Source organism: Bos taurus, chromosome 24 (genome assembly GCF_002263795.3).
Source record: "Bos taurus isolate L1 Dominette 01449 registration number 42190680 breed Hereford chromosome 24, ARS-UCD2.0, whole genome shotgun sequence".
Lineage (NCBI taxonomy): Eukaryota > Metazoa > Chordata > Mammalia > Artiodactyla > Bovidae > Bos > Bos taurus.
Genome location: NC_037351.1, coordinates 22,594,167 through 23,747,599, shown reverse-complemented (window position 1 = coordinate 23,747,599; position 1,153,433 = coordinate 22,594,167). Strand labels below are relative to the sequence as shown.

The following is a 1,153,433-nucleotide window of genomic DNA, read 5'->3' as shown; positions in this document are numbered from 1 at the left end:
GAACTATTATTCCCCCCCCCCCTGGCTATCTCCATGTGAGAGTAGAAATTCTATAAATTGTTTTATATAAACAGGTTGATATCTAGTAGCTCTAGGAAAATAAATGGTAGATGGTGTTAGGAAGGAGTATTGTGATTTTTCTCTTGTTATTCTTTTGTTTATTCATGATGAATGATGATCTACAATGATAATTTTTAAAGATATGAATTCTGTAAACTAAAATGAAGCTATGCTATATCTATTCCAAAAATAAGACTAGCAAACAATATGCTGTAAATAAAAGGTACAGAGCTGCAGTTTTTACAGCTAAAGTCTAATTGAGAAATAAAAGATCTAATAGAAAAGTGGAAAGAGATCAGACTTAGGAGTCAGAAAAATTGTGTTTGAATCTCTATACCTCCCAGTTTTACCAGTTCATATTTATATGACTATAAGCTGGTCTCTATTTTTCTAGAGGAGGAGAAGTCCCAATAAAGACAAATAACTGGATTAACAAAGCCAAAATTTGGCCATCCTAAGAGTTTAATGAAATTTATAAATCTTTAGCAAGTCTAATCAAGTAAAAAAGAGAAAATGCAAGTTATTAGTATCAGAAGTGAAAACTTCACATTGTTAGACATCTTATAGATATTAGTAAGATAGTCATGGAATTTATAAAGAACTTTATGCTAATAAATCTGACAAGATGGTTCAAGTGGGGAAATGCTTGGGGAGAGGGTTAAGTCTTAGTAAAAGTTACAAGCAAGAAGAAGATAATTTGAATAACCTATATCTATATTATTTATGTATTTATTTATTTATATTTATTTGTCTGTGCCACGTTTTGATTATAGCACCCAGGATCTTTAGTTGCCGCATATGAGAGCTAGTTCCTTGTTCAGGAATGGAACCTGGGCCCCCTGCATTAGTCTTAGCACACAGTCTAAGCCACTGGACCACCAGAAAAATCCTGTGAAACTTTAGGAAGCCCAGAAAAATAATAATTTGCACAAATACTTTTAGAAAATAGAAGAAACAAATACGGTCCAACTCATTTTACGAGGACAACACTAACCTGATACCAAAAACAGACAAAAACATCAAAATAGAATGATACTCCAATTAATCTCATGATCAGATATAAAATCTTTAACCAAATATAAACAAGGTAAATCTAGCAACAAATAAAAAATCTATAGTGAATCATAACCAGGTAGGATTTATCTCAGAAATGCAAGATGATTGCACCCCTCCTACTGTCTTACTGACATGGGATATCCTTTTTTGTGGGTTCCAGTATCCTCCTGTTAATGGTTGTACAACAGCTAGTTGCAGTTTTGGTGCTCTCACAGGAGGAGATGTGCTAACATCCTTCTACCGTGCCATCTTGAACTGGAAGCCTTGTCTATGTGAAATTTAAAATTGTTTACCTATTCACAACTACATAAAATTGGTAGAGATTCTATTTCTTAGAAAATAAACTTAGATAGTCATTTGTTTAGGCTTTGTTTTATGCTCCTCAATTGTATTTTATGGCGAATTTTGTAAATGTTATACTCAACATCTCAAATTTATCCTAGCTGTTTTGTAGCTTTTATGTGAACATTGCATGAATTATTTTTGTCATTTGCTTTCCTGGGATTGTATTGGTTGTATAGAGAAAACATATGGATCTTTATTTACTTATTTTATTAATTCTTGGAAGTTTTCTTAATCTCTTGTTTATTTTAAGTATAGAATCACAAAATTAGCAACTGCATATAGTTTAGTCTCTTCTTATGTGGATTTCCTTCTCTATTTGCATTAACTAAGACCACCAAACAATATTGAGTCATTGAAATAATAGTGAGTCTTCCACAATGTTCTGACATTCAGAATTTCATTAAAATTTATTATTGACATTTTGATATGCTGTTTATAAATATAATAGATGCTTTTATTCATATGTTAAGGTTTTGTCAAAAATGACTGCTACACTTTATACCAAGTGTCTACAACATTATACCAAGTGTCTTCAATAGCTGATGACATAATCAAGAGATATTAACATCATGAGATTTGATGAAATATTTCTTGGTATTTAATTTCCTTTCCATTCCTAGACTAAATTCCATTTTATTCTCAAATTGTTTTTAAATGCACTGCTTTTGTTTCAGATTGCAGGCATTTTGTATAGAACTTTTGCATCTGTATTCAGAGTTGAAACCAGCATAGTGCTTTGTTTGGATTTGGCAAAATAGCATTATGTCAGCTTTTCTGAATGAACTGAGAAATATTTTCATCTTTATGTATAATCTGATGTAACTTCTATTAAGAACATAGAAATTATAGCTATTTTAAGTAGAGATGAATATATATGGGAATATACTATATGATATGGATGACATCCTCATCAGGAAAATAAATATTAATAAATAATAATGGGTAGTAAATAATAAAATAAATAAATCATAAAATAAAAATAATAAAATTTTAAAGATACATAAATGAGTAGTGATAAGAAATGACTTGCTGCTTATGTATTTTCAGTGGATTGAAGATTTAAATGTACAATAAATAAAACTATAAACATACTAGAGGTAGACAGGAAGGGAGGATAGCAATTGCTTTATATCCTATGTATCTGAAAGAAGGGAAAGCCTTTCAAAATATGACAACAAAAAGAAAAAAAATAAAATTGAAAAATTTGATTTATAACAATCAGTATTTATTTTTGACAAAAAGTGTCTTCATGAGTCAGAGTCTCAGCAGAAAATAGAATTCAACTCAGGTGAGTTTTGAAGAAGAGTCTTTAATAAATGAACCACCTGTAGAGGAAGAGTAGGCTTGAGGGACACAACAAGGAGAGGTTGAAGCAACCAGAAAGATAAGAAAACATTCCACCCCTTGGTTTGACGAGTATGGGAATGAAAAACATGTTCTTGGAGCCCTGTAGGAGCTGGAGCCACAGAGCCATGGCAGTTCATCAGTAGAGATGCAGCAATTGCCTGAAATGTGTCTCAAAGCAGACAAGAAACAACAAAAAAAATATTCAAACTTTTCTGTCTTCCTGACTCCTTGTAAAGGACAGACTTCTAAATGAGACTTCAGTGAGCCACAAATCCTGGATTTCACACTCTTGTGTAATCCTTTTCCTTTCACTATGGCCTGAACCCGGTAACTTGCTTCTAACCAACAGAATACCACAAAACTGGTCAGGGTTAGGTTACAAAAGATTTCAACTTCTTTATTGATAGTTGACTCTATTGCTTTCTGTTCTTGAATACTTTGATGAAACAAGCTGCCATGTTGGAAAGGCTCAAGGAAAGGAACTGAAAGAGCCCTCCAAACAAGTGCCAGTGAGAAACTGAAGCCCTCAATCCAACAACCCCCAAAGAACTGGGTCCTATCCATCATGACATGGACTTGATCTTGGATCCTTTCCAGCAGAGCTTTAGGCCCTGGGCCAACACTGATTCCACTGTTGCGAGAGACCATGAAACAGAAGCCCTGTTAAGACATGTTCAGTTCAGAATCCTGTGTAGTTTTTTCAACTGCCAAGTTTTGAGGTTCATTGCTAAATGAGTAGAGATAACATAAAGATTTTGGTACCTGGAAATGAGTACTCCCATGACACATAAATAGAAGTATGGTAGCGGTTTAGGATTCTTAATTTGGTAAAGAGTGGGTGGATTTCAGTAATCATAATAGAGAAAGGCTAAATTGCCTTGAACTGATCATTAGGAAAAAAGCACAGTGCCCATGTGTGCTCTAAAGGAAGTGAAGAAAGTACCTTTGGAAATTGAAGGATGAAGGATCCCAGCCAGAAAAGACAAATGCCTTTCAAGTCTTTGTTTGACTTGTTTGCTAGTTGGCCAAAGCATGTCACATGACCTGCCCAGATTCACTCAGTGGAGAAGTAAATTCCACTTTCAATGGGAGAAAAAGAATGAGTGATCACTTTTTAATGTAATCACAATCATCCCTCAAATCATAAATTTCATATCATCCCACTTGTAGAATATCATCACCTCAATCCAGGATCACCAGTATCTCATCCCTAATGACATCAACCTTGTAGCTCAGGATCTCATGGTATGCATCAGATCTGGATGTGGCTCTTGAGCTAAAGACCTATGAAATAAAAAGACAAGTTATCTGTCTACACATATCCAAAATGCCATAGTAAGATATAGATAGAAAAACCACTGTAAAGACCCCTTCCAAAATGAGAGGAATGTGAAGTGCTAAGCAGTCCCTTTGTTGCTCTGTGCTTAGTTGTGTCTGACTCTTTGTGACCCTATGGACTATAGCCCACCAGGGCCTCTGTCCATGGCCATTCTCCAGGCAAGAATACTGGAGTAGGTCACCATGCCCTCCTCCAGGGGATCTTCCCAACCCAGGGATCAAACCCAGGTCTCCTGCATTGCAGGCAGATTCTTTACCATCTGAGCCATCAGGGAAGTTCAAGAATACTGGAGTGGGTAGCCTATCCCTTCTCCAGGAGAACTTCCTGACCCAGGAATCAACCCAGGGTCTCCCACATTGCAGACAGATTCATTACCAGCTGAGCAACAGGGAAGCTGTCCCTCAGTTCAGTTCAATCACTCAGTTGTGTCCAACTCTTTGTAACCCCATGGACTGCATCACGCCAGGCTTCCCTGTCCATCACCAACTCCCAGAGCTTGCTCAAACTCATGTCCATTGAGTTGGTGGTGCCATCCAACCGTATGATCCTCTGTTGTCCCCTTCTCCCACCTTCAATCTTTCCCAGAAACAGGGTCTTTTCTAATGAGTTGGCTCTTCCCATCGGGTGACCAAAGTATTAGAGTTTCAGCTTCAGCATCAGTCCTTCCAGTTAATATTCAGGACTGATTTCCTTTAGGATGGACTGGTTGGATCTCCTTGCAGTCCAAGGGACTCTCAAGAGTCTTCTCCAACACCACAGTTTTAAAACATCAATTCTTTGGCACTCAGCTTTCTTTATAGTCCAACTCTCACATCCATACATGACTACTGGAAAAATCATAGCTTTGACTAGATGGACCTTTGTCAGCAAAGCAGTCCCTGGTCCATAACAATTCTGAAATCCACCTGGAAAAATATTACAAGGTTTTCTTCCTCTGGGGATATGGAATGCACCTTGTGTGAAAAAGTGAAAGTGTTAGTAGCTCAGTCATGTCCAACTCTTTTGCAACCCCATGGACTATAGCCCACCAGGCTTATCTATCCATGGAATTCTCCCTGCTGGCTAGAAAGGGCTCCCTAGTCTATTGTTCTATTCCTGTCATAGTTAACCACTTTTGATTCTTGGCTCAGCCCTCAGATGTTCTTCCTTCCTGTGGTCAATTGCATAAGAATGATATCTTGTTTGCTTATGAAAAGCTTTAAGTTCATTTTAGTCCAAGTTGGTAGCCTACCTGCTAGTACAACTTCCTAAAAAGCTTCATAGGCTTTCTCTGTATTAGATTATTTTCAGATTAATTTCCTCTCAATTAGACAAAAGCTATACCCATAGTTCTTCTAAATGCAAGCTTAAAAATATATCTTTAAAAGATAGATATCAAATTATCTTTCTGATGTAATAAAAGCAATTGATCTAATCAGATTTGGGGTCTGATATTTTAAATCAGTTTTATGGAAGCATAATTTAGATACAGTAAAACGCACTTCCTATTTGTCTGTTAATGGACTGAGCATACTCTGCAACTGGAGAAAGCCCTCAGGCAGAGATAAGAAAACTCAGCTTGTGAGCAAAGGAAAGCACTTTTCCTGTTGGCTTCAATGCCACTGGTCCCTGAACCCAGGCCAGGTATAGGAAAAACGAAGCCCCACACCTGCTTCCCCATGCAGATCTAGCCACATCATGCAACCTAAAAGACTAAGCCAATTCCTAAGCTGGTTGTGATGGTTCTCCAGAGAATGATGAAGAAAAACATAACTGGATGTGGCATAGACTTTTTTTCTCTATTCCTTTCAGCCAAGTACAACTATAAGCTCTGAAAATTATACAACCGACAATGAATGGGGTACTCTGAAAGTTGTAAATAGGAAGGCAAACTTGTTAGGGACCTCCGGACTTGAGAAACATCACAGCAACAGAGCATTATGTTGACTCCTCACCCAGAGGGCAAACCAGTTCCAGCATTCATAACCCTGACACAACCTTCCAGTAGAAGTTGGCCCAGAAAGACTGATTCCTCCCTAAATCAAAACACCATCAAAACCAGGCAAGGCTGACAGCCCTGGCAAGTGTGATGGATAATGAGAGCCCTGCTGACAATAGCAGACAGAGGAAGTGCACTTGTTCTCCTGAGGTTATTCCCCACCAAGAGATCTGAGGTGGCTGTGTGATAGAGACCAGAGGGATCCTTCCACAAACGGCACCTGGCCAAAAGTTAGGATAAGAGTTAGAGAAAATTAAAAAATCAACAGAGCCTCGGGGACCTGAGGAATGGGTTCTGTTCTCCACTCCTCTCAGGCAGACAAGTCCCACCACTGTAACAGCCAGGACCCAAAAGGGCTCTCCTTCTTGAGAGAGCTGAGAATCCTCCCCAGATAGAGACACTGGTGCAGTGGGCTGGGGTAGGAGGTACACCAAGCCTGGAAAGACCAGCCAATATAATCTGTTGCAGTTCCTTCCACCTCCTCAAACAACACCAGCAGAGACTATTGCAGGATAGCCCCTGCAATAAATCAAGCAGACCAAAACTACACTGCAAAGACTCTGCAATTAAACTTAGCTTTGGGACCACAGCCCAAGAAATTAGGTTAGGTTTGCATGCTCAACATAAACAGGGTGAGTGTTCCTCAAAATAAATGATTTTAAAGTGCCTCATTATCTCCTAACATAACAACCAACATGTCTAGGATGCAATGAAAAATATCCCCCATCATACCAAGAACCAGGGAAATTGCAACTTGAATGAGGCAACAAAGTTAACTGATGCCAACACTTGGATGCATCAGATATTAGCATTATCTGATGAGGATTTTAGAACGGCCATCATAAAAATGGTTCAATAAGCAATCACAAATTATCATGAAACAAATAAAAAATAGAAAACATCGATCAATAAATAGAAATAATAGTTTAAAAACACATGGAAATTATAGAACTGAAAAATACAGCAGAATTAAAACCTAGCTGGATGGGCCAAGAGTAGAGTGAAAATGGGATAGAATCCATGAACTTGACAAATCAGAGAATTTCCTTTATCTGAATAACAGGGAGAAAAATCAACAGAGCTTCAGGGACTGAGGAGCAATAACAAAAGATACAGTGACTTGAATCAACTGGAGTCCCAGAAGTGAGTGAGGATGAAAGATTTAGAAAATATTAATAGCTGAAAATTTGCCACATTTGCCAATAGACATAAACCTACAGATTCAAAAAGCTGGATAAAACCCACATAAGAGAACTAAAAGAAATGCATGAAGACAGCATAATAAACTTTGTAAAACTAAATCAAAGGAAAAATAGCAAAAATATTCACATAAAAATGACACATTGCCTGTAGGAGAACCACCTCAGATCTCTTGGTGGGGGAGATAACCTATTTGAATGATAGTGGATTTCTCATCTGAAACTGTGAAGGTTAGAAGAAGTGACACAACTGTTAACTGTAAACTTGATATGCAGCAAAAGTACTCTTCAAGAGTAAAAGGGAAATAAGTACATTCTCAGATAAAGAAAGAAGAAAGAATTTGTCACTCGCAGACCTATCCTTAAAGTTTGGCCAAAGGAGTAGTAAGAATGTGGAGTAGGAAGAACCTGAGCTCATCTCCTCCCTTAGGCACACAAAAATTGCGATTATTTACAGAGAAGCTATCCATAAGAGTGACCGGAAGACCAACAGAAAAGATCTTGTACAGCTAAAGATATAGAGAAGGAACCACAATGAGGTGAATACAAGGGGCAGAGACACAGTAGTCAAGACTCATAACCCCAGGTAGGTGACCCACAAATAGGAAGATAATTACAATTATAGAGGTTTCCCCCAAAGGGTGAGTGGTCTGAACCCTACGTCAGACTCCCCAAGTGGTTTGGTTATATTCGGTAAACTATAAGAATCTGATGAAAGAGTGGGGCTGAGACCACTTACGCTTTCCAATGAAAGAAATTGAATATGCACAAACAGATGGAAAAATATATAATATAGTGCTCATAGACTGGAAGGATTGACACCATTAAAATGACCACAGTGCCCCAAACAATCTACAGGTTCACTGCAATCCTTATCAAAATACCACCAGTATTCTTTCACAGAACAAGAACAAATAATTCAAAAATTAGTATGGAAACACCAAAGACCCTGAATAGTCAAAGTAATCTTAAGAAATAAGAACAAAAGAGGAGTTATCATGCTTTCTGATTTTAAATTATGCCATAAAGCTACAGTAACCAAATCAGTATAGTGCTGGCACAAAAACAGGCTCATAGATCAATAGAACCTGCTAGAGAGACTGGAAATGAACCCACACTTACATGGACAATTAATCTGTGACAAAGGAGGCAAGACTATACAATGGGGGAAAGACAGTCTCTGCAATAAGTGGTGCTGGGAAAACTTGACAACTACATGTGAAAGAATCAAAATACCCTACTTTCTCACACCATATATAAGAAAAATCTCAAAATGGATTAAAGACTTAAATATAAGACCTGAAACCATAAAACTTCTGAAAGAAAACATAGGCAGTACACTCTTTGACTTTGGTCTTAGCAGTATTTTTTGGATATATCTCCACAGGTAAGAGAAACAAAACCAAATATAAACTGGGTATCATGAAACTGAAAAACTTTCCAATAGCAATGGAAACTATTAACAAAGCAAAAACATACCTACTTGAATGGGAAAAGATATTTGCAAATGATATATCTGACAAGGAGTTAATAGTCACAAATATAAACTCAACTTCAAAAAAACAGAAAACCCAACTTAGAAAAAATAGGCAGAAGACTTAAATAGACGTTTTTCAGAAGAAGATGGAGATGGCTAACAAGCATATGAAAAGATGCTCAAAACCACTATTCACTGGGAAAATGCAAATCAAAACCACACACACACACACAAAATACTACCTTATACCTGTCAGAATGGCTGTTTTCCAAAGAACAACACAAAACAAATGTTGGTGAGAATGTGGAAAAAAGGGAACCCTCTTGCACTATTTATTGGTGGGAATGTGACTTGGTGTCCCTGCTATTGAAAACGGTATGGAGATTCCTCAAAAAATTAAAAAAATAGAACTACGATACAATCCAGCAATTCTACTCCTGTGTATTTATCTGAAGAAAAGAGAAACACTAATTTTGAAAGGTGTATGTACCCCCTCTGTTCATTGCAGCATTATTTACAGTAGCCAAGATGTAGAAGCAATGTAAGTCCCTGAAGTAGATGAGTAGATAAAGAAGATGTGGTGTATATATGTACCAGACACATGCAGTGGAATATTATTCAGCCATAAAAAAGAATGAAATCTTTTCATTTGTGACAACATGAATGGAGCTAGAGAGTATTATGTTAATTGAGAAAGAGAAATACTGTATAATTTCACTTACTTGTGGAATCTGAAAAAGAAAACAAATGACCAAATATAACCAAACAGAATCATGTATACAGAGAACAAATGGAATACTTCCAGAGGGAAGGGATATTATAGAGGAGAAAAACAGATGAGGGAGATTAAGGGGTACTAACTTTCAATTACAAAATAAACAAGTCAGGTATGAACTGTATAGTGTTTGTTGGGAGTATAGTCAACAATTACATAATATCTTCATATGGTGACAGGTAACAACTGGAATTATCATGGTGATCATTTTGCAATGTATAAACTATCGATTCACCCTGTTGTGTACCAAGGACTAACACAGTGATGTAGATCAATTATATGTCAAACAAACAAACTCTTTGCCAAGGAGATTAGATTTGTGGCTACCTGAGGCAGGAGAGAGGGAAGAATTGGATGAAGGTAGTCAAAAATTACAACCTTCCAGTTATAAGATAAATAAGTATTAGGGGTATAAGGTACAACATGATAAAAATAATTAACACTGCTGTACATTATAAAGAAAAATTAAGAGAGTAAACCCTAATAGTTCTCATCACAAGGAGAAAATTGCTCTTCTATTTCTTTAGTGTTGTATCTATATGAGATAATGCACATTCACTGAACCTATTGTAGAAATCATTTCATTATGTATGTAAGTCATTATGTTCTACATCTTAAGCTTAAACAGTGATGTATGCCAATTATACCTCAATGTAAAAATACATCTATCAACAACAACAGCAACAAAAGAACAGCTAAAGGAAAAATCTTCAAAAGGAAATGATAAAAGGAAGAATCTTGGAGCAACAGGGAGAACAAAATGAAGATAGAAAATGGGAAGAAAAGTAATATATGTAGACTATCCTTCTTATCAGTTTTATAAATCATATCTGACAAATGAAACAAAAATTATGACACCAGCTGATACTCAAGACAATGATATTTAAATGTGGGAAGGTGAGGGACCTACAGAGGTAAGGTTTCCATACTTCACTTGAAGTCATGGTAAGGTGATGTAATAAGGAGGTGAAACGTGTTTAGAAAAGGCAACAGGAAAAATCCTGATGGTATTATAAATATTCTGTATCTTGACTACGATGGTTGATCTATGAACCTATGCATATGATTAAATTGCACATGAAAACACATAGATGAGTACAAGACAGATGCAGACATCTGAATAAGATTTGTGAATTGTATAAATATCACTATAGTGATTTTGATTTAATACTATAGTTTTGCAAGATGTTACCAGTTGGGTAAAGGACATGTGGGATCTCTGTGTTATCTCTTATAACTGTATGCTAGTCTATAATTATCTCAAAATGAAAACTTAAAAAATTACTCAGCCATGACCCTAAAAATCCTATAAATACCCTTCCATAGCTTCCTCCTTTTAAGACACCACTAAAACTGTCAAGACAGAGTTCTCCTTGCTGCATTAAGTTTAATAAACTCAGTTTTGTCCAATTAAAAAGAAGAAAAGAGAGTGTCACTGACATGTACATATATTTCCAAGTTTCCAGAATGTGCTCAAATTCTTACTAAATGAATTCCATATTTTCTACTAGTCACCAACCATAGGAAGACTTGACATATTCACGTCAGTGAACATTCTTATGGAATAGTTGTGTCATAAGCATTCTGGAACGTTGACTCAATTTGGGGGCTTTTAAGTCTGAATCAGTTTTGACTGCTCTTTTTAAAAGTAAGTGCCTCTTGATCATCAAAGCAATGCTCCCTTAAACCGCCTCACATAACAAAGTCTTGGCTCTCCATCTACACATAGAATCACAAGAATGCAAAGGATACAAAAGATAATCAAAGAATATATAGCTTTAACAATCAAGCCAACAGATAATCCTGAACATGTACAAAACATTCCTTTTATTCCGTTTTGCTTTATTTTCCAAATCAAATGCGATCAGTAGGGTGGGAGAAGGATGGAGAAGATCTGAATTTTCTTTTTTGTTCTTTTAAACTTATGGTCATTTTCTTAACAGGGGATGGTCCTTCAGCTTAGACTTATGTATACTGTGAGACCATCTCTCTCATTAGAGCCACTTCCCTTTTGGTACTTCTTTCTCTTGTTTTCATACTGTGGTCTGTGTCCCTTACCACCTTTGCACCTCTATCTTTGGAAACACAGTTTTCATAGTAGGTCCCCATCATGGGTAGGCTCTGACTTCCATGAGTAATGTGTCTATTACCTAGATACTTTATATTGTGAAGGAGGGTCCTCCTTATCTTTTTTTATTATCTTGCTGAATACATCTAACTTCGTCTTGACAAGGACATGGTAACTGCCACTGCCATACAATGTGCCTTCCTTAAGAAGGCAGGAAGAAACAGAAATAATGTGTCATTCCCTAAGTTCATAAGTTGGCTTATCCATTAAATAGTCTGAAAGTGAAAGTCACTCAGCCATGTCTGACTCTTTGCGACCCCATATACTCCATGGAATTCTCCAGGCCAGAATACTGGAGTGGGTAGCCTTTCCCTTCTCCGGGGAATCTTCCCAACCCAGGGATTGAACCCAGGTTTCCCGCATTACAGGCAGATTCTTTACCAGCTAAGCTACAAGGGAAGCCCATTAAATAATCTACATTTCTCTGAAGAATGGGGCTTCCCAGGTGGCACTAGTGGTAAAGAACTCCCTGCCAATGCAGGAAACATAAGAGACTCAGGTTTGATCCCTGGGTTGAGAATATCCCCTAGAGGAGGGCACGGTAATCCATTCTTGCCTGGAGAATCCCACGGACAGATGAGCCTGGTGGGCTATGGTCCATGGGGTTGCAAAGAGTCTGACACAACTGAAGCGACTTAGCATGCATGCATGTCTAAAGAATATTTTGTGATCAGATAAAACATCAGGTATATCTCACAGTCTTACTGGAAATTTAAATGATCACAATTATGACTTTTTAGCAAATTCATAAACTTTGGATTTTAAACAGAAAAGAAATGTAAGTAATGATGAATTCTGCTATTTATAACCTTGAGTTTGGGCACTAAATATAAATATAGCTCCATGAATTTCATACTATGAATATAATGGAAAAGAAGCAAAACAAACCTAACATGTTTATATTATCTTACATACTTATAACAGATTTATATAGATAAAAATAAGAATGAAACTTTGTGATACAAGAACTGGAATAGAGTATTATGCAGTCCATGGGGTCGCAAAGAGTCAGACATGACTGAGGACTGAACTGAACTGAACTAGTATATTAAATTAATTAAACAAGGAGGCCATGAATTTGAGGTGCCTTCAATGCCTTAGTAGCCTACGTCAGCAATCCAAACCTGAAGCCTACAATAGGGCTTCCCTGGTGGCTTAGACTGTAAAGAATCTGCCTGCAATGTGGGAGATCTGGGTTTGATCCCTGGGGTGGAAATATCCACTGGAGAAGGGAACGGCTACCCACTCTAGTATTCTGGCCTGGAGAATCCCCATGGAGAGAAGAGCCTGGAGGGCTACAGTCCACAGGGTTGCAAAGTGTCGGACAGGACTGAGCAAGTAAGCACAACACAGCAAGCCCACAATACCTCAAGGATAATAAATAGAAATGGGACAACCCATCACAAAAGACCAAGTAAACTTTCCCAAGTAAGGTAACCACTAAGCAACAGCCATTCAAATAATTTCCTTGCTTTACTTCCACCTCTTCCATCTAAGAGTCTTTTCCTAGCCCCGCTCAGTAGAGTGCTCCCAAATGTTTTCAATTTGATGATGCCTGATTCCAACAGATTTTTAAAATTGCATTTATTTTTAATTGATTGATGATTCCTTTATAATATTGGTTTGATTTCTGTCATACATCAACATGAATTAGCCATAGATTTTTGCACTAGTAAACTTCAAAAAAAAGTTTTTGGTTGTTTCATTTTTATTTCTTTTTTATTTTTTAAATTATTAAAGTATGATAACACATTTACAGGAGACTTAGAAAATACAGAACAAAGGTATGTATGTTCCACTATATATTATAATTTTTTTTAAGTAGATAAAAATTTTTAGTTGGAGTTTCAATATCAAACTCTCAAAAATTAATAGAATATATAGAAAGCTAAAAGAATATAGCAGACCTGAAAAGCACTATGAATCAATTCAACATAATTAAGATTTATACAATTTTCACACAACAGCAAGATACAAATTCAACTTTCCATAGACTATAAACCAGGAGACATTGGAACATATCCAGGGACATACAACAAGGTGCAAAAATTTAATGGTCCAAAGGTATTGAAATCACAGAGTCTGTTCTCATCACTGTGGAATTATGTTAGAAATAATATCAAGAGATATTCGAAAATAACCCATATATTTTCAACGGCAATGTGACAGTTACCAAGCAAGATCTTTGACTTAGCCATTGAAAGCCTCAAAGTTAAAAAGCTGAAAAACACAGAGGACAATGGCAGAGAAGAAATCATTTAAATGAGAAATTAATATCAAAGATACTTTAAAAACCCCATGTACTTGGAAATTAAATGTCCACTTTTAAATAATGGGTGTATCTAAAAAGGCATAACAAAGAAAATTAAAAATATATTTGTGACAGAATAAAAATGAAAACAATTTATCAGAATTCGTTGCATGCAGCTGAAACTACTCAGTGCACTAAATACAATGTGGAATGTTGAATAAGGTATGAAAACAAATAATGGACACTAGCATAAAATTTTTTAAAATTTGAGCAAAATCTGTACTTTAGTTAATACTGTATCACGTTATTTTCCTGTTTGTTTGTTTTTTATTTTTACAACATAGTATTTCTTTATATTCTCAGAACTAGATTAGAAGTTTCAAGCCTTATTCAGCTTACCTTTAAATCACTGAGATAATAAGCTTTCTGGACTTTTAGCAGTACTACTAGATGACAGAGTAAGTGGAAATACATCAAAGTTTTGAGTGAATGTAAATTAGAAACCTAGCATTGTATTCGTGCTTAGTCACTCATTCATGTCCGGCTCTTTGTGACCCCATGAACAGTAGCCCACCATGGGATTCTCCAGGCAAGAATATTGGAGTGGGCTGCTAGTCAAAATATGCCTCAGTTTGTCTTTCAACAGAGAGAACTGTTCCTAATCTTTTAAGCTGGAAATGTGACTAGCCTTTTTAGCCGCAGCAGTGGTAACTGCCACACAGTAAACAAATTATAAAATTAGAATGACTGATATTCAAATTCAAAGCAAGTTCTTTTCAACCACTCAGTGTTGGAGTCAGATAGGCTTGAGTTGGAATCTAGCTTGACCAGAAGTTCTGTGACCTTGGACAAATTATGTAACTTCTTCAAGCCCTAAGTTCCTTATCTATAAAATGGGGTGATTATAGTATTTCCCATATAGAATTGTGGGCATGCAGAGTACTTAAAAATTCCTAGCAGGTAGTATTTAAAGTGTTAGCTCTTACACTGTTACACTTTTTATTACTTCCCCATTCCTGCTTTTCTGCTCTCTTTCTGACAGTTACTAGCACTGTAAGGATGGTGCTCTTCCACCGTGCTGTCTCCATAGCTGTCATCTTACACCCCTGTCACTGACACTAGTGCAGACCCGAGTGGGAGACGCATCTTGGTTTGGGCACGTCGCAAGGTGGGTGGAGGCTGTCAGATCCAGACAGCCGACACACTCCCAGCAGACCACCACCAACTGGCCCAGTGCTCACACAGCTGACAAACCTGGTCCTAGAGCCAGAGCATGTCACTCAGAGATGTCCCTTTCCTAACAGGGGCAGGGACAGTTCATGGCACTTTGCCTTTAAAACTCTACCTCCTTTCTCCTACCTTGAATTTCCTGCCAAGATCCTCCCTAGGCTCTGTGCTGGATTAAATTCCCTGCTTGGGAGGAAAAAGTTTTACTCAGTGGTCAATGTTTAGTCTCTAATAGATTTTTTTGTCTTAAACAGTATGTGTAATAATAATAGATTCTCGATGTATTTATTTTTCTCCTTGAAAGCTGTGTTAGATTGGTATTACTACTATTACAAATTTCCACAAACTCAGCGGTTTAAAAAACACAAGCATATGCTTACAATTCTGAAGGTCAGAAGTCAGAAGGCGGTTTCACTGGTCAAGATGTTGACAGGCCTGGTTGCTTCATGAAGCTCTGAGGGGAGAGCTGGTTCCCTTGCCTTTTTCAGCTGTAGTGACTTCCTGTATTCCTTGTGTTATGGCCCCTTCCTCCACTTCCAAGTACATCTCTCTACTTCCATTTTCACCGTATCTTCACCTCTAACTCCTGTGTGCCTCTTATAAAGACCGTTATGATGACAATGTGCTGGCTGAATAACCCAGGTGATCTCTCCATCTCAAGAATCTTTATTCATTCACATCTATAAAGATCTTCTTACCATATAAGGTAATACAGGTTTGAATTGTGATGCTGGAGAAGACTCTTGAGAGTCTGTTGGACTGCAAGAAGATCAAACCAGTCAGTCCTAAAGGAAATCAACCCTGAATATTCATTGGAAGGACTGATGCTGAAACTGAAGCTCCAGTAGTTTGGCCACTTGATGCGAAGAACTGTCTCATTGGAAAAGACTTCAATGATGGGAAAGATTGAAAGCAACAGGAAAAGGGAGCAACAGAAGAAGAGTTGGTTTCACCAACTCAATGGGCTTGAGTTTGAGCAAACTCTGGGAGACAGTGAAGGACAGGGAAGCCTGGCACACTGCAGTCCAACAGCGATGCAGAGTCAGACACGACTTAGTAACTGAACAACAAAACAGGTTCCAGGGATTATGAGATGGACATACTTGGGTGGTCATTATTCAACTAACCCAAACATATTTCACCTAAGAGTGCAAAATAAAAAAGGAAAACAGAGGAAGAAGGAGAGGAAGGAGGAAGGGAGAAGGAGGGAAGGAGGGAGGGAAAAGTGAGAGAGAGAGATGGAACAATAAAGGAGATTTTGCATCACAGGACAAAATCAAATCATGCACAGATCTTCTTTGATGAAGCATAGAAATAAGCAACCTTCATCATGACCAGATGGATTTCATGTTTTTTTTAATAAAAGATATACGATTTTCTAACATAAAAGAAGAAAAAGGGCAGGCGGGGACAAAAGCAGGTAACACATAAAGCTGTCCAATTTGAGAAGTACTGTCATCAAGGAGAGTATGAATTGCTTAGGGAAGAATTTTAAAAGAGCCCCAGTGCATAGATTCAGAATGAAGGAGAAAATAAAAAGCCTTATTTTATTGTAACTAAAGTGAAACCCTGAGTGGCAAGAGCTCTTCAAGTAATCCTTTTCCTATCCATGCTTGCTGCTCACAAACATCCATCTGGTTGAGCCTGTTGAGAGTTTAGTGGAGGAGAGTGCCACCATCTGCTTGATTTCAGTAATAACAAGTCCAGCAGGATGCTACAGGGGAGGCTCCTGTTGTGTTGTGGTGTGTGTGGTGTGTTGTATTCCAGGTAGTCAATGCTGGGTTGTTTGATAATGGCCAATTTTAAGAGATGTAAATGAGTATAAAAGTAGTGGATAGATTCACATTCTAGGGATAATTTTCTTATAAAAATTCATTCTTTCCTATGTGGTCAGGCAGAGAAAAACTTCAACAGAGATAATTATAGTGTATTAATTTACTCTTTGTGAATCCTGGCTAGAAATTTTGGGGGGTTAAGCTTGTGTGTTTAATAGAGAAACAGTGTTAATTATTCATAATAAATAGGTATCTGATTTAAGCTATCTTGTCATGTCATTAAATTAATCATGAATATGTATTTGTGAAACATTTTCATCATATCTCATGATTTACAGATGCTTCTGCAAATGCCTATAATACAGTCTTTCATTAACATTGCTGAGCTAAATGCATTTTCAAGAAAGAAGTCTTTAAAATAACATGAGATGTAAGCAAAATAACTAAACTGAATTTTAACATGGAAATTTGTGTAATAAGGATTATGAGAAAAATATTCATGAAGCACAAAATGAGAAGACTATTATTCAAATAAAACAGAAAGAGCTTCTATTTTTATATGCAGGCAAATGCCAAAAAAGAAAAAATAAAACATTTGAAAAAGGAAATAAAATGGCTTCGGGTTTTTCCTCTCAATATAAGCAATAGTTTAATGTCTAGAAAGTTAGGAGAGTTTTTCCCATTTCATTTAAGTCATATTTGTTAATAGAATGAAAGTAGGAATTAAATGGTTATAATTCACATGTATATTAATACTACACATAGTGCTGCCAATTTCAGTTAATACTATTTGAAAAACGGACAAGAATGAATTAGACTACCTACTACACTAATTCACTCTAAAGCATTTGGTTTAGGTAACTTTGTTCATGTAAATCAATTTATTTCTGAGAACCCAAAGAAAGGGAGAGGATGAAATAGAGATGACATTTTCTGAAATATCTTACTAATGAAAACCAAAAAATGAATGAGTTAGACACCTTTATTTTCTTTATAGCCCAGTCAAGTACTTATCAAGAACCCATTCTGTGAGTAAGGAATAGGTGAGATGTCTTGTTAGGTTCTGTTCAGCGCAATCACACAGTGAAACATAGGGAAACCATCTCCTCTGGACCATCCTTAGGCAGAACTACAAAATACATTAAACTGAAATGCTATGAATACTATCACTACCCGAGTCCCCAGATTCTGGGGTCTCTTCAACCCTCCCACACTCAGGTCAGGCCATAGTCTCAGGAGCTTTCCTGAAGTTCTTTTTCAAATCCAGCATTTGTAAATTTGTCCCATTTTCTCGGGGAGGGGGCGGCTTCCTATGTCACTGGCTAGTTAACTGAGAAGATTGATTCCAGCTGTGACAGATAATACCAGGCTTGTTAAATTTCATTCTAGGCTGGGAAGGCGGCCAAAGCCACAGGACAAATATGGAACATTAGCATTGATTTTAAGCACTTTCAAAATACTTTCATATATATAATCCCAATTTTTGCCCCAGAAAAATCTTGCTAAAGACTGATGTCTTTCCTTCTTGAAAACCTGAATTCAAATTATATTACCTTAAATATAATGCATTGATGGGCGCTTGCGTGTGTGTTAAGTTATGTCTGACTTCAGTCATGTCCGACTCTTTGAGACCCTGTGGACTGTAGCCTGCCAGGCTTCTCTGTCCCTGTGATTCTCCAGGCAAAAACACTGGAGTAGGTTACCATGCCCTCCTCTGGGGAATCTTCCCAACCCAGAAATTGAACCTGCATCTCTTTTGTCTGCTGCATTGGCAGGAGGGCTCTTTACCACTAGCACCACCTGGTAAGTCCATAACGCATTGGTATTTGTCTTTAAAATATTCATGTATTACAAGCTGAGGACAAAAAATTGTTTCAAGAAATTATAGAATTATTCTTTAGTGTAAATTTTCTGTTATTTTTGAAAAATAAGAGGTTATTTGATAAGGTACCTATGAACTATGAGGAAAAGTTTTGTTTCTTCTGAGAATATCTGCTTAGAAATAACTAAGAAATAAGTCAGGAATAACTGCTCAGTTTTATCCTATATTAAGCCATCAGTTGAGTGGTTAATCAGAATCCCAGTTGGAATGACAATGAAAAATACTGGAGAATAATGTTCAATGAACATTGATAAGTAATCATGAAGTGGAATAATTTCTATTTCATAAATATATTTGGAAGAAGTACTGTACTCCAAGAGTATACATATTTTAAGTTTTGCAGGGACAAATAAATAAATCTTCCCCACATTACAATGAGAAAAGACCAGATTCAAATTTGGACAATTTGGAGCTACCTTAATAGTCCATTCAATCACAGCACAGTTCATTAAGTAGATTGTGCCATGTTAAGATGGACTTAGAAGCTAAATCAACTGAAAAACAGCTGATTTGTTGATATGACCAGGCACAGGCTTTGAATGTGTAGTAATTTCCCCAGACTTTTATAAGGACTATTTCACTTGATAGAACTTTGCTAGTCCAGATATATGGAAATTATACTAAAGCTCATATTTTGCATTATCTGTGAAGAAAGGACAGGCTTAGCAAATTCACAGCTGAAGAAGATCCTAGAAATGTTTAATCTATTTGCAACTGTTTTCAAATACTGTGGTAGTAACCATTTGTACTACTGAGCCAATTAATTTGCTATTAAATAATTACAGACAGATGTGTCTTTCTTCCTTGAAATCAGCAAGATCTCTGTTTGGTAGGGTTTTTCACTTAGTTTGAAGGACTGAATGTACTTGGAAATAAGGTTGAGTTTTTTAAACAAACAAGGAAAACATCAATTTCATGTGGCTGATTATTCCCCAGATTTGGGTATCTCACTCCTTAAATTCACCCCATGGAACATAACAGTACCTAGCATAAAGCTCTATTGCAAAATAATTAATTTATAAAACAGGTGTAATGCCTACTTCTTCTATTCCTCGGTCTCACTATTAAAAAAATAGGCTCATATGATCTATAATTCAAATACTATACCAGTTCCCTAAGTGGCTAAATTTTACCAAGCTTTACTACAGGAGGGGAGAATTGGTTTATATAATGTTTAAAACTGATAAATTATTTATCTTTAATGTTAAACACACTACACTCGCAAGCATCATTGAAGATAGAATCCAGGAGGGACAGGAGTTTTTTGTTAGTTTAAATACAGTCGGCTGTTTCCCTGTTTGCTGTTTTTGGCCGTGTGTGTGGTTTTCTTCCAGTTATATGGGATTTCATTCTAAAAATCATATTTGTAATGCCAACTTGCGTAGAACCCAGGTGCTTAGTAATATTGGATTTAGATGAGCAATCAACATTACTGTGATTGTGGCATAACTTTGAAGTATTTTTCTTCTACCGTAATAGTTCTCTACTTCAGTACCTATTTGCCTTTATATTGGCCCAAATTTATTAGGAATAATGGAATAAAATATGTAGTAAATGGTGGTAGCCAAAGATAAAGAAATGAAGGGAGGGAGAAGGAAAAAGAAGAGAAAAAATGGGGCAAGTGGGAGGGAGGAGTCAAAAAGAGAGAGATGAAAAATAGAATAGAATTGGGAATAAATAAATGAGAACTAATTAAAATTAAAAGCTTTTGCACAGCCAAGGAAACCATAAAGAAAGTGAAAAGACAGCCCACAGAATGGGAGAAAATATTTGTAAATGATGCAGCAAACAAAGGATTAATTTCCAAAATATACAAGCAGCTCATACAGCTCAATGTCAAAAAGCAGACAATCCAATCAAAAAGTAGACAGAAGAGTTAAATCGACATTTCCCCCAAAGATACACAGATGGCCAACAGGCACATGAAAAGATGCTCAACATCACTAATTATTATAGAAATGAAAATCAAATCTATGAGGTATCACCCCACATCAGTCAGAATGACCATCATCAAAAAGTCTACAAATAGTAAGTTCTGGAGGGGATGTGAAGAAAAAGGAAGGCTCCTACACTGTTGGTGGGAATGTAAATTGGTACAGCCACTTTGGAGAATGGTATGGTGTTTCCCAAAAAAAACTAAAAATAGAGCTAACATATGATTCTTCAATCCCACTCCTGGGCATATATTTGGAGAAAACTATAATTCAAAGATACCTGCACCCCAATGTTCAAAACAACATTATTTACAATAGCCAAGACATGTGAAATCTAAAACAAAAATACAAAGAACTCACTTCCAAAGCAGAAATAGACCCACAGACATAAAAAATAAACTTAAGGTTACCAAAGGGGATAGAGGTGGGGGAGTATAAATCAAGAAGATGAGATTAACCTATACACACTACTATGTATGAAATAGATAACTTACAAAGATCTACTGTACAGCACAGGAAACTATACTCAATATTCTGTCATAACCTATAAGGAAAAGAATATGTGTGTGTGTGCATGCATATGTGTACGTATAAGTGAATCACTGGGCTGTACACCTGAAACTAACCCAACGTTTTAAATCAACTATACTTGTTTTCTCAAATATGCAGAAAAATAGAATTGGGTGTTGTTAGTATCGTTACAGGCTTTTGAGAGGCACCTGCAGTTTATCTAAATATGAAAACCAGTGTTACACTATGGGGAGAGAAGAGATTCATGACTGGAAGGGACCTTAATAGGGCTTCTGAGGTGCTGGTAATATACTGTTACTGCATCTGCTTACTGGTTATGTAGGTAGATTCAATTTGTAACAATTCATCAAGCCTACACATATGAAATGTGTACTTTTGATATATTATATTTCACTAAAATACTTTAAAATAAAACATGTGCTACAGGGGAACATGTATTATTTTCCATCTGTTTTAAGTTTACCTGGACAAAGTGACTTTGAAAGTGACTTCAGGCCATCGATCAACTTCATAGTTAAATAAGATCTTTTCTTATTGAAGAAAACTGCTAAGCTTTAGGTTTCAGTTAACTGGCTCTAGCTTTTTCATAACTTAGTTGTCTTAGACAAGTGACCTTATGTCTGCAAAATCTCAGTTTTCTGCTTTAAAAAATGTTATAGGGTCATTTAATGAGATATTAATTCTAATCTTGTTTTTCCTGAGGTAGGATGGACAGCCATATTCTAGGCTTCCCAACAACCTTCTTTGGGTTTCAAGATCCATTCTTAAGAAAATTTCTCAAACCAGTCCTTGTTTGAAAGAACCAAATTGTTTTTTTTTTTTTTTTTTTTAATAAAGGAACGTGCAATTACATCATAGTTGTGAGGATAAAGGGAAGCTAGAGCGTCTTGAGGTAGAAGGAAGTAATAGTTGGAACTCTGTCTAAATCAAGTGGAATCCTAGCAGGTTCTGTAATCTACTGAGTTCTGGTTATACTCCTTAGTTCTCAGCAAACAGCAAAATCCCCATGGTTCTGTCCACAGTATCATCGCTAACCCTCAGAGCAGTTTCTCAGCCTTGGCCTGTTGATATATTGGGCTGGATAATTCTTTGTTGTCAGGAGCTGTCCTGGCATTGCCAGATGTTTAGCAGCATCCCAGACTTCTACTCACTAGATGCCATTAGCACCTCCCCTCCAAACTGTGACAACTAAAAATGCCTCCTATTATTGCCAAATGCCTCCTGAAGGGCCAAATCCCCTTCACCCTGTGGAGAACCACTGGCTTACAGTAAATGTCAGAAGCTGAATTTGGTATTGAAAGAATGGAGGGCATTCTTTAAGCTGCAAAGTCACCTGCCTTTAAATGGGTCTCTAACATTGAATAATATGCACCTACAATGATGTACATACAGACTAAGTCCAGCTTCTCTAGACTAAACCTCAAGTTTATATCAGTCCCAAGGGTTGTGGGTGGTTCTTCAAACCCTGGCAGGTAGTGATTAAGCTAGAATTGATTTGCTTTAGAAAACTAAAGAAATGTAACAATTATTATATGTAAGTGTTATGGTGCCAGTTTGTACCTGTTATGTGTTTAAAAAAAAACAAAACACCTTAGCAATGTTCCTCCTGCTGCTGCTGCTGCTAAGTCACTTCAGTTGTGTCCGACTCTGTGCAACCCTGTAGACAGCAGCCCACCAGGCTCCCCCGTCCCTGGGATTGTCCAGGCAAGAACACTGGAGTGGGTTGCCATTTCCTTCTCCAATGCATGAATGTGAAAAGTGAAAGTGAAATCACTCAGTCGTGTCCGACCCTCAGCGACCCCATGGACATCAGCCTTCCAGGCTCCTCCATCCATGGGATTTTCCAGGCAGGAGTACTGGAGTGGGATGCCATTGCAATGTTCCTAGTATATTGCAAAAAGCCAACAAATTAAATGTGTTAGTATCATCCCTACTTTATAGATGAAAATGAATGACAAAGAATGTAAACACCCTTCAAAGCAACAGAACTAGCTAATAAGCAAAATGGTACTGAAATGAACTACTTCTTGAGGCCTTACTCTTTGTACACTGTTGCCCATGTTAAAGGCTAATTTTGTTGGAGAGCCTATAAAGTACCACTTTATCTCCTCTCAGTTCAACTCAGAAAATATAGTCATCCATTATGATCCTAACACCCGTTTTAGTGATTTCAGGATACATGGCAAATATATAACCCAATTTACTTTTTTTGGAATGAAGACACTTAAGTATTAAAATGATGTATATAGACTACAGGCACTAAAAACATTCTGAAAAACTCAAAATGGATTGAGGTACGTGAGGAAAGCGCCATGGGATTTTAGGTAGAAACTTAAGAATAGGTAAAACAAGTAGAGAAAATTTAGGGAGAGGCTTAGAGATCAGGAAAACAACATATATATTTCTGTGCAGAAAGATCCCACAGTCTGGCACTGACATTTAATCTCTAGCCTCTGCTCTCTTTATAGCCTCCACAACTTTTGCTCTCCATACACAGTCACGCCTGCAAATACTATCCTTCAGACATGTCAAACCCTCTCTAGAGTCACATCTTTGGTACAGGCTGTTCGCCTGACCTGCAATCACTCTGCTCACTCTGAGCTCTTAATTTAAAAATTTTTTCCCTTCAAATTCAAAATTCAAATTTACCTCCTCATATTTCCGAAGAAAATGCCAGCAACTTCCTCTTCTCTATTCCCAACACAGTCATAGCACTTACTACATTGTTTGGTTGATTTATTTGTGCTATATATGCCTATACGTGCTCCTAAGCATGTGTCCAGTGCAAATCTCTGATAAGTATACCTGTATTAATCCAGCATGACCCAGAATTTTGTTCTACCTTTTAACTGAACACCATCAAAATCCACTTATACAAATATTTATCAGACCTTTTAAATTCATTTTTAATTGCACAACTAAGATATAATTACAATTTCCTTTTACATTTTCAAAAACATTATATCTAAATCTAAAGTCCACTTTGACCTCCTCAGTCATAGTATCATTTCCCATTCCTCTAGGTAATCAATATTATGTCTTTGGTGCATATCTCCTTTTTTAAAAAAACTTCAGTTAGTGTATGTGTGTGCTGTTTTAAATTAGATCCAACCAGTCCATTCTGAAGGAGATCAGCCCTGGGATTTCTTTGGAAGGAATGATGCTAAAGCTGAAACTCCAGTACTTTGGCCACCTCATGCGAAGAGTTGACTCATTGGGAAAGACTCTGATGCTGGGAGGGATTGGGGGCAGGAGGAGAAGGGGATGACAGAGGATGAGATGGCTGGATGGCATCACTGACTCGATGGACGTGAGTCTGAGTGAACTCCTGGAGTTGGTGATGGACAGGGAGGCCTGGCGTGCTGTGATTCATGGGGTCGCAAAGGGTCGGACATGACTGAGCGACTGATCTGATCTGATCATATTCCATGACTGTACAATATAAAACTTTGAGTGTAATCTATGTTGATAGTTATAGATTGTATATTTTAATTCATAGATAGTATTCCATAAAATGTACGTTTTGTCTCTTAAACTTCTTTGGAAAGATGTGTAGTTTGTTTTTAATATTTTGATAATTTAAATAATGCTGTAGCAGACATTCTTTTGCCCTCAGGCAGATATCTAGAAATAGAATTGCAAGGTCACAGGCTTGGAAAATTTACTTTTAATTATACTTCCAAATTTCTACCTAATGTGAGTAAATCAATGTTTTCATACTCTAAAAATAGTTTAGAATGAATCTGTTTTCTACATTTTTTTCGTGACACTTATTACCAGACTTTTTTAAACTTTTGCATAAAATAATCTCACTTTGTTTTTATATACATTTCTATGACTAGATTGATTTGGAGAGGACTGATATTTTTCCTAATATTGAATATTGCCATTTATGAACATAGCGTATTTCTTTTAGTTATATCTATATGTATCACTGAATAAAGTTTTATTACTTTCTCCATAAACATCTTGCATTTTTTATTTTTTTTAAAACCAGGAATCTTAACTTTCTCCTACTGTTGTAACTGTTCTTATAATATATTTTGATTTTTAGTTTCTTACCGATGAAAACTAAATTGATTTTGCATGGGGAATTTTATCCAGCCAACTTGCTGAGTTCTTTTATCAGTTCTATTGTTTATTAGTTGATTCTCTTAAATGTTCTAGGAAGAATGTTATCTTTGAGCCATTTTTTTCTTTTGCTATTTTAGTTTTAGTCTCCAGTATAACAATCAATAATAGAAATGGTTGAAGAAATTCTGTTTTTATTTCTGCTGTTACTGAGCATGTGTTTAATATTTCATTATTAAATGTGATTTTTGCATCAGTTTTTACCAGATGGTACTTAATTAAGAAAGTTTCTACTTCTCATTTTTTGAGTTGTTACCATGAATGTATGTTAGATTTTATAAAATTCTTAATCAACATCCATGCAAATAATCATATAATTTTCTCCTCAAGTCTGTTAACAAAGAAAATTACCTTAATAGAGTTTCTCATTTTGACCCATCTTTTCAATACATGGATAAGCTATCTTGGTCAGTATATCATAAAGTATTGCATTCAGCTACTAGTAGGAGAGACCTGGCTATGGTGAATTAAATACACAAGGGCTCATATTCCCGACATAATCAGGTCTCGAGTAAAGCAGTTGCTGGCACTGGTTCAGCAATTTAAGGATATAAGGGGGGAAGTCTCTGTCTTCTTGTTTTTCCTTGTAATCCCAAGATTACCACTAGAAATGTAAGCATCGTGTCCTCATTAGAGGCAGGAAAAATGAGGAGGGGAGCTGCAGGGAAGGGATTTGAGTAATGGTAGTTTCCCAGAAGTCCTAACCCTAAGTTTCTCTTTGCATTTTGTTATCAATCCAACCTCCAAAAGATTGAGAGAAATATAATTTTTAAACTGGTTATATTAGTGATTGGATTAAAATGAGGGGATTCTTACTAGGGAAGAAGGAAGCTGAGTATTTAGTAGATAGCTGATTATCCTCTCTCTGTTTGTAATACATTGTCCTTTTAACACATTGCTTGATTTGATTGGCTAATATTTTATTTGTAATCTGGCACTATCACTGGTACAACCCTTAGAGCTTATTCAGATTTCACCAGTTATACGCACATTCATTTATGTGTGGGAGGAAGGGATATAGCTCTGTGCAGTTCTATCACATGCATAAGTAATCACTACAACAATCAAGATACTTAATTGAACCATTATAATAAGACTCCTCTATTCAACTTTTTTGCAGCCACACTCACTCCTGCCTCTGCATCTTAACCTTCAACAATCACTAATTTGTTTTGCATCCATGTGTTTGCTACTTCACGAGTGTTATATGAATGGGACCATGCAGTATATATCCTTTTGGTATTAGATGTTTTTCTCAACATAATATCCTTTACGTTCATGCAAGTTATTGCAGCTCTCAATAGCAAGTTATTCCTGAGGAGTGTTCTATGGCACAGATGCATCTTACTTTATTAATCATACAATAATTAATTGGATGTAGGACATTTGGATAGTTTCTGGTTTGGGACTACTGTATTAAAGCTGCTAAGAATATTCATGTCCAAGTTTCTACAAGGAAAAGAGTTTTCATTACTTTGGCATATATACACAATACATATGCCGTTTCTAGATCATATGGTAATCCATTTTTTAATTTTAATGGGAACTAGGAGGCTCTTTTCCAGAGTGCTTGCAATATTTTATATTCCTATTAGAGATGTAGGAGAGATTTGGTTTTCAACATCCTCAATAATATTTGGTATTATCACTATTTTTAACTTGGTTCTTCTGACAGCTGGTTGGTTTTAATTTGCATTTATTTAACTGACTGATGTTGAACATATTTTTATGCACTTATTTTCCATTTTCATATTTTCTTTTGAAAAGTGTCAGTTCTAGTCTTTTGCCCTCTTTCTAATTTGATTGATGGTTTTAAATATTGAAGTTTGAGAGTTCTTTATATTCTAGATGCAAGTCCTTTATCAAGTATGTGCTTTACAGATATTTCTTTCACTGTGTGATGTATTTTATTATCCTCTCAACAGAGTCTTCCATAGAGCAAAACATTTAATTTTGACAGTCAATTTTTAAAATTTTATGAATCAGGCTTTTTGGTATCAAGTCTAAGAACTCTTTGCCAGATGTCAGCAAGAATGATGTAATAAGGAGCTCCAATAATCTTCTTCTTAAAAGCAGTGATAACATACAAAATTGTCAAAATCAATATTTTCTTTTTTTTAATTAATTTTATTTTATTTTCAAACTTTACATAATTGTATTAGTTTTGCCAAATATCAAAATGAATCCGCCACAGGTATACATGTGCAACATTTTCATAAATGTGGAAATTAGCCAAAGACATTCGATAACCAGTAGGTTGTTTATTCAAGAAAATTGGCTGAATCGTGATAAAAACAGTGAACTTTGTGCTATTTTTACTTCTCCTAGTCTTGTGACTTCATCAACCCCACAGTAGCTCTGAAAACCAATGCTCCACCAGCTTACTGAAAGCAATAGCTTAACAGCCTAGAAGGTGAAATAACAGAGTGAGATCACATTTAAAACCCAATTCCCAGATAAGTGTCATTATTATCTGTCTGGCAGTTTTCTGGGCAATCCCAACAGTAAGGCTCATCTTTCTTTGGCCTGACACAGAGCTGGCCCAATGTAGAGAGCCTTTTCCCTAGGGATATTTGTCAGAAACAATCAGCCACAATTGTTTATATCCCAACTGCTTAGGTAGCGATGGAAATTGACACAAACATGAAACAGATCAAAAATCTCAAAAGGAAAAGTTTTGAATGAGATATACGTAGATGACTTTGAAAAGCTCTGAAATATTCCTAGAAATCTGGAAGGCCATGTGCATGCAAAAGGCTCTGGGAACAGCTATGAAAGAGCTGAGAGGGCCCTAAGCTCTCCACCTCTGAATGTGAAGTTCTGCACAAATAGGAAATAAAAGTTAAGGTAGACTTGTAAACTTCATGTCTGAACATTAAGTCAGTGCCTCCCCCAAACCACACAAAGACTTTGTTCATAATCTGAAAGACTTGTTGCTTCATGCATTAAAAGAAATCTTTGTCCAGTCATTAGCTAGCCATTAAGCTAACTGAGCACAGACTTCTCTGGCCACACACTAAAAAGAATACAGACCTAAAAGAATTTATCCAAGAAAGCTGCTAAACAAGCAAACAACAAAAAGACAATAACAACAGCAAACAACAACAGTGACAAACGTTTTAATGTTTAAATGTCCAGTTTTCAAAAGAAATTAATAAAACATGTAGAGAAATGAGAAAGTATGGCTCATACTTGGAGGGAAAAAAATCAATTGATAAAAATTTCCCCTGAGGGTACTAAGTCATTGGATTTACTGGACAAAAACTTTAAATGAGCTATTTTAAATATGTTCAAAGAACAAAAGGAAACCATGTCTAAAAAATTAAAGGAAAATGTGCATCTGTGCATGTCTCATAAATTTTTGTTTTACTCCAGACATTGTGTATACAAGGACAATGGAGACTGAGTGTAAGATTTTGCAGAGTTTTTTTTTTTCCTCAGAGACTATGAAAGTCTTTCCTCTGTGGTAGCTAAGATTATTATTGATTATTTAAATTCTTATTAAGGGTCAAGTTGGTCTTTTGCTGTTCCTTAGTTTTGATTAGTTAGTTTCTCCAGTTGTGTTCTCTGCATCTAACCGCTCTCACACATCTGTTTTTCAGTATAGTCACTTTTTGACCTGGGAGAGGGTAACTGTACTTTTGAGTCATTTAGTTCACCTTTGAATTAAACTTAGTTAGGGTCTTAGAATCCAATTATCACACGAATGCATGAGACAGTGTCCCTCCACTTTGAACCCCCTTTCCACTTTTATTTTCTTTGTAGAATTTGGGAGGAGAGAGCATGTATTGATAAAATTGTTGGACTAATCAGTTCACTTGGGCAATTAGGGCTCCAGATCTTAATATGTTTCCCCAACCCAGTTGACTCCTCTTCATTCCTGATGCTGAGGAAGACTGAGGGCAGGAGGAGAAGGGGGCTACAGAGGATGAAGTGGTTGGATGGCATCACCAACTCAATGGTTATGAGTTTGAGAAAACTTCAGGAGACAGTGAAGGACAGGGAAGACTGGTATGTTGCAGTCCATGGGACTGCAGAGTTGTACACGACTTAGCGACAGAACAAGAACAATCCATCTCAAGCAGACTGATTTTTGACCTGGTTGAACTCAGGCAAGATGTTCCTCTCCAGCTGTAGAATTTTCCTCAGTTCCGTACACACCTATGAAGGGTTTGTTCTTCACCTAAGAAGTGGCTATTGCTGTTGGTGTCACCACGGAAGCAAAATTATATCACAAGCATCCTACATGCTAATCAAAAGAGAACTCTCAGTTTACTTATTAGTTTTTTTACTTTCTAATATATTTAAGTTCTACACATTTTTCTTAAGGCTAAAATGTCCCACACTGTTTATACATAAGTAGTTAGCCAGTATTTATTCTAAATCTAAATGTTAACAATTTCATTTTGATGTTCTCTTTGACCCATCACTCTTTTTCAAGTTTATTTTACAACACTGCTATTGCACAGATGTTTGGCTTTCGTTTTGTTGTCTGAGTGACTGAGCACACACACATCAGACCTTTATATTTATTGCATTTTCATCAAGGCATACAATACATTGGTTTCTCAATTTTGGGGAAAATTTTTCAAATTATGACTCTAGTACATGATTACTTTTAAAGTCTTTTAAAATTCTTGAATGCTTAAAAAACTATAGCATCTATTTTATGTGCAAATAATTCTGAGTAACTACCAATTAGATCAAACTCCAGTGTTCTTGCCTGGAGAATCCCAGGGACGGAGGAGCCTAGTGGGCTGCCGTCTATGGGGTCACACAGAGTCGGACACTACTGAAGCGACTTTGCAGCAACAGCAGCATTTATAATATCTAAAACATCTAGAGTTTTATTTACTTCATGGTTATTAATGAGAGAGATTGTAAAATCTGTTAATATAACTTTTTCGTCATTTTTTTCATTGTATTTTGTGAATTTATTTTGTAAGGACCATGGCTATTGTATTATTTTAAGGCGGAGGGTTCCTTTTATGGAAAAAAGGATGCCTTACCTTGATCCTTTTAATGCTTTGTACCTTGAGTTATTTTCTCTATGTTAGTACTTGCTAGATTTTTTTTTCCATCATCCTGTGTCACTTTGTTTCAGACGTGTCTGGAAAATAAAATGTAGCTTTATTTCTGACACAAACAACAAATATTCTTTAGCCAAACACTATTTATTGTTATTGTTAATTTATTTGAACTTATTCTTGCCATTTTGTTTCATGTTTCATATTTATGGTACTCTCTTTTTCCTTCTCATTTTTAACATTTCTGTCTTTTATTGGCCTGATTACATTTTCTTTGTTCCATTTACTTCTCTGTACGTTTTACAGTCTATTTCTACAATAATGGTTTGCTTTAATATGTTAATACACATGCAGGATCGGAATTTTTAATACATCAAGATTTAATCTGTTTTCAGTCTCCCTCATATACTTATATGCCATCTTGAAGCCAGATGTCTTTCCCAGATATGTGAGGTTACACTTTGCTGAAATTTGGGGGGAGATACATTTTATTCACATGTCAGTCATCATTTATGCCTTTAAAATTCTCTTCCTCAGATCTGCATTTCAGCTCCCAATGCTTTGCTGACTTTGTACTTTGGTTCCTGACCTGGTGAAAATGGCGGTGAGATAAGAGGGAAATGTCTCACCAACTTAGTGAGATAGATATTCTGAGCCAAAATTGTGGCAATTACTAAAAAGTAAAGAAAATGAGTAAGTAGTTTGACAAACAAATTTTCAGGTTAAGATAATTACTTGCTACATGCTTAAAATTCAGCAGGAAAATGTTTCAAGGAAAATATATCTTTCCTGCAGGTTGTACTTAAGTATGACAGTGCAACAGCCCTAACATTCTGAGAAGTAACCCAAAGCTGAGATTCAAGATAGTTACCAAGGACCTATGCCGGCCCAAGGACTGTGCTATGGCTGGTTGTATGATGCAAACAAAACAGGCATGGTCTAATAAGTACACAAATGCGTTTGTAACAGGATGCCCCAGCAGAGACTGGATGTTTCAAATTTTCTACTCTTTCCCATAAAGAAAGATGCTAGAAAAACAAAATAGAATCATGGAAGAAAGTATTTCCTTTCCCTAAACAAGAAAGTTGTGGACCACAGAAGCAAGGAGTTATTCTATTCAGTTTCCTGGGGGAAATTAATTAGACCTTTTGGTTCTAAGGCTTGAGAAAAAATAGTTGTCTTACTCCTAAAGCATGAATTCCCCAGGGGTATGTTAAAATACATGTAATTCCACGTTCTCCATTCCCTTCCAGTGACAAATGCGTGTGCATCAGAGTTACTGAAGGAACTCCTTTTCAGTAGTGGAGTTGATGTCTATGCATACCAAGACAAAGCTTATAGATGTCAGTCCTTAGGAAATGTTTAGACCGAATAAAAGGCTGGAAACAGAAATGGATATAGCACTATTTAAAGAGTATCAAATTAGCACATGACTGCAACATGAAATGGTGACAGGTGGGCCATGCCTTGCATTGATAAAAGATCTGCTTTCCTGGTGGGCTTATGAAGAGCTGTGAAAACAGGAATCATATATTTGTCGACATGAACAATTAATTAAACTAGTGTCGTTAGCAAATAATTAAACCAGGAAAACTAAAGCCAATTCATTAATCATTTTAAATTAATTATGACAGTGATGTTAATAGCAATTTATCATTTGCATTTGTATGAACATTTTAGAAAAGAAATATGTATACATCCTGAGACTTTGAAGCTGTTGCTCACAAGATGTAACATGAATCAGAATCTCCTTGGGAGAGGAGACTTGTTAAAATGTAAATTATTGGGTCCCACCCCCCGAAATTTAAATTCATTAGTTCTGAAAGAGGCTCATGAACCTGGATTTAACAGCCTCTCCCCTCCCTGTATACACACACACACACACACACACACACAAACACACAGAAATGATCATTCTGAGGCAATTTATTGGGTAGATAACATTTGAAAACCATTTCTCAAGAACAAAACAATAAACATAAGAATTGTTACATTATCTATTGTGAGTTAGCATTTGAATATTTATATTTTATTTTATTTTAAAATATTTCATTGTTAGACAATGAGATTTAATTATTTATAGATAGTTGTTGTTTAGTCACAAAGTCATGTCCGACTCTTTGCAACCCCATAGACTGCAGCACACCAGGCTTCCCTATCCTTCACTATCTCCTGGAGTTTACTCTGACTCATGTCCATTGAGTTTGGTGATGCTATATAACCATCTTATCCTCTGCTACTGCTTCTTCTTTTGCAGTGACTCTTCTTTTGAAGAGTCTTGCCCAGCATCAGGGTCTTTTCCAAGGAGTCAGCTCTTCACATCAGGTGGCCAAAGTAATGAAGTATCAGTTGTGTCCAACTCTTTGCAACCCTGTCGACTATAGCCCACCAGTCTCCTCTGTCCATGGAATTCTCCAGGCAAGAATACTGGAGTGGGTACCCATTCGTTTCTCCAAGGGATCTTCCTAACTGAGAGATCGAACCCGGGTCTCCGGCATTGCAGGCAGATTCTTTACTGTCTGAGCCACAAAGGAAGCCCTCAAAGGAAAAGAAAGTAAGGAGTAAAAAAAAATAATAATAATTAAATTTCTTAGTAAAAAAATAGATTTCCTACTCCTGATTTTATGGAGGTATTGTTGTCACCTGAGCTGTCCATCTATAATTATGGCATTCTTCAATAATCTGAGGTAGGTAAGAGCTTTAGGGACTCCTTGGAAAAATTTTGCCATTCCCTTCTCCAGTGGACCACATTCTGTCAGCAAAGGAGAAAAGGAAAGATATAAGCATCTGAATGCAGAGTTCCAAAGAATAGCAAGGAAAGATAAGAAAGCCTTCCTCAGAGATCAATGCAAAGAAATAGAGGGAAAGAACAGAATGGGAAAGACTAGAGATCTCTTCAAGAAAATTAGAGATACCAAGGGAACATTTCATGCAAAGACGGGCTCGATAAAGGACAGAAATGGTATGGACCTAATAGAAGCAGAAGATATTAAGAAGAGGTGATAAGAATACACAGAAGAACTATACAAAAAAGATCTTCACAACCCAGATAATCACAATGGTGTGATCACTCACCTAGAGCCAGACATCCTGGAATGTGAAGTCAAGTGGGCCTTAGAAAGCATCACTACGAACAAAGCTAGTGGAGGTGATGGAATTCCAGTTGAGTTATTTCAAATCCTGAAAGATGATGCTGTGAAAGTGCTGCACTCAATATACCAGCAAATTTGGAAAACTCAGCAGCGGCCACAGTATTGGAAAAGGTCAGTTTACATTCCGATCCCAAAGAAAGGCAATGCCAAAGAATGCTAAAACTACTACACAATTGCACTCATCTCACACGTTAGTAAAGTAATGCTCAAAGTTCTCCAAGCCAGACTTCATCAATACGTGAACCGTGAACTTCCTGATGTTCAAGCTGGTTTTAGAAAAGGCAGAGGAACCAGAGGTCAAATTGCCAACATCCACTGGATCATGGAAAAAGCAAAAGAGTTCCAGAAAAACATTTATGTCTGCTTTATTGACTATGCCAAAGCCTTTGACTGTGTGGATCACAATAAACTGTGGAAAATTCTGAAAGAGATGGGAATACCAGACCACCTGACCTGCCTCTTGAGAAACCTATATGCAGGTCAGGAAGCGACAGTTAGAACTAGACATGGAACAACAGCCTGGTTCCAAATAGGAAAAGGAGTACGTCAAGGCTGCATATTGTCACCCTGCTTATTTAACTTATATGCAGAGTACATCATGAGAAATGCTGGGCTGGAAGAAGCATAAGCTGGAATCAAGATTGCAGGAAGAAATATCAATAACCTCAGATATGCAGATGACACCACCCTTATGGCAGAAAGTGAAGAGGAACTCAAAAGCCTCTTAATGAAAGTGAAAGAGGAGAGTGAAAAAGTTGGCTTAAAGCTCAACATTCAGAAAACTAAGATCATGGCATCTGGTCCCATCACTTCATGGGAAATAGATGGGGAAACAGTGGAAACAGTGTCAGACTTTATTTTGGGGGGCTCCAAAATCACTGCAGATGGTGACTGCAGCCATGAAATTAAAAGACGCTTACTCCTTGGAAGGAAAGTTATGACCAACCTAGATAGCATATCAAAAGCAGAGACATTACTTTGGCAACGAAGGTCCATCTAGTCAAGGTATGGTTTTTCCAGCAGTCATGTATGGATGTGAGAGTTGGAATGTGAAGAAAGCTAAGCGCTGAAGAATTGATGCTTTTGAACTGTGGTGTTGGAGAAGATTCTTGAGTCACTTGGACTGCAAGGAGATCCAACCAGTCCATTCTAAAGGAGATCAGTCCTGGGTGTTCTTTGGAAGGAATGATGCTAAAGCTGAAATTCCAATACTTTGGCCACCTCATGCAAAGAGTTGACTCATTGGAAAAGACCCTGATGCTGGGAGGGATTGGGGCAGAAGGAGAAGGGAATGTCAGAGGATGAGATGGCTGGATGGCATCACCGACTAAATGGACATGAGTTTGGTTAAACTCCAGGAGTTGGTGATGGACAGGGAGGGCTGGCGTGCTGCGATTCATGGGGTGGCAAAGAGTTGAACACGACTGAGTGACTGAACTGACTGACTGACTGGACAAATTTTAAACTAGGTTGTGCTGCTGCTAAGTCGCTTCAGTCGTGTCGGACTCTGTGTGACCCCACAGACGGAAGCCCACCAGGCTCCCCTGTCCCTGGGATTCTCCAGGCAAGAACACTGGAGTGGGTTGCCATTTCCTTCTCCAATGCATGAAAGTGAAAAGTGAAAGTGAAGTCGCTCAGTCGTGTCCGACTCTTAGCGACCCCATGGACTATAGCCTACCAGGATCCTCCATCCCTGGGATTTTCCAGGCAAGAGTACTGGAGTGGGGTGCCATTGCCTTCTCCGAAACTAGGTTGTATATCATAATAAAAACCATTTTCAAACAAATTCTGCCATATTACTTATTAGCAGGCAATCATAAATATAGTAAACAATCTTCTTTCCAAGTTAATTAAGTCCGATTTCTCTATCCTTAAGAAACTGTGATAAGTACTTTGCATGAAACTTCTATTGGAGGCAGATGCTTCAATATTCTAACAACATGATCAGATATTTAGTCAGATGGGGATAGAATTCTCATGCCTAAATGAACTAGCAATAACAACTATAATAAATATTTCAAGATAAATTATAATGGAGATTTTAAAAATTAACCGATTTCTATGCTTATTAAGTTGGTAAATAAAAACATTCTGGTTGAAATGAAGGGTAAGTAAAACATAATTGTAAACTATATAAAAGGCAAAGCAGAAGAGTATCCTTGGAGGCGAGATCTCCTTTCTGAAGAATCTTGAAATGCTGTTCAGGCAACAGGACAGATACTTGTGCATTGCTTAGCAATCTAATTTAGGATTACAAATATGGATGTCAAAGGTAACAGAAATTTTAAAGCTGTCAGTTTCCTGACCACAGGCTTCCATATGTACTGTTTACTAAAATCAGGTTGATTCTTCTTTTCTCACCTACCCTTCATCCATCCGTAATCTAATAGGGCGCATTGCCCCGAGGACATCAAATCTGGATATTTAACAAAGAGGCAGTTATACAGTAGTGTTGTTTCAGGGACGTGTCCTTTAAATATAAATCAGTGCAACTGACTGTAACGTTCTTTAATTTTTTTTTCTTTTTATAATCCAGTTTTCTGTTTTTGTTATTAGGGTAATGCTTTCTCATTGAATGAGTTGGCATGTGTCCCCTTTTCCTCTATTTTCTGAAAAATTTTGTATGAGAATGATATTATTCCTTATGAAATGTTTCACAGAATTTACTGTTGAATCCATTTGGGACAGAAGCTCCTTATGAAAGACTTTTTACTTGTAAACTCAATTTTTTTAGGAAGACGTAAGTATTGAGATTTTCTATTTTTTAATAGAAAGCTGTTTTTAAGACTTTTGGTGCATTTATAGTGCTTTTTTTCTGAAATTTAGCCATCTACTAATACATGCCTCTTTCAGGGGTCTCTTTTGAATGCTTAGGGTATTTTCCAAAGATTCTGTATTTTGACTGACTGGGATGCACATGTCCAGCTCTGTGTGAGCTTTGTGAAATATTTAGTTTACACCTTATTGGTTACTCTTTGAGCAATCATGAAGATTTATGAAGGCATTTCTCTGCATGGATCCCTCTTCTTTGTGACAATGGCTTACAGATTTCCAGCTACTTCTGCCTCCCAGAACTCTGATCACCTTCTTCTCTGCTCATTCTTAACCACTTCCTACTGTTTTGGTTCCACTTCCCTGTGTCATGTGTCAGAAACATTTCCACACAAAAAGCTGGGCAGATAGTTGGATGTACTAAGATAGATTATACCTGGTTTTACACAGTATTAGAGGATTTTAAGTACACTTTTCTAATAGTAGTTTACCTAAACCAGTTTCAGTTACTATTTATCTGATAAAATGTTTTCACTTATTAAAAAGTTGCGAGTCTTGTATGTCTTTATTCTTTAGCCCTTTCTCTTGTAAACAACATATATCTTAGCCAATCTGAAAATATGTCTTGAATAGTGAGTTTAGAGAAACTACATTTAGATTAATTTTTCATATATTTGTATCTAATGCAAATATTTTGGTTTAATCTATGTTTTCTGTGTCTATTTTAAAACTCGTTTCTACTTACTGTCTTCAACTGTTATCTATATCTCTAATTTTAAATAGGATGGTATACACTTTCTCATCCTGCTGGCACACAGACCCTCCTTCCTTCTTAATTTGATGTGATCTAGATTTTAATTCTGGGATAATGTGCATCTATTTTCTTTTATCTGACACTCACTGTGATTTTAAAGAAAATAAAATTCACTGACATATTTCATTTCTTCGTATTTCTGGTAGCAGCTCATAGATTTACTGAAAAATAAAAATGTTATTATTTAAAATGCTATTTTTAAAAATATCCAAAAGTATTTTCAATGCAAATCTTTTTTAGGAAAAACTAACGCTTTGAATTCATGTGAACTTTTTTTTAAATCACATAATATTTGAATTAGTTTGGTTGGGTCTAAGCATCTATGTTCAAATTTTTTTCTTTAAATGTCTTCAAAATACGATTCCAACTTCATACGGCTTCCAGTGATGTTGAAAAAGTGTTGCTGACCTGATGACTTTCTTGATATGCTCCTTCTTTCTGAAGCTTTTAGAAGTTTCTTGTCTTTGATAGATTCTTTAGTTCCCAGGTGGGTTTCTTCTATTAATTTCTCACTTTTAACAATTCATATATGCTTGCAATATGAATTTATTTATTTATTTATTTTGATTCCAGGAAATATTTTTCTATTACTTCTTTCAGTTTTTGTATGATTTTCTTGAGGCTCTATTATCTGTATTTTTTATTCTACTTTAATACTATTATCCAGATAACTTAATATATAATATTTTCTTATTCTTTCTCTTTTAGTTCGTTCTCCTGGATAATTACTCAAGTGGGTCTTCCAATTATTAACTTCTCCCTCAGTTGTATCAATTCAAATCTTATAACCATTGTGTTCTTTACATTGACTATTCTATTTTTCAAATCGTTTTTTTCCTGTTTGTTCTTTTAATGTTGTCTTACTCTACATTAAAAATACCTTATATATATTTTACTGAAGGACTTTTATGCAGTGTGTTCTTTTTTCTTTACAAATCCTTCTCTTCAAATAGCTTGTTATTTTATTCTGTGAGGACATTTCCTCTGGGGGTATCAGATATCCTGTCAGATAATAAGTTTGGGAGGTCAGATCTCAGGCTATAAAGCCTTATAGGTTTCAAGGGAGGAGAGTGGATATGGTCTGTGATTACAGAGGTCTAGACACCAGAAAAAACACAGATAATCATTCTTCATTTGGGAAAACTTCTCACTAGAGTTCCAAGCTTTGTCTTTCGGGTATAAGTTGACTTAAGAGGGATAACTCCTTATGTTGTCCTATTAGCTATTGAAAGAAGCACAATAAAATCTCCTGATATGATTGTAGATTTGTTTAGGTCACTATTTACTTTCACTAAGTTTTGTCTGATATATTGTCAAATATGTAACTGTGCACACATATACTTATGTTTTTTATTTCTAACTGATGAGTTAGACAATATTACCAAATGTCTCCATGGGACTCTGGTAATGATATTCATTCCTTGAGGTTCAAACGTTCTGTGCCACGTTATTTACTTCTAATTACTATGTTATATTTAAATTCTGAGTCTGAGAATTTGATTCTTCTATTGAAATATTTTTTCCATTTATTTTAATTATTGATTTTTTCCATTTATTTTAATTATTGACTTACTTGGGTCAATGTCTGTCATCTTGCAATTGGCTTTTTATGTGACTGATCTCTTTATGTTTACATTTCTATGCTTTCTTGTTTTCTTTGAATTAGCAAAATATGTTAAATTATTTTATTTCCCCATCTTTAATTAGTTATACATTCTTTTACTATTTTTGCTTGTGTGTGTGTGTATCACATTGATGTGACATATTTCAAAGCATGTGTGGGATTCACCACATTACCTTCCCACTGCTGAGGTGATTGCTGATGCTGCTATCAAGGGGAATTATTTAAGGGTCATTTTAGAGATCTTTACTTTAGAGGACAGATATGTGGCCTAATGCATCTAGTAAAATGATTAATTTTGTCATTTTCCTGATAATGCTTAGATCCCAGAATGGTTGAATTCTGCTTTTGTGCCTTTCATCTTTGGCTCTGCTCTTGTCATGCATGTCAGTTCTGCATGTATTTTGAATTCTACAAAATATTGTTATCGTCTTGTGCAATCAGTAATCATTTGTATTTACCATTTATTGCTTTTCACTGCTTCCTGTGTTTCCACATAGCTGTTTGGAATCATTTTCCTTTTGCTGAAGGGTTTTTTCTTGGTTAGTCCAGCTAGAGGTTTAGACGTTTTATTGATATTTTCAAAGTACCAACTTCTGGTTTCATTGATTCTGCCTATTGATTTCTTGTTTTCAATTTTATTGATTTCTGCTTTAATTTTTCTTTTCTTCTTCTTTCTTTTGACTTAAATTGCTTGCCTTGGCATAAATTGCTTTTCTTTCTCTAATTTCCTAGGGGAAAAGTTTAGATTTTTTTAATTTTAGGTATGTTTCTTCTCTAATACATGCATTTTATACTATAAACCTTCCTGTAAACTTTGTTTTTGCTGCACCCTGCACATTGATAAGTTGTATTTCCACTTTTATTTAATTAAAAATAGTTTAAAATCTCACTTGAGACTTCTTTGACCCCCATGTTATTTCAGTTCAGTCGCTCAGTAGTGTCCGACTCTTTGCAATCCCATGAATTGCAGCACGCCAGGCCTCCCTGTCCATCACCAACTCCCGGAGTTGACCCAAACCCATGTCCATCGAGTTGGTAATGCCATCCTGCCATCTCATCCTCTGTCGTCCCCTTTTCCTCCTGCCCCCAATCCCTCCCAGCATCAGGGTCTTTTCCAATGAGTCAACTCTTCACATGAGGTGGCCAAAGAACTGGAGTTTCAGCTTTAGCATCATTCCTTCCAAAGAACACCCAGGGCTGATTTAGGAGAGTATTATTTACTGTCCATTATTTTTGTTTTTCAGCTAATTTTCTATTATTTTTCTGATCTCTAGTTTAACTCCATTGTTATCTATGAACATACTTTGAGTGCTTACTATTGCATTAAATTTGTCAAGCTGTGTTTTGTAGCCCAGAATGTGGTCTATTCCATTTGAGATTGAGGAGAATGTGTATTCTGCTGTTCTATAAATGTTCTATAAATGTCAATTAGAACAAAGTGATTGAAGCTGCTCTTTCATGTAATTCTATCATTACTGATTTTTTTCACTGTTGGAATAAAGAGGTGTTGAAGTTTCCAACTGTAATAGTGGATTTGTCTATTTCTTCTGGTAGTTCTATCAGTTTTTAAATTATGTGTTTTGACATTTTGTTGTTAGGTGTATGCACTTTAAAGATTTTTATGTGTTCTTGGAGCATTGACCCCTTTATCGTTGTGAAATGCTTCTCATTATTCTTAATATATTTTCCTTGTTCTGAAGTCTGTGTTATGTGAAATTAATATACGTACTCCAACTTTCTTTTGATTGTTAGCATGTAATGTCTTTCTCCATTCCTTTACTTTTAACCTGTGTCTTTATATTAAAACAAGGTATTTTGGTAGACAACATAGTTTGGTCTTGTTTCTTCTTCTACCACCATTCTGACAATCTCTGTCTTTTAAATAGCAAATTTAGGCCCCTCACATTTAAAGCTACCACTGATATAGTTGGATTAATATGTACCAGTTTGTATTTTCTATTCATTATAACTGTTCTTCATTTTAAAATCTTTCTCTCAGTTTTCTTTCTTCTTTGGTTTTAATTGAGTATTTTGTTTCTATTTTCTATCCTCTCTTAGCACATCAATTATACTTTAAAAATTTTAGATGCTGCTCTAAATTTTGCAATCTACATGTTTAACTAATTCCACTTTCAAATAGCACCGCATTACTTCATGAGTAGTACAGATACTTCATAATAGATTCTAGGACACTATAATATGTATATTATATGTATAATATGTATATTATAACTACTACTTCTATAATAACAGAGTAGTCCCAATTCCCAGTTCCTCTTCCCCATCCCTTGTAACATTTCTGCTATTCATTTCATTTATCCCTAAACTATAATCACCTAGTATAGTGTTACTACTATTACTTGGAACAGTTATGTAATAGACTATTTGTGAATAGGAGAAATCAAGGCTTTATTTTACTTTCACTTATTCTTTTTGTGATACTTTTCCTTTCTTATGCAGATATGGGTTTCTGATCTACATCATTTCCCTTCTCTCAGAGGAACTTTTTTAATGTTTCTTGGAAGGAAGTTGTACTACAATGAATTCACTCATTTTCATTTTTCTGAGAAACTCATTATTTCTCTTCATTTCCATGGATGCAGAATTTTAGTTTGATATTTCTTTCTTCTTCCAGTCATTTTAAATATGCCACTCTACTCTCTTCTTCCTTTCATTGTTTCTGATGAGATATCTGATGTAATTCTTATCTTTTTCCTCAGTGAAGTGTACCCCTATTCCCTTCCACTTTCTTTCAAGGTTTTCTTTGCCTTTGGTTTCTAAAGTTTGAATATGATATGGCTAAGTTTTATATTTTTGAAAGGTATCCTGCTTAGTGTTCTGTGAGATTCCTGGATTGGTAGTTTGGTGTCTGTCATTAAATTTGAAAATTCACAGTCATTATTACTTCAAATATTTCTTCTGCCTGTTTTTTTTCTCCTCATATTCCACTTACATGTATGTTACACCTTTTGTAAATGCCCCACAACCTCATAATGCTTGGATATTCTTTTTTAAGTCATTTTTCTCTTTGCAGTTCACTGTGGGAAGTTTCTATTAATGTATCTGCAGAGTCACTGCTATTTCCTCCTGATTTAGTCTACTGATGAGCCCATCAAAGGCATTCTTCTTCTTTTCCAGCATTTAAATTTCAAGCATATCCTTTTGACTCTTAGAGTTTTCATCTTTCTGCATAAACTACACATCTATTCTTACATGTTGTCTACTTTTTCCATAAAACGCTTAAAATGTTAATCATATTTTAAATTCTTGGTCTAATATTTCCAAAATCTGTGTCATATTTGAGTGTGGTTCCATTCTTGCTGTATATCTTCAGACTATTTTTTATTCTCTTTGGTGTACCTGAAAATTTTTGTTGAACGTTTGATGTGGTACATTGGGTAATAAGATCTGAAATACGAAGGCCTTCCACAGGAGAATTTATGTTTAATTGGCTCAAAATTGGACTGTGTTTAATGTTTGCAGTACAAGTAGGTGCAGAGGCTTCTGTTTTCTCAAGTGCCTTTTTCTTCTTCCCTGTTGTCTGGATTTCTCTAAGAACACTTTCTTGATCAGATACGAGTCTTGCAGCTCTTTCAGCTGCAATTCACTGTTCTTATTGTGTCACCTTGTTGAAGTAATGGTAAATTGAGGAGAGGAAGCCTGTATTTTTATTAAAAAAATGTTTTTTTCCCCTTGGGACTGAGTCTTGGGGCAAGACATTCAAAATGCTTCTTAGTTCTTCCCCACCTACCCCTGACATGAGATGGGAAGGTCAGAGGGCTGGAGTGGTTAATTTCGGTTTCTCAAGATCATTTCACATTCTAGCAAAGTAATGCTCAGAATTCTCCAAGCTAGGCTTCAGCAGTGCATGAACCAAGAACTCGCAGATATACAGGCTGGATTTACAAAAGCCAAAGGAACCAGAGATCAAAATGCCAACATCCATTGCATCATAGAAAAAGCAAGAGAAAAAATACCTATTTCTGCTTCATTGACTGTGCTAAACCCTTTGACTGTGTGGATCACAACACATTCTGGAAATTTTTAAAGAGATAGGAATACCAGACCGTCTTACCTGCGTCCTGTGAAACCTGTATGCAGGTCAAAGAGCAATAGTTATAACCAGACATGGAACAACGGACTGCTTACAAATTGGGAAAGAAGTACGTCAGGGCTGTGGATTGTCACCCTGCTTATTTAACCTCTATGCAGAGTACATCATGTGAAATGCTGGGCTGGATAAAGCACAGGCTAGTATCAGAATTTCAGGGAAAAATATCAATAACTTTAGATATGCAGATGATACCACCCTTATGGCAGAAAGCAAAAAGGAACTAAAGAGCCTTGATGAAGGTGAAAGAGGAGAGTGAAAAGCTGACTTAACACTGAACATTCAAAAAATGAAGATCATGGCATTCAGTCCCATCTCTTCATGGCAAATAGATGGGGAAACAATGGAAACAGTGGCAGACTATTTTCTCGGGCTCTTAAATAACTGCAGATGGTGACTGCAGCCATGAAATTAAAACATGCTTGCTCCTTGGAAGAAAAGCTATGTCCAAGCTAGACAGCATATTAAAAATCAGAGACCCTACTTTGCCAACAAAGCTATGTCTAGTCAAAGCTATGGTTTTTCCAGTAGTCATGTATGGATGTGAAAGTTGACTGAGCACTGAAGTATTGATGCTTTTGAACTGTGGTGTTGGAGAAGACTCTTGAGAGTCCTTTGGACTGCAAGGAGATCAAACCAGTCAATCCTAATGAAAGTCAATCCTGACTATTCACTGGAAGGACGGATGCTGAAGCTGAAGCTCCAGTACTTTGGCCACCTGATGGGGAGAACCGACTCACTGGAAAAGACCCTGATGCTGAGAAAGATTGAAGGCAGAAGGAGAAGGGGATGGCAGAGGATGAGGTCGTTGGATGGCATCACCAACTCAAAGGATATGAGTTTGAGTAAACTCTGGGAGATGGGTGAAGGACAGGGAAGCCTGGCGTGCTACAGTCCACGGGATCGTAAAGAGTCAGACACGCCTGAGCAACGGAACAACAGCAACAGAGGTCAGATAAGGCTCTGGTAAAGTATTTTCTCTTAGAGAGTAGTTTTTTGTTTGTTTTTTTAATAGAGAATGCTCTGGGTATATTTTAAAATGGATACTTTCCTTCATCTCCTGCCATAAACATGTGGAGATTTTTACTCTACTGCTTTACTATTAGAACTTGGCAGAGTTTTTAGAGGAAAAATCCAGGAAATGTGGGACTCCAAAGAGTTTCTCACTCTGAAATTAGTCTATCCTTAGCCTCCAACAATTCATCAAAATTTTCATTTAAGCGTTCCCACCAGAATGTGGCTTTAGTGATTTTCTCTCCAGATAAACCAATCTCAGCTGTGAGTCCTCCCAGATTTCAGGGTGGCAGTTTGCCTTGTGACCCTGTTTCTCTGATGAATCTAAGAAAAGTCCTTGGTTTCCAATATGCTTAGCTGTTGTCTTATTTTAAAGCCAGGAGTGATGGCTTCCAAGCTTTTACATAGCAGATATCTAGAATTTTAAGTGCTTTATATTTTTAGAGCAAGTTTGTAGGCAACATATTTTTGCAGTTTCTGCTTGTCTAAAAACCTCTTTATTTTACCTTCATGGAGGTATACTAAAGAATATTTTTACTGGGAAAGAAATTCTAGGTTAGCAGTTTTTCTTTTCAGTTCCTTAATTGTGTGTCATTTCACTGTGTTCCAGCTTCCATCATTAGTATTATTCTTCCTTAGATGGTAACATATCTTTTCTCACCTCTTACTGCCTTTTGGACTTTCTCTTTGTTGCCCAGAAGTTTTATGGTGACATGCTGTAGATAGGTTATCTTTCTATAGATCCTTATAGGGATTCCTGGCTTCCCTGGTCGCTCAACTGGTAAAGAATCCACCTGCAATGCAGGAGACCTGGATTTGATCCCTGTGTTGGGAAGATCCCCTGGAGAAGGGAATGGCTACCCACTCTAGTATTCTGGTATCCATGGAGATGCCAGCAAATTCCATGGACTGTATAGTCCATGGGGTCACAAATAGTCAGACACAGCTAACTGACTTTCACTTTCACATAGGGATTCCTAAAGATTTTTAAGATATTGAGCTATGACTTTTTCAAGTATTGCTTCTGGTCCATTCTTTTTCTTGTTTTCATCTGGGATTCTCATTACACATTTGATAGGCTTTACTTTGTGCTTTATGTTTGGGTTTCTATTGTCCTTCAGGTTACTAATCTTGGTGTATGCTACTTCTGGTTTGATGTTAAGCCTAGTAAATAAGTTTCTAGTTTCAGATAATATATTTTAAATTCTAGAATCTCTGTTATATATGTTTTCCTTGTGTAGTCCAAGTATCTGGTGAAACTCAATATTTTCATGTGTTTTCTACAACTTTTTCTTTCTTCTCCTGAATGGATTAGTTATAATTGTTTTACAGTTTTTGATAGCTTCACTATCTAATCTGCATTTTATTCTTTTATTATTGTCTATGTATTCCTCCTTAGCCTGGTCAAATTGTCTTGTTTCTTGGCTAATATTATTTTATTGACTCTTTATGACAATGTTATCGCATCCTGAGAGTATTTTCCCTTTTTTATGCTAGGCAGATGGAGTTGGCTGCTTGGTTGACATTTTAATAAGGCTTGGTCTGCATCTGGTTTGTTCTGTCATTAGGGCTTAGCCTTCAGAAGTTTTTTAATGAGAGTATGCTTATGTTTGGGCTTCCCTCGTGGCTCAGATGGTAAACAATCTACTTGCAGTGCAGGAGACTTGGGTTCCATCCCTGGGTTGGGAAAATCCCCTGGAGAAGGGAATGGCAATCCACTCCATTCTTGCCTGGAGAATCCCACAGACAGAGGGACCTAGTGGGCTACAGTCCATGGGGTTGCAACTAACACTTTCACTTTTCATGCTGATATTCATTGGGGCTTCTCCTGTATTTGGTCTTTGTCCTCTCAGCAGTGCAGAATGACATGAGTACTATGATCCTTTGAGAGATTTTTGGCGTAACTTTTTAGTTTTCTGCACTGAAGTGTTTTAGAATTGTGTAAATGTTTAAAAGAAAGAACGTCTTCTTTTGAGACTCAGTTTTCTATCTTTCACCATTTTCTATCTTTCTCTCCATCCCATATGCTGGCTAAAAACCCAGCTTTCTCTGCAGAGGCCCTCTGTCCTGCAAGGCCTGAAATTTTAGTCCATAGCCTCAATTCCCCCAAATCAGCAAAATGTCCTTGTGGTAAAACTGGTGTCAGATCATCAGTTCACTGGTTCTGGTATATTTGCTGGAGTCATTTTCCCTGAAAGGTCTTTGTTTCCTGCAATTGCATTTAATTCATCTCTGTTTTCCATTACAGCTTGTTTGCTTCACACGCCACATGAATTCAAAATTCAGCAAATGTCCCATGTCTCCTCTAGTGTCCACTTTTGGCACTTCAGCTAATTTGATGATCCAAAGTTCTACTATTTCTCTAATGGGAACTACCTCCTGCAGACACCTGCACCAGAATTCTGTATCACTCCTGCTGTGGACAGACATTCTTTCTACCAAGGCAATAACAGAGAGGAAGCAACAGCAGAACTCTAGCTCCAGCATTGCTACCTTCCCTCTCTCAATAACCCCAGGCTGCCAGTCTTGACCTGGTTAAAGTCTAGAATCGACCTCCCTCAAACCCACCATTTTACAACAATTCCCCTATTACCCAGAAGAATTTTACACTTTTCTTCTTTTTTTTTTTTTTTTTTGGTATTTTCCTGCCTAGCTTCTCAGTGGTTACTTTTGGAGAAGGGAGTCAACTATCATGCTGTTTTAGTATCTTGGGGCTTCTCTGATGGCTTGGACAATAAAGAAGCTGCCTGCAATGCAGGAGACCCAGGTTTGATCCCTGGGTTGGGAAGATACCATGGAGAAAGGAATGACTACCTACTCCAGTATTCCTGCCTGGAGAATTCCATGGACAGGGGAGCCTGGTGGGCTACAGTCGATGGGGTAGCAAAGAGTTGGACACGCTGAGCAAACAACACTTTCGCTATTCACTTTGCTTCTCCTTTGTATTCCTTCTCCTTTCCTCCTCTAAGACAGATATTCAAAAGTATGCGTAGAGATACTCCAACGTTTGTAATCCCCACTAAATAAGTCCTTAATGATTTTTCTGGCTCTGAACAACCTCCTTAAAAATATAGCATTTTGATCATTCATAGCTGGGCCATCTCTGCAATGCTGCAGTAGTCTAAAAATATACCAATATTTGTATTAATTTAAAATAGTTAAGCATTAGTAAAATGAATTTTTAGATGTTGATCAATTGCATTGATTTTTCAGTCCCTCGTGTGCAGTGATACTGCTCCTTCAGGTAGAAATATTTCTTTACAAAAGGACACAAGCCACATCTATTTCTTCTTTGAAACTACAACTTAGCTGCCAGCAGAAGTTCCTCAGGGGTTTTAAAAACATCAATCAGTTTCACAGCTGGAGAGAAAGTACCTTCTTAGAGAACAGTTTTAGCTATAAGAATAGGCTTTGTCATTTTTGAAGGCAGGTAATGAGTTAAATTGAAGAAATTTCAAGAAACAGCTTTTTACTCACAACTGACTTTATTTGAAAAGAAAAAAAACTAAAGTAGACATAGTGACTAAGCACTTTACATCCCAGGCACTCTCAGGAAGCACACAGTGGACTGTGGTGAGGCTGGGCAGGCTGGGCCTGGGAGCACTGCAACTCCAGCCCTACAGAAAAGCCCGGATGGACCAGTGCTTAGACAAAAGCACTTTATAACTCCTGCTTCTCCCTGAATCGAAAGGTATTTCAGTCTCAGATCTGAGTCTTCACAAAGGAAATCTGAGATGGCAAGTGAAGTATTGCCTTTAGTTAATGTGCGTGCTCAATCGCTAAGTTGTGTCCAACTCTTTGCAACCCCATGGACTATATAGCCTGCCAGGCTCCTCTGTCCACGGGGTTCTCCAGGCAAGAATACTGGAGTGTGTTGCCATTTCCTTCTCCAGGGAATCTTCCCAACCCACGGATCAAACCAGCCTCTCTTGTATCACCTGCATTGGTAGGTGGATTCTTTACCACTGAGCCACCTGGGAAGCCCCCTACTTAGTTTATAACTTGTACATTTTACTAAAACTAGATTGTTTTTACTGACAAATATGATAAACATGGAGATAATCTTATAAAGAGATCTTGATTGTAATTTTACCTTTCAAATATTTATTGTAGTTGTTATTACTGGTTTGTTTAGGCAGAACATGCAATGAATTAATTGTATCTTGGTGGCATTTTAAAGGAAAATATAGTTTCTAAAAATGGATAATTATTTGACATATCTAATAAAGCTTGGTTTCAGAGTAACTTCCTTTTTACCAGTATTTTAAATAGGATAATTTCCTTCCCTATGTCATTGTCACAATATTTTGATCCATATGCAAAAGAATCGAGGGATACTTTTAGTCTATTGAAATAAATGTAAGAATGTACTATTGAATAAAGCTTGTTCATTTTATACTGGTTCATACATATGAAAGACAACTACCGGTGCTGTATAACAATTGAGCTATTGCTTTTTAAAAAGTTTATAAATCTGTGTGCAGAAATGCATTCATCTATGGCTAAACATGAAATAATTTGGTAATTAACATTTAATTTCACTCAAAGAATTGTTTTAAATAAACCCCAGAGATTTCCCTGAAAAAAATCTATCAAACTTGGAAGCAAAAGAGATGCTTTATTTCTTTTGTAGCTTTAAATACCTTCTAAATGTCTGAAAATGGGAAAAAAATAGCAGTATTTGTGAAGATAGATTAATGCTAATAAAATCTCCTGAAACCCTCACACTTACATTGATTGTATAAGTATAAAATTATGACTAATAAGAAGCTCAAATGTACTCTGAAAGAACAACTTGAGACTTTCAGTTCTTTATTGCAAATGTTCGTATTATTTGTCTTGTGTTATTTATTCTGACTAGCTTTGGTCTTCAAGATTATCCATTTTATCCAGAACTTTTTTGCCAGAATTCTCTTTAAAATTCAGATGTAGTATAATTGTCATCATTTATTTAAATAGTTTACTTTTTTCCATTAACAAAGGAAATATGAAGTGAACTGGAAATCAAGTTAGCTGATAATGAGTGAGGAAGCAGTGGGGAAGGGCAGGAAGAATAGCAAGTGCTGTAAAGAAGAAGAAAGCCTTCCTTGAGCATTGAAATGAAATGATTCTGGCCACTTCATTTTTAATCCTCGCAGATACATTCTCAGATAAGTATCATTTTCTAGTTTTAAAAATAAAGGGACTTGGGGTGAAGATTAGGTAACTTGCCCCAGAGCTATGACATGTGAATCCAGGTCCAGCCAACTCCAAGGCCTATGAGATGACTAAACACAGAGGCTTTATTTTTCTGTAGACCTGTAGAGATGAGCTAGGCCCCTCTCCAGTAAGATCTGTGAGGTGGACAGAACGTTGATTTCGTGTCTCAAGGCTTTTTAATGTTTCAATTCCTATACCATGCCATAAATGCAAGCATGTCCGTCCTAACAGTCACTCCAGGAACCTGCAGTCCCATCCTGTTTCTTCCTGTCTATCCTCCACTATTCATTCATCTAATTGTTCATTCATTCATGTGTGCATTCATTCACCAAATACTGAGTACTTGCTGTGTGCCAGGGCTGCCTTGGCACCGAGGCTACACATGGACTAAAGGAACCCCATCCTTGCCTTCATGGAATTACCTCCTAATAGGACCTGAGAACAACTTTATGGAGGTACTCTAATTACACAATAAATATTTAAATTGTAGTCACCCTATTTCCCCCGATCTCCATTATCAACCCAGTCAATGTCATCTCTCAATCAAACGAAAACTAAAAACTCAAGTCAAATATAAATCTCTAAATTTTATCCTGCCACATTTTCGTAAGCGTCTAGATACCGACTAAAAGTGCTAAAGGTAAAGGATCAGGAGAAGGGGAAGGAGAAGTGGAGATGAGGAGGAGCCTCTAGAGAAGGATAGGAAAGGCAGTAATAACCAAAGAAGCAAAAAAGAGACAGAAAATGCATGGATAATTGGTCAGGGATGAAAGAAAAAGGCAGAAATAGAGCTAGGCTAGAGAAGTGGAGCAGCAGCAGCCTGACTGGCAAAATGAGCTATGTGACATTTATCTCTCTTTAAGGCTCTAAGCCCTTTGAGAGAGGAACTGGGCCTTTTTACTATTTCACTGTGTATCATGGCCATGTCACCCAAGATTCTGTCTCACACACAGTATGCATTCCATAATATTTGTTGACTGAAAAGTGAAAGGGAGAAATCTAATATATTGGCATAATCTGACTTACTGTTTTTAAATACTACTTAGTGAGAGGGCTTCCCAAGAGGCACAGTGAAGAATCTGCCTGCCAGTGCAGGAGACACAAAAGACTTGAGTTTGATCCCTGTGTCAGGAAGATCCTCTGGAGGAGAGCATTCCAGCTCACTCCAATATTCTTGCCTGGAGTATCCCACAGACAGAGGAGCTTGGCAGGCTACAGTCCATGGGATCACAGAGTCGGACATGACAGAGCGACTAAGTACACACACATAGGGATAAGTGATGGGCAAGTTGTTAAATGCATATAACTTCATGCCTTCTGACTCCCACAAGCAACAAAGACTTAAGGAATCTGTGTGTGGCTTTCAACTCTTTGGCCTGGTTTAATGATAATGACAAAGTCCCTGAATTAGCCAGTGCTAAGATTTTTAGCCATGGACTTAGCAGAGGAACATGAATATCTATAATGTGTACATTTCATAAAAACCGTGATCAACACAGGAATCTCTTGACTCCTTATCCTGATTTCTCAGATCTCCATATGTCCAGCTGGATACAGTGCTTTTAAATCAGGCTGACCCACTCAAAGGGGCTTCCCAGGTGGCTCAATGGTAAAGAATCCACCTGCCTGCCAATGCATAAAAACGTGGGTTGGATCCCTGGTCCAGGAAGATCCCCTGGATAAGGAAATGGCAACCCACTCCAGTATTCTTGCCTGGAAAATCCCACGAACAGAAGAGCCTGGTGGGCTACAGTCCATGGGGTCCCAACAAGTCAGACGTGACTGAGCACACATGCATGACCCACTCAAAGGCACGCTAACTTTGTTGGAAGTGATCCCTTTGCTACTCTGCCCTTTCCAACTGCCTCTGCCTCCCTGTACCAATCCAGTGCACCCCAATCCATGGTCTCTTGTCTCAAGCCCATGCTCAGGCATTGCACCAGACAGGATTCAACAGTCATCCTTGGACTGTAGTACTTGCTCTAGGTCTGGACTTGAACTTGCCCTTCTGTTCTTCCTTCTCTTGGTTGCTGTGGATAACTCAGTAATGTGGAACCCAGTGTCTATTCCTGGATTTCAGCCATTGTGACCTTATATCCAACTCAGACCTACTCTAACTCCTCAGGAAGAGGAATTAAACCCTCACATGCCTAGGCCTCTACATATTTCCTGCCTATGTTGATGAACAGCTTGAATCTTGACTCTGGTTTGGACTCCACTGTTGGATTCCCTTACCATGGAGTAAGTTCATCCCTGCCTTTTTGCTCAAATGCCCACTTTTCCTCTTAATCTTTTTATCTCCTCAGGTTTGGCTTAACTGTTAGGGTCAGCTTGACAACAGGTGTCCAGCTTTTCTCAATCAGAATTTTTTTACCACCATGTAGTCCTTCTGCTTCTTAAACCTCCTGCCTCACATCCTGTGAAAATATCTGGAAAACCAATTGACTCTCAAGTTGATTAGACTCATCCAGTAGGATTTCTTGTACCTAAGAAATTCTAACTTCCCTCATCTACTACTACTAAGTTACTTCAGTCGTGTCTGACTCTGTGCGACCCCATAGATGGCAGCCCACAAGGCTCCCCCATCCCTGGGATTCTCCAGGCAAGAATACTGGAGTGGGTTGCCATTTCCTTCTCCAATGCATGAAAGTGAAAAGTGAAAGTGAATTCGCTCAGTTGTGTCCGACTTAGCGATCCCATGGACTGCAGCCCACCAGGCTCCTCCGCCCATGGGATTTTCCAGGCAAGAGTACCAGAGTGGGGTGCCATTGCCTTCTCCATTCCCTCATCTATCTGGCAGAATTTAAGATAACTCCATATCGCCCAGAATAGCATCTTTAGAAAAATCTCTTAGATCTTGAAGATTGGAAAAATCTAGCAAAATTGCAGAGTAGTTTCTGCAAATTTGGAAGAATACGAATACAAGACTTTAGCCTTAGAAAAGTACTTAATAACTATAGGAAATACAAGAAGCTCTGTGCTAACTCTTCTCTCAGATGGTATCTTGTGATCTTCAGATTAAAAAAAAAGACATAAGAGAAATACCAGAAATTCTCTCTTTCATGACTCTCAATATTAGTGAGTTGAATGTTGGCTTAAGTATCTCTAACATCACTGTTATCCCTTCCCTGTCTTTGGGGGTGTAGGAAATGGAAAAGAATGGACTCAATTCAACTGTTATTTATTTCATTGATGCTGGTACAAATTTATTAAGGTGCAAAAATGTCTTCTAGTCCTAATTGGCATCAGAATTAAGATATCAAAATACTTACCTAAAGACTTTATCAACTAAGAAATATTTGCTTACAAAGAATTAATCTCAAAAATATACAAGCAGCTCATGCAGCTCAATTCTAGAAAAATAAATGACCCAATTGAAAAATGAGCCAAAGAACTAAACAGACATTTCTCCAAAGAAGACATACAGATGGCTAACAACCACATGAAAAGATGCTCAACATCACTCTTTATCAGAGAAATGCAAATCAAAACCACAATGAGGTATCATCTCACACCAGTCAGAATGGCTGCTATCAAAAGGTCTACAAACAATAAATGCTGGAGAGGGTGCAGAGAAAAAGTTCTTACACCATTGGTAGGAATGCAAACTAGTACAGCCACTATGGAGAACAGTGTGGAGATTCCTTAAAAAACTGGAAAGAGAACTGCCATGTGACCCAGCCAGCAGTCCCACTGCTGGGCATACACACTGAGGAAACCAGATTTGAAAGAGACACATGTACCCCAGTGTTCATCGCAGCACTGTTTACAATAGCTAGGACATGGAAGCAACCTAGATGTCCATCGGTAGATGAATGGATAAGAAAGCTGTGGAACATATACACAATGGAGTATTACTCAGCCATTAAAAAGAATACATTTGAATCAGTTCTAATGAGGTGGATGAAACTGGAGCCTATTATACAGACTGAAGTAAGTCAGAAAGAAAAACACCAATGTGGTATATTAATGCATATATACGGAAAGATGGTAATGATGACCCTATATGCAAGACAGCAAAAGAGACATAGATGTAAAGAACAGTCTTTTGGACTCTGTGGGAGAAAGCAAAGGTGGGATGATTTGGGAGAATAGCATTGAAAAGTGTATTATCATATGTGAAACAGATCGCCAGCCCAGGTTCGATGCATGAGACAGGGTGCTCAGGGCTGGTGCACTGGGATGACCCTGAGGGATGGGATGGGGAGGGAGGTGGGAGAGGGGTTTCAGGATGGGGGACACATGTACACCTATGGCTGATTCATGTCAATGTATGGCAAAAAACACTACAATATTGTAAAGGTATTAGCCTCCAATTAAAATAAATTAGTTAAAAAAAATAAAGGCAATAAAATAAAGGAGCTTACAAAAAAAGAGAGAAATATTTGCTTAAAAAGGAAAAAACTAAAGGAGCTTACAAAAAAAGAGAGAAATATTTGCTTAAAAAGGAAAAAAAGATGCAAATTTATCCCAAAGAAACTATAATTTTGAATTGTAGGATATCATCGTGCCTGTGGAAAAGTTGCCATTTCTTCAATATATATATACATTTCTTTATTGCCTCAGAGGAATGTTACGTCTCCTTTTCCATTGAATACATGCATATTTAGTTGTGTTTATATAAGAACAGAAGAACTTTTGAGCAGAAAAAAAGGAGGGACTCGAGGACAAGTGTGACTTTCTGACCTAAGATTTATGGTCTCTCCTTGATGTGGAGACAGTTATGCATGTAAATCTTTGAGCACTAAGAAGTGAATCCATTCCCTATGCTCTGTGCTACGTGGGGGGAAAGGAGAGCTCAGCAAGAACAGATGTAGCCATTCGCTCAGTTACCCAATGAAAACAAGTAATTGCCATGGCAACTGGAGGATATTACGGGGGGCACAAACTGACCTCTAAGACTCAGCATGCTTTATGCTGTAGGAATCACATATGTAAACTTGCTTGAGGTGTAGATTTCCTTCCTATGTACGCTGAAGTGAAGTGAAGGTGCTCAGTCGTGTCCGACTCTTTGCAACCCCATGGACTGTAGCCTACCAGGAAGAGTACCGGAGTGGGTCGCCATTTCCTTCTCCAGGGGATCTTCCCAACCTAGGGATCGAACCCGGGTCTCCCGCACTACAGGCAGACGCTTTACTGTCTGAGCCACCAGGGAAGCCCCCTATGTACACTACTACAGTATTAAAATACCAAATTTTTTTCCTGCCTCTAATACCCTCTAGTTTTATTTTGATCTCAAACTGAACTGGAAAGAACATATAGTCCTTGATGTCAGAACTACAAAATGTACTATTAAAAGATGTAAATAAATGGTGAACTATCACAAAAAGATGAAAGGATACCTATCTACAAACAACTCAGGGAATAGAAAGCTCAGGTTATGTTTGAGAGCGTTTCAGCTACCCTTTAAAATAGCTACACACTGATCCAAAGTATTCTTAGTTGTATTTGTTTAATCCCTTTGCCAACCACAGGTTCTTTCTGCTTGAAAAGCAACAACAAAACTGAATGGTTAAACTGATTCCTGCAGCAAATGAAAATGAACGGTGCTGATGCACTAAAGGTAAAAGTAAGTAGTTAAGCATCTGCAGTGTTTACTGCTTTTCCTGTTACAGGAACTTGGAAACACACAATAAACATAATTACACTGTAGTTACTCTGTGGTCAACAGTCTCCATATTGTGAACAATGTTTAAAACTTAACTTTGGCACATGGAAACCTGGGATTGGTTCAGCCTTACTAGCGAATTTCTCTGAATGTGAAAACAATTTTCTAGGAGCTGGAATTGGTAAAACTTCTGCAAGTTAGATTTCTTTGCAGTCCCTGCCACCTGCTGAGTGGAGTCACCAGGAGGAGCAATGTACGTGGTGTGCGTGCCCCCCTCACTTGTTTAAAAGAACCGAACTGAATCATGTTCTTACCTCCCCCCATTACAAAGAAAGTTGGTGTTATCTTGAAATACGAGAACTGACTGTCAAACGTTACTGATTTCTGGAAAGAAAGGAAACATGCTAGTTAAGAATAGCAGTTACTTTAATTCTGAAATGTGAAATACATCTGTTTGCTCTTGGAGTTGCTTTGTGGTTCAGGGAAACTACCCCAAAATAGTAATAAATAGGCACTGATTATGGCTGAATGTCCCCGTGGATACTGGGTTTTTGGCCATTACATTTTCTTGATTTTAGTTCCAGCTTGTGTAACGCAAGAAAAAGTTGATCTCAGACTGCTTTCAATGCCAAAATGTAGCAACTTTGGGAATCTAGTCCTTAATCGTACCATATAGTTCCAAATATTTTAAGAATTCAAAGCTCATTGATGTCATTGATCAAAGAAACATAATAATATTCCCAATATATATATATATATAGGGAATATTCCCAATATATTCCCAATGAGGTCAGTTTTCTAAATACGTTTTTCTTAAAAGTTACATATTGCTTCTCAGCTTGAATATTTAATTAGATCTGTAAGTCGAGGAGAACTGGAACACAAATTATTGATATACTTCTTGATCAATCAGAGGAGACATTATAATTAACATTTTTAATAATTAAGATGTTTTATAGATATAATCAAAGTTAAAAGATAAACAACCAAAAGATATTTGCAACATAGTAAATATATTATTTAAATCTAAAATATATAAAGCTCTCATGTAGATAAATAAGAAAAGGACAAAAGATGCTATAGAGAAGTCACAAAAGAGAAAGTCTAAGTATCAGATATAGTGCAATTAATGTTATAAGAAAATCTCACTCATTATGCTAATGTTTTACATCTACTATGATTATACATTGACTAATAAATGAGGAAACTGAAACTTCGTTCATAGATTGTGGATATGTGCATTGGTATAATCACCTTGTTCAACACTTTGAGGGAATCTAGTCATGTTGAAAATATCCAAACCTATAACGCAACAACTGTCATGATATCTACCCTAATAGAAAAACACCTCCAACAAGGTCATAAACAGACAGATATGAAGTTGTTCACTGAAAAACTGTTTATAACAGCAAAAAGATGCTGTCAGTACAGAAACAGGTTTTAAAATATAGAAGATTAGCAGAATGGAAGTGTACAGTAATAAACTGAATAAAATAGGTCTATTTTTTAGCACAATAAGTTTTTTAAAAGCCAGTGGCAGAGTGATTGAATAATACGCCATTTATATACAATTTTTGAAAGAGCTACAAATTGTATTATATTCACTGATGCACATATATTTGTTGAAATATAAAATAACTGATAGAATAAATATCAAATTCATAATAATGAGTGAAATGGGAATGATGGACAATGGACATTTTTTCTGTTTTTTGGAAATGAAAATGTTAAATGTACTTATAATTTTGCTTTTATTAATACTTATGAAGCAAATAATAAAATGCTTGTGTTTATTAATTTCAGCATGTAATTGTCTATAATACTAGTACTTTTCTGTTTTTAATTTTTTCAAAAATAATTTTGGAAATACGTGGTATATAAGTACATCTAAATACTTAGATACTTCAAAGTAAGTAAAGATATTTAGGAATTGAAAAATATGTTTAATTGAATCAGTCATGAAATCTGTACTAAATTCTTATGTATTTTTTGATCATATTATTTTTTGCTCGTGCAAGTGACAACAAAAACTAAAATGAACACACTGCCTCTTTACTTAACATAGGATAGAATGAATTTATTCAACAAAATTAATGAGAATTAAGCATTAGCTTGATATGCAAAATCTAAAGAATGCTAACAAAGTATCTAGAATTCCCAACTCCTCTGAGATGGGAGAGAGCTGTAGAATAATCTTCCACATATTTGCACATTAAAAGAGCACCTACAAACCGAAGGACCAAAGAATTCATGTTCTGATAAATGAGTGTTTCATATTTTTATAGTATTTCAAACTTAAAGAACTGGTAGATGTGTGACATTTACATTGCCGAAGAAAATGTAGAGAGAAATATTGTGATTATTTGTAGGGTATTCTGGTATTAAAACAGAAAATTTTAAAGTTTTAGTTTGTATATTAAAACTATAGAAATTACAGCATTTTCTTGAATGTTATGACCTTCAAAATAATCTGAATAATCTGTTTTTATAAAAACAAGTAAACAATTACCAGTACTTTGTAAAGAATGATAAACAAAATGACAAGAAGTGGGTAGAAACTCATTAGAGGATAGCTTTAAACTTTTCTGGCTTTAAAAACTTAACCTTTAAAAAGTTATAAACCATTAAGTAGGCAAAGGGGAAAAATCCAGCAGATCTTTTTGTCAATAGGACAAGATTTTTACTTTCTTGGTTATCTGAAACCAGAGCCAATAATCTTATTTCTAATGTCAGTGAGTGTTTCTTTGAATAGCAGTAGTCTATTTACAAAAAAATGTGCTTATCTGTGAAAGAGCTTGATTTCAAATATGAATCTTAAAAGAGTAAATATAAGGTTTCTGTAATTGGAGCCAGTCCATGATCCTAACAAAGGAACCACGATAAAACTAGGAGAATGAAATGTAGTAGGATCAGAACAAGAGAGAAGGTGGGAAATAAAAATTAACTTGGGATAAAATAGAGAAAAGTGGCTTGGGGAATAATTCAAGCAGGAAACAAAGAAGTAACATATCTGGTAAACGATAAATGAGGAAAGGCCGAGGGAACCTGGGCTTTGTTGACTACATGAGCTATTGTGGAGACTGGCTTGTCTTACATAGATGAAGCTGGTATTCAGGAAAAGCTCCATCTTCAGCTAACCACACATGCAACAGAGTACTTTTTTCATCTAAATTAATTTCCCAGTGGGGCTTCCCTGGTCGCTCAGCTGTTAAAGAATCCACTTGCAATGCAGGAGACCCTAGTTTGATTCCTGGATTGGGAAGAACCACTGGAGAAGGGATAGGCTACCCACTCTAGTATTCTTGGGCTTTCCTTGTGCCTCAGCTGGTAAAGAGTCAGCCTGCAATGCAGGAGACCTGGATTCGATCCCTGGGTTCGGAAGATCCCCTGGAGAAGGGAAAGGCTACCCAATCCAGTATTCTGGACTCGAGAATTCCATGGACTATAGTCCCTGGGTTTACAAGGAGTCAGACACAACTGAGCAACTTTCACTTTCAGTTTCCAAATATTTGGAAACTAGTGTGTTAAACTACAATACTCTGAAGAAAAGGAAAAAGAGGAGTTCACTATTCATTATGGGACTTCAGTTTAGTTCAGTTCAGTCTCTCAGTCGTGTCCGACTATTTGCAAATCCATGGACTGCACAACGCCAGGCCTCCCTGTCCATCACAAACTCCTGGAGTATACTCAAGCTCATGTCCATTGAATCGGTGATGGCATTCAACCATCTCACTTCTGTCATCCCCTTCTCCTGCCTTCAATCTTTCCCAGTATCAGGGTCTTTTCTAATGAGTTAGTACTTCACATCAGGTGGCCAAAGTATTGGAGTTTCAGCTTCAGCATCAGTCCTTCCAAATGAATATTCAGGACTGATTTCCTTTAGGATGGATGGGTTGGATCTCCTTGCAGCCCAAGGGAAGACTCTCAAGAGTCTTCTCCACACCACAGTTCAAAAGCATCAATTCTTTGGCACTCAGCTTTCTTTATAGTCCAAACTCACACCCATACATAACTACTGGAAAAACCATAGCTTTGACTAGACACAGTTTTGTTGGCAAAGTAATATCTCTGCTTTTTAATATGCTGTCTAGGTTGGTTATACTTTTCTTCCAAGGATCAAGTGTCTTTTAATTTCATGGCTCCAGTCACCATCTTCAGTGATTTTGGAGCCCCCAAAAGTAGTCTGTCACTGTTTCCTGTTTCATCCAGCCCAGCGTTTCTCATGAGGTACTCTACATATAAGTTAAATAAGCAGGGTGACAATATACAGACTTGACATACTCCTTTCCCGATTTGGAACCTGTCTGTGTTCCATGTCCAGTTCTAACTGTTGCTTTCTGACCTGCATACAGATTTCTCAAGAGGCAGGTCGAGTGGTCAGTTATTCCTATCTCTTTAAGAATTTCCCACAGTTTGTTGTGGTCCAGACCATCAAAGGCTTTGGCGTAGTCAATAAAGCTGAAGTAGGTATTTTTCTGGAACTCTCTTGCTTTTTTGATGATCCAGTGGATGTTGATAATTTGATCTCTGGCTCCTCTGCCTTTTCTAAATCCAGCTTGAACATCTGGAAGTTCACGGTTCGTGTACTATTGAAGCCTGGCTTGGAGAATTTTGAGTATTACTTTGCTATAGTGTGAGATGAGTGCAATTGTGCAGTAGTTTGAGCATTCTTTGGCATTGCCTTTCTTTGGGATTGAAATGAAAACTGACCTTTTCCAGTCCTGTGGCCACTGCTGCATTTTCCAAATTTGCTGACATATTGAGTACAGCACTCTCACAGCATCATCTTTTAGGATTTGAAATAGCTCAACTGGAATTCCATCACCTCCACTAGCTTTGTTCGTAGTGATGTTTTCTAAGGCCCACTTGACTTCGCATTCCAGGATGTCTGGTTCTAGGTGAGTGATCACACCATCGTCGTTATCTGGGTCATGAAGATCTTTTTTGTATAGTTCTTCTGTGTATTCTTACCATCTCTTCTTAATATCTTCTGCTTCTCTTAGGTCCATACCATTTCTGTCCTTTATCAAGCCCATCTTTGCATGAAATGTTCCCTTGGTATCTCTAATTTTCTTAAAGAGTTCTCTAGTCTTTCCCATTCTATTCTTTTCTTCTATTTCTTTGCATTGATCTCTGAGGAAGTCTTTCTTATCTCTTCTTGCTATTCTTTGGAACTCTGCATTCAAATGGGTACATCTTTCCTTTTCTCCTTTGCCTTTCACTTCTCTTCTTTTCTCAGCTATTTATAAGGCCTCCTCAGACAACCATTTTGCCTTTTTGCATTTTTTTTCCTTGGGGATGGTCTTGATCCCTGTCTTGTACCATGTCATGAGCCTCAACCCATAGTTCTTCAGGTACTCTGTCTAACAGATATAATTCCTTGAACCTATTTGTCACTTCCACTGTATAATTGTAAGAGATTTGATTTAAGTCATACCTGAATGGTCTAGTGGTTTTCCCTACTTTCTTCAATTTAAGTCTGAATTTGGCAATAGGGAGTCCATGGTATGTGCCACAGTCAGTTCCCTGTCTTGGTTTTGCTGACTGTATAGAGCTTCTCCATCTTTGGCTGCAAGGAATATAATCAATCTGATTTCAGTATTGACCATCTAATGATGTCCATGTGTAGAATCTTCTCTTGTATTGTTGGAAGAGGGTGTGTGCTATGACCAGTGTGTTCTCTTGGCAAAACTCTGTTAGCCTTTGCCCTGCTTCATTCTGTACTCCAAGGCCAAACTTGCCTGTTACTTCAGGTATCTCTTGACCTCCTACTTTTGCATTCCAGTCCCCTATAACGAAAAGGACATCTTTTTTGGGTGTTAGTTCTAAAAGGTCTTGTAGGTCTTCATAGAATCGTTCAACTTCAGCTTCTTCAGCATTATTGGTCGGGGCATAGACTTGGATTACTGTGTTATTGAATGGTTTGCCTTGGAAATGAACAGAGATCATTCTTTCGTTTTTGAGATTGCATCCAAGTACTGCATTTCGGACTCTTTTATTGCCTATGATGGCTCCTCCATTTCTTCTAAGGGATTCTTGCCCACAGTAGTAGATATAATGGTCATCTGAGTTAAATGCACCCATTCCAGTCCATTTTAGTTCACTGATTCCTAAAATGTTGATGTTCATTCTTGCCATCCCCTGTTTGACCACTTCGGATTTGCCTTGATTCATAGACCTAACATTCCAGGTCCCTATGCAATATTGCTGTTTACAGCATCAGACTTTACTTCCAACACCACAACTGAGTGTTGTTTTTGCTTTGGCTCCATCTCTTCATTCTGGAGTTATTTCTCCACTGATCTCCAGTAACATATTGGGCACCTACCAAGGTCCGTCCAGTCAAGGCAATAGTTTTTCCAGTGGTGATGTATGGATGTGAGAGTTGGACTGTGAAGAAAGCCAAGTGCCGAAGAATTGATGCTTTTGAACTGTGGTGTTGGAGACGACTCTTGAGAGTCCCTTGGACTGCAAGGAGATCCAACCAGTCCATTCTAAAGGAGATCAGTCCTGGGTGTTCACTGGAAGGACTGATGCTAAAGCTGAAACTCCAATACTTTGGCCACCTCATGTGAAGAGCTGATTCATTGGAAAAGACCCTGATGTTGGGAGGGATTGGGGGCAGGAGGAGAAGGGGATGACAGAGGATGAGATAGCTGGATAGCATCACCGACTTGATGGACATGAGTTTGAGTAAACTCCGGGAGTTGGTGAAAGACAGGGAGGCCTGGCATGCTGCGATTCATGGGGTCGCAAAGAGTTGGACATGACTGAGTGACTGAACTGAACTGAACTGAACTGAACCAACCTGGGGAGTTCATCTTTCAGTGTCGTATCTTTTTGCCTTTTCATACTGGTCATGGGGTCTCAAGGCAAGAATACTGAAGTGGTTTGCCATTCCCTTATCCAGTGGACCACATTTTGTGAAAACTCTCCACCATGATCTGTCCGTCTTGGGTGGCCCTACAGGGCATGGCTCATAGTTTCATTGAGTTAGACAGGCTGTGGTCCATTTCATCAGACTGGTTAATTTCCTGTGATTGTGGTTTTCAGTCTCTCTACCCTCTGATGGAGAAGGATAAGAGGCTTTTGGAAGCTTCCTGATGGGAGAGACTGACTGAGGGGGAAATTGGGTCTTGTTATGATGGGAGGGGCCATGTTCGATAAATCTCTAATCCAATTTTCTGTTGGTGGGTGGGGCTGTAGCTCCAATACTTTGGCCACCTGATGTGAAGAACAGACTCACTGGAAAAGATCCTGATGCTGGGTAAGATTGATGGCAAGAGGAGAATGGAGCAGCAGATGATGAGATGGTTGAATGGCATCACCAACTCAATGGATATGAGTTTGAGCAAACCCTGGGAGATAGTGGAGGGCAGAGGAGCCTGGCATGTTACAGTCCATGAAGTTGCAAAGAGTCAGAAATGATTTAGTGACTGAACCACAATTTTGTAATGGAAATTCTAAGAATATAACCTACGTATTTCAACAGATTTTTGTTTGTTTCTAGCCTTCTACTTTTTGGTGGTGTTAGTACAGGAAACCAGATGGTCACCTAGACAGAATAACTGAAGAGTAGGATAAATTCTCCTCATTGAAGGTTATTTCTCAATAATTTGACATAAGACAGCCCTCCCAGGTGGAGAGCATAGTCACTTAGAACAGATGTATTCACCAGACCTTCCAGGAAAACTCCCACCGGAAACCCATTTGGAATTGCTGTGGATTGTCATCACACAGGATCATCCAGACAGAGAAGTGTCAATTTTTAATAACTTGTTGAGTTAAGGAACATTGTTCCAGTTCACACAAAGTTGTCATTCAGAAACAATGTGCCAGCCTAATCCACTGTTAGTGTTCATAAAACAGGTTGAACATATCAATTCCAGAGAAAAACCTAAATTAATTCCAAGGATCACAAGTAATTCATTGGTCTGTGTGAAAAGAAAGACTAAGAAACATTAGGGACATCCCTGATGGTCCCCTGGCTAAGACTCCCTGCTCCCAGTGCAAGGGCTACAGGTTTGATCCCTATAGGGGAACAGTAAAGATCAGTAAAGATGACTGCCCCAACTAAAGATCATGCATTTGGCAACAAAGATTGAAGATCTCACATGCTACAACTAAGACCTGGTACAGCTAAATAAATAAATAAATATATATATTTACTATATAATAATATTTATTTATATATAGTATATATATATAACATATATATATACTATATATAATTATATTTTAATTTTTATTTAATTTTAATATTTATTTAAATTTATTTAATTTTAATATTATAATTTATTATGTTATATATTGTATATAATATATATTATATATATTATAATAAATTTTATATATATTTATAGTATAATATTTATAATATTATATATTATATTTATTATATAAATAAATAAATATATATATAATTTTTTTTTAAAGAAAGAAACAGACTTCAAAAATTGATGTCAAGTGAGTAGGCAGTTAGAGATTTACTACATCAAAGCTATATAAACTTAAAATGCTTGCTCTTAAAGACATACATTATTGGTACTTGTGTTTAAGTCCTTCTTCCAGGTAGATTGTAGACCCCTAGAAAACAGAAAGCATGCCTGACTTGTCTAATATTTTCCCATGACCACAACTAAGTTATGACTTTTAAGAGGGAAATCCTATTTGTGAAACACAAAGAAAGTCTCTTTTATTCACCCAGACTCAGAAAATATGCACTCCTTTGGAGCTCTGTGGTCTATCTTATTTCCTGTGGTACAATTTCGACTAAATTCTTAGTTGACTCATTACATCAGAGCTCTACTGAAAGTTTTCTGGTAAAATGGGAGTAGGAAACATTCATCTCTGTGCTTTTATATTCCCCCAGTCTTAAGCTAGCTATGGATTAGGTGAAAATATCAAGTGATCCAGGTAAAATACGGAATCTAATCTAAATACAAAAGTATATTCTCCACGACCTCTTTTCCAAAAGCTACATTTCAGACACGGAAATTAATGGTGACTTTCAGCCAGTGATGTGTTGGGTGGGGCTGAATCACATCTGCCAATGAGAGCGGATGGTGCATATCCCTTCCCAACTCTGTTCAGTGACGTTGGAAGTTTGAAATTAGCCTTGGTGAGAATATTTACAGAGATGGCAAACCCTGCAAATCAGGACTTCTAGTTTCCTAGAGAGCCAGTTGCTAGACATTTGCAAGTATGTGACTGCTTCCAGCTCAACACAATAGTACAGCATGTGTTTGTGGCAAGTCAACAAGTTTCTGGACTGATTGCCCAGAGGGTGTCCCTGTTTCTTATCTGTGTCCAGAGTTCATAATGTTTGGTGAAAGTACATATGCACTCCAACTGATGCGCTGCTGAACCCTGCTCAGCAGTGGTAGAAATATCAGGAAAACTCTTTCCTGAAGCATTTGTTGATTTGGCAAGGAGATGGTAGAATATAAAGAGGCCAATGCCAACTGATTGTTTTCTGCATGTAGCAACAGCTTGTCCCCAGACCAGTTAATAAATCAACTTTATTTTTCATAGCAGCACTTTAGAAAGTGTTTGTCGCTCAGGCATGTCCAACTCATTGTTACCCCATGGACTGTAGCCCTCCAGGCTCCTCTGTCCCTGGAATTCTCCAGGCAAGAATACTGGAATGGGTTGCCATTCCCTTCTCCAGGGGATCTTCCCGACTCAGGGATCGAACCTAGGTCTCTCACATGGCAGGCAGATTCTTTACTGTCTGAGCCGTCAGGGAAGCCTTTAATTTATAGGAAAAGTTCAGCAATATCAGCAGTATGATCTTATGTCCTTAACCTCTTTTAGTTCCTTTGTTTTCCTGGAGAAAATCCTTCTTTGTTTATCTTGAAGTTTCGTTGTAGGAATCAAGAGATAATACATGTCAAATGCTATGTAAACTTTAAATCAGTATGCCCATATTTAGTGTGAGAGCTATTTCCTAAAAGTAGGAAAGATAGCCATGCAATTCTTCTTATCTCTAATGACATTTTGAAAACAGCACAAGTATTTCTATAGTTAATATAAGTAAAGATTGCAGCTTTTTCCACTTTACTATTCAGATACATCTATCAAAGTTACATAGTAACATCATGTACTTGTTTTATATAGTTTACATGAAATCATCCTGGAACAAAATCTGGGGCCCACCAGGCACCCCTGTCCATAGGATTTCCCAGCCAAGAATACTGGAGTGGGTAGCTTCAGAAGTAGTTTCCTTCTTCAGGGGATATTCCCATCCCAGGGATCAAGCCCATGTCTCCCGCATTGCAGGCAAATTCTTTACCATATGAGCCTCCAGGGAAGCCCCCAAATAGCAATAGATAAAGTAAATTTATCAATCCAATATTTAGGGAGATAAGACATAGAAGGAAGTGATTAATGACAACAGTGACCTTTTCATTTGAAGGATTTCAAAACACTTTGTAGACAAAAAAATTATGTTTTTTTTTTACCTTATAGTATTTATTGTGTTTATTCTCTTTCAACTTGCCTCATTCAATAAAATAAGCCGCTTACTTAACTTCCTAGTTCACTTCATTAAATTAACTCTAAAATATCTTGTTAGAGGTAATTTAGCCAACAAAAAGCTCAATATTGTATTCATTAACATCCATTTAGTCAAAGAGACTGTGGTGGATTTACCCATGGATTCATCCAGAATGTGTAGTAAAACTTCAAAGACAGAGCAGTAAATTGATTAGGGGATGAAGGAAAGAAATTTGTTTTTAAAACCTGAATCACCTGGCCAATTAGCATAAAATCAGGCTGGGGGTATGACTTCTGCAATCAAATGATTCTGAGTTCAATTTGCCAAAAGACAAGTTTGCCTAAGGCACTGAATTTACAGCTACATTCTGTATTCTGAATTTAGTACTACACTCATATGTAATTCAAATAGTGAAAGTGTATGCTTTCTTTTAAACTACCACATGAATGATTCTGTATGGAAGGCATAATTATGACAAGGAAGTTTCAGAAAGAAAGTGAATAATTGCTCTGGTACTTCTGGACAGTCACTATGAAGCTACTGGTGGTTCTTTATATATTAGGGATATGTGTGTGTGTGTGTTAGTCGCTCAGTTGTGTCTGACTCTTTGTGACCCTATAGACTATACCGCATGAGGCTCCTCTATCCATGGAATTCTCCAGGCAAGAATACTGGAGTATGTAACCATTCCCTTCTCCAGGGTAACTTCCCAACCCAGGGATTGAACGCGGGTCTCCTGCATTGCAGGCAAATTCTTTACCATCTGAGCCATGAGGGAAGCCCATATATTAGGGATACTAGCCTTTAACTGGAGAAGGCAACCACACCCCACTCCAGTACTCTTGCCTGGAAAATCATATGAGTGGAGGAGCCTGGTAGGCTGCAGTCCATGGGGTCGCTAAGAGTCGGACACGACTGAGCTACTTCACTTTCACTTTTCACTTTCATGCATTGGAAAAGGAAATGGCAACCCACTCCAGTGTTCTTGCCTGGAGAATCCCAGGGACAGGGGAGCCTGTTGGGCTGCCGTATATGGGGTCGCACAGAGTTGGACATGACTGAAGTGACTTAGCAGCAGCAGCAGCCTTTAACTATGCTGTACATTTAAATTTTTCTCCGGTTTCCTTTGTTTTTTAGATTGCTTTATTGTGTTTTCATCACTCAAAAGTTTGGCTTTTTCTAATATAATAGAATTTGGCAAATTTTCATTCTTACATCTGGATTGTGAGTGATATTTAGAAAGTCTTTTCTACACCCAAGTTTTTGAGGAACTTGCACAACTTGTCTTTTTCTATTTGCATGCATTTTTTATACGGACGTCCCTGATACATTTGAATTTTTTTTTACATATAGTGTCTGCTATGAATCATCATCTTCATCTTTTTTAAAATGGCTAGCCAATGATCTCAGCATCATTTAGAAAGAGCCTATATTTGCCCAGTGATTTGTGATGCCATGTATGTTAAGTACTTCATTTGCACATATGTACCTTGGTCTATTTCTGAAATTTCTGTTATACACTGGTTATATCTGTTTATGAGTTAATACTATACTGCCTTCATTGTGGGGGCAATTTCATGTTTTAGTATCTTGTGAGTCTATTACAGGTTTTCATCTTTTTTTTTTCCTGTTATTCTTACATTTTTTTCCCCATGAAATTTAATGTCCATTTTTCTAGCTGCAAAAAACTAGTTTATTGGCTTTAAATACTTTAAGAATTTAAGAATACTTTAAAGAATTGTATAAAGTTTAAAAATTACTCTAGGGAGAACTTATATCTTTGTGATGTTGACTTCTGTTGAAGAAAAGGGATGTGTTTTCTTGTACAAAACTACATTTGTGTCTTTTAGGACTATTTTGGTTTTGCTCATTATGTGTTAAATTAATTTCCAAGTATTTGTATTTTAATTTTCTTTAGTGATTAAAAATGAGGTTTTTGCTAACATTGTAGCTAGGTGGTTATTTATATATATGAAAATCTGATTTTTTAAATATTATTTGTATACCTTGCTCAGTTCAGTTCAGTTCAGTCGCTCAGTCATGCCCGACTCTTTGAGACCCCATGAATTGCTGCACGCCAGGCCTCCTGTCCATCACCAACTCCTGGAGTTCACTCAGACTCACGTCCATCGAGTCAGTGATGCCATCCAGCCATCTCATCCTCTGTCGTCCCCTTCTCCTCCTGCCCCCAATCCCTCCCAGCATCAGAGTCTTTTCCAATGAGTCAACTCTTCACGTGAGGTGGCCAAAGTACTGGAGTTTCAGCTTCAGCATCATTCCTTCCAAAGAAATCCCAGGGCTGATCTCCTTCAGAATGGACTGGTTGGATCTCCTTGCAGTCCAAGGGACTCTCAAGAGTCTTCTCCAACACCACAGTTCAAAAGCATCAATTCTTCAGTGTTCAGCTTTCTTCACAGTCCAACTCTCACAATCATACATGACCACTGGAAAAACCATAGCCTTGACTAGACGGACCTTTGTTGGCAAAGTAATGTCTCTGCTTTTGAATACGCTGTCTAGGTTGGTCATAACTTTCCGTCTTTTAATTTCATGGCTGCAGTCACCATCTGCAGTGATTTTGGAGCCCCAAAAAATAAAGTCTGACACTGTTTCCACTGTTTCCCCATCTATTTCCCATGAAGTGATGGGACCAGATGCCATGATCTTCGTTTTCTGAATGTTGAGCTTTAAGCCAACTTTTTTACTCTCCACTTTCACTTTCATCAAGAGGCTTTTTAGTTCCTCTTCACTTTCTGCCATAAGGGTGGTGTCATCTGCATATTTGAGGTTATTGATATTTCTCCTGGAAATCTTGATTCCAGCTTGTGCTTCTTCCAGCCCAATGTTTCTCATGATGTACTCTGCATATAAGTTAAGTAAGCAGGGTGACAATATACAGCCTTGAGAAAAATATACTAAAAGTATATTAGTCTTTGCCCTGCTTCATTCTGTATTCCAAGGCTAAATTTGCCTGTTACTCCAGGTGTTTCTTGACTTCCTACTTTTGCATTCCTTTTCCTATTTGGAACCAGTCTGTTGTTCCATGTCCAGTTCTAACTGTTGCTTCCTGACCTGCATATAGGTTTCTCAAGAGGCAGGTCAGGTGGTCTGGTATTCCCATCCCTTTCAGAATTTTCCACAGTTTATTGTGATCCACACAGTCAAAGGATTTGGCATAGTCAATAAAGCAGAAATAGATGTTTTTCTGGAACTCTCTTGCTTTTTCTATGATCCAGCGGATGTTGGCAATTTGATCTCTGGTTCCTCTGCCTTTTCTAAAACCAGCAATGAAACTAAGCCATGCCCTGTGGGGCCACCCAAGACGGGCGGGCATGGTGGAGAGGTCTGACAGAATGTGGTCCACTGGAGAAGGGAATGGCAAACCACTTCAGTATTCTTGCCTTGAGAACCCCATGAACAGTATGAAAAGGCAAAATGATAGGATACTGAAAGAGGAACTCCCCAGGTCAGTAGGTGCCCAATATGCTACTGGAGATCAGTGGAGAAATAACTCCAGAAAGAATAAAGGGATGGAGCCAAAGCAAAAACAATACACAGTTATGGATGTGACTGGTGGTAGAAACAAGGTCTGATGCTGTAAAGAGCAATATTGCATAGGAACCTGGAATGTTAGGTCCATGAATCAAGGCAAATTGAAAGTGGTCAAATGGGAGATAGCAAGAGTGAACATCGACATTTTAGAAATCAGCGAACTAAAACGGACTGTAATGGGTGAATTTGACTCAGATGACCATTATATCTACTACTGTGGGCAGGAATCCCTTAGAAGAAATAGAGTGGTCAACAAGAGTCCGAAATGCAGTACTTGGATGCAATCTCAAAAATGACAGAATGATCTCCGTTTGTTTCCAAGGCAAACCATTCAGTATCACAGTAATCCAAGTCTATGCCCCAACCAGTAACACTGAAGAAGCTGAAGTTGAATGGTTCTATGAAGACCTACAAGACCTTTTAGAACTAACACCCAAAAAAGATGTCCTTTACATTATAGGGGACTGGAATGCAAAAGTAGGAAGTCAAGAAACACCTGGAGTAACAGGCAAATTTGGCCTTGGAATACGGAATGAAGCAGGACAAAGACTAATAGAATTTTGCCAAGAAAATGCACTGGTCATAGAAAACACCCTCTTCCAACAACACAAGAGAAGACTCTACATGTGGACAGCACCAGATGGTCAACACCGAAATCAGATTGATTATATTCTTTGCAGCCAAAGATGGAGAAGCTCTATACAGTCAACAAAAACAAGACCAGCAGCTGACTGTGGCTCAGAGCATGAACTCCTTATTGCCAAATTCAGACTTAAATTGAAGAAAGTAGGGAAAACCACTAGACCATTCAGGTATGACCTAAATCAAATCCTTTATGATTATACAGTGGAAGTGAGAAATAGATTTAAGGGACTAGATCTGATAGAGTACACCTTGCTACGTTACTCATTTTTTGTGTTTGACAATATGATAATTGATTCTTTCATGTTTTCTAGTTTACTATTGTATCTTTGCGAATAGGGAATTTTTACTTCTTTTTAATTCAGATGTCTCACTGCTTTCTTTTATCAGATTACATTAGGTAATACCTCCAATACGTGTTGAATAACTAAACAACAGAGAGGCAAGAGAAGGGAGAGTAGGACTATTTCTCTTTACCTAACATATGTCTATGTCTATATTTATATCTAATCTACATAAATAACCAACCTTGCTTTCCTGAAATAAATACCATTTACCTTTCATTATGCGTATGTGTGTATGTATGTGTGTGTGTGTGCGAGCACACCCTTAGTCATTCAGTCATGTCTGACTTTTTACGACTCTTTCAACTGTAGACCACCAGGCCATACAGTGGGTAATGAACATTCTATTTACTGATTTGTAACTTTTTGTGCTATCTTTATTTGGTTTAATTATTGATTTTAAACTAGCTTCAAAAAAAGTTGGGACATATTTCTTCATTTACCCCACTCAAAACATTTTATTTGGCATTGTGATTATCTGTTCTTCAGAAGTTTGTAGGTTTCTTTTGGGAAACTGACTGGACTGGGTGCTTTATTGTAGAGTTGTTGTTTAGTCACTAAGTCGTGTCTGACTCTTTTGCAAGCCCATGAACTGTAGCCACCAGGTTCCTCTGTCCATGGGAGTTCCCAAGCAAGAATACTGGAGTGGTTTGCCATTTCCTTCTCCAGGGGATCTTCCTGAACCAGGGATCGAACCCACATCTCCTGCATCGGCAGGCAGATTCTTTACCCCTGAGCCACCAGGGATGCCCTTTATTGTACAGTAGTTTCTTAGTAATGTTTAAAATTCCTTCTACAGAAATTCATGTGCTAAGATTTTTATCTCTAAAAGATCAGTTTTGTTAAAAGTTATTTTCCTATATATATTAATTTAAACCAGGAGTTCAAATTTATTTTCATAGAGGCTTTCAAAGAATCCTCTTTCAATATTTTATTAAATGCTTCTTCTATTTCAATGTTACTACCTTTATGCCATTTCTTACTTTGTATGTCTGTGTTTTCTCCATTTTCTTTCTTTTTTCCTCAGGATTTTTTTTTTATTTTATTTTATTTAACATTACAATATTCTATTGGTTTTGCCATATATCAAAATGAATCTGCCACAGGTATACATTTTCTTTATTAATTAAGCAGACGTCTACCACCATTAGGTAGAAGTTCATTATATTAGGTAAATATTCTGTTGTTTTCCAATGAACCAATATATTTATTAGTCAAAGTTATCATTTTTTTGTGCTGTATCACATTAAGTTCTTTTTTTTAAAATACACTTTATTAAAGTATGATCATCACACAAAAGGCTATTCCTATTTAATGCATACAAGTAATGATTTGGAGACACATGTACACCATGAAACCATCACGATGTTTGTCATAAATATACCCACCACCTATATACATTTCCCCTTGCCCTCTTTATTTGTTGTTATTATTATTTTTGTGATAAGAGTACTTAACATAAAGTATACACTTTAAGCCAATTTTTAATTTGCAAAAAATTAGCAGACACAAACCTCAGTTAAACAGAGTTGGGAGATCAGAAAGGGAAGCTCTCACATCCTGGGATGATATTAGAGCCCAACGGGAAGAAGAAAGACTCCTCCTTCCTTGCAAGGACTCAGCCAATAAAAAGCCATGCGGTCTTTGTTTACTAAAATCATCCCACCTCCCTTTCCCTCTCTATATAAGTGTTCTTTCTTTGCTGTGCGGCTGCAGCTAACCTGTACCTTGTCACCAGGGCTTCCCTGATGGCTCAGTCAGTAAAGAAACTGTCTGCATCCAGGAGACCCGGGTTTGATCCCTGGGTGGGGAAGATTCCCCTGGAGAAAGGAATGGAAACCCACTCCAGCAATCTTGCCTGGAGAATCCCATGGACACAGGAGTCTGGTGGGGTTGCAAAGAGTTGGACATGACTGAGTGACTAACACTTTCACTTGTCATGGTTGTAGATTCCAAACTGTAAATCTCTACTGATCCCAAATAAAGTCATCTTTGCTAGAGACATACCTAGCAGGCTGTTTATTTTAGGTCTACATTTGGTGGCCCCTGCAAGGGATGGAGAAGACCCCCGACAGCTCTGAGCCTAGTGAGAACACAGGCCTGGTGCTCACGATTGAGCCCGTTGCTGCTCACTGCTTGTCTCTCCAGCCCTGAATTTCCAAGGTACCTCTTTCTTTTGGATCCAAGCTCCATCCTCTGCTTCTGGAACTCTCCAGGCTTTGTTTGGGATCTATTATAAGGTTTTATTTTTCTAGATAAGGCCTTGTTCTGTAAGCAAGTATTCATTTGGCACTTTGATCTGATTTTGAAATCAGACTGTTTCAACCAAAGCTGTCTGAAAATGCTTTTCACTTTCCTTCTGGAGCAGGGGCTACTTCTCTGAATCTGTGCCGGTTTTTCAGCCTTGGCCTATAATTTTGGATAGGGCTATTCTCTGAAAACTGGCTGGGAAAAAAGCCTTTGGCCTGACTTCTCCAGGACCAAGCTGTCTCTTTAGAACTGGCTGAGATTAGCTGGTTTGAATTGAGCTGTTTGAGCTGTAAATTGTTTGAGCTATTTGAAAATTGTTCTTTAGAGAAAACTGTCTGAGAAAAGAGATCCAAGTTATATAAATATTTTAAGGGTGCTCCCCTATGGGGACTTGGCCGATTTTATTTTTAAAAGCAGCAGTCATTCCTGATGAGTGCCTTCAACAAAATGGACAAAGGAGACCAAACATAATTTAGAATATCAATAGCCATTATGGGAAATTTTTGAAATGCACAAACTTAATTTCCTTAAAGCCGAGTTGGACTTCAGAAGCTCAGACATTTCCAGGACTGAGTGGGATGCTTATTTCAGTTGGTTTTTCGAAGCTTCCCAAAGTTATCAGGAACCTACGATTGCCTCTCTGCAAAAGATTTTGAGATTAACTGAGGCAAGCAAACTATTAAAGGAAAATAAAATTGACCCCAAGGCTGCAAGTTCTTTTTCCTTGGCTTCTCTATCTCAGGCTGTGCCTCCCTCACCATCTTAAGTCTCTTTCTCAGCTCCTTGCCCTCAGACTCACCTCTGGCTCCCTCTTTCTCCTTCCCTTCCCCACTATCTACGCCTTCTCTATACTCAGCTTCCCCAAGTTAATTATCCTGTCAAACTTCACTTTCTCTCAGAAACTCTTTTCCACTCACTTTTCCTCTGAACTTGTCAGAACCTGTGCCTTTAAAATTAAGTCTTATGGGGATCCAGAAGGGAAACCCTTAATTTCTTGTATTCCGTGGACTCAAGCTGAACCATGAGCCATAGTCAAAGATTTTCCCAAAGTAACTGAAGATCTTCCCAGATCTGATGAGGATTTTAATATAGTCATTCAAACTTATCAGTCTGCTTTCCTTCACTTATATCGACTGGTTCATATACTTGGTGAAAGTCAGGCCTAGCATTGGATGACAGCTGCTAATTGGGAAAATCCTGAAAGGTGGCTCAAATTACAACTGGGAAACCAGCCCACGAATTATTATATGACTAGGCTCCATTATCGGAGAAGGCAATGGCAACCACTCCAGTGTTCTTGCCTTGAGAGTCCCAGGGACGGGGAAGCCTGGTGGGCTGCCATCTATGGGGTTGCACAGGGTCGGACACGACTGAAGCCACTTAGCAGCAGCAGCAGCAGCAGGCTCCATTATTGAGCACTTCTGAGGGCTTTTCAAGAGCCTGTTGATTGGAACAAAATTCAGGCTTGCAGGCAAGAATCTCATGATCCTGTTCATGAATATCACAATCCACTTCAGAGAGTTTTTAAGGAAACAATTAGGTAGCTTTTAATTGTTATGTTTATTAATGGACTGAACCATGACCTTTTCCTTCTAGTAAAAAAGACCAGGATGGAATAGGAAACTGTGTGTACTCCAGATTGAGTTAATCTGGCAAATGAGCCCACTCCCAGTCTAAATGATTTATCTCAAAGGAAGACCACAAAAACTCTTGCTCATCAACTCCAGTAAATGAAGGCTCCTAAATGAAACCCAAACCCTCCTAGTTTCTACTATTATTGCAAAGAGGACATTGAAAATGAGATTTTTACAAATGTAAGCACTTTCATCACTTTTTAGCCCCCCAACTATACTTTCCAGTGTCTTTCCAATTCCCCATGATAGGGCTCTGAGAAACTACAAGAGCTCTTTCTAGTCTTCTCTCTAAATCAATTCAGAGAAACATTTCTCCAATTGGGGGTGAATCTCTTTCAGTCCTAATGTATATCAGAGCCACACTCTCGATGTTCAACCCCACTGCTATAAAGCAGCCCCTGCCTCAGAGTATTGAAACAGTTCAAATAGCTAAAATGAACCTCACAAAGTTCCTGTCTCTGATCCTATTCCCATTCGTTTAAGTTTTTTGAGATAGACACATTCTTTTCTCCTTAGTTTCTCCACCCATGATTCATTTATTAGGCCAAGAATTCTTTGAGAAGTATCATACTGGAATTTATCCCAAAAGAGAACAGTGGTTCTAGGAACTGATGATAGTTATCGAAGTAACCAATCAGGTGAATGAAATGAAGCTTTGACATATTTTATTTGTTCCATCTCTGATGATACTGAGCAGATTCTGAAAACGCCAATCATTTGTCCCTATTACATTCACTACCATTTTTCTTATGCACACAATCTTTAACTGATATTGGCCAAACTCACAGAGCATCTACCATCAAGATTCAAATAGGTTTCTCAAAACCTCTTCCCAAATTAATCAATACCCTATAAGTAAAGAAACCCATTATAGGAGATTACTAGTGTCAAGACCTCATTATCCATTGTACTGGTCTTTGTACCTATTCTCTTTTACTGGTGAGAAAACTTACAGGCTGAGGGTGGAGGTTTGTCTAGGACTTCTGAGCAATAACATTGTTATCCCTTAATACCCTATTGTTCCTAAACCTCATACATTACTAACATCCATGGGAATTACCAGAAGTAAATTTTTTACTGTAACTGATTATGCAATGCATTTTTTAGTATTCCATTTGATAAAGCTCACCAATATCTTTTTGCCTTCACTTGGGAAGAAAAGCAATTCATCTGGACAGTAATGCTTCAGGGTTTTACTGAGAGTCTTTTTTGTTTTTTGCAAATCCTGAAGGCTGATCTGAATGATATAAAGTTCCCCAGTGGCTTGATTTTGTTGCAATATGTGGATGATTTGCTTCTTTGCTCTCCTTCTCAAGCCTTCTCACAGAAATACAGCATCCACTTGCTAAAGCTTTTAGCTTTAAAGGGACATAAGATCATCAAAGAAAAATTGCAGTTTGACCAAACCTAGGTTCGATATTTAGGGCATGTGCTATCAAAACAAGGGCTATACCTAGATAGACTTCATGGTGTCCTAAGTTTTTCAAAGCTAAGAAGCAGGTGTGAGGTTTTCTCAGACCAGTTGGTTACTGCTGAAACTGGATTTCAGTTTTCTCTCTTATAGCCAATCTCCGTATGTTTTATTAAAATAAAAATGACCCCAACCCAGTTTTACGGGAAGAACCAAATGACATAGTCTTCAAGGTTTTAAAGGAGAGTTTGAGGAAACTACCTGCCATTAGGCATATTGATTATTGGATTCACTTTTCCCTTCTGTAGATGAAAACTACCTTTGGGGTATTTAAGCCAGCTTGTCTCCTTTGAAATCTTTTTGTTAATTGTTCCTCACACAACTCTTTAACATTGTGGAAACCTTGACACACACACACACCCCGCCGCCCACCCCCTACCCCCCTACACCTCACAGATCACAGCCTTGTTGTGGCGAAGGGGCTTACATAACTCAGCGAAGCTATAAGCCATGCCTGGCAGGTCCACCCAAGACAGAGTGATCATAAGTGGAGAATTCTGACAAAATGTAGTTCACTGGAAGAAGGAATGGCAAACCACTTCAGTGGTCTTGCCACAAGAACCCCATGAATGAAAAGGCAAAAAGTACAAAAACACACAAAAAAATGACCCTGAAAGATAAGCCTCCAGGTCCAGGTCAGTAGGTGTCCAATATGATACTGGGGAAGAGCAGAGGGCAATTACTAATAGCTCCAGAAAGAAGTGGCTGGGCCAAAGCAGAAATACCATTCGGTTGTGGATAGGTCTAGTGATGAAGGTAAAGTCCAATGCTGTAAAGATCAACATTGCATAGGAACCTGGAATATTAGGTCCATAAATCAATGGACCTAATTGTAAATTGTATGTGGTCAAGCAGAAGATGTAAATTGTAAATTGTATGTGGTCAAGCAGAAGATGGCAAGACTGAACATCAAAATATTAGGAATCATTGGACTAAAATGGATAGGAAAGGGTGAATTTAATTCAGATGATGATTATATCCTATTACTGTAGGTAAGAATTCCTTAGAAGAAATGGAGTAGCCCTCATAGTCAACAAAAAAGTCCAAAATTCAGTACTGCATGCAGTCTCAAAAATGACAGTGATCTTTGTTCATTTCCAAGGCAGATCATTCAGCATCACAATAATCAGTCTATGCCCCAACCACTGATGCAGAAGAAGCTGAAGTTGACCTGTTCTAGGAAGACCTACATCACCTTCTATAACTAATGTCAAAAAATGATGTCCTTTTCCTCATAGGGGTTAAACCCAAGGAAACATGCCAAGACCCATACTAATCAAACTAACAAAGACTAAGCATAAAGAATATTAAAAGCATAAGGGGAGAAGCAACAAGTAACATACAAGGGAAATCCCATAGACTTAACAGGTTATCTTTCAGCAGAAATTCTGCAGGCCAGAAGGGAATGGCAGGATATATTTAAAGTCCTGAAAGGGAAAAATCTACAACCAAGATCACTGTACCTGGCAAGGATCTCAAAACTGATGGAAAAATAAAAAGCTTTTCAACAAGCAAAAGGTAAGAGAATTCAGTACCACCAAATCAGCTTTATAACAAATATTAAAGGGACTTATATAGTTAAGAAATACAATAGAAGAAAAAAGATCTATCAAATCAACCCCAGACAATTAAGAAAATGGCAATAGGAACATATATATCAATAATTACTTTAAATGTAAATAGACTAAATGCTCCAACCAAAAGACACAGACTGGCTGAATGGACACAAAAACAAAACACATATATATGCTGTCTACTAGGAACACACTTCAGACCTAAAGACATATACAGGCTGAAAGTGAGAGGACGGAAAGTATACTCCATACAAATGGGAAGCAAAAGAAAGCTGGAGTGGCAATCTTCATATCAGACAAAATAGACCTTAAAATAAAGAAGATACAAGAGATAAGGAAGGACACTACATAATGATCAAGGGATCAATCCAAGAGGAAGACATAACAATTGTAAATATCTGTACACCCAACATAGGAGCACCTCAATACATAAGACAAACACTAATGGACATAAAAGGAGAAATGGACAGTAACACAATAATAGTAGGAGACTTTAATACCAATGGACAGATCATCAAAACAGAAAATTTATAAGGAAACACAAGATTTAAATGATACATTAGATGAAATGGATCTCATTTAAATCTTCAGGACATTCCATCCAAATGCAGAAGAATACACCTTCTTCTCAAGTGCACATGAAACTTTCTCCAGGATAAACCACATCTTGGGTCACAAATCAAACCTCGGTAAATTGAAGAAAATTGAAATCATATCAAACATCTTCTCTGACCACAATGCTATGAGACTAGATATCAATTACAAGAAAAAAATTGTAAGAAATACAAACACATGGAGATTAAAAAACACGTTTCTAAATAACCAACAGGTTACTGGCGAAATCAAAAGGGAAATCAAAAAAATTTCTAGAAACAAATGACAATGAAAACTCAACAACTCAAAACTAGTGGGATGCAGTGAAAGCAGTTCTAAGAGGAAACTTTATAGCAATACGATCCTACCTCAAGAAACAAGAAAAACATTAAATAGACAACCTAATTTTACACCTGAAACAACTGGAAAAAGAAGAACATCATAAGGGATTAGAATGCAAAAGTAGGAAGTCAGGAGAAACCAGGAAGAGCAAGCAAGTTTGGCCTTGGAGTACAAAATGAAGCAGGGTAAAGGCTAACAGAGTTTTGTCAAGAGAACACACCAGTCATAGCAAACACCCTTTTCTAACAACCCAAGAGATAACTCTACACATGGTCAACAACAGATGATCAATACCAAAATCAGATCGATTATGTCCTTTGCAGGTCATATAGAAACTCTATTCAGTAAATAAACAAGACCTGGAGCCGACTATGGCTCAGATTATGAGTTCCTCATTGCAAAACTCAGGCTTAAATTGAAGAAAGTAGGGAAAACCACTAGTCCGTTCAGAGATGACCTAAATCACATCCCTTGTGATTCTACAGTGGAAGTGATGAATAGATTCAAGGGATTATATCCTGTAGACAGAGTTCCTAAGAAACTATGGACAGAGGTTAGTAATACTGTACAGGAGTCAATGACCAAAACCACCCCAAAGAAAAAGAAATGCAAGAAGGCAAAGTGATTCTCTGAGGAGTCTTTACAAATAGCTGAGAAAATAAGAGAAGCAGAAGGCAAAGAAGAAAGCAAAATTTATACCCATCTGAATGCAGAGTTCTAGAGACTATCAAGGAGAGATAAGAAGGCCTTCTTAAATGAACAATGCAAAGAAATAGAGGAAAACAAGAGAATGGGAAATATTAGAGGTCTCTCCAAGAAAATTGGAGATACCAAGGGAACATTCCATGCAAGGATGGGCACGATAAAGGACAGAAAGAGTAAGGCCCTAACAGAAGCAAAAGTGATCACACAGATTACAAGAAAAGAAGTGGCAGAATACATGGAAGAACTATACAAGAAAGGTCTTAATGATCCAGATAACCATGATGGTTCAGTCCCTCACTTAGAGCCGGACATCCTGCATCCTGAAGTGTGAAATCGAGTGGGCCTTAGGAAGATTACTTCAAGCAGAGCTAGAGGAGGTGATGGGATTCTAGCCAAACTACTTAAAACCCTAAAAGATGCTGTTAAAGAGCTGCATTCAATATGTCAGCAAATTTAGAAAACTCAGCAGTGGCCACAGGACTGGAAAAGGTCAGTTCCAATTCCAGTCCCAAAGGAGGGCAATGTCAAAGAATGTTCAAAGTACAGTACAATTGTGCTCATTTCACATACTAGCAAAATTATACTCAAATCCTTCAAGCTAGGCTTCAGCAGTATATGAACTGAGAATTTCCAGATGCACAAGCTGGGTTTCAAAGAGGCAGAGGAAGCAGAGATCAAATTGCCGACATTCATTGAATCATAGAGAAAGCAAAGGAGTTTCAAAAAAACATCTACTTCTGCTTCATTGACTTTACACTAAAGCCTTTGACTGTCTGGATCTCAACAAACCGTGGAGAATTCTTAAAGAGATGAGAATACCAGACCACCTTACTTGTCTCCTGAAAAATCTGTTTGCAAGTCAAGAAGCAATAGTTAGAACCCAATATGGAATGACTAACTAGTTCAAAATTGGGAAAGGAGTATGACAAGGCTGTATATCATCACCCTGCTTGTTTAACTTCTACGCAGGGTACATAATGCAAAATGCTGGACTGGATGAATCACAGGATGGAATAAAGATTGCCTGGAGAAATATCAACAACCTCAGATATGCAGATGATACCACTCTAATGGCAGAAAGTGAAGAGGAACTGAAGAGCCTTTTGATGAGGATGAAAGAGGAGAGTGAAAAAACTGGCTTGAAACTCAACATTAAAAAAACGTATGGTGTCCAGTCCCACAAGTTCATGGCAAATAGAAGGGGGAAAAGTGGAAACAGTGACAGGTTTTATTTTCTTGGAGTTCAAAATCACTGCAATGGTAACCACAACTATGAAATTAAAAGACTCTTGCTCCTAGAAAGGAAAGCTGTGACAAACCTAGATAGCATATTAAGAAGCAGAAACATCACTATGGCAACAAAGGTCCATATAGTCAAAAAGCTATGTTTTTTCCAGTAGTCATGTACAGATGTGAGAGTTGGGCCATAAAGAAGATTGAGAACCAAAGAATTGATGATTTTGAATTGTGGTGCTGGAGAAGACTCTTGAGAGTCCCTTGGACTGTAAGGAGATCAAACCATTCAATCCTAAAGGAAATCTACCCTGAAATTCTTCAGGAGGACAGATGCTGAAGCTGAAACTCCAATAGTTTGATCAACTCATGGGAAGGACCAATTCATCGGAAAAGATACTAATGCTGGGAAAGGCAGAAGGCAATAGGAGAAAGGGGCAGGAAAGGATGAATTGGTTAGATGGTATCAAAAACTCAATGGACATGAATTTAAGCAAACTCTGGAAAACAGTGGAGGACAGAAGAGCCTGGTGTGCTACAGCCCATGGGATTGCAAAGAGTTGGACACGACTTAGTGACTGAACAACATCAAACCTTGACCTAGCTACTCTTCTCCCTTCTTCACTGATGAAGCCCCTCATGACAGCTTTAAGCTGAGGAATCATCTCCTGATTCCTTGTGCTGATCTGCAGGAAATTCCTCGGATCATTGATGGTTCTTGTTTAAAAGGTGACATGGCAAATATTGTGTTCAGTATGCTATTGCTATTCCTTTTGATACTGTTGATGCAACATCTTTACCTATGTCTACTTTGGCTCAACAGGCTGAATTAAGCACTCTTAACATGGGTTGCACATTAGCCAAGAGCAAAGCTGCCAATATTTATACTGATATTGGATGTGCTTTCAATGTAGCTCATGATTTTGGAATGTTGTGGAAACAGCATGTCTTTCTCACTTGAAGCAGATATAAAATTGTAAATGTCCTTAATGTATAAGAATTATTGGACCCAGTACTTTTGCCTGCTGCTTCAGCTATTATTAAGATTCTAGGGCATTCTAAACATGACCGTCTGGGAACTGGGGAAATCACCTTGCTGATATTTCCACAAGGAATTCTGCCCTTAAAGGAACCAGTGGCAGCCAAATCTCGATGTCATGGCCCAAGGGAATAGTTCCCTCAATGATAATTTTAAAAAACTGTCCAGAGAAGCCCAGAAATTGACCTCAAAATATGGAAAACCAAACCTGAAATTCAACAATTATTAGTTTGATAAAAAGAGAAAGCTTTGGTTATGACCAAATAACAACCCAGTCCTTCTGGAGACTAAAATCCTCACTCCTTGCCAGTGTACATGCAGTAAACCTGCATGCAGTAAACGTTTGTCTACTGACAAAATGATATCCTTCATGAATCAGTACTGGTGGGGTGACATTAATAAGGCCATAAAAAGTGCCTACTTCATTTATTCCACTTGTTCAAAGTACAATCAAAGGATGCCTGTTTGTACAGCTCCCAGGCATTTTTAACTGCCTAATGGACCAGTCAAGGTGTGGCAAATGCATTTTATACAACTTCTTCCTTCAGATGGATATAAATGTTTTAATCATGGTCTACATATTTTCACCCTTGCACACAGGCTCCTGCCTCTTGGGTGACTAAAGTACATTTGAAAAAGATTATCCTTATGTACAGAACTCCTTTCAAACTTCATAGTGATCAAGGAACCCATTCTACTAATAAGGTATTTTGACAAGTCTGCAGAGTTTGGACAGTTATACTCTTTTCCTGTTTACCACCCTCAATCCTCTGATTTAGTTGAATTCATCAAAACCATTATTAAGACTCATTTGGCAAAATGTGTATAGGCCCTACCTTAGTCAAAAGCATTGTCATTGGCCCTTCTAAATCTCAAATCCACCCCCTATTTACAGAGAGATAGTTTACATAACTTTCTACATAACAAAGAAAGATGTAAATTTCATACTTCATGCAAGTATGAAGGTCCAAAATCCGAGTCAAAATATGAAGTCCTTTTTATCCAGTAGTCCCTGTACCATGGCTTCCCAGGTGATGCAGTGGTAAAGAATCCTCCTGCAATGCAGGAGATGCAACTTCGATCCCTGGGTAGGAAAGATCTCTGGAGTAGGAAATGACAACCTGTTCCAGTACTCTTGCCTGAAAAACTCCATGGACAGAGGAGCCTGGCGGGCTACAGTCCATGGGGTCACAAAGAGTTGGACATGACTGAGCAACTGAGCACACACACAGAGATAAAGATAACCATGACAACTTAATAGTCTTACTGAATATGAAGCTTGACTGAGTTGGTAGCTTTCACCAGACTACCTTCCAATGGCTCACAAACATTTATAATATCTTACAAAATGTTAGTGCATTTAGTGTCTATATTTTAATCAGCCTCTTCTTGTTCATTCTCTCACATGCTGCAGGCATAATACTCTCCTTCAAATTTAGAGTAATCTTGACTGAGGAAAGAAGTGTATAGCACAGCTGCTACTGCAACCTCCAGTGGGTCTTGGAATAGTCAGAGTCATCCTTGGGATATAATGGCGTGTCATGGCTACTGTGTTCCTTCATTCTCCCCCGACTCCTCTCCCATCAGACTTCTCCAGAGTTAATTAAAGCCTGATCAGGTATGCCAGGGCAAGCCCTACATGCACACTTGGCTTCTGGTTTTCAGGGTGCTCTGTCTGATGCTTTCATCTTGATTTCCAATCCATGAGTTTCCTGGTGTAATACTCAGTCGTAGCATAACACAATTTCTTTGAATGACTATCCTTGCTCTTTTTTGCCCAGCCCTCTTTCCAAAGGGCTGGATCTGCCCGGTTGCTGCTAGTCCTGACAGATCTTCTGGAAAGATGCCTTCTTGAACCCTGACCCAGTGTAAGACTTCCTGAAATAGATGTTCTTCAGGACATACTGTACCTCCTGTCACTAAAGACTGAATCACACCCAAGTTTGAAATATTTTTCATACTTGTGGTCTCCAAAAAAAGGATACACATGTCCCAGGGAACATGCAAAATCAAATATTGAGGATCTGGAAACAAAAATTAGGTTGTCCATATTTATAACTTTTTCTGATAAAAGAAAGAAAAAAAATAATGGATACATTCCTATTTCTAATACTTAGAGTGATACTGGGATACATGTCATGAAGAGACTGTCAGGTATCCTGAGAGAAAAGAATGAAAAATTATATGATACGTAGGATCTCATAGTGGCCTTCTAAGTTATTGATTCAGTTTCAAATCATTCATTCATTCACAGTGTACTGTGAAGTAATAGATTGATCAAAAAGAATCACCCTTGGTACACACAGGGAGTTGGTTTCAAGACCCGCACTGAAAACAAATTCTGCAGATGCTTAAGTCCCTTATTTAAAATGGCATAGTATCATAGCTGACTGTATCCGCAAGGATGTGGAAGCCACAGAACAGAGGGCCAACTGTACATGATTTTAAATAGAATCTTTAGAACACCTTGTAAAGAAATCAGGAGGGATCATGAAAACCTTTTGTACCATACAGGAGTTTGAAGTTTATCCAATAGTGAAATACTTAAAACAGTCTTTCAGCTTAAAGAGTTATATATTTCTTTTGTTTAACAAAAATACATTTGTTCCAATTTTTCATATTTTTATATGATATATATGGCTGTCAACTGTTATAACTATATATATAGTTACAGTTATTGCTTTAAGGGAGACATGCTATTTAGCAATACTTGAAAAAAATAGCTGCTTTTCCAAAAGAATCTTAAGAATAAAAGAGAATGCTGAAAATAGATGTTTGAAAATGTTACTGTCATTAGGTGAATTTTGTGGCTGATGAAATATTAAGTATTTCAACTCTAAATAAAAGATTTACACATTTGGTCATGTTAACAAAAACATTTGGAAATAGACTTTTCTAATCCGTTAATCTTGCAAATGAAGAATTTCGGTAATTTATTTTTAACCAATTTGGTAAAGTGATTAAAATCCAACATCTTCCAATTAGCTTGCTAAAGCAAATCATTGGCATTGTATGGAAATACATTAGCTGAACTAACATACATTTTTGCATTCATTATTGGTGAATGTGGTTGAAAATGTATATTATCTTGCAATTGACATGTACACACTGATATATTTAAAATGGATAATCAACAAGGACCTGCTGTATAGCACAGGGAACTCTGCTCAATGTTCTGTAATAACCTAATGGGAAAAGAATTTGAAAAAAAAATAGATACAGGTATATATGTAACTGAATCACCTTGCTCTACACCTGAAACTAACACATTGTTAATCTACTACACGCCAATATAAAATAAAAATTTAAACAAGAATAAATTAAAAAGAAAATGTGCTTTATCTTTTAATAAGTACAGTAATTGAAACTTTTCTTCCTTTAGTTTTATATATATTTGCAAGTTCAATAGCCACTAGAAACAGGACTTGAAATAAAGCTAATTTAGAACTCAACTAGCTTTATTTCTAATTTAGTTAATTAATAAGTTTAATTCAAATTTAAACTACATTTTAAAAAAATAAAATAAAATATTTTATTACATGCTGTCACTAAAAACTGATTGACATTTCAATGAGAACAAAAATGTAGTATCCTTAATGAATTAACTAAATGAAAAATGACAAGTATCTTATTTAATCTTTAGAACTTTCTTCATATTTTGTGATTCGTGTATATTTGATAAGATATAAATTGCTAATCGGAGAAGGCAATGGCACCCCACTCCAGTACTCTTGCCTGGAAAATCATATGGACAGAGGAGCCTAGTAGGCTACAGTCCATGGGGTCGCTAGAGTCGGACACGACTGAGCAACTTCACTTTCACTTTTCACTTTCATGCATTGGAGAAGGAAATGGCAACCCACTCCAGTGTTCTTGCCTGGAGAATCCCAGGGACGGGGAAGCCTAGTGGGCCGCCGTCTATGGGGTCGCACAGAGTCGGACACGACTGAAGTGACTTAGCAGCAGCATCGGCAAATTGCTAATATTCTAGAGAGTAAGAATAGTAGTGCATGTAGTTTTAACATTTTTTGAAATTCTTTAAGATGTGCCCTTATGAAACTATATTGTAAAACCACTCCATTTGACCTTGTAGGTATCCTCTAGGTGTTTTCTGAGGTTAATTGTACCCTAGGACTCTATACCAATGTGAACAGAAGACCAAAAAAAAGTTCAATTCCTCATCACAAACTCACAAATTTATAGCTAAAGTTATTTATACATAAAGACATAAGCACATGCACACTGAGCAAGTTCAAAAGTAACAATACAGTAACAACAATTACTGAATCTAAGTGAACAATATATGTGTTCATTCTTCCCAGTTTTAGCTTTATGGTAATGTTTTAAGGTAAAATGTTTGAAGAATAAAGCTCTCTATGTATACTTCATGAAAAATTAATTTTCACTATGAATTATCTCCTAAATATCACTTCTAGTGAGCAAATAATTATTTGACTCCTGTGATATGAAGACACATATTTGAAAGGAAATATTTCTATTTGCCTTAATTTTTCACTTTAATCTGCATACATATATATACATGTGTATGTATATACACAGTTCTAAGTTTCAACTGCAGCTGGAGAGGAATCTTTCCTGAGTAGGAAATGTCATAAAAAGCATTTTTTTCTCTGTAAAACAGTTCTAATACATTAGCAATTCTAAGACAGGATTTATTCTTGGCAAAATACATTCTACAGCTGCTATTTATATTCATTCCATTTTAATATTTTCTTTATCAATTTGTAAACAGGAGGCCAGATAAAAAAGATGAAAAATTCAAGAGGGTTGATGTTGCCTGAAAAAAAAGGTGCTGAATACCCTTCACCATGGGAACCATCCAGAAGACAAAAATGTACACAGATTTCTAAAACGGCCTTCCAAACCTTCAATGGCATTGAAGTTGAATTTTGTAGCTTTTCTTCCTTCTGCATATGTATAAACTGAGAATAGAAACCATCCCCTGTAAGGAGGTTTCTATACATATATCAAAGGATTTTGATGACATTATAATAACCAATAGAGTGAAGCTGGGGCAGTTTGTGATGATTTTGGATTCTCAAGACATTTACCTTCTGTTATAAAATATTAATGAAACAGCTGACAAGCCAACAAAATTCTAAAGGAGCTCATCTCACAGGAGAGAAATTTGTTGACATTGATTTGGACTGTGAAGTGGGTTTTATGAACTCCCAGATATGTACGTGCCTATTATTACCTTTGTGTTAATTGTGTATTCAAGGGAGAGATGCAGAGCTTTCAGAGGTGGACATCATCGTAACCTCTTTCATTATTCAATGCATTTCAAAGCTATGGGGCAAGACAGTGCTTGGGCTGTTGCTGTTTTTATTTGCTTTTAAATAGAGTGACTTATCTTGCAAAATGAATGTGAATAGGTTATCGTTGTTTTAGTATTAAACATTTTGTGGTTTAATTTTTTTATGGCTGCAAGAATTTCAGGGCATGGTGATTTTTATTAGGTAGAAAAAACCAGGCAATGATGATCAGAAACACTTTCCTCTAATAGTAGTAAAAGTTGCTATAACTGGAAAGTTTAGGGCAAGAGGATAGCTCCTAACTGCTGGCAGTTGAAAAGTGCTGGGAAAGAAAAGCAGCAGTGCATACATATAGAGATAGATAATAGTAGGGCTTTCGGTTCAAGATGACAGAGTAGAAGGTCATGCACTCACCTCCTCCTGCAAGAGCACCAAAATCACAGCTAGCTGTTGAACAACCATCGACAGGAAGATACTGGAACTTACCAAAAAAAAGATCTCCCATGTCCAAAGACAAAGAAGAACCTGCAGTGAGATGGTAGGAGGGGCACAATCACAATAAAATCAAATCCCATACCTGCCACTTTGGTGACCCATAAACTTGTTGTTGTGCAGCTGCTCAGTCGTGTCCGACTCTTTGTGACCCCGTGGACTGCAGCATACCAGGCCTCCCTGTCCCTCACCATCTCCTGGAGTTAGCTCAAACTCATATCCACTGAGTCTGTGATGCCATCCAAACATCTCATCGTCTGTCATCCCCTTCTCCTCCTGCCTTCAATCTTGCTGAGCATCAGGGTATTTTCCAATGAGTTGGCTCATAACCAAAATATTGGAGCTTCAGCTTCAGCATCGGTCCTTCCAATGAATATTCAGGGTTGATTTCATTTAGGATTGACTGGTTTGATCTCCTTGCTTTCCAAGGGACTCTTAGCAGTCTTCTTCAACACCACAGTTCAAAAGCATGAGTTCTTCAGCACTCAGTCTTTTGTACTGTCCAGCTCTCACATTTGTTCATGACTACTGGAAAAATGATAGCTTTGACTATACTGACCTTTGTTGGCAAAGTAATGTCTCTGCTTTTTAACATGCTGTCTGAGTTTGTCATTGCATTTCTCCAAGGAGCAAGGTCTTTTAATTTTAAGGCTGCAGTCACCATCCACAGTGATTTTTGGAGTGCAAGAAATGTCACTGTCAAGTCTGTCATTGTTTTCATTGTTTCCCTATCTATTTGCCGTAAAAGGATGGAACCAGAGAAGACTCTTGAGAGTCCCTTGGACTGCAAGGAGATCAAATCAGTCAGTCCTAAAGGAAATCAGTCCTGAATATTCATTGGAAGGACTGATGCTGAAGCTGAAACTCCAATACTTTGGCCACCTGACTCATTGGAAAAATCCCTGATACTGGGAAAGACTGAAGGCAGGAGGAGAAGGGGACGACAAAGGATGAGATGGTAGGATGGCATCACTGACTTGATGGACATGAGTTTGAGCAAGCTCTGAGAGTTGGTGATGAACAGAGAAGCCTGGTGTGCTCCAGTCCCTGGAGTCACAAAGAGTCGGATATAACTGAGCAACTGAACTGAACTGAACTGATGGGACTGGATGCCATGCTGTTTGTTTTTTGAATGTTGAGTTTTAAGCCAGCTTTTTCACTCTCTTCTTTCACCTTCATCAAGAGGCTCTTTAATTCCTCTTCACTTTCTGCCACTAGGGTGGTGTCATCTGCATATCTGAGGTTATTGTTAGTTCTTTTGGCAATTTTGTTTCTAGCTTGTGCTTCATCCAGTCCAACCCACAAACTGGAGAGCAAAATACCAAAGAAGTTCTCCCACTGTTGTGAAGGTTTGGAACTCCATGTCAGGCTTCCCAGCCTGGGGACCTGACAAAGGGACTGGGAATCCCCAGGGAATCTGACTTGGAGGCCAGCAGGATTTTATTAAAGACTTCCATGGGACTGGGGGAAGCAGAGACCGCAGTCTTGGAGAGTACAAACAAAACCTGCGCACACCAAGACTCAGAGGAAAGGAGCAATGACTCCACAGAAGACTGAACCAAAATACCTGCCAGTGTTGGCGGGTCTCCTGTGGAGGAGTGGGTTGGCAGGGGCTCACCACAGGAATGTGGGACTGGCAGCAGCAGTCTGGGAAGGTCCCTTTTGATGTAAACCCTCTTGGAGGTCACCATGAATCTGAAGGCTGGGTCGCCTCAGGTCAAAAAACTACCAGAGAGGGAGCCCAACCCCATCCATCAATAGAGAATTGGATTCCAACCTTACCAAACATGGCCCTGCCCACCAGAGCAAGACCCAGTTTTTCCCACCACTCGTCCCTCCCATCAGGAAACTTACACAAGCCTCTTAGCCTCCTCCAGCAGAGGGCAGATAGAAGAAGCAAGAAGAACCACAATTCCGCAGCTGATAAAACCACATTACAGAAAGTTAATATATATATAGATGTGTGTGTGTGTGTGTGTGTGTGTGTGTGTGTGTGTATGGCTTCCCTAGTGGCTCAGCGGTGAAGAATCCACCAGCAACGCAGGAGACACAGGCTCGATCCCTGGGTCAGGAAGATCCTCTGGAGAAGGGAATGGAACCCACTTCAGTATTTTTGTCTGGGAAATCCCATGGACAGAGGAGCCTGGCAAGCTATGGTCTGTGTGGTCACAAAGAGTCAGACATGACTGAAGCGACTTAGCACACATGAGTGCATGTGTATCTATAATACTTTTTCTTCAGTTCTTGGCATCCCTTCCTCTAGCCCTTGGACCCAGAATGGTGAGCTGCAATATCAAAAGTAGCCAGCAATTCTTCATAGTGAGAGAGAACAAGGCATCCGGAGTCTTTAATATATATTGGCTACTAATCCAGCACCTGGTTGCTTATCTCCAGATATTTTTTTGTTATGTTTTGTTTTTTATCAACAGGGCAATAAAGACTCACCATTTTAAAATAGTTTCTTTGTGGCATTGGGTTTTATCTGAGTAAGCTACCTAGAATACTTTATCACGTTATAATCAAGCACGTGCATCTGCACGTCAGCAGGCAGAGTTAGAGTAGAAGGCTGGAGAACTCTCAGCATACAGAGGCACATGTGTCCAGACATTTAGTGTGTACGTATCCAAAGTGTTTGTGTAAAATTTAACTCCAATATTGACCCCATTAGCACCATCTTTTTAACAGTCAAATTAACTACATACACATATTGAATAATTGTCTCTCAAATGATCTTTGACAAAGTTTCCAAGATATTTTAATGGAAAAGGAATAATCTTTTCAACAACTGGACATGCATAGGCAAAAAAAAAAAAAAAGAATCTAGATATTATTCAAAAATTTTTGAATTATTCACAAAAATTAATTCAAAACATATTATAGCTTGAAATGTAAAATGCAGTACTATTAAACTTCAGAAAAAAAAGGAAAAAATCTATCTGAACTTGAATTTGGTGGTGAATTTTTTAAATTAATTTATTTTAATTGGATGATAACTATTTTACAATATTGTGATGGTTTTCGTGGTGGTGAATTTTTAACGACACACACACAAGACCTACAATCCATAAAAGAAAAATCAGTTTGGATTTAATTAAAAATTTAAAGCTTCTGCCCTGAGAAATACTCTATTTCAGAGAATGAAATGACATGCCACCGACATGGAGATCTGCACGTCTGCAGATCATATCTGATAAAGTACTTGTATCCAAAATATACACAGAACTCTTAAAACTCAGTAATAAAATAACCAATAAAAATTGGGCAAGAGATACACACAGAAAATTCACCAAAGAAGGTATACAGATGGCAAATAAGCATATAAAAGTATGCTCAGTCATTTGTCATTAGAGTAATGCAAATTCAAACAACAATGAGATAACCACTACATACTTATTAGAATGTCTAAAACCCAGAAAAACTGACAACTGGTGACGATGCAAAGCCACAAGGAACTCTCATTCATTCCTGGAGGGAATGAAAATCTTACAGCCACTTTGGAAGACAGTTTGACAGTTTCTTACAAAGTGAGAACAATAGTCTTACTGTTTGACACATCAGTTGCATTGTTAGGTATTTACCCAAATGTGTTGAAAACTTATGTCCACACAAAAACTAAGTGTTTATAGCTGCATTCATAATTACTAAAAACTAGAAACAACCAAGATGCCTTTTGATAGTCAAAGTATGGTACATCTGTATAATGGAATATTATTCAGCAGTTAAAAGGAATGCATTATTTAACCAGTAAAAGAGACAAATGAAATTTAAACACATATGGCTAAGTGAAAAAAGCCAATCTAAGTAGGGCGAATGCTGAGTGATTCCCATTAAATGGCATTCTAGAAAGGCAAACCCATAGAGACAGGAAACTGATTTGTGTTTGCCAGTGGTCTAAGAGGCTTGGTGAAGAAAGGTTTCAACACATGAGGCACAGGGTATTTTTTTAAGGCAGTGAAAATATTCAGTATGATTCTATAATGATAGATACATTATAGAATGACAAAGTGGAATGCAGAATGTGACAAAAGAATCATAACTTTATTACAAATGTGTGGAACAATATCATTGAAGGGGCTTAAAGTAGACACTGTTAACCTAACTAACTTAGGAGATATAGGAATTTGTAAGGTTAAAGGCAAACTGAACTATACATGAGGATTGTACTATACATAAGGATTGTACTCCACCTATTGAAGTGTCTTTTCACATGGGGGAGCTGGTTAACGATTCAAATATAATTATGTATATGTCAAGCTGAACAATTAAATAGATGGCAGATGGTTGGAGTTGTTTCTAACTGTTGTACTGGAAGGTTATAAATAAACAAGAAGAGACTAGAATGATAGATGTGGTAATGAATTAGCTGAAGGCCAATTGTATGAACTGGTGTTTACCTTCAATAGATACAGATGTGTACATTTAGAAATATAGAGAGCTGGTATTTATAAATAGTATATGCATTGGTATTCATACATGTATTTCCTTGCTCTTTCAGCTGAGAAGGGCTAGAAAAAAGACCTCAGGAGTAACAAGCACAGCTAATGCTCAGATTTTCATTTTGAGCATTCATTTCATTTCTCTGATAAAAAACCAGGGCTTCTTGGAGAAATGGCTGATTCTAAGATTGGAACAGGAAATATACAAAGTGAGCCTCAAGCACCTTGTAGTGTCAGAAGGTAAGGATGTGTTTCTTAAAACAACAAAAAGCAAAATATTTTTAAAAGCAAAAAATAGGAGTATGTTAAAAACAAACAAACAAACATAGAAGCCATCTGAAAGAGTTCTCAATGGCCAAAACTGGAATAGTTTGAGCAGCAACATAAACAAAGTTTTATTGATTTGTAACCCAGAGATCAGTCCTGGGATTTCTTTGGAAGGAATGATGCTAAAGCTGAAACTCCAGTTCTTTGGCCACTTCATGCGAAGAGTTGACTCATTGGAAAAGACTCTGATGCTGGCAGGGATTGGGGGCAGGAGGAGAAGGGGACGACAGAGGATGAGTTGACTGGATGGCATCACCGACTCGATGGACGTGAGTTTGGTTAAACTCCAGGAGTTGGTGATGGACAGGGAGACCTGGCGTGCTGCAATTCATGGGGTCACAGAGTTGGACACGACTGAGCAGCTGAACTGAACTGAACTGAACCCAAAGCATAAAATATCCATGACTCTATAATGATACTGATAATGATTGAATAAGTAAAACATGGAGAATAAAGCAAATATCTCATGCAGAAGAATTCAGTAATATATGCCACCTCTCCTTAAGTGTGGGTTGCACATAGTAATGACCTCCCAAAATGTACAAGTATGGAAGGGAGCAGTGAGAAAGGGGAATTTGCAGTGGAGAAATCTGACAAACACTACCTCAGCCAGGTAATCAATAATGTTGATAGTATATTAACATGATCCCATGGACTGCAGCCCACCAGGTTCCTCTGTTCCTGGGATTCTCCCAGCAAGAATACCGGAATGGGTTGCCATTTATCCCCCAGAGGATCTTCCCCACCCAAGGATCAAACCCACGTCTCCTGCATTTCCTGCATTGGTAGGCGGATTCTTTACCACATAGGAAGCTCCATATTTTTTGGATACAGTGTGATAAAAATGGCAGTTTACCTCTGTGGTCTTAATCACAAAATTCCATAACAGATTCCAATAGAGGGGCATCGTACAAAATACCTAAAAATATGTCAGACCAGAAGTCCTCAAGACTGCCAAGCTCACCAAACCCAAGGGTAGTCTGAGGAATTGTCACAGTCAAGAGCAGTCAAAGGAAATACAATGATTAAATGTAAAACAATATCCTTGTTGGGATTCCAGAACAGAAAAAGAACATTAGAAAAAACCATGAAAATATTTTTTTAGAAGTATTTAGTTAATAACAATGTATCAAAATTAATTTGTTGACTTTCACAAATGTACCATAATAATAAAACATACTAATAGCATGGGAAATTAGATATGGGCTACAGGAGAACTCTGCAGATCTTTGTGATTTTTTCTATAAGTATAAAATGTTTGAAAATACAAGATTTACTTAAAAAGGAATTTATCAAAGGTCTTTAGGAAGTTAAACACATATTGGGTATGCTTTCTAAATAAACATGGATATTCTCACACACATGAAGAAAATGGAGAGTCACATATGTGGATACATTTTACAAACATATTGTGGATAGACTGTGTTAATAATTTAACTGACTCAGTATCTTTATTTGTTATATATATATATATATTTCAGCAGAATTCTATATATAAAAAAACATAACCTGAGTTTCACTTTTTAACAAAAGAAGAAATATTTTATACTAGAATATTTTATACTTAAAAAAATTGCCCGTCATTGTGCTGAGGTGTGCTTTGTTGGAAGAGGTGAAAGTAAGAAATCTTGACTCACATTGCCTAAAATTTCATCTCAACTCTGTCACTTTCAAGTTATATGAACTTTTGCAATTTACTGGATCCCTTTGCAATCAAGCTTCTCATCTGTAAAAGAGGCATGATAATCATATGTATAACTCATAATCTTCTTGCAAATAACAAGTTCTTATAACAAGGCCCTATGGCACATGTGCTCAGTCTATGTTGGTATTGTCACAATTAGCATAATGCCAAGAATGATTGCCACATATATATTGTCCTTAACATGGACAAATATTTGACTCTATTGATACATAAAAATAAGTCAATAAAATTTCTCTAATGATAGCTTTGTAGATGTGACAGTCAGAAAATTCCATATTGATCAGTAAGGGATTCAAAGGGAGAGTTCAGATGGATCTCCTCTCTTCTCCCCATCCACCCCTTTCACTCTAATTGTTTTTTCCTTTCTTTTTCATGCTCCTTTTGAAGGTGGGAGTGACAGTAATTACAAAAGAAATACAAGGAAAAATGAAGGCATTGTATTAGAGTGTCCTGGCCTGAGATGGTTGAACTTAATTGCACAAGCTTGAGAAATATATTAATCCAAATTTGTGGATATATAATCACTTAATTATTTGTAACTAATGCAGTTGTATTCAGAGACAAACTGTTTAGTCAAAATAAGTGCTGTGTTTGTTGCTTGAAAGTTCATGCAATTAATTCATTCATATATTAGTTAAAAGCTAATACGTACTGGACCCTGGGCTAATCATGGTGCTACAATGTTGGCAAAAAAAAAGCCATTGTTCCTTTCCTTATAATGAATCCAGTTAGAGGGGAGAATGGTGAAGGTTAAATACTAAACAGAAAAACCATTTGAATACATGGCTGAATCACTTCCAACTTTGGTGACCACTGTGAAGAAAGCTGAGCTCCCAAGAATTGATGCTTTTGAACTGTGGTGTTGGAGAAGACTCTTGAGAGTCCCTTGGACTGCAAGGAGATCCAACCAGTCCATTCTAAAGGAGATCAGTCCTGGGTGTTCACTAGAAGGACTGATGCTAAAGCTGAAACTCCAATACTTTGGCCACCTCATGAGAAGAGTTGACTCATTGGAAAAGACTCTGATGCTGGGAGGGACTGGGGGCAGGAGGAGAAGGGGACGACAGAGGATGAGATGGCTGGATGGCATCACTGACTCGATGGACATGGGTTTGGGTGGACTCCAGGAGTTGGTGATGGACAGGGGGCCTGGCGTGCTGTGATTCATGGGTCACAGAGAGTTGGACACGACTGAGCGACTGAACTGAACTGATACATTCAAATGGGCTTCCCAGGTGATGCTCGTGGTAAAGATGCCAGCTGCCAATGCAGGAGACATAAGAGACGTGGGTTCAATCCCTGGGTTGGGAGGATCCCCTGGAGGAAGAAATGGGAACCCACCCCAGTATTCTGCCTGGAGAATTCCATGAACAGAGGAGCCTGGTAGGCTATAGTCAGGGGATGGAAAGAGTTGTACACGGCTGAAGAAATTTTGTATACATACATTCAAATGGAAGAAGTTCAATGGATGTCACACACAAGAACCATGAAGTGAACTACATCAATAAAATTTATAATAAAGTTGCTCAAAATTCACTGAGAAATTAAAAAAAATTTTTTAAATCTCCAAGGAAAAAAAGACTCCTTATGAAGAAAGAAAGAAAGATACAGACCAATTCAGAATCCTCAGCAAAAAATAATGCAAATAAAAAGACAATGGAAGAATTTCATAGAGATTGTATACCAGTACCCTCCTCCCAGTCCTTTCTTGGCAGAAATTGACAAACTGATTCTAACATTGATGTGAAATCTGAGAAATCTTGAATAGATGAAACAGTTTTTATAAAGGGGATGAAAACTGAAGATCTTATACTACCTGGTTTCATGATTTATAATATTATTGTAGTTAAAGCAGTCTGATATTGGTGTAAAGTGTATATCTATATATATCAGAGCAACATAATAGATAGCCCAGAAAAATAACTACATAACTGTGGCTGATGTTCAACAAATGTGTCAAGATACTGCAATAGGGGAATGGACTTTTTTTCAATACAAGGTACCAGAAAAATTGGATATCCATATGCCACAAATAATAACTGATAACTTTACCTTATACCATATTCACACCATAACTCAAAATTAGTTGTATATGAATATTTACAAGCTGAAACTAGAAAAACTCCTAGAAGGAAACAAAAGAAAAATGTGATCTTCGGTAAGACAAAGATTTCTCAGCTATGATGCCATTAAGGATACTACATTAAAAACTGGTATATCGAATTTCATCAAGGTTGAAATCTTTTGCTCTTCAAAATATACCATTAAGAAAATAAGAAGATAGGTCATAGACTAAGGGAAAAAATATATATATATCTGATAAATAACTCAAATACATATTATATAAAGAACACTTAAGACTCAATGATAAAATTTTAAGTGATATGATTTTTAAAATGGCTTAAATATTTGAATACACATTTCATCAAATAGAGTGCCACTTTGGAAACCAGTTTGACAGTTTCTTTAAAATGTAGATATATACTTAAGGTACAGTAATTGGGAAACTCAAACATGTTCTTAAGATATAATAATTCCACTCATAAAGAAAATGAAAACATGTCTACCCAAAGATTTGTATACAAATAGTCATAACAGTATTATTTATAATAGTCAAAGGCTGGAGACATTCCAGATGTCCTTGAACTGGTGAATGGATAAACAAAATGTTTATGATGAGATGGTTGGAAGGCATCACTGTCTCAGTGGACATGAATTTGAACAGACTCCAGGAGATAGCGGAGGACAGTGGAACCTGGTGTGCTGCAGTCCATGGGGTCGCAAAGAGTCAGATACAACTTGGGAACTGAACAATAGCAGCATCCATACAGTGTGGAATACCATCTAGAAATGAAAAGAAACACACTATTGATACATGCAACAAGATGGATAAATGTGAAATAGGTTATATCTACGTGAAAGAAGACAGATACAAAACTACTACATAATTCTATGTCCTGGAGGTAGAACTGGGATTTGACTTCAAATGGGCATAAGGTTAATTCTGGGGATGATCGAAAGTTTCTAAAATTAGACTAGGTGATGGTTGCACAACTGTGTAAATTTTCAAAACTAAAAACATCAAACTGTACAATTACCTTGGATTCATGGATGGTATGTAAATGATACCTCAATGAAACTGATAAAACTTTAATAAAGTAGAATTCAAAGAAACAGTGGAATGCTTTAATGAACTGATTTTCATGTATTGTTGTTGCTGTTTAGTCATTAAGTCATGTCCGACTCTTTGCGACCCCATGTACTGCAGCACGCCAGGCTTCGCTGTCCTTCACCATCTCTCAGAGTTTGCTCAGATTTATACCCATTGAGTCACTGATGCTATCTAACCATTTCATTCTCTGCATTACAGAAATTGAATTTGTTCTCAAAAACATTTACACATACAATTATAACTCCAGTTCCAGGTGGTTTTATCAATGAATTCTACCAAACATTTAAGGAAGAAATAACACTAATCCAAAACAGAGAAGACTCTTGAGAGTCCCTTGGACTGCAAGGAGATCCAATCAGTCCATCCTAAAGGAGATCAGTCCTGGGTGTTCATTGGTAGGACTGATGTTGAAGCTGAAACTCCAATACTTTGGCCACCTGATGCGAAGAGCTGACTCATTTGAAAAAACCCTGATGCTGGAAAAGATTGAGGGCAGGAGGAGAAGGGGACCACAGAGGATGAGATGGTTGGATGGCATCACTGACTCAATGGACATGGGCTTGGGTGGGCTCCGGGAGTTGGTGATGGACAGGGAGGCCTGACGTGCTGTGGTTCATGGGTTCTCAAAGAGTTGGACACAACTGAGCTACTGAACTGAACTGACTGAAAAAATAATCCTCTCCATATTCTGGCATACAAAAGATGAAGAAACTTTCAATTCACTTTATGAGTTCAGCAATACCATGATAGTAAAATAACTCAAAAAATGTCAAGGAAATACAATTAAAGATCAATATTCCTCATGAGCATGAAGACAAAATTAACAAAATACTAGAAAAGTGAATTCAGCAACATATAAAAATATATGGAGAATGGCATTGAAATATGTATACTATCATATATGAAACGAGTCGCCAGTCCAGGTTCGATGCACGATACTGGATGCTTGGGGCTGGAGCACTGGGATGATCCAGAGGGATGGTATGGGGAGAGAGGAGGGAGGAGGGTTCAGGATGGGGAACACATGTATACCTGTGGCAGATTCATTTTGATATATGGCAAAACCAATACAATATTGTAAAGTTAAATAAAATAAAATTTAAAAAATAAATAAATAAAAATAAAAGGAAAAAAACAAAAAAATATATAATAAAGAACAGGTGAGATTTATTGTAGAAATGCAAGCTTGATTTACTTTTAGAAAATCAAGGAGGCTCAGTGGGGGCTCTGCCTGCCAGTCCACTAGACACTGGTTCGATCCCTGATCCAAGAAGATCCTGCATGCTACAGAGCCATTAGGCACATGTGCCACGACTATTGAGCCTGTGCTCTACAGCCTGGGAGCTGCAACTGTGGGGCCCACTTGCCACAACTACTGAAGCCCAAGCACCCTAGAGCCCATGCTCTGCAACAAGAGAAGCCCCGCAAGGAAAAGCCTGTGCGCCACCACTAGAGAGCAGCCCCACTTGCTGTAACTAGAGAAAAACCCACAGAGCAACAATGACACAGCACAGCCAAAAATAAATAAAAACTAAAAAAAAAGGAAATCAGTGTAACACAATATAACAGAATGATAGGAAAAAATCTTTTGATTATTTCAATAGATGGAGAAAAGATTTTAATAAAATTTAAAACTCACTCATAGTGGGAAAGGGAGGAACTCTTAGTCTTCAAGGAAAAGAAGAAAATTTTCTCATTCAGAAATAAAGGCATCTTTAAAAAATCACACAGCTAACACGATACTTTCTGCCATAAGGGTGGTATCATCTGCATATCTGAGGTTATTGAGATTTCTCCTGGCAATCTTAATTCCAGCTTGTGCTTCTTCCAGCCCAGCGTTTCTCATGATGTACTCTGCATATAAGTTAAATAAACAGGGTAATAATATACAGCTTTGACGTACTCCTACTCCTTTTCAAATATGCAGATAACACCACCCTTATGGCAGAAAGTAAAGAGGAACTAAAAAGCCTCTTAATGAAAGTGAAAGTGGAGAGTGAAAAAGTTGGCTTACAACTCAACATTCAGAAGACGAACATCATGGCATCTGGCCCCATCACTTCATGGGAAATAGATGGGGAAACAGTGGAAACAGTGTCAGAATTATTTTGGGGGGCTCCAAAATCACTGCAGATGGTGACTGCAGCCATGAAATTAAAAGACGCTTACTCCTTGGAAGAAAAGTTATGACCAACCTAGATAGCATATTCAAAAGCAGAGACATTACTTTGCCAACAAAGGTCCATCTAGTCAAGGCTATGGTTTTTCCACTGGTCATGTATGGATGTAAGAGTTTGACTGTGAAGAAAGCTGAGCGCCCAAGAATTGATGCTTTTGAACTGTGGTGTTGGAGAAGACTCTTGAGAGTCCCTTGGACTGCAAGGAGATCCAACCAGTCCATTCTGAAGGAGATCAGCCCTGGGATTTCTTTGTAGGGAATGATGCTGAAGCTGAACTCCGGTATTTTGGCCACCTCATGCGAAGAGTTGACTCATTGGAAAAGACTCTGATGCTGGGAGGGGTTGGGGGCAGGAGGAGAAGGGGACGACGGAGGATGAGATGGCTGGATTGCATCACCGACTCGATGGACGTGAGTTTGAGTGAACTCCGGGAGTTGGTGATGGACAGGGAGGCCTGGTGTACTGCGATTCATGGAGTCGCAAGGAGTCGGATACGACTGAGCGACTGAACTGAACTGAACATGATACTTGAGTGAAACATGAATCTCTTTACTCCAAAGTTTGGGGATAGAGTAAGTGTGTTTACTCTCATAACTTTTATCCAGAATTGCTGCAGAGGCCCTAGCCAGCACAATAAAGCAAGAAAAAGAAATGAAATATTAAATTAGAAAAGAAGTAGAATTTCTATTATTTGTAAGCAACATAATTATAGACACAGAGACTCTACTTGACTCTGTAACATATAAATGAATTTAGCAATGTGACAGTATACAAGATCAATATTAAAAAACCAATTTTATTTTTATATGTCATCAGCAAATAATCAAAAAGTAAAATTAAAATACTATTTCCAAAAATGTAAAAAATATCAAAACTGGGAATAAAAGATAGGAGAATACCTTCTTGAAGTTGGAATAAGCAAAGGTTTCTTGCACAATACTCAAAAGCCCTAATCATAAAAGAAAAAGCTGATAAAACTGACTTCATTAAATAGGCCATTACAAAAAGTGAATAGAGAAACTACATCCAGGGGAAAATATTAACAGTCCATTAAAAGGGTAAACTCATCTTTGGTGATTGAATTATGAAAGTGGTTATTTCTGTGAGGGACATTCTGAGAATGATGGAAATGTTCTGTACTTTGTTGTGGATTATAGTTACTGAGATGTATACAATTATCAAATGTCATCAAACAGGGCACTTGAGACCTGTGCATTTTATTTTGTGATGATTATATTACACCTCAAGTTTAAAAAAAGCATACAATTTTTTTAAATATTTAAATTTTACAAAGCAAACACTCCTTGCCCAAGAAGTGAAATTAGCAATAAACCCACAAATAGAAAGGGGGAAGGAATTAGATTTATGAAATGGAAATTAAATAAATGATTATGGGTTAGGTAGAAGAGTTGTGATCTAGACATTTTGGATCTACTACAGAGTTAATCACCCCTGAATGATTAAGGGGGAAAGTCTCTAGAGAAAAGAATTTTCTACTAAAAAATGCGCATTGATCAAAATTCCTACCAGCAACTCAATCCAGGTATTTTTTAAAATGCATGATTCATTATTTTGACATCTAAATGTCATAACTATCTTTGATCCTTTTCCTTGGGGATACCTTACTTAAATGTGATAGAGTAACAGAAAATCAGGGGGAGTGGGTGAGTAAGAATCTCTTTTTCTGCATCTCTCTATTCTCACAAAAAGGTAAATATGCTTAGCTCCACCCTTCCCCCACGCCTCAGGGGGGCTGTGAAAATCCTGGACAGATTTCAGACACTTCAGGGTCATTGTTCTCTTTTCTGAAATGCAGTACTGCTGCTTTCCCTCACTGCTAGGTGGGTCCCTGAGTGGAAGTGGAAATTCCTGCGTGCACGCACACACACATGCACACACACACACACTTCTTTTCTGTCATCACATAAACTGGTGAACAATTAGATGGTATTTCCCTGGCTAAATGGGCTCCTAAGAGATCTTCCAGTTATTCCTGCTATTTAGCTAATCAATCTTGTCACCCCATGGTTACTGGAAGTGTGTTGGCTAAGATGATCAGCCGTGTCCCCAGCAATAAAACTCAACGGGAAAGCAATAAGAATTCTTCAGTTACAAAAGGAGTCCTATCGCCCCATCACTTCAATCCATCCTTGTAAAAGTTTCAGAATGGCCTTATATCTTCCTCTGAGCTTTTGGTGCTATGAATGGAATAGAGAGGAAGTCCTACCATTAGATAATATCCACAGCGTATACTTCATATACCTTACTGTACAACTTAAAATAGCAGCTAGGTAAAAAATTACTGGAATAAATTACTTGTTTGTGATTCCTCCAAAGTTCTTTTTCTAGGAGTCTCAATCACAAAAATTATTTTTCTGGTAAACATAGAAACTGAGGCAAGCGGAGTATCAGAAACATGGCCAAGATTCCTGTGAATTAGAGTTTGAGATAGTAGTTATAATCAGAATTCTAGTCTTCTCCCTTGTGAACTAAGAACATTCTTTCCACACAAAGATGAATTTAGCAGCATGTAATTTTCCTTCTTATCCACTAAATGTGGGATTGAATTAGAGTTTACCTAGAGAAATCTAATTTGTAGTTTGGAAAATAAGCAAAAAGCTGTTACACTGCAATGTTGATATTCTGATCACATTACATATGCATAAGAAGATAGTATCAAGCCAAGCTTTATTTACATTTCCTAAGTGTCTTTTTTTTTTCACTTTGTATAAACTAATGAGTGGTGCTGTTAGGGAATATGTGTATCCCTCTTTGTGTAATGGATTAAGTGTGAGTCCTGTTAAACACTAGGCCATAAATCAGACTGTGTTCTCTATGCCTAATTAAGGGTTTAAAGGGGGAAAAGGTAAATTCTTGAATGAAGGGCTCTACTCAGAAGCAGAGTTTGTAATTTCACAAAGGAAGTAGAGAGATAAAGCAGAAAAAAGAGAGCAATTTAAGAGAATGAAAGAGGAAAACTATGAAAGTGCTTTAGCCATTTTATTCTACTTCTCCTCAGATTTAAGAATGCTTTACCTGCTAAAAGGACTAGATATAAGGTGAGCATTTTTTTTTTTTAATTTAGTGCACTTAAATGCACAATACTACAAACTGACCGGATAATTTAAAATGGGCATCAAACCATTCTAATCAACTAAAAAAGGAAAACTATATATATTGACAATGCAAATAAAATTAGTTACAGAGAGGTTTGGATGAAAATTTACGATCTTTTTTTCTTTTTAGCTACAATATTTCTATAATGAGAGCGCATTGAAATCTTAAAATATTAAACTGTTGTAGATTTCCAAAACAAAAGCAACCACAGTTAATCCACTTATTTCCTAGTAGAAGAATTGTCAATAGTTTAGATAAAATTAGTCTCAGACAAAATTTTTAAAACCCTTCTGTATGTTTATCATTTTGACTATACATAATTAATAATGCTGATAATTGGCTCCATTTCACTTTGGTTTGTATTACTCTGAACTGCTCAGTTGAAATATTTGGGGAGGGAGCATTTTGCTATCAAGAGGGAAAAAAAGCAAATGCATCTTGATTGGCTGGACTTTTATCATATGTACAATGAAAGGAATTATTTTACTCAATTTCCAATAATTTACTTTTTACTCAATAAGTATTTATTGTGGCTTGGATTATGACAAGTAATTTGCTTTGTGCTGGAAATTCAGTGAATGGGACAAGGGACAAAGAAGATAAGACACCACTTTCATGGAATTTCCAGACTACTTAGAACTTAATTGATCATTAACAAAAGATATGTAGGAAAAAATAGGATTATTAAATATTATTATTTGTAGAATTCAGAGATTCTCAGCTTCTGCATTATATATATATATTTCAGAAATAAATATTGCATGGTCATCAAGACCACCTAAGACTTCTCCCATCTCCCCTGCAACCCTTGACTCTATTCTCTTCAACTTTTATTACTCCTTCCCCACCCCACCTTCTGCTCTGTGCTGTGCCTGCTGGTGGGCATGTGTGGGGGAGGGGTAGAAGAGATTTCCTTTCATTCCAGACTTCCACAGGCAATAGGATGTGGGATGGCTGGGGAAGCAATCTCAGTCCCTTATTCCTGCCTGAAACACCTAAATTTTCTCATCTATGGTCAACACTTTAGGATCCATTGTGAAAATTTGTATTCCCTAACAGATCAGTCCTGACACAACAACTTCTGTCCTCAGATTCTAAAGTCTCTCTTGTATTAGGATTGGATTTTCATATGAACACGAACCCTTTTGCAGTACAACATTACCTCTGTTTTATTTTTTTCAAACTGATATTGATTACTGTTTGGATTTGATCAGTACCGAACACTTATCAATGGTTAAATATCTTGTATTATAAAAGAAGGGCTTCCCTAGTGGCTCAGATGGTAAAGCGTCTGCCTGCAATGCAGGAGACCTGGGTTCGATCCCTGGGTTGGGAAGATCCCTTGGAGAAGGAAATGGCAACCCACTCTAGTACCCTTGCTCAGAAAATCCCAACATCCCAGGACATTAAAGGCTCTGCTGGAATTGATGATGGGAGACATGAACACATGAAGTTGAACTGTTGAATTCTGAACCTAGAAGCAGGAATGGGATTTTAAAGAGCAGGGAAATGCAGAGAAGGTGCTATTAGATGTCAAATGAATTTCCGAGCTATCCCTATGGCTATGTAATTGGGATGGGAATCTTAGAAAAGGAACAATTTATAAGGCAGTTCTGACTGGAACCTGTACTCTTTGAGTTACTCTTCTCTCCTCATTTGAAGGAAGGGTTCTTGAAATATATGTGATCTTATATGAAATTTAAATGAATGCTAGCAGTGCTTGGTGGATGTCATCTTTCTGTTTGAATATTTTCCTAGCTCTAAACTGTCCTGACTTTTTACTGTACTTATATTTGGAAAAGCTTCTCTTAATTCCTACAGATTTGAACGTTCAAATGCTACCCATCCTTCAAATCCCATTAAGAACATCTTTCTTAAAGCCTTCTTTAATCTCCCCGGTAGAGAGTTCTCTTACTAATTTTCATAAAATTTCACTTGTACATTTCTTGTGACATTCATCACATCACATTCATCTGTTAAAAAAGATATGGAATTTAGCAAGCTATAAAAGATCTATAATTGATCCATATATTCCCTCTTCACACCACATTTATTGAGAGATTGAGTTACTCATAAGGAAAAGTATGGTTGAATGTAGATAAGTATACACAGAAGAAAAGAATGCAACAACAGCAACAGCATCAGCATCTCTGGAAAGGGGCCCACCTCTATTCTGGTGCTATATGAAACATATGCCATTTGGGTAGAGAATATTGATAAAATCTTTAATCAGACTTAGGTAGTATGGACTCATTGTTGTTTGGTTTCTAAGTGTTTGACTCATTGCAACCCTATGGCCTGTAGCTCACCAGGCTTCTCTGTCCATGGGATTTTCCAGGCAAGAATACTGGAGTGGGTTGCCCTTTTCTTCTCCAGGGGATCTTCCTGACCAAGGGAACCCCTGTCTCCTAAGTGGCAGGCAGATTCTTTACTACTGAGCCACCTGGGATAGGTAGAATCTAAAGTGTCAGTTCATAATACTTTGCTCACTGTCAAAGAATGGATGTATAAACAAATTTTGTTTTAGTTTTTAACAATATAATCGTTTACATCTGCTTAAAGTGGATGATGGACTTTCCAGGTGGCTCAGTGATAAAAAATCCGCCAGCCAGTGCAGGAGATGCAGGTTCAGTCTCTGGGTCTGAAGATCCCCTGGAGAAGAAAATCACAACCCAGTGTGATTTCCACTCCAGTATTCTTGCCTGGGGAATCCCATAGACAGAGCCTGTTGGGCTACAGTCCAGGGGGTCACAAAGAGTTGGACGTGACTTACCAACTAAACAACAACAACAAAGCGCATTGATATATTTTATTTAATAATCAGAATTGGTTATTAAAGAATAATAATTTGCTGCAAAGGAACTGAATATGAATGTTTTCCAAAAGTTCTTAAGCACTATTTCACACTCAAAAAACAAATTATGTGTTTATATATATATATATATATATATGCTATGGTCTGATTGCTTTAAATAAGTATTTCTGAATGGAAGAGAAAACATTGGAATAAGCATACAGATGCGAATGTAATACAACTTTAATGTATATGAAATGTAAAGTTAAAATGTAATACACAGGAATAAGAGTTATGCAAAGGGCTTCCCTGTTAGCTCAAATGGTAAAGAATCCGCCTGCAAAGCAGGAGACCTGGGTTTGATCCCTGGGTCAGGAAGATCCTCTGGAGAAAGAAATGGCAACCCACTCCAGTATTCTTGCCTGGAAATCCCATGGACAGAGAAGCCTGGCGGGCTGCAGGCCACGGGGTCACAAGATTCTGACACGACTTAGAGACCAAACTACCAGTACTTTCAGCCCAGGGATAACTTCAGTGTGTTCTCCAAATCCATTTTTAAAAAGAAAGGGAAAAAAAAATGGAGATAATCTTTTGATATTTAAAGACAATGAATAGATTTTTCTTATTCTAATGAATTAATAAGGTAAATATTTTTAAAGAATTAGCATAATCAGTTCTTTATGATTAAGTACTGCCTCTGCTTAATTTCAAATATTTTTATTACTTCAGTCATTTGACACTGTTCTCAAAGGAATCACCTTACTATAATTGTTTCATTCTTAGACATACATCTTTTCATTAGACGTTCATTTCAAGTTAGGAGTATTTATTTTTAAGCATTGCAGTTTAGAGTAATAGAAACAATATGGGATTAGGGTCAAAAGACTTGAGTTTGATTCAGAACTGATTTAGCTAGAGACCTTGAATGCAATGTAATGTTTCTAAGCTTCATTTCCTCTTTTGTGCAGTAGAGGGAAAAATGTATGTTTAACTGCGTTGTTTTGAGGATGAAATGAGATAATGTATATGAAAAAACAAGACTACTATTTACATACTTTATTATTACAGTTAGGAAATAACCGTACATAAATCATCCAGAATGAGTGCTCGTTTTGTTTTTTTTAGATACCCAAGACATAATTAATGTGTGGGTCATACAGCCATTTCTTTCTTGGCGTTAACAATAACTTTATTGACCTAAACACTTCACCAGCGATCTAAGAAGTTGGAAAGGTTACAATAAACTTTCAAGGCTTAACACGTTTTTTGTTTGTTTGTAGTTCGCTAGCAAGGTTAACAGTCCAACTCTTCACGCACCCTAAACCTGGCCATTACAAACAATTTTTAAATACACAAGCGTTAGCTGTGCAATTGTTTAGATTCTCATCATGTTTTACGCTATCGAATGATGACTGGACACTATTAAAAATAACTAATGCTAAGTCATCGCACGGCACTGATCCACGGCCACCGCGCTTTGGTCTCGCATTGTTTTAGATGATGGAGGGGGCTCAACATTGTGTCAAGTTGCACCTTCAGTATTAGTTCTACATCAGAAGAAGCTTTTTTTTTTTTTCACCCTTTCAGGCTCTAAGAATCTACCCAGCCCAGCAGAAAAGGGTTAAAGGAGTCCAGCAGAGGGGAGCAGTGCAGAGAGAGAGAGAGAGAATGAGTGTGCGAGCGAGTGTGAGCGCACAGGACAGAGGCGTCGAGTTGCGGAGCGGACTCGTACACAAGTTCCGAAGGCCCGCGTGTCCGCGGTGGCTGGCCCAAACCGGGCCGGAGAGGCTCCGCCTGAGCGGAGCGGGCAGAGCCCGGAGGGGCTCGGGGTCTGGGTGGGAGGGAGAGGGGTCTCGCGAGGGTTTCAGGGCGTGGCTGGAGTGGGGGGCGCGCGGCGAGTGTGCGCGGGTGTGCGCGCGCGAGAGAGGGCGAGTGTGAGCGCGGCGAGTGTGAGCGCGGCGAGTGTGCGGCCGCGTCGCCATTCCCCGTGACGTCAGAGTGTATTGTTGTGAGCGGGGCCGAGCGGAGCATCCCCGGAGCTGTCACCGCGGCGGCGGCGCAGTGCAAGCCCCGCACGAGCGAGCCCGGCCGGCGCCGCCCCCGCCCCCGGCCTCGGCCCCGGCCCCGGCCCCGCCGCCGCCGCCGCCCCCGCCCCCGGCCCGCCCGTCGCGCGCCGCCGCCGCCCGCGCGCCCCCACCCACCCCACCCCACCCCCTCGCTCCATCCCTCCCACCCGCCGCCCGCGCGCCTCCCCCCGCGGAGCGAGTGCGGGTCACCGGGTCACTGGGTCATTGTCTCGGCGCCCGAACCCCGAGCACCCCGTGGAATCCCCCACGTCATCAGCAGAACCATCAATGAGATGCAAACATGAAAGACAAGAGGAAGAAGAAGGACCGCACCTGGGCCGAGGCTGCCCGCCTGGTACGTACCGCCCCCCGCCCGCCGCCCCGCGCTGGCCCGCGCCGGCGGAGACGGCCGCTTCCAGCCGGAGCCGCCGCCAGCTCGCCGGGCTCCCGCTCTTTGTTATTCTGCGGGAGTGGGCTCGCCCGGGGGCCCCAGTGTGTGTGTGTGTGTGCCTGTGAGTGTGTGTGTGCGTGCGCACGCGGAGGGGCACAGCGATTATCTTGGGGAGCCCGGCGCCCGCCGCGCCCGGGACCGCCCGGGACACTTCTCCCGGTACTTCGCTCTCGGGGCTCGGCCGTGCCTCCTCCGCCGGGGAATTTCCGAGCGCTCGGCCGCGCTCCACTTCGCTCTGCCGCTCCGGAGACCTTTGTGTGGCAATTACCACTCCCTCCCGGCCCCTCCACCCCCCGGAATTCCATCGATAACTCTCCGTGCACGGTCTGTGTGGGTTTCGACGTTTGTGAGTTCATACATTTCACACGTGCATGCCCGGTGTGTGTCCGACCCGGACTTGTGGGGCATGTTGCATGTGGGCTCCGTCGTGGCGGCTCTGTGTGCCGTGTCGTGTGCATTATGTATGCACACTGATACGTGCAGGTTTTGTGTGGCTCAAGTTCGATGGTGTTTGTAGGTATTGTGCTCAGCCCGATGTTTGTGTGTACATTCCGTGCACGTGTGTGCCATTTGTGAGTATGTTTGTCCGGGTGTGTGTGTCTGTGTTTCGTGAAGTTGAGTCAGTGTCATTTGTAGCGGGGGGTTATGAAGAGTGTACAGCTAGGTGTGTTTCGCTGCTGGCTTCCTGGGCGGTGTTACTTCGCTGCTTTTCCTTTTCTTTAACCGTTCGGAGCTTACGTTTTAATCAGCGAAAGAATGTCTCTATAGAAATGCTGGTTGGCAGAGGGGCGTCGGCGTCTTTGGTTTGATGTATGTGTACGTGTGGGTTTTTTTCTCTCTCTCTCTTTTTTTTTCTTCATCTTCTTTAAACGGACAGCTGTAAACGGTTTTTTTTTTTTTTTTTTAAGGATATTTCTGTACAGTGTGTCTCACGGGAATGCAAGGCATTGCATTTGAAGCTTAGCCTTTCAGGCTTTCGGTTGCATAAATTAAATATTTATTCACCAACTTACTATCTGTTATAAATTGACCAAAAGAAAGCAGGCTGCATGCAGCGGGGGTGGGGGTGGGGGGAGCTGAAAACCCCAGGATATGTTACTGGGTTGACTTTTAAAGATTGTTTTACTATAACTGTGGTCTTTTCTTTTCTTTTTTTTAAGCTTTTGAGTAACTACATCATGTTCAAGGAGAACATTTGTCAAAAGTAATTATCTGAGTTTGGTTGAAGGGCCTTGCTGGTATGTTTCTGGATTCTGGCAAAGGGTTTTAGATAATTGGCCCTATTGCCCTGCGCAGAAGTGACAGAAGTCCTTCTTAATTGCATTCTAGTTATTGGTAGCTGAAGTGGCCGGGCCCCTTTATTCATTTTTAATTTGTAATAGTGTATGCTATGATTTCTCTCTTTATCTGCGGTCCTGTTAATCGCCAAATCACTCAGTCTCCGCGGATGAATGGGCAGGTAATAGTCATTCTCTAATGAACTGCATCTGCGAGAGTGAACTTATTTGTAAGGAATATGTGAAAAGTAAGCAGTGTTAAGTAAATGCCAGATTGATGTTATCACTGGATTTTTGCTAGAGCAGAGTAGGTTATTTATTGTTTGCTCAGCCATTAATTCAGAATTGTGTGGGGGGTGTGCACCGCTTCTGAAAATGCATTATTCCAGTTCCTTGGAGTGGCAGTCAAGTGCTATTATAGAGCTTCAGTGTATATATTTTAAACAAGTGAACAATGAGTTGATTTATAAATATTTTAAAATAATGGTTCATGAATTAGCTATATCTGCCTGCAGAGAATTCTTAATAAATAACAGTATTCTGATGGAATTTAAAGCTAACCATTTGTATTCAATCAGTATATGTTGCTATTCTTGAAAGTACTACACTTTATTTGATATAATTGTCTTGGAGTGATAAATCTCGAAATCAGTTTCAGAGTTACATGTTTTTTGTTCAAAGTTTCATTTTCCTCTTGCAAAGTTCATTGATGGGAAAAGACACGCTAGGGGTCATCAACACAAAAGAATTAATGATGGACCAGATGTCTCTGTTTTAACTAGACATATTGAACTAGTAGTTATGGTAATTTTTCAATTTGGTTCAAGTTATTTTTCCCCTGGTAGTTGTACAAATGTGTATGTATTCAAAATGTTGACAGTTGAAATAAAATACTGAATAAAGGAGCAAATAATTGTTACTGTAAATATCTTTTTCAGAAATTTGCCATTTATAATAGTGACTTATGATCATTCTTAACTTATTTGGTAAAAAAGGAGAAATGATTCCATTTGGGTAACAGTGACAATTTTTCATATTTTCTTTATGGTTATGTGAATGCATATAGACAAACTCTCTTCCAAACTTGCACGAGAAACATTTTTACTCTTAAAAGTGATAGTATTATACTCAGTGAAAAAGAAATGCATTTTTTTGTGTGCATTTCTGTGATAGAAGTCCTATTTTACATTTTCACACTGCCACTGCTGATTTTGCTGTGGTAGTGGGAAAGAATTTTTAGCCTTTTCTCCATCAAATGTTAAACCAGATGTCTGATTTTAAAACTAAAGACTAAAGATCGATAGAAAATATGCAGCTCAGTATGTGGTTCTTGCAATATATGAACTAAAGAGAAAGTATCCAAATTAACACTAAGAATAATCTTCAAAAATATGCCATGTATACTTTTATATATCTATATACATATGTGTGTATATCTATATATGTGTGTGTATATATATATATGTACATATATATATTCTACTGGTGTGTATGTATGTGTGTTTGCATGTGATTATCTTGAACGGAAGGATATCAGGTCAGAGGAAATGCAAAGTAGATTTTTTGAACTGAGACCAAAAGCTCATATTGAAGTGTAGCTTGGTATTCATTTTTAAGAAAAATGTATAAGGAAGAGCAGTTCTTTCCAGAGTAACTTAGAACTTCCCTTAAACAACAGAATTTTGGTTTCTTTCTTTGTAAGAAAAGTATCCGGCATCCAAATCTGTAAACTGAGTGGCAGCTCCAGGGATTTTGTTTTAGATGGAGATGTAGCTATCAAGCTCCACCAATTTTCTCATAGAAGTATGTCCTGTTTGGATGTGGTGGGTTTGTTTATCTTAGGAAAGGAGGACTGGTGGCATAATTCCCCTGTATTTTCAGGAATGTGGTGATTATTAACAGGCTGCCATTTTAAAATAGTAATATGACATCTTTGCCCGCCCCCCCCCCCTTTTTTTCCTTTCTGCCCTGCATCAATTGCAGAAATTTCAGCCCTCAGCCTCTCCCCCTCCTCCTCGGCCTTCTGCAGTTGTGGTTGTTACTTAGCGCAGGGCCATTTAATATGGAGTCTGCTCCCAAACCAGATGCATTTTCATCTGTTTTATCTGCTCCTCTAAGGTTGTAGAGTCTCAGAGGATCCCACAATCACATGGAAGTGTCTTCTGTCTTAATATTTGTAGCCCACAATAAGAATAAAAATCAAAACCATAACTCATGTCGAGCTGGGGCTTTGACTTTAATCCTTTTGACTTTTATCTCAAGTCTTCACTCTGTTACTATAAATACAGTTTAAACCATTGTGAAAGGATCTTCATGCTTCTTTGTAAAAAATGGGGATTTGACAGGACTTTGTTTTACTGCACTAAGGGGTTTCTTTGTTACTGGCTTAACACAGAACATACTGTTATTTATATATTTAGTCTAGGTTAATTCTCTCTTTTTTTTGACATGCAAAATTGTTGCTTTGAGAAGTGCTTTTTGATAGTTTCATCAGTTTGTTCTATAGGGAGTGCTCCTGTTAAGATAATGGTTCAATGTATTAATTTGTTCCCCGAGTTTCCTTCTATTTGTTTTGTTCCTTACAATCTTTGTTTAGTCTCACTGGCACCTGAAAATAAATCTTAACAATCCTCAATAGCTTTGTGCTTGGTAACATGGCTGATTTATTTGCTTGTGGTTTAGATACATTCACACAGATAATGAATATCGGTGGGGTTTTTTTTGGGGGGGTGGGGGTGGGGTTCAAGGTGACCTTTGGAAAAAATTTTAATGGCAAATTTGCCTCATTGTTGGGAAAAAAGCAGGCACGTACTCCTTTATGCCCTAGCAGAGTTACTGAAGGTTTTAAGTAAATTGAACTTTTGTAAATCATACTGTATTAAAAATTAAGTAGGGCTTTATTAATTAAAGGAAATCTGTGTGAATCTTTTGCACAGTGAAGATTCTTTTGCATAATGCATTATATTCTAAATAAACTGTTAGGTTTTTATCAAGTAGTGCTGAATGGTAATGGTAGCTGTTAAAGTAGAAAACAATTCATAATTGTTCATTTACTGGTTGCCTTGCCTTTTGTCTTTGTATTTTAGAAATAAATGTAATTTTTCAGGGGTGATGAACATAGGGTAGAGCAGAGAGCACTGGTCTTGCTTTTGGCATTTTCTCACTGTGTTAGTGGTGCTTAGATTTTAGGTTAGGACCAGGCCTTTGTAAGAGCGGAGAACATTTGACTTGTGATTTGGGGTAAGCCCCAAAGGTGTACATGAGCATAACTGTGACAGTGCTTACTCGTTTAAGAGACTGGCTGATGTGTTTGGCAAATGGAATTTTATTTTCAATAGCTTACATTTCAGTTGGCTTGCTTCAGCTGTTTTCTGTGATTCACACATAGCATCATTTCTTTATGTCTGTATCATCATCTTTCTTTCAGATATGGAACCTAAATTTTCATTTTGCAATTTCAAAGATGGAAAAGAGTTAGCAAGCTCTGTGCCTCTATAGGAAAAAAAAAAAAAAGGAGTTTCAAGTTGGGAAAAAAAAATGAGGGATGTGAACTTGGGGCAGTGTATAGGTTGTTAATTTTTTATTTCCTGCTGACATGAAAGAGAATTTTAAGAATTCTTTCTTAAGTTTTTCTCTCTTTGACAAATTCTTTGGTCACAGATGAGCATATGGTAGCTTTTAGACTTGTAGAGTTATACCTGTAAAGGAATTTCACCACAGAACAACAAACTGATAAAGTAATTAAATTTAATTTTTAATAATGTAATCATTTAACATGTCACTGAAATGCATTGGAAATGTGAAGTTTAGTCCCTAAATATTCTGAGGGCTCCTACATAGCATATGGGTCAAATGCCAGGGGCAATACAAACTTATCTTCTGAAGGAGTGTAGAATTCGGTGGGGGAGTTCAGAACCTGGAGGGTGACTGAGCGGACAGACACCATCCTTGGGCATCACACGAGTGATCAAGAAGTGCTAGTTTATACATTTACAGAAGGGAGAAGTTGACTGAAGAAGGCTTACTGGACTAAGTGAAGCTTCATTTGTCCTTGAAATACGAGTAAGATTAAACAGGTGATGAGAGAAACTTTCTAGGAAGAGAGAACTCTATGGACAAAGGTGTGATGTTAGGTGAGAGGAAGTATTCAGGGCACAATGAACAGACCAGTCTAGAAATCTCAGAAGACTTGAGGGGAACTTGCACTGCAATAAAGTTGAAAATTAGATTGTGACTCAATTGGGGAGGGGTTCGAAAAGTCATTTTAAGAGAGCTGGACGTTGTAAATTGGAGCATGGGGCTGATGGGGCAGTGGGGTGGTAGAAACACACGGTGTACATACATACTCCCAAATGACTATTCCTTATAGAGAGGGGCCTCTGTTACTTGGAGAATCTAAAACCAAAATTGATGTTAGAAATATTTTGTTTAAAAAAACACAACTTTGTTCTGTGTCATAGCCTTCCAAATGAGGAAAAGTAAACACTAGTAAGTATTGTACATTGCATTCATAGAAAACGTATACAGACCACTCATTTGCTGAATATACTCCCTTGAGATCTGTGGATAGCAGGGGTTTGCTCAGTAACTCATTCTCCTAGTGTGTGTGGTTTAATGATGTGTTCAGTATCTTCACCTTGTTTGTAAGGAGCAGGGCTGGCATAAGTCCTTTGAAAAATTCTGTGCTGTCTGATATTTTAAAAATAATACAAGCATTTTAACTGATGTAAATTTAACTGATTTGTTGCATGGAGGCATAGGGAGGATTCAAGCCTCCATCAGACTTACTGAACACCTTTCAGATTGCCTGTCTTTCATTTCCTTCTCCCCCCCTTCTTGTAAGCATCAAAACTTTGCACACTGCTGCTGCTGCTGCTGTTGTTAATTCATAATTTAAACTACACTCTCCCCCACCCCTGAGGTCCTCTGGAGCAGATCCTGGCTCCTTCCTGGTGGGACTGGAAGGAGGGGCATCTGTATAGAAGGACTTTCTGCTATTTGCCAGCACTCAGAGCCTTGATTGTTCTGCCTTTGTCCCTGCACAGTTGGTAGCTGTGGAAATCTAGCCCTGGCTGAAACTTTCCCTGAAGAGCCCTTGGGGAACAAATAGAAACATTATATGATTAGCGACATTGTTTTCATTATTAAACAAATCTACATAAAAGGGTAGCAATTAACAGCTTTATCTGCCTGAACTTAGACACCTATCTCTCCTCTTCCCTCCCTAGTCCCACTTGAAATGGTTAACAATTAACTGTTGCTGGTTTTAATGTCAGCAACTGACAACACCAAATTGGGAATAGGCACTTCTCATGGTTGATTGACATGTAGCCCTCTGACACATTCTTATGTAGTTTTAGGGCAAATTCATGCCCTGGGGTTAGAGCCAAAGGGCTTGTCAGAACACTGACTTTAATAGCTGCAATGTACAACTTAAATGACATCTAAGACCGTAGCTTCGGTGGATCTTTTAGAACCTGAGGAATTCTCCAAGGCAGTGGAATTTATACTTAATGGACAAGCTTAGAACTTGTAAGATTTTTGTCTAAGTATATAGATGTATAATTGACTTTATGATATAGTTTATATCAGTTTATCTGTAGCATACGTTAGTCCATGAAAAACTTAATGATTTTTAAAATAATTCCAAAATTGATTTTTTTTGGCAAGTGTTCTTCTTTTTTTTTTTTTTTTTTTTTTACTAATCCTACAGTTGATTTCTGAGTGTATGATCTATGATTTAACGAAGGGAATGGGAGGGACCCTCTTCATCTTATTCAGAGGACAGATGGTATTTTCAGGATTTTGTTAACTTTCATGTAGTGAAACCTGTTTTAATGAATTCAAGAAATTAGAAATTGAAATTGGGTTTTTGGGCTTGTTTTCCAGCTTAGTCATGAAGAAGACATGATATATAGTGAGGCTGTTGGTTTTTCTTAATTTTTTTTTTAATGTCTGGAATAAATGACTATACATGTAATTTGCACGTGTATAGAAACCTTGTTGACATTGCTGCAGAACTAAGTCTGTGTCTGGACCATCAGGACTCTGTATTCTCCACCACCACCCTCCCCTTCCTCCCCCTCCTTATCATGCACACACAACAGACACTCATTATTTGAAAATTTTTTTATAAGAAAATCTCCTTGCTTTAAAATATGTGTTGTCATATCTTCAAAATCTCAAAATTAGAAATTGCCATTCCTGAATTCCCTGTTTACTTTGGTCCTCTTAATCTCTTTTGAGTCAATTCTGGAAATTCAATTAAACATTCTGAATTAAACTTTGATATTTTACTTGTTTTCTTTGCCTCACTGTTGCTCTTTCCTGCTTGTTGTAGGGTCTCCTCTCAGCTTCTCTCTTCACATTGCTATATCTCAGAATTACGTCTCCCTCCTCCTTTTTATTCTCAGTTTTCTCCTCTCTTTGAGCAGTCGCACCCACTTCAGTGGCGGGTATCCCAGGACAAGAACTCTAGTCTTGATTTTTTCTTTAAATTTGGATTTATACTAACAATTTTTATTGTTTATCTCCTTGCACTATGGATATTCCAAATGAAATTCATCCAGTTCAGTTAAATATTCATTGGCAACCTCCCACAAATGTGCAATGCATTGGGTCCCCAACAGGAAAGGATATCATTCCTGTCTGGAGGGCACTTACCTGTATGAGCATAAATAATATCTGTGAAGGGTGGAAATTCTAACTATAGCTCACATTTAGCTCCTCCTTTTTTCATTCTCTGTGTTTTACAGAGTGCTGACCTTCCAACTAATTCTGAACCTAATTTGTTTTCCAAATTTTACTTAGTGAAGCTGTATTAATCTTTCTCGAACACATTTGATCTTACTGAATCATTCCTCTGCTTATAGTTTTGTGATTACCTTTAAGTTAAAGTTCAGCAGGTCATGGGAAACTCATTTTAACCTTGGAAATACTTTTTTAAAAGTGATATATGATTGTTTTCCCTAATAGTATCAAGAATTTAACATGTTCTATCCATTATACATCACACCAACCTTCCCATCATGTAGTAATTTCTGCAGCCTCATATTTATTTTAAATTCTTTTAAAACACAGCAGTTATTTTTAATATGACATAAATTAATAACATTTTATTAACTTCCATGCTCAACTTTATTTCTCATATTGCATTCACTCTAAGTTGCCTCCTTTAACAGCTTTTTAAAAAAATTAATCGAGGGTCTCTGGGTTCACAGGCTTTGCATTTCTGATATATTTTTGTTTGTCCACCCCTTAAAAACTTGATTATTAAGCTTTTGTGTTTTAAGTTAGTTCCAGACTCATATGCAATTATAAGAATTAAGAAAAAGTGAACTAGTGGCCAATCCTTCCTAATCATCCATACCCTCTCCCCCAATCCCCCCTGTTCTCATAATTTTAATCTTAATGTAGTCAAGATTGGGTGTACAAAAAAAAAAAAAAAAAGATTATGTGTACAAAAGTGATCAACCTTGGCCTTTAGGAAGTATTATCCATCAAATGTGTGGATTATAATTCAACAAGATTTTTATTCTCACAAAGTTCAGCTCATCTTCCATTAGAAAATAAAGGGAAAAACTTGGTAGGAAAAAATTAAGATATTCTATGTTGCTCTCACCTTTGAGTGATAATTTAACTAGTTATAAAAGTCTTAGTTGACAGTTGCTTTATCCTTAGTACATTGGAGATGTTTCTTCATTATGTTCTTGCATCAGTGGTTGTAATATCTTGTCTGTGGTGAGTTTCATTGTTACTTTTTAAAGAAGTAATATGCTTTTTGTATCTGAGAGATTTTACATGTTCTCTTTATCCTTGAAGTTATGAAGTTTTAATGCTTTGTCTTAAATGTTTGTCTTTGTGTTATTATGCTTGGTATCCAGAGTTTACTTTTTAGCATGTATGTTTAGTTGCTCAGTTGTGTCTCTTTGTGATCCCGTGGACTGTTGCCAGCCAGGCTCCTCTGTCCATGGCATTTGCAAGGTAAGAATAGTGGAAATAGTTGCCATTTCCTTTCCATACTTTTCTTAAAGAGTAAACTTAATTGTTGCCTTTTTATACTTGAAAATTTTAATCATGTTTTGGTATAGAACTTATATTGTCTTGTGTCCCCAGCAGGCCATGAATTCTTTGAAGTCTTCTAAGTGTTCCCACAGCATCTAATAGTTTAGTTTATGGGTTAGCAGTGATTTAAATACAATGTGGAAAGGACTTCCCTAATATAGAACAGGATACAGTAGTAGATATGCTGGCTTGGCTGGTCAGAATTGTGGATTGCAAGCAACAGAAACCACTTGTTGCTAACTTAAGTATAGAAAATGAGCTTTTTTTGGAGACCATAAAGTAGTTTATATAGTCATCGGGAAGTCATCACCTTCTTCTTAAAAAAAGGAGGTTGGAAAAATCAGCAGAGATCAATAGAGTATGTGCAGCAGAAATACACACAGTCATGCTGCAAGAACAGTCTACTTGGATTGTGGCTGTGGACACCACTAGCACAATAATGGTCACCTCTGTGACTTAGTGCTGACATTGGACACTGCTGTTGCTCCCAGTGTATCATATGAATGTATTATAGTCTCCTCTGTCTTTGCATCCAATACTCAAGATTCAAATTCACAGGCAGATGCATCTAATTGTCAGACTGTAGCTCTCAAGTCTATACCTTGGCTGCTGAAGACTGATGAGAAGGTGTATATGGCCTCTTCACCACTGTAGTGGAAGCATCTATGTTTATATATTCATAGTGGCAATAAAGCCAACTGAAGATTAAAACTGAATGCCCCACCTCTTTCCACCTCCTGTTCTCAGCAATTCTGCTCCGTATTTTTCTTCTCTCAGTGAAAGCCATTGCCCTCTCTGTAGTTCCTCAAACTAGAAACCTTCTTGTCATCATTAATGCCCTTTTGTATTTTTTTTTCTTTTTATCCAGTAATCACTGAGTTATGCCAGTTTTATTTCCTTTTCTTCAAATTTGCAAATCCTTGTCTTTACATGCTACACATATCCATTTCCACTGTAATTTATCTTGACTCAGGCAGTGTATGGGTTTGGGAAAGAATATAGATTAATGACAGGCCTAAAAGTCAGGCAGATTTATGTTTGAAGCTCATTTCTGCCACTTACTATGTGTTTGACCTTGGGCAAATTATTTAACATCTCTCAATTTTAGTTCAATTGTCTATTAAAGGGAATAATGGCATTACAGAGTGGTTGGAATATTTAAATAAGATAACGTGCATAAGGTACTTAAGTACAGTGTCTGACATTAGAAGGTGCCAGTTAATGTTAGTGCCTGGTAGTTCCCATCTTCTCATTAAGTTGATACAACAACCTTGTAAGTGGTTTTACTGACTCCGACTTGCTTCCACTCAGACTCATTCTCCTTATTACATCCACAGCTGCTTCTTTAAAGGAAGAACTGGTTCATGTTATCCCCTTGAGCCTGACTAAGCTGCTATAGGAAACAGATGGCATTATCTTATAATGTGTGATTAAAGAAAGTTAGGGCACAATAAAAGAAAAGAACAAGAGATAGACAAATCAGGGGTATTACCAGCAGAAGGACGTTACTATTCTTAGACTTGAAGGGCCAAGGAGAGCAGAGAGCGGTTACTACAGAGATGTGGGCTCTTATTATAGAAGGATCAGAAGTAAAACATAGCCAGTGCCATCCCTCACCCCTGCAAGGGGGAGAAGCATGCTCATTGTCATTCTGACTCCATTCCTTCCATCTTCTGATCTCCAGTTGGTGCCTCCTATGGCTGAATCCATGTATAAGTCAGAAGACAGAGGACTTCCATTGGGGAAATTCATGGTTGTCAGCCTACTGGGTCATGAAGCTGAGTAGAGAAGGCTAAAAAGTGAATCTGGAGCTGCTAATGGGGAATGCAGAAAACATCTCTTTTTCAAATACCTTTCAGTAGCTTCCCATGATTCTAAGAGCATCATGGCCCTTGTTTCAGGATCCTTCAGGTTTGTCCTTTGCATACATCTCCAGTTTCGTTGCTTTATTCTCTCACCATTGGCATTTTAAACACCTTAATATAAAAGTACTATTAGATCTTTGAATTTATCATACTGCCCCATATTTTGTCTCAACTTTGTACATGTTCCTTCTCTTTGTAAATCTTTCCTCCCTCCCCTTGTATTCTTTTCATCTGGTAAATTCTTAACACTTCCTTCAGAGTTCAACTTCCTTTAAGAAGTTTTTGTATGTCCCCAAAGCACTTCACCCCTCTCCAGTACTCTTGCCTGGAAAATCCCATGGATGGAAGAGCCTGGTAGGCTGCAGTCCATGGGATCGCGAAGAGTCGGACACGACTGAGCGACTTCACTTTCACTTTTCACTTTCCTGCATTGGAGAAGGAAATGGCAACCCATTCCAGTGTTCTTGCCTGGAGAATCCCAGGGATGGGGGAGCCTGGTGGCTGCCGTCTATGGGGTCACACAGAGTCGGACATGACTGAAGTGACTTAGCAGCAGCAAAGCACTGCATAGTTGGGACGGTTATTATAATTACTTGTTTACTTTCTTGTTTATAAGTATTTCCTGAGTACCTGATGTACTATATCAGGTTAAGAGGGTGTTGATTATAGTTGAATAAAGTGAATGAGTCAAAGAAGATTTTTCAGAGGAGCTCTTATAGCTAATTTTTTTTTTTAAGTTTTCAGAAGATCTGTAGAACTATAAAACTTATTTCTTATTGATTTATTTCCATGTCATTGCTGAATTGTCATTGTACAGCCTAGAGAAGGGATCTGATTTTCTGACACTCAGTTGGACAACTGATAGGTTTTTAAAAATCTGTGTGTACTGTCAATTCACTAGCCTCTTCTATTATTTTGGGATACTTTGTTGAAGTTAATGGCAATGAAAACATATTCAATTCCTGCCATTAATATGTTACGTACCCTGTGAATTCAATAAAATATGGAACTTGACCTTTGGGAGATTAACATTAAAAAACCCCCAAAAAACCCCTTGAAGCCCAAGAGATACTTTTCTGTAAATTTTAAGTTGCAAAGTGTAGTAGAAATTCAGTAACATAAAAGTAGTCTTTTATGTTTGATTTTAGTAAGATTCAATGATGTATCTTACTTTATAAAGGCTTTCTGTGACTTACAAACCAAGAGAAGAATTATATAGTATATTTATTACAACACGGATTGGAAATGTTTACAAAGTAAATAATCTCCTTTATACATGTAAGTAAAACATTTATAAGGAGTTCCCTGGTGGTTCATGTAGTAAAGTGGTAAAAAATTCCTCTGCCATTGCAGGACTCATGGGTTCATTCCCTGGGTCAGCAAGATTCCCTGGAGAAGCAAACAGCAGCCCACTTCAGTATTTTTGCATGAGTAATCCCATGGACAGAGAAGCCTGGTGGGCTACAGTTCGTGGGGTTGCAAAGAGGTGAAGAATTGGATGTGACTTAGTGACTGAGCATGCGTGCAAAATATTTACAACTTGATGTCACAGTTTCCTTTTGAGAGTGTAGAAATCTGATATAATGATGGAACAGACTTTATATATCAGATATCATAAACTATTACTATTACCAAAGTAACTAATAATTAAAATCACTGTTGCTAAAGTAATGACTAAAAATGGCTAATAAGAGTTTTTTTAAATAATGCTTATTGGGTACTTATATGCCTGATAGTACACTAACTTATTATATACATTATATTGTTTAATCCTAAGTGCAAACCTAGGAGACTAAGTGCAAACCTATAGTGCAAACCTATAGCATAGTCCATCTTTTTTAAATGAAGAAATTGAGATTAAGAGTGCCAGTTAAGTTTCTCTCAGTTGCAAGTGAAATAAATTTAGTGAAAACTGGTTTAAGCAAAAAGTCCCACTTAACTGAGAAATCCAAGGGTGGAAGTCAGTAAATTGTAAGTGGGTAAAGAGATATAGAGACTATCATCAAAATATTTGCTTTCTCTCCATCTTTTATCTTTATTTTTTCTTGGCTTAATACTGCAGCCAGGATCTGATAGAAGTCTTGGTCAAGATAAGATGCTCATTGGCACCCCAGAGCTGCATCCTCCAAGCATAAAACGAACCACTTTCCCTGCTCCTCCTCTTTATTATTATTGTTGTTATTTTAAATGCCCTCTCAGGGTAGTCTTTATTTTGTCCTACTTGACTGTTTTACTCATCTCTCACCAGCAGCAGTGGCCAGGATCAGGTAGCATGATGGATTACCATGCAGCAGTGACTTGGAGCAGAAGAAAATTATGCAAAAGCACCAATAAAAGGGAGATAGAAAGTATGCCAGAAAAACAAATTATACATGCCATTCCTTCTGCTTTCAGAGAGGGCGAATTAGCTTGCTAAGCTCGTCAGTAGGAGAAGAAAGTGAAAGTCGCTCAGTCGTGTCCGACTCTTTGTTGCCCCATGGACAATACAGTCCATGGGATTCTCCAGGCCAGAATACTGAAGTGGGTAGCCTTTCCCTTCTCCAGGGGATCTTCCCAACCCAGGGATCAAACCCAGGTCTCCCGCATTGCAGGCTAATTCTTTACCAACTGAGCTATCAGGGAAGCCCAGTTATTAGTAGAGCAGTGATTAAAACCCATGTCTGCCCATGCTCAGAGTTCTAGACATTAAGCATATTAAAGTTACTTTTTTATTCCTTCTTCCTGGTATTAGTTTTATGATTATTTGTTTCACATTTTCAAGATGTTAAAGCCAAGACAGCCATTGCAAAAATTGTAAAGATTTCTTTGGAGCGTTTCCTCTGGAACTTACTTTCCTGATTTAGAGGCTAGATATTACAATGGATAGTTTCTGTTCTGTTTTTCCTCACAGACCAGTTTCTTTAAATAGCACTCTATATGAATGGTCTTTATATAATATTTATAGTTTAGCACCATTCATGACCTGAATTCATGAAATATATAATTCTGGATGAGGCTTCCAGGTTCTTTCTGGATGCAAGTAAATACTTTCATTCACTGACTAAATGCCAAGATTTTTTCACAGGATCAATTGTGACCCTAAGAGAATGTTAGTTTAATGAAAGAGAGCAAACTTTTCTTCTCCCTAGCGTAAACTCTCACTCATTTCTCTGAATATTGAGAAAAGATCAGCATAAGATGGCAACTCCCTGTTTTATGTACAGTTCCGTGGCCATCACAATCTTATGGCTGTCACTTCTTATTTATTCATTTAACGGCATTTCTCTTCTAGAGCTTAAGGGAAACAAAAGTTGTGCTTAGAAAATTTCTTCTTCTCCTTCTCCCTTTTTCTTTCTCTTAGCCTTGTGGAAATGTAACCGTACCTTCTCAGTTTGGATGAAGGTTGATGGCACTGAGCTTTTTGATGTTTGTGCACGGTCTATTCTAGGCAGAGATGCTACTGTGAATAAAGAGAAAAACACACTTAGCCCACCAGGATCTTTAACGAGGAGATGAGAAAAGTAAAAATAAAACACTGTTAAGTATAGACAAAAATACTATGTGACTCCTGTTCTCATCCTTCCTCCAATTTTTAGATATCTGTTTTTATCCCTTTTAGCTAATGCTGTCTTCACAAACCAAGTACTAGTAATTAAACGGGAATCGAAGGACTGTCAGTAGGAAAAACAAAAATCAATGAGCAAATACAGATATTGTATTACCTTTTAGTCTCCTAATGACTGTTTTATTTTTCCTTGCTCCAGAACTCACTGTTAAGTGAGTTCAGCTTATTGGTAGAGAATGCAAGATTCATAAAATTATTTTCATTCGTTAAAAGCTTCAGTGGAGAAGGAGGCCCTTTAAAAATTAGTCTCGTTTTCCCAGTCCATTCTTTTCATGACTTGTGTCTTATTTTCCTGGTGTAGATGATAGCCATAGGCAGCTTTTCAGAAAGAAGCAACTTGAAGCACATTAAAGGTATCATCCAGAAAAATGAATGATGAGGGAACAATAGTAGGACTTTGATAAAACTTAGTGTTTTGTTTTAATTTTTTTTCTGTGTGTTTTGAATAAGCACTTGATCCTTGAACACCGCAGAGGTTAGGGGTACTGACCATCTGCACATTCAGAAACCTGTATAACTTAGAGTTGGTGCCCTCTCCCCTCAGTTCCTCTTCATCTGTGGTTCCGTATCAATGGATTCCACCAGCTATGGATCGTGTAGTACTTATTGTTGAAACATCTGCCTGTAAGTGGACCTGTGCAGTTACAACCAATGTGGCTCAAGGGTCAGCTGTGTTTTCAGTTGTGTTCGAGAGACTCAAAGAGATGAAAAGATAGTTTTCTACTAATTATATTTTTAAATTTCTTCCTTCATTTTTAATGAATGGTTGACTGGCTCTTTCATTATAGGCAGTAGGTTGGCACAGGGTGGCACCTCTTGCCCCTTGAAGTAGGTGTTACCAGGTGCATGGTCTTGTTCCCTCTAGCCAGGGTTTGATTCAGCTTTTTTCTTTCTTGAATGTGTTAATCACAGAAGCTGATAACGATGAAATTTCAGTCACCCTGCTTCTAGCTTGGACATACAGATGTGAGTGAGGAATCAGCATTTGTTTTAATCCACCAAGATTTGGGGGTTGGTTTTTACTGTTTTGTATCCCTGCCTCCTGACAGATACAGTTCTGATAGCAACACGGGATGTTTTTGTTCCAGGCCACCCTTTCCCTTTGTTTATGAGACAGTAAATGCTTAATTACATGCTTAAGAGGTAAGTAAAGCAAACAAGGTTAAGTCCCTGTTTTCTTCTTCATTCCATTAAATTGCTTTGTAAAATCACCCTCTCCTGTAAAAAATATCTTTGATATTTGTCAAACCAGAAACCAGTAGAGGATTTTCATTGCAAGGAAAATTTGTTTCTATTTTCTCTTAAGATAATTCTGTTTATGTTTTTTCTTGATTAAAAAAAAAATGCTTTTCCTTCCATCTGTCTACTCAAGAGGACAGATTTCTAACCAGAGAGAGTGAAACAATTACTGTTAACAAGGAATTGAGTTCCAAAATAGTTGAAGAGATAGAAAAAGGGCACCTGGGCATTTTCAACAAGCTCAGGTTCCCAAGTCCAGACAAAGTGTGCTTCACGTTGCAAAGGTATGACCAGATTTCCACCCCATTGAGAAGAGGAAAGCAGACACTGTAATAACACCTCCTTATTTCTTTTCCTTTCTCTCTCTCTCTTTTGGCCTAGAGGAGAGCTTGTGGAAAGGAGCGCCCCCACTAAGGGATTATATTTCCCAGTCTGTCTCAGAGCGTCCTGTCTCCATTTCCCATGCATTGAGGGCTCGGTCACCCTCCGGCCGTTTCCCACCAGTTTTGACTCTTTTCTAGATACAGCACAGAGAAACTCCTGACAGCTGACAGACTCCCCATTGAGCCCTACCTTTTCATGTAGGAAAAGGGGGAGAAAATGAGGAAAACTTGTCTTGAGAGCCTGCAGATTTTCATACCCAAGGAATGTGTTGACCACATGCATCTTAAACCAGACGAGCAAGGTTTGTTCAGCCCTTCAACTTGCCAGTGTGCAGCCCAGTCTATTCCATGCTTGGAAGCAAAAATTCAAAACCAGATTTTCTAGATGTTTCTACCAGTCATCTGCTCAAATAGCAGTGGAGTTGTTCATGCACAGCCCTTTACATATTATATTTTTCATTATGGCATAATTTATCTGTAGGAGACATTGATTTTCACAATGAATTCCTTATCTTCAAAATTTCTTGGCCTTTATATGGAAGTATAGCTACTTCATTGTAATTATTATAGGCAAGGCCATGACTGAGTTGTTAGGATTACAGAGTAGACTTTGGTCTTCTCATATGATTTCCCAGTAATACAGAGATGATGCATTTTGTGTTTATCTTCCGTTTGTACCAGCTGACTAGGATATTCCATAGTTTGTTCTTCTGTCGGTTCTCTATACCTGATAGCAGGTGTAGTTAGTGCTTAAAATCTGAATGTCAAGGTAGTTAGCAGAACTCTCAAAACTTTTCCTGCAGATCATTTCCTCAGGGAGAATTTGATTCCTTTTGAGCCTAATTTCTACTGCCCATAGTTGAGTGACTCTAGGAGAAAAACATCTGGCCTAATTTATATTCAGGCATAATTCAATAATGCTAAATCACAACTTATGGGAAAAATCTAACTGCGACTTCATAAAAGCACTAATTTAGAGTTGGTTAATAGCTAACTCTTATTTGTATTTCTTTCAAAGGGATAGATATTTTGATCATATTGGAACTAATAATTTTTCTTCATTCTGACATCTAAAGGTGGCATTGTGGTATAATGAGCTTGCAGCCTGGTTGTATGCAAAACTCAGCTGGTAAAATCAGGACTGAGGAAGGCTAAAAAGCAAATAGGGACTATCTGATTTCATAAAGAATCTTTTGTTGGCGAAGGTAAGTTTTAATGTTCCATTGCCTCCTTAAAGAGACTCAGCCTATACCTCATATCAACAAATATGGGCTGATTGAAACCAGTTCTGTTTGCTTTGTGCCCTGATAAATATGGCCTTCATTCCTCTGGCACTTAGTTTAAGAAACAGGACCAGAAAGGAGGGTTGGATGGAAAACTGGAAAACTTGGCTAATTTTAAGGTAGGTAATACATCAAGTAGAATATTAAAGTAATTGCCCCAAGAATGTATTTAGTGTAAATTGTGTTGCAGATATTTTAATTATATCTTAATTACTTGAGTACAGTAAATCTGGTGGGAGATCTTTGACTTGGCTTTTAGTATAAATAGTTACGGTAGATTTTTATGCATGCTTTCCTTTACAGACAGGAAAACACATATCACAGAAACCTGTGGTCTATAGAAGGCCTGTAGGTTATATCACTAAAATATTGGTGTACCTGCTTCATATTTTTAAATGTTGGCCCTGTTTCTGAAGCCTGGGATTCAGAAATTCTTTTAACTATTATTCATCAGAGTTGAGTTCTGGGTAAAGACTTCTTATTGTGGGAATTATTTATAGCTTTGCCTGGAGAGTTCCTAATTTTATACATTTGTTTAATCTTTTAACTATTGTCTGTGGATGATCAAAGTGCATGCCTGACAAAGGACTAACTCTGAATTTCTGAGTTTTATTTGGTTATGAATTGGGGTTACCAATGAAAAAGAAGTAAGTTTTCATAATAGGTATTCTGCTACTGAGAGTCTTCCCAGGTGGCTCAGTGGTAAAGAATCCTCCTGCCAATGCAATAGATACAGAAGACATGAGTTTGATCCCTGGGTCAGGAAATCCCCTGGAGGAGGAAATGGCAACCCCACTCCAGTATTCTTGCCTGGAGAAACCCATGGACAGAGGAGCCTGATGGGTTATAGTCCAGGAGGTCACAGAGAGTCAGATCCAACATAGTGACTAAACAACAAAACTTCAGTATCTGCAGAAATAGAATGTTCCCCATTAAAATCAAGGTAGAGAAGAGTTTTTTTCAAAAGAAGAGAGTAATATGTTCACAAAACAAGAAGTCTAATACATCACCTCTTCCTTACCATTTATTTATCTTTTTTTCATTCATTAGGTATAAGTTTTTCCATGTGCCAGGTAATTGGATATAAAGCAATGACCAAAAAAGAAACAAAATACCATGATGACCATAATTACTTCCACGGACTCTGACTTATAATATCATCACTGGAATAGGATAGGGAAGGGTCATTTCTATGTAGACTAAACTAGCATTTTGAATGAAGATAAAAAAAGACATGGGTTAGTCTCCTTTGTAAGTCATTTCTAAATGAATTTGATGCTTCCCACCCTCCCCTCCTCAGCAATAGTAAACCAAAGGATAAGTGTCTCTAGAGATGATGATGGCATGTTTTATTGTATTTCATTTTGGTGTGTGTGTGTGTTCAGTAAATATTTGTTAAATCAATGAATTATTGAGGAGATGGTGCTGTTGTTTAGCTCCAGTCAGGAGAAGAGTTACTATTAACTGTGACAAAGCAAGCATCATTGTTTTTGTCATTCTTCAACATTTAAGAGGTCAGAATCAAATAATCCCATATAACAAAGTCATTTTCTACAATTATCTCAAGATATATTCTGCAACTAATTCCTTCTGGCAGCTGCATCTGGATGCTGTGTCATTTCAAGCTAGTCTGTAAGGATAACACTGAAGAATTCTGACTCAGATTGAATGATGAATAATCTTTGCTTTGGAAAAAATTCAATATGCCTGCATTTTATTTTCTCTACTGTGCTTTACAGTAGAGGGTATATAAATGTGTCTGCTGATGTTTGAATATTCATTTTTATTTTGTTTTGAAATTGATTTTAAATTAAATATTATATAATTTATATATGTATCCATTATATGTTTTATGATATAAAGATTATCTTAATATACAATTTAAAGATTATGAAAGTAATTTGTGCTTCTAAATACAAAAATATTTTAAGAATATGAAATTTCCTCCTTCAGCTTTTGCTTTTCTGCCACTGTCTAGGGTAACAATTGTTAGATGTTTGAATATTTTTATCTGGTGTGAATGTGTGTGTGTGGGGGTTGTGGGTGTATTTGTATGTACACCACATGTACTTGTATATATGCCTCTTCTATATGTATTATTTTTAAGCTTGTTTATATTTTTTACTCATCACTTTCTCATGGATATCGTTCCATATCAGTACATGTTTTCCTTCCAATGTCTGTGTATTATTTTGTGGGATGTATGTGCCTTCATTTATTTAACCTTCTCTCTCTTAGATTGTATTTTTTAAAAAATAGTTTTAGAATGATGTTTTATTGAATGTGCAGGATGAGCTGAGGATTTCTGTATGATAAATACCTAACGATAGACTGAAAGTGAAAGTCGTTCAGTCGTGTCGGACTCTTGGTTAGCCTTTCCCTTGTCCAGGGGATCTTCCTGAGCCAGGGATCAAACTCAGGTCTCCCGCATTGCAGGTAGATTTTTTACCAGCTGAGCTGCAAGGGAAGCCCAAGAATACTGGAGTAGGTAGTCTATCCCTTCTCCAGTGGATCTTCCCGACCCAGGAATCGAACCGGGGTCTCCTGCGTTACAGGTGGATTCTTTACCAATTGAGCTATCAGGGAAGTCCAGAATGATAGAAAGATTTGAAAAATGGGACCACTTACTTTTTACATTTTCGTAGTACTGTTCAATTACCCTCCAACTAAATTTGGAGTTTTTGCTACAAGGTATCATGTGGTGGTGGTGAAACACTTGTAGTTCAGGAGCATGAGTTTGAATCTCCCCTCTGCTTGTTACTTGGGACTAGCCTGGAATAAGTGATTTAATTTATCTGTATCTCAGTTTTCTCATGTACAGAAAAATAATACCTACCTTGATTGGTGACTATGAAAATGAAATATTTTAATGTAAGTCAGGTTCTTATAAAAGCGTCTCATGTATTTTTATTAAAAATTCTTCCCAGTATTATGTAAGTACTATCTGCTATTGTTAACATGAGCACCTTGTAAGGAGTCCCAAGATAAGGAAACTTTGGGTCTCAGCTGATTACTCCTTCATAATGTTATACTGAAGAGAACACTGACCTTGACCAGAGACTTCCATATGGACTGGTGTTTATTCTCCTACATGTGGACAAAAATACAAATTAAGCTTCTTAATTTTCATATTATCTTATTCTACTGCTGCAAGTCTGCTTTTCAGAGTTGTCACATCTATCTGTAGTGCGTACATGCTAAGTCACTTCAGTCATGTATGACTCTTTCCAACCCCATAGGCTATTGCCCTCCAGGCTCTGTCCATGGGATTCTCCAGGCAAGAATACTGGAGTGGGTTGCCATGCCCTTCTCCAGGGGATCTTCCCAAGTTAGGGACTGAACCCACATCACTTATGCCTCCTGCATTGGCAGGCAGGCTCCATACTGCTAGCGCCACCTGGAAAGTCCTTCTACCTTTAGTAGTAAAGCATAAATAAACTCCAAGTTGTCATTAGGGTATATACTCTTTAACTTAATCATATTAGATCTTGGGAATACTGTCTACCTAATTAGTCTCAAGTATTATATTTTTGAGCTTCCCTAGTGGCTCAGACGGTAGAAAAATCTGCCTACAGTGTAGGAGACTTGGGTTCAGTCCCTGGGTCTGAAAGGTCCCCTGGAGAAGGGCATGGCTACCACTCCAGTATTTTTGCCAAGAGACTTCCATGGACAGAGGAGCCTAGTGGGCTACAGTCCATGGGGTCACAAAAAGTAAGACACAACTGAGTGACTAAGCACACACACACACATTATATTTTTATGTTATGCTTAGATTTTGTGAGAGATTCAGCAATATGAACTTACGTATGTTATGTGTTTGCTTTTGTGAAACTCTCATTGAGGACCCTGCCTGTTACCACCCAGTGCCTCTGTATGAATTTCGCTTGACATGATCCTCTTAGTTTAGGGATAGGAAACTTGATCTTCTCTGACAAACCCATGTTTCTTTCCTGAAGCTAATAGGACTTAACTGGTTGTTTGTCTCTACATTTTAGCTGCCTTAGAATTAGTACCATATTCTAGGTCAGAATCACAGCAGCTTGATCACAGGGCATGAAGTTTTGAAATATTCCCTGTATTTTCTTCTTTAAATTAGTGCCTATTTCTAAAAAGAACTTATAATAAAGTAATAGAGAGGTTATATCCTATGTTTTAGATGAGATAAGAAATGATAAAATATGAGCTTGACAAACAAGACACTGAGAAAAATCTGCAGATATGATCACGGGTGCTGCTCATAACCATGGGGAAAGCCACAGAGAGCAGGGGGGTAATTTTCCAAGAGCTGAAGCACTTCATGACTGCGGGACTTTGGGAGAGTCAAATGAACACGCCTGCATTTTAGTTGCCTCACCTCTCGTAAGATGAGGCTGTTACTACTTCCCATGATGATAAAGTGGTGGTTGTGAGGATCAAGTAAGCTTGTGTTTATGTTAGAACAGAATTTGGTGCAGGGTAGCTATTGGGTATTTTCTATTGTTATTATAAAAAAAGAACAAGAAAAACTTGTTGAAATTACAGACTGTAGGGCTTTATCTCAACTCTCAGTAAAATTCTACAGAGCATTATTAAACAGAAATGGAAGTAGTGATCCCTGGAAGGCATTATGGATTCTCTAAGTTAATTCATGTCAAACTAAATTAATTTATTTTTGATAGGATTATTAGACATACAGCAGGAGGATGCGCCTGGTGGAGCGAAATTTCAGCCAGTCATTTGACGTATTCTCTTGTGGGACTCTTTTAAAACTGATGGGCAAATATGAACTGGGCGATAGTATAATTAAATGATTTTTTAGCAGATTGAGCTTCTGTAGACAAATTATGCTGATTGGCTCATCAGTATCATTTTGAAAGGAGATCCCAGTGGCAACCACATGGTTTGTGGCTTTGTTTTTCCTTGCATTATTCTCCTGTCAGGAATAACTTGGAGGAATCGGTCAAATCATGCTTGTCACATGTGTGGATATCACAAAATAAAAAGGGAAACTGAACAGTTGGACAAGGGAATAATGATTCCAAAAGAAGTTTGGAAGCTTGGACGAACCACCTGCACCTAAAAAGATGAAATTTAACTCAGATAAATATTTCTCCAATTTGTGGATAAAACAAAATTTACCTGTTACCTTAAATAATCAGATATTAGAGGATGATAGGATTTCAGAGCCTGCAAAAATGGATTGAAACAAACACTAGTGCATAAAGATATGTTTCTGTCTGGCGAGTTTGGAAAATATACCACAGAATTACGCATGTGGTTTCAGAAGCAAATGTTGAACGATCTGGAAGTTTTCGTTGATTGACAGTGTGAGGACTGCTGAAAAAGAGCAAGTGTTCTGTTAGATTGTATTAATGTAATTATATGAGCTAGAGAAATGGAAGTAATAGGTTTACTATACAGATTATGTTTCAGTCAAACTACATTTGGAATATTTATCAATGATATTTAACTAATTTGCTTTAATTAGGATAGTTCTTAAAGATGTGAATTACAGATGACATTAGCAAATTCAAGAATATTCAAGGAAGGATGATTTGGGAGGTAGTCTGCAAGCTATTTCGGAGAGGCAATGGCACCCCACTCCAGTACTCTTGCCTGGAAAATCCCATGGATGGAGGAGCCTGGAAGGCTGCAGTCCATGGGGTTGCTAAGGGTCTGACACGACTGAGCAACTTGACTTTAATTTTTCACTTCCATGCATTGGAGAAGGAAATGGCAACCCACTCCAGTGTTCTTGCCTGGAGAATCCCAGGGACAGCAGAGCCTGGTGGGCTGCCGTCTATGGGGTCGCACAGAGTCGGACACGACTGAAGTGACTTAGCAGCTGCAAGCTATTTTATGTGAGGATGGATGTAAGAAACCAAGGATCCATTAGCCTGAAAATAAAAGGCTGGGACTTTCCTGGTGACTCAGTGGCAAAGCATGCACCTGCCAACGCAGGAGACCTGGGCTCGATCTCTGGGTCAGGAAGATCCCCTGGAGAAGGAAATGGGAACCCACTCCAGTGTTCTTGCCTGGGAAGTTCCATGGAGAGGGGAGCCTGGTGGGCTACAGTCTATGGGGTTGCAAAAGAATTGGACACAACTTAGTGACTGAACAACCAAAGGGAGGCTGGGCCCCTAATAGTGTTTTCAAACAGGTGGCATTATATCATATGAATAAATTATTGGATCCCATTTTAGAAATTCATGTAACACAATTACCTTACTTTAGGCTTCCGTGGTAGCCAGGTGGTTGTAATTGAATATTAAATATTTGTCACATTCAAAGGCAAAAACCAGGGCTACATAGCAGAAGTAATAGGAAAGCATAATTTTTGCTTGGTACACAGAAGAAACATTGTAATAATCAGTAGGTTCTGAATAGGCCATCTGCACATTTCTGTGGTATAAGAGTATTTCTTCTTCATTAAAGAGATGTCTGACTTTTTAAGACAGGTTTCATATGTATCTTCATTTAAATAATGATTAATGTTTTTCTTTTACATTTTTTGGAACATTGTGGAAATTCCAGGTCTGTCACTAGTGTTTTCTTTCTATGTGTCAAAGGAATGTCAACTGTTTGTCAAGCTTAGAAAATTACTGAGGTAGAGCAAGCTTGCCAAAATCCCCCAGGAAATTAGAAGTCATCTCTCAGTTGCATAGAATTTTACCTGCAGATTTAGGTAGTGGTCACTGTCTGAACTGTTCCAGGCTTCAGAAAACTGTCTCTGTACTCTGAGCCCTGCTCAGGTTTTAGGAGGCTGAGCCACCAAAATAATTTTACTGTAAGAATTTCCTTCTGATGGACATTCTATAGATCGTAATTGCAAGAAAGTTCATCTTTAAGTATATGTTGTTGGAAGTAAGTTGCCGCTTCTGGTATTCTCTATTTTTGCTTGATTTGTAACACAAACACAACTGGATAATTCGTCCCCACAGGGTGCTTTTCTTCCTAGATAAGAGAGCAGTGTCTGAAAGAGTGCCTTAGTGGATAATCCCTCTTGTTAAACACCGGGAGGAAGACTTCGGGTTGGTGAAAGCAGATACGGGGTGGTGCAGGTTTACATCTGAATCCACAGGGAATAAAGTTGACCATGATCGGGGATGGGGTTGGTGATATGTGTCTAACCTGATTTGTAGAAACCCTAGTGCAGCTTAGGCAGGAAATTGCAAAGAAAGACTCCACCTAATGTCCATTATTATTATTATTATTATGTTTCTGTAGCTCCCTTCTTTGTGTTGAAAAGATTCATGTTTCTAGGCTGTGCTCAAAGGAGGCATTTTTCCCAGCCAATAGTATTTAGCTAATGTTTACTAACACATGTTGCAGTAGGCAGTCATTTGGCATCCGGAAATAATCAGTGCTTTACACTCAAGCTCCCATTTAGTCCTCACAAAATTTTTCTAAAGGAGAAAATGAAGAAACTGAGTTCAAGGAGGTTAAATATCCAAGATCACTCAGCTAGTGAGTAGCAGTTCCTGGTTTATCTGACTTCCTTGTTATGCTATCAAAATTCCTAATGTGCAGCAACTCAAAACTAACTTGGTCTCCATCGAAGCCTGCTTAATGGTGCTCTAATCTGATGTTACAGACGTGAATGAGGATCAAGGTCTTCGATCGCACGAGCCTTGCAGTGTCGCTGGAAGAATATCATTAAACAGATAATGCTAATTAAGGACAGCTGTGACAGGCGCTGCCATGGGAAAGTACAGGTTAAACCGTTATCTGAGAGTTCAAGGAAATATCTGATTTGTTCTGAAGTGGGAGATTGCTGAGAGGGGGATGATGAGCTGGATGGTGCGTATAATGTCTTGACTCCAGGCCCACGGTTTCTATGAGAGCCTTGTGCTCAAGACGAGAAACAATTTAACTTAGTAGAAGGAGCAGACTTCTCTTGGCTAGACCCATTGACTTCCTACTGCCAGGTCTCAGGGACTCTTCATCTTCTTGGACACCTTTTCTTCTAGGTGAAGTTGGCCTGACTCTCAAAGCTTTTATAACAAAATTTTGCATCTTTTAAGTCACACATTCACAGATACTACTACAGCATGTAATTTCCCCATAAAATGCAGGCAAGTAGAGTAGAAAAATTGTGGGTGTCATCTTTGGGGCTTCCCTGGTGGCTCAGTGGTAAAGAATCCATCTGCCAATGCAGGAGATGCAAGAGTCACAGGTTCGATCCCTGGGTCAGGAAGATCTCCTGGAGAAGGAAACAACAGCCATCTCCAGTATTCTTGCCTGGGAAATCCCATGCACAAAGAAGCTGGTGGGCTACAGACCATGGGGTTGCAAAGAGTCAGACATGACTTAGCGACTGAACAACAGAGTATTATTTTTTATACCCTTAACTAGTAACCACATATGTTAGAAGTGAAAACCACCTCATTGAGGTATAGATATTGGGCGCTGGGCAAGGTACTATCACTTTTTATGTGATTCATTTTCTTATCTGAATACTACCAGCCATTCAAATTCATGTCTCATCAAAATGACATGGACCTTTGAGGTTTCTCAAGAAGAGTGGAAATAGGGAATATTAAATACATGAAGGCAGGAGGAGAAGGGAAAGACGGAGGATGAGATGGTTGGGTGGCATCGCCAACTTGATGGACATGACCTTGAGTAAGCTCCGGGAGTTGGTGATGGACAGAGAAGCCTGGCATGCTGCAGTCCATGGGGTCACAAAGCGTGGGACATGACTGAGTGACTGAACTGAAATATATGAATCCAGGAGTCTATTGTAATACAAGTAAAACCTCTGGAGACTTAGCAGGGATGAGGTGTCTAATATATATTTGCTGCTTTTATTGTATTTAAACATTGTCATCATCAATATTATCATGTGTGCAAGTCCTGTCCTACAAAGTAGCTTTATGACCTTGGACTAATTACCTCACCTTAGTGCATTTCAGAGGAAGTTAATCCTGTCTCTCCTACGCATTTCACTGAGGTGTCAGGGTCAAATTTTATATATATATATATATATCTCATATATAAGCAAATGAAACAATATATGTTGTAAGCAAACACTCTTTGATTGTAGAGAGCTATATAATGGTTTATTGTTATAACCTCTGATTCATTTACTGAATACATAAGACCTTAAATAGCTAAACGTTTTAATGAACTGTCAATATGATTTAAGGGAAAATACTTTAATGTTTGAGAAAGATTTAAACCTGTATCATCACTGTGACTGTATTAATAAATTGTAGAAGTCATTTATTGCACAGTTAAATAAATAAGCTCAGAAATTTTTTTTCAGGGCCTGAAGGACCAAATCTTTTACCTTTAGATGAACATTGGTCTAATATGTTTATCTTCAGTTCAGTTCAGTTGCTCAGTCATATCCGACTCTTTGGGACCCCATGGACTGCAGCACGCCAGGCTTCGCTGTCTATCACCAACTCCTGAAGCTTGCTCAAACTCATGTCCATTGAGTCAGTGATGCCATCCAGCTATCTCATTCTCTGTCGTCCCCTTCTCCTCTTGCCTTCAATCTTTGCCAGCATTAGGGTCTTTTCGAATGAGTCAGTTTATCTTAGGGTACTGGAAATGACTTTTCTGGGTAAGCTTTAAAATGTTTGATGTATGGTATTCCTGGACCATACGTGCTGAAAGAATGAACCTAAAACAGAAATCATTCTTAGCATGGCCTGTGTCCTCAGTGATTCAGCAAACATCCCTTTCCTTCTCTTTCTATATTGCTATCTTTTTTTGCAGATTTTTTTTTTCTCTTCATATGGGGCATGTAGAAATCTGGGGAAGAGCAGTCTGAGATAGACTCTTGTCTGTCGTGTCTCAAAGTTGCATAAATGTACATGTCTTTGAGATAAGCTCTGATGTAGTTGGGCTTCCCAGGTGGCACTAGTGGTAAAGAACCTGTCTGCCAATGCAGGAGATATAAGAAACGTGGGTTTGATCCCTGGGTCAGGAAGATTCTCTGGAGGAGGCTATGGCAACCCACTCCAGTAGACAAGAGTGGCGGGCTGCAGTCCATGGGATCTCAAACAGTCAACCACAAGTGAAGTGACTTAGCATGCATGCATACAGGCTGATATAAATTAGTCACATTGGTAAGGGAGCTGACATCCAGTGGGTTGCTGACCAGTTCTGCACATCTGTTCATGCCCTCTGGAAAATGCAAGGGAATCCATTGTGAGGGAGGCCATTGAGAGTATGTGTGTTTTGTGTCCTTGGAACACATGGAAAGTCTACTTTGGTTTGAGCAGTGCTGAGTCTGCAGCCTGTTGGGAGTAGCAATGCAGGAGACAGAAGATAGTTGAAAATTGAAAGGACTTTAGTACATGAGAAGGAAGTATGAGAGGCGTAAGATCCAACTCTTAGGGAGACAGAGTCAAGTGGAATCACAAATGTAGCTCTAACACGGGAGAGCAATTTGTTTTAGAAAGAAAGAAAGGGCATTTTATGTAAAGATTGAACACTGTGACAGACTCTGATTTGTATAGAAGAGACAGTGATATCTGGCCAAAGGTTTCTAATTACAGCCTTCTCTTGGCAGCCTTCTCTCAGCTAATAATTCTAGCTACAGATTTTCTTTGGGAAATGGCAGTTTTAGGGGCTTGTTTTTGAGGAAATAAATTATAAAACAGCTCCATTTTCAGCAAGAAAATTTTTGAAAGGGACTAGAAAAGATCATTTTTTAGCCAAAGTAAATAATGTAGGAAAAAGAAAACAGAACTATTGGAAAGGAGACACAATTCATAGTTTTTGTAGAAAATGTGATTTTATACTTCTATGCTATTAGAACTATTAAGAATTCAATTAGCTGTTCATATAGATAATAATTATCACAGCTCAGTGGCTTTTGTGTGTAGCAGTAAAATGTGAGAATATTTTATGAAAAAGTATATTCAGAGTTGCAACCCAAAATATAAAGCACTTAATAAAAAGCCTATTACAGTTTATAAAATAAAACTCAAACATGGAACAATGTGTGTACATTTCCTGAAAGTTTAATTAGAATGTCTCATTTAATTCCAATCTAAGTTTCATTTAGAAATGTAAAGAAGTGAGCAATGAAAAATTTAGGAAGGAATAATGAAAGCCATGTCCTATCCAGAGAGTGAAGTGTATTGTAATGTCACAGCAATTTAAACAGGGTGGTGCTGGCACAGGAATTGACTGAAAGTCAGGGCAACATAGGGGCTTCCCTGATAGCTCAGTTGGTAAAGAATTTGCCCCCAGTACAACACACCCGGTTCGATTCCTGGGTTGGGAAGGTCCCCTGGAGAAGGGATAGTCTACCCAATCCAGTCTTCTTGGGCTTCCCTTGTGGCTCAGCTGATAAAGAATCCGCCTGCAATTCGGGAGAACTGGGTTTGACCTGGATTCCCCTCAGTCTGGCCTGGAGAGAAATTCCATGGACTGTACATCCTTGGGGTCACAAAGAGTCAGACACGACTGAGTGACTTTCACTTCACTTCACAGGGGAACATAGCAGGAACTCTGGGTGAGCCCCAGGGACAGTGGTTTGCAGTTCATTTCAGAGACCCTGAAAATTCCCAGAAGTGCCTTTGGCCATTAGAGGGAGTAAGTGCTGGGGGTTCTGAGCACTCTCATCACTACTTTGCGTGCAAAGTCCCTTCAGTCCTATCTGACTCTATGCGACCCCATGAACTGTAGTTCACCAGGCTCCTCTGTCCATGGGATTTTTCAGGCAAGAATACTGGGATGGGTAGCCATTTCCTTCTCTAGGGGAATCCTCCCTATCTAGGGATCGAACCCAAAGCTCCTGCATTGCAGGCAGATTCCTGACCATCTGTGCCTTTTATATTGGGTTTCCACATTGTTATGTTGTTTTCACATCCAGAAGCGTTTTCATCGCCCTAATTGTAATATATGGCAGAAGATGCCTCACTAACCATAAATCAGAAACTGGCTTATGAAACAAATTGTGTTGGGGAATCTTGACCTATATTAATAATAGGTGGGGGCTTAAGTTAATTCTTCACAAGGCTGCAAACAGATGCATTCTGGATTGATTGAAGGGATTAAAAATAAAAGCATAGAATACAAGAAATATTTGTAGATAATTACCTACTCTCTGGATAAAAGGAATGTCTAAGCATAAGAGCAGGTAAAGCCACAATGGAAAAGTCACATAAGTAGTTATGTGAAAATAGAATACTTTATGTGTCTTCATAAATATCCAAAAATAAGTAACATAAAGAATACAAATCTGTTATTAACATGCCCAATAATGAATATTATTTTAATCTATAAATAGCTTTTTACACATTAGTAAGAAAGAGATATCCCATATGGTATTCATTTGAAAAAAAACTTTGTTCTCCTTAGTATTTACAAAAGTATAATTAGAGTAACAATGAATTACAACTTATTTGACCCACCAAGTTGGCAAATATTGTGAAAAAGATAATATTTAATCCTGGCAAAGTTGTGGAGAGAGGCAGATTCAGTTCTGCTTGGTGAGAGTATAAATTGTTAAAATATTTTTCAAACAGTTGGCAGTGTATCAAGAGACATGACCAAGCTCATATCCTTTGACTCAATAATATTCTAAGAACATTACATTCAGTGTATTCTTTGGGAAATTATTTTTGGTCGTAAACTTACTAGTGCATTTTGTTTTCTATAATACAGGTATGAATTTGCATTTTTCCATTTTTTTCAATCAGAAAACAAAACTTTTAAAATTATCATTATCCATGGTGAACTCTAAAATTGGAATCTCTATATTTTGTCATAATTGTATTGTTATTGCCCAAGACAGTTTGAACCTGTTTTGATTATCTGAAATATTTATTGGCCCTCTTACTAATCTTATTATGATACATAATCTTAAAAATTGTATAGAATCCCACTCTCTTCACTGCTCTATTGCATCCTTGACCCCTGTTTCTAAGGGGTAGGTACAAGGTGGAAAACGATTGGAAGAATATGTTAAATTCAGATTAAGTGTTACATAACAGGAAGACATTTTCAAATGCTAGTTGTATTTGAATATGTCAAGAAAGGTAATCTAGGAAGAGTAATTTTTCAGGACTTAGGAAACACTGCATAGCCAAGACATTGATTCCTGGCATGTGTGGGTGCTTCCTCAGTCTAACATTGGGGGCTGTAGTTTCCCTCTGACTGTGGCTTCTTCCCTCTGTTGTGTTTGAGTATGGCTGCCTGCTAGTCTGATTCATGTCTCTGCCATGTGTCATGTTATTTCAGTGCTATCCATGTTATTGTTCCATGAAAGTAATTTCTATCTTGTTCTCTGAATGCTCCCACAGCTAGTTCAGTGAAGCCTGTTCACACCCAGGACCCTCTCCTGCTCCGTCCCCTTTCTCTGGCTTGCAGGAACTGAGGGTGGCTTCTGGTGTTCTGGGTGGCTTCAGCATTTCCTTCCTGCCTCTCATCCACTTCGCGATGTAATTCTTCGCACTTTTACTTCCTTTGTAGAGTAGGATGTGATGTCATAGAGAAGGGGACAGGGCTATCCAAATTCTCTCAATTGCTGGGAGGAGCTGCCAAGGTGTGCTGAGGGGCCTGTACTCAGGAAGAGAAACAGGGAGTCCTCCACAGTGAGTAACCCCACTTTCGAGTGTACCCAACTTTCCATGAAAACCTTACCCGGTACGCTGGAGTTTCCTCTTCCGCCCTTTCTGGATTTAATCAGTTTGCCTTTTGGACATGCCCAGTTCAGCTCAATATGCCTCCTTTCTCCCCTTTTTTCTCTGCCCGCTCTCTTTTCTGCCATCCCGTGTCTCTCCCTTCCAGTTTCCCTCTTCCTTGCTTGCTTACTCATGTATGTGTGTGTTTATTGACCTTCTGCCCATACCTGCTATGAGAGACCATTGTTCCCAGCATTGCCTGTCCTTGGGGGTGATGCCCACCCTGTATCTAGTCCACGTGACCACAGCATCGCCTTTCAGTAACTCATGAGTATGAACTGTTCTACAATACTGACGGTTCTTTTTATTTCAAAAATTCTGTTGGCTTTTTTGTTTTCATGTCTGTATCTTTCCTGCCTTTCTTTGTAACCTAATCTTTCCCCCTTTTCAGCTCTTTCATGCAGTTTCCTTCTTGCCTTTTTTAAACCAATATTTTTACACTTTTGTCCTCTTCCCTGTACAGCTGTGCCTATGTTTCTCCCCCCCTCCCTTTGATAGTCTTCAGTCCATCCCTCCCAATAATCTCCTCTCTGGAGACAGTTTTCCTTCTTTCCTGTTGACATACTTGTTGCTACGCTCTTTCCAGTGTAGCATGTTTTCGATGTTCTTTAAAGAATTGCCATCTGCAACTAAGGGACTGACCAGACTGGGAAAACCGGGGACATTTTCTGGGAAATAGAGGCGAGGACAGAAAAGTGGCCTTAATGGTGAGGAAGGGCAGGCTGTGGATAATTCACTAGATAACCACAAGGAACAGAGCCCCAAGGAGCAGAAGCCTTGCCAGTGACCTCTTTGAAATTTAGCCATTGATAGTAGAAGAGATCACAGAGCTCTTTTGAATGTATTTGGAAGCCTTTTCAATTTAAAATTTGCCTAAAAACTTCTCAATTAATTCTCAATTATTATGATAATTCTGGTCTGATAATCATAGTAGTCATAAATTAGGACTCTAGAATCATAAAGTTGCATGGGGCCATGACTTGTGCACAGACTCCTGTTCAGAAAATTTAAGTATTGGGTTGGCCAAAAGGTTCATTTGGGTTTTTCCATAAGATGTTCTAGAAAAACGCAAATGAACTTTTTGGCTAATGCAATAGGTGTCATCTACCCTTGGAAGAAGTCGTTGTGAGGATACGTGCAGACTTGTTTTCTTGTACTGGATGTGGTCCTCACAGCCCTTGTTCGTGAGTCGTGTGGGGACCATTGCTTACTGCTTTCACTACGTGTAGTTCAGTCCCGGGGTAAATAAAGAGCCTTGATTGCTAGGACTGGTGGTCTAATGCCCGTGGAAGTAATTAACTGTGTCCCATGTTATTTCCCATACTTTGTTCAAAATATCCCCTCCGCTCAAAAATAAGTAGGACAGATGGGGAGAGAAGGAAAATAGGACTCAGTTCATAAAGCTGAGATGGGCTGAACCGGAAGAGGAAGGGGGTTTACTTGAAATGAATTGGAAAAGGCAAATGAAAGGAAACTGAGCTGAACTGGAAGACACACTGTAATGGGATACTTGGGTTTCTGTGTGCTTTCTCTCCATTTGGGCCACGAAGGGTTTTTGTTGTTTTTTAATACAGAAGAAGTTGATCACACTATGAATCCAGTGAGGTTATTTCTGACTAGTGCTTTGTTCTCTGCTGTTGATGGTATTCAGGCTCATGTTTCCAAGCTTTTAGAAATTTAGGAAACATTTTAACAGCCTGAACACATGACTTTAACAATAAAATGTTAGCAATTTTAAATAAAGGAAATTATATGCATTTACTAACTCGGTGTTTTCAGGTTTCACATTACTTTTTTTGTGGTGTATGCCTTTGTGACATTTTTGCAGAATGGCCCCTGTATGTTGCAGAAATTGCCATAAATGTCCAGGAAAAAATTATATCCTATCACTTGCACACCTGACATGTATCACGTAACCTGATTTTGGCATAATAGCCCCTTCCCCTTTAAAATTTGCATGATTCACACACATTTGCATCTTGTATGTTTCTATGCAGTAATCTAGAAGTCTTATGTCTGTCTTTATTTTTTAGGCACTAGAAAAACATCCCAACTCACCAATGACAGCAAAGCAGATATTGGAAGTCATTCAGAAAGAAGGGTTAAAAGAAACAAGGTCAGTATTCGTATTTACATTTTCTGTTTTCTTTGATTAACAGTTGCTACTGATTGCAAAGCAACAGATGTATGTAGCTTTTGATGATGTAGTTGATTGCGAATTAAGTAGCTACCTGCAGATTCTTTGGTGACTGCCAAATATTTGAGTGACCCAAGATTTCCTTGGGACTACTCGTTCACTTAATAAATTAGACTGATAGAGAATGTACTTCATTAACACGGAGCAGCACTGTGTGAATTTGCCTATAATTGGAGTTACTCGTCTCTCTCGTAAGAGAAGACTTTTGTTTCTGAAAGTGACTACTGAAAGAGAAACGTTTTACAGTCTTCACAGATAGACTCCAGGATGTAAGATGAGCTCACTCTGAGAAAATTCAAATTGCCAGTGAACGTGGTTGAAAATTTAGTCCTCTTATATTTAGAATTACTCTACTTGGATAAATTATTGCGTCTTTTAAAAAAAAAAAAACAGTTTTATTGAGATAGTCATATATCATAACATTTGCCCTTTGAAAATGTACAATTTGTTCGTTTTCAGAACGTTCCCCCAAACTGTGCAGTCATTACCGCTGTTTAATTTTAGAACATTTTCACCACCCTAAGTGAACCCCATACCCATTAGCAATCACTCCCAATTCCCTATTCTCCCCAGCCCCTGGCAATCACTCATGTACTACAGTCTGTGGATTTGCCTATCCTGGACATTTTGTATAATTGGAATTATACACTCTATAGCCTTTTGTGGCTGGCTTCATTTAGCATCATGTTTTCAGGGTCCACCCATATGGTACCATGAATCAGTACTTCATTTCTTTTTGTTGCCAAATAATATTTTATTGAATGGATGTCAACTACATTTTCTTTATCTGTGGTTATCCTTTATTTTTGTTTAGTTATGAATTTTACAGTGTTGGCTTTATCCAGTAGTTTAGGGCCGTATAAATGATATTACTCAAAGAGAAGAAAGCAATTTGTTATAAGGTAAAATAACCATAGAGCTATCATATGTGTATCTACTCATTCATGTTACATAAACTAAATTTTTTTTAATTGTATAATGTTGCCTACCTGTAAGTCATTGACAAGACAGTGGTCTCAGCCTGGTGAAAATTTAATCCGCTGAGTTACCTTTTGAATCTGGTAACTGAGATAGCATCTGCAGAGAGCAATCAATGTCCTCCCAAGACTAACTTTTCCTACAAAATTGGTATTACCTGAAACTCATTACTATAACCTGTGAGTCACATTGGCTTCTAGCTGTTTAAAATGCATCTCTTGCGAGTTTTACCCACGAACATCACAATTTAGTGGTATGGAGGACTCCTAGGCTCAGTTTTTCATCTCTGTTTTAGAGGCTTTATCTGCCTGTTCTGAAGAAGGAGCCCGAGCTAATGTACCTGCAGTGTTTGCAATTATTGTTCGCCACAAAGTGGAGGTAACTTTGGGGAGGAAAGTTGCTGACAGAGCCTAACAACTCTCTTAGGGGGTCCCTTGCTTCTAAGCCAGACGTCAGTATAAGGGGCTCAGGAACAAAACGGGGACGCCTGGAAATTAATATTCTCCTGACTGCCTGTCCGAAATGTTTGGGCTATAGCCAGAAGAAAAGAAGGGGTACAAACCTAAAGATCTGAACTCCTGTTGAACGTGGGCTGAGCCAGCGCAGTCTACCAGTGCAAGCGCTCGAAGCTTCTCCTATAAGCAGACACTTGAAATGTGTTCATCGTGATCTTCTTCTCCACAGGAGTGAGCAGGCCACTATCAGCTCTTATGTACCTTGAGATATAAAACTCCTGTACCATGGCCATGAGCAGCATTTTAATTACACTTAACCATTGTAACAGCATTTTTTTTTTTCATATTTTTTCAAGATGCTCATCTTCCCAGAATGGTACATTAAAGGGCTTTAAGTATATGTTAGCAAACAAAACACAAACAACTTCTTTAAAGAGTAAGAAAATTGAAATCGAAAACATAGCTTGTTCCTCTGTAAGTCATTGACCCCTTCATCGTCCCCGTCCTCCATTATTGTGTCCTGTGAAGAAAAAAAATGTCATTATAAGTACAGATGAACCTGTGTAGGACTGTTTAAAGTTACCTGCAAGGAATTCAGAAGTTAAATAGGAAAAGGAATAGGCCAAGAAAGAGACCATGGTTCTGTTTTAAGTTCTACTTTATAAAATCAACTCTGTGCAGAGGGCTTCACACTGTGCATTTTATGTCCCGTTTCTTTCTGTCTTTTTGAATTCTCGCTCCTGTCAGGTGTGATGGTTCCTTACAATTGCTGTGTCTGTAACCACTCTTCCCTTCTTTTCTAGTCTGCTTATTAGGATCATCTCTAAAGTAAAAGTAGTTCTCAGATTTTTGAGTTTCAGCTTTCCTGTTGTATATTGCTTTAGGGAATAGATTCTGACATTTATTTTTATTTTGTTACCTTTCAAATTCTTAAATAGTTCCCAAGTATTTATGGCAGCAGAGTAAATGAAGTGTAACTGTATCTGTTTTTCTTAAGTAAAGTTACATTTAAAAATTCCATCATCATAAGGTCAAGCATAGCTGTTTCATTTCTAGGTATTTATTAATGATGTGCTTTTCAAGATGTGCAGGCTTTCAGATATGCCTGATTAACTGCAGGGGAGTGACTGTGAAGGTTACTGATGCGCCCATAACCCCCCGGGGGTCTCCATGAATGAGAGGTCATGTTAGCGGCCCTCCCCCAGTCCACCGCTGTGCCTGGCATTTCTGGAAGAGAGAGGATTGGCCCTTTATCCATCATCATTCCAATGCCATTTGTTTTAAAATAACGCTATTTCTTTCCAGAGCTGGGTTGTTGGGGTGTGGGGGGAGGGTTCTTCGTCCTGTGTGTCAGGCAGGTTTCCTATAACACTGGACCTCACTGGACTCTAAATTTGTCCTTGTTTGTCTTCCCGCTGGTCTGTGAGCTCCTTATGGGGAGGGTACCCCCACACTCCTGGCACTCAGAAGATACTCAGTAAATATTTGTTGAGCAAACATTCTTCCTCAGGATGTTAACTTGCTGGTCCTCAGTGATGCCTTTGGCTTGCATTTAAAGTTAGAAGCTTCTTTTTGGCTTTACAGGTTGTGTTTTTTAATCCTATTTTTAGTTGTTTTAATCAAAAAGAATCTACCAGTTTTGAGGGAATTCCTTTAAATAGATGCATGCCGATCGCCTCTGACAAATAAGTGGTGAACACGTGAGCTTACTGTGCCGTTGCCTGTTCTCAAACACTGTAGGTGCCTCTGGTTGACACTTAAGACTTAAAATAAAAAATAAACCAATAATTTTGGCAAAGCTGATATGTTTGTGTTCAATAGATGTGATATTGTTCATTTATTTATTTTTGACATTTTATGGTACCTTTTCTTCTTTCCCAGGGACACTTCAAATTGCATAATTTTCATACAGGATAAAAAGAGAACAGTTCTTTTATATCATGTTCTGTGTATCTTCTTCAAGTTATTGATGAAATGTGTAGTATTTGGTTGCACTCTATTTGGGAAAGCTAGACTGAAATAAGAACTCCCCATGTGGTTTTTAAAAAGGTATATAAATATAGTAAATTGTCAGAAGAACAAAGTTTTTGTTAGAGAAAATTAATATGATCATGGCAAGATTTCCCAGAATTTTTTTTAATGAAAATATATTTGGTAAGTTTTAATTCCCTTCTGTATAATAACAGAAGATCTTTATCAATATAATTTTATTCTGGTCCATCTATATTGTACTTGCTTTACTGATTGAGTTATTTCCAGGCTTCTGTTACTTTGTGCTAATGAGTTGTCAACAGTTGATAAGACAAAGCTGTTTGGAATGCTTTTCAGATGATCAGAATCTTATAATCAATCAAAGAGCCATGTTGCTTGCACAGAGAGGATAGAAATGTGCATATTCCAGACTGCAGCTTTTATGGATGGATATTTGATATTCCTGTTTGGACTGCTTGGCTAAACATTCCCACTTCCTGAGGGAGAGAGGGTGCTACTGTGGACTCTAGTCTTGTCTGCAATAATTAAACATATGTTCATAGAAAAAGAGAAAGCAACTGCGGTGACCGGGTTGGTTTGGATGACTTTGGGGGTTGCCTTGCCCTAATTCTGATTTTCTGCTTTTGGCTTGCTTATTCAGAAGTTATAATTCCTTTACAAAGGGGACTGAGGGAGTTTTGATGCCCAAGGATATGTTCTTCTCTGCTCATGTAATTTTTAAAGCAATGCTTCCAGAGAAACATATGCTGTTTTAGTGACACATCCAGGAGCGGTAGGTCAAGGAATGAGGTCTCTAGCATTTACCTAATGAGAGGGGGGGCCCCCATTTGTCAGTGGGGATAACTGGTTATGTGCCTGGCATTATTGTTACAAGATACCAGTCATTAATGTAGCATAAACTGTGATACAGTTGGCATATTATTTGATAGTAGGTAAATAGTTTTCTAACGGAGGTGAGGTAGTCTTAAAATAATGGTCAAAAAATCACAGCACGATTAAAAAACCCTCTGTTGGGTTAGGAGCAGGGCAATATTTATAAGGTACATTTATTTTTTAAAAAGTATTTATTTATTTATTTTTGGCTACACTGGGTCTTCATTGCTGCCCATGGGCTTCCTCTGGTTGTAGAGAGCAGGGGCCTCCTCTCTTGTTGCACTGTGTGGGCTTCTCATTGGGGTGGCTTTTCTTGTTGCAGAGCACAGGGGCTTCAATAGTTGTGGTGCATGGGCTCAGTAGTCACAGCTCCCAGGCTCTAGAGTGCAGGCTCAGTGGTTGTGACATGGGCTTAGTGGCTCTATGGCATGTGGGATCTCTTGGAGCAGGGATCAAACCCATGTCCCCTGCACTGGCAGGCGGATTCTCAACCATTGGACCACCAGGGAAGCCCTGTAAGGTACACTTTTACAATACTATAGATGCCTTACTTCCAAAAAAAAAAAAAATCTACGTTCTATTTCATCAACCATTTACAGGGCAGCAACCTATAATTACATATCACAATAGAGACATTTGAAAAAGTTTATAAACAATCTTTCTTGTGCTTGGTATTATTCAGGACATTGACATATTTTTGATTTTGTAATGTGGAGCATGCAGTTGACAACCCAAGATTTTGTAATTATCCTGCTATCAATGAGCGCTTTTTATCCCCCCAGGGAATTCTGAGAATTAAATTTGTTGTTCGCTCCTGTCTTAAGGTCTTCCATGTTTTCTGTTTTGCAGTCTTTGTCATGATATTCTGAAATAAGTGTCTTCACTTTGTACTGTGGTTTATTAAAGATGTTGCATTTTTCCAGGGGGATAAAATGTCAAAAAAATTCCATTACCATGTACAGTGAAAAACAATAAAATTCCTTGGCATTTCTCTTGGTGAGATTTACGTTTCTAATTAGTGCTACAGGAGATGCTTCTTTCTCACTGCTGAAATGTTTTGTCTAAAGATAAGAAAGAAACACAAATAATTTCAACTGCAAAATCAATTCTTATTTCCAGACTCCGTGTTGGCATCGCCCCTTTCGTACTGACATGGTGGTCTAGTTTGTGTCAGGGCCTTTTAGAATTACAGTGTTAACACGGCGTCACCCTGCCATGTGCTAACATCTAATTCTCTCATTGTGTAAATGGTGTGCACAGTCAGCTACTTAGAAAGGAATGAAGGAGACAGTGATGTTATTAATCAGAATCACAGAAAAATCATACATAAATCATGTATTTATGTGGGTGTCTAGGTGTGTGTTCATGAGAGTATGTAAGCAAGCCTTTAGAATGGTTTCTGTCTCAGTTGACATAAAATTTTACTTGTCCTTGGATTACAAATCTCAGTCGGGATCATTCCTAATTCTCTTCTCCCATTCCCCTCATGGCCAGTTGGTTCTTGGGTGGTGTTAGTTCTGTGTTCTAACTACACCTTTCTTTCTCTGTATTCCTAGTCTTTGCCATTCATTCTTTGCACTTAAAAATTTTCAACTCGATTAATACAGTATCTTCTTAATTCATCTCTTTAAACCTGGTCTCCCCCTTTTTAAATCTATTTTTTTTCTTAACAACTACCCCATTTATAGTAGCATTTCTTAACTGATAATCCAAAATAATGCAGAGAATATAACATACCTAATAAACTATGAGTCAAAAGCTGTTGTTGGTTGTATGTTTGGATATAATTAGATGAGATCAGGTGTGGTACTTTTTTCTAGTCACATGGTATCTGAAGAAACACATGCTATTCTGATAATGTAGGGTTTATGATATGAATGATGAATGCATACATTATACCTTACATTTAGATATAAGATTTGGAATTTCTAATTTGATCATTTTTACAAACATTTGGTTCTTCCCAAAATACATCACTTAAAATGTTGTTTGTTAGAATTGTGTGCTTTGTGCATAATTAATTAGTTTTAAATTAAATGGTATAAAACTGATTATACAAGTATTCATAATTTATACATGGGTATCATTCATTGTTTAAAAGCAACTAATCTCTCATAATTAAACTTTTCTTAAAGTTTTTTTTATGATGACACAGTGATTGGAATAATTCTTCAAGGGGATAATATGATTATATATTACTGTGGAAGCATTTCCTGAATTAGGTAAATAATTGTGTGAAACATTACCCTACAGGGTCAGATTTCAACTCTTCAGCCCAGCCCTAATCAACCTGGACTTTGGCAGCTTTAAAGCCTTTGCAGTCACGCTTTTGATGTTGCAGCCACAGTTGACTACAGCTGACCCTTGCACAGCTTGGGTTTTTGAAATTTGTGGATTGATTTATACACAAATATTTTTCAATAGTAAATCCTACAGTACTACACAGTCTGTCGTTGGTTGAATCTGCAGACATGGAAGAACTGCAGATACAAAGGGCTGACAGTAAATTATATGCAGATTAATTTCCATGTTGCTCAAGGGTCAACTGTACTTGCCTTTGCTGTGAAATTTCTCCCAGAACCTATTTGTAATTTGGAAAGCAGAAGTAGAGCCTGAGAGACCATAGTAAGCAATGTTGTGTGTGCGTGTGTCGCACACTTCTGGTAGTTTTCACATTGTTCCATAAGATTGGGTTGCAGAATGGAAAGGAAGCAGTATTCAGGCAGAAAGCCTCAAACCAATGGAATAAATTTGTGTCTGTACCCCTCCTGGTTCCCAGACTGAGGTCATGATAACAGTGATTGGTTACTGTGCCCTGGCTGCCATAACAAATCATCACACACTGGGCGGCTTAAACAACAGAACTCTTTTTTTTTCTTTTTCATAGTTCTGGAGGCTAGAAGTCCTAGATGCAGGTGCATCAGGATAGGTTTCTAGTGAGGGCTCTCTTCCTGGCTTGCAGACAGCCAACTTCTCACTGTATCCTCACATGGCCTTTTCTGGATGTGTGTGTGCAGAGAGAGTGAGAGAAAGTTCTTCAGTGTCTCTTCTTCTAAGGACATGCCCATCAGATCAAGGCTCCATCTATATGACCTCTTTCAACCTTAATTCCTTCCTGAGAGATACCATCCCTCATAGCCACACTGGAGAGGAGAGCTTCAGCACAGGAATTGTGGATGGGTGCACACACAGTCAGTCTGCAGTAGTGTTTCAGAATGTGGGCCTTTACATTTCTAGAATTCATGGCATACATAGAATTTTTCTAGAATTTTGACTATCTGATTCAACTTGGAAGTTATTCATAACAGTATGCTTAACACTGTACTGTGCTTCTGTCATTACATACTCCTAATATGTGTTTTCATATGTTATTCCTAACATATAAACTGATAGAATACTTGGCTTAAGTTGCATCTTCAAATATAATGTATATAGTCACATAACATAAATTGATTTGGATTTTATTTGAAGCCTTTGGTAAAAATAGCTGTGGTGACTGCACATAACCCTCAAGGCATCAATATTAAGGTATGCAATTACGGCTATGACATGGCCATTTCTTAATACAACATTTTATTCTGTCAAGCTTTCTTTCTCCATTCTTCCAAATAATTGAACAAAAGAGGTAATTTAGGTGATTTCAGCTTTACCAAGATCTTGGTATAATTTATTCCAGAAATACTGAGCACTCTATAAACATTTCAGTCCAGGAATAGGAGCAGAAATGGATATAAAATTATATTGTATTTGAGTCTTTCTAAGTATCCTATGCAGGTGAAAATCTTTCGGGAGAAATACACGTTTAACTGGGGTATTGTATTTAATTTTTTTCTAGGTGGTGTTTTTCTCCTTATCTCCTCATTTCATTGCTTGTGCTCTTAATTGCCACATGCTTAAATGATTTTAGTTTTGCTTCCATGTTTTGAACTTGACAACATAATTCAAATGCAAAACAGTTGATATGCTGACATGGGGACTTCTTTTTATAGTTGATTTGTTTTCAGAGGAATAAAAATCATAACATTTTGTTAAGACAGGTTTTCTAAAGGCTACAGTGCATAATTCCTTAGACGAAGTCCTAGTTCATTCAGGACAATTAAGGACTATTTATCCTACCTCCTGAATGTCTTATGCAGAATCACATTGATAATTTTCTGAAATTCAGATGATTTCTATTAACATTTTTTTAAAAGTTACTTAAGTCCTGCTTTAGGTGCTGTGCAAGGCTTGTATTTGGGCTCTGTTCTCTCTTCAGTTTGTTGGTGACTGTCTTCTGGCCAGGTTCAGGGGACTCACGTGTGTGAGTAGACCTCTCCCAAGTGTTTATTAGTCAAATAAGAGAACATCAGAGAAAAGAAAACAAGTGTGGACATCGAGAAGTTAATCAAATACCTATGAAGCATGTCCTTTGCTATGTAAAATCCAGGGGTTTTGTGGAACCTTTAAGACATATCCTCATTCCAATAACATTTATTAGGCATATGCTATGTTCTTGAGATCATGAAAGCTGCTGAATTAATAGATGAGTAAAATGAAGTTCCTTCTTTTGAAGATTTAACAACGTGATTCCAAACATTCTTCTCTGAATCATTCAATTATATCTTTTAACCTCTCCTCTGTGGAGGATGTCTTCAGCCTAGAACATAATGGGTTTTTATTTTTTATTAAAAAAATTAAATTTAGGAATTTCTAAATTCTTTATAAAATACATGATATTCCAGCCTATCAAGAAGTATTGTCTTTCCATCACAAATATAAGCTCATCAAAGATAGGAACATGTATCTACGTATCCATTAATTTATTTTACCTAGAGCTGAGATACCATGCTTAATGCAGCATGTCAAGCAGATTAATGAGTAGGGGCTTGATGAGTAAAAGAATACCTAATTGTTTTTTTTTTTAATCATTTACTTTTATTAGGCCCAAGAGTAAGGACTTGACATGAATTATCTTTTTAAACAGATGGGTGATAGATACTATACTTCCCATTTTACAGATAGGGAAGCTAAGGCAGATGAGGTTAAGTAACTTGAGATAGTTTATTTAGCTAACAGGTGACAAGTCTGGAGTTTGATGTCTGATTCAAATTGTACTTAATCTCTTAAAATATTTGTTTCCAGAACCTAAAAACACTTTGTTTTTAAAGTATTGTTTGTATGAGTTTATCAAGTAAATACTCCCCCCACCCCAGCTCCCACTCCCTTGGCAGCTTCTCTGGCTAACTGTTGATGGTCTATATATGTGTATAAAATTCACTGAGATTTAAGTCAAGCCTGTAGATAGGTGTGTTGAGACTCTCAATTTAGAGCCTATTTGTAAACACAGTTGAAAGATTTTTAAAAATTCCATTTCCATAACCCAGATTTGGAAGCTTCAAAGCCTTTCCCAAACCTGACCTGTTATGCTTGTCCAACATGAAGGGGGAGGGTGGGTGATCTTTAGTGAAGACTGGGGCTTGTGGGTAGCAGCAAGATGTATTTGCATTGTAACTCTTTACTGTTTTATCTAGAAGGTGATGTCATGTGGTGGGATACATACTTTGGATAATGGAAGAACCATGGCCTCCACAGGACTCTTACTGTTTTGCTGTTGAAGTTGGACTTATAGATTGTTTCTGGGGGGAATTGTTTCACTGTGGCCAAAGCATATTGCTAATAAAAGACAGTTTTAGAAAGTGGCAGTCACTATTTTTATGAAATAACTGAAGGAAAATAGATGAGACTGACTAAACCATGGGGATGGAGGAGGCTGTTATTAACATTATTCTTTTTTAAGATATGCATCTAGGGAAAGAAAAGAAGGTACAAATGAATAGATGAGTATGGTCAGGACTAGCATCACTGCATTCTTTAGAACATTTTCTCAGTCAGATAAACTTTACTGTTATTGGGAATCTATGTCATGACCACTTATCCATCCTCTCTCATTGCTTCCATCCATTGTATTTCCACTGGGAGGTATAAAAACACCACTCATTCCTTTTTACTTTTATTGCTCATTTTTACAAAAGACAAATGTAAAATTTCCGTCTAGAGCACTTTCTCCATCAGATCACTGCAGATAGCCCAAATTGATAATTTCATTCCTCTCTAACCAGTCTGTGTGAAATACAATTTGTGCAATGATAATTTTTCAATTTGTTGCTTAATTTGCATTTGTTGAAGGTGACCTACTGATTGCTAGATATAGAAAAATACCACGCATGAAGATTTGTTGGAATACATTGTGGCTAGTGCGATAGTCAATGGCTCAAATCCTGAATTCTGAAGTTTTAGGATTATCAGAGATCACTTTGGAATCACCCTGCATCTTCATGCCAAGAAGGAAAGTGCTGAATCAGGTACACAGAAAACACCATTTGACAGGCCAGAATTCTACCCCTGAACCACCAACGCTAGAAAGTACTATTTGGAATTACTTAGAATAGTTTTTATTGCCCATTTCTTTTACTTGTCCTTAAAATTGAAAGTATGAACTTGGTTTTTAAAATTAGGATCTATTTTATTGTTTTTAAGCACCATCCTTTTGAGTCAAGCCACTGAAAACTTTTGGTTTTCAAAATTTTATAAATCATTTTGTTGGGTACAGTGGCACGTTCTTTTTTATCTTTATTTTTTATTAATGTATTTATTTTTAATTGAAAAATAACTGCTTTACAAAATTGTGTTGGCTTCTTCCATGCATCAACGTGAATCAGCCATAGGTATACATATGTCCCCTCCCTCTTAAACCTCCCGCCTCCACTTCCCTCCCCATCCCACCCGTCTAGGTTGTCACAGATCACTCCGTTTGAGCCTATGTGCATCATACAGCAAATTCTCACTGGCTATCTATTTTACCTATGGTAATGTGAATGTTTCCTTGCTGTGGAATGTCTCAATGTGTCCCTCGCTCTCCTTCATTCTTATCTCCTTTTTTTCCTTTGAGAGGGATGACATATTGTGAAATAATGTCTGCAGAATTTTGAGTAGGAGCATCTGATTATCTAAATTTTAAACCTAGTCTTTTCCTTACCCAATTTTCTACCACCTGGTGACCCAGGGCACTTCCAGCCTTTTTTAGAAGTGCTTCTTGTGGTAAGAGAGTAACAGAATTCCTAATTCCTAGAATCTGAGGAGTTAAAGGTACACGCTCAGTCGTGTCTGACTCTTTGCAACCCCATGGACTATAACCTGCTGGGCTTTGCTGTCTGTGGAATTTTCCAGGCAAGAATACTGGAGTGGGTAGCCATTAGACCCTTTGGTAAAATAAGGACTAGTTTACACAAAGGGCCATTTGCTGTGGTCATTACTCTCCCAGCTTTTAGCCATGCTTTTGAGAATTTATTTGAAAGCAAGCCTCCTTAAAAGAAGGGCATTCAGAGCAGCATTACGATGCAATCTAAGATGTGAATGAAGTTTAACTCAGAACAATAACATTTTGTTCCTGTTAAGGACTTTGTAGATCATATCATCTTAAGCTTTTATTTTACAAATCAATAAACTAAGGCTTAGAGAAGATGAATTGTCCACTGTAATAGAACTAGTAAATATGTGACTCATCTTAAAACTTAGAAGAGGACGATCATTTCAGAATTTGAGAAGAATGTGCAAAAAGCCCAGTAAAGGACAGACCACAAAAAAAAAAAAAAAGAATATAAATCTTCTGTTCCAAGGTACTATTAGAAAGGACATGTCTTTCAATCGATTTTCCTGAAGTGATGTGTTTTCATTGATCCAGTCTCCCTCTATTACCTGGTTTTATTTGCCTCCAATAGTACATATTTTGGCAGGAGATTGGGGTGCCAATCTCACCCCAAGAGAGAATGTTCTGTAATTTATACTTCAGGTGGTTATCTGGTGTTCTTGATTCTGGACTCATTGGCTTTTAGTTACCACCAAGACTTTACCCAAAGGAGGAGTCTGAGAAGAACAAGGGAAAGGGTTGTGACTGCCTTCCACTCCTGCCTTTGTGGGTTGACGTAGAGAGCCAGTGAGCTCAGTAAGACACGGTGCCATGGATCATTTTATTGAACATGCTTACTCCTGTTATTCTTTAGAATGTCCGTAATATAAGTAATTTGTGAAGCAAGGGTGAATAGATTTGCCTGCAGACAATTTGATGCACACAGGGCATCCAGCCTCTATTTTCTCTTTTCCTTTTAGACTCTTGCAGGCTGCTCTGTTTCTTCATTCACATCATGGTAATATATTTAATTTATGTTTACTTATTAAATTTTCCTCTCTTCTCTATAAAAAATGAATAGAAATATTTAAAGATAATCAAAATAAAATTGAGTGGCCTGAGAAGTCCAGTGGGCAAATGGAACATTGTCAACTAATGTGAATTTTACAGTAAAAATCTAGTTTTCATTTATTGATTCTTTTTTCGAGCATTAATAACTCATTTGACTTTTCTTTATTAATGGATCTTTAGTATATCAATATAGTATGAAATATATGTAATGATTATTTCATGGATTAAATGAAGTTAAACCCAGTAAAATTTGAATCTGTCAAAGATTTTTTTGTAATGAATGCCTGATCTGTTGTTTGATTCTTCACTTGTAATAGTATTGATCTCTGACTTTTCCACTGTTTGCTGCTGCTGCTGCTAAGTCGCTTCAGTTGTATCCGACTCTGTGCGACCCCATAGACGACAGGCCATCAGGCTCCACCGTCCCTGGGATTCTCCAGGCAAGAACACTGGAGTGGGTTGCCATTTCCTTCTCCAATGCATCCACTGTTTAGGGGTTATCATATAGATTCAAATTTTAAAATAGATTTGAAAGCCTATTATGACAACTGCATATTGATGATTATAATAAATCCTTTGTGAGTAAAAATTTTCAGATTGTTTTTCTCAGGTTTTGAAAATACTTTTAATTTGTATTTATTTATGCTTCCCTGATAGCTCAGTTGATAAAGAGTCTGCCTGCAGTGTGAAACCTGGGTTTGATCCCTGGGTTGGGAAGATCCCCTGGAGAAGGGGATGGCTACCCACTCCAGTTGGAGAAGGCAATGGCACCCCACTCCAGTACTCTTGCCTGGAGAATCCCATGGACGGAGGAGCCTGGTGGGCTGCAGTCCATGGGATCGCTAAGAGTCGGACACAACCGAGTGACTTCACTTTAACTTTTCACTTTCATGCATTGGAGAAGGAAATGGCAACCCACTCCAGTGTTCTTGCCTGAAGAATCCCAGGGACAGGGGAGCCTGGTGGGCTGCCGTCTGTGGGGTCGCACAGAGTCAGACACGACTGAAGTGACTTAGCAGTAGCAGTAGCACCCACTCCAGTATTCTGGTTTGGTTAATTCCAATGGATTGTATAGTCCATGGGGTCACGAAGAGTCAGACACTACTGAGTGACTTTCACTTTCATAGCATAGATATTTATACAAGCTAGTATATAGGTTTGCATGGGTGTCATGGAATCTCCAAATATGTGGTTAATCAAATAAAACTTCATTTCTCACATTACAGTCTGAAAGTGGGCAGTCCCAGGAATGATGGGATAGCTTTGTTATATCAGGATATGCAAGGAGTCAGGGTCCTTTTGTCTTATTGCTCTTTTGTCCCTAGGATTGAGTCCCTATCACCGTGGTCTAACATGACTTGCCACCAAATCCATGTTCCAAGCAGCAGGTAGAAGAAGAGGTAGACACAGTCCCTCTGTAGATACATTTTAAGCATTGAGTGCATCCATTTTCCTCATGTCCCATTGACCAGATATATATTTACAGTTAGCAGAATGGGAAACAGGAGCATGTACTCTGTTGCAGGAAGCATGTTCCCAGCTAAAATGTGGGAGTCTTAGCTGTCGGAAAAGGTAATTTGGAGGGAATAACTATCAGCCTTTGTTGTATCTATTTTTAATCAAATCTCCTGCTTAGACTTGGTTTAGTTAAGTATATGTTGTAACTTGTGACGTTTGAAAAAATTACCTATATATTTGACTTTATGCAGATATTAACATATATTTTCAATTCTGACTCTAGACAGCCTGTTGTGAACTTCACTCTTTCTTGTCCTCTGCCCCCTGCCTCCAGAGCCCAAATCACATGTCATATACCACCTCCTCAGTGAAGAGTTCTTTAGCTTTAATTCATCATTTTATCCTTGTTGTTTATTTATAACATTAATACATCTATGCCTTTGTCGTAGTAGCTAATAAACTCTCAAATTTTCTCTTGTTATAACAGGACTGCAGTTTCCTTAATGGTAGAATTTATGTCCCATTGATCCTTCTCTTCCCTATCAGTTCAGTTCAGTTCAGTCGCTCAGTCATGTCCGACTCTTTGCGACCCCATGAATCGAAGCACACCAGGCCTCCCTGTCCATCACCAACTCCCGGAGTTCACTCAGACTCACGTCCATCGAGTCAGTGATGCCATCCAGCCATCTCATCCTCTGTCGTCCCCTTCTCCTCCTGCCCCCAATCACTCCCAGCATCAGAGTCTTTTCCAGTGAGTCAACTCTTCACATGAGGTGGCCAAAGTACTGGAGTTTCAGCTTTAGCATCATTCCTTCCAAAGAAATCCCAGGGCTGATCTCCTTCAGAATGGACTGGTTGGATCTCCTTGCAGTCCAAGGGACTCTCAAGAGTCTTCTCCAGCGCCACAGTTCAAAAGGATCAATTCTTCAGCGCTCAGCTTTCTTCACAGTCCAACTCTCACATCCATACATGACCACTGTGCCCTTCATATAATAGACTCATGGTATTTTCTGAATGGAAATTTGAATTGTAGCTCTATTTCCATTTCCAACGAAATGTGTTATCCTGGATAAGTCACTCAGTCTTTTTTGTTTTCTTTTTTTGTCTTTTCTCTCCAGTGAAATAGGCAAACTTATGGATCTTTATGTGTATTTTAGGGCTGAAATAAGGATAAAATAATTTTTTAAATGTACTGTCAATCATATGTTTGATTTGTGAGATTTCATACCCTAGTGCATTAGTAGCACTTTGAAAAAATTAATCAAGATGGAATGGGTTATCAAGTAAATTTGTATTTGACCATATTTCACAGTAATATTTTGGCACACCAGTGTTAAAAGATTTATATTTCACTAAGAAGTATATAATATTATCGAATGGGCTTCCAAGGTGGCTCTAGTGCTACAGAATGTAACAGTATTATTAAATAATACTGCCTGCATGCAGTATTATTTACTACATAAGTTTTAATCTAAAAGTTCATGAGAAGTTAGCAAAGCGATTCTAATCAGTTTGTGTTCTTAAACTCAGATTCAGTGATTAGATTTAAAACCAGTTACCTGATGAAGCAAAGCCCGAATTGTTTTTAGTATGATGCCTGCCAGTGACTAATTTTGGGATTCTAGGATCAAGGATTTTCCCAGTTTACAACACACCAGTGGGTAGATTGTTTTTCATTAAGTGAAATGCTTTGAGGACAATCTTATTTGTAACTAAAGAGGTGTATTTCTGTATCTTGCTCTCAAATTGGACCACCTGGGCCACTTCAATGTTTTGAATGTACAATATAGATGTAGTATTTCTTCTGCTATTCCGCTCTCCAAATTTATATGTTAACATGTCATATCCTGACAGTACCTCCTGCTAATTATCTAATTGGTATGTTTTGGGGAAAAAAAAAGATGTGTCTCAGAGTCCTGTATATTTGTACTATCATCCTAATTTTGTTTGGAATTTAAGATGTTTCACATATGCAAAATGAAATTTTGGAGAAGAGACTTTAGTAAACATAACCACTCTGCTATCTCTGAGGAGGTCTGCATTTAAGTATGTGGGAATTATTAATTTCTAGGAAAAATCTACATCATTATTTGTATGCTTCTGTCATTAAGGATCTTATAGCTTGGCTTGGTTAGTATTTACTGAACGTTCCTATTTCACTAGGAGTTTTTTCACTATACTGAAGTATTTCTACTGTCCGTAAACTAAATACTATAGGATAGAATATATTTTACTTTTGAGTGGTAATCTTTTTTCCAATATTCTTGTAAATTACATATATGCTAACACCTTAGCTTCTGTTTGTTATTACCATCACTGCCACCCTCATAGCTATTCATCTTTTAAGATGTGGATCACCTCCTCTGGAAACTTTCCACTCGATTTCCAGGCAGAAATATGGTCCCTTCTTTTATATTACAAGAGAGGTTTTTAAATGTAACTTTATCACAGTTCTTTTAGTTTATATGTCTTTCTCTCAACTAAGCTATGTCTTGAATTCCAAGACAGCTAGTGACATATCTTACTCATATGTTTGCATATCCTGTACAGTCCTTAGATCATGACAGACATCTCAATGGATATTTATTTTCTTGAACATATATTGCTTATAGACATTGTTATCTTACATCTGTAAATGGGATGGTTTGAGAAGACTCTTATACTTACTGTACTTGCAGACCCACAGATTATGCATAAGAGGGGCAATATATCATATACAAGGACTTAAAATTTTAGGAGGAAAAGCATTATATTTTGCTAAGCACCAAGAGGCAGAGAAGGCAATGGCACCCCACTCCAGTACTTTTGCCTGGAAAATCCCATGGATGGAGGAGCCTGGTGGGCTGCAGTCCATGGGGTCGCTATGAGTCGGACACGACTGAGCGACTTCACTTTCACTTTTCACTTTCCTGCATTGGAGAAGGAAATGGCAACCCACTCCAGTGTTCTTGCCTGGAGAATCCTAGGGACGAGGGAGCCTGTTGGGCTGCCGTCTATGGGGTCGCACAGAGTCAGACACGACTGAAGCGACTTAGCAGCAGCAGCAGCAGCAGCAGCAAGCACCAAGAGGACTGTATGTCTGAGCTAAGCAACCAAGGGATCTGTTGCTTTCAGTGTACTATTTTCTGAGTCCTTTGTGTAGGTGATCCATTCTACATTTTCTTTATGTGAGACATGTCATATTTTATGAGATACAGTGAAGTTAGTGGACAGTGTCCAGAAAAACATAATGAGTGTCATGTTTGGTATAAATCTCAGGTCCAAGCCTGTCTACGACGTTTCTGGGTATTTCACATCAATGGAATAATTGACTTGAGAACCAAAGTATATACTGAGTGGGTAGAGGAAATAGTACACCAGATGGATATCACCACATTTTTTTAATTTTAGTAACTGGCAAGGATGGGATGTGTCTGGACAGTATGAAATGGAGATTAGAAAACAGAATTTTATTAATTTCAAATGGAATTATATATAATGAGCATCTTACAGGTAGCCATTTGTTTGATTCAAATCATTTAGGCTAAGCACATAGAAAATAACACTGCGGTGATTTAACCCATTTTTAAATTTTATTTTAGACACACTCTGGAGATAGAGAAACTTAGTAAAATATTGTACTGGCATTGAAAGTTTTAGTTTTAAGTATTGGTTTAGGAGAGAAAGGGGCAAGTGAAAAGGAAATAGTCTTAAATCTTGTAATAGAAGTCTCAAGAAGATAAAAATAGTAGATTATCTGTTTAAACTTTGAAAACTTTATATAATGTCAGTTTCTACAAAAGCCTATTCATTAAGAAGTGAGAAGGAAAATTGGTATTTTTAAAGTTAGTTTGTTCTTGTTCTTTAACATATAATACCTCTTGGGGCTCACTGATCATTTCTTTTAATAATTGCTACCATTAAAGTTGTTGTTCATTCAAAGGCTGCTGGCTGTGTCTACATAGTGAGCAAATATAGCCAGTATAGACCTCCTGCATCAGTAGAGTCTGGTAATGCAGTCAAGGCAGTGGTAGGTAGGATTACAAAAGTGGTGGGTGACCACACAGTGGGATTCAGGAGGAAGAAGCTACCTTGGTAATACCAAACAAAGCCTCAGTGGTTCATACGGCATTGCTTTCCCACCTCCTGAAAAAGTCAAGATGTCTCGTTGTTGTTTTGTTTTGTAAATACTGGAAGAGCTTGATCCTATATACCAAGTTTAGAAGACTAGCCTTGGAAACCAATATTGTGTTTTCTCTTTCCCCTTCAGGACAAAGTATGTTCCGTTTGGGACCGCCTCAACCACCTTACCAGGCAGCACCAGGTCTTCATACACTCTCAGTTTCCCTTCTACTGTGGAAAAGATCTTTCCTTGAATGTTAATATTTTCACCTTGAGAAGGCAACATATGTGTTTAGGAGGGGTTAAGCAGCTGTTCATAAATGTGACGTAGGAGAAGAGTGGTTTGTGGGAGTTTTACTATATATACACATATATAATATTTTCCAGTCTGGTTTCAGACCCCGGCATGGCTTGGAGACAGCGTTGGTGTGTATGAAGGATCTTCCTCGAATGAAGGATTTGGGACAACTTTCCATGATGATTATATTAGAGCCTCAGCTGCTTTCGTGTTGGTCATGAGGTGATGCTGAACCGAATGCTTGAACTAGCAGGAGTGGCTGGGATTGCGTTGGAGTGGTTCCGTTCATTCCTTCCGGGTAGGTACCAGATAGTGATGTTGGGTGAAAACGGACATCGAGGGTCCCCCGTATGGAACCCCGTCGTCGTCACTCATTCCCTGGTTCATGTTTAGTGGGTTTAAGGAGACACTGGCCACCTGGAGGCCAGGCAGTGATCTGAATGACTGTGAAGAAGGTTATGAGGGTGGTTCCCAGTTCGGTGTCGCTTACCTACGTTCTCTCTGTTTTGTCTGTGTGACAGTGAAGACTAGAATCTAAACTGAGAAAGCGTGACTTGTTGGAAAGAGAAAATTTGGGAGGCCCCGTTGTGCTTTCTGGTTTCTCTGTCTGAATTACAGTTTGTGTAAACTGTGGCCATATTTTGACTCCAAATTCATCTACACACAAAAATCCCATTGTAACATCAGATAGAAATATTTTATTTTCCTTTCTGGTATATATCTGGAGCCTTCTTCCCTGTGAACACTGACTGCATCTCCATGATCCTTCTTGCTGAAGTTGTAGTCTCTACTTGTTCACCCTTTCGCTTGGGGCTCTTTTAAGCAGTCTGCCTATATTAATAAATATTGTTGCGGGTGATGGCTGACTTTTCCCAGTGAATGTTTTCCTTTACCTTCACTGAGAGCACTTCGTTTTCCTAACCCTGTTTTACTAAGAATCAAATTGGGTTGTACTTTTTAATAAATTCTGCCGCTCCTCATTAAACTGCTCAGGCATTTTGTTTTTAGAGAGAATATACTAGAGTTTCTTCAATTTTGAATATGTTCTTTAGAAACGTGGTGCTTCCTCTTGGCTGCTATTTATTTATGTAATATTATTTCAGTTATTTCCCTTTATGGTAATGAAAAGCTTGCTGAGTGTTGAACATGCATGAAGTTTATTAGGTCTAAGAGTAGATTATAGGTAAAGAACAGAAAAGAACAAACACGGATGTATGTATCTGTGAATATCATTAGAACTGTCTGTTGATTGTCATTTTGGCAAAAGGGCAAGAAACAAACTTTTATGCAGTAACCGGTCAGTATTAGGCATTGAGCCAGGCAGTTTTTATCCTTTAGCTTATTTAATCCATACAGTAACATTGAGAAGTTGGGTGTTACTTCTTCATTTTACAGATGAGGAAATCGATGCTGAGAGAAGTTAAATATATTCCCTAACTTCACACAATTCTAAGTGGAAGCTCTGGTACTTGAGCCTGGGTTTGGCTGTCTCGAAATCTCAAACTTTCTATCACAGTCAAGTGTTAAGTCGCAGGCAAATGTTAGACTCGAAGAAGGAGTCCTGAAGGAAAATAAAAAAGAAGAAAAAGAATGCCTATTAGAACAAACCAAGGAGGAAATGGGAGACCTAGGAATGCTCAGGCATAACATTTATTTTTAATATTTCCTGAATTTTCTTAAAACTCACTTAACAAGTCAGGTGACAAAAGGAGCAATTTTATGATCATCAAATGTTTACCATTTACAGGATGGAGAGGTTTAGAATTTCAAATTTTATCTCTTTGGATGTTTTTTCGTTCTCTGTTTAGAAATAGAAGTAATGATTCCCCACTTTGGACTCGAGGAAATAGAAGAGTCAGTGCATGGAAGCCAGTCAGGTAGTTAGTACTTACCTGGGGAGGGACAGCAGTTCAAAACCAGTACCAGGTGTTTACTGTTTATAAAAGTTTATTTTTTCCTTTTAATGTGTTTGTGAGCTTTTCTGTGTGGAACCTCAGCTTCCTGTTGCCTTTCATGTATAACATCGTGCTTATACATGACCAAAGATGTGGTGATTGTGTTTTGCTTAAACAGTAATATATGTGGGTTTCACTAAATACTTATTTACATCTTTGGATGAAGTTTGGATCAATATTATTAGTTTTCCTTTTTCTGTGGGTAGATAGATGCCTCCCACCATCCCAATAGATTTATTTTAGGCATAGCCAGAGAGATATTGTTTCTGTGCTTATAAACTAACATTTGGCAATAGAAAAGCACTATATTAAATATTAAATTGTTACTGTTATCCTAACATGATATGTTCTTATTAATTATGTTAATGGTACCTTAGAAAACACCCACTTTTCCAAAGAGGTAAAGCTCTTTAACTGTAATGATTTTCAACTTCAATGCTATGCTTTATATACTAGCAGCTCATGAAGTAATGGTCATAATTGAATTCAACATCTTAAGATTTCCTGACTTAGCTTAAGTGAAATATTGATTTCATGAAATTAGGTGGCAGGTGCATCAAAGAACTATTGCCTGAAAGTTTAAGTGGGTATTTAAAGCCTCAAGAATATTAATTCAAACTAAATGAGTGGTTTGGAGTAGTTGTGCTTACTTAAATAAGATGTTTGCCACATGGCCAGAAGCCATCATATCCAAAATTTTATTTTTTAAAAAACATTGAAGAATGAAGGCAGAAGACCATTTATTGTTATGTAAACATAGATAGTTCTTTATATTTTCATAACTATTTAGTTACCATTTAGTTGATTAAACAGGGTTTCAGGTTTAAAATAATTTTTCTTGAATTGGCTCATGAATTCTTTTCCTTTCCACCCCACCCAATTGTATTTACATATTGTTCTCTCATTTTGTTGCTGGAGTTGTTGTCTGGAGAGTCTCTGTGTGCCTAGATGGAACATTGATATTACTATAAAATAATGTACAGGAAATCTTGTTTTGTCTAAAGATACGTTTCTTCCCCTGGGTCATCAAAATGCGCATTTTTCCTAAGGAAGATGTTTATTTCCATAAAACAGAGGTAATACATATATAACATATTAGTAGCATTACTTTTGGAATTTATTAATAATGTATGTGAGTATAATTTTATAGTTTTCAACAAACATTAGTCTGAAACAGTATTATTTATTCTCTTTTTACATTTGCATTGATCCTAGCCATTGTTACTTTTATTTTACTCTTTGTCTCTGTTCGGGAGAGATTTAATTTGGGTTGCTTTTCTGCAGTCCCTACTCCCAGCTATGTCTCTCATGAATCATATTTCCCAGAGGGTGAAATTAAAACAAGAACTAGGTGTATTAAATTTCTTTTAGGCCTACTGCCAGATTCTTAGATGTATTTTTAGGTGTCGAATATTAAGTTTGGGGAAGGGAAAGATGCTTGAATTCACTAATCTTTGTATTTCTCCTTTCTCAAGTTTGTTTTTACTTTATAATTCTGTCTGAATTTTGTGGGTGTATTTCATACTATCTGAAGTCGTTATGGTGTTTGAATTTGATAACACTTAAATTTTTATAGCAGAAAGCTAAATTTATTAAATATCTTTTTATGGGAATAGTTATAATCAAACCACACAACTGCTGCTGAACAAATTGCCTTGAGAATGCAAGTGGTCAAAGAAAGAAGAGGGGGAGGAAGGAAGGGAGAAGAAAACTAAGTTAAATTGACATTTGTCCTGTGGTATGATTGCCAGTCTTAACAGTAGTGGTTGGTGTAGTTATTTTTAGACATTTCCTTTATCAAACATTTAAAGGTAAAATTTTTCCCATAGCCAGCAAAACTCTGAGTTGAGTTCTTTTGACATTCTGCTGATCAAGGAATTTCCCATGAGTAGTACCAGAGTCTTCTGCAGAGAAGGGGTAGGAGGATGAATCAGAAATGAAGTAATGGACAAGGAAATGTTTATACATCTTAAAAGTGTTTATGGAACATATAATGTGTTAGCTATGTTTTATATTGAGGAAGAAACAGACATGATCGAAAATTTAAACATGAAAAGACATACCACTGAAAAAACAGAAAAATTCAGATTTAACATTTGAATTCACCTTTGAGACAGAAGAGGCTTTGCAGGTGGCGCTAGTGGTAAAGAACCCGCCTGACAATGCAGGAGATATAAGAGATGCGGGTTCGATCCCTGGGTCAGGAAGATCCCCTGGAGGAGGGCATGGTAATCCACTCCAGTATTCTTGCCTGGAGAGTCCTGCAGACAGAGGAGCTTACCAGGCTACGGTCCATGGGGTTGCAGAGTTGGACATGACTGAAGTGACTTAGCACATACACACGTTGAGAGGAGAATGACTTTCTTTACAGAAGCTTTACAATAAACAAAGGAAAAGATGAACGTATGTGACTGCATCAAATTTTATGTGTTTGTACCCACTCCAGTGTTCTTGCCTGGAGAATCCCAGGGATGGGGGAGCCTGGTGGGCTCCCATCTATGGGGTCACACGGAGTCGGACACGACTGAAGTGACTTAGCAGCAGCAGCAATATATCAAAAAAACATTGTGACAATGGAGAAAATATTTTTAGTTAATATTTCTAGTTAATATAAGCTAGAGGTATTAATTAAAGAGATTATGAAAACAAAAAGAGGTGTTGACCTTAGAACATTGTGGTCAGAGGTCATGACCAGAGGAACTACAGTGCATAAAACCAGGGAATAAACAAATATGTAGATAAGATTTGATCTGCCTAGTAATCATAGAAATGCAAGGTAAAGTAGCCACTGGAGATTGTCTTTTGGTTTACCTAATAAATTAATCAGTACAAGCACTTCACCCTGACTCCAAATGATGCTTTTTGCTTTCTCACTCCTGGTGAGAGTATAAACTAAAACAACTCATTTGAAAAGCCAGTTGGCATTATTTGCAAAAGGTAGTTAGATAACATATATCTCCTGAAATAATAATGCCACTTATGCAAGCCTATCTTAAAATATTCTTGAATGTAAGGAAAAAAAAGTATATCATATACACTAAAATATTCAGATCAATTCTATTTCAATTATAAATGAAGAACATAATTTAAACACTCACCAGTAATATCAGTTGTTCGCAAACTTGACTGTGCAGTAAAATCATTTGGAAAAACATAAAAGAGAGTGCCAATGCTTTGGCTCTACCCAGAGATGTTTATTTAAGATGTTTGGAATTGCCTCAGAGTTTGCGTTTAAAAAATTGCCCTAAAAATTTTAATGCACGGCTAGATTGAAAACCACTGGCTTGACACACATTGATAGAATATTTTTAACCACTTAATATATTTATTATGGCTGTATAGTAGTATGGACAGGGTATAATATAAAATAAAATGTGGTGATTGAACATTTAGGTACATCATAACTTTAAAATAGCCTACCAGAAACATAGACTAGTAGAAAGTTTGTAAAATGCTCAGAGTTGTTATAAGGAGTTGAGATTTTTTAGTGATTTTTTTTCATCTTTTCTTCAGTTGACAGATATTTTAGTAATGTTCTTATATTACTTGTTAAAAGAAAAAAGCATATTTAAAAGAAAAGTCCCTGCTGGTGAGATCCTCTAGGTAATTTCCTACTCACAGGTTGTTTCTACCTGTGATTACAGAGATTTGTTCTGGCTTCTAAAATAATCATATCCTCAAGTTAGAGTTACGTTTCATATTATTATAATGAAATTCTTCATAGGATTATTTTTTCCTGTTTTTCATCTCAGAAATACCTTCTCATGTAGTCTTCTGACTTAGGAATGTAATAAGCTCCAGTCAGTCATTTTTCTCTTATCACTCCACATCTGTGCCTTTCAATTTTCACCTTTCCAAATACCATCTATAAGTGATGGCCCCCCAGTGTCTGTCTCTAACCCCACCATTAACTCTGTGATGCGTGTGTGTATCTGAACTTCATATGCTTGCATACCTTGAAGTTAGTGAGTCCAGAACTAAATTTACCATATTTATCCTCAAACCATCTCTTTTATGTTACCAATTTTAATTAATAACACCACTGCTTACCCCCAGCCCCTGAAGCAATTCTAACCCGCTTCTGCTTCCTCATCATACGCATCTAGTCAGTTTCTGTGCCCTCCTGATTTTTGTCCCCCACATTTCTTCTCTTGTATCTCTTCTTAATTTTTTACTTTTATTTTAATGGGGTATAGCCGATTAGCAAACAATGTTGTGATTGTTTCAGGTAAATGTTGAAGGGACTCGGCCATATATATACATGTATCCATTCTCCCCCCAAACTCCACACCCATCCAGACTGCCACATAACATTTAGCGGAGTTCCCTGTGCTATAAGTATATCCTTGCTGGTTATACATTTTATATACAGCAGTGTGTAGATGTCCATCCCAAACTCCCAAACTATCCCTTCCTCCCAGTCTTCTCCTCAGCAACTGTAAGTTCATTTTCTTCTTGTGTATTTCTTGAGTCTTTCTTTACATCCCTTCCTTACCATCATTGTTTTGATGAAGCTCAGATTATCTTCCCTCAATCAAGGACGGCAGGCTCCTCACTGATGTGTCTTCTTGTAGATGTGTCTCATTATGGATCTGTCCTCATGTGTACAGCAGGACAAGGGCATTTCCTTCCTGAAAGTCCCTTGGGGCTCTCCATCATGTCCTGCATGGAGTCTAAACTCCTCGCCATAGAGTTTAAACTGAGGTATAAAAGTCATGCATGGGCTTCCCTGGTAGCTCACCGGATACAGAATCTACCTGCAATGCAGGAGACCCCAGTTCGATTCCTGGGTCAGAAAGATCCCCTGGGGAAGGGATAGGCTACCCACTCTACTATTCTTGGGTTTCCCATGTGGCTCAGTCAGTAAAGAATCTGCCTGCAATGCAAGAGACCTGGGTTCAATCCCTGATTTGGGAAGATCCCCTGGAGGAGGGCATGGCAACCTACTCCAGTATTCTTGCCTGGAGAATCCCCAAGGACAGGGGAGCCTGGGAAGCTACAGTCCATGGAGTCACAAAGAGTTGGACATGACTGAGCACCTAAGCACACAAAAGTGTCATGCGGCTGGCATGGTGTGCACCTTGCCTTTGGAATCTGATCCCAGCCCTGTTCTCCCTCCCACTCACTGTTTGAAAATACCAAATAATTCTCTTTCTGCAGACATGTTCAGTTCTTTCCCTATGTGCCTCCTGCATGCTGCTCCCTCTACCTGGAATGACCACTTTACCTCCATTTGATTAGATTAGCAAAAATGTAAAGATTCATACTGTCCACCCTTGACTCGGGTGGGGAAAGTAATTTGGAAATAGCTATCAACATTTTTTAAAATGCTTTTTTGATGTAGTAATTCTACTGTTTGGACTCTATCCTAGAGGAATAGTTATATTATACCTACTGTCTTAGTCTGTTCAGGCTGCTATACTTCCCTGGTGGCCCTGGTAAAGAATCTGCCTGCCAGACCGGAGACCCAGGTTTGATCCCTGGGATGGGAACATCCCCTAGAGAAGAGAGTGGCTACCCGCTCGAATATTCTTGCCTGGGAAATCCCGTGGACAGTCTCTTTCATAACAACACTGATACCATGGGCTATGGCTCCATCTTCGTGATATGATCACTTCCCAAAGGCCCCCACCTTCAAGTAGCATCACACTGGGGATTAGGTTTCAACATATGAATCTGGGGAGAACACAAGCGTTCAATCTATAGCACATATGCAAGGAGGCATATATATTGGTTCTTCATTGCAGCACTGTTTTAATGGGTAAAATCAGATGCAAGCTACATGTTAAATAATAAAGAAGTTTAAAAATCACTGTACAGCTTATCTACTCTATAGGACAGTGGGAACATTGCATGATTATTAAGAGCATTTAATAGTCTGTGCAACATTCAGAACAAAAAATATAGTCTATGGGAAACTTTATCATTAAGGTTATTAAGTAAAAAAGCATGCATCTACTGGTATGCAATAACAGCCCTCACTTCTGTTGAAAATAATTTAAAATACAAAAGCATAGAATTGAATCTACACATATATCTGAATAAAAATAGGAAAAGCTCTGGGAGAAAAAAAAACATGGTACATCATTAATAGTCATTATTTCAGAAGCAATGGGTGTCGCTGGGAGAAGTTGAGAGTGGCTTATTACTTTTAGTCTGTATAATGATGTACCTTTACACTTCCATATAATTTCTGTGTATATATGGATTTACATGGGGAAAATGCTTAAACCTTAATATAAGCTGAAATAGGGAGAAAGATCGAATAGAATTGGAGAGAAGATAAACTGTGCATTAAAGAACAAAATTATCAATAGTCTTTATTTTTTCTGTTCTGAAAAATTTTGAAAATATAGCAAAATATCATAGATCAACAAGCACCGGCTGGAATTAACAGTTGTAGACGTATTGTCATATTTGCTTTGGATTTCTTTTAAATAAAGTCTGGCAGAAGAAGCTGGAGTTCCTTTGATTTCCTTTTTTACTCAGAGTTAATCTTTGTTATATGTTTGCTGTATACCATTGTGGCTCAGAATTTTATAATTTCACTGTGTACATATAGATTACGTGTATCTATGTCTATGGTTATTATGTTCTGGTGAACATTTAATTTACTGACAGTTTTTTTTTTCTCCTAAAAAAATTAAGGACTGTGTGAGTTGAGTTTTTCTAGGGACTGTACCAAAAAGTGAGATTGCTGATTTGCAAAGCATGCACACCTGTTTTGTTTTGTTTTCCCTCTAGATATTGCCAGATGTCTTTTCAAACTGGCTGTGTCAGTTTATATTCTCACTAGGGTATTTCATAGTTCCTATTTCTGAATCTCCTCAGCCAATTTCTGGTATTGCCATGCTTCAAATTTTGTTCTGTTCTGTAGATTATGAAATGTTAAGCTTATCACCAGTCCCTGAATGTTTTCTGAGCATCCAAGTCTGACAGGGCCCTTATGAGGGGGACACAAAGAGTCTTGATGAAGCCAGCGTCCTAAGGCACTTATTGCCTTTGAGTCATGAGATATTAGATAGCCCAGAACTAAATGCTACAGTCACAGGACAGGCTGTGATGCCTATAGAAGTTGAGAAACCATTTCTACAGACTAAAGAGTTGATTAGAAGTTTTTAGGAGGTGAATGGGAGCCTTCTTTGACAAATGAGTAGGAAGAGAGGCGAAGAGACAGGTGGCGTGGCTAAAATGAACGACATGCCAATTGTCCAACCATTTGTAATTGCCCTTGAAGCCTTAACCAGAAAGATATTAGTAGAACTTTCATCTTAAAGCTATTTAAAACTCATCACATATTTTTAAAAATATTTATTTAATTTTAATTGATTGATGATTGGTTTACAGTACTGGTTTGGTTTCTGTCATACATCAACATGAATTAACCATATGTGTACATACGTCCCCTCCCTCTTGAATCTCCCTCCTACCTCTCACCCATTGCCAACCCTCTAGGTTATTACAGAGCCCAGTTGGTGTTCCCTGAGTCATCCAGCAAGTTGCCATTGGCCATATATTTACATATATTAGTGTATGTGCATCCATGCAGGCTTCCTCTGTGGCTCAGCTGGTAAAGAATGCACCTGCAATGCAGGAGACCCCAGTTCAATTCCTGGGTTGGGAAGATCTGCTGGAGAAGGGATAGGCTGCTCACTTGGGCTTCCCTTATGGCTCAGCTGCTTAAGAATCCACGTGCAATGCGGGAGACCTGGGTTCAATCCTTGGGTTGGAAGGATCCCCTGGAGAAGAGAAAGGCTACCCATTTCAGTATTCTGGCCTGGAGAATTCCATGGACTGTATAGTCAGTCCATGGGGTTGCTAAGAGTTGGACACAACTGAGCAACTTTCACATTCCTGCATCCATGCTGCTCTCTCCATTTATCTCACCCTCTGCCTCTTCTCCCCACCCTTGGCCATATGTCTGTTCTCTGTGTCTGCATCTCCGTTGCTGTTCTGTGAACAGATTTGTCAGTACCATCCTTCTGGATTCCATTATATATGCATTAATATACTGTTTGTGTTTTTCTTTCTGACTTACTTCACTCTGTATACTAGGCTGTAGGTTTATCCACCTCATTAGAACTGACTCAGATGAATCATCATCACCTATTTTAAACTCATCATTTTACCGAGGAACACGTTGAGGCTTAGAAAAATGAGGTCAGCCTCTCAGTTATCCAAGTGTCAACAATAAAATAAGCAGGGGATTTGTTGGGTTATTTAACGTGGACATCCAGTTGACCTTCAACATGACTAGATGATGCAGGAGTCCAAGTGATGCCCCATGTTTTCTTCCTCTGTTTTGCTCTGCTTGACTGTGGTTAGTTTTGTTCTTGGTAGGCTCCCTCCTTGTTGAGGCGAAGGTAGTCCCTAGCTAATATGTTTTTTGTCCCTTTACAGCTTATGTTTCTACTGAAAACAATGTATGCTCATTCCCTTTATTTCTATATGCTTCCCCAAAGATACTCAAACTCCTACCATCTGGCCAGATAGTTACCAAGGCTAGCCTTTCTGATGAAGTCAGAACCATTTCAGTGATGGCTAAACTAAAGTAAGGAAAGTTCCTAGGAGAAAGGAATGCAGAGCGTGCAAATATACTATGGCTACTACATAGCCTGTGTGATATGTTGGCTGTTTGACACACATGATTGTAGTCAGGAGTTTAAATAGACTATAGAGGATATTCAGTGTGCGGTTGTTGTGTCCACAGATCCATGATTGCAACAGTTTTTATAGCAATGATTACGTTCATTTCAACAAACACCTTCTGAGTACCTTGGGATTGCTTGTCAAATAATAAAAGATAGATAAATATGTGTCTGTCCCCCGTGGCATTCCCAAACTTGGAAGTTTTAAGGGCAGGAGAGTTAGACGCATAAACGGTTGTAATGAGAAGAAAATGTGAGGGATATGCAAGGTGCTGAGACTGTTGTACAGTGAGGGAGACACCCTGGTATCACGGAAGACGTCACCATACAGGTGGTAGCTAAACATTTTATTTTGAGTGATAAATGGAGCAAAGAGTGGGATGCATTTCCAGGCAGAGGATGCCGGAGGAGCCAAAACAGAGAGATGGGAAACTGCAGAGGCACATGGTTTACTGAACTGCATCAGATTAGAGGATAGTCTCGGGGTTGGGGAGTAACCTGAGAGTTGGGGAAGGTGGAGATGAAGGAGTTGCCGATCCTACCATAGAGGATCCTAATGACTCTATGCTTCCTGTGGTAGGGAGTGAAAAGTACTGATTGTAAAGAAGCAGTCAGTCAGTCTGGTGTATGTCAAGGCCTGAAGCCTGAGCAACGTTTTATTTGTTTTTGTCTTTTAAATAGGAACATGGCCCTGGCACCAGTGGGTAGATGGAATTGCAGCAGGCAGACATTGAAGGCAGGGGTAGGGCTAGGGTTTCTAAAACTGTCCTCTTGTGATGTAAAGATTGTTTGAATTAGGATGTGAGGAAGTAAAAAATGTAAATTGAAAGATGAACTTTGTTGAGGCAGAATAATTCTAATAGTCTAAGAAATGCTTCGTTTCTGGGTGATGAAGAGGAAGACCTTACTCATTGAATGAGAGAAATAGTCAGGAGGAAGCTCTCCACTGGGAGAGATGAATATGATGACTTTCATTTTAGGTAATATGATATTGCAAATATAAAGTATTTTCATTTATATATGGATACTGTTTGTAAATTTTTCAATGCTGTTTAAAGTACCTGGATGCTTTTCAATTTTGTAAGTCTACACAGGGAAAAATAATCACACTCCATTATTTTTTCACAGAGAAACAACTATTTTATATACCTTTCAAATAATTTTTAAGCATCTTGCTAATGAAATTAAATGTTCCTGGGAATATGACCACTAGGTACTATTTCCTCATGACCCTAACCATAAATATAGTTCAGCATTTCCTCAAGTATTTTTCTTGGCATACTATAATCAGAGATGTTGCTACATACTATTGTGGAGAAGATTTTTAAATTATATATGCTTAGGAAACACTGAGTTAAGGAGGTTTCTGGAGTTAATGTAAGATTTTTCAGAGATTTTAGTGTACACTGTTAATGTATTTGCTGAGTTTGCAAGAGGAGGATGCATTTTTTTGTGAAACTCCTTTGACAGTTTTTTTGAGGAACACTTGGAACTAACATTCTAGAGCACACATTCAGAAATGCTGTGGTATTGGCCATTACCAACAAAATGAGAGAGTGTGAGTATGAGTAGCTACAAGTAGAATACAGAAATTAACATTTCGATACAAACCTGTTTTATCATACCAATTGTGCTTACACTGCTGTTCTTTAATATATGAAATCCATTGTTTTATTTTATATGGTTTTTTTTTTTTTTTTGGCTTAAGTGAAAATACTCTGAGACTACAATTGTAGGGAAATAGTATAAAGTCCTGAAGAGCCATCGAAGACCATGGGTTGGCTGCCTCTGCGCTGGAGTTGGTGATAGAATAAATCCACAAATGATTGCCTCCTTAGAATAAATTAGGGATAACATCTAAATTCCAAATGGTTTTCTCCATTTTGTGACACATGCTTCAAGGCTCTTTTCTCCTGAATCCCTTGTCATTTCATATGTATTCAGAGAATTCAGTTCAGCCCAGCCTACATTTCTGTTCTGTGCAAAGCACTGTCAAGAGTGCAAATTTATTTCAAGATTAGCTTCACATATATAATGTGCTCAATAAATATTTATTCAACTAATGGATTGTGTTATTCTTTAATGATCTAGTTCTGCAAAGAGGCATCTCAATTATGGTTCTGAATTCTTAACCATATTCTCTCAGAGGTCTTTCTTCCTTCATTTTCATAGGGTAGCATTACCTGAACAAGACAACCAACAATGTCATCTTCTGTAACCTGGTTCTTTCATTATATTATTTGGAATTTACCCTAGGGGAGTCAATGTTACAGACAATATTAAATGAAGATGAAGCCAACATCTTATTCTTTTCTGGCATCTGGCTTTCCTTTATGTGTTTCCCTCAAGTGTTATATATTCACTTGTGGTATCCAAGGTTAGTTAAGTGGAAGAAACAACTCTACAGACAGAGAATTGGGGGTAGTCAAAAGAGCATGGGTGTTGGAATCAGAGTAGAATTTGGATTTCAGCTGAATCACTTAGTTGTTATTTGACTACACTCTGAGTCTTAACCTCTCAGCCTCGGTTACATCTGTAAAACTAGGGATCATGCTTACATTTTATGGGGACTGTAAGGAATATAAATAATAGTGTGAAAGCCCAGTCACATTAGAGATGCTAAATAAATGGCATCTATAATAATAGATATTTTTAGCATCTTTTCTCTCTACTGAGTAAGTTATTTTCAGTATTAATCACATGTGAAAGAAAGGCTGTGGGAAAGGAATATATACACTTGCATATCTTCACTTATTTTTGCTAGTGAAACAAAAATGAAATTAAACAAAATTTTACCTGAGTAAGTTCTTTAAACTACAGAATATTTAATTTCTTTCCATTTGCCATCCTTTGTGTCTCTAGATGTTGGTTATTTTGGGGCATAGTAGTTATCATAATTGTTGTTCAGTTGCTAAGTTGTGTCTGACTCTTTGTGACCTCATGGACTGCAGCATGCTAGGCTTCCCAGTCCTGCACTGTCTCCTGGAGTTTGCTCAAACTTATGTCCATTGCGGAGAAGGACGTGGCAACCCACTCCAGTATTCTTGCCTAGAGAATCCTGTGGACAGAGGAGCCTGGTGGACTGCTGACCATGGGGTCACACAGAGTCGAACATGATTGAAGCGACTTAGCACGCATGCATTCATTGGAGAAGGAAATGGCAATCCACTCCAGTGTTATTGCCTGGAGAATCCCAGGGATGGAGGAGCCTGGTGGGCTACTGTCTGTGGGGTCGCACAGAGTTGGACACGACTGAAGCAACTTAGCAGCAGCAGCAGCAGCATGTCCATTGAGTCGATGATGCCATCCCACCATCTCATCCTGTCTCACCCCCTTCTCTTCCTGCCCTCAGTGTTTGCCAGCATCAGGGTCTTTCCAGTGAGTCTGCTGTTCGTATCAGGTGGCCAAAGTGTTGGAGCTTCAGCTTCAGTATCAGTCATTCCAATGAATATTCAGAGTTGATTTCCTTTCATAATAACTCATTATTATTATACATAGTAATAATAATTTATAATTGTTAAACACACAGAGTATGCCAGACACAATTCTAGGTGTTTTATGTATTCTAACTCATTAAATCTTCAGAATAATCCCCTATGAAATAGTGACCTTTGTTATCCATATTTTGTAGTTGTGAAGCCTGAGACCCATAGAAATGAAGTCTAAAGTCATAGAGCTAGTAAATGGTCTATCCTCAGCTGAACTCAGGCTAATTGGCTTCAGAAGCCAGAGTCTCGTTCATTGTACTGCGTTGCCTTTCCTAGTGTAGCCTGTCACGACATGCATACAATTGCTGGTATCCAGATACACATGTGGTATATCCTTCCCTTAATGTCTATAATCAAAGATGACCAGCTCACCTCATATTTTACTTTGACGTCTTTAAAAATTATAATTTAGATTATATGCTTTAGCTTACATTTTTATAGGACTATTTCTAATTTTCCTTATAGATACTATTCTAAAATAATACTGAGCAAACTTTTGTCCTTGTATTGATGTTTTGAAATTCTTGTCTCCTAAAACAAAAGGTCTGTTTAATGAACATGACTATAGGAATCACTGTAGTCTCTCTAGTGGTAGCTTCATTGTGTCCATAAAGTGGATAAAAGGTCTAAGTTCAAATGCCTGTTTATATTCCCCAAAGACTATAATTTTACATTGTTCAAGCCAATCAGAGATGCGTGTTTAGGTTTGGAGTCTCAAACTATTTCTCTAAATTTAAGAATTGTGCAACATATGTCACTTGGTAATTATTTCTTGCTTCAATATCCATACCTAGTAAAAGAATACTTGGGACTATGTTTCCAATTTTACCCTACAGACACATTGAATAATGAAAAGCATGTAGGTATTCTTTATAAAGAAATATGCAAAATATCTTCCTTTTAAATGACTCATCTCTTGAATTAATTGGTTGTTCTTGTTTATTTTTGCATGTTTATATGGGGTTTGAAATCAGAGTAGAATTTAGATTTCAGCTGTTGTCTCTTAGCTAGTTGACTACAGTGAGATTCTTAACCGCAGCCTCAGTTACACCTGCAAAACTTGGAATCAAACTTACATTTTCTAACTTAAATCTTTGTTATTTGTCATATGTCAGTGCCCATTAAAAACCTTTCACTAGTGATCCAAGAGGTACTGTGAAATTTGAGATACTGTTCTCATCATCCAAATCAAATTTCAGACTTTCTGTAGGTCCTTTTTTGGTCTAATATTCTGTGTACTGAGCTTCTTCAGATAATGTATATGTATGTAGGACTCTAACTTTCAAGTTTTTTTTTCCAATCATTTTCAAGGGTTCCAGACTAACAGTGTTGTTTCTCAGAGTAAGAAGTTAGTTTGCATTTACACCCAGGGCTGATTCATGTCAGTGTGTGGCAAAAACCACTACAATATTGTAAAGTAATTAGCCTCCAATTAAAATAAATAAATTAAGTAAAAAAATAATGATGTACTCAATAAATGCTTAATATATTTGCCTTTCAAAAAAAATAAAAAGTTTGGCTTTGACTTTCTAGGATAGTTTTTAATCATCTAGGTTACTGATTTATCAACTGGTATAAACTGTGTGTCTGTGTGTTTAGGACTTATCCACAGTCCGTGGTAGAAATAGTTTTCTCTTCTCCACTAGTAGTGACTTGCCCATTGAATATGTAAACACATGCATAAGGCCAAGGGTACATTATTTGTTTTTCAGTATTTTCAAAAACATTTTTGGGAAGTATAACATATATAAAATGAAATGACCAAATCCTAAGTAAACAATTAATTTCCACATAATGAACACTAATATTCTGTATAAAGAACTGAAACATTACTTCCATCTCAGAGGTCCACATAACTTCCTCTTAAAAATATATTCTTTAAAATTAAGACATTTTCTCCTGGCTCTCGACACTGAAAATACTTGAAGTATTATTAATTTATTTTAAAGAGTGAATATAAAATTGGTTCAGTTAATTTGTATTAATAGGACTTAGCACAATAACTGATGAATAATGCTGCTTAATAATCACTCCTTAAATCTGTTGAATTTTTAGACTTAACATTGTTTAGGATTACTTTTTTCAATGTTCCCCAAATTACAAAGCAAGATTTAAAAATGTTTTCAGGAAATAGCTTCATCTGAAATTTTTATGAAGAGATGCTTAGTAAAATAAAGTAGCTTAAGATTTGGATTACTTAATTATTGCCTTGTAAAGCATTATTATTTTTCTATGGAAAGGAATGATGTTTTCTTTGTCGTATCTAAATATCCTTCCAATTGCATTCCCCAGGTATTTTCTCTGGTTTTTAAAATTATTAAAATAGACCATCCATTCTCTGCACCAAGTGTGCACTATTAGTAAAATTTTATATGTTCTGTCAGCAATTTGATGTGATAAAGCAATGGTTTTTCTGTAGTTCACACAGCACTGGGGCTCTGCAGAGCATCTCTGGGGGTTCTTTGATGTCTAGACAGTTTAAATTATGCCTGCTCCCCTGCCTCCAAATTTCACCCCGTTCTGCTTCAGGGGTTGTGGGAAATGAAAACAAGCCAGAAGGGTTCCACAACCCTACAGTCTAGGGAGGAAGACAAACAAATAGAAGAAGCTGTATATCTATCCTGGCAGGTGTATAGGGAAGGGCCTAGTTACAGGGCATGATAGAAAGAAAGGAACTGGGGGCAAATAGTGTCCTGATTGTTTATTTCTAATTATATTCCCAATATGGCGCTATCAATATATGAGCATTGTAGACAGAATGAAAACATTATGGAAGTGTAGGGAAGAAAGTGGAATTTACCTTTTACTCCAGTCCTGCAGAGTTTACAGCCAAATCTAAGAGTTTGGTGTGTTTCTTGTATGCTGTCTTATTTATTGAAATAGTGGGATGTAGAATTGCATTTTAAGCTGGAAAACTAACTTTTTTTTCCCTTTTTTCTTTGTTTTCTCTTTTTGTAAATTGGGATATCGCAATTCTTCCAATTCATCCTTTTAGAAAGTAAGTAACTTTTGAAATTTTAGAGATTTTTGAATTAAAATGTTGATGTGTTATTATTTCATATACAATATACACAGGCACATAGTCTATTCCAGAATTTTTTGCTTTCAGATTCTGACTTAGGCAATTAACTCGCATTGTGAGCAAATATTTTTTAATTTAAAAATAAGGAATATTACATAGAAGATGTCGATGCTCTCTAAGAATACAGACTTTTAACACATACTTGCCTCATCTTTTTTCATACCCACAATAAGACATTGTGTTTTTTAATATATACAGATATATAAATATATATTTATATCTTTCTTAAAGCTGGTCTAGGTACACTTGCTGAATCTATTTTTTCTGAATATTAAAATAATGGAAATACATTAATGAGACTTTTATTTATTCTTGTTCAATGGCAGTTACTTAGGACATTCACTTTTTCAGGGGAAGCAGTCCACAATTTCTAGACTCTGTGGAAATGTTGAGAATGATAGCAATAAGTAAAGGGTATGAAAGATTTTTAAAATTCACTTTCCTATGGATATGCAGTGGATGAAAGTTACCTTTCTTTCTTAAGCACTTCCTCTTTCAATGCTAAAGTTTTACAGTTTTTAAATGAATGGGCCATTTAATTTGATTTTTTTTCTATGAAGAAATGCAATTGATATGTTTAAAACTAAGTGACTAATCAGGCTGAGTAGTAAAATTTGCATTCAATTGCAAAATATTTTTAATTCTTCCGAAATGCAAATGTATAGTTTTAAAATAAAGTGGATTTCCTTTTTGTTTTGGGGAAAATTACAGTAGTCTTTGAGACTTTTGGATATCTGTGTCATGTGATTATAAATTATATATTTTAAAAATATTTCCACAGTAAATCTTGAATTTATTGAATTAATAAACAGTATAGTTTAATAATATATTCATATTCAACAGAGCTTATTATTTATATGAAACTGGGTATTATCACTTATGTTTGAAACAAGCATAGCCTTAAACAACTATTTAGTAGTCAGTTTATCTTCCACCATTATCTTTGGTTTACTGTACCTTTGAAAGAAAATGTAAATTATAGTGATATTAAATTAAGTTTATTCAGTATTTTTTAGTTGTCTTTAAATCTGTATTATTCTTCAAAATTCTAAATCTGAGTTCTTGAAATTGTGTGTATTAGGACCTTAGGAAAGAAGAACAGGAAGAATGTGTGTGAGGTTTGAAATGTGAACAATTAGTAGTATTAAGTATTTTTATATTTCAAAACCATCTACATTGTTTCATTTATATGTACAGAATTCTATTTTACTTGTAATGGTAACATTTTCTTGCCAGGTCCCTACAGAAAAATCTGTATTTCTGATAGTTTTGCCAAATTAAAGCTCCACAAATCTGGTATAATAATTCCCAGCTTCAAATTGCCTGTGCTTTTTCTGAAGAGAATAATGATAAAAAAAATATATTTTACAGTGTTCAGCGTAACATGTATAGCCTTGTTTATCTGAAATTTATTCATGGACAGCTATTTCTGGGAGATGGATGTATTTTACTTTATAAGGAATGCTTGGCTCACTTTACATATGAGCAGAACATCTTTTGTGAGGAAAAATAATGAAATGAGGTCTGTAGGCTTGTAGAAGCTTCGAGAGGAAAGCTATTACATAAACTCCCAGTTTTGTTTCCATGTGTACTTCGCTGTTCTGTGTTGTTCTGTGACCAAACTTATACTAGGGCGCTTGCTTCCTGTCAGACCAAATGGAAACGTACTGATGTGTTGGCATAGAGAAACTGTTTCCTAAATTAATAAAGTGTTCTTATTAGAATACTTATAAACCTTTATGACCATAGTGTGTATATATGCTGACTGGCTAGTAAGTGTGTTGTGGCAACTCAGCAAATTTGGCTTTTTTCATTTTATTGGTGAGCAGTCATAGTAAGCAAGAGATGGGACAATCTTGGTTTTTAGAACACTTTTAGTTTAGTCACATAAAAATATGTTTCTATCACAGAAATTCACTTCGAAACCTTGATATCCCAAAGGTTCTCTTGTCCAAGGATATCTTGGATTATATACCCAGAACCCCTAACTAGGTGAATGGGATGGGGAGTAGGGTTTCTAATCTGTATTGATTCAACCAAATATTGATCTTATAGCATATTAGGAAGTAAAGTATATATGGAAACATAAGTAAATGCAAGTAACAGTTCTACCTCTAAATTCTAGTATACAGAAATACCAGTTTACAAACAAAACACAAAAGAAGTTCTAAAGTTATCCCAGAAAATATATATGTATTATACATTTCATAAACATCTTTTTAATTATATGAATTCATTTCAGTGATGTTTGTACATATGTGTTTTGATATTTTAATCAATATTTAATACTGTTTAATTCCTTTAAAAAAAATCTGTTTTCACAGTTCAGTCACTTACTTTTTTACTGCAGAATATTATCATTAGCTGGGTAGGATTCCCAAACACATATTTTCTTTATTTGACAAATAAAGAGCTGAGGAAAGAATGTCACTGAAGGAGCACAGATATAGATTGTTATTTGGCCTTGTGAGAAGTGCAATCCCATGAGTAACTTAAATACTTGTAATTTTAAATCAGTTCTTCCCTGGTTTCTTATTATTCTTTTGTTGCTTTTCAACCTATAGGATGGAGCTGTCCTTGAACTTGGTTTATTTGATCATTCAAGTGCAACCATCAACTTGTCTGTAATATTTAAAACCTGAGGCTTCATGGTATTATTTGCAAAATAACACCACATAAACGTTTGGGCTTTGGTTTCTTTGAAATATAGTGTTGGTTGCTTTATGAATAAAAGCATAATTTCAATTCAGGAGACTTTTTGCCTGAAGCCTATAAGACAGATGCATCTGATTAACTTTGGCGAAACTGGACTGGCCTGTTATTGTAATGTAGATGTTTTCGGGGTTGGGAGGATATTTTAAAAAGGCATGCAAGAGGGTCTTTTTTTTTTTTTTCCCTAAGAGACTGAGAACGGTTTTGCCCCAGAAACTGCGTCTCAGACTGCTTCATTTTTTGCACACTTTTATTTTCTAGTGGAACTTCTCCATTAGCCTGTCTGAATGCAATGCTTCACACTAACACGCGAATCGGGGATGGAACATTCTTCAAAATCCCTGGGAAGTCAGGCCTCTATGCTCTCAAAGTAAGTTGGACTGTTCTGCATATTATGTCTGTTATTACTATGTATCATTCCTTTATTCAGACATGTGAAGGTAAACAAAATTAGATTTGGGTGAGGGATAGAATGATCCCTTTGCCTTTTAAATGTTTTCAGATGTCTTAAAAATGATTTCATATTAAGAATAAACAATGACATTCTTCTTTAAAGAAAGCATATCTGTGGTTTCACTCTAACATATAGTAATGGAAAATGGTTGTGGCTTCCTTGAAATTCTTGATTCTTAAAAATTTACATGGAGGACCGCCATGGTTCATCAGCCAAAAGTTTTAAGATGATCACAGTTGCCAAAAAACTATTTGACTTGATGATTACACATTGATATACCAGCTTCACACCTGTATGTCTGTCTTTTATAAAAATAAGAAATGTACCCATTCCTCTTGAAAATTTGCTGTTTTAAATGTTATTCAGATTTGAAAGAAACAGTGATCTCTGGGAAGTTTTAATAAAAGCTTTTACTCATATGAGAAGAACAGAGAAATTAAAAGCTTCAGATAACCAAGTCTTAATGATTTTAGTGTAATTTCCATTTACATCTGGAATGGAAATGCCATGTAAGATGCCAAATTCCAGAGGACAAAAGCTGATACAAATGGCTGCATAACTTAGAACATGCAAAATCAGTGTATTTTCTTATAAATTAAAAAAAGTATCAGCTTTAGTAAATGAGGGGTTACGTTTAAAATTCATTAATTTCCTTTGAGAAGTTTCTTCTGTTTTATTTTCAATGGTAAAAGTTATACCTGGCCAAGAAGTGGGGATTCTTTCTCAGCTCTTAAGCATCAGGCTCTTGTTCTGTGTATGTGTTTCAGAAAATAATACAGGTTAATCAAATGACTTGTATTATTTATTATTTTTTGTAGCTACTTGGGGATTAATTTATGGTTACATCCAAGTTGTAAAGCCATTTTCTAAAATGACAGTAGAATTGAGAAAAACAGAAACAACATATGGCAAAAAGAAACTTTGTCTTTTGTGTAGATTTTAAAGGTTATCTCCCCCAAAAATCAACTATGGCAGTGTGCTTTTCCCAGTAATCCACCCCCCTCCAAGGAGTGGTTTTACATAAAAAATAAATCAGTAATGCAATTTAAAATCACAAATAACTTTGATAATTCCTTAGGGCTCTGGAAGTATTTTGAGTGTTTTCTGTTGCTAATACATCTCCATAAATCATTATTTTTAAAATAATGTAGAAAGAGGAGTCGTCATGCTCAGCTGATGGAACTTTGGATTTAGGCTGTGAGTCTGAACTGGATGGCTCAGAGATGGCGGAGGCCAATGCCAATGGGGAAGGAAATGGAGGTAAGTGTGGCAGATATCAAGATAGAAATCCTGTTCTCTTCAAGGTTATGTAGAGTTCCAATAACTTGCTAAATTGAGTTCCCTACCAGTATTGATACAATTTTAAGTTTTGCCACCATTTATCATTAAACAATTTTAAAGGTTAGCACCTAAGAAAAGTATTCAGTTGTTTGCTTTTTGTTTTATTTTGCTTTTTAATAGTATGGATTTCCCTGCATAGTACTCTTGAGTGTTATCATTATATTTCTTGTGCAAGGTGAGAGACTTACTGCGGTTTGCTGTGGTTTTATCCTTATGTGAGGCTTGAGACGGCTGATGTTTGGTTTCTGATTGTGCTGATTTTTCCTGTGAACTCAAGTAGTTTTATAATAACTTTGTTCCTAGGTTTGTCTTTAATAAATTAAGCTTAATGTTAACATTCCTCACAGTGAAACAGGAACCAAATGAGTTATATTCTTATGAAATGCTTTTGAAAAGTGAACAACCCTTCTGGAATTCTAAGGGGGCATTTTCCACTTGAATTCTGTCCATGTGGATTCATTTTTAACTTTCTCAAGACATTTGCATTATAATCTGTTGGTGTATGTAATTTCTGTACTGCAGTTTTGGCAAACCTTTGCTCCACAAAAGCTGCTGTTCTTTTCTATTTTTTTAACCTAACTCACTGGTCCCCCAAGTGGACCCAGATCATGATTTGAGAGGAAGACTGTGTCATTAAAGTCTGTGTTGGTGGACTCATAGAAATCAGTAAATTACCGTTAAACAAACAAACCTTAAAGGATCCTTGCAGAAATATCGTATTTCAGTAATAGCCCAAAGCCATTCATTTCATTAATGGTCGTAGGAGTCCCTTTGTATTCTGACTAGCCACTCCTGCCCTTTAAACTGGTGTCTTTCTGATAGTCCCCTAGAGGCTGATTTTGCTCCAGCGCCATCTGACCTGTAGCCAAGGTGCTGAATTATTATAGGAAACAGATTCTTGTCTTAGTAAAATGACTGAAATCAGCTTTGTAGACTTTTTTTTTTTAGACCAGCTTTCATTTAATTTGATGTCCTTATTCCTCCTGCACCTTTTGAAAACTCAGCTAACCCCACCACTATTATGGTAGTGCTGTGAACTTTGGCAGGTCCTTGTGTTTAGAAAGAGAACAGAGCAGACATGCATGACAATTTCTGGATTTCTGGAAGGGCTAGTGAATGGGGCACACCCTTCTCCTTCAGTAGCTGAATGGGAATCTTATTGGGTCCTCTTGCTGTACTGCATGCTTGCATGAACACTTGCATCCTCCCTGTCTCTCCCACCTACTTTCTGTTAATGTATATCAACATGTATATTGAGTTTCTGCTATGTGCCGAGTGCTGTCCTCAACATTATAGTTGTTGCAGTTAAAAAGAGGAACAAAAAGAGACCTCTCATGGATTTTATATTGGTAGAGAGACAGACAATAAGCAAGATAAGTATGTGAACTTTACAGCTTATTTAGTGCTGACAAGTGTTATGGGGCAAAATCAATTAAATAATGAGATAAGAATGAGAGAGAAGTACATCTGAGAAAAGACCCAAGGGAATGAGGGAACAGGCATTTGATGGGAGAGAGTTCTAGACAGAAGCAGCAGCAATTATAAAGGCCTTAAAGCAGGAGAGTGCCTGGAATGTTCCAGAAACATTAGGCCAGTGTGGTTGGAGTCCAGAGTGAGCAAGGGAGAAGATGGTAAGATACAGTTACAGAGAAGTTTTGGAGTGCCATGACACAAAATTTTGTTTTGAGTGAGATGTTAAACCACTGCAGGGTTTTGAGCTAGAAGGACAATGATCTCAGGCCTTAGTAGGATCACTAAGTACAAAAATACATATATAAGAGAACAAGGACAAAAACGGGGAGACAAGTTAGAAAGGTTTGGTGTAATCTAGATAAGAGATGATGGGAGTTTGAATAACAGGAGTAGCAATGAATATGATGAAAAGTAATTGAATTCTAGGGTAGACCCAATTGGAACTGCTGAAATTAGTGTAGTTATGAGATAAAGAGGAGAAGGCAGTGGCACCCCACTCCAGTACTCTTGCCTGGAAAATCCCATGGACGGGGGAGCCTGGTAGGCTGCAGTCCATGGGGTCGCTAAGAGTCAGACATGACTGAGCGACTTCACTTTCACTTTTCACTTTCATGCATTGGAGAAGGAAATGGCAACCCACTCCAGTGTTCTTACCTGGAGAATCCCAGGGACGGGGGAGCCTGGTGGGCTGCTGTCCATGGGGTCACAGAGTCGGACATGACTGAAGTGACTTAGCAGCAGCAGCATGAGGTAAAGAAAGGAGTTGGAGATGACTTCAGAGTTTTGAGTGCCAGCAAGTAGAACTATTTTCTTTAACTTAGATGGAATACTTGCAAGAGTTTGGGGTGGGGGATGTTGGCAAAGGAGCTCAGCGTAGGACATATTAAACATGAAGTTAATTTTCAGCATCCAAGTGAATATGTTACATAACTGGACTTATCTGTCTTAGATTAATGGGAAAGGCTTTGCTGGAAATATACATTTGAAAGTGGTCAGTTTATAGATGAGGTTTAAAGATAAGAGACTGGATGAAATCACCAAGAAATTGAAGGCAGATAGAAAAGAGGAGAGGCTCAAAGACTGAGCTTAGGGTACTTGAAATTTAAGAGGTAGGAGAGATTATAGGAACCAGCAAATGAGACAGAGGATAAGTGGACGGACAACTTATGTTGTCTGTTCTGAAAACAAAGTGAAGAAAGTGTGTCTGGGGAGGATGTAACTCAAATGTGTCAATTGCTCTCTATGTGTCAACTTAAAATGAAGGCCGAGAAGAAAACATTGGATTTAGTTTTGTGAGGTTATTGACAATGACTGTTTTTATCATACGGTAAGACCACAAGCACGAATGGAGTAATGTTCAAGAGAATGGGAGAACAGAAATTGGGAGACCCCGAGTGTAGTCAATTCTCTCAAGGATTTTTGAGATAAAGGGAAGGAGTGAAATGGGGAAATGGCTGCAAGAGAAAGTGGAAGAAAGGAAAGTTTTCTGAATATGAGAGATAAATGTGAGAACAATCATATACTGCTGGGAAGAAATCCAGTTGAAGAGGTTTCGATGAGCAAGGTGTCCCGTTGCCATATATGTGATTGGATGAGAGGGAAGGAGATTAAACAGATGAAGAGATTGGCACTCTTCAGGAGTATTGACTGGTGCTGTAAGAAAGCAATAGGAAAAATGAGGGTGCTGGATAGAAATGAAGGTAGGTGAGTATGTGGGGAGGGGCTGCACAAGTTCACTTCCTAATGCTCCATTTTTCTTAGTGAAATAGGAAATAAGTTCTTCAGCCACGGGTGAAGATGGAGAGGTAGCTCTGTAGATCTAAGGAGAAGATAGAAAAAATGTTTGTCTTGGGTCTGACATCATTACGGACAGTTCTGAGATGGCTGATCCTGAATTTAATGTGAGAACAGCTAGCGTGTTTGTGCATTTTTCTCCGGTCATGTTCATGACCACTCTGTGAGTGCAGAGTAGACAACGATGTTGAAAGGGACCAGAGCTGGGGTTTTTCCAGGGGTGAATGATGAAGCCAGAGAGGGACGCAGGAATTGAGGGTGCATGACGTGGAGCATTAAGATCATCTCTGTGGAATTTAAACTGATTGTGGAGGTTGAACAAAGGCACATTTGTGTGAGGAATGGCATGAAGGAGGAGGTGGAGGTCTCTTTAGGGAAGAAGAATTGTTTGATTTGGTGTTGAAGAGGAAATGAGTTAGAAGGGTAGGTGCTGTAAGAGTGGGATATATGAAATTGAGGTTATAGTTGTTGTCGTTCAGTTGCTAAATCATGTCTAACTCTTTGCTACCCAACAGTAGCCCGCCAAGCTCCTCTGTCCATGAGATTTCCCAGTCAAGAATGCTGGAGTGGGTTGCCATTTCCTTCTCCAAGGGATCTTCCCAACTCAGGGATCGAATCCCCATCTCCTGCATTGGCAGGCAGATTCTTTACCCCTGAGCCACCAGGGAAGCCCCTGAACTTGAGGTTAGGGTGGATTATGGGAGGTGTGTCTGAGCTGAGAAGAAAGAGGGAGGGGAGGTTGAAGGCTGTTACGAATGGTTAGGTAGTGTGGGCCCTCTTCAGAGTTCCTGGCCAAGGTGAGCGTCAGTGACTGAAATTGAGCAGCCCTTCCTTTGCCCAACTTCCTGTCATGAGATGGAGCAGGGTCAACGTGGAGGAAATATTGTCTTTTCTTATCCGCACAAGGATGTTGTAAAGGCTGGTGGTAGCCCTTCCATGAAATGGTAGAGAATCATCTGGGTGGATATTGAAACAGACAGTTAGGATAGAACTAGCATTGAAAGGGTGTGATATTTAGGAGCTAAAATCTTCCAGAGATGAAAGGGAGTAACCCAGGAGTTGGTAGATAATTACAGTAAGGAGGAACAGTCTGTTGACAACCGACTGTTGGAGATACAATGCTGGAGGCGTTTAAGGAGCAGGAAGGAGCATAGAGGTCACATGTCCCATTTTCAGGCCCAGCAATACAAGATGTGTGGGAAAGACACAGGCTGCTACCTGAGAAGGTTCCAGGGGAAGTAGTGTCCATGGGCGAGGGCCAGGTCAATCAGATTTTGCTAATGACTAATCCTAAATTTCAGAAGAAAGAGTGGGAGGGTTTTAGTGGCTCTGAAGGGGTCCAGGGCAGGGTGAAAGCACTTAGGCAATAATTAAACCACAACAGGGATAAGCAAACTCCACTAATTTGAAATGTGAATGAGTACTTCACCAAAGAGCACACACCCACACATCTCCAGCTAATGGGGACCAAAACTGGATTTCCTGGTCTCTCCTTTGAAGTTGTACTAACGAAATTGCTCTGAGAAATCACTGAAAGAATGGTAAATAGCTTATTTCCTTGAGTGTTCCTTGACTTGCCCACTTTTACATCTTATTGCAAACCACAATTGCTTCTTGTAGAACGAGTGTGTTCCCTATCTATATGAATACCATATACTTCTGTGTACAGTCCGTTAACCCCAGGATAGATTTTCAAACCTTGATACTGAAAATATGTTGAGTGCTCACAACGCCTATCCTTTGTGAACTGTGTACATGTAGACTGATCAATGCTGACAGCACTCCTGTGAGCTAGTCAGACTTCCTAGGCTCTGTTGCTGTATTTTAATTGAATTTTTCTATTTTTGATTTTTATTTTGTTTATATTTTTAATTTAATTTTTATTTTTATTTTATTTTTTTTTTTTACCAGTAAGAAAACAAACTTAGAGGTTCAGTGCTTCATTCGGGTGGCATGCTCAGGTTGATGTGAGTGACCCCCAAAACCAGGCTCTGACCACTCTGTGACTCTGCCTGGAACCTTAGGGAACACTCTTAGCCCGGGAGTCACTGGTGCAGTTTAGCTTTGCAACAGTTGTCCAGCTCTGTTCTGATGCTAAACTTGAGAATTTGACAAGGAGGAACCACCGGCTTATCCAAATGAAGGAGTGGGCTACCACATGATTTCTTACAAATCAGTAATAAATGCCATGAACCTGAACTGGTTTAGATGATTTCCTTACTTACTCTATTTCTAATAGGTGTTTGAACCAGCAGTTAGAACGGATATAATTTCCACACTTCTTACAGCTGTACAAATACGCTTTGAAAATATAATGAGAGAGGGAAGGTGGGGAAGTGTGGGGTTGTGGGGGCCATGAGGGGAGAGGACAGGGGGAGAGGAGGGTCCCACCATCTGCTTTTTAAATCTTTATTCTCTTCTCCTTTTCCCATTCCTCCTTTGGGATATGAAAGAGTGAATAGTATTGAAGTGAATAATAACTATCAATTGGTAAGATACCCTTGTGACAGTCCTGAGCCTCTGCTACCATAGAGTTATTTCAGATGAACAGAGATTAGTTGACATGTGTTACACCACTAAAGGGAAACTCAGAAAAGTATTTGAAAAGAAAGCGCTTTACAAAAGCTGGTAACCAGAAAGAAGTCTTGTAGCTTGATTCCAGTGACGTGTGAATCTGTAGATAAAGATAATAACAGTAACACTTTTGCTTTCTACTTGCAGTCCGTTGGCCAGCAAAACAGATTTGTTTTTAAATGATAGACACTTCGCCAAGGTATTTTGTTTTAAAGTCTGGTTTGTTTTTTTTACACTATGGCAAAGGTAATATATTCTCAATTCTAGAATTAACAAGACACAAAACTAGAGCTGTGCATTAGGTTTCTTTGACTCCTAAACAGTTTTTCAAGTTAATAAGAATTAGAGACTCAAGAAAGTAAACTCTTCACATTTTACAGGCTTAGCTCAAGAGGTGAAAGAGTGATTTAGGAGAATCACTTGATATATACATCTTTGTTGACAACCCATGACCATTTATGTCTGTATAAGTATAGATCTGTGTCACCCAAAGAAAATATTTAGAATTTTGTGGACTATTTAGTCTGAGATTTATGCTTATGTTTGTGTCTGAGTTGCTTTCTGAACATAATACATTTGTATATTATGAGTTTGCTTACACATATTAAGTTGACTTACAGTACATGGCTGGCTGTGGAAACCATACATATTTTATAGAAATGATACCATCAGTAGATCATCTTCACCTCCTTTCCCTTCTGTTTATAAATTGTTATTAACAAGATAAAAAATGAGCTTCTGTTTTTGTGGCCCTAATATATTTCATGTTTAAAATCCAAAGCAGCCGTCCTATTTAATCTTTTAAAATAAGGAAACTGGAGAATGTACAATTTTCATCCATAGAGATCAAAAAAGGTTTGGCTTGTTATTAACCCTAATGGCTTTCAGGGAGGAAGCAGCACTCTAGCTGGAGAATTAGTATTTTCAAAGTCTCTATTTAAGGAAAAAGATTATAGAGAACACACATCCTATGTTTTAGTCCTCAGATCCCGGGGTGAATAATGATTCCAGCGTTCGCAGAATTTTATGTGGTCCCTTTTCATTATTCCTTATGGCCAGTTTTATAAGCGGGTTTCTGATTGTATGATTCTTGGCAGAGTCATGTTAACTTAATGAAACATTATTCAGCTCACTCTTTGTTTGCGTTGGCTCAGAGGCCACAGTTTGAGGGGCCTTTTTTTCAAAAGTGAAAAGTGCTTTAAAATGGCCTGAAGTGTGTGGATAGGATCTCAGTTGAGACATCAATTACAGCCAGATGAGCAGCTTCCTGGAGGAAGGGAGAAGGGTACTAATGAAGGTTCGGCGCCCTCTGGGAGTAGTCACACTGACAGTTTATCCCTGGCAGTTTTATTCAAGGGGTGGGAAAGGAGAATGTGTGCACCCTGGAGCTGTGAAGTTCAAGTAACTTTTGAAGAGGTCGCCCAGCAATTGGGTGTCTCTGCTTGCGGTGGTATTGGTCTGGAGTTGCTGGGCTTTTTTCGGGAGCTTGTCTGTGACTGCTCACATGTGATTTTACATCAGATGACACATGAGCCGCCTTTGTGTTCATCATCCATCTCTCCCTGACAGCCATTCCTGAGAATCTTGTAGGAGGGAAGGAATTCTTTCAGTGACTGTGTCAGGTCCCCTGATTTTTCTCAGGTTGAGCGAATTTGTCTTTTATCCAACGTCTGCATTATTGTTAACAGCTTTGTTGGCTCCTAGAGACACCTGTTCTACATTGGTGGCCCAGGGAAACTTAAGTATGTGAAAATGTTGTTTTAGTTACACATGGAAGAAAAACAGAGGAAAAAGAGTACTCTTCACAGTCAGAAATGACCATTGGCAGGATAGAAAACTTCCTCTGCCCACTCTTTCTCATTCTCCTTTCTTTCATCCCAGCCCACAGCCTTCACAGTTCAGGGGAAGTATGAGGGACTTCAGAGGTTCACGCAGGCCTGGATCCTCTCTCATGTCAGCTTTTTTACTTAAACCAGTCAATTCAAGTAGACATTATTCTAATAGTAAATGCCCAGAGGGATGGGAATCCCACAGTCTTCTTTATATTTGTGTCTCTGTGTTTTTGATAACCTTTACAGTCAAGAATTTTTTCCTTATGCTGAAATCTCTGGAGCTTTTAATTAAACCAGTTTTCTCCTCCCCCCCCCCACCTCTGATGATGGAGAACAGCTGGGCATCATCTTAACTCCCACCCCCTTCATCTTAACTTCTCCAAATAACTTATCCCAGCTCTTTCAAACATGACTTATAGATACTATTTTCCATTTCTTTTACCCATTAGGGACCTCTTTTTCTTACATATTTCCCCTTGAACCCTGAACTTTGTTCTTGTGTAAATGGATTTTGGTCAATTTTAACAGTCCAAGAGTCATGGAGTTAAAAAAAAAAGTTTTTAAGTGTAGATAAAGTGACCCATTTAAGTGTACTTTCCCCTCTTTTCTTGTTCAAGGAGAGAAATATTTCATAATATAGAGATAAAGATTGGAAATAGAGTACGATCTCATGATAAAAGCAAAGTCCCTCTCAAATAAAACCAAAATTAAATGTATTCTCCCAATTACTCATCCCAAAGAGTCAGATTTCTTCTTGATTGATATAGTTTGTGATTGATAGAGAGGAACAAAGAATCCGTGCTTTTAAAATGAAGTACTTTTTTCAGTCATGTCAGATAATCCATCCTTTCTTTTTTCTCTAAAGTGACAGTGTATAACCATTTCTCAAACAGTTAACCATCTGTTTGTCTAACTCCTTTTCTTATTCACTGGAGTTATGCTTTATATGTTGAAGTATGAAGTCATTAGTAGTGCCCATGAATGAAGCACTTATCCTTGGCCTATACCAACCTTTTAATGATATTCTTTCTGGCTGCTTTTTTCTATTTCTCATTTTCTAGATGGGTTGCTGTATTTCGGAGCAGATATTTCAGGAACTTGCTGCCATGTAGATCACAGGTGTTGTGGGTATAAGAGAAATAGCTTCTAATTACCCCCCACATACAAAAAGCAGCTTATTGTGTTATTTTCCATAATTCTAAGGGGATTCTGTATCGGTTCTATGATAGGAGGGATTAGGTGGTTAAAGGCTGGTACCTGTAGGATATGTTGGAAAAGGAAATGGCAACGCACTCCAGTATTCTTGCCTGGAAAATCCCATGGACAGAGGACCCTGGTAGGCTACAGTCCATGGGGTCTCAAAGAGTCAGACATGACTGAGCGACTTAACTTTATAGGATGTGTATGCTTTTTCTATTAAATATTATTATTTCTGGTTTTGTTTCTCTTATCTGAGTTTCTTGTCTAGATATGCTATGCTAAGTCACTTCAGTCATGTCCGACTCTGTGCGACCCTAGAGATGGCAGCCCACCAGGCTCCCCCATCCCTGGGATTCTCCAGGCAAGAACACTGGAGTGGGTTGCCATTTCCTTCTCCAATGCATGAAAGTGAAAAGTGAAAGTGAAGTCGCTCATTCGTGTCCGACTCTTATCGACCCCATGGACTGCAGCCCACCAGGCTCCTCCATCCATGGGATTTTCCAGGCAAGAGTACTGGAGTGGGGTGCCATTGCCTTCTCCGTGTCTAGATATACAGAGGTACTAATCCAACTAAAATGTCCTGGTGATAAATTGAGTGCTGGTTAGGAGGGATTCCTATACCTTCAGTGAGTAAACTATTCTTCCTAGTTACTTAGTGGAAATTCATTGTCTGGTCTGATACAAACCAATGTGTTTGTGAACTGTTTGAGGACATTGCAATGTAGTTGCAATACATCTAGGACTGGGATGTCAGATGACCGTCATTTGTAGTGTGTGATATATGCCACCCAAATCATTAATGTGTCTGGCATGATTACATCTTGTGGAGCACGTTCTTACTGATACAGATGACTGGTATAATCATGAATCATCTGATTCGTTCTTCCTCCTAGTTTATTTTTGCTCTCTTTTCTGCAGACCTCTTCTGACCAAGAAAAGGGCTTATTGACCTAATAGAACAGACTATATAGTAAAATTTTTAGTTTGTTACTGTTGTTGTTTGGTTGCTTAGTTGTGTCTGACTCTTTGGGACCCCATGGACACACCAGCCTCCTCTCTTCTCCACTGTCTTCAGGAGTTTGCTCAAACTCATGTCCATTCAATCGGTGATGCTGTCTAACCATCTTTGCCACTCCTTTCTCCTTTTGTCGTCAATATTCCCCAGCATCAGAGTCTTTTCCAATGAATCAGCTCTTCGTGTCAGGTGGCCAAAATACTGGAGCTTCAACATCAGCCTTTCTAATGAATATTCAGGGTTAATTTCCTTCAGGATTGACTGGTTTGATCTCCTTGCAATCCAAGGGACTCTTCAGAGTCTTCTCCAGCCCCACAGTATGAAGCATCAGTTCTGCAGTGCTCAGCCTTATTCATGGTGCAGCTCTCACATCTGTACGTGACTATTGGGAAAACCATAGCTTTGACTATATGGAAATTGGTCAGCAAAATGATGTCTCTGCTTTTTAATATGCTGTGTAAGTTCGTCGTAGCTTTCCTTCCAAGGAACAAACATCTTTTAATTTCATGACTGAAATCACCATCCAAGTTATATTAGTTGTATTTTATTCATAGAGCTGCTGCTCCTACTGCTTAGTTGCTTCAGTCATGTCCGACTCTGTGCGACCCCATAGACGGCAGCCCACCAGGCTCCTGTCCCTGGGATTCTCCAGGCAAGAACACTGGAGTGGGTTGCCATTTCCTTCTCCAGTGCAGGAAAGTGAAAAGTGAAAGTGAAGTCACTCAGTCGTGTCCAACTCTTAGCGACCCCATGGACTGCAGCCTACCAGGCTCCTCCATCCATGGGATTCTGGAGGCAAGAGTACTGGAGTGGGGTGCCATGGTGTTCAAATACTATCTAATACCAGTACTTACAGCATTTAGATACTGTCTCCCTTGAAAGTCTTAGGGGAAAATTGCTGTTTCCATGATTTTATTGCTATTATTTTTCTGTTTAATTGTTCACCTCTTGTACCCTTTGGATGTTTTCTTATAATGCAACAAGGGAGATTGTTTAAATCTAGATACCTAAACATATCTTGGAATAAGGACTGCTCTGAGAGGAGTGGTTCTCCTCAGTCTGGATCCAAAAAGGATTAAGGAGTTGCCTTTTTCCTGAAAGAAAGGGAGTCCTGGAAATATTTAGTTGAGATCAGATGATTTTGTCTGGTTGTCATTAAGTCGTCTTCAACAGGTTTTGGCATGTATTTTGCTGCTGTTTATATCCAGAGTATCTGATATGCACAATTTGAAATGTAAGTGTGATACATAAAACATAGCACAGTCCAAACATAAACTTTTGGGGTTATTTGCCAATCTGGGGATAATTTTGAATTACCCACTTATTGATCCTTTAAAACAAATTGTAGTTATCACTGCTAGGTCTTCATAGGGTTGATTTTTCTCAGGCAGAATGAATAGTTCTAACCTTTTTTTTTTTTAATCATTCATTATTTTTGGCTGTGCTGGGTCTTCACTGCTGTGAGGGCTTTTGTCTAGTTGCGGTGGGTGGGGGCTGTGCTCTAGTTGCCATGTGCAGGCTTCTCTTTGTGGTGACTCCTCCTCTCGTGGTTCCCGGCTCCAGAGCACAGGCTCGGTATTTGTGGTGCATGGGCCCAGTTGCTCTGTGGCATGTGGGATCTCACCAGATCAGGGATGGAACCCATGCCTCCTGCATTGGCAGGCGGATTTTTTTTTAACCACTGAGCCACCAGGGAAGCCCTATACCATTGTTTTATGAAAAAAGTACTTTTAAGAAAACTTAAGGGCTCAAAGTCAGGTCTTAGGTCTTAGTCACTGTTATACCCCTGCATTTTATACAGCCCTTGGCATGAAGGTGTTTAATAAAAGTGTTGCCATTGAATAAATGATTAATAAATAAACAATTAAGCTCCTCTAAGATCCAGCCCTCTTTTGAAATTGAATTCTAACAATGTGCCACATTCAGTTTCAGTTTCAGTTCAGTCTCTCAGTCGTGTCAGGCTCTTTGCGACCCCATGAACCACAGCACGCCAGGCCTCCCTGTCCATCACCAACTCCCGGAGGCCACCCAAACCCATGTCCATTGAGTCGGTGATGCCATCCAACCATTTTATCCTCTGTCGCCCCTTCTCCTCCTGCCCTCAATCTTTCCCAGCATCAGGGGCTTTTCAAATGAGTCAGCTCTTTGCATCAGGTGGCCAAAGTATTGGAGTTTCAGCTTCAGCATCAGTCCTTCCAATGAATATTCAGGACTGATTTCCTTTAGAATGGACTGGTAGGATCTCCTTGCAGTCAAAGGGACTCTCAAGAGTCTTCTCCAACACCATAGTTCCACATTATTAATCCTCATATACTGTGTGCTATTTGATTTAAATTTTTGTAGTTTAGAAGAACTCTGCTAAGCCTATAGTATATACAGGATCATTTTGATGGAAAACTTTTGATTTGAGAGTGTCTGTTGGGAAAATTGAAACGAAGTAGTTGGAGGAAGAACTGAAAGAAACGAAATCAATCAAGGAATGCTCCTTTCCCTGCCTTCATTAGCCCTTTGAACTCTGGTTACTTCAGGTAGACAGTCACTTCGTGTGTAGATGAATGAGACATATGACGATAAATATCTTTGTTGCGTTGACTCTCATGTGCCCACATCCTGGGCTATTTTGTGGTTCTGCCCCCACACGGCTCCTGACATTTCAAGTAAGCATTGTCATTTCTAATTTTGACTTTTCAGTGATACTTATTTTTATTTCACCACACAAAACCTCCAGACTGTGACTTTCCTCTTGAAATATGTCAATGAGTAAGGACGGCAAAAGGAAATGTATCTACATTTAGTGGCAGGTCGTGGGGCTTCCCAGGTGGCTCAGATGTTAAAGAATCTGCCCACAATGCAGGAAACCTGGTTTGATCCCTGGGTTGGGAAGACCCCCTGGAGAAGGGAATGGCAACCCACTCCAGTATCGTTGTCTGAAGAATTCCATGGACAGAGGAGCCTGATGGGCTCCAGTCCACGGGGTCCCAAAGAGTCAGACACGATTGAGCGACTAACACTTTTAGGTTTCACACTTCACATAGATCTCCCACGGACTTGCATATGATGTTTTTTTTCAGTTTGGTTTTCATATTTTCCCTAATTTATCTTAGGATAATGTGCAATCTCTTAATAAAGATTCTGTTTTCAAATTTTAAAAATTCATTTGTGTACGTATTCTTTTCCACAATAAAAACAAACAAACAAACTGTGCTTTGTTGACTTCCCCTTCTGTGAATTCTTGTTAAAAACAGTAATTGAAAGTTAACTTTGGAAAGAAATACTTTAGAACTTCCCTAGTGGTCTAGTGGTTAAGAATCTACCTGCCAGTGCAGGGGACACAAATTCGATCCCTGGTCCAGGAAGATTCCACATGCTACAGGGCAGATAAGCCCGTACACCACAACTCCTGAGCCTGTGCTCTAGAGCCACAACTACTGAAGCTCGATTGCCTAGAGACCGTGCTTTGCAACAAGAGAAGCCACTGCAACGAGAAGCCCAAGCATTTTCAACAAAGAATAACCCCCTACTCATCACAACTACCAGAGAAGGAAATGGCAAGCCACTCCAGTGTTCTTGCCTGGAGAATCCCAGGGACAGGGGAGCCTGGTGGGCTGCTGTCTATGGGGTCGCACAGAGTCGGACACGACTGAAGCGACTTAGCAGCAGCGGCACCACAACTAGAGGAAAACCTGCACAGCAACGAAGACCCAGCATAGCCAGTTTTTTAAGGAAAAGAAATAGATACTTGAAACAAATTTCATAAAAATCAAATTGGACAGTTTAATTAGCATTCATGGATCAACTGCTCTGTGCCTGTCTTTGCACAGAAGTAAGTATTCAAGTTGCTGGGCCTGTGAGTGATAAGGCAGAGGCAGGCAACAGTATCTCAGGGACTGACATGAATTCATAACACTGAGTTCCAAGAAAGCATGGGTAGGGGAAGAGTTAGTCTTCCTCAGAGATGGGGATAGTCAGGAAAGCTTTGAGGAACCTGTTTGAGTTCGGTCAAGATGAGTTTGCTAGGCAGAAAGATGAAAGAGGGACGGTCAGAGCAAGTGAGACAAATACAGCGAGTATTATGTGTGTTCAGGAAATGCCACAAGATCTCGACTGGCTGAATCAGAGAGGTGGGAGTTGGGAAGATGACCAGATGTGAGACTAGAAATAAAGACAGAGTCAAGATTGCATTCTGCTCAAACATACGGTTATCGGGGGAAGGGAGTTTGGGATCGACATGTACACACTGCTATATTTAAAGTGGATAGCCAACAAGGTCCTACTGTAGAGCACAGGGAACTCTGCTCAGTGTTATGTGGCAGCTTGGATGGTGGTGGGGGGTGGCGGTGTGTGGTGTTCAGAGGAGGATGGATGCATATATACGTGTGACTGAGCCATTCTGCTGTGCACCTGAAACTGTCACAACATTGTTAATCAGCTATGCTGCTGCTGCTAAGTCACTTCAGTCGTGTCTGACTCTGTGCGACCCCACAGACGGCAGCCCACCAGGCTCCCCCGTCCCTGGGATTCTCCAGGCAAGAGTACTGGAGTGGCGTGCCATTGCCTTCTCCCAATCAGCTATATGCTAATGTAAAATTAAAAAAATTTTTTAAAAGGAGTCCATTCTGCTTTCTCCTGTTTTCATGTCTTGTGTTAAGTTCAAAGCCCTCTTGCATACCTGTCAGGGGCTTAGTACTTAGGCTGGGGGGAGTGTCACCCATGCCTTCATCTCACTGCTGTGCTTCGGCGCTCAGTCATTTCCGACTCTCAGCAGCCCCGCTTACAAAGTATGAGCTTTAGTCCATATTTTCCAGTTTTGTCACATTGTTGGGTCTAATGGTGAATGAAAAAGAAGAGCGAGGGGAAGGGACAGCTTGGGACTTGGAGAAAAGAGGCTGCCATCCAGTCTTTTTGAGACGCACTCAGCAGTTGCTTTAGCCTTGAGGGCTAATTGGTGACGACCTGTAATCCCGTTGGTCCCAAGCCTTCTAAGTAAAATAATTTGGAGGAGGAGTTTGGGAATCTGAGTGTGGATGAGAGTAGAGGTACATGAGCAACAGCGACTGAAAAGTCCCATTAACTGTTTGAATTAAAAACTGGCAGATTAGCTTTCAACTATGCTTTTAGCTTGCCTAGTTTTAGCAGACAAGCAAAACATAGAAATAATATTCCTGTACCTTTTAAGACAGTTTTTTTCTAGTCTTCAGTTTGTCCAGCTACAAGTAGGGCAGGCAGTCTCATGGGGTTTCCAGGTATAAAATCCTAACGTGAATTTTGTGATGCTGCCAGTGCACAGTTACGAAAGAAAAAAAGAGAAACAGTTTCTATTCTGTCCTGAGTGCCAAGAAGATATCGCTTCTAAGCTGCATGTCAGAGTTAGATATTTATTGGCTAAAACATCTGTCCTAATTCTTCAGTTTCCTGGCTCCTGTTGTAATTTCAACATACAGGGGATTTCCCCTGGCCCTTTCTTGAACATTAATTTTTTTTTGGCTTGTATTTCAGAGGCCAAACTCAGCCCCTTAGATAAATATTCAGGCAACTGTTTAAAATAAGCCCTGTATTATTTATTTATCACATCTGTTAAGAAAGCTGCAAGGATAAAGTAAGAGTGAAAACGGTGTGTTTTGTCAGAATATGAATCTTGCAAGAGTGTGTTCACCCGCTGCTCCATCTACACAGTGCATGTTTTTAGGTTCAGCTACCCTCATGGCAAAGAATGAATAAATCACTTAGATGCCCGTGTTTGGGGTCTGTATAGTCAGTACACACACACACAGGCACACACTCTTTGAAGGCTGTGCATGCTTTATATGGTGTCCTACTCATTTTTATTCTTGAACTTTCCCTTAGAAACAAGTTTTAAATACACAGGAATACTAATTTCTATATTTTATTTTCTATTACATTTACTTTCTTTAAGATTCTGCATTTATTGTATTAGAAATAAATAATTACAGGGAAACCAGTTTGGCCCAGAGAAATAGGATCAAGTTCAGAAAGAGGAACCGGGGAGGAAAATGACTCTGTAGTAAAGGAATTCTCATGATGCTTCACTTGGGTCTAGGCTGGAATGTAAGATGAAGTAAAACAGGATGGAGTTAAAGGGAATTGAATCACATTGAGGAAAAACTTCACAGTGTTTCTTGAGGCTGTTTCAGTTTTATTGTCATTCCCTCCAACTGAAATTCTGGGCTGTGTGTTGACGACTCTTACTTCTGGAAACACTGTGTGTAGATACGTGTGACTCGCTGTTAACACAACGCAGTAGCGGATTTAAACAACCGCACAGCGTATACACTGACACCGAAATAGGTGTCACAACAGCCTGTGGTTTCCTAGGTCAGAAACAAATGGAGCAAGTTGTAATTTAGATACCTGTTATCCTCAGGAAGTGACAGCTGAGTGTACACTGCTTATTGTAGCAGTCAGAAAATAAAAGACATAAGGTTTTGATTACACCCACACTGATTCAGTAATTGTTGTTTTTTTGATCCTGCTGCATTGAAGTTTACCTTTGAAACGCTTATGAATAAAATCATTTCCTGAGAAAATTGGTAAACGCGTTTTGATGTCCAGTAGGCCAGGAGCATTCTGATGCTTTTTACAAATTCCCTGAAACCCACGTGCTACATTCTGGCTGTCTTTTTAAACTACCATTAGGTTTGTATTTTTCTAGGCGGTGATACTAATTTAAGAATGTGAAAGTAGTAAAACGTATTTGCTAATGCGCACTTTTCTTTGGGCTGTGCTCACATCCATCCATTTAGCTCTGTTCCGTTGGGATTGTGTATCGTCTCCACCACCTTCCTCTCATCTCTCCAGTTTGTCACACTTCCTATTGACTCCAGAATATTTAAAAAAAAAAAAAAAAGCCATCCATGTAATCAGTATAAAAATAAATTTATCTTTAGAATATAAACTGATGGTTATTTCTCATATTCCTTGATAAGTCAGCTTTGGCAAAGAGGTACAAAAAAGTGATGATGTTAAGGAGAGAGGCCAGGAAGCCATAGTTTATGTAAGCAGTATTATAAAATGTTTCTTTACTAAAACATTTAGATTGTTTTAAGCATAAAATGTCATAGTGTATCGAAGAGAAAAAAGTTACCTGATCTTTAACTCAGGCATTGCTGTCCCTGGATATCTGGGCACATCCTTTTGCTACTTCGACCTTAATGTTTTCTGGGCCAGTTGACCTCAGTTTTTTCTTATCAGAGCCCAACATCTTGTTCCTTTGTGGCCTTATTAACTTCCTGTTTCAGGTCTTCCAACATGATGCAACATGTTCTTTAGACATTACATTTTCTGTATCAGTTCTTGGCTTTGAAGCCAGATATTCTAAATGGAAGAGTATGGACCTGGCCTTGGACCCCAGGTCTGCTCTTCTACTGGCTGTGACCGTGGGCACATGAATGACCATTTCTGAGCTGTAGTTTTCTCTCTCCAATGTGGAGATGACACTTTTTCCATCTCGCAAGGAAGCTGTGAAGATGAAATGAGGTCACGTATGTCAAATGCCTGGCATTAATAACTAACAGTTATTTTCTAAAATGTGTTCATTTTGTCTTCCTGATTACTTTCTGTCATTAAAACAAAACTCGATTCACTCTTTTGCCTGGGCATCCTCTTTCATGGGCTACATTTTCCATTTCTAGTCAGTGTGAGCTTTAATCTACCCGAAGCAGTGCTGTCAACACTGCCACATGCCTATGTCTCCATTTTTTACTAGAATTTTTGTTTGTTTGTTTTAGATTTTATTGGAGTAAAATTACTCTACAATGTGACTAGAATCATTTTTAACTCGTCCACCCACCTGTCCCGAGCTCCTGTTCCTTGCAAATTTTTCTTAGATTAGTGTTAACCCTGGTGCCCTTAAGAAGGCTTATTTTAAGCTTTTACAATATGTTCTCAAGTTATTTTCTTCCATATGACTTCCTCTTGCCTCCTGCCTTTGACATATGCCTCCATTTGCCACTAATCACAGCGCTTCCTCATGTGGATTTTCCACATAAATCCCCACCCCCCCCCCCCCCCCGGAGTACAGAGAAAAGGCCTTCTATCTCTACTGCTGCCAGAGTCACATCAGTGTGAAACCCAGTCTCTCAGGCAGAGTGTCTGAGGAGGACAGAAAGAAGCGTTGGCGCTCCAGCACAGGTGTTACAGAGTAGAAATGACAGTGAACTTGGCTTCCATAGATGAGGCACCTGGAAGGCTTGACTGTAGTAAAAATGGGTAATTATATTTTAATCTGCAGAGTCCGTGATTTTCTTAAAAATAATTACCTTCAGTTGACACTCAGCATCTCACATCTCATTTTGCCTTCTCCATGCTATGTACTTTGGCCCATAGAAGAGGATATGCACACACCCCAGTGCACAGATTCTATAGACAGAGGGCTTTTAAAGGGAAGATTCACAGTACCTCTGAGGTTGAAAGTGAAAGTGTTAGTCGCTTAGCTGTATCTGACTCTTTGCGACCCCATGGACTGTAGCCTACCAGGCTCCTCTGTACATGGATTTTCCAGGCAAGAATACTGGAGGGGGTAGCCATTCCCTTCTCCAGGGGCTTCTGAGGTTGGTAGATTGAAAACAATTTCATTAATGTAGATTCTTTCTTCACAATGTTATGAATTGCCCAATCTGCCTACTCACCTCCAGAAACTACCTACTGACTCCCACCTCTTGAGACAGATACCGTTCTCTTTTTTATGTTTGTACAGTAGCCTGAGACATTGAAATTATCATCAGTTAGCGGGTAAAGAAACTGAGGCTCAGAGAGGTTCAGTGTAACTGTGGCCACAGAATGATTAAACGATCCCTTCTTTCAAATTGAGATACTCATCTTTATACTGTGCTATTTTGCTTTATTTTAGGTATCCATTTTCAATTGGAGAAACGCTCCAAGTGAGTTAATTACAGTGAATATAGGAAAAAAAAAAAAGGAATTCAAATTAGTAATATCATCATCTCTCTGTTTCTAGTGTGTGCGAAGCAGGTAACCGATGAGGCGTCTTCCACCCGAGATGCAAGCCTTCCTAACACAGCAGTGCAGAGCAAGTTAGTGTCTTCCTTTCAGCAGCACACCAAAAAGGCTCTCAAACAGGTAAGGTCGTGGGCACTTCTTTGTCTCTCAGTTCTACCTACTTAAGATAATGAAGGTTATGCAGGAAAAGCAAAATAAATAAGAAAGTAGGAATCTGAAAGCAGCAGAGATGCGTTAGATTCAGCCACCCCCCTAATATCCAGTATGCTGACTTTATACTACAGTCTAGGAGAGGCTTGGCTGAGAACTTTGATGTAAAATAGAAGAGGCAAAGTGTGCTTGGAAACATACGGAACTTAATTAAGAGTGTGCGTGCGTGTGTGTGTGTGTGATTTAGAGCAAATATATTGCTTGTTCATACACGTATTTTGAAAATACTGTCTCTATTTATGGTCTTGTGTTTATCTGATAGTTGACGTCAAAAAGAAATGTAATTTCTTTCTTGTTACCGAAATGCATTGTTATAAATAAGAAAAATAGCAGTCGTGGCTTCCTTGCATCTCGACTATCCATTAGTGTGTTTGGTGCTGAATAGAGGTCAGCTTTGCAGTATCATCCCCACATTACATAAGCAGTCCTGACCCGTGTGTCCTTGTCCAGAGATGGTGGTGAAAAGTGTGGTTATAATATTGGACTCGAGAAAGAAAGAAAGTGTTAGTCACTCAGTCGTATCCAACTCTTTGCAACCCCATGGAGTGTAGCCTGCTAGGTTTCTCTGGCCATGGAATTCTCCTGGCAAGTATACTGGAGTGGGTAGCCATTCCCTTCTCTAGGGAATCTCCCTGACCCAGGGATTGAACCTGGGTCTCCTGCATTGCAGTCAGATTCTTTAACACTCAGACATAACCTAGTTTCAACCCTTGTTACTCACTGTGTGACTCTGGGTAAGCCACATTTCTTCTCTGAATCTTAAACTCCTCCTCTAGAAGATGTAGAAAATAAAGGTACCCTTCACCTGGGAATGATCCAAGAATTAAGCGAGGTAATAAGCTGAAAGGAGGTGGTAAAGTGAATGTGTAGCCCATGATAATTGCTTAATAAATGTTAACTATAGCCACCACCCCAGAAATGCTGCATGTGTCCAGAAGAAAAGAAAGAGATGCTGTGGTCAGAGGGGAACATGATTATAATAATGTCAGTAAATGCAGAGCTCACATATTTAGCCCTAAATTCATGGTAAACTGCTTTCCTGATTTTTTATTTTCATCATTTTGTGACAGCCACCTCCACCTTACCCCTTGCTGACCCTTACCAAGTCTAGTAATATAATAGATCAGATCAGATCAGATCAGTCGCTCAGTTGTGTCCGACTCTTTGCGACCCCATGAATCGCAGCACGCCAGGCCTCCCTGTCCATCACCAATTCCCAGAGTTCACTGAGACTCACGTCCATAGAGTCAATGATGCCATCCAGCCATCTCATCCTCTGTCATCCCCTTCTCCTCTTGCCCCCAATCCCTCCCAGCATCAGAGTCTTTTCCAATGAGTCAGCTCTTCGCATGAGGTGGCCAAAGTACTGGAGTTTTAGCTTTAGCATCATTCCTTCCAAAGAAATCCCAGGGCTGATCTCCTTCAGAATGGACTGGTTGGATCTCCTTGCAGTCCAAGGGACTCTAGTAATAGAGGTGTCATTCTAAATGATAGATTTATAAGAAGGAAAAAGAAGCCATGTTTTTAAATAAAGTTAAAAACATTTTTAAAGTCTCCCCAACACATAAAGCTACTTAATATTCACATCCAATCTCTTGAAGTTAGAATGTCTCCACCGACTGCTCTGTTTCAAACTAGGAAACTTTAAGAAAGAAACAACATTTTTATACTGAATTCTGTTACTTTTTAATTCCTTCTTAGCTACTGAAATCACAGTATTTCTATTCACTGGTATTATATTTAAGGTAGAAACAGTGTTTCATCCTACAGAGGTCAAATACTGAGCTCGCTATTTGTGTCCTTGCTCTTGTGAAATGTTTTTGATGCCAGAGAACAGAATTAAATTCAGTGTGGCGATCCCTGTTTCCATGATGAAATAAAGTAGGGATGATGGTAGGGAAGCCTGGGAAAAGGCTGATTCAAGTGGGAAACTGGATGTAGGTACTAAAATACCAACCAGGATGGAACAAAAGATACGAACGGGAGACTGCTGACCTGAGCGTTTAAGAAACGTAGATGCAAACATAAACGAAACTCATGCTTCTGAAGAACAATGATTTAGAAGCTGTGTCCACTGTGAATTCATCCTCCATATGAATGCAAAGCTATTCATTCACATCTCTTTATTGTCATGTCACATTATTTTTAACTTTCTTCACGTTGGTTTCATATCCTTTGAACATTTGTGTTTTTTTTTTTTTTTTTTTTTTTTACAATTACTAAAACATGACACAGTTTTGAGTCCCTGGGTAGTTTTTGTTTGTTTGTTTTGTTTTTTGTAGATCACATGTCCATGGGAAGTACCACTTGCTTGATTAGCATCTAAACCTTGTTTTAAGGAGCCAGCCCTGTAAGCGTCTTAATGTCCTGAGAGAGCTATTTATTAATGTCTTAAAACGTACTGTTTTATAATCAGGTAACAAGTTAGTCTCCCGGACAGTGTGGCACAATATATAGCAGATATGCTAATGTTTGATTAATAATCAAATTCGTAATGGAAATACAATTAGAAGAAAAGCTGTTCTTGTAGAATATTGCAAGATTCCTTGTAATTGCTGAGTTTTTTAAGGCAGCGTTTCAAACATTGACTGAACATGCGGCATTTTGAATTGCAGCAGCCTTAGCAGATTTGCAGCTTTCTTTTTGATAGTTGAATGGTCATGACCATGTAGAATTCTTTGAAAGTGTATATACTGTTATATATGGGTATGTGTTCTGTGGTTGTGAACATGTTTTGTGTATACACATAAAACATAATCTTACAGCATGAATCATAATCTTAAGAACCTGGGGCCAGCCGAATAACCCTAATAATAATTACATTAGCTTGTCATTTATTTTTATGCTCTGCATTTAGCAGGCACTATGCCATTTAATCCTCACACAAATCTTTTAAAGTAATCCTTTAAAATATGTTTCAAATGAGGAAGCTGCAGCCCAGAGGAACTAGAAAACTTACCCAGGACTGTCCAGTGAGTAAATCTTGAAGATGACATTTGAACCCAGAATCATATTTTCAGATTCTGCCCTCTCAACTATTAGTTCCTTTTAGCATATGCTTCCTAGGTGCCTCAGTGGTAAAAAATTTCTGTAGTACAGGAGATGTGGGTTCAATCCCTGGGTCAGGAAGATCCCCTGGAGAAAAGCATGGGAACCCACTCCAGTATCATTGCCTGGAGAATCCCATGGACAGAGGAGCCTGGTGGACTGCAGTCCATGGGGTCGCAAAAGAGTCAGACACAACTTAGCAACTAAAAACAACAGCAGCAGTGTAGTAGGATACATGGATTTTTGACATTATCCAAGGAAACCTGCATTCCCGAGTATTTGTATAATGTAAGGAAAGCATAGTCATTAAGAATATTATTTCTGGGCTTCTCTGACAGTCCAGTGGTTAAGACTTCACCTCCCAATGCAGGAGGCATGGATTCAGTTCCTGGTTCAAGAACTAAGATCCCGAGTGCCACACAGCGCAGCCAAAATAAGAATTTTTTCAAAAAAAGAATATTACTTCCTAAAAAAGACTGCTTGTGTTCAATATCAGCACATATTAAAGGTAGATACTTAAATATAGTAGCTTTTACCATTTTACTAGTATATTTTGAGTCAGTAGGGCTTTTGTATTTCAGCTCTATATTGCACAGTGTAGATTCTTAGAAAAAGAAGGTGGGAGAAAAAATCCAGTAGCTTTTTACACACTCGTGCCTGGAAAATCCCACGGACAGAGGAGCCTGGTAGGCTGCAGTCCATGGGGTCACAAAGAGTCGGACATTCTGAAGTGACTTAGCAGCAGCAGCAGCACCAGCAGCTTTTTTTTTTTTTGCCCCAGGCATTTTATTTTATTTTATTTTATTTTTTATCAGTGGTTTTATTTATTTATTTTATTTTATTTTATTTTTAAACTTTACATAATTGTATTAGTTTTGCCAAATATCAAAATGAATCCGCCACAGGTATACATGTGTTCCCCATCCTGAACCCTCCTCCCTCCTCCCTCCCCATACCATCCCTCTGGGTCATCCCAGTGTACTAGCCCCAAGCATCCAGTATCGTGCATCGAACCTGGACTGGCAACTCGTTTCTTACATGATATTTTACATGTTTCAATGTCATTCTCCCAAATCTTCCCACCCTCTCCCTCTCCCACAGAGTCCATAAGACTGTTCTATACATCAGTGTCTCTTGCTGTCTCGTACACCAGGTTATTGTTACCATCTTTCTAAATTCCATATATATGCAGCAGCTTTTTACACATAAGTATAGTGAAGAAATGGCTTCCCTGGTAGCTCAGCTGGTGAAGAATCTGCCTGATACTTAGGAGACCCGGGTTCAGTTCCTGGGTTGGAAAGGTCTCCTGGAGGAGGGCATGGCAACCCACTCCAGTATTCTTGCCAGGAGAATCCCCATGGACAGAGTAGCCTGGCGTGCTACAATCCATGGGGGTCGCAAAGAGTCAGACATGACTGAGCAACTATGCACAGCACAGCACATAGTGAAGAAAAATAATTTAAAACAAACCTCGGGCTTTCCTTGTGGCTCAGTGGTAAAAATCCACCTGCCAATACAGGAGAGATGGGTTCGATCTCTGGTCCTAGAAGATCCCACATGCCACAGAATAATGAAGCCCATGCACCACAGCTACTGAGCCTGTGCTCTAGAGTGCACGTGCCGCAACTTCTGAAGCCCGAGCTGTAAAACTTGTCCTCAGCAATGAGGGAAGCCACTGCATCTAGAGGAAAGCCCACACAGCAATGAAGACACCCAGCACAGTCAAAAATAAATTAAAAAAAAATTTTAATTGCTTCTTCTAAAACAAACCTCATGCCAAACAAGCCAGATAAAATTCCCCGGCTCTGAAGCCCCCACCCCCACCCAAAGCATGTTGCTGCAGTGAGTGGGTACTTAACTGTGCACTGCTCTTGGTTGCAGTGTAATTATAGGCTGGACATTGTGAAAGCTAGAATGCCCCTTGTCTGTTGATGTAGGGTATTTTCATTGCTCCTGATATTTGGGTCCCTTTAACTTTCTAATCATCAGAACATTAGTTCATATCATATGTGGAGTTTAATTGCATGAATAATATGTTGTTATTTCAGTAGTTATTTTTCTGAATAACATCTTCAAAATAATAATCAGAAGCCTCTGGAGAATAGCAGATTGCTGATGATTACCTTGTTCCCTGTCTTCTTTCTGCCTTGATATTTTAGCTGTAATGATCCTAAAAAGTGTGAAATGATTATATTTTGAATTTCAAGGAAGCATAATTAAGGAAGATTAAATTTTGGAAGTTTCTAAACAGCAGAGTCAAAGACAAGATTAAAAAAGGATGAGATATGTTACGATGGGAGGTAACATGATGGACAGCAGAACCTTTCTGTCTTGTTCCCATTGGTTTCTTTGACTCTCTTCATTATTTAGGATGGTAGAATTTATTCATAAAGTTGCAGATCCTTTTCCCCCTTTGTATCACAAAGCAGACATATTCCTTGTATTTTGCTTCCGCTTTATATGTTTGACCAATGCTGTGAAATTCCAAACGTTGTGTTGCCCGATAGCGTTTCTGAACGTGGGTGTTGACATTTAGCGTACAAGCAACAATGCACGTTGGTGGTGCTTGACACAGCCAGCTGTTTCATATGTGTGTATTTCTCATTATTTCAGCATTCGCAGCCTGTGCTATTTTCAGATTTTTCAGTGGAGGGTTTGCCACATCCAGTGCATTCTTAAATTACACTGTTGCTCTTCTTTCTCATGAAAACAAAGAAGGTATTACTTCTTTATGTAAATCCCAAGTTAACATAAAAGCCGCTGACTTTAGATTTTACTTTATTTTTCAGTGAGGTGGAAATGAGAATTGTTCCATATTTTTAGAGTTTTCCCAAGCTTTTTTCTTTTAAAATAAAATGTTTATCTAAAGATTTTCTGTCTCTTTTTACGAGAGAATATTGTAATACATCTCTAGAGGAAAGCATGCTCACTCAGCATCTTTTGATTTCTTTCTTTTCACTTAAAGCCAAAATTGTAATTGATGTGTGATATGATCTTTACTTTCCTAGACTGGTTTAGCTCTGTTATGTTGGTTTCCTTTAATAAGTAAGTCTATTTCCAAGTGTAAGCCTGTAAGTTTCTTTCATATTGAATGATACCTGGAAGTATTAAACTTGGCAAATGCAATGTACTCTGTGTAGTTTGGACATGAGGACATTCCATGTATGGGCAGCTTTTATAGTGGACTGTATTTACATGTGCTATCTGCTTTTTAATTTAGTTTCAGTATTGCTTCTTTCTAGACTTGAAATTAAGATTTAAAGTTGTTCAATGAAATAATTCCATTAGCATTCCAACATATACCTAAGGGTTGAGTAGTTGGAGGCACCTCATTGACATCTTCCTCTTAAAATGAATCTAGACTTATTGTATAGTAAGTAAGACTTATTGTATAATATCAATGACAAATTAAAACCATGTTATAGATTGATCAACAGGGCCACCACTTGCTATCTAAAACCTGTGGTGTGGAATAGAAGTAGCCATCCTATCCTCATGTTGTCACAACAACAGATAATCTCCCTTCTCAGGGTATCCTTGTGCAGAGCAAATCTTCCATGACCATTGAAAGTGGCCTTCCTAATCATATTTTCTTGATCTATTACATGGATGTATATTTCCAGGTTGGGATACCCAAGCTTAGACAATTACAAAGTAAATTTCATTTCTCTTCTATTGTATTTCTAGTGTAAAATAGGCAGTTTTCTTGTTCTCTTGGAATTTTAGCTGAAGCTAAAAGGATAATGGATGATGTTAAGGATAAATGGATAAAGTTAAGGATAATGGGGTACACGAGTATCCTGTTGTGAAGGGGGTGCTAGACATAGTCACAGAGGACTCACTGAGAGGAAGCCAGGTGGCCATCAACCATCCCCCCAAAGCCTATTAAACCATAGCTCTGTGGTGTTCCTATTTAAGATATCTTACCAACACTGTTGTCTCTGTTTTGCAGGGGCATTTACCCAAGTAATTTGCCCAGCATTACTCAGCTCATGAGTTGAGTCTTTCTCTGACTCTACAGCCTCATACCTCACAGGCATTAAGACAGCTCTGCAGCCCCTGTTCTGCTGTAAGTCAGCCCAGTAGAGGAGGGGGATTCGAATAATTCTCAGGCAGTGGGTCAGACTCATTTATTTGGGGAGGTTGAGAAACTGGGAATGATGTCTAGTAGGTATCAAAAAGTGGTGCCTCCTGGCTGAATTTGGCTCAGAATCCTCTTTGTTTTGTCAGGCACATTGTTTAAAACAGGAAACCTCACCAAAAAGCCCAGTTGTGTTTCTTCTCTTGAGCGGTTACTCCCCTTGCAGTGGGTATGTGCTGCTGCAGTCCCCAGCCTACCCCTTGTCCTCCTCTTGCCCTAGCCAGCATGGTCCAGGAAGCATTGCATGTGTTTCAGAGAAATGTCAGGAGACATGCAGCATGTGTGGCGAGTGGCTGATGTGCACGTAGTTGCAGAAATATAATTATATAACCAAACCAGACAAACCTTGAGCAGCCAGCTTCTGTATTTGCAGAATGTATACCCCGCTGTGATGGACTCCGAACCACTTTACTGCCCACCTCATGCACATAACAAACTCTGGAGTTCTGCTGTTGCGAGTCACCCCGAACTATCCCAGACACCTCAGTTAAGTCAGCATTGTTTTTTTCTCCTCTATCCATATTCTGATCCACTTGGAGGGTATCCCTAGAGTCCACAGCCAAATAAGTCTTGTTTTCTAGAAAATGAATTGGAATCTTCAGGGTATCCTAAAATGACTCACTCTAAAATGGCTATGGATCTAGTAAACGTAATCAAAATGCCCTCTCTGATAGCTGAATCCCGATACTCCTGAGTTCAGCTGCTAGATACTAGCATCATAGTAAAGGCTTCCCAGTTTTTGCTTATTTGACCCTAGAAATGTTAGTTGGAATAGAAAATAATGCTTGTTTTTCAGAGGTAAGGCAAACAAAGTGTATATTTTTAATACACTTAGAACAGTGTTTTTTTAAATTGATTTTTATTGGAGTATCATTGCTTTATGGTGTTATGTTTCTGCTATACAGCAAAGAAAATCAGTTACATGTATACATATATCCCGTTTCCTATCCATTTAGGTACCACAGAACAATGAGTAGAGTTCCTTGTGCTATGCAGTAGGTCCTCATTAAATATCTATTTTAATACATAGTATCAATAGTGTGGTGATGGACAGGGAGGCCTGGCCTGCTGCAATTCATGGGGTCGCAAAGAGTCGGACACGACTGAGCGACTGATCTGATCTGATCTGTAGTATACATATGTCAATCCCAAACTCCCAATTCATCCCACCCCTCTTTCTCCCCTTGGTATCCGTAAGTTTGTTCTCTACATCTGTGTCTCTATTTCTGCTTTGCAAATAAGTTCATCTGTGTCATTTTCCCTAGATTCCACAGATAAACTGTATCATACAATGTTTGTTTTCTCTTTCTGACTTTATATGACAGAGTCCAGGTTTATCCATGTCTCTGCAAATGGCACTATTTTGTTCACTTTTATGACTGGGTAATAGTCCATTTTGGGCTTCCCAGGTAGTAAAGAATCTGTCTGCTAATGCAGGAGACGCAGGTTCCATCTCTGGGTTGGGAAAATCCCCTCGAGTGGGAAATGGCAACCCCCTCCACTATTCTTGCCTGGAAAACTTCATGGACAGAGGAGCCTGACGGGCTATAGTCTATGGGGTTGCACAGAGTCAAACATGATTAAGTGACTGAGCATGCACACAATATTCCATTGTATGTGTGTACCACACCTTCTTTATCCATTCCTCTGCTGGTTGACATTTGCTGCTTGCACGTGCTGGCTATTGTAAACAGTGCTGCAGTGGACATTAGGGTGCATGTATCTTTCGAATTATGGTTTTCGTCAGGGATATACCCAGGAGTGGGATCTTTGGATCCTACTGTAGTTCTATTTTTAGATTTTTGAGGAACCTCCATTCTGTTCTCCGCAGTGGCTGTACCACCTTACATTCCCACCAACAGTGTGAAAGGGTTCTCTTTTCTTCACATCCTCTCCAGCATTTACTGTTTGTTGATTTTTTGATGATGGCTATTCTAACTGATGTGAGATAATACCTCACTGTAGTTTTGATTTGCATTTCTCTAATAATTAGTGATGTGGAACAACTGTTCATACACCTGTTGGCCATCTGAATGTCTTCTCTGGAAAAATGTCTATTTAGGACTTCAGCCCATTTTTTTCATTGGGTTGTTTGGTTTTTTGATATTGAACTACATAAGCTGTTTCTGTATTTTGGAGATTAATCTTTCGTCAGTTACTTCGTTTGCAAATATTTTCTCCCATCCTGAGGGTTGTCGTTTCATTTTTTCTATGGTTTCCTTTGGTGCACAAAAGCTTTTAAGTTTAATTAGGTCCCATTTGTTTATTTTTGTTTTTATTTTCATTAATCTAGGAGGTAGGTCAAAAAAGATCTTGCTGCAATTTTTGTGAGACAGTTCTCCCTATATTTTCCTCAGTTTTATAGTATCTGACCTTAGGTTTAGGTCTTTAATCCATTTGAGTTTATTTTTGTGTATGGTATTAGGGAGTGTTCTAATTTCATTTTTTAAATGCAGCTGTCCAGTTTTCCCATCATCACTTACTAACAAGACTAGCAAAGACATAGAAGAACTAAAGAGCAAAAGTCACTTCCATGGTAGGCATATTGGGACTTCCCTGACATGCAGTGGTTAGGACTCCATGCTTCTACTGCATGGGGTGTGGGTTGTACCCCTGGTAGACAGCGAACAAGAAGATTCTGCATAGCCACACAGTACAAGCAAAAAAAGAAAGAAAGTCGACAAAGCTTTCATCACCTACAAGCACGTAGTGTTGCATTTCAGTATTTTAGAACACGCTGTACCAAGGAATAATATTCAAACTTATGAGTAGGAAATATATATTCAGAAAAAATCATTGAGACCATTGAAATGGGCTTGATATTGACTAACATTCCTTATATCTACCTTGGCTCCAGCTTGACTATTTAAAATTCAAAATAGCCATGGGTTTTTCTTTTCATATTATTGATATCTTGGTTTATTTCTGTCCAACTGCTAATTTTTCTATAATAGAGTTTTAGCTGTAAGACTTGAGGACAGCGTTTTTGTTATTTTAATAATTATTTACCACAAACATTATAAAAAGACGTGTCACCTTTGACTTTGTGCTTCTGGCTTCTAAGCCTCTGATTGTATCATCTCTTTTTTCTTTTCATCATCACTTCAAAATTTTCCAAAATACACCACCCCACCGTGCCATTAAATGAATATTTTTAAAATACCTATTAGGATTGCCAAAGGAAGAATTTGAAATCTATGTAGACTCCTAAAAAATGATCACTCTTTATATAGGTTTTAATTGTTTTGGGAAGTCTTATCTTATATAGTGGGCAAAGGTGGGCTTAATTGTAACTTAAGGTACTGCCTTGCCTTATATTGTTTTATGTTGGATTGTAGGTTAATGTCTATAAAGTGCTTGGAGTTCTTATTGCAGGGCTAGAAGAAATGTATGCAATTGTGTATACACCTTAATGAAAGAGTAAATGTTGTAAATATTTTATATAGCAAATGAAATCATGAGGAGGATGGCATCTTTATCATCTTTGTATCTCCTGTCCCCCCCGCATCCCCCTCCCCAAGTGGCTGGTACTTTATAAACTCATTTAAATGTAAGAATTGAAGAGAAAATGTCCCCTATTATTATTAGCAACAGTATCATTTATAAGAGATTTCCTAAGCTATTCACTTCCCCATCTGGTTTTAACTCTCATCTCATCTCATTTAAGTGATATTTAGTTTTACACACCTGTAATTATTTGATTTCTAAATTTTACGGTCAACAAGTTGGATATTCAGGTAAAACACTTTGCACATAAAATAGTGTTGTTTCTGTCAGCAGGGGGCTATAGTGTCAATACAGCATTTCAGGAGACGGTGACAATTATTGGTCAAAGAACATTAATCAAGTAACTGAGATGTTATAAAATTGGTAGAAATTACACAGAAACCAGGAATAAAAAGGTTGGAGACTGTCTGTGGTCAGCCTTTTACCCTTTTGAGGAGTTTTAGCATTCCTGGAACTGTGAATTTAATGTCTCTTCAATTGTGTATGCTTAAGCCCCTTTTTATTACGGGTAATTTTCTGCATAAAACGATCAGCTAGATAAGCTGTATTTCAAAACTTTTCAATGTCTTTTTATTACATTATCATCACCAGGGCTGATTCATTTATGAAACACAAAGCGCTCCCATTTGGAGCAATTTATTCTCGTATCAATCTCCCCTCACCCCCCCGCCACTGGATTTGCCAGAACGCCATCATGTTCGTGTTCTGAAGGTTAATGCCCAAAGTCAAGCAGACAGGAGCCAAGTGCTGCAAGGTTTCCAAGATTAGGACTGATTCCCTTCACAGAAATAAATGATTCCTGCCATGTTCAGTGATTTTGTGCAGCGCTCCCCACGGCTGAGTGAGTGCATCAATACTGTAGTCTTTACCTGCTGTACATACTGATGACACTCGGTGTTAACTTGATTGACTGAGCAGCCCACTGGAGAGGACGCACCTGCAAGAGAAGTGCAGACACATATATTTTTATCCTGGTTGCGAAACATTTATTTTACATTTCTTTTCTTTGGGAGTCATGGTTTCCAATTCCATGGGCTCTCAAGCCACTGCTCGGGTACCACAAAGCTCCACATGCTGTTTGGTTTTCAGAATTCTCCCGAAAGTGGTCTCAGGTTTCTACCCTCTGCCAAAGCCCGATTTTATGCTTTTGAGGGAAAAGTGACAGGAAGCTGATGCTGAAGAGTCTTGACAAATGAGTGACTCTGTGGAATTTAAGTCTGAGAGGTTCTATCTAATGACAGACAAGTGGATCATTTAATTCAGTTATGAGAAATCATTTTGACTATATGTTTCTGTTCTATTTTGTTATGATGTTTTTGTAGGCTTTGAGGCAGCAGCAGAAGAGAAGAAATGGAGTCTCAATGATGGTAAACAAGACTGTCCCTCGTGTGGTTCTGACACCATTAAAGGTGTCTGATGAGCAGTCGGATTCGCCTTCAGGTAAAGAGCTAAAATATTCTATGCTTGGCCAGTTACTCCCTCAGAGAGTTCCTCACTGAGAGAGAGATGTCATGAATTTTCTCTGAAACTGAATACTATTTCCACTTGAGGTTTCATTTAATTTTTTTTTTTTTAATGCCTTTAACTCTTTCCGTGATTCAAACCTAACCGGGCATTTTGTGCTTAAAAAAAAGCAAAAGCACGTCTTGCTCATCATCACAGGACTTCGTTTGCTAATGTCAGTAGATGTAAGGAAACGTGCGGTACTGCTAGCTGGGTTTCTCTTGCTTTGGCTTTTGTGTGAATGCTGAACTCGAATGCTGGACCACATGCTGATGTGTAATGCCATCAAAAGCCGTTCTTCTGTGGGTGTGAATTTGTTTTGCCATCCTCTGCTGCAAAGTCTAGGAATCGTTTATTAGTTTTTGTGTTCTGGCAGCATTCTTCTCACCTCAGTGCAGCCCTGACCTTTTCTTTTAATTTACCTTCTGTCACTTTTTCGGCTATGGACCATTCTATTTATTATAGATTGATGTTTGCGTTTTCTCTTCCTGCTTCAACGTAAAGTCATTCATAAAGGCATGATCTCTCCCTCTTCATCCTTCATCTTTCTCTCTTGGCCTTGCATCGTCTCCAAGTGGCAGAGTATTGTTGAAGTGTATTCATATATTTTCACAAAAGATCTGAGTGTTTCTTTTAAAAGCTATCAGATCAGTGAATGTGTTTTTGACTCCACTATTAGGCCATCTGTTCTTGCTTTTTGTTCTGTTTGATTGATTTATTGGACTTTTCTCTTTATATCCAGTAGAGGAATCAGATTGTGGCCAAAGGCAGTGTATTAACTCTTAGAAAAGGAGATTGTATCTATGGTTGGTAAAACAATTTGAGATTTTTCTTTTCAAGGACAGCAAGAGGAACATAATGACATAATAACTATTTCCTCTTTTAGGATCTGAATCTAAAAATGGTGAAGCAGACAGTTCAGATAAAGAAATGAAACATGGGCAAAAATCTCCCACTGGAAAACAAACAAGTCAGCACTTAAAGCGATTAAAAAAGTCTGGTTTAGGTGAGTGTTCGATTGACTATAACATTTCTCATTTTAGAGATTTAAATCTTGTTGAATGAAATAATAGGAACTTTCTTCTAATAGTTAAACAAGGAAAATTTTAAATCTTCCCAATTTATCTAAACCAAAGAAGGTGCTAAATAAGGCAACATATTACAGTGGAATGATTTTAAGCATGTTGCTAAATTTGTGAATGATATCGCTGGACGGAGCAGAGGCTAACGATAAGGGATTTAAAATGATATACGCATTCAAGTAATTATCTGCCAAGTCATGATTCAGTCCAACGTGCCGTGTTTTGTTGCTGCTACTGGGTTTCACTTTATTGGAATACACTGTCCTGGGGGGAGGGGGGAAATGCAACTTTTATAAAGCGTTCACTGAACTAAAGAGTACACTGTCAGAATATGCTGCAGTAAAACTACTCTGCCTTGCTTTTCATCTTATGCTGCTTGAAATATTCAGTAGTGCTTGTCTGAAAAACAGTGTACAATTGCTGAGAAGTGTGGGAGACCCAGATATTGGGTTCTGCAAGTCAGCCCCAGGTTTTCTTCTGAAGACTTCCTTCCTGATAACTTTTCATCAGGAAATCAATAGCAGCATTAGGGGGAAAAGGAATATGAAAATTGAAAAAGAGGAAAATAAATATATCCTAGGTGGAACATTAACATTCTAGACCAAACCTGCCTTACTGGATGCCTGGACCTAATGGCTTCATTTCTCTCAGTTATTTTATCTCTGAGTAAGGGTAATGATCATTGTAACATTTTGTAAAATGGTTGGTAGAAAGTACAAATTTATTGACCTGAACTTTATTACTGGTTCTGCCACTTACTTTCTTGGCAACTTAGGGTAATTCTTATTTGCAGAGTTTATCTGTTTGTACAATTCAAGCAAGATTTTAACCCATGTATTTATTGATTGAGTAAAGGTTTATTGATTGCCAACTGTATACCAAGATTTTGTTAAATTCTGGAGCATATTTTCAGTAAAGTCTTTATAATAGGGTTTAGATAGCCTTATATCAGAGATCTTTGGGAAAACAGAATTTATTTTTGCTTTAAGTTTTTTAAATATAGCATAATTATCTTTTTCATTGTTTCCAAGGCTAAATCATTTTATAGTTATTGTCTGGCCCCAAATGTGTAAGTTAGTGTATAGCCATACCTACATATATATTGAGTGGGTTGCCATTGCCTTCTCCGAATATATATTGACATTTTCCCCCTAATTTTTGAGTTTTCTAAAGTATTTTAAGTAGCTTCTGAAGTTGAAAAGTGTAATGGGAGAGTGATATGTAAAGAATATACTAAAAAGAAAAGCCCCCCAAAACATCGTTATGATACCTTAAGTAATTAAAAAGTCAGTGACCATCTGTTAAATCTGTGTGCTACCAACCTCAGGAAAGTCAACACTATATCATGAGTTTAAGAAAATTCAAGGCATGGGGACCTCTTCATTCCTTTACTTAGCTGCCTTCAGGGCTGGGAGGTAAGCAAGGCTTGTACTCTTTTCATGATCCTGTCAGATGTTTGGGTCTTCAGTCAGGATCTTTTGTTTTAATTGTCATAACCTAGGAATCCTGCATGCCACTAAACGTCTTACGCATTAACAAAAAGCAGTAAAGGCATTTTGGCTTGTTTGCTAGCAAATTTAAAAGGTGATAAAGGAGAGAGACCACTAAGTTCTTTTTAACCTGCTTTTTATTAGACTACAGAGTACTAGAAATAATGAAGCTACTTTAAGGAAGGAATGGAAGGGTAAAATCTTACCCACTCCCTGAATTTAATGCAGTGGTCTAGGTTTTGTGGGGCTTCCCTGGTGGCTCAGTGGTAGAGAATTCGCCTGCCAATGCAGGAGACCTGGGTTTGATCCCTGTGTGGGGAAGATGCTCTGGCGAAGGAAATGGCAACCCACTCCAGTATCCTTGCCTGGAAAAATCCCATGAACAGAGGGGCCTGGGAGGCTATATTCCATGGGGCCGCAGAAGAGTTGGACATGACTTAGCTACTAAACAACAACTAGATCCTTTGCCATGTTATCTCATTTACTTCAATTATATACAATAAAATGATTTTTATTTTGCACCTGAATAAACTGAGGGCCAGAGGGTGAAGGAGGTTGTCCATAAATGACATGGCTAAAGATCTAAGCCAGGGGCTGGCTGGCTCGCAAAATCTAAACTGTTATCTGGGGATATGTTCTGAATGTCTAGTCTGCCTAGACCTGTGGGCACCAGTGAAGAGCAGCATAGCATCCATGATATGATGAGCCTGCCATGGGCGTTAAAATGTAGGAACCCTAGTTACATACACAAGGAGAGCTAGCAACTAACAGATTTTCTGGCTGATCCTGTAAAATCAGACAGAGGAAGAAGGTGGGATTTAAAATAAATCAATTAATGTAAAAATCTGTCAAAAGTTACCTGAAGTTTATTACTAGGAAGGAACTGTGACTGACTGACTAACCCAGCAGCCAGCTGAATATAGTGGCTTCTTTTGTGCAGGTGAAGTCGGTAGTACTGATTAAGCCTCCCGTGTATGCCCAGCACTATAGAATGATAAGTGAAAACATGTCAAAAGAAAGTAAAACGGCCTTAAATGTAACCATCTCCAGATAGTATCCCACGTCTCTTGTAGGAAGTGATGTTTCTGATGTTCCGTGACCTTAGGGATCTTACAGAGTAAAAGATTCTGTGTGCTGTGCAACATTTTAGAATCAGGATGGTTTTATTACTTATATATATATATATATATATATAAGTAATATATATATATATATGTCATATATATATGTACATTTTGCTTCCCACTCTTTGCCATGAAGTTGTTACTTCCTTAGAAGCAGTGACTTTCCCATCTATCTTGGTAGTACTTTCCGCACCCATTATGTCTGTCTCATTTAGTAGGTGTTGAATACGTTTTCAGCGAGTTATTTATAAGTAACAGGATGGCAAGTATATTTGTCTTGATGAGTGAGGCATCCTGTAGTTTTCTGCATAGTAGGGTAGTTACTTGTAGTTGAATAAGAATGACCCTGTGCTTCTTCGGGAAGGTCTTTCTTTGTTGAACCGACACAGGGTGAATGCAAAACCAGATGAGCCCACCCAACACTCCTTAGCCAGCCAGATACAGTCATCTGCCTCTCCCACCAGTGAGACATCTAATTCACACAATTTTAGAAATGTAGCTTTAACCCTCTTTGTCTTCTCTATGGAGAGATAACTACATAGTCCTAGCCTGTTGAAATCATTCTGAATGAAAATAAATGCTGTAAGTCTATTCTACCTTCAGCTGATAATTCTGAAATTAAATCCAGTCCAAATTAGACTTCAGACTGTTAAGTCTAGAGTTTGATCCTCATTGTCAGTTTATCCTTACAGGACATAAAATACTCCTAGTTGTCCCTGAATGCTTCCTGTTGGTCTTTGGCAATTACTTAATTTGTCCAGTAGTGGAATAGGCACCCTGTCCAAGGTAATAGGTTTCAACAGGATCTTGGAATCTAAATATATGTAGCCCAGGACACGGTGAATCCCAGTGTTTCCCCGAGGACCCTGCAGTAAAGGACAGACCCCAGTACAGCCCTCCTCCGGTTCCTTTACAGGCCAGCTTTCTGGGGAGGGTTAGGAGCACACAGTGGTGGTGGCGGTGGTAATGGCAGCAGCATTGACAGTATTATAGTAGTAATAATAATAAAGCTTCCGTATCCCTCAGCTGTTCCAGTTCTGATAGTGATCTTGAAATTCTTATGAGAAATATCGATAGCACTCAGCTTGGGAACCCATTACTTTTCACATAGTTTTTTTTCTTTTTTCTTTTCTGTTTTATCTTATTTGTTCTTTGCCAGGGTTTTGTATAAAAATTATAAGGCTATTTCTCCGAGTAGCTCTCTGGCTGACATGGTGACGTGGGTTACTCTGAGTGAGTGCAGTTGAAAAAGAAAATGGATCTAAAGATCCGATGATGTTATTATTAAAAAACTCCGATGATGTTATATTAAAAAACAACCGAAACCTTGCTGGTCCCTCTCCCATTTCTGAATCATGCATGGTAGAAAATTCTAATCTGACATGCACAAAAACAAACTAACAGTATCTACAAGGCCCCTTTTATTATCTCAGGGCTTGAAAATCAGTATGGTATTAGACCACCAAACAACTAGGTGGAAAAACCACATCAGTGAGATGTAAGGTAGGTTCTGACTGAAAATGGAGTTTGAAGTATATGGGGTTTTTTTGCCTAATCAGTTGTTTTAATGTCCTTTATCATTATCTTGGTGGTGGTTTAGTCACTAAGTCATGTTCGACTCTTGTGACCCCATGGACTGTAGCCCTCCAGGCTCCTCTGTCCATGGGATTTTCCAGGTAATAATACTGGAGAGGGTTTCCATTTCCTTCTCCAGGGGATCTTCCAGGCCCACAGATCAAATCCAGGTCTCCTGCTTTGCAGGCAGATTTTTTACCAACTAAGCCACCAGGGAAGCCCATACATATCCTTATCTTAGCAAAGGATAAAACACATATAAAACTTCACCTATGGAGTTTTCTGAGAGATGGATTATGGAATTTACAAAAAATTACTAATGATAATCTTTCTTACCACTTTTTTGGTATTAATTTCTTGTATATTTCCATAACTAAAATGTAAGTTCCTTGAATTAGAGGTCGTTGACCTATACCATTTATAATTATGCTTCTTCCTTCCTAGTCACACAGTAGGAGTTTAAAAAGTGCTTGCTAAACAAATTCAAGCTTCTAATGGATGTCTCTGAGGGGATTTTAATAAATGTCCTCAGTGAGCCCAACTTCTGGGATTCATTCCAGTATATTTTATTAGGTTTAATCTTTTCGTAGTGAAGAATTACAACTTTGCTGGTTTCATAAACGTTACGTACTTTTAAGATAAATTAATGTAGGAAAGTAAAAAAATTGAATAGTAACCCGAAATCCTGTCATCAACAATAACTTTCCCTGTTGTTTTATAAATACTATTTGACATCTCCTGATGTGTAGCCATAGTCAGAGGTCATCTTAGAAAAACCAAATTATACCATTTTAATTAAAAATACTAAATTTAATTAAGTTTGGCCTGAATAATAAAAAAGAATGAAAGTAAAACCAAAAACAAAATCGCTAAACATTGCCACAAGATGTATTCGTATCTGAAAGTTCTCTCCAAAGCTGTTAAAATGTGACAGACTGAAATAGAAGTGATAATTTTTTTAACTACTCAAACTTTGGCTAATATATTTTGAAGGAGGGGGAGATAATTGCACTTACAATCCCACTTACCTCCATGTTTTCATTATGTTATTTTTTAAATGGGCTTCCCTGGTGGCTAAGCTGGTAAAGAATCTGGCTGCAATGTGGCAGACCTGGGTTCAATCCCTGGGTTGGGAAGATCCCCTGGAGAAGGCAGCGACTACCCACTCCAGTATTCTGACCTGGAGAATTCCATGGACTGTATAGCCCATAGGGTCGCAAAGAGTCCATCAAGATTATTAACATTTAAAAATCTATTTTTTTTACCATAATCCCTGTTTGTCACTAACCTCATGGTACTGTATTGTAATCGAGTCAATGCTCCCTGATAGAATTTTTACAGTCTCCTCATTTTGTGAAAGGTACTCGATTTAGGTTGTAGATGGCTAGATTTTGCCCTCTGATAATTATTTTTTCTTTAGACTTCACTCTTCAAAAGCCTGCTTTTCTTCACTGAGCTCTTTCAGAATCTATTCCTCTGTAATTTTTTTGAGACGATGAATAACTCTTTGATTTTGAACTCTTTCTGTATTTCCTTGGGCAGTTCTTGTAACATAAGGCTTTGGTCTGCCTCTTTGATGGGCTCCTTCCCTCTGCTTGAGTGTATCTCCTGTGGACATTTTATGTGCTAATCCTGTGGGATTTCCCTTCTGGAAAATAGGAAGTTTTAAGCCAACAAGAGCTCCAGAGTCTGCCGCCTTTACTCAGATTGATGCTCTTAAAACTCCCTTTGGTTACAATAATTCCCCTGACCCCGATCAGACGCTTTCCCATGATTTTATTGACTCCTAATGTTGTCTTTAGTAGTATAGACACTTAGTGCGGCAGTTTGACAGTTGTCCCTTCTCTGTTTCTCTGGACTTCAACTACTTTATACTTTCAGTTCAGTTCAGTCGCTCAGTCGTGTCCAACTCTTTGCAACCCCATGAAGTGCCAGCATGCCAGGCCTCCCTGTCCATCACCAACTCCCGGAATTCACTCAAACTCAGGTCCATCGAGTCGGTGATGCCATCCAGCCATCTCATCCGCTGTTGTCCCCTTCTCCTCCTGCCCCCAACCCCTCCCAGCATCAGAGTCTTTTCCAGTGAGTCAACTCTTCGCATGAGGTGGCCAAAGTACTGGAGTTTCAGCTTTAGCATCATTCCTTCTAATGAACACCCAGGACTGATCTCCTTCAGAATGGACTGGTTGGATCTCCTTGAAGTCCAAGGGACTCTCAAGAGTCTTCTCCAACACCACAGTTCAAAAGCATCAATTCTTCAGTGCTCAGCTTTCTTCACAGTCCAACTCTCACATCCATACATGACCACTGCAAAAACCATAGCCTTGACTAGACGGACATTTGTTGGCAAAGTAATGTCTCTGCTTTTGAATATGCTATCTAGGTGGGTCATAACTTTTCTTCTAAGGAGTAAGCGTCTTTAAATTTCATGGCTGCAGTCACCATCTGCAGTGATTTTGGAGCCCAAAAAAATAAAGTCTGACACTGTTTCCACTGTTGCCCCATCTATTTCCCATGAAGTGATGGGACCGGATGCCATGATCTTCGTTTTCTGAATGTTGAGTTTTAAGCCCACTTTTTCACTCTCCACTTTTCACTTTCATCAAGAGGCTTTTGAGTTCCTTTTCACTTTCTGCCATAAGGGTGGTGTCATCTGCATATCTGAGGTTATTGAGATTTCTCCCAGCATCATTCTTGATTCTAGCTTATGCTTCCTCCAGCCCAGCGTTTCTCATGATGTACTCTGCATAGAAGTTAAATAAGCAGGGTGACAATATACAGACTTGACGAACTCCTTTCCTGATTTGGAACCAGTCTGTTTTTCCATGTCTAGTTCTAACTGTTGCTTCCTGACCTGCATATAGGTTTCTCAAGAGGCAGGTCAGGTGGTCTGGTATTCCCATCTCTTTCAGAATTTTCCACAGTTTATTGTGATCCACACAGTCAAAGCTTTGGCATAGTCAATAAAACAGACATAAATGGTTTTCTGGAACTCTCTTACTTTTTCCATAATCCAGCAGATGTTGGCAATTTGATCTCTGGTTCCTCTGCCTTTTCTAAAACCAGCTTGAGCATCTGGAAGTTCACGGGTCACGTATTGCTGAAGCCTGGCTTGGAGAATTTTGAGCATTACTTTACTAGCATGTGAGATGAGTACAATTGTGCGGTAGTTTGAGCATTCTTTGGCATTGCCATTCTTTGGGATTGGAATGAAAACTGACCTTTTCCAGTCCTGTGGTCACTGCTGAGTTTTCCAAATTTGCTGGCACATTGAGTGCGGCACTTTCACAGCATCATCTTTCAGGATTTGAAATAGCTCAACTGAAATTCCATCACTTCCACTAGCTTTGTTCATAGTGATGCTTTTTAAGGCCCACTTGACTTCACATTCCAGGATGTCTGGCTCTAGGTCAGTGATCACACCATTGTGATTATCTGGGTCGTGAAGCCCTTTTTTGTACAGTTCTTCTGTGTATTCTTGCCACCTCTTCTTAATATCTTCTGCTTCTGTTAGATCCATATGATTTCTGTCCTTTATCGAGCCCGTCTTTGCATGAAATGTACCCTTGGTATCTCTAATTTTCTTGAAGAGATCTCTAGTCTTTCCCATTCTGTTGTTTTCCTCTATTTCTTTGCATTGATTGCTGAGGAAGGCTTTCTTATCTCTTCTTGCTATTCTTTGGAACTCTGCATTCAGATGCTTCTATCTTTCCTTTTCTCCTTTGCTTTTCACTTCTCTTCTTTTTACAGCTATTTGTAAGGCCTCCCCAGACAGCCATTTTGCTTTTGTGCATTTCTTTTCCATGGGGATGGCCTTGATCCCTGTCTCCTGTACAATGTCATGAACCTTCGTCCATAGCTCATCAGGCACTCTGTCTATCAGGTCTAGTCCCTTAAATCTATTTCTCACTTCCACTGTATAATCATAAGGGATTTGATTTAGGTCATACCTGAATGGTCTAGTGGTTTTCCCTACTTTCTTCAGTTTAAGTCTGAATTTGGCAATAAGGAGTTCATGGTCTGAGCCACAGTCAGCTCCTGGTCTTGTTTTTGCTGACTGTATAGAGCTTCTCCATCTTTGGCTGCAAAGAATATAATCAATCTGATTTCGGTGTTGACCATCTGGTGATGTCCATGTGTAGAGTCTTCTCTTGTGTTGTTGGAAGAGGGTGTTTGCTATGATCAGTGCATTCTCTTGGCAAAACTCTGTTAGCCTTTACCCTGCTTCATTCTGTATTCCAAGGCCAAATTTGCCTGTGTCCAGGAATTAGACACTAAGATAACTGCATCTTTTCTTCCTCTGATTAGGGAGGTGAGGTACCAGCTTTGATAAGATAAGTCAGCTATAAGATAAGATCAGATATAATGAGCTTGTTCTTAAGCCAATTAAGAATAAGTATGTTAGGATAATTAAAATGGGATTAAACATCCTGTGTGGTGACAAATTTAGCAATAAGTTCATCTGCTCTGTCTTTGTTCTGAAATTATAAAGCATAGTTTTGCTTCAGTGGACATCTTTGAAATAGATCTTGTTTTTTGATTTTGTCATGAAAGTCTATGTACCTCTCTGAATCTTTCTTTTTTTCCCTGTGATACTCTTAAATATTTTGAACCATGCCAGATAGTAACCAACAGCATAAGTTTGACTTCTCACATTGTCTGTAACATGTTTCTAAGGTTTTACAATTTTCCCATTTCCCCAATACTCCCTCCCAAAGTCACCCTTGGTAAATGACCCCAACTTCCTCTCATGGATTAGAATTAAGCAGGTTCCTTTTCTATATTTTCAGCATTTCTGTCTCTAAGTTTTGCCTTTGCCTCCCCTGCTGAGAAAAAATAACTTCTTCCTAATTCCTTTCTCCTTGTAGTCTATTTTATTTTCCTGTGAAACACTTTAAATATGTAGAAAAATAAAGATGCTAATCAAACATACATCTGTATCAAACATACATCTGTAATCAAACATACATTTGACTTCACTCCTAACAAATGTCAGGAGTTTTTTGGGAATCCTTTAGATATTTTTTTTTAATTGATAAAATTGTTGTACATTTTTGTGTTTATAAGTGAGATTGGCCACAAATTCTCTCTTGTATTATCCTTGTATGTCCTTATTTTGAAATAAGTTATATTAATTTCATAAAGTAAATTTAAGAGCTTTCTTTCTTTACTTATTCTCTAGAATATATATCTATATAAGTGGTGGGAGAGTTGCTTGATGTATTGGTAAAATTAGTCTTCAGAGCTGTTTGTAATATGTGATGTGTGTACACTTTGAGTAGGAGGGTTTTTATTTATAAGAATTTACACAAATTTATTGAGGCTTGCTATTTTTAATATAATTTGAAAATTTGTGAACTTGAAATATTTTAGTTTATCTGTTCAAAAGTGAAAGTGAAGTCATGTCCGACTCTTTGCGACCCCATGGACTGTACCCTACCAGGCTCCTCCGTCCATGGGATTTTCCAGGCAAGAATACTGGAGTGGGTTGCCATTTCCTTCTCCAGGAGATCTTCCCGACCCAGGGATTGAACCTGGGTCTCCCACATTGTAGACAGATGCTTTAGCGTCTGAGCCACCAGGGAACCGTAAAGTTTTAACTGAAGAGTCTGTGATGAAAGTGAAGTCACTCAGTCCTGTCCGACTCTGTGACCCTATGGACTGTAGCCTACCAGGCTCCTCCGTCCCTGGGATTTTCCAGGGAGGAGTACTGGAGTGGGTTGCCATCCTTCTCCGAAGGATCTTCCCAACCCAGGGATCGAACCTGGGTCTCCTGCATTGTAGGCAGACTCTTTACCATCTTAGCCACCGGGGATGTGTTCAAAAGTATTGGCTAAAATCATAGTAGTATGCTTTTTACATCTATCTCAGCCAGGGCAGGAGATGCAAGAGATGCAGGTTCAATCCCTGGGTCAGGATGATTCCCTTGAGAAGGAAATGGCAACCCACTCCAGCATTCTTGCCTGGAAAATTCCATGGACAGAGGAGCCTGCCATCAGTCTAACACGACTGAGCATCCACACACACATACTTTTTTAAATCTAATTTTCATTATATTTGCCTTTGAATCTATACTATACCTCAAATTATGTGCCTATCTTTTATTCCTATTAATGTTTATTTAAGCTATCTCTCTTTAGAGGTATACCTGTTTTATTGTTAATGAAAAAATCCTTTTTCTGTTCTTGATGGTCATAATTGTTCTTTTCTATTTATGAATATCCATTCTGCTTCTTTACAGTCTTTCTTTTTCAGTTTTTATTCTATAGTTCATTCATTAACTTCTTGATTTGCACACTCAACTCTTGAATTTTCAGTATTTTTTCTTCTCTTAAATATGCACAATTTATCTTTATAACTAATTTAGCTGCTTTTTACAAATTTTGGCATGTCACTTAGAATCTAAATATTTTGTAATTTCCATTACAAAATTTTTTAACTTATGAGTTACTTGTAAGTTTGCTTCCAAGTTTCCAAACATATAATGGGTGTGGGAAGACCAAAGCGTTGCTACATTTCTGTTATTGATATCTAAGTTTACTTCTTTGTGGATAGAGAGATGAGATTTTCTATTATTTTTCAGTATTTGTTGAGACTCACAGGTCTGTTTTGGGTATTTTTTTTAAACTGTTTCTTGAGTGCTGACTAAAAGAAAATGCTTTAGTTCAGTGCTTAAATTCATTGGTTTAAGATTGATTATAGAGTTTTTAAAGTCTTCTTCATTCTTAAGACAAGTTTTTTACCTGTTACCTCAATGTTAGTCACTTAGTCATGTCCAGCTCTTTGTGACCCCATGGACTGTAGCCCAGCAGGCTCCTCTGTCCATGAGATTTCCCAGGAAAGAATCCTGGAGTAGGTAGCCATTCCCTTCTTCAGGAGATTTTCCTGACCCAGGGATTGAACCCAAGTCTCCTGTATTGCAGGCAGCTTCTTCACCATCTGCTATCTGATAAAATATGTCCAGATATCCCATTAGCATTATGGAGTACCAATTTCTATTTTTAATTATCTCAATTTTAAATTTTGAATGTTATGCAGTTTAAATGGATCCAGGTTTAAGGTCATTGTATTTTCCTGGTGAATTCATTTTATACCTAAGGAATTATTTTCTTACCCCAAAAAAGGTGTTTTTTTTTTTTTTTTTAAAGCTTTATCTTTATCTGATGTTAATATTATAGTTTTGCTTTTCTTGTTGTGTTCAATGTCTTCCTGCTGTTTTGAGTTTTTCTCCTCGTTTTTGGTTTTCTTGATCGTTATTTTAAGTGTATCTCTTGTAAGGCAGCATATAATTGGATTGTGTTACTTTTAAAAACTAATATGAAAATCCACTTGTATATTTTTTTATTGTGTTGGACTTAATTAAATTTTTTTTAATGACTTCGTGTGATTGAGTTTTCTTTCCAGGAATTTATTTGGAAGTTCTAAGTCTTTCATTTTTCCCAGTGACACCTGTAGACTCTACCTATAGAGTTTTAACAAAGTTAAAAACTAGATGGTATCTCTTTTGTTCTCAAACAGTGCCAGAGTTATATAGCATTCTCATTTCAGTCACACTGTATCATCTCTCATGCAATTGTGTACTGTTTTCTTTTTCTTTTTTCCATTTTAATTCATGTTAGTTTTATTTTCCTCTGTTAGTATTTATTTGGAGTTACTCATGTCTATTCATCTTCTGGTTTTTTATTACTTCTGCAACCCACCCATTCTTTCTTTGAGTTAATTTCTTTGTTTGTTAAAAGCATGCACTAGTGATTTTTCAGCATGATTCTCTAAGGGACTATTGTTCAGTTGCTAAGTTGTGTCTGTCTCTTTGTAACCGCATGAATTGCAGTACTCCAGGCTTCCCTATCCTTCACTATCTCCCAAGTTTGCTCAAACTCATGTCCATTGAGAGAGTGATGCCATCCAGCCTTCTCATCCTCTGTTGCCCCTTTGTACTCTTGTGCTCAATCTTTCCCAGCATCACGGTCTTTTTGCAGTGAGTTGGCTCTTTGCATCAGGTGGCCAAAGTATTGGAGCTTCAGCTTCAGCATCAGTCCTTCCAATGAATATTCAGGGTTGATTTCCTTTAGGATTGACTGGTTTAATCTCCTTGCAGTCCAAAGGACTCTCAAGAATCTTCTCCAGCACCACAATTTGAAAGCATCAATTCTTCAGCACTCAGCCTTCTTTATGGTCCAGCTCTCACATCTGTACATGACTACAGAAAAGCCATAACTTTGACTATACGGACCTTTGTCAGCAAAGTGATGTCTCTGCTTTTTAATACACTGCCTAGGTCTGTCATAGCTTTTCTTCCAAGAAGAAAAAATCTTTTAATTTTGTGGCTGCAGTCACCATTGGCAGTGATTTTGGAGCCCAAGAAAATAAAATCTGTTACTGTTTCCACTTTTTCTTCATCTATTTCCATGAAGTGATGGGACCAGATGTCACCATGTTAGGTTTTTTTTGAATGCTGAGTTTTAAGCCAGCTTTTTCCTCTATTCTTTCACCTTCATCAAGAGGCTCTTTAGTTCCTCTTCTGTTTCTGTCATTAGTGTGGTCTCATCTGCATATCTGAGAGAATTTCCATTTTGGATAGTACTGAAAATATTCTTATATCATTGCTATCATTGCCATTTAGAGGGACATTTTTATTAATTAAATTCTAGATCAAAACTTATTTTCTTTTGTCCCTTTGAAGATATTTCATTGTCATCTGTTATTTATTGGTAATGTGATTCTTGGGTCTTATATTGATCTCTTTGCGGGTAATCTGTTTTTGCTCAAAATAATTTTAAGATATTCTTTTTATTTTTGATATTTTGCTGTTTCAACACATCAGATGAAGGAATGAGTATTTATCCTTTTTGTGATTTGGTGTGTTGCTTTTTCTGAGGACTCTTGTCATTTTTTAGTTCTAAAACTTGGAGAGACATTTGCTCTTCAAATATTGCCCCTCTGTGATCTGCTGTGTTTTTTCGTTCTCAAACTCCTATAAATGTGCATCCTGACTACTTAATCTATTCCCTGTATTTTTGCTCTATCCTGCATTTTTGACTCATTTTTAATGCTGCATTCCAGATATCTTTATCAACTTTATCTAGACCTGGTGCTATGTTGGGTTAAATAAACAGATGGTATTGAGTGAAGTAGACATTATGAAAATTAAAGGCAACTAAGGCAAGATAGAAACGCAAAGAAGCTTTGGAGATTTTCTTCTGAAATGTCACTCTGAAAAGAGACACAATTAAGTACATTATTGAATATATATATACCTTCAGTATACATTTTATGTGTGTGTACAGGTGTATGTTTTCCCAATCTATAGTGAATTCATACCTCTTGCTTATTTATCACAGGACACTTGAAATGGACCAAAGCTGAGGACATTGACATAGAAACCCCGGGATCTATTCTTGTCAACACTAACTTGAGGGCATTAATAAATAAACATACATTTGCTTCCTTACCTCAGCATTTTCAACAGTACCTCCTGCTTTTGCTCCCAGAAGTGGATAGGCAGGTAAGTAGAAGTTTCAGACATTTGATATCAGTTACCAGTTATATCATTATGAAGTGGCAGGTCTGTTATCGAAGATGACTGATACCTGAGTGGATGGTTTTGTAATAGTCTAGTATATTTATGTAACTTATATACTTATTGCTGGCATTGGTGTGTTTGCTTAATCTGCCAAAACAGACTCATTTTTTATTATCACTAGTGAGCCAGTTCAAATGTTAAAATATAGCACATTGCCATAGAGTGGAAACAACAGACCTACCCACATTGGGAAGGAAAAACAAAGAAATCAAAGGTTCCATTATCAAATAAATCTTTGAAGTAGCTGCTCCTTTGCCCTGAGGGAATATTGAAGTGCAGCAATAAAAAGCCAGGGTTTCTAAGAAATTATGTAAATGTTTTCATTCTCAACTCTTTCCAAAAAGCATTTAAAATTTATGTTTGGAGTTGGCTTCTGAAAGTCTATCATCATGAATATGATTGCCTATAAATAATCACGTTTTATCTTTATATTTAGTTGAACTGGAAATGCTTTCAGTGTATTTTTGTATTTTTGAAAAGCTTCTAAAATAAGGAAGTACAAATATAGACTCATAATAGCAGGCATCAATCATCTTCTAAAGCTGTTTGCTTTGAAAAGAAAAAAAATATTTCATCACATAAACTTTTATTAAATTTCACAAAAATTATTAAATGGTAACTAAGGAAACATTTCCTTGCAATTTTCATTTCAATAAGAGTTGACACTGTATGTAGTTCCCAGTTGATGGACATATTATGCATGTGTTTATAAATTTGCATCTCAAAACTAGAGACACATCCATAAATTGATATGGGCAAGGTTGATTCAATATTTCCATATTATTTTGAACAAATATTCTTAGCTTTTTATTTGATTCTCTTTTCTTCTAACTTACCAACTTTTTCATACATACTTAAAATTTGATGAGCTGCTGTTTTCTACCATTCTTTTGTATCTCTTTGGTGGATATTATTGTTCATTTTAGAAAAATACTGTTTTGATTTTTGTGCATTTTTGTTTGAAATTTATTCAGTATTCTGAATATAATAAATATTTGGTGCTTTGGAATAACAGAAATACAGTAAGTGCCTATTACATATTTATTCAATCAGTGATTAAATACACTCAAGTTGGATACAGAAGCTATATTCCTAAATAATGAAAATATGAGTTAGAAACAGGTGAACATAGAGAGAAAAGCACAAAGTAAATTGAACTTTTATATGTAGAAGGGAAAAAAAATCACAGACAAATTCAAGATCCTTGAATTGGGCCTAGAAGTAGAGGCAGAATTTGAATGAAATAGGTGGAGATGTGTTTTATGTGAAAGATTCAAATATACAAAATCAAAAGTGAATTGTGAGCGTAGTCTGGATTATAGGAACAGCAATACCAATGGGTCTGGAATGACAAATTAGAAGTCGATTTTAGAAGATGCTTTGAGTATAAGGCTAAGAAGTCTGAACAGTGTTCTTGCTGTGTTTGCAATGCAAAGCCATTGAGGGCTTTTGAGCAGAGCTGTGTAATAAGATCACTACTTCTTAAGAAAATTATTCTGGCAATACTGAAAAGGGAATGTTAGAGATGGGAAGCATGAAAGTGGAAAGGGTTGTTAGAAAGTCATTTTAGTTGTTCCAGAAGGCAAAGTGAGGGCTTGAATTTGAGGAATAGCATTGAACTTGAAAAGGAATGTGGTTTAGCTGCTAAGTTGTGTCCAACTCTTGCGACCCCATGGACTGTAGCCTGCCTGGCTTCTCTGTCCTTGGGATTCTCCAGGCAAGAGTACTAGAGTGGGTTGCCATTTCCTTCTCCAGGGGATCTTCCAGACCCAGGGATCAAACCCAGGTCTGCTGCATTGCAGGCAGATTCTCTACCAGCTGAGCTACAAGGGAAAAGGAATAGGATGATGCAATCACCATCACCAGTCCCCACTGCCGCCATCATCACTGTCATCCAGGGGCAGCAAGTTTACATTTTGCCAAATAACACTTGAAGCAGGATTTCGGGAGAAGTGGCTGATAATTCCTGGGTTTCAAGTTGGTATGACTGAGCATTGCGTTCAGGTATTTAGAAAAACTTTATTTATTTGGGGGACAGTGAACTTATTAGCTATACAGCTATTCCCTCCACTTCAAGGTATGTGCAGTTTATCTTGTTTACAGTTCTACCTCCTGTTGCTAGAATGAGATTCAGCATATATAAAATACTCACATCTTTTTGCAATGAAGAAATGACAGATTGTCTTAGGATTAGCCAAGTATATCAGTAACCCAGAAGGCCACTCTGAATAAGTCTAATATTTAAACCAACCTGTAGCAGTTTCTGTTACTCAGTGTTTTCCAGTCACTGTGAGGCATATAAATGAATAAGGCATGAATATCTGTCCTCAAAGAACAGGTAGTTCACTGGGAAATTATGTATTCAAGAAATATTTACAGAGCGTGTATTATTACTTTGCTAAATACAGAGGCTTCAGGAATAAATCTTGCAGAGGAATAGCAGGTGGAGGAGAAAGACAAGCTTATCCTGAAATATAGCTTCCTGTTTACTAGGAAAGAAGTCTGATAACTGCATAGATCTATGGGAAATTTAGTATAAGACCAGGGAGAGTCACATAAATAGAAGTATAAAGAAAGTCCTCAGAAGGCAGAGAGGGTGAAGAACTTTAATTTGAAAGTAGTACTGAAGAAAATTTTATGATGAAACAGATGCTTAACTTGCACCTTGAAGGTGTTTTGGAAGTAGCATCAAGAGAAAGTGCATTTTACAGAAGGAGAGCTTGTCATTTACAAAGACCTGCTGTGTGTATGGTAGGATACTGTGCTAAAGGGCAGTGTGGTCTACAACCTGGATCACCTGGTTGCAGAATCAACTCTTTAGCTTTTTCTGAAACCAGGGGGTACTCAAGAGATTTCTCAAATGAGAAGCAGCATACATAAAATAATTTAAGTAAATATTTTAATGCCTGGACCTAGGGCAGGAGAAGAAGATCCAAAGAATAAATAAAGTCAGTCCTTATTTTCTCTTAGAAGCCAGTAGCCCTGTAAATAATGTATTGGACTGGCAGAAAGATAAGACCCAGGGAGACTGGATAAGAGATAAAGACAGTAGTTGAGATAAGAGATTAAGAGTCTGCTTTGATTTATGTCATCTAGTGTTCTGCCTGTGTTTTCCTCTAAGAGTTTTATAGTTTCTTACATTTAGGTCTTTAATCCATTATGAGTTTATCTTTGAGTATGGTGTTAGGCAGTGTTCTGATTTCATTCTTTTACATGTAGCTGTCCGGTTTTCCCAGCACCATTTATTGAAGAGGCTGTCTTTGCCCCATTGTATATTCTTGCCTCCTTTGTCAAAAATAAGGTAATCATAGGTGCATGGGTTTATTTCTGGGCTTTCTACCTTGTTCCATTGGTCTATATTTATGTTTTTGTGCAAGTACCATACTGGCTTAATGACTGTAGCTTTGTAGTATAACCTGAAGTCAGGAAGGTTGATTCCTCCAACTCCATTCTTCATTTTCAAGACTGGTTTGGCTGTTCGGGGTCTTTTGTGTTTCCATATGAAATTGTGAAATTCATATTTCACAATTTCCATATGGAAGTTTCAATTTTCCATATTTCAAATTTCCATATGAATTGTGGAATTTTTTTGTTCTACTTCTGTGAAAAATACCATTGGTAATTTGATAGGGATCACATTGAATCTGTAGATTGCATTTGGTAGTATATTCATTTTCACTATATTGATTCTTCCCATCCAGGAACACGGAATATTTCTCTATATGTTGTCCTTGATTTCTTTCATTGAAGTGAAAGTGAAAGTGAAGTCGCTCAGTTGTGTCCGACTCTTTTCGACCCCATGGACTGTAGCCAACCAGGCTCCTCCCTCCATGGGATTCTCCAGGCAAGAGTACTGGAGTGGGTTGCCATTTCCTTCTCCAGGGGATCTTCCAGACCCAGGGATCGAACCCGGGTCTCCTGCATTCCAGGCAGACGCTTTAACCTCTGAGCCACCAGGGAAGCCCCCGATTTCTTTCATTAGTGTCTTATAATTTTCTGTGTACAGTTCTTTTGTCTCCTTAGGGATGACATAAATCAAAGCAAGATCGTCTATGATCCACTTCCTAGAGTAACAGAAATAAAAACAAAAGTAAACACGTGGGACCTGATTAAACTTAAAAACTTTTGCACAGCAAAGGAAACTATAAACACAGTGAAAAGACAGCCCTCAGAATGGGAGAAAATAATAACAAATGAAACAACTGACAAAGGATTAATTTCCAAAATATACAAGCAGCTTGTACAACTCAATATCAGAAAAACAAACAACCCAATAAAAAAATGGGAAAAACACCTAAACAAACATACAGATAGCTAGGAAACACATGAAAAGATGCTCAACATCGCTCCTTATTAGAGAAATTCAAATCAAAACTACAATGAGATATCACCTCACATGGGTCAGAATGGCCATCATCAAAAAGTCTACAAACATTAAATGCTGGAGAGTGTGAAGAAAAGGGAATGCTCTTGCACTGTTGGTAGAAATGTACATTGATACAGCCACTGTAGAAGACAGTATGGAGATTCCTTAAAAAACTAGGAATAAAACCACCATAGGATCCAACAATCCCACTCCTAGGCATATACCCTGAGGAAACCAAAATTGAAAAAGACACATGTATCCCATTGTTCATTGCAGCACTATTTACAACAGCTAGCACATGGAAGCAACCTAGATGTCCATTGACAGATCAATGGATAAAGAAGTTGTGGTACATATACACAATGGAATATTACTCAGCCATAAAAAGGAACACATTTGAGTCAGTTCTAATGAGGTGGATGAACCTGAAACCTTTTATATAGAGTGAAGTAGGTCAGAAAGAAAAAGATATTGTATTCTAATGCATATATAGAATCTGGAAAAATAGTACTGAAGAATTTACTTACAGGGCAGCAGTGGAGAAACAGAAAATAGACTTACAGACATGGGGAGAGGGGAGGAGAGAGGGTGAGATGTATGGAAAAAGTAACATGGAAACTTACATTGCCATACGTAAAACAGATAGCCAATGGGAATTTGCAGTGTGGCTCAGGAAACTCAAACAGGGGCTCTGTATCAACCTAGAGGGGTGGGGTGGGGAGGGAAATTGGAGGGAGGTTCGGAAGGGAGGGGATATATGTACATCTATGGCTGATTGATGTTGAGGTTTTACAAAAAAACAAAATTCTATAAAGCAATTATCCTTCAATAAAAAATAAATTAATTTAAAAAAAGAGAGTTTAAGAGTCTGACCTAAGACATTAGGCCTTGGAGAAGAAATGAAAGGACTGCTCCCTGCATATTTCAACCCTGAAGAGTGGGAGTAAATGACACTGCCTGTGGGATGGGTTTGTAGAAGGTCTGGAGGCAACTGGAGATACTATCTAGGGTTATTTGGGAGGACAGGAAGACTCTGTGGCCCCATCCACATTCGACATTGAGAAATTGAGAACTGTGTCTCTGCTCTGCTGGAGCTGAGCTCAGCCCTCTCTCCCAGCAGCAAGGAACAGGCAACTGAATGCAACAAGCTTCCAAAACTGCTCTATTTCTGTTAAGTTTATAAAAATCCAAAAGGAGGTGAACATCACCATTTTCTAGGCCAGAAGGAGTAGGAAAGGCATGGAGATGTGAATCAGATTACACAGATTTACTTGAGTCAGTGGAAGGTAGTGCAATTATGTGAAATTTCACTTGTATGAAAGCCTGATTTCACATATTTTTACAAAATTTGAAATTCTCAGCTTTCTTGTCTTCTTCTGTTGACTGCCCAGGTTACTGCCCGAGTTCTCCCCTGAAGCAGTCCTACAGGCTCTCCTATTCTGGGCCATGTGAAGCCAAAGTGTAATTCATTATGACACCTTTAAAATAAGGGAGGCTGGGTTCCCCATTTACCATTAAGCCAGCCTTTCTGGTATTTTTTTTTCCATGTTTGTACTTTTCCTTTCTTTTTCTAGAGGGCTGTTTATCTTAGATTACATATTTTACATATTCCTAGTTGTTTTATAACTTTGTCACATCTAGTTTATTTTAATTTTACCTCACACATGTTATGCTGCAATTAACAGAAAACTGAACTCAAACTTACTTAAATATAAAGGGGATTTATTGGCTCAGGTAATTGTAAGATGGAGGTTGGAGTAGGCTTCTAGTTGTTAGTCCAAGGATTCAGTTATCACCGACCAGTTTAACTGTGTTTAAAGAATTCATTTAAAAAATCTTTTCCCTTGTAGTTGGCACTATTCTAAACCTGAATCCCTTTGTGGTAAGATGGCTACCTGAATTTTTAAAACCTGGGTGTTTTTCTGTTGGTTCACATTCTTAGGGAACATATTTGAAGCTGTTTGTGTTTACCTCAGATTGGGACTTGAACCCATATGCTAGGACTCCAACCCAGCCAAAATCCAGGGTGAGACATAAACCCACGTGGTCAGGTCTTGCTGCTGCTGCTGCTAAGTCGCTTCACTCGTGTCCAACTCTGTGCGACGCCATAGACGGCAGCCCACCAGGATCCCCCGTCCCTGGGATTCTCCAGGCAAGAGTACTGGAGTGGGTTGCCATTTCCTTCTCTAGTGTATGAAAGTGAAAAGTGAAAGTGAAGTCGCTCAGTCGTGTCTGACCCTTATCGACCCCATGGACTGCAGCCCACCAGGCTCCTCCATCCATGGGAGTTTCCAGGCAAGAGTACTGGAGTGGGGTGCCATTGTCTTCCAGCCCAAACCCACGGTACTGGTTTCAGGACATAATGGACCTCAGGTTCTTGATGCCTCATCACAGAAAGAATTTAGTGATAGACAAAGGGATAGGTAATACGTGGATTTTTTTCAGATTTAGGGAGAAGCACACTCCACAGAGAGAGTAAGGGCCACTGCAGAGGGTGAGTCTGGAGAGAGTATGAGCCATCACAGAGGGCAGAATCTGGCGGCCTTGAAATGTGCTGTGGTTGGTTTTTATGGTCTGGGTAATTTCATATGCTAATGAGTGGGAGGGTTATTCCAACTATTTTGGGGAAGGGATGGAGATTTCCAGGAATTAGGCCCACTCCGTGGTCTTTTGATAGTGTTTTGGAACTGTCCTGAAGCCTCTGGGTGTGTCATTTAGCTTGCTGATTGAGGATCAAAGTCTAGTCAAAGTCTGCTTGTCTGCCATCTTGGACCCATTTGATTTTAATTGGTTTATGTTGTGTCCTTGGACTGTGTCATTCCTTCAAAAGTTGTGCCCTGCCCCTTTCCTTCCTATTACATATTGATACTTCTAGTATTTCAAAAACAAGACCTAAGAGTCACATGAATGGTACTGTATGGATCACCTGTCCACTTAAACAATGACTCCAGCTGGGGGGAAATGGAATATTCAAATTGGTTTAAAGCAGCCAGGCCTAATCTTGAACTTTAGAGTGCTCATCATCTCCAAAAGTAAAATGGTGCACTGTGAGGAATTCAGGAATACTTTAGAAATTTGGTTTTTAGGAAGTTCTGTTAGAGGCTGTGCAGTGGGGGTTTGAGGGGGACGTCAACTATTGTTGTTCCCTGTAATGGGGTAGGTATGGAGTTTTATTTCTAACGTGTTGGGTTGAGATGCTTCTATTACAGGAAATGTCCAGAAATGATTATGTGATCAAGTTTTTTAACTGGAGAAAATGTAATTAATGATTACAATCTACATAGATTATAGTGTCAGCTATGGGATTTGATGATACTGTGAGATATAATCATTCCAGAAAAAGACATATATTTGTGAGGAAGTGCATATTACAAAGGGTGTCGGGGGCAGCCAGGGAATAGATAGAAAATAGCAAATCTGTGAGATCATCAATGAGGAGATTATGTGCGGGCAGCAGTGTCAAATGGACTTTAGGAGGTCACAGGGAGTAAGGGGGACATCTTTCCTTCATTCCTTTAGATCCACCCTCTGCCTCTTTTTCTCTGCTTTGCTCCAGGAGGCTGTCTGTAGAGACTAATGTATATATGGACTACTGCATCAGCAAGAACAATGCCTCTGTCTTCCTTTGTTTTTAATTTTGCTGTTGTTGTTCAGTCGCTAAGTCGTGTCCAATTCTGTGTCAGCCTGGGGCTGCAGCATACCAGGCTTCCCTGCCCTTCACCATCTCCAAGAGTCTGCTCAAACTCATGTCCGTTGAGTGAGTGATGCCATCCAATCGTCTCATTCTCTGTTGCCTGCTTTGCTGCTTTCAGTCTTCCCAGCATCAGGGTCTTTTTCCATGAGTGAGTTCTTTGTGTCAGCTGGCCAGATATTGGAGCTTCAGCTTCAGCATCGATCCTTCCAATGAATATTCAGAATTGATTTCATTTAGGATTGACTGGTTTGATCTCCTTGCAGTCCAAGGGACTCTCAAGAATCTTCTCCAGCACCACAATTCAAAAGCATCAATTATTTTGTACTCAGCCTTCTTTATGGTCCTCAGCTCTCACATCCATACATGATTACTGGAAAAACCATGGCTTTGAAATAATAACAAACTATTAGAAGACTTAAAAATATAGTAGAGAAGTTTCAAGCCTCATTATCCATCAGACCCCCTGTCCCTAATATATTACAACTTTAAGCCTGTTTTTGTTTTGTTTTGTTTTTCCTGCAAGCAAGGGCATCCTCTTACATAAGCACAGTGTAGCCAATCAAGATCAGAAAACTGGAATTTATGATTCTTACTGTGTAATTCTTACTCTATTCACGTTTAGCCACCTGTCCCAGTAATGTCACTTTTAGTAACAAGATCCTTTTAGTATCAAATCTGTCATTGTATTTAGTTGTCATATCTTTTTAGTCTCCTTCATTCTGGAATAGTTCTTCAATCTTCCCTTGACTTTGTGATTTTGACACTTTTGAAGATTATAAGCCAATGTTAGTTTGTGTGATGTTTCCTAGTGATCAGATTCAGATTTTATCAGGAGGAGGAATATGACAAATGATGATGTGTTCTCCTTGCACCTATGAGCTGGCACAAATTTGATTTCTCCTGATACTGATGTTGATCACTTGAACATTCTATTAAAATGTATCCCCCAAGGCTTCTCCAGGGTAACATTACTTATTTTTTCTTTGTAATTAAATAGTATTTTGTAAGGACTTCCTTTTAATCCTGTTCCTCTTCAGCCTGTCAGTTTTCTACTTACTCCTATCTCTGTGGTTTCTTCATTGTTCCCTAGTTTTTTAGCAGGTTATTATGCTCAGCTGTCCACATTTGGTCACTAGGAGCCTGTTCAAGCTGGTTCCTCTGTCTTCTAAAGTGTCTCCATCACTCTTTGAATATCTCATTACTTTGAAACACATGGAATTGTTCCAGTCTCATCTTATACTTTGCCTGCCCCAGCCCTGGAATGCATCCCTTCTCCAAGGAACCTTAGTTCCCTTTACTGGAAGGTAGTATTTAGAAATCAAGATCTCACTATACCTGTGTTCTTTGCTGTTGAGGTATGGCTGCTCCCAGATCTGGGACAGACTTATGAAATATATGCAGGTCTGTATATGCAGGAATGCGTGCATTCATACATGTATGTGCATGTTTGTGTGTGTGACGACCTTCTGTGTCTTGGTGACAAGGCACATCTTACAGGAGAAAGAGTATGAGCCTATTCACAGTCCATAACTGTAAAACAGTTTCCATTTACATTTATTTCTACATGCATCTCTATAGCTTGTAAACTGTGAATTCACACTAATGCTTATAAACTAACCTAATGCCTCCTGGTTTATCCTAGCTTTGTCCCTTTATATAGCTGTCCAACACTGACAGTGTTCTGTTACTCTCAATATTTCTAAATAGTCCATGAACCTCCTGGAAGTCAGTCAGTCTTCCATCTTGGCCACCTTACCTCCCCATGGGAATGGCCTCCTTGCCAGCCTGAGGCTCTCACTCTCCATGACTGCCCACCTCCCCACCTCCCCTGCACCTTTCCCTTCCTGCTTGACCCCTCCCTCACACTGCTCATTGGGCCCCTTCTGTGAAGGTGGCCCCCGACCTGCTGTGTCTCCCCTCTCCAGGTCTCCCCTCCATACAGTCACTCACCTTACCCCACTGGGCTGCGTGATCCCACTCTGCACCATCATGAGTCCCTCCACAACTTCTCTCAGAGGCCCATGTTAATATATGCTTCTGGCCTGAATCACTCAGGAGGAGGATGAGAAGGCTCCTGGACTCTTTAATTGGTTTCAGCTGTTGGGATGCCCCAGCAGGGGAGGAAGCAGAGTGAGACTGAGCCCCTCACCTGCCCTTCATGGACAATAGAGGCCACATCCATTGACCAGCTTCTATCAGAAAGCCTGTGCCACACATCCCTCTCCAAGTTCCAATCACTCCCTTCTCCCCTCACCCTTCAGGTCAAATACTTGCCCGCATCATTCGCTCTGGCTTATTGCACTATCCTCCGTGGTTTGGCTGCATCCTGCCCACATCTTTATAAATAGTCCGTTTAATCTGCTGTCTTTGAAGAATGCTAACTTGAATGAGTCACCTGTGCCTGCTGGGTTCCTGACTGACACACCCTTTGAGGAAGTAGAATGATATGGATGGAAAGCCAATTCTAGTGGTTTGGGGAAGGATATATGTTCCATTCATTCAACCAACGTTTATGTAACCTGTGCGTGCATGCTAAGTCGCTTCAGTTGTGTCCAGTTCTTTGTGACCCTGTGGACTGTAGCCCACCAGGCTCCTCTGTCCCTGGGATTCTCTAGGCAAGAATACTGGAGTGGGTTGCCATGCTGTCCTCCAGGGAATCTTTCTGACCCTGGCATCAAACCCGCATCTCTATGTCTCCTGCATTGGCAGGTAGTTCTTTACTACTAGTGCTGCCTGGGAAAGCATTGATGATACAGATGTTAATACTTACAGTTCATATCCTGAGAGAAGTAATGGTTAGAGAAGAGAGAGAGAAAAGCCTGTAGGTGAGAACAATGCTGTGGTGGTAGCATATGCATTGTGCTAAGGGGACATTTGCTGCGCTTAGTCATTCAGTCATGTCTGACTCTTTGAGGCCCCATGGACTGTAGCCCACCAGGCTCTTCTGCCCATGGGGATTCTCCAGGCAAGAATATTGGAGTGGGTTGACATGCCCTCCTCAACGGGCTTTTCCCAACCCGGGGATTGAACCCAGGTCTCCTGCATTGCAGGTGGATTCTTTACCCCTGAGCCATCGGGAAGCCCAAGAATACTGGAAGTGGGTAACCTATCCCTTCTCCAGGGAACCATCCCAACACAGAAATCGAATGGGAGTCTCCTGCATTGCAAGTGGATTCTTTACCAGCTAAGCTACCAGTGAAGTCCCAAGGGAACATAGAGGAGGTGGTTATATCCTGTCTGTGGGAGTTAGAGAAGAGTTCAAGAGAAGGTATTGCTGAACAAGGTCAAAAATGATGGAGGAAGTTTCCCAGGTTAAGAAGTAAGGCGGGCATTCCTAGCAAAGGAAACCATGCTTACCAGTAATAATACTGATTGCCTGCAGTGCCAGGCCTCCCACAGAGATGGTTACTAGTCCTGACAGCAGTTCTCGAAGAGTCTGTGTTCCTGTCTTATATACCTGGAAACTGAGGATAAGGAAAGAAAAGGTCTTACCCAGCCTCTTCCAAATAAAAACATGGACACCAGAATATGAACACAGATTTGTCCACCCCCAAGGTGATGTTCTCCTACATCATGCTCCCTTGCGGCCAGGACAGACAGAGAAGCATATGGTGTCTGTCCACACGTAATTTGAGACAGCTGAGGGGAGAAAGTTGAGGCTAGAAAGGTAGGTGGAGTGAGCTTTTAAAAAAGGCCTCATAGGTCAGTAAGCAATGTAGAACATACCAAGATTTTACATTTGGAGCGTGCTGTTGTTAGATTTGTGTTACAGAGAAAGCTCTATTGGAGGAGCGAAGCACAGTAGAGGGGAGATCCCGTGCTCTCCATCTGGGTACCACGTAGCCACACTGTCTTCCCTCCTGTGCCTGATGCCTCAGCCTTTTGTTGTCCCTCAGCTCTGCCAGAAATGCTTTCCCAGCATCGTTTGGTAAGGCCACCTCATTCTCCACCAAGTCTCAACATCAGCTCCTCACAAGGGCTTTTCTTCTCTCTCCTCCCATCTAAAGTACTATCTCTGGTTGTTTTCTAAGTTTTCTGTGTTTCCTTTCCTGCACTTTAAAGTCTGTGACTAACTTGTTTACGTATTTGTTCTTTTGTCTTTCCCCATGGAAATTAACAGCCCCAGGGCAAAGTGGCTCTATTTCTCCTCCTCACTGTGCCTGGTCTGGAGTGCTGCTGCTGCTGCTGCTAAGTCGCTTCAGTCGTGTCTGACTCTGTGCGACCCCATAGATGGCAGCCCACCAGGCTCCCCCGTCCCTGGGATTCTCCAGGCAAGAACACTGGAGTGGGTTGCCATTTCCTTCTCCAATGCATAAAAGTGAAAAGTGAAAGTGACGTCACTCAGTCCTGTCCGACTCTTCACGACCCCATGGACTGCAGCCTACTAGGCTCCTCCATCCATGGGATTTTCCAGGCCTGGAGTGAGTGCTCAGTAAATGTTTTCTGAACGAATGAATGACTATAGCCTGGGAAGCCACTTAAAAGGCTAGTTTAACATGTCTGATAAATAAGAATTTTAGCCAAAGCCACTGTATTGTAGAATGGAAAGGAGGGGCCTTATTCAGAAGACAGTGTATTAGTTTGCTAGGGCTGCTGTTAACAAAATACCAGAGACTAGGTGACTTAAAAATAGCAATTTGTTTTCTCCCAGTTCTGGAGGCTGCAAGTCCAAGATCAAGGTGCTGGCATTCTTAGAGTCTCCCTGGGCCTCTCTGCTCTTTTGGCTTGTAGATAGCTTCCTTTTATATGTGCCTTGACTTATCCTTTTCTTTGCATAGCATCCCCCAATCTGTGATGTCACTTTCTCTTCTTATAAAGACATCCCTCATTCTGCATTAGGGCCCCACCAGTATGACCTGATTTAACCCTCATTACCTCTTTGAAGGGGGCTTCCCAGGTGGCACTAGTGGTAAAGAACCTGCCTGCCAATGCAGGAGAGATAAGAGACATGGGTTCAATCCCTGGGTTGGGAAGATCCCCTGGAGGAGGGCATGGCCACCCACTCCAGTATTCTTGCCTGGAGAACCCCATGGACAGAGGAGCCAGGAGATCTACAGTCCATAGCGTTGCAAAGAGTCAGACACGACTGAAGCCACTTAGCACACACGCATTTACCTTTCTGAAGGCCCTGTCTCCAAGTATATGGTTAGGGCTTCAATTAGGGCTTCAACCTATGAATTCAGGAGGTGGGGGGGCCTTCTGCCCAATACAGACATTAGAAATAAAATCATCATGACTTGGTAATTGGATTTGAGGGAGAAGGAGAAATAGAACATTCCTTTTAGGTACTATTTATTGTGCAGTTGAGAATAGCAAAGTATTGCTGTATTTTTAAAGCTGGGGTGGACTTAAACATGATTTTGTCCTAAAAATTGAGGCAGTTCACAGAAGAAATTGAAGATAGAAGAGTGAGGATTTGATTTATGGCCCCAAGTCTTAGAATAGATGGAAAGGGATAGACTTCTTGTTGAAGAAGCTGGTTTAAGGGGAAAAAAGAGAGAGCTAATTTCTGAGCTCAGAGAGAAGATGATCATGAAGTATGGAGTGAAGAAATAACTGAAAGTAAAGGGTACAGTGCTTCCCTGGTGGCTCAGATGGTAAAGAATCTGCCTGCAATGCAGGAGACCCGAGTTCTGTTCCTGGATCAAGAAGATTCCGCCAGAGGGGAATGAATGGCTACCCACTCCAGTACTTTTGCCTGGAGAATTCCATGGACAGAGGAGCCTGGTGGCCTACAGTCCATAGGGTTGCCAGAGAGTTGAACGTGACTGTGAGACTGTATGGTGTAAATTGAGTGGTTTTCAGCTGGGTGGTGGTTTGTCTACTGAGAAACTAGAGGATTCGGGATTTCTTGAGAGTTAAAGAGCTTTGGTTAAAAGACGCTTACTCCTTGGAAGGAAAGTTATGACCAACCTAGATAGCATATTCAAAAGCAGAGACATTACTTTGCCAACAAAGGTCCGTCTAGCTATGGTTTTTCCTGTGGTCCTGTATGGATGTGAGAGCTGAACGCTGAAGAATTGATGCTTTTAAACTGTGGTGTTGGAGAAGACTCTTGAGAGTCCCTTGGCCTGCAAGGAGACCCAACCAGTCCATTCTGAAGGAGATCAGCCCTGGGATTTCTTTGGAAGGAATGATGCTAAAGCTGAAACTCCAGTACTTTGACTACCTCATGCGAAGAGTTGACTCATTGGAAAAGACTCTGATGCTGGGAGAGATTGGGGGCAGGAGGAGAAGAGGACGACAGAGGACGAGATGGCTGGATGGCATCACTGACTCGATGGACGTGAGTCTGGGTGAACTCCGGGAGTTGGTGATGGATAGGGAGGCCTGGCGTGCTGCAATTCATGGGGTCGTGAAGAGTCGGACACGACTGAGCGACTGAACTGACTGACTGAAAGAGCTTTGGAAAGCAGCTGGATGGATCGTCCTGTGAATTCATCCTGGAGAAAAGTGCTTGCTGACCAACATGGGGGCCCTATTTGAGTGTAGATGGTGGCAGACATCCTTGGTCGACTTCTGTGTTTTCCACTCAACACTGCTAGATAGTGGTCCATTTAGCTTGGAGCCAGCAGTTGAGTTTTGCCAGAGCTGTTGAAGATTTAAAAAGGAGCTGAAAGATTTTAGCGGACTTGTGAGATGCTTGTTGGGGCAACTGATTATGGAGTCCAGGCTCCATAGGGAGAATAGTTAGGTCAGGGGGGCTGGTGTGGGTGGAGGTCTCAGGGAAAGGATAATGTGGGTTAAAGGTTAAGAAAGACATGTTGTTGAAAGAACAGTCTCAGAATAACACACTTTCAGTATAATCCGGTTTGGGAAAACACAGGAGTCAACTGTCATCTCCTTGGCCACAGCATTTTGGTTCAGAGATAAACACAAAGAAAGAAATGGGGCTTCCCTGGTGGCTCAGTGGTGGGGAATCCACTTGCTAACGCAGGAGCCGTGGTTTAGTCCCTGGTCCGGGAGGACCCCACAGCCCGCGGAGCAGCTAAGCCTGTGCGCCACAGCTGTGGAGGCTGTGCTCTGGAACCTGCAATACTGAAGCCCCCGCGCCCTGGAGCCTGTGCTCCACAAGAGAAGTCACTGCAATGAGAAGCCCGCACACCACAACTGGAGAGTAAGCCTTGCTTGCTGCAGCTAGAGAAAAGCCCGCACAGCAACGGAGATCCAGCACAGCCAAAAATAAGTAAATAAAATTGCAAAAAAAAAAAAAAAGAGGAAAGAAGGGGCGGGCCAGGGCAGCACTGTTTAGTGCCGGGGAACAGGTAGAACTGTAGCTAGCTAGTTCTTGTTCAGTCCCCATGCTGGCTTATTAAATTCAGTGCTTGGGTTTATTTCAGACATGGCTTTTTTGCTTAGCTCTCTGCAAGATGTGCTTGGAGAATTTTTAGAACCTTCTTGATTGTACATAACAGATCCCTTCTTTCTTTAAGAATTTGTACTTTATAAATGACATCTACGTAGGGCACTTCTATGACCTTTTTAAAATATATGGCAGCTGGTAGAATAAATGTCAACTAAAGTGGAGTCGTACTTAGGTTTTTATTACACTTTCAGATTGAACATCACTGATGAATAGATGGTTGTCATTTCTGTCATCTGTATCATTTTTAAGTGATGCTCATCTTTGCCTCCATTCTGTGGCATCAGGCTATCAGACTATCTCTCCAAATACTTACAGGACTTTCCCCCAGCTGCTTCTAAATAAATTATGCCTATTATTTTTTTTGTCCAAATGGTAATTGCAGTATTTCAATCCATTCTTACCTAACTCCCCATTTGGTTCTGTGTACTTATGTCTATTGAATGATGGGCCACTGAAGGATATGTACTATGTAGGCTCTTTAAAACCCGATCTAGCTTTGTGCTCTTCAGGTTTTTGAACTCGCTGGCAATAATGCACATAATTTTAACTGTGGAGAATGTCATTAAACCAAAATGGAACATTTACACAGTCCCTTTTGCAGAGAATTTTGGACTGGGAAAATGAATGCGTGTGTCAGATATTTTACAGCATTCGAGAATGTGATTTATTGATTTCTGATGGCTCTGTTGGCATCAGTGTATATATTTAAAGAAGTCACGCAGCCTTTATAAATGCAAATGGGAAAGGGCTTTCCATCTTTTTCCTTCATGGGAATAGCTCATACATTTGCAATAACTCAGGCTCCTCTTAGAGATTGCTCTATGTACTGTATATATTGATTTTAAAATTATACTGTTATTTTATTCTACAAATAGCATATATAATGAAATGTCAATTTGCCTAACAGATTATAAAAATTTGAACATATTAAAGATATTAAAGAAATACTCATATCTTAAGCCTTGAGGTAAAAGTGCGTACTTGAGATGTAATTATTTTAATGGAACTGACACTTTGGCTTTTTCTCTGCTCCTGAAAGGATATCTTAAGGTACTTAGGAAATCCAATATTCCTTCTCTCCTGACTCACTTACTGGTGATTGTAAATCATACACAGTCAGAGAGATCCATGCAGACCATGCCTGCATATTTCTATTCTGGCCGTTTGAGCTTTATGCTCATGGAGGGAAGTGATTTCATCTCGATATTATTCATTTCTTAGCTAACTGGATAGTTAACATCAATTTCTGTTTATCAGGATCTGCTTCAGTGTGTATCAAATAATGTTTAAAGTGGATTGAGTTACAGATGTACAAGTAATTGCATGTAATAGGCAATCCAACAAATGGAGCCTCCTTCCATCCTGTGTGTGAGATGATTAATTGAAGAGCACAAACTCATTTAACCTGGACAACGTCCCATTCTGTGTGTTAAACCACTTCTTTTCTCCTTTATATTCGATTCTAAGTGGCCGCCCTCAAGGCATGAGGGGGTATCCTTGGCCCTGTATGATCAATGGCCTCTGGCATATCAGATTGATAAATATTTAATATTGTCATCTGATATTTTCATAATTACCTTTTTTATATAAATTATTGAATAATGCATGTATGCTCAATTCCTAACTACCAGCTTATACAGGAATGGAGAACGAGGAACTTGAATAACTTGTCTTATCATACAAAGAACTAGATTTGAGAAAGAGAGTCATGCACATGGCAGGTTACATATTAGTGCCTCTGCTTTTAATAAGGGGTATTGTAATGCCAAGGTCACTGTGGACGAGTAGGAAAGGTGTCATACAGTGACTTACTCTTAAATTAGGCTCAAGAGAAGAAGAGAACAGATTTCACCTTTAGAACTCACAGCAGTTATTAAGCCCTAATCAAAAAATAAAATTGCCTGAGAAAATATTTTCATTATATTTGTCAAATTTATTAAAGATCACTGTAAGGGAGTAAAGAATCAATTATAAGCAGGATGGGAACGGTCTAATTATGTTTGAGCTTCTGGATTAAGCTGGCAGTATAAGTCTGCATATTTAATTTACTTCCTGCTTCTAAAATTCCCATTAAAAGGGGACTGGCTTTTACCCATCATTATATTTCTTTACCAGTCCTGGAACCTGGATGAAGAATGCCATCCAGATTCCAGAAACTGTGAGAAGTTTCTGCTGGAGACAATGAAGATGAGACTAGATGGAGTCACGTATGTGCGTGCTGCCATGTCCGACTGTTAGTGAGCCCATGGACTGTGACCTGCCAGGCTCTTCTGTCCATGGGATTTCCCAGGCAAGATACTAGAGCGAAGTGCCATTTCCTATTCCAGGGGACATTCCCAACCTAAGGACCTAACCTGCTTCTCTTGCCCCTCCTGCATTGGCAGTTGGATTCTTTACCACTACACCACCTGGAAAACCCATATGGAGGTCACAGGTGACCAGAATGAAAATGACTGCCTGCAGCAGAGAACTGGTATGGGGTTTGACTGAAAGAGACTGTAGCTTTACCTTAGATGGAACTGGTTTGGGGTTTGACTGAAAGAGACTGTAGCTTTACCTTAGATGGAACTGGTTTGGGGTTTGACTGAAAGAGACTGTAGCTTTACCTTAGATGGAACTGGTTTGGGGTTTGACTGAAAGAGACTGTAGATTTACCTTAGATGGAACTGGTTTGGGGTTTGACTGAAAGAGACTGTAGCTTTACCTTAGATGGAACTGGTATGGGGTTTGACTGAAAGAGACTGTAGCTTTACCTTAGATGGAACTGGTTTGGGGTTTGACTGAAAGAGACTGTAGATTTACCTTAGATGGAACTGGTATGGGGTTTGACTGAAAGAGACTGTAGCTTTACCTTAGATGGAACTGGTTTGGGGTTTGACTGAAAGAGACTGTAGCTTTACCTTAGATGGAACTGGTTTGGGGTTTGACTGAAAGAGACTGTAGCTTTACCTTAGATGGAACTGGTTTGGGGTTTGACTGAAAGAGACTGTAGCTTTACCTTAGATGGAACTGGTTTGGGGTTTGACTGAAAGAGACTGTAGCTTTACCTTAGATGGAACTGGGCTGTGTTGTCAGGGCCAGAAGCAAGCGTGGAGCCTTTGGGAGGAGGAGCAAATCTCTACCTGGCTTCTCTTCTCTGGAAATTCCTCTAGGATTTAATCTTTCAACTGTGGACATTCCCACTGAAGAACATATTTCCAGTCCATGCTTGCCTAAGGGGTTAGCTGGCTTTCTGTGTCCTAACGACTGGCTGTTTTGCCAGCTAAAGGGAGGCCTAGACTCAGTGATGTATCCTTAAACATGTGGTTAATAGATTCTTTTTAAAGCATCAATTGTTACTCCCCACAAGTACAAACCTTTACTTGAGGAACCATCAGTAGAGTGAACATGCACTTTTTCCTCATCCGTTATCTGGATCTGAAAGACTTGAACAAGGTACAATTGAGTTTCTGAAAAGACTATCTCAATATCCAGTAATGATCTAACACCTACAGACCTCTCTGTCTTAGGATGAAGAGAGAGCTCATTAAGGTGACCAGTGTGACAATTCAGAGAACAAGGCCTTCTGTGTCATACAGAAACAGGAGAAAAATGATTTCAGCAGTATCAATTAGCAAGCTAAAGATGATTCAGAAGAAATTAGTTATATTTACAAATATTAATTGAAGTTTAATGGTGAGCTATGTGTAGGGTGCTAGTCATGGGGGATACCCAGTTACATGAGATTGCCCTGTATCTGCCTTCACTGAGTTTATAGTCTGGTAGGAGAAACGAAAATTGGAGGGAATGTATAGGAAGCCACTGGGAATATATTTTTGAAGAAGAGAGAGGAAGCTTATGAGCAGGCAGAGAAGTGAGCTTGGTGTAGTTATGGCATCTGTTCTGGACCAGCACTATAGTAAGTGCTGTATTAAGTTTGACATCTTACATGGGTATAGTTGATGGTCCCCTGCCACAACTACAATAGTGCCATCAAGATCACTAAACACAGATCGCCGTAACAAATGTAATAATAGTAATAAAAAGTTGAAGTATTATGAGAATTCCCCAAATATAAGCCAGGGAAGCAAAGTGAGCAAATACTGTCAGAAAAATGGCTCTGATAGACTGCTACTGCATGGTTGCCACAAACCTTCCCTTTGCAGAAACAGAGTATCTGATGAGTGGAGAAACACAACAAAATGAGATATGCCTGTATCTGTAAACAGCTTGATATTGGAACCCTAACATATTTTAAGCCAAATCAGAAGTGTTCAGTCTGTGGCAGATTCTTCCCCGTGACTGAGGTCTGTGTTTTTGCAATCTCTTGGTGAGAACAGACTTTGTGAGTAGTTCTTGCCAAGCCCCTGAGTATTTTGTCCAAGGAGAACTCTATATTTTCTCTCTGAGGTGCTCTGGTTCTCTTCTTTGGTTCTCTGATTCTCTTCATGTGAACTGTAACTGCCTTGGTCTCCTCTGATAGCTCAGCTTCAGTGTCTTGTTAGCCCATCCTCAGTGGGTGGATCGTTGGTACCATTCACTGGGGGTAAGTAAAACTGGAAGAAAATCATGTTTTTGGTTTTGGACATGTTGCATCTGAGGGGCCTTTGAGAAGTCTGGAGGGAAATTTTGAATTTAAAAATTGGCTCTGTCGGTTTGAAGGTTAGAGTTCTAAGCTGCTGCTGCTGCTAAGTCGCTTCAGTCGTGTCCGACTCGGTGCGACCCCATAGACGGAAGCCCACTAGGCTCCTCTGTCCCTGGGATTCTCCAGGCAAGAATACTGGAGTGGGTTGCCATTTCCTTCTCCAGTGCATGAAAGTGAAAAGTGAAAGTGAAGTAGCTCAGTTGTGCCTGACTCTTAGTGACCCCATGAACTGGAGCCTACCAGCCTCCTCCGTCCATGGGATTCTCCAGGCAAGAGAACTGGAATGGGGTGCCATTGCCTTCTCTGAGAGTTCTAAGCAGAAGGTATATAAAAAAAAAATTGGGAACCACCAACCTATGGATGTTAAGGCCATGGATATGAATGACATGTACTAAAGGGTAGAATGAGAAGAGGGCTAAGGCTTAGGCTTAAGATTTCCATGTCTTCATGGCTGAGTAAGAGATTAAGCTTGCAAATAAAACTGAAAATAATAGCCAATGAAGTGACATAGAGGAAAACCAAGTGTTTGTATCACTGAAATCGAGAGTAAATATTTAAGGAGTGAGTGAATTATATTAACATAAGTATCGAAGAGATGATGATGGATAGATCCCCATCGGACTTCACATATGTATTTCACTGGTGATCCTCACAAGAACAATTTTGAAGGAATAGTAGGAAGGAAAAACCGCTGGGGAGTGGCTTTGAAAGAGAATGAAAGGAGAGAATTTGGAGAGACTGCTTCGTTTTTCCATTCATATAAGTCTTAGAATTTCTTGTGTGAATCTCTGTGCTAAGTCACCTCAGTCATGTCCGACTCTTTGCAGCCCTTTGGACTGTTGCCTACCAGGATCCTGTGTCCATGGGATTCTCCAGACAAGAGTACTGGAGTGGATTGCCATTCCCTCCTCCAGGGGATCTTCCCAACCCAGGGATCGAACCCACATTTCTTACATCCCCTGCATTGGCAGGTGGGTTCTTTACCACCAGCACCACCTGGAAAGCCCTAGAATTTCTTAGATCTTAGAATTTCCTGTTGAAAGATTTTAAGATCTTAGAATTTCTTACTGAGTACCTTGAGGCCATTGTTCTCTTAAAAATTGCTATTGTAAATGGAGTCTTTTCTCCTGTAACAGAATTGTTGTGTATGTGAAAACTATTTTTTTTTCCCTTAGCCATCTTACTCAATTTTTTATGTATTTTAATTGTTTTTCATTTTGTACTCTTGAATTTTTCAGATAATCATATCATGAACAATGATAATGGTAATTCCTTTTTTCTCATCAGTGTACTTTTTAGACGCAGTTCCTTTATTTGATAGTGAAGAAAGCCAGATTGGAAGAGGGTAAGGATTAAATTGAAAAAAGGAAGGGAAAAAATAGAGACAGGCATGTATCATTTAAGAAATTTGTTTTGATGTATAAATAGTCATAAGGTTAACTGGAACAGCATAACTTAAGGAGAGAGGTGAGACTGTGTCTGAAATTTTTTCATCTGTGGGAGGATTGAATGGAAGTTGAAATAGTCACTGAAGAGTGAGAAAGTGAGTTCATTGAAAGCAGCAGAATAGACAAGCTTGAGAGAGATGTGTCCCAGAGTTGAAGACTGCCTTATCAAACCTGTCTGCTTAGATTTTTCTAAAATATACCAGCTGTACTGGCTATAGAATAGCAAGGGCTTTCTACCATAGATTGGGCTTTTGTCATATGGGTGTATCCAGAAGATGAGAAGGGCAAAATCATCTGAACATGATGAGCCAGAAAATGTAAAGTTGACAACAAGGGGGATGATGAAAGAACAGTGGACTCAGTTCAGTTCAGTTCACTCAGTCATGTCCGACTCTTTGTGACTCCATGAACCACAGCACTCCAGGCCTCCCTGTCCATCACCAACTCCTGGAGTTTACCCAAACTCATGTCCATTGAGTTGGTGATGCCATCTAATCATCTCATTCTCTGGCGTCCCCTTCTCCTCCTGCTTTCAGTCTTTCCTAACATCAGGGTCTTTTCAAATGAGTCAGCTCTTACCATCAGGTGGCCAAAATATTGGAGTTTCAGCTTCAACATCAGTCCTTCCAATGAACACCCAGGACTGATCTCCTTTAGGATGGACTGGTTGAATCTCCTTGCAGTCCAAGGGACCCTCAAGAGTCTTCTCCAACACCACAGTTCAAAAGCATCAGTTCTTCTGTGCTCAGCTTTCTTTATAGTCCAACTTTCACATCCATACATGACTACTGGAAAGACCATAGCCTTGACTAGATGGACCTTTGTTGACAAAGTAATGTCTCTGCTTTTTAATATGCTGTCTAGGTTGGTCATAACTTTCCTTCCAAGGAGTAAGTGTCTTTTAATTTCATGGCTGCAGTCACCATCTGCAATGATTTTGGAGCCCCCCAAAATAAAGTCTGACACTGTTTCCACTGTTTCCCCATCTATTTCCCATGAAGTGATGGGACCAGATGCCATGATCTTAGTTTTCTGAATGTTGAGCTTTAAGCCAACTTTTTCACTCTCCTCTTTCACTTTCATCAAGAGGCTTTTGAGTTCCTCTTCACTTTCTGCCATAAGGGTGGTGTCATCTGCATATCTGAGGTTATTGATATTTCTCCCGGCAATCTTGATTCCAGCTTGTGTTTCTTCCAGCCCAGCTTTTCTCATGATGTACTCTGCATAGAAGTTAAATAAGCAGAGTGGCAATATACAGCCTTGACGTACTCCTTTTCCTATTTGGAACCAGTCTGTTGTTCCATGTCCAGTTCTAACTGTTGCTTCCTGACCTGCATACAGGTTTCTCAAGAGGCAGATCAGGTGGTCTGGTATTCCCATCTCTTTCAGAATTTTCCACAGTTTATTGTGATCCACACAGTCAAAGGCTTTGGCATAGTCAATAAAGCAGAAATAGATGTTTTTCTGGAACTCTCTTGCTTTTTTGATGGTGGTGCAACAATGGACTGGGTGCAGGTAAAGAGGTATAAGTCCAGGAATGGTCCTTGTAGGAGTATGTCAACAAGTTTGCAAGAGGAAGCTGGGTCAGCATAATATATGATTAAGTGCTATTGTGATAGAGCAATATTGTGCTATTGCTCTTGTTCTATCTATTGTGATAGAATTTGGGAGGATTTTTGTGGTTTTCTCCAAATGCCCATAGTGTTTTTTAAGCTACCCTTAGCTCTATAGAAAATTTGATTTTTTCAAGTCTAGCTTAAGAATATATTGCCTATGTCAATATTATACTAATATACTCCAAATTAGTCTAGTCTTTTAATATTAAAATTTTTTTTCCTTTAGATTTTTAAAAATGTAAGTCCTGCAGTTTTTTTTCCAAGGTTTTTTTTAATCTGTTCTGGGACCCTGAATTTCCAAATGAATTTAGGATCAGCCTGTCAAATTCTGTAACGAAGCCAGTTGTAATTTTGATAGGAATTGTCAAATATGTAGATCACTTTTGAGACTATTGCCAGCTTAACAGTATTAAGTTCTTTTATCCATAACTTAGGATGTCTTTTCATTTATTTATATCTTCTTTGATTTCTTTCAATTAAAAAAAATTTTTTTTTTGTTTTCAGAGTATAAGTTTTGCATTTCTTTTGTTAAATGTACCCCTTACTATTGTATTATTTTATTTTATTTTGACCACTGCCATATGGTAAGTGGGAATCTTAGCTCCCCAACCAGGGATCAAACCTGGGCCCCTACAGTGGAAGCATGGAGTCTTAACCATTGGACCTCCAGGGAGGTCCCTATTTTATTATTTTTAATGAATGTTATTATGCTTTCTTGGTACATAATCAGTCTTTTCTCTCTTGTTTATTTCAGAATTTTCTCTTTGGTTTCCAGCATTTTTACTATGATGTGTCTGAGTGTGCATCGCTTTACATTGATCTTACTTGAAGTACGTTGAGCGTCTTCAATTTGTAAATCATTTTCCATTCGGTTTGGGATGTTTGGCCATTGTGCCTTTGACCGTTTTCTGCTCTCTTCTCTCTCTCTCTCCTCTCTTTGTGTTACTGCTATTACCTATTCATTTGTACACTTAATTGTGCCCCACATTTCTCTGAGGCTCTGTTCATTCATTTCATCCTTTTTTTCTCTGTGTTCTTCAGAATGCGTAATTTCCATCGCTCTATCTTCAAGTTTGCTGATTCTTTCTTCTGCCCGTTCAATTAACTGTTGAGCCCCTCTAGTGCGATTTTCATTTTATTTTACTTTTAAATCCAGAATTTTCACTTGGTTCTTTCTCATAGTTGTTATCTCTTTATTGATATTTTCTATTTGATGAAACATTGTCAGCATACCTTCCTCAACTTATTTAAGCATAATTTTGTTTAATTATTTAAAGGCAGTTATAATGGCTGCTTTGAAGCCTTTTGTCTTAAATCTAACATCAGTGCTTCTCACAAGCACTTTTCTTGCCTGGTTGTTTTCCAGCCTATGGGTCACACTTTCCTGTTTCTTTGTCTCTCTCTGTAGCCCCCCTCCCTCCCTCTGTCTCCCTCTCTATACATTGTTAGTTATATCTTGCAGCATTTGTATACTGATTCCACTTCCAGCCCTTCTCTAGGGATTGTTTGTGTTGTTGTTTTCTTGTTAATTTGATTAGAGACTTGGCTGGATTATTTTAGTGAAATTGATTTTTCCTGCAGTGTGAAGTCTCTGCTGTTTCTTCTTAAAGAGCACAGCCTTGGCCATGAACACAGTCATGCTGGAGTTCTTTGTCCCTTTCCCTGGTCTCTCTGCAAAACCATTATAATTATCTGCACTGAATCTAATAAGTGTTTAAAATACTTTTTCTCATTAAATAAGGAGGATAGTTCTTTTGATTGTAACTTCATCATTATTTATTATAATCTTGAGAAGTTTGTTTATATTTGCTTTGGGGAATGGGAATCAATTTATATTAGGTTTTCAGTCATCATAATAAAATTATGTTTGCCATTCATGCACATTGTTAGCCTCTTTCTAAGTGTTCTGTTTCCTTGGTGAGTAAGGGGGATAAGATTATTGGGTAGATATAATGTCTGTGCTAAAGGATTTTACAGTTTCATATAGTATTACACTCAGCCCTTAAGCTCTATTAATTGCTACCTAATTGCTTTATGTTTTTAACAAGGCCCTGGGGCATAAATTTCTCCACAGTCTGATCCAATTAAATTAGAGCCCTTTTAGGGATGGTTTTAGGGCTGCTTTTTGAGGTTTGTTTAAACTCAAAGAGGGCACCTCTTACCTGTCTCTTTCCCTGGTTTGCTGATAAATGTAGCTTGTTGCTCTAAGAAAAAGCTACCAGTCTCCTTTTAATTGGCCACCAGCAAAATCTCTATTTGTTTCAAGAGCACTTTCAGCTTGAAAGTCCCTGCTCTCTGTTTTAAGTACAGTCAGCCTTCGTGGGGGAGACTTTAGAAGATCTCTGTTCTTATCGAGTCCCTCTTGACCTTGGAAAATATCCAGAGCCCCTGTTCCAGATCTGGGGACAGGAGTGACACTCCTGCTTTAGAAGCAAAGATTGGTGGGAGTGCTAGTCTCTGGTTTTCTCATATTGTCTCTGCTGGAATGGAACCTCCACCCTGCAGGTGGGCTTGAGTAAGAACGTTTAAGGTCCAATATTCCTGGCCTTCCTCACCTGGGATAGAGCTACTGTCCGGAGTATGATAGAGGAAGGAACCCTTGACCTCTTGATTGTACTTGCCAGGAATCTAGCCCCTGCATTTCAGGGCTAGAAGGGGATGAGATATGCTGTTGGCCTGTCCTTCCCAATGTCCTTCCCATTACTGAACTCCTTTTCTGGGCACTGAGGAGAGAGGGGATCCCCTCTTCTTGGCCACAGCTACCTAGGGAGGAGCTTCCATCACAGGAACCTGCTGGGTGGAGGCAATGGTTTGGATTTTAACTGACACAGACTCTTGCTGTGGTTACCAAGATTTAGTAGATTTTTTGGATGACTCTTTCTTCACTTGGTATATTCCCTTAAGACAAATTCCAGAAAATTTAAATGGTTGTATTTTTTTTTTAGAATAATTTTTCTATTATAATTGTTTCAGTGGGGACAGGTTCACAGAGTTCCTTTCACAAGCATTCTGAAAATGGAACTCCACTGCATTTGGATTTAAGTGTAACTTTTATAGATGGTAATAAATATTAGTTCAAATTGTTTTCCTCTGCTGGATTACCGAGTATACTAAAACCATTTATTGAGTAAGCCATCCTTTTTCTAAAAGTGACATATTAATAATGCATGGCTATTTTGATTTGTGCTATAATGTGGTAGGTACTCAATAAGTATTTTTAAATGAAATTTAAATTAATATGTCTGTGGGTAAAAACACCTCAGAAAAACTGCTTTATAGTTTTCCTGTCATCTTAGATTATATTTCACATAAAGACTTCAAAGAGAAAAGTTGCAGTTTTGCTAAGCTCTTTTATTTTACAGAAGCTTATAAAGAGAGGATTGTACTAAAGTATAAGATTACCAAAAAAAAAACACAGCTTGTCAGTTTACATTATTAATATCTATAGTATTTAACCATAGTAATTGTTTAAAGTACTTTTCCCTCAAAAAAAGGAGAATGTTTCTTTTGATTGTATCTTTGTCATTATTTTCCATAATTTTGAGGTGTTTGTGTCTATTTGCTTTGGAGAATGAGATAATTTATACCAGATCTTTTTTTTAAATTTTTTTAAAATTTATTTTTAATTGGAAAATAATTGCTTTGTAGTATTGTGTTGGTTTCTGCTGTTCAACACTGTGAATCAGCTGTAAGTATACATATATCCCCTCTCTCCCATTGACTCCATCCTGCCCCTCTCGGTGTCACAGGGCACCTGGCTGAGCTCCCTGTGCTGTCCAGCATCTCCCCACTAGCTGTCTGTTTTCCACATGGTAATGTGTATATTTCAGTGCTTCTCTCTCCGTGTGTCCCACACTCGCCTTCCCCTGCTGTGACCACAAGTCCGTTCTCTATATCCGATTTTCAGTGACTACTGAAAATGGTCCATACTCATAAATATGGAGCCTGATTCTAAGCATCCTGTTTGGTAAGCAATGGGGTAAAGTTACAAGGACTGTACAAGGTGGAAGAATCTTCGAAAATAGTAAGGTCCAAAACAGAAGTGTGCCATAGAAATATGTTCAGAGGTGAGAATGACTCATGGAATATATGTTTCATTTCTTTTTCTTGCCTATTGTAATTTTGCATCAATCCTTTGCAGATTTGTTCTTAATAATTGATGTTTCAGTGCCAGAGTTTTGGTTATTTAAGTCTGGTGTTTGGTACATAACAATATCGTTAAATAAATGGTGAGTGAAAGACAGAATGAAGGCATTCATGGAGGGCTGAGGAAATACTTCAGGTGGTTCAGTTTCCGCGTTTTCTTTAATTGCCTCTTGGATTGTTTCCAGAATGCTACTTTTTGTGCTCTGTGTTCTTATTTAAATTATTCATCTGATACTTGTTTTATCTGTTCAGAGATTCTATTGAAAGGAAAAGAAAGAAGCCAGAAAAAACTATTCAGCAGAATTGACTAAGCTCTTATTGATGCACAGATTTTATTTGATATGTTTAATAGCTTAGAGATATTTATTATTGATATATTTCCATATATTGATACATGTTTGATTCTTAAAAATAAGGAAAATTTTTGCCTTATGGTTATCTTAAAATGCATACCCCTACACTTAATGTTACGAAAGACAAAATAACTTTATAGCAATAATGATGCTAACATTTATTGTATTTTGAATGTCACAGTATTTCATTGGGGAAGAAAAAGTATTGGAAAATACAATTTCACCAATTTTACACAGATCCGCTTTCAAAACTCGAGAAAAGCTGCAATTTTTGAAATTTAACTGAAAATGCTTTTGTTATACCAAATGTGCTTGATAGTTTTATTTAAATTTAATAATGTAGTCAGCAAAGTACTGTAAGCTTTTACTTTATGTAAAACATATTTAGCAGCAAAATCAAGTTTTTTTGTCTAGCTTTTATAAAACATATGCCAAACTATAGATAATTGCAGAAAATGTTAAACTTACGTTATTTTAGGAAAGCCCCCAAATTTACCGTGGCAGTTTCTGATTTTATCAATGCTCGGTCTGTCTCAACTACCACATTTCTCTTACTTGCTGTCCTCCGGGTCAGCTGTCTCTTAAAATGAGACAGGAAAACATATTTACTTCATGTTTACATGTAAACAAACATTTTATTGGCACACAACATGCAGACAAATGAATGTCCATCTGATATTTGTATATTTCATGGAGTTTTGAGACGCACATCCGTAAAACTGGCATGCAGTCTTTCTTACAAAGATGAAGCGTATCCTACCATTTTGGAACCCTGTTTGGCCTTCTTAACACTCCTGCAGAGGAACCACTATCCTGATTTGTGTCACAGTCCACTTTGTAAATGTAGTCATTCCATGTATACTTCTTTTTTTTTAAGGTAAATATGCTGTGAGAGAGATTCATACATTTTGTTGTGTGGGACAGTAGTTAGTTTATTCTTGTGCTGTTTAGCATTTCTTTGTGTGATTACATCATTGTTTTCTTACTGAATCTTTTGATTAACATTTGGGTTGTTTTCAGTTTGGGCTGTTTTGAGTAGTACTGCTCTGAACACTTTGGTATCTGTGATTTTTGGTTTACCTGAATACAAAAGTCTTTGGAGTATATTTCTATGGGTCTAATTGACGGATCATAGAATTTGTATATATTCAATTTTTTAAAATAGTATTAAACAACTTCCCAAAGTGGTTACCCCAGATCTATCAGGAGTATGTGCATATTCAGTCTATTCCACATGCTTATCAAGACTGGAAATTGTCAGTGTTTATAATTTTATATTGTGGTTTTAATTTGTATTACTGTGATGACTGATGAGGCTGAACAGTATTTTATGCTTTTGGATATTTGGATAGCCTGTTTGGTCACTTACCAGTTCAGAGTCTTTAATCCACTCTAGTCATCTCTTCCTTGTTGATTTGTGCTGGTACTTGCTGATGTCTTCTCTCACATTGTGGCTTGTCTTTTGATTCTCTAAATGGTGTTCTTTGATGAAGAGAAGTTCTTAACTTTAACGTACCCCAAATTGTTGACTTTTATTACTGTGTTAAACCTTTTTGTGTGGTGATGAGAAATGTCCTAAAATGATACCTTTAGATCTACGTCTACAAATCATTGGGGTTAAATAAGAGTGTAATATGAGATACAGATTTTTTGTTTAAATGATACCCAGTTTGCCAAACATAGTTTACTGAAAAGGCATTCTTTCCCCCATTGAACTGTAATGTCACCTTTGTCAAAAGCTTCTTGACCAGAAATCTTTGCTTCTTTCATAGATGCTGTTCTTTTACATTGGTCCTTTTATCTATTTTTGCATCCAGACCATCTTATTTTGATGATTGGTAGCTTGAAGTCTGATAGAGGCAATCCACCAACTTTTTTTTCTCTTTCCTTTCAGAGGCCCTTTGTATTTCCATAGTGATTTGGGAATAGTATCAATTTTCATAAAAATACTTGGATTTTGGTTTAGTTCAGTTTAGTTCAGTTCAGTCACTCAGTCGTGTCTGATTCTTTGCGACCCCATGAATCACAGCATGCCAGGCCTCCCTGTCCATCACCAACTCCCGGAGTTCACTCAGACTCACGTCCATCGAGTCAGTGATGCTATCCAGCCATCTCATCCTCTTTCGTCCCCTTCTCCTCCTGTCCCCAATCCCTTCCAGCATCAGGGTCTTTTCCAGTGAGTCAACTCTTCGCATGAGGTGGCCAAAGTATTGGAGTTTCAGCTTTAGCATCAGTCCTTCCAGTGAACACCTAGGACTGATCTCCTTTAGGATGGACTGGTTGGATCTCCTTGCAGTCCAAGGGACTCTCAAGAGTCTTCTCCAACACTACAGTTCAAAAGCATCAATTCTTTGGTGCTCAGCTTTCTTCACAGTTCAACTTTCACATCCATACATGACCACTGGAAAAACCATAGCCTTGACTAGACAGACCTTTGTTGGCAAAGTAATGTCTCTGCTTTTCAATATGCTCTCTAGGTTGGTCATAACTTTCCTTCCAAGGAGTAAGCATCTTTTAATTTCATGGCTGCAGTCACCATCTGCAGTGATTTTGGAGCCAAAAAAAAAAAAAAAAATCTGACACTGTTTCCACTGTTTCCCCATCTATTTCTCATGAAGTGATGGGACCAGATGCCAGATGCCATGATCTTCGTTTTCTGAATGTTGAGCTTTAAGCCAACTTTTTCACTCTCCTCTTTCACTTTCATCAAGAGGCTTTTTAGTTCCTCTTCACTTTCTGCCATGGATTTTGGTTAGGAATGCATTTATAGACTAATATATAGACTAATTTAGGGAAGAATTAAAAGTTTGCGTATTCAGTTTTCTAATCAGTGAATAATAGTTTGACCTTCCATTGGTTTAGGTCCTCTCTAACTTCTCTCAATAACTTGGCAGTTTCCTTAGGAGAGGTCTTAGACATCTTTCAGTAGATTAATTCCTCCATAGCTGCTGACTATTCACTGTAAATTTCATGTGTTGATTTTTCTTGGTGAATCTACTAAATCACTTATTAATTCTAAAAAGTGTATATAGTTTTTTTGATTCTCTGAATATACAGTTATATTTTCTATACTAATTGCAGTTTTACTTTTTAAAAATTATTACATTATGGTACTGGATAATACCTTCAGTGCAGTTTAACATACAAGTAGTGTTAGCTGCCATCTGTATTTTGTTTTCAGTCTCAGGGATAAAGATTTTATGGTTTTGCGTTTATTGTTGTTCAGTTGTGAAGTCATATCTGTTTGCCATTCCCTCCTGCAGGGGACCATATTTTGCCAGAACTCTTCACTATGACCCACCCATCTTGGATAGCCCTGCACAGCTCATAGTTAATTCATTGAGTTACACAAGCCCTTTCACAACCACGAGACTGTGATCCATGAAGGGGTTCACCTTTATGCAGGAAGCATATTGCAGATTCTTTTAAAGGAGGTTTTTTTTTTAATCATATTAAGGAAGTTTCATTCCTAGTTTTATGAGTTTTAATCATAAATGATATTTTATGCATCTATTAAGATGATTTTTCCTTTTATTATATTAATGTGATAAATAACAAATTGCTTTTCAGACATTATAAAAAATTGTATTCCTAGAATAAACAATACACATGCACATACATACATACATATAAATGCAATTTGTTTGTAGTTTGCTTAGGATTTTTATATTTATGATCGACGGAGAAATTGACTTGTAGTAATTCCTTTCTGGTAATGTCTTTTTCAGGTTTTCCTACTAAAAGTGATGCTTGCCTCTTAAAATTATTTAGTAAATACCTTATTTGATGAGAAAGTTTGAATAGGATATTTTTTTTTCCAAACTATTTGGAAAAATTCATTTACAGAGTTAGCTGGACATGGAAAACTCCTTGTGGAAAACTTTAATTACAGATTCAATTTTTTTATAGATGTATAATGCCTCTTAAATTCAGTTTTTTAAAAAAATTATGTTTGGAGAATTACAAATATTTTAACAGCTCTATTGAAGTGTGGTTGGCATGAAATAAACTGCACACCTTAAACATGTACAAGTTGATATCATATTCATCCCTGAAACCAGTACTGTAGTTCAGATAATGAACATACTCATCAGCCCAAAGAATTTCTTCATGCCTTTCTGACGTCTATACTTTGTTAAAGCCTTCTAATCCATTAAACGATGTATACCCCACTCCCTGTTGACGTATCCTTTAACTTTTCAAATGTTTTATAGTTTTCAGTGTACAGCAGGGTTTGTCAGTTGGCACTAATGATATGTTGTATGATAGTCTTCTGTTGGGGGTGGGGAGTGGGGGCCGGGCTAGGGGGAGGGCTGTCCTGTGCACAGTAAGACGTTTGCCAGCACACCAGCTCTCTACCCACTAGAGGTCAGGAGGATCCCACACCTTTAGTACTAACAATGAAAAATGTTCTCTTGATGTTGCAGAATGTCGCCAGGGGGAGGACTATCTCAAGGCTAAGAGATTGAGTCAAAGGCTCAAAGGCTAAGAGGTATAGTCAAAGTTTTGATTTTTCTAGTAGTCAGAGGCTAGAGTTGGAACATAAAAGAAGGCTGGGTGCTGAAGAACTGATGCTTTTGAATTGTGGTGCTGGAGGAGACTCTTGAGAGTCCCTTGGACAGCAAGGAGATCAAACCAGTCAATCCTAAAGGAAGTCAACTCTGAATATTCATTGGAGGGACTGATGCTGAAGCTGAAGCTCCAATACTTTGGTCAGCTAATGGGAAGAGCCGACTCTTTGGAAAAGACCATGATGTTGGGAAATATTGAGGGCAGGAGGAGAAGTGGGTGACAGAGGATGAGATGGTTAGACGGCATCACTGACTCAGTGGACATTATTTTGAGCAAACTGCAGGAGATACTGAAGGACAGGGAAGCCTGGTGTGCTGTAGTCCACGGGGTCACAGAGAGTCAGACATGACATAGCAACTGAACAACAAGAGGTTGAAAACCTGTGGTATAGAGGATCTCACATTTTTCATTTGGATTTGTTTATTCCAAAGTAGTATTCATGCTGCTGTTTGTTGTTATTGTTCAGTCGCTTCATCATGTCCGACTCTTTGTGACCCCATGGATTGCAGCACACCAGGCTTCCCTGTCTATCACCATCTTCTGGAGCTTACTCAAATTCATGTTCATTGAGTCAGTGATGCCATCTCACCCTCTGTCGTCCCCTTCTCCTCCTGCCTTCAATCTTTCCCAGCATCAGGGTCTTTTCTAACGAGTCGGCTCTTCGCATCAGGTGGCCAAAGTATTGGAGCTTCAGCTTCAGCATCAGTCCTTTCAATGAATATTCAGGATTGATTTCCTTTAGGATTGACAGGTTTGATCTTGCAGTCAAAGGGACTCTCAAGAGTCTTCTCCAACACCACAGTTCCAAAGCATTAATTCTTTGGTGCTCAGCCTTCTTTGTGGTCCAGCCCTCACATTCATACATGACCACTGGAAAAACCATAGCTTTGACTAGATAGACCTTTGTTGGCAAAGTAATGTCTCTGGTTTTTAATACACTGACCAGGTTTTTCATAGCTTTTCTTCCAAGGAGCAAGTGTCTTTTAATTTCATGGCTGAAGTTACCATCTGCAGTGGTTTTGGAGCCCCAGAAAATAAAGTCTGTCACTGTTTCCATTGTTTCCCCATCTATTTGCCATGAAGTGATGGGAGTAGATAAGATGATCTTTGTTTTTTGAATGTCGAGCTTTAAGCCAGTTTTTTCACTCTCCTCTTTCACCGTCATCAAGAAGCTCTTTAGTTCCTCTTTGCTTTCTGCCATGAAGGTGGTGTCATTTTCTATTTGGTGCTGGCATTTAGTGATAACATTGACCTCTATGGATTGTTATCCAACAATTTTGTTTAATTTCCTTGTTAATGCTAATAATTTTTATTAATTTAAGAACAAAAAAGCTTGAGCTGGCACTTCAAAAGTATGGTATAAAAAGTCAGTAAACATATGAAAAGGTTCTCAGCATCCTTATTCATGAGGTAAATGAAACCAAGATGAAATACAACTACACATCCAGGAAGATGGTTAGTATTATAAGCAAATAAACATAAAAAGTTTTTCAGAATTGTTTATAGATGATAACAAATACTGGTGAGAAAGAGAAGTACATGGAACTCTTACTTTGGTAGGAGTTTTCAACGACTTTGAGAAATGGTCTGACAATACTTATTAAAATTGATCCAGCCTTTAAATTCCTCTGTTTATACCCAGTGGGATCATACATATGTTTACCAAAAGACATGAACAGAAATGATTGTAGTCATACTGTTTCAGCACCTAGAAAGATCCAAAACCTGGAAACTACTGAGATACCTGTGAACAAGAGAATGGATAAATAAATTGCTGGGTGTTATTTCAGTGTTTGAATTCACCACTGTGAGAATGGATGAAGTACCTCTGCTCACAACAGAGGCGAGCATTCATCACAATGTGGATGAATCTCACAAGAATACTGAGCATATGTGCTGAGTACAAAAGTATATGGTACTATGTCGTCAGTCTCCATAAAGGTCAAGCCAGATGCAACTAATCTGTTGTGTTATGTTATCCTTGGGGATTAGTACCAGGAAGGTAGAACTTCTGTTAGCTGTAACTGTCCTCTTTCTTAAACTGGATACTGATAACACAGAAGTGTTTAATTTGTGAAAATGGATCAGGCTATATACTTATAATTTGTTCATTTTCTATATATGCTACCTTTCAATGAAAGGTGGTAAAAATTTTTTTAAAAAACACATTTTTTCTTTCCATAATTTGGCTTTGCAGTAGCCAGTCTGTTCTGTCATACGTGCAAGGAGAATTCTTTAGCTTTTCCTTCTCATTACCACTTTCTGGTCATTCAACTCCCACCACTACCCTCATCTACAGTATCATGAGTTTGGTAGATCTGTCCTAAAAGCTGAGTCATAGCTTTTGATATGGATAAAACGTGGTATTTTCCTCTTCTTGTTGTACCTTGTTTCATTGGTAACTCATTAAGATCAGCTAGGGAACTGTAATTAGCTTTAGTGTCAGAATAAAAAAATTGGGTCCACATGGTTTCACAGTTAGAATGTGTTGGCTAGAGAGAGTTGTTCATAATTAACTTTTTTTTTTTTTGTAGTTTGAGTTTCCTCTTTCGCTTGATCATAGTTCACTTGGAAAAGGATGCCTATGAACTTCTGAATATATATATTCAAAGAAATAAAAAGTAGACTCTCCCTGTTTATCTTGTCAAAGACATATCTCTATAGTTACCTTTCTTAAATGGTATCGATTCCAACCAATATAAGTTTTCCTTGAGTTTCTGTCCTTGATTTGAATATGTAATTTATAATTCCCTACTTGTTTAGATATGGATCTATTGGTGAAAAAAATTTAACAATTTTTTCATTCAAACATAAGATGATTTCTGCATTAAATTATTGTCCTTAGTCACCATTTAATGAAATATATAGATTTTTCAGTTTACCTGACCATATCACACTTGCTTTTTTTTTTTTCCATATGGCACTTTCAGTTTTATTTTTTTATTGAATGTTTGGGAAGTTTTGTATGATTGATTGTTTCTGGAAAAAATATTTTACCAAGACTTTATTTTATAAAATGTTTATAACAGTTTATGATGGAATAAATTTATATATAAAACGCTCTTATACATAGCTTTGTATTCTTTTTCTGATGTTGTTTAAAGATGTTCTCGCCTTTTTCATTTTACCAGATTTATTATGTCATTTAGATTTTCTATTCTGTTTCCTATATTTTAGCCCAAGAGAGCAATTTTGTCATTTTAGAATCAATGTAGATATCATGGTTTTTCTTGATTTCTACATTAACTAAATTACATTTTATTTTGTAAGCAGATGTTTGAATTTATTTTATTGCCATAATTTCTCTATCCATTTGGGGGAAATAATTTTTTTTTAAATTTCTGATGTTGATGGCATTCACATTTGCTCCCCTTTTTGCCTTTATATGCAAATTAGGTGAACATTCTTCCCATTTAATATTTGATTTGATGCCATATGCCTCAAACTGCTTTTCAAAACAGACATAATTTTCTTTCAAAATTTAGTTCAGCTCCCCTGACCTAATTGTGTACAATATTTATATAACTTCATTTGATTCCTGTTTATGAGGTCAGAACCATATATTTTGGGCTATCTGAATTCCCAAATGGCTGACTGTTGACTTGTCAGTATATGGTTATTATTTAATTAGATGGAAACATTTTTCAGTTATTACGATAATGAATTGTGCCACTGGTAACTGATTTTTAAGTAACTTGGAATTTTAAAAGCATTCCTGCTTTTCTACCATGAAGACAGTTTGGAGGTTCAGTTGACTGTTCGCATGTAGGTCATGCGTGTCCCGTGGGAGAGAGCATATGGTGTGGTCACATCACTCTGCTTGGTGTGGGGGTGGGGTCTGTGCGTATCTCTTGCAGATATCTCTTGAATGTTTACAGTATTGCTTCCCTAAAAATTCCTCTCCGGTTTCCTATGTTTTCACGTTTTTGGTATCATCACTTGTATGTCGTTAAGTAATACAAAACTTCTGTCAAAAAGATTAAAATTCTACCCATTCCTGTAGTTGCTGGAAAAACAGTGATACAGTCATAAAATATACAATCCTTATTGTCCTATATTTTCATACTATATGAAATTAATTAGTTTAGCATATTCTTACACTTTTTAGTTTATGGACAAAATATTCTTCTTCAGGCAATACTATTTGCTTTCTAAGAAGAGATATAAAATTAAAGGGGAAATAGATAATGTTGTTTTGGAAAACACTGAGAACAATTGTTGATGATTCAGTGGCTATAATTTTACTAAATTCTTTTTTTTTTTTTTTAAGTGTATTTGTTCATAGGAGTTAATCATAAAGTATGATTTTGGCTGTCTGATTTCTACTTTACATACTTACTGCAAGATATTTACTTTAGTAATTTACCCTTTATAATGACACAGAGTATGAGCTATATATGTTAGTGATTTCTCTCATTTAAAGAAGAGCTATATTATCATCTTCAAGTGTAAATGATTATTGCTTCTGATACTTAATATTAGCACACCCAAGTGAGCTTGACATTCAGTACTGGCTTGCAGTCCTGAACATACAGAGAAGAGATATGAGAGAATTTCGGTTATTGGGGAAAAAGCCAGTCATTTACCATGCTTTCCTGTTTGAGAATGCTTTCCTGGTTCACCTGTCAATTGCAATACTCAGTGACAAAATGAGTTTTCTTGTGACTATTCCACAACAAATGCTCATCCGATGTTTTCAAAGCTGATTTTCCTAAGAGACATTTTGGCTACCTAAAAGACATTAAAACTAAGCTATATAAAACTTAGCAACCTAAGAGACATTTCATAAGAGCCATTAAAACTACTACAAAATATTTGGTTCAGAGCACCAAGGAATGCTTCAGGGGTCTGTGGGAGTCCTGGAATTGTGTGCGTTACGTTGCATGTTTGTGCTTTTGTTTCTTTATTCAGGGTGTGATAGTCAAGGTAGAGGCTATGCTGCTGTGTTAGAGAGTTCCAGAATAGGGCAGCTTAAATATGGTAGCAGTTTTTTTTTTTTCCCTCTCACATCAATAGTGCACAAGTAGAGAGTTGGTCTGTGGAGACTGGACACAGTTCTACCCTTCAGAGCTGTTCGTTCCCAGAGGTTGAAATTACCACATCTGCGTTCTAGTTCAAGGATTGTGCACGGCAAGCTTATAGAAATAATGTACAAGATACACAGATTACGTTTGCTCACCTTCCTTTGTGGAGAACTTAGTCTCATAGCCACACCTAACTGCAGGAGAGTCTGGAAAATATCGTCTCTGCTGCTACTCAGCCTCAGAGGAAATGTTTGTAATTATGAAGGAATGAAGGACAGGATGAATGCTTGGGGATTAGCAGCTTTCCATGCAGTTTGCACCCGCAGCTTCTTTCATGCTGTGTGCTGTGCTTAGTCGCTCAGTTGTGTCCCAACTCTTCTACGACCCCGTGGGCTGTAGTCCATCAGGCTCCTCTGTCCATGGGATTCTCCAGGAAGGAATACTGGAGTATTCTGCATGATGGAGGTCTCTTGAATTGTAGGCAAATTCTTTACCGTCTGAGCCACCAGGGAAGCCCAGGAATACTGGAGTGGGTAGCCTGTCCCTTCTCCAGAGGATCTTCCCAAACCAGGAATCCAACTGGAGTCTCCTGCATTGCAGGTGGATTCTTTCCCAGCTGAGCTACTGGGGAATCCCAGCTTCTTTCATAGTTACTATGTAATGTAGAAAAGGCATTGTGAACCCAAAACTTTTAAAACCAATGATGGAAAGTCTTCAGAAGCAGTGACCCTATTTTAAAATGTACATTTTGTAAAGCCCTTTTACTGCCTTAAAACAAAAATCACAGAAAAGACAATTTTCCTATACATGTAGTTTTAAATACTATACGAATTATATAATTATACAAGAGAAATAAGCAGAGATTACTATTAGTCAAATGTTACATGTTCTGGCATGTAAATGGTCAGGCATGAGCATCTGGGTAGGCTTACTGGGGAGTAGAATGATGCACGTATATGTGGAATGACTGGGAGTGCTATGCTGCAGTTGGAGACTGATGAACACCATAGCAGACTGTTGATAGAGGTCTGGAGGTAACTTCAGTGATGCATTTTTCTGTGAGTGACCTTCCTAAAAGTTCTGAATGCAGCAAGTTGCAGTTGTCTTTCAAAATATGTTAGGTGGATGCCAAGAAAGAAAATCAGTAGATACCAAAACCCATTCAAAAAGGTGGTTTTATATTCTAGCCTTGGACCAGCATAGCAGGTACTTTCCTTGCATGCACATCCATTGAGTCATTTGTAATGCGTATGATGTGTGTGTGTGTGTGTGTGTGTGTGCGTGTGCGCGTGTGTGCACTCAGTCATGTCTGACTCTTTGCAGACCCATGGACTGTAGCCCGCCAGACTCCTCTGTCCATGGGATTTTCCAGGCAAGAATACTGGAGTTGGGTGCCATTTCCTACTCTACGGGGTCTTCCCGACTCAGGAATTGAACCTGTGTTGCTTGCAACTTCTGCATTGGCAGGCAGATCCTGTACCACTGTGCCACCTGGGAAGCCCTAAGGCATATGAACTGCAGGGCATTTCTGCATCATGTGACTGTGGGTGCGTTGCTGGACCTCTGCATCTTTCCACTCTGCCCCCGGTAGGCCAAGAATGTTCCCATAAATGTGAAAGGATCTCCCCATTGCCCCACCCCAACCTACACACTTCAAATGGCGTTTCTTATTCTTAGAAAGCTTTTCTCCTGGACGTCATTCTTGTCTCTTGTTCTTGCAGTTCTTCAGAGGTAACCCTGCCCATACACATACACACACACACATTCTCTAGTTCTTAAATCTCAGGGGGATCTATTCACAGGTTTTAGGGCAGCGACATTCAGGGACTCAGATGACCTTGAGTGCAGGTGGCCACAGCCCATGGACTCAGGCCACTCCTTGAGCTTGTCTGCATCTACTTTCTTCCTTGCTTCATTTTACCCTAATTTCATTAACAGGCATGCCTTTGGGTTTGATCTCAGGAATCACTGTCATTCTTTGTTCCTTCCCTCTTCCGATGTCAGAGAACATTGGGTCTGGAAGAAACATTCAAGGTCTTCTATTTTAATCACTTCATTTTACAGACCTTGTAAATGAGTTTCATATGGTTCCAGTAACTTGCCTAAGGACATATGGTTAGTTCTAACTCTAAAACAGGCCAATTATTGCTCCCATATTTCCCTTGAGAAGCAAGCATCCTTTTTATTCTGTCCAAGTTTCCTTTCACTCGGCTTTAGACCACAAGTTATTTCCTGAGTTGGTGGTATTCTCTAGACCCACAGTGTATGCATCTCCCCACATCTCCCTCCAGTCTCCCCCATTCCCCATCCTCCTTATCCTGGTCCTTCTTTCTGTGTGAGTGAGTGAAAGTTGTTCAGTCATCTCCGACTCTTTGCGACCCCATGGACTATAGAATCCATGGAATTCTCCAGGCCAGAATACTGGAGTGGGTAGCCTTTCCATTCTCCAGGGGATCTTCCCGACCCAAGGATCAAACCCAGGTCTCCCACATTGCAGGTGGATTATTTGCCAGCTAAGCCACAAGGGAAGCCCTCTTTTTATGTGATCCATGGTGGATTTATACTAGAAGCACTCCTGGCAGCTCCACTCTGTTTCTTTTTGCTTAAACTTGCTTACTAATGTTGAATTCATTTCTTGGAAGGGACCTTTCCAAGCCTCTTGTTCATTTTGTGGTGGCAAGTTTAGTTAAAACTTACCATTGGTAATGTTCCTTACCTGGAAGTAAGTTGAGTGCTGGCCTGAAGTACAGTGAGCTCAAATGAAGGTGTGGGGTTATTCCACTTGGCATAGGGGTCCTCTTTCCCTCCTCTCCCATCAGCACAGCCCACAGTAGCGAGTGACTCAGGTCGATAGACGTGAAGGTCAAGTGAGGTCTCAGTGTGTTACTTATTTTTTTTATTCCTGCTTTCCAGTGCCAATGAGTCTGTTCATGGTGGCCATACTCTGGAGCTGAGTACAAGCACAAAAAGTCACACGGACTTCATTTTTTTAAAAAACAGAATAATTGGTTTACATGTAGGGAATACCTGATAGTGTGTGAATTATGTTTCAATGGCAATTTTGTAAGAATAACCAGGACGTGGTTCACAAAGGCCTCTTTTATTCTGGTCTTTGACAACAGGCTGAGAGTTCACTGAATTGGAATTTCAAAGACCAGTCAATTGAGGGATAGAGTAATAGAGTCTCAGTCTATAATCCTTTTTTTTTTTTTGGTATGTATGTGGGGTTTATTTATTTATTTTTCACAAAACGAACAGTGGTTTTTTGTTTCTGGAGTATAATTGCTTTGCAATGTTGTGTTAGTTTCTGCTGTACAGTGAAGTGAATCAGCTCTATGTGTACATGTATCGCCTCCCTCTTGGACCTATCTAACCTCCCCCTATCCAGTCCCACCCCTCTGGGTCCTCACAGAGCACCGAGCTAGGCTCCCCATGCTTCCCACTAGTTATCTGTTTTATCCATGGTACACGTCAATCCCAATCTCTCACTCCATCCCACCTCCCCTCCCCACCAGCCCCATCCCGTCCCCGCCCCATGTCCATATGTCCATTCTCTACATCTGGGTTTCATGCCTGCCTTGGAAATAGGTTCATCTGTACCATTTTTCTAGACTCCACATATATGCATTAATATCAGATGTTTGTTTCTCTCCTTCTGACTTGCGTCACTCTGTATGCCAGACTCTGACTCTGTCAATGCTCTGACTTGCTGTACTTTAGATACCATAAGGCAACCTTTCCTGTCATGAACACAATCTTCACAGCCTCATTCCCCCAGAATATTCCATGGGGAGCCACGTTCTGAGCTTTCAGGAGTTTGAGAAAGGCCACACTCATTGGCATAGTAAAGGCTCCAAAGCTCTGCAGAGAAGGAACTTGTTGAACTTTGTGTAGATAAAGTTAATTAACCATAAAATTATTTATTTCCCTGGGAATAATATCTCAAGGATTCCTATCATAGAATGTACTGGGGAAACGAGGAAGTAAAGGAATGGAGGTTAGGCGTGCCACCATCTGACAGAAGTAATTTAGCTATCTGGGATGGACAGGCATCCTCCGTTACTGACAAAGGGAGACTTGTGTGTCTTAGGATTTTCACTTAGGTGCTCGGTGTTGGTTTAAGTGGCATGTTTGGCATTTTGTTATAAAAATTTACAAGTTGATTTAGAGTCTTATCTTTATGAAAGTCTCCCCTTACAATGTGCTGTGTAAGTTGAACTGCTGGCTCGTTATTCATTTGCACTGCAGTTAAGCTTTTTCATGGTCGTTGGCTCTCTTTGCAGATGGAATTTCTTTCTCCAGTGAATTGCGCATGCTCTTCAAAGTAGAAAATGTTTAATAGATTACTCAGTGTAATACTTTCTAGTTGTATTCATCTGCCCTGGCTCAGGTTGCAAGAAAAAGAGATCTGATGAGTTGGTGGGGAGGATTTTAAGTAATTACAGGGGAGGAGGAAGGAGTTAAATGTATAGACCTCTCCATTCTTTTGTTAGATGATCTGGTATATCTTGGTTCTTCTCAGGACATCTCTTACGGTTTTTCAGACTTTATTCTTTCTGTGAAACAGGGAGGAGGTAATTAATTGGTTATCTCAATTCATAGAATGTCTCTCTGTGACAGCTTTGTCTTTGACGCTGATCTCTGGGCCAGCCAGCTTTGGCGTGGGTAGCAGGACTAATATTGCTCAAGGTTAAGGGACTGATGACTCAGAAGGGAACAGCAGAGTTCAGGTGACAAGCCAACACTAAGACAACAATATCTACGTGGTACGCAGCTCTCCAGTTATGACACCTAATTTCAAAAGCAGGTAACTGCCTCCAAATGTTGCTTATTTGGTATCAGTGGTGTATGTGTTCAAGGGACGTCAACTGAAAAAGAACATACTTAAGAATTCCCAGGTTTAAAAGATCATAGCCTAACTACTCAGTAAATGATGCCTAATATTATTAGATAGTGGAGAAGGCAATGTCACCCCACTCCAGTACTCTTGTGTGGAAAATCCCATGGACGGAGGAGCCTGGAAGGCTGCAGTCCGTGGGGTCACTGAGGGTCGGACACGACTAAGCGACTTCACTTTCACTTTTCACTTTCATACATTGGAGAAGGAAATGGCAACCCACTCCAGTGTTCTTGCCTGGAGAATCCCAGGTACGGAGAGCCTGGTGGGCTGCCCTCTATGGGGCCACACAGAGTTGGACACGACTGAAATGACTTAGCAGCAGCAGCAGCAGCAGCAGCATTATTAGATAGTGATTTCTTAAAACGTTGCTTTTCATAAATATTATCTTTTAAAATCTCACTCACTAGAAAGTGGTTGAGTTCTTTCCATTTGTTATTTCTAATTCATGGAACAGCTTTGCGAGTTTGTTTACTTTTCCATTGAGTAATGAGACAGAGGCTGGAAGCTGTTAAGAACCTGGAGCATCTTCAGACCGATAGGAAATGCAAAACTGGGATGAGCTGCCTGATTTACTGACTGTAAATTCAGCCCTCTTTCCACTTTGATATGCTAGGTGACTTACCTAAGGAGAATGCCACAGAGCATCTTTCAAACATCAGAAGTTTGTTATAATGTTTTTTGTTTTAATTTATTACAGTAACCTCTACATTCTACTCTGGAAGGATTTAAAGCCTACCAGAGTATTCCTTCCATTTTCTGTTTTGCTGCACAACTGATTGATTTAATTTGAAAATATACATTGGTCTCACTTTGGGAGCTTGTGTTACAGTAACATAATCCTGGTGTTGATAACCCCTTGGGTGAAAGCTAAAATCCATTGTCTGCTTTGTTTTCCTCTTTGTGACTTTACATCAGAAACAGTACCTAAAGTTAGTTCCTGCTCTCTGTATGTTCCTTATAAAATCAGTTGTTGTTTTTTTTCACCCCTAACGAAAGCATCTTTTTGGCACTGCCATTGAAAGACTGGGTAAGGTTAATAGATGCATCAAATAGTGATACAGCTGAACCACAACAAAATAAACAAGTATTTATTAAGTACCTACCCTATCATGGAATGCAAATCCCTGTCCCCATGGAGATTAGTCTGTTGTTTCTTTTTAATCCATCTTCCTTGATAATGCTGCTTGGAGTCTTGTATTCTCTCTTCTAATCACCTGAACACAGATACACAAGGGCTTTCCTGGTGGTTCAGTGGTGAATAATGTGCCTGCAGTGCAGGAGATGCAGGTTTGATCCTTGGGTTGGGAAGATCCCCTGGAGAAGGGAATGGCTACCCACTCCAGTATTCTTGCCTGGAGAGTCCCATGGACAAAGGAGCCTGGCATGCTACAGTCCATGGGGTTGCGAAGAGTTAGACATGACTTAAACAAGGACACCAGCACACAGATACACAGCGTGCGCGCGCGCGCGCGCGCGCACACACACACACACACACACACAGAGGCACATCAGGGGTGCCCTGGGGTGTGTCTGTCACATCTACTAGGAGTTATTATATAGCTGAACTTCTTGAGCTCTTTCCCTAAATGAGCCCTAGTCAAAGCATTTTATACATATTTAGGGATTTAATCCTCACAAAAACTCTGTGAAGTTAATAGTTTGTTATCCTTAGTTTACAAGCAAATAAATTAAACCCTGTAGAGGTGGATCTTTCTCAGCTAAGAATATCCATTTTAAAAAAAGGAAATATGCACAAACAACAACAAATCTTGATGCTACATAACCCTTCAGCTACCACACTCTCAACCCCATTTCTCTTCAAACCATATCCTTTACTTCTCTTTTCAGAGTTTTGATGCAAGTGAAAGTGCATGTTGCTCAGTCATGTCCGCCTCTATGTGACCCCATGGGCTGTACAGTCTGTGGAATTCTCCAGGCCAGAATACTGGAGTGGGTTGCTTTCCCTTCTCCAAGGGATCTTCCCAACCCAGGGATCAAACCCAGGTCTCCTGCCTTGCAGGCGGATGATTTACCAACTGAGCTATCCTTCACCTTTTACGGGGCTTACTCATCCCTGCCCTCACATACATCACTACCTAGAAATTAGTATCTCAGAGAGTCCTTCCTACATACATGGACCTGGAACATTCTGTCATTGTACATGTTGCACAATTTTTCATTATAACGTTTCAGGACAGGACCTATCTTTTTGTTTATTGTTGTTTTTTCCCCCAACACCTAGCACATAAAGGTTTTGAGTAGAAGAAAAAATGCCTGCATGTTAATTTAAGGAAGCCCCATGGTAGAATAAACATATATTCATTTGAGCCATCAAATCCTGTTTTACCACTTACCTACGTAGGTACTAAATTAATTATACTTATTATTATAAATATAGCTATAACTGAACAATAGTGGGCTGCTGCTGCTGCTAAGTCACTTCAGTTGTGTCTGATTCTCTGCGACCCTATAGACAGCAGCCCACCAGGCTCCCTCGTCCCTGGGATTCTCCAGGCAAGAACACTGGAGTGGGTTGCCATTTCCTTCTCCAATGCATGAAAGTGAAAGTCAAAGTGAAGTCACTCAGTTGTTTCTGACCCTCAGCGACCCCATGGACTGCAGCCTTCCAGGCTCCTCTGTCCATGGGATTTTCCAGGCAAGAGTACTGGAGTGGGGTGACATTGCCTTCTCTGAAGAGTGGGCTGGGCCATTGTTTAACTGGGGAGAGGAATAGACTTCAGGCATAGATTTTAACAGGCTATAAAAGGGGAAACTAAAGGCATACTAGTTAGCCAGGTCTGGAAGTTGTTCTAGCATCTTTTCCTCCTCTGGGTACTTATTGTACCATTATAATGAACATTATTTTTTTTCTGTCCTATCCTAGATATTAATAAAGCTCTTATGGCAGCAGAAGCTATCTGTCCATTTTACAGTCCCTGGCAAGTAGTGGCTGCTTATGAAATATTTGTTAAAGAAATAAGTGACTAATAGATAGTCAATTAAACACAGCTGTTCTGTGTATTACAGGCAGAAACAGTGATTCATTGATTCCCACTTCATTATAACAGAACCTTGTTTTATCTGTACAAGAACATGAACTTTTTTCACTACATAAAACTTTAGTATTATATGGTTGCATTGGAAGTTTGCTTTTTCATTTCCCTCCCACAGAGGGAACATTGATGAAAATATAAGAGAGAATGTCTTTTAAGATATACACACATTCTCATATTTGCTAAAACATGTTCAAATTTTGTTTATCTGCATTTGGATCAAAAAAGTCATTTCTCATCAAGGCCTGTCAGATCGTCCCAGGATGTGGCCAGGGGGTTGTTCACAAAGTTTAATGAAAAAGATGAACCATAAAGATCAAAACATACTTCTCTAATTTTGAAAGGGTGATTAAAGGATCTGTCCGTGACTTGACTTCTGTCTTCAGATGTCTGTATTTCACTGTTTTTACCTATTTCACCACAGGCTATGTATCTTCTGAGCAAGATGCTGAAGCATGAGAGACATTATAGCACTTTGAACAGAGAGATTCCTCCCTTTGCAATTTAAAATAGGGTGATTCTTAGAAAAAGTGGCAGAATGTAAATGTATAAAACAATGTCTTTAGAAAATGATATCTGCTTTTAATTACTGTATATAAGATTAAGGTAAATCTCATGTAAGTAAAGTAATTAAAACTCAATAATTGAAGTCTTTTAAGAATCAATATCAAAATGCTGTTTTCATATATTTTTAATATCATACACATCCCTCAAGTGTGGATCTTCGGATTGTAAATGCTGAAATTCGTAGCAGCAATTATGAGAAAATCTTTTTCTCTTATTTCTAGGGAATTCCTTTTGCTCATTAATTGGGACCTGAGAAATTGATTGCCAGCAGGTCTTACCCTGGGGCATGGCTTTCCTAACCTCTTAATTGAAGACCTCCTCTGTCGACTTGGAGGCTTGGGGAGGTGTCTGGTGAACAGTTCTCTTGAGATTTCCAAGAGATTCCATTCCAAAGGCAGTGCTTATCTTAGCTAAGTCATCGGATTGTTAAAGCGTGTTTCCAGATAAAGAAAATGAAGAAAACTTTATTACACACACATAGTTATACATGATTATATAGGTATGTGAAAAAAAAAAGTGGAAGTGTTAGTTGCTCAGGCACATCCAGCTCTTTGCGACTCCATGGACTGTACCCTGCCAGGCTCCTCTGAAATTCTCCAGGCAAGAACACTGGAGTGGGTAGCTATTCCCTTCCCCAGGGAATCTTCCTGATCCACATACATGTTTACATGTATTTTTTAATGAGAAGGTGAGAATCTACTCCCACAAGACTAGCTGTTATTTTGTCATCTTATAATCTTCTTTCGTTTTCAAACCCCTTGGAAGTTTACATACTTGCACATCTCATTTAACAATTAAATGTTACCCACATCTCTGCCTCAGGAGCTTTATTCTAGTTAACAGATACACCTGCCATCACCCTCAGTAGAGTGGATCTTCCACCTCCCAAATTCTTCCCTGCTCAACTTCTTATCTTGTGGTTTCCATTGTAGCATTCAGCAGGGATTTCCTGAGGAGCCAAGTAGTAGGAAGAAAAGGAATCAGCTTGACTCAGAAGAGAGGCTTTTATAATAAAACCAGTTTTAATGACCCATTATGACAGTAATGGTGGCTCAGAGGTTAAAGCGTCTGCCTCCAATGCGGGAGACCTGGGTTCAATCCCTGGGTCGGGAAGATCCCCTGGAGAAGGAAATGGTAACCCACTCCAGTATTCTTGCCTGGAGAATCCCATGGACGGAGAAGCCTGGTAGGCTACAGTCCACGGGGTCGCAAAGAGTCGGACACGACTGAGTGACTTCACTCATATGACAGTGATGACAGAAAAGCCTTCTGCTTTTCCATCCAAATGTTGATTTCTTTGGTAATATTTCTGAGATTTCTTTTTGTTCACATTAGCTTAATTCCATGCACATTTTTAAAAAATTAGGTGGAGGAAAATGAAAATGTTGTTGCACTTTTTTCTTTGACATCCGTATAGTTCCTGATAGTCTTGATTACAGTTTTATAATGACAGTTTCTGTGTATTTAAAGAAAAGTTGTTATATGCACTTATACTTTGATATGGGCTTTCCTGGTGGCTCAGTGGTAAAGAATCCACCTGCAAGCAGGAGACGCAGAAGACGTGGGTTTGATACCTGGGTCAGGAAAATCCCCTGGGGGAGGGCATGGTAACCCACTCCAGTATTCTTGCCTGGAGAATCCCACGGAATCCCGGTGGGCTACAAGTTCACAGGGTCATAAAGAGTCCAATATGACTGAAGCAACTGAGCACGCATGCACATACTTTGATATAACTTTTAAAAGTAACGTGAAATAATTGTTTCTTGCAGTGGGCTTTGAAATTGAGGTTGTTAAGACTTATAGCATCATCCTTTACTGTTTTTACTTTATTTTTTATGAATATTTGATTTTTGCAATGGGTAGAAAATTATCCCATGTCCAGATCTCAGAAATTTTCGTTCATTTTGCTTAACAAGGATTTAGTACCTAGTGTGTGCAAATTCACTGTGGTAGGTTTATCTCATTTGACTGCTGCTGACAATGACACTTTCACAACTTTTAATATTGAGTTGGCCAAAAGTTCATTCCATTTTTCCCTTACGATGGTATTTTTTTTTCCCCATAAGATAGTATTATAGAAAAACCTGAATGAACTTTTTGGCCAACCCAATACATCATCTCCCAAACTGTATTTTGGAGAACACTTGTTTTTGTTCCATGAGATAGTGATAATTCTTCTAGAAGAGGATTGCAAGGTTTAAAAGTTTGGGAAATACTGCATGATGCTTTAAAATAAATCCTAACATATTCAAGAATACATGCAGTAAAGAAAATCATTCTATCATATTTAGTAAGTATAGGCTATATTTATTGGATAGTAGAATCAATTTCCTTTTAGATAGATTATCCATTAAAATTGTAATTCCTCATTTGAAAAATCCCTGTTTTGCAAAGCACAGTTTAGAAAATGTTGTCTTAATGCAGTTTAAGAAATAGCATTCAAAAATTATTGGCCAAATTGTCTTTAGTATACCATTGATTCTCTCTCCCTTACTAATCCATCTCTCTCAGCAGCCCTCTTTCATTTTTTATGTCTAACTTTATACTTACATTTTCTCTTGTGGATAAAACTTGAGCCATACTTATAGAGAGTCTCCTGAGCCGTCTGAATCGTACTTAATGGTAAGGTAAAAAATGAAAACTTACCGTTTAGAGAGGATGAATTCCCCAACTCTAGTTCTTCCTGGAGTGTAGAATACAAGGGCACTGAATGCTTGTTCCAAGGTATAAGAGGGTCAGTAATAATTGCTTATAGTCTGTCTGCTCATTCCTCTTGCTGTTGCATTAGATTCCTGGTTGGTCTCTCACTGACTAGGTTGTCCTTGCTCTAAAGACCCTGTTGATTGTTTTATCGGACATAACAGCTAGTATAGTGTACTGTACACAGTGCTGACCTGAGTAATCCCATATGGCTTGGTAGATATTAGTACATACACACTACAGCTCATCTTCTGGAAACTCTTTTCTTTCAGCTGTGATGCCATCTGCTTTGATTTTCTTTCCACCTGTGACTGATTTTTCTCGGTCTTCCTGGCAGGATTTACTTCTGCCCATTCCTTCTGTGTTGGTGTTCCTCAGGGCTCTGCTTTATGCCATCTTCTCTTTTGGTTAGCTCTTCCTGGGTGTTCTCATTCATATCCATGTTTTAAATTACACTTTCTTTACTACTAATGACAAATTTTCTATGCTTGATTCCTTCCTCACCAGTGGGCTTCTTCCCTGAGTTTCCAGTATTGATTAGATCACCTTTACTTGATTGCCTTCTCCATACCCTTATATTGGCATATTCAAAGAAAATCCCATCATTTCTTTGTCTAAGACACCACTCCCCCCTTGTGCTTTACCTGTCCTAATGCCTCTTTCCAGCATCCACCAAATTAGCCAAGCCTTCTTCTTGGGAATCATCTTTCAAGCCTTTAGCTCATTCACCACCCAACACGTGCTCACCCAGCCCCATCATTTCTGATTCCCAGACTTCTCGTGCATGTCATCCATCTTTACTCCTGCTGCCGACTAGCCTCAACACTTTTCATCATTTGTTCCTTGGTCTTCTCTTGTCACTTCTTGACAGAAGTCCCTGCATTTGTCCAGGGCATTCTTCATACTATATGCAGAATGATAGGTAAAAGACCTCAATTTGGAATTATAATCAGCATCTCAACCTTAATTGGTTCCAAACTAAACCTCCTCCTTCCATTTTTTCCATTGTAATAAATAGCAATTCATAATTTTAATTGCCAAGGCCAGAAGTCTTTGGCGTCATCCTTGCCTGCTCACTTTCTCTCATACCACACATCCAGTCCATCATCAAGTACTACTGGCTCAACCTTCCAAATATAATTAGAACCCAACCTTTCTGACCACCTCTGTACCTGTCAACCTAGTGCAGCTACCATCTGGATTATCTCAATAACTACATCCTCATGTCCCTGGTGAGTCTCTTGTCTTCTAAAACTGTGCTCTCCACAACAGTAGCTGCTAGCCAGCAGTGACTGTGGAGCTTTAGAAATATGGGTTATCTAAGCTAAGATATGTTCTAAAAATACATAGTGGACATCAAAGAATTAGTATACAGAGAGAATGAGAAATAGCTCATTAACAATATCATATTGATTATATATTGAAACAACATCTTGGATAGGTCAGATTAAAACTGTGTTATTAGAATGAGTTTCATGTTTTTACTTCTTTCAGTGTGATTATTAGAAAAATTAAAATCACAGATGTGATTTTAATCTATATTGCTCTTGGGCAGCTCTGAAGTCTTTTTTAAACACAGCAGTCAGAGCTCTCCATTGGAAATGTCAGAGCTTTTCATTGTTGGGCCCAAATCCCCCAGAGGCTCTCCAGCTCACTCAGGAGGGACAAGCCAGTCTTTTCATTGGGCTGCCAGGCCCAGTATGATTCTGGGTTTTGAACCCCTGTTCCTCCCACTATTAAGGTCTCTCCAGCTCTTAGGGCCTCCTCGCAAGCCCCACCTGAGGGCCGCTGCAAGTACATCCATCCACTGAGCACACTCTCCCCCAGTGCTGGTGGCTTCTCCTTCACTCATTCAAGTGTCGGCTCCGGTGTCCTTGATCAGCAACGAGCAGAGAGGCCCATCCTAGACACACCATCTACATCAACAGATTGACAGTCTGCTTCCCCGCACACACTCAGCATGAATGTTTTCATTTTGTTTTGACTTTGTTTCGAATGGCTCCCTCCCCACTACCTGTGGAATAAATTCCAAACTGCTTGGTCTGTCTAGATGCCACGTTAGGATTTAGCCACTTTCTGACTCTGCAGCACATTTCTCACTATTCATCTAGGCAGCCCACCTGCCATCCATGCCAAATCACTTGCGTGCTAAGTCGCTTCAGTTATGTCCAACTCTTTGCCACCCTGTGGACTGTAGCCCTCCAGGTGCCTCCATCCATGGGATTCTGCAGGCAAGAATACTGCAGTGGGTTACGGTGCCCTCCTCCAGGGGATCTTCCCGACCCAGGGATCAAACCTTCATCTCTCACGTCTCCTGCACTGGCAGGCGGGTTGTTTACCACCAGCACCACCTGGAAAGCCCAAAGCACTTGCAGGAAATCCCAAATTAGAAAAAGGGATAAATAATCTATTAGATGTGCAAAGCATTATTATTAACCCAAGATATATTCTCATATAGAACAATATTAATTGAACATCAAACATTGGATGGCTTGTAAGTAGCAACATCTTTTTAATCCTTTGCATTCCACTGATAGACATCCCATAAAATGTATGTTAATGTAATCAACCCCAAAAGCAAGTGATATACTCACCAATTAAGACTTAAATCTTTGTGAAAGGATCTCTCCACAAATAAGATTTTCTTCCTCACACTTATTTTTCTCCATAGCAATGAGCACACACAGTTTTTCTCCTTCTAATTAAAAACAAAACATAACTTATCAACAACTTCTTTAGATTTTTCATTGAGTTACATAGAATGAATGTTTCTATTGTGGGTAATCAGAAAAAAACAAGAATTTATAGCTCAGTGATAAATAAACCTTTCAGAAATGTTTATTGTTCCAGCTCATTTAAATGCCATGTCTTTTGGACAGTATTTCTTAAAGGCCATAAAATTAATTGTGTATTTCAAAAGTTTTATTGGCACGTATTTCCTAAGTCGAATTCAGCCCTCATGTTTAATTGTGCTGTCTCATACAGGCTGGAAGCCTGGCCATTAATATAATTTTTCTGTTTTAAAAGAAAAACAGTTTCCTCCAGGGCTAGCTTCCATATTCTTGAATGTGGTCATTTCACACTATCGTGCATTTTCATGTGCTGAAATCTTGAGACTCTGTCAGAGCTAATCTGGGTCTGGTATTTCTTTGTGTCTTAAAATTATGCTGAAATGTCAATTAATAACTCATCATGTCCCCTGGCCTGGCAAAATATACTAAATTAAAATCCTGCATGTCAGCTACTGGAGTTCAGTGTTACATCTTTCACTTACACAAACCAAGGAGAGTGTAATAAACATTTGTTGAGTACCTGCAATATAACAGGCATTGTGCATGGACTCCAAATTGTTCAGCACATGCGTGTGCTCAAATGTAGAAAATCTACCTTTGTTCATCATGCCTTCCATAAATGCACCTCACAGTAAACTACTTCATTTTTCTCCCGGGCACTTGCCTTCCACCTACTTGTTCTAACTGTTGGGGACACAGCACCAAGTGGCCTCCTTTGCTTCAGTTCATAACCGCATCCCAAAAGGTGGTGTCCTAGAATTGTCCAGTTTATCCACTCCCATTTTGGGGCTGTGGTGAGATGCTGAGGTGGGGACTGGCGTGGCAGTGTCACCAGACATCACAACTGTGCTGAGCCCAGGTGGGTGGGAGAGATACAGGGACCAGAAGCATCTGCTATATGTGGAGTGTATTTGAAAATGAGGGTAGAGGCTTTTCCTTCTACTGCAGCTGTATTGCCTGCACCCAGACGAGTGCCAGATACACAGGTTCATGTAAGTGACTTGATAAGTATCTGGGCTTCCCAGGTGGCGTGAGTGGTAAAGAACCCACTTGCCAATGCAAGAGACACAGAAGATGCTGGTTCGATCCCTGGGTCGGGAAGATCTCCTGGAGAAGGAAGTGGCAACCCACTACAGTATCCTTGCCTGGAGAATTCCATGAACAAAGGAGCCAGGGGGCTACAGTCCATGGGCTCGCAAGAGTCAGACATGACTGAAGCAACTGAACACGCACGCATGCAATAAGATGAAATCATTAGGAGGAAATGGTGAATCCATGAGTGAACAGTCTTGTAAATTTTCCAAGTGGATTAAATATTTTAGTGTGGTTATCAGTATCTTAGGTAAGGAAATTCAAGATCTCTAATTTGTGGCTGTCGTGATGGCAGCATTCAGCTTATGTCACATCTGTTCAGTGCCTCTCTTCTCTGGATTTTTTGACCATTATTCCATTTAGGTCAGGAGGAAAAGGGTACCAGAGGATGAGATATTTGGATGGCATCACTGACTCCATGGACATGCATTTGCACAAACTCCAAGACAGTGAAGGACAGAAGAGCCTGGTGCTACAGTCCATAGGGTTGCAAAGAGTCATACACGACTGAACGACTGAATGACAACAAGAGATTACATTTAGAGTAGGTAGTATAAGATTTCAGAGAAGGCAATGGCACCCCACTCCAGTACTCTTGCCTGGAAAATCCCATGGATGGAGGAACCTGGAAGGTTGCAGTCCATGGGGTCGTTGAGGGTCAGACATGACTGAGCGACTTCACTTTCACTTTTCACCTTCATGCATTGGAGAAGGAAATGGCAACCCACTCCAGTGTTCTTGCCTGGAGAATCTCAGGGATGGGGGAGCCTGGTGGGCTGCCGTCTATGGGGTAGCACAGAGTCGGACACAACTGACGCGACTCAGCAGCAGCAGTATAAGATTTAGTTTTCGACTCAGTTTTGTCCTTTGCTCCTGAATGATGGTTTAGCTGACACGTTCATGAAGTCATGGTTTGAGTTAAATTTTAAAAGAGGGACAGCATTTCTTTGGGTGAAAATGGAGTGAAAAGAAGACAAAAAAAAAAAAATGAACGAAAACATGGGGATAAGAAATCTGAGTGTGTTTTCAGATGGCAGAGACTTCTTAGAGCTTAGGATATGAGTGTGTTTGTGAGAATAAAAAGAAATCTTTGAAAATATAACTGGAGCTACAGTTTGCCAAGCCTTTGAGTAGCAGACTAAAACATCTTCACCTCTTCATGAACCGTCCAGTTGCTGATTGTGACATCCTGTGTCCACAACCCAGTCTACACTCTGTACTGTATGCTTTATATAAAACCATCCTGTCCCAATCCTGTTAATCTCCCAAGACCCTAACCCATTTCACCTCTGGCATCAAGTTCTTCTCAACTACTCAGGTCCACCTAGATAGCTTCCCTAACTTTTTTTTGTCCTTTTTAATTCCCACTCACCTAATTTTTGGCATTGTTTAACTTTTTATATGTTCTCTCTTCACTCCACAGCTACTTACAAAGTCAGCCAAGGACACACTAGTTCTTTTTATCCCATCTCAGCAGGCAGAATATATACCCAGAAAAGATGTTGTAAATAGTTGGAAAGTTAAAAAAAGCATCCAGTTTGGTGATGCTTCTCTGAATCTCTTCTATTCATGAATTTTAAAAATATTTGAGGGAAACATTAGTAGCATATAGCATATACTGCTTTTAAACTTTGTATACCTGTTTTGTGTGTGCAACCAGAGAGGTGAGAAGAAGAGAGAGGTATGTATGAGAGTGTGGGTGTGTTTTAATATGCTCCAGAACTTTCTGTTGTCTAAACCTCAGACAGTGGAAGAATCCAAGTGATCAGACTAGATTTCTTTAGCTTTCACAAAAAATTCAGAAAATTTAATTTTAAAAAACTCAATCTAAAGGTGTGCGCATATCTTGATTTTTAATTCAGTACCACTTAAAGCACATTAAAATGATAAAGATAGAAAACTTCTTTGATTAAACCGCATACATTTGTTGTACTCACCACTGATAATGGAAATGCCTAATACATTGCTAAATTTATTCCTAAATTGCTATATAGTCATTGTAATAGTCACTGTAAACAGTGCAGTTTTCCTACTAGGAGATTCATCTTTTGTTAAATTCTTTCCTCCCTGCCTCCTGCCCTGCTGTTTCTGTCTCTCATTTTCTGTCTCTCTCACACGTACCCTCAGTTTTCACTTCTTTCCTGCGTACTTTTGCTTTGAATTATTCTTGATGGAATCTTGTTTTTGTCGGCTTATTTCCTAGATGGGAAGTGATGGAATTTTACGCCTCAGTACTTCAGCTCTAAATAATGAATTCTTTGCATATGCAGCACAAGGCTGGAAACAGCGACTGGCAGAAGGTAAATTTCTATTTTCCATTATTATTTGACAGATCTGAGTACACATACTGTTCTGAGATTTGCACTCTTCTCTGATTCCCAAGTCATTTCCCCCACTGAAGTATACTTGAATTAAAACTCACATCCTATTTCAAATGACTTCATTAATTCTCTTATTATTCTTGGCAATTTTGATGTCCAGGATTTTTGAAGAAAGCATAGCATTATCTAGAACATGATAACAGTTTGATATAGCAAGATATTCTTTGGAATAATCATTTTAATTATATATTTGATATATTATATATTTTCTTAAGGTCTAAGACTCTGAAGAATCTTCTTTTAATATTGTCCTCCCCTGAAGGCACACTTTGCCTTATCCTTCCTTTAGTCACCAGTCTTCTTGAAAGACTAGAAAATATCCAGTGTCACATTTTTACTCCCTTCCCCGCGCACATTGTTACGGCTGGGAGTGGCCCAGTCTTACACAATGGAAACAGTTCTTTCTAGAGAATATGAATTGCTTTCTGATTTTAAAGTCCAGTTTCCTTTCCTCTGTCCTGCCTTTCATGTTGCTTCTCCAGTATCTCACTTGTTTTCCACCCCATGCAGTACATATTCGTATCTCTGTTTCTTGTGAGCTAATTACTTTATGAAAGCTTGGTCACTTTTCAGAAGCTAACTCGAGAATCAGCTTCTATGCATGGTCTTCCCTAATTGCTTTAGGCAGAATTAAGTGCTTTCCCTCTCTGTACTTTTACTACATTTTTTCTTGTGGCTTTTACAGGGTTTTCTACATTATTATAGTCAACTGTGTGCTTTTTCTTTCACCAGAGCGGCTGAAGCCATTTCCACTAGACATTCATAATATGTCCTAGGTTGCGTCCCGGGTACCTTTCTGACAGCCTTCTCTCGGCTTCCTTCAGGAGCTCCTGTTCTTTCACCTGCTGGTAATAGTGATGCCTCCACCATTCTCTTCCCTGTTCTTCGCTTTTATAACTCTTCATGTACTCTGAGCAGCCTTATTCAGCACCAGGATTCCAGCTGTGGCCCATAAGCTGAAAACGTCCAAAATTGTCTTCAGCTACTCTTTCCCAGTGCTCAGTGCTCCGTTCCACAAGTCTGCAGGATCTTCCTAGCATCAAGCCCCTTAAAACCTAAATGCCAGCATTAAATTCTATTCCTTTTAAATGTCTACCATTTCTTCTGCCTTCTATCTGCTAAGATCATCCCTTTTCTCACAGCTCTTAACTCAGAAACCGTAATGATATCTTTGATCCTCTCCCTTCTCCCCAGGTCCATCTGGTTAGGAACTTGTGTTTTTGAATCTGCATGTTCTTCAACGTTCTCAAGATGTTGGCCTGACTGTAATCTCCTTCTCTCGTCTGTGCTACCTAGTAGCCTGCCTGCCAGTTTCTAAGTTGCTTATTTGGCCCTTTTTCTCCCTCCCCGAACACCGCCAGGACCTCCCTCAGTCTCTTACAGAAAAACATTCAGGGCTCTCTTTAAAACATGTATTGGTTAATTGACCGCAGCCTATCTTTCCTATTCCATTTCATCCTGTATTTTACTCACAATTGGCCTCTTAAAAGAACATAAATATATATATTCATATCTCTGTGTGTTGTGAGCTAATGACTTTATGAAAGCGTGGTCATCTTTCAAAGGCTAACTTAAGACTCAGTTTCTGTAGATGGTCTTTCTTAATCGATTTAGGCAGAGTTAAGTACTTTCCCTACATTTATGAATATTCTTACTTATGGCTTCTATAGGGCGTTCCACCTTGTATTATTATACTCAATGGTGTGCTTTTGGGTTCACCAGACTGGTTTCATCAAGGACACTGAATATACACAGTTTCATTTACCGCCTCTAGTACACAGTACATTTACTAAAGCTTTCAAGTCTGTCTGCGACTAAGTGACGGAGTGATGTTCATAAAAGGAGAAGCTGTAGAAATATCATTAGCACTCAACCTGTTACTTTTCAGTATTTATAAACGTTTACTCAAATTAGTTACATATTCTCTTTATTAATTGGCAAAAGATATGACAGCTTTTCCTCAATATCTAAGCATTTTCTTTCTAGGAGAGTTTACTCCAGAAATGCAATTGCGGATAAGGCAAGAAATTGAGAAGGAAAAGAAAACAGAACCTTGGAAAGAAAAATTCTTTGAAAGGTTTTATGGAGAAAAGTAAGTACTAGAGCATTTTTTTTTCTTTGTCATTTCTCTTAGAAGGAAATGAAAATGTAATTCTCTTTGTTCACACAGCACACTCATGTGCCGTAAAACTTAATAAACCTGTGATAAAAGGCAATAGTCCCTCAGTGTAAGAAATTGCAGGTAAAATTATAGTGACACATCAGCACTTAAATTTTTTTTAAATGCATTTTCAATGGTTTATAACTTGTCCATGAAAATTCATTTTGGACTGAAAATAGCACATGAATTCCAGAGAAGTCAATTTTGTCTTTCTTAACTGGATTTTAGTAAAAATCTGCTATTTTTTTAGTCTAAGTATTTTCATTAATGAATCATTAGAGATAAGTAGCCTTAGACACATATTTATTTCTCACATTTTTCCAAAAATGTTGACTCTGAGTATATGTTTGTTTAGTCCTTATTTTAAGGAAAGCCTGAAGTACTATCTATTGCTCTGTCCATTTTCCTCTTTCTCTATAACCACTTTAAAAAAAAAAAAAAACTTTATTTTACTCAAGGATAGTTGATTTGCAGTGTTGTAATAATTTCTGCTCTACAAGGGTGATTCAGTGTATGTATGTATAAGAAATATATATTATACATTCTTTTTTATATTCTTTTCCATTATGGATTATCATAGGGTGTTGAATATAGCTCCATCCATGTGATATATGGACTTCCCTGGTGACTCAGTCAGTAAAGAATCCACCTGCAAGCCAGGAGACTACTTGCATGTAGGAAACCGAAGTTCGATCCCTGGGTTGGGAAGATCCCCTGGAGAAGGAAATGGCAACCCACTCCAGTATTCTTGCCTGGAGAATCCCATGGACAGAGGAGCCTGGCGGGCTACAGTCCATGGAATCTCAAGGGTTGTACACACTTAGCAACTAAACCACCACCATGTGATACAGTAAGACCTTGTTATATCCATCCTGTATATAATGCTTTGCATCTGCTAATGTCAAATCCCAGTCCATCTCTCTCCTACCCCTTGGCAGCCACAAGTCTGTTATCTGTGTCTGTGTCTCTTTTGTAGACAAGTTCATTTGTGTCATATTTTAGATTCCACATATAAGTGATGACATACTGTAAACGTCTGACTTAACTTTTGCTGCTAAGTCGCTTCAGTCGTGTCCGACTCTGTGCGACCCCATAGACGGCAGCCCACCAGGCTCCCCCGTCCTGGGATTTTCCAGGCAAGAGTACTGGAGTGGGGTGCCGTTGCCTTCTCCAACTTAACTTTTAGGGTGGTAATTTCTAGGTCCATCCATGTTGCTGCAAATGATATTATTCCATTAGGTTTTATGACCGAGTAGAATTCCATTGCAGAGAAGGCAGTGGCACCCCACTCCAGTTCTCTTGTCTGGAAAATCCCATGGACGGAGGAGCCTGGTGGGCTGCAGTCCATGGGGTCGCTAAGAGTCGGACACGACTGAGCGACTTCACTTTCACTTTTTACTTTCATGCATTGGAGAAGGCAGTGGCAACCCACTCCAGTGTTCTTGCCTGGAGAATCCCAGGGACGGGGGAGCCTGGTGGGCTGCCATCTATGGGGTCGCACAGAGTCGGACACGACTGAAGCGACTTAGCAGCAGCAGCAGTATTCCATTGTGTTTATGCGCCACATCTTCTTTATCTGCTCATCTGTCAGTGGACATTCAGGTTGTTTTCACATCTTGGCTATTTTCAGCAGTGCTGCTGTGAACATTGGGGTGCATGTATCTTTCTGAATTATAGTTTTGTCTGAATCTTTGCCCAGGAGTGGGATTATTGCCTTATATGACAACAGTATTTTTATTTTTTTGAGGACTCTTCATGCTGTTTTCCATAGTAGCTGAACCAATTTACATTCTCATCAACAGTGTAGGAGAGTATAACCACTTTTTGATTTATTATTTTGATTTGTGTGTGTTTTAAAAGATAATACCAGATGTAGATAAGCGTGGTAGTGACTGAACTAAATTGAAAGCATTCTCTCCTTTGCCTCCCAGTTAACAGGGACACATTCTCCTTGAGCAGAATTGGAGTCTCACAGATAATCAGATTTGTAAGAAAAAAAGAGGGATTTAAGAGCTGACAGTTGACAGTAACTTTAGATCATCTTGGGCTTCCCTCACGGCTCAGCTGGTAAAGAATCCCACCTGCAATGCGGGAGATCTGGGTTGGGAAGATCCCCTGGAGAAGGGAATGGCAACACACTCCAGTATTCTGACCTGGAGAATTCCATGGACTGCATATACAGTCCATGGGGTCACAAAGAGTCGGACATGACTGACTGAGCGACTTTCACTCACTTTAAATCATCTTAGGTAGAAGAATCTGTGCTTTAATTCTCACAAACATAACTGATGCTTGAAAGTGGTGTTTTGTATAGAAGACACTAAGGTGATTGTAGGCGATACAGCTTGTACCATTTGATCTAATTTCACAAAACTCCCCTGTAAATGAGGAAAAATGTCAGAGGGAGTCTCACATGAGTGTGCCTCATCCCTGGTGAATTGTCCTAAGTAGCCATCCTCAAGAGGAGGAAGGCTCCTTTTCAGTTGCTGCCCTGAGACCTCAGATGCATATACATATTTAAGCAAAACTAAAAGGCTGTAATCTCCTTTCTCAAAAATTAAAATTGTGGCAGGCTAGTTATCAGCCTTCTTATATTATTACTAGCACTATTACTCAAGCCTGCTGGCATCACAGTCCTCACTGCAGCTTTCAAAACTAGATACAAGACTTTTCTGGTGGTCCAGTGGTTAAGAATCTGCCTGCCAACGCAAGGGACACAGGTTTAATCCCTAGGCTGGGAAGATTCCACATGCCGCAGGGCAACTAAGCCCTTGTGCTACAACTGTTGAGTCCACGTGCTACAACTAACGAAGCCCATGCACCTGGAGCCTGTCTCCACAACAAGAGAAGCCACCACAGTAGGAAGTCCAGGCCCCATAACAAAGAGTAGCCCCCACTTGCCAAAACTGGAGAGAGCCCACACACAGCAGCAAGGACCCAGTGCAACCATAAATAAACTAATTACATTAAAAAACAGATTAGATACCGATTTAGGACACACACCCTAGGCATTGGGGATCTCCAGGAGTTGAACCCTGGAATCTGTATTTTTAGATGCTTCTCTATCACGCTGATGTCCAGCAAGATTAAGAACCCTGCCTTCCTGTCTTTTCTGACAAAGGGAGTGTTGGGAACACTCTTGTCAGTAATGGAAGAAGCATAAGCAAGACAGTCACCTCCAAAGAACCTGTCCTTAGTTTTGATCGTGTGTTGGGCTTGTTCTTCTATCAGCTCAGTCTTCATCAACCATTGTCTTTGTACCACACACACTATGTCAGACAGCCCATGATGTAAGACCACACAGAGACTTTTCCTCAGTCAGCAGATAATCACTGAGCATATTCAGGCTCTAATAGGTTTCTAAGAGCTTTGCAAATATTGTTTCACTTAATCTTCTCAACTGTCCTATAAGGTGGATACCATTATTACTCTTTTTTTTTTTTTTAAAGGGGGATTAGGAAACGGAGAGGCAGTGAAACTGATTTCCCCAGGTGTACACAGTATGGTTAAGTAATTTGCTCAGTGTCTTAATCCTGCAAATCCTTCTCAGAAAAATTCACACATCTACAATTTTTGGCATGAAATTTGGGGGCTCCTGCCCTGGAAGGTGATAGCTACAATGCTGTGCATAAACATGACTCCCCAGCAGTGTCACTGAGTTCTGAATACAACAGTTCTTTGATTTAATTGACCCTTTCCTTGTTATAGTTTATCCATAGAGTTTCTGTCCCATTACCTCCCTGGACTTCTTGCTTATCTTTTCTGATCTTTGATTACATACTGGATGACTGGTGCATTTTGGACATTTCATTGACTGCCCTTCTAATTTTCTTACTCTGAGATTACCTATATTCCCTCAATACAGGAGGGATATTTTCCTCCCATCAGATAATTTTCAGTTGACTGAGACCATGTGCCTTCTCATTGCTCTGAGTTCTCCCAAGAATGTTACCACTGAAACTCCCCTTTAGTTAAGATCTGTCTGATTTAGTTTTCTGCTCTTTGTGACCTTTATTTTGGTTCGTACTGGCTTACTCTACCTTTAATCCAGGGTTGTTGTTCAGTCGCTAAGTCGTGTCTGACTCTTTGCGACCTCGTGGACTGCAGCACGCCATGCTTCCCTGTCCTTCAGCATCTCCTGGAGTTTGCTCAAACTTGTGTCCATTGAGTCAGTGATGCCATCCAACCATCTCATCCTCTGCTACCCCTTTCTTCTTTTGCCCTCAGTTTTTCCTAGCATCAGGTTCTTTTCCAGTGAGTTAGCTCTTCACATCAGGTGGCCAAAGTATGGGAGCTTTAGCTTCAGCATCAGTCCTTCCAGTGAATATTCAGGGTTGATTTCCTTTAGGATTTTTGATACAGTACTGTCTTAAATTTGTTTTAATTACTTATGTAGATGTTATGAATATGCTAACCCAAAATTATAGTATATATTTAATAATATCCTTGTGACTCATCTAGCTGAAATTTGGCTGCTGGTGGGTAGGTTTTGTATATTCTCTATCTAATCTAGTATCAGTGATATCTTTACTTGATCTGGCCCCAGGAGACCTTGTATCCAGCTGATTTTTCTGTTCTAAATTCATCTGTTGTGTAGTTATATTATTCTTTCCTTCTTAGCATAATATAAACTGTGGTTTAATTTGAACCCATCATAGGGAAAGTTGAAAGAAGAGAGACTAATTATGAAGGAAGTATCCTCTATCTTTCTTTCTCAGCTTTCTGAAATTTAGTGAAGAAGGCAATGAAAAAATACCCCAAAAGCACATTCTTTCTTACTTCCTTTTTATTCTGAGGATTTAAGTAAAAGGTTGAAGAAGATTTCACTGAGGTATTTTCCTGTTACAGCTCTATTTCCTCATTCAAATATGTTTCTTCCTCTGGGAATATTCTCTCTCCTGCTCATCCTTGTAATTGCCTGCACTCTAATTTAACTTCATTTAGAACAGCATATTTCCCTACCATCTGATGCTAACATTGTAACTTAGTATGATAGGAAATAGTGATTTACAATATTATCAATCATAATTCTGATGAACTTTGTCTTATGGCCTGGGCTATTTCTTGATATTCTATACTATCTTTTTATGGAATATTTTTACTGTAAGAGATCTACATGAAAGAACTGAAATGTCTTGTCTCACACAGATGTAATCTAGTGGAATCAACTTGGATGACCCCAACCATATTTATTATTCTTTAAAGAAATTTCCATCATATCTTAGGTTAGACATTTAGATACTAAAATAAGGTGATGGACATCTTTTACATTGGGTTAAGAGAACTTAATCTTTGGAAGTCATTTCAGTTGTAGAATTTTACAACGTACCCATCTTCCATTTATTTTAATTATTTGGTTATGTTGCATCTTTTGAGGACTATGAGATTTTCTACTATAAGGATATATTTCTACTTCCTGAGTATAAAAGTTTAGATTTTTTTATATTCTTTTGCCTTTCAGCCCATATTTTTTTAATCTTTTGTACTATGCACTTTTCTTATTACTAATACTTGGTAAGGTTGATATTTCCTTGCTTATAGAATAAAAATCAATACTTTTTTTTAAAACCAAAAGTTTATTTTGGGGCTTCCCAGATGGCTCAGTGGTACAGAATCTGCCTATCAAAGCAGGAGCCATAGGAGACATGAATTCAGTCCCTGGGTCAGGAAGATCCCCTAGAGGAGGAAATGGCAACCCACTCCAGTATTTTTACCTCGAGAATCCCATAGACAGAGGAGCCTGGCAGTCTGAAGTCCATGGAGTTGCAAAGAGTCAGACATGACTGAGTGAGCATGCATGCAGAGTTTATTTTAGGTATGATTATAAAAGCAGTCTTCCCACGTGGCTCAATGGTAAAGAATTGCCTGCCAGTACAGGAGATGCAGGTTTGATCCCTGGGTCAGGAAGATCCTGTGGAGAAGGAAATGACAACCCACTCCAGTATTCTTGCTTGAAGAGGAGAGGAGCAGAGGAGCCTGGCGGGCTGCAGTCCATGGGGTCGCAAAGAGTTGGACACAACTGAGCAATTGAGCACATAAAAGGAGTAGAAAACCTAAGCCATCATAAACGAGTTTACATAGGCTAAGCATGCTACTTAGTGATAATAAAATTAATTTGATGCATTTACTTCTATGAATGCTATATTTGGTGAGAGATCCAAGTTGTACCTTTCATGTTTTGTGGTTGAACAATAATTTAGTATTTCTAATTTCTGTTCAGGTTGGGCATGTCAAGAGAGGACTCTGTAAAGCTCACATCTGGACCAAACACTGATGGCGCTGAAAGTAGTTCTTCCTGTGGGACCCCTGGCCTTCCCAGTCTTTCTGCACAGACTCCCTTGAAAGAACAACAGCCAAAAAGCTTGAAAAGCCCAACTTCTCCAGAGCCTGAATTCTGTGCTACGCTCTGTCCAATGGTAGATGTAGGTAAAGATGTAATGACAGAATCAGAATCAGAGGACATCTTGATCCCTGAAGAATCTGTGATTCAGGAGGAAATTGCAGAAGAGGTCGAGACCAGCATCTGTGAGTGCCAGGATGAGAATCACAAGACAATACCTGAATTTTCTGAGGAGTCGGAAAGTCCAGTCACCTCTCATGAAGAGCCACAATTAGCACCTCCTGAAGATCATGTGGAATCTTGTGTTATGATGAATGATGTTTTGGAAACTTTGCCTCCTATCGAAGTTAACGTGGAAGAGAAATCAGAATCTCCCCAGGAAGAGATGTCGGTTGTCATTGATCAGCTGGAAGTCTGTGACTCGCTCATTCCTTCCACTTTATCCGTGACTCATGTTAGTGACACAGAACATAAGGAGCCAGAAACTGCACTAGAGACCAACACTCCAGAAATTAAAACGGGGTCATCGTCCCTAGAAGGCCGGTTTCCAAGTGAAGGAATTGCTGTGGATATGGAGCTGCAGAGCGAGCCCGATGAGCAGCTTTCTGAAAACGCCTGCGTCTCTGAGACGTCCTTCTCTTCTGAGAGCCCAGAGGGAGCCTGTGCCAGTCTGACATCCCCAGGAGGGGAAAACCAATGCACTTCAGAAGAGCCGTGTACTCCAACCTCCCTTGAGACAACGTTTTGTTCTGAGGTGTCCAGCACTGAAAATGTGGACAAATATAATCAGAGAAATGCCGCTGATGAAAATCTTCATGCATCTTTGCTGTCAGAAATCTCTCCAATATCCACCTCACCTGAGACATCAGAAGCATCTTTGATGTCCAATTTACCTTTGACATCGGAAGCATCCCCAGTATCAAATTTACCTTTAACATCAGAAACTTCACCCATGTCTGATTTACCTTTGACGTCAGAAACTTCTTCAGTGTCTTCCATGCTTCTCACGCCCGAGACCACTTTTATATCCAGTTTGCCACTTCCTTCAGAAACATCTCCAGTTTCCAGTTCTTCCATGAATGAAAGAATGGTGCATCAACAAAGAAAGTCCACTTCCGTATCCGAAGAACCACCCTCCCCGCAGAAAGACGAAGGTTCTGCTCTTGCCAAGCCCTTGGGAGAGGGTGTTACCTCTCCACAGAAGATTCTATCAGATGCTCCTGAACCCATCAAAATGGCTTCTTCTTCAATTGCTCCTGAAGCGTATTCATCAGAAGAATTACACAGTAACACCCTGAATCAGCAGCCTTGTAAATCACACGTTGAAACTGAGAAATCCTATCCCACTTCAATTCCGGAACTTCCTTCTACAGAAATGATCAAAGTGAAAAATCATAATGTCCTGCAAAGAGCAGAAAAGAAAGGGATGTCTTCACCATTGGACTTACCCGTCTTTTCTGAAGAGATAGAGAGTAAGGGAAATGAGGTCCCATCAGGTAAACTACAGGACAAACAATACGTCTCCTCGGTAGATAAGGCTTCATTTTCAGAAGGCTCTAGAAATAAAATGCATAAGCAGGGGAGCTCACAGAATCGGCTGGAGAACTCACATTCTTCCAAGTTGTCAGAGCCCTCCAAGTCCCCAGATGGGGTAAGAAATGAAAGCAGAGAATCTGAAATATCAAAGAGGAAAACTGCAGAGCATCACAGCTTCGGGATTTGTAAGGAGAAGAGGGCTAGGATAGACGATGACCAGTCATCTGCTGGACGGAACATCTCGTCCAGCAGCCCACCTGAGAAAGAGCCACCCCCAAGAGAGGAGCCAAGGGTCCCACCTCTCAAGGTATGGTATTTTTTTTTTTTAATGAAAAATTCCATAGATAGGCTTTTCCTATTCAGATATTTCATTTTTCAAAAGTAAATGTCACAGTTTATACTCCAATACTCCCAGCGCCAGTCTGATACTAAGTGATTCTTTTTCAGACTGCATTGAGTTCATACAGTAAGTTTAGATACATGTATATATTTAGACCTGGGCATTTAAGGGAAAAATCAAATGAACAGGGAGAACTGGGCCTGGAGGAGCCCACAGGCCACTCAGATAACATGGCCTTTGGGGGACTCCAAGATGTAGGACAGAGATCTACATAAATTTGAAGGTTAATTCATCATTCTATAAAAGTTAGCAGAACTAGAGACAGTAGTGATCAAGTCAGAGGCATGCACTCAAGAAATGAAGGTATGTATTACCCCTTCATTCATTTGCCAACAAACATTGAACTCCCCACACACCACACTGCCCAGCAGAGAGGGCCTGGCTTCTGAAAGACCTTCATTAAATACTTCTTGAATAAATAAATGAAATTGCTTTGCAAACCCAGAGGAAAATGCCATAGATATACATGTATACAAATGCTACTATTTTATTTCCAAGATAGTTAAAGAAGTATTAGACTTCACAAAATAATAAAACCTGTAGACAAACATTCCTAATTACACTTCTTATTTTGATTCCCAGGTAGATTTTAACTCTCAGAAAACCAACCTTTTATATAATTGAATCTGCCTAAGTGAACTGAAAATTAAGATTGATTCAAAGAATTATAAACAAACAGCCTTTGTTTTTCTTCATGTCTTTTTATTTTATTCTGCTCTGACATCTACTTGTAATAGGGACTCTTAATCTCCCTAAGGTTGACTTTTAAGGGTGTGATTGTAGTTATTCTGTGTAATGAATCATTCCCTATTAAATAAGATTCTGGAGATACAAAAGATGAACATTAAGCTCCCATTAAAACCCTGCTATGCATTTTCATTTATGAAGCAATGGAAAGACAAATATAATAAGCATGCTTCCCCTAGGAAATACTTTTAAGTATAATATGTTTAAGTATAGACATATATACAAGTATATAATACATTGAAGTATCCTGTTTTTTGTCAAAAGCTGTTTTTAAAAGTGATATATACCTTTATGTAAACATACGTGGATTAGTTAGATAAAACAAATTTGTTGTTTGTTAGGCCTGATGTTTCTAATTTTTTAAATGAAGGGAAGTACTTGAAAAGCTGAAATCCTTTTCTAAATTTATCTTTCTTTGGAGCCTTTGGATCAGAAGAGAACCAGCACATGTTTGAAAATGAGAAATGAGAGCTCAGGAAAATAATTCCACCTTCCAAAGTTCTAAAGGATAATTCCAAGTTGAAATGATCTTGTAGTATGTGTCACATGTTTATAATGTCAACATATGTAAGTGCACAAATGTTAAGAAGAGAGATGTAAGTTTTCTAGGAAAAATCTTTTTTCTAGAGGACAGAATAAAAGGGAGCATAGTACATGTCAACAGAAGAGAACAGGGGGCTGAAAGTCTCCATCATGCTCTGGTTAGAGGACCCCAGAGCAGCCTATCTCCACAGGCTCAGTGTTTGCAGCTGTACATTAAGGGCTTTAACTAGATCCCTTCCAGCTCCATAAATCTGTGACTCTGTGAACATTCTCAGTGGCTAGCACATCACAGGCCGTTGCTTTGGGATATTGGTTGTTAGGTCTTCAGTGTCTGACTCTTTGTGACCCCATGAATCGCAGCACGCCAGGCCTCCCTGGCCATCACCAACTCCTGGAGTTCACTGAGACTCATGTCCATGGAGTCAGTGATGCCATCCAGCCATCTCATCCTCTGTCCCCTTCTCCTCCTGCCCTCAATCCCTCCCAGCATCAGAGTCTTTTCCAATGAGTCAACTCTTCGCACGAGGTGGCCAAACTACTGGAGTTTCAGCTTTAGCATCATTCCTTCCAAAGAAATCCCAGGGCTGATCTCCTTCAGAATGGACTGGTTGGATCTCCTTGCAGTCCAAGGGACTCTCAAGAGTCTTCTCCAACACCACAGTTAGGTGTTAGGTCTTAGGCTGCATGAATTCGGTGACAACTGTGCATCTCTTGGGCTTCCTTGGTGGCTCAGTGGTAAAGAATCCGCCTGCCATGCAGAAGACGCAAGTTTGATCCCTGGATTGGGAAGATCCCTCGGAGGAGGAAATAGCAGCCCACTCCAGTATTCTTGCCTAGAAAATCCCATGGACAGAGAGGATCCTGGCAGGCTGCATTCCATGGGGTTGCAAAGAGACATGACTTAACGATTGAGCACACACATATGCGTGTCTCAGCATGAGTAAGTGAACAGTGTGTGTTGGGACATGTATGAAATTCAGCACACTGGATTTCCAAAATAAACTGCCAAACCCATGTTATTTTGGAGGCAGAAAACTAGAGTTGCCCTTGCTTTCAATAAAACATACTGCTAATAACAAAATCCCTTTGGAAGGCAGAGCATTCTCACAAAAACAGTCTCATTCCCTCTTTATAACAGCTCTGCGAAGGAAATAGACCGGAAATAGCCAGGCTCATTTTACAACTGAATTTACAAACTCATATTGTGTGCTTATTATATGTATAAAGCAACAGGCTAGGTGGTATGGGACCACATAAAACCTACAGTCTTTTACTTCGGAGGTTGTTGGAGAAACTGAAGTACACAGCCTGGGATCACAGCTGAGAATTCTAGTCTTGAGCCTTCCTTGGGGCTTTCTCCTTTATGTCAGATTAAGACCAGTAAATTCAAACAGAGTCAAGGTCCCACTTTTTCATGACAGCCAGGAAGATAAGTCGAAAGCTTAACTATTTTTTAGTTTACCTCATTTGAAGAAGCCTGGGCTTCCTTTCCATTCATGTGATGCTTTAATATGTTTCATTTCCATGCCAAATGAAGTCACTGTTTGATGTTTTGTAGATTAAAACAGAGGTTAAATTTTTTTAATTTTCACATTCGTGCTGCGTTTATTGTTGCTTTTTTTTTTTTTTTACCTCCAAAAGCCCATTCCTGGATTTAGGGGTTGGCCCCTTTAAAAACGTGGTTATTCCCTGCTCTTGCGTGCGCATGCGCCTCTGGAATCATGTGCACATGCGCCTCTTCGGTGCTCCTTACGCTTACTTTATCTTTTCATTTCTGCCCCCCACCCCCACCCCCCCGCCCCCCGCCTCCTTTCTGTAGATCCAGCTTTCCAAAATCGGGCCACCCTTTATCATCAAGAGCCAACCCGTCTCCAAACCAGAGGCTCGTGCGTCTTCCAGCACCTCGGTCAGTAGCGGGAGGAACACGGGAGCCCGGACCCTGGCAGACATCAAGGCCCGAGCGCAGCAAGCCAGGGCCCAGCGCGAGGCGGCGGCGGCTGCAGCTGTGGCGGCCGCGGCCAGCATCGTCTCAGGTGCCATGGGGAGCCCCGGAGAGGGCGGGAAGGCCCGGACCCTGGCGCACATCAAAGAGCAGACAAAGGCCAAGCTGTTTGCTAAGCATCAAGCACGAGCCCACCTCTTCCAGAACCCGAAAGAGCCCCGGGGGCCTCCCCAGCTCGGCCCAAAGGAAGGGCCTCCAAGCTTAGACGTCGTCTCTCCTGCCCCTGAAACAAAAATTGAAGGCTCGCCTGGCGTCATCATTGTCAACCCGAACTGCCGATCTCCCAGCAACAAGGCCGCGCACCTCCGGGACACCACCACGGTTCTACAGCAGCCTCTCAACCCGACGAAACTTGCAGAAACCGCTACGGACTTATCTGTGCATAGTTCTGACGAAAACACACCCGTGTCACACTTACCTGAGAAAATGGTTTCATCTACCTCTTCTGAAAATAGCAGTGTGCCCATGCTTTTTAATAAAAATCCCGTCCCCGCGTCTGTCTGCAGCACCGCTCTGTCGGGAGCAATTAAAGAGCATCCCTTTGTGAGTCCTGTTGATAAATCCTCCGTCCTAATGTCTGTTGACAGTGCAAACGCTACAATTTCTGCTTGTAACATAAGCATGTTAAAAACCATCCAGGGAACGGATACCCCATGCATAGCCATTATACCAAAATGTATGGAGAGCACACCTCTCCCCGCCCCCTCAGAGGGCTCAGGCTCGGCCAGCCCCCACAATGACCAGCTGGCACTGGTACCCAGCAGCAGTGCTGGCAGCCTCGTCTCTGCTCAGTACACCTCCGTGCCAGCTCCCTCGATTGGAAGCAACTTGCCCAACCATCTCTCCTCTAGCTCTGTTTTGATGCCCCCAACGGGAATGAACAACAGATACCCTTCTGAGAAGATAGCCATGCCTGGGAGTGAAGAACCGGCCACTGTGCCCATGGGCACCACTGTGAGAGCTGCCCTCGGCTGTAGGGACCCCGTTGCGGTCACTGACGCCCTGGTGGCACGCCCACCCGTGGCAGTGTTTTCTGGAAGCATGCTGACCATCAGCTCTTATGATAGCCCTCCCAAGTTAAGTGCCGAAAGCCTGGACAAAACTTCAGGGACTCGGAACAGGGGAGACCCTTCTGGGAAACCTCAGCCAACCCCGGGCGGCTTCACACCAGCAGCCGTAAACCGATCGATCCCCTGTAAGGTCATCGTGGACCACAGCACCACGTTGACCTCCACCCTGTCTCTGACGGTTTCCCTGGAGAGCACGGAAGCTGGCTTGGAGCTCCAGACCCGGGCCGGGAGGACGGAGGCAGCCGGGCCACCCATGGCTTGCCCTCAGGTGTCTGTCATCAGCAGGCCCGAGCCGGTGGCCCTTGAAGGCGGAGATCACAGTTCCAGTTTCATCACGGCTTCCGTGGCCGAGCAAGACAGTCAGACGATGAAGGCCACTTGTCCAGGTCTTCGCGAAGGACTCCTGGTCATTCCCGATAAATTAAAAGAGGGGACTCCCCCGAGTCACAGCTTTGCCGAGCAGGCGCGTGGCTCAGCCACGTTCAAGAGTGAAGCTGACACCACCTGTAGCCATCCGTACAACCCGGGCAGCCGGATCTGCTGGAGTGAGGACGGGATGCGGAGCACGGGCCAGCCTCCACCCAGCCACCCGGCTTCCAGCAAACAGAAGGACTATCTGGAGCAGAGCTGTCCCAAGTCCATCAAGACCGAGCACGCCAGCTACTCGCACGTGGTGGAACTTCAGCCCCGGAATCTCATCACAAGTGTCACGCTCCCCGTGAAGTCCGAACCTCACGACGTGGACAAAGGCTTCAGGATGGACACCGAAGACTTCCCCGGCTCCGAGCTGCCTGCTCCGGCCGCCGAGGCAGCCCCGAGTGTGCAGCCACCGCAGACCGTGAAGGCCCCCGCCTCCGGGCCCCTGGAGGAGGCTGTCTCTTTGGCCACAGACAACCTGAAGAGGGTGCCCAGCGCTGGGAACTCCAGCTGCCGTCTGTCGTCGGTGGAGGCCAACAACCCCCTCGTCACACAGTTACTCCAGGGCAACCTACCTCTGGAGAAAGTGTTGCCGCAGCCCAGACTGGGAGCCAAGCTGGAGATCAACAGGCTCCCCCTGCCTCTTCCGACTACCTCAGCGGGTAAAGCAGCCCCGGAGAGGAACGTGGTTGAAATGCCCCTCAGCTCGCCCAATCCAGATGGGAAGGGCTACTTGGCCGGAGCCCTGGCACCGCTCCAAATGAGGAAGCGAGAGAACCACCCCAAGAAGAGGGTGGCCAGGACCGTGGGGGAGCACACGCAAGTGAAATGCGAGCCGGGGAAACTGCTGGCGGACCCCGACGTGAAAGGAGTGCCCTGTGTCCTCGGCTCCGGCCTGAGTCCACTGGCACACAGCCAGCCTCTGAAGCAGGAGTGGCTGAACAAGCACCCTGCGCAGAGCAGGATTGCTCACAGCCCCGAGGTCAAACAGCAGAAGCGGCTGCTCCCCTCGTGTAGCTTCCAGCAGACCCTGTTTCACGTCGACAAGAACGGGGGCTTCCATCCCGACCCCGGGACCTCGCACAGACAGCAGTTTTACCAAATGCCTCTGACACCCAGGGGCCCTCTTCCTCCAGCAGCTCTGTTACCGGCCTCTGCCAAGACCTCAGCAGGCTGTAGCTCATTCGCCTTCAACAGGCACCTTGAACAGAAGGGACTGGGGGAGGTTGGCCTTTCCCCGGCGCCTCACCAGCTGAGGTTAGCCAACATGGCACCCCCCAACGTGCCGATTAAAGAAGGTGATGACGTCGGGGGGACCCCGCACGGAATGCCACACAAGGCCCTGGTGCATCTCCCGCCGCCTCCGCCCCCTCCCCCCTTGGCTCTGCCCCCGCCCCCCCCACCGCCCCCACCACCGCCACCTCCTCCACTACCTCCGTCTCATCCGAACCCAGAAGTCCCACCCGAGCAGAAACAACCACCGGTTACCATGGAAACCACTAAGAGACTCAGTTGGCCTCAGTCCACGGGCATATGTAGCAATATAAAATCGGAACCTCTTTCTTTTGAGGAAGGTTTAAGCAGCAGCTGCGAACTGGGCATGAAACAAGTTTCCTACGATCAGAATGAGATGAAAGAACAGTTGAAGGCCTTTGCGCTGAAAAATGCCGATTTCTCTTCCTATTTGCTTTCCGAGCCGCAAAAGCCTTTTACCCAATTAGCTGCTCAGAAAATGCAGGTGCAGCAACAACAGCAGCTCTGTGGAAACTATCCAACCATCCACTTCGGGAGCACAAGCTTCAGAAGGGCCACGTCTGCCATTGAAAAGTCCATTGGGGTTTTGGGAAGTGGCTCCAGTCCTACCACGGGCCTGCCCGCTCAGAACGCCCAGATGCCTGTTCAGAACTTTGCCGACAGCAGCAACGCGGACGAATTGGAACTGAAATGCTCTTGCCGGCTGAAAGCCATGATTGTGTGCAAAGGCTGCGGGGCCTTCTGCCACGACGACTGCATAGGGCCTTCTAAACTCTGTGTCGCTTGCCTGGTTGTGCGATAAAAGCCGAGTGAAAGGTGCAGTATCCCTTTTCCTCTATGGAAAAGCCAAACGGCATCATCAACAACACATTGCGTCACTCTGGGGTCTATCCCGTGCTAATTTATTTTAGTTTGGAACAGAGGCTCTTTTCTCTATCTCATATTGTTTTCTGGCGTTTCTGGGAGAGGCGAGATCGCATCCCAGTCAAGGGGCTCAGCAGCATGTCTTTTGCATATTCAGTTGCCATTCGCAACTCCTGGAAAATTTCTAAGCGTGTGTATACAGGTCGCTCCCTCCCGATTTGTTGCTTAAAAAAAAAAAAAAATCCAGGTGTAGCAAGGAAAAGGACAATTTAATTACTTCATGGTAACCAGAAATGGAGATGTAGAAAGAGATCAGTAAAAGCAATTTTGAGGTGGTGATGCATTCTTCTACAGGTAAACCATTCCAGTGAGGGTTCCCACAGTTGACTCCTTTGGATCTGCCTTCACCATAAGTGATGACATTCTGTTTGGCAAAGGGAATCTGATTTAAGTGTATGATTCCTTGTATTTACTCATATCACAAGAGATATTAAAGGAGGTATACCATTAATGAACTCCACTGTCCTTATTCTCTTTCCTCCCTTTTGACTCTTTTCAGAGATGGGCAGATTACCTGGATCTGCATTGGACATGGTACACACATCGTAGTGAAATGTCTTTTCTACCTGAAATTACAGTGTGGGCCTCTTGCCCAGCAGTCTGGTTCAAACCTCTTGACACCTGAGACTGTAAGAGGCCCAGAGGATTTCAGAGCTTTGTGCGTGGCTTCTAAGAGCAAGTATGAAAAAAGATGCCCTAAAATTCAGAGCAAACAAGTAAAATGCTGTGTACGCAAACATACCTAGATGGGTTGATGATGTAAATATCGGTCCATTCTATTCACTCTCATACAGTTACTGGATATTGAGATGGGGGGAAATAATCATAGCCCTTTATTGATGACATCCTTGCATTCTGACTTCTGATTCTGCAGAGGTTGGCCATTTCTTTTTAAAAGTGTCATTGATGGCGAAAGGGACTCCAGAAGGCTGAAATGTTGACATTTTTCCAAACGAGTTTTTTCCTCCTGAGTCACGATCTCTGTAATTGCATTTGACTCTGAACTAGTCCTTTAGAATTGTTCTGGGTGTTCCACGATTTGGTTTCCCCCCACCCTCAGGTGAATTCAGTGCATTCTTCACATTTGGGGTAGTGGAACTACTTTTGAAAAAGGGATACTGCATCTTACAACTGTTCTCAGTGTTTAGCCGAGAGTCTGGGCGTCGAGTATTTGAGTTGCATGCCATGTACTTCGGCCACCCTCGTGCCAGAGGACAGCTGTAGTTTCAGCAGGCTCTGTTCCCTAAAGCAAGTTCAAAAGCACATGCACATTGTGGGAAGATGAAAGAACAAACACCATGTCCATTGTAACTTCCTATTACAGAGCACAAAATGCGGAGTACCTTTAACCCACTGGTCGGTTGTGACTGTAGAAAATCTGGGCGTGGGGGGGAATCTTCTTTATTCAGGGTAAGAATGACAGTTATTTTCACAAGGGATCGTCCTAATCAATGTTAACTTTTGACATTCCCTTAAATTACGTCTTAAAAATCGACTAAAATGAGTGGAAATTACATTCCTGGGGATAAAAAAAAAACTTGCAATTTTTTTTTTTATAGTAGTCAACCATGGCATATTTTTTTCCCTCCATATTTATGACTGTGATGTTGCCAAATTTTATTAAGTGATAGAGATGTCATTTTTACTAACAAATTGCTGATAGTGAAAGATACCTAGGAAGAAATCAAAGCAAATAAGGCCTACCTCCGTGGCCGAGGTTCAGTGCTTCAGTTGCTGTCATTTCTGTTTTTCACATTAAAATTAACAGAATTAATGGCTGAGAATATTAGCAATGCACTTAACCAGCCCTTCCCAAGAAAGGCAGCATTAGTTCCAGCGGATCCTTAGTTCACTCTGCACCAGGGGCTTTGAGTGGTATCCTCATCAGTGGGTCTCTATGGTCTGCTTGGCTCTGATGTTGGTTCGGAAGGGCACGCTCACATAGGGGCACCCCTAAAACATAGATACTTGCATGCCACCACCTTCCTCCAAGTTTAGTTGTTCCTCTACCAGTGTCAGATACTGTCCACACCAGCAGATTCAACATTACCCTAGTAACTGACACCTAGTTGAAACTCTGGTCTACAGAACCTTTGCACTCTGCATTTGAGATACAATTGAGGCTGATATGATACTGAGCTCGTTATCAGTTCCATTATTGTGAAACATTGCCCGCAAGTTACTCACTGGGAATAAAGAAAAGTGTCCTTCTCTCTTTTCTCATTTTTCACATGGTAAGTTTGGAGAATCAGTTGCTGATCACATGTGGATTCTATCACTCTGTTCCAAAGAGCATAATATTTCTCTGCCCTTGCTCTTTTTTTGCCCTTGTTTAAATTCCCAGTGTTTGCATATGGTTTATATTACTAAAGAATTAAAGCTTTGCGCTCGAAAGATGGAAAGAAAAATTCACAAGTAAAACATAGGTCAGATATGTTATGAATGGCCATTTAATGTATATACAAAAGCCAGTATATTTGGATTAGGTGAGCAAGTTCTTAGTGTCCTGATTTCCACTGATATCTGCCTGTGTGCAAATGGAGTATATTATTTGCTACATGTTTACCATGGTATAATGTGCAAATTTTAGTATGTGTGTTATCCTGGTGATTGGACACTCTGATATCCATATCAGGAACAGAGCTTGCACATCTATCATGGAATTTTTTTAAATTATTTTCACAAAGGTTGCATTTCCCTAAGTAGCACTTTTGAAACCAGGGGTGGAAGAAAACTGCTATTCCCTGATCCCTCTCCTATATGATATACATCTGCCTGAAGTTGTATAAAGACATTTAGGTAGCTAATGGGCATGTTAATATGAACGTTCTCATGCAAGAGTCATTTTCAGAATGAAAATATTTTTCCTTCCCCAAAGTGAGAATAGCAGAAATATTGGAGACCTGAGCACCATAGTTACATAGACTATTTCCCTGCTAAGGTCTAGTTTGAAGGAACAAACTTGAAAACAAACCCATGAGGTTGAGCCTCGTTGCTATAAAGACTTTGTGGTGGTATGTGTTTTGGGGATGCGCTGTGGAAGGTTTAGTTGACTTCTAGAGCTGGAGAGTCTTACTCTTTCAAAATGGACATAAGCTGGTGCGTATGGTGCTTTGCAGGGCAGCCGAGAGTAAGGATCCAAGACGCTACAGCCCCGTGGCCTTTACAAACACTCGCACAATTTCTAAAGGGGAAGTTACTGTGGCCTTGGTTTCCCAGTTCCTCCTGGGTCTGGTCAAATCCCAGGTGACAGAAACTGAAGCCGAGTTAAGGGTCGTATCTGCTCTGTAGTGTGGAGGCCAGCACCGGGCTAGCAGCCTGGAGGGAGTGAGCCCACCGAATACGCAGAGCCCAGAGTCACTGTCCATGTTTCTAGAGAACAATGTGAAGAGTCCTAGAAAAGGAACTCACCAGACTGTCAGGGGCCGATGTAGCCAAAATGTCACTGAATAGAAAAAAAATCTTGTCTTCAGTCCTCATGCTTTGTCACTGTAAAGCGAACGAAAAGCATTTTTACTATAATTTAAAGGAGCTGCTTTTTTTTATAGCACATACTATTTCGCTTTGTACTCTCTTTGATAGTTGCAGAATAATTTAGACTGTAGAAAAAACTTTGTTGTATTTGTACTGTTCATGAATGTTTCAAAGAAAGTGCTTTACTTGGTTGCCATAATTTTTCTTGTACTGCTGTATTTTTCCCCCTGGCTTCATGGAAACCTAATCTGACTCATATTTTCAGTATACTTTTTTAATGTGTGTGTGTGTATTTTTTTTCCCTTTTTTCCCCTTTGGTCAGTATTCTGAATGTTTACATCTGTTTGACATTAGCCATTTAATGCCTTTTTTAAAAGGCGGTATTACTCTTACAGTGTAACAGCAAAATGTGAATCAACCCAAACATAACATGCATGACAAATACAGATTTGGGGGCAAAGGCCCGGAACGTACACAGACATTTTATATCAGCATACAGCAAAGTCCAACCCTCCTTCAGCCCTCTACCAAAGAATATATTATTCCCACAGGAAAAACTCAGAAAAGGTGTGTAAAATCCTCAGAAGGGGGAGCAGTTGAATCAGTAAGACTGCTACAATTTAATACTGTTATGCTTGCTTTGATACCTGACTAAATGTGACGGAGTGCAACAAGCATTGAAACAATTTTTAGGCAGTGTTTTGTTTAGAATTCAGGGATCATGCATTCTTTAATGGTGCTGTTTGTTTTTTATTTCTTTTCTACAAAGAAAAAAGTGTTGCCTAAAAAAGTGACTGCTCACGATACCATAAGTTAAATGAAATGTTTGTCTTTTCATGTTTCTGTTTTTCCCTTTCTCTAAAGTAATGATTTGGGTTTCAATATTAAAATATTCTGGGAGAAAATAAAGAAATTCAACCTTAAATTATTGTCATTTCTAATTTTTAATATGAATTTTAAATTTTTAATGAAATGAGGTGGTTAATATACATACACATAAAATGTACTAATAAATACATTGAAAATTTTACTTAACAAAAAGTTTATAAGGAGAACAAACCGTATACTCTTAAAATTTCTACCCTCATTGGCATGGTGAATTCTCAACATACAGTTGTAACTATTACTACAAAGGTTTCCTCTTTGAAATTAACCATATCGATTATGCTTATTTAAAAATATATTTGAATCTTCTTGTTTTCATACAAATATTGTTAATTCTTTATACCAAAAGACAGGTAAGTCAAACAAATTGTTACTACCATATTTAACTTTCAAAATGAATTACCTCTCAAAATTCTTTTCTAAAATAATTGCTGGTTAGTTTTCCTTCTCTTGCATTAAATATTACAGACAGATTAATATGAATAAAATGCTCTGAACCATTAAAACAAAATTGCCTCAGTTGTATTTACATTGGTTAAGGAAATATGCATATCTTTACAGTAAGATGAAGCTGAAAGCATTAAACATAATTAGCTGGTTAAATCTGAGTTCGGCTGTTTTCATCTACACAGAAAATGCGGTCCTTAGCCACCAGATGGCGAAAAAGGATGTTTACTTTTGGAGGAAAATAAAAACATGCTTCTTCCTTCTCATAGATTAAATGATTATAGTAATGAAAATACAGCTCATTCAAGTAAGGCGATGGAAGATAAATACTTGTAATTGACACTAAATTATTTTCACTATAATACTGGCACTCCTTATTCGTCCTATTTTTTCTATTACAGTGTTACAGAATGTTTTCTTAATTTTATTTAGCATTGTGGAATTTTTCTTTTATTGTTTTCATTGCGTTACTCCCCAGGCATCGTCTATTCCAAAATTCATCACGGAAAATTGAACCACCAAGCATTCTCTAACGTGACATTTCTTGAAACTTACCTGATTATGTTTTAATTCACTTATTCTCATAATAGGTATATTAAGCAATTTTCATATAAATATTTATTCTTAATATATTAATGTGACCTAATTGGAGTAACAGTTGCTCTTCGGACCTAAGGCACATATTTGTATCTATCATGACCTTATCTGAGAACAAATGATCTACCCAGTGATTCAACAAGCTCTTAAATATTATTTAGAAAGAACCTCGCCAGGAGAGTAGTTGTTACAAGAGTTTTGGACTTCTTCCTGCAGGATACAGTTGAACATCATTCCTAGAAAGTGTGTCACCGTGAATTTCTTTGAAGACAGGGTGCAGTTGGCATGAACTTATTACTTCAAGTTCAAAGCACACGTCATTATCCACAGTGAAACAGAAATCAGAAGTTGGAGTCCTCCAGTGTCACAGCTAATCTGGAGGTCTAGGTTGGCCAATGAACGCAGTCTTGTTATCTGCAGAAACTTTTCTCCAGTTGCTAGTCAATAAATTACATACATTCTCACCAACTGGAGGAGGGTCCCCGGATTTACAAAGCAAAGGTTGATTTTTTTTCTGCTATTTTATTTAAAATATATTTATATTTATAATTATATAAATTATTATATATATTATTTATAATTATATTTATATTTTATATTTTTCAGCTATATTAATATTCCATTTTTATACCTATCAGTAATGCTGATAGTGAATATATCTGCAATTCTGCAGATATATAGTGAATATATCTGCAGCATAGCAATTCTGCAAAGCATAGGCAATCCAAACTGATACCAGACAAAAAGAGATGGTCCTATTACAACAAATCGATGAAGATTGGCTGAAGATAAGTTCTGTGAACAAAGGGACTCCCTGAATCTGCTTTTATCAATAGTTAGCATTTATACTTCATATATCCATTGCGTTTATGGGGAAGTTTGTTTTTTAGTTAGCTAAAATTTCCACCTACAATCTGTGTGTTTTTTTTTTTTTTTTTAAGGAAATTATTTAGAGATGGTTCAAAGGTGAGCTTTAACCCAAACACAAAAAAAAGTCCAGGCATTTCCCCCTTTTGCTGTTTACAGTACCGTGTTTGGTGGACGCCCTCCATAAACAGCAATTTGTCTAAAGGAGGGAACACCTGCTGCTTCAACAGAAGGTCCTGGACACTTGAGATAAGTAAGATCATTTCTTTTTCTGGGTACTTATCACAGTGTCTTGATTTCTCATAAGCTAGTTAAATGGTACATGTAAAGTAGGTTTCACCTTTGATCCAAATGTATCTATGGTTTCATATTACGGTTTTATTTCAGAAAACTGCTAATTTTCAAATCCTCATTCTTTTAATGGAGAGAGAATGTGGAGGTAGTGCAGAGCTATGGTTTTATTTCCTTGATTCATTTGGCTTTTGATGGAAAAGGTTGGCCTCTTCTTGCCTGGAGAATCCCAGGGACGGGGGAGCCTGGTGGGCTGCCGTCTATGGGGTCACACAGAGTCGGACACGACTCAAGTGATTAGCAGCAGCAGCAGCAGCAGTGACTGTAGGAACCATAGGAGTTTCTCCTGGATGTTCTTTTTCTATGAAGAAGCAGTAGCATTTAATGCATGTCCATTTATATAGAAATTTTAAAAACATTTCTTCCTGTAATATAAAATTCATTTGCCAATTGATGAATTTAAATCTCATAATGAGAAATTGAAAGGCTTAGTGGGGAAGTTCTCCTTGATGCTTCTAAATAGAAGTCACTGATAGCTTTTATACCTCCTCTTGCTTTAACATGTGAACTCAATGTAGACTTTTTTTGTATCACATAGGTTTTTTGGCTTTATTTTTGGTAAAACAGTCTTTATATTTGCAGGGAAAACAGAGCTATGGGAAATGAGTTGGCATCTTAAAAAATTCAATAATTCGAAAACATTTTCCAAACTACATTTAGAGTAGGACTTTATGGATAGCTCATTATCTCTGATCTTCATGTCTGTAATTTCTTCATTGTTAGAGGGTCAGTTGGAGCCTACAAGATACTTTTTGACCAAGAGAAAAGCAGTGTGAGATTGGTAACAGCTTCTTTTTGTTCATCTTCTGACATTGAAATGGTTTTTTTTGTTTTTGAGGTGTAATTGGTATATAACACACTAGTTCCAGGTTAATGATTTAATATTTGAATTTGTATTTATATTTAGTTAATGATTTGATATTTGAATATATTTTAAATTGATCATCACAGGAAATAGAGTTAATACCCATCATAATACATAGTTACAATTTTTTTCTTTTGATAAGGACTTTGAAGACCTACTCTCTAATCATCTTTAAACCATGCTATTCAGTGCTGTTAAGTATGGTCACATGTTGTACCTTGGATCCACGAGGCTTGTATGTGTGTGCTCAGTCACGTCCGATTCTTTGCAACCCCGTGGACTGTAGCTCACCAGGCTCCTCTGACCATGGAATTTTCCAGGCAAGAAGTCTGGAATGGGTGTTTATCTTCTAACTGGAATTTTGTGCCTTTCACCGATTTCACCCACCTCCCTCTACCAACCTCTGACAACCATCCGACAGTCTATTCTCTGTACCCAGGAGGTTGGAAACCCATGGGATCTTTCTTGTCCAAAAAGCTTTCCTTGGCAAAAACTTGGAGTAATTGAAGACACCACACTCTGCAGTTTCAGTTTTCTACTTATGATTCTCTTAGTAATAAATCTTTTTCAAATCTTTAGCCTTCATGGTCTGAATATGAAGATTTTATAAATTCTCTTCACCAAAGCATATCCTCGTATTTATCTATGAAACACAATGGCTGCTACCTATACTGCTGAGCACTGAGGCTACTAAGGGAAAACAGAGGATCCCAAAATCTTTAAAAAGTATGGGCTAGTGGGAAAGATGATCAGTAATTTTATTATGGCAAGAGTGTAGCCAAGACATGTACAAGGTGCAGTGGGGAAAGTAAACTGAGTGGATGCGGCCATTTAAGATTGCAACTGGACAAGAAAGAAACCTCCACAAGGGCATCCATTGCTCATAAATGACAAAGCCTCAGGGCCATCCCACTGGGAAAGAGGACACGCTCTTCCGTGTCAGCATCCCAGTGGTTTCTCTTGGACAGGACTCAGCCGTATCAGTCCTCCTGCTAATGATCTCTGCAAGGTGTACAGTGCTTTACACATTTCACAGCCGTGTCCCCAAGACCTTTTTATATGACTCTAGGAACTTGTTTGGATATTGGTAATATTGACAACGGACTTTGTAAACATTAGAACATATTAAAACCATGTGGTAGCCAATGTTGGTGATACTTGTTAATTTTATTTTAATGAATGTAACACATATTCCTATATTAAAAAGTCAAATAGTATTACAAAAAATAGCAGTGCACTGATATACATTGCAATGTGGGCTATTTCTTTAAGGACATGACTTTACTTCTGACTATTCATGCGATTCAGTAGGGTTCTGATGAGAAAACAAAAAGCAAGTCCTGCACATGCAAGATGCAGGTTTGGGTTGAAGTCAGGGAACCCCCAGTGCTTCTGAGGAATAAAAGCATCCTGATCTGCTGGTGATCACAAGAGAGAATTATTTTGACCATTGGGGAAAATGAAAGAGCACAGAAGAGGCAGTCAGCAGATAACCCCAGGACATAGTGCCAGAGATAAACATCACCAGTATTTTTCCAAGCAAGTCTTGGTTGGTTGAGTCCTACTGCTCCACTCATTCCAGCCCAGGTAACATCAGTGATTAACTGTCACCATATAGAGAAAAATATTCAGGAGCCCCAGTGGCCTCTGTCCCCCTGTCTGTTACACCACTGCTGTAAGAACATGAATGAATTATTCACACTGTATTCAGTGTCTGACTTACCGTCTTCCCCCTATGGCCAAGCTGTCTTTTAATACTTCTTACTCATAAATATGTTTCTTTAAGCCCCCTGGCAAGCTAATATTTTAAGTATTTATTAAGCAACTATTTGAAGACATATCAAAGTAACAATTTCTTTGTGAGGTTAGATTGTGTGAACACATGCATTTTGCTATTTCCAAAATGAGATGCTTTAACTTCCTTTTCTACCCAAGAGTGTGTCATCTCACTGAAGGTGAGCAGAGCTTCCTCCTTGACCCACAATACTTGTAAGGGGATTCTAACAACTGGGCATTTCCAGTTCCAAGCCCCATCCAACATTCAATGAATGAACGTTTGATTGATCCACATTGCTATACCGGCTATTGAATTATAGGAGACAAAAGTTCTTACTTATGACTTGATTCTCCAAGAAATATAAAGTTACCAAGCATTTTTTTAGTGTTTTGTGCCTCAGCATTGTCGTAAGATAGAAGGAATTTCCTTAGAAAACGTCATTCAAATGTAACTTTCCAGGAAGCATCTTATTTCCCAGAACAGCATGGATGTGGATGGGAGGAATAATGAGAGAATTGAAGTTTCAAAGAGCAAAATCTTTGAAGTCATAATTTATTGGCTAATTTATCTAGGTGCAGAGTCAAAATATTTAGGCAATGTAGTATGAGAAGCAAACTACATTTGTGCATCTTGTATTGGAGAAATTACCCGTTCTCACTTAAAAGAGAAAGATGAAAAGAAAGAGACGCCCTTTGTTTGGAGAATGATTGGTCACCAAATTCGACTCATCTGGAGAAAACAGCACAGATGGTCTGGTTTGCTTCAGGTTTGTGGTTCCGTTCCCTGCATGATTCACCAGCGAAGGTAAATCAGCATCTCACTGCATTCTGGGTTCACAGTCATAATAATAGTCATGTCAATAACATTCTTCAGACTTCAGGAGGAAAATGAAGTTAGAGATTATTTTCCCTACAGTTCTACATTCACGTGAATGAGCTGATGCTTAAAAAATACCTTTGCTTCCCTCTAGCTAGCTATTTTACACACGTTAATGTGCATGTGCCAGGGGGAGCTCAGCTCTTCACTCCCTGATGACCTGGATGGGTCGGAGGGGGGCAGGGTTCAAGAGGGAGGGGATATATGTCTACATAGAGCTGATTCACTTTGCTGTACAGCAGAAACTAACACAACATTGTAAAGCAATTATACTCCAATAAAACACATACACACACAAATAGCTCTGCAAGCTTAATAAAATTCAGGATGACTTAAAAAGCTCTCTGGCTCAGATCAAGTAAATCATTCTTTTATTTTAAGAAATGAATATCAAACTAATTTATCAGAAAAGAAAATCTGCACCAGGCATTTGGCTATTCTTATACATGGTCATTTCCTTAACTGTTGTTGTGGGGCTATTAATGTGTATAATTTACCTGCAAGGATGGATATTTAAAACGTATTTCAGCACAGAGATTTGATATAAATATAACATAAATTTACTAAGAATGATAACTTTAATAATGGGAAATCTGATTTCCTAAGCCCTAGTTTAGCAAATAGATTTATGCAAATCCAAAGAGGTTAGATCCCCTGTGAGAAGCAGATGGCTCCCTTTAGAGTGTGCACAACACAGATTTCTCCTTTCCTTCTTGGTCATGTCCTGCATTAAAGTTTACAGTTAGAGATCTTCATTCATCTACAGTGAGCCCTACATTTATCACTGGACTGACCCCTACTGAAAAGCCGGTTGTAGTATCTCATCTGCTTTGGCATCTCTAACAGGCCCCATTGTGCATCTGAGAGAATAGTCCACCCGTGGCCACAGCCGTGTCTGTACTGGCTTTCTCAGTGCCAGGCTCTGTCATGGCTGCTACAAGTATCTAAATGAATACACATCCCCAAATCCCTGAATGTTTATTTTGGTGTGGAGAGACAGGTAGCAAAGAGTTGAACATATATACAGTATGTTTGAAAGTAGAAAGTGCCATGAAGGAAAACAAAGCCTAATAAGGACATAAGGAGTATTATAGCATAGAGGTCATAAATGTAGATAGGTTCCTAGGGAAGGCCTCGGGCTTCCCTTGTGTTCAGCTGGTAAAGAATCCACCTGTGACACAGGAGGCCTGGGTTCAATCCCTGGATTGGGAAGATGCCCTGGAGGAGGGAAAGGCTACCCACTCCAGTATTCTGGCCTGGAGAATTCCATGATCTGTATAGTCCATGGGGTCGCAAAGAGTCAGACACGACTGAGTGACTTTCACTTTTACTTCCCAGGTAAGGCCTCACTGAGAAAGTGCCAGGGACTGAATTGCATCCCCTCAAATGTATATGTTGAAACTCTCACCCTAATTATGATTATATTTGGAGATAGGTCATATAAAGAGATAATTAGTGTTTAAGGGGGTCATAAAGGTGGGGCCTGATACTGTAAGATTAGTATTCATGTAAGAAAAGGTTAGAGTTGTCTGTCTCTCTGTCTGCCATGTAAGGACACAGCAGGAAGGAGGCATCTGCAGGACAAGAATTGAGGTCTCAGCCAGAAACCGAATCCACCAACACCTTGACCTTGGACTTCCCTGCCTTCAGAACTGTAAGAAACAAATTTTTGTTGCTTAAGCCATCAGTCCCTGGTCTATCACTGTGGTGTCCTAAGCTAATACAAAGGCCATAGTGGAGTGGAGAACTGAAGCAGGTATGAGGGTGCAGGAGGGTGCCACGTGGGCGTTCATCTGATGGAGAGCCTTCAAAGTGTAGGCAAAAGCCAATGTAACACCCCAGGTCTCTGTGCTGTGGTAGATAATTTACATGTAGATATCCTAACTCTCTGAATAGCTCCCAAAGAAGAGGAAGCTCTTATAAATGGCAGAATAATGAACTTCTAGGCCTTCCATTTATCAAGACTCTTCATCGTGATGGGATCAGCTATTTCCAAAGGTCCAACTTGAGAAGAAAGTATAACTTTCTCAGTAAATTATTAAAATATTTTCCCTTTGCCCATGTTAGTAGACTTCTTTAAAAATTGTCTTATCTATTTTCCAAGCAAGATATTAAAATGGCATCTTATATCATATCATCTAGTGCCTTGCTAGGTCTAATACTACCAGTAAGAGCTAAGAAAGAGCTGGCTTAAAACAAAATATTAGAAAAAACTAAGTTCATGGCATCTGGTCCCATTACTTCATGTCAAATAGAGGGGTAAAAGAAGGAAGTAGTGAGATTTCCTCTTCATGGGCTCTAAAATCACTGCAGATGGTGACTGCAGCCATGAAGTCAGAAGACATTTGCTTCTTGGCAGGAAAGCTGTGACCAACCTAGGCAGTGTGTTGAAAAGTAGAGACATTACTCTGCCAACAAAGGTCTGTATAGTCAAGGCTATGGTCTTCCCAGTGGTTACGTATGGTTGTGAGAGCTGGACTGTAGAGAAGGTAGAAAGTGAAGTCGCTCAGTCATGCCTGACTCTTTGCAACCCCAGCCTGCCAGGCTGCTCTGTCCTTGAGGATTCTCCAGGCAAGAATACTGGAGTGGATAGTCATTCCCTTCTCCAGGGGATCTTCCCAACCCAGGGATCAAACCCAGGTCCCCCTCAGTGCAAGGAGATTCTTTACCATCTCAGCCACTAGGAAAGGTAAATTAGGTCACCTGGAAAGGACCCTCTGTGTCCAAAGGCCACACCCATTGTAAAAGTGAAGTTCTGAGTATGTGTCAATGCGCATGAACTACTCCAGAATTAGCTCCTCTGTCTCAGCCCCCATCCTGTTATGAGTAGATGTAAATTTTAAAGAAACCCCATCAGCAGGGATATGTTTTTGTCTGCTGGAACACCTTATATGCACACTACTTTCTGACCTGTAATTGATGATACTTCTATCTAAAACGCAAAGGCTCACAAAAAGTCGAAAGAATGATTTTTGCCTCTCAGTCATCAGCTCTGAAGTATTCATTTGTCATTTGAAAACAGCATGGGGAGGAGACAGAGCAATAACCATGCAGTACCTTTTATTTTTATTATTATTATTTTTTTTTTTGCATGCAGTAACCATGCAAGACCTTCTCTGATAGCTCAGTTGATAAAGAATCCACCTGCAATGCGGGATACTTGGGTTTGAACCCTGGGTTGGGAAGATCCCCAGAGAAGGGAAAGGCTACCCACTTCAGTATTCTGGCCTGGAGAATTCCATGGATTACATAGTCCATGGGGTCACAGAGAGTTGAACACTACTGAGCGACTTTCACTTTCAACCTTTTATTGAACCAGGAAGAAACTTTACCTGCCTGCCTGTACAGGCACCTTTCCGTGTACATAGACTGACAGGGTCCTAGAGATGAAGGAATACAGGTCATGGAAACCAGAATGACTTCTCTGAATTCAGACATTTGATATTGACAAACAGTATAACCTGAGTTAAGGTACTTAATCCATCTGAACCTTTATTTGAGCTTATCCATGTAACCTGGAAAATTTGTTATCAGAGATAACAATACATATAAACTGCTTAGCATAATGTTTGTTGCATATTGCACTCAAGATACATGACCTCTGGTATTCAAAGAGGCATATTCTTCCCCACAGAGTCTCCAAACCCTGCATTTTAATTGGAAATGGGCTCTTGATAAATACCAGAATTCAACTGACTTCACGCTAACCTTAGGATCATTTCCATTTAATATAGGAAGAACTGGAAACAAGTGAAATGTAAAAGCCTCCAAGCTTGTGCATTTCCTGTTAGCAGTATTACTGAGGCCCTCTAACTATATAGTTTTATTTAGAGTATGAATGATGCTAGTATGCATTTAAATAGCTCCAGTAGCTTGTTAAAAACTTCAGAAGTCTGGGTCTTGCCATGGACTTCTGATTTAGAACCCATCCAAATAATTCTGATCAGACTTTCTGATCACCTTGCACCAGGATCTCTCACTGTATAAATTACTAATTTATTATCTCACATTGGAAGGCTGAGAATCATCAGGTATCTAGCTTTCAAAATTAGCAACAGTTAGGGGTTTCCCTATTGGAGAAGGAAATGGCAACCCACTCCAATGTTCTTGCCTGGAGAATCACAGGGATGGGTGGGCTGCAGTCTCTGGGGTCACACAGAGTCGGACACGACTGAAGCGACTTAGCAGCAGCAGCAGCAGGGGTTTCCCTGATAGCTCAGTTGGTAAAGAATCCGCCTGCAATGAAAGAGACCCCAGTTCAATTTCTAGGTTGGGAAGACCCCCCCTGGAGAAGGGATAGGGTACCCAAGCCAGGTATTTTGGGGCTTCCTTTGTGGCTCAACTGGTAAAGAATCCATCTGCAATGTGGGAGACCTGGGTTCGATCCCTGGGATAGGAAGATCCCCTGGAGAAGGAAATGGCTACCCACTCCAATATTCTGGCCTGGAGAATTCCATGGACTGTATAGACCATGGGGTTGCAAAGAGTCGGACATGACTGAGCAACTTTCACTTAACTTCACTATCAATATGAGTAAATATTAGAAAAATTGGTAAGTAGTTGACATAAGGAATTGGTTATAAATTATCCTAGCATATGAGGGAATATGTTCACTAACTAAATATAACATTGCAAAAGTTGAAAAAAATTCATACTATATTAAATGAAAAAAAAAGACAGCAGTTTAAAGTGTAATGTAAGAATAGATATTATTATTACTGAAAAAACCAACTACCATATATTGAAAAGGATCAAATCAATAATAGTAAGTGACTATCAACGGTTGATTTAGGTTTGGAGATTCTGAGTAATTTTATTCTTTCTCTTTTCTGAATTTTTCAACATTTTTTTCTTTGAATATGTAAAACTTCTGTTAGCAGATTTTTAAAGCTATTAAAAGTAATGCCAATGTTTAATTATTAGGAAAACAATATATATCCATCTACAAAAAGAACACAACATATATCCATCCATATATCCTGAGTAATGTTAAATTTTTATATTCAAACAATAATGGGTCATAAGGTTTAATGTTTTAAAGTTTTCTCTTCTCATAGTTGAATATGTTTATTTGCATTAGAGAGGCAAATTATATGAATTTTATCAAAATTTATTTAGTAAAAGATACAATAAAACAATAAGAAAGTATATTTATCAAATTTCTGCTGCCACCCAGTGGCTGCCCAGTCTGTTTTATTTTGTTCACCTGTCTAATTGACCAGTAAAGTTACTCTATATTTGTAGGTAAAAATTAGCCCGTCTCAAAGAAGCAGTGATTTTCTAGCTCTGAAAATGACCGACTAAACCATAATATCAAGTAATAAAATTTTTTTTCAATAGATCAGCACTAAGATGTTTTGAATCCACATTAAGTAACATGCTAATAACTGTTTGCTTCACAAATTCTAGAATCTTTTTCTGGCTGTAACAGAGTCCTTTTTAAGCTAACATTCTATGAGTCCCATGCAAGGGACAATTGCCACCCAGTAACAATTATCACCTACTCACTGAACTGGGTCCAGTCACTTTTAGCTCTCAGAGAAAAGTTGAGGGTGAGACTGAATTACATTTGGACATCACCAGAGGATGGCCATCTGCGATTCAGTAAGGGTTCAGCTAAATAAAACAGGACTGGCAGGTCTGCTGAGAGCTGGAACAAGGTCCCCAGAATATGATATAAATTAAAACGTGTGAAAAAGAATGAAGGGAAACTAAGAAGACAGTACTGAATAAGTTCCAGTTCCAGTGCGAAGAAATTACAGAAAACAAGCCACATCTAAAATATCAAATGAGAAATAATATAAATGTCAGATATGTAAATCAGTGTTACATAGGTTAGTAAAAGCCTTGGGAGAAAAATGGAGAATGAAACACCAAAATAATATTGGTTACATGATGCAGGTGGAATAAAAGGAGAAAACTACCTTTCTACCTCTCTCCATTTTTAATCATTACAGTGAATGTACATAACAGTAAATGTATTTTTTTTTAATCTATGAAATATTTATTGTGAAATGGAGGAAAATATAGTAAGTACTGGTCTAGTGATTCCTTATTGTATTTCTTTGAGAAGAGAGAAAAGCAACCTGAAATTGCCTTCAGAGTTGTAAAAAGGTTATTTCCCCCCCAAAAGACATGAATGCAAGAAAAGGGGAAATGTTGAGAGGCCTCCACACAAAGCCAGGCAATTAGGGGCCCAATTAGAACTAAGTCAACAAATGTAAAGCAGAGACATCTTTTGCCTGAAAGTTAATTCACAAAGTTGAGGCCAATACTAAACCCAGCTTATGAAAGGGCAATGTCAAAAAGTAACTTAGTTTGCTCTGTATGACACTGTCTGGGTCCATCCATGTCTCTCCAAAGGACCCAATTTTGTTCCTTTTTAAGACTGGGCCATATTCCACTGTATATATGTGTAGCTGATTTATTTTGCTGTACAATAGAAACTAACACATTATAAAGCAACTATATTCCCATAAAAACTAATTTAAAAAAGGAATTTAGAAGCTAAAGGACAATGAATAGAAAAGCACTTGTATGGAATAATAGCGTATTTCAAATTCTAATTGAACCATAGTGTTTGCTCTGAACAAGGCAGATTGGAAAACCCTCCTGGAATGTGAAGTCAAATGGGCCTTAGAAAGCATCACTACAAAAAAGCTAGTGGAGGTGATAGAATTCCAGTTGAGCTATTCCAAATCCTGAAAGATGATGCTGTGAAAGTGTTGCACTCTATATGCCAGCAAATTTGGAAAACTCAGCAGTGGCCACAGGACTGGAAAAGGTCAGTTTTCATTCCAATCCCAAAGAAAGGCAATGCCAAAGAATGTTCAAACTACCACACAATTGCACTTATCTCACACGCTAGTAAAGTAATGCTCAAAATTCTCCAAGCCAGGCTTCAGCAATATGTGAACCGTGAACTTCCTGATGTTCAAGCTGGTTTTAGAAAAGGCAGAGGAACCAGAGATCAAATTGCCAACATCTGCTGGATCATGGAAAAAGCAAGAGAGTTCCAGAAAAACATCTATTTCTCCTTTATCGACTATGCCAAAGCCTTTGACTGTGTGGATCACAATAAACTGTGGAAAATTCTTCAAGAGATGGGAATACCAGACCACCTGATCTGCCTCTTGAGAAATTTGTATGCAGGTCAGGAAGCAACAGTTAGAACTGGACATGGAACAACAGACTGGTTCCAAATAGGAAAAGGAGTACGTCAAGGCTGTATATTGTCACCCTGTTTATTTAACTTATATGCGGAGTACATCATGAGAAATGCTGGACTGGAAGAAACACAAGCTGGAATCAAGATTGCCGGGAGAAATATCAATAACCTCAGATATGCAGATGACACCACCCTTATGGCAGAAAGTGAAGAGGAACTCAGAAGCCTCTTGATGAAAGTGAAAGTGGAGAGTGAAAAAGTTGGCTTAAAGCTCAACATTCAGAAAACGAAGACCATGGCATCCAGTCCCATCACTTCATGGGAAATAGATGGGGAAACAGTGGAAACAGTGTCAGACTTTATTTTTCTGGGCTCCAAAATCACTGCAGATGGTGACTGCAGCCATGAAATTAAAAGACGCGTACTCCTTGGAAGGAAAGTTATGACCAACCTAGATAGCATATGCAAAAGCAGAGACATTACTTTGCCAACAAAGGTTCGTCTAGTCAAGGCTGTGGTTTTTCCTGTGGTCATGTATGGATGTGAGAGTTGGACTGTGAAGAAGGCTGAGTGCCGAAGAATTGATGCTTTTGAACTGTGGTGTTGGAGAAGACTCTTGAGAGTCCCTTGGACTGCAAGGAGATCCAACCAGTCCATTCTGAAGATCAGCCCTGGGATTTCTTTGGAAGGAATGATGCTAAAGCTGAAAGTCCAGTACTTTGGCCACCTCATGCAAAGGGTTGACTCATTGGAAAAGACTCTGATTCTGGGAGGGATTGTGGGCAAGAGGAGAAGGGGACAACAGAGGATGAGATGGCTGGATGGCATCACTGACTCGATGGACGTGAGTCTCAGTGAACTCCAGGAGTTGGTGATGGACAGGGAGGCCTGGCGTGCTGCGATTCATGGGGTTGCAGAGAGTCAGACACGACTGAGTGAGTGATCTGATCTTATCTGATAGTGATTGTGAAAATCATACTCATGACTATTACCTATGGGTCATTAATTCTAAATCAGGGGAGTGGCTTTGGAGGTTTTCAAGGGTAGAGCATGGATTGGTCAGTTGTAAAGATTTACATCTTGAAGCTTTCATTCGTGCATAGGTCTTTTTTTGACCCAAGCAGCCGTTATAAGTTTAGAGGGATGGGCATGATTTTCCCTTGATTTTCTGTTGTGTATGGGTGTCCCAGGGTTCTGGTCTTTAAGGCACCCTTTTGGTTTGAATTGTTCTGACAGACTTATCACTTTGGACCACTGTGACCTCAAAGACATATATGGAGATCTTTTTTTAAATTTCTGTTTTTTTGGAAAGTTGACTCCTTACAAACCTAAAAGAGATAAGTTTTGATTGCCATTTTTTTGACCAGTTTATACTCATAAGTGACTTATATTGTTAAGAATATGTAAGGTACTTCCCTGGTAGTCCAGTGGCTAAGACTCTGTGTAGGAGGTTTGGTTTGATCCCTAGTCAGGGAACTAGATCCCACATGCACATCTAAAGATCCCACATGCACATCTAAAGATCCCACATGTCACAGTGACAAGCAAGATCCACATGCCACAGTGAAGATCGGAGATATCAAGTGCTGCAACAAAGACCTGGCACAGAGGAAGGAAGGAATGTGTGAAATACCTTAGCATTTTTGTTTAAATTGTATTTCTGAACTGTTTGAAAATCACTTACATAAAATTTATCTTCTTAGTTTCAGGAGAGTAACAGTTGCTATGCATTTATATTACTGATGAAACTACCAATGTAAACAATATAGTAAATAGTATAGGATATACATCGAGACCCATTAAAGTGTTTTCTTCTCTGACTTTATAAGACTGAATACCTGCTGACAACCTGTGGACAGTTACCTTGCCCAGTCACCTCTCTCTCTTCCCCTTCCCTGCTCTGGTTTCCTCTGCATAATTATCATTACCAAAGACAAAGCTCGAAGAATGGCTTAGGATAAGAATAAAAGGGTAACAATCAGTTATATAACATAGATATTGTGCTTTTGTATTTTCTTAAAGTTAGCTCAAATGTGAGGTTGGTTCATTTTTTCTTTAGAAAGAGAAAAAAGGACTATTTTTAACACCAGACTATCTTCAATCAGTACTGAGTACTGAAATCTGTCTGGGGTTTGATCTATATTACTATTACTTAATTTATATTGTGATATTCCTAGATACATCCTCATTTAACTTTGTAAACAAACAAATCCAGGTGTTAGGGCATTAAACTTCCATTGTCTTATTTCCACTTTTAGTTCCTAATTTGGTAGTTATGTATCTTATGCCATAATTCTATTCGCTTGAAGCAAAGTTCTTAAGTATTATTGTGGCGACAATCAACTTGGATGCTCACTGAAAAGATAGATTTTGGGTCTCAGCCATCAAAATTAGTGTATCAGCAATAAAATGCAAGAATTTGTATATACATTAGGCAAATCAAGTGATTCTGATACGCATGGTATAGAGATTTAGAGTATGTGATTGTCATATGCTTTTATTATATCCTGATATGTAGTATAACTCTATTAATCCCTTTAGAAGTTAGTAATTCTTGGAGAAAACTGGACAGTGAAAACCATCATATAAAATACCTCTGACAGGTAAGCTTACATTGAGGAGGATGGTTTGTTGGATTTGGGGGAAACATGTATGGGCTGAGACTTTCCAAATATATAAAGTGAGCTCAATTCATGGTTTCCCACATTGGTAAATGATTTTTCCCCTTTCCTTTGCTTTTTCAATTTACTTTCAGCTTCAGGGTTCTGTCTCTTCCATTTTACCTTTTTAATTTATTTGACTGACTGACTGCCCCATAGGCTACTCGAGTACGGGCATAAAACATTTTTGACAAATTAAAATCCACTCTATGAGTTTTCATGTAATTAATATTATTTTCTTTTTTTTTTTTTTTTTTGGGCAATGACCTGTCACCATGGAATTTTCCAGAGCAGTTCTCGGCCGTGTGTGTGGGGGCAGACCTGCATCTGTCTTCCCTTTCAGCTTGACACCTAGACACCTACACCCAAGAGTGGGGTTGGCTGTTTGATAACAAGCTCAATTTTTGTCTCTGTAAGGTGACATCTCTGCCAGGATGAATACTTGCTTAGTCTCAGAGTCTGTTTTCAGAAACCGTGAGGAAGCTGGCATTCTCTGAGGTCTATCTTCCTTTACTGCTCTCTCTGCAAAAAGAAAGCAGAAGTATGTTGGTAGTAAACAAGGTCAGCCTTCTACCACTTGGCTGAGAAAGCACACAGGAAAGGGATCCGAAAAAGAACGCATTTAGTTTCTTTTGGGACCTACAGAGGGGGTCTTCCTGATTTCTTTCATGTTACTTTTCTCTCTCTCTTTTTTTTTTTTTTTGCCGTTTTCTTATTTATTTATTTTTGGTTGTGCTGGGTCTTCATTGCTGCGTGGGCTTTTCTCTTGTGGCGAGCAGGGGCTGTGGACCAGCAGCATTGGCATCACCTGGGAGCTTGTCGCCTTCCCTGGTGGCTCAGTGGTAAAGAATCCACCTGCAATGCAGGAACCATAGGAGAAATGGGTTCAATCCCTGGGTCAGATCCTCCAAGATTCCCTGGAGGAGGGCATGGCAACCCACTTCAGTATTCTTGCCTGGAGAATCCACATACACAGAGGAGCCTGGTGGGCTACAATCCATGGTGTCACAAAGAGTCAGACATGACTGAAGTGACTTTGTACACACAGGAGCTTGTTAGAGTATTTATCTCACTCCTGAGTTACTGAGTCAGAGTCTTCATTTTATTTATTTTTATTTTTTTAATTTCTAAATTTTTATTCCTTTATTTCTCATGTGTTCCCCATCCTGAACCCTCCTCCCTCCTCCCTCCCCATACCATCCCTCTGGGTCGTCCCAGTGCACCAGCCCCAAGCATCCAGCATCGTGCATTGAACCTGGACTGGCATCTCGTTTCATACATGACATTTCACATGTTTCAATGCCATTCTCCCAAATCTTCCCACCCTCTCCCTCTCCCACAGAGTCCATAAGCCTCTTCTATACATCAGTGTCTCTTTTGCTGTCTCGTATACAGGGTTATCGTTACCATCTTTCTAAATTCCATATATATGCGTTAGTATACTGTATTGGTGTTTTTCCTTCTGGCTTACTTCACTCTGTATAATAGGCTCCAGTTTCATCCACCTCATTAGAACTGATTCAAATGTATTCTTTTTAATGGCTGAGTAATACTCCATTGTGTATATGTACCACAGCTTTCTTATCCATTCATCTGCTGATGGACATCTAGGTTGCTTCCATGTCCTGGCTATTATAAACAGTGCTGCGATGAACATTGGGGTACACATGTCTCTTTCCCTTCTGGTTTCCTCAGTGTGTATGCCCAGCAGTGGGATTGCTGGATCATAAGGCAGTTCTATTTCCAGTTTTTTAAGGAATCTCCACACTGTTCTCCATAGTGGCTGTACTAGTTTGCATTCCCACCAATAGTGTAAGAGGGTTCCCTTTTCTCCACACCCTCTCCAGCATTTATTATTTGTAGACTTTTGGATCACAGCCATTCTGACTGGTGTGAAATGGTATCTCATAGTGGCCTTGATTTGCATTTCTCTGATAATGAGTGATGTTGAGCATCTTTTCATGTGTTTGTTAGCCATCTGTATGTCTTCTTTGGAGAAATGTCCATTTAGATCTTTGGCCCATTTTTTTTTTTTTTTTTTTTTGCTATTTTACAACTTTTAATTCACAACTTTACAATGTCATATTTTCTTGTTTGCTGGTATAACTTTAGTAGTTCAAGAAAGAGATCTCATGTTCTAATCCATCATGATAATGCAATATTTCACTTTTTCTTGTAGCTGGAACTCAGCAATTTATTTCCTCTAGAGCTGCTGGGTACTTCCTAAATTCTATGGCATCTGCCTCAAATCTCTGGTACTTTGTAAGGGACCTTGGTTTTAGCTCTCTCACAGTTACATTCCAGTGGTCTGTGAGAGGCTCTCCTGGACTGCAGTCCCTCCTTATTGGCCATGGTGGGTCTGCTGCGAAGCCTAACACCAGTGCTTTCACAGCCATCCTGTCGTTTCCAAACTTCCAAACTCATTCTATGAGGCCACCATCACCCTAATACCAAAACCTGACAAAGATCCCACAAAAAAAGAAAACTACAGGCCAATATCACTGATGAATATAGATGCAAAAATCCTAAACAAAATTTTAGCAATCAGAATCCAACAACACATTAAAAAGATCATACACCATGACCAAGTGGGCTTTATCCCAGGGATGCAAGGATTCTTCAATATCTGCAAATCAATCAATGTAATACACCACATTAACAAATTGAAAAACAAAAACCATATGATTATCTCAATAGATGCAGAGAAAGCCTTTGACAAAATTCAACACCCATTTATGATAAAAACTCTCCAGGAAGCAGGAATAGAAGGAATATACCTCAACATAATAAAAGCTATATATGACAAACCCACAGCAAACATTATCCTCAATGGTGAAAAATTGAAAGCATTTCCTCTAAAGTCAGGAACAAGACAAGGGTGCCCACTTTCACCATTACTATTCAACATAGTTTTGGAAGTTTTGGCCACAGCAATCAGAGCAGAAAAAGAAATAAAAGGAATCCAAATTGGAAAAGAAGAAGTAAAACTCTCACTATTTGCAGATGACATGATCCTCTACATAGAAAACCCTAAAGACTCCACCAGAAAATTACTAGAACTAATCAACGATTATAGTAAAGTTGCAGGATATAAAATCAACACACAGAAATCCCTTGCATTCCTATACACTAATAATGAGAAAACAGAAAGAGAAATTAAGGAAACAATTGCATTCACCATTGCAACAAAAAGAATAAAATACTTAGGAATGTATCTACCTAAAGAAACTAAAGACCTATATATAGAAAACTATAAAACACTGGTGAAAGAAATCAAAGAGGACACTAATAGATGGAGAAATATACCATGTTCATGGATTGGAAGAATCAATATAGTGAAAATGAGTATACTACCCAAAGCAATTTATAGATTCAATGCAATCCCTATCAAGCTACCAACAGTATTCTTCACAGAACTAGAACAAATAATTTCACAATTTGTATAGAAATACAAAAAACCTCAAATAGCCAAAGCGATCTTGAGAAAGAAAAATGGAACTGGAGGAATCAACCTACCTGACTTCAGGCTCTACTACAAAGCCACAGTTATCAAGACAGTATGGTACTGGCACAAAGACAGAAATATAGATCAATGGAACAAAATAGAAAGCCCAGAGATAAATCCATGCACATATGGACACCTTATCTTTGACAAAGGAGGCAAGAATATACAATGGATTAAAGACAATCTCTTTAACAAGTGGTGCTGGGAAATCTGGTCAACCACTTATAAAAGAATGAAACTAGAACACTTTCTAACACCATATACAAAAATAAACTCAAAATGGATTAAAGATCTCAACGTAAGACCAGAAACTATAAGACTCCTGGAGGAGAACATAGGCAAAACACTCTCTGACATACATCACAGCAGGATCCTCTATGACCCACCTCCCAGAATATTGGAAATAAAAGCAAAAATAAACAAATGGGACCTAATTAAACTTAAAAGCTTCTGCACATCAAAGGAAGCTATTAGCAAGGTGAAAAGACAGCCTTCAGAATGGGAGAAAATAATAGCAAATGAAGCAACCGACAAACAACTAATATCAAAAATATACAAGCAACTCCTACAGCTCAACTCCAGAAAAATTAATATTATTTTCTATTAGCCTTTTCATTCAAGAATAGTTTACTTGAAAATCAAATGTTTCCTGCTGGTTAAAAGTGAAGTCTCTTAGCTTTATTTTCCAACTTGTAATCAGCCCTTATATTGATTCAACTAGAATTATGTCATTTATCTCTTCTTGTAGAAATCAGAATTATATATTTCTTGCAATGTAATGTCCATCATTGAACAAGTATGTGCTATTCTAAATACCTTGTATCATCTTTGTTTAAATATACGTAGGCTCATATATTACATATTCATATGAAGTTTACTGTACTTCATTCACAGAATTGATATTATTATATTCATAATATCCTCCAGCTAACTTTTGAATTTGCTCAAAAAATCACTAAACAAGATTTTGGCTAATTGTATAACACTTGCCTTCATAAATACTAATACACAATTGAAAGTTTTGTCTTCTCTACTTTTCTGAATCTTGCTGTGGAAATAAGTAGTACCAATGGTCAGTATTTGAAAAGAGTATTTTAGATTTTGGATAATTAACTGCGGCAATGTTAAAAAAAAATTTGAATGTTGTAAAGTGAACTGATTACATTTTCTCATCCTCTAGATTATAAAATAGTAACAAACCTTAACAAATTAGATTACAGGTGAGGCCTTTAAGCTTTTGATCCACAGAAACCAGACGACTCCAGACAAAGCTCATAAAAAACACAGCGAGAAAGATTCTTTGATGTGAATGATTGAATTCACTTTGTTCTCATTTTATTCTTGAGTTTGGTTCTTTGAACCATACAGACATGAATTTGACTTATTGTCTTCAATATCCATCTTACATGTCTGTGTCGACACTGACTATCTTTGTACCATCTTCCTGAAGTATATTGCCTGGCTTTCTCAGACTCTTGGAATGTTACTATTTCTCAGATTCAAGTGTGCTTTTCATAAGCAAGGTGTAGCTTGTTTGAAAGAAAACTGTGTTTTATTTTTGGGGTAACTTCCCAGAGTGCTTTTTTATATGTAAAGTGGAAAGAACTTGGATTCTGAGTCTGAAATCTGAGGTTTGAGTCACAGCTCTGTCATTAGTAGCTGTGTGATCTTTACTTCTCTAATTCTTAATTTCTTTATCTAATTTACACACATTATATTCAGGAGTGCAAAGAAAATGTGTCATCTTACATTCTAGCTGAGGATTGCATTAGGGAGATTTGGAAATTAAATTTAGTAAAATATGGTAACCTCGTTCTGATCCAATTATTAAAGTTAATAAAGGGAGAGTTAAAAAGTTGGCTTAAAGCTCAATATTCAGGAAACTAAGATCATGGCATCTGGTCCCATCATTTCATGGGAAATAGATGGGGAAACAGTGGAAACAGTGTCAGACACTATTTTGGGGGGCTCCAAAATCACTGCAGATGGTGACTGCAGCCATGAAATTAAAAGACACTTACTCCTTGGAGGAAAAGTTATGACCAACCTAGATAGCATATTCGAAAGCAGAGACATTACTTTGCCAACAAAGGTCCCTCTAGTCAAGGCTATGGTTTTTCCAGTGGTCATGTATGGATGTGAGAGTTGGACTGTGAAGAAAGCTGAGCACCGAAGAATGGATGTTTTTGAACTGTGGTGTTGGAGAAGACTCTTGAGAGTCCCTTGGACTGCAAGGAGATCCAACCAGCCCGTCCTAAAGGAGATCAGTCCTGGGTGTTCATTTCAAGGACTGATGCTGAAGCTGAAACTCCAATACTTTGGCCACTTCATGCGAAGAGTTGACTCATTGGAAAAGACCCTGATGCTGGGAGGGATTGGGGGCAGGAGGAGAAGAGGACAACAGAGGATGATATCGCTGGATGGCATCACTGACTCGATGGACGTGAGTTTGAGTTAACTCCAGGAGTTGGTGATGGACAGGGAGGCCTGGAGTGCTGTGATTTGTGGGGTTGCAAAGAGTCGGACACGACTGAGTGACTGAACTGAACTGAACTGAAGTAATGCCTTCATTTCAAAAAAAATGATTGACTATTTTTTAGAATAGTTTTACACTTACATAAAAATTGAGACAGTAGAAAGAGTTTGCATATACCCTGTGTTGTTTTGTCTATTATTAATAACACCTTACATTACTATGGTGTATTTATTACAATTAGTAACAATACTGATACATGATTATTAACTGAAGTCCCTAGTTTATTGACATTTCTTTAGTTTTACCTAATGTCTTTTTCTGCTCCAGAATCCCATTTAAGATATGACATTACAGTTAGTCACTGTATCTTCTTAGGCTCCTGTTGGCTGTTACAGTTTCCTAGACTTTTCTAGTTTGAGGAATATTGGTAAGGATTTTTATAGAATCCCCTTCTGTAGGAATTTCTCTTATATATCTGTTCAGATCATTTGTCTACTTTTTAGTTGAGTTGTTTATTTATTATTGAAGTTTGAGTTGTTTGTATGTTTTTAATACATGGACAGTATCAACTTTGTTACGAAAATATTTTCTCCCAAACTACGGGTGGCTTAATTCTCTTACAATGCTGTAGAGTAGAAATGTTTTTATTTTAATAAATCAAACTTTTTTCTTTTATTAATCATGCTTTAGTGTTGTGTATGAAAATTCACCTGCACACCAAAGGTCATATAGATATTCTTCTGTGTTTCTTCTAGATCTTTCATCATTTTGCTTTTTTGCACTTAGGTATGTGATTGATCTTGTGAGAGGTATAAGGTCTATGACTAGTTTTATGTTTCGCATGTGAACATACAATTCCAGCATAAGTTTTTGAGAAGACTGTCCTTTCTCTACTTACTTTCCCTTGTTTCTTTGCCAAAGATCAGTTGACTATATTTGTGTGGGTCTGTTTCTAGACTCTTTATTCTAGTCCACTGATCAGTGTATCTATTCTTTCATGAACCCCATGCTGACTTGGTTACTGTAGTTCTTGTATGGGTCCTATGGCTTTGTTCTTCTTCCTTAGTGATGTGTTGGCTCTTCTGGATCCGTATAAACTTTAGAATTAGTTTATAAATATCTACAAAATAGCATTCTGGGATCATGATTGAACTTGTATTAAATCTATAAATCAAAGTGAGTAGGATTGGCAATAATATTAAACATTCCAGTCCATGCACATGGAATGTCTCTCCATTTATTACATACTGTTTGATTTTTAAAATCAGAGTTTCATGTTCTGCATATAGATCCTAGTCATGTTTTGTTAGATTTGGACTTAAGTGTTTTGTTGATTTTAATTCTATCGTGAATGGTACTGTGTTTTAAATTCTAAATTCAAATTATTTGTTGAATGTATATAGAAAAGCTTCCTGGTGGCTCAGTCTGTAAAGAATCCGCCTATAATGTGGGAAACCTGGGTTTGATCCCTGGGTTGGGAAGATCCCCTGGAGGAAAGCATAGCAACCCACTCCAGTATTCTTGCCTGGAGAATCCCCATGGACAGTGGAGCCTAGTGGCTGCAGTTCGTTGGCTCCCAAAGACTCAGACATGACTGAGCGACTAAGCACAGCACAGCATATAGAAAAGCAAATATCTTTATGTAGTAACCTCATATCCTAAGTATTATGTTAGTTGTAGGTTTTATGTAGCAGTTCTTCATCAATTTGGGTAAGTTCCTTCATTTCTAGTTTGCTGAGAGATTTTTTTCATGAATGGGTGCTGAATTTTGACAAATGCTTTTTATCAAATGCTTTTTCTGCATCCATTGATACGAGTGTATACTTTGGTGGATTATATTAATGGATTTTTGAATGTTAAACCAGATATGTATGCCTGGGATAAGTCTCATTTGACTGTTATTTATGGTTTTTTACATTGTTATGTGAAACTTGCTAACATTTTGTTAAGGAATTTTTCATCTGTGCTGATGAGAGATATTGGTCTGTAGTTTTCCATTATTGCATTGTATTTAATTGATTTTGGTGTTAGGATGATGCTGGACTCTTGAAATGAGTTGGGAAGTGTCCCCTCTGCTTCTATTTCCTGAAAGATATTATAGAGAATTGGAATCATTTCTCTCTTAAATTACTGGTAAAATTACCAGTGAAATTTGTGGGCTTGGTATTTTCATTTTTAGAAGGTTCCGAATCAACTGATTCAATTTCAGGCAATAGGAACTATGATTTAAAAAGAGGAAGATATTTGGTGTGAGATTTGGTGTTAATCTGGTTAGGAGTTAGACTGTGTTTAATGTTTTCTGTATCTGTAGGTACTGCATGCATAAGATTCTTCTAGTATCCTTGTTTTCTTCTTGCCTGTTGTCTTTGGGTTTCTCTTGAACTCCTTAAATAAATTTTATTCCTTACAGTACTTCAACACTAATACACTGTTATTAAACTAGAGCCCCACTGACCTAGTGGTAAGGAGTAAGGGTGAAGAAACCTTCTAAAATCTTATAATTAAATCCCCGTTTTTTAGTGGACCTGAGTCCCTGGAACATAACTTTCACTGTTTCTTAGCTTCCCCTCCCCTTAGGTGAGACAGAAAGCCTAGAGGTGGCTAGAATTGTGTAATTTTAATTGTGTAGAATTCCAGAAAAACATCTATTTCTGCTTTATTGACTATGCCAAAGACTTTGTGTGGATCACAATAAACTATGGAAAATTCTGAAAGAGATGGGAATACCAGACCACCTGATCTGCCTCTTGAGAAATTTGTATGCAGGTCAGGAAGCAACAGTTAGAACTGGACATGGAACAACAGACTGGTTCCAAATAGGAAAAGAAGTACGTCAAGGCTGTATATTGTCACCCTGCTTATTTAACTTATATGCAGAGTACATCATGAGAAACGCTGGACTAGAAGAAGCACAAGCTGGAATCAAGATTGCCGGGAGAAATATCAATAACCTCAGATATGCAGATGACACCACCCTTATGGCAGAAAGTGAAGAGGAACTCAAAAGCCTCTTGATGAAAGTGAAAGTGGAAAGTGAACAAGTTGACTTAAAGCTCAACATTCAGAAAACGAAGATCATGGCATTCGGTCCCATCACTTCGTGGGAAATAGATGGGGAAACAGTGGAAACAGAGTCAGACTTTATTTTTCTGGGCTCCAAAATCACTGCAGATGGTGACTGCAGCCATGAAATTAAAAGACGCTTACTCCTTGGAAGGAAAGTTATGACCAACCTAGATAGCATATGCAAAAGCAGAGACATTACTTTGCCAACAAAGGTTCGTCTAGTCAAGGCTATGGTTTTTCCTGTGGTCATGTATGGATGTGAGAGTTGGATTGTGAAGAAGGCTGAGCGCCGAAGAATTGATGCTTTTGAACTGTGGTGTTGGAGAAGACTCTTGAGAGTCCCTTGGACTGCAAGGAGACCCAACCAGTCCATTCTGAAGGAGATCAGCCCTGGGATTTCTTTGGAAGGAATGATGCTAAAGCTGAAACTCCAGTACTTTGGCCACCTCATGCGAAGAGTTGACTCATTGGAAAAGACTCTGATGCTGAGAGGGATTGGGGGCAAGAGGAGAAGGGGACGACAGAGGATGAGATGGCTGGATGGCATCACTGACTTGATGGATGTGAGTCTGGGTGAACTCCGGGAGTTGGTGATGGACAGGGAGGCCTGGCGTGCTGCGATTCATGGGGTCGCAAAGAGTCGGACACGACTGAGCGACTCAACTGAACTGAACTGAACTGAATTGTCCTAGTAGATCTTTTTTATGAAGAACTCATTGGGATTATTTCAAAATGAATACTTTTATTTCCCTCTTTTAAGATATAGGAGGTGATTTTTCTTGGCTATCCACTATTAGCATATGGTTTGTTGGTATAAAACCCACAGAAGTGTGGGTTCCACCCACGACCATGGTGCCAGAAGTTTATCACTTTCAAACTAGCCTACAATCAGCATCCATCAAGTTGTTTAAATTACATTTAAGTATTTCTACAATTATAGCTCTAGCAGCTTCCTTTTCAAAGAAGCAGATCTTGACTGTTTCTCTGTATTCACTTTCCTGTCAAGATATCAGGGTAGTGGTTCGCTCTATGATGTCAGTTCTCTTGTAGATCTAAGAAAAAAATCAATGATTTTTAGTTTGCTCAGCATCTCATTGAGCAACATGCTCTTGGTGTTGTATGGGTAGGAGTTAGATCTTCCTCGTTCTTTACACATCAGAAGTGAACACACAAGTCTAGTAATATCCTCTTTGAAGGAATTGTCTCTGTCTCAGGTTTCCCTTCTCCTTCCCGTGTTCTTCTCTAAGACAGTTTCTGGGCATCTGAGAGAAGGGATAGATATGATCTTGTAGTGGAGGGTGGGAGGGAGCCCTTCCATGTGTTCCTAGGTTCTTGTTCTGCTCGGTGATTTCTTGGATCTACCCAGAAGTGTTGCTTTCGTACCTGGTTACTGCATGCTCAGGAGGAGTCAGCAGTTGAGGTCTGTGGCTAGCAGGTCAATGGCCTTTTCTCTTCTGGCTCTAATAGTCATCTCTGCTGACATAGCCCCACTGTAATCTTGCTGAAACTGAAGATCTCCACAGTTATGGCAATGCAGTTTATTTAATCTCCATCTGCGCATCCTTTATGGCCAATCTGAGAGACAAGTCTCTCTCAGAGTCCCAAAAAATCAATGTTAAAAGCCTTTCTTCTTCTGGCTTTGCTTTCAACGTTTCCAACTGTGCATCTCCTAGAACTTTAGCTCAAAGGAGGGAAGGTCATGACAACCTTGTCTCTCCAGCAACCTCTGCACGTTAGCGCCTTCTCATCCCAGGAACCACTCAGGGCCAAAAAGAAGAGCCTCATTCTCCCCTTGTTCTTTTTCTTTTGCCTGACTCCATTGTAGGACATAGCCTCTTTCTTCCCAGTATGTCACTTATTCCATTTCTGTTTCAGAAATTATAATGTTCATCAACTGATGCTTGGAACTCACTAGGGCTGCTAGTCTCAGTTTCTTTCCTAGGCTGTGAACTCCTAAAGGGCAGGGCATGTCTTAGCCCTGGATTCCCAGTTCTTAGCATAATACTGGATATACACACACACACACACACACACACACACATTCACTCTTAGGAAATGTAGGTTAATTTGTTGAATGAACAAATAAACCAACTAAAAAAGTTCTATGCTGCTGCTGCTGCTAAGTCACTTCAGTCATGTCCGACTCTGTGCGACCCCGTAGACGGCAGCCCACCAGGCTCCCCCGTCCCTGGGATTCTCCAGGCAAGAACACTGGAGTGGGTTGCCATTTCCTTCTCCAATGCATGAAAGTGAAAAAAGAAAGTGAAGTCGCTCAGTCGTGTCCAACTCCAAGCGACCCCATGGACTGCAGCCCACCAGGCCCCTCCGTCCATGGGATTTTCCAGGCAAAAGTACTGGAGTGGGTTAAAAAAGTTCTATAGCTGTTAATATTTTATAATTAAAAAGAAAAAATGAAAACAATATACACTTATTCATTTGAAAGTCTTTAAGCAGAGGGTTCTGGGGCTCCTGACCTTCCCTCATGCTTAGCACAATGATTCCTAACTTTTTTTTCTTTTTGTAAATACGGTAATTTTTGTTAGGATTGCCTTTGACACATAATGAAAAATAACTCTTTCCCTTTCATTCTTTTTATAACTTTGATATAGACAAGTTACTGAGTTAACAAGTTACCTTTACTGATTGTGCACGTGTCTCTTTTTTCCTATGTAATTATCCTCATTATAGGCTTTCCTCCCTAACCTACTTAGTAGACATAAAACTTAACATATGTAAAGGTAATGTGCAGTTCTCTGCTTTGTTTTAAAAGTTTCCCAGGTGCTGTAAGACAGGGCTCCCAAGGAAATCTCATTAAAGTCTAGCTTGATTAAAAGCTCCTGTTCATGGGTTATCAAAAACCTACTGGGGGGTAGGGTACAAAATAAACAGAGAATATATATACCTGTGGTCGATTCATGTTGATGTATGGCAAAACCCATCGCAATACGGTAAAGTAATTATCCTCCAGTCAAAGAAAAGAAGAGGAGATATGTGGAGTAACGCTTGCAGGAAGCAGATTTTTTTTTAATGTGTTAGCCCATATTTCTATGGTTATAGATGATTTACTTATTCCTTACATACAGAGAAGTTTGATAACCATGTGATAGGTCACTGAGCAGTGGTTACTGAGTCTTCCAGTCACAGAACAGGGCTGAGTGGGAGAAATCATGACATTTGCTCACAGTGGCCATGACCACACTGCCAGCTCATTAGGCTGGTGAATCTTTTCATCCCCTGTTCTCTGTTTCCATCTGGACATGCAAGGGGAAATCTGAGACTAGAACTCTGGATTTGATACACTTCTTCTGCTCCCACTAAAGCAGCTGAGAGAAACTGTCACCCACGTCTTTTTTTCCCCCCACAGCTCAGTTTGTTGGCTCACTGTGCAACTGATTAGCCTGTTCTTGAAATGGGAATCAGAGCTGACACTCTCTGCAATGCAGAGAATAGTAGAAAGGAACTGTCAGTCTTTGCTCAGGACTCAATGGATTTCTGTCCCTCCAGGCTTGATGGGGACATTTGAGGAGCAGAAGCTACAAGGGGCAGAAGTGGAGAGCTGAAAGTCTTAGATGTTTCACCTGCGATGGATTATTCAGGCTTTCTCCTGTCTCTCCTTGTTGTATGGTATGCAGAGGAGTGGTACCACGTGGCCTTATTTTAGAAAATTGTATGACTCTGGCTTCCCTGGTGGCTCAGCAGTAAAGAATCTCCTGTGATGCATCTCCTGCATCTCTTGTGATGCAGGAGACACAACAGGAGCCATGGGTTTGATCCTTGGGTCAGGAAGATCCCCTGGAGAAGGAAGTAGCAACCCACTCCAGAATTCTTACCTGGGAAATCCCGTGGACAGAGGAGCCTGGTGGGTTGTAGTCCAAGGGGTCACAGAGTCGGACATGACTTAGCAACAAAACAGCAGCAGTGTGTCTGTAGTCATTATAATTCTGCTCTTTTTAGGAAAAGAGTTGCAGTGCCATCACCAAGCAGGAGTGATTTTGGCAGAAAATTTCTTTGAATGAATTTAAAGATGGATTTACGCTATGTCATACAAAGAGTAAAATGCCATTTGTTTGCTTGGTTTTGTCTTCTTTGTCTTAATTGACCGGTAAAACTGAGATATTCCCTTTTTTGGCATTTAGGGAACAAAATTACCCCTGTACATAAGGATATCATCACTTATTTTAAAATGGTCTACTATTTTGCTGGTTATCAGCTTTTTCTACCTATGAAACAAAAAGGTTTACCCTCCTCTTTTGAACATTTTCCCTCCCACACCCCTACAAACTTTTTCTCCTTATCTAAGAGTTTTTCTTAATGGTTTTCCCCATCAAGAAGAGAACTGATTACATATTATTTCAATTCAATTTCCTTGGTATTGATTTTAACCTCCTCAGAAATGTAAAAGTAGAACTGGCTCTTCATTACCTGAAGATGTATTCCTTTTTATGTATTATTACACTGATTTTTATCTCCAGTCCTATATTAGCTGTTAATCATTGATTTTTTAAATTTAATTTTTTTTCTAGTCCTCATCCTCTTTCCATTATGATCAACATTTCCAAAATGACAACAATAGTTGCTGCAAATTACTTAGTGTATTACCTATAAAGTGTCTAAATCCCCAGCAAAGATTCCCATTTAATCCCCCAGCAAATGTAAAGTGCCAAATTGTCATTTGGCCTCCTTATGCCCTCAGAGGATTACATACAGCCTCTGGGGTTCACGGCCACATATGGTTAATCAAGCTCCTGTTCTTTCTGCTGCACTTCACTGAAACATTTAGGCATGTAAGGTTATGGATTAAATATTTCAGAAACCAAAAATCTTGGCCAAAAAGAAAGCTTCATTTCAAGCATATAAGCAGAGGTTACTGCATTCATATGCATAGCTGCTGGGTAGAAAGCATGAAAGTAAACCATTAAGTCAAATGCAATAGCTTCATCTTTTTTCTTAACTTATGAAACTTCCCTTTTAATTTATTAAAATCTATATTTTATGTGCTAGAAGTCATTTTTAAGGAGTGCTTAAATGATGTAATTATAAAAATGATAAGTGCAGTGAAAATGGAAGGGACATGAATGACTATCAATAGAGAGCTGTTAATATAAATTATGGCTTGTGCAATGGTGTTCTCTGTAGCAGTTAAAAACCCAAAAACCTATATATTTTGATCTGCAAGGGTGACAAATGAGTTATAGGGTAATGCATGTTGTATTGATCTATTTTTATAAAAATATAGATGTGATTATATGTACATATGACAATGTCTGTATGAAGGTAGCAAAAAAAAAAAAAAAAAAAAAATTCCAGTGGGAAAATATCATTCACCAAAATGTTAATAATGATTGCCTTTGAGGTCTGAAATCAGTGAAAATATTACTTCATAGTATAAATGCTTAAAAAGAAGTGAGTGATTTTAAGGGAGACATTTGTAGCTTTTGGTTTTTAAAAATTAATGTTTATGAATGTTAGTATCTGACTCTTACCTTATAAAGGTATTTTTATGTGCTTGGGCATGAACATTGTATATATCTATACACTATAAGTAATCTTCATATGGAATCTTTACTCCCACTGCAACTAAAAGATACCAGACAGCAACAACAGCAACAAAAAAAACATACATGTCTTTAAAGTTAATGAAGACCTATGGATACGAAAACATCTAAAAAACAAAGACCCTGAACTCCAGAGAGATGAGCCCTCTGAGACCAGTTGTTGGAGGTGGTGGCAGGACTAATAGAGATTCAAGCCTGCAGTATTTTGTTTAGACAAGCAGAAAACAGTTACCTTTGAACAAGGCCATGCACTGGCTTCCCTCATAGCTCAGTTGGTAAAGAGTCTACCTGCAGTCCAGGAGACCTGGGTTCAATTCCTGGGTAGGGAAGATCCCCTGGAGAAGGAAATGGCAACCCACTCCAGTATTCTTGCCTCTAGAATCCCATGGACAGAGGAGCCCACAGGCTCCATGTTCTTGAGGTCGCAAGAGTCACTTAGCAACTAAACCACTACCACCAGCATGCATTAGCATGCTGGATGCTGAATTTGAAACTGTAGGGGCCTCAAAAGCAGAAAACAACTTTTTCTATCAATTTTTTCTCTTATATGAGAATTTTAATAAGTAAGGAGAAGCTGGGGGTGAGTCTGGAAAGCATAAAGAGATCTCTGCTGGTGTCTGCTCTGCAGTCCTAAATTTTGAAGTCTTGTAGTCTCACAATCTTATGGTTTCACAGAAATGCAGAACTGTGAGAAACTCTTGTTTTGTGATTCAGTCCCAGGGTTCTGTTGTAGGGAAACAGTGAACTCTAAGTCAAAGCAGTTGAAACCAGAGATGAACTGAGTCTAATCAAAGTCATAACTAAACTCTCACTCAATTCACCTTCTGATGAGATCCTGTATATCAGTGTTGCAGCCATATGAGAATTGGGGTTGAAGAGCAAAGAGAGTTAGTAAACTTCTAATTCGAACATCCTGTTAGAGGAATTAAAGCCACAACCTCACTCCAGACCAGCTCAACTGAATCAAGCTGAACTCAGATCTAGAAACTGAACTCAACAGAACAGTAAACCAAGTCTGATTTCTGGCTACCTTACCTAAAGCGTCTTTGTGAAGACAATTCTCTATTAATCGAGATTCAATCAGAAGAGAGAAAGCACAGGAAAATTTGAACAGGGAAAATGTAGAGAATTGTTACCTTTAATAGGGGGTTGGGGATTGAGGGATGGCCCAGAGAGAAGTTAAAAAGAACTCTTTTGACTTATTCCACTGGAGTAGACACCTTGGAAGGCTAAACCCTAGCTCATCCACAAAAAAGCAAGCACGCAAATCAACCTAAGTGTATAGCTAATGAGCTGATAGAGAGATATCATAATAGCACTTAATTAAAGAAGGAAAACAGAAAATAGGGAATATTATAAAAGCTATAAATAACTTTATACTAATAAAGTTAACACCAAATGAAAACGCAGTCCACAGATATCTGTATTTAAATATTTATTGTAATAAATTTATTCTATTCATTGTAGCCAAAAAAATTGAGAGCAATCCAAATATCTGTTAACAGGTGAGTAAATAAACAATTGATCACATATTAATACAATGGAATGGGATATAGGTGGCAATAATGGTGAATGACCTAGTGATCTACCCAATCACATGGATAAATATCTCAACTGTATTGGATGGAGCAGCCTGATAAAAGAATATATACTGTATGCTTCCATTTATATGAACTTCTTAATAGATGAAACTAAGTGTAGCTGGTCTTCCCTTGTGGTTCAGCCAGTAAAGAATTTGCCTGCAATGTGTGAAACCTGGGCTGATTCCTGGGTTGGGAAGATACCCTAGAGAAGGGAAAGGCTACACACTGCAGTATTCTGGCCTGGAGAGTTCCATGGGCTATATAGTCCATGGGGTCACAAAGGGTCGGACACGACTGAGTGACTTTCACTTTAATTTTCAAGTGTAGTTGCAGAATTTAGGTGGTGGTGTCTGTTGGCAGTGGGAAGGGAGACAGGAATGGTTGAAACAAGATACTTTTTTTGGCTGATGGAAGTATTCTGTATCTTGATTGAGGAGGCAGAGAAGTGTATGTGTTTGTTAAAACTCATGTAACTGTTGGAGAAGGCAATGGCACCCCACTCCAGTACTCTTGCCTGGAAAATCCCATGGATGGAGGAGCCTGGCAGGCTGCAGTCCATGGGGTCGCTAAGAGTCGGACACGAGTGAGCGACTTCACTTTCACTTTTCACTTTCATGCATTGGAGAAGGAAATGGCAACCCACTCCAGTGTTCTTGCCTGGAGAATCCCAGGGACTGGGGAGCCTGGTGGGCTGCTGTCTATGGGGTTGCACAGAGTCGGATACGACTGAAGCAACTTAGCAGCAGCATGTAACTGTATATTTACATCTTGTGCATTTGGAGGTAAATTATAACTCATCAAAACCAATGAAATAGTTAATAAATAATTAGATTCTACTGTGTGTAAGACACACTTCTGGGTGTGAAGTCTTAATGTATCATTTCTAGTTACTTACAGGAGATGATCTTTCTCTTCTATATAGATGTCAGTCACCTCTAAAACAATGTTTTTCTGGTCCCTCCTTCCTGCCCTCTACCTTTCTCACACACATGCAGTATCATTGTTTTGTGTTTTTGTTTTTAATTCTTGAGACTGGTTTGATTTAAGTAAGAACCATGATCTGAAGAAGTTTTATTTGTTGCTTTTATTAGTTTTGAGAAAATGTAGCCACACTTATCGGAGAAGGCAATGGCACCCCACTCCAGTACTCTTGCCTGGAAAATCCCATGGACGGAGGAGCTTGGTAGGCTGCAGGCCATGGGGTCACTAGGAGTCAGACATGACTGAGCAACTTCACTTTGACTTTTCACTTTCATGCATTGGAGAAGGAAATGGCAACCCACTCCAGTGTTCTTGCCTGGAGAATCCCAGGGACAGGGGAGCCTGGTGGGCTGCCATCTATGGGGTCACACAGAGTTGGACACTACTGAAGTGACTTAGCAGCAGCAGCAGCAGCCACACCTATGTTTTAAAAAATCGGCACACTATAGAGATGAACAGATAAGCATACAGCACTCCTTGTCATCTCTATCAGTTATTTCATACCATAAATCCTTTAATATCAGTTTGTTATTATTTCCTTTATATAGATGAAGACTCTGAAGCTCAGGCCAAATAGTGTCAGATTAACATATCAAGACCCCAAAACTCTGGGTTTCAGGTGTCCTCATAGCCCCTTTCATATTCATGAAAAATTTGTTTTCATTGTTCCACTGCATGTATATATCTCAAATCAGTTCAGTTCAGTTCAGTTCAGTCACTCAGTTGTGTCCTACTCTTTGCAACCCCATGAATCACAGCACACCAGGCCTCCCTGTCCATCACCAACTCCCAGAGTTCACTCAAACTCATGTCCATCGAGTCGGTGATTGCCATACAGCCATCTCATCCTCTGTTGTCCCCTTCTCCTCCTGCCCCCAATCCCTCCCAGCATCAGAGTCTTTTCCAATGAGTCAACTCTTTGCATGAGGTGGCCAAAGTACTGGACTTTCAGCTTTAGCATCATTCCTTCCAATGAAATCCCAGGGCTGATCTCCTTCAGAATGGACTGGTTGGATCTCCTTGCAGTCCAAGGGACTCTCAAGAGTCTTCTCCAACATCACAGTTCAAAAGCATCAATTCTTCAGCGCTCAGCTGTCTTCACAGTCCAACTCTCACATCCATACATGACCACTGGAAAAACCATAGCCTTGACTAGACGGACCTTTGTTGGCAAAATACTCCTCCATAATTTGGGGGAATAAATACTGCTACTCCTGTCCTACTATAATCCAGTTCATGGAATTTTCCCCTTTGCATCTTATATATGTTTTCCTTTTGATGTTCCTACAGATGTAAAAGAAAGGATAGGATAAGAGAAAAAGAGTATTTTTTTCCCACTGTGTCGTCGTTGTTGTTTAGTCACTAAATTGTGTCTGACTCTTTGCGACTCCGTGGACTGTAGCCCTCCAGGCTCCTCTGTCCATGGAATTTCCCAGGTAAGAATACTGGAGTAGATTGCCATTTCCTTCTCCAGAGGATCTCAGCCCAGGGATCGAACTCACGTTTCCTGCATTGGCAAGTTCTTTAGCACTGAACCACCAGGAAAGCCCACTGTTTTCTTTATACTTCATTTATATAATATACAGATCTTGGCTGTAATTCTTTAATTGTTCTTTTGAACTTCAACAGATTGGATTAAGAGTACTCTAGAGATTTCTTCATAGATTTCTGATTGTATTTCTCTCCATTTGTACACTGCTAGTGGGGGCTTCCCAGGTGGCGCTAGTGGTAAAGCAACTGCCTGTCAATGTAGGAGATATAAGAGATGTGGGTTTGATCCCTGGGTGGGGGAGATCCCCTGTAGGAGGGCATGGCAACCCACTCCAGTATTCTTCCTTGGAGAATCCCTTGGACAGAGGAGCCTGGAGGCTATAGTCCATAGGGTCCCACAGAGTCAGACAGGACTGAAGCGACTTAGCACACACACCACAGTCTTTTAGTGGTTAGTGTAACCCCAGAGAAAGTTTAAACGTGAAAATTTACATTCTTATATTCTTCATTTGGGCTTCCCAGGTGGCACTAGTGGGAAACAACCCACCTGCCAATGCAGGAGACATAAGAGATGCAGGTTTGATCTGTGGGTGGGGAAGATCCCCTGGAGGAGGGCATGGCAACCCCCTCCAGTACTCTTGCCTGGAGAGTCCCATGAACAGGGGAGCCTGGTGGGCTATGGTCCGTAGGGTTAAGCACACACGCATGTTTCATTTACTATGAATGTGGAGTGTAACTTATATGTTAATTTATTTAAAATATATGTGTTTCATATAGCACACTGACCAGCTGCTTCATGTTATAAAAATTATTTTCTTTAATAACAACGTTGGGGAGTTGTTTAGAATTCTTAGAAATGTAAAAGGAGAAAAAGAAGTATACTTGGATTTTGCAGAAATGTTCTCCCAAGTCAATAATAATAAATAATTAACTTACCTTGTTGGAAATATCTTTTAACCTTGGAGTAGTTCACAATTACATTATCCTTTTTGATCAAAATGGTATAAACAAGTCATAGGCAAAATATTCTTTTGCCTTTCGGATCTGAAACAGACTTTTGATCATTTGCCTTCAGGCTCATCCAGTCTTTGTCCTACGTGGTTGAATTTTCTATCTTTGTGATGAAAATGAAAGAACCTAAAACATTGCATGGTCTAGTATATTTCTACCTATGATTTACAATACTCTTTTTTTCCTCTCTCTCCTTATCAAGGCTCAGCTGATATTACTGTGTGTTTTTCTTGCTGAAAATGTATTAACTCAGATAAACCTAAGTCCTTTCTTTTACCAGTTTTAGGAATAGTCAGATCTCAAGGAGACTTGTTCTGGGGATTAAACTATGTACAAATAAATACATACCAGTTCATGGTCATGTGCTAGCTTTGAGAGTATCAAATAATTTTCTCTTTGAATTAGCCTTGCATAGTTTGTCTTTTCCCACCTAGGAGTAGTGATGGGCATGTGTGATCAGTCAAGTCCAACACGGAGAGATGTCTATAGCTTGTAGAAGATGTGAACAAGGAGGAGAACATTCTCTTGTCCACCTTGGGGTTGTATTTATCCATTGTCCCGTTGTGTGCCATTTCTCTGGGCTGTGTACCTGAAGCCTGAACTGTGTTTCTTATTGAGCCTTTGAATGATCTTGCTACAAATATCAGAATCATGTATGTGTAGATATGCATGGGGGAAAGTGAAAGTGTTAGTTGCTCAGTCATGTCTGACTCTTTGTGATCCCATGGACTGTAGCCCACAGGTTCCTCTGTCCATGGAATTCTCCAGTCAAGAATACTGGAGTGGGTTTCCATGTCCTTCTCCAGGGGATCTTCCTGACCCAGGGATCAAACCCAGGTCTCCCACATTGCAGGAAAGTTCTTTACCATCTGAGACATCAGGGAAGCAGAGTGGGGAGGGCTGTCAAGTGGGAGGCAAAGTTAAATGTGACTTTGCTCTTGCTCAGATAAAAGCTGAACTGCCTGCTCTCACTTCATTAATAAAAGGACATCTATACAAAGACATCAAATACTGAAAAGTATCTTTTTTGAAAATGCTGGTAGGATTACTTATATACAAATATATGTTGTTTTAGCCTTAGTTTTCTGGTCATGGAGGCTGAAAGCATGGATCACTGAGTCACCAGTCCGTAGCATGTTTATTTGCCCACTCCTATATAGAGACATTACTTTGCCTACAAAGGTCTGTCTAGTCAAGCCTATGGTTTTTCCAGTGGTCATGTATGGATGTGAGAGTTGGACTGTGAAGAAAGCTGAGCGCTGAAGAATTGATGCCTTTGAACTGTGGTGTTGGAGAAGACTCTTGAGAGTCCCTTGGACTGCAAGGAGATCCAACCAGTCCATTCTGAAGGAGATCAGCCCTGGGATTTCATTGGAAGGAATGATGCTAAAGCTGAAACTCCAGTACTTTGGCCACCTCATGCAAAGAGTTGACTCATTGGAAAAGACTCTGATGCTGGGAGGGATTGGGGGCAGGAGGAGAAGGGGACGACAGAGGATGAGATGGCTGGATGGCATCACTGACTCAATGGACGTGAGTCTGAGTGAACTCCAGGAGTTGGTGATGGACAGGGAGGCCTGGTGTGCTGCGATTCATGGGGTTGCAAAGAGTCAGACACGACTGAGGGACTGAACTGAACTGAATACAGTACTTCAGAGAAGGCAATGGCACCCCACTCCAGTACTCTTGCTTGGAAAATCCCGTGGACGGCGGAGCCTGGTTGGCTACAGTCCATGGGATCGCTAAGAGTCGGACACGACTGAGCGACTTCCCTTTCACTTTTCACTTTCACGCATTGGAGAAGGAAATGGCAACCCACTCCAGTACTCTTGCCTGGAGAATCCCAGGGACGGGGAAGCCTGGTGGGCTTCCATCTATGGGGTCGCACAGAATCGGACATGACTGAAGAGACTTAGCAGCAGGAGCAGCATACAGTCCTTGGGTTACAAAGAGTCAGACACAACTGAGCGGTTAAGCACACACATGTATCTTCCATTCTGGATCTCCAATAGGTATTGTTGATCATGCAGAAAATGGAAAATCAGAGCTAAGTCATCTTTGTTGTTGCTGTTATCATCCTCAAAATGAGGAAGAGAAGGGGAGGGGGAAGAGCAAAAAGGAACTGCTTATAAGATAAATTTAATTATCTCGATTTCTGTATAAAAGGGAGGGATGGGGGAGGGGGTGGTGAATTAAATACCCTCCAGAGGCAACCAGGGAGCAAATATTACACCTCTGAGGGAAAGAAGCCATCCTGACTGACAGTAACTAATCTCCTGGGCCACAGCATTAGGACAGGCTGCCCGAGTTACCTGGGTGTCCCCTGATTGGCCAATAGTAAGGTCAGACTTTTGCTCCAGCAGGTGCAAAACCTGTTGTTTGCTTAACAATGTTGGCAGCGGCAGCTGCTGCTTGTGTTGTTTCAAAGCAATTAAAGAGGGAGCTGTTTATAAGGTTGCCAGGTGCTGCCTTCCCTGTGTGCTGTGACAGGTGGGGCAAAATTTCATGGAAACACCTGCCAGCCTCCAAGACAGATTGGTACTAACTGGCTGTTATGTATTTAATCTTTTGTGGGTTTAGCTGACAAAGCAGGAAACAGCTACAGTGCCCTCCACCACGGGCTGAAGAGATATGATATGTAAGCACTTTCTTGCTCGCCACTTTAGAAACAAGCATATTTTGGATATTATGAAGATTTTATGACTTTACCTTTATCAGTTGTGTTTGGAGAGCATAGAAAATACTCCAAATGGAAAAAAGGTGTTATCTAGAGACATCATATGTTAATCATTAATTATCATTACCAAAGTGATTTATGAAACAATAAATACTATCAAACTATTCTCTCTCCATGCTGAAAAACTTTTCACTTTCATTTTAGTTAGTTTTTTCCTTCTTGGCATAGTTCACATAGGAAAAGTACCTAATATTCATCATAGAAATAAATAAAAGAATTACTACAGTTTTTGGAATTTTTTTTTTTTTTTGGAACATATATGTGACTTAGGGTCTCCAGTTTTCTTTTATATAATGGAAAACTTCTTGTGGAAGAAATAGAAATCTAGAGATTTTCCAAAGATTAGATTATAACTGCTTTCTCTTTGGTAAATAAAACCTCCTCAGATGAACTCAAGAGGCACTTATAGATTTCCGTCCAAAATATGCTTGATAAGTCTTAGCCATCTACCAGGAAAAAATTCTTCCATCAATTTTAGAGCTGTGGAAACTCAATAAACTCATAAGGAAGTCTAATGATGTTATCTTAGAAGTCTAATGATGTTATCTTAGAGATATGTTTTATGTGATTCTAATTTTCCTTTGAAAGAGTGCCTAATATTCTGCCCACTGACTAGCTATACAGAGCTAACAGTTTGTGGTATTTGAATTGTGTCTTCAATCTGCCCTTTATACACATTAAAAGTTTCCATTAAAAGTTGCCTTCCTTTATATGTTATTCCATTAAAAGTTGCCTTTCCTTTATATGTTATTACAAAACATTGAATATAGTTCCCTGTACTATACAGTAGGTATTTATCTATTTTATTAATATACACAGCATGTATCTGTTAAACCTAAACTTCTAAATTATCCCTCTGCCTTCCCTCTCTGTTAACCATAAGCTGTTTCCCATGTCTGTGAGTCTATTTCTGTTTTGTAGATAAATTCACTTGCATCATTTTTTTTTTTAAGTTTCCACATGTAAGAGATGTCTATATGATACTTGTCTTTCTCTTTCTGATTTAGGGTGATAAACTCTAGATGTAATTGAATCCCTTTGCTGTACGCTGCTGCTGCTGCTAAGTCACTTCAGTCGTGTCCGACTCTGTGCGACCCCATAGATGGCAGTCCACCAGGCTCCCCTGTCCCTGGGATTCTCCAGGCAAGAACACTGGAGTGGGTTGCCATTTCCTTCTCCAATGCATGAAAGTGAAAAGTGAAAGTGAAGTTGCTCAGTCGTCTCCGACTCTTCGAGACCCCATGGCCTGCAGCCTATCAGGCTCCTCCATCCATGGGATTTTCCAGGCATGAGTACTGGAGTGGGGTGCCATCGCCTTCTCCGCTTTGCTGTATACCTGAAACTAATACAGCATTGTAAATCAACTATATTTCAATAAAAAGTTGTTTGCTTTAAAAACTTTTTTAATAAAATAAATTAAGCCCCAAATGTTACCTTTCCAGAAAGAAACTTAAGAATTTATTCATATTAAAGCATCAGTGATTGATATAGAATATTCTGTTGCCTGTCCCTAAAACGTTTGTCTTTTAGGAGCAAATAATAAATATTAGCTCAAGGGAAACAAACAAACAAAGCCCTAGCACTGAAATGTGAAGGATCAGTAAAGAGAGAGTGATTATTTGGGAAGCAAAGGCATTTCTGGTTTGCATGCACACGATTCATGACTGGCTCTTTCATGTCAGTTCTTAATGAAGCTCACGTGTGTTTCCTTAAGAGCAGCTGAAAGTTGGCTAGAGCCGTGAGTTGAACCCCAATTTGGCTATTTGCCAACTAAGTCCAGCATTTTAAGACTCTGTTCCCTCATCTGTGAAAATGGAGTTAATGTCAACACTTTCTGCTAGAAATTATTGAGGGAATTTCAATTAAATAGCAATATATAAAAACACGTAGGATAATCAAGTATAAAGCACTAGAGAAATTGTGATTTTTCTTTCTTTTCTTTAATTGAAATCTAGTTGAAATTTCTTTTCAGTAGATAAAGTTCATTCTGAGAGCACCCTTGCTGGTTCATATTCACCAAGGTGGAAACTGACCATGTCTTGGCACTTATTGTTGTAGAGAACCAGTCAATAATGATATATTACTTTTGGTGAAAAAGGTTTTTGGATGAAATGTGAATCTTTGATACTCTCCTCCCCATCTTTCAAGGAAATATCTCATAACCATATGATTTAATTGTGAAACGCAAAGTTATTTTTATTAAATATATCGAATTTCATATGACCTTCAACTTCCCTTTTCATATGGCACGAACCTTCATTAATGCTCACCATTGTGATTAAGGTAACATTTTACAACTGTCACAGAATAATCTAGAGGTTATTATACTTGAGAAAAAATATGGCTCTACTTCCAAGTTTCAAGAATCTATGTTACCTGCATCAAAAATTCTTTTAAATCATGCAGAGAAGCTGATTTTTTAAATCAGTAGAAGTCCCAGGTGGCAAATAGACATTTTCTGTAACACAGACCTGACCTTTTGGCATCATTAAACATAGGAAGAAAAGAGTAAAAATATGTGAAGGAGAAGCAGATTTTCATACAGGAAAGAAAATTCCCTCTTGTGACAATCAAAAGATATGTCCCATCATGGATTCTATGAGAATTTAACATAATCAGACAGAGATATGGGGCAGTGTGTCTTATGGGAAAGCAGGATCATGTTTTTATAGGAAGCAACATAAAAGAGTGAAAGTCATTTTTTTGGTAGGGACACAGGAAGAAGAATAATGATGAATGATATGGGAAACAAAAAGATTGTAAAGAAAATATAGAAAATATGCAAAAATCTATTCTTATAAAATGCTTAAGGTTCTATTTACACATACTAGAAATAAAGAGGAAATTGTTCTTCATTCACTTTAGGTTTTAGAAGGATTTCAGTGTAAATAACAATCCTGGATGTGAGCTGGATGCTGCACTCGCCTTTGATGCGAGTAGGTTGTGAGTAGGACGTTGCAGGCAATGATGCTAAGATAACAAGGGCTACCTTGAGCCAGACAGTTCCAGCTGTGTGTCGTGGGTGACCTATGTTCCTTGTTTATAGGTTTTGCCTTTAGTAAAATGAAATGATATATTATATGTCATATGTACACTGAAAGGACTCAATAGATAGATAGCGTAACTAAAATTTTTAAAATAGAGCCTGGCTCTTAGTAAATATTGCTCTCTCTCATGATTAACAATTAAAATTAGATTTTATCCCATTTTAACAGATAATGTTTTTGAAGAAATTAGCTCTACAAAACCCACAATACACAGTCCTTTTCTTTTTTGTTTACCTTCTGACCTCCATAAAGTAAATTTTATCTCCTTCTTAGGTTAAAATGTGAAAACTCCATATTGCAAATGTAAAATCTCATAATTGGGTTTTCCTAATGCAATAATCAAAGAAGATGAAATCTGAATTTATATTGTTAATCTCTTAATATTTATGGATTTTCCATGTCAGATAGTCAGTAACTAAAGGAAGTCGATGCTAAGAAAAGTGATTATCATACAAAAGAATGATGTTAAGGATTGAAGACCTGTGGGCATGGGTGGAAAAGACTAGCCAATTAGGAGACATTTCCTCATCATAAAGAAATTACCACCCAGGTTACCAAAATAGTTCTGATTTACAAAAGAAAGAAATAATTAAAATTATGCCAATATACACAGCTGGTGATTTTGTTTGTGATTATCAGAGAACTCTTTATTGAAATGTAATTCTGATCTGCTAGAGGCACTCTTGTATATTATTTGTAATCTATAGGCGAAAACTAGACCCAGCATTCTGAGTATTTTTCTAACAGAATATCCCAAATAATTTATTTCTTGAGACAAAAGACTGGTCAATTCATTTTCAATTTTGATGAAAATACTCTACTCTCTGTAACAAATATATTCTACAGACTAAAAATATCAATACAATGTTTTGTATCCCTCATGAAGGTTGAATGTTTTGTTTTTGGGGAGATGAAACAAAAATGATTTAGTTCCCTAGCAGAAACACACACCAAACTAATTTGCAGTTCCCATTGAATATCTCTTGAAGATGATGTTATTTTTTTCAGTATTATAACTAAGACATGGCAGGAGACAAAGCTTTTACAAATGGAAATAGAACCTTTTCCTTGCTTCTGACTTGTTTCTTGCCCTGCACTTAATTTACTTTGAGTCTGTGATCACCAGATGAGATGGTTGGATGGTATCACCAATTCAGTGGACGTGAATTTCAGCAAACTCTGGGAGATAGTGAGGGATAGGGAGGCCTGGTTGTACTGCAGTCCATGGGATGGCAAAGAGTTGGACATGACTTGAACAACAATGGTCACCAAATACAAATATTCTAACCTAACCATTTTAATTTTGAAATGTTGAAGGTATGATAAATAATATTCTTCCATCGAGTTTATATTTTTGCGACCTTTCAATTTTAACAACACCGGGTCAAAATTTTACAGCTAAAATTTCTCTCTCTAAAATGTGAATATTAAACTCTTGTAAAACTTTAAATATTAAGCAACCATTCAAGAGCATAATCAGCTATCCTAGGCAATCTCTGTCCTTTTCCTAGATGAATCCAAGATATGGAATAAATTCTTCTTTGAGATTTATTGTTGTTTTCAGTCACTAAGTCACGTCCAACTGTTTGCAGCCCCAGGGACTGCAGCACACCAGGCTTTCCTGTCCTTCACTGTCTCCAAGAGTTTGCTCAGACTCATGTCCATCGACTTGGTGATGCCACCCAATTATCTTATCCCGTCATCCCCTTCTCCTCCTGCCCTCCGTCTTTCCCAGCATCAGGGTCTTTTCCAATGAATCAGTTCTTCACATCAGGTGGCCAAAGTATTGGAACTTCAGCCTCAGTACTTCCAATGAATATTCAGGGTCAATTTCCTTTAGGATTGACTGGTTTGATCTCCTTGCTGTTCAAGGGACTATCAGGAGTTTTCTCCAGCACCACAATTAAGATGCATCAATTCTTTGGCACTCAGCCTTCTTTATGGTCCAACTCTCACATTTGTACATGATTACTGGAAAAACCATAGCTTTGACTATATGGACCTTTGTCAGCAGGTGATGTCTCTGCTTTTTGATTCGCTGAGATTTATTAACCAATGACAAAGGAAGCAAGCATTTTTCAGATGGCAGATACCCTCTTTTGGGATTCACTTTGAATGAAGTGTTCATTGGGTCATATCCATGATTCTAACTTATAAACATACATAGAAAACAAAAAACCAAGAGGCTTTTCATAAAGGTATTATGTTATTCTAGGAATTTCTTTTTTTTTTTTTTTGGAGAATTCATGTCCCTGGTTTGCTGAACCATCATCTCATCCATTACTCTATTTACTGTCCACAGATTCTTGAATCCTCTCTACCTTGACTGCTGCTGCTGCTGCTAAGTCGCTTCAGTCGTGTCCAACTCTGTGCAACCCCATAGACGGCAGCCCACCAGGCTCCGCCATCCCTGGGATTCTCCAGGCAAGAATTCTGGAGTGGGTTGCCATTTCCTTCTAGTCTACTATAATGAACTTTAAAGGAAGAGGGGATTCAAAATTTCAAAATTTCAGCTCTTCAGCTTAGAACTTTGAGTCTTTTTGTTATCCTGTTTGCTTTATCATTCCTCCTCATTAGCTTCTTCCTCTTACTTATTAACATACATAGAATTTAAGCATTTTAGGAGAGAGAAACAGTGCTATTTTGTTCTATTACATAAGTATTAAATACATTTTTTGGTAAAGTGCTCAAACAATACATAAATAGGCAAAGTCTAACATGAATTTTTTTCCTTTGTTCCTTTTCCTCCAACTTGAAGTTGTCCCCTCTGAGGTAGCTTAGATGGTAAAGAATCTGCTTGCAATGCAGGAGACCCGGGTTCAACTTCTGGATTGGGAACATCCCCTGGAGCAGGAAATGGCAACCCAGTCCAGTATTCTTGTTGGGAGAATTCCATGGACAGAGGAGGTCGCAAAGAGTCAATACAAGACTGAACAACTAACACTTAACACCTCTGCAGTAGCCATCACTTAAAGTTTGCTGTGTAAACCTTCATATATGTTATATTCCTGATGTTCAAGCTGGTTTCAGAAAAGGCAGAGGAACCAGAGATTAAATTGCCAACATCCGCTGGATCATGGAAAAAGCAAGAGAGTTCCAGAAAAACGTCTATTTCTGCTTTATTGACTATGCCAAAGCCTTTGACTGTGTGGATCACAATGAACTGTGGAAAATTCTTCAAGAGATGGGAATACCAGACCACCTGATCTGCCTCTTGAGAAATTTGTATGCAGGTCAGGAAGCAACAGTTAGAACTGGACATGGAACAGCAGACTGGTTCCAAATAGGAAAAGGAGTACGGCAAGGCTGTATATTGTCACCCTGCTTATTTAACTTATATGCGGAGTACATCATGAGAAACGCTGGACTGGAAGAAGCACAAGCTGGAATCAAGATTGCCGGGAGAAATATCAATAACCTCAGATATGCAGATGATACCACCCTTTTGGCAGAAAGTGAAGAGGAACTCAAAAGCCTCTTGATGAAAGTGAAAGTGGAGAGTGAAAAAGTTGGCTTAAAGCTCAACATTCAGAAAACGAAGATCATGGCATCCAGTCCCATCACTTCATGGGAAATAGATGGGGAAACAGTGGAAACAGTGTCAGACTTTATTTTTCTGGGCTCCAAAATCACTGCAGATGGTGACTGCAGCCATGAAATTAAAAGACGCTTACTCCTTGGAAGGAAAGTTATGACCAAACTAGATAGCATATTCAAAAGCAGAGACATTACTTTGCCAACAAAGGTTCGTCTAGTCAAGGCTGTGGTTTTTCCTGTGGTCATGTATGGATGTGAGAGTTGGATTGTGAAGAAGGCTAAGCGCCAAAGAATTGATGCTTTTGAACTGTGGTGTTGGAGAAGACTCTTGAGAGTCCCTTGGACTGCAAGGAGATCCAACCAGTCCATTCTGAAGGAGATTAGCCCTGGGATTTCTTTGGAAGGAATGATGCTAAAGCTGAAAGTCCAGTACTTTTTCCACCTCATGTGAAGAGTTGATTCATTGGAAAAGACTCTGATGCTGGGAGGGATTGGGGGCAAGAGAAGAAGGGGACGACAGAGGATGAGATGGCTGGATGGCATCACTGACTCGATGGACGTGAGTCTGAGTGAACTCCGGGAGTTGGTGATGGACAGGGAGGCCTGGCGTGGTGCGATTCATGGGTTGCAAAGAGTCAGACACGACTGAGCAACTGATCTGATCTGATGTTATATTCACATATACTTATTTTCGAACATACACATTTCATTCACAGTGTTTTATGATTCATTTTTTAAGGACTCATTTATATGTTTTTGGTGGCTGGGTCTCTGTTGCAGTGGCAGGCTTCTCACTGGGTGGCTTCTTTTGTTGCAGAGCTCTGGGTGTGCTGGTTTCAATAGTTGCCACTTGTGGGCGCTCTAGAGCACAGGTTCCGTAATTGTGGCGCTCAGGTTAAGTTGCTTTGTGGCGTGTGGAATCTTCAAGGACCAGGGATCAAACTTGTGTCTCCTGCATTTCCAGGTGGATTCTTAACCAGTGGACCACCAGGGAACCCTGGACTTACTTCTTAAAAGATGTTTTGGGGATCTTTCCAAATCGGTATACATAATTCTACTTCATTCACCTTAAATTATATAGTATTACCAAGTCCAGGTATTCATTTATTTTGTATTATTTAAGATAAAAGATAAAAGGATTACTGCTTAAAAATCACTGTCCAGTTTAATAAATGACATATTGCTAATATTGTGGAAATTCTCTATATAAACTCTCCATGAGCATACCCCAGTCCCTCCCTGACCCCTCTCCTCCTCCAATAATTCCAAACTTGAATTTGGAGTTTACCATTCCTTTGCATTTCTTTGTACTTTATTTCTACTTTTTATTATTTATGTGTGCTTAAACACACATTGTCTTTTTCTGTATGTCTCTAAACTTCATATAGAGTCAAAATCAATTTGATGTTTTCCCTCAGCAAAATGTTTATGTTCATCGATGTTGGGATGGAAATTTCTAGTTCATTAGTTTTTAATTTTTATTGCTTTAATATCATTATATAAATATAATACAATGTATTTTTTCACTCTCCAGGTAATGGAAATGTATGTGTTTTTATTTTTTCAGAACTAGAAATAACATGCTGAGAACTTCTGGTTTGTAGTCTAGCATGTAGGAAGCTTGGAATCATCACTGCCTTCTCAACAGAAGCTGGACACATTGAAAATCAGTAATTCTTCTTAGATTTGTGAGAGATTTGAAGTCGCAAGACACACTGTTGACTCTGAAACTGAAGATACAGACAGGTGGATACAGAGTATCACAGATATTAGAGCAGAAGCCCAGGAGAAGAAACATCCTTAGATTTAAGTATCAGAGGAGAAGAACCTAAACTGCAGTTAACAAATTGCTAGAGGTCGGGATAGGCAAAGGTGAGAGAAAAACTCCAGGGGGCCTAGCCTCAGAGGGCCTAATATATTCATGAGTCTTGCCTCCAGAAACCCTCCAGGTTCTCACAGTAAAGATGAGGAAAAAAATTCCCCTGTTTATGGTAAGGAAAGGGGGAAAGTAGCCATACTGAAATATGTCCAGACCATTCTGTTCTTAACAAAGCCTATCATTAAGGGAAACTATTTTACCTGAGCCTAACCAACTGGTGTTTTACCAGACTAATGAACCTGAGACAAGGGAAACATCTAATTTGAGACCCCTCTAAGGTTACAGACCAGGGTTACAGCTCCTTAAGAGCTGGAGACCTAACTCTAAGACGATGCTATCCTCTCCCCACATCTTGCATTACATCAACAGGACTCCTGTGTAGTAACAGGAAAATACAGTGGAAAGAACTGCATGACTCGGACTTTATTTAAGAGGAAGTCTCTAGGAAAAACCAAAGACAGCCGCAGAGACAAGGACACGAGAGGAAACGTTGGCCTCTGACACTCAGTTATAACAAAGAGTAAACACAGACTAACTCCTAATCCTATAAATATAACAGCCTGCACTAAAAATTGTTTCACTCAGATCCTTTAACATAGCACATCAGATCTGTCTTTCAAAACAAGACATACTAAAAGGCAAAAACACACTGTTTGAAGAGAGAGCAAGCACCAGAATCAGACTCAGATATGGCATAGATATTGGAATTATTAGACCAGAAATTTAAAACAACTATCATAAACACTATAAGGGCTCTACTGGAGGAGTGGGCAAGCTGCATGAACATATGGGGGATGGAAGCAAAGCAATGGAAACACTGGGAAAGAATCAAAGGGAAATGCTAGCAATAAAAACAGCACTGCAAGGAAATAAAGAATGCCTTTGATGGACTCATTCATAGACTTACTAAAAAAAAGTTCTCTGATCGTGAGGAAATGTCAATGGAAATCTGCAAAAGAGAAATGCACAGAAAAAAAAGTTAAAAAAAAAAAACTAACGAGAATATTCAAGAATATGGGACAATTACAAAGATGTACTACATACAATGGGACTGTCAGGAGAAGAAAGAGAAAACAGAAGATAAATATTTGAGACAATAATGTCTGAACATTTTGGGACCACATGACATTCAAACTAGATTGGTTTTACTCAGTTGTGTCTGACTCTTGGTGACCCCATGGACTGTAGCCCACAGGTTCCTCTGTCCATGGAATTCTCCAGGCAAGAATACTGGAGTGGGTTTCCATTTCCTTCTCCAGGGGATCTTCCTGACCCAGGGATCAAACCTAGGTTTCCCACATTGAGGGCAGACTCTTTACTGACTGAGCCACCAGGGAGTAAAAGATAGATAAGAAAACCGCAGATATTTGGAGAGTATACTTCTGAATACCATGAGTCAAGAAGTCTCAAGAGAAATTTTAAAATATTTTGAACTAAATAAAAAGAAAATACATATCAAAATGTGTGAGATGTAGCAAAAGCATAATACATGGAGGGAAATTTATGACTTTAAATACATATTTTAGAAAAGAACAAATACCTAAAATCAAATATCTAAGCTTCCTTCATAGGAAACCAGACAAAGACCAACTTAAATCTAAAGCAAGCATAAGAAAATAAGTAATAAACATAAAAGCAGAAATCAATGATTTAAAAATAGAGAATAGAGAAAAATCAATGAATTCAAGAGTTGGTTATTTGAAAATATTCATAAAATTTATTATCTTCTATCCAAGTTTACTGAGAGAGATGACATAAATTCCTAATATCAAAAATGAAAGAAGGACCATCATTATGATTCCATGAACATTAAGGCACTATGAATAACTCTATCCACAAATTTGATAACCTATGTGAGGTCTGTACCAGCCAAAAATTTTTAATCTGTAATGCATAACCCATTATAATAGAAAGCACCAGACCCATATGGATACCCTCATGGATTCTACCACATTTAAGGAAGAAATTAAGTCAGAAGCAAGTGGGATATTTCCTAACTCATTCTGTGAGGCCAGAATAACCACAATACCCTAAACAGACAAAGACATCGCCAGAAAGGAAAATCACAGACCAGTATCTCTCATGAAATTAGATGCCATTGGAATCACACCTGATAGTGGTGTATAAACCTTTTTTATACACTGCCTGTTTATATGCTCGGAGAAGGCAATGGCACCCCACTCGAGTACTCTTGCCTGGAAAATCCCATGGATGGAGGAGCCTGGTAGGCTGCAGTCCATGGGGTCGTGAAGAGTCAGACACAACTGAGCGACCTCATTTTCACTTTTCACTTTCCTGCATTGGAGAAGGCAATGGCAACCCACTCCAGTGTTCTTGCCTGGAGAATCCCAGGGATGGGAGAGCCTGGTGGGCTGCCATCCATGGGGTCGAGCAGAGTCGGACATGATTGAAGCACTATATCAACAGTCTAAAAACAAAAGTCAAATGATTATATCAAGAGTTAGAGAGGAAAAGTTAAAAAATTCAGCACCTATTATATTGAAAATTCTGAGCAAATTAGGACTAGGAAGGAGTTTTCTCCACCTGAAAAAGAATATCTCCAGAACTCTCCCCCCAAACAGTAGCTGCTTCTGGATGATGGGGTCCATGGTAAGACAAGTAAAATTCAAGGCAATTATACTGTTAAACTTCTTTTGCTATAAAATATCCCAAGGTCAAAGATGATATTGTGTGGGTTACTATGGCAATAAATAATGCATTCAGCCTTTCCAAGTATGATAGTTTGGCAGTAGTACATGGGAAAGTGAAGGCAAATTCACATCTAGAACACAGAGAAAGCAGTCACTGTCAGAAGTGTTATAGGGCAGGTAGAAAGACAACAGAAAATACCATGACCTCTCTTCCTACCTTTTGATCTCTTCCTGTGACCCATATTAGCCAAACCCACATGAAAGCCAGAAATTACTGGATCCCCCCAAGTCTGCACAGAATAAGGCAGAAAAGGGGGAAATGGTTCCAGAATGGTGGAAAACAGAATAACAAACACGTTCACATTCTTATATTCTTCTACTTGCTCCAAACGTATAATGCGCTCCAAATCTCTGATTCAGTCTCTAGTACTGTGTTGAAACCAGAAGACACATTATTTCAAACAGAAAAAGGGACGAGGCTGCCGGGGATAAACTGAACACCAAGGAAGGAAACGTCTTGATCGATTGTTCCAGTAAACTGTTGATAAGCATGTTTCTAACTTGAACTGGCAGTGAAAAAAAAAAAAAAAGATCCTTAATGTAAAAAAACAGCTATCATGGACCAAATATGGTCATTGGCCCTTGTTGCCTCTCCAAGAATAATCAAGTATTAGAAGGCAAGGGATTATTGAGAAAGGAAATCTATTCTATTCACAATCAAATGAAATGAGGTGAGTCCAAAGTCAGAGAATATTCTTGATTGAAATTTTATTGCCCTCAATTTAGGTAGGTGAATTTTGTTAAGTATCATCCTATTCAAGTTTTGAAATGGAGGCTTCAGCACTTGTAAAATCTCATTTTTATTGCAGAGATATCATAAGGCTCTATACTCACCCACACAGAAAACAGTCTTCTTTGAACACAATACACACAGCATATAGTGAAGTCTCATGTTATTAACAGGTTGCCCTGGAGAAATCCACAAATGAAGATTCGGAAACTTGATGAGAAGACTTGGAAAACAAACTGTCGTTTTATAAGTTGCTAGTGGTTCATCTCTTTTCTAGAAATAGCACTTTTAACATACATTTGGGGCAGATTTTTCTTTCGTGTTAAGGAAACTCCAGGAATTAGCCTTCAGTTACACAAATATAAAACATATGTCTTTATGCTGTGAGGCAGGATGTCATTTCCTATACAACTGTAATACAGTTGTAATATGTTTATTTTGGTAATACATTGTATGTCTTTGAGATTGAGCTGGGGTATAGCATATTTTGGGGGTTTATTCATTGGGCCCATATTTTCCATGAATACTCATATTTTTTAAAAGATTTTTTTAAACTTTATATTTTGAAATAATTCTAGACTTAGAGTTACAAAATAATGCAGAGTTCCAGTTTATTCTTCAACCAGTTTTCCCTGATGTTATCTTACATAACTATAGTACAGCTATTAAAACCAAGAAGTGAACATTGGTATAATGCTGTTAACTAAAGTCTTAATTTGGATTCACCAGTTTATTCAGTAACATACTTTTTTTCCTCCAGTATCCAATCTCATATTCCACTTAGTTGTTACATCTACTTAGTTGTCTCAAATCAGTAACTATCTCTCAATTTTTCCTGCATATTGAAGAATATTGGTCAGTCTTTAATAGAATGTAGATACAATATGAGTTTGATGTTTTCTGATGATTATATTCAAGTCATCCATTTTTGGCAGGAATACCACACAGGTGATGTAACTTTCTCAGTGCTTCATCACACCACAGGGCATATGAGTTTGAAATGGCTTATCAGTAGTGATGTTAACCTTGATCCCTAGATCAAGGTTGTATCACACCTCACGCTTCCCCATTTGGTTGTGATTTACTTTCTAAGTCATGTCTGACTCTTGCAACCCCATGAACTGTAGCCTGCCAGGCTCCTCTGTCCATGGGATTTCCCAGGTAAGATTATTGGAGTGGGTTGCCATTCCTTGACCAGAGGATCTTCCCGACCCAGGATGGAATCCAGGTCTATATTTCCAGCAGGTTCTTTACCAGTTGAGCCATCAGGGAAGCCACAATACAAATATTCTTTCTTTTCAAATTTTGCCTCATTGATGGATCTTGTCTGGAACAAAATTATCACTGGGGCATTCTAATGGTGATTATCTCTTATTCTTTCAACACTAATTAATGAAAATTCTGGAAAGAATTCTTTTCCATACATTCATAATTTATCCACTGATTTATATTTGTCAGTAGAGACTTTTGGGTACTTATTTTGTGTGTTATAATCTGATACTATAGTTATTTAGTGTTTGCTTAAATCGCTCCAACTTTGGCCACTGGGAGCTCTTTTGGGTTGGCTCCTGTGCTGTTTATCATGTCCACATCCTGTCTGATAAGTTATTTACTTTCAGGTACTACACAATGCCCCAGTCTCATCAGATTTTTCTTGCTTCATCTCTGGAATCAACCACTTTTCTAAAGAGCCCTAGTTGTTTTTTTTTTTTTGAAAACAATATTTATAAACCAAGGTCTTGACTCCTAGACATGTTCATTGATAGTAGATTGTCATTACTTCTAAATCTCATTGAACAGAGGTTGGAATATATGTATGTATCTAGTCTATGTGTGCAAACACATCTGTATTCCTTTATGTATCTATATGGTTGTAAAAAAATGATACCTTTGATTTCCAGTCTTAGTAGAACATGAATCCCTCTAGTCTTTCCCTTTTTATTTTTCCCTCCTTTTTCTTATTTTTAACTTCTTTCTACAACAGGGAGAAGCCTGGCTCTCATTATCTAGCAATATATTTGCCTGTTTGAACAACCCTAGTAAACACATAAAATATCCTCAGAATTTTTAACTCATATCCCTATGAGAAACAAGATGCTAAATAACTAAAGTACAATAGCCTTATACAAATCTTTCTGTCTTTAGCCTATCTGCATCTGATAAAATTATTGTTTTCCTACATTAGTAGGCTAGTTCTTTTCTTTACCATTCCCTTAGTGCAATCATGTTATTATTAAGTATTATACAGATTTCTTTAATAGATATAGAGCTATTCAGATTATTTCTTCTTGTGTGAGCTTTGGCAGCTTGTGTCTTTCAAGGAATTGATCCGTTTTATCTGGATTATCAGATTTGCAGTTGCAGAGCTGATCATAGTATTCGTTCATTATCCTTTGAATTTCCATACGATCAGAAGTGATATGTTCTCTTTTTGGTATTAGTATTATTGGTGTTAGTAATTTGTATCCTCTCTTTGTTCTTAGCCTTCCTAAAGGCTTATTCATTTTACAAAGAACCAGCTTTTGATACTGCTGGATTTCTCTATTCATATCAATTTCATCACTTTTGTATTAATTCTTTTTTTTCCAACCATGCCACCTGGCTTGCAGGATGTTAATTCCCTGACCAGGGATCGAAACCTGGCCTTGGTAGTGAAAGTGCCAAGTCCTATCCACTGGACTGGCAGGGAATTCTCTGCATTAATTCTTATTATTTCTTTTCTTTTGCTTCCTTTGGATTTAATTTGCTGTTCTTAATCTACTTTCTTAAGGTAGAAACTTAGATGATTAATTTTGGATCTTTCTTCTTTTTGAATGTATACATTCAATGCTATAAATTTCCCTCTAAGCATTGCTTTTATTGCATCTTATAAATTTTGATGAATTGTGGCTTCATTTTCAGAAATGCTTTTCTTGAAATATCATCTTTGATCTATGTGTTATTTAGAAGTTCATTGTTTAAGCAGCCCATATTTTAAGATTACCTAATTACCTATTATTGATTTTTATTTAATTTTAACAATCAATAATTATCCTGGTGGGACTGTAGCCCACAGGGCACCTCTGTCCATGGGATTCTTTAGACAAGAATACTGGAGTGGGTTGCCATTCTCTTCTCCAGGGGATCTTCCCAATCCAAAGATCAGACCCAGGTCTCCTGCACTGCAGGAGGATTCTTTACTGTCTGAGCCACCAGGTAAGCCCATATAGCTCATAAGCAATTATTTTTGCTTTCATTTTTTTCTTAGGATTGCTATTGCTCTGCTTATATTGTGCATCTGTTTTTGCATGTTGTCTATATTTTATCCTTTAGAGCCCTTAGAATACTAATCACAATTATAAAAAAATTCCCAATCTGATAATCCCAACATCCTGGCCATGTCTAATCCTGATGCTACTCTTGTCTCTCCAAATTGTGATTTTAGCCTTTTGGTTAAATAATATTTTCTTAGTAGCTGGACTCGATGTATAATGTATATGAAACTGTTATAAATAAGCTTTTAATGATGTGGTTTTGAGGTGAGGGGGGGAAGGGAAATATTCCAAGTCCCATGATTCTGTCTCAGTCTTTTAGGGCAGGGGTGCCCAACTTCCCAGAGAAGGCAATGGTAACCCACTCCAGTACTCTTGCCTGGAAAATCCCATGGATGGAGGAGCCTGGTATGCTGCAGTCCATGGGGTCTCGAAGAGTCAGACACGACTGAGTTCACTTTCACTTTTCACTTTCGTGTATTGGAGAAGGAAATGGCAACCCACTCCAGTGTTCTTGCCTGGAGAATCCCAGGGATGGGAGAGCCTGGTAGGCTGCTGTCCATGGGGTTGCACAGAGTCGGACACGACTGAAGCCACTTAGCAGCAGCAGCAGCAGCAGCCCAACTTCCAGGATCTAATGCCTACTGATCTGAGATGGAGCTGATACAATAGTAGAAATAAAGTGCACAATAAATGTAATGTATTTGAATCATCCCCAAACCTACCCCTCTGCCCTGTCCGTGGAAAAACTAACTTCCGTGAAACTGGTCCCTGCTGCCAAAAAGGCTGGGAACCATTGCTTTAGTGAGCTTGTGCCTATGGATTGGGAGCTTCACAAGTGTTTCTCAGTTTATCCCTCCCCCTTCTTTGGGACAGGGAAGCAGGTGGTCTTGAGTGGGCTGGAATTGGGTATTTTCCTTCGTTAGGCTGTGGTTAATTAGTTTCTCCTGATGAGAGGCTATTTAAGAAGAACAGCCTGCTCTGGTTTATTTCAAAATGGCTCCTGTACTGCTCCCTTCTCCGATGTCCAAGGAGATTTTTCTCAGCTACATGCTGTGGGAATGTGGTTGAGCTCCTGGAGTGAATGTCACATGTTGCAAGGGGCCCTCTGACTCGGTCCCTCTGGATTTTGTGACTCTCAGACTCGTCCACTCTGAGCCTCCTGCAATTCACCAGTCTCAGTCCTGGTTCTCCTTCTCCAGTGCTGGTTCCTACCATGGATTCTACTCCTTGGTCTCTGCCCAGGTAAGTTGTTTTTCTCTGTAGCCTCATCAGTCTCTTTTGCAAACCATGCTTAGGAACCCAAGAATTGTTGGTTTTTCAGTCTGGTCAGATTTTTACTCATCATTAGGTCAGAGTGGCAATTTCCAAGTTGCTCTCATGAAGAACTAAAATTTCTATTAAAAAGTATATGTGGTTAAAGTCATTTTCTATGGGTTTGACGAATATATGATATAGAAGAGTTCCATTACCCTATTAAAATTCTATGAGCTGCCTCTTTGCACAGTCAACTCGAACCCCTGATCCCTGACAACCTAGTTGTAAAACTTTTGTTTTCATCCTTAAAGTTCTCCGTGTCACATGAAGGGAATCGTACAATATGCAGCCTTTTGGATCTGGCTTATTTTACTTAGCAAAATGCATTTAAGAGCCACCCATGTTGTCTTGGGAACCAATAATATGGTGCTTTTTAATGCTGAGTGTATTCTGTTCATATACTGCTGAGAGTTTATCCATTCTTGAATTTATGCATATGGGTTTCCAGATTTTGGCAATTATGAATAAAGCTTCAATGGATATTCACACATGGGTTTGGGAGTGAATGTAAATTTTTATTCTCTTTGGTCAAATACCTGGGAATGGGGTTGCCGCCTCCTATGGTAATGTATGCTCAATGTTATCCAAAACCACCAAACTGTCTCCGGAGTAGCTGTGCCATTCTGCTTTCCCACCAGCAGTGTATGAGAATTCTAGTTGTTTCACATCCTCACCAGAACGTGGTATTTTAGCTTCCCCCGCCCCCCTACAATTTTAGTTATTTTGAAATTAGAATTGGCGTGTCATGGTATCCCATGTGGTTTTAATTTGCATTACCCTAGTGTTACTGAGTTGTGTGAATTTTTCTTAAATCATTTTTAGCTGGTTAGTAGGTGGAAGGAAAGTGTGAGAGTTCTTGGCAAGAGCTGGGGTGTGGTGGGGAGAGATGAGGGTTCTTTTTTTTTTTTTTGCTTGTGTGTGGTAAAAGGGCATGAAATATTAGATGTAAGCTATGATGGTTTGCAGCCCAGATTCCTGTGTAGATTTTTTCCCCCTGAACCCTCAGGCAGAATCTGACATAATTCTGATGCAATAGGTGAAAATACTGAGATCATTGGAAAGTTGCACCCAAGACACAGGAAATAACTCTGTGAGGGGCTCATTATAAGAGGCTATAGTATAAGTCCTCCAGTGGTTGCTGGAGCTCTAGGAGAAGAACCCTGGGTGACTGTCACTCTTTATTTTTTTCTGATAGTGAAATCAGAAAAGGTAAATTTATTTTTTCTAGTTTCATTGAGATATAATTGACATACAGCTCTCTTAAGTTTATGTTGTACAGTATGATGAGTTGAGTTCCATCATGGAATGATTATCACTATAAGCTTATTGAACATTCATGGTCTCATATAGATACACAAAATTTAAAAAGTAGAAAAAGTATTTTTCCTTGTAATGAGGACTTTTAGGATTTACTCTCTTAAGAGCATCTGCATGTGACATACAGCTGGGTTAATATCGTATTGGACATTATATCCCTAGTATTTGTTTATCTTATAACTGAAAGATAGTATTTTATGACTGCTTTCATCTGATTCCCCTCCCCCCTCCTCCACCCCACCGCTGGCTCTGGTACCCACTAACCTGATCTGTCTTTCAAAGAGTTTGTTTGTTTTAAAAGTATAATTGACCTACAACACCATGTTAGTTCCTGTTACACAATGTAGGACAAGCCACCATGCAAAGGATATTACAGTTATGGACTGTATTCCCCACACTGTATTTCATATGTGACATTTATTCTGCAACTGACACCTGTTTTGTACTTAATCTCCCTCACCTCTTTCTTCCCTATATTCCCTCCCCTCTGAAACCCACTTCTTTGTTTTCTGTATCTATTAACTCTGCTCCTGCTTTATTACGTTTAATCATTTTTTTAAGATTCCACATATAAATGAAATCATACAGTACTAGGCCCATCAATATTATCACAAGTGCCAAGATTTCATTTTTTATGGCTGAGCAATATTTCATTATATATATGTGTATATATAGGTATGTAAATATATATAGACAACATCTTCTTCATTGATGGGCACTTAGGTTGCTTCCTATTTTTAACAAGGACATTTTGGTATACATTGTGTTGCTTCCGTTGCACAAAAATAGTGCAGCAGAAGTTGTGGAGAACCCCGGACTCCTAATTCTATGTGGAATGTAGCATGGATCTGGGACAATGGAGAATGAAGGCAAAGAAGTGCGCACCCTTTGCACTGGAATATTCTGCATATTCCAGCTGCAGAGCTTGCCACAGAGCGTGGAAATGCTGCTGTCTCAGAGAATGAGTGCCAGCCAGCATGTGAAATTGGGATGTATAATGGAAAACTGTCCATTCCATGAGCACATGGGAGACATCCTGGGGTCCCCAGAAACAAGTGAGGCGCCTGGGGGTGGTCAGTGAGGTCCTAGGGTGAGGCAGCTATTGGCTTAGCATGATCTTAATATGATCTCTCATACCCACAGGCTGATGCAGCCTGGTGAAAGCTGGGTTACACCTGGATCCCTCTCCTGGTAGAGAATTACCTTCTCATCAGAAAGCTTGATAAGACATGTATGTGTTTAAACGAATTTTTAAAAGCCAGGCTCAGGATTTTATTGAACACTGAAATTTCCACTGCATATAAAAAATAAAATGAAAAAATCCAACTTCCTCATGGACGGACCTCGTTTACATGATGCACATCTCAGTGGCCTTCCATTCTCCATGCTGGAAATGTCTCTGTCCCACTGTTCCTTATAAACAAAGCTTTTTACCGTTCCTATAACAGCATCATCTTTCTCTCTTGGGTAACGCAGTAAAGCTGTTCCGGAGGTCAGGTGACTTCACACCATTTCCACAAATCTGGGCAAAATATGGTCAAATGTCTTCATTACAGAATGAGTCAGAAAGTGAAGCCAGCATTAGTCATGTGTTGTAATTACAAGGATTGAAAAAATGACTGGCAGCATGGATATCAGAGGCGTGAGTGTTCTGTTTACACTTTTCCAGTCTGCTGCTGCTAAGTCACTTCAGTCGTGTCCAACTCTGTGTGACCCCATAGACGGCAGCCCACCAGGCTCCCCCGTCCCTGAGATTCTCCAACCACACTGGAGTGGGTTGCCATTTCCTTCTCCAATGCATGAAAGTGAAAAGTGAAAGCAAATTCACTCAGTCATGTCTGACTCTTTGTGACCCCATGGACTGCAGCATACCAGGCTCCTCCATCCATGGGATTTTCCAGGCAAGAGTACTGGAGTGGGGTGCCATTGCCTTCTCCTTTCCAGTCTGAGCTCACCCCAATGACAGAGCCACAACAAAAACCCCAGTTCCAGATATTCATGCATCAGGAAGAAACACCTCATCCCCACTGCTCTCCTAAAAACACATGTCAGTCATCATGATGATGCTTGAACCTGAGCCCTTGCTCAGGTGTCTGCTTCCCAAGTGGATCTTCTCAGCTGACAAGGAGCAGCTGTTGATCTTACCCTCTCCCCGCAATTGCACCCTCTTCTGCTACCAATACCTAGAGAATAGGGGGCATGGTCCTCCTCTGGCTGGAGAGGCTGGGGGCTCTTGGATCTGAATTGATGTGGGGAAATCAATGGCCCTGTTTAAGAAGTTAGTTCATCTTAAGAGCACATTCAGATTTATTACACAGGTTCTCACTGGTGTCTGTGCCTCTGAGGGATGTAATCTCAACCAGAGAGCATGAGTTAGAGTAGTAATAACATTTCTATTCTAAGACTTCCTTTCTGTTATAAAGTAACAATGATGATATGGGGTATTATACCTGTAGTAGTTAGTAGTTTAGTAGTTAGTCATGTCCAAGTCTGTAGCCTAACAGGCTCCTCTGTCCATGGGATTCTCCAGGCAAGAACACTGGAGTGGGTTGCCATTTCCTTCTCCAATACATGAAAGTGAAAAGTGAAGTGAAGTCGCTCAGTCATGTCCGACTCTTCACGACCCCGTGGACTGCAGCCCACCAGGCTCCTACATCCATGGGATTCTCCAGGCAAGAGTACTGGAGTGGGGTGCCATTGCCTTCTCCTACCTGGGACACTAGCAAAGCCCCAATCTCCACTAGCTGCAAGATCTGGCATCTAAAGTACTGGTTACAGAGCTCCAGATTTAGTGGAGGAATGACTTAAAAAAATTTTTTAATAGCTAAACAGGAATAAAAATAAATTGTTAAAGTTTATTGAATGTTGATCAATACCAAATGTGTTCAGTCTGTCGTTCATAGCTCTTTCAGTATCTTAATCCACCTTTTCATCTTTATATTTCCATTACTTTCTATCCCCATGATCTAACCACTCTGGACTCCTCATGCCTCCCCTCACTACTCAATATTTTTTGGACTTCATACCTTGATTTCTCCCTCCTTGACCTTTTTTTCTATTTATATATTTTTCACATATTGAGAACTAGGTCTCATGTCAGTAAGAATCGCTTTCTCTCTGCTATGTTCACTCATTACATTTGTTTATACATCTAGTTTATTACTGATCATGCTTTTTTTTTTTTTCCAGAATTTCTTGCTGTGGTCAAGAATTCTTCCCGTATCCATTCCCACCTTCTCCCTCAGGCTTAGAACTTGTAAATTTTTAAATGGTCCATTTCCCAACCACCACTGCAACCAAGAGCAGCTTTGTGGCTAAGTTTTATCAAAGAACAACGAATAGAATTGATGTTTTAAAGATCCATGTAATGTCATAAAAGGAGAGAAGTGTGCCCTTTTCCCTTTCTTGTTACTATTAGGAATGTAGATGCAGTGGCTGGAACAGTAGCTGCCATAGGGGGGCTGTGAGGAAAAGAGACTGTAATCTTAATTATCAGAGAACTCCCATAGTTATGTACTGCTTGCATTTAATGAGAAGATAATGAATTTCTATCCTATTTGAACCTCTGTTATTTTGTGTTTTATGTTATTGGAGTGGAAAGCTAATCCTAACAATGAAACTTTGTAAAATTTGAACCATATCACAAGATTGTGATACCAGGCGGTAGGGTTCTGTTTGCTTTGTTTGTGGCTGCACTGGGCCTTGTTTCTGCGCTCAGGCTTCTCATTGCCGTGACTTCTCTTGTAAAGCACAGGTTCGAGGGTGCACACACTTCAGTCGTTTATTGTAGTTGTAGTGCACAGGCTTTGCTGCCCTCTGGCATGGAAAACCTTCCCAGACCAGTGATCGAACCCATGTCTCCTTCATTGGCAGGTGGATTTCTAACCACTAGACCACCAGGGAAATCCTAGGTCGTAGATCTTATGTCTTATTTTGCATCCATCTCAAGTCACTTCCCAGCAATGAGCACAGTGCATAACATATATCAATGTCCAGAAAATGTTTAAAATCATACATGTAGAATTTAGTCAAGGTAAAAATGTACTTTTTGATATTTTCTCAATACAAGGCAAGAGATGGAAAAAAATGACAATTAAAAAGTACATAAATGCAGTGACAATTCAAAACAATTCACCCAAAGAATGTGCTAAAAGGGAATTGCAGTCCATACAAATACTAGACATATACAGAAGACAGTTAAGTATGAGCACAACTCTTGGCATGCAGGTAATTTAAAGCTATTTTTAAGTGATTTAATGTGTATAACGAAGTGTATGTGTTTGTTTATTCTACCAATATAAATTTTTGGAATATTTCCTATTGTCAGGTGCTACAACAGTTGGTAGAGATGGAATGGTAAACAATTGTATGTGGCCTTGCCCTTACAATCTAATGAGTAGATTTTTATTGTAAAAATTCTCACAGAATGATTATAAATTATTCATATAATTAATAGAATGTAGTTTATAATAATTCATATAATTGTTATTGAAGTTGATTTACAATATTTTAATTTCAGATGTTGTTTAGTCACTCAGATGTACAACACATTAATTCAATATTTTTATAGATTATACTAGATTTAAAGTGAAAAATGTTAGTTCTTATTTGTGTCCAACTCTTTGGGACCCTATGGACAGCAGCCCGCCAGGCTCCTCTGTCCATGAAATTCTCTAGACAAGAATACTGGAGTAGGTTGCCGTTCCCTTCTCCAGGGGATCTTCCCAACCCAGGGATCGAACACGCTCTGCATTGCAGGCAGATTCTTTACCATTTGAGTCACCAGGGAATTCCATACTGTATTTAAAATTATTACAAAATAATGGCTATATTTCCCTGTGCTGTACAATGTATCCTGTTGCTTATTTACTAGATACATGGTTGTTTGAATCTAGCTTGCTCCTCCCCTCCTTCCCTCTCCTCACTGCTAACCTGTAGTTTGTTCTCTATACCAGTGAGTCTGTTTCAGTTTTGTTATTAAAAAAACTCATTTGTTTTATTTTAGATTTCACACATAACTGATAATAGTATATATATATATCTTTCTGTGTCTAACTTATTTCACTAAGTATATTTTATAGGTCCATCTATGTTGTTGCAAATAGTAGAATTTCATTCTTTTTTGTCTGAATGTTATTCCATTATGTATGTATCATGACTTCTTTATACATCTGTTGATGCACACTTATATTGCTTCTATATCTTGGCTATTATAATGAATGAGCATGGGAAGCATGTTTCCTTTAGAATTAGTTTCTTCATTTTCTCTGGGTATATACCCAGGAGTGGAACTGCTGGATCATATGGTGGCTCTATTATGAGTTTTTGGAGGAACCTCCGTACTCTTTTCCATAGTGGCTGCACCAATTTACATTCCCACCAACAGTGTAGGAGGGTTCCTTTTTCTCCACATCCTCACCAGCAACTGTTACTTGTGGCCTTTTTGATGATAGCTGTTCTAACAGGTGTGAGGTGTTTTCTCGTTGTTTTGATCTGTATTTCTCTGATTAACAATGTTGAGCATCTTTTCATGTGCCTGTTGCCCATCTGTATGTTTTCATTGGAAAAATGTCTATTTAGAGCCTCTGCCTGTTTTTTTAATTAGTTTTTTTGTTTGTTTTTGATATTGAGTTGTATGAGCTGTTTATATATTTTGGGTACAAACACTTTATTGGTCATATAATTTCCAAATATTTTTCTCCCATTTCTTAGGTTCCCATTTCTCCCATTTCTTAGGCCCTTTTATTAATGGCTTCGTTTGCTTCACAAAAGTTTGTGAGTTTATTTAGGTCCTATTTGTTTTAGCTTTTCTTTCACTTTTATTTATTTTGCCTTAGGAGACATTCAGAAAATATTATTACAGAGTGTTCTGCCTATGTTCTCTTCCAGGAATTTTATGGTCTCAGGTTTTACATTTAGGACTTTAGTTGTTTTTTGAATTTATTTTTGTATGTGGTATGAGGAATTTTTTTTTTTTTTTTTTTACCTGCCGCTGGCCAGGTTTCTGAGCACCACTTACTAAAGAGATTGTATTTCTTCATTGCATATTCTTACCTCCTTTGTTGTAGATTTATTGACTTTAAGTGCATGGATTCTGGATTCTCTATTTTGTTCCATTGATCAATGGGTCTGTTTTTTATTGTTTTGTCAGTGCCATACTATTTTGATTAATATAATTTTTGGTACAGTCTGAATTTAGGGAGCAAACCTCCAGCCTTGTTCTTTTCGCAAGTTTGGTTTGGGAATTTGGGGTCTTTGTGCTTCCATACAAATTTTAGGATTTTTTTCTCTGTGAAAAATGCCATGGGTGTTTTGATAGAGATGCATTGAACCTGTAGATGTCTTTCAATAGTATGGGTATTTTAGCAATTTAAATTCAATACAAGAACATGGGATATCTTTACATTTCCTTGTGTCATTTTCAAATTCCTTCAAGATTTTATAGTTTTCAGAATATAGATCTATTGTCTCTTTGGTTAAGTTTATTCTTAGGTATTTATTCTTTTTGATACATTATAAGAGTGATCATTTTCTTGCTTCCTCTTTCTGATAGTTCATAATTATTATATAAAGTAATTTCTATATGTTAATCTTATATCCTGCAACTTTACTGAGTTCATTTATTAACTCTAATAGTTTTCTGGTGGCGACTAGGAATTTTTTCATATATAGGATCATGTCATCTTCAAATAGTGGCAGTTTTAGTTTTCCCTTCTAACTTGGACATTTTTTATTTATCTGATTTCTGTGGCTAGGACTACATTAAATACAAATAGAGAAAGTGGGAATCCTTGTCTTCTTTCTGATTTTAGAAGAAAGGGTTCAGCTTTTCACTGTTGACTGTGATGTTAGCTGTGGGTTTTTCCCAAATGGACTTTATTATGTTGGGATATGATACTCTATACCAAGTATGAGAGTTTTAAATCATGAGTGGATGTTGAATTTTGGCCTTTATCTGTGTTTATTGACAAGTTCATATGCTTTTTATTTTTAATTCTCATGATTTTATCCTTCCAGTGTGGTGTATCAAATTGATTTTGTGAATACTGAGTCAAGTTTGCATCCCTGGAAGAAATACCTCTTGGTCATGGTGTGTGATCCTTTTTGTAAACTGTTGAACTTGGTTTGCTAGTGTTTTGTGGAGTAATTGTGCATCTTTATATATCACATATATTGGCGTGTAATTTTCTTTTTTTGTAGTGTCTTTGTCTGGTTTTGCTGTCAGGGGAATGGTCTGAATTTGGGAGTGTTCCATCCTCTACAGTCTCTTGGAACAATTTGAGAAGAAAAGGTTTTAGCTCTTCTTTATACATTTGGTGGAATTCCCCTGTGAAGCAGTCCAGTCCTGGACATTTTTTGGCTGGGAGCATTTAAATTACAAATTTGATTTCAGTACCGGTGATTGGTCTGCTCAGCTTGTCTATTTCTTCCTGATACAGGTTTGGCATATTGTTTGCTTTTCTAGATATTTGACTATTTCTTCTAGTCTGTTCAGTTTTTTGGATATATAACTGTTCTTGATATTCTCCTATAATTATTTGTATCTCTGTGGTATCTGTGGTTATTTATCCTCTTTCATTTCTTATTTTGAGTTCTCTTTTCTCCTTGAAAAGCCTAGCTAAAGGTTTATCATTTTTAAAAGTCTTTTTTAAAAAAACAACCCATCTCTTTGTTTCACGGACTCATCCTATTGTTTAATCTCAATTTTATTTCCTTTCTTATGTTCACTATTTATTTTTGCTTCTGCTGACTTTGGGCTTTCTTCTTTTTTTTAATTTCTTTAGATGGTAGGTTAGGTTGTTAGAGATTTTTATTTCTTGGGGTAGACCAATATTGCTGCAAGTGTCCCTCTTAGAACTGCTTTTGCTGTGTCCAATATACTTTGATAAGTTGTGTTTCCATTTTCACTTACCTTGAGGTATTTTGTGATTTCATCTTTGATTTCATTTTTGACCTATTTTTTTTTAGTAGCATGGTATTTATTCTCTGTGCGTTTGTGCTTTTCCTATTTTTTCTTCCTGTAATTGATTTCTAGTTTCCTGCCACTATGGTAGGAAACAATGTTTTGAATTATTTCCTGATAAATTATTTGTTTTATTAGTTGTTTCAGGGTTGTTTTTTCTTGTCCTTTCAAATAAGATGAATTCCTTGCTCTTCTCATTGTGCTTAACATTCACTGTCTCTATGAAAATAGGGAAACGCTTACCTGTTACTGTTAAAGGGGTATCCTTATGTGGGAGCACCCCTGTACAGCCTGCATGTGCCCAGTGGCTTTGGTGAGAGCGCTGAATTTGATGTGAACACAAGTCATGTCTTTCCTTATGATGCGCTGTCAGCTCTCACCTTGGTGGGACCTGGAGCTGGAGCTGGAGCAGCCAGAGTCAGAAACAAGTATGAGCCAAGGATTGCCCTCTGCTCAGTGGCTGGACTGCCCTCTCTGGGCAGGGTCCAGTCCCGCATTGCTAGAGCAGAGGTCCTGAGACTAGTGTGAGCTGGCTCTGCTCTCCTTAGGCGCGTCTCTTCCCTCTCGCAGCCCTGGCACCCTTGCCCTGGTGTGGAGCTGCTCCTCAGGGGGCTCTTAGTATGGGTTGGGGTGTGGGCTGTGGCCATCTGGCCCTGCTCTGAGACCTGGACTGCTTTGGATGCTCTGCCTGTGTGAGCACCAACAATGGTTGCTCCTGTCCTGCTCAGATGCCAGTTTGGGTGTGAGCCACCTCTGTGCCACAGATCTCTGTGATGTCTCACCTTGGCCTTGGCAGTGCAAACCCCAGTGTGGAGCTACATGGTGAAACCAGCAGGGTTGGAGCATTCACTAGGTTCAGGCTGGGACATGCACCAGGACAACCGTGAGAAGCCAGCCAGCCACCACCCAGTTCTCCGCTGAGAATGCAGTTTTCTTGCTTAGGAAGCAAGCAAGGGTGGCCATGCGCTCCTCACAAGCAGAGTCTAGACTTCTCACAGCCCTGCTTCTAGTCTCACAGGTGCTCTAACCAGCTAGGAGCGCTCATCTTCTTGTGTCAAACCCCAGATCTGGGGCACATAATATGTGACTGAAACTGCTCACTCACCAGAGAGGCTCTCCAATCATCTAACCTCCTTTTCCCCCTGAGTCCTCTTCCAGGATCCAGGTCCTGATCTGATCACTTTTTTATTTCTGATCAATTTTGTATGAATCTTTCCTACAACCTTTGTTGTGCAGGAATCCTTCTGTTGGTCCAGTTTTCAGTGAGAATTGGTCAACATATAGATGCATTTTTGGTGTGTTCATGGAGGGAGGTGTACCCCATAGGCTCCAACTCCTGTACCTTGATCTCTTCTCATAATTCATATAATTTGTAATGAGCATCAATGTGTTCCAGTGGTTTATAGCTATGACAAGTATGATGAAAAAAGTACATGCATTCCATTAGGGAATTGGAGACAGAATTGGAAAACTGAAGAGAGAAATGGGGATCGGTATAGAGAGAATGAGAATCAATATATAAATATGGAAGCTGGACTTTTTTAACTATGAAAAGTTTTGAAAATAGTCATCGTGGAGAAGAGGAGAGTGAGCTCATAATATAAATGTTTATCTTTGCAGTTTTGAGTGCCCTTTGAAACCAGCATTCATGAATTTGTTGAGAAGCTGGTATTCCCTTGAATGTGACTTGCTCTGCAAGCTCCTGGCTTCACTGATGTGATCACAAAAGAAATTACATCTATGTTCATCTAGGGTTGGGGTTTTGCTCAACGGCTATGACAAAAAAAGATGATGGGCCAGTTAACTGAGTTATTGAACTATTGGCAAAAATTTATTCAAATGATCCCTGAGGGATTCCTAGCCACGTAATATAAAAGGGAAAGTATGGAGGTTTGGAAACAAGGAAAGAGGTCAAGGACCTGGAAGTTCCAAGTTCAAGTCAAGGCTGTAGTTTGGGAGAAGAATATTGGGTGGGGTAAATAGTGGGTGGTGACTTGTTGAAAAGACAGGAAATTGGTGAGGGGGTGGGGATACTTGCATTTGTTATTTTATTTTCTAAAAAATGTATTTCATCTTGGGATATAACTGATTAACCATGTTGTGATGGTTTCAGGTAGACAGCAAAGGGACTCAGCTATACATATACATATATCCATTCTCCCCAAACTCCCCTCCCATCCAAGGTGCCACATAACACTGAGCAAAGCTCCCTGTGCTATATGGTAGGTCCTTGTTGGTTATCCATTTTAAAGATAGCAGTATGTACATGTCCATATCAAACTCCCTACCTATCCCTTCCCCCTGTCCATCCCCCTGGCAACAATAAGTTCATCCTCTAAGTCTGTGAGTCTGCTGCTTTTATAAGTTCATTTGTATCATTTCAGTTTAGATTTCTCCTATACAGGATGTCATATATTTCTCCTTTACTGTCTGACTTAACTTCACTCAGTATAATAATCTCTAGGTCTCTCCATGTTGCTGCAAATGGCCTTATTTCATTCTTTTGAATGACTAGTATTCCATTGTGTATATACACCACATCTTTATCCATTCCTCTGTTGATGGACATTTCAATCGTTTCCATGTCTTGGCTGTTGTAAACAGTGCTGCAATAACATTGGGGGTCCATGTATCCTTTCAGATCATATTTCCCTCCAGATATATGCCCAGAAGAGGTATTGCAGGGTCATATAGCAACTCCATTTTAGTTTTTAAGGAACCTCCATACTGTTCTCAATAATGGCGTACCAATTTATATTCCCACCAACAGTGTAAGAGGGTTCCTTTCTGTCCACACCCTCTCCAGCATTTATTGCTTGTGGATTTTTTTTGCTGATAGCCATTCTGGCTGGTGTAAGGTGATATTGTAGTTTTGATTTGCATTTCTCTAGTAATTAGCGATGTTGAACCTCTTTTTATGTGCCTCTCAGTCATTTGTATTTCTTGTTTGAGAAATGTTGATTTAGCTCTTCTGCCCATTTATTGATTCAGTTATTTGTTTGGATGGTGTTAAGCATCGTGAGCTGTTTGTAAATTTTAGACCAGTCCTTTGTTAGTCAAATCATCTGCAAATGTTTTCTGCCAATTTATGGGTTGCTTTTCATTTTGTTTCCTTTTCTGGGCAAAAGCTTTGGAGTTTAAGTAGGTCCCATTTGTTTTATTTTCATTATTCTGGAAGATGGACAGAAAGAAGATTGTTGTGCTTCATGTCAGAGTGTTCTGCCTATATTTTCCTCTAGGAGTTTTATAAAGTCTGGTCTTATATTAGGTCTGTAATCCATTTTGAGCTTATTTTTGTGTTTGGTGTTCACGTGTACCTGTACAGTTTTCCCGCAATCATTTGTTGAAGAGACTGTCTTTCCAACATTGTATAGTCTTGCCTCCTTTGTTACAGATCAACCATAGGTGCATGCGTTTGTTTCTGGGTTTTCTATCCTATTCTATTGATCTGTATTCCTATTTTTGTGCCAGTACTGTACTGTTTGATGACTGTAGCTTTGTAGTGTAATCTAAAGTCAGGGAGCCTGATTCCTCTAGCTCCATTTTTCCTTCTCAGGATTGCTTTGACTATTTGGAGTCTTTTGCATCTTCATACAAATTTTAAGATTTTTTGTTCTAGTTCTGTGGAAAATGCTATTGGTAATTTGATAGGGATTGCATTAAATTTGTAAATTACATTTGATCATGGAAAAAACAAGAGAGTTCCAGAAAAACATTTCTGCTTTATTGACTATGCCAAAGCCTTTGACTGTGTGGATCACAATAAACTGTGGAAAATTCTGAAAGAGATGGGAATACCAGACCACCTGACCTGCCTCTTGAGAAATTTGTATGCAGGTCATGAAGCAACAGTTAGAACTGGACATGGAACAACAGACTGGTTCCAAATAGGAAAAGGAGTACATCAAGGCTGTATATTGTCACCCTGCTTATTTAACTTCTATGCAGAGTACATCATGAGAAACGCTGGACTGGAAGAAACACAAGCTGGAATCAAGATTGCTGGGAGAAATATCAATAACCTCAGATATACAGATGACACCACCCTTTTGGCAGAAAGTGAAGAGGAACTCAAAAGCCTCTTGATGAAAGTGGAGAGTGAAAAAGTTGACTTAAAGCTTAGCATTCAGAAAACGAAGATCATGGCATCCAGTCCTATCACTTCATGGGAAATAGATGGGGAAACAGTGGAAACAGTGTCAGACTTTATTTTTCTGGGCTCCAAAATCACTGCAGATGGTGACTGCAGCCATGAAATTAAAAGACGCTTACTCCTTGGAAGGAAAGTTATGACCAACCTAGATAGCATATTCAAAAGCAGAGACATTACTTTGCCAACAAAGGTTCATCGAGTCAAGGCTATGGTTTTTCCTGTGGTCATGTATGGATATAAGAGTTGGACTGTGAAGAAGGCTGAGCACTGAAGAATTGATGCTTTTGAACTGTGGTGTTGGAGAAGACTCTTGAGAGTCCCTTGGACTGCAAGGAGATCCAACCAGTCCATTCTGAAGGAGATCAGCCCTGGGATTTCTTTGGAAGGAATGATGCTAAAGCTGAAAGTCCAGTACTTTGGCCACCTCATGGGAAGAGTTGACTCATTGGAAAATACTCTGATGCTGGGAGGGACTGGGGGCAAGAGGAGAAGGGGACGACAGAGGATGAGAAGGCTGGATGGCATCACTGACTCGATGGACGTGAGTCTGAGTGAACTCCGGGAGTTGGTGATGGACAGGGAGGCCTGGCATGCTGTGATTCATGGGGTCACAAAGAGTCGGACACGACTGAACATCTGATCTGAGTATAGTCATTTTGACAGTATTGATTCTTGTGATCCACAGACATGGTATATCTTTCATTTGTTTGTGTCTTCTTTGATTTCTTTCATTATTGTCATATAATTTTCAGATTACAGTTCTTTAGTTTACTTAGGCTTATTGGTAGGCATTTTATTCTTTTTGATGTGATGGTAAATGAAATTGTTTATATCAAATTTCTCTTTCTGATCTCTCATTGTTAGTGCATAGAAAGGCAACAGATTTCTGTGTATTAATTTTGTAACCTGCAACTTTACTAAATTTATTGATGAGGTTTAGTAATTTTCTGGTAGCATTTTCAGGATCCTGTATGTAGTATCATGTCATCTGCAGTGACAGTTTAACTTCTTTTCCCATTTGGATTCCCTTTGCTTCCTTTTCTTTGATTGCTGTAACTAGGAGTTCTAAAGCCATGTTGAATAAAAGTGGTGAGAGTGGTCATCCTTGTCTTGTTCCTGATCTTAGAGGAAGTGCTATCAGTTTTTCACCACTGAGTATAAAGTTAGCTGTAGGTTTGTCATTGATGGTCTTTATTATATTGAGTTATGTCCCCTCTATGCCCACTTTATAGAGTGTTTTTTTTTTTTTTTTATCATAAATGGTTGCTGAATCTTGCCAAAAGCTTTTACTACATTTATTGAGATAATCATATGGTTTTTAATTCTTCAGTTTGATGTGTATCACATTGATTTGCAGATATTGAAAAATCTACATCTCTGGGATGAATCCCACTTGATCGTGTTGTATGATTATTTTTTAATGTATTGTTGAATTCAGATTGCTAGTATTTAATTGAGGATTTTTGTGTCTATGTTCATCAGTGATACTGATCTGTAAATTTTTTTGTATTGTCTTTGGTTTTGGTATCAGGGTAATGGTGGCCTCACAGAATTGAATTTAGAAGTTTTCCTTCCTCTGTAATGTTTTGGAAGAGTTTCAGAAGGATGGGTGTTAAGTCTTCTCTAAGTATTGGATAGAAATCACTTGCAAAGCTATAAGGTCCTGGACTTTTATTTGTTGGCAGTTTTTAAATTAGTTTCAATTTCAGTTCTCATGATTGGTCTGCTCATATTTTCTATTTCTTCCTGGTTCAGTCTTGGGAGACTATACCTTTCTAAGAATTTGTCCATTTCTTCCAGGTTATCCATTTTATTGGCATACAGATGCTGATAAGTTTCTTATGATCCTTTATATTTCTGTGGAGTCAGTTGTAATTTCGCCCTTTTCATTTCTAATTTTATTGATTTGAGTCCTCTCCCTTTTTTTCTTGATGAGTCTGGCTAATCAGTTTTTCTTCATTTTTTCAAAGCTTTTAATTTCATTGATCTTTGGAACTGTTTTCTTTGTCTCTAGTTATTTCTGCTCTGATCTTCATGATTTCTTTCCTTCTACTAACTTTAGATTTTGTTTTGTTCTTTTTCTAGTTGTTTTAGCTGTAAGGTGAGGTTGTTTGAGATTTTTCTTGTTGAGGTATGATTGTATTGCTATAAATGTCCCTCTTAGAAGTGCTTTTTGCTGTATCCCATAGGTTTTGGACCGTTGAGATTTCATTTTCATTTGTCTCTAGGTATTACTTTTTAATTTCCTCTTTGACTTCTTCATGATCCATTGGTGGTTTACTAGCATATTGTTTAGCTGCCACCTGTCTATGTATTTATAGTTTTTTTTTCTTGTAGTTTATTTCTAATCTCATAGCATTGTGATAAAAAAAAAAAAAGATGCTTAATGTGATTTCAACTTTCTTAAATTTACCAAGGCTCACCTTGTGGCCTGGCATGCAGTCAATCTTGTAGAATGCTCTGTGTGTACTTGAGAAGAATGTGTCGTCAGCTGTTTTTGGATGGAATGCTCTATAAATATTAAGTTCATCTGGTCAAAGTGTCATTTAGGGCCTGTGTTTCCTTATTAATTTTCTGTCTGGATGATACATCCTTTGATGAAAGTGGAGTGTTAAAGTCCCCCACTAGGATTTGTAATTTTAGAGATAGGGCACTGACACATGACTAAGAGCCAGCCTGTGACCACGATATTGGAGGCTTAGGTGGAAGGGAAAGAAGCGCTGGGCACAAGGAGGTCAAGAATCAGAGTGACATCCAGGACACTGAGTGGGTAGTCCATTTTACTGTTAATGTCACCAGGGAATACAGGATATGAGGATGCAGAGGAAGGTGTAAAACCAATGGAGACTGACCAGAACGCTGGTCAGTGATCACAACAGGGGTGAGAGAGGGATAAAAGATCAGAGTGGCAACTGTGTTTTTGTTTTCTTGTTTCTTTGATTCTAACTCTAAAATTCTAACTGTTCTAAAATGAACAGTTACAAAATTGATGTCTACCAAATCCTATTTTGCTTCTAAATAAGCTTATGTGAAATAGATCATAGAGGACAAGAAGGAACAAATGTATTCCTTAAAAATGATTACCTTTAAATTACAATTATGGCTGTGATTCAAAGCACTGATTATAATTCAGCTCAGGGTCAGGAGTTGAAAATGAATTAAGCTGAAGGTTTTTCAAATTTCTATTTTTTCAAACAGCCCTTTTTAGTCTAATCTGGTTTGTAAATACAAACACTGTAGTTCTGCTAATTAAAACTTCTGTGGCAGACAAGATAAGACTTTTGGATGGAGAAAACAATAGGCTGGGTGAGGAGAGGAAGATCTGGAGATAGGAGCCCCTGTTTTATGAACTAAATCATATTACTTCTTTCTAGAAATATGAAATAGAAACTCAGAAGTTTTGCAGGTCATTTGCAGGAACTTGAGTTAATACTTACGTAGAATACGGAGGAAGCCCATTAAAGTTCAGTTCAGTCCAGTCGCTCAGTCGTGTCTGACTCTTTGCGACCCCATGAATCGCAGCACGCCAGGCCTCCCTATCCATCACCATCTCCCGGAGTTCACTCAAACTAATGTCCATTGAGTCGGTGATGCTATCCAGCCATCTCATCCTCTGTCATCCCCTTCTCCTCCTGCCCCCAACCCCTCCCAGCATCAGAGTCTTTTCCAATGAGTCAACTCTTCGCATGAGGTGGCCAAAGTACTGGAGTTTCAGCTTTAGCATCATTCCTTCCAAAGAACAGCTAAAGTTAATTGGGGTTAAATCCATAAAAAAAAACCTAGAAAGAGAGTAAAACAAGAGATATATGCAGAGCACCAGGGAAAAATTTTGTGTTACCCTTAAACAGAGAAGGCAAGACATAGGGCCTGATACTCTGTGTCCAATAGCTTTCCTGTTTGCGTTGCATTGTGTTTCCTATTCATAGATTTATATGTAAATTTCTATAGTATATTAGACCATAAAGCTTTTTTATATTCAGTTCAGTCACCCAGTCATGTCTGACTCTTTGCAACGTCATGGACTGATGTCAGGCCTCCTTGTCCATCACCAACTCCCAGAGCTTGCTCAAACTCATGTCCATTGAGTCGGTGATGCTATCTAACCATCTCATCCTCTGTCATCCCTTTCTCCTCCTGCCTTCAATCTTGCCCAGCATCAGGGTCTTTTCCAGTGAGTCAGTTCTTCATGTGGCCAAAGTACTGGAACTTCAGCATCAGTCCTTCCAATGAATGTTCAGTACTGATTTCCTTCAGGATTGACTGGTTTGATCTCCTAGATTTTTTATACAGGCTAATCAAATTCTTCATTTGCATAGAAGTCTCAAGTAGAAAAGTACCCACCCCAGCATTTGATATATTCTTCTAAAATCTGTATAGTTCTTTTTTACTTCTAAAACTACTTTTATTAGACTCTGGAATTCATTGCAACACATGAGAAAGAAAAATCTCTACTTGATTGTCCCATACATTTAGGCAATTCTTTCAACATCATCTATTAAATACTAAGTATTCCATTTATTTTTCGATGATTCCCTTATTTATGCAGTTGTATGTATTTCAGAGCCTTGAGCATTTTATCACATTAATCTACCTGTGGACCTTTTTTTTTGGTCAATACTGCACTATAATCAGTGAAGGATTGTGATCTGTATTCATATTTGATAGTGGCAGGTATCATATTTTTTCAGAAATTTAATTTCTCATTTGTTTGATCAGCTACAGAAACTTGAATTTCATCAAGTTAACTCACAATTCCCAGATTTTTATCTTAATTGTGTTAAACCTATAAATTATTTGGAAAGGTTTAACATTTATCATAATGTCTTTCTATTGTAGAATATTTTTGTTGTAATGTAGACTATTTTTCCTTTTGTTTCAAACACTTAAAAAATCTTAGCAAGATTGCATAGCCTTCTTTACAAGAGCTCTTTACATTTTTCTTTGAGATATTCTTTTCTTTTTTTGTATCTTTCTGTTAAATATTTGTTCATAAAGCTTCATAAAGCTTTGTTCATAGTGATGCTTCCTAAGGCCCACTTGACTTCCCATTCCAGGATGTCTGGCTCTGGGTGGGTGATCACACCATTGTGATATCTGGGTCACAAAGATCTTTTTTGTATAGTTCTTCTGTGTATTCTTGACACCTCATCTTAATATCTTCTGCTTCTTTTAGATCTATACCATTTCTGTCCTTTATCGAGCCCATCTTCGCATGAAATGTTCCCTTGGTATCTCTGATTTTCTTGAAGAGATCTCTAGTCTTTGCCATTCTATTGTTTTTCTCTGTTTCTTTGCACTGACTACTGAGGAAGGCTTTCTTATCTCTCCTTGCTATTCTTTGGGACTCTGCATTCAAATGGGTATCTTTTTCTCCTTTGTCTTTAGCTTCTCTTTTTCTCAGCTATTTGTAAGGCTTCTTCAGACAGTCATTTTGCCTTTTCATTGCCTTTTTGCATTTCTTTTTCTTGGGGGTGATCTTGATCTGTGCCTCCTGTGCAATGTCACAAACCTCCATCCATAGTTCTTCAGGCACTCTGTTTATCTGATATAATCCCTTGAATTTATTTGTCACTTCCACTGAATGTTCATAAGGGATTTGATTTAGGTCATACCTGAATGGTCTAGTGGTTTTCCCTACTTTCTTCAATTTAAGTCTGAATTTTGCAATAAGGAGTTCATGATCTGAGCCCCAGTCAGCTCCCGGTCTTGTTTTTTGCTGACTGTCGGCAAATAGAGTGAGGATGGCAACAAGGAATGGAATGCCAATATGGCACTAAAACTTTTTTCAGAACAGAAAGAAGGCCTCTTGTACCAGCAGAACCCTGTATATGCAGTTTTTAACCCTTTTGGTGGTGGGACCTGGGCATGAAAATGAGCTGGTGGTGTTCTCAAAGCAAGCTAGGATGAGCTCAGCAGGGCAAATCAGGAGTCCCTGTCACTTGGAGTTGATGCAGTTCATGGTTCCTTAAGCACACTTCCAATTAGGGAACGAGATTTCATCCTCCACTTCTTGCAGGCATCTTCCATCTTCATGGATTGTTACAGACAGCACCTCTCCCATGGTTTATGGGAGGGACACATGCCAGGCATGCAGACCGCACGACACTTTGCCACAGGTCAGTGATTCAGGACCAAAGATTTGTCTTTTCTGTGCAAGCCCTATTCTTCCTCTAATAGAGCCTAGAAGGTGAGGGGGGCCTGGGACTATGCTACAGTGGTACTCAGACAAATCTTCTGAGTTTGTCTCTTAAAAGCCCATGGGGCTGAGTGTAGTCTGACCTCAATTTTTATCTTTCTTTAAAATTTGGGGACTTTTTCTCTTTGCCTTTGACTAAGAGTTCTAATAGCCATTTCCAAGAAACAGAAAATGTTTACTAATCATGCTATTAAATGTTTTCAAAGAAGATGAAAATATGTACTATAGATAAGGGCAGGTTTTTAATTAAAATATTTGGTATTCAGTCTGAGTTTATTGGCAGAAGAAAGTGTAAAGATCTTTCAAAAGCTCTAGGAGAACCTGTGGGGTTTCTGTAATTGAGAGCTTTGCAAATAATCATTAACTCATAGCAAAGACTAGAACACATGATTCTTTGAAATAGATTCTAGCTCTCAGATTATATGTTTCTGTGAAATGAGGAGTGTAAACCACATCCCAATAATAATCCTTGTTATTTTGCTGGCAATTAATGCTCTTCAATGTGACAAGGACTGTAATGACTATGTGACATAAGAAAATTATATCAAAAGATGACAGAGCCATTGTGACATTACCGCTCCATTAGTGTGGCTCAAAGACAGTGAGGCAACTATGAAAATAAGTAACTTCATCAGTGATTAAAAGGATAAATGCCATTACTCTGTGGCAGCTATAATTTATTCTTGTGTTCCTCAGGATAATACTTTGAACAATACCGATTCATTTATTTGTTTTACTTATTTTAAAAAGTTTTAAGGGAGTGTACAGAAATCTATGGATTATGACATGGTAAAAATAAATGGAAAGAAAAGTATGTGGTGAAGAGAGTTCGTGTAAGATGATTGCAGCATAATGTGATTTTAGTGGCCAAAACACATGTCATGAAGGATGATGATGCCTTTCAGAGGACGATGCAAACAAACACCAAAAAATGTATAATTTAGAGGATTCAAAACTTGTATCAATCAGTTCCTATGGGAAGCAAATTTCTATCTGATACTGAGAGCTGATACCCATTGGTGCTCAGAGAGGGCACTTTTTATTGTAAAGAACAAAGTACTAGATGATATCATCTGAGTAAATACAGTAAATAATTTCATGGGACTGTGCAAAACTGACATTTTAAACTAATCAAAAATCACATTCAGTCACACTATCATTTTTTGTTCAGTTTAGAGGAGCCTGGCGGGCTACAGTCCATGGGGTTATAAAAGAATTGGACACAACTCAGCAACTAAACAACAGGAACTATATAATAGAGCATTTAATTCCACCCTCCAGACCTTATAACATTGTTGTTATTCATTTCACTAATCCTGTGTTGTGATTCCCTGATACATTATTACAGTTATTATTTTAAGGTGTTATCTTTTAAGATTAAGAAGAAAAAAAACTTTCATGTATTCCTTTTCTAGTACTCTTCCTTTCTTGATCTAGATCCAAATTTCTTATCTATGTAATTTTCCTTTTCTTGAATAACTTCCTCTAACATTTCTAAGACTAATCAGCTGGTGAAGCATTGCGTCTGTTTTTTGGTTTTGGTTTTCCTAAGCAAGTCATTTTTTTTTAATTTAATTTTTATTTTTGGCTGACCTGGGTCTTCATGGCTATGAGCAGGTTTTCTCTAGTTAGGATGAGAAGGGCTTCCTTGCAGCGTGTGGGCTTCTCACTGGGGTGGCTTCTCTTGTTGCAGAGCACAGGCTCAGTAGTTGGGGCACATCGGCTTGGTTGCCCCACAGTATGTGGTATCTTCTTGGGGCAGGGATTGAACCCATGTCCCCTCCATTGACAGGTGAACTCTTAACCACTGGACCACCAAGGAAGTCTAACAAAGCCTTTATTTCTTCATTGTTGAAGAAAAGCATTTCTGGGTATAAAACTATAGGTTAGGTTTGTTTTCTTTCAAAACTTTAAAGATTCCATGACTCCCAAACCAAACTCTGAACCAAATCAAACAGAAAACTAGAAAGTTAATTAAAAAGCAGTTGTTCATAAAATAAACATACATAGTCCCTGTATTAGTAACTTTCAGCTGCATAACAACTGATAATATGGTCAGTTAAGAAAGTGAACGTTGTAAATCACAGCTTTAGGAAGGAGAAGAAGAAATAGAAAATAAAGACTGGCTAAAATAAAATCAAGTAACTGCCTGTAAATCTGATCCAAGATGACACACACAAAGCTGCACCCATAGTCAAAAACTGTGAGGCAGAATATATTTACATTCGTCAATTGCCTTTTAACAAAGACTGTCAAAATATTGTCTTATTTGTTTAGCTTCTGATGAGAGGTCTGTTTTAATTATTTTTCTTGTCCCTATATAGATAAGGTACTTCTTATTTCAAGAATTTCTCTTTGCCTTTATTCATTTTTAAAATGTATGCCTACCTATTGTTTGTTTTATTTTATTAGAGTTTACTTTTTACAGTAGTTTTGGGGTCATAGCGATTTTGAGCAGAAGGAGAATTTCCATTTATCCACCATCCACAAATGTGCATAACCTCACCCACATCGACATCCCCCACATAGTGATGCATTTGTTATAGCTGATGAGACTACCTCGACACATCTTACCACCCAGGGTCCGTAATCTACATAAGAGTACACACTTGGTGTACATTTTACGTGCTTAGTCACTCAGTTGTGTCCAACTCTTGGAAACCCTATGGACTGCAACCTGCCATGCACCTCTTTCCATGGGGATTCTCCAAGCAATGATACTGGAGTGGGTTCCCATGCCCTCCTCCAGGGAACCTTCTCAACCCATGGATCGAACCCAGGTCTCCCTCATTGCAGGTGGATTCTTTACCATCTGAGCTTCCAGGGAAGCCCAAGAATTGTACATTTTATGGGTTTGGACAAATTTATAATGATACGTATCCATCACTACAGTATCACACAGAGTAGTTTCCCCACTAAAAATCCCTGAAAATCCTCTGTGCTTCACCTATTAATCCCTCTCTTTTCCCTAATATCTGGAAACCAGTGATTTTTTTTTTTTTTTTTTTACTGTCTTGATAGTTTTGCCTTTTCCAGAATGTCATATAGCTGGAATCATACAGTATGGAACCTTTTCAGGTTGGCTTCTTTCACTTAGTAATATGGATTTATATGTCTTCATGTCTTTTCATGGCTTGAAGGCTCATTTCCTTTTAGGGCTGAATAATATGCCTTTGTCTGGATGTACTACAATCTATCCATTCACCTACTGAAAAACACCTTAGTTGCTTCCAAGTTTTGGCAGTTACAAAAACAGCTGCTACAAACATCTGTGTGCAGGTTTAAATTTTCAACTCTTTGGATGAATACCGAGGAGCCTAATTACTGAATTGTATGGTTAGATGCATTTACTTTGGTAACAGACTTCCAAACTGTCTTCCAAAGTGGCTGTTGTTTTTCAGTCACTAAATCGTGTCCAGCTTTTGCCACCCCATGTACTGCAGTATACCAGGTTCCTCTATTCTCCACTGTCTCCTGGAGTTTGCTCAAAATCATGTCCATTGAGTTGGTGATGCTATCTAACTAACCATCTCGTTCTCTGCTGCCCGATTCTTCTTTTGCCTTCAATCTTTCCCAGCATCAGAGTCTTTTCCAGTGAGTCAGCTCTTTGCATCAGGTGACCAAAGTATTGGAGCTTCAGCATTAGTCCTTCCAATGAATATTCACAGCTGATTTACTTTAGGAATGACTGGTTTGATCTCTTGCAGTCCAAGGGACTCTTAAGAGTCTTCTCCAGCACCACAATTCAAAAGCAAAAGTGGCTGTACTATTTTGCATTTTCCCACCAGCAATGAATGAGTGTTCCTCATCCTGATCAGCATTTGTTGGCAGTGTTCTAGATTTTGGCGATTCTAAAAGTGTGTAGTGGGATCTCATTGTTTTAATTTGCATTTTTCTAATGATATATGAATAATTTCATATGCTGATATGCCATCTGCATTCTTTCCCATGAACATCTCTCCATTATATAGTTATTCTTTAATTTCTTCCATCAGAGGATTCCTCATATATAACTTGAGTGTATTTTGTTAGATTATGCCTAAATATTTCATTTTGAAAAAAATTTTGGAATTTTGAAGATTTTTTTCAATTTGATTTTGAAGATTTTTTTCAACTTGAATTTCATTTTGAAGGTATTGCTTTTATTTTCAAATTCTAATTATTCATTGACTTTTGTATATTCAGTTCAGTTCAGTCACTCAGTCGTGTCTGACTCTTTGCGACCCCATGATTCACAGCACGCCAGGCCTCCCTGTCCATCACTAACTCCTTGAGTTCACTCAGACTCACGTCAATCAAGTCAGTGATGCCATCCAGCCATCTCATCCTCTGTCGTCCCCTTCTCCTCCTGCCCCCAATCCCTCCCAGCATCAGAGTCTTTTCCAATGAGTCAACTCTTTGCATGAGGTGGCCAAAGTACTGGAGTTTCAGCTTCAACATCATTTCTTCCAAAGAAATCCCAGGGCTGATCTCCTTCAGAATGGACTGGTTGGATCTCCTTGCAGTCCAAGGGACTCTCAAGAGTCTTCTCCAATACCACAGTTCAAAAGCATCAATTCTTCGGCACTCAGCCTTCTTCACAGTCCAACTCTCACATCCATACATGACCACAGGAAAAACCATAGCCTTGTCTAGTTAACCTTATATTCTGAAACCTTGCTGTAATCATTTAATAGTTCCAGTGGTATTGTTGATTCTTTCAGATTTTCTATAGATGATCCTGTCATCTACAGTTTTCCTTCCCAATTTGTAAATCTTTTCTTCTCTTGCCTTACTGCATTGGCCAATAATTTCAATATAATTTTGAAAAGGAGTGATGAAAGGGGACATAGGAGTGACATGAATCTAATGTTATGGAAAGGCTTCAAGTTTCTGAACAGTGTAATATTAGCTGTAGGGTTTTTTGTGGATACTCTTATCAAGTTAAGAAAGTTTCCCTTTATTCTCAATTCACTTAGAATAGCATAAATGGGTTTGAATTCTGTTGAATGTTCTTCCTGCATCTATTTATGTGACCATGTAATTTTTATTCTTTAGCCTGTTAATGTGATGAATTATATTAGTTGAGTTTTGAATGCTGAAACTGCTTTGTATACCTTGAATTCTTAATGGTGGTAAATAATGCTTTATATACATTGTGGATTCAGTTTGCTAATATTGTTGTTTGCTAATTACTGTTTTATAGTTTACTTTTCCTACAATATCTTTTTCTGGTTTTAGTATTAGGATAATGCTGGCCTCAGAGAATGAATTGTGAATATTTCCTTTGCTTCTATCTTCTGCAGAGGATTATAGAGAATTGTTAATATTCCTTCCTTAAATGTGGCTAAATTCACCAAGGTACCCATTTGTGCCTTACAGTTTCTATTATGGATGGTTTTCCATTCCCTTAATAGATAAGGCCTATTCAGATAATTTGTATCTTCTTGTGTGAATTCTGGGTGTCTTTCAAAGAACTGGTCTATTTCATTGGTTATTAAAATTTGTGGGTAGAGTCTTTAATAGTATTTCTTTTTATCCTTTTGATATTTATGAGTTCTTCAGTGGTGCCCCTTGTTTAATTTCTGATATAATTAACTTGCACTTTTTTAAAAAGTTACTTTGGCCTCTAGGCTTATCAGTTTTACTGACCTTTCCAAGCACCAACTCTTGGTTTTGTTGATTTTTCTCTATTGACTTTTTGCTTTTAATTTAATTGATTTCTGTTCTATTTTTTTATATTCTGCTGCTTGCTTTGAATTTAATTTGATCTTTTTCTAGTTTCCTCAGATGCAGTCCTAGATTATTGATTTGGGATCAATCTCATTTTGTAATATTTACATTTAATGTTATAAATCTCATTATACACATGGTTCTCATTGCATCCCAAAAATTTTGATAAATATGATAATTTTTTGCAATTTTCATTGAGTTCAAAGCATTTTTAACATCTTGTTTTCTTATTTGACTATGCATATTTACAGCTGTGTTATTAAAGTGTCCAGGAATTTGGGATTTTTTTTTTTTTAGCTATCTTTCTGTTATTGATTTTAATTTAATTCCACTGTGATCTCAGAGCATATGTATTCTGATTTAGTCTTTAAATGTGTTATGGTATGTTTTATGGCCCAAAATATGGTCTACTAATGCAGAGTTCCAAAGAATAACAAGAAGAGATAAAGCCTTCTTCAGCGATCAGTGCAAAGAAATAGAGGAAAACAACAGAATGGGAAAGACTAGGGATCTCTTCAAGAAAATCAGAGATACCAAAGGAACATTTCATGCAAAGATGAGCTCGATAAAGGACAGAAATGGTATGGACCTAACAGAAGCAGAAGATATTAAGAAGAGATGGCAAGAATACACAGAAGAACTGTACAAAAAAGATCTTCACGACCCAGATAATCACAATGGTGTGATCACTGACCTAGAGTCAGACATCCTGGAATGCGAAGTCAAGTGGGCCTTAGAAAGCATCACTACGAACAAAGCTAGTGGAGGTGATGGAATTCCAGTTGAGCTATTCCAAATCCTGAAAGATGATGCTGTGAAAGTGCTGCACTCAATATGCCAGCAAATGTGGAAAACTCAGCAGTGGCCACAGGACTGGAAAAGGTCAGTTTTCATTCCAATCCCAAAGAAAGGCAATGCCAAAGAATGCTCAAACTACCGCACAATTGCACTCATCTCACACGCTAGTAAAGTAATGCTCAAAGTTCTCCAAGTCAGGCTTCAGCAATATGTGAACTGTGAACTTCCTGATGTTCAAGCTGGTTTTGGAAAAGGCAGAGGAACCAGAGATCAAATTGCCAACATCCGCTGGATCATAGAAAAAGCAAGAGAGTTCCAGAAAAACATCTATTTCTGCCTTATTGACTATGCCAAAGCCTTTGACTGTGTGGATCACAATAAACTGTGGAAAATTCTTCAAGAGATGGGAATACCAGACCACCTGATCTGCCTCTTGATAAATTTGTATGCGAGTCAGGAAGCAACAATTAGAACTGGACATGGAACAACAGACTGGTTCCAAATAGGAAAAGGAGTATGTCAAGGCTGTATATTGTCAACCTGTTTATTTAACTTATATGCAGAGTACATCATGAGAAACGTTGGACTGGAAGAAACACAAGCTGGAATCAAGATTGCCGGGAGAAATATCAATAACCTCAGATATGCAGATGACACCACCGTTATGGCAGAAAGTGAAGAGTAACTAAAAAGCCTCTTGATGAAAGTGAAAGTGGAGAGTGAAAAAGTTGGCTTAAAGCTCAACATTCAGAAAACGAAGATCATGGCATCCGGTCCCACCACTTCATGGGAAATAGATGGGGAAACAGTGGAAACAGAGTCAGACTTTATTTTTCTGGGCTCCAAAATCACTACAGATGGTGACTGCAGCCATGAAATTAAAAGATGCTTACTCCTTGGAAGGAAAGTTATGACCAACCTAGATAGCATATGCAAAAGCAGAGACATTACTGTGCCAACAAAGGTTTGTCTAGTCAAGGCTATGGTTTTTCCTGTGGTCATGTATGGATGTGAGAGTTGGACTGTGAAGAAGGCTGAGCACTGAAGAATTGATGCTTTTGAACTGTGGTGTTGGAGAAGACTCTTGAGAGTCCCTTGGACTGCAAGGAGATCCAACCAGTTCATTCTGAAGGAGATCAGCCCTGGGATTTCTTTGGAGGGAATGATGCTGAAGCTGAAACTCCAGTACTTTGGCCACCTCATGCAAAGAGTTGACTCATTGGAAAAGACTCTGATGCTGGGAGGGATTGGGGGCAGGAGGAGAAGGGGACGACAGAGGATGAGATGGCTGGATGGCATCACTTACTCGATGGATGTGAGTCTGAGTGAACTCTGGGAGTTGGTGATGGACAGGGAGGCCTGGTGTGCTGTGAATCATGGGGTCGCAAAGAGTCGGACACAACTGAGCGACTGATCTGATCTGATCTGATGGTGAATGTTTCATGTGAGGTTGAAAAATGTGTATTCTACTGTTACTGGATGAGGTAGTCTATGGATGTCAATTATATCCGTGTAGGTGGTTGATGGTGGTATGCAGGTCAACTGTTCCTACTGGTTTTCCACCTGCTGAATCTCATTTCTTAGAGAGAGGTATTGACATCTGCAACCATAATAGTGGATTCGTCTCTCTCTCCTTGTGTTTCCATCAGTTTTTGCCTCAGATTGACATTCTGTTAGGCAACATACACATTAAGGATTGTTCTGTCTTCTTGGAAGGTTGATCCCTTTATTATTCTGTAACATCCATTTGTAGACCTGACAACTCTCCTTGCTCTGAATCTGCCCTGCCTGAAATTAATATAGCTACTCTTGCTTTCTTTTGATTAATGTTAGCATTTTCCCCCCATCTCTTTACTTTTAATTAATATATGCCTTTATATCTAGAGGAGGTTCTCATAGACAGAAGATAGTTGGGTTGTGCTTTTTGATCCACTCTGGAAATCTGTTTGTGAATTGGTACATTTAGATCATTGGAGGCTGATTATTGACAGAGTTGAATTAATAGCGATCATATTTGTTGCTGTTTTCTATTTCTTTCCTTTGTTGTTGCTTCTAGTTTTGTCTTCCTCTCTGCTTCTGCCTTTTGTGATTTTAACTGAGTTTTATTATTCCATTTTCTTTCCTTTCTTAGCATAACAGTTATACTTCTTTATTTAAAAAATATTTTTAGTGTTTGCAATATGTGTATAAATGATCCAAGTCCATTTTCACATAATACTACATCATTTAAGAGTAACCTGAGTACCTTATGAGATAACCCTGATTTCTCCTCTCATCAGTACAAAATGAATGTACTGTCATTCATTTTGCATATACATAGCATACACAATCAAATTATATTGTTGCAAACTGTTGTCAGATCAATTAGGAAAAAGATAATGATTTTAATTTTTCTTTCATGTATTGTTTCTCTGATGCTCTTTCTTTATGTAGATCTGAATTTTCAGTTATATCATTCTCCTTCTCTCTAAAGAATTTCTTTTAACAATTCTTACAAAGCATGTCTTGTTGTTGCTGTGCTGTGCTCAGTCATATCTAACTCTTCCGAGACCCTTTGGACTATAGCCCCCCAGGCTCCTCTGTTCACGGGATTCTTCAGACAAGAATATTGGAGTGGGTTTCCATTTTTTCTCCAGGACAACTTCCCAACCCAGGGATCGAACTCACCTCTCCTGTGTCTCCTGCATTACAGATGGATTCTTTACTGCTGAGCCATAGTGTATATCTACTCCCTTGATTTTTGTTAAGAAAGTCTATATTTCTCCCTTTTGAAGAATAATTTTGTTGGGTACAGAATTATAGGCTGGTGGCTTTTTTTCTCTCTACTTTAAATATTTAAAAGAGTCAGCAACCTGTAATTCTGAAGTGTTTAAAAGAAATTCTGTTTCCTCGGTCAGGTCCAGGGTACTAATAAACCTATCAAGGGCATTCTTCATTTCTATTACAGTATTTACAGTATTTTTCTTTTTATTTCTGGCATTTCTTTTTGGTGTGTGTGTGTGTGTTTTTAAGGATTGTTTCTCTCTGTTTACATTGCTCGTCTGTTGTTTATCAGTTATGATGCTAAGCATGTTAATCATAGTTTTAAATTCTTAATCTGGTAAGTCCAGTGTCCCTACCATTTCTGGTGTGATGCTTGCTCTGCTTTTTCAAACTGTGTTTTTTGCTTTTTAGTATATACTGTTATTTTTTTCTTGATAGCTAGGCTTGATTTACTAGGTAAAAGGAACTGCTGTAAATAGGCCTTTGGTGATGTGGTGTGAGGTGTCTTGTGTGGTGTGGAAGGAGGGGAAGCCTCCCATAGTCCCATGATTAGGTCTTAATCTTTAGTGAGTCTATATGCCTGGATTGGCAACTTCACGTTTGCTTCTCCCCTCTTAGGTGGAACAGGGTTGTTGGGGTGGACAGGAGTTGCTTAGGCGCTGATGAAACTCCAGTAGGCTAGGGTCTGGTGTATGTTTCTCCCAAGGGCAGCTCTTCTTAATAACAGACTGCTCTGGGATGTTTCAAAATAGATCATTTCCCTACCTCCCCACTGCTAGAAGCTTAAGGAGAATTTTCTCTGAAATTCATTGTGGGGACCTGGTAGACCCCCTGGAAATATAATTCATCAAAGTGTGAGAGATCTCCTTATGACTGGATCCCCTTGGAGCTCTCTCAGACTTGTCCACAGTGAGCATCTAGCAACCTGTTAATCGCAGTTCAGGACTTCCTATCCCAGTACTGGTTCCTGCCAAGTGTTCTGCTTGTGAGGTTCTGCTCCAGTAAGTTGTGACTCTCTGTATTCACTGCTGGTCTCTGCACATTTGGGGGCAGTAGTTTGCCCTATGACCTCACTTCTCTTAGGATCTAAGACTTGTTATTTTTTTTTTCCACTTGTTAAGATTTTTAATTATTATTGGTATGAATGGCAACTTCTAAGCGTCTTATATGATGAACTGGAAGTCCCCTGTAGACCTTCCCCATGTGTTTCTGCTTCATAACCTGCAGTTTCTATATTCCTATATGTGAGCTGCCCATATTTGTGGGTTTTTTCCTATCATTAGCTTTGGAAAGTTCTTAGTCATTATTAATATAAATGGTTCTTCTGCTTCATTCTGTTTTCTTCTACTCTGACATTCTAATTATGCATATGCTATACCTTTTTAAAATTGTCCCACATTTCTTAGATATTTGCATTTTTAAGTCTGTTTTTCTCTTTGCATTTCAGTTGGAGAAGGTACTACTGTCCCATCTTTGAACTCAGTTTTTTTTCTCCTCATCTGTATCCAGTCTACTGATGAGTCCAGCAAAACCTGATCCATTTCTGTTAGTGTTTATGGTTTCTAGCATTCATTTTTATTCTTAGTGTTTCCATCTCTCTGTCAACATTACCTCTATGTTCTTGTTTTCTTTTTCATCCATTAAAGACCTATATTGATCACCGTTATTTAAAATCCCCTATCTGATTATTTTAACGTCTGTACTGTAGAAGCCTGGTTCTTAGGTTTGCTTTGTCTCTTAATTGTGTTTTATTTTTTTTTCTTGATGTTTTTCATGGCTTGTAATTTTTGTTGAAATCCAGACTTGTTTTATTGGGTCATGGGAACCTGACCCAGTAGTGTGAGGACTTATGCTTATGTGTCTAGGCATTTGTCTGTGTTTAACATTTGCTGTAGGTATGGGTGTCAGAGGCTTTTGGTTTCTCGTTTGTTTTCTTTTCCTCTTGATTTTGGCTTTAAATTGTTCTTCTCAGGGAGAGTATACATCCTGTAGTTTGCTTAGCTGTAGTCCACTATTGTTATACGGAAATCCTGTTGGTGGTATGGTAAGGTATGTAAGAGGGGGGAGCATTCTATTGGGTTAGCCAAAAAGTTCATTTGGGCAAGACATGGAAAAATCTGAACGAGTTTTTTTTTTTTTTTTTTTTTTTTACCAATCCAGTATCACGTTATGATTACTTCTCTTTCAGGGGCCTTTGTCTCTGGACTTCAACCTTCACAATGGTTTATTTCTCCAGTAGTGTAGCTTCTGACCACACCTTAGTTGAGACATGAAGAAATGGGGGCCCAGAGTAGGAGGAATGCCCATCCATAATTGGGATACAGCTCCAGTGAGTCTTTTCCCACAGAGAGGAGACAGTTGCTATGGAGAGTGCTCCTTGTTTCACAGTGAGGATTCTTCTCTGCCCAAGCCACTAAAGAATCTTTCTTGGTGTTCTTCTTCCTGGCTTACTTCACTCTATATAATAGGGTCCAGTTTCATCCACCTCATTAGAACTGAATCAAATGTGTTCTTTTTTATAGCTGAGTAATATTCCATTGTATATATGTACCACATGGCAAAAACCACCACAATATTGTAAAGTAATTAGCCTCCAATTAAAATAAATAAATTAAAAAAAAATCTTTCTTGGCACTCTACTGTGACATCCAGGTGGGGTTCCTGGAGATAAAGCCCCTGAAGGTAGGCCCTCTACCAAGAAGGCAATCCCCCAAGTTTCTCATTGTTCTGCTAGTCCACACTCAGCCTTCAGAAAATTGTCAGAATGATTGAATATTTCTAGTACTTTTGTCAGTGGCTGCTGTTCCAGAAAGCAGATCTCAGTCATGGCTCTATTTTGCCTGTCTCTCTATACTACTGGGTAGTTATTTACCCCAAATCCTCAATTCTCTGATGGGTCATTGATGTTCAATTTTTTCTTGTTATTACTATAGGAGAGACTGTTTCTAAGATCTTTACATGTCAGAGCTAAAACTGGAAGACCCCTGTTCTGGATTTTTTTAAAAGTTGTTGTTCTGTAAGATACATTTCTAAAACAATTCTGTCTTCATCCCACTGGCCTGAAGGGGGCACACATCCTCTTCAATGGGTGGGGCTTAGGTGTAGAAATAGACTGTCATTTGTATCCTTCCTTAATACAGACTGTTGGAACTTTGAAACAAGATTTTTCAAAAGACTTGAGGCTCACATAGAGAAATCTTCATCACTGAAACATTATCTGGTTTATAGGCTACAGGTTGCTTTATTTAATTTAGGGTTATCCAGAGGTGCTTCCAAGGTAGTGCTAGTGGTAAAATAACCCTCCTACCAAGGAGACATAAGAGACATGCATTCGATCCCTGGGTTGGGAAAATCCCCTGGAGGAGGGCATGGCAGCCTGCTCCATTGTTCTTTCCAGGAGAAATCTCATGGACAGAGGAGACTGGCGGGCTACAGTTCATAGGGTCATAAAGAGTTGAACACGACTGAAGTGACAGTACACACCCACACCAAGCTTCTACTCTGCTTCTCTATGACAAATGTAATTTTATATATAAACTGGAGCCTTCTCAAATACTTCTATATTCACCAAAGATATTGTGAGAGAGAAGAAAAAGCCTACTAAACATATTCTAGTTAAAGATATGAACTTTCCATATGAGGGCTCCCTTCAGTGGACAATTTACCTTCCTACTTTGTGTTGTAAACTTGTCTCAAAGTCTCAATAGGTTCAGTTCAGTCGCTCAGTTGTGTCTGACTCTTTGTGACCCCATGAATCGCAGCATGCCAGGCCTCCCTGTCCATCACCAACTCCTGGAGTTCACTCAGACTCACGTCCATCGAGTCAGTGATGCCATCCAGCCATCTCATCCTCTGTCGTCCCCTTCTCCTCCTGCCCCCAATCCCTCCCAGCATCAGAGTCTTTTCCAATGAGTCAACTCTTCGCATGAGGTGGCCAAAGTACTGGAGTTTCAGCTTCAGCATCATTCCCTCCAAAGAAATCCCAGGGCTGATCTTCAGAGTGGACTGGTTGGATCTCCTTGCAGTCCAAGGGACCCTCAAGAGTCATCTCCAACTCAACAGGTTAACCCTCTCCAAAAGGTAACAAGCTATCATGAAGTCAAGGAAAATTAGGAAGGACTAGATTTATATCCCTACTGAATAGTAGATACTCAGCAAGCTTTATTTTGTAACTGAATGAATGAAACTTAGTCTAGGAATTTGAAGCAGAGGAAAACATATTTGAGGTAAGATAATAAATTGGTTTTGAATGCTTTCTGCTGATCTTGCCTTTCCAGAAAACAAGAGATAAAAGTTGATTAAAAGAAAAAAGTCTAAGGAAATGATGGTGAGAATGATTAGATGCAGAATTGTAGCAATCACTTGCCTTTACAAAAAAAGAAAATACAGATATTTTGGGGACATTTGGAATTGAGAATGAAACTAAGGAGCTTTAACAAACATGGTAGACTAATTTGGTTTCTTTGCTCCCAGCCCTGTCCCTACTCCCAACTCTTAGACCCCCTTAAAGTTTGTCCTCTATTTGTACACTCAGAATTTTTCAGAATATAAATTTGCTTATATAGTTTCCCTGTTAAAAATCTCTGAATTCCTACCACCTAAAATTAATAACTTAATTTTGGCATTCAAAGGCAATTTATTATCTTGCCTTAAATCTTTTTTTTTTTCCTTTCTGCATCTTTAGTCATTCCTCAAATATGTCCTCCAGTCAAAAATCTTGTCAATTTCAACATGAGCCATCCACATTTCCTGTAGGTACATAACCGTATTTTGTTTGTTGAACTTCTATGCATCTCTTAAACTCAGCTCACTTCCTGTGTCAAGATATGACTGAAGAGTCCCTCCTTCTGGCAGGTTTAGTTGCTCTTTGTCAGTTCAGTCCAGTTCAATTGCTCAGTCGTGTCCGACTCTTTGCGACCCCATGAATTGCAGCACGCCAGGCCTCCCTATCCATCACCAACTCCCGGAGTTCACTCAGACTCACGTCCATCAAGTCAGTGATGCCATCCAGCCATCTCATCCTCTGTCATCCCCTTCTCCTCTTGCCCCCAATTCCTCCCAGCATCAGAGTCTTTTCCAATGAGTCAACTCTTCGCATGAGGTGGCCAAAGTACTGGAGTTTCAGCTTTAGCATCATTTCTTCCAAAGAAATGCCAGGGCTGATCTCCTTCAGAATGGACTCTTTGTACCATTAACATTTTGTAGTAGAAAAAGGAATTTACATATTTTATTGCTTTTTGTGTGCAGCTGTATCCTGTTAACAGAATTTGCTTGCTAAGTATTGTGCAAGATGAGGTGTGAGAAGCAGAACCCATGGCTAAGAGCACAGACTAGAGTTTCAGCTGCCTTCATCTAAAAGCCCTGTTCAATCTCAGTTGATACCCTGTATGTAATTTTTGTCAGGTTCTCTCACCTCTATGCCTTGGTTTCCTCGACTATAAAAATATAAATGATAATAAAACCTAACCCATTATGTCCTTGTGAGGATTCAAAGAGTCAGTCCTTACAATGTTGAACACAAATACACATAGCGTTTGCTCTGTTCCTGGTCATGAGGATCGTGTTGGCCATGAAACAAATACTAGTATGAATTGGAGGCACTGAATTGCTTTGTCTGATAAGTGGTGGAGACGTATGAGCTTGAGTGCAGGAGTGGGGAGAATTCAGTAGGGAAAAGACAGGTTAATGAGGCTGGGCAGAGAAGGAACACATTGTTGGTACTGTAGGAAGAATGAATTTTAGAAGACAAAGCCATCTGGTTAAAATTAATTCTTTTTTTCTGTGTGTAACCTTCCTCTCTCCCCATCTTTCATATGAGAGAATGAAATGAACTTTACAAATAACACTTTTGTTGCTACAAAATTCTTTCTGGGTTGTGAGAAGAGACATAGATCTATTTCAGTGTGACATGGGGCACAAATATCATTTCCTATGGGGAAAGCTGACTTCAAATTCCAAGTCTGTGTCTTCTAACAATGAATCTGGAGGTCAGTACCCATATCTTGTTTATACTGTAAATATTTATTCTCCCGCTTTCACTGCCTAAGAGAGAAAACAAGGGCAGCAGGGATACTAATTTGTTTCTGAACGTCTCAAAGTAAAACTACTAGAATCCCTAGTTTTTTCTTTCTTTCCACTGCTAAAAAAATTTCTTAATCATTACCTGTGGGTACTCTGAAATGGTTCTAATCTTGGGTGGCCTTGGCCTGCAGAAGCTTGAAGCCAGGCTTAGGTTACCAGCCAAAGATGGAGGTTGCATCATGGCAGTACACTAAATCCTAGCCACTAGGCCAGTGGTCAGTGACAAGGCCCTAGCCCTTTGGCTTTGCAGAGAAAAAATTCCTGCAATGATAGTAAGTAATAAGACAAGTAAAATATTTATTAGGAGGGGAAATAAAAAGAGTACAGTATGTGTGGATAGATACATAGGCAGATTCAGTGTTGCTGAGTTGCTCCCTTTTGGTAGCTTGAAGTACTTTTATGGGGCATTTCTTCCAGGTTTCCTTTGGCCAACCATTTTGATTTATCTGGTTCAGAATCCATATTTGGTCTATCTCAGGATCATCCCATGTATGAACAGGCATCTGTCAGCCGAGATGGATTCCACTGAAAAGGCCTGTGGGTAGTGAGCATCAGTTGGCATCACTCCACTTATGTCCTCCAAGGAGCCTTTCTGTGCATATGTAGTCAGGGAGGCCTCCTGACCTGACAACGAGGAACATGTGATCTCTTCTATCTTGGCAAAGCCCGGCCTTCTTTCCCAATTGTCCTGCTATTGATATTTTGGAGTTTGGGTCTATAGGGAAGGAATCTCCTATTGCTTTACTCTGGGAGGGGGAGGAGAATCTATCTCCTGCCTCACTTCCCTTAGCCACACTCAGTTGATTCACAGTCAACAATGGTAACACGTGTTCCTTGCTGATTTCTTTTATTAACAGTAACACTTTACCATTATAACTCCCTGTGTGTTCCAGTAGGACAGCTGTGTTCCGTCAGTTTCTGGAAATACCTCTTCTGTGTCAGCTTTTTTCAGGCACTTAACTTTTGAAACTTAGAATACTTTTTGGGGGCTGGTCAGAGAACAGTAAGACTGATGCTTCTTGTTACACAGCCCCAGATGCCATCCTCCGCAATTACGTACCCAGACTACAAACCCTTGAGGAATGACATCCATTTATTTTGAGGGACACTCCTCAGGATTTCAGACAGCCTTTTTTCCTCCTTTGTGTTTGAGAGCTTAAGTTCTGAGGACATCTATCCATTTTGACAAATTTTATCTATATTTCTTCCAGGAGGACTCTGAGTTTCATGCAAACCAGATCAATCTGTTCGGATAAACTTGCAGTCCACACTGCATCCCCTTTCACACTCTTTACTGGAAGTAGACTCTGCTGAAAGTTGCTTTCACTTGATTCTAAGCACAGGGCTGGTGGACTACAGCTGCTCTGCACTTCACTCCTTTTCGATGCAAGTGTCAACGGGCATGGACGCCATTAGCACATTTAACATTTTAAAAGGTATCTTTTTATATGGATTTATTAAACCATGAACAGGACAGTGTGCCATCAAAGTATCCTCAAAATAAAAAGATTTTTAAATTCTGAATTTTCCTACATGTGGAAGATAATCATTCTAAAATGTGCTCTCTGAAATTGATGTGACCTAATTTAAAAGTATTTTACAAAGCAGAAGATTAAGTAACCTGGTCTGAAATCACTGGGCAAAGAAACCAAGTGCAATTTAGTCTACCTTATTTATAAGTTGAACTTTGCTCATTTCCTTAAAATATTTAAAGTCAGTTTATGTTAATAAAATATATAAAACTGAGCAATTATGATAAGTAAATCAGAGAAGAGGGAGACAGAAGAAGCAGGTGTCAGGGATCAGTCAGTTATAGCAAGAAAGTGGATACACTTATCTCTGAGCCTCCTGTCCAGGGTCAGGTGCAGAAACAAATTGGTTGTCGCTGTCATCTCTTGAATACTTATAATGTGTCAGGCCCAGTTCTAAGGGTCTCTTTATGTGTGAATTTCTTTTATTTCCACAGCTATCCTGTGAGGCAGGTATTATCAACACCCACACCTTATTATTATTTTACTAAATTTTTTTAAACTACTTGCTTTGGCTGTGCTGGGTGTTTGTTGCTGCACGTGGGCTTTCTCTAGTTGTGGCGAGCAGGGGCTACTCTTTAGTTGTAGCACACAGGCTTCTCATTGCCGTGGCTTCTCGTGTTGCGGAGCACAGACTCTGGAGTATGTGGGCTTCAGTAGTTGCCATGGGCTTAGTTGCCTCATGGCAAGTGGGGTCTTAGTTCCTGGACCAGGGACTGAACCTGTGTCCTCTGCATTGGAAGATGGATTTTTAGCCACTGGACCACCAAGGAATTCCTGACATCCACATTTTATGGATGAATAAACTGAGGCAAAAGAAGGTAAAATAATTTGCCCACGTTAGCAAAGCTAGTATCGGTTCAGTTCAATCCCTCAGTCATGTCCAACTCTGTGAACCCATGGACTGCAGCACGCCAGGCTTACCTGTCCATCACTAACTCCCAGAGTTTACTCAAACTCAAGTCCATCGAGTCAGTGAAGCCATCCAACCATCTCATCCTCTGTCATCCCCTTCTCCTCCTGTCTTCAATCTTGCCCAGCATCAGAGTCTTTTCCAATGAGTCAGTTCTTCACATCAGATGGCCAAAGTATTGGAGTTTCGGCTTCAGCATCAGTTCTTCCAATGAATATTCAGAACTGCTTTCCTTTAGGATGGACTGGTTGGATTTCCTTGCTGTCCAAGGGACTCTCAAGAGTCTTCTCCAACACCACAGTTCAAAAGCATGAATTCTTTGTCACTCAGCTTTCTTTATGGTCCACCTCTCACATCCATACATGACTACTGGAAAAACCATAGCTTTGACTAGACAGAATTTTGTCGATAAGATAATGTCTCTGCTTTTTAATATGCTGTCTAGGTTGGTCATAGCTTTTCTTCCAAGGAGCAAGCATCTTTTAATTTCATGGCTGCAGTCACCATCTGCAGTGAATTTCGAGCCCAAGAAAATAAAGTCTTAACCACAGTGGTTCTTCTTCTCTGGTAGGAGTCAGAATTTTACCAGTAAGAGGTAAAATTTTCCCCTTGCCTTGATTTTTAAGGAAGGGAAAAAAAAGTGTACTTAGTGGCCTTAGTCTAGGTAATATAATAGAAAAATGAAAATCAAAAACTTGATTAAGTTTTTGCAAAAGAATATATTCTCTATGAGGCAACTTCTTGCTTCAGTGTTCTAAAGTTAGGGGAATAGCACTCATCTAGAACTTACAGCAGCATGCACTTTGCTTTATAATATTTTCACAAGCAGAGATTAGGTTTTAAAAGTACTAAGAGATACTCCACTGAAGTAGTCTCTTAGACTGTCTTACTCATATAGCATATCTTTTAAGTAGATTTGGAAAGCATCTGCTTGAATTAAATGCAGAGTTAGCTTGTTTTACCCAATGCTTAAAAACATATAGTGCAGATTACTGAAAAAAAGGCCTCTGTCTCAAAGACTCAGAATGCTGGTTTGTGGGATGGCATCACCATCCAGGTGAGCTCAGGATTATGAGTTATGGATAGTTGCTTTTTCTCCACGTGGATGAGGGATTTGGTAGGGTGACCTATGGAACTGGAAGACCACAAACTTGATGAGGAAAGAGAGTCAGCTGTAATTAATCATCTTGCCTGTAGAATAAATAATATTTTATAAGATATGTTTTTAAAAACCAAGGACTATATTCGCTATCATGGCATTATATTTATAATATACATGAACTTTACTCCATTAAAAGTGTGAACTGAACACATACCTGGTGGCTCAGAGGGTAAAGAATCCGCCTCCAGTCCCGGGTTCGATCTGTGGGTCAGGAAGATGCCCTGGAGAAGGAAATGGCAACCCACTCCAGTATTCTTGCCTGGAGAATTTCGTGGACAGAGAAGCCTTGCAGGCTATAGTCCACTGGCTCACAAAGAGTCTGACATGATTGAGCAACAGTATTACTAGTAAGAGTTAAAGAGAAATTAAAATATGTGTTAATATAAGTAAATATGTGTATTGCTGCCTCTAATATTCAGAAGTCTTTTTGGAAGTTGAACTTAGATAGCCCTTTCAATTATAGTCTTCGAGAGAATGCCAGATGGTGAGAGTTTATATAGAGATGATTATTAAATAACTCACATTTTAAAAATAGCTCTACTGGGAAAAAATTAATTTTGTTTTCAAAACATGTTCTATGTATAGGCTTTCTATTTCACTGATAGCCACCTTATGTTCCTCTTGTTTCACTGTTTATTTTGGAAGTAGAAAGTAATATAGGGGGTTGGGAAAGCTATTGAGCATGTAATTTACTCTAGCAAAGGGAAAATTTTTGGATAGCATCACCGACTCAATGGACATTAGTTTGAGCACACTCCAGGCGATAGCGAAGGACAGGCAAGCCTGGTGCTCTGCAGCCCATGGAGTCTCAAAGAGTCCGACATGACTGAGACTGAACAACAGAAAAGTCTTTGAAATGCTATTTGGCTGCACGCTGTTTGTTACTCTTTCTTCCAGTAGGGGGCAGGAAGTTGCAGTCTGTGAACTCGCAAACTTTGAAGAGGTTAAAGGAAGAACAGTAGCTCGTTCATTTGAAATTAGTTTATCTAATTAAATAGCTGTTATTTTTCTTAATATATAAACTCTATTAAGTCCTCAAAGAGAGATTATGATCATTTGAAAAATACTGTAACTAATCAGTAGCTCTCAGTTCTCCTCCAGAGTAACCTATATGCTTTCACAGATTTCAAGAAAGTATTTTTCATTTTTGTTTTTTTAAAACAAATGGAAATTTACTACGAATATATACTCCAGTCTCTATCCAGATGTGTTTTAGGACAAGACGACAATATAGATATTTGTTGTTAACTAAGGAGTCACATATCAATACTGTGCAGCAATAGTTATGCCTCCTGGGCTTCCAGGCATTACAGAAATAAATGGAACAAAACTCTGCCTGCAAAAAGCCTGAATTCTAGAAGACAGAAGATCCACTAGAAGTTACCAACTAAATAAAATTACTTGTTGTTCAGTCACTCAGTGGTGGCCGACTCTCTGCGACCCTATGGACGGCAGCCACTCATAACTGTTAGAAAGAAAAATAGGTTAGAAAGTGAGAGAGCTAGACTAGTGGTCAAGAAGACGTCTCTGGGAAAAAGAAGAGGCAGTCCCTAATTTTATATGGGTTGCTTTCTTTCTTTTTTTTTTTTTTTAAAGTCTTTATTGAGTTTGTTACAATATTGTTTCTGCTTTATGTTTGTGTGTGTGTGTGTGTTTTTTTTTTTTTTTTGACCCAAGGCATGTAGGATCTTAGCTCCTGGACCAGGGATTTGAACCCATACCCTCTACATTGGAAGGTGAAGTCTTAACCACTGCACCATCAGAAAGTCCTTGGGTTGATTTCTAATAGTTCATTTTTAGGCCCGTGTTTTGCCACTAAGAACTACTTTTCCCACTAAATATCTAACATAGTAATTAGATCCTTAAAAAAGTAAAGTATTAGTCACTCAGATGTATCTGACTCTTGTGACCCCATGGAGCTACCTCTGTAGCCCAACAGACTCCTCTGTCCATGGAATTCTCCAGGCAAGAATACTGGAGTGAGTTGCCATTCCCTTTTCCAGGATATCTTCCTGACCCAGGTATTAAATCCAGGTATCATCATTATAGGCAGATTCTTTACCATCTGAGCTGTCAGAGAAGCCTAATTATATCCTTAAAACAGCTCAAAGAATTGGTGTCAGGAAAAAAAACATGACAAAGCAGTGTTTGAATTCTGGATGTGATACCAGCAGTCTGCATTAGACATACCTGTTCTTATTAGGACTCTCTGCTCACTTGCAGTGTCATGATCATAGTATGACTAGCAAAATTATTGAGAGCATTAAGGATCATTTGTAGAAGAAGCCTAGTAGAGTTTTGAGTTCACATAGTTGGAGAAGTAGATATTGATAATCTATAATATAGTTGACTCGATGAACATGAGTTTGAGCAAGCTCTGGGAGTTGGTGATGGATAGGGAAGCCTGGCATGCTGCAGTCCATGAGGTCACAAAGAGTTGGATATGACTGAGTGACTGAACTGAACTGATAAAACAGTCTTCCAGAACATGAGTTGTATAGAGGTTCAGATAGTAAAGATTTTTGGCTTTGTGGGCCATAGTCTCCAATGCAACTACTTTGTTGTTATGGTGTGAAAACAGCCATATACAACATGAAAGTGAATGAATGTAACTGTGATCCAATAAAACTTTAGTTGTAAAAGCAATGAGTAGTCTGTATTTGACCCACTGGCTGTGATTTTACGACCTCTCTTCTGGAAAACATGTATGACTTCAACTATACTTACAAAAGTATTAGTAATTGAAATACATTATAACTGAACTTGGGCTTCCTTTGTAGCTCACTGGTAAAGAATCCGCCTGCAATTCAGGAGACTTGGGTTCAATCCCTGTGCTGGGAAGATCCCCTGGAGAAGGGAATGGCTATCCACGCTAGTCTTCTGGCCTGGAGAATTCCATGGACTGTATAGTCCATGGGCTTGCAAGGAGTTGGATACAAATGAATGACTTTCACTTTCACTTTTTCATCACTGAACTCAGTTGCCAAATGTGGCACTAATTCTGTGATATAAAGCATTCAGTGAGCTGTCTTGGTGTACCAGAAACTTGTCTTCCTGATGAAGAGATGGAAAAGACTGGATGGTTAGCAGTGTCCCTAATTATTCTAAATCAGAAGTCCATGGCCTGTGGCCATCCTTTTTTCGGAGCAGAACTGCTAATAGAGTGGAGTCTCTTGGGTGAGAAAGCATTTTGGTTTCTTATTTGGTGGGAAAGGAGAAGCCATGGGGTTCAGAGCTTTTCAATAGCATGATTTTCTAGGAACATTTCTTGACCTTGGGTTCAGGGTGACACTTTATTGTCTTTCAATTGTGGCCACTTACCGGCCCATCTCTTCCCTTTCTCTAGTCTAGGCCAGAAGTTCTGAAACTTTCAAGTTGCATTCAAATGACCTAGGAGAGCTTCCAGCAGTGGCAGACTACTGTGCCCCAGCTACTCTGTAACCTCACCTTTCACATCCCCATTCTGATTCAGAAACAGCTAGGGTGTTGCTCTGAGGTCTAGATTTTTAACACATGTAAACTGTTAGAAGATCAAACGAGACGTATTAAAAAAGTTAAGATTCTATTTGAGTAAAAATCGATTCCATGGGGCAGCACCAAACAAGCAATGATTAAAATAGCTCTGCCAACAGAAGCCAGGGGAAAGACGTTTACTGAGAAACTGCGGAAGCAAAGAAAGGGAACTCTGGGTTGGCTATAGCTTAAAGCCCCGTTGACTGCTGGTGATTGTCTTTGGAGTTTGGACTTCACAGTGTGAGGTGTTCACAGGCTGAGGTGTGGGTTTGCTTATGTAGTAGGTGGCCATGGCTATAGAGTACCCTCCGTCTGCGTCTCCGTGTGCATTCATGTGACACCCCAGGCCCACTCAGCTGACACTTTGAGAAATCCTGCTCTAGGGGAAGGACTTGGCATCTAAGAGAGATGGACTGGCAGAAAGATGGATTCCTGTTCCTAAAGGACAAAAAAGGACTCTTCCCTTTGTCCTCTTTCTCTCTCCTCTTCAGACAATTCTGTCACCACAGACATATCACTGTTTGTCCTGCCTGGCAAATTTGGTATTCAGGGGAGCAGTCTGGGAAGCTGAGGGTGATGACAGGGCGTTTGGGAGGAAAGAAAAGAGGGAGCATGCATAAGACATGTGTGGCCTGGTGAGTTGCTTTACCTTAATTTGGCCTTGAGATATGACCCAGCCCACGGAGACAGGCCAGTGTTGGGTGCTACCCATCCATCCTTTGTGGCTGGAGAAGCAGTGGCTGTTGAATGAATACTGGTTTTGAGAAGGCGCAAGTGTCTTGACTAGTCCTGCAGAAAATGGAGTCCATCCTGCACTGATTCTACTTTTTTGGTTAAGCAGGAACAAAGTTTTTATTATCTTCAGTGAGAGCTTCTTATGGAAATATGGAATTCATGGCTCAGATATTTCAACAGCATGGCCAAAAGTGTGGGCATTATACATAATGTGTGCATCATTCAAATCAGAGTAAGACTAGGAAATGACATATGGAAAGTTCTTGGCTCCTACTAAGAGCTCGGAACATATTAGTCATTGGCATTACTCCAACATAAGAGGGGAGGTGGGACATGGAGGGAATCATCCCATCAGAGGGAGGGGTATCCTCCAGACCATTTTGGTGCCTTTTATGGGTAAATGGGGCTTCCCTGATGGCTCAGTGGGCAAAGAATCTGCCTGCAATGCAGGAGACACAGGAGATGTAGAGTTTGATTTCTGAGTTGGAAAAATCCCCTGGAGGAGGAAATGGCAATCCATTCCAGTATTCTTGCCTGGAAAATCCCATGGACAGAGGAGACTGGTGGGCTACAATCCAGTGGGGTCACAAAAGTTGGATACAACTGAGCGACTAAGCATGCACACATGCAATGGATAAATGATGTGGGTTTCCCTCTGGATAGTAGTCTTAAAGAATTAGAGAGAATGATCCACATGAGGTTTAAATGTGAATTGAAATGATGTTTGATACTGTTTTTTCAAGTCTCCAGTTTCCAAATGTGTGCTAAGTCACTTCAGATGAGTTTGACTCATCGCAACCCCATGGACTGTAGCTGGTCCGGCTCCTCTGTCCATGGGATTCTCCAGGCAAGAATACTGGAGTGGATTGCCGTGCCCTCCTCCAAGGGATCTTCCTGACCCAAGGATCAAATTGGCACCTCCTGTGGCTCCTGCATTGCAGGCAGATTCTTTACTGCTGAGACACCGGGGAAGCCTCCAATTGCCAAGTAACTGTGTCTGAAACAAGAGTGAGCAGACAGAACACTTGTTATGGCTCAAGTGTGCCCTACTTTCTGAGTTGGTGTGGTTTTCATGCGCACGGCGATTCAGCACAGGCCTGGTGGAAGCCACACATCTTTGGATATGACTTTGCTCCCTAGGTGTGCCAAGTAGGGCTGAGGATCATGTTTCCTGTCAAATACTGAGACCAGATCTTATGTTTTGCGTTTTCACTTGGTTATGTTGGTCTGGCCAGAGTTGTTCTGATTTTCTTAAACAACACTACCAAGGCTTTGAATAGAGATGTGAAAAGGAGTAGTGCTCTTTAATTCTGAGTTTTATTTGGTGTGTACCTTAAAATCTGTTCTATCTTCATATGTACTACCATGCTTGTTTGTGAAACGGCTTACTCTCATCTTATGCATGGACGAATGGATCTAGCCCAGATGTCAGCACATGGCCTGGTGCCAAAATCCTCGCTGGTGACCTGCAGACCCTCTACAAACCTATATTTCTTTTCAGTCTAAATCTCTTGCCTCTGATACCAGAGCAGCATGGGGTTCTGCAGGTTAGAGGCATTTCATGTATTCTGGTTGAATGACTTTCCTAATGAATTTTTATTAGGGAAAAAACCAAACCTACAGGCAGAGGAGGAGAGAAAAATCAAAAGATAATTCTAGTTTGAATGTCTCTGAGGGAGACATGTGTTAAAGGGATAGGTAATTGAGTAGAAAAACATAGATACAAGGTATTTTTGTAATACATCAAAGAAACAACACTTCGAAATGTGACATGATATAATGGAGAAGGGGGCAGGGACAAGAAAAACATACGAATCAAAATTAGAAGGCCTGGCTTCTTGTCTACAATTAGGAGAGGCCCTGAAACTCTGAGCTTCAGTTTCAGAAAATGGTGATAAAGCCTTCTGTCTTCCTTTTTGTATGAATCAGATACACCAATGCATCAGTGCTTTCTGGACAATAAAGCTCTCAAAATGGTCCAGTAATAATTATACTTTTAAAGATAGAGATAAATATCATATGCTAATACTTTTATAATATATTAAGAATGTATGCAGTTTCTTCTGCTTAATATTCAGTGAGGTACTGAAAGGGATATGATGAGGTGGTGAAAAAGGAAATAAAAGATTGTGTGATGTGGGTTTGCCATATTCAGCTGGGCTTTCCTTTGTGAGCATTCATAACTGTCTGTGTATTTAGGATTCATTTCCAGTGTCAGAAGAGGTGGCCTTTCCTGTCATGACACCAGCAGCAATGTCTCAACTAATGAGGAGAGGTTATCCCAAAGGACGGATGCCCCTTACACAGGTTTTGCTTCATATATGGGCAGACTTCTGATTCAAAAAGGTCTGTTTCATTTTCTAGCCGTTTCTGCTTAGTCCCCAGGCTCCAGACTCATCCAGTCTGGACATGGAGTCTCTGGGCCTGAAACCTCTGCTGCCACTCCCCTGGGGCCCAAGAGCAGGTTGGGGGTGGGGGGGTGGGCTGCTGAAAGCCCTCACCCTGGGCTCAGCAAAAGTCCACCCAGTGCAGCCTGCCCATAAGTGTGGAATGAGGGTGAAGATGCCCAGACTGTAAGCGGCTCTGGGAAGAAGGATGCATCAATTATGTCCCATGGTGGGGGTAGCAGTCAGTGAGACAGAAATCCTCCCCAAACATGACATTGAAGCCACTGGAGAGGACTATGGCTTCCTATTTAGTTCTGGAATCCTACGCAGAAATCTGCATTTGACCTTTGGCGTTGGCAGTCTCTGTAGCCAAGCTGCATAATAATGAAGAGAAGAGGAATAATTGACTTAGAGATGGAAGAGGCACGTCATAGCCTTCCTGCTGGTCTAGGATCAGCACTGCTCCCCTCTACATGGCATGTGTGAAGCTCAAGTGACATGTCTTGTGGTCACGTGTCCCACAAGACAGACACAACTCATGAGGAATTTTCATTTCACCAGTACTAACAAAACAAAAAGCCAGCACAGATACCTCATTAGGAGGTTGCAGTTTTGTGTCAAACATGTCCCAGTCCAGTGCCAGGCCCACTAGGGAAATTCTGATGGTTCTTTTTCCAATCTTCAGAGGTGCCTCATACTCTCCTTGGTCTGGCATGGTGTATAAGCCATCCCTCTTACCTGTTTCTGTAATGGATAGAAAATATATGCAACAATAGATTTTTCTGTTTTCCTCTAAAGTACTCTTGAAGAATGATTGCTTATAATGAAAGCTTTGTCATATGTGACATTGTTATAATTTAGGGTTGTCAAATGATGTGAGAAATTGTTTCTTTGGTCTTATAGTTTCTTGTTGCAAGCAAAGCATTTATTATAGATAAAAATGTTTTATTGAGAGATTTTATTTCAAATGTATTTTTTTTTTTTAATGTATAAACTGTTCTTCCCTGTCTGCCTGACTTTCATTCTTGGCTATTGGTTGGATATATGAGTGCCATGCTCTTCTTTTATGTTTTATTCATATTTGTGGGATATGTTCATTGTTCTACCTACTGTTTCTCTTAATACAGTATAACTAGATTCTCCCTGATATCTCTTTCCCCCTTTTATTTTTCTATATATACTCACACTTCTTGTTGACCTGTAGCCTGAGAGTGGCATATTTGAGTTCTGCTTTTTTTAAAATTTTTTATTGAAGGATAATTGCTTTACAGAATTTTGCTGTTTTCCATCAAACATCAACATGAATCAGCCGTAGGTGTACATATATCCCCTCCCTTTTGAAACTCCCTCCCATCTCCCTCCCCACCCCACCCTTCTAGGTTGATACAGAGCCTCTGTTTGAGTTTCCTGAGCCATACAACAAATTCCTGTTGGCTATCTATTTTACATATGGTAATATAAGCTTCCATGTTACTTAAGTCCTGCTTTTGTTTTGCTGAGGGCAGGGAGAGCAGAATTCTGGGAGGTGAGATTGGGGTGTCCATCTGTGACCATTGTTTTCTGCAATGTTGTTGGTAGTCCAGTTTTAGAACTCACTCCACATGGGAGTGTGCTATCCATATTTGGAGATGGGAAATTGAAGATTCCTAAATTCCCCATTTTCAGGGTGGACCTTCTGAAATTTCACTTTTGACAGAGGCCAATGAGACCCCAAAACTCATTTCTCCTAATGCCTTCCCTTTCCTCCAGCATCTTTGCCTGTTTCCTGCTCTGAAGAGAAAATTAAAGAAGGCAAGGACACCTCTTAAGTTTTGTCTGCTGACTTAGTAATCACTGGTGGGGAGGAGGTAAAGAAGAGGAGAAAAAGGACAGGACAGGAAGTGGGCCGGGGGAATGCTCACTGAATCTCCATTTCTTTTTGTAGAAAACATACCCTGGTGTCACTGTCTTCCCATCTTTACCTCTCAGCCGATGTTTTCCACCAGAGAGCTCATGAAATGGCAAGTCCTGACAGTGTTTCTACTTCTGGAGATTCGTCCTTAGGGCAGCAAGGGTCTTGTGTTTTTGTAGGGTTGTATACATATTTTTCCAAGCTGGTCCACTCACCCCTCATTCTCTTTTCTCCCAACTTGGGCTTTAATAGTGGGAGGGGGAGTTTCAACATTCCTGTCCGCTCAGTCTTCCCTCAGATCTGTTTCCTAAGGATGAAGTCGCATTAATTTGTGACATGTACTGAATATTCCTGGTTCCCCCTTTCTGTGGTTTTAGGACAAAGCCCATTCCTTCCTTGTCCCTAGGCTACTTAGGTGGTACTAGTTGTATTTCATTATTAGGGGTTTGATTTACTTTGGAGGTTGGAGGGTGGTCCTGTGATCTAGTACTAGGTCATCTTCTTGAGCCGAAGTTCCCACAAGTAGTTAACAGAGACACCACTGATCTGGCTCTTTTATTCCGCTCCCACAGTCTTTTTTCATCTCAATCTCTGCCTTCTGGCAAGACTATACTGCTTGAGTCACTGTGCATCACGCTATACAGTGCGCCTCCATCCTCAACTGGTGGTGTCCTCTGAAGTTGAAACATGTCTTTACCCGACTCATCTTTTATTCTTCTTTCCTCCCTGGACACGCTCAACAACTTTGCCAGGTATTCCTTCCCCACAGCTCCATCTTTGTGACCAGCTAGCCTCTGGCACCATCATCCCCCTCAATTCACCTCGCCCACCCACCCCTGATACAGCCAAGACTGCTATAGATCTATGACCTCATTTGATCTGACATGTTTCTATCATATCATGACATGTCACACTGTTTCTATCATATCATGACATGTTACACTGTTTCTATCATATCATGACATATTACACTGTTTCTACTGTATCATTACATGTCACACACTCCTTATCCTTCATATTCTAACCATCTTTACTTCTGTCTCTGTCTTCCACTAGATGTGACCCCGTGAAGTAGGAATAGTTTCCCTGTATCAGAGCCTGATGCCTCCACATAGTAGGTTAAAGAATACACTAATTAAATGAATGGAAATTAAAATGAGCTAAGAATCAAAACAGACTTTGGAATCTTTCTACCAGCGGAGGAACTGAGAGTAAATAATCTACTGTGGAATTTCTGGCCGATTGTCCTGTCACTGTAATGGAGTGCTTTAAGTAAAGCCATTTTTCACAGGCAGCCTGATCTCCTCCATTCCCCAATGAACAAAGAATATGAGAAGTCAATATTTTCAAGGGAAAAAAAAACTGGTGTACTTCCACATTTGAGTAATAATATCTGCTCTCTGTGGTCTGTTTTTCTTTTTCCCTCTTACATCATTATAAATGGTCTTGAATTATCTTTGATCTTTTTCAATGGATGGCCATTGAAACGGGAAAAAAAAAAAGCCCAGTAAATGACGGGAAATAAAAATTTTAATATGTAAATAAAGTATAGTTTTCTCACAAAGAAATGGAGGTAAAGAAGTTTAATTTTTAAACCTGTTTGCTTATCCTAAATGCAATAGGTGTGTTATTGCCAAACCTTCCCTTTGAAAAGACATGTCATCTAATAACATCTAATGTTAATACCTTTTATTTGTTCAGAGTAAATAAACCACCACTGGTAATTACCACCAGAAGTTTTATGAATGTGGTTGGATTGCTTATAGAAATTAAGCTTTGGATCCTTCCGTACCTATTCTGGTCTAATATGGCTGCCTAAAACACATTTCAGGAAATTTCCTGGGCAGAATCACTTTCTAAGAAATCAAAATAAGGAAAGAGTTCAGAGGTATTTTTGTTTCATTTCACTTGAAAGAGTTAGCTGCACGCTTAACATATGCATTTATTACATTTGATTTGAATGTGTGATATTTGAGAATGCCATTAAAACAATTTCCTAAAGACCCTTTGTACAGAAGAAAAGATACAGATACAGCAGCTGACAATTATTTATAAAATGTTTGTGCTGCTGACTTGGAAACTTTACTATAGTGAATGGATGAAATACAGCTGGGTATGAGAGAGATTTAAAAGGGAATAAAAGGAAATTAAAATACTATAGTAGACAGAATAATCTCCCCTCCCTGAGAGAGATTTCCACATCCTAATCATCAGAATCTGTTTTATTACATGTTAAAATTAAGGAGTTAGGTTTGTAGATGGAATTAAGGCTGCTAATCATCTGACTTGAAAGAGGTTGTCATATTTTATTCATGTGGGCCCAATGAACTCAGAAGGGTCCTTAAAGATGGAAGAAGGGATAGAAGTGGAAGTCAGAGTTACAGAGAGATCCGAAGATGCTAAGCTCCTGGCTTGGAAGATGAAGGAACCCCAAGTCAAGGAATACAGGCAGCCTCCAAGCTAGAGTAGGTCAGGAAATGGATTCTCCCCCAGAACAACCAGAGAGAAACATAGTCCTTTCGATACCTAGATTTTAGCCCAGTGAGAATTCCAACATTAGGGAGAGAGCAAACTAGCCAAGATGGCAGTGGTCAGGCTCTCTAATCCCATGGCCTCTCGCTCTTGCCCCATGTTTTGTAAATAATTAACATAATAGCCGAGATCACTCATAGCACTGAGCATGCGCATCATGAGGTAATCGCTTGGCCATGGACTACTTTTATTATATAAGCTCCACCTCAAAAGCCCTTGGGGCCATGTTATGTGATGTAATAATGGCTGCTTCGTCAGGCAGGAGAGAATAAACATGTCTGCAGTTCAGTCTTCTTAGCTTATGCCTTGCCTACCATGCACTCAACGAATAGTGTGTTCAGTGAGATACAGCGAAACAGTTGGCTCTGTGAGCAGGATCAGCAATACATCAACTTACCAGACTGTAATACATTTGCAGTGTTTGGGGTAATTTGTTACAGTTGCAATAGAAAATTAATACAGGTACATTCATACAATATAATACCATACAGTCTTCAGAAATAGTAAAGATAATACCTAATGATGTGGAAAGGATTTATGGTATACTTTTAGGACAGAAAGCAGATGGGGAAATACCATGCAGAGCAAAAAAAAAAAAAAAAAATTTACTTGTTTAGATAAACTTTGAAAGATACACTGTAAAATGTTATCATTGTTCTTCATGGATGCTGGAATTTCCCTCCTTATTTCCTGTATTTGCTAGGTTCCTTTCATAATCAGAAAATAAAATGTTGAAAATGATTGACTTTAAAACCTGAGACAGACTATTAGCAGAATTTTATCTCCTTTCAAAATAGTTTTAAGAAAGGAGATTTTAATTTTCTTTAAATGGTAAACTCCTGTAGGTTAGCTTTTGCTTTACTGAATTTCTACATGTCAAACACAGTTTAAAACATAAACAGAGTTAATGTAATGTCCACCTGATTTATTTTTGGATTTTTTTTTTAACAAACTAAAGTTTGAAACCTGGGCCTTGTGAAATTATTTTTGGCATACCAAGACTAATCTTTGAATATTTTGTAAATGGTACCAGGATTAATTAAAATAACCAGATAGCACCTGCATAGTAACTGAAATCTCAGATGAATGAACTTCATGAGCTTTATGTATGAACATTAGTTGGATAATCCCTTTTCTCTTTCCTTACCAGATTCACTACTGTACCCATCATGTTTAAAAACAAGTCACCGCCTTTCCTTCATGCAGTGTGTGTTTGATTTTCATTAGTGGTGGATTTTATGACTGCTCTTTATATCTGTAGAGAACATAAAGGAAATTAAACTTCCATAAGTTGGATAAAATGCTCAGTGTTTAGTCAAATGCTTTATTTGATGTCAAGTGCACTTTAATAACTATTATTTATCTTTTATATATAAATAAAATGGCTAAACTTTAGTATAAACTGGTCAGGTTCCAAGTTGGTACAGAATGTAAAGATTTAGTGTGTGTATAGTTGCTCAGTCATGTCCGACTCTTTGTAACCCTTAGGACTTGCCAGGCTCTTCTGTTAGATTTTTCAGGCCAGAATACTGGAATGGGTTACCATTTTCCTCCTCCAGGGGATCTTCCCCAGCCAGGGATTGAACCTGCATCTCCCATGTCTCTTGAGTTGCAGGTGGATTCTTTTGAACTGTCAGGGAAACCCTGGGAGGGAACAGACTGGCCACCAATAGAGGGGGCTCCAGCATCGGGCCTGCCTGGGTCAAATGAGGGCTTTAGTTTTCATTCTCCTGGGGCTCCTGGCAAGTTACTTCATCTTCTTGAGCCTCGTTGTAAAATAAAAAGTGGCTATCCTGATCTCCTAGTGTTGTCGGAGGTAAAGGAAATAAATGCCTTTTCCATGTGTAAATAATCAGTAAATGGTGGCTATCATGATCTGAATGCCCTTTTTATCAAGTTGTTACTTTATACAACTTAGGAAAATTCAGTATCTACTTGTGTTTGCATTTTCTGCTGTTACTTCAAGAAATGTTTTCTTACTAAGTGTGATCAAGTAATACATATGTGACAAGAAACTGTGGCTGTATGAAAAGCTGTCTGTCAGAAGTGACAGAAACATCTATGTGATCTCCATGTGGATGATAGTTTTCTATCACCTCATTTGAATGAAAATACGAACCTGCACCCAGTTCCTCCAAACTGCTTTATAAAGGGGATGTGACAGAGAATTACAAAAAGACCAGGGTGCTTTTCAGGGACAAGTTACAAAGGAAAACAAAGTGGTACATGGTTTTGTCCACAGAGCTCTCCTAGGGAAACAGTGGGAGTCCTGGAACTCATTCTTCTAGATAAATGTGCAAAAAGCAGAAGGCAGGGGGGGATTTAGTCCTTGGTGGATGGGTGTGGGAGTTATAACTTGAAAATCAAATGAAAACAAAAGTGCCTTGCTGGCACTTGCCTTCTCCAATCAAAGTGCTTAATAAGGATCACTATTATGGATTTTTATATATAGGTTGAACCCAAACCTGGGTGTTATGTTTTGAAATAGTAACCATGCCAAAGCCTCAAATACTATTCAATAACAAATACCAAAGCATAAAACAGGGAATTAAAAGTGGTAAGTTTTCCCCAAAATGCTAAATATGACTTAAAGAGCCAGATTAGTCATGTTAAAATGGGGAATAAAAGATAAATTCTTAAATCATATTTAATCAAATGAAATAGCTATGGTTTGCTAATTTGCTTTACTCCTTGGAATAAGGTATTTACTAGCCTGCATGTGGAGACTCTGGGGGACCTTGGGATGTTCTTGAAATATATTTGAACTGTCAATTTTGTGTTAAATGTAGATACAAAATAATATTTCATATGATTCCAAAAATTTATAAGTTTCCACAATCAGTATTTTAACACAGAAATCTGTTTATTAAACCCAACAAAACAAAATTATACCAGCCCTCAATATTTTGAATTTTCAATTAAATAAGCAAATTCTAAATCCACACCTTAAAAGATGTTTGTGCATCTATGTATTTCCAAAATACTCATATTTCAATAAGATTTTCACATTATATTCACCAACAGTATCACAAAAGTTTTTTTTTGTTTTGTTTTGTTTTTTGTTTACGTAACTGTAAGGAACCGTAATTCTAGAAACACTAGAAGAAAAAAGCATAGCAATGTCCACAGTTACAAGAAAAAGTGCACATTACTTGGTCACAACCACAGTCATTACTTGAAAAACTATATGTAACAAGTAGTTAAGAAATGTCACTGATGCCTTAAACTTATCAAAACCCAAATGACATAAATTTTACATGAAATAAGGCAAATTCAGGAATGCACAAAGAATCTGTAATCCAACCAAAGCTAAACAACAGAAAAAGTGTACAAGAAGCGTAAACGGATGTACTCCTCCCTAAATATTTTAAAAATAGGCTTGCCTCAGTGCACAAAGAACACCATTCATGTGTATCCAACACTATAAAATAAGGGTCAAGTGTGGGAGAGAGGAGGGGACAGTTCATTGTAAGTTGTGGCTATATCCACTGAGAGTTCTTTACATCATTTTTACCTACAAGTGTAAATTATACAAATCGTCTCAGGAGAGGTAATGTCTCTTTTTGGAAACTATTTCTGAAAGAGAAAAGAAAACAACACACACGAGTGCAAATTTTCAGATTGTCACTTGCAACGTCTTTAACATTCAGTCATCAACATCCAATGGCTGCTAGAAGGATGCCCGTAAAACAGCAGCGGCAATCCGGGGAGAGCAGCTGTAAGAAATCAAGGTGTGATTTTTTTTTTCAATGATATGTCTCTTTTGAATATTAAAAAAAATTCTGTGGAGAAACCGCTATGGTAAAGCTGCAGTGCTGAGTGGGATGCTTGAGAACAGCATGAGTGCAGAAATGCAAGCTCCTCTTGGAAGTAGTTCCTGATGTGACGATTTAAAGAACATAGGTAAGGGTATCTTTTCCCCAGCATCAAGTGTTCTTTTTGTAGAAAGAATTTGGAAAGAGGAGAAGGCAAAGGGATGTGGAAAAGGTACTTACAGTAGTTTCTCAAAACAGTTTTCTTTTAGGACCTATGAAAAAATTACCAAAGTAAAAATGACAATTCTGAATGAAAAACAAGTTTTCTTTTTATAAAAATTACATTTTTTTTTTTAAAATACAAGATCCTTTTCATTGCTATATCCTGTAGCAACAAGAAATTTTGGCTTTTTTTTTTTTTTTCCTCCAGATACTGCAGCTTTCAGTCCAGTAAGTCAGTAGCAAATTCCACTAATATTTCAGCTGGACCTTGAACTATTTTTTTTATACCACAAGCTTCTTCTGTTTTATCCTTGAATTAGGAATACACAGCCTTTTTTTTTTTTTTTTTGCCCCAGATATTTATGCTGGCACACTGAAACAAAAAGCAGTAGGCTGGACACGTTAACGTATCTCAAGTACTTCAGAGGCCAGGGTTCCTTTGAAGCACCGAAACACATCACTTTATGGATCAAGGACAATGTGGCATAATGGAAGTATTTCTCTTAAGACTGTGCAGTTAAGACCAGACGCATCTCTGCTGGGAAATCAAAGTGTCATTAGTGGAAACTGCAAATTTAAACCTCAGTGAAGAGGATCGTTGTTGGACTCAGTTCTGTTGTAAAATAAGATTTTCCAGTTCATCTGCAGAACGCAGTAAAAATGCAGCGGATTCTCGATATCCCGCAACCAGCTGTCTCACTGCGTTGATTTCAGTTGGACTCAGCTGAGGTCTGGAGCTTGAACTGCTAGACGATCCTGAGCTGGTCGCCAACTGCCTCTTCATGCTGAGATCAGTGGGTCCTAGAAAACAGTCAGCACAGATGAGACATGAACAAGTTTTTTCCTAGAATCTTGAACATAAGCACAAAATAAATTAGTTGATTTAATTCAGCTATTCTTTCATGAGAAGCTACTGATACCCTTAATCAAATAAATACACCTGCTCTCAGAAAGATAGCTTGCCTGGAAAATCCCAGGGACAGAGGAGCCTGGTGGGCCGCTGTCTATGGGGTCGCATAGAGTTGGACACAATTGAAGTGACGTAGCAGCAGCAGCAGAAAGATCGACAAGGACACGATGGGAAAAGAATGGTTAAGTTTTTTTAGACTCTGGTCCAACCACTCTGGTGGTTGCTTCTTACTGCATAAAGACACTGAATACCTTAATATTTAAGTTTTCCAAAAAGTACATATTAAATCCATCTTCAATGCATAGGAATTTCTCTAGACTAGTGGAAAATGATGGGAATCATGAACACTTTTTATTTGCTACATTTGTTAACAAATCATTTGGACCTGACTAATTCAGAAGTGAGAAGAGCCTATATGGTGAGGCTAATGACTCCAGATTACAAACTTCACAATCTAGAACAGAAGAAACCAAGGACCACAGGAGTTCAAGGATACATTTAGAGGTCAATAACTTATAAGTGTCACAACAGGGATATGAGTTGGGTATTTTTGTTTCAGGCCAATGCTTTGTATACCAGGTTGACTACACTGGAATTTAGAAGTGTATCACTTTAGAAGTGTATCTTATACATATGATTAGTATAAATAAGACTTGGAATGCTGCTTTAGGTATTGTTAAATACCTGAAGGAGAGAGTGGGATGAATTGAGAGAGTAGCACAGACATATGTACACTACCACGTGTAAAATAGCTAGTGGGAAGCTGTCATATAACACAAGGAGCTCAGCCAAGTGCTCTGTGATGACCTAGAAAGGTGGGAGTGGGAGAGGGGAGGGATGTCCAATAAAAACTCCAAAAGTCCAATATTTATTTGCATAAAATAATCATATGTTCACATCACCAACTGGATGGACATGAGTTTGAGCAAGCTCCGGGAGTTGGTGATGGACAGGGAAGCCTAGACTGCTGTAGTCCATGGGGTTGCAAAAAGTTGGATATGACTGAGCAACTGAACTGAATGATATATCTACTTTTTTATGACATTTTAGAAATTTTTACTGAAAAAGTGATTTAAAACTCTTAAATTATTTGTGTTTTATATGATTATTACTCTTGCCTGGAAAATTCCATGGACCGTGGAGCCTGGTGGGGGACAACTTCATGGGGCTGCAAAGAGTCAGACATGAGTGAGCAACTGAGCGCACACACATATATCTAGGCGTTCATTTTTATATTCTTATTTTTCATTAAGCAATTATTATAATTATTAAATTTATAGTGAGAGCTTAGTCGCTCAGTCATGTCTGACTCTTTGCGACCCCATGGGCTGTAGCCTGCTGGGTTCCTCTATCCATGGGATTCTCCAGGCAAGAGTACTGGAGTGGGCTGCCATTTCCTTCTCCAGTAATAAGCTTAAAATCCTTGAAAAATATTCTTAAGCACATAAGTAGAGGCATGCTCCAAAACTGTAGTGATTATAGAACTTGAAAGTATTTTAACAGAATTTTTTCCTAACCATATTATAATTTTTCAGATAGTAAGATTCAATTTCCTAAACTAAAATGAGCGATGTTATTTCATCCTTCTAGTTCTCTGAGGCATAATGAAGACAGGTCAAGATCCGTCCCCCTCCACCCTCTCTCCCAAAGGGAGAAAAGGACTTCTGTCAGCCAGGAGGCAAATGTCCCATAAGACGCAAGTAGCTTCACTTGGAATTTAATTAGGACAGAGACAAGAGAGGTACTCAAGAACTCTGACATCTGGGAGAAACTTCTCTCCACTTCTGCCATGGCCTTTCAAAGCTTTGATTTTTTAGCGGGAGTTGGCTGCTATTTGTTCTCCTGTTCACAGAATCATGACACAGATAGAACAGCTGAAAGGGAGAGGCAGGCGTGCCATGCTTGCAAACAGGAATACTGAACAAGCAAATCATTAATAGCTACTGTTTGGGAGATTCTGAGTGGATTAAGAAAGCATCATGACATAAGAGGAGTTTGGGTCTCTGAATGAACCAACTTTAAATTTTACTTCTTTCCTTTACATTCGAGAATCCTAGTAAAATATTTATTTAAAGTATAGTTGATCTACCATGTTTTCATTTCTGTTGTACAGTAAAGTGATTCAGTTATATATATTAGGTTTTCCCTGGTGGCTCAGACGGTAAGGAATCTGCCTGAAGACCTGGGTGTGATTCCTGGATCTGGAAGATCCCCTGGAGAAGGGAATGGCTACCCACTCCACTGTTATTGCCCAGAGAATTCCATGGATAGAGGAGCCTGGCAGGCTACAGTCCATGAGGTCACAAAGAGTTGGACAGGACTAAGCAGCTAAGACTTTCATAAGTATGTACATACATACACATATTTTTCACATTCTTTTCCATTATGGTTTATCCCTGGATATTTAATATAGTTCCCTGTGCTATATAGTGGGACCTTGTTGTCTATTCATTCTATACATAATTGTTTGCACCTGCTAATCCCAAGCTCCCAATTCATCCCTCCCCATTGGCAACCACAGGTCTGTTCTCTGCCTAGTACAAATCTTTATGAAGGAAAATGAAACAGATTTTCCTCCCAGTTATGTAGATATCCAGTATCCAACTGACTGTCAGTTATTTTATAAGGTGTACCATTTTGTGATTTTGCTGCCAAGATGCCGACTGACATCTCGAACTGGAATTGAGCAAGGGTGGGGCAAGGGCTTCAGTTCCTTTTGGGGTGAGGGAGGTTGTGATTTCATTCTAATATTGCAGTTTATGGATAACTCCCCACCTCTGGCTCAAAGGTCTACTCTCACAAACTGCAACATGGCTTTCATTTTCTTTCAGATCATTAGTAACTTTGGCAAACTCTAGATGGCTCAGCAATTGAGAAGCCATTCACAGCTCTACTTTTTTCATTTTGGAAGAAAGTTGACTTCATTACCTTTGTTTTTTTTTTTTTTGGATCTATAGGATTAGGACTGAGAATATAAATCAGAAGAACAAGGATTTCTTTATGTGACTGTTGATTATTAGAATCTTCAACCTTATGAGGTTGGTTAGTGAAGCAAAAAAAAAAAAAAAAAGAAAATATTCACAAATGAATAAATTATTTAACTAGTGACTACTCAAACAGCCCTTCCCTGCTTTTCACTAATATTCATTTCTGCCTCATTGAGTCAGTATCATACTTGAGTGGTTTGGATTAACCCAAACAATATCAGGTAATTAGAATGCATGTCGAGTGTAAAGCAAAATTTAAAAATTTATGGAGATACTGAATTTAAAGAAGTCGAAAACATTCTTGGTGACCTGATCAAATTACAGACAAGGCCACTGAAAAGTGTGGTTCTAGAAGAGCAGAAGCAGTTAATAAGAAAATGAGAAAGGAAAATGTCTCACTAGATGCTTCAAGAGAAAATGACTTGAATATCAAATGTTAAGGCATACATTTAGGAAATGTGACAAGGCCAATTTTCTTTTTGTGGTTCATAACACTTTTTTTCCTATTTTTATTTTTTTTTAAAAACTTTTATTGTGACAGTTTCATGTGAAGAGCTTAGGGACTCAGTCATACATATATATGTGTATTCTCTCCCAAACTCCCCTCCCATCTAGGCTGCTACATAACACTGAGTAGAGTTCCATGTGCTATACAGTAGGTCCTTGTTGGTTATCCACTTTAAATATAGCAGTGTAGTGCAGCTGACCCTTGAACACATAGGGGTTAAGGGTGCCCACCCTGTGCCATGGTTGAAAATCTCCATGAAACTTCGAATGTGCCTTCTGGCTGCTCTGCCTGTGTAGAGTCAATTAACTGCAAATAGTGTGCATACATGCATGATAAGTCACTTCAGTAGTGTCTGACTCTTTGTGACCCTTTGGATTGTAGCCCACCAGGCTCCTCTGTCCATGGGATTCTTCAGCAAGAATACTGGAGTGGGTTACCATGCCCTCCTCCGGGGGATCTTATTGACCCAGGGATTGAATCCGTGTCTCTTATGTCTTATGGATTGGCAGGCGGTTTCCTTATTGCTAGTGCCGCCTGGGAAGCCATGTGCGACTGTAGTATTTGATATTGGGGGGAGGGGGGAAACTGGAAGAGGATGCACATGGTTCAAATCCCATATTATTCAAGGTCAACTGTATGTAGTATTTTAACCCAAATGATGCAGATCTTAATGTTCATTCTGAAAAGTTTGTCGTTCAATTGCTCAGTCATGTCCAACTCTTTATGACCCCATGGACTGTAGCATGCCAGGCTTCCCCATCCTTCACCATCTCCTAGAGTTTGCTCAAACTCATACCCATTGAGTCAGTGATGCCATCCAACCATCTCATCTCCTGTTGTCCCCTTCTCCTACTGCCTTCAATCTTTCCCAGCATCAGGGTCTTTTCCAATGAGTCGGCTCTTCACATCAGGTGACCAAAATACTGGAGCTTCAGCAAATATTGTGCATACATGCACGCTACTTCACTTTCTCCTTTGCCTCCTTCCAATGAATATTCAGGGTTGAATTCCTTTAGAATTGACTGGTTTGATATCTTTGCTGTCCAAGGGACTCTCACGAGTCTTCTCTAGCACCACAGTTTTAAAGCATCGATTCTTTGGCGCTCAGGTTTCTGTATGGTCCCACTCTCACATCCGTACATGACTACTGGAAAAACCAAAGCTTTGACTATATGGACCTTTGTTGGCAAAGGGATGTCTCTGCTTCTTAATACGCTGTCTACGTTTGTCATAGCTTTTCTTCCAAGGAGCAAGTGTCTTTTAAGTTCCTGACTGCAGGCACAGTCCACAGTGATTTTGGAGCTCAAGAAGATAAAATCTGCTGTTACCACTTTTTCCCCATCTATTTGCCATGATCTTAACTTTTTGAATGTTGAGTTTTATGCAAGCTTTTTCACTCCTCTTTCATCCTCATCAAGAGGCTCTTTAATTCTTCTCTGCTTTCTTTCATTAGAATGGTATCATCTGCATATCTGAGGTTGTTGATATTTCTCCCAGCAATCTTGATTCTAGCTTGTCATTCATCCAGGCCAGCATTTTGCATGATGTATTCTGCGTAGAAATTGAATAAGCAGGGTGACAACATACAGTCTTGTACTCCTTTCCCGATTTTGAACCATCTGTTGTTCTATGTCCAATTCTAACTCTTGCTTCTTGACTTGCATACAGGTTTCTCAGGAGGCAAGTAGGTGGTCTGGTATTCCCATCTTTTTTGCCATTTCCCAGTTTGTTGTGGTCCACACAGTCAAAGGCTTTAGCATAGTCAGTGAAGGAAAGGTGAGCCAGAACTGTTTGAGTCTCCTGCGGAGGTATGGATCAGGAGTGGCCTGCTGCGTGGACAGGGGCTCGGGGTGCAGCAGACATGGGTATGGCATAAGCCCTCTTGGAGGAGGTTGCTATTAACCCACCACAGAGCCACCAGAACTTACACAGGACTGGGGAAACAGACTCTTGGAGGGTACAGACAAAACCTTGTGTGCACCAGGAACCAGGAAAAAGGAACAGTGACCGCCACAAGAGGATGACCTAGGCTTGCCCATGAATGTCCAGGAATCTCTGGTGGAGGCAGGAGTTGGCAGTAGCCTGCTGCAGGGTCAGAGGCAGTGAGTTCAGCAGTGCATGCATGACACCTTTTGAAAGAGGTCTCTATTATCTTCATTACCTCCACAATAGTTTGGCCTCAGGTCAAACAACAGGAAAGAAACACAGCCCTGCCCATCAACAGAAAATTGGATTAAAGATTTACTGAGCATGGCCCTGGCCCATCAGAACAGACCCAGTTTGCCCCTCAGTCAGTCTCTCGCAGCAGGAAGCTTCCATAAGCCTCTTATCCTTATCCATCAGAAGGCAGACAGAATGAAAACCACAATTTTGTTATCCTCTTAATGTATCATTGAGTTCAGTTTACTAATATCTTGTTGAGTTTTCCTCTATGTTCATCAGAAATATTGGTCATTAATTATTTTGGTATCTTTGTCTGGTTTTGGTATAAGCATACTACTATAGAAAATCATCAAATCACAAATGAAGAGAGAAAAAGAACAAAGGACAGAGAAATTATAAAATAGCCAGAAAATAATTAACAAAATGGCCATAAGTACATACTTATCAGTAATTCCTTTAAATATAAATGAACTAAATTCTATTATCAAGAGATATATAGTGGCTGAATGGATTAAAAAAATAAGACCCATCTAAAGGCAACCAGTCCATCCTAAAGAAAATCAGTCCTAGGTGTTCATTTGAAGGACTGATGCTGAAACTCCAATACTTTGCACACCTGATGTGAAGAACTGACTCATTGGAAAAGACCCTGATGCTGGGAAAGATTGAAGGCAGGAGGACAAGGGGACAGCAGAGGATGAGATGGTTGGATGGCATTACTGATGTCCATCACTTGATGGACATGAGTTTGAATAAACTCCGGGAGTTGGTGATGGACAGGGACGCCTGCTGTGCTGCAGTCCATGGGGTTGCAAAGAGTCAGACATGACTGAGTGAGTGACTGAACTAACTAAATGCTATCTACAAGAAATTCAGTTCCAATGTAAGGATACACATAGACCGAAAGTAAAGAAATTGAAAAAGAGATCCATGCAAATGGAAACCAAAAGAAATCTGAGGATTTCAGGTGTAAAAATAGTTATATTTACATCAGATAAAATAGCCCTGGAGGAGGGTATGGCAATCCACTCTAGTATTCTTGCCTGGAGAACCCCCATGGACAGAGGAGCCTGGAGAGTCACAGAGAGTTAGACATAGCTGAGCAACTAAGCACAGATAAAATAGACCTTAAGACAAAGATTGTAATAAGAAACAAAGGTGGTCTTCACATAATGGTAAAGGAATCAATACAGCAAGACAATATAACATTTGTATATATGTGTAACATTTGTATATTTGTATATATGTATGTACTTATATATATATAAAGCAAGTATTAACATACTTAAAGGGAGAAATAGCAGTGCAATATGGTAGGAGATTTTAATATCCCACTTAAATCAATGGATAGATCATCTAGACAAAATCTGTTAGGAAACATCAGCCTTAAATAACATAATAGATAATTGACTTAATGGACATATATGGAATATTCCATCTCAAGTGCACATGGAACATTCTTTAGATCATATACTAGGCCATAAAACTAGCCTTAATAAATTTCAGAAGATTAAAATCCTATCAAGCATTTCTGATCACAGTGTTATAAAACTGGAAATCAGTTACAAGAAAAAGCACTAGAAAATTGACAAATATGTGGAGATTAAGTCACAGCTACATAACAACTAGTGGGTCAGAGAATAAAAGGAAATCAGAAAACACCTCAAGACTAATAAAAATAGAAATGCAACAAACAAAAACTTATGGGATACAGCAAAAGCAATTCTAAGAGGGATGTCCATAGTGATATATGCCTACATCATGAAACAAGAAAGATCTCAAGTCTAGACCTCAAGGAACTATAAAAGGAGCAAACTAAGCCCCAAGTTAGCAGATGGAAGGAAATAAAGATCAGAGTGGAAATAAATGAAGTAGAGACAAAATAGACAATAGAAAGATGAAAATAACAACTATTCTTTTGAAAAGATTTTAAAAAGTGACAAACTTTTAATTAGACTCATTAAAAGAAAAGAGACTCAAATAAATGAAGTCAGAAATGAAAGATATCATAGAAATACAAAGGATGATAAGATACTTCAAAAAATCACATGTCAACAAATTAGACAACCAAGAGCAAATAGATAAACTTGTATAAACTCAACCTACCAAGACTGAATCATGGAAACCTAGAAAATCTCAGTAGACCAATTACTGGTAAGGAGATCACATCAAAAATCTTTGAACTAAAGTCTAGGAGCAGAAAACTTCACTTCTGAATTCTACTATACATTCAAAGAACTAATACCAATCCCTCTCAAACTCATCCCCAAAACGGAAGCGATGAGAACAATTTCCAAGTAATTTTTACTAGGCCAGCATTACCCCAATACCAGGTAAGACTCATCCTCACTGGGCCTTTTAAAAGTCTCTTGAATATTTTTATATAAAAATAAATTCTAGCTTTTAAAAAAACTACCCTTCAGCTGTACCCCCACTTTGTTCCAGCTAACACCCTGTGCAGAAAGCTCTTGCTTGTTTCCATATCTTTGTTGACTATTCCTATGGGGGCATTTGCCCTCCCCTGCCCAACCACTATTTCTTCTAAGTTGGGACACAGTGGTGCAGCAAGAAAAGCCAGGAATGGTCTGACTTGGGGCAGGCCAGTTAACCCGTCTGGAACTCGGTTTCTATAGCTAAAAAATGGGGCAAATTATCTTACTGTGCTGTCCCACCAGACTGGAGAGAGGCTCCGAGAGAGAGAGTGAGATTCTAGCATGGAGACAGGTGCTGGGAGACAGTGTTCTGCTCACTCTGTCACCATTGCAATCCTCACTGCCCCCTTCCTCTGAGCCCCCACAACCCTCATTTGTACTTCCAACTTTGTCATTTATTAAAAAGTCCCCATTAAATATTTTATATATTAAAAATTATAACAAGGAACTATCAGAAAAGGAATGCAAACAATCACTTTTAATATCACATCAAAAATAATAATAATATACTTAGGAATAAGCTTCACCAAAGAGGTGAAAGACATATACTGAGAATTACAAATCATTAATAAAGGAAACTAAAGATGATTCAAAGAAATGGAAAGATATAGCACGCTCTTGAATTGGAAGAATTAATACTGTTAAAATGGCATGACTACCCAAAGCAGGGGCTTTCCAGGTGGAACTAGTGGTAAAGAACCCGCCTGCTAACGTAGGAGATGTAAGAGATGCAGGTTCAATCCCTGGGTCAGTAAGCTCCACTGGAGGGAGGGCACAGTAACCTACTCCAGCATTGCCTGGAGAATCCCATGGATAGAGGACCCTGGTGGGCTACAGTCCATGGGACTGGGCAGAGTTCGATATGACTGAAGCAACTCAGCACATATGTACCCAAAGCAGTCTAAAGATTTAATGTGATCTCAATCAAATTACCCATGACACTTTTCACAGAACTAGAATAAATGATCTTAAAATTTGTATGGAACCATAAAAGACCCAGAACTGCCAAAGCAATCCTGAGAAGAAAGAAAAAAAGCATGAGGCATAACCCTCCCAGGCTTAAGACAGTACTACAAAGCTACAGTAGTCAAAACAGAGTGGTGTTGGCACAAAAACAGACATACAGACCAATGGAACAGAACAGAGTGCCCAGGAAAAAACCCCATACATCTGTAGCCAATTAATCTTCAAAAAAGGAGGCAAGAATACAAAATAGGAAAGAGTCTCTTCAGCAGGTAGTGCTTGGAAACTTGGACAGCAGTGTGTAAATAAGCAAATTCAGAAAATGTCTTCACATCATACACAAAATTCCTACACACAAAAATAAACTCAAAATGGCTTAAAAACTTAAACATAAGGTATGACACTATTACAAAACTCCTAGAAGAGATCATAGGCAAAACGTTCTCTGGCATAAATTATACCAATGTTTTCATAGGTTGGTCTCTCAAGGCAATAGAAATAACAACAAAAATGAACAAATGGGACCTAATCAAACTTAAGTTTTTACACAGCAAAGGAAATTATAAACAAAATGAAAAGATACTCTATGGAATGGGAGAAAATATTTGCAAACAATGCAACTGACAAGGGCTTAATTTCCAAAATATATAAACAGCTCATACCATTAAATAACAACAAGAAATCCAATTGAAAAATGGGCAAAAGACCTAAATAGACATTTCTCCAGAGAAGACATAGAGATGGGCAACAGGCACATGATACTCAACTTCGCTAATTACTAGAGAAAGGCGAAATCACTGCAGATGGTGATTGCAGCCATGAAATTAAAAGATGCTTGCTCCTGGGAAGAAACGTTATGACCAATCTAGACAGCATATTAAAAAGAAGAGACATTACTTTGTCAACAAAGGTCCATCTAGTCAAGGCTATGGTTTTACCAGTGGCCATGTATGGATGTGAGAGTTGGACTGTAAAGAAAGCTGAGAGCTGAAGGATTGAAGCTTTTGAACTGTGGTGTTGGAAAAGACTCTGCAGAGTCCCTTGTACTGCAAGGAAATCCAACCAGTCCATCCTAAAGGAGATAAGTCCTGGGTGTTCTTTGGAAGGAATAATGTTGAAGCTAAAACTCCAATACTTTGGCCACCTGCTGTGAAGAGCTAATTCATTTGAAAAGACCCTGATGCTGGGAAAGATTGAGGGCAGGAGGAGAAGGGGATGACAGAGGATGAGATGGCTGGATGGCATCACTGACTCAATGGACATGAGTTTGGGACATGGACATGGGACATGGTTTGGGAGTTGGTGATGGACAGGGAAGCCTGGCGTGCTGCAGTTCATGGGATCGCAGAGTCAGACACAACTGAACTGAGAGAAATGCAAATCCAGACTACAATGAGATACCACCTCATACCAGTCAGAATTACCGTCTTGAAAAAGTTTACATTTCTTCTAAGATCAGGAGCAAGACAAGGGTACCCACTCTTGCCAATGTTATTGAACATAGATTTGAAGTCCTAGCCATGGCAATCAGAGAAGAAATGAAAGGAATCTAGATTGGAAAAAAAAAAAAGTAAAACTCTCATTGTCTGCAGACAGCATGAAATTATACATAAAAGTCCCTAAAGGTACTATCTGAAAACTAGAGCTAATCAGTAAATTTAGTACAGTTGCAGGATACAAAATCAGTACACAGAAATCCCTTGCATTCCTATACACTGGTGGTGGTTTAGTTGCTAAGTCGTGTCCGACTCTTGTGATCCCATGGACTGTGCCATCCCTGTCAGGCTCCTCTGTCCATGGGGTTCTCCAGGCAAGAATACTGGAGTGGGTTGCCATTTCCTTCTCCAGGGGATCTTCCTGACCCAGGAATCAAACCCAGGTCTTCTGCATTGCAAGCAGATGATTTACCAACTGAGCTATATGAACAATGAAAAATCAGAGAAATTAAGGAATCAATCCCATTTACCATAGGAACCAAAAAAATTACCTAGGAATAAACACACTCAAGGAGACAAAAGACCTGTATACAGAAAACTATAAGACACTCATGCAAGAAATCAAAGATGATACAAACAGATGAGATATATCATGTTCTTAGATTCAGTTCAGTTCACTCAGTCATGTCTGACTCTCTGTAACCCTATGGACTGCAGCATGCCAGGCTTCCCTGTCCATCACCAACTCCTGGAGCTTACTCAAACTCATGTCCATGGAGTCAGTGATGCCATCCAACCATCTTACCCTCTGTCATCCCCTTCTCTTCCTGCCTTCAATATTCCTAAGCATTGGGGTCTTTTCAAATGAGTCAGCTCTTCGCATCAGGTGACCAAAGTATTAGAGTTTCAGCTTCAGCATCAGTCCTTCCAATGAATATTCAGGACTGCTTTTCTTTAGGATGGACTGGTTGCATCTCCTTGCAGTCCAAGGGACTCTCCAGAGTCTTCTCCAACACCACAGTTCAAAGTGTCAATTCTTTGGTGGTCAGCTTTCTTATACTCCAACTCCCATAGCCGTACAGGACTACTGGAAAAACCATAGCTTTGACTAGATGGGCCTAGATGGACTCTTTGAAATCCCATGGACTGTACAATCATGGAATTATCCAGGCCACAGTACTGGAGTGGGTAGCTTTTCCCTTCTCCAAGAGATCTTTCCAACCCAGGGATCGATCCCAGGTCTCCCGCATTGCAGGTGGATTCTTTACCAGCTGAGCCACAAGGGAAGCCCAGGAATATTGGAGTGGGTAGCCTATCCCTTCTCCAGCATATCTTCCCAACCCACTAATCAAACCAGGCTCTCCTGAATTGAAGGTGGATTCTTTACCAACTGAGATATCAGGGAAGCCCCGTTCTTAGGTTAGAAGAATCAATATTGTGAAAATGACTATACTGCCCAAGGCAATCTTCCAGATTCAATGCAATCTTTGTCAAATTCCCAATGGGATTTTTCATGCAACTGGAACAAAAACTTTCACAATTTTCATGGAAACACTAAAGACCCTGAATAGCAAAAGCAACCCTGAAAAGGAAAAATGGAGCTGGAGGAATAAACCTGACTTCAGACTGTACTACAAAGCAACAGTCATAAAGATAGTATAGTATTTGCACAAAAATATAAAAATAAACCAGTGGAACAGGACAGAAAACCCAGAGATAAACCCCACCTGTGGGTACCTTATCTTTGACAAAGGAGACAAGGATATACAATGGAGAAGAGACATTCTCTTCAGTAAGTGGTGCTGGGAAAGCTGGACAGCTATGTGTAAAAGAATGAAATTAGAACACTGCCTAACCAACATACCCAAAAATAAACTCAAAATGGAAATGAATTCAAGACTTAAATTTAAGACCAGAAATTATAAAACTCTTAGAGGAAAACATAAGCAGCATACTTTTTGATATAAATTGCAGCAAATCCTCTTTGACCCACCTCCTAGAGTAATGGAAATAAAAACCAAAACAAATGGGACCTAATTAAATGTAAAAGCTTTTACACAAAAAGGATACAATAAACAAGATGAACAGAGAACCCTCAGAATGGGAGAAAACAAATGCAAATGAAGCAACTGACAAAGGATTAATCTCTATATAAGCAGCTCATATAGCTCAATATTGGAAAAACAAATAACCCAATCAAAAAACAAGCAGAAGATTTAAATAGACATTCCTCCAAAGAAGACATACAGTTGGAAAATAAACACACAAAAAATGCTAAATATGACTCATCATTAGAGAAAGGTACATCAATACTACAATGAGGTATCACCTCACACTGGTCAGATGGCCATCACCAGAAAATCTACAGAAACTAAATGCTGGAGATGGTGTGGAGAAAATGGAACTCTCTTGCACTATTGGTGGAAATGTAAATTGATATAGCCACTATGGAGAACAATAAGAATATTTCTTTAAAAAACTAGAAATAAAACTACCACATGACCCAGTAATCCCACTGTGGGCTTATACACTGAGAAAGCCATAATTAAAAAAAAAAAAATGTACCCCAATGTTCATTGCAGCACTGCTCACAGTAGCTAGAACATGGAAGCAACCTCTACATATCCTTTTACAGATGAGTGGATAAAGAAGTTGTGGTACATGTATAAAATGGTATATTATTTAGCCATGAAAAGGAAGAAATGTGTCAATTCTAGTGAGGTGGAGGAACTTAGAGCTTGTTATACAGAGTGAAGTAAGTCAGAAAAAGAAAAACAAATATATATTGAAGCATATAAATGGAATTTAGAAATGGGGCTTCCCAGGTGGTAGGTAAAGAATCTGCCTACCAATGCATGAGACTGCAAGATACGTGGGCTCAATCCCTGGGTTAGGAAGATTCCCTGGAGTAGGAAATGGCACCTTATTCCAGTATTCTTGCCTGGAAACTGTCATGGGCAGAGGAGCTTGATGGGCTATAGTCCAAGGGGCTACAAAGAGTTGTACACAATTGAGCACATGGAATCTAGGAAAATGGTATTGATGAACCTATTTGCAGGACAACAATAGAGACACAGACTTAAAAAACAGACTTGTGGGCATTGTGTGGGAAGGAGAACCTGGGACAAATCGAGAGAGTTGCACTGAAACATACACATTACCAAATGTAAAATAGATAGTCAATGGTAATTTGCCGTATGATGAAGGGAGCTCAACCTGGTGCTCTTTGACATCCTAGAGGGGTGGGATAGGGGCTTTGGGAGGGAAGGGACATATGTATACCTATGGCTGATTCATGTTGTACAGCAGAAACCAGTACAGAATTGCAAAGCAATTATTCTCCGGTTACAAACATAAGGGAAAAAGTTTACAAATGAGAAATGCTGGAAAGGGTGTGGAGAAAATGCAGCCCTCCTACACTGCTGGTGCAGATGTAAACTGGTTCAGCTACTGTGGAAAACAGATGGAGGTTCCTCAAAAAACTAAAACTAGAGTTGCCATATTATCCAGCAATCCCACTTCTGGGCATATATCCAGAAAAACCTATAATCTGAAAAGATACATGCACCCCTATGTTCATAACAGCACTATTTACAATAGCCAAACAACCTAAATGTCCATCAACATTCATATATATACGTGTGTGTGATGTGATGTGTAAGCAAGCATGTGTGTGTATAATGTATTATTCAGCCATCAAAATTAAATAATGCCATTTGCAACAATATGGATGGACCTAGAGATTAGCATATTAAGCAAATGCATGTCAGAAAGAGAAATACAAACACCATATATCACTTATATGTGGAATCTAAAATACAGTAAAAATCAACATATCTACAAAACAAAAACAGACTTGTAGGTATAGAGGAGATTTGTGGTTGCCTAGTGAAGAGGCTAGGGGAGGGGAAGGAATGGAAGTTTGGGATTAGCACAGGCAAACTATTATATATAAGATGGATAAGCAACAAAGTCTTATTGTATAGCACTGGAACTATATTCAATATTCTATGACAACTCATAATGGAAAAGAATAAGAAAATGTATGTACATATATTTAAATGAGTTAGTTTGCTATATAGAAGAAATTAACCCATAATTGTAAATAAACTTACTGTAAAGATTTTATATACATATATACACACTTATGTGTGTATGCATACTTACCTGTATGCAGGTCAGGAAGCAACAGTTAGAACTGGACATGGTCTTACGTTTAGATCTTTAATCCATTTTGAGTTTATTTTTGTGTATGGTGTTAGAAAGTGTTCTAGTTTCATTCTTTTACAAGTGGTTGACCAGATTTCCCAGCACCACTTGTTAAAGAGATTGTCTTTAATCCATTGTATATTCTTGCCTCCTTTGTCAAAGATAAGGTGTCCATATGTGCATGGATTTATCTCTGGGCTTTCTATTTTGTTCCATTGATCTATATTTCTGTCTTTGTGCCAGTACCATACTGTCTTGATAACTGTGGCCTTGTAGTAGAGCCTGAAGTCAGGTAGGTTGATTCCTACAGTTCCATTCTTCTTTTTCAAGATCGCTTTGGCTATTCGAGGTTTTTTGTATTTCCATACAAATTGTGAAATTATTTGTTCTAGCTCTGTGAAGAATACTGTTGGTAGCTTGATAGGGATTGCATTGAATCTATAAATTGCTTTGGGTAGTATACTCATTTTCACTATATTGATTCTTCCAATCCGTGAACATGGTATATTTCTCCATCTATTAGTGTCCTCTTTGATTTCTTTCACCAGTGTTTTATAGTTTTCTATATATAGGTCTTTAGTTTCTTGAGGTAGATATATTCCTAAGTATTTTATTCTTTCCGTTGCAATGGTGAATGGAACTGTTTCCTTAATTTCTCTTTCTGTTTTCTCATTATTAGTGTATAGGAATGCAAGGGATTTCTGTGTGTTGATTTTATATCCTGCAACTTTACTATAGTCATTGATTATTTCTAGTAATTTTCTGGTGGAGTCTTTAGGGTTTTCTATGTAGAGGATCATGTCATCTGCAAACAGTGAGAGTTTCACTTCTTCTTTTCCAATTTGGATTCCTTTTCTTTCTTTTTCTGCTCTGATTGCTGTGGCCAAAACTTCCAAAACTATGTTGAATAGTAATGGTGAAAGTGGGCACCCTTGTCTTGTTCCTGACTTTAGAGTAAATGCTTTGAATTTTTCACCATTGAGGATAATGTTTGCTGTGGGTTTGTCATATATAGCTTTTATTATGTTGAGGTATGTTCCTTCTATTCCTGCTTTCTGGAGAGTTTTTATCATAAATGGATGTTGAATTTTGTCAAAGGCTTTCTCTGCATCTATCGAGATAATCATATGGTTTTTGTTTTTCAATTTGTTAATGTGGTGTATTACATTGATTGATTTGTAGATATTGAAGAATCCTTGCATCCCTGGGAGAAAGCCCACTTGGTCATGGTGCATGATCTTTTTAATGTGTTGTTGGATTCTGATTGCTAGAATTTTGTTAAGGATTTTTGCATCTATGTTCATCAGTGATATTGGCCCGTAGTTTTCTTTTTTTGTGGGATCTTTGTCAGGTTTTGGTATTAGGGTGATGGTGGCCTCATAGAATGAGTTTGGAAGTTTACCTTCCTCTGCAATTTTTTGGAAGAGTTTGAGCAGGATAGGTGTTAGCTCTTCTCTAAATTTTTGGTAGAATTCAGCTGTGAAGCCGTCTGGACCTGGGCTTTTGTCTGCTGGAAGATTCTTGATTACAGTTTCAATTTCCGTGCTTGTGATGGGTCTGTTAAGATTGTCTATTTCTTCCTGGTCGAGTTTTGGAAAGTTGTACTTTTCTAAGAATTTGTCCATTTCTTCCATGTTGTCCATTTTATTGGCATATAATTGTTGATAGTAGTCTCTTATGATCCTTTGTATTTCTGTGTTGTCTGTTGTGATCTCTCCATTTTCGTTTCTAATTTTATTGATTTGATTTTTCTCCCTTTGTTTCTTGATGAGTCTGGCTAATGGTTTGTCAATTTTATATATCCTTTCAAAGAACCAGCTTTTGGTTTTGTTGATTTTTGCTATGGTCTCTTTTGTTTCTTTTGCATTTATTTCTGCTCTAATTTTTAATGGATTAAAGATCTAAACATAAGACCAGAAACTATAAAACTCCTAGAGGAGAACATAGGCAAAACACTCTCTGACATACATCACAGAAGGATCCTCTATGACCCGCCTCCCAGAATATTGGAAATAAAATCAAAAATAAACAAATGGGACCTAATTAACCTTAAAAGCTTCTGCACATCAAAGGAAACTATTAGCAAGGTGAAAAGACAGCCTTCAGAATGGGAGAAAATAATAGCAAATGAAGCAACTGACAAACAACTAATCTCAAAAATATACAGGCAAATCCTACAGCTCAACTCCAGAAAAATAAATGACCCAATCAAAAAATGGGCCAAAGAACTAAATAGACATTTCTCCAAAGAAGACATACAGAGGGCTAACAAACATATGAAAAGATGCTCAACATCACTCATTATCAGAGAAATGCAAATCAAAACCACTATGAGGTACCATTTCACACCAGTCAGAATGGCTGTGATCCAAAAGTCTACAAATAATAAATGCTGGAGAGGGTGTGAAGAAAAGGGAACCCTCTTACACTGTTGGTGGGAATGCAAACTAGTACAGCCACTATGGAGAACAGTGTGGAGATTCCTTAAAAAACTGGAAATAGAACTGCCATATGACCCAGCAATCCCACTGCTGGGCATACACATTGAGGAAACCAGAAGGGAAAGAGACACGTGTACCCCAATATTCATCGCAGCACTGTTTATAATAGCCAGGAACATGGAAGCAACCTAGATGTCCATCAGCAGATGAATGGATAAGAAAGCTGTGGTACATATATACAATGGAGTATTACTCAGCCATTAAAAAGAATACATTTGAATCAGTTCTAATGAGGTGGATGAAACTGGAGCCTATTATAGAGAGTGAAGTAAGCCAGAAGGAAAAACACCAATACAGTATACTAACGCATATATATGGAATTTAGAAAGATGGTAACAATAACCCTGTGTACGAGACAGCAAAAGAGACTGATGTATAGATCAGTCTTATGGACTCTGTGGGAGAGGGAGAAGGTGGGAAGATTTGGGAGAACGGCATTGAAACATGTAAAATATCATGTAAGAAACGAGTTGCCAGTCCAGGTTCAATGCACGATACTGGATGCTTGGGGCTAGTGCACTGGGACGACCCAGAGGGATGGTATGGGGAGGGAGGAGGGAGGAGGGTACAGGATGGGGAACACATGTATACCTGTGGCAGATTCATTTTGATATTTGGCAAAACTAATACAATTATGTAAAGTTTAAAAATAAAATAAAATTTTAAAAAAAAGGAAAAAAATAAAATAAAAGAATATTCACACACACACACACACACACACACACACACACACACACACACACACAAAGAACTGGACATGGAACAACAGACTGGTTCCAAATAGGAAAAGGAGTACATCAGGGCTGTATATTGTCACCCTGCTTATTTAACTTCTATGCAGACTACATCATGAGAAACGCTGGGCTGGATGAAGCACAAGCTGGAATCAAGTTTGCTGGGAGAAATATCAATAACCTCAGATAGGCAGATGACACCACCTTTATGGCAGAAAATGAAGAGGAACTAAAGAGCCTCTTGATGAAAGTGAAAGAGGAGAGTGAAGAAGTTGGCTTAAAGCTCAACATTCAGAAAACTAAGATGGCATCCAGTCCCATCACTTCATGGCAAATAAATGGGGAAACAGTGGCTGACTTTATTTTTCTGGGCTCCAAAATCACTGCAGATGGTGATTTGTAGCCATGAAATAAAAAGACGCTTACTCCTTGGAAAGTTATGACCAACCTAATTAGCATGTTAAAAAGCAGAGACATTAATTTGTCAACAAAGGTCCGTCTAGTCAAGGCTATGGTTTTTCCATTGGTCGTGTATGCATGTGAGAGTTGGACTATAAAGAAAGCTGAGCACAGAAGAATTGATGCTTTTGAACTGCGGTGCTGGAGAAGACTCTTGAGAGTCCCTTGGACTGCAAGGAGATCCAACCAGTCCATTCTAAAGGAGATCAGTCCCGGGTGTTCATTGGAAGGACTGATGTTGAAGCTGAAACTCCAATACTTTGGCCACCTGATGCAAAGATCTGACTCATTTGAAAAGACTGATGCTGGGAAGGATTTAGGGCAGGAGGAGAAGGGGATGACAGAGGATGAGATGGCTGGATGGCATCACCAACTCAATGGACATGCAATTTCATGCAAAGATGGGCACAATAAAGGTCAGAAATGGTAAGAACTTAACATAAAGCAGAAAAGATTAAGAAGAGGTGGCAAGAATACATAGAAGAACTGTACAAAAAAGGTCTTAATGACCTAGATAACTATAATGGTGTGGTTACTCACCTAGAGCCAGACATTCTGACATATGAAGTAAACTGGGCCTTAGAAAGCATTACTACGATAAAAGCAAGTAGAGGTGATGGAGTTCCAGCTGAGCTATTTCAAATCCTAAAATATGATGCTATTAGAGTACTGTAGTCAGTATGTCAGCAAATTTGGAAAACTCAGCAGTGGCCACAAGACTGGAAAAATGAGATTTCATTCCAATCCCAAACAAGGGTAATGCCAAATACTGTTCAAACTACTGTACAATTGTGCTCATTTTACATGCTAGCAAAATAATGCCCAAAATACTGTAAGCTAGGCTTTAGCAGTAGGTGAATGCAGAACGCAGTACAAGCTGGATTGAGATAAGACAGAGGAACCAGAGATTAAATTGCAAACATCCGTTAGCTCATAGAAAAAGCAAGGGAATTACAGGAAAAAAAACATGTACTTCTGCTTCATTGACTACACTAAAGCCTTTGACTATGTGGATTACAACAATCTGTGAAAAATTCTTAGATGGGAATTCCAGTCCACCTTAACTGCCTCCTGAGAAACCTGTATGCAGATCAAGAAGCAACAGTTAGAACCAGACATGGAAAAATGGACTGGTTCAAAATTGGGAAAGGAGTATGTCAAGGCTATATATTGTCACCCTGCTTATTTAACTTATATGAAGAGTACATCATGCAAAATGCCAGACTGGATTAATCACAAGCTGGAATCAAGATTGCTGGGAGATAAATCGACAAACTCAGATGTGTAGATGACATCACCCTAATGGCAGAAAGTGAAGAGGAACTAAACATCCTCTTGATGAGGGTGAAAGAGGATTGTGAAAAGCTGGCTTAAAACTCAACATTTAAGAAAATAAGAGAATGGCATCTGGTCTCATTACTTCATGGCAAATAGATGGGGAAAAAGTGGAAACAGTGACAGACTTGACTTTCTTGGGCTCCAAAATCACTGCAGATTGCGGCTGCAGCCATGAAATTAAGACACTTGCTCCTTGGAAGACAAGTTATGACAAATCTAGACAATATATTAAAAAGCAGAGACATCACTTTGCTGACAAAGATCCGTGTAGTCAAAACTTTGGCTTCCCATTAGTCATGTTTGGATATGAGAGTTGGACCATAAACAAGTCTGAGTGACAGAGAATTGATGCTTTTGAACTGTGGTGTTGGAGAAGACTCTTGAGAGTCCCTTGAACATCAAGGAGATCAAACTAGTCAATCCTAAGGGAAATCAGTCCTGATGCTGAAGAGTCAATATTTTGGCCACCTGATGCAAAGAGCTGACTCGTTGGAAAAGACCTTGATTCTAAAAAAGATTGAGGACAGGAGTAGAAAGGGATGACAGAGGATGAGATAGTTGGATGGCATCACTGTCTCAGTGGATATGAGTTTGAGCAAAGTCTGGGAGATGGTGAATGACAGGGAAGCCTGACATGCTACAGTTTATGGTGTCACAGAGTTGGACACGACTTAACAATTGAACAGTAACAGTAATGTTTTTATATAATATTTATATGTATATGACATCACTTAGCCATAAAAAGAGAAAGTTATCTTGCCATTTGTGATAACATGAAAGTACCTTGAGGGCATTTTGCTAAATGAAATAACTCATAGAAAGACATACTATTTGATCTCAGTTCATGCAGAATTGGACCCAAAAAAACACTAGGAAAACACTTCTGCTGTTTTGCATATAGGGTCATTGTTACCATCTTTCTAAATTCCAAATATATGCATTAATATACTGTATTGGTGGTGTTCTTTCTGGCTAACTTCAGTCTGTATAATAGGCTCCAGTTTCATCCACCTCATTAGAACTGGTTCAAATGCATTCTTTTTAATAGCTGAATAACATTCCATTGTGCATCTGTACCACAGCTTTCTTATCCATTCATCTGCCAATGGACATCTAGGTTGCTTCTTTTTTTTTTTTTGCTAATAGTTTCCTTTGATGTGCAGAAGCTTTTAAGTTTAATTAGGTCCCATTTGTTTATTTTTGCTTTTATTTCCAATATTCTGGGAGGTGGGTCATAGAGGATCCTGCTGTGATGTATGTTAGAGAGTGTTTTGCCTATGTTCTCCTCTAGGAGTTTTATAGTTTCTGGTCTTACATTGAGATCTTTAATCCATTTTGAGTTTATTTTTGTATATGGTGTTAGAAAGTGTTCTAGTTTCATTCTTTTATAAGTGGTTGACCAGATTTCCCAGCACCACTTGTTAAAGAGATTGTCTTTAATCCATTGTATATTCTTGCCTCCTTTGTCAAAGATAAGGTGTCCATATGTGTGTGGATTTATCTCTGGGCTTTCTATTTTGTTCCAATGATCTATATTTCTGTCTTTGTGCCAGTACCATACTGTCTTGATAACTGTGGCTTTGTAGTAGAGCCTGAAGTCAGGTAGGTTGATTCCTCCAGTTCCATTTTTCTTTCTCAAGATCGCTTTGGCTATTCGAGGTTTTTTGTATTTCCATACAAATTGTGAAATTATTTGTTCTAGCTCTGTGAAGAATACTGTTGGTAGCTTGATAGGGATTGCATTGAATCTATAAATTGCTTTGGGTAGTATACTCATTTTCACTATATTGATTCTTCCAATCCATGAACATGGTATATTTCTCCATCTATTAGTGTCCTCTTTGATTTCTTTCACCAGTGTTTTATAGTTTTCTATATATAGGTCTTTAGTTTCTTTAGGTGGATATATTCCTAAGTATTTTATTCTTTTCGTTGCAATGGTGAATGGAATTGTTTCCTTAATTTCTCTTTCTGTTTTCTCATTATTAGTGTATAGGAATGCAAGGGATTTCTGTGTGTTGATTTTATATCCTGCAACTTTACTATAATCATTGATTAGTTCTAGTAATTTTCTGATGGAGTCTTTAGGGTTTTCTATGTAGAGGATCATGTCATCTGCAAATAGTGAGAGTTTTACTTCTTCTTTTCCAATTTGGATTCCTTTTATTTCCTTTTCTGCTCTGATTGCTGTGGCCAAAACTTCCCATCTAGGTTGCTTCTATGTCCTAGCTATTGTAAACAGTGCTGTGATGAACATTGGGGTACACATGTCCCTTTCAATTCTGGTTTCCTCGGTGTGTATGCCCAGCAGTGGGATTGCTGGGTCATATGGCAGTTCTATTTCCAGTTTTTTAAGGAATCTCCACACTGTTCTCCATAGTGGCTGTACTAGTTTGCATTCCCACCAACAGTGTAAGAGGGTACCTTTTCTCCACACCCTCTCCAGCATTTATTGTTTGTAGACTTTTTGATAGTAGCCATTCGGACCAGTGTGAGATGGTACCTCATTGTAGTTTTGATTTGCATTTCTCTGATAATGAGTGATGCTGAGCATCTTTTCATATGTTTGTTAGCCATCTGTATGTCTTCTTTGGAGAAATGTCTGTTTAGTTTTTTGGCCCATTTTTTTATTGAATAGTTTATTTTTCTGGTATTGAGCTGCATGAGCTGCTTGTATATTTTTGAGCTTAATTCATTGTCAGTTGCTTTGTTTGCTATTATTCTCTCCCATTCTGAAGGCATTTTCACCTTCCTTATAGTTTCTTTCATTTTGCAAAAGCTTTTAAGTTTAATTAGGTCCCATTTGTTTATTTTTGCTTTTATTTCCATTACTCTGGGAGGTGGGTCATAGAGGATCCTGCTGTGATTTACATCACAGAGGGTTTTGCCTATGTTTTCCTCTGGGAGTGTTATAGTTTCTGGTCTTACACTTAGATCTATAATGCATTTTGAGTTCATTTTTGTGTGTGGTGTTAGTGTTTTAGTTTCATTCTTTTACAGTTGGTTGACCAGTTTTCCCAGCACCACTTGTTAAAGAGATTGTCTTTTTTCCATTGTATATTCTTGCCTCCTTTGTCAAAAGATAAGGTGTCCATAGGTGCATGGATTTATCTCTGGGTTTTCTATTTTGTTCTATTGATCTATATTTCTGTCTTTGTGCCAGTACCATACTGTCTTGAGGAGTGTAGCTTTGTAGTATGGTATGAAGTCAGGCAGGTTGATTCCTACAGTTCCATTCTTTTTTCTCAATATTGCTTTGGCTATTCAAGATTTTTTTGTATTTCTATACAAATTGTGAAGTTATTTGTTGTACTTCTGTGAAAAAAATACCACTGGTAGCTTGATAGGGATTGCACTAAATCTATAGATTGCTTTGGATAGTATACTCATTTTCACTATACTGATTCTTCCAACCCATGAACATGGTATGTTTCTCCATCTATTTGTGTCATCTTTGATTTCCTTCATAACTGTTTTATAGTTTTCTATATATGAGTCTTTTATTTCTTTAGGTAGATTTATTCCTAAGTATTTTATTCTTTTCATTGCAATGGTGAATGGAATTGTTCCCTTAATTTCTCTTTCTGTTTTCTCATTGTTAGTGTATAGGAATGCAAGGGATTTCTGGGTATTAATTTTATATCCTGCCACTTTACTATATTCACTGATTAGCTCTAGTAATTTTCTGGTGGTGTCTTTAGGGTTTTCTATGTAGAGGATCATATCACCTGCAAATAGTGAGAGTTGTACTTCTTCTTTTCCAACCTGGATTCCTTTTATTTCTTTTTCTTCTCTGATTGCTGTGGCTAAAACTTCCAAAACTGTGTTGAATAGTAGTGGTGAGACTGGGCACTTTTGTCTTGTTCCTGACTTTAGGGGAAATGCTTTCAATATTTCATCGTTGGGGATAATGTTTGCTGTGGGTTTATCACATACGGCTTTAAAAATGTCGAGGTATGTTCCTTCTAAGCCTGCTTTCTGTTTTTTTTTTTTTTTTTTTTATCATAAATAGATGTTGAATTTTGTCAGAGGCTTTCTCTGCATCTATTGAGATAATCATATTGTTTTTATCTTTCAATTTGTTAATGTGGTGTATCACATTGATTGATTTGCAAATATTGAGGAATCCTTGTATCCCTAGGATAAAACCCACTTGGTCATGATGTATGATCTTTTTAATATGTTGTTGGATTCTGTTTACTAGAATTTTGTTAAGGATTTTTACATCTATGTTCATCAGTGGTATTGGCCTGTAGTTTTCTTTTTTTGTGGCATCTTTATCTGGTTTTGGTATTAGGGTGATGGTGGCCTCATAGAATGAGTTTGGCAGTTTACTTTCCTCTGCAATTTTCTGGAAAAGTTTGAGTAGGATAGGTTTTATCTGTTCTCTACATTTTTGGTAGAATCCACCTGTTAAGCCATCTGGTCCTGGTCTTTTCTTTGTTGGAAGATTTTTCATTATAGTTTTGATTTGCTATTTTGATTTTCTATTTCTTCCTGGTTCAGTTTTGGAAGATTATACTTTTCTAAGAATCTGTCCATTTTTTCCAAGTTGTCCATTTTATTGTCATATAGTTGCTGATAGTAGTCTTTTATGATCCTTTGTATTTCTGTGCTGTCTGTTGTGATTTCTCCATTTTCATTTTAAATTTGGTTCATTTGATTCTTCTCCATTTTTTCTTGATGAGTCTGGCTAATGGTTTGTCTGTTTTATTTATCTTCTCAAAGAACCAGCTTTTAGTTTTGATTTTTGCTATAGTCTCCTTTGTTTCTTTTCCCTAAATTTTATGATTTATTTCTTTCTACTAAACCTGGGGTTCTTCATTTCTTCTTTTTCTAGTTGCTTTAGCTGTAAAATTAGGCTATTTGATTTTTCTCTTTTTCTGAGGTAAGCTTGTATTGCTATGAAACTTAACCTTTGCACTGCTTTTACTGAATCCTATAGGTTTTGGGTTGTCGTGTTTTCATTTTCACTTGTTTCTATGCATATTTTGATTTCTGTTTTGATTTCTTCTGTGATTTGTTGGTTATTCAGAAGTGTGTTTTTTAGCTTCCATATGTTTGTATTTTTATTAGTTTTTTTAGTTTCTTCCTGTAGTTGACATCTAATCTTACCACATTGTGATCAGAAAAGATGCTTTAAAGGATTTCAATTTTTTAAAATTTACCAAGGCTAGATTTATGGTCCAGGATGTGATCTATCCTAGAGAATGTTCTGAGTGCACTTGAGAAAAAGGTGAAATTCATTGTTTTGAGGTGAACAATATCTCAATTTCTAAAACTCCATAAGCAATGTTCTTGTATATTCCTAATGGTCAAAGAAGTTTATTTTCTGTAGACACATTTTTTTTCAGCCAGTACAGTCCAACACAACTTAATAAAGTCATCACCAGTAAGTGAAGTGATTTTCCTGGCTTGCCTAATGGAGCCACTTGGAAACTTACATTGGCTGGAGGTTCATTTTATATTTTGATCAAGCGTTTAATAGAGGTATTTTATTTAAAATATTTTCATCAGTTCAGTTCACTCAGTTGTGTCTGATTCTTTGTGACCCCATGGACTGCAGCATGCCAGACCTCCCTGACCATCACTCCTAGAACCTCCACAGACTTATGTCCATTGAGTTGGTGATGCCATCCAACCATCTTATGCTCTGTCATCCTCTTCTCTTCCTGTCTTCAATATTTCCCGGCAGTAGGGTGTTTTTCAATGAGTCTGTTCTTCCCATCAGATGGCCAAAGTATTAGAGTTCCAGCTTCAGCATCAGTCCTTCCAATGAATATTCAGGACTGATTTCCTTTAGGATGGACTGGTTGGATCTCCTAGCAGTCCAAGGGGCTCTCAAGAGTCTTCTCCAACACCACAGTTCAAAAGCATCAATTCTTCAGTGCTCAGCTTTCTTTATAGTCCAACTCTCACATCCATATATGACTACTGGAAAAACCATAGCTTTGACTAGACAGACCTTTGTTGGCAAAGTAATGTCTTTGCTTTTTAATATGCTGTGTAGGTTGGTCATAGCTTTTCTTCCAAGGAGCACGCATCTTATCATTTCATGGCTGCAGTCACCACCTGCAGTAATTTTGGATCCCAAGAAAATAAAGTCTCTCACTGTTTCCATTGTTTCCCTATCTATTTGCCATGAAGTGATGGGACCAGATGACATGATCTTCATTTTTTGAATACTGAGTTTTAAGGCAGTTTTTTCACTCTCCTCTTTCACTTTCATCAAGAGGCTCTTCAGGTCCTCTTCACTTTCTGCTACAAGTGAGGCATATCTGATGTTACTGATGTTCCTCCTGGCAATTTTGATTCCAGCTTGTGCTTCATCCAGCCTGGCATTTCACATGATGTACTCTGCATATATATTAAATAAGCAAGGTGACAATATAAAGCCTTGATGTACTCCTTTCCCAATTTGGAACCGTTCATTGGTTCCAAATGGTTGGAAATGTCTGATTCTAACTGTTGCTCCTTGACCTGAATACAGATTTCTCAGGAGACAGGTAAGATGGTCTGGTATTCCCATCTCTTGAAGAATTTTCCACAGTTTGTTGTGATCCACACAAAGGAGTTAGGATAGTCAATGAAGCAGAAATAGATGTTTTTCTGGAACTCTCTTGCTTTTTCTATGATCCAGTGAATGTTGGCAATTTGATCTCTGGTTCCTCTGGCTTTTCTAAATCCAGCTTGTACATCTGGAAGTTCTCGATTCATGTACCACTGAAGCCTCGCTTGGAGAATTTTGAGCATTACTTTGTGGTCTATGAGATGAGTGCAATTGTGTGGTAGTTTCAACATATTTTGGCATTGCCTTTCTTTGGGATTGCAATGAAAACTGAACTTTTCCAGTCCTGTGGCCACTGCTGAGTTTTCCAGACTTGCTGGCATATTGAATGCAACACTTTCACAGTATACTCTTTTAGGATTTGAAATAGCTCAGCTGGAATTCCATCACCTCCATTAGCTTTGTTCATAGTGATGACCTACTTTACTTTACATTCTAGGATGTCTTGACACTAGATGAGTGATGACACAACTCTGGTTATCTGGGTCATTAAGATCTTTTTTGCATATTTTCATAATTTGTTGTTAAATATTGAACAAAGTTAATATTTTTTATTATTTTGGCTACATTAACTAATGTCTATGAAGGCAACGGCAACCCACTCCAGTACTCTTGCCTGGAAAATACCATGGATGGAGGAGCCTGGTAGGGTGCCGTCCATGGGGTCGCAAAGAGTCAGACACAACTGAACGACTTCACTTTCACTTTTCACTTGCATGCATTGGAGAAGGAAATGGCAACCCACTCCAGTGTTCTTGCCTGGAGAATCCCAGCGATGGAGGAGCCTGGTAGGCTGCCATCTATGGGGTCGCAAGAGTTGGACACAACTGAAGTGACTTAGCAGCGGCAGCAGCATGATGCATCCAGCATAGGGCCTTGGTTATAGCATATGTACACAATTAGGTTCAACATGGTAACGAATTACATTTAGATTCATAAATGACTGGAGTATAATTTGCTTTTCTACTACTATTCTTCATGAGAGGATTACAGTAGCATCCTGTGTTGGGGTGTTTTCCATTTCTTTTCTTTTCCCCTCCTTTAGATCTGCTTGTCTAAAATGAAGATTTTCTTGTACTTGAAGTTTCGATAAAACTCATTTGCAAAACCTTCTGTGATCTCAATTTAATGGATTTTTTATAATACTGACTCAATTTAATCATTTGGAATATCTATTCCTTTTTGAGTCAATATTGGCCAATTACATTTTTGTAAAAGAAAGTCTTGTACTCCAAATTTTCAAGTTTATTTACATAAAATTGTAAATATTATAATTTAAAAATCTTTATTTTTTTACGCTTCCTTTCTCTTAGTTCATCTGGCAGATATTTCGAAAGAATCCATTTGAAAGAATCCTTTCAAAGATTCGGCTTTTGATTTTGTTGACCTTTTCTACTGCATCTTTCTTTTCCATTAAATTCTCCCATTTTCATCTGTATGCCACATTTTCTCTGATCTGTGTATAATTTCTTGGGTTAAATAAATCTAGTAAATTTTCTATTTTTTTCTAATGTATGTGTAAAAATACCACCTAATTCCATCACATAAATTGTTTAGTGTTTTCATCCTCATTAATTATATTTCTGAACAAAATGCTATCAGTATATTAATAATTCTTTAGTTGTCACCACTTGTTTAAAGTGTCAGTATGTCTGAGAGAATGTGTATTATATACCTATGGCAGGATTTAGATATAGCCAGGTTAAATTTTACTTTATCAAATCCAAAGTATTTTTCTTTTCTATACATTAGTTTGAGAGAAGAGTGCTAAAGGTCTAAGTCTATAATTATAGATATGTCAATTTCCTCTTGCAAGTTTTCTTATGTATTACTTTTGAGGTTATGATGTTGGGGTTCATAGGTTCTAGATAATTGTGAATTTCTGATAAAATGTTCCTTTGTTATGAGGTTGTAAATTGTTTATGTTCCAAAGCTTTTGTTGTAAAGTCAGATTTTTGACTTATTAGTGAATATACACACAGTCATAAAAATTTCCTTTAAACACTTCTCCAAGATTTTTATTTCGTTTCATTTTCAAGGGAACAAAAAACCTTAAATGTGTTATAAAATGATCTTTTTATGTGTATTCATTAAATCTATTTCAAGAAATATTTGAAGACTTGAAAGGAGTAAGTTAGATGGAAATTCTACCTGTAATAAAAGTACTGATAACTCAGGTAAATAGTAACAAACTACCAATAAATTTGGATTTGGACATGAGTTTCTTCTCCAAATGTTAAAATCTCACCTATAGACATAAGGGGAAAAAAAAAAAGACACAGCATACAGTGATAAGATCATCAAATTAGCAAGTGAAAAACCTGGGTTCAAATCCTAATGGAGAAAACTTCTAGCTGTGTGAACTTAGGCAGATCATTTACCTTCTCTACGGTTCCCAATACTACAGAAAAATAAGACTACTTTTGTTTGTTGGAGCAAGGAAAATGAAATTTTTAGTGTTAAGTGGTCCAATAACATGATTTTCTTAACTGGGACCCTACCCTTGTCTTAACTCCTTTGTGATAATGAAATATTCAAGGATTATTTATGTTAAAGTCTAAGAATTTTTTCCAGTTGTTGTGACTTATTGTATTAATCAACTTTCTCTAGAGGAAAAGAACCAACAGAGTGTGTGTGTGTAACAGAGAGAAATATATATGAAGTACAGAACTGGTCCACTTGATTGTGGAGGCTGTAAAGTCCAACCTCCTTGCAGTGAGCAAGTTAAAGACCCAGGAACACTTGTCCTAAGTTCCAGTCCAAAAGCTGGCACGCTCATGACTGGAGAGTAGATTTTTGACCCAAGATACTTCAGTTTGAGTCTGGAAGCAAGAAAAGACCAAGTTCTAGCTCAAGCCTTAAGGCAAAAGGAGTTTGCTCTTTCTTAGCCCTTTTGCCCTATTCATGTCTTAATTTGATTGGATAGGGCCCAATGTAGGGCAATCTCCTTTACCTAATCTCAGTTCAGTCACTCAGTCATATCCGACTCTTTGAGACCCCGTGGACTACAACAAGCTAGGCCTCCCTGTCCATCACCAACTCCTGCAGTTTACTCAAATTCATGTCCATCGAGTTGGTGATGTCATCCAACCATCTCATCCTCTGTCAATCTTTCCCAGCAATAGGGTCTTTTCCAGTGAGTCAGTTCTTCACATCAGGTGGCCAAAGTATTGGAGTTTCAGCTGCAACAGTCCTTCCAATGAACATTCAGGACTGATTTCCTTTAGGATGGACTGGTTGGATCTCCTTGCAGTCCAAGGAACTCTCAAGAGTCTTCTCCAACACCACAGTTCAAAAGCATCAATTCTTCAGTGCTCAGCTTTCTTCACAGTCCAACTCTCACATCCATACATGACCACTGGAAAAACCATAGCCTTGACTAGATGGACCTTGGTTGACAAAGGAATGTCTCTGCTTTTGAATATGCTGTCTAGGTTGGTCATAACTTTTCTTCCAAGGAGTAAGCGTCTTTTTATTTCATGGCTGTAGCCATTTGCAGTGATTTTTCCCATATATTTCCCATGAAGTGATGGGACCAGATGCCATGAACTTAGTTTTCTGAATGTTGAGCTTTAAGCTAAGTTTTTCACTCTCCTCTTTCACTTTCGGCCATAAGGGTGGTGTCATCTGCATATCTGAGGTTATTGATATTTCTCCTGGCAATCTTGATTCCAGCTTGTGCTTCATCCAGCCCAGCGTTTCTCATGATGTACTCTGCATAGAAGTTAAATAAGCACAGTGACAATATATAGCCTTGACATACTCCTTTACCTATTTGAAACCAGTCTGTTGTTTCAAGTCCAGTTCGAACTGTTGCTTCCTGACCTGCATATAGGTTTCTCAAGAGGCAGGTCAGGTGGTCTGGTATTCCCATCTCTTTCAGAATTTTCCACAGTTTATTGTGATCCACACAGTCAAAGGCTTTGGCATAGTCAATAAAGCAGAAGTAGATGTTTTTCTGGAACTCTCTTGCTTAACTCTTTCTGGACTCTCTCTCTCTCTTACCTAGTCTACAAAATGTTAATTTCATTCAGAAACACCCTCCCCCAAACAACCAGAATAATGCTTGGCTAAAAATCTGGACACTGTACATGGCCAGTAAAGACATTTAAAAATAATATCACATTCATACTGTAATCAATTTTCCATCTGATTCAAATTCTAGGTATTCTAAATTATTTTTAGTATATTGAGATAGTTATCTAAGTTTAACAAATAATTTCCTTTTGTTCTATATGCTCATTAGGATTATGAATTATTTTAAATTCCTGAATATGAAAAGCCCACACCAATATATATACTACAATGGTTAAAACACTTAGGTGGAAAGAGACAAGGTAATGGGGTAGAAGGATGAGAGCTCATGTCTTGAAGAAAATACCAAGATCTCAACTAATTGCTAAACAACTACTGACAAAAAACACTGGAAGCTACCAAAAGGAAGATAGCCTGTATCCAAAGACAAAGAATAAGCACAACATGATGGGAGAAGGGGTGTAATAGCATAAAATCAAGTCCCATACCTTTGGGTGGGCAACCTACAAACTGAAAAATAACTATCCTAGCCACAGAAGTTCTCCCGCGGAATCAAGAGTTCTGAACGATACATTAGGGGATCTGGTAATAGGATGAGGAGACTCCGGAGAACCTGGCTTTGAAGATCATCAGGGTTTTATCATAGGAATTCCACAAGCCTGGGGAATCAGAAACTCCACTATTGGAAGGTGCTTCTAAATTCTCGTGCAGACCAGGACTAAGGAGGGGAAAAAAAAAGTGACCCTGTAAAAGAACTGGGTCAACCTTCCTGGTAGCACTGGAGGGACTTCTGTGAAGGTGGTGGGTGGCTGTGGCTCACTGTGGCAAAAAAGACACTGGCAGCAGGATTCCAGGGAGTACCAATTGGTGTCCCTCCTGGAAGCTGCATGTTCCCACCTGGACTTTGTCCCACCCAGTAGCCTGCAGGCGCCAGTGCTGGGATATCTCAAGCCAAACAACCAACAGGGTGGGGAAAAAAGCCCCAACCATCAGCAGTCAGGCTGCTTAAAGTCTTCCTGAGCACACAGAGGCCAGATAAACATACCTTTTGATAGAGCCTGCACAGAGGGACAAGACTCAGCTCCATTCAGCAGTAGGCAAGAACCGTTCCCTCCTACCCACAGAAGCCTCTTAGCCTCCTACACTAGACGTTTGCTTAGTTGCGTCCTACTCTCTCGGACCCCATGGACTGTAGCCCGCCAGTCTCCTCTGTCCATGGGATTTCCCAGACAAGAGTAATGCAGTGGGTTGCCATTTCCTTCTCCAGGGGATCTTCCTGACCCAGGGACTGAACTAGAGACTCCTGCATTGGCAGGCAGATTATTTACCACTATGCCATGTGGGAATTCATCCACTAGATATCAGAAGCAAGAATTACAATGCTATAGTCTAAGGTATGGAAACCACAATACAGAAAATTTGAATGAGATGACAGAGGAATACATCCCAGATGAAGGTACAAGATAAAATCCCAGAACAACAACTGGTAGAGACAGGCAATCTACCTGAAAAAGTATTCAGAGTGATGATAGTAAAGATGATGCAAGATCTCAGAAAAAGAATGGAGGCACAGATCAAGATGACACAAATAATGGTTAACAAAGACCTATAAGAATTAAAGAACAAACAAACAGAAATTAAACAATAACTGAAATTAATAAATGCAGAAGACAAAATCACTAGCAGAAAAACTGAGGCAGAAGAATGGATGAATGAGCTGAAATACAGAGTGGTGGAAACCACTGCTGCAGAACAGAATAAGGAAAAAAGAATAAAAAGAAATGAGGACAGTCTAAGAGACCTCTGGGACAATATTAGGAGCAAGTGTCTTTTAATTTCATGGTTGCAGTTACACTCTGCAGTGATTTTGGAACCCAAGAAAATAGTCTGTCAGTGTTTGCATTGTTTCCCCACCTATATGATGTGATGGGACCAGATGCCATGATCTTAGTTTTCTGAATGTTGAGTTTGAAGCCAACTTTTTCACTCTCCTCTTTCACTTTCATCAAGAGGCTCTTTAGTTCCTCTTTGCGCTCTCCCATAAGCATGGTATCATCTGCATATCCAAGGTTATTGGTATTTCTTCCGGCAATCTTGATTCCAGCTTGTGCTTCATCCAGTCCAGTGTTTCTCATGATGTACTCTGCATAGAAGTTAAATAAGCTGGGTGACAATATGCAGCCTTGATGTACTTCTTTCCTGATTTGGAACCAGTCTGTTGTTCCATGTCCAGTTCTAACTGTTGCTTCTTGACCTGCACACAGATTTCTCAGGAGGCAGGTAAGATGGTCTTGTATTCACACCTCTTTCAGAATTTTCCAGTTTGTTGTGATCCACACAGTCAAAGGCTTTGGCATAGTCAATAAAGCAGAAGTAGATATTTTTCTAGAACTCTCTTGCCTTTTTGATCATTCAGTGGATATTGGCAATTTGATCTTTGGTTCCTCTGCCTTTTCTAAATCCAGATTAAACATCAGGAAGTTCACGGTTCACATATTGCTGAAGCCTGGCTTGGAGAATTTTGAGCATTACTTTACTAGCATGTGAGATGAGTGCAATTGTGTGGTAGTTTTAACATTCTTTGGAATTGCCTTTCTTTTGGATTGCAATGAATACTGACCTTTTCCAGTCCTGTGGCTACTGCTGACTTTTCCAAATTTGCTGGCATATTGAGTGCAGCACTATCACATAATCATCTTTTAGGATTTGACATAGCTCAACTGAAATTCCATCACCTCCACTAGTTTGTTCATAGTGATGCTTCCTAAGGTCCACTTGACTTCACATTCCGGGATATCTAGCTCTAGGTGAGTGATCACATCATCATGGTTATCTGGGTCATGAAGATCTTTTTTATCCATATACCAATATGGTATAAAAACTGGCAACCGCAAGGACAGTACAAATGCAACACACTAAAAATGCATTTAAAATGAAAAGGACAGCAACTTAAAACAATGTCATTTATATAGAGAGACTGCTATAGTGAAACCTCATGGTAACTGGAGATTGAAAATCTATAACAGATACACATAAAAGAACAAGGACTCTGAACAAAATATAAAATGTTAGTCATAAAATCACAAGAGGAAAAAGGAAATATGGAAGAAAAAACACCTACAAACACCTATACCTACAATAAACAAAATGGCAATATGAACATGCATATTGATAACTACTTTTAAATATAAACAAATGTTCCATCTAAAAGACACAGACTGGCTGAATGGATTAAAAAAACAAGACATATATGGTGTCTACAAGAGACTGATATCAGATATCAACTGGACAAATGTCTAGAAATGTACAATCTCCCATGACTGAACCAGGAAGAAATAATAAATGTAAATAGACTCATAAGTACTGAAATTGAAACTGGGATTTAAAATCTCCCAACAAACAAAAAGTCAAAGACCAGACAGCTTCACAGGTGAATTCTATCAAACATTTAGAGAACAGTTAAAACCTAGCCTTCTGAATCTATTCCAAAAAACGAGAGAAGGAAACCTCCCAAACTCAATGAGGCCACCATCACTCTTGTACCAAGACCAGATGAAGATATCACTAAACAAAAAAATAAAGACAATTAGAGGCGAATATCACTGATAAACCAAACCTAACAATACATGAAAAGGGTCACACACTATGATCAAGTAGGGTTTATCCCAGAGATGCCAGGATTTTTCAATATCTGAAAATCAGTGTGATATATATCACTTCATCAAATTGAACAAAAACAATCATTAGATGCAGAAAAAGCTTTTGACAAAAATCAATACCCATTTATGATAAAAATTCTCTTGAAAGCAGACACAGAGAGAATATACCTCAACATAATAAAGACCATATATGACAAACCTATAAGTAACATCATATTCAATTGTGAAAAGTTGAAAGCATTTCCTCTAAAATCAGAAACAAGACAAGGATGTCCACTCTCACCACTGTTATTCAAAATAGTTTTGGAAATTCTAGTTCTGGAAATCAGAGGAAAAAAAAGGAATCCAAGTTGGAAAATAAGTAAAACTGTCACTATTTGCAGATGATGTGATACTATACGTGCTGCTGCTAAGTCACTGCAGTCGTGTCTTTGTGTGACCCCATAGACGGCAGCCCACCAGGCTCCCCCGTCCCTGGGATTCTCCAGGCAAGAACACTGGAGTGGGTTGCCATTTCCTTCTCCAATGCATGAAAGTGAAAAGTGAAAGTGAAGTCGCTCAAGTCGTGCCCGACCCTCAGCGACCCCATGGACTGCAGCCTACCAGGCTCCTCCATCCATGGGATTTTCCAGGCAGGAGTACTGGAGTGGGGTGCCATTGCCTTCTCCAATACTATACATAGAAAATCCTAAAGATGCTACCAGACTACTGAACTTTACATATTAAGATGGTTTTTAAAATCTATCTTTCATATAGTTCTATGCATGCTTATGTTCACAGTAGCACTATTTACAATAGCTAAGACATGGAAACAACCTAAATGTCCATCATTGCTGCTGCTAAGTCGCTTCAGTCGTGTCCGACTCTGTGTGACCCCGTAGACGGCAGCCCACCAGGCTCCCCCATCCCTGGGGCATTCTCCAGGCAAGAATACTGGAGTGGGTTGCCATTTCCTCCCCCAATGCATGAAAGTGAAAGTGAAGTCGCTTAGTTGTGTCCGACTTTTAGCGACCCCATGGACTGCAGCCCACCAGGCTCCTCCGTCCATGGGATTTTCCAGGCAAGAGTACGAGAGTGGGGTGCCATTGTCTTCTCCAAATATCCATTGTTAAATGAATGGCTAAAGATAATATGGTACATATACCCAATGGAACACTACTCAGCCATAAGAAGGAATGAAATAATGCCATTTGCAGGAACATGGATGGACCTAGAGATCATCATACCAAGTGAAGTAATTCAGAAAGAGAAAGGTGAAATATGATATCACTTATATGTGATAAGTGATGGGACACAAATGAACTTATTTACAAAACAGGCTCACAAATATAGAACAGACTTGTGGTTGTCAAGGTGGAGGGGTGAGGGAGAGGGATGAATTGGGAATCTGGGATTAGCAGATGTAAACTGTTATATATAGAACATATCAACAAGGTCCTACTGTATAGCACAGACATATATTCAATGTCCTTTGATAAACTATAATGAGAAAGTATGAAAAAAGAATGTATGTATATGTATAACTGAATCACTTTGCTGTACAGTGGAAATTAACATTGTAAATCAACTATACATCAATGAAATAACAGAAATCTTTCCAAAAAAATGATGCTACCAGAAAACTGCTAGAATTCATCAATGAATGTGGTAAGGTTGCAGGATACAAAATGAATACACTGAAATCTGTTGCATTTTTATACAGTAACAAAGAAAGATCAGAGACATTCAAGCAACAATCCCATTTACCTTCATATCAAAAAGAATAAATTGTCCAGGAAAAACCTACCTAAGGAGGCAAAAGACCCAAACTCCAAAAACTGTAAGATGATAATGAAAGAAATCAAAAGATGACACAGATGGAAAGATACACCATTTTCCTGAATTGGAAGAATCAATACTGTCAAAATGACTATACTACCCAAAGCAATCTATAGATTCAATGCAATCCCTATTAAATTATCAATGGTATTTTTAACAGAACTCAGATGGTAAGGAATCTGCCGGCAATGCAGGAGACTCGGGTTCAATCCCTAGGTAGGGAAGATCCCTGGAGAAGGAAATGGCAACCCACTCAGTATTCTTGCCTGGAGAATCCCATGAACAGAGAATCCCATGAACTGTAGACTGGTGTGCTACAGTCCATGGGGTTGCAAAGAGTCAGACATGACTGAACAAACCAGCAAGTTATCAAAAACAAACAAAAAAAATCTTTGAATTTTTAAGGAGACACAAAAGACCCCAAACAGCCAAAGCTCTTGAGAAAAGTGGAGCTGGAGGAATCAGTCCCCCAGACTCCAGATTCATGCACTTATGGTCAATTTTTTCTATGACAAAGAAAGCAATGCTAAGCAATGGAGAAAAGACAGTCTCTTCAAGCAATGGTGCTGGGAAAACTGGACAGCTACATGTAAAAAAATGAAATTAGAACATTCTATAATAATATACTCAAAAATAATCAAAATAGATTAAAGACCTAAATGTAAATTCAGATACTATAAAACGCTCAGAAAAAAAAAAACCATAGGCAGAACATTGTTTGACATAAAATACAGCAATATTTTTTTCAATCTGTCTCCTAGAGTAATGGAAACAAAACCAAAAATAAATAAATGGGACCTAATTAAACTCAAAACATTTTGCACTGCAAAGGAAATCATAAACAAAAGCTAAAAGATAACACACACAAAATGGGGGAAAAAATATTTGCAAATGATATGACCAACAAAGGATTAGTCTCCAAATCTACAAACAGCTCAGGCAGCTCAACATCAAACAAGCAAAGAACCCAATTAAAAAATGGGCAGAAGAGCTAAATATACATTTCTACAAAGAAGATGTACAGATGGCCAAGAAGCACATGAAAAGATGTTCAATACCACTAATTATTAGAGAAATTAAAAACTGCAATGAGGTATCACCTCACACCAGTCAGCATGGCCATCATCAAAAAAATCTACAAGTAATAAATGATGGAGAGGGTATAGGGAAAAGGGAACCCTCTTGCACTGTTGGTGGGAATGTAAATTGGTACAGGCACTGTGGAGGAAAACATGGAGGTTCTTCAAGAAACTAAAAATATTTCCATATTATCCAGCAATCTCACTCCTGGGCACATATCCTGAGAATGACTGAAAGTGTATTTCCCCACACTCCAATGTTCATTGTAGTGCTGTTTATAATAGCCAAGACATGGAAGGAACCGAAATGCCCCTCAACAGGTGAATTGATGAAGACCATGTGGTACCTATATACAACAGAATATTACTAAGCCATCAAAAAGAATGAAATAATCATATTTGCAGCAAGTGATACAGATGAACCTGGAGATTATCATACTAAGTATGAGAAAGGCAAAATATCATATGATACTGCTTATATGCAGAATCTTAAAAATGAATTTGTTTATAAAACAGAAACAGACTTACATACTTAGAGAAAGAACTTATGGTTACCAGGGAGAAGGGAGTTTGGGATTGACATGTACACACTGCTATATGTAAAGCAGATAACCAACGAGACCCAATGTACAGCACAGGAAATGTTGCTCAATATTCTATAATAACATAAATGGGAAAAGGATTTGAAAAAGAATGGATACTTGTATAACTGAATCACTTTACTGTGCACCAGAAACTAATACAACATTGTTAATAAACTATACTCTAATACAAAATAAAAATTAAAAACAAACTTAGGATAACAACCATAGCAGAAATATTGATGACTCATGAGGTAAGACTTACATGAATTAGTGAAGTAATATGCTCTCTGGAATTGGGATTACTAATAATTACCCATCAGATTGATAGTTAATAACTGTAATACTATAATATTACTACAATATCATAAGAATCGAATATTGACTTTCCCCCTGGTAATTATGTTAGAGAATAATTTTCAGCAAAATTCCTTAACATGTAATAGTTAATTTGTCTCTGTTTCAAAGAACAAAATGATTTTTCAAAAAATACATTTAAAAAATAAACTTACTAGTATTCTCATTACAATCAATATGTTTCCATTTCATTAATTTTAAATCCCTCAAAGTTCACTGTAAATAAGTAATAATTACAGAACTCCTAGGATAAAACATCTGGAGGGTCCTATATATCTGAGTTTATAAGTTATATATGTATAGAAAAGTAAAAACAATGTTTGGTCTGAGAAATTTGTTTTTCAAAATTCTCAGATATTTTCTATGTTTAACTTTTTTTGTGCAAAGCATCTCAAAAACTTTATCAACATTTATTTTAAGAAGTTGTTTAAATGGTATATATCCAAGGTAATTTCTATACTTTGGGAAATGAGGGTGAAAATGGGATGGGTTGATACTGCTACCTCTGAGGTATCCATTTTGCTCTTAGAGACTAATAGTGAAAGTTTACAAAGAAAAGAAAAATCAGAATAAATGAAGTCTATTATAGTAATTATAGTTGAATCAAGTCTAGTGAATCATTAAGTTGAAGCTAAGGTCAGCAAACATTGCTGTTCTTCATGTTTCAAAGGATGCAGGAATGACACCAGCATCTTGGTGGTTTAAGATGTTCTTCCTCCCCATTTTTGAATAATTAATTAGACATTCAACTGACAATCTTTGTGGGAATTGCAGGATTCAGCAGTATATGCCATGGGACTTTGGGGATGTTTCATCCCCCTGAGCTCTGAGTAATAGCTATCCCCAACTCCTCTCCATTTAGTCTGGAATAAAACCTAGAAGGGGTGACCTGGGCAAATATCCAGATGAGGGAGAATTTGCAGAATTTCAGTCTTCCCAAGGGTTGATTTCAGCACACAATGGGAACAACAACAAAAATATGAGTGTGATTGTAGGGATGGGGTAAGAGGAATTTTTCCTGCACCACTGTCCTTCCCCCAACCTCTGGCCCCAAAGCAAAATTGCCTGAAACCAAATTATTGGGCAGCAGCAACCTCTCAAAGCAGAAGTGAAGCGAAGTGAAGTTGCTCAGTCGTATCTGACTCTTTGTGATCCCATGGACTGTAGCCCACCAGGTTCCTCTGTCCATGGAATTTTCCAGGCTAGAATACTGGAGTGGGTAGCCATTCCCTTCTCCAGGGGATCTTCCTAACCCAGGTCTCCCGCATTGCCGGCAGATGCTTTACTGTCTGAGCTTAAAGCAGAGTGGGGAGCAAATACCTGGCTACCCCAGTTGTACGCGATGCTGCTGGTGAAATACATTTCTTTCTAGTAGCACCCACAGTACTTAAGTCTTTATAATTGTGGGGAGGCAGAACATCAAGAAAGAGGCAGTTAAGAATATAAAAATCAGTATCAATATCAAAGAATATCAAAGGTGATCCTTGCTATCAACACTCAAAATTTCAACAAGAAGTCTACCCCTGAACTTGTGGGACTACCTCCCCCAAGTATCTTCCTGGAGTCTGAGTACCACCAAAACCCCAAGTGCTAAAATCATACATACCTCCCTTCACTGTGCAGCCTGCTCCTTATGCATGCTCTTGAGTATAGTGGTGCCTGCAAGTCTGCTAAATAGAGTGCTATCAGAAAAATTGGATCAGGATCCGTGGACAAGGGAAAAACCACAGACTTGAACCTTCAAAGGTGGAGACAACCCCAGGATAACAGTACCAATGAGGAGTATATTCCACCTGAAGGCAATTAGTATCATTTTAAGGACCTTTTTGCCACTTCAAATGAGAAAAGCAATGCAAAAATGTACAAGGGATATGAAAAATCAGGGAAACATAGCATCACCAAAAAACAACTATTCGCCAACAACCAAGCTCTTAAGCAGGGAATTTTGTGACCCAGTTGGTAATTCAAATAGCTATTTTGAAGAAACTCAGTGAATCATAAAGAAAAAACAGAAAGACAATGAAATCAGAGAAAAATGAACAAAATGACATATTTACCAAGGAGATAAGATTCATAAAGAACCAAACAAATTCTGGATCTGAAGAATTTAATGAATGAAATGAAAATTGCAATAGAGAACATACATAGCTCTAATTCACTATAGAAAAAGTGAATTAGAGGACAAGGAATTTTGAAATAACTCAATTAGAGCAGAACAAAGGAAAAAGAATAAAGAGGGAAGAGTCTGTGATCTATGAGATTCCATCAAAAGAACAAGTACTAGAATAATTAAGATTCCAGGAGCAGAAGGGAGGAAGAAGAGGAGCAGAAAGCTTATTTAAATAAATAATAGCTGAGGATTTCTCAAATCTGGAGAGACTTGGGCATCCAAGTTTGAAAAGATATCAAAGTACTTAAATACAAAAAGACCTTTAAGACACATTATAATAAAATGGTAAAAATCAAAGAAAAGGAGAATCCTAAAAAAAAGTCAGGGGGAAAAAAGATTTTAGCCTTCAAAGGAAACTCACCTAGGCTATCAGCAGGTTTCTCAGGCCAGGAGAGAGTGAAATGACATATTCAAAGTGCTCAAAGAAAGAAAACTTCCAGCAAGGGATACGCCATCTGGCAAAGTTATTCTTCAGACATGAAGGAATAGTAAACACTTTCTCAGGAAAAACAACAACAAAAACTTGAGTCTTCAAACTGAAAAGAAATGAGGCTTCAGTGATTAGAAAATACCTGAATGTATACAACATATTGGGCTTCCCAGGAGCTGAGGTGGTAAAGTGTCTGCCTGCAGTGTGGGAGACCTGGGTTTGATCCCTGGGTTGGGAAGATCCCCTGGAGAAGGAAATGGCAACCCACTTTCTGATCTTTGAAAGCCTCTCAGAAGGACAGGAGGCCACAAGGACTCCTCCTGGGGATTGAGATGCTGACGGCAGCCATTTTTGGATCCTCTTGTACCACCTTGACACTGGTGCTGGCAATCAACACTTTGGATTCCTCTCTAAAGCCTCTTGCCTGGAAAATTCCCTGGACTGAGGAGCCTGGTAGGCTACAGTCCATGGGGTCGCAAAGAGTCAGACACGACTGAGCGACTTCACTTTCACATACAATGTATTGGTAACACAAAGGTAAATAAAGCTGTAGTAAAAATATAGCTACTATAACTCAATGAATACAAAAGTAGTAAATAATGACATCAAAAATATAAAAGGGTGAGTAAACAGGTGAAGCTTTTGTAGGCAATTGAAACTACGTTGCTATCAGCTAAAAATGGGCTATATCATCTGTTAGATGTTTTATGTAAGCCTCATGGTAACCATGTGGGCCTCCCTGATGGCTCAATAAGTAAAGATTTCGCCTGCAATGCAGGAGATGCAGGAGACCTGGATTCGATCCCTGGGTCAAGAAGATCCCCTGGAGAAGGAAATGGCAACTCCTGTATTCTTGCCTGCAAAAGTCCCATGGACAGAGGAACCTGGTGGGCTATAGCCCATGGGGTTGCAGAGTCAGACACAACTTAGTGACTAAACCAGCACTACTACTATCATGGTAACCAGAAAGCAAAAGAAAGGGGAAATAAAGCATGTCACCCACCATTAAAACTGTCTAACATACAAAGATAGGCAGAAACAGAGAAAAAAAAGAATTAAAATACTTAACAACCAGAAAACAATAAAATGGTATTAGTAAGTCCTTACAAGTCAATAACAAGTCCAAATGTGAGAGAAGAGATCAAGATAATGGAGTAAGAAGACACTAAGCTCGCCTCCTCTCATACGAACACCAAAATTACAACTATTTACAGAGCAGCTATCTCTGAGAATGACCTAAAGACTAGCAGACAAGAATCTGCACAAAGAAGGGCCCAGGTCCTCAAGTGGGTAACTCGAAATGGAAGGTTATAACAAACACACAGTCCCTCCCCAAGGAGCAAGGGGTCCAAGCCCTATATGGGGCTCCCAAATTCAGGAGCCCTGCAATGGGAAGATGAACTCCCAGGAAGCTGGGCTTTGAAAACAAGTGAGGCTTACATTCAGGAGAGCTGATGGGCTACAGGAAATAGCGACTCTTCTATTAAAGGGCACAGATGAAAACTCACTGCTATGAGTTCCAGTACAGAGGCGGTAATTTGAAAGACACATTTTCTGATCTTTGAAAGCCTCTCAGAAGGACAGGAGGCCTCAAGGATTCCTCCTAGGGACTGAGATGCTGATGGAGGCCATTTTTGGATCCTCTTGTACCACCTTGACACTGTGCTGGCAATCGACACTTTGGATTCCTCTCTAAAGCCTACTAGCATGGGGTGTCTGCCCCATCCCCCCACAGGCCTGCACATCTGGCAGCATTGGGTGGCAGGGAGCCAGCTCTGCCCTCCAGAAGCCCACAGAGCCTAATGTGGAAGGGCCTCACATCTGGTCAGGCTGTGGGCCAGGCATCTTACCAATATAGATAGCCTGACCACAACCAAAGGGAGCCTGTAGCTCATATTGGGGGAGACACCTGGAGCATGTAGCTCTGGTGACCAGCCAGCACATGCCGCAGTGCCCCATAGGACTGTATATCCTACAACAAGGCAGCTTCTCTAAGACTGGGAGACATATGGACATACATAAATACAGAAAAAATAAACAGAAATAAATACAGACACTTAGGCAAAATGAGGAAGCAGACGAATATGTTCCAAATGAAAGATAAGACAAAACTCTCCAAAAAAGAGGTAAATGAAATGGAGATAAGCAAAAATCTCCCTGATGAAGAGTTCAAAACAATAATCATAAACGTATTCACTGATCTTGCAAGAAGAATGGATAAGCACAGTAAAAATATCAATAAATAGAAAACAACCAATCACAGCTGAAAAATACAATTAACTGAAACAAACAAACAAAAAAACCCAAACAAAACACTAGAGAGAATCAACAGAAGTCTAGATGATACATAAAAATAGATCAGTTATCTGAAAGACACAATAGTTCAAATCACCCAAGCTGAACAACAACAAAAATGAAAATAATTTTTAAAGACACTTTAACCATACTAGCATTCACATTATAGGGTTCCCAGAAGGAAAAGAGAGCAAGAAATGAGCAGGAAATATGCTGAAAAAAATATTAGGTAAAAATTCCCTAGCCCTGGAAATAAAAATACATCCAATTATCACAGAAAGTCCCAAACAAGATGAACTTAAAGAAGTTCACACAAAGATACTAATAAAAAATAGCCAAAATTAAAGATAAAGAATATTTAAAGCAGTAAGAGAAAAGCAAATATTTATGTTTGGAGAACTCTCATAAGACCATTACTAACTTTTCAGCAGAAGCTTTATAGCCCAGAAGGGAGAAGCATGATAATTCAGAATTCTGAAATTTAAGAAGAACTATAAACAAGAATATGTTACCTGGTAAGGTTATTATTCAGAATTAAAGATGAGATAAAGAGTTTTATAGACAAAAGATAGAAGAGTTCATCACCACTAAACCAACTTTACAAGAAAAGATATGGGGATTTCCCTAAGTAGAAAAGAAAAGACAACAATTAGAATAAGAAAACTATTAAAGAAAAAACTCACTGGAAAAGGCAAATGCAAAAAAAGCAGCAGATCACACACGTATAAAGCAGGTAGAAACGTTAAAAGACAAAAGTAGTAAAATCATGCATATCTACAATAGGTAGATAAGGGATACATGAAACAAAAAGATGTAAAATATGAAAAAAACATAAAACATGGAGGGAGGGGAGTAAAAATTTAGGGCTGTTAGAATGTATTGAATTAAAGGGATCATAAACTTAAAATAGATACCTCTATCTCTTTATTACAAATAAAGCTAGTGGAAACTATAGACCAAAAATCTATGATGGATGCACAAAAAATAAAGGGAAAGGAATCCAAACATAACATCCAGAACAGTCATCAAATCACAAAGAACAAGAGAAGAAAGGAACAAAGACTGCAAAAACAATCAGAAAACAACAAAATTTCAATAAGTACATAACTATCAATAATGATATGTAAATGAATTAAATGCTACAGGCAAAAGACATCAAATGGTAGAATGAATAAAAAAGCAAGATCCACATATATGTGGCCTACAAGAGGGTTATTTTATATCTAAAGACAAATACAGACTGAAAGGGGATGGATAAAGATAAGCCATGCAAATGGAAATAAAAAGAAAACTGGGGTAGCAACACTTATATCAGAGAAAATAAATTTTAAAATAAAGACTGTAACAAGACACAGAGAAAGGCATTACATAATTATGAAGAAGTCGGTCCAACAAGAAGATTGAACACTTGTAAATATATATTTACTGAACAAAGGCACACATGAATATATAAAGCAAATCCTGAAAGACATAAAAGGAGAAATTCACAATAACGCAGTAATTGTAGGGCTCTTTACATCAATGGACATATCATCCAGACAGAAAATCAATATAGAATCATTGGCCTTCAATACATTATTTAGCCCATTGTGCTTTAGAGATTTATATAGAACATTTATCCAAAAGCAGCAGGGCACATGAACCTTCTCTAGGCAGATCACATACTCAGCCAGATAGAAGCCTCAGAAAATTTAGAAACATAAAAATGATATCTAACATCTTTTCCAACTACAACAAAATAGCAGTAGAAATTAACAACAAGAAGAAACAACTGGAGAAAACAAACACAGGAAGCCAGACAATATGCTACTAAACTATCAATGAGTCATGGAAATCAATACAAAATAAAAAAGATACATAGAGACAAATGCAAGTGGAAACACAACATTCCTAAATCCTCATCCCAATTCCCAAGAAGGGTAGTACTAAAGAATGTGCTAACCATGGGACAATTGCACTCATCTCCCAAGCTAGTAAAGGTCATGCTTAAAATCTTGCATACTAGGCTTCAGCATTATGTGGACAAAGAACTTCCAGATGGCCATGCTGAGTTGAGAAAAGGAAGAGGAACCAGAGATCAAAATGCCAACATTTGCTGGATCATACAGAAAGCTAGGGGATTAAAAAAAAAAAAAATTACCTCTGTTTCATTGACTATGCCAAAGCCTTTGACTGTATGGATCATAATAAACTGTGGAAAGCTCTTAAAGAGATAGAAATACCAGACCATCTTACCTGACTCCTGAGAAACCTGTATGCAGGTCAAGAAGCAACAGTTAGAACCCTGTATGGGACAACTGATTGGTTCAAGATTGAGAAAGGAGTAGGACAGGGCTGTCTGCTGTCACCCTGTTTGTTTAATCTATATGCTGAGCACATCATGAACTATGCCAGGATGGATGAGTTACAAGCTGGAATCAAGATAGGTGGGAGAAATATCATTAACATCAGATGTGCAGATGATACCACTCTAAAGGCAGAAAATGAAGAAGAACTAAAGAGCCTCTTGATGAAGGTGAAGGAGGAGAGTGAAAGAGCTGGCTTAAAACTAAATATTAAAAATAAGATCTTGGCATCAGGCCCCATTCAGTTCAGTTCAGTCACTCAGTTGTGTCCGACTCTTTGTGACCCCATGAATCGCAGCACGCCAGGCCTTCCTGTCCATCACCAACTCCCGGAGTTCACTCAGACTCACGTCCATCGAGTCAGTGATGCCATCCATCCATCTCATCCTCTGTCGTCCCCTTCTCCTGCCCCCAATCCCTCCCAGCATCAGAGTCTTTTCCAATGCGCCAACTCTTCGCATGAGGTGGCCAAAGTACTAGAATTGCCGCATGGCAAATAGAGGGGGGAAAGGTGGAAGTATTGACAGATTTTCACTTCTTGGGCTCTAAAATCACTGTGGATGTTGACTGCAGCTATGAAATCAGACGACGTTTGCTTCTTGGCAGGAAAGATATGACAAACCTAGACAGTGTGTTGAAAAGCAGAGACATTATTCTGCTGACAAAGGTCCGTATAATCAAGGCTATGTGGTCTTCCCAGTGGGTACGTGCAGTTGTGAGAGCTGGACAGTAAAGAACGCAGAGCACCAAAGAATTGACCCCTTTAAACTGTGGTGCTGGAGAAGAGTCCTGAGTCCCTTGGACAGCAGGAAATCAACCCTGAATACTTGTTGGAAGGACTAACACTTAAGCTGAAACTCCAGTACTTTTGTCATCTGATGCAAACAGCTGACTCATTGGAAAAGTCCCTGATGCTGGGAAAGATTGAGGGCAGAAGGGGAAGAGGGCGTCAGAGGATGAGATGACTAGATGTCATCACCAATGCAATGGACATGAACTTGGGCAAACTTTGTGAGATGGTGAGGGACAGAGGGCTGGCCTGCTGCTAGCCACGGGGTTGCAAGAGTCAGACATGACTGAGTGACTGAACAACAACAACAACAAACTAGAAACAAATGAAAGTGGAAACACAGCATTCCTAAATCTATGGGATGCAGTAAAAGCAGTTCTAAGATGGAAGTTTTTAGTAATACAGGCCTACCTCAGGAAACAATAAAAATCATATAACTGATCCAATCTTACATCTAAAGAAATTAGAAAAAGAGAAAAAAGCAAAACTCCAAGTTAAAAGAAAATAATAATGATCAGAACAAAAATAAGATTGAGACTTAAAAATATTAGATAAGATCAATGAAACCAAGAGCTAGTTCTTTGAAAAGATAAAATTGATAAACTTTTAGCCAGGTTCATAAAGAAAAAAAGAGAGGGCCCTAATAAATAGCATCAGAAATGAAATACTAACAGTTGCAATCAACACCACGGAAAAACAAAGTATCATAAGAGATTACTATAAATAACATATAATTGCATATAATATATGCCAACAAATGGACTACCTAGAAGATGAGTATATTCCTAGAAATGTACAATCTCCCAAGACTGAACGATGAATAGAAAATTTATATAGAAAAATTTCTAGTAATGAAATTAAATAAGCAATAAAAACATCCCCAATAGTAAAAGTCCAGGACCAGTCTGCTGCACAGGTAAATTCTACCAAATATTTAAAGAAGAGTTAATATCCATCTAAGTCAAACTATTATTAAAAAAAAAAAAAAATGAGGGAAATCTCCAAACCTCATTCTATAAGGCCACCATCATCCTATTCCAAAGCCAGACAAGGACACCACAAAAAGAGAATTACAGGCCAGTATCACTGATGAATATGAATGCAAAAATCCTCAACAAAATATTAGCAAATCAAATAAAACAACATATAAAAAGGACCATACACCATAACCAAGTGGGATTTATTCCAGTGATGCATGAATGGTTCAGTATTCCCAAATCAATGAGATACAAAACATTATGTAAAAAAATAAAAAAATCACATGATCATCTCTCTAGATATAGAAACAGCATTTGACAAAATTCAACATTTTTCATAATAGACACTCTTGTCAAAATTGGTACAGAGAGAAAAGTTCTTAATGTAATAAATGCTATTTATGACAATCTCACAGCTAATATCATACTCAACAGGAAAAGTCTTTCCCTCTAAAATCTGGAATAAGGCAAGGATCCCCACTTTTGTCACTCATATTTAACATAGTATTGGAAATCCAACCCATAGGAATAAAACAAGAAATAAAAGATATCCAAACTGGAAGGGAAAAGCTAAATTGTTCCTATTTGAAGATGACATAATACTATTTAGAGAAAACTAATATTTCCACCAAAAAACTATTAGAACTAATAAGACGAATTCAGTAAAATAAAAGGATACAAAGTTACTATACAGAAATCTACTGCTTTTCTATGCACTAATGAGCAATCAGAAAGAAAAAGCAAGGAAACAATCCCATTTAAAACAGAATCAAAACCTTAACCAAGGAAATGAATGACCTATACTCTGAAAACTATAAGACAGTGATGAAGGAAATTAAAGATTATGCAAATAAATAGAAAGATATTCATTGATTGGAAGAATTAATATTGCTAAATGTTCATACCATCCAAGGCAATCTACAGATTTAATGCGATCCCTATGGAAATCCTCATGACATTTATCACAGAACTACAACAAATAATATTAAAATTTACACGGACCTACAAAAGATGCTGAATAGTGAAAGGAATCTTGATGAAAAAAGAACAAAGCTGGAGGCATCATACCTACTGGTTTCAGACTATTCCACCAGGCTACAGCAGTCAAAACATTATAGACTTGATAGGTGAATTTTACCACACATTAAAAAAAAAAGTATGCCAATCCATCTTAAACCTTGCCAAAAACTTGAAGAGGTGGGGTCACTTCAAACTCATTTCAAATTGTAAGAACTGTCCTGATACAAAAGCTAGATAAGGATATAAGAAAATTATAGATCTATATTTCTAATGAATATAGATACAAAAATTCACAAGAAAATATTAGTAAAATTAATTCAGCAACACATTAACAGCATTATATACCATGACCAAGTGGGATTTATCCCTGAGATATAGGGATGATTCAATATACGAGAATCAATTAATGTGATATCTCATATTACTAGAATGTCAGAAAAACATATTATTATTTCAACTTCCTGGGTAGCTCAAATGGTAAAGAATCTGCCTGCAATATGGGAAACATGGGTTTGATCCCAGGTGGGGAAGATCCGCCAGAGAAGGGAATGGTAACCCACTCCATTATCCTTGCCTGGAAAATTCCATGGACAGTGGAGCCTGGTGGGCTACAGTCCATGGGGTCACAAAGAGTTGGACACAATTGAGTGACTAACACTCACTTTTTCCTTTATCATTTCAACAGATGCAGAAAAAGAATTTAACAAAATGTTGTTTCTTTGTTTTTTTTTTTTTCACAGTAAAGCAAAACAAAATAACCATCAACAAATTGGGTATAGAAAGAGCATACCTCAACATGATAAAGCCCGTATAGGACAAAACCAAAGCTAACAGTTTATTTAGTGGTGGAAAACTCTAACCATTCTTCTTAAACATGGTACTGGAAATCCTAACTAGAGCTGTTAGGCAATACAAAGAAATAAAAAGCATATAAATCAGAAAGAAAGAGGTAAAGCTGTCATTATTTGGAGATACTAGTAGCTTATACATACAAGTTTCTAAAGACTTATCCAAAAAATTATTGGGACTAATCAACAAACTCAGTAAAGTTGTAGAATACAGAATTAACACACAGAAATCAGTTATGAATGTTTTCTATGGTAATAAATTTGAATTTTTTTCTGTAAGAGAACACAGGGAGCCCAGCCTGGTGCTCTGTGACAACCTAGAGAGGTGGGATGGGAGCAGGGAGGGAGGTGCAAGAGGGAGGGTGTGTTTATGTATTACATATGTATATGTGTGTGTGTATATATATACACATACAACATTGTAATTATCCTCCAATAAAAGTAATAACAGCATTAATTAACATCACCATTTGCATCTTAAAAAATGAAATGTGAAACCACTGACTTTTTAAAAAAATTTATTTACACTAAAAGTGTTTAATACTGAAATATGTGAAAAAAATAAAGTAATCCCATTTGTAACATAATTTTTTAAAAGTAATACTTATAAATATATTTAACCAAGTGAAAATCTATATAAGGAAAACTATAAGACATTATGAAAAAAGTTGAAGACACAAATGGAAATATATTCCACGTTCACAGATCAGAACTAATATTGTTGAAATGTCCATACTGCACAAAGCCATCTATAGACCCAATACAATGCTGATTAAAACTTCAATACTTTTTTACAGAAATAGAAAAATAATCCTAATAGCCAAAGCAATCATGAAAATGAAGAATAAAGCTGGAGTTATCACACTTATTGATTTCAAACTACACTATAAATCTAGAGTATATAAAACAGTATAGTACTGGCATAAAAATATAGACACATAGATCAAATTGCCAACATCTGCTGGATCATGGAAAAAGCAAGAGAGTTCCAGAAAAACATCTATTTCTGCTTTATTGACTATGCCAAAGCCTTTGACTGTGTGGATCACAATAAACTGTGGAAAATTCTAAAAGAGATGGGAATACCAGGCCACCTGACCTGCCTCTTGAGAAACCTATATGCAGATCAGGAAGCAACAGTTAGAACTGGACATGGAACAACAGACTGGTTCCAAATAGGAAAAGGAGTATGTCAAGGCTGCATATTGTCACCCTGCTTATTTAATGTATATGCAGAGTACATCACGAGAAATGCTGGGCTGGAGGAAGCATAAGCTAGAATCAAGAATGCCGGAAGAAATATCAATAACCTCAGATATGCAGATGACACCACCCTTATGGCAGAAAGTGAAGAGGAACTAAAGAGCCTGTTGATGAAAGTGAAAGAGGAGAGTGAAAAAGTTGGCTTAAGCTCAACATTCAGAAAACGAAGACCATGGCATCTGGTCCCATCACTTCATGGGAAATAGATGGGGAAACAGGGGGAACAGTGTCAGACTTTATTTTTGGGGGCTCCAAAATCACTGCAGATGGTGACTGCAGCCATGAAATTAAAAGACGCTTACTCCTTGGAAGGAAAGTTATGACCAACCTAGATAGCATATTGAAAAGCAGAGACATTACTTTGCCAACAAAAGTCCGTCTAGTCAAGGCTATGGTTTTTCCAGTGGTCATGTATGGATGTGAGAGTTGGACTGTGAAGACAGCTGAGCACCAAAGAATTGATGCTTTTGAATTGTGGTGTTGGAGAAGACTCTTGAGAGTCCCTTGGACTGCAAGGAGATCCAACCAGTCCATCCTAAAGGAGATCAGTCCTGGGTGTTCATTGGAAGGACTGATGTTGAAGCTGAAACTCCAATATTTTGGCCACCTCATGTGAAGAGTTGACTCACTGGAAAAGACCCTGATGCTGGGAGGTATTGGGTGCAAGAGGAGAAGGGGACGACAGAGGATGAGATGGCTGGATGGCATCATTGACTCGATGGATGTGAGTCTGAGTGAACTCTGGGGGTTGGTGATGGACAGGGAGGTCTGGCATGCTGAGATTCATGGGGTAGCAAAGAGTTAGACATGACTGAGTGGCTGAACTGAATTGAGACAAATGGAACAGAATCAAAAGTCTAGAAATAAACCTCTGCTTATATAGTCAACTAATTTTGACAAGGGATCTAAGACCATTCAATGGGGATAACTTTGGACAATTGAAAAACATGATGTTGGGAAAATTGAAATTGGAACTATATCTTACACTGCTCACAAAACTTAGCTTGAAAGGGAGTAAAGACAAGCAAGAATATCTGATACCATAAAGTTCCTAAAAGAAAATAGAAGAATCTCCTTGAAATTTGCTTATGCAATTATTGTTCGGAAATGACACCAAAAGTACAAACAACAAAAGCAAAACCCAGAAAGTGGGACAACATCAATGTTAAATGCTTCTGCACAGCAAAAGAAACCATCAACAGAATGAAAAGGCAAACTACAGAATGAGAGAACATATGTGCCAACCACATATCTGATAAGGGAATAATATTCAGAATATAAAAACTTTTAACTCAATTACAACAAAAAAATACAATCCAATTTAAAAAATGGCTCCCTGACTTCAGACAATACTACAAAGATACAGTCATCAAAACAGTATGGTACTGGCACAAAAATAGAAATACAGATCAATGGAAAAGGATAAAAAGCCCAGACACGAACCCATACATCAATGGTCAATTGGCAAGACTATACAGTGGAGGAAAGACAGTCTTCAAAAAACAGTGCTGGGAAAACTGGACAGTTGCACATAAAAATGTGAATTTAGAACACTCTTTAACACTATGCTGCTGCTGCTAAGTTGCTTCAGTCATGTCCGACTCTGTGCGACCCCATAGACGGCAGCCCACCAGGCTTCCCTGTCCCTGGGATTCTCCAGGCAAGAACACTGGAGTGGGTTGCCATTTCCTTCTCCAATGCGTGAAAGTGAAAAGTGAAAGTGAAGTCACTCAGACGTGTCCGACTCTTAGCGACCTGATGGACTGCAGCCTACCAGGCTCCTCTGTACATGGGATTTTCCAGGCAAGAGTACTGGACACTATGCCCAAAAATAAACTCAAAATGGACTAAAGACCTAAAGGTGAGACTAGGTACTATACAACTCTTAGAGCAAAACATAGGTAAATGGCACCAGTCAGAATGACATCATCAAAAAATCCACAAACAATAAATGCTGGAGAAGGTATGAAGAGAAGGGAAGCCTCCTACATTACTGGTGGGAATGTAAATTGGTGCAGACACTGTGGAGAACAGTATGGAGATTCCTTAAAAAACTAAAAACAGAGCTACCATATGATACAGTGATCCTACTCCTGGGCATATATTCAGAGATAAACATGGTCCTCAAAAGAATACATGCACTCCAATCTTCATTGCAGCACTGTTTAAAATATCTAAGATGTGGAAGAAACTTTAGTGTCCATTGACAGATGAATGGATAAAGAATATGTATTATAGTTACATATATACAATGGAATATTGCATGCATGCTAAGTTACTTCAGTTATGTTCAACTCTGTGCAATCCTATGAACTGTAGCCTGCCAGGCTCCACTGCCCATGGGATTCTCCAGGCAAGAATACTGGAATGGGTTGCCATACCCTCTTCCAGGGGATCTTCCCGACCCTGAAATCCAACCCACATCTCTTATGTCTTCAAAACAGACTAGTACTCAGCCATTAAAAACAATGAAATAATATCATTCACAGCACCATGCATGGACCTAGAGATTGTCATATTGAGTGAACTAAGTCAGAGAAAATATCATATGATATCACCTATATGCAGAATCTTAAATAATGATACAAAAGAACTTATTTATAAAACAGAAACAGACTCACAGACCTAGAGAACAAAGTTGCCAGGGCAGAAGGATTGTAGGGGGTGGAGGGATAGTTTGGGAGTTTGAGATTGACATGTACACACTGCTAAATGGATAATCAACAAGGCGTACTATATAGCACAGGGAAATATGTTCAATATTATGTAATAACCTAAATGGGAAAAGAACTTGAAAAAGAATAGATACATATGTATGCACAACTGAATCACTTTTCCATCCACCTGTAACTAACACAACATTTTTAACCGCCTATGAAAGTGAAAGTTGCTCAGTCATGTTTGACTCTTTGTGGCCCCATTGACTGTAGCCTGCCAGGTTCCTCTGTCCATGGAATTCTCCAGGCAATAAAACTTGAGTGGGTAGCCGTTCTCTTCTCCAGGGGATCTTCACAACCCAGGGATCAAAACCAGGTCTCCCTTTACCATCTGAGCCACCGGGGAAACCCATTGATCACCTACACTTCAATATAAAACAAAATTTTTTAAAGGGCAGAGGAACTAAATAGACATTTTTACAAAAAAGACATCAAAATGGCTAACAGGTACATTCCAATGCTGAATGTCACTTATCACGGAAAGGCAAATCAAAACTACTTCTCATGGGTCAGAATGGGGATCAAGAAAACCAGCATTGGTAAGGATGTAGAGATGCAGGAATCCTTGTAGACTGTTGGCAGTGATGTAAATTGGTTCAGTTACTATGGAAAACAGTGTGGAGCTTCCTTAAAAAATTAGAACTAATATACCATCCAGCAATTCTACTTCTGGGATATATCCAAGGGAAATGAAAACAGAATATTGAGGAGATATAACCACTCCCATAATTATTGCAGCACTGTTTACAAAAGCCAGATATGGAAACAACCTAAGTGGTGTCTTACATGTGACATACATGTGCCACTACTTGTTTATATGCCATCACTTGTTTATCCCTATATATATATATCTACTAAATATACATATACACACAATAGAATATTATTCAGCCATGAGAAAGAAATCTTGCCACTTGCAACAACACTGATGGACCTTGAATGCATTATATTAAGTGAGATGTCAGACAGAGAAAGCAAATACTGTTTGATATCACTTAGTTGTAAAACCTAAGAAAAAGCCCAATTCATAAAGCCATGTTGCAGAATGGTGGTTATCAGGGGGTGGAGGGTGGTAGAATTGGGGATATGCTGTTTAAGGGGACAAACTTGAAATGAGTAGTAAATCAGTTCTAGAGATCTAAGGCACAGCACAGGATTATAGGCCACAACACTGTATTTTAAACTTCAGAGATGCTAAGAGACCACAACTTAATTGTTTCTACCCCAAAAAAAGAAATGATGACTATTTTAATTATAGAGGTGTTAGCTAACACTATGCTGGTAATCATATTGCAATATTTAAATATATCAAATCAACAAATTGTACACCTTACACTTACCCAATGTTATATGTCAATTATATCTCAATAAAAATGTTCGTGTATATATATACACATACACAATTATCTGAAACTATGAAGAAAACCTAGAATCATGTGAAATACAAAGTATTTAAACTGACAGATTATTATCCATTTAGCCAATAAACCTTGGAGGGAAAACTATGGATTCAAGGAATATAGAATTTTAAGAGGCAGTATTTGGAGACATGTGCATGTGCCTGCCTTCCTTCAGTAATTTCCTGACAAATATGTGCTTTGCCAACAATCAAGAGATTTAAATGTTAAAAAGGACCATTCCTATGAATTTGGACAAAATATTCTTTTTTGTATGTAAAGGGAGATAGGATTGATGAAATCCATCCATGGAGGTTAATATCATCCTCCCCACTTCTCACCTTTGTTTTTTTAGGTAGCAATTAATATTTTATAGGAAACAGAAGAAATCATGGGAACAGTCCATAATTAGAGTAGTGGGAGAATAGACTATGGAATATGATAATATGAAAGAGGAGATTAAGATAAAGACACAAGAATGCATCTGCCTGTAAAGATCACACTCAAAAATAAACATAATATGACTTTTCTCATAATTATACACACACTGGGCCTTAGGAAGCACCACTATGAACAAAGCTAGTGGAGGTGATGGAATTACAGTTGAGCTATATCAAATCCTAAAAGATGATGCTGTGAAAGTGCTCCACACAATACGCCAGCAAATTTGGAAAACTAAGCAGTGGTCACAGGACTGGAAAGGTCAGTTTTCATTCCAATCCCAAAGAAAGGCAATGTCAAAGAATGCTCAAACTACCGCACAATTGCACTCATCTAACACGTTAGCAAATTAATGTTTAAAATTCTCCAAATGAGACTCCAACAACAGGTGAACTGAGAACTTCCAGATGTACAAGCTGGATTTAGAAAATGCAGAGGAACCAGAAATCAAATTGTCAACATCTCTTAGATTACAGAAAAAGCAAGTGAGTTCCAGAAAAACTTCTATTTCTGCTTTATTGACTATGCCAAAGGCTTTGACTGTGTGGATCACAACAAACTGTAGAAAATCCTTAAAGAGATGAGAATACCAGACCACCTTACCTGCCTCCTGAGAAATCTGTATGCAGGTCAACAAGAAACAATTAGAACCAGACATGGAACAACAAACTGGTTCCAAATTGGGAAAGGAGTATGTCAAGGCTGTATATGGTCATCCTGCTTATTTAACTTATATGCAGGGTACATCATGTGAAATGCTAGGCTGGAAGAAGCATAGACTGGAATCAAGATTGCCAGGAGAAATATCAATAACCTTAGATATGCAGATGAAACCTCTCTTATGGCAGAAAGTGAAAAGCAACTGAAAATTTTCTTGATGGAAGTAAAAGAGGAGAGTAATAAAGCTGGCTTAAAACTCAACATTCAAAAAATGAAGATCATGGCATTTGGTCCCATCACTTCATGGCAAATAGATGGAGTAACAGTAGAAACAGTGGCAGACTTTATTTTCTTGGGCTCCAAAATCATTGCAAATTGTGATTGCAGCCATGAAATTAAAAGACCTTGCTTCTTGGAAGAAAAGCTATGACAAACCTCGACAGTGTATTAAAAAGCAGAGACATTACTTTGCCAATAAAGGTCCATCTAATCAAAGCTATGGTTTTTCCAGTAGTCATGTATGGATGTGACAGCTGGAGCATAAAGAAAGCTGAGTGCCAAAGAATTGAGGCTTTTGAACTATGATGTTGAACTCTCAAGACTCTTGAGAGTTCCTTGGACTGCAAGGAGATCAGACCAGTCGATTTTGTAAAGGAAATCAGTCCTGAATACTCATTGGAAGGACTGATGCTGAAGCTGAAGCTCCAATACTTTGGCCACCTAATGTGAGGAACTGACTCATTGGAAAAGACCATAATGCTGGGAAAGATAGAAGGCAGGAGGAGAAGGGGATGACAGAGGATGAGATGATTGGTGGCACCACTGACTCGACTGACATGAGTTTGAGCAAGCTTCAGGAATTGGTGATGGACAAGGAGGCCTGGTATGCTGCAGTCCACGGGGTCACAAAAATTTGGACATGCCTGAGCAACTGAACTGAACTGAAAGACACGTTGTATTTATAAATATGTTTTTAGGAACTGTGCTAAGAGAACATTATGATCCCTAAAATACTGCCTCAAAAAAACAATGAAGAGAATTTTATATTGCCAGGTATAGAACCAAAAAAAAAACAAAACCAAACACAAAAACCATTAAATCTAGAGTAGTATACAAGCTACTTTTAGATATGTTCAGAATTCTCAAGAGGATTGTATTCCTAAGGGTTTAAATGACCAGAAATAATTTTTCTCCCTGTGACCACAGAGATATTGGTCAGAATGTTAGTCATCACACATTTAATTTTATAACCTTGAGTGGGTGGACCAAACAGCAACTCAGGAGGCAAAGTTGCACTGAGTGAATGTACATTTAAACACACCCACTTCCACAAGTTCTAGCAACAATACATGGATGGCAGAAAGGGTTTCAGAAAAAGCCTTTGTATATTAGTCGAGTCACATGTCATTTTAAATGACTGTGTGCCTTGAAGTTACAAAAGGAAATGTTAGCACTCTGCTGCTGCTGCTACTGCTGCTAAGTCGCTTCAGTTGTGTCCGACTCTGTGCAACCCCATAGACGGCAGCCCACCAGGCTTCCCGTCCCTGGGATTCTCCAGGCAAGAACACTGGAGTGGGTTGCCATTTCCTTCTCCAATGCGTGAAAGTGAAAAGTCAAAGTGAAGTCGCTCAGTCGTGTCCGACTCTAGCGACCCCATGGACTGCAGCCCACCAGGCTCCTCTGTCCATGGGATTTTCCAGGCAAAAGTACTGGAGTGGGGTGCTGTTAGCACTCTAATTGTATTCATACTTGGAACTTGAATTTTTTTTTAACATGAAAGAGAAAAAAAGAATTAGGCAACTCTGGCCTCCTGTCCAGTTAGGCAGGCTCAAGATCTCTAAGGAGGCTAAGGGAGCAGTCCAGTGCCTATTTCAGAAAGGTGCATCAATACCCTTAACCCAGGAAAGAGAAATACGGAAAGTGGCTAATTCAATTTCCATATAGAAAATGGTATTTCTGACTCCCTAGGAAAGCAGAACATTCTGAACTCCCCAAGAGAGCTTCTTCCTGGAGCTGAGGGCTGGCGAGGCCAGGAAATTTTAACTGGTTTGTTTAGATGGATCCCCAGAGAACATGTCAAAGTTCAAAGGAAGTTGTTACGAAAAGAAACCAGAGCCAACCATAATGAACTCATGCCACCTGGAAAGCCCCTGAATGTTAGTTATACCAGCAGACTCAAGAAGAAAGGTCGGAGAATACTAATGAAGACTTCTTTTCTTTCCATATCTTCAGTGAGTAGACACAAGCACAAAATTCTCAGGAGGATTTTAAGAGTACATAAGATCCATTTTACTGTAGAGAACAGACTTTTAGGACACTTCTGCCAGAAAAGCCTGATCAATATAGAGCTGTAAAACCAATTATATGTGCTGAGCTGTGCAGGGAAAACACAGGGTCACTCACCTCTCTATTCAGAGCCCTTTCTCTGAGGCTCCCTGACCTACAGAAATCTACTGGAATATATGAGGGTTCAGTCAGATAAACTGAAAGATGCTTCATTTTATTTTGCAGATAATTCAGATCATTTTCCAGAGAACGGTTTATATAATTTCCAATCATTAAAAGTTACAAAAAAGGAAAAATCTCCCTGAAACTATCTCATTATATATGTGGACAAAAAAATTCAGTCTTAGTTGAATTTTAGGTTATTATTATAGTATGGAGAAGAGCTGGAAAAACAGAATGAACTGTTTAAAAATTGTGATCACATTTCAAATATATGAAGTTTAGGCTTGCTGTCTCCAAATGCATAATTACAAATTCTGTTACAATGAAATTCTCTTAAAATTTGTCTTTGGTTTTAAATAATCCCAGCCTATGCCAAAAGATTTTCAACACCTATGTTACGTTGACTTCAACTAAATCACACAGTTGTCTGTCTTCACACACTATGTTATCATGTGGATCTTCGCATTGTATAAAGGACCTGTGAATTACTCAGGGGGAATTGCTAAACTTCTGTGAATTACTTTAGGCACTACTTTATAAAATCATTATCTACACAGTTTATCTATAAAAATTATGTATTTTTTCACACCTGAAACACCCAGCTGGTCGCCCTGGAGCAGGGTGGTTTTCTATCCATGCATTTACACTACTTGCTTCCATGTTGCTAGTGAGCCAGAACAAATTCTTAAGAAGGTAAGGTCAAAGTAAAAACCATACCTTCCCGTTTCTCTAGACAACTATGGTAAACATTTCTTTTCTGAATCAGATGACTTAAACTGAATACAGTTACAAGTTATGAGCTCTTCTCAGACAGCTAAAAAAAAAACTGAACAGTATTTAAAAGCTGAGCAGTTTGAATTGTGAGTATTACTAGTTAAGAATTGCCATTTAAGTTTTTATAAGGTTATTCATTGACCCTATTTATTTTATTAAAGAATTAATGATACATGATTAAATGCAAAAAGTCAATGGGATAAATGTAGAAAAGGTTTTCTGCAATAATAAAACAAACCAAGGGTCAATATAATGGTGTAGGTGAGACAATTAACCCTAGAATCAATGCTATTCAATAGAAATTTCTGTGGTGATTGAAATGTTCTCCACTGTGCAGTACAGTAACCACTCACCACTTTGGCAATTGGACACTTAGAATATTTCCTAATGTGACTGAGGAACTGAACTTTAAATTTTAGTTAATTTAAATTAATTTGAATGTCAATAGCCACATGTGGCTCATGCCTATCATATTGCATAGCACAGATATTGATAAACATATTTGAAAGAAATAGAAAATAATCAAAATGATGATACAAATCAGGATTTAAAGTGTAAAGACAATCTGATAAATCAGCTCATTAAAGGAACATGAATGGGAGAAATGGACTTACTAAAATGCACACAGTGATGCAAAATTCTCTAGATACAAATGAAGTTTCCACTATGTTCTGTAGAATATGATTTGACAACTCACTGAGGTTTATTGGAACTCTACTGAGATAATAACTGCATAATCCCAATTATGTTGACTTCAATTAGATCACACAGTTGTCTGTCTTCACATACTATTTTATTATGTGGATCTTCCCATTGTATAAAGGATCTATGAACTACCCAGGGGGAATTGCTTAACTTCTGTGAATTACTTTAGGCGCTACTCTATAAAATCATTATCCACACAGTTTATCTACAAAAATCATGTGTTTTTCATGCCAGAAACACCCAGCTGGTGTCCTGGAGCAGGGTGGTTTTCTATCATGTGTTTGCACTACTTATTTCCACGTTTTAGTGAGCCAGAACAAATTATTAAGAAGGTAAGGTCAAAGTAAAAACCAGACCTTCACAGTTCCCTAGATAACTATGGTAAACATTTCTTTTCTGAATCAGATAACTTAAGCTGAAAATATTTTAAAACAGAATCTACATGAATTTTTCAAAATGTGTGTCTCCAATGTTTGATATGAAATACTTTCCTTTGATATTGTGCTCTTTCAAGTATTAGGAGAAAAAGAGAACAAACTATTAGAAGATATCCCCAATTTCAACTGATTTTCCCCATGCTCAATTAGATTTAATTAAGTACTCTAAAAAGACACAATATTTTATTGAAATTATTTTTCTGACTGAGTCATTCATATATCCATTTACTATTCATTAGGAAGAAAAGTTAATGGGTGAGACAACCAGAAAATAATCAAGATAAAGTAATAGCTGATACAGATCAGGTGTCAGGAAGGGCATTTCTGTGTAAGATAACCACAGAAACAGGCAATAATATCTGTATGGGTGAATATTTCACTCTTAATTAAAAACGAGGTTTCTTGGGATGCCTGGATCATGCAACATGGTAGACAATTGCATATAAAATATAAAGCTCAAGGCAAAGCATGGGGGAGATTATGCAAGTTTGGGCACATTCTGAAGTTGAAACCATGAGATCTAGTGGGCTCTCCTTTGAGCAATGTGCAGGATTAAAGGGACTAGGGCAGGATGCTAGGAGAATTCCAGCAGGGAAGGGTATGGATTGAAGCAAAAGGCTTAAGGCAATAGGAGAAGAATTATCTGGTGATTAGGTGACATGGGGTTCAGAAGGTAAAGAATCTGCCTGCAATGTGGGAGACCTGGTTTTGATCCCAGGGTCAGGAAAAGTCCCTGGAGAAGGGCATGGAAACCCACTCCAGTATTCTTGCTTGGAGAATCCCCATCGACAGAGGAGCCTGAGTCGGACACGACTGAACAACTAAGCACACAAAGTTATGTGGAAGCCAAGAGAGTGGATATTTCAAGGCTCTAGTAATCAACAGATTAAAATATTACCCAAGACATCTGGTAACATCAAGGGCAAAAAGCATTTTTAGTGTGGCAATAAGTGGAATCACTGATAGACTTAACCTGACCAGTTTTAGCAAAATGTGGGGCATAAATCAATTATAGTGGATTAAAGAGTAAATGGTTGATGAGGAATTAAGACAGTGAATGAACAGAAGCACTCCTTTGGCTATTTCAGATGAGCAGTGATGTTTCAGAATGTCAATGCGGAGGGACAGCAATGTCCACATACCAAACAGGTCACACCATTGTGAACCACATCTAGTGTGGTGATGAATCTTCCATCCAAGCTCCCTTAGACTCAAAAGTATAGGCTCTGGTTCAGCACATCTTTACAGCTGACAATCCTCAATATTAGCAAGGAGCAAAGAATGTCATTTGAGCAAACTAGAAACTGCCATACAAATGTTAGCTATTATGGTCATTATTACTACAATTTGGTCTTGTTAGATTGTGGTCTGTGTATTAGACCAGTTTATATGAGAGTTGAAAAACAAATTGAAAAGTCTGCCCAATGGAGTTTGTGGAGAGGAAACATCAGTAGTTAACTTATGCATTATGCATATAATTTAGACTCAATAGATCCAGTGGATGACTGCTGTGAACAATTGCCCTCTTTAGACAGCACCATGTGAACTTCCTGATAGAAAGAAAGCATTCCAAGGTCCTATGTAATTGGATGTGATAATAACGGGAGGATTGGCTGCTTGCTTGCTTCTCATTTCAGTGGGATGATTTGAATAAGTTCTTTATAAAAATTGTAGCTGCTGTCATTTTGATAACAGTCCAAGTTGAAAATCCGGATTGTTGGGTGCAGACCCTTGCCAGCTCTAAACAAATGGAGGTTGGCTAACAAAGGATTTGAAGTGCACCCTTTCCATGCTATGAAGTCTCCAACATGGGCAAGATTTTCCTATTGCTATTCAAACTTAAGCAGGGGTTTATAGAATCTTTGAAATCTTCCTCTTTCACCCCAGAATTCTCAATTTCAGCCACTTTGCTTTATCTAAGATAAATCCTTCAGCCTACATCCAATACACATCAATAATTATCTGTACATTTTTGTTTTTACTTTGGAGCTAAATACTTCTATTTTTTAAATTTATTCATTAATTAACCCAATATAATTGAGCACTTACTATATTTCTGGCCTTATTCAAGGGCTGTAATAGTGGACAGTTCTTGATTTCCAGGAGTGAGTATGTCACAAGTCAGTGAGATAAGGCACATGCAGGAGAGTGACCAGCCTTCCAAAGGGTGGAAAAGTGGTGAGGGAAAGTCAAGTTTCACAGAGGAAGTATGATTTAAATTTGGGTTGTTTGCAGAAACATGGATGAACCTAGAGAGTGTCATACAGGGAGATGTTAGTCAGAAAGAGAAAAACAAATATTGTATACTAATGCATGTATGTGGAATCTAGAAATATGGTATAGATGATCATATCTGCAGGGCAGAAAGAGAGACACGGGGTAGAAAATAAATATATGGATAGCAAGGGGTAAAGGGGATGGGGGGGCATGAATTGAGAGATTGGGATTGACAAGTATACACAATTGATACCAAGTATAGAATGGATAACTAATGAGAACATACTGTATAGCCCAGGGAACTCTACTTAAAGCACCGAAGTGACCTGAATCGGAAGGAAATCCAAAAGGGAGGGAATATATGTGTATGTGTGGCTGGTTCACTTTGCTGTACAGTAGAAACCAACACAATATTGTCAAGCAATTATACTCCAATAAAAGTTAATTTAAAAAATAGTTAATCTTATGTGAATTTCACCATAATAAAAATGGGTTTCTATAAAAAATGAATTAGTCTTAAAGAATTTTGACGTTCAGACATGAGGAAGAGGAATGTTTTATTTTTTGATCTTAATGTCAGAGATTCTGCCTATTCAACTCTTTTTTCTCTTAATGTACCTACTATAGATGGCATGTTTGCATTCCCCTCCCTGCCAAATTTATTTGCTGAAATCACAAGAGATGGTAGTAGATGGTGGGGCATTTGGGAGCTGATTAGGTCATGAGGGTAGAGGCCTCATGAATGGAATTGGTGCCCTTATAAGGAAAAGACCTGAGAGAGCCTCCTCATCCCTTCACGATGTGAAAGAGGAACAGTGAAAAGATGGTCCTCTGTGGACCAGAAAGCAGGCTCTCCCCAGACAACAAACGTGCCAGCACCTTAAGTCTGGACTTCACAGCCTGCAGAACCGTGAAACAAATGTTTGTTGTTTAAGCTACCCAGTCTATGGAATTTTTGTTATAGCAGTCCAAGCAAAGAAAGCACTTAATACAGTGAACTGAACATGAGAATCCAAAAATACTTGTTAAATTAAATCTAAATGTTGTTAAAAGTATTCTTTTCATTCCTTTGCCTTTACATTCTTCTTGAACATAATATATAATCTGTAGGGTTTATGTTTTTATTACATTTTAATTGGAAGACTGGATTGATATACATATCTATCATGGCTAAAACAGGTACCTATTGGGAACTTGCTGTATAGCACAGGGAGCTCAGCTCGGAGCTCTGTGATGACCTAGATGGGTGGGAGTCCCAAGATGGAGGGGATATATGTACACATATAGCTGATTCATTTCATTGTACAGAAAAGACTATAATCCAAATAAATACAGGTTTTGCAAATACTGTATCTCTTTAAAAGAGATCCTATTTATGCCATCCGGTTTACGCTACCAACTCAAATGACTTCCCAGTTTCTCCGTTAATGGTTTGAATTCTGATGCTCTTCTTCTCCTTTATAAATTAAGTCAGCTGTATAGCTACTTCAGCTTGGTCTCTTGAAAGTTGTTGCTTCCTTTCATACATTTTGGAGGATCTCTACAAATTCTAAAATTAAGTATTCTCAAACTTAGATTAACTGGAGTTGTCAACCGTCAGATATGATGTTGGCATCTCATATAATGCTAATTTGCTGCTACGCCTTTTTAGATCTCCAAATTTATGTATATGTATGTGGTTTCTTTCTCCACAGTTCCAAATCTGTTACAGGGAATGACTATTCTGATGTCTTACATATGAAAAAAACAAGCTAAAGATAATACCGTTTTAAAAGTCAGAATGCATGGGGTTCCCAGAATTTATGAAGAAAGTCCCCAAATAAAGGCATTTGCAGGTCTGATCAATCTTGGTGCCCTCCTGTGGTTAAAAAAAGCAAAAACTAAACAAAATAAAAACAGCAGTAGCCAATACCAGGATTACAGGCACAATGTGTTTCTTGAGAAGAAATGTTATTTAAAGCTCCTTCACAACATGAAATCAACCATTTGCTTTGCTATCGTCACTATAGCTAGAGACCTTTGTCAAATGTGAGCTAGAGAAACTCTTTTTGGTTTAAGTCTAAAGCTGTTTAAGTCTAAAGTCTATACTAGCCTTTGCTCCCCTCACTCAATTATGCTCAGCCCAAGGCCAAGGCTCAAATGAAGCCATCTCATTTGCAGGCCATTCTGGTTATTCTGCTACTCTTGTTTCTTCTCAGTAACACACAATCTGAATTGTTCAAAGTTGTTCTCTGCTATATTCTAAAGAGACTTTAGGGGCTTCCCTGGTGGCTCATACAGCAAGGAATCTGCCTGCAATGCAGGAGACCTGGGTTCGATGTCTGGGTTCGGAAGATCCACTGGAGGAGGGCATGGCAACCCAGTCTAGTATTCTTGACTGGAGAATTCCATGGACAGAGGAGACTGGCAGGCTACAGTCCTTGAGGTTGCAAAGAACCGACATAACTAAATGACTAACACTTTCACTTTTCAAAGAGAATTTTATCTCATTATTGGAGAAGGACGTGGCAACCCATTCCAGTACTCTTGCCTGGGAAATTCCATGGATGGAGGAGCCTGGGAGGCTACAGTCCATGGGGTCACAAAGAGTCGGATGCGACTGAGCGACTTCACTTTCTTTCTTTCTATAGTTCCTTTTGGAAAAGGAAATGGCAACCCATTCCAGTGCTCTTGCCTGGAGAATCCCATGGACGGAGGGGCCTGGTGGACTACAGTCTATGGGGTTGCAAAGAGTCGGAAACGACTAAGCAGCTAACGCACACAACACACATGGTGGTGAAGCTTTTTTGTGGCGAGACTTAAAGACAAGTTAGTCGTTTAAGCTGGATTTAGAAAAGGCAAAGGAACCAGAGATAAAATTGCAAACATAGAAAAAGCAAGGGACTTCCAAAAAAATATCTACTTCTGCTTTATTGACTAAGCCAAAGCTTTTGACTCTGTGGATCACAACAAATTGGAAAAATCCTGAAGAGATGGGAATACTACACCACCTTACCTGCCTCCTGAGAAATCTGTATGCAGATTTCTGCAAGAAATCTGGTCAAGAAGCAACAGTTAGAACTGGACATGGAACAATAGGCTGGCGGCAAATTGGGAAAGGCTGTACACTGTCACCCTATTTACCTTATATGCAGGGTACATCTTGCAAAATGCCAGGCTGTGTGAAGCACAAAGTGGAATCAAGATTGCCAGGAGAAATATCAGAAACCACAGATATGTAGATGACATCACCCTTATGGCAGAAAGAAAAGAGGAACTAAGGAGCCTCTTCATGAAAGTGAAAGAGGAGAGTGACAAAACTGGTTTAAAACTCAGCATGCCAAAAAGAAAAAAAAAAAAAAAAATGAAGATCACGGCATCTGGTCCCATCACCTCATGGCAAATAGATGGGGAAACAATGGAAACAGCGCCAGACTTTATTTTCTTGGGCTCCAAAATCACTGCAGATGGTGACTGCATCCCTGAAATTAAAAGATGCTTGCTCCTTGGAAGAAAAGTTATGACCAACCTAGACAGTATATTAAAAAGCAGAGGCATTACTTTGCCAACTAAGGTCTATCTAGTCAAAGCTATGGTTTTTCCAGTAGGCATGTATGGATGTGAGGGTTGGACCATAAAGAAAGCTGAGTGCCAAAGGATTGATGCTTTTGAACTGTGGTGTTAGAGAAGATTCTTGAGAGTCCCCTGGACTGCAATGAGATCCAACCAGTCAATTCTAAAAGAAATCAGTCCTGAATATTCGTTGGAAGGACTGATGCTGAAGCTCCAATTCTTTGGCCACCTGATGCAAAGTGACTCATTTGAAAAGACCCTGATGCTGGGAAAGATTGAAGGCAGGATGAGAAGGGGACGACAGAGGATGAGATGGTTGGATGGCATCACTGACTCTATGGACATCGGTTTGAGCAAGTTCCAGGAGTTGATGGCACAGGAGTTGAGGCCTGGTGTGCTGCAGTCCATGGGGTTGCAGTCCACGGAGTCAGGCATGACTGAGCAACTGAACTGAACTGATAACCTCATCATAGCACCATAGTATCTATATTCAAGTGGAAAATTTATGGAAATCGTTTTCTAATAAAACTGCTTTCTATAAAAACAGTCCCTGGGGCTTCAAAGAGTCGAACATGAATGAGCGACTGAACTGAAATGATAAGAACTGCTCATTTGTATGGCTGCATACCTGGAACCTATACCAGATTTCCTGTGTGGCTTTTGACCATCACTGAACAATACAACTGGGGATTTAATAACAGCATATTATGATCACACATGTATGTATATATTTACATGCTCTGTAAACATGTACATGCTTCAAGGGACAAATTCCGGATGCTATTAGAGTTATGACTGTACCTGATCTAGACCTGCAGAGTTCAGGATTTAAAAAATGGGCAATAAATGAGAGATGTGGGAGTAAAAAATGATCAAAGAAAACTTCAGGAGGGAGGATCCTGAGGCATGAAGAACTAGCTAATATCATTTTTCTAAGAACAATGAGAGCCTATAGAAGGGTTTTAGATATTGAAGTGATGTGATCAGGTTTTCCTTTCCTTAAAGATTACCCTGATTTCTCTGTGGAGAATGGGTAGGAAGGCAAGAAAACTTTTGGAGTCCTGCTAATTAATAATCCATAGCAGCATTTTTCCCTTTTATTTCCCTCTCAAGTTTTACTCTTGATTGGCAGTTCCTGCAAAGTTCTTTCTTCTCAAAAAAAGTCTCCCAAAATATTCTCACTTGTGTCTTGAATCTTTTCCCTCACTGTATATAGTATCTTTCTCTTTACCAGTAGCTCCCTGTCTTTTTTATGAAAACATGATGCTTCCTCCAACTTGCTGAATAAATCAAAGGAACAAAATGGGACAGGAAATATATAGACCCACAGGATTGTGCTCCAAAGTGCCTCATGCTTTGTTTAATGCTCTGCTGTTACCGTCTTAAAATTCTTCATTCTTAAATATGAGGCCCCACATTTTCATTTGGCATTGGGCTCCCACAATTAGTTTGCCATTTAGGGAGTAAAGATAAATTATTTTGGTTGTGTTTGAATAGAGGTAAATGTTTTTTCAATATTCTTCTATATGTCATTTCCATATCCAAAGTTTTGGCCACTTCTCTTCATTTTTAGTATCACCACAATAATCTAAGTTACCATTCTCTTTTCCTGATATTACATCAGTAATTAATATTAGGCAAAATAGACTTTTATAAGGTTTTTAGATAAAAAGAGGAATATTTTACAATGACAAAGCATCGGCCTGTCAGGAAGATATAATAATATATACAATGTGTGTGTGTGTGTGTGTGTGAGTCGTGTCTGACTCTCTGAGACTCTATGGACTGTAGCCTGCCAGGCTTCTCTGTCTATGGGATTTCCCAGGCAAGAATAGTGGAGTGGGTTGCCATTTCCTTCTCTTTCTTCTCCACCCAGGGATCCAACCTGTGTCTCCTGCATTGGCAGGTAGAATTTACCACTGAGCCACCTGGGAAGCAGTATAAGCAATATATGTACATAATGACTGACTGACAAATGAATGAGACAGAACTGGCAGAATTGAAGGCCAAAATAAATAATTCAACAACAGTAGTTGGAGATCTCAATATCATTTTTTCAATAATGGATATAAAAACTAGGCAGATGATCAACAAGAATATAGAAGACTTCAACACTGTAACCCAACTAGGCCTACTACATATTTACAAAGTATCCTACTACCAATGATGGTAGAATATACATATTTCTCAGGAACATGTGGAACATTCTCCAGGATAGACCATAATCTGGATCATTAAGCCAGCTTCAAAAATCTTGAAAGGACTGAAAATTTTCAAAGTCATTGACAGAAAGAAATTTGGGAAATTCACAATTATGTGGCAATTAAACAACATTATTAAATAATCAATGGATCAAAGAAGAAATGATAGAGGAAATTACAAGATAGATACTTTGAGGTGAATGAAAGCAAAAACACAACATACCAAAACTTTTGTAATACAGATAAGGCAGTGCCTAGAAGGAAATTTGTAGCTGTAACCCATTCCAGTACTCTTGCCTGGAGAACTCCACGGACAGAGGAACTGGGCAGGCTACAGTTCATGGGATCGCAGAGTCAGACACGACTGAGCGACTTTCACTTTCAAATACCTATATACAAAAAGATTAAAAAAAAAAAAAAAAAGACTTCAAATAAATGTCTTAACTACTCAGGTTAAGACCTTGGAAACAAAGAACAAACTAAATTTAATGTAAGCAAAGTGAAGGAAATAATAAATTGGGGAGTAGAAATCAGTGAAATAGAGAATAGAAAAGCCATAAAGAAAATCAATGAAACAAAATGCTTGCTCTTTGAAACGATCAAGAAAACTGACAAAACCTTTCCTAAGAATCACCAAGAAGAAAGAGAACACTTAGATAACTTGAATCAGAAATGACATTAGAAGCATCACTACTGACCTTACAAAAATAAAAAGGTTTGTGAAAGGAGACTATGAACACTTGTATCAATAAATTAGATAATTCTGGTGAATGGATCAACTCCTGCAAATACACAAACTACCTAACTGCAGTTTAAAGAAGAAAGAGACAATATAAGTAGCCCTCTAACAAGTAAATACAGATTGATTTAGGAAACAAAACCCTTCCAGAAAAGCCCAGGCAAAGATATCATCAGATTCTATCAAATACTTAAAGACTTAATATCACTACTTCACAGACTATTCCAAAATAATAGAAAAAATATAAAATAATGTTTTAAGGAAAACATTCCTTCTATAATAGCATCACAAAGGGGAATGCTTAGCAATAGAATTAATGAAACAAGTGCAAAGTTTGTATTTTAAATACTGTAAGACTTGTTGAGAAACATTCTAAAAATTGAAAGAGCCCGTGTTCAGTCTATAATTTCTTTAAAATGTTAAACATGGACCACATGCATGCACCAGCAATTCCACTCTCAGGTATTCCCCCAAATAACTGATAACATATATGTACAGCATTTTATGTAAATGTGCATAACAGCATTATTCATAGTAACCCCAAAGTGGAAAACATGAAGTGCCCACCAACTGAACTAAACAGTTGATATCTCGCTAAACAAAATATGACATATCCACAGAATGGAACATCATTTGGTAGTAAAAAAATGAAGCACTGATATATGCTCTAACATAGATGTACCTTGAAAACAGCATCTAAGTGAAAGAAGCCAGACACAGAAGACCACGCATTGTACGACTGATTCATTCATTTGTATGAAATTTCCAGGCTGGGAGAGTTTCCAGAGAAAGTAGATTAGTATTTACCAGGGGCTGTCACTTCCTTCCTTCCTTGCTTCCATTATATTCCATTACAGATTGCCAGCTCAGTGGTTTACAATGTGGCCTCTGATGTCAGAATGATTGTCAAATTCTGGCCCCTTCCCTTCCCTTATTAAGGAGGGATTTGGGGCAAGCCACTCATCTTCTTTGAGCCTCACAAAATAGGTTTCAATCACATTAGAAAAAAAGGAAGTGGTACCTAGGCATGATTTTTTCAAGTGGGGGAAAGTTCAGTTTTATAAAAAATTTCCCCCAAATTGCAGAATATATCTCATAGGATTGTATAAGGATTAAACAGAGACTACATGAAAACACTATAATGAGTCAGAAGTGGTAGTGTTATTAATGTTCAATAAATTAATTTCATAAATGAACAATCTTTTTAAATCTATAGGACAAAAAATCATGCTGTTACTATCTTTAGTGACTCTACTCCCCCCGCCAATTTTTTGATTTGGTGGTTAAGTTCTGAGCTACGTATCAATTTTTACTTACTATGTAAAATATTTAAAAAGAAGTGTTACTGTTTCTAGCTTTATAGGCTAAAAGAAGGCTTACCTTTTGTTTATGTTTTCCATTTCTGGTCTTAGACTTCCCCTTTCCTGCTAATTTGTTGTTCAAATAAAAATAAACATTGAAAACAGCTAAGAAGGCTCACTAGCTGGGTTTTGAAAAGATGAATATACACTTGAAACCTGCCCCCACAAAATAAGCTGCTTTTTTTCCTCTTCCACTTCAGGTACTGCTCTTTTGACCTGGGGGTCAGTTGATACAGACTAATAATGTTCAGTGACTCTGTCCTTACTACTACTACTAAGTTGCTCAGTCGTGTCCAACTCTCTGCAACCCCATAGACTCCCCCGTCCCTGGGATTCTCCAGGCAAGAACACTGGAGTGGGTTGCCATTAGAGGACTTTTGATTCTAAGGCAGACCAAAGAGCCCCAGTCTTCCAGCAGAATCATTCCAGGATACACTGGGAACATATTTCTAGTATTGTAAAGATAGGTAATTTTCTAGAGTATATACCCATTTGATAGTAGTATAATAATACAATTACCCAATATATTAAAAACTCACCAAGCCTAAGTTCAAAATTTCCAACTGGTGTTTGTTTCCACACATTTTCAGCAGAAAAGATAGGAAGTATGTTTTTCTTTTAAAACCAAACTACACTGAGCTCTCAGTGATACTACCGATTCAACTACAAAATTATGGAGTTTTTGCTTCAATTTATTGATTTCACATCTGTATCTACTTTTCCCGCTGCTGAAAATTCCATCTTTCACTGACACCAACATAATCACAAATTTGTTCTAAACTATAATACACAGACAACAGTTCCAAAATAATTATATGATTACTGAAAATAGTTTAAGGTTTTATCATAAGCTTTCACACTGTGGCATCAAATTATGACTGTTGAGATCACTCAGAAAAGTTCCTCTCTATGGGGTTATGTCAACCATTTATTAAACAGATAAAGTTCATTTGCATAATTTGTCTTTCAATACTAGGGATTCTTTAGATCAGATTGTTCCATAATTATGTAAATTGTTTCAGTTAAATTTAAAAAACAAAGTATAAAAACCAAGTGTACTCATTCATACAAATACATGTATCCATTCTCTTCCATGTATATGTATGGCTGAGTCCCCTCACTGTTCACCTGAAACTACCACAACTTCGGCTATAACCCAATACAAAATAAAATGTTCAAAGTTACCAAAAAAAAGTAAAAGAAAAAACCACAACCAACTGTAACCAGAGAATAATTCTGGCTTATAGTCCTTTCTTTATTCTGTTCGTTTTCCATTCAGGTCTCTCTCTATATATTCTTTAATGAATGTTAGCATACTATAAGGAGAAGGCAATGGCACTCCACTCCAGTACTCTCGCCTGGAAAATCCCATGGACAGAGGAGCCTGGTGGGCTGCAGTCCATGGGGTCGCTAAGACTTGGACACGATTGAGCAACTTTACTTTCACCCATTGGAGAAGGAAATGGCAACCCACTCCAGTGTTCTTGCCTGGAGAATCTCAGGGATGGGGGAGCCTGGTGGGCTGCCATCTATGGGGTCGCACAGAGTTGGATAGGACTGAAGTGACTTAGCAGCAGCAGCATACTATAAATATTTTTCACTATTGAGAGTATATAAAGATATTTTTCTTTACTTTTTATAACTTCAGGTTACTTTCCTATGTGGATGCAGTATAATTGAATTGACTAGCCATCTTTTGATGGATGTTTTTATTGGTAAGCTTTTTTTGTGCATTTATAAATAACACTGCAACAAGAAAATAGCTAAGTGCATATGTCTTGTATTTTTGCCGGTGTGTCTTTGAGTAAACTTCTAACGAGAGATTCCTAAAGAAACTGCTGCGTCAAATGGCAAATGAGTATTCAATTTTGTTAGATATTGTCAAGTTTACTCCAAGTTTTTGCATTTATACAGGCAACTATACTCATTTCCCACAGCCTAGTCAAAGAAATATTCAGTAAGTATTTGGACTTTCATTAATGACAGATAGGAGCTGCATTTCTCTTACTAGAAGTGAGTGAGTTTGAGTAGCTATACCTGGATTTAAGGTCATTTGCATTGCTTTCTATGAGAATTGCATGTTCATATTTATAGCCTTACTTATTAAATATGTAGTTTTGAGTATTCCTTTCTTTTTAGAAGACCTTCATGTATTGGCCTATTAACTCTTTGTAGTATTGGTAGCTAGTAATTTTGCAGTTTATCATTTAATTTTTATTTTATGCATTTTGTTGTTGTGTGTGTATATGATAGAACATATTTTTCCCTGGATTTTAAGTATAGTTTAGGAAAACTTTTCCTACAACCCAGTGATAGGAAATTCACCCATGTATATTATTCCTAATAGATGCATGACTTTATATTACACATGTGGAATTTATTCTGGTATATAAGCTCAAGAAATTCCTAAAATTTTACCACTGCTGATGGAACACACCATTGTCATTGACAAGCTTTTGGCTAGAGATCCATGGTTTGTTTCTGTGTGTTGTTTCAGTTTGTATCTTCTTACTTAAAACAACTGTGTATGTTTCAACAAATCAATAAAGTTCCTGGTACCTCAAATTTTCCAAATTAAAAACCTCTTTGAACATTGAGAAAATGTGTCATTACTTTTGACAAGTAGTACATTACAGCTTCACAGAAAGAATGTGTGACTATTTGGTTAAAAAAATTGCTATTTCTCTCGTTGAGATTTTTGAGTTTAAAACAGCAATTGTTCAGTTGCTTAATACTGCTGCTACATATATATAGAAACAGCAACAGAATAGGGAGATGTCCTTGTAGGCAGGTGGACATTATGTGTTAAATGGTCTTGTTTTCAGCAGACGGGCACTGACTATTGCTTATAACATTTCATTCCATTTTTTTCTCTCAAGTTTAGGGAATTTAATACCCACAAATTGACAGAAAAACATAATATGTAATAAAGACTCACCACTACTAGATGCATCATTCAGATTTAGCAGTCCCCCTCCGAGCCCTCTGTAACTATGGTAACTGTAGGTCCCATTTCCGTTGATGTACAACACCTCCTGGGAGCCTGAAACAGCTGAGGTTGAGTAAGTGCCCTGGGCTGCCTCCGGTTTACATTGTTTGTCTGTTGGAGCAGATTCATCCTGCAATGACAATAGCAGTTCATTATTTATCAAATCACCACACTATTTCATCTTGAACAGGACTATCTTATTGTTATCTATGTGTCTGCACTGAACAAGAAAAATACAGTCAACATTAAATCAGTACATATGCACATTTTCAACAACTTTGCTGAAAACTAAAAAAAGGAAAGCAATGTAACAATGTGAGACAGATTGGAGATGGAGCAATTTACAATTTCCAACTGAATTTAAAATTACATGAAGAGAGTTGTTCACAATAGCCAAGAGAAGGAAGTAGCCTCAATGTCCACTGACAGATGAAGAGCTAAAAATTGTGGTATATAAATACAATGCAATATTATTCAGTCTCAAGAAAAGAAGAAAACCCTGTCATAGCCTACCACATGAATGAATCTTGAGGATATAATGCTAAGTGAAATAAGCCAATCACCAAAAGATAAACATTGCATAATTCCCCTTATTTTAGGTAAATTAGCCAAGCACACAGAAACAGAGTAGAATGGTGGTTGCAAGGGCCTGGGAGAAGGGGAGGTCAGGAGTTGTTCATTAGGTGATTCAGTCATGTAGAATTCGGGGAATGGTCCTGGGGAATCCCTTGCATGAAAATGTGCATATGGCTGACAATACTGGAAATTGTTGGGAGAGTGAAAACCATTGGGCTGTGCAGTATTTTTTCTGTAGAGATATGTAGCCATTGCAACTTTGAAAGAAGGCAAAATATTCTATACTTCAAAGCAACTTTGAGGTTCTAGAGAAGAGGCTGGGCTTCCCTGGTGGCTCAGCTGGCAAAGAATAGGTCTGCAATGTAGGAGACCTGGGTTTGATCCTTGGGTTGGGAAGATTCCCCTGGAGAAGGGAATGGCTGCCAAATCCAGTATTCCGGCCTGGAGAATTCCACAGACTGTACAGTCCATGGGGTCGTAAAGAGTCAGACATGACTGAGCGACTTTCACTTTAACTGAGAAGAAGCTAGCCTCAAACAATTCCACCATTAGAGTAACTTCCTAGTTTCCTGTTTGAAAACAGGTTGGTCAACGTGATAAAATTGGAGTTTCTAGTTTAAAAAAATTAGTGGCTCCTATGATACATTCCCAATTTATTTTTCTGGGTTTGGAAAATGACAATAAAATACACCTATTGGAGAAGAGTTTCTTAAAGATGACTAGAAAGGGAGAAGGAAGAAGGCATTGCCTCCCACAATATTTTCTCTCTGATTCTTTGTGTTGATGGAATTAGTTTGAATAATTAAACATGCTACTTTTTAAATGTGTCTCAGCTTTTTCAATATTAACTGTTATTCCAAACCACAGAAACTGCACTGAGCAGGCAGATAATTAATTCCATGAATAATCAAAATAGGCCTTGTAGGGAGTCATTTGTATGCAAACACAGATTTTCGCTATTAATGTTTTGGTAGTCCACTATATGTTGAGAAATATAAAGTATCAAAATCCCAATTGAATCTGTTCAGCAGTGTATTTTGGGCAAAAGTTTATTTTTTTTTCTTTTTTTTTCTTTTTAAACTTTACAAAATTGTATTAGTTTTGCCAAATATCAAAATGAATCTGCCACAGGTATACATGTGTTCCCCCCATGGGTTGAGGATGGGGAACACATGGGCAAAAGTTTAATATAAAGTTAATTCATGTTTTTCACATGAGTGATTACTATTATTGGTTTCAAAGAAGCATAGATTTTAATGACATAAAAAATAAATATCCCCTGGAGTCACATTTTATCTTTATAAGCAACTTTTAATAATCATTAGCTCCTGAAGTTTTCAAAGCTGACAGCTTGCCCCCTAGGTTGCTATGAAGATTATTTTCAAAAGAGGAATATATTAATATCCTACAAGACTGAATATCTAGGCAATAAAACACATTTTATTCATCAGAAACCTGAAAAATCCTGTGCCAGATTTTATAGGACATAGTTCAGATTTTCTTAAAAATTCCATAAAAATGATGCATCAACATGATGAAATGACCACCAGCATTGCCAGCATTGTTCGAGACAATGCAAAATTGTTTTGATTCAGATTTCTTTTGATTAAAAATATACAACAGATGAAACACCTATGGTGACTTCTATAATTAGGGTCTGGTCTTATCAATAAATATCTGCTTTATGTATATAAGTATGCAATTCAAATTTGAAAAACTGGGCTTAGACTAGGACAGATGATTACTTATAGATAGAGGGCAAGACTGGAAATTATTTAGAAGTGTAGGCATTGCTTGCTCACGACCTTCTCATTCACACACTGTTTGGGAAGATTGGCCCGTATCCTTTGTACTTTATCTATAGAAACTGGACAGGACAAACTTGAGTTAGCTGAACCTGATCTGGTATGCGGACAATATAAATTGAATTCCTAACTCACTTCAAATGCCAAAGGAATCCTATACACATGTATCTTATACAGACATGTTTTTTCTAAATTAAATTTGCCTGATTCTACTCAACTTTTGACAATAGGTTTCAAAAACATTGCATTTATATCTCCCAAGAACTTAAATTTTTCTTAGATTTTATACTCTCTACTATCTGTTAATTATGCTACATATTTTCATTAACTTTTCTCTGCCTATAAATACTATCAGCAAATGGCAAAAAGTTTTCTGCTTGATTGAGTAATATTTTTCTTCTGTTTTCCTTTAACTTACATTGTTATAGCAATTGGAGATGAAAGGCATTTTGCATCCACATGAAATTATACTTTTAGTTCATCATTGAGATGATCTAGGTACAAGCGATGAGCTTTTTTAAGGTAAAAAAAAAATTGCATAGACCTCAAACAAGTTTATCACTGCAGAATATGTATATCATTTAGGCATCAATTTACTTGAACTTCCTTTAAGATCGTTACTTGATTTCTCCTGTCTTTACAAGGTCTTTGTAGTCTGTATGATAGCATTTTTACTTAAGTTACTGCTCTAAATTTTCTTTGCTCTTCAATTATGGATGACGTGAGGGAGTGCAATTTATTTCATGTATAAACTGCTGGAAAACCTCTCTACCTTCTAAAAGTGTCTCTTCTTCCACTTCATAGCAAGTGTTTCAGAACTAAGCACATGTGGATAAGAATTTGCAGTGAAATTCATAAAAGATCTGAGAGAACCAGAGCTCTAATTTAAACTGCTTTCTTGCTAAGGAAAAACAGGTTTCACTTAATGTAAATGTGCTTACTGCTTACGATGATAAGAAGCGATTTCTGATGCTACCAAAACACACACACACACACTCACTCACGTATATAACGACACTCAGGCAGGAACTCCTTTCATATAGTTAACAGCATCCACACCGTCTCCCCATGGCCATACAAATGATCAAGATGCCAACACAGAAGACTGAGAAGACGGCTCTTTGCAAAGATGCTGCCAAACCCACTAGGAAAGGTAACAGTGGAAGATATATTTTGACAAAATCTAAATATTATAATTATAAGATCTGAAATAACAGAGAAGATAGATTTTGTTTCCAACTTGAGAAACCAAAGTCATAGCAGGAGAGCTTTCATGAAGAGTTTTAACAAAGTGTTCCTAGACAGGTTATGTTAATAAACTATGGTAATATTTACATACACACACACACACACACACACACACACACAAACACACAGACATAATTTTATGAACAATAAATGCTTGAGAACTATTGACTTAAAGAAAAATACAGAAAAAATACAATCCTTAACCTGATATACAAAGATACATGGCTGGCAAGAAGTAACCTACTACCACCACAAACCTATCTACTCTCAAATTCTTCCTGATGGTCATAACATTTTATAATTACAAACAAGGGTTGAGAATTAACACTTTTAAATTGCAATCTTAAATGTGACACTATGCTATTTAGTTACAAATGAAAAAAATCAAATTAAAAAAATAGATGTCTTTTTTCTATAGGTTTCTAATACTTAATTTTGACTTCTGTTGTTAATATGATCAAAATAAAAATTTTAAAGTAATATTCCTTTGAGGTCATATAATCTGATTGCAGATATAACTGTTTTGGTCATTCGTTTTCATATGTATAGCATAATATTTTTCACCTCAGAAAATTCTTTCATTTTTAACCAAGCAGTACCAAACTGGTATATTTCACATTAAATTGTGATAAAGTTTATGAATAAGAAAGATTTTATTTTAGTCATGATATCTTGGTTTCACCTCAATGTTCATCTTTAGTTATTTTTAACAATCTACACGTAGAACAATTCAAAACATTTTTTACAAAATCCTTTTATTTGCAATTGGGCTTTTTCTATTTAAATAACAGCTTCCTTAAATCATTTTTTTCTAAACCTTCTTTAATACAATATTCCCTTTTGGTAAGAGAGTTACAATACTCTGGTGATTCTATGGCAGACGTGATTTCTGGTATTACCCTATGTAATGTAACTGTTAGTCTTAAATTCTCACTTCCAATTTCTGCCTTCCCTCTTAGGTTTGTGCCTGAATTTCTTAGTACTCAATTACATCCTTTTAATACTTTGAAATTAATTTATTTTCTCTTCCCTCCAGAGACCCCTTGCAAAAATTTTTAATTAAAAAACAAAATAACACCTATTCTATTACCAATGTTTCGTGTTCTATTTACTACACCATGCCAAGATTTTTTTCTTCTCTTACACAGGTTTCTGTCAGTCAAATAATACCCAAGCCCTCTCAACTTCATCTTGGAAATGAGCCTCATTGGCACACATCTGAGAAGCACTCATTGCTCATGCAATCCCTCCTTTGGGCTACTGTGATAACCTTCTGACCAGTGTTTGCCCCTTCACTTCTTGTCTACATCTCCTCAAATGTATCTTTTAAAAATCACTTATCATGTTGATTTCTCTTTAAAATCTCCTGAGATTTCTTATTTCCTATAGAACAAACCTCAAAGCTCCTGGCATCTAAAGACTTTCAGAGTTTGAGAACAATCTTTCCAGCCACATCCTTTGTCACTTCTCCTCATGCATTCTGTACTCTGGTCATAGTTTAAGCTGAAAAAATAAATCTTACCAGTGTAATAGTCTGAGTTACCTAACTTGCCCCATATGTGCACCGATATATAGAAAGTTTCTTACCTGTAACTACTGTCTGTGTTATAGTCTCTGATGATGGTCTGTCATGAATTTTTAATCTTTTTTCCAAAAATTTTACATATATATCTAATGATGGATGACAACATAAAATTTGCTTTTTAGTACTTTATAAAAAACTTTGTGTGAAATCAAAAAGTTTTATGTAGGTAAAGCAGACTTAGGTATGCCTTTCATAGAAAGAAAAAGGATGGTATTTTCCTTACTCATCTAAATTCCAGATTGACAAAGTATTTTCTCTCTAAATTTCTAGTCTATCCCCTAGACGGGGCTTCCCGGGTGGTGCTAGTGGTAAAGGAAAGAATCTACCTGCCAATGTGGGAAACATAAAAGATGAGGGTTTGATCCTTGGGTCGGGTAGATCCCCTGGACAAGGGCATGGTGACCCACTCCAGTATTCTTGCCTGGAGAATCCCATGGACAGAGGAGCCTGGTGGGCTACAGCCCATAGGGTCACAAAGAGTCAGACAGGACTGAAGCAACTTAGCACACAAGCATATCTCCTAGACACCTTCAAACAAAATAAGTTGGGCCTATTTATCTGAAATTCTTGTATCTCTGCTACTGTATACAATTATCTTTATGAAAAATGCATGCAAAGCAACTAGAAAGTAAAAGATATCCTAGAAGAGAATAAAGACTTTGAATATATAAATTAGTTCTTTAGTTCTCAGATTGCTAGAGATCAAAGACCTTGAACCAAACATCCCACTGAAGATGAGGTCTAAAAAAATACCAAAACAATTCAAAAAATTAGAAATTTCTCCAAAACAAGATTCTAAACCCTATAGCTATGCTAGAATCCTTAGCTATAAAAATATTTCAGATGAAATAAAAATTCATAACAAAAAACACTACAGTTTTGATAAAAATTCAGAACAAATGTGTGTGTGTGTGTGCGAGTGTACATGCTCAGTCGTGTGTCCAACTCTTTGCGACCCCATAGACTATATATAGCCTGCCAGACTTATCTGTCCATGGAATCCTCCAGGAAAAGAATACTGGAGTGGGTTGCCATTTCCTATTCCATTCAGAATAAATATTTTTAGCAATTAGACTTTGAGAAGCACAATGGAGGTCAATAAGACTTTTTTTTAGAGCAGTTAACCATTAGCTACTACATAAGAATCATACTGGAGAAGGCAATGGCACCCCACTCCAGTACTCTTGCCTGGAAAATCCCATGGACGGAGAAGCCTGGCAGGCTGCAGTTCATGGGGTCGCTAAGAGTCGGACACGACTGAGCGACTTCATTTTGACTTTTCACTTTCATGCATTGGAGAAGGAAATGGCAACCCACTCCAGTATTCTTGCCGGGAGAATCCCAGGGACAGGGGAGCCTGGTGGGCTGCTGTCTATGGGGTTGCACAGAGTCGGACACAACTGAAGCGACTTAGCAGCAAGAATCATATTAGCATGGTGATATCAGAAGATTAAGGCTAATATCTGCATAATGGCTAACTAGAGTATGTTGTCAAGCAGCTTGGAGAGGTGCTTGTTTTATCGATGGTGTGATCAAATTTGAAACATAAAGCATGTTTTTAAAAGGATTTAACTAGATTCTGGTACTTAATTTTAGTCTGATAAGATGATTATGTTTTTATTTTGTCCACATCTAATAGTAGATTCTTGTCTGGGAAATCCCATGGACAGAGGAGCCTAGAAATATATATTATTGCTTAATGCTAAAATAAACTCATGAGTTTTAATGCTGTTTTTGATTGTAACATTTTAGATCAAATGAAAAGTAACATGTCATTTTAAAAGATAACAAGAGAAACAAACTGGCTTTCTTTTCATTTCTGTGACTATAAGTTTTCCCAAAGTACAAGGTTAGGCTCCAACTTATGTTAAAACTATGGTTTTAACTGTCACAAACAGCTATAAAAACATAAACCAACAAATCTCAGACCAAAGTACTTAAAAAATGATCTCTCAGATACAATTTATTTATCCCAGATGTCAGTTACCCTAAATCTTTTTTTTTTTTTTACCCTAAATCTTTTAAGTATAGTTGTGGGAGGTATTACTACTGGATTAAGAAAATTAGGCTCAACGGGAAAAAGAGATTTGAAAAATACAATGAAAGCTTTTTAAAAAAAAAAAACTCATGGCCTTGGCAGAAATTTTTCATTTTTTTCATATTTCTTTTTGAGTAAATAGAAAAACTTGACTAATGATGTTATTTCAACACTGATGTTGGGAGGTAGTCATAGGTGGTTTCAAAATTAGAAACAGGTGTGCTAGCATGGTCGAATGAGCAGAACAAAGAAAAATCCCTTCTGAATGTCATCTACATAATAGATACCTTTACAGCTACTACTGAAGAACATTATGTTCAATCAGATCTAAACATAATTCCATCTGAATTGTATATCTTGAATGAGCCATATAATTGAGATCTTAATTTCCAAACATACTGGAATAAAAGCTTACAGGTTATTATAATTTAATTTAAACTGGGTGTAAGAATTACCTATCCATTTTGATATTTCAAGTATATTCATCATGAAATAGTCAAACTAAGGTAATGAGAAAGCCATCAAAGTGGTGATGCCTACAATACTGAGTGATAATGCTTTTAATGTGAAATTAAATTTTAAAGGAAACATGTATGAGACAATATGAAATGGTCTAAAAATAATCTAGGGATGAATTAAAAACACATCACTGATGTCTGACTACATGCTGGTGTTATGTGTACAAGTAAGTAAAATATTTTTTTGTTAACTTTCCTTTCCTTGATAATACTGCTTTTGATTTACCAAGTACAGTGTTATACAAATACAGAGATCTGATATACTATGTTGACTGTGGGTGGAGGGTATACAGGAAGAAGAGAAATACAATTGTTGACATATTTCTTCAAATATAAAGTTTCTAATTTTTTTTCCATCTAGTATGAAAAACTAATTATTCAAGGAGTCGGTAATTTTTAGGAATTCTCTAACTTCTCAAAAATACACACAATTAAACCCATTAGTGTTCCTGAACATATTGAAAAGTAGTGGTAACATTTTCCTTACAATATTGGATTACTTTACCCTACTTCACAATAAATTTTGGCAGCAACAGTATAGCTCAGCTTCTTTTTCCCTTCCATTTTTATTCTCCTGCTCATTTCTCTGCATAATTTCCTTGCAAGATTTCATTCCATTTATGAGTTCATCTACCCCTTTACACCAAAGGCCTCTAACTCTAAATCTATAATTAAGATCTTTTCCCAGGTCCACATTTTCAACTACCTACTGGACATAAATAACTGCATGCCCCACAAGTGCATCCCACTGAGTATGTATGTCATGTTATCTTCCTCCAACTCCTAATTCTCCAGCCATAGTATGCTCCACCTCCTCAATTCTTGATTTTGATAAATGACACCTTCATCTGTCTCTGCAGTCTCCTGAGCAAGAGACTTGGGTCATATTCAACAGGCCCCTTTTTATTATCTCATAGGTACAATCCAGGACAAAATCTTATACAGCCATTTTATTTCCTAGTGAATTATTTAAACAGTGTTCTATTGAATCCCTTCTATTCCCTGGGTTACACATTCAGCATGCAGGTGAAGATAGATCATCCGATTCCTGCCCTCCAGAGACATATAGAGGTGTGAGGTGGGAAAGAGACTAGATAAGAGAAAGAAATAAAAAATATATATGTTATAATACTAAGTTCAGAGAGCGGTATCCATTAGAAATAAAATTAAATAGAGTTACATAAAAGAATGATTGGAGACGGGAATTCAGGAGGGTAAAACTTTCTGAGAAAAATACATAAGCCCATCAGCCAAGAAACAGAATGATAAAGAGGCAATCATGGGAAGATATAGGGGAAGTGTGCCTGTCTATGTGGACATCTCACTGAATCCATTCTACACTTTATATGAAACAGTCTTCGTATCCAAAGACATCTGACTAGGATTCCCAGGGTTTGGTTAAATAAGGTCAGGAAAGCATCATTTAGCTTAGACTAGAATTTGCCTTACAATAAGAAATCGTAACAACACATGTTTTTGCTGGTATACTGAATATTCTCAACTTCCCTCTCTAGATGCACTCTTAAACCTTGCTTCCTGGCTGTATAACCACCATGAACTTAACAGTTGGGTTCACCTGCTCTCTGGCTGCTAGGGATTCATCAACAGGAAGCCCGGACAGGAGTTTAGAGGAGAGCACGGGGGTATCTATCCCCTAGCACTGTCTCCTGCCATACCACAGTCTGGGAGCAGCTCCGTTCCTGAATCCTATCAGACACCCTCTTGTCCAGGGCTTTGGTTCCCATCTTGTTGTGCTAACAGTTCCCTTCCACTGCTCCTCCAGGCTTCTCTCACTTGTTGGTCCCAGGGTGCTCCACCATCTCTTCTTGATTTCCTCAGCCCTTCTCATACCTATATAAATAGTCCCTTTACTAGATAGTCTTCAGTTACTCTTTTGAACAGGTTATCTCTCACCTGCAAGAAACCAGAATGACATAATTCTGTTCACTACTGAGCCAACTAGTGGACAATCAGTACACTTTTGTATCTGAAGTTTTATTCCTTCAGTGTTAAAATTCTTTTTTGTGTGGTGTTTGAGTTCCAAGACACTATTTCTACTTTTTCCAGAAGTCTCTAACACAAATATAAAACTTCTTGGACTATTTTCCATATTATCCATCAAGAGTTTCATCAGTCCCATATTCCCCCCTGTACTCTCTATCTCTTTATTCCAATCTGGAAAGAGGATTCCCTAGCCCTGTGAGATGCTACAGGATATAGCATCATCCATTATATTCTTCTCTCCTATTTTGTATTTTCTCTCCTTGGAGTAACTTCTTCCTTGGGTTATGTTCTTGTTCCACTGGAGAATATTCTCCAATAACCTTCTGAGAAAGGCTACACTTTATAAAATAGACTTCAAGTATTTAAAATTATGTTTATCCTCATGCTTCATTGATAATTTGGCTGGATATAAAATTTTCTACAGAAGTTTACAAGTTTGGCTCCCATATGTTTTAGTGTTGAGAATGGTTTTTCTGGTTAATATCTGTTGGCTTTCTGATTATTTATGCATGATTTATTTTTCCTCCCTCTCTGGACTGTTCAAATTTGTCTCTTTATCTCATATGTTCTTAAACTTTCATGATGATGTGATTGACATAAGTGCATTTACTGTCCTGATAACTTTATGGGCTTTTTCATCATAGTAATGCAGGTTCTTCACTTTTGTGGAAAAATTATTTTTGATAATTTCTTCCTTTCTACTTTCTCTTTAATTATCCAGATGTTGGCTCTCCTAAATTGATCTTTCAAAAAAAAAAAGCTATTTAATTTTCCATTATTTGCCTAAATTTTTATGTTTCTGAGCAATTTCCTAAAAGGCTTTCCAATTCTTAAAATATTTTTTGACAATCATGTATATTTTTTTATATTCCAAGAGTTGCATTTTATTGTTCTTTTTTATGCATTCACTTCTAATTTCAAGGAAATACCTTTTATTTTTTTAAATCTGAGATTATGAACTGTTTTGCTTCAACATTTTCTTCTATTCTTTGCTTCTGGTATTTCAGTGCCAGAATCTCTTTCCCTCTCTGACTCCTCCATTTTTGGGAGAATTCTAGATTCCTTAGTGGAGTGAATAACTAGGCTGTCTGTTTTTGAAACTATACCCCAATAAAAAGGAAAAAAAACTGATGAATTTCTCATCCCTTTCCTGAGTCTATGCAGATTTAAATTTTTAATATTCACTTGCAATTGTTTTAGTGGGGTTTTGGAAGAAAGTAGAGATAAAGGATGGAGAAGGCAATGGCACCCCACTCTAGTACTCTTGCCTGGAAAATCCCAAGGACAGAGGAGCCTGGTAGGCTGCAGTCCATGGGGTCGTGAAGAGTCGGACATGACTGAGTGACTTCGCTTTCACTTTTCACTTTCATGCATTGGAAAAGGAAATGGCAACCCACTCCAGTGTTCTTGCCTGGAGAATCCCAGGGATGGGGAGCCTGGTGGGCTTCCATTTATGGGGTCGCACAGAGTCAGACACAATTGAGGCGACTTAGCAGCAGCAGCAGAGATAAAGGAAAGGATTCAATTTTCTATGTCAGAAGACACATTTTAACGCTGTAATATATGTATTAGGTTGCTGGTAGGAAAACTTTTGGAAGTAATGCGACATGTTTAGGATTTAGAGAGATATATTAAGTGTATCTTTGTATTTAAAATTCTTGTCTTGTAAAGCAGTTTTCATAAGTGAGAAGGCAAACTCTATCTGAAGTTCTCTTTGATAGAAAAAGGAAATTTAAATATGGAAGCAGACAAAACAGTTTATATAATAATGTCAGTGTCATTAAATTTTAAACATCTTTAATTTATAAGTTCATTTAAAATCTTTGTTAATAGTGGGAAGAGACAACTCATGCTAAACTTATCTCACTTACTTTATGAAAGAACTACTAACCAAAAGGTAGATTGTGGTGATTTTCTAAACAGAACAAAGCAGGTGACAAAAGAAAGTGGAGTTGCTAAAAGACAGCACCATGTGAATGGTTCACATCTTACAGAATGACCACATCCCAGACTGATGAATGGACTGGTGCAACAAGATGAAAGGTCTTTAGAAGGCATTGTCACATGTTTTGCCCTAAGCTTTATGCTATTCACTGTTTGAACTGAGACACGTAAGTATGCTGATAAAACACTGAACAATTTGGGTGGTAACAAGGAGCAGGGTGTGAGGATGGAAGGAAAATCCTGAACAAGGGGTAAAGTCAATAGCAGGAGGATATGAACAACTTCACTGCAGGCTAATTTAACAGGGCTAAATGTATAGCCTTACACTTAAATCTAAAACATGATCTATACAAACAAAGTGAGGAAGTAATGTAACATTAGCACTTCTGCAAGAACTGTACAGTTATAATTAGCTAAAACATTTGTTAAAATATTTATGAAGTGCATACAATGTGCAAGACACTGCAGTTGATACAGATTGGGTATCTGCTTCTATTGAACTTACAGGTTAGTATGGGAAACAGGTAACACTTCAAAATTAATCATAATTGAGTTAAGTCTAACAAGAGAGAGTGATTAATATTAGGAATACATAATAGGAGACCTAATATACAGATGAAGTAGACAGGGATACCTAGTGCCATCATAGGCCTCAGTGATAAAAGTATATAATGCCTAGAATGCTGAGCTGCTGGTATTTAATTATTCCTTCAACAAGGAATGATGATAATTTTAAAAAATGAGAGAAATATTATATTATCAGGTAATACTGATTGGGCATTTACTATATGCCAGGAACTGTGCTCATGGACTGTGATATTATCTTGATTCACTCATCCCAATGAATTTGATAAGATTAAACCTCATTTTATAGATTGAAAAGACAGAGGCACAGAGGTTGCCTAGGGATTTGTCCAAGTTCACACAGTGGTAAGTACAGAACTGAGATCTAAACATGGGAACATGGGAATACTGTAGTTTGGAGGCTAAACTGGCATTCAGGCCTGAGCCAGTCAAGGCTTGCTAGGAGATCTGCTATGAACCATCATAAGCCGAACAACATCCAGGTAGGAAAAAACAGGTTAACGGGAGATCTCAACACTTTAGTTAGAGGAACTGAAGGTATTAAACTAGAGAAGACAAAAAGTAATATATGATTTAAGTAACATACACACACATGTGTTTGCTCGTAAGATTTATCATTTTCAGACTTAACTCTGTCAGACACTGCTAGGAACTCTTTTATGGGTGTCTAGAAAAGGTAGAGGGAAACTGGTAGCCCAAATAGCTCTTACCCACTCAGTGTTCCACAATATGTTAATTTTGTTAGGTATTTAAGACACAAAAGGTAGACAAAAAAGATGGCTATATCATTTTAATAATGTATGTCAGTCACTCAGTCGTGTCAGACTCTTTGAGACTCCATGGACCGCAGCCCACCAGGTTCCTCTGTCCATGGGATGCTCCAGGCAAGAATATTGGAGTGGATGGCCATTCCCATCTCCAGGGGATCTTCCTGACCCAGTGATCGAACCCAGGCAAATTCTTTATACTATCTGAGCCAACAGGGAAGCCCTGATGCTTATTTATCTTAATGGGAAAGACTGTGACAATAGAATTGAGAAATTTTCAAATAAAAATATTCCATTTTTAATCTGTTTACCTGATGAATACTTACTTACTATAATGGCTGCTAAATATTAACTTTTTTTTGGCATGCCCAGTACTAAATGTATCCATTTTTAGGTATATCTTCAGATGTTTAATAGGCAAAAATTCAAACTTAATTTTAATCTTTTAAATTTTGCCAACTGCCCTAAACTATAGGTTCAGGTACAAACATCATTCAATTATTAAGGAAGGGGTGTTTATGCAAAGTGAAAAATAATAAAACTGCACAGAATATTTCTCCATGAATCCAGCCTTATCTTCACTTCAGAACTTCTCTTTGATGGGATTTGCTCCGTTTGTTTTAACCCAGCACTATGCAGAAGGCTGGATAAACAGTTTTTTAAATTTCAGTACAAAATCAGCAAGGTGATGAATGGCATTTAATTTCCAGGACCCTAAACTATACAAATGAACTATGATTTTCTTTACTCTTCCCTTGCCTTTCCTGGGCTTTTGCAAAGGGAACGATGGGACACAGTGCTGTGTGTAAACCAGTGAACAGCATATAAGAACATTCTAGCACCTGTCCAGAGGCTCATCCGGAGCCACAGTAAAGTGCTGGGTCCTGCCCTCCATCCTTTTTGTCCTGGTGGTTTGGGTGGACAAAGAGATACAGTTCTGTCTGCCTGCTGAGTCCATCTAAGTAAGGTTGCATTAATCTTTCTAAAGCTTCTTGAGCACTGTCGAGTAGAAAGCTGTGTAGTTAGGGTGTTTAGCAACACCACCACTAAAGGAAAAAAAAGCAAAAAACAATGGGATCATCTTCAATTCTATAGAAAGCTAATTTAAAAATGAAGACCTCGTTCTAAGATGTGTGCCTATTTAGGGTCACTTATTGAAGAATGCCTTTTCCTTAACGGGCTCACTTACTCTTTTTAATACTTCAAAGTGTTTTATGAGCTGTGGGCTTTCAGGATCTGTAATGTCAGGCATCCTTCATTTTAAGTGACTTTTAAAAATTTATTTTTGTTTGCTTTATAAATGTCTTCTAATTCTAGTTTAGAGACTCTGGTCCTGGCCCCATTTTTAAACTAAGCATATCTTTGCTCTGACTAAACATAAATAATGTGTCTACCTACTTGGAGACCAAGAGGCTTATCTTCCCTCTGAACTTGCCAGGAGTAACAAACAACTCAGTTTAAAGCCAAAACTGAGACACTAATGCCCAGGGGTTAAAAAAAAAAAAATCCAATTATTTCCCTTTCACCTGATGTGAAGAGCCAACTCATTGGAAAAGACCCTGATGCTGGGAAAGATTGAGGGCAGGAGAAGAAGGGGATGACAGAGGATGAGATGGTTGGATGACATCACTGACTCAATGAACATGAGTTTGAGCAAACTCTGGGAGATAGTGAAGGACAGGGAGGCCTGGCGTGCTGCATTCCATGGGGTTGCAAAGAGTCAGACACGAGTGAGCAATTGAACAAAATGTTTTGTGCCAAGCAAGGCTGTTGATTTCAAGTAATTCATGGAAGTCACACAGAAAGTTAGGTTTTGAGAAGGAAATAAACCTTAATTCAGTATCTGGTTAAGGGCAGAATTTTTAATTCAGCTTGTTGTTGTGCAGCTTGAGTTTGATTTATATTTGTATATTCTGACTGATGTATATCTATATACTCAGATTCTGACTGATACACATATTGCTTCCAAAATAGCAAGTGTCCTCTCAAGGGTGAAACCACATATTAGTTCAAGCTAAAATATAAAGAGTAAAATTTAAATACCTTTCTTATTCCTGTTTCCTGTCCTTTAAATGTACGTTTCTATACTGCCACAGAAAAATGTGGAGGAGATAGTATGTTTGCATTCAGGTAAGTTGGAATACATAAAACATACAACGACTACAGTATGTCGCCTACATAGAAACCTTACACTGCAAACTTTCAAAGATGCAAACGTGTTCCTCTATGCCAGGTGTTGGACTGGACTGTACTTTTTAAGGTACTGTACTATAAGATTAAAAGTGTTTCCTTTATTTTTTTGTGTTTGTTTTTGTATATTATTTGTGTGAAAAGTATTATAAACTTATTACAGTACAGTTCTATATAGATGGCCAACTGTGTTATTTGAGTACCTAGGCTAAATTTGTTGGACTAATGAACAAATTAGACTAGTGAACGCATTCTCTGCATGGAACTTGTTCGTATGTAGGTGACTTACTTTATCTTATTCCTCATCCTAAATATTTTTCTCAAAGGATTAGTAAAGCTTTAATGTTTAAGGCAAAAATATTGGCACATATGTTTGGATAATAAAAGACTTGGCTTATACTGGGTAAATCAAAAGTTTTGATATACTACAAGGCATCAAACTCAACTGTCTCTAGAGACCAGGCAAAGTACACATGTGAGTGAAGAGGTTTGTCTATGGGGCAATGGGAAGATATGTGGGCAGGGGAAAATTCCAGAGTACACGTTCCCTTGAAAAGCATTCAGATGCAAACATTTTACAACAATGTTCAGGCCAAATAAAACACATTTGCATTCTCCCAGCTTTCCAATGTACTTTTGAAATATACTGGTTTTATGTACTGAGAAAGAATGATTCATTTTTTTTTATCTTCAAAATACCAGGGCAGTGCTTTTCAGACTTGTTGAAGCAAGTCACATGTTACAATGCAGGGGAATCGAATTATTCCTGGAAATATTCATAAGACCTACTGAGTGTGATTCATCTTTGCCTTGGACCCTGGCCACAGCTATAGCCCAGCTCCGGGTTCCTAATCTGTGTCTCATGAAAAAGGCTCCTGAGTTACTCGATACAAAAGCATCTACTATATTGACTTCATATCTGAGATTCAAAAAATGTGGGATCCTGTTAGGTTACAAAGACCGAGACACAGGCCCTTTCTTCCTCCTGATTGGGTTGCTCAGGAAGGGATTAAGGGAAGGAATTTCTGCCAATGCAGGAGATGTGGATTTGATGCCTGAGTTGGGAAGATTCCCTGGGGAATAAAATGGTCAACCCACTCCAGTATTCTTGCCTGAGAAGTCCAATGAAGAGAGGAGTGTCATGGGTTACAACAACAACAACAAAAGTCGCAAAAACAAGTTGCAAAAGAGTTGGACATGACTTAGTCACTAAACAACAACAAACACTGATGTTTATCCCCTCAGCCTTGCACAGGGGTGCATCTGGGCTGGGCTGTTAATGTGCTTGCTTTCAGTGTAAAGATATTTTTCAGAATCTGCCTTCAGTGGGTACCTCCATAATTAATAAGTCTCTGTCTGATTTTATACAGTGCTTTCATATTCACAGAAAAGCAATACATTAAATAAAGTCTTCCCTGGTGGCTCAGAGGGTAAAGAATCTGCCTGCAATGCAGGAGACCGGGGTTTGATCCCTGGGTCAGGAAGATCCCCTGGAGAAGGGAATAGCAACCCACTCCAGTATTCTTTCCTGGAGAATCCCATGGACAGAGGAGCCTGATGAGCTGCAGTCCATAGGGTCGCAAAAAGTCAGACACAACTGAGCGACTTTCACTTTCAAACAAGGAAACAAAAGAGGGCAATTTCAGTTTGATTTTAGAGAGGTCAATTTTAATTTGATTTTAGAAAGGAATACATACATTTAAAGCTTGGTCAGCACTGTAGAGCTAATGAATAGTACTTTACAAGAAGCAGCTCATTAATAAATGGTTTCCTCATTATTAAGAAGTACTTCTTGGTGTCTAATTACAGATGGCCTCAATCAGGGAATATATACACAGAGTTTATATGCATGAATCACTGAGTTCTATAAGAATTTTTTCTCTAAAGCAGAAAAAAACATTTAAAATCTACATAATATTCCTATTTTATATGTAATATTTTTAGCCAAAAATAAAATATTAAGATGTTTTAATAAAGAACAGATTTTGTGACTATGTGAGTGTGGAGATGTGTAAAGTACTTACTCTATTTGACAATATAATGGAGTATATATATTTGGCACATTCATGAAAGCAAAGTATATATCAATAGTCAATAGGGCTAATATATACCTTCTTTTTTAAAAATTATATTTCCATTATTTGTATTCTCCGTATCTATCACTGTTATCTATCAATGTGAAGAAATGATAACATTTCTTATCATTTCTTCACATTTTGCTATGAAATTTCATTTTGTATAAGAGGTTTTCTATACTATATACAAGAGAGAAAGAGAAAGATTATACATAACTGTCTCCTGATAAAACTCATATAATTTTTTTAAAGCAAATAAATTAATACAGATATTCTCTCTACCTCAAATCTTTTTAAAAATAAAACTCAGATAGTTTATAAAAGTTTTCCATTTAAATAGCATTTGAAATAGTTATATATTTTGCATTTATAGGTACACATTATATTCTATGTCTTCATTGGGTCTGTTCTTATGCCTTGAAATCTAATAGACTTGACTCTGCTGAATTTTAGGTTTGCTTGGGACCTATGATCCCTTGTCTCCTTCCCACTTCTCCCTTATGGAATGGGAATATTTATCCTGTGCCTCTCCTGTCACTGTATTTTGGGAGCATATGCCTTGTTTTCTAGGTTTCACAGGTCCACACATGGATAGGAATTTTGCTCCAGAATGGTCCATACTTGATTTAGATGATTTATAAGATTTGAGATTTTTTAAGTTAATTATATTTAGATGAGATTTTAGAGTTGATGCTGGCATGTATTAAGACTTCTGATGAAGTGGAGAATATGAATGTATTTTGCAAGTGAGAAAGACATGAATTTGGCAAGGAAGGCAGAGGGCAGACTTTACAAGTTGAGTTGTGGCATCAAAAAACATACTGAAGTTCTAACCCCTAATACCCACAAATGTGACCTTATTTACAAATAGGGTCTTTGCAGATGTAATCTAGTTAAGATGAGACCATAGGGAATTAGGGTGGGCCCTATTCCAATACAACTGGTATCCTTATAAGAATGGAAGTGATGTAGACATAGACGGAATATGGTCATGTGACAGTGGAGGCAGTGATGGCTGCTAGAAGCGAAAGGATGCCTAAGGCTACCAGAAGCTGGAAGAGGCAAGGCAGGATCCTCCCCAAGAGGCTTAGGACAGAGCACGGCCCTTCCAATGCCTTAATTTGGCCTTCTAGCCTCTAGAGTTGTGAGATAAAACACTTGTTTTAAGCCACTGAGCTCTCTGTGAGTCCTTTGGACAGCAAAGAGATCAAACTAGTCAATCCTAAAGGAAATCAACCCTGAATATTCATTGGAAGGACTGATGCTAAAGCTGAAGCTTCAATACTTTGGCTACCTGATGTGAACAGACAACTCATTGGAAAAGACCTTGATGCTGGGGAAGATTGAGGGAAGGAGGAGAAGTGGGTGGCAAAGGATGAGATGTTTGGATGGCATCATTGACTCCAGGAGATAGTGAAGGACAGGGAAGCCTGGTGTGCTGCAGTCCATGGGGGACACAAAGAGTCAGATACGACTGAGCGACTAAACAACAAAACAAGTCACTAAGCTTGTGGTACTTTGTCATGGAATCCCTAGGAAACTAATACAGCTCACTAGAGCAAACACTGTTTTCCTCTGACCTTTCAGCATTCACCTTCTCCCCTCCCTCTTTTAGTAAAGTATATCTGATTTTCCTCTTCCACTCTTATTTCCTGTACTGTACATAGATGACCACATCCATGAATCCTAAATTGAGCTTGCAACCTAGTCTGTTCTCTTGACCTCAGCAGTTGCTTCCAGGTTGAATGTGTAGTTCAATCATAGTCAGCGAGGACAATGGAAAGCTGGAGCTGCTGCAGCCACATTGCTACCATGAGGGAGAAACTGTCTGAGAACAGAAGCAATAAAGATGAAGTAGAGTTAAGAGATCTCTGAGAGAGATCCTGTTTATCTATAAGACAATCAACCACATATAGAACTGGCCTAATGCTAGAATTTTTAGTTACCTAACCAAGCTTCTAAATCCCCTTTTGCTTGAACCATTTTTGACTAACTTCTGTAACACTTTCCAGTAAGAGAGTCCTATGTGTTCCAAATCTTGGCACTGCTTTCCTTCAATTACTTTCAGTGGTCATCAAATGCCAGATCACACTCTCCTGGATCACTTCTAAAGTTAAAAAAAGATTTTGGCCCAGTGTTTCACTGCTTAAGGTCTTCACTGTAGCTCAAACGATAAAGAATCTGCCTGCAATACAGGAGACTCAGGTTCTATCTGTGGGTTGTAAAGATCCTCTGGAGAAGGGAATGGTAATCTACTCCAGTATTCTTGCCTGGAGAATCCCATGGACAGAGGAGCCTGGTGGTCTACAGTTTGTGGGATTGCAAATAGTTAGACACAACTAAGCAACTAACGCTAACTTCACTGCTTACTTAATGAATGAAATGATTTGGAAATTCCTAATTCAAGTTATTTCTGAGAAGAAAAGCCAGTCAGGTTTCCTTATTTCTAAACATGTACTCATTGGACACTTTCCTGTTTAACCCTCATTCTTGTGGCTGCAGATCACAATACAGAGATAGTCAGACAACTCTATCTCAATGGCTTGAGACAGCAGACAAATGCTCCTTTATGTATTCTTAGGGAATAATATAGAAGAGCATCTTCCTTAACATATAATATATGGATTTAGATTAGATTGGACATACCCTCAATTTTCGTGTCATTTATGTGAACATCCTTTATGTTTTAAAATATATTCTTAAAAATAAGTTCGTTATAATACACTAAACTTTGATATTTACATATTCTCATGTCCAAGCAAATTGTGCTTCCAGTCTTTCTGGAAAACTCCCCTAATTTCCAACCTGAGTCATAACAAAGACAAAATTCAATTTAACTTGATATCTTATATTTAGGCTATCATGTATTCAGATTATTGTATATGCATACTTTTGTAATTTCTGAAATGCTGGTTTGAAATTACTGTAACTCAATATATCACATTAATTTTCCTTAAACTTTCAGCAAAAATATATTATTATTAGTCAGATTATATTTCTACTTTTGTCAGTAGCATTCTTTCTATTTTCATCAGCTCAAAAGAAATGAATTAACAATTCAGTTTTAAAACTTCTCCTAAAGTTAGAAATACATATTGATTGAGGGCAAGAACTAACACACCCTACTGCACAGGGGTATACTAATCTTTTATGAGCCTTTCCTGATGCTTATTCCATAATTCCATGAGGTCGTGATTTAGAATATATAGATTCTCTGCTGATCATACAGAATATTAAGATTTTTATTCTTTTTGTTTTAGGCAGAAGATCATGTATTTTATTTAACTCTGGAACAGAGTCGCATTTTTTGTTAAAAAATTATGCAGTTAGTTTGAGTGTTTAGCGACTATGCATGCATTAATAATTATAACTGCTTATAAAATATGACTATATAATGATATGTAATTTAATGTTGCTATTAAGACTTCAGTTTTGGGAGAACCTGTCTACATTAAAACCAAATTTAGCCTATGAAACTGAAAGCAATATTTTAAAAACTCAAATGAGTACTCCAGTACTATCCTCAAAGTCTTTCTTAATATATTGACAAATACCTTCTCCTTCATGTGGACATAATGTATTTACCTGTACACACATCTTTCTATAGATAACTTTAAATAGCTATCTTTTGCATATCAGACACAGATCTAGAGGTGCCTGCATACATTTGGGAATAAGCAAAGAGTAAATAAGGACAAAACTTATTTGAAGAGAATAGACACAGCATACATAGCTTAAAAAAAAAAAAAAAGCTACATCCAGTTTACAGCATCTAAACCTTTCTTTTGTTAGCAACACTGTTTAAAATAACTTCTCCCTGAGGAACAATACCCTGGATACATCACTGCAGATCTTGTGAAGGCATGTAGTTTACCTTTAAACATGGACTTCTTCCTAAATGAGTACTTAAAATCAGGTAAGTGCTGAGCAAAGGACAGTGATGGCCACCATTAGGGAACGATTAATACACACGTGTGTATATTAATGTTCAAATGTGCTGCATTTAGGGCGGAACTTCCTCCAAGCCTGCAGTAGCAATTGTATCATGCTGCTCTATTCAGCCTGCTGCTATGACAACTACCCAAGGGCAAATGTCAGGTCAACTCCCAGTGTCTCTGTCTGTATAATTGCTTTGTCAGGGACCTAATAGCTGCCTTCTTTTCCTCACTGAACAGTGGAAAGCAATAGTGCTCAAAGAACTGAGACGTCCTCTCCCCAGCCTCCCCATTTGGTGTTAAAACTGTATTTACCAAGCTGTCAGGCGACATTTTAAATTACAGTATTAATTCCAATGATGCCTGCTCTATTTGGCCACATATTACCGTTCTCAGGCTTGAACATTTCCTGTTGTGTTGGCAGGCATCTCATTAAAAGGCTCTTTCCTTCCCTAAAACTGAACGTTCTGCTATGCTACATCAAGCCATGAGTGGATGTTTTATTTACTGCTTATCCTTTCCCCAGGATACGACTAGGTATCTTTGGGGCTCAGAATGATGAAAGCCAAAACTGCTTTAATCCCACAGAGTGACGAAATACTATAAAGCTGATATTCCTAAAGACACCTGGAGGCCATTACAATGTTACCTGGGAATATAATCAAGTCCTAAAATATGCTGTGCTGATAGTCCTTGCTACCTAGAGAACCAGGAAGGGGATTTAGCTTTGTGGGCTGAGAGCTGATGCAGGAGCTCCTTCTAAAGCAGGTGCACCTTGAGACGGGGGTGTGCAAATAAACACAGGAGTGGAACTGGAGTTGACAGACTGCCTGGGCAAAGACGTACTGGTGGGAAGAGGGTGTGCTCGGAGCACTAAAGGTGCGGCTCCACATTCACACATTTCTAAAGCCCCTAAATGTCCTCTCTATAGAAACAAAACAGGAACAGGAGGCGCTGCATGTCCTCTTCGTGTGATTTTTAGTCCTGAATAAGGATAGTAAGGATGCAGACTTTACATAGTAAGTAAATAGTAAGGATGGTCTTAAGATTTGAAATTTATGAAGCATTCTGATTTTCATTGCTCAGAACATTACTCTGAAATCAAAAGAAAGCTAAATTCTTCATACTAGTACAGCCACTATGGAGAACAGCGTGGAGATTCCTTAAAAAACTGGAAATAGAACTGCCTTATGATCCAGCAACCCCACTGCTGGGGAAAGAGACACATGTACCCCAATGTTCATCACAGCACTGTTTATAATAGCCAGGACATGGAAGCAACCTAGATGTCCATCAGCAGATGAATGGATAAGAAAGCTATGGTACATATACACAATGGAGTATTACTCAGCCATTAAAAAGAATACATTTGAATCAGTTCTAATGAGGTGGATGAAACTGGAGCCTATTATACAGAGTGAAGTAAGCCAGAAGGAAAAACATCAATACAGTATACTAACGCATATATATGGAATTTAGAAAGATGGTAACAATAACCCTGTGTACGAGACAGCAAAAGAGACACTGATGTATAGAACAGTCTTATGGACTCTCTGGGAGAGGGAGAGGGTGGGAAGATTTGGGAGAATGGAATTGAAACATGTGAAATATCATGTATGAAACGAGATGCCAGTCCAGGTTCGATGCACGATACTGGATGCTTGGGGCTAGTGCACTGGGACGACCCAGAGGGATGGTATGGGGAGGGAGGAGGGAGGAGGGTTCAGGATGGGGAACACATGTATACCTGTGGCGGATTCATTTTGATATCTGGCAAAACTAATACAATTATGTAAAGTTTAAAAATAAAATTAAAAAAATAAATAAATAAAATAAAATGGAAAAAAACAAAGAAAGCTAAATTCTTCATACTGTACTAGTCTTTTCCTTCTTTTTAAAGAAAACTCTGTTTCTAGTGAAATATGAAAAAAAAAAGTCACTGAAGAAAGGGAGGTGGGAGGGTGTAAGTAAGGAAGGAAAATCTAAACTAAAAATGAATGTTTCCAGGCCCTTTTCTTTTATAAAGTAAGTAACTGAACGAAGTGGCCTGTGAGTATCTCAGAAGCTCTAATGATTTTTGAGTCCCATATTTCCTATAGTAAAAATGATAATTTAAATTTTTTAAAATAAGCTATTCTTTTGAAATGTTACGTATATATTAGTAATCCCCAAGTATAGCAACTTTGTGTGTCCGTCCACATACGTGGTTAAAACAGGTCACTGCATCAGTGTCTACAGAATGTATTTTCCAAAGGCCTGAATCAAAGGTTACATGCTTCCTCTAAATTTCTCAGGTCCCCCCTACCCGAAAGCAAGCATGTAGCAAAAATAACCAACAAGAAGGATATTGGCACATAGTAGACAGCTTTACTTTAACTGCTGTTTATTGATGGGGATCCTGATGCCTTTGGGATTCAGATAGACTTCTACATCTACCTACTTTGTAACAAGTTCACCATTACACATTTGACCTCTTTTGTATTGATACTTTTGCTCTCTGATCTCTTTTTCAGAACTCAGAACCTTGACTTCCATTAAACCTCACATTTACATAGTGGATTTGGGAATAGGAGGCTAGTCTCAAACCTTAAGGATGAAAATAGCAAAGGTTTCTGCCAGATGCCGGAGCCCCCTGAGGGCTCCTATATACCAAGTCCAGAATGCACTATTATGATGTTTTCTTAAATAACAGAACTAGCACCAAAACCAAGAAGAAATAACATGGAATATTACCAGAGAAGTGATTTAGTGAGAAGTTTGATCTTGATGCAGGAATCTCACTGGACTTTCAACTTAATTCTTTCATTAGAAATGCTACTTTGATCTTGCTTGTGTTCAAGGCAAAATGTTAAAGGAAGCTTAAAAACAAATGTGACTGGATTTTTGATATATACAAGTATCATTTTCTTCTTGATGAATAAGTGCAGGTAAGAACTCGTAGAAAATAGCTTTGCATAAACCCCTAAAGAGTCACAGGTAGTTTTCCTTATATTCTTTTCTTGTTCAGTCGCTAAATCATGTCCGATTCTTTGTGACTGTAGCATGCCAGGCTCCTCTGTCCTTCACTATCTCCTGGAGTTTGCTCAAATTCATATCCATTGAGTCAGTGATGCTATCTAACCATCTCCTCCTCTGCTGTCCCCTTCTCCTTTTGCCTTCAATCTTTCCCAGCATCAGGATCTTTAACAGGGTATAAGTTATACATATTCTTTTAACCAGGTATAAATAAGGGCAAATACAGACTGCTCTGTAGACACTGAGAAGCCATTGGATTGTTGAAGAAAAAAACAGTATTTCTGGACAAGGCAAAGAACAAACAGCACAGGAAAGATGGGGCCTTCTTCCTGAGGATGAGAGATTTTTATAAGAGATGAATCCATTTCAGCAAGGTTAATAGTTAAAGATCAGTTTTGCTACCAAGGTTCTCAGAAAGTCAGAACTACCTCCACCATTATGAGAAAGAGGCAAATTACCAATAAAGTGAGTTGAGCTGCTGCAGGGAGTTTTCTCTAGGGCAGACTGCACAAGATCACCGATTTCATCACCTGCTTGGTGGTACCCATGTCAGTATCTGAAGCTCTGATGTCAGCACCACCCAATCCCTAGTAAATATTCATAACTAAGTCCGTCTTTAAAAGTTTTGATCCAAAGATTTTAAGGCATGAAATAAAGATGCACTGAGAGGCTAGGAATATTTCCACTACCAATGAAAGTAAAGTCATTTTTAATAAAGGCTAATGCACAGCTATCTAGAATTTCCAGCTCTGCAGAAGCCCTGCAGAGTGCTAGTGACTGAGCTGCTACTGCTGCTGCTAAGTCGCTTCAGTCATGTCCGACTCTGTGAGACCCATAGATGACAGCCCACCAGGCTCTGCCGTCCCTGGGATTCTCCAGACAAGAACACTGGAGTGGGTTGCCATTTCCTTCTCTAAAGCATGAAAGTGAAAAGTGAAAGGGAAGTCGCTCAGTCGTGTCTGACTCTTCACGACCCTATGAATTGCAGCCCATCAGGCTCCTCCGTCCATGGGATTTTCCAGGCAAGAGTACTGGAGTGGGGTGCCAATGCCTTCTCCATAGTAACTGAGAGGCCAATATAGTAACTGAGAGGCCAATATATATTTCTTGAGGCCACTGGGCTCATGGTATTTACCAACTGAGTCATGCCAGACGTCATACATCTCTTTAGGAAGCACAGCCCAATGTGTCAAGCTATTACATTGTCTAATTTCATAATAAATTTGTGACTATCGCTAAATCTCCCTAATACACATAACATTATTGTTTCAGAGTAACTAATGGGTTTTAAAGTGGTTAGATTAAAGAGAAAAGACAAGACAAGGAATGAACAAATTATGAGAAATAAATTATAAAAGTGAATATATTTGGCATAAACTAAGTATGTCAGACTCTTCATTTATCTGCTAAGCCTAAAATAACTGGTTTTAAAAGAAATGATATTAACAAAAATGCAGTCTTTGCAGAGAACCCAGTAAACCATATGTTCCCCTGACTTTGGCACTGAAAAGTGTATCAACATATTTTGATGAATTTCTCTCTCTGAATTCAAACCACCTACTCATATCCTGATATTTATCTACTTGAAATTAATAACATCCGAAGCCAAAGATGTACCTAAAAAAAAAAAAATTTCTATAAAAATGTGGGAGAATGCTCAATGAAGCCAGAAAACCAAACAGTAAAACAGATTGAGTAATAGGAAGACAAAAAAAAAAATCAGAAATTAAGGCAGTTTCCAGCATCCACCAACCCCCCAAACTCCATTTATATTACCTAAAAGCTTCTCAGATTCAGATTCCCCATCTGTATAAAAGGGAAACTATTTGATCAATAGTCTTCTTAGTTCTTCTGAGAGACCAAAAGCATCATGCACTGTGTATCATAACTCAGATATACACTGATATACGATTATAGAAGGAAAATACATACACTAAGAAAAAATTTTTTACAGAAGTAACCTTACTCTCAATTTAAGAAAAAAAATAGATGAAAAGGCATTGAGGAAAATCATAATGTTAGTTTTTTGAGACATCATAAAAAAGATGAAAATTTTTACAATAGAAATAATAATAATCTATGTGTATAGTTACACATGTTGAAGCTATAGGAAAACATTTACCTCTGATTTCTCATTAGCTGAACTAACACTGCAGCCTGGAAGAGTAGGTATTCCCAAATCACTCATTTGTAACTTTGAAACACCCTATAGCAGATTTGTCTTCAAATTACTTTTTGGCATTAGTTCAAATTTAAATATTTTCACATTTAAATAGTAAATCTGAAATGTAGGTGGTAGAGAAAGGAATTATTGCTGAATTGGGGCCTCACCTTTGCCCCGGTACAGATACATTTCATTGTCCCTAGGGTTCCAAAGCTTCCCCAAAATCGGACATTCCACTCTCCTTCCACTCATCTTGATATATATTTAAAATCCAAATAACTTAATAGAGGGCTTCCCAGTAGCTCAGCAGTAGAGAATCTACCTGCCAATGTAGGAGATGCAGGTTTGATCCCTGTGTCAAGAAGATCCCCCTGGAGAAAAAAAAAAAAGGCAGCTCACTCCAGTACTGCCTGGGAAATCCTATGGACAGAGGAGCCAGGAGGGTTATAGTGCATTGGGTCACAAAGAGATGGACATGAGTCAGCAAACAACACTCAACAGAGCATTTAAACTGTCCACAATCTAACCTTCAACCTAACACTCTCTCCTCTTACGTCTTCCCAAGAATTTCAAGTTTCCCTCACAGGAGGTTACTGTTTTTAATACTCAGGAAACGTTCATATTCCATGTGTCTGGAGCATCATCGTTTAGCTTTTTTGTCTCTCAAAATCTCTTTCATTTCTCAAGCTCTGGCTCAAATATCGCCTCCTCTGGGAAGCCCTCCTGGCAAAGTTAGGAGCACTCTCCTCTTGCTTTCACAACAATCTAATCACACCCTTATAATTTCATTTACCATACTGATTTCACTTGTCTTTAATAGAATGTGAGTTTTTAGAGGAAAAATGTTATACTTCATCAAGCTGCGAAGAGAGAGTAAAAATACCAGTTCAGTAGCAAATGGTATAAATAAACCTACTACCTGGTAAAGCCTCAATAAAGGTTCCCCATCCTTGTTGTGTAGGCTCTGTACCAAGCAAAATGTCTTCCATATAAGGAATAATTGCTAAATAAACTACTTCAGGGCTACATAGCACTAATTTTCTTGTATTAATCATATTCTTGGCAGATAAAGGTACATGAAATATTTAAGGAACGACCTAGAACAATTAAAAAACCTTGGGAAAAGAAGAATTTAAAACTTCTACCATGTAGTTATCCTATAAAACTCAATTTGGAAATAAAACACATTTGAAGTCCATCTACATTATTAATCTAATGCTGGAAGAGTACGGATTTGTAAAGCAGTTATCTTGGTATATTCTATACCAACAGAAGACAGGTCAAATATTCTTCCCTACAGAGCAAATAAAAATTTTAGTAAAACTATTTTAACCTTGTTTCTCAAATAATGTATACAAAGAACTCAAATTTTAAATGAGAATAGTAAATATTAATTGTAATTATAAGTGATATTTTATATATCTGTGCATGCTAAGCTGCTTCAGTTGTGTCTGACTCTTTGTGACCCTACAGACTGAAGCCTGCCAGGCTCCTCTGTCCATGGGATTCTTCAGGCAAGAATATTGGGGTGGGTTACCATTTCTTTCTCCAGGGGATCTTACCGACCCAGGGATCAAACTCAGATCTGCATTGCAGGCGGCTTCTTTACTGTTTTGAGCTACCAGGGAAGTCAACATTATGGTGGTTTAGTTGCTAAGTCGTGTCCAACTCTTGCGACCCCATGGACTGTAGCCTATCAGGCTCCTCTAACCATAGGACTCCCCAGGAAAGAATACTGGAGTAGGTTGCCTTTTTCTTCTCTAGGGGATCTTCCTGACCTAGGGATTTAACCTAGGTCTCCTGCACTGCAGGCACATTCTTTACCGACTAACCTACAAGGGAAGCCCAGTCAACATTTAAATTTGGTATATATATTTAATTTTCCTTAGTTTTTATGTTTATAAAATTTCTATGTTTACAAAAATATAAAAATGGAAATGTATAATATTTTCTTATTTTAATTGTTTTAAAATGTGATTATAACCATTCCCAGACTTTGTTCTCTGGGCCAAGGTATGATGGTTGGTTTGCGGTAGTGAGAGTGTCTCCAAGTCCTCTGGATGGATTTACTAATTTGTCCACCATGACAAATTCACGTGCTGGTGAATTTAAGGTCATGGTTCGATGTCTATCCACTTGTGTTAGCGATTTCCCACATAGCAAAGACCTCCTTTGCTTTGCAATGATTATTTACTAAACCCTCCAGGCCATGTGAGTAGAGAGTGAGCAGATGCTTCGGGATACACCTAGTCACATCCTCCAGTGGCGACTGTGCAAAGAGCATATTTATGCATGGTTGAAACTGATGAAAACACGCATACTTGAAGATTATTGAGCCTTGTCTTTTTGTGGCTCTATTTGTAGCAAACTGTTGGATGTCGTGGTTTCCCTACTGTAAATGTTAAACATGATAATTTAATTGATGGTGACTTCCAAATTAGAAAAGGATGTAACTGCAATCTCAGGAGATATCGAACATAGTTGAATGATGAATACAAAATGGAATTACACTTTAAGAATACAACTGGAATTAGAAATCATATGTGGCTTAGCTTTTTGACTAGGGGCATAATTGCTATGGCCATTGACAATTACTTCCTTCTTGCAAAGAAATAAAATTAAACTAAAGGGTCTGGTTAAGTTATTTTTTATCTTAAAGCATGCAATTTTTACCTTCAGACTTGGGTGAATTTTAAAACCAAAAAGTAGACAGAAGGTAGAAAAAGATGGAGGGAGAATTCATTTGATATAATGAGTGCAAATCTATGGAAAATTGTGGGTTTTGAACCTCAAGGCCAGTCTCTTCAAAATGGGAGTAACTGAGTTACAAGTTTGTTATCAAGGAATAGATCTGAGAATTTATTATTCTCATTCCTGTATTCAAATCCTAGACTAGTCTATGCATAGCAGTACTTCTCAAAGAGTATTACCACCCCTAGGGGACATATGGAAAACACATATTAGGTGATACCGGAAGTGGGCGGACAAGCTTACAGGAAGTTCTGACATGCTCTCGGCAGTCTCAAATGACTGAGAACTGACTGTCTCTGTTCCCACATGAGTTTCAAAAAGTCCTGCTGTTTGCAGGTGAGACCTGAATGGGATTTCCTGAGCCTAAAGTTTAATTTCATTTTAGGCATACAAATGCTTTTGTGCATGCTTTAAAATACACCTTGAATTGTTTCAGGAATACACTACCATGTAAATCAAAGGAGTATTGTGCTATAGTTTGTTTGGAACTTTATCAATAGTTTTACAATGTTTGGAAAATTCATGTCATAAAGTGCTCTGAGTATCCACGACACACATGTATCAAAGGACAGGTGTAGCTGCTTTTTCCTCACTGGTTTGAGGGACAGGTAGAAGCAGCTGATGACTTTATTGTATCTTCTTGTGTGTGACTGTTTGCAACCCCATGGATGATAGCCCTCCAGGCTCCATGGGATTCTCCAGGGAAGAATACTGGAGTGGGTAGCCATTCCCTTTGCTAGGATATCTTCTCTGACCCAGGGTCTCATGCATTGCAGGTAGATTCTTTAGTGTATGAGCCACCTGGAAAGCTCATTGTGTCTTCTAGTGATGTGGAATCCTCACGTTTCCACACCAAAGCACACGTTGTTAGATTATATATATATATATAAGTGTGTTTGTGTGTTAAGTTGCTTTAGTCCTGTTTGACTCTTTGCGACCCTATGGACTATGGCCTGCCATGCTCCTTAGACCATGGGATTCTCCAGGCAAGAATACTGGAATGGATTGCCGTGCCCTCCTCCAGGATCTTCCTGACCCAGGGATCGAACCCACATTTTTTACATCTCCTTCATTGTCAGGCAGGTTCTTTACCACTAGTGCTACCTGTGAAGCCTGTTAGATTTTGTATTACTAGTTAAACAAATAACACATTTACACATTAAGATCAAGATGTTATGAACATATATTTAAATTGTGAGCATAGACAGTTTCAGTTCAGTTCAGTCGCTCAGTCGTGTCCGACTCTTTGTGACCCCATGGACTGCAGCATGCCAGGCCTCCCTGTCCATCACCAGCTCTTAGAGTTAACCCAAACTCATGTCCATTGAGTTGGTGATGCCATCCAACCATCTCATCTTTTGTTGTCCCCTTCTCCTCCTGCCCTCAATCTTGCCCAGCATCAGGGTTTTTTCAAATGAGTCAGTTCTTCGCATCAGGTAGTTTATATTAACTATAAATTACATTTCAGGATCTAAAAGTGGGGGGCATGTCAAGGCATTAATTGTAAAAATGACATGCTATGTTTGAAAGGTTTAGGAATCATTGATTAAGAATCAAAGATTCCCAGGGACTTTCCTGGGGGTCCAGTGGATAAGACCCCATGCTCTCAATGCAGGGGGCCTGGGTTCAATCCCTGATCAGCAAACTAGATTCCACATGCCACATGTGGAAAAGATTGATGCTTGTAAAGATCCTGCATGTAGCACTGAAGATCAAAGGTCCCTCATGCCACAGCCAAGACTGGGCACAGACAAATGAGTCAGAAAAGAATCAAAGATTCCTAGATTGTTAGAAGTTAAAACAAGCTTTTAATAGGCGTATGGTTATAAAACAAGCAAAAATACTTATTTTTATAAGAATAAGGTAGAAATTAAGGGCATGCATGGACTGTATGTTTATGAAGAGTTTTAAAAACCTTGCTAGCTTTTGATCCGATTCTCATAATTTATCCTGAAGAAATAATTGGCAAGACATCCTTTTCACAGGAAAATTACGGTAGAAATAATAAAATCAATACTTAATAATTCAGGAAACACTACATGATGGAGTATTAAGTGGCTTTAAAAAGTAATCCATAAATTTACATTTGTTGTTCAGTCACTCAGTCATGTCTGACTCTTTGCGACCCCATGGACTGCAGCACACCAGGCTTCCCTGTCCTTCACCATCTCCCACAGAACTTGCTCAAACTCATGTCCATTGAGTCAGTGATGCCATCCAGGCATCTCATACTCTGTTATCCCCTTCTCCTCCTGCCTTAAAACTTTCCCAGCATCAGGGTCTTTTCTAACGAGTCGGCTCTTCACATAAGATGGCCAAAGGATTCTAGCTTCAGCTTCAGCATCAGTAATTCCAATGAATATTTAGGATTGATTTCCTTTAGGATTGATTGGTTTGATCTCCTTGCAGTCCAAGGGACTCTCAAGAGATTTCTCCAACACCACAGTTCAAAAGCATCGATTCTTTGGCGCTCAGCCTTCTTTATGGTCCAACTCTCACATCCATACATGACTACTGGAAAAACCATAAGTTTGACTAGATGGACCTCTGTTGGCAAAGTAACGTTTCTGCTTTTTAATATGCTGTCTAGGTTTGTCAAAGCTTTTCTTTCGAGGAGCAAGCATCTTTTAATTTCATGGTTGCAATCATAGCGATACAGTAAATATTCATAACATTAAACTAAGTGGAAGGATACAGTGTGATACTATTTTGCTTTTTAAAGCAGGGAGCTTTGCATAAAAAGAGTAGTAGAAAGAATCATACTCTAAAACTGAAGAGTGGAACTACTAGTAATTGTATTTCTTCTCTACACATTTCTCTATTTCCTAAATTATCAAAAAATTAGCCTGCAAGTCTGAAAAGTTTTTTTTTTAATGTTACTACTGTACACATGATTTTTTAAAAGGTTTTTTGATATGGACCATTTTTAAAATCTTTCTTGAATCTGTTACAAAACTGCTTCTGTTTTATGTTTTGGTTTTTTGGTCTCCAGGCATGTGGGATCTTAGCTCACTGACCAGGGATCAAACCCACATCCCTTGCATTGGAAGGTGACATCCTAACCACTGGACCTCCAGGGAGGTCCTTTAGCACAATTTTAGAAAGCACAAAGGTTGGATTCAAGTGGGGATCTATCCTGAGCAGCTCCGACCTAAGAATACTAAGCCCCAGTGTCTCCCCTTCATGAAAAGTCATGACAGTTACATAAAACAGGCTTAAAACTCTCCTTAAACAGTGCTGCACCCATGTATATTCCTCCTATTTCTGTTGTTCTTAATATTATTACTAATGAGGAAAATAAGACCTACTACAGTTAGATGTCTTAGGAAGTATATTTTATTTCAATTATTTAAAATTGCATTGTGTTATAGAGGAAATATAATATATTCAAGTAACTATTATACTGTAGGTGGTACTTTGTTTGTCTTACATAGTATATATTCTCCTTTGGATGAAAGGGGCATGCTGAAACATGTTGGAACACTCAAAGATACAGTTTTCTTTCTCCAAAATGCTGTATATAATAAAGATAAATGCTAGAAGTTGATTAAAAGCTGAGGATGACAGAGTAGGGATAGGAGAATGTGGGCTGGAAGCTTGAAACCACAGAAACAGGTTTCAAGCTCTATCTCAGTTACTATCACAATGTCTACATTAAAGCATAAAAGTCTGTTGAAAAATATGACTTTCAATTATGCATTTGTAGAATTTTGTAAATGTTATCAAAAGGACATGCAGAAGGAAACATGAAAGGAGACCTGCCTGTCTCAGAAACTGTCTTCAATCTGTTGTTTCAGATATTCCCCAAATACATTCACAACAAAATGAAACATTGCCACCACGCTTATGTGGCCGAATCTTCTACCTTGAGGGCTACAACTACCTATGTTTCTTTTAATAACATGCCCACTCATTGGTACCCTAACAAAGGAAAAATCATGAAGATGTAACAAGTCACATTCACCAGCACTATAGAGAACAGAGCAGCAGGAACTACAGGCTTACTAAATATTTTTAGGTCTTCGGCCAATGGTTTCCTGCTGGTTTACTAACAAGGACTTTCTGTTTTGTAATACATGACTCAGAAGTACATCAGTTTTCAGTATTTTTTCCCCTGCTCTCTCACCTTTTATGTCACAAGCAGCTAACGTGTCATTTTCCCTTTCCCCCTAGAGTGTTCTTTCCAATAGAGTCAAAGGTGTCACATCACAGTCTACCATTGATTTCCTATCTGTCCCAGTCACCACGAAAACTGTCACCCAATACTCATGCTGCATTGCCCTTCATGAGGGCTGGATCTTCCAAGGAGGCCCTTGACCATTGGTTTTCTGTATTCTTTCTATAAAACTACAGTTTAACTGAAAGAACTAAACAGGGATAAGAAACAAGGGGACCCTCACACAATAACTTGAGATTTCAATAAGCCTAGGAATAAAATATATGTCATCCTTCAAACAGAGAAGGCAAAGGCACCCCACTCCAGTACTCTTGCCTGGAAAATCCCATGGACGGAGGAGCCTGGTAGGCTGCAGTCCATCGGGTCGCTAACAGTCGGACACGACTGAGCGACTTCACTTTCACTTTTCACTTTCATGCATTGGAGAAGGAAATGGCAACCCACTCCAGTGTTCTTGCCTGGAGAATCCCAGGGACAGAGGAACCTGGTGGGCTGCCATTTATGGGGTCGCACAGAGTCAGACACGACTGAAGTGACTTAGCAGCAGCAGCATCCTTCAAAAAGAGTAAAGTACACACAGATGGGAGATAAATGACCAACAAGTGGCTGGTTCTAATCTCTCCCACTTTATGCCTCTGTCTCTCTGGTGAGATGACGTGTAACTGAAAATACTGAGATGGATTTGTTTTTAAGGAAATGGTAGTGAAATAATGGGCTTCCCAGGTGGTGCTAGTGGTAAAGAACCCACCTGCCAATGCAGGAGATGTAAAAGATGCAGGTTTGATCCCTGGGTCAGGAAGATCCCCTGGAGGAGGGCATGGCAACCCACTCCAGTGTTATTTCCTGGACAGAGGAGCCTGGTGGGATATGGTCCATAGGGTTGGAATGAGTCAGACATGACAGAAGCAACTTAGTGCACACACACACAGTCAAATAATATATAAATAACACAGAAAAAAGACAATCTTTTAATTTGAGCTGTGGCATTGAATTAGGTGAAGTCTGACTCTGCCTATTTTTTTGAATTGCCAAGGTGAGGAAGGATTTCCTAGGTAACATAGAAATACCAGATTTTCATGTTAAAAGAAAATAAATGCTGACCATATTCTGTAATACACCAGGGACTGACCTTAGCCCTGTGCTATCTGACTGCTGACAAGGCAGTAGGCTCCTGCCCTTGCCACTGGCTTGCTTCAGGCTTGAGGCTCCCCCTGCATACACACACTGGATCCTGGGGCAAGGTGGACATATGAAAAAAGTATTTAACACATCCATAGTACCTTTCATGTTCATAGCTCAAAGAGCTTTATAAAGGCCAATTAATTTATCAAGTTTCATAAACTCTGAAGGACACATATAATTACAGCTCTATGCATGGCTAACCAGAGGCAACAAGTAGTCATGTGTGTGGATGAACAGGATTTAGATTTTAATTGTCTCATGTTTGAACTTTCAAACACCCACAGAAAGCCAGGGGCACAATGAAGAATTTCTGAGTCACTGGCAAATTCTAAGAATTGTGAGTTAGGTTAAGAACATGCCTAAAAAAGTATGATGTCATTGCCAACACCCAAAAGAACTTTGGTTGTCTCTACTTAGGCAAAGAGTGTTTAGATCCAATTAAGAGAGCCTCCTCCACCACATCTCTATGCTTTGATAAAAATACAGAATCCATTTGATTGAAGCCTTAGTGCTACATGCCAAGTGAAATCTACAGAATTCATAGTAAAGAGAAATAGTTTTATATGTGTACTCTTTATTTTACAGATTAGGCCAACAGGGGTTAAGTGATTTGGCCAAATATTGGTGGATGATCAGGCTTTTGGGATATTGTAAAAGGATATCACAGGCAGTACATAATGTGAATCAGTCATCTAATTTTTATAATGCCTGCATATATGATTGATACTCCATACATGATTCAGGGAGGGCTTCCCAGGTGACCCAGTGGTAAAGAATCTGCCTGCCAATGTAAGAGACACAAGAAACATAGGTTCCATCCCTGGATCAGGAAGATCCCCTGGAGGAGGAAACCCCTCCAGTATTCTGCCTGGGAAGAGTTCATGGGCATAGGAGACTGTCCATGAGGTCAGGAAGAGTCGGACATGACTGAACACGTGCATACACACACACCTTTCAGGCAGAGTCTAGAGTGCAGACTGGTGAGGCACGTGCACACTGACAACGAGGAGAATCCTTTCAATCCCAGCATGCTACCACTCTGATTTCTAGAATAATCTTTACTCAAATAGACTTAGGCTGACTTCAGAAAACTCCTATTATACTATTAATGCTTCTTTATAGTTTTATTGATACCAATGCAATGACAGAAAAGCTAGAACATCAATTAAAATAACCTTTCCTAGGCTGAAATTTTTGATTCTTGCCATATGCCAGGCAAATTGCTAAGTACCTAACATAAATCTAACATTCAGGGTTCTCACACACCCCTATTAAGAATAGTACTTTACTGTTATTTTACATATGAGCAAACTGAAACACAGAAAATAGGAATAATTTGATGAAGATCACTCAGGGAATAAGAGTACAGCTGAGAATCAAAATCAGTTGTATTTAACTCCAGAATGTACAATCTTAATCACTATGCTAAACTGGATATTGTATATTGGGCTATAATTTATTTTAAGCAAGATAAATTTTAGAGATATAATCATGACAAAATCTCTACTGCGGATATGTATATGTGAATAAATGTGTTTGGCAAAGAATGAATAGTAAATTCCAAATCAGCATTTATATATATATATATATATATATTTTATCATATGAGGCTAATACCCTATTTTAAATTTAACTAAAGCCTTCATCTTTTGCATTGCTTAGAAGTACTGGTACAAGCCATATTAAGTATAAACACATACAATTAAAATAATATCATTCTAAAACATTTTAAAATATTAAGTCTGGAATGGAAATTTTTTTTTTCTATTTTCTTTGAAACTCATTGGCTCACAGGCAAAACAAAATTGGGCTGACAATTCAGTCTCCTTATCCCAGCCTCAATGAGAAATATGAAACTCCCAGATCATTTGTTGTAAAAATAATTTAAAAGTCAGAATACAGAATATTTTATACATAGCACTTAAACTTATATATTATAATTTAGTCTTTATTATTGATGATTAAGAAAGAGGGCTAGGGAGAAAAGGGAAACAGAGAAAGAAAGACATTCCAGACATGAGAAGGGGAGACAGACAGATGCAGATAAACCAAGAGAAAAACTGAGCAAAACATCAATGAACAATGCACAAAAAATACATCTCTCTCCTACATGAATATATAGCCTTAGAAAAAAGATATAGATAGATGATACTTAATGGTTATACAGTAAATGATTTGTTAATGAGAATGTAAGCCCAGGATGTAGTTTTTAATTATTTTATACCCCATTTTATGACTTTCTAGTCTTCAAGATTATATTGTGTTTTCTGTATTCCCAGCATAACCTATTGAAATTTGGCAGTGGACCAGAGGAAATTAAAGAGATGTTCACTTCCATTTAAAAAGAGCACAATCAGGTCACTATCATAAAAGATCAGATAAATTTATGAAATTATTGTAAGTGATCAGTTAGAACCTCTTATTTAAATAAGTCACTAGATTTCAAATTGGATACTAAAAAGAATTATAGCTCATTCATTTTACAACTGTCCATTTTTCATCAGAGAAAAATTTTGTCATTGATCTCCACTGGTCTCACAGAGATGTATTTTCAAGTTTCACCTCACATCACACAAAGAAAAGCAATCTCTCTGTGGACTTCAAATCCATTCCAGAGATTTTGCTCTTCCTCATGAATCAGATTAACTTGACCATATTTGCAACAGCTGAGAGTCGCCAGCGCACAAGACTCCTCAGTACCTGCTGTCTGTCCAGGCGCATCCTCTTGGCAGCATTTCTACTCTCGCTTTCACAGGCTGAGGCCAAGATACTCTCAGCAACTGCTGAAGTAAGGTGGGAAGGAATAGGTCGAGACTAAAAGAAAAGAGAGAAAAGAACATGAAAAAATTATTAACAGTATCATTAAGAGACCAACACTACACTCAGAAGATATCATAGGACGTGCAAGAGTATCAATTTATTCCAACTGAACTGATTTTGATAGAAAAAGGAAATGGAAATTTCAAAGATGAATAATGAGAGCTAGTTAGAGGTTAACATTAGAGATACTACAGATCCATCATTCACTCCCATAGCTCCTTTGTCACAAGTGTTTAATCAGGGCCATTAAGTTTGAACAGGCAGTGGCAAAATTCCTGACTGGGTTTGTAAGGAAAACAAGTCCTTTATTTCTCTTATAACCTACGACAATGCACAAAAAACAAAACAAGAGACGGGGCTGAAACAGTTGGAAAAACTGACAGACACTCTGACCATGCCAAACCATCTTAACATGAAATATTATGGCTATTTACAGGCTAAGTTGTGACACAATTGATACAAATAAAATCCTTTTTAAAAAACTTACTTTAGCTTAAAAACAAAATGAAAATTCAGACCTACAACAATTTTTCTATAACAAAAATTCAGTGTTCTAGACGTGAGATGAGTATGTGCCTACATGTTTTATTTATAAAATATGTGTTAATATCAATAATGTAATGGGTACATATTGGAAATCCATCTTCTATGTAGCTCACATTAAAATTCATTAAACCCCTAAGTTCCTAATTAGGTACAAAGTGTTCGTGATTTTCCGTATCATTCATGATAATCTGAAAAGTTTTCCATTTTCCCCATAATTACATGCAAAATTATCTAACTGAAAGATGAAGTACTTAAAGATACTGAACATTTTTTTAAAAAATAAGACAAGCAAATGGTAGATAAGAAGATATTAATGCATAAAAATTAAATCAGGTGAGACAGCAAAATATGAAATTATAAAAAAAAAAGTCTTTTAGGAAACTAGCATATGTAATGGCATGCTATCTCAGGTTTTCAAAGCCTCCATCCAAATTACATGTGGATACCACACATATTTACTAGAAGCCACCAAACTCATAACGATCTTCTAAGTATTTTTGTAAATGAACGTGAACATGCCTTTATTGGACTTGATTCATTTTGCTAACTCTGGCATGTCTCATGTGCTTTAGCAAACTGAACCATAGCACTTCTATCTCAAACAATATTCTAAAACAGATAAATACAGACCCATGGTGCTTTAATGGATACTTCTCAGTAGCATTTGTTCAGTGTAGAAAGAGACCAGGCTTTGACCTTGCTTGAACTACGAAGAAATTTCTGCTGCTACCTCAGCCAACTCCCCCAGGTTTCCAACTCCAAAGTGGCCTCTGCAGGCAAAAGGTAGGAAAGGTATGCAGTACAGTCTCCACTTGCTAACCCTGTAAGATATTGGAAACACTGGCTGGACAACTCTGATAGCAAAGCATTAGGATTCTTGGGATGTGATTTTTCCAACAGAAAGAAAAGAAAGAGGCCCCATAGGTAGCAGGAAGAAAGAAGCAAAAATATTTTGACAAGGAAATTACAAAGCCAGGACTCTATATTGGGAATAGAGAGGGTCAAGTGCGGTAAACATCTAAAATTTTTAAACTGCCATAAAGGATATATACGTAATTTCGAAATGAATATTGCTTCATTTCTTTCTGCACTTGGCTAAATATGGATAAGACAGTCCAGCTCAGAACTGAAAATATATTCAGCTACAAAAATCAGCGTTTCATTAAAAGACGGCCATAGTGTGGCTCAAAATTATACTCTAAACTTCATGGAAATTGGATATTCAATGTTGTCCTGATATACAACTGAACTGATTCAGTTGATATACAACTGAATTATGTTTTGAGGCAAAGGGGTCATAGGAAAAATGGGAAAAAGAACATTCCCTTATTTAAAAAAATCATTTATTTGACTGTAGCTGGCATTATTCAAATACTAGAAGTGAAAGTGCATACCTTTATAAAATATATCTTTCGATACTTCATTTGGTTCTAGACACTGAATTAACGAAAGCAAAGCACAGTATCAGCAGTCTCTATGAAAGTTCTTCATCCATTTCATTTATTCTTTTAACCTGGTATTTCTATTCAAAATTAGAAATATATAATACTACATGCTATGCTTAGTTGCTCAGTCGTGTCTGACTCTCTGCGACTCCATGGACTATAGCCTGCCAGGCTCCTCATCCATGGAGATTCTCTAAGCAAGAATACTGGAGTGGGTTGCCGTGCCTTCCTCCAGGGGATGTTCCCAACCCAGGGATCAAACCCAGGTCTCCTGCATTGCAGGTGGATTCTTTCCTGTCTGAGCCACCAGGGAAGCCCATATAATATTATGAAGCTTCATCAAGCAGATTAAATTGTAGTAATAAATACATATATCTCTTAAATATATAAAAGTTTGTAGAAAAGAGAGAACACAAGGTAAAACATCTTTTGAAGTAAAATTAGTTGGTAGAATTTCCTCTCAAATTCTTTTTTTTTTAATATTTAAAATGGGGAAAAAAATAAAACGGGAAATGACTTTTACTAGAAGAGTATACGTTATTGTGTATAATAACTTATATAGTTTCCTTGTTGAGAAAATGATAGAGTTGGGTTTTTCCCGGATACATTTATTTGGTTTTCTCAGAAACTAGAATAATGTCCTGGCTGAGTAGGACGAGATATTTCTTAAGGTCACTGGGTAACCTATTCATTTCAAGATTTTGGGGAAAAAGTTGACTGCAAGATAAAGCAATCATGTACTCTTTCCTATTAAGAGGAAGCAATGGGTAGAAGCAAAGATATGTGATAAGACACGGCCAGAGGTTAAACAATATAATTTTGAAATTAGAGTTGTTCTGAGTTTATTGTAGAATCATAATCTGATAACTGTAAATGGCCATAGTGATCATTCAATGCAAGTTTCTTTAAACGCTGAAGAAACTTTTCTGCCTAATTCTGAACTGGAAATAGAAGCCAGGTTTCATGTACCACAGTTCTCATCTCTTCCACTCTCCTAAATTCTGTTGTATACTTAGTACTTTTACATAATTCATTATTAATAAAAATATTTTAGGAGAAATGTTTACACATAAACTCTTGGCTCAACTAAAAATAAGCATACCAAAGATAGCTATTTAGACATTTGTTTACAATTATAACTAATAAGCTCATGGGAGAAGGGCAGAATGAATGAATAAAATCTCTATTACGGTTTAAGAGATATATATGTGTTTTTCAAGGAGTTTAAACTATACTAACTAAAGACAAAATATGTGTCTCCGAGGAGAACACCAATCCAGTTCATTCTCATTAATTTTAAGATAAATATTAATAATACCTAACTCATATTGAGTGCTTAGGTGTGGAGGCATTAACACAAGAATCTTAGGTTCATTATCTGATTTCTTCCAAACAACACTTGAGAAAAAAAATATATTACTTATATCACTCTTTTTAAAGAAAACCAAATTAAATCCCTATATAATTTTCCCAAGATCACACAGCTATGATGTGGAAACACTAATATGTAATTCTGATGATACGTTTGGAATAATATTCCTTAGTAAAACTTATTCTCATTTTAAAACTAAGGTCTCAATGAGTTTAAAGAAAACTAGAGCTCTTAAATACTACACATTCTTACAGAGGAATCCCTGTACAGCTAATTCAATTTTGCACTGAAACAAAGAATATATTAGGACCTTCTTAAAGTCCTTATCTTTGAGTGGTCAAAATCCTCGTAAAATGTTTTCCTATTAATTTTTTAAAACCCTTCTTCATTAATAACATGATAAAATGGAACTTAATTCAGTCACAAATTGTAAACTGAAGCAATCTAAATTCACAAGATTTTCATTGTGGAGCAAACAGAAGTTCCAAGAAATTACTATAATACAGGAAACATAATAAAGCTTAGTTTCATGCTCAAAATGAGAATGAGGAGCCAGGCAGAGAAGTTCTTTTTTGTTCTTTTTTTCCTGTAAGGCAATCCTGGCAAACATCCCCTTGGTTCTTAATACTGATGAGCCAGTAGTGAATGCTAATGCTGATCAATACACACAGAGTTCAGTTATGCTGTACCCAGCTATACTTTACTAAATATGAAAGAATTCTGCTGATTTTTCCTCCATAATGTAGCTAATATCTATTTCACAACTCAAAAGTACTTAGAACAAGACAATGAGAAGGAAATTAATCAATTGTGTTCCTTATAAAAGCAGTGTTAAGAGAGAAATTTGAAACTATTATTTAGTATGAGTTCTTAGAACCATCTTCGTGGGAATGCTCCTTTCCTTTGCTACATTTAATCACAGAGAGCTTATTCTAAAATCATCTCTTCAGTGTTTTCCTGGCAGTACATTAAGGGCTGTAGTCATGGGTTCCACCAGGGATAAATGCAGAAGACTCCTTCTAACACCAGTAAGACACACAACCTTCCATTGTAATAACTTGAAATAATAATATTTCAACAAAAAATCAAATGCAAAGAACAGATATTATCAGTAGATAATTTATGGAAAATAATACTTATTGTGATTGAATATAGCTCAGTAAATCTACTATTTGGTGTATATCTTATAAAATTTAAAAATGATTCAAGAAGGTGTATAATCATCCACTTTATATGATCTATACCAAGATTGAGATTTGTTACCTATTTTTTCCTGGATATGAGCTGATCCTAACTAGCCCACACTAATTATCTCTTCATAATTAACTGTCATGCTCAACTGGGATGACTTGATCTATCCTCAGCACTGTCCTTACTGTAATAATTATTTATGCCCAAATCCATAGTGGCTGTTTCATTAAACAGATGGCTAAACAGTCCTGTGGGGCTTTGGGAGTGTAAAAAGTCACATTTTAATTGGGGACTTAGGATGTGATTGCTGTTAGCACAAAGTAAGTGTGTCTTTCCTCATTTATGCATGTAAAACCTACCACACCATTTTTTGGTCTTAAAACTGAAACAATGTTAGAATTCTCTGAACTTCTGCTGTACCCTTAGGATGTGGTAGGATTTTTTTTTTTTTTTTGGAAGTTATAAAAAAAGAAAAAGAAATCAAGAATGTAAGCTTATGTTCATGGGAGACTGTGGCAATGCTCTCCATTCGAGTGTTTAAATAGAGCTTAATCAAGTATTAGACAAGCCGGATTAGAGCAACTGTGACATCCACCCAAGATTTTAAGTGAATGAGTTTTTTCAAAGTAATTAAAGCAAGTGATTCAGTAGTCAAAGTGTAGGTAGGTTACATCCTAAATTAAGATGATATCTCCCAAGCTTGTTACTTTATAAAATACATAATTTGACAATTCTGCAGCTTGAATGACATGCACATCCTATCATCCCAAAATGGTATACTCATGCCTCAACACATAACTGTTACAGTGTAAAAAGTTGCAGCTGCCAAGGTATCCCTTCTTCTGAACAGGCGGCTTCACCTATGGGCTAAAGGAAAGTTTAGCAACTATGTCAGACAGACCTGGATTATTACTGTGTAATTGCCTCCTTGCAATCTGCCTGATCACCTTTGCTATTTAATCTCTGTGAGCCTCATTCATTCTGCCAAGTATCGTTATTTTATTTTTATCTTTATGAATGGCAAAATTGAGCTTCGTCAGCTAGTTATGAACAGGAAAAATAATCTCTGTGTCAGGGAGAAGTAGTTAGAATTCCATGAAGGAAGGCACATAAAGTCACTGATATCTTTACTAGCTTACTGAACAAATATACTTCATGAGCACTTTCTATATTTCAGGTACTGTGCCAAGTCCACATATATGGAGATAAACAAAATCAATACTATCTCTATTATCATAGAGTTCATTTAAGTTAGTACAATGCTTAGCATATAGGGTATAACATATATGCAATAAAGTATGTTCATTACAGACTCACAATCTTTTATAAGCAATTCTAAAATCCTAAAGTTGTATAAGCTGAAATATTTCATACACTCAGGGTAAACTCAGTTGGCAGAAGAAACTGATTATGAGGATATTTATAATGTTCTTCTTTCTTATTTCTATGAATATTCCTAAGTTTTGCAGCAGAAAGACTAATATACTTGTGTATGGGATGTTTCTCCAGACCCCAATGTGAGTGTTCAGCAATAAATAGAAGATACACTTTATCATGTCTCCCCAATCAAAAAAGTTCTGAATTCTGGACCACTGATGATCCAAGTTTTTAGATAAGGATGGTGCATGTGGACTAAAGCAGCAGGTACACTGCCTTGAACTCACTCTGTGGGGTTCAGTGGACGTGATAAGCAAAGTCCCTTACTGACCTGACTCTGGCCACATGACTTCGTCCTGGACAATCATGGGAGACCATTCCTTTGTTCCCAGTGACTGTTCCAAGAAATGGACATGTGATCCAAATACAGCTAATCCAAGTCCTTTCATGGAAATGGGTACCTGAAGCTGAAAGATGGAAGACTACTCCTGGATTGGGAGTTTTAAGAAGCTTAGGGCTGCTGATGGCAACATTTTCCAACAGGTAGCAAGACTCTGCGAGGTAAAATATTAGGAGAGCAGCAGATCCCTGATGTTTGAGCCCATGGATCCAGCTACGTGAGAATCCTTGGACTTCCCAGTTTGAGAAAAATCTCTTGACCAATTTAAAATGAGTTTTAAAATGTATTTTGAACAAAAATGCTCATTAACCTTCATCTAGGCTTTGATTTCATTATAAGTATTTGATTATGAAGTGATAGTCTTTGCTTTGGTCTTAATTTTAGAACACTATTGGCCTTTAACAATGATGTTTCACAAATACCTGGGGAATTGTTAAATTTTATAGTTGAAACTAAAGCCCAATTTAGCTAAATGTCATCTGACAATACATCTGATCAAGATGAGATAAACTAAACTTCCAACTAAAATGACATGTTTTCATTTCTAACTATTTATTAAAATCTCTACTAGGAAATATCTTTTAATCCTGAAGATAAGTGATTATATGTACTTATGGTTACTGTGGATCATGACATATTTTCTCCTCATTTGTGAAACCTAAAACTATATACAAATTCTATTCATACAATTAATATTACTACCTATTCACACTAGTTGCCAAATAGATAAAAATATTTTTTTAAATAGTGTTTCAAGAGCTAAAAAGAGGGTTAAAATAAAATGTTATATGACTGCCTTCTTTAGGAAACTAATCCTGCTAAATATTTTGTTATCAGTTATCAGTAGTTTTTAAAATTGAAATGCCAGTTGCAGAATACTGTGAAAGGGTATACGATAAACATTAGCTTATCTCCCAACTGATTTCTACCACAAAGTAGCACATTGTGAATGTCCATTCATCCACTCATCCTTCATTCAACAATTTTAACTCAACTGAATTCAACAGACTAAGCAGCTTTCACAAGCAACTAATTATACTATAGAAGACACAGTGGATGATACAGAGATGAACAAGTTAAGAAGCAGAGTAGTCAAGGAACGTAACTTCTTATTAGGGAGCTAAGGCCCATATATAAATAACAGTAATATGAGACAGGATAAAATAAAACTACAAAAGTACCACAAAGTACAATTTGCACATGAAAGAAAGAGAGATTTAAAGCTGTTTTTAGCCAAAAGTGAGGATTCAATAGATACAAACATTGGATTTAGTTCCCTTGGGAGTTCACAGATTGAGACAGCAAGGGTTTCCTAGAAAAGGGAGCAGTGAAATGCAATTTCAGATTAGACTGCATTTATCATGTTCCTCAGAGACCAGGTAACAAACTGTGCAGGAGTTTTCATATTTGTTATTTCAGATGTTGTTGGTTTTCACAGATAAGTGCTATTTGTTTCTGAAGCATAAGAGATACAAACTCCACAAGTAACAGCTGATAAAACATGGCTAAGAACCAAGATCCAGTGACTAAAATCAGGAGCTTTTCTTCAGATTTGCTTACTGCTAATTTTCCAATGTTTCATTTTGGGTCGTCTCCCTTTTCTTAGAGTACATTTTAGGTCATCCAGAGATAGCTTGTGAGTGGTATTGTAATTTCAGTAGTTGTCTGAAGTGTCCTTCTTCCTTATTTTGGAAGTAGAGTTTAGTTGGATGTTGATTTGTAGATTAAATGTAGCTTCTCTAAAAGAGTTTTTCTTCTTAGTATTTTGAAGATTGTCATCCGACATCTGTTTTGAGGACGAGTATTATGTTCAGTGTGTTATACTGTTTTAGATAGTTCCTTGTTTCTTGCTGGTGACACTTAAGAATTTCTTGGGTCTCCTGCAGTTTTGCCTTGACACACATAGGTGTGACTTTGTTTTTATCTGTGCCACCCAGAACTGGTCTGTTTCTCTCTTCTTAGTATTCATGGCCTAGTAAATTTTGAAAAATTCTTCCTCCTTATTTGTTCTAATGTTGTACTCATTCTGATTTCTCCTTTGGAATGTCTACTAGATCTATATCATTTCTAGTCCCCAAGTAAACTTCTTTTTCAAATTCTCCCTCTCTTTTTTTCTTTCTGTGAAAAATTTCCATAGTTCTGTGTTCCAGTTTATTTATTTTCTCTTTGGATGAATCATCTTATCTGCTGTTTAACCCATATAATAAGGCTCTAATTTCAATATTTATAATGTCCATCATCTCAGTTTTGAAATGGGATTCCCTGGTGGCCTTGACGGTTAAGCGTGTGCCCACAATGCAGGAGACCCAGGTTTGATCTCTTGCCTAGAAAATTCCATGGATGGAGGAGCCTGGTGGGCTACAGTCCATGGGGTCGCAAAGAGTTGGACACGACTGAGCGACTTCACTTTCTTTTCAGTTTTTGAAGCTATCGTTTGACATTTGTAATTCTCCCTTAATGAGAGGGCAGGCAACGGTCCCAGCTTTATATACAGTTTTCAGTTCATGTTCCTGCCTAGTAACAAACCAAAATCCACATCTCCTAAACTTGAGTTGGCATTCAACCCCAGCCCTAATCTGTCTGGGCTTAAAGTCACTTTTTCTATCTCCATATCAAATTAAGGGCTCACAACTTTGGCTGAGAGTTTTCTATTAATTTCAAGTCCTGAGAATTCCTTTTCTTTCTTCTGAGCTTATAGAGGTATTTAAAAATTGTAATTTTTTTTTTTTTACTCAGGATTTATATGTATTTGTAGATAGAAGGTGAGTGGGGTGTATGAGAGGTATTCAATGAGTCTCAGGTCAACATAATACTTAAGGATCTATTGATGAGCAAATCTGAAAGCTATGAAGGCTGTATTCTTTACAGTTTAGTTACTCTTCAACTTTAGTAAATAAAATACATTCAGTAAATAAAGAGAATAGTACCCATGAACCCTGAATCAGGACAAATCAGTGGACCGAGAGAGCACACACTGAAAGAAAGAGTTGAGGTTCCCTGTGATGACCTGCACCAGTGGTCCCCAAACTTTCTAGCACCAGGGACCAGTTTCATGGAAGACAATTTTTCTATGGACAGGGGAGGTAGAGGGTGGATGGTTTCCAGATGATTTAAGTGTGTTACATTTATTGTGCATGCTATTTCTATTATTATTACATCAGCTCTAGCTCAGATCTTCAGGGATTAGATCCTGGAGGTTGGGGATCCCTGATCTAGACATTAAAGGAAATAACAGAGCATATCAGAAGAAAGGGTAGAAAGGGGCCAGATTATCATTAATTATTATTAATAAAATGCTGATCATTTTATTTACATTATACAAGGTAATACCCCAACAGCCCTCTCCTTTTAAAAAAATGGAGACTCAGAAACATCACATTAAATTGCACAGGAATTCAACCTAGGTCTCCCAGTTTTAAAAGGCCATATACTAACACTATAATAAGAAATTCAGAATTTTTCCTGAAGTGATAAAAATTCGACAGTATCAAAGTCAAAATTGAGGAAGACTACTCCAGGTGCAAAGGCAGATTTATCATAAAGCCAATGAAGTACAGGCCCCAGGGTTCTTCAACTGGATGGAACTAATAATATGGAAGTTTCTGGATGATGTAAGATTACAGGTAGGAACGGGAAAACAAATTAAAATAAAAGTATGAGTATTTATATATAAGTATATCTGAAAATTGTCTAAAGATATGTCTGAAGTAAAAGATTTGAGTCTTCTAGATTTCTCTGTTTTAAAACATTTATTGTGTATTATTTTCTAATTGTAGATATATATTCATCCTTCTATATACATTTTTTTGTTCATAATTTTGTGTTACTTTACTTTTGAAAAAGGTCCCAAATTTCATAATTTTCAGGTGCAAGTCCTAGTTTTGTCTCTGCTTGCAAATAGAGGGTAGGGAAGGCGTGTAAGATGGAAGTAGGAAGTTGAGCTAGAAGAATTATGCAAGATGTGTGAGAAGCTAGAAATAAAATGATAGCTGATAAAATTCAAAATTATGAGACTGATTTGGGAAAGACAGAAAAGGAAGAATAAACAGAAGTTAGTCAGTGGGAGGATGCAAGTCATAAATATAAAGAGAGTCAGACATCATTCCAAGTTTATGAACTTTGGTGTGAATGACAACAGTGGGGCAACTGCTGGAACTAGGTAAGTCAAGAGGAATTTGCTGGTGACTTGGTAGAAGAGGCAGATCAGTGGAGAGGACGGGTGATAGAGAATATAGAGCAATCAGTGAGGATATAACAGTACATTTGTCTAGCATCTGACTGAGATGTGGAATGAAATACCAAGGCTTTGTATATGACTGGGATCTACTTTGAGAGTTGCTTTTGTTTAGTCATCAAGTTGTGTCCACCTCTTTCGTGACCCCAAGGCCTATAGCCTGCCATGGGATTCTCCAGGCAAGAATACTGGAGTGGGTTGCCATTTCCTTCTTCAGGGGGCTTCCTGACCCAGGGATCGAACTCTCATCTCCTGCTTGGCAGGTGGATTCTTTACCACTAGCGCCACCTGGGAGAAGGCAATGGCAACCCACTCCAGTACTCTTGCCTGGAAAATCCCATAGGCGGAGGAGCCTGGTAGGCTGTAGTCCATGGTGTCCTGAAGAGTTGGACACGACTGAGCGAATTCACTTTCACTTTTCACTTTCATGCATTGGAGAAGGAAATGGCAACCCACTCCAGTATTCTTGCCTGGAGAATCCCAGGGACGGGGGAGCCTGGTGGGCTGCCCGTCTATGGGGTCGCACAGAGTTAGACACGACTGAAGTGACTTAGCAGCAGCAGCAGCGCCACCTGGGAAGCCCTCACTTAGACAGGAGAGAAGTCTATAAGGGGGCAGGCCTCTGCAGCTATGGAGACAGTAAGGTGCAGTAAGTACATGGCCAAACACAGAAACTTCAGCAGTGCCCCAAATCAAGAAAAATGTACATGAGTAGAAACAGGAAAAAAAAGTTAAAAAAAATAGGGTGATTTATAGTCGAGGATGCAATTTTTGGATTTGGTGCAAAGGTGGTCATGAGCTCTTCATGAGAAGTAATTCAATATGGTGGTGAGAACGACAACTCACTGAAGTAAGGGACTATTAGTGGAGGCGGTGGTAACAGGTATCATTTGTGAGTATAAAATAGTCATTCAGGAAACATGGCAAATAAAGACTCATTGAGTCTTCAAAGAAAGATTATAGAAGCCATTAAACTCAATATCTATATCTATTTGGAATCTGGGGAGTTTTTTAAGGCAGAAGATAAGAAAAGGGGAAAGAGCAAAAGAGGAAAGCTGAAACTATGACCACTGGGATGGTCACAGAAGCAATGCTCCGAAGGAGGTCAAGTTACAGGCAGCAGAAGCAGCCGGTGATCCAGAGCAAGGAAGACCAGAACACTGTCTCTGTAAAGACAGCAGAGGATACTTAAAACATTTCACATGATTGTGAAAACGTTTAACATAGCTTGGGCATGCTCCTTGAGAGAAAGCAAAGACTAAGGTATACCCATACGAATAATGACTGAACTAATTAATACTCACTGAAGTAGACTCACTGAAACTGAGAAAGTTAAAGAACTAAGAGTGTAGAACATCAGCTGTCAATTATTTAGAAAAATATTAACGGATGAAATTTAGAAAGAAATATTATGAAGAAAGAACTTAGAAGATGTTATAGAAGTATCCTGGGGGATAGTAGATGACATCTATAAAAGAGAGGGCAAAATATGGCACAGCTAGCAGGTGGGGAATTCAAACAAAATGTGTTTGCTAATTAGCTTCAATTAAGTTAATTGGTCACAGGGAGAGAAACTGGCACAGTTGTGATCACAATGCATGAAGAATATTGTGAATAATAATGGCTGCACAGATATAAAGTTTTTAATCAAGGTCTTGTGTGGAGGGCTCGCGATATTTCTGGTCAAATGTTTAGTTTAAAGAAGCACTTTAATTCATTTTTATAGTGGCTCTATTTGCTAAAGAATGAACAGCAAGTGTCACTGTAGCTTCTGTAACACCTATACATAGTCTATTTCATGGCTATAAAAGCTGTGAATTGAAGAAAAATTATGATCTCTCTACGTTAGTTTACATCAGACAAATAGAGGCAAAGGATATATAATAGTCAAATTCGCTAAACAAATGTACCATTTCCTAAACATTTAATACTTATTTTTTAATGAAAAACAAAACTGTGAAACCAGAAGGTCAGATAGCAAAATTACCGAGGAGGGTATTATAGGATGAAGACTAAAAATATTGTGAATAAAAAACTTAGAAGATGGTCTGAAATGATGGTGTTTCCATAACTAGATTATTTACACATTTGTTTTAAAATTATATCTCTCCTCACCAAAAACAGATACCAGAGCTACCAAGGAAATATATACACTAAAACAAACTAAACAGATAACTGGGAAAGAGATAACTCAGAAAGATTTTGGCTCTAAACTTCCTGACAGGCAAAAAAGTGAACCTAGTAAGTTAACGATGAGAAAACATGAAAGCACTCTATTTCTGTAGGGGAAACACATTTTATTTTTCATTACATGCTAAAAGAGGGTTCCAAATGAAATCATTTATAGTGGGCGTTCACAAGCCTAAGGGACAATGTTCCTGGCCAAATTTTTCTTCAAAAAATAGCATGAGATTAATTCTTGAAACAAATATGATCAAATAAATAATATTAAAAGGCAAATTAATAGGTAATTTTTCAAGAGATTGAGTTTATGGAATTCCAATACCTAGGCCACTTGATCTGAATAAAGAACTTAGAATATGGTCTGAAAATGAGACACAAAATTTGAGGTACATGAGGCAGAATGGGTTGAAAGTCTTTGACTATATCCTCCAAATATTTCCATTTAAGTTTTACAAAAATGCATCTAAACATATGCAGCCTGGTGAAAGATTCTCTAAATAATGCAAACTCAGAAAATAAAAAGAGAAATCATATCCATAACACAAATGAGACTCAGGTATGGGCCAACCCCACCTTGTTCATAAAGGTTTGCTTTTGTTGTTTAATCTATCATAGGTGCTCTTGAATTTAAGATCAGGACACACTGGAGCAATACATTTCTTTTCTGGAACAATCAACAAATAGTCTTTAGAAAACTAACTGAAGTAACTTGAGTGTCAAAGCTGCATAACAGAATCAATAATGATATATTTGTCTAAGGATTAATATAATGGCTATCTAACTCAATGGTGCTTAAAATCTATTGAAAACTAACATAGTACTCTGTATCAAGCTTCTTGGATTTACTTTTCATAAAACATATTCTTTTATATTCAACACTGAAGAACTTATGATTTGAGATCATTGGAAACAATGAATTAGTGAAAATGTATAGAAAAGTATAATAATAAGGTTTTTTAACTTCATGCATTATAGAGACTGTTTGGTGCAATGACAGAGATTTTCACTACTTAAGCTATTAAGACCTTTGGGGTCTTAATGATTTCAGTGAAATAAGAATGCATAAATAAATATTCTAATATTTGTATGCATTCAGAGAAGTCAATGAAAAGTACTTGTGCTCTGAATTCTTAAGGGATAAAAGAAGTGAAAGTAAAAGTTGCTCAGTCATGTCTGACTCTTTGTGACTCCATGGACTAAAGCCCATCAGGGTCCTCTGTCCATGGAGTTCTCCAAGCAAGAACACTGGAGTGGGTAGCCATTCCCTTCTCCAAGGGATCTTCCCAACCCAGAGATCAAACTCAGGTCTCCTGCATTGCGGGTGGATTCTTTACCATCTGAGCCACCAGGGAAGCCTCATCTTAAGGGATAGTGTAGTGTACATTAATTAAAAATGAATATTTTTTGTACTAACAACAGCAGAAAATTAGAGTGAAAGTCAGATTCTTAAATATAATACTAATATAAGGGCTAAGTCGCTTCAGTTGTGTCCAACTCTTTGTGAACCCATGGACTGTAGCCCGCCAGGCTCCTCTGTGTCCATGGGATTCTCCAGGCAAGAATACTGGAGTGAACTGCCATTTCCTCCTCCAGGGGATCTTCCTGATCCAGGGATTGAACCTGAGTCTCTTAAGTCTCCTGCAATGGCAGGTGGGTTCTTTACCATTAGTGCTACCTGGGAAACCCCTAATACTAATATAAGTTGTGATAAACCACTTCTATGAGAATATCTCTTTGAATTTCTGAATCAAAGTCAGGAAGGAACTATGTAATTTAATATTTTGTATTTTGCTTTACTTATAGAGTCTGTTGCCTTAAGTTACCATAAGTAACTGGATAAGCTAAGCTTTCTGAATGTCACTTTCATACATTCATTTTAAAATACAGAATCCCCTATCAAATAGTCCTACAGCTTTCCAATTATTCTCTTCAAATATATTGAAGTTGTCTTTAGGTTGTTTCATTGACTTATCAAAGTACTACAAAATAATTTGCATGTAAAAATAATCATATATTAAAAATGATACACATTTTCTGCATGTCTTCACACAGCAAAAATAATAAAAGAAAGCCTTTTCAAATGTTACAATTTTTTAAATTATTGATATTAATTTTAAAATTATGATGGCAAGAATATTAATGTACAGTATTTAGTTGTAATTACTACCTGCCCTAGTCATGCCTTCCTTATTTGTTCCAGGCAAGGATGAGTGTTCAAAATGATGACACACTCCATGAAAATGAAGTCATATGTAAAGCACATCAAAATTCTGGTGTTAAATAGATGGCAAATTTAATATTTAATTCTAGTAGTACATTATTGAATACTATATTTTTTAAAAATAGGCTAAACTACAACATCAATTTTCATCTGTGTTTTTCACTTGTTTAATGTAGGCCTTGGACTTCCACAGTGGCTTAGACAGTAAAGCGTCTGCCTACAATGCAGGAGACCCAGTTTCAATCCCTGGGTGGGGAAGATCCCCGGGTGAAGGAAATGGCAACCCACTGTAGTACTCTTGCCTGGAAAATCCCATGGAGGGAGGAACCTGGTAGGCTACAGTCCATGGGGTCGCAAAGAGTCGGACACGACCAAGCGACTTCACTCAGTTTGCATTTTTCCTTTAGCACTTCACTTCCTACAACTGTAACCTCAAAGAATCATGATTAGGAAACATGCTAAATTCATTTAACAAGTCAGGCATCTTGTATTTCTCATTACTTTGTACAATGTTATGCACATTATACATATACGGATAAATGAACAAAGAGATGAACAATTGAAAATTATTAAAAATGAAATACAAAGCATTTCTTTATAATGTTTTGCTTCATGATTAGTTTGCAAACCTACATGATTTGATATCAACTTTTTTGTCCTTTATGCATAGCACAAAGCTTAAAACACACAGGTGTTCATATTTGGTAAATAAATACAGCTAATAAAAAACCTGTGACTATCTCAAGTATACTTTATAGAAATTAAGAATTCTGCATGACAAACTGAAGTGATGTGCCTAGGTTACACAGCAGCATAGTTCTGGTGGACTAGAACTCCAGACCACGCTCTCTGGGGACCAAGCCTTGTGTTAGAGACCATCTTGACAGACTACCTCTCTATAAGAAATGGTCATTTTCCTTTTAAAATTTCAAAGATATTCTCAAAAGTCAATGTAGAAAATGGATAATAAGGGATGTTATTGCTTGTCATTCATTTTTATCTGAAAAGCTCTTTCTCATATATGATACTCTGAAACCTCTCCTAAATCTGTATCAACTCCTGCTCTATGATACCTAATGAATCAGAGGCCTTGATCACAAAGAGTTTGGCTTTCACAGAGGCTTCTCAAAGGTACAAATAAAATAGTTTCAGAAAATTTCTAGTACTTGTCCACTCAAGTACATAAAAATATTAAGAAAATTTTAAAATATTTTGTAAAAACTACTTCTAGGTACAGCTACTCAATCAAGCTGAGGTAGAATAAAGTTCAAAAACCACTGATATTTCAATTCCAGCCATAAATACCTAACATTGGCATAATGTCATCCATCTATAAAGCCAAGCTGAATCTAAAAGCTTTATGTTAACCATCCACAAGACAGACATACAAATATACCGAGTACACAAAAGCCTTACTTTTCACATAAGGAGTTTCATTCCCTGATCTTTGTTTTCAAGGCCTGCTATTTGTAAACTGTTGGTATGAAATTGATACTCCTTAGATGGATCCATTCATTTCCTTTTGTTCCAGAGAAAGGCATTCTCATATGCCATCTAAAGCAACCATTGGTGCTTCAGTTCAAGACTTGATTAACCTTAGATCTGCTTCAGCAGTAACAGAAAGATAACACACAAGAATGGGATGCTGATTCTTGCTGGTGTTCACTCATGTGACCCTCCTTTTCTAGGACGTGGTACCACGCGGGCCTGTGAGCACTAGTCTCACAAGGTATTCCTTATTGAATCAACAGAGGGGATAAATACTTCAGGAAGATGAAAAGGAGCAAAAACAAACAAGCAAACAAAAACCCCCTGGACCTGACGTTATGGAAAAAATTAAAAAGACACTAAGATGAAAAAAAAAATCGTGTCATGGTTTACATGTGGGATTTGGATGGAATCTAGGGCTGTGTTTTAATTCAAAACTCACCATCTCAAAACCACTTCTTTTCATCCGCCTGCAGGACTTGAGGTAAGTACGTATGCGTTTTCGGGCACGCTCTTGATATTCAGGGAATTGTCGCCTGCATGAGTCAATGATAGCCTGGATCTTTTCTTTGGGCTGCTTAGAGATTGGGACCATTCGGTCCAAGTTTTCATCTACAAACAGCCTGACAAACATCTGTTGGCAAGAGGGAGACAGAGGAGAAGGGTTTGGAGGGCTGCTCTCTGCTGTTCCTAGCTTCCTGTCTTGATTACTGATAGGAAAATACTCTTTTCTGGTTTATGCACTGGAGAACTTTGCAATGGAAAGCCAGAAATTTTAAGCAAACACCCTTTAAAGACTTTCTAAATGGTTGGATTAAAAAATAGAGAGAGAAAGAGAGAGAGAGGCAGACAGACAGACAGACAGAGACAGAAAAATATAGACTATTGCGTAGAAAAAAAATCAAGAAATAACAGTAGACTGTGACAATTAAGCACCCCGTAAATTCTCTATTAATAATAAAAATGACTGTTACATTGCTACACTGCACAGTATACTAATCTCAGAAAACAAACAACAGATTCTTTTGTCATGCATAATTAGGTAAGCTGGGAAAGCAAAAAAAACAAAAACAAAAACAAAAAATAACGGATGACGGGCAGGCTCTTCTGGGGCATAAGCTGAGGCCCCCTTCATCCGCTAGGTAAACATGCATACTCACACAACACAACTGCAGTTTTCAGCTCACATTTGGCTTTAAAATTCTAAACAAAACACAGCAATTCTGGTGTCTGGTTGGCAAAGAGTGTTTCATGTACTTTTTAAATCCTTCTGTAAATTAAACAAACATGTCTCTAAAATATCCACATTTACCAACAAGCAACAACATGAAAGTGAAGGGGTAAAAATCCAGCCACACAGGGAGGGTGGCAAGACTCACATTAAAAGCTTTTAGCCGCTCAGCCTCTACGCCATCTGTCTCGTTAGCCTTCTCAGAATCTTCGTGGTCATCGTGGTCATCTTCATCCTCATCTCCCCTGTTTAGAGACAGATCCTCAGCACCCCGATCCACACTCTCATTTTTGCCCGAGTCGTAGCTTGAATAGCTATGCGCAGGGGACTGAAAAGAAAAGAAATTGCTGCTTTGAAATTCCTTGCACGAGCTAATAAATTTTGTTTTGCTTTTAATGTCAACCGTTTCTCAAAACTTCAGTTTAAATAAGCTGATAATTCTAGAGCTGTGGCTATTTTCACTTAAATCAAAATTAACTTAAATGAAATCACATTAAAACTTCATTTCCTGTGTCACACCATTCACATGGTGAGTGCTCAATAGCCACATAGAACATTTCTGTCACTGCAGAAAGATTTATTGAATTTAGCTTTTTGAGAGCAATTATTGTTTCCATTCAATATACACATTGCAGAACCAAAAACCTGCAATCAGTTTTGTAAAGGAATCATTGAATCACATATTCTTGGAATAGAGATGACACCAGAGCTTAGTCCACCTAACTGTGTTAGTATTCTTGACACAGATCAGGGAACTGAGGGGTAGGTATATTTCACTGATTTGCCCAACAAGGACTATACAAAATATTGATGCTAGGACTGCTAGGACATGTTTTAAGGTCACTTTATAATTTGTCTATGAGTCTAAAGATGGCATCTGATTTTGCTTTAGAAAAAAGTAACTAGGTTTCCTTCTAATCATTTGTCAAGCTTAGTGCTTCATAATGTACTAATGAAGGCCAACCAAGACAATTTTCACAAACGTAGATAATTGTGTCCAAGACCAACTATGGGTCCTGCTGCAATATCCTTTACTTCCTTGTTAGCCGAGCATCTGTTCCAATCCTGTGAGCACCAACCTCTTCTACCCTAGGTATCACTGCTTCAAACCTTCAGCTCCAGATGAAGAAAGTGTGCCTGTAACTAAAATCAAGTTGAATCTAGCAGAGCTAAGAGTAGAAACAGTCCCAGGAAATCATTTGAGCATCTAGATTCAACTGTGCCTGAAATGAAATGAACTCATGGATCTTTCCAGCTGTGTGATATTATATCCTTTCAACCTCCCCTTTATATTTTTGCTTAAATCTGAGTTTCAGTCATTTGCAGTGGAGCTTGGAGTAGTACAGCAATCAGTCAATACTGGGTCAGATTAACAACCCCAAGTTTCATATATGATAACTTAGATACCCTGGTCACCCCAGCTAGTATGTATAATTTCTGTAAAGAACAGAAACTATTCTGAAATCTAACAACAAAGTCAACTACTTTTGAAAGACCTTTACAATGGGAAATTTTAAATCATTAGCCTTCAAAACTGCCTCCATGCAATGACAACATATGTGTTGACTGCTTTAAGGACTGCACTACTATTTTATTACCATAAAATCAGAGAGAGAACAAAACTCAAATAGATCACTGACATTAAAAGTGGAGTTACAATTTAAAATAAAGCCTATTTTTATAGTTTAGATCATTTACAAGGTAGAATCACCTAATCAAATATAAGGCAAATATCCCATAGGTTTAAAAAATATACTATATATGCTTTTTAAATGGTAATATTTTAAAAGTGTTATAATACACTTATCTGAATACAAATATGCTAGGCTAATTTATTCTTTCTAGCTATGACGTGAGACACACAAGCCAGCAGTCTACTACAAATAGTACCACTTAGAACCACGAAGGATGTTTATGGATAGCTCTAGGCAGTCAAGGTAAAGAAAACCCATCTTAGACCTGAAAATATTCAGGATCTAAACCAAGAACATAATGTTGTTGTTGTTGTTTTTCCTTCAAGAAAATAAACGAAAATTTTTGTAACTCTGAATTCTCTTTCGCAGATGGTATATTTCTTGCCTGTCTCATTGTTGAAGATCTAAAAGCTTTCAAGACTAACTGGATTAAGTTCAGTTTCCACAGATTCCCACTTCAACCTCAGTCTATTTGAGTCTTTTCCTTCACTGTAAACTCTTAGTATTCAGTAGCTTTTGACACTGATTTAAATACCACCATTGTGCTGTATGTTTCTTTTCATGTTAATATGCATTTTTTCCTTCTAGCTAGACCGAGACAGGAATCTAAACATATCCTACTTTTTCCTCACAGCATCTAAGAAAGGTTCTCTACAGAGTTGGCACTGAAGGTAGTTTTTCTTTTTCTGCAAAGTCGTTGGTCTTAAAATATGGGGGAGTGAAGACAAGCCATAGACGGAAAGAAAATATTTGCCAATGACACATCTGCTAAAGGACAGTTATCCAAAATATACAAAGAACACTAAAAACTAAACAATAAGGAAACAACTTGATTAAAATATGGGCCAGTGACACCTCACCCAAGAAAATATACAGATGGCAAATAGGCACATGAAAAGATGCTTCACATCATATGCATTAGGGAAATGCAAACTGAGGCAACAATGGGATATCACTACACACGTATCACAAGGGTCAAAATCCGGAACACTGGCAGCACTAAATGCTGGAGACGATGTGGAACCACAAGTTTCATGGATTGCTGTAGGATGAAAAATGATACCACCACTTTGGAAGATAGTTTTGCCTTTTCTTCTGAAACTAAACATATTCACCATGTGATTCAACAATTGTGCTCCTTGGTATTTACCCCAGGAATTAAAATTTGTGTCTACACAAAACCTGCACAATAATGTTTCAAACAGCTTTATTCATAATTGCCAAAACCTGCAAACAACCAAGATGTGCTTCAATGAGTGAATGGATAAACTGTGGTTGATCCAGGTAATGAAATAATATTTATTACTAAAAGAAATGAGCTATCCAGCCACGAAAAGACACAGGGGAATCTTAAATACATTTTACTAAGTGTGTCTCCCGGGTGGTGCTAGTGGTAAAGAAACTGCTGGCCAATGCAGGAGACATAAAAGACATGAGTCTGATCTCTGGGTCGAGAAGATCCCCTGGAGAATGGCAACCCATTCCAGTATTCCTGCTTGGAGAATTCCATGGACAGAGGAGCCTGACGGGCTCCACAGGGTCATACGGAATCAGACATAACTGAAGCACAGTGAAAGAAACCAATGGAAAAGACTCTATATTGTATGATTTCAACTATATGACATCCTAGAAAAGGCAAAACTAGAGACAATTAAAACAAAAAAAATCAATAGTTGCCATGGCTTAGGGGATGGGGAGGGATGAATAGACAGAACAAAGAAGATTTTTGGGGCCATGAAAATACTCTGTCAGATACTACAGTAGTGGATACAAGCCATTCTACATTTGTACAAATCCAAGGAATGTACACTACCACGAGTGAACCTTAATATAAACTATTGACTTTGGATAACTATAATTCACCAGTGTAGGTTCATCAATTGTATTAATAACATGTGTGCTGCTCTGGTAAATAATGCTGGTAACGGGGAAAATAAACACGTGTAGAGGAAAGTGGGAATACGGGAAATCTCTATACCCTCCTCTCAGTTTTACTGTGAATCTAAAACTTCTCTAAAAATAGTCCTTTTAACAAATGGGAGAATATGGGTATTGGGGTGATAATATAAAATTAAGCAACAAAAATTACTATAGGCCTTCTAATAACCCACATAAAATATAGCAGTCATTGCCCCATAAACCTGTCTCATTTCAATAAAAACTCTGGATGATCATTCCCTAAACAAATCTCCATTTTAGAAACAATCATTTTCATTTTCCATGTATAAAACCAAAAAATCCAAATTAGACCTTTAAAAATACAAAGATATAAAGAAGCATAACTTAGGCCTGATGGAAGAGACACACCTGCTTATCCAAAAAATGGTTTATGGGGACAAGATTAGATTTTTGTCTTAGTTGCATGTTTCATTCATTATCTTGAGATCACACGTGACCATCCTTCTTGAACATAAATTTGCACTTTCCTTTTCTCACATTTTTGCACCCAAATAGAACTGCCAATTCTAGACCTAGAAAAATCCCCACAGAGAGGAAGATTAACCTTATTTTTAAGGAAAGTTTTCTTACTCTGTGTTCAGAGCATTTTTTATCTTTATTTAACATTTATTTTATTTAATGATATTTTACTCTTTTTGATGCAATTGTAGATAGGATTGTGTTCTTAATTTCTCATTCTGAGAGTTTATTATTGTGTGTAGAAATGCAACAGATTTCTGTATATTGATTTTGTTCCTGCCACTTCACTGTATTCAGCAAGTTACATTTAAAAATATCAGTTACTCATTACTGAATCTACTAGGCATTCTTAGCATCATTAAAAGTGTGATAACCAGACACTGTGTGCCTTGTGATGTGATGCAAAATGAAGCATTTGCTCGTGTATTAGTCACTCAATCATGTCTGACTTTTTGTGACCCCATGGACTGTAACCCACCAAGTTCCTCTGTCCATGGTATTTTTAAGGCAAGAATACTGGAGTGGGTTGCCATGATCCCCCCAACCCAGGGATTGAACTCACATCTTCTGCCTTCGCAGGTGGATGCTCTACCACTGAACCCCCTGGGAAATCCCAAAGGAAACACACACTATAATTAAAGAAACAAGCTTTTGAAAATAAAAACAAGAAATTGAATCCAATCTAACCTCAGTCTAGAATGGCGGTTCTCAAAGTGTGCCTGTTAGCTCAGCACTAATTGTATATCCTTGGAACTGATCAAAAATGCACATTATTTGTCCCATCCTAGATCGCCTGAATCAGACATTATGGGCTAGATCCATAATCTGTGTTTTATTAATAAAATGCCTTCCAGGGGGATTCTGTTGTAGCTCAAGTTTGAGAACCATTTGTCAGAAGTTGGGTTTCCCTCGTAGTGCAGTCAGTAAAGAACCTGCCTGCAGTGCAAGAGGCCCATGTTCGATTCCTGGGTTGGGAAGATCCCCTGCAGAAGGAAATAGCAATCCACGCCAGTATTATTGCCTAGGAAATCTCATGGACAGAAGAACCTGGCAGGCTAAGTCCATGGAGTCGCAAGGGGTCAGACATGACTTAGTGACTAAACCACCACAGTTTGAAACTAACTTCTAATAAGACAATGATAGTAAGACATAAGACACAAGAAAAAGCAGACAGATAAATCCAAAATATGAAGCACTGTATAGAACAATTGACTTTGGTTTAGCAATATCTTAGTGACACAGGGAAAAAAGTGACATACTAGAAGGGACTTAAAAGGTTTAATAAAGTGAAAGGTGTTGAATTTGCTTATATCGTGATTCAAATAAACCTAATGCAAAAAGACAATTTTGAAAAATTGGGAATATTTGCCTATGGATGAGATTAGATGACTACATTGCGTACTTTTTGTTAGATGTGATGTCCTAACATTTGGTTTAAGTGAATATTTATCTAAGAAAAGGGGCTTCCCAGATGGTTCAATGGTAAAGAATACACATAGAGTTTCGATCCTTGGATCCAGAAGATCTCCTGGAGGAGGACACGGCAACTTACTCCAGTATTCGTGCCTGGAAAATCCCATGGGCAGAGGAGCCCAGAAGACAGTCCAGGTAGTGACAAAGAGTAGGGCATAAATGAGCATACACGCACCTGAGAAAATGTCCACATTTGTTAGAGGCAGAGAGGGATGAAATGACATCGATATCTGGGATCTGCTTTTAAATACGGCAGAAAAAAAGTTTAAAAAGTAAAAAAAAAAAAAAAAACAAAACTTAGGCACTGAATATAGGTGATAGATATTAGAAGTTCTATGTATCAGTTCAGTCACTCACTTGCTCATCACGTCCAACTCTCTGCGACCCCATGAACCCCAGCACGCCAGGTCTCCTTGACCATCACCATCTCCCGGAGTCCACCCAAACCCATGTCCGCTGAGTTGGTGATGCCATCCAACCATCTCATCCTTGTCGTCCCCTTCTCCTCCTGCCCTCAATCTTTTCCAGCATCAGGGTCTTTTCAAATGAGTCAGCTCTTCTAATCAGGTGGCCAAAGTATTGGAGTTTCAGCCTCAACATCAGTCCTTCCAATGAACACCCAGAACTGATCTCCTTTAGAATGGACTGGTTGGGTCTCCTTGCAGTCCAAGGGATTCTCAAGAGTCTTCTCCAACACCACAGTTCAAAAGCTTCAATTCTTCAGCGCTCAGTTTTCTTCACAGTCCAACTCTCACATCCATACATGACCACAGGAAAAACCATAGCCTTGACTAGATGGACCTTCGTTGACAAAGTAATGTCTCTGCTTTTGAATATGCTATCTAGGTTGGTCATAACTTTCCTTCCAAGGAGTAAGTGTCTTTTAATTTCATGGATACAATCACCATGTGCAGTGATTTTGGAGCCTTCCAAGATAAAGTCAGCCACTGTTTCCCTATCTATTTGCCATGAAGTGACAGAACCAGATAGGGTGACCAAAAAGTTCATTTGAGTTTTCCCATGGCATTGTATGGAAAATAATGAACTTTTGGCCAACTAAATATTATATTCTCTACCTTTAAAAAAATTTATACTTTCAAAATGAATATTAAAATGTAACAAATTTTAAGTTATTTTATATCTCCTCTATTTTGAATATTTTTAGGTGACAGTCATTTGTTCAACATTTAAAGAAGCACTGCTTAATACATAGAGTTGTTTTGGCCCATAGGATTGAGTAGATACAAGTTTTTTGAGTTTCAGTTATATTTTCAGTATAACTGAAAGTTATAAAATTTGGAGAGGGAGTGCATTTGAAAAATTAGATAAGAAAGTGAATATTTAATTAAAATGAGAAAAGCCACAATAAATGACAAGATTCTAAAAAGTTTGTAAATGCTACAAACATCACAAATGGCAGAAATATAATAGTTTAAAAATTAAGTAACTCCCTGGCCCATTTTTGTTTTATTTCTACATTTCTTGGCTGCATGTTCTTTGATTGCTTCTTCATATGACAATGATTTTGTATTACCATATTCTACAGAGAGAATAGAAAAGAAAAATCAGTATTTAGCATACCTGATGGAAATGTGTCTTTTATTGTTGACAGTCTAGAAATTTTCCTTTGCTCTTCAAATTAAATATTGCTAATATCATGCAAATTGTTACATTGTTTTCAGTGGAGGAAACTCTTAATTAAGTTCCTTTCATATTTAGGGCATCTCAAGTTTTCTTGGGAAATGACTGACTTCATTAAAATGACATGAGTTTTATGTTTTCTTCATTGATATCAGCATTTTCTGTCAAATCCAATGTGAAATTTAAATCTTCTAACATGTGAATAAATTCATTTCTCTTCATTAACTGTATTTGTCTTACTCCCAAGGAAATACTATCTTTAGTAAGACCTGAAAAATTTTATTACAAGTCACTTTCTTCTCAGTGTCAAAATGTCTATCAATTTCACTTGTCATTTTTATTGATTTTTTCATATTTTATTAATGTTTTCTCTGAGTTTTCTCTCAGTTATTTAGTAAATAATACAAAGACAACAAAATGATACAGGCTTTATATATTTCAAATTAAGAATCTATTATTTCTCACTTATTTTATAAAAAAGGTCCAAAAGACCTTTCCACACGGCAAGTGAAATATCATTTTCCACTGTGTGAATGGTACTCAAACTATCTCTGTATTAACTTACAACTGCATGTGAATTTGCAATTACACATTTGTATAACCAGGGATTGATTTTTGTTATTTTGTTTATTGGTTTACCATAGTGTATATGCTTTTCTAGTATTGAGGCTAAAAAGGAGACATATTTGACACTTGATTTTACTGCCAAATGTTTGAAGAGTCTCATGAAATTTTAGATATCTGAAAATCACTCCATTTCATAACCTCTGAAAGGAAATCTCTCTCATTTAGTAATTTTAAAAACTCTGGCTACTTTTTTTGTACTTCAAAATGATAGTAAATATTTTTTTTCAGGCTTGTTTTTCAAGATACTAGTTGGTTGAGCATGGTGGTTCTCTCATTTTGACATGCATCAGAATCTCCCAAAGGATCTGTTAAGATATAGAGCACTGCATCTTATTCAGTAGATCTAGAGTGGGGCCCAAGAATTCTGATTTTAACAAGTGCCCAGATGAAGCAGATGCTGCTGGTCTTCATTAACCTGAGCTGCTATAACAAAAGTCCTATTGACTGCGTGGTTTAACAGAAATATTTAGGGCTTCCCTTGTGGCTCAGCTGGTAAAGAATCTGCCTGCAATGTAGGAGACCTGGGTTTGATCCCTGGGTTGGGAAGATCTCCTGGAGAAGGGAAAGGCTACCCACTTCAGTATTCTGGCCTAGAGAACTCCATGGACTGTATAGTCCATGGGGTCACAGAGTCAGACACAACTGAGTGACTTTCACTTCAGAGGCTGAGAAGTCCAAGATGAAGCTGCCCTCAGATTTGATGTCTGATGAGAACCTGCTTCTTGGGTTCACAGGTTAAGAAATTTGTTAACATTAAAATAACTTAAGATGATGATTAACTGTTTAATGCCTATTAGTGTTAGTTGCTCAGTCCATGGACTGCAGCCGACCAGGCTCCTCTTTCCATGGGATTCTCCAGGGAAGAATACTGGAGTGGGTAGCCATTCCCTTTCTCCAGGGGATCTTTCTGACCCAGGTATTGAATCTGGGTCTCTTGCATTGCAGGCAGATTCCTTACAGTCTGACCCACCAGAGAAGTGTAATACCTTATCCAAGCATACTTGTTAAATTTTTTAAATAAATATAAATAAGAAAAAAGATTATACTACTAAACTCAATAATGTATATTCACAAATATCTAAATAATTTCCAATTAAGATAATACATCAAAACATTAAATGATAAACATACATTTATCTATTTTAGTTTTTAAATTCTTACATAGAGACAAAAATACTTGGGTTTATTAACAAAATGTCTCTGTCACATTAAAATTGTACTATGAAAACATATCTAAAAACTGAAAGTTTTTATAATTATGTATTAATAGATTTGTTAACTTACAATGTAATCCTAATATACAATAGTTCACAGTTGCCTGCTACCTACTTTTCAGTGGAAAGTAAAGATTACTAGTAGTAAAAATTCTATTTTAAACACACCAAAAATACAGTTCCTGAACTGGGAACACTCAAACCAAAATATGGAGTAAAACTCCAGGGTATACGGCTATAAAGCATTTATATAGTGAGGAGGCAATGACTGTATTTTTTACAGTGATTGGTTATAATAGTAGAATTTTCTTAAATGATAATGATAGGAAGCTGGTTAATGCTTTCTTCATTTCAATTTTAGGGAACAGTTTGTCTTGATTATGATTTTTCAGAGATATCAGCAAGAACCGACCTAAGTCAAGTTAGTCTCCCCAAATAAGCTAAATTAAGCTTTGCTTGTATGACTAGACTTGTCTTGTCTGCTCAGGAAATTTTCAAGGTTGGTTTCCATTTGACTTTTTAATGTTAGTGAGAGAGTGTGCATTCTTTTTTATAATTAATCTTTGAAATCCAGCATGTGTTTTCCACTTACAGCCCATCTCAGACTAGTCATATTTCAGATGTTCAATATCCAACATGTTCTATATTTGTATATACTGTAAAATGATCTCCAGATATTACTAACTGCAGAGGAACTATGTTCATAAGATAGAGATTCTTTGTTTCCTAGGCAGATTACATTAAAGGTAATAAAAAACCTTTTATAATCTTTTATTTAAAGCAGACCAATAATCTAAGAATTTTGGGGTTTTTTAACAGAGAAAATAAAATGCAAGTTTTGTATTAGTATATTACTAAACTCATTTTAAAAACCCATAAATCTATTCAATTTTAGCCAGCTTTGACCACACACATAAAATTTCTTTTCCACAAATCTTCTGTAACTTTCTATATCCATTCAGCTTCTGTCCTATTTCTTTTATTTATTCCAGAATAATCATTTTATTTAGGAAAAAATTACTTTTCTCCTTTACCACTCCACCCCCCAAAAACACTACATATCAAAACACAGAAAAAGTCCTTTATACCTTTCCTTATCCAAAAAACATTCTATTTTCTTAAATTCTTTACATACAAAGCTGTTTTCTTTAAACTACTAGTTTCATTTTATGTATTGATTATAAATTTTATTTACCAGTACCACTGCTAGATGGTGAGTCAGAAGTAGAAAATAGAGCTATCCCTCTTGCTATTTCAAACACAAAACTTTTTATTCTGATTAATACAAATTTAATTTATTAGTGATAGGAAGTCATCTATAAAAGCAGCTTTTCTGAGGATGGAGGATATTAGAAATATGTGATAAAATCATACTGAAAGACTCAACATTACACAGGTAACAAATTATCTCAGATTAGTCAGGTCAGTCGCTCAGTCAAGTTTGATTCTTTGCGACCCCATGAACTGCAGCACACCAGGCTTCCATGTCCATCACCAACTCTCAGAGCCTACACAAACTCATGTCTATCACGTCAGTGATACCATCCAACCATCTCATTGTCTGTCATCCCTTTCTTCTTCTGCCTTCAGTCTTTCCCAGCATCAGGGTCTTTTCCAATGAGTTGGTTCTTCGCATCAGGTGGCCACAGTATTGGAGTTTCAGCTTCAGCATCAGTCCTTCCAGTCAATATTCAGGACTGATTTCCTTTAGGATTGACTGGTTGGATCTCCTTACAGTCCAATGGACTCTCAAGAGTCTTCTCCAACACCACAGATAAAAAGCATCAATTCTTCAGCCCTCAGCTATTTTTATAGTCCAACTCATGTCCATCTATGACTACTGGAAAAACCATAGCTTTGACTAGATGGACTTTTGTTGGCAAAGCAATGTCTCTGCTTTTTAATAAGCTGTCTAGGTTGGTCATAGCTTTTCTTCCAAGGAGCAAGCATCTTTTAATTTCATGGCTGCAGTCACCATCTGCACTGATTTCGGAGCCCAAGAAAATAAAGTCTCTCACTGTTTCCATTGTTTCCCCATCTTTTTGCCATGAAATTATGGGACCGGATGCCATGATCTTAGTTTTCTGAATGTTGAGTTTTAGCCAACTTTTCCACTCTCCTCTTTCACTTTCATCAAGAGGCTCTATAGTTCTTCTTTGTTTTCTGCCAGAAGGGTGGTGTCATCTGCGTATTTGAGGTTATTGATATTTTCCAGGAAATCTTGATTCCAGCTTGTGTTTCATCCAGCCCAGCATTTCAAATCATGCACTCTACATCTAAGTAGAGTGACAATAAGCAGGGTGACAATGTACAGCCATGAAGTACTCCTTTCCCAATTTGGAACCAGTCTGTTGTTTCATGCATAGTTCTAACTGTTGTTTCATGACCTGCATACAGATTTCTCAGGAGGCAGGTCAGGTGTTCTGGTATTCCTATCTCTTGAAGAATTTTTCACAGTGATCCACACAGTGAAAGGCTATGGTATAGTCAAAAAAGCAGAAGTAGATGTTTTTCTAGAACTTTGTTGCTTTTCTGATGATCCCGCAGATGTTGGCAATTTGATCTCTGGTTCCTCTGCCTTTTCTAAAACCAGCTTGAACATCTGGAAGGTCACAGTTCACATACTGTTAAAGCCTGGCTTGGAGAGCTTTGAGCATTACTTTGCTAGAGTGTGAGATGAGTGCAATTGTGCAGTAGTTTGAACATTCTTTGGCATTGCCTTTCTTTGGGATTGGAACAAAAACTGACCTTTTCCAGTCCTGTGGCCACTGCTGAGATTTCCAGATTTGCTGGCATATTGAGTGACGCACTTTCACAGCATCATCTTTCAGGATTTGAAATAGCTCAACTGGAATTCCATCACTTCCACTAGCTTTGTTTGTAGTGATGCTTTCTAATTATCTTAGATATTAACACACATTTCCCAGCAAAACAAGAGAGAAATATTGATCAGACTACACAAAATCTGATGGAGTGGGGGTAGTGAGGAGAATATAAGCTATCATTGTAAAATGGGTTTGGAACAACTGATTCTCATAATTGTCTCCTGGAATAATGCCTAGGATGCCAGTGGTTACTGAATTTTTTCTGAGAAAATAATTGCTCCATCATTGAGCTTATTCCACTCAGAAATAGAAGCCATAAGTCAAAAGCAAAACATTTTATTTAACGTGAAGGAATTGATCCTGAAAAAATTTGTTACATATTTTAACCAATTTCTCAAGGTTTTTATTTTTATTTACAAATGATGACAGAAATATGTGCTAGGAATGATATTTCAGGTTTTTTTCAATCATTTCTTAAGTGATACACCACTTCTAAGAGAAAGAATCCCAAAAAGTGTGTGTTCTTGAAACTTCTAGAGATATATGCCAGCAATACTGATGCTATCTTTCAGTACAAGGTGAGAATATAATTATATCAGAGCAGTCTTTTGCCCTCATAAGCAAAGGTGTGACTCCCTGGTTTAACTCTTCTTTCCAAATTTCAAACACAACTATTTAAGTTATTAACCTATCACCCTGAAGGAAAAACCCTCAAAGGGCAAAATTCACCTTCCAATATCTCAGTTAATTCCCACAATTAAAGTAATAAAAGATAAATGTAACCATCATATCTCAGAATATTTACTGTAAATAACATTTTGTTCAGGGATTTTAAGAAGAAGAAAAATATTATATATACTATTGATATATTTCCCCTAAATTTACTGTAATATTATCTGATGTTTTTAGGAGAACTTTTGTTTTTCTTAGAGTTAAAATTTATTTGAAAGTGAGGCTTGGAAGTAAACTTAAGTCCCAATCATTAATTAAATCACCAACAATTCAGATGATTATAATATTGTAGTGGTTTGAAGACACTATCACTAATTTTAATGGGAGTGGGGTTTTACAAATATTTTCACAGTATCTGGTAATGATTTCATCATCCTAGGCTTCAAAAAATAAAAAAAACAATTGATATTTGACAAAACTGCCAAGCCTGGTATTCATTTTAGAATACTTTTAACTTGCATATTAAATATTTAATCTTGTTTCACTTGCCTTTTTTTATTTTATTTTTTATTTTTTTTTATTCCGCCCGCCGAGCGCCGCCGCGGGCCCCCCGCCGCCCCTCCCGCCGTCCCCCCCCCACCCCCCTTGCCTTTTTTTAAAAGTATTAATAGTAAATGACGGCAATATAATCATCAACAATAGTAATGATAATAACCAAATGCAGTAAGTGGGTGATATATTAGACAGCACAGACCTTTGTTAGTAACCTTAACTTGGAGATAAATGTGAGTCTTTGCCTAGCGCAGAAGCTCTGAACAAGATAAAATTCTGTCAGAGCATCCCAGAAATCTTAACACAGAGGATGAATTTCACTTGAATCCTTGGAATAATATGTCAGCTTTAGATCTATTCACAGAAGTAGACTTCACTGAATGTCATCCAAATTCAAACATATATTTCAATTGTATGTATAATTTTCAGATTTTCAGAAACATGAGACTTTTTTTTAACCTCTGATATTTACTTCTGAAGGAGATGTCTAGGAAACAGCTGACTGTAGGACAACAATATGTAACATAAAGTTTTAGATTTAATAAATGTAAAATTTGAAAAATGAGACCTGAATAGACATTATAGCATGCTTGTTCTTAGATTTTGGGGACAAAATTAAAAACAAAATCAACACCACATTCTATTTTGGATGAAAAATCAGTAGAGTAACAGGGCAAGAAGACCACAATAACTAGTAAATGAGCATAATATTTATCAGTTATCAACATTTTAGGTTTATTCATACTTAACATATCAGACAATCTTATCCTTTAAAATTGTAAATGAAATTATCTGCACACCTGTTTTACCACCCATTAAATGCCCTAAACATATTATCTGACTCCATATCTGATTAATTACATAATAACATATTACCTCTTTGGGCTTCCTGGGTGGCTCAGATGGTAAAGAATGGTAAAGAATCTGCCTGCAATGCAGAGGACCTGGGTTCGATCTCTGGGTTGGGAAGAGCCCCTGGAGAAGGGAATGGCTACTTACTCCAGTAAAAATCCCCATGGACAGAGGAGCCTGGTGGGCTATAGTTGATGGGGTCGCAAAGAGTCAGACATGACTGAGCAACTATGCACAGCACATACTGCCTATTTAAAAAGCCGTGAATGATGAGATTTAAAAATATTATTATATGTTTACAATCTTTTATTTAAAGCCATTGCTCCTAGATATATTTAGAACTTAGAATTTTGGATTTAGATACAACAAGTAGAGCATAAACTATGTAGTTTGAAATATCTCAGGAGCACACCATAAAATATCTTAATGAAAAAGAAAGTGAAAGTTGCTCAATCGTGTCTGACTCTGCAATGCCATGGACTATACAGTCCATGGAATTCTCTAGGCTAGAATACTGGAGTGGGTAGCCTTTCCCTTCTCCAGGGGATATTCCCAACACAGGGATTGAACCCAGGTCTCCCACACTGCAGGCAGATTCTTTACCAGCTGAGCCACAAGGGAAGCCCCAATATCTTAATATTACCCCAGAAAATCATATGAACACTAAAAAAAAAAAAAAGATAAATACTATAAATGACTTCATGTCAACTTGCTTCCCAGGTGGCACGGTGGAAAAGACTCCGCTGCCAGTGAAGGAGACGCAAGAGGTGCAGGTTCAATCTCTGGGTTGGGAAGATCCTTTGGAGTAGGAAATGGCAACCCACTGCAGTATTCTTGCCTTGAAAATTCCATGGATAGAGGAGCCTGGTGGGCTATAGTCCACAGGGTCTCAAAGAGTTGGACATGACTGAGCATGCATGATATAGATACATGTCAATTTAGGTCAGGTTTTTCCAAAAATAAGTCTGCCACAAATTTATGTTAAAAATATTTATTTCTGATAGCCATTTGGTTTTAGAATTGTGGAAAAGGAACTCTGAGTTCATAAAACAATGAAATCATCAGTGTTTAAATTAGATATTATTTATAAGCTGTTGGTTCATGAAGCAGTTTTAATGTTACAATTATTTAAATGTCTCAAAAACTAGACCCAAATATGGCAAGGATGTTGGCATTATCAGACCATTTAAAAAGTCTGCAATTAATATGCTAAAAATATAATTAAAAAGTAGATAACATGCAGGAAGAGATCAATAACATAAACAGACAGGTGATTTCCAAGAAAGAATTTTAAAAACAGGTGAGAGAGCCACATTCTAGACCATAAAAAGAACCTTAGCTCTCAGCCCCAAAGGAATTAAACTAGAAATTGATGACAAATTTACATGGAAAATATTCAAATGCTTGAAGATGAAACAACAAACCTCTAAATAATACATGGGTCAAAGAAGAAATCTCAAAAGAAATTTAAAATACTTTGAACTTAATGAAAATGAAAACACACTTATCAAGGTTGGGGCAGGCGGCTAAAGCAGTGGTTAGAAGGAATCTGTGTGTAGTGTGCATGCACATAGAATGTATGTATGAAAAAAGAACAAAGTTCTAAAATCTGTCATCTAAATTTTCATCTGAAGAAACTTGAAATATGAGGGAAATAATATCCAAAGTAACCAGAGAAAAGAAATAATCAAAAGTAGAGCAGGAATCAATAAAATTGAAAACAGGTAAATAATACAGAAAAATCAATGAAATCAGAAGTTTGTCCCTTGAAAATATTAGTAAAAAGAATAAGCCTTTAGTCAAGCTAATAGGAGACACAAAGGCAAAATTACTAATTCCATAAATGAGATAAGGGACATCCATATAGATTCCATATACATCAAAAGGATAATAAAAGTACTATGAACAACCCAAGGTCCACAGTTTGGTAACCTAGATAAAATGAACTACTTTGAAAGGCACAATCTGCAAAAACTCATATAAAAAAACACAATCTGAATTGGCTTATAACTATTAGAAATTGAATCAACAAATGATTTTCTAAAACAGAGAGTGTGATGCCCAGTTACATTTTACAGGTGAATTCTACTAACATGTAAGGGGAAAAAAAATCATACTAATTTTCTACAATCACTTCAAGAAGATGAAAGCAGACCAACATTTCCATAACACACAAAAGTACAATAGGAAAACAAAAGACAAGATAACAACAAAGCAATATCTCTTATAAATTTAATGTAAAAATATTCAGCAAATTATTACCAAACTGAATCCAACAATGTATAAAAAAGAATTATACACCATGATCAAGTTATATTTATCTCAGATATGAAAAGCATATTCAACATTTGCAAATCAGTTAAGGTAATCCATCCCATGAACAGACCAATTACACGAAAAGAAAAAATAAACAATCATATCAATAGATGTAGAAAAGGCATTGGACAATGTCTAACAGCCATTCATGTTACAAACTCTTAGCAAATGAAAAGTAGAGGAAAACTTCCTCAACTTGATTAAAAAACAAAACGAAACAAAACAAAACTACAAAAACCCTACAGCTGACAGCACCACACTTAATGGTGAGAAACTGGCTTTCCAGATGAGATCAGGAATAAGGCAAGGATATTCCCTCTCACCGGAGAAGGCAATGGCACCCCACTCCAGTACCCTTGCCTGGAAAATCCCATGGATGGAGGAGCCTGGAGGGCTGCAGTCCATGGGGTCGCTAGGAGTCAGACACGACTGAGTGACTTCACTTTCACTTTTCACTTTAATGCACTGGAGAAGGCAATGGCAACCCACTCCAGTGTTCTTGCCTGGAGAATCCCAGGGACGGGGGAGCCTGGTGGGCTGCCGTCTATGGGGTCGCACAGGTTCGGACACGACTGAAGCGAGTTAGCATAGCATTTCCTCTTACAGTTCCTTTCCAATATTATATTTATAAAACTGCCTTTGTTCACAGTTGACATAGTTGTCTATAGAAAATCTAAATCTAAAAATTTGACAAAAAGCTTCTGGCACTAATAAGCAATTATAGTAAGCTTACCAAATTAACATAAAAAAGTCAATTATTTCCTATTAAAAGCAATGAACAAATGGAATTCAAAAGGAAAAATACAGAGGACCAAAATAAATGATATACTTAGTTACAAATGTAACAATATGTGTAAGACCTATATGAGGAAAACCACAATGAAAGAAATGAAAAAAATCTAAATTGAGAGATACTATACCTTCATCCATAAGATTCACTATGATCAAGGAGTCAGTTCTTCCTTGCTTCATCTAGAGATTCAATGCAATCCCAATCAAAATCCTAACAAGTTATTATTATTATTTTTTTTGATTATCAACTAACTGATTCTAAAGTTTATACTGAAAGACAAATGATGCAGCGGAGACTATTCAGTATTGAAGAACTAAGTCAGAGCACTGACATATTTTGACTTCAATATTTACTCTAAAGCTACAGTAGTCAACACTGGTAAAAGAATACACAGATCAATCAACAGATGGAAAGTTCAGAAAGAGATTCACATAAACATAGTCAATGGATTTTTAACAAAGAAGTAAAGACAATACAATGAAGAAAAGATAGACTTTTCTTCAAATGGTGCTGAAACAACTGACATTAACATGTAACAAAAATTTAGACCCAGGTCTAATACACTTCACAAACCTTAACTCAAAATGGATCACAGACCTAAATGCAAAATGTGGAACTACAAAGGAAGGGCGGCGGTGAGGAGATACCCCTTGTCCAAGGTAAGGAGCAATGGCTGCGCTTTGCTGGAGCAGCCGTGAAGAGATACCTCACGCCCAAGGTAAGAGAAACCCAAGTAAGATGATAGGTGTTGCAAGAGGGCATCAGAGGGCAAACACACTGAAACCATACTCACAGAAAACTAGTCAATCTAATCACACTAGGACCACAGCCTTGTCTAACTCAATGAAACTAAGCCATGCCCGTGGGGCCACCCAAGATGGGTGGTCATGGTGGAGAGATCTGACAGAATGTGGTCCACTGTAGAAGGGAATAGCAAACCACTTCAGTATTCTTTCCTTGAGAACCCCATGAACAGTATGAAAAGGCAAAATGATAGGATACTGAAAGAGAAACTCCCCAGGTCAGTAGGTGCCCAATATGCTACTGGAGATCAGTGGAGAAATAACTCCGGAAAGAATGAAGAGATAGAGCCAAAGTAAAAAGAATACCCAGCTGTGGATGTGACTGGTGATAGAAGCAAGGTCTGATGCTGTAAAGAACAATATTGTATAGGAACCTGGAATGTCAGGTCCATGAATCAAGGCAAATTGGAAGTGGTCAAACAAGAGACGGCAAGAGTGAATGTCGACATTCTAGGAATCAGTGAACTGAAATGGACTGGAATGGGTGAATTTAACTCAGATGACCAGTATATCTACTACTGTGGGCAGGGATCCCTCAGAAGAAACAGAGTGGCCATTATGGTCAACAACAGAGTCAGAAATGCAGTACTTGGATGCAATCTCAAAAATGACAGAATGATCTCTGTTCGTTTCCAAGGCAAACCATTCAATATCACAGTAATCCAAGTCTATGCCCCAACCAGTAACGCTGAAGAAGCTGAAGTTGAATGGTTCTATGAAGACCTACAAGACCTTTTAGAACTAACACCCAAAAAAGACGTCCTTTTCATTAGAGGGGACTGGAATGCAAAAGTAGGAAGTCAAGAAACACCTGGAGTAACAGGCAAATTTGGCCTTGGAATACGGAATGAAGCAGGGCAAAGACTAATAGAGTTTTGCCAAGAAAATGCACTGGTCATAACAAACACCCTCTTCCAACAACACAAGAGAAGACTCTATACATGGACATCACCAGATGGTCAACACCGAAATCAGATTGATTATATTCTTTGCAGCCAAAGATGGAGAAGCTCTATACAGTCAGCAAAAATAAGACCAGGAGATGACTGTGGCTCAGACCATGAACTCCTTATTGCCAAATTCAGACTTAAATTGAAGAAAGTAGGGAAAACCACTAGACCATTCAGGTATGACCTAAATCAAATCCCTTATGATTATACAGTGGAAGTGAGAAATAGATTTAAGGGCCTAGATCTGATAGATAGAGTGCCTGATGAACTATGGAATAAGGTTTGTGACACTGTACAGGAGACAGGGATCAAGACCATTCCCATGGAAAAGAAATGCAAAAAAGCAAAACGGCTGTCTGAGGAGGCCTTACAAATAGCTGTGAAAAGAAGAGAAGCTAAAAGCAAAGGAGCAAAGGAAAGATATAAACATCTGAATGCAGAGTTCCAAAGAATAGCAAGAAGAGATAAGAAAGCCTTCTTCAGCGATCAATACAAAGAAATAGAGGAAAACAACGGAATGGGAAAGACTAGGGATCTCTTCAAGAAAATCAGAGATGTCGAAGGAACATTTCATGCAAAGATGAGCTCGATAAAGGACAGAAATGGTATGGACCTAACAGAAGCAGAAGATATTAAGAAGAGATGGCAAGAGTACACAGAAGAACTGTACAAAAAAGATCTTCACGACCCAGATAATCATGACAGTGTGATCACTGACCTAGAGCCAGACATCCCGGAATGTGAAGTCAAGTGGGCCTTAGAAAGCATTGCTACGAACAAAGCTAGTGGAGGTGATGGAATTCCAGCTGAGCTATTCCAAATCCTGAAAGATGATGCTGTGAAAGTGCTGCACTCAATCTGCCAGCAAATGTGGAAAACTCAGCAGTGGCCACAGGACTGGAAAAGGTCATTTTTCATTCCAATCCCAAAGAAAGGCGATGCCAAAGAATGCTCAAACTACCGCGCAATTGCACTCATCTCACACGCTAGTAAAGTAATGCTCAAAATTCTCCAAGCCAGGCTTCAGCAATATGTGAACCGTGAACTTCCAGATGTTCAAGCTGGTTTTAGAAAAGGCAGAGGAACCAGAGATCAAATTGCCTACATCCGATGGATCATCGAAAAAGCAAGAGAGTTCCAGAAAAACATCTATTTCTGTTTTATTGACTATGCCAAAGCCTTTGACTGTGTGGATCACAATAAACTGTGGAAAATTCTGAAAGAGATGGGAATACCAGACCACCTGATCTGCCTCTTGAGAAATTTGTATGCAGGTCAGGAAGCAACAGTTAGAACTGGACATGGAACAACAGACTGGTTCCAAATAGGAAAAGGAGTTCGTCAAGGCTGTATATTGTCACCCTGCTTATTTAACTTCTATGCAGAGTACATCATGAGAAACGCTGGACTGGAAGAAACACAAGCTGGAATCAAGATTGCCGGGAGAAATATCAATAACCTCAGATATGCAGATGACACCACCCTTATGGCAGAAAGTGAAGAGGAACTCAAAAGCCTCTTGATGAAAGTGAAAGAGGAGAGTGAAAAAGTTGGCTTAAAGCTCAACATTCAGAAAACGAAGATCATGGCATCCAGTCCCATCACTTCATGGGAAATAGATGGGGAAACAGTGGAAACAGTGTCAGACTTTATTTTTCTGGGTTCCAAAATCACTACAGATGGTGACTGCAGCCATGAAATTAAAAGATGCTTACTTCTTGGAAGGAAAGTTATGACCAACCTAGATAGCATATTGAAAAGCAGAGACATTACTTTGCCAACAAAGTTTCATCTAGTCAAGGCTACGGTTTTTCCTGTGGTTATGTATGGATATGAGAGTTGGACTGTGAAGAAGGCTGAGCACTGAAGGATTGATGCTTTTGAACTGTGGTGTTGGAGAATACTCTTGAAAGTCCCTTGGACTGCAAGGAGATCCAACCAGTCCATTCTGAAGGAGATCAGCCCTGGGATTTCTTTGGAAGGAATGATGCTAAAGCTGAAACTCCAGTACTTTGACTACCTCATGCGAAGAGTTGACTCATTGGAAAAGACTCTGATGCTGGGAGGGATTGGGGGCAGGAGGAGAAGGGGCCGACAGAGGATGAGATGGCTGGATGGCATCACTGACTCGATGGATGTGAGTCTCAGTGAACTGCGGGAGTTGGTGATTGACAGGGAGGCCTGGCGTGCTGCGATTCATGGGGTCGCAGAGTCAGACACGACTGAGCGACTGATCTCATCTGGAACTATGAACCTCCTAAGACAAGTCACAAGATGGCAGAGTAGAAGGGCATGGGTTCATCTAATCCTGCGAGAACTCCAAAATTACAACTGGCTGCTGAACAAGCAACAACAGGAGAATGTTGGATCCCACCAAAAAAAGATACCCCACATCCAAGGGCAAAAGAGAAGCCCTAGAACGATGGCAGGAGGGGCAACATCACATTTAGAATCAAACCCCATACCTGCCAGAGACTCTCGGAGGGCTCAAAAATAAAATCTTGTGTGCATCAGGAGACACCACAGAGACTAAGCCAGACCTGCCTTTGATTGAGTGTCCCTTGTGGAGGTAAGGGTCAGGAGTGGCATGCCACAGGGACAGGTGCTCTGGGTGTAGCAGACCTGGGTGTGGCTAAGCCCTCTTGGAGAAGGCTGCCATTGACCCTACCACAGAGCTGCCAGAACTTACACAGGCCTGGAGAAATGGACTCTTGGAGGGCACAAACAAAACCTTGTGCAAACCAGGACCCAGGAGAAAGGAGCAGCGATCACACAAGAGACTGACCCAGACTTGCCTGTGAATGTCCAGGAGTCTCCAACAGAGTCGTGGGTGGGCAGTGGCCTGCTACAGGGTTGGGGGAACTGAGTGTGTCAATGCGTGCACGGGACCTTTTGAAGGAGGTTGCCATTATCTTCATTCAGTTCAGTTCAGTCGCTCAGTCATGTCCAACTCTTTGTGACCCCATGGACTGCAGCACAACAGGCCTCCCTGTCCATCACCAACTCCAAGATTTTACTCAAACTCATGTCCATAGAGGTGGTGATGCCATCCAACCATCTCATCCTCTGTCGTCCCCTTAAACCTTCAATGTTTCCCGGTATCAGGGTCTTTTCAAATGAGTCAGTTCTTTGCATCAGGGGGCTAAAGTATTAGAATTTCAGCTTCAACATCAGTCCTTCCAAAGAATATTCAGGACTGATCTCCTTCAGGATGGACTGGCTGGATCTCCTTGAGGTCCAAGGCACTCTCAAGAGTCTTCTCCAACACTACAGATAAAAAGCATCAATTCTTTGGCACTCAGCTTTCTTTATAGTCCAACTCACATCCATACATGACTCCTGCAAAAACCATAGCCTTGACTAGACGGACCTTTGTTGGCAAAGCAATGTCTCTACTTTTTAATAAGCTGTCTAAGTTGGTCATAGCTTTTCTTCCATGGAGTAAGCATCTTTTAATTTCATGGCTGTAATCACCATCTGCAGTGATTTTGGAGCCCCCCAAAATAGTCTCTCACTGTTTCCACTGTTTCCCCATCTATTTGCCATGAAGTGATGAGACTGGATGCCATAATCTTAGTTTTCTAAATGTTGAGTTTTAAGCCAACTTTTTCACTTTCCTCTTTCACTTTCATCAAGAGTTTTTTCAATTCCTCTTCACTTTCTGCCATAAGGGTGGTGTCATCTGCATATCTGAAGAAATTGATATTTCTCCTGGCAATCCTGATTCCAGCTTTTGTTCCATCCAGCCCAGCATGTTCATGAATACTCTGTATATAAGTTAAAAAAGCAGGGTGACAATATAAACCCTTGACGTACTCCTTTTCCTATTTGGAACCACGTTCTTCCATATCCCATTTTAACTGTTGTTTACTGACCTGCAAACAGATTTCTCAAGACACAGATCAGGTGGTCTGGTATTCCAAACTCTTGTAGAATTTCCACAGTTTGTTGTGATCCACACAGTCAGAGGCTTTGGCATAGTCAGTAAAGCAGAAATGTGAGTTTTCCTGGAACTCTCTTGCTTTTTCCATGATCTAGCAGATGTTGGCAATTTGATCTCTGGTTCCTCTGCCTTTTCTAAAACCAGCTTGAACATCTGGAAGTTCACAGCTCATGTATTGTTGAAGCCTGGCTTGGAGAATTTTGAGCATTACTTTACTAGCATGTGAGATGAGTGCAACTGTGGGGTAGTTTGAGCATTCTTTGGCATTGCCTTTCTTTGGGATTGGAATGAAAAATGACCTTTTCCAGTCCTGTGGCCACTGCTGAGTTTTCCACATTTGTTGACATATGGAGTGCAGCACTTTCACTGCATCATCTTTTAGGATTTGAAATAGCTCAACTGGAATTCCATCACCTCCAATTGCTTTGTTCATAGTGATGCTTCCTAACACCAATTTGACTTCACATTCCATGATGTCTGGCTCTAGGTGAGTGATCACACCATCGTGATCATCTGGGTCGTGAAGATCTCTTTTGTATAGTCCTTCTGTGTTTCTTGCCACCTCTTCTTAATATCTTAAGCTTCTATTAGATCCATACCATTTCTGTCCTTTATTGAGCCCATCTTTGAATGAAATTTTCCCTTGGTATTTCTAATTTTCTTGAAGAGACCTCTGCTGCTGCTGCTAAGTCACTTCAGTCATGTCCGACTCTGTGCGACCCCATAGATGGTGGCCCACCAGGCTCCCCCATCCATGGGATTCTCTAGGCAAGAACACTGGAGTGGGTTGCCATTTCCTTCTCCAATGCATGAAAGTGAAAAGTGAAAGTGAAGTCACTCAGTCGTGTCCGACTCTTAGCGACCCCATGGACTGCAGGCTACCAGGCTCCTCTGTCCATAGGATTTTCCAGGCAGGAGTACTGGAGTGGGGTGCCACTGCCTTCTCCATGAAGAGACCTCTAGTCTTTCCTATTCTATTGTTTTCCTCTATTTCTTTGCACTGATCACTGAGGAAGGCTTTCTTATCTCTGCTTGCTATTCTTTGGAACTCTGCATTCAGATGGATATATCTTCATTACCTCCATCAACAACAGGGAGGGAACACAGCCCCGCCCATTAATAGAAAATTGGATTAAAGACTTACTGAGCATGGCCCCACTCATCAGAACAAGACCCAGTTTCCCCCATAATCAGTCTTTCCTATCAGGAAGCTTCCATAAGCCTCTTATCCTTATCCTTAAGACAGCAGATAGAAAACCACAATCATAGAAAACTAATCAAACTGTGATTAATGGACCACAGACTTCTCTAACTCAAGGAAACTATGAGCCATGTCCTGTAGGGCCACACAAAATGGATGCGTCATGGTGGAGAGGTCAGACAGAACGTGGTCCACTGGAGAAGGGAATGGCAAACCACTTTAGTATTCTTGCCTTGAGAACCCCATGAACAGTATGAAAAGGCAAAAAGATGGACACTGAAAGATGAACTCCCCAGGTTGGTAGGTGCCCAATATGCTACTGGAGATCAGTGGAAAAATAACTCCAGAAAGAATGAAGAGATGGAGCCAAAGCAAAAACAACACCCAGTTGTGGATGTGACTGGCAATCGAAGCAAAGTCCAATGCTTTCAAGAACAATATCACATAGGAACCTGCAATGTTAGGTCCATGAATCAAGGTATATTGGAAGTGGTGGAACACAAGATGGCAAGAGTGAGTATCAACATTTTAGGGGTCAGTGAACTAAAATGGACTGGAATGGGAAAATTTAATTCAGATGACCATTATATCTACTATTGTGGGAAGAATCCCTTTGAAGAAATGGAGTAGGCCTCATAGTCAACAAAGGAGTCTGAAATGTAATACTTGGTGCAATCTCAAAAGCGACAGAATGATCTCTGTTCATTTCCCAGGCAAAACATTCAATATCACAGTAATCCAAGTCTATGACCCAACCAGTAATGCTGAAGAAGCTGAAGTTGAACAGTTTTATGAACACCTACAAGACCTTCTAGAACTAACACCCAAAAAAGATGTCCTTTTCATAAAAGGGGACTGGAACACAAAAGTAGGAAATCAAGAGATACCTGGAGTAACAGGCAAATTTGGCCTTGGAGTACAAAATGAAGCAGGTCAAAGGCTAACAGAGTTTTGCTAAGAGAATGTAGTGGTCATAGCAAACACTCTTTTCCTACAAGAGAAGACTCTACACACGGACATCACCAGATGGTCAATACCAAAATCAGATTTATTATATTCTTTGCAGCCAAAGATGGAGAAGCTCTATACAGTTAGCAAAAACAAGACCAGGAGCTGACTGGGGCTCATGTCATGAACTCATTATTGCAAAATTCAAACCTTAAGTGAAGAAAGAAGGGGAAACCACTAGACCATTCAGGTATGACCTAAACCAAATCCCTTATGATTATACCGGGAAATGACAAGTAGATTCAAGGGATTAGAATTGATAGAGTGCCTGAAGAACTATGGACAGAGGTTCATGACATTACCAAGGAGGAAGTGATCAAGACCATCCCCAGGAGAAAGAAATGCAAAAAGGCAAAATGTTTTTCTGAGGAGGCCTTACAAATACTTGAGAAAAAAAGAGAAGCAAAAGGTAAAGGAGAAAAGGAAAGATATAATCATTTGAATGCAGAGTTCCAAAGAATAGCAAGGAGAGATAAGAAAGCCTTCCTCAGTGATCAATGAGAAGAAATAGAGGAAAACAAAAGAATGTTTTCTAAAGACTAGAGATCTCTTCAAGAAAATTAGAGATACCAAGTGAATATTTCATGAAAAGATGGGAACAAAAAAGGACAGAAATGGTATGGACCTTAGAGAAGCAAACAATATTAAGAAGAGGTGGCAAGAATTCAAAGAATTATATAAAAAAGATGTTCATGACCCAGATAACCACGATGGTGTGATCACTGGACTAGAGCCAGACACCCTAAGTGGGAAGTCAAGTGGGCGTTAGGGAGCATCACTACGAACAAAGCTAGTGGAGGTGATGGAATTCCAGTTGAGCTATTTCAAATCCTAAAAGATGATGCTGTGAAAGTGCTGCACTCAATATGCCAGCAAATTTGAAATATTCAGCAGTGGCCAGGGAACTGGAAAAGGTCAGTTTTCGTTCCAATCACAAAGAAAGGCAATGCCAAAGAATGTTCAAACTACTGCACAATTGAACTCATCTCACACGCTAGCAAAGTAATGCTCAAAATTCTCCAAGCCAGGCTTCAACAGTACATGAACTATGAACTTCCACATGTTCAAGTTGGATTTAGAAAATGCAAAGCAACCAGAGATCAAATTGCCAACATCTGCTGGATCATGGAAAAAGCAAGAAAGTTCCAGAAAAATATCTACTTCTGCTTTATTGACTACACCAAAGCCTTTGACTATGTGGATCACAATAACCTGTGAAAAATTCTTCAAGAGATGGGAATACCAGACCACCTGACCTGCCTCCTGAGAAATCTGTATGCAGGTCAGGAAGCAACAGTTAGAATTGGACACGGAACAACAGACTGGTTCCAAATAGGGAAAGGAGTATGTCAAGGCTGTATATTGTCATCCTGCTTATTTAACTTATATGTAGAGTACATCATGCGAAATGCCAGGCTAGATGAAGCACAAGCTGAAATAAAGATTTCCAGGAGAAATATCTATAACCTCAGATATGCAGATGACACCACCCTTATGGCAGAAAGCAAAGAGGAACTGAAGAGCCTCTTGATGAAAGTGAGAGAGGAGAGTGAAAAGTTGGCTTAAAACTCAACATTCAAAAAATTAAGATCATGGCATCTAGTCCCATCACTTCAGGGCAAATAGATGGGGAAACAATGGAAACAGTGAGAGACTTTATTTTCTTGGGCTTGAAAATCACTGCAGATGTGACTGTAGCAATGAAATTAAAAGATGTTTGCTCCTTGGAAGAAAACCTATGACCAATCTCGACAGCATATTAAAAAGCAGAGACATTACTTTGCCAACAAAGGTCCATCTGGTTGAAAATATGGTTTTTCCAGTAGTCATGTATGGATGTGAAAGTTGGACTATTTGGAAAGCTGAGTGCTGAAGAATTGATGTTTTTGAACTGTGGTGTTGGAAAAGACTTAAGAGTCCCTTGGACAGCAAGGAGATCAAACCAGTCAATCCTAAAGAAAATCAGTCTTGAATATTGACTGGAAGGACTGATGCTGAAGCTGACACTCCAATACTTTGGCCACCTGATGCAAAGAACTGACTCATTTGAAAAGACCTTGATGCTGGGAAAGATTGAAGTCAGGAGGAGAAGGGGACAACAGAGTATGAGATGGTTGGATGTTATCACTGACTTGATGGACATGAGTTTGAGCAAGCTCTGGGAGTTGGTGATGGACAGTGAAGTCTGGTGTGCTCTAGTCCATGGGGCTGCAAAGAGTCAGACACAACTAAATGAGTGAACTGATGAAACTCCTAAAAAATAACATAGGAAAAAATATGAATGGCCTTTGTGCATGGCCATGACTTTTTAGATACAACAGCAATGATATAGTCTATCAAAAAATGTAAGAAACAGGACTTTACTAAAATTTAAAATGTATACTTTATGAAAGACATTGGCAAGAAAGTGGGAAGACAAACCATAGACCGGGAGGAAATATTTGCAAAGACACAACTGATAAAGCTTTCCAAGGTAGCACTTGTGGTCAATAACCTGTCTGCCAATGTTGGAGACATAAGAGACATGGGTGATCGATCCCTGGGTCAGGTAGATCCCTGGGTCAGGTAGATCCCTGGTGAAGGGAATGGCAAACCACTTCAGCATTGTTGCCTGGAGATTCCCATGGACGGAGGAGCCTAGCAGGCTATGGTCAACTGGGTTGTGAAGAGTCAGACATGACTAAAGTGACTTAGCACGCACACCTAATAAAGACTTATTCACAACATATAAAAAGCTCTTAAAACCCAACCTAAAAATCAAACTAAAAAATGGACAAAATATCTGAAAAGCACCTTCACTTACAAAGATAAACAGAGAGCAAATAAGCATAATAAAAGATATCTGGCATCATTTTCAATAGAGAATTTCAAATTAAACAAAAATTAGACACCACTATATACCTGTTGGTCTTCCCTAGTGGCTCAGATGATAAAGGATCTGCCTGGAATTCAGGAGACCTGGCTTCAATTCCTGGGTTGGAAAGACTCCCTAATAAAGGGAATGGCTACCCATTCCAGTATTCTTGCCTGGAGAATTCCATGGACAGAGGAGTCAGGCAGGCTACAGTCCATGAGGTCCCAAAGAGTTGGACATGACTGAGGGACTTAAGCACATAAACATATTAGGATTTTGAAAATCCAAGACATTAACAACACCAAATGCTAGCAAGGATATGTAGCAAGAGGAACTCTTATTCATTGTTGGTGGGGATGAAAAATGGTATAGCCAGTACCGTTCTTCTTTCTGTGTTTGGTAGAATTTGCCTGTGAAGCCATCTGATCTTGGACTTTTGTTTGTAGAGAGTTCTATTCTTATTTTTTTTTTTCAGATTCTATTTTACTTCTAGTGACTGGTATGTTTATAGCTATTTTTCAAGGTCCTGCTGTACAGCACAGGAAACTATATTCAATGCCCTGTGATAAATCATAATGGGAAATATAAAAAGATTGTATACATATGTGTAGCCGAATCACTTTAGTGTACAGCAGAAATTAACACAAGACTGTAAATCAACTATACTTGAAGAAAATAAATTAAAAAATGGTATAGCCACTTCAGAAAACAGTTTGCAACCACTTACAAAACTAAACAGACTCTTGTTTTATGATCCAGCAACCACATTCCTTGGTATTTACCCATGTGAGTTAACAACTTATGTCCACAAAAAACCTGAATACTAATTATTATAGCAGAATTATTTATAACTGTCAAAACTAGAAAGCAGCCATCATGTCCTTCAGTATTTGAACTGATAAATTGTCATGCATACAGACAATGGAATATTATTTATTGCTGAAATAAATGACTTATCCAGCCACAAAAGGACAATTTTACTGTTTAGTCTCAACATCACGTCCAACTCTTTTGCAACCCTATGAACTACAGGCTTCCAGGCTCCTCTGTCCATGAGATTTCCCAGGCATGAATACTAGAGTGCATTGCCATCTCCTTCTCCAGGGGATCTTTCTGACTGAGAGATCAAGCCCAAATCTCCTGTGCTGTCAGGAGGATTCTTTACCACTGAGACACCTGGGAAGTCCACAGAAAGAAATGGAAGAGCCTTAAATACATATTACCAAGGGAAGTGAGGGACAAACAAGCAGAGCACGGAGGATGATGTGACTATTCTGTATGATCCTATGATGGTGGAGACGGGCCACAGATTTTCCCAGATGCATAGGATGTGCAACACTAAGGTTTAATTCTAAATATGAAGAATGGATTTTGGGGTAATAAAGATGTATTAATGTAGGTTCATCATATGTACCTTGACATATGTACCATTCTGGTGAGGGAATACTGATAGTGGGGGAAGTGGTGAGCTGTGTGGAGACAGGAAGTGGTGGGGGTATAAAGGAATTTTCTGTATTTTCCATTCAATTCTGATGTGAACCTAAAATTGCTCTAAAAACAAGTATATTAAAAAAAACCCAAATCTTTTTTTTTTAAATATAAAATCATTGTTGCTTTCAAACTAATCACCAGATACTTGGCTTTGTTTTTCAGTTCCTTTCGTGCAGTGTTCTTTAACACTCCCACTCCAGTACTCTTGCCTGGAAAATCCCATGGATGGAGGAGCCTGGTAGGCTCCAGTCCATGGGGTCGCTAAGAGTTGGGCACGACTGAGCGACTTCACTTTCACTTTTTACTTTCATGCATTGGAGAAGGAAACGGCAACCCACTCCAGTGTTCTTGCCTGGAGAATCCCAGGGATGGGGGAGCCTGGTGGGCTGCTGTCTATGGGGTCCCACAGAGTCAGACACGACTGAAGTGACTTAGCAGTAGCAGTAAACAATTGACTATTCTATTTGTATTAGAGTGAATCATATGAACTTGCTATTTCTTATGATCCAAAGTTGTCAAATATTGGCAATTTCAACTAATTCAAATTAAGTTAAAAAGAAGGAAATAAACTACAGTAAAAAGCTAGTGTCTAACTTGTAAAAAGCAAGTTTATTGTGGTTCAGATGGTAAAGAACCCACCTGCCAATGAAGGAGATGCAAGAGACGAAGTTTCGATCCCTGGGCTGGGAAAAGCCTCTGAAGAAGGAAATGACAACCTACTCGAGTATTCTTGCCTTGGAAATCCCATGGACAGAGGAACTTGGTAGGCTATGGTCCATGGGGTCTCAAAGAGCTGGACACGACTGAGCACAGCAGACGCAAGTTTATTAAACATTATTTCTTTAATGCTTGCACGTGATTTGAGTCAGAATAAAGAAATCATCTGGGCATTAGTCAAGATATGAAAAAATATTTTCTAGGGTCATAGGAAACTGGGTCTTCATACCTTATATATAAGATGGATTAATTGTTTTTCTTGCCACAAGTCATATCTGCTCAACAACAGGAAATAAAAGATATATAATCTTTTAACCAACAAATTAAATAAATAAGAAATTATAAAGAAATGTAATGCAAGCTCAATTTTAATCCAATTTTCACTCTTACTCTCCCCTACGGTCAAAGATACAGGAAAATAAACTTCCAAATAGACTTATACAGAAATATTCTTCTGGTTTAATCTACGTGAATTTACAAGGTCTCAAATACTGCTAAATTTTGTCATTTAAAAAAACAGAATAAATAAAAACAAAAATTATTGATTTCAATTTATCAACTTTGCAGAAAAGTCATGTGGCCTCAAGTTTTTACGAATCATCAGCATTTATTTAAGGGCTATTTTGAAATCAAACAATTCTCCCTCCTGCTTTTGCTATCTGTGTTACCTTATTCCAAGTCTCAGGTTCCTCATCAAAAACTGAGGATAGCAATAGTACCTATCTCACAGAGTTGCAATGTGGAATAAATGAGATGATGTTTAAAAACACAAATGGATTGAAAATTATTCACCAAAGAGGGAAATGCTATAATGCATCATGCTGTTATGTGCTTAGTTGCTCAGTCCTGTCTGACTCTCTCCGACCCCATGGACTGTAGCCCACAGGCTCCTCTGTCCAGGGGATTTCTCCAGGCAAGAATACCTGAGTTCTCCAGAAGAATCCCACTTCTCCAGGAGATTATCCCAACCTAAGGATCAAACCCAGGTGTCCTGCATTGAAGGCAGATTCTTTACTATCTGAGCCACCAGGGAAGAAACATAATATTAGTGAACTAAAAGTATAGACTTCAATATGACTAAATATTCAAAGACTAGTTTACAAAATTATTTTAAAAAGAATCAAATTAATTTTTGTTTAAAGGATCAGATTTTTTTTGCCACTTTATTTTTTAATTGGAGGATATTTGCTTCACAGAATTTTGTGGTTTTCTGTCATACATTGACAAGAATCAGTCATAGGTATTACCCATGTTCCCTCCCTCCCACACTCCCTTCCACTTCCCTTTCCATCCACGCTTCTAGATTGTCACAGAGCCCCTGTTGGAGTTCCCTGAGTCATACTGCAACTTCCCACTGGCTACCTATTTTACATATGGTATTGTAAACTTCCATGTTAATTTCTCCATACATCTCACCCTCTCCCGCCTCCCCTCCCCCCATGTCCTTAGGTCTGTTTTCTATGTTTGTTTCTCCATTGCTGCCCTGAAAATAAATTCATCAGTACCATCTTTCTAGATTCCATATATATGCATTAATATACAATATCTATATTTTTCTTTCTACTTACTTCATGCCATATAATAGTCTCTAGGTTCATCCACCTCATTAGATCTGACTTAAATGTGTTCCTTTTTATGGCTGAGTAATATTCCATTGTGTGTATGTCCACAGCTTCTTTATCCACTCATCTGTCAATGGACATCTAGACTGCTTCCATGTTCTAGCTATCCTAAATAGTGCTGCAATGAATATTGGGGTACATGTGTCTTTTACAGTTTTGGTTTCCTCAGGGTATATGCCTAGTAGTGGGATTGGGTTGGATTCCTGAGTCAAGAAGATCCCCTAGACAGGGAATGGCAACCTACTCTAGTCTTCTTGCCTGGAGAATCCCATGAACATAGGGGCCTGGCAGGCTACAGTCCACGGGGTTGCAAAGTGTTGGACACGACTAAAGTGACTTAGCCCAGTACAGGGCAACAGATACTTTATAGCACAAACTATGCTATATTCCATTATATTTATTAGTTTGAAGGGTATACATGTTTCAAAAAGTGATTTTACCTACTTGATATATTGATTTAAACCCCATCAATGCTCTTTTAATTAATTTGAGAAAAGACCAAATAATATTTCATTTTACAACTGGCAGGAGTTATAAATCAATTTTATAGTGGCAACGATCTACATGAAACAGGTTAGTCCAAATGGCATTCTGCTAAATAAAGAGCTAAATCACCCACTTAATTTTTTATGAAAGCAACTAAGAAACTTAAAGGAAAACTGAGTTTGAAACTCAGAAATGGCCAACAAGTTTATGTGTTATTTCCATTGCATACATTCTTTATAGCTTTAAATAAAGACATAATCTTCCTGCAGGAAGTACAGAAACAGGAAGGACCTAAAAGAAGCAGAAAAGATTAAAAAGGGGAAAAAATACTCAGAAGAACTATACAAAAAAGGTCCTAACAACCCATATAATCATGATGGTGTGGATCACTCACCTAGAGCCAGACATCCTAGAGTGTGAAGTCAAGTGGGCCTTAGAAAGCATCACTATGAACAAAGCTAGTGGAGGTGATGGAATTCCATCTGAGCTATTTCAAATCCTAAAAGATGCTGTTGTGAAAATGCTGCACCCAATATGCCAGCAAATTTGAAAAACTCAGCAGCGGCCACAGGACTGTAAAAGGTCAGTTTGCTTTCCAACCCCAAAGAAGGGCAATGCCAAGGAATGTTCCAACTAATGATTGTAGTGCGGCAGTTAGTGTCTAAAATGTACTCTATGGTTCTGATATAGTTACTGTTTTTCACCCAAAGTTCCCAGTCTCCAGATTAGGAGTAATTTATATTATGATTCATGAACTGTATAAAGACATTGACTACTCTTCTAAATTGATTTTTCATTATAGTTGAATTACAGTATTGTGTTATATACTGCTGTACATCAGTGAATCATTATACACACACACATACATACATACATATATGCATTCTTTTTTGCATTCTTTTCTATTGTGGTTTATCATAGGATATTGAATATTCCCTGTGTTATACAGTAGGACTTTGTTTATCCGTTCTATATATACCAGTTTGCATCTTCTAATCCCAAACTCCCACTCCTACACTCTCCCACCAACCTCCCCCTTGGCAACCACCAATCTATTCTCTGCATCTCAGATTTTGTTTATGTTTCACAGATGGGTTCATTTGAAAACACTGACCATTTTTATTTAGAAAGTAAAAGCTAAGATGCTTTTTAGTCTGGTGTGGAATATTCTGCTGTACAACCAAAGGGTATTGATCTTTACAATGCAGTTAATAATGATTAAAATATAACTTGTTGCCTGTTACTTAACATTCTACAGAATAGTCAATTTTGAAGTCATAAATATCTAATGCCATTCTATGCTATGCTAAGTCACTTCAGTCGTGTCCGACTCTGTGTGACCCCATAGACAGCAGCCCACCAGGCTCCCCCGTCCCTGGGATTCTTCAGGCAAGAACACTGGAGTGGGTTGCCATTTCCTTCTCCAATACATGAAAGTGAAAAGTGAAAGTGAAGTCGCTCAGTCATGTCCGACTCTCAGCGAACCCATGGACTGCAGCCTACCAGGCTCTTCCGTCCATGGGATTTTCCAGGCAAGAGTACTGGAGTGGGGTGCCATTGCCTTCTCCGAAATATCTAATATAACACTTCAAATTATTCCCCAGCCTTGGCCGTATTAAAGATAAATTGATGAAAAATATTCTGATCCACTTAAATGAGTCAGGCATAGTATTCAGATTGAACATATCCGGTCCCATCATTTCATGGGAAATAGATGGGAAACAGTGGAAACAGTGTCAGACTCTATTTTTTTGGGCTCCAAAATCACTGCAGATGGTGACTGCAGCCATGAAATTAAAAGACGCTTACTCCTTGGAAGGAAAGTTATGTCCAACCTAGATAGCATATTCAAAAGCAGAGACGTTACTTTGCCGACAAAGGTCCGTCTAGTCAAGGCTATGGTTTTTCCTGCGGTCATGTATGGATGTGAGAGTTGGACTGTGAAGAAGGCTGAGCGCTGAAGAATTGATGCTTTTGAACTGTGGTGTTGGAGAAGACTCTTGAGAGTCCCTTGGCCTGCAAGGAGATCCAACCAGTCCATTCTGAAGGAGATCAGCCGTAGGATTTCTTTGGAAGGAATGATGCTAAAGCTGAAACTCCAGTACTTTGGCCACCTCATGCGAAGAGTTGACTCATTGGAAAAGACTCTGATGCTGGGAGGGATTGGGGGCAGGAGGAGAAGGGGACGACAGAGGATGAGATGGCTGGATGGCATCACTGACTCGATGGACGTGAGCCTGAGTGAACTCCGGGAATTGGTGATGAACAGGAAGGCCTGGTGTGCTGCGTTTCATGGGGTCGCAAAGAGTGGGACACGACTGAGCGACTGAACTGAACTGAAATGTCTTAAATAGGTGAGGAATATTTGTACAGTTCTACTTTTGTTTTTTGACTAGGGAAAACAACTAAAAAATGTAAAGTGGGATTATGAGATTTTTTTTGGAGGAAATAAATATGTTTTGCTGCTGCTGCTAAGTCACTTCAGTCGTATTCAACTCTATGCGACCCCATAGACGGCAGCCCACCAGGCTCCCCCATCCCTGGGAATCTCTTGGCAAGAACACTGGAGTGGGTTGCCATTTCCTTCTCCAATGCATGAAAGTGAAAAGTGACAGTGAAGTCATTCAGTCATGTCCAACTCTTCGCGACCCCATGGAGTGGAGCCTACCAGGCTCCTCCGTCCATGGGATTTTCTAGGCAAGAGTACTGGAGTGGGGTGCTGTCGCCTTCTCCGAAATATGTTTTATATTTTTGTAAATCAATATGATGGCCCCACTGGCTATAAGTTCATATACTTGATATGTGAAAACTCTGAGGGAACGGGTGCCAGGAAAACCTCAATTGTAACAGATGAGTTATTGGAATCTCAGTGATGATAACTCTGAAGTTAAAAATTCGTGGGGGACTAACTTCTACCTGCCTTACCCCATCCCCCATATTGCAAAAATTAACTTCAGGAGCTCAACCAAGACTGCTATTCTAAATACTGGAGAAAAATCCCCTTTTGGTTCTGGCAAAGGGAGGGGTATAAGAGCCACCTTGAAATAAGTCAGTGCACTATGTTCTTCCTAAATAGCATGGCATCAGGAGAAACAAACTAACCACAGCCTAAACTGCTGGGGTTTTATCACAGCCTAACTGATCTGGGAAAGGAAATACCCAACTCTAGTTTCACTCAAGCTAACCTATCCCCTTGTCCCACACCTAAGGATAAGGAGAAAATGGAGAAACACTTTTGAAGTTCACAGGCCAGAAGCATAGACTAACTGAAAGACTGAGAGCTAATACTTAGACTATGGAATTCTTCCCCTTTTCCCACACTTCTAAACAATGTCACCAAAGGCCTATTTATAATAGTTCCTTATACACAGTACATTGAATCTTGCTGTTAAAAAAAAAAAAATAAGGTATACCAAAAAGCTGAAAATATAATTTGAAGAGACAGAACAGCATCAGAATCAGATATGGCAGGATGTTGGAATTACAGACCAAAAATTTTAAAACATACATGATTCATATGCTAAGGGCTCTCAGAGATAGACAGTGATAGAATAAAAAACAAAGAGATATCAGCTTTGAAAATTCCCTGAGTATACAAAACCAGTTTAGTCATACAAACAAAGCTTAATTTAGCTTATTTCACAAGGCTAACTTGACTTGGGTCGTTTCTCTCTTATAGCTCTGGAAATCATAAGAAAAACTTCAGCTCTTTCCCACAGTTGAAGGAACCACTAACCTATTTCCTATTGTGATCACTTAAGAAAATTCTATTATAACTAATCACAATGAAGGATAAACAGTTTCTGCCTTCTCAGTGTATATACGGCTTTATAATGATATGCCCCTGAGCCTCATTTCATGTTCAGTTTGAATGATTCCAGCTCGTGAACTGTTTTTGGCATCTGCAAAGTAAACTTTCACTAATTACCTACTTTGGTGATTCATCAGTTTTGCCTCTTCTATTTTTGACCTTCTAACAACAGCATGCAAGAAGAGAATGGCAATGAAGCAAAGAGATAAAAATCCTAAAGAAAAAAACACGTTAGAGATTAAAAAAAAAAAAAAGTAATAGAAATAAAGAAAGTCCTTGACAGACAGGCTTATTAGTAGACTGAAAATAGTTGAGGGAAAAAAGTCTCTAAGCTAGAGTATATATCAATAGCATCCTCAAAACCAGAAAAGTAAAAAGAATGACAACTTAAACAGAACAGAATACCCAAAGATCATGAGAAAACTATCAAAAAATATAACACACAGATAATAAGAATAACAGAGAGGGGGACTGAAGAAATATTTAAGACAGTAATTACTGAGAATTTCCTCCAAATAAATATTAGACACCAAATCACAGACTCAGGAAAATCAAAGAACATCAAAAGTATAAAAGCCCTTCCCTCACCAAAAATTCTATAGGCATATTATTTTTAAATTACAGAAAATTAAAGATAAAGACAAAATTCTGAAAGAAGTCAGAGAAAAAAACACACCATACATATAGAGAAAAAAAAAATTACATCCAATTCACAGAAACCATAAAAGCAAAAAAGAGAACAGAGTGAAATATTTAAAGCATTGAGAGAAAAAACTCACCAACTTAAAGTCTGTACCCTTCAAATTTATCCATTCAGAGTGAAGAAGAAATAAAGATTTTCTCATACAAACAAAATTGAGGGAATTTCTTGCCAGTAGAACTGCTTCATAAGAAATGTTAAAAGAAGTTCTTTAGAAAGAAGGAAAATAATATAGGTCAGAAACTTGGCTCTAAATAAACAAAAGAAGAATACAGAGAAAGGAATCAGTGAAGGCAAAATAAAATTTTTCCTTTATTCTTACGCTTAATTGACCTAACCTACACCAGTTTGTTCAAAATCATAATAGCAACAATGCATTCAATTATGCATGTTAATATATATATATACATATCATGTAAATTATATATATATCAGTCCACTTCAGTTGCTCAGATATGTCCAACTCTTTGAGGCCCCATGGACTGCAGCATACCAGGCTTCCCTGTCCATCACCAACACCCAGAGTTTACTCAAGCTCATGTCCATTGAGTCAGTGATGCCATCCAACCATCTCATCCTCTGTCATCCCCTTCTCCTCTCATTTTCAATCTTTCCCAGCATCAGGGCCTTTTCAAAAGAGTCAGCTCTTCTCATCAGGTGGCCAAAGTATTGGAGTTTCAGCTTCAACATCAGTCCTGCCAATGAACACTCAGGACTGATCTCCTTTAAGATGGACTGGTTGGGTCTTCCTGCAGTCCAAGGGACTCTCAAGAGTCTTCTCCAACATCACAGTTCAAAAGCATCAATTCTTCGGTGCTCAGCTTTCCTTATAATCCAACTCTCACATCCATACATGACCACTAGAAAAACCATAGCCTTGACTAGATGGACCATTTTGGCAAAGTAATGTTTCTGCTTTTTAATATGCTGTCTAGGTTGGTCATAACTTTTCTTCCAAGGAGCAAGTATCTTTTAATTTCATGGCTGCAGTCACCATTTGCAGTGATGTGGAGCCCCCAAAAATAAAGTCAGCCATTGTTTCCCCATCTATTTGCTATGAAGTAATGGGAACAGATCCCATGATCTTAGTTTTCTGAATGTTGAGTTTTAAGCCAAATTTTCCACTCTCCTCTTTTACTTTCATCAAGAGGCTCTTTCGTTCTTCTTCACTTTCTGCCATAAGGGTGGTGTAATCTGCATATCTGAGGTTATTGATATTTCTCCCAGAAATCTTGATTCCAGCTTGTGCTTCTTCCAGCCGAGCATTTCTCATGATGTACTCTGCATAAAAGTTAAATAAGCAGGGTGACAATATACAGCCTTGACGTACTCTTTTTCCTATTTGGAACCAGTCTGCTATTCCATGTCCAGTTCTAACTGTTGCTTACTGACCTGCATACAGATTTCTCAAAAGGCAGGTCAGGTGGTCTGGTATTCCCATCTCTTTCAGAATTTTCCACAGTTTATTGTGATCCACAGTCAAAGGCTTTGGCGTAGTCAGTAAAGCAGAAATAGATGTTTTTCTGGAACTCTCTTGCTTTTGCGACGATCCAGCAGATGTTGGCAATTTGATCTGTTTCCTCTGGTTTTTCTAAAACCAGCTTGAACATCTGGAAGTTCTCGGTTCATGTACTGTTGAATCCTGGCTTGGAGAATTTTGAACATTACTTTACTAGCATGTGAGATGAGTGGAATTGTGCGGTAGTTTGAGCATTCTTGGGCATTGCCTTTCTTTGGGATTGGAATGAAAACTGACCTTTCCCAGTCCTGTGGCCACTGCTGCGTTTTCCAAATTTGCTGGCATATTGAGTGCAGCACTTTCACAGCAAGCACCAGGTACACATATTGGGAAGGAAGATAGAAAACTGTCATTGTTTGTAAATGACATGATCATCTATACAGAAAATCTGAAAGAACTGACCCCCAAAATCCTCCTGAAATTAATAAGCAATTAGAGCAAGGTTGTTCTGTGAGCCCGCCAAGAGTCACCATGCGGTATTAGAGTTTTTTGCAGCAAAGGTTTTTGTTTTGTTTTGTTTTGTCTCTCTGGCGATCTCATGGTTTGTGTTGCTTTCTCACATCAGCTGCCTTACCCTAATGATCATGCAGCCCGCGCTTCCCTGCCCCGCCCCCAATTGCTGGTGGTGCACACGGTTAGGTTCGTATTCTGTGGGTTTTGTTTTTTCCTCCCAGTTACCTTGCTCTCTGAGATTCTAAAACTCCTGACAGACAAGCCTGTGAGAGGGTTTCCCACTGTGTGGAAACTTCTCCTCGTTCATGACTCCCTCCTCAGGATGGGTCTTTGTCCTTAAATCTTTCATTTCTGATTTTGTCTTTTGTATTTTTTACTCTGAAAACAAATAATGAAAGCTAGTGGAGGTGATGGAATTCCAGTTGAGCTATTTCAAATCCTAAAAGATGATGCTGTTAAAGTGCTGCACTCAATGTGCCAGCAAATTTGGAAAACTCAGCGGTGGCCACAGGACTGGAAAAGGTAAGTTTTCATTCCAATCCCAAAGAAAGGCAATGCCAAAGAATGCTTAAACTACCACACAATTGCAGTCATCTCACATGCTAGCAAAGTAATGCTAAAAATTCTCCAAGCCAGGCTTGAACAGTATGTGAACTTCCAGATGTTCCAGTTGGATTTAGAAAAGGCAGAGGAACCAGAGATCAAATTGCCAACATCCGCTGGATCATGGAAAAAGCAAGAGTTCCAGAAAAATATCTACTTCTGCTTTATTGACTATGCCAAAGCCTTTGACTGTGTGGATCACAACAAACTGTGGAAAATTCTTCAAGAGATGGGAATACCAGACCACCTGACCTACATCCTGAGAAATCTGTATAGAGGTCAAGAAGCAACAGCTAGAATTGGACATGGAACAACTGACTGGTTCCAAATAGGGAAAGGAGTATGTCAAGGCTGTACATTGTCACCCTGCTCATTTAGCTTATATGCAGAGTACATGATACGAAATGTCAGGCTGGATGAAACAGAAGGTGGAGTCAAGATTTCCAGGAGAAATATCCATAACCTCAGATATACAGATGACACCACCCTTATGGCAGAAAGTGAAACGGAAGTAAAGAGGCTCTTGATGAAAGTGAAAGAGAGAGTGAAAAAGTTGGTTTAAAACTCAACATTCAAAAAATGAAGATCATGGCATCTGGTCCCATCACTTCATGGCAAATAGATGGGGAAACAGTAGAAACAGTGGCAGACTTTATTTTCTTGGGCCCAAAAATCACTGTAGATGGTGACTGCAGCCATGAAATTAAAAGACTCTTGCTCCTTGGAAGAAAAGCTATGACCAACCTAGACAGCATATTAAAATGCAGATACATTACTTTGCCAACAAACGTCCGTCTAGTCAAAGCTTTGTTTTTTCCAGTAGTCATGTATGAATGTGAGAAGTTAGACCAGAAAGAAAGCTGATCACCAAAGAATTTATGCTCTTGAATTATGGTGTTGGAGAAGACTCTTGAGAGTCCCTTGAATTGCATGGAGATCCAGTCAATCCGAAAGGAAATCAGTCCTGAATATTCATTGGAAAGACTGATGTTGAAGCTGAAACTCCAATACTTCGGCCACCTGACATGAAGAACTGATTCCTTGGAAAAGATCTGATGCTGGGAAAGATTCAAGGCAGGAGGAGAAGGGGATGACATCACCAACTTAATGGACATGAGTTTGAGCAAGCTCTGGGAGTTGGTGATGGACAGGGAAGCCTGGCATGCTGCAGTCCATGTGGTTGCAAAAAATTGGACAAGACTGAGGGACTGAACTGGACTGAAGAGCAAGGTTGTAGGTTATGTTAATATATGTAAGGCAATAGCTTTCCTACATATCAACAAAAAACAGGTAAAATTTCAAATTAAAAACACAGTACTGTTTATATTAGCACCTAAATAAATGAAATAGGTAAAATCCAACAAAATATGTACAAGACATCAGCGAGTGAAACTGGAAACCTCTGATGAATGAAATCAAAGAGGAACTAAATAAATGGAGAGATATTCCATGTTCATAGATAGGAAACTCAATACTGTAAGGTATCGGTCCTCCCAATTTGAGTTATAGATTTAATGCAATACCAATTAAAATTCCAGAAAGCTATTCTATGGACAAACTACAATACACAACCACATCTATTACAATGACAAAAATAAAATTGGCAATACCAAGGACTAGTGATGACAGAGTGCCACTAAGAGGACTGAATTTTACTTTATGTAAAATGTACCATTATACAGGACTGAAAATACTACTGGGTCCCAGCTTAGCTATGGGGGAGGAGAAATGACCGTGGTCATGGGCAGTTTGCAGAGGTAAGCCATTCCGTCGTTGAAAGTGACCATGAAACCTTCAGAGAAGCATATGATGTGGAAATGCAAATGATTATCAGGATGGTTGGAAAATATTTCTCAGAGTTTCTAGAAACTTCCTAGAAAGGAGAACAGCAGAAGAAAAAATTGTACTCTGTGTAAATCTGCCAAGGAGGGGCTCAGAGTTATTATGGTTCGAGCAATAAAGAAGCATAACCTGATTTTTTTATGCTGCAAAAGAACATATTAATTACATATTATGATCCTTGAAATCTATGATTCTAAGCATAAAGTATGTTTGGACTTAATATCTTCTTACATGATCTTCCTACAAAAACAAAACAAAAAATCTCAAACTTAAAAAAAAAAAAAAACACTGAAGGAAAAAATCAATACTCCCGTTTGTAAACTGAGTTATATTAGGCTAAGAGGCTTTTAATAATTAAGCCAAAGTGACACATCTAGCAGACACAAGAATCATTCCTAGGTCTCCTGAATCTAAGTATTGTGCTTTACCCAGTGTATCAGTGAGCTCCGTCCAGCCACCTGTGCACCCAGGGGTCAGCTACAGGGGAAGGCATTATAATGAGTGGGCAATAGTGGGTACCACTGGAGTGTCCCCAGTGTCCCAAGACATATTAAAACCAGAAAATGTCTGCTTTTATCAGTGAAGCTGAGAGCATTTAAAGTGCTCTCATCAAGGAACAAGAAGAAAACTCTTAATTTCTCCTTTCCTTGAAGAGGTCAGGCAATAGAGTGTGATGCAAATGCTCACCTAGCAGATAAAGACAGGTTTCTATGTCAGAAAATAAGATTCAAATGTTGTTAATAAAGTATGGGGCTTCTCAGGTGGTGCTAGTGGTGAAGAACCCACTTGCCAGTGCAGAAGATGTAAGAGATGTGGGTTCGATCCCTGGGTTGGAAAGATTCCCTGGAGGGGCATGACAACCCATTCTAGTATTCTTTCCTGGAGAATCCCATGGACAGAGGAGCCTGGTGAACTATAGTCCATAGGGTTGCAATATTCAATTCTCATGCATAACATGGTTTGTGGGGATAAAAAAAAAAAACAAAGCAAAAACTTGTGGAGCAAGGTCTGATTGATTTTTGAGGAAAATAAAACCTTATCCAGGTAAGTAATATGGACACCTTCAGTATAATTCTTCCAAGCTTCCCTGCCCCACACTGGATACCGCTAGACCTCTCTACTCTCCGTTGAGGACTCTCCTTCATGGGAATACATGACCCTTAAATCAGATAGAGGTGGAGAATGACGGAGTGTGAAATGCTTAAAGATAATGTACTTGAGTCTTGATAATTTCTTTAGAGAAAGATCTCATCCCATGAAATGGACCAGACAGTGAAGCCCTGTTTACTTAAGAAACGGCAAGATAGGGAGTACTGGGAGCTGGTAAGGGGCATCCCTCTTTCACAGATACTGTGATCACTGACATCAGACTCATGCTGAATTAATTAAATAGAAGAGGCATTCACCCATGCATAACTACAGGCTTTGGGATCAAGAGGAACCACCAGAGTGGACAATGCAAATTATGACTTAGCTGAAGAGTGGGAACAACTGGTAACTCAGATTCACACACTATCTCAAACCAAGGTAGCTTCACACGCGTCCGAGGGGAAAGAAAAACAGGACACCTATACCACATGGCACATAAAGTTTATATATTACAGTTCTGTCAAAGGTTAAAGAAAGGAAAACCAAAACACTTTGAAAACCCTCATGCTATATATAAAATCCTTCCTTTCTGTGGACAATGACACTAATGAACAGTTTGGGGAAGTCCATCAGAGTTATTTAAGATAGATGTTTAAAATCAATGGCAAAGCCATCCTGAATCAAAGCCTAAAAAATACAGCCTGATTGGTGATATTAAGGAGATTTGCAGCGATTAACCATCGCATCTTTGTGAGATGAATGATAGCATCTGTTAATAATTAAGAACCAGCTGGCTCAGAAAAATACTAGGGATTTAAAATATATAACATCTTTAAACAAGATAATTAAGATAGCTTACCAGAAGCCAAACTAATAGATAAATAACTTTTAATATCACATCTATTAATAGGGTTTTAAATAATCATTATATGGCATCAGACAAAAAGGATGTGTTTTCAGAAAGACTGCCTGGCCCAGTAAAGAATACCATGAATATTCACTTAACCTTATATAATTTATTTTCTGTAGAGACACAGATGGCAAATGACATTCCTATCCTCAGAATGTTTCAATGGTGGAAGCCAGAATTTTATAAAACCCAAAGCAAAATTCCTTAGAGAACTACCCAAGCAGTATAACAATCCATCATTAATAATTAATGAGTTAATATTAGTGAAGTTATTAGGACAATTCCTGGCATACAGAAGTAGTATGTTTAGTAAAATACAAAAAAGTACCATAGCGATGTTAGCGGTATTTCTTTAAAACAAAAAACCCCAAAAAACTCTGCTGTTCATATTTTTCTTTTTTTTTAATTTATTTTGTTTATTTATTTTTGGCCATGCTGGGTCTTCGTTGGTACCTGTGGGCTTTTGTTGCAGAGAGCAGGGCTACTCTAGTTGTGGTGCACGGATTTCACATTGCAGTGGCTTCTCTTGCTACGGAGCTCGGGCTCAGTAGTTGTGACACATGAGTTTAGTTGCCCCATGCAGGTGGGATCCTCCCAGACCAGGGATTGAACCCACATCCTCTGCATTGGCAGGTGGACCCTTAACTGCTGGACCACCAGAGAAGTCCCGGGGGTACTTCTTTATTGACTAAACTCACTATAGCTGGGGCATGATTGTGTTGTACAATATGTCATGTGCAATGTCCAATAAATTGATTATCTTCCTTTTTAACTACCACTTATGACAACATAGAAGAATGTAATGAGTTAACTATTTTGTTCACCAAATATCTATTAAGTTCTTAGTACCAAGCACTGTTCTGAAGATTGGGGACATAATAGTAACCGAGTAAAACACGAGGCCGTACTCCCATGGGAGTCCATTTTCTACTAGGGAAGGAAAGTAACCAGGAGACAATTAACCAGGATAACTGCAGACAGTTTTATGTCTTGTGAAAAAAAAATCCAATAAATTATCGTCATAGTGATGGAAGGTTGAAATTATCTGTTCAATCATATCAAAACAACTTTATAAAATAATCCCTTTTGCAAAATAGAAGTCAGCATTTTTTTTTTTTTTTCATATCTCACTTCTAATCACTCTTGGTCCCTACCGAGGATGTAAACATCCATTCTCTCAAATATCTACTTTGCTACACATTTTCACACAGTTTGTGTGTGTGTGCTCAGTCACTCAGTCGTGTCCAACTCTTTGTGAGCCCATGGACCTGAAGCCCGCCACATTCCTCTGTCTATGGAATTTTCCAGGCAAGAATACTGGAGTGGGTTGCCATTCCCTACTTCAGAGGATCTTCCTGACCTAGGAATGGAACCCACATCTTTTGTGTCTCCTGCATTGGAGGGCAGATTCTTTACCACTGAGCCACCTGGGAAGCCCCTTCACATTATTAAGTTTACACTCTTGCATCTCTCTAGGGCAAGCACACCTGTGTCACTTGGAGCTTTGCAGAAGAGAACACGCCTCCCTCTCTCCTAGCCCTGTGTTAAATACAGCCCTGTCTGAGAACTCCACCTTCTTTGTGGAGCTTGTCAGTTCATACCACACATTCGTTCTACCCCTACACTTGACTTGGTCCTAGAAACTGGTCTATGCATTGTTTATATATTTTATTTTCTATATATTGTTTTTTGACATCTTAAAAATATTTCTGGGGACTTCGCTGATGGTCCAGTGGCTAAGAGTCTGAGCTCAAAATGCAGGGGGCCCAAGTTCAATCCCCGGTTAAGGAACAAGATCTCACATGTCTCACCTAAGTTCGTATGCTGCAACTTATATTGCACATGCTACAACTAAGACCTGGAGCAGCCAAATAAATAAGCAAAAAATAAAAATAAAAACTTTCTGCCTGAGGACATATTGTCCCTCTCAGTTCAAGCCAGTTCTTAGATTTGGCTCATGCCTTTGATATTCAGACAAACCAACCCAGAGTCACACATCCTCTATGGCTCATACACCCCAGAAGGCAATTTTCCTCTGCCTTAATCATCCCAGAGCCAGGTATCAGGCAACTAAGGACTACTACTATATTTACGGTCTGCTAAAATTATTTCAATTAGCCAGTGCTAAACTGGTTTCTCTTCCCTGCCTTGCCTTTTACACAGAAACTCCAATAAAAGATGTGGCTGCTTAAGGCTCTTCCTTCGCTCCTGTCCTTTCTTTGTTCTGAGTGATGCTAGTACTTCCTCATGCAGTCCTGTGTGGCTTGCTGTATCTCAGGTTCTAGGCTCTGTGAGTATAATAAACTTTGCTTTCCTGAGCCTCTTCTATGTCTCCCTGTGGCTGCATATAATTGATCACCACCTAAAAAAAACACAGAATAGGCTGCTAAACTCCTATATCCACACTGCCCCTTCCAACTATTTATTTTGCCACTGTTTTGTGAAAACAGCTCTTACTTTGAAGACTATCGTATCCAATTATGTAGCCTCTGATCTCTCATTTGTTATCTTTTACCTGTTGTTCTGGAGTGGGGTGCCATTGCCTTCTCCTACCTGTTGTTCACTTCCCTATATTTAAAGATGTGTTTATCACCCGGTCCCTAGTCTTCCTTTCCACCTCAAATGGCACCAATTTTCTGAATGGTTTCAATGTCCTTAAAGATGATGTATTCATGATCCAGACTCATAATCCCATGTAGTCCTGAATTCAAATGACATTTGTTTTCATGCCATTTCAGCCACATATATGTAACACCATATCCTAGATTTTGCTTTCAAAAGAAATTAGTCTTCTTTGGAATACAAAACCTCAATTTTCAATTCCCTGACTACATCTTTTCCATTTTTGTACATAAACTATGTCTCTTACTTGTCTTCATGAAGTACTGCAATCCTTTAACCAAAATGTCTCCCAATTTACCAGTCCCTGTCCATTTTCATTCAGAGAAGGCAATGGCACCCCACTCCAGTACTCTTGCCTGGAAAATCCCATAGACGGAGGAGCCTGATAGGCTGTAGTCCATGGGGTCGCTAAGGGTCGGACACGACTGAGCGACTTCACTTTCACTTTTCACTTTCATGCATTGGAGAAGGAAATGGCAACCCACTCCAGTGTTCTTGCCTGGAGAATCCCAGGGGCGGGGGAACCTGGTGGGCTGCCGTCTATAGGGTCACACAGAGTTGGACACGACTGAAGTGACTTAGCAGCAGCAGCAGCCCATTTTCATTACCTTGTCAACCTACAAAGTTAATTACAACTTTAAGCATTCCCTCACTGACATCCACAAACAACATATCCCTCGATCTTTAGGAAATTTAATATAAAAACCCCACATCTTTCACTGAGCCTACCACACAATCTGAGAAAGTTACACGGTTATAAGATATAATGTCTCCTCAAAGTTGGGCTTCCCTTGTGGCCCAGCTGGTAAAGAATCCACCTGCAATGCGGGAGACCTGGGTTTGATCCCTGGGTTGGGAAGATCCCTGGATAAGGGAAAGGCTACCCACTCCAGTATTCTGGCCTGGAGAATTCCATGCACTGTACAGTCCATGGGGTCACAAAGGGTCGGACACAACTGAGTGACTTTCACTAACTCACTCCTCAAAGTTGTGGTTGTCAGCCTCAGCGAGGTGTCATGGTGCCTGGCCCTGCCTGTCTATGACCCTATTCACCTACTGGTTCCAATTCCTTGTTATCAGGGTCAAAACCTTCCCAGCCTCCTCAAATCCCCAGTCTTCTTGTTTGCAGGCATGCTAAGTCGCTTCAGTCATGTCTGACTCTGCGACCCTATGGACCTTAGGCTCACCAGGCTTCTCTGTCCAAGGGATTCTCCAGTAAAGAATACAGTAGTGGGCTGCCATGCCCTCCTCTAGGGGGTCTTTCCAATCCAGGAATTGAACCCGAGTCTCTTATATCTCCTAAGTTGGCAGGTGGGTTCTTTATCACCAGCACCAGCTGGGAAGAACAACCCCACACCCAGTCCTCTTACCTACTGCCATTCCCCCATTCTTCTCAACAGTTAAAATCCCTGACCACTGTGTCCCTATCTACATAGAAAACTTATTTCCTCTGTTTCCATCCTCCTCTTATTGCAGTTTGAGATTTCCTATAGACTTTTAATTCTCTTTACAGATGTTTATGGCCTGAGATTTCCCAATTTGAACCCAATTTCCATACAGTTGCATGACAACAACCACATTAAACAAATAGCAACAACAACCAAACCTGATTCCCTTGCTATTTTGAATCTTTTCGTTACTGACTTCAGGATCAGGTACAATACTCCCACAAGAATGAAACTGTCTTCCAGTCAAGTCTTCATGCTCCCTTCTCTGCCTCAACCCAAGAAGCCTATGGTCCTATGATTGTATTATTCTCTTCTTGCTCCTTTCTTCTGTATCCACCCCAACAACTCCTTCAGCTTTGTCAAGGCCTGGACTCCTACTCACCTTTCAACATTTTCCACAAGGAAATCTTTACTCGTCCCTATCTGTCCCATTCAAGTATGTTAGGTGTTTCCTCTGTACATTCTCGTATCACAAACTTTAACACATTTTCTCTTAATGATGTCAATTGTCTGTCTCCCTTCTACACTGGAGTATCTTAAGAGCAAAGCCAATTTCATCTCTTCTTTTTTGACTTTTTATTTTGTATTGGAGTATGAGCTTCCCAATACTTTGGCCACCTGATGTGAAGAACTGATTCATTCAAAAAGACCCTGATGCTGGGAAAGATTGAAGACGGGAGAAGAAGGGGACAATAGAGGATGAGATGGTTGGATGGCATCACCGACTCAATGGACATGCATTTGAGTAAAATCTGGGAGTTGGTGATGGACATGGAGGCCTGGCGTGCTGCAGTCTATGGGGTTGCAAAGAGTCGGACACGACTGAGCTACTGAACTGAACTGCACTGACGGGCTTCCCCAATATCTCAGTGGGTAAGAATCTGCCAGCAATGTAGAAAACACAGGAGACTTGGGTTTGATCCCTGTGTGGGGAAGATCCCCTGGAGGAGGAAATGGCAACCCACTCCAGTGTTCTCCCCTGAAAAATCCCACAGACAGAAGAGCCTGGCAGTCTTCAGTCCAAACGCTTGGCAAGAATCAGACATGACTGAGCAGGCATCCACTTTGTATTGGAGTATAGCCAATAAACCATGCCACTGAGTTTCAGATGAACAGCAAAGGAACTCAGATGCACATGTACATGTATCCATTCTCCCCCAAACTCCCCTCCTATCCAGGCCACCACATAACATTGAGCAGAGTTCTCTGTGCTATATAGTAGGTCCTTGTTAGTAATCCATTTTAATTACAGCAGTGTGTACATGTCCATCCCAAACTCCCCAACTATCCATCTTTTCATCCACAGGTCCTATTGCAGTTTGAAACACAATTTTTATTTAACTAATGATGATAATTTTTAAATAAGCAAAACCTTCATCTGCTTATTTACGTACACTGTGAGATGACCTACTATCTGATATTAGTCCACATTTCTTGAACCATTCACGTAAAAACCCACTTGAGTAAAACCTTACTTATTTTTTAATGCATAGTTCTATTTAAAATTGCAGTTTGCTTCAAAAGATGATGGTGAAAATAACAAGCATTCACTAAGTGGTTTTGTCCTCTACTCTTCAACAACCACTCTTGTGCCAGCTACTAAATTATCTAGGACACTTGATTTCTCCGGGATACAGCTATTAATCCTATCTTATTTTTAAGCTGAAATAATAGCGCAGAATTTTTTTTTACACTGATGGATGGTTTTGAGTGTTGGTCTGTGTGTTTCTGGAAGCAGGAAGGGGAGGGAGTAGGCACAGGGTAAATGTAAGAACGGAGCAGTATTAATTATTTTAACTCTGTGGTGTCCAATACAATAGCTCCTGAGTAGTGTCCATAACTTAAGACACATTAAAATTTTAGTTCTTCTTAGTAAACAAGATTAGTTCTGTAGTCACACTAGCTGCATTTCCTATGCTTAGTAGCCACATATGGACAGTGACTCCATTGTGGACTGTGCAGGACACTTCTATTGTTGTAGAAATTTTTACTAAATAGTCTTGCTTGAGCTACTGAATTCTATACTGCACACATGTATAGGTACCTATAGATATAAACTAAAGCAAAGTTAAATCATCAGTTCTTGCACATTTGATACATCTACAAGTAAAATTAATAAAGTCATTTTTATAAAATTAGTCATGTTATCTCCAACTGTAAACAGTCAAATTCGCCAAGCAGGTATCTGTAAGCTTTTAATGAAAACCACTTGACATTACAGATTCAGAGGTTAATTCTCCCATCGGTGTATGCATAAATCTTCCATAAATGTTAACAGGATAATGTTAATAACAGATGCTCCAAGATCAACATGAGAATAGCTTCTGTCCTTTGGAAATCTAGTTTCTTTCCATTCTAAGCTACTTGAAATTGTGCTTAATATTTGCATGATTTATAATGAAATAAAACCTCATTTGTAATGTCTTAACTCCCAAATCTATTTGTTTCATAGTACAAAATTGGGGGTGGTATAGGATAGATTGAGATATTCCCCTAAAATACCCATATTGATCTTCAGATTCAGGAAAATTATTATCAGGAATCCCTACTGGTTTTTCCTATTTCCTTCCTTCTCTTTCTCTCTCTGTTTAGGAATTAACGAGCTGGTTCTAAAATTTATACAGAATTACAAGAAACCCAGAATAGTCAAATCAACTTTAAATATAAAGAACAAAATAGGAGGATACAAACTTCGAAGTTTCAAAACTTAACTACAAGCCATGGTAATCAATAGTGTTAGCATTAGTCCCTCAGTTGGACTCTATGGTGACAGGGTCACAAAGAGTGACCTCCAGGCTCCTCTGCCCATGGAATTCTCCAAGAAAGAATACTGGAGTGGGTTGCAATGCCTGTCTTCAGTGCATCTTCCTGACCCAGGGATCAAACCCAAGTCTCCTGCAATGCACGCTGATTCCTTACCATCTGAGCCATCAGAGAAGCCCAAGTATAGGATAGACAAAAATAGATGGAATAGAATTGAAAGCCCAAAAATAAATTCATTCTGTATTGTGTTCTATTGCCAATGGGTGTTCAACAAGGGTGACAAACCATTCAGTAAGAAAAGAACAGTTTTTCAGCAAACGGTGCTAAAACAACTGGAGTGAAGTGCTAAAAGCATAAAAACTCAGAAGAAAACCTAAGACTAAATTTTTTCTGATCTTGGATTTAGCAGTGGATTCATAGATATAAGAAAAATGAGCAACAAAAGTAGATAAATCAGATTTCATCAAAATTAAATATTTTGTGATTCAAAAGACATTACCAATGACAAATTAAATTAATTGACAAATTAAAAGACTATTAATGACAGCTTCTAGGGGTGAAGTGAAGTGTAAGTCTCTCAGTCATGTCCGACTCTTTGCAACCCCATGGACTATACAGTCCGTGGAATTCTCTAGGACAGAATACTGGAGTGGGTAGCCTTTCCCTTCTCCAGGGGATCTTTCCAACCCAGGAATTGAACCCAGGTCTCTCGCATTACAGGCAGATTCTTTACCAACCGAGCTATCAGGGAAGCCCAGTCAAGAAAATATAAAGATTACCTACAGAATGGGAGAAAATATTTTCAAGTCATATATAGGGTAAGGGACATATATCTAGAATATTCAAAGAATTCATACAACTTAATAATAAAAAGAAAATCCAATTTAAAATAGACCAAAGAATCTGAATGGACCTTTCCCAAAGAGGATACAAATCCAAATGAAAGGATGCTTGACATTATTAGCCATCAGGGAAATGCAAACCAGAACCATAATGATACACCAATTTATACCTAATAAAAAAAAGTCAGATATAAGTATCTGTGAGTATGTAGAGAAAATAGAGCCCTCATACACTGATGTTGGAAATGTAAAATGATGTGTACTTTAGAAAAAAAAAATTTGGCAGCACTTCAAATGTTTAATGAGAGTTACCATATGAATTGGCAATTCCACTACCAAGTAAATACACAAGAGAAATGAAAACATATGTCCACAAACAAGACCTAGCACACAAACTTTTGGGATATCACCCCAAAGTCCACTAGTTGATTAGTGGATAAGCAGAATGTGGTACGATCTGTCCATACAAAGGAAGATTACTTGGTCATAAGAGAGAATGAAGTGCTAATCCATGCCAGAACATGGATGACTTAAAAAATACAATACAAAAGAAAGAAGCCAATTATCAATATAAAAGACCATCTATTTTTATATGATTCTATTTCTAGGAAATGACAAGCACAGTAAACTCTAAGGAGCTAGAAAGTAGGTCAGTGGTTGCTGAGGGGTGAGGAAATGGGGTTTCTTTTTTTCCAGCTTTAAGATATAACTGAAATATAACATTGTGTAAGTTTATTGTGTACAGTGTGATGATCTGTTACATATATTGCAACATGATGCAGTAGGGTTAGTTAACACTTCCACCGCCTTAATTAATTATCATTTCTCTTTATAATGAGAATATTTAAGACTTACTCTCTTAACAGCTTTCAAGTATATAATACAGGATTGTTAACTATAATCACCATTCTATATTATAGATACCAAGAACTTACTCAAAACTGCAAGTTTGTACCCTTTGGCCAGCATCTCCCCATTTCCCTCAACCTCCAGCCTCTATTCTAAACTATATTTTCTGTTTCTGTGAGTCAGCTTTTTAGATTTCAAATTTAAGTGATGGTCTTTGTCTGCCTTTAAAGTCCATCCATATAGCTGCAAGTTGTAGAATGTCCTTCTTTCTCATGGTTGAATAATATTCATGTGTATTATTATTTGTATATGACACACTACACAGTACTTCATTATAATATATTCTATATAACAATTTATTTAAATATATAAATATACATCTTTATCCATTCACCTATAGATGTACACTGAGGTTGTTAGTTGTTTCCACACCTTTGCTATTATGAGTACTCCTGCAATGAACAGAGGGTGTAGGTATTTCTTTAAGGGCTGGTTAAATTTCTATTGCATATATAACCAGAAGTGGGATTGTTTTATCGTATGGGAGTTTTATTTTTAATTTTTGAGGAAGCTACACACTTTTGTAGAGTGGCTGCTTCAATTTACATTCCTACGGTAGTGCACAGGGGTTCCCTTTTCTACACATCCTCCTCAGCATTTTTCATTTTATCATTATTAAGTAAGAATAAGCATTCTAAAAGTTGTGAGGTGGAATTTCACTGTGATTTTGATTTGTATTTCCTCAGTTAGTTGAACACCTTTTCGTGTATCCATTGACCATTTCAATGTCTTCTTTGGAAAAATATCCGTTTAGTTCCTTTGCCCATGTAATAATCATATTGATTTGGATTTTTTGGTTACTGGATTAATTGCATGTTTTCCTTGTATATTTTGGATATTAACTCCCTATCATATATATGATTTGCAAATATTTTCTTCCATTACATAGGCTGCCTTTTCATTTTGCTGTCTGTTTCTTTTACTGTGAAGAAATATTTCAGTTCATGATAGTCCAATTATTTATTTTTGCTTTTATTACTTTTACTTTTTTGCGTCATATCCAAAAAGCTTTTGCCAAGACCAATGTAAAGAAAATTTTTTTCTGTGTTTTATTCTATGAGTTTTATGTTTTGAGGTCTTGTGTTTAAGCCTTTAATGGTTTGAAGCTAGTTTTTGTAAGTGGTGTAAGATAGAGGGGTCCAGCTTCATTCTGCATGTGATTATCCAGTTTTCCCAGCACAATTTATTAACAAAACTGTCCTTCCCCCTTCAAATATTCTTGGCTACCTTATCAAATATTATTTGACAACATATATGGGGATTTACTTCTGGACTCTTGACACTGTTCCATTAATTGATGTGTGGTTTTTTTTTTTGATCAGTATTTTTATGCCAGTACCATACTGTTTGATTACTATGGCTTTGCAGTCTAGTATGAAACCAGGTAGTGTGATTCCTCTAGTTTTGTTCTTCTTCCTCATGATTGCTTAGCTATTCAGGGTCTTTTGTGGTTCCACAAAGTTTTAGAGCTGTTTTCCCTATTTAAAAAAGCCATTGTCATTTTGATAGGGATTGCATTGAATCTATGGATAGCTTTAGTTAGTATGCTCATTCTAACAATACAAATTCTTTTGCTCTATAAACACGGAATCTTTCCATTTATTTGTGTCTTCTTTAGTTTCTTTCATCATAGTCTTAAAGTTTTCAACATAAAGATCTTTCATCACCATGATTAAGTTTATTTCTAAGTATTTTATTGTTTTGGATGCCACTGTTAATGAGATTGTTTCCTTTATTTCTTTTTCAGATATTACATTATTCGTGTATAGAAACACAGTAGGTTTTGGTATGTTGATTTTGTACCTGCATCTATACTGGATTCATTGATTACTTAAATAGGGTTTTGTTGCTTGTTTTTTGGTGGAATGCATAGGACTTTCTATGTCTAATATCATATCCTATCTGCAAACTTTGTAATTCATGTCTCTGATAAGGAGCATGTCAAACATTTAAAGAACTCACAACAGCAAAAAATACAAAAAAAAGCTGATTAACAATTGGGCAGAGAATCTGAACAGACATTTTTCCAAAGAAGAAATATAGACAGTCTCCAGGTACACTGTAAGTTTGCAGCATCACCAATTATCAGAGAAATGAAAATCAAAACCATACACCATACAGGCTATTATGAAAATGACAAGTGATAAATGCTATGGTGATGTGGAGAAAAGAGAATCCTTGTGCTCTACTGGAGCAGTCACTGTGGAAAACAATACATAGTTTCCTCAATAAAGTAAACATAGAGCTACCTTATGATCCACCAATTTGACTTTTGGTTATTCATCTGAGGACAACTAAAACACTAACTCAGAAAGATATATGTGCCTTCTTGTTCAGTGCAACACTATTTACAAAGCCAAGACATGACATAACAGAGGTATCCATTGATGGATGAATACATTTTAAAATGTGGTGTATATTTTAAATGGATTATTATTCAGCCATAAAATGAAGGAAATATTGCCATGTGGAACAACATGGATGACCTTGGAAGGCATTATGTTAAATTAAATAAGTCAGATGGACAAATAGGCAAGAAAAAAAAATTTGATTTAAATTACATTAAATAATAATAGTAACAGACATAAAATGCATAGATACAGAGAATATACTGGTGACTTGCTGAGGTGGAATAGGTGAAGGTGCCCAAAAAATCCATACTTCCAGTTATAAAATAAATACATTCCTGGGAGGCAATGCACATCACAGTGATACAGTTAATAAGGCATAGATCTTAGCAGTTCCCAGCGCACACAAAAACTTGTAATTGTGTTGTAAGAGATGTTAACTAGAACTATTGTGATGATCATTTTGTAATACACATGAATACTGAACCATTATGGTACACATTTGAAACTAATATATCAATTATACCTCAAAAATTAAAAAAAATGTGAATTGCATATTAAATTGGTCAATTGTATGCTTTATATACTGACAAAACTGCTAAAAAAAAAGAGTTGTTGAGACAGGTTAGTTGATCCTGTTCACGATATAAATTATAGGATAGATTAGTTGACCCTTTTCTAACCTATATGGAAGTATCTCCCCTTCTCAGCATTATATATCTTTTGAGGTCAGGAGTAACAAAAGAAGGAAAAAATATGGCTAACAGAAGAATAACAGAGTTAGGTAGGGAAAGAAAAATTCCATGCTTTTTTATATTTCTTCCATCCATTTTATAATTTGTAGGGGGGGAAAGCTAATTTTATACTGAAAAATCCTGAATAAATTGAATTGGAAAATAGAAAAATAGTATGCAAAGAAACAGACAAGCATATGGGTGTTATAATTTTGTATATCATTTTTCAAATACATCAAACTTAAATAATTCATGTTTTATTGATGAGAATCACCTAAAATTGCACAGACGTTCACTATCTCCATTTGATAAGTGTTGAAGGACTGTTTCTTTGTCTGGTGAAATGAATGAATGAATTGGAGATGTGCCACAGATATCTAAGAGAGGAAACTCCAAATTTACTAGAATGCACGGTTCTATGTCTAGCTCATCACTGGCCCTTGGCAAGTATTTATTTTTTCCGCCTCATCCTTTCTTCCCCTTCCACTTGTTTCACTTACATTTTTCATCAGAGTAGACTTAAAGTTCCTGAGTGGAATGTAAAATAATACAGATAAGAAGGTTACAACTTTCTTGAAATATTTGCTAACATTCCTTCAGAAACCATACAGTAGATTCTGTGCAATGTATTCTTGAATTAAAGAGATCACCTACTGCAAAGCTATTATTTTTCTTCTATTTAAATACAGAGAATTTAAATAGGTACACACTTTCTCATCATTTTTAGAAGCATATTCAAAAAATGTCAATTTTTTTCTAATTTTACTAAATCCATAAGATCACAAGTGTCTACAACTTAATTTGAATATGATACACTAAGAAATATATTATAAAACAACATAGTCTAAAAAAAAAATGTCTGGATTTATACATGCTTATTGACTATTATCTTGGAGAAGGAAATGGCAAGCCACTCCAGTGTTCTTGCCTGGAGAATCCCAGGGATGGGGGAGCCTGGTGGGCTGCCGTCTATGGGGTCGCATAGAGTCGGACACGACTGAAGTGACTTAGCTGCATTGACTTATCAGAGAAGGCAATGGCACCCCTCTCCAGTATTCTTGCCTGGAAAATCCCAAAGACGGAGGAGCCTGGTAGGCTGCAGTCCATGGGGTTGCTGAGGGTTGGGCACGACTGAGCGACTTCACTGTCACTTTCCACTTTCATGCATTGGAAAAGGAAATGGCAACTCACTCCAGTGTTCTTGCCAGGAGAATCCCAGGGACAGGGGAGCCTGGTGGGCTACCATCTGTGGGGTCGCACAGAGTCGGACACGACTGAAGCGACTTAGCAGCAGCAGCATTGACTATTATGAAGCTACTATTACAGGTAAATGACTATTGATACTTATCATGAGTAGGATGGGGAAGAGTGATGTACTTATGTGAAATGAGATAAAATGTTTCAGAGGCTGGTGATGCTGAAAATTTTGAGCTGGAGAGGGTTATCTCAGATGTGGCAAAGGTACCATTATTCTGATAACCCATGCTCAGGATACACATTTTAACTGATCATTTTTCTTACCAAGGCTGGGCAAGAGGTATCTCCAGCCCAGACAACTACTACCAAGTATTTGAAAAATAAAAGCTATCTGCCAGGTCTATGATAGAGATTATTCAATTGCTCTATCAACTTGGAACATCTCTCAGCCAAATAGTGAGTATTAGATAAGAAGTAGTTTGGGAACATGACCAGGAATTTTGTATTTATTCTGAAGTGAGAGTAACTCAGTCATGTCTGACTCTTTGTGACCCTATAGACTATTCAGTCCATGGAATTCTCCAGACCAGAATACTGGAGTGGGTTACCATTTCCTTCTCCAGGGTATCTTCCCAACCCAGGGATCAAACCAAGGTCTCCCACATTGCAGATGGATTCTGTATCAGCTGAGCCGCAAGGGAAGCCCAAGAACACTGGAATGGGTAGCCTATCCTTTCCCCAGTAGATCTTCCTAACCCAGGAAATGGACCAGGGTCTCTTGCATTACAGGTGGTTTTTTTTTTTTAATCACTGGGCTATCAGGGAAGCACATTTATTCTGACTCTCCATGAATAATGCAATTTTAAAAATATAATGTGTCCCCTACAGTCAACCTGTTCAAGATTTGGTGACCTGTTGAAAGGGCAAATAGCTAGGCAAAAGTGGCCACAGAACATGACTTGCTCTTTGGTAACTACTGTAGATTGGTTTAACTCAGAACTTATAAAAATCATGTAAAATGTTTCACCACAATCTCAACACTATTTCGGGAACTTAGAATTTGGTGGTGGTGGTTTAGTTGCTGTCATGTCCAACTCTTGAGACTTCATTGAGTGTGGCCTTCCAGGCTCCTCTGTCCTTGGGATTCTTTAAGCAAGAATACTTAGAATTTAAATATGAATAAAATATTGTTCTAGCTCTCCAGATATTTACATTATAATCATCATGGAGTAAAGAGATGGAATTCTCTGCAGGTTTTTTACTAGTCCTTTTTTTCTATAATAATTTCTTTATTTTCCATTCAATTTTGGCAAAAATTTTGTTGAAAATGTCAGTCTGTCTTAGTAGTGATAAGATAAAAAAAGCAGAGATGTATTATCATAATTAGATCAAGATCTCAAAGTCCCTAGCACACTTGTGAGATCTGATGATGGCATCCAAATTAAATCAAAGAATCCCAAGGTGGTAAAACTCAAAACAATGTGAGTACTTGACAACGTGTGTTCCTTTTCAGAGAAGGATAATGTCTGTTTCTGTATTCAGTGCCTGGAAACTCCTCTGCAGACATCATCAAATGCTAATTTCTATTTTCTCTACTTAGGAATAGTGACAATGCTGTCATAACAAAGACGTTCTTAAAATTCAACAATGACTCTGACAGAGATGTTGATTTGATATTGAATTTATTTCCTGAAAGTAAGGAACTGTAGACCTGAATATAGAAAGTATAGCTAAAACACTACTTTAAAAGTTTAAATTCTCAACTGTGAGTTCTTCACAGAAAAATGAGAATCAAAATCATAAGGAAAAACATATTCCTAGATTTTATAAGTCAGACAATATATCAAGAATCTCAGCACAAATAAGAATTATTTTAAGTCAGTTATTCCTAGTGATCATAAGCCAAATAATTCAGAAAGCTTAATCATTTTTATATAGCAAGGAATAATTCAACACGTTTTCATTAATTGAATTTTTCCTCAATATATCTGAGAAATTAACGACTATTGCTTCTTTAATACTATAAATGATGCTAACTAAATTCTCTAATAACCTAACTGTAGATTCTTTCTACAAATGATGCTAACTAAATTCTCTAATACCTGACTGTACATTCTTTCGACTGATAATCCAAAACTACCTAACTGCCCTCTCCTTTTGTTCTTCTTGTACTTTTCTTCTTTTTCACAGCATGGGAACAACCTGCCTGCCCTTCACCATCTTCCAACTGGTCTAGCTGATTCAATAAACACATGTTAGGAACTGTGCTAATTGCCAATGCCTCAGGAATGGGTAAAGTATGTTTCTTCTCTGTTCCTATACAGGAGAAAAATATACGAACGAATATTCAGAACTTAACATTGCAGTTTATGGGGTTGCTAAGAGTTGGACACGACTGAGCGACTTCACTTTCACTTTTCACTTTCATGCATTGGAGAAGGAAATGGCAACCCACTCCAGTGTTCTTGCCTGGAGAATCCCAGGGACGGGGAAGCCTGGTGGGCTGCTGTCTGTGGGGTCGCACAGAGTCGGACGCGACTGAAGCGACAGCAGCAGCAGCAGCAGCAACATTGCAAATGATATAAAAGAACTATGTATCTGTTCTTTGAGACAAGAGAAAGTAGTAACCCTCATTGCAACAGGGTAGACCTCACAACCCTGAACCAAGTTGTAAGAAATAGATAGAAGCACACCGGGTCAAAGGGTGGGTGGGCATGTGTGTGTGTCTGTGAGCACACGTGGGTGTATGGGAGGTGGAGAACTGGGTTAGGATGAAGTGAGCAAACACAGCAAATATTCCAGGCAGAGGAAGAGGGTACTCAAAGATAGTATTTCTAAATGGCCGGAACTCAGGTTTCATCATAGAGACAGCTAAGCACCCAAACTGAAATTAAACACATTTAAGTAACAAAAGAAGAGGAGCAGAGGGCTACGGGGGCATGAATTAGGAAAGGCAAATATCCCCAAACTGGGTGTCACAAAACAGCTTTGCAGAAAGAGTGACACCTACAGAGAGGCCTGTTTCAGTGATTGCACTACCGTCTACCCAGATATACATGCGGGACACCAAGTAACCAAAATACTTTTCTTAGGTTATTTCAAAGGTTTTCAAGATCTTGATTCCACCTTGGTTCATCCATTTCCAGACCCTATCATTTAAAGTTGTCTAAAAATGAAAATCTTTTTTTTTTTTTTTTTGCATTGATTGATTTTACTTTTAAACTTTACATAATTGTATTAGTTTTGCCAAATATCAAAATGAATCCACCACAGGTATACATGTGTTCCCCATCCTGAACCCTCCTCCCTCCTCCCTCCCCATACCATCCCTCTGGGTCGTCCCAGTGCACTAGCCCCAAGCATCCAGTATCATGCATCGAACCTGGACTGGCAACTCGTTTCTTACATGATATTTTACATGTTTCAATGTCATTCTCCCAAATCTTCCCACCCTCTCCCTCTCCCACAGAGTCCATAAGACTGTTCTATACATCAGTGTCTCTTTTGCTGTCTCGTACACTGGGTTATTGTTACCATCTTTCTAAATTCCATATATATGCGTTAGTATACTGTATTGATGTTTTTCCTTCTGGCTTACTTCACTCTGTATAATAGGCTCCAGTTTCATCCACCTCATTAGAACTGATTCAAATGTATTCTTTTTAATGGCTGAGTAATACTCCATTGTGTATATGTACCACTGCTTTCTTATCCATTCATCTGCTGATGGACATCTAGGTTGCTTCCATGTCCTGGCTATTATAAACAGTGCTGCGATGAACATTGGGGTACACGTGTCTCTTTCCCTTCTGGTTTCCTCAGTGTGTATGCCCAGCAGTGGGATTGCTGGATCATAAGGCAGTTCTATTTCCAGTTTTTTAAGGAATCTCCACACTGTTCTCCATAGTGGCTGTACTAGTTTGCATTCCCACCAACAGTGTAAGAGGGTTCCCTTTTCTCCACACCCTCTCCAGCATTTATTATTTGTAGACTTTTGGATCACAGCCATTCTGACTGGTGTGAAATGGTACCTCATAGTGGTTTTGATTTGCATTTCTCTGATAATGAGTGATGTTGAGCATCTTTTCATGTGTTTGTTAGCCATCTGTATGTCTTCTTTGGAGAAATGTCTATTTAGTTCTTTGGCCCATTTTTTGATTGGGTCATTTATTTTTCTGGAGTTGAGCTGTAGGAGTTGCTTGTATATTTTTGAGATTAGTTGTTTGTCAGTTGCTTCATTTGCTATTATTTTCTCCCATTCTGAAGGCTGTCTTTTCACCTTGCTAATAGTTTCCTTTGATGTGCAGAAGTTTTTAAGGTTAATTAGGTCCCATTTGTTTATTTTTGCTTTTATTTCCAATATTCTAGGAGGTGGGTCATAGAGGATCCTGCTGTGATGTATGTCAGAGAGTGTTTTGCCTATGTTCTCCTCTAGGAGTTTTATAGTTTCTGGTCTTACGTTTAGATCTTTAATCCATTTTGAGTTTATTTTTGTGTATGGTGTTAGAAAGTAGAGAAATTAAGGAAACAATTCCATTCACCATTGCAACGGAAAGAATAAAATACTTAGGAATATATCTACCTAAAGAAACTAAAGACCTATATATAGAAAACTATAAAACACTGGTGAAAGAAATCAAAGAGGACACTAATAGATGGAGAAATATACCATGTTCATGGGTTGGAAGAATCAATATAGTGAAAATGAGTATACTACCCAAAGCAATTTATAGATTCAATGCAATCCCTATCAAGCTACCAACAGTATTCTTCACAGAGCTACAACAAATAATTTCACAATTTGTATGGAAATACAAAAAACCTCGAATAGCTAAAGCGATCTTGAGAAAGAAGAATGGAACTGGAGGAATCAACCTACCTGACTTCAGGCTCTACTACAAAGCCACAGTTATCAAGACAGTATGGTACTGGCACAAAGACAGAAATCAATGGAACAAAATAGAAAGCCCAGAGATAAATCCATGCACATATGGACACCTTATCTTTGACAAAGGAGGCAAGAATATACAATGGATTAAAGACAATCTCTTTAACAAGTGGTGCTGGGAAATCTGGTCAACCACTTGTAAAAGAATGAAACTAGAACACTTTCTAAAAATGAAAATCTTATTATGTCACCACTCTGCCTGATGACCCTTATAGTGACAACATCCAAATTCATAAACAAGGACTTTGGGAATGTGGCTCTTTTTACTTTCCCATACTCTGCCAGTATGTCCCCAGGGCCCCAAGCTCCTGCCAGACTGAAGTACTTTTAGTTCTTCAAAGATGTCATGCTTTGTCTCCAAATCTTACCTCAACTTGGAACCAGTTCTTTAGCAAAGGATATAAGACTTCTCTCTTGTTTAGGTCTTGCATGCATGCTAAGTAACTTGACTCTGTAGACTGCAGCCCACCAGACTTCCCTGCCTGTGGGATTCTCCAGGCAAGAATACTGAAGTGGGTTGCTATGCCCTCCTCCAGGGGACCTTCCTGACCCAGGGATTGAATCCAAGTCTCTTATGTCTCCTGCATCAGCAGGCAGGTTCTTTACCACTAGCACCACTTGGGTTTAGCTCCTACTTATTCTTTAATTTCCTACTTAGATGCATTTCTTCTGCAAAGGAGGTCCTGACTTAAATCCAAATTATTCCTCCAATTCAAATCAGTACCTCTCCTCTCCTCCATGCCATGTCCTCCATTCTACCCCCTACTTCTTGCTAATGAACACCCAGGCTCTGAGAAAGAGGCACCACCCCTCTCCTCTTCACCCTTATGTTTCTAACTGACAACACAACACATGACTTACAGGAGGGATTTGATAAATATTTGTTAAACAGTGGATAAAATTTTAAAATAGCACCAAAAATGTATTATCACAGATAAGCCTCCAATATAAGAGCTAGATTAAAAACTTCCAACACTTATAAAAGTTAGGTCCTCATTTACTTTCTCACAAAGTCTCAACATGACTTGGGATCACTATAGATTAATGAAAGTTTCATGAAGAAGTCACTGTTAATTCATTAAATTTAACATCTAAAATAATCATACTTCACACTTAAGGCAAAAACCTGGTCATTCCTTCCCAACACAGACATACTTTTGTTGTGTTTATCATACTTGTATGAAATATTTTGGAAGTAATATTACCCCCAGGAACACTCATTCATGCTCATGCTCTCTATCCTTGCATAATAATATTTTTGCAAGAGATACAGACGCAAATTTATTTTACATTCTTCTATTCAGTTCAGTTCAGTTGCTCAGTCGTGTCTGACTCTTTGCAACCCCATGAATTGCAGCACGCCAGGCCTCCCTGTCCATCACCAACTCCCGGAGTTCACCCAAACTCATGTCCATCAAGTCGGTGATGCCATCCAGTCATCTCATCCTCTGTCATCCCCTTCTCCTCCTGCCCTTAATCCCTCCCAGCATCAGGGTCTTTTCCAATGAGCCAACTCTTTGCATGAGGTGGCCAAAGTATTGGAGTTTCAGCTTTAGCATCAGTCCTTCCAAAGAACGCCCATGACTGATCTCCTTTAGAATGGACTGGTTGCATCTCCTTGCAGTCCAAGGGACTCTCAAGAGTCTTCTCCAACACCACAGTTCAAAAGCATCAATACTTTGGTGCTCAGTGTTCTTCACAGTCCAACTCTCACATCCATACATGACCACAGGAAAAACCATAGCCTTGACTGGATGAAACTTTGTTGGCAAAGTAATGTCTCTGCTTTTCAATATGCTATCTAGGTTGGTCATCACTTTCCTTCCTTAAAAGCGTCTTTTAATTTCATGGCTGCAATCACCATCTGCAGTGATTTTGGAGCCCCCCAAAATAAAGTCTGACACTGTTTCCACTGTTTCCCCATTTATTTCCCATGAAGTAATGGGACCAGGTGCCATGATCTTAATTTTCTGAATGTTGAGCACTTAACAATTTAGTCCTGAATTCACCCTAGTGAGGAACTTCTAAAGGACAAGTGTTAAAGTATATTATTCTCTTTTAACTTGTATTGATGTTTTCCAGTGCTCTGGAAGTCTTTCATGTGGGTATGATGCCCAGTGCACATCTTTATTATTGCATGTATTTTATTCTAGCTAGTTATCTATTGATGTAACTGTCTCATTCAAGTCTAGGCTCTTTAGAAGAGAGACTACATTTTATTCATCTCTGCATCCTCATGATTTCTGCATCCAGCCCGATTTCTGACTCATAATAGATTCTCAAAATATGTTTGCTTGATGGATAAAATAAACTTTATTTACTTTATCCATTTTGCAAATCTAGCACTTTGACCAACTAAAATATCTTAATGAATTAGCCCTGGAGAAGGAAATGGCAACCCACACCAGTATTCTTGACTGGAAAATTCCATGGACCGTGGAGCCTGGCAGGCTATAATCTATGGGGACACAAACAGTCAGACATGACTGAGCAACAGCACACACACACAGTGAATTGGAAGAACATACCATTTATCTGACTTTCTAAAATGCAAATAGAATCACATTTTCCTCGCTGAAAAATCCTTTCATGTTATTTGCTGAATCTACTGCCTGTTTTCATTCATTTACCATCATAACACAAATAATGATGGTTTTTGTACTTTGTCTTCAGCCTATACTAAACATTTTCCAGGTTTTTTTCACTTGATGGTCATCATATTTCCCATATCCCTGGGATTCAACCCACAGAAAACAGTAAAAAATATATAACTAAATGAAGACTTATAAGCAATAAGGATTATTCTCTCATTTTATGCATAAGTATGTTGAATTAAAGTGCAATTAAGTTATGTGCCCAAGCCCTCACAGTTTAGTCAATAGCAAAAGAAAAAAAAAAAAATCCAAATCACTTTTCTTCCCTTTTCTGGATGGAAACTATTTTTTTTTTCAAACTCAGGCAAAATAGGACATTCCCAAGAAAATATTTCTTGAGCACCCCTAGCTCCCACTCCTACCACTCCACTCAAAATGAATAATCCACTTATAAATGTGACTTACTTTTCAATCTTAAAAGACTGCACTTAGCAGACTGTGTTGTTTAGTCGCCAAGTCATATCTGACTCTCTTGTGACTCCCTGGATTGTAGCCCGTCAAGCTCTTCTGTCCATGGGATTTCCCAGGCAAGAATACTGGAGTGCATTGCCATTTTCTTCTCCAGGGCATCTTCCCTACCTTGGGATCGAACCCGCCTCTCCTGTATTACAGGAGGAGTCTTTGCCACTGAGCCATGAGTTTGTCTCCCTTCTTTTCTTGATGGCCCTGGAGTGAGGAACTATGTCATTTTCATTTTAGCAACCTTAATGCTAAGTACATAATTGGTGCTCAAAACTGAATTTGCTAAATTCAACTGAAAGGTCAATGCTAAGGCAGTATGTTAAAATATTAAAGTTATACTTCATTTTTATAATCAAACTATTACTTTAAACAAATATAACTTAAAAAAATAATACAAATATGATGAACTCTTTTTAAAAGGAAACTATATATTGAGTTCCCTCATCACTTGGTCAGTAAAAATCTGCCTGCAATGCAGGAGACCCAGGTTCAATTCCTGGGTCGGGAAGATCCTCTGGAGAAAGAAATGGCAACCCACCTCAGTATTTTCATCTGGAGAATGCCATGGACAGAGGAGACTGGCGGATATAGTCCATGGGATCACAGGAGTCGGGCGTGACTTAGAGACTAAACCACCACCTTATGTTGACTCACACCTCAATTCTTTGAGATCTGCCTTTTTTCTCACCACTCAGTCAAACTGCCCTCTGGAAGGCCTCCAGGGACCCCCAGGTCAATAGCTCCCTGTCCCTTCTCTAACTCCCTAAACGATCTATCTTGAAAATGATCCCTCACTCCCTTCTTCTGCACTTGGGTCTGGCCATGCCAGGCTTCTGTGCTTTCTGCTTCTCTGTCAGCTTCATCTCTACCCCTCCTCCCTGTTCTCTCCTCCTTCATCCAAAAGAGAAAGTTTCAGGTCTGTTGGCTGCCAACTTCCTGGCTGATCTCCTGCTGACACTGTGTGGATGATCACTACCTTCTTTCCTCTCCAGTCTTCCTCCTCAAAGTTGGCCTCACATTTCTACCTGCTTGTCTCTCATGTCTAAGTGACCATCTAGAACCTGAAACTCCTTCAGCTTGTAACAGACTGCCATGGTCCATGCCCCAGCAAAGGCCCTTACCACTCTCCCCTGGAATGGTTCCCTTTGTCACCTGTCTGCAGCATCCCTGAACCACTGCCTGTATCACTGCCACATTCATCTTCCTGCCCAAGGCTCATGCTCATTGCATCACTCCCTGCTCATATCCTTCTGTGGTTCCCCAAGCACAGGCACACCTACCAAGGAGCACATCAGAACTGGCCCTGGGAAACAACTGCCCTGATCCACCTCGACACACTCCTGAGTCCATCCAAAGTCAAGATTATTTGCTCCCAGATCACTTTGGTGTATTCTTGCTTTTGTGACTTTATTCTCATCTTTCCGTTCACCTCCTGAACCTTCTTTTATCATAACTACCTTTAGTCTCTGGGTTCATACAAATGCTTTCTGTTATAAAACCTTCTTCAATTCCCTACTTTGTGTTTTCACAGAACAGTTTTGCACACAAGGGCTGACATTCATCTCTCTTCACCTTTTATTTTTGTTATTGTTCCTTCAGAAGCAACTCTGTGCCCCTACGGTCCCTGGAAGGGTACTCTGCCCATATAGGAATTGAGGAGTATTAGATGACTCAGAATGGCACCCCACTCCAGTACTTTTGCCTGGAAAATCCCATGGACAGAGGAGCCTGGTAGGCTGTAGTCCATGGGGTCGCTAGAGTTGGACGGGACTGAGCGACTTCACTTTCACTTTTCACTTTCATGCATTGGAGAAGGAAATGGCAACCCACTCCAGTGTTCTTGCCTGGAGAATCCCAGGGACGAGGGAGCCTGTTGGGCTGCCGTCTCTGGGGTCGCACAGAGTCGGACACGACTGACGCAACTTAGCAGCAGCAGCAGCAGATGACTCAGACAATTCTGATCCAGAGACAAGTGCCCCAAATAATAATTCTATTGAATTATTTCAGCATTTTAGTGGCATCTCTGATGAGAATGCCAGTGCCAGGAATAATATTTTAATTGAAATGCAAAAAGGTAAAATGCAGATGTACAATCACCAGTTAATTTTCATTTTTAAAAGTCTGTCTAAAGTGGCAGAGAGATAAATAGCAGGAACATGGAGAAGTTTTAAGGACAGTGAAAACACTCTGTATGTTAGCATAATGATAAATGCTTATCATTATACATTTGCCCAAATCCAGAGAATACACAACACTGGGACTGAACCCTGAGGCATACTGTGGACATGGATGATTATGGTGTATCAATACAGGCTTATCAGTTGTAACAAATGAACTACTCTGGTGGGGGATGCAAATAATGCAGGAGTTTATGCATTTGTGGAACAAGCGTTATATGGGAAATCTCTGTCATTTTCTTTTAGTTTTGCTGTGAACTGATCAGATCAGATCAGTCGCTCAGTTGTGTCCGACTCTTTGCGACCCCATGAATCGCAGCATGCCAGGCCTCCCTGTCCATCACCAACTCCTGGAGTTCACTCAGACTCACGTCCATCGAGTCAGTGATGCCATCCAGCCATCTCATCCTCTGTCGTCCTCTTCTCCTCCTGCCCCCAATCCCTCCCAGCATCAGAGTCTTTTCCAATGAGTCAACTCTTCGCATGAGGTGGCCAAAGTACTGGAGTTTCAGCTTTAGCATCATTCCTTCCAAAGAAATCCCAGGGCTGATCTCCTTCAGAATGGACTGATTGGGTCTCCTTGCAGTCCAAGGGACTCTCAAGAGTCTTCTCCAACACCACAGTTCAAAAGCATCAATTCTTCGGCGCTCAGCCTTCTTCACAGTCCAACTCTCACATCCATACATGACCACAGGAAAAACCACAGCCTTGACTAGACGAACCTTTGTTGGCAAAGTAATGTCTCTGCTTTTGAACATGCTATCTAGGTTGGTCATAACTTTCCTTAACTGCTCTAAAAATTGTCTCAAAAATATCTGTCCTATCTAGAAAGGTGAGTTGGGTTTGGAGGTGGGAGGAAGGTTCAAGAGGGAGGAGACATATGTATACCTATGGCAGATCTATGTTGATGTACAGCAGAAACCAACATAGCATTGTAAAGCGATTATCCTCTAACTAAAAATAAATTTAAAAACAATTGGCTTAAGCACCAAAATACTTCATTGTCTTTTTGTTTGAACATTTGAGAATCACAACACAAGACCTCATAATTGCCCAAATATTTCCTTTACCAGCCTGTTATGCTGCTATCCTCCTTAATCACCACATTGGAAATGTATTTATTTTGACTGTGTTTTTTTTTTTTCATTTGTTTGTTTGTTTTCAACTGAAATATATTTGACATATAACACTGTGTAAATTTAAGGTACACAGCATTAATTTGACACATTTCTATATTAAGAATCTGATGGACATTGTAATGACACTTAGAACCTCTATCTGGTTACATAATTATCTTTTCTTTTTAGTAATGGAATAACAGAGATCTAGTCTCTTAAAATGTTTGATGATTACAATGCAACACTGTTGTTTATATTCGGCATACTGTGCATGAAATCTTTAAAAATTACTTTACTATTTATTGCAAGTTTGTACCCTTAAATACCTGTCCTACCTCCTCATCCCCATGCCCTGTTGAGCACCATTTTACTCTGTTTTTACAAGTTTGTCTTTTTTAGATTCCACAAGTGATGTCACGCAGTGTTCGTCTTTCTCTGCCTTAGTTCACTCAGCATAAAGTCCTCTCAATTTATCCATGTTGCTGCAAATAGCAAAGTATCCTTCTTTATCACTGCTGAATAATATTGTCTATGTGGGGAGGAGGGGCATGTGTGTGTATCCCTACATCCTATTTATCCATTCATCTATTGATGGGCACTTAGGGTTGATTCCATATGTTGGCTATTGAGAATAACCCTGTAATAAACACAGGAGTCCATGTCTCTCTGATGCTATGTTTTTATTTCCTTCAGGTACAGAGGTAGAACTGCTGGGTTATATGGTACATCTATTCTTTAAGTTTTCTGATTAAAATATTTTTCCATATTGTTTTCCATCAGTCAGTCAGCCAGTTCAGTTGCTCAGTCGTGTCCAACTCTTTGCGACCCCATGAATCGCAGCACGCCAGGCCTCCCTGTCCATCACCAACTCCTGGAGTTCACTCAGACTCACGTCCATTGAGTCGGTGATGCCAGCCAGCCATCTCGTCCTCTGTCGTCCCCTTCTCCTCCTGCCCCCAATCCCTCCCAGCATCAGAGTCTTTTCCAATGAGATGAGGTGGCCAAAGTACTGGACTTTCAGCTTTAGCATCATTCCTTCCAAAGAAATCCCAGGGCTGATCTCCTTCAGAATGGACTGGTTGGATCTCCTTGCAGTCCAAGGGACTCTCAAGAGTCTTCTCCAACACCACAGTTCAAAAGAATCAATTTTTTGGCGCTCAGCCTTCTTCACAGTCCAACTCTCACATCCATACATGACCACAGGAAAAACCATAGCCTTGACTAGACGGACCTTTGTGACAAAGTAATGTCTCTGCTTTTCAATATGCTATCTAGGTTGGTCATAACTTTTCTTCCAAGGAGTAAGCATCTTTTAATTTCATAGCTGCAATCACCATGTGCAGTGATTTTGGAGCCCCCCAAAATAAAGTCTGACACTGTTTCCAATACTGGCTGAATTTATATTCTACCAACAATTTATAAGGATTCCCTTTTCTCCACATCCTTGCCAATACTTGTTATTGTCTGTCTTCTCGATGATGGCATTCTGCTACGTGTGAGAAGATACCTCACTGTTGTTTTGGTTTGCAGTTCCCTGATAATTAGCAATGTTGAACATTTTTTTCAAGTACCAGTTGGCCATTTAGATAATCTGTTTGGAAGAATTTCTGTCTAGTGCTTCTGCTCATTTTCAGATCAGACTGGCTTGTTTTCTTTCTTTCTTTCTTTCTATCTTTCACTCTCTCTCTTACTATCTCCCTCCCTTCCTTTCCTATTGAACTGTAGGAGCTCTTCATTTATTTGGATATTAAACTTTCTGAAACATACTTTGCAAAATTGCTCTCTCACTCTAAAGGATACCTTTAACATTTTGTTGATTGTTTCTTTTTTGGGCTGAAGTTTTTAAGTTTGACGTAGTCCTATTTATTGATTTTTGCTTTTATCATTTGTGTTCTTGGTGTTATATCCATTTGAGTCAAAATTCATTGTGAAATATTCAAATGAGAATCTCTGGCCCAGAGAGGTAATACTGTATACATATTACCTTAAAAAGGACATATTCCTATTCCACCGACTCATACTAAAGCCAGAGTCAGCTGCACAGTGGGGTGTTCAAGGAAGCCAAGACACAATATGAGAAAATTGCTAGTTAGAAAATAGATAGGATAATATCAATAAAATATATTCCCACATCACTGCATTTTTTTCCTTCAACAAACATTTTGTATTGCGCAAGCCTCATGAGTGTAAATCACTTTAGTATGTGACCACACAACCCATCACCCATCACCTCATCCTCATTCTTCATGGATCATTCCTTCTAAAAGTTGAAAAAAATATAAGATTTTTTCCCTTAGTTGAGGTCATCAAGATAGGTGTTATACAGAAATGTATTATTTGAATTGGACAGATTCCAACAGGGTCAGGAAAGATTTTTAACAAGCAACAATTGCAAGATATCCTAGGATCTATTTCTGAGAGTCCATGTTATGAATTCACAGAAATGAGTCCTAGAATGAATGCCTACAAAATGCCTCTGGGAACGTATTAAGTATTCTAGATTCCTGAAAAATAAGGGTAGCTAAGTCAAAATAAGGTAAGAAAAGGAGACAAAAAGAGGAGGAAAAGGAAAGTAATATACACTAGTTGAAATAAATATGCTTCTTCAAATTGTTGATCTAAATTAAAGTGTATCATTATCCCCATTTTACTGATGAAGTATACAGGCTTAAAAAGTAGAGACCTGCTCAAAGTCACAGAGCTGATCAGTATTGCTTCCTGCTCAGAGAACAACTGTGAACCATGAATAGCAGCTAGGGGTCTCAGCATTAATTTGCTTTTGTTCATTTTCAGACCCTACCCCATGATCTCAACATATACTGTGGTAGTTGAAATGTGAGTCAAATGATTTGGAGTTCAAATGCAAATTATACAAATTCTTAGTATAACCATACTTATAAATTCTTTGGATATTAGTTTCTCCAGATGTGAAAAAAAAAAAAAATGGGAATAACAACAGTGCCTGAAACTACTGTGTTGTTAAAAGAATTATATGAATTAGTTCCTAGATGAGTGTCTGGAAAATAGTAAGAATCCAACGATTGTTGCCTATCATTATTACTCTTTGGGACAAAGATGATGACATAATTCTCTTATTTTAAACTCTGTGTCTGAATTACCCTCTTGACCCCAGCTAACTTTAGGATCTCCATTTCAAAAATATTAAGCAAAAATACTAATAATGATGCTACAGATAGTTGCATCTAGGGGTATACTTTTAGTTGTTTCGTTGCTCAGTTGTGTCTGACTCTTTGGCAGCCCATGGACTGTAGCCCATCAGGCTCTCTGTCCATGGTATTTTTCAGGCAAGAATACTTGAGTGGGTTGCCATTATCCAGGGGATCTTCCCAACCCAGGGATCAAACCCATATCGCCTGCACTGGCAGGTGGGATTCTTTACCAGTGAGCCACCACGGAAGTCTAGGAGTATACTTTAAGACTCATCAAATATTTAATATTAATAAAAACAATAAACTATTATATTGAGACAAGTTAGAACATATTGTTCTCTGTCTCTGATATTAATTTTTCTTGTTTTATTCTTTCCTCACATTTGAGTCAACAGCAAGTGAATGAAGGAAAGCTATTAATACCCATTACTTTGAGATGTGTAAATCACTTTAGGATATTTCAACTATATTTCTTTCTCTTAAGGTTCCTCTACCATTCTCATCTCACACGCTAGTAGTGTAATGCTCAAAATTCTCCAAGCCAGGCTTCAGCACTACATGAACCGTGAACTTCCAGATGTTCAACCTGGTTGTAGAACAGGCAGAGGAACCAGAGATCAAATTGCCAACATCTGCTGGATCACGGAAAAAGGAAAAGAGTTCCAGAAAAAACATCTGTTTCTGCTTTATTGACTATGCCAAAGCCTTTGACTGTGTGGATGACAATAAATTGTGGAAAATTCTGAAAGAGATGAGAATACCAGACCACCTGACCTGCCTCTTGAGAAACCTATATGCAGGTCAGGAAGCAACAGATGGAACTGGACATGGAACAACAGACTTGTTTCAAATAGGAAAAGGAGTACATCAAGGCTGTATACTGTGACCCTGCTTATTTAACTTCTATGCAGAGTACATCATGAGAAACACTGGGCTGGAGGAAGCACAAGCTGGAATCAAGATTGTAGGGAGAAATATCAATAACCTCAGATGGGCAGATGACACCATCCTTATGGCAGAAAGTGAAGAGGAACTAAAAAGCCTCTTGATGAAAGTGAAAGTGGAGAGTGGAAAAGTTGGCTTAAAGCTCAACATTCAGAAAACGAAGATCACAGCATCTGGTCCCATCACTTCATGGGAAATAGATGGGGAAGCAGTGGAAACAGCGTCAGACTTTATTTTTCTGGGCTCCAAAATCACTGCAGATGTTGATTGTAGCCATGAAATTAAAAGACACTTACTCCTTGGAAGGAAAGTTATGACCAACCTAGATAGCGTATTCAAAAGCAGAGACATTACTTTGCCAACAAAGGTCTGTCTAGTCAAGGCTATGGTTTTTCCAGTGGTCATGTATGGATGTGAGAGTTGGACTGTGAAGAAAGCTGAGCACCAAAGAATTGATGCTTTTGAACTGTGATGTTGGAGAAGACTCTTGAGAGTCCCTTGGACTGCAAGGAGATCCAACCAGTCCATTCTAAAGGAGATCAGTTCTGAGTGTTGTTTGGAAGGACTGATGCTAAAGCTGAAGCTCCAATACTTTGGCCACCTCATGCGAAGAGTTGAGTTATTGGAAAAGACTCTGATGCTGGGAGGGATTCGGGGCAGGAGGAGAAGGGGACAAAAGAGGATGAGATGGCTGGATGGCATCACCGACTCGATGGACATGAGTTTGGGTGAACTCCGGGAGTTGGTGATGATCAGGGATGCCTGACATGCTGCGATTCATGGGGTCGCAAAACGTCAGACATGACTGAGCAACTGAACTGAACCATTCTCTAAAGACACTTACAGATACAATTATATTTTTAACCATTTGATATTACTCCAAATGATAGAACACAAGCAAAACACATATACAATGATAAAACAAAACAAAAAGACCCCAAATATTGTACATTAATGAATATATGTGCAATCTAGAAAAGTGGTATAGATGATCTTATATTTAAAGCTTTTAAAGATTTTTCAAGATGGCTGGGTGAAATGTCAATAATCTCAGATATGCAGATGACAACACCCTTATGGCAGAAAGCAAAGAGGAATGAGAGAGTCTCTTGATGAAGGTGAAAGAGGAGAGTGAAAAAGCTGGCTTAAAACTCAACATTTAAAATGAAGATAATGGCATCTGGTCCCATCACTTCATGGCAAATAGATGGGGATACAATGGAAGCAGTGACAGACTTTATTTTCTTGGGCTCCAAAATCACTGCAGATGGTGACTGCAGCCATGAAATTAAAAGACACTTGACCCTTAGAAGAAAAGATATGACAAATCTAGACAGTGTATTAAAAAGCAGAGACATTAGTTTGTCAACAAAGATTCATCCAAAGCTGTGGTTTTTCTAGTAGTCATGTATGGATGTGAGTTGTGTGAAAAAGAAGGCTGAGCACCAAAGACTTTATGCTTTTGAACTGTGGTGTTGGAGAAGACTCTTGAGAATCCCTTGGACTGCAAGGAGATCCAACCAGTCAATCCTAAAGGAAATCAACCCTGAAAATTCATTGGAAGGACTGATGCTGAAGCTGAAGCTCCATTACCTGGGCCACCTGATGCAAATGACCGACTCGTTAGGTGACCTAAACGGGAAGGAAGTCTAAATAAGAGGGGTAATATGTATAAGCATAGCTGATTCACTTTGCTGTACAGCAGAAACAAACACAACACTGTAGGACAACTATACTCCAGTAAAAATTAAAAAAAAAAAATCCTCCCCCAAACTCAAAAGACACTGAATACAAAAACATGCAAAATAAAACTCCTATTTCTTTTTGAGCTATTGACCAATAGTTCATTGCCATCATCAAATAAACACAATGGTAACTATTGGTCCATTTGTTTTTTGTTTTTTTGGTCAAAATTACAATCTGACATTTTAACCAGATTATTATGAATGTGTGGAACTGATGGATCAGTTGAAACTTTGTATTGACCCAACTGAACTCTTAAATGTTTATAAAGGAACTCAAAATTGATATTTTGCTGCATATGGGGAATTAAAAATCAACTTCACTTAGAACATTTCTGGATATAAATCATATAGGTCCCTCATCCTCTCCATTCTCCTGAGATAAAAAAGGTGAAATGAACTAACACGGAGTAGAACACACACAGTAGGCACTCAGAACTGGTGGCTCTACCATTTCTCTCTGTAATAGTTACCAAGAATATAAGCATGTGTAATGGGAAGCATGATAGCATAAGAATTCACAAGGACACTAATTTGGGTGGTAGGAGTCAATAGGGCTTTTCTTGGTTCCTGATTTTTTTTTTTTGAAGTGAGTCCCGATTTTAAAGATTATTTTATTTTTCTATCCTGTAATTAATTTTACAGTCTCTGAGCAAGGAAAGCTTTTTTTTTTTTTTTTTCACAAAAGCATTATACACGTTAAATTTAGATTACAAATAGTGTAGATACAACAAAACTAATTATATCATAATCATTCTTCTATATCTTTTGATTTTAAAAAATGTACTAATAGAAGGAAAAAATATGCCCAATATGGAACACTTCTGAGATCTATGCAACTTGTAAGAATAAAAATATAATAATTTGTATTTTATACATACACTTTATCTATATTATTACATGAATGCTATTTTAAATTGGTAGCTAACAATAAAAACTTGAGCTTAAAATTTTTCCTGGGGCTTTTTAAAGACCCATTCCAACTCAGCTACCCATTTGTTTTTCCACTCAATTCACTAAAACAATAAATGTATATTTTGCAGACTTGCTTATGTTTTCAACAGAGGCATCTGGTGTATTATTTTCATTTTGTAAAATAATTCATATAGAAGAGAAAAATATATATCTGTATAAGAAAATCACTGCCAGTATTTGCATTTTATCAAGTAACTATCTGCTAATGGGACTAGATTTCTGCCTCTTTGAATTGTTTGCCCATCCGAGTCACCATGTGGTCCATAAAGGAAACTGATCTCACACAGCGTCATTCAGCGTGGGCACGGTGAAAGGCACATGGGTTTCAGATGATCTGGGTTCAATACCAAGCTAGACAGCTTGAGTAACTATAGCGCTAATTTCAGTGAAATAGTTTAACATCCACTAGATTTTACGTCCTTCTGTTTCAATGAGACTGGTGATTATATGTGCTTTCCTTATCTGATAGGATGAGTTGTTAACTCATGAATTTGAAAGCATTACACAAGGGTTTCTCAGGGGGCACTAGAGGTAAAGAACCCGCCTGCCAATGCAGGAGACCTAAGAGACATGGGTCCATTCCACCTATGGGTCCAGGAAGAACCCACGTGCCTTGGAGCAGCTAAGCTGATGTGCTACAACTATTGATCCCACGTGCCTAAGTCTGCTCCGAAACCAGAAGAGCCAGCACAATAAGAAGCCTGTGCACTGCATCTGGAGAAAACTCACAAGCAGCAATGAAGATCCAGTGCCCCCCAAAATAAATAAATTAAATGAATACAATTTAAAAAACAAACAAAAAAAAAGAATTAACTTGGGAACTTCCCCAGGCAAGATTAACAGGCCTAGAAGGCATTCTTATGTGTAACTAATTTCCATACTGTAACATACCTGTTTGTTTATGCATCTATTTTTCAGGCTAAAATGTGAGTTCTTAAAAATAGAGACCTTTTTTTTTTTCTCTCTCTCTTTGTCCTTCAGGCACTCAGGATAAGGCATGCCACCTACTAGGAACATTTGCTGAATATATATTGTTGCTTCTACTGTAAGCCACATCTGGGCCAAAAATCTCTACACAGCACCAAGAAGCCAGAAATTGAAAATCATCAAATTAAAACAATAATGGTGTACGGGACAGCAAAAGAGACACTGATGTATAGAACAGTCTTATGGACTCTGTGGGAGAGGGAGAGGGTGGGAAGATTTGGGAGAGTGACATTGAAACATGTAGAATATCATGTAAGAAACGAGTTGCCAGTCCAGGTTCGATGCGCGATACTGGATGCTTGGGGCTGGTGCACTGGGACGACCCAGAGGGATGGTGTGGGGAGGGAGGAGGGAGGAGGGTTCAGGATGGGGAACACATGTATGCCTGTGGCGGATTCATTTTGATATTTGGCAAAACTAATACAATTATGTAAAGTTTAAAAATAAAATAAAATTAAAAAAAAAAAAAAAAAAAACAAATAAAATAAAACAATAATGACCTGGAATACAGCCACATGACAAAGAACAAAATAATACTGTTCCAAAAGTCAAGCCATCACTCCTTTGTTTCAAAAGGCAATCTCATTATGCCTAAATATTTCAAAGAGATATTATTCATTCATTTATTTTCGGCTGTGCGAGGTCTTTGTTGCGACAAGGGCTGCTCTCTAATTGCGGTGCAAGGGTTTCTCATAGCGATGGCTTCTCTTGTGGAACATGGGCTCTAGGGCCCGTGGGCTTCAGTAACAATAGCACATGGGCTCGCTAGCTGCATCTCCTGGGGGGCTCCAGAGCACAGGCTCAGTAGTTGTGGTGCACAGGCTTAGCTGCTCTGCCGAATGTGGGCTCTTCCTGAAACAGGGATCACACAGGTCTGCCTTGGCAGAGGCAGATTCTTTACCACTAAGCCACCAGGGAAGCCCCTCAAAGAGATATTTTGAAAAAACCTACTGCTTCCATTCATTGTATCTAAATAAAATCACCTAACAATTATTAATGATGATTCTGAGAAGTACTTTATAAACTTTAATTTGAATGATAATATCCATTTTGGTAAAAATGTAAAGGAAAGATTGAAAATAATGCCACATGGGCCACATTGAGGGAAAATATATTTTTGAGTAAAGTGAAGATTGAAGGGTCCTGGGAACTAAGCCAAAAACTAAATATGTAGCAACTATAGCAACATGTTAACTCTCAAACAATAATTACTTTCCTACTGCTGTTATTACTCGAAACATTATTCTCTTGGGGATTGATTCAGAATATGTTACCATATTAAGTAAAAGGCAGCTGGGTCACAAATACAAAGAGAAAAAATTTAAAAATATCAATGATATGTGTTTTTAATTTATATATTTCTTTCCTTCAGATTTCTAATTTTGTTTCTGTTCTCATCTATTAATAATTTTAAACATACCTATATCCAGATTTTAGAGAAGGAAATGGCAACCCATTCCAGTATTCTTGCCTGAAGAATCCCATGGACAGAGGAGCCTGGCAGGCTACAGTCCATGGGTTTGCGAGAGCTGGACACAACTGAGTGACTAAAACACCATATCTAGATTTGGGTTTTCTTGGCCTTTCTTTTTTCATGTAACTAGTCCCTTAGTGCTTCCTCATGAGTTGTATATTCCAAACTCTTAATCAACATTTCTACTTTTTCCCAAGCTTTAATGTTATTAGTTGTCCTTTAAAAATGTGACCGTCTGCAAGTATAAAATAAATATCTTCTAAACTCTTTTCATGCAATAGTTTTATTCTTTAGATTGACTAATATGATTCTCTGCTAGTCTAGTTAAGTGAATTTACATAATAATAAACAATTTGTAAATGCCCTAGTCCAGTTCAGCCATTCTTTCTAAGCAATTCTATTCACTAAGGTTTTAAAATGCTTTAAAATTATTTTTGTTTGATATTCTTCATAATAAAATTGTGAAATAGGTCAATATCAAACTCACTGGTGAGTTTGATCTATGTTTCTCAAAGACATTATATAATTAAGCTTTTATAATCCTCCAAAGTAAAACAGAATCTAACCTCAAAAATGTTGAATGAAGAAACTGGCGATAGTTATCACTTTATAAATCTGGATAGAATTGATGGAACATTCCTAAGGACTAAAAAGGTAACACTGAACAGATGAGTTTTGCTAAATCTTCAGTATAAAGGTCCCCTGACAGCCCTGAGGCTCTCTGCATTTGGATTTTGATTGCAAGAATTCCTGAAGCAAAATTCCAGTCTTCTTCTAGGGGGAAGGGAACAACTGGGAGTTTGGGATTAGCATATGTAAAGTATTATATCTAAGATAGATAAACAACAAGGTCCTACTGTATAGCACAGGGAACTATACTCAATAACCTATGATAAATTTCCATAATGGAAAAGAATATGAAAAAAGAATCTCTATATGTGTATAACTGAGTTATTCTGCTGTACATCAGAGATTGGCACAATACTGTAAATCAACTATAGTTCGATGAAAAAATAAAATTATAAAAATAAAGTAAATGTAATAAATGATTCAGCTTCCCTGTCCAGCCTCTACAACTAACATAAATCCAATTTCCCACCAATTTTGCTAATTCTTCTTCCATGGGTTTTGAACCCTACTATAAGCCCTAACTCTCCTAAATGTCCTCCAAGTTTAGACCTATGTCACTTCACCTAAGGATTACCCCGTTTAACCACTTACATTAATTTTGAAATGCCCTGTATTTTGGCTTCTAAACTACCTGGTTTTCTTAACTGGCTGCCTTCATTTTCTCTTAGGGTTCTGTTCCCCCCAACAAACTCCTTCCATGCCGCTTGTTACTAATGGATTGATATTCTCCAGGATGACATATTTTGAGCTCATCTCTTCTTCAGTCTATATAATTCTGAAGTGATCTTATCAACCACAAAATCTTTAGGCAGCAGGTCTCTGATATCTTTCAAATGTCTCTCCACCCTGGATGTTTCTTCTAAGCTGAAACATTATGTCCCCCATACCTATTAAACATCTCTAATGGATACCGCATAAGCATCATAAACTTTATATGTCAACACAGCTTCCTTCAAATGTTTTTCATTCCAAATCTTAGTAAATGTAATCACCATTCACTTAGGCAACCAGGCCTCAAATCCTGGAGTCATACTAAAATGTTCTGTTTTACTTCCCACAGTTAGGAAAACTACTTATCCAAAACATTTGAGAAACTACTAGGTAACCAGATATTAAGCCACGTGCTAGCCACAGTGATTCAGCAGTAAAGAATCTGCATGCTAATATGGGAAACACAGGTTCGATCCCTGGGTCAAGAAGATCCCTGGGAGAAGGAAATGTCAACCCACTCCAGTATTCTTGGCTGGGAAATCTCATTGACAGAGGACAGAGCAGGCTGGTGGGCTAGTCCATGGGGACGCAAAAGAGTTGGGACATGATTTAGCAACTAAACAACAGGTCATAGTGTAGTAAGCAAAGTAGACATCATTCTTACAAAAGTATATCTTAATGAAATGTATAGACGTAAAGAGATCACGCATACCATAATCTATGTGAAAGACACTCCTAGGAGTGTCTGGGACTCTTAATACACAACCTATGAAGCTGCATATGGTACTCCTGCAAACACAATGTCAAAAATACAATAGTATAATGTTCATTATTTTTATTTACTGTGTCTCTACATTATTCTTTTCTTGGACAGCCACAATAGCTCTCTATTTCTTTTTTCCATAGTTCCTATGCTATGGCTCCACTACAATGTTGCCAGAATAATCTTTCTAAAATTCTAAGCTGACCACAACCTTATACAAAGCACTACCAACAGGATGCAATTCACGTCCTTAAACTGGCCTACAAAGCCTTCATGATGGACCCCTTTATCCTCCATTCCTTCACACACTCTTTGCTGTGGCCATGCTGAGCTCCTTGCCAATCTCCACGCTTAGAATACTTTCTCACTATTCTAGGCCTCAAAACATGCTTTACCATAAATAATCCTTTCCTTCTGAATTACTTCTTCTTGCCCTTCACACTTATCCCTGGAATAACTTTCTATAAAGTCTTTCTTAACATTTATCATGGTCTGGGAAGAAGAGGTGGAAAGAACACACAAAAACACTATACAAAAAAGATCCTCATGACTTAGATAATTACGATGGTGTGATCACCAACAGAGGGCCAGATATTCTGGAATGCAAAGTCAAGTGGGCCTTAGGAAGTATCACTATAAATAAAGCTAGTAACGTGATGGAATTCCAGTTGAGCTGTTTCAAATCCTAGAAGATGATGCTGCAAAACTGCTGCACTCAATATGACAGCAAATTTGGAAAACTCAGCAGTGGCCACAGGGCTGGAAAAGGTCAGTTTTCACTCCAATCCCAAAGGAAGGCAATGCCAAAGAATGTTCAATCTACCACAAAAATGTACTCATCTCACATGCTAGTAAAGTAATGCTCAAAATTCTCCAAATCAGGCCTCAACAATATGTGAACCATGAACTTCCAGATGTTCACACTGGTTTTAGAAAAAGGCAGAGGAACCAGAAACCAAATTGTCAACATCCGTTTGATCATTGAAAAAGCAAGAGAGTTTCAGAAAAATATCGACTTCTGCTTTATTGACTATGACAAAGCCTTTGATTGTGTGTACCACAACAAACTGTGGAAAATTCTGCAAGAGATGAGAATACCAGACCACCTGACCTGCTGCTTGAGAAATCTGTATGCAGGTCAGGAAGTAACAGTTAGAACTGGACATGGAACAGCAGACTGGTTCCAAATACAGTAAGGAGTATGTCATGGCTGTATATTGTCACCCTGCTTACCTAACCTATTCGCAGAGTACATCATGAGAAACGCTGGGGTGGAAGAAGCACAGACTGGAATCAAGATGGCCAGGAGAAATATTAAGAACCTCAGATATGCAGATGACACCACCCTTATGGCAGAAAACGAAGAACTAAAGAGCTTCTTGATGAAAGTGAAAGAGGAGAGTGAAAAAACTTGACTTAAATCAACATTCAGAAAACTAAGATCATGGCAGCCTGTCCCATCACTTCAGGGCAAATAGATGGGGAAACAGTGACAGACTTTATTTTTGGGGCTCCAAAATCACTGCAGATAGTGACTGCAGCCATGAAATTAAAAGATGCTTGCTCCTTGGAAGAAAAGCCATGACAAAACTAGACAGCATATTAAAAAGCAGAGATACTACTTTTCCAAAAAGGTCCATCTAGTCAAGGCTATGGTTTTTCCTGTAGTCATGTATGGATGTGAGAGTTGGACTATAAAGAAAGCTGCGCACCGAAAAACTGATGCTTTTGAACTGTGGTGTTGGAGAAGACTCTTGAGAGTCCCTTGGACTGCAAGGAGATCCAACCAGTCCATCCTAAAGGAAATCAGTCCTGAATATTCATTGGAAGGACTGATGCTGAAGCTGAAACTCCAATACTTTGGCCACCTTATGTGACGAGCTGACTCATTGGAAAAGACCCTGATGCTGGGAAAGATTGAAGGCGGGAAGAGAAGGGGATGACAGAGGATGAGATGGTTGGATGGCATCACCAACCCCATGGACATGAGTTTGAGCAAACTTTGGAAGTTGGTGATGGACAGGGACGCCTGGTGTGCTGCAGTCCATGGGGTCACAGAGAGTTGGACACAACTAAGCGACTGAACTGAACGGGACTTCTCCAATGTTCCAGCAGCTAAGACTCCATGCTTCAAATTCAGGAGGCCCAGGCTTGAACCTGGGTCAGAGAACTATATCTCTCATGCCACAACTAAGATCTGGCAAAGACAAACAAATAAATATTAAAAAAGATTCATCATGGTTCTATAGGTGCCCCACATCTGCCCTCTCATGTCACCCTGCCATATGGCCATCATATTACTTATGGAATAAGGACATAATAACAACTTTGAAATTTTTATCTGCTTGACTCTAAGCTTTTGAAAGCAGGGACCCTGCTTTGCTTATTTTCATATTTTGGTTGCTCTAACTAGGCCATTCAGATATGACCTAAATCAAATCCCTTACGAATATACAGTGGAAGTAACAAACAGATTCAAGGGATTAGATCTAATACACAGAGTGCCTGAAGAACTACAGACAGAGGTTCGTAACATTGTACATGAGGTGGTGATCAAAACCATCCCCAAGAAAAAGAAGTGCAAAAAACAAAATGGTTGTCTGAGGAGGCCTTAAAAATAGCTGAGAAAAGAAGAAAGTGAAAGGCAAAGGAGAAAAGGAAAGATATTCCCATCTGAATGCAGAGTACCAAAGAATAGCAAGGAGAGATAAAAAATCCTCCCTAAGTGAACAATGCAAAGAAATAGAGGACAAGAATAGAATGGGAAAGATTAGACAACTCTTCAAGAAAATTAGAGATATCAAGAAAACATGTCATGCAAAGATGGGCACAATAAAGGACAGAAACACTATGAACCTAACAGAAGCAGAAGATATTAAGAAGAAGTGGCAAAAAATACACAGAAGAAGTATACAAAAAAGATCTTCATGATCCAGATAACCGTGATGGTGTGTAATCATTCACCTACAGCCAGACATCTTGGAGTACGAAGTCAGGTTGGCCTTAGGAAGCATCACTGTGAACAAAGCTAGCAGAAGTGATGGAATTCCAGCTGTGCTACTTTAAATCCTAAAAAAAGATGCTGTTTAAGTGCTGCAGTCAACATGCCAGCAAATTTGGAAAACTCAGCAGTAATCACAGGACAGGAAAAGGTCAGTGTTCATTCTAATCCCAAGGAAGATTCAAAGAATGTTCAAACTATCACATAATTGAACTCATTTCACATGCTATCAAAGGAATGCTCAAAATTTTCCAAGCTAAGCTTTAACAGTACATGAACTGAGAACTTCCAGATGTTCAAGCTTGATTTAGAAAAGGCAAAGAAACCAAAGATCAATTGCCAACATCTGTTGGATCATAGAAAAAGCAAAAGAATTCCAGGAATACATCTACTTCTTCTTTATTGACTATGCGAAATCCTTTGACTGTGTGGATCACAAGAAACTGTGGAAAATTCTTAAAGAGATGGGAATACCAGACCACCTTACCTACCTCCTGTGAAACTTGTATGCAGGTCAAGAAGCAACAGTTAGAACCGGACATTGAACAACAGACTGGTTCCAAACTGGGAAAGGAGTATGCCACGGCTATATATGGTCGCCTTGATTATTTAACTTATATGCAGAGTACATGATTTGAAATGCCAGGCTGGATGAAGCACAGGCTGGAATCAAGATTGCCAGGAAAAGTATCAATAAGCTCAGATATGCAGACGACACCACCCTTATGGCAGAAAGTGAAGAGGAACTAAAAAGCCTCTTGATGAAAGTGAAAGAGGAGAGTGAAAAAGCTGGCTTAAAATGCAACACTCAAAAAATGAAGATCATGGCATCTGGTCCCATCACTTCATGGGAAATAGATGGGGAAACAGTGGAAACAGTGACAGACTTTACTTTCTTGGGCCCAACATCACTGCAGGTTGTGACTGCAGCCATGAAATTAAGACACTTGCACCTTGGAAGAAAAGATATGAAAAACATACACAGTGTATTAAAAAGCAGAGACATTATTTTGCCAACAAAGGTCCATCTAGTCAAAGCATAGGTTTTTCCTATAGTCATGTATGGATGTGAGAGTTGGACCATAAAGAAGGCTGAACACTGAATAATTGATGCTTTTGAGCTGCAGTGTTGGAGAAGACCTTTGACAGTTCCTTGAACTACAAGGAGATCAAATAAGTCAATGCTAAAGAAAATCAATCCTTAATATTCACTGGAAGGACTGAAGCTGAAGCTCCAATACTTTGACCACCTGATGCAAAGAGCTGACTCATTAGAGAAGACCTGATGCTGGGAAAGATTGAAGGCAGGAGGAAAAGGGGATGACAGAGGATGAGATGGTTGAATGGCATCACTGACTCAATGGACATGAGTTTGAACAAGCTCTGGGAGATGGCGAAGGACAGGGAAGCCTGGTGTGTTGCAGTTTATTGGGTTGAAAAGAATAAAAAACAACTGAGTGACTGAACAACAAGTTAAAAATGTTGCCTATGGCCTGAAATATACAGGATCACCCATTCTCAAGCCTCTGCCATTTAAATGTATAATACTTTTTTCATTCATATAGAGATAAAAAGTTGCAGAACAGGGTTTATAGGAATACTGTGACCAGACCTACTTGGACAGATGCAAAAATAAAGGATTCCCACACAAAGAAGTCTGCAGTGACCAACCACACCCCTTTCCCTTTGAGCATAAAAGAAGCCTGAATTCTAAGACTGTTCTTTGGGACATTAGTCCACCATCTTCTAGGTCTACTGGCTTTCAAAATGAAAATTCTACTCCTAATCCCAGTACCTTGACTTACTGGCCTCTTATGTGGTGAGCAATAAGAGCTTGGGCTCGGTTATACACATACTCTTAGTGGCTGTATCAACAGCCTTATGAATAAAGACTCTTCTCTCTCTGACTTGTCTCTACTATCTACTCGTTGCTGCTAATGTAACAGGTATTTAATACATTCTTTTTGAAGAAAGTCCTTCTGGATTCTGGTCGCAACATGCTGCCACAACTATCTTACAAATTCAGTTATTCTTCTACTTGATCTGCTTTGATTCCTCAGCAGTGTCCATCAGAGCTGACCATTCTCTTTCTTGAAAGGTGGACTTAGCTTTCTTATGTGATGCCCTTCTGATTTTTCCTCTGTCTCTCTGGTTACTTCGTAGTCAGCTGCAGAGGTTGTTCTTTTATCAAACCATTAAACATTCCTCCTCTGAGGTGTCTTCTCCTCTCTGAAACCCTTTTCCTATCTTACTCTTTACAGGTTAATCAATCTGGGCTTTTTATAATCTCATTTTAATAGAGGTAGAAAAGTAAATTCATTTGCTTAACGAACGGAAGAACATATTTTAACAAGCATAGTTCCCATAGTAATATTGAACAAGGAGGGAAACAAGAGAAGAGCAAACCACTGGATGATTTTTGGAAAAAAAAAAAAAAAAAAACTCTTAAGTAGATATATAGCATTAAAAGACATTTCCTGAATAAGTTTTATAAAGACAGGGTTATGTGGAGGGCAGGAAAACTTAAGGGTTATTTTGTCCTGTAAAATATAACACAGTGAGTCTCATAATGTTAGTGAATATAAAATCATCTGTGTTTGTATGATATGGCTTTAATCCACTAAAGACAGTACTGTGCATTTACCAATGCAAAAGTTGTAACAGCCTCCCTCAGGCAAAAGTGCTTAAGTGTCTGATAATGTCTAGTGACTTGCTTAAAAGAGGATAAAACAACACACCCTCAGGCAGGCAAGAGGATTTAAATAGAGCCAATTTAGGAAGCATAATGCTTTAGCAAATTCAGAAATTAATCCAGATTAATACATTTTGCTTTCAGGATCTATTTCAAAAGACCAATTCTACAACTCTAACTTAGAAGTGAGAGCGGGGGAAGGGGGAGCCTGAAAATATACGTGCTATAAATATCCGTATATGTATAAAAGTATACCGTCAAAACGTATAGAGCAAAATCATCAACATGAATTATCTCAAAATGATAGAAATATAGCTTCACTTTTAATGAATAAATCTATTGGGAATGGGGAAGATTGTAATTTATACTAATATAAAGAATCTATAAATGTCGATAATACATCTGCACATGTCTTTTGCATAATATAATTTAGAGAAAACTGTCCAAGGAGTTATTTAATCTGTATGTTTCATCCGTGAAACTGACACGTTTTGTCTATGTGCATGAAGTAAGTTATGGATCAAAGGTACCAGGTCTCTAAAGCAAACAAGAATTTAATTGAAATTTTATGGCTACATATACCTATCCTATCCTATCCAGGTGAAACTAGAAGTGATCTTTTTATAGTCCAAATAGTGTCCTCAGAGCTAAACTTTCACATCTGAGCTCAACAAACTCCCAAAGACAAAGAAGTAAGATTATATAAGTGAGGCACGTTAAATCAAGTGATTCCATGTATAAAAACCTACCACTCTGCATGAGAAAGGATCCATTTCACTCACTGTTATACCTGAATTCTATTCACGGAACATGGACACACAGTGTCTATAGTTAGCGATTTCTTGGTAACCCACTCTTGGGCTTCTAGTGACAATGATCTTCATTTCTTGTATAAGTATTTCTTTGTGACTTTCATGACCAACTTAAAAATTCATTGACAATCGTAACATGACCGTACCTTGCTTCCATTTTCTCTTGCTTCTCGTTCCATCTTGAGGTCGGAAATTAGAAGGTTCTTATATTTGTTTTTTCCATTAGTGCTATGGTCATCTATCCTGTATTCTGAAGTCAGCTGTGCTGAGAGGGGACTGTCGCTCAGGTTCAGTGGCTGCTCGTCCTGTTCCAGCCCAGTTTTGCCATCACAGTTGGAGTCGCCCATCTCCCTGCTGTGTGTTCCCCCTGAAGCAATTGAACTGTGCCCCAGAGTCTCGTTGCCATTGAAGCTCTCTGTGGCAGAATCATCTGTTGGAAAGGAAAAATTTATATTTTGATTTTAACTGATATGCTGATAAGTTTCTACTTCAACAAACATTTATTGAGCTCCTATTCTGGGCTTGGCATGGTACTAACTAATTTTACATACAATGTGCAGTTTATCCTTAGCAACAAACTTGTGAAGTAGTCTGTATCATTTTTAACCTAGTAGGCATACGTAAGCACAAGAAGTATAAAATAAATAGAAGATAAAATAATCTGAAGACAAAATAAACCATTCAGTTGCAAATGCAATCTCAAAGAAAAGTAAATTTAAAAAAATAATTGCCAATTATTTTACAAGTAGTTTTTGTTTTTTTTCAGTGAGACTATCCAGATTCAGTGAAAACTCTCTGATGAGAGCATTGTCCACCCTGCTAGAGGGTTATATACTAGTACAAGCTTTATGGGGGTTTAATATGCATCGGAAACATGAAAAGTACTCAGAAACTTTGCTCAGCCATTATAAAGGCTTTAAAGCCTAAGGGGTTTAATCACTGCTCACATCTCTCTGCAGATAAAAAGACACTGAAATCAGTGTTGCTTATATCAATAATACAAAATTTTAGGAATTATACAGATTATCAAAAATAGAAATGTAGCTTAATGTATGTTGGAATATTTAGATTATTATGGAATTAGTCAATATCCCATTTTAAATATGCAGGAAAATGTGATTCAAGAGGCACTAAATGGTAAAAGCTAGTTATAGAAAAGTGTGGTCAATATGACCCAAATTTTGTGAAAAGAAAATATAAATACAAGAACAAAAAGACTGAAAAGTTGTACTCTAAAATGTTAATATTGATATTGTCATAACAGTACGGCACTGCATTTTCTAACATATTCTCTATTATCTACTCTATATAGAATTCACAATGTACTATAAAGTATATCATTTATAACATATAATATATAATTTTCTAATTAAAAAAATGGAATAATTATAGAAGAAACAGGGAAGGAGAAGAAGCAGAACTAAGAAAACTTTTCTGGCTTTAAAACACAGAAGAAAATCGGTTAGAAGAAAATTATCAATGTATTGAGAGCAAAGAAAAATAAAGTTTACCTAAACAGTAAAATTCTGTTTCTCTTAATTTCTTTTTTATATTCATAGTAAGAATTTGCTATTCATTTTAAAGAATTATGACTGAGAAAGGTACTAAACTGCTTCCTTTAGGGAAGAGTTGCTGATGAAACCATGTAAATATCTGTGACTTTTTGTGAATTTTTTGTTTGATTTCCGATATTCTCAAGTTTGCTTTCCTTCTGTAGAATACAATGAAATATTTGACGTCTTCTAATCAATTGAAGAATTGATGCTTTTGAACTGTGGTGTTGGAGAAGACTCTTGAGAGTCCCTTGGACTGCAAGGAGATCCAACCAGTCCATCCTGAAGGAGATCAGCCCTGGGATTTCTTTGGAAGGAATGATGCTAAAGCTGAAACTCCGGTACTTTGGCCACCTCATGCCAAGAGTTGACTCATTGGAAAAGACTCTGATGTTGGGAGGGATTGGGGGCAGGAGGAGAAGGGGACGACAGAGGATGAGATGGCTGGATGGCATCACTGACTCGATGGACATGAGTCTGAGTGAACTCCGGGAGTTGGTGACGGACAGGGAGGCCTGGCGTGCTGCGATTCATGGGGTCACAAAGAGTCGGACACGACTGAGCCACTGAACTGAATTGAATACTTTCAAGGATGGCATCACCGATTCAGTGGACCTGAACTTGGGCAAACTCTGGGAGATGGTGAGGGACAGGGAGGCCTGGCGTGCTGTGATTCATGGGGTCACAAAGGGTTGGACACAACTGAGCGACTGAACTGAACTGAATCAACTGAAATCATGGAAATAATGTTTACATTCTGAAGGAGTGGTATAACTCACCTGTTAGTTTATTTATTCAACAAACATTTACTGAGTGCCTGTTTTTGGCCCAAAGCGGGTAAAATATTTGGCCAATAGAGAATCTGGTGCCTTCAAAGAGTTCACAGATTATTTAGTAACAGAAAAATAAAGATGAAGCTAAAATACAGAGCAAAAAAAGGAACAAGGGATCCAGAACAAGGGATCAAGAGATCCAGAAGGTTTTCTAGAGAAGGTGGCATTGGAGTTGAATTCCAAAGCTTTAATCAGGTGAAGAAACTGAGGAAGAGCCTTCCCCACTAAAAATTGTCAGGTGTAGTCACAGAGGAAAAAATATGCAGGCCCATGAGAAATGAGAGTATAGAGCTGAGTACCAAAGAGACACTGATGAAAGGGAAACCTAAAAAGGGAGGAAAAGAAGTGTTTTGTGCATCAAAGGACTTGGATTTTATCTTGAGAGCAAACAAAAGTAATTTTAATTAACTGTGGGAAGTGATGTGAAAAAAAAAAGTTTTAAAGAGATAACTCTGTCTTTGATGAGGAGAATGGTATGAAGGCAATAATCTGGAAGTTGGGGGGACCCTTAGCAGATGCAGAAGTCATCTCAGTCAGCTGGTTGAAAGCTCAACAAACTCTAAGTAAAACAGCAGCAGTGCAGAGTAAGAGGGGGTGACTAAAAATATTTTAGAATAGAAAAGATATGTAAAACAAACATACAGTTATCAAAGGCGAAACACTGGAGGGAGGGATAAATCAGGAGCTTGGGATTAACATACATGCACTACTATATATAATGAATAGATAACCAACAAGGTCCTACTATACAGCAAAGGGGAACTCTACTCAATGTTCTGTAATAACCTAAATGGGAAAAATATCTGAAAAAATGAACATATGTGTATGTATAACTGAATCACTCTGCTGTATACCTGAAACTAATGCATACTTGAAAATCAACTATATTTCAATAAAAATTAAAAAAAAAAATAAAAAGAAGAGGTAAGATTGGTAATGGTTAGATACAGGGCTAGGAAAAAGTCTAGGTTTCTCATTCTAGTAAAAAACAGAAACAAAGGGCATTCAGTTTAATTCTCAACAAAATAGTATTTTTAAGCAATTCTCTGAACATATTCTGCGAGAAAATGAAAATGAGTTTGCAGGATAAGGAATTACTCTGCTTATGTACCCATTCAAAAAAGGACCTCATTTGGTGAAAAAACAAGAGAATTTAGGAAACTGGCCGTAAGTAATATGTGTAGCGTTTTCCACAACTATTAATTTGAGAAATCAATAACATTTGTTTAACAATGAACTATCCAATGTTTGAGAAACAAAATTAGGATATAACTTATGTAAGTAATTTTGAATTTTAAGAATGTCCTTCTATGCTAAGTCATATGGTTATGCTAAAGTATGAAAAGTTATTTCTATTTATTTATTTCTAAGAAATCCAAAGAAAAGTATAATGGACTGATTTAAGTCCAATTATTTAATTCATGAAGAAAATTGTGATTTTACATTTGTGTACTTGAATCCCTTCAAAAATAATATTTAATGTAAGAAATTTTATCATTACATTAAAAAATATAACCTCAAAGATATTTTTAAAAACTAAATCTATATTCACATAGAACAAATCCAATGTCAATTATAGTCAAACATGCTATATCTGTAATTTCAATCTGATATCATCATACATATTAATAAAAATATATCATTTATTCATTTTTCAGATAAAAGAAGGGTTAGCATTTATCAAGAGACTCTTTAATAAATGTCATGTATATATAATTTCAGTACAAAGCATAAACAATAAAGAAAGAAAATATTTTTAGAGTGGTTCACTCCAGATGTTACCAAGGTAACTAAATTCAACAGCTTTACATATTTCAGTTCCTCAGTAAATCATATGTTTCATGAAGGACAAATTATTTACTCATTTGTATCAAATACATATTCACATATTTTATCTTGTAAATGGTAAAAGAATCGATTTCACATGCAACTGTTTCAGAAATCAAAATTTAAAACAAAGTTTTTGATGTCTATATTAGAAAAATTTAATATAAAAAAGTGAACAGACATTAAACTGAGGATTCATTAACCATTTTTTGTTACCTACTTTCATAAAACCACATTCATCGTTTTCATTCTCTCTTAAAGAAAATTTTTTCAGAATTATAGACCACAAATCTGAGACTCCTGTTAATTGTAACAATTCACATCAGATTACTGCTTTACAGGGGAAACCTGCTTTCTTACCCAGCAGAGTTTGCTCCATCCTGAGTGGCTGCAGGCGTGTGGGTACCAGACTGCTAGACACAGAGTGTAATCTTTAGATCTGTAGCTATGATCATTACGTTCACAGGCCCAGAATGATGGTGCTCCTCTCAAGTTTCAGTCTGGGTACCATAGCACTGGAACCAAAAACTGTATTTGAGTCCCAAGGAAAAACAGCACCTGGAGCTTTGGAAATTAAGAGTGCCCAGGGTGCCTAGCAACAAAGGAGAATGTGGAATATGATGACAGGTAGTGTGGAATCTAGTGATATCAGAGGGCAGTTGGATATTTGAGTTGCATTTGCACTGAGGTTTTGGTGGGGTGGATTTAGTATTGTGAAAGGGGCTGTCCACCTGAGCTTGGCTGTGGCTCTCGTCTAACACTAACATGGGTAGCAGGCTATTTCCTTCTTTCTCCTTCCCCACTCCTCATTTTATCCACAAGTTAGTACAGATTCTAGAAATATTGTTTAAATTATTTCTAACATCTCCACCAGAATTTTGTGCGAAGTAGGTTCATCAACGCCAGTCAATAGTTTGTTTTCCCTATATAAAATGAATTAACCTATAACAGTATGTGTGGTATATGGCTGTGGGTATATTTAAATATATCTATATATACACACATATATGTATATCTATCTTTTATATATAAACTATTAATAATATGATATATATATGTTTGAAATATCCCAAAGCACCTGACCTACTTTCTCACTCACTTTTAGTAGCTCTTCATTATGGCCTTTAGGCAAAGTGCCTTGGGCAAAATGAATAGGAAAAATATATACCATCCTCATTTTAATTTTAATACTTGGAAATTTAGTCCTAAAATGCAGGTCAGATGCTCCTAGGGCCCAAAAAAGTTTTTAATGTTTGCCTCCAAATGCAATATAGTCTCCTATCTCTAGTCCTCTGACTACATTTTGAAATCAAAACATTCCAACTAAGGGAAGTTTACTGACGCAGATAAATTCATACGTGTGTTACATATGCATGCATTACTACTGAAAGGTTAAAGGACATTGATTCTAAAATGATCAAACTGATATTGGGAGTAAGAAAATAACAAGGAGATTCAGTTTTCAAGTAAATTAATTCTATAGAAGGGTGTTATCCCAGTCTGGGAGCTCCGAATTCAGACCATGTCATTGCAAGGACAGTCTCTAATTACAGGAGCAAGATAGTGAAGGCACCGAAATAAGCTATATGTTCCGAAGGATATCACTAACCTCAGCACAATAATTAAAGAAAACTAATTTAGAGCCACGAATGAGGAGATGATATGCATTTCTTTATATCCCTTTGTTTACAAAGTTTAACTTAACCAAAAACCTATTGCGTGTTAGACACTCTTTCTGGGATTGTGAGTCCAGAGAGACTCCATGTAGAATTTGTTCTTAACTTGACTATAACAAAAGAATTAAAACAGCACAAGTCAGAAAACAGCATTTGTCCCACGTAAGTTTCATACAAGGCACAATGAGTAAACAAGGTTTTCAGAGAGAAAAGTTGTTTATACATCATGGAGGGTGAGGATGGTAACAGTTACAAGAGGTGCAATCTGAAGGAGGTAAAATACACAGAGATACATATTGGTGATGGCGTAGGTTATTCTAGTTCAGAGAGCATATGAGAAAAAGAAATATAGGCAGGAAAGAGCTAGAAGAGGACTGAGTACATTCTACATTTCTACAGACTAAGACAGGGAAATATATGTTTCAGCAAGTTGTGGATATTTTATTGTATATTCCTTTTTTGGATCACATAAAATTACTGATGGTTCTCCCAGGGGAGGTACTTGGAGAAGCCAACTGATTATGTGAGTTTAGTCTGTTAAAAGCCTATCTCTACCCCTACCTTAGAGTCACTGTCAACTGATCAATAAAACTTTCTCCCAATTCTAAAAGGACCCATTTAAAAAAAGTGGTCATTCATGACTTATCAATGGATTCTTAATTATCTAAATAAGTTATTATAAACTATGACTTTCATGCTTACACATTAGCTTGTTTAGGGTTTCAAAAAAACAGACATTTTACAGAAAATTATATGTATTAATATTTTTTATAATCACAATGTAATTTGAAAATATCTGATTTATTTTGCTGATGAAGTCAACAGTTACTGTGAATACTGTGTTTTACTGATTATATTCACAGCACAATAAAAGGCTAAATTTCAGCTAGAGATAAGTGAGAATTATACATGTATGGATATATACGTATACATATACACACGTGTGTGTGTGTGTGTGTGTATAGTGCTTTATACAAAGTTGATGTCATCTATAAGGCGAGGTCACATACAAAAGAATGCAAGCAGTGTTAAGGGGTACGGTGGACAACTGATGAGAAAACCCCACATCAATCTCAGCCCCACAACCGTAAGGAACTAACCTCTGCCTACTACTTGAATAAACTCTCAAGTACATTCTTTACCAGAATTTCCAGATCAGAGGTTAGACAGGCTGACCCCTTGATTTTAGCTTTTGTGATACCCTGAGCTTATAACCTAGTTGAACTTGCCTCAACTTTTGACAGCAACAGAAAATGGATACAATGACAAACATAAAGGAATGTCTATGGTGTATCAGGATAGGTAATACCACTTAAAATTATTCAAATATACTTAATGATTGGTGTGGATCAGTGTTTCTCCAACTTTAATTGCTCCAGAATCTCCTGGGTAGATAGTTAACAACACAGATTCACTTGGGCACTAAAAAATTCTAACTCAATAAAAATCAGAAATGCTGGTTTCTTTTATCTTGGTCAGGGGCAGGAGATCAAGAAGCAGTTCTCTTACATGAGTTCTGGGACCATTAATTAACGTAGATCATCTCCCACAACTAACTGGTTGAATATGGAATTGTGGGTGGTAACTGCTGATAACAAGGGAACTGAATATGATTGACAGCCCCCAAATCTGAGCTCAGTAAGACAGAATCTAAGCACATTTTAATGTCACTTAACAAATCTCTAGGAAATTTTCAGAGAAAGAGACCAGCAAAATATTCTTTCCCTTATCAAAACTAATCAAAACGTCACAAAAAACCCAGAGCCAGTCGGCTTCACTTTTTAAAAGACTTCTAAAAGGATATGTTTTTTTCCCGAAGAGCTTATATCAATATGTGCTGAATAACCAAAGACGTTATTTTTGGGAAAAAGATCACTTTGATTACTTTAATAAACTGTTAGGCAAGAAGGGCTTTACCAAGCAAGGTCAAGAGTACATTTGCAAAATCAAGAACCTTTATTCTGCCCATAAACCAGAGCTGTGTACCACCTACATGTTCATATGTGCTCAAATCATTGTCTGATTTTGCTTACATGGTAGGCAGAGAGTGTTGTCCAGGAAAGATTGTCAAATTCTTCTAATCTTGTTCCTGGGGTCCCTTGTGTTCTTTTCCCTGTCCTCATGGCAACTCCTCGAGCTATCTGTGTGCAAACGGGCTCTCCAAGTCATTTTACTGAGAAACAGATTGACAGATTGATTATCCCTTGACTGAAATTCCTCCACAGGAAAATGCTACTTCAGCTAGACACTTGTAATTGAAACCTTTTATCTCTAATTGTGGAATGAAAGGCTTCTCTTGGTATTTTTAGCCATTAGCAAGCAGGTGAAGAAGTGTATTGTTGTCTTGAAAGTGTGTGTAGAGGAAGAAATCCTACAATTATCTAGACCTAATTCATTCCCAGGTTCTCAGAGTAACTTGGAGGTGAATGATTAGAGTGTCTGATCTGTGATGTTTTCTTTTAATCCTGCCGCTCTCAAAAATGTCCCTCTCCCTCCTGTAGTGGGTGAACCAGGACCACTCACTGCTGAAGCAGAAGTTTTCATGCCCAACCTCCTGAAATTCCAAGAAACCTGAGCCACCCAGCGCTTTTGGGACTTGACAAGCAAATCCTACACTAAGAATTCTGAAAGGCTCCCCACACACTCCTTTCTCTTCTACATGGGTCACTTACTGGTTTGCTCACAAGTCCATCTTCCCCTTTTCTTTGCAAACCATTTCCCAGATTTCCTTGACCTTGTTTTATGACTGGTTTAAACAATGGGAAGTATTGGCAGTGACAGGAGGGGAGAAGAAAATGCCTAAGTATCCCTATTTCGCCCACACACACACAGTTCCCCTCGGATTCAGGACAACTCTCAGTTTCCAACTCTGTTAAAGGGTGGGGTGGGGGGTCTTCTCCACATCCCAGCTCCCACCAGGAAGCATCTTCCTGCCAGAAAGCATCCTAAGCATGTCTGTTTACCAGCAGGTAGCTCTGGCTCTTGTTCTCTAGTAATGCCATCTCCTTCCCAGTTTTCCACTTCTAGCTCTAGCAGAGGCTTTCTTCTATAACTAATTCCTACACTGCTTTACACATTGTGAAGAATGCCATATTTTCATTTTTTTCTAATGAATGCCAGGGAATGAACAACATTTTCCAGACTGAATCACAACGAATAAAATTCACTTTACTTTGGCCTCAGGACTTCTGTTTTGTAGCACCTGTGACGTTTTTATAGTCAATATCTTGTGACTTTTTTCCTTCATAATGTCAATTCACTATTTGATAACCAAGAGATTTTCACTAAGCTTTCTTTATTTCTACCTCTGGGGTTGAAATCCATCATCATAATAGTGATATTTATGAATTTATTGGCTATCTAGAAGGATTCAAGGTCATTAAGCATTTATTGGCAATTATAAAGCATTATTATTTAGACACTTGTCAAGATATTGGCATCTTTCTAATAAAGACTAAATTATTTTGATTGATTTAGACTAAAGGATTCATCTGAGTAATGCCAGTTGCTTTGACTCATTAAACATCTTAATTACACAAATCATTTTGGTAGTTATTTCCTTTACAATATTTAAAACAGACGGGCATAAAATAAGACTATCAGTTTTCCTGTTTTATAGAGCTCAATAAAGAATCTAATTGCTCAAGTCACCTTGACAGTGACGAACATAGGATTAGATACTGACTTAATTCTAGACAAAATTTCTATTAAACTGTACTGCTACACTTCAGGAAACACATGTTCAGGTATTGTGAGGAGAAAAGCCTGAAAAAGACAGGTGGTTTGCTGTGGGGGAAAGAAAGGAGCTAACTTTCAATTTAGAATGCTCTTAGAGACACTACTAAATTGAACGGTGTATTCTGAGTTGCCCATTTTGCAATAATATCAGGAATCACAGTGAACAGCCTGTTACCACCTTCTCCTCATTTAACAAAAGCCTTCTGCCTACCTTCTTGTAATTAGCATAAACTGAACAGCCATGATGTTTTTATAAACGCAGATGAACTTTCAGTCTCACCATGATTATAAGAGTACAGGCTGACCAATGACATATTTATAACCAAAGACAATTCTGTTTGACATTCGGGGCTGAATGATATCAAATGAAACTATTTTAGAAAACTTACGGAAATTTTGAATAAGCAAGAAAAATCAAAGAATTTATAATTACAAGACATCAAAGAAAACCAACATTAACATATTTAAAGATATAGAAAATTAAAGTCCTCTTGTTGAAGGAGAACAGTAATAGATTTGTCACCTTTTTATTTAAAAAGTGATTTCATTTCACCACAAGGAAACTGAAATTTGTAACTATGTGTGGTGATGGATATTACCTAGATTTACTGGTTAGCATTCCACAACCTATTTACATCTATTAAATTATGTTTTACACCTGACACTAATATAAGGTTGTATGTCAATAATAACTCAATTAAAAAAAATAAAGGAGTTACCCTCAGACCGCAGTTAAAATCACCATGAAGCCACGGGCCTTGCAGCCACCTCAGCAGGGTAAAGCTCTGATACCATTTATATTTCCACCATCACCCTGGATCACTGGAGTCTGGGTGAAGGACAGACAAGGGCCAATGGTCACACTCATGGGAAAGAGTATGAAACCTGGATGTCATGAATGGCTTCACTGTTATAAATGAGATTTCAGTAAGTGCATAAGGTGTGCATACTCTGTTTTTACTGTGAATAAAAACTAAGAAAATGAGGAGAAGGGGAGAAAGACTTACCAACCCAACTCTAAAATTAACTTCTCTGTAAAAATAGAAGACACTGTGCTTGCAATGTAGAGAATAAACTGTAAGTCAGAGACATTCATCGGAGAAGGCAATGGCACCCCACTCCAGTACTCTTGCCTGGAAAATCCCATGGATGCAGGAGCCTTGAAGGCTGCAGTCCATGGGGTCACTGAGGGTTGGACACGACTGAGCAACTTCACTTTCACTTTTCACTTTCATGCATTGGAGAAGGAAATGGCAACCCACTCCAGTGTTCTTGCCTGGAGAATCCCAGGGATGGAGGAGCCTGGTGGGCTGCCAGGAGTCACACAGAGTCGGACATGACTGAAGTGACTTAGCAGCAGCAGCAGCAGAGACATTCATAATAACAGCAGAATCCTAGAGTGCTCAACAAGAGTTCACAGTGTATTCAGACTTATCACCACCCAGGTGGCACTAGTGGTAAAGAGCCCATCTGCCAATGCAGGAGACATAAGAGACATGGGTTCAATCCCTGGGTTGGGAAGATTCCCTGGAGGAGGGCACAGCAACCCACTCCATTATTCTTGCCTGGAGAATCCCATGGACGGAGGATCCTGGCAGGCTACAGTCCAAAGGGTCTCACAGAATCGGATGCAACTGAAGCGACTTAGCATACATGCATAGGGATAAAATGGTGAGACATTTTCAGCAACAGACATAGGACTTGCTTTGGTTGCATTAACTCAGTAACTTAACAAATAGTAAAGATAGAAGAGTCATTTCCACATTGTACATTTCTATTTCACACTCAAACGCACTATATTTGAATCAGTTTAAAGCTTTAATTTTGTTAATCCTGAATTAAATAACGAACGGTTAGTTTGAGCACTGGCTTTGGGGAAAAGGAGGCTCATGGTCAAGGGAACCATTAAAGCACTCAAAATATTGAGTTTGAAACCAAGCAAACTCTTTCAAGTCATAGATGGTTGAAGGACTGACTCTAATGGAGCAGGCTGGGCAATGTGAGGGCAGCCATCGTATCCTAAATTCTCCTCTAAAGTACAGGCTCTCCCAGACCCATCCCTACCAATGCCCACAGAACAATGTTTAAAACAAGGTCAACTTGTTTTAAAAAATGGTTGGAAGATCACAAAAGTCATGCTTTCCGTCTGTGGTGGAGCCTAACGGATTCATTTCTCAAGCAAAAGCTGGAACCAGCATTCTAAGCCAATCTCTCCAGGAACCAATCACCAGCCAGGGTCGTGTCCACTTTCTCTGCTAAGGCTAATTGCTTTATTTTGGAAGACATTGTCCATATCAGGAAAAGAGGATAATTTTCATAACTGACCTAATTTATTCGTTATAGGGACCCAGTGAATCAAAGCTGATAGGCATTATCTGCCCTGTTTTACCAACATGAAAATGTTGAGTTTGAGGAGAGTCTTCAAAATATGCCTTGCTTCTCAGTTAGCAGAGCTAATGAATGACAAAGCTGACACTTAATGGCAGATGTCACATCCAGCCCTTGTAAACCAGTGTGCTCTTCTAGTTCTCATGCAGGGAAGGCTTTACAGAGGGTTTGAGTATGAGGATGGTAGAACATAAAGCAAACTAAAGAGGAAGACTTTAGTTTCCTTCCTCAGCAATCAATGCAAAGAAATAGAGGAAAACAATAGAATGGGAAAGACTAGAGATCTCTTCAAGAAAATTAGAGATACCAAGGGAACATTTCATGCAAAGATGGGCTCAAAAAAGGACAGAAATGGTATGGACCTAACAGAAGCAGAAGATATTAAGAAGAGGTGGCAAGAATACACAAAAGAACTGTACAAAAAAGATTTTCACCACCCAGTTAATCACGAAGGTGTGATCACTCACACTCACCTAGAGTTGGAGATCCTGGAATGTGAAGTCAGGTGGGCCTTAGGAAGCATCACTACAAACAAAGCTAGTGGAGGTGACGTAATTCCACTTGAGCTATTTCAAATTCTAAAAGATGATGCTGTGAAAGTGCTGCACTCAATATGTCAGCAAATTTGGAAAACTCAGCAGTGGCCACAGGACTGGAAAAGGTCAGTTTTCATTCCAATCCCAAAGAAAGGCAATGCCAAAGAATGCTCAAACTACCGCACAATTGCACTCATCTCACACGCTAGTAAAGTAATGCTCAAAATTCTCCAAGCCAGGCTTCAGCAGTATGGGAACCGTGAACTTCCAGATGTTCAAGCTGGTTTTAGAAAAACCAGAGGAACCAGAGATCAAATTGCCAATATCTCCTGGATCATCAAAAAAGCAAGAGTGCTCCAGAAAAACATCTATTTCTGGTTTATTGACTATGCCGAAGCTTTTGACTGTGTGGATCACAATAAACTGTGGAAAATTCTGAAAGAGATGGGAATACCAGAACACCTGACCTGACTCTTGAGAAACCTGTATGCAGGTCAGGAAGCAACAGTTAGAACTGGACATGGAACAGCAGACTGGTTCCAAATAGGAAAAGGAGTACATCCAGGCTGTATATTGTCACCCTGCTTATTTAACTTATATGCAGAGTACATCATGAGAAGCACTGGGCTGGAGGAAGCACAAGCTGGAACCAAGGTTGCCGGGAGAAATATCAATAACCTCAGATATGCAGATGACACCACCCTTATGGCAGAAAGTGAAGAACTAAAGAGCCTCTTGAAAGTGAAAGGAGAGAGTTCAAAAGTTGGCTTAAAGCTCAACATTCAGAAAACGAAGATCATGGCATCCGGTCCCATCACTTCATGGCAAATAGATGGGGAAACAGTGGAAACAGTGGCTGACTTTATTTTTCTGGGCTCCAAAATCACTACAGATGGTGATTGCAGCCATAAAATTAAAAGACGCTTACTCCTTGGAAGAAAAATTATGACCAACTTAGGCAGCATATTAAAAACAGAAACATTACTTTGCCAACAAAGGTCCATCTAGTCAAGGCTATGGTTTTTCCAGTAGTCATGTATGGATGTGAGAGTTGGACTATAAAGAAAGCTGAGTGCAGAAGAATTGATGCTTTTTAACTGTGGTTTTGGAGAAGATGCTTGAGAGTCCCTTGGACTGCAAGGAGATCCAACCAGTCCATCCTAAGGGAGATTAGTCCTGGGTGTTCATCAGAGGGACTGATGTTGAAGCTGAAACTCCAATACTTTGGCCACCTGATGTGAAGAGCTGACTCATTTGAAAAGACCCTGATGCTGGGAAAGGTTGAGGGCAGGAGGAGAAGGTGACGACAGAGGATGAGATAGTTGGATGGCATCACTGACACAATGGACATGGGTTTGGGTGGACTCCGGGAGTTGGTGATGGACAGGGAGGCCTGGTGTGCTGCAGTTCACGGGGTCACAAAGAGTCGGACGTGACTGAACTGAAAGAGGAAGAGAAGGAGGGGGAGGAGAGGAAGACAACATGAAGACGGTTTGGAACAAGCCCTAAAACAGGGAGCCATCCAGTAGGCAGGAGAAGAGGTATTTGGTGAAGAACTGAGGCCAGGAATCATGGAATTATGAAGATATATCATAGGATGTGTCAGGAATTAGGGGAAATAAAGTGATCAAGTGATGGTCAGAGGGTTAGTGTCGGGGGTACTGAAGTTGCAGAAATGCCCTCCAAGAACACATCTTCCTCTTACTCTGACACTCAAATCTACTAAATTACAAACAATTAAAGGCGAAGCTTTTTTCTTCACTGTGTGCCCTGAAGCTAGCATCATGACATGTATGGAGCAGATATTCAACAAATGCCTAAAGAATTACATTGATTCCAAACCATATTGATTCTATATTCTCAGTTCTTGATTTTCTTGATTTATAAAAGTTTAAAATTTTTATATATATACTTTCACAGAAGTAGGTCATTTTCCGCCCAAATGTTTGAGAACCTTGTTTTAATATTCCTTTGCCTAAAGTAGTATGTATAGCAAGTCATCACTTGCAGTAGTTTTTAAAAGTAAGTGGAAGAAAACATTCAGGTTTTGCTGATGTTTTATGTATTATAGTAAAAGGAAGGGCAAAAAGTAATGTTAGTGAGTTTGAGAAAAATAAAAATGACTAAGAATGAAAAGTATACTCAGGCAATAAATATTCTTCTTATAGCAGTGGTATATATGTTCATTTTGATTAATACTGTTTCTATCATGATAAATCACTGAACTCTCTAGAAATCAAAAAAAATTTTTTTAAATCTGTCTTGGTTGACCGTATAAAAAAAATTTCAGTTACTCACTGTATTCACTTAAACTCTGAAATATAAAATAAGAGTTTTTACAAAGTGATTATTTCTAATTAACCAAGAGTTGTTCAAAATATACTCTTCCCCATCCCACCCCCATGCTACTATACCAATATTACATAACCATGACCATCTATAAAATCATCCTTTGAAAAACTGCAAAGGATGATTTGATCCAAAGTGGATTCTGGTTTGAAAGCCTTGAGTTTCTTTTTTTTTTCTAGATTCTATATAATTTTATTTTATTTTTAAACTTTACATAATTGTATTAGTTTTGCCAAATATCAAAATGAATCCACCACAGGTATACATGTGTTCCCCATCCTGATCCCTCCTCCCTCCTCCCTCCCCATACCATCCCTCTGGGTCGTCCCAGTGCACTAGCCCCAAGCATCCAGTATCGTGCATCGAACCTGGACTGGCATCTCGTTTCATACATGATATTTCACATGTTTCAATGCCATTCTCCCAAATCTTCCCACCCTCTCTCTCCCCCACAGAGTCCATAAGAGTTTCTTAAGCCAGAGAGAAGGCATTTACTGAGCTTTGAATGGCGTGTTTTGGTTGGGTGTTCATTGCTGATGGCTCCTTTTCATGATTCTTTCTCAGTGACTCTCTATTCAAAGAAACAAAACTGGACAATGAATATATCATTTTCATGTATGGATGTCCTCTCTATATGCCTTCTGGAACAAATAAACCTGCCAACAGCCTACAGCCTTGGTAGCCACATGACCTCCCAGGTCAATACAGCCCAGGCAGGACCTGACCAAAGGGTCACCAAACTACAGAAGGTCAAAACAACCACCAATGTGGTCAAACAGAAAGGTGAATTGGGCCAAAGAGGTTCCATCTCTTAGATTAAGCTACCTCCTCTCTCCTCAGTGTGTGACCTAGCAAAGAGCAGCATCAAAATCACCTGTGTACTTGTTAGAAACACAATCTCAGGTGCAACCCCAAACCTACTGGATCAGAATCTGCATTTTAACAAGACTCCCAGCCTACCCACATGCATAATAAAATCTCAGAAGCCCAAACTCCTAACTGGTTTAGCAGGCATAACTGAGGCAAAGTCACAAGGAAACACTTGGCTGAAGAGTTTACAAGAGTCCATGTTCAAGCAAAATTCAGCAGAGGAAGCCAGAGTGTGTGTGTGGGGGGTACAGAGCAACACAGAGAAAAGGCACCTAACAGAGGGACTATGTGGCAGGTTGGTCTCATGAGCTATCAGCACAATTATTAATTGTTCACCTCCCTGACTCTCAAACGATCTTCCAGGTAGCTCAGTGGTAAAGAATCTGCCTGCAATGCAGGAGAAGTGAGTTTGATCCCGGGGTTGGGAAGACTCTTGCCTGGAAAATCCCATGGAAAGAAGAGCCTGGTGGGCTACAGTCCATAGGGTCACAAAAAGTCGGACACGACTGCGCACACATGCACGCATATACACTGACTCTCAAATGTGCTCCAGTTTGAGCGTGATAACCCCGTATCTAACTCAGTAAGGTCGAAGCTAACTCACAGCCTGGTTGTCCTTCACTTCCTGCTCTTGGATTCCTTAAATTACGGTCTCCGTATTGTGACACATCATTTTTACAAACAATGACTACCCTCATTATCTGAAGCAACTGCTGCAAATAAGTCACTGTATAACTGGTGCCTTCTATGTACCATGAGAGAGAATTTAAAAATATGTACTGGGAATTTAATTTCTATCTACTCCTCAAAGCAGGCTCAGGTAATCTAATGTTACCAGGGCATATTCTGGGATCTTGATTAAATGACTTCCTCAAGGCCCCACAGGTGCCCAGGCCTAATTCACATGCAGGGACGCTGGCTTCATGGTCCTCATCTTTTCCCTTTGACCCCACACCTCTCCAGGTGACAATCTCATGCCACCTAATTCTTCTGGTAAAGCTGAAAACCCCAGCCGTGGAAAGAAAGCACGCCAGGCATGGCTGTCTCTGAAGGCACAGAAACATTTTCCGTTTAAAGGATACTATCCCTATTTTTCTGACAAAATGCTTGAGTGTTTTATACATATGAATTCAGCGTTATTTTTTAGACCAAACAAAACCAGGACACAGATTTTTTTTTTAATTTTACTCTATTTAAATATTTTTGTATTTTTGTAAATAAGACAAAAGGTGTACAAAATATAAAGGTGTATAAAATAATACAAAATATTTTTGTATACACCTTTTTCTCACAGGCATCAAGGAATAATAACTAATTTGTAATAGTAAGTATAGTGACATAACAACCTAAAATTAATGAATTAAGCCAGGACAACGTTTCACATTTATTCAACATCCAAATCACTTCAGGTATTATTTACAACTGTTATTAAGTGGTGCAAAATGTATTATTAGTGAATGATTTCATGCCTCAAGAAATAGATTCTTTTATTTTCTTTTTTTCCTAGTATGAATAATATCTTAAAGGCAAAGGAAAGTAATGGTTTATGTAAAATTCCAGTTTGCTCACATTTTCTACCATTAAGAGAAAGGTATCATGGCATTTGTATTTATACTCCTAATAATAAAAACTTGGAATTTCAAATTTTAAATGCTTCACCTTTTTTTATTTTTGGCTGCACTGTGTGGCCTGTGGGGTTCCCTGATCAAGGATCGAACCTGCACCCTCTACAGTGGAAGCATGGAGTCTTAGCCACCGGACCCCAGGGAAGTCCCTGCATGCTTCATTTTCAAAAGAAAACAAAAAAGAGACAATATATGCTTCATCTTAATATTACCTCTTTTTAGAAAGAATGCATGCAAGAACAATGCATTCTAAGATAGTGCATGCCTAGGCTACAATTCTCTTACTACTTTGGTTATTTTTCCTTTTAGAGGTGGGAAGAAGAAAAGAGAGGCAGGAATACAGCTGGGTGCAAGGCACAATCCTTGCCACATAGCAGTGGCTAAGTCTAAATAAATCACTCAGGGGATGGATGAAAAGAAAGAAGGAAAGAGGAGGAAGGAAGAAGAAAAAAAAGGAAGGTAGGCACATGCTCCTTGATAATCAAACAGAGGATATTATCGTTTCAAAAATCAGGATATTGAAATAGTTCTGGTTTTGCTGACTATGACTGATAATTAGATAATGATTCATTCTGCTGAAATAACTGATAAAGCTTCTCAGATATATGAATCAGAGTAGGCGAAAAACAAATGAAAGATGAAGAGGGAGAGTCCAGAGAGTAAGTCACGGCAGGGGAGGGGAGAGAAGAGAGGATAGATGAATTGGTATAGAAGAGACAGGGAGGGGTGGACAGGTGGGGAAGGCAGGAGATAACAGGGAGGGGAGGAGAGAGAAGGGGAATGATTGAGAAGGAGTGCTCACTCTGGAATGAATGACATAATCACTTAGTTAAGGTAGTCTGGTTATTAAGTGTCTCCCCCAGGACCCCAAGCTCTGTGGGAGCAGGGACTAGGTTATTTTCACTCTCTGCTGTATCTATCACTGCTCCTCAGCCCAAGTGCTCTGCTTCTCTGTGGTAAGAATTATTTTATCTGTGATAAAGAAATGGGTCCTTTATTTCCAATCTCTCATTGACAGATCATTTGCAAACTTATAAAACCTGAAACATACAAAATACAAGCCCATTTGAAAGTGACAGTCGCTCAGTTGTGTCCGACTCTTTGTGACCCCATGGACTACAGAGTCCATTGGATTCTCCAGGCCTGAATACTGGAGTGGGTAGCCTTTCCTTTCTTCAAGTGATCTTCCCAACCCAGGGATCGAACCCAGGTCTCCCATTTTGCAGGTGGATTCTTTACAAGCTGAGCCACAGGGAAGACCAAGAATACTGGGGTGGGTAGCCTATCCCTTCTCAGCGGATCTTCCCAACCCAGGAATCAAATCGGGGTCTCCTGCATTGCAGGCAGATTCTTTACAACCGAGCTATCAGGAAAGCCCACAAACCCATTTATTTGTGACTAAATTCCACAGACATAAAATTGCTCTGTTGTAAATCCAAATTCAGACTTAAATTGAATAAAGTGGGGAAAACCACTAGACCATTCACGTATGACTTAAATCAAATCCTTTATGACTATACAGTGGAAGTGAGAAATAGATTTAAGGGACTAGACCTGGTAGAGTGCCTGATCAACTATGGACGGAGGTTCGTGACATTGTTTGTACAGGAGACGGGAATCAAGACCATCCTCAAGAAAAAGAAATGCAAAAAAGCAAAACGGCTGTCTGAGGAGGCCTTACAAATAGCTGCAAAAAGAAGAGAAGCGAAAAGCAAAGGAAAAAAGAAAGGCTATACCCATTTGAATGCAGAGGCCCAAAGAATAGCAAGGAGAGATAAGAAAGCCTTCCTCAGTGATCAATGCAAATAGAGGAAAACAATAGAATGGGAAAGATTAGAGATCTCTTCAAGAAAATTAGAGATACCAAGGGAACATTTCATGCAAAGATGGGCTCAATAAACGACAGAAATAGTATGGACCTAACAGAAGCAGAAGATATTAAGAAGAGGTGGCAAGAATACACAGAGGAACTGTACAAAAAAGATCTTCAAGACCCAGATAATCACTATGGTGTGATCACCAACACTCACCTAGAGCCAGACATCCTGGAATGTGAAGTCAAGTGGGCCTTAGGAAGCATCACTATGAACAAAGCTAGTGGAGGTGATGGAATTCCAGATGAGCTACTTCAAATTCTAAAAGATGATGCTATAAAAGTGCTGCACTCAATACGTCAGCACATTTGGAAAACTCAGCAGTGGCCACAGGTCTGGAAAAGGTCATTTTTCATTCCAATCCCAAAGAAAGGCAATGCCAAAGAATGTTCAAAGTACTGCACAATTGCACTCATCTCACATGCTAGTAACTGCTACTGCTAAGTCGCTTCAGTCGTGTCTGACTCTGTGCGACCCCATAGACGGCAGCCCACCAGGCTCCCCCGTCCCTGGGATTCTCCAGGCAAGAACAATGGAGTGGGTTGCCATTTCCTTCTTCAATGCATGAAAGTGAAAAGTGAAAGTGAAGTCACTCAGTCGTGTTCCACTCTCCGCGACCCCATGGACTGCAGCCCACCAGGCTCCTCCGTCCATGGGATTTTTCAGGCAAGAGTACTGGAGTGAGGTGCCATCACCTCCGCAGTCAAGTCTGACTGACTGCTAAAAGCTGAGCTTTGGGAAGACAAAAACAAGCATCAGGCTGAAGGTGGGAGAAGTGGGAATAATCAAAGGTAGTCCAGCCTGGTCCATCAGAGAAGAAACAAAAAAAGTCAAAAAGTCTGATTGGATTTGATTCTAGACCAAATGCTTAGATGGCTCCAGCTGCTGCTTTTGTTTCCATGTGCATGCGAGGAAGAAAACAAAGACATTGATCCCAGCTGCTTAAGAGTGGGGCCATCCATAAGGTGGAGGAAATAAGGCCTCAAAAAAAAAAAAAGTGGGGTCATCCAAACTGCTCCTTCTTAGTGGCCATTTCACACTCTAAGAAAGTCCCCCAAATATTTACTGACTGCTGCTTCCAGGGACCCTGCTGGCCCTAACCAAGAGCCAGCATCCCCCATTTCTCCTAGGCTCTGCTGAGTCCCAGGACATGATCATTGGTGCTGGAAACATGTCCATTTCATAGGGACGCAGCTTTGGAGACTGGAAAAGAGCCTGTAAAGTAATGCTCAAAATTCTCCAAGCCAGGCTTCAGCAATATGTGAGCCATGAACTTCCAGATGTTCAAGCTGGTTTTAGAAAAGGCAGAGGAACCAGAGATCAAATTGCCAACATCTTCTGGATCATGGAAAAAGCAAGAGAGTTCTAGAAAAATATCTATTTCTGCTTTATTGACTATGCCAAAGCCTTTGACTGTGTGGATCACAATAAACTGTGGAAAATTCTGAAAGAGATGAGAATACCAGACTGCCTGACCTGCCTCTTAAGAAACCTATATGCAGGTCAGGAAGCAACAGTTAGAACTGGACATGGAACAACAGACTGGTTCCAAATAGGAAAAGGAATGCGTCAATGCTGTTTATTGTCACCCTGCTTATTTAACTTCTATGCAGAGTACATCATGAGAAACGCTGTGCTGGAAGAAGCACAAGCTGGAATCAAGATTGCCGGGAGAAATATCAATAACCTCAGATATGCAGATGACACCACCCTTATGGCAGAAAGTGAAGAAGAACTAAAGAGCCTCTTGATGAAAGTGAAAGTGGAGAGTGAAAAAGTTGACTTTAAGCTCAACATTCAGAAAACTAAGATCATGGCATCCTGTCCCATCACTTCAGGGCAAATAGATGGGGAAATAATGGAAATAGTGACAGACTTTATTTTGGGGGGCTCCAAAATCACTGCAGATGGTGATTGCAGCCATGAAATTAAAAGATGCTTACTCCTTAGAAGAAAAGTTATGACCAACCTAGACAGCATATTAAAAAGCAGAGACATTACTTTGTCAACAAAGGTCCATCTAGTCAAGGCTATGGTTTTTCCAGTGGTCATGTATGGATGTGAGAGTTGGACTATAAGGAAAGCTGAGCACAGAAAAATTGATGCTTTTGAACTGTGGTGTTGGAAAAGACTCTTGAGAGTCCCTTGGACTGCAAGGAGATCCAACCAGTCCATCCTAAAGATCAGTCCTGGGTGTTCATTGGAAGGACTGATGTTGAAGCTGAAACTCCAATATTTTGGCCACCTGATGTGAAGAGCTGACTCATTAGAAAAGACCCTGATGTTGGGAAAGATTGAGAACAGGAGGAGAAGGGGACGACAGAGGATGAGATGGTTGGATGGCATCACCGACTCAATGGACATGGGTTTGGGTGGACTCTGGGAATTGGTGATGGACAGGGAGGCCTGGCGTGCTGCATTTCATGGGGTCACAAATAGTTGGACATGATTGAGCAACTGAACTGAACTTGATTACTTGCCATGGGCCAGTAACAGTTTGAAGACCAACACTGGCTCCTAACAGCTCCTTGAAGGTCTTGACTTGATAGAAGCTCATTAAAATTTAGTAGAATATATAAACATTAGAGACATCATAACATCAGTGGTTCAGCAGTTATATCATGGTTTCTGTGAAATTTGATCTATTTATTTCCCTTATTTTTATTGTGACCACAATTCTGGGGAGAAGACAGTGACTATGATCTCTATTTAAGTAGTTACATTGACGACAAAGGACAGGCTGCTTTACTGATGGCCCCACACTGAGTAGCAGAACAGAAGGGGGCTCAGTTCTCTTGACTCTCAGGCTACCACTTTTTCCCATAGGCCTGGGTGTTTCCATTATTCTGCCATCAAAGTGTACATTTGGCTATAATTAGAGAGCTGTAAACATTTTCATTTTCACTCTTGGCTAGTGTACTCAGTGAATCTCTAATTTACACATGTCAGCTCTAGAGACATTTGCAGACCAATATTTAAGTGCTAGTCTTGAATCTGGGTAAGCCTGTCTTTTGGTATCTGTAATATTAAGGTGTATAGTTCTTTGCCATTTCAGCAGAGACCCTGTCCCGATTAATCAATGGTTCCCCAAAGGTGTCTGTGGTCTATCCATCCACTTTGCTCTGGTCTGTAAATTGTTATGTCTTTGATAGCAACATGTGGTATAAAACAGCTTATATAACAATATGTAGACAATGAGAATCTCAGCAAGTCACTGGGCAAAATGTTCTTTCCAACCACTGATTCAAAATAATGATAAAAATGAAAAACAGCTACATTCAAAATCTTAGCTACCACTTTTTTTTTAAATGGATATATCTATTGATTTATCATTTATCAATTTATCTTGCTGGAAAAGTACATAGCAAATTATTCCCCCAAAATTATACCCATTAGGAGTACAGTGGGTTGGGAGTGGAAGACTCTGGGACTCTAGCATTTGCTTTATAATTTTTGTATTTTTGGAAATCTTTCTCATGGATATATGTTTTGAATATGTAATTAATAATATGTTTGTGATACGTGATTCTAGAAAGTCTAAATGTTTTATTCATAAATATGCATTTTAAGACAAATGTGTAATAGTATCTCTTGCTACTCTATAACATGCAGAGTTGGTTCTTAGCCCTTCAGCAGACAGATGCGTAAACTACACTGGAGGTGCAGAGCAGAGAAGGGAAATATGTGCAAAGCCAAAGTCTGTATGTTTCCCACTTCCCTATGCTGCCAGGCAACAAAAAAAGGAATATTTTGAATCGTTTAATGGAATTTGCTTTTGTTTCTAACTTCGAAAACATGGACTGGATGAGCAACAAAAAAAAAGTATCTGACATGCACCAGTGACAATAACGCAACCCAGAATTCTGTACCAAAATTGGTCTTAGGAGTTCAGTCAGAAGTATATTTTATAAATTAAAAACGCTACTGAGTTTTCCCTCTGTTATTGAAAAATTTCTAAAAAGGATGCATGTGGGTGCAGGGACCATGTTGGCTTGGAAAGGATCACGTACCAACTTGGTTACATGTGGGTAACTTCATCAGACACCCAAAACTATCCTAGGATAGAGAAAGCATAAAGAAAATAGTCACCAGAATATAAATCTAATTATCTATCACCAACTCCCAGAGCTTGCTCAAATTCACATGGATTGAGTCAGTGATGCCATCCAACCATCTCATCCTCTGTCATCCCCTTCTCCTCCTGCTCTCAATCTTCCCTAGCATCACCGCCTTTTCCAAATCACTTCTTCGCATCAGGTGGTCAAAGTATTAGAGCTTCAGCATCAGTCCTTCCAATGAATATTCAGGACTGATTTCCTTTAGGATGGACTGGTTGGATCTCCTTGCAGTCCAAGGGATTCTCAAGAATCTTCTCTAATATCACAGTTCAAAAGCATCAATTCTTTTGTCACTCAGCTTTCTTTCTGTTCTAACTCTCATATTCATACATGACTACTGGAAAAAATGTAGCTTTGATTAGATGGACCTTGTTGGCAAAATAATGTTTCAGTTTTTTTTAACATGTTGTCTAGGTTGGTCATAACTTTTCTTCCAAGGAGCAAGCATCTTTTAATTTCATGGCTGCAGTCGCCATCTGCAGTGGTTTTGGAGCCCAAGAAAATAAAAGCTCTCACTGTTTCCATTGTTTCTCCATCTATTTGCCATGAAGTGATGGGACTGGATGCCATAATCTTAGTTTTCTGAATGTTGAGTTTTAAGCCAACTTTTTCACTTTCCTCTTTCAATTTTATCAAGAAGCTCTTTAGTTCCTCCTCTGCTGTAAGGGGAGTGACATCTGCATATCTGAGGCTATTGATATTTCTCCCAGCAATCTGGATTCCAGCTTGTGCTTCATCCAGCCTGGCATTTCACAAGATGTACTCTGCATAGAAGCTAAATAAGCAGGGTGACAATATACAGCCTTGACATACTCTTTTCCCTTGACATACTCCTTGGAACCACTCCATTGTTTCATGTCTGGTTTACTAACTGTTGCTTCTTGACCAGCATACATATTTCTCAGGAGCCAGGTAAGGTGTTCTGGTATTCCATCTCTTTAAGAATTTTCCACAGATTGTTGTGATTCATACAGTCAAAGGCTTTAGTGTATTCAATGGAGAATAGTAGATATATTTTTGAAATTCTCTTGCTTTTTCGATGATCCAACAGATGTTGACAATTTGATCTCTGGTTCCTCTGGTTTTTCTAAAACCAGCTTGAACATCTAGAATTTCTTGGTTCATGCAATGTTGAAACCTAGTTTGGAAAATTTTGAGCATTACTTTGCTATCATGAGATGAGTGCAACTGTGCAGTAGTTTGAGCATTCTTTGGCACTGCCTTTCTTTGGGAGTGGAATGAAAACTGACCTTTTCCAGTCCTGTGGCCACTGCTGAGTTTTCCAAATTTGCTGGCATATTGAGTGCAACACTTTTACAGCATCATCTTTTAGGATTTGAAATAGCTCAGCTGGAATTCCATTACCTCCACTAGCTTTGTGCATAGTGATCTTTCCTAAAGCCCACTTGACTTCACATTCTAGGATGTCTGGCTCTAGGTGAGTGATCCCACTATGATGGTTATCTGGGTCACTAAAATCTTTTTTTGTATAGTTCTTCTGTGTATTCTTGCCACCTCTTCTTAATATCTTCTGCTTCTGTTAGATCCATACCTTTTCTGTCTTTTATTGTGCCCATCTTTATATGAAATGCTACCTTGGTATCTCTAATAATCTTGAAGAGACCTCTAGTCTTTCCCAATGTATTGTTTTCCTTTATTTCTTTGCATTGATCACTTAGGAAGTCTTTCTTATCTTCCTTGCTACTCTTTGGAACTCTGCATTCAGATGGATATATCTTTCCTTTTCTGCTTTGCCTTTTGCTTCTCTATTCTCTCAGCTATTTGTAAGGCTTGCTGAGACAACCATTTTGCTTTTTTGTATTTCTTTTTCTTGAGGATGGTTTTAATCACAGCCTCCTGTACAATGTTACAAACTTCCGTAGTAATTAATTAATGTTAAATTAACAGGTTAAAATTCTAAGCTCTAAGGAAATCTTAGGAACTTGGGAATGATGTAGGGTGGATTTATAATAAAAACTAAATAGTAAAAATCACATTTTGAGCCTATTTTATGAGGACATATAAGAAACAATAAACAGAAATTCACATTTTTGAAACTTTTCCCCCATATTCTCCACTATGAAGAATTGCCAACAGAAGAAAAGACTGAAATCAAAGATTACTGATGTTCTTTATTTGGCAGGTGGTAAGAGAAGCACTCCTTGGATGTGGGGGACTGAGCGACTGAACTGAACTGAACTGAAGAGAAGCACATGCCTCCCTTCATGGTCTGGGTAATGGTCATCCCTTGAGATCTTATTAGCTACAGTGGAAAAAAAATTAGTTATCACCTAAAGAGATATGCAGCATTCTCTAATAAAGTCATGGCTTCTGGGATTTTCTAAATTTTGAAACCTCTTTCCACCTATTAGAAAAGAATTATATGTATTTTTCACTTTTCCCCTTATTTTTTTAACTAATACTGGTGACCATTATTAGACAAGGTTGGAAGACATTGATAGTATCTCCGGATCTCATGCTCCCAGTCACTCAGCATGTCCGACTCTTTGCAACCCCATAGACCGTCGCCCACTAGGCTCCCCTGTCCATGGGATTTCCCAGGCAAGAATACTGGAGTGGGTGGCCATTTCCTTCTCCAGAGGATCTTCCCGATTCCAGGATCAAATTTGCATCTCCTGTGTCAGCACTGCAGGTGGATTCTTTACCTGCTGAGACATCAATCAAAGTTCATTTCTTATTTTCCTTTTAAAATCTACCTCAGGTTTTTTCCACAACGCATTGTATTAGCTGTAGTACAATGTCTATTGCTGTTCTTAAATTTACTATACAGGGCTAAACTTTATATCTCTATAGTTAGCTTTTACTAAAAGGTATGAGATATCAGTGATTCTGTCACAGATCATTTTCAAAGAGGTTTTGAAGCAAAGAGGCTGTGTTGCATGAAGTTTTTTTTTTTTTTTTTTTAGGCTGTGTTGCATGAAGTTTTGTATGTGATTTAAAGGTATAGAATCAGGCTTAAGGATGGTATTATACACAGACATGCTTTCTTAGCATATTAAAAAGAAGAGATATCACTTTCCCAACAAAGGTCCATCTAGTCAGAAGCATGGTTTATCCAGTAGTCATGTACAGATATGATAGTTGGACCATAACGAAGGCTGAACTCTAGAATTGATGCTTTTGAACTGTGGTGCTGGAGAAGACTCTTGAAAGTCTCTTGGACAGAAAGGATCAAATCAGTCAATCCTAAAGGAAATAAATCCTAAATATTCATTTAGGGTTTAGGAAGGACTGATGCTGAAGCTCCAATATTTTGGCAACCTGATATGAAGAGCTGACTCAATGGAAAAGAATCCTGATGCTGGGAAAGATTGAAGGCAGGAGGAGAAGGGGAAGACAGAGGGATTAGATGGTTGGATGGCATCACTGACTTAATAGACAAGAGGTTGAACAACTCCGGGAGACAGTGAAGTACAAGGAAGCCTGGCGTGCTGTGGTCCACGGGTCACAAAGAGTCGGACATGATTTAGAGTCAGAACAACAAAAATTCATGTGTGTGTGTGTGTGTGTGTGTGTGTGTGTGTGAGAGAGAGAGAAAGAGAGAGAGAGAGAGAGGGAGGGAGGGAGAGAGATTCCTTCCCTTGAGCCTCACTTTAAAAAAATGAAAAGCTCTCAAGACCTCTCTCCTAACAAACCCCTTTCTCTCAGCAGGTATGAGAAAGAAAACTGGTCCAGAAAATCGGACCCTGTTTTCTAAAGTTTAAAGGAACATATCCACCATTTTCTATCCCAATTGTTATAAAACTAAGTGCATTCACACTGAAGGTCAGATGTTGGAAAAGCTGTCTATGGATCTTTCATTAAAAGTCTCCAAAGTTTTAGGCAAAGTGAAAGAAGAGATAGCATAAATATTCAGACTGTTTATGAAACAAAGAAATAAGAAAGAGAAAGAAAAGAAAAGAAAATCCAGAGCAGTAGTTGAGGCCTAAATTGATAGATTAGGATTATTAGTGATTGCTGTCATATATTCAGCACTTAGTTCAGTACAAGTTTCTATTAGTCAATCTCCTTCAATCCCTCCAACAATTCCATGAAATAGTTATTATAGAGAAAACTTCTATCTGCTAAAGAAAAAGTGTATCTACTAAGGCCTTCCAAGATGACCACCTCCAACTTGTTGCCACTTACTCCTTCTGTTAGCCCCTGTACTAACCTGCATCACAGCATTTCTTATACTTGGACAATAGGTAGAATAATATTGTAGTTAAGAATATGGGTTTCCTCAATTCTCCTGACTCTCTTCTTCCCCATCTAGATCCACAGGTTCGTTTTCTACATCTGTGCCTTTATTCTCTCCCTGCAAAAGGGTTCATTTGTACCATTTTCTAGATTCCATATACTAATTATTGTGAGCATTTTGAGTGCAGCACTTTCACAGCATCTTTTAGGATTTGAAATAGCTCAACTGGAATTCTATCACGTCCACCAGCTTTGTTCACAGTGACGCTTCCTAAGGCTCACTTGACTTCACATTCCAGGATGTCTGGCTCTAGGTGCGTGATCATACCATCATGATTATCTGGGTCAGGAAGATCTTTTTTGTATAGTCCTTCTGTGTATTCTTGCCACATATTAATATCTTCTGCTTCTGTTAGGTCCATAATATTTCTGTCCTTTATTGTGCCCATCTTTGCATGAAATGTTCCCTTGATATCTCTAATTTTCTTGAAGAGATCTCTAGTCTTTCCCATTCTGTTATTTTCCTCTATTTCTTTGCACTGATCACTGAGGAAGCCTTTCTTATCTCTCCTTGCTATTCTTTGGACCTCTACATTCAAATGGGTATATCTCCTTTTCTCCTTTGCCTTTCGTGTTTCAAATTCTAAAAGATGATGCTGTAAAAGTGCTGCACTCAATATGCCAGCAAATTTGGAAACCTCAGTAGTGGCCACAGGACTGGAAAAGGTCAGTTTTCATTCATCCTAAAGAAAGGCAATGCAAAAGAATGTTCAAACTACAACACAATTGCACTCATCTCACACACTAGCAAAGTAATGATCAAAATTCTCCAAGCCAGGCTTCAACAGTACGTGAACTATGAGCTTCCAGATCTTCAAGTTGGATTTAGAAAAGGCAGAGGAACCAGAGATCAAATTGCCAATATCTTCTGGATCAGCAAAAAAGAGAGTTCCAGAAAAACATCTACTTGAGCACAGAAGAATTGATTCTTTTGAACTGTGGTGTTGGAGAAGACTCTTGAGAGTCCCTGGGATAGCAGGAAGATCCAACCAGTCCATCCTAAATGAGATCAGTCCTGGGTGTTCACTGGAAGGAGTGATGTTGAAGCTGAAACTCCAATACTTTGGCCACCTGATGCAAAGAGCTGACTCATTTGAAAAGACCCTGATGATCAATGGAAAGATTGAGGGCAGGAGGAGAAGGGATGACAGAGGATGAGATGGTTGGATGGCATCACTGACTCAATGGACATAAGTTTGGGTAAACTCTGGGAGCTGGTGATGGACAAGGAGGCCTGGCATGCTGTGGTTCATGGAGTCGCAAAGAGTCGGACACGACTGAGTGACTGAACTGAACTGAACTGCTTTATTGACTATGCCAAAAGCTTTGACTGTGTGGGTCACAACAAACTGTGGAAAATTCTTAGAGATGGGAATACTGGACCACCTGACCTGCCTCCTGAGAAATCTGTATGCAGGTCAAGAAGCAACAGTTAGAACTGGACATGGAACAACAGACTGGTTCCAAATAGGGAAAGGAGTACGTCGAGGTTATATATTGTTTACCCAGAGTTTGGGTAAACTCTGGAAGTTGGTGATGGACAGGGAAGCCTGGTGTGCTGCAGTCCATGGGGTTGCAAAGAGTCAGACATGACTGAGTGACTGAACTGAATATATGCCCTAATATACAATCATTGAGAGAGTATCATTGACTACATTCACTAACATATGTGAAATAAGTAGTGGGAAATTGCTATATAATGAAGGGAGCCAAGCATGTTGCTCAGTGATGACCTAGAAGGTTGAGATGGGGGTGGGGTAGTGGGAAGGAGGTTCAAGAGGGAGGAGATACATATACCCACATTTATGTCTGATTAGAGTTGTATGGCAGAACCCTATGCAACACAGTAAAGCTAACATCCTCCAATTAAAAATAAATAAAATCAGAAAAAAATAAAACAAAACCCTGCATGACAAATGCTATGAGAGAATAATGCAAAAGAACCTTAGCCTTATTTTATGTTAATTTTTAAACAAACTAAAACAAGTAAATACTAAAAATAAATGGGTTTTGCAGTAAGAAAAGCATAAATTCAAAATAGGTCTGTCATTTATAAGTTGGGTGGTTTGGATATAATTTCTCCGAGCCTTAGTTTTCTCACGGGGCAGGTATAGTATTTACATTATAGGACAATTCATACGATTAAATCAGTTCATGTTGCAGAGCATCTAGCCACAGTCTGATCTCTATCAAGGAAAGTATCATCTCCGAGGGGAGAGGCAGCCTGGGTTATCTTCATTTCCTGCAGTATGCCCAGGCAGAGAGACACAGAGTGTAAGGGTTTTAAATGTTTGCTGAATGAAGGAATCAATGAATGGATGGATGAATAATCTTCTGACTCTCATGATAGTAATCTATTAAAACTTCACTTATCAAAATATTAGACAATTTAAGTCAATTAACAACTTATTTCATGTAATGATTTAATAAATTAGTTTCACCAAAAACACCCTCCAATTGTCTTCACCATTTGCCTTTTCCTGGAAGTTTCTGTACTTGAACTCAATTCACATGATAGCAAGGTAATGCTCAAAATCCTTCAAGCTAGGCTCCAACAGTACATGAACGGAGAACTTCCATATGTACAAGCTGGGTTTAGAAAAGGCAGAGAAACCAGAGAGCAAATTGGCAACATCTGCTGGACCATAGAAAAGGCAAGGAAAATCCAGAAAAACATTTTCTTCTGCTTCATTGACTATGTTAAACCTTTGACTGTGTGGTGGCATCAGTGGTAAAGAACCTGATTCCCAAGGCAGGAACGTAAGAGACATGGGTTCAATCCCTGGGTCAGGAAGATCCCCTGGAGAAGGGAATGGCAACATACTGCAGTATTCTTGCCTGGAAAATCCCATGCACAAAGGAGCCTGGAGGGCTACAGTTCACAAGATCTAATAGAGTCGGACATGACTAAAGCAACTTAGAGCACGTGTGGATCAAAACAAACTGTGGACAATTCTTCAAGAGATGGGAATACCAGACAACCTTACTTGTCTGCTGAGAAATCTGCATGCAGGGAAAGAAGCAACAGCTAGAACTGGACATGGAACAATGGACTGGTTCCAAATTGGGAAAGATGTCAAGACTCTGCTGTCACCTTGCTTATTTAACTTCTATGCAGAGCCCATTATGTGAATCATAGGCTGGATGAAGCACAAGCTGGAATCAAATTCGCCAGGAGCAATATCCATAACCTCAGATATGCAGATAACACTAAAAGGACGTGAGGAGATACCCCAGGTCCAAGGTCAGAGAAGCCAGCAAGGTGGTAGGAGGGGCAAGTTTGCGTTTAGAATCAAACCCCAGTCCTGTCAGAGATGCTCAGAGGGCTCAAACAAGCCTTGTGTGCACCAGGACACAGAGACCCCACAGAGACTGAGACAGACTGTGTTTGAGTGTCTCCTGTGGAGGTACGGGTTGGCAGTGGTCTGCCGCAGGGGCAGGGGCTCTGGGTGCAGCAGAGTTGGGTATGACATAAGCCCTCTTGGAGGAGGTCACTAGTAACCCCACCATAGAGCTGCCAGAACTTACACAGGACTGGGAAATAGACTCTTGGAGGGCACAAACAGAAACTTGTGTGCACCAGGACCCAGGAGAAAAGAGCAGTGACCCCACAAAGCACTGACCCAGACTTTCCCCAGAGTTTCCAGGAGTCTCCAGTAGAGGCGTGGGTCGGTGGTGGGTTGGTGGTGGCCTGCCACACAACTGGGGGCACTGAGTGTAGCAGTACATGCATGAGACCTTTTGCAGGAGGTTGCCATTATCTGCATTATCTCCACCATAGTTTGGCCCCAGGTAAATAACAGGGAGGGAACAGAGCTTCACCCATAAATAGAAAATTGGATTACAGATTTACTGAGTGTGGCCCCGCCCATCAGAACAAGACCCAGTTTCCCCTCAGTCAGTCTCTCCTATAAGGAAGCTTCCATAAGGCTATTACCCTTCTCCGAGGGCAAACAGACTGAAATTCACAGTCACAGAAAATTAACTAATCTGATCACATGGACCACAGCCTTGTCTAACTCAATGAAACTATGAGCCATGCTGTGTAGGGTCACCCAAGATGAACAGGTCATGGTGGAGAGTTCTGACAAAATGTGGTCCACTGGAGGAGGGAATGGCAAGCCATTTCAGTATTCTTGCCTTGAGAACCCCATGAACAGTATGAAAAGGCACAGATAGGACACTGAAAGATGAACTCCCCAGGTCAGTAGGTGCCCAACATACTACTGGAGATCAGTGGAGAAATAACTCCAGAAAGAATGAAGGGACGGAGCCAAAGTAAAAACAATACCCACTTGTGGATGTGACTGGAGATGGAAGCTAAGTCCAATGCTGTAAAGAGCAATATTGCATAGGAACCTGGAATGTTAGGTCCATGAATCAAGGCAAATTGGAAGTAGTCAAACAGGAGATGGCAACAGTGATCATCGACATCTTAGGAATCGGTAAACCAAACTACACTGGAAAGGGTGAATTTAAGTCAGGTAACCATTATATCTACTGCTGTGGGCAAGAATCCCTTAGAAGAAATGGAGTAGCCGTCATAGTCAACAAGAGTACAAACTGCAATACTTCGATGCAATTGCAAAAACAACAGAATGATCTCTGTTCGTTTCCAAAGCAAACCATAAAAAATCACAGTAATCCAAGTCTATGCCCTGACCAGTAATGCTGAAGCTGAAGTTGAACAGTTCTGTGAGGACCTAACACCCAAAGAAGATGTCCTTTTCATTATAGGGGAATGGAATGCAAAAGTAGGAAGTCAAGAAACACCTGGAGTAACCAGCAAATTTGGCCTTGGAGTACAGAATGAAGCAGGGCAAAGACTAATAGAGTTTTTCCAAGAGAACGCACCAGTCATAGCAAACACTCTCCCAACAACACAAGAGAAGACTCTACACATGGATGTCACCAGATGGTCAATACCAAAATCAGATTGATTATATTCTTTGCAGTCAAAGATGGAGAAGCTCTATGGAGTCAGCAGAAACAAGACCAGACACTAACTAGGGCTCAGACCATGAACTCCTTATTGCCAAATTGAGACTGAAATTGAAGAAAGTAGGGAAAACCACTAGACCATTCAGGTATGACCTAAATCAAATCCCTTATGATTATACAGTGGAAGTGAGAAATAAATTCAAGGGATTAGATCTGATAGAGTGCCTAAAACCTATGGATGGAGGTTCGTGACACTATACAGGAGAAGGGATCAAGACCATTCCCACGAAAAAGAAATGCAAAAAAGCAAAATGGCTGTCTAGGACGCCTTAAAAATAGCTGTGAAAAGAAGAGAAGTGAAAAGTGAAGGAGAAAAGGAAAGATATACCCATTTGAAAGCATAGTTCCAAAGAATGGCAAGGACAGATAAGAAGCCTTCCTCAGTGATTAAGGCGAAGAAATAGAGGAAAACAACAGAATGGGAAAGACTAGAGATCTCTTCAAGAAAATTAGAGATACCAAGGGAACATTTCATGCAAAGATGGGCTCAATAAAGGACAGAAATGGTACGGATCTAACAGAAGCAGAAGATATTAAGAAGAGGTGGCAAGAGTACACAGAAGAACTACACAAAAAAGATCTTCATGACCCAGATAATCACAATGGTAGCCAGACATCCTGGAATGTGAAGTCAAGTGGACCTTAGGAAGCATCACTACAAACAAAGCTAGTGGAGGTGATAGAATCCAGTTGAGCTATTTCAAATCCTAAAAGATGATGCTGTAAAAGTGCTGCACTCAATATGCCAGCAAATTTGGAACACTCAGCAGTGGCCACAGGACTGGAAAAGGTCAGTTTTCATTCCACTCCCAAAGAAAGGCAATGCCAAAGAATGCTCAAACTATTGCACAATTGCACTCATCTCACATGATAGCAAAGTAATCCTCAAAATTCTCCAAATCAGGCTTCAACAGTATGTAAATCTTGAATTTCCAGATATTCAAGCTGGATTTAGAAAAGGCAGAGGACCCAGAGATCAAACTGTCAACATCCGTTGGATCATCGAAAAAGAAGAGAGTTTCAGAAATCATCTACTTCTGCTTTGTTCACTATGCCAAAGCCTTTGACTGTGTGAATCACAACAAACTGTGGAGAATTCTTAAAGATATGGGAATACTGGACCACCTGACCTGCCTCTTGAGAAATCTGTATGCAGGTCAGGAAGCAACAGTTAGAACTGGACATGGAACAACAGACTGGTTCCAAAGAGGAAAAGGAGTACGTCAAGGCTGTATATTGTCACCCTGCTTATTTAACTTGTATGCAGAGTACATCATGAGAAATGCTGGGCTGGAAGAAGCACAAGCTGGAATCAAGATTGCCAGGAGAAATATCAATAACCTCAGATATGTAAATACCACTCTTAAGGCAGAAAGTGAAGAAAAACTAAAGAGCCTTTTGATGAAAGTGAAAGAGGAGAGTGAAAAAGCTGGCTTAAAGCTCAACATTCAGAAAACTAAGATCATGGCATCCAGTCGCATCACTTTATTTCAAATAGATGGGGAAACAATGGAAAAAGTGACAGACTTTATCTTTTTCGGTTCCAAAATTACTGCAGATGGTCACTGTAGCCATGAAATTAAAAGATGCTTGCTCCTTGGAAGAAAAGTTATGACCAACCTAGACCGCATATTAAAAAGCAGAGACATTACTTTTTGCCATACCAAAAAAAAGGTATGGTTTTTCCAGTAGTCATGTAAAGATGTGAGAGTTGGACTACAAAGAAAGCTGAGTGTCGAAGAATTGATGCTTTTGAATTGTGGCATTGGAGAAGACTCTTGAGAGTCCCTTGGACTGCAAGGAAGTCCAACCAGTCCACCCCAAAGGAAATAAACCCTTGAGTGTTCATTGGAAGGACTGATGCTGAATCTGAAGCTCCAATACTTTGGCCACCTGATATGAAGAGCTGACTCACTGGAAAAGACCCTGATTCTGGGAAAGATTGAGGGCAGGAGGAGAAGGGGACGACAGAGGATGAGATGGTTGGATGGCATCACAGACTCAATGGATATGAGTTCGAGGAAACTCCCAGGGTTGATGATGGACAAGGAGGCCTGGCATGCTGCAGTGCATGGGGTCGCAACGAGTTGGACACGACTAAGTGACTGAATGAACTGAACTGAACACTATAATGGCAGAAACCAAAGATGTAAAAGCCACTGATGAGGGTGAAAATGGAGTGTGAAAAGGCTGGCTTGAAGTTCAACATTCAAAAAACTAAGATCACAGCATCTAGTCCCATCTCTTCATGGCAAATAGATGGGGGAAAAGTGGAAACAGTGACAGATTTTATTTTCTTGGGCTCCAAAATCACTGTACATGGTGACATTCCACCATGACATTAAAAGAAGCTTACTACTTGGAATAAAACCTAGACAGTATGTTAAAAAGCAGAGACGTCACTTTGATGACAAAGGTCCAGATAGTCAAAGCTATAGTTTTTCCAGTAGTCGTGTACGGATTTGAGGGTTGGACCATAAACAAGGCTGAGCATCAAAGAATTTATGCTTTTGAACTGGGGTGCTGGAGAAGACTCTTGAAAGTCCCTGGGACAGCAAGGAGCTCAAACCAATCAATCCTAAAGGAAATCAACCCTGAGTTTTCATTGGAAGGATGATGCTGAAGCTGAAGCTCCAATTCTTTGGCCACCTGATATGAAGAGTTGACTCATTAGAAAAGATCTTGATGCTGGAAAGATTGAGGGCAAGAGGAGATGGAAGTGGCAGTGTTTGATACGGTTAGATAGTATCACTTACTCAATGGACATGAGTTTGAGCAAACTGGGAAACAGTGAAGGACAGGGAAACCTGGCGTGCTGCAGTCCAGGGGGTTGCCAAGAGTCAGACATGACTTAGTGACTGAACAATAACAACTGTTGCAACCTTAAGTGACTACTATGGTTTATGAAACACGAAAGGTGATGCAAGTGTTTTTACATTAGTTATCTCCTTTGATTCTCAGAACAATCCAATGAAATAGCTATTATGCACAATAATTGGATTAGACTCTGTCCAACAGTCCCCTTACTTATAACACAAGGCTTTATTATATATATAGAAACCCAAGCCAAGATAATACAAATAATTGTTTCTTCATCATTACCTCTCCACGGCACATCCAAAAACAAGTTTCTACCATGTCTCATTTAAGAAATAAGAATGTGAGATAGAGTGAACTGGAATAATCCTCTGCTATCCGTTATACAACTTTAAGAATATTCCTTGACCTCTAAGTTTAACTCTCCTCATTCATAAAACCAGGACATGACAGTAATTATATGTGTCTGGCAGTATTTTAATAATTAAATGAGATACTGTGTGCAAAAAGGTATCAGGATAAAAGAATATACTTTCTTTGAGGAGAGATGTGACTGCTTCCCCCCATCGTCTCCTTAGGGCATCTTCATCAAAATATATAGGTGTGATAAGAGGACCAATCTTTTGATTTTTTCAGTGTAAGAGTGAGACTTCTGACCCTTCAAACTGTAAATGCATGTCTCCAGAATTAGTTCAGATCTTTCTTTCAAAGACAAAACGGGGATAGGGATAGATGTATCTATTTGTCTCTCAAAGAGATAAAGAATTTAATTGTTTTTTATTCTACTTTACCGTATAAATATGTGTGAAATTCTGCCCAGACTCTGGAGTTACTTTCATGTCATGTCATGAAATGTTATGTCAATAACCAATTGTGTTTTCCCTCTTACTTTTATGTAGATATAGAGGGGTCTTTGGGCTTCCCAGGTGGCTCAGTGGTAATGACTCCATCTGCCAATGCAAGGAGATGGAGGTTTGATCCCTGGGTTGGGAAGATCCACTGGAGAAGGAAGTGGCAACCGACTCCAGTATTCTTGCCTGAAAAATCCCACAGACAGAGAAGTCTGGCTGGCTATAGTTCCTAGGGTTGCAAAGACTCAGATAAAAAGAACATGCATGCAGATGGGTCTTTTGGGGGGCAGGATTGTCATTTCCCCAATAATTATACACCTAAAGTATCCAAAATGTTCATTGTTGAGGCTGTTATTGTAATTATTATAATTATTATCATTTCAGGACTATAATAATAGAAAAACCTTCCAGTTACCTGGATAAAAAGACAATATAAAATATATTTGTCCTAGCTAATTGTATAAGCTACAAAAGTGGTTTTCTTAAAAACCCAACTGAATATATACTTTTTTCCTTTGCACTGAACTTATTGTATATAAGGCCAAGAACGGAGTACAAAGTTCCCTAGTGAAAAACTATATCCCTATTTAGATTTTAGAATCGTCCGACTCTAGTAATCAAAATTAAACTTTTTTGATCACACTAAAAAGCTGTTCTTCAAAAGGAAAATACATGTCAAGCTCTCACATACTCTAATTGCTATATACAACTATTAAAGAGAAAACAAAATACAGAGAGTAGTAAAATAAATGCTAAGATGCTATGAAATTTCACATAGTAATGTGACCTTCTAAAAGAAACTACATTATGAGTAACTACTATAATTAAATATAGTATTGTTTTTAAGGCTTATTTATCAAACAAGATACCCAAAGTCTAACTCATAGCTGCCTTCATTACCACCACCACTCTCTTCATAAACCCCTCTTCCTATTATCTTTCTCTATATCTAGTAATGGCACCAATGGGTTTGGGGTTTGAAGGTTCTTCAGCGCTACCCAGTCATGGGGCAAGTCTATCCTCTGCTTGTTTTATCACACCACTTACCACAAGATATTTTGATTTTCTATCTTTCAGTCATTCCCACCAGACTGTTTTGATGAATGCCTGAACTTTTGCATTTTGCTCTATAATTCCTACCATCTGTCTTGTTGCCTGTCACTTGGCAGAGGTCAAATAAACCTTGGTTGTATAAATTAACACATGAAATTCCATAGACTACATGTCTATAATTCTTTCTCATCTATTCCCTGTTCTTAATTCCCAGTGCTTCTGTGCTAGCCTAGGCTCTCTATCCTATTCACATCCCTGAACAATTGCCCAGACCATCTATGCATCCTTCCCTACATGTGTAAGATACATCCTTTACAGAAAACTGCTTCTATTTTTCACTCTGGTTCACAGATACTCATTGGCCCCATCATCCCTTAAAAGTTTTAAGTGTTAGTCACTCACTTGTGCCTGATTTTTTACAACCCCATGAACTGTAGCCCTGCAAGGCTCCTCTGTCCATGGAATTCTCCAGTCAAGAATACTGGAGTGGGTTTCCTTTTCCTTCTCCAGGGGATCTTCCTTCTCCAGGGATGGAACCTGTGTCTCCTGCACTGAAGGCAGATTCTTTACCATCTGAGCTACCAGGAAAGCCCTCAAAAGTATATTTTATCAAGAGCACAAAGCCCAGACTAATGTTCTGGTCTTTCTACAACCTGATTTCAACAACTGCTCCAGCCAACTTCCCTATGCACCATGCTACCCATCTGCTTACATGTAACCCTAAGAAAACATAAATTTGGCATCTTATATATTTGTCCTGAGGCACAGTAAAACTTGAAGAATATGAAGAGAAGATTTTTACATCAGCATAAATTGTGAAATTTTAAAAAGAAAAGAGGAATCATTGCTTTATTATAGTTCTTGAGTGGCCTTTTACCCAAACCTGTGTCATAGAATCAAATCTTATATGAAAAGTCAAACTGAACCTTAATTTGATTTTTAAAAGCAAATACAAAATGGGTTCATGTCATAGTATCACCTATTATGAAGAAGATTTTTTATTTTTAATATTTACTATAATAATCATCAACCATACTGGAAAGTTTTAGAAGCTCTCAATTTACATAGTAACTGACCACTAGGAAATCATGTATTAATGCCTCCAATGTGGGTCTGTCCAGTTCTCCAGCAGAAGTTTATACTGTGATCTTTTTCCTGTGTGATTGTTTCCTCTGGTTTCCCATGCAAAAGCTCAAATCACTTCCAGATCACCTAGAAACCCTAGAGCTTTCAGAAGTCCTTTATGTCCTGAAGAGTTTTATTCTTCAAATGGACTTCTGGACTCTCCAAATGACATTTCAAACCTCTGAGACCTGTTCAAGAATGGAGCTACTTGCTCTTCCCAAAACTCTTGAACCAAAGCATTTCAGGGAGTAATTAGGCTTTGAAGGGTGACCCATTCCCTCTCCAAGCAAGACCTTGACATATTAGGCACCCAAACCAAACCCACCTCAGGGATGTGACAACTTACATCATCTGACTCCAGTTCAATCAGGCGGTATTCCTAAATATAATGATCATGATAATAACCACCAACACCACCAAAGAAGATTTGAAATGGAAACTTCTAAGTGATATAACAATTTTTTGCTTCTTTTTTTCCTTTTTCCTTTACACTGGTTAAGAATACCTCTCAAAAAAGTTTGGTTAAGGGAGTGACTGGACCAAATCCTTGACTTATGACCTTTCAATTATTAGTCAAATATATACTTATGTTATCTAAGTAAATGGTGCCCATTTTTTCTTAGTCATCCTTCTTTCACAGTTTTGTTCTGCTCGTTTTGAGCTTCACATTAATAGTAGACCTGAATCTTCTCACTTTTTAGCATAAGGTCATTCATTGATTTCCTCACTTTTGCCCAAAGTCTATGAAGAGGGATAAATTACTCCATTTTGTTTTCTGCACGGATGGGGGTGAAGGATGGGGAAGCATAGAAAGAGCAGAGTTCCTTTTTCTCTTGGTGAGTCCTACCTTCAACTAATGATTGAAAGCACAGAAAAGACTGTTAGAATAATTTGCAATCATTTACTGAACGGGACTCCTGACTTTCTGCTTTATCTCCATTTTCTTAAGAGCACCAGGCTTCTGCATGGTTACAAGTTGAATGCTATTAAGCCAAGTACGACCCTTATGGCTTTGTGTGTTTTCCCTGACATATGAAGAGAATAATTTTATGCCGCCTTTTAACATAATTGTTCCTTTAAATCTAAGACATGTCTCCTATTCTAGTATTAAGTTTAAGAGAAAAGGAGTATATGTCTCATCTCTGCTCTGCTTTTTCAAACAACCAAATCTCCTTTATTCTGATAAAGCAACACACATCAAATGCCAATTAGGTGTTTTATGATAATGGCTATATTTAGCACAGACTGTGATGGTAGTTGTAGTCTGCTATTACATTAGTAGCCTAAAATTTGGTCCATAGAAAGCAAAACTCAGTTTCTAAATACACACTATACATGTATGGTCACAATCAAAACAACTGAAAACAGGATGAATGCAGCATGATACAATTTCCACCATGAATACTTTAAATACAAACACATATACTCTCAGGGCAATACACACTGATGACAGGCATACAGTTTATATATTAGTAATACATGTATAATCTATATATGCTTGAAAAAATAATTTTTGGATGTGGATTAAAGTATACTTTGAAGTAATTTTTTGAAAGACTAGACATCTTCACAATAGCTATCAAAATCAAACACTGCAAATCCACAAGCTTTCCCAGCACTTTAGCTAAAATATATGCAATCCTTAATAACTGCATAAAAATATACAAATATAAATCAAGGGGAAAAAATCTAAATAAATCCACATAGATATCCTCCCAGAACAAAATTCATTTGAGGTAAGCAGTGGAAAATCCTGAAAGATTTACACACTGCACATGCTTTATGCTGAGAAGTTGAAGCAGCAGCTCAAATAGAAGAGCTAAATAAATTAATCTTACCCAAGAATACCTCTTTATAATTTTATAACTACCTTAAAAGAACTTTACCAGTTGTATGCTTCTAAAAAGATATTCAAAAACATGTATGCACAATAGAAAAAGAACATTTACAATCCTAAAATGAATTATCATCACTTTGAGAGTTAAAGAAACACACCTGCTTCAACATAGATTTTTTTTCATGAGTTTCTCTTTCTATGAGATTTTAAATTTAAATGTACAAAAACCCAGGGTAAATAAAGTGCCCCAAACATATAATACATTTATTTTTGCCTATCTAATTTTGACATGCTCCCAGGCTTTCAGATGGATGTTTCAAAGTCTCTTAAAATTTTTCCTCAAGTTTCTGATGTGGTCAACCCTTTAAATACCACCAAAACTAGGAAAACATTGGCAGTCTCATCAGAGTCTCCTGTTGTCATTCTACTGCTGCATGGGACGGTCTTCAACAAGACTGAGACAAACCTCATTCATCAATATTCTACTCTGGAGGAGCTGAAACTTACTGTGAATTCTGCTCTTCAACTTAAATACCAGTGTCTGTGGCAGGCCAATTCTATCATGGCAGAGAGAGCATCCCTCAGGCGAGGTCCAACCTTTCTCTCCAAGTGCACCCAGGGATTAGTCTGACTTCCCCTAAATTCTCTCCTCTGCACAGTAAGAGCTAATCTTTCCTGTATGAAGCAGGAGATGGGGTTGCTATGACAACAGAGCACATTCTAGCAGTGGGACTACGGAGATGAGCCTTCAAAGATTCAGGGAAACCGGCACTCAGTTTTCCTCCAGGGCTATGGGCTCCTTCCTTTAGGATTTAATCCCCCAACAAGTTTGCTGACAGACTGGGTTGTTGATTATCTATGCATTTTGCTACGGGGAGATCACTGATTAAGAACATGCCTGGAAGATTACAGCATTCTTTAACAAAAGTGCCATTCTCGGTTATATTAAATTTCCAATTTTAAATGTTCTGTATAGCTCATTTAAAACACTACTCTCTTAAATTTAAATCATTCTCCTTCCTCTAAGTTTTTCTAAAATGATAATATGTTGAGAATGGCATTATCAAGTGGAAAGCTTTATCTTTCTTTTTGTTTGTTTGTATATCATCCACATTGTATCAACTTGAAGGTTACACACACACACGCACGCGCGCGCACACACACACACAACCATTTTCTCTCTAGCATCCATGTCTGGAGCCTTGAGGTTTCAGGGTGGGGGAGGGGATATGCTAACATAAGCAAATCCTTGCAGCCACATTTTGCATACATATATTAGCCGGAGAATAATCACAGTAAGTGTTAATCATTTTGAAAAATAATCATCAGTGGAATTTTAAGTTCTTTGCAACAGCAGAAGAAAGCTAGTCTCAGGTCATACTGTACGAGGGCAGAATTTCTATATTATTTTCAAACACAGCAGTTATATTTTTGGAACATAATTAACATATATATTATTATATATTTTAAATAGTTGTTAATGCCTTTGAGTTGCCCTAATTGTATCCTATTTTGCATATTCATTTTCCTCCAGAAACATCCCAGTGCATCCAAGCCTGTCCATTTCTTTTGTTGGCAAGAAAAGACACAGGACTGGAAAAGTTTCTCCCTCTCCAAGGTTGAGTGTACTAACGCCAGGAATGTGCATATCACCCGAGTCATCAAACTGTCCTTTGTACTCCTGGATTTCCGCATCATCCTCTCCACTCCTCAATCCTTTATGTCAGGAACAGCTTTGACTGAGCACCATCCTTCCCCCACATGAAGCGGGGACTACTCTGCTTTGTGACTGAAGCCATAGAATCGGCATCATCTACACCCACTGTTTCCAGTAAAGAGAGAAAACAGGTCCAATGGATGTGGCTGTCACTTAGAGGGGAGGGCATCTATATATTAGACTAATCCAGTCTCCTATTAGCCTTCTAGGAAAATCATCAGGCTACCTTTTTTGGTCAGTTGGCTACTCATTCATTCATTCATTCATTGCACGAACATTTATTGAGCACCCACAATGGCCAGGTACTACAGGGATAGAATCCTCCCTGCAAAAGTCAGTTCATTTAGTAAAACATAAAGGTTCTATTTCCATACGTAGAGTGAAGATTAAAAAATGTGTGGAAGTTGTTTTTCTTTGTTATTTTTTCATTTTTAATTGGAAGATAATTGCTTTACAATGTTGTATTGGTTTTGGTTTCTGCCCTACAACAATGCGAATCAGCCATAAGCATATATACATATATGTGTGTGTGTGTGTGTGTATCCTCTCCCTCATCAGGCTTATTTTTTGCTTGTCATTCAAATATGTATGAAATATTTTGTGTTATTAATGAGTACATCAGTATCGAAAATAATGCACATGTTTACACTTAGTAATTCACATCTGGGAGAAGGCAATGGCAACCCACTCCAAATCGACAGGGCATTTGAAAATTCACTTTGATTTGTGTTTTTGATTTCTATCATAGTAATAAATAACATTTAAATTTGTTGAATGTGTGCCTTGGGCTATATCTTCAGGATGCCCACGTACTCACCTTATACATATATGCAGAATATTTACTGACCCTCCCCACCCCAGGAACCTATTCCCAGAGCTTGTTCTGAAGATCCATTCTCATAATTCAAAAACTTATGACACCTGTTTTCATGATGTTCATTATTATCTAATTAGTAAAAGGCTTTTTTTTTTTCATTTTTCACTCTCTTTTTCAGGGAAATTGGATAAATGCCAAGACATATAAACAACATATGGTTTACTTTCAAAATCAACCAACCAGAATTACTTATTTTTAAAGAATCTCTGAGCTCAAAAAATATGTTAAGGAAATAATTTCCTGCTCTAATAGCTAATGTTTACCATCTGCTATTCCTTTAAGACTAACTACCTAGAAATCAATCATGTTATGTATTTTCCAGCTCCCCTGCCCCTGAAATATAGTATTATTATTATTTTTTAAAGGTTTTAAAGTAGGTCACACGAAAGTGCCACAACTGAGACTTGAATTTTGCGTGTGAGTTATAACCAACACAGGTTATAGGAATGCCAACAATCACAACTGCTAGAAATTTGTTTATTTTTTCTCCACTGTATTATATTTTGAGCCCCTGCTTTTCAATATAACAATTAGTGTATCTGTTAGGTGTTAATCTGAGGGGAAGTGGAGATAGGAAGGGTAGGGAAGAGAACATTTTCCTGAAAACTTGTTTTGATGATGATCCCCAAAGCAGTTCTGAGGAATGAGGATAAGACACTGGACCTCACAGCAAGGAGAGCAAAAGTGAAAGTGAAAGTCGCATCCGACTCTTTGCGACCCCATGGACTGTCCACGGAATTCTCTAGGCCAGAATACTGGAGTGCGTAGCCTTTCCCTTCTCCAGGGGGTCTTCCCAACCCAGGAGTCAAACCCAGGTCGCCCTCATTGCAGGTAGATTCTTTACCAGCTGAGCCACATGGGAAGCCCAAGAATCCTGGAGTGGGTAGCCTATCCCTTCTCCAGCAGATCTTCCTAACCCAGGAATTGAACCAGGGTCTCCTGCATTGCAGGCGGATTCTTTACCAACTGAGCTATCAGTGAAGCCCAAGGAAAGCAAAGCTAGTGGAGGTGATGGAATTCCAGTTGAGTTATTTCAAATCCTGAAAGATGATGCTGTGAAAGTCCTGCACTCAATATGCCAGCAAATTTGGAAAACTCAGCAGGGCCACAGGACTGGAAAAGGTCAGTTTTCATTCCAATCCCAAAGAAAGGCAATGCCAAAGAATGCTCAAACTACCACATAGTTGCACTCATCTCACACGCTAGTAAATTAATGTTCAAAATTCTCCGAGCCTGGCTTCAGCAATATGTGAACCAGGAACTTCCAGATATTCAAGCTGGTTTTAGAAAAGGCAGAGGAACCAGAGATCAAATTGTCAACATCTGCTGGATCATAGAAAAAGCGAGAGAGTTTCAGAAAAACATCTATTTCTGCTTTACTGACTATGCCAAAGCCTTTGATTGTGTGGATCACAATAAACTGTGGGAAATTCTACAAGAGATGGGAATACCAGACCACCTGATCTGCCTCTTGAGAAACCTATATGCAGGTCAGGAAGCAACAGGTAAAACTGGACATGGAACAACAGACTGGTTCCAAATAGGAAAAGGAGTACATCAAGGCTGTATATTGTCACCCTGCTTACTTAACTTATATGCAGAGTATATCATGAGAAACGCTAGGCTGGAAGAAGCACAAGTGGGAATCAAGATTGCCGGGAGAAATATCAATAACCTCAGATATCCAGATAACACCACCCTTATGGCAGAAAGTGAAGAGAAACTAAAAAGCCTCTTGATGAAAGTGAAAGAGGAGAGTCAAAAAGTTGGCCTAAAGCTCAACATTCAGAAAACTAAGATCATGGAATCTGGTCCCATCATTTCATGGGAAATAGATGGGGAAACAGTGGAAACAGTGTCAGACTTTATTTTTTTGGGCTCCAAAATCACTGCAGATGGTGACTGCAGCCATGAAATTAAAAGACGCTTACTCCTTGGAAGGAAAGTTATGACCAATCTAGACAGCATATTGAAAAGCAGAAACATTACTTTGCCAACAAAGGTCCGTCTGATCAAGGCTATGGTTTTTCCAGTGGTCATGTATGGATGTGAGAGTTGGACAGTGAAGAAAGCTGAGTGCTGAAGAATGGATGCTTTTTAACTGTGGTGTTGGAGAAGACCCTCCAGAGTCCCTTGGACTGCAAGGAGATCCAACCAGTCCATTCTAAAGGAGATCAGTCATGAATGTTCATTGGAAGGACTGATGCTAAAGCTGAAACTCCAATACTTTGGCCACCTCATGTGAAGAGCTGACTCATTGGAAAAGACCCTGATCCTGGGAGGGATTGGGGGCAGGAGGAGAAGGGGACGACAGAGGATGAGATGGCTGAATGGCATCACCGATTCGATGGACATGAGTTTGACTAAACTCTGGGAGTTGGTAATGGACAGGGAGGCCTGGTGTGCTGTGATTCATGGGGTTGCAAAGAGTTGGACATCACTGAGTGACTGATCTGAACTGAACCTATTGGCATCTCTTGAAGGTTAGACCCTATGAGTGGAAGAAGAAAAGATGCAGAAGGAAGCTTATTATAAGAACTGAAAGCCAGCATCCCATCAGTTCAAAACTTGATTTGATCAGATAATTTGGGCCTCCTTATCTGCATACAAATTGATAAGGGAAACTCATTCTAAGTCAGATAACATTGCCCAGACCCTCTACTATTTTTCATACTCAATATCTGAAATTTAAATTTTTAAACATGAAAAGGAATACCAATAAATAGGATCAAGAAGCAAAAAACAGATCTCAGAAAAACAGGCAGTAGAAAGATATACCAATAACCTAGTTGTTATCTTGAAATAACTGTGATTATTATATTTAAGGAAATTAGTGAAAAGAGGTGGGAATTTCACCACAGTGAGAATTTCTGTAATGAAATCAAAGAGAGATTCAATAATTTTAAACATGAGATGTTTAACATTTAGTATTTATGATAGGCTTTAGAGTTGATAGTAGTTGGAGAGAAAAGTATAGAGGATTAGTGAATTGGAATACAGATGCAGGAGATGCAAGTTTGATCCCTGGGTGGGGAAGGAAATGGCAACCCAGTGTTGCTGCCTGGGAAATCCTATGGACAGAGGAGCCTGCTGGATTATAGCCCATGGGATTGCAAAGAGTCGGACATGATTTAGTGACTAAACAACAACCACCGAGAATATCTAGGTTGAAACATTGAGCTGAGTGCATAACAAGTAGAGCAAAGAGAATTAGGGACATACGGGAAACAGGATGACATAGGAAAATGATATCTTTAATGTGCTGGTAGTGTTTAACGAGTTCTCCAAAAAAGCACAGCATATTTTATATTTTAAATTTCACTGATATAAAAATGTGTAACATACATTTATAAATTATAATAAAATATACATTTTATTCATATGATGAAATATACATTATTTTCTACCATAAATTCCATATAGCAAAGTGATTCTCTGAGAATACTTGGCTTTCCATGTATATCAGAATGAAATTCAAATCTCTCATCATGGCAAAGCAAGTGTCAGAAATCACCTAGTTGTCCATCAATACAGGAATGGATAAAAAAGATGTGGTACATATATTTATAGAATATTACTATATATTCTATAAATATATAAAAGCTATAAAGCTATACAAAGGAATGAATTGTTTTGTTTTGTTTTGTAGAAACATAGATGGACCTAGAGAGTGTCATACAGAATGAAGTGAATAAGAAAAACGACTTATCATATATTAACACATATGTGTGGAATATTAAAGATAGTACCAGTCAGTGTACTCAATCATGTCTGACTCTTTTGCAACCCCATGGACTGTAGCCCGTCAGGCTTCTTTGTCCGTGGGATTTCCTAGGCAAGAATACTGGAGTGGGTTGCCATTTCCTCCTCCAGGAGGTCTTCCCGACCCAAGGATTGAACCTGTGTCTCACGCACTGCAGGTGAATTCTTTACTGCTGAGTCACCAGAGAGGCCAATTTGCAGAGCATAAAAATAAGAGACACAGATGCAGAGAACAAATGCATGGATATGGGGCAGCAGTGAGGGGAGGAATTGGGAGACTGGAATTGACATATATACACTATTGATACTAGTCATCCCTGGAGGCTCAGAGGTAAGAATTCACCTGCAGTGCAGGAGATGCAGGTTCGATCCTTGGGTCAGGAAGATCCCCTGCCTAGGAAATTCCATGGACAAATAAACCTGGTGGGCTACAGTCCACGGGGTCATAAAAGAGTGGGACACTACTGAGTACACTGACCAGTACACTACTGATACTACATGTTAAATAGATAACTGGTGAGAATGCGCTGTACAGGACAGAGAAGCCCACTTAACGCACTGTGGTGACCTGAATGGGAGGGAGTTCCAAAAGGGAGGGGTATATATCACTGATTCATATTGCTGTACAGTAGAAACTAATACAACACTGCAAAGCAACCCTACTCCAATATAAAATGATTAAAAAAGAAATCATTTGTTTATTTTTGCTTTTATTTCTAATATTCTGGGAGGTGGGTCATAGAGGATCCTGCTGTGACTTATGTCAGAGAGTGTTTTGCCTATGTTCTCCTCTAGCTCTAACACTGTTGGTGGGAATGCAAACTAGTACAGCCACTATGGAGAACAGTGTGGAGATTCCTTAAAAAACTGGAAATAGAACTGCCTTATGACCCAGCAATCCCACTGCTGGGCATACACACTGAGGAAACCAGAAGGGAAAGAGACACATGTACCCCACTGTTCATCGCAGCACTGTTTATAATAGCCAGGACATGGAAGCAACCTAGATGTCCATCAGCAGATGAATGGATAAGAAAGCTGTGGTACATATACACAATGGAGTATTTCTCAGCCATTAAAAAGAATACATTTGAATCAGTTCTAATGAGGTGGATGAAACTGGAGCCTATTATACAGAGTGAAGTAAGCCAGAAAGAAAAACACCAATACAGTATACCAACGCATATATATGGAATTTAGAAAGATGGTAACGATAACCCTGTATGTGAGACAGCAAAAGAGACACAGATGTATAGAACAGTCTCTTGGACTCTGTGGGAGAGGGAGGGGGGGGATGATTTGGGAGAATGGCATTGAAACATGTATAATATCATATAAGAAACGAATCGCCAGTCCAGGTTTGATGCAGGATACAGGATGCTTGGGGCTGGTGCACTGGGATGACCCAGAGGGATGGTATGGGGAGGGAGATGGGAGGGGGGTTCCGGATTGGGAACACGTGTACACCCGTGGCAGATTCATGTTGATGTATGGCAGAACCAATACAATATTGTAAAGTAATTAGCCTCCCATTAAAATAAATTAATTAAAAATAAATACATAAATAAAAAACTTAAAAAAGAAATCAATTAGTATTTTAACAACATACATGTATAGACACCTAGTGTCTATATGTATGTTTGTGTGTATGTATATAAATATAAATATATACACACACATATATATATATGCCAGAGGCTTGATATAATTTAACCCTCACAGCAACTTTCTGAGAGCAATTCTAATTTTATAAAATACCCCTGGATCAAAGGTCTGCCTTCCTCTTCTGCCTTCTTTCTCATCATTTAACAAGAGGGTGGACTTTAATCTTGTTTTAAGGAACTGGAAGTTCTTGATACGCACGACACTCTTCTCTGACACCATGCCTTGTATATGTCTCATGCTCTCTCTCTCTGCCTGGTGTATGTTTCACTGGAAAATTCTGACTTTTCCTTTAAGGTTTACTTCATCATCATCTTGTTTTTGGAAGCCTTTCTCAAGTACCACCAGATTTCCAGATGTCCAGCTTCAGTGTTTCCACCGTACCCTGTTCATATCGACAGCACTGTCTCCTGCAATTGTTGTTGTTCAGTCGCTCAATTGTGTCTGACTCTGCGATCCCATGGACTGCAGCATGGCAGGTTTCCCTGTCTTTCATTATCTCCCGGAGATTACTCAAATTCACGTCCATTTGAATCGGTGATGGCATCCAACTATCTTATCCTCTGTCATCCCCTTCTCCTCCTGCCTTCAATCTTTTCCAGCATCAGGGTCTTTTCCAGTGAGTCAGCTCTTCGCATCAAGTGGCCAAAGTATTGAAGGTTCAGCTTCAGTATCAGTCCTCTCAATGAATATTCAGGGTTGATTTCCCTTAAGATTGACTGATTTGATCTCCTTGCAGTCCAAGGGACTTTCAAGAGTCTTCTCCAGCACCACAGTTTGAAAGCATCAATTTTTTGGTACTCAGCCTCTTTCTGGTACAACACTCACATCCATACATGACTACTGAGATTGTTATTCCTCAAAAATAGTCCCAGGTGACTTGGGAATCCTATTGGCACAAAATTTTCCCCTTGTGAAATACCCTCCCCTAATCTGGAAATGCCTGGGACTCACTTTAACCAGTAGAATGTAGAGGAAGTGACCCTGTGGAAGTTCAGGACCTACCTCTTAAGGAGGTCCAACAGTTTCTATTTTTGTTCTTTGTGAACCTCTGGACCATCAAGTAAGAAGTCTTGAAAGTGAAAAAGTGAAAGTGTTAGTCACTCAGCTGTGTCTGACTCTTTGTGACCCCATGGGCTGTAGACTGACAGGCTCCTTTTCCATGGGATTTCCCAGGCAAGAATACTGGAGTGGGTTGCCATTCCCTTCTCCAGGGGATCTTCCTGACCCAGGATCAAATCCTGGTCTCCTGCATTGCAGGCAGATTCTTTACCATCTGAGCCCCAGGGAAACCCTAAGAAGTCTTACTACCTGTCAGAAACACCATGTAGAGAAACCAGGGGCAGAACTACATGGAGGCCACAAAGAGAGGAAGAGGTCCTGATAAGAAATAAAACAAGGCCATTTGTCCTAGCCACCCGATGTCCCAGAACAAATGAACCTCCAGTCTTTCCCCACCAAGGCATCAAGCATATGACTGAGCCACTACTCTCAGACATGACAGTCCCAGGAGATATCACAAAAAGCACAAATACTACCAGAAATCTATCAACCCACAGAATCATGAGATCATAACACGGTATGGCTTTAAACAGTCATGCTTTGAGCTGGGTATCTTTATAGATAACCAGAGTATCATGTCTCCCAGTCTCTGATCAGCTTGACAGTAGAATCTATACTATGACTACCCTTGTACTTACAATCACTGAAACACTACTTTTAGACAGAATTCTTTTCAATACATGCTTGCTAAGTCGAATTAATAAATTCAGTTCTCCTCAATATGAAAATGCAAAACACTCCACACAACTGTTTTTAAATTTCCATTTTGAACCACTTTTTAGTATTGCTTTATATATTATAGTTGGGAACTTAAATTAGTTCTGCATCATATGTATTAAACTTTTTATGTTCCCATCCCACCGGTTAACTTACCCCTAACTACTTTATTTTTCCTTTGCATTTATCTCTCATCAAAAGATTGTAAGTTACTAATTTACAGTGTTTGTTATCAGTCTCCCCCATGCCACCCACTTTCTCTCATTAAAATAGACGTGTAAGGACAACCGAGGGAGGGTTTTCCCTCTGCGTGGCTTACTGATTTATCCCAAGTACCCAGAGCAGTGCCTACTATCAGTAGACACACAGTATTTATTGGTTGAAGTAATTCATCATTTTAAGAGAAAATGAACGTATTTTTGAGCCATGTTGTAGAGAAAGCCAGGACTTAGAAAATATGTATATTTGGTTATCTATGGAGGAGGACTTCATGACCTGAGGTAAGAAATGTTACTTCTCTGTGTTTTGGCAATTACTGCAGAAGGAAAATCTTGGTGGAAAGAGATAAATGTATATGGAACACTCTGACCTCCTCAGAATAAAGATGCTATGTATCTGCAGAAGACATCACATTCTATCTTGTTGTGTGATTTATTTTGAGTTGTAAAGTTATTTCTAGACATTCAGTATTTTTCTTTCTTCTGAAAACAGAACTTCAAATTAACTCTGAGTAATATACAAGGCTAACATGCTCCAAGTGACCCAAGTTTCACACAGAAAGAAATTCTAAGATGTCCTATAAAATGAAAACAGCTTTATGTTGTTATATAGCAACCGCTGAGATGTATAATAAGTTATAAAATGTCAGAGAATGCAATTAAGGACTAAGAATACATGCTTGTATTTAGCATAATCATTAGTTCATAACAGATATCTGGAAAATGTCTGCTGAATTAATGTTGTATGAATAAACACTAAACTTACATATAATAATTTTAATAATAGCATTTGTTATTAAGATAATAAGCATTATCTTAATGTTGTTCTTTAAGACATAGTGAATTAAATAAATTCAGTGAGGTATTATTACCAATATTCCAATCCTATAGCCCTAGATTTATGGGAAGAGAACTATTTGTCTCTCATACTGTTCATTACAGTAGTTCCAAGTGGAGAATTCCATGTGCACAAGATAACCTTATGGGATGGTGGTCAGATAATTTAAATGTTCCAACAGGACAACTGACCAGTAGTCTGAACTAAACACATTCGTTCAAGGCACATATCTAGCACTGCTAGAGTTACATGTCTGGGTTGAGTATAAAGTTGGCTTAGGGAAGATACATTTTTTTTTTTGTTTTCAGCAGCTCTACCTTAGTGGAGTAATAACTCACAAGAACCATGCATAAATGAAGGAAAAGAAAGCATAGCCAGTTGATTGTAACATCTACTGTTTATATTATTTATATATCATGTAATATTTTTAGCCATCAATATTATACATTCATTAAGGTAAAGAGACCACATCTTCAATACCTGTTGTATCTTGTGTGCTTAGTCACTCAGTTATGTTCAACTCTTTGCAACCTCATGGACTGCAGCATACCAGGCTCCTCTGTCCAGGGGGATTCTCCAGGCAAGAATACTAGAGTGGGTTGCCATGCCCTCCTCCAGAAGATCTTCCCAACCTAGGGCTCAAACCCTGGTCTCCTGCATTGTAGGGAGATTCTCAGATAACCAACTGAGCCACCAAGGAAGCTCCTGTTGTATCCTACAACATTTAAAAAGAGTGAACAGGACTTCCCTGGTGGTACAGTGGATAGGAATCCACCAACCACTGCAGGAGACACGGGTTTGATCCCTGGTCTGGGAAGACCACCATGCCATGAGGCAACTAAGCCTCTGTGCCATAACTACTGAGGCCAGGATCTAGAGCCCATGAGCAACAACTGCTGAGCCCATAAGCTGCAAATACATAAATCTGCATGCCTAGAGCCTGTACTCCGCAACAAGAGAAACCACCACTCAATGAGAAGACTGCACACCACGATGAACAGTAGTAGCCTTCACTCTTTTTTTTAGAGAAAAATCTGCACAAAGCAACAAAGGCCCAGTATAGCTACAAATGAATAAAGAGTGAAGAATTAGTTAATAGTTACATTGTATATCATTGTTTAACATATCTTCATAACATATGACCTAACTCTTGCCATTAATTACTGAAGTAAGTAACTGTGTATTATTTAGAATAATACATGCTAGAAAAGACATAAAGTCTATCATGATGGGTAAAAAGTAAAGCAGGGACGTAGAAAAAAAGTGAAATAAGGACAAGACTGGATGATGTAATAAAACGGGCAAAAGAAGGAAATGAAGATAAGAAATGGCAAATGAATATCAAAACCTGGAATATTAATGAGTAACCCAAAGACTCATTTGAAGGAACAAAAGAAGAAAAAGATCTGTGTACATCTCAGAGAGGATAGAGAGTGAAAAAATACTACATACTCGAGAGAAGTACAGAAACACAGCACTGGGTGATGGACCCTAAGTCTCAGTTACGAGTCTCACCTGAAGGGCGTGGCAGACATATCAGAACCTCAACAAGCCCGAATCATTCCTAAAGAAGCTTCTGCTAGAATACTATAAACTAGCTAAAAATATAAGGCACAATCCTCTCCTTATAAATATGTAACTGCTATTTCCATTCCATTTTTCGAAGTGTTCGAAATTTCTAGAGACAATTTTGGTCTACTTTGTGGTAGAATATACCAAAGAAGAGGTCACCCGATTATCTGATTTTTTAAAAAATAGTATTAATGTATTCAATTTCACTCAAACAGCCATTTCAAACACACACACACACACACACACACACATATTTACATGCCAAAATTAAAATAGGCAAACAGATGGAAAATGTCAATATTATATCATAGAAAGAAGTCATTTGGACTTTGACACTAGCAAGTAGAAAGCAATAGTGCATATTCACAAAAGAAATTAACTATATCCAGAAATAGATTGAAACCTTTTCTCGTGCACTTATAGTGTATGATTGGACAGAAATCATCTCAAGTCTGAGCGTTCATAGCTTTTAAGAGGGCACAAAAGAGAGCTAATCTTTCTGTCTACATTTCGCCCAAAGAAAATAATGTCCATAAACATGCTGTATAAATCATTGCATGCAACAAAAATATAAACAAACACCATTGCTCCCAGATATTATGTAGTGCTTTATTATTATATGATGATTGTTAATAAATTTGTAAATTAGTCATTTCATTAATATATCACTGAATCTTATACTAAAGCTCAAGTATTTTCTCTCAAGTTGAGATCTTCCTACTTAAAAACATACATTCTAAAATTCTATAAAAGAGCTTTTATTATGGTTAAACTAATGTACAGGAAAAATTAATTCTATTTATGTGGTTGGAAAGTGAGGTTTTTTCCTTACTTTCACATTGACTGGCATAATTGAATTGTTCTTATGTTTAGAAAGAATCAGCAATTATAAAGTTAAGTACAACCTACACAATACAATCAGCATACTGATCTATGAAGCACAAAACGTATTTCCTCTTTTACTGGTGCAGGACGAGCATTACTGAAGGATCAAATAAGTCCAAGGAAAGTGAAAGAGAGACCACTGGGCTAAACAGTCTATCCTTACTCAACTTCTCTTATTTGTTGAAATTTTAACAATGAAGGTCAAAGAATAAAGAAAAATTAAGGCTACAACACAGAATTATCAACACCTCATCCATATAATATTGTGCTTGTACACAATGGAGGGTATTATATAGACTATATACAGCCTCAAGGCACACGACCTTTTCCTCCCTCCAATATACTATGTTATCTTAAAAGCCTTGTACTTTATAATTGCCATTCAGAAGTTCATCTGAAATGGGGTCAGTGGAAATAGAGAGTCTGACATCTAATCATTTATAAAAAGACACTGTTGTTGAGGATCACATGCTAATGAATTTTTTATCCTAATAATACACTTCAAATTATGAAATATCTAATTCATGCTCTTAATCATTATTGTTATGAAAATTACACTCTGAAATTTTAAAATGTGAAACATATCTGTAGTATTACTAATAGTAGTAAATATAATATGAATTATATTTCACTTTGTGAAATTGGGACATACAATTCATTCATATTATTAATTGTGATATGAATCAATTGTTACATAAATTTATATAGTTTGTCATCATGCATCACTGATTTCACCAAAATTGAAAAAACTGATTCAAGTCTTACAAATGTTCTAAGTATATTTCAGATTGTCTGTCTAAAGCATCTTATGTTACACATGATCATTGTTACACATAAAAATTTGCCGTCATGAATTTTATTCCACATGGTGTTTTTAGCGTATACGTAACTTATAAGTGTCTTGTTTATATGACAAAAAATGTTTTGAATACACAGTAGTTACTTATGCATTAGACAATATAGTCTATGTAGACAGTTCTTTGGTTTTATTAAGTCAACTCAATAAAACAGACAACTAGTAACAAAACTTGAACAAGGTATTCAAATAGGTATATTACTGAATTTCTTAGAAGAGAAAGGGGTACAATCTCATTAGAAGTTAGCACTGAAATCTAGCTTAATGAAGTTTTAATAGGAGTTAGAAAGTTTTTATTTTCATTACTCTCTGAGGTAGGTCAAAAAGGATCTTGCTGTGATGTATGTCAAAGACTGTTCTGCCTAAGTTTTCCTCTAAGGGTTTTTTTTTTTTTTTTTTTTTTGGTCTGGCCTTACATCTAGGTGTTTAATCCATTTTGAGTTGTTGTGTGTGATATTAGGAAGTGTTCTAATTTCATTCTTTTACATGTAGCTGCCCAGTTTGTCCAGCAGTACTTACTGATGAGTCTGTCTTTTCTCCAATGTATATTCTTGCCTCCTTTGTCAAAGAAAAGGTGCTCATATCTTTTGAGGTGTGTGACTTTATCATGTTCCATTAATCTATACCGTCTTGATTACTGTAGTTTTGTCTTACAGTCTGAAGTCAGGGAGCCTCATTTCTCCAGCTCTGTTTTTCTTTCTCAAGATTGCTTTGGCTTTTCAGGGTCTTTTGTGTTTCCATATAAATTGTAAAGCGTTTGGTTCTAGTTCTGTGAAAAATGTCGTTGGTAATTTGATAGGTATTGCAATGAATCTGTAGATTGCTTTGGGTGGTACAGTCATTTTTGCAATATTGACTCTTCTCCAAACCAACAACATGTTATATCTCTCCATCTGTTTGTGTCATGTTTGATTTCTTTCATCAGGGTCTTACAGTTTTCTGTCTCTTCAGGTCTTTTGTCTCTCTAGGTAGGTTTAATCCTAGGTATTTTATTCTTTTTGTTGCAGTGGTGAATGGGATAGTTTCCTTAATTTCTTTTTCTAATCTTTCATTGTTGTTAGTGTATAGGGATGCAAGAGATTTCTGTTATACAGAGTGAAGTCAGAAAAACAAATATTGCATATTAATGCATATATATGGAATTTAGAAAAAAGATACAGATAAATCTATATGCAGGGCAGGAATAGAGACTCAGATGTAATGGTCATGTAGACACAGGGTAAGAAGGGAGCGTGTGATAAACTGGGAGAGAAGTGTTGACATATATACCTACCATGTATAAAACAGGTAGCTATTGGGAGCCTGCTGTAAAGCACAAGGAGCTTAGCTGGGTGATCTGTGATGACCCAGAGGGGTGGGATGGGTGGAATGGGGAGGAGGCTCAACAGGGAGGGCATATTACTTACACATACGGCTGTTTCACTTTATTGTACAGCAGAAACTAATACAACACTGTAAAGCAATTATACTCCAATAATAAAATTAAAAAAAAAAAAAAAACTGCCTTCTAGCACATTTTCAGTTAGATGTATTCTCCCTACATGCCCATTGAAATTAAAATGATACAACAATATATTCTAAAATCCAGAGATCCAAAAAGCTGAGTATTAGACATGCTAAAAGTTTCATCAAAAGAAATTAGTTTCCTCTCTTAAAAAAAAGGCTAAAATGCATGACTTTTATCATCTGTAATACTAGCAAAGCTTTCAGCATGCAAATGAGTTCCCCTTCAAAAAGTATTCTATGATGTATTGCTACACCATTATACTATGAAATGTACTGAAATTATAATGATTCTTTTACTCTTTAATTTGAAGGCTCATGCACATCTATATATTCTCTCATATATATTACAATATCTATTTTAAAGTTTTGAATAATCTATTCGCTACATAATCTGATGATAGGTGATAGAGGCTAAGGACTTTTGATAGGAGATTATAAAATGAACTAAGAAATTAATATTTAGTAATTGTCAAGCACTTGATTCTTGGATTTAATGGAGGACTTTGCTTGTATATGAGGAAATTTCCATTTTTGCCACTAAATTACATATAACACTTTCAGAGATTTTAAATATATATATAGATCTTCAAAACACAAGTCTCAAGAGTTTGACTTAGGAATTATTAATCTCTAAAACATATAAGCAAACTTTCAGGATGAACTTATCTCAACCATCTATTCTAACAAAAATAAGAATTTTGAAATTGGCTTTGGGGTATTTATGCAGAGATTCAGAGTATATGCTTACATAAATTTTTAAAATAATAGCTATCAATAATTAATCTAAAAAAGATGGCAAATTTGGGACATGAATTTTTATTTACTTCAAACTAAAATTTCTTTATTCTAGATATTCATTCAGTCTTGAGAATGATCAAAATAACTCCCAAGAGATTTTTATTATTTCATTACACTAAAATGCAAAGTTGTTCATTATTATTCTTAAACATGAACCATTATTCATTTTTCAATTTCTGCTTTTTCCCCAATTATTTCAGTCTTTACACCTGATTAGAATATAGTTATAGGCATCGTTATGAATTTAAATATACTTAATTTTGTTTAAAGTGAAAAATTATTTTGGAAGACTGTTATTAAGCATTAAATTATTTACACGGAATTTGAATGTCCAAACTTGCTTACATTGGAGGCCCTAAAATACATAAAAGCAGCATGTAGTTTTCAGTAGAGAGCTGATATGTCAAATCAGTACTAAAATATTCCAAAGCTGTCTACTATGCAAAATATTTCAATTATTTATATTTGAAAAGTATTTTAACATTTACAAAGCAGTTTTTTGGCAGATGGAGTACAAATATATGTTCCTTTTCCTAGGATAACACTTAACTTTTGTTCAAGAAAATCATGTTTGCTTGTTTTATTCTAACTATAACAATAATTCCCAAACTCTAGCACAATTAATATAACAGAATAATAGAAAGGGGACAAGGTGTCACTGTAAAGCAAAGAAACCTTTTCATCTTTAGACTGTCACAGTGTAAAGACTCAGGCTAGCAATATGAATTCATAGCCAAGTTAGAAAAACACAGCTAGTAATATACAAACACATTTTAAAATAGTTCCTATGTGTCAGGCATTATTCTATATATATAGCATGAACAAAACAGGAAAAAAAAAAAAACAACACTCTTTTATCCCCTTATTTACATTTCAATGAGGGAAGAGAAAAAATAAAAGACAGAAGTAAAATATATAGATAGTTGAAGAAAATAGTGTTATTGGGCAAAATAAAGTGGAGGAGGTATATATAGTTTGCAATTTAAATAAACTTTGTTTAAGACCTCACTGGAAAGATTTGAGCAATCTCAAAGGAAACACTGGAGCAAGCAATGCAGATGTAAGAATTAACAACAATTAACAGGCAAGATTTTCTGGAACTCTCTTGCTTTTTTGATGACCCAGCGGATGTTGGCAATTTGGTCTCTGGTTCCTCTGCCTTTTCTAAAACCAGCTTGAACATATGGAAGTTCACAGTTCACGTATTGCTGAAGCCTGGCTTGGAGAATTTTAAGCATCAAAAAAACAAGAAAGTTCCAGAAAAACATCTATTTCTGCTTTATGAACTATGCCAAAGCCTTTGACTGTGTGGATCACAATAACCTGTGGAAAATTCTGAAAGATGGGAATACCAGACCACCTGACCTGCCTCTTGAAACCTGTATGCAGGTCAGGAAGCAACAGTTAGAACTGGACATGGAACAACAGACTGGTTCCAAATAGGAAAAGGAGTACGTCAAGGCTGTATATTGTCACCCTGCTTATTTTACTTCTATGCAGAGTACATCATGAGAAACGCTGGGCTGGAGGAAGCACAAGCTGGAACCAAGATTGCTGGGAGAAATATTAATCACCTCAGATATGCAGATGACACCACCCTTATGGCAGAAAGTGAAGAAGAACTAAAGGGCCTCTTGATAAAAGTGAAAGAGGAAACTGAAAAAGCTGGCCTAAAGCTCAACATTCAGAAAACTAAGATCATGGCATCTGGTCCCATCACTTTATGGGAAATAGATGGGGAAACAGTGGAAACAGTGGCCGACTTTATTTTTCTGGGCTCCAAAATCACTGCAGACGGTGATTAAATTAAATTTGAAATTTAATTTCATGAAATTAAAAGATGCTTACTCCTTGGAAGGAAAGTTATAACCAACCTACACAGCATATTAAAAAGCAGAGACATTACTTTGTCAACAAAGGTCCGTCTAGTCAAGGCTATGGTTTTTCTAGTGGTCATATATGGATGTGAGAGTTGAAATATAAAGAAAACTGAGCGCTGAAAAATTGATGCTTTTGAACTGTGGTGTTGGAGAAGACTCTTGAGAGTCCCTTGGACTGCAAGGAGATCCAACCAGTCCATCCTAAAGGAGATTAATCCTGGGTGTTCACTGGAGGGACTGATGTTGAAGCTGAAACTCCAATATTTTGACCACCTGATGCAAAGCGCCGACTCATTTGAAAAGACCCCGATACCAGGATAGATTGAGGGCAGGAGGAGAAGGGGATGACAGAGGATGAGATGGTTGGATGGCATCACCGACTCAATGGACATGGATTTGGGTGGACTCCGGAAGTTGGTGATGGACAGGGAGGCCTGGCATGCTGTGGTTCATGAGGTCACAAACAGTCAGACATGACTGAGCGACTGAACTGAACTGAACAGGCAAAATTAACAACAATCAGAGAGAACCCCGAGGCCCTTGTATACCTGGCATGTTTGAGGTACAGCACAAGGGCCCTATAGCCAGACCATACAAAAGACTAAAATTTACACTGAGAGATGCTGAAATCCTCTGAAAGGTTTTGAGCAAGAGTGACATGATCTGACTGCAGTTTCAAAAGGATCACCCAGGTTGAGAGTATAATGAAGGATAGGCAAGGAGACAAGAATGGAGGCAGGGAGACTAGGTCTGAGGCTACTTTAATAAGCCAGGCAAATGATGCTGGTGGTTTGGACCAAGATAGTGGATATGGAAGTGGAGATTAGTGTTCAGATTCTGGATATGCTCTAAAGATAAAAGGAAGAACCAGCAAATGTTCTGATTGATAGCACGCTGAGTATGATAGAAAGACAGAAGTCACAAGTGACTAAGTATTTTGGTGTGAGTAACCTAGAGGATGGAATTATCATTGAGATTGTTGAATTATCATTGAGAGAAAAAAGACTGCAGGTGTAGAGGGTTTTGTTTGTTTGCATTTTATTTTGTGGAGAGAAGTTCAATTTTGGATGTATTAAGATGTTTATTCTTTACCCAATTGGAAATGTCAAATAGGGTATTGGGAATACAAGTTTGGAGTTAAAGGTAGAAGTCTGATTTGGAGATTTAACTAGTCATGGCATTGAAAAGAAGAGTCTAAATGTTATCACCACTGGAGTGATTGCACATAGAAAAGAAAACATGTAGAAAACTGAGTCACAAGGCCCAGCAAATTTAATAGAGCAACTGACAAAAAATTAAGAAACAAACTGAGAATAAGATGCCAGTGAGATAGGAGAATGAGGAGATGAGCAAAGAGCTTCTGCAGCTTCCATACCTGACAGTGGACATGAATGTGTATGGACAGATAAGCAGTCCTGATACAGATGGAGAGGCTCTGTAGGGATGAGGCGAAGTCAGCCAAGACAAGACAACAATTTGGTTGAGTGAATACTTTAAAAACTGAAAATAGCCCCAAATATTTAAAAAATACCTTAGTATGTCAATTCTTCTTCTCCCCAAATCTAAAGAAAGCAGCAGTAGAGGGGAAAAATGCAAAAAGAAAATTGCTTGTTCCTTAACATTCTTGCAGTAATTGCACTCCAAAACCCTCTGTAATTGGAATGCAACAGTAAACAAACATATTTCTGACTACAGTACAGTCTCCTTTCTGTTGAAATATATTCAAGATGAAAAACTCCTGGGAGGTTAGGGGTTTGGCAAATTAAAGATGAACTCAATATAATTAAAACTATGACCCAGCAATAAGAGGAATTTGGAATGGTTAGTCCCTTACCCTAACCACCAGGCATGGAAGGGACTTATATTACCTGGGAAATAAAAGAATAAAATGGTATACTTCAAACATTCATTTCCAATGAGGTCCAGAATACAATAAAACTTTATATTATATATGAAGGAAAAGTTTATCCATAATTTATTTATTTATTTTAGTTCTACCAGTTTATTGCTACCAACCCATCTCCGTCTACCCTCATGCACGCATGCACAGTCATATAACCCCATAGACTGCCGCCCGCCAGGTTCCTCTGTCCATGGACTTTTCCAGGCAAGAATACTGGAGTGGGTTGCCATTTCCTTCTCCTATCCATAATTTTAAAAAGGCAAAGTAAATATAAGAGCCACAAAAATTCAGTTATTGGAATTAGCATCTTGGACTTTAATAAAATAATCATTAGTAATTAATATGTTAAGCAATTTACAGCAAAAGATTGATACAGTAGGTAAAGTGATAGTATATTTCAGCAGAAAACTGGACACACTAAGAAAGCATCAAATGAAAATTATAGTATTGGAGAATACAATGTCTTTGAATGAGTTTAATATGCAATATCATAACTGGAATATCAAAAGGGGGAACGAGATAAAATGAGAGTAAAATTTTTTTTAAAACCAAAGTATGAAAAATTGAAGAAACTGGTGAAAAATCTCAACCCACAAATCTAAGAAGCTCAACAAGATCCCAGTGAAAGCTCACACACACACACACACACACACACACACACACACACCTAGTCATATCATAGGCAAACTGCTAAAAACCAAGTATACAAGAAAATCTTAAAAGCAGGCAGAGATAAAATACAAATAACTGAGAGGATGAATATTCAAATGGGCAATGGCTAGGCCAAACACAGAAATGGAGCTCTGACTCACATCTTCTGCAACCATCCCAGGAAACCAACAGCTTTTCTATGGTAACTAGACCAAGAAGTCAGACAACTTTAAGTCAGACTTGTAGGAAGTTATAGACAACTATCTCTAGCAACCAACCTAAGATGTCAGACAATAACCCCTGCAACAATTGCTTTAAAATGACCAGGATTTGATTAATCACTGATAGCTTAAATTCTTGTCCCTATGCTCAAATTAGGACTAACCCAGACAAAGTCCTGTGCACCCTTAACTACCTTCACAGGACTTCTCACTTTTAGTTAGCCCACTCCAACTTCCACATGCCAATAGCTTTCCAGTAGGGAACATCTGAAGCCTTTCCTTCTTTCATTATAAAGCTTTTCCTCTCCTCTCTCTGTCGCTTCGTCTCTGTGAAACATAAGAGATGGTGGCTGCCTCTTGTAATAACAAGCTCTGAATAAATAGCCATTGCCTGTCATCATTTGGCTGGTCTTCATTTATTTCCACCTAATGTACAATGGCACCCCACTCTAGTACTCTTGCCTGGAAAATCCCACGGACAGAGGAGCCTGGTAGGCTGCAGTCCATGGGGTCGCTAAGAGCCGGACACGACTGAGCGACTTCACTTTCACTTTTCACTTTCATGCATTGGAGAAGGAAATGGCAACCCACTCCAGTGTTCTTGCCTGGAGAATCCCAGGGACGGGGGAGCCTGGTGGGCTGCCATCTATGGGGTCGCAGAGAGTCAGATACGACTGAAACGACTTAGCAGCAGCAGCAGCAGCAATGTACAGAACACAAGTGATTGCTGACTAAACACAAAAAAAATTCAATCCAGAATACAAAAAACACAGTTTTAATTTGAGGGAAGAATACTCATAACCTAAAATTCCATCATCAGTAAAACTGTCCTTGAAAACGAATGCAAAATACAGATATATACAACAAACAACAGTTGAGAGAATTTGTCATTAGCATCTACACAACAAAAATAATATAGTAAATCCTTCAGTACAAAGGTAAATAATTCCAGATGGAACCTCAGCCTAAAAAAAAGTGAAAGAAGTTATAAATATGTAAGAAATACAAACAATGATATTAAAATATTTCTTACTTCCTATAAATGCTATTAAAAGCAAAAATAGTATTATAAACATGGAGTTTATAAATTATGAAGTGAGAGATGAAAGAAATAGCACAAAGGAAGGGAATAATTGGAAATCTATTATTTTAAAATTCTTACATTAAAAATAAAATGGTAATGTGTTCATTTAAAGTATATTAAGGTAGATACATACTGAAATTTCTAGATAACCACTAAAAAGAGAAAAAAGTATAACTAAAAATCCTCTGATTAAAAGATATTGTCAGAAAATGGACAAACAATAAATTCTGGAGAGGGTGTAGAGAACCCTTTTGCATTGTTGGTGGGAATGTAAATTGATACAGCCACTATGGAGAACAGTATGGAGATTCCTTAAAACACCAAGAGTAAAACCACTATATGACCCAACAATCCCACTACTGGGCGTAGACCCTGAGGAAAACATATTGAAAAAGACACATGCACCCCAATGTTCATGATAGCACTGTTTACAATAGCTAGGTCATGAAAGCAACCTAGATATCCATCAACAGATGAATGGATAAAGAAGTTGTGGTATGTGCATTCAATGGAATATTACTAAGCCATAAAAGGGATGCATTTGAGTCCTAGAGCCTATTATACAGAGTGAAGTAAGTCAGAAAGAGAAAAACCAATGCCATACATTAACATGTATTTGGAATTTAGAAGGATGGCACGAATGAACTTATTTGCAGAACACTGATGGAGATCCACAGAGAACAGACTTGTGAACACAGTGTGAGAAGGAGAAGAAGGGACAAATTTAAAGAGTAACACTGAAACATATACATTACCATCTGTAAAACAGAGAGCCAGTGGGAATTTGTTGTATGATCCAGGAAGCTTAAACCTGGCGCTCTGTGACAAACTAGAGGGGTGAGGTGGGGTGGGAGGTGGGAGGGAGGTTCTAGAGGGAGGGGATATATGTATACCTACGGTTGATTCATGTTGGTAAGTGGCAGAAACTAACATAACATTGTAAAGAAATTATCCTCTAATAAAAAAAGATATTGTCTGGCTGGAGATATATGTCAAACACCTAAATGAATCTTTCTATCTATTTATCTATCTATTCATCCATCCATTACTCTATAGAGAAATAGATGGTAGGGAACATTCAACAGCATGGTGTCGTACAGAACTGTATTTTAAATATAAAGAAAAAGAGAAGTGAAAAGTAAAATGACAGAAAACAAGTAGATAAAAATAAGGATTTAGATTTGAATGACACTGTTCACTAATTGTCACTTAATGACAGTTGCTGCTGCTGCTGCTAAGTCGCTTCAGTCGTGTCTGACTCTGTGCGACCCCATAGATGGCAGCCCACCAGGCTCCCCCGTCCCTGGGATTCTCCAGGCAAGAACACTGGAGTGGGTAGTCATTTCCTTCTCCAATACATGAAAGTGAAAAGTGAAAGTGAAGTCGCTCAGTCATGTCTGACAAGTTGACTTAATTGATATATATAGAACACCACAGGAAAACAACTACAGAATATTTTTATTTTTAGGTGCATATGAACCTTTCATCAAATCAAACAGTATACTGACCCATGGCATTCATCAAATAAATAATACACTGAACCATGGAATTAGTCTCAATAAATTCAAATCTAAAATTCCCTCAAAGATTCAGAAATTGAATACTCACTTCTGATTAAAACATGAGTCAAATAAGAAATCACAGGGAAAATTTTAAGATATTTTAATTTTCATTAATGTAACAAAATTTACCAAAACAAATGTGAAGAAGCTAAACTTTCACTTAGAAATATATAGTTTTCAATGCTTACACTGGCAATGAAGAGCCTAAAGTTAAGAAGCTAGAAAAGGAAAAACCCAAACTAACCAGAATAATCATTAAAAATTGAGAAGAGTAATAATGTAAATGGGGAAATAACACAAAATATACAGAAGAAGCACCACAGCTAAAGGTGGGTCTTTGACACTGTTAGTAAAATTCATAACCCTTTGGAATAACTTAATGAAAATAATAAAAATACATGAATTAACAATATCAGAAATGAGAAGTACAACATGGATATATCTAGATGGTTAACCTTGCTAAGTGAAATAAATCAGACAGAGAAAGGCAAATACTGTAAAATCTTAGTTGTATGTGGAATCTAAAAACAAACAAAATGTTAATAAACTCATAGATACAGAGAACATGTATGTGTTTACTAGAAGGGAAGGTGATAGGGTGTTAGGTGAAATAGATGAAAGGAATAAGAGATGTAAAACTCCAGTTATAAAATAAGCTATGGGATATAATATAAAGCAGAAGGAATATGGTTTATGATATTGTAATAACTTTGTTTGGAACAGATAATTATTAGACTTATCCTGCAATCATTTTGTTACTTAGGCAAATCACTATGGAGTACACCTAAAGTTAGGGCTTCCCAGGTGGTTCGCTGGGTAAAGAATCTCTTTGCAATGCAGGAGACACAGGGAGACATGGATTCAATCCCTGGATTGGGAAGATCCCTTGAAGATGGGAATGGCATCCCACTCCAGTACTCTTGCCTGGAGAATCCCATGGACAGAGAAGCCTGTCGGGCTACAGTTCATAAGGTCGCAAAGAGTCAGACATGATTAAAGCAACTTAGCACAGTACACACAGGAGTTAAATATATTTCCAGAATTTATTTGTGAATTTTTTGAAGATGGCCATTCTGACTGGTGTGAGGTGCTATCTCATAGTAGTTTTGATTTCCAATTCACTAATAATTAGCAACGTTGAGCATCTTCTCATGTGCCATTGCCCATCTATATGTTTTCATTGGAGAAATGTCCATTTAGTCATTTATTAATGTCTATCTCTACCCATTTGTTGACAGGGTTGTTTTGATTATATTTAATATCAGATCAGATCAGTCGCTCAGTCGTGTCCGACTCTTTGCGACCCCATGAATTGCAGCACGCCAGGCCTCCCTGTCCTCACCAACTCCCAGAGTTCACTCAGACTCATGTCCATTGAGTCAGTGATGCCATCCAGCCATCTCATCCTCTGTCATTCCCTTCTCCTCCTGCCCCCAATCCCTCCCAGCATCAGGGTCTTTTCCAATGAGTCAACTCTTCGCATGAGGTGGCCAAAGTACTGGAGTTTCAGCTTTAGCATCATTACTTCCAAAGAAATCCCAGGGATGATCTCCTTCAGAATGGACTGGTTGGATCTCCTTGCAGTCCAAGGGACTCTCAAGAGTCTTCTCCAACACCACAGCTCAAAAGCATCAATTCTTCGGCGCTCAGCCTTCTTCACAGTCCAACTCTCACATCCATACATGACCACTGGAAAAACCATAGCCTTGACTAGATGAACCTTTGTTGGCAAAGTAATGTCTCTGCTTTTGAATATGCTATCTAGGTTGGTCATAACTTTCCTTCCAAGGAGTAAGCGTCTTTTAATTTCATGGCTGCAGTCACCATCTGCAGTGATTTTGGAGCCCAGAAAAATAAAGTCTGACACTGTTTCCACTGTTTCCCCATCTATTTCCCATGAAGTGATGGGACCCGATGCCATGATCTTCGTTTTCTGAATGTTGAGCTTTAAGCCAACTTTTTCACTCTCCACTTTGATTTTCATCAAGAGGCTTTTGAGTTCCTCTTCACTTTCTGCCATAAGGGTGGTGTCATCTGCATATCTGAGGTTATTGATATTTCTCCTGGTAATCTTGATTCCAGCTTGTTTCAGACCAGCGTTTCTCATGATGTACTCTGCATATAAGTTAAATAAGCAGGGTGACAATATACAGCCTTGACATACTCCTTTTCCTATTTGGAAGCAGTCTGTTGTTCCACGTCCAGTTCTAACTGTTGCTTCCTGACCTGCATACAAATTTCTCAAGAGGCAGATCAGGTGGTCTGGTATTCCCATCTCTTTCAGAATTTTCCACAGTTGATTGTGATCCACACAGTCAAAGGCTTTGGCATAGTCAATAAGGCAGAAATAGATGTTTTTCTGGAACTCTCTTGCTTTTTCCATGATTCAGCAGATGTTGGCAATTTGATCTCTGGTTCCTCTGCCTTTTCTAAAACCAGCTTGAACATCAGGAAGTTCGCGGTTCACATATTGCTGAAGCCTGGCTTGGAAAATTTTGAGCAGTACTTTACTAGCGTGTGAGATGAGTGCAATTGCACGGTAGTTTGAGCATTCTTTGGCATTGCCTTTCTTTGGGATTGGAATGAAAACTAACCTTTTTCAGTCCTGTGGCCACTGCTGAGTTTTCCAAATTTGCTGGCATATTGAGTGTAGCACTTTCACAGCATCATCTTTCAGGATTTGGAATAGCTCAACTGGAATTCCATCACCTCCACTAGCTTTGTTTGTAGTGATGCTTTCTAAGGCCCACTTGACTTCACATTAAAGGATGTCTGGCTCTAGGTCAGTGATCATACCATCGTGATTATCTGGGTCGTGAAGATATTTTTTGTACAGTTCTTCTGTATATTCTTGCCATCTCTTCTTAATATCTTCTGCTTCTGTTAGGTAGACACCATTTCTGTCCTTTATCGAGCCCATCTTTGCATGAAATGTTCCTTTGGTATCTCTGATTTTCTTGAAGAGATCTCTAGTCTTTCCCATTCTGTTGTTTTCCTCTATTTCTTTGCATTGATCACTGAAGAAGGCTTTCTTATCTCTTCTTGCTATTCTTTGGAACTCTGCATTCCTTTTCTCCTTTGCTTTTCACTTCTCTTCTTTTCACAGCTATTTGTAAGGCCTCCCCAGACATCCATTTTGCTTTTTTGCATTTCTTTTCCATGGGGATGGTCTTGATCCCTGTCTCCTGTATAATGTCACGAACATATTTAATATAATTATATTTAATTATATATTTAATTTAATTATATTAATCAATTATTTATTAATATAATCAGCCACATGAGCTATTTGTATATTTTAGACACTAATTCCTTGTTAGTCTCACAATTTGCAAATATTTTTTCCCATCCTATGTGCTGGTCTTTCTTTTTGTTTATGGTTTCCTTTGCTGTGTAAGAAGTTTTTGTGTTTAATTAGCTCCCACTTATTTATTTTTGTTTTTACTTCCATACTCTAGGAGATGGGCTGAAAAAAATATTGTTGCAATTTATGTCAGAGAGTGTTCTTCCCATGTTTTCCTCTAAGAATTTTATAGTGTCTGGCCTTACATTTAGGTCTTTAATCCATTCTGAATTTATTTTTGTGTATGGTTTAGACAGTGTTCTAATTTTTTACCTGTAGCTGTCCAGTTTTCCCAGCATCATTTATTGAAGAGACTCTCTTTCCTCCCTTGTATAGTCTTGCCTCCTTTGTCATAGATTAATTGAACATAGGCCAGTATCATACTGTTTTGATGACTATAGCTTTGTAGTACAGTCTGAAGTCAGGGAGCCTGATTCCTCTAGCTCTGTTTTTCATTCTCAAGATTGCTTTGGTTTTTCAGGGTTGTCTGTGTCTCCATATAAATTTTAAGATTTTTGTTCTAGTTCTGTGGAAAAAATGCCCTTGGTAATTTGATAGGGATTGCACTGAATCTATAGACTGCCTTGAGTAGTGCAGACACTTTGGCAATATTGATTCTTTCAATCCAAGAACATGGTACACCTAGAAAAAATGAATCTAAATACAGTGCTTACACTTTTCATAAAAATTAACTCAAAGTGGATCAGAGACCTAAAATGAAAAACTAGAAAATTCCTAGATGACAACCTAGGAACAATCCACATGCCCTTAAGTGTAGTAATTACTTTTTAGATATAATATCAAAAGCATGATCCATAAAAGTAGTAATTATCAGCTGAACTTATTGAATTGAAATTTTTCTTCTCTGCAAAATATGGTATCAAGAGAATTAGAAGACAGGCTACAGACTGAGAGAAAATATTTGCAAAAGACACATCTGATAAAACATTGTTATCCAAAATATACAAAGAACTTTCAAAACTCACCACAAAGAAAGTAGCTCAAATAAAAAATGGGCCAAGGACATTAAATGATGCCTCAGCAAAGAAGATACACAAAGGGCAAATAAGCATATGAAAAGATGGACTAAAAACTATGTTATTAGTGAAATGCAAATTAAAACAACAATAAGATCCCATTATATATACCTATTACAATGGTCAAAATCCAGAACACCAACTTCATCAAATGCTAGTGATACGGAACAACAAGAACCCTCCTTCACTGCTAGTGGGATTGCAAAATGGTACAGCCATTTGAGAAGAGAATTTGGTTGTTTTTTAAAAAGTGAACGCACACTTACCACACAATCCAGAAATCATGCTACTTAGTATTCACCCAAATGAGTGGAAAATTTCTGTCCACACCAAAACCTAGACACAGATGTTTACAGCAGCTTTGCTCATACTTGCCAACACTTGGAAGTAATCAGAGGTCCTGCAATAGGTGGATGGATAAATAGACTGTGGTGTATTCAGACAATGGAACATTATTCAGTGCTAAAAAATAAAGGAGCTATCAAGCCATGAAAAGATATGGAGAAAACTTAAGTATATGTTACTAAGCGAAAGAAGCCAGTCTGAAAATGCTGCATACTGTGATGCCCCCATAAGCAGCAATCTGGAAAAGACAAAACTAGGTAGACAATAAAAAGCAACAGGAATTCCAGGGGTGAAGAGCAAGATAGCAGAAGCAGCAGAGCACAGAGGATTCTTACAGGAGTGATAATACACTGTATGATATAACGATGGATATATATGTCAATACACATTTATCTAAGCCCATATATTGTATAACATCAAGAGTGAACCCTGAAGTAAATTATGAACTTTGGGTAATTATGATGAGTCAATGTATGCTCATCTTTGGTTAAAAAAATGTACCATCTGGTGAATGATTTTGATAATGCTGAGGCTATGTATGTGTAGGGGCAGACTTGTGTAGGAAATCACTGTGCCTCCCCTCCTGAGTTTGCTGTAAACCTAAAGCTACTCTAAAAATATTTTAAAAATAAGAAATGAACGATAAAGCTTTATATTTAGCTTTCAGTGGAAAAAAAAACTGGCAAAATCATGTTATCTTTAAATTTTTGAAGCAGGAAAACAGGAAGGAGTCATGGTCCTCTTGCCTGTGGGAAGTGTATGGTGTCTTTTTTTTTTTTTATATAGTTTGGAAAAGAATGTACCCCATGAAACCTAAGAAACTCAAATTCTTATACAGTTTACTTCCCTTGACTGATAAAACTTTTAATTACTACTTTTTACATTAGACATTCTTTTATGGCTTATCTAACTTTATAAGCAATATTTTATAAATTATAAAAGCAACTCAAGCATGAAGAGCCATTAACGTGTATTTTATAATAAAGGATGAAGTAATACATGTTTCATAGCTCAAGAAAGACTGATTCATCTCAGGTACCAAGAATTTTAAGAATAGTGCCATTCCCTTCTCCAGGGGATCTTTCCGATCCAGGGATCGAACCTACATCTCTTACATCTCCTGCACTGGCAGATGGGTTCTTTACCAGTAGCATCACCTGGGAAGCCCAAGAATAGAGGAATACAGTATAATAAACATATAGATACTTTTTAAGACATTTCCTCTTAGGTTTTAAAAAATCTTAACAAAACATTTTCCTTTCTTAAAAGAGAAATTTGTATTTCTGATTTTAACAAAAGCAGTTTTAATGGTACATACTTCCTCTCTTATATAGGATTTACTGTTTTATTTTATATAATATAATTAGGTTTTCTTCTGTCAAGTATAAATTCCAGGATAACAGGTATGCTGTCTGCCTCATTCATTGCTACGGTCCTACACATAAAAACTACCTGATTCACAGTAAGGGCTTAATAATTAAGAAATAGGTAAATTATTTGTAAGCCAGTACATTAAAAACTATAAGTTTTTTTCTATCATAATTATTAAATGCTTCCAGAAGTTTACTTCTGGAAATTTTTCCTTTTTATTCATTAGGTCATGTTGATTAGAGTTGAACCAAAGAAGAGAATGAACTAATTTCTAAATAGTTTTCACCATGATCTTGGCACAAGAGGTATGGCCAAAGTGAAGCAAAATTCTGAAAAGTCAAAAGCATGTTTTCTTTCAGTTCTCTTCTTCCCCCCAATTTAAACAGTTTAAAAGTAAACAATTTTTGAAGTTAGGAGATGAGTACATTTTGCCATGAATATATACATACTCTAATATTTTCTTTATTTGCATATGGTGGCTCAGACAGTAAAGCATCCACCTGCAATGCTGGAGACTCCAGTTCAATCCCTGGGTTGGGAAGATCCCCTGGTGAAAGGAATGGCAACCCACTCCAATATTCTTGCCTGGAGAATTCCATGGACAGAGGAGCCTAGCGGACTACAGTCCATGGGTTGCAAAGAGTCGGACATGACTAAACACCTTAACAGTTTCACTTTCACACATTTGAAATTTTTATATATATTTTAAGCATTTTATGTATTATATATATTTGGTTCATCTTATATTTATGCATTTTATATATTTTATGCAATTTTATATTCTATATTATGCATTATATATATTATATATATAATGCATTTTATGTATTATGTATATTTATTTTATATTTTATGCAGGCAGGCATGCTCAGTCACGTCTGACTCTTTGTGAACTCATAGACAGACTGTAGCCTGCCAGGCTCCTCTGTCCATGGAATTCTCCAGGCAAGAATACTGGAATAGATTGCCGTTTCCTACTCCAGGGGATCTTCCCAACCCAGGGACTGAACTCGACTCTTTTGCATCTGCAGGAGGATTCTTTACCATTGTGCCACCTGGGAAGCCCACATATATCTGTACAATATATACATATACAATGCGTGCATGCTAAATCACGTCAGTCTTGTCTGACTCTTTACAACCCCATGGACTGTAGCCTTGCTGGGCTCCTCTGTCCATGGGAGTCTCCAGGCAAGAATACTGGAGTGGGTTGCCATTTCCTACTCCAGTGGATCTTTCTGACCTAGGGATCAAACCTGTATCTCCTACATCTTCTGCACTGGCAGGCAAGTTCATTACCATTAGCACCACTTGAGAAACACACCACATATACAATACACACACACACACACACATATATATACGTATATATATACTTTTACATATATGTAAAAAATGTCTTTAAGTTCCTATAGAGCCTTCCCAGTTATGAGCGGGTAATTTAAATTTGAATATCCATTCATGTTTTCCTGGTGGCTCAGAGGTTAAAGCATCTGGCTCCAATGCAGGAGACCTGGGTTCAATCCCTGGGTTGGGAAGATCCCCTGGAGAAGGAAATGGCAACCCACTCCAGTACTCTTGCCTGGAGAATCCCATGGACAGAGGAGCCTGGTAGGCTACAGTGCACGGGGTCGCAAAGAGTAGGACACGACTGAAAGACTTCACTTTCATTTTCTTTCACTTTTCTTTCATGTTTGCAAAAGTTTCATTTTGAAGGGTATATATTTTAATTTTGATAAAGAAGAAAATATAAGCACCTTCAGAAACCAAAAGTACAATAAAATCGTGTACTCCATGAAAGGTGAATAAGGACAGTTTTTAGTAGAAGGCAGACAGTAGCATGCACATGGGGTGCCTGGAACTAACTACAAAAGGCTGGCAACTTGCAAAAGGTGCTTCCTCTTGACTGATAACAAGATGTTCATTCCTCTGGGAAGATGCTGCCTTGCATCAGTCCATTTATGCTGACAGAAATTAACACACCCTGGGATCAGCATTCACTCACCCATGGCCAGCAGCCTTAGGTCATCACTAAACACCCACACATCAGATGAGGGGAGCCATTTCTGGAATCTTCCAAATCACTAACATCAACAGTAGCACATTCTGCTTACTCAAAAAATTATCCTGCATACTATAAAACATCCAGCAACATGTGGTAAAAAAATTATCAGTGCTCACTAACTGTTCTGAATGAAAGCCATCCTTTTTGCTGCCTTCATAATACTGCCTTTGTCTCTCAGGTAGAGAGATGTCTGAGAATAAATTCAGTTCGCTTAATGGCCCCTAAAAATGTAGACGTGATGTGCCCTTAAATTCAGGTTATTTTCTCTTTATTGCAGATTATAGTCATTATTTTGGCTAGTAGGAAAAGGATGTACAGAACTCATAGGTTCTCCCTTCCTTTTTTCAACAAGATAATACTATATTTCTAATTTTACTTTGGGGGTTGAAGTGCAATGGTTGCAAAGACATTTCTACTAAGCCCTACAAGCTGCTGCTGCTGCTAAGTCGCTTCAGTCGTGTCCGACTCTTTGCGACCCCATGGGACTCTTTAAAGTTACTGTAGGTGTTGGGGACTCTCAGATGAGAGTTCCTTAGTTCTTCAAATGTCACCTGTGCTCAACTACAGGAAGACAGAAAAGTCACTTGAACAGAATTAACTGTTAACTTCTCTCAAGTACAAGAGTTCAAAGAGTGGTTTTTTAATTTTTTTCATGCAGATTTGAATTGCTACCTTCTTTTATTTAAAATAATGTAAATGGCAAAATCTCACTGAATAGTATAGTAACATTTAAATACTTCAATGGTTCCCAGACACAATTTTTGTACAAAATGGTGGCGAGTCAATTTACTATTTCTAACAAAATAGAAAGCATCTATTTTTAGCAATGTGACTATGACCTGAGTCCTTGAATACTGAACTCCACTTGTGCTTGATTTGAATGTATATTGCAAACTCCCTGGAGGTGCATTCACAAGTCAATATGAAAATGCATTATACCAGAAAGTTAAATTCTTGCTTTAGAATCAAATGCAATGCATATGGTCTACTGAATAAAAAGACACATTTCTTTTTAACTAATGCTATAACATATATATACACATATGCATGTGAAAAGTGAAAGTCACTCAGCCGTCTCTGACTCTTTGATACCCTGTAGATTATAGCCTGCCAGGTGCCTCTGTCCATGGAATTCTCCAGGACAAAATATTGGAGTGGGTAGCATTAGCATTCCCTTCTCCAGAGGATCTTCCCTACCCAGGGATCCAACCCAGGTCTCCTGCACGGCAGGTAGATCCTTTACCATCTGAGCCGCCACCCTGCATGCTGCTGTTGTTCAGTCCCCCAGCTGTGCCCGACTCTGTGACCTCATACACGGTAGCACACCAGGTCTCCTGTGCGCATAATTAAAGTACCCAGTACCCACCAATTGCTTAGAAGTTAAGCTTTCCTAAAAGTTAACAGTTGCAATACAGTATTTAAGCATAAGAGAAAAAGAAAACAAAACACAATTCAAACAAATCAAAACTAAAAAAAAAAAACCTGCCAAGTACCTTTAATTAAGTGGAATTAAAGCCTATAGAATGAAAGATATGTAACAAAGAAGAGGAACATCACTTTAATTCATATGACATACTTAATTTTAAATATTTATAGAAATGAATGCTGGTAGAAATTTGATATCAGTAGACCTCTAGTGGTTATTAGAGTAAATGATAATTTTACTATTTTCCATTACTGCCTCTTACAGAATAAAACAAAAAGTATTCAAGTGTACCAGGATATTACTTTCCATGGCAACAGTGCAAATATTAGCAAATATGTCTTCGGATAAAACAATATAAAAAACAAAACTAACTTCTAAAGTAAGTTGGCTACAAGCCACCAAATAAGAACATTCTAGTCTGGCTATGCTTGAAAAATACCTTTACAGGTTTTAAAATCCAGATATTTATCTTTCCCATCACAAAATAATTTCCATGAAGAGAGGAATCCAATGCATATTTTTGTGTTATTTCTTTTCATCTCAGATAGTTGAAATACGCTACCATTTTCCTGAAGCCAAGATATTTTAATATAAATTTAAACATTTAGTTTAATGAATGCATGCTTTTATTTGCAAAGCAATAATGACCAATGAATACATGCTTTTATTTGCAAAGCAGACAATAAATGTGTGTTATCTCTTTATTTTAGAATGAAATGAGTGTCAATTTTTGAGGATGATAGTTTATAAAACGCTCAGCGTTGGTCAGGTCACAGAAATTCACAATAGGTGGACACAAAAAGGATTCTAATTGCAGGTAAAATGCCTCAGGTGAAGTTAATTTCCTTCTTCTAAATTCAAGTTATTGTTATTAATGATGACTTTTGTCCCTTATTAATAAAGACGATTGGCAAGATGCAAAAGATGCCTTGACTTGCAATAGCACTCTTCGGGTGACATTATATTAATATATTATAGACAGAGAACAGACCCCAGGAGACAATGCCACACTGTAACAAGCCAACCACCTTCCACAAGTAAGAACACGTTCCCTTCCTACATATTATCAAATAATTCATTTCAGAAAGGTAAGTGGAGGAGAAGACAAAACATTTAGCATGTCATGTTCAAGATAATTAATGTGCACATAAAGACAAGCCAATATGTAAAGCGGTAATTCAGTAACTACTCACACGGGATCAAAGTATATAATTTGAAAACATCTGTTTTGATATGGAGGAGAATTTCTAAAATGACGAGCGATCATTTGTAAAAGAATATAGTTATAAAATGAACCTGGTATCCAATTTCCTACAAAGTATTTTAAAAAGGAGGGAAGTTGATCAAAGTCATAAATTTAAGGTAACTGTGAAGGTTCCCTCAGAAAGGGAACCTAACTTAGGGCTTTGTTGCAGATTCAATGATGGTTACCACTGACATGGTCACCAACTCAAGTGTACAAAAAAGAACAGTTTCCTTTATAACTGATTTCAGTTTATTGGCCCCACTTCTGGTCATGGAGGGAAATTTACAACAAATGAATGTAGTTCAGTCATTTCCAGCAAAAACTCAGTCTTTTTTGTGTAACAGCTCAGTCTCTCTGGTAAACTAATCATGGTTCAAACCTCCACCACCACCACCACATACACCCCTCTCTGTCTTCTCTCTCTAGGAGCCTCAAGGACGCAGTGTTGTATGAAACTTGGAAAGGTTTAAGTGAGAAGGAAAGAGAGGGTGCTTTTTTCTGTCTTTACTGTTCCCCGTGAAAGGCTTTCTCATCAGATGTCTACCCTTACTGAATCTGCTGATGACCATGACCTGCCAGGGATTCCAGTGATAATTTTAGGGCTTTTTCATCCCAACCATGGAGATACATCCAGCTAAGCAGACCTCTCAGCTGCTTCTTCCTGCCAGTTCATCCCAGGTTGGTACGTGTTTGTAAGGCTTTCCTTTAATCTACTGTGTTATCGTAGTACCTCATGCTACTGCTATTGCACTCTTCAGATGCTACGTTGGACACATGGCATCTATGAAGTTTGCAGTTTTTCTGAATACCTCGTGGGTAATGAGACCCACACTCACTCTGTTCTTTTATCCTTCAAGCATATTTCAATTACCTGCCACCCTGTCCATGGCCACAGGACTTTTCCCAGAAAACTCTGCAGCTCATCCCTCTAAATTGCCCCCGTTCGACATATAGTTGGACCATTAGCTTCTTCAAGGAGGAAAAAAATTCTTATGTAATTATGCATTCTTGTCCATTCTATAATTTATTCATTCAGACCTCTAGGCTTTTGTTCTTATTTTAAGCCAATTTCTTAGAATTCTATTTTATGTTTGGATCTTGCCATTGAAAGCCATGGTTTTAAAGGTCTATATCTATGCTATTAATTTTTAAATATCCAGTACTCAAAAACGAAGCAATCAATTTTTTATTCTTTCTATACCATGCTTTGCCTGAGGGCAATTCATCTGGAAAGCCCTAGTTTCTGCGTGAGAGGCAATGTGGCTAGTAGAAGGATTTCAAAAACCAAGCACACACAATTTAACATCAAAATATTGCTCCATCAAATATTTCACCTTAACAGTTTCCATAGTACACAACTTTTGCAGTCTGTTGTTTCTGCCGGAAGTGCTTGTGTGTGTGTCCTTTTTCAGCTGAGAACTGATGTTCATCTTCTGGACCTATGTCACTTCTGAGTGGTATTTCCAGTTCCTCCAAGTGAAACTGAAAGTTGCTTAGTCGTGTCCCACTCTTTGTGACCCCGTGGACTATACAGTCCATGGAATTCTCCAGGTCAGAATGCTAGAGTGGGTGGCCTTTCCCTTCTTCAGGGGACCTTCCCAACGCAAGGATTGAACCCAGGTCTCCTGCATTGCAGGCAGAATCTTTACCAGCTGAGCCAGCAGGGAAGCCTGTCCATGGCCAGGTTAAATTCAGGCCACTGCTCTACTCTCTCATGAGGAAGTATTCTTCTCACAGAGCTTGTTACAATTCGTAAGGATAAATCTAGTCATGTAACCCCAACCCACTAGGCTCTATATCAGTGTTAGCAGTATAGACCCCTTTTCTGCTTTGCACACTACTACACTAACACTTTATATAGTAGTTCTCATACATAGTAGATGACCACAGTAGATGGTCAATAAATTCTTACTGTAAATGACTATATTATCTTATTGGTTCCTATCATAGATTATGATTTTGTAAAGCAAGTATTACTCCTAATTGAAAATGGAGGGTTCTTGGACTGCTGCTGCTGCTAAGTCGCTTCAGTTGTGTCCGACTCTGTGTGACCCCATAGACGGCAGACCACTAGGCTCCTCTGTCCCTGGAATTTTCCAGGCAAGAGTACTGGAGTGGGTTGCCATTACCTTCTCCAAAGCAAGTATTACTCCTAATTGAAAATGGAGGGCTCTTGGACTAATAGTATGTAAAATGGCATGCATCAGGAATACATAGGCCACATCATAGAAACTGGATCGAAACTTCGGTCCTATGCATCCTGGTCCATACTGCTGTCCATCATGCCATGTCCTTGTTCATTGGCATTGCCACTTTTAATAATAGTTGAAATCTGGTTTATAAAGAATTCTTAGTAAATGCTTGCTTAACAAGGTAAAATATTATTTTATAACCAACAGAGCCATAGTTTAATGGGAAGAAAATAGGAGACATGGTTTAATTTGGCAATAATAATAATATGTGATCCAAAAAACTATCTTGCTTATTAAACATCATGATAGTATTATTATAACATCACAATAGGATAAGAAACATTTTTCAAAAGTAAGTGAAAATACCCAGTCTATTGAACTTATTTATAAACTGTTCATACCCAGAATAACATTTTGTAGTCTTTTTTTAAGAAAGCAGGGATAGACCCTTATCTATAAATGTAAATGTAGAAGTTGGCCCACTTACAGATTGGCTGGCTGAGAAGTCCTCTAACACATGTAGGGATACTGACAATTGTTAGACAAAAAATATGCCCAAGCAGTAAATGGTTCTATCATTAACCACTCAATTTACCAAATATAAATTCTCAAAACCACAGGGTCTCACAATCGTCTAACAAATTTTACCGGTCTACTTTTGTTCTTTACTTTGTAAATGCAAGTAATTTTAATTTATAGTATTAAAAGTTTTCTTTTGAAGTTTGATGTTTTATTTCGAATGTTGGCTCACATTTGTGTAGCACTAAATATAAGTCTACTTCACTTAATCTGGATAATTTCCACTTTCTGTACCCTTTAATACCATTTTTAAAAAAGTTTTATTACATGAATATGACTATTATTGTTATATAAAGTATGCTATTTTAAGACATGTGACTTGTCTGATTGATATTTCAAAATAACCTATTCATCTAGATGCTTTATGCAGGAAAATGGTACTCTATCCAAAAAGTTGTACATTTTTTTTTGTTATTTCATACAAAGCAAAGCTGAAATGTTATCCCCCAAAAGCTTATTGGCATAACAAATCATTATTGGCAAAAGCAGATGGTCATGAATGACAAGTGCTTTTTTTCTCCTCTTCTGCCAAACTTTGGTCTTATTATTTAGAATAAAGCATAGTAAAGTAAAATGAGAAGATTCAAAACAAGGAGTGCAGGAGAGGAGGTAAATTACAATTTCTCATTGTCCTTTCCATACAAGGGAAGAATGGGGGAAATGAAAGAAATTGTCAAAAGTCAATTACATATTTAACAGATAAAAGGAAATATGAATTTTAAACACAGGGCAATTACTGTCAAGAATACTATTGAAATACACAGAATTTAAGTTTGCTACTCCCACTTTAGAAAGCTAGGCAAAATCAATAGATTTCAATGGCTAGAAATAATATTTTAATTTCTTCATAACAATGCAGAAACAAAGATACATGCATGAAAATAGTGAAATATGCGGACACATCTACAAGTAGCTATTATAGACACATTAAAAAGCACAGGCAATCGTAAAGTATTAGAATATTAATGCTTTGTTCAGAAAATAAGAACTTGATGGGATGGTTGAGCATGCATGGCATAAAGTAATGTGTGTAAGTAAGCACAGTTACAGAATATAATAATGCAAACATTGCAGACTTGGGTGTGGGGCAATGTGAAAACTCATCTTTAAAGATGCAGGCTCCAGATCCAGAATTCCTGTGTTCCAATCTTAATTCTAGCACCTAGCAACTGGATAGGAGAAGGCAACGGCACCCCACTCCAGTACTCTTGCCTGGAAAATCCCATGGATGGAGGAGCCTGGTGGGCTAGTAGTCCATGGGATCGCTAAGAGTCGGACACAACTGAGTGACTTCACTTTCACTTTTCACTTTCCTGCACTGGAGAAGGAAATGGCAACCCACTCCAGTGTTCTTGCCTGGAGAATCCCAGGGACGGGGGAGCCTGGTGGGCTGCCGTCTATGGGGTCACATAGAGTCTGACACGACTGAGGTGACTTAGCAGCAGCAGCAGCAGCAACTGGATAAAGATAATAACTTAGCCTCGGCTTCTTCATCTATGCCATGAAAATAAAAGCTTCCACTACTTCATAGGATTGATGGGAAGCTAATTCTTGGGATAGTACCTGGCATACTGTAAGCAGTTAAGATGCTTTATTTCTCATCATCTATCTTCACTTTCATATGGAAATATGTAAAACAATAATCTGATTTTTATATGGTTGAATCCAGATAATAGTTTAGATGTTTTTCATCAACTCTAAAATAGAATTATGCACACAACATGTACAGATGTGAGAGCTGGACTATAGAGAAAGCCGAGTGTTGAAGAACTGATGCTTTCAAATTATGGTGCTAGAGAAGACACTTGAGAGTCCCTTGGACTTCAAGGAGATCAAACCAGTCAATCCTAAAGAAAATAAACCCTGAATATTCATTGGAAGGACTGACAATGAAGCTGAAGCTGCAACACTTTAGCCACCTGATGCGAAGAGTAGACTCACTGGAAAAGACCCTGATGCTGGGAAAGATTGAGGGCAAGAGGAGAAGGAGGTGACAGAGGATGAGATAGATAGCATCACTGACTCAAGAGACATGTATCTGAGCAATGTCTGAGAGATAGTGAAGGCCAGAGGAGCCTGGCATACTGCAGTCCATGGGGTTGCAAAGAGTCAGACGTGACTTAGCAACTGAACAACAGCATGACATTTGAGTTAGATAAACCACTCACGCTGTTGACATTCATTGAGAGTTAGCACGTCCTCCTTGACACCAATTTAGAACACTTGCCTTTGTTCAGTGTACTAAACTCCCCCATACCCACAGTGCTAATATGATTTTTCTTGATCACTTTATCATAGATCTGAATAAAGTCACAGCTGAGCAGTTAGAGGTCTTCCTTGTGGCTCAGTCGGTAAAGAGTCTGCCTGCAATGCAGGAGACCCAGGTTCAGTTCCTGGATCGGGAACATCCCCTGGAGAAGGAAATGGCAGCCCACTCCAGTATTCTTGCCTGGAGAATTCCATGGACAGAGGAGCCTGGTGGGCTACAGTCCATGGGATCACAAAGAGTCAGACATGACCGAGTGACTAACACACAAGCAGTCATGATTTGTATCTGTTATTACTATGATGCTAGAATCTATTCTCCAAGACGTTGTTATACCATAGCAATAATGAGATGTTAGTGGATATGTTAGTGAAATAAATCTGCACACTGAAAGATAGGCAGATGATATCTGACTGTCAAAACACTCCAAAATTCTGAAATGTACATACATATTTGAGGTTGTCAAAGCCTTAATAATGTTGCTGTTGAAGAAAATCCCAAGACCCTCCAGTACCTGAAGACCTCAGGATGAATTTTATGAAAAACACTTGAATAAAAACAACCATTATTGTTGAAAGCACTAAAATTCTCTCTCCCTCCTCCCTTCCACCCCTCTATATACACATACATATATATGCAAATACTTATGTAGATACATGCATTTGGGAAGGAATAGAAATAAGGGCTTTTATAAATGATGTTCTTAAAGAAAAAGAGAAAGTTAATTTTCACATTTTGGCAATACCCAGGAGTCCTTGTGTCGATATAGTTTCTTACTAAAGGCATGGAAGATTGGCAGCAAAAAGAAGAGAGAGATGATTCTGCATGATTCTTGCAGTCAAGGCTGGAGGGGAGAAAGGGGAAAGTGGGAAGTCTGTTCCTTCAGCAACACCCTGGTTTTCTAAGCATTCATCATAGCAATATTTTGGAATTAAAATAACTTTAAAGATGTGAAAGGCTGGTGGGAAAAAGACAGGGATGTCTCCATCATTGTTTAATCCTTTTCTCTAGTATGAGAAAACATTTAAACCAGTTTAGAGATACATACATCACCAACTCAATGGACATGAGTTTGAGAAAAGTCTGCAGATTGTCCAAGACAGGGAAGCCTGGGGTTCTGCAGTCCATGGGGTGGCAAAGAGTTGGACATGACTCAGCGACTGAACAACAACAGTGATACACAAAAAATAATGGAGTCCTGTTTATTTTTTTAAAGAAAAATGATTCATCGGGATGAAGGTAACAGAAAATGTTATAGAGGAAAAAGAGAATCCAAAAGGGGAAACACTCAGAGCATTCTGGGGCTGGACTTAATCTTACTTAATCTTAACTCCTAGAGGAGTTATCTCGGCTTCTCAAGTTTCAAATGTAGAAATGGTTGTCCAAATATGTTTATTCTTAAGGCTGCAAAATTAGTTACTGGCAGAGCTGGGACAAGAATTCAGGTCTCAACATTTGAGAGTTGCTGTATGTTGCCTTGTGAGTGAATTCACTTTCAGATCTCAAAGCTAGTTTATTATTCCATTGCTCCTGACAAGATTTGGGAGGTAGACAATGGAGACAGTACAGACAGGTAGCAGGAACTCCAAATTAAGATGTAAAGAAGACAGCTGACTACTCAACTCACAGGCTAGCAAAATCAACTACTTATCTAATATTTGGTAAGAAAAAGTGGATCTAAGAGTTGAATACATCTTCACTACAGAAGCAAATGAAGAAGAAACTTTAAAACATCATTTCAATTAAAACTCTACATTCAACTGTATGTCAAACACTGCTTGCTGTTGTTTAGTTTCGAAGTCACATCTGTTTCTTTTGTGACTCCATGGACTGTAGCCTGTCAGGCTCCTCATGTCCATGGATTCTCAAGGCAAGAATACTGAGTTGGGGTTGCCATTTCCTTCTCCTGGGGATCCGTGTGACCAGGGATCAAACTCTCGTTTCCTGCATTAACAGGCAGATTCTTTACCAGACGCAAGGATGCACAGTCAGTGAGTGAAAGTCACTCGGTCATGTCCAACTCTTTGCAACCCCATGGACTATAACAGTCCATGGAATTCTCCAGGCCAGAATACTGGAGTGGGTAGCCTTTCCCTTCTCTGGGGATCTTCCCAACCCAAGGATCAAACCCCGATCTGCCCGCATTGCAGGTGGATTCTTTACCAGCTGAGCCACAAGGGAGCAGATTCTTTACCAGCATGCAAGGACGCACAAGATACACTCATTTCCTGCCTTACGGTGCTCCCCATCACAAAAAGTGAGACTGCTAAGAAAACAATTATACTATAAATTTATAATGAATATAATTAAATATCCTTTTTTCTTTAATACCTTCCAACTATCCTTTCCTTTTATCAACCCACAATCTAATTATGATCTTTGTAAACCCAATAAATAAAGATTTCTTATGGTCAATTTGGCCTCATTTTGTAACTGCTTTATGTCTCTGTACAATTCTCATGCAGCAGCAGCTTCAAAGCCTACTCAACATTGAGATTATTTTTGCCTAGAGGATAAAGCCATTTTATAAAATATAAGAGCTAGCTGCCCCACAGTAGCAACAAGAAATTTGTAATAACCATAGCATGGCATTGGCTTTACAGTGGGAGTTCATAAAGGCTAGCTAGGTGATAGTATGAAGAAACAAAAACAATTAGAAAAAAAGGTATTTTTGCTCAAGACTTTCAAATTAGGAAAATCCAAGGGGTTCTGATTCTATAATGTGGCCAGACTCATGGATTTGTAGGTTCAAGTTTTATCTGAATACATTCACAAAGGATATGTACTTTCTAACAGCTCTTCTGTGTGACATGAATTCTTGACCTTATTTTTGTATTACTGGACAGACAAAACTCAATATTCAAAGACTAAAGGGTCTAGTATTTTCTATTTGTTTCCAATAGAATTTTGGCATCACCTAGGGAAACAGAAACATTGAACACTGGATTCATATGTAAAATAATAATAATAAGTAGAAACCTCAATTAAATAGAGTCAGAGGATCAGAAAGAGAGTTTCATACCCTGCAATGATAACAGAGCCCAACAGGAAGAAAGATACCTCTTGTTTCCTAGCACAGACTCAGCCAACAAAAAACCCATGGACTCTTCATTGACTACAATCATCCAACTCCCTTTTGCCATCTATAAAAGAGGGCTCCTTCTCATGTATGTGAGGACTTCTATGAGGTCCTCATGATTAAATACCCTAAAATAAAACTCTGCTGAGCCTGAATAAACCCATCTTTCCTGGAGAAATATTTGTCAGTCTATTTGTTTTATGTCAACATTTTGGAAACCATATAGAGACCAGAGAAAACACCTGAAGATTCCTGGGCTGGTGGGCAAACAAGTGTGAGACCAACAATTGAGCCCACTGTTCCCCACTGCTTTCTTGCCAACCCTGCAGTTTGCAGGTATATCTTCCCCCTCAATCTGAGTTCACACCCTGTTTGTGTTTGAAGCTCTCCAGACTTGTGATCTACTTTAAGGTTTTGTCTATCTAGTTAAGGCCTTGTCTGTATGTGAGCACTCACTCAGCACTGTGGACTATCAGACTGTTTCAACCAAAGCTGGCTGAGAAGCCATCTGCCCATTCCTTTGGGAACACAGGCTGCTTCACTAAATCTGTGCAAGTTCAGCCATCCCATGGGTCCAGTCTTTTGGAAGAGGGGCTGTTTTATGGCAACTGGCTGGAAAGCCTTTGGCCTGGCTCCTCCAGTACCACACTGTATACTTAGACTGTCTGGTATTAGGGCTAAAGGCTATTCGCACTAGAAGCTGTTTAAGCTGGAAGCTGTTTGAAATTGAGCTGTTTAAAGCTGTAGGTTATTTAAGCTGTTTGAAAATTGTTCTTTTACTCTAGACAAAAACCCCTGAGAAATAGATCCTACTATCTAAATATTATGAAGGTTCCCCTTCAAGACGTCTGTTTAAAATTTATGTTTAAAAACCATGGCGTTTCCTCATGTACATTTCTAACTAAATGGACTGACTTGACCAAAGGCAATTTACAATATTAAAGGCCATTATGGAGAACTTTGGAAATTACCAAACTTAATTTCCTGGAAATGGAATTGGACTACATAACTCAGAAATTTCCAGAACTGAGTGCAATGTTTATTTTGATTTACTAGTATTTGCAAGTTTTCTAACTTTATGAGGAGTCTAAAATTGCCTCTCTGAAAGATTTTAAGATTGTGGCAAACAAATGATTAAAGAAAGAAAAATGGCTCCCAAAGCCCCAGACTCTTCCTCCTTCAATTCTTTGTCTCAGATTTGGCCACTGGTGCCATCCTGTCTCTCTCCCTTGACTTCTCCCTTCAGACTTGGCCTTCAGCACCATCTTCCTTCTTCCTTCCTACAACTATGCCTCCTCTAATGCCCCCAGTTCCTTCACACCAATTCTCTCTCCAAACTCCCCCCTTTTCTGAAACTCTTCCCTCTCCCTTTTTACCTGAAGTTACCTGGATCGGCCGTTTTAAAATTAAACCCTCTGAGGATCCAGAGGCTAAACTCTTAATTACTTATATTCCCTGGACTAAAGCTGAACTGTGAGCCATAGTTATAGATCTTCCTAAAGTAACTGAAGATCTTGACAGACTTGCTGAGGAATTTAATATGGTCATTTAAACTTATCAACCTGGTTTCCTAGATTTATATCAGTTCATTTATAAGGCTGTTGGTAAAGGTCAGGCCCAGCACTGGATGAAAACCACTAATTGGGAAAATGCTGAAAGGTCTCTGGAATTAAAATCAGGAGACCAGCCTGCTAACTTACGCACGAGCAGGCTTGAGCATTTGCTAGGCGACTTCATTGAGCTTTCCCAAGGGCTTTCCCAAAACTTGCTAACTGGAGCAAGATTCTGGCCTGCAAACAATAATCTGATGAACCTGTTCATGACTTTACAATCAACTTCAGATTATTGTAAAGAAAATTCTGATCTTCCTTCAGATGTTAGTTCCTCCCAGGCAGTTTGTAACTCCCTGTTTATTCATGGGCTGAACTAGGACCTTTCTCTTCTAGTAAACTGGGCCAGGATGGAATGGGAACTATGTCCACTTCAGCTTTAGTTAATTTGGCAAACCAGTCCTCTCACACTGGAGGTGAGTCACCTAAAAGGGAGATTACCGAAATTCTTAATCTTCACATCCAGCAAATGAAGACTCCTAAATGAAATCAAAATCCTCTTGGTTTCTGCTATTATTTCAAACAGCCAGGGCATCAGAAAAGAAACTGTTACAAATTTAGGGGTGCTTTCTAACCAGTCTTGCCAACACCTTCCCAGCTCTCAATGACAAGTTTCCAAAGAACTATGGGGTTCTTCCCAAGTCTCTCTCTTATTTGGCTTGGAGAAGCATTTTTCCAGACTGTGGATGAACCTCTTTGAATCCTAATTGACACTGGAGCCACATTCTTGGTGCTCAAACACAGACACAGAGTACTAAAACAGTTCTAGTGGGAATCGCTAAGGAACCTGTCTTGGAACCTACTTACTTTTCCCTTTTGTTTAAGCCCTTTGAGAAATATACACCCCGGTTTTCCCTATTTAGTTTCCAGTGCCTATACATTTATTAGGCTGGGAGTTTTTAGAGAAGTATCACGCTGGAATTTCTCTCAAAAGGAGTAAATAATTCTAAAATTTCATGGTAGTCATCAAAGTAACCAACCAGGTGAATTAAACAACCCTTTGGCATCTTTAATTTGTTCCATCTCTGATAGTACTAGAACAGACTCTAGAAACACTCTTTACTCCTACTGAATCAGTTACCAAAATCCTTTTGGACACCTCCAAATTCATAGCACACCTTCCATCAAAATTCAAAGAGATGCCTCAAAACCTTTTCCCAGAATCAATCAATACCCTATAAGTAAAGCAGCTCTTCAAGGCATAAAACCCATAATAGAAGATTTCAAGGCTGAAAGGTTCATTATTCCTTGTCAAAGCCCCTGTAACACTCCTATTTTACTGGTGAGAAAATCTAACGTCTGAGAATGGAGGTGTATCTAGGACTTCTAAGCAATAAACAACATCATTACACTCTGTTTCTAACCCTGATAGGTTACTAGTCTTCATTCCTACCAAAAGTAAATTCTTTACTGTAATTGACCCACGCAGTGCATTCTTTAGTATTTCAGTTGATGAAACTGGTCAATACCTTTCTGCCTTCACTTGAGAAGGAAAACAATTCACCTGGACAGTAATGCCTCAGGGTTTTACTGAGAGCCCTTATTTCTTGCAAATCCTAAAAGCTGATCTGATATAAAGTTCCCTAGAGGTTCAACTTTGTTGCAATATGTGTATGATTTGCTTCTTTGCTCCTTTTCAAGCCTCCTCACAGGAAGATTGCGTCCAAGTGGTAGCGCTTTTGGCCTTAAAGGGGCAGAAGGTTGCCCCAAACTTTGCAGTTTGTCCAAACCCAAGGCTCAGTATTCATAGCATATGATATCTGAACCAGGGCTTCACCTAGATACAGACAGGCTTCAAACTGTCCTAAATTTTCCCAAACCCAAAACGAAGTGCCAGCCGCAAGGCTTTCTTGGGCTTGTTAGTCATGGCCGAAATTGAATTCTAAATTTCTCTCTCATGGCCAAATCTCCATGTTTTGCTAGGGAACAATAACCCCAATCAAATTATATGGGAATAAGTGACTTGCTTAGCCAGTAAGGCCTTAAAGGAGAGTCTGATGAACTCATCTGCCCTTGGGCATCCCAATTATTAGAGTACCTTTTTTCTTTTTCTATAATGTAAAGGAAGGAATGGAGTACTTGCCCAAAGACATAAGGACCACCATCACCCATAGAGTGTTACAATCAGCACCCGGACCCTGCCGCTTAGGGCTACTCCCCTGGTCTTAGAGCCATCACCACCACTGTTTACTTGGTTAAGACCTTCAAGAAAAGTGTTGTGGGATTTCTTTTAACCATTTTTGTACCACTCCTGAATTCTCATCGTACTCATTCCTCATTCATCACCTCACCTCCCATGAAGTCCTAGTAATTGCTCCTCATGTAACTCTTTTACACTTAGCAATCTTCAACCCTACCGCTTTCCTCCGCTCTGTCACTGAGGAAGTCCCTCACAACTGCTTAGCACTAATGTAGCACCTCCTGGCACCTCGCGATGATCTACAGTAAACTTCTCTGGAGTGACCCTGTCACATTTTGCCATCAGAGACAAAGACCTTATGAACCACACCTTGTAACCTGGAAACTTCACCAATTGAAAAGAGCACCTCCAGAAGAACGCCTCAAACTCAACGGAGATGTCCCTGTTAGGTACTTCTAGCCCTAGCCCCACCAAACTCCAAGAAACAGATTCTTAGATTCAAATGACGCATCTACAGAAAGCACTGAACCCTGAATAGACCCTGAATGCGTATCGTCTGGTGATATGAAAGGGCAAATTTCCTAGAATTTAAGCAGGTGAAATTTGATAAAATAACTTTCCCAAGATATCAGGACCACGCCTGTTGGAATAGATGTGGACCAAACTTTTGATGATGACATAACACTTCAGGTGTCTATGATCCTGATAACATATAGACCTGAGACTTAAAAAAAAAAAAAAAAGTGCCTGAGAGTTCTCCCTAGTACCGTTCATCATTATTCAAATCTGACCTCAATAGTTTTCTAATCTGTGCATTTTCTCTCTGACATGAAACATTACTCTTAGGAAAGGTCCTTTCTGACACTGAGGGACAAAAAGCCATTGAAACTATATAAAACCTTACTCTTGGCCAGTGATGCTTTCAGAGAAAGAACTTGCTCTAAAGGGGAAAACGAAAAAAAAAAAATCAACATAAACTTGAATTAAATAGAGCTGGGAGACAAGAAGGGGAAAGTCATGCCCTGTAATGACAACAGAAGCCAACTGGAAGAAGACAGACTTCACTTGTTTCCTTGGAAGGATTCAGCCAATGACAAGCCATGGACTCTTTGTTTACTGTAACACTCTCAACTTTCTTTTCCCCTCTATAGAATTATTTCCCCCTCTTACCACTTGAGAACTTACAAGTGTCTCACCATTCCTGCAGACCACAAAATGTAATTCTCTGATAATCCTGCATAAACCTATCTTTGATGAAGAAATATCTGGCAGTCTATTTGATTTCAGTCAACACATGTAATCATTTGTGAACCAACAATCACTACCATGAAGAAAATGACAAAATGCAAGAGCAATAATTGAAAACAAAGAACTAACTGAGAGGTAAAATTTCAAGTTAATCCTCTACTGACCAGATTAGACTCTCGAAGGCAAGCCTAGAATCAAGCCAATCTCCCTCAATTTTCCAGAGGCCCAGTATCGAGCTAAAATTGGACTGGTCACTGGGGTGTACAAACTTGAGATTGAAATCAATAAGCTAAAATTTAATCAAGCACTCTCTTATATGAAAAATCACTTATATAAAATAAGAATCAAAAAGCAGAATTTTAACTTCATAGAAAAGTAAAATTTCAAATAATATTATCCTAAATACAAGAAGAAAATAATATTCCCCACAAAAGCATATTAAATAAGTGTACAGCTCAGCATCTTTTTTTCATACTTAATCTTTATACATAAGTCAAGTTGCTATTTCTTCTTCTGCTTTCAGAAATAGAGAATTACTACTTCAAAGCTATTTCAAATGATTAAATACACTCACACCAAGATGCATACACAAGCATAATAATGTTACAAAAAAATCTAGCAATCAAAAATGTCCTCTAAATCAAAGTAACATTCCTTACAATTAATTAATGATTTTCTCAATATAGCTTATAATAATACATTATATTTCTGCAAATTATAATATAATTACTTATAGAGCAACTGCAATGAGAAGAAAGCTCTCAAAAAACGTCATTAGCTTAACTACCTCATTCCAGAGTTAATTCAATAAATTTACTATAAAAATTATGTTTTAATCAGGCATTAGAATTTGTTTTAAGAAAAAAAAGCAGCATTGTATCATTTTCATGTATTTTAAATACAGAAACATATTCAGTTTAACAACTGAAAACAATAACAGAGCTAAGAATAGGTTCAATTTTGGAAGTCAAAAGCTTTATTCCATTTATGTAAAAAGAAAACATATTGACATTCTTTTAACTATTTTTTCTTTGTACAAAATTTCCTAAACAATTAGAAGCAGTTAAAAGAAAACAGTTTGTAGAAAAATGGAAATGCCTTACTCAAGACAACACAACATCTATAGAGAATTTAGTGTTAAGTCTCAACAAATTTTAATAGCTTTTGTACTTAAAAGTCACCATCATTAAAATTAACTACTAAATTTAATTTCCTATCACATTCCCTGTTATATATAATTTTTATTAAAAACATGTTTTATTAGATTTTCCAACTAAATTAAATGGCCAATAGTAGTTGTTTTTATTGCTGCTTTGTATACTTTAATAATTACCAAAAACTATTCTGTTCAGCTAAATTAGATGCAATTTTAGTCACAAACATATTTTTACTAAAATTGTATTCACATGTACACAGGGTTGTAAAAAAGAATTGCATGTGTGTGTGTGTTCTTAAATCCAGGGTGTGCAATATTCAGATACAGCAGGTTGTAAAATATAATAGACTTGCAGAGAGATTTTTTTAAACTAATAAAGAATGCAGTATGCAACAAATTTCATAACAAAGAAGACAATTTTAACTGAAACGCACAGAAACTCACACGATCCTCACCAGAGAAGTGACTCAGAAAGTGGTGGTGGTTGGTTTAGTCGCTTAGTCAGGTCTGACTCTTGTGACCCCATAGACTATAGCCTGCCAGGCCCCTCCATCCATGGGATTCTCCAGGCAAGAATACTGGAGTGGGTAGCCATTCCCTTCTCCAGGGGATCTTCCCGACCCAGGGATCAAACTCGGGTCTCCTGCATTAGAGGTGGTCTCCAAATTGCAGGCAGATTCTTTACCAACTGAGTCACTGGAGAAGCCTGACATAGAAGGTACCGCTGACCAAAAACAGCATTTGAGTATGAACTATACCTACATGACTCAATTCTGTTGCCACCTTCAAATTCCAAAACCGTCAGATAGAAATGTGAGTGGTATCTTCAAAATTATAATCTGGAGTAGTGGCACCATCCTTTTTCCTTAGTCATCCTATCTGAGATGGGTCCCCCTAAATGTGTATTTTTAAAATAAGGTCCCCAGGTAGGAGTCTATGCTGTCCATTCAGCATATAATCTAAACAAGGACAGAAGAAAAAATGTGACTGCCACTGCAATATTGCTTTACACAGTTATCTACCTCACGACTAAATTGCTATTTTCACATTTACTCCCTTCTATGTTTACACTTAAGACAAGACTATGGTCATCTTATACATTTACTAGTCAAGACATATGCTTGCTGTACATGTGTATGCATCATTGTTCGGAAACAGAAATACATCCCAACTTCAAAAACTTTTTGCTTTAATAATTTTCATGTTCTATCAATATTTTAAGTTATTTGAGAGTTTGAACTATTAGGTTGAGTCAATATGGCAAGTTAATATGGTTCAATGTAATATGTCATGTTCGTGTTCAGATATTAGAATACAAAATGTTTACCTATTATTTGCAGATAACATGGGTTCAGTTAAGATGAACACATTAAAAATGAGTATCGTAATAAAACAAGTCATCTGAGCTTTTTGGTTTCCAGTGCATATGAAAGTTATCTTAACACAATATGGCAGTCAGTTAAGTGTACAATAGCATTATGTCTCAAAAAATAATGCATATAACTTAAAATAGTTTATACTAAAAATGTCATCATCTGAACCTTTCATGAGTCAATTTTTTTGCAATAGTAATATTGATTACTAAGCTTTTGCATCAGAAATCACTGATTGCAGATCACCATAACAAATATAATAATAATAATAAAAAGTTAGAAATATCAATATTATAAGAATTACAAAAATATGACAGAGACAAAAAGTGACCAAATGCTGCTGGAAAATTGGCACTGATATACTTGCTCGACATAGGGCTGCCATAAACCTGCAAGTTGTAAAAAACACAGTATCTGCTAAGTGCAATAAACTGAAGAGCAATATTAATAAAATGTACTGAATTACCTATAATATAGTGATAGCCTATGTAAATTATTACTTAACTTTCATTAAACTGATATTTATGCAAAAAAATTACCTGCTCTCAGCAGTAAGACCTAAAGTTCTTTGAAGTTTATTATAATTAATCATTATTATAAGATGTATATGGGCTTCCCAGGTGGCTCAGTGGTAAAGAATCCTCCTGCTAATTTAGGAGATGCAGGCAATGGTGTTTCAATCCCCGGGTGGGGAAGATCCCCTGGAGGAGGAAACAACAACCCACTCCAGTATTCTTGCCTGGAGAATCCCATGGACAGAGGAGCCTGGTGGGCCATGGGGTCTCAAAGAGTCAGACATAACTGAGCATACATGCATAAGAGAGAGATATATAAATATATATATATATATATATATAAATGCACACTATGTTTGTATACATATATACCATATTCTAATAACTGTATGCATATTAGCCACTAAATTCCAATTAATTATTTTCTGTGTATCAAAAATGGCCTGACCACTCGAAGCATATTAAAACCTTTTTAGAAAACAAATATGTGGAAAGGGAAATATTTTCAAATTCTGGCAAATGAATGATGCATTTCTAAATGCTATGAGACTTAGAAAACATATACTAGAAAGGAAAAAGTTGCCTTGAATATATTATTTAGAAGTCTGTCATAGGAACGTGATGTGAAAGTTGCACAGTCGTGTCCGACTCTTTGCAATTCCATGGACTGTAGCCCACCCGGCTCCTCTGTCCATGGAATTCTCCAGGCAAGGATGCTGGAGTGGGGAGCCATCTGCCTCTCCAGGAATCATAGGTAAAAGCTGAAATAAATGTCAATGCGCTTTAGGGGAATTCTACCCTCACAAGTCTCTCTCCATCTTTCATTGTTTCTAGACATTACACTACTTTGCTTGGCACATGGCCATTGTTAATTTTTAATGAATAAACAAGTCATTGTTTGATACATTAATGAAGTACCAAAATATTGCAAACATTATCTCTACATAATTCCATTGAGTTGAGAGACAAGGCACATTCAATACCTTTTAGAGCAATATATTCTGTGATGTCACAACCAAAATAAAACAAAATGAGGGCCAGAGAGAAATGTATACAATTTTCCTATTGTAATCCCTTACTTTTAAAGGCAAATAAGCTAATGTGCAAAGATTTGAAAGGTGTGCCTCAACTTCTCTTTATATTCCTATAGTCTTTTTTAAATGGCAAAAGGGAAAATACAATTTGTTGTGACTTAAAAATACAGAAATCCTTTGCTAGTAATAATCTAATAATATTTTTGAGTTTCATAAAGCACAAATTTTCCCTTATAAAGCTATTAATATTATACAATATGTTATTAACTCAGAAAAGTAATTCAGATGTCTCTTAGAAAAGTATTTCTCTATCAGAAGTTGAACACTGTGAACTGAATCTTTGTCTGTTTCTAAATCCAACACTTTTGCCAGATATCCTTTATTAATAATAAATTACCTGAGATAAGAACAAAAAATAAATCAGCCGTTTTTAGGCACCAATTCCAAATAAATAATTTACAAAAAAATACTATTTTGAGCTAGTTCACACTCCCACAAATTTCTAGGATCTGGGATTGGACAACATAAGCCTTAAGTGACATTTCTATTTAGAATCCATTGAAATAGATGGAAAAACAAGAATCCTTACAAATTGATGAACATTCGAGTACAGAGCACCTCTAAGCTTTTTGATCCAGGAAAGCACTTTGGAATTCCATGGGCCACAACCACTCCAGAGAAGAACCTGTTGCACAGTAAGCTCCTTATACTTCACCAGAGCTTAAAGGACCTCATAGTGTCCTGAGTAACTCAAATGATTATGTAATATGTTAAACAACTTTATCCTAAAGGCATTACTGAAGATAGCAAAAAAGTTTTACATAGTTTAATATATTTTAATGAAAAAAATGGGTGAAGGTGGTCAAAAGGAACAAAGTTCCAATTTAAAATATGTAAATTCTAGGGACTTAATGTACAGCATGGGGCCTATAGTTAATAATACTGCACTGTAATTTGGAAGTTGTTTAAAGAGTAGATCTTAAAAGTTCTTGTCACAAGAAGGAAAAATTATAACTATATGAGGTGATGGATGTTAACTAGACTCATTGTGGGGGTAATTCTGTAACGTATTACACACACAAAATTGTTACATTGTACATCAAAATTAATATGGGGAGGGAGGAGGGTTCAGGATGGGGAACACATGTATACCTGTGGCTGATTCATGTTGATATACGGCAAAACCAATACAATATTGTAAAGTTAAAAAATAAAATTAAAAAAATAATAAAAATAATAAAATAAAATTTAAAATCTTAAAAAAAACAAAACTAATATGATGTGTTATGTAAATTATACCTAAATATTTTAAATGAGGGTAAAATATTTCCTATACAAAGATTCAAAGTTTCTGTGCATTTCTGTATTTTAATTGAGTTAGGGCATTATAAACTTAAGTAAAAGAAATCGAATATTACACATCAATTTTGACACACTTTTTTCTTATCAAATTCATCATTCTGGTTTGTATTTTCTTCACCTTTACCTAATTATCTAGTCTGATGGCAAGACATTTCCTTTCTTTTCCTCTCTTTTTCCTATGTGCATTATATTGTTATATCTACAAACTGATTTATATTTTACATTCTTTCTTTCCCTTGATATTGAAGAGATTTAAAAATCGTCCATTACCATGTGAGATGAGAACCGAAGAAGTTTATTTTCACTATGTCCAATAACACACTGTTACACTTACCTGTGTTATAAGTATGGGAAAGAGTCCTGAAAACTGACAATATGCTATTTCAATTTCTTTCCAATAATACCTTAAAGTAATTACTTAGTACTAAAGAAAATAGAATGCTTTAGCTTTAAAATGTTTATATTGTTCATATTTTATGAATATTAAACTGGAGTTTCATATGTTCATATTTTGTAGATGTCTCTTCAATTTCCATTTCTAAACTCCTCTCCATTGCCTTCTTAATATTCATCTTATTGGATTATTACTGAGATGGTCCTTCTCTGCCTACACCAGGGACGCAGCGTCCTTCACTTTGGGATGCACAGGACATTTTCAGTGTCTATAACATTTTTGGCTATAATGGTTGGAGGTAGGCAACACTGGCATGGAGTGGGTGGAGGTCAGTGATGCTTTGAAATCCCTGGACTAGACTAGATTGAAGCTGTGTTCAGGTTGCTACCATAATTGGATATGTTACATCATAAGTCCTTACCCACTGATTACTAAAGATCAAAGCATATTATCCACAGAAAGCAACATACCCCCAGACCCAAGGTAGTCCTAGTATTCTACATCCCGACTGATTTCAAGGAGACACAAACTAAAAGTTTTAGTAGCATGGATTCTTATTTTTACAGAAGCAGGACTTTTCCCACATTGGCTCAATGAACTGTAACCAAAATCAAATGGTATATGTATACTTTTATTCCTTTAGATTGTGTGTTAATTAAAGGCATAGGGACCATATCTTTTTTTTTTTTTTTTTTTACTGAACATTAGACTGCATATACTGGAGAAGGCAATGGCAACCCACTCCAGTACTCTTGCCTGGAAAATCCCATGGGCAGAGGAGCCTCGTAGGCTGCAGTCCATGGGGTCGTGAAGAGTCAGACACGACTGAGCGACTTCACTTTCACTTTTCACTTTCATGCATTGGAGAAGGAAATGGCAACCCACTCCAGTGTTCTTGCCTGGAGAATCCCAGGGACGGGGGAGCCTGGTGGGCTGCCGTCTATGGGGTCGCACAGAGTCAGACATGACTGAAGCGACTTAGCAGCAGCAGCAGACTGTATATATGGGCTTTCCAGGTAGCACAGTGATTAAAGAATCCACCTGCCAATTCAGGGGACACAGGAGATGTGGGTTTGATCCCTGGGTTGGGAAGATGCCCTGGAGAAGGAAATGGCAACCCACTCCTGTATTCTTGCTATAGAAATCTCATGGAGAGAAGAGCCTGGTGGGCTACAGTCTATGGGGGTCACAGATCTGACATGACTGAGCATGCACTCACACATACTGTATATACATCTTAGTATTCAAGAAGCTCTTAAAAAAGGTAATATGGATGAAAAAAGCAAGAAAAAGACTACTGTAAATGATATAATCTATTTTTTATAAAATGATGACAAAATCTTCTGAGTATGTACATCTATGTGTAAGAGTGTGTGTGTGTGTGTGTGTGTGTACAGAGAAATTCAGGAATGATAGTTCGTCAGTATGGGTTACCTATGAGAGTGCCATTGTCAGGGAGAAAGAGAAAAGAAAATCATAAAAATATGCAAAATGTATATGACAAATCATGATTATGGTGAAAAGTTAGATTTACATAATGGGGCATAATTATTTACATAAGAGACTATTTAAGAAGTATGTCGAATGGAGAAACTGAAAGAAAATCAAAAACACAAAAGATTCCCTAATTAATACAATATTTATAGTATAGAAGAAAAACAGCCAATAAGAAAAATAATATCATTTCATACCCTGATAAATCCTCTGAAGAATGTTAAAATTTAGGTAATAGAGAGGAGGAGAGAGTCCCGACCTGAAGAAAGATATTAGGGCTTGGAGAGGCAAATGTGAGACTCATCAGGGTACAGATCATACTGAAAGCCATGTGATTTGATGTGATCAGCTAGGCAGTGAGCACGGAAGAGGAGACAGAGAAGGGCTGCACCCCAGCACACTCCGCCATCTATTGACTAGACAATGAAAAAGGAACCCAGAGACAGGCCCACCAGGAAGCAAATGGTGTACAATCCTTTGATATTAGTAATGAGAAAGATGAAGGTCGCATCAAAGAATCAGGCCACATGAAGACTGCTGGTAGCACTCACAAGAGCAAGTAGAATGGGATCAGATCAGATCAGATCAGTTGCTCAGTCGTGTCCGACTCTTTGCGACCCCATTAATCGCAGCACACCAGGCCTCCCTGTCCATCACCAACTCCCAGAGTTCACTCAGACTCACGTCCATTGAGTCAGTGATGCCATCCAGCCATCTCATCCTCTGTCATCCCCTTCTCTTCTTGCCCCCAATCCCTCCCAGCATCAGAGTTTTTTCCAATGAGTCAGCTCTTCGCATGAGGTGGCCAAAGTACTGGAGTTTCAGCTTTAGCATCATTCCTTCCAAAGAAATCCCAGGGATGATCTCCTTCAGAATGGACTGGTTGGATCTCCTTGCAGTCCAAGGGACTCTCAAGAGTCTTCTCCAACACCACAGTTCAAAAGCATCAATTCTTCGGCGCTCAGCCTTCTTCACAGTCCAACTCTCACATCCATACATGACCACAGGAAAAACCATAGCCTTGACTAGAATGGGATGGTGAGGATGAAAGCCTACCTGAGATGAGCCGGGAGGAGTGGAGTGAGGAAGTGGAGATGAGACAGGTTCTCAGTTTTGCAGTAAAGAGTATCATGGGCGTGGGGCAGAGAAAAGGGCAATGAGTGTACGGACACCGTGGGATGAATGGCGCTCTCCTAAGGAGGGCCTTTATTACATCATGTGTGTATGTTGATTCTGGGGAAAACCTGTGATGCAGGAGAAAGAGGAGGTAATTGCAAGAAGAGGAAACTGCAAGAGAAGTGTGAGGAGAAGGCGTTGAACATGTTAGGGAAGGCTTAGGCTGGAGAAGAAACAGCTAGGTATGGCCCTATCCTTGATGCATACATCAACGTACAATGAGAAAGGCATCAATGCCTTCTCCTAAGACGAAGTAATATTTGACATTATCCCTCCACATTTTATTAAAATCAACATATATTTATGTCACATCAACTGTCTCCTAGCCAAAGATCCATGATAGACTTCAATCAAGCAAACAAAGGATTTGCATCATGAGAGACATCCTATTATTTATGATCCCCAAAATTAAGAAGTAAAAAAGATGATGGTCAGGCAAAACATGTGCATATTACTAATAATAATATTATTAATAATATTAAGATACACACCCACCCAACTACACACACATATATATGGTTATTCCATTATTCTGGTGCTACACATTTTTCATTAAAAAACAAAATCTGAAAATCTACTAATATTTTAGAAGAAAAAAAGCAATTTATATCCATACCAGAAGAGCTACATTCTTAGAAATTTCCCAAATAAGCATCATTTCTGTTGCAAGAGCTGTTATACTATGTAACGAGTAAAATGTGATTTTAAAGCCACTGATGACCAGTGTCCTGCTCCTTCTTTGTACTCATGCCAACAAGGACACCAGCATCTTTTAGATTCATCTGAAGTGGGAACACAAGTCCCCCCTCACATTTTTAAAGACTTTCTGATTAAGGATTTCTCGTTTGACAACATAAGAACACCAACAGCAGCTAGAAATGCAGCAATCTTGTGCAACCAGTTTTTAAATCAAGTATCAGAGAAAACAAGTAAAGAGCTTTATTTGCTATCAACAGATGCAGGCACAAAAATACACAGTCAAAAAGCTCATGTAAATTTGTTAATTACCGGAATAATAAACTATTTTTGAATAAAATTGGACAATTTCCTTCTATTTGTAAGCCTGAATTTTTATCCGCAATTACCAAGTAAGGAACATTTCCTTGCATACAGGATATTTTATTTACAAAGACAAAAATCTACACAAATAGTTTTAAAAAACCTCTGACTATACTAGACCTGAAGTGTGAATTGCTAAGCCTTCTCTACACGTCCAGTTTTCTCAACCTTAACTGCTCTATCAGGGACAGTGCAATGACTCAGGAATCATCAACAGACCCAGGAATAAAAGATCATGATCATTCTTTCCTTTAGAGCTGAATAAAACAGCTCAAAATCACAGCAAAATTCTTCTTACCCAGCAAAATCACTATGGTAAAAATTGTTCTTTTATAGCAATTGTTTTTTTGGCTATTCCTTTGTCTTTTAGTAACATCAAAACATCCTCATTAATCTCTGACCATTATTAAACTCTTTATTCAGTCAGGAGAATAATGGTCCAAGAAACCAAACCTAGAAAACATCACAGAAACCCAAAGTCCACTAATGTAACTCATTTTCAAGCTCAGAGTGCAAAACTTGGGCAAGCTTGAATTTTATAACTAGCATTTACAGTTTTAATCCAAGTAGTTGAGTCTAAGAATAATGAAGTGGATAACATAACCTTAGTGTACAGAAAAAAGTCTCCATAGAAACAGATAAAAAATTACCACCAGAATAAGAAGTGGTTGCTTTAATCAATTCTGATCCAGGATTATGTTATTGTTTTGTTTGCTCAGTTTGAAAGGCTTACCATCTTGTTGGCCATGAAGAGCCTGGGGACTTTGCATCCTTTCCTCAAGATTGGAGCTGAGGTCAGAGTTCACAGCTGACATCCGCGTTGAATCACTCATATCAAATTCATCACTTTCTATTGAACTTTCATCCTGAAAATGGTTTTAACATATCATCAAGTATCATAAAATATAATATACTCAGATGACTATTTTATCTATAGGATCAATTAAAGTTTAGCCAGTAAGTAAGCTTCTATAGGGCTCAGTTAAATGTTAACATGAATAGATGCTTGAAATAACAAACAAGACATGAAGACTTGTGAAGATTCAATGTGCCTTTGTATACAGGAAGATGTAAAAGGTTTAAAGTAATGTATTTAGGAAGGATGTAGTTGAGGAATTATCTGAATAATGAAGGAATGTATTTTTTAATTATTAAAAAGCTTTCTAAGAGTCAATCACAAAATATAGCATAAAAAGAAACACACTTTTATTTTTAATGACAATAAAATATTATAAGCAAAAATCTGACATTGTAATAAAAAATCTGAACTGAAAAAATTTTATTGGTATACAGAATAGAATTTACTTAAAGAAAAATTTACATGTTTAGATCCAAAGTCCTCATTAGTCAGAAAACAAGTTAATCTTAGTACAGCCTTTCTTCCTTGCAAGGGACTACAAATGCCATTACCACAAAAAGTTCTAAGTACAAAAGATTCAGAAGCCAAACAGCAACCAAAAGCCAAATCAGCAAATGGCTAAATTCCCAAAAGGCAAAGCTAGCTGCCAAATTGTCAATTCATCAAAAAATCTATCAAATATTAAGTTAAAACAAATACATGCTATGTTGCTATAATCATTTTCTTGAAGAAAATTCCTTTGGGAGAACTGATTTTCGGACAAATGCTATGTGCTTATGGGAGAAGGCAATGGCACCCCACTCCAGTACTCTTGCCTGGAAAATCCCATGGACGGAGGAGCCTGGTAGACTGCAGACCATGGGGTCGCTAAGAGTCGGAAACGACTGAGCAACTTCACTTTCACTTTTCACTTTCATGCATTGGAGAAGGAAATGGCAACCCACTCCAGTGTTCTTGCCTGGAGAATCCCAGGGACGGGGGAGCCTGGTGGGCTGCCGTCTATGGGGTTGCACAGAGTCGGACACGACTGAAGTGACTTAGCAGCAGCAGCAGCTGTGTGCTTATGTAGGCAGGAAGACCCGAGAAACTCGTGTAAAATACCAAAAATGTTTCACTGAAACCACCAGGTTTTGCTTCAACTCATAAATATTTGATCTCAAAGTTTAACATTGATGCGATGATTACCAGTAGCAGCAGCAGTAGCACTGCTAATTATATCACAGACTCTGTTATTTAGTTGTTCACTTATGTCAGATTCATCCAACCTATGAGTCAGCATTTACCCAGTTAATGCGTTATGAAACTTACCCAGCATTTACCCAGTTAACACAGTGTGAAATTGAGGCACAGAGCAGTTAGATAACTGATCACACTATCACCTACCAGACCTGGGCTTCATTATGATGTCACCCAGGCTTGAGAAAGAGCTTCTTTGAATAGAAAGCATTCTCTTGACTTCATAAATGACATCTTGGCATCAGTGAAGAAATTGCTATGGTCAGGAAACAGGAGCATTCTAGCACACTAACAACGGGCATTCTGATCCTTAGGTCAGACCCAGGTATCCGGGTGTTCTTCCTCTATCAAAGGTTCTGATAGTGTCTGGGTCTACCAAGGAGCACTGAAAGTGAAAGTGAAGTCGCTCAGTTGCGTCTGACTCTCTGCGACCCCATGGCCTGTAGCCTAACACACTCCTCCATCCATGGGATTTTCCAGGCAAGAATACTGGAGTGGGTTGTCATTTCCATCTCCAGAGGATCTTCCCGACCCAGGGATCGAACCCAGGTCTCCTGCACTATAGGCAGACGCTTTACCATCTGAGCCATTAATTCAGCAAGGAAATTCCACGCTGGGAGGCCTCTGGGCCATCAGCCACATAGACTTCTCCCAGCCACATGCCCTCTCTCAGGACACTGTTTTCTCCAATTCTAAATTCTATGAAAAATCCAAAGCATCTGAAATAAATATTTATGTTCAAAGAAGAAAAAATAATAGAATTCAGTGCAAACATTCACATTATCAATGTGCACCATATATGCACAAATGTACACACACATAGCTTGATAATATGTATATCCATTATATATACTATATATATTGTCTGTAATATATTATTTTAGAGCACATTCTCTGGAGCCACACTGCCTGGATTCAGATTTATGCTCTGTATGATGTGAGAGTTGGACTGTGAAGAAGGCTGAGCACCGAAGAATTGATGCTTTTGAACTGTGGTGTTGGAGAAGACTCTTGAGAGTCCCCTGGACTACAAGGAGATCCAACCAGTCCATCCTAAAGGAAATCAGTCCTGAATATTCATTGGAAGGACTGATGCTGAAGCTGAAACTCCAGTACTTTGGCCACCTCATGTGAAGAGCTGACTCATTGGAAAAGACTCTGATGCTGGGAGGGATTGGGGGCAGGAGGAGAAGGGGACGACAGAGGATGAAATGGCTGGATGGCATCACTGACTCGATGGACGTGAGTCTGAGTGAACTCCGGGAGTTGGTGATGGACAGGGAGGCCTGGCGTGGTGCGATTAATGGGGTCGCAAAGAGTAGGACACGACTGAGCAACTGAACTGAACTGAACTGAACCTATTAGATGTGTTACCTTAAGCAAGTTACCTAATATTTCTGTGCCTCAGTTTCCTCACCTATAAAATGGGAATAATAAAAATAGTATCAACCTCATAGGGCTGTGTAATGATTGAGAGGCTACATTATATTTAAAGTAGTTAAAACAACATGAGATACATAATAAGCACAAAGCTGTTTGATACTGTTATATAGAATATGTAACAAATTCTACAGTGTAGAAGATTTATATTTATTATACATGAACACACACAAAAATGAATTTAAATATAATAATAAAGATGATCAATCTGTGTTTATAAAGTAGCTGTGGATACTTTATAATCTTTATAAAAGTGTTTATTATGTCCACTACAAAGAGCTAGCTAGATGTAGTCTAGTAAAATATTATTTGCATGATAAGTGTATATGTGTGTGAGAGACAGATTTGTATTTAATATGCGTGTGTGTGTGTGTGTGTGCGCGCGTGCGTGCGGGGGAGGGGGGGTGCACATGTGCTCAATCGCTCAGGCATGTCTAATTCTTTGAGACTCCATGGGCTGTAGGCCGCCAGGCTTCGGCCCATGGTATTATCGAGGCAAGAATACTGGAGTGAGTTTCCAGTTCTTCCTCCAGGGCATCTTCCTGACCCAGGGATGAAAACCATGTCTCCTGTGTGTCCTGCATTGGCAGGAGGATTCCTTACCACTAGCGCCACTTGCGAAGCCCCTATATAAATGTGAAAGTAAAAGTGCTCAGTTGTGTCTGACTGTTTGCAACCCCATGGACCATATAGTCCATGGAATTCTCCAGGCCAGAATACTGGAGTGGGTAACCTATTCCTTCTCCAGGGGATCTTCCCCACCCAGGAATGGAACTGGGGTCTCCTGCATTGCTATGCCATGCTATGCTAAGTCACTTCAGTCGTGTCCGACTCTGTGCAACCCCATGGACGGCAGCCCACCAGGCTCCCCCGTCCCTGGGATTCTCCAGGTAAGAACACTGGAGTGGGCTGCCATTTCCTTCTCCAATGCAGGAAAGTGAAAAGTGAAAGTGAAGTCGCTCAGTCGTGTCCGACTCTTAGCGACCCCATGGATTGCAGCGTACCAGGCTCCTCCGTCCATGGGATTTTCCAGGCAAGAGTACTGGAGTGGGGTGCCATTGCCTTCTCCTGCATTGCAGGTGGACTCAACTGAGCTCTCAGGGAAGCTATATAAATGTATTAGGGAAGATATATAAATGTATCTACATGTAAAAAGTATGTGTGTGAGGTTATGTGTATGTTTAAAGAGAAACTAGATACAAAGAGTGACTCTGTAGTGTCTGTTCTATAGAATGGTTTATACAAAGTGCGCATTATGGCTGATCGATGTAGCTAGTGTGACTAAAGAACTGAAAATTTAATTTTAGCTAATTTAATTTTGGTTAAATTTCAATATCCCTGTATGGGTAGAGGCTACCATGTTGCAGATTCAACTATTTCTCATTGTTAGATATTTCCAATCATTACCATTAGCAATGCAATAAACATCCTAATATGTAAATTGTTTTATATATCAAATTCCTTAGTATAAATTTCTAGTCACAGCATATAAATAACTTGACAAAGTTTTAAATTAATTATTGCCAAACTCTCTCCCAAAAAGTCTGTTGTGGTTTAAATTCTCATCAATAGTTTATAAGAAGGCTGATCTTACTTTGGATACAGTATTTTGTAATTTTAAAGGAACTCCCATTCCTGGCTGTCTATATTTCTATTACTAGCATTTAGTATCCTCTCACATACAGACTTTCATCATTTATTTCCTTCATGGTCTGTCTCCCACCACCACTAGAAGATAAGCTTAATAAAGGCAAGGATTTTGTCAATTTATTCAGTGTTTATGTCCACTGCCTATAAGACTGACAATTACATAAGAAGGTACTCAATAAATATTGGTTAAGGTAATTGATTACACATTTATTAAATTTAAATATAACTTACTACAAAAGGGATATCTCACTTGATTTCCATTTTTACCATGACTTATCTAACCACTTTTCTATCTTTCAATGATCACAATTTCCAAAATTTTTTAAGTAATATAATTCATCATTTATCTAAATATTTTTAAGACAATGTATACCCAAGGTAGAATTTTTTAAATGTAAGGATAAGAGTTATTTTCCTAATCCAATTATCATTTAAAATAATCCATTTTTTATATGAAATACTCAGGATTTTGTAGAAGCCAGAAGGACTTAGCATATGTGGGCTCTGCTGGCTCAAAGTTGACATTTTTTGGCCTATTAATAAACATATCAATATCTAAATGAGTTTTCTACAAATAATTTGACAGCTCTAACCAGTTTACAGGTTTTTAAAAAATGATTTTCAATTGTGTGCTGAATCATGGGAATAATATTTTCATTCTTGGGGATGGATAAATAGTAATATTTTCTTAACTGCTTTTCTTGTATTTGAATGGCTTTATTATGAGTTAATCACTTACATATATCTATCTGATAATATGGAATCTGATGTTGCCACAGCTCTAATACAGATGTTGTTATAGAATATACTTTTCATAAAGTCTTTTGAGACAAAATAATTTTATAAATACAGTTTTGAGATTAAACCTGCTGATATAAAGAGGAAAATAAAAAATTTGATTTGAGCTTTATGAACAAAGTTAACCAAATAATTGTAAAAGAATTTAATACCTCACCAAGTAATGTTATACTTAAAAATAAGTATTTAACCACATTTCCTCTTCCAGAGAAATTTCAAACAGGAGAGAATATATTCTCTCTGAGAAATATTTCTAGTATAGATACTTTGAGTGTGTATATTAACTGGGGCTTCCCTGGTGGCTCAGATGGTAAAGCATCTGCCTGCAATGTGGGAGACCCAGGTTCGATTCCTGGGTCGGGAAGATCCCCTGGAGAAGGAAATGGCAATCCACCCCAGCACTCTTGCCTGGAAAATCCCATGGATGGAGGAGCCTGATAGGCTACAGTCCATGGGATAGATACTTTGAGTGTGTATATTAACTAATGGCTACTAACTAATTAAGAAGGATTTACTAAGCCACACTGTTAGAAGTATTTGGGGAATATACACAGGGTTTGTATACAACTTAGTTCCTGCTTTTGAGATACTTCAACCAAACTGGTAAGTGAATCAGTATCTTGGAGAAGAATATTTAACAAATATTCATTCTGTGTTTAATATATGCCAACAAGCTCATTGGTAGAATCTTACTATACAAATTAAATAAAATAATCTGAAACATCAAAATGTTTCTAGTTAAGATGATTCAGAGACATAGACAAATACATAGAATAAGGGTTAATTGAAAAACAACTTTAAAATATACAAAAGGTTTGGATGATTTGAAATGGTCATACTTGAAATACCTATGAAATTGAACTTTCTGATTTCCAGGTAAAATAGCCTTAATACTGTAATTTCCCTGGATATACACTTATTTGGAATACTTTCTCCTGAACTTCTTAGCACTTCATCAAGGTTAGTTCGATGGTAGGCTATGAAGGAAAATGAATCTTTGGGGAGAATGAACAAATGTTCACATAACACTAAGGTGGATGTGGTCAGATAGGGAATCTATTGGCAACTAAAAATTTCTGCCTCTTTCTCCATCTGTGCAGTTCTACTGACACTCCTTTTATTAAAAAATAAATTAGTCTTCAAAATGGCGTCATGCTTAATATGAGAGTCATGCTTATCAAGCTTCATTCTGACTTGTGATATAAGGGTAGATATTTTCATTTTACCTCCTCTTGCTGTGAGTTTAGCAGCTGCAGTTTCATGTGCTTCATATAGGCCATGGTAATTGGCATGTTGTAGTCAATCATGCTGGTCACCAAAGTGGGAGGTTTTCCATTATCTGTAATAAAACATTTTTAATGGGTAATGAAAGTGATACAGTACTCTACTTGTAATTTTAGAATGATCTAGTTTGTTCAAATTGAAATAAGAGGCAAGATACCAAGTGTTTAGGAGATTGGTAGCATTAGAGATGGAGCATAAAAAAAATATATATATATATATATATATATATATATATATATATATATGATTGGCAAAGTTCAACAATGGTGTATGGGGACAAAATAGCACTATGGATAAACTGGTTATTTCTAACTACAAGGTGAGTTTTTTGGTATCCTGGATAACAATGAGTGAAGCTAATATAGTGGTTAAACAAAATCATCAGTATTTTTGTATTTTTCTCCTTTGCTGTACACAATTTTTTTTGGCCATGCCACACAGCATGTGGGATCTTAATGCTCTAACCAGGGACTGAACCCAAGGCTGGGCTTCTCTGGTGGCTCAGACAGTAAAGAATCTGCCTGCAATGCAGGAGACTCAGGTTTGATCCCTGGGTCAAGAGGATCTCCTGGAGAAGGGAATGGCTACCTACTTCAGTATTCTTGCCTAGAGAATTCCATGGACAGAGGAGCCTGGTGGGCTATACTAACACTTTCGCTTCTCACACCTGCAGTTGGAGCTCAAAGTCTTAACCACTGGACCATCAGGGAAGTCCCCACACTTACTTTCTAAGTGGACCACATGAGGGCAAAAAGGAAGCCTTTTATTTTTATATTTTGCCATTCTACTCATCCTCCCACACATGGGAATTGACTAGCTTCAATATAGCTTTGAGATTAACCTCTGAGAAACTCATATATTAGGAAAATAATCCAAATAATTTTTAATGAAAGCCAAAGCCAAATAGTAACTTCTCTATAAAAATTTTCAGAGAGAAAATTATTATTCATTACTTTTAGAAATAAGAAGATGATAAATTTAAAAGAACACAGATGGAACATCAATTTCCTTGCTGAAGATAGTTAAAACACTACAAAATACACACAATGAATGAGAATTAAAACATTATTATAGGACAAAAAGTATTTGCCACAGTCAAGACTGTCTTTCATTTGAAGAAGGGCATCATTGCATTGCTTTGTAAGTGGATTTACTGGCTCCTATTTGAATAAATGAGATGATTTGACTTGTTGAACTGTTTCATTCTACCACATTCTTCGAAAAATGTGGGCTATAAATTGCCATTATGAATAAAATTACTTGAAATCTCACTATTTGACGCTGCGGCTACCTTTATGATCTGTTCCATCTGGGTTTAAATGCATTCTTTTCTGGCACTCTGAGCAGCTCATTAGAAATCGTGTCACCGCTTCTCTTGGTAGGAAGGCATAGCTCTCTGAAATCTGAAATGATTCACAAAACAGGGGTGTTATTATACAAACAGACTGGGCATGATTCAACAGAAGTGATCACTGTATTTCCAAATAAGACACATTATTCCATAATGGCAGGAAGCACAATGAAAGCATGCATTGCATACCATGCATCATTTCAAGAAATATCTATCCAACTTGATTGCGTGTCTCTTAATAATCACTAAGAACGCGATGTGGACAAAAAGGAGCCACATCTGGATGGAGATCTGTTTCTATTTCTGCATTTCTTTTAGGAAAAATAATCACAGGGTACAGATACTCAGGTGAATTTTCTTTATTAAAATTGGCCCCCATGGTTTTTGGCAATTAAACTCATTGCTAGCACCATTAACATGGTATCCAATTTTACATATGCTTTTAAAAATTTAGCCCCAAGGAGAAACAAACAACTTTAGATTTTGCAGTAATAAGCAGGTCTTCATGATTGCTTTTCAAAGTATTTTCAGAAAAAGAAAAAATAATCTGAACAGAACTCATGTTATCTATTTACTGCAGTGAATCATCCTTTCCACAGAAAATGACACACCTGGAATGCATTCTGGCCACCAATTTTTCATTTGTTATTTTACATCAGTTTTTCATAATCTATGTTACACTGAGAGTCACAGCCACTTTTCCAGCACCCTACCCAGAGCTTCTCTTTTCAGAACCATGATCTAGAATCAAATTAAAAATCAAAATTCTTATCAGTGATTCTTTAAACACTGACTTTTAAAAAACCAAGGTATTTCTGTCATCAAAGCAAAAATTCTGGAAGTGAAACTGATAGATTGCTAAACATCACTGAATAAAACCTGGCACTAACTCTGACGGGGATGCTAGGGAGTCTGATTAGGGCATTAGTTTTCCACCATACTAACACTGACACTGGTCCCTGAAATATGAGATAAGCAGGAGGAATAAATGAGTTGTAAATTAGATATAAGTGCCATAACACTATCTCAGGTGCATGTAGAGCTGTTATGAACACTGATGTATTTTAAGTTTGTGGAAAGGAAGGAAAATATGCAGCTTGTGTTCAACTGAGTACAAATCTGCACAGGCCCTTCCATGTTCCTGGGGGAAACTTCTGCTTATCCAGGCTACAGAAGGAGCACAGCATCAAGGAAATCTCACATACTAAAATCCAAAATTATAAAGTGCATTTTACCCTGGATTTCACATGAAAATCAGTTTGCATCACTTAGCCTATCACTTTGACGCTCAGGGAAAAGAAGCCATAAGAATATGAAAGAGAAGAAATTAGTCTACAACTGAAAATAAGTCATGGATGATCCATACACATTCAGCTCTACTAGGATTAGACAATGAAACTCTGATTTTTAATATAACTATCATTTGTAAATTAAGATGTTCAGATTAAAAAAAACTTCCTTGTAATATAGGAATTGTGAGGAAAAATAATTAGAGAAATTTCAAACTATTTCATCAAAATATATTGTTAGTTATAAAGTGAAGAAATACAAATACACAATTTAAATGTTCATTCATTTTCACACATTCTCTCTCTCCACACACACACACACAAATTTGACTTTTATTCATCTATTTTTACAAAGGGAACTAGCATTTTAGCCTGATTTAGTTAACTAATTAGAGATAATTTTTTTCTGACTTTAAAAATCTATTTTATAATAATTTGGAAGCTAAGTCTCTGCTGCATGCTCTGTCCAGACACTTCATATTTTAACAATATTGACTTATAATCCACTGGAACTAATACATCTAATCAGTAAATTCATTAACAAGCAGGATTTGAGAAGAATGCTCCATTAATTTATTTTCAAAGAAGATTTCTATTAATGCTTTTCTTTTCTTACATAAAAGAGAAATCTTCAATTGGAAAAAATAGCCCACTGGTGGAGTAAAAGAGATCCTGTGTTTGCTTCCATGGTCCTGATGCTCTGCAATTTTCCCTTTTCTCAGTGTTAATAAAGCCCTTGTGTAGAAATCCCATCTAGAGAGTTTTATCATTGACCTGATTCAATTGTATTATTTGTCCTAGCACTACCTAGTTCCAATTGTTTTAATCATTAATCATATTTAATATTTCTTTTGTACTTTTACTCTTAAAAACAAGTATCTGTAATGACCACAAATAAGTTATGTAAGTGGATAAATATCTGTACATTTGTGAATGAAATAAAAATTCCTTCTGATATCTTAGAAAAGATATTTTAGTAAGTATTGTATCACATTGATCTCTGGTATTATTCTGGGCATATCACTGTATGTCATGTAAGTGGACAAAATCACCCCTTTGCGGGTGCTTTTTTTCGTGTTCAGAACCCATTTTATAGGGGGACCTGCTGAGACACCCTACTCTTCTCAGGCCTTTTCTACCCCACCTCATGCTCACCAGAGCCCAAGGACCCTGGAGTCTTCTGAGGCACAGGGAGGAGAAGAGACCCTCAGAATAGGCTCTTCAAGTCTCACACTCATTTCTGAAGGGATATTTCTCCTGCCATGATGGTAAAGAGGGAAAATTCTTCCTTCTCCTTTTTCCAGAATCTTTCCTCTCCAGTCTCTTTGAAATTAAGGGTCCTAGGCAGCCTCCACTGCCACGGTTCTCAGAACATTTTTAAACAGTGAGGAGATGTCCTTTAAAAGTTCTAAAATTATGGTACATTTGAATAATTACATTTTCATTTTAATAATTACAAATACAGCCCATAATGAAATACTGTGCTTGGTCCTGTCAATATCCTTTCATAACCCCGTTCAGAGATTACACGGACAGTCTACATGAAGACTCTTGAACTTGAGGCCTGAGCTAAATGCTCCTATGGCCCTTGCCCCGGTGAAAGGATCTGCTTCTGTGAATGTTTAAATGTAAAATCAACTTTAAACAGATATTCATAAACAGAGATAAAACTCAGGGATGTGTTCTTCCAAGCTGTCTATTCATCAAAGTCCTAAATATGTAAAAACAGGTGCAAATCAAATCTAGAATGGACAGAAATTGAAAAATATTTTGATTCATATATGTGAAATACCATTCTAACTATAATTAATGATATGAAACGCTATGTCATTCATAAATGTCTATTTCCTTGACCCATTTTCCCAATCTAATCAATTCTCTTTTTCTAGGACAGAAATCAGACTTTGAATATGTGGCACAGACCATTTCTAGAACACTAGTGAGGATGATATTAATTTGAAAATTCATTCTTAGAAATATCTTTATAACTGGGAAAGACAGAGTATATTTCCTTAGAATTGGTTTATCAACACAGAAATGCTGCATCTTGTTAGTAATAAGAAGCAAAACATCACTAGAATGGATATTAGCCTCGTTCCTTCTGAATGAAACCCTAAAACAATAAAAACAGCAACAACAAAACAACTGCCATGTGACAAGTCATATATATTGCCAGTAACAACAATAAACATCCAAAGGAAGGACTAGAACATAGTCATATTCAATCTTACAAACTAATGAACTCACACTCCTCATTATGTGAATAATTATGAGGCATCTCTTTCTTAGAAATGTTATTTTCTATAAATCCAGACTTGGTTTCTTAGATGTGTATATTGCTTTTCACTGAGTTTTGTATCCATTATTTAGGTAGTGGATACCTAAAATACAGGAATTCCTTGATAAGAGGATCCATTGGTACAAGAGGTTAAATAAACTGCCACTGTTACACAAGAGAGGGCAAAGCAAAGAGCTGGAACTTGAAACTGGATGTCTTGGTCCTGGTCTATTTCCATACACTCAAGGGACCATGGTGGGCTCATCCAACAGACAGGTTAGACAAATGCATAGGGTCCAAGGAAAGCAGGAACCTCAAAATAGATTTTCAAAAATTTGATATTGTAAAAAAAAGAAAAAGCCCAACCTACCCCAAACCCCAAAGTGTTACCAGAGTTGGGACTTGGGAACTTTTGTTTTCTTCCTGCTATCACTGCTATATTTTTTTATTATAAGTATTATTATAGCTACAAAGCTCTATAGATATACATACTAAGTTTTTAAAATTAATTCTATTATTTTTTTTCAAATTATTTTCCCATTTAGGTTATTACAGAATATCGAGCAGAACTCCCTGTGCATACAGTAAGTCCTTGTCAGTTATCTATTTTAAATATATTTAAAATATATCTGTTTTAAATATTCCTTCAACTTGAGTTGTGGCTAAAGATTTGTAAGATTCATTGATGCTTTTTAAGAAAGGCAGGCTGCCACATGTGGCGCCTCATTTGGTGTGTCTGGAGTCTTGGAAGCTTGACTATCCTACATTCCATATCCTACATATGGACCTTGGGAGCGTGTGGGGAGGTTCTGGCAGGGGAGCACAGCTACTCATATGCCCTTGGCCAAGGGATGATTGTCCCTTGGGTCGATCACGCTTTTCACCGCAAAGCATGCATGTGGGGCAGGTCACGCTCTTCAGTTGAGCATGCAGTTTTGGGAGGAGGCACCTGGAGTGGTGAGGAAGGAAAAATACACCCGCCTCGTCAGCCAGATCAGTCAAATCATCCCTGGCGATCAATGGGGTGACCGGTGTCATAGACAGAGAGCCCTCACACGCTGTTTTTCCTATTTTTTTTAACATCAAATTAGCTATGGTTGAATGCTGGGAATGTTATGGCACCTTTTTCATTGCTTATCACTTCTAAAGAGTTTAATTCATCTGTGTATTAGACAACATTGATAGTGTCTTCAATGAACACATTATATTCTAAGTCCGTTAGGACCAGAACTCATCAGGAATGCCGAAAATAATAAATTGTATTAGCATTCTAAGAAGTATAAATCACCTCTCCAATTTAAAAATATGGTAATACTTCTACATAAAAATAACTAAACTGTAGCATCTATGAATGGACAGCATTTAGAACCAAGATGATATTAGTAATCTAATGATAAACCTATCCACCTGAAGAGTATCTAATTATTAAGCCTTGTAAGGGGCACTGCTATTGATCTTACACACTTGTGGGTTAAAATATAAAATGTAAAAAAACTATCAGGAACTTATTTCTGAAATGTTTACTGACAAATACTGTAGTTGAAAGGAGGATGAGCATTTTTACCTTGCCAATGCCCCTGCCTTTGTGAAGGAAGAAGAAACAGTTTTTTAATCCAAAAAGTATCAAACCAATGGCAGTTCCCAAGTGCCACTCACCTTCCCCTCAAAAACTTATTAAGGTAAAACTGTAACTTATTCAAAAGAACTGAAATTTTAAGTCAATCACAGTTAAATGAGTGTCCAAATCTCATAAATTTGATCATATACGTAATTCCTAAAGTCTTCTTACATTTACTTTGGAATAGCACAGTTTTATATTCAGAAATAAGTCTCCTTTCTTTCTGGGATCTGACTATGTGGGTAATACGAAATTAGAAAAATTTTGAAATTAATTACTCAAAATAATTTAATAAGAAACTGTTATATTTAAAATGGTAACCGATAAGGACCTCTGTACAGTGCAGGGAACTTTGCTCAATGTTACGTGGCAGCCTGGACGGGAGGTGAGCTTGTGGGAGAACGGACACTTGTATATGTATGGCTGAGTCACTCTGCTGTGCACTTGAAACGGTCACAGCATTGCTATACTTCAACACGAAATAAAAAGTTAAAAAAAGTAAAATAGGAGCTTAGTAAAAGTCAAAACATTTTAAAAGAAAACCAATAAGTGAATAAAAACTGTTGTTTTGCTATACTTTTCCAGATTGTGTGAGTCACAGTTACACGATCCAAGGTTATCTCATTAACTCGAACCATAAGGTTTTGCAAATTAACAGCAAAATTGATAACAGACAAAAATTATTTTAACGGGACTGTTTGTCCTGTCCTTCCTGCCCAGTCCTAAGAATTCTAATTTTAACTGTGTTGAATTTCCAAGCATTTTCAATAGAAAGGTCCCCAAAACTGACTCAGCTTGTCCCTAAACCTGCAATTCTTTGGCTCCTGAAATGGTAGAGAATTGACAGTTCTCTAAATTAGGGTTCTTGTTAACTCTGTGACAACTTTTAACTTTTTTTGGCTATTTTGCAGAAAAGGAAATGCTTTCCTAAAATTATATTATGTGTGTGTTTCCCATTAATTGGGTACTTAATAATAATTATACTAAGCAAGAATTCTATATGGATTTTATCGTTTAATGCTCACAACAGTCCCAGGGATAGATGCCTATCATCACCATTATCATCTCTGTTTAACAGACGAGGAAACTAAGCTTCAGAGAGGTTGTACAATTTATCAAACAAGAAGAGACAAGCTCTGGTTTCAGAGCCTACCTTTTATTCAGTTTTGATCACCACATTTTACAGCCTCTCCTGGTCATCAGTATTAAAAATGAAAGAGAGAGACTGTCTCATCCGTAAGAGTTGGAATATTAACCTCACAACATAGGTTAATTATACTAAAATGTTTATAATGTTCCCTGGAGTGAGGTTCTTTAAAGTATAAAATGCTCCGACTGGTTTGCGGTGACCCTTTTGAATATAAGGGCCAGTCAAGGGCTTTGTACCTTGTCTCAGGTTACAGAGTTCCACGAGAAACACATCAGACTGCAGTAACAATACAGAGCTCCACCTGGAGGAAATTAACTGGCCATCTGTTCTGTTCCAACAGAACTGAGGCTAAAGTAATGGCTTTGTCATAATGCTGTAATATTGTAACAGCCAGCAACTAAATGCAGAGGAGGTCCATTTTTAATAGAATGCACAAGAAGGAGTTCTTCTTCCCTGTGGCTCAAATGGTAAAGAATCTGCCTGCGATGCAAGAGACAGGGTTTGATCCCTGGGTCGGGAAGACCCTCTTGAGAAGGGAATGGTAATCCACTCCAGTATTCTTTCCTGGAGAATTTCATGGACAGAGAAGCCTGGCAGGCTACAGCTCACAGGGTCACAAAGAGTCTGACACGACTGAGCAACACACACACACACAAGAAGGAGTGTAAATAACCTATTTCTAAAGGAATAAGACTGTAATTGTTCCAAGACATTCACCAGCAGAGAAGCTATTGTTGGTTTAAGATTTGAACCTAACACATGCACTAAAATAGAGACATTGCTTGACATGGGTAAATCATGAGCATTAGCAAACAAAAAATGCTAAAATCATAAGAGTTATCAACCAGAATCACACCATTTTGTCCTAAGTTCACTAAGGTCTTAGCAAAAATAATCAGAATTAGTGCTGCTGCTGCTACTAAATGTTAATAATTTGGAAAAATAGTAGGCAAGTGCTGAATTTCATTGTTAAGTAACATTACTCCACAGCTTGATGCCTTTGTAAACAGTGTGCTCCATTTCAGACACTGAATTTTAGAGCAAAATAAAGTTGGTTTAACCGCACTACTTTTGAAATTACCTTCTCCACATTAGCTTTATAAAGTGAATTTAAAAAAAAAGAAGTAACACCTTTATTTCACTGGAATAGTAACACTAATTTTTTTTTTTTTTGCAAAGTATCATACAGTAAACCCAATGAAGAACTCGCCTTTGGGGCCCAATATTTAACATTCTCTTCTGTGAAACTCTTGAGATCATGTATAAAGAAACAGTCTCATAATGACATTTATCATAACCCTATTGTGATATTTAATGTTTAATATTGTGGTATTTTGGGCTTCCCTGATAGCTCGGTTGGTAAAGAATCCACCTGCAATGTTGGGAAGATCCCCTGGAGAAGGGATAGGCTGCCCACTCCAGTGTTCTTAGACTTCCCTTGTGGCTCAGCTGGTAAAGAGTCCTCCTGTAATGCAGGAGACCTGGGTTCGATCCCTGGGTTGGGAAGATCCCCTGGAGAAGGGAAAGGCTACCCACTCCAGTATTCTGGCCTGGAGAATTCCATTGACTGCATAGTCACAGAGTCGGACATGACTGAGTGACTTTCATTCACTTCATTCATTATGATGTTTTATCACATACCACTTGCAATGTACATAACTGCATGATGAAGATGCAGAACATTTATTTTTTTAAACTAATAAAATTAAAATGTAATTGAATAGAGTCTATAAATCCAAATACTCATATGGATCAGGACCTCATGTGTCCTGGTTCAAAAAGACACCACAGTCCAGAGAGATCCCTATCTGAGGAAGGAAAATCTTATTTACGGGCATTATCTCCAGTTCAACAAGGGCCACTCTATCTGGTTTACACACTGTATATTTTTGAATACATCTAAAGAGAGGGAATTAGGAAAAAAACATACATGTATATATACACACATGTGGCATATACATATAAAGCTTACCAACACTATAGCTTTTGGCCCAGATACTTTTACAGATGTGGTATGAAAGTATAAAGTCTAACCAGTGGTTTTCTTATGTTTATTTGAGTTTTCTTTTACTCAGTTCATGCAAGAGAAAAGATAAGCAGTGAACATCATTATACTTCTACAGAGGAACTTCTGAATCAGGGGAGTGGCACATGGAAACAGTCTTACATAGGTGAAGACATTTTTCACCTAAACCTTGAACAAATATCTATTAAAGGCATAGGCACTAAAATTATCCCTGAATACTGCTAGGTATGGTTCTATACCACTAATACTCTTGGCCATATTAAATAATTGAAACCAACTGTTGGTAACTGTTTCACAATCCAGACATGATGGAACTTCCAGATGTACAAGCTAGATTTATAAAAGGCAGAGGAACCAGAGATCAAATTGCCAACATTCCCTTGGATCATAGAAAAAGCAAGGGAATTCCAGAAAAACATCGACTTCTGCTTCATTGACTATGCTAAAACTTTTGACTCTATGGATCACAACCAACTGGAAAATTCTTCAAGCATTGGGAATACCAGACCACCTTACCTGTCTCCTGAGAAACCTGTATGCAGGTCAAGAACTGGACATGGAACAATGGACTGGCTCAAAGTTGGGAAAGTAGTACATCAAGGCTGTATACTGTCACCCTGCTTATTTAACTTTTTGCAGAGTTCAACATGTGAAATGCCAGACTGCATGAAGTTCAAGCTGGAATCAAGATTGCTGGGAGAAATATTAATAACATAAGATATGCAGATGACACATTCCTAATGGAAGAAAGTGAAGAGGAACTAAAGAGCCTCTTGATGAAGGTGAAAGAAGAGAATGAAAAAGTTGGCTTTAAACTCAACATGCAAAAACTGAAGATCATGGCATCTGGTCCCATCACTTCATGGCAAATAGATGGAGCAAAAATGCAAACAGTAGCAGACTTTATTTTCCTGGGCTCCAAAATCACTGTGGACAGTGAGTGCCTCCATGAACTCAAACAATGTTTGGTCCTTTGAAGAAAAGCTATGCCAAACCTAGGTAGTGTAGTAAAAGGCAGAGACATCACTTTGTTAACAAAGGTCCCTATAGTTAAAGCTATGGTTTTTCTAGTAGTCATGTATGGATGTGAGAGTTTGACCATCAAGAAGGCTGAGCATCAAAGAATTGATGTTTTCGAACTGCAATGTGGAGAAGACTCTTGAGAGCCCCTTGGACAGCAAGGAGATCAAACCAGTCAATCCTAAAGGAAATCAGTCCTGAATATTCATTGGAAGGACTGATGCTGAAGCTGAAGCTCCAATACTTTGGCCACTTGATATGAAGAGTCAACTCACTGGAAAAGACCCTGATGTTGGGAAGATTGAGGGCAGGAGGAGAAGGGGGCAACAGAGGATGAGATGGTTGACGACATCATTGACTCAGTGGACATGAGCTTGAGCAAACTCTGGGAGATAGTGAAGGAAAGGGAAGCCTGGTGTACTGCAGTCCATAGGGTCTCAAAGAGTCAGAAAAGACTGAGCTACTGAACAACAAATAGGAAATCATTATAATCACTTGTTGTTAATTTTTTGGCTAATTTTAATGTGATTCCAAAAAATGCTTTGATCAGGATTCATCATAAATGCTCTCAGGTAAAAAGTGTATTCATAGCAACATAATCAGTTAAACAAAAAGGCAGACATTTAGGTTGTCTGATCAAATTTGCATTTACTCTGACCCTCGGCAATTTTTGCTTCCAAATCCTAACTGCCATTTCAGCAAGACTTCCCGTTACACTGTATCTATTTGACCTCTATACATCTGTTAACCAACTGAACACCTGGGCCTTAACATCTTCAATATCAAAACTAGGATGCTGCCAGGTTTGCACTTTAGCCCCCTCGAACTTTCTACTGCCCCCTGGTGGTGGGTGCTCAACTTTTTGGTTGGGTTCTTATCAATCGCATAGTACTGATTTTGCTACACTCTGGTACTGTTGCTGGGGCTTCCCTGATAGCTCAGTTGGTAAAGAATCTGCCTGCAATGCAGGAGACCCCAGTTTGATTCCTGAATTGGGAAGAGCTGCTGGAGAAGGGATAGGCTACCCACTCCAGTATTCATCAATTACTCCAATATGCCTTTTTCAGTTTATATCAGTGCCTACTATTCCCTTTGTTCTTCTCTGATCATTTTCTATATTCAGTCATCACACCCATTTATCAGGTCCTCTTGTCTTTTTCATTTAGTTAAGGGGTGCCCCAGTCAGGAATATCTTGAGTTGATTTTTAAATATGATTAAGATTCCAAGGGGCTTCCCAGGTGGTGCTATTGGTAAAGAACCCTCCTGCCAAAACAGGAGACACAAGAGATGCAGGTTCAATCCCTGGGTTGGGAAGAGCCCCTGGAGGAGGACACAGCAACCCACTCCAGTATCTTGGCCTGGAGAATCCCATGGACAGAGGAGCCTGGGGGGCTACAGCCCGTAGGGCTGCACAAAGTCAGACATGACTGAAGCAACTTAGCACACAAAGGTTCCTAGATAAAATACAACACTCACAATTAAATGTGAATTCCAGATAAACATGTGATATTGGGAATAACATATTAAAATTATTGCTAATCTGAAATTCAAATACAACTGAGCATTCTGTATCTTTATTTGTTAAATCTGGAAACCTTGTAGGGTACATTTAACTGAGATGAATGAAAATATGGGTTAGAGCCCGAAGATAATTTTAAATGTGGAACAAACTGTTGTGCCAGGAAGATCTAAGAATATATCAAGAGCAGAAGTGAGAAGCAGGGTAGGTGGAAGTGATTACTGGGCATCTGCAGGCAATCTGAAATCACAGTGCTCACTGAAAGCAATGTTTTCCAACTTTTTAGACCAACAGCACAGGCAGAAATGTATTTTACATCCTAAGCTAGCACATATACACATTTCTACAGTAAAACATATCATTTATGTTCTCTATTTCTTTTTTTTAAAAGTCATCACAACTCACTACATTCACCTGAAAATCCACGAATGGGTCATGATACATAATGTGAAAAATACTGGTCTAAAGCACAGGAATACAGTCTGTCGGTGCAAAGACATTTGCTGTGGTGTTGAGAGAAGATGGTGGTTATGTGGTCGAGTTTAAAAGGAAGGCTGCAAATTCAAAGGAGGTCTAAAGCGGGCAAGACTATTCTTAGACAGTTCAGGTCAAACTTTAGACAGCTAAAAGCAAGTTGGAACTCTGAGGCAAATGTTTCAGATGAAGGGCGAGGGGAATAAAAATGGAATCAAGTGCAGTCTAGCCTCCAGGGCTAGGGAAACGCTACAAGGGCAAAGAAAGAGGCAAAGGCAGTGAACTTGGGCAGAGGCACAGAAATATGCTATATGATGAAAAGAAACCAGAGGAGGAAAACAGAGAGGTAACACCCTTCCAGGGCCACATCGCATGAGCTGAGCATGACATCACCGTACATTAGCAAATCAGGATGCAGGCAAACAAGAAATAGAAATGATCTAAGTTAATTATAGCTAATTCATTTTTATAAGAAATAGTTTTTGCTTCACTGATGACACTTAAAATTTAGCTATACTGCTTTGCAGAAAAGAACTTTATTTTCTATTTTCATCTTTATGATAATGATGAACAGCTTTAACTTGGAGTTGTATTTTGCAATAATTAAAATAGCCATGAACTGCACAAATGTGACTACAGCAAAAAGAGAGTCCAATAAACTGGAATTATATTTCCAAAGTTGTGGGTAATGTTTTTGTGTTTCTTCTTCTGTTAGAATATCTGGCTATTAAGGAACAGATTGTCATAACAGAGAATCTTTATATTAGATGAAAAAAAAAAATGAGCAGATGGACACTAAAAAAGTTTTTCTCCATACATGGCTCCTAAAAGTAAAATAAAGAGAATCCCTAACTGTTGCATGTAAATAAAATGACTCCACACAGCAAATGTTTATTCAGTGACTTGCAGCATGAATAGCTTCATTAAATATAGAATTACACACATGGAAGTGTGGGGAAATGGACTTCCTCTATCTTCTGTGATATATTAGTGTTTTTGCTGGGGCTTAGGGAAGAACAAGTTGAATTCCACTTTTTTTTGGTCCAAAATTCAGTGGCATGGTCAAGTTCTCATGGGTTCCTGTTTCAGCTTCCTTGGTTTAAGTTTACCCTTACTAAGCCCCGCAAAGCAGAGGGACGGTAGTACTTCTTTTAAAACACGTAGTCAAGAATATTGCTGCCACAGTCACCCCAAACAGTCAAGATTTAGCCATCTTAGGAGAAACAAGAAAAATGGAGACGCTTAGGCTTCACTTTACTAAGGAGAGCCGTGAGTCACACAACCCTCATGTTGTTGCTCAGTCGCTCAGTCGTGTCCAACTCTTTGAGACCCCATGGACTGCAGCATGCCGGCCTCCCTGTCCTTCACCATCTCCCTGACTTTGCTCAGACTCAAGTCCATTGAGTCAGTGATGCCACCCCTCCATCTCATCCTCTGTCACATCCTTCTCTTCCCGCCCTCAGTCTTTCCCAGCATCAGGGTCTTTTCCAGTGAGTCAGTTCTTTGCATCAGGTGGCCAAAGGATTGGAGCTTCAGCTTCAGCATCAGTCCTTCCAATGAATATTCAGGACTGATTTCCTTTAGGACTGACGGGTTTGATTTCCTTGCAGTCCAATGCACTGTCAAGAGTCTCCAACACCACAGTTCAAAAGCATCAATTCTTCGGTGCTCAGCCTTCTTGATGGTCCAACTCTCACATCCACACATGACAACTGGGAAAACCATAGCTTTGACTTTAGGGACCTTTGTCAGCAAAGTGATATCTCTGTTTCATATGCAATGTGCAGAGTCTGTGAGGAGTTCAGAGGATTTAGGGCACCAACCACTCGTCTCCTTGTGTGGTCCTGCAATAAAACTTTCTCTGCTCCAGCATTTTGGTTTCTTTGGCCTCACTGTGTGTCAGGCACACCAGGGTGACTTTTGAAAACAAGGAATAACTAGAACTGTGTTGCTGGAACTTAGCACTCAGGGGTTAAGGATAAATCTTGGAGTACCTGGGGCAATGCCATCTATCTGGTCCCGAAGTCTGTAGTGCCCTACTGAGAAATGCTGCTTTAGACTGTACAAATAACTGTGCAAATCAATGGATACATTTCATATACCAAATCACAGTGCCCAGGAATGCCTAAAAATATTTGAACACCAAATACTAAAAAAAAATTTGTTCTGAATTCCAATTCTTGGAATCCATTTTTTCACTATGCACCTCCTTTCCGATTGCTAGGGCCAAGGAGCAGAGCCATGCTCAACCACGGCTGTGTTATGGCAGAGGACATTCCCAGAAAATGAGGGGGAGGGGAGGGGGAGGAGAAGAGCAGATGAACAGAAAAAAAAAAAAAAAAACAGGAAAAGGATGACACTTGTTACTTACAAAATGACTAAAACTGCTGCAGATGAAGTTAGTGAATAGTACTTTCAATTCTGGAAAAGTCATGAATGAAAACACGGGGGGATGTTTTCCACGGCCACTGAGGACATAGATGATACAAACAAAGAGGCTGCTCAACATCTAGTTAGTAGACAAAAAGGCGTTTAGGCATCTGTCACCTCACAAACAATTTTGAATTTTTAGAGAATATCATGTCTCTAAATATAAAAATGTGTACATAAAATATCATGTTGGGACCAATGATTACATTTACACCTTTACATACATAAACACTTATGAGCCTCAAAACAACCCTACAATTAACACATGCAAAAACTGCATGCATAAAACTTGCCTGCTGCTGCTGCTGCTAAGTCACTTCAGTCGTGTCCGACTCTGTGCAACCCCATAGACGGCAGCCCACCAGGCTCCCCCGTCCCTGGGATTCTCCAGGCAAGAACACTGGAGTGGGTTGCCATTTCCTTCTCCAATGCATGAAAGTGAAAAGTGAAAGTGAAGTCGCTCAGTCGTGTCCGACTCTTCGCGACCCCATGGACTGCAGCCCACCAGGCTCCTCCATCCATGGGATTTTCCAGGCAAGAGTACTGGAGTGGGGTGCCATTGCCTTCTCCAAATCATCCACTAGAAAGTATTATTTGTCCTGGGCAGTTTGAAAAGCTGCATTGACACATTTTCACCACAAGGGTGCACTGAAGTAGCAATTTATCAAGCTGGACATAAAGAACTAATGATGTTTTCCCAAAGGGTTAATTCCTTTTCAAGGAATATATCTATTCACAATAACACAAAAAGTTATCAATGACAGAATTTGTGACATTAGTTGATGATAAACTGGTTTGGATGAGTTCTTAAATATTTTGACGGTCTCAACTACATAAAAGAAAGTTTCTGAGTATAAAGCATTTGCACTCTTACTCTGCCCACCTGGGCTAATTCTCAGTAGAGCTGTATAAGAAATAAATCAATTCTGACAAACGAATGAACATTATTATTCTGTTTTAGGATTGTTATTTAATAACTCTAATTTGCAGGCCACTGATTTACTTTTTACTTCTGAGTTGGTTTTATGCATCTGACTGCTTACGCTTAGTCTGAGTAATTTTGAGTTATCAAAAATAATGAGTATTCCTACATGAAAGTTAGGTTTAACATTTTGTGTGTGTGTGTGTGTGTGTTTAGTCACTCAGTTGTGTCTGACTCTTTGTGACCCCATGGACTATAGCCCACCAGGCTCTTCTGTCCATGGGGATTCTCCAGGCAAGACTACTGGAGTGGGTTGCCATTCCCTTCTCCAGGAGAATCTTCCCAACCCAGGGATGGAACCTAGGTCTCCTGCATTGCAGGCAGATTCTTTACTGTCTAAACTGCCAAGGAAGCTCTAAAGTTATGTGTCTGTGCTTCTGTGCTTAGTCACTCAGTTGTGTCTGACTCTTTGTGACCCCATGGACTGTAGCCTGCCATGCTCCTCTGTCCATGGGGATTCTCCAGGCAAGAATACTGGAGTGGGTTGACATGCCCTCCTCCAGGGGATCTTCCCAACCTAGGGACCAAACCCAGGTCTCCCACATCGCAGGTGGATTCTTTACCATCTGAGCCACCAGGGAAGCCCAATATTAAGTGTACCATGTTTAAATTTGATAGCTGTTTTCAATACTCAGCAATCACCTTCATAAAACCTCTATACTTGGGGAGGGGATATGTGGATATGGTTGTGTATCTGATAAGAAATAAACCAATGTATGAAAATGTAAGTGATGTGTTTATACCTTGCCTCAAAGACGATAGCATAATTAAATGGAGCATCAAAACTTTCCCTGAAAAACAAAGGGAGGGGGGCACATGGGTTAAATAACTTTGCTACCTTATTCAGAGCCTGCAAAACTGCAGAAATCCTGGGTGCTGTTCAAGTCAACACGAACTGAGTAGCGCAGGGTCTTTACAGCCACGGGCCACAGTTCTGATCTTATTTCATTATCTCCATTTATAGCAACATCTTTATACTACTTAGTTGGTATCAAAAATTCAAGGACTTCACAGAGACAAGGTGAAATTTTTCCTTCAACAAGCGTTTATGGAAAACCATGAGATGGTCCTTTTACTAAGCTGAAACTATACAGTAATATGAGAGATGGATATGGCCCCCCACCATTAGGGACTTCACCATTTTTTTTTAACTTTGACACTAGGTATAAATAAAAGGGGAAAAAAAGAAGGAAAATTTTGCTATTTTCAGCAACATGGATGGACTCGGAAGGCATTAAGTGAAATAAGTCAGACAGAGAAAGGCAAATACTGTGTGATATCACGTATGTGTGGAATCTAAAATATACAACAAACTATTGAATATAACAAAAAGGAAGCAGACTCATAGATATAGAGGAAAAAACTAGTGCCTACTAAATGGGAGAATGAGGGGCAAGGGAGGCACCAACTACTGGGTATAAGATGGACTCCAGGATATATTGTACAATATGGAAAATATAAGCAATGTTTTGTAGTAACTGTAAATGGAAAGTAACCTTTAAAAATTGCATTAAGTAAATTGGATAAAATAAACAAGAGGAATCACACAAAAGTACCATAAAATAGTTATAACCGAGTAAGTTTTAAAATAATAAAATATATTTTTAGATCACTGACTTAATATATAACAGAATCACTGAGTTCTATATTAACAAATGTCTATAAAATATATTTGAGTTTGGAATAATTTTAAATTTTTTCCTACTTCTATTTGATACCCCAAACAGTTGCTTATTTAAGCCATTTCAGGGTGTAATAACAAAGAGAAATAAACAATGTCATCTGCATAAAAAAGACAGGGACTTATATCTGTTTAACTGTTGTATTATTTTGTTCTTTTTTTTTCACATTAGGTCCATGAAGATTGTTTACAGACATAAAATTAATTCCAAGCCCCAGAGAATATTTTCTTTAATCCTTGGCTTCAGAAACACCCTATATATGCACTTGGATCTGTGTTAGCAAAAGGAAGAAATGACAATAGTAAAAGGGAGTCTGAGGAGGGCACAGGAACACAGCATGTTGATATTCTATCCGTAAATCATGACTAGGCAGTTCCTCCACTGAGAAATCTACTTCATGTTCATAGTTTTTAATCTAATACTTTCTATTTTGAAACAATACTCTCATCTTTTACAAATATTTCATAAAAAGAAACAGGTGGGGTTTGCAGAGGCTTTTCATCCTCATGTTGATACCATGGGCTTCCCAGGTGGCGCTAGTGGTAAAGAACCCACCTGCCAATGCAGGAGACTCAAGAGACACAGGTTCGATCCCTAGAGGAAGGCATGGCAACCCACTCCAGTATTCTTGCATGGAGAATCCCAGGGATGGAGGGGCCTGGCAGGCTACAGTCCGTGGGGGTCACATGAAGTCATACATGACCGAAGTGACTGAGCACACACACACTTGTTAACACGAGTTCTCAACTTCTATACCATACATGCCAAAGACTACTACCCATGATGCCACACTAGGACTCATACAAAAACCAGGGTGATTGTGCTATTTGGGACATTAGTAGGTTTATCTATGGCATGTCACACATTTCTTGCCTACCTGTTTTTCAGCTAAACCCAGCTACATATGAGAGACAAACACATTTACAAAATGATCACTCAAAATGTCAATGACTGCTAGCAGCCTAATTTATTCTCTAGCTTCTTTTGCCCAAGGATATGTGAAGTCCATATAAAGATATAGAGGTCAATGGTTTAATCCAAAGAAATTAAATTCTAATTATAAACTTAAGGTATTGTGATAGGGAAGGGAAATGATATTCAGAGATCAAGGCCTTCCTGACACTAAGCACAGAAATAACTATAACCCGCTATTTCAGTAGTGTCTCAGACTACAGGACTATAAGTCAAGCAAGACTGATGGTTACAGGATCATTTATGTTTACAATGAAATTTGAGGCCTGGTCACATCTGTTGCATTGCAGCTTCAAATCACATTATAAATTTAGTAATGGCCTGCTCACCACATGATTTAGATAACTGCAAAAATTTTAACAAAATGGAGAGCAGTGAAAATCTGATGACACTTGAGATTTATCTCCTTTCTTATTTGATTGCTATTTTAAAAACTTGGAAAAAAGAAGTCTAATGACTACAGATACTTTTCATGATTATTACTATCATTATTATTATTTATAAGAGAGCTCTCTAGATAATAATAAAACCAAAATCTTCTATCTCTCTGCTATGTTCATCAGGCAATCTGCTTTATCAAGAGCAGGAGGCATTTCCCTGTTTGAACACCTCTTGTGCCAGCCAACTTGTTCACTTCGGTACTGTTTTCCTTGTGTCTCCCAGTACAGTAATGGCTCCACACGTACTGTGAAAATTGCTGTAATTCCTTCAGAGTTGGAAGAAAATAGAAATATAGCCCGCTCATTTCACATGTTCAAAAACTGTGGCCTAAGCCAAATAGAGGGTAGATGAATTGCTAGGAACTCTCAGAACTTTAATTTAGTGTTGTTGTTTTTTTTTTTTTTTTTTGGACAGTAAAAATGGTTGCAACTTTTTGTCATTCCTCTTATTCTCAATTGACAAGAATTCTGAAAATGTTGACATAACAAACTAGCCCAAACAGTGCAAGTTAAAATATCCCACTTAGCAGTAAAGACACCAAACCTATAGATATTAATAAAAAAAAGAACAGGATAAAAATGATGCTGACTAGGTTTTAAGGTTAAGTGTTACAGGACCTGAAAAAAATAAATACTTTTCCTTTCTAAAGTCAGAATAGGGATACAGACATTCTGGCTCATATATTATTTTTCTATAGTATGTCCCTGAATGTTGCTGTTCAGTCACTCAATCGTGTCCAACTCTTTGCAACCCATGGACTGTAGCCCACCAGATTTCTCTGCCCATGAATATCCCTGAATAGGAATATTCTATTCATATTGAAAGTAAATTATTTAAAGAGAGCCAGTTTTAAAATTTTTCAGAAGAGTAATTGAAAATTAACATAAGACTGGAACTTGGGAAGAAGCAAAGAAATAACTGAAATTCTCAGAAACATCATCTAGCAGGAAAGGTTGTAAACAAAGGGATCCTGGCTTACTTCCGTTCTTCCCTTCAGCCTGGTCAAACCATATGCTGTTGGTTATGCTGTGGACTGTCAGAGACTGTGACATTTATAAGATGTACACAAAATAATGCCTCAGTCATGACTTTTCCTCTCTTTCCCAACATGGAAGCATTGGGGCAAGCAGAGGAAATTACATCCATAATTATAATTAGGACAATGATGGAGCTATGCTGATTGTCTTCTACCTGGTACAAGACTAGTGATTGGCTAAAGGAGAAATAGCATTATTCAAAAGTTGACCACAAGTCAAGTACTTCATGAATATTAACTGATTTATTTATTTTACCATGCCATGTATATCATTATCTAAACAGGAGGGGAAAATAATAAAAAAATAAATAAGTGGCCCAAAGAGGCACAGAGAGGAAGTACTAAATCTGAAATTTAAAACTGAGTCTGCCTGGCTTCTGCTCTACTTTCTGGTAGCTGTAGCATATGCTTTCCATTCGGAATTAAATGAATGCAATTATTGGCAGCTCTGTATGTGAGTAATACGTGTAAACTTACTGTTTCACACCACAAGTTACATGTGTATGTGTACATTTACACGTATATATGCAGACTGTTCTGTCTACTGAAAACACTGACTTTTCTCACTAGTTCCTGTATTTCCACCACTTGATTTTATTTTAGCAAGAAAGAGCTTTGAAACTTTATCCTTTAATTGGACCCTAACTAAAGACACCTTTCTGGGAAGCCAACTGTGCTTTAGCCTGTGACAAAATGCAAGAGATAAAACACAACTGGAGAAGAGCTGTTTCCTGAAGGTGGAATTCAGACAATAGTTAAAGACTTCAGAAAAGTTAAGGACTGGAAGATAGCTTCCTGCATTCATGATTTTTTTAAACAAGGTTACACAATTAATTTTGAAGTCACTTTCCAACCTGCTAAGTATACTTGCATTCAATCTTCAGTACAAAGATATATTTAAGTTCAAATGTAAGTGATATCTGAATGATTCACACTTCTTCTCTACTCTGTTAATGTATATAATCAACTCAAAAATATTGAAGGAAACACATTCAATGCACCAATGAAGGTTTATACAGAGATACAAATGAAAGGGAAAAAATACCTAAAAGACACTAGAATTCAACAATGGCTGAAAAAATTATTTTTGATAGCCTTTACATATTCCTAAAATGTGTCATTTTATGTGGATTTTTAAAAAGAGCTCATAAGTAGCAGAACACACCCTCCAATTTTATCTCTAGTCAGATCAGATTGCGATAAAATTTAAGTTGTATAATGACTAGATATTTCAAGGAATGATATACTGCAGATAGGTAAAAACAAATGGCATTCAGAAGTTAATCCAATATTAAAGGACCACCATTTCCTGCAGAGTGAAAACACAGAAAAGATTTGCAAAAAAGGCAAAGTAAATAAAATGACCACTAAATCTATTGGTAATATTATTAAGACAATATGACACGTTTTAATGATTAGTTGTATAAGTATAGTTTCTTGGCTATGTAGCATAAGGGAGAAAAAGAAAGTCAATAAACATAATCATGCATGTTCTATGAGCCAATGTGTTAGAAATAGAAAATAATCTTAATGGGAACCATTATAATTGCAGTAGGTATCTAGCTAATTTTACCAATGACTAGCCAATTCCAGCATTAGCATTGAGAACTAAATTCTGACCCAACAGTCTAGGGCCCTAACAGCACTAAACCATTTCATTTCAAATTACATTTAGTGTGATGTCCCATTAGTTGAACACTTATATTAGCTTTTAACATTAGACTTAAATTCATTATAGAGTCGTGTGTACAGTTTTGCTGGCAATGCAGCAGTGTTTGTTTTTTTTCTTCCCCTATGATATATTATTACTCCATAAAATAGAAATGTTTTCTAATTAGGATTCAATCGAGAGATACCAGAAGGCAAAAGATTAGGCCAGAAGAAACCTTTGTGGTATTAGGAAAAGGTGAGAATACTTTAATTGCAAAAACAAAAATTAAATTTGGCAAAGAGAAGGATCTTCAAAAAGGACATTCTCAAGAGGGAATGGGTGATGCTTCAGACACTATTAGTATGTTCAAAGTTGGTATCTATCTCTACTCCAAAATGCAGAAAATGTCTCCAAAATGTTAATGCAAAATTATATATATTGGAAATGTATTTACCAATTAATTGGAAGGATTTAGCATGTTTTATGGCAGTAGATCAGTGTCTCTACATTTAGTAAAACATAGGATGAGAGATTTGGGTCTATGATCTATTTTTATTTTAATTAAAAGTCTCTAGTAAATGCACTTCAAAGATTAAATCACTTTCAATTGCTTTTGGCACCTACACAGATTTGGCTGCCATATGATTACTGACAATGAAGCTACTTGGGTTTTTTGTTGGTTTGCTTTCATTTAATACAATTGAACTTATGTATTCCTACCTTACAAAGTCCTATCAAGTTCAGGTAGCTATTTTGTAAAAATGAATTATCATTACCATAAGAATATACAGTTAGTGATATTAGTAGATCAATATATAATTTTTTCTCCTATTAGTATCTAGAGATACAGCCCTGGCTTAGGAGACAGGCAAAATGAGTATGTTCAGTAATATTAATTTGCACAAAAAAAATTTAAGAAGCTAGATTATTGTCATTAGTCATGATAAAAATGTCTCCTAGGATATGTAAGTCAAAAGAAAGTTTATGTGGCAGAATTATGTAAGGAAACTTACAAAAGTGCCTGCCCACAAACCATGCAATCTGGAAACAGCCAAGAAACAAAACCATAGAGAAGGAGAGATAAATACAACATGTATTAGGGGTTATTATGCAACTAAGATTCAATATGATCCTGGAAATATAGCAAAAAATAGTTATGGAAAAGAAGCTATTTCTTATGCTCAGTAGCTAATTTTCAAACATATGTACCTGTATTTGAAACTTTGAGCATTTCACACATTTTTCTGTATCTGAAAAAAAAATGGATCCAGACTGATATTGTGTATAAATATAGCTGAAAACAGTTAATATAAAGGTAGCCAAAAGCAAAGTTCAATAAGAATCATAAAAAAAGGATATTGTTCTGATTGCTGATAAAGTATTTCTGATGTACACTTGCTCATATTGGAAAAGAATGATTTACTGTTCAATTTTCCTAGAAAGGATGAATTATCTATAATAAGATGATTTCATAAAATGTTTAATTAAATTAAAAACTAGAATAAAATGTTTAGATTGAACAGTAAGTATAATTAGAGACTTTAGAAATAATATATAACTTCATTTTGACAGTAAATATTTCAAAGTCTAACAGTTAATTAAATCTGTATTCTAGATAATTTACAATAAAAACATTATATATTTTCATTTTTAATTGATCAAGGGCATTAGACTATAAAAATAATACATTTTAAAAATAATCTATACTGGAAAATTAAGAAATGCATACCCTTCAGGGTAAATGTATTTAATACAAGGTAATATAAGAGGAGGACATAAAATTTTCTTATTCATGTGATTATAATTATTAAATAAGAAATGCCTGAACATATTAATATGATTTGAAGGGGAAGGACAGTTAAGACAATAGTAGTAGTAAAACATTCATCTGTTCCAGTACATAATTTATATTGTATGATTTGAAAATATATTATGTATTGAACATATAATACAAATAATCTTCCCATGTGGGCATTTAACTGGGACTAACCACATTGTATGCTTATTTTAAAAAAATAACACTAAAAACACATTTGAACTATATGAAATAAACTTAGTGAACATACAACAAAAATAAAATCAGTAATAATAATAGTTTAAATGCTGGGTATGACCATGATACAGTAAAATTTATGTTGAAGATAGAATATTCATAATTAACCCAACTTTAGCAAGTATATAATATCAAATTTCAAAATGCATGCCTTTTTTTCTCTTTTATTTTCATTTCTCAACTTACTGCTTTGTAAGTTCTCTTTTGTCCAGCGTGTTTCCGAATTTGTTCTCCATTTGGCCCTGTTTCCACATGCATTGAATAGATAATGTCAAAGAAATCTTCAACCACAGCTACCCGCCGCAAAGATAGCTTCTCATCTACCCCTACGCCATCCTGTAAACAAAACCAAAAAAAAAAAGGCATAAGATTAATAAAGATGTATTAAATACATAAGATTAACACATAAATTTCGTTATACAAAAGCATTTTGATAAACCGAACCAAATCATCTAGATAGGAAAATTGAAAACATGTGATTGAATATCTTGTTTTATACTTTATTTACATATAAAACTTTAAGAAACATGAAAGAGATATTTGGCAGATTTAATCATGCCAACAAAGATTGATTTATCTAATAAATATCTATTGTGTCCCTGGGTACTGGACATTGTTATTAGAGAAAAGAAATAATATGAAACCTCTACCGTAATATCATAGAGTCTAGGAAAGAAAATTCATCTATTCTTCTATCCAGATTAGACTAAGAGATAGTATGTGTTAAAGGTTAAAACTGTGAGCTCTAGAGATTATCTAGGTGTAAAATTTGGATCATCCACTCAGAAGTTGTGTATTTTGTGCAAATCACCTAAACCTCTCTAAATTTGTTTTCTTACCCATAAAATAGGGATGTTGCTTACTTAACAGAACTGTAATCATTAAATGAAATAATGTATGTACGGGATATAACCCAGTGTTTGACCTTTAGTGAACAGTCAGTAAATCGTGGCTTTTGCCATTCTGATGATCATGATAAAAATATAAGTACTAGGGCAATTCAGAGAATAAAGATGTCATCTCTGACTAAAGCACCTTCATAGAAGAAACAGAATTTGACAGTATGCTGAAGAAGGGGATTCATCATGGCAGAGAGAAAGACCACAATGAGCCAAAAGTTCCCGTACGTGATTGAGAAGAGTAAATAGTAAGCTTTGAATGAGATAAGAAATAAATTTAATCTTACATGGCTCCACCTGAAAGAATTCACTACTTCTGAGTGGAGGCTCCCAAGTACCACCTATCTCTAGAGCACCCATTTTTATCCTTTAACCCTTAGTCTAATATTGACGACATCATAGATACATTTTTATTTCTGAAGTGAAAGGTTTTCCTACTTACAAATACACACACACACATTCAGACAGTGTTCTTATTCAAACCTTATTCAACCTGAAGTAACACTGTATTTCCATCAGTGCTGGCACACAACAGACGAAGGTGATTAACCTGAGCAAAATCATTTCGCAGTCAATGAGTCAAATGGCAAAGCCTCTTTCAACAACAGTGCTGGCAGACTAAGTTCACTGCAAAACTGAAAGCAAATTGCGTGATGTTTTTTGTTAGTTTCATTTTATTTTATTGATTTGTTTCTGGTTTATAATAGAGCTCAGAAGCAGTAGTGCCTAAAGCAGGATATTAAATAACTATATATATATAAAGTTTTATATAAGGCCAACTGCTGAGTTTTCCATATTTCCTGGCATGTTGAGTGCAGCACTTTCACAGCATCATCTTTCAGGATTTGAAATAGCTCAACTGGAATTTCATCACCTCCACTAGCTTTTTACATAGTGATGCCTCCTAAGGCCCACTTGACTTCACATTCCAGGATGTCTGGCTCTAGGTCAGTGATCATCAACCACCCTGATTATCTGGGTCATGAAGATCTTTTTTGTACAGTTCTTCGGAGTATTCTTGCCACCTCTTCTTAATATCTTCTGCTTCTGTTAGGTCCCTACCATTTCTGTCCTTTATTGAGCCCATATTTGCATGAAATGTTCCCTTGGTATCTCTAATTTTCTTGAAGAGATCTCTAGTCTTTCCCATTCTGTTGTTTTCCTCTATTTCTTTGCACTAATTGCTGAGGAAGGCTTTCTTATCTCTCCTTGTTATTCTTTGGAACTCTGCATTCAGATGCTTATATCTTTCCTTTTCTCCTTTGCTTTTCGCTTCTCTTCTTTTCACAGCTATTTGTAAGGCCTCCTCAGACAGCCATTTTGCGTTTTTGCATTTCTTTTTCTTGGGGATGGTCTTGATCCCTGTCTCCTGTACAATGTCACAAACCTCCATCCGTAGTTCATCAGGCACTCTGTCTATCAGATCTAGTCCCTTAAATCTATTTCTCACTTCCACTGTATAATCATAAGGGGTTTAATTTAGGTCATATCTGAATGGTCTAATGGTTTTCCCTATTTTCTTCAATTTAAGTCTAAATTTGGCAATAAGGCATTCATGATCTGAGCCACAGTCAGATCCCAGTCTTGTTTTTGCTGACTGTATAGAGCTTCTCCATCTTTGGCTGCAAAGAATATAATCAATCTGATTTCAGTGTTGACCATCTGGTGATGTCCATGTGTAGAGTCTTCTCTTGTGTTGTTGGAAGAGGGTGTTTGCTCTGACCAGTGCGTTCTCTTGGCAGAATTCTATTAGCCTTTGCCCTGCTTCATTCTGTACTCCAAGGGCAAATTTACCTGTTACTCCAAGTGTTTCATGGTTTCCTACTTTTGCATTCCAATCCCCTATAATGAAAAGGACATCTTTTTTGGGTGTTAGTTCTAGAAGGTCTTGTAGGTCTTCATAGAACTGTTCACCTTCAGCTTCTTCGGCATTACTGGTCGGAGCATAGACTTGAATTACTGTGATATTGAATGGTTTGCCTTGGAAACGAACAGAGATCATTCTGTCGTTTTTGAGATTGCATCCAAGTACTGCATTTTGGACTCTTTGTTGACTATGATGGCAAAGAAAGGCAATGCCAAAGAATGCTCAAACTACCACACAATTGCACTCATCTCACACACTAGTAAAGTAATGCTTAAAATTCTCCAAGCTAGGCTTCAGCCTGAACAGTGAACAGTACATGAAAAGTGAACTTCAGATGTTTGAGCTGGTTTTAGAAAAGGCAGATGAACCAGAGATCAAATTGCCGACATCTGATGGATCATCGAAAAAGCAAGAGAGTTCCAGAAAAACATCTATTTCTGCTTTATTGACTATGCCAAAGCCTTTGACTGTGTGGATCACAATAAACTGTGGAAAATTCTTCAAGAGATGGGAATACCAGACCACCTGACCTGTCTCTTGAGAAATCTGTATGCAGGTCAGGAAGCAACAGTTAGAACTGGACATGGAACAACAGACTGGTTCCAAATAGGAAAAGGAGTACGTCAAGGCTGTATATTGTCACCCTGCTTATTTAACTTATATGCAGAGTACATCATGAGAAAAACTGGGCTGGAGGAAGCACAAGCTAGAATCAAGATTGCCGGGAGAAATATTAGTAACCTCAGATATGCAGATGACACCACCCTTATGGCAGAAAGTGAAGAAGAATGAAAGAGCCTCTTGATGAAAGGGAAAGAGAAGAGTGAAAAAGTTGGCTTAAAGCTCAACATTCAGAAAACTAAGATCATGGCATCTGGTCTCATCACTTCATGGTAGATAGATGGGGAAACAGTGGAAACAGAGGCTGACTTTATTTTTCTGGGCTCCAAAATCACTGCAGATGGCAATTGCAGCAATGAAATTAAAAGATGCTTACTCCTTGGAAGGAAAGTTATGACCAACCTAGACAGCATATTCAAAAGCAGAGACATTACTTTGCCAACAAAGGTCTGTCTAGTCAAGGCTATGGTATTTCCAGTGGTCATGTATGGATGTGAGATTTGGACCATAAAGAAAACTGAGTGCCAAAGAACTGATGCTTTTGAACTGTGGTTTTGGAGAAGACTCTTGAAAGCCCCTTGGACTGCAAGGAGATCCAACCAGTCCATTCTAAAGGAGATCAGTTCTGAATATTCATTGGTAAGACTCATTTTGAAGCTGAAATTCCAATAATTTGGCCACCTGATGCAAAGAACTGACTCACTTGAAAAGCCCCTGATGCTGGGAACGATTGAAGGCAGGAGGAGGAGGGGACAACAGTGGATGAGATGGTTGGATGGCATCACCAACTCGGTGGACATGAGTTTGAGCAAGTTCCGGGAGATGGACAGGGAAGCCTGGCATGCTGTAGTCCAAGGGGTCGCAAAGAGGTGGACATGACTGTGCAACTGAACTGACTGCACTGATCTTGAGAAAGCATAATAGAGCTGAAAGGTATCAGGCTCCCTGACTTCACATCATACCACAAAGATACAACAGTCAAAGCAGCATGAAACTGGTAGAAAAACAGTATTACAACCACCAGGTAAGCAAGATATATATTTATATGATATACATATACATAATAGTGTGCTACTCAGCCATAAAGATGAATGAGATGTTTCCCTTTGCAAAAACATGGATGGACCTAGATAGTATTAAGTGAAATAATTCAGAGAATGACAAATACCCTGATTTTACTTATATGTAGAATCTAAAAAATAAGTGAACAAACATAATGAAATAGAAACAGAGTCACAGACACATAGAACAAGGAGGTGATTGCCAGAGGGACATGGAGTAAGGGATGAGTGAAACAGGTGAGACAAATTAAGAGGTATAAACTTCCAGTTACAAAATAAATGAGTTACAACATGGGAAATACAGGCATAACAATGTAATATCTTTGTATATGAACTAGTCTTATTGTGGTGATCATTTTGTAATGTATAGAAATACTGAATCATGAGATATGCACCAGGAGCTAACATAATGTTATAGGTCAATTATACCTCCAAAAGCAAATAAACAAAGTCACAGAAAAATAAATTAGATTTGTGGTTACTTGAGAAGGGTGGGATAAGGGGAACTGATTAGTGGTTAAAAGGTACAAATTCCCAGTTATAAGCCCTAGGGATATAATATACACACATGCTAGTAAAGTAATGTTTAAAATTCTCCAAGCTAGGCTTCAGCAATATGTGAACTGTGAACTTCCAGATGTTCAAGCTGGTTTTAGAAAAGGCAGAGGAACCAGAGATCAAATTGCCAACATCTGCTGGATCACAGAAAAAGCAAGAGAGTTCCAGAAAAACATCTATTTCTGCTTTATTGACTATGCCAAAGCCTTTGACTGTGTGGATCACAATCAACTGTGGAAAACTCTGAAAGAGATGGGAATACCAGACCACCTGATCTGCCTCTTGAGAAATCTGTATGCAGGTTAGGAAGCAACAGTTAGAACTGGACATGGAACAACAGACTGGTTCCAAATAGGAAAAGGAGTTCGTCAAGGCTGTATATTGTCACCCTGTTTATTTAACTTCTATGCAGAGTACATCATGAGAAACGCTGGACTGGAAGAAACACAAGCTGGAATCAAGATTGCCAGGAGAAATATCAATAACCTCAGATATGCAGATGACACCACCCTTAGGGCAGAAAGTGAAGAGGAACTCAAAAGCCTCTTGATGAAAGTGACAGTGGAGAGTGAAAAAGTTGGCTTAAAGCTCAACATTCAGAAAACGAAGATCATGGCATCGGGTCCCATCACTTCATGGGAAATAGATGGGGAAATAGTGGAAACAGTGTCAGACTTTATTTTTCTGGGCTCCAAAATCACTGCAGATGGTGACTGCAGCCATGAAATTAAAAGACGCTTACTCCTTGAAAGGAAAGTTATGACTAACCTAGATAGCAATTGAAAGGCAGAGACGTTACTCTGCCAACAAAGGTTCGTGTAGTCAAGGCTATGGTTTTTCCTGTGGTCATGTATGGATGTGAGAGTTGGACTGTGAAGAAAGCTGAGCGCCAAAGAATTGATGCTTTTGAACTGTGGTGTTGGAGAAGACTCTTGAGAGTCCCTTGGACTGCAAGGACATCCAACCAGTCCATTCTAAAGGAGATCAGCCTTGGGATTTCTTTGGAAGCAATGATGCTAAAGCTGAAAGTCCAGTACTTTGGCCACCTCATGCGAAGAGTTGACTCATTGGAAAAGACTCTGATGCTGGGAGGGATTGAGGGCAGGAGGAGAAGGGGACGACAGAGGATGAGATGGCTGGATGGCATCACTGACTCGATGGACGTGAGTCTGAGTGAACTCCGGGAGTTGGTGATGGACAGGGAGGCCTGGTGTGCTGCGATTCATGGGGTCGCAAAGAGTCGGACACGACTGAGCAACCGATCTGATCTGATCTGATGATTAATATAATTAACACTCATGTATGTTATAAAAGAGCTTTGATGACAAGGAAAACTATTTTTCTTTTTCTTTTACTTTATCTATGAGATAATGGATGTTCACTCATTGCAGGCATCATTTCACAATGTATATCAGTCAGATTATTTTGCCTTACACCATAAACTTACAGTGCTGTTTATCAATCGTATCTCAAAAAAACTGGATGACTCCCCCTCAAAAAAATTACAAATCAGAGACGTATCTTTCCACACTAAGTAACTAGAAAATGAGTAAAGTAAAACCAAGCAGAAGGGGAAAATATTTTTTTAAAGAAACAAATTAAATAGAATAGAAAAATATAGACAAGATCAGCAAAATCAAAGAGTAGTCTTAGAAAAAGTTTCTTAAATGACAAAACTTTAGCTTTACTGACCAAGATAAAGACAGAGAAGACACAAATGACTAACTCAGGATATTAAGAGGAAGACTACTGACATCACAAAAATAACTGTATGCTAACAAACTAAATAACCACAGAAGATGAACAACTCCTGCAAAGATACAAATCATTAAAACTAACTTAAAAAATAGAAAATTTGAATAGGTCTGTCACAAGTAAACAGATAAAATTAGTAATAAAAAATCTTTTCACAAGGAAAGTACAAGTTCAGAGGGTTTTACTAGACCAAATAATCAAAAAATTAAGCTGATTCATCACAAATTCTCCTAGAAAAATCGATGAGAAAATACTTCTAAAATCACTCTATGAGGTCAGAATTACCTTTATATCAAAACTATTGGGTTGGCCAAAATACTCATTTTTAGTGAATTCTTGTGTGGGCATTTTAATACTGAAGACACACAAAAATTTTTGGGGGCAAATTATGCTTAATTATTTCAAGAAAGGTACAAATGCACCTGAAATGCGTGTCAAAAGTGGTTTGCAAAGTTTCACGCTGGAGATTTCTCACTGGATGTTTATCCACAGTCAAGCAGACTAGTTTAAGTTGACAGCAATTAAATCGAGACATTGAAAACAATTAGTGTTATACCACATGAGAGATAGCCCATATCCTCAAAATATCCAAATTAAGAGTTGAAAAGTTTCACATTGAATGCACTGGGAATAAATTATTCAATAAAGTTCTAGGTGAAAATGAAAAAATGTCTTTTATTTTTCCTTAAAAACTGAAGGAACATGAGGGAGGAAATGACAACCCACTCCAGTATTCTTGCCTGAAAATCCCCGTAGACAGAGGAGCCAAATGTGCTACAGTCCATGGGGTTGCAAAGAGTCAGACACAACTGAGCGACTGAAAAATAACAGCACTCATTCATGATAAAAGTTCAGCAAACTAGGAAGTGAGGGAACATCTTCAACTTGATAAAGAACGCTTACAAAAAACCTATAGCTAAGTACACTGTATGGAACTAACGTTGGATATATGTCTTCATATAACACCAAGCATGAACCCTAATGTAAAAAGTAGACTTTAGGTGATAAGAATGTGTCGATGCAAGTTTATTTATTATTACAAATATATCACTTTGGGTTGGGATATTAACAGTGGGAGAGTGTGTACATGTGTGGATACAGTGGGTATATGAGAATATATACAGTACAGTATATGTCTGTACTTTCTGTTCAGTTTTGCTGAGAATCAAAATCTTCCGTAAAAAATAAAGATTAATTAAAAAGAAACTGAAGGAAAGTTTTGGCTAATGCACTTAATATATCACAAAGAAAAACACTTCAACAAAATACTAATAAATAAAATCCAAACATATATATATATAAATTATTATGTACCATAATCAAGTAGGATAATATTGGATGGTTTAACACAAGAAAATAAATTAATGTGATATACTATATTAATAGAATAAAGGGAAAAAGCATATGATCATCTCAACAGATGCAGAAAAATATTTGACAAAAGCCACACACTTTTCTGACAAAAACTCAGTAAACTAGGAAAAGAAAGGAATCCTCAATCTGATTGTGGGTATCTTTAAAAACCTCCCACTAGTGTCTTATTTAATGGTGAAAGACTGAATGCTTTCCCTCTAAGAACAGGGCAAGACAAGAATGTCTGCTAAAGCCATTTCTAGTTAACATTGTATTGAAGCTTCTAGTCAGATCAATTAGACAAGTAAAAGAAAGAAAAGACACCTATAGACTGGAAAAGAGGAAATAAAAATATCTCAATTTGCAGATGACATACTCTTGTATATAAAAAAAACCCTAAGGAATTCACTAAATAACTGTTGGAATTAATAAATGAATTTTTCAAAGGTAAGATTCAAAATCAGTACATAAATATCAAATGCATTTCTGTTCATTAGCAATGAACCCAAAAACAAACTAGGAAATATAATTGTATTTATAATGGCACCTAAAAAATAGAATGCTAGGTAAAAGTTTAGATTTAATAATGTTATAGTTCACAAAAGAAGTGCAAAACTTGTATACTGACAGGTGCAAAACAGTATTTATAAGAAATTTTAAAGTATCTAAATTGGGGGCAGGAGGAGAAGGGGATGACAGAGGATGAGATGGCTGGATGGCATCCCCAACTCGATGCACACAAGTTTGGGTGAACTCTGGGAGTTGGCAATGGACAGGGAGGCCTGGCATGCTGCAGTCCATGGGGTCGCAGAGTTGAACACGACTGAGTGACTGAAATGAACTGAACTGACTGAAATATATGTATCCCACGTTCATGGATCAGAAGGCTTAATATTGTTAAGATGGAAATACTCCAAAAATGATTTACAGAATAAATGTAATTGCTATTAAAAGCTACCTAGTTGTTTTGTTTTGTTTTGTTTTTTTACAGAAATTGACATTAAAATGTATAGGTACTGCAAAGTACTAAGAAAATTTGAAATAATATTTTAAAAGAAGAAATTTGGAGATCTCACATATCTTGATTTCAAAACGTACTATAAATCTAAAGTGATAAACATAGCATTGTACCAGCATGAGAACAGATATATATATCAGTGGGATAGATTGAGATTTCAAAGATAAAACTTTACACTTATTTTCAACTAAGTGTCCGACAGGAGTGACAAGATACTGCAATGGAGAAAGAATAGTCTTTTCAACAAATGGTGCTGAGACAACTAGATGGTGGTGGTGGTCTAGTCACTGAGTTGTGTCCAACTCCTGCAACCCATGAACTGTAGCCCACAAGGCTCCTCTGTCCATGGGACTTTTCCAGGCAAGAATACTGGAGTGGGTTGCCATTTCCTTCTCCAAAGGATCTTCTGAAACAGGGGTTGAACCCAAATTTCCAGCATTGCAGGCAGATTCTTTACCACTGAGCCACCGGGGAATGAGACAACTGGATACCCAATGCAAAAGACTGAAGCAGCATCACTATGTCACACAATGAAAACTAAATTACAATAGATCATAGATCTAAACATAAGAGCTAAAACTTTAAATGCTTACAAGAAAACAGGAGTATTTTTAACCTTTTGTAAGGCAAGATTTTCTTAGTTATGAATCTTATTGCAAAAGCAACAAGAGAAACACTGATTAAAAAGAACTCCACCAAAATTTTTTTAAAAAGTCATGCCACAAATAGTACAATCAAAAAAGTGAAATGACAACCAATAAAAATGGGAGAAGACATTTGAAAATCTTATATCTAATAAGAGACTGTCATCTGGAATACATGAAAACACAACTCAATAATAGAAAGACAAATAATCCAATTAAAAGCTTGGTTTAAAAATTGAACAATTCTCTAGAGATGTTCAAACTGCTTAAAAGCACAAGAAAATATGCTCGACATCATTAGTAATTAGGGAAATTTAAATCAAAACCTCAATAGGATATTACCTCACATTTACTAGGGCTGTTATAATCAATAATAAGCATTGGTGAGAATAAGGAGAAATTAGAACCCCCCTGTATTGCTGATAGGATTGCAAAATGATGCCACTGCTTTAGAAAATTTGGAAGCAACTTGGAAAATTAAACATAGACTTATCAGATGACTCAGCAAGTCTACATCCTTTTATAAATTCAAGACAAATGAAACCATCAGATCAGATCAGATCAGTCGCTCAGTCATGTCCGACTTTTTGCAACCCCATGAATCGCAGCACACCAGGCCTCCCTGTCCATCATCAATTCCCAGAGTTCACCCAGACTCACATCCATCGAGTCAGTGATGCCATCCAGCCATCTCATCCTCTGGCGTCCCCTTCTCCTCCTGCCCTCAATCCCTCCCAGCATCAGAGTCTTTTCCAATGAGTCAACTCTTTGCATGAGGTGGCCAAAGTACTGGAGTTTCAGCTTTAGCATCATTCCTTCCAAAGAAATCCCAGGGCTGATCTACTTCAGAATGGACTGGTTGGATCTCCTTGCAGTCCAAGGGACCCTCAAGAGTCTTCTCCAACACCACAGTTCAAAAGCATCAATTCTTCAGCGCTCAGCCTTCTTCACAGTCCAACTCTCACATCCATACATGACCACTGGAAAAACCATAGCCTTGACTAGACGAACCTTTGTTGGCAAAGTAATGTCTCTGCTTTTGAATATGCTATCTAGGTTGGTCATAACTTTCCTTCCAAGGAGTAAGCGTCTTTTACTTTCATGGCTGCAGTCACCATCTGCAGTGATTTTGGAGCCCAGAAAAATAAAATCTGAGACTGTTTCCACTGTTTCCCCATCTATTTCCCATGAAGTGATGGGACCGGATGCCATGATCTTCGTTTTCTGAATGTTGATCTTTAAGCCCACTTTTTCACTCTCCACTTTCACTTTCATCAAGAGGCTTCTGAGTTCCTCTTCACTTTCTGCCATAAGGGTAGTGACATCTGCATATCTGAGGTTATTGATATTTCTCCCGGCAATCGTGATTCCAGGTTGTGTTTCTTCCAGTCCAGCGTTTCTCATGATGTACTCTGCACATAAGTTAAATAAACAGGATGACAATATACAGCCTTCATTCACATAAAATACATTGTACATAGTATAGAAATATATTTATAATAGCCAAAAAATATGAAACAATTCAAATGTCCCTGAACTGATAAATATAAATAAAGTGCATTTATACAAGAAAGGCATACAGAGAAATAGGAAGAGATGAAATGTTGATTCATGGTATGACATGGATGAACCTGGAAGATACAGAGATAAGTAACAGAAGCCAGTCACCAAAAAATCACATATTACATGATTTCTTTCATACAATGGGCTTCCCTGGGTGGCTCAAATGATAAAGAATCTGCCTGTAATACAGGAGACCTGGGTTTGATCCCTGAATCAGGAGAATCTCTTGGAGAAAGGAATGGCTCCAAAAAAGGCAAATTTGCATAGATACAGAGTAAATTCTTGGTTGCTTAGAACTCAGGAGAAGAGAATGAGGATTGACTGCTCATAAGTCCAAGTATCTTTTAGAAGACAAAAATGTTCTAAAATTAGTTGACAGTGATATTTTTATATCCTTGTTATTATTGTTCAGTTGCACAGTTGTGTCTGACTCTTTGTAGCACCATCAAGGACTACAGCAGGCCAGACTTCCCTGTCCTTCACCATCTCCCAGAGTTTGCTCAAACTCACACCCACTGAGTCGGTGATGCCATCCAATGATTTCATCCTCTGTTGTCCCCTTCTCTGCTTACCCTCAATCTTTCCCAGCATCAAGGTCTTTTCCAGTCAGTCAGCTCTCTGCATCAGGTGGTCAAAGTATTTGAGTTTCAGCTTCAGCATCTGTCCTTCAATGAATATTTAGAGTTGATATCCTTTAGGATTGACTGGTTTGATCTCCTTGCTGTCCAAGGGACTCTCAAGAGTCTTCTCTAGCATCATAGTTGAAGGCATCAATTCTTTGACACTCAGCCTTTTTGATTGTCCAGCTCTCACATCCGTACATGACTACTGGAAAAACCATAGTTTGACTATACAGACCTTTGTAGGCAGTGATGTCTCTGTTTTTTGAATATGATGTCTAGGTTTGTCATTGTTTTTCTTCCAAGGAGCAAGCATCTTTTAATTTCATGGCTGCAGTTACCATCCACAATGATTTTTAAGCCCAAGAAAATAAAATCTGCCACTGTTTCTACTGTTTCCCCATCTATTTGCCATGAAGTGGTGGGACTGGATGCCATAATCTTGGTTTTCTGAATGCTGAGTTTTGAGCCAGATTTTTCTCTCTCTTTTTTCACCTTCAAAAGGTTCTTTAGTTCCTCTTCGTTTTCTGCTATAATGGTGGTGTCATCTGCATATCTGAAGTTATTGGTATTTCTCCCAGCAATCTTGATTCCAGGCTGTGATTCATCCAGCCCAGGGCATTTCTCTGCATGTAAGTTAAATAAAGAGGGTGACAGTATACAGCCTTGACATGCTCCTTTCCCAATTTTGAACCAGTCCATTGTTCCAAGTCAGTTCTAACTGTTGCTTCTTGATCAGCATACAGGTTTCACAGGAGGCAGGTAAGGTGCCTATGAATCATTTATAACCCTATGAAAAGGCGAAGAAATTGAATTGTACACTTTAAATGAATGGATTGTACAGTATGTGAATTATATCTCAATAAAGCTATTAAAAGATGTGGTCTCCAACAGTTTTAGATTTTGAGTTTAAAGATGTAAAAAAGGGATGGTATGGGGAGGGAGGAGGGAGGAGGGTTCAGGATGGGTTCTTAAATTTGTAAGGAATATATTAAATTAAAAAAAATAATAAAATAAAATGATATAAAAAAAAAAAGATGTAAAAAAATATAGGAAGAGGATCTTGTATAATACAAATTGAAACAGTCCACAAATGCCTGAATGTCCAATGCAAACAGCTCAGTCACCAAGGCTTATAGCAGTGTATTGCTAAGTGTTTAACAGCTGTCTCATAAAAATATATAATACATATAGTTATTTTAAGTTTTAATGATATAAAAGATGTACAGCATGTGATTTATAAACAGTAATAAAATATACAATATTTTCCACTGTAAATTCCATGAGACAATAAGTTTTCATCAGCTAGTACAACCGAGCTCCAGGATTTCATTATTTTATGTCATTCAGGACAAGTGAATGACATAGTTAATGATTTAAGTGAATATTTTATAGTATTGTTCCTATGGTCAACCACTGACCAAGAAGCCTCTGAAAACACAACCTTAAAAAATTAGCTGACCTAACATGTCACTTGAGGGTGCTATAAAAATAGACTAGTTTTGAAAAACCTGAAACTCCAGTACTTGGGCCACCTCATGCGAAGAGCTGACTCATTGGAAAAGACTCTGATGCTGGGAGGGATTGGGGGCAGGAGGAGAAGGGGACGACAGAGGATGAGATGGCTGGATGGCATCACTGACTCGATGGACGTGAGTCTGGGTGAACTCCGGGAGTTTGTGATGGACAGGGAGGCCTGGCGTGCTGCGATTCATGGGGTCGCAAAGAGTCGGACACGACTGAGCAACTGAACTGAACTGAATAGCAAACTAACCAGTTTTCTAAACTGAGTCTGTGATGGAAAATATGTGTTTTTAAAAAGATTAGTTTTTAATGTCCTTATTGTATTATGTTAATATTAAAACTACACTGAGGGGAAACAATGGTTAAGCTAAAAAATGAGCCACCCTCACTTAACTGTCGCTAGCTTACTGATTGCCAAATGGTGAGATGATACACATATACATAAAAATTTAAAGCAATCACATGAAATTAATAAATGAAAGGCATGAAGCTTAGAGATGCCAACATTATTATGATGAAATCAAAATGTGATTCCTATTAAAAGACTATCACACAGTTCTACATATCTCCTCTTGGCATTACAGGGTCTATAATAAAGATACTATTCCTGGATTACAAATTCAACTCCTGAAATTCCTCATTTCCAACTACATTACAGGGCCAGAGAAGAAAAACTGATATAAAAGAACCACTGTGGGCTAGATTTCCCTCCTTCAATCCTTCCTGACTTCCATTCTCCACAGGAGACTGTATCGGCTTGGGAGGTAATATGGCAAGAAATACATACAACTGATACTAGTGTATCACTGAAACATACTATTCATATAAAAACAGGAGCATTTATCAGAGTTTTCCACTCAGTTAAAAATAATTTAAAGTTCAATTTTTGATACAAATATAACAACTGAAATAGCTTTCTTTTAAATCATAACCGAGAATTCAAACTAAGATCAATAAAGTACATTTACCGTCTAGGAATCAATAAATTAAAATAATCACCTTTCATCCTTCAGTTCAACTGCTATAAAACAGGTATTCTAACTGGTAAAATCATTTTTATAAACTAATTAATGTGATAGGTAGCAACTTTAGTGAAATATCTAGAAATAAAAGCAGTATAAAGGGCTGCCAATCCATAAACAAAAAATAAAACATAATAAAGACAGTGAAATAAATACAAAATCTGCAACTCTCAATTTTTATGAGGAGAAGGAAATGGCAACCCACTCCAGTGCTCTTGCCTGTAAAATCCCATAGACAGAGGAGCCTGGCAGGCTACAGTCCATGGGGTTGCAAAGAGTCGGACACGACTGAGCAACTTCACTTTAAACTCAAGAATTCACAGAGAACATCTATAAATCATCTAATCTAATTTTTACCATAGATTTTTACCATACCTTTGAGGCTTTACCTAAACTAAGAGTTACCCTCGTTCCTATCTTGTTTTGTTGATTCCATAAGCTCACTTTCTACTGGCAGGTTACTGGTCCCAGGGTTTACAGAGTGATGAGGGATGAAGTAAGAGGAACGTTTGGTATGTAAAGACTGAGTGAAAGTCACTCAGTCATGCTTGACTCTTTGTGACCCTATGGACTGTACATTCCACGGAATTCTCCAGACCAGTATGCTGGAGTGGATAGCCTATCCCTTCTCCAGTGGATCTTTCCGACCCAGGAATTGAACCAGGGTCTCCTGCATGGCAGGTAGATTCTTTTTTTTTTTTTTTTTCTAATTAATTTATTTTTCAGTTGAAGGATAATTGCTTTACAAAATTTTGTTGTTTTCTGTCAAACCTAAACATGAATCAGCCATAGGTATGCATATATCCCCTCCCTCTTGAACCTCTCTCCCATCTCCATCCCCATCTCACTCCTCTAGGTTGATACAGAGCCCCTGTTTGAGTTTCCTAAGACATATAGCTGCAGGCAGATTCTTTATCAACTGAGCTATTAGGAAAGCCAAAAGTTTTATTTGTTTGCCTGTGCTGGGTCTTAGTTGTCATGTGGGATCTAGTTCCCTGACCAGGAATCAAACCAGGGCCCTCTGCATAGGGAGCACAGAGTCTTAACCACTGCACCACCAGGGAAGTCCTGTAAAGGCTGAAAGGTATCCCAAACATGGCTTACTGCAACCACATAAGGATGGTGGAATATAGCTCTGCAGAAGAGATGCAATCAGAAAGCCCAGGAGTGGGGCAGTGCAAAGAGATATAGGTAAGCCTATTTGCAAGGCTTAGGAATTTACCTCTACCATATGCAAGATCAGGTGGTCTGGTATTCCCATCTCTTTCAGAATTTTCCACAGTTTATTGTGATCCACACAGGTCAGGAAGCAACAGTTAGAACTGGAAATGGAACAACAGACTGGTTCCAAATAGGAAAAGGAGTTCGTCAAGGCTGTATATTGTCACCCTGTTTATTTAACTTCTATGCAGAGTACATCATGAGAAACACTGGACTGGAAGAAACACAAGCTGGAATCAAGATTGCCAGGAGAAATATCAATAACCTCAGATATGCAGATGACACCACCCTTATGGCAGAAAGTGAAGAGGAACTCAAAAGCCTCTTGATGAAAGTGAAAGTGGAGAGTGAAAAAGTTGGCTTAAAGCTCAACATTCAGAAAACGAAGATCATGGCATCGGGTCCCATCACTTCATGGGAAATAGATGGGGAAATAGTGGAAACAGTGTCAGACTATTTTTCTGGGCTCCAAAATCACTGCAGATGGTGACTGCAGCCATGAAAGTAAAAGACGCTTACTCCCTGGAAGGAAAGTCATGACCAACCTAGATAGCATATTGAAAAGCAGAGACATTACTTTGCCAACAAAGGTCTGTCTAGTCAAGGCTATGGTTTTTCCAGTGGTCATGTATGGATGTGAGAGTTGGACTGTGAAGAAGGCTGAGCGCTGAAGAATTGATGCTTTTGAACTGTGGTGTTGGAGAAGACTCTTGAGAGTCCCTTGGACTGCAAGGAGATCCAACCAGTCTATTCTGAAGGAGATCAGCCTTGGGATTTCTTTGGAAGGAATGATGCTAAAGCTGAAACTCCAGTACTTTGGCCACCTCATGCGAAGAGTTGACTCATTGGAAAAGACTCTGATTCTGGGAGGGATTGTGGGCAAGAGCAGAAGGGGACAACAGAGGATGAGAAGGCTGGATGGCATCACTGACTCGATGGACATGAGTCTGAGTGAACTCCGGGAGTTGGTGATGGACAGGGAGGCCTGGCATGCTGCAATTCATGGGGTCGGCAAAGAGTCGGACATGACTGAGCGACTGATCTGATCTGATATGCAAGATACTGTGATAGATCTTTAGCTAATTTCTTTTAACAACTTATAAGATGTATTTCCTTTCCTGAAAGAGTGTGTGATCTACAACTAGAAGTTTTAAGGAAGTATGCCAAAAGAGACTATAATTAGTAAAGTACAATAAAGCCAATATGTTCCCAAGGCTGGCTTCCAACCTTGGCTATACACTGGGATCTCCTAGTGAACTTTATGGAGAAGGCAATGGCACCCCACTCCAGTACTCCTGCCTGGAAACTCCCATGGACGGAGGAGCCTGACAGGCTGCAGTCTATGGTTTCGCGAAGAGTCGGACATAACTGAGCTTTCACTTTCATGCATTGGAGAAGGAAATGGCAACCCACTCCAGCGTTCTTGCCTGGAGAATCCCAGGGACAGAGGAGACTGGTAGGCTGCCATCTACGAGGTCGCACAGAGTTGGACACGACTGAAGCGACTGAGCAGCAACAGCAGCAGCAGCAGTGAACTTTATGAAATAGCCTAATACCTAGGTTTCTGCCACAGTAAATGTAACTAGATAGGCATGGTTTTTAAAATATCTCCCAGTGTAACTGTGATGTACAGCCATGGTTGAGGAATCAGGAGAGGGGTGAGTTATAGGTGAGAATGGAAGAAAATGCTGAGCTCATGAACATCAGACTCCATAGTCATTTACTACTTTACATGCAATGGGAAACCATTCAAGGATTTTTAAACATGAGAATTCCAAAACAGATTAGTGCCCTAAAACAATTCTTGTAACAGTAAAATGTAAAGTACTAAAATCCAAGTAAACAAAGGAGGCAGTAGCAAGAGGAGAAAGGAAAGCAAAGTTGAGAGAAGATTCCAGAAGGTAAAGTTCAGCCATTGTTGGTGATCGCTTAAAAATAAGGGTGAGTTGAAGAAATGAATGAATGGATTTAAAAGAAGGGCAGAGAAGTGAACGAGACCAAAAAAAAAAAAAAAAAAAGGTGGGAGTGGATAAAGAATAGAATGAAAGGGAGAAGCTGGTAGATGAAGCAGAAGCCACAGGGCTGAGGACGGAGGAAATGATCTGCACAAGAGCCACTGTGTCCTAAGCCTGCCCTGCTCAAGTGGATCCCACTAGTGTGGTCCCCACGTGGTCCTTCACCTTGTAGTTACTCCTGGGTCTGACAAGGTTGCTATTTCCAGTTTACATACAGGACACGAGGCACAGGGACTACAAGGGACTTTCTCAGATCACTGGATTGTGCTAGGATACAAAGCCACAGCTCGAGAGAGCAAGCAGTTATCCCTATAAAGAGGAAAAGTGACATGAAAATACCCATTCCCACTCTTTTTGTTTCCATCCTTATTTCAATTATATCTGAACCTGACAGCAATTACAAACAAATAAAGCAAAGAAACATTTGATGTCATAGCTAGTAACGCCTGACTAATCATTCAAAACTGCATAATTATTATAAGATCACCCATCTCTACTCTTATTCAAGCAGAATGTGCTAATTATCAAAGAGGCCATCTGCAGTCCTAAACTCTCTCTCTCTCTCTTTTTTTTTTTTTAAACCTAGGGGAAGATCCTGCCATTTGGCTCTCAGGGCTTTGGTTCACTCTGTATATTTAAAAACAAAAAAACAACAAAGAATCTGATAAAATGATTTATAAGAGGCCTTCAATTAAAAAATAACTTTGATTTTTATGTGCTGATTATTGAAGAAATTATTGAATAAATTCACCCTACTTACATGTGAAATATAGTGAGTTTGCAAATGAAATTAAAAACCTGAATTGGTGGCATTTTTTAGTTAACACCTTCTAAAGGGTTTGAGTCACTGTGTTTTAAAAAGGAAAATAACAACATGAGGAATTTTAAGCAAACAATATTTCAGAGAAAAAGCAGTACAAAGGAAATGTATTTTAAAAAGAAAAATACAGTATTTCAACATAAAGTACTTCAACCTAAACAAATATATTTTGTGAAAGGCAAACCTCTACAAAATTTATTAATTTTGTACCAGCCATTTATTTTCAAAAAATAGACAAAATTTAATTCTACTTCTTTTCAAAATTGATGATTTACCCAAGAACACAGCTTTGAATTCCAAGGTTATGTTTCTTCAATGAGAAGATAATTATAATTATTTATGTGGAATATTCATTATCTCGGCTACACAAACAAAAGTCCAAGTGACTAGGAGGCCAGTCCCTGCCAGCACAAAGAAGTCTGAAAAAACATTGCTTTGCCATATGTTCGGATACTGGCAAAAGGAGCTTTCCTTGTCAGTACTGTGTAATAGGAAGGACTTTTCACCACTTCCCTGACAGACGTTGTCACTGCCCCTGAAGTACAAATAATTAATTTTCAATTTTGAGGTTTTAGTTAACCAATTATCATTTATACTGCATGCACCTTATTGTTTTTTTTATCCATTGCATTTGTATTTATTAAATAGTCTATGCAGCAACCAACAAAAAGGTAAAAGCTAAAATTCCCTTAACTGATTTAACATAAATTAAGCATTCATCTGGAGATATCTGATCATTTGAGCTGTCTCTTTTAGTCATCACTGTGGATCATGCAGTATTTGGCTCTGATGTGAGAAGTTCAAATGCATCTTCTTGCACTTTCCCTTAACTAACAGTCACAATCATTACCTAAAAGAGTGGTAAAATCCCTTCTATACTTTTGAGCTAAGAATTAGAGCAATGCAAATAAAAATGGACTTTTAGAGACACTGATACTCACAGCAAACTTAATGATAAAAAATTTAATAGACCAAAAGATATATAGTGTCCATGGCCAATAACCTATGATGTATGAGTATTTTTGGAAGAAAGTGGTAACAAGAAACAAATCACTTAAAGTCTTTGGAGACAAGAAGGCTATCCTGGGGACTTCCCTGTTGGTCCAGCAGTTAAGACTCTGTGCTCCCAATGCAGGGGATCTGGAATTCAATCCCTGGTCAGGGAACTAAGATCCCATATACCACAAGTAAGCCCTCACAGCTAAGCCCATGTGCTGTAAAAAAGACAGAGCAGCCAAATAAATTATAAATTAAAAAAAAAAGGAAGGCTATCTTTTGAGTCATAATTTCCCCAGGGGTGGGGGTATCATCCAAATTTCTCAGCTTTCCCTGAAAATTCCATAAGACTTCAGTTTAGGAAAACTGAGAGTAGTGAGTTAGGTACATATGGCCACAAAGCAAGGATTTTTGTCCTTATTACACTCCAAGGAATTAAAATCTAGAAAGGAAATTTCTTCTCTTCTAAATTGATCAGAAGAGATGCAACATGGTTTCATTGAAAAGTAAACATGATGATTTAGCTAGTGAGGTGTGTAAAGAAGATCACTGTCAAAACTTTTCTATCACACTTACCCAAAACTTTCTATACGCTGTGCTATGATTTTTACTATCATTATCATATTTTGACTAATGGTATGGACATCCCAGGGATGGTGGAGCCTGGTGGGCTGCTGTCTATGGGGTCGCACAGAGTCAGACACGACTGAAGCGACTTAGCAGCAGCAGCAGCATGGACACCTAGATCAGCAATCTAAAATCCCAAATCATTCTCTTATCCAGTAATCAAATTAGACTGGCTTTCCAATCCACTTCTGCCCCCTTTCCTACTGGGCTCCTGATTTACTAGCTCAGGAAATGACTTTTGGTGTCTAGACCAGGAATTGCAGACAGAGAATGACAACCCACTCCACTGTTCTTGCCTGAAGAATTCCACGAACAGAGGAGCCTGGTGGGCTACAGTTCATGGGGTCGCAAACAGTCGGACATGACTGAGCCACTAACACTTTAAAATTACATTGCCAAATCCATTTTTGATGATGGCTAATCTAGAATGTAAAACCTTGATTTGGATTGATAAGAAAGAGTACTTTTCTAAGTTGGCACTGTCTCCTCTGGACTCAAAAATATATGAGGTGACACATGTACTGACTTAGACTCTGGCTTAGACTATGGAAACAGCATTTTATTTATCATTTTATAATTAATTTCTCTCTGTTCCAACTTGCCCTCAAATGACTAAAATAATTTTCCTTAAAAGTGATCACCATATGAACTTATGATTTATAAATGTCTACAAGACTCTCAAGTCTATACGATAAAATTTTAAACTCCTTAATTTATTATACATACATTTTCTTAATCTAATTCCAATTTACTTACCACAACCCACTTGGTCTCTCACCATTCAACACAGGTTGATCACAAAGATCTTTTCAACTTTCCCTGAAAATTCCGTAAAACTCATGACTCATTAATTCCCCATGAGAACCTAAGCTTTCCTCAGGCAAAGACTGAGCTTGTCTTTTTACTGCTATATCACAAGGACCTAGAATTTTTCCACGTAGAGAATAAATGGACTATAATTTCCAAGTAGAGAATAAATGGACTATAATTTCTAAGTAGATTGATTAATAAATTCAGGATTTAATAAGTGAATATTACCTGTTTTCTCCCTAGAATGATTTTCTTCAACTGGCAAACTCCTGTTCACCCATTAAAATCCATCTCAAATGTCCAGTGCCCATGAAGCTTTCCCTGACTCCTTCCTGCTATGGTACTCACCGATTTCCCTGTGCCTCTACCTCCCTTTGTTCATTCTTCCTTTTAGCATTTAATACGCTATTTGAGCTTTTTAATTTTATGAATAATTTATGTATAGTTAAGATGCTCAGATCTTAAGTATGACGTTCAATTAGTTTAGAAAAAGGCATCGAACAATAAATATTTTAATCATGCTAGAGAATTTTTTCATTATCCTTCTTAGTCAATCCTTTCAAAGCAATGACTAATGATTTCAATCATTAGATGCTAATATTTTGCCCATTCCAAATGTTTATATAAGTGGGATCATACACTATGTTCTTCTGTATTTGATTGTGTCTCATTTCTTTCATTTAGAATAATGATTTAGGGATCTGTTCATGGTGCTATATGCATGAGTAGTTACTACTTTTTATTTGTGAATAATAACCCACTGCATGGCTAACTTACATTTTGTCCATTTTCCAGTTGATGGGCATCCAGATTGATTCCAGCTTGGCACTATTTTGAAAAAAGATGCTATGTTATATTTTAAATGATTTTTTAATTAATTTATTTTACAATATTGTATTGATTTTGCCATACACTGACTTGAATCCTCCATGAGTGTACATGTGTTCACCATACTGAACCCCCCTCCCACCTCCCTCCCCGTACCATCCCTTTGGGTCATCCCAGTGCACCAGCCCCGAGCACCCTGTATAATGCATCAAACCTGGACTGGCGATTCGTTTCACATATGATATTTTACATGTTTCAATGCCATTATCCCATATCATCCCACCCTCTCCCCCTCCCACAGAGTCCAAAAGACTGCTCTATACATCTGTGTCTCTTTTGCTGTCTCACATACAGGGTTATCGTTGTCTTCTAAATTCCATATATATGTGTTAGTATACTGTATTGGTGTTTTTCTTTCTGGCTTACTTCACTCTGTATAATAGACTCCAGTTTCATCCACCTCATTAGAACTGATTCAAAAGTATTCTTTTTAATGGCTGAGTAATATTCCATTGTATATATGCACCACAGCCTTCTTATCCATTCGTCTGCTGATGGGCATCTAGGTTGCTTCCATGTCCTGGCTATTATAAACAGTGCTGCGATGGACATTGGGGTACACGTGTCTCTTTCAATTCTGGTTTCTTCAGTGTGTATTCCCAGCAGTGGGATCGCTGGGTCATATGGCAGTTCTATTTCCAGTTTTTCTGAGGAATCTCCACACTGTTCTCCATAGTGGCTGTACTAGTTTGCATTCCTACCAACAGTGTAAGAGGGTTCCCTTTTCTCCACACCCTCTCCAGCACTAGAAAGACTTTAATCTGCACACTACATCCAGAGAAGAGGCTTGGTGACAATTATTTTGAAATTTTTATATTTCTCAAACTATTATAGTCCATGGCATCTAGTACTTGATCAGTAAAGTTGCAATTAGAGTATAAACTGTATTTCTGTAACCTGGAAAATTTGTAGAATCTCTTTGTTAAATAGCTGGCTCATATTATAGGTATTGGGAAGTGATACCACATTTGCCTCTTTGAGGCAAGCTACCATATTCCACCATATACTTCCTAAGTTTCCTTGGGGAATTCCTTTACATTTCCCTGAGCTTTGGCTTCCTTATCTGAAACATGAAGGTAATTATAGCATACACCTGTTTAGCTTAACTTTAGAATTATTTGAACGTCACATGAAATTTAAAAAGCACTCAACCAATGTTAGTTGTTACTTCACTGTAGATAATATATGTGCTACACATATCTGACTAGGCTTTTACAAAAATAGTTTGGGGGATAGTTCAATAAAATACACAGGATAAAGTAAAAGGTATCCAGAAGCACAATATTAAAGGAGAACAAAATCAGAGAACTGACACTACCTGACTTAAAGATTATTGTAAAGCAATAGTGATCAAAACACTGTTATATTAGTGAACGAGTAGACAAACAGTACAGTGGAATAGAATATAACATGTAGAAATAAACCCACATAAATATAGTCAACTGGTCTTTGACAACGTGGCAAAAGTAATACTATGAAGGAAAATAAAAAGTCTTTTCAACTAATGGTTTTAGAATAACTGGACATTTGTATGATTTTAAAAAAGAATCTAGACACAGAACTTATATTCTTTACAAAAATTAACTCAAAATGAACCATACACCTAAGTGTAAAACTCAAAACTATATTCTTGGAAGATAATAAAGGGAAAAAAACTAGATGACCCTAGTCATGGCAATGACTTTTTGGTACAACACTAAGGGTAACAAATAATTGATAAGGTGGGCTTCACTAAATTAAAAAATGCTGCTTTGTGAAAGACACTATCAAGAGATTGAGAAGACAAGACATAGATGGGAAGAAAATATTTGCAAAACATATCTGATAAAAGAGCCAAACATTCAAAGAACTCTTAAAATCCAACAATGAGAAAACCAACAACCTGAAAACGGGCCAAAGACCTGAATAGATAGTTCACTGAATAAGATATATAGACAGAAAGCAAGTACTATATGCCATTAGGAAAATGCAAACTAAAATGATAAGATATCCCTAGATACTTATCAGAATGGCAAAATCCGGAACACTGGCAATGCCAAGTGCTGGTCAGGTTGTGGAGCAACAGAAGCTCTCATTTATTGCAGGTGGGGATGCAAAATGGTGCAGCCACTTTGGAAAACCTTTTGGTCATTTCTTACAAAACTAAACATATTCTTACCATATGATTCAGTAATTATGCTCCTTGATATTTATTCAAAGGAGTTGAATACTTATGTCCATATAAAAACCTGCACATGTTTACAACAGTTATATTCATAATTGCCAAAACTTGGAAACAACCAAGATATCCTTTAGCAGGTGAATGGACAATAAATTGTGGTATATCCAGCACTAAAATGAATGGGCTGTCAAACCATGAAAAGACAAAAAGGAATCTTAAAATGCATACTACTAATGAAATAAGCCAATCTAAAAAGGCCATGCACTTTACTATATAAACTATGACATTCTGGAAAAGACAAAACTATGGAGACAGTAAAAGGATCAGTGGTTGCCATGGTTTCAAAGGGATGAAGGGACAAATAGGCAAAGCAAAGAGAATTTTTAGGGTGGAGAAGCTATTCTTTATTATATTGTAATGATGGGTATGGGCTTTTCAGGTGGTGCTAGTAGTAAAGAATCCACCTGCCAATGAAGGAGATGTAAGAGATGCAACTTTGACCCCTGGTTTGGGAAGATCCCATAGAGGAGGGCATGGCAACTCACTTCAGTATTCTTGCCTGGAGAATCCCATGAACAGAGGAGCCTGGCAGATAACAGTCCAAAGGGTTCAAAGAGCCAGACACAACTGAAGCAACTTAGCACACACACGATGGAAATGTTCGTCAAAACACATAACATGTATACCAAGAGTGAATCCTAATGTAAACTATGAACGCTGAATACTACTGATGTGTTAATGCAGGTTCAACAACTGTACCATATGCACTACTTTGGTGTGGAATGGTGATACTATCAGAGGCTGGACATGTGTGAGGGCAAGGGGCATGTGGGAAATTGCTCTGTATTTTGCTCAATATTGCCATGAACTTAAAACTGATCTAAAATAATTTAAAATACATATTAATTTTTAATTTTATTAAACATATAAAATTTAAATCCTTTTGAGAGTGAAAGCCTCGTTTTTCTGTGTGAAAGAGTGGGAAGTTATTCAAGGAGACCAAAACCAGTTCAAGACATTTTTTGCAATGCAACTTTGGCCAATTACAAAAAAAATCAATTGAAAATTCACAGAAAATTAAAATATAACAAAAATCTATTGTATTTATTTTAACCACATGCATGCTAAATCATTTCAGTCATGCCCAACTCTTTACAACTCTATAGACAGTAACATGCCAGGCTTTTCCACTCATGGGATTCTCCAGGCAAGATACTGGAGTGAGTTGCCATTCCCTCCTCCAGGAGATTTTCCCAACCCAGGGATCAAACCTGTGTCTCTTATATCTCCTGAATTGGCAGGTGGGTTCTTAACCACTAGTGCCATTTTCCATTATGTTCATTTCAGTTGCTCAGTCATGTCTGGCTCTTTACCACCTCATGGACTGCAGCACGCCAGACTTCCCTGTCCATCACCAGCTCCCAAAGCTTACTCAAACTCATGTCCATTGTATTGATGATACCATCCTCATGAGATGATACCGTCTCATCCTCCGTCATGCCCTTCTCCTCCTGCCTTCAATCCTTCCCAGCATCAGGGTCTTTTCAAATGAGTCTGTTCTTTGCATCAGATGGCCAAAGTATTGAAGTTTCAGCTTCAGCATCAGTCCTTCCAATGAATATTCAGGACTAATTTCCTTTAGGATGAATTGGTTGGATCTCTGTGCTGTCCATGGAATTCTCAAGAGTCTTCTCCAACACCACAGTTCAAAAGCATCAATTCTTCAGCACTCAGCTTTCTTTATAGTCTAACTCTCACATCCATACATGACTACTGGAAAAACCATAGCTTTGACTAGATGGAACATTGCTGGCAAAGTAATGTCTCTGCTTTTTAATATGCTGTCTAGGTTGGTCATAACTTTTCTTCCAAGGAGCAAGCGTCTTTTGATTTCATGGCTGCAGTCACCATCTACAGTGATTTTGGAGACCACAGCCTTGTCCAACTCAATGAAACTATGAGCCATGCCATGTAGGGCCACGAAGAAGGACGGGTCATGGTGGAGAGTTCTGACAAAACGTGGTCCACTGGAGAAGGGAATGGCAAACCACTTCAGTATTCTTGCCTAACCCCATGAACAGTATGAAAAGGCAAAAAGATAGGACACTGAAAGATGAACTTCTCAGGTCGGCAGGTGCCAAATATGCTACTGGAGATCAGTTGAGAAGTAACTCTAGGAAGAATGAAGAGATGGAGCCAAAGCAAAAACAAACCCAGTTGTTGGTGTGCTGGTGATAGAAGCAAGGTCCGATGCTATAAAGAGCAATACTGCATAGCAACCTGGAATGTCAGGTCCATGAATGAAGGCAAATTGGAAATGGTCGCACAGGAGTGCCATTTTAACTATGTGTATTTCTAAAAATATTTCTTCATATTTTTAGAACAATGCATATTGAACAATAAAACTTGCCAAGGATATAAAACCCTCACTTCCATTATTATGTTATGAAAAGAAACTTTCCACCAAGGCAAATTTCCAGGATCATGTGAACAACAACTTAAAACAGAAACGAACACCTAAAAACAGGCCTCTCAAAAAAAGGTTAACACATACAATGAAAGGATGGGGTAGGAAAGAAAAAAAAAAACCTGCCCAGTTGTAAAGAGGGTGACAAGGTAACTTGGTTTATTTTCCTTTGTCCTTGGTTGGGGAATCTGGAGAAAACATCGAGGGAAAATTAGTTAGAGCTATTAGTCCTAACTAATAATTGACTAACTAGAGCTATTAGTCCTCAGATTTAAGAAATACAAGGAATCCCCAAAGATCCAGTCTTGAATATGTTGTAGTAAAATTGCAAATAACCACAGTTTTTTGGTTATTTATAACTGATGTATCAACAAGCAGCCAGAAAGAGAGGACGGGTCATTCTTAAGGACCAACTCTGTATCTGACCGCAGACTTCTCAACAGTCACAAAGTCAGAAGACAGTAGAGTAACAGCTTCATGATTCTATGATTCTATTAATACATATTAATTCAGAATCATATAATCAATTAAATCATCATTGAAGAAGGAGAATTTTTAGACAAAAACCAAAAGCACTTACTACTCTTTATTCAGAGAATTTACTTTAGATGCAAGAAAATTGCTAGATGATGCTGGAAAAGAAATATTCAAATTAGAAGCATAATTATTCATAACGTGCTTTTAGCCATTTTTCCCAAAGCTCTTTTTAATAAATAAGTCACATTCTTAAGGAGTCAACAGTCAAGAATAATTGCTCCCTATATTTAAAGGGAAAGAGAAGCATAGAATAGTTAAAAGAAATATGCCCACATTAAGAGCTAGTTTAGCTCCTATGGCTAGGAAACAACTGAACTGTTTTGCTACCATGATATTTAGTCTATAGTTTTGGAATGCATATGCACTTAACTTCTTTGGGATATATATATAATCAAGGGTAGAGCTGCTTATTCATGAGTATATTTACGTAGACATTTCGCTATTTTAAATATTTATGAAATAATCAGAAATTTATAAAAGCCTAGAGTCATAAAATAAGATGAGCTAGTCTTTACAATTCCTTTAATGTGGATATCACCCTCCACATACACTGATATTCTGTGCTGTGCCTTTGCTTAATTCTATAATGTCATGAATGTAAATTCAAACTATTATGTGAAAATAAGCTTATATCTATTGTTAGCTTAATATGTACCCCAGGCTGTGCTTAACACTTTACATGTATTATATCTTTTAATCTTGCTCTTAATCATGTCATTCCCATTTCACAGATAAGGAAGCTGAGGCTCATGATCACATATACAGGAAATGGAAAGCACTGCAGGAGATAAAATAATGAATATGGCACAGTCTGAAAGTTATATCAGTAGGAACCAAGATAGCCTCTGGAAAGAATAATTAGCCTCATTTAATAGCACATAATGAATCACAATGTTTATGAAATATTAACTGTTTTAAATATAGAGTCTATATTGTAATAAAGAGACCTCAAATTGTTGTAGCTTAAGTGAGACAGAAACATATTTGTCTCTCCTCTGAAGTCTAGTATATTCCTCTCTCCTCTAAAGTCTAGTGGGTCAGAATCAGCCTGGTAGCTTTGCCATCAGAAGCATGTGACTTCTGAGGAGTCTCCAGACATCCCTATTTCCCACCCAGAAATAAACATGAAAAGGAGAAAGTATAGTAAATAAGTCGCATTCAGCACAACTGCTTATGTCTCATCAGTCTAAAATCAATCACAGGACCACATTTGGAGTAAAAGAAAGCAACAAAATGTAGTCAATAGATTGGTCAAAAGCACTCAGGTGTCCAGGTGAAATTTCAGAGGATTCTGTTTCTAAAAGCAAGAAAATTATAAATACGAAGGACAAGTGGAAGTTTCTGCCTGACTTACTAATCTATTTTGATGGGAACAAGAGACCTGTGCAAAATCCCATTCCATTATACTTGTGGGATGTAAGAGGGATGGCCTGGAAAAGTAAGTCACAATCCAACTGGGAGAGGCTTGAATGCCAATCTGGAATAACCTATTAGAGAAGCCTTTTTTTTTTTTTTCAGTAAATAATTTTATTGAACTATAACAGAGTAAAAAAAAAAATGTACACCCTGATTAAACAAATTAAACAGACCCATGTAAAGATCACTCAGATTAATATAGGAGGGGCAACATAAGAACAAGCTTCCACATGCCTCTTCCCAATCACTAACTTTGCTCTCCTCTCCAAAGATAACCACTAACTTGTCAACACAGATTAAGGCTGCCTATCTTCTTGTGCCATGATGCTTGTGGGATTCATACATGCTGCAGTGTGTTGCAGTACTTTTATCTACTATTGCTACACAGCATGTCATTATAGAATATGCCATTATTTACATAATCATTGTCTTCAAGATAAACATATGTGTTGTTTCCAGTTTCCAGCTATTAAAAATTATACTGCTATAAGTTTCCTTCATGTTTTTGTTTTGGTTCACTCACCATTCTTTTTGATATATACCCAAGGAATAGAGTTTTTTTCATGGATATGTTCATATGTTCAACTTCTACAGATATCAAGCAGCTGTTCAGTTCAGTTCAGTCACTCAGTCGTGTCTGACTCTTTGCGACACCATGAATCGCAGTACGCCAGGCCTCCCTGTCCATCACCAACTCCCAGAGTTCACCCAGACTCACGTCCATCGAGTCAGTGATGCCATCCAGCCATCTCATCCTCTGGCGTCCCCTTCTCCTCTTGCCCCCAATCCCTCCCAGCATCACAGTCTTTTCCAATGAGTCAACTCTTCCCATGAGGTGGCCAAAGTACTGGAGTTTCAGCTTTAGCATCATTCCTTCCAAAGAAATCCCAGGGCTGATCTCCTTTAGAATGGACTGGTTGGATCTCCTTGCAGTCCAAGGGACTCTCAAGAGTCTTCTCCAACACCACAGCTCAAAAGCATCAATTCTTCGGCGCTCAGCCTTCTTCACTGTCCAACTCTCACATCCATACATGACTACTGGAAAAACCATAGCCTTGACTAGACGAACCTTTGTTGGCAAAGTAATGTCTCTGCTTTTCAATATGCTATCTAGGTTGGTCATAACTTTCCTTCCAAGGAGTAAGCGTCTTTTAATTTCATGGCTGCAGTCACCATCTGTAGTGATTTTGGAGCCCAAAAAAATAAAGTCTGACACTGTTTCCACTGTTTCCCCATCTATTTCCCATGAAGTGATGGGACCGGATGCCATGATCTTCATTTTCTGAATGTTGAGCTTTAAGCCAACTTTTTCACTCTCCACTTTCACTTTGACCAAGAAGCTTTTTAGTTCCTCTTCACTTTCTGCCATAAGGGTGGTGTCATCCACATATCTGAGGTTATTGATATTTCTCCCAGCAATCTTGATTCCAGCTTGTGCTTCTTCCAGCCCAGTGCTTCTCATGATGTACTCTGCATATAAGTTAAATAAGTAGGGTGACAATATACAGCCTTGACGTACTCCTTTTCCTATTTGGAACCAGTCTGCTGTTCCATGTCCAGTTCTAACTGTTGCTTCCTGACCTGCATACAAATTTCTCAAGAGGCAGATCAGGTGGTCTGGTATTCCCATCTCTTTCAGAATTTTCCACAGTTGATTGTGATCCACACAGTCAAAGGCTTTGCATAGTCAATAAAGCAGAAATAGATGTTTTTCTGGAGCTCTCTTGCTTTTTCCATGATCCAGCGGATGTTGGCAATTTGATCTCTGGTTCCTCTGCCTTTTCTAAAACCAGCTTGAACATCAGGAAGTTCACAGTTCATGTATTGCTGACCTGGCTTGGAGAATTTTGAGCATTACTTTACTAGCGTGTGAGATGAGTGCAATTGTGCAGTAGTTTGAGCATTCTTTGGATTTGCCTTTGTTTGGAATTGGAATGACAACTGACCTTTTGCAGTCCTGTGGCCACTGCTGAGTTTTCTAAATTTGCTAGTATATTGAGTGCAGCACTTTCACAGCATCATCTTTCAGGATTTGAAATAGCTCAATTGGAATTCCATCACCTCCACTAGCTTTGTTCGTAGTGATGCTTTCTAAGGCCCACTTGACTTCACATTCCAGGATGTCTGGCTCTAGGTCAGTGATCACACCATCGTGATTATATGGGTCATGAAGATCCTTTTTGTACAGTTCTTCGGTATATTCTTGTCACCTCTTTTTAATATCTTCTGCTTCTGTTAGGTCCATACCACTTCTGTCCTTTATTGAGCCCATATTTGCATGAAATGTTCCCTTGGTATCTCTAATTTTCTTGGAGAGATCTCTAGTCTTTCCCATTCTGTTGTTTTCCTCTATTTCTTTGCACTGATCGCTGAGGAAGGCTTTCTTATCTCTTCTTGCTATTCTTTGGAACTCTGCATTCGGATGCTTATATCTTTCCTTTTCTCCTTTGCTTTTCGCTTCTCTTCTTTTCACAGCTATTTGTAAGGCCTCCTCAGACAGCCATTTTGCGTTTTTGCATTTCTTTTTCTTGGGGATGGTCTTGATCCCTGTCTCCTGTACAATGTCACAAACCTCATTCCATAGTTCATCAGGCACTCTATCTATCAGATCTAGTCCCTTAAATCTATTTCTCACTTCCACTGTATAATCATAAGGGATTTAATTTAGGTCATACCTGAATGGTCTAGTGGTTTTCCCTACTTTCTTCAGTTTAAGTCTAAATTTGGCAATAAGGTGTTCATGATCTGAGCCACAGTCAGACCCCAGTCTTGTTTTTGCTGACTGTATAGAGCTTCTCCATCTTTGGCTGCAAAGAATATAATCAATCTGATTTTGGTGTTGATCATCTGGTGATGTCCATGTATAGAGTCTTCTCTTGTGTTGTTGGAAGAGGGTGTTTGTTATGACCAGTGCATTTTCTTGGCAAAACTCTATTACCCTGCTTCATTCCGTATTCCAAGGCCAAATCTGCCTGTTGCTCCAGGTGTTCCTTGACTTCCTACTTTTGCATTTCAATCCCGTATAATGAAAAGGACATCTTTTTTGGGTGTTAGTTCTAAAAGGTCTTGTAGGTCTTCACAGAACCGTTCAACTTCAGCTTCTTCAGCGTTACTGGTAGGGGCATAGACTTGGATTACTGTGATACTGAATGGTTTGTCTTGGAAATGGACAGAGATCATTCTGTCGTTTTTGAGATTGCATCCAAGTACTGCATTTCGGACTCTCTTGTTGACCATGATGGCTACTCCATTTCTTCTGAGGGATTCCTGCCCGCAGTAGTAGATATAATGGTCGTCTGAGTTAAATTCACCCATTCCAGTCCATTTTAGTTGGCTGATTCCTAGAACGTCGACATTCACTCTTGCCATCTCTTGTTTGACCACTTCCAATTTGCCTTGATTCATGGACCTGACATTCCAGGTTCCTAGGCAATATTGCTCTTTACAGCATCGGACCTTCTTTCTATCACCAGTCACATCCACAGCTGGGTATTCTTTTTGCTTTGGCTCCATCCCTTCATTCTTTCATAATTTATTATCTCTCTAGAGTATCTGAGCATTATTCTTGTTCTGTAATCTCACTGACACTTGGGAATGTCATTCTTTTTCATTGTAGCCACTCTGATGGGTATAACTTTCATTTCTCTAATGACTCTCGAGTGGTTTTTTCATTCTCTCATGACTAACAAGACTAAACGTCCTTGCTTTCATTTACTGACTACCTGGAGAGCCATTTTTGTTGAGTATCTTTTCCATTTTCTGTTTAATTTTTTATTGGGTGGTCTTTTTATAGTTCTCTATATAATCTAAATATGAATCATTTGCCAGTTTATAACTGACTTCTCAGAGAACAGCTTTTAAATTTTTTGAATGAAAGAGTGACATAAATAGCTGAGAAAATTAATACACCATGAAAATGAAAAAATCAAGCAGAGAGATTTTGAAAGACATTTTATAAATTTCTGGAGAAACGGAATGAGGGCTTAATTTAGACAGAGAGCAATAATAATAGAAAAGAAAGGAAAATGGTGAAAAAAATACTGTATAAAGGATTAATTCGTCCATTTATTTATTCAATACTGAGAAGCCTTGATAACTGATTTGGAAAATTATGGAATATAGGCCATTCATGAAGGACAGCTGCTACTGCTGCTAAGTCGCTTCAGTCATGTCTGACTCTGTGCGACCCCAGAGACGGCAGCCCACCAGGTCCCCATCCCTGGGATTCTCCAGGCAAGAACACTGGAGTGGGTTGCTATTTCCTTCTCCAATGCATGAAAGTGAAAAGTGAAAGTAAAGTCACTCAGTTGTGTCTGACTCCTAGCGACCCCATGGACTACAGCCTACCCGGCTCCTCTGTCCATGGGATTTGCCAGGCAAGAGTACTGGAGTGGGTTGCCATTGCCTTCTCCAATGAAGGACAGGGATTACTGCATAAAACAAGGCAATCAATATCGGCAGACGAGAACTTAGGAAAATGAAAGTTTATAATTACTGAGGCATCTTTAATATGGAATCAACAAGATAAAAAGAAAAAATCACGAGGTAGCACAAGACCAATTTAAAGACATTCTATCATCCTTGCCACCATTTAAACTCCATGTTCCTTGTTTTGCAGGTCACTCAAACAATAAAAAAATAAATAGCAAAACACAGCCTTAAAAAATCATAATGGAAGAGAAAACTGTTTTCTCCAGGTCAATTTTTCCAAGAAACAATATTTGAGGGGCAGCAATCCAAACATGCCTGTCTATTAAAACATTTCCCATTTCTTCCCACAATAAAGTTCAGCCATAATGCCCTTCCTCTTCCGATTCTTAGACTTATTAGTAAAAGTTAAAAGTAAAGGCTTCAGAAATTCCCTCAATGTAAAGTGAAAGTCGCTTAGTCCTTTACAACGCTTTGTGACCCCATGGACCATAACCTGCCAGGCTCCTCTGTCCATGGGGTTCTCCAGCCAAGAATACTGGAGTAGGTTGCCATGCCTCCTCCAGGGGATCTTCCCAACCCAGGGACCAAACCTCAGTCTCCTGCATTGAAGGCAGATTCTTTACTGTCTGAGCCACAGGGAAATTGAAGGCTGCAGAACTTCCCTCAGTGGCTACATTCAAATGCTCATCAGAGTGAGATCTCAAGTCTTCTATCATCAGCGGCATCAATATCATCATCTAAGCCCACTGACCGCTTATCATTTACTGGGTATTACATACATGTTTTATTTAAGTCCTCTAAATCCATGCAAATAAGTCATATTACTATGATTCCCATCATATAGCTGGAAAAGATAAAACAGAAAGGTTAAGCAATTTGTCCAAAGTGACTCAGCTGGTAAGTCATGGAGCTTGAATATGAGTCTAGGCAGTTTAACTCTAGAACCTGCTTTCTTACCTATTATCTTTCTTTCTTATCTAAATACTTCCTGTCAGCTATCATGTCAGAATCATTGACAGTTTAGGCCTTAGAAGAATAAGACCTTATTCTTTTGGGTTGTAGGAGTCAGGACCTGGGTCTGGGAAGCTGCTTACGGCACAGCACACTCTACGGGATTGAGACCTAATCTGAATGATAAAAAAGACCATTGAAAATATCTCATATTTGTTTGCTTACCTCCCCCTCAATATCCACACCCCCACTATCACTAATCTGGATCATTTCCATTTCCATCAACTTTCATTTCCTCTCCATCTCTAAACTGTCACCCCCTCCAATTCATTCCCCACCCCACAGCCAGAATGGTCTTTTCAAATTATAAAACAGTTCATGCCACTCTTCTCAAAACCATTCAGCAGCTTCCCACTGCACTTAAGATAAAATCCAAAGTCTTCATCAGGACCCACAAAGTCCTGCAAAATCTGTGCCCTGTCTCCCTTTCCACTCTCATTGCACCCCACCTTCTACTATGCACATTGGATTTTATGCAAATTCCATAAAGAGAATTAGTTCTTCTCTTTAGGAGAAGAACATAGTTCAGTGAGAGAGAGGTTGATTTGAGATGCCTACAGGTAAGACAAGTAGAAATGCTCATGAAGTCGTTAGAAATGGGTGTCTAGGGTTCAGAGAAACATCTGCACAAGATAACACAGACTTAGAAGACAAGAGAGTAACAGGACAGATGAAGCTATGGAAGTGAGTAGGAAGACTCGGGAAAATATGTCTGAGGGAGAAAGTAAAAGACCAACAAGTAGTATAAAGGAAGGAACATTACTAATAATAGAAAAGGAAAAAAATGAGAAATAGCCTTCAAAGTGGTCAGAGAAACCCCAGGAGAAAATGGGGAGAGATTTTCAAGGAAGATAACAGGTCTATCAGAAAAGTCAAATACTTAGGAGTAAGTAGGAAGACGAAAGAGGGAATGAGATTTATTGTTGAAGAAAAACCCTGGTGACCTTTGGGAGAGGTTGCAACCAAGCAGATTTGTACACTAAAGACACAAGTTTTGTTTTTTTTTTTTTCCAATTCATAGCTTTAGCTAGGGCTTGGACTATATAAAAATCTTGCTTTTGATTTTGAAAGGCCTGTGACACAGGAAGTGTGACAGAATGAAATTATTAAGTATCTTACCTATCAGCTTTAGGAAAGAAATAGTTACCCTTCATTGTTGGGATTTTCTAAAGAGGTACTATTAGAGTCAGCTGAAAAGCCTGGTCCATTCAAAACTGCAGGACTATGTAAGGAAACTCATGATTATCAGTGGCAAAAGCTACCAGGGTGCTTTCAGAGAATGAAAGCTGCACGATATACACATTAAACAGGAAAGAAATTTGAGAGGCAAGAGGTTGTGACCAACAGCAGTTCACAAAGGCTGCCAGGGTATGGTTAGCAATTCAAGATCACAGATGCCTCAACTTGCTCTAATCTGAGTCCTTCTTGCTAAGAGCATTCATGCTGGTAGTCAGTAGAGATGCAACCATGCACTAAATTTTGAACCTGAGCAGAGGATAAGTATTCTAGGGTATTTAATGTACCTCTTCCCTCTAGTTCAAAGGCAGACACATGCTAAAATAACCCCCCTTGCAAAACCAAAAACTGATCTCAAATGTGGATGGAATAAAGCCTAGAAAAGAGAGATGTGAGCACTGGATTGGCATGAAGAACTGGCAAAAACAAGGAGGGTCTTCTGAACGGTTCACTCTTTCTCTCATATATCCCCAGATATTCTGACACATAATTACTCCACTCATTTGTCCAAGAGTAGTTAATTTCAGTAAAAGCACATTCCTGTAAATATTATCCATAGCCTATAAGTGAAAACTGGAAATTTCACATATCTACTATAATTTAAAATAAAAACTTGAAATCTCTTTCCCTTGATAATTAGATTTGGCCTAGGGCAGTGTTCTGTGGAACTAAATAAGCTGTTAAGTAGAGGTGTAGGGCAGACACAGGAAGTATCAGGGAGTCATTTTCTTTTTCTTCCCGCAGACCAGTTACTGTGGAAGGTACTGAGATTAAAAAAAAAAAAAAATCTGGGTGGAAAGCTTAATAAAGAAAGACATAGTGAGGAACTCGGGACGAATTTTGGACGTCTGCCCTGTTTGTGGGAGGCGAGCAGTGGCAGCTACTGGATTAGAGTCCTGGTAGAGACCACTAGGGCAAAGGAGGGCTCTGGTTTCTGTTTCTTTTATTTAGGCAGCAGCGGCTGCAGCAGCTGGTACAGGTGAGGGCGCCCTGACGGTCTCCATGGCAACACTAGAAGGGTGGAGGTGAGAAAGGCTTTCTCCATCCAGCAAACCTCCGCCACCTCTCCGCAGACCTCGCCCAGGCTCTCGACTGGTGCTCCAACCACAAGCCCAGTCCGCTCTCGCCTCTTCTGCGTCCATCTCCAACAGCACGGTTACCTTGGCAACGGGTGGGGAGGGAGGAAGGCCAAGGCCCTTTTCCCTCTGGCGTTCGCAGCCCGTGTGCCCGGAGTGTGAGGGCTCAGGGGAGGTCTGAGTCCTCCTTCAGCGGGGCTGGGCCGCGCGGGGCACTCAGCATTAGAGCACAAGGCAAAGCAGGCTGGAGACTCCAGCCACCATGCAGCAGCTGCCGGGGTAGAGGCTCAACAGCCTGACCCTAGGAAGGCGTCTCTCTCCCATTCCTCCAGGAAGGAGGTACAGTCCTGCTGGGGTTGTGCCTGGGGTTGGACCTTCCATAGGTCCAAGGGTCTGAAAAAAGTTTGCCCCACCCGAGCCCATACCAACGCCGGCATGGAAGCACGGTGGAGGCTAACTTCCAGCAAAATCCCCTCCAGTCCCAGCCAGCTTAGTGATACTCTGCCAGCCCCATCCATCCACTTCGGGTTATCTCCAGGACAAGGACACCAAGTCCTCTCTCTTTTCTCTGCTTTTCCCTGGCATTTGGGAGCAAAGGGTAGAGCTCCTCGGAGCCTAGGAGAAGGCTGCAGGACCCCAGACTTCCTGCAGGGTCAGGGTCTCCTCCCTCTGCCCAGACATCCCCGGGGGAGAGGGATGAGGGAGGGGGTCTGGTACCAGCCAGGTAAACTGCGGCCAGGAGAGGCACCCTCGACAGATGACTCAGGATTGCATATAGAAACTAATTTTGTCCAGAGCCTAAAAGAACTGAATCAGGTGTTTATTTACTGGAGTAAAACAAGCACAGGCAGAGAAGGGCTTCTCTTTTGGCAGCTTAGTCAATGGACTCTGTTGCCTTGCATTCAAATGCATCAGAAAGCACCATGATTTTGAAAGAAATAAACATTATTGTTTATGTACTGACAAAGAAAATGCAAAAAACAAACAAAAAAAAACCCCACTATGTTTCATTTTCCATTTGAAATTCTGAGGACAGCTTTTCTATAGTTTACAATCTACATCTGTCCTTTTCTTGAGCAGCAATTAATATTTCATGGCTGTAGCCAGGAGTGTTCATAAAGCTGTTATCTTTTTAATAAGATGCACAACATTGGAAAATTCTAAGCAATACCTGTGTTGCTGAATATATGCTGTATCATTGATTTTTTGAATATTTATGGAAATACTTGATGAATCAGCTTATTGTTAACTGTTACCTAGCACTTACAGCAAAGATTATATCTTTAACTGGAGAAAATATGTAGGAAAATGAACAGCGTTTTTTAAACAGAATTAAGTTTTAATAGTCTGTTTAAGAAATTTGAAAGTTATTTGTTATATATATTATATAAATTAAATATATATATTTATATATAAATTTATAAATTAAATATATTTATATATATATATATATATGCTAAGTTGCTTCAGTCGTGTCCGACTCTTTGCAACCCCATGGACTGTAGCACCCTAGGTTCCTCTGTCCATGGGATTTTCCAGCCAAGAATACTGGAGTGGGTTGCCATGTCCTCCTCCAGGGGATCTTCCCAACCCAGGGATCAAACTCAAGTCTCTTATGTCTCCTGCATTGACAAGTGGGTTCTTTACCATTAGTGCCACCTGGGATATACATAAATATGTATCTATATGTGTGTGTAATTTATTATAAATATATATATTTGGACACTAAATAAATTTGGCTACCAAAACATAAAGGATCTTTGAATGAAAATCTTGAGATTAGATATAAACCTTAAAATTCAAATTGAAGTGTTATCTGATTGTTAACCCAGCTATGTCCTGTTGCCTTTGCATTGAAATATTCAACTTTCTAGGTAGTAGTTTGAAAGATGATTTAATCATCAATAATTGAATATTTAGTAAAGACAATATTCCTGTAATCACCTTCTAAACTGCCAAACTATTTCAAATATTATAGGAAGAAATGTTTCTATCATCCCCCTAAGATGCTCTTCATGCCAAATTTCTTTTAAAAAAATAATTTTTGCCTACATTGATTAAAAGCAAATGTATATTTCAAGTGGGAGACATCTGTCTATAAGTCATAGAAGGTATACTGATTTATGTTTAATACCTCAGTATATGCTATCAGGATCCCAAAGGGTTGATAATCGAAGGACCCCACATTACAATGCGAAGTTTAAGTGACTGGGAAGTGAGAAGGAAAACTTAACTTTCTGGACAGCTTCTTCTGCCATTTGAAAAGGTTAGCCTAGTTTCTCACCTTTATTATTTCCCATGGTATTAGAAGCACTCAGTGTGTCTGGCACACCTTCAGTTAGGTGTCAATGTTTGCATATTAAAGTACTGTTCCATTTCCTCAAGGTACAATATATACTGAGACATTAAAATATAAAACTTGACACCGAGCTGCTAACTGAAGCTTTCAAAATGAATGAATATCTGATCATTTAATCTTAGTGTGCACTAGAACTGAGGAAACTGGGAAAAGCAAAGTATATTAAGAAATGATTTGAAAGAACATGTATCATATACTCAATATGTAATTTTAACTAATAGATGTCTCTAGATAGTAGAACCAAAGGTTTTTTTTCTTTCTTTTGCATTTCTTTCCTTCTCAAGAAATCTAAGCAGATGGCAATTTAACAATAATGAACATAATATATATTTAATATTGATAAATGCCTACACTTTGAAAGCATATCATATGTTCAATTTATTCATTGTGACTGTTATTTTTTCCAATGTTTAAAATCTTTAGGTTGTCCTATATACTAGAAAAAAAGCCAAATGAATGAAAATTGATAAAATATGTCTTTCCAAGAGTTAGGGAAATTTGACAGGCTTGTAAAATCAACTACAGGACCAAAAATACTTATATCTAAGTGTCCAGGTTTTCTCACTAAGTAACGTTATGTTACAAGAAAGTGTTACATTTAAAATGTTCATTAACCTTATACAAGACTGTCAAACCCTCAAAACATCATATCATGGAAAGCTGACCACTTTTATCCACAGCTATATCAGAATATCGGAGAAGGCAATGGCACCTCACTCCAGTACTCTTGCCTGGAAAATCCCATGGATGGAGGAGGCTGATGGGCTGCAGTCCACGGGGTCGCTAAGAGTCGGACATGACTGAACAACTTCACTTTCACTTTTCACTTGCATGCATTGGAGAAGGAAATGGCAACCCACTCCAGTGTTCTTGCCTGGAGAATCCCAGGGACGGGGGAGCCTGGTTGGCTGCCGTCTATGGGGTCGCGCAGAGTCAGACACGACTGAAGTGACTTAGCATATCAGAATATAACCACATTATAGTTTATCTGAGTAAGTAGATACCAACTAATTTATAAACTGGAATTAAAATGTTTTACTGAAAGGCATTAATAAAACAATAAAAGGACACAACTTAAAAATAGCTACCGTGTAATTCCCACTTCAACAGGAAATGCCACTTGAATTTGAAGTGAATAAACAGATTCTGTCATAGTGACCAGGGAGGAAGAGAAAAATGTTTGTCTTTTACAGAACACAGATTACACAAAGATTTGTGTATATCCGTTTCCCCAAAGTCCATTATCAAAAATCTATCATTTGAATTTGAGCTGATAATAAATATCTATCAATGCAAAAATATCCACTAAAGAAATAGGGCTTCTCTGGTGGCTCAGACAGTAAAAAATTGGCCTGCAATGCTGGAGACCCTAGGTTTGATCCCTAGGTTGGGAAGATCCCCTGGAGAAGGGAATGGCAACCCATTCCAGTATTCTTGCCTGGAGAATTCCATGGATAGAGAGGAGCCTGGCGGGCTATAGTTCATGGGTGCACAAAGAGTCAGACACAACTGAGCAACTAACACACACACACACAGAAATTGAACAATATTAACTGAAGTTTATGTTTTTAACAATCAAGCTGTTACTCCAACAGATATGTAATAATTGATATACAAAGTTCTGTTAAGCTTTTAAAATAGTAATCTTTGACTTTTTATGCCTCCCACATATCCATATTAAACTGTTCTCAAGTCTTCTTATACTTACCTGTATCTCTTACTTTGTAATACTTACTCAGTTTACTACTTGAGTAAATGATCTCTCTTTTTTTGACTCTTACAATTCAGTCTTTTCAGAGCAAGCAAAAATATCTTTCTAAAATGAAGATCTTTATTTTTTTTTTATGTATGACTTAAGTCCCTCTTTTTATTTTTTTATTTATATATATTTTTACAATATTGTATTGGTTTTGCCATATATCAACATGCATCCACCACAGGTGTACACGTGTTCCCCATCTTGAACCCCTCTCCTACCTTCCTCCCCGTATCATCCCTCTGGGTTGTCCCAGTGCACCAGCCCCAAACATCCAGTATCGTGCATCGAACCTGGACTGGTGACTCGTTTCATATATGATATTATACATGTTTCAATGCCATTCTCCCAAATCATCCCACCGTCTCCCTCTCCCACAGAGTCCAAAAGACTGTTCTATACATCTCTGTCTCTTTTGCTGTCTCGTATACAGGGTTATTGTTACCATCTTTCTAAATTCCATATATATGTGTTAGTATACTGTATTGGTGTTTTTTTTTTTTTTCTGGCTTACTTCACTCTGTATAATAGGCTCTAGTTTCATCCACCTCATTAGAACTGATTCAAATGAATTCTTTTTAATGGCTGAGTAATACTCCATTGTGTATATGTACCACAGCTTTCTTATCCATTCATCTGCTGATGGGCATCTAGGTTGCTTCCATGTCCTGGCTATTATAAACAGTGCTGCGATGAACATTGGGGTACACCTGTCTCTTTCAATTCTGGTTTCCTCGGTGTGTATGCCCAGCAGTGGGATTTCTGGGTCATAAGGCAGTTCTATTTCCAGTTTTTTAAGGAATCTCCACACTGTTCTCCATAGTGGCTGTACTAGTTTGCATTCCCACCAACAGTGTAAGAGGGTTCCCTTTTCTCCACACCCTCTCCAGCATTTATTGCTTGTAGACTTTTGGATCGCAGCCATTCTGACTGGCATGAAATGGTAAAATAAATAAATAAATAAAATGAAGATCTGAGGCTACTTATTTAATATTGTATATGAATAGATGGGGAGACAGAGGGAGAACACAAGCATTTTAGATGTATTACTGAGCTCACATTTAAGAACAGGAAATGATCAGGGACACAAAAACTAAAGTTTAAAATAAATGTCAACAAGAAAACAAAGGAGAAAGCAATAACAGCAAGCTAACGCTTGGGTTTCTCTGGGAGGAACTGCCTACACCAGGAAACTACAGCTTCTGGGGACTGGAGGGAATGGGCAGAAGAAAAGACTAAACCTGAGATTCTGGCAAGTTAAGGACAATGGAGCAGATTTCTAAGAGCAAGGAATTAGAGGGAAAGGAATGAATGAAAACTGAGTTCATTTGGGGCAATATCTACACATCCAGATTTCACGTTGCCAATTCTCTTTTCAATGTTATCTAAATTTCTATTGAAACCTTTGAGTTTCTACTTTCTAGATTTGTTTTTTCCTCTTTTATTATTTTCTAAAATTTCCTACTCACATATACATCATATCTTCCCCTCTAAAATGATACTAATTCTCCACGACTGATAAGAGTCATGAATTCAGAATTTTAAGACATATATATTCAAAAGCATAACTGTGTTGAAATCCCCACCTCGACACATTATAGTGAATTTGTTGAATACAATAGAATGATAAAAAGAAATGTGAACACCTTCAAGAAAAAGAGACAGATCATGTACAGAGAGAGGACAATAGAATTGGCAACACATTTCTCAGCTGGAGGTATGATGGAATATAGAAAATAAAATGACCTTTTTAAGAAAGGTTTAAAAGTCAAAATAATAGGTCTAAGTAAAAATATTTTCATCTAGAAAATTAAGAAACAACTGCCCACTAACTTTAACTAAAGGAACTTCTAAAGCACTAATTATAGGTGGGAAAAAATACCTTCAGAGAAAACACTCAACAGATGAGAATAAGAAATATGAAAAGCAACTAGTTAATTTGGACATGAGCATTAAAAACAACTATCTTTATGAAATAAAGATAAATTATATTTAATATATAATATTTATATACTTATGATGGATGCCTTCAAACCACGGTACTGAAGAAATCCCTTGGGCAGCAAGGAGATCAAACTGGTCAATCTTAAGGGAAATCAACCCTAAATACTCATTGGAAGGATTGATGCTGAAGCTCCAGTTCCAGTATTCTGGTTACCTGACGTGAACAGCCAACTCACTGGAAAAGTCCCCAGTGCTGGGAAATATTGAGGGCAGAAGGAGAAGAGGGTATCAGAGGATGTGATGACTGGATGGTATCACTGTTTGCAATGGATGTGAACTTGTGCAAATTTCAGATGGTGAGGGACAGGGAGGTCTGGGGTACTGCAGCCCATGAAGTCACAAAGAGTTCAACACAACTGAGTGACTGAACAACTATATATGTATATTTAGAGTTAAAAGAACAATAATAGTATCTACATTCTGGAGTTTAGAAGAAAAAAAGAGACTAAACTAAAAAAAGGTAATTCCTGAAAATATATATAGTATAGTATAGACATATCTGACTCTTTGGGATCCCTTGGACTGTAGCATGTCAGGTTCCTCTGTCCATGGGATTTTCCAAGCAAGAATACCAGAGTGGGAAGTCATTTTTTTCTCTAGGGGATCTTCCTGACCCGGGGATCAAACCCAGGTCTTCTGCATTGCAGGCTGATTCTGTACAGTCTGAGCCATTGGGGAAGCCCCATGGAAATATGGTAGGAGTCAATATTTAGCAGGAAGGTCAAGACGTAGATTGTAATAATCATGCATGGTCAGATGTAAATGTCAATCACTACAGTAAACCTAGTGTATAAAATCCAAATTAGTAAAGGGGGAAATGTGAATTAAAAATAAGTTAAAATGTCAAGATAATGGAAAAAGGAACATAAAAAACAAGGTAAACAGAAAACAAAGAATGAGATGTTAAAATATATAGACATGTACAAATAACCACAAAATCTTTTAAAAACAATGAAAAGATATATTGGCAGACATACAAAGCCAAAAGAATTCATTACTACTAGCAGACCTATGCTATAAGAAACGTTAATATCCTTCAGGCAGAAGGAGATGATACCAGATGGAAATATGGAGGTATAAATGGGAAGGAAAAGTACCAGAATGGTAACCACATGGGTAAATATATTACTGTATCATCCTTGTTATGTAAATATCTTTGAAGATCATTGAAATCTGAATATAATAATGTATTATTAGGTTTATCACATACCTATTTGAAAATATATAAATAAACAACAGCATAAATGTCACAAGGGGGAAATGAAAGTGTACCATGCTAAGCTTCCTCAACTACACAAGGTGCATAATTCTTAAAGGTAGACTTTCATAAGTTAAATGTGTATACTATAAAGTCTATGGCATCTGGTAATATTTAATTAATTTCAAAAATGCAGAAAAGAAGGGGAAAAGAACAAAGAACAGATTAAACAGAAAAAACAAAACAGCAAGATGATAGACTTAACACTAACCACAGTAAATATAAATGGTACACATGACCTTATTCACAGAACAGACAGTCACACATGTAGAAAGCAAACTTATGGCTACCAAGGGGAAAAAGTGGGCGGATAAGTTGGAAGATTGGGATAGATAACTAATAAGGACCTACTGTATAGCACAGGGAACTCGACTCAATTCTCTGTAATGACCTATATGGGAAAAGAATCTAAAAACTTGAATATGTATATATGTATAAGTGATACACTCTTCTGTATAGCAGAAACTAACAGCATTGTGAATCAACTATACCTCAATAAAATTTTTCTACATGTTCTAATAAAGACTCAATTAAAAGGCAGACATTATATTCAAAAAGCAAGATCCAGCTAGAAGCTGCTTACAAGAAATGCACTTTATAGTTTACCTGTGAACAATGCAGGGGTTAAGGGCACAAACCTTAACATGCAGTAGAAAATCTGCAGGTAATTTAATAGTCAACCCTCTGCATCCATGGCTGCAACTGCAGATTCAACTAACATACCATTGCGTGTATTTATTGGGAAAAAAAAATCAATACAAGTGCAACTGCACAGTTCAAATCTGTGTTATTCAAGGGTCAACTGTATATTTCAAGTCTATTACTGGAATACAAATTTGCTTTAACATTTGAAAATCAATGTCATCCACTATATTAACAAAATTTTAAAAATGCTCAGTTCAATAACACAGAAAAGGTCGATAACACAACAAAAACCAACATCTATCCCTCATAAAATCTCTTAGGAATGCTGGAATTGAAGGGAACTTGCTCAACAGGAAAAGATTCTTGAGAGTCCCTTGGACTGCAAGGAGATCCAACCAGTCCATTCTGAAGGAGATCAGCCCTGGGATTTCTTTGGAAGCAATGATGCTATAGCTGAAACTCCAGTACTTTGGCCACCTCATGCCAAGAGTTGACTCATTGGAAGAGACTCTGACGCTGGGAGGGATTGGGGGCAGGAGGAAAAGGGGACGACAGAGGATGAGATGCCTGGATGGCATCACTGACTTGATGGACGTGAGTCTCAGTGAACTCCGGGAGTTGGTGATGGACAGAGAGGCCTGGCGTGCTGCGATTCATGGGGTCGCAAAGAGTTGGACACGACTGAGCGACTGAACTGAACTGAACTGAACTGTTCAACAGGAAAGACATTTTACTACGTTATGTTTAAAAATGTTGATGTATGGAAAAACCAATACAATATTGTAAAGTAATTAGCCTCTAATTAAAATAAATAAATTTAAATTTAAAAAATAAATAAATAAGTAAAAATGCACCCAAGTAAAATACAGACTCCTCAGTATGAACTGCCAAACTATTCACTGCTTGGCCCTGTGAATTGTTTAAACTTGTCTCTCATAAGTCTCCCTGTCTTATTCTACTCTCCAGCCATGTAATTCTTTTTTTCAATTCTTAATCTATTTTCCTTTTTAAGGCCTTTGCATATGTTTTGTCTTCCACTTCACCTCCTGCAACCCCAAATTCCTAAAGATCCTGGAGATTCTGAAGATTCTAAGGGAGAATCTTTTCCTTGCCTTTTCCACTTTTTTAGAGACACTCACATTCCTTGGCACATGGCCTCTTCTTGCATCTTCAAAGCGCATCGTTCCAACCTTTGCTTCTATCTTCACATCTCCTTTTAATCTAGCCCTCCCACTTTCCTCTTATAAGGATTCTTGGATTATATTGGGCCCACCTGGAAATTCTAGTATAACCTTCCTTCCTTAAGATTCTAAACTTAATCAAATCTTCAAAGTCCATTTTGCCAGGTCATGCAACATATTCACAGGTTCTAGAAATTAGGCTAAAAACAACTTGTGCAGGCCTTTATTCTATCTACTACTGTACTCAAAATGTTTTTTTGAATATAGGAGTTTTTATATTTTCTAACATATCAAGCTATTCAGGAGTATACAGAAAAATATCAAAGTAAAATGAACTTTTGTCAAATACAAATGTGTTGGTAATGTGTAGTATACATGCTAAAAATAACTGAAAGAAAATTTCCAAGATTGTTGATATATAGCCTAATATGGCAGTCCCCCATCAATAGCACTGATGATAAAGCCTGCCATCTCTATGGCAACTAAAATGGATGTTATTCTTTCTACATTCCCAGCTAGTGTCTTATCCTATTTATCTAGTTTGAAACCTCTGAACAAGTTACTAATTCAGGCACTGAGCAAGCCATTAAGGGGAAATGTCAAAGTCAGATAGAAAGTTAAATATCATAAACATATCATATATAGAAACCATATATGTCTTCTCCATCAAACACTGTGCAATCAATATGACTTAGGATTTATTAAAAGAATGGAGGTTTATAGCATTTTACAATATAGAAAATACTCGATTTATCAGTCATCCAAATTGCATTTTAGCATGCTATCCTTCAAACCTTCTTCCAAAATCAAAGGCCTCAGTCTACTAATGAGTGTAAGAATATACAATCTTAATATCACCTATCATTTGTTTGATTAATATATTACTTTATTATTGTTTCCATGTCACTTCAAATACACATATTTTCTCTTTCAATCTGGACACCATATTCTTTGAGAGAGAAAACAAATATTTAAATTCCCAATAATTTTAAACCCATAATTTTATATATATGTGTGTAAATTTACCCATATATATCCATATATAATTAGTAAATTATTACAAAATATAATTTTGAAAATTTAAGTGAAGTTCTGTCACAAATCTGAAATTATCAAACCACATCACTTGTATGTCACCACCCAGCACTATAACAATAAAGTGACTAAATATTTTTGGATAAGCAAATCAATATTAATACATCAATTGTTAATATTAACCTACTGACTAATATAATTTTGAATCAGTTTTATGTGCTGGTTAAAATAAATTTTCATACTTAGATGAATGTTAAATATTTTTATAAAAGTAAAAAGATAAATGTTTGTTAAAAAAAAAAAAAAGCTTCTTCTCCCTATATCCACCAAATAAATGGTGATTAAACATTTAAAGAATATCTTCTTAAGGGACACCTAATTACTAACCTGCTCTGCAACTCCATAAATCTTGATCTGTCTTCAGAATATTATAAAAATTCTTGAATGGCAAATCTTTGCTACACTCACAGATGTTATGCTAACTGCTACTGCTAAGTCACGTCAGTCGTGTCCAACTCTGTGCAACCCCACAGACGACAGCCTACCAGGCTCCGCCGTCCCTGGGATTTTCCAGGCAAAAACATTGGAGTGGGTTGCCATTTCCTTCTCCAATGCATGAAAGTGAAAAGTGAAAGTGAAGTCACTCAGTCACGTCCGACTCAGCGATCCCATGGACTGCAGCCTACCAGACTCTTCCGTCCATGGGATTTTCCAGGCAAGAGTACTGGAGTGGGGTGCCATTGCCTTCTTCACACAGATGTTATAGATGTATCAAAATCAAATCTTGTCAGTGCCATGTATTGTCTGAATGTGCTTTTGCTGAGGAAAAGCATCCTCTCAATATTGGTGATAAGTTCATCTCTTTCAACATGAAGGTTAATGTTCATTTAACCTCAATCATAAAAAGTGCACATTTGGGAACATCCTCATTTGGGAACATCCGTTTAATGTCAACTTACTCTTTTTATTAATTATTTCAATTAAAGTTTTTAAAATTTCCTTAGGAAACTCCTGATCTCATAGAGTTAAATCAGAGCTGCCAAATGGTATATACCACCACAGAACAACAAGGAAAGTGGATAATGGTCAGCAAATCGTCTTGCATTATTCTGTGAGTGTCCTACCAGTTTGCTTTCCCCTTCACAGGGAATGAAATTTCCAGCCTAACACCCAAAAATTTTGGCACAAAGCTTAAATCATACTATTCCAATTCAGTGGAAGTGATGACAGCAAAAATGGCAGAGTAAGTACCTCCAAAAATCTGCTGTTCCTAAAAGCAATGAAGGATCTTCCATAAATTGTCAGAGTCAACTTTCCTAAAACACTAGAAACTCATAGAAGGCTTACAACAACCAAGCAAGCATGGTTAACGAAAAAGCTGAGCCTTGCAAAGAACATGGAAATTTACAGTGTTTTAACTTCCTCTAGTTCTGTCTCCTAACATGTTGTTCTGCAGTAGCTTTGATAAGTAACAGCCCACATTATTACTGCACTTTGTAGCCACCAGAAGAAAGAGAGTGGAACTGGAACTTTTTTGAAGCCTAAGTCCCAAAGAACATTCACATTATTTTATCTGTCAAGTAGTTCTCTGGGAGACCCCATGTATCAGGGTGTCTGAAAGTGAATGGCTCAGAACTCACCTAATATGATTAGCCCTCAACGCAGGAGCATTTATGGAAAACAATTACAGGAAAATGTTTTATTTTCATAACTCCCAAGACAGTGAATTTCACATTTGAGTCAAACAACAGACTAAACAAAAATTCACAATTAAAAACTATGGAATGAGATGGCCATAAGGTTTTAAAAAGCTCTAACATATCCCTAAGAATCCAGGACACACACATGTAAAGAGATGTTTGCATGCTCAGAGAAGGTCTAAGAAGGACTTAGGGTCTTACCTCCAGCTGACCTTAAGGCTCTGCACACACAGGAAGTAAAGGTTAGAAAAGAGTTGTCAGCTACCCAACTGAGTGTCAAAGGTTTGTCCCAACATACACAGAGAGCTCCTTAGCAAATATGGGGAGATTTGCAGGTTCCAGGAATTTAGGAGCAAAGCTTTATATGTTATTGACATTATGTTGATAAAAATCCTAACTAGACTGCTATATATTAATAAATTTTTTAAAAAGAAAGAAATTGATGATAATCCTCACAGCAACCACTAAGAAAATAACTCAAAATATATAGTAAAAGCAACAAAAAGGAAATTAAAATGGTAATGGTACACAAGAAAATAAGTATTTAATACAAATGAAGATAAGGAATTAAGAACAAAAAAGACATGACATGGAAAACAAATAACAGAAGAAATACTCCTTCCTTAGCAATAATTACATTAAATGTAAATGGATTACACCAAAAGACAGAAATAGGCAGAACGGATAAAAACAATCATTCAAAAATACATATACAATACACTTATTTTATGTTCAGACACAAACATGTTGAAGGTGAAAGGACGGAAAAAGATATACCATGCAAACAGAAACCAAAGAGAGGAGAATAGACTATATCAAAGTTAGACCAAGTAGACATTAAGATAAAAATTATTCCTGGAGGCAAATTATGACATTTTATAATGACAAGATTGACATTCTTTCAAGAATACATAGCAATCATTGACATACACATGCTAAACAACACAGCCACAAAATACAAAAAGAAAAAACTGATAGAATTAAAGGGTGTAATAATTACAAAATAATAGTTAGAGACTTCAGTACTCAACTTTCAAACGACTCAAACAACTAGACATGGCAGCAAATCACCAAAGAAACAGACAACTTGAGCAACATTATGAATCAACTAAACCTAATAGACATCTGTAAGAGCACTCGGCAACAGCAGCAGAAATATGTATTTTTCTCAAGGGCACATACAACTTCTTCATTATAGGCCATATACTAGGCCAAAAAACAAGTCTCAATAAATTTAAAGGGTTGAAACCATATAAGATATTTTTCTACAACCACAATATAAAAAATTTAGAAATCAATAAGACACTTGGAAAACTGACAAATCTGTCAAAAATAGAACACACTATTCAGTGAGAAACATTTTGAGATGAAGGAAAACAAAACTGTATCAAAATTTATGGGACACAGCTTAAAAAAAAATGTGCTATCAGGGAAATTTATAGTGGTAAGTGCTTAGATTTTAAGAAAGATCTCAAATAATCTAATCTTCTATTAGAAAAACAAAAGCAACCTAAATGCAAGAAAAGTATAAATAAAATGAATATAGAAAAACAAGAGAATATCAATGAAACAAAAAATTGATTCATGGAAAATACCAAAAACACTGATAAATCTTTAGCTAATCAATTAGAAAAAGAGAGAAGATTCAAATTACTAAAATAAGAAATTAAAAGGGGACCATTACTGCTAACCTACATAAAAAGAATTCTAAGAAGATACTGAACAACTGCTCACAAAAAAATGTATAATATAGATTTCAATGGACAAATTACTAGAAAGCACAAACTACAAGAAAAAGTAGAAAATCTGAATAAACAAATAAATAAGAGATTGAATATTTACTCTTAAAAATTACAAGTATGAGCCCAGGAATATATGGACTCACTGGTGAATTTGGCCAAAGTTTTAAAGAAGAATTCATTTCACATATACTCCTCCAAAAAAAAAGATTTCTCAACTGATTTTCTAAGGTCAGTATAACCCTGATACCAAAATCATGCAGTGCAATCACAAGAAAACAAAATTACAGATCAGTATCCCTTTTTATTGGCTTTCCAGGTGGCTCAGTGGGTAAAGAATCTGCCTGAAATGCAGGAGACACAGGTTCAATCCCCAGGTCAGGATGATCCCTTGGAAAAGGACATGGTGACCCAATCCAGGATTCTTGCCTGGAGAATCCCATGGACAGTAGAGCCTGGCAGGTTACAGTCCATAGAGCTGCAAAGAGTGGGACATGACTGAAACAACTGAGCATCCCTTTTTGTGCTGGAGAGGACTCTTGAGAGTCCCTTGGACTGCAAGGAGATCAAACCAGTCAATTCTAAAGGAAATCAACCCTGAATATTCATTGGAAGGACTGATGCTGAAGTTCCAATACTTTGGCCAACAGATGCAAAGAGCCAACTCATGGGGAAAAACTCTGATACTGGGAAAGACTGAAGGCTAAAGGAGAAGGGGACAGCAAAGGAAGAGATGGTTAGATTGCATCAGTGACTCAAGGGACATGAATTTGAGCAAACTCCAGGAGAGAGTGGAAGACAGAGGAGCCCAGCGTGCTGCAGTTCATGAGGACACAAAGATTGGACACAACTTAGTGACTGAACGACAATAACAATCTGTTATGAGTAGATACAAAAATCTACAACAAAATAATTGTAAGCTAATTTCAGCAGCCTATAAGAAATTTATACACAATAACCATGTGGGTTAATCACAGAAATATAAAACTGATTCAAGCTACAAAAATTAATGCATAGAGAATATCCTAACAAATCCACTGAAAAACTGGTCGACTAAGGAAATGAGTTTGGAAAAGTTGCAAGATACAAGATCAATATATAAAAGTTATGTTTTCACTTATCAATGAAAAATGTGAAAATGAAATTAATAAAACAATCCCCTTTACAATAATAAAAATATTTGGAAAGAAATTTATCAGAAGAAATGACTTATACACTGTAAACTTCAAAATATTGTTGAAATAAAGACTTACACCTCCATCTTATACAATATGCCAAAATCAATTCTAAATGGCTTAAACACTTGAATATAAGACCTGAAACCATAAGTCTCCTAAAAGAAAATCTAGGAGGTAAGCTCCTTGACAATGGTCTTAGTAATGATTTTTGGATTTGGCAACAAAAGCAAAAGTAAACAAGTAGAACCACATCAAATTAAAAACCTTCTGCATGGCAAAGAAAACCATCAATAAAATGAAAGGGTAACATACTAAAACAGTAGTAAATATTTGCAAACCATATAATCTGATAAGGAGTGAATATCCAAAATAGACTGAAAACTCATAAACTAATAGGAAAATTCAATTAAAAATGAGCAGAGGATCAGAATAAATATTATTTCAAAGAACACATTCAAGTGGCCAACAACTACTCGTAAAGGTGCTCAACATTACTAGTCATCAGGGAAATGCAAGTCAAAATGACAATGAGATATCACCTTACATCTGTTAGAATGGCTACCATCAAAAATACAGGAGAAAACAAGCGCTGACAAGGACTTGAACAAAAGAAAACATAAATGGGTGCAGCCCCTCTTGAAAACAATATATTATTCAAAAAATTAAAAATAGAGCTACTATGCAACCCAGCAGTACTTTTCCTACCTATATATCCAAAGGAAAAGAAAACTCAATATCGAGGTGATATCTGTACTCCTTTGTTAACAGTATAATTCACAGTAGCCAAGATATACAAACAACCTATGCCCATCACTGGATGAACAAATAAAGAAGATGTGGTATATAAATAATGGAATACTATTCAGACATGAGAAAGGAGGAAATACTACAATTCGCAAGAACACAAATGAAAAAACACAAAGTAAAAAAACAACATACAGAAAAAGGCAAAAACTGCATGTTATCCTTTATACATAGGATCTATTTTTTAAAAGTCAAAAATCATAGAAACAGAGAGTAGAAAGTAGTTGCCAGGGAGGTTGCTTAAAGGGTACAAACTCTCAGCTATAATGTGACTAAGATCCAAAGATCTAATGCAAAACATGTGACTCCAGTTGATAACATTGATACAATCAAACTTTACTAAGAGAATAGAATTTAAATTTTTCCAGAACAACAGAAGACGATGTATGCACTAATTATCTAGATGAGAAGAATCCCCTCTCACCATATTTCAAATCACCACAACGTACACTCTAAATAGCTTACAATTTTATATGTCAATTCACCTCATAAAGTTGATTTTTTAAAAAAATACACAAAGATATCCCAAGTTCCTAGATTAGAAGACTATTATTATGATGACAATACTCCTCAAATTAAGCTACACATTCAAAACAATCTATATCAAAATTCCAATTGCTTTTATAAGAGGTACAAACTATGATGTATAAAAGCAGCTACAAGGATATATTGTACAACATGGGAAATTATAGCTAATGATTTATAACAACTATATATGGATTATAACCTTTAAAATTGTGAAACAATATATTGTATACCTGTAACTTATATGTTCAATAATATTGTGGATCTACTATACTCCAACAAAAAATTTAAGTTGAAAAAAAAAGAGAGAAGTTAGCAAGTTAATCCTAAAATTCACTGGAAATACAAGACTCAGAAAAAGTAAACCAATCTAAAAAAAAGTTAGAGAAGTCATTCTTCTTGATGTTAAAACATACTACAAAAGTGCAATAATCAAGGAAGCATGGCTCTAACATAGAGACAAACATATAGATCAATGGAGTAAAATTGGCATGTGTGTGCGTGTGCTAAGTCACTCCAGGTGTGTCTGACTCTCTGTGACCCCATGGACTGCAGCCTGCCAGGCTTCTCTGTCCATGGGATTCTCCAGGCAAGAATACTGGAGTGGGTTACATTTTCTTCCCAACCCAGGGAATGAACCCATGTCACCTGCACTACAGGCAGCTTCTTTACCCACTGAGCCACCTGGAAGCCACACATATCAGTAAATGATACATGTACAGTCACGTGATTTCTGACAAGGGCACCAAGGTAGTTTAATAAAGACAAGAATGCTGTTGCTAAGTCACGTCAGTCGTGTTCGACTCTGTGCGACCCCATAGACGGCAGCCCACCAGGCTCCCCCGTCCCTGGGATTCTCCAGGCAAGAACACTGGAATGGGTTGCCATTTCCCTCTCCAATGCATAAAAGTGAAAAGTGAAAGTAAAGTCGCTCAGTCATGTCCGACTCAGCGACCCCATGGACTGAAGCCCACCAGGCTCCTCCATCCATGGGATTTTCCAGGCAAGAGTACTGGAGTAGGGTGCCATTGCCTTCGAAAGACAAGAATAGTCTTTGACAAATGGTCCCTGGACAATTAGATATCACATACAAAAGAATGAACTAGATGCTTCTGTCATACCATATCCAAAAAGTAACTCAAAATAGATCAATTACCTAAATATTAGAGCTAACATTATAATAATATTCTTAGAAGAAAACAGAGGTACAAAATTTTATGACCCTACTTAGGTAACAGTTTATTATTATGACACATATAACACAATCAAACAAAGGAAACAGGTCATTTGAATGGTACCAAAACTAAAAATTTTTTACATGCCATTGTTATTCAGTCATCCAGTCATGTCTGACTCTTTCTGACCCCACAGACTGCAGCACGCCAGGCCTCCCTGTCCCTCACCATCTTCTGAAATTTTCCCAAGTTCATGTCCATTGCATCAGTGATGTCATCCAGTCATCTCAACCTCTGATGACCTCTTCTCCTGCCCTCAATCTTTCCCAGCATTAGGGACTTTTCCAATGAGTCAGCTGTTCACATCAGATGAGCAAAATACTGGAGCTTCAGCATCCAATGAGTATTCAGGGTTGATTGCCTTTAGGATTGACTGGTTTGATCTCCTTGCTGTCCAAGACTCTCAAGAGGGTTCTCCAGCACCACAGTTCAAAGGCATCAATTATTAGGCCCTCTGCCTTCACTACGGTACAGATCTCACAACTGTACATGACCACTGGGAAGACCATCAGTTCAGTTCAGTTCAGTCACTCAGTCGTGTCCAACTCTTTGCAACCCCATGAATCGCAGCACATCAGGCCTCCCTGTCCATCACCAATTCCCAGAGTCTACCAAAACCCATGTCCATTGAGTCGGTGATGCCATTCAGCCATCTCATCTTCTGTTATCCCCTTCTCCTCCTGCCCCCAATCCTTCCCAGCAATAGGGTATTTTCCAATGAGTCAACTCTTTGCATCAGGTGGCCAAAGTATTGGAGTTTCAGCTTCAACATCAGTCCTTCCAATGAACATCCAGGACTGATCTCCTTTAGGGTGGAGTGGTTGGATCTCCTTGCAGTCCAAGGGACTCTCAAGAGTCTTCTCTAACACCATAGTTCAAAAGCATCAATTCTTTGGTGCTCAGCTTTCTTTATAGTCCAACTCGCACATCCATACATGACCAGTGGAAAAACCATAGCCTTGACTATACAGACCTCTGTCAGCAGAGTAATGTTTCTGCTTTTCAACACACTGTCTAGGTTTGTCATAGCTTTCCTGCCAAGAAGCAATCTTCTGATTTTATGGCTGCAGTCAATAACCACAGTGATTTTAGAGCCCAAAAGAGAAAATCTGTCACTACCTCTACCTTTCCCCCTTCTAATTGGCAAGAAGTTATGGGGTTGGATGAGGCTTCCCTGGTGGCTCAGACAGTAAAATGTCTACCTACAATGCGGGAGACCTGGGTTCAATCCCTGGGTTGGGAGACCTCCTGGAGAAGGAAATGGCAACCCACTCCGGTATCCTTGCCTGGAAAATCCCATGGACAGAGGAACCTGGTAAGCTACAGTCCATGGGGTCACAAAGAGTTGGACATGATTGAGCGACTTCACTTCACTTTCAAATGGGGTTGGATATCATGATCTTAGTTTTTTAAATATTTAATTTTAAGCTGGACTTTTAATTCTCCTTCACCCTCCTTCACCCTCATCAAGAGGTTCTTTATTTCCTCTTTGCTTTCTGCTATTAGAGTGGCATCATCTGCATCCCTGAGGTTGTTTCTCCTGCCTATCTTGATTCCAGCTTGTAACTCATCCAGCCTAGCATTTCCCATAATGTGCTGTAAATAAACAGGGTGACAGTAGACAGCCCTGTCATACTCCTTCTCAATCCTGAACCAATCACTTGTTCCATACAGGGGACAACTGTTGCTTCTAGACCCACATACAGGTTTCTCAAGAAACAGGTAAGATGGGCTGGTATTCCCATCTCTTTAAGAACTTTCCACAGTTTATGATCCACACAGTAAAGGCTTAGCATAATCAATGAAACAGAGGTAGATGTTTTCCTGGAATTCCTTGCTTTCTCTATGATGCAGCGAATGTTGGCAATTTGATCTCTGTTCCTCTGTCTTTTCTAAACCCAACCTGGATGTCTGGAAGTTCTTGGGTGGCATAATGCTGAAGCCTAGTGTGCAAAAATTTAAGCATGACTTTACTATCATGTGAGACAAGCACAACTGTCCCATGATTTGAACAGTCTTTACTACTACCCTTCTTGGGAACTTGGATGAAAGTGAAAGTGAAAGTCACTCAGTCATGTCCAACTCTTGGCGACCCCATGGACTATATAGACCATGGAATTCTCCAGGCCAGAATACTGGAGTGGGCAACCTTTCCCTTCTCCAGAGGATCTTCCTAACCCAGGGATTGAACCCAGGTCTCCCACAGTGCAGGCAGATTCCCACACTGCAGGGAACTGGGATGAGGATTGACCTTTTCCTGTCCCAATTTGCTGACATATTGAGTGGAACACTTTGACAGCATCATCTTTTACATGTCAAAAGATGCTATCAAAGAAGTGAAAATCCAAACCACAGAACTGAAGAAAATATTTGCTTATAATAAATTGGATAAGGATATAGTTCCAGAATATAAAAAGAAGTCTTATAGCTCTACAATAAACAAGCAAGCCAATTTTTTAAATGAGCAAAGAATTTGAATAGTCATTTATCCCAAAGAAATATACAGATGGTCGATAAACACATGAAATGATAAGAAAGAAGAAAGTCGCTCAGTCGTGTCCAACTCTTTGAGACCCCATGGACTGTAGCCTACCAGGCTCTTCCGTCCATGCGATTTTCCAGGCAAGAATACTGGAGTGTAAAAGAAAGCCATTTCTTTCTCCAAATGATGCTCAACATGATTAGTTAGTTAGGGAAATGTAAACCACAAGGTGATACCACTTCATAATCACAAGGATGACAATGATTTTAAAAAATGGAAAAGAGCAAGTGTTGGTAAACGTGGAGAATTTGGAAACCTCATACATTGTTGTGTGAATTTAAATGACAGTTGAAAACAGCTTGGCAGTTCCTAAAACAGAATTACCAAATGACCCAGCATTTCCCCTTCTGGTATAAAGCCAAGAGAATTAAGCATACACAGAAGACTTTGTATGCAAATGTTCACAGCAGCATTATTCGTGATAGCCAAAGGTAAAAACTACTCAGAGCTGATAAACTAACAAACGTATAAACAGAACTTGACATATCCATACAATGGAACATTATTTATACATAAAAAGAAATGAGGTGCTAATACATGCTGCAGCAAGGTTGAACTTTAACAACATTATGCTAAGTGAAGGAAGACTGACATAAAGTCCACATATTGTATTATTCCATTTATATAAAATATCCAGTATAGGCAAATCCATTGAAATAATAAAGTTGATTAGTTTTAGGGACTAGGGGGATGGAGAAATGAAGAGTGAGTGCTAATGGATGTGAGTAATTATTTTCAGGATGATGAATATATTCTGAAATTATGTAGTGGCAACAGCTGCCCAGCCTAGTGAACATACTTAAAACCACTAAATTGTTCATGTTAAAAAGGGTGATTTGGGGGTACATAAATGATATCAGTAAAACAGGAATACAAAAATACATTTGTAAATGGTTTCATACTTCACCAATTTATGGTAAACTGAGTGCAGAAAGAATAAAACGTGGGAGGAAACACACTAAAATGTCTAACAGTGACAATTTTGAGGTAGTGGGATTAAGGGCTATTTTTTAACATTAACTTTCTCAATTTTTTAAATAATTGAAGTTAACTATAACTTCATAATCCTAGTAAACAGAATGTGATACAAAAGAATAGACATTCATTTGCCAAAAGGCACATAAAATTTGACCCACCCCTTATACTTCATTAACTCAAAATGAATCATATAATAAATGTAAAATGTAAACTCTAAAATATTTATTAGAAAATTTAGGGAAATTCCACCATGACTAACTAGGATTTGATCCAGGCATGCAAGGTTGTTCAATCAACTAAGGTAATCCATCACATCAACAAACTAAAAAAATAAATATCATCAACATGATTATATCAATAGAAGTGGAAAAATCTTTTGATGACAACCAGTACACATTAATGGGAAAACCTCTTAGTAAACTAGGAATAGAGAGGAACTTTCTCAACCTGACATAGACTATGTACAAAACAAAAGCTACAGCTAATGTCATATTTAATGGTGAGAAACTCAAAGCTTTCCCACTAAGAAGTACAAGGCAAGGATTTGTACCACTCCTTTACAACACTGCACTGGAAGTCTTTGCTAATGCTATAGATAAGGTAAATGAAAGATACATAGACTGGGAATGAAGATATAAAACCATCTTCGTTCACATATGACATGATCATCTGTGTAGAAAATCTAAAAGAATCAGCAGAAAAAACTTCCTGGGACTTATAAGCAATTGTAACAATGGTGCAGGATAAAAGGCTAAATATGCAAAAGTCAACTGATTTTCCATAGACTAGTAAATGCACAAGTGGATTTGAAATAAAAATAATATAATTTACCTTAGCACCAAAAATAAAATACTTAGATATAAAATAACAAAATATGTATCTGAGGAAAACTATAAAATTCTGGTGAATAAAATCAAAAAAGGACTATAAAAATGGAGAGATATTCTGCTCCTGGAAAGAAAGACTCAATATTGTCAAGATGTCAGTTCCTCCTAATTTGATCTATGGATTCAAGGTACATCCAGTCAAAATCCTAGCAAATATTTTTATGGATAATGGCAAACTGTTTTAAAGTTTGTGAAAAGAGGTCAATGACCGAGAAGAGCCAACACAATATTGAAGGAGAAAAACAAAGTTGGAGGAATGACACTACTTGACTTCAAGGCTTACTGTAAAGCGGGAGTTATCAAACATTGTTCTATTGGAAAAAGAATAGACAAATACAACAAAGGAATATAATATAGAGCCCAGAAATCCATCCCCATAAATATACCTAACTGATCTTTGGAAAAGGGCAAAAGCAGTACAATGGAGAACAGACAGTTTTTTTAAACAAATAGTGCTGGAACAACGGGACACTCACATAATGAATCTAGACACAGATGACACACTCTTCACAAAAATGAACTCAAAATGGATCACAGACCTAAATGTAAAATAAAAACTATCAAACTCCTAGAAGAAAAACACAGGAGAAAACCTGGAAGGCCTTTGGTATGATGATGCCTTTTTAGATATAACACTGACTGGCACAATCCATGCAGGAAATAACTTATAAAACTGGGCTAGATTAAAATTTTAACCTTCGGCTCTGCAAAAGAAAATATCATGAGAATTATAAGACAAACCATAGACTGAGAGAAAATATTTGCACAAGAAACATCTGATACTGGACTATTGTCCAAAATATACAAAGAACTCTTAAAATCAACAACTTAATTAAATCATGAGCCAATATTTTAACAGACACCTCACCTAAGGAGATACACTGATTGCAAAATAAGAATATGAAGAGATCCTCTGCATTATACATTTTCAGGGAAATGAAAACTGAAACAATGAGATACAACTATACACCTATTAGAATGGCCAAGACCTGGAACACTGACAACACCAAATGCTGGTAAGGATATGGAACAGCATATAAGAAAGCAAAATGGTACAGCCATTTTGGAAGACAATTTGGCTTATTCTTACAAAATTAAACATACTCTTACCACATAATCCAGCAATAGCACTCCTTGATGTTTACCAATGGAGTGAAAACTTGTGCCCACAGGGTAACATCGAACATAGATATTAACAGTAGCTGTGTTCATAACTGCCAAAACCTGGCAACAAGCAAGCTGTCCTTCCATAGGTGAATGAATAAATGAGCTATGGTACACCCAAACAGTGGAATATATTCAGCACTAAAAAGATATGAGCTTTCAAGCCATGAAAATACATCGGCAGGGGTTAGGGAGTTCAAATGCATATGACTACATGAAAGCAGCCAATCTAAAAAGGCTACACACTGCATGATTCCAACTATATGACTTTCTGGAAAAGGAAAAACTATGTAGACAATAAAAAGATCAGTGGATGTCAGGGGTTGGAGGACAGAGATCAACAGAGCACAGAGGACTTTTAGGGAAGCAGAAATATTCTGCACAATATTATAATGCTGGATATTTTTCATCATACTTCTGTCCAAATCCACAGAATATACAGCACCTAATGGACCTGAATATTCATTGGAAGGACTGATGCTGAAAGTCCAATATTTTGGTCACCTATTGTGAAAAGCTGACTCACTGGAAAAGACCCTGATGCTGGGAAAGATTGAGGGCAGGAGGAGAAAGGGGCAACAGAGGATGAGACAGTTGGATGGCATCACTGACTCAATGAACATGAGTTTGAGCAAACTAAGGGAGATAATGAAGGACAGGGAAGCCTGGCATGCTGCAGTCCATGGTGTCACTAAGAATCCAACATTACTCAGTGACTGAACAACAACAAACAACAAAAACGATGGATCCTGGGTGATTATGAGATGTCAAAGTAGGTTCATTCTTGGTAAATACTTTTTAGGTACCATTCTGGTGAGTGATATTGACAATACGGGAGGTCATGCAAGTACGGAGTTAGACAGTAAGTCTTAAAGAAAAAGAATATCTGTTCTTGGTTTAAGCAAAGAGTCCTTTAGTATGACATCAAAATATGATCCATGGAAGGAAAACTGACAGATATAACAAAATAGAAAACACTTGATCTGTGAAAGATATTGTTTTAAAAGCTGTAAAGACAAGACACAGACTAGAAGAAAATACCTTCAAATCACATTTTTGACAAAAGATATTTATCTTGGATATATAAACAACTCTCAAAACTCAATAATAAGCAAACAAATATCCCAAATTAATAAGTGAGCAATAATCTAAATTGTTCAAAGAATATATGTGGATACAAGGAAACAGGAAAAGATGCTCAAAATCACTACTCATTAGGAAAAAGTAAAGCACAACTACAATGATACTAAAACATATAAATAAAAATGAATACATAATATCTTAGAAAAAAACAAAAAAGAATCAATAAGGGATAAAAAGAATTAAATAATTGTAATCACTGAAAAGAACTCTATCCCAATTCAAATGTACTAGGCCTGGAGAGAAGAGTGGTTTTTGTCTAAACATTGGCTGTTCCATTTAATTTTAAAGCTTCAACTGAGTTCTTGTAACTGTAAAGAGAAATTCAGAACTAATTTTAAGTTCTAAATTGCTATGAATAAGAAAATGATCTAAAAAAAAAAGAAAATGATGTATAGCATTACTATTATTGCTATAACAATGCTATAATATACAAATTATATATTAAGTATATCAACTTATGCATTAAGTATGTACAATATATACTAAAGGAAATCAACTCTCAATATTCATTGGAAGGACTGATGCTAAAACTGAAGCTCCAATACTTTCACGACATTCACTCTCTATGTTGTCCCTAGACACACACACTCCTGTCTTTCCAATTACCATCTACTTTGCAGTTTCACTTGCCTCTTTACCCTAGGCTCCCATAAGCAACTATTAAACACAACGTCTATCTTAGAAAATCGATCATTCTGTTAAGAACTGTGAAGGACCTGAGATTTCCCCTTGCTTGCAAACTAGTTCATCCTGCCACAGTTTTCATGGATGCTGGCAGAAGACACAGACACCTGCATTAGTGACAAAGGGCCATTGGCCCTTATAGGCATAGTCGTAGACAGAGTATCAGCATTTGCATCACCTCCCCAAGTTATCATACTCACAGAGCCACAGGGAGGAGGTCAGTTGTTCGTTCCCTGCACGTGTGGTGGGACATATTACAGGAAAGAAATCCCAAGCTCAGGGAACCTGGGTCGTTTTTTTTGTTTGTTTGTTTGTTTGTTTAATAAAGGGTAATAAGTCCGGCTGTCTTGCCATGGAGGAAAATAGCATCTTTATAATACTGAACAGTGAGAAAACCTACCTTTTTCCCCCAAAGGGAGACATTATCTCTATTTTCCAAGCCTGTTCACTCTACAAATAACCTTTGAAGACAGTCCCCCACAAAAGCAGTCAGTGTCTCTGCTCATAAGACATGAAGAAATGCTAGTAACCTTCCAACACTCCCAAACCTTCTTTCTTGCTTCTAAGGGCACATATTTACTCTAGAAGGTTATTAAATCACATCTTATAGCATAGTTAATGAAAATTAATTTCAAGTGGTCCTCACAGACACTCATCTTTATTATTTTCATCTTCTGTCTGTATCAGAGATACCTGATTGCTCACCTCCAATGTCCTCTAAACCCTTAGCATGTAATTACCCCTAATTGACCAAAGTCCCCCTTCCCAAGAATTTCAACTTCAGACAAAGGACTGAGGCAGCCAAGAATCGGTGCCTTGGCAAAACAGTGCCATGCACAAAGTGAAGACACAGGAGATAACTATGAAAGTCTTTTTTTTTTTTTCTTTTAAATAATCTTTAGAGAGCAGAATGGAACTGCCATGCAGAGGGATGAATTTCCAAGCCACCATGCAATCCCACAAAGGGAGAGAAAAGCACTTCTTGGAGCTTTTGCGCTCCAACGAGGCCCAACTCTCTCCTCTTCGGTTGCACTCCATGAAAATTTCTTGTTTCCCGTGAAACTCCCTATCGTATCCCCAAGTAGTTTTACATTTTTTTAAACTTTTCAGTGTAAGTTTATAGTCTGTACCTATCAATTCTTGAATGACCCTTAAATACAATTGACCTTCCTAAGAACAGCATCAAGCCACTTCAAATCATGGCCCAATCTCCTCCCTCGCTAAAGAGATAAAGTCAATTGTCATGCTCTCCTATGGGCAGAGGAGTTTGTTGGGCTACAGTCCATAGAGTTGCAAAGAGTTGGACAGGACTGAAGTGACTTAGCACGCACATAGGTAGCACACACCTCTTATCTACTTCAAAAGACCTATAACATCATCTGTTTAACTAGACGTATACATGATTACAATCTTTACACTGTATGCCTAATATGACAGGACAACCAGCAGTCCTTTGATCAAGGAAAATACTTTTCCTTTACTTTGTGTCAGTTATTAGGCTTATAACTAGCTTTACAACCAGCTTTACAACCTTAGCAGAAATAAAGATGCTTGTTTTGGCAAAGATATCTTCAGCTCTGAAAAATGCCACTTTACTTTTAGAATCTTTTTGGCCTTTTATGACAAAAAATGATCCATTTTATAATGAGAGATGTTATTTTACCCATTCCCTGAAAGACAGTTCTGATTGCTTTACAACGAGAACACTATGCTTTCTTTTTTGAAAACTTAAGTGAAAACTTTCATGATGTCAAGCAATGTTTGATAGTTTAACTACTGCCAGTGTGTCAGGGCAAGTTGCTAGATACTCAGCCAAGACCCAATTTTCAGATGTTCATCATCATATATTCTATGTCAACTCTTCTTTGGGCATGCAAGATGGAAATAACACACTTGCAAATCCATTTATCCTGACAGATATACAACTGTACTCCCTATTCTGTTTACTTTATTGTGAACTACATCAGCCTCATGCTTTGACAAATCATTTTATTTCCCTGGTCCACTTTTATAAAATATAAATATAATTCAATAAAATAATATGCACATTTCACAAATATAAACAATTACATGAAAGCACTTGACCTCCTTCCCTGTGAACTGAATGTTAGCCAAGACCAAGTGAGCATATCTTCCTCATAGGACCTGAGCAACCAAGGATATAATAGTCACGAACCATCACTGAGAATGTAACTGAGAATGTAATCTGATGAGCGATCATAATTAATCCTACATTTCATATTTATTAACTGTATTTGAACCAGTGTTTCACCCTTTTTCTCTTTAACACAGATAGGAGAAAGTTTAGCACAGCTAAACTTCCAGTGGACCATCTGATTCTCAGCCAGGCTATAAAGTAGGTCAAAGATTTTGCCTTGAGAAACACTCGCTTGTCAGCTACCTGCAGGCAAAGATTTTTACCTATTCCTTAATTACCACACAACTAGACCAGCTGAGAACTAATATATGCCCAGGTAGCTCACAGTCTTTAAATGTGTATATTTCAAATTTTGTTCTTTCTTTCCCTTGCCTTAATATCTTGACTCCAAGGAGACAATTTTTGTTTAAGCATGACTTTTCAATCCAGCCTTTATGAATTTCTAACCCTTATTGCTACTTCCCTGCTGGAAGGTTTTCACGTATGTGGTAAAAATCATCAATTTTAATATTTCCAAAACAAGCTCATAGCTAGGTACTGCCTAACATCAAAAATGCCTCCAATTTCCCATGCCATTTGTCACGTTGATGCACTAGTAATCCAGGCTCACCTTCTCAACCTTTTATTTCCTCTTTCTCCCATATCTACTGTTGATATTAAAGCTATGGTACACTTTTTAAACATATTTTGAGTTATGTTTAAATTACCACTGTAATATGGACATATTTTAAGAGCTAATATGATCCAAAGATATGTAATAAAATAGTTGATAGTTTAACTCCAACTTGTATGTATGTATGCTCCTTCTACACAATTGAGTTTTGAGACTGGTATGGCACAATGACTATTGATACCCAACTGATACCCCAAATTTATACCAAGTCTAATTCTACTGCAACTACCCAAGCTCAGGTCCTCCCGATCAAAATGACAGTTTTTTTCCATGTTTGAGTACCTTCACTTTGCCCATAATCCATTAGGCTCACTTCTATCATACTGATCTTAAGATCATGTTCTATTTTGCCACTTTCTAACATCACAACAACAACAAAACAAAAAGAAACACAGCCAGTTGAATACATTCTAAACTTCTTACTTTACCATTCAAAGATCTTGTAGTTGCTGAAGCACAAAATAACAAAAATTTGCACAAGGAATTAGATGAACAAACTTGTCCATTGCTAATTGCATTACCCTACTTTTAAGCCTTCTTCTTTCTCTACAGAATGAGGAATAAGTAAATCAAACAAATATCCTAGCTAACTGTAAAACTATACAAGTCTATCTTTCAAACCTTAGCTTCCATTACTCTGCTAAGTGTTCACTGCTTTTCGGTCCAATGAAACTAAAACTGACCCTTAACACAGTGTTGAACAGTGTGGGTCCAATTATGAGTGCATTTTTTTCAATAAATACACAAAAATGTATATGTACATACAAGTATTGCAATCCTTATATAAACATAAGGTGAGTGGTATTCTATACAAAGTTAATAATGTGTTAGTTTTCTGTTCTGTAACTTTGCCTTTAAAGAATTTTATTAGCATCCAGTGTGTAGCTCTCTCTCATAACTGGAGAAACTTCATATTTAGCCTATCATCACAGGTAAGGGATTTTTTAAATATAACAATATTTCTAATACTGTATGATGAATATGACTGAAATACTGTATGCCATAAAAATTGATAATGATTCATTTATTAGTGTATAGGCTAGGCTACTGTGAAGCAATCATATAGACTACACTGCTGCTGCCGCTAAGTCACTTCAGTCGTGTCCGACTCTGTGCGACCCCATAGACGGCAGCCCACCAGGCTCCCCCGTCCCTGGGATTCTTCAGGCAAGAACACTGGAGTGGGTTGCCATTTCCTTCTCCAATGCATGAAAGTGAAAAGTGAAAGTGAAGTCGCTGGGCTAACTTAAAACAATTATATTGCTGCTCCTCCATTACCAGTGCATGAAGCGTTATACCAGTAAATAAATCTCAATTTCTTTTTCATCTTATTTCACTTTTTGATGTCTAATGTTAGTAATATGTATGACATGCAGCATTTTGTTATCATATGGATAATACTAATGTAGGTACTGATAGATGATTCATCTTGTAAACAGAGGTTACTAGGTTATTGATTAAAACAATAAATACAGTACTGTAAATGTATTTTTCCTTCCTTATGATTTTCTTAACATTTTCATTTCTCTAGATGACTTCATTGTTAAGTCTATAGTACATAATACACATAACGCACAAAATGTAACTTAATCAACTGTTTATTTGTAAGACCTCCAGTCAATAGTAGGCTATTAGTTCAGTTTTGGGTGAGTCAAAGATTCTCAACAGCATGGGGTCAAAGGACCCAAATTCTCATATTGTTTAAGGGTCAACTCCACGTGCCATTTGCTACTACTACAACTGCCAAGTTTCTGTCCTTGTTCTTCCTCTCCACACACAATAGTGGACTCCTACCCTTAATAAAATATTATCTATATATTAAGGTAACATTTTTCAGAAATTTTTTCCTTAACCAGAATAACTATCTTCTATAAATCCCCAAAGCACACGGATTTTGCTTCTAACACTGCAAACTTTTAAAATATATTTTTAGTACCTTATATATTGGAGCAGTTTTAGGTTTACAGCAAAATTGAGTGGAAGGACCTACTGTATAAGCACAGGGAACTCAGCTAAATTATGTGTAAGCTTTATGTGCCACATATGTGGCCAATTTTGTGCCATATAATACTGCCAATTAAGTGGCAGCCTGTATGGAAGGGGCATTTGGGGAACAATGGATGCATGTGTATATATGGCTGAGTCCCTTTGCCGTTCACCTGAAACTATCACAGCACTGTTAATTGGCCATGCTGCTGCTGCTGCTGCTAAGTCACTTCACTCGTGTCTGACTCTGTGCGACCCCATAGACGGCAGCCCACCAGGCTCCCCCGTCCCTGGGATTCTCCAGGCAAGAACACTGGAGTGGGTTGCCATTTCCTTCTCCAATGCATGAAAGTGAAAAGTGAAAGTGAAGTCGCTCAGTCGTGTCCAACTCTGAGCGACCCCATGGACTGCAGCCTACCAGGCTCCTCCATCCATGGGGTTTGCCAGGCAAGAGTACTGGAGTGGGGTGCCATTGCCTTCTCCAATTGGCCATGCCCAGTACAAAATAAAACATTTTTAAAAAAATAAATAATCACTGTGAGGAAAAAAACACTGAGGGAAAGACACACAGGATTTCCCATATACTCCCTGCCACCACATGTGCACAGCTTCACCCACTATCAAGAGATAGTGGTTGCAGATGGACATTTGTTACAATCTCCCACCAGAGATGGACATTTGTTACAATCAATGAAAGTACTTTGTCACAGAGTTCATAGTTTACATCAGGGTTCACTCTTGATGTGCACTCTATGGCTATAGACAAATGTATAGTGACATGTATTTATCACTATAGTATTATACAAAATAATTTCATGGATCACGGCCTTGTCCAGGCAAAGGGACTTGCATAACTCCATGAAGCTATGAGCCAAGCTATGTAGGGCCCCCAAGACAGATGGGTCAGAGTGGAGAGTTCAGACAAGACGTGGTCCACTGGAGGAGGGAATGCAAACCACTCCAGTATTCTTGGCTCAAGAACCCCATGAACAGTATGAAAAAGCAAAAAGATATGATACCAGAACAGGAGTCCTCCAGTTGTCCAATATGCTACTGGGGAGGAGCAGAGAAATAACTCCAAAAAGAATGAAGAGGCTAGGCCAAAGCAGAAACGATACTCAGTTGTGGATGTGTCTAATGGTGAAAGTAAACTCGGATGGTGTAAAGAACAATACTGCATAGGAACCTGGAACGTTAGGTCCATGCTGCTGCTGCGTTGCTTCAGTCATGTCCAACTCTGTGCGACCCCATAGACGGCAGCCCACCAGGCTTCCTGCCCCTGGGATTCTCCAGGCAAGAACACTGGAGTGGCTTGCCATTTCCTTCTCCAATGCATGAAAGTGAAAAGTGAAAGGGAAGTCGCTCAGTCGTGTCCGACTCTAGCGACCCCATGGACTGCAGCCTACCAGGCTCCTCCATCCATGGGATTTTCTAGGCAAAAGTACTGGCATCTATAAATCAAGGTAAATTGGATGTGGTCACGCAGGAGATGGCGAAAGTGAACATTGACATCTTAGGAATCAGTGAGCTAAAATGGATGGGAAAGGGTAAATTTAATTCAGATGACCATTATATCTACTACTGTGGTCAAGAATCCCTTAGAAGAAATGGAGTAGCCCTCATAGTCAACAGAAGAGTCTGAAATTGAATACTTGGGCACAGTCTTAAAAATAAGAATCTGATCTTGGTTTGTTTCCAAGGCAAACCATTCAATATAACAGCAATCCAAGTCTATGCCACAAGCACTAATGTCAAAAGACTGAAGTTGATGGGCTCTATGAAGACCTACAAGATCTTCTAGGACTAACCCCAATAAAAGATGTCCTGTTCATCATAGAGGATTGGAATGCAAAAGTAAGAAGTCAAGAGATACTTGGAGTAATGGGCAAGTTTGGCCCTGGAGTACAAAATTAAGCAGGGCAAAAGCTAACAGAGTTTTGTCAAGAGAACACACTGGTCACAGCAAACACCTTCTTCCAACAACATAAGAGATGACTCTATACATGGAAATCACCAGATGGTCAATAATGAAATCAGATTGATTATATTCTTGGCAGCCAAAGAAGTAGAAGCTCTACAGAGTTAGCAAAAAACACCTGGAGCTGACTTTGGCTCACATAATGAGCTTCTTATTGCAAGATTCAGGCTTAAATTGAAGAAAGTAGGAAAAACCATTAGAGCATTCAGGTACAACCTAAATCAAATCCCTTATGATTATATGTGAAGCTGATGAATAGATACAAGGGATTAGATCTGGTAGACAGAGTGCCTGCAGAACTATGGACCAAAGTTCATAACACTGCACAGGAAGCCGCGATCAAAACCATCCCCCACAAAGAAGAAATGCAAGAAGGCAAAGCAGTTATCTGAGGAGGCTTCCCAAATAGCAGAACAAGGTAGACAAGCAAATGGGAAGGGCAAAGGAGAAAGATATATCAGACTGAATACAGAGCTTCAGAGAATAGCAAGGAGAGATACGAAAGCTTTCTTAAGTGAACAACGCAAAGAAATAGAGGAAAACAATAGAATGGGAAAAACTAAAGATTTCTTTAAAAACTGGAGATTTCAAAGGAACATTTCATGCAGGGATGGGCACAATAAAGAACAGAGACAATAAGGATTTAAAAGAAGAAGAGATTAAGAAGAGGTGGCAAGAATACACAGAAGAACTATACCAAAAAAGTCAGATAACCACAATGAAGTGGTCACTCACCTGGAGCCAGATATCCTGGAGTGTGAAGTCAAGTGGGCCTTAGGAAGCATTACTACGAACAAGGCTGGTGGAGGTGAAGCAATTCCAGTTGAGATATTTCAAATCCTAAAAAATGATGCTGTTAAAGTGCTGCACTCAACATGCCAGCAAATCTAGAAAACCCAGCAGTGGCCACCGGACTGGAAAAGGTCAGTTTTCATTCCAATCCTCAAGAAGGGCAGTGTCAAAAAATGTTCAAATTACGGTACAGTGGCATTCACTTCACATGCTAACAAGGTAATGCTCAAAATCATTCAAGCTAGGCTTCAATAGTATGTGAAACAAGAACTTCCCGATGTAGAAGCTGAGTTTAAAAAAGGCAATGGAACCAGAGATCAAATTGCCAAAATTTGTTGGATCGTATAAAAAGCAAGAGCATTCCAGAAAATATCTACCTCTGCTTCATTGACTACTTGAAAGTATTTGTGTAGATCACAACAAACTGTGGAAAATTCTTAGATATGGGAGTATCAGACCACCTTACTTGCCTCCAGAGAAACCTATATGCAAGCCAAGAAACAACAGTTAGAACTAGATATGGAAAAAATGGACTGGTTCAAAATTGGGAAAGGAGTACACCAAGGCTGTTCATTGTCATTCTTCTGTTTAAACTTCTATGCAGGGTACATCATGGGAAATGCTGGGCGGAGATGAATCACAAGCTGGAATCAAGATAGCTGGCAGAAATATTAATCAACCTCAGATATGCAGATGATACCACTCTAATGGCAGAAAGTAAAGAGGAACTAAAGAGCCTTTTGATGGAAGTGAAAGAGAAGAGTGGAAAAGCTGGCTTAAAACTCAAATTCAGAAAACTAAGATCATGGCATCTAGACCCTATCACTTCATGGCAAATAGATGGGGGAAAAGTGTTAACACTGACAGAGTTTTTTTTTTTTTTTTTTCCTGGGCTCCAAAATCACTGTGGACAGTGCCTACTGCCACAAAATTAAAAGATGCTTTCTCCTTGGAAGGAAAGTTATGACAAATCCAGATAGTGTTTTAAAAAGCAGAGACATCGCTTTGCTGACAAAGGTCCATATAGTCCAAGCTATGGTCTTTTCAGTAGTCATGAACAGATGTGAAGGTTAGACCATAAAAAAGAAGGCTGAGCACCAAAAAATTGATGCTTTTGAATTGTGGTATTGGATAAGACTCTTGAGAGTCCCTTGGACTGCAAGGAGATCAAACCAGTCAATCCTAAAAGAAATCAGTCCTGAATTTTCATTGGAAGGACTGATGTTGAAGGGGAAGTGCCAATACTTTGGCTACCTGATGCAAAGAGCTGACTCATTGGAATCAACCCTGATGCTGGGAAAGACTGAGGCCAGGAGGAGAAGGGGGCAACAGAGGATGAGTTGGTTGGATGGCATCACTGACTCAATGGACATGACTAGTCAAACTCCACTAGACAGTGTAGGATAGGGTAGCCTGGAGCTCTGCAGTCCATGGGGTCGCAAAGAGACTGACAGAACTTACCACTGAACAACAGCAACAAAAATCTTCTGTGCTCCATCTACTCATCCCTCCCTCCTCTATAAAACCTAGAAACCAGTCACCACATTTACTGTTTCCATAGTTTTGCATTTTGTGGAATGTTATATTGTTGGAATCATACATTACATAGCTTTTTCAGTTGGCTTCTTTTACTTAGGATTGTGCATTTAAGGTCCCTCCAGTCATTTCATAGCTAGACAGCTCATTTCCTCACAGTGATGAGTAATACCTCACTGTCAGAGCATACAACAATTTATTTACCATTCACCTACTGAAGTATAATTAACTGGTTCCAAGTTGGGAATTAAGTATAAACTGCTATAAAATCCATGGGAAGGTTACTTTGTGGACATAAATTTTCATCTAATTTGGGTAAATATTCAACTTTACAATTGCTGAATCTTAGGGTAACAGATTTTGACTGTGTGGATCACAGTAAACTGTGGAAGATTCTGAAAGAGATGGGAATACCAGAACACCTGACCTGCCTCTTGAGAAACCTATATGCAGGTCAGGAAGCAACAGTTAGAACAGGACATGGAACAATAGACTGCTTCCAAATACGAAAAGGAGTACGTCAAGGCTGTATATTGTCACCCTGCTGGACTGGAAGAAACACAAACTGGAATCAAGATTGCCAGGAGAAATATCAATAACCTCAGATATGCAGATGACACCACCCTTATGGCAGAAAGTGAAGAGGAACTCAAAACCCTCTTGATGAAAGTGAAAGTGGAGAGTGAAAAAGTTGGCTTAAAGCTCAACATTCAGAAAATGAAGATCATGGCATCTGGTCCCACCACTTCATGGGAAATAGATGGGGAAACAGTGGAAACAGTGTCAGACTTTATTTTTTGGGGCTCCAAAATCACTGCAGATGGTGATTGCAGCCATGAAATTAACAGACGCTTACTCCTTGGAAGAAAAGTTATGACCAACCTAGATAGCATTTGCAAAAGCAGAGACATTACTTTGCCAACAAAGGTCCATCTAGTCAAGGCTATGGTTTTTCCAGTGGTCATGTATGGATGTGAGAGTTGGACTGTGAAGAAAGCTGAGCGCCGAAGAATTGATGCTTTTGAACTGTGGTGTTGGAGAAGACTCTTGAGAGTCCCTTGGACTGGAAGGAGATCCAACCAGTCCATTCTGAAGGAGATCAGTCCTGGGTGTTCTTTGGAAGGAATGATGCTAAAGGTGAAACTCCAGTACTTTGGCCACTTCATGCAAAGAATTGACTCATTGGAAAAGACTGATGCTGGGAGGGATTGGGGGCAGGAGGAGAAGGGAACGACAGAGGATGAGATGGTTGGATGGCATCACCGACTCGATGGACGTGAGTCTGAGTGAACTCTGGGAGTTGGTGATGGACAGGGAGGCCTGGGGTGCTGTGATTCATGGGGTCACAAAGAGTCGGACACGGCTGAGTGACTGAACTGAACTGTAACAGAATGTTTAATTCTGTAAGAAACTGCCAGTCTTCCAAGTGACTGTTCCATTTGAATTCCTACTGTAATGAATAAGAGTTCTGTGGCTCTTGTATACAATACTTTTTGGTATTGGTTCTGTTAGTGTATTGCATTTATTCCATTCTAGGAGTATGTGGTAGAATTTCATCATTGTTATCATTTGCAATACCTTAATAATAGATGATAGAGTATTGTAACTATTTCTGTACACATTATAACTTTTAATATGGACTTAAGGGTAGCCAAAGTTATCTTTTTTGTTATCCGCTGAATGTAACTTGATGCCTTGAAATAATTAATAACTAAAAGCTAGGATTGTAGTGAAAAAAAAAACTATATAAAAAGGATTGTCTCCGTTGACAAGAGGGGTGAATTCATTTGCCCAGCTATCTTATGATATTAAGGCCAGAGTTAGTCATTCCTGCAACTTTAGTAATTTTCTATGTTTACAAATATTTATTTGTATCCTATTTGTTCGAAGGTGATATTCTTTCCTGTGATGAAATAGATTTGTAGGTCCAATGTACATGGCCTTAATGTATCCCTCTTGGTGCTTTGTTTGTACAGACTGAGAGAGATTAAAGGGAGAATGAGCTGTACTTCCCAATATGTGAATTCCTATCCAGGACCTCCCAGAACCTTGAGTAATGGTAATCTGACTCTCAAAGTTAATTCATAGAGCAAAGATCTATTATCTTATTATATACTGGGCACTATTCTAGAACATGTAATATACTGTGAGCAAAACCAAACAGTTTCTATTCAATGATAAGGTCAATGATTACCAAGAAATACATTTCTGTTTTTTCCCCTGTATCTTGCAGGAGACTCGGGTTTGATCCCTGGATTGGGAAGGTCCCCAGAGAAGGGATTGACAATCCACTCCAGTATTCTTGCCTGGAAAATCCCATGGACAGAGGAGCATGGCTGGCTACAGTCCATGAGGTCGCAGTCAGTAAGTCATGACTGAGTGCCTAACACAAAATATTTCAAGATCACATGCCATTTAATGTATTTTAAACTATTAATAGAATATGTTAGAAATAAATCAATCTGAAAAGAATAAGGCTAAAACCCTTTAAATCAAGTCCAAAATATTTACTTTATTTTCATTTTTTATTTGCAAAATAGATGCTTTTAAATTCCATGTGATTGTGAAATATTTGAATGCAAAAGATTCACTTTGACATTTAAACTTGAAGATGTACTTTTAACCACATTTTTGCTTTTTCCTATGACCTCAGCAAGTTTCCCATCCAAACTATACACTAGATGATTTCTTAAGTTAAAATAAATTATATATAATATCTGAATAATATGTATGATATTTAAGAACATATAATGTATACAGTATTTGATAATGCATATTATATAATATCTAATATGTATTTCTTTTAATTTAAATATATAATGTATAAATATATAATACATAATCTATGTAATATTTTACAAAATATATGTTACATATGTGTATTCATATTCTTTTAATCCACTGCATATAGATAGTATCCAAATGCATTTCAACATCTCTGTTTTGGCAGAAATTCAGAGTTATAAACAGCAGGCTTTCATCTGGAATTACAGTCTCTATAAAGAGGCAAAACTGATTGATTAATATTCATTTACCATAATTTGTAAGAGTTGAGAATGCTTATCTCTTGATAAGGATGGCTGGAGACCATCTGTAGCAGATCAGATGAAAAAAAAAGCTTGGAATGTCAATTAAAATAATCTCTTAAAATACAATGCAACTAAAAAATGACATACTTCCAGTGCTCTTCTATAAAAAATTGTGAAAAATTATAAATTCAGTTAAGTTCTATTATGTATAGATATTTAATATTTGTGTGAATGAATGTGCTGTCCTTTATATATGAAGGTAAAATCATCCAGTCACTATGAGTAAAATGTGTGCTTTGAATTGTTGGTTGTATTTATTAGTTTACAGCAAATTACATACTTCTAATCCTCTTTGTGGTGTATACTCCTAAACTGGGTAAAATGTTTCAAGGAAAGTGTTCATAGACAGTGTTAATATACAAAATAGTGAATGGAATTTTAGGTCTCGGTAGTTTGAAATTTAAATACCACTTTTAGTTGAATACACATATAACTATGTTGGCACAATGATTTTCAAGTCACTTTACATTTTGTTAGAGCTGTATGTTTAGTTTCAACTATAAAGAATTATTAGGTGGCCAAAAAATTGGTTTGGGTTTTTCTATAACAGCTTATGGGGGGAACTCAAACGAACTTTTTGGCCAACCCAATACTATGCTGTCACTCAGATCAGCATATTATAGGAATTTCTTTGTATTTTAAAACAATTATAAATGGTATTTTATACATAGGTCTGGTGTACAACGTGAAACTGTTTCACACACAATCATATAAATAAGCTAACAGAGCCAAAAGATTCCACTGGGTCCCATGAGTCATAAACATCCCATGTTGCTAAGAATCCTTGAATAAGCTAACGTACTTTAGCTTGAAATCATAGCACAGAAAATAGTACAGAAAAAAGAAGACAACTTTAGCTGTGCTCTGCTAAAGAAATGGCTCCATAACTATTGCACACAGCTTCAAAAGGTCCTGAACATATGTGATAGAGTAGAAAAATTCCATAAATACTTGAGTGTATCTCCACTCAATTCTAATAACTGTATCATTTTAAAATTTACTGTCAAATGGAAAATAGAAGTCAAGTTGCACTCTCTTCATTCTGACTTGTCTACATGTTTTGGTACATGAGTTACATAATACTAAAGGAAAAAGTACACACACATACACACATATATATACAGATACCGAAACGCTGGACTGGAAGAAACACAAGCTGGAATCAAGATTGCCGGGAGAAATATCAATAACCTCAGATATGCAGATGACACCACCCTTATGGCAGAAAGTGAAGAGGAACTAAAAAGCCTCTTGATGAAAGTGAAAGTGGAGAGTGAAAAAGTTGGCTTAAAGCTCAACATTCAGGAAAAAAACAAAGATCATGGCATCCAGTCCCATCACTTCATGGGAAATAGATGGGGAAACAGTGGAAACAGTGTCAGACTTTATTTTTGGGGGCTCCAAAATCACTACAGATAGTGACTGCAGCCATGAAACTAAAAGACGCTTACTCCTTGGAAGAAAAGTTATGACCAACCTAGATAGCATATGCAAAAGCAGAGACATTACTTTGCCAACAAAGGTCTGTCTAGTCAAGGTTATGGTTTTTCCTGTGGTCATGTATGGATGTGAGAGCTGGACTGTGAAAAAGGCTGAGCGCCAAAGAATTGATGCTTTTAAACTGTGGTGTTGGAGAAGACTCTTGAGAGTCCCTTGGACTGCAAGGAGATCCAACCAGTCCATTCTGAAGGAGATCAGCCCTGGGATTTCTTTGGAAGGAATGATGCTAAAGCTGAAACTCCAGTACTTTGGCCACCTCATGCGAAGAGTTGACTCATTGGAAAAGACTCTGATGCTGGGAGGGATTGGGGGCAGGAGGAGAAGGGGACAACAGAGGATGAGATGCCTGGATGGCATCACTGACTCGATGGACGTGAGTCTGAGTGAACTCTGGGAGTTGGTGATGGACAGGGAGGCCTGGTGTGCTGCGATTCATGGGGTTGCAAAGAGTCGGACACGACTGAGTGACTGAACTGAACTGAGGCATATATACACATACATACCTACATAAATGTTTGTAGGTGTATATATATATTTTAGGCATATGCAAATATATATGTGTATGTGTGTATATATATATACACACCCAGGGTCAGGAAGATTCTGTGGAGTAGGAAATGGCAACCCACTCCAGTATTCTTGTCTGGAAATCCCATGGACGGAGGAGCCTGGTAGGCTATAGTCCATGGAGTCACAAAAGAGTTGGACATGACTGAGTGACTAAAACAACAACATGATAATTGATTACTTCAGCCTTTAAGATGATTTTTTCTCTAACAGAATAGCTACCTTAAAATTACTTATACATCTAATATTTTTTAGACAAAAATTTCCAGAGGCAGTGTTGTTTCAGATTTGGTTCTAAGTCAAGAAGTTATTCAGTTCAGTTCACTTGCTCAGTCATGTCCGACTCTTTGTGACCCCATGAATCGCAGCACACCAGGCCTCCCTGTCCATCACCAACTCCTGGAGTTCACTCAGACTCACGTCCATCGAGTCAGTGATGCCGTCCAGCCATCTCATCCTCTGTCGTCCCATTTCCCTCCTGTCCCCAATCCCTCCCAGCATCAGAGTCTTTTTCAATGAGTCGACTCTTTGCGTGAGGTGGCCAAAGTACTGGAGTTTCAGCTTTAGCATCATTTCTTCCAAAGAACCCCCAGGGCTGATCTTCTTCAGAATGGATTGGTTGGATCTCCTTGCAGTCCAAGGGATGCTCAAGAGTCTTCTCCAACACCACAGCTCAAAAGCATCAATTCTTTGGCACTCAGCTTTCTTCACAGTCCAACTCTCACATCCATATATGACCACTGGAAAAACCATAGCCTTGACTAAACAGACCTTTGTTGGCAAAGTAATGTCTCTGCTTTTGCATATGCTATCTAGGTTGGTCATAACTTTCCTTCCAAGGAGTAAGCGTCTTTTAATTTCATGGCTGCAATCACCATCTGCAGTGATTTTGGAGCCCCAAAAAATAAAGTCTGACACTGTTTCCACTGTTTCCCCATCTATTTGCCATGACGTGATGGGACCAGATGCCATGATCTTCGTTTTCTGAATGTTGAGCTTTAAGCCAACTTTTTCACTCTCCTCTTTCACTTTCATCAAGAGGCTTTTTAGTTCCTCTTCATTTTCTGCCATAAGGGTGGTATCATCTGCATATCTGAGGTTATTGATATTTCTCCCAGCAATCTTGATTCCAGTTTGTGCTTCCTTCAGCCCAGCGTTTCTCATGATGTACTCTGCATATAAGTTAAATAAGCAGGGTGACAATATACAGCCTTGACGTACTCCTTTTCCTATTTGGAACCAGTCTGTTGTTCCATGTCCAGTTCTAACTGTTGCTTTCTGACCTGCATGTAGGTTTCTCAAGAGGCAGGTCAGGTGTTCTGGTATTCCCATCTCTTTCAGAATTTTCCACAGTTTATTGTGATCCACACAGTCAAAGGCTTTGGAATGACCTAAATAAATTCTTTCCCTTGGTTTCCTCTGTTATCCTCCCCATATGTGCTCTATCCCCCTGCTCTTTGCAAGAAGACTTCAGAAACCCCAGGCTTCATGTGTACTCACTGTCACATCCAGTGAAGAAGACTGTTTTATGCTTTTCATATCTTTTTATTCATGGGCAATTAACTCTGCTGCAACCTTACAAAAGACTTTGCTTTTCCATTGGCTAAGTCAAGTTTATATTTCAATGCCCTAGCTGCAGGGGAAGCTAGGAAGCAAGTACTTAGGCATATATCACCTTTCCAAGGGAAACAGGCTCTGCCAGCAGAGGACCAGGAGGGGGATAGGGTTGGGAGAGTCATAAGTCTACCACATCTCTAGATTTGTCTAATTTACGCAACATTGTTCAAAATTTGTCTACCTATCCGCACCTTTGTCTTTCTCTCTCAGACATACACACATACATACATGCACCCACATCTGCACTTCTCTCCTGCAGCGATCAGCTGTGTAGGGGAGATACTGTTTATTATGATGTTCTAAGATATTTCTCCACTGTATCCAGATTGTAATTAAAATTCTTACATCTTGGCTGTATTTTTACCTACAAGGATTCAGAAGCCTTTCTTGGCATCAATACAAAGAGCTATCACAGGTTGTAGCTCTTCAAAAAACAGAAAGAGAGCAAACAGAAGCAGTACAAATGTGCATGGGATTCATCTACTGCTCTTGTAAGTTGGGTGGGGAAAAATTAACCTATTCCCAGTATTGTTAGATGCCTTGGTTCAAAACTCAATTAAAATATGTTACATATTTTGCTTCACCTTATTTATTTTCTAAGAACTCATCTCATCTTCAGTAGTTTTTGGATGATAGGGTTATAGAACATTTTTGCATATAATTAATACAGAAACTACTCACTAAACAAAAACACCTTTTAAAGAGCTAATTTTTAACATACAGATATTTAATTGACTCCAATGCAATTGATTCAAATTAATCCAAAGTGTACACTAAAAAGGGATTTTGAAATGACTTACCAAGAACTTGTAAGAACTTGTAACCTTGGTTAAATCATTTTCAAATAAAATTGAAACAACACTCAGAAATTATTGAGATAGTTTTCATGAAACACTAAAGCATGACTGTATTATTTTTCTCGAATCTACATTTTATGGATTTTATTACTGACAACTGGTATCACCTGTATACACTAATTACACTCTAAGTTGAAATTAATATAAAGAAAAACCCAAAGATAGGAAACAAATAGAAAAATTATTATCCCTCAACTTACAAACCCAAGCTGCTAAGTAAAATCCTAAGTCGCAAATCTTGATGATTTATTAGTGCAAAATAATGAAAAGGCCAAACAATTTACATAAATTTTATGGGTACACTGAAGTGGCGCTAGTGGTAAAGAACCTGCCTGCCAATGTAGGAGACATAAGAGACACAGGTTCGATCCCTGGGTCGGGAAGATCTCCTGGAGGAGGGCATGGCAACCTCTCCAGCTTCCCTAGTGGCTCAAATGGTAAAGAATCCACCTGTAATGTAGCAGACCTGGGTTTGACCTTGCGATGGGAAGATCCCTTGGAGAAGGGAATGACAACCCACTCCACTATTCTTGCCTGGGAAATCCCACAGACAGAGGAGCCTGGTGGACGACAGTACATGGAGTCACAAAGAGTTGGACATGACTGAGTGACAAACACACACACATGAAATCCTTTAAAATCGTACCACCATGTTTTACTTTGAGGTCTCAGTGTTAGTAAAAGAAATCTTAGGGGTTCCCCCCCTCCAAATAATGCTGCTGCTGCTGCTAAGTCACTTCAGTCATGTCCAACTCTGTGCGACCCCATAGACGGCAGACCACCAGGCTCCCCTATCCCTGGGATTCTAGAGAACACTGGAGTGGGTTGCCATTTCCTTCTCCAATGCATGAAAGTGAAAAGTCAAACTGAAGTCATTCAGTCGTGTCCGACTCTTCACGACCCCATGGGCTGCAGCCCACCAAGCTCCTCCGTCCATGGGATTTTCCAGGCAAGAGTACTGGAGTGGGGTGCCACTGTCCACCAAATAATGCTATTTAACCTTAAAAAATCTTTGTTCCTGTGTGTGCTGAAATAAGCTTTTATGCTGCCATTGCATTGAAGTCAATTATGCCTGTTACAAGTGACTGTATGCATTTTATTTTCCATTAGCAATGGTCAAGATATCTGAGACCTTAAGAAGAATCACCTTGTCTGGAATTCTTTGCCAGCATTGCTTCAGTAAGGTGAAGTAGCATAATATCGGGATAAGGTACAAAAGTGGACCAATCACCCCTTTAAAAAAAAATCCCTTCCAGTATAGAAATAATTTATTTTTTCTACTCCCCAAGCTAATCTCCACCCAACCATCTCACTTTGAAAAGTTAGATAACTACAGGAAAGAGAGATATTCATAAAGATGCTAAAAAGGCAATAAAATCTCATTTTCTGACAAAATTAAAAGGATCATTATGTGACTGCACCTTCTCTTTTTTCATAAGTTCAAAAAATGCATTACATTTTGAATGAGATTCCCTTCTGGAATGTCTATGTCAAAGACATTGTTTCCCTTAATATTCCTCAAGGACAAAGAGCAACTTATTTGTCTTGCTGTATCCTGTTCATGAAATCGTAAAGCTACACGGAGGTGACTGCACACATACTTCCCTCGTAGGAATCATTAGTCAACTAGATTACCAAGACTATCATCTTGCTTTAAATCAAAGAACGCCAAGTCTCACATCTTATGGAAATTGCTGATCAGAGCCATCTGAGTCTGGAAAACTCACACACTCACAGCATTTTAAATTGTATAGCATTAGGATCACAAAGTGATTGCAGCTGACACTATAATTGAGTAAATAATAAAGTAAATGGTCTGTTCCAGAAGTGAACTTGACGTTACTGAACTGTTGTTGATAGAACAAAAATTTTGATTAGCTGTTGACGAAAGGGATTTGAAGGCCCTCAAGTAAACCTTTTGAGGAGATTTATTCCCACTCTGTTAACTGCAAAACAGACAAATCTGCAGTGACCTTCCATACACTGGAAAGATTACTGGCATTTAAGGAATCTAGAAGGAAGGGACTTAATACTTTGCAACAGTTTAACTTATTTTCCAGGAAGATCTGCCTTTCTCCATATTGGGAAGCCACAAATAAAAGCTCAAGAAAGTAATATTCAACAAAAGAGTATTTCCTCTAAATTGAATAACTGTCATTTAATTATATATAGTAAAAAAAAAAAATCACAATTTTATAACCTTTTAGATATTTCTGATAACTTTTTGGGGAAGATTTTGTTAAGTTGATAGCTGATATTTTTAAGCATTTGGAGATGGATTTCTACTACCCTAATAGTCTCTCAAATGTACTTAGAGAGTGAATAAAGCTATATATGCATGTGTGTCTGCTTTATGAAGTCAACTCCTCATAACCCTATGGACTGTAACCCACCAGGGTCTTCTGTCCATGGGATTTCCCATGGCAAGAACACTAGTGTGGGTTGCCATTTCCTGTGCCATGGAATCTTCCTGACCTAGGGATCAAACCCAGGTCTCCTGCTTGACAAATGGATTGTTGACTATTGAGCCACCTAGTAAGCCTATTGCTAGATAGAGCTAGGTAGATACATAAGTTCTGGGGAGGGGAGCAGTTTGGCTGGGGAGGGGGCGGGAGGAGGAGGATATAATGATGAATTTGAATGGATCCACTACTTATATGGAAAAAAACAAAATAGCACTAACTCATATACAAGAATTAAGCAAGTTTCAATGATAGTCAATGTATTATTTCACTTAATTATGCCTTTACAATTAAGAAAATGAAAAGAAACCTGAAAACTAATCTTTACCCTTTTTCTCATTAAGTTCATCCTTTTAAACCAAAAATAGATAACAAATGGCATTTTAGCCAGATCCATAGGTAAATTCTAATCCCATCACTTCACTTCAGAGTTCAGCAAGGTAAGGTTAAAAAGAAGACAAATTAACATTTGACTTGTCTACATTAAACACATGTGTGAGGGCTGATAATTCTCTGAAAGAACAAAGCCATATGTTTTTATTAAGCAATTACTATATGCTTCCTTTGTGCCAGGGGCTACACAATAGTAGGGAGAAAGTTAGAATCTGCCTGTTCTATGAAATTTATCTCATGGAAATGACAAGCTCTAATTAATTAATCATACTAGCACATGTATTATCATAAAGTGAGATAAGTGCTAGGAAGGCATGTTAATGAAACAGAAACCTATCCGGTTTGATAAAGGCGTTGCCTAAGGTGAGATCTGAAGAATGTATAGGAGTTAACTAGCAGAAAGAGGTTATGGTAGGGTGGTTTGTTAACCTAGCACAGGAAGGACGTACGCAAAGGCCTCTGTGGGGATGAAAGCATCATCAATTTAAGGACGTGAATACATGCAGATCTATAGAAATCACCTAATCTTAAGACAGAGAGGAAATGGATATGAGAAAATGAACACAGCTTCAAAACTTTATGGGAAAATATTAAATGTTCTATCCTATGAGTAATTGCAGTCCCAGAAGACAGGGGGAGAGAATAGGGGGCAAAGAAAATATTTGAAGAAATAGTGGGCTAAACTTTCTCAAATTTGGTGAATACATAAACTTATACAAAAGTTTACAATACTCAATACGCTCATTAGACTTCAAAGAGAATGCAAAGAAAACCCCAGGTAACCATATCATAGTCAAATTGCTATAAACCAAAGATAAAAAAATATTCAAAACCAATACATAAGAAATATTACTCCATACAGAATAACTACTAACATAACTGTGGACTTCTCATCAGAAAGCCTATAAGTCAGAAGTTGGTAGAAAAATATCTCAAAGTTCTGAAAAAAATGTATTATTATGGTTTCTGCTCTTGAATTATTCACTTTCTTTGAATTACTTATTTTTTTAACTTCTTAAATTTAACGGGATATCACACTGAATTTCAGTCCTCCTCTTTAAGAAGCACTAAAAGCGACAAACATCAGTGTGACTGCATCACCAAATTTCTGATACAATTTTTATCATCCAGTTTAAAATATTTTCTAATTTCCATTTTTATTTTTGCTGCAATGCATGAGTTATTTAAAAGTGTACTTTTAAAATTGCCAATTCTATTTTTTAATAATTCACTTTTAATTCTTAGAGTCAAACTGGAATGTATGAATTGGAGGCTTAGAAATTCATCAATGCCTGTTCTTACAGTATAATGCATATCCAATTTTTACAAATGATTTGTACATTCTTGATAACAATGTGGATGCTGTAAGCGCTAGGGACAAACTAAACATGTATATTTATTTTGTTGTTGTTCAGTCGCTAAGTTGTGTCCACTGTGGTCACACTGGACCAAGGTTATTTACTGTTGGAATAAATCTGCTATTTCTTTAGTAAAGGATAGTCAAATAAGACAAAAATTAGAAGTGAGATATGTGATATATTACCAATTATAATAGTGTCTTTGTCTATTGTTCTATGTAATTCTCTCAAATTTTCTTTATATATAATAAAGATTACACCGTTAGTACCATACAAGTTAAGCATTATGTTCATTATAGAAATTCCTCTTATCCATAATAATATTGTTACTAATAATGAAATTCTAGTCTTCCATAAATATACATTCATCTGCTATTCTATGATCATCCAATATTCAATGATATCTTATAATTTTAACCTGTAACTCTATTAATTTGGTGTATCATTGTAATGAGTAGATTAGATTTATATCTTTATCTAATATGATAATTTTTCCTGTTTTATGTAAAAGTTTATATTATTAGATTGAATTCTGAGTTAATTTAGTGCTCTCCTTTCTCCTTTACATACCTTTCTTTCCTCCATTTATGCTATTTTTGGAATATACTGAAATTATTTTTCATATTCTACTTTTGTCCTCTTACAAACTGAACATTATTTTCTATTCTTGAATGATTTGCATTTATAGTGTTAATTAATAAAGCCCAAATCAAAACAATATTTCAGTCCTCCTTTTATTCAATACATGCTTAAAATGCTTTAAATTCCAGAGGTCATCTTCCATTAAATTTGTTATTTTTGTCCAGAACTTTGCTACCATTTTTTATTTCCCAGTATTGCATATTAACATAAGTATTTTATAATAATATTTAGTACATGGTCATATGTTCTAACTTTTATGTTCACCATTCCTTCTGACATCCTGATCATTTCTTTTGAGATCTCTATACTCTTAAAATATACCTAAAATTTCTTTTGTGAAGGTCTATTCATGGTAAAGTCTCTCATAGGAAAATGTCTCATTATACCTTCTTATTTCTTCTCAGCATTTTAAAGTCATTTGCTTTCCATTACTGCTTTTCAGATGTAAGCTCTCAGTTTACTTGTTTTTAAAGAGCATTTGTTCTTTCTTTCTGCTTCTAAAGTTTTTCTTTTTGATTTTATTTTATTTTTTAACTTTACAATATTGTATTGGTTTTGCCATATATCAAAATGAATCCACCACAGGTATACATGTGTTCCCCATCCTGAACCCTCCTCCCTCCTCCCTCCCCATACCATGCCTCTGGGTCGTCCCAGTGCACCAGCCCCAAGCATCCAGTATTGTGCATCGAACATGGACTGGTGACTTGTTTCATATATGATATTATACATGTTTCAATGCCATTTTCCCAAATCATTCCACCCTCTCCCTCTCCCACAGAGTCCAAAAGACTGTTCTATACATCAGTGTCTCTTTTGCTGTCTCATATACAGAGTTATTGTTACCATCTTTCTAAATTCCATATATATGCGTTAGTATACTGTATTGGTGTTTTTCTTTCTATGTTTTTCTAATATTTCCCTACTACGTGTCTAGTTACTTTTTATTTGTCTTGTTTGACACTTGCTACATTTCCTGAAGTTGTGGATTTATCTTTTTAAAGATCTTAATTTTAAGAAAACATACATTCAAAAATCTCATCTTTTTTATTTTCTATCTTCTACCTATGGAACTCTAATAACATTTTTGACCTTCTCATTTTATTCTCCATGTGTCCTAATCCCTCATTTGCTATCACTATGTCTGTCTATTATATCAAAAGAAATTACCCAAGTTTATCTTTCAGTTCATAAATTCAGTATAAAACTGTGTCTGATTTGCTATTTAACTTCTCTCCTGACACTGAGAGAATGCCACGTGAGGACTGTTATAGCCAACACACTCCAGGCTGTCAGTAAACCAGCAAGAAGCTAGGAGAGAGATTCTTGCTACCAGCCCTCAAAAGGAATCCACCCTCCTAACACCTTTATTTTGGACTTCTAGCCTCTAGAGCTGTGAGACAATACATTTCTGTTGTTTTAAGCTACACAGTTTTTGCTTTTTTATGGTAGCCTTAAAAAAACTAGTACAGATTTTGACAGTAATTTTTTCATTTTTAGAAGTATCTGGTTCTTTGGAAAATTTTCCTTTTTCTGGATGAATATCTCATTTTTCTTATATTTTGAGCCTATATTTTGAAAGGCATATAAAACATATTCACCTTATATGCTGTACATAATAATTCTAATATCATAAATGCTTGGAGGTCTGATTCTGCTCTTGCAATTTCTGCTGACTCTTAGCTATGGGTGTTTGTTTTATAATTTGTAGTTTTGGCAAATTCAAGTACAGTTGAGTTTTATCTATTGGCATCCTGGGAAGCGTGTGATTAAAGTAGATCACTCCAATCTACACTCTACTGTGTAGCTGCACATCAGCTTCTGTCAGTGACCCTCAGGTGTTGCCAACCCTGATTCACTGTTGCTAATTTATTAGCTTAAGATCTCTAAGACCACATTACTGTTGTATATTTGAACCCGAGATCAACATACATGCAGAGGTCTATAAATTCTTCTAAGAAGTTTTCTTTCCTTCCAGAGCCAAGTCTAAGCAGAGATGTTTCCTTGTTATATCCTAGTCCACCATTCATTAAGAATGAAATTCTTTGATGGTTTCAGCTTTATGAGGAGTCTCTTAATTTCAATTTTCTACCATAGGTGGTCCCAGGGCCATATCTCCTGGCCCAGAGGCAGATGTGAAAGTGCAAACTCTTGCAACAAAAAGAGTACCTAGGAATAAACCTACCTAAAAAGGAAAAAGATACATATACAGAAAATTATTAGACACTGATAAAAGAAATCAGTAACACACAAATATATAGAGAGATACACCATGTTCTCAGATTAGAAGAATCAATACTGTGATTCTTATCACAATAAATATACTATCCAAAATAAATATACTATCCAAAGCAACCTACAGATTCAATGCACTCCCTATCAAATTACCAATGGCATTTTTCACAGAATCAGAACAAAAAATTTCACAATCTGTATGGAAACACAAAAGACCCTAAATAGCCAAAGCAATCTTGAGAAAGAAAAACAGAGCTGGAGTAATCAACCTTCTTGACTTCAGATTCTATTACAAAGCTACAGTTATCAAGACAGTATAGTATTGGCACAAAAAGAGAAATATACATCAAAGAAACAAGACTGAAATCCTAGAGATAAACCCATGCACTTACAGGCACCTTATCTTTGACAAAAGAGGCAAGAATATACAATGGAGAAAAGGGAGCCTCTTTAATAAATGGTGCTAGAAAAACTGGACAGTGACATGTGGAAGAATAAAATTAGAACACTTCCTACTACCATCATACACAGAAGTAAATTCAAAAATGGATAAAGACCTAAATGTAAGGCCAGAAACTATAAAATTCTTAGAGAAAAACATAGGCAGAACACTGACATAAATCACAGCAACATTCTCTTTGACCCATCTTCTAAAGTAATGAAAATAAAAACAAAAATAAACAAACAGGACCTAATTAAACTTAGAAGCTTTTGCATAACAAAGGAAACTATAAACAAGATGAAAAATGAGAATGACAGAAAACTACAACTGAAGCAACTAACAAAGGGTTAATCTCCAAAATATATAAGCAGCTCATAAGCCCAATATCAGAAAAACAAACAATCCAGTCAACAAATGGGCAGAAGACTTAAAACAGACATTTCTCCAAAGAAGACATACAAAGGGAAAATACACATGAAAAAATGCTCAACATCACTACTTATCAGAAATACAAATCAAAACTACAATGAGATATCAAACTCACACCAATCAGGATGACCCTCATCAAAACGTATACAAACAATAAATGCTGGAGAGGATGCAGAGCAAATGGAATCCTCCTGCACTGTTTGTGGGGATGTCAACAAGACAGACACTGGAGAACAGCACGGAGATTCCTTAAAGTAGTAGAAATAAAACTACCATATGACCCAGCAATCCCACTAATGGGCACTGTTGTTGTGGTGTCAGTCACTCAGTTGTGTCCGACTCTTTGCGACCCCATGGACGACAAACCACCAGGCTCCTCTGTCCATGGCGTTCTCCAGGCAAGAATACTGGAGTGGGTTGCCATTTCCTTCTCTACTACTGGGCATATACCCTGAGTAAATCATAACTGAAAAAGACACATGTAGCCCAATGTTCACTGCAGTACTATTTACAATAGCTAGTCAAGGCTATGGTTTTTCCAGTGGTCATGTATGGATGTGAGAGTTGGACTATAAAGAAAGCTGAGGGCCAAAGAACTGATGCTTTTGAACTGTGGTGTTGGAGAAGACTCTTGAGAGTACCTTGGTCTGCAAGGAGATCCAACCAGTCCATTCTGAAGGAGATCAGCCCTGGGTGTTCTTTGGAAGGAATGATGCTAAAGCTGAAACTCCAGTACTTTGGCCACCTCATGCGAAGAGTTGACTCATTGGAAAAGACTCTGATGCTGGGAGGGATTGGGAACAGGAAGAGAAGGGGACGACAGAGGATGAGATGGCTGGATGGCATCACTAACTCGATGGACGTGAGTCTGAGTGAACTCCAGGACTTGGTGATGGACAGGGAGGCCTGGCATGCTGCGATTCATGGGGTCACAAAGAGTCGGACATGACTGAGCGACTGAACTGAGGACATAGAAACAATCTAGATGTCCATCAACAGATGAATGGACAAAGAAGCTGTGGTACATACATATCATGAAATATTATTCAGCCTTAAAAAAGAAATGAACTGGAGTCAGTTATAGTGACGTGGATGAATCTGCAGTCTGTTATACAGAGTAAAGTATGTCAGAAAAAGAAAAGTAAATATCGTATCAGATCAGATCAGTCGCTCAGTCGTGTCCAACTCTTTGCGACCCCATTAATCATAGCATGCCAGGCCTCCCTGTCCATCACCAACTCCCGGAGTTCACTCAGACTCACGTCCATCGAGTCAGTGATACCATCCAGCCATCTCATCCTCTGGCGTCCCCTTCTCCTCCTGCCCCCAATCCCTCCCAGCATCAGAGTCTTTTCCAATGAGTCAACTCTTTGCATGAGGTGGCCAAAGTACTGGAGTTTCAGCTTTAGCATCATTCCTTCCAAAGAAATCCCAGGGCTGATCTCCTTCAGAATGGACTGGTTGGATCTCCTTGCAGTCCAAGGGACTCTCAAGAGTCTTCTCCAATACCACAGTTCAAAAGCATCAATTTTTCAACGCTCAGCCTTCTTCACAGTCCAACTCTCACATCCATACATGACCACAGGAAAAATAGCCTTGACTAGACGGACCTTTGTTGGCAAAGTAATGTCTGTGCTTTTGAATATGCTATCTAGGTTGGTCATAACTTTTCTTCCAAGGAGTAAGCGTCTTTTAATTTCATGGCTGCAGTCACCATCTGTAGTGATTTTGGAGCCCAGAAAAATAAAGTCTGCCACTGTTTCCACTGTTTCCCCATCTATTTCCCATGAAGTGGTGGGACCGGATGCCATGATCTTAGTTTTCTGAATGTTGAGCTTTAAGCCAACTTTTGAACTCTCCTCTTTCACTTTCATCAAGAGGCTTTTTAGTTCCTCTTCACTTTCTGCCATAAGGGTGGTGTCATCTGCATATCTGAGGTTATTGATATTTCTCCCGGCAATCTTGATTCCAGCTTGTGTTTCTTCCAGTCCAGCATTTCTCATGATGTACTCTGCATATAAGTTAAATAAGCAGGGTGACAATATACAGCCTTGACGAACTCCTTTTCCTATTTGGAACCAGTCTGTTGTTCCATGTCCAGTTCTAACTGTTGCTTCCTGACCTGCATACAAATTTCTCAAGAGGCAGATCAGGTGGTCTGGTATTCCCATCTCTTTCAGAATTTTCCACAGTTTATTATGATCCACACAGTCAAAGGCTTTGGCATAGTCAATAAAGCAGAAATAGATGCTTTTCTGGAACTCTCTTGCTTTTTCCATGATCCAGCGGATGTTGGCAATTTGATCTCTGGTTCCCCTGCCTTTTCTAAAACCAGCTTGAACATCAGGAAGTTCATGGTTCACCTACTGCTGAAGCCTGGCTTGAGCATTACTTTACTAGCGTGTGAGATGAGTGCAATTGTGTGGTAGTTTGAACATTCTTTGGCATTGCCTTTCTTTGGGATTGGAATGAAAACTGACCTTTTCCAGTCCTGTGGCCACTGCTGAGTTTTCCAAATTTGCTGGCATATTGAGTGTAGCACTTTCACAGCATCATCTTTCAGGATTTGGAATAGCTCAACTGGAATTCCATCACCTCCACTAGCTTTGTTTATAGTGATGCTTTCTAAGGCCCACTTGACTTCACATTCCAGGATGTCTGGCTCTAGGTCAGTGATCACACCATCGTGATTATCTGGGTCGTGAAGATCTTTTTTATACAGTTCTTCTGTGTATTCTTGCCATCTCTTCTTAATATCTTCTGCTTCTGTTAGGTCCATACCATTTCTGTTCTTTATCGAGCCCATCTTTGCATGAAATGTTCCTTTGGTATCTCTAATTTTCTTATTGTGTTCCATGTCCAGTTCTAACTGTTGCTTCCTGACCTGCATACAGATTTCTAGTCTTTCCCATTCTGTTGTTTTCCTCTATTTCTTTGTATACTAACGCATATATATGGAATCTAGAAAAATGATACTGATTAACCTGTTTGCAGGGAAGGAATGGAGAACCAGAAGTAGGGGATGGACTTGTGGATTAGCAGGGGAAGTAGAGGGTGGGATGAACTGAGATAGTACCAGGAGTATGTATTTGACCAGTGTATATATTTGACATGTAAAATAGCTAACTAGTGGGAAACTGCTATATAACACTGGGTGCCCAGCCTGGTGCTCTGTGACAACCTAGATGGGTGGGATGAGGGGCTGGGAAGGTGGCTTAAAAGGGAGGGGAGATATATATATACACACACACACACATATGTAGTTATGACTCATTCAGATTGCTCTAAGGCAGAAACCAACACAACATGGTAAATATGCTCCAATTTAAAAAAATGTTTTTAAAAGTGCCAAATTCTAGCATATCTGGTTAAAATATCAAAAGTGACCTAAAAAGGGATTTGAAACCTATTCAGGTTTCACTGTGCATGCACACACACAAAAATGAGCTCCTTAAAGGAGAAAAAATCTAGACTTATTTACCTCTGTGCTCAGTCGCTCAGTCATGTCTGACTCTTTGTGACCCCAAGGACTGTAGCCCACCAGTCTCCTCTGGAGACTATTCTCCCTATGGAGAATCCATAGGGATTCTCCAGGCAATAATACTGGAGTGGGTTGCCATGCCTTCCTCACTTATCTTTGTATCCATATCATTAATTGTAATTTTTACTACTTTGTCAATTAGACCAAACCATAAATGTCATATAAAACTTTTACATAACACTAGAAGTTGAATCAAAATTCTGTAAATTTATAGTTCTAGTTATCATTATACAAGTGTTGAAAATGGCATAAGTTAATTACAGGTTTGAATATTCTGGAAGCTTCTTTATTATTCGATGTGTTTAGTCGCTCAGTCGTGTCTGACTCTTTGCATCCCCATGGACTGTGCCTGGCAGGCTCCTCTGACCGTAGGGATTCTCCAAGCAAGAATACTGGGGTGGGTTGCTATGCCCTCTTCCAGTGGATCTTCCCAATCCAGGTATCAAACCCAGGTCTCCTGCATTGCATCTTTACCATCTGAGCCACTAGGGAAACCCAAGAATATTGGAGTGGGTAGCCTATCCTTTCTCCAGGGGAACTTCCTGACCCAGAAGTCAAACCATGGTCTCCTGCATTACCAGTTGAATACCAGGGAAGACCTCTTTATTATAGTATATGGTTAAAAAAAAGAAAAAGAAAAAAAAATCAGTTAATTCTTGGAGGTGAGAAGTTCTCCTACAAAGCACCAAACTTTTATGTAACTGTGCATTTTAAAATATTGCGTTTCACATCAAGCTGGTACAATTTGGAGATGGGGGAGAAGATTCCTGTAAAAATACACGGGTTTAAAAATGGTGCCCGGTGTCACTAATCCTTTCCAACTTATTCACATAACTGGATACCAACAATAACAGCAGCAGCCTTTTAAACTGAAAGAAAGAAAGGTTTATATTTACCATTCCTTTTATAATTTCTACTTTTTTCTCCACTTTCATTCCATAACTGTTAAGGTGTCTTTCAGTCCTTGGCACCATTTACTGGGTATCATCACAGCAGTAAGTAAATAAGAGTTGACAGGGAAATTAATGTGTTACTTTTCATTAGAGGAGAAAATACTACTGTGAGGAAGAGCTCTTTAGAAATTTCATTTTGAGTCATGACTTTCACCATTTTATAAACTGGACCACCAGTCATGTTGATTTGACAGCATGTCAATGGTTTTCCTTTTATCACCAAAAGATCTTTAGAGAAAAACTTAAAAAAATATGTTCCCATAAAGAGATGTGGTTGTCCCAGTTCTCATGTCAGTCCATAATGCGGTTCTTACTTTTTGAGGAGAAATAATAACGTAAAAATAAAGTGAGTTTTCCCTTAACTTAAACTTATTCCATTTACAGAGTGGTTCTCATTCTCAAATTGTCCTTTCTAGTTTTTGTTGTTGCTGTTTGTTGCTCTTATGTTAAAATGTTATTTCACAAAATGTTGGGATATAGGTGATGGTTTTTGTTTTGTCTGAATGTTCTAATATCCTAATATGTTAAAACAAAAAAACTGAAAATTTGTTTTTTAATCATGTTTTAAATTTTTCATAATTTACTGATCCAAAAAATGAAAAAGCCACCAAGCACCTCTCTACATAAGCAATACATTGATGTATTGTACACAGGTCAGACACCGAAGCCACCCATGGTGGTATCAAAAGTCAGCTGCTAATAAGAGAGAGATGACCAGTTGAAAGGAATAAAAAACATTGTTGGAATAAGTAAGTTGACTAATTTAGTGAAAATATCCAATGTAAAAGTTCTGTATGACAAGAGGAATCCCTTAAGGAAAGGATTTTTTTGTTTGTTTTTCCCTGTATGGTCCTAACCAACAGAACAGTTCCTTATGAATACAGAACATTTCAAAACTGAAGATCGGCTTCTGATCAAAAACAGAGGCTCATTCTTGTCTTGAAAAAAATAATTTCATAAGGCATTTTTAAGTTTCAACCTATTTATAGGGTTGCTTCTTTGTATTATAAGGCAGAGAAAAATTAAGAGAAATAGAGGCACAGAAGAAAAACATAGACAAACACACACATACACAGAGAAAGAGAGAGAGAGAAGAAAATGATAACTTTATTGACTTTTTTTTGCATTATCACCTCCAAACACACAGTTTTTACTTAGCAATTTTACTTCTATGACATATACTATGCACAAGCATTTCTGTTTTATAAATATTAACACATTTAATATTCATCAAAAAGCCATGAGGTAAGTATTATTTTCACTTTATAGATGAACAGTGAAGCAGAGATATTAAGCAATTTGCCAAAAGTCACACAGCCAATATGTGACAGAGGTGAAAATCAAACCCAGGCACTTGTCAGCTTTTAGAGTTCATGTTCTTAACTACCGCCACTACAGCCACCAAGAATTAATAGTAGACACTGTATATCCCAAGAATCATAAAACCAAAACAGTTACATATAAGGATTGTACAGAAGTAGTAATAAAAAGTATAACGAATAAGTCCTAATTTTTTGATACTTTTTCCTCAGCATCCTTTCTCCATCACACATAAAATATTGTGTCTCTCATAGTTTCTTTCATGGCTTCATATGTTAGCCTACCCAAGTGAAGGTTGTGTGTGCTTAGTCGCTCAGTCATGTCCAGCTCTTTGCGACTCCATGGACTGTAGCTCCCCAAGTACCTCTGTCCATAGAGCTTCTCCAGGCAAGAACACTGGAGTGGGTTGCCATGCTCTCCTCTAGGGGATCTTCCTGACCCAGGAGTTGAACCGGGGTCTCCTGCATTGCAGGCGGATTGTTTACCAGCTGAGCCACAAGGGAAGCCCAAGAATACTGGAGTGGGTAGCCTATCCCTTCTCCAGTAGATCTTCCCAACCCAGGAACTGAACCGGGGTCTCCTGCATTGCAGGCGAATTGTTTACCAGCTGAGCTACTAGGGAAGCAAGTGAACATGGCCCAATAAATTTGTGAGTTCAAAATCTTTCGTCTGGAGTTCTTGGTTTAGTTATAGTGTCTTGGAAATTTTCAAAATTCTTTCAAGGCCTGAATTACATTTTAAAAAATACTTGCAATTTTTCTGTTTAAATATATAATATATATATATATATATATCATAAATGCAAATTTTAAATTCAGTGCCATGAAAATACCAACATTCTACATTGATGTAGAGCTTCCCTGGTAGCACAGCTGGTAAAGAATCTACACGCAACGCAGGAGACCTCGGTTCAACTCCTGGTTCGCGAAGATCCCCTGAAGAAGGAATATGCCTCGAGAATCCCAATGGACAGAGGTTCCTGGCAGGCTACAGTCCAAGGGGGTCTCAAAGAGTAGGACAGAACTGACTGACCTAGCACAGAACACTGATGTTCTAATCAAGAAACAAACTTCCTCTCTTCTTATCTAGATCCATGTTTAATCCATACAGAAAATTTGCTCATTACCTACATTTGTGTAAGCATATTTTTCGTATCAATATATGCATTTGCTTATTTTGCTTTTTTAGAGCATTTAAAAAGTTAAAGAAAACATTATTATTTGTCCTGAGTCCAGGAACCAATCAGATTTAGGACTGACAAAGTTGATTTCAACTTGCTTTGACCAAAAAATAAAAGGTCAAAATCCCACTTTTGCTATAGTTACAGTCTTTTTTTAAAATTACATTCTTTAATTAAATATTTATCAGGTACTTGCTATGAGTTAGATACCACAAAGAATCCTGGGAATGCTGAGATTAATGTATTACTGCTGCCCAGAGAGAAACTCTGGCATGTTCATTTAGTCCAACAGGTTGAAATCATTAGTTAACCCACAGGTCTACAAAATTTACTGTATTCTAGATTATTCACTTCAGTATCTTTGTCCTATAGTTAAAATTTAATCCTTCCTTTCATTGCCTAAAAACATCAACATATTTGTTTCTATTGCTTCCAGTTCATGAAGACAGTCGCTGCCTGGCTGATTACACATGTCAATTTTTCTTTTTTTTGTTTTTCTGCATTTTTAAATATTTTTTTAATTTTATTTTATTTAACTTTACAATATTGTATTGGTTGACCATATAGGCAAGCACTACTAGAAAACTTTTCAAAGGAAGTGAAGCCTCCAATCTTATAGACAATAGACATTAATGCTGGAGATGAATAAACCCACTAAATCTCCATGATTTTCAAGAAACAAAAACTGAGAAAATATTACAATGATACCTATGGTCTTATTTGCATTTGTTACCTTCAAACATAAACTATGAACTGGATAACTGCTTGAAGAGGAAGTATGACTTTATGTTGTTACTGAGTATAAGTTATTTTTGCTATTACATGAAAAAATAGATAGGATGGGAAAGTATCACGCATACATATCTCGTAGGAAAGTGAAATGGTACAGACATTCTGGGAAACAGTTTCAGTTCAGGAAACCAACATGCACTTGTGCAACACATCAGTTGCACTCGGGCATTTATCCCAGGCAAATGAAAGCTTATGTTCACACAAAACCTATACCCGAATATTTATAGCGGCTTTCTGTGCAACAGCTTCAAACTGAAATTACATCAGATATCCTTCAACAGATTAAACAAATAGTGGTACATCCATATCCGAGAGTACTACTCAAAAACAAAAAACAAAGTATTGATACACACAAGAATTTGGATGTCTCTCCAGGGAGTGATACTGAGTCGGGGGCGGGGGGAAGCCTATCTTCAAAAGTATGTTGTACGTATGGTTTCATTTTGAAATTGCAAGTTTTTAGAAATTTAGTATAAATCAGTGATTCCAAAGGTTAGGGTTAGGAGGTCATGGAGGAGTGAATGGGTCAGCAGAGAGATGAATATGGTTATAAAAGCGTAGATCGAGGGATCCTTATGTTATTGGAACTGTTCAGTATGTTTGTGTAGTGGATACACAAACCCAGACACAATGAAACTGTGAGGAATTTAACACACGCAGACACACACGCACAGCAAATAAAACTGGGGAAACCGAAGATTAGTGGAGTGTATCAACAGAATTCTGGTTGTGATAAAAGTGTTATCATTACTAAGAAATGAGTACAGTGAATCCACCATTATTGCAGTAAAAATTTCATTTCAAAAAAAGGGAGATTAGAGAGCTGGAAGAGTCTCTATCTTTTGCTTTCTCTGTTTCTCTTTCTCTCACACATAAACAATTTTCTGCCTGGAAAGCATTATGTCTACCAGAACTAGAACTGCTTCAGTAAGTGAGATGAAAGCAATATTAAAAATGGCAAATAGGAAAATAGGAGCCTTGATACCTTATGACATCAGGACTTCACCATATCATCCTTTGACTATCTACCTTTGGCCCCCTTTTTTTTGAATGAGATAAAAATTAAACTTCTGTTTATTTGGGGAAAAAAAAAAAAAAACACAATGTGACAAGTGCTAATAAGGCAGCATAGACAGGATATGTCTCCCCTGGTTACCTTCTGCCTTGCTCTACAGTTCTGACTCATGAAAATCCTATTTGTTTGAAAAGTAAAATAGCTTTCAACAAAACCTAAATCCGTACACACAATATATAACATAATAACACCCTGTTACTCCATATACATATATATAACACCGTATTACTCCATATACACATATCTAACACTGACTCAAAAGACATGACTTTGAGCAAGCCCCAGGATTTGGTGATGGACAGGGAAGCCTGGCATGTAGCAGTCCATGCGATCCAAAGAGTCGGACATGACTGAGCGACTAAACTGAACTGAACACTCTAGTACTTCATATACACATATTTAACACCTTATCATGATGGTATGATCACTCACCTAGAGCCAGACATCCTGGAATGTGAAGTCAAGTGGGCCTTAGAAAGCATCACTATGAACAAAGCTAGTGGAGGTGATGGAATTCCAGTTGAGCTCTTTCAAATCCTGAAAGATGATGCTGTGAAAGTGCTACACTCAATATGCCAGCACATTTGGAAAACTCAGCAGTGGCCACAGGACTGGAAAAGAACAGTTTTCATTCCAATCCCAAAGAAAGGCAATGCCAAAGAATGCTCAAACTACCGCACAATTGTACTCATGTCACACGCGAGTACAGTAATGCTCAAAATTCTCCAAGCCAGGCTTCAGCAATACGTGAAGAGTGAACTTCCTGATGTTCAAGCTGGTTTTAGAAAAGGCAGAGGAACCAGAGATCAAATTGCCAACATCCGCTGGATCATGGAAAAAGCAAGAGAGTTCCAGAAAAACATCTGTTTCTGTTTCGTTTATTATGCCAAAGCCTTTGACTGTGTGGATCACAATAAACTGTGGAAATTTCTGAAAGAGATGGGAATACCAGACCACCTGACCTGCCTCTTGAGAAACCTATATGCAGGTCAGGAAGCAACAGTTAAAACTGGACATGGAACAACAGACTGGTTCCAAATAGGAAAAGGAGTACGTCAAGGCTGGATATCGTCAAGGCCTGCTTATTTAACTTCTATGCAGAGTACATCATGAGAAATGCTGGGATGGAAGAAGCACAAGCTGGAATCAAGATTGCTGGGAGAAATATCAATAACCTCAGATATGCAGATGACACCACCCTTATGGCAGAAAGTGAAGAGGATCTAAAAAAGCCTCTTGATGAAAGTGAAAGAGGAGAGTGAAAAAGTTGGCTTAAAGCTCAACATTCAGAAAACTAAGATCATGGCATCTGGTCCCATCACTTCATGGCAAATAGATGGGGAAACAGTGGAAACAGTATCAGACTTTATTTTTTTGGTCTCTAAAATCACTACAGATGGTGACTGCAGCCATGCGCTTACTCCTTGGAAGAAAAGTTATGACCGACCTAGACAGCATATTGAAAAGCAGAGACATTACTTTGCCAACAAAGGTCTGTCTAGTCAAGGCTATGGTTTTTCCTGTGGTCATGTATGGATGTGAGAGATGGACTGTGAAGAAAGCTAAGCACCGAAGAATTGATGCTTTTGAACTGTGGTGTTGGAGAAGACTCTTGAGAGTCACTTGGACTGAAAGATCAGCCCTGGGTGTTCTTTGGAAGGAATGATGCTAAAGCTGAAACTCCAGTACTTTGGCCACCTCATGCACAGAGTTGACTCATTGGAAAAGACTCTGATTCTGGGAGGGATTGGGGGCAGGAGGAGAAGGGGATGACAGAGGATGAGATGGCTGGATGGCATCACTGACTCAATGGACGTGAGTCTGAGTGAACTCCAGGAGTTGGTGATGGACAGGGAGGCCTGGTGTGCTGCAATTCATGGGGTCACAAAGAGTTGGACACGACTGAGCGACTGAACTGAACTGAACACCTTAGTACTCCACAGTAGGATACACGATCTTTCTCCCAGGATCTCTGCAACAAGAGGAGAATCTGTACCCTTTATCACAAACAATCTCGGCCAATGATTAGTTCTTATAGTTTGTACGAAGCATTTTTAATTCAATGGTCCCTGCAGCAATCTTTATAATAAAATTCTTTATAATATTTGTTGCATCATTCCTTTTTATTTCAGTACTCTCTGGTTCCCTGATACTTGGCCTTCTTCTAATTTTTATTTTTAATTGGAGGATAATTGCTTTACAATGTTATGGATTCTGCCATACAACATGAATCAGCCATAGGTATACATATGTTCCCTCCCTCTTGAACCTCCCTCCCAGCACTCCACCCCATCCTACCCCTCTATGTTGTCACAGAGCACCAGGCTGAGCTTTGTGTCATACAGCAAATTGCTGCTGGCTACCTGTTTTACATACAATAATGTATATCTTTCAACGTCACTCTCTCAATTCATCCCACTCCTTCCCCTGTTTTGATTTTTATAATTTTAAATATATGTACTATATTGCAAAGTAATCATTTGGTTAACAAGCTCACACTCATACTTAGTCATTAAGTTGTGTGTCTGACTCTTTGCAACTCTATGGACTGTAGCCCACCAGGCTCCTCTATCAGTGAGATTTCCTGGGCAAGAATACCAGAGTGGGTATCCATTTCCTTCTCCAAGGGATCTTCCGGAGCCCAGAATTGAATCCTTGTTTCCTACATTGGCAGGTGGATTATTTACCATTGAACCACCAGGGAAGCCATGGTTAACATTAGGAGACTTTTTAAATGTACTGAAGTCAAAAATCTATCCTGGATAATAGGTAAGACAAAGAATGGATTAAGGAGAAGCTGAGTCACTATCCTTCCCTTGGCCATATGTATTCTATTCTGGAGCCATCAGTTCCTCTTCAAGCATATCCTGAATTGTTTCACATAATTAATAAACTCTTAAGATGTCTTTACATGCTCCCTCAACATAGATGATACTTCTGCATTTATTGGGAAAAGGAGGAGATGACAATGACAAAAAGGAGAGGAATACTTAAATTCTTTGTTGTCAGAAACTGTCACATGAATCATATGTATTGCCTCATTGAATCGTCACAATAACCATGTGAAATAACTGTCATTTACTCTCCTTACTTCATAGATGTCAGGAGAACTTCTGAAGTATGAACTGATTTCTTCATTTGTCTTTCTATGTGTATCCTGGTCCTTTCCCCAAACCGAGTTGTGCGGGTTATATACATACACTGCCCTAGGGAAAGTTGTGATGAACACACATTGTTTAAAAATGTTCAAATGTTCAAGTCTCGGATTTTAAGTTTCAAAAGTTTACTTGGAGTTGCACGATTCTGAGCTTTGGATCTTCAGAAACCTAAAGCCTGAGGACCCATCACATAATGATTATGCCATAAGAAACAGACCTGAATAAATGTTGAGGAAGTAATAAACAGTTTTCACACTTCCTGTGAGATAACAATTCTCAGTGGGTGCAGACAAACAGAAGAAAATGTACCTGCATATCCATGAGTTCCTGAGAAGTCCTGCAGTCTATGCCTCCCTAAAGTTTTAATTTAAAAGAGAGTTCTGAGGAGCTAAACCCAGATAGCTTTGGGAATTCCTGCAACCCCAAATATGCAGAATATATCATGAGAAATGCCAGGCAGGATGAATCCCAAACTGGAATCAATAATCCCAAACTGGAGAAATATCAACAACCTCAGATATGCAGATGATACAACTCTAATGGCAGAAAGTGAAGAGGAACTAAAGAGCCTCTTGATGAAGGTGAAAGAAGAAAGTGAAAAAGCTGGCTTGAAACTTAACATTCAAAAAACCAAGATCACAGCATCCAGGGGGAAAAATGGAAACAGTGGCAGATTTTCTTTTCTTGGGCTCTAAAATCACTGTGGACGGTGACTGCAGCTGTGAAATTAAACGTTGCTTGCTCCTTGGAAGGAAAGTTATGACATACTTAGACAGAATACCAAAAAGCAAAGACATTACTTTGCCAGCAAAGATCCATACAGTCAAAGTTATGGTTTTTCCAGCAGTCATGAAAGGATGTGAGAGTTGAACCATAAAGAAGGCTGACTGGTGAAGAATTGATGCTTTCAAACTGATGCTGGAAAAGAATCGTGAGAGTCCCTTGGGCAGAAGGAGATAAAACCAGTCAATCCCAACCCTGAATATTCACTGAAAGGATTGAAGCTGAAGCTCTAATATTTTGGCTACCTGATGCAAAGAGTCAACTCATTGGAAAAGACCCCGATGCTGGGAAAGACTGATGGCAAAAGGAGAAAAGGGTGGCAGACGACGAAATGGTTAGATGGCATCAGTGACTGAGTGGACGTGAATTTGAGCAAACTCTAGGAGACAGTGAGGACACAGGAACCTGGCATGCTGCAGTCCACAGGGTTGCAAAGAGTTGGACAGAACTTAGTGGCTGAAAAACAACAACAAATATAACAGGTGGGTGGCTTATTTTCTAATTTTTTTCTGCATCTGACATAGTTTGTAAGCAAGAGAATGGAGACAGCTGAATGGCAATGAGCATCAGTGTGAGACAGTCACACAAGCACCCACAGGAGAGTAGGTGAACTCAACCCATGATATCAAGAAAGACAAGATACCTGAGAGTCCTGTATTTGTATAAGCCCTGTATTCACAAACCAGGTGTACCGCATTAGCAATCTACATGAGAGAAGCAAACTGAAAGGGGAAATGGATTGGCCAGAAAATTCATTCAGGTTTTCCTATAAGAGATTATGGCCAACCCAATACATCTGAGCAGATACCAGTACCGTCAGCAGTAACCAAAGCCCAGTACCCTCCACTCTGTCTGGGACACTATGTGAACCGCCTCAGCTCTTAGAATCCCAGGCCAAGGGATACTTTTGACTTACGGAGTTCACCAGGAATTAACTAAAATTTAGATTCTGCTTTCACCAGGTTTCATTTGCTTTTATTTATCTAGTTCCTTAGGTGGAAGCTGAGATTACCGATTTGTGACCTTTCATTTTTTGTAACATAAACACTCACCATCATAAATTTTCCTCAAAATCTCCCTCTAGGTGCGTCCTGAAAATTCTGATATGCTACACAATCATTTTCATTCTGTTTGAAATATTGTCTAATTTTCTTTGGGATTTCTTCTTTCACCTATAGGTTACTTATAAGTATGTTGTTGAATCTTTGAATACTAGGGGAATCACCAGATAACTTTCTCTTATTTGATATCTTAATCCTTTCAGTTAGAAAATATCCTTTGTAAACTATATATTCTTATCACAGCTACATAAACTTTAAAACCCCACCAGACACTGCTATAATTTTTCCTTCCAAGAGTTATATATATATATTAAAGAATATAGAAGATGAAAAACAGTTTATTTATAGTTTCTATTTCTCCTCCTTTAGTAAAGTTCCAAATTTCCTTCTAGTACCATTTCTCTTTGGGCTTTCCTGGTAGCTCAGGCAGTAAAGAATCAGCCTGCAATGCAAGAGACCAGGGTTCGATCCCAGGGTCGGGAAGATACCCTGGAGAAAAGAATGGCAACCCACTCCAGTATTCTTGCCTGGAGAATTCCACCAACAGGGGAGGCTGGTGGGCTACAGTCCATGGGGTCACAAAGAGTTGAACACAACTGAGTCACACACACACACACACACACACACACACACACACCATTCCTCTGAAGAACATTCCTGAAGAACTTCCTTTGGCATTAATTTTGGAGCAGGTCTAGTGGAAAATAATTCATAGTTTTTCTTCACCAGATAATGTCTTTATATCATCTTCTTTCTTGAAAGGGTATTTTTCAATGAATATACAATTCTTTCAACATTTAAAAAAAAAAGAAAAAAGTACTATTGTTAGAGTCCTCCATTGTTTCTGAGGAGACCTCTGCGGTCATCTGAATTATCATGTGCTGTTTACCTCTGGCTGCTTTCAAGACTGTTTTGTTCCAGCAGGTTCATTACGTGTTTTATAACATTTTTAAATTTTAGCTTGTTTGGGTTTTACCATGCATCTTGGTTTGTCACCAAATCTGGGAAACTTTTAGTCATTATTTTTCCAAATATTTTTCTTCTATAACAATTTCTTTCTTTTCTATGATTTCAGTGGCAAGAAGAAAAATTTAGTTTTTTGTTTATATTGTAATCTTCTTCTACCCTGTTTTTCAGATAGGATTTCTATTAATCTATCTTTAAACTCATTGACTCCTTCATCTGCTATCTGCATTCTATTCTTGAGCCCACCCATCACTTATTAAATTTTTTAGTTCAAATCTTCACATTTTATTCTTTTTAAAAGAACTAAAGTTACTCTTCCTCTGCTTAGAGTATCTATTTTTCCATTAATTTCAAAAGTATTTGCATTTTCTGCATAGAGCATTGGTTATAATGGCTGAAAGTTCTTAACTTCAACATCTGACTCAACTCAGAGTTGGCATCTGTTGATTTTTTTCCTCTTAAAACATGTCCAATTTTCATCATTTTTATATGCAATTTTGCATATAAAATTATCTTATTTCAGGCTGTATCCTGAAAATTTTGATTATGCTGTGAGGTTCTGGATCCTACTAAAATCTTCTGGAAAGTGTTGTATATTTATATCATGCACTAAATCCTATTAGACTCAGACCATGAGCTTTGCTTGTCTTCTCACCAGTGATTCCATTATCAGTTAAGTTTTCAAATTTTCCTGTTCCTTTGGGTCTAACCTGCATACAGGTAGCGTGGGGATTAACCTGGGACTTGTACTGCAGCTTATTGTGATATAAGCTCTTCTCAAAGACTTGGTCATGGTACTTTGCATATGTGCTTCACATTCACAGCTTGACAAAGAATTCAGTTCACACGAAGATTTAGATGTCCTCTCTGGTATTCCCCTCACTCTTATTTCCAACATCCCTTTATTTCTGATTCCTCTAGCCTGAAAATATCAGTGCCTCTCAACATTTCATCCTTCTGCACTTTGCATAAATTCACGAGACTGGAGCCATCTTCAGGACACATGTATCAGGAAAATGAGAGAGAGAAAGTCGTAGTGGAATTTCACACACACTCGGACCACCGGGGCCCTTTCCACACTGTTCTCTGGCCAACAAGAAAGGTTACCCACTAAGAGTTTTAGGTTCCTCTCTGCCAGCACGGCCACCATATATAGCAGCAGTGCAGCTCCATGACTGAGACTAGCCTTCAGTTAAATCTAGGAGATAAAAGAATGGGAAAAGCGGAGAGAAACTCACCCCTCGTATTGTTTTGCATCTAGTCCATTTCCATCTGCATTCTGCTTTTTATTGTTTTTCAGAGCGCTCGGGTGGTTGTGTTTTATATTCTCACTAGAGTTTTTCATGAAAGAGATCATCCGTAATGATTCATAATGAAAGAGATTCGCCTTTTTGACCAGCACTGGCAACTCACATGTAGCTTTTTTTAGAAACAAAGAATCATGAGCCCTGGCCTGACCCAGAATCTCCATTCTAACAAGATACTTGAGTAATGGGTAAGCACACTAAAACAGGACATATCCTGAGCTAGAAGACAGGAATAAGATTTACGAAGTTCTTGGATCCTAAGAAGATTCAAGTAAAGTTCCTCATTGAGGGCCAAAAAATCAATTCCAAGATACAAACACACACACACACATATTTTTGAAAAGGACAGCTAAGTATCATAATTAAGTGGGAAAATAAACTTAAAGCAAAAAAAAAAACCCACAATTAAATGATAAATCACATGGAAATAGTAAAGAAAATTATGGGACAGTGATGGTAACAACAAGGATGGGAACTACATTTAATATCTTGTAATAAAATATAATGGAAAAGACTCTGAAAAGGAAAATATCTATGTAGTTATATATGTATATTTGCTACTTTGTTCTACTCTAGAAATGCAGCATTGTAAATCAACCGTACTTCAATAAAAAATAAAACAAAATGGGAAAAGAGTAAAATCAAATAAAAATTTAAAAAAGAAGAGTTGTGGTAGAAATATTTGATTGCTGCTGCTGCTGCTAAGTCACTTCAGTCGTGTCCGACTCTGTGCAACCCCACAGATGGCAGCCCAACAGGCTCCCCCATCCCTGGGATTCTCCAGGCAAGAACACTGGAGTGGGTTGCCATTTCCTTCTCCAATGCATGAAAGTGAAAAGTGAAAGTGAAGTCGCTTAGTCATGTCCGACTCTTAGTGACCCCATGGACTGCAGCCCACCAGGCTCCTTGGTTCATGAGATTTTCCAGGCAAGAGTACTGGAGTGGGGCGCCATTGCCTTCTCCGAACACTTGATTAGGTATTTATAAAGCCATAAAATAATTATGAAGACTATTGAGTACATCTTAATAATGATTTTAAAAGAAAAAAGCACAATTCAAAGTTATAGGCAAACTCTGATTATAACCTTCTATATAAAGTATGCCAGGTACCATATTTTAGAAAATAATTAGAAGAGAACAACAAGGATGTCAAGGGAACTGGAAACTACGAATGACTGCCTAGAAGTGGGAACTCTAAACAAGTCAGGTGATGGACCCCACCTTTGCCTCCCTGATAGCCATGTTCCCCTTCCCATCTCATCAGCTTGCTAGTGCTCTTTTGGAGATCTCATCAGTGTATAAACAAACATAACTGGTTACACGTAGACTTTCTTAACTCCACCAAAAATTCAGGAGATATTATAGTATAAAACCTAAAATCCCTTAACTTATACTGAAAAATATAACTCAAATATCCCCAATATTGGCAACAGTTTGACCAGTGCATTCTCTCTTTGGTCAATTTATGTAAGAAACCAAATAATCAAAAGGTGGCTTGTTAAATGTGGGTTTAAAGAGGGCCTGATAAACCCACATGATCGAGTTATGACATCTGGCTCACCTGAATGGAAACAACCATCAGGAAACACTAAGTTCTTCACCATAATAACAGCATATTTTATCAGCACTGCCAGTATGTGTATCTTTAACTCATTTTTTCCATGGCTGGCCAAATACCACTTATTATTATTATCTATATTAGTGCATAAAGCTCTTGTTATCCTTAAAGCTATTCAGTTAACAAAAAATTTAAAGTTGGAAGACAGTGAATACATTACATGTAAATGTCAATATCACATTTTCATTTATTTAATATATACTAACATATAATTATTTGCTAAACTTGTGATAAGACAAAGATGTCTTCTTTAAGTGTGGGTCTACCGATTGACATTCCAAGTGTGAATAATGCCCTGGACAATGCATTGTCTGTGACTTCTAGTTTCAGTTACTTTAAAGTAAGTTATTACTTGTAATCTAGGCTGTGCAGAAACCTGTTTTCTTCTTTTTTCCCTATTTTTTTCCTAATTGTATGTTTTAGCAATCCACATGTATTTTGATCCTTTCTAAAGCATTGAATTTACATTCATGCATTCAGTTCATCAGTTATGAAATATTTAAATGTCATAATCATGATAATAATTGAAACTCACATAAAAGATGTGGGAAAATGCAACCAGTAATATATACACAACTCAATTTTATGTGTACAAGGTACAGGTTACTACAGCGTAGACTATTTTGAATGAACAACCCACACTCTGGCAAGAGACTTTTGATTAATTCACTAGTTAGTGAAGCTCTATTAAGAGATTTTTTATTATACTTTCAATCAAAATAGTATCTAGTCTTGAAAATCCCATCTAATTAGGTCAATTGGTTAGAGCATAGTGTTATTATGACCAAACTAGACATTAGATCCTCATATGTGCCACTTATCTTTGCCCCATGTTCCGAGATTAAACCCCTAAAGCCCTCTAGCCATCTGGCAACTGCAGTCGGGCCCACCTGTAAGTGTTGTCTCTGCACCCCTCACCCTGGCACCTCACCAAAATAAAAAAAAAAAGATAACTTAAAAAATATTGGCCAACCTTATCTCAATGACTACTATCTTTATACATAATGATGAGACCCAAATATTCAAATAATATTTTCTGAAAACACATAACTTTTAAAAAGGAAGAACTAGCCACAAAAACACCCTTTCTCTGACTGTCAGACAAGATACTCCTTTGTATCACCAAAATGAAGCTTCCAACTTCCTGAACTTATATTCTGAGTTTCCTTCACAACCTTCCAGTTTTCTAACAGTGCCAAACACTTGAAAAATCGGTAACTCTGAGAATAACTAGCACAAATGAACACTTGATTAAAATTAGGAAGAGTGGGACATAAGAGTCTCTTGAATAAACCTCAGATAGAAAGGGAAAATAATCAAAATAAAGATTTTCTCTTCTCAACAGAGAGAGGAAAATTATTCCAATTTTTGTTAATATCTTAACAGAAGAAGATACACCTGTTATTGTTATTTTCTATATGCTAATTCCACAAATATTAAGGTCTCATTTAAAATGTATAATAATAAAATAATTATTAAAAAATAAAATTATAGTATGGTTAGTGCTACTAAATGATATTGCTGCATATTATTATTTGTCACTATGCAGTCAAAAATACTTAAACATACATTAATATAATGATGTGTATAATGCTTTATTTTAATACATGCAACTCCTCAATCTCCATCTTCCCTGAAAACCATAAAACAGTAAGCCACTTCCTATTCTACAAAAAAGATAGATGGAATATAATGAAATAAAATATTTTAATTAAAAACTGAAAAACCAAAATAGTACATAGTAATAAATATATATATATACACACAAATATATCTAATGTGATCAATTACTATCTCAAATGAGCTGTTAGAAATTATATATTTTACTAAATTATGGACCATCTCATCAAAAACAATTAAAATGGCAACACATTAGGCATTAGTAGAATGCCATTTAAATTATTCCCAGCTACATCTTAAACCACAATTAGTCAAATATGCTTTTTAGAAAGTTGTTTTAACTGAGCAAATGCCTTTTGAAAAATTTAGACCAAAAAACTATGTATTATTTTCTCTCACTGTATAATCACAAATTGGGTGGCTTAAAGCTTCACAAACTTATACTATCTCACAGTTTCTATGGTTCCAAAGTCCAGCATATTTTAATGGGTCTTCTGCTCAGGTTCTTATAAAGCTGAAATCAAGGTGGAAGACAGCTACATTCTTTGTTGGAAGCCCAACTGAGAAAAGCTTCCTTTGGTCAGAATTTATTCCTTGTGGTTGTAGGACTTAGGTCCCCATTGTTTTGCTAGCTGTTGGCAAAGCATGCTCTCAGCTCCTAACCACATGGCCCCCTCCATCTCAGCAACAGAGAATCTCCCTTACAATGAATCCAACTCAGGTTTTGAATTTCTCTGCCTGCTATTTCCGCTATAAAAACCCTCTGCTTTTAAAAGGTTAATGTGATTAAGTCAGACCCACCTAAAAGAGCCCCCTTTCCTGTTCCATACAATATAACCATAGGAATCAGAGATCATATGCACACTTTCCACTCACACTCAAAGGTAAGGGAATTAAACACATGTGAGGGTCGTTTCAGAGTCATCTTAGAATCCTGCCTATCACAGTACACAAAGATTGAAGAATCATAGTGACAGAGACAGGCACGTGGATTTAAAATCAAACAAGTTTGAGGAATAAACAACTTGGAATAAGATTTAGAATACTGCTTTAAAGTATAAACTCCATGTTCTAAGCAATATTTGAAACATTACTTTGAAAAGGTTTGTGGCTTGAATAAGTATTCTATTAATATATAGAAATTCCCATGGATTTTAGAACAATTTCTCTGGTAAATCTTTGTAGCTGTGGATGTAGCAACAATAGGTCAAAAATTATTTCTCAACTCTAAAAACAGAAGGAAAAAAAAAACATTTTATTACAAGATGATTTCATCCATACTCCTTTTTCTTTCCAAAATTTTTGTTTTAATTTTTATAGATTTAAATTCTTGCCACATTTTGTCAAATGTTCATAATACATCAAACAAGTTAGAAGTCAAACAGTCAAATGTATCATCAGGAGGATGAATGAAAATTTGATACATTCATTCTAAAGAATGCTACATACTACATACAACAACATGGGTGAATCTCACAACAATATCCAATAAAAGTACAAGACACACAAGAGTATTTAGAGTATCATTCTTTTGTAGAAATTTTAAAACCAGGAACAACTAAACTGCGTTGTTTAGGGATGCCTTGTTGTTGGGTCATTAAGTCGTGTCCTTTAAAGTGTCTTTAAATTCATTTTCTTACATTTCAAACAATCCTATTTTTAACACTGTATTGGAATTAATAAAGTCTGACGTTTGTACAGCATGATTCAATTACACAATATCAAGCTATTGAATTATATTGATTTACTGCTTAACAATTTGATTTCGTATCTGTGTAATATTTATAACTATAATATTTCAAACAAATATTGAGGCAAAAGGAACTATTCAACTTTTATTCTTTATTCATTTGATTTATAACCAGCATAAACCAAGGAGAGATCTCAAGTCCCTACCCATAAGACCTAAATCATAACATCTTTGCTCAAACACTTCTGGTAGCTGGCATTCCCTATAGAAGGAAGGTCAAATTTTGCAACATGGCAGTAGAGGTTTCCCATAATTTTGCCCCCACCCACTTTTCCAACTTCATCTTCCCCTGTACCCTGCACTTCAGCTATTCTTGACTGTGTACCATCTCAACTTGCCTTTGATAAAATAAAATCTCACCTCCACCAAAATAATACCAAAAGAGAACAATGGTTTTATGGATGTCATGGATTTTTATGGCTAAGAAATTATTTTTAATATTGTGTTAAGTACAGAGGCACTCCCCTGTAAGAGAGAAGGCGATATTTTAGCTGAAGTGTAAGGTCTTAACTAAAATGATTTACTGTGAGATAATATTAGGCTTCAACAATAGTTTCTGCCTTCAACAATAGCTCAGTCAGTAAATCATCTGCCTGCAATGCAGGAGACCCGGCTTCGATTCCTGGGTCGGGAAGATCCCCTGGAGAAGGAAATGGCAACCCACTCCAGTATTTTTGCCGGAGAATCCCATGGGCAAAGAGCCTGGCAGGCTGCGGTCCCGGGGGTCACAAAGAGTCGGACACAACTAAACGACCAACACACACACACAATATTATCCTATGGATTAAAGTAACTGTCTCCAAATTGGTATGTGCCCACCCCAGAAAACGCATGAGATGACCTACTGAGATGAATAAAAACATTAAAATTTATGTTTGTATACATTTAATAATAGTTGGTCATGGACAGGGAAGCCTGGCGTGCTGCAGTCCATGGGGTCGCAAAGAGTCGGACACAAGTGAGCAGTTAAACTGAACTAACAGTCCTATATATTTACATTTTTGAATATGTGCTATGTATTAAGTATTGATACAGAACATATGTAATTTATAAAAACACACATGTTGGGGGAATATTCAATTTGTTTTAATCACTAGAGTGCATTATTTTAAGAGTTTGGAAACCAAAGCAAGGACTTTGGAATCCAACCGAAACAGTTTCTTGTCCCAACTCTAACACTTAGAAGCTGTGTGACTTTAGAAAGTTATCTTAATTTAAACCACAATTTTATCAAGTATGTAATGAAAAATGTTCACCCGATAGGATTATTGTGACTGTAAAGGGGACATTTTGTTTAAAGATATTATCTCAATCTTTAACCAATATATATTAATTAAGTTGATAAATGCAAGGCATTTTTATTGATTGTGTTACATTCAAAACTTTCTATTGCCTAAAGAAGCAATGTACTCATGAAAGAACTCTAAATGACAAGCAAAGTCACCAGTTTCACAGCCTTAAGGAAAAAAGCCCATCTTTTCCTGCTTCTGATGGGACTACAAATTGGTAAGGAAAACAGTATGGAAGTTCCTCAAAAAATGAAAAAATAGAACTGCATGTGATCCAGCAATCCCACTAGTGGTATACATCAAAGAATCGAAACAGAGTTTTGAAGGGACCCCCTTCACAGGCAGCATTATTTCTAACAGCCAAAAGTGAAAGTGAAAGTCGCTCCAGTCATGTTGACTCTTTGCCACCCCGGGACTATACAGTCCATGAAATTCTCCAGGCCAAAATACTAGACTGGGTAGCCTTTCCCTTTTTCCAGGGGATCACCCCCAACCCAGTGATTGAACCCAGGTCTCCCGCATTGCAGGACAGATTCTTTCCCAGCTGAGCCACAAGGGAAGCCCAAGAATACTGGAGTGGGCAGATTATCCCTTTTCCAGTGGATCTTCCTGACCCAGGAATTTGCTGCTAAGTCACTTCAGTCGTGTCCGACTCTGTGCGACCCCACAGACAGCAGCCCACCGGCTCTCCCGTCCCTGGGATTCTCCAGGCAAGAATTATGGAGTGGGTTGCCATTTTCTTCTCCAATGCAATGAAAGTGAAAAGTGAAGGGAAGTCGTTTAGTCGTGTCCAAACTCTTAGCGACCTCATGGACTGCAGCTACCAGGCTCCTCCGTCCATGGGATTTTCCAGGCAAGAGTACTGGAGTGGTGGTGCCATTGCCTTCTCCGGTGGATTCTTTACCAACTGAGATATCAGGGAAGCAAAGGTGGAAGCAATTCAAATGCTCATTGACAAATGAATAAACAATATGGTAAATACATAAAATAGCATATATTCAGCCATTAAAAGTCAGGAAATTCTGTGACACAATTTACATGAGTGAATTTAAGGGTATATGCTAAGTGAGATAATCAATCACAAAAGACAAACACTGTGTAATTCCACTTATACTGTGGGGGGAGAGGGCTTCCCCAGTGGCTCAAAAGGTCACGACTCTGCCTGCAATGCAGAAAGTTCAGTTTCAGTTGCTCAGTCATGTCCGACTCTTTGTGACCCCATGGACTGTAGCACGCCAGGCCTCCCTATCCATCACCAACTCCTGGAGTTTACTCACCTTGTGCCCATTGAGTCAGTAATGCAGAAGGTTCCAGTTTAATCCCTAGGTTGGGGAAGATCCCTGGAGAAGGAAATGGCAACTCACTCCTGGGAGAACCCATGGACAGGAGTCTGGCAGGCTACAGTCCATGGCGTAGCAAAGAGTCAGACATGACAGGGCAAGCATGCATGCAATTATATGAGGTATCAAATGTAGTCATATTTACAGAATCAGAAAGTAGAATGGTGGTTTCCAGGGGCTGGAGGAAGGGTAAAGAGGGAGTTCTTTATTAGTTACAGAGTTTCAGTTTTGCAAGATGAAAACATTCTAGAGATATCTTGTACAGCAAAGTATATATGCTTAATACTATCGTACTACATACTTACATATGTTTAAGATGGAAAAGTATATGTTATGTTTTTTTAACCGTAATTTAAATAAATAAAATTTAAAAAACAGTCCCCAAATCTGGTTAGAACTAGTTGGTGTGTGGTGTTTAAATAAGAAGTTCCATTGTGTTATGGGGTTGGGAAGTGATTTTCATTTATCCCATTAATTACTGCCAAAGATGTATTACACATGATGCCCTCCCTTCTGTCAAAAACAAATTTTCCAAAAAAAACCAAACAAAACAAATTATCAAGCAATAGATATACCTCATGGTATGATGTAATAAGAATATGGTCAGTTGGTTCAAGAAATATTAAGTTGATAGAATCAACAGTATTCTATGAAGTACTGACCATAAAGAGAGAAGAAAGAGGGAAAGAAACACTCATAACACAGACTTTTGGCTTGGAAAGGTGAGCAAATTGTATTGCCACTTATGGAGAAGGAAAAATTTTAAAGAAAAAAAAAAATTTTTTTTTGAAGAGGTCAGCTTGGAGGACCTAGTATGGGGAATGGAGAAAAGAAAAAAATTTTAATTTGTTTAATTTTAAGTGCTTTGGAATATCTTGATGGAAAACAACTAGTGGAAAACCCAAAGCAAAGATCTGAACTCCAGCAGAAGCATATTAAGTCCTCAAAACAGACACACAACTGAAGCTATGGACGGGGGGGGTACCACTACTCAAGAGAAAGAGAGAGTAATAAAAGGAATTCAAAATGTATCTTAGTCAAATTATTTAATTGTAAGGATACCTAAGTAAATAAATCCATGAAATTTGGAAAAAAACAAGTTTGCCATTGAATTTTAATAGCACTAATACAGTTATCTACAATGTTCTAGTGGAAAGAGTGAAAACAAAGAAACTATACCTAGCTAAGTTGCCCTTTAGGGCGCAAAGGAAAAGGACAAATATTTTTTCAATTGCATATAAACCCAAAGAATAGAAAATAGGAGCCCTTCTTTAGGGAAAAATGATGATCAGGAATTACCACCAATCAACTGATAGATCAAGTCAGATAATTTAGACGTAAACAAAACCAGGTAAAAGGATGGATGATATACATTTAAACATAATAAAGGGATAATAATTGTAAGAAGCAAATTCCATACTATAACATAAAGAACCTTGACAATAAAAAGCAATAATTTAGATAATACAACAAATATATAACAATTAGAATAAATGTAATGTATTATAAACAGGGATATCAGTAACAAGAAGGTGAGAAATGAAAAAAGATTTGTTCTTTATCTACCACTAGAGAAAGTCAATAATATGGTATAAAACTGAAATTGTAGTTGAAAAATATAATTCACCATTGATATTTTTCTTAATATTTTCTGTCAATTTTAGGAATAAACACTTCTATGAATAAGCCTTAACCTATTAGAAAATTTTTGAATTTTGTGTATTTTTGTGACATTTTGGTAATATATTTTATTCTTCTTAAATTAGCATATAATTGTCATCCCAGTTTTAGAAATCACTTCTGCTTCTCCATATACAGTATGACTATCAACCATTATCTCTAATCTTCTTTTGAAAAGATGGAACAGTGGCAGATTTTTTTTTCTTGGGCTTAAAATCACTGTGGACGGTGATGCAGCTGTGAATTAAACGTTTGCTGCTCTTGGAAGGAAAGTTATGACATACTTAGGACAGAATACCAAAAAGCAAAGACATTTACTTTGCCAGCAACAGATCCTACAGTCAAAGTTATGTTTTTCCAGCAGTCATGAAGGATGTGAGGTTGAACCTAAAGAGGCTGACTGGTTGAAGATTGATGCTTTCAAACTGATGCTGGAAAAGAATCTTGAGGGTTCCCTTGGGCAGAAGGAGATAAAACCAGTCAATCCAACCCTGAATTTCATGAAAGGATTAAGCTGAGCTCTAATTTTTGGCTACCTGATGCAAAGAGTCAACTCATTGGAAAGACCCCGATGCTGGGAAAGACTGATGGCAAAAGGAAGAAGAAGGTGGCAGACGAGAAATTGGTTAGATGGCATCAGTGACTGATGTGGACGTGAATTTGAGCAAACTCTAGGAGACAGTGAGGACACAGGAACCTGCATGCTGCAGTCCACAGGGTTGCAAAGGTTGGACAGAACTTAGTGGCTGAAAACAACAAACAATTAACAGGTGGGTGGCTTTATTTTCTAATTTTTTCTGCATCTGACATAGTTGTAAGCAAGAGGAATGGAGACAGCTATGGCAATGAGCATCAGTGTGAGACAGTCACACAAGCACCACAGGAGAGTGGTGAACTCAACCCTTGATATCAAGAAGACAAGATACCTGAAGGTCCTGTATTTTGTATAGCCCTGTATTCACAACAGTGTGTACCGCATTAGCAATCTACATGAGAGAAGCAAACTGAAAGGGGAAATGGATTGGCCCAGAAAAATTCATTCAGGTTTTCTATAAGAGATTATGGCCAACCCAATACATCTGAGAGATACCTACCGTCAGCAGTAACCAAAGCCCAGTACCCTCCACTCTGTCTGGACACTATGTGAACCGCCTCAGCTCTAGAATCCAGGCAAGGGATACTTTTGACTTACGGAGGTTCACCAGGAATTAACTAAAATTTAGATTCTGCTTTCACAGGTTTCTTTGCTTTTATTTATCTAGTTCCTTAGTGGAAGCTGGATTACCGATTTGTGACCTTTCATTTTTTGTAACATAAACACTACCATCATAAATTTTCCTCAAAAACTCCCTCTAGGTGCGCCGTCTGAAATTCTGATATTGCTACACAATCATTTTCATTCTGTTTGAATTTGTCTAATTTTCTTTGGATTTCTTCTTTCACCTATAGGTTACTTATAAGTATGTTGTTGATCTTTGAATACTAGGGAACTCACCAGATAACTTTCTCTTATTTGATATCTTAAGTCCTTTCAGTTAGAAATATCCTTTGTAAACTATATTTTTATCACAGCTACATAAACTTTAAACACCACCAGACACTGCTATAATTTTTCCTTCCTCCAAAGAGTTATATATATATTAAAGAATATAGAAGATGAAAACAGTTTATTTTATAGGTTTCTATTTCTCCTCCTTTAGTAAATTCCAAATTTCCTTCTAGTACATTTCTCTTTGGGCTTTCCTGGTAGCTCAGGCAGTAAAGATCAGCTGCAATGCAAGGACCAGGTTCGATCCAGGGTCGGAAGATACCCTGGAGAAAGAAAAGATGGCAACCACTCCAGTATTTCTTGCCTGGAGAATTCCACCAACAGGGAGGGCTGGTGGGCTACAGTCCATGGGGTCACAAAGAGTTAACACAACTGAGTCACACACCACCACAACACACACACACACACACACCATTCCTTGAAGAACATTCCTGAAGAACTTCCTTTGCATTAATTTTGGAGCAGGTCTAGTGGAAAATAATTCATAGTTTTCTTCACCAGATAATGTCTTTATATCATCTTCTTTCTTGAAAGGGTATTTTTCAATGATATACAATTCTTTCACATTTAAAAAAAAGAAAAAAGTTACTTTGTTAGAGTCCTCCATTGTTTCTGAGGAGACCTCTGCGGTCAATCTGAATTATCATGTGCTGTTTACCTCTGGCTGCTTTCAAGACTGTTTTGTTCCAGCAGGTTCATTACGTGTTTTATAACATTTTTTAATTTTAGCTTGGTTTGGGTTTTACCATGCATCTTGGTTTGTCACCAAATCTGGGAAACTTTTAGTCATTATTTTTCCAAATATTTTTCTTCTATAACCAATTTCTTTCTTTTCTATGATTTCAGTGGCAAGAAGAAAAATTTGGTTTTTGTTTATATTGTAATTTCTTCTACCCTGTTTTTCAGATAGGATTTCTATTAATCTATCTTTAAATCATTGACTCCTTCATCTGCTATCTGCATTCTATTCTTTGGCCCACCCATCACTTATTAAATTTTTAGTTCAATCTTCACATTTTTATTCTTTTTAAAAGAACTAAAGTTACTCTTCCTCTGCTTAGAGTATCTATTTTTCCATTAATTTCAAAAGTATTTGCATTTTCTGCATAGAGCATTTTTATTGGCTGAAGTTCTTACTTCAACATCTGACTAACTCAGAGTTGGCATTGTTGATTTTTTTCCTCTTAAAACATGTCCATTTTCATCATTTTTATATGCAATTTTGCATTAAAATTATCTTATTTCAGGCTGTATCCTGAAAATTTTGATTATTATGCTGTGAGGTTCTGGATCCTACTAAATCTTTGGAAATGTTGTATATTTATATCATGCACTAATCCTATTAGACTCAGACCATGAGCTTGCTTGTCTTTCACCAGTGATTCCATTATCAGTTAAGTTTTCAAATTTCTCTGTTCCTTTGGGTCTAACCTGCATACAGGTAGCGTGGGGATTAACCTCGGGACTTGTACTTGCAGCTTATTGTGATATAAGCTCTTCTCAAGACTTGGGTCATGGTACTTTGCATTGTGCTTCACATTCACAGGCTTGACAAGAATTCAGTTCACACGAGAAGATTTAGATGTCTCTCTGGTATTCCCTCACTCTTATCCACATCCCTTTTTTTGATTCCTCTAGCCTGAAATATCAGTGCCTCTCAACATTTCATCCTTCTGCACTTTGGCATAAATTCACGAGACTGGAGCCATCTTCAGGAACATGTATCAGGAAAATGAGAGAGAGAAAGTCGTAGTGGAATTTCACACCACTCGGACCCCGGGGGCCCTTTCCACACTGTTCTCTGGCCAACAGAAGGTGTCCACTAGGTTTAGGTTCCTCTCTGCCAGCACGGCCACCTATATAGCAGCAGTGCAGCTCCATGACTGAGACTAGCCTTCAGTTAAATCTAGGAGATAAAAGAATGGGAAAAAGCGGAGAGAACTCACCCTCGTATTGTTTTGCATCTAGTCCATTTCCATCTGCTTCTGCTTTTTATTTTTCAGAGCGCTCGGGTGGTTGTGTTTTATATTCTCACTAGAGTTTTTCATGAAAGAGATCATCCGTAATGATTCATAATGAAGAGATTCGCCTTTTTGACCAGCCACTGGCAACTCACATGTAGCTTTTTTAGAAAAAGAATCCATGAGCCTGGCCTGACCGATCTCCATTCTAACAAGATATTGGAATGGGTAAGCACACTTAAAACAGGACATATCCTGAGCTAGAAGCAGGAATAGATTTACGAGTTTCTTGGATCCTAAGAAGATTCAAGTAAAGTTCCTCATTGAGGCCAAAAATCAATTCCAAGATACAAACACACACACACCATATTTTTGAAAAGGACAGCTAAGTATCATAATTAAGTGGGAAAATAACTTAAGCAAAAAAAAAAACCACAATTAAACTGATAAATCACATGGAAAATAGTAAAGAAAATTATTGGGACAGGATGGTAACAACAAGGATGGGAACTACATTTAATATCTTGTATAAAATTAATGGAAAAGACTCTGAAAAGGAAAATATCTTATGTAGTTATATATGTATATTTGCTACTTTGTTCTACTCTAGAAATGCAGCATTGTAATCAACCGTACTTCAATAAAAATAAAACAAAATGGAAAAGAGTAAATCAATAAAAATTTTAAAAAGAAGAGTTTGTGGTAGAATATTTGATTGCTGCTGCTGCTGCTAAGTCACTTCGTCGTGGTCCGACTCTGTTGCAACCCACGATGGCAGCCCACAGGCTCCCCCATCCCTGGATTCTCCAGGCAAGAAAACTGGAGTGGTTGCCATTTCTTCTCCAATGCATGAAGTGAAAGTGAAGTGAAGTCGCTTAGTCTGTCCGACTCTTAGTGACCCATGGACTGCAGCCCACAGGCTCCTTGGGTTCATTGAGATTTTCCAGGCAGAGTACTGGAGTGGGCGCCATTGCCTTCTCCGAACACTGATAGGTATTTATAAAGCCATAAAATAATTATGAGATATTGAGTACATCTAATAATGATTTTAAAAGAAAAAGGCACAATTCAAAGTTATAGGCAAACTCTGATTATAACTTCTATTATAAAGTATGCCAGGTACCATATTTAGAATATTAGAGGAACACAAGGATTCAAGGGAACTGGAAACTACGAATGACTGCCTAGAAGTGGGAACTCTAAACAATCAGGTGATGACCCCACCTTTGCCTCCCTGATAGCCATGTTCCCTTCCCATTATAGCTTGCTAGTGCTCTTTTGGAGATCTCATCAGTGTATAACAAACATTATGGTTACACGTTAGACTTTCTTAACTCACCAAAAATTCAGGAGATTTATATATAAAACCTTAAATCCCTTAAACTTATACTGAAAAATATACTCAAATATCCCCATATTGGCCACAGTTTGACCAGTGCATTCTCTCTTTGGTCAATTTATGTAAGAAACCAAATAATCAAAAGGTGGCTTGTTAAATGTGGGTTTAAGAGGCCTGATAAACCACATGATCGGTTATGACATCTGGCTCACCTGATTGGAAACAACATCAGGAAACACTAAGTTCTTCACCATAATAACAGCATATTTTATCAGCACTTGCCAGTATGTATCTTTTAACTCATTTTTTCCATGGCTGCCAAATACCACTTATTATTATTATCTATATTAGTGCATTAAAGCTCTTGTATCCTTAAAGCTATTCAGTTAAAAAAAATTTAAAGTTGAAGACAGTGAATACTACATGTAATGTCAATATCATTTCATTTATTATAATTTACTAAATATAATTATTTGCTAACTTGTGATAAAGAAAGATGTCTTCTTTAAGTGTGGGTTCTACCGATTGACTTCCAGTGTGAATAATGCCCTGGACAATGCATTGTCTGTTGATTCTAGTTTCAGGTTACTTTAAGTAAGTTATTACTTGTAATCTAGGCTGTGCAGAAACCTGTTTTCTTCTTTTTTCCCTATTTTTTTCCTAATTGTATGTTTTAGCAATCCACATGTATTTTTGTTCTTTCTAAGCATTGATTTACATTCATGCATTCAGTTATCAGTTATGAATATTTAAATGTCATATCATGATAATAATTGAAACTCACTAAAAGATGTTGGGGAAATGCAAACCAGTAATATACACACTCATTTTATGTGTACAAGGTACAGGTTACTACAGCGTAGACTATTTTGATTGAACAACCCACACTCTGGCAAGAGACTTTTGATTAATCACTAGTTAGTGAAGCTCTATTAAGAGATTTTTATTTACTTTCAATCAAAATGTTCTAGTCTTGAAAATCCCATCTAAATTAGGTCAATTGGTTTAGGCATAGTGTTATTTATGACCAACTAGACATTAGATCCTCATATGTGCCACTTATCTTTGCCCCAAGTGTCCGAGATTAACCCTAAGCCTCTAGCATCTGGCAACTGCAGTCGGCCACCTGTAAGTGTTGTCTCTGCACCCCTCACCCTGGCACCTCACCAAAATAAAAAAAAAAGATAACTTAAAAATATTGGCCAACCTTATCTCAATGATACTATCTTTATACATAATGATGAGACCCACAAATATTCAATAATATTTTCTGAAAACACCTAACTTTTAAAAAGGAAGAATTGCCACAAAAACACCCTTTCTCTGACTGTCAGACAAGATACTCCTTTGTATCACCAAAATGAAGCTTCCAAACTTCTGAACTTATATTTTGAGTTTCCTTCACAACTTCCAGTTTTACAGTGCCAAACACTTGAAAATCGGTAATTGAGAATAACTAGCACAAATGAACACTTGATTAAATTAGGAAGAGTGGGACATAAGAGTCTCTTGAATAAACCTCAGATAGAAAGGGGAAAAATCAAATAAAGTTTTCTCTTCTCAACGGAGAGAGGAATTATTCATTTTGTTAATATCTAACGAAGAAGATACACCTGTTATTTGTTTATTTTCTATATGTAATTCCACAAATATTAGGTCTTCATTCTTTAAATGTATAATAATAAATAATTTATTAAAAAATAAATTATAGTATGGTTAGTGCTACTAATGATATGTGCTGCATATTATTATTTGTCACTATGCAGTCAAAATACTTAAACATACATTAATTAATGATGTGTATAATGCTTTATTTTAACATGCAACTCCTCATCTCCATCTTCCCTGAAACCATAAAACAGTAAGCCACTTCCTATTCTACAAAAAGATTAGATGAATATAATGAATAAATATTTATATTAAAAACTGAAAAACCAAATAGTACTAGTTAAACTTATTATATACACACAATATATCTATTGTGATCAATCTCTATCTCAAATGAGCTGTTAGAATATATATATTTTACTAAATTATGGACCATCTCATCAAAAACATTAAAATGGCAAACATTAGGCATTGATAGAATGCATTTAAATATTCCCAGCTACATCTTAACCACCAATTAGTCAATAATTGCTTAGAAGTTGTTTTAACTGAGCAAATGCCTTTTGAAAAATTTAGACCAAAAAACTATGTAATTATTTTCTTCACTGATTAATCACAAATTGGGTGGCTTAAAGTTCACAAACTTATACTATCTCACGTTTCTATGGTTCCAAAGTCCAGCATTTTATGGGTCTTCTGCTCAGGTTCTTATAAAGCTGAAATCAAGGTGGAAGACAGCTACATTCTTTGTTGGGAAGCCAACTGAGAAAGCTTCCTTTGGTCAGAATTTTCCTTGTGGTTGTAGGACTTAGGTCCCCATTGTTTTGCTAGCTGTTGGCAAAGCATGCTCTCAGCTCCTTAACCACATGCCCCTCCATTCAGCAACAGAGAATCTCCCTTACAATGAATCCAACTCAAGGTTTTTGAATTTCTCTGCCTGCTATTTCCGCTATAAAAACCCTTTTTGCTTTTAAAGGTTAATGTGATTAAGTCAGCCCACCTAAAAGAGCCCCCTTTCCTGTTCCTACAATATAACATAGGAATCAGAGAATCTATGCACACTTTCCACTCACACTCAAGGTAAGGGAATTACACATGTGAGGGTCGTTTCAGAGTCATTTTAGAATCCTGCCTATCACAGTACACAAGATTGAAGTATCATGGTGACAGAGACAGGCACGTGGATTTTAAAATCAAACAAGTTTGAGAATAACAACTTGGAATAAGATTTGAATACTGCTTTAAAGTTAAACTCCATGTTCTAAGCAATATTTGAACATTACTTTGAAAAGGTTTGTGGCTTGAATTAAGTATTCTATTAATATATAGAAATTTCCCATGGATTTTAGAACACATTTCTTTGGTAAATCTTTGTAGCTGTGGATGTAGCAACAATAGGTCAAAATTATTTCTCAACTTAAAACAGAAGGGAAAAAAAAAACATTTTATTACAAGATGATTTCATCCATACTCCTTTTTCTTTCCAAAATTTTTGTTTTAAATTTATAGTTTAAATTCTTGCCACATTTTGTCAAATGTTCATAATACATCAAACAAGTTAGAAGTCAAACAGTCAAATGTATCATCAGGAGGTGAATGAATTTGATAATTCATTCTAGAGAATGCTACATACTACATACAACAACATGGGTGAATCTTCACAACAATATCCAATAAAAGTACAAGACACACAGAGTATTTAGGTTATCATTCTTTTGTAGAAATTTTAAAACCAGGAACAACTAAACTGCGTTGTTTTAGGGATGCCTTGTTGGTTGGGTCATTAAGTCGTGTCCTTTAAAGTGTTTTAAATTCTTTTCTTACATTCAAAACAATCCTATTTTTAACACTGTATTGGAATTAATAAGTCTGACGTTTGTACAGCATGATTCATTACCACAATTCAGCTATTGAATATTCTATGATTTACTGCTTAACAATTTGATTTCGTATCTGTGTATAATTATAACTATATATTTCAAACAAATTTGGCAAAAAGGAAACTATTCAACTTTCTTCTTTATTTCATTGATTTTATAACCAGCATAAACAAGGAGAGATCTCAGTCCCTACCCATAAGACCTAAATATATAACATCTTTGCTCAAACACTTCTGGTAGCTTGCATTCCCTATGGAAGGAAGGTGCAAATTTTTGCAACATGGCAGTAGAGGTTTCCCATAATTTTGCCCCCACCCACTTTTCCAACTTCATCTTCCCCTGTACCCTGCACTTCAGCTTTCTTGACTGTGTACCATCTCAACTTGCCTTTGATAAATAAAATCTCACCTCCACCAAAAATACCGAAAGAGAACAATGGTTTTATGGATTTCATGGTATTTTTATGGCTAAGAATATTTTAATTTGTTGTTAAGTACAGAGGCACTCCCTGTACAGGGGAAGGCGATATTTTAGCTGAAGCTGTAAGGTCTTAACTAAATGATTTACTGTTGAGAGATATTTAGGCTTCAACAATAGTTTCTGCCTTCAAACAATAGCTCAGTCAGTAATCATCTGCTGCATGCAGGAGACCCGGCTTCGATTTCCTGGGTCGGGAAGATTCCCTGGAGAAGGAAATGCAACCCACTCCAGTATTTTTGCCGGAGAATCCCATGGGCAAAAGGCCTGGCAGGCTGCGGTCCGGGGGTCACAAAGAGTCGGACACAACTAAAGGACCAAACACACACCACATATTATCCTTGTGATTAAAGTAACTGTTCCAAATTGGTATGTGCCCACCCAGAAACGCATGAGATGACTACGTGAGATGATAAAAACATTAAAATTTATGTTTGTATACATTTAATAATGTGGCATGGACAGGGAGTCTGGCGTGCTGCAGTCATGCGGGTCGCAAGAGTCGGACACAAGTGAGCAGTTAAACTGAACTAAACAGTCCTATATATTTCCATTTTTGAATATGTGCTATGTATTAAGTATTGATACAGAACATATGTAATTTATAAAAACACATGTTTGGGGAATTATTCAATTTGTTTTATCACTAGAGTGCATTATTTTAAGAGTTGGAAACCAAAGCAAGGACTTTGGAATCCAACCGAAACAGTTTCTTGTCCCCTCTAACACTTAGAAGCTGTGTGACTTTAGAAAGTTATCTTAATTTTAAACCACAATTTTATTCAAGTATGTATGAAAATGTTCACCGATAGGATTATTGTGGATGTAAAGGGGACATTTGTTTAAAGATATTATCTCAATCTTTAACCACTATATATTAATAAGTTGATAAATGCAAGGCATTTTTATTGATTGTGTTACTTTCAAAACTTTTCTATTGCCTAAAGAAGCAATGTATCATGAAGAACTCTAAATGCAAAGCAAAGTCACCAGTTTCACAGCCTTAGGGAAAAAGCCATCTTTTCCTGTTCTGATGGGACTACAAATGGTAAGGAAACACGTATGGAGTTCCTCAAAAATGAAAATAAACTGCCTGTGATCCGCAATCCCATAGTGGGTTACATCAAAAGAATCGAAACAGAGTTTTGAAGGGACCCCTTCACAGCAGCATTTATTTCTAAGAGCCAAAAGTTGAAAGTGAAAGTCGCTCAGTCATGTTGACTCTTTGCCACCCCGGGACTATACAGTCCATTGAAATTCTTCAGCCAAATACTAGACTGGGTAGCCTTTCCCTTTTCCAGGGGATCACCCCAACCCAGTGATTGAACCCAGTCTCCCGCATTGCAGACAGATTCTTCCCAGCTGAGCCACAGGAAGCCCAAGAATACCTGGAGTGGGCAGTTTATCCCTTTTTCCAGTGGATTTCGCTGACCCAGGAATTTGTGCTAAGTCACTTCAGTCGTGTCCGACTCTGTGCGACACCACGACGCAGCCCCCACCAGCTCTTCAGAAACTAAGATCATGGCATCTGGTCCCATCACTTCATGGGCAAATAGATGGGGAAACAGTGGAAACAGTATCAGACTTTATTTTTTTGGTCTCTAAAATCACTACAGATGGTGACTGCAGCCATGCGCTTACTCCTTGGAAGAAAAGTTATGACCGACCTAGACAGCATATTGAAAAGCAGAGACATTACTTTGCCAACAAAGGTCTGTCTAGTCAAGGCTATGGTTTTCCTGTGGTCATGTATGGATGTGAGAGATGGACTGTGAAGAAAGCTAAGCACCGAAGAATTGATGCTTTTGAACTGTGGTGTTGGAGAAGACTCTTGAGAGTCACTTGGACTGAAAGATCAGCCCTGGGTGTTCTTTGGAAGGAATGATGCTAAAGCTGAAACTCCAGTACTTTGGCCACCTCATGCACAGAGTTGACTCATTGGAAAAGACTCTGATTCTGGGAGGGATTGGGGCAGGAGGAGAAGGGATGACAGAGGATGAGATGGCTGGATGGCATCACTGACTCAATGGACGTGAGTCTGAGTGAACTCCAGGAGTTGGTGATGGACAGGGAGGCCTGGTGTGCTGCAATTCATGGGGTCACAAAGAGTTGGACACGACTGAGCGACTGAACTGAACTGAACACTTAGTACTCCACAGTAGGATACACGATCTTTCTCCAGGATCTCTGCAACAAGAGGAGAATCTGTACCCTTTATCACAACAATCTCGGCCATGATTAGTTCTCTATAGTTTGTACGAAGCATTTTTAATTCAATGGTCCCTGCAGCAATCTTTATAATAAATTCTTTATATATTTGTTGCTCATTCTTTTTATTTCAGTACTCTCTGGTTCCCTGATACTTGGCCTCTTCTAATTTTTTTTTTAATTGGAGGATAATTGCTTTACAATGTTATGGATTCTGCCATACAACATGAATCACTAGTATACATTGTTCCTCCCTCTTGAACCTCCCTCCCCAGCTCACCCCATCCTACCCTCTATGTTGTCACAGAGCACAGGCTGAGCTTTGTGTCATACAGCAAATTGCTGCTGGCTACCTGTTTTACATACAATAATGTATATCTTTCAACGTCACTCTCTCAATTCATCCCACACCTTCCCCTGTTTTGATTTTAAATTTTAAATATATGTACTAATATTGCAAAGTAATCATTTGGTTACAAGCTCACACTCATACTTAGTCATTAAGTTGTGTGTCTGACTCTTTGCAACTCTATGGACTGTAGCCCACCAGGCTCCTCTATCAGTGAGATTTCCTGGGCAAGAATACCAGAGTGGGTATCCATTTCCTTCTCCAAGGGATCTTCCGGAGCCCAGAATTGAATCCTTGTTTCCTACATTGGCAGGTGGATTATTTACCATTGAACCACCAGGGAAGCCATGGTTAACATTAGGAGACTTTTTTAAATGTACTGAAGTCAAAATCTATCCTGGATAATAGGTAAGACAAAGAATGGATTAAGGAGAAGCTGAGTCACTATCCTTCCCTTGGCCATATGTATTCTATTCTGGAGCCATCAGTTCCTCTTCAAGCATATCCTGAATTGTTTCACATAATTAATAAACTCTTAAGATGTCTTTACATGCTCCCTCAACATAGATGATACTTCTGCATTTATTGGGAAAAGGAGGAGATGACAATGACAAAAAGGAGAGGAATACTTAAATTCTTTGTTGTCAGAAACTGTCACATGAATCATATGATTGCCTCATTGAATCGTCACAATAACCATGTGAAATAACTGTCATTTACTCTCCTTACTTCATAGATGTCAGGAGAACTTCTGAAGTATGAAACTGATTTCTTCATTTGTCTTTCTATGTGTATCCTGGTCCTTTCCCCAAACCGAGTTGTGCGGGTTATATACATACACTGCCCTAGGGAAAGTTGTGATGAACACACATTGTTTAAAAATGTTCAAATGTTCAAGTCTCGGATTTTAAGTTTCAAAAGTTTACTTGGAGTTGCACGATTCTGAGCTTTGGATCTTCAGAAACCTAAAGCCTGAGACCATCACATAATGATTATGCCATAAGAAACAGACCTGAATAAATGTTGAGGAAGTAATAAACAGTTTTCACACTTCCTGTGAGATAACAATTCTCAGTGGGTGCAGACAAACAGAAGAAATGTACCTGCATATCCATGAGTTCCTGAGAAGTCCTGCAGTCTATGCCTCCCTAAAGTTTTAATTTAAAAGAGAGTTCTGAGGAGCTAAACCCAGATAGCTTTGGGAATTCCTGCAACCCCAAATATGCAGAATATATCATGAGAAATGCCAGGCAGGATGAATCCCAAACTGGAATCAATAATCCCAAACTGGAGAAATATCAACAACCTCAGATATGCAGATGATACAACTCTAATGGCAGAAAGTGAAGAGGAACTAAAGAGCCTCTTGATGAAGGTGAAAGAAGAAAGTGAAAAAGCTGGCTTGAAACTTAACATTCAAAAAACCAAGATCACAGCATCCAGGGGGAAAAATGGAAACAGTGGCAGATTTTCTTTTTCTTGGGCTCTAAAATCACTGTGGACGGTGACTGCAGCTGTGAAATTAAACGTTGCTTGCTCCTTGGAAGGAAAGTTATGACATACTTAGACAGAATACCAAAAAGCAAAGACATTACTTTGCCAGCAAAGATCCATACAGTCAAAGTTATGGTTTTTCCAGCAGTCATGAAAGGATGTGAGAGTTGAACCATAAAGAAGGCTGACTGGTGAAGAATTGATGCTTTCAAACTGATGCTGGAAAAGAATCGTGAGAGTCCCTTGGGCAGAAGGAGATAAAACCAGTCAATCCAACCCTGAATATTCACTGAAAGGATTGAAGCTGAAGCTCTAATATTTTGGCTACCTGATGCAAAGAGTCAACTCATTGGAAAAGACCCCGATGCTGGGAAAGACTGATGGCAAAAGGAGAAAAGGGTGGCAGACGACGAAATGGTTAGATGGCATCAGTGACTGAGTGGACGTGAATTTGGAGCAAACTCTAGGAGACAGTGAGGACACAGGAACCTGGCATGCTGCAGTCCACAGGGTTGCAAAGAGTTGGACAGAACTTAGTGGCTGAAAAAACAACAACAAATATAACAGGTGGGTGGCTTATTTCTAATTTTTTTCTGCATCTGACATAGTTTGTAAGCAAGAGAATGGAGACAGCTGAATGGCAATGAGCATCAGTGTGAGACAGTCACACAAGCACCCACAGGAGAGTAGGTGAACTCAACCCATGATATCAAGAAAGACAAGATACCTGAGAGTCCTGTATTTGTATAAGCCCTGTATTCACAAACCAGGTGTACCGCATTAGCAATCTACATGAGAGAAGCAAACTGAAAGGGGAAATGGATTGGCCAGAAAATTCATTCAGGTTTTCCTATAAGAGATTATGGCCAACCCAATACATCTGAGCAGATACCAGTACCGTCAGCAGTAACCAAAGCCCAGTACCCTCCACTCTGTCTGGGACACTATGTGAACCGCCTCAGCTCTTAGAATCCCAGGCCAAGGGATACTTTTGACTTACGGAGTTCACCAGGAATTAACTAAAATTTAGATTCTGCTTTCACCAGGTTTCATTTGCTTTTATTTATCTAGTTCCTTAGGTGGAAGCTGAGATTACCGATTTGTGACCTTTCATTTTTTGTAACATAAACACTCACCATCATAAATTTTCCTCAAAATCTCCCTCTAGGTGCGTCCTGAAAATTCTGATATGCTACACAATCATTTTCATTCTGTTTGAAATATTGTCTAATTTTCTTTGGGATTTCTTCTTTCACCTATAGGTTACTTATAAGTATGTTGTTGAATCTTTGAATACTAGGGGAATCACCAGATAACTTTCTCTTATTTGATATCTTAATCCTTTCAGTTAGAAAATATCCTTTGTAAACTATATATTCTTATCACAGCTACATAAACTTTAAAACCCCACCAGACACTGCTATAATTTTTCCTTCCAAGAGTTATATATATATATTAAAGAATATAGAAGATGAAAAACAGTTTATTTATAGTTTCTATTTCTCCTCCTTTAGTAAAGTTCCAAATTTCCTTCTAGTACCATTTCTCTTTGGGCTTTCCTGGTAGCTCAGGCAGTAAAGAATCAGCCTGCAATGCAAGAGACCAGGGTTCGATCCCAGGGTCGGGAAGATACCCTGGAGAAAAGAATGGCAACCCACTCCAGTATTCTTGCCTGGAGAATTCCACCAACAGGGGAGGCTGGTGGGCTACAGTCCATGGGGTCACAAAGAGTTGAACACAACTGAGTCACACACACACACACACACACACACACACACACACACCATTCCTCTGAAGAACATTCCTGAAGAACTTCCTTTGGCATTAATTTTGGAGCAGGTCTAGTGGAAAATAATTCATAGTTTTTCTTCACCAGATAATGTCTTTATATCATCTTCTTTCTTGAAAGGGTATTTTTCAATGAATATACAATTCTTTCAACATTTAAAAAAAAAGAAAAAAAGTACTATTGTTAGAGTCCTCCATTGTTTCTGAGGAGACCTCTGCGGTCATCTGAATTATCATGTGCTGTTTACCTCTGGCTGCTTTCAAGACTGTTTTGTTCCAGCAGTTCATTACGTGTTTTATAACATTTTTTAAATTTTAGCTTGTTTGGGTTTTACCATGCATCTTGGTTTGTCACCAAATCTGGGAAACTTTTAGTCATTATTTTTCCAAATATTTTTCTTCTATAACAATTTCTTTCTTTTCTATGATTTCAGTGGCAAGAAGAAAAATTTAGTTTTTTGTTTATATTGTAATCTTCTTCTACCCTGTTTTTCAGATAGGATTTCTATTAATCTATCTTTAAACTCATTGACTCCTTCATCTGCTATCTGCATTCTATTCTTGAGCCCACCCATCACTTATTAAATTTTTTAGTTCAAATCTTCACATTTTATTCTTTTTAAAAGAACTAAAGTTACTCTTCCTCTGCTTAGAGTATCTATTTTCCATTAATTTCAAAAGTATTTGCATTTTCTGCATAGAGCATTGGTTATAATGGCTGAAAGTTCTTAACTTCAACATCTGACTCAACTCAGAGTTGGCATCTGTTGATTTTTTTCCTCTTAAAACATGTCCAATTTTCATCATTTTTATATGCAATTTGCATATAAAATTATCTTATTTCAGGCTGTATCCTGAAAATTTTGATTATGCTGTGAGGTTCTGGATCCTACTAAAATCTTCTGGAAAGTGTTGTATATTTATATCATGCACTAAATCCTATTAGACTCAGACCATGAGCTTTGCTTGTCTTCTCACCAGTGATTCCATTATCAGTTAAGTTTTCAAATTTTCCTGTTCCTTTGGGTCTAACCTGCATACAGGTAGCGTGGGGATTAACCTGGGACTTGTACTGCAGCTTATTGTGATATAAGCTCTTCTCAAAGACTTGGTCATGGTACTTTGCATATGTGCTTCACATTCACAGCTTGACAAAGAATTCAGTTCACACGAAGATTTAGATGTCCTCTCTGGTATTCCCCTCACTCTTATTTCCAACATCCCTTTATTTCTGATTCCTCTAGCCTGAAAATATCAGTGCCTCTCAACATTTCATCCTTCTGCACTTTGCATAAATTCACGAGACTGGAGCCATCTTCAGGACACATGTATCAGGAAAATGAGAGAGAGAAAGTCGTAGTGGAATTTCACACACACTCGGACCACCGGGGCCCTTTCCACACTGTTCTCTGGCCAACAAGAAAGGTTACCCACTAAGAGTTTTAGGTTCCTCTCTGCCAGCACGGCCACCATATATAGCAGCAGTGCAGCTCCATGACTGAGACTAGCCTTCAGTTAAATCTAGGAGATAAAAGAATGGGAAAAGCGGAGAGAAACTCACCCCTCGTATTGTTTTGCATCTAGTCCATTTCCATCTGCATTCTGCTTTTTATTGTTTTTCAGAGCGCTCGGGTGGTTGTGTTTTATATTCTCACTAGAGTTTTTCATGAAAGAGATCATCCGTAATGATTCATAATGAAAGAGATTCGCCTTTTTGACCAGCACTGGCAACTCACATGTAGCTTTTTTTAGAAACAAAGAATCATGAGCCCTGGCCTGACCCAGAATCTCCATTCTAACAAGATACTTGAGTAATGGGTAAGCACACTAAAACAGGACATATCCTGAGCTAGAAGACAGGAATAAGATTTACGAAGTTCTTGGATCCTAAGAAGATTCAAGTAAAGTTCCTCATTGAGGGCCAAAAAATCAATTCCAAGATACAAACACACACACACACATATTTTTGAAAAGGACAGCTAAGTATCATAATTAAGTGGGAAAATAAACTTAAAGCAAAAAAAAAAACCCACAATTAAATGATAAATCACATGGAAATAGTAAAGAAAATTATGGGACAGTGATGGTAACAACAAGGATGGGAACTACATTTAATATCTTGTAATAAATATAATGGAAAAGACTCTGAAAAGGAAAATATCTATGTAGTTATATATGTATATTTGCTACTTTGTTCTACTCTAGAAATGCAGCATTGTAAATCAACCGTACTTCAATAAAAAATAAAACAAAATGGGAAAAGAGTAAAATCAAATAAAAATTTAAAAAAGAAGAGTTGTGGTAGAAATATTTGATTGCTGCTGCTGCTGCTAAGTCACTTCAGTCGTGTCCGACTCTGTGCAACCCCACAGATGGCAGCCCAACAGGCTCCCCCATCCCTGGGATTCTCCAGGCAAGAACACTGGAGTGGGTTGCCATTTCCTTCTCCAATGCATGAAAGTGAAAAGTGAAAGTGAAGTCGCTTAGTCATGTCCGACTCTTAGTGACCCCATGGACTGCAGCCCACCAGGCTCCTTGGTTCATGAGATTTTCCAGGCAAGAGTACTGGAGTGGGGCGCCATTGCCTTCTCCGAACACTTGATTAGGTATTTATAAAGCCATAAAATAATTATGAAGACTATTGAGTACATCTTAATAATGATTTTAAAAGAAAAAAGCACAATTCAAAGTTATAGGCAAACTCTGATTATAACCTTCTATATAAAGTATGCCAGGTACCATATTTTAGAAAATAATTAGAAGAGAACAACAAGGATGTCAAGGGAACTGGAAACTACGAATGACTGCCTAGAAGTGGGAACTCTAAACAAGTCAGGTGATGGACCCCACCTTTGCCTCCCTGATAGCCATGTTCCCCTTCCCATCTCATCAGCTTGCTAGTGCTCTTTTGGAGATCTCATCAGTGTATAAACAAACATAACTGGTTACACGTAGACTTTCTTAACTCCACCAAAATTCAGGAGATATTATAGTATAAAACCTAAAATCCCTTAACTTATACTGAAAAATATAACTCAAATATCCCCAATATTGGCAACAGTTTGACCAGTGCATTCTCTCTTTGGTCAATTTATGTAAGAAACCAAATAATCAAAAGGTGGCTTGTTAAATGTGGGTTTAAAGAGGGCCTGATAAACCCACATGATCGAGTTATGACATCTGGCTCACCTGAATGGAAACAACCATCAGGAAACACTAAGTTCTTCACCATAATAACAGCATATTTTATCAGCACTGCCAGTATGTGTATCTTTAACTCATTTTTTCCATGGCTGGCCAAATACCACTTATTATTATTATCTATATTAGTGCATAAAGCTCTTGTTATCCTTAAAGCTATTCAGTTAACAAAAAATTTAAAGTTGGAAGACAGTGAATACATTACATGTAAATGTCAATATCACATTTTCATTTATTTAATATATACTAACATATAATTATTTGCTAAACTTGTGATAAGACAAAGATGTCTTCTTTAAGTGTGGGTCTACCGATTGACATTCCAAGTGTGAATAATGCCCTGGACAATGCATTGTCTGTGACTTCTAGTTTCAGTTACTTTAAAGTAAGTTATTACTTGTAATCTAGGCTGTGCAGAAACCTGTTTTCTTCTTTTTTCCCTATTTTTTTCCTAATTGTATGTTTTAGCAATCCACATGTATTTTGATCCTTTCTAAAGCATTGAATTTACATTCATGCATTCAGTTCATCAGTTATGAAATATTTAAATGTCATAATCATGATAATAATTGAAACTCACATAAAAGATGTGGGAAAATGCAACCAGTAATATATACACAACTCAATTTTATGTGTACAAGGTACAGGTTACTACAGCGTAGACTATTTTGAATGAACAACCCACACTCTGGCAAGAGACTTTTGATTAATTCACTAGTTAGTGAAGCTCTATTAAGAGATTTTTTATTATACTTTCAATCAAAATAGTATCTAGTCTTGAAAATCCCATCTAATTAGGTCAATTGGTTAGAGCATAGTGTTATTATGACCAAACTAGACATTAGATCCTCATATGTGCCACTTATCTTTGCCCCATGTTCCGAGATTAAACCCCTAAAGCCCTCTAGCCATCTGGCAACTGCAGTCGGGCCCACCTGTAAGTGTTGTCTCTGCACCCCTCACCCTGGCACCTCACCAAAATAAAAAAAAAAAGATAACTTAAAAAATATTGGCCAACCTTATCTCAATGACTACTATCTTTATACATAATGATGAGACCCAAATATTCAAATAATATTTTCTGAAAACACATAACTTTTAAAAAGGAAGAACTAGCCACAAAAACACCCTTTCTCTGACTGTCAGACAAGATACTCCTTTGTATCACCAAAATGAAGCTTCCAACTTCCTGAACTTATATTCTGAGTTTCCTTCACAACCTTCCAGTTTTCTAACAGTGCCAAACACTTGAAAAATCGGTAACTCTGAGAATAACTAGCACAAATGAACACTTGATTAAAATTAGGAAGAGTGGGACATAAGAGTCTCTTGAATAAACCTCAGATAGAAAGGGAAAATAATCAAAATAAAGATTTTCTCTTCTCAACAGAGAGAGGAAAATTATTCCAATTTTTGTTAATATCTTAACAGAAGAAGATACACCTGTTATTGTTATTTTCTATATGCTAATTCCACAAATATTAAGGTCTCATTTAAAATGTATAATAATAAAATAATTATTAAAAAATAAAATTATAGTATGGTTAGTGCTACTAAATGATATTGCTGCATATTATTATTTGTCACTATGCAGTCAAAAATACTTAAACATACATTAATATAATGATGTGTATAATGCTTTATTTTAATACATGCAACTCCTCAATCTCCATCTTCCCTGAAAACCATAAAACAGTAAGCCACTTCCTATTCTACAAAAAAGATAGATGGAATATAATGAAATAAAATATTTTAATTAAAAACTGAAAAACCAAAATAGTACATAGTAATAAATATATATATATACACACAAATATATCTAATGTGATCAATTACTATCTCAAATGAGCTGTTAGAAATTATATATTTTACTAAATTATGGACCATCTCATCAAAAACAATTAAAATGGCAACACATTAGGCATTAGTAGAATGCCATTTAAATTATTCCCAGCTACATCTTAAACCACAATTAGTCAAATATGCTTTTTAGAAAGTTGTTTTAACTGAGCAAATGCCTTTTGAAAAATTTAGACCAAAAAACTATGTATTATTTTCTCTCACTGTATAATCACAAATTGGGTGGCTTAAAGCTTCACAAACTTATACTATCTCACAGTTTCTATGGTTCCAAAGTCCAGCATATTTTAATGGGTCTTCTGCTCAGGTTCTTATAAAGCTGAAATCAAGGTGGAAGACAGCTACATTCTTTGTTGGAAGCCCAACTGAGAAAAGCTTCCTTTGGTCAGAATTTATTCCTTGTGGTTGTAGGACTTAGGTCCCCATTGTTTTGCTAGCTGTTGGCAAAGCATGCTCTCAGCTCCTAACCACATGGCCCCCTCCATCTCAGCAACAGAGAATCTCCCTTACAATGAATCCAACTCAGGTTTTGAATTTCTCTGCCTGCTATTTCCGCTATAAAAACCCTCTGCTTTTAAAAGGTTAATGTGATTAAGTCAGACCCACCTAAAAGAGCCCCCTTTCCTGTTCCATACAATATAACCATAGGAATCAGAGATCATATGCACACTTTCCACTCACACTCAAAGGTAAGGGAATTAAACACATGTGAGGGTCGTTTCAGAGTCATCTTAGAATCCTGCCTATCACAGTACACAAAGATTGAAGAATCATAGTGACAGAGACAGGCACGTGGATTTAAAATCAAACAAGTTTGAGGAATAAACAACTTGGAATAAGATTTAGAATACTGCTTTAAAGTATAAACTCCATGTTCTAAGCAATATTTGAAACATTACTTTGAAAAGGTTTGTGGCTTGAATAAGTATTCTATTAATATATAGAAATTTCCCATGGATTTTAGAACAATTTCTCTGGTAAATCTTTGTAGCTGTGGATGTAGCAACAATAGGTCAAAAATTATTTCTCAACTCTAAAAACAGAAGGAAAAAAAAAACATTTTATTACAAGATGATTTCATCCATACTCCTTTTTCTTTCCAAAATTTTTGTTTTAATTTTTATAGATTTAAATTCTTGCCACATTTTGTCAAATGTTCATAATACATCAAACAAGTTAGAAGTCAAACAGTCAAATGTATCATCAGGAGGATGAATGAAAATTTGATACATTCATTCTAAAGAATGCTACATACTACATACAACAACATGGGTGAATCTCACAACAATATCCAATAAAAGTACAAGACACACAAGAGTATTTAGAGTATCATTCTTTTGTAGAAATTTTAAAACCAGGAACAACTAAACTGCGTTGTTTAGGGATGCCTTGTTGTTGGGTCATTAAGTCGTGTCCTTTAAAGTGTCTTTAAATTCATTTTCTTACATTTCAAACAATCCTATTTTTAACACTGTATTGGAATTAATAAAGTCTGACGTTTGTACAGCATGATTCAATTACACAATATCAAGCTATTGAATTATATTGATTTACTGCTTAACAATTTGATTTCGTATCTGTGTAATATTTATAACTATAATATTTCAAACAAATATTGAGGCAAAAGGAACTATTCAACTTTTATTCTTTATTCATTTGATTTATAACCAGCATAAACCAAGGAGAGATCTCAAGTCCCTACCCATAAGACCTAAATCATAACATCTTTGCTCAAACACTTCTGGTAGCTGGCATTCCCTATAGAAGGAAGGTCAAATTTTGCAACATGGCAGTAGAGGTTTCCCATAATTTTGCCCCCACCCACTTTTCCAACTTCATCTTCCCCTGTACCCTGCACTTCAGCTATTCTTGACTGTGTACCATCTCAACTTGCCTTTGATAAAATAAAATCTCACCTCCACCAAAATAATACCAAAAGAGAACAATGGTTTTATGGATGTCATGGATTTTTATGGCTAAGAAATTATTTTTAATATTGTGTTAAGTACAGAGGCACTCCCCTGTAAGAGAGAAGGCGATATTTTAGCTGAAGTGTAAGGTCTTAACTAAAATGATTTACTGTGAGATAATATTAGGCTTCAACAATAGTTTCTGCCTTCAACAATAGCTCAGTCAGTAAATCATCTGCCTGCAATGCAGGAGACCCGGCTTCGATTCCTGGGTCGGGAAGATCCCCTGGAGAAGGAAATGGCAACCCACTCCAGTATTTTTGCCGGAGAATCCCATGGGCAAAGAGGCCTGGCAGGCTGCGGTCCCGGGGGTCACAAAGAGTCGGACACAACTAAACGACCAAACACACACACACAATATTATCCTATGGATTAAAGTAACTGTCTCCAAATTGGTATGTGCCCACCCCAGAAAACGCATGAGATGACCTACTGAGATGAATAAAAACATTAAAATTTATGTTTGTATACATTTAATAATAGTTGGTCATGGACAGGGAAGCCTGGCGTGCTGCAGTCCATGGGGTCGCAAAGAGTCGGACACAAGTGAGCAGTTAAACTGAACTAACAGTCCTATATATTTACATTTTTGAATATGTGCTATGTATTAAGTATTGATACAGAACATATGTAATTTATAAAAACACACATGTTGGGGGAATATTCAATTTGTTTTAATCACTAGAGTGCATTATTTTAAGAGTTTGGAAACCAAAGCAAGGACTTTGGAATCCAACCGAAACAGTTTCTTGTCCCAACTCTAACACTTAGAAGCTGTGTGACTTTAGAAAGTTATCTTAATTTAAACCACAATTTTATCAAGTATGTAATGAAAAATGTTCACCCGATAGGATTATTGTGACTGTTAAAGGGGACATTTTGTTTAAAGATATTATCTCAATCTTTAACCAATATATATTAATAAGTTGATAAATGCAAGGCATTTTTATTGATTGTGTTACATTCAAAACTTTCTATTGCCTAAAGAAGCAATGTACTCATGAAAGAACTCTAAATGACAAGCAAAGTCACCAGTTTCACAGCCTTAAGGAAAAAAGCCCATCTTTTCCTGCTTCTGATGGGACTACAAATGGTAAGGAAAACAGTATGGAAGTTCCTCAAAAAATGAAAAATAGAACTGCCATGTGATCCAGCAATCCCACTAGTGGGTATACATCCAAAAGAATCGAAACAGAGTTTTGAAGGGACACCCTTCACAGCAGCATTATTTCTAACAGCCAAAAGTGAAAGTGAAAGTCGCTCAGTCATGTTGACTCTTTGCCACCCCGTGGACTATACAGTCCATGAAATTCTCCAGGCCAAAATACTAGACTGGGTAGCCTTTCCCTTTTCCAGGGGATCACCCCAACCCAGTGATTGAACCCAGGTCTCCCGCATTGCAGACAGATTCTTTCCCAGCTGAGCCACAAGGGAAGCCCAAGAATACTGGAGTGGGCAGATTATCCCTTTTCCAGTGGATCTTCCTGACCCAGGAATTTGCTGCTAAGTCACTTCAGTCGTGTCCGACTCTGTGCGACCCCACAGACAGCAGCCCACCAGGCTCTCCCGTCCCTGGGATTCTCCAGGCAAGAATATGGAGTGGGTTGCCATTTCCTTCTCCAATGCATGAAAGTGAAAAGTGAAAGGGAAGTCGTTTAGTCGTGTCCAACTCTTAGCGACCTCATGGACTGCAGCCTACCAGGCTCCTCCGTCCATGGGATTTTCCAGGCAAGAGTACTGGAGTGGGGTGCCATTGCCTTCTCCGGTGGATTCTTTACCAACTGAGATATCAGGGAAGCCCAAAGGTGGAAGCAATTCAAATGCTCATTGACAAATGAATAAACAAAATATGGTAAATACATAAAATAGCATATTATTCAGCCATTAAAAGTCAGGAAATTCTGTGACACAATTTAACATGAGTGAATTTTAAGGGTATTATGCTAAGTGAGATAATCAATCACAAAAGACAAACACTGTGTAATTCCACTTATACTGTGGGGGGAGAGGGGCTTCCCCAGTGGCTCAAAAGGTCAAGACTCTGCCTGCAATGCAGAAGTTCAGTTCAGTTGCTCAGTCATGTCCGACTCTTTGTGACCCCATGGACTGTAGCACGCCAGGCCTCCCTATCCATCACCAACTCCTGGAGTTTACTCAACCTTGTGCCCATTGAGTCAGTAATGCAGAAGGTTCCAGTTTAATCCCTAGGTTGGGAAGATCCCCTGGAGAAGGAAATGGCAACTCACTCCTGGGAGAACCCATGGACAGGAGTCTGGCAGGCTACAGTCCATGGCGTAGCAAAGAGTCAGACATGACAGGGCAAGCATGCATGCAATTATATGAGGTATCAAATGTAGTCATATTTACAGAATCAGAAAGTAGAATGGTGGTTTCCAGGGGCTGGAGGGAAGGGTAAAGAGGGAGTTCTTTATTAGTTACAGAGTTTCAGTTTTGCAAGATGAAAACATTCTAGAGATATCTTGTACAGCAAAGTATATATGCTTAATACTATCGTACTACATACTTACATATGTTTAAGATGGAAAAGTATATGTTATGTTTTTTTAACCGTAATTTAAATAAATAAAATTTAAAAAACAGTCCCCAAATCTGGTTAGAACTAGTTGGTGTGTGGTGTTTAAATAAGAAGATTCCATTGTGTTATGGGGTTGGGAAGTGATTTTCATTTATCCCATTAATTACTGCCAAAGATGTATTACACATGATGCCCTCCCTTCTGTCAAAACAAATTTTCCAAAAAAAACCAAAACAAAAACAAATTATCAAGCAATAGATATACCTCATGGTATGATGTAATAAGAATATGGTCAGTTGGTTCAAGAAATATTAAGTTGATAGAATCAACAGTATTCTATGAAGTACTGACCATAAAGAGAGAAGAAAGAGGGAAAGAAACACTCATATCACACAGACTTTTGGCTTGGAAAGGTGAGCAAATTGTATTGCCACTTATGGAGAAGGAAAAATTTTAAAGAAAAAAAAAATTTTTTTTTGAAGAGGTCAGCTTGGAGGACCTAGTATGGGGAATGGAGAAAAGAAAAAAATTTTAATTTGTTTAATTTTAAGTGCTTTGGAATATCTTGATGGAAAACAACTAGTGGAAAACCCAAAGCAAAGATCTGAACTCCAGCAGAAGCATATTAAGTCCTCAAAACAGACACACAACTGAAGCTATGGACGGGGGTACCACTACTCAAGAGAAAGAGAGAGTAATAAAAGGAATTCAAAATGTATCTTAGTCAAATTATTTAATTGTAAGGATACCTAAGTAAATAAATCCATGAAATTTGGAAAAAAACAAGTTTGCCATTGAATTTTAATAGCACTAATACAGTTATCTACAATGTTCTAGTGGAAAGAGTGAAAACAAAGAAACTATACCTAGCTAAGTTGCCCTTTAGGGCGCAAAGGAAAAGGACAAATATTTTTCAATTGCATATAAACCCCAAAGAATAGAAAATAGGAGCCCTTCTTTAGGGGAAAAATGATGATCAGGAATTACCACCAATCAACTGATAGATCAAGTCAGATAATTTAGACGTAAACAAAACCAGGTAAAAGAATGGATGATATACATTTAAACATAATAAAGGGATAATAATTGTAAGAAGCAAATTCCATACTATAACATAAAGAACCTTGACAATAAAAGCAATAATTTAGATAATACAACAAAATATATAACAATTAGAATAAATGTAATGTATTATAAACAGGGATATCAGTAACAAGAAGGTGAGAAATGAAAAAAGATTTGTTCTTTATCTACCACTAGAGAAAGTCAATAATATGGTATAAAACTGAAATTGTAGTTGAAAAAATATAATTCACCATTGATATTTTTCTTAATATTTTCTGTCAATTTTAGGAATAAACACTTCTATGAATAAGCCTTAACCTATTAGAAAATTTTTGAATTTTGTGTATTTTTGTGACATTTTGGTAATATATTTTATTCTTCTTAAATTAGCATATAATTGTCATCCCAGTTTTAGAAAATCACTTCTGCTTCTCCATATACAGTATGACTATCAACCATTATCTCTAATCTTCTTTTGGGATACTTGTTTAGATGGATGTCTGTAATGATACTCATAATTAGTTAATGGTTATATCTAGGCAAGAGACCTAGAATGAATTTTTGGCAATTTTTTCCTTTTCATTTAGACTTTTGAGTAATGAGAATGTATCACTTTTAAGAAAACAAAGTCATTTTTATTTTCTAAAAGTGAAGTAAGAAAAAAGATACAATATACTACATTAATGTTATATTATATAATATTATATAATGTTATAATGTTAACATAAATATATAATTTATATATTACATTATAATGTATAATCATTAATGTATATATGTATCTTATATTTAACTCATTACACTGTGATTGAGTTCATAACACATAATTAAAATTATATCATGGTGTTCTTGAGTTGTTAATACTTAGATTAGCTTCTATTTTTGTAGCATCTATTATGTGTCAAGCATATGCCTTACATACTATATGCTTATGAAGTATGATTATTAATTCTCATCCAAAACTAAAACTAGGCAAAGTTTTGGATGCAAATTAGGAAATCCTAAAAGAGAAATTCTCAAAGAGAAGCAAAGAGGAAACTGTGTCTTTAAATAAGAAACTTTCTATTAAAAAGCAGAGACACTGCTTTGTCAACAAAGGTCCGTCTAGTCAAGGCTATGGTTTTTACTGTGGTCATGTATGGATGTGAGAGTTGGACTATAAAGAAAGCTGAGCACAGAAGAATTGATGCTTTTGAACTGTGGTGTTGGAGAAGACTCTTGAGAGTCCCTTGGACTGCAAGGAGATCCAGCCAGTCCATTCTGAAGGAGATCAGCCCTGGGATTTCTTTGGAAGGAATGATGCTAAAGCTGAAACTCCAGTACTTTGGCCACCTCATGTGAAGAGTTGACTCATTGGAAAAGACTCTGATGCCGGGAGGGATTGGGGGCAGGAGGAGAAGGGGACGACAGAGGATGAGATGGTGGATGGCATCACTGACTCGATGGACATGGATTTGGGTAAACTCTGGGAGTTGGTGATGGACAGGGAGGCCTGGCGTGCTGAGGTTCATGGGGTCGCAAAGAGCTGGACATGACTGAGCGACTGAACTGAACTCGCAACTCCAGTAAATGTCAAATCCAGGATTTAAATCTTGCTCTAAAATCCTTACCCTGCCCACTATACCACGTTTCATGCCATCCATGCTGTCCAGGAAGTTTACATTGCCATCCTAGGACTATGAAAAGGAACACAAGCTAAAACACACTGGATTCACTTTACTCTTTCCTAGTGAGATATAAAAAATCTTGGCAAATACAACAGCTATTAGTGAGAGGTCTTTATGATCTTGACGTGGAAATGGAAACTTTTGGAAATTCTGCTGCCACATCCCTGAATTTCCTCCCTCATCTTTCCTCTATCCTATACAGAAAGTCCAGAGTTAAAATCTTGACAAGTAGAATCTCAGAATCATTGTTCAGAAGGTCTCTAGAGGGAATACATATGTGTTGGGTCTTATCCCTCACCTTCACCATAGTCACTAGTAATACAACTAAGAAGAGATAACAGAAAAGTTAAGGACTGGTATCTTCGGAAATAAACGTGGGATAGTCCTCATATGGGCTCCCCAGGTTACTCAGTGGTAAAGAATCTGCCTGTAATATAGGGGATGTGGATTTGATTCCTGGGTCAGGAAGATTCCCTGGAGAAGGAAATGACAACCCACTCCAGCACTCTTGCATGGAAAATCCCATGGACAGAGGAGCCTGGCAGGCTACAGTCCATGGGGTCACAAAGAGTCAGACACAAATTTGTGACTGAACAACTAGTCCTCTTGTACTAAGAGGGTCTGATTGCCTTCTAAAATTCAGGGGTGTTAACTCGACAAGCCCTTTGTCTCTTAATCCTCATGGCCAACTGGCCTCTAGTAAAAGGAAAGGAAAGTGAAGTCACTCAGTTGTGTCTGACTCTTTGCGAACCCTGGACTATACCTACTAGGCTCCTCCATCCAGAGAATTTTCCAAGCAAGAGTACTGGAGTAGGTTGCCATTTCCTTCTCCAGAGGATCTTCCCAACCCAGGGATCAAACCCAGGTCTCCCGCATTGCAGGCAGACGCTTTACCGTCTGAGTCACCAGGGAAGCCTGGCCTCTAGTAAAGGCACCCACTATTCCCTGAGAACCCAAAGGAGGTGCTGTGCTAGGGACTTGGACTTGCCATGGATGACTGATTCCTCCCAACAGCTCTAAATGCCACTGAAGTCAGCTTATAAACCACAATGCTGAGACTCATACTTGGGATCTCTTTAACCCCACAAAGATATATGGTATAGTGTGTCCCAAAATACTTAAATGAAGGGGAAAAAAATGCATCAGTAATCAATAGCAATTCCCACTGTGGAAGTATTAAGACATAAGCAAAATTCGGTTGTCTTGGTGACTACTGTTTTGACTTGTCTCTGTAAGAGATACAAAGTATCATTACGCATAGCTGGCATATCCCTCAGCTTTGTTTTCTAGAATTTCTATAGCAAATTACAGATCAAGGCCCAACATATATGATGTGAGCCTTAGTCACGGTCTTAGACCAAGTGGAAATGTACACAGACTCCTTATGTATTATTTTATTCACTCTGATGTAGTATTTAAAAAATAACCAAAACTACAATCAGAGAACTAAAAAACAGTAACTGCTTATGAACCAGTCCATGAATACTCATTCTAATCACTGTACAATAATCAATTAGTAGTATACACAGTGAGAAAATATGAAATCTGAGGCTACCGATTGATAACTGAATAAATTATCATTTTTAAATCACATAACTAGAGATAATATATTTTCTTTTCTGGATAAAAAATTCATTTTATGTTTCCTCGTGGAATAAATAAAGGGCAAAATACTAAAGGGAAAAAATACATGTAAATGCTTTTAAAAAAAAGGCTGAAATGTCTGTTCCTACAAATACAGGGAAAGAAAAGCATTGTTCATATTATTTGATTTTATAGTTTGGATATTCATTACTTTGTTTGGTTAAGACTGAAAGACAAATAGAAATGTGAGTTTATGGAATTTCCTAATGACTTATAGAATGCAGTGGACTTTTATAAAATAAACAATAATGCATGAATAATATTACTAATGAAATGTAATGAAATTTCTGATTCTTTTCTAAGTTTACCTTTCCTAATATGAAGCAGTAAAATGTGGTTACACTTTAAAGTGTGATGTTTTAACTAATTGTTGCCAGAAAACAAAGTGTCAATCAGAATGTAAAGCTTCTGAAAACAAACTAAGCTAGAACTATCAGAGATGTAAAACAGAGTAACCATACTGAGGATAATTTTCAACTGTCACTGATTAAACATTGTTTCTGAATCAATGTCAAGCATTTCCTGTATCTTTTTTAGAACTGTTTGAAGTTACCATAATTTCATACTTCTAAATTTCTGACACCTTTAAGGAAAGAACATAGAAAAGTAACAGTGGTAGTATGGAAAAGAACTGAGATCCCATGCTCAGCAAAGCACATGTGTGTGTGTATACGTGCACATGTGCGCACACAACCGTCTCACTCCAGATCTAAAATGGCTGAGTCGCAGGATGTTGTTGCTTGGTGACCAAACAGTATCTGCTCAGCCACACAGTAATCTAAACAGTGACAGATATGTCCCCTCAGTTTTAGGCATGGCCAGTACAAACAGTAAAGGGCATGTTTATCTTCTCCAATATTCTACATTTTTAAGTCAGTTGTCAGTTGCTTGATTTTATCATCAGTTACCTTGAGGCTTCACGGGGAAAGTATTTGTGAAGCTATAAATACATCTGCTCTTTTGGAAAAACAAGAGGTAGGACCAAGCTTCTTTTAGAATGAAAGATAGTCCTGTTTCAATTAAGCCTGCATGATGTGTCTGCTCTGTTCTAGTCCGACCTCCCAGTTGCTATCAGTCTCCCTTTCTCTCATTAAACACAAGGAGTTAATTAGCCCCAGCCTGTCCTCTCCCCTTCTCTTTTTCCCTTTTCACAGTAGTAATGATGCCTAATTACCTGCAGCAATGGGTAACTGCAACACCAGGAATGAATCGCTCTCAGTGAAGCAAAGTCAGCCATGAACCTTCAAACCTCAGAATCCTGGAATGATTCTCAGTCTACTTGAAAATACTATTCAAATACAGTACTCTTTTTCAACCAATAAATGCTTTTGGATGCAAAAAAAAAAAAATTTTTTTTTTTTGGTCTTTCTGATGACTGCACCCCTGCTATCATAAAGAAAAACCATCACAGGTTTAAGGAAGAAATACTCTGAGATGTGGGGAAACACATGATAAAAGGGATCTTTTATTTATATTTTAAGTCAATGAAATGATGATTGGCTGTCTCTCAGAGAAGGAGGAGCCTATAATTCTATGTCAGGAGCAGCATAAAAATTTCATAAAGAGCAATAGGAAAGTTCATGAATTAAAAACCTCTTCAAAATTTCAAAACAGATGTGAATGAAAATCAGCGCTCTTAAATACTACACAGGAAACCATTATGCAAGAACATCACCTGAAGGATTACATTTTCTCCCTTAACTATATGGAATCTTTACTGAAAAGAGAAACACATGTTACTTTATTATTAATCCTGGAGTTATTAATCTATATTAGATATCTTAGCAGCAATTTCTTAACAACTCTGCATTAATTTTTCAATGAAAATGTGGTACCCAAGAATGTGAATGCTGGTTTGAATGACTGGCATCCATGTTTATCTTACTGCCTCTATGACCACTACACAATTTATGTTAGAATTTTTATGTAACGTTTTAAAAAAGAACACCTGTATATACATACAGTAGATGTAACCAAATCCATGCAGGTATAAACTCATTGGAGAAATACACAAGTGAAGCAATCTGACACATTAACAGAGGTGCCTAAGTAAAACATTTTAAGAAATGAAAAACAAACTCCCAGCTAGCAATTTACAAAACAAAACACACACAATCTTATTAAGAAATATTCAGATAAATATATCTTAAATCATTATTTTATTCATCAATTAGTTCAGTACCACCCAAAGAAAAATACATTCATATGTTTTGAATTCTAATTTACTTTGTCTACCTAAATTATTTTTAAAAATCAGGTTCTTAATGTTACTCCCAATATAAATGAATCAAAGCCCCTCATTCTCTATGACAGACTTCTGGCTCATCCAAATGTAGATAAACCTAAGTTCATCCATGCCCATCTAGTGCTCATTATTAATAAAGCAATCTCACCATTGTCTTTAGCAATGCCAGATGTGAAAGGCGAAGGCTGTGTTTATAGATCGCCCTCCTAGAAACCTTTCAACAATGATGCATATTTTTTAAAAAAGCAGAACTTTTATGTGTGTTTCCGTTTCACCTTTATTCCCATGTCATTTTTCCATATAAATTTCAAAAGAAATATACTTCCTTCAAACAACTACCCCTAATTAATCTCAAGAAACCATAAACTGCTTTCCAAAAAGAGTCTTCCATATAAGCCTTTGAAAAACCTTTCATGCACGTATTTCCAATTTAATATACCTCCGTTTGAGATAGAAGAGTAGCTTTCAAGGCATCTCCTTTCTAGCATCCTCCAGGAATACTGCACGGGAAACAGTTGCCAGTGAGAGATGGAAGAAAAGGAGCAAATGCTCAAGAAACCCCAAAGCGAGGCAAAAATGTACCGAATGCCAGATAACCCTCCCCCACCCCTACTCCGGACGACTACCCACCTAGCATGATGAAGAAAGAGGTCTTATGGATCTGATCTGCGATCCTACTTGTAGCCCACAGTTCCCATCTCCTGAAAACGGAAATTGACGCTGCCGCCGCTCCCCAACCTCACAGGCTTCTGCCTGGGGAGGCTGAGATACACTGAGCTCTCAGCGCCAGCGCCTGGGCTTAAAGCTTTGCGGCCGTGAGACTAGAGCCATCCCAGAATAAGGAACAAATAACGTACACCACTTGATTGCGCCCAAACCCATCACTCTTTGTTGTTCATCATGTAGCTGCGGCTTTATTTGTGAAAGCTGCAAGTGAGGAAGGAAGGGGTGGGGGGGTGGGCAGGAGGAGGCATCTCCAGGACCCTATATACCATCTAAATCTTCAGGGCAAGATCTCAGGGAGATTAAGGCGATCGGACAGCCAGGTGTCTCCCAGGCGGCGGTCTAACTAACAATAAAACCCGATAGTGTCCGGGGCGGGGGGGGGTGGGGGTCGGGGGAACCCCACATCCACGACCAGCGCCACGTTCGGGCTTTGTGCCAATAAAAAGACTCCGTAGACTATCGATCAGAATCATCTATTATCAGAGAGTGTGGCTGGGGTTTCAGCGTGGCCTTTATGCGCGGTGGGGAAGGCGGGACACGCGCCGGGCGCCCAGCGAAGGACGTGGGACAATGGCCCAGTCCGAGGACGCGAGATGCCGCCCGACCCGGGGATAGAAGCTCCAGAGACGAGGAGGGCTGCGCGCTCCAGAGATGCGCTGCTGCTTTAAAATACAGGACCACAAAGACTCCACGCTGGGGGAAACGCGCCTGGCTCACGCGAGTGGGGACGACTTGGGGAAGGGGGTTGAGAAGGGTGGGGGCAAACGAGCCAACGGTGGCTCACGGCTCCCCCTTTCTCCCCCCACCTCCATCTCCCCCCCAGGCTGCTCCGGCAGACAAATAACAGAAGAAGGCGAGTCACTCACCGTGGTCTTGACCGGCACGTAGAGCACTTGCTTGGCGCCGCCGCCGCCCCCGCGGACCTCGTCCGGCTGGCCCAGCTGGAAACCCTTCGATTTGACCCAGAATTTAAATTTGGCGTTGTCCGTGGAGCTCGACTCGCAGCCGTTGAGGAGCTGGACGATCCGCTCGTATTTTTTACGGGTCACCGTCTTGGTCTTGCCTGAGTCCCCGTAAGTCCTGAGACACCAGTCCTGGAACTGGCGGTACACATCGCGCTCGCTCTCCATGTTCCGCGCGCCCGGCCGCCGGCCGGAGGCTCCCAGCGCACTTCGCACCTGTTCACCCCGGGCTCATGAAAAATGCAGCCCCCCGCCACGCTGTAGGGGACGCGAGGTCCCGGGCGCCGCCAGAGCCTGCCTCGGGTCGGGGGAAAGGGGGGAGGGAAGGGGCGAGGGGGAGGAGGGTCCGGCTGGGCACCAGCGATCAATGCCCTGTGCTACCAAGTCTCTGGTTTCATTCGTAATTGCGACGGATGTCTCCGGACGCTGTTCTCTTCCTCTTAGTGATGGGTCTCTAATATTGTGGGAGTAGGACCATCCTCTGGCCCGGAGGAGCTGGGTTTTGAATAATTAAAATCCCATTCCTTGGTTTATTAAAAATCCCAATATTGACTTGGGGTGGTCCCTCGACGCCTCGCCCGGGGCTGCGTCCGGGGCAGGCAGGTGGAGCGCAGCGCCGCCTCCCCGCGCGCGCGCGCCCCCGAAGCTTCCCGGCCTCCGGCCCCACCACCGTCCAGGAGCGAGAGCTGCGCCTCTCTCGAAAGCAGCTGCCCGGCCTGGCGCCTGAGAGCTCGAAGGGCACCCGGGTCCCCGGGCTCTCCTTCCTCCAGGGTCCCGTTCCGCTTCGGCCTTCCCTGTGTGGGGCGTTCAGGGACTAGAAAGAGAGAAAGTTCTTACCTGTCATGTTGTTAAGCCCATCAAATCCTGCTACACAGGAAATTTCTTAAGGTATTTTTAAAGCGGCTTAAAATGTCATTTCTTCAGATGCATTTAGGCTGAATTCCAGTCCCGTAGGTAGGTTCCGGGAGTTAAGTCCCAGAATTAGCAAAGCATCCACGGAGATTTGGCCGGAGTTCTCTAGGATAGCCCGTGGTACCCTGAACAGATATCCGCTCCAGGGGGAAGTGGGTAAACGAAGGCAGGCCGCTGGCGGCGGGTCTCCCAGATAACGTTGGGGCCCCCAGATAGGACTCCTCTGGTCTCTAATGAACTGGGTACAAGGCATAGAAGTAAGTTTATGATACAGATGCTTCAAACCCTCTGCATGAAATTAGAATATAGCGAGCTGTCATTTTCCCCTTGCTTGGTTACAGTTTGCAGTTCACACGGGAGGTTTCGGATGTCTATTTTCCCCCTGCCACGTCATGGACACCCCCTCCTCTGCTCAGAGTAGCCAAATATGAGTTCCTCCGGACGATTTCTCAAGCAAATGAGATCAGTGGTTCCTCCATTCAGGATTTCCATCCGTTTGTTACAGAGCTGGAAATAGGGGAGTTCCCATCCTCCTCGCGCTGCGATCGCGGCCGCTCCTCTTTATTCTACTCTCTGCGGAGGCCCGCGCCCGTCCCAGGAGGCGGCTCTGCCAGCAAGGCGGCCCGATCAGTGCCCGGCGCCGAGTCCGTGTCCTAGCCCACCTTCGCCCCCTCGTCGCCGTCTCCAAGACGAAAGCCCCGACTGGGAGGAACGCGGGGTGTTTGTCCCCACTGCGCCGCGGCTGGTCCCGGCACTTGCAGAACGGTCAGTGGCTCCTGCTCCACCAGGCTGAGTGTGCGCGTGTGTGTGAGCCGGGGAGCGAGGGTGTGCAGGGGGTGCGCTGTGTGTGCGCGCGTCTCCGGGAAGGTCTCGCGGCGGCGGCTGGAGCCGGGACTGACAGCCCGGGCGGAGCGCGAGCAGCTCCACACACTAAACCTCTCGCCTCTCCCCTCACCCCCCACCCCTCCCACTCCTCTCTCCTCCCGCCCCCCCTCTTCCCCGGCCCCTTCCAAGCTCTCTGATTGGCCAGTGGGACAAAAGTTTCTGTGGAGACGGCTGGGCGCTGACGTCACGGGCAGAATTGTCCCATTTAGGGATCCCGGGGGCAGTGCGCATGTTGCAGGCTGCAGGTTAGAGGCGGGAGGAGGTAGCAGCGGGCCAGGCGGCAGCCAGGTGGCGGAAAGGAGCACTCAGCATCCAGGTGGGGGGACGACTCCAGCAGGGTTTCCATGGAGATTCCTCTGGGTCTAGCCTAAAAACAGCAAATCAGCTGACACCATTAGCTCAGGACCTAATTACTGCTTATTGGAGCAACAAATGAGGGAGAGGGCCAGCTGCAAAGGAAGACTTTTCATCCACCACCACCCCTCCCTGTCTCCTCCTCTCTCCCCTCTCTGGGTGGCTCTAGAGTCCCGGGTGAATTCCCATTAACTTGCAAGATGCCTGCAACAACAGCTCCCCTTCTCTAGAGGCTACCCTGACTGCTTTTATTCCTTTTATTCCCTTCTTTTGAATCGAAAAATAATGCTAACATATATCAGTGGTCCTGAGTCCTTGAATTTGTTTGCCCAATAAATATTAGCCCAGTAGAGCTCAGGGGAGCCACAGGCCAGTAGAAGTCACACGTAGATTTAATATCAGGAGAGGATCACTTTCAGTTTACTGAATTGGGAACTTATCTTTAGGCTTTTCATATTTAAAAAAATATTTCCAATATCTGAAGTATGTAATAATTTGGGATGAACAATTGGACAGAGAATATTTTCAGTCACCCATCTAAATGGGGTATAACTCACAAAAACAATTCTCTTCAAAGTTTCCCTGGTGAGATCAGAGACAAGAAATTGATTCCAAGTGGAGAGATGTAGGTTTTCTGGTATATTGGTCATAGCTTTCCTAGGAGATTCTGGAAGTATAGTTGGTCACAGAGTGGTCATTCATTCAAGATTAAGCTGGTTCTATAGAGTTTACTTTCACTTATGGATATAGCTTAATTCACAATTTCATAATTCTTTTTGGTAGCTCTTTCATTTGAAAAGACATCCCAACTCCTCTAAGCCTCATTCAAGTACTTTCAGAATCAGAAAGACTTCCTTCTTTGACTTGCTCAAGTCATCTGCCTCGAAACTCCTCTGGATAGTGTCTTTCAATTTTTTTTTTTAAACCTTGTCTCATAGTAAGACATACATTTTACTTTGGCATAAAGTGCATGTATACATCTCTCCTCCAAAAATTTTAGGAAGTATTTTTTATTACATGTAAGACACACTATTTGCCATTTTTCTCCTATTTTTAAATTTGGTAAAAAATTTAAACTCAATTTAAAAAAATTCCTAACTCAATAAATTTATTTTATGATCCAGCAAAGGATGACTGGCACCTATAGTTTGGAAGTGTTTTAGATCATAAGAACTTGCACTGCTCTTGTACTATATGAATAGAGGAGTTTGGTGGGCTACAGTCCCTGGGATTGCAAGAGTGGGATGCAGCTTAGCAAATAACAACAAATATCCCACTGTACAAATTGAATCTTGATTGAAGACTCTGGAGAGTTCAGATGTTCTTGTTTTCCAAGTAACTCCAGAACAATGAATTATGTGTGTGCTCAGTTGCTCAGTTGTGTCTGACTCTTTGTGACCACATGGACTGTAGCTGTCCAGGCTCCTCTGTCCATGGGATATCCCAGGCAAGAATGTTGGAGTGGGTTGCCATTTCCTCCTCCAGGAGATCTTCCTAATCCAGGGATCGAATCTGTGTCTCCTGCGTCTCCTGCATTGGCAGGCAGATTCTTAACTACTGAATTGGTGGCACTACTGGTAAAAACTCCAAAGCAGAAGACATAAGAGATATGAGTTAGATCCCTGGGTTGGGAAGATCCCCTGGAGGAGGGCATGGCAACCCACTCCAGTATTCTTGCCGGGAGAATATCATGGACAGAGGAGCCTGGAGGTAACAGTCCATAGGGTTGCAAAGAGTAAAACAGGACTGAAGCGACTTAGCTTCAGTCACCTGAGAAGCCCCAGAGCACACAGTAAGTGCTTAATAAATATATGCCAAGCTAGTTAATAAAGTAAGGAAAATGAGAGGAAGAGAAGGAGGCATAATCCTTGGCCATTCCCGTTACCTTTTGCTGGAGGTTGTTTGGATAAAGTTGGGCCCCAGTTAAGGAAATCACAGGGCCTGACCACATACACATGTTCATTCTATTTATCATTATACTTGACACTCCAATGGATGGAAATTACAAATTTGAGACATATTCATAGAATATAAACAAATATGTATAACCCCTAGTTACATTAACTAGATTTAGTATATAAGCAAAAAGAAAAAAGACTTACAAAATTGAAAGATATCATATAAGACATTCTTTTTAGAAGGAAGAGGTAAACAAGAGAGTATTCACATTAGACTAAAGGAATTGAGAGTCCTAGGACTTCAAGGGCCACCCTTCTCCAAACTCTGTGGATTCTCTGGTCTCCAGTGTGCTCTGTTCTGTGTCTGTACTCATTATTAACTGGCAGGCTCAGTCAACATCTTTTACCATATCTTTTCTACCCAAGAGCATAAACACTTGAAAAATCTAAAATCTGCTTCAGTAACTCACTCTGGATACATTTCTCTCCTCTACTTTTAACGTCTCCAGAAGTTCTTTCCAGTTCCTTCAGCTAAATTATTCATTGAACAGGCTGTTGGAGTTTAATTGGCATTCCCCCCAAGACACTTTCTTCAGAATTGCTTCTGTGCAGAACATCTCTGTCCAAAAAGTGACTCTTCACCCCCATATCTGAACACCAATCCCTCAGCCTTTGACCTAGGGTTTTCCATGCTATTTATAGGGAGAGGAAGTCAAAATGTTATATCAGAAAATTATATTGTAATGAAACATAATGCAAATTTTGAAACATAAATCAACATAATGACAGTAAAATTTCTTTCAACATCAGGGTCAGACTGTGTATGATGTTTAAAAATTTCTGGAAAATCTTGCGTATTATCCATCACAAATAGCCATGCAGGACTACTTATTCATCAGCAAAATGTCATAGTGCAAACAAGTAATCTATAATCATAAAATAAGTATTCAAAGACTAAACAATTCTTCCTTCATCCATCTATATAATTATACTTTCATTCAACAAACATTTACTGGTGCTAATCTCTCTGGCTTCTCTGGTGGCTCAGTAAAGAATCCACCTACAAGGTGGGAGACCTGGTTTAATCCCTGAGCTGGGAAGATCCCCTGGAGAAGGGAATGGCTACCCACACCCAGTATTCTGGCCTTGAGAGTTCCGTTGACAGAGGAGGCTGGCAGGCTATAGATGGGCTCGCAAAGAGTCGGACAAGACTAAATGACTTTCACAATCTCTCTGGTAGGCTCTAAGGTTAAGGTAGTCCACAAGACTGATGTATATATATGGCCCTCATGAGATGGAACTTAAAATTGTCTAAGGAAAACATAATAAGCAAAGAAATAAATAATTAGCACTTGAGTGCTAATAAGTGAGTGCTAGAAGAGGTGGTGGTTGGGGCGGTGGCGAAGGGGGGGCGGGGGGCAGGGCGCGATGGTACCATGACAGAAAACAATGGAATAGTGGAGGGAATTGGAGACTCAGGGAAGATCTCTCTGAGCAAGTAACATTTATCATGACACCTGAAGGATGTAAAGAAGTCAATCACATCAACAGCTAAGAAGGGGAACAATAGACATAGCACAAAGGCAGGAGTTCTTGGCATGTTTAAGGATTAGAAAGAAGACCAATGTGAGACTTCCCTGAAAGTCCAGTGGATAAGAATTTAACTTCTAATGCAGGGGACAAGAGTTGGGTCCCTGGTCAAGGAACTAAGATCCCACATGCCGTAGGGCAACTAAACTGGTGCACCACAACTAGAGAAGTCCATGTGGGCATGCCACAATAAAGACCTACTGCAGCCAAAAAACAAAGACCAGTGTAAGGGAACTTGCAGAGCTGGAAATAGAGAAGCAGGCTATGACATCTCAGTTGTCTTCTGCTGCCGTATCCTGTAGGGCTCTGCTCACCATGATAAGGAGTTTGGCCCAGTGGGAAATCAATCAAGTATATTTAAAGCAGGAGAATTAAACGTCATGCATTTTTAGAAGTTTCACTAGCCACTTTGAAAGGATTCGGAGGAGGCACCCATGGAAGCAAGACTAGTTAAGAAGCTTACATTAGTTGTAGTAGTTTAGGTGAAGTATTATGGGGTTGGATTAGAAAGGTAATGGTCACAGTAGACAGACGTGATGATTGAAGGTATGTTGTAAAGATAGCAGAAGGCCTGCTGATGGATTGCATGTGGCAAGTGAGAGAAAAGATTGAGTCGAGGATGACCAGATGGCTTCTGGCTTTAGTAGTATGGCTAGTGAGGCCACTGACTTAGAGAGGGGAGTTTGAGGGAGGAACAGATTGGGAGTTGGAGGCTGAGGTAGGAGCAGAAGTAGGTTGGGGTGGAGAGGCAGGAAGAAAAATTTAATTTCAGAAAAGTTAAATTTGAAATATGGAAAGAGTGGTTCATGTAGGAATTTGAATATAGAAGCTTGAACGACAGAGAAAAGTCTGGGCTGAAGATATACATACAGAAACTTTAAAGCCATGGGAATGAATAACATCACCTCTATCCACATTCCTCTGTCCCCATGCCCCCAGCCTCCAAAGGGAAAGGCTGTATGTTTTGATACTAATTTTGTATACACTGATACCCTAGGACTGAAGTGGAATGGGGTGTGCTGAACAGCACAAGTTAGCTCCTTTTGATACAACAGTGACGATGGGAAAGTCTGAGAAACATAGCCAAGCCATTTGAATCAATCCTTGGCTGGACCTAAATGCCTAGTAAGTTCCAAAATTTACCTGGCCTTAAAATAATTTGTATTTTAAAAAGGAAAGACACATACTGTATGACATCACTTATATGTACAATCTAAAAAATACAACAAACTCATGAATAAAACAAAAAAGAAGTAGACTCACAGATACAGAGTATAAACTAGTATGGTTGCCAGTGGGAACAGAGAGAGGAGGAGCAATATAGGAAAGGGGGCAAAAAACATTATTGTGGGATTATATGAAATCATGTGTGAGAAACTTCTGAAAGCTATAAAGCACTAAAGAATTTGAAGAATATTTCATTCAATAAAAATTGAATTAAATTGTTTAAAAAGTAAAAAATAAATAAAATTTGACTTCAAAATAAATAAATAAAAATTTAAAAGAAAGACTGAAAATTTTGGTTTGACCTATTCTAGATTAGATCAGGGAGAAGGCAATGGCACCCCACTCCAGTACTCTTGCCTGGAAAATCCCATGGATGGAGGAGCCTGGTAGGCTGCGACTGAGTGACTTCCCTTTCACTTTTCACTTTCATGCATTGGAGAAGGAAATGGCAACCCACTCCAGTGTTCTTGCCTGGAGAATCCCAGGGACCGGGGAGCCTGGTGGGCTGCCATCTATGGGGTCCCACAGAGTCGGACATGACTGAAGTGACTTAGCAGCAGTAGCAGATTAGATCAGAATCTAGAGGGATGCTGAAACAGGAATCTACACCTTGAATATGACCTATGAGAAAATCGGCCATTGGAATAGAGCCTTTGTCTACTGAGTTGAGTTAGTAAGAGAATCCGACCCCTTTAGCTGGACCAGAGAGTATGATAGAGGGTCCTTGGTACTTTGAAACCCAGAAGTTCTAAACATAATTATGCATTCAGATATTTAATCATCTATTAATAACTCTTCCAAGGAAAAGGAACTTGTAAAGGAAGTAGCCAGCTCAAATTGATCAGCAATTTGATCATCATGCATCATGGTAACTTTTCAAAATGAAACAGAATAAACTAAGTGAAAGCAGGGATGTATTTCCCTGTGCCAATAGGGAAGTTTGAGACTACATAAAAAGTGTCACAAATCTGATTTTATGAGTTGACTTCCATATTGACTCTTCTTCCAAATAATTTGAGAAGCACTATCTTCAGGATTCTGTAGCTATACTTTGGCTCAGAAAAGAAATGTTTTTGAAAGAGTTTAAATATTGTCTTGATCTTTAGGGCTGTCATTACTAACACACACCAAAAAAAAAAAAAAAAGTGTTTTTTTTTAAACAAATTTTGTAAGCTATGGTTGCTGCTGCTCAGTTGCTGCTAAGTCGCTTCAGTCCTGTCCGACTCTGTGCGACCCCATAGATGGCAGCCTACCAGGCTCTGCCATCCCTGGGATTCTCCAGGCAAGAACACTGGAGTGGGCTGTCATTTCCTTCTCCAGTGCATGAAAGGGAAAAGTGAAAGTGAAGTCGCTCAGTCGTGTCCGACTCTTCACGACCGCATGGACTGCAGCCCACCAGGCTCCTCCGTCCATGGGATTTTCCAGGCAAGAGTACTGGAGCGGGTGGCCATTGCCTGGTATCAGTATCCTTATTCCATTTTCTAAGCAAAAGAAAAAAGATTAGAAATTTAATGTTTGTTGCTTGGCTCCAAATTGATTGATATTTATATTTGCTTGGTGTGATCACCATTAACGATGATACATTGGTCAGAAGTTAATTTCCATATATACTTAATTTGTGCAAACTAAGAACAAATTAGATTTGACAAATCTAGTGGCTTTGCTGGATTTCTGTTTGGTTCCTACCTTTATCATCTCTGTACGAACAAGTCCATGGCACAGCCAGTTCCTGCATTTTAACAGCCACATATGGATTCATTCAACATTCATCCACCTGACATTTTCATCTAGCTGTCAGAACTATGATAAAGTCCAACGCTAACAGTCTGGTGTTCATGTCCCTTGTAACAGAGAAGAAAATACATTTTTTCTGGCCCCAAATATTGCTTTATTTCCAGTAGCCATATGGCTTATCTTTTCTTCCAAAATATATGTCTTAAAACAGTCATCTACATATCTTCAACTCAGTGGACAGCACAATTATAGAATTTCTATATTATTTTTAGAACAGTTATTTTGTCATGGAAAATAACAATTCTTCAGAGAAGAGGGGGCAATGCACATCTTCCTAACTCCCATTACACTTTTCCCTATTTCCAGTTTTCATCCTAATTTCTGTTGAATGAATCAGTTAAAATCTCACCACCATTATGTAATGCTTAAATCTTATTTACAATACATTATTAATCATTATAAGATATTTGTTTGACTTGCAAGTTAAAAGTGACAAGAATGGATATATAATTCTTGGCTGAAATCACAGACTCTAGAAATCGCAGGAAAAGACATCTGAGTTCAAATATCAGAGTCTACAAGTTATCTGTAACAATGCTGAAATATTGTCCTTTGTGGGGGTGGGGTGGGGTGGAGAGAAGTTGAAAAGAAAACTACCCCTAGTTTTCCTGGGACTATTCTAACATGTATTGAAAAGTAAGGCAGAAAATAAGTTTTAGACTTCTCTTCATGCTTCTAAAATGAACATCTCCAAAGTCTTTAGAAAATTCTTTAATTAAACTTCTTGATCAAAAGTAGAATAGCCATTTAGAAGCTCCAAAAATTTAAGTTATTTTTTACTTTATACTGAGTTTTGAAAATGAGTGTTAACATTTAAGTCATGAAGTATTCATCTTATATGCAAAAATGCCTCTTAGACAATTTTAAACTCTGTACTGATAGCTTAAAAAAGCAGAACACCAGTACAGGAGTGACACACTTTCATTTATCTTAATGAATTGTAAATTTTAGATTGAGGTAATCTTCAAGGTAGAGTTTTATATATGTGTGCATGAGCTACAACTGCCTAAGATATTATAGAGCATAATTTATTAAGAGCATAATTTATTAATCATCACTATGAATAATGATGCTATGACCCAATCAAAACTTGAAGTCATTTTAGCCATTAATTTGTAGTTGGATGTGATTGGATGTATAGTTGGATGTGGGATTGAAAAAACCCCACACACAGAGGGACGTGGAGCAGCCTCTTGAGGGTCAGGGGTATAGCATGGTTTACAAAGACAGCTATGTTTCTGAGGATACTTATGCATAGATGTCTTCTTGTAGAAAAACAAATACACCTAAATTTTGAAACAGCAATAGTCCTTGAAATCTCAAGATTTCCTTGATTCAAATAAAATCATCTGAGCATATCATTTTGTGGGAGTATTAAATTGACTAATCTCAAGTAAAATGAAGTGATTTCATGCCTTATACTTTAAAAACTTGTTTCAGAATATTTATAGACTAAAATGACAGTTTTTCTTCTGTTTTAGAAAATAATAAAGTATCAATCAGTTAATTAAGAAAAATAGAGATATGATATTGGCTCACATTGTTACTAGTCCTCATCAAGGTAAAGATATAGTATTGATGTATATATTTTATGAATAAAATTAATGTGGATTTCTGCTTCTAGTGCTGTGGCTGTCTAGAAAGTAAGAGCCCTTTTTCAAGAAAACAACTCAAGGACACCTAATGAGCAGTTCTGATTGCATGACTAGGTTCACAGGGTGTACTTGCTCTCTCCTCCCACAAAAATGTCCATTGAAAACTGATCAGTGAGCAGACCACACACCCAAGGGGCTTGATGATCTTATGAGCAATATTGATATCAACATCATGGTAGAAAGACTGAACATTAGATCAGTATCATAGTGCCAGAGCTGTTTCTAAAAGCCCTAGGTGAAGCCAGAGACACTAGAAGGGTGATAAAATAGTTTGGAAGTTGGCCTGGCCTCCCAGCTCATAGTGAAAGTGAATATAAATTTTCTGTAGAGGAAAACATCCACCATTTACTAAGGTTTGTCTTAGCTTAAAAACAACCAAATATGAGCATACAACTTGAAATGTTTAAAAACAAGAAAATAACTATCATCTATAAAAGCCAGCATAAGTAACAAGAACAAAAGTAAATTCCCAAAGATTGTATTCAAAAACAGACAAAACTACTCTATGGTAGAAGTCAGGTTAGTGGTTTGATTGTAGTGACTGGTAGAGGACACTAAGAGGGTTTCTTAAATGGTAATAAGATATTTTTTCCTAAACTGTGCTGATTATACAGGTGGTTCACTTTGGGAGAAAACATTGTGTTATACACCTATTATTAGTACACTTTCCCCCATGAATGTTGATCTTCAATTAAGAAGTTTACTTTTAAAAAGCAATAAACATGCAAACTGTGAAGACCAATCACTAACAACATCCTTAAAGTATAATTGATATGCTGAGAGAGGAAGTAAAATGAAATCACAGAAAACAATTAAAACCACAGAAGACAGAGAAATAGGGGAGAAAAGAAAACAACAGATGCAACAAATAAAGACACATGATAGATATTTATTCAATCATATCAGTGTAATCACTTTAAATGTGAATGGTTGAAATATGCCAGTTAAAACACAAAGAAGTCAGAGTGGATAATAAAATAAGACCCAACTGTACGTTGTCTACAAGAAACTGAGTTTATACAGACATAGAAAACAAATTTATGTTTACCAGGGAGGGTAGTGGGGGACAGGGGGAGATAAATTAGGAATTTGGGAAGAACATATACACATTACTATATATAAAATAGATAAACCACAGGGACCTCCTGTATAAAACAGGAAGTATATCTGATATCTTATAATAACGTATAATGGAAAAGAACCTGAAAAAATATATACACACATGTGTACATATAGATATATCTATATATACATATATAAAGTGAATCACTTTATATTAGTATTCTGTACACCTGATACTAACACATATAAACATATAACTATAAACTATACCTCAATTTTTATTTTTTTTTGTTTTTTTATTTTTAATTTTATTTAACTTTACAATATTGTATTGGTTTTGTGAACACATGTATACCTGTGGCAGATTCATTTTGATATACCTCAATTTTTAAAATGGTTATAAAAAAAAAGAAATTGAGCTTAAATATAATTCATGTAAATGAAAAGTAAAGGAATGGAGAAATATATACCATTTTATAATTGAGGGAAAAAACTGATATATACTAAATTTAAACAAGCAGACTTTGGAATGATAAAAATCACCAGGAATAAAGAGACGCATATATTATGATAAAGTGATAAATTCTCTGATTACATAAAACAATGCTTAATGTGCGTGCACCTAGTATCAAAGTATGTCATACAAAAAACTGATAGGACTTAAAGGATAAATAAATCTACTATTACAGCTAAGACTTCAATATCTCACTGCCAGTATTCATAAAGTGGGCATAAAATCAGTGAAGATGTAGATGAACTAAACAGTATTATAAATCACCTTGATCTAAGTGACATATAAATGTCAAACAGCACATTCTTCTCAAATTCACATGGATCAGTAATCAAAGTACACCACATTCTGGGTCAAACAATAAAATTTACAAATTTATAAGAAGAGAAATTATACAAAGCATATCTTCAGACCATACGCAGTTAAATTAGAAATCAACAACAGAAATATAGCCAGAAAAATCCCCAAATTTTGGATATTAAATGAAATACTTATTAATAACACATGAATTAAAGAAAAAACACTTGGGAGGAAAAAAATCAAACATTTTTAGCTAAATGAAAATACATCTTATCAGAATTTGTGGGATGCAGCAAAATAATGCACAGAATGAAACTACAACATTAAATACATATTTCAGAAAATAAAAATATAAAAGGAGTAGTTTATCTTCACCTTAGAAAACTAAAAAGGAAGACTCAATTAAGCCAAACAATTGCAAATGACCAATTACAGCAAAATTGCATGATATAAGGTCAATAGGCAAAAGCCAACTGTGCCTATAAAGCAGCAATGAATGGTTCTAATTTGAAATTTTTAAATGCCATTATAATAGTACCAAAAACCTGTGAAATACTGAGGTAAACATCTAATACGTATACATATATATGTATATACATATATATAACAACAGGAGGAAAGGCCATAATAGAGTAGAAACTAATGACATTTTTAAAAAGTACAGAAAAATCAACGAAATCAAAATCTGCTTTTTTAGAAAATGTAATAAGAACAATATACTCGTGGCAGACTTACCAAGTAAAATAGAAAGAAGACACAATGTAATTCAAAAATGAAAGAGAAGCATTACTACTTATCATATGGGCATTAAAACGATTATAAGGAAATACTATGAACAACCCTATGTCCATGCATTTGATAACGCACACAGGAAAAATGGAGACTCTAACAGACATATATCTATTAGAGAAATTGAATCAATATTTAATAACCTTCCAAAAGACAAAGCATGAGGCCTCGATGGTTTTACTGGTAAATTATACTGAATTCTATCATTTAAAGAGAAGTAATCCCAACTCTACAATCTCTTCTAAAAACTAGAAGCAGAGCAAGTAGTTCCAAACTTGTTCTATGAGGCCATCACTACCTTAATACCAAAACTAAACAAAGACATCTCAGGGAAGAAAAACTGTGGACCAATATAGCTCATGAACATGGTTGTAAATATTATGAGTACAATGCTGTATGTTACAAGTCAGATACAATGATCTATTAAAAAGTAATTATACACCCGGACCAAGTGGGATTTATTCCAGACATAAAATGTTGGTTCAACATTTGAAAGTCAATCACAGTTATCCACATCAAGAGGTCAAAGAAACAGAGTACTGTTGATTCTATCAACTTAATATCTCTTGGACTGACCATATTCTTATGATACCATATCAACTGGCACAGAAAAACATTTGACAAAAATCCAACACCCATTCATTATAAAAGCTCTCAGCTACCTTGGCCTAAAGGGAACTTTTTCAGCTTGATGAAGATCATCTATAACCTTCCTAAAGCTAACATCACACTTAACGGTGAGAATTCCAAGTTGTAGAATTAGGCAAGAACGTCTTATCTTAGCACTCCTATTCAATAAAGTATTATGAGTCTTCCCTAATGCAATAAGAATTTTCAAAAAGGAAAAGAAGATCTGAGGTATACAAGTTGGGAAGAAAAAAATAAAGCTTTTTTTTCACAGATGGCCTGGTTGTCTTTGTAGAAAACCACAAATAATCTATAAATCAAAACTCCTGGAGCAAATGACCAATTACAGCAAAATTGCATGATATAAGGTCAGTAGGCAAAAGCCAATTGTGCTTATAAAGCAGCAATGAACAGTTCTAATTTGAAATTTTTAAATGCCATTTATAATAGTACCAAAAACCTGTGAAATACTGAGGTAAACATCTAATATGTATACATATATATGTATGTATACATACATAGGATAAATATGCAGAAAACAATAAAATTCTGAGTTATTTTGTAGAAGTGAATGAATTGATTTTAAAATATATATAGAAAGGCAAAAGACAAAGTATCCAGTAGTATATGAAAGAGAACAATGATGTAGGAAACATAAGACTTAATTTCAATACTTAATATAAAGCCACAGTAATCAAGACACTGGTATTGGCAAGAGAATAGAATCACAGATCAATAAAACATAATAGACCCACCAGAAATGCACCCAAGCAAATAGACTGACAATAGAGCAAAGACCATTTAATGGAGAAAAGATTTCTTTTCAACAAATGGTGCTGGAATAATTGGACATTCACATGTGAGAAAAAAATAACCTAGACACAGAATTAATATGTCACATAAAAATTAACACAAAAATATCATAGAACTTTATGTAATATCTGAAACTATAAAACTTTTAGGAAAAATACAGAAAATCTATATTTTTTCAGTGAAGTAGTTAGTTTTTAGAAACAAGACCAAAAGCACAGATCAAGAAAAAAAAAATAATTTGGGCTGTACTAGAAATTAAAACTTCTGTGAAAAACACTGTTAAGAGAATGGGAAGATAAGCTACAATTTGAAGAAAATATTTGCAAAACATATCTGACGAAGGACTTGTATTCAAAGTATACAAAGAATTCGTAAAACTCAACAATAAGAAAACAATCTGATTTTCAAAATGGACCAAAAATCTAAACATGTATCTCACCCAAGAAGGCAAACCTGTGGCAAATACATATATGAAAAGATGCTCAGCATAATTTTTCATTAGTGCATTTTAAATGGAAACAGTAAGATTTCACTACATACCTATTAGAATGACTACATTGAAAAAAAAATCTAACTCCACCAAATGCTAGCAAGGAACTCTCATTCATTGCTGGTGGGTTTTCAAAATGATTCAATACTTTTAAAGACAGTTTGGCACTTTCTTACAGAGCAAAACATAGATTTGCCATAAAATCCAACAGTTGCAATTTTAAGTTTCTACCCAACGAATTTTATAATCTATGCCCACACAAAACACTATTTGTGAATGTTTAAACCAGCTTTATCACCCCTAAACAGGAAGCAACCAAGAAGACTTCAATAGATGTTGGATTAACAGACCATAGTACATCTGTACAATGAAAACCTGTTGAGAAATAAAATAGATGAACTATCATTTCATTTTATAAATGAACATTCATAGAATGGAATATTGCTCAGAAATAAAGAGAAATAAATAAAAAGACAGACAAATACTAAATGTATTCCCACATTGCTTAGACAAAGTCAGTCTGGAAAGATTGTACACTGTCTCTTCCTGATTATATAATATTCTAGAACAGGCAAAACTATGGAGACAGTAATACAATCAGTGACTTCCTGGTATTTGGAGTGGGGATGGTTTGAATAACCAAACCGGGTTTAGAAAAGGCAGAACCACCAGAGATCAAATTGCCAACATTCATTGGATTATAGAGAAAGCAAGGGAATTCCAAACAAATGTCTATTTCTGCTTATTGACTGTGCAAAATAAAGCCTGTGACTGTATGGATCACAACAAACTGTGGAAAATTCTTAAAGAGATGGGAGTACCAGACCACCTTACCTGTCTCCCGAGAAACCTACATGCAAGTCAAGAAGCAACAGTTAGAATCAGACATAGAACAACTGACTGGTTCAAAATTTGGAAAGGAGTACGACAAGGCTGTATATTGTCACCCTGCTAAGTTAACTTCTAGGCAGAATACTACATGTGAAATGCCAGGCTGGATGAATCACAAGATGGAATCAAGATTGCCGGGAGAAATATCAATAACCTCAGATATATAGATGATACCACTCTAAAGGCAGAAAGTGAAGAGGAACTAAAGAGCTTCTTGATGAGGGTGAAAGAGGAGAGTGAAGAAGCTGGCTTGAAACTCAGCATTCAAAAAACTAAGATTATGGCATTCAGTACCATCATTTCATGGCAAATAGAAGCTGAACAACTGGAAGCAGTGACAGATTTTATTTTCTTGGCCTCCAAAATCACTGTGGATGGTGACTGCAGCCATGAAATTTAAAAATGCTTTCTCCTTGAAAGGAAAGCTATGACAAACCTAGACAGCATATTAGAAAGCAGAAGCAATCACTTTGCCAACAAAGGTCCCTATAGTCAAAGCTATGGTTTTTCCAGCAGTCATGTATGGATGTGAGACAATAAAGAAGGATGAGAGCTGAAGAACCGATGCTTTCAAACTGTGGTGCTGGAGAAGACTCTTGAGAGTCTCTGGACTGCAAGGAGATCAAACTAGTCAATCCTAAATGAAATCAACTCTGAATACTCACTGGAAGTACTGATGCTGAAGCTGAAGCTCCAGTACTTTGGCCACCTGATGCGAGGAACGGACTCACTGGAAAAGACCCTGGTGATGGGAAAGATCGAGGGCAAAGGGAGAAGGGGACTACAGAGGAGAAGATGGTTAGATAGCATCACCGACTCAATGGACATGAGTTTGAGCAAACTCAGGGAAATAGTGAAGATCAGGGAAGCCTGGGGTGCTGCAGTCCATAGGACTGCAAACAGTCAAACACAACTGAGCAACTGAAAAACAACAATATTTTATTATATACACTAGAAAGAATGGATATGTAATGATACAGTAATCGTACAATTTTAAATTACCTAGGTCAGTTTACTGAAGTGTGATCCTGGGAATAGTAGTGTCAGCCTTGGAAAATTATTAGAAATACAAATCCTTAAACCCCACTCAGACCTACTGGCTCAGAAACTCAAGAGGGTAGAGCCTAAGACTCATTTTAACAAGCCCTCAAGATATTTCTGGTGCTATCTCAGATGTGAAAAATCACTGATCAACACTACATTGTGATTGCAATTGGAAATGGAGTATAGTTATAATTTTCTAATTAAATTGTCTGTTTAGTTTTATACCTGTTGTTAAAAAAAAAAAGTTACTCAATTAGTCACTGTTAATGTGATTCTATTACTCTAGAGGTTATCTCAAACAGCTGCAAAATGAGTTCCTAAAATCATACAAGGTTTGAATATGTGAAAATAGATGGCAAACTTACAAATTTTATTTCTTATTGAGATTGGATAAAAAGGTTCCACTTTTTTTATTAAAATATTTTAATACTTAAGCTTTTCATTGTGAAATAATTTCATACTTGCAAAACAGTAAAAATAATTTCAATATACCCTTCATCCAGCTACTCCAACAGTAAACACTTAACATAACCACAGTGTGATGATCATATCTGGGAAATTGAAAACATTTTGAAATAATCAGGAAACCTACTCAGATTTCACCCGTTGTCCCATTAGATCCTTTTATAAATCCAAGATCTAAGATTATACATTGCATTTAGTTGCCATGTCTCAATCTCCTCGAATTTTGGACTGTTGTTTGTTTCTTTGTTTTTCAAGACCTTGAAACTTCTGAAGCATGTGCTATTGCTAAGTCATTTCAGTAGTGTCTGACTTTGAGACCCTATGGACCGTAGCCTGCTGGCTCTTCTGTCCATTAGATTCTCCAGACAAGAAAACTGGAGGGGGTTGCCATGCCCTCCTCCAGGGGATCTTTCCAAATCAAGGATCAAATTTGCATCTCTTACATCTCCTGCATTTGGCAGATGGGTTCTTTACCACTAATGCCATCTGGGAAGTCTTTTGAAGCATGTAGGTCAGTCAGTTATTTTGTATATATCCTTCAATTTATGTTTGTCTCATATTTTCTTGTGTATAAACTCAAGCTATTCATTTCTGATAAAAATACTATTAAAAATAATACTATGCCCTTCTCAGTGCTTTGTGTCAATATGTTGTTACTGGTGCTGTTATCTTTGATCAGTTGGTTAAGCTGATACTTACCAGGTTTATTCATGTAAAGTTACTATTTGTACCTTTATAACTATTATATTAATATATTAATATAATTAATAAGTATTGTATGAGGAAAATACTTTGAAAATCTTATGAAATATAATACTTATGAAAAATACTTTGTTTCTCATACTTTTCCCATTAATTTTAAGACCCACTGATGATTCTTGCCTGGAACAATTATTACTGTGATATTCACCAAATCGTGTTTTTAAAAAAATTCCATCATTTTTCTTTGTTAACTGAAGTTCTACTATAATGAAGGGTTATCCTTTACCTCCTTTCCTTTTTGTATTCAATAATACATTCATGCCAGTATAAAGTCATAAAAGTTTGCTCTATGGAGTATACTCCATCACTATCACCATTCCATTCATTGCTCAAATTGACCAGATGCAGCACTAGGAACTGCAAGTTGGCTCCAGTATCCTTTCAACATGTGATTATCTTTTGGGCACTTGCATACGCTGCTAAGTCACTTCAGTCGTGTCCGACTCTGTGCGACTCCAGAGACGGCAGCCCACTAGGCTCCCCCGTCCCTGGGATTCTCCAGGCAAGAACACTGGAGTGGGTTGCCATTTCCTTCTCCAATGCATGAAAGTGAAAAGTGAAAGTGAAGTCGCTCAGTCGTGTCCGACTCTTAGCGACCCCATGGACTGCAGCCTACCAGGCTCCTCCATCCATGGGATTTTCCAGGCAAGAGTACTGGAGTGGGGTGCCATTGCCTTCTCCGTTGCATACACTACATACATATTATTCCAGGCTCATTTTGTACTTTCCCTATCCCAACCTGGAATCAGTATTTGTCCAAAAACCATGAGTTCATTAAAGAATGATATTTAGAAACTAAAGTCTGGATATGAATTGTGTTCATTGCTACTAAGTTATCTTTGCTTCTAGGTATTCTCAAAGGAGAGAGTATACACACTTAAATGCATCTAGTCTATTTCTCTATCAATCTATTTAATAAATATCAAATCATACTTAATAATGATTCCCCCACTTCCAATCTAACACTACATGGTTCATTTTAACTATACCTTCTTTCTAATTTGCAACTACTTTCTGTGTGGGGGAAAAAAAAAAAGGAATTTGGCTTTCATTATTCACCATATACTTATTTCTCAGTCCCAGAATACACATAAAATAATTTCAGAATTACTAACATATACCTCTGTGGAAAATAAATTACAGTCTAGAGTATTTGTGTTCAGTACATTTTAGAAGAACATACTGTAAAGGTCTTAATGTTTTATACCTAGGCAGTTACATATTTTCAAAACTTTGTATCTCTATTTAAGATAGTTGAATATCTTCAGCTCAATAAGAATTAATCTAGGTGTAAAATTTTCCTTTTTTTATAAACAGCAAGTTCCTACTCTATAGCACAGGGAGCTATATTCAATATCCTGGGATAAACCATAATAGAAAAGAATATAAAATTAATATATATATATATGTGTGTGTAAAACTGCATTACTTTGCTGAACAGCAAAATTAATACAGTTTTAAATCAATTATATTTCAAAAAAAAATTTCTACTTTTAGCACCTGTTTCAACTATAAATACATATGCTACACTTCTCATATTATTAAATTTTTTAAAGTTTTTTCTATTTTATCCTTCATTTTTATTTAGAAAAAAAGAACAAATTATAATAGCATAGAAGCCTCACAAGGACAGCAATTTTCTTTTTTGTTTTTTTATTTTCTTTTTCTACTATAGTTCTAATGCCTGGAAAAGAATCTGATGTCTACTAGCAACTCAACAAAAATTGGTTGACCAGAATTTTCAAACAATTATACAATCAGTTGTATAACAACAGCAGTTCTGCCAAAAGTCAGCTGTTGGTGAACAAGCAATCACCACTAGGTGACAGTATAAAACATTCATACCTTAACCAATGCACTGAAGTTCAAAGTGGGCCCATGAAAACAGAGGTGGCACTATGCAATACACATAGCCTGACTTTGGAAAATCGAGTGGCACTTGTTATAAGAAAGCATTAACCCAAACACACAAGCCTATTCAGTGCTCATCTGTGACAACAGGATGAACATTGTAGGAATAGTATTGCTATTAGAAAAAATAAATGGTTTGGGCCTTAGAGAGCTTTGTCTTTAGTCCTGGTGGACAGAAGATGTGTAACAGGAAAAGCAGAGACTAATATGGAAGCTGTTCAAGCCACAGGGACAGTATTTAGATATGTATTAACCAAGGATAACTGAAGGGTTCTAATGTTGAATGGAAGGGTAAGTCATGGCCAGATTGAACAGTAAAGTAATATGTAAGGAATACTGGTACTATTTTTTTCTGTTTCTAAGAAACGAGGATACGGAAATGAGTGCTTATCTAATGTCACACAGCTATTCTGATTTTAAAATTGCTGATTTGTGATACTACTTCAACCATCTCTTGCTCCTAAATTCTTAATAAAAATAAATATTGAATTTGAAATGCTGCCCTAAAATTGCCCAAATAATGGAATCTTTTTAAAACTCCTGAGAAAATCAGACCAGCAGCTAATTTTGTAGTGGCTCCGTTAGTAAACTATCTGCTGGCAATGCAGGAGACCTAGGTCAATTCCCTGGGTTGGGAAGATTCCCCTAGAGAAGGGCATGGCAAACCACTCTGGTATTCTTGCCTGAAGAATTACATGGATGGAGGAGTCTGGCAGGCCACAGTCCATAAGGTCACAAAGAGTTGGACACCACTGAGAGCCTAACACTTTCACTTTCAAAATTAATTTTTAAGTTATTTTTCCCTAAGAACTTGGTTTTATATTATTTAAATTATAATACATGGATTTCATTCTCAGCTCTTAATAAGAGTTCTTACAACCTTGTCACTCTTTTGATGAGAAATTACAAACATGAGGGTGAAACTAGAATATTCTTTCACCTCAAAGTGCCTCTTCTTTAGTGGAAACACAGAATCTATTTGGATAAAGTGTGTTTGACCTAGAACTTAAGTTTCCAGATATTCCTAGAGAGATGGTTTCAATGCTACAGGCAATGCCCTTTCTTTGAAAGTTTCAAATGCATCTGCTGAATTATAAAGAAAAGAAAGTTAATAAAACATAAAATATATTTCTAAGATTTTCTATGGTCCATTAGTTTCTCCTAGATTATAATTGATTTCCTTAAGGAAGTTAATTACTTACAAATTAAATATTATTTTAATTAAACATCTCTGAGAGTCAAAGATCAATTGGCAGGTAAGATTTGAAGTAGAAAATAATAATAAATTGATCATTATTCTAGGTCTTTTATTTTAAAATCTCAGTGTGTTTTTCTAAACTATTTTTTTAAATATTAGTAAGGTTATTTGTGTCAGGAAAGATCATGTATGTATATGGAATTTTAAAGAATATTTGAATATAAAGTAAATAACTAATAAGAACATATTACATATAGTATAGGGAACTCTACTCAATACTCTGTAATCACCTACATGGGAAAATAATCTACAAAACAATGAAAGTGGTTCACTTTGCTATGCTCCTGAAATTAACAGAACACTTTAAATCAACTAAACTCCAACAAAAAAAATTTTTTAAGAAATAAAGACAAAATAGCTTAAATTAAAAAAAAAAAAAACAGCAAGCAAACAAAATTAGGGCCAAATCAAAACTCTGGTTGTGTCTTTAGGTATTACTTTACTATATGTTCACAGCTGTCTCTGTATGAAATTACCAAATTCTCTGCTAAATGTTTGAGGTTCAAATATTCTTTTTTATATGAATTTGATTTATTGGACCAATTAAGGACACTTTATTGTATAGTTTTATTATTTTTGTGCAGTGAGCTCTCAAAGAGAAGATAAGAACGACTTAAGTTTTACTGAAAGTAGTTCTGGCTTGGGGGCTTCCCTGGTGGCTCAGTTGGTAAAGAATCTGCCTGCAATGCAGGAGATCACCTGCAGCACAGGAGAAACCTGGGTTCAATCCCTGGGTCTGGAAGATCCTCTGGAGAAGGAAATGGCAACCTGCTCCAGTATTCTTGCCTGGAAAATCCCATGGACAGAGGAGCCTGGTGAGCTACAGTCCATGAGGTCACAAGAGTCAGACACAATTTAGGGACTAAACCACAATTACTGTCCTGCCTTAGGTCCTAATTTTGTTTGCTTGTTTTTTATTTTGTTTTTCTTTTTAACAGAAATATATTGGACTGCAGTTTATTTACAGTGTTGTGTTAATTTCAGGTGTATGGCAAAGTGAATTAGTTATGCATATACATATGTCCACTTTTAAATTTAGTTTTGGAGTCAGGGTGATGCTGGCTGCATAGAATGAGTTTGGAAGTGTTACTTCCTCTGCAATTTTTTGGAATAGGGTAACTTTCTGGCTAAACATAATAATATTATGTAATTTGACTATCTTTAAGTAATACTTACAAAGAATAATACACATACTAATGAAATGTGATAAATGGAAACATACAGTTATTGGAAGGTCAAGATAAGTTAATTATAAATATATGCTTTGATATACATCATGTAATCTATAACATAGTTATAACATTCTAATAAACTAAAATATAAATTATGTAAGCATTAACAATGCTTTGTGAAAAGATCAGTTCACACATTGCATTTTGAAAATTTACTTTCTGAAGGGTGTAGCAAATTACTAAAAGTAACCAAATGAATTATTAAGGTATATCATTTACCAATAAAAAATTAAAATTAGATATATACCTATTACATGATACAGGTCTATCTTGAAGTACACATGCAGAAAAACCATCCAAAGTAACTGAACAACTAAAAAGTATAGATTTTTAAACAACATTACCAAATCTTTACCTTGCTATACCCACTGTTTATTTCCCAGTTCAGTTCACTCAGTCGTGTCAGACTCTTTGCAATCCCATGGACTGTAGTATGCCAGGCTTCCGTGTCTATCACCAGCTCCTGGAGCTTGTTCAAAATCATGTCCATCTATAGAGTCAGTGATGCCCTTCTCCTCCCGCCTTCAAACTTTCCCAGCATCAGGGTCTTCTCCAATGAGTCAGTTCTTTACATCAGGTGGCCAAAGCAGTGGAGCTCCACCTTCAGTTTCAGTACTTCCAATGAACATTCAGGACTGATTTCCTTTACGATTGAATGGTTCGATCTCCTTGCAATCCAAGGGACTCTCAAGAGTCTTCTCCAACACCACATTTCAAAAGCATCAATTCATCGGCGCTCAGCTTTCTTTATAGTCCAACTTTGACATCCATACATCACTACTGGAAAAACTATAGCTTTGATTAGATGGGGCTCTGTTGAAAAAGTAATGTCTATGCTTTTTAATATGCTGTCGGTTGGTCAGAGTTTTCTTCCAAGGAGCAACTGTCTTTTAATTTCATGGCTGCAGTCACTATCTGCAGTGATTTTGGAGCCCCCCAAAATAAAGTCAGCCACTGTTCCCAACTGTTTCCCCATCTATTTGCCATGAAGTGATGGGACCAGATGCCATGATCTTCATTTTCTGAATGTTGAGTTTTAAGCCAAATTTTTCACTCTCCTCTTTCACTTTCATCGAGAGGCTCTTTAGTTCTTCTTTGCTTTCTGCCGTAAGGGTGGTGTTATCTGGCAATCTTTATTCCAGTTTGTGCATCCAGCCTGGCATTTCGCATGATGTACTCTGCATTTAAGTTAAATAAGCAGGTGAAAATATATAGCCTTGAGGTACTCCTTTCCCAATTTGGAACCAGTCTGTTGTTCCATATCCGGTTCTAACTGTTGCTACTTGGCCTGCATACAGATTTCTCAGGAGACAGGTCAGGTATTCTGGTATTCCTACCTCTTGAAAATTTTCCAGTTTGTTGTGGTCCACACAGTCAAAGGCTTTGGTGTAGTCAATAAAGCAGATGTAGATATTTTTCTGGAACTCTCTTGCTTTTTCAATGATCCAGTGGATGTTGGCAATTTGATCTCTGGTTCCTCTGCCTTTTCTAAATCCAGCTTGAACATCTGGAAGTTTGCGGTTCACGTACTGTTGAAGCCTGGCTTGAAGAATTTTGAGCATTACTTTGTCAGCATGTGAGATGAATGCAATTGTGCGGTACTTTAAACTTTCTTTGGAATTGCCTTTCTTTGGGATTGGAATGAAAATTGACCTTTTCCAGTCCTGTGGCCACTGCTGAGTTTTCCAAATTTGCTGGCACATTGAATGCATCATCTTTTAGGATTTGAAATAGCTCAACTGGAATTCCATCACCTCCACTAGCTTTGTTCGTAGTGATGCTTCCTAAGGCCCACTTGACTTCACATTCCAAGATATCTGGCTCTAGGTGACTGATCACACCATTATGGTTATCTGGGTCATGAAGATCTTTTTTGTATAGTTGTTCTGAATATTCTTGCCACAATTTTTTCTAAAATATATTTTTAGCCCTTTTTTGAATTTTGATTCAAAATTCGTTCTTCTTGGATTTCCCTGGTGGTACCATGGATAAGAATCTGCCTGCCAGTGCATGCATCCAGATCCCTGGTCTGTGAAGATTACACATGCTGTGGATCGACTTATCATATGTGCCAAAACTACTGAGCCTGCACGCTCTAGGCCCCACAAGCCACAATTACTGAACCCACATGCGCTAGAGCCAGCAAGTCCCAACTACCGTGCTTGCATGCTCCAACTCTTGAAGCCTGTGCACCTAGATCCTACGCTCAGCAACAAGAGAAGCCGCTGCAATGAGAAGCCCTGCGCACCACAAGCAGAGAGTAGTTCAACTCCCCACAACCCCTCGCCCCCACCCCGGCTCACTTCCACTAGATAAAGCCCTTGCACAGCAAAGAAGACCCAGCACAACCAAAAAGAAAAGAGTTTATGCTTCCTACCTTTTTTTCCCTAAATCATCTGAAATTTTGCAGAGACTCAGAGAAGGCAATGGCACCCCACTCCAGTACTCTTGCCTAGAAAATCCCATGGACTGAGGAGCCTGGTAGGCTGCAGTCCATGGGGTCGAGAAGTGTCAGACATGACTGAGCAACTTCACTTACACTCTTCACTTTCCTGCATTGGAGAAGGAAATGGCAACCCACTCCAGTGTTCTTGCCTGGAGAATCCCAGGGACGGGGGAGACTGGTGGGCTGCCGTCTATAGGGTCGCACAGAGTCAGACACGACTGAAGCGACTTAGCAGCAGCAGCTAGCATAAACAAGGTTCTACATTTTGAGATCCACATTTCCCTCATGGTGTCATTTTTCTTGTTTTTCTAATTCTCTGTATTTCTTACCATCAGAAAGTTAAATGTCAAGCCTTGACTTGATTCAGGTGTAGCACTCCAGGCAAAAATACTCTGTATGTCCTGTGATATATCAGCAGGAAGTATAAATGCCATATGGCCCACTGTTAATGCGACTACTTTACATCACATGGTCAAAACGTTGACTTTCAGATCCCTCCACTGTCAAGGATTTTGTTTTCCTGCCTATTGAAATTGGCAAGAGGTGTTTTAGTGTGACACTTTGATCTCAACATTTCCCCTAATGATTTTAGTCTCTAGTGATGATCCTATACTGAACTATTTTACTTAGGGTTATAAAAATGTCATTTTTGAATTCTATAATTTCATCTTCTTTTTCAATTAGCATTTTTAAACATCTGTATAAAAATAAGAGAGCACTTTATCTCATGACCACAGGCTGAACTTCACTTCCTCCAAGACTTATGCTAAATGCCTAACTTTGCCTTTAATTACAAACTTCAAGGATAAGTTAATAATCTCATTGGTAGCATGTCTCTCACTTTCTGACACTACAGATTTTTTAGACTAAGTGGTTACAGTCAATTATAGTCATTATTCTTTCTGATGCTTAAACTGTTCCAAAACTAGTTCCTGGGTCCTTGTGACAAGTCTCCCTTCTTTGAAAGCTTGCTTGTTTTCTGGCACAAGAATATGTAACAGGCTCACTGTGTACTTTCCCTAAGCCAGGCCTAAAAGAGCAGTCATTACTCCAAAATAGTATTTAGAAACCACAATATAGTCACAGGTGTGATCATCAGATATTTTTAAAATAATGTTTAAATGCCTGGCTGAGCTGGCACAGACATATGAGCTTTTGGAGACATCTAGAGAGGTAAGAACATGATGTTGACATATAGCTTTGACTTTAATGAGCCACAGGCATGGAGAACAATCAAAATTACTGGTAGGGAGCACACGAAAGGAAGGTTGAATCCCACATAGAATTAGGAATGCTGAAAGGCAGTGCACTCTGTGTTGAAAGGGGAAAAAAAATATATTACACTGGAGCATGGTAGGATATTTGCCTAATTTGACCATTAATCTATATAGAGTTGAAAATAAAAAGAAAATTTCTCCTAGAAACTTCCCAAAAATAAATGAATCCTTACCTGAGATTGGGAATGAAATTACCTAATGCTAGCTATCTGGTCTATAGAATCCATAAGTCACATATTAAGTGATTCTTGGTCATTAGTGTCTATATTCACGTGCAGAAACCAGAAACAAATCTTCTCTGAAGGGGAGACTTTTAAACCTCATCCTCACAAAATTCCCACAAAGAGGAAAATAACTACCATCAAAAAGAGGCAGAATTAGTAGGGAAAAATTTTTTTTACCTGCAGAATAATACACCAGGGATGGCAAATGTTGATATTATTAGGCAAAGAATATAAAACAAGTAGGTTTAAAGAAAAAAAAAATGGCAAGGATGTGACTACAGAACATAGACCATCAAAGTTGATCAGGTGTAGTTTCCAAAATTTCAAAATAAAACTTTTGGAAATGAAAACTACTATCAAAATGATTTTGATATTTGGCAAAACTAATACAATTATGTAAAGTTTAAAAATAAAATAAAATTAGAGAGAAAAAAAAAAAAAAAGAAAACTACTATCAGCAAAATGATAAACTCAATCAGATCAGATCAGATCCGTCACTCAGTTGTGTCCGACTCTTTGTGACCCCATGAATCACAGCACGCCAGGCCTCCCTGTCCATCACCAACTCCCGGAGTTCACTCAGACTCACGACCATCGAGTCAGTGATACCATCCAGCCATCTCATCCTCTGTCATCCCCTTCTCCTCCTGCCCCCAATCCCTCCCAGAATCAGAGTCTTTTCCAATGAGTCAACTCTTTGCATGAGGTGGCCAAAGTACTGGAGTTTCAGCTTTAGCATCATTCCTTCCAAAGAAATCCCAGGACTGATCTCCTTCAGAATGGACTGGTTGGATCTCCTCGCAGTCCAAGGGACTCTCAAGAGTCTTCTCCAACACCACCATTCAAAAGCATCAATTCTTCGGTGCTCAGCCTTCTTCACAGTCCAACTCTCACATCCATACATGACCACAGGAAAAACCATAGCCTTGACTAGACAGACCTTTGTTGGCAAAGTAATGTCTCTGCTTTTGAATATGCTATCTAGGTTGGTCATAACTTTCCTTCCAAGGAGTAAGCGTCTTTTAATTTCATGGCTGCAGTCACCATCTGTAGTGATTTTGGAGCCCCCAAAAATAAAGTCTGACACTGTTTCCACTGTTTCCCCATCTATTTCCCATGATGTGATGGGACCGGATGCCATGATCTTCGTTTTCTGAATGTTGAGCTTTAAGCCAACTTTTTCACTCTCCACTTTCACTTTCATCAAGAGGCTTTTGAGTTCCTCTTCACTTTCTGCCATAAGGGTGCTGTCATCTGCATATCTGAGATTATTGATATTTCTCCCGGCAATCTTGATTCCAGTTTGTGTTTCTTCCAGTCCAGCGTTTCTCATGATATACTATGCATATAAGTTAAATAAACAGGGTGACAATATACAGCCTTGACGAACTCCTTTTCCTATTTGGAACCAGTCTGTTGTTCCATGTCCAGTTCTAACTGTTGCTTCTTGACCTGCATACACATTTCTCAAGAGGCAGATCAGGTGGTTTGGTATTCCCATCTCTTGAAGAATTTTCCACAGTTTCTTGTGATCCACACAGTCAAAGGCTTTGGCATAGTCAATAAAGCAGAAATAGATGTTTTTCTGGAACTCTCTTGCTTTTTCCATGATCCAGCGGATGTTGGCAATTTGATCTCTGGTTCCTCTGCCTTTTCTAAAACCAGCTTGAACATCAGGAAGTTCACGGTTCACATATTGCTGAAGCCTGGCTTGGAGAATTTTGAGCATTACTTTACTAGTGTGTGAGATGAGTGCAATTGTGCAGTAGTTTGAGCATTCTTTGGATTTGCCTTTCTTTGGGATTGGAATGAAAACTGACCTTTTCCAGTCCTGTGGCCACTGATGAGTTTTCCAAATTTGCTGGCATATTGAGTGCAGCACTTTCACAGCATCATCTTTCAGGATTTGGAATAGCTCAACTGGAATTAGATGGGCTAAAAACAAATTAGCTCCCATTAGCTAACTTGAAGAGAGAATTCATGAAGGAGAATATTGAATTTAACTCATTATGCAGAATGCAGCACAAAGATATGAGTTATAAAGAAATGAAAATATGAAAGAAAAATAGATACTGAATATAAAGTAAAAAGGTTATTCTGTGTTTATTCAGAGTTCCTGAGAAACAGGGAGAACAGGAGAAAAGGCAATAGCCAAAGTGATAATGGCTAGGAATTTTTGAGAACTAATAAAGACACCAATTCTGAGGCTAGAAGGTTGAAGGAATTCCAACAGAATTACTAAAAAGAAAAAGACACCTAGACACAACACAGTAGCTACAGTGAAACTGCGGATTATTAAAGATAGACTTTAAAGCATTCAAAGAAAAAAGACACTTTCTGGGAAGGAAAAACAAAACAGACAAGTTCTCAAAGCAAAACTAGAAGCCAGAAGACAGCTGGAAGGAGATTCAAAGAAGAAAAATAGATAGCAGACAGAATTTCATCTCTATCCAAAACTATCATTTAGGAATGAATGTGATATACAGATGTTTGGCAAACAAACAAACAAACAAAAAAAGTGAAGATGAAATAAACCTTAGTTTCAGACAAAAGCAGGCCAAGATAAAACACTAAGAGAACAATGGGAATCAGGCAGTTCAATCGCTCGGTTGCGTCCTACTCTTTGTAGGGCAAAGAGTACAGCAGGCCAGGCTTCCCTGTCCATCACCAACTCCCAGAGTTGTTCAAACACATGTCCATCAAGTCGGTGATGCTATCCAACCATCTCATCCTCTGTCATCCCCTTATCCTCCTGCCTTCAACCTTTCCCAGCATCAGGGACTTTTCTTCACATTAGGTGGCCAAAGTATTGGAGTTTCAGCTTCAGCATCAGTCCTTCCAATGAATATTCAGAACTGATTTCCTTTAGAATGGACTAGTTTGATCTCCTTGCAGTCCAGGGGACTCTCAAAAGTCTTCTCCAACACCACAGTTCAAAAGCATCAATTCTTTAGCACTTTAGCTTTCTTTATAGTCCAAGTCTCACATCCATACATGACTAGTGGAAAAACCATAGCTTTGACTAGATGGGCCTTTGTCAGCAAAGTAATGTCTCTGCTTTTTAATATGCTGTCATAACTTTTCTTCATTTCCAAGGCAAACCATTCAATATCACAGAAATCCAAGTCTATGTCCCAACCAGTAATTTTAAGGAAGCTGAATTTGAACAGTTCTACAAAGACATACAAGACCTTCTAGAACTAACACCCAAGAAAGATGTCCTTTTCATCATAGGGGACTGGAATGCAAAAGTAGGAAGTCAAGAGATACCTGGAGTAAAAGGCAAGTTTGGCCTTGGAGTACAAAATGAAACAGGGCAAAAGCTAACAGAGTTTTGCCAAGAGAATGCACTGGTCATAGCAAACACCCTCTTCCAACAACACAAGAGAAGACTCTACACATGGATATCACCAGATGGTCAATACCAAAATGAGATTGATTATATTCTTTTCAGCCAATGATGGAGAAGCTCTATAGAGTCAGCAAAGATAAGACCAGGAGCTAACTGTGGCTCAGATAATGAACTCCTTATTGAAAATTTAGACTTAAATTGAAGAAAGTAGAGGAAACCACTAGACCATTCATGTATGATCTAAATCAAATCCATTATGATTATACGGTGGAAGTGACAAATAGATTCAAGGGATTAGAGCTGATAGACAGAGTGCCTGAAGATCTGTGGACGGAGGTTCATGACATTGTACAGGAGGAAGGGATCAAGACCATCCCTCAAAAAGAGGAATGCAAAAAGGCAAAACGGTTGTCGGAGGAGGCCTTACAAATAGCTGAGAAAAGAAGAGAAGTGAAAGGCAAAGGAGAAGGGTAAAGATATACCCATTTGACTGCAGAGTTCCAAAGAATAGAAGGAAGAAATAAGAAAGCCTTCCTCAGTGATCAATGCAAAGAAATAGAGGAAAACAATAGAATGGGAAAGACTAGAGATCTCTTCAAGAAAATTAGAAATTCCAAGGGAATATTTTATGCAAAAATGGGCACAATAAAGGACAGAAATAGTATGGACCTAACAGAAGCAGAAGATATTAAGAAGAGGTGGCAAGAATACACAGAAGAAGTATACAAAAAAGATCTTCATGACCCAGATAACCACAATGGTATGTATGATCACCCACCTAGAGCCAGACATCCTGGAATGGGAAGTCAAGTGGGTCTTAGGAAACATCACTACAAACAAAGCTAGTGGAGGTGATGGAATTCCAATTGAACTATTTCAAATCCTAAAAGATGATGCTGTGAAAGTCCTGCACTCAACATACCAGCAAATTCAGAAAACTCAGCAGGGACCACAGGTCCATTTTTGTTCCAATCCCAAAGAAAGGCAATGCCAAAGAATGTTCAAACTACCGCACAATTGCACTCATCTCACAAGCTAGCAAAATAATGCTCAAAATTCTCCAAGCCAGGCTTCAACAGTACATGAACCATGAACTTCCAGGTGTTTAAGCTGGATTTAGAAAAGACAGAGAAACCAGAGACCAAATTTTCTATGATTTGTTGGATCATAGAAAAAGCAAGAGAGTTCCAGAAACACATCAACTTCTGCTTTACTGACTATGCCAAAGCCTTTGACTGTGTCAATCAAAACAAACTGGAAAATTCAAGAGATGAGAATACCAGACCATCTGACTGGCCTCCTGAGAAATCTGTATGCAGGTCAAGAAGCAACAGTTAGAACCGGATATGGAACAACAGACTAGTTCCAAATAGGAAAAGGAGTACATCAAGGCTATATATTGTCACCTGCTTATTTAACTTATATGCAGAATACATCATGAGAAATGCTGGACTGGATGAAGCACAAGCTTAATCAAGATTGCCAGGAGAAATATCAATAACATCAGATATGCAGATGGCACCACCCTTATGGCAGAAAGCGAAGAACTAAAGAGCCTTTTGATGAAAGTGAAAGAGGAGAGTGAAAAAGCTGGCTTAAAAACATTCAAACAATGAAGATCATGTATCTGATCCTATCACTTCATAGCAAATAGATGGAGAAGCAATGGAAACAATAAGAGACTTTATTTTATTGGGCTCCAAAATCACTGCAGATGGTGGTGGCAGCCATGAAATGAAAAAAAAAAAAAACACAATGTGAATATACTTCAGGAATAAGTGGTTTCTAGAGAGGGGGACAACAACTAACTTTGATCATTCACTGAACCTTTAGAAATATGCTATTAAATAACTTTTCAGTCAATGATTAAATCCTGAAAGAAACAGAAAAATACATTGGGACAATAATATCACTACATATCAAAAATATGGGATGCAGTAAAGATTTATTCAGAGGAACTTTTATGGACTTAATGTTCTTATATTGATAAGAAGAAAAGCTGGAAACTAATAACATTCCAATTAAATATGCTAGAAAAATAACAAGAGAATAAATTAGAATAAAGGTCAAGATTGAAGAAAAAAGGGAAGTAAGAAAGCTCTGAAATTAATGAAAAAGAGTCCCTTGGACTGCAATGAGATCCAACCAGTCCATTCTGAAGGAAATCAGCCCTGGGATTTCTTTGGAAGGAAAGATGCTAAAGCTGAAACTGCAGTACTTTGGCCACCTCATGTGAAGAGTTGACTCATTGGAAAAGACTCTGATGCTGGGAGGGATTGGGAGCAGGAGGAGAAGGGGACGACAGAGGATGAGATGGCTGGATGGCCTCACCGACTCGATAGACATGAGTCTTAGTGAACTCTGGGAGTTGGTGATGGACAGGGAGGCCTGGCATGCTGCGATTCATGGGGTCCCAAAGAGTCGGACATGACTGAATGACTGAACTGAACTGAACTGACTGAAGAACAGTATTATTTTATGTGGATAATAATTATTAGAAAAGACCGATAATCTGATTATCACAAGGTGTTACTAATTAAGAGACAGAACAGTCATCAGAAATTTGAAATATATAACAAATTTGTTACTATAACAAATATATTTCAATATACTCAGTTCCCAGTGTTATCCTGTATGTTTTATTTTATGCATTTAAAAATATTAATTCATAAAAGGGTTCATAAGTTTTATCAGACTACCAAAGGGATTCATGGTACAAAAGAATTATAAATTATTGGTGTAATTTAAATATTGAGTTAAAGAGTTTTAGGGAGAAGGCAATGGCACCCCACTCCAGTACTGTTGCCCAGAAAATCCCATGGATGGAGGAGCCTGGTGGGCTGCAGTCCATGGGGTCGCTAAGAGTTGGACACGACTAAGCGACTTCACTTTCACTTTCCACTTTCATGCATTGGAGAAGGAAATGGCAACCCACTCCAGTGTTCTTGCCTGGAGAATCCCATGGATGGAGAAGCCTGGTAGGCTGCAGTCCATGGGGTCGCACAGAGTCGGACACGACTGAAGCAACTTGGCAGCAAAGTCTTAGGGCCATTATCTTCTTCTCTATCTGGAAGCCTAAGATACTTGAGCACTTTTTATCATTGCTTTAAGACTTGCTGGAGAGATGGAAAGCAGGACAAAGTAAGAGAAATAAATGGGCAAATGAATGAGTAGATAATTAGATATCCATAGCTATAAAATCTTGGTCTATTGTCTTGAAAACACATTGACTGTATATATTAGATCATTTTGGGTTTATTTACTTAATATCTCTAAGTTTTCCATTGAAATATCTCAGATATTTTCACTATTGCTTTCTCTTAGCAGTATATTGTCCTGTTTAAGGCAATAAACTTACTGAATATGGCCACTGATATAACAGAATTTTCCAATATCTATATACTTTCCTTTTGATTAATGAAAATCTATTATATACTCATCAGGACTTCCAGTGAAAGATGTCAGATTTATGCAAACAACACTGTCCACTTTCTCTTCAGATATATATATGTATGTATATGTGTGTGTGTGTGTGTGTGTGTCTGTGTGTGTGTGTGTATGGCTTCCCTGGTGGCGGCTCAGTTTGTAAAGAATCCACTTGCAATGCAAGAGACCTGGGTTCAATCCCCCATTTGGGAAGATCCCCTGGAGAAGGGCATGGCAACCCACTGCAGTATTCTTTCCTGGAAAATCCTCATGGACAGAAGAGCCTGGTGGGCTACAGTCCATGAGGTCACAAAGAGTTGGACATCACTGAGCGACTAAGCATATACATACATACACACACACACATACATATATATATACATACTCATAGTCAAAGCTGTGGTTTTTCCGCAGTAGTCATGTACGGATGTGAGAGTGGACATAAAGAAGGCTGAGCACCAAAGAATTGATGCTTTCTAACTGTAGTGCTGGAGAAGACTCCTGAGAGTCCCTTTAGACAGCAAAGAGATCAAACCAGTTGATCCTAAAGGAAATCAACCCTGAATATTCAGTGGAAGGACTGGTGCTGTAACTGAAGCCCCAATACTTTGGCCAGCTGATGTGAAGAGCTGACTCATTGGAAAAGACCCTGGGAAAGATTGGGGGAAAGACCCTGGGAAAAGATTGAGGAAAAGACCCTGGGGAAAGATGCTGGGAAAGATTGAGGGCAGGAGGAGAAGGAGACAATAGAGGATGAGATGGTTGGATGGCATCACTGACTCAATGGACACTAGTTTGAGCCAACTCAGGCAGACAGTGAAGGACAGGGAAGCCTGGTATGATTCAGGTCATGGGGTCACAGAGTCGGACATGATTTAGCGATGGAACAACAACAAATATACACATACACACAATTATGTGTATATATATGTTTTTAATGAAAATCACAATATTTAAAAATAAAAATGTGAGCCATCAGTATGGAAGAAAGTTTGAGGGAATCCTAGCTAATAAAAAGAATCAGACTGAAGGGTAAAACAGGATGGAGAAACCTTAGACCTAAACACTAAATGAAAGTTCTGTCCCCAAGATAACCAAGGACTAGCTCCAAATTCCAACTCAACAAGGACAAAAAGCTGGAATGGACCCCTTAATTAAAATTATTAAGAAATAATGTTTTAATTAACTAAGCCAACTCAGAGCAAAATAACTTTCTAAAAGAGGGAGTTGATCTGCCTAGGGAATAAACCTACCATTCCTATAGGAGCCCGAGAGAGAGAGGCTAGGAGAATGGATTTAGATAGACACAGCAGATGCTGAGGAAAGAAAGAGGAGAAACAGGTCTAAAAAAATATATGCACTAAAGAGTTTTAATCTGGGCTTTCCTGGTGGCTCAGACAGTAAAGAATCTGCCTGTGATGCAGAAGACCCAGGTTCAATCCCTAGGTTGGGAAGATCCCCTGGGGAAGGGAATGGCTGCACACTTCAGTATTCTTGCCTGGAGAATTTCATGGACAGAGGAGCCTCGTGGGCTACAGTCCATGGGGTTGGGGTCACAAGAAGTCAGACAGGACTGAGCAACTAACAGGTTCACTTTCAAAGTCCTCTTTATTTGCCTAATTATGCAAGTCCCCAGTCACCTAGAAGGGTTCATGCTTAGTAACTTACAAAGCAGTAGTAACTGACATCTTCTCTATGTAAATGGATCATTAATCTTTCTAATCCTTTATTCAATACAGATTTTTATCTAAGGAGGAAGACCAAAAATGGTAAAAATCACAATGAATAAAACAAAAAATTAAACCTATAAGAAACAGAAATAATTTCAGAACAAAAAGGAAAGTTTAAAATATTCCACTTGTTTATTCAGAGACGTTTAAGAGGATACTGCATCCAGAAAACAAGGATAGACTGTTATTTCTTTAAAAAGGGAACTACCAGAGAATAAATTTGTGAAATTAAAAAATATGTGATTATGGAGTCTTAGTCAATGAACTGAATAAAGGAATAATCCAGTTAAGACCAAGGTTAGTATTGGAAATATTATGTTTAAGAAATTTCTCATACTGTAGAATATAATTATGTTATATGTAAATATATTTTAGTTATATATAATACACATATGTAATTTTTTTCTTTACAACATTGAGGTTCAATTTCAGAATGCCAGGCATTCTTAGAAGGAGTCAGTGATTAGTGAAGGGAAGGAAATAAAGAAATAATGCAAATATTTTTAACTTAAGGACCTACCAGATATTGAGCTGGGTAGCAGAATCAAGCACATATTAATACATATCAGTGAAATTTCAGGGCTTCAAGGATTCAGAGGAAATCAATAAAACTTCCACGGAAGAGATAATAAAAAAAGATATGTACAACAAATGACATCAAACTGATTTCACCAAAATTAGAGGCTCAAAGATAGTGAAAAATGCTATCAAATTTGAGTGGAAAATGATTTGAAATAATAATTCTACATGTAGTAAATCTATCAATCAAACAAGAAAATAGATACATTTTTAAGATAAAAGGACTGAGAAGGTTTATGGATCATCACTACTTACTATGAATGCTTGGAAAACTGCAAAATAAATAAAAACAAATGCAAGGGAAAGAAAGCCATGAGAGAAGAAGGCATCAGCCTGAGTATGAGCCAGAAGAATGGTCCTTAATCCTATGGAAACATTAGAATCAGATCTGGAGCTTTCAAAAGTACTACTTTAACAAAGAGAAGGTCATCTGGGATGTTTGTGATGTTTTATGTTTTCGATTAACTGTACACAGATGTGTTCACTTTATAATATTTAGTCACAAAAAATATACATACCTAATTTCTCCTCCAAAGTATTGGAACTAACGCTGAAGCTCCAATACTTTGGCCAACCTATCCAAAGAGCTGACTCATTAGAAAAGACCCTGATGCTGGGAAAGATCGAAGGCAGGAGGAAAAGGGGACAACAGAGGGTGAGATGGTTGGATGGCATTACCGACTCAATGGACAGGAGTTTAAGCAAGCTCCGAGAGATGGTGAAGGACAGGGAAACCTGGCGTTCTGCAGTCCATGGGATCGCAAGGAGCTGGACATGACTGAGCCACTGAACAACAACAAATTTCTCCCCCAGCCTGATCAAGTCACAAAATCTAGGGGTTGTGTACAAGTGTGGGCATATTTAGAAGAGCCTCAGGTCATTATAATTTGCATCCTAAATTGAAACACTGCCTCCAAAAGAAGGTGAAGTGCAAACAGATTAGTATTTTTGAACCCCTGGTGCAGAGGTTAAGTTAATCATGCTCCTTAATTCATACCACATTAAATACTCCCCTGTTTGATTCATTTATTAATTTACATATTCCTTTATTGTCGTCCCATAATCTCATTTTCCATTCTTCCCAACCATCCTATTGTTTTTAATGCATACCCTTTTGGTTGATATTACTAATTATAATACAACCATACACATACTATTGTGTATGCCTGCAATTTTAATTTGTTTAAAAGGCATTGTGTTTGATAATTACTAATTATAATAATTATTATATCTTGTTATCTTAGGCAGTTATTGTCTTATAAACTATCAATATAATGGCTAACATCAAAATGAACTTCAAAACAAAAACTATTTTAGAATATGTAGTTTTAGAGAATAGAACTGGACAAGGGAATAGAGATCTTTCATTTTATTAGGCACTAATTGCTGTCTAGATAGCATATTGAAAAGCAGAGACATTACTTTGCCAACAAAGGTCCGTCAAGTCAAGGCTTTGGTTTTTCCTGTGGTCATGTATGGATGTGAGAGTTGGACTGTGAAGAAGGCTGAGTGCCGAAGAATTGATGCTTTTGAAAGGTGGTGTTGGAGAAGACTCTTGAGAGTCCCTTGGACTGCGAGGAGATCCAACCAGTCCATTCTGAAGGAAATCAGCCCTGGGATTTCTTTGGAAGGAATGATGCTGAAGCTGAAACTCCAGTACTTTGGCCACCTCATGCGAAGAGTTGACTCATTGGAAAAGACTCTGATGCTGGGAGGGATTGGGGGCAGGAGGAGAAGGGGATGGCAGAGGATGAGATGGCTGGATGGCATCACTGACTCGATGGATGTGAGTGAGTGAACTCTGGGAGTTGGTGATGGACAGGGAGGCCTGGCGTGCTGCAATTCATGAGGTCGCAAAGAGTCGGACACAACTGAGCGACTGAACTGAACTGAACTGAATTGCCATCTATGGGGTCTCACAGAGTCGGACACTACTGAAGCGACTTAGCAGCAGCAGAATTTTCAAGATAACTATTTCTCTGAATGATTAACTCCTTTTATTTTGGAAGGCATGTATACCTCTGAAATTTCATTCTTGTTCTTCTGAATTTTTAGTTTGTATATTATAGGACTTTTTATTATTACCATGCTTTGGACTAATTCACACATTTGTACTTAGCATAGCACAGCATACTTTCATGGAATGATTGTAAGCTCCTGTACTACCATCTATGCGGTCGCACAGAGTCGGACACAACTGAAGCGACTTAGCAGCAGCAGCAGCAGTACTAAACATGAAAATGTTTTTACAAGTGATAGTTTTCTCTGATGCACTGCTTTGCTGAAAAAATTCAGCTTTCAGCCAAATTTGTGATCTCTTGAAAACAGCTTATTAAAAATGTGGCTCTGTCACTGGACAAGTATCATAATTTGACCTGAAATAGCAGCACATATAACTTGTGTATATATACACCAGTAAAAACACACAAGAATACATTTAAATAAATTGTATCTAAAACATATCTAAATAGTAAAGAACACGTGAAAGCAGGCAAGAAGAATAAAAGATGTAGAAAGACAAACTCTTCAAATATCTATAAAAGTATGATCTCTCATGAACCTATGTATAATGGTAAGATAAATTCTTCTATCCTTCAGATACCAAAATATTAAGAAGAGCATCTAGCTGCCATTGGCAGAGACAGCTGCTACTTAGCCAGGGAAGCCTTAGGAACTGGCTAGGGGGATCAGCACCAAGCTGAACCCCCCAAAAAAGGAGAAAGCAATTTTATATATCATTCTGTTTGTGAGGTTCTTCTCAAAAAACCTATGAAACCAAAAACTTAGAATGCCAAGACCATGCTGTGATATAATATGGAAGGCTAAATAAAAGAAAAATTGTATAATATAAAACAAAAACAGACATAAGCATATACATATCTCTCTGAAAACATGGGAGTTTTCATTAATGGAAATTGGTATCTTAATTTTGATGGTTTCCCTGGTTGCTCGGTGGTAAAGAATCCACCTGCAATGCAGGAGATATGGGTCCCCTTGCTGGGTTGGGAAGATACCCTGGGGAAGGAAATAGCAACCCACTCCAGTATTCTTGCCTGGGAATTCCCATGGACAGAGGAGCCTGGAGAGCTACACGGGGTCACAAGAGAGTTGGACGTGACGTAGTGACTAAAAAACAATATCTTAATTTTACCCATTTATTACTATTTGTTAATAGTCCTCACTGGTGAAGAAATGAAGATGGTATGCATCTTTGAAACCTGCAGTACTGTTTCACTGGAAAGGTAAGTTAGCTGAATGTATAGTCACAGCATAGTTAAAAGCACACAAATATACATGCATAGACACAGAAGTCATAGTCCACGTAAAAGACTATTCAGGGCAAAATTGAATCTGATGACCCTATTACCAACCTATATACCCTATTACAGAGAAAAAAGAATGAAGTCGTACACTAGTTCTAAAAGATATTGGAAACATTATTTACAATTGCAGACAAATGGAAGCAGCCTAAGCATCTAACAACAGATGATTGCATAAATAAGCTGTGGTATAAATATATATTACTCAACCATCAGAAACGAATTTTTACATATACAGCGACATAGATGGACTTGGAGGGTATTATGATAAGTGAAATAAGTCAGACAGAGAAAGACAAATGCTGTATGATATCACTTATATGTAGAATCTAAAAAAAATACTATAAACTAGTGAATAGAACAAAAAAGACTCACAGATACAGATAACAAACTAGTGGTTACCAGTGGGGAGAGGGAAGAGAGGTAAATAACACAGGAGTAGCAGAGTAACAGGTACAAACTATTAGGTATAAAATAAACTACAAGGATATATTTGACAATATAGGAAATATAGCCAATATTTTATAATAAGCATAATTGTAATATAACCCTTAAAACTGTGAATTACTGCACTGTACACCTATAATTTATGCTGTACAGAAACTATTACAAAGCATTAGTGAAGTCACTCAGTCGTGTCCGACTCTTTGCGACCCTGTGGACTATAGCCCGCCAGGCTCCTCTGTCCATGGGGTTCTCCAGGCAAGAATACTGGAGTGGGTTGCCATTCCCTTCTCCAGGGGATCTTCCCAACCCAGGGATCGAATCCGGGTCTCCTGCATTGCAAGCAGACGCTTTATCCTCTGAGCCACCAGGGAAGCCTTATACTATACTTCGATTTAAAAAAAGAGCCAAGATATGTAAACAATCTAAGTGTTCACCAACTGATTAACGGATATAAAAATATCATGTGTGTATACACACACACACACACACACAATGGTATATTATTCAGCCATAATAAAGAAGAAAAAATGGAATACATATATATATATAGAGAGAGAGAGATATCCTTATACTACTTTATTTCATTTGATCCTAGTAACCCTGAAAGATAAACAGAATCAATGTTGAGTATTTCCATGTTAAAAGTAAAGGAACTGAGAGTGAAATAAATCAAATGACTTGCCCAGGGTCCCACAGCTAGGGTCAGTATAAGACATGGAGCCAGACCATCAGAGTCAACATGACTCTGCTTGTATGTTTTCTCTTTTGATTTCAAGCAACCACAGGAAGTCACTGTTTTATCTACATTTACAAAGTAGTTGCTAGTTCTCTGCTATCTTAGTTGTATCATCCTTGAGCATGATACCCACACTGCAAAATAATTGCCCCCAAAGATATCCCTGTCATAATCCTTAGAATTTGTGAATATGTTAAGGTTACAGGACAAATGGAAATTAAGGTTGCTATGCAGCTGACCTTTAAGTTTCAGAGATCATCCAAATTCAGTGAATGAGCCAAATGAAATCATAAGAATACTTAAAAGTGAAAGAGGAAGGCAGAAAAAGAATCAGCTGGGAGATGTAGCTGTGGGAAAATAGATACAATATCATTGGCTCTAAAGAAGTTGGAAGGAAACCACCAACCAAGGGATATGAACCACCTCTAGAAGCTGGACAAGGCAAAGAAACAGATTCTCCCCTAAAACCTCCAGAAATGGACCTCGCCCTGCCAACACCTTGATTTTAACCAGTTAGACTCATGTTGGACTTCATCTATAGAACTATAAGATAAATTTGTGCTGTTTATGCTGCAAAGTTGGCGTTAATTTGTTACTGCAGCAATAATGATCAAATACATAGACCTTATTACTTTACAATGGCAAATGCTTACTTTTTGTTCAAATATCTGAGGTCAGCAAGTCAGCTGTGGCTCTGACAGGTTCTGTTCGGTTCTTCTCTCTTAGTTTTCTTATTTTGGAACCCAGTTCAAAGACAACTACTCTCTGGGTCATGTTCTGTTCAAGTAAAGGGTGGGCATAAAAGGAACAAAACCAACACTAAATGAGCGTATTTGAAGATGTGCTCTGATGTGCAGTTCAGTTGGCCCTTGTATGGTGGACCCAGAATCCATGGATATAGGTGGCCAACTGTATTAATATTACCCATTTTATACAAAGAACTTGAGCATCCTTGGATTTTGATATCTGAGGGAGTCCTGGAACCAACTCCTAGTGGATACAAAGGGACGACTGCATATCACACCTGCTCACATTCCATCGGCCAAAACAAATCACATGACCAAACCAGAAGTAATGGAATGAGCAAGATATGGCTTACTCAGCAGAAATGAAAGGAAAATGTAATTGGTGAATATATAATGTGTCATAGACATAAAGAACAATATATCTAGGGTATGAGATTTAAGCTAAATTTTCCCATTTACCTTTTCCTAAGCTAAAGAAATAGATGTAAGGGCCTAGATCTGATAGATAGAGTGCCTGATGAACTATGGAATGAGGTTCGTGACATTGTACACGAGACAGGGATCAAGACCATCCCCACGGAAAAGAAATGCAAAAAAGCAAAATGGCTGTCTGGGGAGGCCTTACAAATAGCTGTGAAAGAAGAGAAGTGAAAAGCAAAGGAGAAAAGGAAAGATATAAGCATCTGAATGCAGAGTTCCAAAGAATAGCAAGAAGAGATAAGAAAGCCTTCCTCAGCGATCAATGCAAAGAAATAGCGGAAAACAACAGAATGGGAAAGACTAGAGATCTCTTCAAGAAAATTAGAGATACCAAGGGAACATTTCATGCAAAGATGGGCTCAATAAAGGACAGAAATGGTATGGACCTAAAAGAAGCAGAAGATATTAAGAAGAGGTGGCAAGAATACACAGAAGAACTGTACAAAAAAGATCTTCATGACCCAGATAATCATGATGATGTGATCACTGACCTAGAGCCAGACATCCTGGAATGTGAAGTCAAGTGGGCCTTAGAAAGCATCACTACAAACAAAGCTAGTGGAGGTGATGGAATTCCAGTTGAGCCGTTCCAAATCCTGACAGATGATGCTGTGAAAGTGCTGCACTCAATATGCCAGCAAATTTGGAAAACTCAGCAGTGGCCACAGGACTGGAAAAAGTCAGTTTTCATTCCAATCCCAAAGAAAGGCAATGCCAAAGAATGCTCAAACTACCGCACAATTGCACTCATGGCACCCCACTCCAGTACTCTTGCCTGGAAAATCCCATGGATGGAGGAGCCTGGTAGGCTGCAGTCCATGGGGTCGCTAAGAATCGGACATGACTGAGCGACTTCAATTTCACTTTTCACTTTCATTCATTGGAGAAGGAAATGGCAACCCACTTCACTGTTCTTGCCTGGAGAATCCCAGGGACGGGGGAGCCTGATGGGCTGCCATCTGTGGGGTTGCACAGAGTTGGACACGACTGAAGCAACTTAGTAGCAGCAGCACATACTAGTAAAGTAATGCTCAAAATTCTCCAAGCCAGACTTCAGCAATACGTGAACCGTGAACTTCCTGATGTTCAAGCTAGTTTTAGAAAAGGCAGAGGATCCAGAGATCAAATTACCAACATCCGGTGGCTCATGGAAAAAGCAAGAGAGTTCAGAAAAACATCTATTTCTGCTTTATTGACTATGCCAAAGCCTTTGACTGTGTGGATCACAATAAACTTTGGAAAATTCTGAAAGAGATGGGAATACCAGACCACCTGACTTGCCTCTTGAGAAATCTGTATGCAGGTCAGGAAGCAACAGTTAGAACTGGACATGGAACAACAGACTGGTTCCAAATAGGAAAAGGAGTACGTCAAGGCTGTATATTGTCATCCTGCTTATTTAACTTATAGGCAGAGTACATCATGAGAAATGCTGGACTGGAAGAAGCACAAGCTGGAATCAAAATTGCCGGGAGAAATATCAATAACCTCAGATATGCAGATGACACCACCCTTATGGCAGAAAGTGAAGAGGAACTAGAAAGCCTCTTGATGAAAGTGAAAGTGGAGAGCGAAAAAGTGAGTTTAAAGCTCAACATTCAGAAAATGAAGATCATGGCATTCAGTCCCATCACGTCATGGGAAATAGATGGGGAAACAGTGGAATAAGTGTCAGACTTTATTTTTGGGGGCTCCAAAATCACTGCAGATGGTGACTGCAGCCATGAAATTAAATGGCGCTTACTCCTTGGAAGGGAAGTTATGACCAACCTCAATAGCATATTCAAAAGCAGAGACATTACTTTGCCAACAAGGTCCGTCTAGTCAAGGCTATGGTTTTTCCTGTGGTCATGTATGGATGTGAGAGTTGGACTGTGAAGAAGGCTGAGCGCCGAAGAATTGATGCTTTTGAACGGTGGTGTTGGAGAAGACTCTTGAGAGTCCCTTGGACTGCAAGGAGATCCAACCAGTCCATTCTGAAGGAGATCAGCCCTGGGATTTCTTTGGAAGGAAGGATGCTAAAGCTGAAACTCCAGTACTTTGGCCACCTCATGCAAAGAGTTGACTCATTGGAAAAGACTCTGATGCTGGGAGGGATTGGGGGCAGGAGGAGAAGGGGACGACAGAGGATGAGATGGCTGGATGGCATCACTGACTCTATGGACGTGAGTCTGAGTGAACTCCGGGAGTTGGTGATGGACAGGGAGGCCTGGCGTGCTGCGATTCATGGGGTCGCAAAGAGTTGGACACGACAGAACGACTGAACTGAACTGAAGCTAAAGAAGGGGCTTCTCAGGTGGCTTGGTGGGTAAAGAATCCACTCCAGTGTTCTTACCTGGAGAATCCCGTGGACAAGGAGCCTGGTGGGCTACAGTCCATAGAGCTGCAAAGAGTCAGACACAACTGAAGCGACTGAGAGAACGAACGCATGCACGTGCACACACACACACACACAAAGCTAAAGAAGGTTAAAATAATGTGTTCTGGTGACTTTTTTTTTTTTCAATTTTTTTTCTCTTTATTAGCTCTTGTTTGGAATGATCTTGCAGGCACTGACTGTCAAAGATGATAAGCAGCTAAAAATTGCCCTCCACACTAAATTTTGGCTAACTTTAAATAGATCTTGCCAGAAAAAGGTTTTAATAGCAAATGGCAAAGGATCAATAGCAGATTAAAAAAAAAAAAAACAAACACTTCAGGTAATATTCTCCTGAGCCTTAAAAATTGAAAAGAAAGGTTGGTGACAGAAATATCCTTAAGAAGAAAAACGCTGAGAACAAAAGCACTGAATCCACATGTACTTTAAATGTTTTAAAGAAAGGACGCACCTTATCATCAAATATGTATGGAAGAAAATGAGACATAAGCTATTTAGAATTTACTTTGGATACAATTATACAATTCCATGGTCTTACATTTGCCATCAACTGGTCTCCCAACATCCCATTTTCTATCACAATCACCAGAGGCAACAGAGCCTCCAAAGGGTTAAAAGAGGGGGACTATCAGCCCCCAGCCATGCGCTCAGCTCACTGGACCAATCTCCCTGTCTCTCTGTGTTTACAGGATTTTATTTGCATAGAACTGCAGGAGCTCTGGATGGTAGGGGCTCAGCTGCAGGCAGAGTTTAGGGTTCCTTTGACCGTCCTCATTCTGGAAGCTGTAGTCCTTGGTTTATCTCAGATATGGAGAACAGGCTCAAAAGGTTGTTTTGCAAGCCTTGGCCACCGGGGGATTCCTGTCCTGTAAGTGGGACAGGAGGGATTCCCAAGTCAGATTCACCTGATGGGTGAAGAACGTCCTCCATTTCCGTCCAGCAAGGGTAACCAGTTGTCCAAACAAGACAAAGGTCAATTATCTCAGGCTGTCATTCTCGTCATCAAGCAAAGCCCTGGTCTGGAGGGTGATGTCTAAGGAGGAGAAGCTCAGGCCTTTCCTCTGCATCTTGCCTAGGATGATGGTGTCAGGATCTTCATGCTCTGGTGGATTACTTCAGAACTCACCAGGTCATACAGACCATGCACCAGCAGGTCTAGAACAATCTTCTTATACTTTCTTGCCTTGTCTGGGGTCTCACAGGTCATGATTCCCAGGCCTCTCATCGCCATATAACACTCTTTAACACTGGGGTCCCAGGCTGTCTCTGCCAAGATGAAAAACACGTTCTTCAGAGGTTCCTGCTTCTGGAGCCTCAGATTCCAAGAGACCTTGGAAAAGAAAGAGATCATTGATGTCCTTTTCTTCTTGAGCTGGGTGGCGGGGCTGGAAAGGGGCTGGCCCCTTATTCTTCTCCTTGTTTGGTCCATGGAATTGCGGTCACGTGGTGATGTGGCAGGTGTGGCTAGAGCACAGGTCTCCATGTGGTGCGCAGAGCTGCTGTTCCCCGATGGGATGACTCAGCTCAGTTTTCTCAGCTGTGAATTCCTGAGCAGGGTGATGAGGCTTCCTCCTCAGAACTCATCCTAGTGAAAGAAGTGATCACTTCCAGGAACATTGCTGTCCTTTAAACAAGCTCGGGGCTGGCCATCAGTTGCATTTTGCCCTTGAAGATGAGACATAGAGCAGATTGGTGTTTTATCACAAGTGGGAAATACATAAGTGAAGTCGCTCAGTCATGTCCAACTCTTTGCGAACTCACGGACTGTAGCCCACAAGGCTCCTCTGTCCACAGGATTCTCCAGGCAAGAGTACTGGAGTGGGTTGCCATTTCTTTCTCCAGAGGATCTTCCCAACCCAGGGATCAAACCTGGGTTTCCTGCATTGTAGGCAGACACTCTACCATCTGAGCCACCAGGGAAGTCCCTAGTAAGACCTTTTTCGGCTATCTGTCCCGGATAGTTGCCAGAGATCTATTACAGGCCATGCTGTTTTACAAACTTTGAAAATTCTCATGTTAGTTTCCTGTTTCTCCAAGGGCCCAGGGAGAGAGCCTCTGGTGACTATTTTTAATGATTCCTCAGAGACAAAGTATGACTGTTTTTAACAGAAAAATAGTACAAAAAGATTGCTAGCTACATGTGTTTTTATAATTCTGGCTTCCGGATTAAAGTGAACCTACATGTAAATATGGTTCTGCACTTAAACTTCCTTTCCCTCTACATAATATTCACTCAACACATATTCCCCTGCCAGGTACTGTTGTAAACACAGGATAGAGTATCTTGCTGCAGAGAAGAATATAACAAATGAGGGTAGGGCGAGGGGGAACTTACGAGGTTGATCCAAGGCAATAAATGCTGCGAGTGTTAGTCACTCAGCTGTTTCTGACTCTTTGCAACCCTAAGGACTGTAGCCTGCCAGGCTCCTCTGTCCATGCAATTTCCCAGGCAAGAATACTGGAATGGGTTGCCACAGTGAATTTAATGTGGTTTTATCTTTGATACCAGCTTCATGGGTTCCCTGGTGGCTCAGATGGTAAAGCATCTGCCTGCAATGCAGGAGACCTGGGTTCAATCCCTGGGTCAGGAATATCCCCTAGAGAAGGAAATGGCAACCCACTCCAGTATTTTTGCCTGGAAAATTCCATAGACTGAGGAGACTGGTAGGCTACAGTCCATAGGCTCGCAACGAGTCCGACATGACTGAGCGATTTCACTTTCACGGTTTGTAGATTCATTTTCATGGCAGTGCCTCTTTCCCTACACTAACCTGTAACATCAGGAACTCATGCCGTTTGTCTGTCCAGGCCCATGACTCTGTCCCATCCCACCCAGTTGTCTCTCAACATCCTACGCTCTCTAAAATCTCATTACCATTTTGTGCTATCAAACTAATCTGCCCTCTGTCCAGGTTAGTAAGAGTTTTTGAAAAATTGTGAATAATTTTTAGTTGGTCTTTTCTCCAGTCTCCTCTTCACCACACTACACGTTCACCAGGACCCACTACTGGCAGCATGGACCCCTAACGAGGCAGATCTATCTGGATAAAAGTGAAAACATGCTTTCTGGAAATGATTCACTTTCACTAACAAGTCCACCCATAGACATTGATTAAGCTTGTATTCTATTTGAAGTCCTATGAAATGAGCAGGGGATGCAAAGTCAAAGAAATGCAGCTCCTGGCTCTAGGAAGCTCACATTCTTAGAGGGGAGACACCTACTAAACAAGCATGATCAGTCCTGCATGCTGGTCCAGGGCTGGCTTGCCTTCTGAGGCCTCTCCATGTTCTTTTCTATAGCACAGTTGCCAAGACCTGCAGCACGTAGTTCTCTGGATGCTGTGTCAGCTGGCTTTATGCTAGATTCAGCCAAAGGAAGGTGCTGTGATTGGAGGGCATGAAAAAGGGATGAAAAATTAATGACTGAAAACAGAGGCATGGAGAAATTAATAGCTTGCTAGGAGAACACAGTAGGTTATAAAGAGCAAGTGAAAACTTGAACCAGTCAATAAAGAGAACTCTTTCCACTTTTCCTATGTTTAACATAGTCATCTAATACCACCAATTGCCACTTTGCAGAGATGTGAGGACCTGGAACAGGGACAGACTGACAGGTAAGTTCTAAAGAGATGTCCAGACCTAGAGAAGATCTTAGAACATGGCAAAAGGAAGAGAGAAGTTGCCAGTGTGAGATTTTCTGTGGGGTGTATTAAAGTAGTCAAAGAACGAGATAGAGAAAGGGAATTTGGGTAGAGGCAATAATGGAAAAGATGGGGTAAGTTGGAAGGAAGTGGCAAATTCAAGGTTTTTAGGGTTTATCCAGGGTAGAGGCAAGAAGACTTAAGGAAGGGAAAGCACAAAAGAGGAGTGGTGTACAAATACTCCCAAGGTCCTCCTAAGAGCTGGGAGATGCTATCAGCTTCACGCCCCAGGTAGAGCCCCTGGGAGCGCTTCCTGTCATGCCCTTATGCTCACTGCCAACTCAGCTGTGGGACTCAGTTGCAGGGCAGACCCTTTCCTATGAGTTTATATGTATTAACAGCCCTCATTGCAAATCATGAACCTACAAAATAAAACAAAGGCATTATGTGGGGTAACATAGAAACTAAAAAGACAACTAAGACTTCGTCTTTTTCGAGTTTAGGCATTAATTGAAGAGGAACTATGAAATAAACGTGGGTAGAATAAGTGCTTGTCTGTTTTTCAAATACTGGCATTGTTGTAGTACCCTTGCCTGTTCTCATTGCCTTGCTTTTATTTCCCAGAGTATTTATTCTCTCCACATTTCTCCTTGATCAGATGTTAGAAATGGATAGATCTATAGAAAAAAAGGTAGTATCTAAACAAATGAGATCAAGTTAAACTTAAAAGCTTTTGCACAGCAAAGAAAACCTTTGACAAAGTGAAGACAAACCGCTGAATGTGAGAAAACATTTGCAACTGATATGACTAATAAGGGACTAATATCCAAAATACATAAACACCACATATAACTCAACAATAGCAACAAAAAAATCAATTACAAATGGACAAAGATCCAAATAGATATTTCTCCAAAGAAAATATATAGATGGTAAACAAGCACATGAAAAGATGCCCGACATCACTAATCATTAGGGAAATGCAAAGCAAAACCACAGTGAGGCGTCGCCTCACACTGGTCAAAATGGCTATCCCCCAAAAGATGGCAAATACCAACTGTTGGTGTTGACGTGGAGGAAAGGGAACCTTGGTACACTGTTAATGGGAATATACGTTGGTGCAGCCACTGTGGAAAACAGTATGGAGGTTTCTCAAAAAACTAAAAACAGAGCTACCATATGATCCAGCAGTTCCACTCCTGGGTAAAGGAAGAAAAGGAAAACACTAGTTCAAAATGAAACCTGCACCCAGTGTTCTCAGAAGCACCATTTACAATAGCCACGGCATGGGAGCAACCTAAGTGTCCATCAGCAGATGACTGGCTTCAGCAGATGTGATATATATATACAGTGGAATATTACTTGGACATAAAACATGATGGAATTCTGCCACCTGCAATAAATGTGGATGGATCTAGTGAGTATTATGTTTAGTGAAATAAGTTAGATGGAGCAAGACAGAGAATCTATATTATCACTTATATGTGGAATCTAAAAAATAAATGTATTTAACAAAACAGAAACTGACTCACAGAGAACAAACTTGTGGTTATCAGTGAAGAGAGGATATGGGGAGGCACAAAATAGGGGTACAGGATTAAGAGATACAAACTATTACGTATAAAATAGGTAACTAACAAGGATATATTGTACAGCACAAGGGAATATAGCCACTATTTTGAACTTTAAATGGAGTACAGCCTGTTAAAATAGTGACTCACTAGATTGTACACCTGAATTAATATTGTAAATCAACTAGACTTAGAAAATAGAGAGTATATGGATCAAGATAGTTCTGACTGATTAACATGTAATTAAACATGAAAGAAAGGAAAATTGTACATACTTATGTGCAATATCAAATACAACCATGCAAATGAATAGACCCATATTTATGTGAGAATCATGCTATCAAACTGAGAAGAACACAACAGACACACTACAAATTTCTGCTGCTGCTGCTGCTAAGTCGCTTTAGTCGTGTCTGACTCTGTGCGACCCCATAGACAGCAGCCCACCAGGCTCCCCTATCCCTGGGACTCTCAAGGCAAGAATACTGGAGTGGGTTGCCATTTCCTTCTTCAATGCATGAAAGTGAAAAGTGAAAGTGAAGTCGCTCAGTCATGTCCGACTCTTCCCGACCCCATGGACTGCAGCCCACCAGGCTCCTCCGTCCATTCTACATGTATACAATTCTACAAATATACAAGTAAAATGTTTCAAAATATGCAGCTCTGGCTGTGCAAAATACCTTCTTTGAGGAAGGAGATTTGAGTTGCACAAAACAAGCTGAAGTGTCATGATGAGCCTGCTGGCTGGGCATCAGGCACAGCAGGCCAAACACTAAAAGCCCAGTTTCCTCCTTCTCCCCTAGGTCCTCTAGAGACTACAAGGAGGGCACAAGAGTGGCTTGATACAGAGGGCTGTGCACCAGGACTGCTTCTGCTGGCTGTTACATCAGTAGCTGTAACAAGCAGTGGGCTTCCCAGGTGGCATGGCAGTAAAGAATCCACCGGCCAATAAAACAGAAGCAAGCGACGTGGGTTCCATCACTGGGTTGGGAAGATTCTCCTTGAGGAGGACATGGCAACCCACTCCAGTATTCTTGCCTGGAGAATCCCATGGACAGAGGAGCCTGGCTGGCTACAGTCCATGAGATCACAAAGAATGGGAAATGACTGAGTATGGATCAAGCAGTTAAGAAAAACAATTCCAGAAAAATCTTGAATCATCCAGGACTTTTCAGTACCTTCTATGTGCCAGATAATGTGCCGGGCACCGGGGATATGAATGCAAAGCAAGTTAGTTACGGTCCTGGTTTTAAAGGCAAATGAAGAAACTGAAGTTTAGAGAAATTATAGTTTGGAACTTGCCAGAAATCGCACAGCTTGTCCAAGTGGAGGCAAGATTCACACCAGTGTCTGACCTTTAAAACTCATTCCCTCAACCGCTATCCTAGACTGATCTCATTCCCTTTTTCACTCTGAAATGTTATCTCTTGTAAATTTCAGGGTAACAATTTACATGGGGCAGATCATCCAGCGTCTAACGACTATTTCTTTAAATATGAACTGGAGAGACCCTGGAATTGTACATAGTCGCAATTTCGTCGTAACTGATGAACAGTGTGGGGCTGGGTCTGCCAAGCCCTGGCTTGACTGGATGAGTCAGCCCGAGGCTGTCCCACGAAAGCCAGCAATTCTGCAGTGACTTTCCCCATATGGATGGCCCCCCTTATTCAGCTCTGAGAATGCGAAGGGAGGTCTGGCTTGGCGTTGCAGCAGCAGACTGGGTGGACAAAAGCCTGGGATGGACACAGATGCCCCAGCAATTGTACTGAGCCTATTTCCTGTCATTTCAAGCCAGTGTCATGTATTATTCAACTCAGAGTGTATTTTGGAGATTCAATTTGCAGGGTATATGACACACATAGTAAATTGCTGTGTATTATCTCAGTTCATTTGCTGGAGGACAGGTGTTCACATCACAAGAACCAACAGCCCCATCGACAGTAATTGGTGCCTTGGCTGCCAGTCTGAGCCTAGAGGGCAGGGATTAAAAGTGCATGAGAATGAACTAATAATAATTTCCACATGTGGCCCACTGTGTTTTACTGGAGGCTTCCAAAGAACATTTTAGGCATTCATTCATCCTCAGTGCCACGCTGCCTGGGCTTGCCATTACTCTCTTGCCAAAGCCAGAAAAACAAAAGCAAAGGAGGGCAGACTCAAGTTCACAGAGGAAAACAATGGCAGGATGGGGATTATACACTCTGGAGGCATAAGTCCTTGTTCTCTCTCCTTGGAATCTCACCGCTTCCATTTTCCTCTCATTTGTTATTCAGTGTCTTAGCCAGTGTATTAGTAGGAACCCAGACGGGTGAATTCAACTGTGTTCAGGTTAATTAATTGCAAAACGTTTACAAGCCTGCATACTGCACTAAATCACACTCAACACAAATGAAAACAAACAACAACAGCAACAATATATATATAGTTCTCATAATAGCTACCATATGTTTCAAATGTGTGTAGCATACAAACAATAATTACAAGTCACTGAATACACTTTCAGTAACAGGCAGGTTGTGTGGCTAAGTATTTCTACGTGAACGGAGTCAGTCTGGGTAGAAGGTAATGATTTGTGTGAAGCCAAGAAATTCCAGAGCCTAGGTGTTATCTTAACTACATATCTCATGTCATTTCAGAACATTTTGCATGCTAAATTCACTTAAAAATATGAAATTAGAAAACCTTGTCCTTGTGGGTTTTACTAATAATGAGCAGGGAGAAAAATGGAACTTTTGCCCTGGAGCTCTGGTGAAAAGACATAATTAAAAATACTGCACTGGAAAAAAAATGATTTTTACTTTCCAGGTGGCATTTGGTTTCTGCATACTCACAAATAGCCATCTATAACAAAACCAACACACTCAATTAAGCTCCTTCCACTTAAAACAAATGCAGTTTTCTTTATCACCAGTTGAGAGGTTCCAAAGGAAAAATTGAATAAACGGAAAAACAGATTGACTGCCATCTTCTCTTTCCAAGGGTAAGATGTGCAAACATGAAATAATTTCAGTTTTCCAACCTCTGGAAAATTCAATTTGACCAATAACATGACGAAGATATACAAAATTACAACCCACAGTCATACAGGCCGTACATGGTACAATTTCAGTGCATCTCAACATACCCAAGACTCAAAATGGAAACCCTGGATTTGAGCAAGTAGTATTTTGAGAAAATAAAATGCCTTTTATATTAAATCCAATTTATCTAGATAACTGGTCCAGCATGAGTAGAGCATAAAATTATCTAAAAACCCTTCCTAGGGAGCAAGAAGTTGTTAGCTTTTGTTTGACATAGATATCAATTTATAATTTACCATCTCTCCCATCATAACATTTTCAATATAGTTCTCATCTTAGTCCAAAATGAAAGTAGAAAGAAAGGAAAAGGAGTCCTCAAACTAGCGCCACAGGGTGGAAAGACAGTGCAAAAAGAGAAGGTCATGGGTCACAATTGGTTATCAGAAAAATCTAGAAAGGTATGATTCTTAAGCACCATGATGTTCCAATTTGCTACAAGTTCTTGGATTTCATACCATGGAGAGGCGTGACCACCCTATTTAATGAGCTTCCTCCAAAGTCAGGTTCTATAGTGGAGTAGAATGAAGCTCTATTTGCAGAGTAATTCACATCTGTAGGCCTGGGGCCAGATTGCTAAGGGGAACAAAAAAGGAGTCAAGCCAGAACTCAGTGTCTCTCTAGCCTCATGCTCTGTTCTAGTACCTGCTTTATTCTGGAGACATATAAGTCCCATGTTGGCCCCCAGCTACTGTACTTTTCGATGTCTCAGACCATCCCTTGAAATTCGCATGCCCACCTTTCTTACTGCCTTGCCCCAGTCCCCTGCCAGGACCTGCCTGGTTCCTGGATCACAGCCTCTCCTTTGTCACCATAATCTCTGGCTCCATCCAGCCTACCGACACCTGCATTTGTCATCAGAGAAGCCAATTCCCCAGCACAAGAAAGAGAAGCAATTGGGAATATCAAAGCAAGTAGCTGAAAGAATCTGTTTATAGTTACCATATTATCATTGATGTTAATTTCTAACCTTTCTTCCATTTTGTCTTTGCCTTCATCCCACTTTTTGGTGCCTGGAACAAAGGTAATTGTTGAATCCGTTTGTTGAATCCATTTCCTGGCTGCATGTGTCTTTTTCTTGGTCCCCTTCTCTTCTACTCATGAACACATTTATCTTCTACTCATTAAGTCAGCTGGCATGAGTTTGCAAGCATATGTTCACTGGAAGAAATTTAAATGATTGTGACCTTAAACTCAAGAGAAAAAAAACCCCTACTCATTTAAAAAATTTTAACATAGTTAGTGTGCTAAATGCCTAATAGGTTATCTGAACACCAGATATGTCTTTAAGCACTTTAAAACTAAGACATTTCAAATGGATTTTGATGGTTTCTATTTCCATTAAGAACAGAAGATTGCCTGGTTACATGCTTGTCATATCTAGAACAGTGCCGGTACATAAAATGCTCTAGATAAATACTTGCTGAATGAATAAATTTGGTAAATAAAATGTATTTGGATGGAAGATTTCTTCTCATTTTTTTCCTCGTGCATTCACCACTGTATGAGCCAGAGTTTTCCTTACAAAGATGCTGATTATCAAATGAATAAATTGATAAATGGTATGATCTGAAATATATCCAAACAATTGTATGTAAGCATAAGAATTGTAGCGGGAAACAGAGCCTGGTATGAACAGTAGTTATATCTGTGTTCCGTGATTCTATCTTTTTCTTCAATTTTTCTGAAATTAAAATGGATAACTAATTTATATTGCAAAAGTCACTGTACTCAATAAAAATAATTTAACAAGTAGCAAATTTAAATATAAATTTTATTTTCACCCCAAGCCCTACTCTCCAAAGATGAATGTCATTAATACTTTGGCATGAATTCACATGCACAAAAAATATATACACATAAAATGGCTCTGTCATACTATGTACACTACAGTGTAACTTGCTTTTTCATTCAATGATATGGTATGTGTATATTTTTTAAACTTCCTGGCTGTAATAAATGTACCATTTCAATTGTACCATTGAAATGTACGATTTCAATTCAAACTTGTCCAATTATTTTCTTACATGACGTGCCTATGAACACACCTGTAATTCAAGACCATGACTTTACCCCCAGCTTTACCGAGATGAGGGCTTCCCTGGAAGCTCAGCAGGTAAAGAATCTGCCTGCAATGCGGGAGACCTGCATTCGATCCCTAGATTGGGAAATCCCCTGGAGGAGGGCATGGCTACCCACTCTAGTATTCTGGCCTGGAGCATTCCATGGACTATTCCATGGGGGTGCAAAGATTCAGAAACACAACTGAGCAACTTTCACTTTCTTTCACTTTACTGAGATATAACTACTATATAACATTGTGTAAGTTTAAAGGGCATACTTATATACTGCAAAACAATTACCACTGTAGCAGTAGCTAATACTTCCATCATGCAACCATGTCAGTTATCTTATGTCTGTGTTGAAACAGTCTAGTTTTTCTTTGTTGATAATGTTATTACTGTTTGCTTTTCTCCTAAGAATATGCAATAATGTATGATCAAAACCATGCAAGAACCAGACCTTCACTTCCACATATAACTTCCAATCCAGAAGTTTCTAGGTGGTGTTAACCTGACATGGTTATGTTTGTTTTGCTTTTACTCAAATGTTTAATATTTGAGTATTCATTTTTGGAAGGTTGGTGGTGTTGCAAATCAGTTTCCCTTAGCTATATGTGTTTACTTTTATGAGAACATAAAACCTATTCTTATTATTTTTATTTTCAGTTCAGTTCAGTCACACAGTCGTGTACAACTCTTTGTGACCCCATGAACCACAGCACGCCAGGCCTCCTTGTGCATCACCAACTCCCAGAGTTCACTCAGACTCACGTCCATCGAGTCAGTGATGCCATCCAGCCATCTCATCCTCTGGCGTCCCCTTCTCCTCCTGCCCTCAATCCCTCCCAGCATCAGAGTCTTTTCCAATGAGTCAACTCTTCGCATGAGGTGGCCAAAGTACTGGAGTTTCAGCTTTAGCATCATTCCTTCCAAAGAAATCCCAGGGCTGATCTCCTTCAGAATGGACTGGTTGGATCTCCTTGCAGTCCAAGGGACTCTCAAGAGTCTTCTCCAACACCACAGTTCAAAAGCATCAATTCTTCAGTGCTCAGCTTTCTTCACAGTCCAACTCTCACATCCATACATGACCACAGGAAAAACCATAGCCTTGACTAGACAGACCTTTGTTGGCAAAGTAATGTCTCTGCTTTTGCATATGCTATCTAGGTTGGTCATAACTTTTCTTCCAAGGAGTAAGCATCTTTTAATTTCATGGCTGCAGTCACCATCTGCAGTGATTTTGGAGCCCCCCAAAATAAAGTCTGACACTGTTTCCACTGTTTCCCCATCTATTTCCCATGAAGTGATGGGACCAGATGCCATGATCTTCATTTTCTGAATGTTGAGCTTTAAGCCAACTTTTTTTACTCTCCTCTTTCACTTTCATCAAGAGGCTCTTTAGTTCCTCTTCACTTTCTGCCATAAGGGTGGTGTCATCTGCATATCTGAGGTTATTGATATTTTTATTTTACTCCCTCCCAAAAGGCTATTATAATAATAAAAATATAAATGATACAGGCATGGAGAAGGAGAATGGAAGTGAGAGAGGAAAGAGGAAAATTAATATAAATTTGGAAAGAGGACTCAAAGAGACTGCATAAACAATAGAAATCAGACGATCTTGAATTTGAAAATGTCACAGACAACGCCTGGTGGCTCAGATGAGAAAGGATCTGCCCACAATGCAGGACACCCAGGTTCCATTCCCGGGTCAGGAAGATCCCCTGGAGAAGGGAATGGGAACCCACTCCTGTATTCTTGCCTGGAGAATTCCATGGACAGAGGAGCCTGGTGGGCTATAGTCCTTGGGGCACAAAGTGTCAGACATAACTGAGTGATTAACCCCATTGACCTAGATGAAATCTATCAGCACTGACATTGATGAAGAAATCAGGAGAGGGGTCTTCTTCAAGGACAGAAAGATAATGAATTTTCTTTAGAAACACTGAGTATGAAGCAACACATTTCCAAATAGTTGTGTCCAGGAGCAGTTGGAAGCTATCAGATGCAGACTTGAGCACTCTGAAGGCAACAGGTAGGATGTTGAGACTACACAGAGCCCCCAAAGGGAAATGAGAGGGCTAAAAATTGCCTGGCAACTGATAAGCACTCAGCAAGTCAGAAACTGTTAACAGAGGTTCAGACAAACATGTTGATAAGAAGACAAAAGTAAGAGAATCCCAACCCCTAGAGATGGCAGTTCAGCGCTAGAGTTTCACTTTTCAGAATTCAGAGCAACCATCTAGACAACAAAATAAGAACTTGTGCACTAAGTTTAGGATTTGAACCATCAGAATCCAAGTCTGTATTCTCCTCAAACACAGTGAAATTCATTATACCAAGTTGTTCTCTAAGCATAGTTTTAAGTACCTACTTGACAGTGATGAGCTCTAAAAGATGGTCATTTATGACCCTCTTTCAAAGTTAAAAATCATTAGCCTCAAAAGTCATTTTATGCTTGTTTTATGATTTGTACTTAGCTTCTGCCTCAGAAGACCAGAAAGTGAGAGCAATAGTATTTGAAATCTTCACTCAAACTCATTTATTTTCCTTCAGTATTATTTAATGACAGTTTTAATTATAAATTCCTTTTATTTCTGAGATTACTTCTTGGTTTTCGGTGGTATTTGTAGCATCTCCTAATTTAGAACCATCTGTAAGCTTAATTAACACACTGGGCACTTCTTCTATAATTAATACAGATGTTAAACAAGACAACCCATAAAACCCATATCTTTAGCCATCACACCTTATCTTGACATTGCCCTTTATTATTAACTGTGTTTCTTATCCTTCATCCAGAGTTCAGTCCTTGAAATGGTAATTGAATCTTATCCAATCTCAATAAATTTAGCAAATATATTTAATAAGACAAGATCCTGAATATTACTTATATCATGGTTTAGCATATGTTTATTATTTTCCCTTTTAATAGAATCAGAATAACTATTGCATTTTATAAATATGATGTGCCCTTTAAAACAGGGCCATTTGTAATTTTTAAATATAATTGCCAAGATTAATTATTAGATCTGGTTACGGATATTGTTTTACTGGGTCTTTTTGCTTCATACTGGTAAGTTTCACCTACTGAACAAAAAGCTGTGTATTTATAGACTCTTATTAATTCACTCATTTATCAAGGTGCATTAAATATCTACCACATTGAGACCATGTCTTCTTTTTGTTTATAAATACTTGATTTAAAAATATTACAGAAGTTCAAATCACATCAAATCCTCTATGAGCCTTTGCTTAAATATATGAGGAATTATAAAAGGCATTCCATTTTCTTTAGAGAGAGTTCGTCCTCATTTTTATTACCACTCTGAACATTTTAAATTGCATGGTTAGTTTTATTTTTTAATAGCAGTAATTCTATTTATTTGGAGAAGGCAATGGCACCCCACTCTAGTACTCTTGCCTGGAAAATTCCATGGATGGAGGGGCCTGGAAGGCTGCAGTCCATGGGGTCGCTAAGGGTAAGACACGAATGAGCAACTTCACTTTCACTTTTCACTTTCATGCATTGGAGAAGGAAATAGCAACCCACTCCAGTGTTCTTGCCTGGAGAATCCCAGGGATGGGGTAGCCTGGTGGGCTGCCGTCTATGGGGTCGCACAGAGTTGGACACGACTGAAGTGACTTAGCAGCAGCAGCAGCAATTCTATTTATTAGCAAATATCTATAAACATAACTCTAAGTAATTTTTCCAACTTCAAGTTTTAAAAATGAAGCATATTCTATCTCAAAACATATAAAGTACTCAGATTATTCTATGCCAAGAGCTAATGTGTATAGCATGAAAATTGGAAGCAGGCTTATCGATATTACTGAGATATGCCAAAACTGAAATGTGAGGGTGTGAGGATGGAAATGCTCCATGTAAAAGTAAAAGGCAAATACTATGGAAGATAACAGATATCTCATGGAATAATAATTACAGTAATAGTAACCACTTTCTGAACTTTTAATATGTTCATGCATTCTGCTAAACACTTCACATAAATTATCTCATTTAATCTACTCAATTTATAATTGAGGAAACTGGGTGTCTGAGACAATAAATAATCTATCTAAAATTACCCAGTTAATAGTCAGAAGCTGGGGTTCATGCTAGGTATATTTCACTACAAATTATAGATTTATAACTACTCTGCAATAACACTTTCATTGTGATGAAAGTGATGCTCATAATCTATGGAAAATTAATAAGAAAAGGAGTCTATAATAAGATTGATATGCCTAAAATTATGTAACTAAGATGGTTCAATTTACAGTTGAGTAGAAAATGCAGCCTCTATTTTTCATGGCCTTTGTCTGAAATTCTCCATATATGTCCCCAATACTCTAAGGATTCTTATAGGTATTCAAAAGACCAGTTCAATTTACTTTTACTTCATCTCTGGAAATGGAACTCAAATGTAACCCTTCAGTGAAGGAGGAGAGGGAGAGGGGCTCCTAAGTCCCCACCAGGATCTAGTTACCCCAGAATGTGCTCCCAGGACCCTGCTTTCTCTCCCACAAAAGAAAGAGTCTTGTACCATAGCCAAAAGACAGACAACATGTAGAAGCCTGGGTATTGATGCTTCTACCCTGTTGGAGTTAGAGAAAGAAATGGAAACCCACTCCAGTATTCTTGCTTGGGAAGTCCCATGGACAGAGGAGCCTGGAAGGCTATAGTCCATGGAATCACAGAGTTGGACGCAGACTTAGTGACTCAACAACAACCACCACCTGTTGGAATATTATGACTCTTACTTTGCCTCAGATACAAGGACTGAGGGCTCCCCAGGTGGCTAAGTGGTAGAGAATCCACCTGCCAATGCAAGAGATGCAAGAGTCAGACGTTTGATCCCTGGGTTGGGAACATCCCCTGGAGAAGGAAATGGCAACCCACTCCAGTATTCTTGCCTGGAGAATCCCATGGACAGAGAAGCCTAGCAGGCTACAGTTCATGGGGTTGCAAAGAGTCAGGCGTGACTGAGTGACTAAGCACATAAGCACAAGGGCTGAGAAAAAGCCTCCATGCTCTTGTAGCCTCCACTATTACTGATGCAAAATTATGTCCAGACCAAGTGTTTCTTTGAGGTGGGATCAAGGATGATTCTCATCTCTGTATGATGTTCATTCAAGCATGCAGTCCTCTGTGTGACATCAGCTATGACACCCAGTATTTCAGCTTCATAGAGTCACCCACATAGATCCTCCCAAGGGCAGAAGCCCACCACTCAGTAAGGATCCCCTTGTAGAACAAGTCACAGAATCAGATCTACCCTTTGATTTCCTTATCAGTGCTACAAAGAAGCCACTGGGAGAGAACTGATTCCTAATGAGGAAGTGAAAGAATTCTTGCAGAAAGTTAGAGTAGCACACTGAAATTTATAATGTCATAGCAGTCCTTGGGGTCTCAAAGAGTTAGACATGACTGAGTGACTGAACAACAAGAGAAACAATACCAGCTATGGATCCGTTGAAATCAAAGGTTTGGGAAATCAAAGTTCAAATTCAAATTTAAAAATTATATATGTATTTCAAATGGCCCCCCAAAAAAGAAAGCTCCAGAAGGATAAGAATATCTAAAATGAAATTCTGACATGAAGGACTAGTTCCAGTGTAAAAAAATATGGTTAAGGAAACCAGAGAAAATGCATTAGAAACATTAAGATGAATTCATATATTAAAAAGAGAGGACCATAACATGGAAGATGTCATAAAAATTCTAAAGTAAAATCAAATATTTTTAAGAGCCTGTAAGAAGTGTTTCAAAAATGTTAAAGCTCAAGAAGGCATGAGATTTGGGGGGAAAGGGGCAAGAAAAATATTCATGGCTTAAAAAAAATCTTGAGCTGTAACTTACATATGGTAAGATTAAGTACATGTTGCTAGTCAAGAAAAAAAAAAGGCAGAAGTAAATTTCAGTGCTTCAAGCTACTCTCTGAAAGGGATACATGGCACTTGTGTTCATATTTCATTGGCCAAAGCAAGTCCCATGGTCAAGCTTAAAGTCAGTTGGGTGGAGAGAAATATTCCTACCATGGAGAGGGACAGAGAATGTTTTAACAAAAAATACAACCTCTTCTGCAGCCTCTGAGCATACTGTTCATGCACCTCTTTGTGGCTGTGGACGAATATTCAAGGCTGCTGCAAAGAGTCTATTCAGACTGCGTTCAACGCGGTGCCAGACCTGCACTTCATGTTCCTCATTGTGGCGTCCTACATGAGCCTCAGCTCGACTCTTACAACCATATTCAGACAAGCGGGGTACGTCCCAAGCCTGACGTATGACGAGGACTTTGCCACACATGTGTGTCACAGTCACAGCCACTACCCTCAGCTGCACATCCGCAGAGCCAGAGGTCAAGTCCTGAGCCTTTGGAGTGGGACCACCGACTCCAGGACCCTAGACTACCAGAGAACCAGCCCTAGGGAGTATCAAATAGTGAGAACTCATGCAAAGGAAACCACTTGAATAAAAGACCCAGTATCATCCAACCACCAGTAGCACCCTGTGCAGGATGCCTCATCTAAACAACAAACAAAACAAAAATACAAACCCAATCATCAGCAGAAAAGATTACCACCTCACTCAGCCTTGTCCATCAGAGGGAAAACAAACAAAAACTAGGCACAAATCTCACCCTACACAAAGCTTACCCAAACCACTGGACCAACCTTAGGAGGTCAGAAACCAAAAGGAAGAAAGAATTCAACCTTCTTCAAGGAAAGAAATCAACTTTCCTTGAAGCCTGGGAAAAGGAAACTTCCAAGATGATAAGTTAAAAAACACAATGAAAAGGCAGAGAAATACTACACGAATGAAGGAACAAACTAGAAACACAGAAGTCCAAATAAATGAAGAGGAAATAGGCAAACTATCTGAAAAAGACTTCAGAATAAAAAGATAATCAAAAACCTTGAAAACAAAATGGAGAAAATACAAAAATCAATTAACAAAAGGGATGGGGGAGCCTGGTGGGCTGCTGTCTCTGGGGTGGCACAGAGTCGGACACGACTGAAGCGACTTAGCAGCAGCAGCAGCAGCAGAATTAAATAAACAAACAGAGACAAACAACATAATCACTGAAATTAAAAATACTCTAGAAGGAATCAATAGCAGAATATCTGAAGCAGAAGAATGAAACAGTGAACTGGAAGATAATATGGTGGAAATAATTTCTGAAGAACAGAATAAAGTAAAAACAATGAAAATAACTGAGGACAGTCTCAGAGACCTCTGAAACAAGTCAAATGCACCAACATTCAAATTATAGGGGTCTCAGAAGAAGAAGAGAAAAAGAAAGGGCATGAAAAAAATTTTAAGAGATTATAGTTGAAAATTTCCCCAACATGGAAAAGGAAATAGTCAATCAAGTCCAAGAGGCACAAAGAGTCCCATACATGATAAACCCAAGGAGAAACATGCCAAGACACATACTAATCAAACAAAAAATGAATAAACACACAGAAAAATTATTAAAAGCAAGGGAGAAGCAACGAGTGACATACACAGGAAACCCCATAGGCTTAACAGCTGATCATTCAACAGAAACTCTGTGGGCCATAAAGTAATGGAAGAATATATTATAGTACTGAAAGGGGAAAATCTACAATGAAGATTACGTATCCAGCAAGGATCTCATTCAAAATTGATGAAGAAATAAAAAGCTTTTCATAGAAGCAAAAGTACCACCAAACCAGCTTTACAAAAAATGTTAAAGGGACTTATATAGTCAAGAAATACAAGAGAAGAAAAAAGATCTACAAAATCAACACCAAAGAGTTAAGAAAATAGCAATAGGAACATATATATAAATATTACTTTAAATGCAAATGGATTAAATGCTCCAACCAAAAGACACAGACTGGCTGAATGGATTCAAAAACAAGACCCATATATATGCTGTCTACAAGAAATTCACTTCAGACCTAAAGACACATATAGACTGAAAGTGAGAGGATGGAAAAATATATTCCATGCAAATGGGAAGCAAAACAAAGCTGGAGTAGCAATCACTGGATCAGACAAAATAGACCTTAAAATAAAGAATATTACAAGAGATAAGGAAGGACACTACATAATGATCAAGGGATCAATCCAAGAGGAAGACATATCAATTATAAATATCTATGCAACCAACATAGGACAGAGGTTAGTGACATTGTACAGGAGACAGGGATCAAGACCATTCCTAAGAAAAAGAAATGCAAAAAAAGCAAAATGGCTGTCTGAGAAGGCCTTACAAATAGTTGTGAAAAGAAGAGAAGCAAAAAGCAAAGGAAAAAAGGAAAGATACACCCATATGAATGCAGAGTTCCAAAGAATAGAAAGGAGAGATAAGAAAGCCTTCCTCAGTGATCAGTGGAAAGAAATAGAAAAAACAATAGAATGGGAAACACTAGAGATCTCAAGAAAATTAGCGATATCAAGGGAATATTTCATGCAAAGATGGGCACAAAAAAGGACAGAAATGGTATGGACCTAACAGAAGCAGAAGCTATTAGAAGAGGTGGCAAGAATACACAGAACTGTACAAAAAAGATCTTCATGACTCAGATAATCACGGTGGTGTGATCACTCACCTAGAGCAAGACATTCTGGAATGTGAAGTCAAGAGGGCCTTAGAAAGCATCACTATGAACAAAGCTAGTGGAGGTGATGGAATTCCAGTTGAGCTATTACAAATCCTGAAAGATGATGCTGTGAAAGTGCTGCACTCTATATGCCAGCAAATTTGGAAAACTCAGCAGTGGCCACAGGACTGGAAAAGGTCAGTTTTCATTCCAATCCCAAAGAAAGGCAATGCCAAAGAATGCTCAAACTACTGCACAATTGCACTCATCTCACACGCTAGTAAAGTAATGCTCAAAATTCTCCAAGCCAGGCTTCAGTAATACGTGAATCATGAACTTCCAGATGTTCAAGTTGGTTTTAGAAAAGGCAGAGGATCCAGAGATCAAATTGCCAACATCTGCTGGATCATCAAAAAAGCAAGAGAGTTCCAGAAAAACATCTATTTCTGCTTTATTGACTATGCCAAAGCCTTTGACTGTGTGGATCACAATAAACTTTGGAAAATTCTGAAAGAGAAGGGAATACCAGACCACCTGACCTGCCTCTTGAGAAACCTATATGCAGATCAGGAAGCACAGTTAGAACTGGACATGGAACAACAGACTGGTTCCAAATAGGAAAAGGAGTACATCAAGGCTGTATATTGTCACCACAACCTGGAATCAAGATTGATGGGAAAATATCAATAACCTCAGATATGCAGGTGACACCCCCCTTATGGCAGAAAGTGAAGAAGAACTAAAGAACCTCTGGATGAAAGTGAAAGAGGAGAGTGAAGAAGTTGGCTTAAAGCTCAACATTCAGAAAACTAAGATCATGGCATCCAGTCCCATCACTTCATTGCAAATAGATGGAGAAACAGTGGAAACAGTGGCTGACTTTGTCTTTTGGGCTCCAAAATCACTGCATATGGTGATTGCAGCCAAGAAATGAAAAGATGCTTACTCCTTGGAGGAAAGTTATGACCAACCTAGACAGCATATTCAAAAGCAGAAGCATTACTTAGCCCACAAAAGTCCGTCTCGTCAAGGCTATGGTTTTTCCAGTAGTCATGTATGGACATGAGTGTTCGAATGTAAAGAAAGCTGAGCGCTGAAGAATTGATGCTTTTGAACTGTGGTGTTGGAGAAGACTCTTGAGAGTCTCTTGGACTGCAAGGAGATCCAACCAGTCCATCCTAAAGGAAATCACTCCTGAGTGTTCATTGGAGGGACTTGTTAGGTAGGTAGAATAGGGAAAAGGAGTCCAAAATGGTGGTGGCTAAAAGACAAGGAAGGTAAAAGCCTGTGAAAATAGAACAAAGGAAGGTCCAAGTACCAGAGAGAGGACCTCAGGTAAAACAAACAACACTCCTGGCTGGCCCAATTTACATAGTACAGGCCCAGGAAGAGAAAAACATATAAAAAGAGGAGCCGAAGCTAGCTCGCTCGCTCTCTCTCCCGCACGCTGGGGCACTCTTCTCTTCACGTCTTTGGATCGACGTGCCCTCACGCCTCGCAGATGGATTTTCCTGCTATCTTCTAAATAAAATAGAGCTGTAACACTGAGCTGTAACACTGATTTGTCTAAGAGCTATAACATGGTCCTTTCAAGACCTGAGAGCTATAACACAGTCTACCCAAGACCTGAGAGCTGTGACACACCGAGGGGGCTTTAATGTCCATCATTCCAAATTTTTGTTGTGAGGAGACAAAAACCGAGGAGCATACACTCACGTGACAGACTGATGTTGAAGCTGAAACTCCAATACTTTGGCCACCTGATGCGAAGAGCTGACTCATTTGAAAAGACCCTGATGCTGGAAAAGATTGAAGGTAGGAGAAGATCATCCTTCCTGGAGAAGGAAATGGCAACCCACTCCAGTGTTCTTGCCTGGAGAATCCCAGGGATGGGGTGGCCTATTGGGCTGCCGTCTATGGGGTCACACAGAGTCGGACACAACTGAAGCAACTTAGCAGCAGCAGGAGACGAAGGGGACAACAGAGGATGAGATGGTTGAATGGCATCACTGACTCAATGCAGATGAGTTTGAGTAAACTCTGGGAGTTGGTGATGGACAGGGAGGCCCGGCGTGCTGCAGTCCATGGGGTCGCAGAGTCGGACACGACTGAGCGACTGAACTGAACTATTAGTTGAGAAATATGAAAGGGTCATGTGTTTAAAAAGGCTGATCCATGATAATGCATAATTCAGGTCATTCAATTGCAATGAATCAGATTAATAACTAAATGGTTTATTTATTAATTATAATTATTTATTAAATATAGTTTATTGTAGATTAATAAATACATGGTTTCCTTTGTTGAAAATCAAATGGGAACTCTGTACAACTAGTCAATGTTGTCTTTCTTACAGTCTATTTTGTGTGATTCCTTATATCAAAAATAGTGAAGAAGGAATTCATAGGGCCTGGACTCCATCTTAGGCCTGTTCATGCTGATCATGCTCGGCTACCTTTCCAATGGACTCTGAACTCTGTGTTTAGTGCCTATGAAAACAACAGAAGGATAAGACCCCTCCAGACAGGGGAACCTTGAAGATCGTATCTAGGTTACTCATCGCCTAAGAGAAAACATACACCAATCACCTCCAGACAGGCCATAAATTTTTCTGTATCTATCTGAGTATAACCTCAGGTTTATTGGCTAATTGTTTGACTGTTTGAGCACATGAGCACGTAGCACGTGAATGATGGGGTTATTGGGATTGTATTTTCATTGGTTTATGTAAGTCTCAAGGAATTTGGGGTGGTAGGTTCAGACACATACACATGGGGTATAAAAGATTTTCACAAATGCTGGTCGGGGTCCTTGGCTAAGAGGAGGCTCTGCCTTGGCCCCGCCAGTGTAATAAACTGCACCCCACTATCTGCATTGTCCTTCTGAGTGAGTTTGTTTCCCGGAACTCGTGGCTACAACAATAGCAAAATTTAAACATCCTTCTATCAGTAATTGGTGCTCTATAGGAATCTGCTTCATGAAGTCAGCCTGTGTCAGTGCATCTCAATCTTGGCTACATGTTGGACTCACCTGAGGAACTTATCTATGTCACGGCCATGAACAATTACATCAAGGCTCCTGGTGGCAGGACACAGGTAGGTTTGAAAACTCACGGTACTCTAACACATAGCCAAGGTTGGGAATCACCATCCCATATCAAAATGCTATTCATTTCTTCGTTTTTTGAGATTATGCTCCTTAGGTTGGATCAACTACATTTCACTATTTCTTAGGTTTCTGCTGTACATCTGCAAATTATCCCTGAACTGCTAAGTCACTTCAGTCGTGTCCGACTCTGTGCGACCCCATAGACAGCAGCCCACCAGGCTCCCCTGTCCCTGGGATTCTCCAGGCAAGAACACTGGAGTGGGTTGCCATTTCCTTCTCCAATGCATGAAAGGGAAAAGTGAAAGTGAAGTCACTCAGTTGTGTGTCACTCTTAGCAACCCCGTGGACTGCAGCCTACCAGGCTCCCCTGTCCATGGAATTTTCCAGGCAAGAGTACTGGAGTGGGGTGCCATTGCCTTCTCCGATTATCCCTGAAAAGAAAGGACAAATAAACCAGAACTAGAGTGAACAAGATCCTGGTGAGAGGGAGAGGGTGGGAAGATTTGGGAGAATGGCATTGAAACATGTAAAATATCATGTAAGAAACGAGTTGCCAGTCCAGGTTCGATGCACGATACTGGATGCTTGGGGCTAGTGCACTGGGATGACCCAGAGGGATGGTATGGGGAGGGAGGAGGGAGGAGGGAGGAGGGTTCAGGATGGGGAACACATGTATACCTGTGGCGGATTCATTTAGATATTTGGCAAAACTAATACAATTATGTAAAGTTTAAAAATAAAATAAAATTAGAAAAAAAAAAAAAAAAAGATCCTGGTTTGCAGGGACTGACAGCTTCCCAGGAGGTGGGATTTCTGGTATTAAAACCCTACCCAGAACAATTTCCTCTGCCCTTTCTCTGGATGGGCAGTTTACTTGCATCCACTCCCTGGGGTCTGGGATCAAGAAATTAAGTGACAAAATGTAAAGGGAATTGAACAATGCTATGTCCCTTTATGAGTTCACAGTCCATAAAACCGTACAGCAAGGGTGATGACACCTGTGACAATTTTAGAACAGAATTTACCCATCATCAGGGGTTTCAGTTTGTTGAAGCCTAAAATATTTGCACATATAATAGCAGTCAGCTTTTCTTTTTCTTCTCAAACCCTCAGGCACTTGATTCACTGGCCCCTTCTAGGCGAGAATTTAGCAAGCTTTGCCGAAACAGGCCAATTTCATCAGTATTGAAAAAAACTATTATATTTAAATGGTTAGACTGTTTGGGGTGGGTCTGGGAGAAAGATGAAAAATTGTTCTGTAACTTCATGACTGTTTTTTTTTTTTTTTCAACCAGTTACACCAAGGTTCTAATGTTTATTCTCACACAACTCAGCAACATTTGCATATAAAATCCTTTGCTTCCCCAATTTGCATGGAGTGCAGAGAGAGGTGTTTGCTGGCGCCTGGGGAAGTTTTGGATCATAGTGTAGGACAGTTTCTATGCAATACCCGGTTACAGCTCTACTAACATCTGCACTGTACCCTATTCAGATTATCTTTTCTCTGAACAATGGAAAATGGGCCACAGACAGCTGTTGGGTTGCCTTAAGCATGACATTGACTACTGACGTGCTTTGAGACAATCACAAAGAACGGAATTTAGCTTGCCTCCTCTCTAAATGTTTCCTGATGTAGTATAAGGATCCATCTGCATACCTAGTGTTTCCTCAATCTTACACTTTACTGTGGCACAATGATGCCCTGGGGCATCACAAAGGTAAGCATAGGGATGTCATTTGAACTTGAGTCCCACTTTTTTCAATTGCCACTATCCCGCTATTTCCTCTACTCTATGGGAATCCATTCCTTTCCTTCATCTTGACTTCTTCATTTCTTCCACCCCTTGTATCTTCTCTGTTTGCACACCAGAAACTTGGCTTTAAAATGAACCCTGTTTCCTTCTAGTCAGTGAATCTTATGTTAGACACAAATCTTGGGAGCATTTTCACACTCTTCAGCATGTTTTCCTAGGAGCTGCTCCTTCCTGCTAGTGTCTGTTTTTCTGGTTTAGGCTTTCAAGTTCCATGAAGATGGGCTTCTGGAATCGTGAGGCATTTTATTATTTTTTTTTGTATTTTTAAGTCATCAGGAATCATGTTCTTTGCAGACAAATAAGTGCTTATCTGAGTCAAGGAAAAAGTTCTAAACTTTGGGAAAAGATTCCAAAATTAAGTAATCACCCTCAAATAAAACATGTGATGGATGTAGTAAGTATAATTTGTAGATTAGACTTTATTTTATTCCATATATATTCATACTGCTATGTGTCAAGTACTGGGTTGGGTGTTGGCAACATAAAGCTGAACAGGCTATGGTTCAAGTTCTCTGTGAAACCTCAAATTTATGTGGGAGATACACTTAGGAACAATTCATATGTGATTTCATTTTAAAAGCTTTGCCTATATTTTCTAAAATATCTTTTCTAACATTAAAAATATGAGACTTCAAAAATACTCTATCAAAATTGACATATATCTTTCATATATGGATACTAGAGAATTAATTTTGAGGATTATTTGGTGTTTAAATATAAGATATTTGAAATTAATATTCATAAAATGAAATAAATGGACATTTGAGATCACTGAGAACTTTGTAATCTTCTGATAATGTTACTATGTGGTAGGAAATATATTCGGAGAAGGCAATGGCACCCCACTCCAGTACTCTTGCCTGGAGAATCCCATGGATGGAGGAGCCTGGTGGGCTGTAGTCCATGGGGTCGCTAAGAGTCGGACATGACTGAGTGACTTCCCTTTCACTTTTCACTTTAATGCATTGGAGAAGGAAATGGCAACCCACTCCAGTGTTCTTGCCTGGAGAATCCCAGGGACGGGGGAGCCTGGTGGGCTTTCGTCTCTGGGGTCGCACAGAGTCGGACACGACTGAAGCGACTTAGCATCAGCAGCAAGAAATATATTAGCATTTTAATGAAAATTTTAAGTTTATTTTTAATAATAGTGTTAAACTGCTTATAAAAATCTGATTATGTCTAAAAGTATATGTCATGGAAAATAAGAGACTACCAGAGTGAATATGAAACTTTAAATGTTATTCACAAAATAGTGTGTATGCATGTGCTTGTGTGTCTATGAGAGATGAGGAAAAAACTTCTCAAATATATGACTTAAAGTTAAACTTAACAATAAAGTAAAAATAAGAACTATAAATCTTGAGTCTAAATCACTTTATCATTCTCTTATATTAATAGATTAAGAGTTAGCAGATTCCTTGGAAAGAGTATAGCTTTTGATCTCATTATAAACAGGTTAAAATGTTCTCATAAATAGCCTCTGATATCATATTTTAAAACTGACATAGGAACAGTGCTGAGTCTCCCTCAACTTTTCTATTAGATTACATCTTTTAAAAAGTTTATTCAAGTGTAGTTGATTTACAACATTATGTTAATTTCTGCTGGGCAGCAGTGACTTAGTTATACACATACACTTTTTCATATTCTTTTCCATTATGGTTTATCACATGCTATTAAATATAGCTGCCTATGCTATACAGGAAGGCTTTGTTGTTTATTCATCCTATATATAAAAGTTTGAAGTGAAGTGAAAGTCGCTCAGTCATGTCCAACTCTCTGCAACCCCATGAACTGTACAGTCCATGGAATTCTCCACGCCAGAATACTGGAGTGGGTAGCCTTTCCCTTCTGCAGGGGATCTTCCCAACCCAGGGATCTAACCCAGGTCTCCCGCACTGCAGACGGATTCTTTACCAGCTGAGCTACAAGGGAAGTCCAAGAATATTGGAGTGGGCAGCCTATCCCTTCTCCAGCGGATCTTCCCAACCCTGAAATGGAACCGGGGTCTCCTGCATTGCAGGCAGATTCTTTACCAGCTATCAGGGAAGCCAATATAATAGTAATAGTTTATATTTGCTAATCCCAAGACTCCCAATATTTCCCTCCTCCACTCCTCTTCCCCTTGGCAACCACAAGTCTGTTCTCTGTATCTGAGTGAGATCTTGTTTCATAGATGTGTTCATTTGTGTCATACTTTAGATTCCATGTATAAGTGATATCATATGGTATTTATAGATGATATATCTTGAAGTCCACTGGTAATGGAGTCATCTGTGACTCTGCTGGCTTAACACATAAGCTAGGATCTTTCCATGAACTTCTCTTTTGAAACTGTCTCTTTGGGGCTCCTTTGATAATAGGTTCTTTCAATTGTGTACTTTAAATCGGATCTCAAGTTATTCCATTTGACTTACATTCTTGTAGAATTTTTGCAGCACTCATTTTATCAGCCATTTATAACACACTCTGGTATTCATCACTTGAAAGATACTATTGAAGGGGAGCTTAATTGCCTGAGATTGATTCCACCACACACATCATTACACAGGCTATAGATATGTGTACACGGCTAAAGGAGAAATGGGGGTATGCTCTTCTCTCTCTGACACAGTACTTAAATAACACTATTAACTGATTAATCAGCACAGGAGCTACATGGAACGTATGGCTTTGGTTTTCTGAATTCTGATTGATACTGGAAATCAAGCTGTAGCTCTTTTGAATTGCTACTCACTGATTTAGAACAGATGCAAATCCATCTAGAATGAAATAAAATCTTCCTGAATAATCAATTCAGTACAATTATTTATAAAGAATCAGGCTGTGTCTCTAAAACCTAAGAAATAATATTGCAGCATGGGTAAGCTGGTTATTTAAATTAGGATGGCCACACCATCTATATGATTATCAAACTGTACATAAATATATTCCAAAATATTCTGAATAGACTATAAGTAATTTTTCCTTTTCAAATGAATACGCAGTTTCCAGTTACTTCTAGGGATGGAAAAGAAAGGGAAAACAAAAGAATTTCAATCTCACATATATCTTCATAAATTATTCTACTTTATACATAGATATAAGAGACCAGCATCTAGGGAAATTTTAAGGGGAAATAGTAAAGTCTTCCTGGAAGGGAAAAAATCTAGGACAGGGGAGAAAAATAGAGCACACAGGGCAAAGCATAACCCAGAGGAGTTAAGTAATAAAAAATACAAAGCACAGCCAGAGCAGGAGTGTCTGAACACACAGCAAAAGCATCAGCACGAAAACACACGTCCACTCCCATGTTCCAGAAAAGGGACACAAACAGAAAAAAAAAATTGATTATTCAGGAAGATTTTGCTCCATCTATTTCATTCTAGATGGAGTATGGCAGTGGGGTTGGTCATAGCTGTTGGGGCTCTATCTTGTTCCCCTATCAGTAAGTATTAAGTCTTCTGTAGATATTGCAGTTGCACACCATCTTGGACTAGGTATAAGGAGCAAATGGGCCTGTTGTTAAGTCAGATACGCAGTAAGCTCTCTGGTGATGATGTTTTTGGAAGCTTGGGCAATAAGCACAGCTGCAAGTACTGAAGATCAGTTTTAGTGACAGTGCCCGAGCTTCGGGACCTGTGAGGCACCTCCATTCCTGCCACGTGGGCGGCTGCATTTGTCCAAGCCCTAGGATGGCTGCGGACAAGCACTGACCGATAACCACTGGACCAGTCATCTCGTTACCCTGGTGGGCGGGTGCCTCCTCCACCACGAATGCTCTCTGGTTGACATCACCAGATGGTGGTATAACTTACCCTTTGTATCAGAGGAATGGCAATATACTCCAGACCATCAGAGACCCAACATTTCCACTGATCCTGCAGGTCTCTGAATCTCCACTGGTGTTATTCTCATCTTCTGGCCTACGTGTGTCTTACCAGGGAATACATAGTACTTGCCACTTTCTGATCATCAAGCCAAATTAGTGTATTGTTACCAATATAATGGACCAATGTGACATTCCTCAGGATATTGAATTGATCAGGGTTTATGAGAACTGCACTGTGGCCATAAACAAGGGCATTAATGAAGCTTAGACTAGGGAGGTTTTTGGTCTTCTTACCTAATACAATTTTTCTGGATCTTCTGTGTTAATAACTGGGGGAAAATACCAATGCAATAGTCACATATGTAATTCCTGAGACTGTTCTAGTAAGATTTCCTATCCAGAACACCAGCTGCAATTAGGGCTATCATTTGCTTAAGTTTATGTCAAACCCAAACACAAACCACAACCCATAGGAGTTCCATGGAGGCTTTACAATTAAACAAGGCTTCCCAGATGGCTCAGTGGTAAAGAATCCACCTGCTACTGCAGGAAACACAGGTTCAATCCCTGGGTCAGGAAGATCCCCTGGAAAAGGAAATGGCAACCCACTCCAGTATTCTTGCATGGGAAATCCCATGGACAGAGAAGCCTGGTGAGCAACAATTCATGGGGTGTCAAAACAAGTCAGAAGCAACTTAGCAACTAACACAAAAGCAATACAACTAAATGCTGCTGCTGCTAAGTTGCTTCAGTCGTGTCTGACTCTGTGCGACCCCATAGACAGCAGCCCACCAGGCTCCCCCGTCCCTGGGATTCTTCAGGCAAGAACACTGGAATGGGTTACCATTTCTTTCTCCAATGCATGAAAGTGAAAAGTGAAAGGGAAGTCGCTCAGTCATGTCTGACTCTTAGCAACCCCATGGACTGCACCCCACCAGGCTCCTCCATCCATGGGATTTTCCAGGCAAGAGTACTGGAGTGGGGTGCCACTGCCTTCTCCATACAACTAAATGGAAAGGAGACAAAAATGATAACCACCACTCTATCCTTTAAGGCTTTCGTGTTGGCTCTAATCCCATCGATTCCTCCTAGGGTGTAATTTACCATCTTGGCTGGGCTGGGAGTTGGGGGAAGCAGGGGGACAGCTTCTGGGGCTTCCACTTGGCCTTTCCTACAATAACAGCTATTACTCCATAGATTAGGGAACCAATATAAGAGTACCACCTTACCTGCCTCCTGAGAACCCTGTATCTAGGTCAAGAAGCAACAGTTAGAAGCAGACATGGAACAATGGACGGGTTCAAAATTGGGAAAGGAGTACATCAAGGCTGTATACTGTCACCCTGTTTATTTAACTTATATACAGAGTAAAGGATGAGAAATGCTGGGCTGGAATCAAGACTTCTGGGAGAAATATCAATAATCTCAGATATGCAGATGACAACACCCTTATGGCAGAAAGCGAAGAAGAACTAAAGAGTCTCTTGATGAAGGTGAAAGAGGAGAGTGAAAAGGCTGGCTTAAAACTCAACATTCAAAAAACTAAGATCATGGCATCCAGTCCCATCATTTTATGGCAAACAGATGGGAAAATAATGGAAAGAGTGACAGATTTTAATTTCTTGGGCTCCAAAATCACTGCAGATGGTTACTGCAGCCATGAAATTAAAAGACACTTGCCCCTTGAAAGAAAAGCTATAACAAACCTAGAAGCATATTAAAAAGCAGAGACATTACTTTGCCAACAAAGGTCCATATAGTCAAAGCTATGGCTTTTCCAGTGGTCATGAATGGATTGAGAGTTGGATTATAAAGAAGGCTAAGAACTGAAGAATTTATGCTTTTGAACTACTGTGTTGGAGAAGACTCTTGAGAGTCCCTTGGACAGAAGAGAGATCAAACCAGTCAATCCTAAAGGAAATCAACCCTGAAAATTCATTGGAAGGACTGGTGCTGAAGCTGAAGCTCCAGTCCTTTGGACACCTGATGTGAAGAACCAACTCATTAGAAAACATTCTGATGTTGGGAAAGATTGAAGGTAAGAGGAGAAGGGGATGAGATGGTTGGATGGCACCACTGTCTCAATGGACATGAGTTTGAGCAGGCTCTGGGAGATAGTAAAGGACAGGGAATCCTGGCGTGCTGCAGTCCATGGGGTCACAAAGAGCTGGACACAATTAAGTGACTGAACAACAATAACAACCAGCTGCTAAGTCTATCCATACTGATCATGCAGTAGCAAAATGAGTCAATACCCACAGAACGGATCCATAAACCCAACAAACTCAACAATGACGAGACTTGGACCAGGATCTTCCCTGGCTGGCCAATGGCTAACACACTGAGCTCCCAATGCAGGGGGCCCAGGCTCAGTCCCTGGTCAGGGAACTATATCCCACATGCTGCAACCTACAAGATTCCACGTGCCGCAACTAAGATCCAGCACAAATAGACAGATAGACTTGGGTCAGGACTCTGTTTATCTCCTGGTCTCTAATCACTGTAACCACTCTAAAAACTGTTGGGTTTCTAAATCTCAGATCACATCTGGTCCTAAAAACTCTCAAAATGTCAAAATATCCTTGGAAGGTGCCTTTGGAGGGAGATTATGGGAATGATGACTGTATACATTCTTCCTCAAGGGGACCCTGCTTCCACCTCAATCAGTAAGTCTGGGTCTGAGAACTGGCTTAGATCTGTAAAGTGGTGGTGTCATGCCCTAACTTACCAAAATGTTCATAGAAGTGGATTGGGCTGAGTGTAATGGAAGAGGAAGCATTGGCTTTTGTAATAGCTGAACTTTGACAGTTCAAGGACAATGATAAATGTAAGGACTGTGGAGTTAACTGGCTTGTATAAGTGCTTTTGACAACAGAAAATGGCAAGCTCAAGTCAAACAACTAAGGGGTGAGGAGCCAGTGTTTGTTGCTCAATCGTGCCAAACTCTTTGCAGATTCCGTGGACTGTAGCTGGCTAGGCTCCTCTGTCCATGGAATTCTCCAGGCAAGAATACTGAAGTGGGTTGCCATTCCCTTCTCCAGGGGATCTTCCTGGCTCAGGGATTGAACCGGGTATCCCACATTGCAAGCAGATTCTTTACCATCTGAGCCACCAGGGAAGTGGAGACACATTTTAAAAAGCCATAAATGAGAACTTTCTTATACTCATGCTATTGGTAGCATGCTTATTTGGAGCTAAACTTTCTAGCTAGCTGTTCATTAGTCCATAAGCTTGTAATAAGTTGAGATTTCATGCATAAAAATACTAGAGAAGAAATCATTGATCAGCTCATAGCCCTTTTACCATGTGTTCCCGATAAACATTGGTGGTTTTACACAAATAGCTCTCCCTGCCAGACTGCATGTTCCATGTCATGTGTGTGATGGGAACTGCCTGTCTTCAGTTTATTCTGGCACATCACTGGGTAATGGCTCAGATGAGCTCAGAGAATAGAGAACAGATGAACCATTTAGGGGAAAGTCATGGTTTCATATCTCTAAGCAAGGTTTAAGTAAATAGGTTTGGAGGTTGGATGAACCTATTATGGGAGCACCTGTTGGATCAGGTTTACCTGACTGCTATTTGTGTGGCATACTGTATAAACCCACAGGGTGGTTGGACTCATTCCCAGGGTGAAAATGCTGCCTCCTGGTTTCAGATGATGCGGTACCCGGAAGCGTGAGCAGAAATCAATAATAGCAACTTGAGTGTTTTCTGTTAGTGTTTAGACAGGTGTCTTATCTATTAAAAATCAATCACGCTCATTGGTCACTAGAGGGAATGTAAGTTTTGTTTCAGAGGAATAGGAAAACTTTTTGTTTTAGGAGAGAGAGAGAACAAAACAGGAACCAGGAGGTCCATTCTCACACCAATTCTGCCACCTCTTGGCTGAGTGGACTTTAGTCTTCTCACCTTGCGGATCCTCAGTTTCCACATCTGTGATTGAATGAGATGATATACAAAGTTCCTTCTGGCTCCAACAGCCAGAGACACCAAGAATCCCATCTCCACCAGCAATGTAATTCTATAGCTTAACCAGTGTGACTCAGGGCCCCCAAAGCTCCCTCCCAAAGGGAAGACAGCAGTGACACTGATCAGGTATTTGAAGAAAATCTGAGACCTCTCGCCCATTTGAAAACCTCTTTCTGGCTTGCAGCCACCAACCACCTGAAAAGGTTTTTTTTTTTTTTTTTTAAAGAATTTTTTATATGGACCATTTTAAAAGTCTTCATTGAATCTGTTTACAATATTCCTTCTGTTTTATGTTTTTTTTTTTTTTTTTCCTGGCTGTGAGGCACACAGGATCTTAGCTCCCAGATCAGAGATTGAACCCATATCCCTTGTACTGGAAGGTGCAGTCTTAACCGCAGCACCACCAGAGAAGTCCTCCAAACATAGTCTTAATCCCATTTTCCCTGACTTTGCATTTCCTTCCCTTGTTCCAGATTCATGATTCACCTCTACCCATAAATCAGCATCTAGCCTAGATTTTCATGAATTGTCCACAATTTTGCTGATGGTCAGACATTTTCAGTGATTAATTTTCTGCCCTCTGCCTTTGGGCCACTTCCTCACTGTGGAAGCCACCCCAGCTTGCTTGTCCTTTGAATACCTTTTTTTGAAGTTTAACTGGCTCTGCTCTTCATGTTTGCTTACAGAGAAGTTCCCTGGCCCATCCATCAGAGGCCTTCCAACCTCCCTTCTTTCCCCTGCCTCCTCCCTACACTCAGGAGTATTCTAATGTCTTATTGATTGGAGTCCTTTGTCCTCAAGCATGGAGCGTCAAGGATATTTCCTGGGCTGCACATGGAGTTTATCTTTAATATCAATGTATTTCAGGCTTCCTAGGTGGCTCAGTGGTATAGAATCTGCCTGCTAATGCAAGAGACATGGGTTCGATCCCTGGATCGGGAAGATCCCCAGGAGAAGGAAATGGCAACCCAGTCCAGTATTCTAGCCTTAGGAAATCCTATGGACAGAGTGGCCTGGTGGGCTACAGTCCATGCAGTCACAGAGTCAGATATGACTGAGCGACTGAGCAAGCGTGCGTGCACCAATGTATGTTAGACTGTGCAAGGTGCTCTCAGAACCCAAAGGCACCGAGATATTCAGTCTCTCCCATTTTTCCCAAAATACTACTTTTCACGAAGTACAGACTAAATGCTCCATGACTCTAAGCTACTTTAACATGATCAATTGCCAAATGAAGTGAAGGCGGGACATATCTGGTACTCCTTCTTATTGGTGGGTTCTCAGAGTTACTGATTACGTAGCTAAGAGATGCACTTCTTGCCCTGAAAGCTGGATTGGGCCATGGCAGCTGCCACTGCAGCCTGGGCCACAATTGTTCTGGGGCTTCCAGAAGGCCTGTCAAAGCTGTACAAAAAGACTGCTTTCTGAGAACCAGAGACCCTTTTACAAATGAGCCATCCAAAGCCTGATGATGTCTGACTTCAGATTTACATTTAACATTTAGCATTTAAAAAAAAAAATCAACTGTACAAGAAGGAAAGAAGGCACTTTCTTTTTAACAAAACATCGCATTTATGTACCCAGATGAAAATTCACTCGATTCTAAATAAACACATAGGCTGTATTCTAGGTCTGGAATGTTGCTCTTATCAAACCAGTACCTGAAACACACTATTTTGGTTTATGCTGAAAGCAAAAGGCCTAAAATCAGTTTCAGAAATAGATATAAAAGCTCTGTTTTCACAGAAGCTCACTGGAATAGAAAATCATCAACCAGAGAGAAAGACAACAGATTCTTACAGCTCTGTGTGTGTAACGAACATCGTAATTATCCATGCCCCAGGGACTTAACCCCTTCAGGAAAAAGCCCGGCTTCCAGCCTCCTTATCAAACTAAAATCCTTTGAAATGAATGTATCATGTCTTCTGGCTCTGTTTAAAACTATTTGTAGATAGATATTGTTTGTTGTTGTTTTTCCGCTGCCTTCATTTCGTTTCCAGTGTTCACAAGGACAATTAAAACCCAGTCTGTAATAAGGCATCTGTTGTAAACAAGTTCAGACAAAGGAAGCAATGTTTCCGGCAAGCAGGGGGCATGCAGAGATGTAGATCCTGTGTTATAGAAAGCATAGATGCTCACGGGATACACTCCTTTTCCCTCCAAACCACTCCTTCACATACTTTGGGGATCTTGGTGGCTAAATTTCTCAGCTGTGCAAGTTGTTTTTGGGAAACATGAGACATCAAAAATATTGTTCATCTCCAAAACATGCCTTGCTTTTTTACTCTTATGGGTTCAGCCACATCCATTCATAGCTTTCCTAGTATCTGTCCATCCTCGACTAAGAACAAATAGGCATCTGACTCCATCAACAGAAATACATTCTGCAAGCTTCCCTTCTGCAGAGCACATGCACACAGGTGCACAGATCTGCAAACACAATATACATGTGAACACCATGCACAGACCTGCACACCTTTACATACACACAAGAACAGGCACATACACACCTACCCACATTCATATGTTTGCACAAATATAAAGACACACATGTGCGTGCATGCTAATTCATACATGTTCCCGTGCATGCGCAGCTGCACACACACACACTCCCTGACTGGTCAGAATAGAAGGGCTCTGGCTTCCCAGCCCTGCTTCAGGCCTCTGGGTTTCTGAGCGGTATGATCATTTCCATCTTGAAAGATAATAATCTTCAGCACACTCTTCTCAGTGCCTCAGGGAAAGTTCATTCCTACCAGCTGCCTCTACACCCCCTTTGTGTTTCAGGCCCACAGTTAAATCTTTCTATTTCAAAGAGAAATCACTATTAGCCCCAAACTGGACAGCCTCTCTCTGTAGCTAGGTTTGAGGACTGACCGGCTTTGTACATCATTCCCTGAGATACAGCAAGATGACCCAGAGCCCCCAGCTTTCCTCTGCAGGAGCCAGACAGCTGCTGGAACCTCCTCCCTTGCCTGGTCCCCTACTGCCCTTGGGGCAGGGATACTCTTACTCATCTTTGCATCTGCAGCCCCTAGCACAGTGCCTGTCAGAGAACAGAGGCTGGTAAAGATCTGCTGAAAAATGAAATTCCAGGAGCTGATTCTCTCCCCAGTTTCTCAAATCTGGGTAACCATACTCCCACGCTTCCCAGGTGGTGTTAATGGTAGGGAATCTGCCTGCCCATCCAGGCAAGAGACGAGGGTTCAGTCCCTGGGTGGGGAAGATCCCCTGGAGAAGGAAATGGCAACCCACTCCAGTATTCTCACCTAAGAATTCCATGAACAGAGAAACCTGGCGGGCTAAAGTCCATGGGGCTACAAGGAGTCAGATGCGATTGAGCACAGCACATTTTTGCAGGAGTATGTCTCTGTGTACCAGTAGGAGCCTAAGTCACAGGCAAAACAGAGTCCATCATCCTAGAAAGTCCACTTTTTATCAAGTCACGTTTAAAAGATTATTTTTCTCTGGAAGCTAGCACTGGATAAAGAGAATCTAATACATGTCACATTGGTAGTTATGATAAAGATCTCAGGCTCTGAGGACCATTTTAAATTCTGTACTTACCACTGATTAGTCACATGATCTCTAGTAAGTTTTAAAAATGTCTCCAAATACTTGCGTTCTCCGTTGTAAAAATCAAGGTAATAACAACTGATCTCACAGAAATTTTGAAATCCAAATAAGAGACGGGATTGTCATGGAACTTACTAGTGATACTGCAGGCTGTCACCACAGCGCTAAATGCAACAGCAGCGTAGTGATATGGATAGTAGCCACACCAATGTTTGCCTCAGCAGGGGAAATGGTAACAGGCACAGAAATAAACAGCAGGAGGAGGGAGGAAGGAAGTGATTGAATAAACAAAGCAAGGCAAATTAATCTCAGTGTAAGCGTGCCAGCCTTTCAGGTCAGTCACCACCAGTGGGAATCACTTTGTCCCATCACCTTGTTGTACCAACAAGGAAACGGAGGTTTAGAGAACTTAACAAAGTGACTCACCCAACTTCATCAAAATGACTGACAGTGTCAAGCCTACAGTCCATTCCCATTTCCAGGTTTAGAGCTTCTTAGCAGCAGTGTAAAATCTCATCTCTGAATAGAATCATTCTGATGTGGTGGGAAAAAGATATCCACTTGCTCTTGAAGTGGCTTACTAACAGGCACACAGCAAAATGAACCTGGCCTAGGGAGTCCTGAAATCAAATTATACTTCTGCCCTTTCATAGATTTCTGGCTGTGACCAAGTTATTTAATCTCTCTGAAAATTGTTATCCACATGTGGCATGGAGAGGATAATATCTACCTTGATGAGTGAATTAGAGAAAGTGATTCCGCGTGCCAGGCAGCACATAGCAGTCATCACTAAATGACAGCTTTTACATATTTATCCATTTTCTTGATCCTGCTACTAATTCTTAATAATCCCTATAACTACACTTATGAATCCATTAGGAAAGATAATTATCATGCTCACAATGTTTTCTGAACATGTCCGAAACTAAGGTGATAAAACAGATTAAAAATTCAGGGACTCCGTGGCTCCATCCCAACAGTCACTGAAATGTCAGTGACCGTAAGAATGACATCTGACCCTACTGTGCCTAAATTTCATCACCACTACCAAGTATGTGGTATGTGTTGGGGTGGGAAGTTGTAACATAAATCTGAAAATTTAAATGGCAATGAACTTTCTTAAGAACACTAGTGAATAATAACTAAAAAGCAGACTTTGTTGATGTTCAGATACTCAGTCATGTCCAACTCTGTGACCCCATGGACTGCAGCATGCTAGGCTTCCCTGTCCATCACCAACTTCTGGAGCTTGCTCAAACTCAAGTCCATTGAGTTGATGATGCCATCCAACCACCTCATCCTCTGTTGCCCCCTTCTCCTGCTGTCAAAAGCAGACTAAGTACTTGAAATAGTTGGAGCAAAATATGTTCACTTTTGACATGGTTTTATTTTTCCTTCTCTTAAAGGATCTAATGCTCTAGAGAGCATGATCTTTCATACTTAGGTCCTGATCTAGAAATCAAAAGACTTATATTACATCTTTGCCAAAAAAAAAATAATAATTCTGGAAAAATCATACAAATCATTTTGCTGCACTTTGGCTAGCTCATCTCTCGCCACTACCAAAAAGACAAAGAAAAAAATAGGACTTTAATTAAATAAAATTTTTAGTAAAATTAAAGACTTACTAATTTTCCCTCAGCCTGGTGAAAGCCCTACCAAGCAGCAGCACTGCTGAGTGGAGGAGGCTGAAGGCTGGCCCAGAAGTCAGAAGGTGTTGGCCAGAGACAGAAGGGCCACCCTCTGTGTGACTCATTTCTGGCCCCACCTCTTATGGTCTTCCATAGACTGGCCTTCATCTTTAACAACTTTTCCAGCTCTCATGTCCTCTGACTCAGCCCAGGAGGGTGCAGAAGGTGAACACTGTAACTCTCCATGTGTGCGTGCCCAGTCATTTCATCCATGTCCAACTTTTTGAGACCCCATGGACTATAGCCCTCCAGTCTCCTCTGTCCATGGGATTCTCCAGGCAAGAATACTGGAGTGGGTTGCCATGCTTACCCCCAGGGGATTTTCCTGACCCAGGGATCGAACCTGGGTCTCCTGCATTGGCAGGCAGATTCTTTACCACCCCATAACTCTCTATAACTCCTCCTAAGACAGAGTACACTGGAGACAGCCAATCGCCCTGCTAAGGTACTCATATCAGAACAGCTGAAGTTATGAGAAAACTACTATTTTGAGACAACCCCTGGTGTATACATCCCTTCTCCCAGATATTCTATCAAACACTAACATAAGGGCTGCTGGGAAAACATTTTGCAGATATAATGAAGAATCCATATCATTCAATCTCAAGAAAGGGAAATTATCTGGCTGGGTGTGACCTAATCAATCACTTGAACCCTTTAAAAGTGAGAAGATTATTTTCCTTTTGCCTGGTTTTACAGGGAGAAGCCAGAAAGTCATTTTCTCCATGGCCTGGAAGAAGAAAACCCCAGGTTGTGAACTGCCCATGGAAGCCACGTGCAAGGAGTTGTGAGTGGCCCCTATCAGCTATGAGTGGTCCCTGGCTGACTGATAGCCAGGAAACATGAACCTCAGTCCTACAACCACAAGGAAATTAGTTCCGCCAACAACCATTGAATCTAGATGCAGATTTTTCCTTCAGAGCCTCCAGAAGAAAAATCAGTCCTGCTGGCGTATCAATTTCAACTTTGTAATACTTTGAGCATAGAACCCAGTCCCACCATGCCCAGACTTCAGGCATATAAAACTGAGTCAATAAGTGGGTGTCTTCAAGCCACTCAGCTCATGGAAATTTGTTACACTGCAGTCAAAATCTAATAACTTTCACAACTAGAAAAAGTAACAGATAATTTAATAGCCTTTTCTCATATCAAAAATTACTTTTCAAGAAAACAACCATGCTGTGAACTGCCTACAAAGAGGGCCACACATAGGGAACTGCAGGTGGCCTCAAGCCCACAGTCTGCAAAAAGTCATGACCTCTGTCCTCCTACTGCAAGGAAATGAATTCTGCCAACAACACATATGAGCTTGGAGGCAGATTCATCCCCAGTTGAGCTTCCATTGTGGTAAAGAACCCACCTGCCAATGCAGGAGATATAAGAGATGAGGGCTCAATCCCAGGTCAGGAAGATCCCCGGAAGACGGCATGCCAACCCAGTCCAGTATTCTTGCCTGGAGAATCCCAGGGACAGAGGAACCTGGAATGCTACAGTCCATGGGGTCGCAAAGAGTCGGACATGGCTGAAGCCACTTAGCATACACACACAACGTAGGCTGGTGGACACCTTAACAGTCTTGTGAGCCAAGGACCTGAGCACAGGCTCCAGTGAAGATATGCCTGGACTCCTGAAGTGTGGAAACTTTGAGATAATTGATGGCTTTCTTATACACAACAAGAATCAGAAAACACAATCACAGGAAATGTATTGTTTTTAGCCTGGGAGTTTGCGGTAATTTGTTTTGCACCAATAGTAAATGAATACACTGAAACTGAATGATTCCAAGACACTGGCATCCTGAATTAATTTTTTTTTTTTAAGTCTCATAATAAAAAGAAAATAAGACTTCTTGAATAATCACTTATAATTTCCTTTTCATATAGCTCAACTGAAGTATTCTCTGCCTCCTGTGCATTATCTAGCAGAAATCACAAGGCCAGACTTGCTCCAGGTGTAAACTAGAGCTTCCTCCACCTTAAGGGGACTTTTCTCTCAGGAGGAAACACAGGCTCCCCACAGGCAAAAGACACTGCTATCCCACTCTTGGACTATGTGCTTTCTGCAGATTTGGAGTCTAAATTGGAATCACTGCATCCTAGGACTCCTTCCATCAGACTGTTTTTATTTATCATACATCTTATTTAAGGTTGGTCAGAACAAGTGAGCAAGCTATTGGTCAGGAAGCTGGAGCGTGCTAGAAATTCCCCAGTGATTCTTTTGGGAGAGGAGGACAGGGGCTGTGAATGGACAAAGAGAAACAGGTGAGAAAAGTGTTAGTGAAAATGTTATTTGCTCAGTCGTGTCTGACTCTTTGCAACTCCATGGACTGTAACCTGCCAGGCTCCTCTGTCCACAGAATTCTCCAGGAAAGAATATTGGAGTGGGTTGCCACTTCCTCCCTTCCGGGGGATCTTCCCGACCCAGGGATCGAATCCAGGTGTCCTGCGTTGCAGATGGATTCTTTACCTTCTGAGCCACCAGAGGTGAGAAAGGATTCATACTATCTTCAAGCCAGCCTCTGATAGTTCAGAATCAGGCCGTTTGTGCCAGGTCTCCACCTTTGGGTCCTGGGGGTTGCAGCTGCAAGTACCAAAGTCAAGGGCACCTGCCGGCCTCTGAAACAGGAGAACGATACAGAGGGATGTAAAGAAAACACTAAAGAGAATATTTTTTCCCCTAAGATCAGGAGTGGATGCTTTTAGTAGTTTTAAACTTCATGTTTTGTCAACCCTTTTCCTAAAAAGGAAACGCTAGCGATTTCACTAAAGGCACAACCAGAGCTCCACCATGTGGTGGAGCCTTTATGGACCAAGAAGGGCTGGCAGTAGGTTTGCAGCCAGAGTACTGCAAGAGAGGGCAACTTGTAAGAATGGGCTGACACGTTACGGCAAAAGCCAGAAAACTTAGTGCTAAAGATCGTGCTTGGGTATCTTCCAAAGCTTGGTAACAGGATTTTTTAAAAGATCTTATTCCTAAAGGGGTTTTGTATTTAATACTACAAACTTAGCATTGATATGATTTGTAAAGTGAAGTTCTTTAATTGACTGACTTGATTATTTTTTATTTTTTTTTGATTGTTTTCAAAAACAAAATGACTAGCCCTAGCATTCATCACGGAGAAGGCAATGGCACCCCCACTCCAGTGTTCTTGCCTGGAGAATCCCAGGGACAGGGGGAGTCTGATGGGCTGCTGTCTATGGGGTCGCACAGAGTCGAACACGACTGAAGCAACTTAGCAGCAGCAGCAGCATTCATCATAGTACAGAATAGTACTATGCTTTGGTTCAGGAGTACATACTACATTTGCTCTGGTTCAGGAATCATCACATTTATGCAAATTCCTCATGAAAAGTGAAAGTGTTACTCAGCTGTGTCTGACTCTTTGTGACCACATGGACTGTAGCCCACGGGCTCCTCTGTCCATGGAATTCTCCAGGCAAGAATACTGGAGTGGGTAATCGTTCCCTTCTTCCGGGGGATCTCCCTGACCCAGGGATTGAACCCAGGTATCCTGCATTGCAGGTGGGTTTTTTTACCATCCAAGCCATCAGGGAAGCCCATGTCTATCAGCTAACACCTTGAGCATTTTTGATGGTAGTGGTATTGGTGGATGTGGCGCTTGTTTGGTTGTGGGGCTGTGGTTGTTTTTGAGCAGATAGGAAAAAAGTCACCCCATTCCTCAATTGGAAGGATTACTTCCAATTATTTTGTGTTCTACATCACTTTGCTCTGGGTTTAATTTCTGGAAAAGAATGCTAGATTAGCTTTGCTTAATATTCTCATCAACTTTCATGCTGGGACCTTATAGTCTGATCCAGACTATATGCAAAGGGAGGTAGCCAAAAGGAAAACTATGCTAAAAGTAGCAAGGGGACAGGCAAAAAAACCCAGCAAATGACAAATACATTTCATGCCATTTCAAGAGCCAGTCCACCATCGGACACTGAGGCAGACCAAAAGCATGGCATGTGTGCCATGTTTTGTGTCTACCTACTGACCTCCTGATCAGCGACACAGAGATCATTCCAATCTGTTGGAAATCTGGCTCACAGGCCTTCTGCCAGTGTGGGCTCCTCAGTTATGACTTCACTGTGAGGCCACCTGCCACTGGAATATAAGCCTCCCAGAGAAGACATAGTGTCCTAGGGTCGCTTCAGACCTGAAGACCCTTGGTGCTTTGTTTCCGATGCTACATGTTAACCTAAAGCTTCATTTTCCCTACTATGATGAGAAACACCAGGAAAATATCTGCTGAAAGGACCCTCTGACACTTGCAGGAATTTTTTTTTTTCCTTTTGCAGGGAGATGAAGGCATCAATAATACTATCACTGCCGCTTTTGTGTAAAGTGACTAATGTCTTTGTCTCTCCCGAGAACAAACTTGCCTGTGATGAAAGACTCATGGAATGTCTGAGGATCTCTTAGGAAAAATTTTTCTTTGATGTTTATACTGTGTTTGAATGTTCTTTGCCAGGAAACCTTCCTTTCTTTGAGGACTGTGACCGTTTACTCTTTAGATATTGTGTAGTCTCTGTATAGATTAGGGAGAACCCTTGGGATCAGTGTCCCAAGTGAAGGAAGAGCAGGTTGTTTTGTTATCAAGCATCACTCTGGTCCAAGACAAGGACTAGCAGGTGGTTTTGTTACAAACCATCACTGTGGTCCCTGAATTTACTGCCTAGATGTAATCATACAGGGAGTCAGACCATGCCTGCGGCCCACCTCTCTGCCTCCCCAGCAATCAGCCAGTTGTACCAGAATTCATTCACAGCCTCCAGGCCTCCCTGGTGATTCGACCTCCATAGCCGTTTCTTGGAATTTCACAACCCCTATTTCAGTGCAATCAAGGACTCAGTACATTCTGGCCTCAGAAAGATGGCCTAACTTGCTCTCAGACAGCACAAGACCTCCAGGCTTTAGACTCAGGTCAGGGCTTTCTCCACAGACTGCTTCTCCATAGCCCTGATCACTTCTCTTACTGATGTCTTCACGCCATTAATTTTATGTTACAAAGTTGTAGAAATAAGGATTAGTAAAATCATGGAAATAAAAATTATTAAAACTAAAATTACATAAAATAATTATTAACATTACAGACTAAATTATTAAAATCAATACTATTTAAATTATTAAGTTTAAATATTCAAATATAATTTTTTAAAGGGACGGTTAGATATATGCATGAATACTATCAATTAGCTTTAAAATCCCTTTAATCACTGTCGCTTTTAGATTCAGCCAGTTTCTGGGCAGAAAACAATTCCATGATTCTCTTAGTCTTACAGATTCTAAATAGTTGATTTCAGAGAGACTCCTTTTCTTGGAGAATTGCTTTCTTAACTCTCTTTAAGACAAACTGTCATGTTATAAAACCTACTGAGCTACAGGGCAATTTTTCATTTCTGTAGCTGACTCTTTTTAGCATTTCATCTAAATACTGCTCTCTCTAGTAGCTTTTTTAAAACTTTCTATAGAAAGGTCATTAAGAGTAATTTTCTCCAAAGTGTCCCATTATTTCCGGGCAAACAGCAAAAACAAGTTGTTGGTGGAAGACAGAATAGGCCGAGGAGATGTACCATTGATACACGAGTGTACTGCCTTTGTCAGGTTCTTGGTAATTGCTGCCTAGAAAGAACAGTACACAACCGAAGAAAAAAGATTATAATGTGTCCAATAATCTAGCCACAGCTAATGATTAAAAGTGTTCAATAGAAGAATTTGTATTCACCTTGTGCGTTTTCTTCAAATAGACTGCATTACTGACTTTTGGAAGGTGAACAAGTTGATTTATAGCAGTTTTACAAGACAGAAGCTCATTTTGTGACTCCCCACAGGGTAAAATCCAACCCTTTAAATTGACATATGAGGCATTTTGCAACACAGCCTTAGTCACTCTTATTCAGCTCATTTTCAGCACTTTCTGCTCTGGCTATCTTCATGTTCCGATCACCCAAGGATACACAGGCTCTCTTGCTTTAGATCTTTTATTATGTTGTACCCTGTACCGGAAAAACTTTCACCTTACTCATCCCTCATCACCTATATCAGTGGTCAGTAAACTGTGGCTCATGGAACAAATCTGATCTGTTGTTCTGCCTCTTTTCGTAGAACAAAGTTTTATTCAAACACAGCCATTTACATATAGCCTATGATTATGTTCACACTACAACTGCCAAACTGAGCAGTTAGAACAGAGACAGTCTAGTCACAAAGCCTAAAATATTTACCATCATATCCTTTACAAAAAGACTTGCTGACTCTGACATACATCAATGTCACTTTTCCTGTGAAATAATCACTCCATCTTAGTCTATTTATGAACGACAGGTCATTTCTGTAATCACAAAACATTCATGACCAGACACTAAAAGGCAACTCTTAATACCACTGTTTGCAAATTTGCTGATGTGTCTGTCCTTCCCAAAGCAACAAATGAGGCTTCCCCCATGGGAAGCTCAGTGTTAAAGATGGCTCAGCAATAAAGAATCCACCTGCCCATGCAAGAGATGCTGGTTTGATCCCTGGGTTGGGAAGATCCCCTGCAGTAGGAAAAGGCAACCCACTCCAGTATTCTTGGCTGGAGAATCCCACAGAGGAGCCTGATGGGCTACATACTATGGGATAGCAAAGAGTCAGATACGACTGAGCACACATGCATGCAAACACCAACTGAGTTCTTATTGTATGAGGCATTATGTTCAGAAAGCAACCCAAGTGAGGTGTTTTAAATGTATTCCGAGAATAGCAGCATCATAAGAATACATGTGAAGCCCTGCAAGCATAGTAACCAAGCCAGACCCTATGGGGTCTTCCTGGCACAGACCCCTCCCCCATGTCCTGGAGCACCTCTCTGATGTACCCACCTAATAGTATCTGATGCACATTTCCTGAGTTTCTTAGATGCTGAAAAATCACCACATGGAAGAAATTAACTACTTGATGATCATGAGCAAGCAGCCTCCCCCACCACCTCTGGTGCCTGAGGATTGATAATTGCCCTGTTACCTCAACATCAACCCATCAGAGAATTGTGCACAAGCTGATCACATACTCCGGGACACCCGTTCCTCACGTGGTCTTTAAAAATGCTCTGCTATACTTGGTCCTGCAATCAACCTTTCTCTGCTCCAAACTCCAAGTTTCACTTTGGCCTCACATGTGTCAGGTACATAAACTTGCACTTGGTAATACACATAATGTTTTACAAAGGAAACCTAGCAACACAGCTTCAGATACAACCGTAGACTGATACACAAAACTCTTACTTAGACCATCAGGTCAAATGTAGACAAGAAAGCGTCAACCCTTGCCATTGGCACAGCGGTAAAGAATCCGATTGCCTGCCAATGCAGGAAATGGAGGTTTGATCCCTGGTTTGGGAAGATCCCCTGAAGGGGGAAATGACAACCCACTCCAGTATTCTTGCCTGAAAAATTCCATGGACAGAGGAGCCTGACAGGTTACATTCCGTGGGGTCCCGAAGATTCAGATATGACTGAGCGACTGAGTACACACTTATGTCTGCCATCGGATGGGGGTGGAGGTGAGAGTGTGTGGGTGGGCAGGTCCTCTTCCTTTTCAGGGATCAGTAACAACAGCCCGGACAACCCTGGGTTGGTAGAAAGGAGCCAGAAACAGAGCAGGTAGGGTTACAGTGGGCAAACCGGAGCCTAAGAGTAGACTTGAGAGTCTAGTTGAAAACACTGAATTTAGAACTATATCTTGGCACCAAGTGTCAGGCTGTTGGCAGGAAAGTCATAGGTCAAGAGCTTAGTGGACACAGAAGCAGGACAAGGGACAAGAGCAAATAAAGAAAGATGGACCCAAATTTGGGGGCTCCTAGAGTTCCCTTTTATTGGATGTGGAAGAGGTAGAGGGTGTGTGCGTCAGCATGGGCTAAAACCAGAGTAATAGAGAACATCAAAACAATCATTCTTATTAATAACCTTTTCATGTTGAAAAACTAGTAATATATAAATTTAGGCCACTTCCTAGGAAATGGTATTTAAAAACCAGTAAAAATAAAATGCTTCCACAAGGTAACTTCTGGTATTTTTCTGTTCTCCTTTTTTCCGGCCCCCAGAAAAACTCTACGGACCAGATACAGACAAGAAGTCTCTGTCAGGAGGCCCTTTACGACCCATATATTTATAGCCTCAAGCACTGGAAGACATATAACTCGTCCAATAATGTACAGAAGGATTTATAGTGAGGCCTCTCTCAAAAAGAAAATGCCTCACAGACACAAATCATTACTGTTTTTATTTTGTGGGTGCAGATGGAGATTATATCCCCCTGCCAGTCAAGTACAAAGACACTGAAACTCAGAATCAAAGATTGGCGCTTACTAGTTACTTTTTGTATTGACAAGGAGTTCCATACAAATAGAGCCACAATCGTGCCAAAACTGTAACGCTCTGATATTCAACTGTAATTCTTGGAGTTAAAAGTTGGGGGGGGGGATGACTAAGCAGCCTACAAAGTGAGAAAAGCATTCCAGACTTTATATACTGTAAAGAGGATGCTGGATGTATCTGTTTTTAAGAAGTGTCGGCTGCATTAAACCCAGACTGATTTACAGGGTGAGGGCTTTGCCTGAGTGGGGTCACTTTTAGACTGTAACACCAACTTTATAAACTGGAAAACTTTTCTATCACCTTCTTTCAGTTATTGTCTCAGAAGCAACCATCTCCACTTCTAAACTGAACTAATTAATCTTTAAAATAATAATTTGGAGGCAGAAAACTTAAAAGGACATCTGGAGACAGATTTCCAAACCCAGCAAATTACCAGACTCCACTGAGTTATCAAAGACAGAAAGGAAACCAATATTTGGACTCAACTCTCAGAGAACAGATAAACCTGGGGGTTTGGCTAACCATTTTGCAAATCAGACCCCACCACCACCACCACCACCACCACCACCACCACCACCAGGTGATTCTAAAGACCAGCCAGGTGTGAAAGTGAAAGTCATTCGGTGGTGTCCTACTCTTTGTGACCCCATGGACTATACAGTCCATGGAATTCTCCAGGCCAGAATACTGGAATGGGTAGCCGTTCTCTTCTCCAGGGGATCTTCCCAACCCAGGGATCAAACCCAGGTCTTCCGCATTGCAGGCAAATTCTTTACCAGATGAGCCATAAGGGTCCATCTCACTCTCTCTCCGTCATGAAAGGCCACATCTAAACCACCTCCAGTGATCAAGCCTTTTTCAAAGAAGGAAATTCCCTAGTTTTTCAGTACAAAATTGATTTACACTTTAAAGTCCACCTAGAAATATATATATCTAGGTTCAATTTAGTTACATTTAGATTAAGATTTCACTTCACAAAGTAATTCATTAGCAAAATTACATACATGCTCTGTTATTTTTACTGATGTATTTTGAAAAGTATAAATAAAATATAGCAAAGTATTAAAGAACTCATTGTCCCAAAACAGAATTAGCCTTAGATCTTGTTACTGTAGTTTGAGAAATAAAACTTTGAAGAAATACTATTTCCTCTATTTCTCTCACCAGTTCTGTTCTACATACCATCTCTCCTTCCCACCAACAAGATAAATGCTACCACAGATCTGCTATATAAAGTCTACAATTTTATACTTTCACCCCACAACTATATCCATTAACTACATACACAGACTGATGGTTTTAAAAATAATATCATGCTGTATTGAACACTCAGAAACTTGCTTTTTTCTTTCAACATTTTCAAGATCTATCCATGTTTATATATATATATACACACACACACACAATGGATTCATTCATTTAAAATACTGTATGAGTATCTTGACATATAAACATGCAACAAAACATACTATTCATGCCCTGATAGATACTTGAACTTTAAAAAAATTGTTTCTTTCACAGAAAAATGTTGCTGGAGCATCCTTGTATTTTCCTCTTAATGCACATTTAAAAATTTCTCTAGTTAAGTTTAACTGCAAAATTCTTAATGTCAAATGACTCTACAAAGAACTGATTAAAACTAACTAACAGTGGATGTTAATGTCCAGTTTCCCATATTTTTGCCAACACTGACATTATCAGCTTTTTACAAATCGTGTGAATCTGATATCTCGGTGTCGTTTTAATGGGTATTTCCTCTATTACTTGTGACATTGAGCATACTTTATATGCATATTGTGCATTCAATATCCTTAAACACATTTATCTTCTGAGCAAGACATTCCCTTAGGGAAACATCTTGACTTGACATTTCTCTGCTCCTCTTCCCATTTTTACTACCCATTCACCCAATTGTTTACATGTATTATCAACAATAATGGGTCCATTCAGGGCAGGGAGGTATCATGATGAAAAGATTCAGTGAACAACCCCATGAAAACACCCAGTCACTTTCAAATAGTCAACAAATATTTACTGAGCTCAATGACAGCATAGCATCATGGTCAAAGGTGACATCTTAGTTGCTGAAGTACATGGTTTCAGATCCTGATCCCATGATTTCACAGCTGGGTCACCAAGGAAAATATGTTAACCTCTCTGAGCCACAGTTGCCACATATATAAAATGCAAGTCCTAAAAGTACCCAACTGTTGAAAGTTATCTTAGATAATACACATGAAGTGTTTAGCATAGTGTTCAGCACATCATTTTCAGATGTTTATTATTATCATTGTGGAAATATTATTGATGGGAGGATAGTGGTGGTGAATGCCACATGCTGCATTCCCCAGAAAGTCTGGATGGAGATGAGTTTGCAGAAAATTTATGAGAAAGTGCTCTTGGAATTAGTACATGGAATAGAAGGAAAGAGAGCACTGGCCAGACAAGTGGGACCAATATTCACTCACTATTTGCTCACAACTTAGGAATGTCAAAAGTATTGCCCATGAACCATACTAATTAAATGAAAAAGGAGAAAGAGTTAAGTGGAAGAGGATAAAGTGGAAAAGACAGAAGAGAACAGCCTCTGGAATAATTCGAGCCATTTTACACATGTTAAATGATGTTATCCTCACAACATCTATCAACAATCATGGGTTAAGAAATGACAAAAATGAGAGAATTTAAAGAATTAGCCCACAGTCCCACAGCGAGCAAGAGGTTTATCTGGAATTTGAACCCAGGCAACATAGCTTCAGGAATCACGTTCTTAACCACCATCCACCCTAGACTGCCAGGAGAAGGTCAACACGGATCTCAGGTTTCATGGGTTTATCCTTGTCACCCTGTTACTGCACTCTATCGGACATTTGCTCGGTGTTCTACTTACGTTACTTAATTTAATCTCATCCATTACAGTAATGCTGGAGGGTTGTGTTTTATCCCCATCTGAAGCTGAAGAAGCTAGGGGATGTCAAGTTCCTTTCTCAGAGTCATACAATAGGAGAGCCAGGATTGTTCTCTATGCTTGTTTGGCTCCGAAATTCAGCATTATTTCCCATTATAAAGTGGTTTTATTTTTGAGGAAGGACTTTCTTTTCCAGCAAACTGATAATTATCAAACCTCTTTTGTCATGTCTTCCCTCAGATAGACAATATCAACTTGTTAACTCCCTTATTGTTTACCTTGTCCTATATTGGCATCCTTTGATTCTTCTCCATGTTCATTGCCTCATTTAATTACAGAAGCAGAATTGAGCATGGAGAGATTTTGACAGTTTTGAGTACCTAATGGGAAAGGTGCCAAGTGTCTCCTACATTGTGAATTCTCATTTAGCATTTCAAGGCCCTAATTACCTCTTCAAGAACAGAATCACTGTACTGACTCATGTTTAATATGCTTTCTGAAGTGACCGATAGACCTCTTTCTATGGTGCTTAGTTCAGACTTCCTACATATTCTATTCGTATAATTTGCTTTAAAAGTACCCTGAGAATTTTTACCTATCAAGTTTGTGCAGCTGTTAGCCACTCCTAATTATCCTAGTTTTAACTGACAACATTTTGCTGATACATGATTAATAGAAATTTTTGAATCGTTCATTACTAGATTTATCCAAGTAATTTTTTTTAATAGATGAAGTATAAAATACGAGTTCCCCAGCACAGTCTGAGGGTTTGGTCAGAATTCACATTCTTCCATTGGCTTGAAATGTGGGACCCTGGTCATAATCAGAAAGATGCAGTCATATGGGTACTTTGACCTTTGTATTTATTAGCCATCATTTAGAATAAAAGGGTTTCCCAGGTGGCGCCGTGGTAAAGAATCTGCCTGTCAATGCAGAAGATGCAAGAGACACAGGTTTGATCCATGGTTTGGGAATATCCCCTGGAGTAGGAAATGGCATCCTGCTCCAGTATTCTCACCTGGAAAATTCCATGGACAAAGGAGCCTGGCAGGCCACAGTCAATGGGGTCATATAGAGTTGGACAGGACTGAGCATGCCTGCACACACAGACGATTTAGAATAAAATAGCTCCAGGTGAAAAAAATTATATATGTATTCTATCTGTGAAAATAAAAGGTCTAATGAGCTTTTTTATGATTATTCAGGGCATAAGAACTTTATGGCCAAGGTAGATTTCTGAGAAAGTATACAGATAGATGTATGTACAGCTATATGAAAAAAGTCTTCATTAGCTTGATCAGAAGGGTGTGGGTGCCTAGTACTCTGAACAAAGGGTTTTAGGTGACCCCAGAACTACCTGGCATTTTTCCCTCCCAGTCTGGGGTGTGTCCATGGCTTGTGACATTTTGAAGTATCTCCTGCTGGGAGTCCCATCTGCCATCCAGTTCACCTTTAAATCCAAATACTACCACTTCAGAAGCCTAGCTCAGTGCACTGGGAACAGAGATGCTGAGAAGGCCCTGGGCCTTGTCTCTGAAGAGAGAGAAAGAATAGCATACAGAAATGCCAGATTGACCGTGTTCAGTAACCCTAAGCTAATAAGCTTCATTTTTTTCCTAGAAACTTTTTTTTTTTTTTTTATGTGGACCATTTTTAACATCTTTTTTGATGGCATCATTGACTCAATGGACATGAGTTTGAGCAAGCTCTGGGAGATAGAGAAGGATAGGGAAGCCTGGCGTACTGCAGTCAATGGGATCACAAAGAGTCAGACATGACTGAGCAACAACATTGAATGTGTTACAATATTATTTCTATTTTATGTTTTGTTTTTTAGGGGGCCAGGAGGCATGTGGGATCTTAGCTGTCCGCCCAGGAATCAAATAGGCATCTTCTGCATTGACAGGTAGATTCTTTACCAGAGTGCCACGAGGGAAGTCCCTAAAAAAGCTGCTTTTATTCCACAGGCCAGTGATGTTCCACTGACCTCTGGGCTTTAGACAAGAAACTAGGAGAAAGGAAGAAAGTGAGAGCGCAAAGCAGAAAAAAGTAAATAAGTAAGTTTCTGACCTTTCATCTTAAGATTTCCCCACAGCAGTGCTGCCTTCCTCACTTCTTGCCCACAATCTCCACTTCAGGAGTAAAGAAAGCGCCCAGGAAAGTACGAGGCCGAATCTCGACCTTCCACAGTCAGAGAACAGTTAACTCCAGGCTTCTCATCCTTACTGCAGCTTCAAAATGCCGGCCTCTGAGGTCAGCCCCGTCTTTCTACCTGATCCTTCCTCCCAGCTGGCTCATGCTTGATCTAAGCAACGTCTCATAGCCCATTAAGTCATTTTACAAAGTACAGCTGACAACCCCAATCTGTGAGAATTCGATTCCATCGGTTTGGGCAAATGCCCAAACCTGGATGATTGTTTTTAAAAGCCCTGGAGTGATTCTAACATAGCCAGGTGAGAATATTTACTCCACTTCTTGGCCTCCTAGTCTTCTCTGAAACGTGGGTTCCCCCTCTAACCACTGCTTTCCTGCAACCACATTTGTGTGCAGACTGTTTCTCAAAAATCTAAATGCCTCAGGGCTAGGGGTGTTGCGACCTGCTGCTGCTGCTGCTGCTGCTAAATTGCTTCAATCATGTCCGACTCTGTGCTACCTGCTGCTGCTACTGCTGCTAAGTCGCTTCAGTCGTGTCTGACTCTGCGACCCCATAGACGGCAGCCCACCAGGCTCCCCCGTCCCTAGGAGTCTCCAGACAAGAGGACTCTGTAATTAACAGAAATTAACAAGAGGCCAGATGAGGCATTCAGGCAATGCCTTACTGGGACTCTGCCGCAGCACAGGGAAGAGAAAACAAGTTACAGGTGCCCTTGTTCTGGGGCTGGTTCCTTAAATGGGGTGAGGGTAGGAGCCGATTGGGACTTCCCAGGTGGCTCAGCAGTAAAGAACTTGCCTACCAATGCAGGAGATGTGGGTTTGATCCCTGGATCAGGAAGATTCCCCTGGAGATGGAAATGACAACCCACTCCAGTATTTTGGCCTGGGAAATCCCATGGACAGAGGAGCCTGGTGGGCAACAGTCCATGGGGTTGCAAAATAGCTGGACATGACAGCAACTAAAAAACAACAGAGGCAGATTTGAGGGTTGGGCTGGAGGGGTGGCTTAGGTGGTCTGCCCACCCCCTTGGCAGGGATCAGGCACAGTACCTTGGTTTTGCTCAAAGGTGGCCATTGATTTGTAGCATTTTTGTATCTTACTGTTCTTAATTTCCCCCCAAGTGTGCAGTTATTCTCATCTCTTATAGCTGCTTTGTAATCTGATGCTGGAGGAGACTCTCCAGATGCAAGTATGGAAGTTCCCGGGTTCAGGTCCCAGCCTCTCTCAGTGTCACTCTTGTAGCTACAAAATGTTGAATGAACCTCCTGCAGTGACCCTTCTTCCACGGAGTTCTGAGTTGCCTAGCTACTACACCCTTTACCCTTCCCCACTGATATTAGTTTTCCACCTCCTGCTCATTTTCCAAGCCATCTTCTCTCATCATTTTGGGGACATCTATGAATATGTAAATCACCCATCTGTCACCTTGGCTTCCTGGTTATTTGACCTTCCAATATTAATTAATTCCAGTTATCCCCTTCTCCCCTTCTTTTCATCATAATAACATGGACTTTGCCATTAGTCACAGCTGTTCCACCTTTGAAAATCGTGTGTCCCAGTATTCAGCCTGCTCAGCATAATCTCTTGTCTTTCCAGCTCTCACCTCCAATACCTCCAGTCTCCACCTAGCCTTTGATCCAGTCTCTGAACTGCTCTGATTTCTCTTGTATCTCATTCACCCTGTGAAGGGCTTCACTTCCTTCCATATATTCAGCCTAGTCCACTTAGCACATTATGTTAATCATGTCCTCATCATCCCTCTCTGCCCTTTCCCCTTATTTGGATGCACTTGCCATGCAAACACCCAACAACTAATCAAGCCAACCATCTGACAACTCCTCTCTCACCTTCTGTGATATATACATTCACAGCATCTGATTTGGCTTTGGAGTCACAAAGGCAATCAATACCATCCTAATTATTTGTCAATAGTATGTTGCATACTCTTGCCTGGAAAATCCCATGGATGGGGGAGCCTGGTAGGTTGCAGTCCATGGGGTCGCTGAGAGTCGGACACGACTGAGCGACTTCACTTTTACTTTTCACTTTCATGCATTGGAGAAGGAAATGGCAACCCACTCTAATGTTCTTGCCTGGAGAATCCCAGGGACGGGGTAGCCTGGTGGGCTGCTGTCTATGGGGTTGCACAGAGTCGGACACGACTGAAGTGACTTAGCAGCAGCAGTAGCAGCAGCAGTATGTTGCATGAGCCACAAAAAGTAAATATAATGTAATACATCTTATACTTAATGTAAACTGTTACTTAAGCCTAACACCAAACTCAAGAGGCAGCTGTAGCTATCATTCCCATTTTACAGATGAGGAAAATGAAGGTTAGAGAGGTGAATACCTTACTTAAGGTCACACAAGTGTTAAGTGGCGAAGCCTATATTTAAACCATACAGAACCTCACTGTATGCTACATAATTATTGTCAAAGGAGTCCAGATAATGAGGTTGATATTTAGTTTCTTTAGTCAACTAGTTGTTCAAAATTATGTCATTGAATGTTATATTGCAAAATTACTCATAAGGTAGTCAACATTTTGTTTGAATGAAGTCTACCATGTTAAAGTTTATACACATTCTCTTTTACACTTGTATCTTTCCTTATCTTGTTGATCTCTGTGTGTAGAATATATCCTGTCTAGCTGACTCATTAGAGAAGAACCTGATGCTGGGAAAGATTGAAGGCCAGAGGAGAAGAGGACAACAGAGGATGAGATGGCTGGATGGCATCACGGACTCAGCGGACAAAGGTTTGAGCAAGCTCTGGGAGATGGTGAAGGACAGGGAAGCCTGGTGTGCTGTAGTCCATGAAGCTGCAAAGAGTCGGACACGACTGAGTGACTGAACAAGATCAACAACCTGAAGATCACTCACTTAAGTGATTAAGTTTACTTGCTTCCTTGAGACCTAGGTAATAGTGTTGTAGACTCAAGAGGCACCAGCCTCTCATGTTGGAACCAAACAGGAAAAAAAATCAGGTACAATTAAGGAATTGAAAATGGCCTACATGTTTCAGAAACTAATTCAGTGGCTTCTACTTTGGTTTCTCCCAAGAGAATAGGAAAGGATGACTCCCCTACTTTGGGCTCCATCCATTTCTCAACAAGCTGCCCTACCATCTCCACCTCCTCCTACTCTTACATTTACAGTCACTCCGTTCTGCACCTTCTGAAGAGCAAATGTGCCAGTGATCACTCCTCACAATAATCCTAGGTGAGAACCTAGGAAACGATCAAAGACAAGCTATTGAAAAAAAGCATTTGGCCCTTGTGCCTTGAGCGTAAAAGCAACTAGTCAATAAAAGAAGGCACAGGTGGAAAGAATGTGGATTCTGGGACTCATCCTGCACATATGTGACTCTGGAACACTTATTTTATTAATAGCTCCCTGAACTTTAGTAGTCTCTCCTTTTTAGCATGGGAAGAGAATATTTTGCTTGTAGGACTTAGGTCAGACTTTTTCCTTGAAATACCTTTAAGAGATATGATAAGGTGTAAATAACAGAATATCATTCATATTTAATGACATCAACAACTCTAGTAACATTTCCACCTGCCAAAAATAAAAAAAAAAAGAAGTCTTTTTTTCCCTTATATCCTAAGTACCGCCTCACACAAGTTGATCTATCTTATGAATTTTCTAAAAACTGAATGGGATTCAAATTTGCCAGCTCACTCTCACCATATCCATTAAATTCTCCCTGCTTTCACCTTATTTTGAAATATTTTCCAAGACAAAGATAGATGGTGGTAACTACTTTGGAGGTTCGGTAATTGGTAAGAAAAAATATCAGAGGACATCAAACAAACTATGCAACCTTCAAATGAAGTGTTCGTAATAGTTAAGAAGGCTTGACTGCAGACTTACCCCATAGATTCTCCATGTTATCAGAGCCAGCAACATATGGGCAGTGGACGATTTCTGCCTACACTTCACAAGCAGCTTCCCGCATAAATCCCCAAAGTTAATCGTGACAAAAAGCAGTCTTGTCTATTCCCCTGAACAGCCTGAAGCAATTTGTTCAGCAACCACACTGCTAAGGTAGCGATAAAGGAAAGGAGCACTGGGGGCAACTAAAAAGGATCAAAAATGTGGAAGAATGTGTACAGAATTAAAGCAACCATAGGAAGGCGTGCCTGCTCATGGATCATTTTATCTCCTTACTCTGGAAATAGATGGCCAATTACAAAGGAGAACTAAGAATCGCCAGTTTAGAAAAAAACACATCTTGATTCATTCCACTGTGTTTAGTAATTTCTGACTCCAAATGTACACTTAAGAAATGGTGAAAAAAGTTGTTTAAAAAAGCAGAACACGCAAGCATCATCTTCAGGAGAGCAAGCTGCATTGAAATTAAAAAGAAAGAGAAAGGTCAGGGGTCAGGAATTCCAGACATACTCCTTATTCTCATTATTTGGCAGCAACCAACTTCCCCTTAATAATCAGGGACATTTACCCCATCCAGCACAGTAATCCCCTTCTTTGGGTCAATGTTGTTAGATGGTCAAAGTGGTCAGGTAATAGCCTTATTTTCCAATTCAATGAAATTATCTCCTTCAGTGGAAGCTTTCCTCCCTTTATGATTGCAGACTCTAGCAAGCAGAGCCCAAAGTTCAATCCCATGACTCTGGATCCATGAATCTTGGCTATGGGAGAAACAACAGTACCAAATACTGGATTTAGGGCATATTTTACTGATTTAGGGCATATGCTACATCCTGGAGGACACTGCCCCAGCCCCACCAATTATTATACCCAAGCTGGTGCCCTAACTGAATCTTTCAAAGTCCATTCCACCATTCTGTCAAATCAGTTGTTTCAGGGCAACAGTGAACTTGATACTATTAATGAAGTCTATAAGCTTGAGCCTATTGCTGTGAAGGGATTGCCTTGGTCATGAGCAATGCTGTGGGAATGTCATGTGGATGGAGAAGGCGTTCTGTAAGCCCATAGATGAGAGTTTGGGCAGAAATATTGCCAGCAGGGAAGGCAAATTGAAAGGCAATTGAGACTCAGCAACGGCTCTGGCCAGGTTGGCCCGGGAGAGTGAAAGATCATGTCGCTGAGTTCATGTGTAACCTCCCTTCCTGTTACCATAACCTCTTTTTCCTGAGCTCAATTAACCAGTGACTGAAGTGGCTAGGGAAGGAGGCTCACTGACATTCAAAAAACACACTATCCTATCTATTTTGTTACTAAAACCCTCTTCTGCTGGGGTCACCCTTTGGGGAATATTCATATGAGACACAAATATTTCCATGCTGGGTGACCATTCAGATACATCTATCTACTTCTTTTCCCCAGACAGTCCTGTCGTCAATTTTCTAATCATATTCTTTCCACATCCCTGATTATCCTGCCAACCCTTTAGCCCAATCCAGAAATAGATATATACCCACAGCTATGATCAGCCCTACTTTTAGGAAAAACAAACCATATGAATCTTTGTCTTTTATCACCATCTTTCAGGGGCATGTTGTAACCACTAACTTTTGTGTATTTTGCAGAACTAATTGTAAAACCTAGCCCACTCTCTTTCTTCCACAGTCAACTGTCACAGAAAACTCCCTATGAGACTATAGGTGGAGAAGGTTGGGAGAAAGATGGCAATCTAGTTGAATAAAGGCCATGGAGATTTGGACCTCTTCTTCATGCAACTTGTGCCCTCAGGAACTATTTGAGACTGATCTGGTAGACATCCCTTCCATCTGATAGTAGAGTGCTACTGCCTGTGCCCAGATTTACAGCTTGGCAGGTCTAACAGCTCCAGGTTGTGAAGGGCAGCATAGGTTACATGGTAATTTGGAGGCTGGTCATCAAGTGTGTTTCTGATAAAGGTTGGTAGCAAACTAAAAGGTGTTTCTCAAGAGGAGAGAGGACATTTCTGACATAGAAAATGGGAAAGCTTTGCTCCAACCTTGTAATAATCTTCTCTGTGACTCACCTATGCTAAGTCGCTTTAGTCGTGTCTGACTCTGTGTGACCCCATGGACTGCAGCCTACCAGACTTCTCCGTCCAAGGGATTCTACAGGCAAGAATACTGGAGTGGGTTGCCGTTTCCTTCTCCAATGCATGAAAGTGGAAAGTGAAAGTGAGTCGCTCAGTCGTGTCCTACTCTTAGCGACCCCATGGACTGCAGCCTACCAGGCGCTTCCATCCATGGGATTTTCCAGGCAAGAGTACTGGAGTGGGGTGCCATTGCCTCCTCCAATGGGATCCTGGCAAAGACTGCCCATAACTGCCCATCTACCATTGACATTTCAGGTTGTATTCAACCTGCTGGAGGACTTGTCGAGCTAGAAGATTTCCTTTTAAGATTCATTCACAAGGCTCTTGGCTGAACATTTCAGTTCTTTGCCAACTGGGCCTCTCCACAGAGCTGTTTGAATGTCTACCCTCAGAGCAAATAAAATGAGAGAGCAAGCAAGGATGAGAGTGATGCACTTTATAACCTAGGCACACACCATCACTTCCGACAAGTTGTACCCAAAAGCAAGGAACTAATTTCTCCCCTCACTCAATAGGAAGTGAGTTGGGCTTCACATTTTGGAGGGAGAGGTTAAAACATCTATCAACTTACTCTTTTTTTTAAATACCATCAGACCTTATTTACATTGTTGAAAAATAAAAATCATCAGCCTTATACAAAAATCCTTCAACATATTCCTCATAATTTGCTTAGACAAAATTCCTAGAAATTAACTATGGGATCTAAGCACAGACATTGCCAAACAATACAAAATGAGTCTTTACCAAGTTGGGTTTGTCCCCAAGCAATGATGTGTATGCTTATTTCCTTGCATGTCAGTCAATGTCAACTTAGTATTAAAAATATACATATTTGTTTACACTTTCAGTATTATTGGTGGTTATAGTTTTTATGATGATTAATATTTTATATTTTTCTTTTATGAATTATCTGTTGATAAGTGTTGCCAATTTGTCTACAAGGATGTTTTATATATTGATTTGGAAAAACTCATCATATAGAAAATTATTAATCCTTTACCTGTCATTTTTATAAGTATTAATAGTTTGCCAATTCATCATTAATTTTGTGTTTTTCTTCAAGCACAAAAGTTTTATATTTTGAGTTGTCAAATAAATCTATTATTTCTTTGTAATTTCTTGCACAGCTGCTCTGGTGCTCTGTTAAGTCATACATCTCAGCAAATGTTTTAATGAAATCTTCATTTCAGTATTACTAACTCCTTTGTTGTATATAGTAAATATTTGTTCTTTAAAAATTCAGGGCTGGTTACATTATTTGCAGGGCCCTGTGCAAAATGAAAAAGTAGGATCCTTGTGAAAAAAGAAGGATAAATGTTAAAGGTCCTAAAATATAACTTTCTTATTTCTTGATGTTTTTCTTAAATTGTCATGGTGCTTTTAATTTGCTATTTATTGTTATAGTAATGAAAGAAAAATGAAGGCTGTAAAGTATTAACATGAATTTTATCATTTGTCTTTATGTTGTTCAATAGAAGTTTTAAATGCAAATATAAGAGAATTTAACTTGCACAATGAAATTTCAATATGCATATTTATAGCTCATACAAACTTATGTATTTTCTTCTTACCAAATGCTGAAGATGATGTACATAACTAACTCCACTGTTCTTTAAAAAAATTTTTTTTGATGTGGATTATTTTTTAAGTCATTATTGAATTTGTCACAATATTGTTTCTGTTTCATGTTTTAGTTTTTTGGCCGCGAAGAATGTTGGATCTTAACTCCCTGACCAGGGATTGAAGCTACACTCCCTGCATTGGAACGAGGAGTCTTTAACCACTGGATCACCAGGGAGGTCTGAACTCCACTGTTCTTATTTTGCATCTTTACATTCTAACATTCTCTACCTTCAGAAAAGACCAGCAAGAAAAAGAACAATGGATTGTCCAATGTTTGCCATTCCCTCTGTGTCATCATTTCTTTTCTTTTTCTTTTGGCTGATACAAAGGATAGTATAAGTAAGAAAGGATCTGATAGAGTTCCTTGGTTGTTTGGTTTTAGAATTCCATTGCCTTCTTTCTGTTTGAAGTTCCTATTCCAAAGGAAAGCATGACCTCTCTGGCACCCTAGTGCCTCTTGCTTACTCTATGGAATGTGCTTAACTTTCACTTCCTTTCAGTCTTGTTAAAACTCTACATGCAGTGGTCCCACCAAAATTCTGTGCTTATAGGGCATCTTGAAGGTTGTGATGAAGTGCCAAAGTAAGGTAGATAAACGTATCTCCTGTGCTCATAGGCATGAGTTACTCTCCAGCTGGACTTCACTTACAAGTCATAAATTCAAATAAAAAATGATTAAGAATTTAAACACAGAAACAATAAGAGCATGAAATCAAGTGTGAGTTCCTTCTGAGCATGGGGTCCTATATGAACACATAGGTATCGTGAAGCTATCTCTATAAGAACTACCATCAACTTCAGTGAAGGTTTTCCACCAAAAATAAACCACATGGAGTATACAGGCAATTGGTAGTCATAATTACTAAAAATCTACTACTAAAAGAAAATTAAAAAATGATAAAAGTTTAATGTCCATACACAATAAACAGAAAAAGAGGCATACATAGACTGGCCGAAATCATTAATCAAACGGTTTTAGAATACGTCATCCAACGAAAGCAGAATATATATTCATCCTTCTCAAGCTCATATGGAACATTCACCAAAATAGACCCTTGGTTGATTCACAGTCCTCGCCTGGGGGTGGCTTTTAAAAAAAAAATGCATCAACAGAGTCCCCACACAGGGAACTCAGATACTTGCCCATCACCAGGCACACCAGGCCCCATTGGGACCTTTGTAACCCTGGACAGACTTTGGCCAGTTGGGCAGACTTACTGCCCTCACAAGTCTGGGTCTGGCCACACAATCCCATGGCTGGGTCTCCAGACAGGCTCAGTTAACAATGCCTTCCTCAAAGGAGTCATGGGTAGGTGGGTGGAAACCCTCACCCTACTTGGAAGCCCCTTGTGGTCAGCCCATTTTCTGCTCCCTGTGATCCAGAGAGAGGGGCACCCTGAATCATCTAGGGATCTGGGAATTAATCAGCTGGGGTTTGAGGCTTCCCTCCATATGCTGAGAACCCCAACATGCCTTTGGAATATCAGAAGGCATGTCCTTCCAAGTGTCCACTCCAGCAGCAATACGGCAAAGGGAGTCTTCCCATTCTGCCCTCACCAACCCCCAGAGCCAAGCATGAACAAAAATGGTGGGAAATCAGAGCCAAGAGTCAGGTAGGGGTGACCTCCGGAGGCCTCTGGGCTTGATATTCCAATCTGCATAAACATGGTAACATTTGCATAATTGCTTTGAGGCCCTGAGAGGTGGGGGAAGCAACAGGGCTGTTGTTCAGTCGCTAACTTGTGTCTGACTCTTTGCAACCCCAGCACGCCAGGCTTCCCTGTCCTTCACCATCTCCCAGAGCTTACTCAAACTCATGTCCATCGAGTCAGTGATGCCATTCAACCATCTCATCCCCTGTCATCCCCATCTCCTCCTGCCTTTGATCCTTCCAAGCATCGGGGTCTTTTCCAATGAGTCAGCTCTTCGCATTGGGTGGCCAAAGTATTGGAGTTTCAGTTTCAACATCAGTCCTTCCAATGAGTATTTAGGGTTGATTTGCTTTAGGATTCATTTATTTATGTGGCCGTGCCTGGTATTAGTTGTAGAATGTGGGATCTTCAATCCAGTATGTGGGATCTAGCTCCCTGACCAGGGATCAAACCTAGGCCCCCTGCATTGAGAGCATGGAGTCTTAGCCACCGGGCCACAAAGGATGTCCTGTCACAGGTTGTACTCCACAATCCCAAACTCAATAGGCTGATGGGCCAGATGAGGAGGTTGCCTAGAGACAGGGTAGCAGCTATGACCGCTGCCTGTCACTGTTACTATTGCCAGTGGCAGATGCTTATGCAGGCTGCACAGCAGCACTTCCAGGGTGGGGCATGGTCTCTGACTGGCTGCGATAGCCAGGGAATGGGGCTGTATGCAAAGATCCTGCTGTGTGTTTCTGGGCCGATGAGGTTGGCCATCATTGTAGACAAATTTAAAAGAAAACAAATCATACAAAGTATACTTTCAGGCCACAGTGGAATTAAACTAGGAATCAATAACAGAAGGATAGCTAGAAAATCCAAAAATATTTTGATATTAAATACCACTTCAAAATAACACGTGAGTCAAAAAAGAAGTTTCAAGAAAAAAATGTTTAAATATTTTGAATACATGAAAATTAAAATACAACCTATTAAGATTTGTGGGATGCAACAAAAGCATTACTTTGAGGGAAATTATAGCACTGGATGCACATGTTACTATGGAAAAAATAAATAAAATCAGTAGCTGAACTTAGCATTAGGAAACTAGAAAAAGAAGAGCAATTAAATCCAAGTTAAGCATAAGAAAGGGCAGAATAAATATTCAGTCACAAATAAATAAAATCAAAACCAGAAAATCAATAGAGAAAAAGCAATGAAACCCAAAGCTGTTTCTTTGGCTAGATCAATACAATTGACAAACTAGCTTTCTAGTGATGCTAATCAAGAGAAAAAAATTTGAAAAAATGAGCAAACACAAGTTACTAATATCAGAAATGAAAAATGAACTATCACTACTGATCATATAGACATTAAAAGAATGATAAAAAGAATATTATAAGCAAGGACTTCGCTGGTGGTCCAGTGGTTAAGAATCTGCCTTGCAATGTAGGGGATGTGTACAGGGTTACATCCCTGGGCAGAGAACTAAGATCCCATATGCTGTGGGGCAACTTAACCTGTGCACCACAACTCCTGAGCCCAGACTGCAACAAAAGATCCTACATGATGCAACAAAGATTCTGATGCAGCCAAATGAATAAATAAATAAAATATGATAAGCAATTCTATGTCCAGAAATTTGATAACTTAGGTAAAATATACCAACTCCTTGAAAGACACACTCTACCAAAACTCATACAAAGAGAAATAGATCATGTGAAAAGACCTATATAGATTAAAGGAAGTGAATCAATAAGTAATAAACTTTCAAAACAGAAAATGCTAGGCCCAGATGGTTTCACTCCTGAATTCTATCAAACAGTTAAGGAAGAAATGAGAGCAATACTTTATAATTTCTTCCAGAAAATAGAAGAGGAAACACTTCCAAGCTCATTCTACAAGGCCACCATCTGCCTAATGCCAAAACCAGCCAAAGACATTACAAGAAAGGAGAACTGTCTCATAAACATAATATTAGCAAATCGAGTTCAACAATATATAAAAGGATTTATACACCATAATCAAGTGGAATTTATTCTAAGTATGAAAGGCTTGTTAAGCATTCAGAAAAAAATCAATTATTAATGTAATCAACAGACTAAAGAAATATTTTAATTATATCAATAGACTTTTTAAAGCACTTGGAAAAATCCAACAGCCATTCATAATAAAAACTCTGAGCAAAGTAGTAGAGAGAAACTTCCTCAACTTGATAAAGAATATCTGCAAAAACCTGTAGCTAACATCAGACTTTAATGCTTTCTAAATCAGGACGAAGGCAAAGATGCCCCTCTCACCACTATCATCCAACATTAAGTGAGATTCCAATATGGAGGAGAAGGAAATAAAGCTTTGTTCGGGGGCAACATGATGGTCTTTGTAGAAAATTCCCAAGAATCAGTAACAACAGGCTCTGGAATAATGAGATTATAACAGGGTGGCAAGATGGAAGATTAATATATAATCATTTATCAATTGTTATATATATATATAACAATGAACAAATGTCAGTTGAATTTTAAAATACAACACCATTTGTTGTTAGGGTTGGTTAGTCACTAAGTCATGTCCAACTTTTTGCAACCCCATGGATTGTAGCACACCAGGCCCCTCTGTCCTCTACTATCTCCTGGAGTTTGGTTAAATTCATGTCCATTGAATTGATGTTGCTATCTAACCATCTAATAACACCATTTACATTAGCACAAACAATGGAACACTTAGGTGAAAGTCTAACATAGTAAGTACAAGTTCTTTATAATGAAAACTATAAAATACTGATGAAGGAAATTAAATATCTAAGTAAATGGAGAGACATTTCATGTTCATAGAAAGGAAGATTCAGTATTGTTAAGATGTCTATTCTCTCCAACTTGATCTCTAGATTCAGGGCAATCCCACTCAAAATCCCAGCAAGTTATTTTGTGGATGTCAAATGATTCTAAATCTTTTATGGAAAGGCAAAAGACATCGAATGGCCAGCACAGTTCTAAAGCGGGACAAAGTATGAGAGCTTATGACTTCAAGAGTTACCACAGTAATCAACAAAGTGTGGTATAACCAAAAGAATAGACAAATATATCAGTGGAAAAACTTAGAGAGCCCAGAAATAGGTCCACAAAAATATAGTCAACTGATGGTCAATGAAAAAGCAAAGGCAGTTCAATGGACAGAGGAAACTGGCACTAGAATATCTAGACATCCCCACTCAAAAAAGTTAATCTAGACACAGATCTTCTACCTTTCACAAAAATTAACTCAATACGTATTATAAGCATAGATGTAAAATGAAAAACTACAACACTCCTAGAAGATAATATAGGAAAAAATCTAGATGACCTTACGCATAAAGATGATTTTTTTAAACACAATATCAAAGATACAATCATAAGAAATAATGATTTGAACTTCATTAAAATATAAAACTTTCACTCTGTGAAAGACACTGTTAGAAAATTTTTTAAAAAGCAAATCATAGACGAAGAGAAAATATTTATAAAACACATATCTGATAAAAGAACTGTGTTCAAAATATATAAAGAACTTTAAAAACTCAAAAATAAGAAAACAAACAACCCAATTAAAAAATGGCAAAGGTCTGAACGCACACTTCAACAAAGAGGTTAAATGGATGGAAAATAAGCTTATGAAAAGATGCCCCACATGGTATGTCATCAGGAAAATGCAAATTAAAACAACTTATTGAATGCTGTTCTACACAGGTACTAGAAAAGTTAAAACCCCAAACATGAACACCAAATGCTGATGAGAATGTAGAGCAACAGACCCTCGTTCATTCCTGGTGGGAATGCAAAATGGTGCAGGAAGACAATTGTTAGGAAGACAACCTGGCAGTTTTTTATGAAACTAGACAGCATATTCAAAAGCAGAGACATTACTTTGCCAACAAAGGCCCATTTAGTCAAGGCTATGGTTTTTCCAGTAGTCATGTATGAATGTGAGAGCTGGACTGTGAAGAAAGCTGAGCGCAGAAGAATTGATGCTTTTGAACTGTGGTGTTGGAGAAGACTCTTGAGAGTCCCTTGGACTGCAAGGAGATCCAACCAGTCCATCCTAAAGGGTATCAGTCTTGGGTATTCTTTGGAAGGATTGATGCTGAAGCTGAAGCTCCAATACTTTGGCCACCTCATGCAAAGAGTTGACTCATTGGAAAAGACTCTGATGCTGGGAGGGATTGGGAGTGGGAGGAGAAGGGGATGACAGAGGATGAAATGGCTGGATGGCATCACCGACTCAATGGACATGAGTTTGAGTGAACTCTGGGAGTTGGTGATGGACAGGGAGGCCTGGTGTGCTGCAATTAATGGGGTTTCAAAGAGTTGGACACGACTGAGCGACTGAACTGAGAACTGAGAACCAAAATATAGGCTTACCATTCGATCCAGTTGAATGCTCCTAGGTATTTACCCAAATGAGCTGAAAGCTTATGTCCTTTTGTCCAAAATTCTGAACAAAAATATTTACAACAGTTTTCTTCATAACTGAAAATAGTAGAAGCAACCAATATAATTCAATAGGTGAGCAGATTAACTATTGTATGTCATGGGTGTGTGCTAAGTCACTTCAGTCGTGTCCGACTCTTTGTGACCCATTGAACTGTAGCCCACCAGGCTCCTCTCTTCATGGGATTCTCCAGGCAAGAATACTGGACTTGGTTGCCATGCCCTCCTCCAGGGGATCTTCCCAATGCAGGGATCGAACCCATGTCTCTTGTGTCTCCTGCACGGGCAGGTGGGTTCTTTACCAATAGTGTCACCTGGGAAGCCCATTGTATGTCATACAACAGAACATTATTCAGTGATAAAAAGCCTGAAAAAGATGTGGAGGGATCTTAAATAAATAATGCTAAGTGAAGTATAAGTCAATCCAGAAAGGTTAGTACTGTATGATTCTAAATATATGACATCCTGAGTGAGTGAGTGAGTGAAAGTCGCTCAGTCAGGTCAGACTCTTTGCGACCCCATGGACTGTCCATGGAATTCTCCAGGCCAGAATACTGGAGTGGGTAGCCTTTCCCTTCTCCAGGGGATCTTCCCAACTCAGAGATTGAACCTAGGTCTCCCTCATTGCAGGCAGATTCTTTACCAGCTGAGCCACAAGGGAAGCCCTATAAAAGGCAAAACTATACAGACAAATAAGAATATCAATGGTTGCCAAAGATTTTGAGGAAGCAGGGAAGTGATGGATGAATAAGTGAAGCACAGGAGATTTTTAGGTCAGGGAAACTATTCTATACAATATGGTATGATAAAAATGTGGTATTACACATTTATCAAAAGCTATCTAATTACACAGCACAAAGAGTGAATCTTAATGTAAACTATGGACCTTAGTAATAATCTATCAATATTTATTCATCAATTATACCACATGTATACCACATTAATGCAACATTTTAATAATAGGGGAAACCTGGGTGGTGGGGGACTCCCTGTATTTTCTGTGCAATTTTTGCACAGAGCCAAAAACTGCTGTAACAGAATAGATTCCATTAATTTAAAAAATCTGTGTTAAAATCCTATTTATTCAGAATCCATAGAATTACTAGAAGCATTCTGTCCTTAACTATTGAAAGTTATCATCTGACCATTATATGTCTGAGAAGTAGAATGTGCATTCAGAGATCATATTGTTCAGGCTTCTTTCTCAATAAACCTCTTCCCCAAGATCCATATTATAAAATATAGAGAAAACATAACAAGTCAATTAAAAATCCCAAATTACAAAAATGTAACACATAAACCAAGGTAAATAGACCAGCATCACCACAGATAGCAAAACGCACATAAATTATAAATATATCTGGTTAGGTATGCCATGTATATTTGTATGGGGAAAGAAAACAAAAATCCTTCAACTCAGGGCTAGCTGCTTAAAAAAGGAATATTGGGGAATTTTGGTGCTAATCTCTTTAACTTATTTCCATTACTCTGAAAGCAGTCCATTGATGTACATAAGCAAATACTTGTTAAGGGCAGCAGGCTGATCCTTGAATAAGAACTCAGAGAGAATCAGGAGTCTTCTATTCTAGTGAGTAAGGGACAATTCTACATAGCATTTCCAATTGCTTAAAGACACACACACACATAAGCGAATCTTGCACTGAACATACTCATATGGGATTCCAAGGAGGCATGATAAGAATCTAGGAAATCTGCCACTGCCTACAATATGGTATCAGATGAATACTCTTCACCATCAAATTTCCAAGAGACAACGCAATTGAAAATATGTAGCATAACAAAATGTGTTTCACCAAAATTCACTTCTGCCTAAATATCCTCTAAAGATGTTAAAACGCAGAATCCCTCATTGATCCCCAGAGATTCTGATTCAGTTACTTTGGAAGAGGACCCAATCATCTCAAATAAAACCTAAAATAAAACTACTCTATCCTAGCTGGAAATCCATACAAATCCTGGTGAACCAGGTCAGGTAACAGCAGTCCTTGGCTGATACTCAGAACAGATCCCTTCTTGCTTGCCTCAACTTCTCACCTCCTCAGCTCCAGAAGCATCTTCACAAAAATGAGATAGAGATACAGGCAGAACTAAGTTGTTTCCCATTAGACTTCTTGGTAAATAGTCTCCATAGACATGTCAGGGAAAACAATTCCTAGGCAATTTGAAAATTTTCTATTCCTCTGTCACCATTAAGGGAGTTCACTATTTCTTCTACTCTCCAAAGAAAGCAAGTGGAAACAGGAAATATGAAAACTTTATACCTTGTTTTGCACTTGCTTTGTAAATCATTTACTGATCTCTGATCACATGGACTCAAACCTCATGTGGATGATTTGCATATCACACATAATTTATTATATGTTCCAGGATCAATTTAACATGTAGGGCATGATGCAAGGGGTGATATCTACTATTTTCACTAGCTCATCATACTTCCTCTTCTCTGCTAGTATCAGTTCAGTTATGTTGCTCAGTTGTGTCCAACTCTTTGTGATACCAGATACTGCAGCACACCAGGTTTCTCTGTCCATCACCAACTCCCAGAGTTTGTTCAGATTCATGTCCATCAAGTCGGTGATGCCATCCAACCATCTCATCCTCTGTCGTCCCCTTCTCTTCCTGCCTTCAATCTTTCCCAGCATCAGGGTCTTTTTCAAGGAGTCAGTCAGCCTTTCCCATCAGGTGGCCAAAGTATTGGAGCTTCAGCTTCAGCGTCAGTCCTTCCAATGAACATTCAGGACTGATTTCCATTAGGATTGACTTGTTGGATCTCCTTGCAGTCCAAGGGACTCTCAAGAGTCTTCTCCAACACCACAATTCAAAAGCATCAATTCTTCAGCACTCAGCTTTCTTTATAGTCCAACTCTCACATCCATACATGACTACTGGAAAAACCATAGCTTTGACTACTGGAAACAACACAGCTTTGACTAGCATCTCTGCTAGTATACATGCACACAGTCTGTGGTTTAAAATGTTCTTTATCCCAGAAACATTTGAGAATAAACATGAACCTCAACTCTACCTGTATTTAATTTTAAGATGAACAGGTTGAATTTATGATAAAATGCCTGGAACATTAATTGTAGTATTTCCCTGTTATTACTTATAATACTTATCCTCATTTGGCATTCATTTAATATTAACTATTCCCACTTACAGAGAAAACAAAACCAAGAATATAGATGAGCTGATTCTACTTCAGCCAAGTCCTAATTCAAACAAATTTCATTCCAGTGATAATATTTGCTTGCAGGACAACAAGCACCTAAAATTATATTCTATCTTCTGTGGAGATATACAGACAGGGCAGCCTCTATTCTATTTTCATTTTCCTTAGGGCAATTGACAATATTCAGTAAACAAAATATCTGCCAGGGGGCAGCATAATGTAATACTTTCATCCCCAAGAGATTCCAGAGGACTTTTACGAAAGCTACAAGCATATTATGATAATTAACTCAAAATTAAAGCCTTGTGATAACCATGTTACACTACGCTTAGAAGTAAAGATTTGTCTGAGAGTTTCTTATTAAATCGTATTAAGGACTTAAGTAAAGTAAAACTCTATTTCCAGATATAAAAATCAAAGCAAAATCCTAGTAGGTTGGTGTTGCTTAAATAATCTGCCATCTAATTCTGTCCTTTATAACTTCCCTAAGTTTCCTTGCTCTCTTGAAACATTTGTGGATAGTCACATTGTCTTCTATAAGCAAAATAAGATATTTTTAAAATTTCAGAATATGTGACTGTTTTCAAAATTTGTGACTCATCTTGAAAACAATGGGAGATGCCATTTTGTCACCTATGACAAAATAAATGCTTCCACAATAAGCTGTAACAAAGTTGTTTTTGTTGTTCAGTCGCTAAGTTGTGTCTGACTCTTTGTGACCCCACGAAATGCAGCATGCTAGGCTTCCCTGTCCTCACTATCTCCCGGAGTTTGCTCAAATTCATGTCCATTGAGTCAATGATCAAAGTATTGGAGCTTCAGCATCAATCCTTCCAATGAATATTCAGGATTGATTTCTTTTAGGATTGATAGCAAATTACTTCTGAGAATGACATCAAGTAAAAATGTAATACAGAACTGCATTGTGGCAGGACAGTTTCAGGGAAAGGAAGAGCCAGTGAGAGAAAAAGGAGCCCATATTATATCCTTCTGAAACCTTATTGTAAGTTCAAATAATATTTATTCACAATCATTGGCAGGGTACTTTTAAGTCTGACCTTGTGTATTGTTTTTTATAAGGATGGAATTTTAAAAGTACCTGGGCTAACCCTTCAGGGAAATCCAGTTGTTAAAGCTAATGCCCCAAATTTTATAAAGTAGGTTTTTAAACTTACCTCTTTTTAAGTCATTATTTTTTCTGTTTCAAAGCCCTATTTATTCTGTTTATAATGTTTTACTTTAAGTAATGCTCTTCAATAAAATGATTTCTAGGGATTTTTGATTAAAGATACTCCACCAAAATACAGTAATCCTCAGAAGCCATAAAACCAGAGACAAAAAGAATAGGAAAATAACCAAAGCAGAATTCTAGAATCTGGAAAGCAGATAGATATGGGGTAACTGTCTAAAACACTTGAGAAAGATGAATTCCAAGCTTTAATGGTAGCAGCTGCGTGGTAACATGAAATAACTAAAGAACTTCTACAGGGCTCACAAGCTGATGTCAGTGAGAGTCCTAGTGTGGTTAAACAGCAGGGGATCATTTAAATGCCATTTGGAGGAGCAGTTAGACCCTCAGGTCCCCACCCTTACTCTGCATATCTAGGCAACTACCTCTGTTCCACCTCAACAGAACTTTGGAGATTTATTCTTTGGAGAGGAAAGAAACAGAGGTCTTGTGAGCAGCTGATGTTTCTTAATCTATGGGCACATAACAAAGCACTTTCCAAAATGTGAAAAGAAAGTGAAAGTGGTTTGTTATGTATTAACAGATTAAGAAATAATCTTAATCTCCTTAATCTTAAAGGAACATTTCACAAGTTCCATGATCCAAATAACAAAAGTTCCAGAGAGAACAGAACAAAAAACCGGTCAGAAAACTTTTTTTTTTCTTCTTTTTGGAGGGGTAACCTCCCTGTTAGCTACAAGTGGGATGCTCCCTGGCAACTACCTGCAGGTGGGCTTAGACCTGCTTAAGACCCCACATGTGGGTACCAATGCCAAGTTAGCTAAACAAGGGACCCTCCCTGGACAACTGCCTGCAAGGGACCCTCCTTGCCAGCTACTTACTAGTGGGCTTAGATCTGCTCAGGAACACATGTCATTGTTCAGTTGCTCAGTTGTGTCCAACTCTTTTCAGTCCCATGAACTGCAACACATCAAGCTCCCCTGTCCTCCATTATCTCTCAGAGTTTGCTCAAGCTCATGTCCATTGAGTCGGTGATGCTATCTAATCATCTCATCCTCTCTCACCCCCTTCTCCTTTTGCCTTCAATCTTTCCCAGCATCAGGGTCTTTTCCAATGAGCTGGCCCACACATGACGTACCCTATCTGCTCAATTATCTAATTGAGGGCCCTAACCTGCCCAAATACCTACAAGTGGGACCCTTCCAGTCAACTACAGACATCTGGTACCCTAAGTGCCCAGATACGTACACGAGACCCACCCCGCTAAACTGCCTACAAGTAGGACCCTATCTGCCTAACCACTCAATGTGGGACCTGACTTGCCCAACTGCTGACAAGTGGGACCCTCTCTGCCACTACCTACTTGGACCTGCCCAAGAACTCACATGTAGCACCCTGACTGCACAGTTACTTAAATGAGGGGCCTGGCTTGCTTCACTGCCTACTATGGGACTCTAGCCTCTCTACCACCCACAGGTGGGACCTGACCTGCTTATCTGGAAGGAATAGTTTCAAAGAAACCGGAAAATTTTCCAGGACTGAAAGAACTGAATTTCTAGTTGAAAGGGGGCTGTTAAGGGTTGAATTACATCCTAACCCCCAATACCTAATAATGTGACCTTATTTGGAAATTATGTCTTTGCAGATATCAAAAATATAAGATGAAAGTGGGTCATAATCCATTATGGTGTCCTTACAAAAAGAGAAAATCTGGACATAGCTATAGAGGTACACAGGGAGAAGGCCACTTGAAGATGAAGGCATAAATTTTGGGCCAATCATCTGCAAGCCAAGAATGCCAGTGAAGTGAAAGTCTCTTAGTCGTGTCCAACTCTTTACAACCTCATGTCCATGTGACCGTATACAGCCCATGGAATTCTCTAGGCCAGCATACTGGAATGGGTCATTGTTCCCTTCTCCAGGCGATCTTCCCAACCCAGGGATTGAACCCAGGTCTCCCACATTGCAGGTGGATTCTTTACAAGGTGAACCACCAGGGAAGCCCAAGAATACTGGAGTGGGTAGCCTATCCTTTCTTCAGAGAATCCTTCTGACCTAGGAATCTAACTGGAATCTCCTGTGTTGCAGGCAGATTCTTTACCAGCTGAGCTACCAAGGAAGTCCTAAGAATGCCAAAAGTTGCCAGAGAAAAACATATAATTCATTGACTACTCTAAAGTCTGACTGTGTGGATTACAACAAACTGTGGAAAATTCTTCAAGAGATGGGAATTCCAGACCACCTTACCTGCCTCCTGAGAAATCTATATACAGGTCAATAAGCAACAGTTAGAACTAGGCATGGAAGAAGGGACTGCTTCAAAGTTAGGAAAGGAGTATGTCAAGGCTGTATATTGTCACCCTGTTTATTTAACTTATATGCAGAGTACATCACATGAAATGCTGGGATGGATGAAACACAAGCTGGAATCAAGATTGCAGGAAGAAATATCAATAACCTCAGATATGCAGAAGACAACACCCCAATGCCAGAAAGAGAAGAGGAACTAAAAAGCCTCTTGATGAAAGTGAAAGAGGAGAGTTAAAAAGCTGGCTTAAAAGTCAACATTCAAAAAACTAAGAGCATGGAACCCAGTCTCATCACTTCAAATGGATGGGGAAAAATGGAAACAGTGACAGACTTTATTTTCTTGGGCTTCAAAGTCACTACAGACAGTGACTGCACCAGTGAAAAGGCTCTTGCTCCTTGGAATGGAGAAGGCAATGGCAACCCACTCCAGTACTCTTGCCTGGAAAATACCATGGGCAGAGGAGCCTGGTAGGCTGCCGTCCATGGGGTCGCTAAGAGTGGGACATGACTGAGCGACTTCACTTTCACTTTTCACTTTCATGCATTGGAGAAGGAAATGGCAACCCACTCCAGTGTTCTTGCCTGGAGAATCCCAGGGATGGCAGAGCCTGGTGGGCTGCTGTCTATGGGGTTGCACAGAGTCAGACACGACTGAAGTGACTTAGCAGCAGCAGCAGCTCCTTGGAAGAAAAGCTATGATAAACCTAGACAGTGTATTAAAAAAGAGTGATATAATTTTGCCAACAAAGGTCCATATAGTCAAAGCTATGGTTTTTCCAGTAGTCATGTATGGATGTGAGAGTTGGACCAGAAAGAAGGCTGAGCACCAAAGAACTGATGCTTCCCAGCTATGGTGCTGGAGAAGACTTGAGAGTCCCTTGGACTGCAAGGAGATCAAACCCGTCAATCCTAAAGGAAATTAACTCTGAATATTCATTTGAAGGAATGATTCTGAAGCTGAAGCTCCAATACTTTGGCCACCTGATGTGAAATGCTGACTCACTGGGAAAGATCCTGATACTGGGAAAAATTGAAGGCAGGAGGAGAAGAGGATGACAGAGGATGAGATGGTTGGATGGCATCACTGACTCAATGAACATGAGTCTGAGCAAACTCTAGGAGATAGTGAAGGACAGGGAAGCCTGGAGTGTGCTGCTGTCCATGGGTTTGCAAAGAGTTGGACATGACTGAGAGACTGAACAACAGTTGCTGGTTGTTGTAGACTGAGCAACAACAAGCAACAAAGGAAACAATAAGAGGCCCGCTGAGTATCCAATGATAAGGAAAAATAGATCTACAGCAAAGCACATGACTGTGCAGTTGAGGAAACTCGAGTGGGGACAGAGAGAAGAAATTAAAAGCTTTTGGGGAAAGAGATTAAAAGCATCTACCCTAGAATAAAGACATGTGAAATTTCAAATATTTCTTTTCTCCAGTATCTATAGATACAAGTGCCACAAAAAAGATGGCATAAACAAAGAAAAGGAAGATATGGAATGTATAATAAGAAACAGAACCCAGAATAAGAAACAAATAAGAGGGTGTTCCCACAATGGTTGCAAGAGGATTTTTCAGGATGAAGATTACGTGGAAGGGGAGAGAACAATCAGATCAGTTTGTCAGACTCTTTGTGACCCTGTGGACTATAGCCCACCAGAATCTTCTGTCCATGGGGTTTTCCAGGCAAGAATACTGAAATGAGTACCATTCCCTTCTCCAGGGGATCTTCCCAACCCAGGGATCAAACCCAGGTCTCCTGCATTGCAGGCAGATTCTTCATCATCTGAGCCACCTGGGAAGACCTTAAAGAAAGAAAGAAAGTGAAATCGCACAGTCGTGTCTGACTCCTTGCAACCCATGGACTGTAGCCTACCAGGTTACTCCATCCATGGGATTTTCCAGGCAAGAATACTGGAGTGGGTGGTCATTTTCTTTTCCAGGAGATCTTCCCAACCCAGGGATTGAACCCAGGTCACCCACATTGTAGGCAGACTCTTTACCATCTGAGCCACCAGGGAAGTCCATAAAGCATGTAAGATGATACTAAACAAACAAACAAACAAAAAAAAAACAGAGAGAAAAAAATCTATTTTGTTTGAGAAATTTGCATAATTATGACAAGGGATAGTGGATGAATAAATAACCATTCATGGACAAAGAAAACTCCAAAGAAATAACAAAAAAATGTGCAAAAAAGGAAAGGAAAGTGTTTTCACTTATGGTTGAAAATAGGATTTTATAGCCATAAAAAGTGTATATTAATTTAAATAAAAATTATAACTCAACTAGAGATGATAAGGGAGAATTTTGATGTGGGGTGGGAGGTAAAGGAGAAAGAGTACTAAATATTGATAGTAAAAAATAAAATTAGTAGATAAAGCTTAATATTAAAAAATAGAAGTAGAAACATAGTATTGGTGGGTTTGAGATAATTACCCCAAATGAATGGAAAAAGGATTGCCTTTGGGGACCCAGAATAGAAGACTAGGGATACTGCTGTTTCTCATCACAAGACTTGCAGAGCCACTCTGCCATTTAAATATTATGCATATATAACTTTGAAGGAACTAACAATTATTGAGAATTGCTACTGAGTAATTATGTATTTGAAGTGTAAAAGTAAGTCTATGGCCATGTACTCTGGGCCATTGCTTCTCAAAGTAAGATGTGCCCAGGAATCAGCTGGTACCTTCTTTAAAATGCCAGTCTGGAGTAGGACCAATATTGTGCACTTACCAGGAACTCTCAAATGCCAATCCTACTGGGCCATGGACCACATTTTGAGAAGCAAGGCTCTAGACAGTATTTTCAACTCAAGTACCATGTTTCAGCTACATGAACAGCTTTAAAAAAAAAAAAAAAAAGTACAGATGGTTAGGAACTTAAATTCCTTCAATGACCTCCATATTGCTTTTAACCTAGAGTTTAAGCCTCAGGATGACACACAAGGCTCATTCATACCCAATTCTTGTTCTGCTTTGCTGCCACTGCCCTATTTCTACCAACAATTCTAACGACTGACATTATGCAAGGAGCTCAGAGCACCTACTGTATAACTGAGCTATAGACAGCCTCTGTGTATTGGCCCCTTGTTTTTTTGTTTTCTCTACAACAGGCTATAATCTGTAAGCTCAAAAGCCAGCCAGTGCTAAACTTATATTTATCTTTATTTTAAACAATCATTTTTTAAAATTCCCAAACAAATATATTTTTAGTAATTTAAAGCCTACTTTGCATACCCTCCAACCCTCACTTCACATAATGTTTGCAATAAATAAGTTAAACCCCAAGCCACAGAGATCCCTTCTTCAACCCACAGCTTTTCAAAACTGCTGACACATGACTCTCCTCTCCACTCTCTGTTCTTGTTGTTCGGTAACTCAGTCTTGTCCAACTCTTTGCAACCCCACAGACTTCAGCATGCCAGGTTTCCCTGTCTTTCACCATCTCCCAGAGTTTGCTCAAACTCATGTCCATCAGGTCAGTGATACCATCCAACCATCTCATCCTCTGTCATCCCCTTCTCCTCCTGCCTTCAATCTTTCCCAATATTACAGTCTTTTCTAATGAGTTAGCTCTTCACATCAGGTAGCCAAACTATTGGAGCTTAAGCTTCAGAATCATTCCTTCCAATGAATATTCAGGGCTGATTTCCTTTAGGATTAACTGGTTTGATCTCCTTGCAGTCCAAGGGACTCTCAAGTCTTCTCCAGCACCATTGCTGAGAAGCATCAATTCTTCAGCACTCAGCTTTCTTATGGTCCAACTCTCACATCCATACATGACTACAGGAAAAACCATAGCTTTGACTATATGGACCTTTGTCAGCAATGTAATGTCTCTGCTTTTTAATATGTTGTCTAGTTTGGTCACAGTTTTTCTTCCAAGGAGCCAGCATCTTTTAATTTCATGGCTGCAGTCACCATCTTCGGTGACTTTGGAGTCCAAGAAAATAAAGTCTCTCACTATTTCTGTTGTTTCCCCACCTATTTGCCATGAAGTGACCGCACCACATGCCATGATCTTTGTTTTTTGAATGTTGAATTTTAAGCCAGCTTTTTGACTCTCCTCTTTCACCTTCATCAAGAGGTTCTTTAGTTCCTCTTGGATTTCTACCATAAGAGTGGTGTCAGCTGCATATCTGAAGTTATTGGTATTTCTCCTGGCAATCTTGATTCCAGCTTGTGCTTCATCCAGCCTGGCATTTCACATGATGTACTCTGCATATAAGTTAAATAAGCAAAGTGACAATATACAGCCTTATCATACTCCTTTCCCAATTTTAAACAAGCCCGTTGCTCCATGTCCAGTTCCAACTGTTGCCTCTTCACCTGCATACAGATTTCTCAGGAGGCAGGTCAGGTGGTCTGGTATTCCCTTCTCTTAAATAATTTTCCTCAATTTGCTATAATCCACACAAAGGCTTTAGCATAGTCAATGAAGCAGAAGTAGATGCTTTTTCTGGAATTCTCTTGCTTTTTCTATGATCCAATGGATGTTGGCAATTTGATATCTGGTTCCTCTGCCTTTTCTAAATCCAGTTTGAACATCTGGAAGTTCTCAACTCATGTATTGTTGAAGCCTAGCTTGGAGAATTTTGAGCATCAGTTTGCTAGCATGTGAAATGAGTGCAATTGTGTGGTAGTTTGAACATTCTTTGGTATTGCCTTTCTTTGGGATTGGAATGAAAACTGACCTTTTCCAGTCCTGTGGCCACTGCTGAGTTTTCCAAATTTGCTGGCATATTGAGTACAGACTTTAACATCATCATTGTTTAGGATTTGAAATAGCTCAACTGGAATTCTATCACCTCCACTAGCTTTGTTTGTAGTGATGCTTCCTAAGGCCTACTTGTCTTTACATTCCAAGATGTCTGGCTCTAGGTGAATGATCATACCATTGTGCTTATCTGGGTCATTAAGATCTTTTTTATATAGTTCTTCTGTGTATACTTGCCACCTCATTTTAATATTTTCTGCTTCTTTTAGGTCCATACTGTTTCTGTCCTTTATTGTGCCCATCTTTGCATGAAATTCCCTTGGCATCTCTAATTTTCTTAAAGAAATGTCTAGTCTTTCCCATTCTATTGTTTTCCTCTTTTTTTTTTTTTTGCATTGTTCACTTAGGAAGGCTTTCTTATCTCTCCTTGCTATTTTTTGGAACTATGCATTCAGATGAGTATATCTTTCTTTTTCTCCTTTGCTTTTAGCTTCTCTTCCTTTCTCAGCTATTGGTAAGGCCTCCTTAGACAACCATTTTGCCTTTTTCATGTCTTTTCCTTGGGGATGGTTTTGATCACTGCCTCCTGTACAAAGTTAGGAACTTCTGTCAATAGTTCTTCAGGCATTCTGTCTAGTGGATCTAATCCCTTGAATCTGTTTGTCACTTCCACTCTATAATCATTAAGTGACTTGATTTAGGTCAGACCTAAATGGCCTAGTGATCTCCCTCTAAGTTCCTTTCTGAGTCACCTGTGGGCAAGCTCCTACTGTGAGAGATTTTTCTTCTCTGTCAACCAGCCAGTGTCATTCATAAAGCTTGTATGTACTACTGCAACCTCATGGTCAAACCTTTTTCCTTGATTAGCCCCCAGACCTCTCATCCTCACTACAAAGCTTTAAACACACCTAGTCCACTGTTCTCTAACGGACTAATTCTTCTTTATCCTTTAAGACTCACTTTAGGCTTCAGGTCCTCCAGGAAGTCTCCTGGGACCTACACCATGGAGAATGAAGCAGTGTTCTGCCTAGCAATAGCTCTGCATGCAACATGATCAGCAATCAGAAGCTTCCAGCGTTAGGTTTAACTCCACTGATCTCTAAAATACCATAGGGAAATGTCCCTTTACCTATACATGAATGGACCTATACGTGAATGGACTCTGGTGTTTCCTACAGTCAAGAATAGACTTGAGCAACAACTATGTACCAAGTATGGTCTCTGGATTGGGTTTTCAATGGTAAAAAAGAAAAAATAATAAATAAAGAAGTTGATGGTGTTTCTGCTCTTATGGAGTTCAAAGTCAACTGAAGGAGGGTGGTATTAAGTTATCACATGAATAACTCCAAGCACAATTGGAATAAATATTCTGGAGAAACATATTCAGAAGAGATTATGGACCATAATTCAGGTCAGCAGTATAGAGGACAACACAAAGACTTTTAAATTCATCCTCTCTTGAAGTTAAGACCCCTCAGACTGCTCCCCTCTTTCTAGACTATGCCTTTGGGTGTCCAATCTAAAATCATTCTGCTTATAAACTCTATTGAACTCAGGTGGACTTTCAAAGAAAACTCTTGGCACTAGCGTAGGTGCTCTCTTGGCCCAACCCAACATGGAGATAGAGTTGCCAAATAACAGGCACAAAACCCTGATGAAGATGGTAAATATTTTGTTGCCTTCATTTCAAAAATTTTTCTGATAAGAATGATCGTACATCATACATCATTTTGAAAACACAAATAAGTAAAGAAAGAAAATAAGATCATCATCAATGTGTGAGCATGGTTGACAGTTTTCTGCACAGGCATATCTCATTTTATTGTGCTTTAAAAAAAAAAACAGGTATTATATTTTATACAAATTGAAAGTTTGTGGTAACTCAAGTTCAGGCAAGTCTTGTTGTTGTTCTCAGTCGTGTCCAACTCTTTGTAACCCCATGGACTGTAGCCTGCCAGACTCCTTCTGTCCCTGGGAATTTCTAGGCAAGAATACTGTAGTGGGTTGCCACTTCCTTCTCCAGGGGATCTTCTCCACCCAGGAATCAAACCCATATCTCCTGCACTGCAGGTGGATGCTTTACCCGCTGAACCATTGGGGAAGCCCCCAGGCAAGTCTATAGGCACCAATATTCTAATAGCAATTACTCATTTTGTATCTCTGCATCACATTTTAGTAATCCTTGCAATATCTCAAACTTTTAAAAAATTATTTTCATAATTGTTATGGTGATCACTGATCTTTGATGTTACTGTTGTAATTGTTATGGGTTGCCACAAGCCAAGCCCATGTAAGACAAGGAACTTAATGACAAATGTGCGTGTTCTGACTGCTCCACCAACTGGCCATTCACCACCTATCTTTTTCCTACTCCTCATGGCAACCCACTTCAGTACTCTTGCCTGGAGAATCCCATGGATGGAGGAGCCTGGTAGCCTGCAGTCTATGGGGTCACTAAGAGTCAGACACGACTAAACGACTTCACTTTCACTTTTCACTTTCATGCACTGAAGAAGGAAATGGCAACCCACTCCAGTGTTCTTGCCTGGAGAATCCTGGGACAGAGGAGCCTGGTGGGCTGCCATCTATGGGGTCGCACAGAGTCAGACACGACTGATGCGACTTAGCAGCAGCAGGCCTCCCTATTCCCTGAGACACAACAGTACTGAAATTAGGTCAATGAATAACACTGCAATGACCTCTCAGTATTCAAGTGAAAGGAAGAGTTAACCAATGTGACAAACTTCATTGTCTTATTCTAAAGAAATTGCCAAAGCCACCCAGCCTTCAGCAATTACCACCTGATCAGTCAGCAGCCATCAACACAGAAGTAAGTCTTTCCATCAGCAAAAAGATTATGACTCTTGAATAGTCAGATGATAGTTAGCATTTTTCAGCAATGAAGAATTTTAAAATTATTTTTTAGACATAATGCTATTTCACACTTAATAGACTGTAGCATAGCATAAGCATTAACTTTTATATGCACTGGGAAACCGAAAAAAGTATGTGACTTGCTTTATTGATATTTTTGCTTCACTGTGGTGGTCTGGAACCAAACTCACCATATCTCCTAGGTTTACTTGTATCTCTTCTCCTTTATTTCTATGCCCCTGTAACAGGAGAGGTATATTAGCTGTTGATCCACTCAGATCTATTCTAGACAGAATCTTGCTGAACATCTCAGTCCCCTACAGGTTTCTAGAACCATCAGTTAGTGGACTGTCTGCAGGTCCTAGTTGGATGGGAGCAGATGCCCTGGGGCACTAAGCCAGTATAACTCCTGAATTAGCAAGGAGAGAACTGCTTGGCCTTGAGTCAGTGTCTACTCATTTTCCACATACAATGCCTTTGGAAATATGGCGCCAATAGACCTGCTTGGTATTTGCAAAGGAAGGCTCTATTTTTCTCCCAAGGATTGAGGTCTTTTAGTTCCTTCCTCCCATCTGCTTATTCTCTCAGGCTGCTTCTTCCTTTTCTCAGCTCTGTCTTTCAGGGAATAGAACAACCTGCTTCCCAGGCAAGCCTGTGAATATTTTTATGCAACACATCAGTAACTCGCAACTTCTGTCTCTGAGATTTATAGTCTTTAGGGCTGTTTCTGATGTGGCTGACCCATGCCTATCATGTGAAACTCAAACCCACCAGGACCCTGCAAGGCCTCCCTAGGGACAGAGCCCCCAACCCCCGACACACACACACACACAAACACATTTCCTGTTTGTAGAAAAGCTTAGCCTCCTGGGCCTTCCCTGAGTCCTAAACAGCAAATTTAGTTCAGAGAAGTTAGAAAATGTAGAAACAAAGGAAAGCAGTTACACAAGACAAAATAATAAGAGTTTAGTCATGAAACAAAGTCAAGGACCTTTAGTTTCTTCTCACAGGCTATATTCATTGCAAGGACTGATGCTAAAGCTGAAGTTTTGATACTTTGGCCACCTGATTCAAATGGCTTCAGGATATCTTTCTGCTGTCTTTTTGAAGTCAAAGTAAATACTTGTAAAGTGAATAAAAGAGGAAAAGAAAGGAGATTCACGTGACTAAATCTTGTCTTTCCTCTGGTGATATTTGTCTTTAACATTTCTACTTACTTAATAAAATGTATTTTGTATGTTTCTCCTCTATTCAAATACCCCATCAGAAGCATAAGGTCTTCACCCATTAATTCAAGCCATATCGTTCTCAGGATCCAGACTAAAGACAGAGGCTTTCTCTTTGGAAAGACTGAACTGATAGGTTCTACCTGAGACTCAGAGATATGGCTGGGGTGAGGTATGGCACCATGATGGGATAGTAGGATTAATTGATTTCTCTCTCCATCACCCTTCCCACACTAGCTCACTGATCACTGGCAATGGGCTTGTAGCCCACAGACAAAGGTTGGAGGATTCCTCTCTGGGCAAATTGACTGACTTAGGATCCTGATCTTTGAAGAAAGCATTTAATGTGAGAGAGAACAAAACAAACAAACAAGTAAAGGAACTTGAATGAAACAGGAACAACCAGGCAGCAAAAGTAATGTTTACAATGTAATAAATTTAACATTGTAAAAGAGAACATAAAAGTAATACAATTGTTTGAAGAATCTTTGAAAAACAGTTTAAAAAAAACTTAGACGTTAAACAGAAGAGCAGAAAGAAAAAATTCAAATATTTGTAAGATAAGTATGAGAAAAATCAATCAGAAAATAAGAGGAATATAAAACAAAGAGAAAATAGGAAACAACAGAAGAAAAAGAGAGGGTCAATCTAGGGTTTATCATCTAAATGATAAATATTCCCTCAAATAATAAAGAATAAAACATTTTTCAAAAGGGAATACAGGTAAGAGGAAATTATCAACAATTATAATAGTAGCAAGAATGAGACTAGACTAAAACTTTCTAGAAATTCAAAATCCCAAAGATGAGCTCTCCCAAATGATGGGATAAATCAAGGAAGAAGGAAATGTGCAATCCCAGGAATAGAGAACTCAAGGAAGGAGGGAGAAGGAACTTCCAGCGATAACAGTGAAGGGAGGTTCCACAACAGCTGGGGAGCAGACTCAGAACAATCAGAACAGACTAGAATAGAGTGAGATGCCAAGGTAGGATCCATGTGCTTGAAAATATTGAAAGAAAATTTTCATTTCTTTCAGAGAGTTTTATGGTAAAATAAGTGACAGTGGATTTTACCAAATCTAATGAGCTAAACAGCCTCTTGATAAAAGTGAAAGAGTGAAAAAGTTGGCTTAAAACTCAACATTCAGAAAACTAAGATCATGGCATCTGGTCCCATCACTTCATGGCAAATAGATTGGGAAACAATAGAAACGGTGAGAGACTTTACTTTGGGGGGCTCCAAAATCACTGCAGATGGTGACTACAGACATGAAATTAAAAGACACTTACTCTTTGGAAGAAAAGCTGTGACCAACCCAGAGAGCCTATTAAAAAACAGAGAGATTACTTTGCCAACAAAGGTCCATCTAGTCAAAGTTATAGTTTTTCCAGTGGTCATGTATGGGTGTGAGAGTTGGACTGTAAAGAAAGCTGAGCACCGAAGAATTGATGCTTTTGAAATGTGGTGTTGGAGAAGACTTTTGAGAGTCCCTTGGACTGCAAGGAGATCCAATCAGTCCATCCTAAAGGAAATCAGTCCTGAATGTTCATTTGAAGGACCGATGCTGAAGCTGAAGCTGAAGCTCCAATACTTTGGCCACCTGATGTGAAGAACTGACTTATTGGAAAAGACCCTGATGCTAGGACATATTGAAGGCAGGAGTAGGGGACAACAGAGGATGAGATGGTTGGATGGCATCACCGACTTGACGGACATGAGTTTGAGCAAGCTCCGGAAGTTGATGATGGACAGGGAGGCCTGGTGTGCTGCAGTCCATGGGGTCGCAGTCGGACACAGCTGAGTGACTGAACTGAACTGAAGGTATCATAGATTCTGAAATGCACCATCCATAAGCAGCACTGTTCCAATAGCAACCTAAACGTTCATCAACTAATGAATGGACAAAGAAGATATGGTACATATACATAATGGACTACTACTCAGCCATAAAATAATGAAATAATGCCATTTGCAGCAACACGGATGGCCCTAGAGATTATCGTACTAAGTGAAGTAAGTCAAAAACAGAAAGACAAATACCATATGATATCATTTGTATGTGTAATTTATAATGTGACACAAATGAACTTATCTGTGAAACAGAAACAGCGTCACAAACATAGAGAACATACTTACGCTTGCCAAAGGGGAGGGGAAGGGATGGACTGGCAGTTTGGTCTTAGCAGATACTAACTATTATATAGAGAGGAGATAAACAACAAAGGCCTGATGTTCAGCATAGGAAACTACATTCAATATCCTATGATCAACTGTAATGGGAAATAATATGAAAAAGAATGCATATTTATATATTTATATATTTATATGAAAACGAATCACTTTGCTGTAGAGCAGAAATTAACATATTGTATATCAACAATACTTCAATAAAATACATTTTAAAAATAAAACTTACCATCCATTATTTTATATACTACTAAGAAAAGAATGATAACCAATTAAATATAACTCTGTTTTCGTCTATATTTATTGAACTTTAGACTTAATAATATAGAGACATGGATTTCTATTACACTATATATAAAGAGGAAAAACAAACTGATCAAAGTCTTTGTAAACTTTCATTTTGTAGTTTTAATTTCAGATATATTATATTGTAAAACAAAACTGAGCATGTCTTAGTTCCATAAACTATAGTAGAAACAAAATTATAAAGCAAATGTAAAAACAATGAAAAATAATATTTTTAGGGTAAGAAATCTAATAATAGAACATGACACAGTTCACCTGGAGTAATATTTATAGAGTGATTGTTATTTAGAATGACATCAAGACAAGAGAAGTATATAAAGTAAAATTAGATGTTATTTAAATATCTGTAGATGTTGTGACCTTACCAAAAGTGGAGACTATTAAAAGAATCCAGAATATTATCAACCATAATAATCCAATCACATGATGAAACAACCTGATTTTGGTGGCCTGGATGGAGAGATTCAGATTCAAATTAAACAAAAATTAATCAGTTACTAGAATCCCAGGCACATGGACCAATTTCAATTTTTTAAAAAAATTTACCTTTAAAAAGTAATAATTATGTAAAGTTTAAAAATAAAATAAAATTTAAAAAATAAAAATAAAAAGTAATAATTTTATTCCATTGATCTATATTTCTGTCTTTGTGCCAGTACCATACTGTCTTGATAACTGTGGCTTTGTAGTAGAGCCTGAAGTCAGGTAGGTTGATTCCTCCAGTTATAAAACTCCTAGAGGAGAACATAGGCAAAACACTCTCTGACATACATCACAGCAGGATCCTCTACGACCCACCTCCCAGAATATTGGAAATAAAAGCAAAAATAAACAAATGGGACCTAATTAACCTTAAAAGCTTCTGCACATCAAAGGAAACTATTAGCAAGGTGAAATGACAGCCTTCAGAATGGGAGAAAATAATAGCAAATGAAGCAATGGACAAACAACTAATCTCAAAAATATACAAGCAACTCCTACAGCTCAACTCCAGAAAAATAAATGACCTAATCAAAAAATGGGCCAAAGAACTAAATAGACATTTCTCCAAAGAAGACATACAGAGGGCTAACAAACACATGAAAAGATGCTCAACATCACTCATTATCAGAGAAATGCAAATCAAAACCACTATGAGGTACCATTTCACACCAGTCAGAATGGCTGTGATCCAAAAGTCTACAAATAATAAATGCTGGAGAGGGTGTGGAGAAAAGGGAACCCTCTTACACTGTTGGTGGGAATGCAAACTAGTACAGCCACTATGGAGAACAGTGTGGAGATTCCTTAAAAAACTGGAAATAGAACTGCCTTATGATCCAGCAATCCCACTGCTGGGCATACACACTGAGGAAACCAGAAGGGAAAGAGACACGTGTACCCCGATGTTCATCGCAGCACTGTTTATAGTAGCCAGGACATGGAAGCAACCTAGATGTCCATCAGCAGATGAATGGATAAGAAAGCTGTGGTACATATACACAATGAAGTATTACTCAGCCATTAAAAAGAATACATTTGAATCAGTTCTAATGAAGTGGATGAAACTGGAGCCTATTATACAGAGTGAAGTAAGCCAGAAGGAAAAACACCAATACAGTATACTAACGCATATATATGGAATTTAGAAAGATGGTAACAATAACCCTGTGTACGAGACAGCAAAATGGACTCTGTGGGAGAGGGAGAGGGTGGGAAGAATTGGGAGAATGGCATTGAAACACGTATAATATCATGTATGAAATGAGTTGCCAGTCCAGGTTCGATGCACGATACTGGATGCTTGGGGCTGGTGCACTGGGACGACCCAGAGGGATGGTATGGGGAGGGAGGAGGGAGGAGGGTTCAGGATGGGGAACACATGTATACCTGTGGTGGACTCATTTCGATATTTGTCAAAACTAATACAATATTGTAAAGTTCAAAAATAAAATTTAAAAAAAAATAAAAATAAAATCAGAACTATTCCTATCCCCATAAGCGCTTTCTTTCCCCAACATAGTTACTAAAATATTCATTACATAGTCAGTCTTTTTTATTCCCATTCTTTACAAACTTTTTATTCCCAGACCAAAGAGATTTCATTCATTGCAGTGAACTTTAAATGTCAATGTTAATATAATAAGCAGAATGATGATATCTTTATTCTCATTTATATCTTTGTCTAGATTTTTTTTTTTCTGTTCTCTACTTACCTGGCAAACAGGCTCGATTTTCAGGACTCAGCATAAGTATAACCTTTCTTGCTCCCACCAGGTAGAATTGGCCACCACTCCCCATGTGTTTCTTCTGCCATCCTCATCCTACCCTCATTCAGACTTTCATCCTAGAACCTGAGTATCTGGGGAGCTTTACAGACTCTGGGCTCCTGGAAGGTGAAAGTGAAAGTGTTAATTGCTTGGTCGTCTTCAACTCTTTGCGACCCCATGGACTTTAGTCTGCCAGTTTCCTCTGTCCATGGAAATCTCCAGGCAACACTACTGGAGTGGGTTGCCATTTCCTACTTCAGGGGATCTTCCTGACCCAGGGACTGAACTCCACTTTCATGCATTGAAAGTGGATTCTTGAGCCACCTGGGAAGCCCGCCCTGGAAGGTAGAGACCATGTTTTGTCCATCTCCATATCCCCAGCACACAGCACAGTGTCTGGAACACAACAGGCATTCAATATTTATTTACTGAATAGGAGAATTATAGGAAGTACAATAAATTAGGAGCTGGATACCAAGGATCCAATGCTAGTTTTTCTCCAACTCTCTAAGGTTCAGTTTTTATTTTTATAAAGTGGAACTAATGATATCAGTCATTTTATATTTACTGAATTGTTGTTATTTTAGTCACTAAGTTGTGTCCAACTCTTCACAACCCCATGGACTGTAGCCCACCAGGTTCCTCTGTCCAGGGGATTTCCCAAGCAAGAATACCAGAGTGAGTTACCTTTCCTTCTTCAGGGGATCTTCCCCACCCAGGGATCAAACCCACGTCTTCTGCATTGGCAGGTGGATCCTTTACCATGGAGCCACCAGGGACTGAGTGGTTGTGATTAATGAGAGAATGACTATGAAAACAGCTTGTAAATTATACAAAATATCATTACCTTACTTCAGCCATTCATGCACCAAGTACATATTGAACACTCATTTCTGCTACATATTGTTCTAGATACTAGTATACAGCAGGGAGTAAAACATAAAATATCCTCATCCTGAGGAACTTAATTTGGAGGTGGTGGGGGAGGGGACAAGCAGACAATAATCAAATCAGTAAACTATACAGTCTGTTAAATAGTGATAATTACTATAAAGGTAAATAAAGTAGAAAAAGGGACTAGGAAGTCTGGTATGCAATTGGACATGAAGTTGTGGAAAAAGTCCTCAAATGGAAAGTGATGTTTGAGCAAAGACGAAGGATGATGCTTCAGTAGAAGAGGAAATACCTGAAGTTTTGGGGGGAAAAAGGAAGACTCGCTGGAGGGCTCAGCTTGCATTTTCACGATCTAGTGGAAGAGTAAGCTACTTAACTGGTGTAGCGGGAGGGAAGGCAGAGAGTTACAAGCCCAGACACGTGTAGGTGGACAGAGGTGGTCATGTGACCTTGAGGGAGTTTTCCTTCAGCAAAATAAGAACCAACACATCAGTCAAGTTGAGGAAAAGTGAGGCAGTTTTCAATGTTCAAATAGAGAGGAGAAATAGTCTTTTAGAAGAATGTGAGTGAAGGGATGGCAGACTATAATATAATTGCCAGAAATAGGCACTTACAGTCAGGAATTCCCACTTACACCAGGAATCACAGAATCAAGATATTACCAGTCGTCATGGTTGTGTTTCTGTTCAGCATTGGTCAGTGCTTCAGGTGAAGGCACAGTGGAGGCAAAATATTGGATTTAGGTGGACTTTGATTTAACTAAGGCAGTAGGATACAGTGAGATGCATGGGATTCAAGGGTACGTGCAAGGAACAGTGAATGTAGTAGTGTGAGCAACACTACTTCATCCTGTATCTATGCAAAAATTATGTTTTGGGAAACTTAATAAAGTTTCAGAAATAAAATATTGTCACACCTATCAGAAAGGCTATCATAAAAAAGACCACAAATAACAGATGTTGGAAAGGATATGGATGGAATACTTGTACTCTGTTGGTAGGAATGCATTAATAAATTGGTGCTGCCACTATGGAAAACAATATCAAAGTTCTTTAAAAAACTAAAAATAGGACTGCAATATGATCCAAAAATTTCAATTCTGAGCATATATCTGAATAAAAAGGAAAACACTAACAAGAAAAGATATATACAACCAAATGTTCATAGCAGCACTATATACAGCAGTCAAGATATGGAAGTAATCTAAATATCCATCAACCAATGAATGAATAAAGAAGATGCTGCACACAATGGAATATCACTCAGCCATAAAAAAGAATGACATCCTGCCATTTGCCACAATGGGCATGGACCCAGAGAGCATTATGCTAAGTGAAATAACTCAAAGAAAGACAAATACTCTATGTTAACACTTACATGTGGAGTCTAAAAGTAAAACAAATATATACAGCAAAATAATGTTATGGGGCAGGGAAGAGAGAGGAGGGGAGAAGCCAGATAGAGGTATGGGATTAAAAAGGGATATAAACCACTATGTACAAAATAGATAAGCAACAAAGAAATAATATACCATTCAGGAAAATATGGTCATTATTTGGTAATAACTTTAAAGAGAGTATAATTTATAACAATATTGAGTCACTATGTTGTACACTTAAAATTAACATAATATTACAAATCAACTTCAATGAAAAATAATAAATAATAATCACACTTCTTGTATGATCTGCATTAGAAAGAGTTAACCAATGAGGAGGGGAGGAAGAAAAGAGGAGCACATTCTAGCAAAGGGGATTTCTAGAAGAATATAACATCTCTTTCAATGATTAAGGTATCATTTTCTCCTCAACATTTCACCAGTAAAAATATCCAATAGACCAAGTTATGCAAAGCAGTAAGTTTCATAAAAAGCCTGACACACTGTCTTCTTTTTGAGGAACGTGAGGACGCATTTTTTGGTTTTGTTCTTAGAAGCAATGCTGCTGCTTGCTGCTGCTAAGTCACTTCACTCGTGTCCAACTCTGTGTGACCCCATAGACGGCAGCCCACCAGGCTCCCCCATCCCTGGGATTCTCCAGGCAAGAACATAGAGTGGGTTTCCATTTCCTTCTCCAATGCATGAAAGTGAAAAGTCAAAGGGAAGTCGCTCAGTCGTGTCCGACTCTTAGCGACCACATGGACTGCAGCCTACCAGGCTCCTCCATCCATGGGATTTTCAAGCAACACTGTATGGTAAAAGCCTAGAGTTGAAGCCAGACGAAGTAGATTCAAATCCCAAATTGTCACACATTTGCTACTTATTAGTTCACCTTGGAGAGGTCAATCAGCCTCTCAATGCCTTCATTTCTTCATTTGAAAAATGGAAATAGAAACAGAAGCCACTCACCATACAGATTAAATCAGTTAAAGTATATAGGTATCTTCCGTGGTAAAGAATTCATCTGTCAATGCAGGAGACCTAAGAGGTAGAGGTTCGATCCTTGGGTCAGGAAGATCCCCTGGAAGAGAGTATGGCAACCCACTCTGGTATTCTTGCCTCGAGAATTCCATGGACAGAGGAGCCTGGCAGGCTACAGTCTATAGTGTCACAAAGAGCTGGACATGACTGAAGCGAGTTAGCACACAGCACACTAGCACTCATATGAAGGCACTTAGGAAAGGGCTAGGCATATGAGACAGAAAGGAAGTTGAACAGGAATATTAACTATTATCAGGAATAGTTGGCTTTCTGTTATGAATTTATTCTGTTTTCTCCCCTACACATGTTATGAATTACATTACAGATCAAATGCACACAGCATATATATCTGTGTTTGTATTTAATCACAGAGACCTTAGGACTGGTATTCTGTGATCTTCTGGTATGGCATGGATGTATACTATATGTTGATCAGCACTGAGACATTTTTCTTGTATTACAGTTGAATATACCTGTTGTCATGGAAATGTTTACCAAGTGGAACATTGTACTGAGCAAATCATTCAATAGGATGTAAACTGGGGTTCATCATGCTGTAGTAAGATGAGAGAGGCATAAAGAAAAACTAGGTTCACATCAAAAGGAAGATTTTATAGAATACACAAGACCTTAGCCTCATTATTTCATAGGAGAATTAGGTATAAGCAGCAAACAGTTCTATTTAAGCAATAACTATGCTTAAAGACAGGCTTCTCAGGTAACTTAGTGGTAAATAATCCACCTGCCAAAGCAGGATACCCAGTTGATCCCTAGTTCAGGAAGATCCCTTGAAAAAGAAATAGCAACCCACTCCAGTATTTCTACTCCATCTGGACCATTCTACATCCCTATCAATTATTTCTTTATTGTATCATTCTCAGTTGTGATTTATGTTCTTTGGCTATGTTCTTTGGCTAGTTTTATGTATTTTTAAAAATCACCGTATAGTAGGCAAAATAAGAGTGAGCAATGATGTTCACATCACAATCCCTGGAATCTGTGAATATGTTATGCTACAAGGCAAGGGGAGATTGAGGTTGTAGATGGATTTAAGGTTGCTAATCAGCTGACCATGAGCTGCTGCTGCTGCTGCTAAGTCGCTTCAGTCATGTCCAACTCTGTGCGACCCCATAGATGGCAGCCCACCAGGCTCCTCTGTCCCAGGATTCTCCAGGCAAGAACACTGGAGTGGGTTGCCATTTCCTTCTCCAATGCAGGAAAGTGAAAAGTGAAAGTGAAGTCATTCAGTCGTGCGACCCCATGGACTGCAGCCTACCAAGCTCCTCTGTCCATGGGATTTTCCAGGCAAGAGTACTGGAGTAGGGTGCCATTGCCTTCTCCAACCATGAGCTAGGGACTTTATTTTGGATTATCCAGTTTGGCCCGGTGTAATCAGAAGGGTCTCCGAGAATGAAAGACAGTGGGAAAAGTATAAGAATCAGACTGATTTAATGTGGAAACTCAATCTATCTTTGCTGACTTGGGAGGTAGGGGATAGAGGCCATGAGTGCTGACAGCCTCAAGAAAATAGAAAAACAAAAAACAAAACGGATCTTCCTCTCCAGGCTCCACAAAGAATATAACCTTGCTGACACCCTAATTTAAGACCAATGAAACCCATACCAGATTTCTGCCTGTAGGATTTTAAGACAATAAAATAAAATTGTAAGTCACCAAGTTTTCGGTACTTTATTACAATAGTAATGGGAAACTAATAATATTAAAACATTTGGGGAACTTGATGATTTTGAAATAAAAATATAAACAAATATTCACTGAAAATGGTCAAAAAATATTCTAACAGCATATGTCTAAGTTAAAATTAAATCAGAATCCATCAGTTCAGTTCAGTCACTCACTTGTGTCCGACTCTTTGCAACCCCATGGACTGCAGCACGCCAGGCCTCCCTGTCCATCTCCAACTCCCAGAGTCCACCCAAACCCATGTGCATTGAGTCGGTGATGCCATCCAACCATCTCATCCTGTGTCGTCCCCTTCTCCTGCCTTCAATCTTTCCCAGCATCAGGGTCTTTTCCAGTGAGTCAGTTTTTCACATCATGTGGCCAAAGTGTTGGAGTTTCAGCTTCAACATCAGTCCTTGCAATGAACATTCAGGACTGATTTCCTTTAGGAAACCAGAATAGGAAATTTCAAAATTACTTCAGAACTGAAGTTTCAGCTCCTCATTTATTCACTTATATTTAAAATGGATAACAAATAAGGACCTACTGTATAGCACAGGGAACTCTGCTCAAGGTTATGTGGCAGCCTGGATGGGAGGGGTTTTGGGGGAGAATGGATACACATATGTGTGTGGCTGAGTCCTTTTGCTGTCCACCTGAAACTCACAACATTGTTAATCATCAATTTGTTGCTGCTCAGTCCCTAAGTCATGTTCAACTCTTTGCAACCCCCATAGACTGCAGCATGCCCAGCTCTTCTGTCCTCTACCATCTCCTGAAGCTTGCTCAAATTCATGTCCATCAAGTCAGTGATGCTATCTAACCATCTCATCCTCTGTCCCCTCTTTTCCATCTTGCCCTCAATCTTTTCCAGCATCAGGGGCTTTTCCAATGAATCCATTCTTTGCATCAGATGGACAAAGTATTGGAGCTTCAGCATCAGTCCTTCCATTAAATATTCAGGGTTGATTTCCTTTAGAATTGACTAGTTTGATCTCCTTGCAATCCAAGGGACTCTCAAGAGTCTTCTCCAACACCACAATTTGAAAGCATCAATTCTCTGATGCTCAGCCTACTTTATGGTCCAACTCTCACATCTGTACATGACTATTGGAAAAACCACAGCTTTGACTATACGGATCTTTGTCAGCAAAGTAATGTCTCTGCTTTTTAACATGCTCTAGGTTTGTCAGAACTTTCCTTCCAATGAGAAAGTGTCTTTTAATTTCATGGCTGCAGTATAATCAGTTATACTCAATAAAATACACAATACACAATAAAAAGTTTAATAAAAAAATCTTGCCAGTAACTTGAAAAAAAAGAGGGTTGATTATCCTAGAGATTTTATGGCCCCATCCATCCATTCACATTTTCATGTTCCATTATTCAAACTAGCAACAATCTCTAACTTGGAACACTGAAAAGCATATTTTTCTTTCATTGCTTTAGCAAATTTTTCTGTATGGAAGTGCCTGGAAAACTTATTGCTGCTTCCTCTGCTATTAACACACACTTGCTCAAAGCCTTTAACACATTCTGCCATCTGTATGAATTCCTGTTCATTGTTTTAAGAAAGAGAAGGAAAAGAATAATTGTGACATTAATAGGGAAAAGATAAAGAAAGGAGATTTGACCTCCACACTGACACACTTTCAAAGCTGTTCTTCATGGAAGGTGAAAGGGAGGCATAAACGTTGGCTTGGAGCCCGTGTTCTGGTCGGGTTCTAGAATGTGGGTGGCATTAGCTCTGGTGAGCCAAATCTATTCTCTAGGAAACAGAGATCCTCAGATTTGAGAAGCCCTGAGCTGGCATAGTTCACTGACTTTAAATTCAACACAAAAATGCAGTAAGAAAAATGTTAAAGGACACCTCTGTGGAAAATGCTAGAACCAAACTCATGGGATAGAACAGTATGGGCTCAGTCTCTGATAAGACAGATACTCATTCCTATCAGAATCATCCTGGATTTCTCTCCCATTCTCCTGGATTTCTCAAAAACCTTCAGGCATGAGGGATGAGAAACTAGGTTTGCCACCCAATTTGGGTCTATTAATGCTGTTTGCCAGGTTGAAGACAGATTTGGGAGACGCTTCTCTGTAATTTTCAAGGAAAAAAATACAATAAGGCATTGTTCTTTGCACACCCTCACATGCACAGATTAATGGGATCACATGCCTACATCTACACAGCAACCAGGCCGAAAATAAAATTGGCCAGATTGAAAAATATACAGATAACCACAATCATTTCAATCAGGATTTCAGATAACAATAATAAAGTAAACATTTGCATGTAAAGCTTTAATGAGCTGTTCTGTTGGGATAAACACATAACCATTTATGAGTTTGTTCACCTGTGTACTGGTAGATAGCGATGGGGCACCATTTCATGTAGCCTCTGCAATGAATTCCAGGGATACACAGTCACAGGTACATGGTCCTAGACCTTGTGAGTCTAACCAGGGGACATTTAGAGAAATTTTACATTATAGAGAGGTAAGTATTATTACAGAAATGTGCCCAGATAGTCATTATGGAAGCAGAGAAGCACAAGCTTATGTCACGAGGAGAGCTAGACATTTGTTACTCTTTTTGCTGTCCAGTGTCTGTATTAGTTTGAGTTCCTTTAGATGCTGACCTTTAGGAAATGATTCAAGGGCAAGGTGATTATATAGGAAGTAAAGGAAACATGACTAGGAGGGAGTTGGATCAGAGAAAGGAAGGCAGTTAACAAATGCTATGTTATCAGGTCAACTCCTACAGTGAGACATGAGAGCATAATTCCACTTGGAAATTCTAGGAAATGGTATCAGATACACCTCTCCAACTCACTGGACATGAGCTTAAGCAAACTCTGGGAGACAGTAAAAGACAGGGGAGCCTGGCGTGCTGCAGTTCATGGGGTTGCAAAGAGTCAGACATGACTTAGCAACTGAATACTAACACCACTTCTCATTGTCACCTCGCACAGAAGTCACCAGCTGAGATTTCTTCACCCAAGAAAACCAATTCCCCTCAGCACTTCCAGCCAGCACTGTGAAATGAGCAGAACCTTTTTTATTGGCTTTGGAAATGGCTTAAAACAAAGACAGTGGCAGGGCTTCCCTGGTGGCTCAGTGGTAAAGGACTCACCTGCCAATGCAGGAGATGCAGGTTCAGCCCCTAGGTTGGGAAGATCCCCTGGAGAAGGAAATGGCAACCCTCTCCAGTGTTCTTGCCTGGGAAATCCCATGGCCAGAGGAGCCTGGCGGGCTTCAGTCTATGAGGTTGTAAAAAGTCAGACACAACTTAGCCCCTAAACAACAATAACAAAGACAGTGGCAACTGGATGTTACGGTCAGTCAGAGCACAGTGAAAGGGTAAGGTTCAAGGGATATGACTGATGAGTGAGGTGCCTACATTTTTTCCCTACAGCATCTGAAGTACTTCCTAGGTTTGGACAATCCCCAAGTTCATGCTAGGAAACATAGAGTAGCCAGTACTATATAGAAGCAGAATGTGAAATGCTCACTTCCCTTGCAGCTAGGGCACAGGTTATGAACCAGGCTCCACCAATCAGACACACTTGAATAAATTTAACTAGGAAGCTCAGTAAAACTCTCTCATTCAATCAGAGGTAATGGTACTGATTAATGCAAATCAAATTTCACATCAAGCAGATGGTTTTCCCAAGTGTCTTCTTTCTCCTACCTTTTCTGCTGAACATACACACACAAGGCTAGCTACAAAATTCGTAGCTGCCAGTGCAAGGTGAAAATATAGCCTTATGTTCAAAAAGTAGAGAAAAGTGCTCTTAAAGGTACATATAAAACAGTTTTCCTGTCTTCTGTCCTCTTTTTCTCCTTGTCTCAACTTGCATGCTATTTTGTCTTTGCTATTTAATGTCATTCTAAATACCATCAAATTAAAATATTAAATTTTAGCATAAATTTTACCATTCATATTTATATTGTGTTATGCTAGTTTTAAGTACAAATGGCACAGTATTTACCTTGTATGTTACATCACCAAAATGATAAAATTTGCATTCTGTGGCTCATCTGCAGAGGGTACCCTGAGCTGGCCCAAAGAGACAAATCCATGCCAGAATCAGGGAAGTTGTTGGGAGGAAGAGTGGCTCCTTCCAGTCACAGAGCCTTGAAATGAAGACCCTCAGAGGCACCCAGGGGTCCTGTCTTACCACGTGAGGTATTTGCACTCTGCCCAGACTTAGGACTGCCAGGATCCCCTTGCATCACCCTCAATCCACACACTGCAGCCCAGGGAGGGGTATGGCCTGGGACAGACTAGCCTGTCATCTTCCCTTCCCACAGGCCTGTCACCACAAGCCACACAAATGGATGAAACCCAATGATTTTCTTAAATTGAAACATACTTGATTTACAACTTCTTGTTTGTTTCAGGTGTACAGCAGAGCAATTTCAGTTCAGTTCAGTTGCTCAGTCATGTCCAACTCTTTGTGACCCCATGAATTGCAGCACGCCAGGCCTCCCTGTCCATTACCAACTCCCGGAGTGCATCAAGTCGGTGATACCATCCAGCCATCTCATCCTCTGTCGTCCCCTTCTCCTCCTGCCCTCAATCCCTCTCAGCATCAGGGTCTTTTCCAATGAGTCAACTCTTCACATGAGGTGGCCAAAGTATTGGAGTTTCAGCTTTACCATCAGTCCTTCCAATGAACACCCAGGACTGATCTTTAGGATGGACTGGTTGGATCTCCTTTCAATCCAAGGGACTCTCAAGAGTCTTCTCCAACACCACAGTTCAAAAGCGTCAATTCTTTGGTGCTCAGCTTTCTTCACAGTCCAACTCTCACATCCATACATGACTACTGGAAAAACCATAGCCTTGACTAGATGGACATTTGTTGGCAAAGTAATGGCTCTGCTTTTGAATATGCTGTCTAGGTTGGTCATAACTTTCCTTCCAAGGAGTAAGCGTCTTTTAATTTCATGGCAATTTAGTACATATATATATTGTTTTCTGGATTGTTTTTCCTTATAGGTTATTACAAAATATTGAGTATAGTTCAATAGTAGTTCATGACTGTGCTCTATAGTAGGTCCTTGCTGTTCATCCATTTTACATACAGTTGTTGCTGTTGTTCAATCATTAAGTCATGTCCCTCTCTGCAATCCCATGGACTGCAGCATACCAGGCTTCCCTGTCCTTCACTATCTCTTGGAATTTGTTCAAACTCATGTCCATTTAGTCAGTGATGCCATCCAACCATCTCATCCTCTGTTGCCCCCTTCTCTTCCTGCTCTCAATCTTTCCCAGTAGTGATCCACAAACACAGAAAACAGGAGAGACAAATTAGGAGGATGGGATTAACATATGTAAACCCAGTGATCTTTAAACCTCACCCCGAGAGCACTAAGTACCTGGGTCCCAGGTGGACTGCATGCTGGTCTCCCCTGACAGATGGCCTCTGGCCGGCCATCCACCCAATGCCCCATGATGCTGCCAGCCTGGATGTGCCAGCTTTCACCATTCCCAGCCCCAAGGTGTGGCAGGATGAACATCTCCACCCCTGACCCTTCCTGTGCTCATGTTCGGGCTCCTTCCAGGGGCAGGGGCACAACCCTTGTGGGGTGGTGGGGTGGCAGCAGCGAGGCAGAGGCTAAGTGGGCCTGGAGCACCAGAGGGCTGGGGGGCAAGCGGCAGAGAACCTCTCCTGGGGGAGGGAGGTGTGAGGAGATGAGGCCCTATGTTCTTTCACTGTCTGATCAGATGTCATTCATAAAATGTAAGTTAAAAGAGTTGTTAAGAAAATCAAGACAGCAATGGGAGAGCATTAAACCCCAAGTGTGCTGCCCTTCTGAGCACGGGCCTCTGTATTAATGTGCTGGACACACACCCTGGTTCTTTGCATACACATGACTCACTTGACCACAGGCAAGCTTCTTATTTTTTTTTAAATTTTAGATCTAGCTGCATGGCATGCAGGTCAAACCCATGCCCCCTGCAATGCAAGCACAGAGTCTTAACCACTGGACCACCAGTGATGTCCCTAGGCAAGTTTCTTGAAAGAATAACTCATACTTCCTATCTACTCTTCTCCTCTCCCATTTATATCTCAAACCATTGCATTAGGTTTCCATCTCCAAAATCAGAAATGGATCAGGCATTGTAGGACCACAAGCTTATACAGTTTTGAGGCCAACTTTAAGAAAACAGATTACAAAATATGACTGTTAGTTTAGGAATATGAAAGGGAATTTGCATTTGAGTGGACCTGACACGGAAACTCCCTTCCCTCATAGTAAATCCTCCTTTGCCCACAATTTCTCTCTAACCGCTCCCCCTCTTTTCCCTCCAATTGTCAAATCTAATGGATAAGTCTGCGTCTTACTTGACTTCTCCCCTGTAACTGATATGGATATCATTGACCATCTGTGCTTTGTAATCCTCCAGGTTGGTTTCTAAAACATTAATCTTCTGGTTAATACATTTTTCATCTTTCATTGGCTTTTCTCTTTTCAACTTCTTTCCCCTGTGGTACCTGGACAACTTTTGATATAAATGTTTATTTTTAAAGGAAAGACATTGCTTAAAACCATGATGATATATATGGGAGTACATTGTAACGTGTAAAGCACTATATAAATATGAAATGTTTATTATTACTAGGTGACTGATTCTATAATTTGTTTAGCAAACACTTATCTTGACTTTCCAAATGATCTTTTTATATCTTAAAAGAAATACACATTCAAGGGATTCATGCAAGCTGTAGAAATGACTTTATGATTTATACAGTATTTTTAGGTGTTTCCCATATTTTGTATTCTCCATTCCAAAATAAATAACACTGAAAAATTAAGGGAATGACATTTATTGTGTGTATCTCTCTGTTTTTCCCATTATATGAGCGAAATTTTTATTTTTATGGAAATTAGTTGCATGAAACTCAAGCAAAAGTACCTAAATGTGGCAGATTTATTTCCCTAACCAGAAATTAATCTGTCCAAAACAAAAAACAACCAGAACACAAGAGTTCTTTTTCCTTATCTGAGTTTGTCTTTTATGCAACACAAAATAACAACTTCATCTGGCTATAAAATATTTTTCTGCTGAAATTTTTGAGTAGTTTTGTCTCTGCATTAATAAAAATCAACCTATCTGAAGGCAGACAGAACATAAATTGTTATCATCTTGTTTCAAAGTTAATGACAGTTTCAAAAACTATCTCCATCACAAAAAATCCATTTAGGTTTATGAAAGGTTTCACACAAGACCAAAAAAAAAAAAAATGCTTCATGACTAAGATACTAATTACCAAAAAGAAAATGACAGTTTCCTATTTATCATGGTGATTTTATTTTTTCTCTAAAGAGTGGGCTAGGCATTCATGATCTTTATATTTGTAAATCCATTATGATAATTGAGAAAGCAAGTTTTTGTGGCCAACATTCTTTTTAAATGAACATTAAGCCTCTCAAGAATGGAAAAGCAAGTTTTGTATGGCAAAATGTTCTTTTTAAAATTACCATTAAGTACTGGCACTAAAACAGAAATACAGGTCAGTGGAACAAGACAGAAAGTCTGGAGATAAACCCACCCACCTATGGTCAGCTAATCTATGACAAAGGAGGTAAGAATATACATTGAAGAAGAGATAGTCTCTTCAATAAGTGATGCTGTGAAAATAGGACAGCTTCATGTAAAAGAATGAAATTAGAATATTCTCTAACACCATAAAAAAAATAAAGTCAAAGTAGATTAAAGACCTAACTGTAAGGCCAGATACTATAAAACTTTAAGAGGAAAACATAGGCAGAACACCCTCTGACATAAATCACAGCAATGTCTTTTTTGATTCACCTCCTAGAGTAACTTGGAGAAGGCACTGGCACCCCACTCCAGTACTCTTGCCTGGAAAATCCCATGGATGGAGGAGCCTGGAAGGCTGCAGTCCATGGGGTCACTGAGGGTCGGACACGACTGAGCGACTTCACTTTCACTTTGCACTTTCATGCATTGGAGAAGGAAATGGCAACCCACTCCAGTGTTCTTGCCTGGAGAATCCCAGGGACAGGGGAGCCTGGTGGGCTGCCATCTATGGGGTCACACAGAGTCGGACATGACTGAAGTGACTTAGCAGTTGCAGAGTAAATAAAATAAAAAGAAAAAGAAACAAGTAGGACCTAATCAAACTTTAAAACTTTTACACAGCAAAGGAAGCTGTAAACAACACAAAAAGACAACCTATAGAATCGAAGAAAATATTTGCAAATTAATCAACAGATAAGGGGTTAATTTCCAAAACATACAAACAGCTCAAGCAGCTCAAAAAAAAAAAAAAAACCCAATAGGAAAAAACAGGTGGAAGATTTAAATAGACATTTTTCCAAAGAAATCATACAGATGGCCCAAAAGCACATGAAAAAATGCTCAACATCACTAATTATTAGAGAAATGTAAATCAAAATACAAATCAAAACACAAAAATACAATGAGGTTTCACCTCACATCAGTCAGCACAGCCATCATAAGAAAATCTACGAACACTAAATGCTGGAGGGGGTCTGGAGAAAAGGGAATCCTCCTACACTGCTGGTAGGAATGTAAATAGGTACAACAATTATGGAGAACAGTATGGAAGTTCCTTAAGAAATTAAAAACAGAACTACCATATGATCCAGCAATTCCACTCCTGGGCATATTTCTGGAGAAAACCATAATTTGAAAAGACACACACACCCCAGTGTTCACTAAAGCTTTATTTATAATAGCCAAGACATGGAAGTAATATAAATGCCCATAGGAGTGGATAAAGAAGATACAGTACAGATATACAATGGAATATTACTCAGCCCTATAAAAGAATAATGCCATTTGAAGCAACATGACTGGGCCTAGAGACTGTGATACTGAATTAAGTTAGACAAAGACAAACATTATATTGTATCACTTTTATGTGAAATGCAAAAGCAATGGTACAAATGAACTTATTTATGAAACAAAAAGAGAGTCACAGATGCAGAAAACAAACTTATGGTTACCAGCAGGGAAAAGGAGGGGAGGAGGGGTAAATTGGGAGATGGGGATTGACATGTACACACTGCTGCTGCTGCTGCTGCTGCTGCTGCTGCTAACTCGATTCAGTCGTGTCCGACTCTGTGCGACCCCATAGACAGCAGCCCACCAGGCTCCCCGTCCCTGGGATTCTCCAGGCAAGAACACTGGAGTGGGTTGCCATTTCCTTCTCCAATCCATTAAAGTGAAAAGTGAAAGTGAAGTCACTCAGTTGTGTCCGACTCTTAGCGACCCCATGGACTGCAGCCTACCAGGCTCCTCCATCCATGGGATATTCCAAGCAAGAGTACTGGAGTGGGATGCCATTGCCTTCTCCAATGTACACACTACTATATATCAAATAGAAAACTAGTAAGAACCTACTGTATAGCACAGAGCTGCTGCTGCTGCTGAGTCACTTCAGTTATGTCTGACTCTGTGCGACCCCATAGACGGCAGCCCACCAGGATGCCCCGTCCCTGGGATTCTCCAGGCAAGAACGCTGGAGTGGGGTGCCATTGCCTTCTCCAATAGCACAGAGAGCTCTATTCAAAACTATGTAATGACTATACTGGGAAACGAATCTAAAAAAAAAGAGTAGATATATGTATAACTGATTCACATTACTGTAGAAACTAACACAACATTGTAAATCAACTCTACTCCAATACATTTAAAAAAATTACCAATAATCCTACTACTGTCTTTTATGACAGATTATGTTCAGAGTTTGGTTTGGTTTTTACATTAGGGAGAAAAATCTATGGGCTTCTCTAATAGTAAGTTTTTCAGAGATGCCTGTCTTCAATGCCTGTCCTGTTCATCTCTTACCCATAAAATAATGAATTATGTTTCCTTAATATTCATATGAGGGTGGTCACTTTCTTAATAAACTCAATGAGTTTGGGAACTCTATTACAGAAAAATAACAAACAAAAATTAATAGCACTGATATTTCTCTTAATATTTCAAATTATGTTTCTGGATTTCTTTAACAAGACTTTGGTTATGGAATAATGCCAACCGTGTTGCACTGGATTCTGAAAATGTCAGACTTTTCAAGCATTATTAACAAGTGAAGGACTTCCCTGTGGTTCAGTGGCTAAGACTCCATGCTCTCAGTGCAGTGGGTCTAGCTTTGATCCCTGGTCAGAGAACTAGATCCCACTTGTTGCAACTAAAAGTTCATATGCTTCAAGTAAAGGTCCCACATGTTGTAACAAAGATTGAAGATCCTGTGTGCCACAGCTAATACCCGGTGCAGCCAAATTGAACCCATCTCTCCTGCATCGCAGGCAGATTCTTTACCAGCCGAGCCACAAGGGAAGGCCAAGAATACTGGAGTGAGTAGCCTATCCCTTCGCCAGCAGATCTTCCCGACCCAGGAATCAAATCAGGGTCTCCTGCACTGCAGGCAAATTCTTTATCAACTGAGCTATCAGGGAAACCCCAAAATGAAAGTGAAAGTCGCTCAGTCCTGTCCGACTCTTTGTGACCTGATGTACTATACAGTCCGTGGAGTTCTCCAGGCCAAAATACTGGAGTGGGTAGCTTTTTCCCTTCTCCAGTGGATCTTCCCAACCCAGGAATCGAACCGTGATCTCCTGCATTGCAGGTGGATTGTTTATCCAACTGAGCTATCAGGGAAGCCCCACAGCCAAATAGATAAATCAATAAAAGTAAATATTAAAAAAAAAAAAAAGCACAAGTGTAGCTCTGGCACCTGCTGATGGGCATGGACATCTTAGCAAACTGCAAAAACCTCACTTCCCTAAAGGCTGGAACAATCTATGGGATTTGACTAGAATAAGTATGCACATTTAGCGGTCCCTCAACTGTAAACCTGCCAGTAAAATTGAAGCCATATCTGTAGCTGACATTAACAGTCAGAGCTCGAGAGGACTGGATGCCTAGTTTTCCTGAGTTGCAGAATAATACCTGGCTTCCAAACAAATACTTCAACCTTTTCAATAAAGAGCAAGAGCTGACCTTGTCATAAATGCCCTATACTAGAGAGAAGACTGACAAAAGTATCAGGGAAATTTTGTACAATATTTAACTGTTATCTTCTAGAAAAAAAGTAACATTTTAATTTTCCCAATCCATCAATTATTCAACAAATAATCATTGAGCCCCTATCATGTATAAGGTCAATTGTCCAGGCTTGAGTTCTCAGTTATATCCAACTCTCTTTGCAACTCTATGGACTATAGCCCTCCAGCCCCCACTGTCCTTGGGATTTTTCCAGGCAAGAATACTAGAGTGGGTTGCCATGCCCTCCTCCATGGGATCTTCCTGACCCAGGGATCAAAGCAGCATCTCTTGTGTCTCCTGCATTAGCAGGCGGCTTCTTTACCACTAGCACCACCTGGCAAGCCCCGTAAACCCTCACCTTCATACCAACTTGCTACTGATCCATCTTTTATAAGGAGAGTCCAGTCTACCATGTTAGATATTTGTCACAGAGGAGAAAGGATTTTATAAGACCCAATTATTGTCCTCAAAAACTCATAAATTAGGGAGAGGAAGACAATTTGTAAGTTAGTTCTCTAGGTGAGGCAACATCAGCCTAATACGTTCAATACAAAATAAGGTCCCAGTGACCTCAGTGCCCACCCTCAGCCAAAAACCTTTTGTTGTTGTTGTTATTGTTTTACTTTTTGGTCACATCACAGGCATGTGGGAATCGAATCCATGTCCCCTGCAGTGGAAGCATAGAGTCTTAACCACTGGACAGCTAGGGAAGTCCCAATCCATTTTATTTTTGAAAATCCCATTTCTTCCACTAAAATTTTGGGGCAAAAATTGAAAAACTATAAGTAAGGAAAAAGTTTGAGTGTCACATTAGACACATGTTGTGAAGAAGAAAAAAAATCAGATGTTTTACTTATAAATAATTTCATTGGGTTGGTGTTCATTTACTCATGGCCCTCTGCTTATTGGTATAATAACAGGTATCTACTTTGAGAATACATATTTTTACAAAATATTTTGACAATCTGCCTGACAGGCTGCAAAATTCCATACATAATTACATATATTATATTACAAATTATATGTTGAGAAATATCTTGATGAAAAAGTTACATGAAAGTCTCTGCACCTTTATCTTCCTTATCAATTTCATTTAAAATACCCAATACATCAAAAGAGAAATGACTTTTCTAACTTGATAATATGAAAATTTAACTCTAGACCAAAGAGGTTAGATGTACTTTATTATTTCTGTTACCTAAAAAAGTCAAAAGCTGATGCTTTTTTGATGAACTATAAAATGCAAGAAAAGGAAAGGCAGAAAGAGACACATCTTGTTTAACTTTGCACAATTGAAGAGAACTTTTGCTTTTAACTTCCATAGCATTTTTCCATTTAGAAGGAATGTATTTTAATGTACATTCTAGTCAACTTTACTTTAGATACCACTCACCCAAGGCACTAATTTTAACTCTCATTTGGATTATTTTCTAGCCTCATCCCAACGCTTCTCTCATGGCACATACTGAAATTTTTCTGCTCATGAGATGATTATCTACAAAATAGGACTTAGTCTCCAGCTGTCCTTTTCCCTGATGACCCCATAAAACAAAAATGTTAAGTGGTTTTATATGCCAAGGAGCCAGAAATTTGAAAATAGATAAAACATAACCTATTACTCTCAGTGAGTGGTGGAGACACACAAATAGCTGCATTAAAGCATGAAAAGAACTATATAGTAGAAGTATCTACAAGGTATTTAAAGAATATGAAAGATGCAATCAACCTGTCCCCATTTTGGGGTGTAAGGATTAGGGAACACCTCACACAAGATGCTGAGGAAGCTTAGCTTCTCCTTGAGCTCCACTTAGGTTAAAGGTTTCCTGTCTAATCAATAGGGCCATGTTAGGCAAAGAAAACCTGTGCCTGAAATCTCATGGTATTTTCAGTGCTCTTACAGTGGCTTAGTGCAAGTGTGGGCAAATTATAGTTCACAGGCCAAATCTGCCACCTGTTTTCACAAAGCCTGTAAGCTAAAAATGTGCTTTAAATTTTTAAATGCTGGGGGAAAAGTCAAAAGAATAATAAGAGCAGATGAAAATTACATGAAATTAAAATTTCAGTGTCCATAAATAAAGTTTTATGGGAATACATCCATGCCAGTTCTTTTGTGTATTGTCAATGACTGCTTTTGTGCTACAATGGCAGAGCTGAATAGTTGGGACAAAGCCCTTTTGTCCACAGAGCCTAAAATATTTACTATCTGGTTCTTTAGAGAGAGTGCACCATGCCTTCCTTTATGAGACTTGAGCAGAAAGTCTAGAGGAAGTAGTGAGATGCAAGAGAAATAATGAGGGTTTTCCTTTCTTGATAGCATGAATGTGGAAATAGATGACGAAGAACTAGTGAAACAGGAAAGTTTTAAAAAGTATAGCAATAATGTTGGTTTTCCACTTGGGTAGTTTGAAGAACAAAACTAGAATCAAAGGGAATGGTTAGATGGCCAGTGCTGTGATGGTGAAGGTCTGGGCTAGAACAATTACAGTAGAATCAAAAGGGAATGTTTGGTTATCTAATATCAACTATCACCTGACATGGGCTTCCCTGTGGCTCAGATGGTAAATAATCCGCCTGCAATGTGGGAGACCTGGGTTTAATCGCTGGGTTGGGAAGATCCCCTGGAGGAGGGCATGGCAACCCACTCAGTATTCTTGCCTGAAGAATCCCCATGGATAGAGGAGCCCGGTGGGCTACAGTCCATAGCGTTGCAAAGAGTCGGAAATGACTGAATGACTACACAGCATAGCACATCCCCTGACATAATTAATTATTTTTCATATGGTGGTGATAACATCGAAGAACCAAAGTTACCGAGGGTCAACCATGTAAAGAAAATCCAGGTTTAAAGGTGAAGCAACCCACTGAAGAGCACTGATTTTTCTCTACAGCTTATAAAAACATGCTTTAAACAAAGACCCAAGGCAATGCAGAAAAACACCTTCTCCTTTTTCCAGGTTTATTATCTTCATCAATGAAATAAAATATCCACCCACTCTGGAGTAACATTTATCCAATTAATATTGGATTATGTATAAATGTATGTCAGGTATCAGCCACACCTATATGGAGAATTAATAAAGCTTCATGATGATCTCAATATAAAGGGTGAAAGGAAGAGGAGACCTTAGCTTCTGATTTGCTTTCAGGATGATTTATGGTGCCATTAACCAAGACAAGGACTAAACCTTTCCCCTTTTTTTATCTCTTAGGAAAACTATATAAATATATATACATATATATATATATATTCATGTATTATTAATATATATAGTTTTATATATAAAAATATACTTAAGTCCCAGATTCTGTCCCAAAGATGCTTACTCATATTGATGTGTTCAAATGAGGAAGTACAGAATGCAAACAAGAAACAAAACAACAAAATCATTCATGTGAAACATCAAGATGGAGATGGGAAACCGTGGCACTTATTTGTCACTGTGGAGAAGGGTGATTAGGGAATGCTTCAGGCGACTGAAATAACATGTGCAGAAAGCCAAGGGATTCTGAAATACAAAAGATAGTCCATATATTAGGGGCTCACAGTTTAAGTTGGTGAATAGGAAAATAAGAATGGAAAGTTACTTGGGATCATAATGCACACAGACTTATCAAGCTAAAGAGTTTAAGTTTCTCCTGAGAGCAATTGGAGTTGTTGAAAATGGAGAAGGTTTAAGCCATAAGCAACTTAATCAGAACTGAATTTGCAAAATATCACTCTGATTTTGGTTAAAGGCATACTGAGTAAAAGCAAGGCTTGAAACAGGATCGTTTTGGATTATAATTGGACTGTTTAATACATGGATGAGACCTTAGATCTGGCCTGAACTGAGGTAGGGGCAAAGAGGTGTGGGCAAGAGTGGGAATATTTGAAGTTGTTAACGGTAGGGATTGATTGACTGATGACGCAGTGAGAGAGGGTATAAAGCAAGCAGTCTGGGCACATCAGTATAAGGAGGGTCCTCACTGAAATGAGAAACTTAGAAGCTTACATGCAAAGATGAGTTTCCTTTTGGACAGGCCAAGTTCATACACAGGTCTGAACTGAAAAGCTCTCTAGTCTAGCGAGGGAGATTTGGGTATCGTTGGCAACCCACTCCAGTGTTGTTGCCTGGAGAATCCCAGGGATGGTGGAGTCTGGTGGGCCCCCATCTATGGGGTCACACAGAGTCGGACACAACTGAAGTGACTTAGCAGCAGCAGCAGTGCTCGAAGGATGAGAGTGCAGGATGGGCCTACATGTAATAACCCAGGAGGAGTTTACAAGTAAGGAGACAAAGAGTAAGGTCAGGACCCTGGAAAGTACCTACTTTTAAGGAATGAGCCTTGGGAAGGAGACTTCAGGCTTAAGCAAACTTCTAGAATTCGCAGTCACCATGTTTCTCTTGTCAGCATAGTGATATGTGCCCTCCTCCTATTTAGAGAGAGGCATAGGGTCCCAGTGAGCTCCTCTATGGCTCACCTCTGGAGATGGGAAGATTGTCCTGCCTCATCTTTGTGGTTGCCCTCAGCTTGCTCTGCTGATGACTCTAACTACTCTCAGAACTTTTGTTTTCTCTGCATGAAGTATGGGTGGTCACTGAGTTGGAAACTGGCTCTTAATGGTCTTTCCTACTGATTCAGTTCATATATTATATCTTATTACTATTTCTCTGGGTTCAGTTAGGGGAAACCTCAAGAGGCAGAGTGGCTCTTAATTCTCAGCTATCTTCAACTATCTTCTGCACCCTGCACTGGCCCAGTGGAATTAAAAAATATATGTATTTATTATTTATTTGTCAGCAACAGGTCTTTGCTGCAGCATGCAGGATCTTCCACCTTCATTTTGGCATGTGGAATCTTTTAGTTATGGCATGTGGGATCTAGTTCCCTGACCAGGGACTCTTGCATTGAGAGCACAGTCTTAGCCACCGGACCACCAGGGAAGTCTCCAGTGAAATTTGTTGCTATTATGTCCCACAGGAATGAAAGACTTCAGGAAGTACTTCATCTCACCATCCTTACCACCTCTATTCTGCTACAATGAAGTCAGGTAGCAATATTGCCTCTCACCAGAATTCCCATCTCCAAATCTACCTAGAACTGCTATTGACTCTCTTTCTACAAGCTTCCCCCTCTAAGAGGCGAGAGGATGGTATCAGAGCTCTTACACTGATCTAAAATGTTCTTTCTATCCTTAGCAGCGTTCTTCAGATCTCACCCCAATTCAGAATATGCTCCCTGAATAGTGGAAAACTATATATTTTTTTCTTTTTTTTCTTTATTAGAAAATTATTTAATTAGTATACATGTGTTCCCCATCCTGAACCCTCCTCCCTTCTCCCTCCCCAGCAAATTTGGAAAACTCAGCAGTGGCCACAGGACTGGAAAAGGTCAGTTTTCATTCCAATCCCAAAGAAAGGCAATGCCAAAGAATGCTCAAACTACCACACAATTGCACTCATCTCACACGCTAGTAAAGTAATGCTCAAAATTCTCCAAGTCAGGCTTCAGCAATACGTGAACCGTGAACTTCCAGATGTTCAAGCTGGTTCTAGAAAAGGCAGAGGAACCAGAGATCAAATTGCCAACATCTTCTGGATCATAGAAAAAGAAAGAGAGTTCCAGAAAAAAACATCTACTTCTGCATTATTGACTATGCTAAAGCCTTTGACTGTGTGGATCACAGCAAACTGAGGAAAATTATAGAAGCAACAGTTAGAACTGGACACGAAGCAACGGACTTGTTTAAAACCGGGAAAGGAGTATGACAAGGCTGTATATTGTGACCTTGCTTACTTAACTTATATGCAGCGTACATCATGTTAAATGCCAGGCTAGATGAAGCACAAGCTAGAATCGAGATTGCCAGGAGAAACACCAATAACTTCCGATACGCAGCTGACACCAATCATATGGTAGAAATCGAAGAGGAACTTAACAGCCTCTTGATGAAGGTGAAAGAGGAGAGTTAAAAAGCTGGCTTAAAGCTCAACATTCAGAAAACGAAGATCATGGCATCTGGTCCCATCACTTCATGGCAAATAGATGGGGAAACAATGGAAACAGTAACAGACTTTATTGTTTTGGGCTCCAAAGTCACTGCAGATGGTGACTGCAGCCATGAAATTAAAAGATGCTTGCTCCTTGGAAGAAAAGCTATGACCAATCTAGATAGCATATTAAAGAGCAGAGACATTACTTTGCCAACAAAGGTCTGTCTAGTCAAAGCTATAGTTTTTCCAGTAGTCATGTATGGATGTGAGAGTTAGACTATAAAGAAAGCTGAGCACCGAAGAATTGGTGCTTTTTAATTATGGTGTTGGAGAAGACTCTTGAGAGTCCCTTGGACTGCAAGGAGATCCAGCAATGCATCCTAAAGGAAATCAGTTCTGAATATTAATTGGAAGGACTGATGCTGAAGCTGAAATTTCAATACTTTGACCACCTGATGCAAAGAGCTGACTTATTGTAAAAGACCCTGATGCTGGAAAAGATTGAAGGCAGGAGGAGAAGGGGATGACAGAGAATAAGATGGTTGGATGGCATCACCAACTCAATGAACATGAGTTTGAGTAAATGCCGGGAGTTGGTGATGAACAGGGAGGCCTGGCGAGCTGCAATCCATGGGGTTGCAAAGAGTCAGGCACGACTGAACTGAACAGATATTCATGGCAACAAATAATTATGATTTTAGACTTTCAATAAGAACTTTTGTACAGTGATAGAAAATGAACAGGATATAAAGAAGATAGCAAAACAAATGTCTTTCTTATATAATGACACAGTGAATGATACAGTATTATAGAGTAAATTTTATCACAGTAGTTTTTTCAGCTTTGTCAGAAATGATGAAATTAAATAAATATTTCTGAAACCTTATTTTGTGCTTTATGAATAAATCCTGCGTTTTTCTGTCTACCTATTTAAAAAATTAAGCAGGAAAGTAATACTTTTCTTTACAATAATTTAACTTTAATTCTAATAAGTTAGGAAAGCCCATTTTAACATTAATTTTAAGAACATTAATATATGGAGTTTTTTATTATTTCAAAATATGATTTTTAATGTTAAAAAGGCTTCAGGGGAAAAGAAATCACAGAGACAGAAACACAAATTAGATGATGCTTCAAAATATTAACCCTCATCCCTCAACCTGGTGAATTTTTCTTAATTTTAACCATTTTTTAAAATTGACATGCAATTAATTTACAATTTTGTGGTAATTTCAGGTATATAGCAAAGTGACTCAGTTTTATATATATATATATATAGTTCTTTTTAAAATTCTTTTCCATTATAGGTTATTATAAGATATTAAATATAATTCCAGATGCTATAAATAGGTCCTTGTTATTTATTTTATATATAGTATTGTGTATATCAATTCTTCGGTGCTCTGCCAAAGAATCAATGCCTTCGAACTGTGGTGATGGAGAAGACTCCTGAGAGTCCCCTGGACAGCAAGGTGATCAAACTAGTCAATCTTAAGGGAAATAAAACCTGAATACTCATTGGAAGGACTGATGCTGAAGCTGAAACTCCAGTATTTTGGTCATCTGACGTGAACAGCTAACTCACTGGAAAAGTCCCTGAAACTGGGAAAGAGTGAAGGCAGAAGGAGAAGAGGGCATCAGAGGGTGAGCTGGCTGGATGGTGTCACCAGTGCAATGGACAGGGACTTGGGCAAACTTCGGGAAATGGTGAGGGTCAGAGAGGGCTGGCGTGCCTCAGTCCATGGGTTCGCAAAGAGTTGGACATGACTGGGAGACTTAACAACAACAAAGTGTTGTTATGTATATAATTACTAAGTGCTGTTTTTATATATTAATCCCCACTGAACCGCTTATTTGCAGTTCTAGAGTGCAATCTCCTTGAAAGTAGAGGGCATCTTATTTATTACTCCTGCCTCAGATGGTAAAAAATCTGCCTGCAGTGTGGGAAGACCTGGGTTCAATCCCTAGGTTGGGAAGATTCCAAGGAGGGCATGGCCATATTCTTGCCTGGAGAATCCCTATGGGCAGAGGAGCCTGGTGGGCTGCAGTCCAAGGGGTTGCAAAGAGTCAGACACAACTGAGAGACGAAGCACAGCACGTCAATAATTAGCATGTTACCTAGAACAGTATGAATGCAATAAATAGTTGCTAAATAAGTATACGAGTGAAGGCTGGTACCTCTTTACAGATAAAGAGACTGATGGTAAAGACATATGCCTACAAACATGTCTGCTATAAATCCAAAATTAAAATAACGAACATATAAAAATCTGTATAATTTTATGAAAAGATTTTGTCACTAGATTGAAAGCAAAAATTAATTTTTCTTTAAACATTCAGCTAAAGCTATACTCAAAATCAGAAAATAATTTACTGATTATAAATTGACAGTTTATTTAGACTAACATGAAATTTATTCAAAGTTATTATGGTAATATGGTCTTAAAACATTGAACTTCTCCAGAAATGTAGGTTTAAATTCTAGCTGTTTGACTTGGATGATTTATTAGATTTCTCTGAACCTAGATTTTTCATTCCCCTGCTTTCTTTAACTTGCTCCTCCCATGAAAAACAACTGTACAAATTAAATTTAGCCCTTAGAAAATAAAATTAAAAAATTTTAAGTGCTTAAAAACAAAAAAGAAAAGAAAATTAAATGTGTATCCTGTCTGTGACATAATCACATGGAAACTACTCACAGTAATTTCATTGCCTATTGAGATATAATTTAAGGATAAAAAATGTTAAAAAAAAATAAAAGCCAGGATATTAAACTCTCTCCATTAATCATACTGCTGGCAGTAGTGTTGGTAGTTGGCAGGCTATATTGTTACCCTGGAACAGTTATATATGGATTATGGAATAAACTAATTCAGTAATTATGTGACGTTCTAGTATATATTCATGACGTGGTTGTGAACCAGAATTCTTAATTCTTGTTGGGGGAGAGGAACAAAAGAAGTGCATATAGAAGACATTAGGCAGAAATAAAATAAAAATTAAAAAATAAAAAACACTGTAGTCCTGGTATTGAATTAAATGTATCAATAGAATTCATGATTAAATATACTTACTTGTTCATATTAATATCTATCTACACTTGTATATCGGAGAAGGCAATGGCACCCCACTCCAATACTCTTGCCTGGAAAATCCCATGGATGGAGGAGCCTGGTGGGCCGAAGTCCATGGGGTCGCTAAGAGTCGGACACGACTGAGCGACTTCACTTTCACTTTTCACTTTCATGCGTTGGAGAAGGAAATGGCAACCCACTCCAGTGTTCTTGCTTGGAGAATCCCAGGGACGGGGGAGCCTGGTGGGCTGCGGTCTATGGGGTTGCACAGAGTCAGACACGACTGAAGCAACATAGCAGCAGCAGCACACTTGTATATACAATTTTGTGTATGTATTTCTTCACTTTATTACTTAAAACAGTTGAAAACAATGATGAACCCAATAGCAATGAGCACCTTTAGCACCCAGATTGTGGTCTCCAAGTACATCCCTCACTGAAAGAAAACATCGTTAGAGATATGCTAATTCCAAATTTGCAGTAGGCAAAATATAAATCTGAATCATCTTGCTGTGTCAGTTAACAAGGAAGCTATTAACAGATACTAAAGTCATGTCAATAGAACTTGGGGTTCAGCTTAACAAGGTGCAAACTGGCTAAATATGGGCTATGTTTAGCTTTAAAAATAATAGTTACCGTGAATGGAGAAAACAAGTATGGTTAAGTTCATGAGTTCATAAAGGAGTTAAAACAAAAACAAAACCCTAACCAGTCACCTTTGGAGAGTGATGAAAAATCAATTCATTATCTTGAACACTGAAAGGTAAAGGGAACACACCAAGCATTTATTCTGTGCATGCTATGGAACTATACTGCTGGGCAAAACCAAATAAAAGAGGGCAAGGATAAATTTGCATAAAGTATTCCAAGTAAAAAAGATCAGAAAAAATTATAGTCCAATATTTCTGGAATGTCACCATTTTCTAAGCCCCCAGTTGGGCTTAGGCAGTAAGTATTAATGATTCCTGATATCACCAAAAGAGAAATAGCCAGACATTAGTACTTCCTGATGGGAGAATTCACTGTCTTGGCAAGGCAATTCAACCAGAATCTGATCAAACCTCTAGAGCTACCTTTAATTTATAGGAAATTCACAATATGTTAAAACAATTCTACAAGGACATAATATATACAATCCAGACTACAGGAAAGTCTAGAGAGAAATGTCAACCAATCCCCAAAATATAATCTATTTAAATCCTGATGCAAATAACTGGAAAAAGAAAAATATATAAGCTATCATGATGGCTATGAATAATTAAATAGTGGGTTAGGACAAAGACTTAAGTTTCTATATTCCTTATGCTACAAAATATACGCCCACCGAAGGAAAATGTAATTTTGGACAGAGTAGTAATTAGCATGGTCAGTATAAACCACATCCCTAAAAAAATATAGTTTTTCTCTTACACTGCCTGTGGAATCATTTTATTAGTTATGATAATTTATGTTTTTAATCTTTTCAGTTAATATACCCAGAGGCAACGAAACTGAAGCAGCTAAGAAGGCAGAAATGAATATAATATTATGCATAAATCCAAAAGCATTAAAAAGCAACTCTATTCTTTGGTTTCTGCAATCAAGTAGGTCAAAATGCTTAATGTTCCCCTGGTGGCTCTGATGGTAAAGAATCTGCCTGCAATGCAGGCGATGCGAGTTCGATCTCTGGGTTGGGAAGATCCGCTGGAGGAGGGCATGGCAACCCACTCCAGTATTCTTGCCTGAGAAATCCCATGGACAGAGGAACCTGGCAGACTATAGTCCATGGGGTCACAAAGAGTAGGACAAGCCTAAGTGACTAACACACAATAGAAGTAATGGTCTATTTTCTTACATGTCTAGGAAATCATCTTCCTGAATATGGTACTCTCACAAATCTTATGGCTTCAAATTCAGAGGTTTCAATTTTCCAATAACTTATTTAATTAAAAATAAATATTTCACATGATGTGTGACTTACTCTTTTTTTCTTGGTCTGTAGTGACAAATGGCACCCCACTCCAGTACTCTTGCCTGGAAAATCCCATGGATGGAGGAGCCTGGGAGGCTGCAGTCCATGGGGTCGCTAAGAGTCGGACACGACTGAGCGACTTCACTTTCACTTTGCACTTTCATGCATTGGAGAAGGAAATGACAACCCACTCTAGTGTTCTTGCCTGGAGAATCTCAGGGACGGGGAAGCTGGTGGGCTGCCGTCTATGGGGTCGCACAGAGTTGGACATGACTGAAATGACTTAGCAGTAGCAGTGAGGAATACCATTAGATGTCTCCCCTGCTTTAAGGCTCAGACGCCTCTAGCTTCACGAGACAACACTAGCAGAAGCTTCCAGGTTTCCAATTCTGAGCCTCTGGATATCTTAGGTAAAGGTAATTCTTTTTGATTCTGAGTTATCAAGCCAATTTACACTTCTCTATTTTAAAGCTGCCCTTTGTTACTAGAAGCAAAAATAGCCATTATTTTCCCACCAGAACACTGTTTTGATGCAGGAAGTAAGTATATACATCAAAAAGATACTAAGCTCCTTTTTTATCTTGTTCTATAAGAAATAACAGTTCATAGCCATACCCATGCACAATCTTCACCTGACTTGAAATCATCCTTAATTTTGTTTGTGCCACTCAAATACTTTAATGCTGAGAGCATGGCAAGTTATAATCTTTATTGGAAAATTAAGTAATTTAAGTGAAAGTGAAGTCGCTCAGTCGTGTCCGACTCTTTGCGACTCCATGGACTGTAGCCTACCAGGCTCCTCCATCCATGGGATTTTCCAGGCAAGAGTACTGGAGTGGGGTGCCATTGCCTTCTCCAGGGGATCTTCCTGACCAGGGATTGAACCCAGGTCTCCCGCACTGCGGGTAGACGTTTTCCCGTCTGAGCCACCAGGGAAGTATTTCTCCTAATGTCAGACTAGCTAACTCTTCTGAAGTCCACTGCAATAATAACTCATTTAAACAAGTAAACCACTTTTTCTTTTTTCACATTTCAAAGGATCCACTTAAAATAATTTTCTTTTTCTAGGACTCAAAGACAAAGCTATTATGGTCCCCTTTTAGACAGTAGAATTAAAATTCTTCAGTGTGACCACTTCCCCCGTTACAAAATGTATGAAGAGCTAAAATTTCTCTTAATGAAATATAACCCATCTTTTAAACTCATTATTATTTACTAAGACTTCACCATTTCAGTGAATTTTTAATTATTTTTGAAGCTATTAATAAAAATGAATGAAGAGATTTAACAGGGATGACTAATCAAATATTTAAAGCCCACATAACTTCTAAGTAGAAAAATCATAATTCATTAAAATCATGACAGGGTTTGGCACATACTACAGGTTTAAACAATATATTTTGAGTGAATACATGAATAAATATTGTGGCCATTATTGCACTGTATATAATGAGTTTTATACATAGTATGTTTAGCCATCCATACTGTTAACTCCAGAAGAGCAAGAAAAATGCTTGATTGCTAAAACAACATCTGGGACACAACAGATAATAAATATTGAAGGAAAAAAAATGAGCAAGTCTCACTGAAGAAAAAAATTATCCATGTTCCTTAGACACAATCTTATAGTCAATGCTACCTTTGACTTTATAATTAACTTTGATATGATGACATGACTGAACAACTGAACTGAACTGAACTTGATATGATGAGATGCAATGATTATTTTGTACATTCAATATTTTAATCGAAGATACACTGTGGCTGTTATATTACCTTTAGATGTTTTTTTTTAATTTAGTCCTAATCTTCAATACTATTAGCGAGACAAGGAAAATAATATAATTATACATAGAATAGTTTGTGGATGTTCCAGGTGGATGTAGTTGTGTATTTATTTCAGATTTCATAAATGCTGCCCAAATGTACAGATTCTCCAAGACTTTCAGTATTGAAGATACCCACAGCAGAGATCAATGCAGAAAAGCCCATTCAGGTGAGCTTCTGTTTTGGGTGTGGTAGTAGGCAATTGATGCTTTGAGCTGAATGAATAATATGGTGAAACAGTGAATTAGTGATGAGGCAAGCAAGAAGCACAGAGTTAAGACAGAGTTTGAAAAGGTAGTAGTCCGTATGCCCAAGAGGCAAGGATGGAAGTTATGTTACAGGAATGCAGGTATAAAACATATGTAGGGAGCTACTTTAGTGTAGCTTGTTAAGACAAGTTGGGGTGATGACATTAAAGAAGCAGACAATTTGTGGATTCTAACATTCAACAGATGTTGACAAAATGTCAAGCATTGGGAACATAAGGTCAATAAACAGAGGTCCAAATAATCAACTGGCTTATGATCCAGCAACCAAATTTTGAAACTTGTAAATAAGTTAACTACCACAATCTACTATGGATGCTATAATAGATTTCTAAATAGACCAGAGGATAGGACACAAGGTAGGGAATGTGAACTGGGGGGAAATTGAAAGGGAAGACTTCCTACTTCAAACCCAGTGGAATAAACAAATAAGTGAACAATTAAGATACAGGGTATTGATAGTAAGTGCTGTCACAGAAGTATCCCAGGATGAGTCCTAATAACACGATTACTAAGCCAGCCTCTGATATTAGGCTATAAAGCAGAACATATAGATGTGACTAAGAAAAATATGGATTTTTTTAGTCCAAAATTAATTTACAAAATTATCAAAAATGTATGCCATAGGCTCCTTCATCATATCCTTGAGCTTCATCCCAGGTCTAAATGTCACCCCACCCCTGAGCCCTGATCTGAGACAGGGAAACATGGGGATGGATTGAGTCAGGGATTTAATGATAGATACAGAAGAGGTAAAATGCTTTGGCTTCTAGGGTTTTTGTTATCATAGAAAGGTACTTGGTCTTTGTCCCTGGTTCCTGGTATACTCTCTAAAACCCTTGGAATTTCCGGAGTAATAAGGGTGGTAAAAGTATCTTTTTGACTCTTGGCAGGCCCTAAGGTAGCCTTTGGCTAATCACCAAAAGACCAAGCCTTGATCTTTAAGGAGGTTAAAACTTTCAGGCCCCAGCATCTAGGAAGGTGACAGGGACTGAATATTGACTTAATTGCCAGTGGGTAATAATTTAATCAACCATGCCTATGTAACAAAACCTACTATATATATATATATATATATAAAATCCTACACAATTGGTGTTCAGAGAGCTATAGAGTTGGCAAACACACCTAGGTGTTGAGAGGATGGCACACTCCAAATCCACAGAGACAGAGGACACATCCAGAACTTGTCCAAGATGTCTCTTTATCTGGTTGTTCACTTGTATTCTCTATAATAAACCAGGAAATGTAAGTAAAGCACCTTCCTAAGTTCTGTGAACTATTTTAGCAATTTATTGAAATGGAGGGAATCACCAGTTGACAGCTGCTCAGTCAGAAGGATGTAAGCCCAAGGTTTAAAACCGGTCTCTGAACTGGGGACAGTCGGTGGAATTGAGCCCTTAAACTTGTGGGAGCTGATACTCCAGGTAGTGTCTTCCTGATCAAACTGAACTGAATTGAAGGACACCCAGTTGGCGTACAGAGAATGAGAAAATTAGTTGTTGGTGTTGGAAAAGTCGGAATGTCAAATGTCTAAGATAATCAAAATGTCAGGCACCAGAAAGATTTTTGGTGAGCTGAGTCCTGAAGGCTGACTCAGATTTTGGCCAATTGAGGAGGTCAAGGAAATGGAAGAAAGCCATCATGGTCAGAAGGACCAGATAGGTAATGATGCAGGAATTCGAGAGAATGTGACTTGTCCTAATCTGGATGGCTGGCATATGGGAAGCCAAGCCAGGAACCCAGAAAAGATGAAGTTGAAAGACAATCAGAGCTGGAGTGAACAGGGCTCTGTGTTGTATTCTCAGTTAAATACGAATATCATCTTGAACACTCCTGGAGGATTGTAAGGAAGCAAGTTGAATGACTATACAAATGTTAATGCAAGACTAAAATTCCATTTCTTTGTCAGGCCTTTATTTATTGTACACATTTATTGTGGCTCCCTAGCTACAACTGTCATCACAGGTTTCCAAGGATTTTGGAAATACTCAGCTGCCATCTGAGATCCCTGAAAGATTCTGCATTGTCTTTAGGTAAAACCTGCATCCTTCAACTTATCAGTACGAGATCCTCACTAGAGTTTCTTCCCTGTAGCAGATGCTGTGTGCTCTCTACATGGAACTTGGTTCACAAGAAAAAGGATTTATTAGTCCTCTTTTCGGGGGGGGTTGGCTCAAGGAAAACAAGGAGCTTCCTGGGTGGTTCAGTGGTAAAGATCTGCTTGCCAGTGCAGGAGATGTGGGTTCAATCCCTGGTTTCGGAAGATCTCCTAGAGAAGGAAATGGCAACTCACTGCAGTATTCTTGCCTGGGAAATCCCATGGAGAGAGGAGCCTGGTGGGTACAATCCATAGGGTATTGAAGGGTCAGGCACAACTGAGAGACTGAGCACACAAGGAAAACAAATCCATACCAGACCCTCCCTTGGTTTAGCGATTTTGATCATGCACTTGAATACATATAGCTTTCACAGTTGAAATTGAAGAGCACATATATACTCACTTAGTCTGGTAGTTTATCCGATATGAGATGGAAGGCCAGCTGAGATCTTGAATTTCCCAATCCTTAAATCTCCCAACAGCTTCTGTTAAGACTATGCTTCTGGGTTACTAAGAACGATGTGTCATTCAGAGAATATACTCACACGAGAGGTAGTTCTCAAAGTCTGATACAGAGATCTTGGGAGTCCTTGAAAGGATTCAGTGGGTCCTCAAGGTCAAAACTATTTTCTAGTGACACTAACTTGTAGTTTGTCTTTCACCATGTTATCCGCACTGGTGATACAGAGCAACAGTTGGTAAAGCTACCACTGCCTCAGAACTAATCAAGGCAGGGGCAGCAAACCAGACCAGCCATCACTGTAGTTTTCACTTGCAATGAAAATGGAAAAGGCCATGTTCCTGTAAGAATGCCCTTGATTGTGAAGTCAAAAATATTAAAATATGATTATGCTCAATCATGAGTACACAGCTTTTTAACATTCTAGATGACTCAATGAGAGGCACCCATAGAGAACTCTTGCTACCTCCCAAAGTATGATGAAGAAACAGAGCAGGACCCTACGGTCCTTGCTCCTCTTGTCCTGTGCCTGCCTTTGGTCTGTGGAAAACTTTAGCTGAAGAGTAAGTTTAATCAGAGACCCGAGAACATGCAGAAACAAAGGAAACAGTCAAAGGCGACCAAATAATAATAGTTTAATTGTTAAACAAAGTCAATGACCTTTAGTTCCTCCTCAAGGCCTGTAGAAGCTTCCCTAGTGGCTTAGTGGTAAAGAACTCACCTGCCCATGCAGGAGATGTGGGTTAAATCCCTGGGTCGGGAAGATCCCCTGGAGAAGGAAATGGCAACCCACTTCAGTATTCTTGTCTGGAAAATCTCATAGACAGAGGAGCTTGGCAGGCTACAGTCCATGGGCTTGCAGAAGAGTCAGACATGACTTAGCAACTAAAATAACAACAGCAATAACAACAGCAAAGGCTATAGATAACATTTTGAGCCATATCCTGTAAGCTGTCTTATAGATACTGAAACCCCCACCAAGTGGAAGAAGTTAATGACATGATGATCAGACTGTAGCCATGACATAAACTGCCACATTTCTGAGAACTGGCCTCAAGAAATGGTAACAAATCAACTCTGGAATGGAAGATTAACTGTACCTAAAACAACCAAGATGATGCTGGTAAGACCACCAATGATCAATTTCAAGATGACTGTCAGAGCTGACTATGTGGTTTCTGCATGTAGCCCCCTCCCTCAACCTATAAAAGCTCTTGCCCTCTGCCTGTGAAGGGAGGTGGGAAGACTTGGCCTTTGGACCACCCTGCACACCACCCCTCAGTTGCACACATCCAAAATAAAGCAAACTTTCCTTTCCACCAATCTGGCCTCTTTATTGGCTTTTGACCAGTGAGCAACTGGAACTCCATTTTCAGTAACAATACTAATTGCAAGGAGATGCCCTTCAAGTGTCTGGAGCTGAGCTGACCTAGGAGACAGAGGGAACTGAGCTGTCATGTGTCAGAATAGCGCATCAAAGCAACAAGCCAAAAATGAAAGAGTTAACCACTTACCGAGAGACGGTGTAAGCAAGAGCCCAAGCAAGGAGGAAACACCAACTCCCCCTGTTCTGCTTTTCCTGTGGAAAGGCTCACCAGAGTCAGGTGGACAAGCACAGACACTTGGGTCCATCTCACTGGTGAGGGAGCCCTGAACAAAAGGTTCCAGCCATTTTATGGACCCCCGAGGTCAGGAAAGAGGGCTCAGGGTGAGGCTGTGAGTGGAAAAGTACTGGTACTGGGTCAGAGCAGGGCGGGGAGTGTCTCCAAGGGTTTTCCCTCCTCCCCTATAAGTACAGGCACCTGAGGAAGACCTCTGCCCAAGGCCTCAGAGAAAAGAGACCTAGAAATGAAGGCACCTGGGCTAGAAAAGGAAATATCCTTCAAAAAGTATGAGAGACAGGGGAACATGAGTTCTCGACACAACTCTGCTCAGGGTCCAGTGACTGCCTGCTGACTAAAGGGTGGTGTGGGCAGGGCAGGAGCCCCCATGAGCCTGCCAGGCAAAGCCTTTACAAAGGCTTCTGGTTAGGCCTGAAAAAAATCACACATGAGTTTTTCATCAGAAGCCTGACTCATGAAGGATGTCACAGGGAAAAGTAATTGAGTTGCAAGCTGAACAGGCTCCTTTGTCATGAGGCACCATTTTTATCTGAAAAAAAGAACTGACAAACTGTGGTTATTGAAACTGAGGTATTTGGCAGATATTTTCTCAAAAATGAACAAAGTGAGCCTGTCACTTCAAGGAAAACAACTGAGATTATTTGTTGCCAAAGACAGAATGTAAGCTGCCAAAGAAAAATTAGAATTCTGGAGCACTGGCATTCACCAAGATGGGCTTGGCCATTTCATGATAACTGCAAACTTTTGGGAATGAGTTCAGTGGTGATGCTAATGATTGTAGGTATTATGGCTTGAAGGGCATCTCTCAAAAAAGGTAGGTTGAAGTCCTTACCTCCAGGACCTGAGAATGTGGCTTTGTTTGGAAATAGTATCTTTACAGAAATGTTAATAATCAAGTTTAAATGAGGCCATTTAGTCCAATAAGACTGGTGTCTTTATAAAAAGGGGGACTTTAGACCCAGAGACTGAGATACATGGAGGGAAGATAACATGAAAAAACACAGAGAGGATATCTGGAAGATGTATGACCGGAATGATTGGAATGATGAAAGATTGCCAGCATACCACCAGAGGTAGAAAGGCAAGGCAAGATTCCCCTATAGATTTCAGAGGAATTTCTGACTTCTAGCCTCCAGACCTATCAGATAGTAAGTTTCTGTGTTTAATTCACTCAGTTTGTAATACTCTGTTATGGTATCTTGGGAAACTAACGCAGCAATTTTGTCCTCCAAATGTTGACACAATATGAAATGTGTCATATGTAAAATAAAATATGCCAACATTTGGAATATTGGCATCCTAAGGTGAATTAGTATTTTCCAAATATCATATGTAAAGTTAAGAAATCATACATAGGTACAAGATTCATTAGAGGTTTTTCTTTTTTGTTTTTTTTTTTTTTAACTTTACAATATTGTATTGGTTTTGCCATACTTCAACATGAATCCACCATGGGTGTACACATGTTCCCCATCCTGAACACCCCTCCCACCTCCCTCCCCGTACCATCCCTCTGGGTCATCCCAGTGCACCAGCCCCAAGCATCCTGTATCCTGCATTGAACCTGGACTGGCGATTTGTTTCTTATATGATATTATACATGTTTCAATGCTATTCTCCCAAATCATCCCACCCTCTCCCTCTCCCACAGAGTCCAAAAGACTATTCTATACATCTGTGTCTCTTTTGCTATCTCCCATACAGGGTTATCATTACCATCTTTCTAAATTCCATATATATGTGTTAGTATACTATATTGGTGTTTTTCTTTCTGGCTTACTTCACTCTGTATAATAGGCTCCAGTTTCATCCACCTCATTAGAACTGATTCAAATGTATTCTTTTTAATGGCTGAGTAATACTCCATTGTGTATATGTACCACAGCTTTCTTATCCATTAATCTGCTGATGGACATGTGGCAGAGTACCTTAATATGGTTTGATATAACATATCACAACCAAGCTTCAAAAACTACCACTTGTTAACTTTTGGTATTGTATCAAAAAAGAATTGACAATTATCTTTAAAAGCTATTAAAATATTTCTCCCTTTTGAACTACATGTCTAAGTGAGGTCACATTTTCTTCATATACTTCAAATAAAACAACATATTGCAACAGATAGTTTGTAAAATCAGACATAAGAATTGTCTTATATTGAGCCAAACATTAAAGATATTTGTAAAAATGTACAATAACATCTCTTTCTCACTATTTTATTTTGAAAAATATATAGTTTCAGGTAAAAATATGCTAGTTGTGTTAATGTAATAACTTGGGTGTTTTGATGTATTAATATCTTTAAGCTTCTTTAGTTTTGATTTCTAATACAGCAAACATTGATATATTGAACATAAATAAAAGCTTTGGGAGTTCTCAATAATTTTTAAGAGTGTAAAGGTATGTGTTCATGTGTGCTAAGTCTCTTCAGTCATGTATGACTCTGTGTGACTCTATGCACTGTAGCCCGGCAGGCTCCTCTGTCCATGGGATTCTCCAGGCAAGAACACAGGAGTGGGTTGTCATGCCCTTCTCCAGGGGACCTTCTCGACCCAGGGATTGAACTCACTTCTCTTATATCTCCTGTATTTTGGCAGGAAGATTCTTTACCACTAGTGCCACCTGGGAAGCCCATGTAAAGGGGTGTAGAAACTGCTTTTCAGCAAACATCTCATTGTTATGATTCTCTGAAGTTTGAGTACCCAGACCCTGTCTAACATCCCAACCCTGTATACTGAGTTAGGCCAGTTGTAAGCCTATGGATTCCCCTCCTTCCTCTTTCTTGGATCAGTTGTGTTTTCAGATTCTTCTGCTCAATGAGTGGAGATGGACATACAGGCCCATTTACTGCATGTGCCATGTGGGAGACTCATCTTCAGACAGAGAGCCAAGCCCAGATGGAAAGAGCACTGCTCTTTCCCATGAAAATTCCAACACCAGCATACAGTGGGTGCCCAGGGACTTTCAGAGCTTTTTCTGACCTCAGAGGAAGGGAAGGACTCTAGGGGTCCTTCTCTCACCACTACCAACAATCAATGAGATAGAAGTTCCCAGGACTCATCCCAAGAGATTCTAAAGGTCTGACTTAAACTCCCAAATCGGTATTTTCAACAGGCAGGTCAAAAGATTCCGAAACCGGTGGTCCAGGGACAACATGTAAAACCTGTGCCAATGTGTGTATTTCCAACTGTGATCAAGTATGAGGGGAAGGTCCTGGGGAGCTCAGTGCTAAAGCCAAGGTAATTATCAAGAGTAATAGATCTACTACATCCAGAAAGAATACTTGCCTCACAATTTTACAGAGATCGAGAGAGACAAGTGCAAGATGCCAGCAGGTCATAACAATTGATCTAGTTAACTCTGAGGGGAGGAAAAGATAGATTTGTCAGTCTGGGGTCCAAGCTGGGAGAGTGGGCCCTTGACACAGACTCACCTGGAAAATAAAACTGATGCACAATGAATGTCAATTACCCAGTTCCTGAAGGCCTGTCCATCTTTCACTATTTTTTTAAACAATCATTTGCTCTGTTACACTTCCATCAAATGCCCATGCCAGTAGTATCAGAGTGCCTTTTAGACTCTCGAGAAATACAGAATTTATTGACCTGTTCAGTGAGATACAATCCTTGTTTCTCTTCACAAAGACACTGAATGACCGTGCAATTTTCCAACCAAAATTGGAAAATCACTAACACCATAGTGGATCCCCATATATTAATTTGTGTGACTGATTTCTAGAAAAGGTTGAGACTATCAATACCACATGTGTATGTGTGTGTATGTGTGTGTGTGTGTGCATGCTCAGTCATGTCTGACTCTTCTGAGATAGCCTGGACTGTAGCCCGCCAGGCTCCTCTGTCTGTGGGGTTTCCCAGGCAAGAATACTGAAGAGGGTTACCATTTCCTACTTCAGAGAATCTTGCCAACCCAGGGATCAAACCTGCCTCTCTTTTGTCTTCTGCATTGGCAAGCAGATTATTTACCAATTGTGCCACCTAGGAAGCCTCAATATCACCTGGAGTATGTCTAAATATCACAATGACCTTATCACAAATAAGCAAATTAGCATTTTGCTTTGTAAATCAGCCTTTTGGGTCAGCTTACTGTCCTACTCTTTCAGACTCCAGTGGAAAATCCTTTCTGCTTCTAGGATCTACCCTCCACCTCTAGACTCTATTCAACTCTAAGAATCAGATTTATCTTTCTAAATTAAAGTTGAGGGTTCCCTGGTGGTTCAGGGGTAAAGAATCTGCCTGCCAATGCAGGAGACAACAGTTCAATCCCTGGTCCAGGAAGATCCCTCATTCCACAGAGCAACTAGGCCCATGTGCCACAACTACTGAAGCTATGTCCTAGAGCCTGGGAGCCATGACTACTGAAGCCCATGAGCTCTAGAAGCCCATATTCTGCAACAAGAGAAGCCACCTCAATGAGAAGTCTGCACACCACAACTAGAGAGTGGCTCCTACTTGCCGCAACTAGAGAAAAGCCCGCACAGCAATGAAGACCCGTCACAGCCAAAATAAAGAAAATTACTAAAAAAAACTTAAAGTCGATTTCAAGGTTCTTTACACTGTGCATTGCTGCTACTGCTAAGTCACTTCAGTCGTGTCCGACTCTGTGCAACCCCATAGATGGCAGCCCACCAGGCTCTGCCATCCCTGGGATTCTCCAGGCAAGAACACTGGAGTGGGTTGTCATTTCCTTCTCCAGTGCATGAAAGTGAAAAGCAAAAGTGAAGTCATTCAGTCATGTCTGACTCTTCTCGACCCCATGGACTGAAGCCTACCAGGCTCCTCCGTCCATGGGATTTCCCAGGCAAGAGTACTGGAGTGGGGTGCCATCGCCTTCTCCCTGTGCATTGCTACCACCCTGCTTTTCTTTATTGAGCACCTTCTATACGTTGGGCATTGTCTCAGTTGGTTTCTACCCATTGTGGCTTCTCCTTACCACAAAACCATCATCTTTGCTTTGAAGAAACTGGAGTTCAAAGAGCGTAAGCACACCTCTGCAGATAAAGAAGTTTTTATCCACCTAAGCTAGAACTTTTGCCCAGTTAGAGGCTCTGGCCCCTACGCCCATATTCTAGCCCCTCCCCCAGCCTGAGGATGCTCAGATAAATTGATAGTAACGGGTTTTTAAGTCATAATGGCTGAGGTCAGTGCCCTTGGCTGGTCACCTCTGAAACCCACAGCTGGTCATGTCTATTTCCTACAGTAATACGATGGGATTCTACTGGAAAACACACTGAATGAAGCACTTAGCAGCAGCAGCAGCAGGTCTAGCTAATTTGGCTTCTCTGAAGTCCTGTTAAACCTCTGAGTGGAGTCAGAACTCTTCAAATGGTGCCAAAGATAGCTCTGTGTCAAACCACTGAATCATGTAGCACAATAAAAATAAGAATGACTAATACTTTTTGGTTTCTGTCACGTACTCTGCCAAACAACAAAAAATAGAAATGTTCCTCAAAATGTCACTTTAGGAAGGGTTCAGAAATAGTTCCCGCAGTGTATGGGTAAGCATTACTTCAGATTCTGGGGACTGCTGCTCACACAAAGATGAACCTGAAAATCTTACTGTTTTCAAAGCTTTAAGATTCGGTCATCTAACATGCTGTGCCTTTTGAGAAAAAAATCCAAACACCAAGCTTGAGGAATTTAAATGATTAGAACAAAAAGCATTTTTTAATGTGCTTTCTACTGTTGAATTGGATTTTTAAAAATAAATTGAAAATTCTGTCACCTGTCTAATGCACTTGCTTCCTTTTTGTTTTTTTTTTTTTGAAGAAGGTTTATAGTAAAAACAAATAACAACAAAATAAAACATGGATGTCCTTAGTAAGTGGACTACTAGAATTATTCAAAATCACTGAAGTTGTCCCATATTAACATTCTTCAAGTCAGAGCACTCAAGAGTAATGAGTCTCTTTATATCTATTACCTAATCAATAAGAAATAAAACTTCCAGCACTAACAAATTGCCATCTCAGCAAAGAGATTTATTTGGCTTGGATTGTATTTCCTCATTAATAAAGTAAATGCAAGAAGGTCTGATTTATCTGGATTTTTCCCCCTACTGAACAAAAAGTAATTTGGTGAACCTAGAGTTTTATTTTTCATTGTATTGTATTTTTTAATTAAAACTGTCCAGTGGAACCTCTCTAGTCCCAAATCATATATGTATTAAGTCTCAAGGAATCCTAAAGCAAGTAGAGTGAATTTAATTTTTAGCAAAATGCAAGGCATTAAAATCAATAAATGGGCTGATGATGTAATTAATATGCTAGAGGCCTTTAATGGAAAAAAGGAAGATTTAGTATTAACAGCCATTACTTCTCTCATTTAAAGAAATTTCTAAGCTTGTATTTTACTAAATAAACTATGCAATCGGGACCATTGAACAGTAGTTGTGTTTTCATTGTAGTTAATGTTAATTAGTCTGTTTATTTTGGGTATGATTATCATTAATTTAGAGATTTGGATGCTGCTCTCTGCACAGCTTCTGTATATAACTCATAACCAAGAATACATCCACTGGCATGGCAAGCCACTCCAGGAAGACTTTTATTATTTTTTTTTTCATTTCATACTTTTAATTCACAATATCGTTCAGTAGCTAATATGTGTTTATAGGCGTGCTATCTCACTTCAGTCCTGTCTGGCTCTTTGCTACCCTATAGACCATAGCCCTGGAGAAGGCAGTGGCCACCCACTCCAGTACTCTTGCCTGGAAAATCCCATGGACAGAGGAGCCTGGTAGGCTGCAGTCCATGGGGTCGCAGAGAGTTGGACACGACTGAGCGACTTCACTTTCACTTTTCACTTTCATGCATTGGAGAAGGAAATGGCATCCCACTCCAGTACTCTTGCCTGGAAAATCCTATGGACAGAGGAGCCTGGTAGGCTGCAGTCCATGGGGTCGCAAAGAGTTGGACACAACTGAGTGACTTCACTTTCACTTTTCACTTTCATGCATTGGAGAAGGAAATGGCAACCCACTCCAGTGTTCTTGCCTGGAGAATCCCAGGGATGGGGGAGCCTGGTGGGCTGCTGCCTATGGGATCACACAGAGTCAGACACAACTGAAACGACTTAGCAGCAGCAGCCACAGACCATAGCCCGATAGTCTCCTCTGTCCATGGGATTCTCCAGGCACGAATTACTGGAGTTGGTTGCTATGCCCTCCTCCAGGGGATCTTCCCAACCCAGGGATAGAACCTGAGTCTCCTGCATTGGCAGGTGGGTTCTTTACCACTAGCGCCACCTGAGAACCCCTGTAGCTAATATAGGGTAAGTTTACTCAGGACTTTGCCAGAGATCAGATTCTCCTATAGTCACCTCCATCAACTCCTATATGACTATTCCCTAAAGATGGCAAGAATAGAGGCATTTAAAATATTTTTCCATTTATTTTGCATTCAAAATATACTCAGTTGTTTCAATGCTTATAAATCAAAATATAATAGGTTTAAAGCAACTGTGAGACCCTGCAAGCTGATGGGGTATGCTGAGACAACTTCAACTAGAACCCTGGTGTGAAGGAGATTACAGACTTGTGGAGGAGACAAGTTTTCTACCCAAATGCCCTGAGGTCATAGTAATTCCTCTATATCCTTTGGGGTAGAGGTAGACCTGGATCTACCACCTACATGGAAAAATCATAGTCATAGGAACTTGGGCAAATCACCTGCCTCTCAATCTCTCAAATTTCTAATCTATAAAATAATTAATGTGCTACACATTGTTTTGACAATGGAATGACATGATATACATTAAAAATTCTAGTGTAGAGCCTTGCGAATAGTAGGTGTTAAAGAAGAAACCTACTTTCCCCCCTCCTTCATACAAGGTTCACCTCACTCCAAAGTTCAAATATGAATTCAGTGTAGAATACATGTTCAGGTCAGCTCCTTCATCCTCAAAGGAGTCCCATGAACTTAGATGGGGACAAAAGTATATTGCATTTTCACAAGTTAATTTCAGTTGGAGAACCCAAATTTAACATTTCCTTCAATGATACTGTAGGCAAAAAGCCATAGTGGTATTTGCAGTACCTATGACAGTAATCCAAGTCTATGCCCCAACCAGTAATGCTGAAGAAGCTGAAGTTGAATGGTTCTATGAAGCCTACATGACCTTTTAGAACTAACACCCAAAAAAGACGTCCTTTTCATTATAGGGGACTGGAATGCAAAAGTAGGAAGTCAAGAAACACCTGGGGTAACAGGCAAATTTGGCCTTGGAATATGGAATGAAGCAGGGCAAAGACGGATAGAGTTTTGCCAAGAAAATGCACTGGTCATAACAAACACCCTCTTCCAACAACACAAGAGAAGACTCTACACATGGACATCACCAGATGGTCAACACCGAAATCAGATTGATTATATCCTTTGCAGCCAAAGATGGAGAAGCTCTATACAGTCAGCAAAACCAAGACCAGGAGCTGACTGTGGCTCAGATCATGAACTCCTTATTGCCAAATTCAGACTTAAATTGAAGAAAGTAGGGAAAACCACTAGACCATTCAGATATGACCTAAATCAAATCCTTTGAGATTATACAGTGGAAGTGAGAAATAGATTTAAGGGCCTAGATCTGATAGATAGAGTGCCTGATGAATTATGGAATGAGGTTCGTGACATTGTACAGGAGACAGGGATCAAGACCATTCCCATGGAAAAGAAATGCAAAAAAGGAAAATGGCTATCTGGGGAGGCCTTACAAATAGCTGTGAAAAGAAGAGAAGCGAAAAGCAAAGGAGAAAAGGAAAGATATAAACATCTGAATGTAGAGTTCCAAAGAATAGCAAGAAGAGATAAGAAAGCCTTCTTCAGCGATCAATGCAAAGAAATAGGGAAAACAACAGAATGGGAAGGACTAGGGATCTCTTCAAGAAAATCAGAGATACCAAAGGAACATTTCATGCAAAGATGAGCTCGATAAAGGACAGAAATGGTATGGACCTAACAGAAGCAGAAGATATTAAGAAGAGATGGCAAGAATACACAGAAGAACTGTACAAAAAAGATCTTCACGACCCAGATAATCACGATGGTGTGATCACTGACCTAGAGCCAGACATCCTGGAATGTGAAGTCAAGTGGGCCTTAGAAAGCATCACTACGAACAAAGCTAGTGGAGGTGATGGAATTCCAGCTGAGCTATTCCAAATCCTGAAAGATGATGCTGTGAAAGTGCTGCACTCAATATGCCAGCACATTTGGAAAACTCAGCAGTGGCCACAGGACTGGAAAAGAACAGTTTTCATTCCAATCCCAAAGAAAGGCAATGCCAAAGAATGCTCAAACTACCGCACAATTGCGCTCATCTTACACGCTAGTAAAGTAATGCTCAAAATTCTCCAAGCCAGGCTTCAGCAATATGTGAATCGTGAACTTCCAGATGTTCAAGCTGGTTTTAGAAAAGGCAGAGGAACCAGAGATCAAATTGCCAACATCCACTGGATCATAGAAAAAGCAAGAGAGTTCCAGAAAAACATCCATTTCTGCTTTATTGACTATGCCAAAGCCTTTGACTGTGTGGATCACAATCAACTGTGGAAAATTCTGAAAGAGATGGGAATACCAGACCACCTGATCTGCCTCTTGAGAAATTTGTATGCAGGTCAGGAAGCAACAGTTAGAACTGGACATGGAACAACAGACTGGTTCCAAATAGGAAAAGGAGTTCGTCAAGGCTGTATATTGTCACCCTGTTTATTTAACTTATATGCAGAGTACATCATGAGAAACGCTGGGCTGGAAGAAGCACAAACTGGAATCAAGATTGCCAGGAGAAATATCAATAACCTCAGATATGCAGATGACACCACCCTTATGGCAGAAAGTGAAGAGGAACTCAAAAGCCTCTTGATGAAAGTGAAAGAGGAGAGTGAAAAAGTTGGCTTAAAGCTCAACATTCAGAAAATGAAGATCATGGCATCTGGTCCCATCACTTCATGGGAAATAGATGGGGAAACAGTGGAAACAGTGTCAGACTTTATTTTTCTGGGCTCCAAAATCACTACAGATGGTGACTGCAGCCATGAAATTAAAAGACGCTTACTCCTTGGAAGGAAAGTTATGACCAACCTAGATAGCATATTCAAAAGCAGAGACATTACTTGCCAACAAAGGTTCGTCTAGTTGAGGCTGTGGTTTTTCCTGCGGTCACGTATGGATATGAGAGTTGGACTGTGAAGAAGGCTGAGCGCCGAAGAATTGATGCTTTTGAATTGTGGTGTTGGAGAAGACTCTTGAGAGTCCCTTGGACTGCAAGGAGATCCAACCAGTCCATTCTGAAGGAGATCAGCCCTGGGATTTCTTTGGAGGGAATGATGCTAAAGCTGAAACTCCAGTACTTTGGCCACCTCATGTGAAGAGTTGACTCATTGGAAAAGACTCTGATTCTGGGAGGGATAGGGGGCAGGAGGAGAAGGGGATGACAGAGGATGAGATGGCTGGATGGCATCACTGACTTGATGGATGTGAGTCTCAGTGAACTCTGGGAGTTGGTGATGGACAGGGAGGCCTGGCATGCTGCAATTCATGGGGTCGCAAAGAGTTGGACCCGTCTGAGCGACTGATCTGATCTGATCTGATGACTTTATCATCAATATAAATCACACATATTTTATTACATAATCCTGTTGCTAATTCTTAAAATATTACTTTTGTTTATCATTAGTTTGAAGTTAACCAGGTTATTGGACTCAGTGTTAGGTCTTTTTATTTAATGTGTTCATCAAGAAGTACATACAGAACCACAACAAAAAATTTTAGACATCTCTTGGTAACTGTTTTTCAATATTATTGATTCATTTTATAATCCTTTATACTTTATTTTATGCATTTAAAAGCATTATTCTCATGAGGAGGTGGTCAAAGATGGCAATATAGGAAGATCCTGAACTCATCTCCTCCCATGGACACACAGAATCTACTACATTGGAACACACAGAACAATTCCCTCTGATAAAGACCTGAAAACTAATTGAAAAACCACTTCACATACAGTGAGAAAAGGGCTATATCAGTGTGGGTGTGAAAGGCTGAGACGTGGTCTTACCCACAGCCAGGAGGGACCTCACAAACCCAGAGCTTTCCCTAAGGAGTGAGGGTTTGTAGCCCACCCCAGCTTTTAAGAATAGGACCTGAGAGACAAGGCTGCAAAACGCCTGGCTTTTAAAACCACAGAGGCTTCCACTAGACCCAAGGCTGGTACTGGAGAGTGTTCTGGAAGGGCGTGAGTACAGACTTTCTTGCTCCAGGTGGCAGCAGTTTGAAAAGTTCCCAGACTACAGAGAAAGGAGACTGATTTGCTAATTGTAAAGTGTCTCCTGGAGGGACAGAGGAACTGGTGGGTGCCATCTTTGTGCTTTCCCTCTGCCATGCTCCACATGCCAGTATTTCATGAGCTTTTATATATGTCTCATAGCCTGTTTTTGTTTTTGTTTTTGTATCAGGTGTCCCAGTTTTTGCAGCAGCATCCCAGGGGATACCCCTTGAGTGCCTGGCTCTGGAGGCCAGGGGAACTTGTGTTCCTGGATCCCATGGGAATGTAACAATCAGAGACAGTTCTCGGCTGACCACCACCCCCAGGGCACTTCACAGAGAACAGATTGAAACACACTCCCAGTCTTTCTGAAACTGAGTAGAACCCTATAGGGCTCTTTCAAGCGCAAAGGCCCCTCCATGTCTCCTGCCTCTTGTCTGCAGAAAAGCTGGATTCTCCCAGGCCTTTCTGTGTCACAAAAGAGCAGGCTCAAGGAGTGAATGATTTAGGACAGCAGAGTCACAGAATCTTTGGTGCTTTCCCCAAGGACATAGATAATAGTGTCTGATGCACACTCCTGAGTTGTTTTATAGATATTATAACTGCTGCTGCTGCTAAGTTGCTTCAGTTGTGTCCAACTCTGTGCGACCCCATAGACAGCAGCCCACCAGGCTCCCCTGTCCCTGGGATTCTCCAGCCAAGAACACTGGAGTGGGTTACCATTTCCTTCTCCAGTGCATGAAAGTGAAAAGTGAAAGTGAAGTTGCTCAGTTGTGTCCGACTCCTAGCAACCCCATGGACTGCAGCCTACATTATAACTGCAACGGAATGGAAAAGCTAACTGCATGATGAGCAGACTATAGCCATGACAGAAGCTGTTCCAACTTGAATAGTACTGAATCTATTGCTAGCACAATTCCAAGAACTGGCCTCAAGAGCATGGAATTAACACCATTACTCATAATAATCTGTATCTGTGGGCCTCAAGATGACTATGATTTGTTCTACCCATGTAAGTAAACAGGCAGCAACCATCAGCAAGAGATGCTGTGAACTCACGTGGACATCCCCCACTCTGAGAATAGGGAGCCCTATGTTGACATGAAGCAGTTACAGAATATAGACCTTTGCCACACCTTGAGTGCCAAAATCTGTTATGAAACTCAGGTTTGGCTGCTTGTCTCTAGAGTACTGGCTTTCAAGCAGTGAGAAGTCAAATCTGAGTTTGGTAACATTTCTAAGGAAACCTATTTGCTTCTTCAGGAAGTTTGGCCCAAGGGTGGGATCCTGGTCTGGTACACGTCTAGAGGCCTACAGAGGTGCTTTCAGGGAATGGACGCCCGTGGACGCCATCTTTGTGTTCTCCTCTGTCTCACTCCAGCTTGCCAAGATCTCCCACAAAGGAGCTTACACCTTTGCCTGACACCCCAATTCTTGCAGTTGCTATGAGGGGACAATTCTACATCACTTAGCTCGGAAGGCTGGTGGGGCTTCTGCCCATGGGTCCAACAAAGACTACAGCCAATGGAGAAAAAGTTCTTAAATAGCTATCACCCCAGGGCACAGCAAGAGGCAACAAATTCAGGAGGTCAGTCTCCCCTATGAAAGGGGCCTATTAGGTTAGCATGATAGTATAGCCTGATGTAGGCTTCAAATTGAATACTTATCCAAGGGTTGACTGCAAACCTTTCCAGGGACCTTGGAAAGTGAGTACTATTTTCAAGCTCTCCCTCTACTGCCCCCAGAGAGTCAGTATATTTGGGGGAGAAGCTCTCACATGTGTCTGATGCCCCATTTTTGGGGGGTCTGGTGCCACAGTTTTTGTGACTGTCCCATGGGGGATTCTGTGGGCCAGGAGGATTACATTCTTGGATCCCATAGGACTGTAACAATAAGAGAGACAGTCTTAGCAGCCTACCACTCCCAGGGCACTGTACAGAGGGCAGATTGCAACACACCCTGTGTTTCTGTGAAAGATGCCTGTTTTTTTGTCCTGAAGTTTCAGCCTGAGGGGAAGGCTTCAAGATTGCTTCACACCTTAGCGGCGACAGAGCTGCTCTCAGGGAATGTAGGTCAGGGGATGCCATCTTCGCACTCGCCCTCTGTTTCTCTGTAGCCTGCCACTACTTTTCAGAAAGACATGCATTCATGTGGAGCCTTGATTTTTGCAACTGCCCCATAGGGAATACCTCCAGATCACCTAGTCTGGAGGTCAGCAGGATTTACAAATGCTATCCCACAAGATTGCATATATTTGCATACTTTAAAAGCTGCTGCCTGAGGGTCTGGCTTCCAGTCAGCCTGAAATTAGGTGCTGATGAGATTCCTCCCCTTGAAACACCGACAGGTCTTGGCATACCCTCAACAACTAGAGCTATTAAAAATAAAATCAGGCTAATAAGTAAATATTCTTGGATAATCATAAAGTTTGAGCGACAACCAAGAGCTCGGACAAGGTTGAATGACAAGGTTCAACTCCTACCTGAGGCCACTCCTTTAAGACTGAGACAAGTATTGGAGAAGGCAATGGCACCCCACTCCAATACTCTTGCCTGGAAAATCCCATGGATGGAGGAGCCTGGTAGGCTGCAGTCCATGGGGTCGCTAAGAGTCGGACACAACTAAGTGACTTCACTTTCACTTTTCACTTTCCTGCATTGCAGAAGGAAATGGCAACCCACTCCAGTGTTCTTGCCTGGAGAATCCCAGGGATGGGGGAGCCCGGTGGGCTGATGTCTATGGGGTCACACAGAGTTGGACACGACTGAAGTGACTTAGTCGTAGCAGCATACATATATATATATATATATATATATATATATATATAGCAAATATCAAAAGACCTAAAGGGAGAGATAGACAGCAACACAGATAATTGCAAGGGACTTTAATATCCTACATACATTAATGGATAGATATCTGGGCAGAAAATCAATGAGAAACATCAGCCTTACATGACACATTAGATCAGACTGACTTAATAGCAGAACATTCCATCCAAAAGTAGCAAAGTACACATTCTTCTCAAGTATGAATGGAACATTCTCCAGTAGAGATCATATATTAGGCCACAAAATAAGTCTTAATAAATTTTAAAAGATTGAAATCATATCAAGCATCTTTTCCAACCACATGGTATGAAACTAGAAGAAAATTGGAAAAATCACAATGTATAGAGATTAAACAACATGCTACTAAACAATCAGTGGATCAATAAAGAAATCAAAGAAGAAATCAAAAAAATGCCTGAGACAAAAATGGAAACACAGTACACCAAAATTTATGGGATGCATCAAAAATAGTTCTAAGAGGGAAGTTCATTGCAACACAAGCCTACTATCTCAAGAAAAAAGAAAAATTGGCAATAAACAATCTAACCTTACTCCTTAAGGAATTAGAAAAAGAAGAACAAACAAAACCCAAAGTTAGTAGAAAAGAGAAAAACAAAAATTAGAGTAAAAATAAGTGAAGTAGAGAAGGCAATGGCACCCCACTCCAGTACTCTTGCCTGGAAAATCCCATGGATGGAGGAGCCTGGTGGGCTGCAGTCCATGCGGTCTCGAAGAGTCGGACACGACTGAGCGACTTCACTTTCACTTTTCACTTTCATGCATTGGAGAAGGAAATGGCACCCCACTCCAGTGTTCTTGCCTGAAGAATCCCAGGGATGGCGGAGCCTGGTGGGCTGCAGTCCATGCGGTCTCGAAGAGTCGGACACGACTGAGCGACTTCACTTTCACTTTGAACTTTCATGCATTGGAGAAGGAAATGGCAACCCACTCCAGTGTTCTTGCCTGGAGAATCCCAGGGATGGCGGAGCCTGGTGGGCTGCCGTCTCTGTGGTTGCACAGAGTCGGACACGACTAAAGCGACTTAGCAACAGCAGTGGCAGCAGCAGAGACTAAAAAACAATAGAGTAGGTAAATAAAACTTAAAGCTGGTTGTTCAAAAAGATAAACAAAACTGACAAACTTTTATCTAGATTTATCAATTAAAAAAGAGTCAAATCAGAAATGAAAGTGAAAATATTACAGTTGATACCACAGAATACAAAGGATCATAAGAGACTGCTATAAATAATTGTTTGCATACAAAATTGGATAACTTATAAGTAATGGATAAATTCCTAAACTACATACAATCTTCCAAGACTGAACCAAAACAAATAGAAGAGTTACTAATAAAAAGATTTAATTAGTAATCAAAAACCACCTGGAAAAATAAAAGTTCAGGGCCAGATGACTTCACTAGTGAAGTCAAACATTTAAAAGAATTAATACCAATCTTTTTCAAGCTCTTCCAAAATATTAAACAGGAAGGAATGCTTCCAAACTCATTTTACAAGACTAGGATTACCCTGATAACAAAACCAGATAAGGACACTACAAAAAATTAAATTATATGCCAATATCCATGATGAACATATATACAAAATCCTCAATAAAATATTAGCAAATGAAATTCAATAATATATTAAAGAACTATACACCATGATCCAATGGGATTTACTCCAGGAATGCACTGATGGTTCAACATCAACGAATCAATCCGTGTGATACAGCACACTTACAAACTGAAGGACAAAAATCATGTAATCATCCCACAATAAGTGGGCAAAAAAGTATTTGTCAAAACTCAACATCCATTTAAGATAGAACACTCAACAAAGTGAATGAAACTAGACCATTTCATACACAAAAATTAACTCAGAGCAGATTAAATACCTGAATGTAAGTCCTAAAATCTTAAAAATCCCAGAAGAAAACATAAGTGGTAAGAATCTTACATCAATATTAGCAATGAATTTTTGGATCTGACTCCAAAAATACGTGAAACAAAAGCAAAAATAAATAAATGGGGCTACACCAAACTAAATGATTCTGCATAGCAAAGGAAACATCAACAAAATGAAAAGACAGGGAGAAATGAATGGGGGAAAATATTTGCAAATCATATATTAAGTTTAATATCCAAAATATATGAAGAACTTATACAACTCAAAAGAAAAAAGTAATAGTAACTTTTTTGAAAAACCTGCAATTAAAAAATGGGCAGAGGGCCTGAATATACATTTTTCCAAAGAAGACATACAGATGGCTAACAGGCACATGAAAAGATGCTCAACATCACTAACCATCAAGGTGATGCAAAACCACAATGAGATATTACCTTATACTGGTTATAATGGCTATTAACAAAAAACTAGAAATAATAAATATTGGTTAGGATGTGGAGAAAAGGGAACCCTTGTGCGCTGTTTGTTGGTGGGAATGTAAATTGGTACAGCCACTATGGAAAAACAGTAAGAATGTCCCTCAAAAAATTAAAAATAGAACCACCATATAATCCAGTAAATTTTACTTCTGGATATTTATCTGAAAAAAAAAATAAAACACTAATTTGGAAAGATATACGCACCCCCATTTTTATTGTAGTACTATTAACAGTAGCCAAGATACGGAAACAACATAAGTGCCCATTGATGCATGGATGGATAAAGAAGACACACACACACGCAATGGAATAGTAATCAGCCATAAAAATAATAGAATCTGGCCATTTGCAACAACATGGATGAACTTTGAAAACGATAAGTAAAATATGTTAGACAAAGAAGGACAAATACTTTGTGTAATTTCATATATATGTGGAATCTTTCAAACTTAAAACAGAAAAATAAAAACAAAACCAAGTCCATAGATATAAAGAACAAATTGGTAGTCGTTAGGGGGTTGGGGTTGAGCAAAATGGGTGAAGGAGGTCAAAAGGTACACATTTCCAGTTATAATATAAATAAGCAATTGGGGTATAATGGACAGTATGCTGACTATAGTTTATAATATTGTACTGCATATTTGAAAGTTGCTAAGAGATTAGATCATAACAGTTCTCCTCAAAATATTAAAATTAAAAAATAAAAACATTATTCTGAGAAGATACCCTCTGGCTATACCAGATTTCACTAAAGGGTCCATGGTGGAAAATAGTTAAGAGCTGTCCTGGCACAGAGGGAGACAATATCTAGACTCTGCTAAGAACTCTGTGGTGGGTAGAGACCAAAACAGAGAAGCCACAAATAAGTAACTGAGAAACAATCCCTTAAGATGGGGAAAAATATGTCAAGTGATTGTAAAATCTCCAGACAGATCTGAAAGACAAGACCAGGAGGATAGAGCCTAAAACACTGTTACCATTCTTAGGTGGGTTTTAGGTGGTGCCCCTTGTCAGTAACAACTCCATTCTTCCAGGGCTGAAGCCAAAAAATTAGAATCTTTGTGACTGTCCCCTTTCTATCCACACCCCACTGGCCATCAATTATCAAGTCCCAGGTTTCCTACATTCAAAATATATCTAGATTCTGCTCATCTCACCAAATTCCATGGATCCATGCCACCATCATCTCTCACTCAGATAATTAAATAGATTCTTAATAGCTCTTGCTATTTCAGGCAAAGACTGAAACATTCATTAAGTTTTAGAAGCACATGGCCCAGGCACAGGACTAAGAATACCTCTTGCAAAAGCCTGGAGAAGACCTCCTATACTACATCCCTTAGGTACAGAAGAGAAGTGGAAAGAATAGGGTTCTAAACATGATGCATTAAAAAAAAAAAAGAAAAATACACCTGAAAATAACCTTCTGCTTGGGGCTGCCAGTATTGCAAATTTTTCAGACTGCAATAAATCACCACATCGCAAATGCCACTCAGGATGTTCGAGGACAACATGCACAGGTCAATTTTCATCCCCTGGATATGATGAGTCTCTCATTAAGGGAGAGGTCTCCCAGGTGTGGGTTTGCCAGACACCATCTCCAGACATCTGCCCAAGACTGGCTGGGATCCTGGAGAAGCAAGAAATCCGGTTCCCTCTGTCTTCTATTCTTCCCTCAGATTCTGCTGTTATCTCTGCTGCTGCTGCTGCTGCTGCTGCTGCTAAGTCACTTCAGTTGTGTCTGACTCTGTGTGACCCCTTAGACGGCAGCCCACCAGGCTCCATCCCTGGGATTCTCCAGGCAAGAACACTGGAGTGGGTTGCCATTTCCTTCTCCAATGCATGAAAGTGAAAAGTGAAAGTGAAGTCGCTCAGTCATGTCCGACTCTTAGCGACCCCATGGACTGCAGCCCACCAGCTCCTCCATCCATGGGAGTTTCCAGGCAAGAGTACTGGAGTTGGGTGCCATTGCCTCTGCTTTGCCAATATTACAAGAAGGGTTCTGGCAATATAGATTTACCTGGGACTACTTCATTAGGCACTGGCAATGTGTGTTTCATTTTTAAACATCCTAAGTGAGAATCAGTGGTGTGGGCCTGGAAAGTCCTTAACAACAAAGCACATCAGAGTCCAGAAGAAGCTGTACCCATTTCAGAGAATTTCGGCCCAAGGGGCAGCAGCTGAACAATTCTGGACATAATTTGGGATGGGAATAGAGAAGGGAGTGAGTTTCAGTCTTGAATACAGAGTGGACCTGGAACCTTTTAAAACAGCACACTCTAGGCATATTTCTGAATCTTCTGATATAAAATATTCACTCAACAGCCTTCCTGGAGAACTCCAAAAAGATGTGATGTTCCAGATGTAGGCTCAGGAGGGACTTTCTTGGTGGTCCGGTGGTTAAAAATCTGCCTTACAATGCAGGGGACACGTGTTTGATCCCTGGTTGGGGAACTAAGATGCCACATACTTCGAGGCAACTATTGAGCCCAAGTGCCACAACTAGAGAGAAGCCTGTTCTGCAGCAGAGAGCCCTCTCACTGCAACTAAGTCCTGATGCAGCCAAATAAAAATTTAAAAAACTAAATATTAAAAAAGAAGAAGGAGCCTCAGGAAGGTGGGAGTTAGACTTTCCAAAGGGATACTGATCAGCTTTCCAAGGGAGAACAGACACACCTCTGGGCAACCAGGGGCTTAATGATTAAGTCCAATGGGTTAAGAAACCATGTTAGTGGGAAATATTCTGGTTTTGTAAGGAAGGATTGGCTTCCCAGGTGGCTCAGTGGTAAAGAATCTGCCCACAATGCAGAAGACACTGGTTCAATCCCTATGTCATGAAGATACCCTGGAAAAGGAAGTGGCAACCCACTCCAGTATTCTTGCCTGGGAAATTCCATAGACAGAGCTGTGTGGTGGGCTACAGTCCCTGGGGTCACAAAGAGTAGGACGTGACTTAGTGACTAAATAGCAACAAGGAAGAACTACTGCTAAACGCTGCTCATTTCTTGCCTCACTCCCTAGCCTTTCCCACAAAATTGAAATAAATTACCTGACAGTGAAAGTGAGAGAGAACTGGATATTCAACCCCATTTCCTTTCTTCCCTTCCACTTGGAAGCACAGAATAGAATCTTCCTATACACCATAAATTTTACCAGAGCAGTGCTGTCAGTGACAAGGTGTCTAAGAAAGGCTAGAAGGCATTCTTTTGCTTAATCAGTAATTATAGGGCTATTTGATTGCCTCCTGCTAGACTCAGTATTTTTTTTTTTTTTTTTTTTTTTGGTTCAAAACCTGGTTAGAAAAAGATAGCTGCTATATACTGGACCCCCTCAAACCCTATGCATTAGCTGTTTGATAAATAATCTCTTTAAACAATCCAAGAAAGAAATAAGTGTCCTAAGGAAAATTGATCTGGGTAAAGAGCTGTGATGGCTGAGAGAGAAATAGAAGCTCTTTGTTGCTTGGTGGTCAGATATTTCATTGAGGGAGTAAAACATGAGGTGGTCATTAAAGACAGGAAGAATCAACGCATGACATATTGGGAAAAAACAAAAGCTCATAAGCAGTAGGATCCAAGCACTTGAACAAAAGCCTGAAGGCATGAGAATATGGGGCACCCTGTAAAAATGGAGAGAAAACAGTTAAGTTTGACTAACACACAGCAGTGTCTTGAAAACCAGCTTAACTTAAGGACATCAAATTTTGTTCAGTGAAAAAGAAGCAACCACCAAGAACACATCAATGGTCCCAAATGCAGTCAGAATTTATCTTTGGGTATCTGTGAAATGTCAAAGGAAACCCTTATGAGAGTGTATTGGGCATACATAGAAAGTTGGAATAATGAAAATAATAACATGGCTCCTATTTAAATACATTGAAATAAATAAAATGTTGTTTTAACATGAAAGTGTATTAGTCCCTCAGTTGTGTTCAACTCTGCAACCCCATGGACTCTGGCCCACCAGGCTCCTCTGTCCATGGAATTTTACAGGCAAGAATGCTAGAGTGGGCTGCTAGCCCCTCCTCCTTGGGCTCTTCCTGACCTAGGGGCCAAACCTGCCTTGCAGGAGGATTCTTTACCATCTGAGCCAAATAGTATGATCAATTTACATACAATCAAATATTAAGCAGGCATTAAGATGGTGCTCTGAAAAGTACTTAATGACAGAAGAAAATAGTAAAGATGTATTAAATATTAAAAGGAAGATTCAAAATATTAATTAGAGTTGAATCTCAATTTTTGAAAGGAAAAGAGAAAAAGAAAACAAAATACCAGTGTATGTGTATATAAATGTGAAAAATGAATATGACAAAATATAAAATGAATTATTCATGTGGTTAAAATTATGATATATTTATTTTATTGTGCTCAAATTCCTCACAAATTTGTAACACTGCAACAGTCTTTGTAATTCCCTTCACAGCACAAAGTGCTACTAGTTTAAGAACCATTTATAAATCTGATTTTTGACACTAAATTGATTTCATTCTTACTACTGTATATTTCTAGCAATTCCTGTAGAAATATACTCGTGATAGTAGTAGAAAAATAATGGCTTACATGTATTTATATAATGTTTTATAATTTACATAAATTTTCAGATGGCATACAGTGGGTTCCGGGCCACTGTGTATATTTGGTTCCATGTTAAGAACAACTACATGCTTGCAGAAATTTTATTCCAGAGAAAAATTCCTCTTTTCTATAAAGACCTCCTATTACATAACTGAAACCTGGACTTTCTTAGATACAATGGTCCATTCTTTAACGGGGTATATCAGTGTTAGTTAAGAATCTTGTTAAATCAATCTCTATGTCCTAGAATGTCACTTTGAGAAACGTAGAGGGAAGAGCAAAGCTTTGGAGAGAGAGACACGGAGATTAAATATGAATCCAGGCAGCTTCCCTGGTGGCTCAGTAGTAAAGAATCCACCTTCCAATGCAGGAGATACAGGTTCAATCCCCGATCTCGGCAGATCCCACATGCTGCAGAGCAACTCAGATCTCATCCACAACTATTGAGCCTGTGAACTTATGAGAGTTACCTTATATATGGAGAGTTTCTGTGTATCTTTGACCTTTAACACTTGATAATGTCCAAGCCAAATGATGGGTTTCTGTAATCCTTGTTCAAGATGCAGGGTGTGCCAACCTCACTTTTCTACCATGCGTGAAATCCTGCCTTCCATAATGTGGCCTCTCACTTGTGAAGAAAACACAAACCACAAGCTGGAGCATAACATGAATCATATCAAGTTGTTGATTTCACACTGTTATTTCCACGCTGCCCTGTGTGATCTCATTAGGTTTTGCTTTACCTCAGTTAATGTTAATAATTCTCATTCTTGAATTTTTTTTCTATAAGGTCTATCCAGACTCTACTATTGAAATAACTTCTCTTTTTCTTTGTTTTTAATTTATTTTCTATTGAAGGGTAATTGCTTTACAGAATTTTGTTGTTTTCTGTCAAACCTCAACATGAATCAGCCACAGGTATACATATATCCCCTCCTCTTTGAACCTTTCTCCCATCTTCCTCCCCATCCCATCCCTCTAGATGGATACAGAGCCCCTGTTTGAGTTTCCTGAGCCACACAGCAAATTCCCATTGGCTATTTATTTTACATATGGTAAGTTTCCATGTTACTCTTTCCATACATCTCACCCTCTCCTCCCCTGTCCTCATGTCCATAAGTCTGTTCTCTATGTCTGTTTCCTCATTGCTGCCCTGTAAATAAATTCTTCAGTATCATTTTTCTAGATTCCATATATATGCGTTAGAATATGATATTTATCTTTCTCTTTGTGACTCACTTTGCTCTGTATAATAGGTTCTAGGTTCATCCACCTCAGCAGAACTGACTCAAATACGTTTCTTTTTATGGATAAGTAGTATTTCATTGTGTGTATGCGGCACAACATCTTTATCCATTCATCTGTCAATGGACATCTAGGTTGCTTCCATGTTCTAGCTGTTGTAAATAGTGCTGCAATGAACAATGGGATACATGTGTCTTTTTCAGTTTTGGTTTCCTCAGGGTATATGCTTAGGAGTGGGATTGCTGGGTCATATGATGGTTTTATTCCTAGTTTTTTAAGGAATCTCCATACCATCTCCCATAGTGGCTATATCAATTTAGATTCCCACCAACAGTGCAAGGGCATTCCCTTTTCTCCACACCCTCTCCAGCATTTACTGTTTGTAGAATTTTTGATGATGGCCATTCTGACTGGTGTGAGGTGATATATCATTGTAGTTTTGATTTGCATTTCTCTAATAAGGAGTGATGTTGAGCATCTTTTCATGTGTTTGTTAGCCATCTGTACGTCTTCTTCAGAGAAATGTCTGTTTAGGTCTTTCCCCCACTTTTTGATTGGGTTTTTTGTTTTTCTGGCATTGAGTTGTATGAGCTGCTTGCATATTTTGGAAACTTATCCTTTGTCAGTTGTTTCATTTGCTATTATTTTCTCCCATTCTGAGGGCTGTCTTTTTACCTTGCTTATAGTTTTCTTTGCTATGCAAAAGTTTTTAAGTTAAATCAGGTCCCACTTGTTTACTTTTGTTTTTATTTCCATTTTCTAAGAGGTGGGTCATAGAGGATCTTGCTTTGATTTATGTCATTGAGTGTTCTGCCTATGTTTTCCTCTGAGAATTTTATAGTTTCTGGTCTTACATTTAGGTCTTTAATCCATTTTGAGTTTATCTTTGTGTGTGTTGTTAGGAAGTGTTCTAATTTCATTCTTTTACATGGAGCTGTCCAGTTTTCCCAGCACCATTTATTAAAGAGGCTGTCTTTGCCCCATTGTATATTTTTGGTTCCTTTGTCAAAATAAGGTACCTATAGGTGCATGGGTTTATTTCTGGGCTTTCTATCTTGTTCCATTGGTCTATATTTCTGTTTTTGTGCCAGTACCATACTGTCTTTTTTTTTTTTTCATACTGTCTTGATGACTGTAGCTTTGTAGTATAATCTGAAGTCAGGAAGGTTGACTCTCCAGCTCCATTCTTCTTTCTCAAGACTGCTTTGGCTATTTGGGGTCTTTTGTGTTTTCAAATGAATTGTGTAATTTTTTGTTCTAGTTGTGTGAAAAATGCCATTAGTAGTTTGATAGGGATTGCATTGGATCAGTAGATTGCATTTGGTAGTATAATCATTTGCACAGTATTGATTCCTCCTACCCAGGAACATGGAATATCTCTCCATCTGTTTATGCCATTTTTTATTTCGTCAGTGTCATAATTTTCTGTGTACAGTTCTTTTGTCTCCTTGGGTAAGTTTATTCCTAGATATTTAATTCTTTGTGTTGCAATGGTGAATGGGATTGATTCCTTAATTTCTCTTTCTGATTTTTCATTGTTAGTACATAGAAATGCAAGTGATTTCTGTATATTGATTTTGTATCCTGCAACTTTGCTAAAGTCACTGATTACCTCCAGTAATTTTCTGATACTGTCTTTAGGGTTTTCTATGTACAGTAGCATGTCATCTGCAAACAGTGAGAGCTTTACTTCTTCTTTTCCAATCTGGATTCTTTTATTTCTTTTTCTTCTCTGATTGATACAGCTAGGACTTCCAGAACTATGTTTAATAATAGTGGTGAAAGTGGACACCCTTGTCTTGTTCCTGATCTTAGGGGGAATGCTTTCAGTTCTTCAACATTGAGAATAATGTTTGCTGTAGGGTTATCACACATGGCCTTCACTATGTTGAGGTATATTCCTTCTATGTCCATTTTTCAAAGAGTTTTAATTATAAATGGGTGCTGAATTTTGTCAAAGGCTTTTTCTGCATCTATTGATATTATCACATGGTTTTTTTTCTTTCAATTTGTTAATATGGTGTATCACATTGATTGATTTGCAAATATTGAAGAATCCTTGCTTTCCTGGGATAAACTCAACTTGATCATTGTGTATGAACTTTTTGATGTGTTCCAAATTCTATTTGCTAACATTTTTCTTAGGATTTTTGCATCTATGTTCATCAGTGATATGGGCCTGTAGTTTTCTTTTTTTGTGTTGTCTTTGTCTGGTTTTGGTATCAGGGTGATGGTGGCCTCGTAGAATGAGTTTGGAAATGTTTCTTCCTCTGCAATTTTTTGAAAGTTTTAGAAGGATTGGCATTAGCTCTTCTCTAAATGTTTGACAGAATTCGCCTGTGAAGTCATCTGGTCCTGGGCTTTTCTTCTTTGGGAGATTTTTGATCACAGCTTCAATTTCAGTGCTTGTAACTGTGTTGTTCATAATTTGTATTTCTTACTGGTTCACTCTTGGAAGATTGAACTTTTCTAAGAATCTGTCCATTTCTTCCAGGTTATCCATTTAATTGCCATATAGTTGTCCATAATATTCTCATAATCCTTTGTATTTCTGCACTGTCTGTTATAACCTCTCCTTTTTCATTTCTACTTTTGTTGATTTGATTCTTCTCTCTTTTTATCTTAATGAGTCTGGCTAAAGGTTTGTCAATTTTGTTTATCTTCTCAAAGAACCAGATTTTATTTTTATTAATCTTTATTATTGTTTATTTCATTTCTTTTCCATTTATTTCTACTTGGATCTTTACGATTTCTTTCCTTCTACTAATTTTGGGGTATTTTTGTTCTTTTTCCAGTTGTTTTAGGTGTAAAGTTAGCTTGTCCATTCTATGGTCTTGTTTCTTGAGGTAGGATTGTATTACTATAAAATTCCCTCTAATAACTGCTTTTGCTACATCCCATAGGTTTTGAGTTGTCGTGTTTTCATTATCATTTGTTTCTAGGAATTTTTTATTTCCCTTTTGATTTCTTCAGTAACTTGTTGGTTATTTAGAAATGTGTTGTTTAATCTCTATGTGTTTGTGTTTCTTACAGTTTTTTTCTTGTAATTGATATCAAGTCTCATAGTATTGTGGTCAAGAAGATGCTTGATACGATTTCCAGTTTCTTAAATTTACTGAGGCTTGATTTGAGACCCAAGATGTGGTCTATCCTGGGGAATGTCCCATGTGCACTTGAGAAGAAGGTGTATTCTTCTGCAATTGGATGGAATGTCCTGAAGATATCAGTGAGACCCATCTCATCTAATGTATCACGTAAGACATGTGTTTCCTTATTACTTTTCTGTTTTATGACCTATCTATTGGTGTAAGTGGGGTGTTAAACTCTCCTACTATTATTAGTCTCCTACTATTATTGTGTTAGTGTCAATTTCTCCTTTTATGTCTGTTAGTGTTTGTCTATGTATTGAGGTGCTCCTATGTTAGGTGCACAGATATTTACAACTGGTATGTCTTCCTCTTGGCTTGAACCCTTGATCATTATGTAGTGTCCTTCCTTAACTCTTATAATATTCTTTATTTTAAGGTCTATTTTGTCTGATATGAGGATTGCTACTCCAGCTTTCTTTTGCTTCCTGTTTGCATGGAATGTATTTTTCCATACTCTCACTTCCAGTCTATATGTGTCTTTAGGTTTGAACTGGGTTTCTAGTAGACAGCATATATATGGGTCTTATTTTTTATCCATTCAGCCAGTCTGTGTCTTTTGGCTGAAGCATTTAATCTGTTTAGATTTCAAGCAATTATGATATATATGTTCTTATTGCCAATTTCTTAATTGTTTGGAGTTGATTTTGTAGATCTTTTTTTCTTTTGTATTTCTTGACTATTTAAGTATGTTTAACATTTGTTGTAAAGCTGGTTTGGTGGTACTGAATTATCTTACCTTTTGATTATCTGAAAAGCTTTTTATTTCTCCATCAATTTTTAATGAGATCCTTGCTGGGTACAGTAATCTTGGTTGTAGACTTTTCCATGTCAGTACTTTAAATATCCTGCCATTCCCTTCTGGCCTGCAGGGTTTCTGCTGAAAGATCAGGTCTTAAGTGTAGGGGTTTCCCTTGTATGCCACTTGTTGTTTTCCCTTGCTGCTTTTAATATTCTTTCTTTGTGTTTCATCTTTGTTAGTTTGATTAGTATGTGTCTTGGTGTGTTTCTCCTTGGGTTTATCCTGTATGGGACTCTTTGCACCTGTTGAACTTTATTGACTATTTCCTTTTCCATGTTGGGGAAATTTTCAACTATAGTCTCTTCAAAAATATTCTCATGCCCTTTCTTTTTCTCTTCTTCTTCTTCTGCTGCTGCTAAGTCGCTTCAGTCGTGTCCGACTCTGTGCGACCCCATAGACGGAAGCCCACCAGGCTCCCCCGTCCCTGGGATTCTCCAGCAAGAACACTGGAGTGGGTTGTCATTTCCTTCTCCAATGCATGAAAGTGAAAAGTGAAAGGGAAGTCGCTGTCACGTCCGACTCTTAGCGACCCCATGGACTACAGCCTACCAGGCTCCTCCATCCATGGGATTTTCCAGGCAAGAGTACCGGAGTGGGGTGCCATTGCCTTCTCCGCTCTTCTTCTGGGACCCCTATAATTCAAATGTTGGTGAGTTTGCTATTGTCCCAGAGGTCTCTGAGTCTATCCTCAGTTCTTTTCATTCTTTTTACTTTATTCTGCTCTTCAGAAGTTATTTCCACCATTTTATCTTCCAGCTCACTTATTCGTTCTTCTGTTTCAGACATTCTGCTATTGATTCCTTCTAGGGTATTTTTAATTTCAGTAATTGTGTTGTTTGTCTCTGTATGTTTCTTCTTTAATTCTTCTAGGTCTTTGTTAATTGATTTTTGCATTTTCTCCATTTTGTTTTCAAGCTTTTGGTCATCTTTACTATCATTATTCTGAATTCTCTTTCAGGTAGTTTGCCTCCTTCCTCTTCATTTATCTGGACTTCCGTGTTTCTAGCTTGTTCCTTCATTTGTGTAGTATCTCTCTGCCTTTTCGTTTTTTTTAAACTTATTCTGTTTGAGATCTCCTTTTCCCAGGCTTCAATGTTGAAATCTTTCTTCCTTTTGGTTTCTGTCCTCCTAAGGTTGGTCCAGTAGTTTGTGTAAGATTCTTATAGGGTGAGATTTGTGCTGTTTTTTTGTTTTTGTTTTTTTTTAATCCCCCTCTGCTGGGCAAAGCTGAGTGAGGTGGCAATCCTTTCTGCTGATGATTGGGTTTGTATTTTTGTTTTGTTTGTTGTTTAGATGAGCCATCCTGCACAGACTGCTAGTGACGGTTGAGTGATGCTGGGTCTTGTGTTCAAGTGGTTTCCTTTGTGTGAGTTCTCACTATTTGATACTCCCTACGGTTAGTTCTCTGGTAGTCTAGGGTCTTGGAGTCAGTGCTCCCACGCCAAAGGCTCAGGGCTTGATCTCTGGTCAGGAACAATGATTCCACAAGTGGTTTGCTATGACATTAAGTGAGATTAAAATAAATATCCAATAACAAGAAACTAAAGATGAACCCCAGACAAATGGCAGTTACAAAATCAGGCAAATAATAATTAAAATAATGAAATATATACATACACATATACACCCAAAGCAAAGTCAAAACAGTCCAACAAATATAAAGTACAGTAGATTGACCCAGTGAAGAAAGGGAACCAAAAATTACATTTACCAATTAAGAACAAAACTAACTAAAGCACAAACTGGAAAACAAAACTAAAGCAAGGTGCCAATTGGGGAATAAAACAATGAAAACAAAAATAACAAATATGTTGAGAGGAAAGGAAATAAAGAAAAGAAAGAAAGAATAGCTATGCAAAGTTAAATAGAGATAGATAAAAAAGATTTTTATACATTAAAGATTAACTGCAAGGGGAAAAGAACAGTAGGAAAAGCAAACAAAGAAATAAATGTAGAAGAAATAATAATAGGTTAAAAAATTAAAAATTAAAACTAAAAAAGAGAAAAGAAAGGGGAAAAAAAAGATAAACTTCTCAGAACTGCAAAAGCCCAATGTAGAGGCAGAGGTTTATAACAATAGTAAAAAACGTGACTGAGAAAAAAGAAAACCTCAAAAGCTTAATTAGATTTCATAGTGCCAATAAAATCGACAACTACAACAGAGGGGGGAGAAAAGAAAAGAAAAATAAAATCCAAAAGAATCTACAGAACAAGTCAAAACATAAGACTAATAAATATTTTTCTTGAGTCACTGCTATCAGAGTCCTTTCCCTCTCTGGGAGTCACAGTCCACCTTACCTCCCTATGATGCCCTCCAACACTCTGCTGATCTCTGGACCTGCTGTGGGGGCAGCTCAGATTCTAATCTGGTCCTACTCCTGTGTTTTATTGCCTCCAATGTCCACCGCTATCAGAACTAGTGCGTTTTCTTTTGTGAGTTTGCCCCTGTGAGGTGTGGAGGTGGTGCAACTGCTTGGGTTGCAGGGGTTCTGGCAGCACCAGGTACTCAGAGGAGTTGGTGGCTAGGGCAGCAGGAAATACAGTGCTCTAGAAGGGTATGGCAATCAGTATTGGCCAATATACCCCAATATTCTTGCCTGGAGAACCCCCTTCCCTGACAGAGAAGCCTGGCAGGCCACAGTCTATAGGGTCACAAAGAGTCAGACACTACCAAAGCGACCCTGCATGCATAGACGTGAGACATTTTTTGCCAGTGGCAGCTCTGCCCCAGTGAGAGTTGAGTGTGAAGGTGGCGCAGCTGCTTGGCTTGCAGGGTCCCTGGTGGCACCAAGTGTTCAGGGACACGGACTGCCTCTGCCACAGGAGTTGTGGCCCTAACAGAGTCTTTTTTCTAGCCTTTTATAGCTGGTGATCTAAAGGCCTCTTTGGCCAGTCTTTCTCCGTAGCTTTAACCATTCAGGCACTTAGAGGGCGCCCTTGCCTGAGGTCCTTCTCTGTTGTTCAGCGCATCAGGCACATGAAGGGGCCCCCCTGGCTGGGGTTCTACTCTGTAGGTCAGCTCGTCAGGCACTTAAAGGGGCACCCTGGGTGGGGTCCTGCTCTGTAATTCAGTGCATCAGGTGTTTGATGGACCAGCCTCTCTATCGTTCAGCTGCCGATGCTGACGTGTAGCGAGAGAGGGGATGGCTCCACCCGCTACGTGTGACTCAGCAGTATCTCCTTGCTTCCATGGCTGCCTGGTTTTCCTCCACAGTCACCCCACCACCACAATCTCCTCCCTCACATCCCCTCCTCTATCTCTTCTCAGTCAACAGCAGCCCTTGCTCTGGGATTTCTCCACAATCCCTAAATTCCAGTTCCCAGCCACTGCACCTTCCAGGTGACCTGTGTCCCTGTCTGCGGTATGTATGGCTGCAGCAAGGACTTCTGATTCTCATTCCATTTAGGCTGCCACAGATCAACTGTTTCACTCTCAGCCTTAAATGTTTCTCCTCTGACTCAGACAATCACCCTGATGTGGGGACTGGACCCCTGCTTCAGTTCCCCCACCTGCCAAGGGCAGGTCCAGGCCTACTAACACTCCTGTATTTCCCCCAAGTTCCTTCATTCTACTGAGTTTTGAGTGGTTCTATATATTTTTTCCTCTGGTCAGATATGCCCGTCTGCTCTCAGCTGGCGTTCTGCATGCACTTGTGTGTCTGAAGGTGTATTCCTGATGTATCCATGGAGAGAGATGTACTCCATATCCACCTACTCCTCCTCCATCTTGTTCCATTTCTTTCTTTTATCAAGACTAATTGCTATGCCTCCCTCAGTGATGTCTGCCTACCTCAGAGGGTTTAGAGTCATTCCCAATCACTTCTGGTCTTCAAAACTCAGCTTCCCTGTATAAAAACAGTGTGGCCTTTGCAAGTCTCTTAGCCTCTCTAAAATACATTTATTCATCTGCAAAGTGGGATTATATTGGTAACTACAAGGATTATTGTGAGGATTAAATGAGGTAATGTTTAGACCAAGGTCTTGCACACATAAGTATCAGTGAGTGTAAACCCTTAGCAGATCAGGCCTGGATACTGAGATGGACAAGAACATGATACATCGTTCACATGGAGAGGCTGATTTTCCATAAAAATAAATGATTTAATCACAAAAGCACACATGCTTAAAACATACCAATTTCTACACACAATTATATATGATGAGAAAAAAGTAAAACTAAAACTCATTGACCCAGATAGAAGGCAGGAGGAGAAGGGGACAACAGAGGATGAGATGGTTGGATGGCATCACTGACTCAATGGACATGAGTTTGAGCAAGCTCCATGAGATGGTGAAGGACAGGGAAGACTGGCATGCTGCAGTCCATGGGGTCACAAAGAGTCAGACACGGCTGAGCGATTGAACAACAACAATCAATGACTTAAATAGTCATGAAGGTAGACTGAATTGGCTTTAGACTTACTACATAAAATGCTGCTGTTTTTTAATCTTCTTTCACCTTGAAATATCTCACTTTTATACACAAGTCTGTCCTCCATCTGTTATCAGTCTATTCTCAACCGGTGTTAATTAAACAATCTTATCTGTTCTCGGCATATATCAGAGGAAGAAATTCTGATCTCTTCAAGAAAAGTTTTATCTAGCCTTCCCAGGTCTGAACCCTACCATGGCCTCTTCATTGCCAGCTCCCTGTTGTAATGATACAATTTATTTGTTAGATCAACTGGGCACATGAATCACTCATACGTGTGCCTAAGAAATGCACATACATGATCTGGGTAATCACTTCAAATAAATGTTTGGTTCATGTTTCTCTTCATAGACTTGAAGTTCTAACTCTTATTAATACAATATAATCAACAGCATACATCTCTTCTGATTGGAAACCCGTTAGGACTAATAAAGAGTGACTTTATTCATTATTCTTAAGTATACTAAGATCTTATTGCCTCTCTGTAGCAATAAAAGGAAAACATACAATGTTTTCAAATTCCTTGAAAAAACTCTCTGTCTAGAAATTACGCTTCCTTGTTTGTGGCAGCTGTTATGAAAGAATAGTGAAGAATATGACCCAAGAGTCTAAGAAGTCTCAACAAATTTCATCCTTTAACTTTCCTTCCAAATTCTGAACCAATTATGTAAGAAGAAACATGGAAAGGCAGGTGGGAAAACAAGTGTTTTAGTTTTGATGGAACTGATACAGAGAATGTGATTAATGTCTGTGGACAAGACAGATAGAAGACCAGTCTGAGGGGACTTATCTAGTGGTCCAATGGTTAAGAATCCACCTTACAATGTGGGTTCGATCCTTGGCACAGGAAGTAAGATCCCACATGTCTTGGGGCAAGTAAGCCCATGCCACAATTATTGAGCCCACGAGTCACAGAGAAGCCCCCATGCCACAACAAAAGATCTCATATGACACAATGAAGATCCAGCGTGCAGCAACTAAGACCCAACACAGCCAAATAAGACCCACGTAAGCTTCCAAATACTAAATCTGAGTATTGGACATTTGGTGGCATCACTTTGCAAAACTGAAAGCTTCCTCATAAAGGGATCAACTCGGGAAAACTCAGTGAGGGGTGGACAAGAAATAAGGCTGGGCCTAGAAAATGGAATTGGACCTGATTCTCACCTACTTCCTAAAACTAACCCAGATGCCTGCAAGAGATACTTATGTCCAGATCTGCTGAATTGACCCTGACAATCAGGGTCCTTTAGGATGGACTGGTTGGATCTCCTTGCAGTCCAAGGGACTCTCAAGAGTCTTCTCCAACACTACAGTTCAAAAGCATCAATTCCTCAGCACTCAGCTTTCTTCACAGTCCAATTAGGCTAGTTTAGAACTTTGTTGGCAAAGTGATGTCTCTGCTTTTTAATATGCTATCTAGGTTGGTCATAGCTTTTCTTCCAAGGAGCAAGTGTCTTTTAGTTTCATGGCTACAGTCACCATCTACAGTGATTTTAGAGCCCAAGAAAATAAAGTCTCTCACTGTTTCCATTGTTTTCCCATCTATTTGCCATGAAGTGATGCAACAGATGCCATGATCTTAGTTTTTTTGAATGTTGAGTTTTAAGCCAGCTTTTTCACTCTTCTCTTTTACCTTCATCAAGAGGCTCTTTAGTTCCTCTTCGCTTTCTTCCATAATGGTGGTGTCATCTGCATATCTGAGGTTATTGATATTTCTCCTGGCAATCTTGATTCCAGCTTGTGCTTCACCCAGCCCAGTATTTTGCATGATGTACTCTGCATAGAATTTAAATAAGCAAGGTGACAGTATACAGCCGTGACATACTCCTTTCCCAATTTTTAACCAGTCCATTGTTCTATGTCTGGTTCTTCTTTTTTTAATATAAATTTATTTATTTTAATTGGAAGCTAATTACTTTACAATATTGTATTGGTTTTGCCATACATCAACATGAATCCAGGGGTGTACACATGTTCCCCATCCTGAACCCCCCTCCCACCTCCCTCCCTGTACAAAGTTCTGAATAGTCAAAGCTATGATTTTTCCAGTAGACATGTACTGATATAAGAGTTGGACCATAAAGAAGGCTGAGTGCTGAAGTGTTGATGCTTTTGAACTGTAGTGTTGGAGAAGACTCTTGAGAGTCCCTGGGACTGCAAGGAGATCCAAACCACTCAATCCTAAAGGAAATCAGTCTTGAATATTCATTGGAAGGACTGATCCTTAAGCTGAAGCTCCAGTACTTTGGCCACCTGATGTGAAGAGCCGACTCATTGGAAAAGACCCTGATGCTGGGAAAGATTGAGGGCAAGAGGAGAAGAGGTGACAGAGGAGGACATGGTTGGATGGCATCATCAACTCAATGAACATGAGTTTGGGCAAACTCTGGGAGGTAGTGAAGGACAGGGAAGCCTGGCCTGCTGCAGTCCATGGGGTAGCGAAGTGACTGAACAACAACAATGGAATGTACAGTGTGGGGAGAGCAGTCAATAATAATATAATACCTTTATGGCGATAGATGGTACAGAGACTTATCATGGTGGTCTTTTTGGAAGCTATAGAAATACCAATCACTATGTTGTACACTAGGAACTAATACAGTGTTTCAGGTCAATTATACTTCAAAAACAAATAAACTTGTCATAAAAGAGATCAAATTTGTGGTTATCAGAGGAGGAGTTTGTTGGAGGGGGGTGGAATTGGATTGAAGGCATTCAAAGGGTACCGACTTCCACATATAAGATAAATAATTGTTACGAGTTTAATATGCAACATGATTAATATAGTAAACTCTCTTGTGTGTCATATATGAAAATTGTTAAGGTAAATCCTAAGAATTCTGACTATAAGGAAAAGTATTTTTTCTGTTTCTTTAATTTTATATCTATATGAGACGATAGATGTTCTACTAAATTTATTGTGATAATCATTTCATGATGTATGAAAATTAAATCATTATGCTGTACACCTAAAATGTATACATTGCTGTTATGTAATCATATCTCAATAAACCTGAGGGGAAATGGCTTAAAAAAAAAACAATTAGGCTAGTTTATATCTCTTCCTTTTAAATGAATCTTGCAGAATGCCATCATAAATGCTGTGAGAAGTTGGTATACTTTTAGGCCATTAGAAACTAGTAATAAACCTAGTTGTTAGATATTTTGAAAGTTACTATAGTTAATTACTCTCACTTGCATCTTAAGAGTTTCTGAATTTTGTATTATAATAAGAATTGATTAACTTAATTGCCTCATAAAAGCTCCCACAGGCAATATATGTCTTTTATAAAAAATAAATATAACACAGAACAAATAATTTATCATCTCTCTGTTTAGGAAAATATGAACATGAAAAGTGTTTTCCCTCTAGTGTAGGAGAATTTTTCACAAGAATATTGGTTAATAGGAAGCAGATCATATTTTTAATTAGATCACAGCCATATCCATAGTTCAGGTTTTCCCCACATACTAACAATTCAACTTAGATCTTTCTGGATGAAAGCAGAAATAGTACACTTCTGACTAAATAAAATTAGCCTTGAGAAATGGTTATGTCTTTTCGGTCACTAAATACAGAAGTTAATACTAACCTATCTGCTTTGGAGTCAAAAAGGAAATAAACCTTCTGGATTCACACGAGCTTCAGATAAATGAAGATGGATACAAGATGGCAAGTTGCTTTGGCTACTTGTAAAAAAGGTGTATCTACCCAAGCTGTAAACAAATAGAAATTCATTACTAGATAGCTTGAAAAAGACAAATTACCTAGAATTTATGGGAGAGTAATTTCTCTCCTTGAAGTCATGATAATGAATCTCCATTATCCAACATTTTTAGTTCACTCTCAGTCCTCAGAAATTGGAACAATGATTATAGGCGCCAGTGAAAAATAGTTCCCATCTTCTTTCTTTGATTCTCTTACATACTAGGAAATGGGATTCTCTTTGCGTTTACCTTTGCTGACTATAGGATTTCAGAGATGAATGTGCCACTGTTAACATTATTTCTAAAAGTTATTCCCTAATCTATTAAGTTCTGGAGGAAGAAATTAAAAAGATAAGCAATTCTCAACTTAGAAGCACAGTTTTTCCCAAAACATTGTCCTTTGATTTTGCTTTACTTAAAATTTTTTTTTCCATAATACCTAAAACCATTTATTTTTTTAATAAGACAATTAAGTTCTTTTTTATTGTGAAATAGGTAATATATATAAAACAGCATATATAATGTATATTTACATTTAAAAAAGCAATATAAAATTTTAAATGTATTTTCTCATAGAACAAATATTACAAAGTCACCTGTGTCCCAATTAAAACCATAAAAGCTTACTCCATCAGGTAGCCAAGCAATAACTATGTAGATATATGGTATCAACAATATAGTTAAGTTCATCACCTTGTATTACATTCTATTTTTAACCTATGAGCATAGCTCAGGACTTCTTTGAAATAAAAACCTGTATGAAACTTTCACATCTGTAAAAGAGTAGATACATATGTAGTATCATTGCTGGCATTGTTTGTAATACACAAAACTTGGAATGTCTACTGATAAGTGAAAGGAACTATATATATATAGATAAATAGATCTCCATACTTGATATAGGTGAATGGAACTACATGTACACATAGTTATAAATTAGAATATTTAGAGAATGAAATACTATACAAACTTTAAAGTAAATGGAGTAAATCTATATGTACCAACATCAATAAACCTTAAGATTCATTTTTGAGAGAAAAAACATAGGTTGCCTAATAACATATAAATAATATTAAGTATATAATTTAGATAATATTTGGAACCACTGGAAATGGTATATATTGCTGACAAATACATGTGCATATGTAAAAGTTACAAGTAAAAAAGTATACAAGTATAAAAGTATACAAATACGTGTGTATACAGTAAAAGTATACAAGCACAATGTTAGAACACACACCCACTTGGGAATGGGGTCAACTCTAGAAAAGAGAAGACTGTGTTACAAATCTACCTGCAGTATTCTCTCTTTATTAAATCTCACCCTCTCAGGCAGACCATGAGGTCAAAACTATTTTCCTAATAATCCTAAAATGTTACCCTTTTCACTGTGTCGACATTTGCACAGATGGCACAAAAACAATGGTGAGTAAAGCTGCATATACCTTAGCGTGATTCAAGGCAGTGGCACAAAACTGTATCCCCTGTAATCACAGATCTGCCTGCACAGTCAATGTACCAAATTCATTCCAAAATGCCATTGAAGAAGAAGATAAAATGAATTTTATTACATCTCAAATCTTGAGTAGATGTATGCTCATATTATGTGTGACAAAATGGGAAGTTCCTAGAAGGCACTTTTGCATTCGAGTATGATGGTGTCTTGAGGAAAACCACTAATGTGATTATTTGAATTACAAGTTAAACTAGCTGAATTTTTTTATGGCACATTATGTTTAAGAGTTGGACACAACTGAGGAGACATAGCACAGCATGTTTACCTGTAAGAATTATTAGCAGATTCAGTGCATTCTGTCAGTTCAGTTGCTCAGTCATGTCCAACTCTTTGTGACCCCATGGAGGGCAGCACTCCAGGCTTCCCTGTCCATCACCAACTCCTGGAGCTTGCTCAAACTCATGTCCATCGAGTCAGTAATGCCATCCAACCATCTCATACTCTGTCGTCCCCTTCTCCTCCTGCTTTCAATCTTTTCCAGCATCAGGGTCTTTTCCAGTGAGTCAGTTCTTAGCATTAGGCAGCCAAAATGTTCAGCTTCTTCATCAGTCCTTCCAATGAATATTCAGGACTGATTTCCTTTAGGATTGACTAGTTGGATCTTTCTTGCAGTCCAAGGGACTCTCAAGAGTCTTCTCCAACACCACAGTTCAAAAGCATCAATTCTTTGGCACTCAGCTTTCTTTATAGTCCAGCTCTCACATCCATACATGACTACTGGAAAAACCATAGCTTTGACTGCATGGACCTTTGTTGGCAAAGCAATGTCTCTGCTTTCTAATATGCTGTCTAGGTTGGTCATAGCTTTTCTTCCAAGGAGCAAGTGTCTTTTAATTTCATGGCTGCAGTCACTATCTGCAGTGATTTTGGAGCCCCCCAAAATAAAGTCTCTCACTATTTCCATTGTTTCCCCATCTGTTGCCATAAGTGATGGGACTGGATGCCATGATCTTCATTTTTTGAATGTTCAGTTTTAAGCCAGCTTTTTCACTTTCCTCTTTCACTTTCATCAAGAGGCTCTTTAGTTCCTCTTCACTTTCTGCCATCATCTGCGTATCTGAGATTATTGATATTTCTCCTGGCAATCTTGATTCCAGCTTGTTATCCATCCAGCCCAGCATTTCACATGATGTATACTGCATATAAATTAAATAAGCAGGGTGGCCATATATAGCCTTGACATACTCCTTTCCCAATTTGGAACCAATCTCTTGTTCGTGTCTAGTTCTAACTGTTGCTTCTTGACCTGCAAGAACTGTTGCTTCACAGTACACTCAGACTAGAATATTTAAGAGACATTTTTTGAACACAAAGATGAGCCTCTCATTTTCAGAAAAGAAACACAGCATATTTGTTACACATGACAAAATTTTGCTTTCAAGAGGAAATTCAAATTCTGGAAAATATATCTGTCACCATAAGCTTTTCAGCTTCTCAATACTTAAATGTTCTAAGATACATAATGATATAACAAATGTGAGTTATAAAATAATACAACAAAATAGGTCAAAACTCCAAAGACCAGTGCATGATGTTACAAAATCTTGCATGGACAAAACAGTCATATGAAGTATGAAACTAACCAATGGATTTTAACATATGATAAATTAAGGAACCTTCCTTAACATTATAACACAATGCAACTAACTTGTAAGGTACTACCAATGACCAATTTTTAGTATGATATCAAAGAAGAATATTACTATTATCTGAAAGGCTATTAAAACACTGCTTTCTTTTCCAAACATTTACAATATACTAAAAACAAAACAGTAGCTAGCAAAAGACTGAATGTAGATAGGAGAATCTACCTGCATTCTATTAAGTCAACATTAAAGCCATTTGCCATGGAGAAGGCAATGGCACCGCACTCCAGTACTCTTGCCTGGAAAATCCCATGGGCAGAGGAGCCTGGTGGGCTACAATCCATGGGGTTGCAAAGAGTCGGACACAACTGAGCAGCTTCACTTTCACTTTTCACTTTTCACTTTCATGCATTGGAGGAGGAAATGGCAACCCACTCCAATATTCTTGCCTGGAGAATCCCAGGGATGGGGGAGCCTGGTGGGTTGCCTCCTATGGGGTCACACAGAGTCAGACACGACTGAAGTGACTTAGCAGTAGCAAAGCCATTTGCCAACATGTAAAATAATGCTGCTCTTCTAAATTTTTTCTTGTTTTGGAAACTACCAAAATAAAAAGTTTACAGGCTATAGATACTAAAAGGATTTTTTAGATAAAAAGAGGGGGAAAAAAAGAAGAAACTGTTCATGATCCCAGCACCCATGTATAATCACAACTGTTCAATATACCTGATTTCAGACAGGAGGCATAGTCTACTCATGGCTTTTATCCATTTCTTTGGGAAGTTTCTTATCAATGTATATAAATTCTTCCCAAATAGAAGATAGTGTCCTCCTTTCTGTCATACTTACCATAAACATTTTCCCTCATACCAGTGTATTTCAATCACCTTAAAGTACCCAATGACTAACATACATGGTAGCTGAATTTCAGTATTTAGCTCTAAAACAATAGTGTGCCACAATTCTGAAGTTTGGAGCAAGGTCAGCTTAAGAATGACACAGTTTTAAGCTATTTTATTTATATCTAAGCTAATTCAATTTTATCTATATTGCTTTATTCCCACTCAGATTCCAGTGTACTTTTCTGACTGGAAGAAAAAGAATGGACTCAGTAGCCTTGGTGATAATTGAACATAACCTTGACTGTGGTCCAAGTGGTGTCTCCTTGGAAATATCATCTGTCAGGGAGTTTATGGCAGAAATATAGTTGAGAATTGCTGCTTTGCTGCTGCTGCTGCTTTAACTAATGTTAACTGGCTAATGGAAGGTCTGCATGATACATGGTGAACCTTTATTACACTTTATGGTTATTGGTTGAATAACTGCCTATCTTTTCTGTTGGATTGTAAGTTCTATGAGAACAGGCTTGACCTGTCTTGCTCACCTTTGTAACTGTTGAATTCATAGATGAATGAATAGTGAGAATAAGACAATCAGGTGGTGACTGGAGGCACACTATGTGCTGCCTTAATAGTCAAAACAGTAGAAATTGATATTTTTGATTGCCTATAAGTGACTTTGGGCATGCAGTTTTGCCATGACTGTTTGAATGAATCGAATGTTACAGAAACAATCTTCCAAACCCTTGAAAATAATTTTATTGACTTCTTAATTTATTCTATTTGTGTCTTTCCTCCTAATTGGGAATATACATTGGGTAGAAAAATTTTTTAAAATCTCCTGAGAAAACTTGATCTACATCATGGATTGCTTTCTGCCTTGTAACATAAAAAGTGTTCATTTTGTCAAATTAGCAGCAAAAGACCCATTATAAATAAAGACGCTGGTAGATGTGGGATAGATATACAGCTTCACTAACCTAGCTCCACTGGAATGTATTCACCAGGTATCCTGACCACTGTCTGAACTTGTTTGTAACATGTTATCTGCTTCTTTGGTTTTGTTTATAAAATAACAATCACCTTTCCCCTTCTCTTACCCTTTCTTACATTAATTATCAAAATACATGCAATAAAGATGGAGGTACAGGATATAAGCCCATCCCTCTCAGATGAGCCACAATGTGGAACTGTCACCATGGTTACCATGATTGGATCCCCTAAGCTGCACCAGGATTGCAGTTTCATCCATTCTCCCCAAGTTGCTAAGTTTCAAATTTGTCAAACTCAGAAGACACTGTTTAGAAAACCAGTTTATTAATTTGAGTGACAATACACATTGATATTTTTGGCTATGAACCAGGGCATAACTTTGCCTATAAACCAGACTTTTAGGAAGTTAACTAGAAAAATCTTTTTGGTGAGCATAAAAGAATAGATTATCAAAAAAAAAAAAAAAGAATAGATTATCACAAGGACCTTCCTTTTAGCACATGAGACTCTGCTCAATGTTATGTGGTAGCCTGGACAGGAGGGGGATTCTAGGGGAGAATGTCCCTTTGGTATCCACCTGAAACTATCACAACTGTTAGTCTGCTATACTCCAATACAAAATAAAAAGTTTTGCATGCATACGCATTTTTCCATTTCCTTCTTTTTAGTAGACATGAAAAAAACAACCACATATAATAAAGCATAAATCAGTGCACATTTTTGGTAGAGTACAGCATCCTGTGCATAAAGGGCTATCACTGGCATTTCAGCTATGGTTGTTTTTGTATTTTGTATATGCACATAAATAGTTAATGTTACCTGCAATCTTTGTAATTTTGTATATCAACACCCATCACAGACCTAAGATAACTGTCTATTATAATTTTGATACAAACCAGATTTTTCCAAGGTAGAGGTCAGGATCAAATAATCTACTTAATAGGTTATTTTTCTTACTAAAGTACCATTATTAAGCAATGCATTACTGTGTATATTTTGAAAGTGCATACAGTGCTTTACTTCTAAGTTTTATCAATATTTTTATATCCTTGTTATGTCCAGTCATGTTTTAAAGTTCAATTTCAGTGATGGAATTATGTTTCTAAATCATTTGAACAATGTCTGTTAAATTTTGGCACTCAGTTCTATAATGACAATGACTAAAATCATTAGCAATTCATCTTCTTCTAGGATTGTGATTTTTATACTAAGTAGGCTATGAATGAAAATCATATTTCGCACTCTTCACATCATATGTAAAGAATATAATAATAACAAGACTATCTAAATTAATTCAGGAGGCATCATCACAGCACTGTTTATAATAGCCAGGACATGGAAGCAACCTAGATGTCCATCAGCAGATGAATGGATAAGAAAGCTGTGGTACATATACACAATGGAGTATTACTCAGCCATTAAAAAGAATACATTTGAATCAATTCTAATGAGGTGGATGAAACTGGAGCCTATTATACAGAGTGAAGTAAGCCAGAAAGAAAAACACCAATACAGTATACTAACGCATATATATGGAATTTAGAAAGATGGTAACAATAACCCTGTGTATGAGACAGCAAAAGAGACACTGATGTATAGAACAGTCTTATGGACTCAGTAGGAGAGGGAGAGGGTGGGAAGATTTGGGAGAATGGCATTGAAGCATGTATAATATCATGTATGAAACGAGTTGCCAGTCCAGGTTCGATGCACGATACTGGATGCTTGGGGCTAGTGCACTGGGACGACCCAGAGGGATGGTATGGGGAGGGAGGAGGGAGGAGGGTTCAGGATGGGGAACACATGTATACCTGTGGCGGACTCATTTCGATATTTGGCAAAACTAACAATACTGTAAAGTTTAAAAATAAAATTAAAAAAAAAAAAAACAAGTCTAAAACACTGATGATGGTTTTGAATTGTGCGGCTGGAGAAGACTCTTGAGAGTCTCTTGGATTGCAAGGAGAACAAACCAGTCAATCCTAAAGGAAATCAACCCTAAATATTCAGTGGAAGGACTGAAGCTCAAGGTAAAGCTCCAGAACTTCCGCCACCTGATATAAAGAGCCATCTCATTGGAAGAGACCGACCCCAATGCTGGGAAAGATTGAGGGCAAGAAGAGAAAGGAGGCAACAGAGGATGAGATGGTTAGATGACATCACTGACTCAATGGATATGAATTTGAGCAAACTCCAGGAGATAGAGAAGGACAGGAAAGCCTGGCATTCTGCGGTTCATGGGGTCACAGAGCCAGACACGACTTAGCTACTGAACAACAAAGCACTGACTTAGAATTCATTCATTCAAATTCCTTCACTTATTTTAAAACCAATTCTGATAATCACCTAGTTAATTCTATTACACAGAATTTCTCAGACTATATATGAATATTTCCAATCCTAGGATATTTTATTGCAACCAATGTTAAACAGTTACAAATAAATTGATTGCTTCCCTGGCAACCATTCCTTCTATTCCCACCAACAATATTCTGATTTTCCTTGCAGAGTTCACTCCTCCCAAGTCCTTAACCATGTGACTGAGATGGAACTGACCCACTAGTCCAGCTTTTGAATTAAGCCCTCTAATTGGTTCAACATTGTAAATGTTTCTCATTGTGGATCAACAGGGGAAAAAAAGCTTCATGGCACATGCATAAGCTATGATAGTTGATCACAAGACTTAAATGTGCAAGGCTTGCCTTAGACACTTCATGACCAGAAGGGGAGCCACCATGGACAGCCTAAGGATAAAGCTGATAGGAGTGGAGGCAGAACAGAGAGGCAAAGAGAAGCCAGATCTTGGTGACATTGTTTAAGCAGCTGGCTGGGTCAGTCATGACCCTGAGCTGGCTATACTACTGGACTTTGAAGATAAAATCAGTGAATAATTCTTTTGTTAATCTGTTTGTTTTAGCTGTTTGAGTTTTATTTTCCACTGCATGTAACTAAAACATTTCCAACTGACATAGAGACTAACATAAAAATTGACTTCAGAATTATATGGAGTTATGGTATTAACATATATATGCATTTAAGAAGTAACACAGCAGATAAATTCATTTCTGCATTTAAAAATTATTTGAGTATTTTTTCCAGGCAATCCAGAGATGAGGATTCAGAGGTAAACAAAATATGCATAGTCCCTCTCCTAGGAATGTCCTGCTTCACTGTAGCAGGCAAAAAAGACATTTAAAATGAGTACATTAACTCATTCAATTTAATTTTGCAAAGCCTTTGAGGAAGAGGAATAGAATCTCATGGAGGCTCATCACAAGGATTAGACCTACTCTGGGATGTATAAATTCCCAGTGAAGTGTTAGTCTCTCAGTGGCATCCAACTCTTTGTGACCCCGTGGAACAGTAGCCTAGGGCTTCACAGGTGCTAAAGAGGTGAAGTGAAAGTGCAAGTCACTCAGTCATATCCAACTCTTTGCCGTCCCATGGACTGCAGACCACCAGGCTCCTCTGTTCCTGGGGATTCTCCAGGCAAGAATACTGGAGTGGGTTGCCATGCTCTCCTCCAGGGGATCTTCCCAACCCAGGGACTGAACCTAGGTCTCCTGCATTGCAAGTGAACTTTTTACCAGCTGAGCCACCAGGGAAGCCCAAGAATTCTAGAGCGGGTAGCCTATCCCTTCTCTAGCGGATCTTCCTTACCCAAGAATCAAACCAGGGTCTCCTACATTGCAGGTGGATTCTTTACCAACCGAGCTACTGGGGAAGCCCACCCACTTGACAATGCAGGAGATATAAGAGATGTGGGTTCGATCTCTGGGTTGGGAAGATTCCCCTGGAGGAGGGCACGGTAACACATTCCAGTATTCTTGCCTGGAGAATCCCATGGACAGGGGAGCCTGGTAGGCTAAAGTCCATGGGGTTGTAAAGAGTCGGAGATGACTGAAGTGACTTAGCACACGGCACAGACTGTAGCCTGCCAGGCTCCTCTGTCTATGGGATTCTCCAGGCAAGAATACTGGAGTGGATAGCCATTCCCTCCTCCAAGGGATCTTCCCGATCCAACCCAAGCCTCCTGCATTGAAGACAGATTCTTTCCCATCTGAGCCACAAGGGAAGCCCCACAAATTCCCTTGAGCTCCCATAGAATATAACTACAAACTAGGGGGCTTGAAACAATAGGAATCTACTCTCTGACATCCTGGAGGCTAAAAATCTGAAATCAAGGTTTTGGTGGAGTCCTCTGGGAAAGAATCTCTGCCTCTTCTTGGCTGCTGGTGGTTGCCGGCAATCTTTGGTATTCCTTGGCTTGAGGCTCCATCACTGCCATCTCTTTGTCTGTTGTCATATAGGCTTATTCTCTGTGTCTCCAAATTCCTCTCTTTTTAAGGGATTAGAACTTCAAAAGTTCTTTTTGGAGGACATAATTCAACTCACAACAGAAGTCCTAAGAAAAATTTATCTGAGATCACCTCGAGCTGACATCTAAAGATATGGAGGGAACAAGAGGGAATTGAATTCCTGGGATATGTGGCCTTTGTTGATGGTCCATTATTTCTGCTGTGGCACATCATTGCCCTGTGTTTCTTTCTGGTCATCCATCTGCAATCTCTGTCGACACTTAATAGGAGAGAAATTGTGGAAGGGCAAGTCTTTAATAATGATGGTGATGCAATCTCTTAGTCACTCGGTCATGTGATAAATGAATTCTGGTTGTGCAGGTTTTTAAATTTTTAATAGTCATTAAAAATATTTTTTTCTAAAACTTGGGGCTTCTCTGGTGGCTCATTTGGTAAAGAATCCACCTGCCAATGCAGGAGACCCAGGTTCGACCCCTGGGTTGGGAAGATCCCTGGAGAAGGAAATGGCAACCCACTCCAGTATTCTTGCCTGGAGAATCCCATGGACAGAAGAGCCTGGCGGGCTACAGTCCATGGGGTCACAAGAGTCAGACATGACTTAGTGGTAGAGCACCATGGTAGAGCTCACCATGCTCACCATGGTAGAACAATCAGGAATTTCTCTCTCTCCCTCTCTCTCTCTTGTGCAAACATACACACAAAAGTATTTAATGTTTTTATCTGGAAGAATTAAGCATGCAATCTATTTTCTACCTTTAATTTTTACCGCTGTTAAACTATTAGTACATACATTTTGTTAACTGCAGCAACCACTTTGAAATTTTCTCAAACTGAATGTTCTCAAAACAAAATTTAGACACTCTGGTATCAGCATTTCTGAAAGACCCTGGGTTTAGTCAGCTTAAATCAGTGAGTTCCCTCACTGACTAAGAAGAGCCTTTATTCCGAACATAAACAGCCTTGTCCCACATAACCTCCCCTCCTTCTCACTCACCCACTAGTGGCTGAATTCATTGTCTCTGCTTCCACAGATGACTTGTATATGAGCTTTATTCAACATTGATACTTACTGACCTTGAGAAAAAATAAACTAAAAAATTAAATTGGGGGAAAAACTATAATTTGAGTTGTATGTGTTATTTTATACTCAGGAAAGAAAAAAGATATTTAACATTTTGATGGCGCTGGGACTTCGTGACAGCCAGGGCCCTGCAGTCTCTGATGGGAGCTGCAATCCCTGACTCAGGCCATCGCTGGCCCTGCCCTCCCAGCCCTGAAGCCTTTGTACCTAGCTTTCTTCATCTGAGATCTTCCTCCTGTGCCTCTATTATATGAACAAATCTCATCATGAATGTAAAACGGTTTATTTGGTTGTGAAACAAAATGTTTAAAAGATTACATATATTTATATATAATATAAATTAATTATATATAATTATATTTTAAATAAAATGTTTAAAAGATTACATACATATCACATATATAATTATATATAATTATAAATATACATATTATATTTTTATATATATATAAAATAGAACCTCACCATTATTTATTGAAGCAGGTATTTTACTACACTTATTTTGCAGTCTTATTTTCAAAACAACCTTATGAATAAAGTATTATTACCTTTGTTCTTGAATGGAGAAAGGAGAGACCCAAGGTCACATAACAAATAGAGATGCTCAAGTAAAGAATAAAAACCTACATTTGTCTAACCTTAAAGTTTGTGTTCTTTTTCCATGAATGCCACTCTTATTCTTTCCCCAAGTCTGTTATACAGAGAAAATGACACATATTTTTTTAAATAAATATGTCTCGCCTTCTCTTTTAACCTGAAATCTAATAGTGCATTTGCACTACTCTTAATTTTGTGGAACAAGTCATAGGACCAAGTCTTCTACATCACCACTAATGAGCACATTTTAAAAACACCTACTATGCTCAGACACTGGACAAAATGCTATCATTGAAATATGGAAAAATGAACTCTGCCAGGAAGGGATTTACCATCTACAAAGAAAGAGAAGTTATTGAAGATTACTACCTAAGAATTCTTAGTTGACATTTCTAAGGTAAGGTCTAAACGCCTTATCAGGACCACAAACCTAGCTTCACTTCAACTCTTTGGCTTAAGGTTTTGGCAGGGATGATCCTCTCCAAATTAGAATATATAGCCATCCTGAAATTCAAGCTCCTGAACCTCCATTCTACTCTCAACAATATCACTGCCACTTCTGGCAATCATTTGACCAGGTTTCCTATCATCTTTGAACAATCTATGACTTCCATCTTGATAGTTCTTAGAACACAGAATATGCCCAACCATTTATAGATGTGCAAAAACAGTCTTGCCCTTGTTGTCTGACGGTTCATACACTGGGGTGTTTACTTGGTTAGTCTTTTAATGAATTCACTTATTGAGGATTAGATTTTCTGTTTTCCCTGGGGGCTCAGTGATAAAGAAGACACCTGCCAGTGCAGGAGATGCAGGTTCAATTCCTCAGTTGGGAAGATCCCCTGGATAAAATAATGGCAATCCACTCCAGTATCCTTGCCTGGGAAATTCCAAGGACAGAGGAGCCTGGTGGGCTACAGTCCATGGGGTCTCTAAAGAGCTGGATAAGATTTAGCAATTAAACAACATGGATTTTCTGTAAGTAAGTACACTGCCTCTGTGATTGTATCTACATCAGGGAAAAGTTCACAGTGTCTCTTCGTATCATAGCAAGTCCCAGTAAACAAAAATAATTTTGAATGTTTTTATGAAGAATTGGTTTTGAAAAGAACTCTATGTAATCAAAGAGAAAATATATCATTAAAAAATCCAGGCACTGATCATATAATGTTGAATAAAATCATGTTTATTCTTTCCTTCTAATTTAACCTACCATGCAATATTCTTTCATAAATGCTTTTTAAAAATTCACAGATCTACAGACTATACTCTCATAATTGTTAATAGGTTAGTTAATGTATAGGACATTTAATGCAATGTAGTACCAAATTTGGAATTTTTTGGTGATACTAGAAGCTTACCATTACTGTTTAACACTCTCTCTTTTCTGGATGCTGGCTTTGCATTTCCTTTAAATAAAGAATGGTGCTATGTCTGACCATGAGGCAACCAACTTTGAGTTACAATATTCAGTATTGCTAAATCCTAAATGATTAAGCTGTTAAAGTGCTACACTCAATGTATCAGCAAATTTGGAAAACTCAGCCATGGCCACAGGACTGGTAAAGGTCAGTTTTCATTCCAATCCCAAAGAAGGGCAGTGCCCCCAAATGTTCAAGCTACCAGACAATTGTCACTCATTTCGCATGCTAGTAAGGTTATGCTCAAAATCCTTCAAGGCTTCAGCAGTGAACCAAGAACTTCCATATGTCAAATCTGGGTTTACAAAAGTTAGAGGAACCAGACATCAAGTTGCCAACATTTACTGGATCATAGAGAAAGCAAGGAAATTGCAGAAAGGCATCTACTTCTGCTTCATTGACTACGTTAAAACCTTTGACTGTGTGGATCACAACAAACTGTGGAAAATTCTGAAAGAGATGGGAATACAAGACCACATTATCTGCCTCTTGAGAAACCTGTACATGAGTCAAGAAGCAACAGTTAGAAACTTATATGGAGCAATAGACTGGTTAAAATTGGGAAATGAGTATGATAAGGCTGTATTGATATTGATCTTGTATATCACTATATGTTCATATGTTCACTATATATTCATATCATATATTGATATGAAATACCAATAATCTCAGATATGCAGATGACACCACCCTATGGAAGAAAGTGAGGAAGAGAAAGAGAACCTCTAGATGAAAGTGAAAAAGCTGGCTTAAAACTCAATATTCAGAAAACTAAGATCATGGCATTTGGTCCCATCATGTCACTGCAAATACATGGGGAAACAGTGTCAGACTTTATTTTTGGGGGCTCCAAAATCACTGCAGATGGTGACTGCCGCCATGAAATTAAAAGACACTTGCTCCTTGGAAAAAAAGTTATGACCAACCTAGACAGCATATTAAAAAGCAGAGACATTACTTTGCCAACAAAGATCCATCTAGTTAAAGCTATGATTTTTTCCAGTAGTCATGTACAGATGTGAGTGTTGGACTATAAAGAAAGCGGAGCACCAAAAAATTGATACTTTTGAATGGTGGTGTTGGAGAAGACTCTTGAGAGTCCCTTGGACTGCAAGGAGATCCACCCAGTCAGTCCTAAAGAAACCAGTCCTGAATATTCATTGGAAGGACTGATGCTGAAGCTGAAGCTCCAATATTTTGGCCACCTGATGCAAAGAACTGATTCACTGGAAAAGACTCTGATGCTGGGAAAGACTGAAGCCAGGAGGAGAATGGGCCAACAAAGGATGAGATGGTTGGATGGCATCACCAACTCAACGGACATGAGTTTGAGCAAGCTCCGGGGGTTGGACGCAGACAGGGAAGCCTGGTGTACTGCAGTCCATGGGGTAGCAAAGAATCGGACATGACCGAGCAACTGAACTGAAGGCTGTATATTGTCACCCCATTTATTTAACTTATATGCAGAGCACACCATGTGAAAGGCCGAGCTGGATGAAGCACAAGCTGGAATCAAGATTGCAGGAAGGAATACCAACAACCCCAGATATGCAGATGCTACCACTCTAATGGCAGAAAGTGAAGAAGAACTAAAGACCCTCTTGATGAAAGTGAAAGAGGAGAGTGAAAAAGCTGCCTTAAAACTCAATATGCAAACAACTAAGATCATGGCATCTTGTCTCATCACTTCATGGTAAGAAGAAGGGGAAAAAGTGGAAGAAGTGACAGATTTTAATATTTTGGGGCTCCAGAATCACTGTGGATGGTGATTGAAACCATGAAATTAAAAGATGCTTCCCACTTGGAAGAACAGCTATGACAAACCTTGACAGAAAATTAAAAGGCAAAGATAATACTTTGCCAAAAACTGTCAAAATTACGGTTTTTATAGTAGTCAAGATTACGGTTTTTCCAGTTGTCACATACAATGTGAGATCTGGACCATAAAGAAGGAAGAGGGTGGAACAATTGACCCTTTCAAACTGTGGTGCTGTAGAAGATCCTTGATAGTCCCTTAGACAGCAAGGAGATTAACCAGCCAATCCAAAAGGAAATCAACCCTGGATGTTCATTTGAAGGATTGATGCTGAAGCTGAAGCTCCATATTGATACTGAAGCTGAAGCTTGAATACTTTGACCACCTGATACAAACAGCTGACTCATGGGAAATAGACCCTGATGCTGGGAAAGATTGAGGTCAGGAGGAGAAGGAGGACAGAGAGAATGATATGGCTGGATGGCATTACTGACTTATGCACATGAGTTTGAGGAAACTCTGGGAGTAAGTGAAGTACAGAGAAGTCTGGCATGCTGCAGTTCATGGGGTTGCAAAGAGTGGTACACAACTGAGCAACTGAACAACAAAAACAAAGCTACTGTTTCTTCAGTTCAGTTCAGGAGCGGCTGAGACGAGCTACCCCATGCCCGAGGTCAGGGGCGGCGACTGAGAGGAGCTACCCACATCCAAGGAGAGGCAGCTGCACGGGCACAGGAGGGCCGAGAGAGCTACTCCACATTCAAGGTCAGGAGGGGTGGCCGTGAGGAGATACCCCTCTTCCAAGGTAAGGAGCAGCAGCTGCACTTTGCTGGAGCAGCTGTGAAGAGATACCCCACGTCCAAGGTAAGAGAAACCCAAGTAAGATGGTAGGTGTTGCAAGAGGGCATCAGAGGGCAGACACACTGAAACCTTAATCACAGAAAACTAGTCAATCTGATCACATGGACCACAGCCTGTCTAACTCAATGATATTAAGCCATACTGTGTGGGGCCACCCAAGACGGATGGGTCATGGTGGAGAGGTCAGACAGAATGTGGTCCACTGGAGAAGGGAATGGCAAACCACTTCAGTATTCTTGCCTTGAGGACCCCATGAACAGTATGAAAAGGAAAAATGATAGGATACTGAAAGAGGAACTCCCCAGGTCGGTAGGTGCCTAATATGCTACTGGAGATCAGTGGAGAAATAACTCCAGAAAGAATGAAGGGATGGAGCCAAAGCAAAAACAACACCCAATTGTGGATGTGACTGGTGATAGAAGCAAGGTCCGATGCTGTAAAGAGCAATATTGCATAGGAACCTGGAATGTTAGATCCACGAATCACGGCAAATTGGAAGTGGTCAAACAGGAGATGGCAAGAGTGAATGTCGACATTCTAGGAATCAGCAAACTAAAATGGACTGGAATGGGTGAATTTAACTCAAATGACCATTATATCTACTACTGTGGGCAGGACTCCCTTAGAAGAAATGGAGTAGCCATCATGGTCAACAAAAGAGTCTGAAATGCAGTACTTGGATACAATCTCAAAAACGACAGAATGATCTCTTTTCATTTCCAAGGAAAACCATTTATTATCACGATAATCCAAGCCTATGCTCCAACCAGTAACACTGAAGAAGCTGAAGTTGAACAGTTCTATGAAGACCTACAAGACTTTTTAGAACTAACACCCCAAAAATATGTCCTTTTCATTATAGGGAACTGGAATGCAAAAGTAGGAAGTCAAGAAACACCTGGAGTAACAGGCAAATTTGGTCTTGGAATACAGAATGAAGCAGGGCAAAGGCTAATAGACTTTTGCCAAGAGAACACACTGGTCATAGAAAACACCCTCCTCCAACAACACAAGAGAAGACTCTACACATGGACATCACCAGATGGTCAACATCGAAATCAGATTGATTATATTCTTTGCAGCAAACATGAAGAAGCTCTATACAGTCAGCAAAAACAAGACTGGGATCTGACTGTGGCTCAGATCATGAACTCCTTATTGCCAAATTCAGACTGAAATTGAAGAAAGTAGGGAAAACCACTAGACCATTCAGGTATGACCTAAATCAAATCCCTTATGATTATACAGTGGAAATAAGAAATAGATTTAAGGGACTAGATCTGATAGATAGAGCGCCTGATGAACTATGGAATGAGGTTCATGACATTGTACAGAGAACAGGGATCAAGACCATCCCCATGGAAAAGAAATGCAAAAAAGCAAAATGGCTGTCTGGGGAGGCCTTACAAATAGCTGTGAAAAGAAAAGAAGTGAAAAGCAAAGGAGAAAAGGAAAGATATAAGCATCTGAATGCAGAGTTCCAAAGAATATCAAGAAGAGATAAGAAAGCCTTCCTCAGCAATCAATGCAAAGAAATAGAGGAAAACAACAGAATAGAAAAGACTAGAGATTTCTTCAAGAAAATTAGAGATACCAAGGGAACATTTCATGCAAAGATGGGCTCAATAAAGGACAGAAATTGTATGGACCTAACAGAAGCAGAAGACATTAAGAAGAAGTGGCAAGAATACACAGAAGAACTGTACAAAAAAGATCTTCACGACCCAGATAATCACGATGGTGTGATCACTGACCTAGAGCCAGACATCCTGGAATGTGAAGTCAAGTGGGCCTTAGAAAGCATCACTACGAACAAAGCTAGTGGAGGTGATGGAATTCCAGTTGAGCCGTTCCAAATCCTGAAAGATGATGCTGTGAAAGTGCTGCACTCAATATGCCAACAAATTTGGAAAAACTCAGCAGTGGTCACAGGACTGGAAAAGGTCAGTTTTCATTCCAATCCCAAAGAAAGGCAGTGACAAAGAATGCTCAAACTACCACATAATTGCACTCATCTCACACGCTAGTAAAGTAATGCTCAAAATTCTCCAAGCCAGGCTTCAGCAATACATGAACTGTGAACTTCCTGATGTTCAAGCTGGTTTTAGAAAAGGAAGAGGAACCAGAGATCAAACTGCCAACATCCCCTTGAGAGAGTCATTTCCTAGGCAGGTTGATAAGAAGTCTAGGGGTCCCCAAGGAGAAAGGGGTCTGGAATTCTCAAGGAGGAAGAAAGAACAAACTTTTTGTTCCTCTACATTCTTTAGGATTATGTATCTTGCCTGAGGACAGTCTCTGGATTAAACCTGGCTAATCATGTTATTTTTAAATGTAAATTATGGGACTAGGTCTAGTCTTTACAAGGATTATATAACAATAATGTATCCTGCCTGAAGGCAGTCTCTGGACAAAATCTTCTAGCTAATCCTGTTATCTTAAAATGTAAATTATGGGAGTAGGTCTGGTGAGGTCTTTACAACCTCCAGACATTCTTTGGATTCATTGGAGAGTTTATAACTCCATTGCTAACAGGAGAAAGCGAGTACTCTTTCTACCCCCTTCTGATGTCTATGTCAGAAGCTTTCTGTATCTCCTTTATACTTTAATAAAACTTTATTACACAAAAGCTCTGAGCAATCAAGCCTCGTCTCTGGCCCCGGATTGAATTCTTCTCCTCTGGAGGCCAAGAATCCCGGCGTCTTTGCATGGTTCAACAACAACATTTCATGCTAGATCATCGAAAAAGCAAGAGAGTTCTAGAAAAATCTATTTCTGCTTTATTGACTATGCCAAAGCCTTTGACTATGTGGATAACAATAAACTGTGGGAAATTCTGAAAGAGATGGGAATACCAGACCACCTGACCTGCCACTTGAGAAACCTATATGCAGGTCAGGAAACAACAGTTAGAACTGGACATGGAACAACAGACTGGTTCCAAATAGGAAAAGGAGTACATCAAGGCTGGATATTATCACCCTGCTTATTTAACTTATATGCAGAGTACATCATGAGAAATGCTGGGTGGAAGAAGCACACGCTGGAATCAAGATTGCCAGGAGAAATATCAATAACCTCAGATACACAGATGACACCACCCTTATGGCAGAAAGTGAAGAAGAACAAAAGACCCTCTTGAGGAAAGTGAAAGAGGAAAGTGAAAAAGTTGGCTTAAAACTCAACATTCAGAAAATAAAGATCATGGCATCTGGTCCCATCACTTCATGGGAAATAGATGGGGAAACAGTGTAGACTTTATTTTGGGGGGGGGTTCCAAAATCACAGCAGATGGTGATTGTAGCCATCAAATTAAAAGACGCTTATTCCTTGGAAGGAAACTTATGACCAACCTAGACAGCATGTTGAAAAGCAGAGACATTACTTTGCCAACAAAGGTCCGTCTAGTCAAGGTTATGGTTTTTCCAGTAGTCATGTATGGATGTGAGAGTTGGACTGTGAAGAAAGCTGAGTGTCGAAGAATTGATGCTTTTGAACTGTGGTGTTGGAGAAGACTCTTGAGAGTCCCTTGAACTGCAAGGAGATCCAACCAGTCCATTCTGAAGCAGATCAGCCCTGGGTGTTCATTGGAAGGACTGATGCTGAAGCTGAAACTCCAATACTTTGGCCACCTCATGCAAAGAGTTGACTCATTGGAAAAGTCCCTAATTCTGGGAAGGATTGGGGGCAGGAGGAGAAGGGGACGACAGAGGATGAGATGGCTGGATGGCATCACCAACTCAATGGACATGAGTTTGAATAGACTCCAGGAGTTGGTGATGGACAGGGAGGCCTGGTGTACTGCGATTCATGGGGTTGCAAAGAGTCGGACATGACTGAGTGACTGAACTGAACTGAATTTTTGCTATTTTTAAAAAATGTCTTTCCTCTGCATATCTGATTTAATTTTAAATTTGATTATGATATATCTTTGATTATGGTATGGTTCTCTCATTTATTTTCTGAAGATATCCTGGTCTTTCTGCACATCTTTATCTTCTTCAATGGTGCACTGGCACAGCAACCTCTGCCTCCGTGAACATCTGTTTCCTAAACCCAGTACGTGCACTGAACTTGGTCTGGATTTCTCTTGTTAAAATGCAGCATGGAAACTGTATTGAGGCAGTAAGTCAGGGGCAATTATAAGGATAACTTCTTTTGCTTCCTTTATTTCAAGAATCACAGTATCTTGTTCTTTCTTTTCCAGTGTCTGAAAATCCTTGTTTTAATAGCCTGCTCATTTTTTGTTGTTGTTGTTTCTGGTAGGAGAATTCCCATGCCATTTATTCTTTTGAGGCTTGAAATAGAAATCTTGCTTACTGAAAATACATTCAACAATACAGACATACACAGAAATGAAGAAACGTTCTTCCTTACTTCTTTGTGCCCAGTGGCAATTTTAGTAATTATTTTTTGAAATCTTGTTCCTATGAAAAATAATTACACATGTTTTTGTTTCACAAAGATGGGAATTACAAAAGATTTTCTTTTGAAATACAGTTTTTTCTTACTAATGAACATGGATATATTTTTTATTCTATCAAATTGTATTCTATGTCTTTTCCTCAATTTACTTAATAAACATTTTCCTTCAGTTTTTGCTCTATTAAAAATTGTCAGTCAGTTCAGTTCAGTCGCTCAGTTGTGTCTGACTCTTTGCAACCCCATAGATTGCAGCATGCCAGTCTTCCCTGTCCATCACTGACTCCCGGAGCTTGCTCAAACTCATGTCCATCAAGTCAGTGATGCCATCCAACCATCTCATCCTCTATTCTTGCCTTTTATGTACTTCTTTTCACAATATATGAATTCTAAGAAAACTTCTCAGAATTGCTGCATCAGAGTATGTGACTAAAAATTTAATAAGCATTGCAACCTTCAAACTGCCCCCTCCCCCAATGCAGTTATGTTTATCTGAATGGCAGAAGAGAGTTACAAGGTTTTAAAGCAGTTGCTCACTGCTCTTCACGTGCTCTGTTGAACAAAAAATCGATTTAAATGCTGTAGTCTAGACATTAATTCCCTATAGTCACATAGCCATCACTTATGTTTCAGTAATATAACATGGTTTGCATATATGTAAGATCATTGATTTCAACATGGCCCACTTCAGAATGTCCCTCCACATGTACTATCCAAAAGAGAAAGAAAGATATTCAAGCATGTGATAAAGGTGAGATTGATTCATAGTCTTGAAAACTTTGTTTCTTTAACATCATGTTACTGCTTTATATTTAGGTACACATTTCTTAATATGTTCCTTTCCTTTTGTAGAATGTGTTCTTTTACCAGAACAGTGTACCTTAATACATTCCTTTCATTTTAATATTAATAGCACATTGTGCTATTAAAAAATAGCTTCATTTTTTATTTTATTTTAGATCACTCTATATAAATCTGTCTCTCACCCTACATGCTTAACTAATTCTTTCATTAGGTCAACTGGAGCTTAAAGCTTGAAGACTGAGATGAACTAAAACCATGCTAAATCAGCTCTTACTAGTGTCCTGGTAGTATGTACAGAAAAAGGAAGAGAAAGAGAGGAAGTATAAGTATGCCAACTTGTCCTGGCTTTTCAATGTCTAGAAGAAAGATCAAAGAAGATAAAATATAGCACCAGTATTTTGTCAAAGCTACTATGAATTATCTCATTTGTCAGCTGGAATACCTATACTTCATGCTCAAGAGGAAAAAAGGGGAGTATCCATAGAAAACCACCACCACAATTATCTCTTCTGACACAAAAAATTGATTGTGAAGTAATTAACAAAAAAATGGATTTAACTAATATCTACTTATATATTAGAACTTCAATTCTGCATGTCAAAGATTTTCAAAATATCTCCAAAATTTAAAACAAGAATTTATTTTGTGCATCTGAGACATTCATTCATACAAGAAACATTTATTGAGCATCTGTGATGATCCAGATATTATTCTAAGTACCAATAGGATACAGCAGTGAACAAAACATATATAAATTCCAGTTCTCATTAAGCTTTCATTCAAAGGGAGGGAGACACACACACACACACAAAATTAACAAAGATACTTCATGGTATTTGTGGTAGACAGAATCCTAAACTATCCCAACGCTTGCCCTTGTGTGATCATCTCATCTTGAGATGGGGTTGAACCTATGAATATGATTGAAATCACTCCTGTGATTGTTATCTTATATGGCAAAAGATATTTTATGGATGTAATTAAGATCCCAGATCAGTTCAATTTATGACAGGGAAATGGGCCTGACTTAATCATATGAATTCTTCAAAATCTGCATGTTGAGGGAAGAAAGAGGAAAGTCAGAGATTCAAAGTAAAGTTGGATTCAACACAATAAGAATCCTCTGATTCTGCTGATGAAGGGGGCCAGATGGCAAGGACCTGAGAGTATCATTTAAGAGTACAGAGCAGCCACTGGCTGACAATCAAGACAACAGGGACTCATTTATACAACTGTAGTGAACTGAATTCTGCCAACAACCTGAATGAGCTCCGAACAGATTTTCCCCAGAGCCTCCTGACAAAAGTTCAGCACTGCTGATACCTTGGTTTCTGCCCTGTGAGACATTAAGCAGAGCATCAACCACACCATGGAGAAGTTGAGTTAGAAGTTTTGCTAGTAAATTAGTATTGCTTTACATTGCTAAATTGTGGTATATTGTTATGCAACAATAAAAGACTAACATAGGGAAACTGAGTTCACAGTGATGATGCGGGAAGACCCTGAACTCATCTCGTCCTACAGACTCAACAAATTTACTGCTACTGATGGAACAATTTTCCTCTGAAAAAGACCTAAAGGCTCAATGAACAGGCCTCCACAACAAAAGATCAAAGAGATGCATCAATAGGGGTAGGAGAGGGAGAGATATGGTCTTGCCTAGGACCCCACTCCAGGAATAGTAATCCACAATCAGGAGGGATTCCAAGCAAATGCAACTTTCCTTCAAGGAGTTAAGGGATTGAGTTCCACATTGGCACCCTGACTCTTGGGTTCAGCACCACAAAGATGAGCCCTCAAAACATCTGGTTTTAAAAGTCAAGGGGAATAAGTCCAGGAGAACCATAGACCTGTAGGAAATAGAGAATCCACTTATAATGAACTGGTGCACAGACGCACTTGCCCTGAGATATACAGCATAAGTCACAGCTTGAAAAACACCCAGATCATAAGTCATCTTAAAGCAGCCTCTGGACAAACAACAAACTATAATCTAGGACCAGGTAGCTTCACTGTGAATTCTTCCAAATATTTTAAAAAGATATAATACCTATCCTTCTCAACGCCTTCTAAAAAATTACAGACAAGAAAGTGTTTCCAAACATATTTTACAAGGTTAGCATTATTCATACACCAAACCCAGACAAGGACAACATACACATGATTAGGCCAATTTCCTACTGAAAATAGTAGATGCAAAAATCCTCAAGAAAATATTAGCAAACTAAATTCTATAATATTACATCAAAAGGATCATACACTATGATCAATTGAGATTTATTCCAGGGATGGAAGAACAGTTCAAAATCCACAAATCAATGAACATGTTATATCACCTGAATAAAACAGAAGATAATCATATAATCACCCCAATAGGTGTAGAAATGGCAGTTGATAAAATTCAACATCTACTTATGATAAAAATTCACAATAAAATGAGTATAGAGGGAATGTATCTCAGCATAATAAAGGCCATATATGGCTAGGCCACAGCTAACATTCATTTCAAAAATGAAAAGTTGAAAAGATTTCCTCTAAAATCAGGAACAAAACAAGAATGCTCCCTTTTGCCACTTGCATTCAACATAGCATTGAAAGTCCTCACCACAGCAATTAAGCAAGAAAAAGAAATAAAAGCCATCCACATTGGATAGGAAGAAGTAAAACCTATCACTATCTGTAGACAATATGGTATGTATAGAAAACCCTATAGACTCCACTAAAAAAAGCTGTTAGTACTAATGAAGGAATTCTGTAAAGTCACAGTATAGAAAATCAATATACAGAAAGCTGTGATGTGTTTATACAATAATGAACTATAAGAGAAATTAAGAAAACAATCCTATTTACAACTGAATCAAAAAATAAAGTACCTAAGAATAAATTTAACAAATGAAGTGAAAGAATTGTACACTGAAAACTAAAGGAAACTGATGAAAGAAATTATGGAAAACACAAATAAAGTGGTGAAAGTGGGATCTTCTCCAGGGGATCTTTCCATACCAGGGATCAAACCCAGGTCTCCCGCATTGCAGGTGGATTATTTACCAGCTGAGCCACCAAGGGAATCCAAGAATACTGGTAGTGTATCTTTTCTCCAGGGTATCTTCCTGACCCAGGAATCAAACCAGGGTTTCCTGCATTACAGGAGGATTACTTACAGCTTAACTACCAGGGAAGCACAAATAAGGGGAAAGATATTCCATGCTAATGGATTGGAGGAATTACTATTAAAATATCCATACTACTCAAAGCAATCCATGGAGTTGATGCACTCTCTATCAAAATGCCAATGGCACGTTTCACAAAACTGGTACATATAATTCTAAAATTTTAATGCAACAATAAAAGAACCTAAATAGGCAAAACAATCTTGAGAAAGAAGAACAAAGTGGGACATATCACACTTTCTGTTTTGAAACCCTACTACGAATCTATATTAATCAAAATAGTACAGTACTGGTACAAACACACACACTTAGATCAATGGAACAGAATCAAGAGCCCAAAGGTACAATTTAATTAATTTACAGCCAAGACGTAAAGAGCATACAAAGAAAAAATACTCTCTTCAATAAATGGCATTGGGAAAGCTGAACAGCCATATGCAAAAGGATAAAACTGGACCACACTCTTACACCATACACAAAAATCTGCTCAAAATGAATTAAAAACTTGAGTGTAAGACACGAAACCAAAAAATTCCTACAAGAAACATAGGTGGTAACCTCACTGACATTTGTCTTAGTGATGGTTATGCAGATCCGACTCCAAAGGTAGAAGAAACAAAAAAGCAAAAGTCAGCAAATGGGACTACATCAAAGGTAAAAGCTTCTGCACATGTAAGGGAGCCATCAACAAAACAGAAAGGCTGTATACCAAATGGGAAAAGATATCTGCAAACCATATGTCATGTAAGTGATTAACATTCAAAAGATATAAAGAACTCATACAACTCACCACCAACAAAAAACAAACATTCCAATTTTTAAAATGGGTAGAAAATCTGACTAGACATTTTTCCTTAGAAGACATACAGATGACCAAGAGATACATGAAAAGATGTTCACCATTCCTAATCACTCAGATCAGATCAGTCGCTCAGTTGTGTCCGACTCTTTGCGACCCCATGAATCGCAGCACGCCAGGCCTCCCTGTCCATCACCAACCCCCGGAGTTCACTCAGACTCACGTCCATCGAGTCAGTGATGCCATCCAGCCATCTCATCCTCTGTTGTCCCCTTCTCCTCCTGCCCCCTATCCCTCCCAGCATCAGAGTCTTTTCCAATGAGTCAACTCTTCACATGAGGTGGCCAAAGTACTGGAGTTTCAGCTTTAGCATCATTCCTTCCAAAGAAATCCCAGGGCTGATCTCCTTCAGAATGGACTGATTGGATCTCCTTGCAATCCAAGGGACTCTCAAGAGTCTCCTCCAACACCACAGTTCAAAAGCATCAATTCTTCAGCGCTCAGCCTTCTTCACAGTCCAACTCTCACATTCATACATGACTACAGGAAAAAACATAGCCTTGACTAGACGAACCTTTGTTGGCAAAGTAATGTCTCTGCTTTTGAATATGCTATCTAGGTTGGTCATAACTTTCCTTCCAAGGAGTACGTGTCTTTTAATTTCATGGCTGCAGTCACCATCTGTAGTGATTTTGGAGCCCAAAAAAATAAAGTCTGACACTGTTTCCACTGTTTCCCCATCTATTTCCCATGAAGTGGTGGGACCGGATGCCATGATCTTCGTTTTCTGAATGTTGAGCTTTAAGCCAACTTTTTCACTCTCCACTTTCACTTTCATCAAGAGGCTTTTGAGTTCCTCTTCACTTTCTGCCATAAGGGTGGTGTCATCTGCATATCTGAGGTTATTGATATTTCTCCCGGCAATCTTCATTTCAGCTTGTGCTTCTTCCAGCCCAGCGTTTCTCATCATGTACTCTGCATATAAGTTAAATAAGCAGGGTGGCAATATAGAGCCTTGATGTACTCCTTTTCCTATTTGGAACCAGTCTGTTGTTCCATGTCCAGTTCTAACTGTTGCTTCCTGACCTGCATACAGGTTTCTCAAGAGACAGGTCAGGTGGTCTGGTATTCCCATCTCTTTCAGAATTTTCCACAGTTTATTTTGATCCACACATTCAAAGGCTTTGGCATAGTCAATAAACTAGAAATAGATGTTTTTCTGGAACTCTCTTGCTTTTTCTATGATCCAGCGGATGTTGACAATTTGATCTCTGGTTCCTCTGCCTTTTCTAAAACCAGCTTGAACATCAGGAAGTTCACGGTTCACATATTGCTGAAGCCTGGCTTGGAGAATTTTGAGTATTACTTTACTAGCGTGTGAGATGAGTGCAATTGTGTGGTAGTTTGAGCATTCTTTGGCATTGCCTTTCTTTGGGATTGGAATGAAAACTGACCTTTTCCAGTCCTGTGGCCACTGCTGAGTTTTCCAAATTTGCTGGCATATTGAGTGCAGCACATTCACAGCATCATCTTTCAGGATTTGGAATAGCTCAACTGGAATTCCATCACCTCCACTAGCTTTGTTTGTAGTGATGCTTTCTAAGGCCCACTTGACTTCACATTCCAGGATGTCTGGCTCTAGGTCAGTGATCACACCATCGTGATTATCTGGGTCGTGAAGATCTTTTTTGTACAGTTCTTCTGTGTATTCTTGCCATCTCTTCTTATTATCTTCTGCTTCTGTTAGATCCATACCATTTCTGTCCTTTATCGAGCTCATCTTTGCATGAAATGTTCCTTTGGTATCTCTGATTTTCTTGAAGAGATCCCTAGTCTTTCCCATTCTGTTGTTTTCCTCTATTTCTTTGCATTGTTCGCTGAAGAAGGCTTTCTTATCTCTTCTTGCTATTCTTTGGAACTCTGCATTCAGATGTTTATATCTTTCCTTTTCTCCTTTGCTTTTCACTTCTCTGCTTTTCACAGCTATTTGTAAGGCCTCCCCAGACAGCCATTTTGCTTTTTTGCATTTCTTTTCCATGGGAATGGTCTTGATCCCTGTCTCCTGTACAATGTCATGAACCTCATTCCATAGTTCATCAGGCACTCTATCTATCAGATCTAGACCCTTAAATCTATTTCTCACTTCCACTGTATAATCATAAGGGATTTGATTTAGGTCATATCTGAATGGTATAGTGGTTTTCCCTACTTTCTTCAATTTCAGTCTGAATTTGGCAATAAGGAGTTCATGATCTGAGCCACAGTCAGCTCCTGGTCTTGGTTTTGCTGACTGTATAGAGCTTCTCCATCTTTGGCTGCAAAGGATATAATCAATCTGATTTCGGTGTTGACCATCTGGTGATGTCCATGTGTAGAGTCTTCTCTTGTGTTGTTGGAAGAGGGTGTTTGTTATGACCAGTGCATTTTCTTGACAAAACTCTATTAGTCTTTGCCCTGCTTCATTCCGTATTCCAAGGCCAAATTTGCCTGTTACTCCAGGTGTTTCTTGACTTCCTACTTTTGCATTCCAGTTCCCTATAATGAAAAGGACATATTTTTTGGGTGTTAGTTCTAAAAAGTCTTGTAGGTCTTCATAGAACCATTCAACTTCAGCTTCTTCAGTGTTACTGGTTGGGGCATAGACCTGGATTACTGTGATATTCAATGGTTTGCCTTGGAAACGAACAGAGATCATTCTGTCGTTTTTGAGATTGTATCCAAGTACTGCATTTCGGACTCTCTTGTTGATCATGATGGCCACTCCATTTCTTCTGAGGGATTCCTGCCCACAGTAGTAGATATAATAGTCATCTGAGTTAAATTCACCCATTCCAGTCCACCTCAGTTCGCTGATTCCTAGAATGTCGACATTCACTCTTGCCATCTCTAGGGAAACACAAATCATAACCATGAGATATTCCCTAATACCTATTAGGATGGTTATTATCAAAAAGATAAGAAATAATAAGTGTTGGAGAGATGTGGAGAAAACGGAACCCTTATATACTGTTGCGATTGTAAGTTGGTGCAGCCTCTGTGAAAAACACTATGGAGATCCCTCAAAGAATTAAGAATAGAACTACCATATGACCCAGCTATTCCACTCCTGGCTATTTATCTGAAGAATACAAAAACATTAAGTTGAAAAGATACACGAATCCCTATGTTCATTGCAGCATTATTCACAGTAGCCAAGATATGAAAACAACCTGTCTATCAATGGACAAATGGATAAGGAATATGTGGTGTGTATACATATCTACATACACTCAATGGAGTACTATGCAGTGGTACAAAAGAATGAAATTCTGGCATCTGCAACAGCATTGATGAACCTTGAGAATATTATGCTAAGTGAAATAACAGAGAAAGAAAAAGACAAATACATAAGTTTCACTCATACATGAAATCTAAAAGAAAATAAAAAAGAAAAACTAAATCAAAAATAAACTCATAGATACAGAGAATAGATAAGTGGTTACCAGAGAGGAAGGGGACTGGAGGGTGCATAGACATACTGAAGGAGGTCAGTTGTGTGCTGATAGATGGTAACCAGAGTATTTTGGGGGTGGTCACTTCATAGTGTTTATGGATATTGAATTATAATTTAATACACATGAGATGTATAACAAATACCACAAAAAAGGAAAAAGAAGACTAATACAGTATTTTAGGAGCTTATCAATATATGTAAGAAATAGAGAAAAGAGGAAAGATATGTCAAGGACATGATGGAAATGGCAGTAGAATGGGTGGAAATGAATTGTCCAAATCGGAATGAAATAGAATAAGGTGAGGACCCAGCCTTGTGGATATCCAGAGGAAGAAGTTAGCAGAGGGAGAAGTTAGCAGCAGTGAGAACACCCACAAAGGCCCTAAAGTTAAAATTTGCCTGAGGTGTTACTAACCAATTACCATAATCTTTGGATTGTTTAAATGAAGTATAAGGCATACATACTGCCTGCCTTAAAATTCTCATAGTTTACAAGAAACAGTAAATCCCTCCCTCCCTCTCTCCCTGACTTCTTTCCTTCCCTCCTTAACTCTCCTTCCTTCATTTCTTTCCCCTGAACTTTATTTCCTCGCTTTCAATGAGAATTTAGTGTATGCCTGTTTTGTGCCTGGAAGTGTGATAGTGGAAATATAACACTGAATAAGACAGACACCATGTTGCCCTTAGGGAGTTTTCTATCTGGTGACGGTAAAGGGGCAATCAAGAGCAGCATCGTATGTTGGAGGGTGAGAAAAATAAACTATGGCACAAAAGAACAAAGAAGGGATGGCTAACCCAGATTTGCTTTCTCTAAGCAAGTGGTATCCAAGCTGAGAACTCAAAGAAAGGTGTGTTCCAGAAGGCAGCCAGGTTCAGCTCAGTTCAGTTCAGTCGCTCAGTCGTGTCTGACTCTTTGCAACCCCATGGACTGCAGCACACCAGGCCTCCCTGTCCATCACCAACTCCCGGAGTTTACTCAAACTCATGTCCATTGAGTTGGTGATGCCATGCAACCATCTCATCCTCTGTTGTACCCTTGTCCTCCTGCCTTCAATCTTTCACAGCATCAGGGGCTTTTCCAGTGAGTCAGTTCTTTGCATCAGGGGGCAAAAGTACTGGAGTTTCAGCTTCAGCATCAGTCCTTCCAATGAATATTCAGGGCTGATCTCCTTTAGGATGGACTGGTTGGATCTCCTTGCAGTCCAAGGGACTCTCAAGAGTCTTCTCCAACACCACAGTTCAAAAGCATCAATTCTTTGGCACTCAGCTTTCTTTATAGTCCAACTCTCACATCCATACATGACTACTGGAAAAACCATAGCTTTGACTAGACGGACCTTTGTTGGCAAAGTAATGTCTCTGCTTTTTAATATGCTGTCTATGTTGATCATAACTTTTCTTGCAAGGAGCAAGCGTTTTTTAATTTCATGGCTTCACTCGCCATCTGTAGTGATTTTGGAGCCCAAAAAAATAGTCTGTCACTGTTTTCCCCATTTATTTGCCATGAAGTGATGGGACCAGATGCCATGATCTTAGTTTTCCGAATGCTGAGTTTTAAGGCACTGTTTCATCTGTTTCTTGGCAGAGAGGACCCTATTAGGTTCAAAGTTGCTGAAAAGGGATAGAATAGGCTTCCAAGAGGAACTAGGAAGAGTTCAGAGTGTTTGGAGCATGCAGGGCAAAGGATGAGATGGGAAGACATAGGGAAATGCTCAGAATAAACCTGGGAAAGTGGGCTGGGGCTAGAATATACAGGTCCTTTGAACCATGTGAATGAGCTTGGATTTTTCCCAAAAAGTAAAATAAAGTCACTGAAACATTTAAATGGAGGTCTTTACCTTTTAGAAAGATTATTCTGATTGTCACATGGAGTGTAGATGCTTGTGAGTGAAGACTGGAGAGAGGGAACCCAGTTGTGGGGGGGGGCTCCCACTAACCAAGGGAGAGGTGGGGAGTGCTTTGGCAGGGGCAGGGCAAATAGAAAAGGATGGATTCTGGACAAAGTTGGAGGGAAATTGGTAAGAATCTGCTGTGCAGGGATTGCAGAAGATTCCAAATCTGTCAGATTTCTGATTTGGTCCACTCTGTGGATGTTATTGGCTTCCCTGATAGCTCAGCTGGTAAAGGATCCACCTGCAATGCAGGGGACTGCAGTTCAATTCCTGGGTCAGGAAGATCTGCTGGAGAAGGGATAGGCTACCCACTCCAGTGTTCTTGGGCTTTTCTTGTGGCTCAGTTGGTAAAGAATCCTCCTGCAATGTGGGAGACCTGGTTTTGATCCCTGCATTGGGAAGATACCCTGGAGAAGGGAGCGGCTGGCTATCCACTCCAGTATTTGGGGCTGGAGAATTCCATGAACTGATAGATCATAGATTAACTGAACTTTGTCTGATAAATTTTAATTAGCTGTCTAATCAAGTACACTGTCAAAATAAGTGGTATTAAGAACTGTGGGAGTTGAGAAAACAGGAATTTGGACAGGGGCAATGTTAGAGATTCTATGATGAATTAAGATCACAAAGCATCGGACAAGACTGTGCAAGTGAAATGAACTGATGTTAGAGAAGGCTTCTAGAAAGATGTAGCTTGACTGGGACTTCAGGGTGGCATTTGATTGTAAGAGGCGTGTGCATGCGTGCTAAGTCTCTTCAGTTCTGTCCAACTCTTTGCAACCCATCGACTATAGCCCACCAGGCTCCTCTGTCTATGGGATTCTCCAGCAAGAATACTGGAGTGGGTTGCTGTGCTCTTCTCCAGAGTACCTTCTCAACCCAGGGATTGAACCTGCATCTCTGGCATTTCCTGCATTGGCAAGTGGATTCTTTACCTTTGAGCCACCTGGTAAGAGATGTGAGAGGAAGCTACTTCTCCTGAGTGGGACAGCCCAAGCAATGGCAGAATAAGAAATATGACTGGTAAGAGGCCAGTATGGATAAGTCTTAGGGTATGAAGGGTGCCTGTGGCAGTAAGATCATTTTTCTACAGAGTATCAGATTACAGAAAAACTTCAGTGGTGGGCTTTGGAGCACTGGACATGATCTAACTAAAAAGCATGCTTGGTTAGTGAATAAAAAGAAACAAAGCAAGAGCTGTGTGTTTTGAAGGTTAGTCTAGTTTCAGTCAACTGGATACTTTGAGCACAGAAAGGGATATGTGAATGCAGCAAAGAGCAAATAAAAATGTTTCAAAACTCCAAGGACAAGGTGATGATGTCATATATCAAGGAAGAAGGGAAAAACACAATGAGCTCTCTGAGCTAGGACTACATATTTGGAAGGCCTACACACCGAGGGGCCTTCCCTCATAGCTCAGTTGGTAAAGACTGTGCCTGCAATGCAGGAGACCCTGGTTCAATTCCTGGGTTGAGAAGACCCACTGGAGAAGGGATAGGCTACCCACTCCAGTATTCTGGCCTAGAAAATTCCATGGACTATATAGCCCATGGGTTGGCAAAGAGTCAGACACGACTGAGCGACTTTCACTTTCACACACTGAGCAGATAAACCTAGAATCATATTTGGGATTAGTTCTTGGTACAGCAGACAGAAGTCCTATGAAGCAGCATCAAGGCATTCCCAGAAGGACAAACTGAGGTTTACAAATAGTGAGAAATCCAGGTGCACATAATATTTAGAGACTTGAGGATGTAAATAAGCAGCATTGAAGGTTCATATCAAGGAAATCTGCCGACAGTTGCCAAAGTTCCAATTAACAAGCGATGATTTAGGAGAAAGACACAGCCTTTAAAAGAGATACTGCTAGGACTTCCCTGGTGGTTCGGTGGCTACGATTCTGTGCTCCCAATGCAGGAAGCCCAGGTTCCATCCCTGGCCAGGGATTTAGATCCCGTGTGTGTGTGTGTGTGTGTGTGTGTGTGTGCGTGTTTAATCGCTGAGTCATGTTAACTCTTTGCTACACCATGGACTGTAGCCCACCAGGATGCTCTGTCCAGGGGATTTTCCAGGCAAGAATACTGGAGTGAGTTGCCATTTCCTCTTCCAGGGGATCTTCTGACCCACAGACCCAGAGAACCTGCATCTCCTGCACTGGCAGGTGGATTCTTTATTACTGTGCCACTCGGGAAGCCCAGATCCCACAAGCCACAACTAAAGATCGAGTGCCACAACTAAGACCTGGTACATCCAGATAAGTAAATAAATATTTTTAAAAAGTGATACTATCAGAGAGACTGGATCACTAGACAGATTATTAACATAGGGACATAAGGACAGACAGCAAAACCAAGATCCACACTGTAATAAGGGATAATGTGAAAATCAGGTTAAGGGAAGAAAAAAAGTTCAGTTCAGATTTGGGGCACAGGAAAGAGAAAATAGTACAGCATAGACGCTTTGGTGGCTGAATTTCTTCATACTCACCCTAGTTAAAGTGAAAATGGAGACCTCAATGTCTTAGAGCCAAGGTCAGACCTACTGGCTAAGCATCAAGAATTGTTAAGAAAGAGGAAAAAAACAGAATGTTTGGAATCAGGCCCTAATAATAAGAGCTCAGAAATAAATAGTTTTACTACTTTAATAATAAACATCTAGTCTATGCCAAGCACAGTGCTACTGTGAGGACCCTTATTATCTTTAGTACTCATTATCAGCCTTGTAAGGAATTAAGGAATTATCAGCACTCCCAGGTGGTACTAGTGGTAAAATATCTGCCTGCCAATTCAGGAGATGCAAGAGATGTGGGTTTGATCCCTGGGTTGGGATGATCCCCTGGAGGAGAAAATGGTAACCCATTCCAGTATCCTTGCCTGGAAAATCCCAGAGGAACCTGTTGGGCTACAGTCCACTGGTCACAAAGAAAGACTAATTCATTAATAAATTCACACAAACATTAAAGGGCAGAGCCAGAACTTGAACCAAGGATTCTGTTTTCAAGATTCAATCTCATTCCAGCAGTTGATACAATGTGGCTTTGGTGTGAAATACGCTACATACTCTCTATGTGTAATCTCTCAGTATGCTTGCAACTGCAGATCCAAGAAGTCTGCCCAAAGGAGACATGACCAATTGAATATGGAAGAAGATGCAAGGGAAAAGAGGGAAGAATCACAGATGATGGAATAGTTTGGGGCCTGGTAGTTAACAAGATTCGGATAAGGCAATGGCACCCCACTCCAATACTCTTGCCTGGAAAATCCCATGGACGGAGGAGCCTGGTGGGCTGCAGTCCATGGGTTTGCTAAGAGTCAGACACAACTAAGTGACCTCACTTTCACTTTTCACTTTCATGCATTGGAGGAGGAAATGGCAACCCACTCCAGTATTCTTGCCTGGAGAATCCCAGGGATGGAGGAGCCTGGTGGGCTGCCGTCTATGGGGTCGCACAGAGTTGGACATGACTGAAGCGACTTAGCAGCAGCAGCAGTTAACAAGATTAGAAAGGCAAAAATGAGAAACCTTGAGAGAAATTGTTTTTAGTGGTAGGTTGTATGGATTGTTGATGAAAGAAGGAAGTGGTTTCGAGTACAACTAATTTGAGTGAAAATATTTTAGGGGCATTTGTAAATAACTAACAACATTTAAAAGGAAATATATATTTGTAAGCATATTTTAACTGGATTCTATTTAGTAACACAGCAGCTTGACTGTGTTAAAAATACTGTAGTCATTTTTTATGATTTAAACTATGTGAAAATTGCTATAGGTATGTTTTTATATGTGTGCTATCTTTAGGTGATATACCTTAGGGATATACAATTGAATTATGCATATAACAGATTATATAATATGTATGAGTGTAAGAAAGCATTTAAAATTGCAATACATGAACTGTGAACTTCCAGATGTTCAAGCTGGTTTTCGAAAAGACAGAGGAACAAGAGATAAAATTGCCAACATCCGCTGGATCATTGAAAAATCAAGAGAGCTCCAGAAAAACATCTATTTCTAGTTTATTGACTATGCCAAAGCCTTTGAATGTGTGGATCAAAATAAACTGTGGAAAATTCTGAAAGAGATGGGAATACCAGACCACCTGACCTGTCTCTTGAGAAACCTGTATGCAGGTCAGGAAGCAACAGTTAGAACTGGACATGGAACAACAGACTGGTTCCAAATAGGAAAAGGAGTACATCAAGGCTCTATATTGCCACCCTGCTTATTTAACTTATATGCAGAGTACATGATGAGAAATGCTGGGCTGCAAGAAGCACAAGCTGGAATCAAGATTGCTGGGAGAAATATCAATAACCTCAGATACGCAGATGACACCACCCTTATGGCAGAAAGTGAAGAGGAACTAAAGAGCCTCTTGATGAAAGTGAAAGAGGAGACTGAAAAAGTTGGCCTAAAGCTCAACATTCAGAAAACGAAGATCATGGCATCCGGTCCCACCACTTCATAGGAAATAGATGGGGAAACAGTGGAAACAGTGTCAGACTTTATTTTGGGGGGCTCCAAAATCACTGCAGATGGTGACTGCAGCCATGAAATTAAAAGACACTTACTCCTTGGAAGGAAAGTTATGACCAATCTAGATAGCATATTTAAAAGCAGAGACATTACTTTGCCAACAAATTTCCATCTAGTCAAAGCTATGGTTTTTCCAGTGGTCAGGTATGGATGTGAGAGTTGGATGGTGAAAAAAGCTGGAGCACTGAAGAATTGATCCTTTGAACTGTGGTGTTGGAGAAGACTCTTGAGAGTCCCTTGGACTGCAAGAAGATCCAACCAGTCCATCCTAAAGGAGATCAGTCCTGGGTGTTCTTTGGAAGGAATGATGCTAAAACTGAAACTCCAGTACTTTGGCCAACTCATGCAAAGAGTTGACTCATTGGAAAAGACCCTGATGCTGGGAGGGATTGGGGGCAGGAGGAGAATGGGACAACAGAGGATGAGATGGCTGGATGGCATCACTGACTCGATGGATGTGAGTCTCAGTGAACTCCAGGAGTTGGTGATGGACAGGGATGCCTGGCTTGCTGCGATTCATGGCGTCGTCGCAGAGTCGGACACAACTGAGCTACTGAACCGAACTGAACTGAACTGATGGAATATTTTCACTTCAACCCCAGACTGAGTCTGTCTTCCCTCTTCCTTCTCCTTGCAACCCGTACACACATATATATGTGGTATATACTCTGATATATACAATTTGACTGTATATTCCTGACTTTATATATGTATATATCCTATCGTATGATTAATCTATATGAATGTCTATATATACATATATACACTGCATAAAAAATGCTGTTGTTTAGTCACTAAGTCATGTAACTCTATGCACTGTAGTCCACCAGGTTCCTCTGTCCATGGGATTTTCCAGGCAAGAATACTGAAGTGGATTGCCATTCCCTTCTCCAGGGGATTTTCCCCACCCAGGAATGGAACCTGCATCTCCTGCATTGCAGGAGGATTCTTTGCCACTGAGCCACATGGGAAGCCTGCATAAATTAAAATACAGTTCTTTAAAATATACTTGTAAAAATGTATAAGTCTATGTAAAAATTCACTAGATTTTGATATTTTAAAATTTCAAGGATATGTGCAGAATTAAGGACATACATATTCAGGTTCAATGCAAATATAGGAAAGATGTGCTAAGACTCCTATCAGGGAAGTCCTTGATTAGAAAAGTACAGTCTTGTTAGATGTAACAGTGATGTGCCCTCTGCACACAGGAAGAGGCCCTTTTTAGGGTTTTGTTCTGTAAGAGGTATGGTTCACTACTCTCCATATTAAGATAACATGCCAATCATCTCTTTTTATTATAAAAGGCATATATTTTTATGAACATACAGGAATTTAGGAATAAAGGCCCATCCTGATAAATCTACTAGATGGTACACTTCAGATAGTCAAGAGAAATGAAGAGATGTCAACACAAGGATTGGTGATTCAAATTTTGAATCCTGTAAATATTTTTCATAATTAGGACATTAAATTAATTTTAAACAAAGAAACCAAAAAACAAATACAAAAATGAAACTGAACCTAAATGAAAACACAGTTTGTGGCATAATTACTCATAGAGGCACAATTCTAACTGACTTAAAGCATAATAATTTATCTTTGCTATAATCTAGGACAAAAAGAATTTCAAAAATAATAATAATTCCACCATTTTAAGCAATCATATTGCTGGTGGTAAGGCTGCTATTTGTATTCTGAAATTGTTATATATGTATTTTTGGACTGCAAAACAAAATTACATAATGCTCTAATTCTTATTCCCAGGGAACTTGAGGCCTATATTTTGTGCAGGAGGAAAGTGATTCAAATGTACATCCGAATATGAATTGGAAGTATAAACAAGAACTCATGATGTATTTTATATGTTTTTTTCTAAATTCTGCCAATGGAAAGGCCTAGAAACAATGAGCAAACCAATGGCAACAAATACTCCTAATGCTCAGATTTTAATTTTCAGAAATCATTTTCCAACTAAAAAAGAAGAAAAAGAAACAGGGGTCCTTGAAAATGGGGTTGATTCCGTATCTGGCACCAGATATGTACAGGATGAGTTTGAAGTATGAAATAGTAAGAAAGCCATCAAAAACTACTGGAGTTATGTCAGCAAGACTTATAGCCAACTTGAAGAGGCTCCCACTGGCCCCAAATCGGATAATTTGACTCTCAATAAGGATATTAACTGAAACATATCAATAATTTAAATTCATGAATTCATAATGATATTAAAATAAACTAATTGGTCACCACTGTAGGATCTAGTAAATCAATTCAATATTTTTAAAATAGTGAAGACATCAAAAGACTTGAACCTTTCTCCTGCCATCCCAATAGTGCAGTGCTGGATAACCAAAATAGTAGATGACGGAAATGTTTACCTTTGGATTTTTTTTTTAACAGAAGCATTCTAGACAATAAATGAAGAAATAATAGAATAGTATTACCACTTGGCAACTCCAAATGGATATAGGCTTTGAGAATCAGTGGCTACGGATATCACTATAAGAGAGGGAATTAGAGATTAGATATTTCTTTTTTTGTTTGTTTTTAAAAATAACTGGAAGTTTGTACCTTTTTGAATACCTTAACATGTGGGTGAGGATAAATGTGTCTTGATGGTAAAGTACACTACCACTTGTGAAATAAAACACAACTAACCTGAATCTGATAAAACCCTTACCACTTGCCAACTGCTAATTTATAGGACATACAGAGTGTAGAGACTTATGTTATTCAACACTAAGAGGATGCAAACAGCAAATTTCACATTGTGGGAAATTCTTCAAACAACTGACTCTGTGTCCTCAACAACCAAACTGCAAGAGAAAAAAGAGAAATGAGTGAGGAACTGATGGATTGAAAGAAAATTAAAAGACATGATAAATCAATTGAAATGTGCAGACTATCAAACTATTAAAAATGCAATATAAGACAATTGGAAATTTGAACACTATACATTTGATGATATTAAGGGATCACTACTATTTTTAAATTTATAACAATGGTAGGTTATGTGGTCAGATATTCTTTTCGATGAATAGAATCTCCAAGATTTCATCAAAATAACATGGGAAGAGTAGATGGAGGTATAGATGAAAGAAAATTGGCTATGTGCTGATGATAATTGAAACTGAGTTATGGGTATATGTGGGTTCATTTTATTATTCTATCTACTTTTGTATATGTTTGAGATTTTCTGAAGTTTATATATATATGTTATTTGGGGCAAGAGTTTAGCCCGCACAATCGGCGAAATTATTAAACATTGGCTTGAACTGAAGATTGTACTCTCAATAGAATCAGAGCTATGAGATATGCCAATGCTGATCAGCATTGAAGTGCTCTATGTGGAATAAAATAAGGAGATTAGGTGGAATCTGATTTTCTAAAGAAGAGAGTTTGGACCCAAATCAGAAAAGACATTTTTCTAGCTATGCTTAGATTAGAATGTCATTAGTACTCTAATTAGAAGTTGTGCCCGGCAGTGTCCTGGCATGAAACAGATGAAATACTCCAAATCACTTAGCCCAGATTTTAATAAAAGGACTACGTGCAGAAGAGTCAGTAGAGTGACAGGGATCTATAAAGAGATGGAAACACCCAGGGGGTAGAAGAGCAGGATGCTGTGGCAAGCCCTGGGCCTCAATGTGCTAGGGCAGAAAACTCTAGAGTCTGAGCTTTCTGAGAGCTGGGGCTCTGCAAGCGGTCTGTTCCAACAGATGCTGTAGCTAGAAGCCAATGGTCAAAAGGAGCCCACGTGATGCAGTCCTTACAGGTTCCTCTCCCAAGACAGGACATAGAAGGATAGACGAGGGAGTGAGATGGGGGGCAGTTGACAACAACCAGTGCAGAATGGCTGGTTGTATTATATGTGCTCACATACTGACTACATGTTTCATATATTATATATGTGTCTTGTATATTACATACAGATATAATATATGTATATGCATAATATATTGTTGTTTAGTCTCTAAGTCTTTTTACTCGTTGAGACCATGGAATTTAGCCCACCAGGCTCCTCTGTCCATGGTATTCTCCAGGCAAGAATACTGGAGTGGGTTGCCATTTCCTCTTCCAGGGGATCTTCTCAACCCAGGGAGGGAACCCAAGTCTTCTGCATTGCAGGTGGATTCTTCACCACTGAGCCACCTGGGAAAATCTATATGTAATATATAGAAGCACATATAAACTCCTTGGGGTGTGTGTGTGGAAGGAGTGTGTCTGTGAGAGAAAGAGAGAGAAAAAGACATAGATTCAGAATATGGATTGATTTCACTTTAAAATCTAAACTTTTAGTTTTAAGATATTAAAAATAATTCACAGAAAAGAAAATACGAATGTTGGATAAGCTATAAAAAGATGCTCAACATTATGAGAAATCTGGGGAATGCAAATTAAAATGACAAGATACTATTTTTTACCTATCAAATTGGCAAGTAATTAAACATTTAAAAATTTCAAGTATTGGTGAAAGGAGTGGTGCGGGGAACTCACACAGATGACTAGGAGAAAGTAAATTTGTTTAATTGCTTGTTGCTCAGCTGGTAAAGAATCTGCCTACAATGCAGGAGACCTCCGTTTGATTCCTGGGTCAGGAAGATCCTCTGGAAAAGGGATCGGCTACCCACGCCAGTGTTCTTGGGCTTCCCTTGTGGCTCAGCTGGTAAAAAATCCACCTGTAATGTGGGAGACCTGGGTTTGACCTCTGGGTTTGGAAGATCCCCTGGAGAAGGGAAAAACTACCCACTCCAGTATTCTGGTCTGGAAAATTCCATGATGACATCACTCTTATGGCAGAGAGTGAAGAGGAAGTAAAAAGCCTCTTGATGAAAGTGAAAGTGGAGAGTGAAAAAGTTGGCTTAAAGCTCAACATTCAGAAAACAAAGATCATGGCATCCGGTCCCACCACTTCATGGGAAATAGATGGGGAAACAGTGGAAACAGTGTCAGACTTTATTTTTCTGGGCTCCAAAATCACTACAGATGGTGACTATAGCCATGAAATTAAAAGACGCTTACTCCTTGGAAGGAAAGTTATGACCAACCTAGATAGCATATTTAAAAGCAGAGACATTACTTTGTCAACAAAGGTTCATCTAGTCAAGGCTATGGTTTTTCCTGTGGTCATGTATGGATGTGAGAGTTGGACTATGAAGAAGGCTGAGCGCCGAAGAATTGATGCTTTTGAACTGTGGTGTTGGAGAAGACTCTTGAGAGTCCCTTGGACTGCAAGGAGATCCAACCAGTCCATTCTGAAGGAGATCAGCCCTGGGATTTCTTTGGAAGGAATGATGCGAAAGCTGAAACTCCAGTACTTTGGCCACCTCATGCAAAGAGTTGACTCATTGGAAAAGACTCTGATGCTGGGAGGGATAGGGGGCAGGAGGAGAAGGGGACAACAGAGGATGAGATGGCTGGATGGCATCACTGACTCGATGGACGTGAGTCTGGGTGAACTCCGGGAGTTTGTGATGGACAGGGAGGCCTGGCGTGCTGCGATTCATGGGGTCGCAAAGAGTCGGACACGACTGAGCGACTGATCTGATCTGATCTGATCTGATATAGTCCATGGGGTCGAAAAGAGTCGGACATTACTGAGCAACTTTCACTTTCACTTTTCAGTTTGGTGGTGTCTGCTATAGAGACAGTATGGCAATAAGGTGAAGAGCTTAGCCATACTGTGGGTTCAGATTCCTGCTCTGTGAATTAATCTCCATATAATCCAATGAGCTGCTTAATCTCTCATACTTCTTATTAAAAATACTTAACCTCCCTAGGCCTGTTTCTCTACCTGGAAAAGAGGGAAATAGCAGCATTTAGTTCCACACTCCAAAGAGTGTTGGGCACATAAACACTCAACAAACATGAAAAATGCCCATATACCATGAATCTGCCACTTTACTCCTCCACCAGTGGCATAAACAAGCTGACATATGGATATTTATTTCACCATTATGTGTACTGTTTGTTATAGCAAATAAATGGAAAAGAACATTTGTGCTCACTTCTAGCTATGAAAAATTCCTAACACATAGTGTTGAGTGAATAAAATATCAATGAAAAATACATGTTTTTCATGGTGCCCTATTTTTGAGCTCGACTGTAGCTGCTAACAATTATAATATATTTGTGTCTATATCTACATAAAAGTTTTAGAAAAACTTTTAGGGAATATATATATCTGACAACTATGGCTTTTTCCGCAAAGGGACTAGGATTAGGGATGAGAAAAGACAGTCAAAGGAGCTTTATATCTATCTGCTATGTTTGAATTCTTACCAGGAAAATTTATTCATGAGGCACTTGTGTGATTAAAAATTAATACAGTGTTGAAAAATAATTCAGGTCCAACCGATTCCACAACTGATATGTGTAGTCACTATGCATCAGGAAACACTTTTAGTTTACCAGGAAAGCCTTCCCTCTGTGGTTACTTCTTTATTCATAAAAATCATAGCCAGGTTTAAAATTGTTTTCACTTGCTGCTTTGCTGGAATTTTTATGTTAAACATTTATTGCCCATTAAATGTGAGTCATATCAAGATGCATAAATGGTAGACATGATCTGTGTCAGTACTGATGGTCTATAATATATCTATCTGTTGGTTTCAAACATTGTTTTCTCCTTGTAAAAAGAAAAGACTGAGAATAACTAACAGTTCATAGTTATCAAACATTTTCACACACATAATAGGGGTTTTAGAAATGCAACTTAATAATTTTCCCCTGCATGCATGCTAAGTTGCTTCAGTCATGTTTGACTCTGTGTGACCCTGTGGACTGTAGCCTGGAAGGCTCCTCTGTCCAGAGGCTTTCCAGGCAAGAATACTGGAGTGGATTGCCATGCCCTCCTCCAGGGGATCTTCCCCACCCAAGGATTGATGCTGTGTCTCTGGCATCTCCTGCGTTGCAGGTAGATTCTTTACCTCTGAGCCACCAGGGAAGCCCCAATTTTCCCCTAAAGAGTTGCAAATAAGATTTAAAATGTGACATATGGAATTAAAAATATGAGAGGGAGAGAGAATAATTTTGACTAGTTCAAAGTTCCAAGTGAGTGTTTAGCCAAACTTTCAGATGAAATCTGAAAAAAATAAAAAGGAAGATAGAAAGGAGATGAAATTTGGTGAAGAAAATACATAATTGTAGTTAGATGTTTGAATTTGTTTATCAAGTTTTCTGAGTAATATGATTACTAAAAATGCAAGCAAATGTTATAAAGTAGGTAATTGTTAAGGGCTTCCCAGTGGCTCAGTGGTAAAGAATTCACCTGCCAATGCAGGAGACTCAAATTCGATCCCTGAGTCAGGAAGATCCGCTGGAGAAGGAAATGGCAACACCCTCGAGTACTCTTGCCTGGAGGATCCTATAGACAAAGGAGCACGGTGGTCCATAGGGTTGCAAAGTCAAACAAGACTAAAGTGACTCAGCACAGCACAGCACAGGTAGTTGTTAATTGGTAGTTTAACAATAATATTTTATGTTGTAGAAAAGAGGAAAATGGTTCAATTGTATGTTTATCATCTTTTTCCCTTTGAGATCCCCAAATGGGAAAGACTATGTTTTGTAAACAACTACAAGCCTAAGATTCCCCATTGTGGGGAAATCTTCACAAATAGGAGTACAAGGAAATTGCCTTATACATAATGAAAGAGGTCAAGCAACAAACTATTAAATCAGATATCATCACAAGTTTCCACCAGATCAGTTCATCCCTTGGATGTTGATGTCCTCCTTAGTTATATATTATTAATATAACCATTTGAAAACTATAAATCATATTACTTATTATTCATTGACCTTGACATCACTTTCATTATTAAAATGATTGGTTATTTTTACACAATATAATAATACTATTATAGTGTACAATTAACAATGATATAGAGTAAGGCTTCAAGCTCTCTGTAATTTCTATGTTTTTTCATTCATCATAGTTCTTATATATTTCTCAACAATAATACCATAAAAATCAAAGCTCTCCTTAGATTATCCCTCCTCCTGCAGATGGTTTTTCTCCACAAAAAGTACTAGTGATAAACTAAATCACTATTAAACTATTTTTTAATGGTTTCAAATTCAATTTACTTATTAAATATATTACTATAATATATTTAAAAAGAAATGTTTACAGTTTAACATATTTAAATATACTATTTACTATATTTTTAAAATGTAATTAGTGAATTTTAGCAGTTCAGAATGTCCATAATCTGTAAAACAACTGATTTCATTAGGGATGAAATATATTAAAAATGTATTTGTGACAGTTTATATATTTGCCAAATATATATTTGACTTAGCTTAACATGTATTTAATCTGAAAGACACTGAAAAAATTTGAGTGTATGATGTAAGCAAATATCAAAATAATCGATTCCACTTTGCTCTAAAACTTCAAAGACAGATAAAGTTGATTATGGGATACGTTTCTTGATAAAGTCAAGGAGTACCATTCTAGACTGGCTGAGCATGTTACTTTCTTCTAACTCTACCACTGGAATCCAGCATTTTCTCATTGCTACATTCACCATGAGGACCCCACATTCTACAGGTAATGTTGATAACAGGAGAATATTTAGGGAAGTCAGAAGCCTTCCCTGGGAACCCAATTGTGACTTTGAAATATTTCTGGAAGGATTTTGTTTTCAGTCAACCCATTCTGATTTTCTGTTTCCCTCTTTCCTTTCTAAGCCCCAGACATCATTTAGTATCACCAGATATTAGCAACAGGTAATACTGAAAATCCACTAAAATTATTCAGAACATACTGTTTTATTTTGTTTTTCAGATTTCAAATAGATTAGTATTTTCTTTTTAAATATTAAGATAACAAAAGAGAAAACAAAAAGAAAAGTTAAAAAAACACATTTAAAATTATTGTCTAGAGATATCCACGACTGATATTTCCAGAGTGTCTTATATATTTATGAATATATAGATATTTACTTTTTTTCAGCAAACACAGAAGCATTTTTTGTGTGCAACTTATTCACTTAACATATTTCATTGTTATTTACATGTAAATACACATTGATTTTTTCAAGTACATTTTAATGGTATTGTAATACTGCATTATATATATAATATGTCATATGTAACATGCTGGGCTTCCCAGGTGGTGCTATGGGTAAAGAACCCTGCTGCCAATACAGGAGACATCAGAGACTTAGGTTCGATCCCTGGTTTGAGAAGATCCCCTGGAGGAGGGCATGGCAACCCACTCCAGTATTCTTGCTGGGAGAATCCCACAGACAGAGGAGCCTGGTGAACTACAATCCATAGGGTTGCAAACAGTTGGACATGACTGAAGCAACTTAGCATACATGTAACATGTTGTATAATATATAATACACAATCATGAAATTTATATATATACACACATACATTTTAAATTTTAAATGTTTCCCAATCTTCCTTTAGGTATTAGAGAGCTGGTTAAGTTTTAAATAAGATTCTCCTTTTACTCAGATCTATAAATAGGCCTATTCAAAAGCAGATACATTACTTTGCCAACAAAGGTCCGTCTAGTCAAGGCTGTGGTTTTTCCTGTGGTCATGTATGGATGTGAGAGTTGGACTGTGAAGAAGGCTGAGCGCCGAAGAATTGATGCTTTTGAACTGTGGTGTTGGAGAAGACTCTTGAGAGTCCCTTGGCCTGCAAGGAGATCCAACCAGTCCTTCTGAAGGAGATCAGCCCTGGGATTTCTTTGGAAGGAATGATGCGAAAGCTGAAACTCCAGTACTTTGGCCACCTCATGCAAAGAGTTGACTCATTGGAAAAGACTCTGATGCTGGGAGGGATTGGGAGCAGGAGGAGAAGGGGACAACAGAGGATGAGATGGCTGGATGGCATCACTGACTCAATGGGCGTGAGTCTGAGTGAACTCCAGGAGTTGGTGATGGACAGGGAGGCCTGGCGTGCTGCAATTCATGGGGTCGCAAAGAGTCGGACACGACTGAGCAACTGAACTGAACTGAACTGATAAAAAGGCCTTCACAGAGTTAGGTAGCCTCTGATAGTAGCTACCTTCTCCTGCTTCTGTTAGAGCTGAACAACAAAATTTACTTAGAATCTGTCCCTTACAAAGTACACTCATCACTGAGAAAATTTAATGTTGCCCCTCTTTGCTCTTTCATTCAGCTGATATGTATTGATCCCCTAAAATACAATAGTGTTGACATCTCATGTTGAAAATTGGTTGGTATTACATTTTACCGGCTACGGTTTTTCCAGTGGTCATGTATGGATGTGAGAATTGGACTATAAAGAAAGCTGAGCACCAAAGATTTGATGCTTTTGAACTGTGGTGTTGGAGAAGACTCTTGAGAGTCCCATGAACTGCAAGGAGATCCAATCAGTCCATCATAAAGGAGATCAGTCCTAGGTGTTCATCGGAAGGACTGATGCTGAGGCTGAACCTCCAATACTTTGGCCACCTGATGTGAAGAGCTGACTCATTTGAAAAGACTCTGATGCTGGGAAAGATTGAGGGCAGGAGGAGAAGGGGAGGACAAAGCATGAGATGGTTGGATGGCATCACTGACTTGATGCACACAGGTTTGGGTGGATTCCGGGAGTTGGTGATGGACAGGGAGGCCTGGCGTGCTCTGGTTCATGGGGTCACAAAGAGTCGAACATGACTGAGCGACTGAACTGAACTGAACTGAACTAGGAATCCCCGGGTAAACCTAGAAGCCATATAACTGATTGTGATTTAGAGACAGGGTAAAAAAGCACATTGATAATGACCAGTAGGCTAAACCAGGGTGAAAAAAAAAATCAACCAGCTAGAAAACAGAAACCAATGAAGAAGAGGGAGAACAAAACACATTTGGTAGTCCGCCACTTCTTCACCCAACCAACGCCTTGAGTATTTGGTAAGTGGCAGGAACTCTGCTGACCCTAGCGAAAGACAAATTTATGGTAACAAGTACCATGACAGAGGGAAACTCAAGAGTATCTACTATGAAAGCTCTTAGAAAAGGTGCTGTAGCATAATGGAGGTAGGAAGCAGTGGTCAGAGAAGGAGAGTTCCCAAAAAACAAGAGATACTAGGCATCTGGATTGTTAAACAAGGAAGCCAGTAGACTGAGGTAACTGTAAGGTCATGGAGCCACATAAGCAAACTAAAAGGAAATCGAAACCTAAGGACAACAGTCACAAACAGCCAACTAGGCTTTAAGCTGTAGCCAGTCAATCATTTCCTGACTCTGCTTCCCTCCTTTCTCTGTAAAAGTCTCTCCCTGAGCTTCTGCCAGGAGAGCACTCCTAACTACTTCTGGTTTGTGCTATACCCCTTGTCCCAACCCCATCAGATTTTGCTCATATAAACTTAAATCTTTAATATGCCTAGATTTATCCTTTAACAAGAGTTATAAACTATAGGGTTTCTTATTGATGCTTCAGACCCATAGGTTTTGAACTCCAAAGCAGTCAGTATAGAAATGATCCAGTAACAGAATAAGGAAGTCCTATTAAAATGTAGATGCATGCTTGTTAATTATATGCGGTGTCTGAGAGGTTTGTCAAAAGATGTAAGTGTCAGGAATGGGGAGGTTTTAAGCTCCGGTTCTGCCATTCACCTTAGTTGAGTGGCTCCTCAGTTGTATCTACTTTACAGAATTATCATGAGAAAAGAAATTAAAAGTCATCATGCATGTGCCAGCATTTCATAAATTGTTAAGGTTACCAGTGTAAAATCTGCTACAGTAAACTCTCACAGGAGGAGCTTGAATGCTGACATGATGGATGCAGCGGCATATTAAAACTACATTTAATACTATGTATTTTGATTTTATGAACTAATAAAATATGAGATGTACCTATCAATTAATCCAATATTTTATAGTCCTTAACATTAATTAAAAATACTCTGCCTACTTATGTTCTTGTGCTCTCCTCTGAGACATGTTAATATAAGCCTAATCTTCTCTCCAATTTAGTTCATTTCTAGTTAAAAATAAATAGGGTAAATAACATAGATTAGATAGCCATGCTGCTGCTGCTGCTAACTCGTTGTGTCTGACTCTGTGCGACCCCATAGACGGCAGCCCATCAGGCTCCTCTGTCCGCGGGATTCTCCAGGCAAGAATACTGCAGTGGGTTGCCATTTCCTTCTCCAAAGCATGCATGCATGCTAAGGTGCTTCAGTCGTGTCTGACTCTGTGTGACCCTATGGACAGCAGCCCACCAGGACCCTCTGTCCACGGGATTCTCTAGGCAAGAACACTGGAGTGGGTTGCCATTTCCTTCTCCCTAGATAGCCATAAATATATATAATATTTTATGTTTGGGGTATAAACATTCATTTCCTAAATAGTCAAAATTCGGATTACCATCTGTATGATCAGGCTGCCCAAGGTGGCTGTTCTCTTGTTCTCTGTACATTACTTGCTGGACCCATTCCTGCTTTACCTACACCCTACCACACAATAGACCATCCCTCTTAACCACAGAGCCTAATCAGTAAATCAGGCTAAAACCTTTGACAGCATGGATCACAACAAACTGTGAAAAATTCTTAGAGAGATGGGAATACCAGACCACCTTACCTGCCTCCTAAGAAGTCTGTATGCAGGTCAAGAAGGAACAGTTAGAACCAGACATGGAACAATGGACTGGTTCCAAATTGGGAAAGGAATATGTCAAGGCTGTATATTGTCACCCTACTTATTTAATTTATACGCATGATACATCATGCAAAATGCCGGGCTGGATGAAGCACAAGCTGGAATCAAGATTGCTGGGAGAAATATCAATAACCTCAGATATGCAGATGACACCACCTTTATGGCAGAAAGTGAAGAGGAACTAAAGAGGCTCTTGATGAAAGTGAAAGAGGAAAGTTAAAAGGCTGGCTTAAAACTCAACATTCAGAAAACTCAGATCATGGCATCTAGTCCCATCACTTATGGCAAATGGATGGGGAAACAACGGAAACAGTGTCAGAATTTCTTTTCTTGGGCTCCAAAATCACTGCAGATGGTGACTGCAGCCACGAAATTAAAAGATGCTTGCTGCTTGGAAGAACAGCTATGACCTAACTAGACAGCATATTCAAAAGCAGAGACATTATGGTGCCAACAAAGGTCCATATAGTCAAAGCTATGGTTTTTCCAGTAGTCATGTATGGATGTGAGAGTTGGACTATAAAGAAAGCTGAGTGCCAAAGAATTGATGCTTTTGAACTGTGGTGTTGTAGAAGACTCTTGAGAGTCCCTTGGACTGCAAGAAGGTCCAACCAGTCCATCCTAAAGGAAATCAGTCCTGAATATTCATTGGAAGGACTGGTGCTGAAGCTGAAACTCCAATAACTTTGGCCACCTGATGTGAAGAACTGACTCACTGAAAAAGAACCTGATGCTGGGAAAAAATGAAGGCAGGAGGACAAGGGGATGACAGAGGATGAGATGGCTGGATGGCATCATCAACTCAATGGAAATGAGTCTGAGCAAGCTCCGCGAGTTGGGGATGGACAGGGAAGCCTGGTGTGCTGCAGTCCATGGGGCTGCAAAGAGTCGGACATGATTAAGCGACTGAACTGAACTGAATCAGTAATTGTCTACAGACTTGCTCCCTGCCAGCTAGTGATTGTTCTAATCTTTAGATCAGTACTCTCCACTAGGATAGTTTGTCAAAGCTTATCAAATGAAGAAAAGCTATGACAAACCTAGACAGTGTATTAAAAAGCAGAGACCCCACTTTGCTGACAAAAGTCCCTATAGGCAAGGCTATGGTTTTTCCAGTTGTCATGTATGGATGTGTGAGTTCGACCTAAAGAAGATGAGCACTGAAGAACTGATGCCTTTGAACTGTGGTGTTGGAGAAGACTCTTGAGAGTCCCTTAGACTGCAAGGAGATCCAACCAGTCAATCCTAAAAGAAATCAAACCTGAATATTCATTGGAAGGACCGATGCTGAAGCTGAAACTCCAACACTTTGGCCACCTGATGCAAAGAATTGACTCATTAGAAGATACCCTGAAGCTGGGAAAGATTGAAGGCAGGAAGAGAAGCGGGTTACAGAGGATGAGATGGGTTGGATGGCATCACCATTCAATGGACATGAATTTGAGCAAACTCTGGAAGATTGTGAAGGATAGGGAAGCCTGGAGTGCTGCACTCCATGGGGTTGCAAACAGTCAGACACAAATGAGTGACTGAACAACAGCAAAATCAAAGGAAACAGCAATCAAAAACAAACAGCAAAATCAAAGGAACGGTGAGGGGTGTGCACCTCTGCTGGTTCCCTGGTAACTGATGAGCCAACCTGATATCAATTCTCCCTGTAGCTGGTAATCTCTCTCTACCTACCCCTTAGGAAGACTGCTGCCTTGTCCTGCCTGTCCTGCCGTCTGCATCCACGGCGGGGTGTCAGTTGCTCCAGGACATTCTTGCTTCAGATGTATAGGATCCCCTGATCGATAAACTACTGATGTCTCAATATCTGATTCCAAGCTCTTTCTTTGGTCTTGATGCTGGGCAATTACAGGGCTTGCAGGCCTATGGAGGGCAGCCCAACACCATTGGTTTCAAGAGAAGAAAGTCAGAAAGTGAGTTTCTGTCAAGTGTGTATACATAGATTCCCCATGGGAGACTCAGGGAAATGGAGGCTGTCTCTGTTGAGTATTGTTGAACTGTCGGGCTCTCTTCCTGTCTACCCCCGACTACGGGACCAAAAATTCTGCCCTGAATGTTGCATGCTGGGAATACAGGAGTAGAGTTGCCTTTCCTCTTCTTGTGAAGTGACATTCCATGCCAGGTCAGCAAATTTGAGAGGTCCTCAGGTGGCCAGTCCCCTGCCACTGAACACTCAGCTTCTTGAGTTACTATGTCAGTCAGTGAGAAGGTTACATGCATTATTTCTACCCTCAGCTCCAGAGTCCTGGCTTAAAGACTGCCTAGGGGAGAAACAGGCCATAAGGCAGCTCTCAAAATCTTCTCAAAGAAATTGACTTCATTTGCAACAGAGAATGAAGAGGTTCAAGCCTAAAGTGGAGGTTGTGATGAAAGGATTTAGGGAGACTATTCAAGATATAGGCTCAACTGCACCAAGACCAGCTAGTTTTTAGGAGAAAACAGCAAACAGGACACCTGGGAGGAGATCTTCTGTGGTCAGACCAAAAATCAAACCCTATCCTCAGAAATTATTGGGTTGATCGCAAAGTTCTTTTGGGTTTTTGTATTACATCTTATGGAAAAATCCAAACAAACTTCTTGGCCAACCTGTTACCGAGTCCAAGCTTGCTCTGCTTGCCGCACAGTAGGCCAACAAATCTGGAAAGAGGGGTTGATACAAGGAAGACGACTTTGTTCAGAAAGCCAGCTGACTCAGAAGATGGTAGGCTAACGCCTCAAAATAACCATCTTCTAGGGGCGTGGATGCCAGTTTCTTTTACGGATCAAAGATGGGGGGAGGTGATGAAACAGAATAAAAAGACCATTTAATTATTGAAAATATCTCCTAGAATGGCAAGCCTCAGGCAGGGGAGTGTTAACTAATACTAACATCACACTAACTAACATCACGTAATGTTAGTTTCACTTCCTTACAGCCCTTCACAGGTGGGCAGGGTCAGGTTATCTTCCTGTGAGCTAAAGAAGGCCACCTAGCCCCAGGGTCAGATGGAGGGAGCTGGCAGGGCTCCCTGAGGCAGGCCACTATGTATGCTTACAGTAACAAAAGTGACAAAATAAGAGCTAAAGTCACAGAAGCAGATTCAGTATGGATTCAAAATTAACCCTCACAGTTACAAACTCAGTATTTCTTCAAAGGAGCCAGGATTTGATTGGGTGTCATTTCTTCTTTAAATGTTCAGTAGAATTCACAAGTGACACCATTTGAGCCAGGTATTTTCTTTTTCCAGAAAGTAATTATTAATTCAATTTCTTGAACAGATACAGGCTTATTCAAATTATCAAATTTTTCTTATGTGATTTTTACTAGCTTGTGTCTTCCAAGGAATTAGTCCATTTTTTCCAAGTTATTAAATTTGTGGGCAGATGTATCTGGACTATAACCCTCACAAGTGCATCTCTACAAGATCTTTCTTGGCTCCTCAATATGAGAACCTGGAGGGGTTCCTGGAAGCAATACATCTAAAAGTGTGGGGGTCTCCCTCAAAATGTAACCCCTAAGAATTTCTCACTCTCACATAAGTCTACATTTGGCCTGTAAACAATTCATCAAATTTACCATTTAAATGCTCCTGCCAGTTTATAGCCCCAGTGGCTTCTGTTCCTGATAAGCACATCTTTGACTCTTTATATTCGCCTGTTGATCAGATTTCAGGGTGATTATTTGCCCCACAACCTCAGCTCTCTGATGGGACCCAAGAAAAGTCATTACTTTTCAATTTGTTTGAAAATCAGGTTTTTTTGTTTGTTTGGGGTTTTTGTTTAGCTTGTTTGTTTTAATATAAAACAGGTGGTGGTAACTTTACATGATGGGTCTGAAACAGAAAGTGGTCAGTTTATTCTTTTATATTGCTGAGTAGTATTCAACTGTATAAATTTACTAGTTTGTTTATTCATTCATTGTGGGGAATGTTCTGAATTTTTGTCCATTATGAATAAAGCTGCCGGGAACATTGTTTTAACTAGCTTTCGGTGACCATTGTTGTTGTTCAGTGGCCTGGTTGTGTCCGATTCTTTATGACCCCATAGACTGCAGCACGCCAGGCCTCCCTGTCCCTCACCATCTCCCAAAGTTTGCCCAAGTTCATGTCCATTGCACTGGTGATGCCATCCAGCCATCTCATCCTCTGATGCCATCTTCTCCTTCTGCCCTCAATCTTTCCCAGCATCAGGGACTTTTCCAATGAGTCAGCTCATGAAAACATGTGACCAAAATATTGGAGTTTGAGCTTCAGCATCAGTCTTTCCAATGAATATTCAGGGTTGATTTCCCTTTAAGATTAACTGCTCTACTCTCTTGCAGTCCGAGGGAATCTTGGGAGTCTTCTCCAGCACCACCGTTCAAAGGCATCAATTCTTTGGTGCTCTGCCTTCTTCACAGACCAGCTCTCATAACTGTATGTGACCACTGGAAGACCATAGCCTTGACTATATGAACCTTTGTCAACAGAGTAATATCCCTGCTTTTCAACACACTGTCCAGGTTTGTCATAGCTTTCCTGCCAAGAAGCAATTGTCTTCTGATTTCATGGCTGCAGTCAATATCAGCAGTGATTTTAGAGCCCAAGAAGAGGAAATCTGTCACTATTTCCACCTTTTAGCTTTCTATTTTCCATGAAGCAATGGGGCCAGATGTCATAATTTTTTTTTTTTTTAATATTTAGTTTTAAGCCGGCTCTTTCACTCTCCTCCTTCACCCTCATCAAAAGACTCTTTAGTTCCTCTTTGCTTTCTGCTATTAGAGTGGTATCATTCATATATCTGAGATTGTTGATGTTTCTTCCTCCCGTCTATCTTAATTCCAGCTCGTAGCTCACCCAGCCCAGCATTTCTCATGATGCACTCAGTGTATAGGTTAAATAAACAGGGTGACAATAGACAGCCCTGTTGTACTCCTTTCTCAATCCTGAACCAGTCAGTTGTTCCATACAGGGTTCTAACTGTTGCTTCTTGACCCACATACAGGTTTCTCAGGAGACAGGTAAGACAGTTGGATAGTCCCATCTCTTTAAGAGCATTCCACAGTCTGTTATGATCCCACAGTCAAAGGCTTTAGCATAGTCAATGAAACAGAAGTAGAAGCTTTCTTTTTTTTTTTTTTGGATCCCTTTCTCTACGATCCAGCAAATGTTGGAAATTTGATCTCTGGTTCCTCTGCCTTTTCTAAACCTAGGTTGGACATCTGGAAGTTCTTGGTTCACGTAATGCTGAAGCTAGCATGGTGACCATAGTAATCATTAATTATATAATTCTAGATCCAAACTAAACGACAATCACTGCAATGCACCTATACAGCAAGTGAATCACCCATAGCATAACTGACTTTGTAACTTGCTCAGCAGTAGGTGACTGGACATTCTCTGCAAGATCAGATATGAGTAGCTTCTTACTGTTGGTAGACTTCAGCCTGAGGACCACCACTTCTCATAACACAAACCATGAATTCAAGTGGGCATAAAAGTATCCTTTCCTAAAGCTACATTCCTGTTGAGATACCATTTGACTTGGTGATAGCATATGCAATCTCAGTCATTTGCAAGTAAACTCACCCAGGCAATACCGATTTCATATTCTTACTCCTCTCCTGTCCCCAGTTTCCCTTCCTGATTCTAAGCTCTGGGGTGGACATCACGCCAGTACGTCGGTGAGGAGGTGACATCTTGTTCTGCCTTGTGCTGTTACTTGCTGAGGTAGTTTGCTAAAGATGCCTTTGGACTGGTGTGCTTTCTTTTTTGAAAATGTACACACTGTTTTATTATACTTTGCAACTAAAAAATATTACTGCCATAAACCATACTAAGTTATTATCAAATAGGTGCAATTATTTTGTATTTAAAATTCAAATCACAGTACGTTGGTAGTCTGTAAAATCATATCCCTGCTCAGTTTAGGTAACAGAAAATCATCAGAAATACCTGCAGCTGACTCGTTTTAAAGTAGTGGCACATGCCTAACAGAATATTGTATGACCAGTGAAATTATCCAGAAGAGATTATCTCAACATGGTTTTATTCTCAATCTTAATAACATTAACTTGTATGTGGCAGAGTCCATTTATCCTCAGTATAGAGAATAATTCTTCTCTCTTACTATCATCCCCTATTAAGGACTATTCTCTAGTAGCTCAGACTGTAAAGAATCTATCTGCAGTGCAGGAGATGTGGGTTTGATCCCTGGGTCAGGAAGATCCCCTGAGGAAGGAAATGGCCACCCAAATCCAGTATTCTTGCCTGGAGAATCCCATGGGCAGGGGAGCCTGTAGGGTTACAGTCCGTCAGTGGCAAAGAGTTGGACACAACTGAAAACCTTATTTTTTCACTAAATTGATTTGTTTTTTATAATCAGCCAACTTCTGCCCTCACCCACTCAATGTATACACCCTTATAAAGATTGAGAAATTTTTTAAAGCTACTAAAAGTTGAGCTATTAAATTTTTAGCAGACTCATCCTGATATTAGCAAGGCATAAAGTGTGAGCACCTATTTTTGGGGACCAGAAAAATCTTAGGTTCAATGAAAAGTCAGTTTAGAACTTGTCTTTAGCTGGTCCATAGAACATGTAGGAAACTGTGCTTAATCTGAACCTCCTTGAGATAGTTTATGATGGTTAAATTTAGTAGATTGTTGGTCTTTACAGAATTATTTATTAAAAATGTAGGCATTATGGTAGGTATGAAATGAACCACATGATTTCCAAAATAAACAACCTAGGCAATGATTACTATAGTGTTCATTAGATATTAATACAAACCTATATTTTTGTGGTTCTTAGTTTCTTAAAATGGTGGAATAGGTGAGAGGTTGATCTCCATTAACTCTAATGCCTATTACCAGTCAAAAATTCTGTAGTCTTCACTTAAATTTATCTCCATGGGTACAGGAGAGCATGATATGCCTACAAGGCCAGGTAAATGGGAAAAGACATAACGGCTAGAAAGTATATGGCACGTTTGGGTAACAGAAAGTCAAGCAATTTGACAATAATAGAAGGCTTCTGTTGGAATTAGTATAAAGTAAAACTTGAAAGGTAGATTGGAGCCCAGATTACAAGGAGCCTGGAAAACCGGGCTAAAGAATTTGTATTTTATTTTATAGATAATGGAGGGCTATTATGGGGATTCAGGTGACAGTGAGCCTAATAATGGCTTTAAAAGGAATGATCTGGTGTTAACAATCACGGATGGATTAGAGGGGAGTGAGGCTATAAGAAGAAAAATCAATAGAGGGGATGTTTTCTAAAATAGGTGTGAGCTAATGATGGCTTGAGCAAGGGTGATGTCAGGAAGATTCTCAGAGTAACAAAAGCATGTGGAAGAAAGAATCAGTGAAACTGGCTGATATGATATATAGAGGTAATGAGAAGAAAGAGTCAAAGACAATTCCAGTTTAATGTTAGGAGGTTTATATTTCCACTTAGTTCAACATTTAGAGGAAGGAGAAAATGAGTTCAGTTTCAGAGACTTTTCATTTGAAGCATAAGCAGATATATGAGAGGAAATGAGTGATGTGCTGTGGAAACTGCAGAACTAGATGAGAGTAGAGGGGTGAATTCATTTTCATTCTAAATAAAACTTCAATGAAAATATAAGCAGATAAAATATTACAGTTTCAACTTGAACATCACAGTTGAAAACTGAAGATACCTGGTATTTCCTATTATTTCTCATGTTTTAAATTTATATTCAAACATATTGGTTAGATTCTGAATTTAATCACATCTCTATATTTAATTATGCATATACTTGGCTAGAACATTATAAGCAATGTCTTCTGATTTGGCAGAGATTAGTTTAGTAAGCTAAATGTTTATGATCAAAGGAAAATTTTTACCATTTAAGTGATTGTTCCCATTTAATACTACCAATAAAACATGAAGTGTCAGTCTTCCTGGCAAAAGAATTCTCTGGAATACACTATGTTGATATAATAGCAAAGTAATGCAGTGGTTCAATGCAGTGAAAAAACAATTCTAACTATTTTATAAACATTGGTTAAAATCACAATCAAAGCACTATTTAATAATTTTTTGCAGGTAAAATAACACTGTGATCTGCTTTGAAATCAACATATGTTATTTTCTTTGCATGTTAAAGAGGCTCGAAACTTGTAAGTAAATAGTCTAGCCTCAGTCTCCTCATCTGTGAAATAAGAGGTTGGAATGATAACTAAGCATACAGAAAACAATACGACTTATGACTGGGCATGTCAGGTGTTCTAAACAGCATGTCAGAAATAACAACTGCCGAGAAAACCTAAAATTGTGGGATGTTGCGAGTGACATTGTCTGAGATTTACTTTACACTAAGCCTTTTTATCCAAGAAGCTTAAAGAATTCTGATTGTAGTCAACATAATCTTAAAAAGGAGGGAACAGAATAAAATATTCTAAGCCCCATTTCAGTTGACACAGCAACTCAGCAGTGTAATCTAACTAGTCAAAGTCATAGCCCCAGATAGGTGTTCCCTGGGATCTTGTTAGAAATGCAGAAGCTCAGACTCTACTCCAAACCTTCTGCATTAGAGTCTTCATTTTAACAGGATTTACAGGTGATTCCTACGCATATTAAAGTTTGAGAAGCACTGATACACAGGTTTGTGTATCTACATCCAGTAGGCAAGAACGTTCATATCGTCCACCTACCGAGATCCCACATCCGTCTTGTTTCCATTTAATCACATATCATGATGTCACCTGTCCTAATTCTTGTCTGTAGTTAATCACATTTCACGATGTCACCTTCCCTAATGTCATATGCTTGGTAGAAGATATGTGACCAAGAAGAGACTCTTCCTGAAGGAAACAGCTCGAACAGACTTCATATAAAAGGAAAGTGAAAGTGAAAGTCACTCAGTCGTGTCCAACTCTTTGTGACCCCATGGACTATACAGTCCACGGAATTCTCCAGGCCATAATAATGGAGTGGGTAGCCTTTGTCTTCTCCAGGGGATCTTTCCAACCCAGAGATCAAACCCAGGACTCCTGCATTGCAGGTGGATTCTTTACCAGCTGAGCCACAAGGGAAACCCAAGAATACTAGAGTGGGTAGCCTATCCCTTCTCCAGTGGATCTTCCCAACCTAGGAATCGAACCAGGGTCTTCTGCATTGCAGGTGGATTCTTTACCAACTGAGCTATCAGGGAAGCTATCATATAAGAGGGGTACGCCTGATTCATGGAGCCCTCCTCCACCCAGTCAAGGAGCGCTTGAGAAATTCATTTTAAAATCTCAACCAAGTTTCTTCATTTACCAGGGTACAAGCAAAGTGAATCTGGAGAGCTAGATGAAAGATAATATGTTCTTCCTCATTTTGCAGTAAATGTGTGTTCCACTCTGTATAAAATTTTGCTGTAGAAACTGCTTTGTCATACACAAAGGATATTTCTTGCCTCGGCTTCACTAAGCTTTTTTCAAATATAGGATTGCAAAGCAATGCTTGGAAACAAGTAAACTGAACTGAATGAAAAGAACACTTTGATTTGGTAAGGGAAAGAAAATGGGGAGGCAAAAAGGAAGAAACTCTTTGTTGGGCATCAATTCTGTGCCAAGTATTGATACTACAAAAGACGTTTTATATAAAGAACCAGGGTCTCTAAAACGTCAAGCTTGAGACCTATTCTCTAACGAATGTAAATATGGTGCTAGTGTTATCTGTCACAGCTATAAAAACTATAAACACAGAGCTTTTCAGTCATTTAATGACTCATAAAACTCTATGTGTTAAATGCTTGGCTTCATTATAAACTATTAACACTTCCTGGCCTTTCCCATTTTCCCAGTTAGACACTATTAAGGAAATATCTGGTAAAAGTAGAGATCAGATGATCTTATTATTACAATATGCAGTAGGGCCTATCTTAGGTCTTAAACACACATAGAGATCTTATCTGGATTCCTATGGTGATGCTGTCTATCTGTTGTGGTCCCATAAAGTATCCTGACTGTAATTGAAACCATTTTGCAATCTAAGTTTTATCATCATGGAAGACATCATTCCTTCATTCAATGCATACCTATGGATACCTCTGATTGGTCACACAATTCTAACAGCACAGTGTGAAAATAAATAAGTAAAGAGCCATAAATTAAATAATTATAAATTGTGAAAAGTTCTATGAAGGAAAAAAGACATGAGACCATGATAGAAACCTATCAGAAGACAAGTTCCTCTTCTGGTCAGGATAAGAAAGATCCAACCAGAACAACCAAACTCTAGAAAACAATTACATAGACTCTGAACAAAATATAAATACAGATAGTCCTCACATTGCATAATACCTGTTACCAAAACCCCACATATCAGAACCATGTTCTTGCTTTCCAGGGCTCTGTAGTAGCAGTTCCTATTAAAAGGGAGAGCCTGGTTACAAAATTCACAGATTTCAGTTACCATGTACTCTGCCTGCAAGGTCTACCTACACAACAAAACAGGTATCTGAAGGCACTGTAGGAGGGGGAAGCAGGTGGATTTGGCAGTTGACACTCATAAACAGGTATAATGCAGAAGCTTTTACCTTTTCTATAATTCTTTGCTTAAACGAATGCTTCAGGAGGCACCAAGTACTGAGTGGATAAAATTCCTCCAGAATACCTGCAGCCTTTCTGACCCAGAGAAACAAGGATGGGCTTCATGGAAACTACAGCTCCTGGAAAGTGAGGGACTACTCCTCAGAAAAGAGGGACCCAAAATCACTGTGTTCATCTATCTGGCAGGACCTGAAATCATGCATGTGTGAAGCAGACCATGGAAGTCAGTTAAAGAGGAAAAGATGAACTGACATTTGAGCTGCTGCAAAAGGAGTAGTTTTAGTTCCACCAAGCTTACTGCTACCAGAACAAATGGAAAACAAACAGAAATAAACTCTTTGGCAGGATTTAAAAGAAAGTATGTTTTCACAAATTCACATTCATGGTGGCCAGATAAACTCCAAAATTACTTAGAATATAGAGATCAAGAAATATTTTGACTTATTCTCAAGAGAAAAGACAAGAAACCCAACCCCTAAATGATCCAGGCCTTGGGGTGAGTGGACAAGAGTCTTTAAGCAACTATTCCAATTACACTCAATGACATAAGGAAGTTATCCTCACGGTGAATGAACGAAAGGAAATTTCAGCAGAGAAGTAAAAAGTGTCAAAAAGAACTAAAATTAAGTTCTAAACGTTAAAAAAAATACAATATATGAAATAAAAACTCACAAGACAGTTTCAAGAGCAGAATGGGAATGACAAAGGAATGAGAAAGTAAACTTGAAGGTATATGAAAAGTGATGCAATCTGAAGAATAGTATGAAAAAAATGACAGAATCTCAGGGTCCTGTGGGACAATAAGGTTTAACATGCATGGGAGGGGGCTTGGGAAGAATGTATACCTGTGTATATATGGCTGAGTCCCTCTGATGTCCTCCTAAAACTATCACAACACTGTTAATTGACTATACTTCAATGTAAAGTAAAAAGTTAAAATACACACATGTAATTCAAATTAAAAAGGAGTGAAGTAAGAGAACGGGGCAGAAATAATATTTGAATACATAATGGTTGACTAGTTCCAAAATTTGGTAAGACATATACATTCACAGTTTCCAGATTCTCAGAAAACCCCAAGCAGGAAAGATAGGAAAGAAAACACTCATTGGTACATCATAGTCAAAATGGTGAAAACCAAAGATTCAGAGAAAATCTTGAAGGCAACTGGAAACTTTGAGATAATAGTTTTGTAGTGATGTTTTAAGCCACTAAATTTGGGGGTATTTGCGGTGTGGCAACTGATAACTAACACAACAGTTATGGTAGGAGGCATCAATACCCCTCTCTCAATGATGGATAGAACTAGCAGAAAATCAGGATATAAACAGATAAAAACATTATCAAGCAATCTGTCCTAAATGTAATTTATTAAACACATTAGTCAAGAAAAGAAGAAAATTATTTTCAAGTGAACATAGATTATTTATTAGGAAAGACCATAGTCTGGACCATATGATAAACCTCACAAAATTTAACAGGATTGAAATCATTCAAAGTACATTTTCTGTCCATAATGGAATTAAATGAGGAATCAGAACATGTCCCTCACATGCAGGAACATTAAAATCACACTTTTAAATACAGTGAATTACAAAGTGCATCACTGGGAAAATTATAAACAACTTTTAACTGAATATAAATGAAATACAGTATAACTGTGAGATGCAGGTAAAGCAGTGCTTAAATAGAAAATTATCACATTAAATTCTAACGTAAGGAAAGAAGAGTCTCAAGTTAACAATATGAGTTCCTGCCATAAGAATCTATAGAAAGAGTAAATTAGACCTCAAATAAACAAAAAGAAGAAATAAACAGAGAAGTCAATAAGAAAACAAAATGATCCAAAAGGAGACAATAGATAAAGCCAAAAGCTGATTTTTTGAATGGATAAATAAACTGATAGCCTCTGTAAGACTTACGAAGAATTTTCCAAAGAGAAATGAAAATATTCATTAAAAAAATAAAACTGATCAGGAATATTTAGCCAAGAGATGAAAACATAGACCTTCAAGGTGCTTATATAAAAATTTTTAAGCAGTTTCATTCATAACTTTTAAACACTGCAAACAACCCAAATATCTATCAACAGAGGAATAGATAAACACATTGTGATATATTTATGCAATGGACTAAACTCAGCAATAAAAAGGAACTAACTGTTATGAATCACAATAAACTATGGAAAATTCTGAAAGAGATGGGAATACCAGACCTGCCTCTTGAGAAACCTGTATGCAGTTCAGGAAGGAACAGTTAGAATTGGACATGGAACAACAGACTGGCTCCAAATAGGAAAAGGAGTACATCAAGGCTGTATATTGTCACCCGGCTTATTTAACTTATATGCAGAGTACATCATGAGAAACGCTGGGCTGGAGGAAGCACAAGCTGGAATCAAGATTGCTGGGAGAAATATCAATAACCTCAGATATGCAGATGATACAACCCTTATGGCAGAAAGTGAAGAAGAACTAAAAAGCATCTTGATGAAAGGGAAAGAGGAGAGTGAAAAAGGTGGCTTAAAGCTCAACATTCAGAAAACTCAGATCATGGCATCCAGTCCCATCACTTCATGGGAAATAGATGGGGAAACAGTGGAAACAGTGTCAGACTTTATTTTCCTCGGCTCCAAAATCACTGCAGATGGTGATTGCAGCCAAGAAATTAAAAGATGCTTACTCCTCGGAAGGAAAGTTATGACCAACCTAGATAGCATATTAAAAAGCAGAGACATTACTTTGTCAACAAAGGTCTGTCTAGTCAAGGCTGTGGTTTTTCCAGTGGTCATGTATGGATGTGAGAGTTGGACTATAAAGAAAACTGAGTGCCGAGGAATTGATGCTTTTGTTTTTTTTTTTTTTTTAATTTAATTTTATTTTTAAACTTTACAATATTGTATTAGTTTTGCCAAATATCAAAATGAATCTGCCACATGTATACCCGCGTTCCCCATCCTGAACCCTCCACCCTCCTCCCTCCCCTCCCCTCCCTCTGGGTCGTCCCAGTGCACCAGCCCCAAGCATCCAGTACCGTGCATCGAACCTGGACTGGCGACTCGTTTCATACATGATATTATACATGTTTCGATACTATTTTCCCAAATCTCCCCACCCTCTCCCTCTCCCACAGAGTCCATAAGACTGATCTATACATCGGTGTCTCTTTTGCTGTCTCGTACACAGGGTTATTGTTTCCATCTTTCTAAATTCCATATATATGCGTTAGTATACTGTATTGGTGTTTTTCT

At 38.5% G+C, this 1,153,433-nt stretch overlaps 2 protein-coding genes, 1 long non-coding RNA gene, 2 other non-coding genes and 1 pseudogene across 21 annotated transcripts; 3 read left to right on the top strand and 3 right to left on the bottom strand.

The window, feature by feature from the left end:
• Positions 1–69,350: 69,350 nt before the first annotated feature.
• On the top strand, positions 69,351–86,661 carry LOC132343764 (uncharacterized). The gene is made up of 3 exons (XR_009492705.1): positions 69,351–69,618; positions 82,049–82,252; positions 85,388–86,661. It is a non-coding gene; the product is annotated as an uncharacterized lncRNA (long non-coding RNA).
• A 19,704-nt stretch (positions 86,662–106,365) lies between these two features.
• ASXL3 (ASXL transcriptional regulator 3) lies at positions 106,366–303,316 on the top strand. Of its 5 annotated transcripts, XM_059881015.1 has the most exons (13): positions 106,366–106,554; positions 140,027–140,109; positions 178,728–178,836; positions 180,072–180,180; positions 199,124–199,245; positions 211,354–211,471; positions 212,421–212,540; positions 226,147–226,310; positions 280,905–281,001; positions 283,069–283,174; positions 289,464–291,426; positions 294,629–298,368; positions 298,976–303,316. In XM_059881015.1, the coding sequence occupies exons 1-12, from the start codon at positions 106,501–106,503 to the stop codon at positions 298,352–298,354; spliced, it is 6,771 nt and encodes a 2,256-aa protein (XP_059736998.1). In that variant the 5' UTR covers positions 106,366–106,500; the 3' UTR covers positions 298,355–298,368; positions 298,976–303,316. The 5 variants fall into 5 exon arrangements, with proteins under 5 accessions (XP_059736998.1, XP_024840229.1, XP_059736999.1 ...); XM_024984461.1 differs by lacking the exon at positions 298,976–303,316 and having other exon boundaries at positions 294,629–298,662; XM_059881016.1 differs by lacking the exons at positions 106,366–106,554; positions 298,976–303,316 and adding an exon at positions 136,646–137,903 and having other exon boundaries at positions 294,629–298,662.
• Positions 139,006–139,088, top strand: MIR2285M-3 (microRNA mir-2285m-3). Its single transcript, NR_107773.1, has one exon. It is a non-coding gene; the product is annotated as a microRNA mir-2285m-3 (primary transcript).
• A 106,490-nt stretch (positions 303,317–409,806) lies between the features above and the next one.
• Positions 409,807–898,762, bottom strand: NOL4 (nucleolar protein 4). 13 transcript variants are annotated; one of them, XM_059880931.1, is made up of 12 exons: positions 897,193–898,762; positions 775,350–775,400; positions 753,765–753,914; positions 730,897–731,008; positions 729,548–729,660; positions 723,072–723,204; positions 624,873–625,156; positions 539,672–539,851; positions 538,735–538,926; positions 521,715–521,828; positions 484,405–484,585; positions 409,807–411,743 (listed from the first exon to the last, which is right to left on the bottom strand). In XM_059880931.1, exons 1-12 carry the CDS (start codon positions 897,454–897,456, stop codon positions 411,550–411,552), a joined length of 1,968 nt encoding a protein of 655 aa, XP_059736914.1. In that variant the 5' UTR covers positions 897,457–898,762; the 3' UTR covers positions 409,807–411,549. The 13 variants fall into 13 exon arrangements, with proteins under 13 accessions (XP_059736914.1, XP_059736915.1, XP_059736921.1 ...); XM_059880932.1 differs by lacking the exon at positions 538,735–538,926; XM_059880938.1 differs by lacking the exons at positions 538,735–538,926; positions 775,350–775,400 and adding an exon at positions 752,735–752,797.
• Positions 898,763–941,581: 42,819 nt separating this feature from the next.
• On the bottom strand, positions 941,582–942,327 carry LOC104975744 (protein maestro-like; annotated as a pseudogene).
• A 419-nt stretch (positions 942,328–942,746) lies between these two features.
• Positions 942,747–942,818, bottom strand: TRNAC-ACA (transfer RNA cysteine (anticodon ACA)). The gene has a single exon. It is a non-coding gene; the product is annotated as a tRNA-Cys (tRNA).
• Between the last annotated feature and the right edge of the window lie 210,615 nt (positions 942,819–1,153,433).

Excerpts from the sequence above, each read along its gene's own strand:
- ASXL3 (XM_059881015.1), top strand. The coding sequence starts at position 106,501 with ATGAAAGACAAGAGGAAGAAGAAGGACCGCACCTGGGCCGAGGCTGCC. Across the intron at positions 140,110-178,727 it reads GAAGGGTTAAAAGAAACAAG|TGGAACTTCTCCATTAGCCT; the intron begins GTCAGTATTCGT and ends TTTATTTTCTAG. Across the intron at positions 283,175-289,463 it reads GAAAGGTTTTATGGAGAAAA|GTTGGGCATGTCAAGAGAGG; the intron begins GTAAGTACTAGA and ends ATTTCTGTTCAG.
- NOL4 (XM_059880931.1), bottom strand. The coding sequence starts at position 897,456 with ATGGAGAGCGAGCGCGATGTGTACCGCCAGTTCCAGGACTGGTGTCTC. Across the intron at positions 539,852-624,872 it reads CAAGAGAAAATGGAAGCAAG|TCCCCTGCGCATAGCTATTC; the intron begins GTACGGTCATGT and ends TTTTCTTTTCAG. Across the intron at positions 484,586-521,714 it reads TGCGCCTGGACAGACAGCAG|GATGAATCTGCTCCAACAGA; the intron begins GTACTGAGGAGT and ends TTGTCATTGCAG.